General features: G+C 45.8%; 1 protein-coding gene, 2 long non-coding RNA genes and 5 gene segments (V, D, J or C); 3 read left to right on the top strand and 5 right to left on the bottom strand.

The window, feature by feature from the left end:
* Window positions 1–17,907: 17,907 nt before the first annotated feature.
* Window positions 17,908–18,620, top strand: LOC140479539 (uncharacterized). The gene is made up of 2 exons (XR_011961061.1): window positions 17,908–17,980; window positions 18,167–18,620. It is a non-coding gene; the product is annotated as an uncharacterized lncRNA (long non-coding RNA).
* A 29,070-nt stretch (window positions 18,621–47,690) lies between these two features.
* Window positions 47,691–57,386, bottom strand: LOC140479384 (uncharacterized). The gene is made up of 2 exons (XR_011961011.1): window positions 57,354–57,386; window positions 47,691–48,562 (listed from the first exon to the last, which is right to left on the bottom strand). It is a non-coding gene; the product is annotated as an uncharacterized lncRNA (long non-coding RNA).
* A 614-nt stretch (window positions 57,387–58,000) lies between these two features.
* On the bottom strand, window positions 58,001–102,766 carry LOC140479507 (immunoglobulin kappa variable 3-15-like). The segment is given in 2 exon segments: window positions 58,001–58,302; window positions 102,643–102,766. Coding segments are annotated over 2 exon segments (426 nt in total).
* A 101,303-nt stretch (window positions 102,767–204,069) lies between these two features.
* On the bottom strand, window positions 204,070–206,537 carry LOC140479506 (Ig kappa chain V region K-25-like). The segment is given in 2 exon segments: window positions 204,070–204,440; window positions 206,525–206,537. Coding segments are annotated over 2 exon segments (384 nt in total).
* A 64,369-nt stretch (window positions 206,538–270,906) lies between these two features.
* On the bottom strand, window positions 270,907–788,188 carry LOC140479538 (Ig kappa chain V region Mem5-like). The segment is given in 4 exon segments: window positions 270,907–271,780; window positions 281,368–281,402; window positions 787,666–787,957; window positions 788,144–788,188. Coding segments are annotated over 3 exon segments (636 nt in total).
* LOC140479383 (immunoglobulin kappa variable 4-1-like) lies at window positions 514,885–522,804 on the bottom strand. The segment is given in 3 exon segments: window positions 514,885–515,760; window positions 522,277–522,549; window positions 522,736–522,804. Coding segments are annotated over 3 exon segments (651 nt in total).
* A 126,266-nt stretch (window positions 788,189–914,454) lies between the features above and the next one.
* On the top strand, window positions 914,455–925,106 carry LOC140479382 (Ig kappa chain V region Mem5-like). The segment is given in 4 exon segments: window positions 914,455–914,523; window positions 914,708–915,012; window positions 915,508–915,538; window positions 924,230–925,106. Coding segments are annotated over 4 exon segments (714 nt in total).
* Window positions 925,107–1,086,680: 161,574 nt separating this feature from the next.
* Window positions 1,086,681–1,101,687, top strand: LOC140479504 (immunoglobulin kappa light chain-like). The gene is made up of 4 exons (XM_072573334.1): window positions 1,086,681–1,086,747; window positions 1,086,933–1,087,287; window positions 1,087,711–1,087,763; window positions 1,100,867–1,101,687. The coding sequence occupies exons 1-4, from the start codon at window positions 1,086,699–1,086,701 to the stop codon at window positions 1,101,193–1,101,195; spliced, it is 786 nt and encodes a 261-aa protein (XP_072429435.1). The 5' UTR covers window positions 1,086,681–1,086,698; the 3' UTR covers window positions 1,101,196–1,101,687.
* Window positions 1,101,688–1,153,433: the final 51,746 nt, after the last annotated feature.

Genomic DNA, 1,153,433 nt, shown 5'->3' with positions numbered 1-1,153,433 from the left:
AGAGTATAGTGGAAGGGAGTTTCTCAAAATGAAGAATACGAATCTATGCTGAGACCACTCTTATTTATGATATATATATAAATGATCTGGAAGAAGGTATAGGTGGTCTGATTAACAAGTTTGCAGATGACACTAAGATTGGTGGAGTAGCAAGGGACTATCAGAGAACGTAGCAGAATATAGATAGATTGGAGAGCTGGGCATAGAAACGGACAGATGGAGTTCAATCTGAGGAAATGTGATCTGATGAATTTTGGAAGACCCAATTCTGGAGTAAACTATATGGTGAATGGAAAGCCCTGGGGAAAATTGATGCACAGAGAGATCTGGATGTTCGGGTCCATTGTACTCTGAAGGTGGTAATGCAGGTTGATAGAGTGGTCAAGAAGGCAGATGGCATGCTTTCCTTCATCGGTTGGGGTACAAGAGTAGGCAGGTCATGTTAGAATTGTAACGGACTTTGGCTTGGCCACATTTGGAATGCTGCATACAGTTCTGGTCACGACATTACCAGAAGGATGTGGATGCTTGGAGAGGGTGCAGACGAGGTTAACTGGAATTGTCTCATATGGAGGGTGTGAGCTCTGAAGAGAGGTTAAGTAGATTAGCATTATTTTCAATACAAAGTTGAAGATTGAGGGAGGACCTTCTAGAGGTCTACAAAATCATGAGAGCGATAAACAGGGTGGAAAGCAAGAGTGAGGGGATCAATTACTAGGGACCATGGTTTCAAGGTGAGAGGAGAATAGTTTAAGGGAGATATGTGTGGAAAGTTCTTTCTGCAGAGAGTGGTTAGTAGCGGAAGTGGTAGAGGTGGGCATGATGGCATCATTAAAGATGAATCGAGATAGATGCATGAATGGGCAGGGAGCAGAGGGATACAGATCCTTGGAAAATTGATGATAGGTCTAGATAGAAGGTGTGGATCAGGGCAGGCTTGGAGGGCCGAAGGGCCTGTTCCTGTTTTGTAATTTACTTTGTCCCTTGTTCTTGGACATGAAAAAGCTCAAAGGAACAGAGTGATCTTGGGGTACTTGTCCACTGATCCCTGAATGTGACAAGACAGGTTAACAGAGCAGTTATGAAGGCACAGGGGACACTTGCATTTGTCATTTCAGGTATTGGTTATAAAAGCAGGAGGATATGCTGCAGTTAAGTAGAACATTGGTTAGGCCACAGCAGGAGTGCTGTGTGCAGTTCAGGTCAACACACTGTAGGAAGGATGTGATTGCACTGGATGGGGTACAGAGGGGAATCACCAGGATGTTGTGTGGGATGGAACATCTCAGTGATGAAGAGAAATTGGATCAGCTCAGGTTGTTTTCTTCAGAGCAGAGAAGGTGGAGGGGGGGACATGATCGAGGTGTATAAGGTTATGAGGGGAATGGACAGGGTGGAGAGCAAGCAGCTGTTCTCCTTCGTGGGAGGGTCAATAACAAGTTGGCTCACAATCAATGTGAAAGATAGGAGGTTTCAAGATGCTTTGAGGGAAGTGTTTTTTACCCAGAGGGTGGTGCGGGTCTGGAACGCACAGCCTGGGAGGGTAGTTGACGTGGGAAACTCACAAACTTTAAAAACTACTTGGGTGAGCAGTTGAAATGTCATAACATTCAAGCCATGGGCCTCATGTTGGAAAGTGGGATTCGTGTAAGTTTAGTGTAGTTTGGCTGGTACACAGTTTATGGGCTGAAGGGCTTCTTCTGTCCTGTGTGATTTTATGATTCTATTGTGTGCAGTTTTGGTCTCCTTATCTGAGGAAGGATGTTCTGGCTGTGGAGGGAGGACAGTGAAGGTTTACCAGACTGATTCCTGGGATGACAGCACTTCGAACTGATGAGAAACTGGACCATTTAGGATTATATTCACTGGAGATAAGAAGGTTGAGAGGAATCACATTGGAATCTTTAAAACCCTAACAGGACAAGACCGGAAAAACACAGGAAGTATGTTCCTGATCACTGGAGAATCCAGAACCAGGAATTACATTTTTAAGAAAAGGGAAAGGTTATTTCAGACTGAGATGAGGAGACATTTCTTTAGCCAGAGAGTGGGAACATTGTGGAACATTCTATCACAGAAAGCGGTTGAGACCAAAATATTAAAAGTTTTCAAGAAGGAGACAGGACTAAAGGGATTTAGGATTAAAGGGATTAAGGTTATGGGGAAAAAGTGGGAACAGGGGACTAAGTTGGATATTCAGCCTTGGTCATATTGAATGGCAGAGCCCACTCGAAGGGCTGAATGGCCTACTCCTGCTCCTAGTTCCTTTGTTTCTGTGCTTGAGTGAATGTCCATAAACATGGAAACCTATGGAATTATAGAGTCAAAGAGTCATTGAGTCCTGCAGCACAGAGACAAGCTTTTTGGTCCACACTGGTCCATGCTGACCAAAATGTCCATCCATGCTAACCCCATTTCTCTGCAGTTGGCCCATATCCTTCGGAGCCTTTCCTATCCATGTATTTGTCCACATGCCTTTTTAAAAGTTGTTAATATACCCGCCTCAATCACTTCCACTCACCGCTAACTCCATATGTGTGCCACCCTCTGTGGAAACAAGTTGCCCCTCAGGTTCCATTTTATTCTTTCCCCTCTAACCTAAAACTGATGCTCTCTCATCCTCAATTCCCCAACCCTGGGAAAGAGACTGAGGGCACTCACCCTATCCATGTCTCTCAAGGTCTTATACACTTCTAAAAAAAAACCCTCAGTCTCCTGCACTCTCAAAAAAAAATCCTAGCTTGTCCAACCTCTCATAAAAACTCAGATTGTTGAGTCCTGGCAACATGCTTGTACATTTCCTCTGAACTCGTTCCAGTTTAATAATGTCCATCCTATAACAAGGTGACCAAATACTCCAAGTGCGACCTCACCAACGTTCTGTACAATTGTAACATTACTTCCCAACTTCTATAGTCAATGCCCTGACTGATGAAGGCCAGTGTGTCAAAAGCCTTCCTCACTGCCCTTTCGAACTGTGACTCAACATCCAGAGAACTGTGTACCTGAACTCCAAGATCTCTCTGTTTCACTATTTCAGCTTTTTATGATATTTCTCAATGACTTGGATGCAGAAACAGAGAGTCATACATCCAAAATGGCTGATCACATTGACTGAGGCAGCTTGGAGGAGGTTACAGACATAGGACGGATGAAGGGCAGAGAGGGATGTGCGAACAAGGATGAGAACTTGAAAATCACGGTGTTGCTGGAGAGGAGCCGATGTCGACACAGGGTGCTGGGATTGGGGGAACAGGACTTGATGCAAGTTTGGATACAGGCATCAGAATTTGGGATGAACTGAAGGTTACAGAGGGCGATTGCTGTGATGTGTGCCAGAACAACATTGGAATGGTCATGTTTAGAGTCCCACCGGCATGACTGAGATTTTCAGTGGCTGGTCTGTTTAATATGGAGGATATTGGGCTCAGATCATTCTCAGAGATGTGGCCATGTTTGTAAAGTGTCTGGTTGTGCAGCTGACCCCCAGGGAAAGAGATGGAGTTTGTACCAGGAGATGAAGAGGATGGTTTTGATCTTCCCAATATGTTTCACAGTGAGGCCAGGCTCCTCAGTCCTGACTGCTCTTAGCTGCTGTGATTGTCACTGATTGGACACTTATTATTAGAGATTCTGACCACAGCAAAAAGCCCCAGGGTAAAAAATAACTGCAAAGACTGACAGATGGCAAAGTTGAAACTTCACCAAAAGAGGAAGTGAAAGAAGGAGCTCGGAGCAGCTGGATGTTTGTTACTGAGACGGGAGAAAACTGGAAACCATCTGCACTCCCTGGAATCAGACAGCACAGGAGGCTGGTTCTGGGATTTGTTTTGCAGAAACAGCACAGTGATGCAAAAAGTGTCAGCCACTCTCTCACAAACACACACGCCTGCACTCGGAGATCAGAAACAGAATCCAGCAGCAGCTCTGTCTCCAAGCTGTGAAACCTGCACAGCATTGTCCCCTCATTCAGTTTATAACTGGAAGGATAGACCAAGCAGGGGAGGCAACACAGTGGTGTGTACAGTCGGAAGGGAGTTGCCCTGGGAGACCTCACCATTAACTATGGAACCCATGAAGCCTCATGACAGCAGGTCAAACATGGGGAAGGAAACCTCCTGCTGATTACCACATAGCACCGCCCTCCCCTCCAAACTCAACTGAGCAGTCAGTCCTCCTCCATGTTGAACAACACTTGAGGGAGCACTGAGGGTTGGAAGGATGCAGGATATACCGTGAGTAAGGGACTTCAATGTCCACCATCAAGAGCTGCTCAGGCGCATCACTCCTGAGCAAGCTAGTCAAGTTCCACCTGATTCAGCTGCTCGACTGGACCTGGGGCGGGTGGTGAGGGAACCAACACTGGGGAAAATCAGCCTCACTATCACTCTCACCAATCTGCCTGCTGCTGGTGTATCTGTCCACGACAGTATCAGTAAGAGTGACCACCGCACAGTCCGTGTGGAGACAAAATCCCATCTTCACAGTGAGATTACCTTACATTTTGTTGGGCAAGAGATACGGGATGTCAGGAAGAACTTTGTTTTTAGCAGCAATTGGTAATGACTTGGAAATTGGTGTCCATTCAGGTGAGGAAGGTGAAGACACTCGGTGAGTACAATGACAGATTGGATGGGCTCTTGATGGAAATAAACCTGCAAGGCCCTGGGGGACGAGTAGGGGAGGGGGTGGGACTGACTGGATTGCCCCATGAAATGACAGCATTTCCCTAACAGGCTGAATGTTCTCCCCCTGTGCTGGAAATAGGTCTCACTCAATGAGGGGTTCACAATTAGAGAGTTTGGATGCAGTAAATACAGGACAAATTGTTTCTCCAGGCAGGAGGGTCAGTAACAAGAGGGCTCACATTTCAGAAAGGGTCTGAAGGACAAGAGAGAAGATAGGAACATTTTTATCCAGCGAGTTCATGATGACTGTCTGCAAGGTGAGTGGAAGTGGATTCAACAGCAACTTTCAAAAGGGCATTTGGAGAAATAGCTGAAAAGGAAACAATTGCAGGGTTATACAGGAAGGGATGGGTAAATGGGTCTCATTGGACTCATTTGGCTAACAGTCACAATAGGCCCAGTGACCTCTGTCTGTGCTGTATAAGAGCTTACACACACTTAGTCTCACCTTTACACAAAGACTGGGAGAAACAGACAACCCAGTTTACAGAAGAGTGTTTTCCCAAGCAAAACGCTCTTGAACCAACTCAGCAAACAGGCCAGACGAGATTTACTGATATAAGTCGGCCATGCAATGTCAAGGAACAACGAAGCAAAAGTAATGAGTCTGAACAGTATGTTAAATAGCAGTATCATCAAGGGGGGAAGCGATGAAGGGCTGGTGGTCAGAGAGAATGCTCTCGGCGTCTGAAGGTTCTGCTGTCAATGGTGGGATGGTGGAAGCAACAATGGGCAGGAGACCAGAGAGAGAATATGGAAAGGGGAGGGAGGGAATGTGAGTCTGCAGCAGGACACAGAGTGATGGAGGAGGGAGGCCATGGAGGCAATTGGCTGGCAGTGAGGTCAGGGGTCATTCTGGATCGACACGAGGTGTAAGAGAGGGAAGGACCCACTCTATATCAGACAAGTTGGGGTTTATGGAATATGGCTTTAGGAAGCTGGGAAAGGACATTGGAATCATGTAGTTTGGAAGTGGGACGACCGGATGTCGGGTTTCTGTGGTCAAGGGGCTGAGGTAGTGCAGAGACAGACAGTGTTGTTCAAATTGAAATAAGAGACCTACATGATCGAGAGGATGTGGGGTTTGCAGCTCAGGTACTGGACAGTCCAGTGGGAAGGAGGTCCATGCTTACGAGTCCTATGGGAAGATGGCCCATGTATACATCAGCAGAGAGTCATAGATGTTTACAGCATGGCATCAAGCCCTTCAGTTCAACTCATCCATGCTGATCAAGTTTCCAAAACTGAACCAATCCCATTTGCCTGTGTTTGGCCCAATCCTCTCAAAACCCTTCCTATCCATGTTCCTGTAAAAATGTCCTTGAAATGTAGTAATTGTACTCGCCTCTACGAATATCTCTGGCAGCTCATTGCACACACACACCATCCCCTGTGTGAAAGTGTTGCCTGTCTGAATCCTTCTCATTCTTTCCCCTCTGTACGGGACTCTCCTACCCGGTGGAAAATCTATGACCCTCGTGATTCTATAAACTTCTGTAAGGTCAACCCTAAATCTCCTGCATTCCGTGGAAAAACATCTCGGCCTATCTATCCTTGCCTTGTAATTCAAACCCTCCAATCTTGAAAACATCCCTGTTAATCTTCCTTTTATCCAAACCAGTGCAATAACTTCCTTCCTATAGCAGGTTGAGCAGAAATGTACAGTGTCCAAATGTGGCCTTCCCAATGCCTTGTACAGCTGTAACATGATGTCCCAGCTCCTGTACTCCCTCCTTTGACAAGTGAAGGTGAGCATGCCAAATACGTTCTTCATCACTTTGTCTACCTGTGGCCCTACTTCCAAGGAACTATGTACCTGTACCCCTCAGTCTCTCTGTTCAACAACACTCCCCATTGCTCTACCATTAATTGTGTAATTCCTGCCCTGGTTTGTCTTACCAAAATGTAATTCCTTCCATTTAACGAAATTTCCATCTCGATTTGTTGACCCACTGGCCCAGTTGATCAAGATGTCATTGCACTCTTGGAAAATCTTCTTCCCTGTCCACGACGCCAACAAATTTAATGTCATCCACAAACTTCCTTACCATTCCTGTTATATTCTCATCCAAATGTTTTCTTTAAATGATGAGCAACAGTTGATCCAGGATCGATTCTTGTGGCAGACGGCTGGTAACTGGCTTCCAGTCTGAAGAACAACCGTCTCTCACCAGCCTCTACCTCATAAGATCAGGCTAATTTTATATCCAATGATATCCATGAGGAATCTTGTCTAAGGCCTTGCCTAACTCCATGTGGACAGAGTGTACTGCTCTACCTTTATCTATTTTCTTGAATACTTCTTCAAAAACTCAGTCATCGACACATCTCCATCGGAAACTCCAGTGAATAGGAGGCCTATGTTTATTCTTCTCACTTGGAGATCCAGTCAGAAGGAGGCCCCACGTTTACTGGCCTGTCTTGGAAGATCCAGTCAGAAGAAGGCCCATGTTTACTGGTCTCTCTTGGAGGATCCAGTCAGAAAGAGATCTATGTTTACTGGTCTCTGTTGGAGGTTCCAACAGGAAAAAGGTCCATGTTTACTGGTCTCCTTTGGAGAGTCCAATAGAAAGGAGGCCCATGCTTACTGGTCTCTACTGGATGATCCAATCCGAAGGAAGTCCATGTTTACTGTCTCTCTTGGAGGATCCAGACAGAAGGAGGTCCATGCTTACTAGTCTCTCTTGGGATTGTTCAGTGGGAAGGATGCCCATGTCCCTCCATTGGACAGCCCCATGAACTGAATTCCATGTTCACTGGACTCTAGTGGAATGTCCATTGCATCATGGACACCATGGTGGGTGTGGGGGCAGTTCCATTCTGTTGTAACTGTGTGATGCTCTGACCTATATCCCAGTCAAACAGCCTGAATCAGAGACTGATCACGGAAGGGGAAGGACAGGGGAAGGGATTGGAACATGTTGTGAAAGGACAGGATGGATCAGTGGGTCAGAGCCTGTCCTATCCCTCCAGCTCACACTGATGGCCTGAGGATCTCCTCTCTCTGCTAGGCCTTCATGGATGAGATTTATGTCCAAACCTTATCTTACCAAAATACAGCACTCACATTTATCTGAATTAAACTCCATCTGCCATTCCTCAGCCCACTGGCCCAGTTGATGAAGATCCTACTGCACTCTGAGACAGCCTTCTTCATTGGCCACGATGCTACCTGAAAATTCACCTCAACACAGTCTCACAACTCTGGCCCCTCTCTGTCCATTACATTCCAGTCTACATTCAGAAATTAAAGACCCCTTCCCCGCATTTATAACGACTCTGTCATATTTGCAGGCTTCTGTAAATTCCTTGCAGATGTATTTGTCCACATTCTTCCCACTGGGTGGTGACTAACTGACTGCACTGAGGATTCTGTGGACCTCGGTTTTTGTTACTGAGATGGGAGAAAACTGTGAACCGTCTGCAATCCCTGGAATCTGACAGCACAGGAGGTTGGTTCTAGGATTTGTTTTGCAGTAACAGCACAGTGATGGAAAGTTTGTCAGTCACTCTCTCACAAACACACACGACTGCACTTCGAGATCAGAAACAGAATCCAGCAGCAGCTCTGTCTCCAAGCTGTGAAACCTGCACAGAATTCTTCCCTCATTCAGTTTATAACTGGCAGGATAGACCAAGCAGGGGTGGCCACACAGTGGTGTGAACAGTCAGAAGGGAAATGCCCTGGGAGACCTCACCATTAACTATGGAACCCATGAAGCCTCATGACAGCAGGTCAAACATGGGGAAGGAAACCTCCTGCTGATTACCACATAGTATCGCCCTCACCTCCAACCTCAACTGAGCAGTCAGTCCTCCTCCATGTTGAACAACACTTGGAGGGATCACTGAGGGTGGGAAGGATAAAGGATATACCCTGAGTAAGGGACTTCAAAGTCCACCATCAAGAGCTGCTCAGAAGCATCACTGCTGAGCAAGCAAGTCATGTTCCACCTGATTTAGCTGCGAGACTGCACCTGGGGCAGGTGGTGAGGGAACCAACAAGAGGGAAAAACATCCTCACTGTCACCCCCACCAATCTGCCTGCTGCTGGTGTATCTGTCCATGACAGTATCAGTAAGAGTGACCACCTCACAGTCCGCGTGGAGACAAAATCTCATCTTCACATTGAGATTACCTTACATTTTGTTGGGTAAGAGATACGGGATGTCAGGAAGAACTTTGTTTTTAGCAGCAATTGGTAATGACTTGGAAATTGGTGTCCATTCAGGTGAGGAAGGTGAAGACACTCAGTGAGTACAATGACAGATTGGATGGGCTCTTGATGGAAATAAACCTGCAAGGCCCTGGGGGTCGAGTAGGGGTGGGGGTGGGACTGACTGGATTGCTCCATGAAATGACAGCATTTCCCTGACAGGCTGAATGTTCTCCCCATGTGCTGGAAATAGGTCTCACTCAATGAGGGGTTCACAATTCGAGAGTTTGGATGCAGTAAATACAGGACAAATTGTTTCTCCAGGCAGGAGGGTCAGTAACAAGAGGGCACACATTTCAGAAAGGGTCTGAAGGACAAGAGAGAAGATAGGAACATTTTTATCCAGCGAGTTCATGATGACCGTCTGCAAGGTGAGTGGAAGTGGATTCAACAGCAACTTTCAAAAGGGCATTTGGAGAAATAGCTGAAAACGAAACAATTGCAGGGTTATACAGGAAGGGCTGGGTAAATGGGACTCATTGGACTCATTTGACTAACAGTCACAATAGGCCCAGTGACCTCTGTCTGTGCTGTATAAGAGCTTACACACACTTAGTGTCACCTTTACACAAAGACTGGGAGAATCAGACAACCCAGTTTACAGAAGAGTGTTTTCTCAAGCAAAATGCTCTTGAACCAACTCAGGGAACAGGCCAGACGAGATTTACTGATGAGGAATAATTCAGCAAATCAATGGCAATGGAACAGTGAACCAAAAGTGATGGCACTGAACAGTATATTTAATAGCGCAACCATCGAGTGGGGAAGGGTTGAAGGGCAGGAGGTCAGAGAGCACGCTGGAAGGGTCTGAAGGCTCTGCTGTCAATGGTGGGATGGAGGAAGCAGCAATGGATTGGAGACCAGAGACAGAAGATGGAAGGGGAAGGAGGGAATGTGAGTCTGCAGCAGGACACAGAGTGAGGGAGGAGGGAGGCCATGGAGGCAATTGGCTGGCAGTGAGGTCAGGGGTCATTCTGGAATGATAGACGGGGAAGACAGGCAAGGGCCCATTCCATATCAGAGAAGTTGCTTGCTCCTCCTGCAAAATGTGGCAGGTGGAAGACATGGCACACATCTCCGCTGGCTACATCTGTGGGAAGTGCACCCAACTCCAGCTCCTTGAAAACCGTGTTAGGGAATTGGGGCTGAAGCTGAATGAACTACGGATCATTCGGGAGGCTGAGGGGGTAATTGAGAGGAGTTACTGGGAGTTGGTCACTTGTCAGTCTCAGCACAAGGATAACTGGGTTACACTTAGTGGGAGGAAAGGGGACAGTCAGTCAGTGCAGAGATCCCCTGTGGACATTCCCCTTAGCAGTAAGTATACCGTTTTGGATACTGCTGGGGGGGATAACCTACCAGAGGAAAGCCATAGCAGTCAGTTCTCTGACACTGAGCCTGACACTGTGGCAAAGAAGAGAAGGGGGCAGAATAGAAAAGTACTCGTGGTAGGGGACTCGATAGGGAATCGACAGGAGATTTTGTGGTCAGGATCGGGATTCCCGGAAGGTATGATGCCTCCCTGGTGCCAGGGTCCGGGACGTCTCTGATCGGATGGAAAAGGTTCTAAAATGGGAGGGTGAACAGCCAGAAATCTTGTTACATATTGGCACTAATGATATAGCCAAGAAAAGGATCGAAGATATAAAAAGTGATTTCAGGGAGTTAGGATGGAAGCTGCAGAGCAGGACGAACAGAGTAGTGTTCTCTAGTTTACTACCGGTGCCACGAGATAGTGAGGTGAGGAACAGGGAGCGGGTGCAGCTTAACACATGGCTGCACAGCTGGTGTAGGAGGGAGGGCTTCAGATATATAGATAATTGGGATGCCTTCTGGGGAAGGTGGGACCTGGACAAGAAGGACGGGTTGCATCTGAACTGGAAGGCGACCAATGTCCTGGGTGGAAGGTTTGCTCGAGTCGTTCGAGAGGGTTTAAACTAGTATGGCAGGGGGGTGGGAACCTGAGCTGTCTACCGGAGGTAAGAGTTGATGCAGGGGAGGCAACAGCAAGAGGTAGACCAGCTAGTGGGAAGGATTTTCCTGGGAAGGAACCAAGGGATCAGTTAAAGTGTGTTTGCTTTAACGCAAGGAGTATCAGAAATAAAAGTGATGAACTTAGAGCATGGATCAGTACCTGGTGCTATGATGTTGTGGCCATAACAGAGACATGGGTTTCTCAGGGGCAGGAATGGTTGCTGGATGATCCAGGGTTTAGAGCATTAAAAAAGAATAGGGAGGGGGGACAAAGAGGAGGGGGTGTAGCACTACTAATCAGAGAGGGTATCACAGCTACAGAAGCTTCCATTGTCGAGGAAGATCTGCCTACCGAGTCAGTATGGGTGGAAATGTGGAACAGCAAGGGAGCAGTCACCTCTTTAGGGGTTTACTACAGGCCCCCCAATAGCAGCAGGGAGATGGAAGAAAACATAGGTCGGCAGATTTTGGAATAGTGTGGACAGAGGAGGGTTGTTGTAATGGTTGACTTTAACTTTCCCAATATTGATTGGAACCTCCTTCGCGCAGAAGATTTGAATGGAGCTGTTTTTGTAAGGTGTTCAGGAGGGATTCCTAACTCAGTACTTTGACAGGTCGACAACGGGAGAGGCCATTCTAGACTTAGTGCTCGGAAACGAGCCAGGGCAGGTATCAGATCTTGTGGTGGGAGAGCATTTTGGTGATAGTGACCACAACTGCCTCACATTCTACATAGCTATGGAGAAGGAGAGCATTAGGCAAAATGGGAGGATATTTAATTGGGAAAGAGGAAACTATAATGCGATTAGACACGAGTTAGGAAGCATGGATTGGGAGCAATTGTTCCATGGTAAAGGCACTATAGACATGTGGAGACTGTTTAAGGAACAGTTGTTGCAAGTGATGAATAAATATGTCCCTCTGAGACAGGCAAGAAGTGGTAAGATAAAGGAACCTTAGATGACGAGAACGGTGGAGCTTCTCGTCAAAAGGAAAAAGGTAGCTTTCATAAAGTGGAGGAAGCTCTAGAGGATTACAGGCAGGCAAGGAAGAAGGCTTAAAAATGGTCTGAGGACAGCCAGGAGGGGGCACAAGAAAGGCTTGGCAGAACAGATGAGGGAGAACACAAAGGCAGTTTACACTTATGTGAGGAATAAGAGAATGGTCAAAGAAAGAGTAGGGCCGATCTGATGTAACATAGGGAATTTGTGTGTGGAGCCTGAGGAGGTAGGGGAAGCCCTAAATGAGTTTTTTCTTTCTGTCTTTACGAAAGAAACAAACTTTGTAGTGAAAGAAACCTTTGAAGAGCAGGTGTGCATGCTGAAATGGATAGAGATAGAGGAAGCTGATGTGCTGAAAATTTTGTCAAACATTAAGATTGACAAGTAACCAGGCCCGGACCAGATTTGTCCTCGGCTGCTTTGGGAAACGAGAAATGCAATTGCTTCGCCTCTTGCGAAGATCTTTTCATCCTCGCTCTCCACTGGAGTCATACCTGAGGACTGGAGAGAGGCAAATGTAATTCCTCTCTTTAAGAAAGGAAATAGGGAAATCCCCAGCAATTACAGCCCTGTAAGTCTCACGTCTGTTGTCTGCAAGGTGGTAGAAAGGATTCTGAGGGATAGGATTTATGACCATCTGGAAGAGCATGGCTTGATTAAATGCAGTGAACACGGCTTTGTGAGGGGCAGGTCATGCCTCACAGACCTTATCAAGTTGTTTGAGGATGTGACTAGAAACGTTGATGAGGGTCGAGCTGTGGATGTGGTGTATATGGACTTCAGCAAGGCATTTGATAAGGTTCTCCATGGTAGGCTCATTCAGAAGGTCAGGAGGAATGGGATTCAGAGGAACATAGCTGTCTGGATACAGAATTGACTGGCCAACAGAAGTCAGCGAGTGGTAGTAGAAGGGAAATACTCTGCCTGGAACTCTGTGGTGAGTGGTGTTCGACAGGGCTCTGTCCTTGGGCCTCTATTGTTTATAATTTTCATTAATGACTTGGATGAGGGGATTCAAGGATGGGTCAGCAAGTTTGCAGATGACACAAAGGTTGGAGGTGTTGTTGACAGTATAGAGGGCTGTTGTAGGCTGCAGCGGGACATTGACAGGATGCAGAGATGAGCTGAGAGGTGGCAGATGGAGTTCAACCTGGATAAATGCGAGGTGATGCATTTTGGAAGGTCGAATTTGAAAGTTGAGTACAAGATTAAGTATAGGATTCTTGGCAGTGTGGAGGAACAGAGAGACCTTGGGGTGCAGGTACACAGATCCCTTAAAATGGCCACCCAGGTGGACAGGGTTGTTAAGAAAGCATATGGTGTTTAGGCTTTCATTAACAGGGGAATTGATTTTAAGAGTCGTGAGATCTTGTTGCAGCTCTATAAAACTTTGGTTAGACCGCACTTGGAATACTGCGTCCAGTTCTGGTTGCCCTATTATAAGAAAGATGTGGATGAGGATGTTTCGCAGGATGCTGCCTGGACTGGAGGGCTTATCTTATGAGGAGAGGTAGACTGAGCTCGGACGTTTTTCATTGGTGAAAAGGAGGAGAAGAGGGCACCTAATTGAGGTATACAAGATAATGAGAGGCATAGATAGAGTCGATAGCCAGAGACTATTTCCCAGGGCAGAAATTACTAACACGAGGGTGTCATAGTTTTAAGCTGGTTGGAGGAAAGTATAGAGGGGATGTCAGAGGCGAGTTCTTTACACAGAGAGTTGTGGGCGGTACGGTGGCACAGTGGTTAGTACTGCTGCATCACAGCGCCAGAGACCCGGGTTCAATTCCCACCTCAAGTGACTGACTGTGTGGAGTTTGCACGTTCTCCCCGTGTCTGCACGGGTTTCCTCCGGGTGCGCCGGTTTCCTCCCACAGTCCAAAGATGTGCAGGTCAGGTGAATTGGCCATGCTAAATTGCCCGTAGTGTTATGTAAGTGGTAAATGTAGGGGTATGGGTGGGTTGCGCTTCGGCGGGTCGGTGTGCACTTGTTGGGCCGAAGGGCCTGTTTCCACACTGTAATGTAATCTAATCTAATCTAAAAAGTTGGAGTTTATGGAATATGGCTTTAGGAAACTTGTAGAGGACATTGAAATCATGTAGTTCGGAGGCAGGACAAGCAGGAATTAGGGTTTCTGTGGTCAAGGGGCTGAGGTAGTGCAGAGATGGACAACGTTGTTGAGATTGAAATAAGAGGCATACCTGATGGAGAGGATGTGGGGTTGGCAGCTCAGGTGGTGGAAAGTCCGGAGGGAAGGAGGGCCATGTTTATTGGTCCTATGGGAAGGTGGCCCATGTGTACATCATCAAAGAGTCGTAAAGATTTACAGCATGGCATCAGGCCCTTCAGCTCCACTCATCCATACTGACCAAGTTTCCAAAACTGAACTAGTCCCATTTGCCTGTGTTTGACCGAATCCTCTCTAAATCCTTCCTATCCATGTTCCTGTAAAAATGTTCTTGAAATGTAGTAATTGTACTCACCTCGAACACTTCTTCTGGCAGCTCATTACACATACAGACCAACATCTGTGTGAAAAGGTTGCCTCTCAGGTCCCTTCTAATTCTTTCCCCTCTCAACTTAAACCTATTCCTTCGAGTACTGGACTCTCCTACGCTGGGGAAAACACTTTGACTCTTCATCTTATCTATGATCCTCATGATTCTGTAAACCTCTATAAAGTCACCCCTCAATCTTCTGCATTCCCTGGAAAAACATCTCGGCCTATCCATCCTAGTCTTGTAATTCAAACCCTCCAATCTTGATAACATCCCTGTTAATCTTTTTTTATTCAAACCACTGTAATAACTTCCTTCCTATAGCAGGGTGAGCAGGAATGCGCACAGAGTCTAAATATGGCCTTCCCAACGCTTTGTACAGCTGTAACATGATGTCCCAGCTCCTGCACTCCCTGCTTTGACCGGTGAAGGTGAGTGTGCCAAATACCTTCTTCACCACCCTGTCTACTTAGGACACTACTTCCAAGGAACTGTGTACCTGTACCCCTCGGTCACTCTGTTCAACAACACTCACCATGGCTCTACCATTAATTGTGTAATTCCTGCCCGAGTTTGTCTTGCCAAAATACAACTCCTTCCATTTATCGAAATTAAGCTCCATCTGGATTTGTTGACCCACTGGTCCAGTTGATCAAGATGACATTGCACTCTTGGATAACCTTCTTCCCTGCCCACTCTGCCAACAATTTTAATGTGAGCCACAAACTTAGTGACCATTCCTGCTATTTTGTCATCCAAATTGTTCACATAAACGTGAACAACAATGGATCCAGGATCGATTCTTGTGGCAGACGGCTGGTCACTGGCCTCCAGTCTGGAGAACAACCCTCTCTCACAAGCCTCTGCCTCCTAACATAGGCCAAATTTATATCCAATTGGCGAGCTCTCCCTGGATCTTATGTGATCTAATCTTATTAAGCAGTCTACCATGGGGAACCTTGTATCAGGCCTTGCTTAATTCCATGTAGCCAGAGTGTACTACTCTACCTTTGCCTATCTTCTTGCTTACTTCTTCAAAAACTCAACCATCTACTTATCTCCATTGGAAATTCCAGTGAATAGGAGGCCCATATTTACTCTCTTGGAGGATCCAGTCAGAAGGATGTCCATGTTTACTGGTCTGTATTGGAGGATCCAGGAGGAAGGAGGTCCATGTTTACTGATCTCTACTGGATGGTCCAGTCAGAAAGAGGTCCATGTTTACTCGTCTCCTTTGGAGAGTCCAGTCAGAAGCAGACCAATGTTTACTTGTATTACTGATGAAGGCCTTTTGCCCAAAAGGTCGATTTTACTGCTCCTCGGATGCTGCCTGAACTGCTGTGCTCTTCCAGAACCACTAATCCAGAATCTGGTTTCCATCATCTGCAGTCATTGTTTTTACCCAATGTTTACTGGTCTCTAGTGGAGGCTCCTGCAGGAAGGAGGCCCATGTTTACTGGACTCTGTTGGAGAGTCCAGTGCATTGTGGACACCATAGTGGGTATGGGGTTCAGTTCCTTTCTGTTGTAACTGTATGATGGTTCAACCCACATCCCAGTAAAACACCCTGACTCAGAGACTGATCATGGAAAGAGAAAGAGCGTGGTAGGAGAGGGGAAGGTATTGACAAATGTTGTGAATGGACAGGCTGGGTCAGTGGATCAGAGCCTGTCCTGTCCCTCCAGCTCACACTGATGGCCTGAGGATCTCCTCTCTCTGCTAGGCCTTCATGGAATGAGATTTGTGTCCAAACCAGTCCCCAGTGAGAATAGGCCAACAGCATAGAACTACCCTTCATTTGACAAGAATCTAGCCATCTTTCTGAGAGAGGCCAAACCCAGGTCAATCTGTAAAATGGGGCCTTACTCGAGGAGAAGAAATGCTTCTGGGGTCAGGGGTTAACATCCATGAGTGGGGCAGAGCAGAGGGAGATTTATCCTGCATTCAACTGCGACCACCTGAGACACTGTGAGAAAGAGACTGAAGTGAGACAGAGACAGAGGGCGAGTGTCTGTATGTGTGTGTGTCTGTGTGTGTTTGTCTGCGTGTGTGTGTGTGTATCTGCGGGTGTGTGTGAGAGAGAGAGAGAGAGAAAGTGAGAGATATGAGCATGATTAGAGACAGAATGACAGAGAGTGCGGCTGTAGATTGTGAATACAGAGAAGGAGGGAGAGAGATAGAGGGAGGTATAGAGAAGATAGATAACAGAGGCTTTAAATTGAAGCGAGAGAGGGAGTGAGTGATGGAGACAGTGAGAGATGGAGAAATAGAGATTATGAGATGGAGTGAGAAAGTGTGAGTGAGTTGGGGAGAGTGGCTATGAGACAGAGTGAGATAGAGAGAGAGAACATGAAAGAGATTAACGGTGGTAGAGAGAGAGGTAGAGAGAAAGAAGTGTCAGATGTGAGACAGAGAGAGAGAGGTGGACAGGTCCTGGTCACCACATTCTGGGAAGGATGTGATTGTACTTGAGAGGGTGCAGAGATTTCCCAGGATGCTGCCTGGGATGGAGGGTCAGCTGTGAGGAAATCTTGGAAAAGTTGGGATTGTTTCCTTGGAGCAGTGAAGGCTGAGAGGGGACATGATAGAGGGCTATAGCATTATTCAGGGCAGTGTTAGGGTGGGCAGGAAGGCGCTTTATCCGTCAGTAGAGGACTCAATAACCTGGGACAGAGATTGAAGGTAACACAGACGTGGACACACGGAAACTCGGAGCTGGAGTAGGCCTTTCGGCCCTTTGAGCCTGCTCTGTCATTCAGTATGATCATGGCGACCCTCCATCTCAAAACCATATTCCTACTTTCTCCCCATTCCCTTCATGCTGTTAAAATGCAAAACAATTATCTCTCTCTTTTTCTTGAATTTATACAGTTCCTTGGGTTCCACAGCTGTCCTACCCTTTGAGTGAAGAAACGTTTCCTTGTCTCAGCCCTAAATGATCTACCCTGTATCCCCCTGAGACTGTGTCCCCTGGTTCCAGACTCCTCAACCAGGGGAAACCTCCTCCCTGCCCAGCCCTGTTGAATTTTATACATTTCAATCAGATCCCCTCTCATCCTTCTGAACTCATGTGAGTCCAGGCCCAGTCGAGGTCGGGAGAGTGAGAGGAGAGTTGAGGAGAAATGTTTCCACCCAGAGGGTGGTGGGAGTCTCGAACTCTCTGCCTGAAAGGCTGGTTGAGTCACAAACTCTCGTGACATTGGAGCAGTGTTTAGATATTCCCTTGTGTTGCTGCAGCCACCCGGGTAATGGGCCAAGAGCTGGAGGGTGGGATTAATGTCATCAGATCTTGTTTAACAGCACAGAAACAATAGGCCAAATGGCCTCATTCAGTGCTGTTCACATCAATGACTCTCTGAGACAGAGAGAGAGAGAATGAGGGGGAGAGAGAGAGAAGAGGAAGTGTGAGGGGCTGACGTGGCTCTCTCTGTCTGATGCCATTTACATACTGAGGAACACCCAGTCAGACTCTCACAGACTGCAGCTTTATAAAGCAGAGCCCAGTGAAGGGAGAGTTTATCAGGAACCAGGCCCAGGGACAGGAGCACACACCATGATTTCACACATCCAGCTGATCTGGCCCCTGGCATTCTGTGTCGCAGGTACAAATCTCTCTCCTTCCACCTTGAATCTTTAGATGCTCTCCATTTCACTCCATTTCCACTGACTTGTGATAGAAGGGAAAATGCTGAAACTAGAGGAATGCTCAGTGTCTCCAACAATCTCTCATTTGACAGGCTCTTTCTGTGACAGTTCTGACTTCACTGTGTTTCTCTTTGACCCCTCAGGTATCAGTGGGGACATCATCATGACTCAGTCTCCCTCGGTGCTGTCAGTGGGACTGGGCCAGACCACAACCATCACCTGTACGGCCAGTCAAAGTATTAGCAATGCCCTTGCTTGGTACCAGCAGCGAGAAGGTCAGAAACCCTCTCTCCTGATCTATGGTGCAACAAATCGATTCACAGGAGTCTCCGATCGATTCACTGGCAGTGGATCAGGGACCAGTTTCACCCTGACAATCAGCAACGTTCAGAATGAGGATGTCGCTGACTCTTACTGTCAGAAGTTTACAGCTGGCCTTCACGGTGATACAGAGCCGTGCAAAAATCTCAATACACATAGCACCACCTCCTGTACTGACACATTCATAATTATATGTTATACATAATAATAGACACTCAGCCCTACCTCTGTCACTGATACAAACACAGTAATAAATAAATAAAAATGAACAAATTACCCCATGCTGGGATTGTCACTGTCCATGACACACTCCAGTCCCTATGGTGTCCACTGCTCACTGAAAGCTTCAAGTTTCCCTCTTACACTCCATGGCCTCGTGTGAAGAATGGCTGCAAGATGTAATATCAAAAAATAAATTTAACAAACCTCCCGAGCCCAGCTGGACACATCTCAGAGAGAGAAAAAGAATGAGAGGAAGAAAGAAATGAATGAGGGAGAAACAGAGAGGGGCAGGGAGAGTGAGAGTGACAGAGGGAAGTAGAGAGTAGAGGTTTTTGTTCAGCATCTGCACTGGGAGTTCTCACTGTGGGACACATTCGGGAAAGGAACCAAGCTCAGACTGAGTAAGTAAATCTCTATCCTCCATTATTTACCCTGTCAATACTGAAACACAATTTCTGAAACACAAATGTTGAATTGTTGAAGGTGTTGGTGAGAAGCTGCAGTGAATGAAATGGTTGATTGAGGAGCACTGTGTCGAACAGGGTGTCCAGCTGTATTTCTTTAGTCCCATTGTCCCTTTAAACAGCAAGATATAAGTCAGTCTGTTTTACTCACCGTGTGGAGGAGCTCTGTCCATTTGCAGCCTGTGGTCCCATTCCTGCAGCATGGAGTGAAATCAGTGAGTAACCTCCTGCCAGTCTCAGTGTGACAGACACGGACAGAGTTTGATGTGAGCTCTGGCTCCCTTCCCCAGTCTCTGATCTCACTGACCTCAGCAGCAGCAGCAGCAGCAACATAGTGAGACACCGAGCTCCCACATCCCCCAGCTTTAACTCTGCTCAATCACACAATCACAGAATTGTTGCAGTGCACAAGGAGGCCATTCTGCCCATCCTGTCTGTACTAGCTCTCTGAATGAGCAATTCACTGAATGTCATTCTCCTGCCTTCTCCCTGTCACCCTGACCATTGTTCCTTTTCAAATAACAGTCTCATTCCCTTCGGAATGTTTCAATTGAAGCTGCCTCCACCACACTCTCAGGCAGTGTATTCCACACCTTAACCACTCACTGGCCGAAAATGTTTTTCTTCATCTCACTTTGTTCGTTTTCCCAATTACTTTCAATCTGTGGTCTCTCGGTCTCAAATCCTTTCTCAATTGGGAACATCTTCCCCTATTTACTCTGTCCAGGCCCCTTCTGATTTTGCGTTCCTTGAGTAAATCTCCTTTCAGCCTTCTCCAAAGAAGACAGTAGCAAATCCTCCAGTAGATCTTCACAACTGATCTTCCTCTTCCCTGGAATGACGTTTCGGAATATAATTTGTCATCACTACAAAGCATTCACATGCTTTCTGAATTAGTCACAGTATCTATTCTCTCATGATTTTATAAGTGTCTCAGCCTCCAATGCTGAAGGGTAAATTGCCCCAGTTTATTCATCCTCGTCCTATCGTTCAAACCCTCCAATTCCTAGCAAACGCTTTGTAAATCTTTTCCTGCACCTTTTAAAATTTTACCAACATCCTTCCTATCACAGAATGATCAGAATTGTTCACATTATTCCCAAAGTGGCCTCACTCATCTCCTGTACAGCTGCAACATGATGTCCCAACTCCTGTACTCAATACAGTGACCAATAAAGGCAAACGTACCCAACACGTTCTTCATTGCCCTGTCTCCCTGTGATCTAGTTTTAAGGAATAATGCACGTTCCCCTCGCCCCCTCACCCCTCACCCCTCACCCCTCACCCCTCACCCCTCACCCCTCACCCCTCACCCCTCACCCCTCGGTCTCTTTGTTCAGCAACATTCCACAGGGCCCTACCATTAACTGTATAACTCCTGCCCCGGTTTCCCTTTCTAAATGCAACATCTCACATTTATCTAAACTGAACTCCATTTGCCACACCTCTGCCCATTATCCCATCTGATCAAGGTCCCGCTGTACCCTGAGATAATCTTCTTCATTATCCATTGTTGCACCAATTTTGATGTCATTTACAAATTTATGTTAACTCCTATATTCACAGTGAAATCATTTATTTAAATGACCAAAAGCAGTGAACCCAGCCCCAATCCTTGTGGCACACAGCTGTTCACAGATCTCCCCAGTCTGAAAATCAACCCTTTACCACCACTCCCTCTCTCCTATCTTCAAGCTAATTTTTTACTCAAATGGCTAGCTCCCCCTGGATCCAATATGGTCTAACCTTACTAACCAGTCTATCACGTGGAACCTTGTCAAACACTTTGCTGAAGTCCATGCAGACGTATCTACTGTTCTGCCTTCATCAATCTTCTTTGTCACCTCCTCAATCAAATCAGGGAGACACAACTTCCTATGCACAAAACCACATTGCTTATCCAAATGGATGGAAATCCTGTCTCTCAGAATCCACTCAAACATTTTACCCAGCACTGACATCAGACTTACTGGTCTATAGTTCCCTGGCTTTTCCTTACAGCCTTTCTGAAATAATGGTACAACACCTTACCTATAGCTGTTGATGATAAACATATCTCAGCAAGGGTTCCAGCATATCTTCCCTAGTTTCCCACAATATTCTGAGATACACCTGATCAGGTTCCAGGGATTTATCTACCTTTATATGCTTTAAGACCTTTCACATCTCCTCATTTGTATTGTGGACTTTTTCAAAACATCACTATTTTTCCAAATTCCCTCGCTTTCATGTCATTCTCCCCAATAAATACTGACCTGAAATATTTGTTTCGGATCTCACCCATCTCCTGTGTCTTACCAAAATACAGCACTCACACTTATCTGAATTAACTCCATCTGCCATTCCTCAGCCCACTGGCCCAGTTGGTCAAGAGCCCATTATACTCTGAGACAGCCTTCTTCACTGGACACGATGCCACCTGAAAATTCACCTGAACACAGTCTCAGAACTCTGGCCCCTCTCTGCCCGTTACATTGCTACTACCCCAGTCTATATTCAGAAATTAAAGACCCCGTCACCCCATTATAACGATTCGATCATATTTGCATGACTCTGGAAATTCCTTGAATTTGTATTCCTCCACATCCTTCCCAATGGGTGGTGAGGATTCCGTCGACCTTGGTGTTCGTCTCTGATATTCCCTCCTGGCTCCCAGAGCCCTGTAAATCCCCCCAAAGGAACTCAGTCCCAGCTCTGTTGAGGAGCAACACTGTCTGGTCTGTCCAGGTCCCATCTCCCCCAGACCCAGTCCCAATGTCCCAAGAATCTGAAGCTCTCCCTCCTGGACCCTCTCTCCAGGCCCACAGTCATCTGCGTTATCCTCCTGTTCCTCTTCTCACTTGTGTGGATCACGGGAAGTAATGTGCAGATTCCTACTTTTTAGTTCCTAGTCCTAATTCCTTTCCACACTCCCTAAATTCTGACTGCAGGACCACGTCCTTTTCCTCCCTCCATCACTGAAACCGATGTGGACCACAACGCTGAGTGTTCCCCCTCTCCCCTCAGAGTGCTCTGCAGCTGCTCAGTGACATCCTTGACCCTGCCACCACACCATCCTGAATTCCCATCTGCAGCTGCAGACACACCTATCGATTGCCCTCACTCTTGAATCTCCTCTCACTATCGCTCTTCCAGTCTTTCTTGTGTCCCGCTGTACAGCTGAGCCCCCTGCGGTGCCATGGACTTGGCTCCGGCTGCACGCCCCAGATGAACCATCGTTCCCATCGGGATTCCAAACAGCTCCAGCAGGGCTCACAGTCCAGTGGGTTCAGTGTTACAGGGTTTTGGGGAAACTCTCCAGAAGACTTTAAGAAATAGGAGCAGAAATCAGCCATTCAGCCCATTGAATCTGCTCTGCCATTTGATCTTGGCAGATATGCCTCTCACCCCCATTCTCCTGCCTGCTCCACAGGAACGTTCAATCCCCTTAACAATTGCAAACCGATCTATCTCTGTCTTAAATACACTCAGTGACTTGGCCTCCACTGCCCTCTGTAACAATGAGTTCCACAGATTCACCACCCTCTGGCTGAAGAAATTCCTCTTCATCTCAGAACGAAAGAGTCTGCCCTTCATTCTGAGGCTGTGCCTTGGTTACCGAGTCTCTCCTGTTTTTGGAAACATCTTATCCCCATCCACTCTTTCTAGGCTGATCAGTATTCTGTAAATTTCAATAAGATCTCTCCTCATCCTTCTAAACTCCATCGAGTACAGACCCAGAGTCCTCAACCACGCCTCATATGACAAGCCCTTCATCTCCAGGATCATTCTTGTAAACCCCTCCAATGCCAGCACATTGTTTCTTAGAACATGGGTCCCAAATCTGTTCAGAATATTCCAAAATTCAGTCTGACCAGACCCATACACAGCTTCAGCAGTACATCTCTGCTCTTGTATTCTAGCCCGATCAAAATGAATGCTAACATTTCATTTGCCTTCCCAAGCACAAACTGGACCTGCCTGTTAACCTGAAGAGAAACCTGAATGAGGTTTGTGCTTTAGATTTCCAAAGGCTTTCCTTATTTAGCAAACAGAATTGCATCTCTTCTTCCTACCAAAGTGCATACCCTCACATTGTAACATATTGTATTGTATCTGCCACTTCTTTGCCCACTCACCCAGCCTATCCAGGACCTTTTCAGCCTTCCCACTTCCTCAACACTAAATGTCCCTCCACCTATCTCATGTCAACTTCAAACTTAGCAACAATGTCTTCACTTCCTTCATCCAGATTGTTCATGTATAACGTGAATAGTTATGGTCCCAACATTGACACCTGCAGTACTCTACACGTCACCAGCTGCCATTGTTCCTCACTCTTTGATTTATGCCAAGCTGCCAGTCCTCATTCCATGCCAGTACATTGCCCCTAACACTATGGGCACTTATCGTATGTCAAATGCTTTCTGGAAATCCAAACAGATTAGTTCCTCCGACTCTCCTTTGTCTGACTGGCTCATTGCCTCCTCAAAGAATTCTCACAGATTTGCCAGGTATGACCTCCCCTTGATGAAGCCGTGTTGACTCAGCCCTATTTTACCATTGAACTTCCATGTCCTTTACAATTTTACCCTTAAACTGAAGTCTAAAACCTTACCAACAACTGAATCCAGGCTAACTGGCCTATAATGTCCCATCTTCTACCTCCCTCCCTTCTTAAACAGGGCTGTTATGTGAGCCATTTTCTTGTCTCTTGCCCCTAACCAAATCCCTCCCCACCCCACCTCCACACCCTGACTCCATTGATTCCTGAACGATCATCACCAATGCCTCCACATTCTCCTCAGCGATCTCCTTCAGAACACACGGGTGAAGTTCATCTAGTCTGGGTGAGTTATCCATATTCAGACCTTCCAGCTTCCCCAGTGCCTCCTCCTTAGTGATGGCCACTACACTCCCCTCTGCCCCCTGACAGCCTTGAAGTACTCGTATGCTGCTGGTGTTTTCCAAGGTGCAGACTGATGTAAAGTATCAATTCAATTCCTCGGCTATTCCTTCATTTCCTATTATCCTTTCTCCAGCCTCATTTTCCAGCGATCAAAAGTCTATTTTTGAGTCCCTCTTCCTTTTTATATATCTGATAAAACTCCTACAATCTTCTTTTATATTACTGGCTAGATCACTCCCACATTTCACCTTCTCAACCCTGAATGCTTTTTTAGTTATCCTCTCCAGGTTTTTGAAGGCTTCCTAATCCTCTGGCTTCCCACTATTCTCCACCACATTGTATGCCTTTTTCTTTTGCTTTTATGCTGTCCTTGACCTCCCTCATCAGCCATGTTTGCCTTGTCCTCCCCTTATTATGTTTCTTCTTTTTTGGGATGAATTCCTGCTCTGCTTCCAGAATTACCCCCAGAAACTCAGCTGTTTGCTGCCCCACCATCTTACCTGCTCGGCTCCCCTTACAATCAACTCTGGCCAGCTCCTTCCTCATGTCTTTGTAATTCCCTTTACTCAACTGAAATCCTGTTCAATCTGATTGCAGCTTCTCCCTCTCAAACTACAGGGGGAATTCGATCATATTATGGTCAATTATCCACAGGGATACTTTCACCTTAAATTCACTAATCAAGTTTGCCTCAAAACACATCAGTGAATCCAGACCTGCCTGTTCCATCGTGGGTCAACCACAAGCTGCTCCAAAATCCACCTCGTCAACATTCCATGAAATCCTTTCCTAGAGACGTGCTACCCAGTCCACCTATCCATTGAAGTCTGTCCTGACATTTTGTATCTGGCGTTTCTGTCTCCTGATTGATTTCCTTCCCCACTCCCTGATTATTGCTTGGAGACCTGGACATCAGATTCTTTATTTCTTGCGGTTCCTCAACTCTACCCACACAGATTCTACACCTTCTGACTTTCTATTCCTTCTTGCTATTGATTTAATTTCATTTCTCACGAACAAGGCAACTCTTCCCCCTCTGACCATCGGCCTGTCCTTTTGATGGGACATTATCCTTGGATATTTAGTTCCCAGCCCGGATCCCCTTACTGCCATGTCTCTGTGATACCCACAACATCGTACCTGCCAGTTTCAATCTGCACTACAAGCTCATTGTGTATACTGTGTGTATTTAAGTACAACACCCTCAATCCTGCATTGACTGCCCTCCTTCTCATCATTGTCCTCTTATCTGCTGGGCTTTATGTTTGATCTCTGATCCTTTCCATCCTCTCAATCCTATTACATCTTCTAAAAACTTGAATAACCTCTCCTGAACCCTCCTCCACTTTAACTCGTTCAAATTCTTTGGAAACTCAATTTACCTTGATTTGTGGCATCACTTTGTCTCCCTTACTCGGAGTGTTTCGTGCAATTAGATTCAAACTCTAGAAGTTTGTTCTATTATTGATTTTCCCTGTACTTTTATGCTTCCTTTGATATTCAAAATTCCATCCCTTCCTTTTATTTTCTGTTAACAATCAATCCCATCACTAACCAGCAATCCTACCTTCTCCTTTACCTTCCATTTTCTCATTTTCCATCCAACTGAACCAAATTACTTTCTCCTTAGGTCGAGTTCATACCAACATTTATCGTTGAGCCAACATCATTATTGTTCTTTGATCTCATTGCTTCTAGTGGGATCTTGTTGTTTAGAAACTGACTGCCACATGACTGACATTACAACAGGGACTGCTTGTCAAACAAAACTGTCTGTAAATGTCTTTGGGAGAGCCTCAAGTGTTAAGGACAAGATTGAAATACAATTAGAGTCAGAGAAATGGACAGCACAGAAACAGACCCTTTGGTCCGACTCTTCCGTGCTGACCAGATATCCAAAATTAATTTAGTCCCATTTGACAGCATTTGGCCCATATCCCTCTAAACTCTTCCTATTTATATACCCATGCCTTTTAAATGTTGTAATTGTACCAGTCTTCACCACTTCTTCCGGCAGCTCATTCCACACATTTAACACCCTCGGAATGAAAACGTTGCCCCTTTGGTCCCTTTTAAATCTTTCCATTGTCACCTTCAGCCTATGCCCTCCAGTTCTGGACTCCCCCACTCTGGTGAAAAGATCTTCTCTATTCACCCTATCTATACCCTACATGATTTTATAAACCTCTATACGGTCACCCATCAACCAGCAATGCTGCAGGGTAAATGACCTTAGCTTGTTCAGCCTCTTCCTTTCGCTCAAACCCTCCAACCTTGGCAACATCCTTTTAAATCTTTTCTGAAGCATTTTAAGATTCACAACTTTTTTCCTACAGCAGGGCAATCAGAATTGCACACAGTAATCCAAAAGTGACCGAACCAATGTCCACTACAGTGGCAACAGCTCCCAACTCCAATACTCAATGCACTGACCAAGTAAGGAAAGCAAACCAAATTATTTCTTCACCCCCCTACCTACCTGCCTGCAACTCCACATTCAAGGAACTAGTATTTTTATTTTTGGATGAACTGGGAGTCTTTCAGTTGTAAAAAATGCCATTCCATGACACTATTGGATGAAGAGCAGGCAGTTCCCCCCTGCTGTCCCTGTTCAATATTTATTCCACAGTCAAGATCAATAAAAATCTATTTCTCTGTTAATTATCATACTGTTTTTGTGATCTTGCTGTGCACAGTCTGCTGGAAAGATCCACTGGGGCATCCTCAGATGGGGACAGGTCCTACACAAATGCAAGTATTTCATTAAGGTTTGAGTGTCCTGATCCGGATCCTCATCCATTGTCTGCGCACTCTCACCTTCCAGGGGTCATGGGTTCATTAAGAGCAGTGACCCTGTCTGACCCCAGGACACTGAGACTCTTTGCAGTCTCACTCTTGACATCAGCCCAGTGGTGTGCAGCATGGTTTGAAATATAATCTAGAACCTTCTACACAGACACCCAATGTGACTCTTTCCTGAATTGTGTAGATCCAAGTCTGCTCCAATGTTCTTGGATAAAGCTCTCCTGATCTGTGGGTGATCGGAGGTTTGTTAAAGATGTACTGAACTCCATCACACTTTCCAGCTCTTGCTCCATAGCTCTGGAGGTTTCACTGTTTCAAGTGAATATCCAAGTGTTTTTTCAATGTGATGAGAGTTTCTGCCTCTCCTGCCCTTTCAGACAGTGAGTCCCAGATCTCATTAGGCTCTGGGTGAAAGCAATTACCTCAACTCCCCTCTAACCCTGCCCCAATTCATTTCAATCTCTCCCTATGATTATTGCTCTCTCTGCTGATGGAAATCAGTCCTTCCTACCCACGATATCCAGGCCGCTCATCATTTTACACACCACAATCAAATCTCCCCTCAGCCTCCTCTGTTCCAAAGAAAACAGTCCCAGCCAAACCAATAATTCCTCAAAGTTAAAACTCCCCATTCCTGACAAACTCCACCTCTGTCCTGGTATCTCATGGGATCACATCCTTCCTGTAATGCGATCACCAGAACCGTATACTGTTCTCTCACTGTGCTCTAACTGGGGTTTTATACAGTTCCAGAATAAACAAACTTCTTGCTTTCACTGTCAACCAATAATGAGATAAGGGAGGTGATGGTCTAATGGTATTATTGCTGAACTGTTAATCCAGAGATTCAGATAATGTTCTGGGGACCAGGGTTAGAATCCAGCAGATGGTGGCATTCAAATTCAACCAAACAAAATCTGCAATTAAGAGTCTAATGGCGACCATGAAACCATTGTTGATTGTCAGGAAAACACCATCTGATTCCCGAATGTCCTTTAGGGAAGGAAACTGCCATCCTTATCATGTGACTCCAGACCCTCAGCAATGCGGTTTACTTTAAACTGCCCTCTGGGTGATTAGGGATGGGCAATAAATACTGCCGATTTAGCAATGCCCTGATTCCATCAAGGGAAAATGAAGAACAGTTTATCCCATGTGTCTTCTACCACCTTACCGACCTGCATTAATCACCATAGCCACATCTTCCACCTCCACACACATGTGTCTTCCAGCTTCAAATTGATGAGAGACATTCCCTCATTGTCTGAAAAAAAGATAGAAACGTCCAAACTAGGAGCAGCAGTAGGCCATTCGGCCCCTCAAGCCTGCTCCACCATTCAAAATGATCATGACCGATCATCCAACACATTCCCCTTTTCCTGCTTTCTCCCCACATTCTTTGAACCCTTTAATCTGATGAACTATATCTAATTCCTTCTTATACACACACTGCATCTCATTCCCTCATGCTTTAAAAATTGATGGCAATTATTGAATTGTTGTTTTTTGACCAGTATGGACACAATGGGCTGATGGGCCTTTTGGGTCTCTCTGAATCGAAGACTCTATGATTATATATTACTCATAACTGGGTACCAAGGACTGACACATGTGGTACCCTAAGTTGTAATTACCTGTCATTCAGAAAAAGACTCCTTCATTCTGTCCTGTCTGCCAACCAGTTCCCAATCCATGTCAGTACATGACCCCCAATCCTCTTGTTCATTTACACTAGATCTGGAAGTCCCACCCTTACTCTTTGTGGGAACAGATTCTGAACGATCTCTGTCTCATCCTTCGTGGGCTCCCACTGCCTTGACACTGATTTCACATCATGTCGCTGCTTCCGGTCCACTTTTATTAAAGCACCACACAGTTTAGTAAAATGAAAATTTTTACACTTGCTCCATGGTTCTCCATTTCCATCCCTCCTCTCAATCTCACTGAGTTCTGATCACTGTCACTGAAATGATCCCCCATTGATAGACCTTCCAGCTGCCCACATTCATTCCTTAAACGATGGTCTAAAACTGTCCCTTCTCTTTCACCATCACCCTCTCCGGACAATTCGGGATGGGCAATAAATGCTGGCCCTGCCAGTGACACTCACATCCCAAGAAGCAATGTGAACAATGTCTGTTCTTTTGTCAGGTTAATTCTGTATTGACCAAAAATGTTGAAAAAGATTGTATTGAGAGTGAATATTGTGAGGGTTGAATTCCCCTCAAATGGCAGGGATTAAAATAGTTTCTCTTGTCTTTCAGGCCGTGACAACTCTCAGCCCAAGCTGACTCTGCTTCCCCCCTCCCTGGAGCAGGTCAATGCCAAGGGGACTGCCACCCTGGTGTGCCTTGCCAATCACTTCTATCCCGATGTGCTGGAGGTGCAGTGGAAGAAGGATGGTGCAGTCATTTCGGACGGGGTTCAGACCAGCAACTACCTGCGAGCTTCGGACAGCACCTACAGTGTCAGCAGCCTGCTGACCCTCTCTGGGTCTGACTGGGAGTCCAACGCTTGCTTCTCCTGTGCCCTCACCCACGTGACCCTCCACTCACCCCTTAGCAAGAGCATCAGGAGATCAGAATGTGTGTAGAGTGTTCGAGACAGTCCCCAGTCCCCAGAGGAGACACAACTTTAAATAGAACAGGGCTGAGCTGGCAGGACAAAGGTCATTGTCTGCACTGAATTTCAACTCTCCTCCTTCTCAAGACTGGCTCAGAAACATTTCTGAGGTTTGGACATTAAAGCAGATCTTTGGACAGTGTCGAGAGAGATTTAGGCTGTGTCAAGCCTCATGCTGTCCTTGTCCTGTGAGTGCTTGATGGGGACAGGGTTGACTTGCGTTGCTAAAATAAAATTTCTTGAACTGCTGAAGACTGTCAGCTGTACAAAACGATGTGAACGTCCGAAGTCTCTGCTTCTGTAAACCAGATCTTCTTCCCGCTTAGCTGTCAGTTCCAATTTAAGGTTTTGTCACTATTTAAAGGGACAGGATTCTCATGCTATTGAGAAAATCTCCACAATTGTTTTCCTCAAGCTCTATTGTGGCTGTGAATTTGAGCAGCTTCCTCTGTCTGGGCTATTAATTCCAGTTGTTTCTTTTTCTGTCAATGTGAATGTGGAAAAGGGAATAAAGATGAAAATTCAGCCTTTGTCTCTGTGTGCTTTGGAAATAGACGACCCCACTCCCCTCAGTTGATTGGCTGCATTTCAGCAGGTTATTGTCGCAATTGGTTGCTTGGCCTGTCCATCAATTACTATCATCAATCCCTTTCAAATAATCCCTCTGACCAGGAATTTATGTAGATTACAAGATTCCAAAAAGAACAGAAACTGAAAGCTGTTAGGACTCAATAAGTACAATCTGACACATTCTCTCTTCAGTCTGTTGGACCAAGCCCAGTTTATGGGATCGCACTATGCAGTCTCTGCTGCATGTTGGTTAGCCCCTGAAACAATCTTTGGCCATTCACAGACATTGTCGGCTGTGTGTCTCTGAGTGTGTGTTTAACTTAATGCAGCCTGTAGGTGTCTCTCTGAATAATAGGTGTCTTTCTGAGTGTGGGCATGTTATTCAGAGACACCTCCAGACAGCACTGAGTAACATGCTCACTCTCAGAGAGACACCTACAGACAGCACTGAGTAACACATGGACATTCGGAGCGATCTCTCCGCAGCATGGAGTGTGATCATGTTACTCAGTGCTGCCTATTTCTCAGAGTGCATGTGTTACTTAGTGTTGCCTGTAGGTGTCTCTCTCAGTGCGAGTGTGTTCCTCTGTGCTGTCTGAAGGTCTCTCTGAGGTATGTGTCTCGAGCCCTGGACTGAGAATGGGCCTGGTGCTGGGGATTGTAGATTAGGCTTTAATCTTCTCAAATCATGAATGAAAAACAGTTCAGCTGATTCAGTCTGAGATGGCAGCTCATTCAGATAGCCAAAGTTAAAAAGCACACAACACCAGGTTAAAGTCAAACAGGTTTATTTGGAAGCAGAAGCTTTCGGAGCGTTGCTCCTTCATCAGGTACCTGGAGGGCAGGATCATGGACACAGAATTTCGAGTCAATTGAGATGGCAGCTGAGAAAGGTAAATACTGAGAGTATATTCTCGTTAAGCGAGGGATTTCAGAGGCAGTGGGCACTGTCTTGCCCAATTCCGAGGGAATTTTCTGAATCCAGGGTTAGAGCAGTCATGGCTGCCTGCCCAGCCAATGCTGGCTCCCCATAGTCACATTTCAATGGTTAATTAACCCAAAACTAGGTACAGCAATATTACCTTCCGCGAAGGAGAGCTGTCTGAGGGAGGGAGGTTGAACTCTTGCAGCCCCAACAGAGGTTGCGGTGGATTAATGACAGGTATGACCACCATGAAGGTGCCACATTCTCTCCTCTTGCCCCAGCTGTGATGACCCTCAGGTTAAAAGTGTGACTGCTCTGGGATGATGACCATGTTCCTGGGTGATGGAGGGAAGGCCAACCTCTCCCAAAGGCAGCTCAGGCTGGATCGAAGGGGAAACAAGAGTAAGCATGGAGAGATTGAGGGTGACAGAAGGAGGGAGGTTGGTTGGCAGATCACAATGTAAAAACAATGACTGCAGGTGCTGGAAATCAGATTCTGGATTAGTGGTGCTGGAAGAGTACAGCAGTTCAGGCAGCATCCGAGGAGCAGTTTGGGCAATTTAGCATGGCCAATTCAACTAACCTGCATATCTTTAGATTGTGGGAGATAACCAGAGCACCCAGAGGAAACCCACGCAGACCCAGGGAGAATGTACAAATTCCACACAGACAGTTGCCTGAAGCTGGAATCAAACCCGGGTCAAAACACTCGGACCAGTCTTGACTTCGCTGCAGCCTCTTCCTCTACTTCTGGCCCTTCCCACTCTGTAACTAAGACTCCGGCTGCATTTCCCAGGGTTACCCTGAGTCCTACGTGCAGCTAGCCAACACACTCAATAACCCTCCTCACCCATCCATCCCCACAGTGCACCCTATCCTTCCACTTCTCTCTCTTCACCTCATCCCCACCTTCCCACTCCCCCACCTCACTCCACAACCGACCTCCGCCCCAAACTCCTTTCTCTCCCACACCCATTCCCCTGTGCTACATCACAACCAACCCTCACCCACCACATGCCATCACCCTTCCCCCCTTCCCTCCTTCAGCCACCTTGGGCCCACCCGAAAACCTCACCCCTGAGCCTTGCCCCATATTTACTATCCCCCCCGACCTCAAACTCTCTGAGGTCAAAAGGTCTATCCTCAGGAAAGGGCTCACAGTCATTCCCGCCTGACCCCACCTCCACCACGACACGGAGCTCTTCTTCCACCAACCTCTACTTCCGTGTCTTCTTCTTGAACAAAAACTCACAAACTCCCTCTGAGGACCCCTTCTCCCACCTCCAACCGTCCTCCTCCACTTGGTCACCCCCTCCAGCTGTGTACACTTCCTAGACCCCTTCATTGCTGACTGCTGATGTGACATCAGGTGCCTCAATTTCTCCCCTCACCCTCTCCAGCCACACCCTCCCTGAACATGCAGCACTCCACTCTCTCCGCTCCAACCCCTGGTTCACCATCAAACCTGCTGACAAAGGTGGGGCAGTGGTAGTCCGGAGGAATCACTGCTATGTCGCACAGGCTGAACGCCAACTCTCCAACACCACGTCCTACTTTCCCCTTGACCATGACCCCACCGCGGCCCATCAGGCCAAAATCACTCGCACTGTCAGTGCCCCCATTGCCTCCAGTGATCTCCCCCCCCCCCACTGCCTCCAATATCATACTCCCCCAGCCCTGCAATGCCAAGTTTTATCTGCTCCCCAAGATCCACAAGCCCATCTACCCTGGGTAACCCATCATCTCAGCATGCTCCTGCCCCAGTGAACTCATCTTGTCCTACCTCAACTCCATTCTCTCCTCCTTGGTTCAGACACTTCCCACCTACATCCGCTACACCAACCACACCCTCCATCTCTTCAGTATCATCCAGATCCCTGGCCCTGAGCACTTTATCTCGACTACGGGTGTGCAGTCCTTACATATGTCCATACCCAATAAGGATGGCCTCCAGGCCCTCTGCTTCCTCCACTCCAATAGACCCATCCAGTCTCCTCCACCAATACCCTCCGCCGCCTTGCTGAACTGGTCCTCACCCTCAACTAATTTTCCTTTAACTTCTCCCATTACCTCTAAATCTAGGGGGTGGCTATGAGTACCTGGAAGGGCCCCAGCTACCCCTGCCCCTTTATTGGTTATGTTGAACAGTCCCTCTTCAGTGCCTACACAGGCACTGTGCCGCAACTCTTCTGCCATTACATGAATGACTGCATTGGTGCAGTGACCTGTACCCAGGCTGAACTGGAGCAGTTCATTGACTTCAGCCACAATTTGCACCTTGGCCTCAAATTCACTTGGTCCATCTTGGACACCTCCCTCTCCATTCCCATCTCCAGTGACAATCTTCAGACTAACATTTTCTACAAACCCACAGACTCCCATAACTAACTGGACTACAGCGCATCGAACTCGGTATCCTGCAAGAATTCCATCCCATTCTCCCATTCTGCCCCAACTGCTCGGATAAGGAGACATTCCACTGATCACAGATATCCCCCTATTATGAACAATGTGCTATTCCTCCTTCTGTCATGCACTGCACCACCTCCATTTCCCATTCCACTGCTCTAAACCCCTCCAAACGTAATAAAGGCAGAGTCCCCTTGTCCTCACCTACTACCCCACCAATCTCTATATCCACCACATCATCCTTAAATACTTCCACCAACTCCAACTAGACCACACCACCAAGAACATCTTTCTCTCCCCACCGCTGGCTGCCTTCCACAAGGACCATTCCCTTTGACAATTCTTGGTTTATGCCACTCACACACCAACCCTCCCGAACCCTCAGGAACCTTCCCTTGCAACCCAAAAAGATGCAAAGCCTGCTGGTACACCAACCCCTCAGCTCCATCTAGGGCCCCAAACACTCCTTCCAGGTGAGACCTGCCCCTCCTCCAACCTAGTTCACTGCATCAGGTGCTTCCAATGTGGTCTTACCAAACATAAACTTAGGGAACGTTTTGCCAAGCATCTCAGCCAGGCCTGGAGGGACCGAACGGTTCTTCCAGTCACCACCCATTTTAATTCCCCTTCCCACTCCCTTTCTGACATGACGATCACTGGCCTCCTGCATTGCCACAATGAACGAAACCACAAATTGAAAGAACAACATCTCATCTTCTGTCTGGGCAGCCTACAGCCCGGCGGACTCAACATTGAGTTTGCCAATTTCAAATAACCACCCTTCCCATCCCCAGAGACCCTTCCCAACTCCTCGCCCTCCCTTCCACTCTTCCCTGCCACCAAACAGATTAATTCTTCACATTAACCAATCAGGTAGTACCGTCTACCTGTCATCACTGATCCCACTTCGTCATCCAGTCACCCCCTTTAACTGCAGCTCCCCCAGCACCAACCCCATTCCTGAAGAAGAGTTACACCAAAACGTCAACTTCTTCGCCTCCTGATGCTGCCTAACTTGCTGTATTTTCCAGCCTCCTGCCTGTCATTGAATGGAACCAGCAGGAAAGTGTTAGATATCAAGTGTCAGGGCCATGAATAAATGGGAATGGGGCATGCTACAGATAGATGCATTGAGACAGTCAATCAAAGAGTAGACCAAACTGGAAATGAAACACTAATACACAGTGAACGGAATTTAATATCAGAAAATGTGAGACCATGCACTTGGGTCAGAATAATCAAAAGGCCGACTATTAGTTAAATAGTGAGAGATTCCAACAATGTGCATTACAGAGTGATCTGGGTAGTATTGTGCCTGAAACACAGAACGTTAGTGCAGGTACAGCAAGTAATCAAGAAGGCGAAAGGAATTTTCACCTTTATTGTTGGGGATTAGAATTTAAAAGTAGAGAAATCTTGTTAAAACTGTACAGGGTTTTAGTGAGCCTGCATTTGGCATATTGTGTGCAATTTTGGTCCCTGTATTTAAGAAAGGATGGACAGCTATTGGAAGCTTCCTCCTGCTCCTATTTCCCATGTCCTTGTGTGCTCCAGTGTCCTTCCCTCACAGTGGAGCTGGTTGGAGCATGCCTGCAGTAGCAGCCTCCAGTCTCTGGGTGGGGCTGCCAAAAGATCTGCCTGCCCAGGCTGTCACAGTTCCCACATTACAACAATGTTTGGACTTTGGAAGTATTCCATTGGCTGTAAATCATTTCCACACATCCTAAGTTCAAGGAACGTATAACATATATAATTCTCTCTCCTTTTATATTTTATATCCATGTCTTCCCAGCTGTCACCTGACAAAATCACACACTTGTGTAAAATCTAGAATGAATCATGAATCTCTGGGAGAACTTAATCTATGACAACACTGGGATTAATGACCACCTCCTCAGTGGGCTTTGAGGCTGAAGGTCAATAGCTGTCTCATGGGGACTTGATCTGAATTGTCTCCAGTCAGTCAGTGTTTTTGTCTGGTCCAGACTGTACTGACCAACCTGAGACCCTGTGATCTGATTGAGATGAATGCTTAGCTGTGCTGGGCTTTCACACATGGCTCACATACAGAGTGAAGCAGGGATTACCTATTTCACAAGAGTAAATGGAACTAACAAACTGGGTGATTGTGACAACTCCACCCTCTCCCCAAGATAGTGGGACAGGAACAGTAATATTCTCAGACAGAAAGGTTGGTAAAAATGGTACCCCGCAGAGAGAGGGAGGACAGGAAACGTGACACTCCCCAGAGACAGGCGAACAGTAACTGTCTGTTCCCCACTTCCTTGTTGTGACATATGTCCTTGGGAAATGGGTTTTGTTTATATTTTCTCAGTAACAAGGATTCCAATGCATATTTCATGTGGTAGCAGATCCACTGAAGGTCATGCTTTCATTTGGAGGTTGCCCAGGTTTCTGTCCAGGCTGATACAGCATGATCTCCCAGTGCTGCTCATAATAGGCTAAACCATCACGCATGAGGGAATCTGATGGGCACTTTCTCTTTGTGCTGGCAAAGGGAGAGATTTGCTTTTACCGCAATGGCAGCCAACGAAATTAGTTAGTGGATGTATTTCCAGCCGAGCGGAATGTTCTGATGTTCATGATGGGGAGAAAGTGAGGACTGCAGATGCTGGCGATCAGAGCTGATAATGTGTTGCTGGAAAAGCGCAGCAGGTCAGGCAGCATCCAAGGAACAGGAGAATCGACGTTTCGGGCATCCGCCCTTTTTCAGGAATGAGGAAAGTGTGTCGAGCAGGCTAAGATAATAGGTAGCGAGGAGGGACTTGTGGGAGGGGTGTTGGGTATGTGATAGGTGGAGGGAGGTCAAGGTGAGGGTGAAAGGCTGGAGAGGGGTGGGGGCGGAGAGGTCAGGAAGAAATTTGCAGGTTAGGAAGGCGGTGCTGAGTTAGAGGGATTTGACTGAGACAAGGTGGGGGGAGGGGAAATGAGGAAACTGGAGAAATCGGAGTTCATCCCTTGTGGTTGGAGGGTTCCCAGGCAGAAGATGAGGCGCTCTTCCTCCAACCGTCGAGGTGCCGTGGTCTGGCGATAGAGGAGTCCAAGGAGTGGGAGGGGGAGTTGAAGTATTGGGCTACGGGATGTTTGGGTTGGTTGGTCTGGGTTCCCAGAGGTGTTCTCTGAAATGTTCCGCAAGTAGGCGGCCTGTCTCCCCAATATAGAGGAGGCCACATCCGGTGCAGCGGATGCAGTTGATGATGTGTGTGGCGATACAGGTGAATTTGTGGCGGATATGGAAGTGTTCCTTGGGGCCTTGGCGGGAGGTAAGGAGGGAGGTGTGGGCGCAAGTTTTGCATTTCTTGCGGTTGCAAGGGAAGGTGCCGGGAGTGAAGGTTGGGTTGGTGGGGGGTGTGGACCTGACGAGGGAGTCACGGAGGGAGTGGTCTTTTCGGAACGCTGATAGGGGAGGGGAGGGAAATATGTCCCTGGTGGTGCGGTCCATTTGGATGTGTGGGAAATGACGGCGGATGATACGTTGTACATGGAAGTTGGTGGGGTTCTGTCCTGGTGGTGTTTGGAGGGGCGGATCTCAAGGGCGGAGGAGTGGGAAGTGGAAGAGATGCAGTGGAGGGCATCGTCGACTACGTCTGGGGGGAATTCATGATGGGATTAACCTCGACAGTTCCCACTTGCCTTTACACCGATGGTGGAACAGGAAGTCACCACGCAGTGGTCTCCTGGCTCACACTGAGAAACCAAGTTGATGGTATAACTGCAGAGAGCAAGACAATGGCTTGGACTCACCGAACAACCAGAGGCTTCAGCCAACAACTGGGTCACAGGCAAATGGAGTGTTGTATAAACTCTCAGTATCTCAGGGAACAAACACAACTACTGAGCTACAAAACCGAACAGGATATTTTTTATGACAAATTGGCATTCCAAACATAAAATCCAAACACAATATGTATAAAAACTGAGTACAATCTCATTTCAAAGACGACAGCATTTTCTTTGAAAGCTGGACGATAATGAGATGGGAATCCAAACAATCACCCACTCCATCACACAGTGCTCTCATCATAACACATTTGAAAGCCTCTTAAAAACACGGAAGGAGAGAGAAACATTGAAAACTTATTAACACGAGTGAGGATCCATTAAATACTAGGATCATGATGTTAAATGCTCCCACCCAGAAACAACACAGATGCATTCACATCATTAGAATGTTAAATGATGTCAAAAAGTCTGCCAACCACTTTCATAAAGATGGAGTATTTTAAATCTCAAGGGGCATTGATGATTTTTTTCCAGTTCCATAGCAAGGAAGCAGCAACTGACATATAAACTCTAACAAAATGATAACAGGCACAGAATACAGAGCAGGATCCTGAGAGAAAACAGATCAACAGCAGAGATCTGTCCAGTGCTGGGAACATTTTAGACAAGACACCTTGCGGCCAGCAAGTTACTGCAGCATGAAAACTCCAGTACTGTCAGAAAGAGAAAAAGGACAATGCGCAGATTGTTGAACAGGCCCCTACACCTGGGCCTGAGGCAGGAGCCCAAGCTCCAACACACTGGCCTCACTTTACACCAATCTTCACATAGTGCGGGGTCATGAACTCCGGCCATCAATTCCTTTGGGACCGGGACGGAGTGAGGGAACAGGGACAATTGTAGAAAAGTCAATAAGGAGTAAAGCAAGATGGAGAGGGTGTTTTGGAAAGGGGCTAGAGGAGGAAATATACTTTGTGCCACTCAATGCTGACATTGTCGACGTGTTTAACAGAATGAACAAAACATCAGGCTGTGAAGACAAACAAAAGGCACATCAAAGTACTTTCCTTACCACAGGGGACATTTTCATTGTGGTGCGACAAGTACCCTGCTTGTAAAGCTGTACACTCTATGTGTCTTTACAAATTGAGCCTGTTAGCTCCAAGCAGGGCCCCAGTTTATTTTTTTACAGATCAGGGACAGTGAAGCAGCTGCCCTCTCGTGGCGAGAGAGCGCTTGCACGGCTGCTGAGGATTTTGGGTAAAGTCTCCTTCCATTCGCGCCCACACAACCCAGCAGCCACTTCAGCTGCTTCCTTGAAAATCACAAGCTTTATGGCGCTGATTTTTCAACGGTGGAACTGGCTACACGATCATACGAATTAGGGACAAAAATGAAGGAGATTCATCCTCTTGAGCCTGCTCCCCATGGCTGACCAGACTATTCCACATTCTTGCCTCACTCTGATAGATTTTTGATAAGCAATGGCTATCTACTTCTTCACGACAAGCATTCAGAGTTTTCATTTCAATGTTTGAAGAAGAGTTACAAAGATCTATGACCTTAAGCAAGGAAAAAAAAACTCTGCTTATCTTGGTCTTAAATGAGGGAACTTATTTTAGTTTTCTATTCTCCCTGAAAAGGAAGCATTCTTTTCACATCCACGCTGTATTCTATGTTCATGTTGATATGGCATCTGCTTTAATCAGCTGCTCTCCCATGAGAACAGCTGCCTATCCTGCCACCTTCAATGACTGATGCACATAAACATCCAGGTCCTACTGCCCCTACACCCACCCCATACTTGTACCCTTTAGCTTGTTTTGTCTCTCCACGGTTTCCTTCCACAATAAACCAGTGACAGCTCTTTCCATTAAATTCTATCTGCAACCATCTGCTCATTCCATTAACTTACCTATATCTTTTTTTGAAGTTAGACACTATATTCTTCATGAGCCATAATACATCCAAGTTTCATCCCATCAGCAAATTTTGAAATTATGCCTTGTACACTCAGGTTAACATAGATTTAACTATTTTAAATAGTTTTTAAAATGAACTATTTTATAAACTATTGTAAATTATACCTCAAATTTATTGCCCATCTCCAGTTGCTCGGACTGAGTTCTGAGCCAGATGATGGGGCCATGAAGAATGAATCGCTTCACTGTGGGACTAGAGTCACTGTGATGACTGGTTTCCATTGTCCAAACTACATTCATGAACATGACATTGAATTTCATAGTTTTTTTTTGTTTAGATCCCAGCACCTTCCTTCCCAGATATAACATGGCTCACCACCGCCCGCTCCAAGACAATTAGGGAAGGGCAACAAATAGCAGCCACTTTTGTGCCCGCCCATCCAAGGAGCAATCAAAATAAACGAGCTACACTTCAAATAATTAAACTGGTGAGACTTGAATTCATCTCTTTGAAAAACTGGAGCCTCGGCTAAAAGTAGAGCCATGACATGGGTGAACCTGGTTTGTCAGACTGAAAGGTGGAGTGTCCTTCGGATTGACACTGGGATCAGGCACAAAATGAATTACACTCAAAAGACCGAACAAACGGCTATCAAAATGGGTCACCAAACTGCAAAGAGCAGCAATTTATCTGGGAGAACTCAACAAGTATCAGTGGGTGTAAGAGCATTAGACAGGCAAGTGTCAGATATTGTTGAATACACCAGAAACACAGTCACATAGAAAGGGAAGCTATTGGGATAGAGCAGGGAAACGGGAATATCGGAATTTCTCCACTGAGAGCTGGAAGGGGTTTTCTCGGTTGTAACTCCTCTGAGAATGATAAAGGTTGAAGGGCCATTTATATTATAAACAACACTGCAGTGAACAAGAAAGAATGTCGAGTGACACATCTCCTTTAACTGGGGAACAATACCAGAAACAAAGGTCAATGTGATTTTGGATTGAATATTGAGAGTGAGTAGATGGAGGGGAGAATGACCATGGCAGCTGTCCTGAAGAATGGTTAGGTCATGTCCAGAATATGGTGCACAGTTAGGGGCTGCTTTGCGGGACAATACATAATGGGACAGGGACAGAGGATCTAGGTCACAAGTTTTATTTCGGGATGTAGAACTCTTTACACAGAAGATGGTAAGAATTTGCAATTTTCTGCCACAGGCTGTTAAAACAAAACCTATCCATGTTTTCTTCTCTGCTGGGACATGGGTACTGCTGGCTGGATAGCATTTCCTGTCTGTCCCTCATTTTCTTTGAACGTGGTGAGGAGCTGCCTTCCTGAACCCGCTGCAGCCATGTGCTGTCGGTAGACCAAGAATGCCCTGAAGGAGAGAATTCTCCAATTTTAACCCAGTGACAGTGAAGGAACAGTGAGATATTTCTAAGTCAGGATGATGAATGGTTTGGGGGAAATCTTGTAGATGACAATGTTCCCATATGTGCACTATTTTAAAAGGTATTTAATGACCTGAAAAAGAGGAATAATAAAGGGAAAGTAATGCTGAAAAGCATTCAACTGGATGGTGATGGACTAATTATTGTGGTGACCTTTTGGGCAGAGTTGGCTGTTCTTGTCCAGCAGCAACATTCTCCATGGTAACGCTTCATTGCATTCCAAAAGTACATGTTAAAAGCTCAAAACCCTGACCTTGCACAAAGGCAGTGCTAATTGTTGACAGATTTTATGACTTTTCAATGTATCAGCCTTGGCTAAGTTGGTAGAACTCCTTCCATGGAGTCAGAAAGGTTTGGGTTCAGTCCACTCGGAGGTGGGTCAACAACGATCTCACCCATCAGTGACAGAACTGCTGGGGAGCTCCTTCTGGTTCATGGAGAGGGCCCCAGTTCGAAACGAGCAGAGCAATGCTTGTTGGAGGCAGGGCTCTCACTGGAGACCTTGGATTATGATGGAATCCCAGACCAAATGCAACTAAAGGCAGGTGTGGGTCATGGGAGAGGTGGCAGTTTAACATGAGGACACCATCTGAAGCATGGTCCCTTGATTGGACACATTGTGGGAAGGCCAAGCTGATTTGATCCCTGAACTGCCATTAAATCAGGATAGATTCAGGAATGTTGATGTCAATTGGCTCTTCGTCTGTTATATCGTCTGTTGGTGGCTGGGAATTCCAGTTCACTCCTTCTATCCTGATATTCATTGGGAGAAATTTTGCTACCATTGGGGGCACTGAAATGGGCCACTTGAATGCTTAAGTGTGTCTAGAGTCATGTTTCCAACTGTATTAAATCTAGCCCAAAGTGTAAAAATCAAAACTGATGTTTCATTTGCAAAACTGAGAGAAGATGCGTAGGTTGGGGGATTGGCCGTGCTAAATTACTCATTATGTCCAAGAGATGTGCAGGTTAGCAAATGGAAAATGCCATGGAAAACACAGGGTGACAGGGATAGGGTAGGGGAGCTGTGGGTCTGTGTGGGATGGTCTTCAAAGGGTCGGTATGAGGTTACTGGGCTGAATGGCCTCCTTCCACACTGAAGGAATTCCTTGATTCTATGATTCTATGAAGGTCAGAACAGGATCTGGACAGTGTAGGGAGGGAATTCTGATGTTCAAAATTCTTATACAAAGAAACACAGTAAATGTAGATTTACCATCAGAGCAGACAAACTGAAAAGCAAAATGACACATTCTCCAGTCATATACCAGGTACAGAAAAGAGATCAGGAAAAATATTTTGATGCAGTTATTGGAACTTAATGACGAATGATGATAAACTGAGTGCTCCATTCACAAAAGGACAGAATTACTTTTCAGAATCTCAACAGGTCTGAAGCAAAAGAGGAAATGAGGATCAAATAGTAATTTGAGAATTTGGAACTTGAGTGAGAAAAAGTCCTTCTTATGAAGACATTTAATTTTGCCTTACTTTCTCCCCATAAATGCTGTCTGACTCTCTGGGATCTCCAGGCTCCAGCCCTTTCTTGTACTATTTCTTGCAAATTGCCCTGGTGTGTGCAAGACAAAAGCTTCGACAAAACGTCTCTTTTTTTCAGCAACACTCAATTTTGGATCAGTTTGGAGAGAAAGCAGGGACAAGGAATCATCTTTCCCTGCTGGGAGGGAGGGAGTGTGTGTGGAATCTCCCATGGGCAGGGTTCTCCTGGCTGCCACCACATCCGGAAGGCTGGAGCTTGATGATCGAGGTGAATGGACATGGCTCACTCTCACAGTCCTCAGGGCCATGGAGCCTCTTGTGATGGGAGCATCTGCTTGGTGTCAGGGCAGACAATGATATTGCAATGGGTTCGGAGATGGGGCAACTCGATAATGAGTGCTGCACAATGGCTGCACTGACTCTTCCTCTCTGCCTGATACCTCCAGGAGTGAATGTGGATGTCCAGAATAGCTGAACACCTTGATTATTGAAGAAGGCATGTGCAATGAAACATCGTTCTGCAGTTGACCCTCACCAACTTGTTGCTGGAAAAAGTTCCTTTCCACATTGAGCTGAGAGCCTTGCTCCTGACCCAGCAGATTGGTGTTGAGTGGAGTTTCAAGTGATAAAGAGAGGTTGAGAAGGGAGTGAATGAGCAGATGAGTAAATCTGCTTCTCAAATTTCCCAGCAACATTGAGAGCTCAGGGTTAAGACACAAAGGAGGAAGGGTGAAGAGTTGCAGAAATTTTTCACACAGAGAGTGTGCATGAGTGGGTACAAAGAAAAGACCATTCAATTGTTTTGAACTTACAAATTAGAGGCTGAATGAGGTCATTCAATCCTTCAAGACTTCTGGACCAATCAATAGGACCATGGCTGATGTGATTTTGCTTCCAATGCCACATTCTCATCCATCACAGAATGGTGAATGCACAACAAAAATGGACAGAAAAGCCAGATCCTGAACTACAACAGCAACCAACCAAACACACATAGGAGAAGCTGTATTAGGCTGCATTAGGCCTCTGTTCAATGGGGCTACAACACACAGCAGCACTCCCGACCTGCAAAGAGAAGAACACTTCTACAATTTCTTTACCAAAAACGGACTTTCCCGCAACTTCATCCGCAGATACCTAACAGACAAACAACACGATGAGGACTCACTAGCCACACTACCTTATATGAAAATAACATCACAGAACTGACAGCCAGACTTGTCCAACCATGGAACGGTGGTTCAGTGGTTAACACTGTTGCCTCACAGTGGCAAGGATCCATTTGAATTCCCACATTGGGCAACTGTCTGTGTGGAGTTTGCACATTCTCCCCGTGTCTGCGTTGATTTCCTCTGGGTGCTCCGGTTTCCTCCCACAATCCAAAGATGTGCAGGTCAGGTGAATTGGCCATGCTAAATTGGTCCCAGTGCTCGGTGCATTAGTCGGGGTCAGTATTGGGTAGGGGACTGGGTCTGGCTGGGTTACTCTTTGGAGGGTCGGTGTGGACTTGTTGGGCCGGAGGGCCCGTTTCCATAAACTGTCCAGAAACTGACAGCCACGCTCAGACAACAACGTATGAGAACAAAAGACCCAAAACCAATCATGTGAAAGACAAATGTAGTTCACAAGATTCCATGCAAAGCCTGCACAAAACACACAGGACACACAGCCAGACAACTAGCCATCCACATCCATGAGCACCAACGAGCCACTAAATCCCATGAGCAGCTGTCCCGAGTCGCTATACACACAGATGATAAGGACCACAAATTCGATTGGACCAACACTATGATCATACGACAAGCCCAACAGAGGGCATCCAGAGAATTTCTAGAGCCACGGGCTCCAGACCCAGCATACCGACTATTGAAATGAACATTCCCAAAATCAGCAAATGGAAACAGCAGGAATGGAATCAAATAAATTCCAGAAGACACAGCACAACAACATTTCACAGGAAGCTCCAAAGCACTGAAGATGTCACCTAGACGGGGACAAAATGTCTAAAAATCAACTTCCTCGCTCGGTGAGCATACCCACAACTACAGCAAGAGTGATGGGTTTTCCTGTCCTACAGTATTCTCCAAATTCTATACTCCGTTCCTCATAGTCATACTCTCCTGCCCCTTGCTACATATGGAATTAGAGTGCCTCGTCCTGAGGCTTATAAGTTCCTTCTGGAACAAGGACTCCAGGTATCTCCGCACCTCCCTGATGTGTCACCAATTATTTCAAATCAGCCTCCAATCCAAACACCCTGTGTGGGGTTTATTATAGATTTATACATTCACCGCAGATGTATTTAACCTGAGTCACTTTAATTTAATAAAGAAATTTAGATCCCACTTACAAATGAAAGATACCCATTCCTCTATTAATCCAGTAATTGTCTTCAGTATCTGAATTAAAGTTTTCGTTCTTTCCATTTATTGACCCTCCCGAATAGGGGTGTCCTGAAGCTGTACAAGACGACACGAGGATATAGACGGGCTGGGAGAGTCAGATGGGCTGATCAGTAATAAGTGGAATTCATTCAGATAAATGTGAGTCAGTGGACTGAGCTCCCCCTGACCATGCAAGTGAGGTGAGGGCAGAGTGACAGCCCTTGACATCAAGGCCTCTTTGATGGTGTGTGGCATCAAGGAACCTGAGCAATGCAGCAGTTTTTCACCTGCTATTCCAGGGACGGGATCAACATCTGGATCCCTCTGAGCAACTCCTGGGAGTTCTGTCATTCTGAAGGGACACATCCTCCTCCTCAGTTCCCACAAATAGCAGCAAGTCTAAACTATTTGGGGGAACTGACCTGAACTCTCACAGCCCTTGTGCCATGCTCTGCTGGAAGATGGAGGGACTACTGGGAGCCCTTGGGGCATACAGCTCCATCAATACTATTGGTCTTTAAACGTGAACGTGAACTTGTCCTGGTCCTCAGCCCTCCCTGACCCGATATGGGCCAGGGCACATTTGAAATGACCAACTGTGTAAAGACCCATTGCCAGTCCATCAGCAATGAGCCAATCTGCTCTGAACACTCCCTGAGTGAGTTCACTCCATTATGTTTGGATAGACTACCAGAGAGTGCCCAGGGGGCCCACCCTTACACTCCAGGATTTTGTTAGCTCTCCCATCACAGAGTCCCTCCATGACCCCTTCAGTTCATTCACCACTGGAGGGGGGCTGATCCCTCTGGTTTTGATGGATGCATCTCTGTGTTAGATATAATGATATATATATATATATATATATATATTCAAAGTTTGTGAGAAGATTTGTAGCTCGGGTGCTCATTGTTGCAGTTCTGTTCGCCGAGCTGGGAATTTGTGTTGCAGACGTTTCATTCCCTGTCCAGGTGACATCCTCAGTGTTTGGGAGCCTCCTGTGAAGTGCTTCTGTGATGTATCCTCTGGCAATTATAGTGATTTGTATCTGCCGCTTCTGGTTGTCAGTTCCAGCTGTCCGCTGCAGTGGCTGGTATATTGGGCCCAGGTCAATGTGCTTATTGATCGAATCTGCGGATGAGTGCCATGCCTCTAGGCATTCCCTGGCTGTTCTCTGTTTGGGCTTGTCCTATGATCGTAGTGTTGTCTCAGTCGAAGTCATGTTGCTTGTCATCTGCGTGTATCTTTATTCCTGTTGCTCCTTCCAAAATGAATCATTTCACACGTTCTGCATTAAACCCTGCATTTACCACCTCTCAGCCCAGCTCTGTAGCTTATCCATGTCCCTATGTAGGCTGTAATATCCTTCAGCATTGTCCACAACTCCACAATCCTCAGTGTCATCTGCAAAATTACTAACCCATCTTTCGATGCCCTCATTCACGACATTTATAAAAATGGCAAACAGCAGTGGCCCCAAAAGAGATGCTTGCAGTACACCGCTAGTAACTGAACTCCAGGATGAACATTATTTATCAAAAACCACACTCTGTCTTCTTTCAGCTAGCCAACTTCTGATCCAAACTGCAAAATTACCCTTAATCCCATGCCTCGGTATTTTGTGGAGAACTTTATCAAATGCCTTCCTGAAGTGCCGATGCACCACATCAACCGCTTTATCCTCATGCACCTGTTTGGTCACCTTCTTAAAGAAATCAATAAGGTTTGTGAGGCCCAATCTACCGGGTTAACTATCTGTAGTCAACTTATTCATTTCTAGATGATTATAAATCCTATCTCTTCTAATATTTTCCAACACTTTACCCACAACCGAAGTAAGGCTCACTGGTCTATAATTACTCGGGTTGTCTGTACTCCCCTTCATGAACAAGGGGACTACATTTGCTATCCTCCAGTATTCTGGCACAGTTCCTGTCGACAATGATGACATAAAGATCAATGCCAAAGCCTCGGCAATCTCCTCCCTCGCTTCCCACAGAATCCTTGGATAAATCCCATCCGGCCTAGGGAACTTACATATTTTCACACTTTCCAGAATTGCTAACTCCTTCTCCTTAAGATGGAAATCAGGGTGGCAAAAAGGGAACATGGGATAGCTTGGCTTAATTGGGCTAAGGCGAATCCAAAGGGAATTTATAAATGCATTAAGGACAAAAGAGTAATAATTAACAGAATAGGGCCTCTCAAAGATCAGCAAGGCAGCCTATGTGTGGAACTGCAGGAGATGGGGCAGATACTAAACAAGTACTTTGTGTCAGTGTTAACTGTGGAGAAAGACACAGCAGATATAGAATTTGTGGAAACAGATGGTGACATCTTGAAAAGAGTCCATAATACAGCCGAGAAAGTGCAGTTTGTATTAAAATACATAAAAATAAATAAATCACTGGGACCTGATCAGGTGCACCCCAGAACTCTGTGGGAAGCTAGGGAAGTGATTACTGGGCCACTTGCTGAAATATTTATATCATCGATCGTCATAGGTGATGTGCTGGAAGACCGGAGTTTCGCTAATGTGGTAAGGAAAAATCAGGAACCGGTGAGACTGACATAATTGGTGGGCAAATGGTTGGAGGGAGTCCTGAGGGACAGGATTTACATGTCTTTGGAAAGACAAGGACTGATTCAGGAGTGTCAACATGGGTTTGCATCTGGGAAATCATGACTCACGAACCTGATTGAGTTCTTTGAAGAAGTAATAAAGTCACACCCACACTCAGGGACACACACCTACAGACAGCACTGGGTAGCAGTCACACCCACACTCAGGGACACACACCTACAGACAGTACTGGGTAGCAGTCACACCCAAACTCAGGGACACACACCTACAGACAGTACTGGGTAGCAGTCACACCCACACTCAGAGACACACACCGACAGACAGTACTGGGTAGCAGTCACACCCACACTCAGGGACACACAGCTACAGGCAGTCATGTATGATGGAAGATTCTGACTGATCCTCTTTCTGAGCGAAGTTGTCACTCAGTTCAGCTTTGAGATGTCACTGTGGGGAACAGGCTGGCGTGGGAGAAATGAATGTAATGACTGAAGCCTCCAGTGTCTGTGATTGGCCGCAGCTCATTTGAAATGTGACTCAGCAGCAGCAAAGTGGGCATAGTGCAATCCCACCAGCTAGATCTGGACCAACAGAGTGAAGAGGAAATGCGTCAGATTGGAATGATTGGGCTCCAGCGGATTTCAGTTTCCGTTCTGTTTAGAATCTTGTCAACTTGACAGATTCCAGATTGAAGGGATCTCTTGAAAATGATTGAAGATTGGCTCAAATCCAGTCTTCAGCTGATGTGTCATTGATTGACCATCCAAGCAGCCAACCATGACAACCATTTGCTGAAACGTAGCCAATCAACTGAGGCTGGAGCAGTCTATATACAAAGCACTCAGAGACAGAAACTGAATCGTCTTCATCTTTATTCCCTTTTCCAGATTGACATTGACAGAAAACAGACTGCAATTAACAGCCCAGACAGAAGAAGCTGCACAAATTCACAGCCACAATGGAGCTTGAGGAAAACACTTGTGGAGATATTCTCAAGAAAAAGAGAATCCTGTCCTTTTAAACAGTGACAAAACCTTAAATTGGAACTGACGGCTGAGCAGGAAGGAGATCTGGTTTACTGAAGCAGAGACTTCTGAGGTTCACATTGATTTTGTACAGCTGACAGTCTTGAGTATCGAGGAGTTTTACTTGACATCACAAGTCAATGCTGTCCCCAACAAACACTCCCAGAACAGGAGTAGTACGGGATTAGATACAAATTAAATCTCCTTTACACTGTCCCAATGACCTACCTTAACCGCTGAACCTCAGAAGTGTCTCTGAGCAGTCCTGAGAAGGAAGAGAGTTGAAATTCAGTGCTGACAATGACCTTTGTCCTGCCAGCTCAGCCCTGTTCTGTTTAAAGTTGTGTCTCCTCTGTGGACTGTCTCAAACACTCTACACACATTCTGATCTCCTGATGCTCTTGCTGAGGGGAGAGGGGAGGGTCACGTGGGTGAGGGCACAGGAGAAGCGAGCGTTGGACTCCCAGTCAGACCCAGAGAGGGTCAGCAGGCTGCTGACACTGTAGGTGCTGTCCGAAGCTCGCAGGTAGTTGCTGGTCTGAACCCCGTCCGAAATGACGGCACCGTCCTTCTTCCACTGCACCTCCAGCTCATCGGGATAGAAGTGATTGGCAAGGCACACCAGGGTGGCAGTGCCCTTGGCATTGACCTGCTCTGGGGAGGGGGGCAGCAGGGTCAGCTTGGGCTGAGAGTTGTCACGGCCTGAAAGACAAGAGAAACTATTTTAATCTCTGGCATACAAAGGGATTTCAACTCTATGAACATGAACTGGCTAAACAATCCATTTTGAACATTTGTATCCAACCCCTATAAACCCCATAAAAGAACAGGCATTGTTCGAATTTCTTCTTGGGATGTGGGTGTCACTGGCCATTATTGTCCGTCCCTAATTGCCCCTGAGAAGGTGATGGTAAAAGAGAAGGCACAGTTTTGGACTATCGTTTAGGGAATGAATGTGAGCAGCTGGAAGGGCTATCAATGGGGGAGCATTTTAGTGACAGTGATCAGAACTCAGTGAGATTGAGAGGAGGGATGGAAATGGAGAACCATGGAGCAATTGTAAAAGTTTTCATTTGGGAACAAACCATTTTACTAAACTGGGCAGTCACTTGGTAAAGCTTGGCTGAAAGACAAAATGCAGGGGTGAAATTAACCAGGACCTGAGGAAAGCAAAGAGCTGACAGGATGAAATGTGTCCAAATGAAGGCAGGGAAATCCCAGTGATGTTTTATAATCACAGAAAGAACAAGAAGAGAATGAAGGAATGTATGAGGCCCATTCGAGAGCAGGAAGGGAACTTCTGTGGAGGTGGAAGATGGAGCAATGGTTCCTCAAGAAAACTTTCCATCTATTTTCACAAAAGAGAGGGACAAAGCAGAAACTGTAGTTCAGGAGGAAGCCTGTGCAATATTGGAATGGCATCTTTCACATCTGAAAGACTCCCAGTTCATCCAAAGAAAAGAAAGATTCATGCTGTCCCCAAGACATTTGCAGACAGTGTGAGACTTGTTTGAAATGTGGTCACTGTTGTCATGTAGGAAATGTGGAAGCCAGATTGTACACAACAAGATCTCACAAGCAACAATGAACCAGGAAACATTTTGAGTGATGTTTGTTCAGGGATAAATATCAGTCTGAATATGATTCAAAGAGAAAATAACTGGGACAGTTGGGTGGAAAATGGGAAAATGGAAGTTAAAGGGGAAGGGAGTATTACTGGGTAGTGATGGGATTGATTGGTACCAGAAAATAAAAGGAAAGGACAGAATATTGTGAATGTAATATTGTACGAAGGAAACATAAAAGTGCAGGGTAGCTCAACAAAAGAACAAACGTAAAAGCTTTGTCTTTTAACACATGAACCATTTGGAATAAAGGAGACAAAGTGGTACCACACAATCCAAGGTAAATAAGGAAGATAGGGGCTCATGAGAATTTATGAAAGCATCCAGACCATGAAATAGGATGGAGAGTATGGAAAAGATCAGGAATTAAACTTGATGCCGAGCAGGGTGGAATGGTGTATCAGTGGTTAGCACTGCTGTTTCACAGCTCCGGAGACACAGACTCAATTCCAACTGACTATCTGTGTGGAGTTTACACATTCTCCCCGTGTCTACTTGGGTTTCCTCCCATTGTCACAAAGATGTGTCGGTTAGGAGGATTATCTGTGGGAATTGCAGGGTGGATGGGATACTTTTTGAAGGGTCAGACTGGGTTGAATGGCCTGCTTCAACACTGTAGGGTTTCTATGATTTCTGACGGAGATAACTATGAGAAGGAGGCAGTCAGTGCATGACTGAGGGTGTTGTACTTCGATGTATCGAGTATATGAAACAAGATAAATGAGCCTGTAGTGCAGGGACATGGTTGCAAGGGGATCAGGGCTGGGCTGGAAGCTAAATATCCAAGGATGCACATCCTATTGAAAGGAAATGCAAGGGTAAAGTGTGAAGGAGGAACTGAAGATAATCCTTATAAGTTGAGATGTGGTATTGTGGAGACTTACGGTATCAAAATTTGTAATTCCCCAGGGTCTGATGCTCTGCAACTCAGAGTCCTTAAGAAAGTGGGTGTAGAAATTGTGGACACAATGGTGATCATTTTCCAACATTCTGCCGACTCTGACCGAGTTCCAATGGACTGGACAGTATCCAATGTAACCCCACTTTTTAATAAAAGGAGGGAGAATGAAAATGAGGAATTATACATGAGGAAAATGCTGGAGTCAGTTATTAAAGATACAATAACCGAGCATTTGGAAAGCAGTGACAGGATCAGTCCAATTCAGCATGGATATACTCAAGGGAAATCAGGCCTGACACATCTTCTGGAAGGTTTTGAGGATGTGATCAGTTGAGAGTGGACAAGGCTGAATCAATGGGCAACAAAAACAAAAATTGATGAAAAAGTTCAGCAGGTCTGGCAGCATCTGTGGAGAGAAACTGAAGTTAGCGTTTTGGATTGAGTGACCCTCCCTCAGAACTCAGTGGATAGTGTGTATCTGAACTTTCAAAAGGCTTTTGACAAGGTCCCATACAAGAGATTAGTGAGTTACATTAAACCTCATTGTATTGGAGGTAATGTATTGACATGGAGAGAGAACTCGTTGCCAGATAGAAAGCAGAGAGTTGGAATAAATGGGTCCTTCTAAGAGTGGCAGGCATTGATGAGTGGGGGACCGCAGGGTTCAGTGCTGGGATTCCCAGCTGTTCACAATATACATAAACAATATGGACAAAGGAATTAAATGCAATCCCTCCAAACTTGCAGATGACATGAAGCTGGGTGACAATGTATGTTGTGAGGAGGATGCTAAGAGGCTGCAGGGTGACTTGGACAGTCTGACTGAGTGGACATATACTTGGCAAGTACAACATAATGTGGATAAATGTGGGATGATCCACTTTGGTGGTAAACAGATTATGAATAAATGGTGTAAGTTCAGGAAAACGTGAGGTGCACTGAGAGCTGGGTGTCATTGAAAGGGTGCATACAGGTGCAGCAGGCAGTGAGGAAAGCTAATGGCATGCTGGCCTTCACAGTGAGAGGATTTGTGTATTGGAGTAAGGATGTCTTGCAGAATTAAACAGGGCCTTGTTGAGGCCTCACCTTGAGTATTGTGTGCAGTTTTGGTCTCCGAGTCTGAGGAAGGACATTCTTGCTATTGAGGGAGTCCAGTGAAGGTTTACCAGACTGATTCCCGGGACGGCAGGACTGACATATGAGGAAAGACTGGATCGACTGGGCTTGTACTCACTGGGATTTAGAAGAATCAGAGGAATCTCACAGAAACATATTAGATCCTAATGGGATTTGACAGGGTTGATGCTGGAAGAATGTTTCCAACATTAGGAAAGTCCAGAACCAGGGGTCACTGTCTAAGATTAAAGGTTAATTTACTCAGATGTTGTGAAACTGTGGAATTCTCTACCACAGAAAGTTGGTGGGGCCAGTTTGTTAGATATATATCAAGAGGGACGTGGTCCTTGAGGATGAAGGACTTCATGGGAATAGGGGGAGAGTGGGAATGGGAAACTGAGATTACATAATCAGCCATGATCATATTGAACGGTGGTGCAGGCTCAAAGGGCTGAATGGCCTGTTCCTGCAGCTATTTTCGATGTTTCTATGTTTCTAATGATAGGTAGATGTGTGAGGGCTGTGAGGGTGGGGCATGGGAGGAGACGGTTTACCCTGTCAGGAAGAACTGAAATTACATCGGCAGCAAGAGGAATAATCGAGTGGGAATGCATAGAATTTGTGTGAGTCAACTTAAGAAACCACAAAGGAACAAAAACCCTGATGGGAGTTATGTACCAGCCTCCTCGTAGTAGTCAGGATGTGGATCAGAAAATAAATCAAGAGATAGAAAAGGCATGTAAGAAAGGGGTTATTACAATAATCATGGGGACTGCAATATCCAGGTGGACTGGGAAAGTCAGGTTGGGAATGGATCTCAAGGAAAGGAATTCATGGAATGTCTGCAAGAGGCTTGTTTTGGAGCAGCTTGTGGGAGAGCTACTAGGAAACAGGTAATTCTGGGCGTGTTAATGTGTAATGAGGCAGCTCTGATTGGGGAGCTGAAGGTGAGTGAACCCTGAGGGGGCAGTGACCACAATATGATAGAATTCACCCTGCAGTTTGAGAGGGAGAAGCTGGAATTCTAAGTAATAAGAGGAGTTAATGAGCAAGTTAGACAAAGGAGAGCCAATGGACAAGATCTATTTGGATTTCCAGAAGGCCTCGGACGGGTTGCCACACAGGAGGCTGCTAAATAACATAAAAGCCCATCGGGTTTGGGGCCCGGTACTGACATGGATAGAGAGTGGGAATAAATGGATCTTTTGCAGCCTGGCAGCTGGTTTGTTGTGCAGTTCAGCAGGGGTCTGTGTTGGGACCACAGCTATTCATGTAACAATTAATTATATATTAACGATCTGGAAAAAGGAACTGAGGGCATTGTTCCTAAATTTGCTGATGACACAAAGATGAGGGGAGGGACAGGGAGAGTTGAGGAAGAAGAGAGGCTGCAGAAGGACTTGGAAAGGCTCAGGGAGTGGGCAAAGGAGTGGCAGATGAAATACAATATGGGAATGTTTGAGGTTATGCACCTTGGTTGGAAGAATAGAGGCTCAAACTGTTTTCTAAACGGGGAAATTTGCAATTCTGAAACACAAAGTGGCTTAGGAGTCCTCTTTCAGGTTTCTCTTAAAGTTAGCATGTATGTTCAGTTGGCAGTTAGGAAGATAAATGCTATGTTAGCATTCATTTCAACTGAGTTAGAATATAAGAGCAGGCATGTCCTGCTGAGGCTATATGAGACTCTGGTCAGACTGCATATGGAACATGTGCAGGGTTTCGGAGCTCGAGCAGCAGCTGGTGTCAGTGTGGAGAGTCCGTGAGGCTGAGAGCTCCGTGGAGAGCACGTTTCCAGATGTGGTCACTCTGCAGCTTCAGAATATGCAGGGAGAGATGGAATGGGGGAGCAGCAGACAGTCCAAAAGGACCAAGCATCAAGTACAGGAATACCCTGAGTGCATCCCGCTCTCCAACAAAAATTCAGTTTGGAATCCTGATGAGAATGATGGTTCATCTGGGGAATGCAGCCAGAGCCAAGTCCCTGGCACCACGGGTGGGGGGCAGCTGTTCAGGAGGGCGCAAGGAAGACTGGAAGAGTGGTAATGAGAGGAGATTCGAGAGTGAGGGCAATCGATAGGTGTTTCTGCAGCTGCAAATGGGAATCCAGAATGGTGTGTTGTCTCTCTGGTACCAGGGTCAAGAATGTCTCTGACTGGCTGCAGAGCACCCTGAGGGGAGAGGGGGAATAGGCAGCGGTCATGGTCCACATCGGTCCCGGTGACAGAGGGAGAAAAGGGATGTGCTCCTGTAGTCAGACTTTAAGGAGCTTGGGAGGCAATTCACAACAGGAACTCAAAAATAGGAATTTTTGGATTACTCCATTGACCAATGCAAGTGAGGATAGGAACAGGAGGATAAGACAGGTGTATGTGGGTTTGGAAAGGTGGTCCAGGAGGGAGGGCTTTAGATTCTTGGGTCTCTGGGAATGACTTGGTGGGAGATGTGACCTCTGTGGACTGGATGGGTTGCTCCTGAATAGAGCAGGAATTGAGCTCCTCGTGGGGTGATTTGCTGGTGCTGTTGGAGAGGGTTTAAATTAGTATTGAAGGGCCGTGGGAACCAGGAAGTAATATCAGGGAGGAACATCAAGGATCACAGAATCCTGGAAAAAATTGTTAGCATCAGAGTAAGGAATAGTCACTTCTTAGGCAGGGTCAGAGTGAGAGAGAGCCAGCGATAAATTCTAAATCTGGCTGACTGTGCATGTATGGGACTGCACGGAGTGTGGGAATAAGATTGGGGAGTTACAGACGCAGATTACCAAGTGGAAATCTGATGTTGTTGCTTTAACAGATGAGGTTCAAATGAGGACAGGACTGTTTGTTAAATATTCCTGGATACAAGGTGTTCAGGAAAGATAGGAAAGGGGGGAAAGGGTGAGAGGTGTGGGATTGATTAAGGAGATCGGTACAGAGCTGGAGAAAGAAGGTGTCTCAAAGGTGTCAAGGACAGAATCGATTTGGTTGAGGAAAAGGAACAAAAAGGTGCAATCAATTTTTTCAGTGCAGTCTGTCGGTCACCGACTAGTGGGAAGGATGTAGAGGAACAAACCTGCAAGGAATTTACAGAGAGGTGCAAACATTAGGGGATTTTAATTGTCAGAATATCAACTGAGACAGTAACAGGATCTTGGGAATGAGGAGATCCAAGTGGATCAAGCGACAGTGAGAGGACATTGAGGGAAGAGTGATCATTGTATCATAAGGTTTAGGGGGACAGTGGAAAAAGACAATGGAAAATCCAGCATAAAGTCATGATCATGGATCGTATCCCATGGATCACCTCCAATGTTTCACTCTTAGAACTTTTCATATTTTATTTTAAAACCGAATATGAATGAGTTACCAATCTAATATTTTGCCGCAGTATTTACGGTTGAGAAGGACATGGAAGTGATGGGAATTTGGGAAATAAATGTTGATGCCTTGAGAAGAGGCAATATCACAGAAGAAGAGGTGCAGTAATCTGTTCTTTAAACTCATGAAGATAGATAAATCCCCAGGACATGATCAGCTCCATCCCAGTACTTTGTGGGAAGCTTGGGAAGAGACAGTGACGCCCCTTGTGGAGATGTTTGTATCATCAACAGCCACGGGTGATGTGCTGGAAGAATGGAGTGTGTGTAATGTTGAGCTGTTATTTAATAAGCTCTTCAAGGAATACCCAGGGAATTATAGACCGGTGAGTCTCATAGTGGTAAGTTGTTGGAGGGGATTTTGACAGACAGGATCTAAATGCATTTGGAAAGACAAGGATTGATTTGGGATAGTCCACATGGTTTTGTCAGTGGGAAAATGTGTCTTACAAATTTTTTTGAGGATATGACCATTACGATAGCTGAGGGCAGATTGGTACACATTGTCTACATGGACTTTAGCAAGGCCTTTGACAATTTCCTGCATGGACATCTGGTTAGTAAGTTAGATCAAATGGGATCCAGGGAGAGCAGGTTAATTGATACAAAATTGGCTTAATGGTTGGAGACAGAGTGTGGTGGTAGAGGGTTGTTGTTCGGACTGGAAGCCTGTGACAAGAAAAAGGATTGCTTCCGGGTTCATCATTGTTCGTCATTCATAGAAACAAATTGAACGAGAATTTAGGAAGTATAGTTTGTGAGTTTGAAGATGACACCAAAATTGGCGGTTTCATGGTCAGTGAAGAAGGCTATTTGAGAGTGCATTTACATTATGTATTGGGATAATAGCGAGATGTTGCATTTTGGTACAAAAACCAGGCCAGGGCTTACACAGTTAATTAGGGGGCCATGGGGAGTGTTGTCAAACAGGGAGACCAAGGGGTGGAGGCACATAGAGGATTGAACCTGGTGTCATGTGTAGACAGGGTGGTGAAGAAAACATTTGGTGCACTTGCCTTCATCGGGTATGGGAGTTGGGACATTATGTTACAGCACCCCAAGATATTGATCAAGCCACGTTTCCAATCACCCTACTATTGGAAGGATAGCATTCAAATGGAAACAGTGTAAAAAGGATGACAAGGATGTCACCGAGATTGGAGGGTTTGAGTTATAACGAGAGGCTGGTTAGGCAGGGCTACTTTCCTTGGAAGCTCAGAGGCTGCAGGGTGACATTTTAGAGATTTATAAAATCATAATGGGCATAGATAAGGTGACTAGCTAAGGTCTTTTCCCCAGGGTAGGTTAGTCCAAACCTAGCGGGCAGAGGTTTAAAGTGAAAGAGGAAAGATTCAAAAGGGACCTGAGGTATCCCTCTTTAAGGCAGAGAGTGGTATTTAATGAACTGCCAGAGGAAGTCGGAGAGGCGAGTATGATTAAAACATTTAAAAGACATTTGAACAGGTACATGGGAAGAGAAAAAGATAGGAAATGAGTCAAATGCATGCAAATGGGACTACAGGGAATAGAAAAGGTTTATATTTCACAAAATATGTGAATATGTTGCAGATGATGTGAAAGAAAATTCCCATGAAAGGTTCAGGGATGAGGAACGTCAGTTAAGAAAATATATTGGAGAAGTTCAGACTGTCTTCCTTGGAGAAGAGAAGGCTGAGAGGAGATTTGTTTGAGAAATTCAACATCAGGAGAGGTCTGGAGAGATTAAATAAGGAGAAAATGTTCCCTCTCATTAAAGGATCGAAAGGGAGAGCCACAGATCGAAAGTAATTGGTAGAAGAAGCAGAAGTGAGACAAGGAAAAACATTTTCAGCCAGTGAGTGGTTAAAGTATGGAATGCACTGCCTGAGAGTGTGGTGGAGGCAGCTTCAATAGAAACATTCCGAAGGGAAGACATTGTTATTTGATAAGGAACAATGTGCAGGGTGACAGGGAGAAGACAGGAGAATGACACTCAGTGAATTGCTTATTCGGAGAGCCAGTACAGACAGAATGGGCAGAATGGCCTCCTTGTGCACTGTAACAATTGTATGATTGTGTGATTGAGCAGAGTCAAAGCTGGGGGAAGTGGGAGCTCGGTGTCTCACTGTGCTGCTGCTGCTGCTGCTGCTGCTGCTGCTGCTGCTGCTGAGGTCAGTGAGATCAGAGACTGGGACAGGGAGCCAGAGTTCACATCAAACTCTGACCGTGTCGGTCACACTGAGACTGGCAGGAGGCTACTCACTGATTTCACTCCATGCTGCAGGAATGGGACCACAGGCTGCAAATGGACAGAGCTCCTCCACACGGTGAGTAAAACAGACTGACTTATATCTTGCTGTTTAAAGGGGGCAATGGAACTAAAGAAATACAGCTGGACACCCTGTTAGACACAGTGCTCCTCGATCAACCATTTCATTCACTGCAGCTCCCCACTAACACCTCCAACAATTCAGCATTTGTGTTTTAGCAAGTTTTGTATTAAAAGGGTTTACTTACTCAGTCTGAGCTTGGTTCCTTTACCGAACGTAAGCCACAGTGAGAGTTCCCAGTGCAGAGGTTGTACAAAAATCTCTGCTCTCTGCTTCTCTCCGTCACTCTCACCCTCTCCCTATCTGTCTCTGTCTCTCACTTACTCTCAATTTCTCTTTGTCATTCATGTTTTTCTGTTTTTTCTCATTCTGTTTGTTTCTCTCTCTCTTTCTCCCTCTCTCTCTCTCTCTCTCTCACACACACACACACACAATCTCTCTCTCTGTCTGGGTTGAGTCCAGCTGAGTTCAGGAGGTTTGTGAACTTTTTATTTTGATGTTAAATCTTGCAGTTGCTCTTCACATGTGACCATGGACTGTAAGAGGTAACCTTGAGGCCTTCAGTGAGCGGTGGACACCACAGGGACTGGAGTGTGTAGTGGACAGTGACAATCCCTGCATGGGGTAATTTGCTCAGTTCCATTTATCTATAACTGTGGACTTGTCAATATAGGTGGTGTATGTGTGTGTTCTCTATTATATATTAGGGAGGTGTCAGTACAGGAGGTGGGACTGTGTGTCCATTTCTATATATTATATATAGCAGTGGGATGTGTCAGTACAGGCAGTGGTGCTGTGTGTATTTAGGTTTTTGTATAGCTGTGTATCACTGTGTCAAGGCCAGCTCTCAGTCTGCTGACAGTAATAATCAGCGACATCCTCACTCTGAACGTTGTTGATTGTCAGGGTGAAGTGTGTGCTGGATACTTGTGTCCCGGTGAATCTGCTGGAGACTCCTGTGAATCGACTTGTTGCACCGTAGATCAGGAGAGAGGGTTTCTGTCCTTCTCGCTGCTGGTACCAGGAAACATCACCACTGGCACTCTGACTGGATTTACAGGTGATGGTTGCAGTCTGGCCCAGTCCCACTGACAGCACCGGGGGAGACTGGGTCATGATGATGTCCCCACTGATACCTGAGGGGTCAGAGAGAAACACAGTGAAGTCAGAACTGTCACAGAATGAGCCGGTCAAATGAGAGATTGTTGGAGACACTGAGCATTCCTCTGGTTTCAGCATTTTCCCTTCAATCACAAGTCAGTGGAAGTGGAGTGAAATGGAGAGCAGCGAAAGATTCAAGGTGGAAGGAGAGAGATTTGTACCTGCGACACAGAATGCCAGGGGCCAGATCAGCTGGATGTGTGAAATCATGGTGTGTGCTCCTGTCCCTGTGCCTGGTTCCTGATAAACTCTCCCTTCACTGGGCTCTGCTTTATAAAGCTGCAGCCTGTGAGAGTCTGACTGGGTGTTCCTCAGTATGTAAATGGCATCAGGCAGAGAGACAGGCCAGTTCCTCACACTTCCTGTTTTTGTCTGTCTTATCCTTCCGTGGTTCCTCCGACCCTTTTCCTTTCTATCTCTTTTTCACCTTTCGTTTGAATATAATCCTGTTGTTTATTGACTTACTACCTCTTTTTCTTTTGATCTCCCTTTCCTTCTGTGTTGGTTGGCCTGTCTTTCTCTCTCTCTCTCTTATCATCCATTACTCTCCATCACAACTTGTTTCCTCACTCGTCCCCTCAATCTCTCATTGCCTCACTCCATCTTTGTCTCTCTCCCTCCAGTAACTCTCTAACTAATCTCTACAGCAGGCGTTATTTCAGGACATTGGAACACTGAGTCCTGGGGCAGCAGTTAAATGCCTCGCCTTCTCTCACTCAATCTCATAACGTGCACTTGCTCTCTCTCTCTCTCTCTCTCTCTCTCTCTCTCTCTCTCTCTCTCTCTCTCTCTCTGTCTTCTGTCGATCTCTCAATCAGAAGCTCAATGACATGAACAGCGTTTAACGACTTGTACAAATCATCAACGCTAATCCCACCTTGGCATTGAGGGAGAGGATCAGCCAGGATCATAGTGAATGACAGAGCAGCCTCACAGGACCAAACCCAAACCCTAACCCTAACCTGAACACTAACCCTAACCCGCACCCTAACCAGAACATTACTCCTGCTCCCTGTTTCAATCTTCGTATGTCTGTGTTATCTTCAATCTCTGCCCCTGGGTATTGATTCCTCTACTCATGGAAAAAATACCTTCCTGTCCACTCCACCTCTGCCCCTCATAATCTTATAGCCCTTTATTAGGTCCCCTCTCAACCTTCATTTCTCGAAGGTAAACGACCCCAGCCTTTCCAATCCTTCCTCATAGCTCAGACCCTACAGGTCAGGCAGCAAGCTGGGAAATCTCTGCACACCCTCGAGTACAGTCATATCCTTCTCATGATGTGGTGACCAGAACCTGTCTATCTCTCTCTCTCTTTTACTAGATTCCCTTTACTCCTAGTCTCACACCTACTCTGCATCTTTCTCTTTCTCTCTCCTCTCCCTCAGTCACACTGTTTCATACTCTATCTCATTGTCTCTCTCTCTCTTTCTCTCTCTCTCTCTCTAGTATTCAACCCCACCATCTCTACCTCCCTCTAACTCTCTCTCCCTCTCTACTTACATTACCTCATCTTACATTTCCTCAGACTCACTCTATCTCTCTCTCTCTCATTCATACCCTGTCCTTCTCTCTCTCTCCATCTCTCTCTCTCTCCAACTGTTCCTCTCCCTCTTTCTCTTTCTCTCTCTGTCTTACTCTATCTCCCTCTCTCTTTCGATCCCACAACATCCCAGGTGGTAACAGTTAAATACAGGGTAAATCTCCCTCTGCTCTGTCCCACCAATAGATGTTAACCCTTGACCCCAGAAGCATGTCTTCTCCTGGTGGAACGTCCCATTTCCCACATTGATCAGACTTTGGTATCTCTCAGGAACACAGATATATTCCTGCCAAATGAAGGGCAGTTCCGTGCTGTTGGCCTATTCTCACTGAGGACTAGTTTGGACACAAACCTCATTCCATGAAGGCCCGGCAGAGAGACGAGATCTTCCGGCCATCAGTGTGAGCTGGAGGGACAGGACAGACTCTGACCCACTGACCCATCCTGTCCATTCACAACATGTTCCAATCCCTTCTCCTCTCCTTCCCCTTCCATAGTCAAGCTCCAGTTTTACTGTCAAGGGCAGAACCTCCCTGGTCCTCACCTTCCACCCCACCGACCTTCGTATACATTGCATCATCCTCCGTTATTTCTGCAACTTATAAACAGACTCCAGCAACAGAGATATATTTCCCTTCCCATCCCTATCCGCTTTCCATAAAGACAATTCCCTCCGTGACTCCCTTGTCAGGTCCACAGCCCCCCAACAATCCACCATCCCCAGCCCGCACTTCCCCTGCCAACACAGGAACCTGAGCCCACAACTCCCCCCTCACCTCTGACCAAAATTCCAAAGGAGCCTTCCACGTCCATCAAAGTTTCGCCTTTACATCCACACATGTAATTTACTTTATCCATTGCTCCCAATGCAGTCTCTTCTACATTGAGAAGACAGGACATCTACCAGCAGAGTGCTTCAGAGAACATTTCTGGGACACTCGCACCAACCACCCTCACCGCCCCCGGCCAAACACTTCAACTCTACCTCCCACTCTGCCAAGGATATGTAGGTCATGGGCCTCCTACATCACCACTTCCTAGCCACCCGACACCTGGTGGAAGAACGCTTCATCTTCCACCTCAGGACCTTCCAACCCCACGGCATTAATGTGAATTTCACCAGGTTTCTCGTTTCCCCCTCCCCATCTTATCCCAGTTTCAATATTTCAACTTGGCACTGTCCCATCTGTCCCTTCATGACCTGTCCCATCTGTCAATCTTCATTCCCAACTATCCTCTCTACCCTCCACTCTGACCTATCACCATTACCCGTACCTCCATCTTCCTATCACATGGTCAGCTTCCTTCCCTCCAACTTTGGAATGAGGAGCAGGAAGAGATAATTCAGTCCTTCAAGCCCTGATCTTGCCTGATCTTATTCTCACCTCCACTTTCCAGACTGCTCCCTATTGCCCCCTGTCCTGCTTTTCATCAGAAAGATATCTGTTTCTTTATTGAATCTGTTGATTGATTCTGCCTCCACTGCCCTCTGGGGGCAGTGACTTCCACAGATTCTCAACCCTCTGAGAGAACAAGATACAATAGAACAATATCCATTCAGTATGGAAACAGGTCACTTGGCCCAACAAGTCCAAAGCGGCCTTCAAAGAGCATTTCATCCCCTTACCCTTTCCCTGTAACCCTACATTTCCCATGACTGACGAACCTCACCTACACATCCCTGAACACAATGGGAAATTTAGCATAGCCAATCCTCCTACATACATCTTTCGACTGTGAGAGCAGCACCCAGATAAAACCCCCACAGATAGAGGGAGAATTTACAAACTCCACACAGCTGCCCATGGGTGGGATCAAACCCAGCTCCCTGAACTGTGAGGCAGTAGTGCTAACACTGCACCACCGTGCCATTGTAGTTTATATTCATCGCAGTTTGAACCTATCTCACCCACTCTATGTCTATGACCTATTTTTCACAACTGTCCCACAGGAGGGAACAACTGTTCCATGTCTGACTTATCAATCCCCTTTAGCATCTTATATATCTCTCTCAGATCCCCCTCATGTGACTGAATTCCAGTGAGTAAAAGCCCAAGCTATTCAATCATTCCTCATACGACAGCCCTTTCATCCCAGGAGTCAGTCCGGTGAAAATCCTCTGAACTGCATCCAGTGCCACCATATCTTTCATCAAGTAAGGAGACCAAAACTGGACACAATGCTTCAGATGTGGTCTCACCAATACCTCACAGAATTGTAACAATATTTCTTTATTTCTGTAATCCAGTCCTTTTATAATAAATACCAAGATTCCAACTGCTGCAAGAAATGCCAACATTCCAATTCCATGGGACTCAATTGGAACCTCCAACAGAGTAAATATGGGCCTCCTTCCATCTGGACTCTCCAACAGACACCAATAAACCTGGACCTCATTCCCACTGGGCCATCCAACAGAGATCAGTAACCATGGGCCTCTATACCATTGGAATGTCTAATGGACAGCAGTGCAGACAGGTCTCTTTCCCACTGGACCCTCCATATTGGAACTTCAAACCCCACATCCTCTCCATCACGAGGTCATTTATTTCAATCTCCACAAGATTGATCATCTATGCACTACATCAGCCCCTTAGCTACAGAAACCTTTATTCCTGCTCATCCCACATCCCAACTCTCCCAGCTTAGAGTCATAGAGTTAGTGAGATATACAACACGGAAACAGACCCTTTGGTCCAACCCATCCATGCCGACCAGATATCCCAACCTAATCTCGTCCCACCTGCCAGCACCCGGCCCATATCCCTCCAAACCCTTCCTATTCACATGCCCAACCAGATATCTTTTAAATGTTGTAATTGTAACAGCCTCCACCACTTCCTCTGGCAGCCCATTCCATACACGTACCACCCGATGCGTGAAAAAGTTGCCCCTCAATACTCTTTTATATCTTTCCCCTCTCACCCTAAACGTCAGCTCTCTCGTTCTGGACTCCCCTACCCCAGGGAAAAGACTTTGTCTGTCTACCCTATCCATGTCCCTCATGATTTTTTAAACCCCCAAAAGGTCATTCCTCAGCCTACAACGTTTCAAGGAATACAGCCCTAGCCTATTCAACCTCTTCCTATAGCTCAAATCCTCCAACCCTGGCAACACCCTTTTAAATCTTTTCTGAACCTTTTCAAGTTTCACAACATCCTTCTGAAAGGAAGGAGACCAGAACTGCACAGAATATTTCAAAATTAGTCTAAGCAATGTCCTGTTCAGCCATAACATGACCTCCCAACTCATGCACTCAATACTCTGACCAATAAAGGAAAGCATACCAAACGCCTTCTTCACTGTCCTATCGAGCTGTGATTCTACTTTCAACGAGCTATGAACCTGCACTCCAAGGTCTCTTTGTTCAGCAAAACTCCATAAGACCTTACCATTAAGTGTATATAAGTCCTGCTAAGATTTGCTTTCCTAAAATGCAGCATTTATCTCTATCAAACTCCATCTGCCACTCCTCAGCCCATTGGCTCATCTGATCAAGATCCCATTGTCATCTGAGGTAACCTTCTTCACTGTCCACCTCACCTCCAATTTTGGTGTCATCGGCTAACTTACTAACTCTACCTGTTAAGCACACATCCAAATCATTTATATAAATGATGAAAAGTAGCAATGATCTTTGTGGTATTCCACTGGTCACAGGCCTCCAATCTGCAAAACAATCCTCCACCACCACCCTCCGTCATCTACCTTTGAGCCATTTCTGTATCCAAATGGCCAGTTCTCCCTGTATTCGGTAAGATCTAACCTTGCTAACCTGTCTCCCATGGGGATTCTTGTTGAACGCCTGACTGAAGTCCATATTGATCATGTCTACCATTCTGCCCTCATCAATCCTCTTTGTTATTTCTTCAAAAAACTCAATCAAGTTTGTGAGACTGGATTTCTCAGGCAGAAAGTCAGGTTGACTATCCCAAATTAGTCCTTGCCTTTCCAAATACAGGTACATCCAGTCCCTCTGAATTCCCTCCAACAACTTGCCCACCAAGACGTCAGGCTCACTGGTCTATAGTACCCTGGCTTGTCCTTACCACCTTTCTTAAGCAGTGGCACGACATTAGCCAACTTCCAGACTTCCAGCACCTCACCTGTGACTATTGATGATACAAATATCTCAGCAAGAGGCCCAGAAATCACTTCCCTAGCTTCCCACAGAGTGCTACAGGACACCTGATCAGATCCTGAGGATTTATGCATTTTTATGCGTTTCAAGACATCCAGCACTTCCTCCATTCATATGTGGACATTCTTCAAGGCGTCACCATCTATTTCCCTCCATTCTATATCACCCATTTCCTTTTCCACAAATACTTGCTCAGCATCTCCGCCATCTCCTGCAGCTCCAAACAAAGGCCACCGAGCTGATCTTTGAGCGGCCCTAATCTCTCCCTACTTATGCTTTGTCCTTAATGTATTTGTAATGTCCCTTTGGATCTTCGTCAACTTTTGCTCTGTAAATTCCAAATTGTCTGCAACAAACTAGTCCCTTCCCTGTCTCACACCAAGGAGGAGATTGTCCATCAATAATGATTAAAAGGGTTATGGAGAGTTGGGGTGGTCAGAATTGATCAAACAGATGATAGCTTCTGCTGTTGAATATCCTGCTGGCAGGCTCCAGCCTTTTACACACAGAATGGAGAAGTGTGTATTGTCGGGCTCCTTGGAACTATCCCTCATCATCAAGTGTCCCTCAGGAGGGGGGAGAGAATGTTCAGGGTCCTGAGCTCCATTTCCCAGCCCAGGCAGTTTGTCTCCCAGTGAATGAATGAGATGCCAATTTGGAGCCCACGTTAGGGACAGTCTCTGCTGTGCACCCAGGTCTACAAGAGGCACATAGAGATCGACCTAAAAAGGAACGATTTACTGGGTTATGGGGAGAGAGTGGGACTAATTGGATCACCCACAGACACGATGGGCGAAATGGTCTCCTCCTGTGCGAGGGGGAGCAGATTTAGGACTGAATTGAGAAGAAATTTCTTCACCCAGAGGGTTGTGAATCTCTCCAATTCCCCGCCCAGTGAAGTGGTTGATGTTTCCTCAGTAAATGTTTTTCAAGCTAAGGCAGGTAATTTTTTGAACAGTAAATGAATCAAGGGTTTTGGTGAAAAGGTGGGTAAGGTGGAGCTGAGGCCATGAAAAGATCAGCCATGATCTTACTGAATGGCAGAGCAGCCCGAGAGGCCAGAGAGCCTGCTCCCCCTCCTAGTTTTAATGTTCTTATGTGCTGTCAGATTCCAGGGAGTGCAGACAGTTCACAGTTTTCTCCCGTCTCAGTAACAAATGTCCAGCTGCTCCGAGCTCCTTCTTTCACTTCCTCTATTGGTGATGTTTCAACCTTTCGATCTGACAGACTTTGCAGTTATTTTTTACACTGGGGCTTTCTGCTGTGGTCAGAATCTCTAATAATATGTGTCCAATCAGTGACAATCACAGCAGCTAAGAGCAGTCAGGACTGAGGAGCCAGGCTCACTGGGAAACACATTGGGAAGATCAAAGCCATCCTTTTCAGCTCCCGGTACACACTCCATCCCGCTCCCTGAGCACTGTCTGCTGCTCAACCAGACTCTTTGCAAAAACAGAATACCTCAGCAGGGCTGGCTGCATCTGGGGAAAGAAATCAGAGTTAACCTTTCGGGTGGCGTGACCTTTCCTCAGAACAGTTCTGAAGAAGGTTCACTTCTCCCAAAATGTTAACTGCTTTCTCTCATCAGATGGTGCCAGACCTGCTGAGCCTTTCCAGCAATTTCTGTTTTTGTTTCTCATTTACAACAAACACAGCTTTTTCTGCTTTTATTTAGTATCAGATTCCTTCCAATCCTGGCCTCATCTTTGAGGTTGATCTGAGCCCCACAAACACTCCAAATCACAGAGATCACTCACTGAAAATCTCAGCCGTTGCTTTGGGACTCCAAACATGATCATTCTAATGTTATCCTGGGCCACATCACAGCCACTGCCCTCTCTAAACTTCAGCTCATCCCAAACTCTGCTGCCTGTATCCGAACTCGCACCAAGTCCCATCCCCATCCTCCACTGTCCTCACTGAGCAACATTGGCTCCCGGTCCAACAACACCTCGATTTTCAAATTCTCATCCTTGTTCTGAAGTCCCTCCTTGTCCATCCACCCTCCCCATCTCTGTAACCTCCTCCGAGCTGCCTCACTCAGTGTGGTCAGCAGTCCTGGACAGATGACTCTCTGTTTCTTCATCAAAGTCATTGAGAAATATCGTGAAATGCTGAGGTCCCAGCACAGATCCCTGGGGACACCACTATTCACCTCTTGCTCATTGGAGGACACATACATTATCCCTCCACTTTGTCTCCTTTCTCCAAATTAATTCTGGACCAAAGACAAATGCTTTTCTCTAACTCAATATGTTTCCACGTTGATGAACAGTCTCTCAAACAGTGAAGATAGGAGCAGGAGTAGGCCATTCAGCCCTTCAAGCCTGTTCCAATTTTCAATATGATCATGGCTGATCATCCAACTCAGTCGCATGTTCCTGCTTTCTCCCCGTAACCTTTGATCCCTTTCATTCGAAGAACTATGCGTCGCTTTTTTTCTGGAAAACATTCATTGGTTTTGGTTCAACTGCTTTCAGTGACAGAAACTTCCATAGGCTTCCCACTCACTGAATGAAAAAACTTTCTCTCCATCTCAGCCCTGAATGGCCTTTCCCGTATCCTTAAGTTGTAGTCCTTGATTCTGGACTCCGCAGTCATCAGGAACATTTGTCCTGTTAGGATTTTAGAGTTTTTAATGTGACTCCCCTCAATCTTCTAACCTCCAGTGAATATAATCCTAACTGATCCAGTTTCTCATCAGATGTAAGTGCTGTCATCCCCAGGAATCAGTCTGGTAAATCTTCACTGCCCTCCCTCCACAGCCAGAACATCCTTCCTCAGATAAGGAAACCAAAACTGCACACAATACCATCATAAAATCACACAGTACAGAAGAGGCCCTTCGGCCCATTGAACGTGTACCAGCCATACTACACTAAACCTGCATTCATCCAACTTTCCAACACAAGGGCCATAGCTTTAAATGTTATGATATTTCAAGGGTTCATCCAAGTACTTTTTAAAGATTGTGAGATTTCCCATCTCAACTATCATCCCAGGCAGTGCAAACCAGACCCCCACCACCCTCTGAGTGAAAACCTGCTCTTCAAATGCCCTCTAAAGCTCTTACCTTTCACAGTGAAGGTGTGCCAACTCCGAGTTAGGGGAACAGTTAGGGGAACTCCCCTTACAATTACAGCAAGACATCCCTGATCCTGTACTCAAATCCTTTCACTATAAAGGTAACATATAATTTATCTTCTTCACTGCCTGCTGCACCTGCATGCTGACTTTCAGTGACTGGTATACACAGACACCCAGATCTTATTGCACCTCCCCCTTCCCAATCTATCACCATTCAGATAATAATCTGCCTTCCAATTTTTGCTATTATACTGGGTAACCTCACATTTAACATCATTGTATATCATCTGCTATCATTCAACATCTCCAAATCACACTGAGGGATCTCTGCATCCTCCTCACAGCTCCCCCTCCCACCCAGCTTTGTGTCATCTGCAAACTTGGAGATATTACTCTTAAGTTCCCTCATCTAAAACATAAACAAATATTGTGAATAGCTGGATCCAGGCCTGTGGTACCCTTTCAGACAAATTCCACTTTATTTTTACTCTTTGTTTCCTGCCTGCCAACCAGTTCTCTATCTATGTCAGTCACTGTCCCCAGTCCCATGAATCTTAATTTTTTACATTCTCTTCTGTGGGACTTATTAAAAACCATGTAAAAGTTCCAAATATACCACATCAATTGCATCCTTCTTGTCAAATTCGCTCTTTCCATACTCAAACAATTCCAGTCAATTTATTAAGCATGATTTCCCTTTCCACAAACCATGCTGACTCTGTCTAATCCTGTCACTGTCTTTCACGTGCTCAGCGATTAAATCTTTCATCACAGACTTGAGTATTTTCAGGCTGATTGATCTAAGATGTCCAGTTTCTCTCCCCCTCCCATTTTAAATAGTGATGTTACATTAGCAACTCTCCAGTCAGTGGAAATTATTCCAGAATATATAGAATCTTGAACATCAATGTTTCCAAACATTTTGGGCATTTCCTGAAGTAATCTGAGGTGTAGATTATTGGATCCTGTGGCTTTATCAGAATTTAATCCCATACATTTTCCAAAAACATTTCCCTAATAAAGCTAGTTTTCTTCAGTTATGCTGTCAGTCTATACTCTGTCATCCCAAAATGTTGAGAATGTATTTGAGTTTTCCATTGTATACAAAGATCCAAAATGCAGCAAATGCAGAAATTTTCTTTGCTCTTGTTGTCAGTGGTACTTTTAACAAATCAATTTTGGATAAGAATGACACACTACCTACCCTATCAATGCAATCTCCTGTTCTGGGAATAGGGTACAAATCCATCTTTGTGACAACATTCACTTCCTACTGTCTACACAGAATCAAATTGAAACATTTGGTTTCAGAACCAACACTACAAGTGAACTCCAATTACTCTTACAGTTCAATCAGGGTACCCTGTCTAGTTTATGATCAGTAATTTGGTGATTTTTAGATGGTTAGAATCAACCCCAGATCCCTGGTTCTGCCACTGGATTGATTTAAAAATGTCAAATGAAGAAGGCAGTAGATGGGTGTTTCAGGGCAAAAGAATTTCTGCGTTTATTCAACACAAAAGGTAAGTATAATACAGGAGCAAATGCAAATGTAATAATCAGTGAAATGAACAGTATCCATTATACAGAGAACAGTAATTAAATGCACTACCAAATTACACACTGGTTATACACTATTAGAAGATAGAGTGGAAAAGTGTGGCGCTGAAAAAGCACAGCAGGTCAGGCAGCATCTGAGGGACAGGAGAATCGATGTTTCGGGCATGAGCTCTTCAGGAAGGTTGGGGGAGTGGAAGTGGGCTGAGAGATCAATAGGAGGGTGGGGCGGTGGGTGGAGGAAAGTAGCTGGGAAGGGGATAGGTAGATGCAGGTGGGGGTGGAGGTGGTTGTGATAGTTCAGAAGGGATGGTGGAGCAGATAGGTGGGATGGATGATGGATAGATAGGAAAGTTCAAGAGGGTGGTGTCTAGTTGGAGGATTGGATATTGGTTGGGGGGTGGGGGAGGGGAGATAACGAAACTAGTGAAAACAACATTGATGCCGTGTGGTTGGGGGTTCCCAAGGTGGAAAATGAGGCATTCTTCTTCTAGACATGAAAGCTCAGTGGTTATCACTGCTGCCTGACAGTACGAGGGATACAGGTTCGATTCCAGCATTGGGCGACTGTCTGTGTGGAGGTTGCACGTTCTCCCCATGTCTAGGTTTCTTCCGGCTGCTCCGGTTTTCTCCCATAATCCAAAGATGCTCAGGTAAATGGGCCATTCTAAATTGCCCGCCGTGTTAGGTACATTAGTCAGAGGGAAATGGGTCTGGGTGGGTTACTCTTTGGATGGTCAGTACAGATCGGTTGGGTCGAAGGGCCTGTTTCCAACTTCGAGGGAACCTAATCTCATCAAAATGTGGAGGTTAGCTGAACTGGCCATACTACATTGCTTATAGTGTCATGTGCATTAGTCAGGGGTAAATATAGGGGAGGGGAATGGGTCTGGGTGGGTTACTCTTCGGTGGGTTGGTATGGACATGTTGGGACGAAGGGCCTGTTTCCATACTTTAGGGAATCTAATCTAATCCAATCAGACTTCGAATGGCTTGGAGTTGGCAGTGGAGGAGGCCCAGGAAATGCATGTCCTTGGCAGAGTTGGAAGGGGATTTGAAGTGTCCGGCCACAGGGTGGTGGGGTTGTTTGGTGCATGTGTCCCAGAAATGTTCTGCAAGTTGTACTTCCCAACATTCCTGATGAAGGGTTTCTGTCCAAAAACATCGATTCTCCTGCTCCCCGGCTGCTGCCTGACCTGCTGCGCTTTTCCAGCGCCTCACTTTCTGACTCTGACCTCCAGCATTTGCAGTCCTCACTTTCTACTATTCGAAGCAAAACAGTTTGAATCACTGAAACTTTAATCAGGCTTCCTACCCTTGGGGTCCCAATGCACTGTCACCAGCCACCATCCCCTCCCTGCGAGCTCAGAGGGAAACTTTGGGGTCTCAGGATTTTCAGCTCAGCACCGAGGAAAATACAGGTTTAAAATGTGTCTTGTTGGTGAGGTTCTCGCCGTCAGTTCTCTTGGCTCAGGACAGGTCTGTGAGAAAGTGAGGACTGCAGATGCTGGAGATCAGGGTTGAGAGTGTTGTGCTGGAAAAGCGCAGCAGGTCAGGCTGCATCCGAGGAGCAGGAGAATCAAAGTTTCGGGCATAAGCCCTTCATCAGGAATAAGACTTGGGCCGGGGGCTGAGAGATAAATTGGAGGGGGATAGGGATGGGGTGAAAGTATCTGGGAATGTGATCGGAACAGGCCTGTCTCTGGAAGCTCTTGTTCTGATAACGTTTGGTTGGTGTTCCTGCTCTCGGGTATCCTTTGTTGCGATGATTCTCTTGGTTTGGTACCTGGATGCAGTTTCTCTGTTCAGCCTCTGTGGTTCTTGGTACTGAAGCTGCTTGTTGAGGCTTGCTGAAGCTGTTCCTGCAGAAACCTGTTGTTGAAAAGGCTCAACCTCAGATTCGGGCTGTCTGTTATACAGACTGTGTGCCCCGTTATCTCCCCTCAGATCTGTATTGTCCAATGTGGTTCTGGTGTTCCCTTTGGGGACAGTTGTTTTCCTGACAGTTGAGAGTATGTGTGAATGTATCTTGATTGATGTTGCCTGCCCAATATCTCTGTGAATAAATATTGATATTGTTGAATGTTCAGTATCTGTACAGGTTCCAAAATGTCTGTGTTAGTCGGCCGAGGTGTAAACGTGAGGTTCAGTCTGGAGACTGAGGTCTGGTTGGTGTCTCTTTAAGGGCTGAGGTGTGAACTGGGATTCCAGGCAGAACAATGGTTCCAGGCAGTCATCTCCGTGTCTCTGTGATTTCCCAGAGCTCAGCCCAGCTGCCTCTGTATTTTTAAAAGGTTTTTAAAAATCCAGGGTTTTAGATGATTGGGATATTTGCTCAATTCCAACATGGGAGAACTCCAATTACTCTGACAAATCAATCAATTGATTCTCAAATAAACATTGAGCTTCCTTTGTTACTTTGGCCAGTTTCTCTGGGTTTAACCAAAATGGGTTTTGTTTTATTGGATCTGAATTACCTAGCTCCACATCATGTTCAATTAATGTGACCCATCCAAGTGTATCTTTTAAAGACCATGTACCAGTGCAGATGTGGCCATTCAGCCCATCAAGTCCACTCTGCCATTCTATCATAGTTGATTTGTTTGTCAACCCCATTCTCCTGCCTTCTCTGTTACCCTTGATTGGTTTATCAATCAAGAACCTATCTATCTGTCTTAAATACACTCCACAGCACTCTGCAGCAATGATCAATCCACAGATTAACCACTCTCTGGATGAAGAATCTCCTCCTCATCTCACTTCCAAAGGATGGCCCCTTCTGAGGCTGTGCCGTCAGGTCCCAGTCTCTCTGCCAAGTGGAAACATCTTCTCCATGTCTCCTCTATCCAGGCTTCTCAGTATACAGTATGTTTCACTGAGATTCCCCCTCATCCTTCTCAACTCCATCGAGGACAGACCGAATACAGGCCTCAACCATTCCTCACACAAACTTCTTTGTATTCTCTGAGCAATATCATTCTGTCCCCCTGTTGATCTTTCTCCAGATACAAAAATAGTGTCTGAATTCTGTGATATCTCTGAGTTTGTTCACCTCACAGAAGGAAGTTCACTTTGGGAATTGACCAATTCTCTTTGGCTCTCACACTTTTTCTCATCCCCTTTCTGCTACACTCAGTGCTGGACACACCTCAACACAACTGAATGGTTCCTCAAAAACTGGGAGAGGAATTAAGGATGCTGCTTTCATCATGTGTGGAGGTTTACCTACAACTTGACAAGTTTTGTTTTAAATGTATTCATTTTGTGGAATGTGAGCATCGCTGGCGGGCCAGCATTTATTGCTCATCCCTAGTTGCCCTTGAGAAGGCTTTTGGTGAGCTGCCTTCTTGAACTGCTGTAGTACACCTGCTGTGGGTTGACCGACAATACCATTAGGAAGGGAATTCCAGGATCTGGAGCCAGCAACAGTGAAGGGACACAATACATTTCAAATCAAGATGGCTTGGAGGGGAACTTGAAGGTAATGATGTTCTCATATATCTGGTGCCCTTGTCCTTCCAGATGGAAATGGTTGTGTTTGGACGGTGCTGTCTGAGGATCTTTGGTGAATTTTTGCAGTGCATCTTGTAGATAGTGCACACTGCTGCTGCTGAATATCGTTGGTAGAGGGCATGGTTACATGTGGATGCAGTGCCAATCAAGTGGCTGCTTTGACCTGGATGGTGTTCAGCTTCTTGAGTGTTGTTGGGGGCTTCACCCATCCAGGCAAATGGGGAGTATTCCATCACATTCCTGACTTGTGCCTTGTAGATTGTGGCCAGGCTTTCCGGATACAAGAGGTGAGGTACTTGCTGCAGTATCCTTAGCCTCTGACCTGCTTTTGAAGCCACTGTGTTTATTTGGTGAGTTTCAGCTGGCTATCAACTCCCAGGATGTTGATCGTGGGGGACACGTTGATGGTAACACCACTGAATGTTAAGGGACACTGGATAGTTTGTCTCTTATTGGTGACAGTCAGAGGCTAGCATTTGAATGACGTGAAAGTTACTTATCACTTGTCAGCCCAAGCCTGGATATTATCCAGATCTTATTGCATTTGAACATGGACTGCTCCAATATCTGAGGAGTTGGAAATGGTGCTGAACATCGTGCAATCATCAGTGAACATCACGCCTTCTGACCTTGTGGAGGGAAGGTCATTGATGAAGCAGCTGAAGGTAGTTGGGCGAAGGAGACTACGCTGAGGAGCTCCTCCAGAGATGTCCTGGAGCTGAGATGACTGACCTCTAACAACCATGACCATCTTCCTCTGTGTCAGGTATGGCTGTAAATACCAAAGAGTTTGCCAATGATATCCAGTGATTCCAGTTTTTTTTAGGACCTAAAACCGTTTGTTGACATCATGTGGAGTGAATCGAATTGGCTGAAGACTTTCATCTGTAATGCTGGAGACCACTGGAGGAGGCCAAGATGGGTCATCCACTTGGCACCTCTGGTTGAAGATTGCTGTGAAAGCTTCAGCTTAATCTTTTGCACTGTTGTGCTGGGCTCTTCCATCATTGAGGATGGGGATATTTGTGGAGACTCCTCCTCCTCCAGTGAGATGTTTAATCATCCAACACCACTCATGACAAGATGTTTCAGGACTGCAGAACTTCGACCTGATCCGTTGGTTGTGGAATTCTTTAATTCTGTCTATCATTTGCTGCTTATGCTGTTTGGTATGCAAGGAGTCTTCTTTAGTGGCTTCGCCGGTTAACACCTCATCTTAATGCATGCCTCGCGCTGTTCCTGGCATGTCCTTCTGAATTCTCCATTGTTGATCCCCTGGTTTGATGGTAATGGTTGAGTGGGGGATACGCCGGGCCATTACGTTTCAGATTGTGCTGGAGCAGAATTCTGCAGCTGTTGATGGCCCACAGTGCCTCATGGATGCCCAGTCATGAGTTGTGAGATCGATTGTAAGTCTGTCCCAGTTAGCGTGGTGATAGTGTCACACAACATGATGGATGCTATTCTCAGTGGAAGGCAGGAGTTGGCCTTCAAAAAGACTGCAACGCTCACTCTGACTGACACTGTATAGGACAGATGCATCAGCAGCTGGCGGATTGGTAAGGATGAGGTCAAGAATGACACATTTTTAAAAACTGCACCACATATTTAAACAATTTTTGCTCAGTAAAACACTTGATTCTGGATGCCTGTGTTTTCCAAATCCCCATGGCCCTGTCATGGAAATCTGATGTACTCTCCACAATATCTCCCTATGAGAGCTGGGTGGGACCACTAGCCAATGTCTAACTGACCATTCTTTATCTGGGAGTCGATGAGGTGGGGTCTCCACTTCCTCATCAGCGCTCCATTCTGAAGGTAATAACACTCTGAAACTCCTCCAGCCATGACCTCAGTATGAGCTGACTGTGCTCATTAATTTCATTCAGGATCTGCTTTTTGGATCTGCTGTAATTAGTGACATCATACCAAACACTCCAGCTGGATTATCCTCACCCTTTCGGAAAGTTTCAGCGATCCTTTCACTTGCTGTGGTGTCACATCAACCCTTATTGATGGATTTTGTTTCACCATTTCACTGGGAACCTCACACAAAGGAGGGAGACCAGGAACCTGTTCCTGTCATTGTTCTGTTTCTTGGATCTCCTTTGGGCATTCTGTCATTATCGGGGAAGCTACTGCCTTTAGTCCGGACAAATCATTCCCCAGAAGGAAATCGACTCCCTCAACAGGGAACGTTTTCCCCACTCCGACAATCCCAGGCAACATCCTGGTGAATCTCATCTACTCCCTCTCCAGTCCAATCACAACCTTCTGACAGTGTCATGACCAGCACGATTCCAAAGATTTATGACACTCTGGGTGAAGAAGTTCCTTCTCAATTTGGTCCTAAAACTGCTCCCCCTAATTTTGAGGCTCTGCCCTCTTGTTTTAGTTTCACCTATCAGTGGAAACGTCCTATGTCTTATCCATTCGCTTCATAATTTTATATGATTCTGTAAGATCCCCCACCCCCTCATTCTTCTAAGTTCCAATGAATATATCCCAGTCTACTCAGTTTCTCCTCTCACAGGTCAACTCTCTCAACCCCTGAATCAACCTAGTGAACCTTCTCTGCACCACTTTGTGTGCCAGTATTTCCTTTCTAAAGAAAGGAGACCAAACCTTAACGCAGTACTCCAGGTGTAGCCTCACCAGCATCCTGTACAGCTGCAACATAACCTCCCTGCTTTTTAAACTCAATCCCTTTTGCAATGAAGGACAAAATTCCATTTGCCTTCCTAGTTATTTGTTGTACCTGCAGATCAGCCCTCGGTGATCCATGCACAAGGACACCCAACGCATATACCTTTCATTGCGTATATCCCTCCCTTATTAGACCTCCCAAATTGGATCACCTCGCATTTATCAGGATTAAATTCCATCTGCCATTGCTCTGCCCAATTTACCAGCTGATCAATATCAGACTGTAGCCTGAGACCCGGTAATCCAAGATGGCAGCAGAGTAGGACTCTTCAGACCGAGTACACCTGCTCCATCTGTTTCCTTTCCTTGTTTTTCTTCCATTTTTTTTCTTTTCTTTTGTCTTTTTCTTTTGTCCTTCTTTCATCTTTTCTCTCCCAGCCACTGACTCGCAGCCTCAGACACCTGGTCACCGACCAATGCAGACCCAGTGATACGGCCTCTCAGCTTTGTGTGGCAGTGTCCTGGCCTGGCAGGGAGACCTCCCAGACCAGAAAGGCAGAATCACGGTCTGACATGGTGGCCTCTCAGTTTAATGTGGTGGCCTCTCAGTCCAGCATGCTGGACTGTTAGCCCAGTGTGATGGACTCTCAGCCTATCATGGCCATCTCTCAGTGGCCCAGTGTGGTTGTCTCTCAGCCCACAGGGTGATCCTTTGCTGTATTTGGTGGTCTCTCAGCCCAGCACGGCCTCAGCATGGACTTCCGGTCTCAGGGTAACAACACGCAGTATGATCCCATGGTAGCAAAGTGTTTAGGAAAGACTAATGATTGAACTTTCAGATTTGTTACTTTATTGTCTTCTTAAAACTAATCTGTAATGGGTATCTTTTAACTTTATTCTTTCTTTCTATCTTGTTCTTAAGATTCTGCGCCTAGGTCCTTGTACGTAAGATGGACAGATGCTGCAGTACGTAAGGCGACATTACATACTTTTCACTGCACTCCTATACTTTTGTACTTGAGTACTTGTGACAATAAAATAAAAATCAAATCAATATCAGCAACACCACCAATTTATGTGGCATCTGAAATCTTTCTAATTATACAATCACAGTCAATTTGTTCATGTACATTACAAACAAAAAATGTCCCAGCTCCAATCCCGGTCACACATCACTGGTCACAAGCTTCCAATCACGAAGACAACCCTCCACCATCACTCTTTGCCTCATATTTGGAAGCCCTTTCTCCCTGTTATTTGGGTCCTGGAAAGAAATAATATGAGATTAGAATGGATTTTCATTTGCCATGAGTTTTGAAATCTTTTGAATTTGTGTTTCCTGTCAGTATGTTTCATCTTAATTTCCTTTGTCTAAGGAGGTATTATTATTACATCTATTGCGTTGTGTGCTTATGCTCCACAGATGCTGCAGACCAACTGCATTTCTTCAGCAGTTTCTGTTTGTGTTTCAGTCTGAGATCTGTGTTGCCCAATAATACCAACAGTTGGGATGGGAATAGTTGGCTAGCATCATGATTTTCACTCTAATTAGAAATTGGCACTTCATATTTGATGAATCCAACAAACCCTTCCACTGTTTTCACATCTGTCAGTCACCACATCACTGCTTTTAGATTGAATTCCCTTTACAAGGAGCACCAACACTCCATCTGCCTCCGGATTCACTTGCTTTAGCTGCGTACTAACTTTGTGATTCTTGTCCCCAACATTACACTGCATCTGCCCAATATTTCCCCAAAGCCCAGCTGTATCTAATATTCAGCAGGATGGACCCCTTCATTGGCAAATAGTTGTTTGTGACTAGAATAATGACACATCTCAGAATCACATTAATCACTGTTTTATTGATGCTTTTATTTCCTACCCACCATATCACAGCCCTGAATAATCTTATACCCCTCAATGAGGTTCTTTCTCAACCTTCACTGCTCCATGCAAAACAACCTCATCCTTTCCAATCTTTCCTCACAACTGACTCTCTATGGCAGGCATCATCCTGGTAAATCTCTGCACACTCTCAAGTACAAGTACCTCACCTCTTGTCTCCTTCCCAGAATGTGGTGACCACGACCTGTCCACCTCTCTCTCTCTCTATATATATATATCCATTTTTGACTCACATCTGCCACTTCTTTCTCTCTACCTCTATCTCTCTCTCCCATTTTAATCTCTTTCATATTCTCTCTCTCTCTCTCTCTCTCTCTCTCCCACTCTCATAGCCACTCTCTCCAACCCACTCACGGTTCCTAACTCCGTCAGATAATCTCTATTTCTTCATCTCTCTCTGTCTCCATCACTCGCTCCATCATTCGCTTCAACTGAAAGCATCCAAATGTTATCTGTCCCTCTCGATTCCTCCCTCTGTCTTCTGCCTCCCTCTCTGCATCCCAATCTACAGTCTCACTCCCTCCCTCTCGGTCATTCTGTCTCTAAACATACTCATGTCTCTCTCTCACACTCAACCTGACCCTCTCTCTCCCGATTCCCTTCACTCTTGGTATCACACCCATCCCGCCTCTTTCTCTCTCTCCATCCCTTTCAATCACATCTTGTTTCACTCTCACTCACTCTCTCTCTCTCTCTCTCTCTCTCTCTCTCTCTCTCTCTCTCTCTCTCTCTCTCTCTCTCTATCAACCACACCATTTCTACCTCCCTCTACCTCTCTCGGTCCCCTCACATATCTCACACTGTCTCAGATGCTCGTCCCTCTATCCCTCAATTGCACACACACTCTCCCTCGAACTCTCTCTCTCTGTCTCACTTCTCTCCCTTTCTCACAGTGTCCCAGGTGATGACAGTTGAATGCAGAATAAATCTCCCTCTGCTCTGCCCCAATAATGGATGTTAACCTTTGACCCCAGAAGCATGTTTTTTTTTCCTGGAGTAAGGCCCCATTTCCCACAGTGACCAAGGTTTAGCCTCTCTCAGGAAGATGGACAGAATCTTGTCAAATGAAGGGCAGTTCTGAGCTTTTGGCTTATTCTCACTGGGGACTGGTTTGGACACAAAACTCATTCCATGAAGGCCTAGCAGAGAGATGAGATCCTCAGGCCATCAGTGTGAGCTGGAGGGACGGGGCAGGACAGGTTCTGACCCAGTGACCCATCCTGTACATTCACAACATGTTCCAATCTATTTCCCTCTCCTTCCCATTCCATGATCAGTGTCTGAGTCAAGGTGTTTCACTGGGATGATGTTCAGAGCATCACAGTTACAACAGAAGGGAACTGGCCCCACACCAACCATGGCATCCATGATGTAATGGACACTCCAACAGAGGCCAACAAACATGGAATTCAGTTCACGGGGCTGCCCAATGGAGAGACATGGACCTCCTTCGCACTGAACCTCCCAATTGAGACCAGTAAACATGGACCTCCTTCCCACTGAACCTCCTAACTGAGACCAGTAAACATGGACCTCCTTCCCACTGAACCTCCTAACTGAGATCAGTAAACATGGACCTCCTTGCCACTGAACCTCCTAATTGAGACTAGTAAACATGGGCCTCCTAATCACTGGACTTTCCAATGGAGATGAATGGATGGCTGAGTTTTTGAAGCAAGCAAGAAGGTAGAGCAGTACACTCGGTCTACATGGACTTTAGCAAGGCCTTAGAGAAGGTTCCCCCCGCCATGGCAGACTGCTCAGTAAGAATATATCACATAGGATCCAGGGAGAGCGAGCCAATTGGATATAAAATTGGCCTGATGGTAGGAGGCAGCGGCTGGTGAGAGACGGTTGTTCTTCAGACTGGAGGCCAGTGACCAGCCATCTGCCACAAGAATCGATCCTGGATCCACTGTTGTTCATCATTTATATGAACAATGTGGATGAGAAAATAGCAGGAATGCTCAGTAAGTTTGTGGCTGACATTAAAATTGTTGGCATCGTCAACAGGGAAGAAGGTTATCCAAGAGTGCAATGTCATCTTGATCAACTGGACCGGTGGGTCAACAAATCCAGATGGAATTTAATTTCGATTAATGGAAGGAGTTACCTTTTGGTAAGAACAAACTTGGGCAGGAATTACACAATTAATGGTCGAGCCATGGGGAGTGTTGTTGAACAGAGAGACTGAGGGGTACAGGTACATAGTTCCTTGGAAGTGATATCACAGGTAGACAGGGTGGTGAACAAAGTATTTGGCACGTTCACCTTCACTGGTCAAAGCAGGCAGTACAGGAGCTGGGACATCATGTGACAGCTGTACAAGACATTGATCAGGCCACATTTGGACACTGTGTACATTTCTGCTCACCCTGATATAGAAGGAAGTTATTAAACTGGTATGGATAAAATAAAGATTAACAGGGATATTACCAAGATTGGAGGGTTTGAATTTTCAGGCACGGATGGATCGGCCGAGATGTTCTTCCAGGGAATGCAGAAGATTGAGGGGTGACCAGATAGTGGTTTATAGAATCATGAGGGTCATTGATAAGATGAATAGTCAAAGTCTTTTCCCCAGGGTAGGAGAGTCCAGTACTAGAAGGAATAGATTTAATTTGAGAGGGGAAAGAATTAGAAGGGACCTGAGAGGCAACCTTTTCACACAGAGGATGACGTGTATGTGCAATGAGCTGCCAGAGGAAGTGGGAGAGGTGAGTACAATTACTACATTTCCAGGACATTTTTACAGGAACATGGATAGGAAGGATTCGGAGAGATTTGGGCCAAACACAGGCAAATGGGACTAGTTCAGGTTTGGAAACTTGGTCGGCATGGATGAGTAGAGCTGAAGGGCCTGATGCCATGCTGTAAACCTCCATAACTCTATGATGATGTCTACATGGTCCATCTTCCCATAAGACCAGTAAACGTGGACCTCCTTCCCACTGGAACCTCCAATAGGCACCAATAAACATGGACCTCCTTCCCTCGGGACTGTCCAGTACCTGAGCTGCAAACCCCACATCCTCTCCATCACGTCGGTCTCTTATTTCAGTCTTAATGACATTGTCCCTCTCTGCACTACCTCAGCCCCGTGACCACAGAAACCCTAATTTCTGTTTGTCCCGCCTTCTAACTGTATGATTCCAATGTCCTCTCCCAGCTTCCAGAAGCCAAATTCCATAAACGCCAGCTTGTCTGATATGGCGTGGTCTCTTCCCTGTCTTTCCATGTGTTGTTCCAGAATGACCCCTGACCTCACTGCCAGCCAATTGCCTCCATGGCTTTTCTCCACCCTCACTCTGTGCCCTGCTGCAGACTCACATTCCCTCCCTCCCCCTTCCATCTTCTCTCGCTTGTCTCCTGCCCATTGCTGCTTCCTCCATCCCACCATTGACAGCAGAGCCTTCAGACCCCTAGAGCTCTCTGACCCCCTGCCCTTCATCCCTCCCCCTCTCAATTGTTGTGCTATTGAATATACTGGTGAGTGCCATTACCTTTGGTTCACTGTTCCCTTGCCATTGATTTGCTAATGTAGTCCAGTAAATCTAGTCTGAAGTGTCCCTGAGTTGGTTCAAGAGCGTTTTCCTTGAGAAAACACTCTTCTGTAAACTGGGTTGTCTGTTTCTCCCAGTCTTTGTGTAAAGGTGAGACTTAGTGTGTGTAAGCTCTTATACAGCACAGACAGATGTCATTGGGCCTATTGTGACTGTTAGTCAAATGAGTCCAATGAGTCCCCTTTACCCAGCCGTTCCTGTATAACCCTGCAATTGTTTCCTTTTCAGCTATTTCTCCAAATGCCCTTTTGAAAGTTGCTGTTGAATCCACTTCCACTCACCTTGCAGACAGTCATCATGAACTCGCTGGATAAAAATGTTCCTATCTTCTCTCTTGTCCTTCAGACCCTTTCTGAAATGTGTGCCCTCTGGTTGCTGACCCTCCTGCCTGGAGAAACAATTTGTCCTCTATTTACTGCATCTAAACTCTCTAATTGTGAACCCCTCATTGAGTGAGACCTATTTCCAGCACAGGGGGAGAACATTCAGCCTGTCAGGGAAATGCTGTCATTTCATGGAGCAATCCAGTCAGTCCCACCCCCTCCCCTAGTCGACCCCAAGGGCCTTGCAGGTTTATTTCCATCAAGAGCCCATCCAATCTGTCATTGTAATCACTGAGTGTCTTCGCCTGCCTCACCTGATTGTGCACTCATTTCCAAGTCATTGCCAATTGCTGCGAAAGACAAAGTTCTTCCTGCTATCCCATATCGCTTGCCCAACAAAATGTAAGGTAATCTCAATGTGAAGATGTGATTTTGTCTCCATACGGACTGTGTGGTGGTCACTCTTACTGATACTGTCATGGACAGATACACCAGCAGCAGGCAGATTGGTGAGGGTGACAGTGAGGATGTTTTTCCCTATTGTTAGTTCCCTCACCACCCGCCCCAGGTCCAGTCTAGCAGCTGAATCAGGTGGAACTTGACCAGCTTGCTCAGTAGTGATGCTTCTGAGCAGCCCTTGATGATGGACTTTGAATTTCCTTCCTCAGGGTATATCCTGCATCCTTCCGACCCCAGTGCTCCCTTGGAGGGAGGGCAGTGCTATGTGGTAATCAGCAGGAGGTTTCCTTCCCCATGTTTGACCTGCTGTCATGAGGCTTCATGGATTCCACTGTTAATGGTGAGGACTCCCAGGGCAACTCCATTCCCACCGTACACACCACTGTGTTGCCTCCCCTGCTTGGTCTATCCTGCCAGTTAAAAACTGAATGAGGGAACAATTCTGTGCAGGATTTACAGCTTGGAGACAGAGCTGCTGCTGGGTTCTGTTTCTGATCTCTGAGTGCAGGAGTGTGTGTTTGTGAGCTGCTCCAAGCTCCTTCTTTCACTTCCTCTCTTGGTGAAGTTTCAAACTTGCAATCTGACAGTCTTTGCAGTTATGTTTTGTACAGGGGCTTTCTGCTGTGGTCAGAATCTCTCATAACAAGTGTCCAATCAGTGACAATAACAGCAGCTAAGAGCAGTCAGGACTGAGGAGCCAGGCTCAATGAGAAACATAATGGGAAGATCAAAGCCATCCACTTCAGATCCTGGGACAAACTCCATCTCTCTCCCTGAGCACTGTCTGCTGCTCAACCAGACTCTTTTCAACCTGGGCCTCATCTTTGCGGCTGATCTGAGCCCCACATCTTCCACATCACAAAGATCAGCCACTGAAAATCTCAGCCATGCTGCTGTGACTACAAACATGGGCATTCTAATGTTGTGCTCGCACACATCACAGCCACTGCACTCCACTCTGCCCAAGGTCTGCTGCCCATGGCCAAACCTGCACCAACTTCTGTTCCCCCAATCCCCTGCACGCCCTATCTACATTGGCTCCTGGACCAGCAACACCTTGGTTATCAAATTCTCATGCTTGTCCTGAAATCCATCCCTGTCCTTCACTCTCCCTATCTCTGTAACCTCCTCCAAGCTGCGTTGCTCAGTGTGGTCTGCAATCTTGGATAAATGGCTCGCTCTTCCTTCATCCAAGTCATTGAGAATTATCATGAAATGATTAGGTCCCAGCACAGATCCCTGGGGACACCAATATTCACATTATTGGAGAGCACACACACTATCCCTCTTCTCTGTCTCCTACATCCAAAGGCCGCCTACACCCAAATGAATTCCTCACCAAACACAGATACTTTTCGCTAATTGGCTTAATGGTAGGAAGCAGAGGGTCATCGTGGAAGGATGCTAGACTGACTGGGAGCCAGTGACTTGTGGAATGTCTCAGTGCTCAGTGCTGGATCCATTATTGTCTGTTATCTATATCAATAATTTGGATGAGAATCTGCAAGGCATGATTAGTAAGTTTGCAGATGACACTACAAGAATCGCTGTCATGGCCTTCATCAGTCATGATCCTGGATATAGAATTTGGGAAGTTATATCACAGTTGCACAGGACGTTGGTGAGGTCTCACTTGGAGTATTGTGTTCAGTTCTGGACACTTTGTTATAGGAAGGATATTATTAAACCACAAAGAGTACAGAAGATATTTACACGGATGTTGCCTGGACTCAATGATCTGAGTGACAGGGAGACGTTGGACAAATTAGGATTCATTTCTTCGAGCGTAGGAGACTGAGGGGGATCTTTTAGAAGTAGAAAAGATCATGTGAGACACGGATAGAGTGAATGCACTCAGTCTTTTTCCCAGAGTTGGGGAATCAAGGAGTCGAGGGCATCGGTTTAAGGTTAGAATAAAAGAGAACCTGAGGGACAACATTTTTACAGAGAGGGTCATCTGCATATGGAATGAGCTGCCAGTGGAAATGATTGAGGCGGGTACATTAACAACATTTAAAAGGCATTTTGACAAATACATAGATAGGAAAATTTTTAAAGGATATGGACTAATTGCAGGGAAATGGGGTGAGTGTGGATGGACATTTTGGTCAGCAGGGTCCAGTTTGGACCAAAGGGCCTGTCTTTGTGCTGTAGGACTCGATGACTCTGTGACTCTATAATTCCATTGTTTCCATGTTTATGAACAATCTCTCAAACATAGAAGTAAAGAAACTAGGAGCAGGAGGAGGCCATTCAGCCCTTTGAGTCAGCTCCACCATTCAATATGAACATGGTTGATTATTCAACTTCGTCCCCAGTTCCCATTTTTTCCCTATAATCTTTAATCCCTTCAGTCCCAAGAACTGTACGTATCATCTTCTTGAAAACATTTAATGGTTTGGTCTCAACAGATTTCTGTGACAGAATATTCCACCAGCTTCCCCCACTCTCTGGCTAAAGAAATATCTCCTCATCTCAGTCTGAAATGGCCTTTCCCTTTTCGTTAAAATGTAATTCCTGGTTCTGGATTCTCCAGTCATTAGGAACATCCTTCCTTTGTTTTTCCGGTCTTGTCCTGTTAGGCTTTTAAAGGTTACAGTGCGATTCCTCTCAATCTTCTAAACTCCAGCGAATATAGTCGTAACTGATCCAGTTTCTCAGCAGATATAAGTGCTGTCGTCCCAGGGATCAGTCTGGTAAACCTTCATTTCCCTCCCTCCACAGCCAGAACTTCATTTCTCAGATACTGAGTCCAAAACTGCATACAATAGAATCATAAAATCACCCAGTACAGAGGAGGCCCTTTGGCCCATTAACTGTGTACCAGCCAATTTACATTAAACCAACACCAGTCTCACTTTCCAACAGAAGGTTCATTGTTTGAATGTTATGACATTTCAACTACTCACCCAAGTACTTTTTAAAGTTTATGAGGTTTCCCACTTCAACTACCTTCCCACGGTGTGCATTCCAGACCCACACCACCCTCTGGGTGAAAAACAATTTCCTCAAAGCATCTTGAAACCTCCTATATTTCACATTGAATGTGAGCCAATTTGTTAATGACCCTCCCATGAAGGAGAACAGCTGCTTTCTCTCCACCCTGTCCATTCCCCTCATAACCTTATACACCTCGATCAGGTCCCCCCTCCACCTTCTCTGCCCTGAAGGAAACAACCCGAGCTGATCCAATTTCTCTTCATCACTGAGAGGTTCCATCCCACACAACATCCTGATGATTCCCCTCTGCACCCCATCCAGTACAATCACATCCTTCCTACAATGTGGAGACCTGAACTGCACACAGTACTCCAGCTGTGGCCTAACCAATGTTCTCCTTAACTGCAACATATCCTCCTGCTTTTATAACCAATACCTGAAATGACAAATGCAAGTGCCTTCATAACTGCTCTATTAACCTGTCTTGCCACATTCAGAGATCAGTGGCCAAGTACTCCAAGATCACTCTGTGCGACTGAGCTTCCTCAGTTCAAAGAACAAAGAAGATTACAGCACAGACTCAGACCCTTCGGCCCTCTAAGCCTGCGCCGACCCAGAACATCGACCTAAACTGGTCATCAATTTTCCAAGGATCTTTATCCCTTTGCTCCCTGCCCATTCATGTGTCTGTCTAGATACACCTTTAATGGTGCGATCATGCCTGCCTCTATCACGTTGGCTGGCAAAACGTTCCAGGCACCAACCACATTCTGTGTAAAGAACTTTCCATGCATTTCTCCCTTAAACTTTCCCCTCTAACCTTCAACTCATGACCCCTAGTAATTGAGTCCCCCACTCTGGGAAAAAGCTTTGTGCTGTCCACTCTGTCTCTCCCTCTCATGATTTTGTAGATCTAAATCAGGTCTCTCCTCAACCTTTGACTTTCTCATGAAAATAATCCTGATCTATTCAACCTTTCTCCATAGGTAGGAAGTCGCTACCTGGCAATCCTGGTGAAACTCCTCTGCACCCTCTCCAAAGCATCCACATCCTTCTGGTAATATGGCGAACAGAACTGTGGGCAGTATTCCAAATGTGGCCAAACCAAATTCTGATACAATTCTAACATGACCTGCCAACTTGTGTACTCAGTACCCCATCCAATGAAGGAAATCAGGCCATACAACGTCTTGACTACTCTATCGACCTGTGTTCCAACCTTCAGGTTACAATGAACCTGAACCCCCAGATCTCTTTGTACATCTATTTTATCCAGGGCTTTCCATTCATTGGATAGTTTACTCTAGAATTGGATCTTCTAAAATTCATCAGCTCGCATTTGTCCGGATTGAGCTCCATCTGTCCCATTCTCTGTCCAACTCTCCAATCTATCTATATTCTGCTGTATTCTCTGACAGTCCCCTTCACTATCTGCAACTCCACCAATCTTCGTGTCATCTGCAAACTTGCTAATCAAACCACCTATACCTTCCTCCAGATCATGTATGTACATCACAAACAACATGGATCCCTGTGGAACACCACAGGTCACAGTTTTCAATTGTGAGAAACTCCTTTCCTCTACTACTGTCTGTCTCCTGTTGTCCAGCGTGTTCTGTATCCATCTGACTAGTACACTCTGGAACCCATGTGACTTTAATTTCTCCATCAGGCTCTCATGGGGAACATTGTGAAACACCTTACTGAAGTCCATGTATATGACATCTACAGCCCTTTCCTCATCAATCAACTTTGTCACTTCTTCAAAGAATTCTATTAAGTTAGTAAGATTGGACATGCCCTGCACAAAATCATGCTGCCTATCACTGATAAGTCAATTTTCTTCCAAGTGCAAATAGGTCCAATCCCTCAGTATCTTCTCCAGCATCTTCCCTACCACTGACATCAGGCTCACCTGTCTATAATAACCTGGATTATCATTGCTGCCCTTCTTAAACAAGGGGACAACATGAGCAATTCTCCAGTCCTCTGGGATCTCTGCCACATTCAAGGCGGCTACAAAGATAAATGTTAAGGCCCCAGCTATTTCCTCTCTCGGTTTCCTCAGTAACCTGGGATAGATCCCATCCCGACCTGGGAACTTGTCCACCTTAATGCCTTTTAGAATACTCAACACTTCCTCCACCCTTAAACCGACTTGACCTAAAGTAATCAAACATCCATCCCCAATTTCAACATCCATCTTTTCCCTGTCCTTGTTGAATACTGAAACAAAGTACTCATTAAGAAGCTCTCCCATTTTCTGTGACTCCACGCCTAACTTTCCTCCTTTGTCCTTGAGTGGGCCAACCCTTCCACTGGTCACCCACTTGCTTCTTTTATATAAAGAAAAGGCTTTGGGAATTTCCTAAACCCTGTTTGCTAATATTTCATGACCCCTTTTAGCCCCTTTAATTCCTCATTTCAGATCGGTCCTACTTTCCCGGTATTCTTCCACAGCTTTATCTGTTCTCAGCTACCTAGACCTTATGTATGCATCCTTTTTCCTCTTAGCTAGTCTCACAATTTCATTTGTCATCCATGGTTCCCTAATCTTGCCATCCCTCTGTTACCTTATTTTGAACCCTCCCCAAGAGTATGAGCAAGAGTACAAAGAGGACATTAGTTCTAGAACTGCCCAGGTGTAGACCATCTGATTTGTAATAGTTCCACCTCCCCCAGAACTGGTCCTAATGTCCAAAAATCTGAGCATCTCCCTGCTACACCATCTCTCAAGTCACGCATTCTTCTTCTGTCTTTTTTTTTCATTTCTTCCGTGGCACTGGTAGCAATCCTGAGATTACTACCTCTGAGGTTCTACTTTTTAATGTGGTTCCTAACTCCTAAACTCTGCTTGTAGGACCTTATCCCATTTATTCCTGATATCATTTGTGCCTACATGCACCATCACAGCTAGCTGTTCACCTCCCCTTTTAGAATGTCCTGCAGCTGATCTGACACATCCCTGACCTGTGCAACTGGGAGGCAACATGCAATTCATGATTCTCATTTTTGACCACAGAACCACCTGCCTTCACCCCTTATAAAGTCCAAATAAACCATATCCAGGGGGTCCACATTATCACATCTACTTGCTACATCGTTGAACAATTCCAGCTGATTTGTTATGCATGATTTCCCTTTCGACAATCCTTGCTGACTCTGTCCAATTCTGTCACTGTTTTCAAAGTGCTAAGTTATAAAATATTTTATACTGAACTTAAGCATTTTCTCCACTGCTGATGTCCGGTTAATTGGTCTCAAATTCCTTATTTTCCCTCTCACTCTCTTTTTCAATAGTTGTGTTAAAATAACTGCCCTCCGCTCCCTAGAACCTATCAAATAGCCGACAAACAGATAACTGTCAGTGTTTCCAGGATTTTACAACCACTTCCTGAAGTAGTCCCGAAAATAGAATATTTGTCCCTGCTGATTTCACATAATTTAATTTTCACAGAACCATTTCCCTACAAAAACTGATTCCTTTAATTCCTTCCTCTGGGTTCACCAATATTTTTAAGATATATTTGAGAATTCATTTGTGAAGAAAGATCCAGAATATTTTATCTGTCATCTCTTTGTTTCAATTATAACATTATAACATTTGTGTGTAACTTCCTTGAATGTCATCTGGACGTCCATATAAACAACATATTCCCTAATCTTACACATTAGTGACCTCTTTATAGTATGTCACCAGGTTCGTGGAAGATGTCTGAACCTTTTTAAATCCATGCAGACTTACTCCGATCAGTTTAGATTTGTCAAACATTCTGTCTCTAAAACTAGATTCAATCAATTCCCAACGACAGACATTCAACAGAGATGTTCAATGTGAGTGAGGTTAGTCAACAGATAGCACTGTCACGAGGAGCGGAACAACCTCCTCCTGGAGTCATTAAGTCACAGAGATGTTCAGCACGGAAACAGACCCTTCAGCCTAACCCATCCATGCTGACCAGATAACCCACCCCAATCTTGTACACCTGCCAACACCCGGCCCATGTCCATCTAAACCCTTCCTATTCATATACCTGCCCAGATGCATTTTAAATGATGTAATTGTACTAGCCTCCACCACTTCCTCTGGCAGCCCATTTCACACTCACACCATCCTCTGCGTGAAACATTGGCCCCCTCAAGTCTCTTTTATATTTTCCTCCTCTCACCCTAAATCTATGCCCTCTTGTTTTGGACTCCCCAACCCCTGGGAAAAGACCTTATCTCTTTATCCTGCGCATGCCCCTCATACTCTATAAAACTCTATAAAGTCACCCCTTAGCCTCCGATGCTCCAGCGAAAACAGCCCCAACCTATTAAAGTTCTACCTATAACAGGAATCCTCCAACCCTCGCAACATCCTTGTAAATCTTTTCTGAACCCTTTCAAGATTCACAACATTCTTCCGATAGGATGGAGACCGGAATTGTGCACAATTTTCCAAAAGTGGTCTGTCCAATGTCCTGTACAGCCGCACATGACACCCCAACTCCTGTACTCAGTACTCTGACCAATAAAGGAAAGCATACCAAATGCCTTCTTCACTATCCTATCTACCTTCGACTCTACTTTCATGGAGCTATGAAACTGCACTCCAAGGTGTCTTTGTTCAGCAGCACTCTCTGGGACCTGACCATTAAGTACATCCGTCCTGCTATGATTTACTTTGCTAAAATGCAGCACCTTGCATTTATCTAAATTGGACTCCATCTGCCACTCTTCAGCCCATTTGACCTTTTGATCAAGATCCCATTGTTATCTGAGGAAACCTTCTTCGCTGTCCACTACACCACCAATTTTGGTGTCATCTGTAAACTTACGAACTATATCTCCTATGTTCATATCCAAATCATTTATATAAATATTGAAAAATAGTGGATTCAGCACCAACCTTTGTGGCACTCCACTGGTCACAGTCCTCCAATCTGAAAAACCTCCCTCCACCACCCTCCGCTGTCTTCTACCTTTCAGCCAGTTCTGTATACAAATGGCTAGTTCTCCCTGTATTCCATGAGACATAACCTTGCTAACCAGTCTCCCATGTGGAACGTTGTTGAATGCCTTCCTGAAGTCCACATAGATCCCGTCTAACACTCTGTCCTCATCAATCCTCTTTGTTACATCTTCAAAAAACTCAATCAAGTTTGTGAGACATGATTTTGCATGCATTAGTGGGCAATACACAGTGTACATTGTGTCCAGGAGCATCTTGAAAAGATGCCAATCTCTGTTTCCATTTTCAGCTCCAGGGCTGTCATGAAGGAGCTGAACGAATATTTGGTGAAGAAGTTTCTGGACGGTGAGGGCTGTGTGAAGGGTTTCAGCAGTGACTGATGATTGCAGCTCCTCGTTCAGTCTGCTCCTCCCTCACCACTGATCCAGCCATGTAACCTCCTGTCACACTGAGTGGCATTGCAATCAATATCGTAGTGTCAGTGCCAGCAAACAACAGCATCACAGTCTGACCCACTGGGACAGGCATCACTGCCTGACTTCAAAGCACGGAGCCAGAATCCCCTCCCCCCATGCTCATAAACCCTACAGCATCGAAAATATACTGACACACAGCCCCTTCTATTAAATACTGACCACCAGAGAACTCCTTCAGAGGTAGAAGTCAGCATCGAGAATCAGAGAGAGGGATAGATGGGGTGATGCAAAGTCAAAGAGAGGGAAAGGGGGAGAGAGAGGGAGTGAGACAAAGAGAGAGGGAAAGAGAGAGAGATGGAGAGGGAGCCAATGATTGGGAGCCAGCTGTTGTCCATGTCTGAGGGAAGGAGTCTTATTCTAATTATGTCAGACCTTGGGGAGGCCTCACCTGCAACACTGGGACCAGTTTTGATTTCCTTCCCGATGGAAGGATAGATTATACCGAGAAGGAGTGCAGCAAAGATTCTTGAAGCTGATTCCTGGCATAAGGGGATTCTCTGATCAGGCCAAATGGAGTCTATTGGGACATTATTCCCTGGGGTTAAGTGGAGCAGGCTGGAGGGGCTGAATGGCCTCCTGCTGTCCCTATTCCTTCTGTTCTGTCGATGGTGTCAGTGTGTGCTGCTGAGAAATGGGGTTCCTCTGTTGAAGCTGCTTCTGATTTAATGATGGAACTGGAAGCCAGGAGAAGCTGCAGAAGCTTCAATTTCTAATCAGAAACTGCCTACTCGGCCTCTTGGACACAATGAGCTGGTTTACTGTGCCCAGTGCCGACACCCCCTCTCTCCCTCCCTGGCAAGGTTCTGTCTGATTGGATTCTCATTGTTACATTTTCCCAGTTCTGGAGGAGAGTCCATCCTCTGATCCAGCATCCCGGCACATTCCCAAACCTGAGATCCAGATCCGGAGTGGACTTGTTCCTCTCAAATATCAATTCCAATGATGTAATTCCACTGGGTCCCTTGCTGCAGGGAAATGATCAGCCAGGGCTGTATTCTTCAGCCATGGAGAATAATGGCGGGATATTTGGAGTGTGAGTTTGATGATGTAAATGTGAACCATTGCAGGAAAGACATTACAGATGGTTTGTACAGACAACAAAGCCCAAACCAGAGCATTGTTACAAATGACTTTTTCCTCGTGAAGGTGTCCATCCTGCTGAGTATTAGATAAAGATGGGCTTTAGAGAGATAGTGGGCAGATGGAGTGTAATGTAGGGGGACATGAATCACAAAGTTAGTACGCAGCTACAGCAAGTGAATCCGGAGGCAGATGGAGCGTTGGTGCTACTTGTAAAGGGAATGCAATCTAAAAGCAGGGACATTTTACTGCAGCTGTACAGGGGTTAGGGTTAGGGGCTTGGTGAGAGCACATCTGGAGTATGGTGTCCACTACCAGGCTCCTTATTCAAGAAAGGACTGGAGCTGCATTGGATGTAGTTCAGAGATAGTTCCCTTGACTGATTCCTGGAAAAGAGTAATTGTCTGATGGGCGAAGGTCAAACAGGTTTGGAATCTGATCCCTGGAGTTCAGAAGAATGAGAGAGAATCTCATTGAAATGTATAGAATTCTTAAGGGGCTGGACAGGGGAAATGCTGGATGTTGCCCTTCTTGGGAGAGTAAGGGCTATACAGAAAACCACTCGGTACCCACTCAGACAGGATCCAGAACACAGGAGGACCAGAAAGCTGAACTGTATCTCTTTTAATATAAGGAGATTGACCAGTAATGTGGTTGAACTGAGAGCATTGACCAGCACGTGGGAATATCATATTGTTGCAATTGCTGAGACATGATTGAAGAAAGATAGGACTGGCAGCTCAATATTCCAAGGTAGAGAAATCTCAGGTGGGATAGAGGGAATGTAAGAGAGGTGGGTGTATTGCATTATTGATAAAGGAGACCATCACTGCAAGATTGAAGGAACATTTCTTGGAAGGCTCTACAAATGAGGCCATCTGGGTAAAGCTAGAAATAACAAAAGGACAATCACTTTGCTGGGATTATTCTACAGGCCCCCCAATTGTCAGATGGAGAGAAAGGAGCAGATATGTTGGCGAATCACAGAGAGTTGTGAGAGGAATAGGGTTATATTATTGGGGAATTTCAACTTCTCTAGCATGAACTGGGGTTGCCTTTGTGTGAATGGTAGAAATTTTAAAGTCCATGCAGGAGAGCTTTTAGTGCCAGTACATAGCTAAACCCTCTAAACATGGGCAGTGCTGGACTCAGTCCTTGATATGAAGCCGGTCAAATGGTTGAAGAGTCAGTGAGTGAGCATTTTGGAGATAGTGAACATAACTCCGAAAGTTTCATAGTTATTATGGAAAGGAGCAAGGGTCATCCCCATCTCCATTATACTCACTACTTGACAAATCTGTACATGGCACGATGGTTCCTCAAAAACTGGGAGAGGAATTAAGGATGCTGGTTTTGTGTTGAGGTTTACCTACAACTTGACAAGTAGGACAAGTTTTATAAAACTGCACCACATCATTATCCAAATGTAGCTCAGTAAAATACCTGTTTCTGGATGCCTGTGTTTTCCAAATCCCCATGTGATCTGCCATGGGGGTCTCAAGTGCTCCTTGTACTAGCTCCCTCAAATAGCTGGGTGGGACCACTACCCGATGTCTAAACAAACATTCTTCATCTAGGGTTCAATGAGGCGGTCTCCATTTCCTCATCAGCACTCTGTTCTGAAGTTAACCATGGCGGCACGGGGTCTCAGTGGTTAGCACTGCTACCTCACAGTCTAATATTCAGTAGATGTTTGTCCAGGCTGTTTCTGTAAGTTCTGAAACATCTGTCTGTATGTTTCTGGGACCGACTCATGTGTGCTTAGAATAGCCATTTTCACCTCCTCATAATCCTGAAAACATTCCTCTGACAGGGATGCAGAAAGCTCTTGTGCTTCTCAAGTTCATTTTTGCATGCTCTAGCTCTATTGATTTTTCCCCACCTCACTTGTTTAACTATCTTCTCTAGCAACATGAAAAATGTTTCCAAATCCTTCTTTTCATAGTCATAGAGTCATACAGCAAACAAACAGGCTCTCCTGCCCATCATGTCGATGCTGATCAGTAATCACCAAACTGTGTTAATCCCCTCCCCCCCCCCCCCCCCCCCCCCACCCACACCATTTACCTGCACTTGGTCCATAGCCTTCAATTCCCTGGTATTTTCTGTGCTCGTCTGGATATTTCCTTAAATGTTGTGAGAGTAGCTGCCTCCACCACCTTCTCAAGCAGCACATTCAATACTTCTAATACCGTCTGGGGAAAAAAGTCCTCAAAACCCCTCTAAACCACTTTTTCATCACGTTCTGTTTATGCCCTCTGGTCACAGATATGTCTACCATGGTGAAAAGATTCTCACGATTTACTTTTTCTATGCCTTTCATAATTTTTAAAATCTCAATCAGAATTCCTCCAGAGAAAATAAACCCAGCCTATCCAGTCTCTCCTCATAACTAAGACAGTGCATTCCAGGGAACATCCTGGTGAATCTCCTCTCCACCTTCTCCAGTGTAGTCATGCCCTTCCGACAGTGCCATGACCAGAACTGTACACAGTGTTCCAGATTTGGCCTAACCAATGCTCTGTAAATTAACAACAAGACATCTTTACTCCTATGTTCTACACCCCGTGGTAATGATGGCAAGCATCTCATATGCCTTCTTCACCACCCTGTCTAGCTGTGCTGATGCCTTCCGCGATCGATGGACTTGTACACCAAGGTCCCTTTGTTCCTCACAACTCACAAGGAACATAAAACCATAAGAACTAGGAGCAGGAGTAGGCCATCTGGCTCTTCGAGCCTGATCCACCATACAATAAGATCATGGCTGATCTTTTCTTGGACTCAGCTCCAATTATCTGCGCTCTCACCGTATCTCTTAATTCCTTTATTGTTCGAAAAAAATCGGTCTTAGCTTTAAAAATGTTTGTTGAATTAACGTCAACTACTTCTTTGAGCAAGGAATTTCATAGATTTCCGACGACCTGGGTGAAGAATGTCATTCTCAATTCAGCCCCTTCGGCCCAACAAGTTCACACTGACCCTCCGAACAGTCAGCCACGCAGGCCCTTCCCCTCCATTTAACCCTGACTAACACACCTAACACTATGGGCAATTTAGCTTGGCCAATTCACCTGACCTGTACTTCTTTTGGATTGTGGGAGGAAACTGGAGCACCCAGAGGAAACCCACACAGACACAGGGAGAATGTGCAATCTTCAGACAGACAGTCACCCGGGGATGGAATTGAACCCAGGTCTTTGGCACTGTGAGGTAGCAGTGCTAACCACAGAGCACCCGTGCTACCATGGTTAACTTCAAGACAGAGTGCTGATGAGGTTTTGGAGACCCCCTCATCGACATCCAGATGAAGAATGGTTGTTTAGACATCGGCTATTGGTCCCACCTAGCTATCAGAGGGAGATAGTACAAGGGGCACATGAGACTCCCATGGCAGGTCACATGGGGATTTGGAAAACACAGGCATCCAGAAACAGGTATTTTACTGAGCCACAATTGGATAAAGATGTGGTGCAGTTTTATAAAACGTGTCCTACTTGTAAAGTTGGAGGTAAACCTCAACATAAAACCAGTATCCTTAATTCCTCTCCCAGTTTTTGAGGAACCATCCCGTCATGTACAGGTTCGTCAAGTAGTGAGTATAATGGAGGAGGGGATCAGAAAATGTAAGAGATCCAAAGAGAATCAGATAATTCCCAAAGTGAACTTCGTGTTAATGGATGAACAATTTCAGATATATTCGAGAATTCAGACACTGTATTGTATCTGGAGATTTAATGAGATTGCTCAGAAAATACAAAGATGTTTGTATGCAGAGGAGTTGAGGCCTTTGATTCTGTACTTGGTGGAATTTAGAAGGATGAGAGGGAATGTTATTGAAACTTACAGAATACAGAGAGGCCTGGATAGAGTGGACATGGAGAAGATGTTTCCAATAATAGGAGAGTTGAAGACCCGAGGGAACAGCCTCAGAGTGAAGAGACGACCTTTCAAACTGAGTTGAGGAGGAATTTCTTCAGCCAGAGTGTCAGTAATCTGTGGAACTGATTGTTGCAGAGGGCTGCAGAGAAAGTAAGAGAATCGGGCTGAGAGACGTTATCAACCATAAATAAATGGGAGACCAGACTTGATGGGCCAAATGGTCCAATTCCACTATTTTATTTTATGCTCTTGTAATGATACACTTGGATGTACCACATGAATCAAATATGACATGGACTTGGTAATTCAGACACAATAAAACAAAAACCAACAGAAACAGGCCAACATAACAGAGGGCTTCCATGTTGGAGAATCAGTTGATTGAACCAAGTCAGAGTAATTGGAGTTCTCCTGTAGCATTGGTTCCTGAACCAAACTGTTCAATTTGATTCTGTGTAGACTCTAAGAAAGTGAATATAGTCACAAAGACAGATTCATTCCCTATTCCCAGATGAGAAGATTGCACAGATAAGATTGGAAGTGTACCATTCTTTTCTAAAATTGATTTGTTAAAAAGGTGTTGATAAGACCTCATTGATAACTAGAACTATGTGAGTTTCTGTATCTCTTACACCTTCAGGATTATACCCAATTGCCATTTGAACTTAAGAGTGTGCCATTCACATTTGAATGATTCTAGTGAAAGTGAATAAGGTCACACTTCCCCACATTACACTCCAACTGCCCAATATTTTCCAAAGCCCAACTCTATCTAATATTCAGCAGGATGGACCTTCACTGAGAAACAGCCATTTGTAACGAGAATAATGACACATCTCTGAGATTCACATTAATAGCCGTTTTAATTGAAGCTTTCATTAGTTCTGTGTTGATTGACACAATGTTCTGGTTTGGGCTTTGCTGTCTGTACAAACCATCTATAATGTCTTTGCAGCAATGGTTACATTTCCATCATCAAAGTCACACTCCAAATATCCCATCATTATTCTCATTGGGATTCACTTGCATTGGCTCAGATCTGACTCCCAGCAGCTCAGAACGAGGGAGTGATGGGGCTCAGAAAGAGAGATAGAGAGAGAGAGATGGGAGCTTTGAGAGAGAGGGAGATGGAGCTTGGAGAAAGAAAAGAGGGATTAAATTCAGAGTGAGATCCATGCAGCTGAAGTAGAGAAGGAAGAGGGGGGATACAGCGAGAGAGAGAGATTGAGGTCAATGAGTTGTATATCAAAGATAAATTATACTCTGTTAAATACTGCCCTGGATGAATGCTATATGACTCTCTGACTGTATCGACACTGTCTACAATGCTGCCAAACTTTGTGTCATTAGCAAACTGAAATATCTGACTTTCTATGCCATTATCCAAGTCATTGATAAATAATGTAACTAATTGAGGTGTGAGCACACATTCCTACTGGACACCACTGGTCACATCCTGCCAGTTTCAGCACTTACCCCTTATCCCTATTTTCAGTCAAATGTCACTCAACCAGCATTCCAATGTGTCAGTATTTTAGCCTCAATTCTGTGGACTTCTATTGAAGTTGATGTTTTCTTACATAATACACTATCAAATGCCTTTTGGAAGTCCTTATAAACAACATCCATAGACATTACTGTGTCCAGTACATTAGTCTCCTCTTCAAAAAATTTCAATGAGGTTTTTCACCATGACCACCTTGTCATGAATCCTTGCTGACTCTCCCTGAATAACTGACCAGTTTCAAGGTCTTCAGTTATGCCCATCCTTGCTTATAGACGTCAACAATTCCGCACTACAAACGCTGGCTTAGTGACCTGTAATTCCCTGGATTTTCTCTCATATCCTTGTTAAATGTGAAGTGACATTTGCTAATTTCCAAGCCAGAGGTACGACACCTGTATCCAGGGAACTCTGAAAGATTATAGTCAGAGTGTCTACAATGTGGTCTGTTGCTCCCTTTATCACCCTCAGATGGAGAATGTCAGATCTTGTGGGTTTGTCACTCTTTAGTTCCATAATTTTCCTCATTACAGACGTTTTTCTGACATTAATTTTATTCATTCCCTGTCCCTGATCCTCTGTTAATTCCTTTGGGATTTCAGGCAAGTCCTCCTCCTTTTCTATTGCAAATCTTGAGGTAAAGTATTTATTTAACATGGCTGTCATTTCCCCATTGTCACTGACAATATCCCCCACTTTCAGTCTTTAATGGCCAGCTTTGCTCCTGATCTCCCAGCTTCCCTTTTATGGAACTGTAACATTTCTCCTTATCGATCTTGATATCCCTTACATGTTTCCTTTCAGAATCTCTTTTGGTAGCTCTTCGAAGCTGCTTTGTGGCCCTTTGTATCTTTCCCATTCAGCAGATAATGTCATTTTACTCGCTGTTTTGTAAGCCCTTGTTTTAGTTTTATTCTTTCCCTAATCTCTTTAATTGTCCATTGTTGTTTGTTAGAAGAAGTGGAGCTTTCCCCTCTCAGGTATAAACTGGTTTTGTTTTGTGCTGATTGTTTCTTTAAACATCCCCCACTGCTCTTCAGTTGTTTTACCCATAAGCAGATTTTCCCAGTTTACTGTGGACAGTCTCTGTCTCATCTCGTTAAAAACGGGCCTGACCTTAATCTCAAACTCTAGCAGCTGATTCATGCTTTTCACTTTCAAATGTGACATTGAACTTTATCATGTTATGATAACTATTTGATAAATGTTCATGTACAAGTAGTTACTAACTAAATCCAACTCATTATTCATTACTAATTCCAATATTGCTTGTCCCCTTGTTGTAACCAGGACATATTGCTGTTGGAACCTATTCCAGATACCCTCTAGAATTTTACTATCTTTCGGACAGAGTGCTTGTCTCTCTCCCAATCTAAGTTAAAATTAAACTTCCCCAGTAATAATACACTGGCTTTGCGACACACTTGCCTAATTCCTACATTTATTCAATCCAGCACCTCAGAGCTGGTGCCAGGAGAGGTGGGGTGGGAGAGGCGGGGCTGTATCCAACATCTATTACAGTTTTGGATCCTTTCCTGCTCCTCAGTTCCACTGAATGTTTTCCCCTCATTTTAACCTCCCTCACCATTGAAGTAATTTTGTTTCTAATGAATAAGGCTGCCCCACCTCTTCTGCCATTTCCCCATGTCAATCCTGTGAAACTTCTAACCCGATATATTTAGTTCCCAACCCTTACTATTCTGCAAATATATCTCAGTAATTGATCCTACAGCAAACTCTTAAATTTGAATTTGTGCCAGCAGATTATTGAATTTATTCCTTACGTTCCGTGCATTTATATTTAGAACTCTCATTTGGTCCATTCACGGGAATCTGTTCCTCAGCACTGATGCTGTACTCTTTCTTATTTCTCTCTATCTGTTTAATCAATATACTTCTGATCGCTTTCCTGATATTGCCCAAATAGGACCTTTTGCCTATGTTGCCAATGTTGTTGGTCTCAACACACACAACAACAACTGGATCCTCCTCCCCGCCCCCACTCCAATATCCTTTCAAGCTGGTTCGTGATGCCCCTTACCTTGGCACCGGGCAGGCAACACACCACGTGGGACTCTCAATCCTGCTCACAAAGGATGCTATCAGTCGCCCTCATTATCAAATCCTCCTCTTTCCTTTGTGCTCCCCCAGCCTGAATGGCCTCCTGGACCATGGTGCAGTGGTTTTCATTCATTCATTCATAGGATATGGGCATCTCTGGCCAAGCCAATATTTCCTGCCCATAAGGCAGTTAACAGCCAACCACATGGAATCATCCATTAATCGGGGAAATGAGGAAACTGGTGAAGTCGATTGTCTTTCAGGACATGGTTGATGAACTCATTTCCCCTCCCTCCACCTTACCCCAGTTCTAACCTTCCAGATCAGCACTGTCCTCATGACCTGTCCTACCTGCCAATCTTCCTTCTCACCTATCAGCTCCACTCTCCCCTCTGACCTATCACCTCCATCCCCATCCCCGTTCGTCTATTGTACTCTTTTCTACCTTCCCCCACTCTCCTCTCCGACCTATCACATCCATCCCCACCCCCATTCACCTATTGTACTCTTTGCTACCTTCTCCCAAAGCCGCCCCCTCACCCCCATTTATCTCTCCACCCTGGAGGCTCCCTGCCTCAATTCCTGATGAAGGGCTTTTGCCCAAAACATCAATTTTCTTGCCCTCAGATGCTGCATGACCTGCAGTGCTTTTCCAACACCACTCTGATTTAAACTCTGGTTTCCAGCATCTGCAGTCCTTACTTTTGCCGAGTTGAAATTGGATGTCCCCCAGTTTACGCATTTAATTTCTGCGTCATCTTTATCTCTTTACATAATGACTTTGAAAGTTACAGAGTTATGGTCACTATCACCAAAATGCTTACACTACGTTTGCCCATTCTCCCGACAATCCTTTCCCTCATTGACACAGGGAGCAAGTACCTCATTCCTGTTGGATAATGAGATGAGACGACTACAATACTAAATCCAGGCTGCATCGACCTGCTCACTTATACTCACACCCTCCTGTCCCTGACCACTGGCCATAATTTGAAGCATTTAACCTACAAGGTGTGACTGCTTCCCCAACCACAGTGTTTAGGTAACTCCCCCCCACACCCCCCACGATGTGTCGCAGTGTTTGAAGCTCAGATTCCAGCGCATCAACTCTGAGCTGGAGTGCCTTGAGCAACCGACACTTGCTGCAGATGTGGTCACTCTGGGCTACAATGGGCTCCACCAGCTTCCCCATCGCAATTACTACACATCGCCTGACCCTGTATGTGGAAATTGTTTGAGGAGTTTTTAAGTTTTAAAAAAAAAATTGCTGTTACTCTTTAATTTTTAATCTGTAAAATATTCCTGTCAAGGAGACAGAGAAGGCTCCAGCACAGGAGGAGGCTCTTCTGCCCCTTGTGTCAGTGCTAGCTGTTTAGTAACCTCATTCACAATGAACATCTCCGTTGAATGTTTGTTGTCAGGAAGTGATTGAGTCTGTTTTTAGAGAGAGAATAAAGGACAAATATGAACTGGTCCGAGAGAATCAGCATGGATTTACAAAGGTTTAGACGTTGAAGGTTCAGCATGGTGGCTCAGTGGTTAGCACTGCTGCCTCACAGCCCCAGGGGGCCAGGTTCAATTCCAGCCTTGTATTTGTGTACAGTTTGTACATTCTCCCTGTGACTGCGTGGGTTTCGTCCCACAGTCCAAAGATGCGCAGGTCAGGTGAATTGGCCAGTCTAAATTGCCCACAGTGTTAGGTGCATTAGTTCAGAGGAAAATGGGTCTGGGTGGGTTTCTCTTCGTAGGGTCAGTGTGGACTTGTTGGGCCAAAGGGTCTGTTTCCACACTGTAGGGAATCTAATCTAATCTTTAACTAACTAGGTTACACATTGTTAGGAGCTCCCTAATGTGGGATATAAGGGAATGTCGATGGCTATTTTCCATAGGGAATTCCAGAAGACATTTAAGAACATTCTTAAACGTTCTTAAGAAACATGGAATCAGATCTTACACTCCACAATCACTTGATGAAGGAGCACCGCTCAGAAAGCTGGTGTTTCCAAATAAACTTGTAGGATTACAATCTGGTATTCTGTGATTTTTAACTTTGTACACGACAGTCCAAGACTGGCACCTGCAAATCATGGAATCGGATGGAATTTGAGAAATGCATTTACCTTGTGTCAGAAATGCGTCTGTCTAGGAGACAGAGAGGAAGGATAATGTGTGTGTGTTCCAATGAGCCATATGTGAATAGTGGTGTTGCCAGGGATCTGTGCTGGGACCTCAGCTTTTCACGATATTTCTCAATGACTTGGATGAAGAAACAGAGAGCCATATATCCAAGATTGCTGACGACATTGAGGTGGTTTGGAGGTGGTCACAGAGATAGGGAGGATGGAAGGACAGGGAGCAAGTTGAGAACAAGGAAGAGAATTTAAAAATCAAGGTGTTGCTGGACCAGGAGCTGATGTTGGCAAGTGAGGATTGTGGTGGTCATGGTGGAATGGAAGACAGGGGCGGGGGTGTGGGGTAGACTTGGTGTGAGTTTGAACACCGATAGTAGAGTTTGGGATGAGCTCATATTTACAGAAGGCAGTGGCTGTGATGTGGGCGTGAATAACATTGGAATGGTCACATTTGGAGTCCCAAAAAATGGCTGAGATTTTCAGTGGCTGATATTTGTGATGTGGAGGACTTGGGCCTCAAATCAGCCTCAAAGATGAGGCCAAAGTTGTACAGAGTCTGTTTGAGCAGTAGATAGTGCTCAGGGAGAGGGATGGAGTTTGTACCGGGAGCTGAAGAGGATGTCTTTGATCTTCCCAATGTGTTTCTCAGTGAGCCTGGCTCCTCAGTCCTGACTGCTCTGAGCTGCTGTGATTGTCACTGATTGGACACTTATTATTAGAGATTCTGACCACAGCAGAAAGCCCCAGTGTAAAAAATAACTGCAAAGACTGTCAGATCGCAAGGTTGAAACTTCACCAAAAGAGGAAGTGAAAGAAGGAGCTCAGAGCAGCTGGATGTGTGTAACTAAGACAGGAGAAAACTGTGAGCCATCTCCACTCCCTGGAATCTGACAGCACAGGAGGAGGCCATTCAGCCCATCATGCCTTTGAATTGCTCAATTAGCCCCCATTGCTCTCTCCCCATAACTCAGCAAATCTTTCCTTTTCAGCTCAATCACCAATTCCCTCTTATAGACCTCATGTCCACAGAGTGATACCGCTTTGAAGCTGGGCTTCAAATTCGCATCTCATTCATTCATTGTGAGACAAACTGCCTGGGCGGGGAAATGGAGCTCATGACCCTGAACATTCCCTCTCCCCTCCTGAGGGACACTTGATTTGGTTTTAAGTATTCACTCTTGGGAAGTGGGCTTCACCGGCTAGGCCAACATTTTTTACCCTATCCCTAGTTGCCCCGGAGAAGGTGGTGGGAAGCTGCCTTCTTGAATTGTTATCGTCCACAAGCTGTAAATTGACCCACAATGCTCTTGGGGAGGGAATGCCAGCATTTTGACCCAGCGAGAGTGAAGGAACAGTGATACATTTCCAAGTCAGGATGCTAAGCTTTTTTTGAAGGTAACTTGCAGCTCATAGTGTTCCCGTGTATCTGCTGCTCTTGTTCTAAATGGACATGGATGTGGGTTTGGAAGGGACCCATAAGGACTGCAAATGCTGTAAATCCGAGACAAAAATAGAAATTGCTGTAAAAGCTCAGCAGTTCTGGCAGCATCTGTGAAGAGAAATCAGTGTTAACATTTCGTGCTCTGATTCGTCTCCACAGATGCTGCCAGATCTGCTGAGCTTTTCGTGCAATTTCTATTTTCCCATATGGTTTTGGAAGGTGCTATTTGAGGATCTTTGGTGAGTTTCTGCTGAGCATCTTATCAATAATACACGCTGATGCAATGGAGCAGTGGTGGGAGTGGATGCTTTGTGGATGTGATGCCAATCAAGGAGGCTGCTTGGCTCTGGATGGTAGCAAGCTTTCTGATTGGATAAGAATGACATAGGATATGATAGACATAGACAGGAATGGATTAGAGGGATATGGGCCATATGCAGGCAAATGAGACTAGTTCACTTCAGAAAACCTGGTCAGAATATAGAAGTTTGGCTTAAGGGTTTGTTTCTGTGCTGTATGACTCTGTAACACCATTATTCTATGAATGTTGTTGGAGCTGCATCCATCCAGGCGAGTGGGGAGTATTCAATCACACTCCTGACTTGGTTGACAGGCTTTGGGGGAATCAGGGAGTGAATTACTCGATACAGTATTCCTCGCCTCTAACCTGATCATGTAATCACTGTGTTTCCGTGGTGAGTCCAGTTGAGTTTCTGATCAATGGAACCTCAGAATGTTGATAGTGGGGATTCAGTGATGGTAATAGCATTGACTGTCAAGGGACGATGGCTAGATTGTTTCATATTGGTGATGGTCATTGGCTGGTATTTGCATGGCACTAATGGGAAATATTGCTTCTCAGATTAAATCGGATATTGTGCAGATATTGCTGCATTCGAACATGGACTGTTTCAGTATATGAGACGTTGAGATTGTGCACTCATTAGCAATGCTCCCCATTCATGATCATTGCCTTGTGTTGCAATATCTGTTTGGAGTCTGTCCTGTTTAGCATGGTGATAGTACCACACACCAAAATGGAGGGTATTCTCAATGTGAAGGTTAAACTTTGTATCTACAAGGACTGTGTTATGGTCACTCTTACCAATACTGTCAAGGACAGATGCATCTACAGCCGTCAGTTTGGTGAGGATGGGGTCAAGTGTGTTTTTCCATCTGTTTGGTTCCTTCATCACCAGCTGCAGAGCCAGTCCCTCAGCTACACCCATTGGGAACCAACCAGCTCGATCAGTAATGCTGCTGCCGAGTCACTCTCAGGGGTGGGCATTGAAACACCCCACCCAGAGTACATTCTGTGCTGTCACCACCCTCAGTGCTTCCTCCAAATGTTGTTCAACATGGAGGAGAGAATGATTCATCATTCGAGGGAGCAACATGTCTTGTAATCACCAGGAGGTTTCCTCACCCATGTTTAGGCTGGAGTCATGAGACTTCATGGGGTCCAGAATCAACTTTGAGGCCTCTCAGGGTAACTCCCTACTGGTTGTAGACCATTGTGTCATCAGCTCTGCTGGGTTTGCCTTTCTGGTGGGACAGGACACATGTAGGGACAGTGATGGTGGTGTCTGGGACTTTGTCTGGAAGGTATGCTCTGTGAGTATGGCTGTGTCAAGCTGTTGCTTGACTAGTCTGAGAGACAGCTCTCCTGAATTTGGCACTTGCCCCCAGATGTCAGTAAGGAGAATGGAGAAGGTACATCAATACCTTTACTGTGTCTGCATTGATGCCTGTGGTCCGTCCGGTTTCATTTCTTTGTTAAGAGGTCGTCACAGTTGATACAACTGAGAGCCTTGCTCGGCCATTTCACAGGGCAATAGAGAGTCAACCACATTGCTGGGGGACAGTGCAATGGATCCCAACATCACATTCTGACCTCCCCGACATTCCCATTCTGTATGTGGAAGGCTGAAGCCTGCCAGCAGGACATTCAACTGCAGGAGCTTTCACAGCCTCTGCACAATTCTGTCCGCACATTAATTCAACACAAACGTTGAATTCGCATCGCACCTTCAATATGCAAAAGATTCCAAATGGTTCACAGAGTTACAGTAAGAGGGATGGGGGAGAGGGTGGACGAACATATGAACTAGGAGCAGGAGCAGGCAATTCAGCCCTGCAAGCCCACTTAACCATTTAATACAATCATGGATGATCCCATTTCAGACTCAACTCCACTTTCCTGCTCACTCTCCATCATCCTTTAACCTATTTCTCATTAAATGTCTGCCCATTTCCTCCTTGATGTGAGACGGGGAAGGGACCACCCCATTTCAGACAGTTGGGCTTTATGGAGCGTGAGGAAGGAAGGTGGGAGAGGACATCAGGATTATGCACTTCGGAGGTGGGATGAACAGTAATAAGGGTTTCTGTGGTCAGGGGGCTTAAGTAGTGCAGAGAGACAATGTTGTGGAGATAGAAAAGAGACCTATATGTTGGAGAGGATGTACGGTTTGAAGCTCAGATACTGAAGGGTGCAGTGGCATGGAAGCCCATGTTTACTGGTCTCTATTGGAGGATCAGTGGGAACAGAATGCATGCCTACTGGTCTCTATTGTAAGGTTCAGGGGAAAGAAGGCCCTAGTTTACTGGTCTCTACTGAAGTATCTTGTGAGATGGTGACCCATGTTTACTGGAGTCTATTGGAGCATCCAGTGGGCTGTGGGCCTGTGATTACTGGTGTCTATTGAAGGGCCTAGTGTAATGGAGGTCGATGTGTACTGATATGTATTGGATGATCCAATGGTATGGAGATCCATATATACTGGTCTCTGCTGGACATTCAGTGGGGAGGAGACCTATATTTACTGGTCTCAATTAGAGAGTCCAGTGGGTCATGGACATCATGGTGGGTGTGGGGCTCAGTCACTTTCTGTTGTAATTGTGTGATGGTCCTGACCTCACCCCAGTAAAACACCCTGACCCAGAACCTGACTGTGGAAGGGGAAGGAGTGGGGAAGGGATTGGAACATATTGTGAATGGACAGGATGGGTCAGTGGGTCAGAGCCTGTCCTGTCCCCCCCGCTCACACTGATGGCCTGAGGATTTCCTCTCTCTGCTGGATCTTCATGGAATGAGGTTTGTGTCCAAACCAATCCCCAGTGAGAATAGGCCAACAGCACAGAACTGTCTTCATTTAACAAGAATCTGTCCATCATCTTGAGACAGGCTAATGCCTGGTCAATGTGGGAAATGGGGCCTTACTCCAGGAGAAGACATGCTTCTAGGGTTACGGGTTTACATCCATTGTTGTGGTTGTGTTTGCCGAGCTGGGAATTTGTGTTGCAGACGTTTCGTCCCCTATCTAGGTGACATCCTCAGTGCTTGGGAGCCTCCTGTGAAGCGCTTCTGTGATGTTTCCTCCAGCATTTATAGTGATTTTATTTAGATTAGATTACTTACAGTGTGGAAACAGGCCCTTCGGCCCAACAAGTCCACACCGCCCCGACAAAGCGCAACCCACCCACCCACCCATACCCATACCCATACCCATACCCATACCCATACCCATACCCATACCCATACCCATACCCATAACCTAACACTGCAGGCAATTTAGCATGGCCAATTCACCTGACCTGCACATCTTTGGAATGTGGGAGGAAACCGGAGCACCCAGAGGAAACCCACGCAGACACGGGGAGAATGTGCAAACTCCACACAGAGAGTCGCCTGAGGCGGGAATTGAACCCGGGTCTCTGGCTCTGTGAGGCAGCAGTGCTAACCACTGTGCCACCGTGCCGCCCACCTCCAGTTGTCAGTTCCAGCTGTCCGCTGTAGTGGCTGGTATATTGGGTTTGGTCGATGTGCTTATTGATTGAATCTCTGAATGAATGCCATGCCTCTAGGAATTCCCTGGCTGTTCTCTGTTTGGCTTGTCCGATAATAGTAGTGCTGTCCCAGTCGAACATCCATTAGTGGGCCAGAGCAGAGGGAGATTTGCCCTGCAATTAACTGTCACCACCTGGGATACTGTGGGAAAGAGAGGGAAGAGACAGAATGAGTGTTGGAGGCAGAGTGTGTGAGAGAGAGAGGGAGGTGTGTCTGCGATAGTGTCAGATGTGTAGAGGGAGTGAGAGAGATGCAGATGGAAGAATAGATGGTGAGGTTGAGGGAAATGGGGAAAGAAATAGGGTGTGAGATAATGTGACTAAGAGGGACGGAGAGAGAGAGAGAGACCAGGTACGTGGAGAGGAAGGATGGAGAAAGAAGAAGGAATAGATAAGAAACAAGAAAGGGAGGAAGTGAGGGAAACAGTGAGAGATGGAGAAAGAGATTATGAGACAGAATGAGAAAGTGTGAGTGAGTTGAAGAGAGTGATGATGGGATAGAGTACGAGAGAGAGAGAGAATGGGAGAGATTAGGAGTGAAAAAGAGATAGTTCGATAAAGAGTTGACAGATGTGAGACAGAATGGGAAGAGAGAGAGTGATAAAAAGAGAGAGACAGCATCTGGTCACCACATTCTGGGAAGGAGGTGATTGTACTTGAGAGGGTGCAGAGATTTCCCAGAATGCTGCCTGGGCTGTGGGGTCTGAGAGATAAGGAAAGATTGGAAAAACTTAGGTTGTTTTCCTTGGAGCAGTGAAGGTTGAGAGGAGACCTGACAGAAGACTGTAAGATTATGAGGGGCACAGATAGATTCGACAGGAAGGCACTTTTTACATGGATAAAGGTGTCAGAAACTAGGGTCAAAAACTGAAGGTAACACAGACACAGAAACACAGAAACACAGAAATAGGAGTAGACCACTCAGCCCTTTGAGCCTGCTCTGTCATTCAGTATGATCATGGGTGCTCCTCCATCTCAAAGACATTTTCCTGAATTCTCCCCATTCCATTCATGTTGTGAAAAGACAAAACAATAATCTTGAACATATTCAATTCTCTCTCCTCCATAGCTGTCAGGATCGTAGGGACAGAGTACAACAGGTTGACTACCCTCTGAGTGAAGAAATATTTCCTCATCTCAGTCATAAATGGTCAACCTTGTATCCCCCAAGACTGGGTCCCCTGCTTCCAGAATTCCCATCCAGGGGAAACCTCCTCCCTGCCCAGCCCTGTTAGAAATTTATAGATTTCAATCTGATCCCCTTTTATCCTTCTGAACTCGAGTGAGTCGAGGCTCAGTCGACTTAGAGAGTGAGAAGACAGTTGAGGAGAAATGTTTTCACCCAGAGGATGGTGGGAGTCTGGTACTCACTGCCTGAAAGGCTGGTTGAGTCTCAAACTCTCGTGACATTGCAGCTGTGTTCAGATATTCATTTGTGTTGCTGTAGCTTCCAGGCCTATGGATCAAGAGCGGGAAAATGGGATTAGTTTGTCAAGGTCTTTGTTGTCCAGCACAGACACAATGGGCCAAATGGTCTAATTCAGCAGAGTTCACATCAATGTCTCTCGAGGCTAGACAGACAGAGAGAGTGGGAGAATGGGGGAGACAGAGAGAGAAAGAAGAGGAAGTGTGAGAGGCTGACGTGGCTCTCTCTGCCCAATGACACTTACATAATGAGGAACAATCAGTCAGAATCTCACAGGCTGCAGCTTTATAAAGCAGAGCCCAGTGAAGGGAGAGTTTATCAGGAACCAGGCACAGGGACAGGAGCACACACCATGATTTCAAACATCCAGCTGATCTGGCCCCTGGCACTCTGTGTCGCAGGTCCAAATCTCTCTCCTTCCACCTTGAATCTTTAGCTGCTCTCCATTTCACTCCAATTCCACTGACTTGTGATTGAAGGGAAAATGCTGAAACTAGAGGAATGCTCAGTGTCTCCAACAATCTCTCATTTGACCGGCTCTTTCTGTGACAGTTCTGACTTCACTGTGTTTCTCTCTGACCTCTCAGGTATCAGTGGGGACATCACCATGACTCAGTCTCCTCCAGTGCTGTCAGTCGGACTGGGCCAAACCGCAACCATCACCTGTATGGCCAGTCAAAGCATTAGCAGCTACCTTGCTTGGTACCAGCAGCGAGAAGGTCAGAAACCCTCTCTCCTGATCTATGGTGCAACAACTCGATTCACGGGAGTCTCCAATCGATTCACCGGCAGTGGATCAGGGACCAGTTTCACCCTGACAATCAGCAACGTTCAGAATGAGGATGTCGTTGACTATTACTGTCAGCAGTATTACAGCTGGTCTTCACGGTGACACAGAGCCGTACAAAAACCTCAATACACACAACACCACCTCCTGTGCTGACACATTCACAATTATATGTTATACATAATAATAGACTCACAGCCCTATCTCTGTCACTGATACAAACACAGTAATATATAAATGAAACTGAACAAATTACCCCCTGCTGGGATTGTTACTGTCCTCTCCACACTCCAGTCCCTGTGATGTCCACTGCTCACTGAAGGCCTCAAGTTTCCCTCTTACACTCCATGTCCTCGTGTGAAGAATGGCTGCAAGATTTAAGATCGAAAAATAAATTTAACAAACTTCCCGAGCCCAGCTGGACACATCTCAGAGAGAGAAACAGAGTGAGAGAAACAGAGAGGAAGAAAGACATGAATGAGGGAGAGACAGGGAGAGGTTGAAAGTGACAGAGGGAAGCAGAGAGCAGAGGTTTTTGTACAGCCTCTGCACTCGGAGCTCTCACTGTGGGACACGATCGGTCCAGGAACCAAGCTCAGACTGAGTCAGTAAACCTCAATCCTCCGTTATTAACCCTGTCAACACTGAAACACAATTTCTAAAACACAAATGCTGAATTGTTGAATGTGTTAGTGAGAAGCTGCAGTAAATGAAATAGTTGATTGAGGAGCACTGTGTCTAATAGTGTGTCCAACTGTATTTTTTCCGTTCCATTACCCCCTTTAAGCAGCAAGATATAAGTCAGTAAGTTTTACTCACTGTGTGGAGGAGCTCTGTCCATTTGCAGCCTGTGGTCCCATTCCTGTAGCATGGACTGAAATCAGTGAGTAGCCTCCTGTCAGTCTCAGTGTGATGGACACGGGCAGAGTTGATGTGAGCTCTGGCTCCCTGTCCCAGTCTCTGATCTCACTGACCTCAGCAGCGGCAGCAGCAGCAGCAGCAGCACAGTGATACACCGAGCTCCCACCTCCCCCAGCTTTAACTCTGCTCGATCACACAATGCTGATGCTGCAGGGAAAATTGCACCAGTTCATTCATCCTCTCCCTATCGTTCAAACCCTGCAACTCCGAGCAAAATCTTTGTAAATCTTTTTCTGCACCTTTTAAAAGTTTAACAACATTCTTCCTATCACAGAATGAACGGAATTGTTCACATTATTCCCAAAGTGTCCTCACCAATCTCCTGTACAGCTGCAACATGATGTCCCATCTCCTGTACTCAGTACAGTGACCAATAAAGGCAAATGTTCCCAACACCTTCTCCATCGCCCTGTCTCCCTGTGATCCAGTTTTAAGGAATAATGCGGCTTACCCTTACCTTCAACCTTCACCTTCACCCCTCACCCCTTGGTCAATTTATTCAGCAACACTCCACAGGGCCCTACCATTAACTGTGTAACTCCTGCCCTGATCTGCCTTTCCAAAATGCAACATCTCACATTTATCTATACTGAACTCCATTTCCCACTCCTCTGTCCATTGCCCCATCTGATCAAGGTCCCAGTGTACCCTGAGATAATCTTCTTCAATATCCACTGAACACCAACTTTGGTGTCATTTACAAACTTATGTTAACTCCTATATTCACAGTGAAATCATTTATTTAAATAACAAAAGCAGTGGACCCAGCACCACTCCTTGCGGCACACAGCTATTCACAGATCTCCAATCTGAAAATCAACACTTTACCACCAATCCCTCTCTCCTATCTTCAAGTTAATGTTTTTACCCAAATATCTAGCTCCCCCTGGATCCCATGTGGTCGAACCTGACTAACCAGTCTATCATGTGAAACCTTGTCAAAACTTTTACTGAAGTCCATGCAGACAGTGTCTACTGTTCTGCCTTCGTCAATCTTCTGTGTCACCTCCTCAATTAAATCAGGGAGACACAATTTCCCATGCACAAAACCACGTTGATTATCCAAATGGATGTAAATCCTGTTCCTCAGAATCCACTCCAACATCTTACCCAGCACTGACATCATGCTCGCTTGTCTATAGTTCCCTGGCTTTTCTTTATAGCCATTCTGAAATAATGGTACAACATTAGCAAACCTCTCTGGTTCTCCAACATCTTACCTGTAGCTGTCGATGATAAACATATCTCAGCAAAGGGCCCAGCAATCTCTTCCCTCATTTCCCACAATGTTCTGGGATACACCTGATCAGGTCCTCGAGATTTACCTATCTTTATATGTTTTAAGAACTTTTGCATCTCCTCATTTGTATTGTGGACTTTTTGAAAGCATCACTTTTTTTTTTACAAATTCCCTCGCATTCATGTCCTTCTCCACAATAAATACTGACCTGAAATATTTGTTTCGGATCTTACCCATCTTCCTGTCTTACTAAAATACAGCACTCACATTTATCTGAATTAAACTCCATCTGCCATTCCTCAGCCCACTGGCCCAGTTGGTCAATAGCCCATTGTACTCTGAGACAGCCTTCTTCACTGGCCACGATGCCACCTGAAAATTCACCTGAACACAGTCTCACACCTCTGGGCCCTCTCTGCCCGTTACATTGCTACTACCCCAGTCTATATTCAGAAATTAAAGACCCCTTCCCCGCATTTATAACGACTAGATCATATTTGCAGGTTTCTGTAAATTCCTTGCATTTGTATTCCTCCACATCCTTCCCACTGGGTGGTGGCTTATTGACTGCACTGAGAATTCTGTGGACCTTGGTGTTCCTCGCTAATATTCCCCCTGGCTCCCACAGCCCTGCCAAGTTAGTTTAACCCCTCTCCAACAGCACCAGTAAATCACCTCAAAGGAACTCAGTCCCAGCTCTGTTCAGGAGCAGCACTGTCTGGTCTGTCCAAGGTCCCATCTCCCCCAGACCCAATCTCAATGGCACAAAAATCTAAATCCCTCCCTCCTGGACCCTCTCTCCAGCCACACAGTCACCTGTGTTACCCTGCTGTTTGTCTTCTCACTTGCATGGGGTAATGGGAGTAATCTGAAGATTTCTACCTTTTAGCTCCTGCTCCTAATTTCCACCCGAGCTCCCTACATTCTGACTGGAGGACCACATCCCTTTGCTCCCTGCTGTCACTGGGACCGATGTGGACCACGACTGCTACCTGTTCCCCCTCTCCCCTCAGGCTGCTCTGCAGATGGTCAGTTCCATCCTTGTTTCTGGCACCAGGGAGACAACACACCATCCTGGATTCCAATCTGCAGCTGCAGAAACGCCTATCGATTGCCCTCACTCTCAAATCTCCTCTCCTCTCACTCTTCCAGTCTTCTTGTGTCCCCCTGTACAGCTGACCCACGCGTGCTGCCAGGGACTTGGCTCTGGCTGCACTCCCCAGATTAACCATCATTCTCATTAGGATTCTGAACTGAATCCTGGTTGGAGAGTGGGAGGCACTCAGGGGATTCCTGTACTAGCTGCCTTGTCCTTTTGGACTGTCCGCTGCTCCCCCATTCCCTTTCTCCCTGCATAATCTGAAACTGTAGTGTGACCACATCTAGAAACGTGCTCTCCACGGAGCTCTCAGCCTCACGGACTCTCCGCACTGACACCAGTTGCTGCTCAAGCACCGAAACCCGGAGTTCCAACTGCTGTCACTGACCACACTTCCTGTAATCATGGTATTCTAGGAACTGCAAAGTACCCTGAAATGCACACTCTCCACTCTTTGGTCATCTATTTGCAAAGTTCTGATGATAAACAGCTCCAGCAGGGCTCACAGTCCAGTGGGTTCAGTGTTCCAGTGTTTTGGGGAAACTTTCCAGAAGACTTTAAGAAATCGGAGCAGAAATCAGCCATTCAGCCCATTGAATCTGCTCTGCCATTTGATCTTGGCAGATATGCTTCTCACCCCCATTCTCCTGCCTACTCCACAGGAACGTTTGATCCCCTTAATAATCACAAACCTGTCTATCTCTGTCTTAAATACACTCAGTGACTTGTCCTCCACTGCCCTCTGTAACAATGTGTTCCACAGATTCGCCACCCTCTGGCTGAAGAAATTCCTCCTCCTCTCAGCTCTAAAGGGTCGGCCCTTCATTCTGAGGCCGCACCTTCGTTACTGAGTCTCTCCTCTTATTGGAAAAACCGTCTCTGCATCCACTCTATCCAGGCCTACCAGTGTCCTGTAAATTTGAATAAGATTCCTCCTCATCCTTCTAAACTCCATCGAGTACAGACCCAGAGTCCTCAACCACGCCTCATATGACAAGCCCTTCACCCCCAGGATCATTCTTGTAAACCCCTCCAATGCCAGCACATTGTTTCTTATAATTTGGGTCCCAAATCTGTTCACAATATTCCAAATTCAGTCTGACCAGAGCCTTACACAGCCTCAGCAGTACGTCTCTGGTCTTGTATTCTGGCCCTATTGAAATGAATGCTAACATTTCATTTGCTTTCCCAAGCACAAACTGGACCTGCCTGTTCACCTGAAGAGAAACCTGAATGAAGTTTGTGCTTTAGATTTTCAAAGGCTTTCCTCATTTAGAAAACAGTCTTTGCATCTCTTCTTCCTCCCACAGTGCATAACCTCACACTATAACACATTGTCTTCTATCTGCCACTTGATTGCCCACTCTCTGAGCCTATCCAGGACCTTTTACAGCCTTCCCACTTCCTCAACACTACCTGTCCCTCCATATCTCATGTCGTCTGCAAACGTAGCAACAATGTCTTCACTTCCTTCATCCAGATTGTTCATATATAACGTGAATAGTTAAGGTCCCAACATTGACACATGCAGAATTCTACGAGTCACCAGCTGCCATCTTTCCTCATTCTCTGCTTTATGCCAACCTGTCCGTCCACAGTCCATGCCAGTACATTGCCCCTAACACTATCGACTCTTAATTTATGTCAAAGGCGTTCTGGAAATTCCAAATAGATTACTTCCTCAGTCTCTCCTTTGGCTGACTGGCTCATTGCCTCCTCAAAGTATTCTAACAGATTTGCCAGGCAGGACCTCCCCTTGATGAAGCCATGTTGACTCAGCCCTATTTTCCCATTGCACTTCCAAGTCCTCTGCAACTTCATCCTTCAATTGAAGTCTAAAACCTTACCAACAATAGTCCACGCTAATTGGCCTATAATTTCCCGTCTTCCAACTCCCTCCCTTCTGAATCAGGGCTGTTATGGGAGCCATTTTCTATTTCCTTGCCCCCACCAAATTCCTCCCCACCCCACCGTCACATCCCGACTCCGTTGATTCCTGAAAGATCATCACTAATGCCTCCACACTCTCCTCAGCGATCTCCTTCAGGACACACTGATGAAATTTATCCAGTCTGGGTGAGTTATCCACATTCAGACCTTCCAGCTTCCCCAGTACTTCCTCCTTAGTGATGTCCACTACACTCCCCTCTGCCCCCTGTCAGTCTTGAAGTACTGGTATGCTGCTTGTATTTTCCATGGTGCAGTCTGATACAAAGTATCTATTCAATTCCTTTGCTATTTGTATTATTCTTTCTCCAACCTCATTTTCCAGTGATTCAATGTGTATTTTTGCCTCCCTCTTCCTTTTTATATATCTTATAAAATTCTGACAATGTTTTTTTGTATTCCTGGCACACTCACTCCCCCCCCACCCCACCCCGACTCCCCATTTCACCTTCCCCATCCTTAATGCTTTTATCGTTGTCCTCTACAGGTTTTTCAAGACTTCCTAACCTTCTGGCATCCCACTATTCTCCACCATATTGTATGCTCTTTTTTTGCTTTTATGCTGTCCTTGACCTCCCTCATCAGCCATAGTTGCCTTGTTCTCCCTTTAGTCTGTTTCTTCTTTTTTGGGATGAGTTCCTGCTGTGCTTCCTGAATTACCCCCAGAATCTCTGCTGTTTGCTGCCCCAATCGTACATGCTCGGCTCCCCTTCCAATCAACTGTGGCCATCTCCTTCCTCATGCCTTTGCAGTTACCTTTACTCAACTGAAATACAGTTCCATCTGATTGCAGCTTCTCCCTCTCAAACTATAGGGGGAATTCTATCTTATTGTGGTCATTTATCCACAGGGATACTTTCACCTTAAACTCACTAATCAGGTTTGCCTCATTAGACATCACTGAATTCAGACCTGCCTGTTCCATCATGGCTCAACCACAAGCTGCTCCAAAAACCATCTCATAGACATTCCATGAAATCCTTTTCTTGAGACGTGCTACCCAGTCCACCTATCCATTGAAGTCTGCCCTGACATTTTGTATTCGGCTTCTCTGTCTCCTGATTGATTTTCTTCCACACACCCTGATTACTGCTTGGAGATCTGGACATAACTTGCATTAGATTCTTTATTTCTTGCGGTTCCTCAACTCTACCCACACAGATTCTACACCTTCTGACTTTCTATCACTTCTTGCTATTGATTGAATTTTATTTCTTACCTACAAGGCAACACTTGCCCCTCTGCCCATCTGCCTGTCCTTTTGATAGGACATGTATCCTTGGATATTTAGTTCCCAGCCCGGATCCCCTTACAGCCATGTCTCTGTGATACCCACAACATTGTACCTGTCAGTTTCAGTCTGTACTACAAGCTCATTGTGTAGACTGTGTGCATTAAAGTACAACACCCTCAGTCCTGCATTGACTGCATTCCTTCCCATCATTGTTCTCTTATCTGCTGTGCTTTAATTCGACTCCTGATCTTTTCCACACTCTCTGTCTTTTTACATCTTCTAGAAACTTAAATAATCTCCCCTGAGCCCTCCTCCACTTTAACTCGTTTAAATTCCTTGGAAACTCAATTTACCTGGATTTGTGGCATCACTTTGTCTACCTTACTCGGAATGCTTCGTGCATTATGTTACAAACTCTTTAAGTTTGTTCTATTATTGATTTTCTTTGGTTCTTTGGTTCCTTTGATTTTGAAATTTCTGTCCCAACCTTTTATTTTCTGGTAACAATCAATCCCATCATTAACCAGCAATCGTACCTTCTTCTTCACCTCCTGTTTTCTCATTTTCCATCAAACTGAACCAAATTACTTTCGCTTTGGGTTACCTTTAGGCATGGTGGCTCAGTGGGTAGCACTGCTACCTCACAGCATCAAGGACCTGGTTTCAATTCCCGTCCTTGGGAAACTGTCTGTGTGGTGTTTGCACATTCTGCCTGTGTCTGTGTGCGTTTCCCCCAGGTGCTCTGGTTTACTCCCACTGTCCAAAGACGTGCAGGTCAGATGAACTGGCCATTCTAAATTGCCTACAGTGTGAGGTGAAATAGTCAGGAGTAAATGTATGGAATGTTTCCGGGAGGGCTGCTGTTCGGAGGGGTTGGTGTGGACTTGTCAGGCTGAACTGCCTGTTTCCATGCTGGAGGGAATCTAATCAGGCCAAAGTTTATCATTAATCCAACATCATTAATGCTCTTTGATCTCAGTGCTTCTACTTGGATCTTGCTGTGTAGAAACTGGCTACCATGTCCCTGACATTGCAACAGTGTCGCTTGTCAAACAAAACTGTCTGTAAATGTCTTTGGAAGACCCTGAAAAGTTAAGGGCTGGATTGATGCCCATATACCTCTAAACTCTTCCTATTTACATAAGCATGCCTTTTAATTGTTGTAATTGTACCAGCCTTCACCACTTTTTCTGGCAGCTCATTCCATACATTTAACACCCTCTGATTGAAAACGTTGCCCCTTCTGTCCCTTTTAAATCTTTCACCTGTCACCTTCAACCTATGCCCTCCAGTTCTGGACTCCCCCACTCTGGAGAAAAGATCTTCTCTATACACCCTATCTATGCCCCTCATGGTTTTATAAACCTCTATACGGTCACCCATCAACCTGCAATGATCCAGGGAAAACAGCCTCAGCATATTCAGCCTCTCGCTTTTATGCAAACCCTCCAACCTTAACAACATCATTGGAAATCTTTTCTGAACCATTTTAAGATTTCCAACATTTTTCCTCCAGCAGGGAGATCAGAATTGCACACAGTATTCCAAAGTGGCCGAACCGATGTCCTGTACAGCCGCAACAGCTCCCAACTCCAATATACAATGCACTGACCAATAAAGGAAAGCAAACCAAATGACTTCGTCACCTACCTACCTACCTGCAACTCCACTTTCAAGGAACTTTTCTTCGTTTTTTGGATGAACTGGAAGTTTTTCAGTTGTGAAAGACGCCATTCCATTGCACTGTTGGATGAAGTGCAGGCAGTTCCCCTGGTGTCCCTGATCAATATTTATCCCTCAGGCAAAATCACTAAAAATCTATTTCGATGCTAATTATCATACTGTGTTTGGGATCTCACTGTGCACATTCTGCTGGAAAGAGCCATTGGGACATCCTGAGTTGGGGACAGGTGCTACAGAAATGCAAGTTTTTCTTTAAGGTTGAAGTCTCCTGATCTGGGTCCTCATCCATTGTCTGCGCACTCTCACCTTCCAAGGGTCATGGGGTCATTAGGAGCAGTGACCCTGTCTGACCCCAGGACATTGAGACTCTTTTCAGCCTCACCATTGACCCTCAGCCCAGCAGTGTGCAGCAAGGTTCGAAATGTAATCTAGAACATTCTAGACAGACACCCCAATGTGACTCCTTCCTGAAACGTTTGGATCCAAGTCTGCTCCAATGTTATCAGATAAAGTTCTCCTGATCTGTGGGTGATCGGAGGTTTGTTAAAGAGGGATCGAGCTCCATCCCACTTTCCAGCTCTTGCTCCATAACTCTGGAGGTTTCACTGTTTCAAATGAATATCCAAGTATTTTCTCAATGTGATGAGGGTTTCTGCCTCTCCCACCCTTTCAGACAGTGAGTCCCACATCCCACCAGCATCTGGGTGAAAACAAATACCCTCAACTGCCTTCTAACCCTGCCCCCAACCAATTTCAATCTCTCCCCATGGTTGTTGCCCTCTGTGCTGGTGGAAATCAGTCCTTCCCACCCACTCTGTCCAGGCCCCTCATCATTTTACACACCACAATCAAATCTCCCCTCAGCCTCCTCTGTTCCAAAGAAAACACTCCCAGCCAAACCAATCATTCCTCAAAGCTCAAATTCCCCATTCTAAACAAATTCCTCTGTCCCCATCTCTAATGGAATGTGACCATAACCGTACACTGTTATTCTCACTGTGCTGTAACTGGGGTTTTATACAGCTCCAGAATAAACAAACTTCTTGCTTTCACAGTCAACCAATAATGAGATAAGGGAGGTGATGGCCGAATGGTATTATTGCTGAGCTGTTAATCCAGAGATCCAGATAATGTTCTGGGGCCCAGGGTTAGAATCTAGCAGATGGTGGCATTTAAATTCAATCAAAAAAATCTGCAATTTGGAGTCTAATGATGACCATGAAACCATTGTTGATTGTCAGGAAAATTCATCTGATTCCCTCATGTCCTTTCGCGAAAGAAACTTCCATCCTTACCATGTGACCCCAGACCCACAGCAATGTGGTTGACTCTAAACTGCCCTCTGGGTGATTAGCGATGGGTAATACATGCTGCTTATCCAGCAATGCCCTCATTCCATCAAGGGAAAATGATAAACAGTTTATCCCATGTGTCTTCTTATCACCTACAATTTCCCAGAGGATATCTCAATGTGACAATACTCCTTCCCTCAGCGTCATCATCAATGGTCGATCTGAGATAGTCACCTCCCTGGCCGTTTGCACAACGTGTTAATCAAAGAAACACTGACACAAACATTCAAAGAGGAGTTCGGAGAACATCACTTTTGCCGATGTGACTGTCCCAGATTATACAAAGACTGAAGTCCCCAAAATGATCACAGTGCCTTTGCATTACACAGGAATCCATTGGAATGTGTAACAGGGTTGAGCAATGAAATGCTGTTAGGCCGCCTCTAAACTGTTCTCCTGCTTGTGTTTTTGTCATGTCTTACCCAGAATCGGCATTCAGGCTGATTCAGCTTCATCATCTGAGGCCAAATGCTTTCTCTGTAATGCCTTTGTTCCCCATTACTGTCAGGGTTACCCATCCTGCACTCCCTGACACCCCTCAAGGAGGTGTACAATAAAATATTCATGTTCCACCTATTGTTCACCGTGTCACCACTAAATCTCATTTATCCCTGTGCCCCAGTCCATCCACCTTATTGCAGAGACTTTATCCAGTCCAAAAAAGAACATTACGATTGATTCTTTCCACAATGTCTTGTCACAGTCCAATTCACTGATGTACAGTTTCAGTTAAACTCTGTCTCTTCCTGTTCCATTCTGCTTGTCTTCAGCTACATTGCCATTTCTCTTTGGATTTGGAAAGCTCCTTTAACCTGAACCCTAGCCCTGCATCCTCTCTGTCAGTTTAAAGTCCTGCCCATAAGCTTACCGACATGATTGGCCAGGACACTGCTCCCGGCAGTGTTGTGTTTAATTCACTCATGGGATGTTGCTGTCTCTGGCTGGCCAGCATCGCATGCCCACCCCGAGCTGTCCTTGAGCTGAGTGCCTTGCTGGATCATGACAGAGAGCAGTTCAGAATCAACCCCATCGCTCTGGGTCTGGATCATGTGTAGACCAGACCCACTGTCTATAATAGATTTCCTTCCTAAAAGGATATTCAGCAGTTCGATGGGTTATACTGGACCCCAGCATTGACATCTGGATGAACAGTCGGATGAGAATCGCACGAGGCCATCACCTGTCCCACTCGGAGCTCACCTGTCACTGAGTACTGATCCCCGTGCACCATGAATCACAACCCTTTTATTATGACCATTGTGTGATCCTGATACCTTCCTGCACTCTGGTGATATCACTCAGTCTCTCTCCATGTGGTATCCCTCACTGTGTGGGTCTAATTGCTGCCTCTGTCAGCGTCTCTCACACTTGCAGCTACTCCAGATCCTGAGCCAATGGAATTCCTCACTCCAGAGAGACGCAGCAGCACAGGCCAGGGATGGAGACTGGGATTTTCCAGATCTCTGTGGGACTCAGGGCCATTCTATATGTGTGACCCTGACTGCATCAGTCTAATTCCCATTCTGTCTGTTTCTCTGTCTCCTGTAGGTAATCAGGATGTTCCTGTCTCAGCCGAATTCCTAACTCTTGTCTCGTCCATAACCACATCAAATACGCTTGGTCAGCCAGAGAGAGATGGAGAGTGAGATCTGGAGCCTTCAGTAAATCCTGCAGTCGGTAAGATCACTCACAGTCAACAGCACAGGGAGGGTTTAGTGACCTTCTGTGTTTAGACCCGGAAGACAGGACATAGACACAGAGCTGGGCAAGGAACAGCTACATTCTAGGCTTCATTCACATCATCTTGTGAGTGACCTGCTTTCACCTCTTCTGTACTGGTCCTCCCTGAGACATCTCTCTCTGACTTTCTCTCTCTCCCTCTCTCTCACCCCTCACTCTCATTCTCTCTTTCTCACCCTCTCTTTCTCTCTCACCCCCTCACTCACTCTCCACCCAAACTCTCTCTCTCTCTCACCCGTCTTCTCTCTCCCTCGCGTCCCTCTCTCTCTCTCATCCCTCTGTCACTGGATCGCCCTCTGTCTCTCCCTATCACGCTCTGCCTCCTTGCTATCTATCTTTCTCTCTCCCTCTCACTCTCTCTCTCGCTCGTCCCCTTCTCGTATGCTGTCTCGCTCTCAGACTCTCTGTCTCATTTCCGCCCCCTCCCTCCTGCTCATTTGCACCTCTCTGTCTCTTCCCCCACCCCTTGCCCCCTCTCTCTCTCTCTCTCGCCCCTCTCTCGCTCGCTCGCCCCTCTCTCTCACCCCTCTCTTTCACCCCCTCCCACTCTCAACCCATCTCTCTCTCACCCTCTCTCTCTCTCCCCACCTCTCACTCTCTTCCCCTCTCTCTCTGCCCCTCTAGTGCTCTCTTCCCCCTCTCTCACTCCACCTCTCGCACTCACCCCTCTCTCCCCTTCTCTCCCCCTCTCTCACCCCCTTTCTCTCACTGCCTCTCTCATTCCACCTCTCACCCTCTCCCCTTTCTCTCCCTCCTCTCTCTCCCTCCACTCTCTCTCCCCTCTCTCACCACCTTTCTCTCACCCCTCACTCTCAACCCCCCTCCCCCTCTCTCCCCTCTCTCTCTCTCCCTCTCTCCCCATCCCTCTCCATCCCCTTCCCTCCCCTTTCTCTCTCACCCCTCTCTCTCTCGCCTCTCTCTCACCCCCCTTTTCTCCCCTTCTCTCACCCCTCTCTACCCCCATCTCTCTCACACCCCTCTCTCTCCCTCTCTCATCCCCTTCCCCACCCCTCTCTCCCCACTCTCTCTGGCCTCTCTCACTCCTTTCTCTCCCCCTCTCTCTCCCCCCTCTCTCACCCCCCTCTCTTCCCCTCCCCCCACTCTATGCCCCACTATCTCCCCCACTCTCACTCCCCCACTCTCGCTCAGCCCCTCTCTTCTTTCTCACCCGCTCTCTCTCCCATCCCGATCTCTCTCATCCCCCTCTCGCTATCACCGTCTCACCGCTCACTCTCTTTCCACTCACTCTCTCTTACCCCCTCTCTCACCCCCTCTCTCACGCCTCTCTCTCACCTTCTGTCTCTCACTCTGTCTCTCTGTCACCCCTCTCTTTCTCACCCGCTCTCTCTTCCACTCCGATCTCTCCCTCACCCCTCTCTCTCCCTCACCCTCTCTCTCTATCACCCTTCTCTCTCTCTTTCCCCTCTCTCTCTCACACCTCTCTCTCACCCCTTCTCTCACAACCCTCTCTCACCCCTTCTCTCTCAGCCCTCTCTCTCTCTCAGCTCTCCTCTCTTTCCCCAGTCTCTCCCACCCTGATCTCTCTCACACACCCTCTCTCTCACCCTCTCCCTCTCTCACCCTCTCTCTCTTACCTCTCTCTCTCACACACCACTCTCTGTCACCTGCTCTCTCACCCCTTCTCTCTCTCATCCCCTCTCTCACCCACTCTCTCTCAGCCCTCTCTCTCAGCCTCCTCTCAAACTCTCCCCTTTCTCTCCCAACCTGATCTCTCTCACTCCACTCTCTCTTTCACCTGTCTCTCCCTTACCCCCCTCTCTCTCTCACACACCTCTCTCACACCCCCTCTCTCTCAGGCCCTCTCTCTCACCCTCTCTCTCTTTCACCACTCTCTCTCTCTTCTATCTCTCTCTCACCCCATCTCTCTCTTACCCCTCTCTTTAACCCTCTCTCTCAGCCTGTCTCTCTGTCATCCCCTGTCTCTTTCTCACCCTCTCTCTTCCACTCCGAATTCTCTCACACCCCCTCTCTCTCACTCCTCACTCTCTCACCCCTCTCTCTCTCACCCCTCTCTCTCAGCCCTTCTCTTTCACCCTCTCTCTCTCTCTCAGCCTCTCTCTCTCTCTCTCTCACCCCCTGTCTCTTTCACACACGCTCTCTCTTCCAACCCGATCTCTCTCACATCCGCGCTCTCCCTCACCCTCTCTCTCTCTCACCGCTCTCTCTCTCTCTCACCCTTCTCTCTCTTACCCATCTCTCTCTCACACACTTCTCTCTCATCCCTTTCTTTCGCAGCCCCTCTCTCTCAGCCCCTCTTTCTTTGGAGTCTCTCCCACCCTGATCTCTCTCTCAGCCCCTTTCACTCTCACCCTCTCTCTCGCATCCCACTCTCTCTGATTCCTCTCTCTCCCACCCTCTCTCTCTCACACACCTCTCTCTCACCCTCTCTCTCTTTCACCCCTCTTTCTCTCACCCTTCTCTCTCTCAGCCTCTCTCTCTCACACACCTTCTTTCTCACCCTCTCTTTCGCAGCCCCTCTCTCTCTCAGCCCCCCTCTCTCCCCAGTCTCTCCCACCCTGACCTCTCTCTCTTACCCCCTAACTCTCCCTCTCTCTCTCTCACCCTTTCTCTCTCACCCTCTCTCTCTTACCCCTCTCTCTCACCCTGTCTCTCTCTCATCCCTATCTCTTTCTCACCCACTCTCTCTTCCACCCCGATCTCTCTCACACCCCCTCTCTACCTCACCCCTCTCTCTCTCACCCCTCTCTCTCAACCCTCTCTCTCTCTCACCCTTCTCTCTCTTACCCGTCTCTCTCTTTCACCCCCCACTTACACCTCTCTCTCACCCCTCTCTCTCACCCCCTCTCTCTCACCCTCTCTCTCTCAGACTGTTTCTCTGTCAGCCCCTGTTTTTACTCACCCGGTCTCTCTTCCACCCCGATCTCTCTGACACCCCCTCTCTCACCTCTCTCTCTCTCTCTCTTACCCCTCTCTCACACCCACTCTCTCGCACCCCCTATCTCTCACCCCCTATCTCTCATCCCCTCTCTCTCACCCCCACTTTCACCCTCTCTCTCCCTGCCTGTGTCTCTTTCACCCCCTGCCTTTTTCACACCTGCTCTCTCTTCCACCCCGATCTCTCTCACACCCCCTCTCTCCCTCGCTCTCTCTCTCAACCCTCTCTCTCTCACCGTTTCTCTCTCACCACTCTCTCTCAGCCTGTCTCTCTGTCACCCCCTGTCTCTTTCACACCTGCTCTCTCTTCCACCCCGATCTCTCTCACACCCACTCTCTCCTTCACCTCTCCCTCTCACCCTCTCTCTCTCACCCCATCTCTCACGCACCCTCTCTCACCCCCTCTCTCAGGCCCTCTTTTTAAACCCCCCTCTCTCTCACCCCCCTCTCTCACAAACCTCTGTCTCTCAAACCCCTTTCTCTCTCACCCCTTGTCTCTCACCTACTCTCTCTCACACCCTCTCTCTCGCACCCTCTCTCACCCCCTCTCTCAGGCCCTCTTTTTGAACCCCCCTCTCTCTCACACACCTCTCTCTCTCAAACCCCTTTCTCTCTCACCCCTTCTCTCTCAGCTACTCTCTCACACCCTCTCTCTCAGGCCCTCTCTCTCTCTCACCCTCTCTCAACCTCTCTCTCTCACACCCTTCTCTCTCTCACTCCCTCTCTCTCTGTCAGCCTGTCTCTCTCTCTTACCCCCCTGTCTCTCTCACACCACCTCGCTCCCTCACCCCCCTCGCTCTTTCACCCCTCTATCTGTCACCCCTCTCTCTCTCAACCTTCTCTCTCTAACCCGTCTCTTCCTCTCTCACACCTCTCTCTCTCAGCCTCTCTCTCTCACGCCTTCTCTATCACCCTCTCTTTGGCAGCCTTTCTCTCTCTCATCCCCTCTCTTTCTCCCCAGTCTCTCCCACTCTGATCACTCTCACAGCCCCTCTCTCTCTCACCCCTCGCTCTCTCTCATCCCTCTCTCTCTGATCCCTCTCACTCTCATCCTCTCTCTCTCCCCACTCTCTCCCACACTGATCACTCTCACAGCCCCTCTCTCTCTCACCCCTCGCTCTCTCTCATCCCTCTCTCTCTGATCCCTCTCTCTCTCATCCTCTCTCTCTCCCCAGTCTCTCCCACACTGATCACTCTCACAGCCTCCCTCTCTCTCACCCCTCGCTCTCTCTCATCCCTCTCTCTCATTCCTCTCTCTCACACACTTCTCTCTCTGATCCCTCTCTCTCTCACCCCCCTCTCTCTCACCCCACTCTCTCTTACCCCTCTCCCTCAACCCCTCTCTCACACAATCTCTCTCAACCCTCTCTCTCTTACCCCTCTCACACACAACTCTCTCTCACCCCCTCACACACTCTCTCATCCCTCTCTCTCTCTCACCCTTCTCTCTCTTACCTGTCTCTCTCTGTCACACCTTTCTCTCTCAACCTCTCTTTCGCAGCCTGTCTCTCTCATCCCCTCTGTCACCCCAGTCTCTCCCACCCTGATCTCTCACACAGCCCCTCTCTCTCTCACCCCTCGCTCTCTCTCATCCCCCTCTCTCTGATCCCTCTCTCTCTCTCACCCCTCTCTCTCTCACCCCTCTCTCTCTTTCCCCTCTCTCTCTTACCCTCTCTCTTACCCGTCTCTCTCACCCCTCTCTCTCACCCTCTCTTTCTCTCAACCTCTCTCTCTCACCCCTTCTCTCTCAAACCCTCTCTCAACCCCTCTCTCTCAGTCCTCTCTCTCTCTCATCCCCCCTAGTCACTCCATTCTTTCCCACCCTGATCTCTCTCACACACACTGTCTCTCACCCTCCCTCTCTCACCCCTTCTCTATCTCAGCCTGTCTCTCTGTCACCCCCTGTCTCTTTCTCACCCATTCTCTCTTCCACCCCTCTCTCCCTCACCCTCTCTCTCTCTCACCCCTCTCTCTCTTACCCCCCTCTCTCTCACCCTCTCGTTCTTACCCGTCTCTCTCTCACTCACTCACCTCTTTCTCTCTCACACCCCTTCTCTCTCACCCTCTCTTTCGCAGTCCCTCACTCTCTCAGCTCCCCTCTCTCATCCCTTTCTCTATCATCCCGCTCTCTCTCACACCTCTCTCTCACCCCCTCTCTCGCACCCTCTCTCTCTCATGCATTCTCTCTCTCACCCCCCTCTCTCTTACCCCTCTCTTTCACACACCGCTTCTCTGTCTCTCACCCGTCTCTCACTCTCACCCCTTTCTCTGTCTCTCATCCCACTCTCTCTCACCCTATCTCTCTCACCCTCTCTCTCTCTCACCCGTTCTCTCTCACCCCCTCTCATACCCCCTCACTCTCAGGCCGTCTCTTTCAGCCCTTTGCTCTCTCACACTCCTCTCTCTCAACCCACTGTCTCTCAGACACATCTCTCTCTCACTCTCTGTCTCTCTCAATCCTCTCTCTCACACCCCTCTCTCACACCATTCTCTCTCACCTCTCTCTCACCCTCTCTCTCTCGCACCCTTTCTCTCTCACCCCTCTCTCTCCTACCCCATCTCCCTTACACACCTCTCTCTCACACCCTCTCTCTCACCCCCCTCTCTCTCACACCCTCTCTCTCATACCTCTCTCTCAGCCACCCCCACTCTCTCACCCCTCTCTCACTGCCCCTCTTTCACCCACTCTCTCTCATCCCCTTTCTGTCACACCCCCCTCTCTTTCAAACCTCTTTCTCACACATCCTCTCTCTCACCCCCTTCACTCTCACATCCCTCTCTCTCTCACCCCCTCTCTCACACCCTCTCTCTCACCCCTCTCTCTCTCTCTACCCCCTCTCTATCTCAACCCCTCTCTCCCTCACCCCGCTCTATCTGTCATCCCATCTCTCTCTCCCCTCTCTCTCACCCCCTCACTCTCTCTCACTCTCTCACACCCTCTCTTTCTTAGCCCTCTCACTCTCTTATTCCCTCCCACTCTCACCACTCTCATTCTCTCTCACACTTCTCTCTCTCAGCCCCCTGTCCCTCATTCACCCTCACACCCTCTCTCTAACACCCTCTCCCTCTAACACCCCTTCTCTCTCACCCCCTCTCTCTTACCACTCTTTCTCTTACCCTCTCTCTCATCCCACTTTTTCTCCCCCACTCTCTCACCCCCTTTCTCTTTCTCACCCCGATCTTTCTCATTCTCCATCTCTCTCTCACCCTCTCACCCTTCTCTCTCTTTCCCCCCTCTCTCTTACTCCCCCTCTCTCACGCCTCTCTCTCATATTCTCTCTCACCCTCTCTTTCTCTGTCTGTCTCTCTCTCTCACCCCCTCTCTCTTTCTCACCCGCTCTCTCTTCCACCCCGATCTCTCTCACACTCCCTCTCTCTCACCCCCCTCTATCTCTCTCACCCTTTCTCTCTCAACCATCTCTCTCATTACCCCCCTCTCTCTCACACACACCCTTATCTCTCTCTCACCCTCTCTCTCCTACCCCTCGCTCTTACCCCTCTCTCTGTCTCACACCTCTCTCTCTCACCCTCTCTCTCTCAACCTTTCTCTCTCACCCTCTCTCTCTGGCCCTCTCTTTCAGTCCCCTCTCTCTCACACCCCCCTCTCTCTCACACACCTCTCTCTCAACCCACTGTCTCTCTCACACCCTCTGTCTCTCACCCTCTCTCTCTCACCCCTCTCTCTTACCACTCTCTCACGCACACCTCTCTCTCTCTCACCCTGTCTCTCAACCCCCTCTCTCTCACACACATTTCTCTCTCTCTCACCCTCTCTCACCCCTCTTGCTCTTATCCCTCTCTCTCACACCCTTCTCTCTCTCTCACCCTGTCTCACTCACGCCTCTCTCTCACCGTCTTTCACTCACCCTCTCTTTCTCAGTGTGTGTCTCTCTCTCACCCCCTCTTTATTTCTCACCCGCTCTCTCTTCTACTCCGATCTCTCTCTCACACCCCCTCGCGCTCTCAGCCCTCTCTCTCTCTCACCCCTCTCTCTCACGCTCTATCTCTCACCCCTTCTCTCTCAAACCCTCTCTCAACCCCTCTCTCTCAGTCCGCTCTCTCTCTCTCTCTGCCCCCCTAGTCACTCCAGTCTTTCCCACCCTGATCTCTCTCACACACACTCTCTTTTACCCTCTCTCTCTCACCCCTTCACTCTCGCAGCCTGTCTCTCTGCCACCCCGTTTCTTTCTCACCCGGTCTCTCTCCCACCACACTTCTCCCTCACCGCCTCTCTCTCAGGCCTTCTCTCTCTCACCTCCTCTCTCTGTTTCACCCCTCTCTCTCACCCCCCCTCTCTCACCCCCTCTCTATCTCAGCCTGTCTCTCTGTCACCCCCTGTCTCTTTCTCACCCGTTCTTTCTTCCACCCCTCTCTCTCTCACACTGTCTCTCTCTCTCCCCTCTCTCTTTCACCCCTCTCTCTCTCACCCTCTCGCTTTTACCCATCTCTCTCTCTCACACACACAACTCTCTCTCTCTCACCCCTCTCTCTCACACACCTCTCTCTCAACCCCCTGTCTCTCTCACACTCCTCTCTCTCTCACCCTCTCTCTCTCAATCATCTCTCTCACACCCATCTCTCTCAATCCTCTCTCTCACACCCCACTCTCTCACACCCTTCTCTCTCACCTCTCTCTCACCCTCTCTCTCAACCTTTCTCACCCACCCCTCTCTCTTACGCCATCTCTCTTACACACCTCTCTCTCACACTCTCTCTCTCACCCCCCTCTCTCTCTCACCCTCTCTCTCTCATACCTCTCTCTCTCACCCCTTCGCTCTCACCCCTCTCTTTCAGCCCCTCTCGCTCTCTCACCCCCCTCTCTCTCTCACCCTCTCTCTCTCTCTCACCCCCTCTGTCTCACACCTCTCTCTCTCACCCTCTCTCGCTCGCCGATTCTCTCTCAACCTGTCTCTCAGGTCCTCTCTCTCTCACCGCCCTCTCTCGTCCACCCGCACTCTCTCTCACATCCCCTCTCCCTCTCACATACCCCCTCTCTCTCACCCCGCTCTCTCTCTCACCCCTCTCTCTCACACATCTCTCTCTCATCCCTCTCTCTCTCATTCCCTCTCTCACCGCGCCCTCTCCCACCCCTCTCTCTCTCACACCCTATCTGTCACACACCCCTCTCTTTCACCCCTCTTTCTCACACCCCCTCTCTCTCACCCCCTCACTCTCACAACCCTCTCTCTCTCATCCCTCTCTCTGTCAGGCCCTCTCTCTCACCCCCTCTCTCTCTCACCCTTCTCTCACTCACCCCCTCTCTCCCTCACCCTGCTCTATCTGTCATCCCCTCTCTCTCCTCTCTCTCCCTCCCTCTCTTTCTTAGCCCTCTCACTCTCTTACCCCCTATCTCATGCCTCTCTCTCACCTTCTCTCTCTTACTTACTCTTTCTCCGCCTGTCTCTCTTTCTCAACCCCCTCTCCTTTCTCACCCGCTCTCTCTTCTAGTCCGATCTCTCTCACACCTCTCTCTCACCCTCTCTCGCTCACCCATTCTCTCTCAACCTCTCTCTCAGCTCCTCTCTCTCTCCCTCACCTCTCACCCCTCTCTCTCACCCCGCTCTCTCTCTCACCCCTCTCTCACACACATCTCTGTCTCATCCCTCTCTCTCTCATTCCCTCTCTCACTGCGCCCTCTCTCACCCTCTCTCTCTCACCCCCTCTCTGTCACACACCCCTCTCTTTCTCCTTCTTTCTCACACCCCCACTCTCTCACCCCCTCACTCTCACAACCCTCACTCTCTCTCACCCCTCTCTCTCTCACCCCCTCTCTGTCACACACCCCTCTCTTTCACCCCTCTTTCACACACACCCTCTCTCTCACCTCCTCACTCTCACACCCCTCTCTCTATCACGCCCTCTCTCTCACCCCCCCTCTCTCTCCCCTCTCTCACTCACCCCCTCTCTGCGTCACCCTGCTCTATCTGTCATCCCCTCTGTCTCTCCTCTCTCTCACTCCCTCTCTTTCTTAGCCCTCTCACTCTCTTACCCCCTCTCTCTCATGCCTCTCTCACCTTCTCTCTCTTACCTATTCTTTCTCTGCCTGTCTCTCTCTCACCCCCTCTCCTTTCTCACCCGCTCTCTCTTCTACTCCAATCTATCTCACAGCTCCCCTCTCTCACCCCTCTCTCTCTCACACATCTCTCTCTATTACCTCTCTCTCTCTCTCACACCACTCTCTCTCAGGACCGGCTCCCTCTCCCCAGTCTCTCCCACCCTGATCTCTCTTATACACCTTCTCTCTCACGCCTCTGTCTCTCTCTCTCCCTCTCTCTCTCACCCTCTCTCTCTCAACTTTTCTCTCTCACCCTCTCTCTCTGGCCCTCTCTTTCAGTCCCCTCTCTCTCACACCCCCCTCTCTCTCACACACCTCTCTCTCAACCCACTGTCTCTCTCACACCCTCTCTCTCTCACCCTCTCTCTCTCACCCCTCTCTCTTACCACTCTCACACATACACCTCTCTCTCTCTCACCCTGTCTCTCAACCCCCTCTCTCTCACACACATTTCTCTCTCTCTCACCCTCTCTCACCCCTCTTGCTCTTATCCCTCTCTCTCACACACCTCTCTCTCACACCCTTCTCTCTCTCTCACCCTGTCTCACTCACGCCTCTCTCTGACCGTCTTTCACTCACCCTCTCTTTCTCAGTGTGTCTCTCTCTCACCCCCTCTTAATTTCTCACCCGCTCTCTCTTCTACTCCGATCTCTCTCTCAAACCCCCTCGCTCTCTCACCCCTCTCTCTCTCTCACCCCTCTCTCTCACGCTCTCTCTCTCTCACCCCTTCTCTCTCAAACCCTCTCTCAACCCCTCTCTCTCAGTCCGCTCTCTCTCTCTCTCTGCCCCCCTAGTCACTCCAGTCTTTCCCACCATGATCTCTCTCACACACACTCTCTTTTACCCTCTCTCTCTCACCCCTTCACTCTCGCAGCCTGTCTCTCTGCCACCCCGTTTCTTTCTCACCCGGTCTCTCTCCCACCACACTTCTCCCTCACCGCCTCTCTCTCAGGCCTTCTCTCTCTCACCTCCTCTCTCTGTTTCACCCCTCTCTCTCACCCCCCCTCTCTCACCCCCTCTCTATCTCAGCCTGTCTCTCTGTCACCCCCTGCCTCTTTCTCACCCGTTCTTTCTTCCACCCCTCTCTCTCTCACACTCTCTCCCTCTCCCCTCTCTCTTTCACCCCTCTCTCTCTCACCCTCTCGCTTTTACCCATCTCTCTCTCTCACACACACAACTCTCTCTCTCTCACCCCCTCTCTCTCACTCACCTCTCTCTCAACCCCCTGTCTCTCTCACACTCCTCTCTCTCTCACCCTCTCTCAATCATCTCTCTCACACCCATCTCTCTCAATCCTCTCTCTCACACCCCACTCTCTCACACCCTTCTCTCTCACCTCTCTCTCACCCTCTCTCTCAACCTTTCTCACCCACCCCTCTCTCTCTTACGCCATCTCTCTTACACACCTCTCTCTCACACTCTCTCTCTCACCCCCCTCTCTCTCTCACCCTCTCTCTCTCATACCTCTCTCTCTCACCCCTTCGCTCTCACCCCTCTCTTTCAGCCCCTCTCGCTCTCTCACCCCTCTCTCTCTCTCACCCTCTCTCTCTCTCTCTCACCCCCTCTGTCTCACACCTCTCTCTCTCACCCTCTCTCGCTCGCCGATTCTCTCTCAACCTGTCTCTCAGGTCCTCTCTCTCTCACCGCCCTCTCTCGTCCACCCGCACTCTCTCTCACATCCCCTCTCTCTCACACATACCCCCTCTCTCTCACCCCGCTCTCTCTCTCACCCCTCTCTCTCACACATCTCTCTCTCATCCCTCTCTCTCTCTCATTCCCTCTCTCACCGCGCCCTCTCCCACCCCTCTCTCTCTCACCCCCTCTCTGTCACACACCCCTCTCTTTCACCCCTCTTTCTCACACCCCCTCTCTCTCACCCCCTCACTCTCACAACCCTCTCTCTCTCATCCCTCTCTCTGTCAGGCCCTCTCTCTCACCCCCTCTCTCTCTCACCCTTCTCTCACTCACCCCCTCTCTCCCTCACCCTGCTCTATCTGTCATCCCCTCTCTCTCCTCTCTCTCCCTCCCTCTCTTTCTTAGCCCTCTCACTCTCTTTACCCCCTATCTCATGCCTCTCTCTCACCTTCTCTCTCTTACTTACTCTTTCTCTGCCTGTCTCTCTTTCTCAACCCCCTCTCCTTTCTCACCCGCTCTCTCTTCTAGTCCGATCTCTCTCACACCTCTCTCTCACCCTCTCTCGCTCACCCATTCTCTCTCAACCTCTCTCTCAGCTCCTCTCTCTCTCCCTTACCTCTCACCCCCCTCTCTCTCACCCCGCTCTCTCTCTCACCCCTCTCTCACACACATCTCTGTCTCATCCCTCTCTCTCTCATTCCCTCTCTCACTGCGCCCTCTCTCACCCTCTCTCTCTCACCCCCTCTCTGTCACACACCCCTCTCTTTCTCCCTCTTTCTCACACTCCCTCTCTCTCACCCCCTCACTCTCACAACCCTCTCTCTCTCTCACCCCTCTCTCTCTCTCACCCCTCTCTCTCTCACCCCTTCTCTGTCACACACCCCTCTCTTTCACCCCTCTTTCACACACACCCTCTCTCTCACCTCCTCACTCTCACAACCCTCTCTCTCTCACCCCTCTCTCTATCACGCCCTCTCTCTCAACCCCCTCTCTCTCCCCTCTCTCACTCACCCCCTCTCTGCGTCACCCTGCTCTATCTGTCATCCCCTCTGTCTCTCTTCTCTCACACTCCCTCTCTTTCTTAGCCCTCTCACTCTCTTACCCCCTCTCTCTCATGCCTCTCTCACCTTCTCTCTCTTACCTATTCTTTCTCTGCCTGTCTCTCTCTCACCCCCTCTCCTTTCTCACCCGCTCTCTCTTCTACTCCAATCTCTCTCACAGCTCCCCTCTCTCATCCCTCTCTCTCTCACACACCTCTCTCTATTACCTCTCTCTCTCTCACACCACTCTCTCTCAGGACCGGCTCCCTCTCCCCAGTCTCTCCCACCCTGATCTCTCTTATAGACCTTCTCTCTCACGCCTCTGTCTCTCTCTCTCCCTCTCTCTCTCACTTCTCTCTCTCTTACCCCTCTCTCTATCTCACCCCCTCTCTCTCAGGCCCTCTCTCTCTCACACCCTCTCTCTCTTTCAGCTCTCTCTCCGTCTCACCTCTCCCTCTCACCCCCACTCTCTCACCCCTCTCTCTTTCTTTCAGCCCATTTCTCTCTCACACCCCCCCAAAGACCTCTCTCTCAACCCTCTGTCTCTCTCACACCCGTCTCTCTCACCCTCTCTCTCTTTCACCCCTCTCTCTCTTTCCCCTCTCTCTTTTAGCCCTCTCTCTCACACCCTCTCTCACCCTCTCTCTCTCCTCCACCTCCATTGCTTACCCCTCTCTCTCTCACCTCTCTTTCTCTCACCCTCTCTCTCACATCTTCTCTCTCACCCCTCTCTCTCTTTCCCCTCACTTTATCTCACCTCTCTCTCACCCTCTCTCTCTTACCCCTCTCTCTCACACCGCTTCTCTCTCTCACCCTCTCTCTCTCTCCCTCTCTCTCTCACCCCTCTCTCTCACACCCTCTTTCACCCCTTTTCTCTCAAGCCCCCTCTCTCTCTCTCCCTAGTCTCTCCCACCCTGATCTCTCTCACACACCTTCTCTATCACGCCTCTCTCCCTCATCCTCTCTCTCACTTTCCCCTCTCTCACACACCTCTCCCTCTCACCCTCTCTCTCACAACCTCTCTCTCTCTCACCCCTCTCTTTCTCTCACCTCTCTCTCACCCCTTCTCTCTCACCCCTGTCTCTCTGACTCAGCCTGTCTCTCTCACCCACATCTCTTTCTCACCTGCTCTCTCTTCCACCCCGATCTCTCTCACACCCCCTCTCTCCCTTACCCCTTTCTCTCCCTCACCCCTCTCTCTTTCACCCCTCTCTGTGTCTCACCCCCTCTCTCTCTTGCCCGTCTCTCTCTCACCCCTTCTCTCTCAGCCTGTCTCTCTGTCTCCTCTCTCTCACGACCTCTCTCCTTCACCCTGCTCTATGTGTGTTTCCCTCTCTCTCCCCTCTCTCTCACCCCTCACTCTCTCTCACTCTCTCACACCCTCTCTTTCATAGCCCTCTCACTCTCTTACCCCCTCCAATTCTCACCACTCTCATTCTCTCTCACCCCTATCTCTCTCAGCCCCCTGTCTCTCACACACCATCACACCCTCTCTCTCACCTCCTCTCTCTCTCTCACCCCCTCTCTCCCCGACACTCACTCACCCCCTTTCTCTTTCTCACCCGCTATCTCCCCCACCCTGATCTTTCTCATCCTCCCTCTCTCTCACACCCTCTCACCCTTCTCTCTCTTTCCCCACTCTTTCTTACCCCTCTCTCACCTTCTGTCTCTCACCCTCTTTTTCTCTGCCTGTCTCTCTCTCACCACCTCTCTCTTTCTCACCCGCTCTCTGTTCCACTCTGATCTCTCTCACACCCCCTTTCTCTCATCCCTCTCTCTCTCACACACCTCTCTCTCACACCTCTCTCTCTCACCGCTTCTCTCTCATCCCATCTCTCTAACCCTCTCTCTCTCAGGCCCTCTCTCTGTCACCCCTGTCTCTCTTATACCGCTTCTCTCTCTCTCTCACCCCTCTCTCTCACCCCTCTCTATCGTACCCCTGTCTCTCTCGCTCACCTCTCTCTCATCCCTCTCTATCTTACCATTCTCTTCCTCTCACACCTCTCTCTCACACCCTCTCTCAGCCCTCTCTCTCTCTCAGCCCCACTCTCTCTCTCGCCAGTCTGTCCCACCATGATCTCTCTCACACCCCTCTCTCTCTTGCCCCTCTCTCTATCTAAACCCCTCTCTCACAGCCGTCTCTCTCTCTCTCACCCCTCTCTCTCTTTCACCCTTCTCTCTTTCTTACCTCCCTCTCACCCTCTCTCTCTCTCACCCCTGTCTCTCTAACTCAGCCTGTCTCTCTCTCTCTCACCACCGTCTCTATCTCACCCGCTCTCTCTTCCACCCCGATCTCTCTCACACTCGCTCTCTAACTCACCCCTTCTCTCTCTTACCCATCTCTCTCTCACACACCCTTTTCTCTCACCCTCTCTTTCGCATCCTCTCTGTCTCTCTCTCATCCCCTCTCTCACCCTCGTCTCTCCCACCCTGCTATCTCTCGGACCCCTCACTCTCTCACCCATCCCTCACTCTCTCATCCCTCTCTCTCTCATCCCTCTCTCTCACATCTCTCTCTCTCACCCTCTCTCTCAGGCCCTCTCTCACCCCCTCTCTCTCAGGCCCTCTCTTTCAGCCCCTTGCTCTCTCATACCTCTCTCTCAACCCCATCTCTCTCACGCCCCTCTCTCTCTCATCCTCTCTCATCTTCTCTCTCACCCCCCTCTCTCTCACCCTCCGCTCTCTCTCACCCCTCTCTCTCTCTTACCCCTCTCTCTCACACCACTTCTCTCTCTCACCCTTTCTCTCTCATCCCCTCTCTCTCACCCCTCTCTCTCTCCTTCACACTGCTCTATGTGTGATTCCCTCTCTCTCCCCTCTCTCTCTCCCCTCACTCTCTCTCACTCTCACACCCTCTCTTTCATAGCCCTCTCACTCTCTTATCCCCTCCCACTCTCACCACTCTCATTCTCTCTCACCCATATCCCTCTCAGCCCCTTGTCTCTCACCCACCCTCACCCCCTTTCTCTCTCCCCCACACTCTCCCCATCTCTCTCCTCCACTCTCACTCACCCCCTTTCTCTTCGTCACCCGCGCTCTCCACCACCCCGATCTTTTTCATCCTCCCTCTCTCTCTCACCCTCTCACCCTTCTCTCTCTTTCCCCACTCTCTCTTACCCCCTCTCTCTCACCGTCTCTCTCTTACCATCTCTTTCTCTGTCTGTCTCTCTCTCACACAACCTCTCTCTTTCTCACCCCTCTCTCTCTCACCCCCTTCTCTCTCATCACCTCTCTCTCCCCCACTCTCTCTCACCCCTCTCTCTCTCTTACACCACTTCTCTCTCTCTCACCCCTCTCTCTCTCACCCCTCTCTCACTCTCACCCCTCTCCCTCTCTCATCCTCTCTCTCACCCTCTCTAATCTGACACCCCTCTCTCTCACAATACCCTCTCTCTCTCGCCCTCTCTCTCTCCTACCCCTCGCACTCTTACCCCTGTCTCTCTCTTATCTCTCTCTCTTACCCTCTCTCTCTCACCCCTTCTCTCTCATCCCCTCTCTCACCCCCTCTCCCTCAGGCCCTCACTTTCAGCCCCTCGCTCTCTCACACCCGTCTCTCTCTCTCACACACACACTCCTCTCTCTCTACCCCCTGTCTCTCTCAACCCCTCGCTCTCTCTCACCCTGTCGCTCTCAACCCTCTCGCTCTCAAACCTCTCTCTCAACACTCTCTCTCTTACCCCCTCTCTCTCACACGCCTCTCTCTCACCCCCTCATCCTCTCTCACTCTCTCAAACCCGTTTCTCTTACCCCTCGCTCTCTCTCTCTAACCCCTCCCCCTCTCGCCTCTCTCGCTCACCCCCTTCTCTCGCCCATTCTCTCTCACACCCTCTCCTTCTCACTCCACTCTTTCTCTTATCCCCTCCCCACTTTCTTTCTCTCAATCGCCCCTTCTCTCTCACTCCCCTCTCACCCCCACCCTCTCTCTCTCACCCCCCTCTCTCTCACCCGCGCTCTCTTTCTCACTCACTCTCTCTTTCTCACTTACACTCTCTCACTTTTTTACTCACTCTCTCTCTTTCTCACCCCCTCTTTTGCACCCCTCTCTCAAATCCCCTCTCTCTCCCCCTCTTTCTCCCCTTCTCTCTCCCCCTCTCTCTGCCCAATTTTGTTTATCACCTCTCTCACCCCTCTCTCGCCCCCTCTCTCTCCCCTCTCTCTCTCCCCCCTCTCTAGCCCCCAATCTCTACCCCCTCTCTCCCCTGTCTCTCACATCCCCTCTCTCTCACTCCCATCTCACTCTCTTACCCCATTCTCACTCTCGCACCCCAATCTCTCTCTCACCCCACGTCTCTCTCTCTCTTCCACCCCTTCTGTCTCACACTCCTTCTCTCTCACACCCCTTCTCTCTCTCACCCTCTCTCTCAACACCTCTCTCTCACCCCTTCTCTCAAACCGCCTCTCTCTCTTCCCTCTTTCTCCCCTTCTCTCTCCTCCTCTCTCTGCCCAATTTTTTTCAACCCCTCTCTCACACCCCTCTTTCTCCCCATCTCTCGCCCCCTCTCTCTTCTCTCTCTCCCTCTTCTCTCTCCCCTCTTTCTCCTCTTCTCTCGCACCCTTCCCACCCTCTCTCTCTGCCCCCTCTCTCTCCCCCTCTCTCTGTCCCCCTCTCTCTGTCCTCCTCTCTCTGTCACCCCTCTCTCTGTCCCCTTCTCTCTGTCCCCCCTCTCACTGACCCCATCTATCTCCCCAACTGTCTGTCCCCCTCTCTCTGTCGCCCTCTCTCTAACCTCCAATCTCTCCCAAACGCCCCTCTCTGTACACCCTCTCTGTTCCCCCCCCTCTCTGTACCATCCGCTCTGACCCCCCCCTCTCTGACGCGCTCTTTCTGTCCCCCTCTCTCTGGCCCCCTCTCTCTGACTCCCTCTATCTCCCCCACTCTCTGTCCCCACCCCCGTCTGTCCCTCCTCTCTCTGGCCCCCATCTCTGTTCCCCCTGTCTCTGACTCCCTCTATCTCCCCCACTCTCTGTCCACTCTCTCTCTGTCACCCTCTCTCTAACCCCCTCTTACTCTGCCCCCTCTCTCTCTGTCCCCCTCTCTCTCTGTCCCCCTCCTGTGTGTTCCCCATTTCTCTGTCCCCCTCTCTCTCTCGCCCCCTCTCTGCTCCCTCTCTGACCCCCTCCCACTTTCGCCCTCTCGCTGCCCCCTCTGTGTCGCCCTCTCGATGCCACCCCTCTGTCACCGGCTCTGTGTCACCCTCCCTCTGTCCCCCATCTCTGTCTTACCCGTCCCCCCTCGCTCTGACACCCTCTTTCTGCCCCCTCTCTCTCCCCCGCTCTCAGCCTCCCTCTCTGTGTCCCTCCTATCTCTGCCCCCATCTCTCTCTGTCCCCCTGTCTTTCTGTCCCAAGTCTCTCTGTCCCCCTCTCTGTCACCATCTCTCTGCCCCCTCTCTGTCACCATTTCTCTGCCCCCCTCCCTCTGTCCCACTCTCTCTGTCCCCCCTCTCTCTGTCCCCTTTCTCTCTGTCCCCATTCTCTCTGTCCCCATTCTCTCTGTCCCCCTCTCTCTGTCCCTCTTCTCTCTGTCCCACTTCTCTCTGTCCCTCTCTCTCTGCCCCACTCTCTGTCACCATCTCTCCATCCCCTCTCTCTGTCCCTCTCTCTCTGCCCCCTCTCCCTCTGTCCCGCGCTCTCTTTCACCCTCTCTCTCTCTGTCCCCCTCTCTCTGCCGCCCTCTCTCTGTCCCTCTCTCTCTGTCGCCCTCTCTCTGAAACCCACTCTCTGTGCCCCACTGTCTGTCGCCCTCTTTTTAACTCCTCTCTCTGTCCCCCTCTCTCTCCCAACCGCCTCTCTCTATCCCCCCTCTTTGTCCCCCTCTCTCTGTTCCCCCTCTCTCTGTCCCGCTCTCTCTCTGTTTCCCCTCTCTCTGTCACCCTGTCTCTTTCCCCTATCTCTCTACCCCACTCTCTGCCTCCCTCTCTGTTGCCCTCTCTCTGCCCCTTCTCTCTGCCCCCCTCTCTGTCCCCCCTCTCTCTGTTCCTCTCTCTCTACCACCTGCCTCTCTCTCTGTCCCCTCTCTCTCTGACCCCTTTCTCTGTCCCGCTCTCTCTCTGTTTCCCCTCTCTCTGTCACCCTGTCTCTGTCCCCATCTCTCTACCCCACTCTCTGCCCCCATCTCTGTTGCCCTCCCTCTGCCCCTTCTCTCTGCCCCCACACTGTCCCCCCTCTCTGTTCCCCTCTCTCTCTCTGTCCCCCACTTTCTCCATCCCTCCACTCTGTCCCCCTCTCTCTCCCACACTCTGTATCCCTCTCTCTGTCCCCCTCTCTCTGACCCACCTCTATCTCCCCCTCTCTCTGTGCCCCATTCTCTGACGCCCTCTCTCTGCCCCCTCTCTCTCTGCCCCCCTCACTCTGTCCCCCTCTGTCTGCCCCATCTCTCTCTATTCCCCTCTCTCTCTGTCCCCCTCACTCTCTGCCCCCTTCTCTCTCTGTCCACTCGCTCTGTCGCCCTTTCTCTGTTCCCCTCTCTCTGACGCCTCTTTCTGCCCCCCTCTCTCTCTGTCCCTCTCTCACTGTGTCCCTCTCTCTCTGTCGCCATCTAACTGCCCCCCTCCTTCACTGTCCCACTCTCTGTCCCCTTCTCTCTGTCCCCTTCTCTCTCTGTCCCCCTCTCTCTCTGACCCCCTGTCTCTCCCCAATTCTCTGTGCGCCGCTCTCTGTCGCCTCTCTCTGCCACCGTCTCTCTTTCCCCTCTCTCTGCCTCTCTCTCTCTGCCCCCTCTCTCTGACAGTCACACTCTGCCCCATCTTTCTGTCCCCCTCTCACTCTGTCCTCCTCTCTCTCTGTCCCCCTCTCTCTCTGTCCCCCCCTCTCTCTGTCCCACCCTCTCTCTGTCCCCTTCTCTCTGTCACCATCTCTCTGTCACTTCTCTCTCTGTATCCCCTCTCTCTGTCCCTGTCTATCTGCCCCACTCGCTGCCCCCCTCTCTCTGTCCTTCACTCTCTGTCCTCTATCTCTGTCATCTCTCTCTGCCCTCCTCTCTCTGTCCCACCTCTATCTGTCCACCCTCTCTGTCCCCTCTCTTTCTGTCCCCCTCTCTCTGTCCCCCTCTATGTCCCCCTCTCTCTACCCCCTCTCTGTCCCCCCTCGCTCTCTCCCCCTCTCTCTGTCCCCCCTCTCTGTCAACTCTCTCTCTCCCGCTCTATCTCACCCCTCTCTCCGTTCCCCCATTCTCTGTCCCCCTCTCTCTGTACCCTCTCTGTCACCGTCTCTCAGTCACCCTCTCTCTCTCTGTCCCCCCTCTATCTGTTGCCCCTCTCTCTGTCCCCCCTCTCTGTTCTGCCTCTATCTGTCCACCCTTTATGTCCCCCCTCCCTATCTCTGTCGCCCTCTCTCTATAGCCCTCTCTCTGTCCCCCTCTCTCTCTGTCCCTCTCTCTCTCTGTGCCTTTCTCTCTGTCCCCCTCTCTCTCTTCCCCTGTCTCTCTGTTCCCCTCTCTCTGACCCCCTCTTTCTCCCCCACTCTCTCGCCCCTCTCTCACCCCTCTCTCTCTGTCCCCCCTGTCTCCTCGTCTCTCTGTCCCCCCTCTTTTTCCCCCCGTCTGTCTGTCCCCTCTCTCTGTCCCCCTCTCTCTCTGCCCCCCTCTCTCTCAGTCCCCCTCTCTCTCTGTCCCCTCCTCTGTCGCTCTCTCCCTCTGACCCCCCCTCTCTGTCCCCTCTCTCTCTGTCCCCTCTCTCTCTGTCCCGCTCTCTCTCTGTCCTCTCTCTCTCTGTCCCCTCTCTCTCTCTAACCCCTCTCTCTCTGACATTTCTTTCATTATGTCCTCCCCTATTTCTCTCTCTCTCCCTCGCTCACCTTATCTCTCCCTTCCCTCTCTCTCTCTGTCTGTCTCTCCCTGCTCCTTCGTTCTCTCTCCATCTTCTCTCACTCTCAATCCCACTACCTTGGTCTCTCTCTCCCCACCTCCCCCCTCCCCCTCCCCACCCAGTTTCTCTCTGACTGAATCTCTCTCCCTCCTGTCCCGCCCTTATTCTCTCTCTGACACACTCTGTCTCCCTGGTCCTTCCCTCTCCCTCTGACCCAGAGACTGGGGGTTCGTGGTGAGGCTGCATGTGGGGGTGTGGGGGTGAGATGATCGAGAGATGTGGGAAGTGGGAGGTGGGGAAAATGGGGTAGAGACGGAATTGCGGGAGGGAGACAGAGAAGGTAGGAGAGAGAGAGTGAGGGTGAGGGGGAGAGAGAAGAATGGAGGCAGGGTGGAGAAATTCATGTTGGGGATGTGACAGAGAGAGGGGGAGAGTGAGGCAGAAAGAATAGTGGAGCAGGTGGAGAAACCGGGGTCGGGGGCTGTCTGAGGGGACCAGAGAGAGTGAAAGGGAGAGGTGGTGAGAAAGAGACAGTGTGCAGAAAGAGAGAGAGAGGGAGAGAATTGAGGAGGAAAAGTGGGGGAGAGGAAATGGGGATGCCAGGTTGGAGTTGGGGTGGTGTCAGAGGGAGTTAAACCCAGCTCCTGAGCTCAGGGCACGGTGCCCTCCCCTTCCCTGAGGACCAGGACATGGGGCTGAGTCTGTCTCTCTACAGCTCAGTTTCTCCAACACAAAGACACACAACAACATCGGTCATTCTCCTGCTCGGCACGCTTTAATCAACATTTTTATTGTTTACAAATGGAAGTGATGGATACAGTCAGTGGGATGGTGACTTTTCTCACTGGATCCTGAGTTGTGAGAAACATTGAAATGTTTCCCTGTAACCCCCCTGTGGGAAAAGGATGGACAAACCAGCGCTACCCTCAGTCTGTTACCATAGCGACAGACTGCTCCATCACTGAAACCCTGAACTGAAATGAGAAAATCCCGGATGGATTGATTAATGAGGGAATTTGATGGATGGATGGATTTGGGTGAAGGGATATTTCAGCACATTCTTCAGCTGCTGCCTGAACTTAGTCTGGGTCACGGAATAAATCACGGTGTTTGTGCAGCAACTGAGGAGCTGCAGCATGAAGCCCAATTCCCCCACAAAGCCATGAAGATACATAGACTTATACCCAATCAACCACATCCGGTACCATATAGAATACAGCATTAACGTTGACCATAACAGGATGAAATTGGCCGAGATCACAAACAGTAAAATGATGGATTTTTTTCGATTTCTCATTTCAGTGTCAGACTGAGCGTCCCCATTGGTGTGAGCGCGGAGTCTCCTGCGGGCTCTGCTGGTCACTAAAATGTGTCTGACGGTGAGAACATTGAGCAGCAGAATCAGGAGAAATGGGACACATGGGGTTAGAATGTGGTGGAGGAACTCGATTGTGACCCAGACACTGGAGACTCGAACAGCGTCTGTTACAGCACAAAACCAGGGATGGTTCCCCAGCCAATACTGAGACTTGAGCATAAAATACCAGAAAATGTTCTTTAAACAGCTCAGCACAGTCACGACTCCCAGAACCACAGCCGCCGTTTTCTCACTGCAATATTTACTTTTCAGCTTCTGGTGACAAATGGCTACAAACCGATCAAAGGTGAAAGTGACGGTGAACCAGACAGAGCAGTCAGTGGCTGCATAAAGCAGGACGGCGTGGATATTACACACGGGGACGGAGACCTTCAGGAAATAAAAGTGTTCCCCATAAACAATGGGAATTTGTCTCAGGATCAGGTCGAGGATAATGACCAGGAGATCTGCCGCTGCCATGGCCCCCAGGTAACGTCTGACACATGGAGACAATCCACAATCTTTATAAAGCAGGACGTAGATGGTCACTACGTTAACTGTGAGGAAGGAAATCAAACCCATTATCCATCAGCCTGGAGGCAAAGGGATCCGTTTGTTCGGGGACCCAGTGAGATTTTCAAATGTGTCCCTGTGTTCAGGGATTTATCAAAATCATTGGAGCTGGAATAACAAATGGGAAGGTCGGAATTACTGACAAAAATGTGACATAAACCACAAGAAACCCTCCTTCCCCAAACACACAGAGACACATCCATAAGGGCAGATGGTTTCTAGAACATTCTCACACAATCGATCACTCGAGAGCAGACACAGGTCACTCCTTCCCAGTTCCTACTACAGAGGGTGGAAACGTTGCTGTCCTGAAGGATTCTCTCCCAGTTTCCTAAAGACATACGGAATTTGGGAATTCCTGTATTTTTGTCTAAATTGTGGTCGATCCTGTGTCGTGAAGAAATGTCAACGCAGGGAAAACGTATTCACCCCTTTAACTGTCTGAGGGGCCTTCGGAACAGTGTCTCCTTCTCCCTGGAACGGGATCTCTTCCCTCGGGATCTTATCATTTGTTCAATTTACTGCCGTCCGGCCGTTCACAAACAATGTCAGGGACAGAACGTTCCGGGGAATGGCAGTTATGGAATGTCAGGGACAGAACGTTCCGGGGAACTCCTTGCCCTCTCCATGACCTTCCCCCATCCTCTCTGGCGTATCAACTCTCCCCCATCTCCGTCTCCCGATCACATTCCCAGCTCCCATACCCCAGCCCCAGCTCCTGCACCAGCCCCAGCCACAACCCCCAGCCCCAGCCCCCTCCCATTTATCTCTCAGCTCCCCGGCCCACAAGCCTCATTCCTGATGAAGGGATTATGCCTGAAACATTCATTCACTGCTCCACGGATGCCGCCTGACCTGCTGTGCTTTTCCAGCACCAGATTCCCTGTCAGGGAACAGTCTGACACCGTCATACTCACAAGCTCAGGCCTGATGGGTAATTTAGATTAGATTAGATTACCTGCAGTGTGGAAACAGGCCCTTCAGCCCAACAAGTCCACACCGACGCGCCGAAGCGCAACCCATCCAGACCCATTCCCCTACATTTACCCCTTCACCGAACACTGGGGACAATTTCCCATAGCCAATTCACCTAACCTGCATATCTTTGGACTGTGGGAGGAAACCGGAGCACCTAGACGAAACCCACGCAGACACGGGGAGAATGTGCAAACTCCAAACGGTCAGTCGCCCAAGGCTGGAATTGAACCCGGGTCTCTGGTGCTTTGAAGCAACAGTGCGAACCACCGTGCCACCGTGCTCACCCATAATGTTTCATGAAGCCCCATCACCGTCCCTGGATATATCCTGAGCCACCGGCAGGACAGACCCCCCAGTGGTGGGGACACCCTGGGATACAGTCAGGGAAGGAGTTACACTGCAATCCCCAACATTGATTCCAGAACCCAGGAAATCTCATGGTAACAGATCATGGTCAAAGAAGTCGCCAGATGATGGTTGTCTCCTGCCCCCCACCCCTCATCTTGGATACAAATCAGACGAAGCAATGAGGGTGATAAGGACTCAGATCATCCTCTGGGTGTGGGAATTCAATGTCCATCACTAAGAGTGTCCCCACAGGCCCACCGCTGCCTGAGCAGGGACAGGCTTCAATACACAACAGCCAGACTGGGGAAAACATTTTCACCAAACTCCTTGACCCAGATGGATCTGTCCCTGACAGTATCTGTAGGAGCAACCAGCACACAGTCCTGGTGGAGGCACAGTCTCAGCCTCATACTCGACACACTCATGATTAGTGTGTTCCTGGAAAAGCACAGCAGGTCAGGCAGTATCCAAGGAGCAGGAAAATCACCGTTTGGGGCAGCAGACCTTCATCACGAATGAGACTGCGAGCCTCCGGGATGGAGAGATAAATCATATTAAGCATACTGTTCACTGTGTGATGTGACACTCCCTCCTGTGAAGTAGGACATACTTCTAAAGGGCTGAGCACATGGAAACCGGCCATCCATGAGGCACTGTGGGCTACTAACAGCCGCAGCATCAATGGCCTTCCCTCCATCACAATTTCAAAATAGTCAGCACCATTCACAAGTGCACCGATACTGAAGCAGGCTATTCAGCCCATCAAGAGTTTTAAACAGGAACAGAATGAGGCCAGTCAGCCATTGGAGGCTGTTACTCAGCGATTGGAAAATAACTTTTAATCTCTCATACCTGTTACACAGGAAATGGAAGGGAACATTCAGCATTTCAAAACTGATACACGGGAATACGGGGAGCTGTGCAGACCACAGCAGTGCATTGATCTATAAACCCGGACTAGGTATCTGTCCAGGGCGGGGAGCTGTGCAGACCACAGCAGCACATTGATCTATAAACCCGGACTAGATATCTGTCCAGCACTGAGAGCTGTGCAGACCACAGCAGTGCATTGATCTATAACCCCTGACTGGATACCTGTTCAGGACGGGTAGCTGTGTAGACCACAGCAGTGCATTGATCTATAATCCGAGACTAGATATCTGTCCCGCACCGGAAGCTGTGCAGAATTCTGCAGTGCACTAATGTGTCAACCTGAAAGAAATATCCTTCCAGTATGTGGAGCTTCATGGAAACTATCTATAAACCTCAACCAGTTAGTCTGACCAGCACAGGGAACAGTACAGTAATCACCGTGAATTAATCTGTAAAAGAGGAGCATTTACCCTCCCAGCATGTAGGACTGTGTACCCCACCCCAGTGCATTGATCTGTAAACCAGGAGCAGTTACCCTCCCAGCATGTGGGACTGTGTACCCCACCCCAGTGCATTGATCTGTAAACCAGGAGCAGTTACCCTCCCAGCATGTAGGACTGTGTACACCACCCTAGTGCATTGCTCTGTAACACTGTGTGAGATCCCTGCCCAGTGTGGGGAAACTTGCAGTCCATGCTGGAAGTGACAGGATGTGCAGCTCACACCCATTTACAGCTCCATATCCCCATTGGGCCATGAAGAGGGGGTGCTGTGAGTGTGAACATCACTGCCAGAGAGAGATGGCGAGGGAGTCAGTTTAAACAATAACAAATAAGAGTGGTCTGGGAAATAGACAGTGAGGTGGAGACTGAGAGACAATGTTATGGAAGGATGTGTTCCCAGGTTTCAGAATGCTGAAATGAAAACATTTTAACAGCATCCTGAAACATAAGCCAGTGTTTCCAGTAATGATGGGTGAACATGATATTGTTGGTGTACAGATGATGCAGACTTTTGGATGAGTATTTGTTCTTCAGCTTTGTATCTGGGTGCAGGGTCAGCAGAGTCTTTGACTCATTGGGCTAAATCTAACAATAATTTGTCTCAGTGCCATTTTCATTGACTGTGACAGAGGGATCATCCGCACTAGGCCGAGCTAGTTTCCTGGTGCTATCATATCGAACTCACCTCATTAACTACCCACCCCATCCCATGGTGTCCCTCTCATTCAATACCAGCCCGATTCTTCCACCCATCATGACTGGAGGTACTCACTATCGACCGGGTGCCCCTGGATATTCTGTGATCCCTGGCACTGGGGCCATCTTTAAAAGGCCAATGGGCACACGGTTGAGCTTTCTCAGTTCGGAGCTGCCCTGCACAGTTTACCCCGAGCATGGCAGATAAGGGACAATTACACCATGGTTTGTCGACAGGGGCACGGAGGTCCTTGTGGATGGGCTTGTACAGAGGGGGCACATTCTCTTCCCAGAGGGGGCCACACCACCATACCCACCGACCATGGTCTGAGCTCACCACCCAGCTCAGTGCAGTATCTGGGGTCTGAAGAAATGCCCAGCAATACAGGACAAGCATCAATAACCTTCCCCACTCTGTCAGGATAAGGGTCACCGTCTTCTCACTGCTCCCTCACACTCATGTTTTTCTGTTAAAGCACCGACCCCCGAACAAGGCTCATGGTCTACCACTCTCACTGCCGCATGCTGTACCTTCTCTCTCTCTCTGTCTATGTCTCTGTCTTTGTCTGTCTCTGTCTATCTCTGTCTCTCTGTCTCTCTCCCCCTCCCTCAGCTTTACCCCCCCTACACTAATAACATTGCATAGATACAACACTGTGGACTGACTCCCCTCAAACCCCTCATAATGACCCTGTTCCCCACCTCTTCCAGCACGAACAGCAGGACCACACACACCGATCCTTCCTCCCTCCCCTTCTCCTATTCCAGGAGACAGAGCCTGGAATAGGACAGAAAGGGCCTATCCGGGTGATGGAGTGTCCGATATCCGTTCCCTCACCCCCTCCCCCCGCCATGTGGGGAGGACCCTGGTAGGAGACGGAGAGGACTGGGATGCCTCATGTGAAGATTCTGAAACATCCACGTCTCACCGACCGAGTAAGGAGCAATGTTCAGTGAAGGGCAATTCTCACTTTAAACCCACTGGCAGCTCCGTTTCCCCCCAGCACAACTTGGAAGCCATGGCCCTGATGCCATCTCCCTTTTGTGTCGAGCTGGTACAAATGGAATCCCCACGGTCTCGGTGGGCAGGAGGGTGGGCTCACAACATATCGTCACCACCACCTCCCAGGAAGGGAGCACGGAGAGTCCCTCCTATACCTCCTTCTGTAAACTGCTCAGATGCTGAAACTGATCTGTGATAATTACTGCTCTCCCCACTTGTCTTGACATCTTCAACAATCTATGATCATATACAGGCAGGGATCCCTGCTCGTGCACTCCCTTTATAACGGTATGACCTGTATTAAACTGCCTTTCAATGTCTTTCCTACCACAGTCCGTCACCTCACACTGCTCTGCATTGATCCCCATCTGCCTTACACCTGAACACTACTCCAACGTGTCACTGTCCTGTTACAGTTCCACACTGACCTCCATAGACTTCAGAGTTCTTCCAGGTTCGGTGCCACCTACAAACATTGAGATTGTTATAGTGTCACAGTCCCCATGAAAGAACTGAAATCCTGCCACACTCACGAGTGTGAGCAAGTGAACTACTGATGTATTCCCACGGACAGAGTCGAATAATGACATACTGTCAATGGAGCAACAAAACTCCTGACACATACGAGACGGAGTAGATGAAATATTGACAAACCACAGAGCAAGAGAAATCGGATAGGTTCCACTTATCTATATTCATCAGAGTATAATTTTGATGAAGTTGAAAGTGTGAACTGTACTTTTAAGAGAGGGTGAATGCTGTTCTGAACTGAGAGCATACAAGCACCTGCAATATGAGAGGATGGCAGACCCAGAAACAATATATTGCTATAGAGCTGGAGTCGGGTAATAAGCAGTTAAGAGAAAGAGAGTCCCAGAGTTGTGAATAGTTCATGTAAAATGTTAACTTCCAGCATGAAAAAATAAATTGATGTTATTATTTAAATAGTAGAATTTGGTAGGTCTGTCACTCATATTTTAACAGTTTACGAGGCGAACTTATGTTTAGTTTAAATTACCAGATGAGCTTCATGCAGTGTCCTAACAATTCCCGTGTGTGTATCTGTGTGTCTCTGTGTGGCGCAAGTCTGTCAGTCTCCGTGGTTCTTAAAGTGATGCAATGCCACCCTCTGCTGGCCTCCCCACGCCACTGCACAGGCATTGGCAGACAGTGAAAACCAACAGGGATTCATTCAGAGGTGGGGATGGAGAGGGCAGCTGCTCACCGCACCATCCAAACTGATGCATGATCCATGGACTGATGTAAATGTCCTTTAAACATTGTAACTGTCCCTGCTTTCACCACTTCCTCTGGAAGTTCATTCCACACACAAGCCAAAATAAATTACCTCTCATGACATTTGTGAATCATTTTTCCTCGTATCTTAAAATATCCCTCAGTTTTGAATCCCCAACTCGAGGGCAAAGACATCAGACTTTCTGCTAATCTGTACCCCTCACGATTTTGTAAACTTCTGTGAAGTTACCCCTTAATCTCATACTCTCCAGTGAAAAAAGTCCCAGCCCATCCAGCCTCTCCTTATAGCTCACTCCCACCTTTCCCAGCAACATCCAGGTTAATCTCTTCTGAACCCTCTCCAGCATAATAATATCAAGGTCAATAATATCAAAGTGAATAATCAAGGTGTTTTCTAAGGGTACGGGGGTCCAAAACTAGAGGACATAGGGTTAAGGTGAGAGGGGAAACATTTAAAAATGACCTAAGGGGCAACTTTTTCACCCAGGGGTTGTGTGCCTATGGAATGAGCGGGCAGGATGACCAGACTGGACACAGTATTCCAGAAGGGGTCTCATCAATGTTCTGTACAACCACAACATGACATCCCAATTCCGATACTCAAAGGTCTGACCAATGAAGACAAGTGTGTTAAACACTTTCTGAACCACAAGATCTATATGAGGTGCAAATTTTAAAGAATTAAACCTGACAGCCTAGGTTTCTGCACTACAGCACTGCCAAAGGCTCTACTTTTAATTCTATAGGTCTTACTGTTGTTTGATTTACCAAATCCAATTGCTCGCATTAATCCAAACTAAACTCCACCTGCCACCCCTCAGCCCAGTGTGTGATATTAATGCTACCTCACCGTCCCCCTTCAATTTTAAAGTTCCCATCCCTCTCCAGGAGGCCTGCACACTCCGGCCTTGAGTTTCACAAAGACCCTGAGCTTGGGTTGCCTTGTGTGGTTTGGGGAAGGAGGGACGGATTGCAGACACAGTCAGTGGGGAGGAGGGGCTGGACAGTTATCACTGGGCTAGTATCATTTCATGGCTTTAGGAAGTGGGCAGTCGCATGTTAGAGGTGGGTAATACCGCTCGGTGCTTTGGGGCCAGAAATTAAGCTCTTCCATCGTCTCTGGTGTTCAGTAATAAATATCCATTTGAGACCCTTCATTGGGCAGAGTGTGTCTGCAGGATTTCTTTCCCTAATATTGCAGACTACAGATCATAGCAATTAAAGCTGTTCATAGTTAATTTCGATGGCACAGCACGTGCACTCAAAACACTAGTTAAGACAAATATTTTGCATTTGTTTAACAATACAAAGTGTTTTCTTGTAACTCAGTAATGGCAACCTGATTATAATAAATAGGAGAATGTGAGGATGGCAGATGCTGGAGATCAGAGCTGAAAAATGTGTTGCTGGAAAAGCGCAGCAGGTCAGGCAGCATCAAAGGAGCAGGAGAATCGACGTTTCGAGCATTACCCCGTCTTCAGGAATGAGGCTGGTGTGCCAAGCAGGCTAAGATAAAAGGTAGGGAGGAGGGACTTGGGGGAGCGGCATTGGGAATGTGATAGGTGGAAGGAGGTCAAGGTAAGGGTATTAGGCCGGACATTGGCCTATCGCAGCTACACTGGCACAACCCCCCACCTTTTCCTCCGCTACATCGATGACTGTATCGGTGCTACCTCGTGCTCCCACGACGCGGTTGAACAGTTCATCAACTTTACTCACACTTTCCTCCTCAAATTCACCTGGACCGTCACAGAATCCTCCCTCCCCTTCCTAGACCTCTCCATTTCTATCTCGGGCGACCGACTCAACACGGACATTTTCTATAAACCGATCAACTCCTACAGCTGCCTAGACTTCCCCTCCTCCCACCCTGGCCTGTGTAAAAATTCCATCCCATATTCCCAATTCCTTCGCCTGGGCTGCAACTGCTCCCTGGAGGGCCAATTCCAATACCGAACAACCCAGATGGCTCCTTCTTCAAACACCGCAACTTCCCCTCAGCCATGGTTGACGATGCTCTCCACCACATCTCCTCCACTTCCTGCGACTCCGCCCTTGAAACCTGAACCGCCAATCACCACCAGAACAGAACCCCATTGGTCCTCACTTACCACCCCACCAACCACCGGATACATCGGATCATCCTTTGTCATTTCCGCCACCTCCAACAGACCCCACCACCAAGGATATATTTCCTTCCCCACCTCTATCAGCGTTCCGGAAAGACCACTCCTTCCGCCACTCCCTCGTCAGGTCCACACCCCCCACCAACCCAACCTCCACTCTCGGCACCTTCCCCTGCAACCACAAGAAATGCAAAATTTGCGCCCACACCTCCCCCCTCACTTCCCTCCAAGGCCCCAAGGGATCCTTCCATATCTGCCATAAATTCACCTGCACCTCCACACACATCATTTATTGCATCCACTGCACCCGATGTGGCCTTCTCGACATTGAGGAGACAGGCCGCCTACTTGCGGAACGTTTCAGAGAACACCTCTGGGACACCCGCACTAACCAAACCAACCGACTCGCGGCTGAACACTTCAACTCCCCCTCCCACTCCACCAAGGACATGCAGGTCCTTGGACTCCTCCATCGCCAGACCATGGCAACAAGACGCCTGTAGGAAGAGCACCTCATCTTCTGCCTAGGAACCCTCCAACCACAAGGGGATGAATGCGGATTTCTCTAGCTTCCTCATTTCCCCTCCACCCACCTTATCTCAATCCCAACCCTCAGATTCTGCCCACCGTCTTGACCTGCAATCTTCTTCCCGACCTCTCCACCCCCGCCCTATCAACCTTACCTTAACCTCCTTCCACCTATCACATTCCCAACGCCCCTCCCCAAGTCCCTGCTCCCTACCTTTTATCTTAGCCTACGTGGCACACCAGCCTCATTCCTGAAGAAGGGCTTATGCCCGAAAAGTCGATTCTCCTGCTCCTTGGATGCTGCCTGACCTGCTGTGCTTTACCAGCAACACATTTTTCAGTTCTGATTATAATAAATCCACGCCGAGCTGTAAGCGGGCACTAAAATATGTCCCAAAATCTGGGTATGGTAGTGTAGTGGGTAGTGTCCCAGCCTCTCAGTCAATGCTCTGAATTTAATCCAATTCCTGAATTTGTGTGATAGTGTTCCTCGGTCTGGACTAGAAGGCCTGGATTCAAGTCCTGCCTATTGCAGAGGTATGTCACGTCATGTCAGAACAGGCTGACCGAGCAAACACACAGGAGAATACTGTTACAGCTTTATGGGTATGGCTGAGTGATGCTAGCGTCCCTACCTCCGGGCACAAAGGTCTAGGTGTAAAGCCCACAGAAGTGTCTCAGGATACATCTGAACAAACTGATTAAAATGGATTTAGAATTGTGACCTGATGTAGAAGGAAGAGGTGTCAGTATTGCATTTCAGAATTTAGGCCCAGGATGACTGAAGGTACAGCCATTCGTGTTGATTGGAGGCACATTTCGCAGCAGTAAAGGTTTATAAAATCAGAATGGTCATGGATAGGGAGAGTAGTCAGGGTTTTTTTTCCCCAGGTTAGGGGTGTCAAGAACGATAGAGGATTGGTTGAAAGTGAGAGGGGAAAAGTTTTGATGAGGCCTAAAGGGCATCATTTCACACAGAGGGTGCTGTTTGTTTGGAATGAGCTGCCAGAAGAAGTGGTAGAGGCTGGTACAACTGCAGCATGTAAAAGGCACCTGGATGCTGACAGACCTGGCGAGCTTTTCCAGCAATTTCTGTATTGTTTTTAAAAATGCATTCAGATTAACACAGGTATTCTGAATAAATTAAACATTTTATTTTTTAATGACGCAGGGCCATGTAAACATATTTCAAATCAAACGAGACCATTTTCTGCTAAGAGTATGGCTCTGTGTATGACAGCAGCAATGATGCATCGACATTGAGCAGGGAATGTGATGGAGACATAGTTTGGACAATATATATGGAGACATCACATGGTCCAGTTTGGGAGAGGTTGACATTACTGTGTGATTCAACTCAGAGAGGGAGAAAATGTAATATACCCGAGAAGGAATGACCTATTGCACTCTCTCTCCTTCATTATTCCTCATCACAGCAATGTGCGCAAGCTAAAGAAAAACCTCTACAGTCATTGTTACCATTCTTATTTTTATGAAATCCCTACAGTGTTGACACAGGCCCTTCGACCCAACAAGTCCATACCAACCTTCCCAACCCATTTCCCTATACTTACCCCTGACTAATTCACCTAACCTAGAAATCCCTGAACACTACAGACAATTTAGCATGACCAATCCACCGAACCTACACAGTTTGTGGTAGGAAACTGGACCACCCATTAGAAGCTCACACAGAAAAGTGGAGAATGTGCAAACTCCACACATACAGTCACCCAAGGCTGGAATCGACCCCAAGTCCCTGGTGCTGTGAAGCAGCAGTGCTAACCTTCGTGCTGCCCTTTGGATGATCACTGACCAGAATTCACTGGAATCTCCTCTCTGCCTAAAGCAAAGGGAATTAAGCCAAATCCAACTGTCCCAGGATGGAATCCCATTGCAAGCAGCTGTGTGAGTACAATATCTTCAGAAACAGAATAGCGTTTTGGACAATCTCACAATTTTCCCTTTAGTCATGAGTTCCAATCATATCTGAACAGAGTTCTTTCAAGTTAAAAGTGTGTGTGTGTGTTGTGTGTGTGTGTTTAGAAAGGGAAATATTGATTATATACTTGCAATATCCAAACCATTTACCATTCATTTTTCCATCACAGTTTGAGTAACATTGCTCTGTATCATAAATGTGCTATTTGAGCAGATTAAAGAAACTAGCCTGACTTGTTCCTTAAACTGACCCTGACCCAGTCTGAGACCGATATGATCAGCCATATCACCGACCTGGTTACATTGAACATTTGTTGGGAGCAGTGGAGGAGTGGGACTAGAAAAGGAAACAGTGACCCCAAAACCCGTGAACTATAGACCGATGAGCCTGATGTCAGCGGTGGGAAAGTTGTTGGAGGGGATTCTGAGGGATAGTATTTACATACATTTGGGAAGCCAAGGGCTGATCGGGGTAGACAACGTGGCTTTCTGCATGGGAAATCATGTCTCATTAATTTGTTTGAGTTTTTTGAAGAGATAACAAAGAAGATTGATGAAGACAGTTTGGTAGACATTGTCTATATGGACTTCAGCAAGGTGTTCACTTAAAGAAGAAAGAGCAAAGAAAATCTACAGCTCAGAAACAGGCCCTTCAGCCCTCCAAGCCTGAGCCGATCCAAATCTACTGTCTAAACCTGTCTCCCAATTTCTAAGTATCTGTATCCCTCTGCTCCCCACCTACTCATGCATCTGTCCAGACGCATCTTAAATGAATCTACCGTGCCTACCTCTACCACCTCTGCTCGCAACGCGTTCCAAACGCTCATCACCCTCTGTGTGAAGTACTTACCGCGTGTATCCTCCTTAAACATTCCACTTCTCACTTTGAAAGCACGACCTCTCGTTATTGAATCCTTCAATCTGGGAAAAAGCTTGTCTCGGTCCACACTGATTCCTAAAGAAGGGCTTATGACCGAAACGTTGATTCACTTGCTCCTCGGATGCTGCCTGGTCTGCTGTGTTTTTCCAGCACCACATTTTTCAATTCTGTCCACCCTGACTATACCCTTCATGATTTTGCAAACCTCAATCAGGTCCCCCCTCAATGTCCTTTTTTCTAGTGAAAGTAAACCTAACCTACTCAGCCTCTCTTCACAGCGAGTATTTCATTCTGATTGGTAGACAGATTAGTAAGGTTCGGTCACATGGGATACAGAGGAAGCTAGTCACAATTGGCTTGAAGGAAGAGGGGTATTTTTCAGACTAGAGGCTTGTGAGCAGCAGTGTGCTGTAAGAACCAGTACTGAGTTCACTGCATTTCATCATTTATGTCAGGGTTTTAGATGTAAATATTGGGGCCATAGTTAGTAAGTTTACAGATTACATCAGAAAGGTGGTGTCGTAGATTATCTCAGAGCACCACGAGACCACAATTAGATGCGACAAAGGGACAAGGAGTGACAGATGAAGTTTAATTTAGATAAATACGAGGTTTTGCAGTTTGGGAAGGCAAATCGTGGCAGAAATTATACACTGATGTTAAGGTCCTGGAGAGTGTTGTGGAACAAAGGGACATAGGACTGCAGGTACATTGTTCCTTGAAAGTGGAGTTGCAGGTGGACAATGTGGGACAGAACATATTTGGCACATTTGCCTCAATCAGTCGGAGCATTGAGTAAAAGGTTGTGGTGGTATGTTGTATCTGTACAGGATGTTGGTGAGGCCACTTTAAGAAGACTACGTACAACTCATTGTCTGCAGAAATGATTTAGACACCGATGTTCCAGGACTGGAAGTTTGAGCTTCGTGGAGAGATTGATTAGGTTGAGGTGCTTTCTCCTGGAGTGTCAGAGGCTGACGGGTGACATTATAGAGGTTCACAAAACCAGCAGTGGCATGGATATTCTAAACAGCCAAGTTCTTCTCCCCAGTGTAGGGGAATCCAGAACAAGAGGGCAGAGGTTGGAGGAGAAAGGGCGAATGATTTCGAAGGGACCTGAAGATAAACGTTTCACACAGAGAGTGGTGTGTGTACAGAAAGTGCTGTCAGAGGAAGTGGTGAAAGCGGTTGCAATCGCACATTTAGAAAGTATCTGAAAGAAGTGGGATATTGGTCAAATGCGGGCAAATGGGACAGGATCAGATTTGATATCTGATCGGAGTGAACAGGTTGGACTAACGGGTCTGTTTCCATTCTGCATGACTCTCTGATTCGATAAGAAGGATGACAAATAATTCTGAAAGGCCCTTTCAAGTCGGAATCCTCTTCAATGGAAGTGTATTGTGCCTCCATGCTCACATTGATTGAAAGCTGCATTAGTTAAATATTTGACAGAAGTATGAGTCATGCATAAAGGGATATAGACAGGGAAGTGGGGCTGAGACTCCAACCTGATCAGCCAAATCTTAGTGCCTGGTGGAGAAGGCTCAAAGTATCTATTGACCCACTCCTGCTCCTCAGTCCCATGTTTCTGTGTTCCATTCAGCCCATCAAACCTGCTAGACAGGAGCACTTAGATGCTACTTACTGCTATAAACTGGTGCACAGAAACACAGACAATTCAGCCCTTCAAAACTGTCCCACACGCTTTGAGGTGATTTGGGAAGTGTAATTGGAAAATCCAGGCACGGGTATGAAAGAGGCCCCTCATCTCTCTTTACAGATCTTCCCCTCTCTGCAACTTGTGCTTCATTTGTTGGTCATGTTTAGACCCAAGTTCACTGAGAATACAGCCCCCATACCTCACCCAGAGATGGCTCACAGAATCCTCTGGTCTCCCTGACTGCAATATGCAACAACAGAGCATTCATGAAAATAACACCCACTAACACTCCAATAACAGAATGTGAGAACTTCAGAAACAGGGGCAGGTCGTTCAATCCCCAAGCCAGCCTTGCCCTTCACGAAGATCATGACTGATCTGCTCTTGGTCCCAAATCCTTTTTCATACCCAATTCTTCACAGCCCTCACCTCTCTGACAGGTCAATATCCATCTAGCTCCTCTTAAAATACTTTCAGTCATCTAGCTCCCCAACACCCTTGAGAAGAGAAATCCTGACATTCAATCCGACCTGTTTGAAGAAAGCACTTGCTTGTCCTATCATCATGGTTTATTGATGTGAACAAAAGAGGTTGACACAAGGGTTCAGGTAAAAATGACTGGCCCTGATATCAAGGCAGTGCTTAACTTCTGTTGACGTAAAGGAGCTTAACAAAACTTGACTGAATGGGAATCAGAGTAAACTCTCCAGTGTTTGGTGTCAAACATGGCACAAAGGAAGATGGTCATCATCTCTGTCCTGGGTCAGCTCTGTGGCAGATCCTCAGGGTAGCTTCGTCTCCACAAACATCTTCAACTGCTTCATCAATGTCTCCCCACCCCCACCCTCCCCACCATAAGATCAGAAGTGGGGATGGTTACAGAAGATTCCACAATGTTCAGAACATCTTGTTCCCCCTCAGCTCCTGAGTTGGTCTGTGTCCGTGTGTAGCAGGTCCCAGACACACTCAGGCTTGTGCTGTTAAAGTGTCTGTAACATCAATGTAACAGCACTGCCTGACACTGCACATTGTCACAGTAAAACAAGAGTTCATTCAGCACCTCACGCTCGTTTCACAGGAATATGAGGAAGCCATTCAGCCCATTGATATTATTGGAGTAGAACAGGGACAGCCCACTCAGTACCTCCGGCCTATTACTCAGGAAGAGAAGGAGTCTAGTGTGATGGACCACCAGAGCCCCTCGAAATATTTGAAGGCAGTAGCGTAGACTCTAATGTTTTCTTATTTTAAAGGGAATGTAAAGTGTCTGTTCCAGATGCAATGTGACAGCATCAAGAGAAAATTCAGAGAGAGTAGCAGTCAGGAGACATTCCCTAAAGCTTCCAACTCTGTGGAGACCCCAATAGTTCTGATGTTACTGAGAAACCAAAACCCAGAGATCCTAACCTGTGAGAGATGGCCACACTCATTCAGGCTGCATTAAAATTAACCTAAGGCCTCCCCGAGCTGTTACTCAAATGGTCTTAACTATCCAGCTTGGTAATGATTGTTCAATCTCTCTCTTAAAAGAATATAGGACAAAATAACCTCTTAAAGCTACAGCATCATCAGACTTGTCAGTACATCGACCTGTCAAACAGGAACCGGGGTAACCCAGTCAGGCCCTTGGCCTTGTCCAATCGGACGAGGAAGATGCCAATCAGCCCCTTGAGTCACTTATACAGGAACAGCAGGAGGCCATTCCCACCTCAATGCACTTACCCGGGGCAGAATGTGGTAATTGATGCTGGTTCCTGATGAATGTCTTATTCCGAAACGTCGATTCTCCTGCTTCTCGGATGCTGGCTGACCTGCTGTGTTTTTCCAGCAATCAACGCTCTACTCTGATCTCCAGCATCCGCAGTTTTAAGTGTCTCCAGATTGATGCTCTGACATGATGAACAATTGGAGCAGAGGCTGCACAGACAGACTGTTCCACGTTGTTCCTCCTGGCTCCGTTGCTCATGATACACATGTAGGACTTTAACATGGTGAGGAGGGAAGCCATATGTCTTGTGTGAAGTCTCAAGAAAGCACCTTCCATCTCCGAGAAGCCAGCCTGGTGTTCTCTATGTAAGGCGGAAGCTGGTGGGAATGGCTACCTGTTTCAGATGGAAGGTATTGTGGCTGCTGTTGGGGATTGTGAACAACCTGGCGTTCAGTACAGGGTTCACACGCCGACGGCACAATAACGTGGGGAGAATTCGTAAAGGCATATAAACTATTCGGAAAGCCATGTTAGATTGATAAATGGACTCTCTAAGTTCAAATAATGGTGATCTTACTCGTGTTGATCTTGTCTAGTGCACGTCCTGTTCAGTGTAACCTGTATGCCTTACTCGGTCCAAGTCTATTTCCACCCTATGATCTGTCTGGCCATGCTTACTATGACCTGCCCCCACTGCTCATAAACAAAGTGTTTCCCTGTACTGAGGTACACGTGACAATAAATCAAACCAATCAATCCTGGGTAAAGTATGGAATTTCTCACACTGCCAATGTGTCTTTTGGAAATAAGTCATCGCTGCTACTCCTCGTGTTTCAGCTTCACCATTTCTTCGTCTCTCACAACTCTACAGGTTAAACACTTAGCTTTTTTACTCTATCCTCATGTTACCATCACTGGTGTCTGTGGTAAGAAGATCATTCCTTACAAAGGACATCAAATCTGTAGAGAGTGCCCCAAATGCTCTCTCAGCAAGGCTCTACAACAGCAGGAAGATGGCTTTACTTATGTACTCGAATCATCTTACAATGAAGGACAGCATACCATTGACTGCACCCATTACTTACACAGGGTTTGATTCGGAGCAGTCAGCATCGACTTGTGAGTGGGAGATCATGCTTCCCAAATTTGTTTGCGTTCTTTGATGAAGTGACCAGGAAGGTTGATGAGGACAGAGCGGTAGACATAGTCTATATGGATTTCAGTAAGGCCTTTGATAAGGTCCCAAACGGCAGGCTGCTCTGGAAGGGGACCCCACGTGGAATGCTGGGGGAACTGGCAAATTGGATACACAGTTGGTTTGATGGTAGAAGGCAGAGAGGGTTTAGTGGAAGGATGCTTGTCAGACTGGAGGCTGGGTCCATAGCTGTTTGTTATCTATGAATTAGTTGAGAATGTACAAGGCATGATTAGTAAGTTTGCAGATGACACTAAAATAATTGGGAGCATGATCAGTGACGAAGTTTATCAGAAATTGCAGCAGGACATTAATCAGGTGGAGAAATGGGCAGAGAAATGGCAAATGGAATTTAATATAGATGCGTGATGTCTTACATTTTGGGAACTCAAATCAAGGTAGAAGTCTCATGGTGAATGGGAGGATCTTCAAGTGTGTAGTGGGCAGAGAGACCTTGGTGTTCAGGTGTACGGTTCTCTGAGAGTGGAGTCACAGGTAGGCAGGGCAGTGAAGAAGGCTTTTCGCACACTAGTCTTCATCAGGTAGGACATTGAGTATAGAAGTTGGGAATTTATGTTGCAGTTACACAGGACTTTGGTAAGGCTGCACTGAGAGTATTGTATTCAGTTTTGTCACCTTGTTACAGGGAGGATGTTATTCAATTAGAAAGAGTGCAGAAGAAATTTTCAAGGACGTTGCCAGGACCCAATGGTCTGAGTTATAGGGAGAGGTTGGACAAGCTAGGACCTTTTCTTTAGCATGTAGAAGACTGAGGAAGTCCTTATAGAGCTGAATAAGATCATGATGGTAGGGTTAATGCTCTCAGTCTTTTTCCAAGGTTTAGAGAATCGAGGACGAGAGAGGATGAGTTTAAGGTTAAAGGGGAAGGAATAAAAGGGAACCTGAGGGAGCACTTCTTTACACAGAGGCTGGTACGTGGATGAGCTGCCAGCAGATGTGGTTGAGGGGGTTACATTAACAACATTTCAAAAGCATTTGGATAAATATGTGGATAGGAAAGGACTGGAAGGATATGGGCCAACTGCAGGGGATTGGTGTTAGCGTGGATGGACATTTACAACGTAGAGTGAAGCCCCTCTGTGAATTAAAACCAAACACCCAGAAAAGCTGGCCTCACCTCGTAGTCTGTTAAAATATGAGTGACACAGATCTCCGACATTCCACTATTTAAACAAAAATTAGCAAGTTTGTTTCTTAACTTTAATAGTGAACACTAAACAACAGCTACTCACAAAAACAAGCCCCTCTTTTCTTAGCTACTTACTATCTGAATCCGACTCTGGAAAAATATTCTGTTCCAAAAGCCCACATATTAAACATTACAATCTCAAGACCACACAGTCTCTATCTTCCCCGCTGTGTTCACTCTTCCAGCTGCTGATCTCCCTGGGTCATTTTTTTATTGCATAGGTTTGACACGAACATGTATCTTTGATAGAGAGTGTTTGAGATGGCCAGTTCGCACTCCTGCTCTACAGCAGTTACTCTGCTGTTGGATGGCAGTGGCTCTCCCTCTAGTGTTCAAATGCTGGGTTTATATACTCCCAATGATAGAACAATTCTCATAATTGGATTGCTTTCCAAATGTCCAAACAATAATATTCAAGTTCCGTTGGCTTCTGGTATCCTGAACGTTATTTAAAATCTTTTGTTGTATTTGAATTGTTGTCAAAACAGCAACCAAAACTGAGGTCTCCATTTCCTAGCTAATTTTGACTTATCGAACAATCTGACATTTAGCTGGCATCTGTGCTTTACTTTCTATTCAACAAAATCCGTTCTGTCTTAAAGTGACCTGACATGCTTTCGGCTTCATAAGACCTCCCTCCTTCAGAAAACAAGAGAACCATCAGAATGAAAAGATGGCTTCGTTTCTTTTCCTCTAATTCTTAATCCCATTATTATGAAATACAAAAGTATTAATCTCAATTATGTCATTAATATTAATTTTGTACACCTATTTAAACCGGAATAAATCAAATCTTATCTCAACTTTTTCCTTTAAATCCGCGATAACACATCTGCTATCACATTTTAGGACCCACAGCATGTACATTTTGTAAGTTTAAAGTTGGTGTGATAAGACTCCAATGAAATACTCTCATATTCTGGTCTTTAAATATTCCAAAATACGTGAGAGGTTTGTCGTTGTCCACAACCATCTCCGACAATTTATTTGTCACATAAACATTAAAATATTGTCGGGTTAGTGCAAAACTTGATCATTCTTTTTCAATAATGGAGAATGTTGTATTTTTCTTTCTGGTGGATATTGCGTTTTTTGACAAGTAGCCAATTAGCCACTCAAATCCATCATAATCTTTCTGTATCAATACATCTCCAAACCCTAAATCCCTAGAAGCAAATAGAATTTTCAAAGGGTTTCAGAATATTTGGTATAGCTAAAACTGGTGTGGTGATTAATCCTGCTCTAAAATTCTCAAATACCTCCTGGCATTTTTCTGTCCACCACAATTCTGTTTCCTTCTTTAATAAATCCATCAGTGGTGCCAATACGCTGGTGAAGTTTGGAACAAACTTCCGATAGAATCCATTCAGTTCCAAAAATCGAAGCACCTCTTTCTTCGTGGACGGTCGTGGAAATTCCACAAAGCCTTTGTGTCCCATGGGGTCAATCTTCCATGTCCAATGTAATGTCCCAACAACGTCACCTCTGCCTTCGCGAATTCTGTTTTTTTTAAGTTTATTACCAAGTTTGCTTCTTGTAATCGTTCAACATGCTCTGCCAACTGTAACATGTGAGCTTTCAATCACTTGCTAAAGGTCACTACATCATACAGATAAACAACGCAATTTGTTCATCTGACCATACCTCTGTTCCTGAGTGACTAAACCTGGCTTGGAAGGGGATTCCTATCACTGGTGGCAATGCTAATACGTCATCCCCACAGGAAATCGTCAACATTTCAGAGTTTTTATCTGCCACGTGCTTCATTCTATGCTGTGCCCTTCAGGTGCTGTTTAGATAACTCACCTAATCCATCTAATCTCTCCCTCACCTCACATACATAATCCGAGTGTGAGATCTCTGACTTCGGTCGTGTCAATTTATATTCAATTAATTCCAAAGGACTTCTCACTTCAAATATTAACTCAAAGGAAGTAAACTGAGTAGATTTATTTCGGGCAAATAATTTTTGTCCAATGACAAACAATTTAATGAGACACCATCATTCCAATCATTCCGGTAATCCTGACAGTACACTGTTTATATGGTCTTCAGCGTCTGATGCTAACTTTCCAAGGCACCCTGGGATTCAGGATGGGACGCCCTTGATTTAAACTGTTGTATGCCTAAGCTATCCATGACTTCCTTAAACAGCTGATTGGTAAAATGAGACCTTGGTCTGATTGAATCTCTCTGTGGAGCCCACAGTGAGTAAAAAAAAGCTACCAACCCCTCCACCTCCCTTTTTTACCTTAACACTCCATAATAAAATTGCCTCTGGAAATCTGGTAGACACATCCGTTATGGTGAGCAAATATTAGTTTCCACTTTTATTTTAGATAGGGGAACTACACAACTCATCATAAACTACATGAAATGTTCATCGAATGCAGGAATTGGTAACAAAGGTTCTGGCTTTATTACTGCCTGCGACTTACCTACCAATTAGAATGTTTGACATGTACGTCAAAAAATAACCACGTCCGTGTGCATTACAGGCCACTAGAAATGCCTCTGTACCTTAGCCTGAGTCTTCTGTACACCTAAGTGACCCCCTGCAGTTAGTTTATGTGCTACCCGTAACACTGTACGCTACCTCAAAAACAATCTGGTGCACTTCGGACCATTTCCCTTCTGCAGTAACCGATCGGGGTCTCCATTTTAATTTTATGATTCTATCTTTAAGTTAATAACGTTCGACAATATATTTTGATTCCTGTTCTGTGTGTGTGCATGTGTATGTGTGTGTGTATATATCTGTTGTAAGTCCATGAGCCTTTCTGGACTAAACACGTCTGCCTGATCCTCTGCCTGCTCAGGTTTTTCCTGGACCGTGACATCAAACAGGGGGTCAGTTCACTGCACATCAACTCCTATCGCTTTTTATTACGGTTTTCCTTCCTGCTCTAACTTATGACAGTGCAATCTTGTTACTATACAGTCTGGAAAAATCCTGGGTATTTTTCTTTTAACTCCCCAATTCCCTACTTTTCCTTTTGCCTTCTCCAATACAAGGGGTCCCACTCCCACCTTGGATCCTGTCAAATCGTTCACAAGAATAAACTGTATTCCTGGAAATGACACTCTGTTACTCACTGTCACTGTTACTTCCCCAACCTTGATTTGGTATTCCATCCTGATGTTACACAAGGGAATACTTAATTTCTAACCCCATTCCACAAATTGTTACGATCTTGATTAATATGTCAGAAAGAATGAAAATACTTTCATCTCTCACTATTAGAGGCCGAGAGAAAGTGAGGGCTGCAGATGCTGGAGGTGAGAGTTGAAAAGTGTGGGGCTGGAAAAGCATAACCAACCAGGCAGCATCTGAGGGGCAGAAGAGTTGACGTTTCAGGCATAAATTCTTCATCAGGAAAGTGGGAGGTGGGGTAAGGGAGGGGGGAGGGGACCGAGAAATAAATAGGAGAGTGGGAGTAGAGCTGGGTGTAAGACAGCTTGGAAGGCGATAGGTAGACGCAGGTGGGGTGTGATGGTGATAGGTCAGAGAGGAGGGTGTTGTGGATAGGTGGTAGGACAACTAGAACTCTCAAACTAGAACCATCATCAACGTTGACTTCACCAAATTCCAAATCTCCCCTCCCCCAACCTCTGCCAGATTGAACCATTCAATCGAGCACTGCCCTCTTGAACCGCCTGAACTGGCCAGCTTCCTTCCCACCTACCGACTCCACCCTACCAACTGACATATCACTATTACTCCCACCTACATCTTCTTATCGCCTTCCCAGTGACCCTCCCACCAGCCCAGCTACTACACTCGTATTTATCTTTCAGCCCCATTGTCCCCCCACCACATTCCTGACAATCGGTTTCTGCCTGATATTCGATTGTTCTGCTTTTCGGATGCTGCCTGATCTGTTGTGCTTTTCCAGCGTCTCACTTCTCAACTATTAGAGATTGAGCAGATCCCATATCTCACAAAATTATAACTTCTTGTCCTTCTCCCCCTGATCTTTCTAAGTAAACTTTATCTACTGAGGTGAATTCTTTCAGAGATCAGGTACTGACTCCATACCCAGACCCTGCCTCGGCTGTGCACTCTCCTGCAACTCCTCGGCTCTACTTGGGGTCTCCTTCAGCAGTTTCACTAATGCCACTGGCTTAGCCTCTTCTACCTCATCTTTCCCCAAAGTGCCTTCCTTCAACGACCATCACTGTGTGTCCCAGCTTACTTCAATGAAAACACCTTTTCCCAGTGCCCTTCTTAAACCATCAGCACTGTCATTTTATGTGTTCCACTCCCTTATACTGAGAACACCTGAGGCCTTTCACCTCCTTTCAACCCCTTTGGGCTTCTTTTTTCACCTGTGGTAAACTATTGTGCGCTACTGTTCGCTTTGTAATGTGTGAACTTCCCTTCTCCCAATTTCTATCCCTTATAGCATGAAAATTCTCCTGGAAGCTAAATTTCATCTCATGCACCAATACATATTTACCTGCTATTTCTGCCGCGCTTCTCGCTTCTTGAACTTTCTGTTCGTGCACATGTATTTTTACGATCTCTGGAAGTGAGTCTTGCAACTTCTCCAGCAGATTAATCTCCCTTCGAGCCTCACAGGTCTTATCTATTTTTAAGTCCAGCACCCATCTATCAAAATGACTGCAGTTAATTCTTTCAAACTTAACATAAGTCTGACCTGGTTCCGTCTCTATTTTTATGAAGCTCTGTCTGTATGCATCTGGTACCAATTCATAACCAATCAAAATAGCCATTTTGACATCTGCATAACCTCTTGATCCCTCATCTGATAGCGATGCACATACCTCACCAGCTGTGCCCACCAGCTTAGTCTGAACTAGCATTACCCACAAGTTCACTGGACACGTAATCTGCCGAGTCATTTTTATCAAATGAAATAAAAAAGTTTTTGACATTTTTCTCACCGAAATATGGCAAGGCGCTAACATAGTTGTATACATCCCGATGTTCTCCCTTCATCTCCATCCTGTTAATTTAACTTTCTTGTCTAATTCCCAACTTCTGAATCTGAAATTCTCTCTCTCTTTCTTTTTCCTCTCCTTCACTTCTTTTCTCTCTCTGTTTCCGTCTCTTTCTTTATCTTCTAACTTCAGTTGCCATATTTGCAATTTAAGTTTTATCTAACTCGACTGCACTTGTCTGTTTCTCTGATACATCAAAGTGCTTTACCAACTCCATTACAATTTCAGCTTTCCTTTGGTCCCTGGTTAAACCCAATTCCAACCTATTTGCTAATTCTAAAAAATGTCCTCCTTTTGTCTTTCTAAACTTTCTTGGCAAATTTGGGAACCTCTTTAGTAATGTTAAAAGCCTTTTCCCTCACTTTTAATTTAAACCACTACCAGTAAACAAAATTAAACAGATTTTCCGACCGCTTTTATTTGAAGATCTAGGTCACTAATTGCAACGTGTTGGAATTTGCTGGGACATTTTGTCTCCGAAATCTGTTCAAATCTGTCCAAGTCCCATATGGCAGTGCCCGAAAGTGTGGAGACATCTATGTCGAGCACTTCTGTTAATTAAAACCACAAACCTAAAAAGCTCACCTCACCTCGTAATCTGTTAATACATGAGTGACAAAGACCTCACAAATTCCACTAATTAAAGAAAAATAACCGTTTGTATTTATGCAAGTTAGCTCGCTGTGCTTGAAGGTTTGTTTTCTGACGATTCGACACTATGACTAGGTAACATCATCAGTGAGAGTCTCTGCTGAAGTGCTGGTGATATGTCGCGCCTCTCTATCTACAGGTCTTGGGTTCTTCGGATGGGTGATGTCATTTCCAGTTCTTTTGTTTTACAAGAGAAGGTAGATCGGATCTAAATCGATGCGTTTATTGATGGACTTCTGGTCAGAATGCCATTCCTCTAAGAACGTCCTTGCGTGTCTTAGTATGTGTGTGCATTGTCCCAATCAAAGTGGTGCCCTTCTTTGCCTGTACGTATGGAACATAGTGATAATGGGTCATGTCTTTTGGTGGCCAGTTGGTGTTCATGTATCCTGGTAACACAACAACAGGACCAATTCAATGGCGGAAAAATGATTTTATATACACTGTTTAAATAATGTGTGTGTGCAGATAAGTAACATTTTTCATGTTTGCACAACACATTCTAAATGAACAACGGAGACACAGTTAACAAAAAGTGATGCATATGATGCATAAAGTTTATAAAACATTAAAACATCATTTGATTCTCATCTAAAATGATATGTTCCCCTTCCCTCAACGTTCGCTGTTTTTCTGGAATTGTCCACTCCAGTCTCCCATTCTTATCAAGATGTGTTATAAATTCTTGCTTCTGGTGTCCCAACTTATTTCAGTTAATCCCCTTTCTACCAGAATTCAATATATTGGCCTGTTGGATACTTTCCAAAGCTAGTGTATGTCATATTATTGGAGATAAAAATTCTGGCATCAGAGCCAGCAATTGAACACGTTACTCTGTTGTCCATGCCCTATACAAAGGACCACAGTATACAAGAATTGCCAACACATTGAGGGATGTGCATCTACTTCTTTCGATGATCTAGGTTTCTCATTTTTCACATTTCCTCATCTATGTTGTCTCGCTTTTTCTCTCTTTGTATCTCGTTAAGAAATTTACCAATTATTCTTTGCGTCTCCTCTCTCAAAGCTCCTTCTTTCGGTTTATATCTATTGGTCTCTTCTTGATGTAATGTGATTATAATTGAACAATGTAACTACAATGACATGTGGGAGTAGCTGGCTAGAGTTAATTGGAAGGGGAGCCGAGCTGGGCAGACCATGGAACAGCAAAAGCAGGAATTTCTGGGGATATTTCGGAGGATATCAGAAATTCTCCCAAAGGTGATGAAACATACTCATGACAGGACAAGGCAACCATGAGTAATAAGGCATCAAACCAAAAGAGGAAACATACAATGTGGTGAAGATGATTAGGAATCCAGAGAATTCATTGGCTCGGAAACTACATAAGGCTGGCATCACTGTCACTGCAGAGGTCTTAATCATGGTCAGGGAGAGAAACAGAGGAAACACATTCACTTTAAACACAGAAAATGGTATTACTCAAGGAAAAAGATTCAGATGAATTAAACAATTGAAGTAAAATCAGTTAATTGGTTTTGCAGAATGTGTCAGATTGAAAGCATGACCCGGGAAGAGACCCTCAGCAGAATGACAGTATGACAGTCAGGGCTGCCTCATGAAACATCACCAAATCCAGAATTACCTGTTTCCTAGTGGGTCTACCAAAAACTGTTCCAAAAAAGCCTCTCGCAGACGTTCCATGCATTCCTTTCCTTGAGATCCATTCCCAACCTTATTTTCCCAGTCCACCTGCATATTGCAGTCCCCATGTCTATTGTAATAATGCCTTTCTCACTTGCCTTTTCTATCTCCTGATTTATTTTCTTACCCACATCCCGACGACTGCGAGGAGGCTTGTACATAACTCCCATCAGGATCTTTGTTTCTTTGTGGTTTCTTAAGTTGACACACACAGACTCTATGCAGTCTAACTCTATATTTCTTCTTGCTGTCAATTTAATTTCATTTCTTAATAACAGAGTCAACCTGCTCCCCCATACCCCCATCTACCGATATTAGAAACGTAGAAATATAGAAAAGTGCTGCAGGAACAGGCCATTCAGCCTTTTGAGCCTGCACCACAATTCAATATGATCATAGCTGATTATGCAATCTCAGTATCCCATTCCCACTCTCCCCCTTACCCATAATTCCCTTCAGACTCAAGGACACGGTCCCCCTGGAATATATCGAACAAACTGGCCCCAGCAGCTTTCTGTGGTAGAGAATTCCACAAGTTCACAACATCTGAATTCTTACCCCTTATTCGTGAACTTTGACCCTGAGTTTTGGATTTCCCTAATATTGGCAACATTCTTCCAGCATCAAGCCTGTCAAATCCCATCAGGATTTTATATGTTTCCGTGAGATTCCCCTCATTCTTCTAAATTCCAGTGAGGACAAGCCCAGTTGATCCAGTCTTTCCTCATATGTCAGTCCTGCCATCCCGTGAATCAGTCTGGTGAACCTTCGCTGGACTCCCTCAATAGCAAGAATGTCCTTCCCCAGACTCGGAGACCAAACTGTACACAATACTCAAAGTGAAGCCTCACCAAAACCCTGTATAAATCTGCAAGACATCCTTACTCCAACACACATATCCTCTCACTGTGAAGGCCAACATGCCATTAGCTTTCCTCACTGCCTGCCGCACCTGCATGCCCCCTTTCAGTGACTGTTCCACCATGACACCCAGGTCTCATTGCACCTCACCTTTTCTTAAACTTCCACCATTCACTAATAATCTGACTTCCTGTTTTACCACCAAAGTGGATAATCTCACATTTACCCAAATTACATTGCATATGCCAAGTATTTATCCACTCAGCCAGCCTGTCCAAGTCACCCTGCAGCCTCTTAGCATCCTCCTCACAGCACACATTGCCACCCAGCTGAGTGTCATCTGCAAGTTTGTAGGGATTGCATTCAATTCCTTTGTCCAAATCAGTTATGTATATTGTGAACAGCTGGGGTCGCCGCACTGAACCCTGCGGTATCCCACTCATCGCTGCCTGCCACTCTGAAAGGGACCCATTTATTCCAACTCTCTGCTTTCTATCTGCCAATGAGTTCTCTCTCCATGTCAATACATTACCTACAATACCATGAGGTTTTATGTAACTCACTAATCTCTTGTATGGGACGTTGTCAAAAGTCTTTTGAAAGTCCAGAACACAACATCCACTGAGTCCTGAGGGAGGGTCACTCAATCAAAAATGCTAACTTCGCTTGCTCTCCACAGAAGCTGCCAGACCTGATGAATGTTTTCATCAATTTTTGTTTTTATTGTCCACTGATTCAACCTTGACCATTCTCCACTGATAACATCCTCAAAACCTTCCAGAAGATGTGTCAGGCCTGATTTCCCTTTAGTAAATGCATGCTGACTTGGACCGATCCTGTCACTGCTTTCCAAATGCTCGGTTATTGTATCTTTAATAACTGACTCCAGCGTTTTCCTCATGTATAATTCCTCATTTTCACTCTCCCTCCTTTTATTAAAAAGTGGAGTTATATTGGATACTGTCCAGTCCATTGGAACTCTGTCTAGTCTTCAGAATGCTGGAAAATGTTCACTACTGTGTCTACAATTTCTACACCCACTTTCTGAAGGACTCTGAGTTGCAGAGCATCAGGCCCTGGGGATTTACAAATTTTGATACCGTCAGTCTCCACAATACCACATCCCAACTGATAAGGATTATCTTCAGTTCCTCCTTCACACTTGGCCCTCTATCCCCTGGCATTTCCTTTCAATAGGATGTGCATCCTTGGATATTCAGTTCAAATCCCTGATCCCCTTGCAGCCATGTCACTGCACTACAGAGTCATTTACCTTGTTTCATATACTCGATGCATCGAAGTACAACACCCTCAGTCATGCACTGACTGCCTTCTTCTCATAATTATCTCTGTCAGAAATCATAGAAACCCTACAGTGTTGTAGCAGGCCATTCAGCCCAGTCTGACCCTCCAAAAAGTATCCCACCCACCCTACAATTCCCATAGATAATCCTCCTAACCTACACATCTTTGTGACAATGGGAGGAAACCCAAGTAGACACGGGGAGAATGTGTAAACTCCACACAGACAGTCAGTTGGAATTGAATCTGTGTCTCCGGAGCTGTGAGACGGCAGTGCTAACCACTGATACACCATTCCACCCTGCTAGGCATCAAGTTTAATTCCTGATCTTTTCCATACTCTCCATCCTATTACATGGTCTGGATGCTTTCATAAATTCTCATGAGCCCCTATCTTCCTTATTTACCTTGGATTGTGTGGTACCACTTTGTCTACTGTATTCCAAATGGTTCGTGTGTTAAAAGACAAAGCTTTTACGTTTGTTCTTTTGTTGAGTTTCTCTGCACTTTTATGTTTCCTTCTTACAATATGACATTCACAATATTCTGTCCTTTCCTTTTATTTTCTGGTCACAATCAATCCCATCACTAACCAGTAAGCCGACATTCTCCTTTGCCATCCATTTTCTCATTTTCCATCCAACTGTCCCAGTTATTTTCTATTTGAATCATATTCAGACTGATATTTATCCCTGACAAACATCACTCAAAATGTTCCTTGGTTCATTGTTGCTTGTGAGATCTTGTTGTGTACAATCTGGCTTCCACATTTCCTACATTACAACAGTGACCACATTTCAAACAAGTCCCACACTGTCTGCAAATGGCTTGGGAACAGCATGAATCTTTCTTTTCTTTGGATGAACTGGGAGTCTTTCAGATGTGAAAGATGCCGTTCCAATATTACACAGGCTTCCTCCTGAACTACAGTTTCTGTTTTGTCCCTCTCTTTTGTGAAAATAGATGGAAAGTTTTCCTGAGGAACCATTGCTCCAGCTTCCACCTCCGCACACGTTCCCTTCCTGCTCTCAAATGGGCCTCATACATTCCTTCATTCTCTTCTTGTTCTTTCTGTGATTATAAATATCACTGAGATTTTCCTGACTTCATTTGGACACATTTCTTCCTGTCAGCTCTTTGCTTTCCTCAGGTCCTGGTTAATTTCACCCCTGCATTTTGGCTTTCAGCCAGGCTTTTTTTGTCTTTTCAGCCAGGCAGTGACCAGTTTAGTAAAATGGTTTGTTCCCAAAAGAAAACTTTTACAATTGCTCCATGGTTCTCCATTTCCACCCTCCTCTCAATCTCACTGAGTTCTGATCACTGTCACTGAAATGCTCCCCCATTGATAGCCCTTCCAGCTGCCCACACTCATTCCCTAAACGATGGTCCAAAACTGTCCCTTCTCTGTCACCATCACCTTCTCAGGGGCAATTAGGGATGGACAATAATGGCCAGTGACACCCACATCCGAAGAAGCAATTTGAAAAATGCCTGTTCTTTTATGGGGTTTATAGGGGTTGGATACAAATGATCAAAATGGATTGTTTTGCCGGTTCATGTTCAGAGAGTTGAAATTTCTTTGAATGGCAGAGATTAAAATTGTTTCTCTTGTCTTTCAGGCCGTGACAACTCTCAGCCCAAGCTGACCCTGCTGCCCCCCTCCCTGGAGCAGGTCAATGCCAAGGGCACTGCCACCCTGGTGTGCCTTGCCAATCACTTCTATCCCGATGAGCTGGAGGTGCAGTGGAAGAAGGATGGTGCAGTCATTTTGGACGGAGTTCAGACCAGCAACTACCTGCGAGCTTCGGACAGCACCTACAGTGTCAGCAGCCTGCTGACCCTCTCTGGGTCTGACTGGGAGTCCAACGCTCGCTTCTCCTGTGCCCTCACCCACGTGACCCTCCCCTCTCCTCTCAGCAAGAGCATCAGGAGATCAGAATGTGCGTAGAGTGTTTGAGACAGTCCACAGAGGAGACGCAACTTTAAATAGAACAGGGCTGAGCTGGCAGGACAAAGGTCATTGTCAGCTCTGAATTTCATCTCTCTTCCTTCTCAGGACTGGCTCAGAGACACTTCTGAGGTTCAGCGGTTAAGGCAGGTCACTGGGACAGTGTAAAGGTGATTTAATTTGTATCTAACCCCGTACTACCCCTGTTCTGGGAGTGTTTGTTGGGGACAGCATTGACTTGTGATGTCAAGTCAAACTCCTCGATACTCAAGACTGTCAGTTGTACAAAATCAATGTGAACCTCAGAAGTCTCTGCTTCAGTAAACCAGATCTCCTTCCTGCTCAGCTGCCAGTTCCAATTTAAGTTTCTGTCAGTGTTTAAAAAGACAGGATTCTCTTTTTTTTGAGAAAATCTCCACAAGTGTTTTCCTCAAGCTCCATTGTGGCAGTGAATTTGTGTAGCTTCCTCTGTCTGGGTCGTTAATTGCAGTCCTTTTTCTGTCAATGTCAATCTGGAAAGGGGAATAAAGATGAAGAAGATTCAGTTTCTGTCTCTGAGTGCTTTGTATAAAGACTGCTCCAGCCTCAGTTGATTGGCTACGTTTCAGCTAATGGTTGTCATGGTTGGCTGCTTGGATGGTCAATCAATGACACAACAGCTAAAGACTGGATTTGAGCCAATCTTCAATCATTTTCAAGAGATCCCTTCGACCTGGAATCTGTCAAGTTGACAAGATTCGAAACAGAACAGAAACTGAAATCTGCTGGGGCCCAATCATTCCAATCTGACGCATTTCCTCTTCACTCTGTTGGTCCAGATCCAGCTGGTGGGATCGCACTATGCTCACTTTGCTGCTGCTGAGTCACATTTCAAATGAGCTGAGGCCAATCACAGACACTGGAGGCTTCAGTCATTACATTCATTTCTCCCACGCTCGCCTGTTCCTCACAGTGACAGCTCAAAGCTGAACTGAGTGACAACTTAGCTCAGAAAGATGATCAGTCAGAATCTTCCATCATACATGACTGTCTTTAGGTCTGTGTCTCTGAGTGTGGGTGTGACTGCTACCCAGTACTGTCTGTCGGCGTGTGTCCCTGAGTGTGGGTGTGACTGCTACCCAGTACTGTCTGTAGGTGTTTGTCCCTGAGTGTGGGTGTGATTGCTACCCAGTACTGTCTGTAGATGTGTGTCTCTGAGTGTGGGTGTGACTTTTACCTAGTACTGTCTGTAGGTGTGTGTCCCTGAGTGTGGGTGTGATTGCTACCCAGTACTGTCTGTAGGTGTGTGTCTCTGAGTGTGGGTGTGACTGCTACCCAGTACTGTCTGTAGGTGTGTGTCTCTGAGTGTGGGTGTGACTGCTACCCAGTATTGTCTGTAGGTGTGTGTCTCTGAGTGTGGGTGTGACTGTTACCCAGTTAATGTCTCTGAATTTGTGTCTCAGCTTTCCTGCATTTCATAGTCTCAGAATCATAGAGATGGACAGCACGGAAATAGACCCTTCGGTCCAAATCGCCCATATCGACCAGATGTATGAAACTAATCTGGACGCATTTGCCAGCACTCGGCCCATATCCCTCCAAACCCTTCCTATTCATACACCCATCCAAATGTCCTTTAAATGTAGTAACTGTACCAACCTGCACCACTTCCTCTGGCAGCTCATTCCATACATGCACCACTCTCTGTGTGAAAAAGTTGCCCCATAAGTCCCTTTCAAATCTTCCCCCTCTCACCCTAAACCTATGTCCTCTAGTTCTGGACTCCCCCACCCCAGGGAAAACGCCTCGTCTTTTTACCCTATTCGTGGCGCTCAATGGTTTTATAAACCTCTATACGGTCACCCCTCAGCCTCCGACATTCCAGGGAAAACAACCCCAGCCTGTTCAGCCTCACCCTATTGCTTGAAAAAAACGCAACACTGGTAACATTCTTGTCAATCTTTTCTGACCCCTTTCAAGATTCACAACTTCTTTCCGATAGGAGGGAGACCAGATTTACACACAACATTCCAAATGTGGCCAAAACAATGTCCTGTGCATCCACAACCTGACCTCCCAACACTTGTATTCAATTCTGACTAATAATGGAAAGCATAATAAATGCCTTATTCACTATCTTTTCAACCTGTGACACTAATTTCAAGGAACTATGAACCTGCACTCCAAGGCATTTTTGTTCAGCAACACTCCCCAGTACCTTACCATTAAGGCACGGTGGCTCAGTGCCTCAGTGATTAACACTGCTGTCTCACAGTGCCAGAGTCCTGGTTCAGTTCCAGCCTCGGGTGACTGTCTGTGCAGAATTTGTACATTCTCCGTGTGTCTGCGTGGGTTACCTCCCATAGTCCAAAGATGTGCAGTTTGGGGAATTAGACATGCTGAATTGTCAAATGTTCAGGCATATATACGTTAGGTTCATTAGTCAGGGTTAAATGTCGAGGAGTAGGGTAGGGGAATGGATCTGGATGGGTTGCTCTTCAGAGGGTCGCTGTGGACTTGTTGGGCCAAATAGCCTGTTTTCATGCTGTAGTAATTCCATGATTAAGCATCTAAATCCTGGCCTGATTTGACTTTCCAAAATACAGCACCTCGCATTTATCTAAATTAAACTCCATCTGCCACTCATCGGCCCATTGTGCTCTGCGGTAACCTTCCTCACTGCGCAGTACATCTCCAATTTGGTGTCATCTGCAAACTTACTAACTGTACCTCCTATGTTCACATCTAAATCATTATGTCAACGACAAAAAGCAGTGGACCGAGCACTGATCGCAGGCCTCCAGTCTGAAAAGCAACCCTCCTCCATCACTCTCTGTCTTCTACTTTCAAGCCATTTCTGGACCCAAATACCTAGTCTCTCTGTTTTTCCATGTGATCTAACCTTGCAATCCAATCAACCACAAGGAAACTTGTTGAATGCCTCACTGAAGTCCATACAGATCACGTCCACTGCTCTGACATCATCAATCATCTTTGTTACTTCTGCAAAAATCTCAGTCAGGTTAGTGAGTCATGATTTCCCAGGTACAAAGCCATGTTGACTATCCTGAATCAGTCCTTGTCTTTCCAAAGACATGCAAATCCTGCCCCTCAGGATTCTCTCCAACAATTTGCCCACCAACTATGTCAGGCTCACCAGTTCCTGATTTTTCCTTACCACGTTAGCTAAACTCCAGCCTTCCAGCAACTCACCTGTGACCATCGATGATAGAAATATTTCAGCAAGTGTCCCAGTAATCACTTCCCCAGCTTCCCACAGAGTTCTGGGGTGCACCTGATCTGGTCTCAGTGATTTATCTATTTTTATGCATTTTAAGACATACTGCACTTCCTCCTCTGTAATATGGACATTTTTCAAGATGTCACCATCTATTTCCCCAAATTGTCTAACTGCTGTGTCTTTCTCCACAGTAAACACTGACGCAAAGTACTTGTTTAGTATCTGCCCAATCTCCTGCAGTTCCACACATGGGCTGCCTTGCTGATCTTTGAGGGGCCCTATTCTGTTAATTATTTCTCTTTTGTCCTTAATGCATTTATAAACTCCCTTTGGATTCGCCTTTGCCCAATTAAGCAAAGCTATCTCATGTTCTCTTTTTGCCATCCTCATTTCTCTCTTAAGGAGGAGGAGTTAGCAATTCTGGAAAGTGTGAAAATATGTAAGTTCCCTGAGCCAGATGGGATTTATCCAAGGATTCTCTGGGAAGCCAGGGAGAAGATTTCCGAGGCTTTGGCTTTGATCTTTATGTCAGCATTGTTGAGAGGAACAGTGCCAGAATCCTGGAAGATTGCAAATGTAGTCCCCTTGTTCATGAGGGGAGTTGGGACAAAACGAGTAAGTATAGATCAGTGAGCCTTACTTCGGTTGTGGGTAAAATATTGGAAAAGGTTAGAAGAGATAGGATTTATAATCATCGAGAAAGGAATAAGTTAATTAGGGATAGTCAACACGGTAGCTCCGGCCTCACAAACCTTATTGAGTTCGTTGAGAAGGTGACCAAACAGGTGCATGAGGATAAAGTGGTTGATGTGTTGTATATGCACTTCAGTAAGGCATTTGATAAGGTTCTGCACAAAATACCAAGGCATGGGATTAAGGGTAATTTAGCAGTTTGGATTAGAAGTTGGCGAGCTGTAAGAAGACAGAGCGTGGTTTTTGATAGATAATGTTCATCCTAGAGTTCAGTTACTAGCGGTGTACTGCAAGCATCTCTTTTGGGGTCACTGCTGTTTGCAATTTTTATCAATGACCTGAATGAGGGCATCGACAGATGGGTTAGTAAATTTGCAGATGACACTGAGTTTTGTGGAGTTGTGGATAGTGCTGAAGTATATTACAGGTTACACAGGGACATGGATAAGCTGCAGAGGTAGCAAATACAGAGTTTAACGCAGAAAAGTGTGATGCGATTCACTTTGGAAGGAGCAACAGGAATAAAGAGCACTGGGCTAATGGGAAGATTCTTAGTAGTGTAGATGAGCAGAGAGATCTTGGTATTCATGTACACAGATCCTTGAAAGTTTGATAGGAGAAAGTGAGGACTGCAGATGCAGGAGATCAGAGCTGAAAATGTGTTGCTGGAAAAGTGAAGCAGGTCAGGCAGCATCCAAGGAGCAGGAGAATCGACGTTTCGGGCATAAGCCCTTCTTCATTCCTGAAACGTCGATTCTCCTGCTCCTTGGATGCTGCCTGACCTGCTGCGCTTTTCCAGCAACACATTTTCAACTCTGTTTGATAGGGTGGTTAAGAAGGCTTATGGTGGGTCAATTTCTATTGGTAGAGAGATTGGATTTAGGAGTCATGAGGTCATGCTGCAGGTGTACAAAAATCTGGTTTGGCAGCAATTGGCGTATTGCATACAGTTGTGGTCAACGCATTAAAAAAAGGATGTGAAAACTTAAGGGTTCAAAGGAAATATACGAGGATGTTGGCTGGCATGGAGAGAAGGCCTTATGAGGAAAGGATGAGGGTTATGTGGCTATTTTCATTCGAGAGAAGAAGGTTGAGAGCTGACTAAATTGAGACATACTAAGATAATCACAAGGTTAGATAGGGTGGACAGTGAGAGCCTTTTTCCTCAGATGCTGAGGGGTCATAGGTTTAAATTGAGGGGTGATAGATATAGGAGAGATGTCAGAAGTCGTTTCTTTACTCAGAGACTAGTAGGGGCATGGAATGCACAGCCTGCAACAGGAGCAGACTCGCCAACATTAAGGGCATTTAAATGGTCACAGGATAAACGTATAGGTGAAAATGGAATAGTGTAGGATAGATGGGCTTCAGATTGGTTCCATAGGACGGTGCAACATCGAGGGTTAAAGGGCCTGTACTGCGCTGTCATGGTCTATGTTCTGTGTTCTCGATATGACATTGCTCAGCACCGCCCTCTCCAGGACACCAAATAGCAGGCAAATCAAAGCTTGCCCCATCCCAGGAGAAATCAAAATAAATGACATACAATTCAAATGATTAAACTGGTGAGGCTTAAATTCATCTCTTTGAAAGACTGGAGCCTCGGCCATAACATGGGTGAACCTGCATTTTCAAATTGCAAGGTGGAGTGCCCTACAGATCAGGCACAAAAAGAATGAGACAAAGACCGAACAAACAGCTACCAAGGTGTGTCACCAAGCTTCAATTTTACGGGCGGCACGGTGGCACAGTGGTTAGCACTGCTGCCTCATTGCGCCAGAGACCTGGGTTCAATTCCCACCTCAGGTGACTCTCTGTGTGGAGTTTGCACATTCTCTCCCTGTGTCTGCGTGGGTTTCCTCCGGGTGGTCCGGTTTCCTCCCACAATCCAAAAATGTGCAGGTTAGGTGAATTGCACATGCTGAATTACCCGTAGTGTTAGGTGTAGGGGTAAATGTAGGGGAATGGGTCTAGGTGGATTATGCTTCGGCAGGTCGGTATGAACGTGTTGGGCCAAAGGGCCTCTTTCCACGCTGTTACTAATCTAATCAATTTGTCAGGAAGAACTCAAGAGAAAGAGTGGGTATAAGAGGGTAAGACAGACAAGGGTCAGATGTCATTGAATGCACCATAAATGCAATAAAGCTGTTGGGATAGAGCAGGGCAATACTGTAAACAATGTACTGCAGGGGGCAAGAAAGGATGTTGAGCAACATAAATGCTTAAAATTGGGAAAGAAAGTTGTATAAAAGAAATGGGAAAGGCCAATGGGATTTTGGAATGAACATTGAGAGTGAGGAGATGGAGGGGAGAGTGGCTAGGACAGCTGTACTGAAGAATGGTTAGGTCTCAACTGGGATATGGTGGACAGTCATGTGCTTCCTCGAGAGGCAATGCAGAATGGGACAGGGATAGAGGATCTAGGTTACAAGGAAATGCCAGAAAAGGATCTCGAGGAGGGAGGAAGGATATTCTGATAACAAAACGTCTTTATAAAATCGACACAGTTATTGTAGATTTACTGTCAATACCGACAAATTGAAAGGCAAAATGACACATTCTCTGGTCATACACCAGGAACAGGAAGGAGATCAGGAAAGATATTTTGATCTAGAAATTGGAATTTAGCAAGTGCTGGTAAACTGGGTCCTCCATTCAAAATGGGACATAATTACTTCTTGGAATTTGGAGAGGTCTGAAGCAGAAGAGCAAATTAGGATCAAATAGTCATTTGAGAATATTGAACTGGCCTGAAAAATGCTCGTTTTTTGGAAGCTTTTCATTTTGCTCTCATCAGCACAATTGTAAAAGAACCAATCAAACGGGAAAAACATGACATTGATATTGTATATGAGGAAAGTGCTGACAGACTGAGGTATTATCACCATGAACACACCAGTTTCAATATTGTTTCTCTTCGCTGTGGCATTTCTTGTAAATTGTCCTGATGCATGCAAGGCAAAAAGCATCAATAAAATGTTTTGTTTTTTGAAACATTCAAATTAGGATCAGTTTGGAGAGAAAGAATGAAGATGGAAATGTATTAAGTTAACAATGAAAATTGGTCTAAATTCAGCAGAGACCAGGATAGTTTCACCTTGAACTTAAGACAGGAATTACCAGGTGATATTTAATCTTTGGAATGATTTAACCACCTTCCACCAGTTTGATTGTTTGAATTGCTCATCAGTTATTTTGATTTCTCCTGGGATGGGAAGGACATTGATATGTCTGCTTTTTATTGCCCTTCCCTAACTATCCTGGAGAGGGCGGTGGTGAGCCATGAGTTTCTCGAAGAGGATCTGACAGTGGGACAAGATCATGTGCTGGGCCTGAGTACAACTGTCCCTCAGGAGAATGAGGTGTCTCACAAGGAAAAGCCTGTGAGTGGTGGAAAGGCACAGGCAGACCGGCTAGGCTGCAGAGGGGCAGAACCAGTTTTGACGAATGAGCTGTGGTCCTTCCGAGCTGAGTTGCAGATTCAGGCTTTCAGGGCAGCACAGCTTACACTGTTACTGACCATAGCTCCATGACTGATGAGGCCTGACCCAGGAGAACATCCACAGAAAGCTGCCTCCTGTGTGTCTGATGTGTCTGTGTGTCTCTCAGACGTGACTGAGCAGACAGCAAGGGTTTCAGCAGCAACAAAGGTGTTACTCTAGTGCCCCTCCCACTTTCACCCATCGACTTACAAACTCTTCTGGGGAAAGGGCTCAGCACCTGCCAACACCTGCTTCAATTTGTCCTACACCCTACATTAAGACAACTGATCCCACTGCCCCCTGCCCCTATCATCTGTTCACTATCTCTTTCCTTAAGGCACTATCTCTGGCTGGGAAACAGCTCAAGCCTCCCCAGGTGGTCTCATTCCTCTCAGTGTGGGCTGGGATGGGGAAGCAAGGCAGGCTATTGGACCGGGAGGTCTCAGCCTGGTCTCAGTGGGGAGCACTCTCCCCTCACACTCACAATGTAGCAGTCAGGGTGGATGAGCCATTGGGAAACGCAGGGTTACAGGGGTAGTGCAGTGGTTTGGATCTGGGTGGGATGCTCTTCAGAGGATTGGTGTGAACTCATTGGAATGAATGGCCTACTTTGACATTGTACAGATTCCATCATTACATGATTCTATCACTGAAGCAAATTATCCAGGCTGAGAGTATAGTGCAACACTGTCAGAGGGTCAGTACTGAGAGACTGCCACACTGTCAGAGGGACAGTCCTGAGAGAGTGCCACGCTATTGAAGTGTCAGCGCTGAGGGAGTGTTGCAGTAATGGTGGGTCAGTACTGAGGGAGTGCTGCATTGTCAGAGGGTGAGTACTGAGGGAATGCCGCAATATCAGAAAGTCAATACTGTTGGAGTGGTGCACTGTCAGATAGTTCATGATGGAGGAGTGCTGCACTGCTGGTGTGTCAATACTGAAGGAGTGCAACACTGTCAGAGGTTCAGTTCTCATGGACCATCTCTCAGATGGGATGTTCTGATGTCTGCTCTCACAGCGGTCAGTAGAAGATGCCATGACTCTATTAGAAGAGCAGAGCAGATCCCCATAAAATATACCTTTTAAAAAATACCTGGATGAGCATCTAAAATATCCAAACATTCAATACCTTGGGCCCAGTTCTGAAAAGTGGATTGAGAGTAGATTTAGTTTTGCCTTGGTGGGACAGACATGATCGGATGAGGGACCTCTTCTACACTGTATGATTCTCTGATTCTGTGAAACCTCTGGCTGATGACCACGTACTGTCCTCCCTCGGTTGATGAGTTAGTCTCTCCTCCATGTTGAACAGCACTTGGAGGAAGCTCTGAGGGTGGGGAGGGAACAGCATGTACTCTTGGTGGGGGACTTCAATGTCCACAATAAAAAGGAATTTGAAAAACATCGGATTTGTTGGGTAATGGATACAAATGTTCAAAATGATATTTTTGCCAGTCCAACGCTCGCTTCAGCTGTGCCCTCACCCATGTGACCCTCCCCTCTCCCCTCAGCAAGAGCATCAGGAGATCAGAATGTGTGTAGAGTGTTGGAGACAGTCCACAGAGGAGACACAACTTTAAATAGAACAGGGCTGTGCTGGCAGGACAAAGGTCATTGTCAGCAATGAATTTCAACTCTCTTCCTTCTTGAGACTGGCCTCTGAGAGACTCTGAGATTCAGGGGTTAAGGCAGGTTACTGTGACACTGTAGAGAGAGATTCACTCCGTTCCCAACCAGTGCTGTTCCTGTCAGTGTGGAGAAAGTTTTATTTCGTATCTTATCCTGTCCCTGTCCTGGGTGTTTTTGGTGGGAACAGTACAGAAAGAGCTTTACTCTGTATCTAACCCTATTCTGTTCCTGTCCAGGAGACTGTTTGTTGGGGAGAATGTTGACTTGTAATAACAAGCATAATCTTTCAAAGGTATTGAAGACTGTCAGCTCTATAAAAGCAATGTGACCTTCAGAAGTCTCTGCTTCAGTAAATCAGATCACCTTCTTGCTTAGCCGCCAGTTCCACCTGAAGGTTTTGCCACTTTTTGAAGGGACAGGATTCTCATGTTATTGGGAAAATCTCCACAAGTGTTTTCCTCAAGCTCCATTGTAGATGTGAATTTGTGCAGCTTCCTCTGTCTGGGCTGCTAATTGCTGTCTGTTTTCTGTCAATGTCAATCTGCGAATGGGAATAAAGATGAAGAAGATTCAGTCTCTGTCTCAGTCTCTGTCTTGTGCGTGCTTTGGGAATGGCCCGAGCTGAAGCCTAAGGGAAAGGTGTGTGAAGTGACACCCTCCACCATCAGGGCACGGAAAACGAGGGAGAGAATAAAGAGGGCAATGGGGTCCCGGGAGTAGGAGGGCAATACTACAGTTAGGGACAGAAGGGGCACTTTCAGCAGGAATGCAGGCCCCTGAGAATATTTTCGTTTGTAAATGGAATTAACATTTCTTTATTGAGTTAAAGTGACTCAGATTAAACACTGTAGTGAATGGATAAATCCACAACAACCTCCACACAGGGTGTTTGGATTGGAGGCTGAGTCGAAAGTATTGGTGACACATCAGGGAGGTGCAGAGATACCTGGAGACTTTGTTCCAGAAGGAACTTATAAGCCTCTGGTCCAGGCAGTCCAATTAAATATGTTGGAAGGGGCTGGAGGGTATGACTATGAAGATGGCAGGTAAGGATTTGGAGAGCACTGTAGGACAGGAATACCCCTCACTTTTGCTGTAGTTGTGGGTATGCTCGCCGAGCTGGGAAGTTGATTTGTAGATATTTTGTCCCTTGTCTAGGTGACATCTTCAGAACTTTGGACCTTCCTGTGAAGCGCTGTTGTGCTGTGTCTTCTGGAATTTATTTGGTTCCATTCCTGCTGTTTCCAGTTACTGTTTCCTGATGTTCGTTGCAGTGTTCAGTATACTGGGTCGAGGTCAATGTGTTTATTGATGGAGCCCATGGAAAAGTGTCATGCCTCGAGAAATTCTCTGGCTGCCCTCTGTTGAGCTTGTCCTATGATCATAGTGTTGGTCCAATCGAATTTGTGGTCCTTGTCATCTGTGTGTATAGCTACTTGGGACAGCTGCTCATGGGGTTTAGTGGCTCGTTGGTGGTCATGGATGTGGGCTCATGGATGTGGATGGCTCGTTGTCTGCCTGTGTGTCCGAGGTGTTTCGTGCAAACGTTGCATGGATTCTTGTAAACTACATCTGTCTTTCACACGGTGAGTATTGTGCCTTTTGTTCTTGTGAGTTGTTGTCTGAGTATGGCTGTCAGTTTTTGGGCAGTTTATGAGTGGTTGGAGAAGTCTAGCTGTCAGTTCTGTGATGTTTTTATATAAGGTAGTGTGGCTAGTGAGTTAGGTCGTGGCATGTCCTCATCGCGTTGTTTGCCTCTTAGGCATCTGTGGATGAAGTTGATGGAATATCCGTTCTTAGCAAAGTCTTTGTAGAAATGTTCTTCTCTTTGCAGTTCGGGAGTGCTTCAGTGTGTTGTAGCCCTTTAGAACAGGCTCCTAATGCAGCTTTTCCTGTGTGGGGGGAGGGATCAGGCAGAGAGGAAGAGGCAGTGCAGCCATTGTGTAGCATGCATTGTCGAGTTGTCCCATTTCCAATCCCACTGCAATGTCATTGTCTGCCCTGACACCAAGCAGATGCTCTCATCACAAGAGGCTCCATGGCCCTGAGGACTGTGAGAGTGAGCCCTGTCCATTCAGCTCGATCATCAAGCTCCAGCCTTCCTGATGTGGTGACAGCCAGGAGAACCCTGCCCATGGGAGATTCCACACACACTTCCTCCCTCCTTTCAGGGAAAGATGATTCCATGGCCCTGCTTTCTCTCCAAACTGATCCAATTTCAAGAGTTGCTGGAAAAAAGAGACATTTTGTCAAAACTTTTGTCTTGAACACAACAAGACAATTTGTAAGAAATAGCACAGCAAAACTCTGGAGATCCCAGCGGGTCAGGCAGTATCCATGGAGAGAAAGCAAGGCAAAATGAAATGTTTTCACAATAAGGATCTTGTCCCACTCAAGTACTATATTCTCAAATGACTATTTGATCCTGATTTCCTCTTTTGCTTCAGGGCTGTTGAAATTCTAAAAAGTAATTCTGTCTTTTTTTTTAATGGAGCACTATGTTTATCATCATTCATCATTAAGTTCCAATGACTGCATCAAAATATTTTTCCTGATCACTTTTCTGTACCTGGTATATGACTGCAGAATCAGTCATTTTTCCTTTCAGTTTGTCTGCACTGATAGTAAATCTACATTTACTGTGTTTATTTGTTTAAGAATGTTTGAACATCAGAATTCCCTCCCTCCAATGTTGAGATCATGTTCTGGCCTTCACAGAATCATCGAAACGAGGAATCCCTCCAGGTGGAAGCAGGCCACACAGCGCAGAAAGCTCGTATTGAAACTTTGAAGGTCATCCCACCCAGATCCTCACCTCCCCTACCTTATCCCTGTAACCCTGCATTTTCCATGGCATTTTCCATTTGCTATCCTGCACATTTCTTATGACCCTTGATCCCCTGTCCCTGCCACATTCTGTATTGTCCCTCACAGTAGCCCCTAACTGTACACCATATTCTAGACGTGATTGAACCATTCTTCAGGGCAGATGCCATGGTCATTCTCCCCTCCATCTCCTCACTCTCAATATTCAATCCAAAATCACATTGACCTTTATTTCTGATATTGTTTCCAATTGAATGGAGATCTGTCACTCGGCATCCTTTCTTGAGCGCTGCAGTGTTGTTTATAATATAAACAGCCCTTCAACCTTTATCATTCTCAGAGGAGTTACAATTGAGAAAACCCCTTCCAGCTCTCAGTGGAGAAATTCAGTCATTCCCGTTTCCCTGCTCTATCCCAATAGCTTCCCTTTCTGTGTGACTGTGTTTTTGGTGTGTTCAAAAATATCTGACACTTGTCTGCCTAATGCTCTTACACCCACTGATACCTGTTGAGTTCTCCCAGATAAATTGCTGCTCTTTGAGTTTGGTGACCCGCTTTGATCGCCGTTTGTTCGGTCTTTGAGTGTAATTCATTTTGTGCCTGATCCTAGTGTTAATCCGGAGGACACTCCACCTTTCAGTCTGACAAACCAGGTTCACCCATGTCATGGCTCTGTTTCTAGGCTAGGCTCCAGTCTTTCAAAGTGATGAATTCAAGCCTCACCAGTTTGATCATTTGAAATGTATCATTTATTTTGATTTCTCCTGGGATGGGCGGGCACAAAAGTGGCTCTACCCTAATTGTCTTGGAGAGGTTGGTGGTGAGCCATGTAATATCTGGGAAGGGAGGCGCTGGGATCTGAACAAAAAACCCATGAAGCTCAATGTAATGTTCATGACTGTAGTTTGGACAAGGGAACCCAGTCATCACCCGGTCTGTGACTCCAGTCCCACAGTGACGCGATTCAAAATTAACAGCTCTATAATCTTGCTCAGAACTCAGTCCGAGGAACTAGAGATGGGCAATAAATTTGCGGCTTGATTTACAATAGTTTATTAAATTGTTTATTTTAAAAATTATCTAAAATATTTAAATCTATGTTAACCTGCGTGTACAAGGCATAGTTTTAAAATTTGCTGATGGTATGAAACTTGGATGTGTTACAGCTCATGAAGAAGATCGTGTCGAACTTCAAAACAGATACAGGTAATTTAATGGAATCAGCAGATGGTCGCAGATAGAATTTAATGGAAAGAGACGTCACTGATTCATTTTGGAAGGAAAACGTGGAAAGATAAAACAAACTAAAGGATGCAAGTATGGGTGGGTGTAGGGGCAGTAGGACCTAGATGTTTATGATCATCAGCCATTGAAGGTGGCAGGATAGGCAGCTGTTCTCATGAGAGAGCAGCTGATTAAAGCAGATGCTGTATCAACATGAACATACAATACAGCGTGGATGTGAAAAGAATGCTTCCTTTTCAGTGAGAATATCAAACTAAAACAAGTTCCCTCATTTAAGACCAAGATAAGCAGATTTTATTTTCTTGCTTAAGGACACGGATCTTTGGAACTCTTCTTCAAACATAGAAATGAAACCTCTGAATGCTTGGAGTGAAGAAGTAGATAGCCATTGCTTATCAAGAATCTATCAGAGTGAGGCAATAATGTGGGATAATCAGGTCAGCCATGGGGAGCAGGCTCAAGAGGATGAATCTCCTTCATTTTTGTCCCTCATTCGTCTGATCGTTTGGCCAGTTCCACCGTTGAAAGAACAACGCCTTAAAGCTTGTGGTTTTCAATAAAGCAGCTGAAGTGGCTGTTGGTTTGTGTGGGCGCGAATGGAAGGGGACTTTACCCATAATCCTCAGCAGCCGTCCAAGCGCTCTCTCGCCACTAGAGGGCAGCTGCTTCACTGTCCGTGATCAGTAAAAAATAAACTGGGGCCCTGCTTGGAGCGAACAGTCTCAATCTGTACAGACCCATAGAGAGAGAGCACAGCTTCAGAAGTAGGGTACTTATCACACCACAATGAAAATGTCCCCATGATAAGAAAAGTACTTCAGTGTGACTTTTGCTTGTCTTCACAGTGTGCTGTTATGTTCATTCTGTGATACACGTAGATGATGTCAGTACTAAGTGACACAAAGTATACTTCCTCTTCTAACCCCTTTCAAAAACACCCTCTCTATCTTGCTTTACTCCTTATTGACTCTTCTACAATTGTCCCTGTTCCCTCACTCCGTCCCGGTCCCAGAGGGATTGATGGCCAGAGTTCCTGAGCCCACACTGTGTGAAGGTTGGTGTAAAGTGAGGCCAGTGTGTTTGAGCTTGGGCTCCTGCCTCAGGCCCAGGTGTAGGGGCCTGTTCAACAATCTGCACATTGTCATTTTTTCTCTTTCTGATCGTATTGGAATTTTTAAGCTGCAGTAACTTGCTGGCAACAAGGTGTCTTGTCTAAAATCCTCCCAGCACTGGACAGACCTCGGCTGTTGATTTTTTTTTCTCTCTCAGGAGCCTGCTCTGTATTCAGTGCCTGTTATCATTAGTTTGTTAGAGTTCACATGTCAGCTGCTGCTTCCTTGCTATGATACTGGAAATTAGTCATCAACGCGTCTTGAGATTTAAATACTCCGTCGTCATGAAAGTGGTTGGCAGACTTTTTAACATCATTTAACAAACTAATGATGTGAATGCATCTGTGTTATTTCTGGCTGGGAGCATATAACATCATGGTCCTAGTTTTTAATGGGTCCTCACTCATGGTAATATAGTTTATAATGTTTCTCTCTCCTTCCATGTTTTTAAGAGGCTTGAAAACGTGTTATGATGAGAACACCATGGGATAGAGTGGGTAGTTGTTTGAATTCTCATCTCATTATCGTCCAGCTTTCAAAGGAAATGCTCTAGTCTTTGTAATGAGATTGTACTCAGTTTTTATACATATTGTATTTGGATTTTATTTTTGGAATGACAATTTTCATAAAAAATCCTGTACAATTTTATATCTCAGTAGATGTGTTTGTTCCCTGAGATACTGAGAGTTTGCACAACAGGCCATTTGCCTGTGACCCATTTGTTGGCTGAAGTCTCTGGTTGTTCAGTGAGTCCAAGCCATTGACTTGCTCTCTGCAGTTGTACCATCAACTTGGTTTCTCAGTGTGAGCCAGGAGACCACTGCGTGGTGACTTCCTGCCCCACTGTCGGTGTAAAGGCAAGTGGGAACTGTCAAGGTTAATCCCATCATGAACATCAGAACATTATATTCAGCTGGAATTACATCCACTGACTAATTTCATTGGCCGCAATTACGGTGTAAACAAATCTCTCCCTTTGCTTGCACAAAGAGAAACTGCCTGTCAGATTCCCTCGTGTGTGATGGTTTAGCCCAAAAGGAGTATCACTGGCAGATCATGCTGTATCAGCCTGGACAGAATCCTGGACAAATTCCAAATGAAAGCATGACCTTCAGTGGATCTGCTGCCACACAAAATATGGAATTGGAATCCTTGTTCCCGAATCACATCATCAAACCTAAATACAACTGAGAAAATATAAACCAAACCCATTTCCCAAGGATATATGTCACAACAAGAAAGTGGGGAGCAGACAGTTACTGCTTGCCTGTCTCTGGGGAGTGTCATGCTTCCTGTCCTCTCTCTCCCTCTCTCTCTCTCTCTCTCTCTCTCTCTCTCTCTCTGTGGGGTACCATTTCTACCATCCTTTCTGTCTGAGAATATTATTGTTCCTATCCCCACTCACTTGGGAATAGTGTGCGGGTGTCACGCCCACCCAGTTTGTTAGTTCCATTTACTCTCTCAAAATGGGGAACCCCTGCTGCACTATGTTTATGAGCCATGTGTGAAAGCCCTGCACAGCTAACCCTTCATCTCAATCAGATCACAGGGTTGAGGTTGGTCAGTACTGTCTCTACCCAGAACAATAACACTGACTGACTCAGACCAACTCAGATCAAGTCACAAGGAGACTGCTATTGACCTTCACCCTCAAACCCCACTGAGGAGGTGGTCATTAATCCAAGTGTTGTCATAGATTAAGTTCTCCCAGAGATTTATGATTCATTCCAGACTTGACACAAGTGTGGAATGCTGTACGGTAATAGGTGGGAAGGCATGGAGATAAAATATAAAAAGAGAGAGAATTATATTTCTGTTATACAATCCTTGAACTGAGGATGTTTGGAAATGTTTTACAGCCAATGGAATACTTCTGAAGTCCAGACATTGTTGTAATGTGGGAACTGTGACAGCAAGGCAGATCTTTTGGCAGCACCACCCAGAGACTGGAGCCTGTTACTGCAGGCAGGCTCCAACCAGCTCCACTGTTGGGAAGGACTCTGGAGCACACAAGGACATGGGAAGTAGGAGCAGGAAAGAGAATCCAATGGCTGTCCATTCTTTCTTAAAAACAGGGACCAAAATTGCGCACAATAATCCAAATGCAGGCTCAGTAACACACTGTACAGTTTGAACAGACTTTCGCTACTTTTAAATTCCAACCCCCAGCAATAAAGTTGAAAATTCCATTCAACTTCTCAATTACTTGCTGCACCTGCACTTACTTTCAGTGTCCCACGTCCCAGATCACTCTGTACTGCACTTTGTTGGAATCTCTCACAATTTAAATCCGAGTCGGCCTTTAGATTATTTTGACCAAAATGCATGGTTTCACACTTTCTGATGTTAAATTCAGTCCACTGTGTCTGAATGTTTCATTTCCAGTTTGGTTTTCTCTTTGTGAATGACCACCTCAATGCATCTATCTGTTGCATGTCCCATTTGTTTATGGCCCTGATACTTGATTGTCCAACCCTTTCCTGCTGTTTCCATTCAATGTCGACAGACAGGAGGCTGGACGAACACAGCAAGCCAGGCAGCGGAGTAGATTAGATTAGATTCCCTTCAGTGTGGAAACAGGCCCTTTGGCCCAACCAGCCCACACTGACCCCAAAGATAACCCACCCAGATCCATTTCCACTCTGACTAATGCACCTAACACTAAGGGAAATTTGGTATGGCCAATTCACCTGACTGGCACATTTTTGGACTGTGGGCGGAAACCCGAGCACGCGGGGGAAACTCATGCAGACACGGGGAGAATGTGCAATCTCCACACAGACGGTCGTCTGAGGATGGAATCAAACCCGGGTCCCTGGCACTCTGAGGCAGCAGTGCTAACCACTGAGCCACCATGCTGCCCCCTTCTCTACAGTGTGGAAACAGGCCCTTCAGCCCAACAAGTCCGCACAACCCCTCTGAAGCATAACCCACACAAACCTATTTCTCTACCGATATTTACCCCTGACGAACACACCTAAATCTATGGGCAATTTAGCACAGCCAATTCACCTGACCTGCACATTTTTGGATTATGGGAGGAAACCAGAGCACCTGGAGGAAACCAAAGCAGACATGGGAGAATGTGTAAACTTCACACAGGCGACGGGAATTGAACCCAGGTCCCTGGTGCTGTGAGGCAGCAGTGATAACCACTGAGCCACCGTGCCACCCTAGTTGACGTTTCGGGTGTAACCCTTTTTCAGGAATGGAGATGGATGTAGGGGGAGCTGAATATAAAAGGGGTGGCAGGGATCGGATGATGAAGTGGTGATTGGTGGTGACAGGTAGAGGTTATGACCTGGTTGGTCAATGGGAGGAATGAATCTAGTAGGTGGCAGGAAGGAGTGGAATGGAGGGAGAAGGGTTGGGAAGGGAGACATGGGATGGGAAGGGTGGTTATATGAAATTGGAGAAGTCAATGGTGAGCCCTCCGGGCTGTCGGGCGCCCAGGTGGAAGATGGGCTGTTCTTTCACCAATTTGCGGTTTGGTTCGTTGTGGCAATGGAGGAGGCCAAGGATGGTCATGTCAGAAAGGGAATGGGAAGGGGAATTAAAATGGGTGGTGACTGGGAGGTCTGGTCAGCCCCTGTAGGCCCAGCTAAGATGCTTGATGAACCATTCCTTAAGTTTACGTTTGGTCTTCCAGATGGAGAGAAGACCAAATCAGGAGCTCCTAATGCAGTAAACTAGGTTGGAGCAGAGGCAGGTGAACCTCTGTCTCACCTGGAAGGACTGTTTGGGGTAGTGGATGGAGGTGAGGGGTTGATGTACCAGCAGGCTTTACTTCTTTTTGGGTTGCAGGGAAAGGTATCTCGGGATTCGGGAGGGTTGCTGGGAGAGTGACACAAACCAAAAATTGTCAAACGGAATGGTGCTTGTGGAAGGCAGCCAGGGGTGGGGAGAGAAAGATGTACTTGGTTGTGTGGTCTAGTTGGAGTTAGCAGAAGTGTTTAAGGATGATGCGTTGGATACGGAGATTGGTGGGGTGATAGGTGAGGACACTGGGGAATCCGTCTTTATTGTGTTTGGAGGTGGTGGTTTGAGAGCAATGGAATGGGAAATGGCAATGGTGCAGTGGATGACAGAAGGAGGAAAAGCACGTTGTTCAAAATAGGTGGACGTCTGTGATCACTGGAATGTCTCCTCATCCGAGCAGATTGGGCAGAAGCAGAGGAATTGGGACAATTCGATGAAGTTCTTGCAGGATACTCGGTGGGCAGAGGTGGAGTCCAGGAAGTAATGGGAGTCTGTTGGTTTGTAGTAAATGTCCGTCTGAACACTGTCACCAGAGATGGGAATGGAGAGGTCAAGAAAGGGAAGGAAGGTGTCCGAGATGGACCAAGTCAATTTGCGGGTGGGGTGAAAGTTGTGAGGGAAGTCGATGAACTGCTCCAGTTCAGCCTGGGTTCAGGTCACTCCATCATGCAGTTATCAATGTAATGGCAGAAGAGTTGGGGCACTGTGCCTGTGTAAGCACTAAAGAGAGACTGTTCGACATAGCTGATAAAGAGGCGGGCGGGTGCCCATGGCCATTCCCTGGATTTGGAGGAAGGAAGAAGACTTAAAGGGAACGTTATTAATAGTGAGTACCAGTTCAGCGAGGCAGAGGAGGGTATTGGTGGAGGTGCACTGGATGGGTCTGTTGGAGAGGAAGAGGTGGAAGGCCTGGAGGCCATCCTTATTGGGTATGGACATATATAAGGTCTGCACATCCATCGTGAAGATAAAGCACTCGGGGCCAGAAAACTGAAGTTTACTGAAGAGATGGCGGCTGTGGTTGGTGTAGGGGATGGAGGTGGGAAGTGCCTGAACCAAGGTGGAGAAGGTGGAGTCCAGGTAGGATGAGAGGAGGTCGGTGGGGCAGGAGCATGCTGGGATGATCGGTCAGCCGGGGTAGTTGGGTTTGTGGATCTTCAGGAGCAGGTTGAACTGGGAATTGCGGGGCTGGGGGACTATGAGATTAGAGGCAGTGGAGGGGAGATCACTGGAGTTAATGAGGGCACTGACAGTGTGAGTGATTTTGGCCTGATGGGACGCGATGGGGTCATGGGCAAGGAGGAGGTAGGACGTGGTGTTGGAGAGTTGGTGATTGGCCACAGGCACATCGAGGTCCATTCTCCAGACTACCACTGCTCCTGCCTTTAACAGCGGGTTTGATGGTGAACCAGGAGTTGGTGCAGAGAGAGTGGAGCACTGCACCTTCAGCGGGGTTGTGGTTGGAGAGGGTGGGGGTGGGGAGGGTGGAGAAATTTAGTTGGCTGGTCAGCAATGAAGAGGTCGAGGTATGTGTACACATCTGGAGGGGTGACCAAGGGGAGGAGGAAGGTTGGAGGTGGGAGGAGGGGTCCTCAGAGGGAGGTTGGGAGTTTTTGTTAAAGAAGACGACACGGAAGTACATGCAGCGGAAGAAGAGCTCCGCTTCGTGGTGGGTGGGGGTTTCGTTGAGGTGGGGTCGAGCGGGAATGACTGTGAGCACTTTCCTGAGGATGGACATTTTGGCATCAGAGAGTCTGAGTTTGGGGCGGGACTGTAAATATGGGGCAAGGCTCAGGGGTGAGGTTTTCGGGTGGGCCCAATTTGGTTGAAGGAGGGGAGGAGGGTCGGTTAATGGCATGTGGTGTGGTATAGCACGGGGAATGGGTGTGGAAGAGAAAGGAGATTGGGGCGGAGATGGGTTGTGGAGTGAGGTGGGAGAGTGGGAATGTGGGGATGAGGTGAAGAGGGAAAAGTGGAGGGATAGGGTGCATTGTGGGGGTGGATGGATGAGGAAAGAGAGTGATTGTGCTGGCTGGCTGCAGGGAGTCAGCTGGACTCAGAGTGACTCTGGGAAATGTAGCCTGAGTGTTGCTTGCAAAGTGGGTGGGGCTAGAAGTGGAGGCAGAGGCTGGAGTGAAGTCAAGGCTAATCCAACTTTTTGACCCAGGTTCGATTCCAGCTTCAGGCAACTGTCTGTGTGGAGTGAGCATGTCCTACCCATGTCTGCGTGGATTTCCTCTGGGTATTCTGTTTTCCTCCCAAAATGCAAAGACATGCAGGTTAGATGAATTGGCCATGCTAAATTGCTCACAGTGGTCAGGGATTTGTAGATTAGATTACTTACAGTGTGAAAACAGGCCCTTCGGCCCAACAAGTCCACGCAGACCCGCCACCCACCCAGACCCATTCCCCTACATTTACCCATTCACCTAACACTACAGGCAATTTAGCCAGGCCAATTCATCCAGCCTGTGCTTTGGACTGTGGGAGGAAACCAGAGCACCTGGAGGAAACCGAAGCAGACTCGGGGAAAATTTGCAAACTCCACACAGAGAGTCGCCTGAGGCGGGAATTGAACCCCAGATCTCTGGCGCTGTGAGGCAGCAGTGCTAACCACTGTGCCACCGTGCTGCCCACAATTGATTTTGGCCTGATGGGTAAGGTTAGGTTCATTAATCAGGGGAAAAGTAGAGTAATACGATAAAACGTCTTGGGTGGGTAACTCTTCGAAGGATCAGTGTGGACTTGTTGGGCCAAATGGCCTGTTTCCTCTCTGTAGGGATTCTATGACACCCATTCCAGATTCCCACTACCCACTGAGTGAAAAAGCCCTTTTTCAAATCTCGTTTGCGATGTCCAAATTAAATCTTCCAAAGCATTCATTTTGTCTAGTGTCGTTGAGCTCTTCTGTTCCTTGATCAATAAATGTTTTATTCTTTTTGATAAAATATGAGTTCCCTGACAGGGACAGTTACCTTTTGTCCAATCAGGGAGCCCTAACTGACAGATAAACAGGGGAGTGTCAGAAGAACTGATAATCTGGTACCTGACTCTGACTAACAACCTGGCAACCAACCCCCTCCTTTTGTCACCCTCAATCTCCCCATGCTTCCTCTTGATGCCACTTTGATCCAGCTTATGCTGCCTTTGGGAGGAGTTAGCCTTCCCTCCATCACCCAGGAACGTGGTCATCATCCCAGAGGAGCATAGTCCCACATGGTCATCACATCTGGGGCAGGGGTAGAGAATTCTCGAGGTTTCAAGAATTCAACCTCCCTCCCTCACTCAGACAGCTCCCCTCCCTGGAAGGTAATATTGCTGTACCTAGGTTTGGGTTAATTAACCACTGAAATATGACTATGGGGAGCCAGCATTGGCTGGGCAGGCAGTCATGACTGCTCTGACACTGGATTCAGAAAATCCACTTGTCATTGAGCAACACGTTGGGGAGCACAGTGCCCACTGCCTCTGAAATCCCTCCCTTACTGAGAATACACTCTCAATATTCACCTTTTTCAACTGCCATCTCAATTTCACTGCAAATTCTGTGTCCAATAATCCTGCCCTCCAGATACCTAATGAAGGAGCAGAGCTCTGAAAGCTTCTACTTCCAAATAAACCCCGTTTGACTATCACCTGGTGTTGTGTGATTTTTAACTTTGGCCATCTGAATGAACTGCCATCTCAGACTGAATCAGATTAACCGTTTTTCATTCGTGATTTGAGAAGATTAAAACCTGATCTTCAGTCTCCAGCACAAAGCCCGTTCCCAATCCATCGCCCCGAGACACATACCTCAGAGAGACACCTACAGGCAGCACAGCACGGAGTAACACACGCACACTGAGAGAGACACCTACAGGCAGCACAGAGTAACACACTCGCACTGAGAGAGACACCTGCAGGCGGCACTAAGTAACACACGCACACTGAGAAAGACACTTGCAGGCAGCACAGAGCAGCACACTCGCACTGAGAGAGACACCTACAGGCAGCACAGAGTAACACACTCACACTGAGAGAGACACCTGCAGGCTGCACTAAGTAACACACGCACAGAGAGAGAGACACCTGCAGGTAGCACAGAGTAACACACGCACACTGAGAGAGACACCTACAGGCAGCACAGAGTAACAGACACACACTGAGTGAGACACCTATAGGCAGCAATAAGTAACACATGCACTCTGTGAGACAGGATTTTGAGATGCCGGTGTTGGACTGGGGTGCACAAAGTAAAAAATCACACAACACCAGGTTATAGTCCAACAGGTTTAATTGGAAGCACACTAGCTTTCAGAGCAAGCTCCTTCATCAGGTGACAGTGGAGGGCTGGATTGTAATACAGAATTATGATCGTTACACAGATCGTGACAAAATCTGTGTTACAATCGAACCCTCCACTATCACCCGATGAAGGAGCGTTGCTCCGAAAGCTAGTGTGCTTCCAATTAAACCTGTTGGAGTATAACCTGGCATTGTGTGATTTTTAACAGAGTATTTTTAACAGAGTAACACACTCAAAGTGAGAGAGACACCTCCAGGCAGCACTGCGCAACACACCCACACTCAGAGAGACATCCACAGGCAGTATTAGGTTAAACACCCACACTCAGAGAGACATCCACAGGCAGTATTAGGTTAAACACTCACACTCAGAGAGACACACTCAGCCAACAATGTCTGTGATTGGCCGAAGATTATTTCAGGGGCTATCCGACATACAGCAGAGATTGCACAGTTCGATCCCATAAGCTGGTCCTGGACCATCAGAGTGAAGAGGGAATACATCAGATTGTAATTATTGAGTCCTAACAATTTTCAGTTTCTGTTCTTTTTGGAATCGACATAAAATCCTGATTAAGGGATCATTTGAAAATGACTGATGATTGAGAATTGAAATTGATTGACAGGCCAAGTAACCAATTGTGACAATGACCTGCTGAAATACAGCCAATCAACTCAGAGGTGGGGGGTGGGGGGTGGGGGGTGGGGGGTGGAGGTGGAGGTCAGTTATTTCCAAAGCACGCAGAGACAGAGACTGAATCTTCACTTTTATTCCCTTTTCCACATTCACATTGACAGAAAGAAACAACAGCAATTAACAGTCCAGACAGAGGAAGCTGCTCAAATTCACAGCCACAATGGAGCTTGAGGAAAACACTTGGAGAGATTTTCTCAATAACATGAGAATCCTGTCCCTTTAATCAGTGATAAAACCTTAAATTGTATTTCGCAGCTGAGCAGGAAGGAGATCTGGTTTACTGAAGCAGAGACTTCTGAGGTTCACATTGTTTTGTACAGCTAATATCACAAGGCAATCCTGTCCCCATCAAACACGCCCGGGACAAGGACAGTATGAGGTCTGACACAGTGTAAAGCTCTCTTGCCGCTACCCCAATGATCTGCTTTAACATCCAAACCTCAAAAGTGTCTCTGAGCCAGTCCCAAGAAGGAAGAGAGTTTAAATTCAGTGCTGACATTGACCTTTGTCCTGCCAGCTCAGCCCTGTTCTATTTAAAATTGTGTCTCCTCTGTGGCCTGTCTCAAACACTCTACACACATTCTGATCTCCTGATGCTCTTGCTGAGGGGAGAGGGGAGGGTCACGTGGGTAAGGGCACAGGAGAAGCGAGCGTTGGACTCCCAGTCAGACCCAGAGAGGGTCAGCAGGCTGCTGACACTGTAGGTGCTGTCCGAAGCTCGCAGGTAGTTGCTGGTCTGAACCCCGTCCGAAATGACTGCACCATCCTTCTTCCACTGCACCTCCAGCTCATCGGGATAGAAGTGATTGGCAAGGCACACCAGGGTGGCAGTGCCCTTGGCATTGACCTGCTCCGGGGAGGGGGGCAGCAGGGTCAGCTTGGGCTGAGAGTTCTCACGGCCTGAAAGACAAGCGAAACAATTTTAATTCAACCGCTGGAAGGGAATTCAACCCTTCACTGTCCATACAATCTTTTTGAACATTTGTCGTCAATATAGAATAAACCCCGCAAACGACCAGGCATTGTTCAAATTGCTTCTTGGGACGTGAGTGTCACTGGCAGGGCCAGCATTTATGACCCATCCCTAACTGCTCCAGAGAAAGTGATGGTGAAGCAGCAGAGAGAGAATGGACGGTTTTGGACCATTGTTTATAAAATGAATGTGGGCAGCTGGAAGGGTTGTCAATGGGGGAGCATTTCAGTGACAGTGATCAGGACTCAGTGAGATTGAGAGGAGGGATGGAAATGGAGAACCATGGAGCAAGTGTAAAAGTTTTCATTTTACTCAACTGTGTGGTGTTTTGCTAAAAGTGGATCGGAACAAGCGGCATTGTGGGAAATCATTGCCAAGGCCGTGGGAGCCCTCGAAGGACGAGACAGAGATTGTTCAGAATCTGTTCCCACAAAGAGTAAGGGTGGGACTTCCATGTCTAGACCAAATGAACAAGAGGATTGGGAGTCATGTACTGACATGGATTGGGAACTGGTTAGCAGACAGGACAGAAAGAGTGAGTGTTTTTCTGAATGACAGGTAATTACAACTTAGGGTGCCCCAGGGGTCAGTCTTTGGTACTCAGTTATTCATAAATTATAACAATAGAATCATCGAGTCAGAGAGACACAAAAGGCCCATCAGCCCATTGTGTCCATACTGGTCATAAAACAACAACCCAATAATTCTCATCCATTTTACTAGCATCAGGGAATTAGATGCAGTATGTGTTCAATGAAGAATTAGATATAGTTCTTCTGATTAAAGGGATCAAAGAATTTGGGGAGAAAGCAGGAACAGGGGACAGTGTTGGATGATCGGCCATGATCATATTGAATGGTGGAGCTGGCAGGAGGGGCCGAATGGCCTACTGCTGCTCCTGTGTTTTGATGTTTCTATCTCTTTCTCAGATAATGAAGGAATGTCTCTTGTCAATTTGAAGCTGCAAGTCAAATGTGTGTGGAGGTGGAAGATGTGGCTATGGTGATTAATGCGGGTCAGTAAGGTGGTAAGAAGACACATGGGATAAACTGTTCTTCATTTTCCCTTGATGGAATGGGGGCATTGCTGGATCAGCAGCATTTATTGCCCATCGCTAATCACCCAGAGGGCAGTTTAGAGTCAACCATATTGTTGTGGGTCTGGAGTCACATGGTAAGGATGGCAGTTTCCTTCCCTGAAGGACATTAGGGAATCAGATGGCTTTTTCCTGACAATCAACGATGGTGTTATGGTCGTCATTAGACTCTTAATTCCAGATTTTGCTTGATTGAATTTGAATGCCACCATCTGCTGGATTCTAACCCTGGTGCCCAGAACATTATCTGGATCTCTGGATTAACAGTTCAGCAATAACACCATTAGTCCATCACCTCCTTTATCTCATTGTTGGTTGACTGTGAAAGCAAGGAGTTTATTTATTCTGGAACTGTATAAAACCCCAGTTAGAGCACAGTGAGGGAACAGTGTATGGTTCTGGTCGGCACATTACAGGAAGGATGGGATTCCAATAGAGATGGGGACAGAGGAGGAGTTTGTCTGGAATGGGGACTTTGGGCTTTGAGGAATGATTTTTTTGGCTGGGAGTGTTTTCTTTGGAACAGAGGTGGCCGAGCGGAGATTTGATTGTGGTGTGTAAAATGATGAGGGGCCTGGACAGAGAGGGTGGGAAGGACTGATATCCACCAGCACAGAGGGCAATAACCATGGGGAGAGATTGAAATCAGTTGGGGGCAGGATTAGAGGGGGGTTGACGGTATTTGTTTTCACCCAGAGGCTGGTGGGATGTGGGACTCACTGTCTGAAAGGGGGGGAGAGGCAGAAACACTCATCACATTGAGAAAACACTTGGATATTCACTTCAAACAGTGAAACCTCAGGAGTTATGGAGCAAGAGCTGGAAAGTGGGATGGAGCTCGATCCCTCTTTAACAAACCTCCGATCACCCAGAGATCAGGAGAAATGTATCTGAGAACATTGGAGTAGAATCGGATCCACACACTTCGGGAAAGAGTCACATTGGGGTGTCTGTGTGGAAGGTTTTAGATTATATTTCAAACCTTACTGCAAACTGCTGGGCTGAGGTCAAGGGTGAGACTGCAAAGAGACTCAGTGTCCTTTGGGTCACTGCTCCTAATGACCCCATGCCCCCGGAAGGTGAGAGTGCACAGACAATGGGTGAATGTCCGGATCAGGAGACTTCAATCTTAAAGAAAGACTTGCATTTGTGTAGCACCTGTCCCCAACTCAAGAAGTCCCAATGGATCTTTCCAGCAGACTGTGCACAGCGAAATCCCAAACACAGTATGATAAATAGCAGAGAAATAGATTTTCAGTGATTTTGATTGGGGGATAAATATTGATCAGGGACACCGGGGGATCTGCCTTCTCTTCATCCAACAGTGCCATGGAATGGCATCTTTCACAACTGAAAGACTCCCAGTTCATTCAAAAAAAAGAAGAATAGTTCACTGAAAGTGAAGTTGCAGATCGGTGGGGGTGGGAGGGGGGTGGGGGAGGTGGGTGGGAATGACAAATTCATTTGGTTTGCTTTCCTTTATTGGTCAGTGCATTGAGTATTGGAGTTGGGAGCTGTTGTGGCTGTACAGGACGTTGGTGAGGGCACTTTTGGAATACTGTGTGCAATTCTGGTCTCCCTGCTGTAGGGAAAATTTTGTGAATCTTAAAATGGTTCAGTAAATATTTACAAGGATGCTGCTAAGGTTGGAGGGTTTGAGCTATTGGTAGAGGCTGAATATGCGGAGGCTGTTTTCCCTGGATCATTGCAGGTTGATGGGTGACCGTATGGAGGTTTATAAAATCATGAGGGGCACAGATAGGGTGAATACAGAAGATCTTTTCTCCAGAGTGGGGGAGTCCAGAACTGGAGGGCATAAGCTGAAGGTGACAGGGGAAAGATTTAAAAGGGACCTAAGGGGCAACGTTTTCATTCGGGGGTATTAATGTGTGGAATGAGCTGCCAGAAGAAGTGGTGAAGGCTGGTACAATTACAACATTTAAAATGCATGCGTATGTAAATAAGAAGAGTTTAGAGGGATATGGGCATCAATCCAGCCCTTAACATTTCAGTTTCTTCCAAAGATATTTGTTTGACTAGCAGTCACAGTTGCAATGTCAGGAACATGGCAGCCAGTTTCTACACAGCAAGATCCAACTAGAAGCAATGAGATCAAAGAGCATTAATGATGTTGGATTAATGATAAATATTGGCCTGATTAGATTCCCTGCAGTGTGGAAATAGTCGTTCAGCCTGACAAGTCCACACCAACCCTCCGAACAGCAGCCCAATGAGAAACCTTCCATACATTTACTCCTGACTATTTCACCGAACACTGTAGGGAATTTAGAACGGCCACTTCACCTGACCTGCACATCTTTGGACAGTGGGAGTAAACCAGAGCACCTGGGGGAAAGCCACACAGCCACAGGGAGAATGTGCAAACACCACACAGACAGTTTCCCAAGGCAGGAATTAAACACGGGTCCTTGGTGCTATGAGGTAGCAGTGCTACCCACTGAGCCACCATGCCTGAAGTCAACACAACGATAAAGTAATTTGGTTCACTTGGATGGAAAATGAGAAAAGAGAAGGTGAAGGAGAAGGGACGGTTGCTGGTTAGCGATGGGATTGATTGTTACCAGAAAATAAAAGATAGGGACGGATTTTTTCAATATCAAAGGAACTAAAGAAGTGCAGGGAAAATCAATAACAGAACAAACTTAAAGGGTTTGTATCTAAATTCACGAAACATTCCGAGTAAGGTAGACAAAGTGATGCCATAAATCCAGGTAAATTGAGTGTCCAAGGAATTTAAACTAGTTAAAGTGGAGCAAGGATCAGGAGAGGTTATTCAAGTTTCTCGAAGACGTACAAGGACAGAGAGTACAGAAAGGAACAAGAGTCGAACATCAAGCCCAGCAGATAAGAGGACAATGATGGGAATGAGGGCAGTCAATGCAGGACTGAGGGTGTTGTACTTAAATACACACAGTATACACAACGAGCTGGTAGTGCAGATTGAAACTGGCTGGTACAATGTTGTGAGTATCACAAAGACATGGCTGTAAGGGGATCCGGGCTGGGAACTAAATATCCAAGGATACATGTCCTATCAAAAGGACAGGCAGATGGTCAGAGGGGGAAGAGTTGCCTTGTTAGTGTGAAATAAAATTCAATCAATAGCAAGAAGTAACAGAGAGTCAGAAGGTGTAGAATCTGTGGGAATATTTGAGGAACCGCAATAAAGAATCTGATGCAGGTTATGTCCAGTTCTCCAAGCAGTAACCAGGGTGTGGGGAATAAAATCAATCAGGATACAGAAAAGGCATAAACGAAATGTCAGGGTAGACCTCAATGGATGGGTGGACCGGGTTGTGGTCTAAAGAAAAGGATTTCAAGGAATATCTACGAGATGGTTTTTGGAGCAGCTTGTGGTTGAGCCACTATGGAACAGGCAGGTCTGGATTCAGTGATGTGTATTGAGGCAAACTTGATTAGTGAGTTCAAAGTGAAAGTATCCCTGTGGATAAATGACCATAATGTGATGGAATTCCTCCTGTCGATTGAGAGGGAGAAGCTACAATCAGATGGAACAGTATTTCAGTTGAGTAAACAGAACTACAAAGACATGAGGAAGGAGCTGGCCAGAGTTGATTGGAAGGGGAGCCGAGCAGGTTAGATGGTGGGGCAGCAAACAGCAGAGTTCCTGGGGGTAATTCAGGAAGTAGAGTAGGAATTCCTCCCAAAAAAGAAAAAAAAAACATACTCAGGGAGGACAAGGCAATCACGGCTGATGAGGGAGGTCTAGGACAGCATAAAAGCAAAAGAAAAGGCATCCAATGTGGTGGAGAATAGTGGGAAGTCAGAGAATTAGGAAGTCCTTAAAAACCTATAGAGGATAACTAAATAAGCATTAAGGGTGGAGATGGTGAAATGTGGGGGTATGCTCGCCAGTAATACAAAAGAAGATTGCAAGAATTTTAGCAGATATATAAAAAGGAAGAGGGAGGCAAAAATAGACATTGGATCACTGGAAAATGAGGTTGGAGAAAGAATAATAGGAAATGATGGAATAGCCGAGGAATTGAATCGGTACTTTGCATCAGTCTGCACCATGAAAAACACCAGCAGCGTTCCAGTACTTCAAGACTGTCAGGGGGCAGAGGGGAGTGTAGTGTCCATTACTAAGGAGGAGGGACTGGGGAAGCTGAAAGGTCTGAATATGGATAACTCACCCAGACTGGATGAACTACACCCGTGTGTTCTGAAGGAGATCACTGAGGAGAGTGTGGAGGCATTGATGATGATCTTGAAGGAATAAATGGAGTCAGGGTGTGGAGGTGGAGATTTGGTGGGGGTAAGGGGTAAGAAAATGGCTCACATACCAACCCTGTTTAAGAAGGGAGGGAGGTAGAAGATGGTACATTATAGGCCAATTAGCCTGGACTCAGTTGTTGGTAAGATTTTAGAATTCAATTTAGGGATAAAATTAAGAGGACTTGTAAGTGCAATGGTAAAATAGGGCTGAGTCAACACGGTTTCATCAAGGGGAGGTCATGCCTGGCAAATCTGTTAGAATTCTTTGAGGAGGCAATGAGCCAGTCAGACAAAGGAGAGTCCGAGGAAGTAATGTATTTGGATTTCCAGAAGGTATTTGAAAGTAAGATAAGCACCCATAGTGTTAGGGGCAATGTACTGGCATTGAATGAGGACTGGGACTGGCAGGTTGGTATAAAGCAGAGAGTGAGGAAAGATGGCAGCTGGTGACGAGTCGAGTTCTGCAGGCATCAATGTTGGGACCATAACTATTCACGTTATACATGAACAATCTGGATGAAGCAAGTGAAGACAGTGTTGCTAAGTTTGCAGGTGACATGAGATAGGTGGAGGGACAAGTCGTGTTGAGGAAGTGGGAAGGCTGTAAAAGGTCCGGGAGAGGCTCTGAGAGTTGGCAAAGAAGTGGCAGATAGAATACAAGAAGGAATTCAAAGACTGTTTGGTAAATGAGGAAAGCCTTTGGAAATCGAAAGCACAAACCTCATTCAGGTTTCTCTGAAGGTTAACTGGCAGGTCCAGTTTGTGCTTGGGAAGGTAAATGAAATGCTCGCATTTATTTCAATCGAGCGAGAATATAAAAACAGAGATGTACTGCTGAGGTTGTGTAAGGTTCTGGTCTAACTGCATTTGGAATATTGTGGGCATTTATCGGACCCGTATTCTAAGAAACAATGTGCTGGCATTGGAGAGGTTTACAAGAATGATCCTGGGGATGAAGGGTTTGTCATATGAGGCGTGGTTGAGGACTCTGCGTCTGTACTCAATGGAGTTTAGAAGGATGAGGAGGGATATTATTGAAATTTACAGAATTCTGATAGGCCTGGATAAAGTGGATGCAAAGAAGATGTTTCCAAAAACAGGAGAGACTCAGTAACCAGGGCACAGCCGCAAAATGAAGGGCCGACCCTTCAGAGCTGATATGAGGAGGAATTTCTTCAACCAGAGGGTGGGGAATCTGTGGAACTCATTGCTACAGAGGACAGTGGAGGACAAGTCACTGAGTGTATTTAAGACAGAGATAGATAGGTTCGTGATTGTTAAGGGGATGGAAAGTTCCTGTGGAGCAGGCAGGAGAATGGGGGTGAGAGGCATATCTGCCAAGGTCAAATGGCAGAGCAGATTCAATGGGCTGAATGGCTGATTTCTGCTTCTACTTCTTAAAGTCTTCTGGAGAGTTTCCCCAAAACCCTGGAACACTGAACCCACTGGACTGTGAGCCCTGCTGGAGCTGTTTACTATCAGAACATTGTCAACAGTTAACCAAAGAGTGGAGAGAGTGTGCATTTAGGTGGGAACTTCAGAATGCTTCCCAGGTCCTGGAATGCATGAGACGAGGAAGTGTGGTCAGTGACAGCAGTTGGAGCTCCGGGTTTCGGAGTTTGAGCAGCAGCTGGTGTCAGTGCGGAGAGTCCGTGAGGCTGAGAGCCCCGTGGAGAGCACGTTTCTCGATGTGGTCACTCTGAAGCTTCAGAGTATGCAGGGAGAGAGGGAATGGGGGAGCAGCAGACAGTCCAAAAGGACCAGGCAGCTAGTACAGGAATCCCCGAGTGCATCCCACTCTCCAACCAGGATTCAGTTCAAAATCCTGATGAGAATGATGGTTCATCTGGGGAGTGCTGCCAGAGCTAAGTCCCTGCCACCACAGTGGGGGGCTCAGCTGTACAGGAGGGCACAAGGAAGACTGGAAGAGCGATACTGAGAGGATATTCGAGAGTGAGGGCAATCGATAGGTGTTTCTGCAGCTGCTGATGGGAATCCAGGATGGTGTGTTGTCTCCCTGGTTCCAGGGTCAAGGATGTCACTGAGCGGCTGCAGAGCACCCTGAGGGGAGAGGGGGAACAGACAGCAGTCGTAGACCACATTGGTCCCAGTGATGGATGGAGAAAAAGGAACATGGTCCTACAGTCAGAAGGTCGGGAGCTCTGGAGGGAATAAGCAGCAGGAACTCAAATGTTGGAATCTCCGGATTACTCCCAATGCCGCACGCAGGTGAGAATAGAATCAGGAGGTGAACACAGGTGACTGCGGGGCTGGAAAGAGGATCCCTGAGGGAGTGGATTAGACTCTTGTGAGGTGGTTTACTAGTGCTATTAGAGAGGGTTTAAACTAAGTTGTAAGAGCTGTGGGAGCCAGGAGGGAATGTCAGAGAGGAACACAAAGGAACACAGAATCCACAGTGCAGTCAAGAAGTCACCTCTCAGTGAGAAGGATGTGGAGGAATATAAATGCATGAATTTACAGAGACCTGCAAATATGATAGAGTTGTTATAAATCGGCGGGGGGTCTTTAGTTTCTGAATATAGACTGGGATAGTAGCAGTGTAATGGGCAGGGAGAGCCCAGAGTTGTGAGAGTGCGTTCAGGTGAATTTTCAGGTGGCATCGGTGGCGCAGTGATGCCTCAGGTGGGGCAGCATGGTGGCTCAGTGGATGGTACTGCAGCCTCACAGTGCTAGGGTCACAGGTTCGATTCCAGCCTTGGATGACTGTTTGTGTGGAGTTTGCACATTCTTCCTGTGTCTGCATGGGTTTCTTTCGGGTGTTCTGGTTTCCTCCCATGGTCCAAAGATGTGCAGGTCAGGTGAATTAGCCATGCTAAATTGCCCATAGTGTTAGATGCATTACTAATAGGGAACTGGGTCTGGGTGGGTTACTCTTCGGAGGATCAGTGTGGACTTGTTGGGCCGAAGGGCCTGTTTCCACACTGTAGAGACTCTAATCTAATTATTGGCAGTGAAGAAGGCTGTCTAAGAATACAATGGAATCTTGAGCAACTGGACCAGTGGGCTGAGGAATGGCAGATGGAGATTCATTCAGATAAATGTGAGTGCTGTATTTTGGTAAGACACAAGAGATGGGTGAGATCCCAAACAAATATTTCAGGTCAGTATTTTTTGTGGAGAAAGTTTGGGAATTTGGAAAAATAGTGATGTCTTGAAAAGAGATCTCACACAAAAGAGGAGACGCTCAAGATCTGAAAACACATAAAGGTAGTAGATAAACCCTAGGACCTGATCATGTGTATCCCAGAGCATTGGGGGAAACTAGGGAAGAGATTGTTGGGCCCCTTGCTGAGATATGTGTATCACTGACAACCATGGGTAAGGTGCTGGAGAACCAGAGAGGTTGGCTAATGTTATGCCATTATTTAAGAAAGACTGTAAGGAAAAGCCAGGGGAACTACAGACCAGTGACCCTGATGTTAGTGCTGGGTAAGATGTTGGAGTGGATTCTGTGGGATAGGATTTACATTCTTTGGATAATCGATGTGGTTTTATGCATAGGAAATCATGTCTGCTGAATTTGATTGAGGAGCTGACAACGAAGATTGATGAAGACAGAACAGTAGACATAGTCTATATGGACTTCAGTAAAGTTTTTGACAAGGTTCCACCTGATAGACTGGTTAGTAAGGTTAGACCACATAGGATCCAGGGGGAGTGAACCATTGGAATAAAAAAAATTAGATTGAAGAGAGGAGACAGAGAGTGGTGGTAAAAGGTTGCTTTTCGGACTGGAGATCTGTGAACAGCTGTGTGCCACTAACATTGGTGCTGGGTTCACTACTTTTATCATTTAAAGAAATTATTTGGATGTGAATCTCGGAGTTTCAGTAAGTTTGTAGATGACATCAAAATTGGTGAGATAGTGGATAGTAAAGAAATTCATCTCAGGGTACAGCAGGACCTTCATCAGATGGGGCAATGGGCAGAGGTGTGCCAAATGGAGTTCAGTTTAGATAACTGTGGGATGTTGCATTTTGGAAAGGCAACCCAGGGCAGAACTGATACAGTGGTAGGGCCCTGTGGGGTGTTGCTGAACAAAGAGACCTCAGAGTGAAGATGCAAGTGCATTATTACTTGAAAGTGGGGTCACAGGTAGACAGGGTGATGAAGAAGTTGTTGGGTACACTTGCCTTTATTGGTCATTGCTTTGAGGATAGGAGTTGGGACATCATGTTGCACCTATACAGGAGATTAGTGAGGCCACTTTGGGAATAATGTGAACAATCCTGATCACCTCGCAATAGTAAGGATGATGTTAAACTTAAAAAGCTGCAGAAAATACTTGCAAGAACATGGCAAGGGATTGGAGGGTTTGAGCTGTAGGGAAAGGCTGGAGAAACTGGGACTATTTTTCCTGCAGCATCTCAGGCTTCGGGGTGACCTTATAGATGTTTATACAATCATGAGGGGCATGGACAGGGTTATATCCAAGGCCTTTTCCTTGGGAAAGGGATTCCAAAACAAGATGGCAGAGGTTTAAGGTGAGAGGCAAAATATTCAAAAGGGACCTGAGGGGTAACTAGTCACACAGAGGGTGGTGTGTGTCTGGATCGAGCTGCCAGAGAAAGTATTGGAGGCAGATACTATTACAGCATTTAAAACGCATTGGGATGGGTACATGAATAGGAAGGGTTTTGAGGGATGTAAGCCAAATGCTGGTTAATAGGATGAGGTCAGTTTAGGATATCTGGTTATCATGGACAAGTTGGACTGAAAGGTCTGTTGACTCCATGACTATGAGAGGCTGGAAAAGTTGAGACTTTTTATTCTGACGCATAAGAGTCTGAGAAGTGAACTTATAGATGTTTATAAAATCATGAGGGTCATAGAAAATGTGAATAATTCAGGAAGGAGGTGGAGTTTTGTAGAAATGGCAAAAAATATTCCTGAAGATCATTCCAGGGATGAGGAACATCAGTTATACAGATTGTTTGGAGCATTTGGGACTGTCGTCTTAGGAGAAGGCTGAGAGGATATTTGCTTGAGGAATTAAAACCAGGAGGGGCCTGGACAGAGTAAATAGGGAGAAAATGTATCCAATTAAGAAAGGATTGAGACCGAGAGACCACAGATTGGAAGTAATTAGTGAAAGTAACAAAAGTGAGATGGGGAAACAACATGTTCAGCCAGTGAGTGGTTAAGGTGTGGAATGCACTGCCTGAGAGTGTGGAGGAGGCAGCTTCAATTGAAACATTCCGAAGGGAATGAGACTGTTATTAGAAAAGGAACAATGTGCAGGGTAACAGGGAGAAGGCAGGAGAATGACACTCTGTGAATTGCTCATTCAGAGAGCCAGTACAGACAGGATGGATGGAATCGTCTCCTTGTGCTCTGTAACAATTCTGTGATTGTGTGATTGAGCAGAGTTAAAGCTGGGGGAGGTGGGAGCCCGGTGTCTCACTGTGTTGCTGCTGCTGCTGCTGCTGCGGCTGCTGATGTCAGTGAGATCAGAGACTGGGACAGGGAGCCAGAGCTCACATCAAACTCTGTCCGTGTCTGTCACACTGAGACTGACAGGAGGCTACTCACTGATTTCACTCCATGCTGCAGGAATGGGACCACAGGCTGCAAATGGACAGAGCTCCTCCACACGGTGAGTAAAACTGACTGACTTATATCTTGCTCTTTAAAGGGGGCAATGGGACTGAAGAAATACAGCTGGACACCCTGTTAGACACAGTGCTCCTCAATCAACCATTTCATTCACTGCAGCTCCCCACTAACACCTTCAACAATTCAGCAACTGTATTTTAGAAAGTGTGTTTCAGTATTGACAGGGTTAATAATGGAGGATTAATGTTTACTTACTCAGTCTGAGCTTGGTTCCTTTACCGAACGTGAACCACAGTGAGAGCTCCCAGTGCAGAGGCTGTACAAAAACCTCAACTCTATGCTTCCTCCCGTCACTCTCAACCTCTCCCTGTCTCCCAGTCTCTCGTTCACTCTCAGCTTCTTTCTGCCCGTCTCTGTCTCTTCCTCATTCATGTGTCTTTCTATCTTTGTCTCTCTCTCTCTGTGTCCAGCTGGGCTTGGGAGCTTTGTGAAATTTATTTTTCGATATTAAATCTTGCAGCTGATCTTCACACGTGGCTATGGAGTGTAAGAGGGAAATTTGAGGCCTTAAAGTGAGTGGTGGACAGCACAGGGACTGGAGTGTGTAGTGGACAGTGACAATTCCAGCATGGGGTAATTTGTTCAGTTTCATTTGTATCTAATTGTGGACGTGTCAGTTCAGACTGTGTATCCATTATTATACATTTTATATAACTGACTCATGTGTCAGGGCACGAGTTGGTGATGTGTGTCTTGAGGTTTTTGTATGGCTTTGTATCACTGTGTAAAGTGGAGCTGCTATAGTAGTAGTTCTGACAATAATAGTCAGCGACATCCTCATTCTGAACGTTGCTGATTGTCAGGGTGTAACTGGTCCCTGATCCACTGCCGGTGAATCGGTCGGAGACTCCTGTATCTCGATCTGTTGCATAATAGATCAGGAGAGAGGGTTTCTGACCTTCTCGCTGCTGGTACCAACTGAGGTAGCTGCTAATGTCTTGACTGGCCGTACAGGTGATGGTTGCAGTCTGGCCCAGTCCCACTGACAGCACTGGGGGAGACTGGGTCATGGTGAAGTCCCCACTGATACCTGAGGGGTCAGAGAGAAACACAATGAAATCAGAACTGTTACAGAAAGAGCCTGTCAAATGAGAGATTGTCAGGGACACTGAGCATTCCTCTGGTTTCAGCATTTTCCCTTCAATCACAAGTCAATGTAATTGGAGTGAAATGGAGAGCAGCTAAAGATTCAAGGTGGAAGGAGAGAGATTTGTACCTGCGACACAGAATGCCAGGGGCCAGATCAGCTGGATGTGTGAAATCATGGTGTATGCTCCTGTCCCTGTGCCTGGTTCCTGATAAACTCTCCCTTCACTGGGCTCTGCTTTATAAAGCTGCAGCCTGTGAGAGTCTGACTAGGTGTTTCTCAGTATGTAAATGGAATCAGGCAGAGAGAGCCACGTCAGCCCCTCACACTTCCTCTTCTCTCTCTCTCTCGTCCTTCCTTTTTAATACTTCCTTTCTCACTTTACCCTTTTTTCTCTTTCTCATCTTTCTCTTGTATATATTCCTGTTATTCGTTGACTTTCTCCCTCTTTTTTTTATTTCCGTCTCCGACTCTGTCCTCTCCCAATTATATAACCATTTATATCTTTCCCTTTTTCCATGTATGTTTGACACTCTGTTTATCTCCCTTTCCTTCTGTGTTGGTTGGTCTCTCTCTCTCTCTCTCTCTCTCTCTTTCTTATCATTCATTTTTCTCCTTCACTTATATTGCTAGCTATTTTCTCACTCATTCTCTCCTTATACTCTCAATCTCTTATTGCCTCACTCTCTCTTTGTCTGTCTCCCTCCCTCCGGTCGCTCTCTAACTGATCTCTATAACAGGCGTTATTCCAGGACATTGGAACAGTGAGTCCTGGGGCAGCAATTACATGCCTCGCCCTCTCTCACTCAGTCTCACAATGTACACTTGCGCTCTCTCTCTCTCTCTCTCTATATATATATATTATATATATATATCTTCTGTCTCTCTCTCTCAATCAGAAGATTGACATGAACAGCATTTAATAAGTCTGTACTGGTCATCAATGCTCTAGCAACATCAATCCCAGCTTGGCATTGAGGAAAAGGATCAGCCATGGTCATATTGAATAATAGAGCAGTCTCACAGGGCCAATCCCTAACCCTAACCCTAACCCTACTTCTGCTCTCCGTTTCTATCTCTGTATGTCTGTGTAATCTCTAATCTCTGCCCCTGGATATTGATCCCTCTATTCATGGAAAAAGTTGCCCTCCTGTCCACTCTATCCCTGCCCCTCATAATCTTTATGCCCTTCAGAAGGTTCCCTCTCAACCTTCACTGCTCCAAGAAAAACAATCTCGGCCTTTCCAATCCTTCCTCATAGCTCACACCCTCCTGGGAAATCATTGCACCCTCTCGAGTACAGTCATATCCTTCTCATAATGTGGTGACCAGGACCTGTCTGCATGTCTGTCTCTCTCTTTCACTGGATTGCCTTTAATCTTTGTCTCACACCGACTCTGTCTCTCTCTGTCTCTCTCTCTCTCTGTCCCATCTCTCTGAGTCACACTGCCTCATACTCTATCTTGCTCTCTTTCTAGTCTTCAACCCCATCATCTCTGCCTCTCTCTACCACTCTCTCTCTCCCCCTTTTACTCATCTTACACTGCCTGAGACTCTTTATCCCGCTCTCTCTCACTTTCACACCATTTCCTTCTATATCTCTCTCGCCAACAATCTCTCTCTCTCTCCCTCTCACTCACTCTGTCTCCCTCTCTCTGCCTTTCTAACAATGTCCCAAATGGTAAAAGTTAAATACAGGGTAAATCTGCCCCAGCTCTACCCCACTAATGGATGCTAACCCTTGACACCAGGAGTATGTCTACTCCTAGAATAAAGCCCCATTTCCCACATTGACCAGGGTTTGACCTCTCTCAGGAAGATAGTCAGATTCTTGTGAAATGAAGGGCAATTCTGTGCTGTTGGCCTATTCTCACTGGGGACTGGTTTAGACACAAACCTCATTCCATGAAAGCCCAGCAGAGAGAGGAGATCCTCAGGCCATCAGTGTGAGCTGGAGGGATAGGACAGGCTCTGACCCATTGACCCATCCTGTCCTTTCACAACATATTCGAATCCTTTCCCCTCACCTTCCCCTTCCATGTTCAAGCTCCAGTTTTACTGGTATGAGGATTGGACCATCACACAGTTACTACAGAAAGGAAATGGGCCCCTCACTCACTCCGGTATTCATGTCCCACTGGACTGTCCAGTGGAGACCAGTAAGCATGGAATTTATTCCCACTGAACTCTCCAGTAGAGACCATTAAACATAGGCCTCTTTGCCACTGGAGCCTCCAATGGAGACCAGTAAAAATGGGTCTATTTCCCACTGAATACTCCAGAAGAGACTAGTTAACATAGACCTTATTCCTGCTGGGCCCTCCAATAGAAACCAGGAGAGAAAGGCCTCCATTTCTTTGAACTCTCCAGTACAGAACAGTAAATATGGACCAGCTTCAAATTGGACCCTCCAATACAGACCAGTAAACATGTGACTCTTTGTGACTGGATCCTCCAATACAGACCAGTAAACAAGGAGGATCTCATTGCCTTAGCAAGATTGAACTTCGGAATGAGGAGCAGGAATAGGTAATTCAGCACTTCAAGCCCGTTTGCTATTTAACATGATCATGGCTGATCTTAACCTCCTCTCCACTTTCCAGACTGCTCCCAATTGCCCTCTAGCCTGCTTTTCATCAGAAAGATATCTGTTTCTTTCTTGAATCTGTTGATTTATTCTGCCTCTACTGTAATTGAGGAAGAGGGGGAGTGGGGAGGGGGATGGGAGAGCTGGGGGGTGGGTGTTGCGCACTGACTTCAACAGATTCGCACCCCTCTGAGAGAAGTAGTTGGAATGGAACAGATTCCATACAGTACCTCCTTTCACTCTATATCTATGACCTATTGTTCAAGACTGGCCCACAAGAGGGAACATCTGTTCCATGCCTGACCTATCAATCCCCTTTAGCATCTTATATACTTCACTCAGATTCTCCCTTCATACGACGGAATTCCAGTGAGTACAAAAGCTAGCTATTCAACCATTCCTCATATGACAGCCCTTTCATCCCAGGGATCAGTCTGTTGAACATCCTCTGAACTGCATCCAGTGCCACCATATCCTTCACCAAGGAAGGAGACCACAACTGGACACAATGCTTCAGATGTGGTCTCACCAATGCCTCATAGAATTGTAAAAATATTTCTTTATTTCTGTAATTCAGACCTTTTATAATAAATACCAAGATTCGAATTGCTGCAAGAAATGCCAACATTCCAATTCCATGGGACTCAATTGGAACCTCTAACAGAGATCAGGAAACATGTGCTTCCATCCCACTGGAATGTCCAATGGACATCAATAAGCCTGGGCCTCTTTCCCACTGGACCCTTCAGTATTGGAGCTTCAAATTCCACATCCTCTCCATCACATAGGTCTCTTATTTCAAACTCCACAACATTGTCCTTCTCTGCTCTGCATCAGCCCCTTGACCACAGAAACTCTTATTCCTGCTCATCCCACCTCCAAACTCAATCATTCTGATGTCCTCTCTCAGCTTACTCCATCTGTGCTCCATAAATTCCAAATTGTCTGAAATGGAGTGGCCCCTTCCCTGTCTCACACCAAGGAGGAGATGGACAGATTTGATATTAGTAATTAGTTGAAAGTTTATGTAGAGTGGGTGTGGTCAGAATTGGTCAAATTGATGACGGTTCCTGCAGTTGAATATCCTGCTGGCAGGCTCGAGCCTTTTACACACAGAATGAAGGAGTGTGTATGGTAGGAATATATTGTACAGCTCCTCAGAACTAAACGTCAGCATCAGATGTCCCTCAGGAGGGGAGAGGGAATGTTCAGGGTCCTGATCTCCATTTCCCAGCCCAGGCAGTTTGCCTCGCAATGAATGAATGAGGTGCCAGTTTGGAGCCCAGGTTAGGGACAGTCTCTGCTGTGGACCCAGGTCTACAAGAGGCAGCTGGAAATCGCGCTGAAAAGGAAAGATTTGCTGGGTTATGGGGAGAGAGAGGGCAGTGGGGCTAATTGGATCACTCACAGACATGATGGGCTGAATGGCCTCCTCGTGTGCGAGGGGGAGCAGATTTAGGACTGAATAGAGAAGGAACTTCTTCACCCAGCGGGTTGTGAATCGATGGAATTCCCCGCCAGGCGAAGTGGTTGAGGTTTCCTCAGTAAATGATTTTCAAGCTAAGGCAGGTAATCTTTTGAACAGTAAATGAATCAAGGGTTTTGGTGAAAAGGTGGGTAGGGGGGAGCTGAGGCCATGAAAAGATCAGCCATGATCTTACTGAATGGCAGAGCAGACCGTGAGGCCAGAGAGCCTGCTCCCGCTCCTAGTTTTAATGTTCTTATGTGCTGTCAGATTCCAGGGAGTGCAGATGGTTCACAGTTTTCTCCCGTCTCAGTAACAAACATCCAGCTGCTCCGAGCTCCTTCTTTCACTTCCTCTCTTGGTGAAGTTTCAACCTTGCGATCTGACAGTCTTTGCAGTTATTTTTCACACTGGGGCTTTCTGCTGTGGTCAGAATCTCTAATAGTAAGTGTCCAATCAGTGACAATAACAGCAGCTCAGAGCAGTCAGGACTGAGGAGCCAGGCTCAATGGGAAACATATTGGGAAGATCAAAACCATCCTTTTCAGCTCCCGGTACAAACTCCATCCCTCTCCCTGAGCACTGTCTACTGCTCAACCAGACTCTTGACAAAAACAGAATACCTCAGCAGATCAGGTCGCATCTGGAGTAAGAAATCAGAGTTAAACTTTTGGGTCAAATGACCCTTCTTCAGAACAGTTCTGAAAAGATTCACTTGTCCCAAAATGTTAACTCTGCTTTCTCTCCACAGATGCTGCCAGACCTGCTGAGCTTTTCCAGCAATTTCTGTTTTTGTTTCTCATTTGCAGAATGTGCAACTTTTTCAGCTTTTATGTCGTACCAGATTCCTTACAATCTTGGCCTCATCTTTGAGGCTGATCTGAGCCCCAAATCCTCCACATCACAGAGATCACTCACTGAAAATCTCGGTCATTTCTTTCGGACTCCAAACGTGATCATTCTAATGTTGTCCTGGGCCACATCACAGCCACTGCCCTCTGAACTCTTCAGCTCATCCCAAACTCTGCTGGTCGTATCTGAACTCGCAACAAATCCCATCTCCATCCCCCACTGTCCTCACTGACCTACACTGGCTCCCGGTCCAACAACACCTCGATTTTCAAATTCTCGTCCTTGCTCTTAAGTCCCTCCTCGTCCATCCACCCTCCCCATCTCTGTAACCTCCTCCTAGCTGCCTCACTCAGTGTGGTCAGCAATCTTGGATATATGGCTCTCTATTCCCTCATCCAACTCATTGAGAAATATTGTGAAATGCTAAAGTCCCAGGATGGATCCCTGGGCACTCCACTATTCACCTCTTGATCATTGGAGGACACACACATTATCCCCTCACTCTGTCTACTATCTCCAAACTAATTCCTAACCCAAGGCAAATGTTTTTTCTCGAATTCAATATGTGTCCATGTTGATGAACAGTCTCACAAACAGTGAAACTCGGAGCAGGTGTAGCTCATTCAGCCCTTCGAGCCTGTTCTGCCATTCAATATGATCATGGCTGATCATCCAACTCACTTGCCTGTTCCTGCTTTCTCCCCATAACCTTTGATCCCTTTCATTCTAAGAACTGTATGGTGCCCTTTCTGGAAAACATTCAGTGGTTTGAGCTGAACTGCTTTCAGTGACAGAAACTTCTACAGGCTTCCTGTAGAATGAAAACATTTCTCTCCATATCAGCCCTAAATGTCCTTTCCCGTATCCTTAAACTTTAATCCTTGATTCTGGACTCCCTCCTCATCAGGAACATCCTGCCTTGTCCTGTTAGGATTTTAGAGTTTTCAGTGTGACTCCCCTCAACCTTCTAACCTCCAGTGAATATAATCCTCACTGATCCAATTTCTCATCAGATCTAAGTGCTGTCATCCCAGGAATAAGTCTGGTAAACCTTCACCGTCCTCCCCCCACAGCCAGAACATCATTCCTCAGATAAGGAGACCCAAACTGCACACAATACAATCATAAAATCACATAGTACAGAAGATGCCCTTCGACCCATTGTACGTGTACCAGTCAAACCACACTAAACCTGCAATCATCCAACTTTCCAACACAAGGGCCATAGCTTTAAATGTTATGATATTTCAAGGGTTCATCCAAGTACTTTTAAAAGGTCACCACAACTACCATCCCAGACAATGCAAACCAGACCCCCATCACCCTCTGGGTGAAAATCTCCTCTTCAAATCCCCTCTGAAGCTCCGTCTTTCACATTGAATGTGTGACAACTCTGAGTAAGGGGAACAACTGCTATCTATTCATTCTGTCCATTTCCCTCATACCTCTATCAGGTCCCCGTCAACCCTCTCTGCTTCAAAGAAAATAACCCTAGCTTATCCAGCCTCTCTTCATCGCTGAAATGCTTCATCCTAAGCAACATCCTGGTGTCTATCCTCCAGTACAATCCCATGCTTCCGATCGTGTGGTGACCTGAACTGCACACAGTACTCCAACTCTGGCCTGACCAAAGTTCTGTATAGTTCCAACATATCTGACCTGGTCTTCTCATCTGTACCTGAAATGATATATACAAGTGTTCTGTCTACGTTCATAAATACCTTATTCACCTGTTACATCTTCCAAAGTTCATCACCTCATATTTCTCAGGGGTTAGTTCCATCTGACTCTGATCTGCCCATCTGACCAATCCAGTCAGATCCTCCTGTAACCTAAGACCTTCTTCCTCACTTTCAACCATCTGCCAAACCTCGTGTCATCTATAAACTCAGTCATCATCCTATCACCCCCACCCCTTACCTCTCACATTCTCTTTTTTTCTTGTTTCAATACATCCTGAACAATAAGGGACCCAGCACTGATCCCTGTGATATCCCACTGCACACTGGGCCCAGTCACATAAACAAATATCTGCCTCCACCCTCTGTCTCCTGTCACTGAACCAGTTTTGGTTTGAATATTTCAGGTGTGGTCTCACTAAGGCCCATACAATTACAGCAAGATCATGTACTCAAATCCTCTCACTATAAAGGTAACATATCATTTACCTTCTGCACTGCCTGCTGTACCTGCACGCTGACTTTCAGTGACTGGTATACACGGACACAGGCATCTCTGCGTCTTCTTCTCAGCTCCCCCTCCCACCCAGCTTTGTGTCATCTGCAAACTTGGAGATATTACTCTTAAGTTCCTTCATCTAAACCATGAACAAATGTTGTGAATAGCTGGATCCAGGCCTGTGGTACCCTTTCAGAAAAAGGACTGTTTTTCTTTTACTCTTTGTTTCTTGCCTGCCAACCAATTCTCTATCCATCTCAGTACACTGCCCCCAGTCCCATGAGTCTTACTTTCATACGCTAATTCCTACTGTGGGACTTAATAAAACCTTCTGAATGTTCCAGATAAACCACATCCATTGGCTCACCCTTGTCAAATCCGCTCATTACATCCTTGAACAATTCCAGTCAATTGGTCAAGCATGATTTCCATTTCACAAACCATGTTGACTCTGTCTAATCCTGTCACCATTTTCCATGTGCTCAGTGATTAAATCTTTCACAACGGACTTGAGTATTTTCCCCAATACCAATGTCAGGCTGACTGGTCTAAGATGCCCAGTTTTCTCTCTCCCTCCCATTTTAAACAGTGATGTTACATTCGCAAGTCACTGGGAACTGTTCCAGAATCTATATTATCTTGAACATCAATGGTTCCAAACTTTTTGGGCAATTCCTAAAGTAATCTGAAATGTAGGTTATTGGTCCCTGCGGATTTAACAAACTTTAATTCCATAAATTATCCAAAACCATTTCACGAATACAACTAATTTTCTTCAGTTCTGCTCTCAGTCTATACCCTGTCTTCCCAACATGTTTCAAATGTATTTGAGTTTTCCATTGTGTACAAAGATCCAGAATGCAGTAAAGGCAGAAATTTCCTTGGCTCTGGTCAGCGGTACTTGTCAATATACTTTCATCAAATCAATTTTCGATAGGAATGACTCACTACCCACCATTTCAATACAATCTTCTGACCTGGCAATAGGATACAAATCCATCTTTGTGACTACATTCACTTTCCTATAGTGTACACAGAATCGAATTGAAACATCTGGCTGAGTCACCAAACAAGAGAACTCCAATTACTCTTACAATTCAATCAGGAGACCCTCTCTCGTTTGTGATCAGTAATTTCTGATTTTTAGGTCGTTTTAATCATCCTCAGATCCCTAGTTCTGCAAATAGACTTATTTAAAATGGTGAAATAAAGAAGGCAGTAGACAGGTTCAGGGCAAAAGAAGCTCTGTGTTTATTCAATACAAAAGATAAGTATAATACAACAACAAATGCCAATGTAATAAACAGTGAAATTAACACAATCAATGATACTGACTTCAATAATGAAATACACTGTCAAAGTTTACACTTGTAGAAGTGTTACTAATTTACACACAGGACGGTAATTAAATACAGGATAAAATTAAACACTAGTTAAACACTATTAGAAGTCCGAGTTTAAAAGTGTGGTGCTGGAAAAGCACAGCAGGGCAGGCAGCTTTTGAGGAAAATGAGAATTGATGTTTTGGCCATAAGCCCTTCATCAGGAATGTTGAGGCTGTGGGAAGGGGGCTGAGAGACAAATAGGAGAGGGGGTGTCGGGGTGGAGGGAAGGTAGCTTGGAAGGCGATAGGCAGATACAGGTGAGGGGTGATAGTGATAGAGCGGAGGGTGGAGTGGATAGGTGGGAAGGCTGATTGGAGGGTTGGATGTGGGTTAGGTGGAGGAAGGTGAGATGAGGAGACTGGTGAGGTCGATGTTGATCCCATGTGATTAAAGGGTCCCAAGGCAAAAGATAAGTCATTCTTCCTCCAATCATTGGATAGCTTCGATTTGGCAGTGGAGTAGGTCCAGCATGTCTTTGCATGTCTTTGGCAGATTGAGAGTGGGAGTTGAAGTGGCCGGTCACAGGGCAGTGGGGTTATTTAGTGTGTGTGTCCCAGAGACGTTCTCCGAAACATTCTGTGTGTCCTCCTCTGTCCCCCTCACTACATTCCTGATGAAGGGCTTATGCCCAAAAAGTCATTTCTCCTGTTTGTCGGACCTGCTGTGCTTTTCCAGTGCCACACTTTCCAACTCTGATCTCCAGCATACGCAGTCCTCACTTTCTACAATTACAAGTGAAACAGTTTTGGTCACAGAAACTTTAATCAGGCTTCCTACCCTTGGGGTCCGAATGCACTGTCACCACACACCATCCCCTCCCTGCGAGCTCAGTGGGAAACCTTCGGGTCTCAGAATTTTCAGCTCACCACTGAGGAAAGTACAGGTTTTAAATGTGTCCTGTTGCTGAGGTTCTCACCGTCGGTTCTCTTGGCTCAGAACAGGCCTGTGTCTGGAAGGTCTTGTTCAGACAGCGTTTGGTTGGTGTTCCCGCTCTCGGGTGTCTTTTGTTACAATGATGCTCTTGGTTTGGTGTCTGGATTCAGCTTCTGTGTTCGGCCTCTGTGGTTCTTGGTTCTAAAGCTGCTTGTTGGTAGTCTGTGTTAGTAGGTTGTAAAAGTTAGTTTCAGCTAAGAGAATGTGTTCTGGTTGGTGTCCCTTTCAGAGTTGAGGTGTGAACTGGAATTCCAGGCAGAACAATAGTTCCAGGCAGCCATTTTAAAAAAAAATCCAGGGTTTTAAATGATACTGACTTTTGTTCAATCCTCCACAAAAGAACTCCAATTACTCTGACAGTTCATTCATTTGATTCTCCAACAAATATTGAGCTTCAATTGTTACTTTGGCTTGTTTCTCTGGTTTTAACTAAAATGGGTTTTGTTTTACTGGGCCTGAATAACCTACAGCCACATCATGTTCGATTAACCTGGGACACCTAAGTGTATCTTTTAAAGACCATGATTCAGGGCAGAGTTAGGCCATTCAGTCCATCACGTCTGCTCTGCCATTCGATCATCGTTGGTTTGTTTGTTAACCCCATTCTCGTGCCTTATCTCCATTACCCTTCATCCCTTGACCAAACAAGAATCCATCGATTTCTGTCTTAAATACACTCAATGACTTGACCTCCACAGCATTCTGGGCCAATGATTAATCCACAGATTAAACACTCTCTGGATGTAAAATCTCCTCCTCATCTCAGTTCCAAAGGATGGTCCCTACACTCTGAGGCTGTGCCCTCAGTCTCTCTGCCGAGTGGAAACATCTTCTCCATGTCTACTCTATCCAGGCCTCTCAGTATACTGTATGTTTCACTGAGATTCCCCCTCATCCTCCCAAACTCCATCGAGTACAGATCGAATACAGGTCCCAACCACTCCTCACACAAACGTCTTTGTATTCTCTAAGCAATCTCACTCTGTCCCTCTGTTGATCTTCTTCCAGATACAAAAATACAGTGTCTGAATTCTCTCATATCTCTGAATTTATTCACCTCATAGGAGGAAGTTCACTTTGGAAATTGTCCAATTATCTTTGGCTCTCACACCTTTTCTCATCCCCTCCTCCATTTTACTCACTACTTGACAAACCTGTACACGAGTGAATGGTTCCTCAAAAACTGGGAGAGGAATTAAGAATGCTGGTTCAATCACATGTTGAGGTTTACCTATAATTTGACAAGGTTTTTTTAAAATTATTCATTTTGTGTAATGTGAGCATCACTGGCTGGCCAGCATTTGTTGCTTATCCCCAGTTGCCCAAGGCCAGCATTTATTGCTAATCCCAAGTTCAACTCTTTTGTCCATATTTGAACCAATCTATAATGAAGCCAGGAGCTGAGTGACCCTGGTGGAACCCAAACTGGGCATCACTTGAGCAGGTTATTGCTGAGCAGGTGCAAATTGATAGCACTGTTGATGACACATTCCATCATTTTCCTGCTGATCGAGAGGAGATTGATGGGGCGGTAACTGGCTGGCTTGGATTTGTCCTGCTTTTTACGTACAGGACATGGTTGGGCAATTTTCCACATTGTCGGGCAGATGCCAGTGTTATAACTTTCCTGGAACAGCTGGACGAGGGAAGTGGAAAGTTCTGGAGCACAAGTCTTCAGTATTAATACCAAAATGTTGTCAGGGCCCATAGCCATGGCAGTACCCAGTGCCTACACCCTTTTCTTGATAACACGTGGATTGAAACAAATTGACTGAAGATGGTTGTCTTTAATGCTGAGGACAACTGGAGGAGGCCAAGATGGATCATCCACTCAGGACTTGTGGCTGAAGATTTCTGCAAAAGCTTCAGCCTTATCTTTTGCCCTGGTGTGTTGGACTCTTCCCTCATTGAGGATGGGGATATTTGAGGAGCCTGCTCATCCAGTGAGATGTTTAATCATCCACCAGCACTCATGACTGGACGTGACAGACTGCAGAGCTTAGACCTGATCCATTGGTTGTGGGTTGTCTAATACTGTCTGTCACTTGCTGCCTGTGCTGCTTGGCATGCAAGTAGTCCTGTTTGGTGGTGTCACCAGGTAAATACCTCATCTTGGTGAATGACTGGTGCTGCTCCTTGCATGCCCTCCTGAATTCTCCATTGAACCAGTGTTGATCCCCTGGTTTGATGATAATGGTCGAGACGGGGCTGACGCACAATTCTGCTGCTGTTGATGGCCCACAGTGCTTCATGGATGCCCAGTCATGAGTTGTGAGATCGGTTGTAAGTCTGTCCCAGTTAGTCTCGTGATAGTGCCACACAACACGATGGAGGCTATTCTCAATGTGAAGGCGGATGTTGGTCTTCACAAGGACTGTGCGGTGTCACCCTTAGTGGTACTTTCATGGACAGATGCATCTGAAGCTGGCAGATTGGTAAAGATGAGTTCAAGTATGATACATTTATAAAACTGCACCACATCTTTATATAACTTTGGCTCAATAAAACACCTGATTCTGGATGCCTGTGTTTTCCAAATCCCTATGGTCCTGTCATGGAACTCTGATGTGCTCCTCACAATATCTTCCTTTGATAGCTAGGTGGGACCACTAGCCAATGTCTAACTGACCATTCTTCATCTGGGAGCCCATGAGGGGGGCATCTCCACTTCCTCATCAGTGCTCCATTCTGAAGGTAATAACACTCAGAAAACCCTCCAGCCTTGACCTCAGAATGAGCTGACTGTGCTCATTTATTTCACTCAGGATCTGCTTTTTGGATATGCTGTAATTAGTGACATCATAGCAAACACTCCAGCTGGATTATCTTCACCCTTTTGGAAAGTTTCAGCGATCCTTTCACTTGCTATGGTGTCACATCAACCCTTATTGATGGATTTTGTTTAACCATTGCTCTGGTTACCTCACACGAAGGAGAGAGAGAGAACAAGAACCTGTTCCTGTCATTGTTCTGTTTCTTGGCTCTCCTTTGGACATTCTGTAATTATCGGGGAAGTTACTGCCTTTAGTCCTGACAAATCATTCCCCAAAAGGAAATCAACTCCTTCAACAGGGAATGTTTTCCCCACTCCATCAATTACTTCTCCTGATAACAAATCACATTCCAGTTGTACTTTATATAGTAGAAGTGAAATATATTCTCCATCAATCCCATTGATTAATACCTTAGCTCCCATCGAGCTCTGTGGAGGGAAAATCAATTCTTTCTCCATTAAAAGTGATTGTGTTGCTCCTTGTATCTCTCAGTTTGGTTCTGGGTTTAGCTGAAGAAAAAGGAGTCACCATTCCTTTTGATAAAAGTCCTGTCAACCTCTCATCTATCTTACAACTTCCTTTACTAATGACAGAACTCACCTCCAGCCTTTTTGTTATAGCTACAGCTACAACCTGCTCCATGTGACTATCTGTTTGTGTTCCCTCCTCTGACTCAATTTTATTCACTCCCATAAATCCCATGGGTCTACCTCACAGCTTCCAACATTCCATATGCACATGGCCCACCTTATGCCCAGAGAAACATTCAGTTTCTGAGCATCACTTCCACCGTCCGAAATTTCTTTCTTAATCTGAGGAGGACTCATTGGGCTGTTCCCTACTGTCCATTCTCTCCCCTGGCTACCTGCCTTCCACACACTCTCCCAATTTTTATTTTACTCCCATTTCTGGGCCTGATGGGAATAAGGTTTCTGGATTGATCTCCCATCAGGTGACTTCTCCACCTCCTGATGCTGCTTGGCTTGTTGTGCTCTTCCAGCCTCCTGTTTATCTACTTTGGATTCCACATTCTGCAGGGTTTTGGCTTTAATGAAATCTATAATCATTAGCCATTTTAGCTGCTTGTTTTACTGTTGTTCCTCTTCAGTTTTTTACATGAATTCTGTTTCTAGACGGGAAGGAAGTTTTAAATCCTTCTCAAAGAACAATTTCTCTGACAGTCTGGTAAATATCTACCTGTCAACATTATTTTGTTGAATTCTCTCAAACTCAGTAGAAGTTTGTGGAGACTGTTTCTGTATGTTCTGAAACATCTGTCTGTATGTTTCTCGGATCAATGCATATGTGCTTTTCACCTTGTAACTTCCTCGTGATCCTGAGAATGTTCCTCTGGCAGGGATATACAAACTTCTTGCGCTTCCCAAGTTCATTTTGCATGGGCAAGCTCCAGTGTTTTTCCTCACCTCACTTGTTTAAATATCTTCTCAAATGATATCAAAAGTGCCTCCACTTCCTTCTCTTCATAGTTATAGAGTCATACAGCAAACAAACAGGCCCTTCTGCCCATCATGTCAATGCCAATCAGTAAACACCAAACTGCACTAATCCCATTTACCTGTACTTGGTCCATAGCCTTCCATGCCCTGGCATTTTCTGTGCTCATCTGGATGTGTCTTAAATGTTGTGAGAGGAGCTGCCTCCACCACCTTCTCAGGCAGCACATTCCATATTTCTACCACCCTCTGGGGAAAGAAAACAATCCTCAATTCCCATCTAAACCACCTTTTCATCACATTAAGCTTATTCCCTCCGGTCAAGGACATGTCTGTCGTGGGGAAAAGATGATCACGATTGACTTTGTCTGTGTCTCTCAGAATTTTGTATACCTTAATCAGATTCACCACCCCCTTCCACCATGCCCCCACCCCACCCCCGCCATGCTTTCTCTGCTCCACAGGAAATAAACCCAGTCGATCCAGTCTCTCTCCTCATAACTATCACTTTCCATCCCAAGCAACATCCTGGTGAATCTCCTCTGCACCCTCTCCAGTCCAATCATGTTCTTCCAACAGTGTCATGACCAGAACTATACACAGTGTTCCAGATATGGCCTAACCAATCCTCTGTAAAACAATAACAAGACTTCCTTACTCCTATATTCTACACCCTGGCTAATGATGGCAAGCATCCCATATGCCTTCTTCACCACCCTGTCTCGCTGTGCTGATACCTTCCGGGATCGATGGACTTGTACACCAATTTCTTTGTTCCTCACTACTCCCAAGGAACATAAGAACATAACAATTAGGAGCAGGAGTAGGCTGTCTGGCCATTCGAACCTGCTCCACTGCGCAATAAGATCATGGCTGATCTTTTCCTGGACTCAACTTACCTGTGCTCTCATCTTCGCTCTTAATTCCTTTAAATGTTTAAAAATGTTTACTGAAGTAGCGTCAACTACTTCGCTGGGCAAGGAATTTCATAGATTTACGACCCTCTGGGTGAAGAAGTTCCTTCTCAACTCAATCCTAAATCTGCTCCCCTTAATCTTGAGGCGATGCCCTCTTGTCCAAGTTTCACCTGCCAGTGGAAATATTCTCTCTACTTCTGTCTTATCTATTCTCTTCATAATTTTATGTTTCTATAAGATCCCCCTCATTCTTCTAAGTTCCAATGAATATATGCCAGTCTACTCAGTCTCTCCTCATAAGCCAACCCCCTCAACCCTGGAATTAACCTTCTCTGAACCCCGTTCTAGTGCCAGTACATCCTTTCTCAAGTAAGGAGACCAAAACTGCACAACGTACTCCAGGTGTGGCCTCTCCAGCACCCTGTACAGCTGCAACATAACCTCTCTGCTTTTTAAACTCAATCCCTTTAGCAATGAAGGACAAAATTCCATTTGCCTTCCTAATTGCTTGTTGTACCTGCAGACCAACCCTCTGTGATTCATGCACAAGGACACTCAAGGCCCAAACCTTTCATTGTGTATATCCTTCCCTTATTAGACTTCCCAAATTGGATCACCTTACACTTGTCAGGATTAAATTCTATCTGCAATTGTTCTGCCCCATTACCAGCTGATCAACATCAGAGTGTAGTCTGAGACCCAGTAATCCAAGATGGCAGCAGAGTAGGACACTTCAGACCAAATTCATCTGCTCCGTCTGTTTCCTTTTCGGTTTTTCTTCCAGTGGTTTTTATTTTCTTTTGTGTTTTTCTTTTGTCGTTCTCTCTTCTTTTCTCTCCCAGCCACGGACTCCTAGCCCCACTCACCAGGCCTCTGACCAGTGCAGCCCCAGTGTTGCAGTCTCTTGACTTGGTGTGTCAGAGTCCTGACCTGGCAGAGAGACCTCCCAGCTCGGTGAGGCAGACTCTCGGTCTGACGTGTTGGGCTCTCAGCTTAATATGGTTGCCTCTCGGCTCAGTATGTTCAATTGTCACTCCAGCGTGATGGACTCTCGGCCTAGCATGGTGATCTCTCAGTGGTCCAGCGTGGTTGTCTCTTGGCCCACAGAGTGGTCTTTTGGTGTATAAGGTTGTCTTTCGGCCCAGCACAGCCTCAGCTTGCCTTCCGGTCTTGAAGTGATGACTCAAAGTATGATCCCACTGTAGCTAAGCACTTAAGAAAGACTGGAATGATTGAAATTCCAGACTTATTCCTTTATTTTCTTCTTAAAACTAAAAAGGTCAACAAGTCTGTAATGTGTAACTTTCAAATTTATTCTTTGTTTCTACCTTGTTCTTAAGATTCTGTACTTTGGCCCTTGTGCCTAAGATGGCTCCTTCCAAGGTGATATCACATACTGTACTCCAATACTTTTGTACTTGAGTCCATGTAACAATAAAATAAAATAAAACAAATATCAACAACACCACCAATTTACGTGGAATCTGCAAACTTTCTAATTATACAATCACAGTCAATTCATTAAGGTACTTTACAAACAGAAAGGGTCGCAGCCTCAATCACTGTCATACACCACTGGTCACAGGCTTTCAATTACTAAGACAACCCTTCACCATCAACTTGTCAACTTGCCTTGGATCCCACGGGCTCTGACCATCTGGACCAGCCTTCTATGTGGGGCCTTTGTCAAACAAATCAATACTGGCATCCCTACCTCTCCAAGTATTGCTTAATCCTGTACTTCAGGATTTTTCCCAATAATTTCCCTCACACTGACATCAGACTAACTGGTCTGGAATTGCCTGGCCTATCCCTGCTGCCCTCTTGAACAAAGAAACCACATTGACAATCCTCCACTCTGGCACTTCACCTGTGGCCAGTGAAGTATTAATCAAGGAAAAGGCAATCAAACTTTCAAGACAATGAAATGAAAACTACAGTTAAGTTAAACCTAAAGACGCGTTAGAGAAATGAACCACTTCTCCCTATTATTTAAGTACAATAAAGCAATAATGTTAGAAGAGAAAGGATTTTATTTTGCCGTGTTTTGAATTCTTTTGAATTTGTGTTTTCTGTCAGTATGTTTCATCTTCATTTCTTTTGTCGAAGGAGGTATTATTATTACATCGAAATCATTGTGTGCTTATGCTCCACAGATGCTGCAGACCAAATGCATTTCTTCAGCAGTTTTTGGGTTTGTTTCAGTCTGAGATCTGTGTTGCCCAATAATACCAGCAGTTGGGATGGGAATAGTTGGCTAGCATCGTGACTGTCACTCAGATTAGAAATTGGCACTTCATATTTGATGAATCCAATAAACCCTTCCACTGTTTTCACATCTGTCAGTCACCACATCACTGCTACCGCTCCTACCTTTCCAGAATCCAGGCAAATCCTTATACTCTCAGTATGTGACTTATGTCCTTAACTTGGGCATCTTTAATTGCAAACTTTCTTGTTCAGCAAAATGACTCTTTCTTGTTCAGCTCCTGACAAGCTACACCCAGCAGGCCACTAGATGATGATTGTGGTCAGCAATGCTTTGTATCTCGAATAGCCCACATTCTCCCCATATCCTTCTCACTCACACTCTCAACTGATTACCCAGGCATCGCGGCAGGTCACCGAGTTTGAGGAGAAATTGACTCGAAATTGAATCAACTGTTGATATTTCATGCGGCCATTTAATTGAAAAACAAGTATATTTACACTGAAGTTAATAAATTATAAATGTATAATAATTGGACAGAATGAAACTTTGCGGCATTTGAGAGATATACGTTTTGCCGGTTTGTCAAGAGTGCTAGTTCATAAGGTGCAAGTTTGCTGCACATCTTTTATAATGATTTCTCCCACTACTGATGGCAAGCTAACTGGTCTACAAAAGCCATTATTTCTCTCTGTCTTCCTTCTTAAATAGTGGGGTATGTTAGCCACTCTCCAATCCATTGCAAACTGCTCCAAAGTCGAGAATTCTGAAAGGTGACCATGAGTGCATCTATTCTTCCTCGTGCCATTTTCCTAAGTATTCTGGGGTGAGGGGATCAGGCTGCCAAAGATATTTTCTGGCTCCTCTTTGTCCTCCTATTTTTAAGCACCTCCCCACACTTTTTCTCCTCCTTTCGGGCCTCCCCTCTTTTTGATATTCTGTACTGGCATATGCTTATTCCTTTTTCTTTCTCAAACTATCCATGTCCTTTGACATCCAGGATCCCAGGAGCTGCTGTCCTTGCATTTCTTTCTGAGCTGGTCCTGAACTACATTAAAAAGATCCCCACTTTCCAAATGTAGACTGACCTCCAAGTAATTGCTCCCAGTCTGTATTTGCCAGATCCTGTCTCATGAAATTGAAATTGGCCTTGCCTGACTTTAGACACAACTTCTGTGTTACCCTTATTCCTTTCCATAATAATTAGGAAATATACGGAGTTATGTTCGCTATCTCCAAAATGCTCACCCACTGACTCTTCAACAATTTGACATTACCTCAGACTGAGCCCAGCACTGCCCATGTCTAGTGGGACTATACACGTACTGGCACCAAAGGCTCTCCTGGGTGGACTTTAAAAATTCCATTCACATTAAGTTAAACATAAAGTTTATGTGAGAGAAGTTGAAATTCCTTGCTAATATAACTCTATTCCTCTCACACCTCTCTGTGATTTGCCGACATATCTGCTCCTCTCTCTCCATCTGACTATTGGGGAGTCTGCAGTATAATCCCAGCAAAGTGATTCTCCTTTTGTCTAGCTCACCTCAGACGGCATCATGTGAAGACCCTTCCAAGAACTGCTCCTTCAGGAGCAATACTGCAGTCATGGTTTCCATTATCAATAATGCAACACACCCAACTCTCTTGCAACCTGTCGATCCCACCTGAGACTTCTCTACCCTGGAATGTTGAGCTGCCAGTCCTATCTTTGTTCAATCATGTCTCAGCAATTGCAACAATATGATACTCCACAATGCAACAACAAATGAAATAGCAAAAGAGGTATGGTTAGTAAGTTTGCAGATGACACCAAAATTGGAGGTGTAGTGGACTGCAAAGAAGGTTAGGAGAAAGTGAGGACTGCCGATGCTGGAGATCAGAGCTTAAAAATGTGTTGCTGGAAAAGCACAGTAGGTCAGGCAGCACCAAAGGAACAGGAGAATCGACGTTTCAGGAAGAAGTCCTTCTTCAGGGATTTATTTTAAGCAAAGAAGATTACCTCAGATTACAACAGGATCTTCATCAGATGGGCTATTGGGCTGAGAAGTGGCAGATGGATTTTAATTCAGATAAATGCGAGGTGCTGCATTTTGGGAAAGCAAACGTTAGCAGGACTTATACACTAAATGGTAAGGCCCGAGAGAGTGTTGCTGAACAAAGAGACCTTGGAGTGCAGGTTCTTAGCTCCTCGAAAGTGAAGTCACAGGTCGATAGGATAGTGAAGAAGGTGTTTGCTATGCTTTTTTTTATTGGTCAGAGTATCGAGTACAGGAGTTGGGAGGTCATGTTGCGGCTGTATATGACATTGGTTAAGCCACTATGGAAATATTCTGGTCTCCTTCCTATCGGAAAGATGTTGTGAAAGATGAAAGTGTTGAAAGACGATTCACTGGAATGTTGCCAGGGTTGGAATATTTGAGCTAAAGGGAGAGGCTGAAAAGGTTGGGGCTGTTTTCCCTGGAGCAGTGGAGACTTATAGAGGTTTACAAAATTATGAGGGGCATAGATAGGATAAATAGATAAAGTCTTTTCCCTGGGTTTGGGGAGTCCAGAACTAGAGGGCATAGGTTTAGGATGAGAAGGGAAAGATATATAAGAGACGTGAGGGGCAACTTTTTCACTCAAAGGGTGGTACGTATATGGAATTAGCTGCCAGAAGAAGTGGTTGAGGCTGGTACAATTGCAACATTTAAAAGGCATTTGGATGCACACATGAACAAAAAGGGTTTGGAGGGATGTGGGCCGGGTGCTGGCAGGTGGGACTAGATTGGGTTGGGACATCTGGTCGGCATGCACAGGTTGGACCAAAGGGTTTGTTTCCATGCTGAACATCTCTAGGTCTCGACGACTCTATATCCCCACGTGCTGTTCAATGCTCTCAGTTCAACCACATTACTGATCAAGCTCCTTGCATTAAAATAGCTACAGTTCAGCTTTCTGATCCTCCTGTGTTCTGGATCCTGTCCTAGTGGTCACTCAGTGGTTTTCTGTGTAGCCCTTACTTTCCCATGAAGGGAAACGTTGAACATGAACTTTAGGGAATTTTAGACCAATAAGTCAGACATCAGCAGTGGAGAAAAAGCTCAACTTCATTATAAAACATTTTATAGCTTAGCAGTGAGAAAATAGTGACAGAATCGGACAGAGTCAGCATGGATTGTCAAAAGAAAAGTCATGCTTAATAAATCGACTGGACTTGTTTGAGGATGTAGTGAGTGGATTTGATAAGGGGGAGCCAGCGGATGTGGTTTATTTGGACTTTGAAGGGGAATAGTTTGGTGGTCCTGTGGTCCAAAAAAGTCTCCTGAATAGCTCTGAAGAGGGAGGGAGAACAGTTAGCTGTGATGGTGCATGTAGGCCGCAATGATATACGTAATAAACAGGATGAGGTCCAACATGCAGAATTTAGGGAGTCAGGAGCCACATTAAAAATAAGGACCTCAGAGGTAGTAATCTCAGGATTGCAAACAGTGTCGCGTACTCGTCAGAATAGACATGGAAGAATAGGCAGGATGAACGAGTGGCTTGAGAGATGGCGCAGTGAGGGGGGGGGGTGGGGTTCAGATTTTTGGGACATTGGGACTGGTTCTGGGGGAGGTGGGACTATTACAAATCAGACAGTCTGCACCTGGGCAGAACTGGAACCAATGTCCTCCAGGCTACTTTTGCTCACGTTCTTGGGGATGGTTCAAAATAATGTAGCAGAGAGATGGGAACCAAATGTGAAGGTTAGTGGACAGTAAGGAGGTAGTAACTAAAGCCTGTAAGGAACTACGTAATGTAATCAGTGTGACTAAGGGTAAGAATAGGTAGATGATGAACGCAAAGGGACAGGTGGTCTGAGGTGCATTTGTTTTAATGCATGAAGTGTATTAGGTAAGGCAGAGGAATTCAGGGCTTGGTTTGTATCTGGTAGAATGATGTTATTGCTATTACTGAGAGTTGGTTGAGGGAAAGGCAAGATTGTCAACTAAATATCCCAGGATACAGATGTATCAGATGGGTTTGAGAGGGAGGTAGAAGTGGTAGAGGAGTGGTGTTACTGGTCAGGGAGGATATCACAGCTGTATTGAATGAAGGGACAATGGAGGACTTGAGTAGTGGGGCAATTTGGGCAGACCTCAGAAACAGGAAGGGTGCAGCAACAATGCTGGGGCTGTACTACAGGCCTCCCAACAGCGAGCGTGAGATAGTGGTCAAATATGTGAACAGATTATGGAAGATGTAGGAGTAACAGAGTGGTGGTGATGGGAGATTTCTAATTTTCCCAACATTGACGGGGATTCACTTAAAGTTACAGGCTTAGACAGAGCAGAATTTGTAAGGAGCACCCAGGAGGATTTTTCATAGTACGTAAATAGTTCAACTCATGAAGAGGTCATACTGGACCTGGTGTTGGGGAATGAGCCCAGCCAGGTGGTTGAAATCTCAGTCGGGGATTACTTTGGGAACAGTGATCACAATTCCGTAAGTTTTTAGAACGCTAATGGACAAAGACGACAGTGGTCCGAAAGAAAGTGGGCTAAACTGGGGGAAGGCCAGCTATAGCAAAATTCGGCAGAAGCTGGGGAAAGGGGATTGGGAGCAGCTGTTTGAGGGTAAATCCACAATTGATATGTGGGAGGCTTTTAAAGAGAGGTTGATTAGAATGCAGACAGACATGTCCCTATGAAAATGGGGGATTGAAGTGGCAAGATTGGGGAACCCTAGATGACAGGTGAAATTGTGAGAGTAGCTAAGAGGAAAAAGGAAGCATACATAAGGTCTAGGTAGCTGACAACAGGCAAATCTTTGGAAGAATATTGGGAAACTAGGATCGATCTGAAATGAGGAATTAAAAGGGCTAAAAGGGGTCAAAAAACATCATTAGCAAAATGGGTTAAGGAAAATCCCAAAGCCTTTCATTCATATATAAGGAGCAAGAGGGTGATTAGAGAAAGGGTTGGCCCACTCAAGGACAGAGGAAAGTTATGGATGGAGTCAGGGAAAATGGGAGAGATTCTTAATGAGTGGTTTGTTTTGGTATTCACCAAGGAGAGGGAAAAGATGGTTGTTGAAGTTGGGGATAGATGTTTGATCACGCTTGGTCAAGTTGGTTTAAGGAGGGAGAAAGTGTTGAGTATTCCAAAAGGCATTAAGGTGGACAAATCCCCAGGTCAGGATGGAATCTATCCCCGGGTACTGTGGGAAGCAAGAGAGGAGATAGCTGGGGCCTGAAGAGCTATCTTCATAGCAATCTTGAATATGGGTGAGGTCCCAGAGGACTGGAGAGGAACTCATGTTGTCTCCTTGTATAAGAAGAGTAGCAAGGATAATCCAGGTAATTATCAAGCGGTGAGCCTGACGTCAGTGGAAGGGAAGCTGCTGGAACAGATACTGATTTGGAAGAAAATGGATGTATCCCTGATAGGCAGCATGATTTTGTGCAGGGAATGTCATGTCTTACCTACTTCATAGAAGTTTTTGAAGAAGTTACAAAGTTGATCGATTAGGGAAGAGCTGTAGATGTCATACACATGGACTTCAGTAAGGTATTTGATAATGTTCCCCATGTAACCTGATGGAGAAATTAAAGTCGCATGGGGTCCAGGGTGTATTCGCTAGATGGATAGAAAACAGGCTGGGCAACAGGAGACAGAGAGTAGTAGGGGAAGGGAGTTTCTCAAAATGAAGAATAGGAATCTATGCTGAGACCACTCTTATTTATTATATATATATATATATATATATAAATGATCTGGAAGATGGTATAGGTGGTCTGATTAACAAGCTTGCAGATGACACTAAGATTGGTGGAGGAGCAGGGGACTATCAGAGAACGTAGCAGAATATAGATAGATTGGAGAGCTGGGCAGAGAAACGGACAGATGGAGTTCAATCTGAGCAAATGTGATCTGATGAATTTTGGAAGATCCAATTCTGGAGTAAACTATATGGTGAATGGGAAGCCCTGGGGAGAATTGATGCACAGAGATATCTGGATGTTCGGGTCCATTGTACCCTGAAGGTGGTAATGCAGGTTGATAGAGTGGTCAAGAGGCAGATGGCATGCTTTCCTTCATCGGTTGGGGTACAAGAATAGGCAGATCATGTCAGAATTGTATCGGACTTTGGCTTGGCCACATTTGGAATGCTGCATACAGTTCTGGTCACGACATTACAAGAAGGATGTGGATGCTTTGGAGAGGGTGCAGAGGAGGTTAACCAGAATTGTCTCATATGGAGGGCATGAGCTCTGAAGAGAGGTTAATTAGATTAGCATTATTTTCAATAGAAAGTTGAAGATTGAGGGAGGACCTTCTAGAGGTATACAAAATTATGACAGCTATAAACAGGGTGGATAGCAAGAGGATGTTTCCCAGAGTGAGGGGCTCAATTACTTGGGACCATGGGTTCAAGGTGAGAGGAGAAAAGTTTAAGGGAGATATGTGTGGAAAGTTCTTTCTGCAGAGAGTGGTTGGTAGCGGAAGTGGTCGAGGCGGGCATGATGGCATCATTAAAGATGTATCAAGATAGATGCATGAATGGGCAGGGAGCAGAGGGATACAGATCCTTGGAAAATTGATGATAGGTCTAGATAGAAGGTGTGGATCAGGGCAGGCTTGGAGGGCAGAAGGGCCTGTTCCTGTTTTGTAATTTTCTTTGTCCCTTGTTCTTGGACCTGAGAAAGCTCAAAAGAACAGAGTGATCTTGGGGTACTTGTCCACTGATCCCTGAATGTGACAAGACAGGTTAACAGAGCAGTTATGAAGGCACAGGGGACACTTGCCTTTGTCATGTCAGGTATTGGTTATAAAAGCAGGAGGATATGTTGCAGTTAAGTAGAACATTGGTTAGGCCACAGCTGGAGTACTGTGTGCAGTTCAGGTCACCACACTGTACGAAGGATGTGATTGCACTGGATGGGGTACAGAGGGGAATCACCAGGATGTTGTGTGGGGTGGAATCTCTCAGTGATGAAGAGAAATTGGATCAGCTCGGGTTGTTTTCTTCAGAGCAGAGAAGGTGGAGGGGGGACCTGATCGAGGTGTACAAGGTTATGAGGGGAATGGACAGGGTGGACAGAAAGCAGCTGTTCTCCTTCGTGGGGGGGGGTCAATAACAAGTTGGCACACATTCAATGTGAAAGATAGGAGGTTTCAAGATGCTTTGAGGAAAGTGTTTTTTACCCAGACGGTGGTGGGGGTCTGCAACGCACAGCCTGGGAGGGAAGTTGACGTGGGAAACTCACAAACTTTAAAAACTACTTGGGTGAGCAGTTGAAATGTCATAACATTCAAGCCATTGGACCTCATGTTGGAAAGTGGGATTGGTGTAAGTTTAGTGTAGTTTGGCTGGTACACAGTTAATGGGCTGAAGGGCCTCTTCTGTACTGTGTGATTTTATGATTCTGTTGTGTGCAGTTTTGGTCTCCTTATCTGAGGAAGGATGTTCTGACTGTGGAGGGAGGGCAGTGAAGGTTTACCAGACTGATTCCTGGGATGACAGCACTTCGAACTGATGAGAAACTGAACCATTTAGGATTATATTCACTGGAGATAAGAAGGTTGAGAGGAATCACATTGGAATCTTTAAAATCCTAACAGGACAAGACCGGAAAAACACAGGAAGTATGTTCCTGATCACTGGAGAATCCAGAACCAGGAATTACATTTTTAAGAAAAGGGAAAAGTTATTTCAGACTGAGATGAGGAGACATTTCTTTAGCCAGAGAGTGGGAAGATTGTGGAACATTCTATCACAGAGAGCGGTTGACACCAAAACATTGAAAGTTTTCAAGAAGGAGATAGGTCTAAAGGGACTTAGGATTAAAGGGATTAAGGTTATGGGGAAAAAGTGGGAACAGGGGACGAAGTTGGATGATCAGCCTTGGTCATATTGAATGGCAGAGCCCACTCGAAGGGCTGAATGGCCTACTCCTGCTCCTAGTTCCTTTGTTTCTGTGTTTGACTGAATGTCGATAAACATGGAAACCTATGGAATTATAGAGTCAAAGAGTCATAGAGTCCTGCAGCACAGAGACAGGCTTTTTGGTCCACACTGATCCATGCTGACCAAAATGTTCATCCATGCTAACCCCATTTCCCTGCATTTGGCCCAAATCCTTCGGAGCCTTTCCTATCCATGTATTTGTCCACATGCCTTTTTAAAAGTTGTTAATATACCTGCCTCAATCACTTCCACTCACCGCTGACTCCATATGTGTGCCACCCTCTGTGTAAACAAGTTGCCCCTCAGGTTCCGTTTTATTCTTTCCCCTCTATCCTAAAACTGATGCTCTCTCATCCTCAATTCCCCAACCCTTGGAAAGAGACTGAAGGCACTCACCCTATCCATGTCTCTCAAGGTCTTATACACTTCTAAAAAAAACCCCCTCAGTCTCCTACACTCTCAGAAAAAATCCTAGCTTGTCCAACCTCTCACAAAAACTCAGACTGTTGAGTCCTGGCAACATTTTTGTACATTTCCTCTGAACTCGTTCCAGTTTAATAATGTCCAACCTATAACAAGGTGACCAAATACTCCAAGTGCGACCTCACCAACGTTCTGTACAATTGTAACATAACTTCCCAACTTCTATAGTCAATGCCCTGACTGATGAAGGCCAGTGTGTCAAAAGCCTTCCTTACTGCCCTTTCGAACTGTGACTCAACTTCCAGAGAACTGTGTACCTGAACTCCAAGATCTCTCTGTTTCACTATTTCAGCTTTTTATGATTTTTCTCAATGACTTGAATGCAGAAACAGAGAGCCATACATCCAAAATGGCTGATCACACTGAATGAGGAGCTTGGAGGAGGTTACAGACAGAGGGAGGGTGAAGGGCAGAGAGGGATTTGCGAACAAGGGTGAGAACTTGAAAATCAAGGTGTTGCTGGAGAGGAGCCGATGAAGACACAGGGTGCGGGAGTTGGGGGAACAGGACTTTATGCAAGTTTGGATACAGGCATCAGAATTTGGGAAGAACTGAAGGTTACAGACGGCGATTGCTGTGATGTGTGCCAGAACAACATTGGAATGGTCATGTTTAGAGTCCCACCGGCATGACTGAGATTTTCAGTGGCTGGTCTGTTAATATGAAGGATATTGGGCTCAGATCATTCTCAGAGATGTCGTCATGTTTGTAAAGTGTCTGGTTGTGCAGCAGACCCCCAGGGAGAGAGATGGAGTTTGTACCAGGAGATGAAGAGGATGGCTTTGATCTTCCCAATATGTTTCACAGTGAGTCCAGGCTCCTCAGTCCTGACTGCTCTTAGCTGCTGTGATTGTCACTGATTGAACACTTATTATTAGAGATTCTGACCACAGCAAAAAGCCCCAGTGTAAAAAATAACTGCAAAGACTGTCAGATCGCAAAGTTGAAACTTCACCAAAAGAGGAAGTGAAAGAAGGAGCTCGAAGCAGCTGGACGTTTGATACTGAGACGGGAGAAAACTGTAAACCATCTGCACTCCCTGGAATCTGACAGCACAGGAGGCTGGTTCTGGGATTTGTTTTGCAGAAACAGCACAGTGATGCAAAAAGTGTCAGTCACTCTCTCACAAGCACACGTGCCTGCACTCGGAGATCAGAAACAGAATCCAGCAGCAGATCTATCTCCAAGCTGTGAAACCTGCACAGAATTGTCCCCTCATTCAGTTTATAACTGGCAGGATAGACCAAGCACAGGAGGCAACACAGTGGTGTGTACAGTCAGAAGGGAGTTGCCCTGGGAGTCCTCACTATTAACTATGGAACCCACGAAGCCTCATGACAGCAGGTCAAACATGGGGAAGGAAACCTGCTGCTGATTACCACATAGCACCGCCCACCCCTCCAACCTCAACTGAGCAGTCAGTTCTCCTCCATGTTGAAAAACACTTGGAGGGAGCACTGAGGGTGGGAAGGATGCAGGATATACCCTGATTAAGGGACTTCAAAGTCCACCATGAAGAGCTGCTCAGAAGCATCACTACTGAGCAAGCTGGTCAAGTTCCACCTGATTCAGCTGCTAGACCGGACCTGGGGCAGGTGGTGAGGGAACCAACAAGAGGGAAAAACATCCTCACTATCACCCTCACCAATCTGCCTGCTGCTGGTGTATCTGTCCATGACAGTATCAGTAAGAGTGACAACCGGACAATCTGTGTGGAGACAAAATCCCATCTTCACATTGAGATTACCTTACATTTTGTTGGGTAAGAGATGTGGGATAGCAGGAAGGACTTTGTTTTTAGCAGCAATTGGGAATGACTTGGAAATTAGTGCCCATTCAGGTGAGGCAGGTGAAGACACTCAGTGATTACAATGACAGATTGGATGGGCTCTTGATGGAAATAAACCTGCAAGGCCCTGGGGGTCGATTAGGGGAGGGGGTGGGACTGACTGGATTGCTCCATGAAATGACAGCATTTACCTGACAGGCTGAATGTTCTCCCCCTGTGCTGGAACTAGGTCTCATTCAATGAGGGGTTCACAATTAGAGAGTTTGGATGCAGTAAATACAGGACAAATTGTTTCTCCAGGCAGGAGGGTCAGTCACCAGAGGGCACACATTTCAGAAAGGGTCTGAAGGACAAGAGAGAAGATAGGAACATTTATATCCAGGGAGTTCATGATGACTGTCTGCAAGGTGAGTGGAAGTGGATTCAACAGCAACTTTCAAAAGGGCATTTGGAGAAATAGCTGAAAAGGAAACAATTGCAGGGTTATACAGGAAGGGCTGGGTAAATGGGACTCATTGGACTCATTTGACTAACAGTCACAATAGGCCCAGTGACCTCTGTCTGTGCTGTATAAGAGCTTACACACACTTAGTCTCACCTTTACACAAAGACTGGGAGAAACAGACAACCCAGTTTACAGCAGAGTTTTTTCTCCAGCAAAACGCTCTTGAACCAACTCAGCAAACAGGCCAGACGAGATTTACTGATATAAGTCGGCCATGCAATGGCAAGGAACAATGAAGCAAAAGTAATGAGTTTCAACAGTATGTTCAATAGCAGTATCATCAAGGGGGGAAGCGATGAAGGGCAGGTGGTCAGAGAATATGCTCTCGGCATCTGAAGGTTCTGTTGTCAATGGTGGGATGGAGGATGCAACAATGGGCAGGAGACCAGCGAGAGAAGATGGAAGGGGGAGGGAGAGAATGTGAGTCAGCAGCAGGACACAGAGTGATGGAGGAGGGAGACCATGGAGGCAATTGGCTGGCAGTGAGGTCAGGGGTCATTCTGGATCGACACTAGGTGTAAGAGAGGGAAGGACCCACTCTATATCAGACAAGTTGGGGTTTATGGAATATGGCTTTAGGAAGCTGGGAAAGGATATTGGAATCATGTAGTTTGGAGGTGGGACGAGCGGATTTCGGGGTTCTGTGGTCAAGGGGCTGAGGTAGTGCAGAGACAGACAGTGTTGTTGAAATTGAAATAAGAGACCTATATGATCGAGAGGATGTGGGGTTTGCAGCTCAGGTACTGGACAGTCCAGTGGGAAGGAGGTCCATTCTTACGAGTCCATTGGGAAGATGGCCCATGTATACATCAGCAGAGAGTCATAGATGTTTACAGCATGGCATCAAGCCATTCAGTTCAACTCATCCATGCTGACCAAGTTTCCAAAACTGAACTCGTCCCATTTGCCTGTGTTTGGACCAATCCTCTCAAAATCCTGCCTATCCATGTTCCTGTAAAAATGTCCTTGAAATGTTGTCATTGTACTTGCCTCGACCACTATCTTTGGAAGCTCATTGCACACACACACCATCCCCTGTGTGAAAATGTTGCCTCTCTGGACCCTTCTCATTCTTTCCCCTCTGAACTAAAACCTATTCCTTCTTGTACCGGACTCTCCTCCCCGGGGGAAAATCTATGACCCTCGTGATTCTATAAACTTCTGTAAGGTCAACCGTCAATCTCCTGCATTCCCTGGAATAACATCTCGGCCTATCCATCCTTGCCTTGTAATTCAAACCCTCCAATCTTGAAAACATCCCTGTTAATCTTCCTTTTTATCCAAACCAGTGTAATAACTTCCTTCCTACAGCAGGTTGAGCAGAAATGTACACAGTTTCCAAATGTGGCCTTCCCTATGCCTTGTACAGCTGTAACATGATGTCCCAGCTCCTGTATTCCCTGCTTTGACCAGTGAAGGTGAGCATGCCAAATACCTTCTTAATCACTTTGTCTACCTGTGGCCCCACTTGCAAGGAACTATGTACCTGTACCCCTCAGTCTCTCTGTTCAACAACACTCCCCATTGCTCTACCATTAATTGTGTAATTCCTGCCCTGGTTTGCCTTACCAAAATGTAATTCCTTCCATTTAACGAAATTTCCATCTGGATTTGTTGACCCACTGGCCCAGTTGATCAAGATGACATTGCACTCTTGGATAACCTTCTCCCCTGTCCACAATGCCAACAAATTTAATGTCAGCCACAAACTTCCTGACCATTCCTGCTATTTTCTCATCCAAATGTTTTATATAAATGATGAACAACAGTGGGTCCAGGATCGATTCTTGTGGCAGGCGGCTGGTCACTGGCTTCCAGTATGAAGAACAACCGTCTCTCACCAGCCTCTGCCTCCTATCATCAGGCCAATTTTATATCCAATTGGCGAGCTCTCCCTGGATCCTATGTGATATATTCTTATTAAACAGTTTATCATGAGGAATCTTGTCTAACTCCATGTGGACAGAGTGTACCGCTCTATCTTTATCTATCTTCTTGAATACTTCTTCAAAAACTCAGTCATCTACACATCTCCATCGGAAACTCCAGTGAATATGAGGCCTGTGTTTATTAGTCTCACTTGGAGATCCAGTCAGAAGGAGGCCCAAGGTAACTGGCCTGTCTTGGAAGATCCAGTCAGAAGAAGGCCCATATTTACTGGTCTCTCTTGGAGGATCCATTCAGAAAGAGATCTATGTTTACTGGTCTCTGTTGGAGGTTCCAACAGAAAAAAGGTCCATGTTTACTGGTCTCCTTTGGAGAGTCCAATAGAAAGGAGGCCCATGCTTACTGGTCTCTACTGGATGATCCAATCCGAAGGAAGTCCATGTTTACGGTCTCTCTTGGAGGTTGCAGTCAGAAGGAGGTCCATGCTTACTAGTCTCTCTTGGGATGTTCAGTGGGAAGGATGCCCATGTATCTCCATTGGACAGCCCCATGAACTGAATTCCATGTTTACTGGACTCTAGTGGAGTGTCCACTGCATCATGGACACCATGGTGGGTGTGAGGGCAGTTCCATTCTGTTGTAACTGTGTGATGCTCTGACCTTTATCCCAGTCAAACAGCCTGAATCAGAGACTGATCATGGAATGGGAATGACAGGGGAAGGGATTGGAACATGTTGTGAAAGGACAGGATGGATCAGTGGGTCAGAGCCTGTACTATCCCTCCAGCTCACACTGATGGCGTGAGGATCTCCTCTCTCTGCAAGTCCTTCGTGGATGAGATTTATGTGCAAACCTTATCTTTCCAAAATACAGCACTCACATTTATCTGAATTAAACTCCATCTGCCATTCCTCAGCCCACTGGCCCAGTTGATGAAGATCCTACTGCACTCTGAGACAGCCTGCTTCACTGGCCACGATGCTACCTGAAAGTTCACCTGAACACAGTCTCACAACACTGGCCCCTCTCTCTCCATTACATTCCAGTCTACATTCAGAAATTAAAGACCCCTTCTCCGCATTTATAACGACTCTGTCATATTTGCAGGCTTCTGTAAATTCCTTGCAGATGTATTTGTTCACATCCTTCCCACAGGGTGGTGACTAACTGACTACACTGAGGATTCTGTAGACCTCGGTGTTTGTTACTGAGATGGAAGAAAAATGTGAACTGTCTGCACTCCCTGGAATCTGAAAGCACAGGAGGTTGGTTCTGGGATTTGTTTTGCAGAAACAGCACAGTGATGGAAACAGTGTTTGTCACTCTCTCACAAACACACACGCCTGCACTCGGAGATCAGAAACAGAATCCGGCAGCAGCTCTATCTCCAAGCTGTGGAACCTGCACAGAATTGTTCTCTCATTCAGTTTTTAATTGGCAGGATAGACGAAGCAGGGGTGGCAACACAGTGGTGTGTACAGTCGGAAGGGAGTTGTCCTGGCAGACCTCACAATTAACTATGGAACCCATGAAACCTCATGACAGCAGGTCAAACATGGGGAAGGAAACCTCCTGCTGATTACCACATAGAACCGCCCTCCCCTCCAACCTCAACTGAGCAGTCAGTCCTACTCCATGTTGAACAACACTTGGAGGGAGCACTGAGGGTAGGAAGGATGCAGGATACACCCTGAGTAAGGGACTTCAAAGTCCACCATCAAGAGCTGCTCAGAAGCATCACCACTGAGCAAGCTGGTCAAGTTCCACCTGATTCAGCTGCTAGACTGGACCTGGGGCGGGTGGTGAGGGAACCAACAAGAGGGAAAAGCATACTCACTATCACCCTCACCAATCTGCCTGCTGCTGGTGTATCTGTCCATGACAGTATCAGTAAGAGTGACCACAGCACAGTCCGTGTGGAGACAAAATCCCATCTTCACATTGAGATTACCTTACACTTTGTTTGGTTAAGAGATACGGGATGTCAGGAAGAATATTGTTTTTAGCAGCAATTGGTAATGACTTGGAAATGAGTGCCCATTCAGGTGAGGCAGGTGAAGACACTCAGTGATTACAATGACAGATTGGATGGGCTCTTGATGGAAATAAACCTGCAAGGCCCTGGGGGTCGAGTAGGGGAGGGGGTGGGACTGACTGGATTGCTCCATGAAATGACAGCATTTCCCTGACAGGCTGACTGTTCTCCCCCTGTGCTTGAAATAGGTCTCACTCAATGAGGGGTTCACAATTAGAGAGTTTGGATGCAGTAAATACAGGACAAATTGTTTCTCCAGGCAGGAGGGTCAGTCACCAGAGGGCACACATTTCAGAAAGGGTCTGAAGGACAAGAGAGAAGATAGGAACATTTTTATCCAGCGAGTTCATGGTGACTGTCTGCAAGGTGAGTGGAAGTGGATTCAACAGGAACTTTCAAAAGGGCATTTGGAGAAATCACTGGAAAGGAAACAAATGCAGGGTTATACAGGAAGGGCTGGGTAAATGGGACTCATTGGACTCATTTGACTAACAGTCACAATAGGCCCAGTGACCTCTGTCTGTGCTGTATAAGAGCTTACACACACTTAGTCTCACCTTTACACAAAGACTGGGAGAAACAGACAACCCAGTTTAGAGAAGAGTGTTTTCTCAAGGAAAATGCTCTTGAACCAACTCAGAGAACAGCCCTGACTAGATTTACTAGAATAAATCAGCAAATCAATGACAAGGGAACAGTCAATCAAAAGCAATGGGACTGAACAATATATTCAACAGCACAACAATTGAGTGGAGGAGGGATGAAGGGCAGGAGGTCAGAGAGCTCGCTGTAGGGGCCTGAACGTTCTGCTTTCAATGGTGGGATGGAGGAAGCAGCAATGGGCAGGAGACCAGAACAGAAGATGGAAGGGGAAGGGAGAGAGTGTGAGTCTGCAGCAGGACACAGATTGAGGGAGGAGGGAGGCCATGAAGGCAATTGGCTGGCAGTGAGTTCGGGGGCCATTCTTGAACGACTTCAGATGGCAGACAAGGAAGGGACCACTCCATATCAGATAAGTTGGGGTTTATGAAATTTGACTTCAGTAATCTGGGAGACGACATTGGAATCAATAGTTAGGAGGTGGGACAAGCAGGAACTAGGATTTCTGTGGCCAGGGGACTGACGTCGTGTAGAGAGAGACAGTGTTGTTGAGATTGGAAGAAGAGATCTTCATGATGGAGTGGATGTGGGGTTTGCAGCTCAAGTACTGGACAGTCCCGAGGGAAGGAGGCCCATGTTTACTGGTCTCTCCTGAAACAACCAGTGAGGAGGAGGTCCATGTTTATTGGTGTCTATTGGAGATTCCAGTGGGAAGGAGGTCTATGTTTATTGGTGTCTGTTGGAGGTTCCAGTGGGAAGGAGGTCCATGTTTCCTGGTCTTGTGGGAAGGTGGCCCATGTATACATCATCACAGAGTCATAGAGGTTTACAGCATGGCATCAGGCCCTTCAGCTCAACTCATCCATGCCGACCAAGTTTCCAAAACTGAACTAATCCTATTTGCCTTTGTTTGGACCAAATCTCTCTGAATCCTTCATATCCATGTTGCTGTAAAAACCTCCTTGAAATGTAGTAACTGTACTCCCCTCTACCACTTCCTCTGGCAGCTCATTACACATCCACACCAACCTCTGTAAGAAAAGGTTGCCTCTCAGGTCCCTTCTAATTCTTTCCCCCCTCAACTTAAACCTATTCCTTCTAGTACTGGATTCTCCTACCCTGGGGAAAAGACTTTGGCTATTCACCTTATCTATGAACCTCATGATTCTATAAACCTCTGTGAGGTCACCCCTCAATCTCCTGCATTCCCTGGAAAAACATCTTTGCATATCCATCCTTGCCTTATAATTCAAGCCCTCCAATCTTGGTAACATCCCTGTTAATCTTTCTTTTATTCAAACCAGTGTAATAACTTCCTTCCTATAGCAGGGTGAGCAGAAATGTACACAGTGACCAAATGTGGCCTTCCCAATGCCTTGTACAGCTGTGACATGATGTCCCAGCTCCTGTACTCCCTGCTTTGACCAGTGAAAGTGAGCGTGCCAAAAACCTTCTTCACCCTGTCTACCTGTGACACCATTTTCAAGGAACTTTGTACCTGCACCCCAAGGTCACTCTGTTCAACAACACTCCCCATGGCTCTAACATTAATTGTGTAATTCCTGCCCTGGTTTGTCTTACCAAAATGTAACTCCTTGCATTTATCAAAATTTCCATCTGGATTTGTTGACCCACTGGCCCAGTTGATCAAGATGACATTGCACTCTTGGATAACCTTCTCCCCTGTCCACAATGCCAACAAATTTAATGTCAGCCACAAACCTCCTGACCATTCCTGCTATTTTCTCTCCAAATGTTTTATATAAATGATGAACAACAGTGGGTCCAGGATCGATTCTTGTGGCAGGCGGCTGGTCACTGGCCTCCAGTTTCAAGGACAACCCTCTCTCACCAGCCTCTGCCTCCTATCATCAGGCCAATTTTAAATCCAATTGGCGAGCTCTCCTTGGATCCTGTATGATATAATCTAACGGAGCAATCTATCTTATCTAAGGCCATACTAAAGTCCAAGTAGACAGATTGTACTGATCTACCTTTACCTATCTTCGTGATTACTTTTTCAAAAACTCAGTCATGTACTTGCCTGAATCGGAAGGTCCAATGAAATAGGAGGCCCATGTTTACTGATCTCTCTTGGAGGATCAAATTAGAAGTAGGCCAATGTTTACTGCTCTCTCTTGGAGGTTCCAGCAGGAAGGAGCCCATGTTTACTGGTCTCTTCTGGGAACTTCAGTGGGAAGGAGGCCCATGTCTCTCTATCGAGCAGCCTTGTGAACTGAATTCCATGTTTAGTGGACTCTGTTGGAGAGTGCGGTGCGTCATGAACACATGGTGGGTGTGGGGTCAGTTCCTTTCTGTTGTAACTGTGTGATGCTCTGACCTTTATCCCAGTCAAACAGCCTGATTCAGAGACTGATCATGGAAGGGGAAGGAAAAGGAAAAGGATTGGAACATGTTGTGGATGGACAGGCTGGGTCACTGGGTCAGAAAATGTCCTGTCCCTCCAACTCACACTGATGGCCTGAGGATCTCCTCTCTCTGCTGGGCCTTCATGGAATGAGGTTTGTATCCAAACCAGTCCCCAGTGAGAATAGGCCAGCAGAACAGAACTGCCTTTCATTTGACAAGAATCTGTCCGTCTTCCTGAACGAGGTCAAACCCTGGTCAATGTGAGAAATGGGGAGTTACTCCAGGATAAGACATGCTTCTGGGTCAAGGGTTAACAACCATTAGTGGGGCAGAGCAGAGGGAGATTTATCCTGAATTCAACTGTCACCACCTGGGACACTGTGAGAAAGACAGAGAAGCGAGACAGAGAGAGAGGTAGAGGCAAATTGTGTGTGTGATCGAGCGATAGAGGGAGGGGCATCTGAGACAGTGTGAGATATGTGAAGGGACCGAGAGAGGTAGAGGGAGGTAGAGGTGGTGTGGTTGAGGGACAGAGAGAGAGTAGAAAAAAGATGTGACTGATAGGGATGGATAGTGAGAAAGAGAAAGGATGGTGTGATACCAAGAGTGAAGGGAATCAAGAAAGAGTGGGTAGGTTTGAGTGTGTGTGTGTGTGTGTGTGTGTGTGTGTGTGAGAGAGAGAGAGAGAGAGAGAGAGAGAGAGAGACATGAGTATGATAAGAGAAAGAATGACAGAGAGGGAGGAGAGAGACTGTAGATTGGGATGCAGAGAGGGACGGAGAGACAGAGAGAGGAATAGAGAGGGGCAATTAACATTTGGAGGCTTTCAATTGAAGCGAGCGACGGAGCGAGTGACAGTGAGAGAGAAAGATGCAGTAATAGAGATTATGTGACGGAGTGAGGAAGTGTAAGTTGGAGAGAGTGGCTACGAGACAGAGTGCGAGAGAAAGAGAGAGACAGAGGGGCAGGTCCTGGTCACCACATTTTGGGAAGGGTGTGATTGTACTTGAGAGGGTGCAGAGATTTCCAAGGATTCTGCCTGGGATGGAGGGTCAGCTGTGAGGAAAGATTGGAAAGGTTGGGGTTGTTTTCCTTGCAGCAGGGGACCTGGTAGAGGGGGATAAGATTATTCACGGCAGTGATAGGGTGAGTACGAAGGCACTTTTTACAAGAGTCAAGGACTCATTAACCAGGGACAGAGATTGAAAGAAAAACAGACATGGACACATAGAAACTGCTGCAGGATTAGGCCATTCGGCCCTTTGAGACTGCTCTGTCATTCAGTATGATCATGGCTGATCCTCTCTCTTGAAGTCACCTTCCTACTTTCTCCACATTCCCTTCATGCTGTTAAAACGCAAAACAAATCTCTCTCTCTCTTTCTCTTGAATATATTCAGTTCCATGTCCTCCATAGCCTTCAGTGGAAGATAATTCCACAGATCGACCAACCTCTGAGAGAAGAAACGTTTCCTCATCTCAGTCTGAAATGGTCTACCCCGTATCCCCCTGAGACTGTCCACCTGGTTCCAGACACCCCAACCAGGGGAAACATCCTCCCTGCCCAGCCCAGTTAGAATATAATACATTTCAATCAGATCCCCTCTTATCCTTCTGTGTCCAGGCCCAATCGAGTTGGAGAGTGAGAGGAGATTCAGGGAGAAATGTTTTCACCCAGAGGGTGGTGAGAGTCTGGAACTCACTGCCTGAAAGGCTGGTTGAGTCACAAACTCTCGTGACATTGGAGCAGTGTTTAGATATTCCCTTGTGTTGCTGTAGGCGCCAGGGTAATGGGCCAGGAGCTGGAGGATGGGATTAGTGTCATCAGATCTTTGTTTAACAGCACAGAAACAATGGGCCAAATGGTCCCATTCAGTGCTGTTCACATCAACGACTCTCTGAGACAGAGAGAGAGATAGAGAGAGAGAGAGAGAGAGAAGAGGAAGTGTGAGGGGCTGACGTGGCTCTCTCTGCCTGATGCCATTTACATACTGAGGAACACCCAGTCAGACTCTCACAGGCTGCAGCTTTATAAAGCAGAGCCCAGTGAAGGGAGAGTTTATCAGGAACCAGGCCCAGGGACAGGAGCACACACCATGATTTCATACATCTAGCTGATCTGGCTCCTGGCATTCTGTGTCACAGGTACAAATCTCTCTCCTTCCACCTTGAATCTTTAGCTGCTCTTCATTTCACTCCAATTCCACTGACTTGTGATTGAAGGGAAAATGCTGAAACCAGAAGAATGCTCAGTGTCTCCAACAATCTCTCATTTGACAGGCTCTTTCTGTGAAAGTTCTGACTTCACTGTGTTCCTCTCTGATCCCTCAGGTATCAGTGGGGACATCATCATGACCCAGTCTCCCCCGGTGCTGTCAGTGGGACTGGGCCAGACAGCAACCATCACCTGTACGGCCAGTCAAAGCAGTAGCAACTACCTTGCTTGGAACCAGCAGAGAGAAGGTCAGAAACCCTCTCTCCTGATCTACAGTACACAACTCGATTCACAGAAGTCTCCGAGCGAGTCGACCAGGGACCAGTTTCATCCTGACAATCAGCAACGTTCAGTATTACAGCTGGCCTTACGTTCTGTAAAGGAACCAAGCTCAGACTGAGTAACTAAACCTCAAAACTCCGTTATTAACCCTTTCAATCTCTAACTACAATTTATAAAACACAAATCCTGAATTGTTGAAGTGTTGCAGTGAAGGAAATATTTTATTGAGGAACACCACGTCCCCCCATACGGTGTACACCTGTATGTCTTTAGTCCTATAACCCCGTTAAAAAGCAAGATATAAGTCTGTCAGTTTTACTCACCGTGTGGATGAGCTCTGTCCATTTTCAGCCTGTGGTCCCATTCCTGCAGCATGGAGTGAAATCAGTGAGTAGCCTCCTGCCAGTCTCAGTGTGACAGACACGGGCAGAGTTTGATGTGAGCTCTGGCTCCCTGTCCCAGTCTCTGATCTCACTGACCTCAGCAGCAGCACAGTGAGACACCGAGCTCCAACCTCCCCCAGCTTTAACTCTGCTCAATCACTTAATCACAGAATTGTTTCAGTGCCCAAGGAGGCCATTCTGCCCATCCTGTCTGGACCAGCTCTCTGAATGAGCAATTCATTGAATGTTATTCTCCTGCATTCTCCCTGTCACCCTGTACATTGTTCCTTTTCAAATAACAGTCTCATTCCCTTCGGAATGTTTCAATTGAAGCTGCCTCCACCACACTCTTAGGCAGTACATTCCAGATCTTGACCACTTGTTGGCCAAAAATGTTGTTCACCATCTCACTTTTGTTACTTTTCCCAATTACTTTCAATCTGTGGTCTTTCAATCTCAATCCTTTCTCAATTGGGAACATTTTCTCCCTATTTACTGTATCTAGGCCCCTCCTGATTTTAATTCCTCGAACAAACCTCCTTTCAGTCTTCTCCAAAGAAGACAGTCCCAAATTCTCCAAACTATCTTCATAACTGATGTTCCTCATCCCTGGAATGATCTTTGGGAATATTTTTTGCCATTTCTCCAAAACATTCACCTGCTTTCTGAATGATTCACATTATCTATGTCCCTCAAGATTTAATAAACCTCTATGTTGTCACTCCTCAGACTCTTACACTTGAGGGAAAAAAGTCTCAGCTTTTCCAGCTGCTCATAGTCATGGAGTCATACAGCGTGGAAACAGACATTTCAGTCCAACTTGCCCGTGTTAACCAGATATCCTAAATAACCGCATCCCATTTGCCAGCATTTGGCTTACATCCCTCTCAACCCCTCCTATCTATGTTCCCATCCCAATGTGTTTTAAATGGTGTAATTTTATCCGCCTCCAACACTTTCTCTGGCAGCTCGATCCAGACACACACCACCCTCTGCGTGACAAGTTACCGCTCAGGTCCCTTTTGACTCTTTTGCCTCTCACCTTAAACCTATGCCATCTTGTTTTGGACTCCCCTTACCAAGGAAAAGTCCTTGGATCTACACCCTGTCCATGCCCCTCATGATTTTATGCACATCTTTAAGGTCACCCCGAGGCCTTAGATGTTGTAGGGAAAATAGGCCCATTTCTTCAGCCTCTCCCAACAGCTGAAACCCCCCAATTCCTGGCCACCTCCTTGTAAATCTTTTCCGCTGCCTTTTAAGTTTAACAACATCCTTCCTATCTCAGGATGATCAGAATTGTTCACATTATTCCCAAATGCCTGGCCTCAGCAACTGGTGCACAGCTGCAAAATGATGTCCCAACTCCTACACTCAATGCAGTGGCCAATAAAATCAAGCATACCCAACACCTTCTTCATCTCCCTGTCTACCAGTGACTACACTGTAAAGGAATAATGCACCTGCACCTGCACGTTCACCCCTAGGTCTCTGTTCAGCAACACTCCGCAGGGCCCTATCATTAACCGTAAAAGTCCTGCCCTGGTTTGGCTTTGCAAAGTACAGCACTCACATTTATCTGAATTAAGCTCCATCTGCTATTCCTCAGCCCACTGGCCCAGTTGGTCAAGAGCCCATTGTACTCTGAAACAGCCTTCTTCACTGGACACAATGCCACCTGAAGATTCATCTGAACAAACTTTCACAACTCTGGCCTCTCCCTGCCTGTTACACTGCTACTACCCCAGTCTATATTCAAAAATTAAAGAGCCATTTATAATGACTCTATCAAGTTTGCAGGTATCTGTAAATTCCTTGCACTTGTATTCCTCTGCATCCTTCCCACTGGGTGGTGACTTATTGACTGCACGGAAAATTCTGTGGTCCTTGGTGTTCCTATCTGTTATTCTCCCCTGGCTCGCACAGCCCTGCGAAGTTAGCTTAAACCCTCTCCAACAGCACTAGTAAATCATCCCAAAGGAACTCAGTCCCAGCTCTGTTCAGGAACAACGCTGTCTGGTCTGTCCAGGTCCCATCTCCCCCAGACCCAGTCCCAATGTCCCAAGAATCTAAAGCCCTCCAACCTGGATCCTTTTTCCAGCTTCACTTTTACCTGTGTTATCCTCCTGTTCCTATTTCCACTTGGTTGGGGCACTGGGAGCAATCCGGAGATTCCTACTGTTGAGCTCCCAGTGCTAATTCCCTCCAGAGCCCCCTAAAGTCTGACTGCAGAACCACATCCCTTTTCTCCCGCTGTCACTGGGACCGATGTGGACCACGACTGCTGGCTGTTCCTCCTCTCCCCTCAGGGTGCTCTGCAGCCGCTCAGAGACATCCTTGACCCTGGAACCAGGGAGACAACACACCATCCTGGATTCCCATCTGCAGCTGCAGACACATCTATCGATTGTCCTCACTCTCGAATCTCCTCTCACTATCGTTCTTCCAGTCTTACTTGTGCCCCCTGTACAGCTGAACCCTCCACCTTGGTGCCAGGGACTTGGCTCTGGCTGCGCTTCAGAGATGAACCATCATTCTCATCAGGATTCTGAACTGAATCCCGGTTGGAGAGTGGAATGCACTCAGGGGATTCCTCTCCTAGCTGCTTGGTCCTTTTGGACTGTATGCTGCTCCCCAATTCCCTCTCTCCCTGCATACTCTGAAGCTGCAGAGTGACCACATCTAGAAACGTGCTCTCCACGGAGCTCTCAGCCTCACGGACTCTCCGCACTGACACCAGCTGCTGCTCAAGCTCCGAAACCCGGAGTTCCAACTGCTGTCACTGACCACACTTCCTGCAATCATGGTATTCCAGGAACTGCAAAGTATCCTGTAATTCCCACATGGACGCACACCCTCTCCACTCTTTGGTCATCTCTTTGCAAAGTTCTGATGATAAACAGCTCCTGCAGCGCTCACAGTCCAGTGGGTTCAATGTTCCAGGGTTTTGGGGAAACTCTCCAGAAGACTTTAAGAAATAGGAGCAGAAATCAGCCATTTAGCCCATTGAATCTGCTCTGCCATTTGATCTTGGCAGATATGCTTCTTAACCCCATTCTCCTGCCTACTCCACACGAACGTTCGATCCCCTTAACAATCACGAACCTATCTATCTCTGTCTTAAATACACTCAGTGACTTGGCCTCCACTGCCCTCTGTAACAATGAGTTCCACAGATTCACCACCCTCTGGATGAAGAAATTCCTCCTCATCTCAGCTCAAAAGTGTCGGCCCTTCATTCTGAGGCTGTGCCTTGGTTACTGAGTCTCTCCTGTTTTTGGAAACATCTTTTCCACAACCACTCTATCCAGGTTGATCATTATTCAGCAAATTTCAGTAAGATCCCTCCTCATTCTACTAAAGTCCATCGAGTCCAGACCCAGAGTGCTCAACCACGCCTCACATGACAAGCCCTTCATCCCCAGGATCATTCATGTAAACCCCTCCAATGCCAGCACATCGTTTCTTAGAATATGGGTCCCACACTGTTCACAATATTCCAAATGCAGTGTGACCAGAGCCTTACTCAGCCTCAGCAATACATCTCTGTCCTTGTATTCTGGACCTATTGAAATGAATGCTATCATTTCATTTACCTTCCCAAGCACTAACTGGACCGGCCTGTTCACCTGAAGAGAAACCTGAATGAGGTTTGTGCTTTAGATTTCCAAAGGCTTTCCTCATTTAGCAAACAGTCTTTGTGTTTCTTCTTCCTCCCAAAGTGCATAACCTCACACTGAAACACATTGCATTCTGTCTGCAACTTCTTTGCCCACTCTCCCAGCCTATCCAGGACCTTTTTCAGTCTTCCCACTTCCTCAACACTACCTGTCCCTCCACCTCATGTTGTCTGCAAACTTAGCAACAATGTGTTCACTTTCTTCGTGTATGACGTGAATAGTTATGGTCCCAACATTGACACATGCAGAACCCTACTCGTCACCAGCGGCCATTTTTCCTCATTCTCTGCTTTGTGCCAACCTGCCCGTCCTCGGTCCATGCCAGTACATTGCCCCTAACACTATGGGCTCTTAACTGATGTCAAAGGCGTTCTGGAAAATCCAAATAGATTACTTCCTCAGACTCTCCTTTGGCTGACTGGCTCATTGCCTCCTCAAAGAATTCTAACAGATTTGCCAGGCATGACCTCCCCTTGATGAAGCCATGTTGAATCAGCCCTATTTTCCCATTGCACTTCCAAGTTCTGCAATTTCATCCTTAAATTGAAGTCTAAAACCTTACCAGCAATAGTCCAGGCTAACTGACCTATAATTTCCCATCTTCCAACTCCCTCCCTTCTTGAACAGGGCTGTTATGAGAGCCATTTTCTATTCCCTTGCCCCCACCAAATTCCTCCCCACCCCACCGACAACCCCGAATCCATTGATTCCTGAAAGATCATCACCAATGCCTCCACAATCTCCTCAGCGATCTCCTTCAGAACACAGTGATGAAGTTCATCCAATCTGGGTGAGTTATCCACATTCAAACCTTCCATCTTCCCCAGTACCTCCTCCTTAGTGATGGCCACTACACTCCCCTCTGCCCCCTTACAGTTTTGAAGTACTGGTATGCTGCTGGTGTTTTCCATGGTGAAGACTGATGCAAATTATCTATTTAATTCCTTTGCTATTTCTATTATTCTTTCTCCAGCGTCATTTTCCAGTGATCCAATGTCTATTTTTGCCTCCCTCTTCCTTTTTATATATCTGATAAAACTATTACAATTTTCTTTGTATTACTGGTGTGCTTACACCCACATTTCACCTTCCCCATCCTTAATGCTTTTTTCGTTGTCCTCTCCAGGTTTTTTAAAGACTACCTAACCTTCTGGATTCCCACTATTCTCCACCATATTGTATACGTTTTTCTTTTGCTTTTATGCTGTCCTTGACCTCCCCCATCAGCCATGGTTGCCTTGTTCTCCCTTTAGTATGTTTTTTCTTTTTTGGGATGAGTTCCTGCTCTTCTTCCTGAATTACCCCCAGAAACTCTGCTGTTTGCTGCCCCACCATCTTACCTGTTCGGCTCCCCTTCCAATCAACTCTGGCCAGCTCCTTCCTCATGCCTTTGCAGTTACCTTGACTCAACTGAAATACTGTTCCATCTGACTGCAGCTTCTCCCTTTCAAACTATAGGGGGAATTCTATCATATTATGGTCATTTATCCACAGGGATACTTTCACCTTAAACTCACTAATCAAGTTTGCCTCATTACACATCACTGAATTCAGACCTGCCTGTTCCATAGTGGCTCAACCACAAGCTGCTCCAAAAACCATCTCATAGACATTCCATGAAATCCTTTCATTGAGTTGTGTTACCCAGTCCACCTATCCATTGAAGTCTGCCATAACATTTTGGATATGGCTTTTCTGTCTCCTGATTGATTTCCTTCCCCACACCCTTGGAGATCTGGACATAACTTGCATCAGATTCTTTATTTCTTGCGGTTCCTCAACTCTACCCACCCAGAGTCTACACCTACTGACTCTCCATCACTTCTTGCTATTGATTGAATTTTATTTCTTACTAACAAGGAAACTCTTGCCCCTTTGCCCATCTGCCAGTCCTTTTGATAGGACATGTATGGTTGGATATTTAGCTCCCAGCCCGGATCCCCTTACAGCCATGTCTCTGTGATACACACAACATCGTACCTGCCAGTTTCAATCTGCACTACAAGCTCATTGTGTACACTGTGTGTATTTCTGTACAACACCCGCAGCCCTGCATTGACTGCCCTCCTTCTCATCATTGTTCTCTTATCTGCTGTGCTTTGCGTTCGACTCCTGATCCTTTCTACACTCTCTGTCATTTTACATCTTCTAGAAACTTAAATAATCTCCCCTGAGCCCTCCTCCACTTTAACTCGTTTAAATTCCTTGGAAACTCAATTTACCTGGATTTGTGGCATCACTTTGTCTACCTTACTCGGAATGCTTCGTGCATTTCGTTACAAACTCTTTACGTTTTATCTATTATTGATTTTCCCGGCACTTCTTTGGTTCCTTTGATTTTGAAATTTCCATCCCTACCTTTTATTTTCTGGTAACAATCAATCCCCTCACTAATCTACAATCGTACCTTCTCCTTCACCTTTGGTTTTCTCATTTTCCATCAAATTGAAACAAATTACTTTCGCTTTGGCTTACCTTCAGGCATGGTGGCTCAGTGGTGAGCACTGCTACCACACAACATCAAGGACCTGGGTTCAATTCCTGTCCTTGGGAAACCGTCTGTGTGGTGTTTGCACATTCTCCCTGTGTCTGTGTGGTTTTCCCCCTGGTGCTCTGGTTTCGTCCCACTGAACAAAGACGTGCAGGTCAGGTGAATTGGCCGTTCTAAATTGCTGACAGTGTTAGGTGAAATAGTCAGGAGTAAATGTAGGGAATGTTTCTGGGTCGGCTGCTGTTCGGAGGTTTGGCGTGGACTTGTCAGTCTGAACTGCCTGTTTCCACACTGGAGGGAACCTAATCAGGCCAATATTTATCATGAATCCATCATCATTAATGCTCTTTGATTTCATTGCTTCTACTTGGATCTTGCTGTGTAGAAACTGGCTGCCACGTTCCTGACATTGCAACAGTGACTGCTTGTCAAACAAAACTGTCTGTAAATGACTTTGGAAGAGCCTGAAATGTTAAGAGCTGGATTGATGCCCATATCCCTCTAAACTCTTCCTATTTACATATGCATGCCTTTTAAATGTTGTAATTGTACCAGCCTTCACCACCTCCTCTGGCAGCTCATTCTATACATTTAACACCCTCTGAATGAAAACGTTGCCCCTTTGGTCCCTTTTAAATCTTTCCCCTGTCACCTTCAACCTATGCCCTCCAGTTCTGGCCTCCCCCACTCTGGAGATAAGATCTTCTCTATTCACCCTATCTATGCCCCTCATGATTTTATAAACCTCGATACGGTCACCCATCAACCTGCAATGATCCAGGGAAAACAGGCTCAACATATTCAGCCTCACCTTTTTATGCAAACCCTCCAAACTTGGCAACATCATTGTAAATCTTTTGTGAACCATGTTAAGATTTACAACATTTTTCCTGTAGCAGGGAGATCAGAATTGCACACAGTATTCCAAAAGTGGCCGAACCGATGTCCTGTACAGCCGCAACAGCTTCCAACTCCAATATACAATGCACTGACCAATAAAGGAAAGCATACCAAATGACATCGTCACCTACCTACCTACCTGCAACTACACTTTCAGGGAACTTTTCTTCATTGTTTTGGATGAACTGGGAGTCTTTCATTTGTGAAAGATGCCATTCCATGTCACTATTGGATGAAGTGCAGGCAGTTCCCCCTGGTGTCCCTGGTCCATATTTATCCCCCAATCAAAATCACTAAAAATCTATTTCACTGCTAATTATCATACTGTGTTTGGGATCTCACTGTGAACAGTCTGCTGGAAAGAGCCATTGGGACATCCTGAGTTGGGGCAGGTACTACACAAATTCAAGTTTTTCTTTAAGGTTGACGTCTCCTGATTCGGGTCCTCATCCATTGACTGCGCGCTCTCACCTTCCAGGGGTCATGGGGTCATTAGGAGCAGTGACCCTGTCTGACCCCAGGACATTGAGACTTTTTGCAGTCTCACCTTAGACCCTCAGCCCAGCAGTGTGCAGTAAGGTTTGAAATGTAATCTGGAACCTTCTAAACAGACACCCCAATGAGACTCCTTCCTGAAATGTTTGGATCCAAGTCTGCTCCAATGTTCTTGGATAAAGTTCTCCTGATCTGTGGGTGATCGGAGGTTTGTTAAAGAGGGATCGAGCTCCATCCCACTTTCCAGCTCTTGCTCCATAACTCTGGAGGTTTCACTGTTTCAAATGAATATCCAAGTATTTTTTCTCAATGTGATGAGGGTTTCTGCCTCTCCCACCCTTTCAGACAGTGAGTCTCACATCCCACCAGCCTCTGGGTGAAAACAAATACCCTCAACTCCCCTCTAATCCTGCCCCCAACTGATTTCAATCTCTCCCCATGGTTATTGCCCTCTGTGCTGGTGGAAATCAGTCCTTCCTACCCACTCTGTACAGGCCCCTCATCATTTTACACACCACAATCAAATCTCCCCCCAGCCGCCTCTGTTCCAAAGAAAAGACTCCCAGCCAAACCAATCATTCCTCAAAGTAAAAGCTCCCCATTCCTGACAAACTCCTCCTCCGTTTCCGTCTCTATTGGGATCACATCCTTCCTGTAATGTGGTGACCAGAACCGTACACTGTTCTCTCCCTGTGCTCTAACTGGGGTTTTATACAGTTCCAGAATAAACAAACTCCTTGCTTTCACAGTCAACCAATAATGAGATAAGGGAGGTGATGGTCTAATGGTTTTATTGCTGAACTGTTAACCCAGTGATCCAGATAATGTTCTAAGGACCAGGGTTAGAATCCATCAGATGGTGGCATTCAAATTCAATCAAAACAAATCTGCAATTTAGAGTCTAATGATGAACATGAAACCATTGTTGATTGTCAGGGAAAAGCCATCTGATTCCCTAATGTCCTTTCGGTAAAGAAACTGCCATCCTTATCATGTGACCTCAAACCCACAGAAATGTGGTTGACTGTAAACTTACCACCTTCCTGACCTGCATTAATCACCATGGCCACATCTTCCACCTCCACACACATTTGACTTCCAGCTTCAAACTGATGAGAGACATTTCTTCATTGTCTGAGAAACAGATAGAAACATCCAAAACTGGAGCAGCAGTAAGCCATTCGGCCCGTCAATCATGTTCCACCATTCAATATGATCATGGCTGATCATCCAACACAGTCCCCTGTTCCTGCTTTCTCCTCACATTCATTGATCCCTTTAATCCGAACAACTATATCCAAGTCTTTATTGAACACATCCTGCATCTAATTCCCTGATGCTGATAAAATGGATGAGAATTATTGAGTTGTGGTTTTTTGACCAGGATAGACACAATCGGCCTTTGGGTCTCTCTGACTCTACGACTCTATTATATTATATTATGAATAACTGAGTACCAAGGACTGACACATGTGGTACCCTAAGTTGTAATTACCTGTCATTCAGAAAAAGACTCCTTCTTTCTGTCCTGTCTGCCAACCAGATCCCAATCCATGTCAGTACATGACCCCCAATTCTCTTGTTCATTTGATCTAGATCTGGGAGTCCCACCCTTACTCTTTGTGGGAACAGATTCTGAACAATCTCTGTCTCGTCCTTCGAGGGCTCCCACTGCCTTGACACTGATTTCCAATCGTATCGTTGGTTCCAATCCACTTTTACCAAAGCACCACACAGTTTAGTAAAATGAAAACTTTTACACTTGTTCCATGGTTCTCCATTTCCATCCCTCCTCTCAATCTCACTGAGTTCTGATCACTGTCATTGAAATGCTCCCCCATTGATATACATTCCAGCTGCCCACATTTATTCTATTCACAATGGTCCAAAACTGTCCCTTCTCTCTCTGCTGACTTCACCATCACCTTCTCAGGGGCAATTAAGGATGGGTCATAAGTGCTGGCCCTGCCAATCACACTCACATCCCAAGAAGCAATTTGAACAATGCCTGGTTTTTTATTGGGTTTATTCTGTATTGCTTACAAATGTTCAAAAAGATTGAATGGCCGGTGAATATTGGGAGGTTTGAATTCCCTTCCAGTGGAAGGAATTAAAATTGTTTCTTGTCTTTCAGGTGGTCAAAACTCTCAGCCCAAGCTGACCCTGCTGCCCCCCTCCCCAGAGCAGGACAATGCCAAGGGCACTGCCACCCTGGTGTGCCTTGCCAATCACTTCTATCCCGATGAGCTGGAGGTGCAGTGGAAGAAGGATGGTGCAGTCATTTCAGACGGGGTTCAGACCAGCAACTAACTGCGAGCTTCGGACAGCACCAACAGTGTCAGCAGCCTGCTGACCCTCTCTGGGTCTGACTGGGAGTCCAACGCCCACTTCTCCTGTGCCCTCACCCACGTGACCCTCCCCTCTCCCCTCAGCAAGAGCATCAGGAGATCAGAATGTGTGTAGAGTGTTTGAGACAGTCCACAGAGGAGACACAACTTTAAACAGAACAGGGCTGAGCCGGCAGAACAAGTGTCATTGTCAGCACTGAATTTCAACTCTCTTCCTTCTCAGGATTGCTCAGAGAAACATCTGCGGTTTGGATGTTAAAGCTTATCATTGGGATAGTGGTGATAGAGCTTTACACTGTGTCTCAAACCTCATACTATCCTGGGAGTGTTTGATGGGGACAGGATTTCCTTGTGATGTCAGCTGCACAAAACGATGTAAACCTCAGAAGTCTCTGCTTCAGTAAACGAGATCTTCTTCCTGCTCAGCCACAAGTTCCAATTTAAGGTTTTGTCACTGTTTAAAGGGACAGGATTCTCATGTTATTGAGAAAATCTCTCTCAGTGTTTTCCTCAAGCTCCATTGTGGCTGTGAATTTGAGTAGCTTCCTCTGTCTGGGCTGTGAAGTCCAGTTGTTTCTTTTTCTGTCAAGGTGAATGTGGAAAAGGGAATAAAGGTGAAGATTCAGTCTCTGTCTCAGTGTGCGATGGAAATAACTGACCTCCACCCAACCCCTCAGTTGATTGGTTGCATTTCAGCAGATCATTGTCACAATTGGTTACTTGGCCTGTCAATCAATTTCAATCATCAATCATTTTCAAAAGAATCCTTTGATCAGGAATTTATGTAGGTTACAAGATTCCAAAAAGAACAGAAACTGAAAGCTGTTAGGACTCAATAAGTACAATCTGATGCATTCCCTCTTCACACTTTCGGTCCAGGCCCAGCTGATGGGATCGAACTGTGCAATCTCTACTGTATGTCAGACAGCCCCTGAAACAATCATTAGCCATTCACAGACATTGCCGGCTGTGCCTCTCTCAGTGTATGTTCAATTTTGAAATATTAAACAAAGTGTGTTCAACTTAATGCTGCCTGTCGGTTTCTCTTTGAGTGTGGCCATGTTTCTCAGAGAGACACTCACAGGCAGCGCTCAGTAACGCACACACATTCAGAGACACCTGCAGGCAGCATGGAGTGTGAGCATGTAACTCACTGCGGCCTGTCTCTCAGAGTGTGTGTATTACTTAGTGCTGCCTGTAGGTGTCTCTCTCAGTGCCAGTGTGTTACTCTGTTCTATCTGCAGGTGTCTCCCTCAGGTATGTGTCTCCGAGCGATGGATTGAGAATGGGCTTTGTGCTGGGGATTGAAGATGAGGCTTTAATCTTCTCAAATCATGAATGAAAAACAGTTCAGCTGATTCAGTCTGAGATGGCAGCTCATTCAGATGGCCAAAGTTAAAAATCACACAACACCAGGTTATAGTCAACAGGTTTATTTGGAAGTAAAAGCATTCGGAGCACTGTTCCTTCATCAGGTGGCCGGAATGGAAGGATCTTTGGACACAGAATTTATAGTAAATTCAGATGGCAGCTGAAAAAGGTGAATACTGAGAGTATATTCTCAGTAAGGGAGGGATTTCAGAGGCAGTTGACACTGTGCTCCCAAATGTGTTGCCGAATTCCGAGAGGATTTTATGGATCCAGGGTCAGAGCAGTCGTGGTTGCTTGACCAGCCAATGCAGGCTCCCCATAGTCATATTTCAGTGGTTAATTAACCCAAAACTAGGTGCAGCAATATTACCTTCCAGGGAGGGGAGCTGCCTGAGGGAGGGAGGTTGAATTCTTGTAGCCCCAAGAGAGGTTGCGGTGGATTAATGACAGGTATGACCACCATGAAGGTGCCACCTTCTCTCCCCCTGCCTCAGCTGTGATGACCCTCAGGTTAAATGTGTGACTGCTCTGGGATGATGACCATGTTCCTGGGTGATGGAGGGAAGGCCAACCTCTCCCAAAGGCAGCACAGGCTGGATCGAATGGGCAACAAGAGTAAGCGTGGGGAGACTGAGGGTGACAGAAGGAGGGAGGTTGGTTGGGAGGTTGTTATTCAGAGTCAGGTCCCAGAGAATCAGTCCTTCTGACACTCCCCTTTTTATCTGTCAGCCAGGATTCCCTGACTGGACAAAGTTAACTGTTCCTGTCAGGGAACTCATATTTTATCAAAAAGAATAAAACATTTCTTGAACACGGAACTCAGGAGCTAAACGACACTAGACAAAATGAATGGTTTGAAAGGTTTCTTCATGGACACCGCAAATCAGATTTGGGGAAGACTGTTTTCACTCAGCGGGTGGTGGGAATCTGGAATGGACTGTCAGAGAATCCCTACTGTGAGGAAACAGGCCATTTGGCCCAACAAGTCCACACTGATCCTTCGAAGAGTAAACCACCCAAGACCCAATCCCCTAAACCATTACCTCTACTTTTGCCCTGACTAATGAACCTAGTCTACACATCCCTGATCACTATGGGCAACATAGCACAGCCAATTCACCTAAGATGCACGACTTTGGACTGTGGAAGGAAACCCAGAGCACCCAGAGGAAACCTACGCAGACACTTGGAGAATATGCGAACTCCACACATATAGTTGCCTGAGGCTGCAATCGAACCTGGGACAAAACTCTCGGACTGGCCTTGACTTCGCTCCAGCCTCTGCCTGCACTTCTGGCCCCACCCACTCTGCAACCAAGACTCAGACTACATTTCCCAGAGTCACCCTGAGTCCAACTGCCTATCTGCAGCCAGCCAGCACACTCGCTCTCCTTCCTCACCCATCCACCCCCACAGTGCACCCTATCCTTCCACTTCTCCCTCTTCACCTCATCCCCACCTTCCCACTCCCGCACCTCACTCTACAACCCACCTCCGTCCCAATCTCCTTTCTCTCCCACATCCATTCCCCCATGCAAGATCACAACCAACCCTCACCCACCACATGCCATCACCATTCTCTCCTCCCCTCCTTCAGCCAAATTGGGTCCCCCCCGAAAACCTCACCCCTGAGCCTTGCCCCATTTTCACTGTCCCCCCTGACCTCGTACTTGCTGAGGCCAAATGATCTATCCTCAGGAAAGGGCTCACAGTCGTTCCTGCCTGACCCCACCTCAAGAAGTCCCACACCCACCACGACACGGAGCTCTTCTTCTGCAGCATCGACTTCCGTGTCTTCTTCTTTAATAAAAACTCCCAAATTCCCTCTGAAGACCCCTTCTCCCACTTCCAACCTTCCTCCTCCATTTGGTAACCCCCCTATACCCCAGCACCAGCTGTGTACACACCCGAGACCTCATCATTGTTGACTATTGATGTGCCATCTGTCGCCTCAATTTCTCCCCTCACCCACTCCAACCACACCCCCTCCGATTGCGCACTCCACTCTCTCTGTGTCAACCCTGGTTCACCATCAAACCCGCTGACAAAGTTGTGATGATGTTAGTCTGGAGAACTGACCTAAATATAACAGAGGCCGAACTTTCTCCAACACCATGTCCTACCTCCCCCTTGCCCAGAATCCCGCAGTGTTCCATCAGGCCAAAATCACTCGCACTGTCATTGCCCGCATTGCCTCCAGGGATCTCTCCTCCACTGTCTCCAACCTCATAGTCCCCCAGCCCTGCATTTCCCAGTTCTACCTGATCCCCAAGATCCATAAGCCCAACTACACTGTTGACCCATCGTCTCAGCATGCCCCTTCCCCACTGAACTCCTCTCATCCTACCTCAACCCTCCTCCTTGGTTCAGGCACTGCCCACCTACATCCGCTGCACCAACCAAGCTCTGCATCTCTTTAGTAACCTCCAGTTCCCCAGCCCGAAGTGCTTTATCTCCAGGATGGCTGTGCAGTCCTTATATATGTCCATACCTCACAAGGATGGCCTCCAGGCCCAACACCTTTTCCTCTGCAACAGACCCATCCAGTCCCCCTCCACCAATACATTCCTCCGCCTTGCAATTCTGGTCCAGGGGGTGGCCATAGGCACCCGATTGAGCTGTGTTGACCAGTCCCTCTTCAGTGACTATAAAGGCACTGTGCCCCAACTCCTCTGCCATTACATCAGTGATTCCATCAGTGCGTGCGCATCCTGCACCCAGGCTGAACTGGAGCAGTTCATTGAATTTCCCCACAACTTCCACCCTGTCCTCAAATTCACTTCATCCATCTCAGACACCTCCCTGTCCTTTCTTCACCTCGCCATTTCCGATTCTGGCGATAATCTTCAGACTGACATTTACTACAAACCCACAGACTCCCATTACTACCTGGGCTACACCTCCTCCAAACCAGTATCCTGCAAGAACTCCATCCCATTCTCCCAATTCCTCTGCTTCCGCTCCATCTGTCGGATGAGGAGACATTCCACTGATCACAGATGTCCACCTGTTACGAACAACGTGCATTTCCTCCTTCTGTCATTCACTGCACCACCTCCATTTCCCGTTCCATTGCTCTAAACCTACCCCCCTCTCCAAACGCAATAAAATCAGAGTCCCCATTGTCCTTAACTATTACCAATCTTCATACGCAACGCATCATCCTAAAACACTTCCACCAACCCCCAACTAGACCACACCACCAAGAACATCTTCCTCTCCCCACCGCTGGCTGCCTTCCACCAGGACTGTTCCCTTTGACAATTCTTGGTTTGCGCCACTTGTCCACCTACCCTCCAGAACCGCCATAAACCTTCCCCTGCAACCCGAAAAGATGGAAAGCCTGCTGGTACACCAATCCCTCCCCTCCATCTAGGGCCCCAAACAGTCCTTCCAGATGAGACAGAGGTTCACCTGCTTCTCCTACAACCTATTTCATTGCATCAGGTGCCCGCGATGTGGTCTTCTCTACATTGGGAAGACCAAATACAATCTTAGGGAATGTTTCACCGATCATCTCATCCAGGCCTGCAGGGGCTGACCAGACCTCTCAGTCCCTGCCCATTTTAATTCCCCTTCACATTCCCTTTCCGACATGACCATCATCAGCCTCCTTCATTGTCACAATGAACCAAACCACAAACTGGAGAAACAATATCTCATCTTCAATCTGGGCAGCCTACAGCCAGAGGACTCAACATTAAGTTCTCCAATTTCACATAACTACTCTTCCCTTCCCCCGATTCCCTTCCCAGCCCTATCCCTCCCTTCCACTCCTGCATTCCACCTACCGAATTCATTCCTCCCATTGACCAACCAAGTTGTACCATCTACCTGTCATCACCAGTCCCCACTTCATCATCCTGGCCCCACTACCCCCTCTGTCTGCAGCTTTCTCGACACCGTACCCCATTCCCGAAGAAGGGTTACACCCGAAACATCAACTTCTCCACCTCCTGATGCTGCCTGACTTGCTGTGTTCTTCCAACCTCCTGCCTGTCACTGAATGGAACAACCAGGAAAGCGTTAGATCATCAAGTGTCAGGGCCATCAACAAATGCGAATGGGGCATGCTACAGACAGATGCATTGAGATGGTTAATCACAAAGAGAAGACCAAACTGGAAATGAAACACGTATCCACAGTGGACGGAATTTAATGTCAGAAAGTGTGAGACCATGCTCTTGGATCGGAATAATTTAAAGGCCGACTATTATTTAAATGTGAGAGATTCCAACAAAGTGCAGTACAGAGTGATCTGGGTAAGATTGTGCATGAAACACAGAGAGTTAGTGCAGGTACAGCAAGTCATCGAGAAGGTGAATGGAATTTTCACATTTATTGTTGGGGGTTGGAATTTAAAAGTAGAGAAATCCTGTTAAAACTAGAGATGGTGTTAGTGAGCCTGTATTTGAAGTATTGTGTGCAATTTTGATCCCTGTATTTAAGAAAGGATGGACAGCTATTGGAGGTTTCATCCTGCTCCTATTTCCTCTGTCCTGTGTGCTCCAGTGACCTTCCCTCACAGCAGAGCTGGTTGGAGTCTGCCTGCAGTAGCAGCCTCCAATCTCTTGGTGGTGCTGCCAAATGATCTGCCTTGCCCAGGCTGTCACAATCCCCACATTGCACAATGTCTGGACTTTGGAAGTATTCCATTGGCTTAAAATATTTCCAAACATCCTCAGCTCAAGGAACATATAACACTCATATAATTTTCTCTCCTTTTATATTTTATCTCCAGCTGTCGCCTGACAACTGTGTAAAATCTAGAATGAATCATGAATCTCTGGGAGAACTTAATCTATGACAACACTGGGACTAATGACCACCTCCTCAGTGGGCTTTTAGAGTGAAGGTCAACATCAGTCTCACTGGGACTTGATCAGGGTTATCTTGATCGTGGTCCAGTCAGTTAGTGTTTTTATCTGGGTCCAGATAGTACAGGAGAAAGTGAGGACTGCAGATGCTGGAGAACAGAGCTGAAAATGTGTTGCTGGAAAAGCGCAGCAGGTCAGGCAGCATCCAAGGAACAGGAGAATCGACGTTTCGGGCATGAGCCCTTCTTCAGGAACTCTATGAGTTTCTACAGATTGAGCCTATTCGCTCCAAGCAGGGCCCCAGTTTATTTTTTTACTGATCAGGGACAGTGAAGCAGCTGCCCTCTAGTGGCGAGAGAGCGCTTGCTCGGCTGCTGAGGATTATGGGTAAAGTCCCCTTCCATTCGCGCCCACACAAACCACCAGCCACTTCAGCTGCTTTATTGAAAACCACAAGCTTTAAGGCGCTGATCCTTCAACGGTGGAACTGGCCACACGATCATACGAATTAGGGACAAAAATGAAGGAGATTCATCCTCTTGAGCCTGTTCCCCATGGCTGACCTGTTTATTACACATTCTTGCCTCAATCTGATCGATTTTTGATTAGCAATGGCTATCTACTTCTTCACTACAAACGTTCAGAGGTTTCATTTCTATGTTTGAAGAAGAGTTCCAAAGATCTGTGACCTTAAGCAAGAAAGAAAACCTGCTGATCTCGGTCATTAAATGAGGGAACTTATTTTAGTTTTATATTCTCCCTGAAAATAAGCATTCTTTTCACATCCACACTGTATTCTATGTTCATGTTGATATAGCATCTGCTTTAATCAGCTGCTCTCTCATGAGAACAGCTGCCTATCCTGCTATCTTCAATGACTGATGCTCATAAACATCCAGGTCCTACTGCCCCTACACCCACCCATACTTGTACCCTTTAGTTTGTTTGTCTCTCCACGTTTTCCTTCCAAAATGAACCAGAGACAGCTCTTTCCATTAAATTCTATCCGCAACCATCTGCTCATTCCATTAACTTACCTTTATCTTTTTTTGAAGTTAGACACTATCTTCTTCATGAGCCATAATATATCCAAGTTTCATACCATCAGCAAATTTTGAAATTATGCCTTGTACACTCAGGTTAACATAGATGTAACTATTTTAAATAGTTTTTACAGTGAACTATCGTATTAACTATTGTAAATTAAACCTCAAATTTACTACTCATCTCTAGTTACTCGGACTGAGTTCTGAACCAGATGATGGGGCCATTAAGAGTGAATCATGTCACTGCGGGACTGGAGTCACAGACCGGGTGGTGACTGGGTTCCCTTGTCCAAACTACATTCATGAACATGACATTGAGTTTCATGGGGTTTTTTGTCAGATCCCAGCGCCTTCCTTTCCAGATATTACATGGCTCACCACCGCCCTCTCCAGGAAAATTTGGAAAGGGCAACAAATAGCAGCCACTTTTGTGCCCGCCCATCCCAGGAGAAATCAAAATAATTGAAATACACTTCAAATGATCAAACTGGTGAGACTTGAATTCATCTGTTTGAAAGACTGGAGCCTCGGCAAGAAATAGAGCCATGACATGGGTGAACCTGGTTTGTCAGACTGAAAGGTGGAGTGTCCTTCGGATTAACACTGGGATCAGGCACAAAATGAATTACACTCAAAGAGTGAACAAACGGCTATCAAAGCGGGTCACCAAACTGTAAAGAGCAGCAATTTATCTGGGAGAGCTCAACAGGTATCAGTGGGTGTAAGAGCATTAGGCAGGTAAGTGTCAGATAATGTTGAACACACCAGAAACACAGCCACACAGAAAGGGAAGCTATTGGGATAGAGCAGGGAAAGGGGATGACTGAATTTCTCCACTGAGAGCTGGAAGGGGTTTTCTTGGTTAAAACTCCTCTGAGAACGATAAAGGTTGAAGGGCCGTTTATATTATAAATAACACTGCAGCGCGCAAGAAAGGATATCAAGTGACATATCTTCTTTAAATTGGAAACAATATCAGAAACAAAGGTCAATGTGATTTTAGATTGAATATCGAGAGTGAGGAGATGGAGGGGAGATTGACCATATCAGCTGTCCTGAAGAATGCTTAGGTCATGGCTAGAATGATGTATAGTTAGGGAGTCCCTGCTTTGAGGGACAATACAGAATGGGGCAGGAACAGGGGATCAAGGGTCACAAGAAATGTGCAGGATAGCAAATGGAAAATGCCATGGAAAATGCAGGGTTACAGGGATAGGGTAGGGGAGGTGTGGGTATGGGTGGGATGACCTTCAAAGGGTTAATATGAGCTTGCTGGGCTGTGTGGCCTGCTTCCACCTGTAGGGATTCCTCGATTCGATGATTCTGTGAAGGCCAGAACAGGATCTCAACATTTGAGGGAGGGAATTCTGATGTTCAAACATTCTTAAACAAAGAACACAGTAAATGTAGATTTACTATCAGTGCAGACAAACTGAAAGGAAAAATGACTTATTCTCCAGTCATATACCAAGTACAGAAAAGAGATCAGGAAAAATATTTTGATGCAGTCAATGGAACTTAATGATGAATGATGATAAACATCGTGCTCCATTTAAAAAAAGACAGAATTACTTTTTAGCATTACAACAGCAAAAGAGGAAATCAGGATCAAATAGTCACTTGGTAATATAGTACTTGAGTGAGACAAAACCCTTCTTGTAAAATCATTTCATTTTACCTTGCTTTCTCTCCATGGATACTGCCTGACCCATTGGGGTCTCCAGAGTTTTGCTGTGCTATTTCTTACAAATTGTCCTGATGTATGCAAGACAAAGGTTTTAACAAAATGTGTCTTTTTTTTCAGCAACACTTGAATTTGGATCAGTTTGGAGAGAAAGCAGGGCCATGGAATCATGTTTCCCTGCAGGGAGGGAGGGAGTGTGTGTGGAATCTCCCATGGACAGGGTTCTCCTGGCTGTCACCACATCAGGAAGGCTGGAGCTTGATGATCGAGCTGAATGGACAGGGCTCACTCTCACAGTCCTCAGGGCCATGGAGCCCCTTGTGATGGGAGCATCTGCTTGGTGTCAGGGCAGACAATGACATTGCAGTGGGATTGGAAATGGGACAACTCAACAATGGATGCTGCACAATGGCTGCACTGCCTCTTCCTCTATGCCTGATCCCTCCCCACACACAGGAGACTCTGCATTAGAAACCTTTTCTAAACGGCTACAACACACTGCAGCACTCCCGACCTGCAAAGAGAAGAACATTTCTACAAAGACTTTGCTGCAAACGGATATTCCAGCAACTTCATCCACAGATGCCTAACAGGCAAACAACGCGATGAGGACATGCCACGACCTAACTCACGAGCCACGCTATCTTATATACAAACATCACAGAACTGACAGCTAGACTTCTCCAACCACTCATAAACTGCCCAAAAACTGACAGCCATACTCAGACAACAACTCACAAGAACAAAAGGCACAATACTCACCGTGTGAAAGACAGATGTAGTTTACAAGATTCCATGCAACGTTTGCACGAAACACCTCGGACAAACAGGCAGACACCGAGCCATCCACATCCATGAGCACCAACGAGCCACTAAACCCCATGAACAGCTGTCCCAAGTAGCTATACACACAGATGACAAGGACCACAAATTCGATTGGGCCAACACTATGAACATAGGACAAGCTCAGCAGAGGGCAGCCAGAGAGTTTCTAGAGGCGTGACACTTATCCATGGGCTCCATCAATAAACACATTGACCTAGACCCAGTACACTGACCACTGCAACGAACATCAGGAACCAGGAACTGGAAACAGCAGGAATGGAACCAAATAAATTCCAGAAGACACAACAAAACAGCGCTTCACAGGAAGCTCAAAAGCTCTGAAGATGTCACCGAGACAGAGGACAAAATGTCTGCAAATCAACTTCCCTGCTTGGCGAGCATACCTACAACTACAGCAAAAGTGAGGGGTTTTCCTGTATTACAGTGCTCTCCAAATCCTTACCTGCCATCTTCATAGTCATACCCTCCTGACCCTTCCTACATATAGAATTGGACTGCCTGGACCTGAGGCTTATAAGTTCCTTCTGGAACAAAGAACAAAATCTCCCTGATGTGTCAATAATACTTTCAACTCAGCCTCCAATCCAAACACTCTGTGTGGGGGTTGTTGTGGATTTATCCATTCACTGGTGTTTAATCTGAGTCACTTTAACTCAATAAAGAAATGTTAATTCCATTTGCAAACGAAAATTTTCTCAGGGGCCTGCATTCCTGCTGAACGTGCCCCTTCTGTCCCTAACTGTAGTATTGCCCTCCTGCCACCGGGACCCCATTGCCCTCTCTATTCTCTCCCTCGTTTTCCGTGCCCTGGTGGTGGAGGGTGTCACTTCACACACCTTTCCCTTAAGCTTCAGCTCGGGCCATTTTCAAAGCACACACGAGACAGAGACTGAGATAGAGACTGAATCTTTTTCATCTTTATTCCCATTTTCAGATTGACATTGACAGAAAACAGACTGCAATTAATAGTCCAGACAAAGGAAGCTGCACAAATTCATATCTATAATGGAGCTTGAGGAAAACACTGGTGGAGATTTTCGCAATAACATGAGAATCCTGTCCCTTCAAAAAGTGGCAAAACCTTAAGGTGGAACTGGCAGCTAAGCAGGAAGGAGATCTGGTTTACTGAAGCAGAGACTTCTGAGGTTCACATTACTTTTGTACAGCTGACAGTCTTCAATACCTTTGAAAGATTATGCTTGTTATTACAAGTCAACATTGTCCCCAACAAACAGTCTCCTGGACAGGAACAGAATAGGGTTAGATACAGAGTAAAGCTCTTTCTGTACTGTTCCCACCAAAAACACCCAGTACAGGGACAGGATAAGATAAGAAATAAAACAGTCTCCACACTGACAGGAACAGCACTGTTTGGGAACAGATTGAATCTCTCTCTGCCGTGTCACAGTAACCTGCCTTAACCCCTGAACCTCAGAGTCTCTCAGAGGCCAGTCTCATGAAGGAAGAGAGTTGAAATTCATTGCTGACAATGACCTTTGTCCTGCCAGCTCAGCCCTCTTCTATTTAAAGTTGTGTCTCCTCTGTGGACTGTCTCCAACACTCTACACACATTCTGATCTCCTGATGCTCTTGCTGAGGCGAGACGGGAGGGTCACATGGGTGAGGGCACAGGAGAAGCGAGCGTTGGACTGGCAAAAGTATCATTTTGAATATTTGTATCCAATACCCAACAAATCCGATGTTTTTTAAATTCCTTTTTATTGTGGACATTGAAGTCCCCCACCAAGAGTACATGCTGTGCCCTCACCACCCTCAGAGCTTCCTCCAAGTGCTGTTCAACATGGAGGAGAGATTGATTCATCAGCCGAGGGAGGACAGTATGTGGTCATCAGCCATAGGTTTCACAGAATCAGAGAATCATACAGTGTAGAAGAGGTCCCTCATCCGATCATGTCTGTCCCACCAAGACAAAACTAAATCTACTCTCCATCCACTTTTCAGAGCTGGGCCCAAGGTATTGAATGTTTGGATATTTCAGATGCTCATCCAGGTTTTTTTTAAAAGGGATATTTTATGGGGATCTACTCTGCTCTTCTGATAGAGTCACGGCATCTTCTACTGGCCGCTGATAGGGCAGACATCAGAACATCCCATCTGAAAGATGGTCCATGAGAACTGAACCTCTGACAGTGTTGCACTCCCGCAGTATTGACACACCAGCAGTGCATCACTCCTTCATCATGAACTATCTGACAGTGCAGCACTCCCACAGTATTGACTTTCTGATATTGCAGCATTCCCTCAGTACTCACCCTCTGACAATGCAGCACTCCCTCAGTAATTACCCACCATTAGTGCAACACTCCCTCAGTGCTGACACTTCAATAGCGTGGCACGTCCTCAGGACTGACCCTCTGACAGTGTTGCAATGTACTCTCAGCCTGGATAATTTGCTTCAGTGATAGAATAATGTAATGATGGAATCTATACAATGTCAAAGCAGGCCATTCACCCCAGTGAGTTCACACCAATCCTCCGAAGAGCATTCCACCCAGATCCAAACCACTGCACTATCCCTGCAACCCTGCGTTTCCCAATGGCTCATCCACCCACTCTGCTACATTGTGAGTGTGAGGGGAGAGTGCTCCCCACTGAGACCAGGCTGAGACCTCTCGGTCCAATAGCCTGCCTTGTTTCCCCATCCCAGCCCACACTTGGAGAATGAGACCACCTGGGGAGGCTAGAAATGTTTCCCAACCAGAGATAGTGCCTGAAGGAGAGAGATGGTAAACAGATGATAGGGGCAGGGGGCAGTGGGATCAGTTGTCTTGAGTTGGGGTGTGGGACACATTGAAGCCGGCGTTGCCAGGTGGTGAGCCCTTTCCCCAGAAGAGTTTGAAAGTCGATGGGTGAAAGTGGGAGGTGCACTAGAGTAACACCTTTGTTGTTGCTGAAACCCTTGCTGCCTGCTCAGTCACGTCTGAGACACACAGACACATCAGACACACAGGAGGCAGCTTTCTGTGGATATTCTCCTGGGGCAGGCCTCATCACTCACAGAGCTATGGTCAGTAACAGTGTAAGCTGTGCGGCCCTGAAAGCCAGAGTCTGCCACTCAGCTCGGAAGGACTTCAGCTCATTCGTCAAAACTGGTTATGTCCGTCTGCAGCCTAGCCAGTCTGCCTGTGCCTTTCCACCACTCCCAAGTTTTTCCTTGTGAGACACCTCATTCTCCTGAGGGACAGCTGGACTCAGGCCCAGCACATGATCTTGTCCCACTGTCAGCTTCTCTTCGATAAACTCATTGCTCACCCATAGCCCTCTCCAGGAGTGTTAAGAAAGGGCAATAAACAGCAGACAGATCAATGTCCTCCCCATCCCAGGAGTGATCAAAATAAATGATGATCAATTCAAACAATCAAACTGGTGGAAGGTGGTTAAATCATTCCAGTTATTAAATTTCACCTGGTAATTCCTCTCTTAAGTTTAAGGTGAAACTATCTTGGTCTCTGCTGAATTTAGGCCAATTTTCATTGTTAACCTAATACATTTCCATCTTCATTCTTTCTCTCCAAACTGATCCTCATTTGAATGTTTCGAAAAACAAAACATTTTATTGATGCTTTTTGCCTTGCATGCATCAGGATAATTTACAAGAAATGCCACAGCGAAGAGAAACAATATTTAAACTGGTGTGTTCATGGTGATAACACCTCAGCCTGTCAGCACTTTCCTCATATGCAATATCAATGTCACGTTTTTTCCGTTTGATTGTTTCTTTTACAATTATCCTGATGAGGGCAAAATGAAAAGATTCCAAAAAACAAGCATTTTTCAGGCCAGTTCAATATTCTCAAATGACTATTTGATCCTAATTTGCTCTTTTGCTTCAGACCTGTTCAAATTCCAAGAAGTAATTCAGTCCCATTTTGAATGGAGGACCCAGTTTACCAGCACTTGCTAAATTCCAATTTCTAGATCAAAATATTTTTCCTGATCTCCTTCCTGTTCCTGTTGTATGACCAGAAAATGTGTCATTTTGCCTTTCTGTTTGTCGGTATTGACAGTAAATCTACAATAACAGTGTCGATTTTATAAAGACGTTTTGTTATCAGAATACCCTTCCACCCTCCTCCAGATCCTGTTCTGGCATTTCCTTGTAACCTCGATCCTCTGTCCCGATCCCATTCTGCAATGCCCCTAGTGGAAGCACATAACTGTACACCATATCCCAGTTGAGACCTAACCATTCTTCAGTGCAGCTGGCCTGGCCACTCTCCCCTCCATCTCCTCTCTCTCAATGTTCATTCCAAAATCCCATTGGCCTTTCCCATTTCTTTTATACGACTTCCATTCCCAATTTTAAGCATTTATGTTGCTCAACATCCTTTCTTGCCCCCTGCAGTACATTGTTTACAATATTGCCCTGCTCTATCCCAAAAGCTTTAGTGCAGTTATGGTGCATTCAATGACATCTGACCCTTGTCTGTCTTACCCGCTTACACCCACTCTTTCTCTTGAGTTCTTCCTGACAAATTGATTAGATTAGTAACAGCGTGGAAAGAGGCCCTTTGGGCCAACAAATCCACACCGACCTGCCGAAGCATAACCCACCCAGACCCATTCCCCTACATTTACCCCTACACCTAACACTACGGGTAATTTAGCATGGCCAATTCACCTAACCTGCACATTTTTGGATTGTGGGAGGAAACCGACGCAGACATGGGGAGAATGTGCAAACTCCATACAGAGAGTCGCCTGAGGTGGGAATTGAACCCAGGTCTCTGGCGCTGTGAGGCAGCAGTGCTAACCACTGTGCCACCAAGTTGCAGCTTGGTGACACACCTTGGTAGCCGTTTGTTCGGTCTTTGTGTCATTCATTTTGTGCCTGATCCGTAGGGCACTCCATCTTGCAATTTGAAAATGCAGGTTCACCCATGTCATGGCCAAGGCTCCAGTCTTTCAAAGAGATGAATTTAAGCCTCACCAGTTTAATCATTTGAATTGTACGTCATTGACTTTGATTTCTCCTGGGATGGGGCAAGCTTTAATTTGCCTGCTATTTGTTGTCTTTCCCTAATTGTCCGGGAGTGGGCGGTAGTGAGCAATGTCATATCAAGAACACAGAACATCGACCATGACAGCGCAAGACAGGCCCTTTAACCCTCGATGTTGCACCGTCCTATGGAACCGTTCTGAAGCCCATCTATACCACAGTATTCCATTTTCACCTATACATTTATCCTGTGACCATTTAAATGCCCTTAGTGTTGGCGAGTCTGCTACTGTTGCAGGCTGTGCATTCCATGCCCCTACTAGTCTCTGAGTAACGAACATACTTCTGACATCTCTCCTATATCTATCACCCCTCAATTTAAACCTATGTCCCCTCAGCATCTGAGGAAAAAGGCTCTCACTGTCCACCCTATCTAACCTTGTGATTATCTTAGTATGTCTCAATTAAGGCAACTCTCAACCTTCTTCTCTCGAATGAAAATAGCCACAAGTCCCTCATCCTTTCCTCATAAGGCCTTCCCTCCATGCCAGGCAGCATCCTCGTATATTTCCTTTGAACCCTTAAGTTTTCACATCCTTTTTTTAATTCGGTGACCACAACTGTATGCAATACGCCAATTGTTGCCAAACCAGAGTTTTGTACAGCTGCAGCATGACCTCATGACTCCTCAACCCAATCTCTCTACCAATAAAAATTGACCCACCATAAGCCTTCCTAACCACCCTATCAAACTGGGTTGAAAATGTGTTGCTGGAAAAGCGCAGCAGGTCAGGCAGCATCCAAGGAGCAGGAGAATCGACATTTCAGGAATGAAGAACGGCTCATGCCCGAAACATCGATTCCCCTGCTCCTTGGATGCTGCCTGACATGCTTCACTTTTCCAGCAACACATTTTCAGCTCTGACCTCCCTCATCTGCAGTCCTCACTTTTTCCTATCAAACTTTCAATGATCTGTGTACATGAATACCGAGATCTCTCTGCTCATCTACACTAAGAATTTCCCATTCGCCCAGTGCTCTTTATTCCTGTTGCTCCTTCCAAAGTGAATCGCATCACACTTTTCTGCGTTAAACTCTGTATTTGCTACCTCTGCAGCTTATCCATGTCCCTGTGTAACCTGTAATATCCTTCAGCACTATCCACAACTCCACAAACCTCAGTGTCATCTGCAAATTTACTAACCCATCTTTCGATGCCCTCATTCAGGTCTTTTATAAAAATTGCAAACAGCAGTGCCCCCAAAAGATATTCTTGCAGTACAACGCTAGTAACTGAATTCTAGGATGAACAAAAACCACGCTCTGTCTTCTTTCAGCTCGCCAATTTCTGATCCAAACTGCTAGATTACCCTTAATCCCATGCCTTGGTATTTTGTGGAGAACCTTATCAAATGCCTTACTGAAGTGCATATGCACCACATCAACCGCTTTATCCTCATGCACCTGTTTGGTCACCTTCTCAATGAACTCAATAAGGTTTGTGAGGCCGGAGCTACCGTGTTGACTATCCCTAATTAACTTATTCCTTTCTAGATGATTTTAAATCCTATCTCTTCTAACCTTTTCCAACACTTTACCCACAACCGAAGTAAGGCTCACTGGTCTATAATTACTCGGGTTGTCTTTACTCCCCTTCATGAACAAGGGGACTGCATTTGCTATCCTCCAGTATTCTGGCACGGTTCCTCTCAACAACGATGTCATAAAGATCAAAGCCAAAGCCTCGGAAATCTCCTCCCTGGCTTCCCAGAGAATCCTTGGATAAATCCCATCCGGCTCAGGGAATTTACGTATTTTCACACTTTCCAGAATTGCTAACTCCTCCTCCTTAAGAGGGAAATCAGGATGGCAAAAAGGGAACATGAGATAGCTTTGCTTACTTGGGCTAAGGAGAATCCAAAGGGAGTTTATAAATGCATTAAGGACAAAAGAGTAATAATTAACAGAATAGGGCCCCTCAAAGATCAGCAAGACAGTCTATGTGTCGAACTGCAGGAGATTGGGCAGATACTAAACAAGTACTTTGTGTCAGTGTTTACTTTGGAGAAAGACACAGCAGATATAGAATTTGGGGAAATAGATTGTGACATCTTGAAAAATGTCCATATTACATAGGAGGAAGTGCAGTTTGTCTTATAATGCAAAAGATAGATAAATCACTGATACCTGATCAGGTGCTCCCCAGAACTCTGTGGGAAGCTAGGGAAGTGATTACTGGGCCACCTGCTGAAATATTCATATCATCGATAGTCACAGGTGAGGTGCTGGAAGACCGGAGTTTAGCTAACGTGGAAAGGAATAATCAGTTTCCGATGAGCCTGACAGAGTTGGTGGGCAAATTGTTGGAGAGAATCCTGAGGGGCAGGATTTACATGTCTTTGTAAAGACAAGGACTGATTCAGGATAGTCAACATGGCTTTGTACCTGGGAAATCATGACTCACTAACCTGATTGAAATTTATGAAGAAGTAACAAGGATTATTGATTATGTCAGAGCAGTGGACGTGATCTGTATGGAGTTCAGTGAGGCATTTCACAAGTTTCCTTGTGATCGATTGTTTTGCAAGGTTTTGCAGAGAGAACTAGCTATTTGGGTATAGAAATGGCTGGAAGGTAGAAGACAGTGATAGAGGAGGTTTGCTTTTCAGACTGGAGGCCTGCGATCAGTGGTGTGCCACAAGGATCAGTGCTCGGTCCACTGCTTTTTGTCATTGACATAATGATTTAGATGTGACCATAGGAGGTACAGTTAGTAAGTTTGCAGATGACACCAAATTGGAGATGTAGTGGGCAGTGAGGAAGGTTACCGCAGAGCACAATGGACCGATGAGTGGCAGATGGAGTTTAATTTAGATAAATGCGAGGTGCTGTATTTTGGAAAGTCAAATCAGGCCAAGATTTAGATGCTTAATCATGGAATTACCTCATCATGGAAACAGTGCTATTTGGCCCAACAAGTCCACACCGACCGTCTGAAGAGTAACCCATCCAGATCCACTTCCCTACCCGGGTCCTCTACATTTAACCCTGACTAATGAACCTAACGTATATATGCCTGAACATTTGACAATTCAGCATGTCTAATTCCCAAAATTGCACATCTTTGGACTATGGGAGGTAACCCACGCAGACACATGGAGAATGTACAAATTCTGCACAGACAGTCACCCGCGGAAGGAACTGAACCAGGGCTCTGGCACTGTGAGACTGCAGTGTTAATCACTGAGGCACTGAGCCACCGTGCCTTAATGGTAAGGTACTGGGGAGTGTTGCTGAACAAAAAGACCTTGGAGTGCAGGTTCGTAGTTCCTTGAAATTAGAGTCACAGGTTGAAAAGATAGTGAATAAGGCATTTATTATGCTTTCCATTATCAGTCAGAATTGAATACAAGTGTTGGGAGGTCAGGTTGTGGATGCACAGGACATTGGTTTGGCCACATTTGGAATGTTGTGTGTAAATCTGGTCTCCCTCCTATCGGAAAGAAGTTGTGAATCTTGAAAGGGGTCAGAAAAGATTGACAAGAATGTTCCAGTGTTGCGTTTTTTTTAAGCAATGGGGTGAGGCTGAACAGGCTGGGGTTGTTTTCCCCGGAATGTCGGAGGCTGAGGGGTGACCTTATAGAGGTTTATAGAACCATGAGCGTCACGGATAGGGTAAAAAGACAAGGCGTTTTCCCTGGGGTGGGGGAGTCCAGAACTAGAGGGCATAGGTTTAGGGTAAGAGGGGGACGATTTGAAAGGGACTTATGGGGCAACTTTTTCACACAGAGGGTGGTGCATGTATGGGATGAGCTGCCAGAGGAAGTGGTGCAGGTTGGTACAGTTACAACATTTAAAGGACATTTGGATAGGTGTATGAATAGGAAGGGTTTGGAGGGATCTGGGCCGAGTGCTGGCAAATGGGTCTCGATTAGTTTCATACATCTGGTCGATATGGGCGATATGGACCGAAGGGTCTGTTTCCGTGCTGTCCATCTCTATGATTCTGAGACTCTATGAAATGCAGGAAAGCTAACACAAATCCACAGACATTAACTGGGTAACAGTCACACCCACACTCATGGACTGATCATCTTTCTGAGCTAAGTTGTCACTCAGTTCAGCTTTGAGATGTCACTGTGAGGAACAGGCTAGGGTGGGAGAAATGAATGTAATGACTGAAGCCTCCAGTGTCTGTGATTGGCCTCAGGTCATTTGAAATGTGACTCAGCAGCATCAAAGTGGGCATAGTGCGATCCCACCAGATGGGTCTGGAAAAACAGAGTGAAGAGGAAATGCGTCAGATGAGAATGATTGGGCCCCAGCAGATTTCTGTTTCGAATCTTGTCAACTTGACAGATTCCAGATCGAAGGGATCTCTTGAAAATGATTGAAGATTGGCTCAAATCCAGTCTTCAGCTGATGTGTCATTGATTGACCATCCAAGCAGCCAACCATGACAACCATTTGCTGAAACGTAGCCAATCAACTGAGGCTGGAGCAGTCTATACACAAAGCACTCAGAGACAGAAATTGAATTTTCTTCATCTTTATTCCCTTTTCCAGATTGACATTGACAGAAAACAGACTGCATTTAACAGCCCAGACAGAGGAAGCTACACAAATTCAAAGCCACAATGGAGCTTGAGGAAAACACTTGTTTAGATTTTCTCAAAAAAAAAGAGAATCCTGTCCTTTTAAACAGTGACAGAACCTTACATTGGAACTGGCGGCTGAGCAGGAAGGAGATCTGGTTTACTGAAGCAGAGACTTCTGAGGTTCACGTTGATTTTGTACAGTGACAGTCTTGAGTATCGAGGAGTTTTACTTGACATCACAAGTCAATGCTGTCCCCAACAAACACTCCCAGAACAGGGGTAGTACGCGGATAGATACAAATTCAATCTCCTTTACACTGTCCCAATGACCTGCCTTAACCGCTGAACCTCAGAAGTGTCTCTGAGCCAGTCCTGAGAAGGAAGAGAGTTGACATTCAGTGCTGACAATGACCTTTGTCCTGCCAGCTCAGCCCTGTTCTATTTAAAGTTGAGTCTCCACTGTGGACTGTCTCGAACACTCTACACACATTCTGATCTCCTGATGCTCTTGCTGAGAGGAGAGGGGAGGGTCACGTGGGTGAGGGCACAGGAGAAGCGAGCGTTGGACTCCCAGTCAGACCCAGAGAGGGTCAGCAGGCTGCTGACACTGTAGGTGCTGTCCGAAGCTCGCAGGTAGTTGCTGGTCTGAACCCCGTCCGAAATGACTGCACCATCCTTCTTCCACTGCACCTCCAGCTCATCGGGATAGAAGTGATTGGCAAGGCACACCAGGGTGGCAGCGCCCTTGGCATCAATCTGCTCCTGGGAGGGGGGCAGCAGGGTCAGCTTTGGCTGAGAGTTGTCACGGCCTGAAAGGCAAGAGAAACAATTTTAATCTCTGGCATAGAAAGGGATTTCTACTCTATGAACGTGAACTGGCAAAACAATCCATTTTGAACATTTGTATCCAACCCCTATAAACCCCATAAAAGAACAGGCATTGTTCAAATTGCTTCTTGGCATGTGGGTGTCACTGGCCATTATTGTCCGTCCCTAATTGCCCCTGAGAAGTTGATGGTGAAAGAGAAGGGACAGTTTTGGACAATCGTTTAGGGAATGAATGCGAGCAGCTGGAAGGGCTATCAATGGGGGAGCATTTCAGTGACAGTGATCAGAACTCAGTGAGATTGAGAGGAGGGATGGAAATGGAGAACCATGGAGCAATTGTAAAATTTTCATTTGGGAACAAACAATTTTACTAAACTGGGCAGTGACTTGGTAAAGCTTGGCTGAAAGACAAAATTCAGGGGTGAAATTAACCAGGGCCTGAGGAAAGCAAAGAGCTGACAGGATGAAATGTGTCCAAATGAAGTCAGGGAAATCCCAGTGATGTTTATAATCACAGAAAGAACAAGAAGAGAATAAAGGAATGTATGAGGCCCATTCGAGAGCAGGAAGGGAACTTGTGCAGAGGTGGAAGATGGAGCAATGGTTCCTCAAGAAAACTTTCCATCTATTTTCACAAAAGAGAGGGACAAAGCAGAAACTGTATTTCAGGAGGGAGCCTGTGAAATGTTGGAACGGCATCTTTCACATCTGAAAGACTCCCAGTTGATCCAAAGAAAATAAAGGTTCATGCTGTCCCCAAGACATTTGCACACAGTGTGGGACTTGTTTGAAATGTGGTCACTGTTGTCATGGAGGAAATGTGGAAGCCAGATTGTACACAACAAGATCTCACAAGCAACAATGAACCAAGGAACACGTTGAGTGATGTTTGTTCAGGGATAAATATCAGTCTGAATATGATTCAAAGCCAAAATAACTGGGATAGTTGGATGGAAAATGAGAAAATGGATGGCAAAGGAGAATGTTGGATTACTGGTTAGTGATGGGACTGATTGTAACCAGAAAATAAAAGGAAAGGACAGAATATTGTGAATGTCATATTGGACGAAGGAAACATAAAAGTGCAGGGAAGCTCAACAAAAGAACAAACGTAAAAGCTTTGTCTTTTAACACGCGAACCATTTGGAATAAAGTAGACAAAATGGTATCACACAATCCAAGGTAATTAAGGAAGATAGGGGCTCATGAGAATTTATGAAAGCATCCAGACCATGTAATAGAATGGAGAGTATGGAAAAGATCAGGAATTGAACTTGATGCCTAGCAGGGTGGAATGGTGGATCAGTGGTTAACACTGCTGTCTCACAGCTCCGGAGACACAGACTCAATTCCAACTGACTGTCTGTGTGGAGTTTACACATTCTCCCCGTGTCTACTTGGGTTTCCTCCCATTGTCACAAAGATGTGTAGGTTAGGAGTATTATCTATGGGAATTGTAGGGTGGGTGGAATACCTTTTGGAGGGTCAGACTGGGCTGAATGGCTGATTCAACACTGTAGGATTTCTATGATTTCTGACAGAGATAACTATGAGAAGGAGGCAGTCAGTGCATGACTGAGGGTGTTGTACTTCGTTGCATCGAGTATATGAAACAAGGTAAATGAGCCTGTAGTGCAGGCTGCAAGGATATCAGGGCTGGGAACTAAATATCCAAGGATGCACATCCTATTGAAAGGAAATGCCAGGGGATAGAGGGTCAAGTGTGAAGGAGGAACTGAAGGTAATCATTAGAAGTTGGGATGTGGTATTGTGGAGACTGACGGTATCAAAATTTGTAATTCCCCAGGGCCTGATGCTCTGCAACTCAGAGTCCTTAAGAAAGTGGGTGTAGAAATTGTAGACACATTAGTGAACATTTTCCAGCATTCTGAAGACTCTGACAGAGTTCCAATGGACTGGACAGTATCCAATATAACTCCACTTTTTAATGAAAGGAGGGAGAGTGAAAATGAGGAATTGTGCATGAGGAAAACGCTGGAGTCAGTTCTTAAAGATACAATAACCGAGCATTTGGAAGCAGTGACAGGATTGGTCCAAGTCAGTATCGATTTACTATAGGGAAATCAGGCCTGACACATCTTCTGGAAGGTTTTGAGGATGTGATCAGTTGAGAGTGGACAAGGCTGAATCAGTGGACAACATAAACAAAAATTGATGAAAACTTTCATCGGTCTTGCAGCATCTGTGGAGAGCAAGCGAAGTTAGCGTTTCGGATTGAGTGACCCTCCCTCAGGACCCAGTGGATGTTGTGTTCTGGAATTTCAAAAGACTTTTGACAAGGCCACATACAAGAGATTAGTGAGTTACATAAAACCTCATGGTATTGTAGGTAATGTATTGACATGGAGAGAGAACTCATTGGCAGATAGAAAGCAGAGAGTTGGAATAAATGGGTCCCTTTCAGAGTGGCAGGCAGTGATGAGTGGGATACCGCAGGGTTCAGTGCGGGGACCCCAGCTGTTCACAATATATATAAATGATTTGGACAAAGGAATTGAATGCAATCCCTACAAACTTGCTGATGACACTCAGCTGGGTGGCAATGTGCGCTGTGAGGAGGATGCTAAGAGGCTGCAGGGTGACTTGGACAGGCTGGCTGAGTGGATAAATACTTGGCAAATGCAATATAATTTGGATAAATGCGAGAGTATCCACTTTGGTGGTAAAACAGGAAGTCAGATTATTAGTGAATGGTGGAAGTTAAGGAAAAGGTGAGGTGCAATGAGAGCTTGGTGTCATGGTGGAACAGTCACTGAAAGGGGGCATGCAGGTGCGGCAGGCAGTGAGGAAAGCTAATGGCATGTTGGCCTTCACAGTGAGAGGATATGTGTGTTGGAGTAAGGATGTCTTGCAGATTTATACAGGGCTTTGGTGAGGCCTCACCTTGAGTACTGTGTGCAGTTTTGGTCTCCTCGTCTGAGGAAGGACATTCTTGCTATTGAGGGAGTCCAGCGAAGGTTCACCAGACTGATTCCCGGGACGGCAGGACTGACATATGAGGAAAGACTGGATCAACTGGGCTTGTCCTCACTGGGATTTAGAAGAATGAGGGTAATCCCACGGAAACATATAAAATCCTGATGGGATTTGACAGGCTTGATGCTGGAAGAATGTTGCCAATATTAGGGAAATCCAAAACTCAGGGTCAAAGATCATGAATAAGGGGTCAGTTATTCAGATGTTGTGAACTTGTGGAATTCTCTACCACAGAAAGCTGCTGGGGCCAGTTTGTTCGATATATTCCAGGGGGACCGTGTCCTTGAGTCTGAAGGGATTTATCGGTAGAGGGGGAGAGTGGGAATGGGATACTGAGATTGCATAATCAGCCATGATCATATTGAATGGTGGTGCAGGCTCTAAGGGCTAAATGGCCTATTCCTCCAGCAGCTTTCTATATTTCTACGTTTCTAATATCGGTGGATGGGGGTGTGTAGGGAGCAAGTTTACTCTGTTATTAAGAAATGAAATTAAATTGACTGCAAGAATAAATATAGAGTTAGACTGCATACAGTCTGTGTGAGTCATCCTAAGAAACCACAAAGGAACAAAGATCCTGATGGGAGTTATGTACAAGCCTCCTCACAGTCGTCGGGATGTGGGTAAGTAAATAAATCAGGAGATAGAAAAGGCAGGTGAGAAAGGCATTATTACAACAGACATGGGACTGCAATATGCAGGTGGACTGGGAAAATAAGGTTGGGAATGGATCTCAAGGAAAGGAATTCATGGAACGTCTGCGAGAGGCTTTTTTTTGGAACAGTTTGTGGTAGACCCACTAGGAAACAGGTAACTCTGGATTTGGTGATATGTAATAAGGCAGCCCTGATTGGGGAGCTGAAGGTGAGTGAACCCTGAGGGGGCAGTGACCATAATGTGATAGAATTCATCCTGCAGTTCGAGAGGGAGAAGCTGGAATTCAATGTAATAAGAGGAGTTAATGAGCAAGTTAGACAAAGGAGAGCCAACGGACATGATCTACGTGGGTTTCCAGAAGACCTTTGACAAGTTGCCACACAGGAGGTTGCGAAATAACCTAAGAGCCCATGGAGTTTGGCGCCCGGTACTGACATGGATAGAGAGTGGGAATAAATGGATCTTTTGCAGGATGGCAGCAGGTGCCTCGTGCAGTTCAGCAGGGGGCAGTGTTGGGACCTCAGCTATTCATGTAACAATTAATTATATATTAATGATCGGGAAAAGGAACTGAGGGCATTGTTCCTAAATTTGCAGATAACACAAAGATGAGGGGAGGGACAGGGAGAGTTTAGGAAGTAGGGAGGCTGCAGAAGGACTTGGAAAGGCTCAGAGAGTGGGCGAAGAAGTGGCAGATGGAATACAGTGTGGGAAAGTATGAGGTTATGCCCTTAGGTTGGAAGAATAGAAGCTTAAACTGTTTTCTAAACGGGGAAATTTGGAATTCTGAAGCATCAAGGTACTCAGAAGTCCTCTTTCAGATTTCTCTGAAGGTTATCATTTCGGTTCAGTTGGCAAATAGGAAGACAAGTGAAATGTAATCATTCATTTGAACTGAGTTAGAATACAAGAGCAGGTGTGTACTGCTGAGGCTTGGAATATTGTGAACAGTTTTGGGACCTGTATCTAAGGAGCGATGTGCTTGTATTGGGGGAGATCCAGAGGAGGTTTATAAGAATGACCCTGGGGGTGCCAGCCTGGTCTGATGAGGAGCTGTTGAGTACTCTGGATGTGTACTTGATCGAGTTCAGAAAGACATGAGGGATCACATTGAACTTACAGAATACTGAGAGGCCTGGATAGAGTGGGTGGGGAGAAGATGTTTCCACTCGTAAGAGAAACTCAGACCAGTGGGCACATCCACAGAGTTAAGGGATAACTCATGAGGACTGAGATGAGGCGGAATTTCTTCTGCCAGAAGGTGGTTAATCTATGGACCTCACTGCTGTGGACGTGAAGCAATTGAGTGTATTTCGGACAGACATTGATCGGCTCTTGATTGGATAGGCGATCAAACATCATGGAAAAATGGTTGTGAGAAACACATCTGCCATAACCAAATGGCACAGCAGACTTAATGAGGAGAATGGCCTAATTCTGCTTTAATATCATTGGGCCTTGTGGTCTTTTGGAGAGACTCTGCCAAACCCCAGAACACTGAAAGCACTGGATTGTGAGCCCTGCTGGAGCTGTTTGTCATCAGAACTTTGCCAAGAGATAACCAAACAGTGGAGAGAGCGCAGATCCTATTCCTTGTAGGAATTTCAGAATGCTTCCTAGCTCCTGGAATACGATGAGAGCAGGAATTGTAGTCAGTGACAGCAGTTGGAGCTCCGGGTTTCGGAGCTTGAGCAGCAGCTGGTGTCAGTGCGGAGCGTCCGTGAGGCTGAGAGCTCCGGGGAGAACACGTTTCTAGATGTGGTCACTCTGCAGCTTCAGAGTATGCAGGGAGAGAGGGAATGGAGGAGCAGCAGACAGTCCAAAAGAACCAGGCAGATAGTACAGGAATACCCTCAGAGTGTCCCACTGTCCAGCTGGGATTCAGTTCAGAATCCTGGTGGGAGTGATGGTTCAGCTGGGGAATGTAGCCAGAGCCAAGTCCCTGGCACCGTGGGGGGCTCAGCTGTACAGGGGGGCACAAGGAAGACTGGAAGAGTGATAGTGAGAGGTGATTCGACAGCGAGTGCAATTGATAGGTGTTTCTGCAGCTGCAGATGGGAATCCAGGATGGTGTGTTATCTCCCTGGTGCCAGGGTCAAGGATGTCACTGAGCAGCTGCAGAGCACTCAGAGGGGAGACGGGGAACAGGCAGCAGTTGTGGTCCACATCGGTCCCAGTGACAGAGGGAGACAAGGGATGTGGTCCTGCAGTCTGAATTTTGGCAGGAAATTTGTAGCAGGAGCTCAAAAACAGAAATCTCTGGATTACTCCAAGGGTCCCACACAAGTGAGAATAGGAACAGGAGGATAACACAGGTGTATGTGAGGCTGGAAAAGTGGTACGGGAGGGAGGGCTTTAGATTCTTGGGACTTTGGGAATCACTCTCGGAGAGATATGACTTCTATAGACCAAATGGGTTGCTCCTGAACAGAGCAGGAACTGAGCTCCTTGCTTGTGTTGTTGGAGAGGGTTTAAACTGCCATGGAAGGGCTGTGGGCACCAGGGGCGAATATCCAAGGAACACGGAATCCTGGAAGAGTTAGATCACCAGAGTAACAAATCGTAACCTATTAGGCAGGGTCAAAGTGAGGAAGGAAGTCATCATTTCTAAACCCCTCTGACCGTGCATGTATGGGACTGCACGGAGTGTGGGGAATAAGATTGGGGAGTTACAGACACAGATTGCCAAGTGGAAATCTGAAGTTGGTGCTGTAACAGATGAGGCTCAAATAAGGACAGGACTGGGTGTTAAATATTCCTGGATACAAGGTGTTCAGGAAAGATAGGAAAGGATGGAAAGGGTGAGAGGTGTGGGATTGGTTAAGGAGATCGGTGCAGAGCTGGAGAAAGAGGATGTCCCAGAGGGCTCAAGGACAGAAGCGATTTGGTTTGAGATAAGGAGCAAAAAAGGTGCAATCAGCTTCGTCAGTGCAGTCTATAGGTCACCAACTAGTGGGAAGGAAGTCGAGTGACAAATCTGCAAGGAATTCACAGCAAACATTCGGGGGACTTTAATTATAAGTATACGACTGGGATAGTAGCAGTATGAAGGGCAAAGAGGGGCCAGAGTTGTGAGAGTGTGCTCAGGTGAATTTTCTCCAGCGGTGTGTTCCCATTCTAATGAGATACAAAGCTCTGCCAGACCTGGATCTTGGGAATGAGGAGGCCCAAGTAGATTAAGTGTCAGTGAGAGGACATTTAGGGAAGAGTGACCATTGTATCACAAGGTTTAGGGTGACAGTGGAAAAAGACAAAGGACAATCCAGAGTAAAGTCATGATCATGGATCGTATCCCATGGAGCACCTCCAAATGTTTTACAATTAGAAATTTTCACTTTCTTTTTAACCAGAATATGAATGAGTCACAAAACAAATATTTTGCCTCAATATTTACCATTAATAAAGGTAGTGAATTGAAGGAAATTCAGAAAATAAATGTTGATGTCTTGAGTAGAGTCCTCATTACAGAAGAAGAGGTGCAGTGCACCTGTTCTTTAAACTGATAGGGAAATCCCTAGGACCTGATCAGGTCCATACCAGTACTTTGTGTGAAGCTTAGGAAGAGACAGTGATACCCCTTGGTGAGATATTTATATCATGAACAGCCACGGGTGATGTACTGGAAGACCGGAGCATGGCTCATGTTGTGCTGTTAGTTAAGAAGGTCTACAAGGAATTCCCAGGGAATTATAGACAGGTGAGGCTGATATCAGTAGGGAATACGTTGTTGGAGGGGATTTTAAAAGCCAGGATTTACCATGCATTTGGAAAGACAAGGATTGATTAAGGATAGTATACAAGGCTTTGTAAGTGGGAAATCGAGTCTCACAAATTTGATTGAGTTTTTTTTAACACGTGACCAAGAAGATAGCTGAGGGCAGAGTGGTAGACATTGTCTACATGGACTTTAGCAAGGCCTTTGACGTGTTACCGCAAGGACAATTGGATAGTAAGGTGAGATTAAATGGGATCCAGGGAGGGCAAGCCAACTGATACAAAATTGGCTTAATGGTTGGAGACAATGTGGTGGTAGAAGGTTATTGTTCAGACTGGAAGCCTGTGACCAGCGGTGTGGTAAAAGGATTGGTTCGGGGTTCATCATTGTTCGTCATTTGTAGGAAATATTTGAATGAGCATATAGGAGGTATGGTTTGTGAGTTTGCAGATGACACCAAAATTGGCGGCATAATGGGCAGTGATGACGGCTATTTGAGAGTACATTTACATTCCATATTGAGATAATAGTGCGGTGTTGCATTTTGGTACAAAAACTAGTCCAGGGCTTACAAAGTTAATTGTAGGGCCAAAGGGAGAGTTGTCAAAGAGGGAGACCAAGGGGTGGAGGCATATTGTGCCTTGAAACTGGAGTGATATGTAGACAGGGTGATAAAGAAAGCATTTGGTACACTTGCCTTCATTGGTCAGAGCATTGAGCAATGGAGTTGGGACATTATGTTACAGCTCTCCAAGATATTGGTCAGGCCACATTTCTGGTCACCCTGCTACTGGCAACATGTCATTACACTGGAAAGAGTGTAAACAAGATGACAAGAAATTCATCAAGACTGGATGGTTTAAGTTATAAAGAGTGGCTGGTTAGGCCTGAGCTATTTTCCTTGGAAGGTAAGAGGCTGTGGGGTGACATTTTAGAGGTTTATAAAATCATGATGGGCATAGATAAGGTCAAAGTCTTTTCCTCAAGGTCTGAGAGTCCAAAACTAGAGTGCAGAAGTTTAAAGCAAGAGGGGAAAGATTCAAAAGGGACCTGAGTTGCACCTCTTTCACATAGAGGATGGTCCGTGTATTCAATGAGCTGCCAGAGGACATCATAGAGGTGAGTCTGATTACAACATTTAAAAGATATTTGAACAGATACATGGAGAGGAAAGATTTAGGGGGAAATGATCCAAACGCAGGCAAAAGGGACCAAGGGGAATAGATAAGGTGAATAGCTCATGAAGGCTGTGATTATTTTGCAGATGAGGTAAAAAAATTCCTGTGGAAAATTCAGGGATGAGGAAAGTCAGTTAAGAAAGTCTATTGGAGAAATTTGGATAGTCTTCCTTGGGGAAGAGAAGGCTGCGAGGACATTTGTTTCAGGAATGTAACATCAGGAGGGTTCTGGACAGAGTAAACAGGGAGAAAATGTTCCCACTCATGAAAGGATTGACAGCAAGAAACCACAGATTGAAAGTAATTAGTAAAATAATCAAAACTGAGATGAGGAAAAACATTTTCAGCCAGTGAGTGGTTAAGGTGTGGAATGCACTGCCTGAGAGTGTGGTGGAGCCAGCTTCAATTGAAACATTCCGAAGGGAATGAGACTGTTATTTGAAAAGGAACAATGTGCAGGGTGACAGGGAGAAGGCAGGAGAATGACACTCAGTGAATTGCTCATTCAGAGAGCTGGTCCAGACAGGATGGACAGAATGGCCTCCTTGTGCACTGTAACAATTCTGTGATTGTGTGGTTGAGCAGAGTTAAAGCTGGGGGAGGTGGGAGCTCGGTGTCTCACTGTGCTGCTGGTGCTGCTGCTGCTGCTGAGGTCAGTGAGGTCAGAGACTGGGACAGGGAGCCAGAGCTCACATCAAACTCTGCCCGTGTCTGTCACACTGAGACTGGCAAGAGGTTACTCACTGATTTCACGACATGCTGCAGGAATGGGACCACAGGCTGCAAATGGACAGAGTTCGTCCACACGGTGAGTAAAACTGACTGATTTATATCTTGCTGCTTAAAGGGGGCAATGGAACTAAAGAAATACAGCTGGACACCCTGTTAGACACCGTAATCCTCAATCAACCATTTCATTCACTGCAGCTCCCCACTAACACCTTCAACAATTCAGTATTTGTGTTTTAGTCAACATTTCAGTATTGACAGGGTTAATAACGGAGGATTGAGATTTACTTACTCAGTCTGAGCTTGGTTCCTGGACCGAACGTAAGGCACAGTGAGAGCTCCCAGTGCAGAGGCTGCACAAAAACCTCTTTCCCTCCATCACTCTCACCCTCTCCCTGTCCCTCTCTGTCTATCGCTCACTCGCACCCTCTCCTTGTCCATTTCTGTCTCTCACCTTCTCTCTCCCTCTCTCTGTCACTCATGCCTTTCTCTTGCTCTGTGTTTCTCATTCTGTTTCTCTCTCTCTCTCTCTCTCTCTCTCTCTCTCTCTCTCTCTCTCTCTCTCTCTATCCGCTCCCCACCCCAGCCCCCACACCCCCTCTCTCTTGCTCTCTCTTATGTGGCCATGGAGTATAAGGGGGAACCTTGAGGCCTTCAGTGAGTAGTGGACACCACAGGGACTGGAGTGTGTAGTGGACGGTGACAATCCCAGCACGGGGTAATTTGCTCAGTTTTATTTAGATCTAACTGTCGGATATGTCAGTTCAGGTGGCGGGACTATGTGTCCATTATTGTACATCTAATATAACTGTGGGATGTATCAGTACAGGAGTTGGGACTGTGCGTCCAGAGATATATATATTAGATATAGCAGTGGGAAGCGTCAGTACAGGAAGTGGGACTATGTGTATTGAGGTTTTTGTACAGCTGTGTATCACTGTGTAAGGACTGTACTCGTACTGACAGTAATAGTCAGCGACATCCTCATTCTGAACGTTGCTGATTGTCAGGGTGAAATGTGTGCTGGATACTTGTGTCCCGGTGAATCTGCTCGAGACTCCTGTGTATCGAGTTGTTGCATCATAGATCAACAGAGAGGGTTTCTGCCCTTCTCGCTGCTGGTACCAGGTAACATCACCACTGGCACTCTGACTGGATTTACAGGTGAGTGTTGCGGTCTGGCCCAGTCCCACTGACAGCACCGGGGGAGACTGAGTCATGATGATGTCCCCACTGATACCTGAGGGGTCAGAGAGAAACACAGTGAAGTCAGAACTGTCACAAAAAGAGCCTGTCAAATGAGAGATTGTTGGAGACACTGAGCATTCCTCTGGTTTCAGCATTTTCCCTTCAATCACAAGTCAGTGGAATTGGAGTGAAATGGAGAGCAGCTAAAGATTCAAGGTGGAAGGAGAGAGATTTGTACCTGCGACACAGAATGCCAGGGGCCAGATCAGCTGGATGTGTGAGATCATGGTGTGTGCTCCTGTCCCTGTGCCTGGTTCCTGATAAACTCTCCCTTCACTGGGCTCTGCTTTATAAAGCTGCAGCCTGTGAGAGTCTGACTGGGTGTTCCTCAGTATGTAAATGGTATCAGGCAGAGAGAGCCACGTCAGCCCCTCACACTTCCTCTTCTCTCTCTCTCGCTCTCTCTCTCATCCTTCCTTTTCATACTTCCTCCCTCCCTTTTCCTATTTTCCTCTTTCTACCTTTCACTTGAATATATTCCTGTAATTTATTGACTACCTCCTCTTTTCTATTTCCATTTCCGTCTCTATCCTCTCCCAATTATATAATCATGTATATCTTTCCCTTTTTCCATGTATGGTTGACACTCTGTCTATCTCCCTTTCCTTCTGTGTTGGTTGGTCTCTCTCTCTGTCTCTGTCTCTCTCTCTCTCTCTCTCTGTCTCTCTCTCTCTCTCTCTCTCGCTCTCTCTCGCTTATTATCCGTTCCTCTCCTTCACTTATTTTTCTACCTGTTTCCTCAATCATTCTTTCCTTTTATCGTCAATCTCTCATGACCTCAGTCACTCTTTGTCTCTCTCCCTCCCTCCAGTCACTCTCTAATTGATCTCTCTAGCAGGCATTATTCCAGGATATTGGAACTCTGAGGCCTGGAGCAAGAGCTAAATGCCTCGCCCTCTTTCACTCAATCTCACAATGTACACATGCTCTCTCTCTCTCTCTCTCTCTCTCTCTCTCTCTCTCTCACACACACACACGCACACACACACTCACTATGTGTGTCTTCTGTCCTTCTCTCAATCAGAATCTCGATGACATGAGCAGCAGTTAACAAGTCTGTACTGGTCATCCATGATCTAACAACACTAATCCCAACTTGGCATTGAGGGGGAGATCAGCCATGATCATGTTGAATGGCAGAGCAGTCTCACAGGGCCAATCCCGAACCCTAACCCTAATTCTAACACTGATACTACCCCAACTCCATGTTTCTATCTTTCTATGTCTGTGTTATCTTCAACCTCTGCCCTTGGGTATTGATCCCTCTACTCATGGAAAAATTGCCTTCCTGTCTACTCTATCTCTAACCCATATAATCTTATCACCCTTTATCAGGTTCCCTCTCAACCTTCACTGCTCCAAGAGAAACAATCCCAGCCTTTCCAATCATTCCTCATAGCTCAGACCCTCCAGGTCAGGCAGCATCCTGGGAAATCTGCTCTGCACCCTCTCGAGTACAGTCATATCCCTCTCATAATGTGGTGAACAGAACCTGTTTGTCTGCCTGTATGTCTCTCTCACTAGATTCCCTTTACTCCAGTCTCATATCTACTCTGTCTCTTTCTCTGTCTCAGTCACACTGTCTCAGACCCTGTCTTTCTCTCTCTTTTCTTCAACCACACTATCTTTGCCTCCCTTTACCTCTCTCTCTCCCTGCACTCAGCTTACACTGCCTCAAACTCTCTCTCTTTGTCACACCCTGTCCTTCCATCTCTATCTCTCTGACTGTCTTTCTCTCTCTCTCACTCCCTGCCTCACTCTTTCCCAGGTGACAATAGATAAATCTCCCTCTGCTCTGCCCCACTAATGGATTTTAACCCTTGACCCCAGACACATATCTTCTCCTGGACGAAGGCCAAATTTCTCACATTGACCATGGTTTGGTGTCTCTGCAGAACATGGACACATTCTTGCCAAATGAAGGGCAATTCTGTGCTGTTGGCCTATTCTCACTGGGGACTGGATTGGACATAAACCTCATTCCATGAAACCCAGCAGAGAGAGGAGATCCTCAGGCCATCAGTGTGAGCTGGAGGGACGGGGCAGGCTCTGACCCACTGACCCATCCTGTCCATCCACATCATGTTCCAATTCCTTCCTCTCTCCTTTCTGTTCCATGGTCAGGCTCTGGATCAGGGTGTTTTACTGGGATGAGGTCAGGACAATCACACAGTTACAACAGAAAGGAACTGAACCCCACACCTACCATGATGTCCATCTCCCACTGTGACCCTCCAATAGAGACCAGTAAATATGGAAGTCATTCCCACCGGACAACGAATAGAGACCATTAAACATGGGCCTCTTTGCCACTGTACTCTCTCATGGAGACTTGCAATTATGGGCCTTCTTCCCACTGAATAGTCCAGCAGAGACGAGTTAAAGATGGACTTTATTCCTGTTGGACCTTCCAGTAGAAACCAGGAAAGAAAGGCCAACATTTCATTGAACTCTCCAGTACAGACCAGTAAATATGGAGCAGCTTCAAATTAAGACCAGTAAACAACGATCTTTGGAACGTTGGAAGGAGGAGCAAGAATAAGTAATTCAGCCCTTCAAGCACGTTTGGCATTTAACATAATCATGGCTGATCTTATCCTCATCTCCACTTTCCAGACTGCTCCCTGTTGCCCTCTATCCTGCTTTTCGTCAGAAAAATATCTGTTTCTTTCTGGAATCTGTTGATTGAATCTGCCTTCACTGCACTCTCGGGGCAGTGACTTCCACAGATTCTCAACCATCTGAGAGAAATAGTAAGAATGGAACAGAATCCCTACAGTACGGAAACAGGTCATTCAGACCAACAAGTCGATCACGACCCTTGAAAGAGCATTCCACCCAGACCTGTTCACCCTACCCTTTCCCCTGTAACCCTACATTTGTCATGACTAATGAACCGAACCTACACATCCCTGGACACTATGGGTAATTTAGCATGGCCAATCCTCCTAGGTTGTACATCTTTAGACTATGGGAGGAAACCGGAGCCCCCAAGTGAAAGCCATGCAGACAGGGGGAGAATGTGCAAACTCCGTACAGTTGCCAGAGGATGGGATCAAACGGGGGTCCCTTGCAATGTGAGGCAGCAGTACTCACCGCTGTGCCACCTGTAGTTTCACCTCATCCCAGTTTTGAACCTACCTCCTCTCACTCTATATCTATGGCCTATTGTTCAAGACTGGTCCACAAGAGGGAACATCTGTTCCATCTCTGCCTTATCAATCCCCTTTAGCATTTTATGTACCTCTCACAGATCCCCCCCTCATGTGACTGAATTCCAGTCAGTACAAGCCCAAGCTATTCAGCCATTCCTGTACGACAGCCATTTCATCCCGGGAATCAGTCTGGTGAACATCTTCTGAAAAGTATCCTGTGCCACCATATCCTTCATCAAGTAAGTAGACCAAAACTGGACACAATGCTTCAGATGTGATCTCACCAATACCTCACAGAATTGTAACAATATTTCTTTATTTCTGTAATCCAGTCCTTTTATAATAAATACCAAGATTCCAATTGCTGCAAGAAATGCCAACATTCCAATTCCATGGGGCTCAGTTTCCACTGAAACTCCAACAGAGATCAGGAAACATGGGCCTCCTTCCATCAGGACTCTCCAATAGACACCAATAAACCTGGACATTGTTCCCACTGGACCACGAAATAGAGATCAGTAAACATGGTTCTCCATCCCACTGGAATGTCCAATGGACATGAATAAGCCTGGGCCTCTTTCCCACTGGACCCTCCAGTATCGGAGACTCAAACCCCACATCCTCTCCATCACATTGGTCTCTTATTTCAATCTCCACAACATTATTTGCCTCTGTATTACATCATCCCCTTTACCACAGAAATCTTTATTCCTGCTCATCCCACCTCCAAACTCCATGATTCCGATGTCCTTTCCCAGCTTACTCCATCTGTGTTCCATAAATTCCAAATTGTCTGAAATGGAGTGGCCCCTTCCCTGTCTCACACGTCGGAGACGATGGACAGATTTTGTATTAGTAATGAGTTGAAGCATTCTGGAAAGTGAATGTGGTCAGAATTGCTCAAACTGATGATGGCTCCTGCAGTTGAATATCCTGCTGGCAAGCTCCAGACTTTTACACACAGAATGGGGAAGTGTGTATAGTAGGGATATATTGTAGGGCTCCATGGAACTATCCCTCAGCAACAAGTGTCCCTCAGGAGGGGAGAGAGAATGTTCAGGGTCCTGTGCTCCATTTCCCAGCCCAGGCTCTTCCTGAATGGCCTCCTCCTGTGCTGGGGAGCAGATTTAGGACTGAATTGAGAAGGCACTTCTTCAGCCAGAAGGTTGTGAATCGATGGAAATTGCCTGCCCAGTGAAGTGGTTGCTGTTTCCTCAGTAAATGTGTTTGAAGCTAAGACAGATATTTTTTGAACAGTAAAGGAATTAAGGGTTATGGTGAGAGGGTAGGTAGGGGGAGCTGAGGCCAGGAAAAGATCAGACATGGTCTTATGGAATTGTGGAGCGGGCTCGAGGGGCCAGACGGCCTACTCCTGCCCCTCATTCTTATGTTCTTCCAGATTCCAGGGAGTGCAGATGGTTCACAGTTTTGTCCCGTCTCAGTAACAAAGGTCCAGCTGCTCCGAGCTCCTTCTTTCGCTTCCGCTATTGATGAAGTTTCAACCTTGCGATCTGACAGTCTTTGCAGTTATTTTTTACACTGGGGCTTTCTGCTGTGGTCAGAATCTCTAATAATAAGTGTCCAATCAGTGACAATCACAGCAGCTAAGAGCAGTCAGGACTGAGGAGACAGGCTCAATGAGAAACATAATGGGAAGATCAAAGCCATCCACTTCAGATCTTGGTACAAATTCCAAAACTCTCCCTGAGCACTGTCTGCGGCTCAACCAGACTCTTTACAAAAACAGAACAGTTCTGAAAAAGGTTCACTTGACCCAAAATGTAAACTCTGCTTTCTCTCCACAGATGGTGCTAGACCTGCTGAACCTTTCCAGCAATTACTGTTTCTGTTTCTCATTTACAGCAACCACAGCTTTTTCAGCTTTTATTTAGTATCAGACTCCTTTGAGGCTGATCTGAACCCCAAATCCTCCACGTCACAGAGATCACTCACTGAAAATCTCTTTGCATTGGGACACCAAATGTGATCAATTCAATGTTGTCCTGGGCCACATCATAGCCACTGCCCTCTGTAAACTTCAGCTCATTCCAAACTCTGCTGCCCGTATCCAAAGTCTCACCAAATCCCATCCCCATCCCGCACTGTCCTCACTGAGCTACATTGGCTCCCAGTCCAACAACATCTCTAGTTAAAAATTCTCATCCTTGTTCTCAAACCCTCCCTGTCCTCCACCCTCCCTATCCAAGTAACCACCTCCTAGCTGCCTCATTCGGGAGAGTTATTAATCTTAGATATATAGCTCTCTAATCCTTTGTGCACATCTTTGAGAGATATTGTGAAATGCTGAGGTCCCAGCACAGATCCCTGGGAAACCACTATTTGCATCTTTCTCATTGGAGAGCACACACATTATCCTTCCTCTCTGTCTCCTGCCTCCAAACTAATTCCTGAAAAAAGGCAAATGTGTTTTTTCAATCAATATGTTTCCATGTTGATGAATAGTCTCTCAAACAGTGAAGCTAGGAGCAGGAGTCGCCATTGGAGCTTGTTCCGCCATTCAATATGATCATGGCTGATCATCCAACACAATCACATGTTCCACTTGCACTCCATAACCTTTGATTCCTTTCGTCCTGAGAACTATATCATACCCTTTCAGGAAAATATTCAGTGGTTTGGGCTCAACTGCTTTCAGTGACAGAAACTTCCACAGGCTTCCCATTCACTGGATGAAAAACTTTCTTTCCATCTCAGCCCGAAATGGCCTTTCCCATATCCTTAAATTGTAATCCTTGGTTCTGGGTTCCCCAGGCATCAGGAACATCACGCCTTGACCTGTTAGGATTTTCAAGTTTTCAATGTGACTCCCCTCAATCTTCGAACCTCCAGTGAATATAATCCTCACTGATCCAGTTTCTCATCAGATCGAAGTGCTGTCATCCCAGGAATCAGTCTGATAAACATTCACTACTCTCCCCCCACACCCAGAACATCCTTCCTCAGATAAGGAGACCAAAACTGCACACAATACAATCATAAAATCACACAGTACAGAAGAGGCCCTTCGACCCATTGGACCTGTACCAGCCAAACCACACTAAACTTACACCGGTCCCAATTTCCAACACGAGGCCCATAGGTTCAAATGTTAGGAAATTGTAAGTGTTCATCCAAGTACTTTTTAAAAGTTGTGAGATTTTCCAACTCACCTGCCATCCCAGGCAGTGCAAACCAGACCCCCCACTACCCTCTGAGTGAAAACCTGCTCTTCAAATGCCCTCTAAAGCTCCTGTCTTTCACAGTGAATGTGTGCCAACTCTAAGTAAAGGGAACAGCTGCTTTGTATCCACACTGTCAATACTCCTCATGACCGTATACATCTCTATCAGGTCCCCCTCCACCTTCTCTGCTTCAAAGAAAACAACCCAAGCTTATCCAGCCTCTCTTCATCGTTGAAATGCTCCACCCCAAGCAACATCCTGTTGACTATCCTCTGCACCCCGTCCAGTACAATCCCATCTTTCGGATCATGTGGTGACCAGAACTGCACACAGTACTCCAGCTGTGGCCTAACCAAAGTTCTGTACAGCTCTAACATATCTTCCTTAACATATCTCTAACATATTTTCATCTAAACTGGAAATGATAAAGGCAAGTATCCCATATACCTTCATAAATACCTTATTCACCCGTTACATCTTCCAAAGTTCATCACCTCACATTTATCTGGGGTAGGTTCTATCTGACTCTGATCTGCCCATCTGAACAATCCAGTTAGATCCTCCTGTAACCTAAGACCTTCTTCCTCACTGTCAACCATCTGCCAAACCTCGTGTCATCTACAAACTCAGTCATCATCCACTCACCCCCACCCTTCACCTCTCACATTCTCATCTTCATTGTTTCAATACATCCTGAACAATAAGGGACCCAGCACTAATCCCTGTGGTATCCCACTGCACACTGGGCCCAGTCACACAAACGACCTTCTGCCTCCACCCACTGTCTCCTGTCACTGAACCAGTTTTGGTTTGAATATTTCAGGTGTGGTCTCACTAAGCTCCCATACAATTATAGCAAGACATCTCTGATCCTGTACTCAAATCTTCTCACTATGAAGATAACATATCGTTTACCTTCTTCACTGCCTGCTGCACCTGCATGCTACCCACCCTATCAATGCAATCTCCTGACCTGGGAATAGGGTACAAATCCATCTTTGTGACTCCATTCATTTTCCTATAATTGACACAGGATCGAATTGAAACATTTGGTTTCAGAACCAACACTGCAAGAGATCCCCAATTACTCTTACAGTTCAATCAGTGTACCCTGTCTAGTTTGTGATCAGTAATTTGCTGATTTTTAGATGGTTAGAATCATCCCTAGATCCCTGGTTCTGCCACTGGATTTATTTTAAAATGTCAACTGAAGAAGGCAGTCAATGGGTGTTTCAGGGCAAAAGAATCTCTACGTTTACTCAATACAAAAGATATGTATAATACAAGAACGATTGCAAATGTAATAAAAAGTGAAATTAACCCTGTCATTTGTACAGAGAACAGTAATTAAATACACCATCAAATTAAACACAGGTTATAACCTATTAGAAACTAGACTCGAAAAGTGTGGCGCTGGAAAAGCACAGCAGGTCAGACAGCATCTGATGGACAGGAGAGAATCGCCGTTTCAGGCATAAGCTCTTCATCAGGAAGGTTGGGGGGAGGTGCAAGGGGGCTGAGAGATAAATAGGAGGGTGGGAAAGGGATGGGGGCAAGTAGCTGGGAAGGTGATAGATAGATAGATGCAGGTGGGGGGGTGAGGTGATCGTGATAGTTCAGAAGGGATGGTGGAGGAGATAGGTATTATGGATGATGGACAGATACGAAAGTTCAAGAGGGTGGTGTCCAGTTGGAGGATTGGACATTCGTTTGGGCGGGGTGGGGATGAGGGGAGATAACGAAACTGGTGAAATCAACATTGATACCGTGTGGTTGGGGGGTCCCAAGGTGGAAAATGTGACATTCTTCTTCCCTACATGGTGGCTCAGTGGTTAGCACTGCTGCCTCACAGCACCAGGGTCCCAGGTTCGATTCCAGCCTTGGGTGACTGTCTGTGTGGAGTTTGCACATTCTCCCTGTGTCTGCGTGGGTTTCCTCCGGGTGCTCCAGTTTCCTCCCACAGTCCAAAGATTTGCAGGTCAGGTGAATAGGCCATTCTAAATTGTCTGCAATGTTAGGTAAATTAGTCAGTGGGAAATGCTCCTGGGTGGGTTACTCTTCAGAGGGTTGGTGTGGACTTGTTGGGTCAAAGGAATGTTTCCACCTTATAATCTAATCCAATCCAAAAGCTCAGGTGAATTGGCGATGCTAAATTGCTCATAGTGTTATGTGCATTAGTCAGGAGTAAATATAGGGTCGAGGAATGAGTCTGGGTGGGGTACGCTTTGGAGGGTTGGTGTGGACATGTTGGGCCGAATGGCCAGTTTCCATACTGTAGGGAGTCTAATCTAATCCAATCAGACTTCGAGTGGCTTGGAGTTGGCAGTCGAGGAGGCCCAGGACTTGCATGTCCTCGGCAGAGTTGGAAGGGGATTTGAAGTGGCCGGCCACAGGGTGGTGGGGTTGTTTGTTGCAGGTGTCCCAGAAATGTTCCGCAAGTTCGTCCTTCCCAACATTCCTGATGAAAGGTGTCTGTCCAAAATGTCGATTCTCCTGCTCCTCAGATGCTGTCTGACCTCCTGTGCTTTTCCAGCGCCTCACTTTCCGACTCTGACCTCCAGCATCTGCAGTCCTCACTTTCTACTATTCGAAGCAAAACAGTTTGAATCACACAAACTTTGATCAGGCTCCCTACCCTTGGGGTCCCAATGCACTGTCACCAGCCACCATCCCCTCCCTGCGAGCTCAGAGGGAAACTTTGGGGAATCAGGATTTTCAGCTCAGCACCAAGGAAAATACAGGTTTAAAATGTGTCCTGTTGGTGAGGTTCTCGCCGTCAGTTCTCTTGGCTCAGGACAGGTCTGTGAGAAAGTGAGGACTGCAGATGCTGGAGATCAGGGTTGAGAGTGTTGTGCTGGAAAAGCGCAGCAGGTCAGGCAGCATCCATGGAGCGGGAGAATTAACGTTTCGGGCATAAGCCCTTCATCAAGAATAAGACCTGGGGGCTGAGAGATAAATGGGAGAGGGGGGTAAGACTGGGGCGAAGGAATCTGGGAATATGTTTGGAAAAGGCCTGTCTCTGGAAGCTCTTGTTCAGATCGTGTTTGGTTGGTGTTCCTGCTCTCGGGTGTCCATTGTTGCGATGATGTTCTTGGTTTGGTTCCTGGATGCAGCTTCTCTATTCAGCCTCTGTGGTTCTTGGTTCTGAAGCTGCTTGTTGGGGCTTGCTGAAGCTGTTCCTGCAGAAACTTGTTGTTGAAAAGGCTCACCCTCAGATTAGGGCTGGCTGTTATACAGACTGTGTGCCCCATTTTCTCCCTTCAGATCTGTATTGTCCAATGTGTTTTTGGTGTTCCCTTTGGGGTCAGTTGGCTTCCTGACAGTTAAGAGTGTTTGTGAATGTATCTTGATTGATGTTGACTGCCCAATATCTCTGTGAATAAATATTGATTGTGTTGAATGTCGAGTATCTGTGTCAGTTCCAAAGTGTCTGTGTTAGTAGGCCGAGGCGTAAAAATGAGGTTCAGTCTGAAGAATGAGGTCTGGTTGGTGTCTCTTTCAGGGTTGAGGTGTGAACTGGAATTCCAGCAAGAACAATGGTTCCAGGCAGCCATCTCCGTGTCTCTGTGTTTTCCCAGAGCTCAGCCCAGCTGCCTCTTTATTTTTAAATGGTTTTTAAAAATCCAGGGTTTTAGATGATTTGGATATTTGCTCAATTCCAACATGGGAGAACTCCAATTACTCTGACAAATCAATCAATTGATTCTCAAATAAACATTGAGCTTCCTTTGTTACTTTGGCCAGTTTCTCTGGTTTTAACCAAAATGGGTTTTGTTTTATTGGGTCTGAATTATCTACCTCCACATCATGTTCAATTAATGTGACCCATCCAAGTGTCTCTTTTCCGACCATGTATCAGTGCAAAATGTGGCCATTCATCCCATCAAGTCCACTCTGCCTTCTATCATAGTTCATTTGTTTGTCAACCCCATTCTCCTGCCTTCTCTGTTACCCTTGATTGGTTTATCAATCAAGAACCTATCTATCTGTCTTAAATACACTCCACAGCACTCTGCAGCAATGATCAATCCACAGATTAACCATTTTCTGGATGATGAATCTCCTTCTCATCTCACTTCCAAAGGATGGCCCCTTCTGAGGCTGTGCCCTCAGGTCCCAGTCTCTCTGCCAAGTGGAAACATCGTCTCCATGTCTACTCTATCCAGGCCTCTCAGTATACTGTATGTTTCACTGAGATTCCCCCTCATCCTTCCAAACTCCATCGAGTACAGACCGAATACAGGCCTCAACCACTCCTCACACAAACTTCTTTGTATTCTCTGAGCAATCTCATTCTGTCCCCCTGTTGATCTTTCTCCAGATACAAAAATAGTGTCTGAATTCTGTAATATCTCTGAGTTTGTTCACCTCACCGAAGGAAGTTCACTTTGGGAATTGACCAATTCTCTTTGGCTCTCACACTTTTTCTCATCCTCTTTCTGCTACACTCAGTGCTGGACACACCTCTACACAACTGAATGGTTCCTCAAAAACTGGGAGAGGAATTAAGGATGCTGCTTTCATCATGTGTGGAGGTTTACCTACAACTTGACAAGTTTTTTTAAAAATGTATTCACTTTGTGGAATGTGAGCATCGCTGGCTGGCCAGCATTTATTGCTCATCCCTAGTTGCCCTTGAGAAGGCTTTTGATGAGCTGCCTTCTTGAACTGCTGCAGTATACCTGCTGTGGGTTGACCGACAATACCATTAGGGAGGGAATTCCAGAATCTGGAGCCAGCAACAGTGAAGTGACACAATACATTTCAAGTCAAGTTGGCTTGGAGGGGAACTTGAAGGTGATGGTGTTCTCATATATCTGGTGCCCTTGTCCTTCTAGATGGAAATGGTTGTGTTTGGAAGGTGCTGTCTGAGGATCTTTGGTGAATTTCTGCAGTGCATCTTGTAGATAGTGCACACTACTGCTGCTGAATGTCGGTGGTAGAGGACATGGTTACATGTGCATGCAGTGCCTATCAAGCGGCTGCTTTGCCCTGGATGGTGTTCAGCTTCTTGAGTGTTGTTGGGGGCTTCACCCATCCAGGCAAGTGGGGAATATTCCATCACATTCCTGACTTGTGCCTGACTTGGGCCAGGCTTTCAAGAGACAAGAGGTGAGGTACTTGCTGCAGTATTCTTAGTCTCTGACCTGCTTTTGTAGCCACTGTGTTTATTTGGTGAGTTTCAGCTGGCTATCAACTCCCAGGATGTTGATAGTGGGGGACACGTTCATGGTAACACCACTGAATGTCAAGGGCCACTGGTTAGATTGTCTCTTATTGTTGACAGTCAGAGTCTAGCATTTATATGACATGAAAGTTACTTATCACTTGTCAGCCCAAGCCTGGATATTATCAGATCTTATTGCATTTGAACATGGGTTGCTCCAATCTCTGAGGAGTTGGAAATGGTGCTGAATATCGTGCAAACATCAGTGAACATCACCCCTTCTGACCTTGTGGAGGGAAGGTCATTGATGAAACAGCTGAAGGTAGTTGGGCGAAGGAGACTACCCTGAGGAGCTCCTCCAGAGATGTCCTGGAGCTGAGATGACTGACCTCTTACAACCATGACCATCTTCCTATGTGTCAGGTATGGCTGTAAATACCAAAGAGTTTGCCAATGATATCCAGTGATTCCAGTTTTTTTTAGGATCTTGAACCATTTGTTGACATCATGTGGAGTGAATCGAATTGGCTGAAGACTTTTATCTGTAATGCTGGAGACGACTGGAGGATCATCCACTCGGCACCTCTGGTTGAAGATTGCTGCGAAAGTTTCAGCTTTATCTTTTGCACTGCTGTGCTGGGCTCATCCATCATTGAGGATGGGGATATTTGTGGAGACTCCTCCTCCAGTGAGATGTTTAATCATCCAACACCACTCATGACAAGATGTTTCAGTACTGCAGAACTTAGATCTTATCCGTTGGTTGTGGAATTCTTTAATTCTGTCTATCATTTGCTGCTTATGCTGTTTGGTATGCAAGGAGTCTTCTTTAGTGGCTTCGCCAGGTTAACACCTCATTTTAATGCATGCCTCGTGCTGTTCCTGGCATGCCCTCCTGAATTCTCCCTTGTTGATCCCCTGGTTTGATGGTAATGGTTGAGTGGGGGATACGCCGGGCCATTATGTTTCAGATTGTGCTGGAGCAGAATTCTGCTGCTGTTGATGGCCCACAGTGCCTCATGGATGCCCAGTCATGAGTTGTGAGATCGGTTGTAAGTCTGTCCCAGTTAGCGTGGTGATAGTGTCACACAACACGATGGATGCTATTCTTAGTGGAAGTCAAGATTTGGCCTTCAAAAAGACTGTGCGACGCTCACTCTGACAAACACTGTATAGGACAGATGCATCTGCAGTTGGCGGATTGGTAAGGATGAGGACAAGTATGACACATTTTTAAAAACTGCACCACATATTTAAACAATTTTTGCTCAGTAAAACACTTGATTCTGGATGCCTGTGTTTTCCAAATCCCCATGGTCCTGTTATGGAAATCTGATGTACTCTCCACAATATCTCCCTATGATAGCTGGGTGGGACCACTAGCCTTTGTCTAACTAACCATTCTTTATCTGGGAGTCGATGAGGGGTGGGTCTCCACTTCCTCATCAGTGCTCCATTCTGAAGGTAATAACACTCTGAAACTCCTCCAGCCTCGACCTCAGTTTGAGCTGACTTTGCTCATTTATTTCATTCAGGATCTGCTTTTTGGATCTGCTGTAATTAGGGACATCATACCAAACACTCCAGCTGGATTATCTTCACCCTTTCGGAAAGTTTCAGCGATCCTTTCGCTTGCTGTGGTGTTACATCAACCCTTATTGATGGATTTGGTTTAACCATGGCCCTGGTTACCTCACACAAAGGAGAGAGACCAGGAACCTGTTCCTGTCATTGTTCTGTTTCTTGGACCTCCTTTGGGCATTCTGTAATTATTGGGGAAGTTCCTGCCTTTAGTCCTGAAAAATCATTCCCCAGAAGGAAATCGACTCCCTCAACAGGGAATGTTTTCCCCACTCCGACAATCCCAGGCAACATCCTGGTGAATCTCCTCTACACCCTCTCCAGTCCAATCACAACCTTCTGACAGTGTCATGACCAGCATGATACACAGTATTTCAGATATGACCTAATCAATGCTCTGTAAAGTAACAACGAGACTTCCTTGCTCCTATATTCTACACCCTAGCTAATGATGGCAAGCATCCTTCATGCCTCCTTCACCACCCTTCCTAGCCGTGCTGATACCTTCCAGGATTGATGGACTTGTACACCAAGGTCCCTTTGTTCCTCACTACTCCCAAGGCACCTAAGAACAGAAGAACTAGGAGCAGGAGTCGGCCTTCTGGCCCTTCAAGCCTGCTCTGCCATTTAATAAGATCATGGCTCATCTTTTCATGGACTCAGTTCCCCTTACCCACGCTCTCACTGTATCTCTTAATTCCTTTACTGTTCAAAAAAATCTTAGCTTTGAAAACGTTTACTGAAGTAGCATCGACTACTTCATTGGACAAGGAATTCCAGAGATTTATGACCCTTTGGGTGAAGAAATTCCTTCTCAATTTGGTCCTAAAACTGCTCCCCCTAATTTTGAGGCTCTGCCCTCTTGTTTTAGTTTCACCTACCAGTGGAAACGTCCTATGTCTTATCTATTCTCTTCATAATTTTATATGTTTCTATAAGATCCCCCACCCCCTCATTCTTCTAAGTTCCAATGATGCATCCCAGTCTACTCAGTTTTACCTCTCACAGGTCAACCCTCCCAACCCCTGAATCAACCGAGTGAACCTTCTCTGCACCCCTTTGTGTGCCAGTACATCCTTTCTCAAGTAAGGAGACTAAAACTGCACGCAGTACTCCAGGTGTAGCCTCACCAGCACCCTGTAGCTGCAACATAACCTCCCTGCTTTTTAAACTCAATCCCTTTTGCAATGAGGACAAAATTCCATTTGCCTTCCTAATTCCTTGTTGTACCTGCAGATCAGCCCTCTGTGATCCATGCACAAGGATACCCAAGGCATATACCTTTCATTGTGTATATCCCTCCCTTATTAGACCTCCCAAATTGGATCACCTCGCACTTATCAGGATTGAATGCCATCTGCCATTGATCTGCCCAATTTACCAGCTGATCAATATCAGACTGTAGCCTGAGACCCGGTGATCCAAGATGGCAGCAGAGTAGGACTCTTCAGACCAAGTTCACCTGCTCCATCTGTTTCCTTTTCTTGTTTTTCTTCCATCTTTTTGTCTTTTCTTTTGTGTTTTTCTTTTGTCCTTCTTTCATCTTTTCTCTCCCAGCCACTGACTCATAGCCTCAGACACCTGGTCTCCGATCAATGCAGACCCAGTGATACGGCCTCTCAGCTTTGTGTGGCAGTATCCTGGCCTGGCAGGGAGACCTTCCAGCCCAGAAAGGCAGACTCTCGGTCTGACATGGTGGCCTCTCAGTTTAATGTGGTGGCCTCTCAGCCCAGCATGCTGGACTGTCAGCCCAGTGTGATGGACTGTCAGTCTATCATGGCGATCTCTCAGTGGCCCAGTGTGGTTGTCTCTCAGCCCACAGGGTGATCTTTTGCTTTATTTGGTGGTCTCTCAGCCCAGCACTGCCTCAGCATGGACTTCCGGTCTCAGGGTAACAACTCGCAATATGATCTCATGGTCGCAAAATGTTTAGGAAAGACTAATGATTGAACTTTCAGATTTGTTACTTTATTGTCTTCTTAAAACTAATCTGTAATGGGTATCTTTTAACTTTATTCTTTCTTTCTATCTTGTTCTTAAGATTCTGTACCTAGGTCCTTGTACGTAAGATGGCACCTTGTGAGGCAACATTACATACTTTTCACTGCACTCCTATCCTTTTGTACTTGAGTACTTGTGACAATAAAATAAAAATCAAATCAATATCAACAACACCACCAATTTATGTGGCATCTGAAATCTTTCTAATTATTCAATCACAGTCAATTTGTTAATGTACATTACAAACAGAAAGGGTCCCGGCTCCAATCCCTGTCACACACCACTGGTCACAAGCTTCCAATCACAAAGACAACCCTCCACCATCACTCTTTGCCTCATATTTGGAAGCCACTTTTAGATCAAATTTGCCAACTTGCCTTGGATCCTATGGGCCCTTACCATCTGGGTCAGCCTTCCATGTGGGGCCTTTGTTGACACAATCAATACTGGCATCCCTACCTCTCCAAGAATTGCTTAATACTGTACTTCAGGATTTTTTCTAATAATTTCCTTCACACTGACATCAGACTAACTGGTCTGTAATTGCCTGGCCTATCCCTGCTGCCCCTCTTGAACAAAGGAAACACATTGACAATCCTCCACTCTGGCACTTCACCTGTGGCCAGTGAAGTATTAATCAAGGAAAAGGCAATCAAACTTTAAAGGCAATGAAATGAAAACTACAGTTAAGTTAATCCGAAAGATGTGATAGAGAAATGGACCCCTTCTCCCTGTTATTTGAGGACTGGAAAGAAATAATGTTAGATGAAAAAGGATTTTAATTTGCCATGAGTTTTGAAAACTTTTGAATGTGTGTTTTCTGTCAGTATGTTTCATCTTCATTTCTTTTGTCAAAGGAGGTATTATTATTACATCGAAATCATTGTGTGCTTCTGCTCCACAGATGCTGCAGACCAACTGCATTTCTTCAGCAGTTTCTGTTTGCGTTTCAGTCTGAGATCTGTGTTGTCCAATAATACCAGCTGTTGGGATGGGAATAGTTGGCTCGCATCATGATTGTCACTCTAATTGGAAATTGGCACTTCATATTTGATGAAACCAACAAACCCTTCCACTGTTTTCACATCTGTCAGTCACCACATCACTGCGACCGCTCCAACCTTTCCAGATTCCAGGCAAATCCTTTTACTCTCAGTATGTGACTTATGTCCTTAACTTGGGCATCTTTAATTGCAAACTTTCTTGTTCAGCTTAATGACTCTTTCTTTCTTGTTCAGCTCCTGACAAGCTACACCCAGCAGGCCACTGGATGATGATTGTGGTCAGCAGTGCTTTGTATCGAGAAAAGCGATCATTGTCCCCATATCCTTCTCACTCACACTCTCAACTGATTACATGGGCATCGCGGCAGGTTGCCGTGTTTGCGGAGAAATTGACTCGAAATTGAATCGACTGTTGATATTTCATGTGGATATTCAATTAAACAATAAGTATGTTTACATTGAAATTAATACATTATAAATGTATTATAATTGGACAGACTAATGTCTTAAACTTTCCGGCATTTGAGGGATATACCTTTTGCTGGTTTGTCAAGAGCGTTAGTTCATAAGGTGCAGGTTACAACAAAATTTGCTGCACATCTTTTATAATGGACTCCAGTATTTCCCCCACTGCTGATGTCAAGCTAACCGGTCTCTGCCTCCCTTCTTAAATAGTGGGATTATGTTAGCCACCCTCCAATCCACAGGAACTGCTCCAGCGTCTAGAATGCTGAAAGATGACCACAAGTGCATCTATTCTTTCTAGTGACATTTTTTTAAGCATTCTGGGGTGAGGAGCTCAGGCTGCCAAAGATATTTCATGGCTCCAGTTTGGCCTCCTATTTTTTTAAGCACCTCCCCACACTTTCTCTCCTCCTGAAGGGCCTCCCTTGTTTTTGATGCTCTGTCACTGACAAAGGTTTCCTTCTTTTCCTTTCCCAAACTATCCATATTCCTTGACATCCAGGATCCCAGGAGTTGCTGCCCTTGCCTTTCTTTGTGAGCTGGCCCTGAATTCTCACTGTCTCACATTAAAAAGCTTCCCACTTTCCAAATGTAGACTGACCTGCAAGTAGCAGCTCCCAGTCTATATTTGCCAGATCCTGTCTCATGACATTGAAAATGGCCTTGCCTCACTTTAGACACTTACCTTTCTGCACTACCCTTATTCCTTTCCATAATAACTACGAAACTTATGGACTTATGTTCAATATCTGCAAAATGCTCACCCACTGACTCTTCAACTATTTGACTGGTTTCATGACCCAGGATTGAGTCCAGCACTGCCCATGTTTAGAAGGACTATCTACATACTGGCACCAAAAGCTCTCCTGGATGGACTTTATATATTCCACCATTCACACAAAGGCGATGCCAGTTCATATTAGAGAAGTTGAAACTCCCTACTAACATAACCCTATTCCTCTCACACCTCTCTGTGATTTGCTAACATATCTACTCCTCCCTCTCCATCTGACTATTGGGTGGTCTATAGTACAATCCCAGCAAATTGATTGTTCTTTTTGAAAATTTAGCTTCACCCAGATGGCGTGGTTTGAAAGGCCTTCCAAGGAATGCTCCTTAAATCCAGCAGTGATGCTCTCCTTTCTCAAGAATGCAATGCACCCACCTCTCCTGCATTCCCTCTATCCCACCTGAGACTTCTCTAACCTGGAATGTTGAGCTGCCAGTCCTATCTTTGTTCAATAATGTCTCAGCATTTGCAGCAATATGATATTCCCACGTGCTGGTCAATGCTCTCAGTTCAACCCCCTTACTCATCAAGCTCCTTCCACTAAAATTGGTACAGTACAGCTTTCTGGTCCCGATTTCTGATCCTGTCCTAGTGGTTACCCAGTGGTTTTCTGTGTCGCCCTTATTCTCCCAAGAAGGGAAACATCCAGCGTTTCCCCTGTCAAGACCCTAAAGAATTCTATACATTTCAATGAGATTCCCTCTCATTCTTCGAAACTCCAGGGATCAGATTCCAAACCTGTTTGACCTTTTCCCATAAGACAATCGCTCTATACCAGGAATCAGTCAAGGGAACTATCTCTGAACGACATCCAATGCAGCTCCTGTCCTTTCTTCAATAAGGAGGTTGGTACTGGACACCATACTCCTGATGTGCGCTCACCAAGCTCCTAACCCTAACCCCTGTACAGCTGCAGTAAAATGTCACTGCTTTTAGATTGCATTCCCTTTACAATGAGCACCAACACTCCATCTGCCTCCGGATTCACTTGCTGGAGCTGCGTACGAACTTTGAGATTCTTGTCCCCTACATTACCCTCCATCTGCCCAATATTTCTCCAAAGCCCAGCTGTATCTAATATTCAGCAGAATGGACCCCTTCACTGGGAAATATTTGTTTGTGACAAGAGTAATGACACATCTCTGAGAATCACATTAATAACTGTTTTATTGATGCTTTTATTTCCTACCCACCATATCACAGCCCTGAATAATCTTATACCCCTCAATGAGGTTCTTTCTCAACCTTCACTGCTCCATGCAAAACAACCTCATAACTGATTCTCTATTAGATTAGATTACTTCCAGTGTCGAAACAGGCTCTTCGGCCCAACAAGTCCACACCACCCCGCCGAAGCGCAACCCACCCATACCCCTAACCTCACACTACGGGCAATTTAGCATGGCCAATTCACCTGACCTGCATATCGTTGGACTGTGGGAGGAAACCGGAGCACCTGGAGGAAACCCACGCAGACACGGGGAGAATGTGCAAACTCCACACAGTCAGTCGCCTGAGGCAGGAATTGAACCCAGGTCTCTGGTGCTCTGAGGCAGCAGTGCTAACCACTGTGCCACCGTGCCGCCGTGCCGCCCATGAAGCATCCGTGCACCATCCTGGTAAATCTCTGCACCCTCTCAAGTACAATCACATCCTTCCCAGAAAGTGGTGACCAGGACCTGTCCACCTCTCTCTCTCTCTCTCTCTATCTCCCTTTTTCACTCACATCTGCCACTTCTTTCTCTCTACCTCTATCTCTCTGTCCCACTTTTAATCTCTTTCATATTCTTTCTCTCTCTCTCTCTCTCTCTCATAGCCACACTCTCCAACCCACTCACGGTTCCTCACTCCGGCAGATAATCTCTATTTCTCCATCTCTCTCTGTCTACGTCACTCGCTCCATCACTTGCTTCAATTGAAAGCCTCCAAATGTTATCTGTCCCTCTCTATTCCTCCCTCGGTCTCTCTGCCTTCCTCTTTGCATCCCAATCTACAGTCTCATTCCCTCCCTCTCTGTCATTCTGTCTCTAAACATACTCCTGTCTCTCTATCTCTCACACACACACTCATCCTGACCCTCTCTCTCCCGATTCCCTTCAATCTTGGTATCACCAATCCTGCCTCTTTCTCTCTCTCCATCCCTTTCAATCACATCTTGTTATTTTTTTCTCTCTCTCCATCAACCACACCAGTTCTACCTCCCTCTTCCTCTCTCGGTCCCCTCACATATCTCACACTGTCACAGATGCTCCTCCCTCTATCCCTCAATTACACACACACTCTCCCTCTAACTCTCTCTCTCTGTTTCGCTTCTCTCCCTTTCTCACAGTGTCCCAGGTGATGACAGTTGAATGCAGAATAAATCTCCCTCTGCTCTGCCCCAATAATGGATGTTAACCTTTGACCCCAGAAGCATGCTTTTTTTCCTGGAGTAAGGCCCCATTTCCCACAGTGACCAAGGTTTAGCCTCTCTCAGGAAGATTGACAGATTCTTGTCAAATGAAGGGCAGTTCTGTGCTGTTGGCCTATTTTTACTGGGGACTGGTTTGGACATAAACCTCATTCCATGAAGGCCCAGCAGAGAGATGAGATCCTCGGGCCATCAGTGTGAGCTGGAGGGACGGAGCAGGGTAGGTTCTGACCCAGTGACCCATCCTGTCCATTCACAACATGCTCCAATCCCTTCCCCTCTCCTTCTCATTCCATGATCAGTCTCTGAGTCAAGGTGTTTCACTGGGATGATGTTCAGAGCATCACAGTTATAACAGAAGGGAACTGGCCTTACATCAACCATGGCATCCATGATGTAATGGACACTCCAACATAGTCCAACAAACATGGAATTCAGTTCACGGGGCTGCCCAATGGAGGGACATGGACCTCCTTCCCAGTGAACCTCCCAATTGAGACCAGTAAACATGGGCCTCCTAATTACTGGACTTTCCAATGGAGATGAATGGATGGCTGAGTTTTTGAAGAAGTAAGCAAGAAGGTAGATAAAGTTAGAGCAGTACACTCTGTCTACATGGACTTTAGCATGGCCTTAGACAAGGCTCCCCCCGCCATGGCAGACTGCTCAGTAAGATTATATCACATAGGATCCAGGGAGAGCGAGCCAATTGTATATAAAATTGGCCTGATGGTAGGAGGCAGAGGCTGGTGAGAGACGGATGTTCTTCAGACTGGAGGCCAGTGACTAGCCGTCTGCCACAAGAATCGATCCTGGATCCACTGTTGTTCATCACTTATATGAACAATGTGGATGAGAAAATAGCAGGAATGCTCAATAAGTTTGTGGCTGACATTAAAATTGTTGGCATCGTCAACAGGGAAGAAGGTTATCCAAGAGTGCAATGTCATCTTGATCAACTGGGCCAGTGGGTCAACAAATCCAGATGGAGTTTAATTTCGATAAATGGAAGGAGTTACCTTTTTTTAAGACAAACTTGGGCAGGAAATACACAATTAGTGGTGAGCCGTGGGGAGTGTTGTTGAACAGAGAGACTGAGGAGTACAGGTACACAGTTCCTTGGAAGTGATATCACAGGATGGTGAAGAAGGTATTTGGCACGTTCACCTTCACTGGTCAAAGCAGGGAGTACAGGAGCTGGGACATTATTTTACAGCTGTACAAGGCATTGGGAAGGCCATGTTTGGACACTGTGCACATTTCTGCTCACCCTGCTATCGGAAGGAATTTATTACACCGGTTTGGATAAAATAAAGATTAACAGGGATATTACCAAGATTGGAGGGTTTGAATTTTCAGGCGAGGATGGATAGGCTGAGATGTTCTTCAAGGGAATGCAGAAGATTGAGGGGTGACCAGATAGAGGTTTATAGAATCATTAGGGTCATTGATAAGATGAATAGTAAAAGTCTTTTCCCCAGGGTAGGAGAGTCCAGTACTAGAAGGAATAGATTTAAGTTGAGAGGGGAAAGAATTAGAAGGGACTTGAGAGGCAACCTTTTCACACAGAGGATGGCATGTATGTGCAATGAGCTGCCAGAGGAAGTGGTCGAGGTGAGTACAATTACTACATTTCCAGGAAATTTTTACAGGAGCATGGATAGGAAGGATTCGGAGAGATTTGGGCCAAATACAGGCAGCAAATGGGACTAGTTCAGGTTTGGAAACTTGGTCGGCATGGATGATTAGAGCTGAAGGGCCTGATGCCATGCTGTAAACCTGCATAACTCTATGATGATGTCTACATGGTCCATCTTCCCATAGGACCACAAAACATGGACCTCCTTCCCACTGGAACCTCCAATAGGCACCAATAAACATGGACCTACTTCCAACTGGATGCTTCAGAAGAGACCAGTAAACATGGACCTCCTTCCCTCGGGACTGACCAGTACCTGAGCTGCAAACCCCACATCCTCTCCATCACGTAGGTCTTTTATTTCAGTCTTAATTACATTGTCGGTCTCTGCACTACCTCAGCCCTTGACCACAGAAACCCTAATTACTGTTTGTCCCGCCTTCTAACTATACGATTCCAATGTCCTCTCCCAGCTTCCTGAAGCCAAATTCCATAAACGCCAGCTTGTCTGATATGGCGTGGTCTCTTCCCTGTCTTTCCATGTGTTGTTCCAGAATGACCCCTGACCTCACTGCCAGCCAATTGCCTCCATGGTTTTTCTCCTCCCTCACTCTGTGCCCTGCTGCAGACTCACATTCCCTCCCTCCACCTTAAATCTTCTCTCGCTGGTCCCCTGCCCATTGCTGCTTCCTCCATCCCACCATTGACAGCAGAGCCTTCAGACCCCTCGAGCATGCTCTCTGACCTCGTGCCCTTCATCCCTCCCCCTCTCAATTGTTGTGCTATTGAATATACTGGTGAGTGCCATTACTTGTGGTTTGCTGTTCCCTTGCCATTGATTTGCTGATGTAGTCCAGTAAATCTAGTCTGGCCTTTTCACGAGTTGGTTCAAGTGTGTGTAAGCTCTTATACAGCACAGAAAGAGGTCACTGGGCCTATTGTGACGGTCAGTCAAATGAGTCCAATGAGTCCCATTTACCCAGCCCTTCCTGTATAACCCTGCAATTGTTTCCCTTTCAGCTATTTCTCCAAATCCCCTTTTGAAAGTTGCTGTTGAATCCACTTCCACTCACCTTGCAGACAGTCATCATGAACTCGCTGGATAAAAATGATCCAATCTTCTCTCTTGTCCTTCAGACCCTTTCTGAAATGTGTGCCCTCTGGTTACTGACCCTCCTGCCTGGAGAAACAATTTGTCCTGTATTTACTGCATCCAAACTCTCTCATTGTGAACCCCTCATTGAGTGAGACCTATTTCCAGCACAGGGGGAGAACATTCAGCCTGTCAAGGAAATGATGTCATTTCATGGAGCAATCCAGTCCGTCCCACCGCCTCCCCTACTCGACCCCCAGGGCCTTGCAGGTTTATTTCCATCAAGAGCCCATCCAATCTGTCATTGTAATCACTGAGTGTCTTCACCTGCCTCACCTGAATGGGCACTCATTTCTAAGTCATTACCAATTGCTGCTAAAAACAAAGTCCTTCCTGACATCCCGTATCCATTCCCCAACAAAATGTTACATAATCTCAATGTGAAGATGGGATTTTGTCTCCACACGGACTGTGCGGTGGTCACTCTTACTGATACTGTCATGGACAGATACACCAGCAGCAGGCAGATTGGTGAGGATGATAGTGAGTATGTTTTTCCCTCTTGTTGGTTCCCTCACCATCTGCCCCAGGTCCAGTCTAGCAGCTGAATCAGGTGGAACGTGACCACCTTGCTCAGTAGTGATGCTTCTGAGCAGCCCTTGATGGTGGTCTTTGAAGTCCCTTACTCAGGGTATATCCTGCATCCTTCCCACCCTTTTTCAACATGGAGGAGGATTGACTGCACAGTTGAGGTTGGAGGGGAGGTCGGTGCTATGTGGTAATCAGCAGGAGGATTCCTTCCCCATGTTTGACCTGCTGTCATGAGACTTCATGGGTTCCATAGTTAATAGTGAGGACTCCCAGGGCAACTCCCTTCCCACTGTACACACCACTGTCTTGCCACCCCTGCTTGATCTATCCTGCACAGGGGGAGAACATTCAGCCTGTCAGGGAAATGCTGCCATTTCATGGAGCAATCCAGTCAGTCCCACCTCCTCCCCTACTCGACCCCCAGGGCCTTGCAGTTGGACTTTGAAGTCCCTTACTGCTGCATCCTTCCCACCCTCAGTGCTCCCTCCAAGTGTTGTTCAACATGGAGGACTGACTGCACAGTTGAGGTTGGAGGGTTGGGCGGTGCTATGTGGTAATCAGCAGGAGGTTTCCTTCCCCATGTTTGACCTGCTGTCATGAGGCTTCATGGGTTCCATCGTTAATGGTGAGGACTCCCAGGGCAACTCCCTTCCGACTGTGCACACCACTGTGTTGTCTCCCCTGTTTGGTCTATCCTGCCAGTTAAAAACTGAATGAGGGAACAATTCTGTGCAGGTTCCACAGCTTGGAGACAAAGCTGCTGCTGGATTCTGTCTCTGATCTCCAAGTGCAGGCGTGTGTGTTTGTGAGAGAGTGACTGACACTTTTTCCAAAACCGGACTGTTAATGCAAAAAAAATCATAGAATCAGCCTCCTGTGCTCTCAGATTCCAAGGAGTGCAGATGGTTTACAGTAACAAATCATCTCAGTAACAAACGTCCAGCTGCTCCGAGCTCCTTCTTTCACTTCCTCTATTGGTGAAGTTTCAACCTTGCGATTTGAGAGTCTTTGCAATTATTTTTTACACTGGGGCTTTCTGCTGTGGTCAGAATCTCGAATAATAACTGTCTTATCAGTGACAATCACAGCAGCTAAGAGCAGTCAGGACTGTGGAGCCAGGCTCAATGTGAAACATATTGGGAAGATCAAAGCCATCCTCTTCAGATCTCGGTCCAAACTCCATCCCTCTCCCTGAGCACTGTCTGCTGCTCAAACAGACTCTTTACAAACTGGGTCTTGTTTTTGAGAAAATTCTGAGCCCGATATCCTTCATATCACAAAGATCACGGTGGTACAGTGGTTAGCACTGCTGCCTTACACCGCCATTGATCTAGGTTCTATTCCCACCTCAGGCGACTGACTGTGTGGAGTTTGCACATTCTCGCTGTGTCTGCATAGGTTTCCTCCGGGTACTTCAGTTTCCTCCCACCCTCCAAAAATGTGTAGGTTATGTGAATTGGCCATGCTAAATTGCCTGTCGTGTTGGGTGAATGTACGGGAATGGATCTGGGTTGGTTGTGCTTCGGCAGGTCGATGCGGACTTGTTGGGCCAAAGGGCCTGTTTCCACACTGTAAGTAATCTCATCAGCCACTGAAAATCTCAGCTATGTTTATGGGACTCCAAACATGAGCATTCCAATGTTGTGGCTGACACACATCGCAGCCACTGCCCTCCGTATCCTTCAGCTCATCCAAACTTCTGCTGCTCCTATCTAAACTTGCACCAAGTCCCGGTCCCACAACCACCTGCACCCCATGCCTATATTGGCTCCTGGTCTAGCAACACCTCGATTTTGAAATTCTCATCCTTGTTCTTAAATCCCTCTCTGCCCTCCACCCTCCCTATCTCTGTAACCTCCTCCAAGCTGCCTCACTCCTTCTGGTCAGCAATCTTGGATAATTGGCTCTCTATTCATTCATCCAAGTCATTGAGAAATATTGTGAAGTACTGAGGGCCCAGCACAAATCCCTGGAGACACCACTATTCACATCTTGATCACTGGAGAGCGCACACATTGTCCCTCCTCTCGGTCTCCTTCCTCCTTTTCTATAACTGGCTTGATGGTAGGAAGCAGAGGGTAATATTGGAAGGATGCTTGTCAGACTGGAGGCCTATGTTGAGTGGAGTGCTTCAGGGCTCAGTGCTGGCCCCATTACTGTTTGTTATAAATATTAATGCTTTGGATGAGAATCTGTAAGGCATGATTAGTAAGTTTGATGTGCAGGTCAGGTGAATTGGCCATGTTAAACTGGCCATAGTGTTAGGTACATGAGTAAAAGGGAAATGTGTCTAGGTGGGTTACTCTTCAGAGGGTCGGTGTGGACTGGTTGGGCCGAAGACCTGTTTCCACCCTGTCGGGAATCTAATCTCTAATCTTTTACAGGATGTCAGTGAGGTCGCACTTGGAATATTGTATTCAGTTTGGTCACCTTGTTATAGGAAGGATATTACTAAACCAGAAAGTACAGCAGAAATTTACAAGGATGTTGCCTGGACTCAACAATATGAGTTATAGGGAAAGGTTAGGCAAGTTAGGACTTTTTTCTTAGAACATAGGAGACTGGTGGGGGAACTTTGAGAAGTATACAAGATCATGAGAGACATGGATAGGGTTGGGGAATCGTGGATGAGAGGGCATTAGTTTAGTGTTATAGTGGGAAGAATAAAAGGGAACCTGAGGGGCAACATTTTTACACAAAGGGTGGCACGCATGTGGAATGAGCTGCCAGCTGAAGTGATGAGGTGAATACACTAACAACATTTAAAAGACTTTCGGACAAATACATAGAAAGGAAAGCATTTGAAGGATATGGGACAAGAGCTGGGAAATGGGTTAGCATGGATGGACATTTTGGTCAGCACGGTCCAGTTTGGGCCAAAAGGCCTGTCTCTGTGCTGTAGGACTCAATGACTCTATGACTCTATAATTCCATATGTTTCCATGTTTATGAACAGTCTCTCAAACAGAGAAACAAAGGAACTAGGAGCAGGAGAAAGCAATTCAGCCCTTCGAGTTGGCTCTGCCATTCAATATGACCATGGCTGATCATCCAACTTAGTCCTGTGCTCCCATTTTTTCTCCATAAACATTAATCTCTTTAGTCCTAAGAACTATACTTATCCTCTCTTGAAAATATTGAATGTTTTGGGCTCAACTGCTTTCTGTGTCAGAATATTCCACCAGCTTCCCAGTCTCTGGCGAAAGAAATGTCTCGTCATCTCAGTCTGAAATGGCCTTTCCCTTTTCTTTTAACCAAAACTCATAGTTCTGGATTCCCCAGTCATCAGGAACATCCTCCCTGTGTTGTTCTGGTCTTGTCCTGTTCGGATTTTCAAGGTTTCAATGTGATTCCTCTCAATCGTCCAAGCACCAATGAATAGAATCCTAACTGATCCAGTTTCTCATCGAAATTGGTGCTGTCATCCCAGGAATCAGCCTGGTAAACCTTTCTTTCCCTTCCTCCTCAGCCAGAACATGCTTCCTCAGATAAGGAGCCCGAAACTACACACAACAGAATCATAAAATCACACAGTACAGAGGAGGCCCTTCAGCCCATTAACTGTATACCAGCTATACTACACTAAACCTATATCAGTCCCACTTTCCAACATGAGACGCACAGCTTGAATGTTAGGAAATTTCAACTGCTCACCCAAGTACATTTTAAAGTCTGTGAGGTTTCCCACCTCAACTACCCTCCCAAGGCTGTGCATTCCAGACCCACACCATCGTCTGGATGAAAAACATTTTCCTCAAAACATCTTGAAACCTCCTATCTTTCACATTGAATGTGAGCCAACTTGTTAGTGACCCTCCCATGAAGGAGAACAGCTGCTTTGTATCCACCCTGTCCATTCCCCTCATAACCTTATATACCTCGATCAGGTCCCCCCTCCACCTTTTCTGCTCTGAAGTAAACAACCCGAGCTGATCCAATTTCTCTTCATCACTGAGAGGTTCCATCCCACACAACATCCTTGTGATTCCCCTCTGCACCCCATCCAGTGCGATCACATCCTTCCTACAGTGTGGTGACCTGAACTGCACACAGTACTCCAGCTGTGGCCGAACCAATGTTCTGCTTAACTGCAACATATCCTTCTGCTTTTATAACCAATATCTGACATAACAAAGGCAAGTGTCCCATATGCCTTCACACTGCTCTGTTAGCCTGTCTTGTCACATTCAGGGATCAGTGTCCAAGCACCCCAAGATCACCCTGTTCCTTTGAACTTCCTCAGTTCAAAGAACAAAGATAATTACAGCACAAGAACTGGCCCTTCGGCCCTACAAGCCTGCACTGGTCCATATCCTCCATCTAAACCTGTCATCAATTTTCCAAGGGTCTGTGTCCCTTTGCTCCCTGCCCATCCATGTATCTATCTAGATATATCTTAAATGATGCTATTGTGCCTACCTCTACCACCTCCACTGGCAACATGTTCCAGGACCAATCACTCTCTGTGTGAAGAACTTTCCACACATATCGCCCTTAAATGTTTTCACTCCCAATTTGAACTCATGACACCAAGTAATTGATTCCCCCACTCTTGGAAAAAAAGTTTCTTGCTATTCACCCTGTCTACACCTCTCATGATTTTGTAGACGTCAATCAGGTCCCCCCTCAATGTTCGACTTTCTAATGAAAATAATCCTAATCTACTCAACCTCTCTTCATAGCTAGTGCCCTTCATACCAGGCAATCTTGGTGAACCTCCTCTGCACCCTCTCCAAAGCATCCACATCCTTCTGGTAATGTGGTGACCAGAACTGTACGCAGTATTCCAAATGTGACCAAGCCAAAGTCCGATATAATTCTAACATGACCTGCCAACTCTTGTAATGAATACCACGTCTGATGAAGGAAAGTACGCTCTAAGTCTTCTTGACCTTTCTATCGACTTATGTTGCCACCTCCAGAGTATAATGGACCGGATCACCCAGGTCTCTCTTGTCATCGATATTCCCAGGGCGTTCCATTCACCGTACAGTTTACTCCAGATTTGGATCTTCCAAAATTCATCAGTTTGCATTTGCATGGATTGAACTCCACCTGTCCCATTCTCTGCCCAACTCTTCAATCTATCTATATTCTGCTGTATTCTCTGACAGTCCCCTTCACTATCTGCTACTCCACCAATCTGAGTGTGATCTGCAAACTTGCTAATCTGACCACCTATACCTTCCTCCAGATCATTTATGTATATCAAAAACAAGAGCGGTACCAGCACAGATTCCTGTTCTCCAGTTTGAGAAACTCCCTTCCAATAATACTGTCTGTCTTCTGTTGCCCAGTCCGTTCTCTATCCATCTAGTGAGTACACCCTGCCCCTCATGCGACTTTAATTTCTTTATCAGGGTACCATGGGAACTTTATCAAACGCATTTCTGAAATTCATGTGTATGACATCCACAGCCCTTCCCTCATCAATCAACTTCATCACTTCTTCAAAAACTTCTATCAAGTTGGTAAGACATGACATTCCCTGCACAAATTCATGCTGCCTATAACTGATAAGTCAATTTTCTTCCAAATGTAAATAGATCCTATCCCTCAGTATCTTCTCCAGCAGCTTCCCTGCCAATGACATCAGGCTCACTGGTTGATAGTTACCTGGATTATCCTGGCTACCCTTCTTCAACATTAGCAATTCTCCAGTCCTCTGGGACCTCATCCATGTTCAAGGTTGCTCCAAAGATACCTGTTCAGACCCAGCTATTTCCTCTCTTGTTTCCCTCAGTAAGCTAGGATCGATCCCATCCCGACCTGGGGACTTGTCCACCTTGATGCCTTTTAAAATACCCAACACTTCCTCCCTCTTTAAACTGACTTGACCCTGAGTAATCAAACATCTATCCCCCAACTTCAACATCTGTCACTTCCCTCTCCTTGGTGAATACCGACGTAAAGCACTCATCAAGAATCTCATCCATTTTCTCTGACTCCACACATAACTTTCCTCCTTTGTCCTTGAGTGGGCCAACCCTTTCACGAGTCATCCACTTGCTCCTTATATATGAATAAAAGGCTTTGGGATTTTCCTTAACCCAGTTTGTTAATGATATTTCGTGACCCCTTTTAGCCCTTTTAATTCCTCATTTCAGATTGGTCCTACTTTCCTGATATTCTTTGAAAGCTTTGTCTGTTTTCAGCCACCTAGACCTTATGTATCCATCCTTTTTCCTCTTAGCTAGTCTCAATTTCATCTGTCATTCAGCGTTCCCTCATCCTGCCATTTCAATCAATTATTTTCACAGGGACATGTCTGTCCTGCACTCGAGTCAACATCTCTTTAAAAGCCTCCCACATATCAAATGTGGATTTCCCTTTAAACAGCTGCTCCCAATCTATATTCCCCACCTCCTGCCAAATTTTGCTATAGTTGGCCTTCCCCCAGTTTATCCGTCTTCCTTTGGGACCACTCTCGTCTTTGTCCATGAGCATTCTAAAACTTACGGAATTGTCGTCACTGTTACCAAAATAATCCCCTACTGAAATTTCGAACACCTGGCCGGGCTCATTCCCCAACACTAAGTCCAGTATGGCCCCTTCCTGAGTTAGACTATTTCCACATTACTCTGTAAAATCCTCCTGGATGCTCCTTACAAATTCTGTTCCATCTTAACTTTGAACATTAAGTGAATCCCAGTCAATGTTGGGAAAATTAAAATCTCCATTACCATCACCTTGTTACTCCTATCTCTTTCCATAACCTGTTTACATATTTGTACCTCTATCCCACGTTCACTCTTAGGAGGCTTGTAGGATACCACCAACATCTATCTTTCCTGTTTCTGAGCTCTGTCCATATTGCCCCACTACTTGAGTCCTCCATAGTGCCCTCCTTCTGCACACCTGTGATATTGTCTCTGACCAGTAACGCAACTCCTCCATCCCTTTTATCTCCCTCTCTTTATCTGGCTGATGCATCTATATCCTGGGATATTTAGTTGCCAATCTTGCCTTTCCCTCAACCAAGTCTCAGTAATAGTAATAACATCGTACTCCCAGATACTAATCCAAGCCCTCAATTCCTCTGCCTTACCTACTACTCTTCTTACATTAAAACAAATGCACGTCAGACCATCTGTCCCTTTGCGTTCATCATCTGCTCCCTACCTACTCTTAACCTTAGCCACGCTTACTTCAATATCTAGTTCCTTACAGGCTTTAGTTACTCCATCCTTATTGTCCACTAACCTCCTCAGTTGGTTCCCATCCCTCTGCTACACTATTTTGAACCCTCCCCAAGAGCGTGATCAAACATATCCCACAGGAGATTGGTTCGAGTCCTGCCCAGGTGTAGACTGCTCGATTTGTAATTGTCCCACCGCTCCAGGAACCAGTCTCAATGTCCCAAAAATCTAAACCCCTCCCTCCTGCACCATCTCTCAAGCCACGCATTCATCCTGCCTATATTTTCGTTTCGACTCTGACGAGCACATGGTACTGGCAGCAATCCTGAGATTACTACCTCTGAGATCCTACATTATAATATGGTTCCTAACTCCCCAAATTCTGCTTGTAGGACCTCATTCCATTTATTACCGATATCATTGGTGCCTACATGAACCATCACAGCTAGCTGTTCACCCACCCCTTCAGAATGTCCTGCAGCCTATGTGAGGCATCCCTGACCCGTGCAACTGGGAGGCAACATGCTATTCGTGAGTCACGCTTTTAACCACAGAACCACCGATCTACTCCCCTTACAAAGTCCAAATAAACCATATCCACGGGCCCCCCTTAACAACTCCACTCACTACATCCTCAAACAATTCCAGTCAATTTGTTAAGCAGGATTTCCCTTTCGACAATCCATGCTGACTCTATCCAGTTCTGTCACTGTTTTCAAAGTGCTAAACTGTAAAATATTTTATAACGAACTTGAGCATTTTCTCCACTGCTGATTTCCGGTTAATTGGTCCAAAATTTCTTATTTTCCCTCTCTCTCTCTCTCTCTCTCTCTCTCTCTCTCTCTCTCTCTCTCTCTCTCTCTCTCTCTCTCTCTCTCTCTCTCTCTCTTTCTCAGTACACATGTTAAATTAGCTCCCTCCACTCTGTCGGGCCTATTCCACAGTCGACAAACAGATAACCATAAATGTTTCTAATATTTTACAACCACTTCCTGAAGCACTCCTGAAAATAGATTATTTGGCTCTGCTGATTTAACACATTTTAATTTTCCCAGAACCATTTTCCTCCAACAACTGATTTCCTTCAGTTCCTTCCTCTGATAAAACTCCAAGTTCACCAACATGTCTGAGATTTATTTGAGAATTCATTTGTGCAGAAAGATCCAGAATATCTTCATCTGTCATCTCTTTGTTCCAACTATAACATTATGACACTTGTGTGGAATGTCCTTGAATGTCATTTGGACGTCCATATAAACAACACATTCCCTTACCTCACACATCAGTGACCTCGTTAAAACATGTAACCAGGTTAGTTAAAGATGTCTACCCTTTTTAAATTCATCCTGACTTACTCTGATCAGTTCATATTTGTCAAACATTCTGTCTCTAAAACCAGATTCAATTACTTCCCAACAATAGACATTCAACGGAGACGTCATTGTGAGTGAGGTTAGTAAACACTGACACGAGGGGCTGAACAGCCTCCTCCTAGAGTCATAGAGATGTACAGCATGGAAACAGACCCTTCTGTCCATGCCGACCAGACATCCCAACCCAATCTAGTCCCGCCTGCCAACTCCTGGCCCAGATCCCTCCAAACCCTTCCTATTCATATACCCATCCAGAAACCTTTAAAATGTTGCAATTGTACCAGCCTCCACCACTTCCTCTGGCAGCCCATTCCACACTCGCACCACCCTGTGCTTGAAAACGTTGCTCCTCAAGTCTCTTTTATATCTTTCCCCTCTTACCCTAAACCTATGCCCTCTAGTACTGGCTCCACCACCCCAGGGAAAAGACTTGGTCTCTTTGCCTTATCCATGCCCCTCATGATTTTATAAACCTCTGTAAGGTCACCCCTCAGCCTCCGACATTCCAAGGGAAACATCCCAAGCCTATTTAACCTCTCCCTATAGCTTAAATCCTCCAACCCTGGTAACATCCTTGTAAATCTTTCCTGAACCCTTCCAAGTTTCACAACATCTTTCTGATAGGAAGGAGACCAGAATTGAACGCAATATTCCAACAGTGGCCTAGGTGACCTCCCAACTCCTATAATCAATACTCTGACCAATAAAGGAAAGCATACCGAATGTCTTCTTCATTATCCTATCTACCTATGACTCTACTTTCAAGGAGCTATGAACCTGCACTCCAAGGTGTCCCTGTTCAGCAACACTCCCGAAGACCTTACCATTAAGTGTATAAGTCCTGATAAGATTTGCTTTCCCAACTGCAGCACCTTGCATTTATCTAAATTAAACTCCATCTGCCATTCCTCAGCCCAATGGCCAAACGGATCAAGATCCTGTTGTAATCTAAGGCAACCTTCTTCGCTGTCCACTGCACCTCCAACTTTGGTGTCATTTGCAAACTTACTAACTCTACCTCCAATGTTCATAGCCAAATCATTTCTGTAAATGACAAAAGTAGTTGACCCAGCACCACTCCTTATGACACTCCACTGGTTATAGGCCTCCAGTCTGAAAAACATCCCTCCACCACCACCCTCTGTCTTCTACCTTTCAGCCAGTTCTGTATCCAAATAGCTAGTTCTCCTGCATTTCATGAGATCTAACCTTGCTAACCTGTCTCCCATGGGGAACCTTGTCAAATGCCTAACTGAAGTCCATACACATCCTGTCCAATGCTCTGCGTTCATCAATTCTTTCTGTTACTTCTTCAAAAAACTCAATCAAGTTTGTGAGACATGATTTTCCATGCACAAAACCATGCTGACTATCCCTAATCAGTCTTTGCCTTTCCAAATATATGGACAATCTGTCCCAAAGGATTCCTTCCAACAACTTCCTCACAACCGACGTCTGGCTCACTGGTCTACAGTTCCCTTACTACCTTTCTTAAATGGTGGCACCAATTAGTGAACCTCCAGTCTTCTGGCACATCATGTGTGACTATTGAGGATACAAATATCACAGTAAGAGGCCCAGCAATCACTTCCCTAGCTTCCCACAGAGTCCTCAGGTACATCTAATTAGGTCCTGGGGATTTCTTCACTTTTATGCATTTCAAGACACCTAGCACCTCCTCATCTGTAATATGAACATTTTTCAAGATGTCACCATCTATTTCCCAACATTCTTTTTCTTCAATATCCTTCTCCACCGTGAAACTGAAGCAAAATCATCGTTTGGTATCTGCCCCATCTCCTGTGGCTCCACACAAAGGTCGCCTTGCTGATCTTTGAGGGGCCCTATTCTCTCCTTAGTTACCCTCTTGTCCTTAATATATTCATAAAACCCCTCTGGATTCTCCTGAACCCTATTTGCCAAAGTTATCTCATGTTGTTGCTCTCCTGATTTCCCTCTGAAGTATACTCTTACTGCCTTTGTATACCTCTAAGGATTCACTCGATCTATCCTATACATACCTGACATATGCTTCATTCTTTTTCTTAACCAAACCCTTGTCATCCAATAGTCCCTACACCTGCCAGCCTTTCCTTTCACCCTAACTAATACATACTTTCTCTGGACTCAAGTTATCTCATTCCTGAAGGCTTCCCATTTTCCAGCTGTCCAATTACCCGCGAGCAACTGCCCCCAATCAGCTTTTCAGAGTTTTATATTAGATTACTAACTGTGTAAACAGGCCCTCCAGCCCAACAAGTCCACATCGACCCTCCGAAGAGCAACCCACCCAAACCCATTCCTCTACATTTACCCCTACACCTAACACTATAGGCAATTTAGCATGGCCAATTCAACTAACCTGCACATTTTTGGACTGTGGGAGGAAACCGGAGCTCCCGGAGAAAACCCACGCAGACACAGGGAGAATGTGCACATTCCATACAGAAAATTGCCTGAGTGGGAATTGAACCCGGGCCTCTGGCACTGTGAGGCAACAGTGCTAACCACTGTGCCACCGTGCCTGATACAGGCAAAATTAACCTTCCTCCAATTTAGAACTTCAACTTCTGGATCTGTCTTGAAATGCATAAATTTCCTTCACTATTTTAAAATGAATAGAATTATGGTCGCTGACCAAAAGTGCTCCCCCACTGATACCTCAGCCACCTGCCCTGCCTTACTTCCCAAGAGTAGGTCTAGTTTTGCACCTTCTCTAGTTGGTGCATCCACATACTGAATCAGAAAATTGTCTTGTACACACTTAACAAATTCCTCTCCATCTCAACCCTTAACACTATGGCAGTCCCAGTCTATGTTTGGAAAGTTAAAATTCCTGACTATAACCACCCCATTATTCTGACTGATAACTGAAATCTCCTGACAAATTTGTTTCTCAATTTCCCGCTGACTACTGGAGGGGAGCTATCATATAATCCCAACAATGTGATCAGCCCCTTCTTTTTTCTCAGTTCCACCCAAATAACTTCCCTGGATGTATTTCCGGGAATATCCTCCCTAAGTCCAGCTGTAATGCTATCCCTTATCAAAAATGCCACTCACCCTCCTCCTGTGCCTCCCTTTCTGTCCTTCCTGTAGCATTTGAATCCGAGATCATTAAATGGCCAACCTGCCCATCCCTGAGCCATGTTTCCGTAATTGTTATGATGTCCCAGTCCCATGTTCCCAACCACGCCCTAAGTTCATCTTCCTTCCCTGTTAGGCCTCTTGCATTGAAATAAATGCAGTTTAATTTATCACTCCTACCTCGTTCTCTGCTTTGTCCCTGCCTGCCCTGACTGTTTGACTTGCCTTTGTTCTCAATTGTACCAATCTCAGAATGATATCTTTCCTCACTATCTCCCTCGGTCCCACCCATCCATCTTACTAGTTTAAATCCTTCCGAGCAGCTCTAGCAAATTTTCCTGCCAGTATATTAGTCCCCTTCCAATTTAGGTGCAGTCCGTTCTTCTTGTACAGGTCATTTCTACCGCAAAACAGCTTCCAAAAATCCGAAAATGTGAATCCTTCTCCTGAACACCAGCTCCTCAGCCATGCATTCATCTGCTCTCTCTTATTTCTGCCCTCACGAGCTCATAGCACCGGGAGTAATTCAGATATTACTACTCTCGAGGATCTCTTTTTTAAATTCCTGCCTAAGTCTCAGCAAACTCCCTTTAGAATCTCAACACTTTCCCTTCCTATATCGTTGGTTCCAAAGTATACAATGACCTCCTTCTGTTTCCTCTCCACCTTAAGAACATCCTGCACCCTCTCTGAGACATCCCTGATCCTGGCACCAGGGAAGCAACACACCATTCTGATTTTTCACTGCGGCCACAGAAACGTCTGTCTGCACCTTGGGCTAGAGAGTCCCCTAACACAGCCGATCGTTTGGAATCCGACGTACCTCTCATTGCATTAGAGCCAGTGTCAATACCAGAAACTTGTCTGCTCATGCGAAGTACCCCTGAGTTTCCATCATCCCCAACATCCCACAGCATACTTGTTTGATATGGGGATAGCTGCAGAAGACTCCTAGAGTACTTGCCTACCTCTCTTACCTTTCCTGGAGTTATGGTAAGAGCCCATGGAATCCAAGGCATTTTGGCAAATTGGATCCAAATATGAGGCAAAAAGGGATGGTAAAGTGTTGTCTTTGTGATTGGAAGCCTGTGACCAGTGGTGTAAGACAGGGATTGGGGCTGGGACCCTTGCTGTTTGTAATGTACATTACCAAATTGACTGTGATTGTATAATTAGAAAGATTTCAGAGGCCACATAAATTGGTGGTGTTATTGATATTGATTTAATTTTTATTTTAGTTTATTGTCACGTGTACTGGAGTAAAAAATCATTGGAGTACAGTGAAAAGTATGTAACGTCACCTCACAAGGTGCCATCTTAGATACAAGGACCTTAGTGCAGAAATGTAAGAACAAGGTAGAAAGAAAGAATAAAGTTCAAAGTCACCCGTTGCAGATCTTTATAGTTTTAAGTCGAAAATGAAGAAATAAAGCTGAAAGTTCAAGCATTAAAGCCTTTCTTAAGAACTTACCTACCATGGGATCATACTTTAAGTCATCATCTCGAGACCAGACGTCCGCGCTGAGGCCTTCCCGGGTGGAGAGACCACCATATACAGAAAGGACCACTATGTGGGCTGAGAGACAACCACGCTGGGCCACTCACAGATCGTCACACGAGACCGAGTGACCATCATGCTGGGCTGACAGTCCAGCACGCTGGGCTGAGAGGCCATCACATCGAACTGAGAGGCCACCATGTTGGACCAAGTGTCTGTCTCATCGGGCTGGAAGGTCTCCCTGCCAGGCCAGGACACTGCCACACCAAGCCAAGAGACCACATCATTAGGTCTGCACTGTGTCAGGGGCCTGGCAACTGGGGCTGGAGGTCCATGCCTGGGAGAAGAAATAAGGGAGAAGGACAAAAGAAAAACACAAAAGAAAAGGAAAAGAGAAGTGGAATAGAAAGAAGAAAAGGAAACAGATGGAGCAGATGAACTCGGTCTGAAGTGTCCTACTCTGCTGCCATCTTGGATTATTGGATCTCAGGCTACAGTCTGATATTGGTCAGCTGGTAATTGGTCAGAGCAATGACAGATGGAATTTAATCCTTCTCCATCTGAGGTGATCCAACTTGGGGGGTCTAATAAGGGAAGGATATACACAATGAAATGCATGGCCCTTGAGTGTCCTTATGCATGAATCACAGAGGGTTGGTCTACAGGTACAACAAGCAATTAGGAAGGCAAATGAAATGTTGTCCTTCATTGCTAAAGGGATTGAGTTTAAAAAGCAGGAAGGTTGTGTTGCAGCTGTACAGGGTGCTGGCGAGGCCACACCTGGAGTATCGTGTGCAGGAATGGTCTCCTTACTTGAAAAAGCCTGTACTGGCACTCGAAGGGGTGCAGAGTAAGTTCACTGGGCTGATTCCGGGGTGGAGGGGGGTGGCTTATGAAGGGAGACTGCGTAAACTGGGATATACTCATTGGAACTTAGAAGAATGAGGGGAGTATTATAGAAACAAATAAAATTATAAGGAGAATAGATAAGACAGAAGAAGAGAGGATGTTCCCACTGGCAGGTGAAATTAAAACAAGAGGGTATAGCCTCAAAATTAAGGGGAGCAGATTTAGGACTGAACTGAGAAGAAACTTCACCCAGAGGGTCATAAATCTAAGAAATTCCTTGCTCAATGAAGAAATTGATGCTACTTCAGTAAGGCAGATTTTTTTTGAACAATAAAGGAATTAAGAGATACAGTGAGAGCAAATGCCAGGTCTTGAACTTTAGCAAAAAGACTACAGGCATTGTCTATTTTCTAAACGGTGAGAAAAGTCATAAAGCCAAAGTACAAAGTGATCTGGGAATGCTAGTCCCAGATTCTCGAAAGGTTAACTTGCAGGTTGAATCTGTGGTTTAGAAAGCAAATGTAATGTTGTCATTTATCTCAAGAGCAGAAAAATGTGTTGCTGGAAAAGCGCAGCAAGTCAGGCAGCATCCAAGGAGCAGGTGAATCAGGAATGAAGAAGGGCTTATGCCCAAAACGTCGATTCTCCTGCTCCTTGGATGCTGCCTGACCTGCTGCGCATTTCCAGCTACAGAGTTTTTAGCTGATCTCCAGCATCTGCAGTCCTCACTTTCTCCTAATGTATCTCAAGAGGGTTGGAATGTAAAATGAGATGTGCTAATGAGACTTTATAAAGCTCTGGTTAGGTCCCATTTAGTCCAGTTTTGGGCCCCACACCTCAGGAAGGATATATTGACACTAGACGGTGTCCAGTGGAGATTCACACGGCTGAGGATCCTGGGATTGTATTCATTCGAATTTAGAAGGGGAGATCTAATAGAAACTGACAAGAAATTAACTGGGAAATTGTTTACATTAGGTGGGGATACGAGGACCTGTGGGCACAGCCTTAGAGTTAGAGGGGATCAGTTTAAAACAGAACTGAGGAGACAATTCTTCAGCCAGAGAGTGATGGGCCTTTGGAATTTATTGCCACAGAGCACAGTGGTGGCTGAGATATTAAATATCTTCAAGGCAGAGATTGATAAATTCTTAATCTTGCAATGAATTATGGGTGACAGGGAGATGTGGGTAACTGTGGTTAAATGCCCATCACCCATGATTGAATGGCGGAATGGACTCGATGGGCCAAATGGCCTTACTTCCACTCCTATGTCTTTATGTCTGATGTGTAGCTCAGTCCATGAAAAGATCAGCCATGATCTTATTGAATGGCAGAGCTGGGTTGAAGGGCCAGATGGTCTACTCCTGCTCCTTGTTCTTATAATCTTATGTACCTTGGGAGTAGTGAGGAACAAAGGGACCTTGGTGTACAAGTCCATCAATCCCAGAAGGCATCAGCACAGCTAGACAGGGTGGTGAAGAAGGCATATGGGCTGCATGCCATCATTAGCCAGGGTGTAGAATATAGCAGCAAGGAAGTTTTGTTGTTACCTGACAGAGCATTGGTTAGGTCGCGTCTGGAATGTTGTGCACAGTTCTGGTCGTGACACTGTTGGAAGAACGTGATTGAAGTGGAGATGTTCCCTGGGATGGAAAGTGTTAATTATGAGGAGAGACTAGATAGACTGGGTTTGTTTTCTCTTGGGGGAATCTGATTGAGGTATACAAAAATATGAAAGGCATAGACAAAGTCAATTGTGAGAACCTTTTCCCCATGTTAGACATGTCTATGATCAGAGGGAATAGGCTTACCGTGTGAAAAAGTGGTTTCGAGGGGATTTGAGGGCTTTTTTTCGCAGAGGGTGGTAGAAATATGGAATGTGCTGCTTGAGAAGGTGGTGTAGGCAGCTACTCTCATAACATTTAAGAAACATCCAGATGAGCACATAAAATGCCAGGGCATGAAAGGCTATGGACCAAGTGCAGGGAAATGGAGTTTGGTGATTACTGATTGGCATCGACATGGCGACAAACAGAAGGGCCCGTTTGTTTGCTGTCTGACTCTATAACTATGAAGAGATGGATGTGGATGCATTTTTCATGTTTTTTCAGAGGATAGCAACACAAGTGAGGTTGGACCTTGCCCATGAAAAAATGACCTTGGGAAGCACAAGAGGTTTCTGCGTCACTGTCAGAAGAATGTTCTCAGGATTCCGAGAAGGTGAAAATGGCTATTCTAAGCACACATGAGTTGGTCCCAGAATCATACAGACGGATGTTTCAGAACTTACAGAAACAGCCTGGACAAACCTCTACTGAGTTTAAGAGAGTCCAACAAAATAATGTTGACAGGTGGATAAGAGCATTAACAGCTGAGAATAGTTACAATGCTCTCAAAAAAGTTATCCTTTGAGAAGAATTTAAAACTTCCTTCCCTTCTAGAATCAGAATTCATGTAGAAGACCAAAGGGAAACGAAAGTAAGACGAGCAGCTAGAATGGCTAATGATTATAGACTCCGTTAAAACCAAAACCCTGTAGATGCTGGAATCCAAAGTAGACAAACAGGAGGCTGGAAGAGCACAACAAGCCAAGCAGCATCAGGAGGTGGAGAAGTCACCTGATGGGTGATAAATCCAGAAACCTTATTCCCATCAGGCCCTAAAATGGAGAAAAATTAAAATTGGGAGAGTGTGAGGAAGGCAGGTAGCCAGGGGAGAGAATGGACAGGAGGAAACAGCCAGAGAACTCCTGGATAACATTGGAATGGTCACAATTAAAGAGAGAGAGGGACAGGGAGAGAGTGAGGGACAGAGAGAGAGTGAGGGACAGAGAGAGAAGGGGACAGAGAGAGAGAGGGGCAGAGAGAGAGAGGGACACGGAGGGGGGATAAAGAGAGAGAGGGGGATATGGAGAGAGAGGGAGGGACATGGAGAGAGAGAGGGACAGGGAGAGAGACACACGGACACCGAGAGAGGGAGAGGGACAGGGAGAGAGTGAGGGATAGAGAGAGAGTGAGGGTCAGAGAGAGAAGGGGACAGAGGAAGAGAGAGGGGCAGAGAGAGAGAGGGACACGGAGGGGGGATACAGAGAGCGAGGGGGATATGGAGAGAGAGGGAGGGACATGGAGAGAGAGGGACACAGGCAGAGAGAGAGAGAGGGAAAGGGAAAGTGAGGGACACGGAGAGATTGAGGGACAGGGAGAGAGTGAGGGACAGGGAGATAGAGCGACACGGAGAGAGACAGAGGGACAGGGAGAGTGAGAGAGGGACACGGGGAGAGAGAGGGACAGGGAGAGAGTGAGCGATAGGGAGAGAGAGAGAGAGAGGGACAGGGAGAGAGAGAGGGAAGGGGGAGAGAGTGAGGGACAGGGAGAGATTGAGGGAGAGGGAGAGAGTGAGGGACAGGGAGAGAGTGAGCGACAGGGAGAGGGAGGGGGACAGGGAGAGAGAGGGACAGGGAGAGAGAGGGGGGATACGGAGAGAGTGAGGGACAGGGAGAGAGTGAGGGACAGGTAGAGAGTCAGAGACAGGGAGAGAGTGAGGGACAGGGAGAGAGACAGAGGGACAGGGAGAGAGTGAGGGACAGGAGAGAGAGAGGGACAGAGAGAGAGGGACAGGGAGAGAGTGAGGGACAGAGAGAGAGTGAGGGACAGAGAGAGAGGGACAGGGAGAGAGAGAGAGACAGGGAGAGAGAGAGGGACAGGGAGAGAGAGAGGGACAGGGAGAGAGACAGAGGGACAGGGAGAGAGTGAGGGTCAGGGAGAGAGAGGGGGACAGGGAGAGAGAGGGACAGGGAGAGAGAGTGAGGGACAGAGAGAGAGAGGGACAGGGAGAGAGTGAGGGACAGAGAAAGAGTGAAGGACAGGGAGAGAGTGAGGGAGAGGGAGAGGGAGAGGGACAGGGATATAGTGAGGGACAGAGAGAGAGTGAGGGACAGAGAGAGAGAGATGGACAGAGAGAGAGAGGGACAGGGAGAGAGAGAGAGAGAGGGACAGCGAGAGAGAGAGAGGGACAGGGAGAGAGAGAGGGACAGGGAGAGAGAGAGGTACAGAGAGAGAGAGGGACAGGGAGAGAGAGAGAGAGAGAGAGGGACAGGGAGAGAGTGAGGGACAGAGAGAGAGTGAGGGACAGAGAGAAAAGGGGACAGAGAGAGAGGGAAGAGAGAGAGATGGACACGGAGGGGGGATACAGAGAGAGAGGGGGATATGGATAGAGAGGGAGGGACATGGAGAGAGAGGGACAGGGAGAGAGTGAGGGAAAGGCAGAGAGAGAGAGGGACAGGGAGAGAGTGAGAGGGAGGGAGAGAGTGAGGGACAGGGAGAGAGTGAGGGACAGAGAGAGAGAGAGGGACAGGGAGAGAGTGTGGGACAGGGAGAAGGTCAGGGACAGGGAGAGAGAGGGGACTGGGATAGAGTGAGAGACAGGGAGAGAGTGAGGGACAGAGAGAGCGGGACAGGGAGAGAGAGTGAGGGACAGAGAGAGAGTGAGGGACAGGGAGAGAGGGACAGGGAGAGAGAGAGGGACAGGGAGAGAGTGAGGGACAGGGAGAGAGAGAGGGACAGGGAGAGAGACAGAGGGACAGGGTAGAGTGTGGGAAAGGGAGAGGGTCAGGGACAGGGAGAGAGTGAGGGACAGGGAGAGAGAGAGGGACAGAGACAGTGGGACAGGGAGAGAGTGAGGGACAGAGAGAGAGTGAGGGACAGGGAGAGAGGGACAGGGGGAGAGAGAGAGACAGGTAGAGAGTGAGGGACAGGGAGAGAGTGAGGGACAGGGAGAGAGAGAGGGACAGGGAGAGAGACAGAGGGACTGGGAGAGAGTGAGGGACAGGGAGAGAGAGGGGGACAGGGACAGAGAGGGACAGGGAGAGAGAGGGACAGGGAGAGAGAGAGAGGGACAGCGAGAGAGAGAGAGGGACAGGGAGAGAGTGAGGGACAGAGAGAGAGTGAGGGACAGAGAGAAAAGGGGACAGAGAGAGAGGGAGAGAGAGAGATGGACACGGAGGGGGATACAGAGAGAGAGGGGGATATGGATAGAGAGGGAGGGACATGGAGAGAGAGGGACAGGGAGAGAGTGAGGGAAAGGGAGAGAGAGAGAGGGACAGGGAGAGAGTGAGGGGGAGGGAGAGAGTGAGGGACAGGGAGAGAGTGAGGGACAGAGAGAGAGAGAGGGACAGGGAGAGAGTGTGGGACAGGGAGAAGGTCAGGGACAGGGAGAGAGAGGGGACTGGGAGAGAGTGAGAGACAGTGGGAGAGTGAGGGACAGAGAGAGCGGGACAGGGAGAGAGAGTGAGGGACAGAGAGAGAGTGAGGGACAGGAAGGGAGGGACAGGGAGAGAGAGAGGGACAGGGGGAGAGTGAGGGACAGGGAGAGAGAGAGGGACAGGGAGAGAGACAGAGGGACAGGGTAGAGTGTGGGAAAGGGAGAGGGTCAGGGACAGGGAGAGAGAGGGGACAGGGAGAGATTGAGAGACAGGGAGAGAGAGAGGGACAGAGAGAGTGGGACAGGGAGAGAGTGAGGGACAGAGAGAGAGTGAGGGACAGGGAGAGAGGGACTGGGGGAGAGAGAGAGACAGGTAGAGAGTGAGGGACAGGGAGAGAGTGAGGGACAGGGAGAGAGAGAGGGACAGGGAGAGAGACAGAGGGACAGGGAGAGAGTGAGGGACAGGGAGAGAGAGGGGGACAGGGAGAGAGAGGGACAGGGAGAGAGAGATAGGGACAGGGAGAGAGAGGGGGGATACGGAGAGAGTGAGGGACAGGGAGAGAGTGAGGGACAGGGAGAAAGTGAGGGACAGGGAGAGAGAGGGGGGATTCAGAGAGAGTGAGGTACAGAGAGATAGAGAGGGACAGGGAGAGAGTGAGGGACAGGGAGAGAGTGAGGGACAGGGAGAGATAGTGAGGGACAGAGAGAGAGAGGGACAGGGAGCGAGTGAGGGACAGAGAGAGAAGGGACAGAGAGAGAAGGGACAGAGAGAGAGAGGGGCAGAGAGAGAGATGGACACGGAGGGGGGATACAGAGTGAGAGAGGGGGATATGGAGAGAGAGGGAGGGACATGGAGAGAGAGGGACAGGGTGAGAGAGAGGGACAGGGAGCGAGAGAGGGAGAGGGAGATAGTGAGGGACAGGGAGAGAGTGAGGGAGAGGGGGAGAGTGAGGGACAGGGAGAGAGTGAGTGACAGGGAGAGAGACGGGGACAGGGAGAGAGAGGGACAGGGAGAGAGTGAGTGACAGGGAGAGAGTGAGGGTCAGAGAGAGAGAGGGACAGGGAGAGAGTGAGTGACAAGGAGAGAGTCAGGGATAGGGAGAGAGAGAGGGACAGGGAGAGAGTGAGGGACAGGGAGAGAGTGCGTGACAGAGAGAGAGAGGGACAGCGAGAGAGGGACAGGGAGAGAGTGAGGGACAGAGAGAGAGTGAGGGACAGGGAGAGAGGGACAGGGAGAGAGAGAGAGGGACAGGGAGAGAGAGGGACAGGGAGAGAGTGAGGGACAGGGAGAGAGAGAGGAACAGGGAGAGAGACAGGGACAAAGAGAGAGAGTGAGGGACGTGGAGAGAGTGAGGGACAGGGAGAGAGTGAGGGACAGGGAGAGAGACAGGGACAGGGAGATAGAGGGACACGGAGAGAGACAGAGGGACAGGGAGAGTGAGAGAGGGACACGGAGAGAGAGAGGGACAGGGAGAGAGTGAGGGACAGAGAGAGAGAGGGACAGGGAGAGAGAGAGGGACACAGACAGAGGGAGAGAGATGGGGGAGACGGACAGAGAGGGAGAGAGAGAGACACAGAGAGAGAGAGAGACAGGGAGAGAGAGGGACACGGAGAGAGACAGAGGGACAGGGAGAGAGAGAGGGACATGGAAAGAGTGAGAGAGAGGGGGAGAGGGACAGAGAGAGAGAGGGGCAGAGAGAGAGATACAGAGAGAGAGAGACAGGGAGAGAGAGAGAGACAGGGAGAGAGAGAGAGGGAGGGACAGGGAGAGAGTGAGGGACAGGGAGAGAGAGAGGGACAGGGAGAGAGTGAGGGATAGGGAGAGAGAGAGAGGGACAGGGAGAGAGCGAGAGGGACAGGGAGAGAGTGAGAGGGACTGGGAGAGAGAGAGAGAAACAGGGAGAGAGTGAGAGACACGGAGAGAGAGAGGGACGGAGGTGAGAGAGAGGGATAGGGAGAGAGAGAGAGAAAGACAGAGAGAGAGGGACAGGGAGAGAGAGGGACACGGAGAGAGACAGAGGGACACGGACACAGGGAGAGAGAGAGGGACACGGCCACAGGGAGAGAGAGAGGGACAGGGAGAGAGTGAGGGACAGGGAGAGAGAGAGAAAGACAGAGAGAGAGAGACACGGAGAGAGAGGGACACGGAGAGAGACAGAGGGACACGGAGAGAGACAGAGGGACACGGACACACAGAGAGACAGAGGACCACGGACACACAGAGAGAGAGGGGGACACGGACACAGAGAGAGAGAGGGAGAGAGAGCAGGGACACACGGAGAGAGAGAGGGACAGAGAGAGAGAGAGAGAGAGAGAGAGAGACAGAGAGAGAGAGAGAGAGAGAGACAGAGACAGAGAGACAGAGACAGCGAGATAGAGAGGGACAGGGAGAGAGTAAGGGACAGGGAGAGAGAGAGAGGGACAGGGAGAGAGTGAGGGACAGAGAGAGTGAGGGACAGAGAGAGAGAGGGACAGGGAGAGAGTGAGGGACAGAGAGTGAGGGACAGGGAGAGAGTGAGGGACAGGGAGAGAGTGAGGGACAGGGGGAGAGAGGGACAGGGAGAGAGAGAGAAAGGGGGACAGGGAGAGAGTGAGGGACAGGGAGAGAGAGAGGGACAGGGAGAGAGAGAGGGACAGCGAGAGAGACAGAGGGACAGGGAGAGAGAGAGACAGGGAGAGATAGAGAGGGACACGGAGAGAGACAGAGGGACAGGGAGAGAGAGAGGGACAGGGAGAGAGAGAGGGACAGGGAGGGAGAGAGGGACAGAGAGAGTGAGGGACAGGGAGAGAGTGAGGGACAGGGAGAGAGTGAGGGACAGGGAGGGAGAGAGGGACAGGGAGAGAGAGAGGGACAGGTGGAGAGTGAGGGACAGGGAGAGAGAGAGGGACAGGGAGAGAGAGTGGTACAGGAAGAGAGTGAGGGATAGGAAGAGAGTGAGGGACAGGGAGAGAGAGAGAGGGACAGGGAGAGAGTGAGGGATAGGGAGAGAGAGAGTGACAGGGAGAGAGAGAGACAGGGAGAGAGTGAGGGACACGGAGAGAGTGAGGGACGGGGAGAGAGAGTGAGGGACAGGGAGAGAGAGAGAGAAAGATAGAGAGAGAGGGACAGGGAGAGAGAGGGACAGGGAGAGAGTGAGGGATAGGGAGAGAGAGAGGGACAGAGAGAGAGAGAGAGGGACAGGGAGAGAGTGAGGGATAGGGAGAGAGAGAGTGACAGGGAGAGAGAGAGACAGGGAGAGAGTGAGGGACACGGAGAGAGTGAGGGACGGGGAGAGAGAGTGAGGGACAGGGAGAGAGAGAGAGAGAAAGATAGAGAGAGAGGGACAGGGAGAGAGAGGGACAGGGAGAGAGAGTGGGACAGGGAGAGAGACAGAAGGGCACGGACCCCCAGAGAGAGAGAGGGAGAGAGAGACGAGAGACACACGGAGAGAGTGAGGGAACCAGACAGAGAGAGAGAGAGAGCCACAGAGAGAGAGGGAGACAGGGAGAGAATGAAGGACAGAGAGAGAGTGAGGGACAGGCACAGAGTGAGGGACAGGGAGCGAGACAGAGGGACAGGGAGAGAATGAGAGGGACAGGGAGGGAGAGAGGGACAGGGAGGGAGAGAGAGACAGGGAGAGAGAGAGAGAGGGACACGGAGAGAGGGGGAGAGAGGGACAGAGAGAAAGAGAGTGGCAGGGAGAGGGGGGACATGGAGAGAGAGAGGGACAGGGAGAGAGACCGAGTGACAGGGAGAGAGAGTGTCAGGGAGAGAGAGAGGGACAGGGAGAGAGTGAGGGACAGGGAGAGAGAGTGAGGGACAGGGAGAGAGAGAGGGACAGGGAGAGAGAGGGGGGCAGGGAGAGAGAGGGGGGCAGGGAGAGAGAGAGGGACAGGGAGAGAGACAGAGGGATAGGGAGAGAGGGAGAGGGACACGGAGAGAGTGAGGGACAGGGAGAGATTGAGGGACAGGGAGAGAGAGTGAGGGACAGGGAGAGAGAGAGAGGGACCGGGAGAGAGAGGGACAGGGAGAGAGTGAGGGACAGGGAGAGAGTGAGGGACAGGGAGAGAGAGAGGGACACGGAGAGAGACAGAGGGACAGGGAGATAGTGAGGGACAGGGAGAGAGAGAGAGGGACACGGAGAGAGACAAAGGGACAGGCAGATAGTGAGGTACAGGGAGAGAGAGAGGGACAGGGAGAGAGAGAGGGACAGGGAGGGAGAGAGGGACAGGGAGAGAGAGAGGGACAGAGAGAATGAGGGACAGGGAGAGAGAGATGGACAGGAAGAGAGACAGAGGGACAGAGAGAGAGTGAGGGACAGGGAGAGAGACAGAGGGACAGGGAGAGTGAGAGGGACAGGGAGAGCGAGAGAGAGGGACAGAGAGAAAGAGAGAGACAGGGAGAGAGGGGAAATGGAGAGAGAGAGGGACAGGGAGAGTGAGGGACAGGGAGAGAGAGAGGGACACGGAGAGAGAGAGGGACAGGGATAGAGAGAGAGAGAAAGACAGAGAGAGAGGGACACAGAGAGGGAGAGAGGGACAGAGAGAGAGAGTGAGAGAGAGAGAGACACAGACGGACAGAGACAGAGAGACAGGGACACAGAGTGTGACGGACAGAGAGAGAGATACAGAGAAAGAGAGAGAGGGACACGGAGAGCGTGACCGAGAGAGAGCGAGGGACAGAGAGAGTGGGACACAGATCGAGAGAGAGAGGGACACAGAGAGTGACAGACAGAGAGAGTGTGGGGGACAGAGAGAGAGAGAGAGCGACATGGACAGAGAGGGACAGAGAGAGAGGGGGACACACAGAGAGAGAGGGACCGAGATAGAGTGAGGGACGCAGAGAGAGAGGGACAGTGAGAGTGTGACTGTGAGAGTGGGACAGTGAGAGTGGGACAGAGACAGAGAGAGAGGGACAGGAACAGAGAGAGATCGAGAGAGAGAGAGGGATACATAGAGAGAGAGAGACAGGAACACAGTGAGAGTGACAGAGATAGAAAGATAGAGAGGGACACAGAGAGAGTGGGGGACACAGGGACAGAGAGTGGGACACAGGGAGAGAGTGTGACAGAGAGACCGAGGGACAGAGAGAGAAAGAGAGAGTGAGGGATACAGAGAGAGGGACACAGAGAGAGAGAGAGAGAGGGACAGAGAGGGAGAGAGGGACACAGAGAGAGAGGGACACAGAGAGAGAGAGGGATACAGAGAGAGTGGGGGACAGAGAGAGTGGGGGACACAGAGAGAAAGAATGAGTGTGTGCGTGAGAGAGAATGCGTGTGCGAGAGAGAGCGAGAATGCATGTGTGCGAGAGAGAAAATGTATGTATGCGAGAGAGAATGAGTGTGCATGAGAGAGAATGCGTGTATGTGAGAGAGAGAAGCGTGTGTGCAAGAGAGAATGCGTGTGTGCAAGAGAGAAAATGCCTGTATGCGAGAGAGAAAACGTGTGTGAGAGAGAGAATGCGTATGTGCGAGAGAGAAAATGTGTGTGAGAGAGAGAGCGAATGCGTGTGTGTGAGAGAGAATGTGTGTGAGAGAGAATGCGTGTGTGAGAGAGAGAAAATGCGTGTGTGTGAGAGAGAAAATGTGCGTGTGAGAGAGAGAATGCGTGTATGAGAGAGAATGCCTGTGTGTGAGAGAGAAAATGTGTGTGTGAGAGAGAGAATGCGTGTATGAGAGAGAATGCGTGTGTGTGAGAGAGAAAATGTGTGTGTGTGAGAGAGAATGCGTGTATGAGAGAGAATGCATGTGTGAGAGAGAGAAAATGCGTGTGTGTGAGAGAAAGAAAATGTGTGTGTGAGAGAGAGATTGCGTGTATGAGAGAGAATGCGTGTGTGTGAGAGAGAAAATGTGTGTGTGTGAGAGAGAATGCGTGTCTGAGAGAGAATGCGTGTATGTGAGAGAGAGAATGCAGAATGCGTGTGTGTGTGAGAGAGAATGCATGTGTGAGAGAGAGAAAATGCGTGTGTGTGAGAGAGAGAAAATGTGTGTGTGTGAGAGAGAATGCGTGTATGAGAGAGAATGCGTGTGTGTGAGAGAGAGAATGCAGAATGCGTGTGTGTGAGAGAGAGAATGCGTGCGTGTGAGAGAGAAAATGTGTGTGAGAGAGAGAATGCATGTGTGAGAGGGAATGCGTGTGCGTGAGAGAAAAAAGGTTTGTGTGAGAGAGAGAGAATGTGTGTATGAGAGAGAATGAGTGTGCATGAGAGAGAATTCATGTGTGAGAGAGAATGCGTGTGCGAGAGAGAGAATGTGTGTGAGAGAGAGAGAATGAGTGTGTGCGAGAGAGAGAATGCGTGTACGAGAGAGAGCGAGAATGCATGTGTGCGAGAGAGAAAATGCATGTATGCGAGAGAGAATGAGTGTGCATGAGAGAGAATGCGTGTATGTGAGAGAGAGAAGCGTGTGTGCAAGAGAGAATGCGTGTGTGCAAGAGAGAGAATGCGTGTGTGCAAGAGAGAAAATGCCTGTATGCGAGAGAGAAAATGTGTGTGAGAGAGAGAATGCGTATGTGCGAGAGAGAAAATGTGTGTGAGAGAGAGAGCGAATGCGTGTGTGTGAGAGAGAGAATGTGTGTGAGAGAGAATGCGTGTGTGAGAGAGAGAAAATGCGTGTGTGTGAGAGAGAAAATGTGTGTGTGAGAGAGAGAGAATGCATGTATGAGAGAGAATGCGTGTGTGTGAGAGAATGCATGTGTGTGAGAGAGAGAATGCGGAATGCGTGTGTGTTAGAGACAGAATGTGTGCATGTGAGAGAAAATGTGTGTGAGAGAGAGAATGCATGTGTGAGAGAGAATGCGTGTGCGCGAGAGAGAAAATGTGTGTGTGAGAGAGAGAGAATGCGTGTATGAGAGAGAATGCGTGTATGTGAGAGAGAGAAGCGTTTGTGCGAGAGAGAGAATGCGTGTGTGCAAGAGAGAGAAAGCGTGTGTGCGAGAGAGGGAATGCATGTATGAGAGCGAATGAGTGTGCACGAGAGAGAATGCATGTGTGAGAGAGAGAGAATGTGTGTATGACAGAGAACGAGTTTGCAAGAGAGAGAATGCATGTGTGAAAAAGAATGCATGTGTGAGAGAGAGCGAGAATGCATGTGTGAGAGATGGAGAATGAGTGTGAGAGAGAATGCGTCTGTGAGAGAGAGCGAGAATGCATGTGTGCGAGAGAGAAAATGCATGTATGCGAGAGAGAATGAGTGTGCATGAGAGAGAATGCGTGTATGTGAGAGAGAGAAGCGTGTATGTGAGAGAGAGAAGCGTTTGTGCGAGAGAGAGAATGCGTGTGTGCAAGAGAGAGAATGCGTGTGTGCGAGAGAGGGAATGCATGCATGAGAGCGAATGAGTGTGCACGAGAGAGAATGCATGTGTGAGAAAGAATGTGTGTGCGAGAGAAAGAATGTGTGTGTGTGAGAGAGAGAATGAGTGTGTGCGTGAGAGAGAATGCGTGTGCGAGAGAGAGCGAGAATGCATGTGTGCGAGAGAGAAAATGCATGTATGCGAGAGAGAATGAGTGTGCATGAGAGAGAATGCGTGTATGTGAGAGAGAGAAGCGTGTGTGCGAGAGAGAGAATGCATGTATGAGAGAGAATGAGTGTGCATGAGAGAGAATGCATGTGTGAGAAAGAATGTGTGTGCGAGAGAAAGAATATGTGTGTGAGAGAGAGAGAATGAGTGTGTGCGAGAGAGAAAATGCATGTATGCGAGAGAGAGAATGAGTGTGCATGAGAGAGAATGCACGTATGTGAGAGAGAGAATGCGTGTGTGCAAGAGAGAGAATGTATGTATGAGAGAGAACGAGTTTACAAGAGAGAGAATGCATGTGTGAGAGAGAGAGAATGTGTGTATGACAGAGAACGAGTTTGCAAGAGAGAGAATGCATGTGTGAAAAAGAATGCGTGTGTGAGAGAGAGCGAGAATGCATGTGTGAGAGATGGAGAATGAGTGTGAGAGAGAATGCGTCTGTGAGAGAGAGAGAGAATGCACGCGTGAGAGAGAGAATGAGTGTGGGAGAGAAAGAGAGCGAAAGCGTGAGTGAGAGAGAGAATGACTGTGTGAGAAAGAATGAGTGTGCAAGAGAGAGAATGGGTGCGTGTGAGAGAGAATGAGTGTTTGAGAGAGAATGCGTGTGTGAGAGAGAGAATAAGTGTGCGAGAAAGAATGCGTGCGTGAGAGAGAGAATGAGTGTTTGAGAGACAATGAGTGTGCGAGAGAGAGAATGTGCGTGTGTGTGAGAGAGAGAGAGAATTCGTGTGTGTGTGAGAAAGAGAATGCCTGTGTGCAAGTGCGTGCATGAGATAGTGTGCGCGCATGAGAGAGAGAAAATGTGCACATGTGAGTGAGAAAGGGAGTGAGCGTGTGTGAGATATGATGTGCTCATGCATGAGAGTGTGTATGAGTGTGAGAAAGAAAGAGTGAAAGTGAGAGAGGAGGTGTGCGAGTGTATGTGAAAGAGTAAGTGCATGCGAGTGTGTGTGCATGTGAGAGAGAGTGTGTGTACAAGTGAACGAGAGTGAGTGCGCACGTGAGAGAGAGGGCATGTGTGAGCTACTTTGCAAGTGTGTGTGAGAGACACAGTTTTGGAGAGAGAAAGTGAGTGTGTGAAAGTGAGCATATATGAGATGGTGAATGTGAGTGTGTGGGGGTGTGTGTGTCAGAAAGTGTATATGAGATTGTGTGTGTAAGAGTGTGTGTAAATGAGAGAGTATGTGGAAGTGAGTGTGTGAGAGAGTGCAGAGAGAGAGAATGAGTGAGTGAAAGTGTGTGTATGTCAGAGAGACAGAGAGAGCGTGAATGTTTGTGTGTGAGTGTGAGAGAGAGATGGTGATGGTGCGTGTGAAAATGTTTGAGTGTGCATTTGTGAGTGACTGCGTGTGTGTGTGTGTGTGCATGTCGGTGTGGATGTCTGCAAGTGTGTGAAAGGGCATGTGTGCGAGGGACTGAATGTGGTGTGTGAGGGTGTGTGTGTACACGTGTGAGAGATGTGAGTAAATGAGAGTGAGGGACAGTGTATAGTTTGTGGATCATTACTGGGACAAGGACAGAAACACGTGGTTTATACACAGTTACATTATGGAGCGACAGCACTGACACGGATACTGGGCACTCCGATGGAAACACACACACAGTCTCACTCTCTCACACACCCACACAGAGGCTTGGTCTCATTCTCTCTCTCTCTCTCTCTCTCTCTCACACACACACACACACACACACACACACACACACATCCACACACACAGAGGCTTGGTCTCACTCTCTCTCTCTCTCTCTCACTCACACACACACACACACACACACACACACACACACAGAGGCTTGGTCTGTTCGCGTGTGTCTGTGTGTGTGCATGTCGGGGTGTGTGTGTCTCTGTGTGTGTTTGTGTTGGTGTGTGCCTGTGTCTGTGTGCGTGTCGGTGTATGTCTGTCTGTGTGTGTGTGTCTGTGTCTGTCTCTGTGTGTGCACGTGTCGGTGTGTGTCTGTGTGTGTGCGTGTCGGTGTGTCTGTCTCTGTGTGTGTGTATCTGTGTGTGTGTGTGTGTGTGTCTCTGTGTGTGTGCCTGTCGGTGTGTGCCTGTGTCTGTGTGCGTGTCGGTGTGTGCCTGTGGGTGTGTGTCTGTGTCTATGTGTCTGTCTCTGTGTCTGTCTCTATGTGTGCGCGTGTCGGTGTGTGTCTGTCTCTTTGTGTGTGTCTGTGTGTGTGTCTGTGTGTGTCTCTGTGTGTGTCTCTGTGTCTGTCTCTGTGTGTGCGCGTGTCGGTGTGTGTCTGTCTGTGTGTGTGTTTGTGTGTGTGTCTCTGTGTCTTCTCTGTGTGTGCACATGTCGGTGTGTGTCTGTCTCTGTGTGTGTGTCTCTGTCTGTGTGTGTGTCTGTGTCTGTCTCTGTCTGTGTCTCTATGTGTGTCTGTGTGTGTGCCGGTGTGTGTGTCTGTGTGTCTGTGTGTGTCTCTGTGTCTGCGCGTGTCGGTGTGTGTGTGTCTCTGTGTGTGTGTCTGTGTGTGTGTGTGTGTCTGTGTGTGTCTCTGTGTCTGTCTCTGTGTGTGTGCGTGTCGGTGTGTGTCTGTCTCTCTGTGTGTGTCTCTCTGTGTGTGTGCCTCTGTGTGCGTGTGTCTGTGTCTCTGTCTCTGTGTGTGTCTGTGTGTGTGCCGGTGTGTGTGCGTGTCGGTGTGTGTTTGTCTGTGTGTGTCGGGGTGTGTGTGTCTCTCCTCTCTCTTTCTCTCTGTCCCTGTGTGTCCCACTCTCTGTCTCGCTCTCTGTCTGTCTTCTGCATGGGTATGTCTGTGTCTCTGTGAATGACGGGGTGTGTGTGTGTGTCTGCCTGTGTGTGTGTCTATGTGTGCGTGTCGGTGTGTGTCGGTCTCTGTGTGTGTGCGTGTAGGTGTGTGTCTGTCTGTGTGTGTGTCTCTCTGTGTGTGTGCCTCTGTGTGCGTGTATCTGTGTCTCTGTGTGTGTCTGTGTGTGTGTGTCGGTGTGTGTCTGTGTGTGTGTCGGGGTGTGTGTGTCTCTGTGTGTATGGGGGCAGGGGAGCTGTGAGGGTGAAATGTGGGTGTTGAGGGGCAGGCACGTGATCTATGATTTAAATTCCCAAACTCTGCCAATATTTTTCAGAAAGGGAAAGGAAATAAAAGACTGAAAATCAATTAGAAATGGTTGGATGTAGAGCAGGGCAGGGAGAGACAGAAAGAGAGAGAGAGAGAGAGACAGAGACACAGAGAAGAGAGAGACACAGGGACAGAGAGAGAAGACAGACAGACAGACAGACAGACAGAGAGAGAGAGACAGAGAGTGGGACACATTGGGACAGAGAGAAAGAGAGAGAGACACACACACACAGGAATAGAGAGACAGAGAGAGAGGGACAGAGACAGAGAGAAAGAGAGTGACAGAGAGAGACACACACACAGGGACAGAGACAGAGATTAATTCTAGGAATCACACATACAGCAGGAAAATCCCAAGAAAACCTCTGCAAATACCCACCCTCTCCATTCCCAGCCCTGTGTGTGTGTGTGTCTCAGGAAGCCTACCTACAGTCAGACTATGAGACGCTAGTGTGGGAGTAATCTTTAATATTTTCAAACCGCACTGACACAACTAATAAGGCTTCAGTAAGAAAAAGAGAGTTGTCGCAACTATGAAAGATGACACTTTGTTGCCCTAGAATGAACATCTCAGTGGGCAGCAAGATCCCACAAGTCTCCTGTCCTGGGAATTAACATGTCAATCAGACAGAGCCCTCCCCAGTGAGCAGACTGACAGACGATGCAACGTGTCAGAGAGAGGGCAGGCTAGGCTCCACTAAACCCTCACCCAGAAAATAAATGTGCGCAAGGAATTGGTCAGATTCATTCTCATACCCTGTTCTCTCTCTGTATGGAGAGTGATCAGCCCTCCATGTCTGGTTGTGACAGTGTGTGTGTGTGTGTGTGTGTGTGTGTGTGTGTGTGTGTGTGTGTGTGTGTGTGTGTGTGTGTTTAATAATGTTTCCAGCCTCTGGTTAATTGCTTTCTTATGATTTGTTTGTATTTTGATGTTGCTGTGAGGTTATGAAGTGCATTTGGGGACGGGAGAAGGGAGTGGTGGGATTGTGTTTAAACTGGGATCTTGCTGTGTAATTTTGCATCACACTGCTCCCCAACCAACTCATCTCTTCTCTCTTTTATCCCGAGGAACTTTTGTTGGGAAAGCAGGAAAGTGAAGATCCGAAATGCCTGGGGGCCAAGAAAGCCTTGGACAAGAACAACCTCCAGAGGGCGGGGAGCACAGGCCTGAGGCCTGTTGGCCAGGCTGCAGCCCGTGGGGCCCAGGTGAGTCGGGGTCTGTTTCTTCCCCCGAGGTTTCATCTCCTCTAGGGATGGGCTGGGGGTAGGAGCCTGGTTTCCCAGGACCTCTGGTTCACTGGGACCTGTCAGATCACGGGTTTGAAGCCTGGGGTTAAAAAAAACCTGGGTATCGGTGACACAAACAGGGGAAACCCCCAGGATCTGGGAGACGGGACTCTCTCGGGAGGGAACTCCAACCCAAAATATCTGACCCTCTGGAAAGAATTGTCACACTATCAGAGGAAAGTTGGTCATAGAGAGGGCAGGGTGATCGAATTGGACACAGAGAGAAAGAGAGCGAGAGAAAGAAATGGAAAATGGTAAGAGCAAGAGAAACAGGAGAGAGAGAGAGGGGCTGTGTGAGATTGTGAAATAGCTGCAATATTTGATTCTGGGGTGACAGGAAATAATAAAAATGATCAGATTATCGAGCTTCTGCAGCACTGTCACTTGTGGGATCTTGCTGTGCGTCAATTGCCCTAATGCCATCGTTGCAGGCAGTGAGTGGTTTTAATCAGCTCACCCATCATTTCAAGAACTTTTCAACATGAAAACTCAACTTGTGTTTGTGTTTGGATATTCCTGAGAAATTGTCTGTCTCACTGAGAGGGGAAAAGCCGGGATCTCGTTGTGCTATCTCCCTGTGAAAGACTTTCCTGCTCAGCCTTCCCATTAATGCTGCCTCTTTCCTCCCAAAGGGATCTTCCTGGCCACTTGAGGATTTGAAAAGTGTGTGTTTGGGAGCAGGAAGCCTTCAAACAAGAGCTTCCTCCAGAGGGGGGAGCGCAGTCCTGAGGCCTGTTTGACAGCCTGCAGCCTGTTGGGCCCAGGTGAGTTTTGTCTGTGTATTAGCCCGAGGTTTAATCTCCTCTCTCTGGGGAGGGGGGGGCGGGCAGGATGGCTTTTCCCAGGACCTCTGCTCAACCGGGTCTTGTCAGATTGCGGCCTTATCGTTTTTGAACAGGTTTGAAACCTGGGGCTAAGGTAACTGGGACCTAGAGATTTGGCACAAATATGTCAACCCTTAACCAGCATCACCCATGATGTGTGTGGGGTTAGATTGCTGCTTGTGGGATCTCACTGTGTGTACGTGGTTATTAATGTTTGTAGCCTCAGGCCAACCGCTCTGCGGGGATGTCTGTGTATTTCAATGTCGTTGTGATGGCCAGCAATTCATTCATCCACTCTGCAATAATTAAACTGAACCAGGGTCACGTGGGAGACTGGGGAAGGCAGAGAGCTGTGGGATCTTGCTGTGCGTTTGGTGCCACTGTCGTATTTTATTTCAAATCGATTTGTTTTTATTTCGCTGTGTGTTTCCCCACCCCCCGCTCCCCCTAAACCTGGGGGTGAGGAGGAGATTGGATCCAGGAGCTGAAGCTTGGGACGACGCAGAGACAGAGAGAATTAAATCACTTCTGCTGCAAGGAATCATCAGACCCAGAGAATAACCAGAAACTGTCCTGTCTCCTTCACAGACACACAGACACACAGACGGGGTCCAGGCTCTCTGGGATTTTTACCACAAGGGGGTGTGTTCGGGTCAGGACTGGGGGAGACAAAGGGTGCGGGGGGGGGAGGGGGAAATAGAGGAAGAGCTGCTGCACAGTCTGATCCCACATATCTCACTGCCTCCCCCTCTCTCACTCCAATGGGGGTGTGAAGGGGGTCAGACAGACAGAGAAAAGTGAAAGAGCGCTGACTGTCCTGTCGGAAGGTTCATTGATTTAAAATGAATTGAGGCCTGGGGTTAAAGGAACCGGGGCCTTGGGATTGTGACACAAACTGGTTACACCCCCAGGGTCTGGGAGGAAGGACTCCCGGAGGAGGGAATGAATACCTTATCATGAGAAACTCTCTCCAAAGCCCCATTCTAATGTCAGAGTCATGTGCATAGGCCAGGGAGATAAAATGTGAGAAATCTGAGAGACAGAGAGAAAGACCTTCAAGATGGAGACAACTAGAGGGGGGAATACAGGGGAAGAGATTTCAGAGATAGAGGGAGAGAGGGGAGGAACAGAGATATCTCTGAAATGGAGAGAGTAAGAGGGGGAACAGAGAAGAAAGGGGGAAATGTTTGGAATTTGTTCAACAGGGGGATTGCTCCCTCTCGTCCAGGAGACCGAATCAAACCCTTAACCAGCATCAGGGACACACACGATCTGTCTGTGGTTACACTGCTACTCGTGGGATCTTGCTGTGTGTTTCAAGCAAGCATCTGGTTAAAAGGTCAACGGTGATCTTTATATTTCGATGATGGAGATGCCAGTGTTGGACTGGGACAAAAGCAAGTGTTGTGTGACGTTGAACGTTATATATCTATATATATGTATAGAGAGAGAGAGACACAGAGGGGAGGAGGGGCTTATGTGTTTTGAGGGGCATTTATGAGAGGGTCCTGCTGTATTTGGTTGGAGAAAGAACACTGCATTAAAAGAGATGTTTTTTAATAATGCGTGGGGGGGGGGTGTGAAATGCGTGGGGGCCAGCTTCTCCAACACAAAGACACACAACAACATCGGTCACTCTGCTGCTCGGCACGCTTTAATCAATATTTTTATTGTTTACAAATGGAAGTGATGGATACAGTCAGTGGGATGGTGCCTTTTCTCACTGGTCCCTGAGTTGTGAGAAACATTGAAATGTTTCCCTGTTACCCCCCTGTGGGATAATGATGGACAAACCAGCGCTACCCTCAGTCTGTTACCATAGCGACAGGCTGCTCCATCACTGAAACCCTGAACTGAAATGAGAAAATCCCGGATGGATTGATTAATGAGGGAATTTGATGGATAGATGGATTTGGGTGAAAGCATATTTCATTACATTCTTCAGCTGCTGCCTGAACTTAGTCTGGGTCACGACATAAATCGCGGTGTTTATGCAGCAACTGAGGAGCTGCAGCATGAAGCCCAATTCCAGCACAAAGTCATCGAGATACACAGACCGATACCCAATCAACCACATCCGTCTCCATATAGTATACAGCATTAACATTGACCATAACAAGATGAAATTGGCCGAGATCACAAACAGTAAAATGATGGATCTTTTTCGTTTTCTCATTTCAGTGTCAGACTGAGCGTCCCCATTGGTGTGAGCGCGGTGAGAGAGCAAATGAAAACAATGTACCCGTTTTATGATTTGATAAGATGCTTATATGCATCTGAGTAATTTTTTAAAATGGGTTGATATCTTCATAATATTTGTGTTAATACCAATGCATCTCATTAAAAAAAATGATCTAGCTTTAGTCTTCTTAACGAGAAAATATGTATCCAGCTGAAAGACTTCTCTGAAAATCGTGGTTCAGTAAGATTTCTCATCTGAGATCTAAACAGATAATCCCCGATAACAAAAGGCCTTCATTTCAGGAATGAGTAAAGAGAAGCATCTTTGAACATCTTTGAAAGGAATTGAATCTTTTTTTGTTCTCTCCCCACTCTCTTCCCTCCTCTCTCTCCCCACTCTCTCCCCCTCTCCCCTCTCTCTCCCCTCCTCTCTCTCCCCTCCTCTCTCCTCTCCTCTGTCTATCCTCCTCTCTCTCTCCCACTCTCCCCCTCTGTCTCCCCTTCTCTCTCTCCCCTCTCTCTCCCCTCCTCTCTCTCCCCTCCTCTCTCCCCCTCTCTCCACCGTCTGTCTCCCCCTCTCTCCCCTGTCTCTCTCTGTCCCCTCTCTCTCTCTCTGTGCCCCACTCTCACTGTCCCCTAACTCTGTCCCCCTCGCACTGTCCCCGCTCTCTCTGTCCCTCCTGTCTCTCTGTCACCACTCTCTCTGTCCCCCTCCTCTCTGTCCCCTCCTCTCTGTCCCCCTCCTCTCTGTCCCCCTCATCTCTGTCCCCCTTTCTGTTTATCTCTCTTTGTCCCTACTCTCTGTCCCCCTCTCTATTCCCCTCTCTCTGTCCCCCCCTCTGTTCCCATCCTCTCTGTCCCCCCCTCCTCTCTGTCCCCCTCCTCTCTGCCCCCTCTCTCTGAACCCTCCTCTCCCTCTGTCCCAATCTCTCTATCCACCCATCTCTCTGTCTCCCTCTCTCTGCCCTCTCTCTCTGTCCCCCCAATAACTGTCCCCCTCTCTGTCCACCCTCTCTCTTTCCCCTCTTTTTACCCCCTCCCTCTCCCCATCTCTCCCCTCCCTCTCCCCCTCTCTCTCTGTCCCCTCTCTCTCTGACCGCCCCTCTCTCTGTCACCCAATCTCTATCTCTCCTCTCTCCCTACATCTCTCTGTCCCCCTCTCTCAATGCCCCCTCTCTCTCCGTTGCCCTTGCTCTGTCTCCCTCTTTCTGTCCTCCTGTTTGTCACTCACTCTCTGTCCTCCCTCGCTCTGTCTTCCCTCTCTCTCCGTGGCCCTCACCCTGTCCCCTTTCTCTGTCCCCCCTCTCTCTGTCCCCCCTCTCTCTCCATTCCCCTCTCTCTGTCCCGCCTCTCTCTGTCCCCATCCACTCTGTCCCCCCTCCTCTCTGTCCCCGTCCTCTCTGTCCCCCCTCTCTCTCAACCCTCCTCTCCCTCTGTCCCAATCTCTCTATCCACCCTTCTCTCTTTCCACCTCTCTCTGCCCTCTCTCTCTGTCCCCCCATCACTGTCCCCCTCTCTGTCCACCCTCTCTCTTCCCCCTCTTTTTACCCCCTCCCTCTCCCCATCTCTCCCCTCCCTCTCTCCCCCTCTCTCTCTGTCCCCTCTCTCTCTGACCGCCCCTCTCTCTGTCACCCAATCTCTCTCCCCTCTCTCTGTCCCTCCATCTCTCTGACCCCCTCTCTCAATGCCCCCTCTTTCTCAGTTGCCCTTGCTCTGTCCCCCTCTCTGTCCTCCTCCTCTATGTCACTCACTCTCTGTTCTCCCTCTCTCTGTCTTCCCTCTCTCTCCGTGGCCCTCTCTCTGTCCCCCCTCTCTCTGTCCCCCCCTCTACATTCTCCTCTCTCTTTCCCCCTCTCTTTGTCACCCCCTCCCTCCGTTCCCTGCTCTCTGCCCCCTCTCTCGCCATTCCCCACTCTCTGTCCCCCCCTCTCCCACCGTTCCCCTCTTTCTGTCCCTTCTGTCTCTGTTCCCCTCTCTCTGCCGCCCTCTCTCTGTCCTCCCTCTCTCACCGTTCCTCTCTCTCTGTCCCCTCTCTCTCTGTCCCCCCTCTCTCCGTTCCCCTCTCTCTGTCCCCTCTCTCTGTCAACCCCTCTCCGTCCCCCCCGTCACGCCTCTCTCTCTATTCCCCCTCTCTGTCCCCGCTCTCTCTGTCCCCATCTCTCTATCCCCTCTCTCTCTGTCCATCCCTGTCGCCCCCGTCCCCCTCTCTCTTCGTTCTCCTCTCTCTGTCCCCCTCTCTCTGCCCCCTCTCTCTGTCCCCCCCTCTCTGTGCCCCTTCTTCATCTGTCCCCATCTCTCTCTGTCCCCCCTCTCTTACTCCCCTCTCTCCGTCCCTCCCATCTCTGTCCCACTCTCTCTGTCCCCATTCTCTCTGTCCAACCGTCTCTCTGTTCCCCTCTCTCTGTCCGCCTCTCTCTGTCCCTCCACTCACTGTCTCCCTCTCTCTGTCCACCCTCTCTCTCTTCCCACTCTCTTTACCCCCTCACTCCCCATCTCTCCCTTACCTCGCTCCCCCCACTCTCTTGACCCTCTCTCTCTCTCTCTGTCCCCTCCCTCTCTGCTCCCCCTCTCTCTCTGTCCCACCCTCTCTCTGTCCCACTGTCTGTTTGTCCCCTCTGTTCCCCTCTCTCTTTTCTCATCTTTCCTTCCCCCGGTCTCTTAGCTCCCCCCTTTCTGTCCCCCCTCTCTCTGTCCCCCCTCTCTGTACCCCCCGCTGTCACCCTCCTCTCTGTCCCCACTTTCTCTCTGTCACCCTCTGACTCTGTGCCTCCCTCTCCCTCTGTCCCATTTCTCTGTCCACCCCTCTCTCTCTGTACCCCCTCTCTGTCCCCCTCTATCTCTTCCCCCTATCTCTACCCCCCTCTCTATCCCCTATCACTCCATCCTCTCTCTCCCCCCACTCTCTTGTCCCCCTCTCTCTCTGTCCCCCCTATCTCTCTGATCCCATCACTCTCTGTCCCCTGCTCTCTCCGTCCTCTCTCTCTCTGTCCCCCTCTCTCTCTGTCCCCCTTACTCTCTGTCCTCCGCTCTCTCTGTCCTCTCTCTCTCTGTCCCCCTCTCTCTCTGTCCCCCTCTCTCTCTGTACGCCCTCTCTCTCTGTCCCCCCCTCTCTGTCCCCCTCTCTCTCTGTCCCCCTCTCTCTCTGTACGCCCTCTCTCTCTGTCCCCCCCTCTCTGTCCCACCCTCTCTCTGTCCCCACTCTCTCTGTCCGACCCCTCTGTCCCCCTCTCTCTTTCCTCCTCTTTCTTTTCTCCACTCTCTCTGCCCCTCTCTTTCTGTCCTCCCTTTCTCTTTGCCCCCATCTCTCTGTCCCCTTCTCTCAATGTCACCCTCTCTCTGTCCCCACTCTCTCTCTGTACCCCCCCGCTCTGTCACCCTCTTCTCTGTCCCCACTCACTCTTTCCTCCTCATTCTTTTCTCCGCTCTCTCTGCCCCTCTCTTTCTGTCCTCCCTTTCTCTTTGTCCCATCTCTCTGACCCCCTCTCTCAATGTCGCCCTCTCTCTGTCCCCACTCTCTCTCTGTACCCCCCGCTCTGTCACCCTCCTCTCTGTCCCCACTCTCTCTGTCACCCTCTCACTCTGTCCCTCCCTCTCCCTCTGTCCCCATCTCTCTGTCCACCCCTCTCTCTCTGTACCCCTCTCTCTGTTGCCCTCTCTCTGTCCCCAACTCTCTGCACCCCTCTCTCTGTCCCCCTCTCTCTCTTCCCCTCTCTCTACCTCCCTCTCTCCCCTATCACTCCACCCTCTCTCTCCCCCCACTCTCTTGTCCCCCACTCTCTTGTCCCCTATCTCTCTGTCCCCCTTTCTCTTTGACCTCTCTCTCTCTCTCTGACCATCCCCTCTCTGTCCCCCTTCTCTCTGTCCGCCCTCTCTCTGTCCCCTCTTTCTTTGCCCTTCCCTCTCTCGGTCCCCCTCTCTCTCTCTCCGTCCCCCCTCTCTCTCTTTCTCCCCCTCTCTGGCACTCCCTCTCTCTGTCCCCACTCTCTCTTTGACCACCTCTCTGCGTCCCCTCTCTCCCTATCACCCCTCTCTCTTCCCCCTCTGACCCCCTCTCTCTCACCCTTCTGCCTCTGTTCCCTCCTCTCTCTGTCCCCATATCTCTGTCCCCCTCTCTCTGTTCCCCTCTCGCTGTCACCACTCTCTCTGTCCCCAACTCTCTCTGTCCCCCCTCTCTCTCTGTCCCCCCTCTGTCTGTCCCCCTCTCTGTACCCCTCTCTCTGTATATCTCTATCTGCCACCTCTGCTGCCTTCACGCTGTGGCCCCGCTCTCACTGTCCCCCCACCTCTCTCTCATTCTCCCGCTCTCTGTCCCGCTCTCTCGGTTCCCACTCTCTCTGCCCCTCCTTCTCTCTGTCCCCCCAATCTCAGTCCGCCCCCTCTGTCCCCTTCTCTCTTTCCCCGTCTCTCTGTCCTCCCTCTCCATCCCCTTGTCTACCCCTCTACTGAGCCCCCGTCGCTCTGTCTCCCCTCTCTTACTGTCCCCACTCTCTCTGCCCCCTCAATCTGTCCCCCTTGTCCCTGCACCCCCTCTGTTCCCCCTCTCTCGGTCCACCCTCTCTCTGCACCACCTCTCTCTGTCCTCCCTCTCTCTCTGTCCTCCCGCTCTGTCTCCCTCTCTCTCTATGGCCCCCTCTCTCTGTCCCCCCTCCCTCTGTCCCCCTCGCTCAGACCCCCTCTCTGTCCCCCCTTTCTCGGTCCCAGCCCTCTCTCTGTTCCCCCCTCTCTGTCCTTCTATCGGTTCCCCTCTCTCTCAGTCCCCCTCTCTCTCTGTACCCCCCTCTGTTCCCCCCTTCCTCTGTCCCCCTCTCTCTCTGACCCCCCTCTCTCCGTCCCCCCTCTCTGCCCGCCCCACTCTCTGTCCACCCTCTCTGTACCCATCTCTCTCCCCTCTCTCTGTTCCCCCCGCCCCCCGTCACCTCCTTCTCGGTCCCAGCCCTCTCTCGGTCCCGCTCTCTCTCTGTCCCCCTTCTCTCTGTCCCCCTTCTCTCTGCCCCCCCCCCGCTCTCAGTCCGCCCCCTCTGTAACCGGCTCTCTTTACCCCACTCTCTGCCCCCTCTATCTGTCCCCCTTCTCTCTGTACCCCCGTCTCTCTGTCTCCTTCACTCTCTGTTCCCATTCTCCCTGTCCCCACTCTCAGTTCCCCCACTCTCTGCCCCCATCTCGGCCCCCATCTCCGTCCCTCCCCTCTCTGTCCCACTCTCTCTGTCCGCCCTCTCTCTCACCTCCCGTCTCTCTTCCCCCCGTCCCGCCTTCTTGGCCCCAGCCCTCTCTATGTGACACCTCTCTCTGTCCCCTCACTCTCTCTGTCCCCGTCTCTCTCTGTCCTCCTCTCTATACGCACGCTCTCTCTGTCCCCCCTCTCTCTGTGTCCCCCCTGACTCCGTCCTCTCCATGTCACCTCCCTCTCTGTCCCCCAGTCCCTTCCCTCTGTCCCCCACTCTCTCCAACCCCACTCTCTGTCATCCTCTCTCTGTCCCCCTCTCTCTGTTGCCCTCTCTCTGTCCCCCTCTCTCTGTCCCCCTCTCTCTCCCGTTCTCTCTGTCCCCCTCTCTCTGTGCCCCCTTTCTCTCTGTTCCCCTCGATCTGCCCCCCCTCTTTGTCCCGCTCTCTCTGTCCCCCTCTCTCTGTCCCCCTCTCTCAGTGCCCCTCTCTCTGTCGTTCTCTCTGTCCTCAGGCTCTCTCTGACCCCCCTCTCTCTTTGTCCCCCTCTCACTCCCTCCTCTCTCTGTCACCTCTCTCTCTGTCCCCCTGTCCCCCCCTGTCCCTCACTCTCTCCACCCCCACTGTCTGTCCCCCTCTCTCTGACGCCCACTCTCTCCAGCCCCCACTCTCTGTCTCCCTCTCTCTATCCCCCTGCTCTCTGACCCCTCGCTCTGTTGCCCTCTCTCTGTCCCCCTCTCTCTTTCCCCGTCTCTCTCCCGTTCTCTCTGTCCCCCTCTATCTGTGCCTCATTTCTCTCTGTCCCTCTCTCTCTGTCCCCCTCTTTGTCCCCCTCTCTCTGTCCCCCCTCTCTGTCCTCCTCTCTCAGTACCCCGTCTCTCTGTTCCCCCTCTCTTTGTCCCCTTCTCTCTGTCCACCTCTCTCTGTCCCCCTCTCTCTGTTCACCCTCTCTCTCTTCCCCCTCTCTCTACCCCCCTCTCTCTCCCCATCTCTCCCCTACCTCGTTCCCCCCACTCTCTGGTCCCCGTCTCTCTCTGTCCCCTCCCTGTCTGTACCCCCTTTCTCTGTCCCACCCTCTCTCTGTCCCCACTCTCTCTGTCCGTCCCCTCTCTCCGCCTCTCTCTTTCCTCCTCTTTCTTTCCCCCGCGCTCTCTGACCCCCTCTTTCTGTCCCTCCCTCTCTTCGCCCCCTCTCTCTCTGTCCCCCGCTCTCTGTCCCCCATCTCTGTACCCCCCGGTCTGTCACCCTCCTCTCTGTCCCCACTCTCTCTGTCACCCTCTCACTCTGTCCCTCCCTCCCCCTCTGTCCCCATCTCACTCTCCACCCCTCTCTCTCTGTACCCCTCTCTCACAATGTCCCCCCCTCTCTGTCCCCACTCTCTCTCTGTCCCCCTCTCTCTGTCACCTTCTGACTCTGTCCCTCCCTATCCCTCTGTTCCCCTCTCGATCTTCCCACCTCTCTAGGCCCCTCTCTCTCCCCTATCACTCCTTCCTCTCTCTCCCCCACTCTCTTGTCCCCCACTCTCTTGTCCCCCCCTTTCTGTCCCCACTCTCTCTCTGCCCCGCTCTCTCTGTCCCCCCTCTCTGACCGCCCCCTCTCTGTCCCCCTTCTCTCTGTCCCCTCTTTCTTTGCCGTTCCCTCTCCCTGTCCCCCCCTCTCTCTCCGTCCGCTCTCTCTCTCTTTCTCCCCTCTCTCTGGCACCCCCTTCTCTCTGTCCCCACTCTCTCTCTGTCACCCTTCTCTCTTCCCCTCTGCCCACCTCTCTCTGACCCCCTCTCCCTCTGTTCCCTCCTCTCTCGGTCCCCTTCTCTCTGACGCCCCGTCCCCCCGCTCTCTGTTCCCCTCTCTCTGTCCCCACTCTCTCCGTCCCCCCCTCTCTCTGTCCACCCCGGGTCTATCACCCCTCTGTTTCCCTCTCTCTGTACACCTCTCTCTGCCACCTCTGCTGCTCTGACTCTGTGACCCCCACTCTCTCTGTCACCCCACCTCTCTCTGTCTCTCCCGCTCTCTGTCCCCCTCGCTCTGCCCCTACTTCTCTCTGTTCCCCCTGCTCTCTGTCCGCCTCCTCTGTCCCCTTCTCTCTTTCCTTCTCTCACTGTCACCCCTCTCTCCATTCCCCTGTCCCCGCTCGACTGGGGCCCCTTCTCTCTGTCTCCCCTCTCTTACTGTTCCCACTCTCTCTGCCCCCTCTCTCGGTCCCCCTTCTCCCTGTAATCCCCTCTGTTCCCTCTCTCTCTGTCCCCTCTCTCTCTGTACCACCTCTCTCTGTTCTCCCTTTCTCTCTGTCCCCTCTCTCTGTCCCCCTCTCTCTCTGTCCCCCTCTCTCTGTCCCCCACCCCCTCTCTGTCCCCCTCTCTCAGTCTCCCTCTCTGTCACCCCCTTCTCGGTCCCAGCCCTCTCTGTGTCCCCCCATCTCTGTCCCTCTCTCGGTCCCCCTCTCTCTCGGTCCCCCTCGCTCTCTGACCCCCCTTTCACTGTCTCCTCTTCCTTCGTCCTCCCTCTGTCCCTCTCTCTCTCTGTCCCCCCTCTCTGTCCCCCCTCTCTGTCACCCCCCGTACCCCTCTCTCTGTCCCCTCTCTCTGCCCCACCCCCGCTCCCCCCTTCTCTGTCCCTGCCCTCTCTCTTCCCTCCCGCTCTCTGTCCCCCTCTCTCGGTCCCCCTCTCTCTCTGTCCCCGTTCTCTCTGTCCCCCGGCTCTCTGTCCTCCCCCTCTGTACCTGTCTCTCTTTACCCCTCTCTCTGCCCCCCATCTGTCCCCCTCTCTCTATTCCCCCGTCTCTCTGTCCCCTTCACTCTCTGTCCCCCTTCTCCCTGTCCCCACTCTCTCTGTTCCCCCCTCTTTCTGCCCCCATCTCTGTCCCCCATCTCCGTCCCGCCCCTCTCTGTCCCTCTCTCTCTGTCCTCCCTCTCTCTGACACCCCTCTCTGCACCACCCCTGTCCCGCCTTCTCGGTCCAAGCCCTCTCTATGTACCCCCTCTCTCTGTCCCCCGTCTCTCTGTCCCCCCTCTCTCTCCGTCCCACTCTCTCTGTCCGCCCTCTCTGTACCCCCCGCTCTGTCACTCTTCTCTCTGTCCCCACTCTCTCTGTCACCTTCTGACTCTGTCCCTCCCTATCCCTCTGTCCCCCTCTGTATCTTCGCCCTCTCTTACCCCCCTCTCTCTCCCCTATCACTCCACCCTCTCTTTCCCCCACTCTCTTGTCCCCCCTCTCTCTGTCCCCACACTCTCTCTGTCCCCCTCTCTCTGTCCCCCCTCTCTGACCACCCCCTCTCTGTCCCCCTTCTCTCTGTCCCCTCTTTCTTTGCCCTTCCCTCTCCCTGTCCCCCTCTCTCTCTCTCTCCGTCCGCTCTCTCTCTCTTTCTCCCCTCTCTCTGGCACCCCCTTCTCTCTGTCCCCACTCTCTCTCTGTCTCCCTCTCTCTGTCTCCACTCTCTGTCTGTCACCCCTCTCTCTTCCCCTCTGCCCACCTCTCTCTGACCCCCTCTCCCTCTGTCCCCTCCTCTCTCTGTCCCCTTCCCTCTGACGCCCCGTCCCCCCGCTCTCTGTTCCCCTCTCTCTGTCCCCACTCTCTCCGTCCCCCCTCTCTCTGTCCACCCCCCGTCTGTCAACCCTCTGTTCCCCTCTCTCTGTACACCTCTCTCTGCCACCTCTGCTGCTCTTACTTTGTGACCCCCACTCTCTCTGTCACCCCACCTCTCTCTGTCTCTCCCGGTCTCTGTCCCCCTCACTCTGCCCCTACTTCTCTCTGTTCCCCCTGCTCTCTGTCCGCCTCCTCTGTCCCCTTCTCTCTTTCCCTCTCTCACTGTCACCCCTCTCTCCATTCCCCTGTCCCCGCTCGACTGGGGCCCCTTCTCTCTGTCTCCCCTCTCTTACTGTTCCCACTCTCTCTGCCCCCTCTCTCGGTCCCCCTTCTCCCTGTAATCCCCTCTGTTCCCCCTCTCTCTGTCCCCTCTCTCTCTGTACCACCTCTCTCTGTTCTCCCTTTCTCTCTGTCCCCTCTCTCTGTCCCCCTCTCTCTCTGTCCCCCTCTCTCTGTCCCCCACCCCCTCTCTGTCCCCCTCCCTCAGTCTCCCTCTCTGTCACCCCCTTCTCGGTCCCAGCCCTCTGTGTCCCCCCATCTCTGTCCCTCTCTCGGTCCCCCTCTCTCTCGGTCCCCCTCGCTCTCTGACCCCCCTTTCACTGTCTCCTCTTCCTTCGTCCTCCCTCTGTCCCTCTCTCTCTCTGTCCCCCCTCTCTGTCCCCCGTCTCTGTCACCCACCGTACCCCTCTCTCTGTCCCCTCTCTCTGCCCCACCCCCGCTCCCCCCTTCTCTGTCCCTGCCCTCTCTCTTTCCCTCCCGCTCTCTGTCCCCCTCTCTCGGTCCCCCTCTCTCTCTGTCCCCGTTCTCTCTGTCCCCCGGCACTCTGTCCTCCCCCTCTGTACCTGTCTCTCTTTACCCCTCTCTCTGCCCCCCATCTGTCCCCCTCTCTCTATTCCCCCGTCTCTCTGTCCCCTTCACTCTCTGTCCCCTTTCTCCCTGTCCCCACTCTCTCTGTTCCCCCCTCTTTCTGCCCCCATCTCTGTCCCCCATCTCCGTCCCGCGCCTCTCTGTCCCTCTCTCTCTGTCCTCCCTCTCTCTGACACCCCTCTCTGCACCACCCCTGTCCCGCCTTCTCGGTCCAAGCCCTCTCTATGTACCCCCTCTCTCTGTCCCCCGTCTCTCTGTCCCCCCTCTCTCTCCGTCCCACTCTCTCTGTCCGCCCTCTCTGTACCCCCCGCACTGTCACTCTTCTCTCTGTCCCCACTCTCTCTGTCACCTTCTGACTCTGTCCCTCCCTATCCCTCTGTCCCCCTCTGTATCTTCGCCCTCTCTTACCCCCCTCTCTCTCCCCTATCACTCCACCCTCTCTTTCCCCCACTCTCTTGTCCCCCTCTCTCTGTCCCCACACTCTCTCTGTCCCCCTCTCTCTGTCCCCCCTCTCTGACCACCCCCTCTCTGCCCCCCTTCTCTCTGGCCCCTCTTTCTTTGCCCTTCCCTCTCCCTGTCCCCCCCTCTCTCTCTCTCCGTCCGCTCTCTCTCTCTTTCTCCCCTCTCTCTGGCACCCCCTTCTCTCTGTCCCCACTCTCTCTCTGTCCCCCTCTCTCTGTCTCCACTCTCTGTCTGTCACCCCTCTCTCTTCCCCTCTGCCCACCTCTCTCTGACCCCCTCTCCCTCTGTCCCCTCCTCTCTCTGTCCCCTTCCCTCTGACGCCCCGTCCCCCCGCTCTCTGTTCCCCTCTCTCTGTCCCCACTCTCTCCGTCCCCCCTCTCTCTGTCCACCCTCCGTCTGTCACCCCTCTGTTCCCCTCTCTCTGTACACCTCTCTCTGCCACCTCTGCTGCTCTTACTTTGTGACCCCCACTCTCTCTGTCACCCCACCTCTCTCTGTCTCTCCCGCTCTCTGTCCCGCTCGCTCTGCCCCTACTTCTCTCTGTTCCCCCTGCTCTCAGTCCGCCTCCTCTGTCCCCTTCTCTCTTTCCCTCTCTCTCTGTCACCCCTCTCTCCATTCCCCTGTCCCCCCTCGACTGGGTTCCCTTCTCTCTGTCTCCCCTCTCTTACTGTCCCCACTCTCTCTGCCCCCTCTCTCTGTCCCCCTTCTCCCTGTACCCCCCTCTGTTCCCCCTCTCTCTGTCCCCTCTCTCTCTGTACCACCTCTCTCTGTTCTCCCTTTCTCTCTGTCCCCTCTCTCCGTCCCCCACCCCCTCTCTGTCCCCCTCTCTCAGTCTCCCTCTCTGTCACCCCCTTCTCGGTCCCAGCACTCTCTGTGTCCCCCCATCTATGTCCCTCTCTCGGTCCCCCTCTCTCTCAGTCCCCCTCGCTCTCTGACCCCCCTTCTCTGTCACCCCCTGTACCCCTCTCTCTGCCCCATCTCTCTGCCCCCCCCGCTCCCCCCTTCTCTGTCCCTGCCCTCTCTCTTTCCCTCCCGCTCTCTGTCCCCCTCTCTCGGTCCCCCTGTCTCTCTGTCCCCGTTCTCTCTGTCCCCCCGCTCTCTGTCCTCCCCCTCTGTCCCTGTCTCTCTTTACCCCTCTCTCTGACCCCCCATCTGTCCCCCCTCTCTCTATCACCCCGTCTCTCTGTTCACCCCTCTTTCTGCCCCCATCTCTGTCCCCCATCTCCGTCCCGCCCCTCTGTCCCCCTCTCTCTGTCCCCCCTCTCTCTGAAACCCCTCTCTGCACCACCCCTGTCCCGCCTTCTCGTTCCAAGCCCTCTCTATGTACCCCCTCTCTCTGTCCCCCGTCTCTCTGCCCCCCCTCTCTCTCTCCCTCTCTCTGTCCCACACTCTATCTGTCCCCCCCTCTCTGTGCCCCCCTCACTCCGTCCTCTCTCTGTGACCTCTGTCATTGTCCCCCCGTTCCCTCCTCTGTCCCCCACTCTCTCCATCCCCCACTCTCTGTCCCACTCTCTCTGTCCCCACTCTCTCCCTCCCCTACTCTCTTTCCCCCTCTCTCTGTTCCCCATTCTCTGTCCCCTCTCCCTGTCTCCCTCTCTCTATCCCCCGCTCTCTGTCCCCCTCTCTGTCCCCCTCTCTCTGTTGCCCTCTCCCTATCCCCCTCTCTCTCTGTCTCCCACTTTCTGGACCCCTCTCTCTGTACCCCTCTCTCTGTCCTCATCTCACTGTCCCCCTCTCTGTCCCCACGCTCTCTCTGTCCCCAATCTCTCTGTGTCCCCTCTCACTCCCTCCTCTCTCTGTCACCTCCCTCTCTGTCCCCCCTGTCCCCATGTCCACCACTCACTTTCCTCCCCACTCTCTGTCCTTCTCTCTCTGTCCCATACTCTCTGACCCCTCTGTCATTATTTCCTCCCCTATTTCTCTCTCTCTCTCTCTCTCCATCACCTTATCTCTCCCTTGCCTCTCTCTCTCTGTCTCTCCCTTCTCCTCTTCTCTATTTGTTCATCTCTCTCACTTTCGATCCCCCTACCTCGGTCTCTCTTTCTCCCCACCTCCCTCTGTTTCTCTCTGACTAAATCTCTCTCCCTCCTGCCCCGCCCTCCCTCTCTGACACACTCTGTCTCCCTGACGCGTCCCTCTCCCTCTGATCCAGAGACTGGGGAGGGGTGTAGTGGTTGGTGCTGTGGCTGCATGTGGTTGGAGGGGTGGTTATAAGATGATAGAGAGATGTAGGAAGTGGGAGGAGGGGGAAAATGGGGTAGATACGGAATTGCAGAAGGGAGACAGATGGCAGGAGAGAGAGAGAGTGCAGGGGAGGGGTAGGGGAAAGAGTGGAGGCAGGTGGAGAGAGAGGGGAAGAGGAAATGGGGAGGCCAGGTTGGAGTGGGGGGGACAGAGAGAGTGAAACCCAGCTCCTGAGCTCAGGGCCCGGTGCCCTCCCCTTCCATGAGGACCAGGACTTGGGGCTGCGTCTGTCTCTCTCCAGCTCAGCTTCTCCAACACAAAGACATACAACAACATCGGTCACTCTGCTGCTCGGCACGCTTTAATCAACATTTTTATTGTTTACAAATGGAAGTGATGGATACAGTCAGTGGGATGGTGCCTTTTCTCACTGGCCCCTGAGTTGTGAGAAACATTGAAATACTTCCCTGTAACACCCCTGTGGATAAGGATGGAGTAACCAGCGCTACCCTCAGTCTGTTACCATAGCGACAGGCTGTTCCATTGCTGAAACACTGAACTGAAATGAGAAAATCCCGGATGGATTGATTAATGAGGGAATTTGATGGATGGATGGATTTGGGTGAAGGGATATTTCAGCACATTCTTCAGCTGCTGCCTGAACTTAGTCTGGGTCACGGAATAAATCACGGTGTTTGTGCAGCAACTGAGGAGCTGCATCATGAAGCCCAATTCCCCCACAACGCCATGGAGATACATAGACTTATATCCAATCAACCACATCCGGTACCATATAGAATACAGCATGAACGTTGACCATAACAGGATGAAATTGGCCGAGATCACAAACAGTAAAATGATGGATTTTTTTCGGTTTCTCATTTCAGTGTCAGACTGAGCGTCCCCATTGGTGTGAGCGCGGAGTCTCCTGCGGGCTCTGCTGGTCACTAAAATGTGTCTGACGGTGAGAACATTGAGCAGCAGAATCAGGAGAAATGGGACACACGGGGTTAGAATGTGGTGGAGGAACTCGATTGTGACCCAGACACTGGAGACTCGAACAGCGTCTGTTACAGCACAAAACCAGGGATGGTTCCCCACCCAATACTGAGCCTTGAGCATAAAATACCAGAAAATGTTCTTTAAAAAGCTCAGCACAGTCACTGCTCCCAGAACCACAGCCGCCGTTTTCTCACTGCAATATTTACTTTTCAGCTTCTGGTAACAAATGGCTACAAACCGATCAAAGGTGAAAGTGACGGTGAACCAGACGGAGCAGTCAGTGGCTGCGTAAAGCAGGACGGCGTGGATATTACACACGGGGACGGAGACCTTCAGGAAATAAAAGTGTTCCCCATAAATAATGGGAATGTGTCTCAGGATCAGGTCGAGGATAATGACCAGGAGATCCGCCGCTGCCATGGCCCCCAGGTAACGTCTGACACATGGAGACAATCCACAATATTTATAAAGCAGGACGTGGATGGTCACTGCGTTAACTGTAAGGAAGGAAAACAAACCCATTATCCATCAGCCTGGAGGCAAAGGGACCCGTTTCATCGGGGACCCAGTGAGATTTTCAAATGTGTCCCTGTATTCAGGGATTTATTAAAATAATTGGAGCTGGAATAACAAATGGGAAGGTCGGAATTACTGACAAAAATGGGACATAAACCACAAGAAACCCTCCCTCCCCAAACACACAGAGACACTTCCATAAGGACCGATGGTTTCTAGATAATTCCCACACACTCGATCAGTCGAGATCAGACACAGGTCACTCCTTCCCAGTTCCTAATACAGAAGGTGGAAACGTTGCTGTCCTGAAGGATTCTCTCCCAGTTTCCTAAAGACATACGGAGTTTGGGAATTTCTGTATTTTGGTCTAAATTGTGGTCGATCCTGTGTCGTGGAGAATAGTAACGCAGGGAAAACGTATTCACCCCTTTAACTGTCTGAGGGGCCTTCGGAACAGTGTCTCCTTCTCCCTGGAACGGGGTCTCTTCCCTTGGGATCTTATCATTTGTTCAATTCACTGTCGTCTGGCCATTCACAAACAATGTCAGCGACAGAACATTCCTGGGAATGTCGGTTATAGAATGTCAGGGACAGAACTTTCCGGGGAATGGCAGTTATAGAATGTTGGGGACAGAACGTTCCGGGGAATGTCAGTTATAGAAGGTCAGGAACAGAACGTTCCAGAGAATGGCAGTTATAGAATGTCAGGTACAGAACGTTCCGGAGAATGGCAGTTATGGAATGTCAGCCACAGAATGTTCTGGGGAACTCCTTGACCTGTCCATTACCTTCCCCCATCCTCTCTGACCTACCAACTCTCCGCCATCTCCGTCTCCCGATCACATTCCCAGCTCCCTTACCCCAGCCCCAGCCCCCAGCCCCAGCCCCCAGCCCCCAGCCCCCAGCCCCCAGCCCCCAGGACCCAGCCCTAGCCCCAGCCCCAGCCCCAGCCCCCTCCCATTTATCTCTCAGCTCCCCCGGCCCACAAGCCTCATTCCTGATAAAGGGATTATGCCTAAAACGTTCATTGCCCTGCTCCATGGATGCCGCCTGACCTGCTGTGCTTTTCCAGCACCACACTCCCAGTCAGGGAACAGTTCCACGCCGTCATACTCACAAGCTCAGGTCTGATGGGTAATTTAGATTAGATTAGATTACCTACAGTGTGTAAACAGGCCCTTCAGCCCAACAAGTCCACACCGACCCGCCGAAGCGCAACCCACCCAGACACATTCCCCTACATTTACCCCTTCACCGAACACTACGGACAATTTCCCATAGCCAATTCACCTAACCTGCATATCTTTGGACTGTGGGAGGAAACCGGAGCACCTAGACGAAACCCACGCAGATACGGGGAGAATGTGCAAACTCCACACGGTCAGTCGCCCAAGGCTGGAATTGAACCCGGGTCTCTGGTGCTTTGAAGCAACAGTGCGAACCACCGTGCCACCGTGCTCACCCATAATGTTTCATGAAGCCCCATCACCATCCCTGGGTATATCCTGAGCCACCGGCAGGACAGACCCACCAGTAGTGGGGACACCCTGGGATACAGTCAGGGAAGGAGTTACACTGCAATCCCCAACATTGATTCCAGAACCCAGGAAATCTCATGGTAACAGATCATGGTCAAGGAAGTCGCCAGATGATAGTTTTCTCCTGCCCCCCACCCCTCCTCTTGGAAACAAATCAGAGGAAGCAATGAGGGTGATAAGGACTCAGACCATCGTCTGGGTGTGGGAATTCAATGTCCATCACTAAGAGTGTCCCCGCAGGCCCACCGCTGCCTGAGCAGGGACAGGCTTCAATACACAACAGCCAGACTGGGGGAAACATTCTCACCAAACTCCTTGTCCCAGATGGATCTGTCCCTGACAGTATCTGTAGGAGCAGCCAGCACACAGTCCTGGTGGAGGCACAGTCTCAGCCTCATACTTGACACACTCATGATGAGTGTGTTGCTTGAAAAGCACAGCAGGTCAGGCAGCATCCGAGGAGCAGGAAAATCTCCGTTTCGGGCAACAGACCTTCATCACGAAGGAGACTGCGAGCCTCCAGGATGGAGAGATAAATCATATTAAGCGTACTGCTCACAGTGTTATGTGGCACTCCCTCCTGTGAAGTAGGACATACTTCTAAAGGGCTGAGCACATGGAAACTGGCCAACCATGAGGCACTGTGGGCGAGTAACAGCAGCAGCATCAATGGCCTTCCCTCCATCATGAAGTCAGAAGTGGCCTATTTTGAAACTGACGGTTTCAAAATATTCAGCAACATTCACAACTGCACCGATACTGAAGCAGGCTATTCAGCCCAACAAGAGTTTTAAACAGGAACAGAATGAGAACAGTCAGCCATGAGAGGCTGTTACTCAGCGATTGGAAAAGAACTTTTCATCTCTCATACCTGTTACACAGGAAATGAAAGGGAACATTAATCATTTCAAAGCTGATACACGGGAATACGGGGAGCTGTGCAGACCACAGCAGCGCATTGATCTATAAAAACAGACTGGATATCTGTCCAGGACAGGGAGCTGTGCAGACCATAGCAGTGCATTGATCTATAACCCCGGACGAGATATCTGTCCAGGATGGGGAGCTGTGCAGAACACAGCAGTGCATTGATCTATAAACCCAGACTAGATATCTGTACAGGACAGTAAGCTGTGCAGACCACAGCAGTGCATTGATCGATAAACCCGGACTAGATATCTATCCACGACGGGGAGCTGTGCAGACCACAGCAGTGCATTGATCTGTAAAACCAGACTAGATATCTGACCAGGACGAGGAGCGATGCAGACCACAGCAGTGCATTGATATATAAATCCGGAATAGATAACAATCCAGCACGGGGAGCTGTGTAGACCACAGAAGTGCATTGATCAATTAACCCGGACGAGATATCTGTCCAGGAAGGGGAGCTGTGAAGACCACAGGAGTGCATTGATCATTAAACACGGACGAGAGCACTGTCCAAGAAGGGAAACTGTGCAGACCACAGAAGTGCATTGATCTATAAACCCGGACGACATATCCGTCCAGGATGGGGAGCTGTGCAGACCACAGCAGTACATTAACATATAAACCCAGACTAGATATCTGTACAGCAACGGGAGCAGTGCAGATCTCAGCAGTGCATTGATCTATAAACCCGGACTAGATATCTGTCCAGCACGGGGAGCTGTGCAGACCACAGCAGTGCATTGATCTATAAACCCAGACTAGTTAACTGTTTAGAACGGAGAGATGTGCAGACCACAGCAGTGCATTGATCTATAAACCCAGACTAGATATCTGTCCAGGGCGGGGAGTTGTGCAGACCACAGCAGTGCATTGATCTAAAACCCCGGACGAGATATTTGTCCAGGACGGGGAGCTGTGCAGACCACAGCAGTGCATTGATCTACAAACCCACACCGGACATCTGTCCAGGACGGGGAGATGTGCAGACCACAGCAGTGCACTGATCTATAACTCCGGACGAGATATCTGTCCAGGACGGGGAGCTGTGCAGACCACAGTAGTGCATTGATCTTTCAACCCAGACGAGATACCTGTCCAGGGCGGGGAGCTGTGCAGCCCACAGCAGTGCATTGATCTATAAACCCGGACTAGATAGCTGTCCAGTACGTGGAGCTGTGGAGACTACAGCAGTGCATTGATCAATAAACCCAGACTAGATATCTGTCCAGGACAGGGAGCTGTGGAGACTACAGCAGTGCATTGATCTATAAACCCAGACTAGATATTTGTCCAGTCCGAGGAGCTGTGCAGACCACAGCAGTACATTGATCTTTAAACAATGACGAGATATCTGGCCAGGACGGGGAGCTGTGCAATCGACAGCAGTGCATTGATCTAAAAACCCAGACAAGATATCTGTCCAGGACGGGGAGCTGTGGAGACCACAGTAGTGCATTGATCTATAAACCCGGACTAGATATCTGACCAGGACAGGGAACTGTGCAGATCACAGCAGTGCATTGATCTATTAACCCAGACTAGATATCTGTCCAGAACGGGGAGCTGTGGAGACTACAGCAGTGCATTGATCGAGAACCCGGACGAGATATCTGTCCAGGATGGGGAGCTGTGCAGAACACAGCAGTGCATTGATCTATAAACCCAGACTAGATATCTGTACAGGACAGTAAGCTGTGCAGACCACAGCAGTGCATTGATCGATAAACCCGGACTAGATATCTATCCACGACGGGGAGCTGTGCAGACCACAGCAGTGCATTGATCTGTAAAACCAGACTAGATATCTGACCAGGAGTAGGAGCGATGCAGACCACAGCAGTGCATTGATATATAAATCCGGAATAGATAACAATCCAGCACGGGGAGCTGTGTAGACCACAGAAGTGCATTGATCAATTAACCCGGACGAGATATCTGTCCAGGAAGGGGAGCTGTGAAGACCACAGGAGTGCATTGATCTATAAACCCGGACGAGAGCACTGTCCAGGAAGGGAAACTGTGCAGACTAACAATAGTGAATTGATCTATAAACCCGGACGACATATCCGTCCAGGATGGGGAGCTGTGCAGACCACAGCAGTACATTAACATATAAACCCAGACTAGATATCTGTACAGCAACGGGAGCAGTGCAGATCTCAGCAGTGCATTGATCTATAAACCCGGACTAGATATCTGTCCAGCACGGGGAGCTGTGCAGACCACAGCAGTGCATTGATCTATAAACCCAGACTAGTTAACTGTTTAGAACGGAGAGATGTGCAGACCACAGCAGTGCATTGATCTATAAACCCAGACTAGATATCTGTCCAGGGCGGGGAGTTGTGCAGACCACAGCAGTTCATTGATCTAAAACCCCGGACGAGATATTTGTCCAGGACGGGGAGCTGTGCAGACCACAGCAGTGCATTGATCTACAAACCCAGACTGGACATCTGTCCAGGACGGGGAGATGTGCAGACCACAGCAGTGCATTGATCTATAACTCCGGACGAGATATCTGTCCAGGACGGGGAGCTGTGCAGACCACAGTAGTGCATTGATCTATAAACCCAGACGAGATATCTGTCCAGGGCGGGGAGCTGTGCCGCCCACAGCAGTGCATTGATCTATAAACCCGGACTAGATATCTGTCCAGTACGTGGAGCTGAGGAGACTACAGCAGTGCATTGATCAATAAACCCAGACTAGATATCTGTCCAGGACAGGGAGCTGTGGAGACTACAGCAGTGCATTGATCTATAAAGCCAGACTAGATATTTGTCCAATACGAGGAGCTGTGCAGACCACAGCAGTGCATTGATCTTTAAACAATGACGAGATATCTGTCCAGGACGGGGAGCTGTGCAATCGACAGCAGTGCATTGATCTATAAACCCAGACAAGATATCTGTCCAGGACGGGGAGCTGTGGAGACCACAGTAGTGCATTGATCTATAAACCCGGACTAGATATCTGGCCAGGACAGGGAACTGTGCAGATCAAAGCAGTGCATTGATCTATTAACCCAGACTAGATATCTGTCCAGAACGGGGAGCTGTGGAGACTACAGCAGTGCATTGATCTAGAACCCGGACGATATATCTGTCCAGGACGGGGAGCTGTGCAGACCACAGCAGTGCATTGATCTATAAACCCAGACTAGATATCTGTCCAGGATGGGGAGCTGTGCAGACCACAGCAGTGCTTTGATCTATAAACCCAGACTAGATATCTGTCCAGGACGGGGAGCTGTGTAGACCACAGCAGTGCATTGAACTAAAACCCCGGACGAGACATCTATCCAGGACGGGGAGCTGTGCAGTCCACAGCAGTGCATTGATCTATAAACCCAGACTAGATATCTGTCCAGGACGGGGAGCTGTGCAGACCACAGCAGTGCATTGATCTATAAAAACTGACTGGATATCTGTCCAGAACGGGGAGCTGTGCAGACCACAGCAGTGCATTGATCTAAAAATCTGGACTAGATATCTGTCCAGCATGGGGAGCTGTGCAGACTCACAGTAGTGCATTGATCTATAAACCCGGAGTAGATATCTGTCCAGCACGGGTAGCTGTGGAGACTACAGCAGTGCATTGCACTATAAACCCGGACTAGATATCTGTCCACGATGGGGAGCTATGCAGACCACAGCAGTGCATTGATCTATTAACCCAGACTAGATATCTGTCCAGAACGGGGAGCTGTGGAGACTACAGCAGTGCATTGATCGAGAACCCGGACGAGATATCTGTCCAGGATGGGGAGCTGTGCAGAACACAGCAGTGCATTGACCTATAAACCCAGACTAGATATCTGTACAGGACAGTAAGCTGTGCAGACCACAGCAGTGCATTGATCGATAAACCCGGACGAGATATCTATCCACGACGGGGAGCTGTGCAGACCACAGCAGTGCATTGATCTGTAAAACCAGACTAGATATCTGACCAGGAGTAGGAGCGATGCAGACCACAGCAGTGCATTGATATATAAATCCGGAATAGATAACAATCCAGCACGGGGAGCTGTGTAGACCACAGAAGTGCATTGATCAATTAACCCGGACGAGATATCTGTCCAGGAAGGGGAGCTGTGAAGACCACAGGAGTGCATTGATCTATAAACCCGGACGAGAGCACTGTCCAGGAAGGGAAACTGTGCAGACTAACAATAGTGAATTGATCTATAAACCCGGACGACATATCCGTCCAGGATGGGGAGCTGTGCAGACCACAGCAGTACATTAACATATAAACCCAGACTAGATATCTGTACAGCAACGGGAGCAGTGCAGATCTCAGCAGTGCATTGATCTATAAACCCGGACTAGATATCTGTCCAGCACGGGGAGCTGTGCAGACCACAGCAGTGCATTGATCTATAAACCCAGACTAGTTAACTGTTTAGAACGGAGAGATGTGCAGACCACAGCAGTGCATTGATCTATAAACCCAGACTAGATATCTGTCCAGGGCGGGGAGTTGTGCAGACCACAGCAGTTCATTGATCTAAAACCCCGGACGAGATATTTGTCCAGGACGGGGAGCTGTGCAGACCACAGCAGTGCATTGATCTACAAACCCAGACTGGACATCTGTCCAGGACGGGGAGATGTGCAGACCACAGCAGTGCATTGATCTATAACTCCGGACGAGATATCTGTCCAGGACGGGGAGCTGTGCAGACCACAGTAGTGCATTGATCTATAAACCCAGACGAGATATCTGTCCAGGGCGGGGAGCTGTGCAGCCCACAGCAGTGCATTGATCTATAAACCCGGACTAGATATCTGTCCAGTACGTGGAGCTGTGGAGACTACAGCAGTGCATTGATCAATAAACCCAGACTAGATATCTGTCCAGGACAGGGAGCTGTGGAGACTACAGCAGTGCATTGATCTATAAAGCCAGACTAGATATTTGTCCAATACGAGGAGCTGTGCAGACCACAGCAGTGCATTGATCTTTAAACAATGACGAGATATCTGTCCAGGACGGGGAGCTGTGCAATCGACAGCAGTGCATTGATCTATAAACCCAGACAAGATATCTGTCCAGGACGGGGAGCTGTGGAGACCACAGTAGTGCATTGATCTATAAACCCGGACTAGATATCTGGCCAGGACAGGGAACTGTGCAGATCACAGCAGTGCATTGATCTATTAACCCAGACTAGATATCTGTCCAGAACGGGGAGCTGTGGAGACTACAGCAGTGCATTGATCTAGAACCCGGACGATATATCTGTCCAGGACGGGGAGCTGTGCAGACCACAGCAGTGCATTGATCTATAAACCCAGACTAGATATCTGTCCAGGATGGGGAGCTGTGCAGACCACAGCAGTGCTTTGATCTGTAAACCCAGACTAGATATCTGTCCAGGACGGGGAGCTGTGTAGACCACAGCAGTGCATTGAACTAAAACCCCGGACGAGACATCTATCCAGGATGGGGAGCTGTGCAGTCCACAGCAGTGCATTGATCTATAAACCCAGACTAGATATCTGTCCAGGACGGGGAGCTGTGCAGACCACAGCAGTGCATTGATCTATAAAAACTGACTGGATATCTGTCCAGAACGGGGAGCTGTGCAGAACACAGCAGTGCATTGATCTAAAAATCTGGACTAGATATCTGTCCAGCATGGGGAGCTGTGCAGACTCACAGTAGTGCATTGATCTATAAACCCGGAGTAGATATCTGTCCAGCACGGGTAGCTGTGGAGACTACAGCAGTGCATTGCACTATAAACCCGGACTAGATATCTGTCCACGATGGGGAGCTATGCAGACCACCGCAGTGCATTGATCTATAAACCCAGTCTAGATATCTGTGCAGGACGGGGAGCTGTGCAGACCACAGCAGTGCATTGAACTAAAACTACGGACGAGATATCTGTCCAGCACGGGGAGCTGTGTAGACCACAGCAGTGCATTGATCTGTAAACCAAGACTAGATATCTGTCCATGACGGGGAGCTGTGCAGACCACAGCAGTGCATTGCACGATAACCCCGGAGTAGATATCTGTCCAGGATGGGGAGCTATGCAGACCACCGCAGTGCATTGATCTATAAACCCAGACTAGATATCTGTACAGGACGGGGAGCTGTGCAGACCACAGCAGTGCATTGATCTATAAACCCGGACTAGAGATCTGTCCAGTACGGGGAGCAGTGTCGATCAAAGCAGTGCATTGATCGATAAACCCGGACTGGATATCTGTCCAGGACGGGGAGCTGTGCAGTCCACCGCAGTGCATTGATCTATAAACCCAGCCTAGATGTCTGTCCAGGATGGGAAACTGTGCAGACCACAGCAGTGCATTGATCTATAAACCCAGAGCAGATATCTGCCCAGAACCGGGAGCTGTCCAGACCACCGCAGTGCATTGATCTATAAACCCAGACTAGATATCTGTCCAGCACGGGTAACTGTGGGGACCAGAGCAGTGCATTCATCTATAAACCCAGACTTGATATCTGTCCAGGATGGGGAGCTGTGCAGTCCACAGCAGTGCATTGATCGATAAACCCAGACGAGATATCTGTCCTGGACGGGGAGCTGTGCAGACCACAGCAGTGCATCGATCTATAACCCCTGACTGTATACTTGTTCAGGACGGGGAGCTGTGCAGACCACAGCAGTGCATTGATCTATAAAGCCAGACTAGATATCAGTACTGGACAGGGAGCTGTGGAGACTACAGCAGTGCATTGATCTATAAACCCTGACGGTGGCACGGTGGCACAGTGGTTAGCACTGCTGCCTCACAGCGCCTGAGACCCGGGTTCAATTCCCGCCTCAGGCGACTGACTGTGTGGAGTTTGCACGTCCTCCCCGTGTCTGCGTGGGTTTCCTCCGGGTGCTCCGGTTTCCTCCCACAGTCCAAAGATGTGCAGGCCAGGTGAATTGGCCATGCTAAATTGCCCATAGTGTTAGGTAAGGGGTAGATGTAGGGGTATGGGTGGGTTACGCTTCGGCGGGGCGGTGTGTACTTGTTGGGCCGAAGGGCCTGTTTCCACACTGTAAGTAATCTAATCTATATCTGTCCAGGATGGGGAGCTGTGCAGACCACAGCAGTGCATTGATCTATAAACCCAGACGAGATATCTGTCCGGAACGGGGAGCTGTGGGGACCACAGCAGTGCATTGATCTATAAACCCAGACAAGTTATCTGTCCAGGACGGGGAGCTGTGCAGACCACAGCCTTGCATTGACTAAAACCGCCAGACTAGATATCTGTCCAGAACGGGGAGCTGTGGAGACTGCAGCAGTGCTTTGATCTATAAACATGGACGAGATATCTGTCGAGTCCGTGGAGCTGTGCAGACCATAGCAGTGCATTGATCTATAAACCCAGACTAGATTTCTATCCAGGACGGGGAGCTGTGCAGACCACAGCAGTGCATTGATCTATAAACCCAGACTAGATATCTGTCCAGGACGGGGAGCTGTGCAGACCACAGCAGTGCATTGATCTATAAACCCAGACGAGATATCTGTCCAGTACTTGGAGCTGTGCAGACCACAGCAGTGCATTGATCTATAAAACCAGACTAGATATTTGTCCAGAACGGGGAGCTGTGCATACCACAGCAGTGCATTGATATATAAACCTAGACTAGATATCTGTGCAGCATGGAGAGCTGTGGAGACTACAGCAGTGCATTGATCAAAAACCCAGACGAGATATCTGTCCAGTACGTGGAGCTGTGCAGAACACAGCAGTGCATTGATCATAAACCCAGACTAGATATCTGTCCAGTACGTGGAGCTGTGCAGACCACAGCAGTGCATTGATCTATAAACTCGCACTAGATATCTTTCCGGGAGGGGGAGCTGTGCAGACCGCAGCAGTGCATTGCACGAAAACCCCGGACGAGATATCAGTGCAGGATGGGGAGCTGTGCACATCACAGCAGAGCATTGATCTATAAACCCAGACAAGATATCTGTCAAGGACGGGGAGCTGTGGAGACCACAGTAGTGCATTGATCTATAAACCCGGACTAGATATCTGACCAGGACAGGGAACTGTGCACACCACAGCAGTGCATTGATCTATTAACCCAGACTAGATATCTGTCCAGAACGGGGAGCTGTGGAGACTACAGCAGTGCATTGATCTAGAACCCGGACGAGATATCTGTCCAGGACGGGGAGCTGTGCAGACCACATCAGTGCATCGATCTATAACCACTGACTGTATACTTGTTCAGGACGGGGAGCTGTGCAGACAACAGCAGTGCATTGATCTATAAAGCCAGACTAGATATCAGTACTGGACGGGGAGCTGTGGAGACTAAAGCAGTGCATTGATCTATAAACCCTGACTATATATCTGTCCAGGATGGGGAGCTGTGCAGACCACAGCAGTGCATTGATCTATAAACCAGGACTAGAAAACTGTCCAGAACGGGGAGCTGTGGGGTCCACAACAGTGCATTGATCTATAAACCTGGACGAGATATCTGTTCAGGACGGGGAGCTGTGCAGACCACAGCCTTGCATTGACTAAAACCCCCAGACTAGATATCTGTCCAAGACGGGGAGCTGTGCAGACTACAGCAGTGCATTGATCTATAAACCCAGACTAAATATCTGTCCAGGAAGGGGAGCTGTGGAGACCACAGCAGTGTATTGATCTATAAACCCATACTAGATATCTGTCCAGCATGGGGAGCTGTGGAGACTACAGCAGTGCATTGATCTATAAACCCAGACTAAATATCTGTCCAGGAAGGGGAGCTGTGGAGACCACAGCAGTGTATTGATCTATAAACCCAGACTAGATATCTGTCCAGCACGGGGAGCTGTGGAGACTACAGCAGTGCATTGATCTATAAACCCGGACTAGATATCTGTCCAGTACGTGGAGCTGTGCAGACAACAGCAGTGCTTTGATCTATAAACACGGACTAGATATCTGTCCAGAACGGGGCGCTGTGGAGACTGCAGCAGTGCATTGATCTATAAATCCAGACTAGATATCTGTCCAGTACTTGGAGCTGTGCAGACCACAGCAGTGCATTGATCTATAAACCCAGACTAGATATTTGTCCAAAACGGGGAGCTGTGCATACCACAGCAGTGCATTGATATATAAACCCAGACTAGATATCTGTGCAGCATGGAGAGCTGTGGAGACTACAGCAGTGCATTGATCAAAAACCCAGACTAGATATCTGTACAGTACGTGGAGCTGTGCAGAACACAGCAGTGTATTGATCTATAAACCCAGACGAGATATCTGTCCAGTACGTGGAGCTGTGCAGAACACAGCAGTGCATTGATCAAAAACCCAGTCTAGATATCTGTCCAGTACGTGGAGCTGTGCAGACCACAGCAGTGCATTGATCTATAAACTCGGACTAGGTATCTGTCCGGGACGGGGAGCTGTGCAGACCGCAGCAGTGCATTGCACGAAAACCCCGGACGAGATATCAGTGCAGGATGGGGAGCTGAGCAGATCATAGCAGAGCATTGATCTATAAACCCAGACTAGATATCTGTCCAGGACGGGGAGCTGTGGAGACTACAGCAGTGCATTGATCTATAAACGTAGACTAGATATCGGTCCAGGATGGGGAGCTGTGCAGACCACCGCAGTGCATTGATCTATAACCCCTGACTGGATATCTGTATAGGACGGGGAGCTGTGCAGACCACAGCAGTGCATTGATCTATAAACCCGGACAAGAGATCTGTCCAGTACGGGGAGCAGTGTCGATCACAGCAGTGCACTGATCGATACACCCGGACTGGATATCTGTCCAGGACGGGGAGCTGTGCAGACCACCGCAGTGCATTGATCTATAAACCCAGCCTAGATGTCTGTCCAGGATGGGAAGCTGTGCAGACCACAGCAGTGCATTGATCTATAAACCCAGAGCAGATATCTGTCCAGAACGGGGAGCTGTCCAGACCACCGCAGTGCATTGATCTATAAAGCCAGACTAGATGTCTGTCCAGGACGGGGAGCTGTGCAGACCACAGCAGTGCATTGATTTATAAACCCAGACTAGATATCTGTCCAGCACGGGTAACTGTGGAGACCAGAGCAGTGCATTCATCTATAAACCCAGACTTGATATCTGTCCAGGATGGGGAGCTGTGCAGTCCACAGCAGTGCATTGATCGATAAACCCAGACGAGATATCTGTCCTGGACGGGGAGCTGTGCAGACCACAGCAGTGCATCGGACTATAACCCCTGACTGTATACTTGTTCAGGACGGGGAGCTGTGCAGACCACAGCAGTGCATTGATCTATAAAGCCAGACTAGATATCAGTACTGGACAGGGAGCTGTGAAGACTACAGCAGTGCATTGATCTATAAACCCAGACGAGATCTCTGTCCGGAACGGGGAGCTGTGGGGACTACAACAGTACATTGATCTATAAACCCAGACTAGATATCTGTTCAGGACGGGGAGCTGTGCAGACCACAGCCTTGCATTGACTAAAACCCCCAGACTAGATATCTGTCCAGAACGGGGAGCTGTGCAGACTGCAGCAGTGCTTTGATCTATAAACATGGACGAGATATCTGTCGAGTCCGTGGAGCTGTGCAGATCACAGCAGTGCATTGATCTATAAACCCAGACTAGATTTCTATCCAGGACGGGGAGCTGTGCAGACCACAGCAGTGCATTGATCTATAAACCCAGACAAGATATCTGTCCAGGACGGGGAGCTGTGCAGACCACAGCAGTGCATTGATCTATAAACCCAGACGAGATATCTGTCCAGTACTTGGAGCTGTGCAGACCACAGCAGTGCATTGATCTCTAAACCCAGACTAGATATTTGTCCAGAACGGGGAGCTGTGCATACCACAGCAGTGCATTGATATATAAACCCAGACTAGATATCTGTGCAGCATGGAGAGCTGTGGAGACTACAGCAGTGCATTGATCAAAAACCCAGACTAGATATCTGTACAGTACGTGGAGCTGTGCAGAACACAGCAGTGTATTGACCTATAAACCCAGACGAGATATCTGTCCAGTACGTGGAGCTGTGCAGAACACAGCAGTGCATTGATCATAAACCAAGACTAGATATCTGTCCAGTACGTGGAGCTGTGCAGACCACAGCAGTGCATTGATCTATAAACTCGGACGAGATATCTGTCCGGGACGGGGAGCTGTGCAGACCGCAGCAGTGCATTGCACGAAAACCACGGACGAGATATCAGTGCAGGATGGGTAGCTGTGCACATCACAGCAGAGCATTGATCTATAAACCCAGACTAGATATCTGTCCAGGACGGGGAGCTGTGGAGACTACAGCAGTGCATTAATCTATAAACCTGTACTAGATATCTGTCCAGCATGGGGAGCTGTGCAGACTAACAGTAGTGCATTGATCTATTAACCCAGACTAGATATCTGTCCAGAACGGGGAGCTGTGGAGACTACAGCAGTGCATTGATCTAAAACCCGGACGAGATGTCTGTCCAGGACGGGGAGCTGTGCAGACCACATCAGTGCATTGATCTATAAACCCAGACTAGATATCTGTCCAGGATGGGGAGCTGTGCAGACCACAGCAGTGCATTGAACTAAAACCCCGGACTAGACATCTGTCCACGACGGGGAGCTGTGCAGACCACAGCAGTGCATTGATCTATAAACCCAGACTAGATATCTGTCCAGGACAGGGAGCTGTGCAGACTACAGCAGTGCATTGATCTATAAAAACTGACTGGATATCTGTCCAGAACGGGGAGCTGTGCAGTCCACAGCAGTGCATTGATCTAAAAACCTGGACTAGATATCTATCCAGCATGGGGAGCTGTGCAGACTAACAGTAGTGCATTGATCTATAAACCCAGTCTAGATATCTGTCCAGCACGGGGAGCTGTGTAGACCACAGCAGTGCATTGATCTACAAACCAAGACTAGATATCTGTCCAGGACGGGGAGCTGTGCAGACCACAGCAGTGCATTGCACGATAACCCCGGAGTAGATATCTGTTCAGGATGGGGAGCTATGCAGACCACCGCAGTGCATTGATCTATAAAGCCAGACTAGATGTCTGTCCAGGACGGGGAGCTGTGCAGACCACAGCAGTGCATTGATCTATAAACCCAGACTAGATATCTGTCCAGCACGGGTTACTGTGGAGACCAGAGCAGTGCATTCATCTATAAAGCCAGACTAGATATCTGTCCAGGATGGGGAGCTGTGCAGTCCACAGCAGTGCATTGATCGATAAACCCAGACGAGATATCTGCCCAGGACGGGGAGCTGTGCAGACCACAGCAGTGCATCGATCTATAACCCCTGACTGTATACTTGTTCAGGACGGGGAGCTGTGCAGACCACAGCAGTGCATTGATCTATAAAGCCAGACTAGATATCAGTACTGCACAGGGAGCTGTGGAGACTACAGCAGTGCATTGATCTATAAACCCTGACTATATATCTGTCCAGGATGGGGAGCTGTGCAGACAACAGCAGTGCATTGATCTATAAACCAGGACTAGATAACTGTCCAGAACGGGGAGCTGTGGGGTCTACAACAGTGCATTGATCTATAAACCCGGACGAGATATCTGTTCAGGACGGGGAGCTGTGCAGACCACAGCCTTGCATTGACTAAAACCCCCAGACTAGATATCTGTCCAGGACGGGGAGCTGTGCAGACTACAGCAGTGCATTGATCTATAAACCCAGACTAAATATCTGTCCAGGAAGGGGAGCTGTGGAGACCACAGCAGTGTATTGATCTATAAAGCCAGACTAGATATCAGTACTGGACAGGGAGCTGTGGAGACTACAGCAGTGCATTGATCTATAACCCCTGACTGTATACTTGTTCAGGACGGGGAGCTGTGCAGACCACAGCAGTGCATTGATCTATAAACCCAGACGAGATCTCTGTCCGGAACGGGGAGCTGTGGGGACTACAACAGTACATTGATCTATAAACCCGGACTAGATATCTGTTCAGGACGGGGAGCTGTGCAGACCACAGCCTTGCATTGACTAAAACCCCCAGACTAGATATCTGTCCAGAACGGGGAGCTGTGGAGACTGCAGCAGTGCTTTGATCTATAAACATGGACGAGATATCTGTCGAGTACGTGGAGCTGTGCAGACCACTTCAGTGCATTGATCTATAAACCCAGACTCGATTTCTATCCAGGACGGGGAGCTGTGCAGACCACAGCAGTGCATTGATCTATAAACCCAGACTAGATATCTGTCCAGGACGGGGAGCTGTGCAGACCACAGCAGTGCATTGATCTATAAACCCAGACGAGATATCTGTCCAGTACTTGGAGCTGTGCAGACCACAGCAGTGCATTGATCTCTAAACCCAGACTAGATATTTGTCCAGAACGGGGAGCTGTGCATACCACAGCAGTGCATTGATATATAAACCCAGACTAGATATCTGTGCAGCATGGAGAGCTGTGGAGACTACAGCAGTGCATTGATCAAAAACCCAGACTAGATATCTGTACAGTACGTGGAGCTGTGCAGAACACAGCAGTGTATTGACCTATAAACCCAGACGAGATATCTGTCCAGTACGTGGAGCTGTGCAGGCCACAGCAGTGCATTGATCTATAAACTCGGACTAGATATCTGTCCGGGACGGGGAGCTGTGCAGACCGCAGCAGTGCATTGCACGAAAACCACGGACGAGATATCAGTGCAGGATGGGGAGCTGTGCACATCACAGCAGAGCATTGATCTATAAACCCAGACTAGATATCTGTCCAGGACGGGGAGCTGTGGAGACTACAGCAGTGCATTGATCTATAAACCTGGACTAGATAACTGTCCAGCATGGGGAGCTGTGAAGACTAACAGTAGTGCATTGATCTATTAACCCAGACTAGATATCTGTCCAGAACGGGGAGCTGTGGAGACTACAGCAGTGCATTGATCGAGAACCCGGACGAGATGTCTGTCCAGGACGGGGAGCTGTGCAGACCACATCAGTGCATTGATCTATAAACCCAGACTAGATATCTGTCCAGGATGGGGAGCTGTGCAGACCACAGCAGTGCATTAATCTATAACCCCAGAGTAGATATCTGTCTAGGAGGAGGAGCTCTGCAGACCACAACAGTGCATTGATCTATAAACCCAGACTAGATAACTGTCCAGGACGGGGAGCTGTGCAGACCACAGCAGTGCATTGAACTAAAACCCCGGACTAGACATCTGTCCAGGACGGGGAGCTGTGCAGACCACAGCAGTGCATTGATCTATAAACCCAGACTAGATATCTGTCCAGGACAGGGAGCTGTGCAGACTACAGCAGTGCATTGATCTATAAAAACTGACTGGATATCTGTCCAGAACGGGGAGCTGTGCAGACCACAGCAGTGCATTGATCTAAAAACCTGGACTAGATATCTATCCAGCATGGGGAGCTGTGCAGACTAACAGTAGTGCATTGATCTATAAACCCAGTCTAGATATCTGTCCAGGACGGGGAGCTGTGCAGACCACAGCAGTGCATTGCACGATAACCCCGGAGTAGATATCTGTCCAGGATGGGGAGCTATGCAGACCACCGCAGTGCATTGATCTATAAAGCCAGACGAGATGTCTGTCCAGGACGGGGAGCTGTGCAGACCACAGCAGTGCATTGATCTATTAACCCAGACTAGATATCTGTCCAGCACGGGTAACTGTGGAGACCAGAGCAGTGCATTCATCTATAAAGCCAGACTAGATATCTGTCCAGGATGGGGAGCTGTGCAGTCCACAGCAGTGCATTGATCTATAAAGCCAGACTAGATATCAGTACTGGACAGGGAGCTGTGGAGACTACAGCAGTGCATTGATCTATAAACCCTGACTATATATCTGTCCAGGATGGGGAGCTGTGCAGACCACCGCAGTGCATTGATCTATAAAGCCAGACTAGATGTCTGTCCAGGACGGGGAGCTGTGCAGACCACAGCAGTGCATTGATCTATAAACCCAGACTAGATATCTGTCCAGCACGGGTTACTGTGGAGACCAGAGCAGTGCATTCATCTATAAAGCCAGACTAGATATCTGTCCAGGATGGGGAGCTGTGCAGTCCACAGCAGTGCATTGATCGATAAACCCAGACGAGATATCTGCCCAGGACGGGGAGCTGTGCAGACCACAGCAGTGCATCGATCTATAACCCCTGACTGTATACTTGTTCAGGACGGGGAGCTGTGCAGACCACAGCAGTGCATTGATCTATAAAGCCAGACTAGATATCAGTACTGCACAGGGAGCTGTGGAGACTACAGCAGTGCATTGATCTATAAACCCTGACTATATATCTGTCCAGGATGGGGAGCTGTGCAGACAACAGCAGTGCATTGATCTATAAACCAGGACTAGATAACTGTCCAGAACGGGGAGCTGTGGGGTCTACAACAGTGCATTGATCTATAAACCCGGACGAGATATCTGTTCAGGACGGGGAGCTGTGCAGACCACAGCCTTGCATTGACGAAAACCCCCAGACTAGATATCTGTCCAGGACGGGGAGCTGTGCAGACTACAGCAGTGCATTGATCTATAAACCCAGACTAAATATCAGTCCAGGAAGGGGAGCTGTGGAGACCACAGCAGTGTATTGATCTATAAAGCCAGACTAGATATCAGTACTGGACAGGGAGCTGTGGAGACTACAGCAGTGCATTGATCTATAACCCCTGACTGTATACTTGTTCAGGACGGGGAGCTGTGCAGACCACAGCAGTGCATTGATCTATAAACCCAGACGAGATCTCTGTCCGGAACGGGGAGCTGTGGGGACTACAACAGTACATTGATCTATAAACCCAGACTAGATATCTGTTCAGGACGGGGAGCTGTGCAGACCACAGCCTTGCATTGACTAAAACCCCCAGACTAGATATCTGTCCAGAACGGGGAGCTGTGGAGACTGCAGCAGTGCTTTGATCTATAAACATGGACGAGATATCTGTCGAGTACGTGGAGCTGTGCAGACCACTTCAGTGCATTGATCTATAAACCCAGACTAGATATCTGTCCAGGACAGGGAGCTGTGCAGACTACAGTAGTGCATTGATCTATAAACCCAGTCTAGATATCTGTCCAGCACGGGGAGCTGTGTAGACCAAAGCAGTGCATTGATCTATAAACCAAGACTAGATATCTGTCCAGGACGGGGAGCTGTGCAGACCACAGCAGTGCATTGCACGATAACCCCGGAGTAGATATCTGTCCAGGATGGGGAGCTATGCAGACCACCGCAGTGCATTGATCTATAAAGCCAGACGAGATGTCTGTCCAGGACGGGGAGCTGTGCAGACCACAGCAGTGCATTGATCTATTAACCCAGACTAGATATCTGTCCAGCACGGGTAACTGTGGAGACCAGAGCAGTGCATTCATCTATAAAGCCAGACTAGATATCTGTCCAGGATGGGGAGCTGTGCAGTCCACAGCAGTGCATTGATCGATAAACCCAGACGAGATATCTGTCCAGGACGGGGAGCTGTGCAGACCACAGCAGTGCATCGATCTATAACCCCTGACTGTATACTTGTTCAGGACGGGGAGCTGTGCAGACCACAGCAGTGCATTGATCTATAAAGCCAGACTAGATATCAGTACTGGACAGGGAGCTGTGGAGACTACAGCAGTGCATTGATCTATAAACCCTGACTATATATCTGTCCAGGATGGGGAGCTGTGCAGACAACAGCAGTGCATTGATCTATAAACCAGGACTAGATATCTGTCCAGAACGGGGAGCTGTGGGGTCTACAACAGTGCATTGATCTATAAACCCGGACGAGATATCTGTTCAGGACGGGGAGCTGTGCAGACCACAGCCTTGCATTGACGAAAACCCCCAGACTAGATATCTGTCCAGGACGGGGAGCTGTGCAGACTACAGCAGTGCATTGATCTATAAACCCAGACTAGATATCTGTCCAGGAAGGGGAGCTGTGGAGACCACAGCAGTGTATTGATCTATAAAGCCAGACTAGATATCAGTACTGGACAGGGAGCTGTGGAGACTACAGCAGTGCATTGATCTATAACCCCTGACTGTATACTTGTTCAGGACGGGGAGCTGTGCAGACCACAGCAGTGCATTGATCTATAAAGCCAGACTAGATATCAGTACTGGACAGGGAGCTGTGGAGACTACAGCAGTGCATTGATCTATAAACCCTGACTATATATCTGTCCAGGATGGGGAGCTGTGCAGACCACAGCAGTGCATTGTTCTATAAACCCAGACGAGATCTCTGTCCGGAACGGGGAGCTGTGGGGACTACAACAGTACATTGATCTATAAACCCGGACTAGATATCTGTTCAGGACGGGGAGCTGTGCAGACCACAGCCTTGCATTGACTAAAACCCCCAGACTAGATATCTGTCCAGAACGGGGAGCTGTGGAGACTGCAGCAGTGCTTTGATCTATAAACATGGACGAGATATCTGTCGAGTACGTGGAGCTGTGCAGACCACAGCAGTGCATTGATCTATAAACCCAGACTAGATTTCTATCCAGGACGGGGAGCTGTGCAGACCACAGCAGTGCATTGATCTATAAACCCAGACTAGATATCTGTCCAGGACGGGGAGCTGTGCAGACCACAGCAGTGCATTGATCTATAAACCCAGACGAGATATCTGTCCAGTACTTGGAGCTGTGCAGACCACAGCAGTGCATTGATCTCTAAACCCAGACTAGATATTTGTCCAGAACGGGGAGCTGTGCATACCACAGCAGTGCATTGATATATAAACCCAGACTAGATATCTGTGCAGCATGGAGAGCTGTGGAGACTACAGCAGTGCATTGATCAAAAACCCAGACTAGATATCTGTACAGTACGTGCAGCTGTGCAGAACACAGCAGTGTATTGACCTATAAACCCAGACGAGATATCTGTCCAGTACGTGGAGCTGTGCAGAACACAGCAGTGCATTGATCATAAACCAAGACTAGATATCTGTCCAGTACGTGGAGCTGTGCAGACCACAGCAGTGCATTGATCTATAAACTCGGACTAGATATCTGTCCGGGACGGGGAGCTGTGCAGACCGCAGCAGTGCATTGCACGAAAACCACGGACGAGATATCAGTGCAGGATGGGGAGCTGTGCACATTACAGCAGAGCATTGATCTATAAACCCAGACTAGATATCTGTCCAGGACGGGGAGCTGTGGAGACTACAGCAGTGCATTGATCTATAAACCTGGACTACATATCTGTCCAGCATGGGGAGCTGTGCAGACTAACAGTAGTGCATTGATCTATTAACCCAGACTAGATATCTGTCCAGAACGGGGAGCTGTGGAGACTACAGCAGTGCATTGATCTAGAACCCGGACGAGATGTCTGTCCAGGACGGGGAGCTGTGCAGACCACATCAGTGCATTGATCTATAAACCCAGACTAGATATCTGTCCAGGATGGGGAGCTGTGCAGACCACAGCAGTGCATTAATCTATAACCCCAGAGTAGATATCTGTCTAGGAGGAGGAGCTCTGCAGACCACAACAGTGCATTGATCTATAAACCCAGACTAGATATCTGTCCAGAACGGGGAGCTGTGGAGACTACAGCAGTGCATTGATCTAGAACCCGGACGAGATGTCTGTCCAGGACGGGGAGCTGTGCAGACCACATCAGTGCATTGATCTATAAACCCAGACTAGATATCTGTCCAGGATGGGGAGCTGTGCAGACCACCGCAGTGCATTGATCTATAAAGCCAGACGAGATGTCTGTCCAGGACGGGGAGCTGTGCAGACCACATCAGTGCATTAATCTATAAACGCAGAGTAGATATCTGTCTAGGAGGAGGAGCTCTGCAGACCACAACAGTGCATTGATCTATAAACCCAGACTAGATATCTGTCCAGGACGGGGAGCTGTGCAGACCACAGCAGTGCATTGAACTAAAACCCCGGACTAGACATCTGTCCAGGACGGGGAGCTGTGCAAACCACAGCAGTGCATTGATCTATAAACCCAGACTAGATATCTGTCCAGGACAGGGAGCTGTGCAGACTACAGCAGTGCATTGATCTATAAAAACTGACTGGATATCTGTCCAGAACGGGGAGCTGTGCAGACCAAAGCAGTGCATTGATCGAAACACCTGGACTAGATATCTATCCAGCATGGGGAGCTGTGCAGACTAACAGTAGTGCATTGATCTATAAACCCAGTCTAGATATCTGTCCAGCACGGGGAGCTGTGTAGACCACAGCTGTGCATTGATCTATAAACCAAGACTAGATATCTGTCCAGGATGGGGAGCTGTGCAGACCACAGCAGTGCATTGCACGATAACCACCGAGTAGATATCTGTCCAGGATGGGGAGCTATGCAGACCACCGCAGTGCATTGATCTATAAAGCCAGACTAGATGTCTGTCCAGGACGGGGAGCTGTGCAGACCACAGCAGTGCATTGATCTATAAACCCAGACTAGATATCTGTCCAGCACGGGTAACTGTGGAGACCAGAGCAGTGCATTCATCTATAAAGCCAGACTAGACATCTGTCCAGGATGGGGAGCTGTGCAGTCCACAGCAGTGCATTGATCGATAAACCCAGACGAGATATCTGTCCAGGACGGGGAGCTGTGCAGACCACAGCAGTGCATCGATCTATAACCCCTGACTGTATACTTGTTCAGGACGGGGAGCTGTGCAGACCACAGCAGTGCATTGATCTATAAAGCCAGACTAGATATCAGTACTGGACAGGGAGCTGTGGAGACTACAGCAGTGCATTGATCTATAAACCCTGACTATATATCTGTCCAGGATGGGGAGCTGTGCAGACAACAGCAGTGCATTGATCTATAAACCAGGACTAGATATCTGTCCAGAACGGGGAGCTGTGCAGACCACAGCCTTGCATTGACTAAAACTCCCAGACTAGATATCTGTCCAGGACGGGGAGCTGTGCAGACTACAGCAGTGCATTGATCTATAAACCCAGACTAAATATCTGTCCAGGAAGGGGAGCTGTGGAGACCACAGCAGTGTATTGATCTATAAACCCAGACTAGATATCTGTCCAGCACGGGGAGCTGTGGAGACCACAGCAGTGCATTGATCTATAAACACGGACTAGATATCTGTCCAGAACAGGGCTCTGTGGAGACTGCAGCAGTGCTTTGATCTAGAAACATGGACGAGATATCTGTCGAGTACGTGGAGCTGTGCAGACCACAGCAGTGCATTGATCTATAAACCCAGACTAGATATCTGTCCAGGACGGGGAGCTGTGCAGACCACAGCAGTGCATTGATCTATAAACCCAGACTAGATATTTGTCCAGAACGGGGAGCTGTGCAGACCACAGCAGTGCATTGATCTATAAACCCAGACGAGATATCTGTCCAGCACCGGGAGCTGTGCACATTTCCGCAGTGCACTAATGTGAGAACCTGAAGGAAATGTCCTTCCAGTATGTGCAACTTCACGGAAACTATCTATAAACCTCAACCAGTTAGTCAGACCAGCACAGGGAACAGTGCAGTAATCACCGTGAATTAATCTGTAAAAGAGGAGCATTTACCCTCCCAGCATGTAGGACGGTGTGCACCACCCCGGTGTATTGATCTGTAACCCAGGAGCAGTTACCCTCCCAGCATGTAGGACTGTGTACCCCACCCCCGTGCATTGATCTGTAACACTGTGTGAGATCCCTGCCCAGTGAGGGGAAACTTGCAGCCACTGCTGGAAGTGACAGGATGTGCAGCTCACACCCATTTACAGCTTCATATCCCCATTGGGCCATGAAGAGGGGGTGCTGTGGGTGTGAACATCACTGCCAGAGAGAGAGATGGCGAGGGAGTCAGTTTAAAGAATAACAAATAAGAGGGGTTTGGGAAATAGACAGTGAGGGGGAGACTGAGAGACAATGTTATGGAAGGATGTGTTCCCAGGTTCAGAATGCTGAAATGAAAACATTTTAACAGCATCCTGTAACATAAGCCAGTGTTTCCAGGAATGGTAGGTGAACATGATATTGTTGGTGTACAGATGATGCAGAGTTTTGGATGAGTATTTGTTCTTCAGCTTTGTATCTGGGTGTAGGGTCAGCAGAGTCTTTGACTCATTGGGATAAATCTAACAATAATTTGTCTCAGTGCCATTTTCATTGACTGTGACAGAGGGATCATCCGCACTAGGCCGAGCTAGTTTCCTGTTGCTATCATATCGAACTCACCTCATTAACTACCCAGCCCATCCCATGGTGTCCCTCTCATTCAACACCAGCCCGATTCTTCCACCCATCATGACTGGTGGTACTCACTATCGACCGGGTGCCCCTGGATATTCCGTGATCCCTGGCACTGGGACCATCTTTAAAAGGCCAAGGGGCACACTGTTGAGCTTTCTCAGTTTGGAGCTGCCCTGCACAGTTTACCTCGAGCATGGCAGATAAGGGACAATTGCACCACGGTTTGTCGACAGGGGCACGGAGGTCCTGGTGGATGGGCTAGTACAGAGGGGGCCCATTCTCTTCCCAGAGGGGGCAACACCACCATACCCACCGAGCATGGTCTGAGCTCACCACCCAGCTCAGTGCAGTATCTGCGGTCTGAAGAAATGCCCAGCAATACAGGTCAAGCATCAATAACCTTCCCCGCTCTGTCAGGATAAGGGTCACTGTATTCTCCCTGCTCCTTCACACTCACTGTATATCTGTTACAGCACCGACCCCCGAACAAGGCTCATGGTCCACCACTCTCACTGCCGCATGCTGCACCTTCTCTCTCTCTCTGTCTATGTCTCTGTCTTTGTCTGTCTCTGTCTATCTCTGTCTCTCTTTCTCTCTCCCCCTCCCTCAGCTTTACCCCCCTACACTAATAACACTGCATGGATACACACTGTGGACTGACTCCCCTCAGACCCCTCACCATGACCCTGTTCCCCACCTCTTCCAGCACTAACAGCAGGACCACACACCCCTCCCCTTCCTCCCTCCCCTTCTCCTATTCCAGGAGAAACAGCCTGGAATAGGACAGAAAGGGCCTATCCGGGAGATGGAGTGTCTGATATCCGTTCCCTCACCCCCTCCCCCCGCCATATGGGGAGGACCTCGTGTGGAGAATTTGAAACATCCACGTCCACCGACCGAGTAAGGAGCAATGTTCAGTGAAGGGCAATTCTCACTTTAAACCAACTGGCAGCTCCGTTTCCCCCCCCCCCCCGGCACAACTTGGAAGCCGTGGCCCTAATGCCATCTCCCTTTTGTGTCGAGCTGGTACAAATGGAATCCCCACGGTCTCGGTGGGCAGGAGGGTGGGCTCACAACGTATCGTCACCACCACCTCCCAGGAAGGGAGCACGGAGAGTCCCTCCTACACCTCCCCCTGTAAACAGCTCAAATACTGAAACTAATCTGTAATAGTTACTGCTCTCACCACTTGTCTTGACATCTTCAACAATCTATGATCATATACAGCCTGGGCTCTCTGCTCGTGCACTCCCTTTATAACGGTATGACCTGTATTAAACTGCCTTTCAATGTCTTTCCTACCACAGTCCGTCACCTCACACTGCTCTGCATTGATCCCCATCTGCCTTACACCTGAACACTACTCCAACGTGTCACTGTCGTGTTAGAGTTCCACACTGACCTCCATAGACTTCAGAGTTCTTCCAGTTTCGGTGCCACCTACAAACATTGAGATTGTTATAGTGTCACAGTCCCCATGAAAGAACTGAAATCCTGCCACACTCACGAGTGTGAGCAAGTGAACTACTGATATATTCCCACGGACAGAGTCGAATAATGACATACTGTCAATGGAGCAACAAAACTCCTGACACATACGAGATGGAGTAGATGAAATATTGACAAACCACAGAGCAAGAGAAATCGGATAGGTCCCACTTATCCACTTCATCAGAGTATAAGTTTGATGAAGTTGAAAGTGTGTACTGTACCTTTAAGAGAGGGTGAATGCTGTTCTGAACTGAGAGCAGACAAGCACCTGCGATATGAGAGGATGGCAGACCCAGAAACAATATATTGCTATAGAGCTGGAGTCGGGTAATAAGCAGTTAAGAGAAAGAGAGTCCCAGAGTTGTGAATAGTTCATGTAAAATGTTCACTTCCAGCATGAAAAAATAAATTGATGTTATTATTTAAATAGTAGAATTTCGTAGGTCTGTCACTCATATTTTAACAGTTTACGAGGCGAACTTATGTTTAGTTTAAATTACCAGATGAGCTTCATGCAGTGTCCTAACAATTCCCGTGTGTGTATCTGTGTGTCTCTGTGTGGGGCAAGTCTGTCAGTCTCCGTGGTGCTTAAAGTGATGCAATGCCACCCTCTGCTGGCCTCCCTACGCCACTGCACAGGCATTGGCAGACAGTGAAAACCAACAGGGATTCATTCAGAGATGGGGAGGGGGAGGGCAGCTGCTCACCGCACCATCCAAACTGATGCATGATCCATGGACTGATGTAAATGTCCTTTAGACATTGTAACTGTCCATGCTTTCACCACTTCCTCTGGAAGTTCATTCCACACACAAACCAGACGATGTCTAAATAAATTACCTCTCATGACATTTGTGAATCATTTTTCCTCGCATCTTAAAATATCCCTCAGTTTTGAATCCCCAACTCTAGGGAAAAGACATCAGCCTTTCTGCTTATCTGTACCCGTCACGATTTTGTAAACTTCTGTGAAGTTACCCCTTAATCTCATACTCTCCAGTGAAAAAAAGTCCCAGCCTATCCAGCCTCTCCTTATAGCTCACTCCCTCCTTTCCCAGCAACATCCAGGTGAATCTCTTCTGAACCCTCTCCAGCTTAATAATATCAAGGTCAATAATATCAAAGTGAATAGTCAAGGTGTTTTCTAAGGGTACGGGGGGTCCAAAGCTAGAGGACATAGGGTTAAGGTGAGAGGGGAAACATTTAAAAATGACCTAAGGGGCAACTTTTTCACCCAGAGGGTGGTGTGCCTATGGAATGAGCGGGCAGGGTGACCAGACTGGACACAGTATTCCAGAAGGGGTCTCACCAATGTTCTGTACAACGACAACATGACATCCCAATTCCGATACTCAAAGGTCTGAACAATGAATCAAGTGTGTTAAGCACTTTCTTAACCACAAGATCTATATGAGGTGCAAATTTTAAAGAATTAAACCTGACAGCCTAGGTTTCTGTACTACAGCAATGCCAAAGGCTCTACTTTTAATTGTATAGGTCTTGCTGTTGTTTGATTTAACAAATCGAATTGCTCGCATTAATCCAAACTAAACTCCACCTGCCACCCCTCAGCCCAGTGTGTGATATTAATGCCACCTCACCGTCCCCCTTCAATTTTAAAGTTCCCATCCCTCTCCAGGAGGCCTGCACACTCCGGCCTTGAGTTTCACAAAGACCCTGAGCTTGGGTTGCCTTGTGTGGTTTGGGCGAGGAGGGACGGATTGCAGACACAGTCAGTGGGGAGGAGGGGCAGGACAGTTATCACTGGGCTGGTATCATTTCATGGCTTTAGGAAGTGGGCAGTCGCATGTTAGAGGTGGGTAATACCGCTCGGTGCTTTGGGGCCAGAAATTAAGCTCTTCCTTCGTGTCTTGTGTTCAGTAATAAATATCCATTTGAGACCCTTCATTGGGCAGAGTGTGTCTGCAGGATTTCTTTCCCTAATATTGCAGACTACAGATCATAGCAATTAAAGTTGTTCATAGTTAATTTCGATGGCACAGCACGTGCACTCAAAATACTAGTTAAGACAATATTTTGCATTTGTTTAACAATACAAAGTGTTTTCTTGTAACTCAGTAATGGCAACCTGATTATAATAAATAGGAGAAAGTGAGGATGGCAGATGCTGGAGATCAGAGCTGAAAAATGTGTTGCTGGAAAAGCGCAGCAGGTCAGGCAGCATCCAAGGAGCAGGAGAATCGACGTTTCGAGCATAAGCCCGTCTTCAGGAATGAGGCTGGTGTGCCAAGCAGGCTAAGATAAAAGGTAGGGAGGAGGGACTTGGGGGAGCGGCATTGGGAATGTGATAGGTGGAAGGAGGTCAAGGTAAGGGTATTAGGCCGGACATTGGCCTATCGCAGCTACACTGGCACCACCCCACACCTTTGTCCCAGGATGGAATCCCATTGCTAGCAGCTGTGTGAGTACAATATCTTCAGAAACAGAATAGCGTTTTGGACAATCTCACAATTTTCCATTTGAGTCATGAGTTCCAATAATATCTAAACAGAGTTCTTTCAAGTTAAAAGTGTGTGTGTGTGTGTGTGTGTGTGTGTGTTGTGTGTGTGTGTGTGTGTGTGTGTGTCTGTGTTGTGTGTGTGTGTGTGTGTGTGTGTGTGTGTGTGTGTGTGTGTGTTTAGAAAGTGAAATATTGATTATATACTTGCAATATCCAAACCGTTTACCATTCATCTTTCCATCACAGTTTGAGTAACATTGCTCTGGATCATAAATGTGCTATTTGAGCAGATTAAAGAAACTAGCCTGACTTGTTCCTAAACCTGACCCTGACCCAGTCTGAGACCGATATGCTCGGCCATATCACAAACCTGGTGACATTTAACATTTGTTGGGAGCATTGGAGGAGTGGGACTAGAAAAGGAAACAGTGACCCCAAAACCCGTGAACTATAGACCGGTGAGCCTGATGTCAGCGGTGGGAAAGTTGTTGGAGGGGATTCTGAGGGATAGTATTTACATACATTTGGGAAGCCAAGGGCTGATCGGGTTAGACAACGTGGCTTTCTGCATGGGAAATCATGTCTCATTAATTTGGTTGAGTTTTTTGAAGAGATAACAAAGAAGATTGATGAAGACAGTTTGGTAGACATTGTCTATATGGACTTCAGCAAGGTGTTCATTTAAAGAACAAAGAGCAAAGAACATCTACAGCCCAGAAACAGGCCCTTCAGCCCTCCAAGCCTGAGCCGATCCAAATCTACTGTCTAAGCCTGTCTCCCAATTCCTAAGTATGTGTATCCCTCTGCTCCCCATCTACTCATGCATCTGTCCAGACGCATCTTAAATGATAATACCGTGCCTGCCTCTACCACCTCTGCTAGCAACGTCTTCCAAACGCCCACCACCCTCTTTGTGAAGTACTTACCGCGTGTATCCTTCTTAAACATTCCACTTCTCACTTTGAAAGCACGACCTCTCGTTATTGAATCCTTCAAACTGGGAAAAAGCTTGTCTCGATCCACACTGATTCCTAAGGAAGGGCTTATGCCCGAAACGTTGATTCACTTGCTCGTCGGATGCTGCCTGGTCTGCTGTGTTTTTCCAGCACCACATTTTTCAATTCTGTCCACCCTGTCTATACCCTTCATGATTTTGCAAACCTCAATCAGGTCCCCCCTCAATGTCCTTTTTTCTAGTGAAAGTAAACCTAACCTACTCAGCCTCTCTTCATAGCGAGTATTTCATTCTGATTGGTAGACAGATTAGTAAGGTTCGGTCACATGGGATACAGAGGAAGCTAGTCACAATTGGCTTGAAGGAAGAGGGGTATTTTTCAGACTAGAGGCTTGTGAGCAGCAGTGTGCTGTAAGAACCAGTACTGAGTTCACTGCATTTCATCATTTATGTCAGGGTTTTAGATGTGAATATTGGGGCCATAGTTAGTAAGTTTACAGATTACATCAGAAAGGTGGTGTAGTAGATTACCTCAGAGCACCACGAGACCACAATTAGATGCGACAAAGGGACAAGGAGTGACAGATGAAGTTTAATTTAAATAAATACGAAGTTTTGCAGTTTGGGAAGGCAAATCATGGCAGAAATTATACACTGATGTTAAGGTCCTGGAGAGTGTTGTGGAACAAAGGGACATAGGACTGCAGGTACATTGTTCCTTGAAAGTGGAGTCGCAGGTGGACAATGTGGGACAGAACACATTTGGCACATTTGCCTTAATCAGTCGGAGCATTGAGTATAGGGGTTGTGGTGGTATGTTGTATCTGTACAGGATGTTGGTGAGGCCACTTTAAGAATACTCCGTACAACTCATTGTCTGCAGAAATAATTTAGACATCGATGTTCCAGGACTGGAAGTTTCAGCTTCGTGGAGAGGTTGATTAGGTTGAGGTGCTTTCTCCTGGAGTGTCAGAAGCTGACGGGTGACATTATAGAGGTTCACAAAACCAGCAGTGGCATGGATATCCTAAACAGCCACGTTCTTCTCCCCAGTGTCGGGGAATCCAGAACAAGAGGGCATAGGTTGGAGGAGAAAGGGCGAATGATTTGAAAGGGACCTGAAGATAAATGTTTCACACAGAGAGTGGTGTGTGTACAGAAAGTGCTGTCAGAGGAAGTGGTGAAAGCGGTTACAATCGCACATTTAGAAAGTATCTGAAAGAAGTGGGATATTGGTCAAATGCTGGCAAATGGGACTGGATCAGATTTGATATCTGATCGGAGTGAACAGGTTGGACTAACGGGTCTGTTTCCGTTCTGCATGACTCTCTGATTCGATAAGAAGGATGACAAATAATTCTGAAAGGCCCTTTCAAGTCGGAATCCTCTTCACTGGAAGTGTATTGTGCCTCCATGCTCACATTGATTGAAAGCTGCATTAGTTAAATATTTGACAGAAGTGTGAGTCATGCATAAAGGGATATAGACAGGGAAGTGGGGCTGAGACCCCAACCTGATCAGCCAAATCTTAGTGCCTGGTGGAGAAGGCTCAAAGTATCTATTGACCCTCTCCTGCTTCTCAGTCCCATGTTTCTGTGTTCCATTCAGCCCATCAAACCTGCTAGACAGGAGCACTTAGATGCAACTAACTGCTATAAACTGGTGCACAGAAACACAGACAATTCAGCCCTTCAAAACTGTCCCACACGCTTTGAGGTGATTTGGGAAGTGTAATTGGAAAATCCAGGCACGGTTATGAAAGAGGCCCCTCATCTCTCTTTGCAGAGCTTCCCCTCTCTGCAACTTGTGCTTCATTTGTTGGTCATGTTTAGACCCAAGTTCACTGAGAATACAGCCCCCATACCTCACCCAGAGATGGCTCACAGAGTCCTCTGGTCTCCCTGACTGCAATATGCAACAACAGAGCATTCATGAAAATAACACCCACTAACACTCCAATAACAGAATGTGAGAACGTCAGAAACAGGGGCAGGTCGTTCAATCCCCAAGCCAGCCTTGCCCTTCACGAAGATCATGACTGATCTGCTCTTGGTCTCAAATCCTTTTTCATACCCAATTCTTCATAGCCCTCAACTCTCTGACAGGTCAATATCCATCTAGCTCCTCTTCAAATACTTTCAGTCATCTAGCTCCCCAACACTCTTGAGAAGAGAAATCCTGACATTCAATCCGACCTGTTTGAGGAAAGCACTTGCTTCTCCTATATCATGGTTTATTGATGAGAACAAAAGAGGTTGACACAAGGGTTCAGGTAAAAATGACTGGCCCTGATATCAAGGCAGTGGTTAACTTCTGTTGACGTAAAGGAGCTTAACAAAACTTGACTTTATGGGAATCAGAGTAAACTCTCCAGTGTTTGGTGTCAAACATGGCACAAAGGAAGATGGTCATCATCTCAGTCCTGGGTCAGCTCTGTGGGAGATCCTCAGGGTAGCTTCGTCTCCTCAAACATCTTCAACTGCTTCATCAATGTCTCCCCACCCCCACCCTCCCCACCATAAGATCAGAAGTGGGGATGGTCACAGAAGATTCCACAATGTTCAGAACATCTTGTCCCCCCTCAGCTCCTGAGTTGGTCTGTGTCCGTGTTTAGCAGGTCCCAGACACACTCAGGCTTGTGCTGTTAAAGTGTCGGTAACATTCATGTAACAGCACTGCCTGACACGGCACATTGTCACAGTAAAACAAGAGTTCATTCAGCACCTCACGATCGTTTCACAGGAATATGAGGAAGCCATTCAGCCCATTGATATTATTGGAGTAGAACAGGGACAGCCCACTCAGTACCTCCGGCCTATTACTCAGGAAGAGAAGGAGTCTAGTGTGATGGACCACCAGAGCCCCTCGAAATATTTGAAGGCAGTAGCGTAGACTCTAATGTTTTCTTATTTTAAAGGGAATGTGAAGTGTCTGTTCCAGATGCAATGTGACAGCATCAAGACTAAATTCAGAGAGAGTAGCAGTCAGGAGACATTCCCTAAAGCTTCCAACTCTGTGGAGACCCCAATAGTTTCTGATGTTACTGAGAAACCAAAACCCAGAGATCCTAACCTATGAGAGATGGCCACACTCATTCAGGCTGCATTAAAATTAACCTAAGGCCTCCCCGAGCTGTTACTCAAATGGTCTTAACTATCCAGCTTGGTAATGATTGTTCAATCTCTCTCTTAAAAGAATATAGGACAAAATAACCTCTTAAAGCTACAGCATCATCAGACTTGTCAGTACATCGACCTGTCAAACAGGAACCGGGGTAACCCAGTCAGGCCCTTGGCCTTGTCCAATCGGACGAGGAAGATGCCAATCAGCCCCTTGAGTCACTTATACAGGAACAGCAGGAGGCCATTCCCACCTCAATGCACTTACACGCGGCAGAATGTGGTAATTGATGCTGGTTCCTGATGAATGTCTTATTCCGAAACGTCGATTCTCCTGCTTCTCGGATGCTGCCTGACCTGCTGTGTTTTTCCAGCAATCAACGCTCTACTCTGATCTCTAGCATCGGCAGTCTTAAGTGTCTCCAGATTGATGCTCTAACATGATGAACAATTGGAGCAGAGGCTGCACAGACAGACTGTTCCACGTTGTTCCTCCTGGGTTCGTTGCTCATGATACACATGTAGGACTTTAACATGGTGAGGAGGGAAGCCATATGTCTTGTGTGAAGTCTCAAGAAGGCACCTTCCATCTCCGAGAAGCCAGCCTGGTGTTCTCTATGTAAGGCGGAAGCTGGTGGGAATGGCTACCTGTTTCAGATGGAAGGTATTGTGGCTGCTGTTGGGGATTGTGAACAACCTGGCGTTCAGTACAGGGTTCACACGCCGACGGCACAATAACGTGGGGAGAATTCGTAAAGGCATATAAACTATTCGGAAAGCCATGTTAGATTGATGAGTCGACTCTCTAAGTTCAAATAATGGTGATCTTACTCGTGTTGATCTTGTCTAGTGCACATCCTGTTCAGTGTAACCTGTATGCCTTACTCGGTCCAAGTCTATTTCCACCCTATGATCTGTCTGGCCATGCTTACTATGACCTGCCCCCACTGCTCATAAACAAAGTGTTTCCCTGTACTGAGGTACACGTGACAATAAATCAAACCAATCAATCCTGGGTAAAGTATGGAATTTCTCACACTGCCAATGTGTCTTTTGGAAATAAGTCATCACTGCTACTCCTCGTGTTTCAGCTTCACCATTTCTTCGTCTCTCACAGCTCTACAGATTAAACACTTAGCTTCTTTACTCTATCCTCATGTTACCATCACTGGTGTCTGTGGTAAGAAGATCATTCCTTACAAAGGACATCAAATCTGTAGAGAGTGCCCCAAATGCTCTCTCAGCAAGGCTCTACAACAGCAGGAAGATGGCTTTACTTATGTATTCGAATCATCTTACAATGAAGGACAGCATACCATTGACTGCACCCATTACTTACACAGGGTTTGATTCGGAGCAGTCAGCATCGACTTGTGAGTGGGAGATCATGCTTCCCAAATTTGTTTGCGTTCTTTGATGAAGTGACCAGGAAGGTTGATGAGGACAGAGCGGTAGACATAGTCTATATGGATTTCAGTAAGGCCTTTGATAAGGTCCCAAACGGCAGGCTGCTCTGGAAGGGGACACCACGTGGAATGCTGGGTGAACTGGCAAATTGGATACACAGTTGGTTTGATGGTAGAAGGCAGAGAGGGTTTAGTGGAAGGATGCTTGTCAGACTGGAGGCTGGGTCCATAGCTGTTTGTTATCTATGAATTAGTTGAGAATGTACAAGGCATGATTAGTAAGTTTGCAGATGACACTAAAATAAGTGGGAGCATGATCAGTGAGGAAGTTTATCAGAAATTGCAGCAGGACATTAATCAGGTGGAGAAATGGGCAGAGAAATGGCAAATGTAATTTAATATAGATGCGTGATGTCTTACATTTTGGGAACTCAAATCAAGATAGGAGTCTCATGGTGAATGGGAGGATCTTCAAGTGTGTAGTGGGCAGAGACCTTGGTGTTCAGGTGCACGGTTCTCTGAGAGTGGAGTCACAGGTAGGCAGGGCAGTGAAGAAGGCTTTTCGCACACTAGTCTTCATCAGGTAGGACATTGAGTATAGAAGTTGGGAATTTATGTTGCAGTTACACAGGACTTTGGTAAGGCTGCACTGAGAGTATTGTATTCAGTTTTGTCACCTTGTTACAGGGAGGATGTTATTAAATTAGAAAGAGTGCAGAAGAAATTTTCAAGGACGTTGCCAGGACCCAATGGTCTGAGTTATAGGGAGAGTTTGGACAAGCTAGGACCTTTTCTTTAGCATGTAGAAGACGGAGGAAGTCCTTATAGAGCTGAATAAGATCATGATTGTAGGGTTAATGCTCTCAGTCTTTTTCCAAGGTTTAGAGAATCGAGGACGAGAGAGGATGAGTTTAAGGTTCAAGGGGAAGGAATAAAAGGGAAGCTGAGGGGGCACTTCTTTACACAGAGGCTGGTACGTGGATGAGCTGCCAGCAGATGTGGTTGAGGGGGTTGCATTAACAACATTTCAAAAGCATTTGGATAAATATGTGGATAGGAAAGGACTGGAAGGATATGGGCCAACTGCAGGGGATTGGGGTTAGCGTGGATGGACATTTACAACGTAGAGTGAAACCCCTCTGCGAATTAAAACCAAACACCCAGAAAAGCTGGCCTCACCTCGTAGTCTGTTAAAATATGAGTGACACAGATCTCCTACATTCCACTATTTAAACAAAAATTAGCAAGTTAGTTTCTTAACTTTAATAGTGAACACTAAACAACAGCTACTCACAAAAACAAGCCCCTCTTTTCTTAGCTACTTTCTATCTGAATCCGACTCTGGAAAAATACTCTGTTCCAAAAGCCCACATATTAAACATTACAATCTCAAGACCACACAGTCTCTATCTTCCCCGCTGTGTTCACTCTTCCAGCTGCTGATCTCCCTGGGTCATTTTTTTTATTGCATAGGTTTGACACGAACATGTATCTTTGATAGAGAGTGTTTGAGATGGTCAGTTCGCACTCCTGCTCTACAGCAGTTACTCTGCTGCTGGATGGCAGTGGCTGTCCCTCTAGTGTTCAAATGCTGGGTTTATATACTCCCAATGATACAACAATTCTCATAATTGGATTGCTTTCCAAATGTCCAAACAATAATATTCAAGTTCCGTTGGCTTCTGGTATCCTGAACGTTATTTAAAATCTTTTGTTGTATTTGAATTGTTGTCAAAACAGCAACCAAAACTGAGGTCTCCATTTCCTAGCTAATTGTGACATATGGAACAATCTGACATTTAGCTGGCTACTGTGCTTTACTTTCTATTCAACAAAACCCGTTCTGTCTTAAAGTGACCTGACATGCTTTCGGCTTCATAAGACCTCCCTCCTTCAGAAAACAAAAGAACCATCAGAATGAAAAGATGGCTTCGTTTCTTTTCCTCTAATTCTTAATGCCATTATTATGAAATACAAAAGTATTAATCTCAATTATGTCATTAATATTAATTTTGTACACCTATTTAAACCGGAATAAGTCAAATCTTATCTAAACTTTTTCCTTTAAATCCGCGATAACACATCTGCTATCACATTTTAGGACCCACAGCATGTACAGTTTGTAAGTTTAAAGTTGGTGTGATAAGACTCCAATGAAATACTCTCATATTCTGGTCTTTAAATATTCCAAAATACGTGAGAGGTTTGTCGTTGTCCACAGCCATCTCCGACAATTTATTTGTCACATAAACATTAAAATATTGTCGGGTCAGTGCAAAACTTGATCATTCTTTTTCAATAATGGAGAATGTTGTATTTTTCTTTCTGGTGGATATTGCGTTTTTTGACAAGTAGCCAATTAGCCACTCAAATCCATCATAACCTTTCTGTATCAATACATCTCCAACCCCTAAATCCCTAGAAGCAAATAGAATTTTCAAAGGGTTTCAGAATATTTGGTATAGCTAAAACTGGTGCGGTGATTAATCCTGCTCTAAAATTCTCAAATACCTCCTGGCATTTTTCTGTCCACCACAATTCTGTTTCCTTCTTTAATAAATCCATCAGTGGTGCAAATACGCTGGTGAAGTTTGGAACAAACCTCCGATAGAATCCATTCAGTTCCAAAAATCGAAGCACCTCTTTCTTCGAGGACGGTCGTGGAAATTCCACAAAGTCCTTCGTCTTTGTGTCCCGTGGGTTCAATCTTCCATGTCCAATGTAATGTCCCAAGAACGTCACCTCTGCCTTCGCGAATTCTGTTTTCTTTAAGTTTATTACCAAGTTTGCTTCTTGTAATCGTTCAACATGCTCTGCCAACTGTAACATGTGAGCTTTCAATCACTTGCTAAAGGTCACTACATCATACAGATAAACGACGCAATTTGTTCATCTGACCATACCTCTGTTCCTGAGTCAATAAACCTGGCTTAGAAGGGGATTCCTATCACTGGTGGCAATACTAATACGTCATCCCCACATGAAATCGTCAAAATTTCAGAGTTTTTATCTGAAACGTGCTTCATTCTATGCTGTGCCCTTCAGGTGCTGTTTAGATAACTCACCTACTCCATCTAATCTCTTCCTCACCTCACATACATAATCCGAGTGTGAGATCTCTGACTTCGGTCCTGTCAATTTATATTCAATTAATTCCAAAGGACTTCTCACTTCAAATATTAACTCAAAGGAAGTAAACTGAGTAGATTTATTTCGGGCAAGTAATTTTTGTCCAATGGCAAACAATTTAATGAGACACCATCACTCCAATCATTCCGGTAATCCTGACAGTACACTGTTAATATGGTCTTCAGCGTCTGATGCTAACTTTCCAAGGCTCCCTGGGATTCAGGATGGGACGCCCTTGATTTAAACTGTTGTATGCCTAAGCTATCCGTGACTTCCTTAAACAGCTGATTGGTAAAATGAGACCTTGGTCTGATTGAATCTCTCTGTGGAACCCACAGTGAGTAAAAAAAAGCTACCAACCCCTCCACCTCCCTTTTTTACCTTAACACTCCATAATAGAATTGCCTCTGGAAATCTGGTAGACACATCCGTTATGGTGAGCAAATATTAGTTTCCACTTTTATTTTAGATAGGGGAACTACACAACTCATCATAAACTACATGAAATGTTCATCGAATGCAGGAATTGGTAACAAAGGTTCTGGCTTTATTACTGCCTGTGACCTACCTACCAATTCGAATGTTTGACATGTATGTCAAAAAATAACCACGTCCGTATGCATTACAGGCCACTAGAAATGCCTCTGTACCTTAGCCTGAGTCTTCTGTACACCTAAGTGACCCCCTGCAGTTAGTTTATGTGCTACCCGTAACACTGTACGCTACATCAAAAACAATCTGGTGCACTTCGGACCATTTCCCTTCTGCAGTAACCGATCGGGGTCTCCATTTTAATTTTATGATTCTATCTTTAAGTTAATAACGTTCGACAATATATTTTGATTCCTGTTCTGTGTGTGTGCATGTGTATGTGTGTGTATATATCTGTTGTAAGTCCATGAGCCTTTCTGGACTAAACACGTCTGCCTGATCCTCTGCCTGTTCAGGTTTTTCCTGGACCGTTTCATCAAACAGGGTTTTCAGTTCACTGCACATCAACTCCTTTGGCTTTTTATTCCGGTTTTCCTTCCTGCTCTAACTTATGACAGTGCAATCTTGTTACTCTTCAGTCTGGAAAAATCCTGGGTATTTTTCTTTTAACTCCCCAATTCCCTAGTTTTCCTTTTGCCTTCTCCAAGACAAGGGGTCCCACTCCCACCTTGGATCCTGTTAAATCGTTCACAAGAATAAACTGTATTCCTGGAAATGACACTCTGTTACTCACTGTCACTGTTACTGCCCCAACCTTGATTTGGCATTCCATCCTGATGTTACACAAGGGAATACTTAATTTCTAACCCCATTCCACAAATTGTTACGGTCTTGATTAATATGTCAGAAAGAATGAAAATACTTTCATCTCTCACTATTAGACGCCGAGAGAAAGTGAGGGCTGCAGATGCTGGAGGTGAGAGTTGAAAAGTGTGGGGCTGGAAAAGCATAGCCAACCAGGCAGCATCTGAGGGGCAGAAGAGTTGACGTTTCAGGCATAAATTCTTCATCAGGAAAGTGGGAGGTGGGGTAAGGGAGGGGGGAGGGGACCGAGAAATAAATAGGAGAGTGGGAGTGGAGCTGGGTGTAAGATAGCTTGGAAGGCGATAGGTATACGCAGGTGGGGTGTGATGGTGATAGGTCATAGAGGAGGGTGTTGTGGATCGGTGGTAGGACAACTAGAACCCTCAAACTAGAACCATCATCAACGTTGACTTCACCAAATTCCAAATCTCCCCTCCCCCAACCTCTGCCAGATTGAACCATTCAACCTAGCACTGCCCTCTTGAACCGCCCTAACTGGCCAGCTTCTTCCCACCTACTGACTCCACCCTCCAAACCGACATATCACTATCACTCCCACCAACATCTTCTTATCGCCTTCCCAGTGACCCTCCCACCAGCCCAGCTACTACCCTCGTATTTATCTTTCAGCCCCATTGTCCCCCCACCACATTCCTGACAATCGGTTTCTGCCTGATATTCGATTGTTCTGCTTTTAGGATGCTGCCTGATCTGTTTTGCTTTTCCAGCGTCTCACTTCTCAACTATTAGAGATTGAGCAGATCCCATATCTCACAAAATTATAACTTCTTGTCCTTCTCTCCCTGATCTTTCTACGTAAACTTTTTCTACTGAGGCGAATTCTTTCAGAGATCAGGTACCGACTCCATACCCAGACCTTGCCTCGGCTGTGCACTCTCCTGCAACTCCTCGGCTCTACTTGGGGTCTCTTTCAGCAGTTTCACTAATGCCACTGGCTTAGCCTCTTCTACCTCATCTTTCCCCAAAGTGCCTTCCTTCAACGACCATCACTGTGTGTCCCAGCTTACTTCAATGAAAACACCTTTTCCCAGTGCCCTTCTTAAACCATCAGCACTGTCATTTTATGTGTTCCACTCCCTTATACTGAGAACACCTGAGGCCTTTCACCTCCTTTCAACCCCTTTGGGCTTCTTTTTTCACCTGTGGTAAACTATTGTGCGCTACTGTTCGCTTTGTAATGTGTGAACTTCCCTTCTCCCAATTTCTATCCCTTATAGCATGAAAATTCTCCTGGAAGCTAAATTTCATCTCATGCACCAATACATATTTACCTGCTATTTCTGCCGCGCTTCTCGCTTCTTGAACTTTCTGTTCGTGCACATGTATTTTTACGATCTCTGGAAGTGAGTCTTGCAACTTCTCCAGCAGATTAATCTCCCTTCGAGCCTCAGAGGTCTGATCTATTATTAAGTCCAGCACCCATCTATCATAATGACTGCAGTTAATTCTTTCAAACTTAACATAAGTCTGACCTGGTTCCGTCTCTGTTTTTATGAACCTCTGTCTATATGCTTCTGGTACCAATTCATAACCAATCAAAATAGCCATTTTGACATCTGCATAATCTCTTGATCCCTCATCTGATAGCGATGCACATACCTCACCAGCTGTGTCCCACCAGCTTAGTCTGAACTAGCATTACCCACAAGTTCACTGGACACGTCATCTGCTGAGTCATTTTTTTCAAATGAAATAAAAAAGGTTTTGACATTTTTCTCACCGAAATATGGCAAGGCGCTAACATAGTTGTATACATCCCGATGTTCTCCCTTCATCTCCATCCTGTTAATTTAACTTTCTTGTCTAATTCCCAACTTCTGAATCTCAAATTCTCTCTCTCTTTCTTTTTCCTCTCCTTCACTTCTTTTCTCTCTCTGTTTCCGTCTCTTTCTTTATCTTCTAACTTCAGTTGCCATATTTGCAATTTAAGTTTTATCTTACTCGACTGCACTCGTCTGTTTCTCTGATACATCAAAGTGCTTTACCAACTCCATTACAATTTCAGCTTTCCTTTTTTCCCTGGTTAAACCCAATTCCAACCTATTTGCTAATTCTAAAAAATGTCCTCCTTTTGACTTTCTAAACTTTCTTGGCAAATTTGGGAACCTCTTTAGTAATGTTAAAAGTCTTTTCCCTCACTTTTAATTTAAACCACCACCAGTAAACAAAATTAAACAGATTTTCCGACCGCTTTTATTTGGAGATCTAGGTCACTAATTGCAACGTGTTGGAATTTGCTGGGATATTTTGTACCCGAAATCTGTTCAAATCTGTCCAAGTCCCATACGGCAGGGCCCGAAAGTGTGGAGACATCTATGTCGAGCACTTCTGTTAATTAAAACCACAAACCTAAAAAGCTCACCTCACTTCGTAATCTGTTAATACATGAGTGACAAAGACCTCACAAATTCCACTAATAAAAGAAAAATAACCGTTTGTATGTATGCAAGTTAGCTCGCTGTGCTTGAAGGTTTGTTTTCTGACGATTCGACACTATGACTAGGTAACATCATCAGTGAGAGTCTCTGCTGAAGTGCTGGTGGTATGTCGCGCCTCTCTATCTATAGGTCTTGGGTTCTTAAGATGGGTGATGTCATTTCCAGTTCTTTTGCTTTACAAGAGAAGGTAGATAGGATCTAAATCGATGCGTTTATTGATGGACTTCTGGTCAGAATGCCATTCCTCTAAGAACGTCCTTTCGTGTCTTAGTATGTGTGCGCATTGTCCCAAACAAAGTGGTGCCCTTCTTTTTCTGTATGTATGGAACATAGTGATAATGGGTCATGTCTTTCGGTGGCCAGCTGGTGTTCATGTATCGTGGTAACACAACAACAGGACCAATTCAATGGCGGAAAAATGATTTTATAACACTGTTTAAATAATGTGTGTGTGCAGATAAGTAAAATTTTTCATGTTTGCACAACACATTCTAAATGAACAACGGAGACACAGTTAACAAAAAGTGATGCATATGATGCATAAAGTTTATAAAACATTAAAACATCATTTGATTCTCATCTAAAATGATATGTTCCCCTTCCCTCAACGTTCGCTGTTTTTCTGGAATTGTCCACTCCAATCTCTCATTCTTATCAAGATGTGTTATAAATTCTTGCTTCTGGTGTCCCAACTTATTTCAGTTAATCCCCTTTCGACCAGAATTCAATATATTGGCTTGTTGGATACTTTCCAAAGATAGTGTATGTCATATTATTGGAGATAAAAATTCTGGCATCAGAGCCATCAATTGAACACGTTACTCTGTTGTCCATGCCCTATACAAAGGACCACAGTACACAGGAATTGCCAACACATTGAGGGATGTGCATCTACTTCTTTCGATGATCTAGGTTTCTCATTTTTCACATTTCCTCATCTATGTTGTCTCGCTTTTTCTCTCTTTGTATCTAGTTAAGAAATTTACCAATTATTCTTTGCGTCTCCTCTCTCAAAGCTCCTTCTTTCGGTTTATATCTATTGGTCTCTTCTTGATGTAATGTGATTATAATTGAACAATGTAACTACAATGACATGTGGGAGTAGCTGGCTAGAGTTAATTGGAAGGGGAGCCGAGCTGGGCAGACCATTAAACAGCAAAAGTAGGGATTTCTGGGGATATTTCGAAGGATATCAGAAATTCTCCCAAAGGTGATGAAACATACTCATAACAGGACAAGGCAACCATGAGTAATAAGGCATCAAACCAAAAGAGGAAACATACAATGTGGTGAAGATGATTGGGAATCCAGAGAATTCATTGGCTCGGAATCTACATAAGGCTGGCATCACTGTCACTGCAGAGCTCTTAATCATGGTCAGGGAGAGAAACAGAGGAAACACATTCACTTTAAACACAGAAAATGGTATTATTCAATGAAAAAGATTCAGATGAATTAAACAATTGAATTAAAATCAGTTAATTGGTTTTGCAGAATGTGTCAGATTGAAAGCATGATCCGGGAAGAGACCCTCAGCAGAATGACAGTATGAAAATGGAAATATGACCACATCAGAAACCAGAGTAGGTCACTGAGTACATGACTGATGGGTGAATGGGTCTCGATGTGAACTAAGGGACAGACAGCAGAATTGCATTGCAGATCTTGCAGCTCAAAACTGCGTATTTATGTAGTGCTGTAGACTACAGCAGCAGAAGCAAAACAGCATTCAACCACAACCTGTAACTTTTTAGCCTAGAATAATTTCCTCAGTCTGCCATTACCATCAATATGATCTATGTTTCAGTAATGACTGTGGGTGAACATGACTGGGTCAGAACCACGTGAACCTAAACCTGATGTGAACCCATTAAAGCTACCACATTTGACCAACAGATCTGATCGAAGGTCCGCAATCCTGTCATATTCTGACATAACTGGTGATGGATGATTAAACAAATGACTGGAGCAGAGGACTCCACAAATATCCCTATCCTCAGTAATCGAACAGCTCTGCACATCAGTGTAAAAGACCAGGATGTGGTAGCTGCACCAACCTCAGCCAGAAGTGTTGAGTTGATGATCCACCTCACCCTCGCCATGATACCCACAGAATCACAGATGCCAGTCTTCAACCAATTCATTTTGCTGTACGTGACATGAAAAAACAGCTGAACACAGTACGTACGAAAAAGGCAATGGTCCCTGACCCCTTTCCTGTAATAGGACCGAAGACCTGTGCTGCACAACAAGCCGTGTCCCTGGGAAAGCTCTTTCATTCCAGCTCTAACTCTGACATCTCCCTGGTAATGTGGAAAATTACTCAACTATGTCCAGTTCCTAAGAGGATTATAATTACAATCTGGCCAATTACCTCCGCCTCAGTCCCACCTCGACTGTCAAATTGGTGGGAGTTCTTTTTGACAGAGTTATCAAGCAGCACAGAAATAACCTGCTCAGTACAATTCCAGAAAGGTCCCCATGTAGAGATGGTGCTGCTGTGGAAAGGTCACTGGATTAATAATCCAGACCAGGCTAATGCTCTGGCAGCTGGTGGAAGTTAAACACAATTGACAAAATATTAAGATGCAAAATATGGTGTCCGTAAATAGTGACCTTCATGCCAATGTCGATTGTACACACCAATTTGCTTCACAAATGTCCTTTCAGAAAGTGAATCTCCCGTGTTTTCCTGGTCTGGCCTAAACGTGACTGCAGACACACAGACATGTGATAAACTCTTCAATGGTCTCTGAATCCGCCAAACAAGACATTCTATTGTATCAAACTGTTCCGAGGTCTAAAGGATAAAACCGGACAGAACACCCAGCCCCAGCCTCAGTATCGGAAAAAGGGAATGAGAAACACAGTCCTGTTGACCCTGCAGAAACCTCCTTCCTAACATCTGAGAGCTTGTGACAACATTTACAGACTACATAGAAACATCGGGAATGGAGTCGGTCATACAACACATTGAGCCTTCCCCATTCCAGTTCATGTTCAAATATGTACACAATGCACTTTTTCCACACACTGTACACATCCCTTAATGTGATTAACTATGGGAAGCTATAAAGTAGGATGTGCAGGAGTCCATTTGGTCTGTCGAGTTTGCTACCCAATTCAATATAATGATACTTTGCCCTTTATTTCCATATCGTTCTCCTTCTCTCCCACCATTCCTTTACTGTCTCTAAATCCTTATTTCTATTCAGTGTCTTGGCTTCCAGCTTCGAGTGCATTCCCCAGGTTCACCAGTTGCTGAGTGCAGACATTTATTGTCATCTCATTGCAGAATGGTCTGTCTGTACCTCATACTGTGGACCCTTGTTTTAGACACCAGAGCCTGGGGAATTATTATCCCTGCTTCCAATCCGTCTCACCCTGTCAGAGCTCTTTATATCTCACTGAGATCTCCACCCATTTTCCTAAACCCCAAGGAATACAGGCCCAGTCGCCCCAAACTCTGCTCCCACAACAAGCCTGTCATCCAAGAGATCGGTCTGGTCATCCTTCACTGCTCTCCCTCAATGTCAGGTTTGTCCTTTATTATGTACTGAGACCAAATCTGCAGAATACTGCACAGTGTTTGAGATCGGGTCACACCAAAGCTCTCTACAGCTGCAGTAAGAAAAGTTTACTCCTGGACTCAAATCCCCCTGAAATGAAGGTCAGCACATCATTGATCTTCCTAACTGGTTCTTGCTCCTACAATATTGCTTTCAGTGACTGGTCTACAGGGAGATGCAGATCCTTTGCAATGTTACAGCTCCCCACTTGGTAGGTCTACATACACTGGGGAGCGTGTGAATGCCATTCCCAGTATTGCCTTGTGGGTTCAGACCTCACTGTGCTGCAGGGACCTCGGAGGGCCGCGCAGAAGGAAACAACAAAAAGGCCCATACGTCGCTTTTCAGATCATCATGTTTCAAACAATCCTTTTTCAAACGAAAAGCTGGCAATCTCTTGTTCCAACCAAAGGGCACACTGTCACCTCAACCCAACTTGCTCTCCATCTGCCACGTATTTGCCCATTCACTCCACTTGTCTTAGTCACCTTGAAGCTTTTTTACAACCTCCTCACCCACTCGCAATCCAACATCCTTTAGTTCTATCAGCAGGTTGGGATATATTGTATTTGATTCCTGCAACCAAATGTTTAATGGGTATTGTGAACAGCTGGGGCCTGAGCACCGATCTCTGCGATATCCCAGAAACCTTCCTCTGTTATTTTATTTAAATGATATTTATTTCGTAAATCTGGGTGTGACTGGCTGGGCCAGCATTTATTGCCTGTCCCTGGTTGCCCCTTGAGAAGGTGGTGGTGAGCTGCCTTGTTGAACAGCTGCAGTCCACTGTGGATTCAGTGACAGTAACACCATTGAATGCCAAGGGGCAGGTTAGATTGTATTTTATTGGTGATGTTCACGGTCTGGCATTTGTGTGACGTGACTATTACTTGCCACTTGTTAGCCTGGATACTGTCCAGGAGTTGTTGTATTTGAACATGGACTGCTTCAGTATCTGTGGAGCCACAAATGTTGCAGAAGATTGTGCAATCATTGGCAAACATCTCCACTTCTGACCTTAAACTGGAGGGAAGGTCATTGATGAAGCAGCGCTGAAGATGTATGGGCCTAGGCCACTGCCCGAGGGACACCTACAGATTTATCCTGGTGCTGAGTTGACTGACCTTTATCAACCATGACCATCTTCCTCCGTGTCAGGTATGATTCTAACCAGCGGGGAGTTTGCCCCTGATGCCCATTGATTCCAGTTTTGCTAAGGCCCCTTGATAACACACTTGGGCGAAGGCAGCCTTGACTTAAAGGGCAATCACTTTCACCCCACCTCTGGAATTCAGCTCTTTTGTCCATGTTCGAACCATGGTAATGAGGTCAGGAGCTGAGTGGCCCTGGTGGAGCCCAAACTGGGCGTCATTGACCAGGGTATTGCTGAGCAGGTGCTGCTTAAAAGCACTGAAACCTTCCACCACTTTACTGATGATCGAGAGTAGACTGATGCGGTGGTATTGGCTGGATTGGATTTGGTCTGCTTTTTATATACAGGAGATACTTGGGGTAATTTTCCATGTAATCGGGGAAATGTTGTTGTAACGGTATTGCAACAGCTTGGTGATGGCAGTGACAAGGTCTGGAGAACAACATTTCAGTACTATTGCCAGAATGTTGTCAGGGTATGTCCCCTCTGAGGTATCCAGTGTCTCCAACTGAATCTGGATATCGTGTGGAGTGAATCAAATTGGCTGATGACTGGTAACTGAATTGTTGAGGGCCACTGGAGGAGGCCGAGATGGATCATCCACTCAGCACTTCTGACTGAAGATTGTTGCGAATGCATGAACGTTATCTTTTGCACTGAAGTGCTCGGCTCTTCCATCATTAAGGATGGGGATACTTGTGGAATGTCCTCCTCCGATGACTTGTTTAATTGTCCATAACTATTCTCTACTAGAAGTAGAAGGACTGCAGAGCTTAGATCTGCACCGTTGCTTGTGGGATCACTTAGATCTGTCCATGACTAACTGCTTATGCTGTTTGGCACACAGGTAGTCATGGTTGGTGACTTCATCAGGCAGACACCTCATTTTCAGGTATTCCCAGTGCTGCTCCTGCCCTCCTGCACACTCCATTGAATTAAGGTTGATCCTCTGGCTTGATGGTAATTGTTGTGAGGAGGATATGCCAGGCCATGAGGTTGTGCGGGAGTACAATTCTGCTGCTATTGATGACCCACAACATATTATCGAAACCCAGACTTGAGCTGCTAGATCTGTTCAAAGTCTGTCCTATTTAGCATGGTGACAGTGCCACCTAAAATGGTGGAGGTTATTCTCAATATGCAAGTGTGACTTTATCTCCACAATGACTATGCGGTGGTCACTCTTACCCGATACTGTCATGGACAGATACTTCTGCAGCTGACAGATTAGTAAGGCTGTGGTCAAATATGGCTTTTCCCTCTTGTGGGTTCCTTCACCACCTGCCGCAGACCGAGTCGAGAAGTTATATCCTTTCGGACCCAACCAGCTCAATCAGTAATGCTGCTGCTCAACCACGCTTTTTGTGGACATTGACGTCCCTAACCCAGAGTACATTTTGTGCCTTTGCCACCCTCTGTGCTCCCTCCAAGTGTAGTTCAGCTTGGAGGAGTACTGACTCATCAGTTGGAAGAGGCGTGTACATGGTAATCAGCAGGAGGTTTCCTTTCCCATGTGTAAACTAACGCCATGAGAGTTCATGGGATACAGAGTCACTGTTGAGGACTCCCAGAACAATTCCCTTCAAACTGTATCCCACGGTGCCACCACTTCTGCTTTGTCTGTCCTGCTGGTGAGAGAGGAGATATCCGGTGAAGGTGATGGGCTGTCAGGGATATAGTCATACTCACAGAATCAGACCTTAAATACAATGTCAGGCTGTTGCTTCACGTGTCTGTTTATTTCTATTCACTGTCTCCTGCCAGCTGTCCCATTCTAGAAGCATGGCCATATATTCACCCCAATCCACGAAGATTTGATTTTGCAAACGAGGCTTGGAGCTTTACCAAAATCTTTCTGAAAATCTACATGTTTTACATCCATTGCTTCTCTTTCATTTGTCTCCCAGTCTGTTTCTCAAACATAATTCCCATTTCATAAATCTATGTTAATGTTGTCTATGACCATTATTTTCAGTCCCAATCATTTCTCCCAAACGATTTACTTACTATGTTCTATGTTCCATGTACTATTTCGTTTTCCACGCCAGACTTGGTTTTCCTGGTATTGTCAGAAAGTTCTGTGAAGACAGAACTGAAGTAGTGGATTCATAGTTTTGCCATTTCCCTGTTTCCCATTCTCCATTCTCTGGATTCAAACTGGAAATAACCTGCACTTTTTTCATATTTCTCACATTGACATAATTTGACAAGCTATAACAGTTCACTCTTATAACCTTTGTGAACATTATCTTCAGAAACCCATCAATTCTTGTGTTAAGCTGCTCAATCATTGACCTTCCACATCATACACTCACAGGAACATAGTCTCTGTGCCAACAGAAATACAGCACGATCTATATTTGTCCCACTTTCCGACAAAAGGTTCATAGCCTGGAATGTTATGGCACTTCCAAGTGCATGTCCAAGTACTTTTAACAGTTGAGAGGTTAACCTTGATAACTCCCCTCTCAGAAAGTCCTTTCCAGACCCCAACACCCTCTGGGTGAAGAAAAAGTCATCTTTAAATCCTCTCTGAACCTCAAACCCTTCACTTTAAAAGTGTGCTCCCTTGTTCTTGACCCTCTGTCTAAAAGGAACAGATGCTGTCTGTCCACCCTGTCGATGCCCCTTGTTAACTTATCCTTCTGAATCACATCCCCCTCAGCCTCTTTGTCAAAAGTAAACAACCCGAGCTTATCCAGCCTCTCTCCATAGCTGATATGTTCCATCCCAGGGAACATCCTGGTGAATCTCCTTTGCAAACCTCTCCAGTACAATCACATCCTTCCTTATAATGAGGCTCCCAGAACGACATACAGTACTCCATCATGGACTAAACCAAGCCCTGTATAACACTTATAATCTACTCCCTGATTAATAAACGCAACACCCAAGGTTCAATTCTTAACGAGTCCATTACCCTGTTCAGTCACATTCAGGGATGTGTGGATAAACACCCTCTGAGCTCCCTAGTGTGCTGCCAATCATTGTGTACACCCCATGTCTGGTTCCTCCTTCCAAACTACATCACCTCATATTTATCAGGATCACATTCCATCTGCCATTGATCTGCCTATCTGATCATTCCACTTGTATTTTCCTTTAAAATCAGAACTTCCTCCTCACTACCAACCACCCGGCCAATCTTTGTGTCAAACACAAACTTGCTTATCACAGCTCCCCCTCCTCCACCCACTCCCCCTCCAGTTTCACATCTAGACCATTTATGAATGCTACAAACAATAAGGGACTCAGCACTGATCCCTGTGGTACACCATGGGACACTGGTCTCCAATCACACAAACAGCCTTCTCCCACCACCCTCTGCCTCCTGACACTACGACAAGTTTCGCTGTAACTTTTCAAGTTATCCTTGATACTGTGAGATTTTACTTTATTTTTTTTCAGTTTCCCATGCGGAACTTTGTCAAAGGCATTGCATCAAAACTAAATAAGCGACCTCCTCAAACTAATTGAATCAACTCCATTAGTGTGACTTCACTCTGATAAAGTCATGATGATTATCCCTGATCAAGCCTTGCCATTCTGATTGGAGTTCAATTTTCTCCTTCTCTATTTTCTCCAGTAGTTTCCCGAACAGTGATTTAATACTCGCTCGTCTATAGTTTCCTGGTCTATCTCTACCACCCTTACTGTGAAATGCAATCATAATAGCTGTTCTCCAGTTCTCTGGCACCTCCCCTATTGTCAGATTCTAATTAAAATTTCCAATCAGCGTCTTTCCTCCCTTGACTCCAACATTATCCAGACCTGCAGATTGGTCCAATTTTATACCAGAAAAAAGCCTCAAACTCCTGCTCGTATTTTACATCAATCTCTTCAAGAGCTTTCCAGTCCATCTTCTCGAATTTTGTACCTGCATCCTCCTTCTCCCAAGTAAAACAGCTGTGATGTTTACATGTAACAATCTATCAATGTTCTCCGGGTTGACACACTGATTGCCCCTTTGGTATCTAATGTACACTAACTGTTGCTGATTATTCTGTTCTACTTGTCCTTGAAGAATATCATGGGATTCTCTCTCATCTCTCCTGCTTGCACTTCGCCATGTCCCTCGGTTGTTCTCTCCCCTCTATGTTTCTAAGTTTCACGACAATCACCTCTCATCTTTTGAAACGAGATGACAGGCTGAGTTTCTAAATCAGACAATCTTGCCATTTTAGGGATTAATCTGGAGAATACCTTTTGCTGTTCATCTGTAGTATATTCTATCTTAGATTGGGACTCCAAACGGTACACAATACTCTCAGTTTAGTCTCAGCAACACTCTGTGCAGCTGGTGCATGGCATCTTCTATATTTCAATTACATTCACATGAATGTAAACCTAATTTTTCGTTTCCTATTTGCTTGTGTTTAGATTACGTTGCGTTACAGTGTGGAAACAGGCCCTTCGGCCCAACAAGTCCACACCGACCCGCCGAAGCGCAACGCACCCATACCCCTACATTTACCCCTTACCTAACACTACGGGCAATTTAGCGTGGCCAATTCACCTGACCTGCACATTTTGGACTGTGGGAGGAAACCGGAACACCCGGACGAAACCCACACAGACACGGGGAGAATGTGCAAACTCCACACAGTCACTCTCCTGAGGCGGGAGTTGAATCCGTGTCTCTGGCGCTGTGAGGTAGCAGTGCTAACCACTATGCCACTGTGCCGCCCAATTCTTCCCAATTCCTTTTACTTTAACTTTTCTTATGATGTTAGTGGGAGAGTTCTTAAAAAAGATCCTCTTGAATATCCAACGATACGTTATCCATTAGCTCCTCATTGCCTACGTCCACAAGAATCATCTTCAAACCATTCCAAAAAATGTTTGCCACTTATGGTTTTCATTTCATCGATGCATTATCATCCTCCCCAGTTTTCCCATTACCTTCTATATATCCAGTAACACGTTCTTTATAATCGAGCCCAACAGACACCCGATCGCGGATGACAAGTTACTGATCTGTAGTTCACCACTCTCCATCTTCATCCTTTCTTAAACTGTTGGATAATATTTGTAACCTTTGCCTTATCCAGATTGGCTAAATATCTTTCGGGAATGTATTGGAAAACAACGTGATAATCTGCGATGCAATTAATATGCCTATTGCTGCTTCCTCTGAAACTCTTGTATGGAGTACATCTGATCTGTCAGATTTATAAATACTCAATCCAGCTTTCTTTTAAAACATGACCTCAACACTTATAAGAATGATCTTAGACTTTACTTACACAAGTCCCATGGTCACTTGGTATTTCTGGGAGAATGTCTGGATATTCTGCCTTGAAGATAGACACAAAGAAACTGTTTCTTTTCCCTGTGATTTCTCTGTTGTCTTCAATAAATTATTCTGTCCGCACATCCACTGTTCCATATTTGACCTTGTTTTTATTTTTGTTTCAGACACTGATGTACTTTTTTTTGCAGTCTTTATGTTTTTCTTTTGTTTGTATGCTTTTTCGCTTTTTGATTTTCTTTTCTTGGTCATCCGTTGCTGGGTCCTATATTTCTCCGAATCCACTGGCGTACTCCGGTACTTGGAATTTTCCTGTGATCTAATAGATAGTTGAAGGTGAGGCTGAAAGGGTTAGGTCAGAGAGGCGGGTGGACCAGATTGATCGGAAGGAAGATGAACACATAGGAACGTTCAAAAGTGTGGGGGGTGGGGGGGATGCTGAGTTGGAAGATTGGACTGGGATAAGGTGGAGTTAGGGTAAATGGGGAAACGGGTGAAAACTACATTAATCCCCTGTGGTTGGAGGGTCCCAAGGTAGAAGAGGAACCTTTCTTCATTCATGCTTCGGGTGGTTAGGGTGTGGCGATGGAGGAGGCCCAAGACTCTCACGTCCTTGGCAGAGTGGAAAGGAGAGCTAAAGTGTTCAGCCACAAGGCGGTGGAGTTGGTCAATGTGGCTATCCCAGATATGTTCTCTGAAATGATCCACCTGCCTTACCAATGTAGAGAAGACCACACTGGCTTTAATGTATGTAGTAGATGAGGCGAACTGTCTCCCTTCATCACCTTTCACTTTCAACCCCACCTTCATCTACCTATCGCATTCCTAGCTACCTCCCTCCTGCCACACCGCCTTCTCATTTATCATTCAGCCCCCTTCATCATAATCCTCATTCCTGATGAAGGGCTTATGCCCAAAACGTGAATTCTCCTGCTCCTTGTACGCTGCCTGACTGTTCTCCAGCCTGTGACACAGGAACAACAGGAGGATATTCAGGCCTTCGAGCCTGTTACACCAGAATAGGACGACACTGTTCAGCCCCTCGAGCCTGATATATATTCGAGGCCAATCAGCCCCTCGAATCTATAACACTGGACCCAGAGTAGGCCATGCTGCACCAGTATCCTGTTACACAGCAACAGGATCAGTCCATTCAGCCTCCTGAAGTCCGTAACATAGGAACTGGAAGTGGTCACACAGTGACTGGAGATTGTTACACTGGGATAACAGGAGGCCATTCAGACCCACTGAGTCTGTTGCAAGGGAAATGTGTTTGGATAAAAACTATCTGATACTTTTTTCGTGAGAAAGGAGGAGGTAATTCAGACACGTGTTTGTTGTATGGGAACAAGAGAAGACCAATCGCTCCCTTCGTCCCATCTCTGGGATACATGAGGAGACCGTTCAGTATCTCCACCGATTATGGAGAAATATGAGAAGACACATCAGACCCTCAAAATGTTACACAGCAACAGGAAGATTCCATAATCCCCCACCCCTCTAATGCATCAACAGGACGTGGTCATTTTGGCTTTGGAGATGACAACATGGGAACACCAGAAAGACTTCATCCCATCGATTTTGTACACCAGCAGGATGATGAGTCCAGTCAGCCACACATACCGCTTATGCAGCAATTGGAGTGCATCTCTTAAAACATTTTTCCCATCAAACAAGAATTCAAAGAAAACGTAAAGGTTTTAGAAAGGGAAGAACTCATAATAACTGAATAATTTAGGGAGTAAAATGTAACAATAAAGTATTGTAATTTAAGGCAAATTATTCGAATCCATTGTTGTGGACATTTGCAAACGTAAACCACAATTCATCGGAGTCAACATGGTTTTACAAAGGATAAATCATGATTGAAGTGTTTTCTTGAGTTATTTAAAGATATGACAAACAAGGTGGATAGTAGGAATCCTGGAAATGGAAGACAGCTGGTCTTCGTGAAGGATTCAGATACGTCGCTTCTCCAAAGAGTGAGTTGTAAGATCAGACAGCATCAGTTTAGCAGTAATTTATTGGCTTGGATGGAGGATTGGTTAACCAACAAAATGCAGTCAGGTGAATAAACTGTGTCATTTTCTATTGGAAAATGCAACTTGTTGGGTGCCATAGATTTCAGTTCTCATTCTTCAACCATTTGTGATCGACATTATTACTCGGTTGACGGGATAGAAAATGCTACAGCTACATTTTCAGATGACACTTACATGGTGGGAAGTTACTTCGGAATGATGATGCAAGAGATTTAAAAACTATGTGTATCGATTGGGTGAATGGGCAAACATTTGGCAATGAAAATTAAAGTGGATAAATATGGGGTTATTCAAGTTGGCCAGCCTAATAAAAAGGCAAATTATTTTCTAAATGGATAGAAACTTCAAAGTGCTGAAGTGCAGAGGGATCTGGGTGCCTGCTTGCATATCACAGAAAACTTGCTTGCGGGTACTTGAAGTAATGAGGAATGCAAGTATAACTTCAGCATTTATTTGTAAAAGGATAGAGTAGAAAGGTTGCTGTAACTATGCAAGGCATTAGTGAGGCTGCAACTGGAGTACATTTTGGGTGTCCTGCAGAATGAGGTATTTCCATTGGAGGCAATTCAGAAGAGCTTCATTAGAATGATTCCATATTTGAAGTGTTTGTCTTATAAAGAGAAATTAAGCAGTTTAGGTCTCTGCTGTCCAGTTTATAAGAATAAACGGAGAGCTCATTGAGGTTTGTAAAATACTAAAGGTAATTGAAAGGGTAGCTGTGGAGTGGATATTTTTTCATGTGGCGCAATCTACAATAAGAGACTAGAGTTTGAGGATCGAGAGAGGGCAGGAAAGTGGAACAGAGGCCGCGATGACATCAGCCATGAATGTATTCCATGGCGGAGCCGGTTCGAAGGGTTGGATTCCTGACTGATTCTCCTCGTTCATATTCAGCTTTACGACTGTGTTACACAGTAATGGGGGAGGATTATGTATCAAACAGGAAGCAGGAACTCCGGATAAATCACTCCAAATCAGTTTGACAGCACGTCACCAGTGGAGTCACACAGTGACCAGTGCTGGGTCCTCAACAATTTACAATCTATATCAATGATCAGGAGGATGGAACAGATATAGAGATACTGAGTTTGGTGATGTCGCTGTGATAAGCAAGAGATTAAATTATCAAGAGAGAGTGGAGGGTCTAGAGATAGATACAGAGAGGTAAAGGCAATGGAGAATAATTTGGCAGCTGCAATATAACATGATATAATCTGTCATTTCATTTACAGTAATAATGGAAGGCAGTATGTTACTGAAATGGAGAGGGATTACTGGGATTAATGATACTGTGAACTGGGGGGGTTCACTCAGACCTGTTCAGACATGGGAGGTTTTGCTCCATCCCTGATCGTCTGCTCCTTGATGCCCCAAGTGACCCAATTGTTCTCCGTACACATGGAACGTTTTGAAGTGTTTGGTTGGTGATGGGGGATGCTATTTTCAAACGTGTATCAAGGGGATGGCATTTATCCAAGATACATTCATTCCTTTCTACATGGAGATCTGAAGACGATGGGAATGGCTGCCTGCTTGTGAATGAAGAGGCCGTGGCTGCAGTGAGGACAGGGATATTCACCAACATGATGTACTGTGATGGGCACGCTGCAAGATTAATACAGAGAGTGCTCCTTTAGTTCCTCTACCACTCCCCATTGACACGGCTACTCCATGTACACCATCAGGAATCCCATTATACTGGATACACCCGGCATTTCCCTGCTGAGGGTGAAACAATGTATTTACCTCATCCACCATATATATCCTCCATCACTGAATGGTTACATTGATGGCAACATACTGGGGGATGATGAATATGTCACCCAGTTCTGTATGAAAAGTTCTAGAACACAGAAGCTGAATGAAACTGTGACCCTAACAGCCACTGGCAGCACCATCCTCCCCCTGGTGTGAAGCTGCAGGACGTGTTAAAGAAGGTGACACCGCTCTGTGACCAGCTCCTTGTTCAGACAGGGTCCCCTCACACTCTGCTCCTGGGTTAAGTGGAGCTTGGGAAGCTGTTCCTGGAAAATCCGGGGTGGACACATCAGATCCCTTTCCCCACACACACTCACTGCGTTGTTTCAAAGCTTCACCTCTCGGCAACCTCTGCTCCATTTGTTGTTCATGTTGCAGACCCAGATGTTGTAACTACAGTCCCCAGGCTCCATCCAAAGTTGGGTCACCAAATCCCAAGGTCTCCCTGAATGTCTGAGGCAGCTCACAGCACAACCTCCAGCAAACCATCCCCAGCTGCTGCACTAACTTTTCAATAACAGGAGTCAGTCAGAAACCCCTCGTCTATTCGTGTTATGAACCAGACCAGATTCTCGCAAAATATTTTAAGAATGCCGCTTAGACCAAAACCTTTCCTTATTTTGAATTTTGATGTGAAGTGTGCTTTCTAGATATGTTGTGACTGGTCAAACCACTCGACATTAAGCAAAATATAATCTATTTAAATGTTTTAGTTAAAATACAATCAAAGAAAAGAACATTTCGGGATGGCTTATATGTGGAACACTAACACAAACAATAGATACCGTACCTTCTTGGTATACACTGCTTGGCACAAAAATATATTCAAATACAGATTCTTACATGCAATTTTCTTATCCAGGAGAAATGAACATCAACAGAGATCTCAGAGAGAAAGGCAGCGAGGAATCATGTATTGAGACTTCCAACCATTCTGGGACCCCGAACAGCTTCTGGATGCTGCAGCTAAAAACAAAACGCAGAAACCTGGTCTGGGAGAGCTGGCCACTGCCCTTCCATTGTTACCACCGTTTTCATAAAACCTAAAGGCTTTCTCAGTTATTTACTTAAACTGTTTTCAGACACAGTTCCGCACCTCTGCCTTTAAAACGGCTCTTCAAAAAAAAATCGAAGAGAAAATAACCTTTTTACAGTGATAGTATCCTCCCGACTCCATCGGTAATAAAATAATCCATCAATATACAACCGTGGATTCATTTCAGGCATCCTAAACTTCCTCTGTTAGTAGACTGGAATGAATATATATTACATTGACTCTGAGCATACAAATGCTCACAACTCGATTCGATGTCAGTCATTTTACTCCTGCCACAGAATGCCTTTTGTTTTTCTTCATCCAAGTCTCCACACTGTGTCAAAACTTACTTTTTCTCGCCCTGTCAACTTTATAATTTCAAATTGAATGGCAGCAAGAATAAGCTCAGTCGAAACAGACTGGTATTTTTCTCCCTAAATTTCTCCAAAAACTTTAAGAGGTCACAATCAGTGATAAAAAATTGTCTCAGGTATGTTATTCGCAATTTAAATGCTGAAATATTGTAACGCCAACACCAAGCTCAAGCCTCCTTCCTCATTGTGGAATAAATCTGTTGATGTTTCCACTGGACACTCTGACCACATGTTACATAATGGAGAACTTCTCATCTCTCCAATAGTCCCTCTGAATGACATAGCTCCTCATTCTGGATGAGTGGTGCTGGAAGAGCACAGCAGTTCCGGCAGCAACCAACTGGCTTCGAAATCGACGTTTCGGGCAAAAGCCCTTCGTCAGGAATAAAGGCAGTGAGCCTGAAGCGTGAAGAGATAAGATGGAGGAGGGTGGGGGTGGGGAGAAAGTAGCATAGAGTACAATGGGTGAGTGGGGGAGGGGATGAAGGTGATAGGTCAAGGAGGAGAGGGTGGAGTGGATAGGTGGAAAAGAAGATAGGCAGGTAGGACAAGTCCGGGCAAGTCAAGGGGACAGTTACTGAGCTGGAAGTTTAGAACTAGGGTGAGGTGGGGGAAGGGGAAATGAGGAAACTGTTGAAGTCCACATTGATGCCCTGAGGTTGAAGTGTTCCGAGGCGGAAGATGAGGCGTTCTTCCTCCAGGCGTCTGGTGGTGAGGGAGCGGCGGTGAAGGACGCCCACGACCTCCATGTCCTCGGCAGATTGGGAGGGGGAGTTGAAATGTTGGGCCACGGGGCGGTGTGGTTGATTGGTGCGGGTGTCCCGGAGATGTTCCCTAAAGCGCTCTGCTAGGAGGCGCCCAGTCTCCCCAATGTAGAGGAGACCACATCGTGAGCAACGGATACAATAAATGATATTAGTGGATGTGGAAGTAAAACTTTGATGGATGTGGAAGGCTCCTTTAGGGTCTTGGATAGAGGTGAGGGAGGAGGTGTGGGCGCAGGTTTTACAGTTCCTGCGGTGGCAGGGGAAAGTGCGAGGATTGGAGGGTGAGTTGTTTGGGGACATGGACCTGACCAGGTAGTCGCGGAGGGAACGGTCTTTGCAGAAGGCGGAAAGTGGTGGGAGGGAAATATATCCCTGGTGGTGGGGTCTGTTTGGAGGTGGCGGAAATGTCGGCGGATGATTTGGTTTATGCGAAGGTTGGTAGGGTGGAAGGTGAGCACCAGGGGCGTTACTTCTCTCTCAGAGTGCCATAGGTTTGCTCTGTTTTTATTACCCTTCCCCACCTTTCAAAATTACTTTGTTCGATTCTTTCAAACACAACGTGTGTTTAACCAGGGACACTATTTTAGATTCCTGAAACACTGTCGGCTTCTGGCACAAGCTCACATGCATTTCAGATGGCTTTCTTCACCTCCTCCAATAGGGATGCAAATACCTATCAGTTTTGTTTGGATAAACTAAATCCACATGTTCTCTGGCGGCTGCACTTGTTTAGCCACTTTCTGAAATGAAATTAAAAAGGCTCCCCCATCATTGTCATCAAATTTAGATAATGCCTGGATGTATTTAAACAGATCCTGATCAGGCCTTTGGCTACCATAGGGTTGTTCTACCTCACTATCCTCGAATGAAAATCCATACAAAATGAAGAGGAATTTAGAATAACTGAACTATTGGAAACCTTAACCGAATAATGGATACAGTACGTTCTACAAATGAACTGTTCAATCTGTTAACATCACCTAAACACACCCCTTGGCAAAAAGGAACATTCAGACATGCATTCTTGCATACAGTTCTCCAATCCAGGAGGAAACACCATCAAGTGAGGCTTTGGAGAGAGTAGCAGCTAGGGATAATTTACTAAAACTTCCAACCCCTTTGGGACCCCAAGCACCCGGTGATTGTTACAGCTACAAGAAAAAACAAACTAGAAATCCTGTTCTGTGCGAGCTGGCCATTGTTACTACTATTTATTAAAAACCCTAAACGCCCCGTAAGTTATTTACTTGAGCTGTTTTCAGTCAGCAGTTTGTCCTTTAAGACCGCTTACTAAAAAAAATGAGAAACTAACGTTTTATTTAAAAAAGTGACAGCATTGTCATGCAATTTAGATGCCTGGCCCCTCACTCATTGGGCTTCCTCGTGTTACTTATCGCAAGGTCACCTGAGAGGGACAGCCACAGGTACAGACCAAGTTACAAGGATGTATCTCATAACTTCTGAAACACCCCTGTCCATGGACCATCACATGGGACATACCAGGAAGTGAACAACAGCTTGATACACACCATTTCAGTATTTCTGAGCTACACAATGCCAGCACTCGATACACTAGGGAGCCAAAACCCAAGGCCAGGGAAAGATACAGAGAGACAGAGAGATTCACATTAAAGACAGAAACAGTCAGTTAATTAACTGAAAAGATGTTGTGTAAATATGTGGAAAAAGATAGGACAGTGTGACTAACTGGAGAAGTGAGATCCTCGTGAGTAAAATGACAAGAATGAGAACATTGAATAAAGGCATTGTCAGATCAGCTGGAATGGTTTGTAACATCAAATTCTGAATCTGCTTGACAGAACACCACAAACAACATAAACTAGGACAAGATGACAGCCCAGCATGGAGAGCTGTGCAGACCATGCTAGTGTGTTGCTCAGTAAACTGCACTATCTGCCCAGAATAGAGATTACTGCAAACTTTACTATCATATGCTAACTATCCTCGCATCAGATTTCTGCCTACAATGGGAGGGTGTGTGTGTGTGTGTGTGTGTGTGTGTGTGTGTGTGTGTGTGTGTGTGTGTGTGTGTGTGTGTGTGTGTGTGTTTGAATGCGAAAACCATTGCTTGAGAAGGAACGCTCATGGAGGAAACTATTTTAAATACGAACAACTGGCAGGCTTTTTGTAAATCAACAGAGAGAACGAGGGAAGTTTCACGTACAGATGATATAAAGTGTTTGAGAATGTTAAAATAAAGTCATTGCCAGACACAACAGCAATATACATCGGCGTGCACATGAATGACAGATGGATGGGAGTTTGGTGTGAGGTCGAATCAGATTTGTTTCGGCAGGTCTGAAGCCGGGACCATCAGCAGCAGATTATTGGCTTCATTAAGCCTGTACTTCATAGCTCAAGGTTCAAACCGCAGATGGAATAAACCAGTGAGATACATTCTGGAGTGGGGAGTATTTCAAGTTAGAAATGTTTAAGGCATGGTGTCAAGAATCAGCTCATAGTCAAAGAGATATCCCACAGTTGTGACTTGCCTGCTTCAGCTGCAGATATTGGCCAGGGATGGGATGGAAACAGTGGAAGGAAGTGGAGTTTGTAACCAGAGCAGTAGACGGTGACCTCCATGCTCTTAACAGCAAAGGCAATGATACAATGCGTTGTGGTTATCCCCTGAAACTGAATAGATCAACATAGAGACCCGTGAGTAACACTGCCAGCGCAGAGAGTGAGACAGTAATTGAACACGTTCATTAATGTAGTTAGTAGTGGCCTGTAGAGTGAATGTCTGGATTGAGAGATTCAACAGGAACAATAATAGTGGCAAGATGTGTAGACTATATGAAATAACAATAATAAATTCATAATTGGTTTATAGAAAACAAAATCTGGACAGTGACACTCACCAGGAACACCAACGATAGCCAGGAAGGGATAATAAAAAAATTTAATAATGAGAAGAACGTAATAGATCCGCTCTGATAATGACAACCAATAATATGCAGAAAGACGCCAAACATAATTGGATAAGCTCCTGTATATTGTTGGAATATTCCAGTCTAATGTTCTCACATTCTGATCCATTGTTGGTATATTCCAGTCTGATGTTCTCACATTATGATCCATTGTTGGTATATTCCAATCTAATGTTCTCAAATTTTGATCCATTGTTGGCACATTCCAGTCTAATGTTCTCAGATTCTGATCTCTCCTCCCCCTCTCTCTGGATCTACTGTTCCCTGTCAGTGCTGTCGGTGATGCTCCCGCTCATGTTATGGGATAACACATTGAACGGCGCCCATTTATCATTAAAAGATGGAAACCCTCCACTGGGATAATTACAATCCATGGAGACTGGCATTAATCGCACTTACTGAACAAATAGGCTCAGTTAACCTGTTCAAAACATCACTTTTCATTTACTGGTTTTGGATGGAATGGATGATGGTTGCTGAGGGATGGATCATAAATCTTTAAATCATATAAATCTTTTTATTAACTTGTATATGAGAGTATTAACAGGACACTGCAGGCATCTATATATGTTCCACTCTGTTGATGAAAGGAGGCAGTTATAAAATAACAGATCGGCTGCATAAAAGAAAATCGGGTGGTCAAGTTTCCCGATACCTGAACCCAAAGTACGGTACTTATTTACCAGTGTGCGGCCACTCCTGGTTTTAATGCCCTGTTGTCAAATCCTTCCATAACCTTGAGACAGAGCATTGAGACAGCTGCTCAGGAATAGGCCGAAGCAATTCTGTCCCTATGGGCCTCTTACAGAGGGATAAGAGAAGGCCATTCAGTCCATATAAGCCTGTTGCTACTTGAAAAGGTGGAAAACTGGAATATTGGCACATTTTGCCGAAAGAATAATTCAAAACGAAGAGATGCATCGCTGCAGCTGTATGAAGTGTTACTGAGAGGGCACCTGGAGTAAATAGTGTTGTTTGTGTTTCTGTAACTGAGAAGGAATAGACCTCCATTAGATCCAGATTACCAGCTGCTCATAATCCAGGGGTTGTTGTCTCATTTAATGTCTCGGATCTGTTACACAGGGACAGGAGGAGGCCATGAAGCCTCTTGAGTCTATTTCAGAGGGACAAGAGATGGTCATTCATCCTTTCCAGTCTATTACAGAGGGACAGGGGGAGCTTATTCAGCCTCTCGAGCCTACAGAGGGGCAAGAAATGTTTATTTAACATTCAAGTCTGTTACACATAAATATTAGTTTTAAACTAGTTGTGGAATAGGAAAGACCTGATGTAAACGTTAAAGTTCTAACTTTGAACAAGACCAATTTTGAAAGTGTTAGGTGAGCCCTGTGAAAGGCTGATTGGAATACCCTATTCACAGGTAATGGGATGATTGGTAAATGCAAGGCCATCAAAACTTGGTTTCAGAGAGTCCAGAGCCAACGTGTTCCTATTAGTGAGAGGGGCAAGGCTGGTGGGTGCAGGGAGTGCTGAATGGCTAGATATATTGATGCTCTGGTCAAGGTTAGCAAGGAGGCATATGTCAGGTAAACAGAGCTGAGATTAAGTGAATCTCGAGAGATGTATAAGGACAACAAGTGTATATGGGGAAAATGGGCCAGAAATATGTGGACATGAGATGGCTTTACAAATAGGGTTAACGAGGCATTGAAGCAACTCTACACATCCTTTAATTGCAAAATATTAACTAGGGAGAGAATAGGGCACAATTAAAGATCAGTAAGGCTCCGTATGTGTGGAACCATAGGAAGTGGAAGGGATACTAAGCAAGTATTTTTCCTAATATTTAATGTAGAAGAGGTTACAAGAGCGAGAGAATGAAGAAATACACAGTGATATTTTGAAAAGTATCGATATTCCAAGGAGATGTTTGACATTTTAAAACACATAAAGGTGAACAAATCCCTGGGACCTGATCAGTTGTATCCCAGAATATTGTGGGAAGCTAGGAAAGAAATTGCTCAGCCTTTTGCTGATATATCTGTAACATTGATTTCCACAGGTGAGGTGGCAAAAGACTGGAGGGTTGCCAACAGAGTGTCATTGTTTCAGAAACTCAAGAAAACCGAGATAACTATAGATTGGTGAGCCTGATGTCAATAGTGACTAAATTGTTAGAGGGGATTTTGAGGGAAACGATGTATATGCATTTGGAAAGACAAGGACTGAAGAGGGCTTTGTACATTGGAGATCACGTCACACTGATTCGGTGGAATTTTTTGAGGAAGTGAAGATGGCGTTTGAGAAGGCAGGACAGTGGATGCTGTCTTCATGGAATTCAGTAAGAAAACCAAAATGTTCCACATGGTCGACTGGTTAGCAAGCTACCTGGGATCCAGGGAGAACTTGCCATTTAGGTCCAAACTTTTCTTGAATATCGGAGACAGGGTGTAACAGTTGGCATTTGTTCATTAAACTTGGAGACATGTGACCAGTGGCGCTGCTCACAAAGATCAATTGTGGGCCTTTTCTTACTTATACAAATGATTTGCACTTCAGTATATGAAGTACTGTCAGTAAGTTTGTAGATAATTCCAAATTTGGTGGTGTAGTCGACAGTGAAGAATGATCTCTCAGAATATAATGGGAACTAAATTAGGTGAGCTGAGGTGTGGCAGATGGAGTTTATTTTAGATAAATGTGAGGTGTTGCATTTTGGCAAGAAAAATCAGGGCCAGGCATATAGGTAGGATCCTGTCGAAAGTTGCCAATGAAGGAGAACTCCATAGAAATTATAGAATCCCTACAGTTAGGAAACAGGATTTTCGGCCCATCGAGGCCACACCGTCCCTCTAAACAGTAGCCCACTGGACAAACACCTACCCTATCCCTCTCAGCCTGCATTTCCCATGGCTAATGCACCTTGTCCTCACATCCAAGGATACTATGAGCAAATTAGGATGGCCAACCTACCCTTACCTGTATATCGTTATACTGTCGGAGGGAAACATAGCACCCGAGGAAGCTCACACAGTCACGGGTAGATTGTGCAAACTCCACACAGCCAGTCATTCGAGGATGGAATTCAACCCAGATCACTACCCTGTGAGGCAGCTGGTGGTGCAGGTTCTCCGTTCCTTGAAATTGCCGTCACAGGTAGGCAGTGTAGTGAAGAAGGCACTCGGTGTTCTTCCCTTTATTGGTGCGTGCCTTGAGTCTAAGCATTTGCATGATGCCTTGCATCTGTACAGCACATTGGTTTGGGCACCTTTTTAATATTGCCTTTAATTCTGGTCAACCTGCTGTCGGAAAGATGTGAGGGACAACATTTTCACACAGAGTCTGCTGCGTGTATGGATTGAACAGCCGAAACAGGTGGCGGAGGCAGATACAGTTACACCATTTAAAAGGCATTTGGATGGGTATGTGCATGGGAAGGGTTTAGAGGGAGATGGGACAACTGCTGGCTAGGGGGACGAGATTAATTTAGGATATTTGGTTGGTATAGATGACCAGACCGAAGGATCTTTTTCCATGCTGTACATCGCTGAGAGTCTGATGACTCTTGAGTGTTTAACATGGGAGCAGGAGGAGGCTATGCAGCTTCTGAAGTCTATCAGTCAGCTTGTTTGCTCAATTACTGACAGTAAAATACAAAAATAAATCATTCAGATTTTGTTGGTGTTTTACAGAAACAGGAGAAAGGCTTTTAGTCAAGAAAAGCTGTAAACAATGTGAAGAGGCCATTCAGTCCCTCAACTTCATTCCACAGGAGCAGCAGGTGAGCACAGAGCTATTGGAGCCTGTTACTCAGAAGCAGGAGGAGGACATCTACTTTCACAAAACTTCGATTAGGAGGCAGTCACTCAACTGCTCGAGACTGGGACACAGGAACAGGAGGGAGTCACTCAACTGCTCGAGACTGGAACACAGGAACAGGATGGAGTCACTCAACTGTTCGAGACTGGAACACAGGAACAGAAGCGTGTCATTCAACTGCTCGAGACTGGGACACAGGAACAGGAGGGAGTCACTCAACCGCTCGAGATGTTCTCTGACATGATCTGCAAGATGGTGTCCTGTCTCCCTGATGTAGAGGAGACCACACTGGGTTCAACAGATGTAGAAGATGACATTGTAAGTTGTACAGGTGAATTTCTAACGGATGTGGAAGAATCCCTTGGGGCCTTAGATGGAGATGAGTGGAGTAGTGTGGGAGCTGCTTTTACCCTTCCTGCAGTGGTAGGGAAAGATGCCAGTAGTGGGATGTGTGTTTATTGGGGGTTGTAGACCTGGCGATGGGTTCGTGGAGGGAATGGTCTTTTCAGAATGCTGATAGGGATGTGGAGGGAAATATACACTTGATAGTGGGGTCTGTTTGGAGATTGCAGAAGTGGTGGAGTCTGATGTGATTTATACTGAGTTTGGTGGGGTGAAAGTTGAGGACCATGGGATTCTGTCCTTGTTGCGGGAGGGGTGGGGTTTAAGGGCGGTGGTGAGTGAAGTGGAGGTGATGCACTGGGGAGCATCGTCAAACACGTGGGATGGAGACCAACTGGGACTTTCTGAGGTGGAATTGGTCATCCTGGGAAAAAATGCACTCGAGGCAGAGGAATTAGGAATAAGGGATGGTGTTTTTACACGAGGTGGGGTGGGAGGAGATGTCATATTGTTAGCTGTGGGAGTCTGTGGGCTTGTAATATATGTCTGTTATTGGTCATTCGCTGGAGACGTTGATGGACAGGTCCAAGAAGTGGAAGAGAGTTGCCAAGAAGATCCAGGTGAATTTGAGGTCGGGATAAAAGGTGTTGGTTGGGGAACTGTTCAACCTCCTCGTGGGAGCATGAAGTGGGGCCAAGAATTCATCAATGTAGCAGGCGAACAAGTGGAGAGAGGTGCCAGAGTAACTGTGAAAGACGGACAATTCCATATATCTGACAAACAGGCAGGCAGGCATAGCTATGTCACATGTGTGTGCCCATGGCTACCCCTTTGGTTTGGAGGAAGTGGGAGAATTGAACAGAAAAGTTGTTGAGGGTGAGGACCAGTTCAGCCAGCTGGATGAGGGTGTCGGTGGAAGGGTACTGGTTGGGATTGGGCGAGATGAAGAAACAGAGGGTTTGGAGACTTTCGTCATGGCAATGGATGTGCAGAGGGACTGGATCTCTAAGGTGAAGATGACGCGTTGTGGACCAGGGAAATAAAAGTCTTTAGTGAGATGAAGTTCATAGGTGGTGTCACAAACGTCGGTGAGAATTTCCTGGACTGGGGAGACAGGAAGGTGTTGAGGTAGGAAGAGATGAGTCGGGTCAAACAGGCGCAGGCAGAGACAGCAGGTCTTAGGAAGGAGGTAGAATCGGGCAGTGCGTGGTTCATGGACAATGAGGTTGGCGGCTGTGAATGGGAGATTCCCCAAAGGTGATGAGATTGTGATGATCTTGGAGACTATGTTATATCCTTTTACCTATATGCGACGAGGTGGCCGAGAGGTTAAGTCGATAGACTGTTCACCCTTTGCGTTCTGCACGCGTGGGTTCGAATCCCACTCTCGTTGCTATTTTTGGATTATCACACAGTCTTATTGAAATTGGAACTCCAATGATTAGTTTATCTGCATAGATGATATTATAAAACCTCAAAGAATAATTTGAGACTGATGCCTGAACTTAACGAAATGTAGACTGAAATGGGATAATGAAAAGGAACGCAATTTTCTTTTCCAAGTCAAGTTGCTGTGAACGTTAATCTTATGAAAGAGATCCAGGGAAACCAAATAACGAGAGATGCGATGTGCATGTTTAATTCTATGGGATTCTTAGTGAGTGTTTTGTCACATGAAATCTGGAGCAGGTTGGGTAGAAGTGATTCAGCTTGGTGCTAAGAGCACAGAGAGACACCACAAAATAATAGAGATATTTCAAAAGGTGCAGGGGGTGGGTGTAGCGGCACAGAAAACTGGCTGTGAATGCACAGTAGAGAATTGCCGATGTGGGTGCCGTGATTGGCCTGGACAGACTGATACATTGATCCTCCCCTTTCCCCCTTGCTCTCGCCATTTATGAAGGCTGGACATAAGACACAGATAAACACAAGATGTGGGAAGCAAGCTCCCTCTCGTTATGCACACACTGGATGCATCACACTGAACTATGAACAACTGGAGAAATCAGCATGTTTACTGCAGGAAGTGAACGTAAACTGTGGATCAATAACCACAGATTAATGCAGCATAAACATCTAAAGTGTCTTTAAACGAATGTCATTAACAGACGTTTCGTTCTAATACCTAACATGGCTTTCGTGTGAAACCAAGTCTCACAAACTTGATTGAGTTTTTTGAAGATGTAACAAAGAAGATTAGTGAGGGCAGAGTAGAAGATGCGATCTATATGGACTTCGTGGAGGACTGATTAGTGAAGGTTAGATCTCATGGAATAAAGGGAGAACCAGATATTTAGATACAGAACTAGTGTAAAGGTAGATGGCTGAGGGTGCCAGTGGAGCGTTGTATTTCAGACTGGAGGCCTGTGACCAGTGGAGTGCCACAAGGATCGGTGCTGGATCCTCGACTTCTTATAATTTACAGAAATGATTTGGATATCAGCAGAAGAGGTACAGTTAGTAAGTTTAGAGATGACACCAAAATTGTAGGTGTCGTGCACAACGAAGAGGGTTACCTCAGATTACAACAGGATCTGGCCAGATGGGCCAATGGGCTAAGAAATGGCGGATGAAGTTTAATTCGGATAAATGTAAGGTGCTGCATTTTGGGAAAGCAAATTTTAGCAGGACTTATACAAATAAGGATAAGTGCTTGAGAATGTTGCTGAAGAAAGAGACCTTGGATTGCAGGTTCATAGCTCCTTGAAAGTGGAGTCGCAGGTATTTAGGATAGTGAAGGTGGCGTTTGATATGCTTTCCTTTATTGTTCAAAGTATTGAGTACAGGAGTTGGGAGGCCATGCTGCGGCTGTACAGGGCATTGCTGAGGCCACTGTTGGCATATTGCGTGCAATTCTGGTCTCCTGTCTATTGGAAAGATATTGTGAAACTTGAAAGGGTTCAGAAAGGATTTCCAAGGATGTTGCCAGGGTTGGAGGATTTGAGCCACAGGGAGAGGCTGAACAAGCTGGAGCTGTTTCCTCTGGAGCATTGGAGGCTGAGGGCTGACCTTATAGATGGTTACGAAATTATGATACGAGAAATGGACAAAGTCTTTTCCCTGGAATCGGGGAGTCCAGACTTAGAGGGCATAGGTTTAGTGTGAGAGGGGAAAGATATAAAAGAGACCTAAGGGACAACGTTTTCACACAGACGGTGGTAGGTGTATGGAATGAGCTACCAGAGGATGTGATGGCTGGTACAATTGCAACATTTAAGAGGCTTTTGGATGGGAATATGAAGAGGAATGGTATGGAGGGATATGGGCCGGGTGCTGGCGGGTGGGACTAGATTGGGTTTGGATATCTGGTCGGCGTGGAGAGGTTGGACTGAAGGGTCTGTTTCAATGCTGTAAATCTCTATGACCACATTTCAAGGTGGATGACAACAATACAAATGTTGTTTTGAAATTGAGATCTATTTCATCATTTTACACAGCGAACAAGTTCAATTTAAATAATACAAATCACGTTCGCTCACACGGATTAAAACTGTGATTTCATTACAAACATTTTTAAGTAGCAGTTACTCAACATGAAAAATAAGATGTAATTTTTATTGAACATACGTCAATCAACACCATTATCTTACTTCGGATTGACTGCAATATGCACATGCCAAATAAGGTTTAAGAAAGGAAGTATTTTAGTATGATTTGGTGGTGATGAAAAATAAGATTAGGTTTTCTTGGTGTGGATATTCCACCAATGGCTCCAGTGGTGGAAATGGTCAGTGGGCAATATTTCTTTGATGGTATAGAGGTGAGGGAGCTGCCAGGGATGAGAGCTCCCACCTCATCTGGAGCAGCATCTGTCGACATGTACCAGGCATCATTGTGACATCAGACTGCGAGGTCCAACCACACCTGGAGCTGCTTTTATTAACATGGACCGGCAGGGAGCATTGGGACATCAGACAGCGAGATCCCACCTCATTTGGAGCAGCATCTTTTGACATGGACGAGGGAGCTTTGCGAGATCAGTCTGGGAGCTACACTCTCACCTGGAGCAGCATTTAATAACATGGAGCAGCAGGGAGCATTGGGACATCAGAGTGGAAGCTCCAATCTTACTTGCAGCAGCTTCTATTGATATGGAGCAGCAAGGAGCAATGGAACGTCAGGTTGGGAGCTGCAGCCTCACCTGGAGCAGCTTGTATATACATGGAAGAGGAGGGTGTCTTGGGATATTAGGCTGGGGGAAAGGATATTCAATCAATTTAATCTGAAGTAAAATAAGTTTCAACACCTCAGATGTTAATTGATTTATGAAGAATCTGTCGCGGGAAAAAAAGTTCTTTAGATATTGAAAACAAATCCTGCAAATATTCAACACAGGAACACGCATTAATACAGAGAGAAATGCGAGTGATGTTTCAGGTGTTTGACTTTTCTTTTCTGATCGACTCTACACTGGATTACATCACCAAAAGGACTTCTTCACTCATTTCATGTTACTTATTTCCTGCAAATACGAACAGGTCATTGACGCAATCAAAATCTGAAAATTGTGGGAAATGCGATATTGTCATTAGACTGGAGTTTACCTCGAATTATAGTGGAAACGCAGCAAAATAAGTTGAAATTTCCTCGATCAGCAGTGACCTCGTTGATTGGCTGATCAGATTATGAATGGTAGTTTTATCTGAGGACAACTTGAAGTGAATAATTGATGGTGATTATCTTTGATTTTTGTTCACCTTGGGACTGTTACTGTTATTGCTCATGTCCTTGTTAACACCACAGCTATGCAGAGTGTAAAATCTCAGCTGTGCATCTGGCCAGTGTTACAACCATTCGTATACCTGGCTACGGATCAGATGGTTATAGGTTCAAAATTTACTTGACGCAAGAGCGTTGTGGAGATTCACAGCACATCCAAGCTAATTTTTTTTTGTTACACTGAAGTGGATAATATTTGGAATTTTCATCTCTACGAACGAAAATTATTTCACTGTCTTCGATAAGATAAACATTACCAAGGACAATCAGAGTTAAAAATCCCACAGCACCAAGATTCATCGAACAGGCGTATTTGGAAGCAACAGCTTCTTCGTCAGATGGTTGACAGCTTTTGGACTCTAATCTGGCTTTGCATGATTTTCAACACCAACACCTCCAAGTCAGGGGTACCCTCGACACCACGAACGATCGGTTAAAGTCCAGATGATCTTCCAAGATTGCGCATGTTGACAGATACATCAAGTTTCGGCAGAAAGACCCCCACCTGATGAAGGAGCGGCTCTCTGAAAGCTCGTGCTTCCAAATAAATCTGCTGGACTATGCTTTGATGTTGTGTAATTTTTTACTTTGTCTACCCAACTCAAACACTGGTACTTCCATATCATCAGGCATGTCCCAGCGCTGTCAGAGAAAACAATCCTGAAATAGCAACGCACATTTTTCATAGGTACGTTTCATTTTCAGATACCAACCCATTCAATCACTGCAGCTTCTGTGTATGAAAAGCACAGAAAGGAAATAGCTGAGACTCAGTTTTGACAATATTTTGAAACTCTTTGGGAAGTGGAATCAGAGGAGAATGAAGGATGAACTGTCCGACTGCACAGAGAGGAGGAAGGCACTTTTCCATTCTTTCAAGGGCTAGGGTATTGACTGATCTAAGGCATTAAACAGATTCCTGGTAGACCTGCTCTCTCTGCATCAAGAACAAGAAGTCCTGATTTCCTGAACGGCAATGAAACTCAGGCCACTCAGTTAAGGCGCCGAATACTAACCACTAGATCACCAGGGATGAGGGGAGAAACTGTTGCACCGTTTCTTCATAACACAGTTTTCTTTTAAATTATGTCACTGCAGATATGTTTCCCCTCAAAAATGAATGAATTATCAAATGTTTACAGCACAGAAATGGGTCCCATCATCTCCCTTCCCAACACCTGGTCTGTAACCTTGTAAACTCCGATGTTTCACGTATTCATCTCAATGCTAATTACCCTGGAACGTTTTAATCTTGTAAGATGCAAGACATGGGATTGAAGTTTGAGATGGGGAAAATATGTTCACACCCAGTCGGTGAACTGAAGCCCGTTTTTACGCACAGAATGAGGCACGCAGACACATTTCCCCAAGAGTGAAACAGGCCTCGGGAGAAAACAAACAGAAAGTAAGATTTTGCCCACTTGGCTGATATTGTCCAATTTCAGACTTCAACACCAGTGTCTGGTTACAGCCAAGAAATGAACCATTCAGCTTCTCCCGTCCCAGTGTTCCTTGCCCACTGTTTCCCCATTACTCTGCAGTTGATACTGCTTCACCTCGTTCTTGCAGCAAAACTAGATCGTTGCTCACGCCCGCTATTCCCTGTCCTGCCGAACGGTTTTCCTCAAGTTCTTGAACTGAAAAACAGGAATGGGTTATTTCAAACACTTTTCTCGTTTACAAGGCCAGTGTTATCACCACTGAGCCAGCACATTGCCAGCTCAGAGGTAAGGTCTCATACATTAGAAACTTCAATGCAACAGATTTTTGTTTAGCCTCAGTGTTATAAGCCAAATAACAAGACTGGAATGGAGCCGAGGGCATCATGCACAGAAAGATGAGAGAATAGAATGATGAATCTCATGGTGTCCAGGGTGGTGTTAACAGAAATCTTCCCTGGTAGTATAGTGATGAGGATTCAATGCTTTCACTGTCATGGCTTGTTAAATGTTAACATTTACAGTAAGCGATATGAAATACTGCCTGATCTTTCGAATGATGTTGTGCAGCAGTCAGAACCGCTTCCCTGTATGTTACAGTTCTGCATCAGCAGCGTCAGCTGCAATTGCCTGACGTTCAATCAGTTTAAATCAAGAACGGATGGGGCGTCACTAAAATGGAAGGGGAATGGTGGTTTGTGAGAGTTAACTACATACCTCGTGGAGCCAGGTTCAATGTCGATACTGAATATCGGTTTTCCAGTTTACCTTGGTATACTGATCACTCCGGATCAATTATCCATATTATCTGCCATTTGTGATGTTCTTTGTTCATTTCACCTCGGTTCAGTGTTCCGGGGGGAACACACATTTTTAAATTTGGCACATTTTACTCAGGTCTGTTTTACAGCTTCATATTAAGGCCAACAATTTTAGGAACAGAAAGACACCATTCAGACAATCAAGTCTGCTCCGCTATTGAATGGTTTCATGTCTGATCCGATAAGCTTGAGCTGCACTTTCTTTCCTTTCCCCAGAACGCTTGATGTCTTTGCTGTTTGATGATCTGCCGATCTCAGCCTCATTACACCTAATGACCCTTCCTCAATAGCCTTCTGCGACAAAAAAGTCCACTGATCCAGAACTGTCTGAGAGATAAAAAGCTTCCTCACCTCTGTTGTAATTGTGAGTTCCGCATTCTAATACGAAGTTATAAATCATACAACACCAGGTCATAGTCTGATAGGTTTAATTGGAAGCATTCGCTTATTGAGCGCTGCTCCACTATCAGGTGTTCGTGGAGTACACAGTTATAAGATACAGAACTTATAGAAAAGGTTGACAGTGTGATGTAATTGAAATTATGCATTGAAAAATATCTTTATTGATAGTTACGTCTTCTATCTGTTAGAATGACCATGTTCGCTTCACTTCTTTCTTATGTAATTTGCAAAACTTTCTTTGAAATTCACGTTGTCAGGTGAACTTTAACAGTTAGTGTCAGCCCCGATAATATTTTCAAGGTGTTAGTCCCTGTGTGCTGTGTCCGTGCCATAATGTTTAGGCTGACCCTAATCCCCGCACAGTGGTTAGCACTGCTGCCTCACAGCGCCAGAGACCCAGGTTTAATTCCCACCTAAGGCGACTGACTGTGTGGAGTTTGCGCATTCTCCCAGTGTCTGTGTAGGTGTGCTCTGGTTTGCCCCCGCAGTCCAAAAATGTGCAGGTTAGGTGAAGTGGCCATATTAAATTGCCCGTAGTGTTCGGTGTAGGGAAATGGATCTGCGTGGGTTGTGCTTTGGCGGGTTGGTGTGCACCTGTTGAACCGAAGGGACTGTTTCCAAACTGTAAGTAATCTAATCTAAAAAGAACCACGCTGCAGGCAAGGATGTTTTGAGGCATGGTACATTGGTGAAACCGAGCAAAGGGTACAGCGACAGGTGAATGGAACTGCACATCAATCACAGACAGTTGTGCCCCTTCCCAGCTGGAGAGCACTTCCGTGGTCCAGGACATTCGACCTCGGACCTTCAGGTGACAATCCTCCAAGGCGGACTTCGACACAGGCAGCAGCTAAATGTGCCCGAGCAGAGGCTGTGAGCAAATTTCGGTACCAATGGGGATGGCTTCAACTGCGACCTTGGGTTCATGTCACAGTCCAGGTGATCCCATTGCCCTATCTACACACAGCAGCCCTCCTACAAACACACACACGCACGCATATATACGTATGTGGGGTGAATTTGTACTTGCAGAGTTACATTATACTTTGCTCAAAAACAGCATGAATCCATGTCAGTCTCTGTTAACTCATGTTATAAAATTAGAATCAATCTGAACATTATAGAACAGACAGCAGCACACGGGGACTGACACCAATTCTTCAAGCTGACCTGAGAATGTAACTTTAAAATCAAAAGTTTTGCGCTTTACAAATGAAAGAAGTGAAGCTAACATGGTTATTCTAACAGATGGGAACTTAGCAAAAATGATGGTATTGTTCAACGTACACTTTCAGTTCTAGCACACTGTAAACTTGCGCTTTAAATTCTGTGTCTTACAACTGTGTACTCCACAACACAGCAGGATGAATGAGCAGCAGTCCGAAGCTAGTATTTCCAATTTAAGCTGCTGGACTATAACCTCGTGTTCTGTGGTTTTCAAATTTGCATACCCTAGTCCAAAACCTGCATCTCCAAGTCATTCGATCCAAGGCATTCTGGTCACAGAACCAACCTTTGTTCATTCAACTTATTAAATCCTTGAGAAAACCTGAATGTTTCAGTAAGCATTATTTTTGTCGTACTGAGTCTGAGCAGGCAAAGGCAACTGCTTTCAACGTTTATTTCCATTTGAATTCATCTCCGATATGAAATTCTCACTGGCTCTGACGGCACTGATATGTTTTCTATTTTGAAATATCAGGAATTCATGTTCAATTTACGACTTTCAAAAGGAACAACAAATATTTTCCCCTGACTGGAAATCAACGTTGGGAAATAGCAGTGAGAGAGCTGAATTTGAACACTTTCACACCAAGGAAGACATATGCAAGGTTGCAAATTTTTTTGGTGACTTTGTTTTTGCATTATTGGTTCAGTTGAAAAATGACAGTCATTGAGTTTTTAAAAGCATGGCGAGAGGCGCTTCAGCTTATTGCATCATTATCAGTCATCAAACATCTGGCTTGTAAACACAGTTTCCAGCACGTGACTCATCGCCTGGTGTGTTCTAACATTTCAAGTCTTCAGTTAAATTGTTATTCAATTTCTTAAGTGCTTAAGTGTAACAAAAACACCTCTGTGAACGAACAGTTCTGAGAGTGAAACTCTTTCTCAGAGCAATTGTCAGTTTTCCTCAAGATGCTGTGGAAAATCTTTCTGTACTCACATCGGAATTGGTTACCCTGTTTCTTCTTCAGCTTCCTTCTTCTTTCTATTAAATGGTTTAGATTCCAAATACAGACACACGGTGCAGGTTGCAGAAGTCACGTGTTTGTACTTTCACTGACACTGTCTCGCCGGGAGCTGCAGCCCTTCCCCATGCTGATTCAGACAGCACTATCCTTCCTGTGACATGCCCCATGGAAACTGGAAGGACAGGCATTAATAACCCACACTTTAGAAATTAGCGACAGTTTTAAAACATTTGCACTGCCCCAGAGAGGAATTGAGCTCCTATCTCCCGCATAACATGCGGCGACACTAACCATTATACTACCAAGGACAACTGTTTCAAAGGAGACACTTCAGCACATTGTGACTCCATTTGTCAAAAACAACTGCTTAATGACTCGAATCGTTTAGCCCATAGCTATGTAGTATTGGCAGAACATATTCACATCTGAATATTTCTTCAGATTCTAAGGGTTCCTGCCTCCCTGACCCTTACAGACACAGTGTTGCAAATTCCAACACTCGCCGGCATATAATGCTTTTCCACACATCTGCTTAAACATTTCTGTCTTTCTCATTAAATTTCTGCCCCCCTGTGATCGATTTCTCCGTCGATGGGAAACGTTACTTTCAGTCTACCTTATCCACACCCCTCATTATTTCGTACATCTGAACCATGCCTTCTCACAAATGCCTCTGCACCGTGACAAACAACCCCAGTCTATCCTGTCTCTCTTCATGACCAAATCTCTTCAGCATAGACACTAACCGAGTGAATCTCTCCTGCACCTTTCCCAGTGTGATCACATCTCTGGACTTATGTGAACAGCAGACAATTGCCTAGGTAGAGTCAATGAACCTTTTTTTACAGTCTGCACCAGCATGCGGTGTGGCTCTGCAGCATATGTTGCCTAGCGGTCTGGAGTCATATGGAGGCCAGGCCAGTTCAGGATGGCAGATTCCTTCTCTCAAGGCCTTCAGTGAAACAGATGGGTTTTTCAGACAACGGATTTAGCGTATTCTTAATTGGAGGTATTTCTTGCATTTACATTCTGCCATCATCGTGGTGTGGTGAGAATCGAACCCGTCTCGCCAGAATGTGACCTGGCCTTTTGGATTAACAATCCAGCTATAATACCAGTAGGCTCTCGCAGAAAGCCGTTATGGTTGACCTTTTCCAATAGAGTATCTTTTCCCCAACTATTCTCTGTGTTAATTTATTGAGCCTCACGCTCCAATAATCTCTGGTCCATGTCAGTAAAAGCTGCTAAAAGAGAATTGAGCTCACCGCCACGATACCCAAATGGATCGAATGATTTGAAGGCGCCCAGCAACAGTGAGTGCAATGGCATAGACTGGACGGTATCAACGTGAAAGTGTATGTTAGATCATGCAATGCCTCAGTCAAATGGGATGAGGGACGGAAAAAAGAGTGAGGGCGAGTGTGAGGGATGGACATCTTCCAGAACTTTTGGGTTTAAATCCTGATACATGAAACGCTGAAATATCAGAGAACGAAATTCGATGGAAAACAAATCATCACCTCGGAGAACATTATCATGGAAAAACGAGTTATTTCTTACCGTGTTTCATCTAAAGTAAAACTTTGAGAGAACTGACCGCTATGATGTGGATTCGATACTAAGTCGTGGCAATCACAACGCAGAAAACGAAATACTAAATGGCTGCAGCACTCCACAGACCACGCTTGCCAACTGCAGCCAGTATGGTAGCAGAGGAAATGTCAGGAAGAATACACAATATCAGGACTTAGCGACAGGCATATGGGAACTCAGAATGGGCTGAATCTTTAACTTTAACGTCCCCAGAGTCTGTGGAGATTCCATGAATAAGAATGGGATTAATGAATGGGATTAATGAAACTCTCCAAACTCATGGGACAGTGCAGGATATTGCTCAAATGAATGCTTCAGTCGCATTATAGTTTAACATCGGCCACTTCATCACTTTGCCCACACAAGGCAGTACTAACTGCTGCAGGCAATCACAGTTAATTCCAGTTCCAGACCCGGAATCAGGGAAATTGCGTGAAGCAGCCACGAAGATCCAATTGCCGGTTGCGATGCGATGGAATGACGGGAGAGCGGCGTGTGTATTTCCGAGGTTGGGACTGCTCCTGGTCAAAAACGGGGCGGAAGGGAATACTTGCCCCCATTTATAATAATACAGCCATAAGCAGTACATGTTGCTGATTCAGGCAGCTGGCGGATCTAAAGCGTGTTGAATCTTTAACTTTGGGGTATCAATGTTCGAAATTTCATTTTCCTATTTGGATTAGTGTTCTTGACATTGGCAGTCGCGGCTGCTTATGTTTGCAACAGCTAAGGATCAGCTTTTTGTTCCCAGTAAATACTGCAACCTGGAGAAGGTGGTGTTGTGGTTATATGATAAACGAGTCATTCTTGGGGACTCAGACACGGAAGTGGTAATGTTAAAGTTCGACGAATAAAACCTGGAATGAAAATCTGACCTCAGGAACAGAGAACATGATTTTAATTTCATGCAATCCCATTCATGTATGACCCTTATGTAGGGGATGCTGCCATCTTTACCAATCCAGCCTACTTGTGACTCTAGGTGCAGAACAACATAGTTAACTCTTAAGCCGAGAATGCCGACAAAGTGGGTAGGCTGGCCATTCGGCCCATTCCAGTCGACACCATCCCTCCGAAGCACATCCTATCAGACCCACACTCCATACCTATTCCGTTCCACTTCATTTCCCATCACTGATCCCAGTAACCTGCACGCCTTCAGACTGTGGGAGGAAACTCACACAAGTAAAGAGTGAATGTGCAAACTGCACACAGTCACACAAGACTGGGATCGAATCCATGTCTCTCGTGCAGCGAGGCAGCAGCGAATCAGGATGAACAACAAATGCTGCCCTGACCAGCGACATCCACACCCTGTGGGTATATCAGGAAGAATAAAAACACATTCACAACATGGACAACGGGACTTAGGTCTGCGTGGGCATGATTTGAACCAATCGTTCACTCTGGGTAGATACAAGGACACCGAAATCACAGAGAAACCAGGGCAATGCGGGATTCAATTACCTGCTGCAGTAGAAACTCATTTACTCAGTCAAGCTGGGGATAGACTGTTCAACAGTCCCGTGTGTGGGAAGGGCTCAATAAGTAATAAAAACTCCAGAGTAACCAGCAAGATTACATATCCCAGAAAGAGATCAATTAAACTGTCAATGCTGCTGTTAATCCCAACCAGCTGCCAGTTTCATAGTGTCAAAGTCATAGACTCACGCAGCATGAAAACAGGCCTTTCACTCCTACCAGCTCATACTCTACATAATGCCAAACTACACGAGTCGCATTTGACGGCTCCTGTAATTACTGAGGGTTAATAATGCCCTTGTAATAATATTACTGCATTGTTAATATGAATGTCCAGATATAATTCTATGGACACCGGTTCAAATACTGACATGGCAGATGCTGGAATTTTATTTCAATAAATACCAAGAGTTGAAGAGTCTAATGATGATGTTGAATCAGTTGTTGTAGATCTGATTCACTCATGCCTGATAGGGAAGGAAACTGCCATACTTATCTGGTCTGGCTGACATATGACTCCAGATCCATAATATCGTGGTTGATTCTGAACTGCCCTCTGGACAATAAATAATGGACTAGGCATAAATTAATAGCTTTTTTCTAATCTCATGGAATCTTTCCAATTCATTTATCGATCCAAATATGCTGTAAATATTGTAAATGTGCTTTCATTCATCACTGTCTCAGGAAGTGAATTGCACACATCAACCATCCTCTGTTAAAACAAAGCCTCTCATGTCTTATTTTAAATCTCTCTTTTCACCTAAAACATTTACCCTCTTGACTTGAAGTCCCCCTCCTTGGAGAAAAGACAGTTACAGTTAACTCTAGCTGAACTCTCAATAATTTATAAATTTCTATCAGGTCGCCTTGAAACCTCCAATGCTCGAGTGAAAATGTTCTCAGTCTATCCAGCCTTTCGTTATAACACAAACCTTCCCCACTAGCCATACGCTGGTATACCTGTTCTAAACCTACTCCAGCTGAATAATTTCCTTGGTATTACTGGCCGACAAGAACTGGACCCAGTATTCCAGAAGAGGCCTCACCCAATATCCTATCCAACTCCAACATAACGGACCAACTCCTGCACTCAAAGGACTGAACAACGAAGGCAGGATGACAATTTTTTTATTTACCATTCTGTCGATATGTGAAGCAAACTAAAAAGAAATATTTAATTGCATCCCTGGCCTTCGTTTTCCACAACACTATACAACGCCCGATAATTAATTGTATAAGCCCTACTCTTGTTTTATGTAGAAAAATGCAATACCTTCCATTTATCCGGATTGAACTCCATGTGAAATATTTCAGCCCAAAGACGCATTGGATTAAGATCCTTCGCGAAACTTAGATCACCTTCTTTGCAGTCTCCAATTCTGCTGTCCTCTACAAGCTTATGAACCATGGCTTCTATGAGTTCCATTGTTTTCTCATATAGGTCAATGATTTATACTTATTTGTCGTGGCCATCATTTAGCAGTTGTCAAATCAGGTAACAAATAGTCATGTAGTTCACCATGAGGAAGAAAGCCATAGCCTGCAGGGAGATTGTAAACAATTGGCAAGAAAATGTGCTGAAAGGAATTCAATCCAGCGAAGTGGGTGATAATGAATTTGGGGAGGAACAATGATAAATGTGTGAATACTGGGTGGTTTAAAGTAATAAAAGAAAAATTGGAGTAGACATACACGAATTTTTGAAGGTGATTGGACAAGGGATCAAGTGGTCTCGAGGGGTTGGAGATACTTTCTGTTCTTGACCATAGGTGGGAATAAAAGAGCAGGGAAATGATGCTGGAACTTTAGCAACGGCCTATTCAATGGCCTATTCAAGATCAATGGACAGGGTAATCAGTTGGACGGAAGTGCGTACTGCAGGTGCTGGAAATCAGAATCAAGATTACAGTGGTGCTGAAGAAGCACAGCAGGTCAGGCAGCATCCGAGTTGCAGAAAATAAATGACGTTTCGGACAAAAGCCCTTCATCAGGAACAAAGCGGGAGCCTCGAGGGTGGAAAGATAAACGGGAGGACTGGGTCTAGGAAGAAATTAGCTGAGAGTGCAAGAGGTGGATGGAGATGGGGTTAAAGGTGATAGGTAGGAGAAGAGGCTGGAGTGGATAGGTGGGAAGGAAGATAGACAGGTGTGACAGGTCAGTGGGATGGTGCCAAGCTCGAAAGTAGGAACTCGGATAAGGTGGTCGTGGGAGATGAGGAAACTGGTGAAGACCATCTTGATGCCCTGGGGTTGAAGGGTCCCGAGGTGGAAGATCTGGCGTCTAGTGGTGAGGGAATGGCGGTGGAGGAACTGCATGACCTCGGGAGAGTAGGGGGGGTGGGGAGTAGTTGATGTTTTTGGTCATGGGGCATTGGGGTTGAATGTTGCGGGTGCCCTGGAAATGTTCTCTGAAGCGCTCTGCGAGAAGGTGTCTGTTGGCCACAATGTAGAAGAGACCGCATCGCGAGCAACAGATGCAATAAATGACACGTGTGGACGTGCACATGCACATTTGATGGATGTGGAAGGCTCATTGGAGCCTTGGAAGGATGTGAGAGAGAAGATGTGGGTGCAAGTTTTGCACTTCCTGTGTTGGCAGGGGAAGGTGCCATGAGGGGAGGGTGGGTCATTGGAGGATATGGACTTGACTCGGCAGTCGTGGAGCAAAGAGTCTTTGTGAAAAGTGGATAGGGGTGGGGCGGGAAATATATCCCTTGAGGTCAGTGTTGCTGACACTTTTTACAAACCCACTGATTCCCACAGCTATCTGAATTATACCTCCTCCCACCCAACCTCTTGCGCAATGTTACCCTGTATTCCCAATACCTCCACCTCAATCGCATGTGCTCCCAAAGGTCCAGCTCCACCACAGAACACACCAGTTGGCCTCCTTCTTTAAAGACCAGAATTTCCCCTCCTATGTGGTTGAAGATGCCCTCCAACGCATCTCATCCATGTCCCGTACTTTCGCCCATGAACCCCACACCTCCAACCAGAATAAGGACAGAACCCCCGGGTCCTCATCTTCTAGCCCACCAACCTCCGCATAAATCACATAATTCTCTGAAAGTTTGGCCACCTCTAAACGGATCCCACCACCAGGGATATGTTCCCGTACCCACCCCTATCCATTTTCCGCCAAGACCATTAACTCTGTGACTACACAGTCAAGTCCACGCCGTCCAATGACTCACCCTTCCCGCTTGGCACCTTCCTCTGTCACTGCAGGAATTGAAAAGCCTGCACCCACATCTACCTCCCCACCTCTGTCCAACACTCTAATGGAGGCTTCCACATCCATCAAAGTTTCTCCTGCACTTTCACACATGTCACTTCTTGTATACGTTACTCCCCGTGCGGTCTCCTCTTAGTTGGAGAGAGGAGATGTGTTCTCACAGGGCACTTCAGAGAATATCTCCAGAATACCCACAAGAATCAACCCCAGTGCCCCATGGCTAAACATTTCAACTCCCCCTCCCACTCTCCCGAAGACATGCAGGTCCTGCGCTTCCTGTATCTCCACTGCCTCACGACCCGATGCCTGGAGGAAGAAAGCCTCATCATCCGCCTCGGGACCCTTCAACCCCATGGCATCAATTTGGACTTCACACGTTGCCTCATTTCCCCTCCCCCTACCTTACCCCAGTTCCCACCTTGCAGCTCAACACCATCTGTCTGACTTGTCCCACCTGTGTATCTTCATTCCTACCTATCCATTCCACCTACTTCTCTGACATTTCATGTTCACCCCCCGCCTGCATCCACTGACAGCACTCTCAGCTACCTTCTCGCCAGCCCCACACCCTTCCCATTTATCTCTCCATCCCATATGCGCCCAGTCTCATTCCTCATGAAGGGATTTTGCCTGAAACGTCCATTTTTCCTGCTCCTCAGATGCTGCCGGACCTGCTGTGCTTCTCCAACACCACTCTCATCTTGAGGGGAGTCAGTTGATTGAGAGGGTTTTCGGATATTTTCTATTGTTGACCACAGGCTGTGAATGATAGCAGAACTTTAGCAACCACCGGTTTCGGGAACAGCTAAAGGACTGAGCACAAGTCTGGTCATCACATCAATCAACATTTTTCTTAAAATTGTAAGATAAAAGATGGAAGGCTGAAGTATGCAACTTTGCCCATCAAGGCAGTTTCACCAATGAGTTTATCACTGATTCCTTTCCACGTCAGCGTGCTATGGGCCTTGGAGGGGAACTTGAAAATGTTGGCGTTTCGATGAATCTTCCAACCTTGTCCTTATAGTCAGTACGGCTGTTGAGCTTTGAAGGTTTTGTCAAAAATGCCCGAATGACTTACTCCAGTGCATCGTATAGTTGGTGCACTCTGCTGCAATTGTGCCTTAGCAGTGAAGGGAATGAATATTGCAGATGTTGAAGAGGGTACACTCAAATGACTGCATTGTCCTGGCCGGTGTCCAGTTCCTTAAGTGTTATTGAAGTTCCACCCATCGAGGCAAATGGACAGTTATATTCCTCGTCTCATTTGTGCCTTGCAAATGATGTCGGATTCATGGAGCAATGAGTTGAGTTGATCATCAAAAAATGTCTCAAGAACATGTTGTTGTTGTCAAAGTGTTTATGTAGCCAGTTTCTATCCGTTTTTCCCCGAAATAATAGCTCTGTGGACGATTACACGGGGTAATTTGTTTACAGTAAAGTTATTGAATGTCAGTGAGATATGATTAGATTCTCATTTGTCAGAGTGATCATTACTCTATTTCGCCCTTGTGTGGACCAATCTGATTCCAGTCGCTGACTGATTTCAAGATCCAATTCCCATCTGTGCTTGAAATTTCAACCGTTTCTTCGCATGAATTTCTCCACCTGCCTTAATAATATGTAAGGACGCTGCCGGGGACAGCAGAGATTAATGAACATGTTGTCAACACTGGAGAAAATGGAGTTTCGTGGAATGATTGGTTAGGCTGGGAGTATTCTCCTTGAAACAAAGGAGGCGGAGGGGAGCTCTATAATCACATAATAATATTTATAAACTTTCAATATTCATGGGATCTTGACAGGGTAGTTACGGGCAGGTGGTTCACCCTCTGGAATGAGGAGAGCACCAGAGGACATGAACTCAGAATTAGATATTGCCTATTTAATTCAGAAATGAGGAGGAATGTCTTTGCTCAGGGTCCAGTGAATCGGTGTAACTCCTTACCAAAACTGTTGTTGAGGCTGAGTTGTTGTGTATTTTCAAACTGTGCCAGACAGATATTTTACCAGAAAGACGATGAAGCTTTGTCGAGGCAATGCTGGAGAATGGAGTTGAGGATTATCAGATCAGCCATGAGTTCGTTGAATGGTGGAGCAGACTCGATGGGCTGAATGGCCGACTTCCAATCCTACATCATTTGGTCTAACGCCTTATTGTATTGATACCTTTAGAATTCTGAGGGGATGGGATGAAGTGATAGAAAATGTTTCCAATCTGATCAGATAGATAAGGAACTAGGCTCATAAGTTCATGAACAAGAAATGTGCTGTGGCCTGGAGACAACAAATGGCACTGGGCACACCGCAGATGGGTATGTGCAGAACTTGTGTTTGCTAAAGAAAATTGTTGGATCTAATATTGTTGCCAACTTGGTGATCATGCTGGATGATGGATCGGGGTATGATTCACACAGCAAACGTTTGTGAAAGAATGAAAGATTCGTTTCATTGGAAAAAGATTTCTGTGGTTCCAATTCAATTGACTGTTTCAAATACTGATCAGAACATTGTGTGGAGAATTACATTAAAATTCAAAATCCCACTGGATAAACTATTGCACCCGATCTCTCCTTATTTGTTTCACTTTCATTCGATGTAAATTCATGGAAAGTCAAGATGGAATGAAAGGAGGAAAGAAATGTTTGCACTCCTTTTCATTATCCCAAGGTAACTTACAACAGAAACAAATTGCTTTACTTCGACTTTGATGAGGTATCGATTTATCACAAATCTCCAGTGCAATGAAGGGCAAGACCAAGATTCTCCATCCAATGTATCCTAAAGATGCGCGGCACAAAGAGAAACCACAGCTGCGTTTGAGAGAAGTAACAGCCCGAGTCGGATTCAAATCCACACATGCACAATGAAACAACAACCCGGCGCCTTCACCTCTGGGACACTTCAGCCCATGGCAAAGGGGCTCACATGTGACCACATCAAGATCACATATGGTGCACCTAGGGGATAAGAAATTCCCTGAGCGGAATCGAATCCACAACATTATGTTTCTGCTTCCAGCGGAATAATAATACCAGCAAAATCCAAGGAATTGACCTCGTCCTTGGAAGGAATACCTTGTCCTTGATTTATTCCGAGTCGGAACTGTCTCAGAATGAACCAGCAAACATGACATTCCCGTCATATTCACACGCACATTTAGTCTTGACGCATAATTTCTTCAGACAGTTTCTCTCTCACATGAAGAAGTATATATGGAGAGAGACGTGAAGGTGATGTTTTAGCTCGATGGGCTTTCTCATATGGCTGAACCTGAACTGGGTAAAATTCCTGGAAATGCAGTTCTGTTCCTTTCATTTTATTAATTTTGCTGCAACTTCACTCTGTTCATTCCAATAAGTGAATTGGATTTATATGATTGGAACGCTTAATGTTGTATTCAATTTTGCTCCGAATTTATTTCAGCTTAAAGAAAATACTGATGAGAAAAACAGAAGTTTAAACTACAAAACAAGATGCCAGTTTTGATGTTCAGTTACTTTGGCAGATTTCAGTGGGTATCAAATGAACCCAACATCATTGCGATCATCCTCTTATCGTTAAGGCATGGAATTAAAGCAGGAAGTCGATCTCCAAGAGAAGGGTGACTTCCTAATCATTATGGAATAGCTTTCCTTGACAATATACAAAATCTGCTCAGTTCCATTTATAATGCTTCACGTGGAATATTAATATAAATCTTTCAAAACTCTGAGTATTCTTGCTGAATCTTACTCAGCTGCAGACGTTTCCGATATTTCTTTTCATCTGAAGTCGTCCAAATTAGACATTGTTTCCTCACACCTTCTACCCCCGGCACCCCACTTTTACCTGGCAACAGGCTGTCTCTCTCCTGGTGAAACTCACTGCTTGTGTGTCTCTAAATGTGCCTTTCCAAATATTTTGAAAACGGATTCTCAGAGTGACAGAAATTCTGCTCCCATTATTTCTTTGTCCGACATCGATGGTTTTGAAATTTGATTTTCAGAAATTTATGAACTTGAAAGACTGAATTTACCACATATTTACTCTCTCCAAACCTCAAATACTCTGGAAAACTTCCATTCGGTTTTCCTTGGTTTACTTTAAAATTTTCCAAATCACAAATAAATAAAATCCCATCCCCACTAAACGCTGTCAGCATCGTCTCTAATGTCTTAGCAGCCCAGTAAATGCTGGCAGCGTCCTTTCTGATAGAATCACAGATTCCCGAAAATGCTGAAAGTCCAATTCAGCCAATAGAGTCTGTAGGGAGACTCTGCATAGTATCTCAACCAGACGTAGCTCCCGTCTCTATCCCTCCAGGCCTCTGGCTTGTGATTACAAATAAACCTGCTGGAATAAAACCTGGCATCGTGTGACTGCTGACCTTATCACTGCGGTACCCATGGCTAATGCACTTAATTTACTAAATTCACTCCCTGGACACATCAACGCAATTTAACATGGTTCATCCACCTAACCTACAGACTTAAGAGCATTGCAAACCACTGTAGTGTACCATCACATTGAACACTATCTGTATCATGTGTAATGGCTTTACACACTGGCAACTCCACCCAGTGAAGGCAAGCTGCGCCCACCAACCCGAATTCAATGCATCCAAACGCGGTTCTACGCTGTACAACTCATTAGTGCTGCTGGAAATGTTTCTGCACTCAGATCTGAATGGGTTTACTCTGTTTTCTTCCTCAGATTCCTGCTTTAAATAAACATATCAATTAGGAACAACTCTATATAATGGTTTTCATTACAACACAAACACAATGTGCAGTTTACAGAAGTTGCGTGTTTGCACTGTCACTGACACCCTCTCTCCCCAGGAGCTGCAGTCCGTCTCCACGCTGATTCAGACAGCATTGTCCTTCCTGTGACATATCCAATCGAGAATGGAAGGCCAAGCATTAATAACCTTCAGTGGTGAAAAGAGCGACAGGTTTAAAATCTTTACGATGCCCCCAGCGGGGAATTGATCCCTGTGACAGGCGGGGACACTAACCACGATACTGTGGAGGACAACAACATCGAAGGAGGCCCTTCATCCTGTTGTGGCCGCACTTGTCCAACACAACTGCTTAACGACCTGAATCAAGATTTCCACCGTTTAGCCCATAGTCTTATATATTTTGGCATCACAAATTCACATCTCAATTTTTTTAAATGTTAGAACGATTTCCGCCTCTCTGACCCTTTCCGCAAATCTACTCAAAACTTTCTGCCTTTTTCTGAAGTCTCTTGGCCAAGTGTTCGATCTCTCCTTCAATAAGAAACGATTCTTTCAGTCTATCCTATCCATATCCCTCATTATTTTGTACATTTCAATCATGTCTTCTTCAATCTGCTCTGCTCGGTGACAAACAACCCCAGTCTGTCCAATCTCTCCTCACAACTGAGTTTCTTCAGCCCAGACAATATCCCAGTGAATCTCGACTGCAACGTTCCCAGTGCGATCACATCCATGTAGTACTCTGATTTACAGAACTGTGCAAAGTAATCCAGCTAGAGCCGAATGAACTTTTTTTTCTATTCCGTTACAGTATGAGGGCGTCGTTGGCTTGGCAGTATTTATTACGATCCCGACTTGCACTGCGGGTTGTTGAGACTCAACCATATTGTAGTGAGTCTGGAGTCACATGGATGCCCGAGCAGGTAAGAATGGCAGTCTCACTCCTTAAATGAGGTCAGATGGTTTTGTTTTTTCAACAATTGAACATGGATATATAGGAGTTTTTAGATTCGTAATTCCAGATATTAATTGAATCCCAATTCTACCACCTAGCATGGTCGGAGTCAAACCCAGGTCGCTGGTGTCTGAATTAACAGTTCAGTGTTCAGTGGTAATAGGGCTCAGCCATTGCAGAAAAGCAGTGAAACTGATCTTCTCCAATGATGTCCCTTTTCCCCGATACAGTTCTGTGCCATTTTCCTGAGCTTGACCCCCTCAATAATATCTGGTCCATGTCGGTAAAAGCTGGTACATGAGTATTGATCTCACAACAATGTTAACCAAATGGATCAAATGGTCTGCAAGTCCCGATGGTGGGGTTGGGGCACGTTCACCCAGCAACAGTGACCCCAGCCACACAGACTGATCAGTATCAATGGGAGCGTCTGTATTAGATTCTGCAATACCTTAGTGAAACAGGAAATGATTCCACAAACACATGATGAATGAGCAGCGCTCCGAAAGCTAGTGCTTCAATTAAACCTGTAAGATCATACCTGGTGTTGGGTGATTTTTAACTTTGTATTCCATAGTCCAACATCGGCATCTCCAAATTAATGAAATGGGGGTATGGGATGGAAAGTTCGGTTAGTCATCATAGGAGGGAAGAAATCTCTGAAAACGGGTGGATTTGAATTCTGACATATGAAACACAGAGATGTGAGTGAGCAGAGCTTGAAGGAAAAAAATCACGTTGGAGAAAATCAAAACGTTAAAACAACTGATTCCTTTGTGTTTCACGAAAGATTGGGATACAACGCTCTTAGTGAGGTTGCTGTGGCCACAGTGCAGAGCACTAACCACTATACGATCACCGCACCACACAGACGAACACATTTAGCATATGCAATAAGTACAGTGTCATAAGAAATGTTAGGCAGAACACCAAATGCACAATATCAGTGCTTAGTGAACAGTGGCAGATATGTGGGAACTCAGAATGGGCTGACCGTTTTACATCGGTGCCCACAGAGGCTGTGGTGATTTCACCATTAATATGCTGAAGGCTGAGATAAATAGATTTCTCCAAAACATCAAAGAATCTGGGGACAGTGCAGCTTTTGTTACCTGCACATCCACCAATATCATTTATGGCATCCGTTGCTCCCGGCGCGGTCTCCTGTACATTGGGGAGACTGGGCGCCTCCTAGCAGAGCGCTTTAGGGAACATCTCTGGGACTACCGCACCAATCAACCACACCGCCCTGTGCCCCAAAATTTCAACTCTCCCTCCCACTCTGCCGAAGACATGGAGATCCTGGGCCTCCTTCATTGCTGCTCCATCACCACCAGACGCCTGGAGGAAGAACGCCTCATCTTCCACCGCGGAACACTTCAACCCCAGGCCATCAATGTGGACTTCAACTGTTTCCTCATTTCCCCTTCCCGCACCTCACCCCAGTTTCAAACTCCCAGCTCAGCACTGTCCCCATGACTTGTCCTGACTTGTCCTACCTGCCTATCTTCTTTTCCACCTATCCACTCCACCCTCCCCCCGACCTATCACCTTCATCCCCTCCCCCACTCAACTATTGTACTCTATGCTACTTTCTCCCCACCCCCACCCTCCTCTCACTTATCTCTCCACCCTTCAGGCTCTCTGCCTGTATTCCTGATGAAGAGCTTTTGCCGGAAACGTCGATTTTCCTGCTCCTCGGATGCTGCCTGAACTGCTGTGCTCTTCCAGCACCACTAATCCAGAATCTGGTTTCCAGCATCTGCAGTCATTGTTTTTACCAAGCTTTTGTTGAAATGTGTACTTCAATATCAATGCAGTTGAACATCGGCTACTTCACGAGTTTCCCCACACAAGGTGGTAACCACTGCTTCCACATAGTCCCAGTTCCCAGCCCCAGAATCAGAGGAACTGAGTGGCGCAGTCGCGAAGAAGCAACTTGAAATCGGGATGGGAATGAGGTCGCAGAGATACTCGATGGCTCAAGTGACGCAACCGGAGAATGCACGGTTTCTATGATGGATTAGAGGCGCAAGCAATTCCGAGGTTGGGAGAGCTTCTGGTCAAATGCGGGGCAGAAGGGAAAATTTGTTCCCGTTTATAATAACAGCAATCTACAGTGTATCTTGCTGAGACACCTGAGTGCCATAACTGGAGCGTGGGCAGCTGGTTTGAAGTTTAATTTTGCTTCAATATCACCCACTTCCCTGGAAGGAATTGCTTTCACCATTTTTATTTCCAATAGTTTGATATCTCCCTGCAGTCTGCGGCTTTCTTCCTCATGGTTAATTGCATGATTAACTGTTGTATGATTTGCACACTGCTAAATCACGGCAACTACAAGTAAATAGGAATCATTGATCTATATGAGAAAACAGTGGAATTAACAGCAGACATGCTTCATAGTTTTGCGGGTGACACCAGAGTTGTAGACAGTGAGGAAGATTATCTAAGTTTCAAAAGGATCTTAATCCAATGAGTCGTTGGACTAAAAAGTGTAACATGGAGTTCAATCTGGATAAATGGAAGGTATTGCATTTCGGTACAACATATCGAGTATGGCTTTGCGTATGTTGGAGAACACGGAAGCTCGGGATGAAGGTACATAATTCCTTGTAATTTGCACTACCTACAGACAAGATGGTTCAAAGGCATTTAACATACTTCCCTTCATTGCTCAGTCCTTTGTGTATAGGAGTTGGGACGGTATGTTGAAGCGTTGCAGGACATTTATGAGGCCTCTTCTGGAATATTCTGTCCAGTTCTGGTCGCCCAGTTGTTGGAATGATATTATTCAGCTGGAGTAGGTTCAGAAAAGGTATACACGCATGTTGCCTGTGGAAGGTTTGAGTTATAATGAAAGGCTGGATAGGCTGAGACTATTTTCAGATTCGAGATTGGGGTGCTGGAAAACCACATCAGGTAAGGCAGCATCCGAGGAGCAGGAGAATAATTTTTTTTTCGGGCAAGTGTCGTTCACCAGGCTCTTCCTGAAACGTTGATTCTCCTGCTCCTCAGATGCTGCTTGACTTGCTGTGCTTTCCCAGCACAACACTCTCGACTCTGATCTACCATCTGCGGTTCTCACTTTCTCTGAGTGGAGACTGTTTTCACTCTAGGTTAGGGGTTTGAGCAGCGACCTGACAGGCGTTTATGAATTCTTGAGAGGCAAGTTAGAGTTAACGATAGCGGCCTTTTCCCAGGAGGGGAATTTCAAGACGAGAGGGCATATGTTTAAGATGAAAAGAGAGATTTTTTTTTAAAAAGGCATATGAGGCTTTTTTTTAGGGAAGGTGTTTTACGTGTGTAATTAACTTGCTGAGGAAGTGATGGATGAGGGAACGTTTGCAACAATTAATGGACAATTGATTCCAAACATGAATTGGAAAGTGGGATTTTTAAAATAAATTTATTCATGCCTAATACGTCAGTTATTTCCCAGAGGGCATTTAAGAGTCAACCACGATATTATCCATCTGGAGTCTCATGTGAGAAGGAGCAGATGACTATGGCAGGGTTGCTTTCCGAACTGGTATGAGTGAATCAAATGGGAATTTCCACACAACTGATTCAGATCATCAGGAGACTCTTCAATTCCAGGTGCTTATTGAATTCAAACTCCGCCATCTGTCATGCCAGGACCTGAACGCTTTATACCCAAAATATTACCTGGGTTATTGGATAAACACCACAGTAATAAAACTAAAAGGGCATTATAACCACTCAGAGGGTACAGCAGGAGGCAGATGGGAATAGATTAGTTTGGCAATGTGTTCAGCATGGATTGGTTGGACTGACTGACCTGTATGTCTTCATGCTGTATGAATCTATGATTGACGCTATGGAACAAATACCTGGTTGGGATTAACAGCAGCATTGACAGCATAACCGAACACCTGATGGGATATGTAATCCTGCTGGAGTCTCGGAGGTTGTTTTGCTCAGTGATCCCTTCCCACACACGGGACTGGTGAACGGTCTCTCCCCATTGTTACTGATTAAATGAATTTCCATTTCTGTAGTTAATTGACTCCCTTCCAGCAATTCCCACATTGCCCTGCTTTCTCTGTGGTATTGGCCTCCTTTTTTCTACCCAGGGTGAACGATCCTTTCAAATTGTGTCCACACAGATACGAATCGTGTTGTCCATGTTGTGAAAGTGTTTTCATTCTTTCTCATTCACCACAGGGTGTGAAAATCACTGGTGAGGACAGCATTTATTGTTCGCCCCTCGTTCGTTACTGTCTGGCTACACCACAAACCCGGGTGTGATCCCAGCCTCGGGTGTCTGTCTGTGGGCAGTCTGCACATTCTCTGTATGTTTGCGTTTTTATTTCTCCCTCTGACCAAAGATGTGCCAGTTACAGGGATCAACAATGGGAAATGCAGGCTTATGGGACAGGGAATACCGTGGGGTCTGGTGGGATGCGCTTCGAATGGACCGTGTGGACTGGAAGGGCCGATTAGACTGCTTCCCCACATGACGGGGATTCCTGAATTAAGGGTCCTTAATGTTTTTCCTGCTCCTGGAGTTACTCGTAGGCTGGACTGGATGAAGATGGTTGAATCCCCTGCATAAAGGACATGAATGAATGGGATTGCAGGAAATTAAAGTCATGATCTCTGTTCCTGGGGTCAAGCTTGCATTCCAGGTTTTATTCGTCGAACTTAAACATCACCCTTTCTGTGTTCCAGTCGCCAAGGACGGATAGTTTAAAATATCACCCCAACACCACCTTCTCCACGTTGAAGTCTTGACTGTGTGGAAGAAATTGCTACAGAGCTGATGCAAGCAAATGTTGCTGCCACCGCTAGTATCGGAAACACAGATCCAAATAGCAAAATCATCTTTTAAACCCACCACTGCAAAGTTCACGGCTCAACACGCTCCAGTTGTGCCACTCAGCTGTCTTAGAAAGATGTAATGTAGATCGCTATGAGAGTATAAACGGGGACAACCATTCCCTTGATGAGGAGCACACTCAACTGAGGAATGTCTTGCGCCTATATATCATCATAGAAGGACGCACGCTCACCTATTGCATCAATGGAGACAGAGAATAACTCCGCGCACTCATTTCAAACCCATTTCCGGTTGGATCTGGGCGGCTGTGCCGATGTTAAGCTAAAATGGTATTGAAGCATACATTTCAGCAATATCCTGTACTGTCCCCCGAGTCTTTGATGTTTGTTGAAATCTATCAACATCAGTTTTCAACATTTTCTTTCAAGGGGTCTCCACAGCCTCTGAGGACACCGAACTTAAAGATTCAGCTCACTGTCAGTTCCCACATGTCTGTCATTGTTCGCTGAGTACTTATATTGTACATTTGCTATTCTTCCGAACATTTCCTCTGCTAGTATACTTATTGCTGCTTGCAAGCATCCTGTTCTGTGGTTACTGTGATCGCGGTTGTCGGTATTTTGCATTGTGACCACAGCAACCTCGATTTGAAACCAAATCACGGCACTAAGTGTTCTCTCCATTGTCCTTCTTGTGACACATGCTCAGAAATTAATTCTTTTACCTTCAATTCCGCTCTGTCACATCTCTGCGTTTCATATATCAGGATTCAAACACAACCGTTGTCGGAGATTTCTTTCCTTCCCACGATTATTCAACCTCCTTTCCGTCCCTCCCCCCATTTCTCTGAGGCAATGCACAATCTATCACTCTCTTTCATGTTCATACTGTTCTGTCTGTGCTGCTGCTGCAGTCACTGTTGTTGGGTGAACGTGCCCCAATCCCACCATCGGGACCTTTACACAATTCGATCCATTTGGATACCGCGGTTGTGAAATCAATCCCCATGGAGCAGCTTTTACTGACATAGGCCAGAGACAATTGGAGCATCAGGCCCATGGAAAATACCCAGGGCATGTTGGTGATAAGACATTTTATTGGAAAAGATCAGCTTTTGTGGCATTCTGCGTTGGTCTTGTGGTAATTTCATAGGACTGATAATCCAGAGACCGAGGTAATAGTCTGGGCACTCGGGCTTGAAGCCCACCATGTCATGATCGTCAAATTTGGATTCAATAAATATCTGCAATGAAGAATCTAATGACTGCTGTATAACCATTGACAATTGTTGAAAAATAAATCAGCTTCACTGATGTCATTTCGGGATGGGCTGCAGGTGACTTCAGACTCATAGCAATATGATTGTGTCTCAACTGCCCTCTGTGCAATTAGGAATGGGTAATAAATTCGGCCTAGCCAGAATCGCCCTCATACTAATCCAGAAATTTTAAAACAAATGCTCATTAGGCTCAAGTGAGAGTGTTGTTGTGCAGTTTTGCAAGTCACATTATAGCAGGGATGTGATCACACTGAGAAAATTGCAGGAGATACTTACCGGGATATTGTTTGGGCTGAAGAGTTTCAGTTAGGAAGAAAGACAGGACAGTGTAGAGTGTTTGTCGCAGTTCAACGGAGATGGAGACAAGACATGAATGAGTTAGGGGATGGACAGGGTTGGCTGAACGAGTTTGCCATTGATGGAGGGATCGATCAGCAGGGGCCAGAGATTTAAGGAAAAGGGCAGAACGATTTGAGAAGATGAGTGGAAAACGTTTATCAGCCAGCGGGTGGTTGGAATTTGAAGTAGGCTGTCTGCATTGTTCAGAGGGGCAGAAACCCTTATAACCTGATTAAATATTCAGATGTGAACTTGTGATGCCAAAACATATTAGGCTGTGGGATAAGCATTCTGAAATGGGATTCCGTACATTAGGCATTGTTTTTGACAAGTGTGGCCACAATTGATTGAAGGGCCTCCTTTGACACTCTTGTCCTCGGTAGTATAGTGGCTTGTGTCCCCGCCTATCACAGGGCTCAATTCTCCACTGGGGACAGCGTAAATATTTTAAAACTGTCGCCCCGTTCCCAAGTGCGGGTATTGATACTTCTCCTTTCATTCTCGATGGGGTATGTCACAGGAAGGACAGTGCTGCCTGAATCAAGGTGGGGAAGAACTGCAACTCTCAGGTAGAAAGAGTGAGAGTGTAAGTGCAAACACGTGACTTCTGCAAACTACACCTTGTTACTGTGTTGTAATGAAAAACATTTGACAGACTTGTTCCGGATTGAAGTGTTTATTGAAAGCAGGAAGGTGAGGAAGAAACAGCGTAAAAGCATTCAAATCTGAGTGCAGAAACATTTGGCGCAGCACGAATCAGAACGTAAAGCACAGAGTAGCGTTTCGAGATATTGAGTTTGGGTTGATTTGCTTTGATGAGGCTGAGTTACTCGGGTATAAAGCCATTAATAATGATACAGATTTTGCTCACGATGATGGAACATTGGCTCAGAAATTTGCACTGCTGTTCGGTCTGAGGGTTATGTTGAATGGCCAAGTTAAATTGCCCTCTCGTGTCCAGGGAGTGAATTTAGTAATTTTAATGAATTAGCCACGGGTAACGCAGGGACAAGGTCAGAAGTCACAGGACGCCAGGTTATATTCCAACAGGTTTATTTGACATTCTAATGGGGAGGGTTGCCCCTTGCTAGGTTTGGGTGAGATGCTCTTCAGAGAGTCGACACTGTCTCGATTGACTGAAATGCTCTTTCTGCCCTGTAGGATTCCGTGATTCTATCAGAATTGATAATGACGGTGTTTACTGGGGTGTAAAGCCATTAGAGACGACGCTGACGGGGTTTACTGAGGACGAGATTTTATTTACTTGTTATCTTCGAAAATTTAGAACAGTTATCCCTGAACCAAGAAAGACTTAATTGGGGGTTTTCATGTTATGAAATGTTTGGACAGAGTAAATAGGTGGAAAATGCTCTCTTTCAATTAAGTAAACATCTAGAGGACAGGCATTCAAAACCTTTGATAAAACCTTTGAATAACTTAGAAGTGAATCGCTGTCACTCCGAGAATCTGTTTTACAAAATATTTGGAAGGCACATTTGGTGGCATACAAGAAATCAATTTCACAAAGAGAGAGAGACAGCGTGTGGCTAGGTAAAGGTGTAGGGCTGGGGTGTAGTCGGTCGGATATTGCGGGGAAACAATGCCTAAGTTGGTTGACTTAAAATGTAAAGAAATTTCGTGAACCTGTGCAGATGAATATGATTCGATTCCAAAAATTCTGGATTTTGAAAGATTTGGCATAATCATGTACCTGAAGCATTGTAAATGGAACTGAGTGGATTTTTCTTATTGTGGAGGGATGATATTACATAATGAATAGGAAGTGACCAGTTGCTTGCAGAGCGACTTCCTGCTTTAATCACACGCGACAAACACCAAGATATTTAGTCCATTCAGTGAAACCTGCCAAAGCAACGAGCAACAAAACTGTTGGGTTTTCCTTTGCACTTTAACCCTCTGATTTTCTTAGCAATATTTACCTTAAGCTGAAATAAAGTCGGAGCAAATTTGAATAGAACATTAATTGTTCCAATTAGATAAATCTAATTCACTTCTGATTATTGCAATGAACATTGTGAGGTTGCAGCAAAATTAATATGAAACGAACAAACAGTGTTTCTTGCGATTTAATCCAGATCAGGTTCAGCCACATGAGAAAGGCCATTGAGCCACAACATCGTCTTTGCTTCCATCTCCATGGCTGCTTCTTCACGAGAGAGAGAAAGTAACTGAAGAAATTATGAGTCAAATGTAGGCGTGAATATGACGGAAAATTCTTGTCCTCTGTTTCATTCGGACACAGTTCTGAATCAGAATGTATCAATGACAGCTATTCATTCTGACCAGCTTGGCTATTAATTGGAATTTGCTGTTATTATAATTCCAGTGAAAGCAGAAACACAATGGTGTGGATTCGATTCCGCCCTGGAACTTTCTCATCCATGACTTTCACCGCATGTAACCGTGATGAAGTCACATGTCACCCCACTACAAAATGTACAGAGGAGACCGAGAGATTATGCTGGTGGGTTATTATACCAATGTGCTCCACGTTCACGGGTTCGAGTCACACTCTCGTTGCTAACTTCACAAACCGCTACTGCAGTTTTTCTTTGCACCTCACATTCTGGTATACACTGGATCGAGAGTATTTTTCTTGTCCTTCACCGCATGGGAGATTCACGAATAATCGGCACCACACTAAAGTCGAAAGGAAGAGTTAGAGCAGTCATTCTATTCAATTGTAGATTAAGTTGGTGTAATGAGAAGGAACACATTTTTCTTCCGCGACACCCCCCACCTCCACCCCCACATTTCATTTTGTCCTCCTATGAATTTACATCAAAAAAGAGAAACAAATAACAAGAGATCGGGAGCGCAAGTTTATCCATTGGTGTTGCAAATGAGATTTTTAACCTCACACTTCACACAATGATCTGATCAGTATTTCAAACAGTCACTTGTAATTGGAACCGCAAAAAAAACTTCTCCAATGAAGCGAACCTTTCATTCTTTCACAAATGCCTGTTGTGGATGAATAATACAATGATCCATCATCCAGTGTGATCACTGACTTGCCAACTGTATAAGGTCTACCAACGTTCTTCAGCAATCACAGCTTCTGTACACAGCCACCTGCGCTGTGGCCAATGTCATTTGTTGCCCACAGGTCAGAGTACATTTCTTCTTCCTGCGTTTACGAGCCTTGTTCCTGATCTGTCTGATCTGTTTAATAACACTTTCTCTATCACTTCATCCCATCCCCTCACAATGCTGAACTTATGAATAAAATAAGGCATTCGATCAAATGTGGAAGTATGCCATTCAGCCCATGGAGTCTGCCCCATCATTCAACGAACTCATGGTTGATCTGATAATCTTCAACTCCTTTCTGCTCACTTACCTCGACAAAGATTCATCATCTTTCTGATTAACAATCTGGAACAGTTTGAAAATAACCAACAACACAGTCTCAACAGCAGTTGATTCCTTGGTTCCGAGCAAAGAAATTACTCCTCATTTCTGAATTAAATGGGCAATATCTAAATTTGAGTTCATGTCGTCTGGTGCTCTCCTTAGAGCATAGGGAAACCACCTGCGTGTCGCTACCCTGTCAAGATCCTACGAATATTGAACGTTTATAATTGTTATTGTGTGATTATATCTCCCCTCCATATCCTTTGTTTCAATCCTAGCCTAAACAATCATTCCATGAATCTCCATGTTATACAGAGTTAGCAACACGTTTGTAAATCTCTGCTGTCCTTTTCAGCGTCCTTACATACTATTAAGACAGGTAGAGAAATCTCAGGCGCAGATGGAATTGGAACTTGAAATCAGAAAGCTTTTGGAATCGGATTGATCCACAGAATGACCAAATACAGCAATGGTAACTCTGACAAATGAGAATCTAATCATATTCGTTTGACATTCAATGACTTCATTGTAACTGAATTCCTCCGTGTAATCGTCCTGGGGGGCTATTATTTAGGAGAAATAGGACCTGAACCGCCCATATCAAGAAGTTAACTTCAAAAACATGTCCGTCGGTCGTTTTTGTTTGATTATTAACTCAACTCTTGTCTCCGTGAAGCCTACATCGTCCGCTACGCACAAATTAGATGTTTAACAGAACTCTCTCCATTTGCCTAGGTGGGTTCAGCTTCAATACCACTGAAGGAACAGGACCACCCTCCACGAAAATGCATTCACTTAACTGTACATTTTTCAACACCTGAATTTTTATTCCCTTAACTGCTAAGGCACAATTGCAGCAGCCTGCATCACCTAGAAGATTCACTGGAGTAAGTCATCCAGGCTTTGTTGACAGAACCTTCAAAGCTCAAAAACTGTCCTGACTATAAGGACAAGGTTGAAGATGTAATGAATCTTCACCATTTGCAAATTACCCTCCAAGGCACACACCAGCATGACTAGGAGAGGAATCAGTGGAAAATTCATTGAGTGGTGAAGCGGTCTTGATGGCCTACGATTTATACTTCAGGCCTCCCTCTTTTGTCTTCCAATTTTTAAAAATGTTGATTATTGCATTGACCAAACTCATTCCCTTAGTTGTTTCTTAAACTGGCGGTTGCTAAAGATCGAATATCTTCTACAGTCTGTGGCAACAACAGAAAATATCCAAAAACCCTCATGAACAACTGATCTCCCTGTACAACAATCTTCAGAGATCTGTGAATGTCCAATCCAACATCTCTTTGTTACTGTGCACCAATCAGAATCCTCACTGTTATTGTTATAACTCCCCAAATTCATTACCACTCATTCATTTGGATTCAATTCCATTCGCCATTTTTCCTTTACACCTGATTCATACATCCCTGCGGTCCCTGACATTATTCATCATAGGTAACTACACGACCAATTGTTGTATCATCTGTAAACTTCTAAATCATGACTCCTACAACGAAGTTTGAATGAGTGATTTACATCAGGAAACAGTGGCACTTCACTGGAAACAGGCATCCAAACATGGTTCATGGCTGGATGGAATGAACACTGCCATGTTCCAGTCTCCAAGGGTTGCTTGCCCAAATAGCGCCATTATAATTGCAGATAACACGAAGATTGGTGGAGTAGTCAGAAAGTAAAGGGAACTGTCAAAGAATGAAGGGGAATATAGATAGACAGAAGAGTTGAGCGGATAGGTGTCAGATGGAGTTCAATCCAAACAAATGTGAGGTGATGCATTTTGGGAAGTCTAATTCTAGAGCCAACTATACTGTAACCGGAAGAGCTGTGGGTAAAGTTGATGAGCAGTGAGATTTGGGAGCTCAGGTCCTTTGTCCCCTGAAGGTGGCCGCACAGGTGGATCTTGTGGTCAAGAAGACATATGGCATGTTTGCCTTCACCGGACTGGACATTGAGTATAAGAGCTGGCAGGTCATGTTACAATTGTATAAGATTTTGGTTCAGCCGCGTTTAGAATATTCTGTACAGTTCTGGTCGCCACATTACCAAAAGGATGTGGATGTTTCGAATAGAATGCAGAGAAGGTTTACGAGGATGTTGCCTGGTATAGAAGATGCTAGGTCTGTAGAGAAGTTTAGTAGGTTACTATTTTTTTCATTAGAAAAAACGTGATTGAGGGGTCCTGATTGAGGTCTACGAAATCATGAAGGGAACAGACAGGACGGATTGAGATAAGCTTTTTCCCAAGGTGAGGCATTCAATAATGAGAGGTCACGCGTTCAGGGAGAGTGGTGAAACGTTTAGGAAGGATATACATGGAATGTATTTTACACAACGGGTGGTAGGTGCTGGAATGCGTTGCCAGCAGAAGTAGTAGAGGCTGACGTGGTAGTTTCATTTAATGTGCGCCTGGACAGATGTATGAGTCAGTGAGGAGCAGAGTGATACAACTGCTTAGAAATTGGGCGACAGGTTTAACCAGTTGATTTGGATTGGCTCAGGCTTGGAGGTCCAAAGGGCAGTTCCTGGGCTGCAAATTTTCTGTGTTCATTGTTCTTCTTTGTTCACTACACTACCAACTCCATGCTACATTGCTCCATCGCAGAAAATGACATTGTCAATTCCGATTATCAGAGAGGGAATGAGAATATGACATGTGGTCGTGTCGGAATTTAAGTTATGTACGCGGGATTGGAGTGTTTACTGGGAGCAAGACGCCAATGTGGAGACGTTGTGATCAAAAACAGCTCTTCGAGTAAAAGTAACAAAATGGCGCATTGTTAAGGAAAGTGTCAGAGAACGCTTCCAATTCATCGACCTCTCGTGACCCACAGTATGCTTCCGCTGAGTCAATCTGCAGTGCGGGTTAATGCTGCTGTTGTATCTTAATAATCTAATAAACGGAGACAAATATGCCACTCTTCCCGCCTTTGACCAGGACCACTCCCAGCTTTGGCATTTCATGCGCCTCTGTGCCGTCATAGAATAACCACGTGCTCACCTTCAAACCAGTCAATCCATTTCAATACCACAGTCGTGAGATTAATTCTCATGTAGCAGCTTTTACTGATATGGACTAGAGATTATTGGAATATCAGGCTCAAGAAAAGGAAACAGGGCAGCACTGAGGAAAAGAAACTTTATTCTAAAAGACATATTTCTGTGGATTTCGACATCATTTACTTCTCTTGCTCATTCGGTTCTATCTAAGCTATTGTGTGCAGTTCTGCAATTCACATTATAGCAGAGATGTGATATCACTGGAAATGATGTTGAAGAGATTTTCCAGGATATTGTCTGAGAAGAATAGTTTCAGTTATGAAGAGAGATTGGATAGATTGGAGTTGTTTATCTTAGAGCAGAAGAGATTGAGAGGAGACAACATTGAGATGTGCAAAATAATCAGGGATATGGATGGCGTAGACTGATAAAACGTTTCTCTTAGATGGTGAGATCAATCATGGGGGGGTGGGGGTGGGGGTGGGGGGGCGGGGGAGTGTGGCATGGATTTATGGACAGAGGTGAAAAGATTTGAGTGAATGCGCAGACAAATGTTTTGAAACAGTGGGTAGTTGAATTCTGGAACTCAGCGCAAGCAAATGTTTTAGGGCAGAAATCCTCCTAAGTTTCAGAAGTATTCAGATGTGAATTTGTGATGCCAAGGCATAGACCAATTCAGATAGATGGCAAACAAAACCTGAATGGTCTGTAAGATCTATGAATAAAAGACAAAAATAGGAATTGCAGCTCGGGGCAAAAAGAATGACGACTTCGGTTCAACAGACACTTCATCGGAACTGTTTTTGATTCACTATGTTTACTCTGATTTCTCTCTAGTGATGCATTTGGAGTATTTTTTGTAGGTGCATCCATAATGCGGGTTGAGAAAGATAGGGTGGGGGAGTGTGAATCGCGTCGATGGCACAATGCAGACTCAACTGGCCAAATGATATCTGTCTTCACTGCGTCTAATTCTAACTCTGAATCTAGAAGATTTTGTACATTTTCCAAGTCTGTCGTTTTTCACATCTCTCCTGTAATGTGAATTGTAGAACAGGAAAACCTTCGGTTCAGGCTTAAGCCACAGCCAAACCATTACCACCTGACGCCTGGAAGAGGAATGCCTCATATTCTTTCTTGGGAAACTGCATCGACACGGGATAAATATGGATTTCAATGGCTTCCTCATTTCCCCTCCCCCACCACCACCACATTATCACATTCCAAAGCATCCAACTCGGCACTACCCTCCGGACCCATTAATCTCTTCCCCTTCTAACTTGCACGTTCTTCCCCACTCCATCCACCTATCACTTTACCAACAACCTTTCGCACAACCACAACCCCCTCCCTTTAATCTCTCAGTCCCCACCCACTCGACTCGTTCCTGATTAAAGATTTATGCCAGAAACGTCGATTCTCTCGCTCCTCGGATGCTGACTGACCTGCTGCAGTTTTCCAGCACGACACTGTCGCCATGGCGAAGATAGACGAGCTCAGCTCAGGCTCTTTATCTGAGAGCGGAGAAGGCTGAGTGAGGAAGTGATGAAGGTGCAGATTAAGGGGATCGGTATGTGTGATAGGAATAAACTTCTCATGGGAAGTGTTAACAACCAGGGATGTACAGTAAACGCAAGGGAGAGGATTTTCAGAGCAGATACAGGAAGAACGTGTTCTCTCTGAGATTGTTGCTTGTTTGGAATTCACTGTTTGAACGTGTGGTAAATCTACGAGTCATCAAAATATTTCAGGAGTATTTAGCTGAATACTTGAGAAGCTAGAGTACACATGGATAAGGACCAGGTACTGGAAAGTGGGGTGAAGATAAGCAGATGTCTGATGAAAGATCCAAACACCGTACCAAAAATAGAAACCATAAAAGCATGGGAAGGTTATACGCATGGATACTCTTGGAAATCTGTTACAAGGGGTGTGTGGAATGCTACACTGGTCAGAAGATCACTCTGGCAGGATGGGGCCTCTGTGGCAGGAGGGGAAAAGAATAGTGCAATGCTCCTACACCAGTTAGAGTCAGAGTGCACTGAAAGGTTACTATGGCAGGCTGAGATATTAACAATTAGTCAAGTCAGCCTTGCCTGCTAAATATCATCATGGCAGGGTGGGACAAGTCGTGACAATAGATATTTGGACATGGCTTTAAATATTCAATTGATAGTTCGTAGGGTCAACCTGCTTGAGACCCTCGTAGCAGGATAAGATATTAAGTATCAAATCGGTAGTTAGTAGAGTCAGTTTGGGACAGGAAAACATTGTGGTAGATTGGGTAGCTAAATATCTAATCATGACAGGTTAGTCTGGGATGGAAGATAATTGTAGCAGAGGTGGCAGTAAAATACCAAATCATGACAATAGAATAATATTACGTTGAATGTTGGAAAACCCATAGTGGCAGAAATGGAGTGATAACAGGAACTAACATCATTGGTTTATTGTGTAGCTGGAGTGAAGTAATTCGGAATAACACAGTTGGCCGTGCTGATAAGCTAAGAAACCAGAGTAAAGAAAAGGTATAAAGTAGTGCCATGGACCCTGAGGTTCGAGGGCATTCAAGAATTTGCTTTCTGAATTTCACGGTTTTTTGTTTACAAATAAAATATCTACTCCTTGAAGGTCTCTCTGCATTTCCTACTGTTTGTCTACATTTTCTCCACGACAACCGCAACTTTGGGTGCAATACAATTGTGGCTAGCACGGCTCTGTGGCGCAATGAAAAGCACATTAGATTTCTACAGCATTGATATCATTGCTATTCAAAGTTTCTGTGTTTGATTTCCACCAGAATCGGAGTTTAGATGCCAGCTCAATCAATGATTCATCATCGATTCCCGTCGTCAGGAGTTCACGACTCCCCTGATGATCAGAGAACATTCCTTACCTTCTTGGTTGGGGGGTTTGAAGCAATCATATCGTTTGAAACATGATCAACCAGAATCAGCTGCTCAGCCGCAAAACCTGCAAAGTTCGTGCAGAAACCCACTGTCTCGAAAGTCTTTTCCGTCCTATAGTGGCATAAACATTTGCGATTGCTGGAATGTCTTTTTTTCCCTTTGTGTGACAGGTTGTTGTGGATGAGCTGGGGTAAAACATTGAAGCGCTTGATCAGCCATGACGATATCAAATGGTCGGAAAGGACCGGTGTGTGGAATAGCCTCCTCCTGTTCCTTTCTTTCTGTGCTGTTTCTGACAGAAGGTTTTCAACAATAATATGATGAGGACAAGCTGGATCTACACCACGGAATACCAAGGTGCTCCCCTTTACACCTCCGGTCTCACAGCTGGAATAGGCAGCTCCTAGATCAGACAGTGAAGGTTTCTCCCAGGCGCTCTGTCAGACTGCATGCTCCTTCACAATGATTTCCAACTGGGCACATGGAGCAAGCAAACGTGGGAATATTAGGGACTCAGGGACAGATTTCCCCTCTGCTGGGCTGCAGTTCTGGACATGGTGACGTTCATGAATTTCTGGCATTTTGAGTCTTACTGTGCATTCTTCCTACTTTACAATTTAAACTGGAATTGAATTTATCCTTGTATCACATTCTTACATCTTTTGTATTCATGGAACTCGTGCAACGTGTTCTTGGATGTAGGAATGGTGAAGATTATTGATGAATGCAATATGTTTCATGTTGCCAGTATGAATTTTCAGAAGGAGGTTGGTGAACTTTCATTGATTCGAATTCTGTGCCGAACTGAAACCGATGGAAGGGAAAGCCCTGCGACATCGGCAATGTAACATTGTCTGTGAACAACGCAAGAACCAACAGAAACCCATTTTTCAATGATTTCAATTTTGCCCATTTTTGTGTCCTTTCCTGAACCTGATGCTTCAATCATCGCAGGTTGATGTCTGTTTCACCTCGTCTGTGTCAGCTTTAATTTCAGAACCACATGATTGAGGGGTGTCATGGTGGCTCAGTGGTTATTACTGCTGCTTCACAGCAGCTATATCCGGGATTCGATTCCAGCCTCCGGTAGCAGTGTGGAATTTGCACATTTCCACGCCCCCCCAACCCCGTCTGAGTGGGTCCAAATTAGTCAGGGGGAAATGGTTCTGGGTGGGTTACTCTTCGGACTTGTTGGGCTGAAGGGCATGTTTCCACACGGTAGGGAATCTGACCATCACAACAACAGTAAAGCAGTTGAGTTGAAATTCCCAAGGTAGGAGCAGGCCACGTGACAGATTTGTCAGTGCCTGGTCATTAAAGGTGCATAATCTGCCAAGGTTGTAAGGCCAATGCTTCTCTGTAGATACCATTCCTGCCATGGACCAGGAAATATTGGAGCATCAGACTGAAATGCAGTTGAAAACAATGTTGAGTAAAGTAGCAGTTATTTGACAACTTTAGTTTCTGATTTGGGGAAATGTTCTGTCTTTGGGAAACGTGCCAATTATGAACTGAAAAGCTACAAATATTCCCCAGGTGAATATCCGTCTGTGGATAGAGATACAGAGGTGCAATTTTAGCTTGATGTCCTTTCTCAAATCGCTGACCCTGCACTGGATTACATTCTGGGAAAGTCTGTTTATCTCGTTTCATATCATTCCATTTCCTGCAAACTCGCACAGATCATTAAACCAATCGGAAGTATTAGATCTATCTCTTTGGGAAGTTTGATTGTTGTCAGTACATCTGGAAAAGTAGTTTTGGTGTTGGGAGGAACAGAGGGTTCAAACGGGAATAAGATCGAGTCTTGTCGCAGGATATTCCAAGCGGAGACCAGTGAGTATTAAATGGACTCACTCCCCTTTTTGGTGATTGTGACCAAATGTTCAAGGCAACAGATGGCAATGATAATGATGTTTTACATCAACGGACCAAACCTTACTCACCAAAGGCACCGTAGTGTTACAGACCATGAGAGCGGGGGAGATAATGCTCCTTATGGCTACCTGAGATAATGAGAGAATTAATCCCATGCTGTTGGTCTCAATTTTCTCATAAACCAGTTAGACAGCGGACTGAGCTAACCGACTTTTGTTCAATGTAGAGCTAATTCAAACAGCTCAGTGCATTTACAATCGATAATGTCTCATGTAGAATGAGCTGCTGTACCTTTCAATGCCAGCAGCTCCTCTTATACTTAACATTTTCAGTTGCAGGTGTTATGAAATTTCTTTCCGATGAATGTTAACCAAATCGAGAATATGTCCCTTTTACCTCGCCATCCAGGCAGCCCAGAATCCCTTTCGCTGTCAAATTCACTCACTATGTCTCTGCTCACGCTTTTCAAATACTCTGGAATCAGCTTCTAAATGCTTTTATTTCTGAAAATTCATCTCCAATTTCAATAACTCTCAGAATAAAAAGTGATTGCGCCAAACATCTTTATCGTTCCCGACTGGCTGTGAAGTTCTAACCTTTTGTATCCACTCACTTAAACGAGGGAATTTCCATCATATTTACTCTTACCAACTTCACATCAGCTGGATAACTTCCTTTCGGACAGAATTAAGCCTTTCCTGATTTCTCCCGCATGATTCTTTATCTATCCCACCATTCCATTAAACTGCCCCTTTTCTTTTCTCGTGGTTTTATCTCCTAGTAAACCTCATTTCCATCGCTTGTATCGATTTTGTATCAAGGGAAATCTGGCACTGTCATTCCTAACGTCGTTATATTCCAGTAAGTGCTGCCCGTGTCTTTCATCATATCTTTATATCCCAGTAAGTTTCAAGCTAAGAAAGGACGCGGGGTCCTATTCAACGCGTGAAAACTCGCGAATCAGCTGTGCAATCTTATTCCAGACACAGGAAAGTTGGAAGCAATTTCAACTACAGCTGAATCAATTGGCTGCAGCAGCATCGGGTCAAATCCCAGTCAATTAAGTGGCTGTTGTTATTATATTTAATTCTTCTCTATGTGTACTGAAGTAACACAGTGAGGGATAAATTACTATTGCCAGCCATATACACATGGGCTATGATATGCTGAAGTTGTGAGATCAGAGCAGTTGTTATGAACATAGACCATTCACACTGTTCGAACCTCAGACTCAGGAATTTGACAGAAAGCGATTTTGAGTCAAATTTGAGCAGGGGGTGTTTACCCCATGATGTAACACCAGTTTGTGTGGTTGCATTGTTGTTTACCTCATTTGTCCGTGTTGCCTCATTGAGGATCCTGAAATTGTCCCCTCTATACAAAAGGTCCGTGCTTTGTCACCATTGTACAATACATGCAGTACAATACCACCCAATGCTGATTCCGTCTATTTACCAGATATTGAACCCTGGAAACAGCACTGTGCACTCTCCTCGCGTCTGGAAAGCAGTTTCCTCACAGATAATGTTGCATCCCCACTCTCATGCCTCTTATCATTCCATCGGCTTCTGTTCTTCACTGAATCCGATTCAGCAGATTTTGTCACTGAGTCATTTCTTTGTATGTGTTCAGATCATATGAGCAGAATTTCACAGGGGGAGTGCCCTGGGCCAATAACCCAGAAGTCAGACCATACTCAGGGAACCGTTCTCTGCTCTTGATCAGTTCATGACCACCAGGAAGAAATATCGATACTGTTCAAAATTTACTTGCCTGTTTTAAAAAGCATGATAAACATATCCAGGTTCCTGCTTTTGTTGTCACACGGACCAAGGTTGTAAATACTGGAAACAGTCTGGACTGTCCGCTCTGACACATTGATTTTTTTCTCCAGGAGGTGATAAGATGATGGTCTGAATCGCTTGCTTCTGTTCCCTGTCAGTCTGGGGTGATGTGAGTTGTGAAATCTACTCTGAACTGGATGCAACGTGTTAAAATGTATACACTTCACATGGAGTGTGTGTGAGTGACAGGAGTCGCTGCAGTAACATCCCATGCTGTTTCAGACAGCAGAGGCCTCCCGTGACTTCGAGAATGGCACAGACACTGTTCCCGTTGACTGGGTGAGATTCTCTTTTTCCCAGCATTTCTGTACATTTCTATCTGTTTCAGCTGGCGGTATTTGTACAAGGTTGCCAAAGAAGGTGAGGTCCTGTGCATGCGCGATCTCCCTTTTGTATGGCTTTCCTGAATTTCTATAACTCCCACCCCCACTAGCTCCTTCCCCGCTCCACAATCCCGTGTTTGATAGGGAGCTGAAGAGCGGACTCACATTGCTCTCCCACGACACTGATTGCCACTAGAAGATCAGTTGTTCCAGTCATCAATGGAGAGCGCACGGTTCCGGGGGAAGCAGCGAGCACAGCCTCCTGGGAGAAGTGAGTCAGAATGGAAAGGAGCTGTTATTAAAACTCTGTGCTGCTTTCACTCATAAACAGCAGAAGTAGCCTTAGCTGACAAGCCATATCACCAGATTTATGGCTACCACATCTGGCGCTGTTGTGGATCCTTTGTCTCAGGTGAGATATCGCTTCAGGCGGGTGACTTACATATGAGAGGTCTTGGGTTCACATCCCGGATGAGCCCTGGAATTTTGCTCACTGCCTCTTTTTTGATTGAGAAGGTATGATTTTTATCGATCAAGGTCAGAGCAAGATTCCGAAGCTTTAAAACACACACCAGAAAGTTCAACAGCAGCTTCTTCTAGGCAGTTACTGCTCTAAGAAATGAATTGTCTACCTGGAAATAATGCCGATCCTGCCATTGCGGATCTTGCTGAGAGCGTGACCTGTGCGGAGTAAACTGAATTCCTGAGTCTGTCCAAATTTTGATTTTCTCTGTGATCTGCATGTTCATACTTACTATAATCTGCCTTTACCAGTCACAAACAAAGCTTTCCACTGTAGTTACATCCATGTGACAATCAATCAATCAAAACACAGTCATTTCGTCATTGTGTGGAACCAGCACAGTGAAGGTGGGCTGCATGGCCTCAATCTGCAGAGTGGCATAATTTGTCATTCTGAGTGAAATGGCAGTTAAATCAACAGAATCTGGGAAATCATAAAGTGGTTATATTGACACAGCTGGGACACATCTGTGCCACAATAACAGTGATGATCTTTTGACGTCATCCTCCAAGGTACATGCTCCAAAAAGCTGAAGACTGCGGGAAACTGCTGTGCTCAGCGCTAACAGGGCAGCCCAGTGGAAGCGTGGTAGGCCCATAAACCAGAAATTAATTGATAAAACGCATCCTCTGTTGACTGACAATTTCGGCTTTCAGCGTGTGTACTGACCCAGCCAGTGTTCCTTTATAACAGTGCTCTGTTCTTGGCATTACATATTGATGAGCCGACTGCGTTCTGTCATTCAATGGTATCTGAAATAAATATCTCGTATTGATACAAACGCCAAATGACCACTACACTACAGAAACAAGCCTCAGCCACGCTTGCTGCGGCACAGTTGCATCCAGCACTGAAGGTTGAAGCCATTTTGCGTTTTACCTTCATGGACGAGATACACCGAAGTATCTGTTTCCACGCCGTGTACCCCAATAACGTTGTTTTCCTTACACCGGCTTTAAAGGATTACTTTTTAGCAGAGCTTGCCGTCGCAGTCTGTGGCACAATCATTTAGTCTGTTCGACTGCTCACGGGAAAGGTAGTATTGTGAAACACCGCAGAAACGAACGACTTCCTTACTTTTGCTCTGACTGACCATACTCCGGGAAATTTTCCCAGATCCTCAGTTAAGGATTTTTGCAGCTGGAAGTTACCTCAGAAATCCTGTTAACTCGTAATGTCTTGAACGAATCGCAAAACAGAAAGCATTTAACACGGAATACAAACAAAACTGGCAAAGCAAATGCATTTTCAGACACAGCGAAGCATGAATGCAAAATGAGGGCATGAGTTATAAAGTAATCTCACAATTAACAACAGGGCAATTCCAAACTGCTCTTTCAAATATACTGGAGCCTGAGTGCACCACCGCTTCTCAGACAATGTTGAAAAGAGAGAAAGAAATAACCTATTAAGAATGGACCATAAAAGGTGAATTTCACCAATCACAGTCTCGATTAGATGACCTTTGCCTTCTGATGTCTCCAGGACGGAAATGAAAGAAATGGGAGAAATTCAATAACATGTCACATCGAAATACATTGGAACGATTTTCCCATTGGCCAGAAAACCAAATAACGACGAGTCGAGTCACCGCAGGACTTTGTTTCACAACAGCGATGAAATAACAGTCTCCATTCGGTTCCAGTACAAGCTCAACTTGCCTGGAACAGAAAGCAACAGTTGAGCTGTTTGCGATTTTCCACGCGGCAGGCGAACACGATCACGATAGAATGGACACTTTGGAAAATTCGGCGTTTTCCCACACCACAGTTAATTCCCCGGGAAGCAAACCCACTTTTCTTTTTTACAGAAATGCAGCAGGGTTCGCAACAGCACTTTAACAAGCGGCGTCATTGGTGTTGATCAGCAGAAATGGCAGCGGTGGGATTCGAACCCACACCGCTGTTGAGACTGGAGCATTAATCCAGCGCCTTAGACCACTCGGCCACACAACCAGGTGACCTAGCACTCATCTTCTTGCACTTCCAATTGTGGTCCTGTATAACAACAGATGAAAACTCAGGTGAAATGGGTTCCATGATCCCTCTCTGATTCGCACAGCTGCTGGGATGTGCCCGTCTACAATATCAACTTCGCAGCAGATAATGATAGCTCATCAATCCAGCCAAAAATCAATGGTAAGCTGAGACTATCTTCTCAGACTCTTTTCAGCTACAAATGTATTTGTGAGTGCCGGAGAATATATGATCGGTTATGATTGGGTCAAATTACCATGAGCTACTTGACATGACTGCAATTTCGATTCTTGCTTTGCTAAATGATTTCACCCATTGCTCGAAACAGGACAACTTTCACGTTTACACGGAACGTGAAACACACCGGACTACAGGGAAAATGCACAAAGCTGAGCAGGCCGTGTTCTACATCATACCGTGCAGCATAGTTTCAGTCACTGTGTTTGTTTTGCAGAATAAGAGTCCCAAAGACTGTTCTCCACCCTAAAACCGGAGGTCACATTCCAATCCGAGAGCGACAGATCACAGTGTGAGGGTGCTCTGACCTCGGAGCCAGTTCGAGATGTTACTTTCCTTTCCTTTTACCTTAACCGTGCAATTTGCTGCAGAGATGTTCACACCTGGATATGAGCCACATGGATACCCACTGAGGTGGAAACCTGTGTGGGAATCGACGAGAAGCGACTCAATAAATTTTAATAAATTCCATGGTGCTTATTAGAAATGGAGTTTCTGATCACCTCAATCTAAAAGGCAGTTTCTGAACATAGTAACAGAACTCAAAAGGTAATTACCTCACCCCACCCCCACACCAGAAGAGGTGCTAACTGCACTTGAGTGCTTTTTGTTCTCGACGTGAAGGGTTCTCACGCCTGAGTCACCTTCACGTGTCTGGTTGCTGAGTGAATCACAAAGAAGGACTTTCTCCAGAGCTGCAACTGCCTCACTTCCCCACTCGCCCTCCTCGTTTACATTTTCCTGCTCGTCAGTGATTTAAAGAAAACCAAATGGATGCGATGTCATTCTGTAGCCTCTCTGTCGATTCCTCCGTTTCAGTTTCAACATGGCTTAGATCTCGGGGCGCCACTTAATACGAGCGACGCTATGAAAGCACAGGTCCAAAGGTTCCTCTGAGAGTGTAATTTCTTTCATTGCTGTTGCTGATGGAATGAGCCACTAACGTGCGAACTGCTCCAAAACATGATTCAGGAGCTCTCGTGCCAATTCTCGCACGTTGAATAACGACAGACAGCTTCCAAATGAAGTCTTTCAGAGATGACTTTGGAGTACATTTGACAGACAGACTAGTTCAGGAATCCGTGGTGTACTCTGACACCAGCGCCTCAGCTTCTTCCCTGTCTTTGAACCGGGCCGCCTGCGCAAGGAATGCAAATGCAAGTATCAGAAGGCGGTAACTACACTCTCAAACAGAATGGCATATGATCAGAACCAGGTTGAAGAAAAAAACTTTACAATGCTTTGCGCAGTAATTAAATGGAGTTGCATTGCATTTCACGACGAGAGCAGATTTGTTCAAGCAAATTCGTAGGCAGGTTTGCAGATGGGAAAGCAAGAAAGAAAGCTCCGTTCTTATACATGTAAAAGGCTGCAGTTGAAGAGCAAAGCAGTTTCTGCCCAGTTTCCAACGGGGGACCTTTCACACGTAAGGTGAACGTGATGACCACTACACCACAGAAACAAGTCTCCGCCGTCCCTGCTGGGGCACAGTGGCATCCAGCACTGAAAGTTGAAACCATTCTACCTTTCACCTTTCTGTTTCCATTAGCTTGTTGCTTAATGGGACTTGTTTAAGTTTGGCTATGTGGTGAGCATGGACGAGATACACCGAAGTATCTGTTTCCACGCGGTGTACCTCAATAAAGTTGTGTTGCTCACACCTGCTTTAAAGGGTCACTTTTTAGCGGAGTTTGCCGTTTCAGCCTGTGGCACAATCATTTAGTCTGTTCGATTGCTCACGGGAAAGGTAGTATTGTGAAACACTGCAGAAACGAACGACTTCCTTACTTTTGCTCCGACTGACCATACTCTGGGAAATTTTCCCAGATTCTCAGTTAAGGATTTTTGCAGCTGGAAGTTACCTCAGAAACCCTGTTAATTCGTAATGTATTGAGAGAATCGCAAAATAGAAAGCATTTAACACGGAAAACAAACAAATCTGGGAAACCAAATCAATTTTCAGACACAGAGATGCATGAATGCTAAATGTGAGACATTCCGAGGGCATGAGATAAAGTAATCTCACAACTAACATCAGGACAATTCCAAACTACTCTTTCAAACATACTGCAGCCTTAGGGAACCATCACTTCCCAGACAATGCTGAAAAGAGAGAAAGAAATAACATAATAAGAATGGGCCATAAAAAGGGAATTTCACCAATCGCAGTCTCGATTAGATTACCTTTCCCTTCCGATGTCTCCAGGACGGAAATGAAGGAAATGGGAGAAATTCAATAACATATGACATCGAAATTCATTGGGACGATTTTCCCATTGGCCAGAAAACCAAATAACGACGAGTCGAGTCACCGTAGGACTTTGTTTCACAACAGCGATGAAATAACAGTCTCCATTTGTTTCCAGTAAAAACGCAACTTGCCTGGAACGTAAAGCTACAATAGAGCTGCTTGCGATTTTGCGCGTGGGAGGCGAACACGATCATGACAGCACAGACAACTCGGGAAATTCGGCACTTTCCCACACCACAGTTAGTTGCCCGGGAAGCAAACTCATTTTTCTTTTTTTAAACAGAAATGCAGCAGGTGTCAAAACAGCATTCTGACAAGCAGCGTCGCTCAGCGAAAATGCCAGCAGGGGGATTCGAACTCACGCCTCTGTCGAGACTGGAGCCTAAATGCAGCGCCTGAGACCGCTGGGCCACACTACCAGCCGGCTACACAGCCCATTTTCTTGCATTTCCAATTGTGATCTCTTGCATAACACCAGATGCAAAGTCACATGAAAACGTTTCCATGATCCCTCTCCGACTCGCACAGCTGCTGGGATGTGCCCGTCTACAATATCAATTTCGCAGCAGATAACGATAGCTCATCAATCCAAACAAAAATCAATGGTAAGCTGAGTCTATCTTCTCAGACTCTTTTCAGCTCCATATGTTTCTGTGAGAATATATGTTCGCTTATGATTTGGCCAAATAACCATGAGCTGCTTGACATTACTGCAATTTCGATTCTTGCTTTGCTCAATGATTTCACCCATTGCTCGAAACAGGACAACTTTCACGTTTACACGGAACATGTAACACACCGGACTACAGGGAAAATGCACAAAGCTGAGCAGGCCGTGTTCCACATCATACCGTGCAGCATAGTTTCAGTCACTGTGTCTGTTTTGCAGAATAAGAGTCCCAAAGAATGTTCTCCACCCTAAAACCGGAGGTAGCATTACAATCCGAGAACGACAGATCACGGATTGTGAGGATGCTCTGACCTCGGAGCCAGTTCGAGATGTCACTTTCCTTGCCTTTTACCTTAACCGTGCAATTTGCAGCAGAGATGTTCACACCTGGACATGATCCACATGGATAACCACTGAGGTGGAAACCTGTGTGGGAATCGACGAGATGAGACTGCATAAATTTTGCTAAATTCCATGTTGCTTTTTAGAAATGCAGTTTCTGTTCACCTCAGTCTAAAAGGCAGTTTCTGAACATAGTAACAGAAATCAAAAGGTAATTACCTCACCCCACCCCCACTCCAAAAGAGGTGCTAACTGCCCCTGATTGCTTTTTGTTCACGATGTGAAGAGCTCTCATGCCTGAGTCACCTTCACGTATCTGGTTGCTGAGTGAATCACAAAGAAGGACTTTCTCCAGAGCTGCAACTGCCTCACTTCCCCACTCGCCCTCCCCGTTTACATTTTCCTGCTCGTCAGTGATTTAAAGAAAACCAAATGGATGCGATGTCATTCTGTAGCCTCTCTGTCGATTCCTCCGTTTCAGTTCCAACATGGTTTTGATCTCGGGGCGCACCTTAATTCTCGCGACTCTATGAAAGCATAGGTCCAGAGGTTCCTCTGAGAGTGTAATTTCTTTCATTGCTGTTGCTGATTGAATGAGCCACTAACGTGCGAACTGCTCCAAAACATGATTCAGCACCTCTGGTGCCAATTCTCGCGCATTTAATAACGAAAGACAGCTTCCAAATGAAGTCTTTCAGCGACGACTTTGGGGTACATTTGATAGACAGACAAGTTCAGGAATTCGTGGTGCACAGTGACACCAGCGCATCAGCTTCTTCCCTGTTTTTGAACCGAGCCGCCTGCGCAAGGAATGCAAATGCGGTGCTGCTTTTCATGGAAGCATCAGAAGGGGGTAACTACACTCACAAACAGAAGGGCATATGATCAGAACCAGGTTGGAGAAAAACTTTACAATGCTTTGCACAGTCATTAAATGAAATTGCATTACATTTGACTACGAGAGCAGATTTGTTCAAGCAAACTCGAAGGCAGGTTTGCAGATGGAAAGCAAGCAAGAAAGCTCCGTTCTTGTCCATGTAAAAGGCTGCCGTTTCAGAACAAAGCAGCTTCTGCCCAGTTTCGAACTGGGGAGTTTTCGCGTGTAAGGCAAACGTGATGACCAATACACTACAGAAACGAACCACAGCCGCCCGTCCTGTGGCTCAGTGGCATTCTGCGCTGAAAGTTGAAGCAATTCTACCTTTCACCTTTCTGTTTCCAAGAGTTCGTTGTTGTTCAGCGTAATTGATATCTTGAAAACGTTAGAAAAAAAGACACGCTTCCAACTCAGTTTCAACTCAGTTGGTATCAATGTGGCTCGTGTCCAAGTTTCAACGTCTCTGCATCAAATTGCAAAGTTAATGTAAAATGCAGAGAAACATACACCCCAACCTGCACCAATACCTGTCTCCTGTTATCAAACTGTTATAGGCAGAAACAAAAGCACACAACTTTCCACCACTACCCTGTCTCCTGCAATTAAACAGTTATACACAGAAACACACACACCCCTTCACCACCACATTGTTTTCTGCCATTTAACAGATATATACAGGAGCACACACACACACAAGCACACACAATCCTTGACACCTAATTTGTCTCCTGTCATTGAGCATGTATACACAGAAATACACACGCAACCCTCAATCTGTCTCCTGTAATTAAACAGATATGTACAGAAATACACACACAAAACTCCAGCACCACCCTGTCTCCAGCTATTAAACAGTTATACACAGAAACACACACTCACCATCCTCCACCACCACGCTGTCTGCTGCTATTAAACAGAAATTTACAGAAACATACAGCAACCCTCCATCACCACCCTGTCTCCTTTCATTAAACAGATACACACAGGAACACAAACACACACAACCCTCCATCACCACCCTGTCTCCTACGATTATACAGATAAACACAGAAACACACATACACCACCTTCTACCAAAACCCTGTCTCCTGCAATTAAACAGACATACATAGAAACACGCACATACTGGCTGCATCACCACCCTGTTTCCTGACATTAAACGGATATACACAGAAACACAGACCCATTCATCGCCCTACCACCACCTTGTCTCCTGACATTAAACAGATATGCATTGAAACACACACACGTCTCTCCACCACCACCCTGTCCTCAGCAATTAAATAGATAAACACACAAATAAACACATGCACAACCCTCCACGACCACCCTGTCTCCTGCCATTAAACAGATATACATAGAAACACACACACACAACCCTCCATCACCACCATTGAAGGGATATACACAGAAATGCACACACACATCCCTCGACCAACTCCCTGTCTCCTTCCCTTAAACAGATATACACAGAAACAAACACCCACAAAGCTCGGCCACCACACTGTCTCCTGCCATTAAACAGATATACAAAGAAACACTCATACATACACAACCCTCCACCACCATCCTGTCTCGTGTAAGTAAGCACATAGACACAGAACCACAGACATTCTACCCTCCACTACCACACTGTGTCTTGTCATTAAATAGATTTACTCAGAAACACACACACCAGCCTCCTCCACCACCATGTCCTGCTATAAACCGATACATACAGAAACATACACACATATTTCCGGCACCACCCTGTCTCCTGTCATTAAGCAGTTAAACACAGAAAAACACACACGTTCTTCCTCCACCACTGTCTCCTGTCCTTAAACAATTATACACGGAAACACGCACGCACACTACCCGCCCCCCAACCCTGTCTACAGCCCTTAAATAGATGTATACAGAAACACACGCACACAACACTCAACGAACACTCTGTCTCCTGCTATTAAACAGGCGCACACAGAAATACACACACAATCCTCCATCACCACCCCGTTTCCTGCCATTAATCAGATATTCACAGAAACACACACACACCTCCTCCACGATAACCCTGTCTCCTGCCATTATACAGATATATACAGAAACATGCACACAATCTTCCATCACCACCCTGTCTCCTGCCCTTAAATAAATATACACAGAAACACACACATAATCCTCCAACACCACCTTGTTCTCCTGCTATTGAGCAGAGATATGCAGAAAAAGACACACAACCCTGCACTACCACCTTATCAACTACCATTAAAGAGACTGGCACAAAAAAAACGCACAGACAACCCTCCACCAACACTCTGTCTCCTGGCATTAAACTGATATACACAGAAACACACACACACTCACACACACACACATAACCCTCCACCACCACACTGTTCTCGTGCCATTGAACAGATATACACAGAAATACACACACACAACCCTCGACCATCACCCTGTCCCCTGCCCTAAAACAGATATACCCAGAAGAACACACACATACAGAACCCTCCACCACCACCCTGTCTGCTGTCATTAATCAGATATGCACATAAACATACACATACACACACACAATCCTCCCCAATCACACACTCTCCGGTGATTAAACAGATATAAACAGAAACACACACACATCTTGACATCAACACCCTGCTTCCTGCCATTGAGCAGACATACACAGAAACACACACAAACACACACGCGCGCACACACACAACCCTTGAACAGCAATTTGTTTCCTGTCATTAAGCAATTAAACAGATATTTACAGAAACATACAGATAAACCTCCACCACCACCAATCAATCTCCCATCATTATATATATATACACAGTAACACGCACACCCATTCCTCCAACACCACACTGTCTCCTGCAATGAAACATATAGACACACAAACACACGCACATACGACCCTCCTCCGCCACTCTGTCTCTGGCAATTAAACAGATATATACAGAAACATAAAGACATATCTTCAGCACAACCCTGTCTTCTGCCATTAAACAGACATAGACAGAAACACACACGCATATGTACACACAAGCATTGACAACCAATTTGTTTCCTGTCATTAAGCAGATGAACACAGAAACACACACACAACCCTTCACGACCACCCTGTCTACATTCATTAAACAGTTATATACAGAAACACACACTCACTTACCTCCAAAACCACACTGTCTTCTGAATTAAACAGATATTTACAGAAACATCCAGACAAGCCTCCACCACCACCCTGTCTCCTGTCATTAAACAGATATACACAAACATACACACACACCACCACGGCAACCCCCTCACCTATCATTAAACAGATATACGCAGAAACACGCACATACCACCCTTCACCACAACCCTGTCTCCTGCCATTAAACAGATATACATAGAAATACACAAACGCACAACAGTACACCACCACATTGTTTTCTGCCATTGTGCAGATATACACAGATGCACACGCACAACCACCAACTGCCACCATGTCTCCTGCCATGCAATAGATATAATCAGAAACAAACACATACCACCCTCTACCACAAACCTGCCTCCTGCAATTAAACAGGTATATCCAGAAACACACACAGAGAGAACCCTCCCCCACAACACCGTTTTATGCCACAAATCAATTATACACACACACAAACCTCCACTACCATCCTGTCTCCTGCCATTAAACAGAGATATACAGAAACACACACGCAACACTACACCACCACCTGTTTTCTGCCATTGTTCTGTACACAGAAACACACACAACCCTCCACTACCACCCTGTCTCCTGCAATTCAATAGATATATACAGAAACACACACATGCAACCCTCCACTACCGCCCTGTCTCCTGCAATTCAACAGACATATACTGAAACGCACACACACAACCCTCCACTACCACCCTGCCTCCTGCAATTCAACAGATATATACAGAAACGCACACGCATAACCCTTCACTACCGCCCTGCCTCCTGCAATTCAACAGATATATACAGAAACGCACACGCATATCCCTCCACTACCACCCTGCTCCTGCAATTCAACAAATATATACAGAAACGCACACACAACCCTCCACTACCACCCTGCCACCCGCCATTAAACAGATATATGGAGAAACTCACACACACAACCCTGCACCACCACCTTATTTCCTGCTGTTAAGTAGATATACATATAAACACGGACTGTACACTTCACCACCACCTTGTCTCCTGCCACTAAACAGATATACACAGAAAAGCACACACACAATCCTCGACAAACACCCTGTCTTCTGACATTAAAGGGATATATACACAAACACACGTCCATCCCTCCACCACTACCCTGTCCTGCTGCCATTGAGCAGATATACACAGAAATACACACACACAACCCTCGACCACCACCATGTCTACTTCCCTGAAACAGATATACACAGAAACACACACACATGCAGAACCCTCCACCACCATCCTGTTTGCTGCCGTTTCTCAGATATGTACAGAAATACACACACAACCCTCTCCAATCACACACTCTCTGGTGATTAAACAGATATAAAAAGAAACACACACACATCTCGACAGCAACACCCTGTCTCCTGCCATTGAATAGACATACTCATAAACACACACACACACACACACACACATGCACATACACACACACAACCCTTGAACAGCAAATTGTTTCCTGTCATTAAGCAATTAAACAGATATTTACAGAAACATACAGACAACCCTCCACCACCACCCAGTCTCCCGTCATTAAACAGATATACACAGAAACACGCACACCCATTCATCCAACACCACACTGTCTCCTGCAATTAAACATTTATACACACAAAGACACACACACACACACACCACCCTCCTCCACCACCCTGTCTCTTGGAATTAAACAGATTTATACAGAAACAGAAAGGCATATCTTTAGCACCACCCTGCCTCCTATCATTAAACAAACCTCCACTACCATCCTGTCTCCTGCCATTGAACAGGGATACACAGAACACTACACAAGCAAGTTGTTTCCTGCCAATGATCAGATGTACACAGAAACACACACAACCCTCCACCACCATATTGTTTTCTGCCATTAAACAGATATACACAGAAACACACACAACCTTCAAAACCACTCTGTCTCCTGCAATTAAACAGATATTTACAGAAACATCCAGACAAGCCTCCACCACCACCCTGTCTCCTGTCATTAAACAGATATACACAAATACACACACACACACCACCACGACCACCCCCTCGCCTATCATTAAACAGATATACGCAGAAATACACGCTCACCACCCTGCACCACAACCCTGTCTCCTGCCATTAAACAGATATACATAGAAATACACACACAACAGTACACCACAACATTGTTTTCTGCCATTATGCAGATATACACAGAAACACACGCACAACCACCAACTGCCGCCATGTCTCGTGCCATGAAACAGATATAATCAGAAACAAACATATACCATTCTCCACCGCCAACCTGTCTACTGCAATTAAACAGGTATATACAGAAACACACACATAGAGAACCCTCCCCCACGACCCCGTTTGATGCTATAAATCAATTATACACAGAAACACAAACACACAAACCTCCACTACTATCCTGTCTCCTGCCATTAAACAGAGATACACAGACCACTACACAAGCAAGTTGTTTTCTGCCAATGATCAGATGTACACAGAAGCACACACACAAACCTCCACTGCCACCCTGTCTCCTGCAATTCAATAGATATATACAGAAAGGCACATGCACAACCCTCCACTACCACCCTGTCTCCTGCATTTCAACAGATATATACAGAAACACTCACACACACAAACCCCCCACTACCTCCCTGTCAGCAGCCATTAAACAGATATGTGCAGAAACACACACACACAGCCCTCCACCACAACCTTATTTCCTGCCACTAAGTGGATATACACACAAACACGGACTCTACACTTCACCACAACCATTTCTCCTACCACTAAACAGATATACATAGAAAAACACACACACACAATCCTCGACCGCCTCCCTGTCTGTTGACATTAAACAGATATACCCTCAAACACACACATGTCCGTCCACGACCACCCTGTTCTGCTGCCATTTAGCAGGTATACACAGAAGTACACACACACAACCCTCGACCACCGTCATGTCTCCTGCCCTGAAACAGATATACACAGAAACAGACACATATACACAACCCTCCACCACCACCCCGTTTGCTGCCGTTAATCAGATATACACCTAAACACACACAGACACAACCCTCCATCATCACACTCACTCTGGCAATTAAATAGATATAAACAGAAATACAAACTCATCTCGACACCATCAACCTGTCTCCTGCCATTAAACAGACATGCACAGAAACAAACACACACAAATCTCCACCACAACCCTGTCCCCTGCGATTAAACAGATATACGTAGAAATGCACAAACACACAACTGTTAACCACCACATTGTTTTCTGCCATTAAACAGATATACACAGAAACGCACATACAACATTCTACGAACACCCTGTCTACTGACCTTAAACAGGTATACACAGAAACATACACAACCCTCCTCCACTACCCTGTCACCTGCCACTAAACACACAGACACAGAAACACAGACACTCTACCCTCCAGCACCACTGTGTCTCCCGCCATTGAATAGAGATACGCAGAAACACACACAACCCTCCATGACCATCCTGTCTCCTGCCATTGAACAGGTATACAGAGAAACACACACACATCATCATGTCTCCTGCCATTAAGCACATATACGCAGAAGCACACACACAACCCTCCATACCAACAAGCCACCTGCCATTAAACAGTTATAAACAGAAACACACACTCAGCACACTCCACTACCACCCTGTCTCTCGCCCTTAAATAGATATACACATTAACACCCATGCACACAACTCAATATGACCATCCTGCCTCCTGACATTAAACAGGTAGACACCGAACCCAATGCACAATCCTCCACCACCACCCTGTCTCCTGCCTTTAAGCAGATATACGCACAAACACACACACATCCCTCAACCACCACCATGTCTCCTACCATGAAAAAGATATATGCACATTGGACAGATATAGACAAAAAACACACACACACCAAACTGTCTCGTGCCAGTAAGCACATTTACACGGAAACAAACACTCACACACTAAAATCTCCTTGACCACCCTGTCTCCTGTCATCAAAGAGTTATACACGGAAATACACACACACACAACTTCCACGAAATTTACAGCTGAGGGAACAGCAGTTACGATGTGCTTAGGCAAGATTTAGGAAATATAGGATGGGTAAGGAACCTGCAGGGAATGGGCACATTAGATATGTGGAGCTTATTCAAGGAAACGCTCCTGAGAGTCCTCGATAAATATGTACCTGTCAGGCAGGTAGGAAGCTGTAGAGCGCAGGAGCCATGGTTTACAAAGGAAGTGGAATCTCTGGTCAAGAGGAAGAGGGAGGCTCATGTTCGAATGAGATATGAATGCTCAGTTAGGGCGCTTGAGGGGTACAGGGTAGCCAGGAAAGACCTAAAGAGAGAGCTCAGAAGAGCCAAGAGGAGACATGAAAATTTGTTGGCCGATAGGATCAGGGTAAACCATAAAGCTTTCTATAGGTATTTAAGGAATAAAAGAATGACAAGAGTATGATTACGGGCAATCAAGCATATTAATGGGAAATTATGTGAGGAGTCGGAGGAGATAGAGAAAGCACTAAATGAATATTTTTCGACAGTATTCACTCTAGAAAACGACAATGTTGTCGAGAAGAATACTGAGATACAGGCTACTAGACTAGTTTGGATTGAGGTTCACAATGAAGACGTATTAGGAATCCTGCAGAGTGTGAAAATAGATACGTCCACTGGGCTGGATGGGATTTAGCCTGGGATCCTCTGGGAAGCCAGGGAGGAGGTTGCCGAGCCTTTGGCATTGATCTTTAAATCGTCATTGTCTACAGGAATAGTGCCAGAAGACTGAATTATGGCAAACGTGGTTCCCCTGTTCAAGCAGGGGAGTAGAGACAACCCTGATAATTATAGTCCAGTGAGCCTTACTTTAGTTGTTGGTAAAATGTTGGAAATGGTTATAAGAGATAGGATTTACAATTATCTATAAAATAATAATTTGATAATGGATAGTCAGCAAGGTTTTGTGAAGGTTATGTCGTGCCTCACAAATCGTATTTAGTTCTTTGACAAAGTGACCAAACAGCTAGATGAGAGTAAACCGGTTGGTGTGGTGTATATGGGTATCAGCAACGCATTTGATAAGGTTCCCCACAGTAGGTTACTGTTCAAAATGCGGAGGAATGAGATTGTGGGAGATATAGCAGGTTGGATCAGTAATTGGCTTGATGAAAGAAGACAGAGGGTGGTGGTTGATGGGAAATGTTCATATGGAGTTCAGTTCCTCGTGATTTGCCGCAAGGGTCGGTGTTGGGTCCACTGCGGTTCATCATTTTTATAAACGACCTGGATGAGGGAGTGGAAGGGCGGGTGGGTTAGTAAATTTGCAGACAACACTAAGGTCGGTGGAGTTGTGGATAGTGACGAAAGATGTTGCAGGTTACAGAGAGATATAGATAAGCTGCAGAGCTGGGATGAGAGGTGGCAAATGGAGTTTAATGTGGACAAGTGTGAGGTGATTCACTTTGGTCGGAGGAACAGGAATTCAAAGCACTGGGCTTATGATAAGATTCTTGGAAGTGTAGATGCGCAGAGAGATCTCGGTGTCCAGGTACACAGATCCTTGAAAGTTGCCACCCTTTTGAAAGTGTTGTTAAGAAGGCACTAATATAGGGATCGAGTTCTGAAACCACTCTAGCTTCTAATAGTGTATAACCAGTGTTTAATTTGGTAGTGTATTTAATTACTGTTCTCTGTATAATGGATACTGTTAATTTCACTGATTATTACATTTGCATTTGCTCCTGTATTAAACTTACCTTTTGTATTGAATAAACGCAGAAATTCTTTTGCCCTGAAACACCCATCTACTGCCTTCTTCATTTGACATTTTTAAATAAATCCAGTGACAGAACCAGGGATCTGGGGTTGATTCAAACCATCTAAAAATCAGCAAATTACTGAACAAAAAATGGACAGGGTACCCTGATTGAACTGTAAGAGTAATTGGAGTTCTATTGTAGTGTTGGTTCTGAAGCCAAATGTTTCAATTCGATCCTGTGTAGACAGTAGGAAAGTGAATGTTGCCACAAAGATGGATTTGTACCCTATTCCCAGGACAGGAGATTGCATTGATAGGGTAGGTAGTGTATCATTCGTATCCAAAATTGATTTGTTAAAAGTGCCACTGACAACAAGAGCAAAGGAAATTTCTTCCTGTGCTGCATTCTGGATCTTTGTATACAATGGAAAACTCAAATACATTCTAAACATTTGGGATGACAGGGTATAGACTGACAGCAGAACTGAAGAAAACTAGCTTTTTAGGGAAATATTTTTGGAAATTTATGGGATTAAATTCTGATAAATCCACAGGATCCAATAATCTACATCTCAGATTACTTCAGGAAATGCCCAAAATATTTGGAAACATTGATGTTCAAGATTCTATACATTCTGGAATAATTCCCACTGACTGGAGAGTTGCTCATGTAACACCACTATTGAAAATGGGAGGGAAAGAGAAACTGGACAACTTAGACCATTCAGCCTGACAATACTCAAGTCTGTTATGAAAGATTATAATCACTGAGCACGTGGAAGACAGTGGCAGGATGAGACAGAGTCAGCATGGTTTGTGGAAAGGGAGATCGCGCTTAACAAATTGACTGGAATTGTTTGAGTATGGGAATAGCGAATTTGACAAGAAGGAGGCAATTGACGTGGTATATTTGGAACTTTTAAAAGGTTTTTAAGAAATCCCACAGAAGAGAGTATAAAATATTAAGATTCATGGGACTGGGGACAGTGACTGACGTGGATAGAGAACTGGTTGGCAGGCAGGAAACAAAGAGTAAAAATAAACTGGAATTTGTCTGAAAGGTAGCTATTCACAATATTTGTTCATGGTTTAGATGAGGGAACTTAAGAGTAATATCTCCAAGTTTGCAGATGACACAAAGCTGGGTGGGAGGGGGAGCTGTGAGGGGGATGCAGAGATACATCAGTGTGATTTTTGGAGATGTTAAGTGATGGCAGATGAAATACAATGATGTTAAATGTGAGGTTACCCAGTTTAATAGCAAAAATTGGAAGGCAGATTATTATCTGAATGGTGATAGATTGGGAATGGGGAGGTGCAATAAGATCTGTGTGTCTGTGTATACCAGTCACTGAAAGTCAGCGTGCAGGTGCAGCAGGCAGTGAAGAAGATAAATTATATGTTACCTTTATAGTGAGAGGATTTGAGTGCAGGAACAGGGATGTCTTGGTGTAATTGTATGCAGCCTTAGTGAGTCCACACCTGGAATATTCATACCAAAACTGGTTCAGTGACAGGAGACAGTGGGTGAAGGCAAAACGTTGTTTGTGTGACAGGACGCAGTGTGCAGTGGGATCCACAGGGATCAGTGCTGGGTCCCTTATTGTTCAGGATGTATTGAAACAATGAAGATGAGAATGTGAGAGGTGAGGGGTGGGGGTGAGTGGATGATGACTGAGTTTGTAGATGACACGAGGTTTGGCAGATGGTTGACAGTGAGGAAGAAGGTCTTAGGTTACAGGAGGATCTAACTGGATTGTTCCCCTACCTCGCAGTCGGCACACATTCACTGTGAAAGATGGAAGCTTTAGAGGGCATTTGAAGAGCAGGTTTTCATTCAGAGGGTGGTGGGGGTCTGGTTTGTACTGCCTGGGATGGTAGTTGAGGTGGAAAATCTCACAATCTTTAAAAAGTATTTGGATGACCCCTTGAAATATCATGACATTTAATGCTAAGGCCCTTGTGTTGCGAAGTTGGATGAATGCAGGTTTAGTGTAGTTTGGCTGGTACAGGTTCAATGGGCCGAAGGGCCTCTTCTGTACTGCGTGATTTTATGATTGTATTGTGTGCAGTTTTGGTCTCGTTATCTTAGGAAGGATGTTCTGGCTGTGGGGGGAGGGCAGTGAAGGTTTACCAGACTGATTCCTGGGGATGACAGCACTGAGATCTGATGAGAAACTGGATAAATTAGGATTATATTAACTGGAGGTTAGAAGATTGAGGGGAGTCACATTGAAAACTCTAAAATCCTAACAGGACAAATGTTCCTGATGACTGGGGAGTCCAGAATCAAGGACTCCAATTTAAGGATACGGGAAAGGCCATTTAGGGCTGAGATGGAGAGAAAGGTTTTTCATCCAATGAGTGGGAAACTTGTGGAAGTTTCTGTCACTGAAAGAACCCAAACCAATGAATGTTTTCCAGAAAAAGCTACGCATAGTTCTTCGGATGAAAGGGATCAACGGTTACGGGGAGAAAGCAGGAACATGCGACTGAGTTGGATGATCAGCCATGATCATATTGAAAATTGGAACAGTCTTGAAGGGCTGAATGGCCTAATCCTGCTCATAGTTTCACTGTTTGAGAGACTGTTCATCAACGTGGAAACATATTGAGTTAGAGAAAAGCATTTGCCTTTGGTCAGGAATTAATTTGGAGAAAGGAGACAGAGTGGAGGGATAACGTATGTGTCCTCCAATAAGCAAGAGGTGAATAGTGGTGTCCCCAGGGATCTGTGCTGGGACCTCAGCATTTCACGATATTTCTCAATGACTTGGATGAAGAAACAGAGAGTCATCTGTTCAAGATTGCAGACCACACTGAGTGAGGCAGCTAGGAGGAGGTTACAGAGATGGGGTGGGTGGATGGACAAGGAGGGACTTCAGAACAAGGATGAGAATGTGAAAATCGAGGTGTTGTTGGACCGGGAGCCAATGTTGCTCAGTGAGGACAGTGGAGGATGGGGATGGGACTTGGTGCAAGTTCGGATACAGGCAGCAGAGTTTTGGATGAGCTGAAGTTTACAGAGGGCAGTGGCTGTGATGTGGCCCAGTATAACATTAGAATGATCATGTTTGGAATCCCAAAGCAATGGCTGAGATTTTCAGTGAGTGATCTCTGTGATTTGGAGGGTTTGTGATTTAGATTTAGATTACTTACAGTGTGGAAACAGGCCCTTCGGCCCAACAAGTCCACACCGCCCCGCCGAAGTGTACCCACCCATACCCCTACATCTAAATCAACCCCTTACCTAAGACTACGGGCAATTTAGCATGGCCAATTCACCTGACCTGCAAATCTTTGGACTGTGAGAGGAAATCGGAGCACCCGGAGGAAACCCACGCAGACACGGGGAGAACGTGCAAACTCCACACAGTTAGTCGCCTGAGGCGGGAATTGAACCCGCGTCTCCGGTGCTGTGAGGCGGCATTGCTAACCACTGTGCCACCGTGGTTTGTGGGGCTCAGATCAGCCTCAAAGTTGAGGCCAGGATTGGCAGGAATCTGATACTAAATAAAAGCTGAAAAAGCTGTGGTTGCAGTAAATGACGAACAAAAACTGAAATTGCTGGAAAGGCTCAGCAGGTCTGGCACCATCTGTGGAGAGAAAGCAGTTAACATTTTGGGACAAGTGAACCTTCTGCAGAACTGTTCTGAGGAAAGGTCATGGCAACCGAAATGTTAACGCTGATTTATTTCCCCAGATCTCGCCAGACCTGCTGAGGTATTCTGTTTTTACAAAGAGTCTGGTTGAGCAGCAGACAGTGCTCAGGGAGAGGGATGGAGTTCGTGCTGGGAGCTGAAGAGGATTGCTTGGATCTTCCCAATATGTTTCCCAGTGAGCATGGCTCCTCAGTCCTGACTGCTCTAAGCTGCTGTGATTGTCACTGATTGGACACTTATTATTAGAGATTCTGACCACAGCAGAATGCCCCAGTGTAAAAAATAACTGCAAAGACTGTCAGATCGCAAGGTTGAAACTTCACTAAAACGGGAAGTGAAAGATGGAGCTCAGAGCAGCTGGATGTTTGTTACTGAGACGGGAGAAAACTGTGAACTGTCTGCACTCCCTGGAATCTGACAGCATATAAGAACATTAAAACCAGGAGCGGGAGCAGGCTCTCTGGCCTCTCGGGCTGCTCTGCCATTCAGTAAGATCATGGCTGATCTTTTCATGGCCTCAGCTCCCCCTTACACACCTTTTCACCAAAACCCTTGATTCATTTACTGTTCCAAAAATTATCTGCCTTAGCTTGAAAAACATTTACTGTGGAAAGCTCAACCACTTCACTGGGCGGGGAATTGGAGAGATTCACAACCCTCTGGGTGAAGAAGTTCCTTCTCTATTAAGTCCTAAATCTGCTCCCCCTCGCACAGGAGGAGACCATTCAGCCCATCGAGTCTGTGAGTGATCCAATTAATCCCACTGCCCTCTCTCTCCACATAACTCAGTAAATCTTTCCTTTTTAGCTCGATCTCCAGTTGCCTCTTGTAGACCTGGTTCCACAGCAGAGACTGTCCCTAAACTGGGCTCCAAATTGGCACCTCATTCATTCACTGGGAGACAAACTGCCTGGGCTGGGAAATGGAGCTCAGGACCCTGAACATTCTCTCCCCCCTCCTGAGGGACACTTGATGATGAGGGATAGTTCCAAGGAGCCCGACAATACACACTTCCCCATTCTGTGTGCAAAAGGCTGGAGCCTGCCAGCAGGATATTCAACTGCTGAAGCTATCATCTGTTTGATCAATTCTGACCACCCCAACTCTCCATAACCCTTTTAATCATTATTGATGGACAATCTCCTCCTTGGTGTGAGACAGGGAAGGGACTAGTCTGTTGCAGACAATTTGGAATTTACAGAGCAAAGGTTGAGGAAGATCCAAAGGGACATTACAAATAGATTAAGGACAAAAGGGTAACTAGGGAGAGATTAGCGCCGCTCAAAGATCAGCTCGGTGGCCTTTGTTTGGAGCTGCAGGAGATAGGGGAGATACTGAGCAAATATTTTTGTGGAAAAGGAAATGGGTGATGTAGAATGGAGGGAAATAGATGGTGACGCCTTGAAAAATGTCCACATATCAATGGAGGAAGTGCTGGATGTCTTGAAACGCATAAAAATGAATAAATCCTCAGGATCTGATCAGGTGTCCTGTAGCACTCTGTGGGAAGCTAGGGAACTGATTGCTGGGCCTCTTGCTGAGATATTTGTATCATCAATAGTCACAGATGAGGTGCTGGAATTCTGGAAGTTGGCTAATGTCGTGCCACTGCTTAAGAAAGGTGGTAAGGACAAGCCAGGGAACTATAGACCAGTGAGCCTGACGTCTTGGTGGGCAAGTTGTTGGAGGGAATTCTGAGGGACTGGATGTACCTGTATTTGGAAAGGCAAGGACTGATTAGGGATAGTCGACATGGCTTTCTGCCTGGGAAATCAAGTCTCACAAACGTGATTGAGTTTTTTGAAGAAATAACAAAGAGGATTGATGAGGGCAGAATGGTAGACATGATCTATATGGACTTCAGTAAGGCATTCAACAAGATTTCCCATGGGAGACAGGTTAGCAAGGTGAGATCTTACCGAATACAGGGAGAACTGGCCATTTGGATACAGAAATGGCTCAAAGGTAGAAGACGGAGGGTGGTGGTGGAGGGTTGTTTTGCAGATTGGAGGCCTGTAACCAGTGGAGTGCCACAAAGATCATTGCTACTTTTCATCATTTATATAAATGATTTGGATGTGTTCTTAAGAGGTAGAGTTAGTAAGTTTGCAGATGACACCAAAATTGGAGGTGTAGTGGACAGTGAAGAAGGTTACCTCAGATGACAATGGGATCTTGATCAGATGAGCCAATGGGCTGAGGAGTGGCAGATGGAGTTTGATAGAGATAAATGATGTATTTCAGGAAAGCAAATCTTAGCAGGACTTATACACTTAATGGTAAGGTCTTATGGAGTTTTGCTGAACAAAGAGACCTTGGAGTGCAGGTTCTTCGCTCCTTGAAAGTAGAATCGCAGGTAGATAGGATAGTGAAGAAGGCGTTTGGTATACTTTCCTTTATTGGTCAGAGTATTGAGTGCAGGAGTTGGGAGGTCATGTTATGGCTGAACAGGACATTGCTTACACCAATTTTGGAATATTCTATGCAGTTCTGGTCTCTTTCCTTTCAGATGGATGTTGTGAAACTTGAAAAGGTTCAGAGAAAATTTAAAAGGGTGTTGCCAGGGTTAGAGGATTTGAGCTATAGGGAGAGGTTAAATAGGCTAGGCTGTTTTTCTTGGAACGTTGTAGGCTAAGGAATGGCCTTTTGGGGGTTTACAAAATCATGAGGGACATGAATAGTGTAGATCGACAAAGTCTTTTCCCTGGGGTAGGGGAGTCCAGATCTAGGAGAGTACGTTTAGGGTGAGAGGGGAAAGATATAAAAGAGTATTGAGGGGCAACTTTTTCACGCATCTGGTGGTACGTGTATGGAATGGGCTGCCAGAGGAAGTGGTGGAGGCTGGTATAATTACAACATTTAAAAGATATCTGGATGGGCATATGAATAGGAAGGGTTTGGAGGGATATGGGCCGGGTGCTGGCAGGTGGGACGAGATTAGGTTGGGATATCGGGTTGGGCCAAAGGGTCTGTTTCCGTGTTGTATATCTCTCTAACTCTATGACTCTAAACTGGGAGAGTTTGGATGTGGGATGAGCAGGAATAGAGGTTTCTGTAGCCAAGGGGCTGACGTAGGGCATAGATGATCAATCTTGTGGAGATTGAAATAAAAGACTTCGTCATGGAGAGGATGTGGGGTTTGAAGTTCCAATAGGGAGGGTCCAGTGGGAAAGAGTCCTGTGCTCACAGCTGTCCATTAGACATTCCAATGGGATAGAGGCCCATGGTTACTGATCTCTGTTTGGTGGCCCAGTAGGAATGATGTCCAGTTTTATTGGTGTCTGTTGGAGAGTCCAGATGGAAGGAGGCTCATATTTACTGATGTCTGATGGAGGTTCCAATTGAGTCCCATGGAATTGGAATGTTGGTATTTCTTGCAGCAATTGGAATCTTGGTATTTATTATAAAAGGACTGGAATTCAGAAATAAAGAAATATTGTGACAATTCTGTGAGGTATTGGTGAGACCACATCTGAAGCATTGTGTCCAGTTTTGGTCTCCTTACTTGATGAAGGATATGGTGGCACTGGATGCAGTTCAAAGGATGTTCACCAGACTGATTCCTGGCGTGAAAGGGCTGTCATATGAGAAATGATTGAATAGCTTGGGCTTTTACTCACTGGAATTCAGTCACATGAGGTGGGATCTGAGAGAGGTATATAAGATGCTAAAGGGGATTGATAAGTCAGACATGGAACAGTTGTTCCCTCCTGTGGGACAGTCGTGAAAAATAGGTCATAGATATAGAGTGGGTGAGGTAGGTTCCAACTGCGATGAGGATAAACTACAATGCGATGAGGATAAACTACAATGGCACGGTGGTGCAGTGTTAGCACTACTGCCTCACAGTTCAGGGAGCTGGGTTTGATCCCACCCTTGGGCAGCTGTGTGGAGTTTGTAGATTCTCCCCCTATCTGTGGGGGTTTTATCAGGGTGCTGCTCTCACAGTCGGAAGATATATGGACTAGGAGGATTGGCTATGCTAAATTTCCCATTGTGTTCAGGGATGTGTAGGTTAGGTTCGTCAGTCATGGGAAATGTAGGGTCACAGGGAAAGGGTAAGGGGATGGGTCTGGGTGAAATGCTCTTTGAACGGCCGCTATGGACTTGTTGGGCCAAATGACCTGTTTCCATCCTGAATGGATTCTGTTCTATTGTAACTCGTTCTCTCAGAGGGTTGAGAATCTGTGGAGGTCACTGCCCCCAGACCGCAGTGGAGGCAGAATCAATCAACAGATTCAATAAAGAAACAGATATCTTTCTGATGAAAAGCAGGATAGAGGGCAATAGGAGCAGTCTGGAAAGTGGAGATGAGGATAAGATCAGGCAAGATCAGGGCTTGAAGGACGGAATTATCTCTTCCTGCTCCTCATTCCAAAGTTGGAGGGAAGGAAGTTGACCGTGTGATAGGTAGATGGAGGTACGGGTAATGGTGATAGGTCAGAGAGGAGGGTAGAGAGGATAGGTGGGAAGGAAGATTGACAGATGGGACAGGTCATGAAGGGACAGATGGGACAGTGCCAAGTTGAATGTTTGAAACTGGGATAAGATGGGGAGGGGGGAACGAGAAACCTGGTGAAATTCACATTAATGCCGTGGGGTTGGAAGGTCCTGAGGCGGAAGATGAAGCGTTCTTCCTCCAGGTGTCGGGTGGCTAGGAAGTGATGATGTAGGAGGCCCATGACCTACATTTCGTTGGCAGAGTAGGAGGCAGAGTTGAAGTGTTTGGCCGGGGGCGGTGAGATTGGTTGGTGCGAGTGTCCCAGAAATGTTCTCTGAAGCACTCTGCTCGTAGATGTCCTGTCTCCTCAATGTAGAAGAGACTGCATTGGGAGCAACGGATACAGTAAATGGCATGTGTGGAAGTGAAGGCAAAACTTTGATGGATGTGGAAGGCTCCTTTGGAGTTTTGGACAGAGGTGAGGGGGGAGTTGTGGGCTCAGGTTCCTGTGATGGCAGGGGAAGTGCCAGCTGGGGACGATGGATTGGTGGGGGGGTGGGGTGGACCTGATGAGGGAGTCACGGAGGGAATGGTCTTTATGGAAAGCGGATAGGGATGGGAAGGGAAATCTATCTCTGTTGCTGGAGTCTGTTTATAGGTGCCGGAAATAACGGAGGATGATGCAATGTATACGAAGGTCAGTGGGGTGGAAGGTAAGGACCAGGGGGGTTCTGCCCTTGACAGTAAAACTGGATTTGACCATGGAAGGGGCAGGAGAGGAGAAGGGATTGGGTCATGTTGTGAATGGACAGGATGGGTCAGTGGTTCAGAGTCTGTCCTGTCCCTCCAGCTCACACTGATGGCCTGAAGATCTCCTCTCTCTGCTGTGCCTTCATGGAATGAGGTTTGTGTCCAAACCAGTCCTCAGTGAAAATAGGCCAACAGCACGGAAGTGCCCTTCATTTGGCAAGAATATGTCTGTCTTCCTGAGAGCTACCAAAGCCTGGTCAATGTGGGAAATGGGACCTTCCTCCAGGAGAAGACATGCTGCTGGGATCAAGGGTTAACATCTATTGGTGGGACAGAGCAGAGGGAGATTTACCCTGTATTTAACTGTTACCACCTGGGATGCTGTGGGAAAGAAAGAGAGAGGGAGATAGAGTAAGACAGAGAGAGAAAGAGAGAGAGGGAGAGGAACAGTTGGAGAGAGAGAGAGAGAGAAGGACAGGGTGTGAATGAGAGAGAGAGGTAGAGTGAGTCTGAGGAAATGTAAGATGAGCAAAGGTAGAGAGGGAGAGAGAGTTAGAGGGAGGTAGAGATGGTGTGGTTGAATAATAGAGAGAGAGAGAAAGAGAGAGAGAATGAGATCGATTATGAAACAGTGTGACAGAGGGAGAGGAGAGAGACAGAGAGACAAAGATGCAGAGTAGGTGTGACACTAGGAGTAAAGGGAATCTCGTAAAAGAGAGAGAGAGAGATAGACAGGTTCTGGTCACCACATTATGAGAAGGATGTGACTGTACTCGAGGGTGTGCAGAGATTTCCCCGCTTGCTGCCTGGCCTAGAGAGTCTGAGCTATGAGGAAGGATTGGAAAGGCTGGGGTTGTTTATCTGGGAGCAGTGAAGGTTGAGAGGGGACCTAATAAAGGGCTATAAGATTATGAGGGGCAGAGGTAGAGTGGACAGGAAGGTATTTTTTCCATGAGTAGAGGAATCAATACCCAGTGGCGGAGATTGAAGATAACACAGACATACAAAGATAGAAACAGGGAGCAGGAGTAATGTTCTCTTTAGGGTGCGGGTTAGGGTTAGTGTTCAGGTTAGGGTTAGGGTTTGGGTTTGGTCCTGTGAGGCTGCTCTGTCATTCACTATGATCCTGGCTGATCCTCTCCCTCAATGCCAAGGTGGGATTAGCGTTGATGATTTGTCCAAGTCGTTAAATGCTGTTCATGTCATTGAGCTTCTGATTGAGAGATAGACAGAAGACAGAGAGAGAGAGAGAGAGAAAGAGAGCAAGTGCACGTTGTGAGATTGAGTGAGAGAAGGCGAGGCATTTAACTGCTGCCCAAGGACTCAGTGTTCCAATGTCCTGGAATAACGCCTGCTGCAGAGATTAGTTAGAGAGTGACTGGAGGGAGAGAGACAAAGATGGAGTGAGGCAATGAGAGATTGAGGGGACGAGTGAGGAAACAAGTTGTGACGGAGAGGAATGGATGATAAGAGAGAGAGAGAGAAAGACAGGCCAACCAACACAGAAGGAAAGGGAGATCAAAAGAAAAAGAGGTAGTAAGTCAATAAACAACAGGATTATATTCAAGCGAAAGGTGAAAAAGAGATAGAAGGGAAAAGGGTGGGAGGAACCAGGGAAGGATAAGACAGAGACAAAAACAGGAAGTGGGAGGAACTGACCTGTCTCTCTGCCTGATTCCATTTACATACTGAGGAACACCCAGTCAGACTCTCACAGGCTGCAGCTTTTTAAAGCAGAGCCCAGTGAAGGGAGAGTTTATCAGGAACTCGACACAGGGACAGGAGCATGCACCATGATCTCACACATCCAGTTGATCTGGCCCGTGGCATTCTGTGTCGCAGGGACAAATCTCTCTCCTTCCACCTTGAATCTTTAGCTGCTCTCCATTTCACTCCAATTCCACTGACTTGTGATTGAAGGGAAAATGTTAAAACCAGAGGAATGCTCAGTGTCTCCAACAATCTCTCATTTGACAGGCTCTTTCTGTGACAGTTCTGACTTCACTGTGTTTCTCTCAGACCCCTCAGGTATCAGTGGGGACATCATCACGACGCAGTCTCCACCGGTGCTGTCAGTGGGAGTGGGCCAGACTGCAACCATCACCTGTAAATCCAGTCAGAGTGCCAGTTGTGATGTTTCCTGGTACCAGCAGGACAGAAACTCTCTCTCCTGATCTATAGTGCAACAAGTATGTCACAGGAGTCTCCAGCAGATTCACCGGGACACAAGTATCCAGCACACATTTCACCCTGACAATCAGCAGTGTTCAGAATGAGGATGTCGCTGATTATTACTGTCAGCAGACTGAGAGCTGGCCTTGGCACTGTGATACACAGCTATACAAAAACCTCAATACACACAGCACCACTGCCTGTACTGACACATCCCACTGTTATATATAATGTATAACAATGGACACACAGTCCCACCTCCTGTACTGACACCTCCCACAATTGTATATATTTAATATATAATAGAGAACACACTGATACACCACCTATATTGAAAAGTCCACAGTTATAGATAAATGGAACTGAGCAAATTACCCCATGCAGGGATTGTCACTGTCCACTACACACTCCAGTCCCTGTGGTGTCCAGCGCTCACTGAAGGCCTCAAGTTTCCTTCTTACATTCCATGGTCACATGTGAAGAGCAACTGGAAGATTTAACATCAAAATAAAAAGTTCACAAACCTCCTGAACCCAGCTGGACTCAACCCAGAGAGAGAGAGAGATTGTGTGTGTGTGTGTGTGTGAAAGAGAGAGAGAGAGGGAGAAAGAGAGAGAGATAAAAACAGAATGAGAAAATATAGAAAAACATGAATGACAAAGAGAAGTTGAGAGTAAGTGAGAGACAGAAACAGATGGGGAGAGGGTGAGAGTGACAGAATGAAGCAGAGAGCATAGATTTTTGTACAGCCTCTGCACTGGGAGCTCTCACTGTGGTACACGTTCGGTAAAGGAACCAAGCTCAGACTGAGTATGTAAACCCTTTCAATACAAAACTTGCTAAAACACAAATGCTGAATTGTTGAAGGTGTTAGTGGGGAGCTGCAGTGAATGAAATGGTTGATTGAGGAGCACTGTGTCTAATAGGGTGTCGAGCTGTATTTCTTTAGTTCCATTGCCCCCTTTTAGCAGCAAGATATAATCAGTCAGTTTTACTCACCCTGTGGAGGAGCTCTGTCCATTTGCAGCCTGTGGTCGCATTCCTGCAGCATGGAGTGAAATCAGTGAGTAGCCTCCTGTCAGTCTCAGTGTGACAGACACGGGCAGATTTTGATGTGAGCTCTGGCTCCCTGTCCCAGTCTCTGATCTCACTGACCTCAGCAGCAGCAGCAGCAGCAGCAGCACAGTGAGACACTGAGCTCCCACCTCCCCCAGCTTTAACTCTGCTCAATCACACAATCACAAAATTGTTGCAGTGCACAAGGAGGCCATTCAGCCCATCCTGACTGTACTTGCTCTCCGAATGAGCCATTAACTGAGTGTCATTCTCCTGCCTTCTCCCTCTCACCCTGCACATTGTTCCTTTTCAAATAACAGTCTCATTCCCTTTGGAATGTTTCAATTGAAGCTGCCTCCACCACACTCTCGGGCAGTGCATTCCATACTTTAACCACTCACTGGCTGAAAATGATTTTCCTTGTCTCACTTCTGCTTCTTCTACCAATTACTTTCGATCTGTGGCTCTCGCTCTCGATCCTTTAATGAGTGGGAACATTTTCTCCCTATTTAATCTCTCCAGACCTCTCCTGATGTTGAATTTCTCAAACAAATCTCCTCTCAGCCTTCTCTTCCCCAAGGAAGACAGTCTGAACTTCTCCAATATATTTTCTTAACTGACGTTCCTCATCTCTGAACTTTTCATGGGAATTTTCTTTCACATCATCTGCAACATATTCACATTCTTTGTGAAATATAAAACTTTTCTATCCCCCGTAGTTCCATTTGCCTGCATTTGGCTTATTTCCTATCCTTTTTCTCTTCCCATGTACCTGTTCAAATGTCTTTTAAATGTTTTAATCATTCTCGCATCTCCGACTTCCTCTGGCAGTTCATTCAATACCACTCTCTGCCTGAAAGAGGGATACCTCAGGTCCCTTTTGAATCTTTCCTCTTTCACTTTAAACCTCTGCCCGCTAGGTTTTGACTAACCTACCCTGGGGAAAAGACCGTAGCTAGTCACCTTATCTATGTCCATTATGATTGAATAAATCTCTTAAATGTCACCCTGCTGCCTCTGAGCTTCCAAGGAAAGTAGCCCTGCCTAACCAGCCTCTCCTTATAACTGAAACCCTCAAATCTCGGTGACATCCTTGTCATCCTTTTTACACTGTTTCCATTCGAATGCTATCCTTCAATAGCAGGGTGATTGGAAACATGGCCTGACCAATATCTTGGGGAGCTGTAACATAATGTCCCAAGTCCCATACCCGATGAAGACAAGTGCACCAAATGCTTTCTTCACCACCCTGTCTCCACGTGACACCATGTTCAATCCTCTATGTGCCTCCACCCCTTGGTGTCCCTGTTTGACAACACTCCCCAAGGCCCCATAATTAACTGTGTAAGCCCTGGCCTGGTTTTTGTACCAAAATGCAACACCTCGCTATTATCTCAATACATAATGTAAATGTACTCTCAAATAGCCTTCTTCACTGACAATGAAACAACCAATTTCGGTGTCATGTTCAAACTCACAAACTATACTTCCTAAATTCTCGTTCAATTTGTTTCTATGAATGACAAACAATGATGAACCCGGAAGCAATCCTTTTGCTTGTCACAGGCTTCCAGTCCGAACAACAACCCTCGACCACCACAGTCTGTCTCCAACCATTAAGCCAATTTTGTATCAATTAACCTGCTCTCCCTGGATCCCATTTGATCTAACTTACTAACCAGATGTCCATGCAGGAAATTGTCAAAGGCCTTGCTAAAGTCCATGTAGACAATGTCTACCACTCTGCTCTCAGCTATCTTATTGGTCATATTCTCAAAAAAAATTTGTAAGACACATTTTCCCACTGACAAATCCATGTGGATTATCCCTAATCAATCCTTGTCTTTCCAAATGCATTTAGATCCTGTCTGTCAAAATCCCCTCCAACAACTTACCACTATCAGACTCACCGGTGTATAATTCACAGGGTATTCCTTGAAGACCTTATTAAATAACAGCTCAACATTACACACACTCCAGTCTTCCAGCACATCACCCGTGGCTGTTGATGATACAAACATCTCCACAAGGGGTGTCACTGTCTCTTCCCAAGCTTCCCACAAAGTACTGGGAAGGAGCTGATCAGGTCCTGGGCATTTATCTATCTTCATGAGTTTAAAGAACATATTACTGCACCTCTTCTTCTGTAATATGGACTCTTCTCAAGACATCAACATTTATTTCCCAAATTCCCTTCACTTCCATGTACTTCTCAACCGTAAATACTGCGGCAAAATATTAGATTGGTAACTCATTCATATTCGGTTTTAAAATAAAATATGACAAATTCTAAGAGTGAAACATTGGAGGTGATCCATGGGATACGATCCATGATCATGACTTTATGCTGGATTGTCCATTGTCTTTTTCCACTGTTCCCCTAAACCTTATGATACAATGATCACTCTTCCCTCAATGTCCTCTCACTGTCAGTTGATCCACTTGGATCTCCTCATTCCCAAGATCCAGTTACTGTCTCAGTTGATATTCTGACAATTAAAATCCCCTAATGTTTGCACCTCTCTGTAAATTCCTTGTAGGTTTGTTCCTCTACATCCTTCCCACTAGTCGGTGACCGACAGACTGCACTGAAAAAACTGATTGCACCTTTTTGGTCCTTATCCTGAACCAAATCGATTCTGTCCTTGCCACCTTTGAGACACCTTCTTTCTCCAGCTCTGTACCGATCTCCTTAATCAATCCCACACCTCTCACCCTTTCCCCCCTTTCCTATCTTTTCTGAACACCTTGTATCCAGGAATATTTAACAAACAGTCCTGTCCTCATTTGAACCTCATCTGTTAAAGCAACAACATCAGATTTCCACTTGGTAATCTGCGTCTGTAACTCCCCAATCTTATTCCCACACTCCGTGCAGTCCCATACATGCACAGTCAGCCAGATTTAGAATTTATTGCTGGCTCTCTCTCACTCTGACCCTGCCTAAGAAGCTCCTATTCCTCATTCTGATGCTAACAATTTTTTCCAGGATTCTGTGATCCTTGATGTTCCTCCCTGATATTACTTCCTGGTTCCCACGGCCCTTCAATACTAATTTAAACCCTCTCCAACAGCACCAGCAAATCACCCCACGAGGAGCTCAATTCCTGCTCTATTCAGGAGCAACCCATCCATTCTACAGAGGTCGCATCTCCCACCAAGTCATTCCCAGAGAGCCAAGAATCTAACGCCCTCCCTCCTGGACCACCTTTCCAGCCCCACATACACCGATCTTATCCTCCTGTTCCTATCCTCACTTGAATTGGTCAATGGAGTAATCCAAAAATTCCTATTTTTGAGTTCCTGTTGCGAATTGCCTCCCAAGCTCCTTAAAGTCTGACTGCAGGAGCACATCCCTTTTCTCCCTCTGTCACCGGGACCGATGTGGACCATGACCGCTGCCTATTCCCCCTCTCCCCTCAGGGTGCTCTGCAGCCAGTCAGAGACATTCTTGACCCTGGTACCAGGGAGACAACACACCATTCTGGATTCCCATTTGCAGCTGCAGAAACACCTATCGATTGCCCTCACTCTCCAATCTCCTCTCATTACCAGTCTTCCAGTCTTCCTTGCGCCCTCCTGTACAGCTGCCCCCCACCCGTGGTGCCAGGGACTTGGCTCTGGCTGCATTCCCCAGATGAACCATCATTCTCGTCAGGATTCCAAACTGAATTTTTGTTGGAGAGCGGGATGCACTCAGGGTATTCCTGTACTAGCTGCCTGGTCCTTTTCGAATGTCTGCTGCTCCCCCATTCCCTCTCTCCCTGCATACTCTGAAGCTTCAGAGTGACCACATCGAGAAACGTGCTCTCCACGGAGCTCTCACCCTCACGGACACTCCACACTGACACCAGATGCTGCTCAAGCTCCGAAACCCGGAGCTCCAACTGCTATCACTGACCACACTTCCTGTACTTCATGGTATTCCAGGAGCTAGGAAGCATTCTGAAGTTCCCACAAGGAATAGGATGCACACTCTCTCCACTTTGCAAAGTTCTGATGACAAACAGCTCCAGCAGGGCTCACAATCCAGAGCTTTCAGTGTTCTGGGGATTGGCAGTGTCTCTTCAAAAGACATCAGAATTAGGCCATTCGCCCCATCCCTCTGCTGTGTTGTATGGTCATGTGTTTCTCAAGACCATTCTCCTGCCTTCTTCCCATTATGTTTGATCAACTTCCCAATCAGGAATCTATCAATTTCTGTCCTAAATACACTCAATGACTTCACCTCCACAGCAATGAGTTCCACAGATTAACCACGCTCTGGCAGAAGAAATTCCTCCTCATCTCAGTCCTAATGAGTTATCCCTTAAGTCTGTGGCTGTGCCCATTGGTCCGAGTTTCTATTACTGGTGGAAGCATCTTCTCCATGTCCACTCTATCCAGGCGTCTCAGTGTTCTGTAAGTGTCAATGTGATCCTCCCATGTCCTTCTGAACTCCATCAAGTACACATCCAGATTCCTCAACCGCTCCTCATCAGACCAGGCTGTCACCCCCAGGGTCATTCTTATAAACCTCCTCTGGATCTCCCCCAATACAAGCACATCCCTCCTTAGATACAGGTCCCAAAACTGTTCACAATGTTCCAAATGCAGTCTGACCAGAGTCTCATACAGCCTCAACAGGACATGCCTGCTCTTATATTCTAACTCAGGTGAAATGAATGCTAACATTGCATTTATCTTCCGAATTGCCAACTGAACATACATGCTAACTTTAAGAGAAACCTGAAAGAGGACTCCTAAGCCACTTTGTGTTTCAGAATTCCAAATTTCCCCGTTTAGAAAACAGTTTGAGCCTCTTTTCTTCCAACCAAGGTGCATAACCTCACACATTCCCATATTGTATTACATCAGCCACTTCTTTGCCCACTCCCTGTGCCTTTCCAAGTCCTTCTGCAGCCTCCCGACTTCCTCAACTCTCCCTGTCCCTCACCTCATCTTTGTGTCATCAGCAAATTTAGGAACAATGCCCTCAGTTCCTTTTCCCAGATCGTTCATATATAATTAATTGTTACATGAATAGCTGTGGACCCAACACAGTCCCGTGCTGAACTGCACAACAAACCAGCTGCCAGGCTGCAAAAGATCCATTTATTCCCACTCTCTATCCATGTCAGTACCGGGCCCCAAACCCCATGGGCTTTTATGTTATTTTGCAGCCTCCTGTGTGGCAACTTGTCAAAGGCCTTCTGGAAATCCATTGGCTCTCCTTTGTCTAACTTGCTCATAAACTCCTCTTGTTACTTAGAATTCCAGCTTCTCCCTCTCAAACTGCAGGGTGAATTCTATCATATTGTGGTCACTGCCCCCTCAGGGTTCACTTACCTTCAGCTCCCCAATCAGAGCTGCCTCATTAGACATTCACAAGTCCAGAATTACCTGTTTCCGAGTAGCTCTACCACAAACTGCTCCAAAAAAGCCTCTTGCAGACATTCCATGAATTCCTTTCCTTGAGATCCATTCCCAACCTGATTTTCCCAGTCCACCTGCATATTGCAGTCCCCATGATTATTGTAATAATCCCTTTCTTACATGCCTTTTCTATCTCCTGATTTATTTTCTGACCCACATCCTGACTACTGCGAAGAGGCTGGTACATAACTCCCATCAGGGTGTTTGTTCCTTTGTGGTTTCGTAAGTTGACTCCCACAGACTCTATGCATTCCCACTCGATATTTCTACTTGCTATCGATGTAATTTCAGTTTTACCTGACAGGGTAAACCGTCTCCTCCCATGCCCCACCCTCACACCCCTCACACATCTACCTATCATTAGAAACATAGAAACATAGAAAATAGCTGCAGGAACAGGCTATTCAGCCCTTTGAGCCTGCACCACCGTTCAATATGATCATGGCTGATTATGTAATCTCAGTTTCCCATTCCCACTCTCCCCCTATTCCCATAAATCCCTTCATCCTCAAGGGCCACGTCCCTCTTAATATATATCTAACAAACTGGCCCCACCAGCTTTCTGTGGTAGAGAATTCCACAGTTTCACAACATCTGAGTAACTTAACCCTTAATCATAGACAGTGACCCCTGGTTCTGGACTTTCCTAATGTTGGGAACATTCTTCCAGCATCAACCCTTCAAATCCCATTAGGATCTAATATGTTTCTGTGAGATTACCCTCATTCTTCTAAATCCCAGTGAGTACAAGCCCATTTGATCCAGTCTTTCCTCATTTGTCAGTCCTGCCGTCCCGGGAATCAGTCTGGTGAACCTTCGCTGGGCTCCCTCAACAGCAAAAATGTCCTTCCTCAGACTCGGAGACCAAAACTGCACACAATACTCAAGGTGAGGCCTCACCAAGCCCCTGTTTAATTCTGCAAAACATCCTTACTCCAACACACAAATCCTCTCACTGTGAAGGCCATCATGCCATTAGCTTTCCTCACTGCCTGCTGCACCTTTATGCACCCTTTCAATGACACCCAGCTCTCAGTGCACCTCACCTTTTCCTAAACTTCCACCATTTATTCATAATCTGTTTACCACCAAAGTGGATCATCCCACATTTATCCACAATATGTTGCACTTGCCAAGTATATGTCCACTCAGTCAGCCTGTCCAAGTCACCCTGCAGCCTGTTAGCATCCTCCTCACAACATTGTCACCCAGCTTCATGTCATCTGCAAGTTTGTAGGGATTGCATTCAATTCCTTTGTCCATATCGTTTATGTATATTGTGAACAGCTGGGGTCCCAGCACTGAACCATGCGGTAACCCACTCATCACTGCCTGCCACTCTGAGAAGGACCCATTTATTCCAACTCTCTGCTTTTTATCTGGCAACGAGTTCTCTCTCCATGTCAATACATTATCTCCAATACCATGAGGTTTAATGAAACTCACTAATCTCTTGTATGGGACCTTGTCAAAAGCCTTTTTAAAGTTCAGACACAAAACATCCACTGAATTCTGAGGGAGGGTCACTCAATCCGAAACGCTAACGTTGATTGTTCTCCACAGATACTGCAAGACCGGCTGAACTTTTTCTTCAATTTTTGTTTTTGATATCCACTAATTTAGCCTTGTCCACTCTCAACTGATCACATCCTCAAAACCTTCCAGAAGATGTATCAGGTCTGATTTCCCTTTAGTAAATCCATGCTGACTTGGACCGATCCTGTCACTGCTTTCCAAATGTTCGGTTATTGTATCTTTAATAACTGACTCCAGCATTTTCCTCATGTATAATTCCTCATTTTCACTCTCCCTCCTTTTATTAAAAAGTGGGGTCATATTGGATACTGTCCAATCCAATGGAACTCTGTCAGAGTCGACAGAATGCCAGAAAATGATCACCAATGTGTCCACTATTTTGAAACTCACTTTCTTAAGGACTCTGAGTTGCAGAGCATCAGGCCCTGGGGACAGATTAAGTTTTGATAGCATCAGCTTCTCCAAGAACATTTCCTGACTAACAAGGATTACCTTCAGTTCCTCCTTCACACTTGACCCTCTATCCCCTTGTATTTCGTTTCAATTGGATGTGCATACCTGGATATTTAGTTCCCAGCCCTGATCCCCTTGCAGCCACGTCCCTGCACTACAGGCTCATTTACCTTGTTTCATATACTCGATGCATCGAAGTACAACCCCCTCAGTCATGAATTGACTGTCTCCTTCTCACAGTTATCTCCGTTAGAATTCATAGAAACCCTACAGTGTGGAAGCAGGATATTCAGCCCAGACTGACCGTCCAAAAAGTATCACACCCATCCTACAATTCCCATGGATAATCCTCCTAACGTATACTTCTTTGTGACAATGGGAGGAAACCCAAGTGGACACGGGGAGAATGTGTAAATCCCACACAGAAAGTCAGTTGGAATTGAGTCTGTGTCTCCGGAGCTGTGAGACAGCAATGCTAACCACTGATCCACCATTCTACCCTGCTAGGCATCAAGTTCACTTCCTGATCCTTTCCATACTCTCGATCCTATTACTTGGTCTGGATGCTTTAATAAAGTGTCCTGAGCCTCTACCTTCTTTAATTAGTTTAAATTCCTCGGAAGCTTCATTGACCTTGGTTTGTGTGGTACCACTTTGCCGACATTATTTCGAACGGGTCATGCATTAAGAGACAAAGCCTTTAAGTTTGGTCAGTAATTGAGCTTCCCTGCACTTTTAGGTTTCCTCAGTACAATAGGACATTCATAATATTCTGTCCTTTCCTTTTATTTCCTGGTAACAATCAATCCCATCACGACACAGGAATCCTCCCTTCTCCTTTAACTTTCATTTTCTCATTTTCCATCCAACTGTTCCAGTTCCTTTCTCTTTGAATCGTATTCAGGCTGATATTTATCCCTGAACAAACATCTCTCAAAATGTTCATTGGCTCATTGTTACTTGCTGTGTACAATTTGGCTTGCACATTTCCTTCATTACAACAGGGACCACATTTCAAACAGGTCCCACACTGTCTGCAAATGTCTTTGGGACAGTATGAATCCTTCTATTCTTTGGATGAACTGGGAGTCTTTCAGATGTGAAAGATGCCGTTCCAATATTGCACAGTTCTCCTCCTGAACTACAGTTACTACTTTGTCCCTCTCTTTTGTGAAAACAGACCGGACGTTTTCATGAGGAACCATTGCTCCATCTTCCACCATGGCACTCAAGTTCCCTTCCTGCTCCCGAATGGCCCTCATATATTCCTTATTTTTATTGTTCTTTTTGTGACAATAAATCATCACTGGGATTTCCCTGACTTCATTTGGACACATTTCATCCTGTCAGCTCTTTGCTTTCCTCAGGTCCTGGTAAATTTCACCACTGCATTTTGTCTTTCAGCCCACTTTTACCCAATCCCTGCCCAGTTTAGTAAAATGGTTTGTTCCCAAATGAAAACTTTTACACTTGTTCCGTGGTTCTCCATTTCCATCCCTTCTCTCAATCTCACTGAGTTCTGATCACTGTCACTCAAATGCTCCCCCATTGATAGCCCTTCCAGCTGCTCACATCCATTCCATAAATGGAGGTCCAAAACTGTCCCTTCTCTTTCACCATCACCTTATCAGGGGCAATTAGGGATGGTCAATAAATGCTCACCATGCCAGTGACACTCACATCCCAAGAAGCAATTTTAAAAGTCCCTGTCCTTTTATGGAGTTTGTTAGGTATTGGCTGAAAATTTTCAAATGGATTGTTTTGCCAGTGAATGTTCAGAGTTGAAATCCCTTTGAATGGCAGGGATTAAAATGGTTTCTCTTGTCTTTCAGGCCGTCAGAATACTCAGCCCAAGCTGACCCTGCTGCCCCCCTCCCCGGAGCAGGTCAATGCCAAGGGCAGTGCCACCCTGGTGTGCCTTGCCAATCACTTCTATCCCGATGAGCTGGAGGTGCAATGGGAGAAGGACGGTGTAGTCATTTCGGACGGGTTTCAGACCAGCAACTACCTGCGAGCTTCGGACAGCACCTACAGTGTCAGCAGCCTGCTGACCCTCTCTGGGTCTGACTGGGAGTCCAACGCTCGCTTCTCCTGTGCCCTCACCCACGTGACTCTCCCCTCTCCCCTCAGCAAGAGCATCAGGAGATCAGAATGTGTGTAGAGTGTGTGAGACAATCCACAGAGGAGACACAACTTTAAATAGAACAGGGCTGAGCTGGCAGGACAAAGGTCATTGTCAGCATTGAATTTCAACTCTCTTCCTGCTTGGGATTGGATCAGAGACACGTCTGAGGTTCAAGGGTTAAGGCAGGTCATTTGGATAATCAAAAACAAGCTTTACTCTGTATCAAACCCCATGCTAACCCTATTCTAGGAGTGTTCGATTGAACAGTAAAGACTCGTGATGCCAAGTAAAACCTCTCGAAGATGTTGAAGACTGTCAGCTGTACAAAACAATGTGAACCTCAGAAGTCTCTGCTTCAGTAAAACAGATTTTCTTAAAGCTCAGCCTTCAGTTCCAATTTAAGGTTCTGTCACTGTTTAAAGGGACAGGATTCTTATGTCATTGAGAAAATCTCCACAAGTGTTTTCCTCAAGATCCATTGTGGCTGTGAATTTGTGCCGCTTCCTCTGTCTTGGCTGTTAATTGAAGTCTGTTTTCTGTTAATGTCAGTCTGGAAAAGGGAATAAACATGAAGAAGATTCAGCCTCTGTCTCATGTGTGCTTTGGGAATGGCGAGAGTTGAAACCTCAGGAAAAGGTGTGTGAAGTGTTAACCTCCACCTTCAAGGTCTGGAACGAGAGGGGGGAATCGAGGGGGTAATGAGGTCCCTGGAGCAGGAGGGCAATTCTACAACTGTGTCCAGAAGGTGTACTTTCAGAAGGAATGCAGGGCCACAAGGAATTCTTTCCCAATAAATGGAGAAAAGAAGGAAGGCAGGAAAGGACACTGGGGAACACAATAATCTGATGGAAATTCCCTCACCCATCCCTTAGGCACAGCAAGATCCCAATCCAAGAAATTCAACTCAACTGTTTGTGAGCCAGTGCCATTGGGAACCCTCTATTTACGAATATGACCAGCAGGCTCTTGTTACTCAGAATAACAATTCTACAGGGTTTGAGAAATAAATATTCCATAAATTAGACCTGGTTTTTCTTTCCTCTTCAAATGGGACAGAATTTTCCCGTGTGTCCATAGGGTCAGATTGAGAATGTTCAGTCCGGGGGCATCTGGGAGTCACGGCTGGGGACGACCATCAAAGATAAACCTTCTGCTGTCATATTCTGTATCCCCTGGGCCATCTCAATGAGGATCATCCAGGGCTCAGGGTGGATTCTAGAGCAGTTCATTGTCCTGACTGTTGTGCTCCTCAGTCCACATGTGGCTCCAGCAATCTCAGTCCATGGCTCTAGTATCAGTGGGAACCATGGGGTTGAAATCTTATCCAAACCGACCCTCACACAGCGGGGAGGCTGCTGGTGGCTCAGAAACCCCTTGGCTTCAGTACCAGAATCCATCGTGGCTCTTTCATTCAAACACAGGATTAGCACACTGACACCACATTCAGAGGACAATCCTGAGATGGGAAAAGTTTGGTTCTTGATTTCAATGTGAGGAAATAGGGGCTTGGTGTGGAATGTCCAGTCTGAAACTGGTACTTTATAATGAAGAATAAAAACTGTTGTTAGAATAAAGTCAGGTGTTGATGGGAGTGAGGAATATCTCCGTGATCTGTCTCCAGAATCCACAGATGGTACACATCCTTCTGTCAGACCCTGAAGGCTGAAATCAGCTCCTCGACATCCTAAATTTCTCTATCTTTCCCAGAAAAGGTGAAGTATTTTCTGCCTCTCTGGGACATGACATTTTAAAAAGGGCTGTGGGAAGGCAACAGTTGACTCTCAATGACAAAGCCAATGGATGGGTGTGGAGCTGGCACTGTGAAATGTTAGGGCACAGAGGATGACACCAGAAGCAATGCAATGTTGTTGCTCTCTCCTTTGCAATTACTAAACTGGTAACAATTACTTTTTGCTCACAATTTGCCCCCTTGTATTCGATCCACGTGCCGTTCAAACAGATTACAGATTACAGATTACATTACAGTGTGGAAACAGGCCCTTCGGCCCAACAAGTCCACACCGACCCGCCGAAGCGCAACCCACCCATACCCCTACATTTACCCCTTACCTAACACTACGGCCAATTTAGCATGGCCAATTCACCTGACCTGCACCTCTTTGGACTGTGGGAGGAAACCGGAGCACCCGGAGGAAACCCACGCAGACACGGGGAGAACGTGCAAACTCCACACAGTCAGTCGCCTGAGGCGGGAATTGAACCCGGGTGTCTGGCGCTGTGAGGCAGCAGAGCTAACCAATCATTGCATTGAAATGATTCAGGGTAAATATATCTGCAGTGAATGTATAAAACTACAGAAACTCCCATTCAGGGAGTTTGGAATGAAGCGGAATTGAAAAAGCAGTGATATATCAGGCAGTGCCGGAGATACCTGGAGACTTAGTTCCAGAAGGAAATTATAGGCCTCAGGACTGCACAGTTCAATTCCACATGTACTAAGGGGCAGGAGGGTATGACCCGTGAGGGAGGCAGATAGGGAGTTGGAGAATACTGTGGGTCAGGAAAACCCCTCACTCTTCTAAACTCCAGTGAGAACAAGGCCAGCCTTTCCAATCCTTCCTCATCACACAGCCCCCTCATTCCAGCGATCAATTGGGTAAAACTCCTCTGAAACACCTCCAATGCATTTATATTCTTCCTTCAATAAGGAGACCAAAACTACGCACATTATTTGAGATGTGGTCACACCAATGTCCAGGAATAACTGAAACATCACAGTCTCACTTTCTGGTCCAATATGACACCTACTCTTACTTTTACCAGCCTTTTTACTGTCCATCTTTAATTGTCCTGGACAAGATGGTGCTGTAGGTAGACCCAAAATGTCCTTACGAAGGGAATTCCAGAATTCTGACCCCGTGATGATATTTCCAAGTCAAACTGGTGAATAACCTAGAGAGAACTTGCTGGGGTGATGTACCCATTGTATCTGCTGCCCTTATCCATCTTGATTCAAGTAATCATGGGTTTAGAAGCCGTTGTCTCAGGACTTTTGATGAATTTATTGCAGTGCATCTTGTAACTAGTACACACAGATGTTACTGAGTGTTGATGTGGAGGGAAAGGATGTGTGTGGAAGTGGTGCCAATCAAACGGGCTAAAATTTGATAAACAAAATAATAGAAAACAACGTAAAATGGAATAAAATAAAATGCTGCTGCTTTTTTGATAAAACATCACTGAACCCCAAAAAGTTAATCCTCCTCTTCCCACAGAGGCTGCCCCTGTTCCCTTTCTCCAGCATCGCACTTCTATTTGAGATTTGCAGGATTTTGTTTCTGTATCTGTTTTAATGCCATTGGTTACAGGAGAAGTATTGGTCAGAACACTGGCGGGCATTTTGTCTGAGATGATCGGAAAGCCCTTACATTCACATTGTTCTGAGAGGGCAGTGGTTTAACCAATCATCCAGCAGATGGAATCTTTGCCTTTGCCATCCAAGTATAGTGATCCAGTCTCTGGAGTGGGGCTTAAAACCTGCAGGTTCAGGTGACGGCGTTACCACTGAGGCTGTCTCTTCTTTCATGGGATGTGGGTGTCATTGGCAAGACTGGCAAACATTTGTTCCCCATCCCTAACTGTCCTGAAACTGAGTGGCTTTCTCAGCCTTTCAAATGGCAGGTAAGGGTCAGCCACATTGCTGGAGTCCTGGCAGAGTCAGACATCTACAACAGGTCTACAAGAACAAGGCCGTTCGGCCCAATAAGCCTAAACCAGTCAAACATCCACCTCACTATTCTAATTCCATGTTCCAGCACTTGGCCTGTAACCCTATATGCCTTTGCATCACAGCTGCACATCGAAATGCTTCAATGTTATGAGAGAGCTTCTGCCTCAACCACCCTTACAGGGAGTGAATCCCAGACAGCCACCACCCTCTGGGTTAAAATGTGTTTCCTTACGTTCCCTCTTAATATTCGGCTATTTATCTTTAATCTGTACCCCTCCGGTCATTAATCATGACGCAACCCCATGTCACCAAGTCTCCCTTTATTGACATATGAACAGTCCTTGACTGTAATGCTTCAGAGAGAGTCAGGCACCGGAGGCTCGGGGTCTCTGACACGCAGCCTGTTTCTGTCAGCGAGTATTCTCCCGGTTATATTCTAGTAACGATTTGAGTTTTCCATGTGAAACCCAGTTGGGAATTTAAATGGCACGGAATCTTCCACACAATCCCACTTCTCTTGATGCTCACCCTTGTCTGGTTAATTCTTCCCATTTCCTTCTCCTCTCTGAGTTCATTCCATTTCAGTAAAGTCTGTGATAATTCCACGGAGAATCTGCACTAGAAACCGCCATAGAGAATCTCCCTTCCCTTCAACAGAAGGAAGGCCAATGTTTGCAGCAAGCCTGAACTGCGCCCTTGTGTACCTTGCCTGAAGGATCCCATGTGGTCTGTCAGCCTCCATCCCAGCCGGATAAGCATCTCGGACATTGGAAGGAAATGCCCAAGGAGCAGGTTAATATGATGCAAAAAGCCTTTCAGCTGAAGCTTCAGTGTTTGCTCTCAGTGTGCATTATCACTTGCTCATTGCTCCCCTTTTACATGATAATGAGGAAAGAACTCTTGTTGGTGCTGTTTTCTTTTAATCATCTCAGAATATTCAAAGATGTGAGCACAGAGCAGTCACGTTCACGGACAAGATGGTGAGGTCCCACAGACAGTAAACGAATGACGAAACACATCTGTTTTGTTGGCACGAGTTGAATAGTGAGCAGGACACCCGAGGGAATCTTTCAGAATGGGATCTTGTCGAGCTCCCTGAGGTGGGGGTGGGGGTGGTCAGGGTGTGGTGGGGATGGAGCCTCAAATGATGGAGCCAGAGACTGTACAACTTTCAGCAGTGCACCACAGTCTCAACCTGGATTCTGTGCTCTCATTTCTGAGGTGGCTTTCAACCCGATGACCATTTTGACGATGAGGCAGCAGCATTGCCCATGGAGCCACAGTCAGTAACAATGTAAACTGTGTTGCTCTGAAAGCCTGAGTCTGCATCTCAGCTCAGAAGGATATCAGCTCATTCATCAAATCTGTTTCTGACCCTCTGCAGGCTGACCAGGCTGCCGGTGCCTTCCAACACTCCCATGTTTCCTGTTGTGCCACAGATCATTCTCCTGAGGGATAATTGTGCTCGGAGTCGAAAAGTGTGGCGCTGGAAAAGCACAGCAGGTCAGACAGTTGTGCTCAGGCTGACGACATGACCTTGCCCCTCTGTCAGATCCTCTTCAAGAAACCCATGGCTCACCACCGCCATCTCCAGGACAATTAGGGAAGAGCAACAAATAAGGATGGAGATGGGGACATGGAGCTTCAAATACTGATCTTTGCACTTTGGTGGCACGCTTTGATGTCTGTTTGTTAGATCTTTGCGTATAATTAGTTTTTTTGCTGATCCCACTGCTAATCCGAAGGACACTCCACCTTTCAGTCTGACAAACCAGGTTCACCCATTTCAAAGCTCTGTTTCTGGGCGACGGTCCAGTCTTTGAAAGAGATGAATTCAAGCCTCACCAGTTTGTTCATTTGAATTGGATGCCATTTATTTTGACTTCTCCTGGGATGGAGCGGGCGTTGACGTGTCGGTTATTTGTTGCTCTTCCCGAATTGTCCTGGAGATGGCGATGGTGAACCATGTAATATCTGGGAAGCAACTGACAGGTCATTCCCACTGGAATGACTGCGGTTTTTTTCGTGGCTAATGGAAGGAGGCGTTACCCATAATCCTCAGCAGTACTTCAAGTACTCTATAGTTACTGGAAGCCAGTTGTTTCACTGTGCCCGCACAACACAAGTTGTCTTGTCTACAATGTTGCCAGCATTGGGCACAGAACTATTTTTGTCACAGGAGACAAAGGGTAGCGATGAAAGAACGGTTTTCAGAACGGAGGGCTGTGACAAGTGATGTTCTACAGATAACAGTGGTGTTCATGATCTCCATAAATGATTTGGAGCAATGCGTTGCTGATCCAATGAGTAAGTTTACGGTTGATACAAAGATTGGTAGGGTTGCAGATAATGAGAAGGATTGTCGGAGGATACAGCAGGATATTATATCAGTTGGATGCATGGACAGAAAAATGGCAGATGTAGTTTAATCCAACCAAATGTGAGGTGATGCATTTTGAAAGGTGATGTTCAGGTGGGAATTTTACAGTGAATGGCAGAATCCTCTGGAGTATTGATATGCAGAGGGATCTGGGTGTGTATGTTCACAGACCACTGAAGGTGGCAGCACAGGGAGGTAAGGCAGTAAAAAAGGCTTATGGCCTGCTTGGCTTCATTGGAAGGGGCATTGGGTGTAAGGAAATACAAGTTATGCTGCAGCTTTATCGAAAATTAGTTAGGCCACACTTGGAATATTGCATACAGTTCTGGTCACCACACTACCACAAGGATGTGGATGTTTTGAAGATGGTGCAGAAAATGTTTATCAGGATATTGTCTGGTATGGTGGATAGTAGTCCTGAAGAAAGTTTGGATAGACTGGGTTTGTTTTCACTGGAATGCGGAAAAATGAGGCGTGTCCTGATAGAAGTTTATAAAGTAGTGAATGGGATATGTAGAGTGGAGAATATGAGGCTTTTTATCCCCAGGGTGGAGGGGTCAATTATTGGGGAATAGAGGTTCAAGTGCAGGGGAATTTAAAAGAGATGTGCGAGGCAAGTATTTCATACAAAGGGAGTTGAGTACCTGGAACACACCACCAGAGGAGGGGGTGGAAGCAGACACACTAGAAGTATTCAAGAAATACCTGCACTGATGCATGAATAGGAAGGGAATAGAGGGATATGAATCCTGTAGGTGAAGACAGTTTCAGAGAGGAAGGGCAAAATATGTCAGCACAGGCTTGGTGGGCCGAAGGGCCTGTTCCTGTGCTGTATTGTTCCTTGTTCCTTAATCCCTGCTGTTGAATTGGATTCTCGGGAGCCACTCCGTATGAAGAGCCTGTTCTCATTCTTTTGTTGGAGTTCATGGGGCAGCTGCTGCTTCCTTTCTACGTCACTGATCAAACCAACAACGCAGAAAGGTTCTTGATATTTTAAACGCACTGTCTGCAGGAAAATGTTTGGCCGAGGTTTTAATATTGTTTAATAAGATAATGACATCAATATACCAGTGTTGTTTACAGCTGGGAACATTTAACATCATTGTCCTTGTTTTAAGTTGACCCTAACTCGTGATAATACATTTTACAATGTTTCTCTCCCCTGACATGGTCTGAAGAGGTTTGCAAACGTGTTTTGATGAGGACAGTGCATCTTCAACACCGTGTGATGGAGTGGGTGGCTGTTTGAATTCTCAGTTGTGATAATACAGTTTTAAATGTGTCAGTGTTACTTTCCCAATCTCTGGGGGGTGTCGCTGTGACTGTCTCTGTTAGAGCCACAGCATCAGTTTTCCACTTGGCAATCTGTGTCTGTAACTCCCCAATACTGTATTATTGACCCATTTCAGTCTGTTTCCCATCAGTCAGGGTCCTTAATTGGCAAAGGCTGCATTTAACGAATCTCAACGATTGTGGAGACCTGGTGAGGTTGGGAAAAATCAGAAGGATCAGCTGCACCATTTGCATTATGTACAGGGTCCGGAACGCAACAAGCTGTAACTGGGATGCCAGGGGGCCCGTTGTACTCGGGTCTGGGACTGAGGAGCCTGTAATTTCTGGTCGCTGTCCCTGATTTCTGGGTCCTCTCTGATGGAGACCATTGTGAAATCCATTGTCAAGATCGCCACCTCCTGGCCTGGAGAAGCAAGAACATGCAGTGCCCGGAGGAATAACCTGAATGTGATCAGAGGACAAGGTCAAAAAGCATACGACACCAGATTATAGTCCAACAGGTTTATTAGAAAACATAATCTTTCAGAGCCTCGCCCTATCTTCAGGTGCTCAGAGGAGCAAGCAAGGTGAATTTAATCAACAGAAAAAACAAACTCTGCTGTTCATTTCCTTCTCGGTTGACTCCGTTCTCCTCAATGACATGAACAAGGGACAAGGCAAGAATAAAGAATATAAGGACACCACCAGTGACCTCCTGAAATTCATAAGATACCTCACCCAGCACTTTGATGAAAAGTAAGAGTATGTGAACAATATTTAATTATAATATTTTCCTGCTTTTTCAGATTTTAGCATGGATTCAAAGCAGAAAGAGTCTTTCTTTCTCCTTCCCCCCTTGAAACTCTTAATGAGATGATCAAACCCAGCCACAGTTCATGTGACCGGCTGAGGGATTGTCGAATGTTTGCGAGAGGGGACTGGGTCAGGATTCCCTAGAATTCAGAATTCTTGGATGAGATTTCACTGAAACATTTCAAATTCTCCAGGACCCTGACAGGGTAGAGTTTGGATGGATGAAGCCCTACCTGGGGATTCTAAAGCAGAGTCCCAGTCTGGGAATAAGGGGTTAGACATTTCGATCAGAGATGAGGAATGGGTGGCACAGTGGCTGGCGCCATTTCCTTACAGTGCCAGGGACCTGAGTTTGATTCCACCTTCAGGCAACTGTCTGTGTGAATTTGAATGTTCTCCCTGTGTCTGAATGGGTTTCCTCTGGGTGCCTCAGTTACCTCTCTCAGTCCAGAGATGTGCAGGTTAGGTGGATTGGCCATGGAAGTGTAAGGTTAGGAGAGGGGGCTGGTTCTGGGTGAGATGCTGCGTGTACTTGATGGGCTGAATGGCCTTCTTCCACACAGTAGTGATTTTATGATTCTATGTTGCTGTGGGTCTGGAGTCATATGTCAGTCAGTATGAGCAAGGACAACAATCTGATGGACATTAATGGGCCCGACAGGGTTCTCCCCCAACAATAGTCGTCATTGGACTCTTATCTCCAGAGTCTTTTTGAATTTAAAATTCCACTCCATGCATTGCCAGGATTTAGATTAGATTCCCTACAGTGTGGATACAGGCCCTTTGGCTCAACAAGTCCACACCGACCCTCCGAAGAGTAACCCACCTAGACTCATTCCCCACATTCACCCCTGACTATGGGAATTTAGCGTGACCAATTCACCTAACCTGCACATCTTTGGATTATGGGAGGAGACCGGAGCACCCGGAGGAAGCCCATGCAGACACAGTGAGAATGTGCAAACTCCATAAAAGGCAGTCACCCGAGGCTAAAATTGAACCTGGGATTCTGGTGCTGTGAGGCAGCAATGCTAACCACTGTACCACCGTGCTGCCGTACGGTGATCCCAGGTCGCCCAGAACATTACTTGGGTCCTGTGATTAATAATCTAGTGATGATACCATTAACTCATTGCCTCCCCACATGTGTATTATCGCTATCTTGAATTTATTCAACTGCCTAAGTATCGATGAGTATCCCAAAGATTCAAAACCCGCTGAGTGAAGAAATTCATGGAATCCCTACAATGTGGAAACAGGCCATTCAGCCCAAACCGCCTCTCGAAAGAGCATCTCACCAAGACCCACTCCCCTTTTACCTTGCATTTCCCATGGCCATTCCACCTAACCCGCACGTTTATGGACTGTGGAAGGAAACCAGATCAGCTGGAGGGAACCCAGGCAGACACAGGGAGAACGTGCAAACTCCACACAGTCAGTTGCCCAAAGGGTGAAATTAAACCTTGTCCCAGTGCTGTGCCACCCCACTTGATTCTGGGCAATAAATGCTCACATAGCAAGTGATGCCCAATCCAGTAAATGAATTAAGAAAAGATCAGTCAAGTTTTGGATAGGAGTGTGATGGGTTACTCCCCACTTGCCTGGATGAATGCAGCTCCAAAGACAATCAAGAAGCTTGATTACATCCAGTACAAAGCAGCCTGCTTGATTGGCACCACATCGATAAACATACACTCCCTCCACCACTGATGCTCAGTAACAGCCGTGTGCACCATCTACAAGATGCACTGCAGGAATTCACACCAAGTCTCTGGAGACAGCACCATCCAAACCCACGATCATTTCCATGTAGAAGGACACAGAATACTACCAAAAACAAGTTCCCCTCCAATCCACATAGAATCTTGATTTGAAAATATATTCCTGATCCTCCAGTGTCGCTGGATGAAAATCCTGAAATTCTCTCCCTAAGGGCATTGTGGGTTTATCTACAGCACATGGACTGCAGTGGTTCAAGAAGGCAGCTCACCATCACTTTGCAAAGGTCAGGATTGTGGCTCAGTGGTTAGTACTGCTACCTCACAGCACTAGGGACCTGGGTTCAATTTCACCGTGGAACAACTGTCTGTGTGGAGGATGCACATTTTCTTCTTCAACCATTCCTTTAGTTTGGAAAATGTCTTGCTGTAACTCCACGGGTTCAAGAAAAATGAGAGCGGGAACCATGAAAATTACATTATGGTCAATCTAACATCTCGTTTGAGAGTTTCATTGGAATCTATAATTAACAGCCGAGAGAATGAACATGTAGAGAATTGGAAATAGCCCACACAGATTTGCGATGGGTAGGTTCTGACAAATGAACCAAATGCATAAACTAAATAGTCGATAGGGCAGCAAGTTTCTTCTACACAGTCCATAGATATGCTGGTTAGGTGGATTAGCCATGCCAAATTGCACATAGTGTCGAGGAATGTGTTGGCTGGGTGAGTTGGCCATAGGAAATGCTGCAGTACCGGAATGGGGTCAGTACAGATGGGATGCTGTTTGGTGAGTTGGTGTGGATTTGATGGGCTGAATGACCAACTTCTACCCTGTATGATGATTCCATGATTCACAAGGATAACACAGAATGTGTAATAAACGCTGGCCCAGATAGCAGCACCGATGTCCTCAGAGTGAGTTTTAAACAAAAAAACCATCTGCACTGCTTACTATTCCATCAGTCTTTGTGTCAATGTGGAACTATGATTCTCATTAATACATACAGTAAGTAGTTAAGGTCTCACCACAGAAACCTTGTGGAACACCCCTCATCACTTTCTTTCCCTGTTGTCTGTCACTAAACATGCCTCCAAACCAAGTCAAACATTCATCTTCAATCCCATGGGTTTTAACTTTGATCAGCAGACTGTTTTGTGGGAAATTATCGAGTAATTCTGAACTTGCTGCCCTATCGACTATTTAGTTTATGCATTTGGTTCATTTGTCAGAACCTACCCATCACAAATCTGTGTGGGCTATTTCCAATTCTCTACATGTTCATTCTCTCGGCTGTTAATTATAGATTCCAATGAAACTCTCAAACGAGATGTTAGATTGACCATAATGTAATTTTCATGGTTCCCGCTCTCATTTTTCTTGAACTCGTGGAGTTACAGCAAGACATTTTCCAAACTAAAGGAATGGTTGCTGCTTTGGAAACTGATGGGAAAAGCCTCTGCAACACCTCCCCCCTCCCCATTCCTTTCAACCCTTGAGGTCCTGGAGATCTGTCAGCATTTAGAGCTGCTCGCTGTTTTCTGGCATGTATCAAGTTTAGCGAATTCCAGTCTTCAATTGTGGCAGGACTTCCCTGGAATATAAGCTGCATTATGCCATTCGTTGACTATGAAGACTGACACAACTAATTATTGTACATATCGGCCATTCCCTTAGGCTCATTCATGGAATTCCCAGTTTGTTTTTAAAGGGCTCACATTGCGCTGGAGCCTCTTGGGTTTTCTAATTTTCGTGTAAAACAATTGTGTTATTCTTGTGACCCCTTGCAGGTCTCTGTCTCAATCACTTTTCTGTAACTCTTACTTCCTTTTTGTCTTCCTTTGCAGTTCTTCATGTCTTCCTTCAGTTGCCTGAATTTTCACTGATATTCCCACATGTGAGAGTTCTCACCTTTAGTTTTCTGTTTTCTCTCACTTATTTGGTCAGCGACGATGTGTTAACAAGTGGGGACCTGTTCCATACTGAGCTGAATACATTTTTAACCATCTCCCCATCTCATTGAGAGTCTGATCTGACAATTTTGGCTGACACCAATCTCTGTTACATTCTGTTTTCTGGGAGGTGGGTGTCACTAGCATAGATCAGTATTTGTTCCCCAAGACTAATTGCCCTTGAACTGCTGGCCTTGCTGTGTCCTCTCAGAAAGCACCCAAGGGTTAACCAGATTGCTGTGGGGCTGGAGTCACATGAAGTCCAGACTGGGTAAGGCTGAGGCTGGACAACAATCAGGGATCATTATCGTGGTCACCATTAATGAGGCTTGCTTTGTGATTTGAATTCAATTTCCAGCACGTGTCACTGGGGGAGATAGTACAGTTCGATATATAACAGTGGCAGGACCTCTGTTTTGTATTTCACTGAAAGACAACAGCTCCCCCAGTTTTGCAGTGTCAGCATAGGAATTAGGAGCAGGAGGAGGCAATTCAGCCCTTCGAGCCCACTCTGCCATTTAACATAACCGTGGCTGATCTTATCCTGGTCTCAACTCCACTCTCCTGCCTGCTCCCCATTGCTCTTTATCTCACTTTTCATCAGAAACACATCTTCCTTGAACCTGTTGATTGATTCTGCCTCCACTGCACTCTGGGGCATTGACTTTCACAGATTCACAACCCTCTGGGAGATGTAGTTTCTCCTCAGCTCAGTTTTGAACCGACCTCCTCTCACTCGATATTGATGACTTCTTGTTGCAGACTGTCCTACAAGGGGGAACATCTATCCAACGTCCACCTTCTCAATCCCCTTTCACATTTTCTATCCCTCAATCAGATCCCTTCTCATTCTTTTGAACTCCAGTGAGTACAAGCCCAAGCTCTTTAGCTGCTCCTCATGGGACAGCCCTTTCATCCCTGGAATCAGCCTGGGAAACATCCCCTGAACAGCCTCCAGTGCTGAAGGACTCTATGATCAAAATAGACTCCCCAAAACTTCTGAGACAGAGGTGACAGTGCTCCCACAGACCAGGTTCCAGTTTGTACAGGGCTCCGATCTCAGCTGGATGGTTGGGAGTTGGAGCTGATTTTAAGCTGTATATTGGAGAGAAGGAAGCAACCTTTTCGATCAAAGCCTCCAGAAATATGAAGGTGAAATTTATGAGCAATTCTGAGCAATTATTCAGTTATTTTGACTCCTGGGGCCTGCTGAGTACGAAAACTCAGCATTTAGGGATTGCTGAGAAATATCTTCATTGACTTGGACATTAATTGTACTTTCCAGGTTCCACAGTTTAATGAAGAGCCCAGAAGATTATAGCTTTGGGTTATTTCCCGATCTCATTGTTACTGCCTACAAGGCTGTGAAGGACACAGAGTGGAAGAAGTACTTTCCAAAAGAATAGAGACTGCTCCTGTCTTCAAAGGGGTGCCATCTCTTGAGTGGATATGAAACAGAACCACATGCTTCAGGGCGAGAATGGAAAGAAGGAACTTGCATTTGTAACACAGAATCCCTATAGTGTGGAAGTAGGCCATTCAGCCCATTGACTCCATACCGCCCCTCCGAAGGTCATTCTATCTCGATCCATATCCTATCTCTGTATGTTCCAATGGCTACTCCACTAAGCCTGCACATCCCTGTACACTCTGGGCAATTTAGCATGAGCAATTTATCGAGCCTGCAGATCTTTAGACCGTGGGAGGAAGCCAAGGCACCTGGGGAAAGCCCACGCAGACACAGGGAGAATGTGTATACTCCACACAGACCAACCTGAGGCAGTTCCCTGACACGCTGAGGCAGTGGTGCTAACCACTGAGCCATCGTGCTGCCTATTCTTGCTTACTGTAATGTCTGTTTCATGACTTGTAATTTATTTTATTGTTTTAAAAAAACCAACTCATAGAGTTAATGGATTGATTATGGGACCATTATCTTTAACCTCACAGTCAAAGGCTGGAGAAAACACTGTGCAGATGAGGCCGATTGCACAAGCAGCTTAATCTGCAGGTAGAAAATACGAGTGGCAGTCTTTGTTTGTGTGAAGGTGTGTGAGGCAACATATGGGCAAGGAACAAAAGTAGGCCACTCGGCCCTTTGAACCTGCTCCCCCATTAAATAAGATTAGAACATAGAACATAGAACAATACATAGAACATAGAACATAGAACAATACAGCACAGAACAGGCCCTTCGGCCCACGACGTTGTGCCGAACTTCTATCCTAGATTAAGCACCCATCCATGTACCTATCCAAATGCCGCTTAAAGGTCGCCAATGAATCTGACTCTACCACTCCCACGGGCAGCGCATTCCATGCCCCCACCACTCTCTGGGTGAAGAACCCACCCCTGACATCTCCCCTATACCTTCCACCCTTCACCTTAAATTTATGTCCCCTTGTAACACTCTGTTGTACCCGGGGAAAAAGTTTCTGACTGTCTACTCTATCTATTCCTCTGATCATCTTATAAACCTCTATCAAGTCACCCCTCATCCTTCGCCGTTCCAACGAGAAAAGGCCGAGAACTCTCAACCTATCCTCGTACGACCTACTCTCCATTCCAGGCAACATCCTGGTAAATCTTCTCTGCACCCTCTCCAAAGCTTCCACATCTTTCCTAAAGTGAGGCGACCAGAACTGCACACAGTACTCCAAATGTGGCCTAACCAAAGTCCTGTACAGCTGCAACATCACCTCACGACTCTTGAATTCAATCCCTCTGCTAATGAACGATAATACTCCATAGGCCTTCTTACAAACTCTATCCACCTGAGTGGCAACCTTCAAAGATCTATGTACATAGACCCCAAGATCCATCTGTTCCTCCACCTGACCAAGAACCCTACCATTAACCCTGTATTCCGCATTCTTATTTGTTCTTCCAAAATGGACAACTTGACAATGCAGATTATGGTTGATCTGATTTAAATCTCAACTCTACATTCTCTGATAATGTTCCATCCCTTCAGTCATCAAGAATCTATCTACCTCTTCCTACGGTAAATATAGAGTCGGGAAATGGGTCTGGATTAGTTACTCTTCGGAGGGTTTGTGTGGCCTTGTTGGGCTGAAGGGCCTGTTTCCACACTGGATGGATTCTAAATTCTGCATCCACTGCCTTTTAAGGTGGGGAATTACAAAGACTGACTACCTCTGAGAGAAAAACATGTTTCTGAATCTCTGTTTTGAATGGATTCTCCCTTAATTTTAAACTGGATTCTGTTACTGGATTCTCCCACAAGAGGAAACATCCTTTCCACATCCACCTGGTCAAGGACCCTCAGAATCTTGCTTGTTTCAATGAAGTCTTGCATTCAGTTTCCCCTCACACTACACCATAATGTTCTATGAGCTTTCCTGATGACTTGCTGTACCTACATACTAACCTTCTGAGGTTAATGCACAGAGACCCAGATATGGTTCTGGGGACACAGGCTCAAATCCCACCATGGCAGCTGCGGGAATTTAAATTCAATTAAAAAGTCTGCAATTAAGAGTCTAACAATGACCATCAATCCATGTGGATTGTCAGGAAAACCCATCTGGTTTATAAACGTACTTTAGGGAAGGGAACTGCTATCCTTACCTGGTCTGGCCTACATGGAAATCCAATCCCACAGCAATGTGGATGACTGTTAACTGCCCTCTGGGGCAATTAGGGGTGGGTAATAAATGCTGTCCTAGGCAGTGACACCCTCATCCTGTCAATGAATGAAAAAGAAAAATTTGACTATAAATAATCAACAAGGATAACAGTCATTTGTAATGAATGAGCAGCCTTTGTTACAGGCCCTCATTATCTCCTGATTTATTCTCTTTCCCACCATAAAGCTACTGTTAGGAAGCATGGAGACTATTCCGATCAGCTCCTGGATCTCTTTCCTATTTGTGCTGCTTTCCAGAACACAAGTGTCTTCCTACTCCAACCTCCATTCCTCACCCTCACACTGTTCTCCCTCTCTCCACTCCTGATCTCTCACACTGTTCTGCAGAATCCGCTCCTCACCCAGACCTATTTAAGACCAGAGGTTATAAGATTAAGGTGGATGTATTTTTTGACCCTGTGTGTGGTAGATATATGGAATATGCTGCCTGAGAGTGTGGTGCAGGCTGAAAATTACACGACCTTTAAAAACATTTGGATGAGCACTTATAATATCTGGGCATGGTAGGCTCCAGACGACTGCAGGTAAATGGGATTAGTGTAGTTGAGTGTTTGTTGGTCAGCTTTGACATGGTGGGCCGAAGGGCCTATCACTATGCTGTGTGACTCTGAACCTGGGTCCCTGGCTCTGTGAGGCAGCAGTGCTGTGTCACCCATATTGAGGGAGGCACACAAAAAAATCAGCACAAAACCTGATAAGAATTCAGCACTTCCTGTTTTTGAAAACCCCATCCACATCACCCAGTCAGCAAATTAAAACAAACGATAGGTTATTAGCACAGCTCCCTGCCGGGGTGGTGAAGGGGAGGTGTGGTCACTGGTCAGATAACAAAGACATAGGAAGAGAGGGAGTGGACCCAACTAAAATGGAAGGGGACAGGTGTGGAGGGGGGGATCTGTGAATGGATACTTACCCATCTGACAGAGTGCCCTCCACCTGGCAATCTATTTTACATGATGTGGAAACATTTTGGATAGGAGCAGGAGTAGGCCATTTGGCCCCTCCAGCCTGCTATGCCATTCGATATGATCGAAGCTGTTCATGGAGCACATTACTATAATCCATCCCTACCCCATATCCCTTGATTCTTCAGCCACAAGAGCTTTCTTGATAACATCATGTTTTGGCCTCAACCACTTTCTGTGACAGAGAATTCCACAGGCTCATCACTCTCTGGGTGAAAACATTTTTCCTCATTTCTGTCCTATAGAGTTTTCCCCTTAACCTTAAACCATGTGCCCTGGTTCTGGACTTCCCCACCATTAGGAACAGCCTTCTTCCATCTAACGTGTCTCGTCCTGTTCCAATTTTATAACTTTCTCCAAGATCCCCTTCCTTCATTCTTCTAAACTCCAATAAACACAATCCTCATCAACTCAACCTCTCCTTATACGTCAGTCCTGCCATCACCGAAATCAAATGATATTCAGGAATTAATATTAATCAGCCCAATGTGGAACACAGACTTTGTAGGTCAGGGTTAGAAGACAATCATTGCCTGTTCTAAAATTCAGTCTTTGGGTGCAGTAATCTCAATGGAATCATTGGATACAATCTTACAACAGCAGAAAGATGGGATATGTAGACAGAGGGTGCAGACAGCGGTGTAGACAGTGGGTGTAGATGGTGGATGCAAACAGAGGGACTGGACAGTGGCTATGGATGCTGGGTTCATATAGTGGGTACAGACGGTGGTGCAGACGGTGGTGTAAATGGTAGTGTAGACACAAGCAAGACCTTGCGTGGTGACCACACGGGTGGCTGTGTGGAATCACACAGAGAGCAGCTCGTGAGCCCGACACAGTCAGGGACACCCCCTGGTGCTGAAGGTCATACTGCTGCTGACAAAGGTTACATTTTAACTGAAACTGCACTCCCTCCCACACGCTCCCCTCTTGTCCCCATTTACCTCACTACAACACAATGAGATGCCAGTCAGCACCCTGTACTCTCGCTCAGTCTCCATTGACCTTGTCTCCATTAGCCTTGACCCTCCTCTGAAGCACTTACTTGGGCCTTCACTGAAGCTTGAGAAATTTCCTCCGACCCTTGATCATGTGTTTGCCATCTTAGAACTGCCTCACCTAGTCACCATTAACCTGCACTGCCCTCTCAACATGGAGCACAGATTGATACAGAGCAGAAAAGGTCCTTTGTCCCATTGAGTCTGTCCAAACATAATTACCAATAAAGGCACTCTCATCCCAATTTCCTGCACTTATCCCAGATCCTTCAATGTTATGATATTTAAAGTTTGTAAGGATTCCACCCTGCACTACCTTCCCTGACAGAGGGTTGCATGTTTATAGTTTATTCAAGTCTAGCTCATGGAGTTTAACAAAAGCTCAACTCTTTCGGCATTTTTTAAAATTTGTGGCATGATGGCTCAGTGGTTAGCACGGCTAACTCACAGCAACAGGGACCCAGGTTCGATTACAGCCCCAGGTCTTTGTGGAGTTTGCACGCCGCCCCAGTGTCTGTGTGGATTTCCTCCATGTGCTCCAGTTTCGTCCCACTATCCAAATAAGTGCAGGTTAGGTGAATTGGCCATGTTAAAATTGTCATAGTGTTCAGGAATGTATCGGTCAGGGGAAATGTCGAGTGATAGGGCAGGTGAATGAGTCTTAGGGAGTTTCTCTTCAGTGGGTCGGTGTGGACTTGTTCGGCCAAAGTGATGATGTCTGTAATGAAATCTTTCAAACCACTCATTTTGTTTAGTGTCGTTTAGTTCTTGCCCTCCTTGTTCGATAAATATTTCATTTTTTCTGATAATATGAGTTCCCTGATGAGCTGTTAACCTTGTCTAATCAGGGAGTCCTGGCTAACAGATAAAAAGGGGAGTGTAAGAAGGACTGATACTCTGGTACCTGACTCTGAATAACAACCTGCCTACCAACCCCCACCTTTTGTCACCCTCAATCTCCCCATGCTTACTCTTGTGGCCCTGTCGATCCAGCCTGTGCTGCCTTTGGGAGAGGTTGACCTTCCCTCCATTCCTGATGAAGAGCTTATGCCTAAAATATTGATTATCCTGCTCCTCGATGCTGCCTGACCTGCTGTGGTTTCCCAGCAACACACTCTCAACTCTAATCTCCAAGATCTTCAGTCCTCACTTTCCCCTTCCCCCCACTCCCTCATTACAAACAGAAATGACTGGTGGTGAGTTTAACCCTGAGGGTCATCACAGCTGAGGCAGAGGGAGAGAAGGTCACACCTTCATGATGGTAGCACCCTTAATTAATCCACTGCAATCACTCTCAGGGCTGCAAGAATTCAACCTCCCTCACTCAGACAGCTCCCTCCCTGGAAGGTAATATTGCTGCACCTGGTTTAGGGTTAATTGAGCTTGAAATACGACTATGGCGATCCAGCACTGGCTGAGCAGACAACCACAACTGCAATGACCCCGGCTCCTTGTAATTGGGGAGCACATTAGGGAGCACAGTGTGCACTGCCTCTGAAATCCCTCCCTTACTGAGAACACACTCTCAGTATTCACCTTTCTCGGCTGCCATTTCAATTTCAGGACAAAGTCTGTGTTCTATGATCCGGCCCCACTCGCCACCTGATGAAGGAGCAGCACTCCGAAAGCTTGTACTTCCAAAGAAACCAGTTGGACTCTAATCTGGTGTTGTGTGATTTTTAACTTTGGCCACCTCAATGAGCTGCCATCTCAGGCTAAATTGTTTTTCATCTGAGATTTGAGAAGATTAAGGCTTAATCTTCAATCCCCATCACAAAGCCTATTCTCTATCCATCACTCAGAGAAACCTGCAGGCAACACAGAGGAACACACTGACACTTAGTGAGATACCTTCAAGCAGTGCAGAATAACACACACACACTCAGAGACACACCTACAGGCAACCCTGAGTTAACACACACGCACACACACACACACAGAGTTAGGCAGCACTGAGTAACACGCACACAACCCACCTGCCTGTAGGTGTCTCTTTGAATAACACACCCACACTCAGACTGACACCTACAGGCAGCATTATGTAGTACACTCACTCAGAGAGACACCCAGCCTGCAGTGTCAGTGATTTGCCTCAGATCATTTCAGGTACAACACAGCATGCAGCAGAGAGTGCACAGTGCGATCCCAGCACCTGAGTTTGGACCAGAGAGTGAACACGGAATGCCTCAGATTGTAATTATTGAATCCCAACAGCTTTCAGTTTCTATTCTGTTTGGAATCTTGTAACCTCCACAGATTCCAGAACAACTGGATTATTTGAAACTGATTGCTGATTGGCTGTCAGTATCATCTACCACGGATTGACAGGCCACGTAGCCAATTGTGACAATGTCATGCTGACATGCAGCTAATCAGCTGAATGGAGTGGTCCATTTCCAAAGCACACAGAGACAGAGACTGAATCTTCATCATCTTTATTCCCTTTTCCAGACTGACATTGACAAAAAACAGACTGCAATTAACAGCCCAGACAGAGGAAGCTGCACAAATTCACAGCTACAATGGCTTTTGAGGAAAACACTTGTGGAGATTTTCTCAATAGCATGAGAATCCTGCCCTTCAAATAGTGACAAAAACCTTAAATTGGAACTGGCTGCTGAGCAGGAAGGAGATCTGATTTATTGAAGCAGAAATTTCGAAGGTTCACATTGTTTTGTACAGCTGACAGCCTTCAGCAACTTCAAGAGATTTTACTTGGCATCACAAATTAACCCTGTCCCAATCAAACAGTCCCAGAACAGGGAGAGCATGGGGTTTGACACAGCGTAAAGCTCTATCTACACTGTCCCAATGAACTACATTTACTCCGGAACTTCAGAAGTGTCTCTGAGCCAGTCCTGAGAAGGAAGAGAGTTGAAATTCGGTGCTGACAATAATCTTTGTCCTGCCAGCTCAGCCCTGTTCTGTTTAAAGTTGTGTCTCCTCTGTGGACTGTCTCAAACACTCTACACACATTCTGATCTCCTGATGCTCTTGCTGAGGGGGGAGGGAAGAGTCACGTGGGTGAGGGCACAGGAGAAGCGAGCGTTGGACTCCCAGTCAGACCCAGAGAGGGTCAGCAGGCTGCTGACACTGTAGGTGCTGTCCGAAGCTCGCAGGTAGTTGCTGGTCTGAACCCCGTCCGAAATGACTGCACCGTCCTTCTTCCACTGCACCTCCAGCTCATCGGGATAGAAGTGATTGGCAAGGCACACCAGGGTGGCACTGCCCTTGGCATTGACCTGCTCCGGGGAGGGGGGCAGCAGGGTCAGCTTGGGCTGAGAGTTCTCACGGCCTGAAAGACAAGAGAAACAATTTTAATCCCTGCCATTCAAAGGGATTTCAATTCTCAGAATATTCACTGGTAAAATGTTTGAATATTTGTCTCCAATACCTAATAAACCAGACAAAAGAATTTACATTTTTTAAATTGATTCTTGGGGTACGAGTGTCACTGGCAGGAGCAGAATTTATTGTCCATCCCTAATTTCCCTTGAGAAGGTGATGGTGAAACAGAAGGGACAGTTTTGGACCGTCGTTTGGGGAATGAATGTGGGCAGCTGGGAGAACTAAAAGATGGCGATCATTTCAGTGACAGTGATCAGAATTCAGTGAGATTGAAATTAGGGATGGAAATCGAGAACCATGGAGCAAGTGTAAAAGTTTACATTTTACTAAATGTTTCGGTAATTTAGTAAAAGTGGAATGGAACCAGTGACATGATGGGAAATCAGTGTCAGGGCAGTGGTAACCCTCAAGTGACAAGACAGAGATCATTCAGAATCTGTTCCCACAAAGAGTAAGGGTGGGAAACCCAAATCTAAACTCTTCGCCTGTGATGTCAAAAGGCAACCAGTGTCGGGAAGACCAAACAGGGAAGGTGATGTTGGTTATCTGGTAGTGTTGAGGAAGTGGGAAGTCTGAAAAGGTCCTGGATAGGCTCAGAGAGTGGGCAAAGAAGGGGCAGATAGAATACAATGTGTTACAGTGTGAGATTACGCACTTTGGGAGGAAGAAGAGATGCAAAGGCTGTTTTCTAAATGAGGAAATGCTTTGGAAATCTCAAGCACAAACCTCATTCAGGTTTCACTTCAGGTCAACAGGCAGGTCCAGTTTGTGTTTGGGAAGGCAAATGAAATGTTAGCATTCATTTCAATAGGGCCAGAATACAAGGTCAGAGATGTATTGCTGAGGCTGTGAAAGGCTCTGGTCAGACTGCATTTGGAATATTGTGAGCAGATTTGGGAGCCATGTTCTAAGAAACAATGTGCTGGCATTGGAGAGGTTAAATGAATGATCCTGGGGATGAAGGGCTTGTCAAATGAGGCGTGATTGAGGACTCTGGGTCTGTACTCAATGGAGTTTAGAAGGATGAGGAGGGATCTTATTGAAATTTACGGAATACTGATCAGCCTGGAAAGAGTGTATGCGGAGAAGATGTTTCCGAAAACAGGAGAGACTAGGTAACCAAGGCACAGCCTCAGAATGAAGGGCCGACCCTATCGAGCTGAGATGAGGAGGAATTTCTTCAGCCAGAGAGTGGTGAATCTGTGGAACTCATTGCTACAGAGGGAAGAGTAAATTTAAGATAGAGATAGATAAGTTCGTGATTGTTAAGGGGATTGAACGTTCCTGTGGAGAAGGCAGGAGAATGGGGTTGAGAATCATATCTGCCAAGATCAAATGGCAGAGCAGATTCAATGGGCTGAATGGCTGATTTCTGCTCCTATTTCTTAAAGTCTTCTGGAGAGTTTCCCCAAAACCCTGGAACACTGAACCCACTGGATTGTGAGTCCTGCTGGAGCTGTTTAGCATCAGAACTTTGCCAAGAGATGACCAAAGAGTGGAGAGAATGTGCACCTATGTGGGAATTTCAGGATACTTCCCAGCTCCTGGAATACCATGTGTGTCGGAAGTGTGGTCAGTGAGAGCAGTTGGAGCTCCGGGTTTCGGTGCTTGAGCAGCAGCTGGTGTCAGTGCGGAGAGTCCGTGAGGCTGAGAGCTCGGTGGAGAGCACGTTTCTAGATGTAGTCACTCTGCAGCTTCAGAGTATGCAGGGAGAGAGGGAGTGGGGGAGCAGCAGACATTCCAAACGGACCAGGCAGCTACTACAGGAATCCCCAAGTGCATCCCACGCGCCAACCAGGATTTAGTTCAGAATCCTGATGAGAATGATGGTTCATCTGGGGAGTGTAGCCAGAGCCAAGTCCATGGCACCATGGGGAGGGCTCAGCTGTACACGGGGGCACAAGGAAGACCGGAAGAGCGATCGTGAGAGGAGATTCGAGAGTGAGTGCAATCGATAAGTGTTTCTGCAGCTGCAGATGGGAATCCAGGATGGTGTGTTGTCTTCCTGGTGCCAGGGTCAAGCATGTCACTGAGCAGCTGCAGAGCACCCTGAGGGGAGAGGGGGAACAGGCAGCAGTCGGGGTCCACATCGGTCTCAGTGACAGAGGCAGAAAGGGGATGTGGTCCTGCAGTCAGAATTTAGGGACTTCGGGAGGGAGTTCAGAGCAGGAGCTGAAACGTAGGCATGTGCACATTACTCCCAGTGCCCCAAATAAGTGAGAATAAAAAGAGGAAGATAAGACGGATGAATAAGAGACTGGAAAGAGAGTCTAGCAGGGAGGGCTCTAGATTCTTAGGGCATTGCGACTGGCTGTGGGCGAGATGTTAACTGTTACAGACTGAATGGGATGCTCCTGAATAGAGCTGCGACTGAGTTCCTTATGGGATGATTTGTTGTTACTGTTGGAGAGAGTTTAAACTGACTTGTTGGGCTGTGGGAGCCAGGGGGGAATATCAGAGAGAAACACCAAGGTTCACAGAATCCTCAGTGCAGTCCAAAGATCAACATCAAGTGGAAAGTCGAAGAACAAATCTGCAAGAAATTTACAGGGTCTGTCAAATCACTACATAGAGTTGTTATAAATGGGGTGGCTCGGGAGGCGGGGGTGGGGGGTGGGGAGGGGCAGAGCTTAAATTATCCTCATAGACTGGGATAGTATCATTGTGAAGGGCAGAGAGGGGCCAGTGTTGTGAGAGGGTGCTCAGGTGAACTTTCTCCAGCTGTGTGTTTCCAGTCCAATGAGAAAGGAGGCTCTGTTACACCTGGATCTTGGGAATGAGGAGGCCCAAGTAAATCAAGTGTCAGTGCGAGGATATTAAGGGAAGAGTGATCATTGTATCATAAGTTTGAGGTTGACCATGGAAAAGGAATCCAGATTCGAAATGATTCACTTGGGAAAACACAGACTTCCGTTGGGTAAGAACACATCAGAGTGAATGAACTGGGGTTAAAGGTTGCAGCAAAGTCCTGAAGTGAATCATAAAGCTCGTAGTTCAGGGACAGTCGAGGTATATTTGTGGAATGGCACTCAATTCCTTGCTGTTTTGAGACAGTAGTGGTCGAAATATTGTAAATAAGAAAAGGGCAAAAGTGTAACTAGGGAGTGAATAGGTCCCCTTAAAGATGGCTAATTCACTTAGCCTGCACATTCCTGTACACTTTGGGCAATTTAGCATGACCAATCCATCTAACTTAGATATCTTTGGACTGCGGGAGGAATCTGGAGTACATAAAGGGATAGTTAATGTGGCTTTGTGGATTGGAAATCATTTCTCACTAACTTGATTGAGTATTTTTGAAGAGGAAACAAAGAAGATTGATGAGGGCAGAGCAATTGACATTGTCCACCTGGATTTGAACAAAGCATTTGACAAGGTTAGCCATGGTAGACTGAGTAGGAAGGTTAGATCACATGGGTTCCAGGGTGAGCTCCTCATTTGGATAAAAAAATGACCTGAGGCAGGAGACAAAGGGTGGTGGTAGAGGGCGGCTTTTTGGACTGGAAGTCTGTGACCAGCAATGTGCCATAAATATCAGTGCTGGGTCTACTATTTTCATGATTTAAATAAATGATCTTGATGTGAATATAGTAGGTAAGTTGAGTAAGTTTGCAGATTACATCAAAATTGGTGGTGAAGTGGATAATGAAGAAGATTATCTCACAGTACAGCAGGACCTTGTTCAGTTCGGCCAATGGCTGAGGAGTGACAGATGGTGTTCAATTTAGATAAGTGCAAGATGTTGCATTTTGGAAAGGCAGGACTTACACAGTTAATGGTAGGGCCGGGGGATTAATGGTAGGACCCTGGGCATTAATGGTAGGGCCTGGGGATTAATGGTAGGGCCTGGGGATTAATGGTAGGGGCCTGGGGATTAATGGTAGGGCCTGGGGATTAATGGTAGGGCCCTGGGGATTAATGGTAGGGCCTGGGGATTAATGGTAGGGCCCTGGGGATTAATGGTAGGTCCTGGGGATTAATGGTAGGGCCTGGGGATTAATGGTAGGGCCCTGGGGATTAATGGTAGGGCCTGGGGATTAATGGTAGGGCCTGGGGATTAATGGTAGGGCCCTGGGGATTAATGGTAGGGCCTGGGGATTCATGGTAGGGCCTGGGGATTAATGGTAGGGCCTGGGGATTAATGGTAGGGCCCTGGGGATTAATGGTAGGGCCTGGTGATTAATGTAGGGCCTGGGGATTAATGGTAGGGCCCTGGGGATTAATGGTAGGGCCAGGGGATTAATGGTAGGACCCTGGGGATTCATGGTAGGACCCTGGGGATTAATAGTAGCACCCTGGGGAGTGTTGTCGAACAGAGCCCTAGCAGTTCGGATGCACAGGAAGGATGTTATTAAACAGGAAAAGGTGCAGAAATTATTTACAAGGATTTTGCTAGGAGTGGAGGGTTTGAGCAAGAGGGAGAGACTGAATAGTCTGGGGCTCAGAGGTGACCTGACAGAGATTTAAAAAACCATGAGGGGCACAGATTTGGTAAACAGCTAAGGTCTTTTCCCTAAGACGGGCGAGTCCAAATCTGGAGGCATAGGTTTAAGAGGAGAGCGGAAGATTCAAAAGGGGTCCGAGGAGTAACATTTTCATGCAGACGGCGGTGCATATATAGAACAAGCTGCCAGAGGAAGTGAATGTGGCGCATACAATTACAGCATTTAAAAGACATTTGGATGTACACATGAATAGGAACCATTTTAAGGGATATGGGCCAAATACTGGCAAACGGGACTCAATCAGTTTAGGATATCTGGTCGGCGCAGAGGAATTGGACCAAAGGGTCTATTTCAGTGCCATACAACTCAATGACTATGAGAGGCTGGACCCTGAGGTGCAGGAAGCTGAGGGGTGACCAGATAGAGGTCTGTGAAATCCTGATGGGGTGAGATAATGTAAATGATTCAGGAGGATGTCAATGTTTTGTAGAGAGGGTAGACAACACTCCCAAAGATTGTTCCAGGAATGAGAAACCTCAGTTATGTGATAGACTGGAGAAGAGACGGCTGAGAGGGGATTTGTTCGAGGAATTCAAAATCAGGACGGGTTTGATCAGAGCAAACGTGGAAAAAATGTTTCAACTCTTGAAAGGATTGAGAGCGAGAGGCCACAGATTGGAAGTGATTGGTAAAAGAAGCAAAAGTCAAATAAGGAAAAACATGTTCAGCCAGTGAGTGGTTAAGGTGTGCAATGCACTGCCTGAGAGTGGGGTGGAGGCAGCTTCAATTGAAACATTCTGAAGGGAATGAGACAGTTATTTGAAAAGAAACAATATGCAGGGTGACAGGGAGAAGGCAGGAGAATGACACTCAGTGAATTGCTCATTCAGAGAGCCAGTATAGACAGGATGGACAGAATGGCCTCCGTGTGCGCTGTAACAATTCTGTGATTGTGTGATTAAGCAGAGTTAAAGCTGGGGGAGGTGGGAGCTCGGTGTCTCAAAGTGCTGCTGCTGCTGCTGCTGCTGCTGAGGTCAGTGAGATCAGAGACTGGGACAGGAAACCAGAGCTCACATCAAACTCTGCCCGTGTCCATCACACTGAGACTGGCAGGAGGCTACTCACTGATTACACTCCATGCTGCAGGAATGGGACCACAGGCTGCAAATGGACAGAGCTCCTCCACACGGTGAGTAAAACTGACTGACTTATATCTTGCTGTTTAAAGGGGGCAATGGAACTAAAGAGATACAGCTGGACACCCTGTTAGACACAGTGCTCCTCAATCAACCATTTCATTCACTGCAGCTCCCCACTTACACCTTCAACAATTCAGCATTTGTGTTTCAGCAAGTTTTGTATTAAAAGGGTTTACTTACTCAGTCTGAGCTTGGTTCCTTTACCGAACGTGTACCACAGTGAGAGTTCCCAGTGCAGAGGCTGTACAAAAACCTCTGCTCTCTGCTTCTGTCTGTTTCTCCCACCCTCTCCCTCTCTCTGTCTGTCTCAACCACTCTCACATTCTCCTTGTCTCTTTGTTGTCTCTCACCCACTGTCATCCTCTCTCTCTCTGTCTCTCTGTTTCGCTCATGTCTTTCTTTCTCTCCTTTTCTCTCATTCTTTCTCTCTCTTCTCTCTATCCCTCACACTCACACTAGGTTGTTTCCAGCTGAGCTTGTGCAGTTTGTGAAATTTATTTTTCGATGTTAAATCTTGCAGCTGCTCTTCCCATGTGACCATGGAGTGTAAGAGGGAAACCTGAGGCCTTCAGTGAGTGGTGGACACCACAGGGACTGGAGTGTGTAGTGGACAGTGACAATGTTAGCATGGGGTAATTTGTTCAGTTTCATTTCTATATCAGCTATGAATTTGTCAGTCCAGGAGGTGGGACTGTGTGTCGATTATTATATATTTTATGTAACTGTGGGATGTGTAAATGCAGGAGATGATCCTCTGTCTACTCAGGTTTTTGTATGGCTCTGTATCACTGTGTAGAGGGTAGGTATCATCTTGCATACAATAATAGTCACCGACATCCAATTCCTGGACATTACTGATTGTCAGGGTGAATTCTATATTATATCCACTGCCGGTGAATCGCTCAGAGACTCCTGTGAATCGAGTTGTTGCACCATAGATTAGGAGACTTGGCTTCTGACCTTCTTGCTGTTGGTACCAGGAAAGATCATTATCAATATTTTGACTGGCCGTACAGGTGATGGTTGCGGTCTGTCCCAGTCCCACCGACAGCACCGGGGGAGACTGGCTCATGATGATGTCCCCATTGATACCTGAGGGGTCAAAGAGAAACACAGTGAAGTCAGAACTGTCACAGAAAGAGCCTGTCAAATGAGAGATTGTTGGAGACACTGAGTATTCCTCTGGTTTCAGCATTTTCCCTTCAATCACAAGTCAGTGGAATTGGAGTGAAATGGAGAGCAGCTAAAGATTCAAGGTGGAAGGAGAGAGATTTGTACCTGCGATGCAGAATGCCAGGGGCCAGATCAGCTGGATGTGTGAAATCATGGTGTGTGCTCCTGTCCCTGGGCCTGGTTCCTGATAAACTCTCCCTTCACTGGGCTCTGCTTTATAAAGCTGCAGCCTGTGAAAGTCTGACTGGGTGTTCCTCAGTATGTAAATGGCATCAGACAGAGAGAGCCACATCAGCCCCTTACACTTCCTCTTCTCTCTCTCTCTGTCTGTCTCAGACAGTCATTGAAGTGAACAAACTGAATAAGACCATTTGGCCCATTGCTTCTGTGCTGGTCAACAATGAACTGATGACACAAATCCCATTCTCCAGCTCTTGATTCACAGCCCTGGGGGCTACAGCAAGACAAGTGAATACCTAAACATTCCTTCAATGTTCCGAGAGTTTGTGAGTCAACCAGCCTTTCAGGCAGTGAGTTCCAGACTCCCACCACCCTCTGGGTGAAAACATTTCTTCTCAATTTTCCTCTCCGCCTTATTCCTCAACTGGGCCTGGATTCGCTGAGGTTTGCAAGGATTGAAATGATTCCAACAGGGCAGGACTGACTCGATGTGGGGAGGAGGTTTCCCCTGGTTGGGGAGTCTGGAACCAGGGGACAGTCTCAGGGGAAATGTGATAGACCATTTCGGACTGAGATGAGGAAACATTTCTTCACTCAGAGGATGGTCGATCTGTGGATTTCTCTCACACAGAAGGCTGTGGAGGACAGGACATTGAATATATTCAAGAAAAAAAAGGATCATTTTTGATGTTTTATCAGCATCAAGGGGAATGGGGAGAAAGCGGAATATGGCTTTGAGAGAGAGAATCAGCCATGATCATACAGAATGACAGAGCAGACTCAAAGGACCGAATGGCCTACACCTGTTCTAGGTTTCTATGCGTCCATGTCTGTTAACTTCAATCTCTGCCTTTGGTTACTGACCCCTCCACATGTCGAAATAGTGCCTTCCTATCCACTCTATCTCTACCCCTCATAATCTTATACCCCTCTATCATGTCCCCTCTCATCCTTCACTGCTCCAAGGAAAACATCCCCAGTCTTTCTAATCTTTCCTCATAGCTCAGACCCTCTAGGCCAAGGTCTACAACCTGGGAAATCTCCTCCACACCTTCTCACTTTCAATCACATCCTGCTGAAAGTGTGGTAACCAGAACCTGTCGCTCTCTTTGTCTCTCTCCCTCTCTTGCTGTCTCACATCTGCCACCTCTTTCTCTCTCACCATTTTTCAGGTTCTCTCGTATTCTCTCTCTCTCATTCTGTCTCATAGTTAGTCTCTCCAACTTGCTCACTCTCCCTCAGTCTGTTTCAATTTCTCCATCTCTCACTCCATTTTCCTCACTCATTCCTTCCCTCGCTCTAGTTAAAAGCCTTCACCTGAGTATCAGACCCTTTCTATTCCTCCTCCTTTCTCTCTTTTTCCCTCTTTATATCCCTTCATTCACAGTTTTCTCTCTCTCCTTCTGTGCCATTCTGTGTCATCTCCTGCTCCTGTCTGTCTGTCTGTTCGTCTCTCTCTTGATCACACTGAACCCTACTCACTCTCTCTTAATTCCTCTCAGACCCACTTTCTCTTTTCCTTGGTCTCAGACCCACTTTCTCTTTTTCTTGGTCTCTTTCTCTCCCACTCTCTCTGTCCCCGTCCCCCGTCTCACACACTATTTCTCTCCAACCCTCAACTCCACCATCTCTATCTCTCACTCACTCCCCCAATCTCACTTTTCCAGATGCTCCTCCACCCCACCTGTCTCACACACATTCTCCATCTATCTCTTTCTGTCTGCCTGTCTCTCTCTCTCTGTCTATCTTTTTCTGTCACGCTCCTTCCCATAGTGTTGTTAATGGCAATAGTTAAATGCAAGGTAAATCTCCCTCTGCTCTGCCCCTCTAACGGATGTTAACCCCTGACCCCAGAAGATGTCATCTCCTGGAGTGAGGCCCCATTTCTCACATTGACCAGGGTTTGGTATCTCAGGAAGATAGGCAGATTCTTGTCAAATGAAGGGCAGTTCTGTGCTGTTGGCCTATTCTCACTGGGGACTTGTTTGGACACAAACCTAATTCCATGAATGCCCAGAAGAGAGAGGAGATCCTCAGGCTATCAGTGTGAGCTGGAGTGACAGGACAGGCTCTGACCCACTGACTCATCCTCTCCACTTACAATATGACCCAATCCCTTCCCCTCTCCTTCACCTTCCACGATCAGGCTCCATGTCAGGGTATTTTCCTGGACAATAAGAAACAACAGAAAGAAACTGAGCCCCACACTCACCATGATCAATGTTTCCCACTGGACATTCAAATAGAAGCCAGTAAACATAGACCCCAGGATGGCAGAGGGAATGCTTAGAACCCTGATTTCCATTTCCCAATCTTGTTGCTTGTATTTTAATAAATCCTTTAAATTAATTCATGAGATGTGTGTGTTGCTGTCTGGGCTAGTAATTATCCCCACCCTGAAATGCCCTTGAGAAGATGGTGATGTGCTGTCTTTTTGCACTGCTGCAGCCCATGTTCTGCATGTAGACCCACAATGCCCTGCGGGAGGGAGTTCCAAGATTTTGACCCAGCGACAGTGAAGGAACACTGATATATTTCCAAGTCAAGATGGTCAATGGCTTGGAGGGAAACATTCAGGTGGTGCTGTTCCAATGTATCTGCTGCCCTTGTCTCTCTTGATAGAAGTGGTCATGGGTTTGGAAGGTGCTATCTAAGGAGCTTTGATATACTTCTGCAGTGCATCTTGTAGATGGTCCACACTGCTGATATAGAGCGTTGGTGGTGGATGGAATGGATATTCGTGGTGCAAATAAAGCAGGTTGCTTTGCACTGGATGGTGTCAAGCTTCTTCAATGTTGTTGGAGTTGCACTTATCCAGGCAAGTGGGGATTCTTCCATGCCTGACTTGTTCCTTGTAGATAGAGAATAGGCTTTGGGGAGTCAGGAGATGAGCGTCTGACCTTCTCATGAAGCCATTCTAATGATTTGGTGAGCTCGTTTGTGTTTCTGTTAACAATTAAGATGTTGGTAGTGAGGAATTCAGTAACAGTAAGGCCATTAAATATCAAGTGATGGCGGCTCAAGTCTGTCTTGACGGCGAAAGCCACTATTTGGCCTTTTTACGGTGTGAATGTTCCTTGCCACTCATCAGCTCAAGTCGGGATATTGTCCAGGTCTTGCTGTTTTTGTACATGGACTGCTTCAGTATCTGAGGGTTTGCAAATGGTGCTGAATGCTGTGCAATCATTGACAAACATTCCCACTTCTGACCATATGATGGAGGGAAGGTCATTGATAAAGCAACTGAAGATAGTTGGGCTGAGGACAGGAGCCTGAGGAACTCCTGCAGAAATATCCTGGAGGTAAAGTGACTAACCTCCAACAACTATGACCATCTTCCTATGTGTCAGGTATATCAGGGCTCCTTCAGTCGATTACGACCTTGATGTCAAGGGTTGTCACTCACACCTCACCTGGAATTCAGCTCTCTTGTCCATGATGGATCAAACCTGTAAGGAGGTCAGGAACTGAGTGACCCCTGATGGAATCCAAACTGTGTGTCACTGAGCAGGCTATTGCTCAGCAGGTGCTGCTTGATAGCACTGTTGATTACAACTTCCAGCAATTTGCTGATGATCGAGAGCAGACTGATATGCCAGGTGGGATTTATCGGGCTTTTTATATACAGGGACTACCTGGGCAAACTTCCACATTGCTGGGTCCATGCCAATGTTGTTGGAACAGTTTGGCTCAGGGAGTGGCTGTTTGTGGAGCACATGTTTTCAGTGCTTTTGCTGAAATTTTGTCTGGGCATGTAGCCTTTGCAGTATCCAGTGCTATCAATCATTTCTTGACATCACATGGAATGAATCAAATTGGTTGAACACTGATCTCTGGGGACCACTGGAGGAGGCCAAGACGGATCAACCACTTAGCATTTCTGGCAGAAGATTGTTGTGCATGCTTCTGTCTTACCTTTTGCTCTGGATGTGTTGAGCTCCTCCGTCAGTGAAGATGGGGATGTTTGTGGAGCCTCCTCCTTCAGTGAATTGTTTGATTGTCTACCACCATTCATGACTAGATGTGGCAGGACAACAGAGCTTAGATCTGATCCATTGGTTTGGGATCGCTTAGCTTGGTCTATCACTTGCAGCATGTGCTGTTTCGCAAGTGGTCCTATTTGGTAATTTCACCAGATTGACAACTCATCTTCAGGTGTGGCTGGTGCTGCTCCTGACATGACCTCCTGTACTCTCCACTGAACCAAGGTTGATCCCCTGGCTTGATGATAATTGTAGATGGAGGATTACAATGGGCCATGATGTTGCACTTTGTGCTGAAGTACAATTGTGCTGCTTTTGATGTCCCACAGTGCTTCATCTCTCACATTTTTAACTTGCTGGATTTGTTCAAAGTCTATCAAACTTACAACAGTGGGACCGAATTGTACAGAATGGTGATGGCTCCTGCCGTGGGATATATTGAGGACAGGCTTGAGCATTCCACACACAGAATGGAACCGTGGGTGTGAATGAGATGTTAATTGGGAGCCCGTGTTAGGGGCAGTCTTGTGCTGTGGACCCAGGTCAATATGAGGGAATTGGAATTCGAGTTGAGAAGGAAAGACCTGCTTGGTGATGCGGAGAGAGAGGGGCAGTGGGACTAATTGGGTCACTCACAGCCATGATGGGCTGAATGGCCTGCTCCTGTGCTGTCAGATTCCAGGGAGTGCAGATGGTTCACAGTTTTCTCCCGTCTCAGTAACAAACGTCCAGCTGCTCCGAGCTCCTTCTTTCACTTCCTCTCTTGGTGAATTTTCAACCTTGCGATCTCACAGACTTTGCAGTTATTTTTTACAATGGGGCTTTCTGCTGTGGTCAGAGTCTAGTGCTACAAGGGAGGGTTTAATGTAGATTAGCAGGTGGCTGCAGCCTCAAAAGCAGGGAGGCAAGTGCGAGGCTCAAAGGAGTCATCAGAAATAGTAAGTTGAAGAGACAGATCAGGCAGGAATGTGTCAGGGAGCAAGGAATACCTGTTGAATTAAATTGCATTTATTTCAATGCAAGAGGGCTGACAGGTAAGGCCAATGAACACAGGGCACGGATTGGTATGTGGGACTGGGATATTATAGCCATTAGGGAAACATTGTTCAGGGAGGGACAGGACTGGCAGGGAATGTGGAGGTGCAAGAGGCAGCACAGAGGTGATGGAAGAAGGGGGTGGGGTTGCATTTTTGATTAGGGTGAGTATCATGGCAGTAGTCAGAAAATAAATAACTGAAGGGCCATCCAGTGAGGCTTTGTGAATGGAGCTAAGAAATCAGAAAGGCATGGTGACCTTATTGGGCTTGTACTACAGGCTCCCAAAAAGTCAATGTGAATTAGATAAACAAATATGCAGGGAGATGGAGTGACCTGCATGAGCAAAGGGTTGTCATAGTAAGGGATTTCAATTTTCCTAACATAGACTGGGACTGCCAGAATGTTGAGAGCTTAGATGGGCTGGAATTTGTTAAGCACATCCAGGAAAGTTTCCTCAAGCAGTGTATTGAGTCTCTGCCAGGGGAGGGGGCAAAACATGACATACTCTTGGGAAATAGGGCAGGACAGTTGATGGAGGTGTCAGTGGGGGAGCACTTTGGGACCAGTGACCATAGAACACAGAACATAGAACATAGAACTGTCCAGCACAGTGTGGACCCTTCAGCCCTCGATGCTGTGATGGCCTTTTATCATATTCCAAGATCAGACTAACCTACATACTCTACATTGTATTATCCTCTATTTACGTATTCAAGAGTTGTTTAAATGTCCCTAATGTATCTGACTCTACTACCACCGCTGGCAGTGCATTCCACGCCCCACCATTCTCTGTGTAAAGAATTTAACTCTGACATCTCCCGTAAATCTTTCTCCAACCACCTTAAAATTATGCACTTTCTGCCCTGGTAAAAAGGTTCTGGCTATCTACTTTATCTATGCCTGTCATCATCTTTTACGTGGAGAAAGTGAGGACTGCAGATCCTGGAGATCAGAGCTTAAATATGTGTTTCTGGAAAAATGCAGCAGGTCAGGCAGCATCAAAGGAGAAGGAGAATCGACGTTTCGGGCATAGGCCCTTCTTCAGGGGCTTGAAGATTCCTGAAGAAGGGCTTATGCCCGAAACGTCGATTCTCCTCCTTTGATGCTGCCTGACCTGCTGCGTTTTTTCCAGCAACATATTTTTAAGCTATCATCTTGTACGCCTCTATCAAGTCACCTCTCACCCTTCTTCACTCCAATGAGAAAGCCCGAACTCCCTCAACCTTTCTTCATAAAACATGCCCTCCAGTCCAGGCAGCATCCTGGTAAATCTCCTCTGCACACTCGAAAGCTTCCATATTTTTCCTATCATGAAGCAACCAGAACTAAACGCAATATTCCAAGTGTGGTTTAACCAGGGCTTTATTGAGTTGCAGCATAACCTCGCAACTCTTAAACTCAATCTTCCTGTTAATGAAAGCCAACACACCATATGCTTTCTTAAAAATCCTATCAACTTGGGTGGCAACTTTGAGAGATCTATAGATGTGGACCCCAAGATCCCTCTGTTCCTCCACACTGCAAAGAATCCTGCCTTTAACCCTATAATCTGCATTCAAATTCGGCCTTCCAAAATGAATTGTTTCACACTTTTCCAGGTTAATCTCCACTTATCAGCTCAGTTCTGCATTCTGTCAATGTCATTTTGCAAACTACAAACCCCCTCCACACTATCCACCACTCCACCAACCTTCGTGTTATTGACAAGCTTTCTAACACGGTAGTTGAATGGGGGTGGGGATGGAGGTGATAGGTCAGAGGCGAGGGTGGAGATGAGAGGTGGGAAGTTCCACCCTCCCCTTTTACTTATCACCCCCATCCCCACACCCATTCACCTGTTGTACTTTTTGCTACCTTCTCCCCAGCCCCACACCTCTCCCATTTATCTCTCCACCCCAGAAGCTCCCTGCCTCCATTCTTGATGAAGAGCCTTTGCCCAAAACGTAGATTTTCCTGCTCCTCGGATGCTGCATGACCTGCTGTGCTTTTCCAGCACCACTCTGATCTAAACTCTGGTTTCCAGCATCTGCAGTCATCACCTTTGCCTAAACTTTATAACGCAGCCGTCCACTTTCTAATTCAAGTACTTATCAAAATCACAAAGAGCAGAGGCTCCAGATAGATCCCTGTGTAACACCACCAGTCACGGAGCTCCAGGCTGAATATTTTCTATCTACTATCACCCTCTGTCTTCTATGGGTGAGCCAATTTTGTATCCAGACAGCCAGATTTCCCTGTATCCCTGTCTCCTTACTTTTTGAATGAGCCTATTATGAGGAACCTAATCAAATACCTTACTATAATCCATGGACACCACATCCACTTTTATCTTCATCAATGTGTTTTGTTGCGCCCTCAAATAATTCAATAGGGTTTATGAGGTATGACCTGCTCCTTACAAAGCTATGCTGACTATCTCTAATCAAATTATGCTTTTCCAAGTAATCATAAATCCTGTCTCTCTGAAGCCTCCCCAATACTTTGCCCACTACTGATGTAAGACTGACTGGTCTGTAATTCCCAGGATTATCCCTATTCCCTTTCTTGAAGAGCGGAATAACATTTGCCACCCTCCAAACATCTGGCATGACTCCAGTGGACAGTGAGGATGCAAAGATCATCGCCAAAGGTGCAGCAATCTCTACCTTCACTTCCCGTAGTAACCTAGGATATCTCCTGTCTGGCCTAGGGAATTTGTCTATCCTTATGTTTTTCAAACTTTTCAGTACATCCTCCTTCCTAACATCAACCAGTTCTCGTATTTTAGTCTGTTTCACGCTGTCCTTAGAAACGACAAGGTCCCTCTCAGTAGCGAATACTGAAGCAAAGTATTCATGAAGGACCTCCCCTACATCCTTTGACTCCAGGTGCAAGTTCCCTCCACTATCCCTGGTCATCCCTACCTTCACTCTGGCCATCCTCTTGTTCCTCATGTAAGTGTAGAGTGCCTTAGGGTTTTCCTTAATCCTACCCACTTAAGCTCTTTCCTGCCCCATTCCAGCTCTCCTAATTCCATTCTTCAGTTTCTTCCTGACTACCTTGTAACCCTCTAAAGCCTTTTCCGCTCCTTGCCTCCTCAATCTTAAGTAAGCTTTCTTCTTCCTCTTGATTATATGTTCCACATCCATTTTCATCCATGGTTCCTTCAACCTACCAGCCCTTCCTTGCTTCAGCAGGACAAAACTCTCCAGCAGTATCAACAAGTGCTTCCTAACCAGTCCCCACATTTCTGTCATGAATTTCCCTGAGATTATCTATTCCCAATTTAGGGTGCCCAGTTCCTGCCTAATAGCATTGCAATTCCCTTTTCCCAATTAAAAACTTTCCTATATCATCTGCTCCTATTCCTCTCCATGACTACAGTAAAGGTCAGGGAGTGTGATCACTATAACCAAAACGCTGCCCCACAGAGAGATGTGACACCTAACATGTTTCATTGCAAGCACCAAATCCAAAATGGCCTCCCCTCCAATCAGCCTATCTGCATATTGCATCAGGAACACTTCCTGGACACACTTGACAAAAACTGCTCCATCCAAACAGTTTGAACTAAGGATGTTCCAGTCAGTATGAGAGAAGTTAAAAGTACCGATGACAATAACCCTGTGACTTGTGCACCTTTTCCAAATCTGCCTCCCAATCTGCTCCTCCATGTCGTGGTTGCTTTGGAAACTCTCAGTAAAGCGACTGCTACTTTCCCGTTCCTGAATTCCACCCATACTGACTCTGTAGACAAACCTTCCTTGACGATCTCCCTTTCTGCAGCTGTGATACTATCCCTGATTAACAATGTCACTCCTCCATCACTTTGACCTCCACCCCTCTGTCTTTTGAAACATTTAAACCCCGATACATCCAACAACCATTCCTGCCACTGTGATATCCAAGTCGTTGTAATGGACACAACATTATAGTTCCAAGTACTGATCCATGCTCTGAGTTTGTCGCCCTTATTCCTGACACTTCTTGAATTAAAATAGACACAATTCAACCCATCACACTTACTGCACCTTGTCCCATCAACTGTCTCTCCCTCCTCATAGACTCTCGAGATGCTGTATCTGGATGTTCGCTAACTACTCCATCATCTGATCCATAGCCTAGTTTCCGACCCCCCTGCCAATCTAGTTTAAACCCTTCTGAAGAGCTCTAACAAACCTCCTGCCAGGATATTGTTGCCCCTCCAGTTCAGGTGGTGGGGCACCAATGGTACAGGTCCCACCTTCCCCAGAAGGTATCCCAATGATCCACATAACTGAAGCCCTCCCTTCCACACCAGCTCTGCAGCACATGCTCATCTGCACTCGCTGTCTGTACCTAGCCTCAGTAGCATGTGGTACCGGTAGCAATCCTAAGATTACTAGTATGCTTGTCCTGCCTTCTAGCTTCCAACCTAATGACCTATATTCGCTTTTCAGGTCCTCATCCCTTTCCCTACCGATGTCATTGGTACTGATGTGTACCACGACTTCTAACTGTTCTCCCTCCCCCTAAACAATCCTGTAGATTTAATCAGAGACATCCCTGACCCTGGCACTTGGGAGGCACCATACCATGCGGGGGTCTTGCTCAAGACCACAAAATCTCCTATCTGTTCCTGTAACATTTGAATCTCCTGTCACTTCCGAGTGATCCGAAGTTCTTCAGCTCCAGCTCCAGTTCCCTAACGTGGTCTGTGAGGAACTGGTGTTGGGTGCACTTCCCACAGGTGAAGACAGCAAGGACACCCGTGGTGACCCTTAACTCCAACATGCTGCAAGAGGACCATCATTCTATTAATTTTAAAACAGTTATGGAGAGGGACAAAACTGGTCATAAGTTCAAATTCTAAATTAGGTCAAGGTGAATTTTGTTGGAATTAGACAGGAGCTTGTACGGGTTGATTGGAATACTTTGTTTGCAGGTAAAGGAACCTTAGGCAAGTGGGAGGCCTTTACAAGTGAAATAGCTAGAGTTCAAGGTCTGTATGCTCCTGTGAGGGTGAAGGGACAGATTAGCAGGATTAGGGAACCCTGGATGACAGGGTTTGAGTCTTTGACCAGAATAAAGAAGGAGGCATGGATCAGCTACTGGCAGCTTAGATCAAGGGAATCCCTGGAGGCATACAGGAAATACAGGAGTCTAGTGAAGAAGGAAATCAGGAGGGTGAAAAGGAGGCAAGAGATAGCCTTGGCTGAGACTATCAGATGGATAAAAATGTACTTTAAGTGTATTAAAGGAAAAAGAATAATGAGAGAGAGAATAGGGTCTCTCAAGGACCAAAGTGGACATGTATGTGTAGATCCACAGAAGATGGGCGAGGTTCTCAATTAATATTTCTCCTCTGTGTTTACCATGGAAAAAGACAGGAAGACTTAGGAACTTGGGGACTTTAGTGGCAATATCTTGGGGACAGTCCATATCGCAGTAGAGGAGGTATTGGATGTATTAGAATACATGAAGGTGGATAAATATCCTGGTCTTGACCAGGTATATCCATGACACTGCAAGAGGGCTAGAGAAGAAATTGAGGGGGGCATGGTTGATGTTTTTGCATCATCGTTAACCACAGGTAAAGTCCTGGAAGATTGGAGGGTAGTGAATATTGTGCCCTTATTCAAGAAGGACTGCAAAATAAAAGTCTGGGAACTATAGACAGTAAGCTTAACATCCGTGGTAAGTAAGCTACTTGAGAAGATTCTGAGGGAAAAGATATACATACATTTGGAAAGATAGGGTTTGAAAAGGAGTAGTCAGCATGGCTTTGAGAGTGGAAGATCATGCCTCACAAATTTATTGGAGTTCTTTTATGAAGTGACCAGGAAGTTTGATGAGGGTAGGGTGATAGATGTAGTCTACATGGATTTCAGTGATGCCTTTGATAAGTTTCCATGTGGTAGACTGCATTGGAAGGTTAGATCGTATGGAGTCTGAGATGAGCTGGCAAACTGGATACACATTTGGCTTGATGGTAGGAAGCAGAGGGTAATAGTGGAAGGTTGCTTGTCAGACTGGAGGCCTGTGAGTAGTGGAGTGCCTTAGGGCTCGGTGCTGGGACCATTACTGTTTATTATCTATATCAATGATTTGGGTGAGAATCATTAGTAAGTTTGCAGATGACACTAAAAGAGGCAGTATCGTGGACAGTGAGGAAGGTTATCAGAAATTGCAGCAGGACCTTGATCAGCTGGAGAAGTGGGCCGAGAAATGGCTCATGGAGTTTAGTATGGGTAAGTGTGAGCTCTTGCATTTTGAAAAGTCAAATCAAGGTAGGAGTTTCATGGCGAATGGTAGGGCCTGAAGGAGTGTAATGGAACAGAGAGATTTTGGAGTTCGGGTTCACGGTTATTTTAGATTAGATTCTCTACAGTATGGAAACAGGCCCTTCGGCCCAACTAGTCTACACTGACCCTCGAAAAAGTAACCCAGCCAGACCTATTCCCCTACATGTATACCTGACTAATGCACCTAACACTAAGGGCAATTTAGCAGTTGCCAATTCACCTAACCTACACATCTTTGGACTGTGGGAGGAAACCGACAGAGGGAGAATGTGGAAACTCCACACAGACAGTCACCCAAGGTGGGAATCAAACTGAGGTCCCTTGCACTGTGAGACAGCAGTGCTCACCACTGAGCCACTGTGCCACCCAGTAAGCCATCGTTCTCTGAAAGTGGAATCACAGGGCAGTGAAAAAGGCTTTTGGAACACTAGCCTTCATCAGTCAGGGCATTGAGTATAGATGTTGGGAAGTTATGTTGCATTTACGCAGGGCGTTTTTCAGGCTATATTTGAAGTATTGTGTTCAGTTTTGGTCACCTTGCTAAAGGAAGGATGTTATTAAACTGGAAAGAGTGCAAAAGAAACTTACAAGGATGTTGCCTGGACTCGATGGTCTGAGTTGTAGGAAGATATTGGACAAACTAAGACTTTTTTCTTTCAAGCTTAGGAGACTGAGGGGGTGACCTTATAGAATTATATAAGATCATGAGAAGCATGGGTAGGAGAATGCAATCGGCCTTTTCCCCAAGGTTGGGGAATCGAGGACTAGAGGGCATTAGTTTATGGTTAGAGGAGGAAGAATAAACGGGAACCTGAGGGACACGTTTTTTACACAGAAGGTGGTATGCATATGGAATGAGCTGCCAGCAGAAGTGGTTAAGGCAGGTACATTAACAATATTTAAAAGGCATTTGGACAAACACATGGATAGAAAAGAATTAGAAGGATATGGGTCAAGTGCAGGGAAATGGGGTTAGTGTGGATGGAGATTTTGGTCGCCATTGACCAGTTTGGGCCAAAGGGCTTGTCTCCGTACTGTAGGACTCGATGTGTCTATAACTCTACTCTCTAATGGTAAGTAAAAAGAACAGCAGCTAAGAGCAGTCAGTATCGAGGAGCCAGCCTCACTGTGAAACATATTAAGAAAATCAAAGCCCTCCACTTCAGCTCCCGGTATGAACTCCATCCCATCTTGTCTACTGCTACTGTCTACTGCTCAAACAGATTCTTTACAACCTTGGCCTCATCTTTGAGGCTGACCTACAAATTACAAAGCCACTGAAAATCCCCGCCATGTCCACGGGACTCCGAACATGTCTATTCCAATGTTGTCCTGGCCCCCATCACAGCCACCACCCTTCATAAACTTCTGCTGGCAGCTCATTCCATATGCGCATCAGCCTCTGTGTAAAAAAAAACGGACATTTGTATCTGAACTCACACCAAGTTGCGTTTTCCCATCGCCAGCTCCCCACCTCCTGTTTTCACTGACCTGCATTTTCTCCCAGTTCAGCAACACCTCAATTTTCAAATGTTCATCATTGTTCTCAAATCCCCCCCTGCCCTCTAGCCTCCCTATCTCCGTAACCTCCTCCAAGCTGCCTCACTCAGTGTGGTCAGCAATCCTGAATATATTGCTCTCCATTCCGTCCTCCAAGTCATTGAGAAATATTGTGAAAAGTCAAACTCCCAGCATAGATCCCACAGTTCACATCTTGCACATTGGAGGACACATACATTATCTTTCTTCTCTGTCTCCTACCTCTAATTCCTGATTGCAGGCAAACACTTTTCTGAAATGAATGCTTCCATGTTTATAAAGAATCTTTTGCGTGGAACTTTTTTGAATGTCTTGTTGCTCAGAGTGACCATATTTTCAGCCAATGTTGTTTTCTCAAGACACTCCAGCTCAGATATGATGAACTGGAGTCTGAGCCTGAACACTGTGACACATCAGGGAGGGACACTGCGTTTCTGGAGGCAGTCACACCCTGTCGGTTAGATCCTTCAAATGATGGCCAGTAGTCAGAGACAGAAGAGTGTGACTACAAGGAAGCAGGTTAATGCAACCTGAATTTGGCATTGCTGGAGCCTCAGCTCTTGACCTGCTCCAACAGGAATGAGATGTTTACTTCCTGCATGGATGAGGGAAAGGACTGCAGGGTGGATGGGCAAACTGACCATTGCACAAAGTAAAGAAGGGGATTCAATTATGATGGGTCTGATAGCACCATTTGAGAGCAAATTTAAGCGTCTCACACGGTGTGTTGCCTGCCTGATGCCAAGGTGAGGGATATCTTAAACCAGCTTGAAAGTATATTGGAGTAGAAGGGGGAGGATCCAGTTGGGATTCATATTGGGACTAATAACAACAGTAAAAATAGGCAAGAGGTCCTGTTTGGGGAATATCAGAAATTAGGAACACAACTAAAGAACAGGGCCTCAAGGATTATAATCACTGGAATATTAACTGAGAGACAGACAATTTGGCAAAGACTTAAGAAAATTCAGGGAGTGAATGGATGGCAAAAGGAGTGGTTTGGGAAAGAGAGGTTCTAATTCATGGGCCACTGGCATCAGTATTGGGAAAGGCTTCACTTGAACGGACCTGGCACCAATGTCCCACGAGTAAGGCCAGATAGGGGTGGGCACAAGGACTTTAAACCAGTAAATGGGGGAATGGGGGATGTCAATACAGTTTCAATATCAAGTAACATGACAGAGTAAAGAAACTGTCAGGAATCCGACTTCAGGTCCAGCAGATAAATCAAAGCTATGAGAAGTGGATGAATTAAACTGAAAGAGAGAAATAATAAACAGGAGAATACAGCATGAGTGCTGAGGAGCAGGTTCCAGTGAATGGCCCAAACATGAGTTTGAGACACAAAAACAAAGAGCATAAAAAATACATTAAGTAAACTGCAGGCACAACTCAAATTGGAGATCATGATCTCGCAGCCTTTACTGAGATATCTCTGCAGGGTGGTTGTGGTTATATTGGGTTATAAAGTTTACCGGATGGACGGGGGAAATGGAAGAGGAGGTGGAGTAGCCTTACTGATCAGAAACAAAATGATGAGGGAGGATACCATGAGGGGAAATCATTCTGTGGTACTGAGGAGCAGGAAAGGATCTAAAGCTGTAATAGGTGCTGTATACAGGCCCCTTGACAGCAGCTCTCAGGTGTTGGATTATATAAATGCAGAAATTTGGTTAGGATATAGCAAAGCCATTGTAGTATTAATGGAGCATTTAGCTTGACCATAGATTGGGAGATTCAAAAAGAGTGGTGCTGGAAAAGCATAGCAGGTAAGGCCGTATGCGAGGAGCAGGAGAGTCAATGTTTCAGGCAATTGCGAAGACTACCCATGAGGTCACTTCTGCCCCTGTAGTTGCTGGTGCCTCAGCCATACCACCCCCACTGACGTCACTTACATTAACACCACCAACAAACACGCCTCAAACGTCACACTGTGCCTCATGTCCTTCCCCGCAGATGCACTACTCCCCCTCAGCCCCATCCCCAACTGTGTGCGTCACTTATTTTGGTGACATCACCCACGATGCCATGATTACGCCCACTTCAGAGACAGTGATCAGCAGGAAGACATAGGCAGGATACGGAACATGTGAGGACCAAAAAGTTAAATTGTATCTAATTTCATTCAAGGAGCTTGGCTGGTAAAGCAGATGAACGTATAACATTGATCAGCATGTGGGAATACGATATTGTTGCAATCACCGAGACATAGATGTAGGAAGGACAGGACTGGCAGCTTAACATTCCAAGGTATAGATGTTTCAGGTGAGATGGAGGGGGTGGGCGGGGGTGTGTGATGCAACAGGGAGGCAGGGGCATTGCATTATTCATAAAGGAAACCATCACTGCAGTAATGAGGGATGATGACTTAGAAGTGTCTTCAAATCTGGGTTGATCTAAGAAATGAAACAGGTGCCATCACTTTGCTGGGATTGTACTGCTGGCCTCCCAATAGTCAGAGGGAGATAGAAGAGCATATATGTCGGCAAATCACAGAGAGCTGTTGGAGGAATAGGGTTACATTAGGAGGGAATTTCAACTTTGTGATCATTAACTGGGATTGCCTTTGTGTGAAAGGATTAGACATGATGGAATTTTTAAATTCTATCCAGGAGATCATTTTGTACCAGTTTGTAAATGGTCCCAGTAGAGATGGGGTAGTGCTAGATCTAACCTTAGGGAATGAAGCCGGTCAGGTGGTTGAAGTGTTAATGGGTGAGCACAGTGACCACAGCTCTGTAAATTTCAAAGGGATAATGGAAAGGGATAAAAACAGTACACAAGTTAAGTGCCTTAATTGGGGGAAGACTGATTACAGACCAATTCATCTGACGTCAGTGGAAGGGAAAGTATTGGAAACAATTCTGAGGAACAAGATTAACCAACACTTGGAAAGACAGGGATGCCAGCACAGATTTGCGAGAGGGCAATCCCCTCTGAATAAGTTAACTGAGTGTTTTGGAAAGGTGAATAAATCTAGTGATGGGGTCGTGAAGCCGATACGGTTTATCAGGAGACAAAACGTGTGGTGTTGCGAAAGGACAGCAGGTCAGGCAGCGTCTGAGGAGCAGGAGAGTTGACGTTTCAGGCATAGACCCTTCACTTCAGAGAGGCCTTTGACAAGGACCCATATAGAAGGCTTGCCAAGAGCCCATTGGAATCCAAGGCAGGTTAGGATTTAAAACCAGCTTCCAAGTAAGAGGCAAAGAGGGTTGGTGGAGGATTAAAAGCCTGGGACCAGTGTTGCACTGTATGAAACAGTGCTAGGACCCTTGCTGTTTACTGTATACAGTACCAATTGGATGTGATTATACACGATATTATTTGTAAATTTGCAGATGACATAAAAATTGTTGGTGTTGTTATTAGTGAGGAGGATGGTCTCCGGCTACAGTCTGATATTGATCAGCTGGTAAACTGAACACAGCAATGGCAGATGGAATTTAATCCTGATAAGTGCAAGGTAGGTCTAATAAGGGAAGGATAGACACAATGAATGGTAGGTCCTTCAGGAGTGCTGAGAAACAAAGGGACCTGGGTGTACAAATGAATTGATTCCTGAAGGTGTCAGCACAGGTAGACAGAGGAGTGAAAAGGGCACACGGGATGCGTGAATTCATCAGCCAGGGTGCAGAAGTTAGGAACAAAGAAGTTTGTTGCTACTTTACGGAGCCCTGATTAGGCCACAGCTGTAATACTGTGTGCAGTTCTGGTCACCACACTATCGGAAGGACATGTTTGCATTGAACAGGGGACAGAAGAGATACACCAGGACGTTGCCTGGGATGGAAAGTCTCAGTTATGAGGAAAGACTGGAGAGGCTGGGTTTGTTTTCCCTGGAGCAGGGGAGGCTGAGGGGTGCACCTGATTGAGGTACACAAAATTGTGGAAGGCAAAGTAGATCATGATAATCTTTATTCCATGGAAGATGTGTCTAAGGCCAGCAGGCATAAGATTAAGGTGAGGATTAAGTGGTTTAGAAGGGATTTGAGCAATTTTTTTTCACTCAGGCGATACAGTTGTGGGACAGGCTGCCTGAGAGGGTGGTGAAGGCAGGTACTCTCACAACATTTAAGAAGCATCCAGACAAGCACTTAAAATGCCAGGGCATGTTGGCTATGGGTCAAGTGCAGGTTCATGGGATTAGTGCAGTTTGGTGTTTGTTGGTCAGCACAGAAATGGTGGGCCGAAGGGACTGTTTCTGTGCTATATCACTTCATAACTATGACTTTATGTTGAAGATAGTGCAGCCTTTGAAAAACCTTGAAGAGAAAGATGTGGAAACATTTCCCATGTTGTTTGAGAAGATAGCAACACAAGTGAGGTGGACAAAAGCAGACTGGAGCTTGCCCATGCAAAGTAAATGAAGTGGGAAAGCATAAGAGATTTCTACATCCCTGTCAGAGTAGCATTCTCACGATCAGGAGGAGGGGAAAATGACTATTCAAAACTCATATGAGTCGGTTTCAGAAACATATAGGCAGAGGTTACAGAAGTTAAGGAAACAGCCTAGAGAAACCTCTATTGAGTTTGGGAGAGTTCAACAAAATAATGTTGGCAAGTGGATAAGAACACTGAAAGCTGAGAGTACTTACAATGCTCCCAGAGAAATTATTCTTTGAGAAGAATTTATGACTTCCTTTCCTTCCAGAATCAAAATTCATGTAGAAGACCAAAGGCCAACCACAAGACAAGCAGCTACAATGATAACTGATCCAGAAAGCTTTCTCAGTCAGCCCCAGAAATGGGAGAAAAATTAAAATTGGGAGAGTGTGAGGAAGGCAGGGAGCCAGGGGAGAGAATGGACAGTAGGGAACAGCCCGAGAACTCCTCCTCAGATTAAGAAGGAAATTGCTGAGGATGGAAGTGATGATCAGAAGCTGAAATATTTCTCTGGGAATAAGGTGGGCCATGTACGTTTGGAATGTTGGAACTTGTGAGGTAGACCCATGGGACTTACAGAAGTTAGTAAAAATGAGTCAGAGAAGGGAACACAAACAGATAATCCCACGGAGCAGGCTGTAGCTGTAAGTATAACAAAAAGGCTGGAGGTGAATTCTGTCATTAGTAAAGGAAGTTGGAAGGTAGATGAGAGGTTGACAGGATTTTTATCAAAAGGAATGGTGACTCCCTTTTCTTCAGCTAAACCCAGAAACCAACTGAGAGACACAGGGGCAAAACCATCACTTTTGCTGGAGAAAGAATTGATTTTCTCACCACAGAGCTTGATGGGGGCTAATATATTAATCAATGGGATATTCCACTCCATTGTATAAAGTGCAACTGGAATGTGATTTATTACCATGAGAAGTAATTGTTGGAGTAGGGAAAACATTCCCTGTTGAGGGAGGCAATTTCCTTCTGAGGAATGATTTGTCAGGACTAAAGGCAGTAGCTTCCCCGATAATTACAGAATATCCAAAGGAGGGCCAAGAAACAGAACAATGACAGGAACAGGTTCCTGGTCTCTCTCCTTTGTGTGAGGTAACCAGGGCAATGGTTAAACAAAATCCATCATAAGGGTTGATATGACACCACAGCAAGTGAAAGGATCGCTGAAACTTTCCGAAAGGGTGACAATAATACAGGTGGAGTGTTTGGTGCGATGTCACGAATGACAGCAGATCCAAAAAACAGATCCTGAATGAAATAAATGAGCAGTCAGCCTGTGATCGAGGTTGAAGGGGTTTCAGAGTGCTATTATCTTCGGAATGAAGTACTGATGTCTAAATGGAGACCCCCGTCATAGACCTGCAGATGAAGAATGGTTGGTTAGACTTTGGATACTCCTACCACCCAGCTACCATAGGGAGATATTGTGGGCAGCACATGAGATACCCAGGTCAGGACACGTCGGGATTCAGAAAACATTAGTGACCAGAAACAGCTATTTTACTTGGCCAACACTGTATTTTTTCATTCTGAGAAAGATCAAAAGAGAGATATAGTGAGATTCTTCAGATAATACATAGAAATTTACATGAGTAGTGGTTGTGGTCTCTGGGTCTCCAATCAATGGAGTTTAGAAGGATGAGGGGAATCTCATTGAAACTTACAGAATCCTGAGAGGTGTGGATCGAGTGACTGTGACGTAGGAGAGACGGGTAACCGTGGGCACAGCCTCAGATTGAAGGGATGACCCTTCAGAACTGAGACAAGCTGAAATTTGATCAGCAAGAGGGTGGTGGACCTGTGGAACTCACTGTCACAGTGTTCTATGGAGGCCCAGTCATTAAGAGTAGTGAAGAATATGATAGATAGGCTCTTATTTGGTAAGAAGATGGAGAGTAATGCAGAGAACAGAGGGGAATGGGGTTGAGAAACCAATCAAACATGATAGAATGACAGAATTGACCCGATGGGCTGAATGGCCTGATACTGCTCTTGCCCGAAAATTCGATTTTACTGCTCCTTGGATGCTGCCTGAACTGCTGTGCTCTTCCAGCACCACCAATCCATGATACTGCTCCAATACATGGTTTTAAATGTACACCTGAATGTAGCACATTAATTGAACATGATGTGGGTGTAGATAGTTCAGAACAAATAAAACAAAACCCATTTTGCTTGAAGCCAGAGAAATAGGTCTAATTAACAAAGTAAATTCAATACATGACAGAGAATCAATTGATTAAACTGTCAGAGTAATTGGAGTTCTGCTGTGGTGTTGGTTCCTAAACTCAACAGTTTGATTAGATTCTGAGTCGACTACAGGAAAGTGAATGCAGTAACAAAGACGGATTCATTCCCTATTCACAGATGAGAAGATTGCATTGACAGGTTGATAGTGTGTCATTCTTATGTAAAATTGATTATTTAAAAGGATATTGACAAGAACACACCTTCAGGATTAAACCAATTGGGGAGTGATGCCATTTTGGCTTCAGAATGCTTCAGTCACATTCGAATGATTATTGTGAAAGTGAACAAGGTCACACTCCCCCACATTACACTCCATCTGCTCAACATTTCTCCATAGCCCAGCTGTATCTAATATTCAGCAGGATGGACCTTCACAGGGAAAGAGGAATTTGTGACTAGAATAATGCTGTCTGTGCAAACCATCTGTAAGGTCTTTGCTGCAATGGTTCACATTTATATCATCTGCACCATGGCTGATGAAGTCACGCATCCCGTCTGCCTTCTTTCCCACCCTGTCTACCTGTGTTGACACCTTCAGGAATCTATGGATTTGTACGCCCAGTTCCCTTTGTTTCTCAGCACTCCCGAAGGACCTACCATTCATTGTGTATATCCTTCCCTTAATAGGCCTCTAAACATGCATCACCTCACATTTATCAGGATTAAATTTCATCTGCCATTGCTGAGTTGAGTTTACCAGCTGATTAATATCAGACTGCAGCCTGAAACCTTCCTCCTCACTATTAACAACACCAACAATTTTCATGTCATCTGCAAATTTACAAATTATACCGTATACAATCACATCCAGTGGTTTGTGTACACAGCAAACAGCAAGGGCCCTCGTGTTGTTTCCTACGGTGCAACACTGGTCACAGGCTTCTAATCCTCCACCATCCCTCTTTGCCTCTTATTTGGAAGCTGGTTTTGGATCCTAACCTGCCTTAGATTCAAATGGGCTCTTAGCCTTTGTGCCAGCCTTCCATATGGAACCTTGTCAAAGGCCTCACTGAAGTCCATATAAGCCACATCAACTTCACGACCTCATCAATATGTTTATTCACCTTTTCAAAACACTCAATTAACTTATTCAGAGGGAATTATCCTCTAAAAAACCTGTGCTGGCATCCCTGTCCTGCTGTCGGTTAATGCTGTTCGTCAGAATTGTTTCCAATAATTTCCCTCCCACTAGTATCAGACAGTTTGGTCCGTAATTTCCTGGCCTATCCCGGTCACTCGTCTTGAGCAAAGGAACCATGTCAGCAATCCTCCAGTCACCTGGCACTTCACCTGTGGCCAGCAAAGTTTGAATATCTCCCCCAGGGTACCAGCAATCACCTCCCTTGCCTCCCAGAGCAGCCTGAGATACATTTCATCAGGCTTTGGGCATTCACGGACTTTTGTGCTCACTAAAATATGCAATACTGCGTTCTTACTAATCTTAACATGCTCTCGAATCCCGTTACCAGAAGTAAAATCTCCAGCTACAATGTCTTTCTCTGTTGTGTCCATTGGCTCCACACGATGTCCATTAGTCTCAAATAGATGCCACTATTTCCCTGGTCATCCCCTTACCCTTAACATACAGATAAAATTCTTTGGGGTTCTGCTTAATCCTATCTCACAAAGATATTTCATGGTCCCTATTTGCCCGCCTAATTTCCTTTTTAAGCACTACACGATACTTCTGAAGAGTCTCCCCTGCTTTTAATTCTCTTTATGTGACATATGCTTCTTTCTTTTTCTTTATCCAACCTCACTATCCTTTCACATCCAGGGCCCCCTGGCCTTGCTGTCCCTGCCCTTCACTCTTGGGGGAATACGCTGTCCCTGAATTCTCACAATACTACTTTTAAAAGACGCCCACTTTCCAAATGTAGACTGACCTGCAAGTAGCTGCTCCCAGTCTATGTTTGTCAGATTCTGTTTAATGGCATTGAAATCGGCCTTTCCCCAATTAAGACACTTAACTTGTGCACTGTCTTTATCCCTTTCTATAATAACTTTGAAATTTACAGAGTTGTGGGCACTGTACTCACCAACTACTTGACCAGCATCATTCCCTCAGATTAGGTCTAGCTCTGCCCCATCTCTACTGCGACTATCTACGAACTGGTACAAAAAGATCTCCTGGATGGACTTTAAAAATTCTGCACTGTCTAATCTTTTCACACAAAGGCGATCCCAGTTAATGTTCACAAAATTGAAATTCTCTCCTAATATAACCCTATTCCTCTCACATCTCTCTGTGATTTGCCTGCATATCTGCTCGTCTCTCTCCATCTGACTGTTGGGGGGCCTGCAGTATAATCCCAGCAAAGTGATGACACCTGTTTTATTACATGGATCAACCCAGATGGCTTATTAGAAGACCCTTCTAAGACATCCTCCGTCCTTACTGCAGTGATGGTTTCCTTTATGAATAGTGCAATGCACCCGCCTCCCTGTTGCATGCTCCCCATCCCGCCTGAAATTTCTATACCCTGGAATGTCTTGAATTTCCTTCCGAAAACAGTCTCAGTGCTTGCAACAATATCATATTCCCACGTGCTGATCAACGTTATATGTTCATCTGCCTTACATTACAAGGTCCTTGCATTAAAATAGATAATATTTAGCTTTCTAGTCCTCACATGTTCTGTATCCTGCCTATGTCTCCCTGGTGGCTACTTCATATTTTTCTGTCTGTGTAGCCCTTACCCTCCCATCAGGGGAAACATCCTCTTACCGTTTATCTTGTCAAGCCCATTAAGACTCCTATATGTTCCAATGAGATTGCCATTCATTTTCCTAGACTCCAGCAAGCAGATTTCAAACCTTTGAGCTTTGCCCACAGGACAGCCCCCTCCACACTGAGGATGATCCTAGTGAACATTCTCTGATCTTCCTCCAGTGAAATAATATGTTTTCATAAATATGGCAACCAAAACTGTTCACAGTACTCCAGATGTGGTCTCACCAGCACCTTGTACATTGGCAGTAAGAATTCCCAACCCCGTCGAAATAAGAGCCAACATCCTAATAGCTTTCCTGATTCCCTGCTGCTCCCGTGTGCTAACTTTCTGTGTTTCGGGCACTTTCACATTGCAGCTTTCTCATTTATTCTACATTTAAATAATATTCTGTTGTTTTATTCTCCCTACCAAAAGGTACAACTTCACATTTTCCCACATGAAACTTCATCTGCCAGCCTTTCCTCACTGACCTCACCAATAAATATCTCTCTATTAACTGTTTATATCACTCTTGTAACTTGCCTTTCCCCCTTTTTTTGTGTCATCTGTAATTGTGACTACAGTACATTCACTTGCTTCTTCCACGTCATTGACAAATATTGTAAACAGTTGTGGCCCCAGCACTGATCCCTGTGGAATGCCACTGGTCACAGGTCACCAACCTGAAAAGGAATCCCCTTATCCCCATTCCGTGTTTCCTGCCTATTTGCCAATTTTCCATCCATGCCAATATACTACCTTGAACTCCATGAGCTCTTTGATTTAATTTTCTGTGAGGTACGTGTTGAACACCTTCTGAAAGTCCAATCACAAACATCTACTGGATCCCCTCTACCCACTCTGATGGGTCTTTCATGATAAACTCTAACAAATTAGTCAACCTTAATATTTTGTTAATTATTGCTGTTCCTTAATGATTGATTCTAAATTTTTTCAAACAACAAATGTTTGTGAAATTAGCCTCTGGTTCCTCCCATTTTAGTCAATTAATGATAAGAATACATTCCTATCCACTCTATCTCTGCCCCTCACAATCTTATAACTCTCTACTATGTTCCCTCTCAACCTTCACTGCTCCAAGGAAAACAACCCCAGCCCGTCCAATCTTTCCTCATAGCTTAGACCCTCTTGGCCAGGCAGCATCCTGGGAAATCTCCTCTGCACCCTCTGAAGTACAATCACACCCATCCCATAATGTGGGGACCAGAACTACACACAATACTCCAGTTGTGGCCTAACCAGTGTTTTATGCAGTTCCAGCATACCCCTCCCCTCTCTTGTATTCTAATAAAGGCAAGTATCCCATTTGTCTTCTGAGCCACCGTATCTCCCTGTCCTGTTACCTTCAGGGATTTCTGGATATACTCACTGAGTTCCCTCGATCTTTGAGTCCTCTTTGAGTCCTCACTCTCTGCCATAATCGTTACCTTTTTACCTTCTCCAAACCTGTCCATCCCTTGACATCCAGGGTTCTCTGGCCTTGTTGGTACCACCCTTCATTTTTATAGTAACATGTTGACCCTGCACTCGCACTATTTCCTTTTGGAAAGACTCCCACGGCTCTGATATAGATTTTCCTACAAGGATCTGCTCCCAGTCCACTTCAGATAGCTCCTGCTTCATCATTGGCTCTGGCACCACATGGAGGCCAGACCAGATAAGGATGGCAGATTTCCTTCTGTAAAGGACATTAGTGAACCTGATGGGTTTTTATGACATTTGTCAATGATTCCATGGTCATCACTGGAATTATCGCGTCTTACAGATGAAAAAGATCCTTTGGTCCATGATCAAGCAGTTGCCTCCACTCATCCCACGGTATGTGTGTGAGAGTGTGAGAGAATCTGGGAGAGTATGCATGAATGTATGTGTGCATGTGTGTGTGTATGTGTGTATGAATCTATGTGAGAGTTTGTGACTGTGTGAATGTGTGTGTGAGTGCATGTGAATGCATGCATGAATGGGTTTGTGCAGGTTTGTTTCCGTGGTGTTTTTGTGTGTGTGTGTGTATGTGTGTGTGTGAGAGAGAGAGAGATAGTGAGCAGGAGAGAGAGAGACCCCCACCTTCTCCATTTTGTTTGCTCCATTACTTTTGTCACCGTTCATCGCCTGCTCCACAAGTCACGGTAATGACAAATGGCTCCATCACTGACCCATTCCCCATTGGGACTGGGACAACCAGGGCTGTGTCATTGCCCCAACACTGTTCTCGATCTACCTCACTGCAATGCTTCACCTCACTGCTGACAAGCTCCTTGCTGGGGTGGAGCTAACTTACAGAACCTGTGGGAAATTATTCAAAATCTGCTGCCTTCAAGCCAAAACAAAGTCAGCCCAACCAGTGTGATCGAGCTGCAATATGCAGATGATGCCTGTGTGTGCAATCTCAGAGAATGTATTCCAGACCATTGTCAGCATCTTTACTGAGTCACATGAGAGCATGGGCCTCACCCTGAACATCCACAAGATGAAGGTCCTAAACCAACCTGGCCCGATCATCAAGGTTCATGAGGAGGCCTCAGAGAACCTTCACCACTTCCAAAACCTTGGAGGTCTTCAGTCGGCCAAAACGGCTGTTGATGAAGAGATCCAGCATCACCCCCAATGTGTTAGAGCAGCCTTCAGCCACCTGAAGAAAAGGGTGTTCGAGGACAACAGCATCAGATCCAACACCAAGCTCATGGTTTACAGAACCGTGGTGGTTCCCACCCTCCAATCTGTCTCTGAGACATGGACAACAGAGCAAGCACCTCAAGGTACCAGAGTAGTATCACCAATGTTTTCTGCACAAGATCCTGTGAGTCAGCAGGGAAGACAGATGCGCTAACACCAGTTAGTCCTCAAAAAGGCCAACATCCCCAGCATTCAGGCACTGACCACCCTTGATTGGCCACAATGGGCTGGGCATGTCATTTGCATGACTGACACAAGCCTCCCGAAGCAGGTGCTCTACTCCCAGCTTTGAAATGGCAGGCAAGCCCCAGGTGGACAGAGGAAGTAGTTCAGGGATACCCTCAAGGCCTCAGTGGCAAAGTGCGGCATTCCCACAGACACCTGGGAATCACTGGACAATAACTGTCTAAAGTGGAGGAGGAGCATCGAGCACCGTGAGACTCACCACCAGGAAAAAAATGGAAGCCAGCTGAAAACAGCAAAAGGAATACACTGCCTCACCAATGCCCCATCTACCCCTTCCCATGATCACCACCTGCCCCACATATAGCAGAACCTGCTGTAGCCACATCAGTCTGCCCAGCCACATATGGACTCACCCTGAGGGTGGAAGAGAGTCATCCTTGTCTGCGAGGGACCACTGTCAATGTTGATGTCTTTTATGTGTGTGCAGCCCAGCTCCTGTTTCTATCTGAATGTTTCAGTCAAGGAGACAGAGAAGGCTCCAGCATATGTGTGTGTGTGTGTGTGTGTGTGTGTGTGTGTGTGTGTGTGTGTGTTGAAACTGTCTGAGTGATCCCAGGATTCAACCTGAGAATATTACTTCAAGTATGGGAATTGGGGTTCAGAACACATTCCACCGATCTCAGGAACAGGAGGAGGCCTTTCAGGTCATTCACTGGGAAAGTGACTAGAATAATGACACATCTCTGAGAATCACATTAATAACTGTTTTATTGAAGCTTTCAAGAATTCTGTGTTGATTGACACAATGTTCTGGTTTGGGCCTTGCTGTCTGTACAAACCATCTGTAATGTCTTTGCTGCAATGGTTCACATTTCTATCATCAAACTCACACTCCAAATATCCCGTCATTATTATCCAGGGGATTCACTGGAATTGGCTCAAATGGGATCCCAGTAGCTCAAATGGATGGAGGGATGGAGCTCAGAGCAATAGACAGAGAGAGGGAGAGAGAGAGAGAGAGAGAGAGAGATCATTTCCCCACAGAACAGGTCCACTCTGGATCAGAGGAAATCTTGGGTTAGGTTTTGGGAGTGAGTGGGACTGCTGGATCTGAGAGGGGAAAAGGTAACAATGAGAATCCAATCAGACAGAGCCTTGTCAGGGAGAGAGGGTGGGAGGGGGTGTAGGCACTGGGCACAGTAAACCAACTCATGGTGTCCAAGACGCCGAGTGGGCAGTTTCTGGTGAGAAACTGAAGCTTCTGCAGCTTCTTCTGGCTTCCAGCTCCATCATTAAATCAGGAGCAGTTTCAACAGAGGAGCCCCATTTGTCATCAACACACACCGACACCATCATCAGAACCAAAGGAATATGGACAGCAGGAGGCCATTCTGTCTCTTGCTCCCTCCCTCTCTCTCTCTCTCCCCCGGCCCTCCCTCTGTCTTGGCGCTGACTTTTACCTCTGAAGAGGTTCTCTGGGAGTCAGTGTTTAATAGAAGGGGCTGGGTCTCATGCTTTTTGATGCCGTCGTGTTCATGAGTGTGGTGGGGGAGGGGATTCAGGCACTGTGCTTTGACGTCAGGCAGTGATGCCTGTCCCTGTGTGTCAGACTGTGATGCTGTTGTTTGCTGGCACTGACACGATGGTATTGATTGCAATATCACTCAGTGTGACAGGAGGTTACATGGCTGGATCGGTGGTGAGGGAGGAGCAGACTGAACAAGGAGCTGCAATCATCAGTCACTGCAGAAACCCTTCACACAGCCCTCACCGTCCAGAAACTTCTTCACTAAAGATTCTTTCAGCTCCTTCATGACAGCCCTGGAGCTGAAAAGGGAGAAAGAGAAAGACATCTTTTCGAGAGGCTCCTGGACACAATGTAAATTGTGTATTCCCCAATAATGACACTCCATCCGTCCACATTGAATTCATTGTTGAAGCTGCAGCCCAGCACTGTTACTATCAGAATGTTACAGTCAAGGAGACAGAGAAGGATCCAGCATAGGAGGAGGCTGTTCAGCCCCTTGTGTCAGTGCTAGATGTTTACTAACATCACTCACAATGAACATCTCTGTTGAATGTCTGTTGTTGGCAAGTGATTGAATCGGTTTTTAAGAGATAGACTATCTGACAAATATGAACTGATACAAGAAAGTCAGCATGGATTTTCTCAGGGGCAAACACCTTGAACTGACCTGGTTACATTTTATCAAAGAAGTCACTAAAGTGTGAGATAAGGGAATGTCGATGGGTGCTGTTCACATGAACTTCCAGAAGGCATTCAAGAAAATTGCACACAAAATTTATAATGTTATAATGAGAAAAAAGAGATGGCAGAATAATTAAATATATATTCAGGATTTTTGTACACAAAGACTCGAAAACATTCCCAAATTGTTGTGTTCACAGTGTCTAGACCAGGGGTGGGGAACCTGCAGCTTTAAGGCTGCATGAGGTCTTCTAGGCCATTGTGTGTGGCCTTTTTGAATGAATCCAAATTTTGCAGAACAAATCTTTTATTTTTTATTAATATGCATTTTTCATCCTTCATTATTTTTATTTTAATCTTAAAATGAATGTACTTAAAATACCAGAGAGTAAAATAAAGTTCAACGAAATAATCCTCACAGACTGACCGCCACAATTAAAAAATGCGAATTTCCAAGAATATATCATTGAAGTTTCTTGGATGAGGCCTTATTAGATTACAACTAACATAATGCAGCATTCCAACATGAAAATGTTCCCTACCTCTGGTCTAGAGCGAGGGCGGAACAGTTTTTAAAGGTAAATGGATTTGGGAAATTGATGGGATAAAAGTTTGATAATCGACATACAAGGTGTTCAGGAAATGGCTCAAAAATTTGGGAAACATTGGTGATCATCTTCCAAGATTCTATTGATTCTGGAACAATTTCTTCAGATTGGAGAGTTGCTGATGTAACCTCACTCTTAAAATGGGAGGGAAAGAGAAAACAGGGAATTTTAGATCAGTCAGCCTGATGTTGGTATTGGGGAAAATACTTGTGTCTGTTATGAAAGATGTAATAGCTGAGCACATGGAAAACAGTGACAGGATTGTATAGAGTCGGCATGGATTGTGGGAAGGGAAATCATACTTATCAAATCAACTGCAATTGTTTGAGGATGTAAGGAATGGATTTAACAAGGTGAAGCTAGTAGTTGTTTTTTTCTTTATTCATTCGTGGGAAGAGGGTATCAATGGATAGGTAGCACTTATTGCCCAGAGGGCAGTTAAAAGTCAACCACATTGTTGTGTGTCTGGAGTCACAGGTAGTCCAGACCAGGTAAGGATGGCAATTTCCTTCCCTAAAGGACATTAGTGAACCAGATGGGTTTTTCCAACAATTAACAGTGGATGCATGGTCATTATTAGATTCTTAATTCTGGATTAATGTGCTTCATTTACACTTTCAAAAGGCTTCTGATAAATCCCACAAAAGAGGATAGCATATAAAATTAAGGCTCATGGGATTGCGGGCAGTGTATTAACATGGATAGAGAACTGATTGCAGACAGGAAACAAAGTCATAGAGTCATTGTGTCCTACAGCACGGAGACAGGCCCTTCGGCGTAAACTGGCCCACTCAGACCAAAATGTCCGACAACACTAACACAACTTCCCTGCACTTGGTCCATATCCTTCTTAACCTTTTCCACCCATGTATTTGGCCAAATGCCTTTTAAATATTGTTAATGTACCCGCCTCAACCACTTCTTCTGGCAGCTCATTCCATACGTGTACTACCCTCTGTGTAACAAATTGCCCCTCAGGTTCCCTTTTATTCTTTCCCCTGTAACCATAAACTGATGCCTTCTCGTCCTTTATTTACAAACTCTGGGAAAAAGACTGAGTGCATTCACCCTATCCATCCCTCTCATGATCTGAGACACTGCTATAAGGTTCCCCCTCAGTCTCCCATGCTCTGAAGAAAAAGGTCCTAGCTTGTCCAACTTCTCCCTATAACTCAGAGCCTTGAGTTCTGGCAGCATTCTTGAAAATTTCTCCTGCACTCTTTTCCAGTTTAATAACATCCTTCCTATAACAAGGTGACCAAAACTGAACACAATACTCCAAGTGTGGCCTCACCATCTTCCCAACTTCTATAGTTATTTGTCCTGAATGATGAAGGTCAGTGTGCCAAAAGCCTTCATCACTGTCCTGTCTAACAGTGACTCCACTTCCAGAGAACCATGCACCTGAATTCCAAACTCCCTCTGCTCCACTACACTCCTTCAGGACCTGCCATTCACCATGAAACCCCTACCTTGATATGACTTTCCAAAATGCAAGATCTCACACTTATCTATATTAAACTCCAATAGCCATTTCTCGGCCCACTTCCACAGCTGATCAAAGTCCTGCTGCAATTTCTAATAACCTTCCTCACTGTCCACTATACCGCCTATTTAAGTGTGATTTGGAAATTTATGAATCAAGCCTTGTACATTCTCATCCAAATCATTGACATAGATGTAGGAATAAACGGGCCTTTTTCTGAAAGGGCGAGATGAACACAGGTCTGGAAGACAAGCCTGGATACCAGCTACTCACATGATATGTTAATGATTCAGATGATGGAATTAAGATTAATATCTTCGAGAAGGAAGTGAGGACTGCAGGTGCTGGAGATCAGAGCTGAAAATGTGTTGTTGGAAAAGCTCAGCAGGTCAGGCAGCATCCAAGGAGCAGGAGAATCGACGTTTCGGGCATAAGCCCTTCTTCAGGAATGAGGAAAGTGTGTCCAGCAGTCTAAGATGAAAGGTAGGGAGGAGGAACTTGGGGGACGGGCGTTGGGAATGCGATAGGTGGAAGGAGGTCAAGGTGAGGGTGATAGGCCGGAGTGGGGATGGGGGCGGAGAGGTCAGGAAGAAGATTGCAGATTAGGAAGACGGTGCTGAGTTCGAGGGATTTGACTGACACAAGGTAGGAGGAGGGGAAATGAGTTCATCCCTTCCACCTATCGCATTTCCAACGCCCCTCCCTCAAGTCCCTCGTCCCTGCCTTTCATCTTAGCCTGCTGGACACACTTTCCTCATTCCTGAAGAAGGGCTCATGCCCGAAACGTCGATTCTCCTGCTCCTTGGATGCTGCCTGACCTGCCGCGCGTAAGATTAATATCTCCAGGTTAGCAGATGACACAAAGCTGGTTGGGAGAGAGAGCTGTCTGGAGGATGCAGAGATGCTTCTGTGTGATCTGGATGAGTTGAGTAAGTCACAGATGAAATATAATGTGGATAAATATGAAGTTACCCAGTTTAGTATCAAAAACAGGAATGCAGATTATTATCTGAATGGGGATAGTCTGAGAATGGAAAGGTGCTATATACCAGTCTCTAAAAGTAAGCATTGCAGGAGTAGCAAGTAGTGAAGAAAGCCAATGGTATTGAGGTCTTCACAGCGATAGGATTCAAGTACAGGAGCAGGAGTGTATTGCTGCAATTTTGCAGAGCTCTAGTGAGATCACACCTGGAGTATTCCATTAAAATTTGGCTCAGTGACAGGAGACAGAGCGAAGAGGCAGAAAGTTGTTTGTGTGACTGGATCCAGTGTGCAGTGGGATACCACAGGGATCAATGCTTGGTCCCTTATTGTTTGTGATACTTAGAAACAATGTGGATGAGAATGTGATGGTGTGAGGGGTGGGGTTAGTGAATGAAACTAAGTTTGTATATGACATGAAGATTGGTGGATGGTTAACAGTGAGGAAGAAGGTGTTAGGTTACAGAAGGATGGAAGTGGATTGTTCAGATAGGCAGAGCAAAGGGAGATTGGATTTAACTCTGCTAAATGTGAGGTGAACCGCTGTGGAAGACACAGCAGATTAACAGGGCAGGAATGAAGACATTTCGAACACTTACCTTTATCATTTCAGGGTGGGTGATAAAAACAGCGAGTTAAATTGGAACTGTTCAGAACTTAGGGGAGGCGAGAGCTGAAGTACTGTGTGCAGTTCTGGTCTCCACACTATAAGAAGGAGGGGGTACAGATGAGATTAACCAGGAAGTTGCCTGGGATGGAGCATTTCAATGATGAAGCAGAGAAGGTTGAGGGAGTCCCTGATAAAGATGTATAAAGTTATGAGGGGAATGCACAGGGTGGATAGAAAGTTCTCCTGAGGCAGAGAGATAATAATATGGTGGCACACATTCAATGTGAAAGGCAGGAGCTTCAGAGGGGATTTGAGAAGCATATTTTTCACCCAGAAGATGGTGACGGTCTGAATACGTTGACAGGGAGGATAGTTGTGGTAGGAAACCTCATAACCTTTGGATGAACACTGAAATGTCATAGTATTCAAGGCTATTGGCCTAATATTGGAAAGCGGGACTCATGCAGATTTAATGTTGTTTGGCTGTTACAGGTTCAATGGGCTGAAGGGCCTTTTCTGTAATGTGATTTTATGATTGTATTATGTGCAGTTTTGGTCCCCTTATCTGACGAAGAATGATCTGGCTGTGGAGGGAGGGCAGGGAGGGGTTTGAGAACAAGGATGAGAATTTGAAAATTGAAGTGTTGCTAGACCGGGAGCCAATGTAGGTCAGTGAGCATAGCGGGGGGGGGGGGGGGGGGGCGGAGGTGGGGGGTAGGGCGGGGGATGGTGACGTGGGGCTTAGATCCGCCTCAAAGATGAGGTCAAGGTTGTAATGAGTCTGTTGAGCAGCAGACAGTGCTCAGAGAGAGGGATGGAGTTTGTACCGGGAGCTGAAGAGGATGGCTTTAATCTTCCCAATCTGTTTCACAGTGAGCCTGGCTCCTCAGTTCTGACTGCTGTCAGCTGCTGTGATTGTCACTGATTGGACACTTATTATTAGAGATTCTGACCACAGCAGAAAGCCCCAGTGTAAAAAATAACTGCGAAGACTGTCAGATCGCAAGGTTGAAACTTCACTAAAACGGGAAGTGAAAGATGGAGCTCAGAGCAGCTGGATGTTTGTTACTGAGATGGGAGAAAACTGTGAACTGTCTGCACTCCCTGGAATCTGACAGCACAAAAGAATATAAGGACTAGGATCCTGAGTATAATGATGGAAAAAGTGTCAGTCTCTCTTTCACAAACAAACACACTGAGATCAAAAACAGAATCCAGCAGCAGCTCTGTCTACAAGCTGTGAAGCCTAAATACAATTTTTGTCTCATTAAGTTTTTAACTGGCAGGATAGACCAAGCAGGGGAGGAAACACAGTGGTGTGTACAGTCAGAAGGAAGTTGCCCTGGGAGTCCTCACTATTAACTATGGAACCCATGAAGCCTCATGACAGCAGGTCAAACATGGGGAAGGAAACCTCCTGCTGATTACCACATAGCACCGCCCACCCCTCCAACCTCAACTGAGCAGTCAGTCCTCCTCCATGTTGAACAACATTTGGAGAGAGCACTAAGTGTGGGAAGGCTGCAGGATTAAAGTCCACTCTCAAGAGCTGCTCAGAAGCATTACTACTGAGCAAACTGGTCAAGTTCCACCTGATTCAGCTGCGAGACTGGAACTGGGGCAGGTGGTGAGGGAACCAACAAGACGGAAAAACATACTCACTATCGCCCTCACCAATCTGCCTGCTGCTGGTGTATCTGTCCATGACAGTATCAGTAAGAGTGACCACTGCACAGTCCGTGTGGAGACAAAATCCCATCTTCACATTAAGATTACCTTACATTTTGTTGGGCAAGAGATACAGAATGTCAGGAAGAACTTTGTTCTCAGCTGCAATTGGTAATGACTTGGAAATTAGTGCCCATTCAGGTGAGGCAGGTGAAGACACTCAGTGATTACAATGACAGATAGGATGGGCTCTTGATGGAAATAAACCTGCAAGCCCCGGGGGGTCGAGTAGAGGAGAGGGTGGGACTGACTGGATTGCTCCATGAAATGACAGCATTTACCTGACAGGCTGAATGTTCTCCCCCTGTGCTGGAAACAGGTCTCACTCAATGAGGGGTTCACAATTAGAGAGTTTGGATGCAGTAAATACAGGACAAATTGTTTCTCCAGGCAGGAGGGTCAGTAACCAGAGGGCACACATTTCAGAAAGGATCTGAAGGACAAGAGAGAAGATAGGAACATTTTTATCCAGCGAGTTCATGATGACTGTCTGCAAGGTGAGTGGAAGTGGATTCAACAGCAACTTTCAAAAGGGCATTTGGAGAAATAGCTGAAAAGGAAACAAATGCAGGGTTATACAGGAAGGGCTGGGCAAATGGGACTCATTGGACTCATTTGACTAACAGTCACAACAGGCTAGTGACCTCTGTCTGTGCTGTATAAGAGCTCACAGACACTGAGTCTCACCTTTACACAAAGACTGGGAGAAACAGACAACCCAGTTTTGAGAAAAGTGTTTTCTCAAACAAAAAAGTTTTGAACCAACTCAGGGAACAGGCCAGAATAGATTTACTGGAATAAATCAGCAAATCAATGGCAAGTGAACCGTGAAACAAAAGTGATGGAACTGAACAATATATTCAACAGCACAACCATTGAGAGGGGGAGGGATGAAGGGCACGAGGTCAGAGAGTATGCTCTCGGGGTCTGAAGGCTCTGCTGTCAATGGTGGGATGGCAGAAGCAGCAATGGGCAGGAGACCAGAGACAGAGGATGGAAGGGGGAGGGAAGGAATGTGAGTCTGCAGCAGGACACAGAGTGAGGGAGGAGGGAGGCCATGGAGACAATTGGTTGGCAGTGAGGTCAGAGGTCATTCTGGAATGACATATGGGTAAGACAGTGAAGGGCCCATATGTCAATAAAGAAATGTTGATCCCATTTACAAAAGAAAGACGTCTATACCTCTATCAAATCAGTAATTGTCTTCAGTATCTGAATTAAAGTTTTAGTGCTTTCCATTTATTGACACTCCCGAATGGGGGTGTCCCGAAGCAGTACAAGACGACATGAGGATATAGATGGGCTGGAGGGTCAGATGTGCAGATCAGTAACAAGTGGAATTCATTCAGATAAATGTGAGTCAGTGGACTGAGCTCTCCCTGACCATGTGAGTGAGGTGTGGGCAGAGTTACAGCCCTTGACATCAAGGCCTCTTTGATGGTGTGGAGCATCAAGGAGCCCAAACAGTGCAGCAGTTTTTCACCGGCTAATCCAGGGAAGGGATCAACATCTGGATCCCTCGGAGCAACTCCTCAGAGTTCTGTAATTCTGAAGGGACACGTTCTCCTCCTCAACTGTGGAAAGACCCACTGCCAGTCCATCAGCAATGAGCCAATATGCTCTGAACACTCCCTGAGTGAGCTCACTCCATTATGTTCAGATGCACTGCCAGAGAACCCATTCTTCCACTCCAGGGTTTTGATAGCCCTCCCATCTCAGAGTCCCCCCATGAACCCCTTCAGTTCGTTCTCCACTGGAGGGTGCTGATCGCAGTGGTTTTGATGGATGCATCTGTTTGTGAGATATAACTCAATATGTTCCTTGTTCCCCACCAACACACATATGGACACAGGCTCTTCCCCATTCATCGTACACCATCAGGCACAGGTATTCAGGATGGGTACTGCCCCTTCAGAGCACCACCATGGTGGATGGGGGGTTATCGAGTGAAAGGTACCCTCTCCACTCTGAGTTTGGACCTTTCCCATCTACTCTCTGAGTTCAGTTCACTCTCAGCATCATTCTTCAATCTTTCTGAACTCCAACATATCTTTCTTCTCTTCCCCAGTTATTGGGGAGCATTTTCTCAGGGCCCTGCATTCCTGCTGAACGTGCCCCTTCTGTCCCTAACTGTAGTATTGCCCTCCTGCCACCGGGACCCCATTGTCCTCTCTATTCTCTCCCACGTTTTCCGTGCCCTGATGGTGGAGTGTGTCACTTCTCACACCTTTCCCTTAGGCTTCAGCTCGGGCCACTTCCTAAGCACGCACGAGACAGAGACTGAGACAGAGACTGAATCTTCTTCATCTTTATTTCCATTTTCAGGTTGACATTGACAGAAAACAGACTGCAACTAACAATTCAGACCTAGGAAGCTGCACAAATTCATATCTATAATGGAGCTTGAGGAAAACACTTGTGGAGACTTTCCCACTAACATGAGAATTCTGTCCCTTTAAACAGTGACAAAACCTTAAGGTGGAACTGGCGGCTAAGCAGGAAGGAGATCTGATTTACTGAAGCAGAGACTTCTGAGGTTCACATTGTTTTTGTACAGCTGACAGTCTTCAATACCTTTGAAAGATTATGCTTGTTATTACAAGTCAACAATGTCCCCAACAAACAGTCTCCTGGACAGGAACAGAATAGGGTTAGATCCAGAGTAAAGCTCTTTCCATACTGTTCCCACCAAAGACACCCAGGACAGGGACAGGATAAGATACAGAATAAAGCTGTCTCCACACTGACAGGAACAACACTGGTTGGGTACAGAGTGAATCTCTCTCTACAGTGTCACAGTAACCTGCCTTAACCCCTGAACCTCAGAGTCCCCCAGAGGCCAGTCTCAAGAAGGAAGGTCAATGCTGACAATGACCTTTGTCCTGCCAGCTCAGCCCTGTTCTATTGAAAGTTGTGTCTCCTCTGTGCACTGTCTCAAACACTCTACACACATTCTGATCTCCTGATGCTCTTGCTGAGGGGAGGGGGGGGTCACATGGGTGCGGGCACAGTAGAAGCGAGTGTTAGATTGGCAAAAGTATCATTTTGAATATTTGTATCCAATACCAACAAACCCGATGATTTTAAAATTCCTTTTTATTGTGGACATTGAAGTCCCCCACCAAGAGTACATGCTGCGCCCTCACCACCCTCAGAGCTTCCTCCAAGTGCTGTTCAACATGGAGGAGAGACTGATTTATCAGCCGATTCATCAGTACGTGGTCATCAGACAGAGGTTTCACAGAATCAGATAATCATACAGTGTAGGAGAGGTCCCTCATCCGATCATGTCTGTCCCACCAAGGCAAAACTAAATCTACTCTCCATCCCCATTCCATAACTGGGCCCAAGGTATTGAATGTTCGGATATTTCAGGTGCTCATCCAGGTATTTTTTAAAAGGTATATTTTATGGGGATCTGCTCTGCTCTTCTAATAGAGCCATGGCATCTTCTACTGGCCGCTGATAGGGCAGACATCAGAACAACCCATCTGAAAGATGGTCCCTAAGAACTGAACCTCTGACAGAGTTGCACTCCCTCAGTATTGACACACCAGCAGTGCAGCACTCCTTCATCATGAACTATCTGATAGTGCAGCACTCCCACAGTATTGACTTTCTGATATTGCGGCATTCCCTCAGTATGAACTCTCTGACAGTGTGGTACAGTCTCAGTACTCACCCTCTGACAGTGCAACCCTCCCTCAGTACTCACCCTTTGACTGTGCAGCACTCCCTCAGTACTGATCCACTATTAGTGCAACACTCCCTCAGTACTGACCCTTCAATAGAGTGGCACTCCCTCAGGACTGTCCCACTGACAGTGTGGCAGTCCCTCAGTACTGACCCTCTGACAGTGTTGCACTGCACTCTCAGCCTGGATAATTTGCTTCAGTGATAGAATCATGTAATGACGTAATCTGCACAATGTCGAAGCAGGCCATTCACCCCAGTGAGTTCACACCAATCCTCCGAAGAGCATGCCACCCAGATCCAAACCACTGCACTATCCCTGCAACCCTGCGTTGCCCAATGGCTCATCCACCCAGTCTGCTACATTGTGAGTGTGAGGGACGAGTGCTCCCCACCGAGACCAGGCTGACACCTCCCGGTCCAATAGCCTGCCTTGCTTCCCCATCCCAGCTCACACTTGGAGGAATAAGACCACCTGGGGAGGCTGGAGATGTTTCCCAACCAGAGATAGTGCCGTCAGGGGAGAGATGGTGAACAGATGATCGGGGCAGTGGGCAGTGGGATCAGTGTCTTGAGGTGGGGTGTAGGACAAATTGAAGCAGGCGTTGGCAGGTGCTGAGCCCTTTCCCCAGAAGAGTTTGTAGGTCGATGGGTGAAAGTGGGAGGGGCACTAGAGTAACACCTTTGTTGCTGCTGAAACCCTTGCTGTCTGCTCAGTAACGTCTGGGAGACACACAGACACATCAGACACACAGGAGGCAGCTTTCTCTGGATGTTCTCCTGGGGCAGGCCTCATCAACCTTTTAGCTATGGTCAGTAACAGTGTAAGCTTTGCAGCTCTGAAAGCCTGAATCCGCAACTCAGCTCGGAAGGACCTCAGCTCATTCGTCAAAACTGATTCTGCCCCTCTGCAGGCTAGCCGGTCTGCCTGTGCCTTTCCACCACTCCCAGGTTTTTCCTTGTGTCACAGCTCATTCTCCTGAGGGACAGCTGTACTCAGGCCCAGCACATGATCTTGTCCCACTGTCAGATCCTCTTCGAGAAACTCATGGCTCACCACCGCCCTCTCCAGGATAGTTAGGGAAGGTCAATAAACAACAGACACGTCAACGTCCTCCCCATCCCAGGAGTGATCAAAATAAATGATGGACAATTCAAACAATCAGACTGGTGGAAAGTGGTTAACTCATTCCAATGATTACATTTCACCTGATAATTGCTGTATTAAGTTCAAGCTGAAGCTATCCTAGTCTCTGCTGAATTTAGACCAATTTTCATTGTTAACTTAATACATTTCCATGCTCATTCTTTCTCTCCAAACTGATCCTAATTTGAATGTTTTGAAAAACAAAATTGTCCTGATGAGGGCAAAATGAAAAGCTTCCAAAAACCGGGTATTTTTCAGGCCAGTTCCATATTCTCAAATGACTATTTGATATTAATTGGCTCTTTTGCTTCAATTTCAAGAAGTAATTCTGTCCCATTTTGAATGGAGGACCCAGTTTACCAGCACTTGCTAATTTCCAATTTCTATATCTAAATATTTTTCCTGATCTCCTTCCTGTACTTGGTGTATGACGAGAGAATGTGTCATTTTGCCTTTCTGTTTGTCAGTATTGACAGTAAATCCACATTTACTGTGTTGATTTCATAATGAAGTTTTGTTATCAGAATACCCTCCCTCCCCCCTCGAGATCCTCTTCTGGTGTTTCCTTGTAACCTAGATCCTCTATCCCTGTTCCATTCTGCATTGCCCCTCGTGGAAGCACATAACTGTACACCATTTTCCAGATGTGACCTAACCATTCTTCAGTACAGCTGTCCTGGCCACTCTCCCCTCCATCTCCTCACTCTCAATATTCATTACAAATCCCATTGGCCTTTCCCATTTCTGATTTTCTTTTCCAAATTTAAGCATTTATGTTGCTCAACATCCTTTCTTGCCAACTGCAGTACATTGTTTACAATATGAGCTGCACTTCATCCTTTAACGTTTAACCAGGAAAGCTCTCAATAAAAAAAATCAACTCACTTGAATGTCAACTCACTCGCAGTCCCAGAGAAATCGTGGACGCATTGGTAATCATTTTACGATGTTCTGTAGATTCAGGATCAGTTCCTGTGGATGGGAAGGTGGCTAATGTTGTCCCACATTTGAAGAAATGAAAGAGAGAGAAAACAGGGAATTACAGACCAGTTAGACTGACGTCAGTGCTGAGAAAAATACTGGAGTCAATTATAAAAGATGAACTTACGACACATTTGGATAACAGTAAGAGGATTCATCAGAGTCAGCATGGATTTACTAAAGGGAAATCGTACTTGACTAATCTTTTGGAATTTTTTGAGGTTGCAACTATGAAGATGGACAAGGGAGAGCCAGTGGATGTAGTGTACCGGGACTATCAGAAATTCTTTGATAAATTCCCACATAGCAGGTTAGTGAGCAAAATTAGGGCACATGGGATTGAGGGTAAAATACTGACTTGAATTGAAAATTGGTTGGCTGACAGGAAGCAAGCACTCGTGCTGAACGCTGAATGAGTCCCTTTCAGAATGGCAGACGCTGACCAGTGGGGTACCACAAGGCTAGGTGCTGGGACCGCAGCTGTTTACAATATATAGTCATGATGTAAATTAAGGTATTAAAAATAATATTAGCAAATTTGCTGATGACACAAAGCTGTGTAGCATGGTGAAATATTAGGAGGATATTATGAGAATACAGGATGACGTGGACAGGCGAGGTGAATGTACGGATGCATGACCATAAGACCATAAGACATAGGAGTGGAAGTATGTCCATTCGGCCCATCGAGTTCACTCTGCCATGCAATCATGGCTAATGGGCATTTCAACTCCACTTACCCGCATTCTCCTCGTAGCCCTTAATTCCTTGTGACATCAAGAATTTTTAATCTCTTCCTTGAAGACATTTAGCGTCCCAGCCTCCACTGCACTCTGCGGCAATGAATTCCACAGGCCCACCACTCTCTGGCTGAAGAAATGTCTCCGCGTTTCTGTTCTGAATTTGCCTCCCCTAATTGTAAGGCTTTGTCCACGGGTCCTAGTCTCCTCGCGTAACGGAAACAATTTCCTAGCGTCCACCCTTTCCAAGTCATGTATTATCTTGTAAGTTTGTATTAGATGTCCCCTTAATCTGACAGAAGCAGACTTATGTGGATAAATGCATGGTTATCCACTTTGGTAGCAAGAACAGGAAGGCAGTTTACTATCCAAATGGAGTCACATTTGGTAAAGGGGAAGTATAATGGGATCTAGGTGTTCTTGTACATCAGTCAATGAAAGCAAATGTGCAGGTATAGCAGGCAGTGAATAAAAGTAACGGCATGCTCTCCTTCATAACAAGAAGTGTAGAGTAGGTTCACGAGGTCAATTCCCAGAATGGCGGGACTATCATATGTTGAAAGCTTGGAGTGACTGAGCTTCTATGCTCTTGAGTTTAGAATGATGAGAGCGGATCTGATTGAGACGGAGAAGATCATTAAAGATTGGACACTGTGGAGGCAGGTGGCACGTTTCCGCTGATGGGTGAGTCCAGATACAGAGGACACAGTTTAGGGCTTCGGCCATTTCGAATAAAGTTGAGGAGGAACGTCTTCACCCAGAAAATAGCAGACATATGGAATATTCTGCCCCAGAAGGCAGTGAAGGCCAAGTCTCTGGGTACTTTCAAGAAAGAAATGGATAGAGCTCTTAAAGATATTGGAATTAAGTGTTCCGGAGATAAGGCAGGAACAGGATACTGATTGTGGATGATCAGCCATGATCATAATGAAAGGTGGTGCTGGCTCGAAGGGTCGAATGGCCTACTCCGACACCTATTGTCTCTTGGAACTTGCCAGTCCTACCTCACTCTCTGCCTTGCTCTTGTCTGCCTTGTCTGTCAAACTTCTGAACTGTACCAACCTCAGGCATACCTCTTTTCTCACTATCTCTTTGAGTTTACCTCCACTTCCTCACTGGTTTAATGCCTCCCAAGTAGCACGAGCAAATCTCCCACCTGGACATTAGACATCTTTCAATTCAGGTACAGCCTATCCTTCTTAAGCAGGTCAATTCAACCACAGCAGAGATTCCAATGATCCAAAACTGTGAATCCTTCTTCCCCACAACAGATCCTTCGCCACACATTCATCTGTTCCAGCCTGCTATTCCTCCTATCACTAGCATGTCGCACCGGAAGTAATCGAGATATTACTAACCACGAGGACCTACTTTTTATCCTCATGGCTAATTCGCTATATTTTCTCATCAGGACTTCATCCTGTTCTCTTCCTATGTCATTGGTACGAATGTACAATGAGCTCCCACTGGCCATTCTCCCCTTTCAGAATATTCCGCACCCTCTGAGAAATCCCTGATCCTGGCACGAGGGAGGCACCACCCCATTCTGATAGGTCACTGTCGGTTGCAGAAACGACAGTCTGTGTTCCTGACTAGAGAGTCCCCTATCACCAGAGATCACCTGGAACCTGATCTACCTCTCATATATTGGAGACAGTCTCTGTACCAGTAACTTGGCTGTCAGTGCAACATTACCCTGAGAGTCTGTGACGCCCCCGCCCCGATACTTTCTGAAAAAGTATGCTTGTTCGAGATGGAGATAGCCACAGGTGATTCCTGCACTACCTGCCCTCCGCTCTTCCCTTTCTGAGAGGTAACCCATCTACATACTAGATCAGCAGTTTTCCTACCTTTCTGAAACCCCCCAACTCTTTTAAATTCTTTATTACCTTTAACCATTGCTCCATCTGATCCATGAAATCCTATAGGATTGACATCCTCACTTCCTGCAGATCATCATCAGGAATATTGAAACCCTCCCTATTCTCCGACATTCGACAGGAAGAGCTCATCACTGGACGAATGGCCATCTCTGCAACTTAACATTCCACAGACCCAGACAAAGGCACAGTCTTACCGCTTTACAAAATACTACTCTAGAATAAATTAGTACTAATATTTTATATTTAAAAAGTAATCAAACTATCACAAGATGTGTATTTAAAGATATAAAGCCTCGCCCTACTCAGTGTTTTAGATTTACTAAAATAAATCAGACTAAGCTTTACTTTTTAATAAACTGAAACCCACTGAGCTGAGAATCAGAGACTTGAACAGCAGGAAACAAAACCTTCAGTTAAATTTGTCCATGCAGACCATATATCCTAACCTAATCTTGTCCCTTTCACCAGCACCTTGCCCATATCCCTCTAAAACCTTCCTATTCCTATACGTATCCAGGTGCCTTTAAAATACAGTAATTGTACCAGCATCCATCACTTCGTCTGGCAGATTATTCCATAAACAATCCGCCCTCTGTGTGAAAAAAGTTGACCTTAGTTCACTTTTATATCTTTCCCCTCTCACCATAAACCGATGCCCTCTATATCTGGACTCCCCCACCCCAGGGAAAAAACCTTGCCTGTTTATCCTATCCATGTCCCTCATGATTTTATAAACCTCGATGGAGGTCACCCCTCAATCTCTGATGCTCCACAGAAAAAAAGTCCCAGCCTATTTAGCCTCTCCCGATAGCTCAAACCCTCCAACCATAGCAATATCCTTGTAAAACCTTTCTTTTTAATCGTTTCAAGTCTCACAACATGCTTCCGATAGGCAGAAAACAGAATTGCACACAATATTCCAAAAGTGGACGACCCAATGTCCTGCATAAATGTAAACTGACCTTCTAACTCCGATCCTCAATGCTCTGACCAATAAAAGAAAGTACACCAAACGCTGTCTTCATTAACCTATCTATCTGCAACTCTACTTTCAAGGAAATATGAACCTGCACAGCAAGGTCTCTTTTTCAACAACACTACCTAGGAATTTACCATTAAATGTATAAGTCCTGCTACGATTTGCATTTCCAAAAATGCAGCAGATCACATTTATCTAAATTGAACTCCATCTGCCACTGCTCAGCCCATTGGCCCATTTGAAAAACATCCCGTTGTAATCTGAGGTAATCCTCTTCACTGTCCTGTACACCTCCAATTTTGGTGTCATCTGCAAATCTACTAACTATACCTCCTATGCTCATATCCAAATCATTTATATAAACAATGCAAAGTAGTCAACCCAGCACCGATCCTTGTGGCACTCCACTGGTCACAGGCCTCCAGTCTAAAAAGCAACCCTCCACCACCACCCTCTATTTTCTACCTTTGAGCCAGTTCTATATCCAAATTGCTAGTTTTCCCTGTATTCCATGAGATCTAACCTTGCTAACCAGTCTCCCATGGGGAACTTTGTCGTACGCCTTCCTGGAATCCATAGATCATGTCCATCTCTCTGCCCTCAATCATTTTTGTTAGTTCTCCAAAAATACTCAAGTTTGAGAGACATGATTTCCCACACACAAAGTCATGCTGACTATCCCTAATTACTCCTTCCTCTTCCAAATACATGTACATCCTGTTCCTCAGGATTCCCTCCAAAAGCTTGCCCAGTACCGATGCCAGGCTCACTGATCAATAGTTCCCTGGCTTGTCCTTACCATCTTTCTTAAATTGCGGCACCATGTTAAACAATCTCTAGTCTTCCTTCATCTGACCTGTGACAAGCAATTAAACAAATATCTCAGCAAGGGGCCCAGCAATCACATTCCCAGATTCCCACAGAGTGCTGGGGCACACCTGATCAGGTGTTGGGGATTAACCAATCTTTATGCGTTTCAAGACACCCAGCACCTCCTCCTTCGCAAGATGGACATTTTCAAGATGTCACCATCTATTTACCCCCATTCTATATCTTCCCTGTCTTTCTCCACAGTAGACACGGATGCCAAATACTCGGTTAGTATCTCCCCCATCTCTTGCGGTTCCAAATATAGGCTGTCTTGCTGATCTTTGAGTGGCGCTATTCTCTCTCGAGTAACCGTTTTGTTTTTAATGTATTATTATTAAAAAAACCTTTGGATAATCCTCAACCCTATTTGCCAAAGCAATCTAACTTCCTCCATTTGCCTTCCTGATTTCCCTCTTTAGTATACTCGTACTGTCTTTAACACTCAGACTTTTTGGGATTTTTGAATTGGAATAGATGCAAAATATTACATCTTGATAAAATAAACGAGGGCAGGACTTGCACTGATTAAAAGTAGGGCCTCGAGTAGTGATATGGAACAAAGAGACATAGGGGTTCAGATCTTTGAAGTTTTTATTACATGTAGACAGGGTGGTTCAAAGGGGTTTAGCACACTTGCCTTCATTGCTCAGAATTTTCAGTATAGGAGTTGCGACGTTATGCTGGAGGTTGTACAGGATGTTGGGGAGGCCTCTTCTGGAATATTGTGTCCAGTTCTGGCTGTGCTGTTAGAGGAAGGATATTATTAAATTGGAGCGAGTTCAGAAGAGATTTATCAGGATGTTTTTGGGAATGGACAGTTTGAATGAGAAGCACAGGTCGGAGAGGCTGTGCCTTCTTTCACTGGAACGTAGGAGGCTGGCAAGTGACCTTATTGGAGGTTTCTAAAATCATGGGGGGTCTCAGTAATGTGAATGGCATGTGTCCTTTCCAGGAGGGGGTGCGATTCAAGATTGGGCTCCATATTGTTTAAGTGGAGAGGAGAAAGGTTTTAAAAAGAAGTTCGTTTTTTTTAATTTTTGCACAGAGAGTGGTTCACGTGTGGAATGAACTTCCAGAGAATGTGGTAAGGGCCAATGCAATTGCAACTTCAGGGTGGCGCACTGGCTCGCCTTGCTATCGCTCAATGCTCGGGACCTGGGTTCAATTCCAGCCAGCGACGACTGTCTTTGTGTACATTCTCCCAGTGACTGTGTGGGTTTCTTCTAGTTGCTCCATTTTCCTCCCATATCCTAATCATGTGCAGGTTACATGAACTGGCCATGGACAATTGCACAGAGTGCTCAGGTATGTGCATGTTGGGCGAATTAGTCGGGGTGAATGTAGAGTAGGGGTATGGGAATGCATGAGAAAGAGATTTGGACAGTTACATTATTTGGATGGGTGTGGACCAAATGCAGGCAGGTGAGATTAGTTCAGTTTGGAATGATAATCGGCATTGATTGGTTGGACGATGGTGTCTGTTTCTGCGCTGCATTTCTATATGACTAACTCGCACACTCTGTTAAATGCTCTATTCTCACAACTTTATCAGTGTCACCTCATCCGCCTTACAACTCTTCCTTACCTCTAATTCCTTTCCAGCCTCCAACCCACACTATCTCAACTATCGCTAGGTGGGTGGCACGGTGGCCCAGTGGTTAGCGCCGCTATGTCACAGCTCCAGAGACCTAAGTTTAATTACCCCTTAAAGCAAATGTCCGTGTGGAGTTTGCACGTTCTCTGCGGCGGTTTCCTCCCACAGTCCACAAACGTGCAGGTTCGATGAAGTGGCTGTTCGAAATTGACCGCAGTGTTAGGTGGGGGAGTAAATGTAGGGGAATTGGTGTGGGTGGCCTGAAGGGTTTCCATACTGTAAAGCAACCTTATCACTGTGACATCTTCCAGCCTCATTATCCTCCCTATCTCTAGTCTCTCTAACTTCTACTATATGTGCCTTTCTTGAGTTCCAGCCTTGAGGGTAGCCCATTTTTATTTTGCATGAGATAATGGCACTATCAGATTCCTGTGCGCCGAGTTCCAGAAGTTACCCCTGAAGCAAGCCGCCTCTTTCCTCACTAAAATGTTCAACCAATCATGTGTCATCTAATCTAATATCACCTTCTCTGAGCTGATTTCAAATGTGGTTTGTCATCTCCCTGTATTAAGCATCTCAGCGGTCTACAGCATAAATAAAGTCTCTGTGGTTCATCGGGTCTGTGATATAAAGAAAACTACCACCTAAATATCCAAATCTATTTTCTAGTATCTGATCCAAATTTTATCTGCAGTGGCAATGCAAGTGTACAACTAAATATATGTTAAATGTTTTCAGGGCTTCTCTGTTTTCCACCCTGACAGACAGTGAGGTTTCGTGCAACTGTTGCTCTATGATGACATCACCCACGTAACACAGAGCAACTGGGTCTGTGCAAACCAGAGATTCCCCACTCATTGGGAAGAATGGCAGGGTCACTGAGAGGAGGGAAACAGGAGAGTTACCAGGACGTTCAAGGAGTGGGGGATATTAGTTGCAGTGAGATGGGTGTTATGATACACATTAAGAATATCTGTCTGCAACAGATGGACTCTCCTGCTCAAACGCTCCCCTTGTCTGGAATTGGGCAAACTTCAGGTTAAACCAACACCAGTCATCTCTCCCCAATGAGACAGCAGCCCTCCGATCTGGCAGGATAATGCTGACTTTACCTTTTACACAGTGATGCCACTATGCCCCGGGTTGGAGAGAGTTTATGCGAGAAGTGGTGCATGGGACTCCACTCAGGCACAGAACTTTGTCCTGGAGGATGTTCAGTTTCTTTCATATGGTTGGGTGCTGCAATGATGCAGGCAAGTCGAGAATGTTCCAACACAATCCTGATGTGTGCCTTGTCGACAACAAACAGACATTGGGGAATCAGGGGTTTGGGGAAACTGAGATTGTTGTCCTTGTATCAAAGGAAATTGACAGGAGCTGTGACAGAGGGGTTTACAAAACAGCTACATCGAGATGATAAACTTGACACACGTCAGATCATCATAAAAGGATTACAAGACAGGTATTGAGGATTTAAGGGACGATGGCACAGTGGTGACCATTGCTGCCTCACAGCGCCAGAGATCTGGGTTCAATTCCTGCCTCAGTCGACTAACAGTGTGGAATTTGCACATTCTCCATGTACTCCGGTTTCCTCCCACAGTCCAAAGATGTGCAGGTCCGGTGAATTGGCTATGCTAAATTGCACATAGTGTTGGCGAGTGGGTGGCAGGTCGGTGTGGACTTATTGGGCCGAAGGGCCTGTTTCCACACTGTAAGTAATCTAGTATAAACACATTTAGAGGATGGCTTGATTCAAAGTCCAACCTTTATACAGCAAATGAGAATGAGCTGGGACACAATGCTTACACACAATACAAATATCCATGTCCTGATGAATTCAGTAATTCTGTCAGAGTTTGGGGTTACAATGACTGAGATTACCGTCTGAATCCCCACTTGTAATATCCTGTAACACAAGTTTATAAAATCCGTCACTGTCCTTTCAGGTTAGACACTCACACCATCCCCTCCTCCTGGCTCAGGATGACTCTACCCATTCCCACTTGTGGAGGTCAGCAGTCAATTCAGGAGGAAATCTATGTGGCTTTCTATGAGTTTCCAACTTAGGACTTCATGTGACTCAACAGGGCAGATCTTTGACACATGGGACAGAATGACAAGTGTCAGTGAGATGTGGAGAGCCGGACTTGCTTCCTTTTCTTTCCTTCCGTGCTGCATCTGTGCCTCACCAATGAGACATGGGCTGTTAAAGGCTCATATAGCTTGATGGGCAAGTTGTCTCCATTCTGACCAAAGAGCAGCAAGCTTCTCCCAGTCATTCCATGGAATATCCCTCACAGAGATCATTTAGAAGAATGAGGGGTTTATCCAAGCAAAGGCATAACAGTAACATTCCAAATGATTATTAACTGTTTGCAGAGAGATGTTCACAGGAAAAGTTGGCAACAAGTTGTCAGATGGAGTATAACTTGGGAAAATGTGGAAGTTGTTCATTTTGGAGGAGATAATAAAAGAACAGAGTTACTATGTAAATGGTGGAAACTGTAGAAAGCTGCAAAACAAAGGGACCAGGGGTAATTGTGCAGGAAACAAAAAGCTAGAACACAGTTACAACAGGTCATCAGGAATGGGAATGGAATTTTGTTCCTTATTTCAAGGGGTTTGCAGTATAAGAGTTTGATGTATATACGTTAGGGCAACTGTACAAATGGTAAGTGAGAGCACATCTGGAGTAACGTGAGCAGATTATGTCGCTTTATTTGAGGAAATATATCAGTTTATTGGAGAAGTTTCAGAGAAGAACCACTGGGATGATCCCTGGTTTGAAGGGATTATCCTTTAAGCAAATGCTGAACAACTTGGGAATCTACTCACTGGATTTTGGAAGAATGAGAGGTGATCTCTTTGAAACACAGAGGATTCTGTTGAGGTTTGACAGGGTAAATACTGAGAGGATGTGCCCCATCATGGGGGATTCTATAACCACATTCTGGGGTCAGTCACGGAATCAAGGGTTTTGTTTCAGATTTGTCAAGTGTAAGGTAACACAGACACGGGTACGGGGTTTTAGTAGCAATGGAGCTGGGGTGAGGAGGAGACAAGCAACATTTTAGATATTGGAATTCCTGGTGTTTGTGATTGTGGAGATGTCTGATCAGAAGTTCTCCTTGAGGTCATATATAACGGCAATATTGTGAAGAGTGTAATTCTGCCTCAGAGATTGAGGGAGGGTCACAGCAGTAAAGGAAATGAATTTGTAATAGCAACTGAAGGCAATGGGTTTAACCATTACAATGTTTCATTGAAGGAACTTGCAGCTAATCGAGTAGTGGGCGTGTGGTAAGCAATTTGATAACTGAGTTACAGTGGAGCAATGGTGACGGATGATTGGGAGGCAGGACTGGGTACATGTGAAACTCAACACGGTGCATTTGGATGATGTCATCTCCTGGCAGTATGTAGGTGAGAAATAGGAGGGACCAAGGATCGATCCTGGAGGACAAAACATACTAGGAATTCAGAATGGAAAGGGAGAGTTGAGATGGAGCAGGATTTGTCAACGAGGGTGAGGAAATATATTAGTTTTTAGCAGAATGGGAAAGGACATAACCAGAAAAGTCAGACAAACAGAACAAGGAACAATATCTGTGAATTTGCGGAGGGGATGTGTGTGTGACAAGCAGGGGGAATAGACAGAGATTTGCAATGTCTATGATTTAGCTGGACTGGGGTAAATGGTCAAGATGAGCTCGAATACGGCTTGACAAGTGACTGGAGAAAAATGCAAGTTTAGGACTAAAAGGAGGAGTATCCTAGTAAGGCAGTTTGGTTCAGTGGGCTAGTGGGATGGAGGGAAGCAGCAGAGGCAGCTGATCGGATTGTCTCAGTCTTACTGACAGAGAAACTCCATGTGCTCCTCACTTTTGTTGTTGGTGGGAAGGATGGAGGAGACATGATAATGCACATTGTTTTGGAAATAAAGAAATAAACAAAGCCTGTGATAGTGATTCTAAAAATGAGTGAAAAAACCTGACGTATTTACCTTTTTCAAGAATATTAATATAACAACTGAAGTCCAGGTTTGAATCCCACCTCGGTTGAGGGTGGATTTGAAGTCAAGAAAAAAAATAACTGAAATGAAGAATCTACTGGTTGACATGGAAACTATGGGGACTCTTTCAGTTATTGACAATGTCCATCAGCGAAAGAAACCTGACAGTGGCCCACCAAATTATTTATTGTAGTAACCACTGAACTGTCTCAACAAATGAATGAAATTGGATGGACCACATTATATCTACCAATGCACTGGAAAATACAACCACAATATCAGCCCTCTTGACCCTGCACCGTCCGCCTCACTGTGGGCCAACAACAGCAGCAGAACTGTACTCAGCCCAATCTGAAATCTCTGGCTTGGTAAATCCCCCACTCAACCATTCACATCAAGCCAGGAGATCAACACTGGTTCAATGGAGAGAGTGGAAGGGCATCACAGGAGCAATACCAGGCATACCTAAAAATGAGGTGCCAACCAGGTGAAGCTACACAACCTGCATGCCAAAAAGCGTCAGCAACACCAAATAGAACTAAGTGATTCCATAACCAATGTCACAAATGTGAGCTCTGCAGTTGTGCTATTCCTAGTCATGAATGGTGATGGACAATCAAACAACTCACTGGAGGAAGCATCACAGATATCCACACCCTTACTGACAGAGGAGTCTCACACATGCATGCTAAAGATAAGACGACAGCATTTGCTGGAATCTTCAGCCAGCAGTGCCAAGCGGATGACCTGATCCCATTGGTCCCTGACATCACAGATATGAAACGAATTGGTTGAAAACTCATTTCAAGTAATATCAAGAAATAGGCAAGTAGTGTAATGGCTATGGGCTCGGCCAACACTCTAGCAATAATACTGATGGCTGTACTCCAGAACTTGCTGCTCACCAAGACAAGTACTGCTCCAGCACTGGCAGCTACCAGCAATGTGGAACATTGCCCTGGGATGTCCAACATAAAAGCACAGGGCGCATCCAACCCAACCAATTTTCGTCCATCAGTTTACACTGAATCAGCAGTGACGTGATGGAAGGTGTCAACAATGCTGTCATGCAGCACCTGCTCAGCGACACCCAGTTTGGTTAGTGCCAGGGCCACTTGTTTCACACACTGACAAACAGCTGAATTCCAGAGGTGAGGTGAGGGTGACAGCCCAGTCACACTCCAAGACCATGATTTCGACTCAGTAATATCACCTGACCTCACCACAGTCTCAGCTCATTTGCTGAAACTCTCATTCATTCTTTTTGTTAACTCTAGATTTCATATCTAAACCCACTCCTGGCCAGAATCCCACATTAAACCTCTTATAATCTCAAGAATATTGAAAACTCTACTGTCCAAGTGCTCACTTGTACCAAAACTTGCTGATCCATCAAAAGGCTCCCATTTATTGGCAACAACAATATACTTTCGCACCTTTGAGTTAATTCCTGGCTGTAATCATTCTTATCTCTCTGCACCACAAACCCTTTCATATCTCAATAACTCATTTTAGTTCAGACTCCCACTGATGTGTTTATTTTGAGTTCACCTGTGTGACTGTTCCTATAGCTTCCAAGGCAACACGGTATGGAATTCCCACCCGAACTCTCTAAGATCTGCTTTCTTCCTTTAAGGCATTCCTTAAAGACTGCTTATTTGTCAATGGTTTTGGTCACCAGACATAATATTCTCCGTAGCCTTATGTTAAAAGTACTCAATAATGTTTTTATGATATAAAAAACATGTTGATTTTTTACAGATGTCTTTTACTCTTCACTATCACTGAGTGAATAATCTGTAATGTCTCTTACCCAACCATGTTATGGGAGCATCTTCACCACACAAACTGCAGCAGGACAAGGAATTCAAACATCATCTCCTCAACAGACAACAGGACTTTGGCATTGATCACTGATAACTGGAAGGAGAGATACATTTGATGTTTCAGGGAGAGCAATATGACTTTCAAGGAATGAAAATGGTACAGAATTTGACTGTCAGAAATGGAAGGAAAATCCACTCGTTATTGGAAAAATGAATTCTTGATTGTGAAAGATATTGTGGAAAAAATACCCTGATAATGGAGCAGCATATGGTCAGGAGCCAGGCAGCAGTGGACAAATCATTTACAAATCGTCTGTGAAAGTAATAGTAAAATACTACACAGACCAAAAAATACACCCATGAGAGACTGAGGAAGCTAGATAATGAACAAGTGGACATCAGGAAGCCCAGTAGTGAACCAGAGCATTCTTTACTTGTGATCCCACAGTTAGAGATGTCTAGCACAGAAACTGACTTCCTCGGTCCAACCTGTCCATGACAACCAGATATCCTAACCTAATCTATTCTCAATTGCCAGTACTTGGCCAATATCTCACTGAACCCTTCCTATTCAGATGCCTATTAAATGTTGCAACTTTACCAGACTCCACCACCTGCTACATGAATGAATTGTCCTTTAGATCCCTTTTGAATTGTCCCCTCTCACCCTAAAAATATATCCTCAAATTCTGGACTCCACAAACCCAGGGTAAACATCTTGTCCATTTATGCTATCCATGCCCCTCACGATCTTATAAACCTCTATAATATAACTCCTCAGCCTATGACATTCCAGGAAAAATGGTCACAGCTATTATGCCTCAAACTGCAGCTCGTATCCTCCAACCCTGGCAACATCCTTGAAAATCTATTCTCAAACATTTCATGTTTCAGTGCCTCATTCTGATACGAGCGAGACCAGAATTGCACACAATATTCCGAAAGTGGCCTAACCAATGTCCTGTCCAGATCCTTTACTCAATGCTCGGACCAATAAAGGGAAGCATACCAACTGCCTTCTTCACTATCCTATCTACCTGTGACTCTTCTTTCAAGGAAATCTGATACTGCACTCCAAAGTCTTTTTGTTCAGCAAGACTCTCCAAAACCTAACTGTTCAGTATATGAGTCTTGCTTTGATTTGCTTTTCTAAAATGCAGCACCTCACACTTATCTAAATTAAACCCTAACTGCCACTCCTCAGTCCATTGGCCAATCTGTTCAGTATCCCATTGTGCTCTGAGATAACCTTCTTCACTATCCACAATGTCTCAACTTTTGGTGTAGCCTGCAAACTTACTCAATGTACCTCCTCTATTCACATTCAAATCATTAAACTGAATTATGAAAGAAATCCAGAAAAAAAAAATCCATTCCTCTGGGTTTGAATGTGCTCTGTGTAAATCCTGCCCTTTGACTCTCTATCAGTGACGGCTTCACATGCAACCGGTGAACTTTGCCCCCTACAAAGCTGGCACCCGTGCACGTGTCCAGTGAATCGTTGCCCCGAATAAAGATCCCTCCCAGTTGAGGAACACTTCATTGGTCCAGGACATTCGGCCTCGTACTTTCGAGTGACTATCCTCCAAGGTGGACTTCGGGACAGGCAGCAGAGAAAAGTGGCCGAGCAGAGGCTGATAGCTAAGTTCGGTAACTAACTGGACTGTAAGTTTCAAGTCCTGTTTCCCTCCTCTCAGTGACTCTGCCATTCTTCCCAATGGTGATCACCTGTAACGTGACATGAAGTCAAGGTCCTGGTTGAGATTTGTACGTGCAGGGTTACATTGTACTTTGCTTAAAAACTGCATGAATTCATGTAAAACTCCGTTATCTCACTTTTTAGATTAGAATCAATCTAAACATCATGGAATAGACAGAGAACACATGGGTGAAAATGTGTTGCTGGTAAAGTGCAGAAGATCAGGCAGCATCCAAGGATCAGGAGGATCGACGTTTCAGGTAAAAGCCCTTCTGCTGTTCCTTGGATGCTGCCTGATCTGCTGCGCTTTTCCAACAACACATTTTCAGCTCTGATCTCCATCATCTGCAGTCCTCACTTTTTCCCCAGAGAACACAGGGGGCCAATACCTTCAACATATTGTCTAGCTATCATCATTGTTAACATCTAACCCGAGAATGTAATTTTTTAAAAGATAGATTTTGTGATTTACACATGAAAGAAATGAAACTATCATGGTATTTTAACAGATGAAAGGCGTAACAGACAATCAAGCTATTTTACAATGTATAATTTCAGTTATATCACATTGTAAATTTTTGCTATAAATTCTGAATGTTAGGATTGAGCCCTCCACTACTACCTGATGAAGGAGCGACGCTCCGAAAGCTAGTGTGCTTCCAATTAAAATTGTTGGACTATAACCTGGTGGTGTGTGATGTGTAACCGAATAAAGATGGCGGCTCTCAGTCGATGAGGCATTTTCCCGTTTCCTGCAAAAACTGGACTGTAAGTTTCAAATTTGTATTTTCTAATGTGCACCAAATGTTTGTAAATCCTCTCAGTCCATAACAACACTATTTCGCTCCCACTCCCTGCTGTTTATTTCTTCCCTTACTGACAGCGCTCTATCCGCACGTCCCGAACTTCAGCACATGAAATCCGTGCAGAGCTCAGGGACGATCACTTAGTAGTGTGTAGTCCCGCTCCTCATTTACTCTGATTGGTTGGATGACCAACCGCCCCACCAGGTTCTCCAGCTCCGCCCGTGTCCTCACATTGGTCCGTCGGTGACATCAATCACCGGGGCTCATTTTTGGCGAGAGCATGCTTCGTGGCTTTTGCTGATGTTCATAAGTTACAAGAGAGAGGAACAAAGTTAAAAATTACACAACCACCTGATAAAGCACCAGCAAAGCTAGAGCTTCCAAATCAACTTGTTGGACGATAACCTGGTGTTCTGTGAATTTTAATTTTGTCCAACGTAATCCAACACCAGCACCTCCAAGTCACGATTGAGGGAGGAATGCATAACATAAGAACAAAAGAACTAGGAACAGGAGAAGGCCGTCCTGCCCTTCTAGCCTGCTCTGCCATTCAATAAGCTCATGGCTGATCATTTCTTGGACGCAGAACCATTTACCCACGTTCTCAACGTATTCCTTAATTAATTATTTATTTTATTTAAAAAGCTACCTTAGCTTTAAAAACATTTATTGAGCTACCATCAAATGCTTTCTTGGGCAATGAGTCCCATAGAGGTCAAGAAGTTCCTTTTCAATTCAGTCCTAAATTTGCTGCTTCTAATCTTGAGGTGATGCCCTGTTGTCCTAGCTTCACCTGCCAGTGGAAACATCCTCCCTACTTCTATTTTATCCATACCATTCATTACTTTATATGTTTCCATTCTTCTAAATTCCAATGTATATAATCCTAATGTACTGAGCATCTGTTAAGCCAACCCCTTCAACTCCGCAATCAGCCGAGTTAACCTCCTCTGCACCCCTCTAGTACCAGTGCATCCTTTCTCAAGTAAGGGGATTAAAACGACATGCATCTCACCAGCACGCAATTCAGCTGGAAAATTTTCTGCTGTTAAACACAATCCCTTTAGCAATGAAAGACAAAATTCCATTTGCATTCTGAATTGATTGTTGTTACTGGTGACCAATTTTCATGCAGAAGGATACTCAGGTGCCTCTGCATAGCAAATTATGCAACTTTTTATAATTCAAGTAATAATCTCTTTTTATAATGTTATTCCAACAAAAGATTATGACTTCCCATTTATGAACATTCTATCCCATATGCTAGACCATTGCCCACTCACTCAATGTATCTATGTTCTTCTGCAAAGTTTCACAGTCCTCCGCACACTTTATTCTGCTCCTCATCTTTGTCTCATATGCAAACTTTTACACCCTACATGTGGTCTCCAACTCCAAATCATCTGTATTAATTGTAAATAATTGCAGTTCCAACACTGATCCCTGAGGCACACTACTAGTCAATGATCACAAGCCAGAATAAGACTCATTTATCCTCACACTTTGCTTCCTGTTAGTCAACCAATATTCTATCCATGCTAATACTCTACCCCGAATGCCATGCACCCACATATTATGGAACAGCCTCTTGCGCAGCATCTTGTTGAAGACCTTTTTTGAAATCCAGGTATACCGCATCCACTGGGTCCCAGTTGTCCACCATGCTCAAAATGTCTTCATAGAATTCCAAAAGATTTGTCAAGCACAACCTGCCCTTCATGAACCCATGCTGCGTCTGTCCAATGGGTTAATTTCTATCGAAATTGCCCTGATATTCTTTCCTTGATAATAGACCCAAGCATCTTTCCCACTATAGAGAATAAGCTAACTAAGTTGTAATTACCTATTTTTTGTCCAGCTCCTTTTTAAAACAGTGGCATCACTTTTGTTGCTTTCCAATCTGCTGGGATGGCCACTGAGTCAAGTGAGTTTTGTAAAATTACTGCCAATGCATTTGCTATTTCTTGTGGCATCTCTTCTTGTACCCTGGGATGCATTCCATCAGGGTCAGGAGACTTTTCCAAAATTAGCTCAATTATCTCCAACAGTTCAACACTAGCTGTTCCGTAATAATGATAGTTTCTAAATCCTTCACTACCGTTGTCTCTTTCTTAATTACTGGCAAGATATTAATATCTTCCACTGTGATATCCCTTAAATAAATGTTCCTTCTCATTTTCCAAAGGAGCAACTTTACTTTAGCCACTCTTTTCTGTTTATATATGTCTATATAAACATTTGCTATCTGTCTTTATAGTCTGGGCTAGTTTATTTTTCTGATGTCCCATCTTACGTTTCTTTATAGCTCTTCTGTGGCTTTCCGTTGACATTTAAAGTTTTCCCAGTTCTACTTTCATGCTGTTTTTGGCCACTTTATATGCCTTATCTTTCAATTTGGTCGCCTTCCTCAGACACCCATCGTAGAGAATGTCTTTTCTTACATTCCTTCCTTTTAACTGGAATGTACCTTTGCTGAGCACTTTGTAAAATGTCTTTGAAAATCTTCCACTGTTCATCAACTGTCCCAACATAAATCCTCTGTTTCCAGTCAACTTTATCCAGGTTCTCCTTCATTCTATTGTCGTTCCCCGTGTTCAAGCACAGGACCCAGGTATTAGGTTTTAACTTCACACTCTCCATATGAATTCTAAATTCAAACATACAGTGATCACTTCTTCCAAGAGGATCCCTAACGCTGAGGTAATTAATTATTCCTATCTCATTGAACAGGGCCAGATCTTGGATAGCTAGCTCCCTTGTAGTTCCATTTAATACTGTTCAATAAAACTATCATGGATACATCTAATGAACTCTTCAAGGCTACCCTGACTGAGCTGGTTCGACCAATCTACGAGTAGATTAAAATCACCTATGATAATAGCAGGACCATTTTTATAGGCATAAATTATTTCTCTGTTTATTGCACATCCTAATGTGGTGTTATTATTTGGTGGCCTACACACTACGCCTATCAATGACTTTTGTTAGAATTTTGAATGCAGCATTCCTGTTTCTCCTAATGTATTGCAATAACAACAACTACTTGCATTGTGTGTAATCTTTCGCAATGGCAAATCTCCTCAGGTGCTTCATGGATGATCAAAACATTGATTAACGAGAATGCATTTAAAATACATCTTAAAGGAAGATAGAGAAGGTTAGCAGGTTATTCCACAGACTTATCGCATTGACAGCTCCAATTGTGGAGTGATGCAGGTGGGGTGGGTTGGAAAGGGGGCGTGTAAAGGGGAAACGTAGGAGAGCAGGCAGTGTATAAGGTCTTAAGAACAGAGGAGGTTCCAGACTGAGTCTGTCTGTCACAGAGAGTATGGCTGCCTCATGGAGTTTGAAGCACCGCAACGGGTCTATGCATGTAATGATAGTCGAGGATAACGGTGGCTGAGAGAACTTTTGATGAGGACTCATCTACTGAGGTAGTGTGGGCTGAGATTAGAATCAGGAGGGAAGAGGTCACATTGCTTGGAGTTTTTTATAGGCCTCCACAGAGTTCCAGGGAAGTGGAAGAGAGGATTAGCAAAATTATACTGGGTTGGAGCGAAAGTAACAGGGTGGTCATTGTGGGGGCTTTAACTTCCCCAACATTGACTGGAAATGCTATAACTCGAGTACGTTGGATGGATCAGTTTTTTGTCTAGTGTGTACAGGAGGGTTTCCTGACACAATACGTCGAAGGGCCGACAAGAGGGGAGGCCACATTGGATCTGGTGCTTTGTAATGAACGAGGCCAGGTGTTTGAGTTAGTTTTAGGTGAGCACTTTTGAGAGAGTGACCATAATTCAGATACGTTAAGTTTAGCGATGGAAAGGGATAGGTATATGCCACAGGGCAAGAGTTATCGATGGGGCAAGGGTAATTATAATGCGTTTGGACAACAATTGGAATGCAGAGAATGGGGTAGCAAAATTCAGGGGATTCAGACAATGGAAATGTAGAGCTCGTTTATGGAATGGACATTGCATGTCCTTGATAGGTATGTCCCTGTCAGACAAATTATAAGAGTTAATTGATGTTGTTTTGCCTTACCCCCACCGTGGCTTACCCCCTTTTTATTTCCTTTCATTACTTTACTGTTTAATATTATCTCCGGAGGGGTGGGAAGAAGGGTTTATTTATTCATCCTTTGCTTAGCGATTTTCTACCCATATATATATATATATATATATATATATATATAATATAATATATAGACACACACACACACACACACACACATATATATATACATACATACACACATACATATATATATATAATAGGCTAGGGGGTCCAGTTAATGTAGATGGGGAAGGTGGCTACCTTATCTTATTTTATCTTTGTCCTTGGAAACGGGGTTGTTTTCCCCTGTTATTTTGTATTAATATATTTAATTATTATTTGCTGAGTCTTTAAGTTTATAGTCATATATGTTCATACAAGGTATCAACATTACCACATATATCCATATGTTGGTGTAGGTGGGGGTGGGATGGGGGATCGGGTACTCACTGTTAGTTCTAGTTCAGTAGTATACTGGAACTTTCTTTATCCTATCGTGGGGTGCCTGGGTCAAGGGTGGGGCACTGGTTGAGAGAGGCTATGATGGTTTTTTGGAAAGGAAGTGATGCCCCCGGTAATAAGGGAAAGATCTCCGTTTAAATATGTTTTATACTTTTTTTTACTAATTATAAATAGTTTTTTTATAATTATATTGATCGGAATGTACTACAGAGCTTTTATTTTTGTAAATTTTATATGCTTTATGCTCGGGATGTTTTGGATAAATACGGGTTTTGTTGTGTTCTGATGTTAACACATTCCGAACATGTAGATCACTGCTCAATTTATGTGTTATCTGTTGGATTTTTTTTTCTATCGAATAATGAAAGAATTTTAATGATACACTCTGGTTAGTTGTAAGTTAGATGAGTAGTTAGTTGAGTTTTGTCTTTTTTTTTGGTATTTCTTTTTTCTTGTTTGATAGATTTTAGTGATTATTTATTTAAGATGAAACTGTATACCAATGTTTATACATGGGTTTCTTTTTTAGTTTTCTTTTGTAAACTTGTAAAACTATGTTACATTTTCAATAAAAATATCTATTAAAATCCTGTTGGACTATAATCTGGTGTTGTGTGATTTTTAAGATTTTAAGAAGGAGTCGAATTGTAAATCTGATCACGTACATATTTCCAATCGATTCCAACTTATTTTCAAACTCCCAGAACGATTGATATTTTACATATCTGGCCGATGTGGTTGAGTTGAACCAGACAGTCTGGTTGCGTACTGGACATCTCTCTGATTGTAATTCGAAAGGGCAATTGTAAATGTCAAATATTTCTCCCATGATTCTGTGCACATATGAAAACTCTCTACAAACTCACCGATAACCGATGACGCACGCGCAGTTTGGTTTCTCTGTAGCGCATGCGCAGTGTCATATTGTTCAGGACAGAGAGAGTGAGGGGTCTGGAGCTACTTTCTTCGGCAGCGATCGGCTTCAGAGAGCGGCGCACAGACCCGGTGTGTGGCTGCTTCGCTGGGTGAAAGGAGCGGAGAAAATTCACAAGTCCCGGATAAAGGTTCACGAAAAAACTCGAAAAAGACCCTCCAGGTCCGGATAAGGAGATGGCAGTCTCTGATCATGGAAGCGGTCCAGCGTCATGGCCGCCATTTGTTTGAGGATAGAGGGAGCGCAGGCCTCCGGGCCGCCATCTTGAGAAGGTCAATGTGCAGGATGGTGGGGCTATCGGGGCCTGTAGAACAATCAGAAGAAAGGGAAGACCCAAGTTTATTGATTAATTCCACGACCTCAGCTTCACTGGGCGATCCCGCAGGAATATCCACTCTCAGTCCTGCTGGGATGTTTCACCCAAACAGAACCCACCAGCTCTCCTCCTCTCTCAGCTCCCCTTCTGTCTTTCCTGCAGCATCTGTCCCCTGGGACACTGAGCTACATGTCCTGTCCGTCCCTCAACTGTACTTTTGTAATATCTATGATATCCCAGTCCCATCTCAGATTACTTCACGATTGATATGAATGCACCTGATAGGTTTTTCCTAACATCAGCAATTGATAAATACTCACTTATTGGTTTTTAATTTCATCTTTTGTGAAGCACTTAATTCACATCCAATCATTTGCAATGGTGGGATTTGAACGTGTGTTCACAGACCATTCGCTGACCTTCTGGATAAATTGCCTCACAATAATGCCATTAGATCATCACTTCGCCTGCTCACATGCTGCTCATCCCAGTACACTATGAATCAAAACCCCTTCTTCCAACATAGTGATTTGATTCTGACACATTCCTGCACTCTGATGATATCACTCTTTATCTCTCCATGTGGTATCCCTCACTGTGTGCGTCTAAACACTGCCTCTGTCAGTAACTCTCGTTCCTGCAGTTACTCCAGACCCTGAGTCAACAGAATTCTCCACTCCAGAGAGACGAGGCTGCACAGCCCACTGATGGAGCTTGGGATTTTCCAGATCTCTGTGGGACGCAGTGCCATTCGACGTGTGTAGCGCTCAATGCATCAATCTAATTTCCCATTCTGTCTATTCCTCTGTCTCATGTAGATAGTCAGGAAGTTCCCGACTCAGTAGACTTCCCAACTTCTGGGTGTCCCTTCCATCACCTCATTGAAGATGGTTGGTCAGCTAGAGAGACAAAAGGTAGGGAGATGTGGAACCCTCAATAAATCCTGCGGTGAGGTAAGATCACTTACAGTGCACAGAGCAGAGAGTAATGAGAGGTCTTCAATCATTGGCTAACAAGACGTGACACAGATACAGTGCTGGCGGGGGAGCACATTGCAGACACACGCCAGCCTGAATGACAAATACTACTTTAATTTTTGTTGTACTCGGACAGCACAGGGAGTTCCTAGTTGGCAATCCAGGCCTGTGCTGACTTAGTGAACATCAGTACACCAGAGGGGAAAGCAGGCCTCCTTTGAGAGGGTGGAAATTCTGCCTGCGATTTTTCTGCTCTGTGTTCCCTTTCCAAAACTATATGTATTGGCATGTCTCATGGATCAGTGACTTTAATCATTCTAACGCCAAAAATAGTTCCTTTCTCTATCATCTCTACCCATCTCACCAATCACTTCACAGATTTGAATCCTGCTCCAGTCCAGACAACCATCCATATCTCTCTAACTTGCTTCAGTCTTGACAACAGGCCTGTTTTGATAGTCTTTCCTCCAATAACTGGAGACATATGGTCTGTTTCTTTATTGCATGACTCTTTGGCTGAACGTGTCCATGCAGACCAACTTTCCTAAATGAGACAAGTCACATTTCCCTGCATTTGGCCCATGGCTCTTCAAATTTTATACTCTCTATGTATTGCCCAAGTGTCTTTTTCATGTTGTCATTGTATTTGTTTCACCATTTCCTCTGGTAGTCCATTCGATCTATGCACCATCCTCTGTGGAACATGTTGCCCCCAGCTCCGTCGTTAAATCTTTTCTCTCTCACCTCAATTTATACCCTCTCGTTTTGGACTCACCCACCCTTCGCTTTTCATCTTACTTATCGCCCGCACGGTTTTATAAACCTTTATAAGGTCACCCTGTGGCCTCCTCTGCCCAGAAGAAATATTGACGACAATGTTACTGATACCTCCAACTGATGTACTCAATGCTCTCTGCCATGAAGTGTGCAAATGCTGCTTTCATAATCCTGTCCACCTGTGATGCCACTTGCAAGGAGCAATGTCACCGCACCCCTTGGACTCTCTACATTCGACCACACTGGCCAGAGCGCGACCATTAACTGTTAGTTCTCCCTGGTTTGTCTTATCAAAAATCCAACACCTAAATTAAAATCCATCTTTCATTCCTTGGCCCAGTGGCCCTGTTGATTAAGACCCCCTTCGATAACTGTATTCCCTGCCCACTATCCCACTAATCCTGGTATCCACAAACATACGAACAGATTCTCCTATATTTTCACTTAAATCGTTTATGTAAATGATGAATAACAGTGGCCTCAGCACCAATCGCTGTGGCACACCCTTTGTCAGAGCACTCCAGTCCGAACAACAACCCTTTCCCACCGCCCTCTGCCTCCCACTGTCATTCCAGTTTGTATGCAGATGCCAACTCTCCCTGATCCCTTGGGATCCAATCTTACGAAAAAATGTATCATGCTTAACCGTGTTCATGCCCTTGCTGAATCAAGAAACGACGTCTGTTGTTCTCCCTTCATTTCTCTCCGTGCTCACATCATCAACAAACTCAGTCAAGTTTGTGAGACATGTTTTCACATGCACAAAATCGTGCTGACTGTCCGTGATCAGTCCTTGTCTTTCCAAATGCGTGGGAACCCTACCTCTCTGAATGATTTCCAACAACTTACCCACCCTGATGTCTGGCTCATCACGCTGTTATTCCTTGGCTTTCCCTTTTCTGATGGGATAGTGAAGAAGACGTTTGGTATGCTTTCCCTTATTGGTCAGAGTATTGAGTACGGGAGTTGGGGGGTCATGTTGCCGCTGTACAGACATTGGTTAGGCCACTGTTGGAAAATTGCATGCAATTCTGGTCTCCTTCCTACCGGAAAGATGATGCGAAACTTGAAAGGGTTCAGAAAAGATTTACAAGGATGTTGCCAGGGTTGGAAGATATGAGCTGCAGGGAGAGGCTGGGGCTGTTTTCCCTAAAGCGTCGGAGGCTGAGGGGTGACCTAAGAGAGGTTGACAAAATTTTAAGGGGCATGGATAGGATAAATAGACAAAGTCTTTTCCCTGGCGTCTGAGAGTCCAGAATTAGAGGGCATAGGTTTCGAGAAAGAGGGGAAAGATATAAAAGACACCTAAGGGGCAACTTTTTCACGCAGAGGGTGGTAACTGTATGGAATGAGCTGCCAGAGATTGTGGTGGAGACTGGTACAATTGCAACATTTAAGACATATTCTGAAAGGTATATGAATAGGAAGGGTTTGGAGTGATATGTGCCCGGTGCTGGCGGGTGGGACTAGATTGGGTGGCATATCTGGTCGGTATGGACGGGTTGGAACGAAGGGTCTGTTTTCATGCTGTACATCTCTATGACGCTATAACTCTAAATAATGACACAACATTATATTTCGAGTTATCCAGCATGGAAACTGTTCAGCGTCAAGTGAATAAAATCTAAAACTAATCCCGTCCCACCTGCCTGATCCTGGATCATATCCCTTCTAACCTTTCCTATTCCTGTACTAATCCAAATGTCTTTTGAACATTGTAATTGACCTGATATTCACTCCTTGCTCGCAAAATTAATTCCACACGTAAACCACCCTCAGTGTAACAATTTGCTCCCCATGTCTTTTCATTAACTTAAAAATGTTGACTCGTCTTGAGACTCCCCTGTCCACGGTAAAAGATAAGGACTATTAACTCTAAGTATCCCGCTCATTATTGAATAAACGTCTTTCGGGTCGTCTCTCAACATTCAGGCTTCAATGAAATATTCCAGTCTATCCTGCCCTTCTTTAGAACTGGAACCTTTCATACACAGCAGCATCCTAGTACATCTCATCAGAACCCTCTCCAGCTTAATAATATCCTTCGTATAACTGGGCGACGAGAACTGGACACACTATTCCAGAACAGGACTCACCAATGTCCTGTATAATCTCAAAGCAACTCCCCAATCCCTATATCCAAAGGACTGAGCAATGAAAGCAAGTGCGGCAGCACCTTCATACCCATCCTGTCTCTCCAGTCCTGAAGAAGGGCTGATGCCCGAAACGTCGATTATCCTGTTCCTTGGATGCTGCCTGACCTGCTGCGCTTTTCTAGCAATACATTTTCAATTCGGATCTCCAGCATCTGCAGTCCTCACTTTCTCCTGTCTCTCCATGTAGCACACTTCAAAGAATTATATACCTGAACCCCGAGGTCTCTCTGTTCCACAACACTACAGAAGGTCTTGCCATTTATTTGCAACATCTACCCTTGTTTGTTGTGCCAAATGCATTACATCGCATTTATTCAGATTGAACTTCATCCACGGTATTTCAGCCATTTCACCTATATCCTCAAGATCCCTTTGTAATCTTAGCAAATCTCCTTCACTGTCCATTCTTCCACATTCTAGTCTTCCAGCAAATCACGCACATGTTGTCAATGGTACAAACATCTTTGCTCATCTCACCGCAATTTCTTCCCCAGCTTCCCAAAATGTCCTGAGATACTCTGGATCACTATTGGGGATTGATCTACCTTTGTGTTTTAAAGCCTGCTGCACCTCCTCTTCTATAACATGGACTCATTTCAAAACATAGAGTCATAGAGATGCACAGCATGGAAACAGAACCTTTGGACCAACTCAAGCATGATGTTTCAAGTCCTATTTGCCAGAATTGTGCCAAAATCCCTGTAAAACCTTCCTGTTCATATACCCATCTAGATACCTGTTAAATATATTTGTATCAGCCTCCATTACTTCCTCTGGCAGCTTATTCCATACATGTGCCACCCTCTGCGGAACCAGTTGTCCCTTAGGCCCCTTTTAATAGTTCCTCTCAAACTTTAAAACTATGCCCTGTCAGTTTGGGCTCCCCAAGCCTGGAGAAAATATTTTGTCTATTGACCTATCCATGCCTATCATGATTTTAAAAACCTTTATAAGATAACTCCTCAGCCTCCCATGTTCAAATGAAAGTTGCCCCAGTTAATTCAGCTTTTCCCTGAAGCTGAAACCTCGAACCCTGGCAACATTCTTGTTCATTTTTTTCTGTACAATTACAAGATCCACAGCATCCTTCCGATGACAGTGAGACCAGAATTGCACACAGTATTCCAGTAGAGGTCAAACCAATCACTGTTTATTTCGCAGAGCTCCTCAGTCTTTATCCACAGTAATCTCGAAAGTGAAATATTTATTTAGGATCTTGTGGTTTCACACAACGTTCGCTTCGTTGAACATTATGGATACTGGTTTTGTCCCTAGTTATTCTTTTGTTCTTAAAGCATGTGTCGAGTCTTTTTGGATTCTCATTAACATTAACTACCAAAGCTATCACATGACCCTTTTTGCATTCCTGATTTCCATCCAAAGTGTATTCGGACAGCCCCTGTGAACCTCAGGGATTCCTTTGTTCCAGCTGACTATACTTGACATGTGACCCTTTTCCTTCAGCAGAGCCTGAAGGGTTAGCCAGTGTTTCCTAATTCTGTCAAGATTGAGCTGCACTTAAACGGGATCATGTTGGCACTGAACATGCATTTTATCTCACATTTAATATATTCCCACTTTCTAGACTTCCCTTTACCTGCAAATAGATTGCCCAATCTACTTTAAAAAATCATCATGTCTAATACCATCAAGATTGGTTTTGCTCCATTTTCTAATTTGAACTTGTGGACCAGGCCTGTGCTTAACCAAAGCTATTTTGAAACTAATAGAATTGTGGTCACTGTGCCAAAGTGTTCCCCCACTAACACCTCAGTCCCGTTCCCTACCTTGTTTCCCAAGGGGAGGTCAGGTTTAGCCCAATTCTCCAGTTGGGCCATTTAAATATTGACTGGGAATTTTTGGAACACACATAACAAATTAATTCCATCCAAACGCTTAACACAGTAGCAATCCCAGTCCAGGTTTGGAAAGGTTAAAATCCCCTCACTGTGAACCACACCCTCACCTTTCATGTCAGCTGCAAACCTACTGCTTTCCTTGTGCTTCTGCTCTCTCATCCGAGTTGTTAATGTACATCATAACCAGCAATGGCTCCTGCACAGATCCCTGTTGTACACCCGCTGGATGAAAGTTTCCAATCCGACAAACAACCCTCCACCAATTGTGGATCCAATTTACTAACTTGCCTTGTATCCCATGGGCTCTTCCCTTTTGGACCAGCCTTCCATGTGGGACCTTGTCAAAGACATTAATGACATCCATGTAACCCACATCATCAGCACTGCACTCCTCAATATTTTGAGAGACCATTTCAAAGTATTCAGCTGAATTCCTGACACGGAAGCTGCTTCTACCAAATCCGTGATGACTAAGCCGAGTTGATCCCTGTCTTTCCAAGTTTTGATTCATCCTGTCCCTCAGAATTGTTCCCAATAATTTCCTTCCCCGTACTGTCAGACTGTCTGCTCTGTAATTACCTGGCCTAGCCCTGCTGCCCTTCTTGAAAAAAGAAACCACATTAACCATCCTCCAGTCATTTGGTCCTTCACCTGTGGCCACGAAAGTATTAAATATATCCACCAGGGCCCCAGCAATCTCCTCCCTTACCTTCCATAGCACCCTGGGATACATTTCATTGGGGACGCGGGAACTCTCCACCTTTATGCCTGTGGAAACGTTTAATACTTTCTCCTTATTCATCTTAACATGTTCTGGAACCTTACCATCCCGACTGAAATCCTCGGCTACAATGCCTTTCTTCTGTGTAAATACAGATGGGAAGTATTCGTTGAAGACCTCACCGACTTCCTCTGGCTCCATGCACAGATTGTCCCTTTGGTTTCGAACAGGCCCACTCTCTTTCCCCAGTAATGTTCTTACTCTAACTGTACTGGTAAATTAACTTGTCGCTTTTCCAGAACACTATCTAACAAAAATATTTCATGACCATTGTTTGACCCTCATTTTTATGGACCCCCTTGCACTCTCTATACCTGTGATGGGCTTCACCTGGTTTTATTGCACGGTATTTTCTTTATCAAACCCACAATATCACTTGATCAGTAATCACTGGACTTGCTGGCTTTGCCATTCACTCTTCAAGGAACATACTAGCCATGGATTCTCACTGTATCACATTAAAACGCTCCTACTTTGCAAATATCGCCCCAACTGCAGGCAGTTCCCCCAAGTCTCTGTTTGTTAGATCCTCTCTAATGACAGCAGTAATGACAGGAGACTTAGTTGTGAGGGGACAGACCGGAGACTGTGCGGCTGCAGAAGTGCCCCCAGGATGGTGTGCTGCCTCCCGGGTACCAGGGCCAAGGATGTTGCTGTGCGATTAAAGAATATTCTGAAGGGGGAGGGTGAACAGCCAGAGGTTATCGTGCACATCGGTCCACATGACCTCATCGGAGCAGAGCCAGGTTTGGGTCCATTAGGCAGGATCGAGCAGAGGTCGATTGGGTGAATTAAAAATCACACAACACCAGATTATAGTCCAACAGGTTTATGTCAAAGCACCAGCTTTCGAAGCGCTGGTGATCATTCTAAGAGATGAAAGGCTGAAACTAAATTTGTCTGATATTACATTCCATCACACTGCAATCCTGTTGCTAAAATTCTGTACCTTATGACTGTGCTGCACAACCAGCTGATGAAGGAGTGATCCGAAACCTAGTGCCTCCAAACAAACCTGTTGGTCTGTAATTTTGTGTTGTGTGATTTTTAACATTGTCCACCCCAGCCCAACACAGACTCCTCCAAATCGTGCTACCATCAAATGAGTGAGTCTGTTTCAAGGAAAAGGAAGGACTGGCAAATGAGAGGCTTTTTAAAGTGTGATCTCAAGAATCCAAGGCAGTATGTCCCTGTTAGAGTGATGGGAAAAGCTGGCAGGTTTAGGGATCCCTGGCTGATGAGGGATATTGAGGCTATGTTCAGGGAAAGGAAAACGGCAAACATTGCGTTTAAGCTATTTGTATCATTTTCCAGTCTGAAAGACGCGATCAATCTATGGAGACTCTGCAATCCTCTCAGGTTCTTGCCTCAGTCATCATCTGTGGAACTCACTCCAATGTCTGTGACACGTCTGTGTAATACCCTCTGGTGACGAACACACACCCTGTCAATGTGTGCTCCTGTATTCTGTCCATCATCTACTCATCTCCAAAACGTTCTCCAGCTCTTACACCCCGAACTGTGTAAACGTCACCCTCCCCTAATGTCCTTCCCGCTTTGAACAAACTAGAGGAAATTATTAATGCTTCCTTATCTGTGAAACTGTCTCCAACCAAAATTACTGTTCTTTCCTCCTGGTAAAAATGTCAGACTCCACACCCACTATATCTAAATAACCTACAGAACTTTAGCCTTTCTATAACTATAAACACCTTCATTTACGACCGCTCTCCATATATCTGTGTGTTCTTCTAATCTATAAAACCGTCTTGATTTCCACAATCTGTTCCATTCACCTAAACCACTCCTGTCTGTGTAATCCACCCCATCCTACAAACATCCTTATGCCTGTAAACTGCTCCATCCCTCCCAACCTCCCCATATATCCATGAATGCTTGTAGGCCCTATATCTCTCCACATTTCTGTAACCTCCTGTGGCTCTATGGTCCTCCCTCCCTGTGAATCCACCTCCAGTCCCCACACCCCCCCTAGTCTGGTCATCTGGTCCAGATCAGACCATTGTTGTTTCTGTTACCTCTGATAATCCTAGCAACCCTTCCTATTTGTGTCTCTTCATTCAGATCCCATCCTCTCCAGCTTTCTGAAACCTCTTTGTGCCATTGCAACCCTCCTTATTTAGAACGTAGAACAATACAGCACAGCTGTATTGTTGTGCTGACATTTTATCCGACAAACTCTACAGTTTACTATCATCAATTTGCCTATCTAAGAGTTGTCCCTAATGTATCTGACTCTCCTAACATTGTTGGCAGTGTATTCCACGCAACTGCTACTCTTTGTGTAAAGAACCGACCTCTGCCATCTCCTATAAACCTTCCTCCAATCACCTTCCATTTATGTTCCCTCGTTATAGCCATTTTTGCAATGGGAAAGGTATCTGGTTATCCTCTCTATTTAAGCCTCAATCATCTCGTTCAGCTCTATCGAGTCACCTCTCATCCTTTTTCAATCCAATGAGAAAAGCCCTAACTCCCTCAACCTTTCTTCATAAGGCCTTCCCTCTAGTCTAGGTGGCATCCTGGCAAATTTCCTCTGCACCCTCTTTAAAGCTTCCACAACTTTCTGATAATGAGGCAACCAGAACTGAACGCAATATTCCAAGTGTTGGCTCACCAGGGCTCGATAGAGCTGCAGCATAACCTCGTAGCTCTTCAGCTCAGTCCCCCTGCTCATGAATGCCAACGCACCATACATCTTCTGAACAAGGCTATCAACTTGAGTAGCACCTTTAGGGGATCAATGGACGTGGACCCCAAGATTCTTCTGTTTCTGCATATTGTCAAGAATCCTGCTGTTATTCCTGTAAAGGTTGTCTGTGGAATCCTTCAATCATATACCCTCCCTATCTTATTAACTTCCTCCTGTTCCGTCAACAATCGTAAACTGAGAAACCTCTTCAAGACCCTACGATCCTCCTTACCTCTCTAACCTCCATTATTAGCATCAACCCGCAAAATTACAGTAACCTCTTTTTTGCCACAGCAATATTCCTAATATCTGCAACACTCACCTGTCCTGATATCCCTCCCTACCTCTGTAAATGCCAGCGGCCTCCGAAACCCTTTCTTGTGAATACGACAGAGGAAGGAAAAATTATAGAGTCTGGGCCATCTCACTCTCTCGGTCCCTCTCTCCATTCTTCTCTCTATTCCCCCTCTGTCTCTCCATACCTCTTTCTATCTCTCCCTCAATCCCTCTCTCCATCCCTCTCTCTATCCCTCTCTCTCTATCCCTCTCTCTTAGTCCCGCTCTCTCTGTCCCCTCTCTATCAATCTCTCTATTCCTCTCTCTATCCCCCTCCCTCTCTATCTCTGTGTCTCTATCCCCTTTCTCTATCCCCTTCTCTGTCTATTTCCTTCTCGCTCTATCTCCCTCTCACTCTATTCCTCTCCTTCTCTATCCCTCTCTCGCTCTATCCCACTCTCTGTCTCTCTATCTCACTATCCCTCACTCGATCCCTTTCTCTCTATCGCTTTCTCTATTCCTCTTTCTCTGCCCCTCTTTATCTCGATCTCTACCGTCTCTCAACCCCTCTCTCAACCCCTCTCTCAACCTCTCTCTCAACACCTCTCGCAAACCCTTCCTCAACCCCTCCATCAACCCCTCCCTCAACCCCTCCCTCTCTGTCTCTCTCTCTCTGTCCCCCCTCTCTGTCCACCCTCTCTTTCACCCTCTCTGTCCCCCTCTATGTCCCCCCTCACTGTCCTCCCTCTCTCCCCTCTCTCTGTCCCCCTCTCCCTTTCTCCCTCTCTCTCCGGTCTCTCTCTGTCCCTCCTTTCTCTGTCCATCCTCTCTCTATTCCCCTCTCTGAGTTCCCACTCTCTGTCCCCCACTCTCTGTCCCCCACTCTCTGTTCCCTCAATCTCTGTCCCCCAATCTCTGTCCCCCACTTTCTGTCCCCTTTCTCTGTCTCCCATTCCCTGCCCCCTCTGTCTGCCCGCCCCTCTGCCCCCCACCTCTTTCCACCTATCTCCCTCGTCCCCCTCTCTCTCCAATCTTTTTCTTACCCGCTCTCTATCCTTCTGTCTCTATCCCACTCTTTCTATCCCACTCTCTCTATACCACTCTCTCTCTGTCCCTCTCTTTCAATCCATCTCTCTCTATTTCTCTCTCTGTATCTCTTTCGGTCCGTCTGTCTGTCCATCTCTGCCCCTCTCTCTCTCTATCTTTCTCTCTCTATCCCTCTCTCTCTCTATGTCCATCTCTCTATCCCTCTCTCTCGATCCCTCTCTCTCTATCTTTCTCTCTCTATCCCTCTCTCTCATCCACTTTCTCCATCTCTCTCTGTCTCTCTCTCTACCCCTCACTGTCGCATTCTCTCGTCCCTCTCTGTCCCCGCCCCATTCTCTCTTAGATCCCCTTTTCCCCCCGCAACTCTTTCTCTAACACCCTCCCTGTCAACCTCTCTCGTATCTCTCTCTCTCCTTCTCTCGCTGTCTTGCACTATTGGCTCTCTCTCCGTCTCTTGCTCTCTCTTACTCCCTCGTGCACTCTCACTCTCCCGTTTTCTTGCTCTTGTTCACTCCCATGCGCTCTCTCTCTCGTATCTGCCCCCTCTCTACCTAGCTCTTGCACCTCTCTCTCGCCCCCTCTCTATCTTGCTGTCTTGCTCACTCTCTTGCTCTCTCTCTCTCGCTCTCTCTCTCGTTCTTTCTTTCTCGCTTTCTCTACTGCTCTCTTTCTCCATCTCTCATACTCACACTGTCTCCCTGTCCCTCTCAGCACTACCATCCTCTGTGTCACCCCTTTCTCTCTCTCATCCCTCCATCTCTCGCTTGCGCCCTTTCTTTCTTGCACTCCTCTCTGTCTCTCTCTCGCTTATTCACTATAACTCTCTCTTTCTCTTGACCTATCCCCCTCTCTCTCTTTCTCACCCTCTCTCTATCCCTCTCTCCCGCTCCCTCCCCCTCGGTCTTTCTCTCTCTCTCTCTAGCTCTCTACCCTCTCTCTCCGTCTCCACCTCTCTCATCCTCTTCCTCTCTCACTCGCGCTCTCTCATCATTTCTTTAACTCTCTTCCTCTGTCTCTCTTCCTCTCTCTCTCTTTCTCCCTCGCTATCCCTCTCTCTCTCTAAATCTTTCTCTCCCTCTCTGCCTTTCCCTCTCTCTATCCCGTTCTATTCCCCTCTCTCCATCTCTCTCCCCGCCTCGCTCTCATGTTCACTCTCGCGCTCATTCTCACGCGCTCTTTCTCTATCAGTCACTCTCTCTCTTTATGTATATCTCTCTCTCGTATCTGCCTCTGTCTCTCTCCGCATACCCTCCTACTCTCACCTGCTTTCTCTCGCTCTCATCCCTCTTTTTGACATCTCTCTGTCTCTGTCCTCTCTATCCCCATCCTTCTCTATCCCCATCTCTCTCTCTCCCTCTTTCTCTCTCCCTCTCTCCCCCCTCTCCCCCTCTCTTTCCCCCTCTCTCCCCCTCTCTCCCCCCTCTCTCCCCCTCCCCCTCTCTCCCCTCTCTCTCCCCCTCACTCTCCCTCTCTCGCTCTACCTCTCGCTCTGCCTCTCGCTCCCCCTCTCGCTCCCCCTCTCGCTCTATATCTCACATACTCTCTCTCACACAAACTCTCTCTCTGTCGTTCTGTCTCTCTCGTATCTGCCTCTGTCTCTATCGGTGCAACCTCCCACTCTCACCTGCTTTCTCTCGCTCTCATATATCTCTGTCATCTGCTCACCGTGCCTGTCTCCCGCTCTCTCACTGTATCTTCATCCCTCTCTCCCTCTCTCTCCCTCTCCCTCCGACGCGCCCTACATCACTCTCTTTCCCTCCCAACCTCTCTTTCTCTCCCTCCCTCTCTCTCCCTCCCCCTCTCGCCCTCCCTCCCTCTCCCTCCCTCTCTCTTCCTTCGTCCCTCCCTCCCTATCTCGCTCTCCCTCGCTCCCACCCTCTCTTTCTCTTCCTCCCTCTCCCTCCCTCTCTTCCCCTTTCTCACTCACACACACTCTCTCCCTCTCGATTTTTCCCTCTCTCCCTCACTCTCTCCCTCTCTCACACACTCTTTCATATCTTCCCCTCTCTCTCTCTCTTGCCCCTCTCTCTTGCACCCTCTTTTTCTTGCTGTCTCTCTCATTCTCTCTTGCTCTCTTTCTCGCTCTCTCTCGCTCATGCTTTCTCTCACTCTGTCTTTCTCTCTCTCTTTCTGTCTCTCTCAGCCCACCCTCCCTCTCTGTTCTCCCCTCTCATCCCCCTGTCCCTCACTCACGACTACTCTATCTTTCTCACGCGCTTTTCTCGCTCACTCCCTCTCTCTCACACACACCACTTTCTAACATTTCTCTCTCTCCCACTCTTTCTCTCTTCCGCTCTCTCTCTCCTGCTCTCTCTCTCTGCTGCTCTCTCTGTCTCTTTACCCTCTCTCTCCCTCTCCCCCTCTCTCTCCCTCTTCCTCTCTCACTCATGCTCTCTCCTGATTTCTTTCTCTCTCTTTCTCTCTCTCTCTCTCTCTTCCTGTCTCTCTCTTCTCCCCACTCTCTCCCTCCCTCGGTATCCCTCTTTCTCTCAATCTCTCTCTCCCTTTCCCTCTCTCTATCCCGCCCTAACCCTCTCTCTCCTTCTCTCACTCTCACGTTCTCTCTCGCGCTCACTCTCGCGCGCTCTTTCTCTCTCACTCACTGTCTCTCTTTGTGCATATCTCTCTCTCGTATCTACCTCTGTATCTCTCGGCGTACCCTCCTACTCTCACCTGCTTTCTCTGGCTCTCATCCCTCTTTTTCACAATTCTCTGTCTTCTGCACACCCTGTCTGTCTCACTCTCTCTCGCCCTTCCTCTCTGTTGCTTGCACCACTCTTGCTCTTTATCTCTCACTCTCTCTCGCTGTCTCTCTCTCCCTCACTCTATCTCTTTTGCTCTCTCTCGCTATCTCCCTCTCCCTCGCTCTATCTGTCTCACTCTCTCCCTTTCCCTCTCCCTTTCCCTCTCCCTCCCTCTCCCTCCCTCTCCCTCCCTCTCCCTCCCTCTCCTTCCCTCTCTCTCCCTCTCTCTCCCTCTTCCTTACTCTTCCTCCCTCTTCCTCCCTCTCCTTCCCTCTCCCACACTCCCTCACTCTCCCACCCTCTACCCCGCTCACTCTCTCCCTCGCTCTCTCACTCCCTCGTTCTGTCTCTCCCCTGATCTCTCTCCATCGCTTTCTTTCTCCCTCGCTCTCCCTCCCTCTCCCTTTCTCTCCCTCACTCTCTCACTCCCTCCCTTGCCGTATCTCTCGCTCTCTCTCGCGCTTTCTCTCTCGCGCCCGCCTCTCTCTCTCTCTCTCAGTCTCTCTCACACTCTGTCTCTCGTATCTGCCACTCTCTCCCTCTCTCTTGCACATTCTTTATCTTGCTCTCTCTCTCATTCTCTCTTGCTCTCTTTCGCTCATGCTCTCCGTCTGTCTGTCTTTCTCTCTCTCTTTCTATTTCTCTCAGCCCTCCCTCCCTCTCTGTTCTCGTCTCTCTCTCTCATCCCTCTGTCTCGCGCTCGCCTATTCGCTCTCTTTCTCACCCCATCACTCACTCTCTCCCCCTCTCTCTCACATCCATCTTTCTCTCGCTCCATCTCGCTGTCTCCCTCCATCTCGCTCTCTCTCTCCCTCTTGCTCTCTCCCTCGATCTCGCACTCTCTCTGTCTCACCCTGTCTCTTTCTCTCTCTGTCTCTCTCCCTCACGCTATCCCTCTTTCGCTCTCGCTCTATCCCCCTTTCACTCTCTCTCTCTCCCTCTATCCGTCCCTCTCTCATCCTCTCTCTCCCTCCCTCTTTCTATTCCCATTTCTCTCTCCCACTCTCTCCCTCTCTCTTGCCCTCTCTCTCCCCCTCTCTTTCATCACTCTCTCTCCCTCTTTCTCTCGTCTCTCTCGTTCAATCTCTCTCTTCCCCCACACTCTCTCCCACTCTCGCTCTCTATCTCGCTCACTCTCATACTCTCTCTTCCTCGTTCTCTCACCCTCGCTCTCTGCCTCGCTCTCTCTCTCCCTCCCTCTCACTTACTCTCGCCAATCTCTCTCTGTCTCTCTCTGTCTCACTCTATCTCTCTCTCGCTCTCACTATCTTGCGATATCGCTCTCGCTATCTCGCTCTATTTCTCTCGCAATCTCGCTCTCACTTTTTCGTTCTCTCTCGCTCCTCTCTCTCGCACTCTCTCTCTCTCTCTCTCCCCCTCGTATCTATCACTGTCTCTCTCTGTGCACCCTCCCACTCTTGCCGGCTTTCTGTCGCTCTCATCCTTCTCTTTCATATCTCTCTGTCTTTTGTTTACCCTGCCTCTCTCGCTCGCTCTCACACACTCTCTCTTTCGCTCCCCTCTCTCTTTCTTGGTCGCACCACTCTCGCTCACTATCTCTCACTCTCTTGCTCTCTCTCGCTCACTCTCACTCTCACTCTCTCTCGCTCTCTCTCGCTATCTCTCCCTCCCTCCCTCTGCCTCCCTCTCCATCCACTGCCTCTCCTTCGCCCTGCCTCCTCGTCCCTCCCACTTCCTCCCCCTCCTTCACCCCTCCCTCCCTCTCCTTCCATCTCACTCCGTCCCTCTCCCTCCCTCCCTCTCCATCCCTTACTCTCCCTCCCTAACTCTACCTCATTCTCCATCCCTACCCCTCCCGCCCTCTCTCTCTCCCTCTCTCTCCCCCCTCTCTCTCCCTCCCTCTCTCTCTCTCTCTCTCCTTCTCTCTCGCTCTCCCTTCCTCTCTCCCACTCTCTTCCCCTCTCTCCACCTCTCTCGCCCCCTCTCTCTCCCCCCTCTCCCCTCTCTATCCCCTCTCTCCCCCACCTCTGTTTCACTCCTCTCCCTCTCTTTCACTCCTCTTCCTCTCTTTCTCCCCCTTTCCCTCCCTCTCTCACTCCCATCTCTCATTCCCTGTCTCACTCCCTGCTTTGCTGTATCTCACACTCTCTCGTTTTCTTTCTCGCGCCCGCCTCTCTCTCACTCTCTCTCTTGATCTCTCACATCCTCTCTCGAATCTGCTCCTTTCTCCCTCTCTCTTGCACCCCTCTCGCACACCCTCTTTTTCTTGCTGTATGTCTCATTCTCTCTCGCTCTCTCGCTCATGCTGTCTCTCTGTCTGCCTTTCTCTCTCTCCCTTTCTGTCTCTCTCAACCCTAACTCCCTCACTGTTCTCCTCTATCTCTCACCACTCTCTCTCTCTCGCACGCACTCTGTTGCTCCCTCCCTCTCCTCGCTCTCCCTCGCTCTCTCCCTCGCTCCCTCCCTCTCTCTCTCCATCGCTCCCTCGCTATCTCATTCTCTGTCTGGTATCTGGCCCCTCTCTCCTTCTCTCTTGCACCTCTCTCTCGCACCCTCTTTCCTTGCTGTCTCTCTCATTCTCTCGCTGTCTTTCTCGCACTCTCTCACTTATGCTCTCTCTCTGTCTGTCTTTCTATCTCTGTCTTTCTGCCTCTTTCAGCCCTTCCTCCCCCTCTGTTCTCATCTCTCTCTAATCGCTCCGTCTTTCACTCGCCCCATCTCTTTTGCTCTCTCGTTCTCCATCTATCTCTCTTTCTCACCCTCTTCTCTCTCTCTCCCTCTCTCTCCCTCCCTCTCCTTCTCGCCCATCTCTCTCTTACCTTCCTCTCGCGCCCCCCTCTATCAACCCTCGCTGTTGATCTCTTGCGCTCTCTCACATTCTTTCTCCCATTCTCTCTCTCGCTCTCGCTTTCTCTCTCTCTCTCGCCTCCTTTCTCTCTCTCAGGACACCCCCCTTGCGCTGTCTCTCTCGACTCACTGTCGCCTCATCTCCCTCTCTCACTCTCGCCCCCTCTCACTTGCCCCCTCTTTCGACCACTCCCTCTCTCCTCTCTCTTTTGCTCAGCTCCTCTGTTTCTCATGATCAGACTCTCTTTCTCTCGCTCAGCCTGTCTTTATCTCTATCTCTCTCTCTCTCCTGCTCGCCCTCTCTCTGTCTCTGTCTCTGTCACCCTCTCTCTCTCTTTGACACCCTCTCTCTTGCTCCCTCGCTCTCATTCTCGCTCTGTCCCACTCCCTCTGTTGCTCCTCCTCTCTCTCATTCCTTTATCACACTCGCCTCTCATAGTCTGTTTCTCGCCCCTTTTCTCGGCCCCTCTCACTCTCGCTCTTTCTCTCTCTCCCAACCTCACTTACCCCCACTCTCTCTCTCTCTCTCTCTCTCTCGCTCTCACCCTTTCTCTCCCGCCGCCCCCCTCGTCCCCTCTCTGTCTCGACAAACCTCACATGCACCCTCCTCCTTCGCACTTCTCTCAGTCTCACACTCTCTCTCGCCCACACTCTCTCTCGACCCTCTCTCTCATTAGCTCCTTCCATGTCTGTTTGTCTCTACCTCTCCCTATCTCTCTCTTCTCCCCTTGTCCCTCTCCCCGCTCCTTCTCTCTCCACACCTTCTCGTACTCTCGATCCCCCTCCATCGGTGTCTCTCTCTCCCCACCTCCCTCCGTTTCTTTTTGACTGAATTTCTCTCCCTCCTGTCCCTCCCTCCCACTCTCTCCGACACAGTCTGTCTTCCTTGTCCTTCCCTCTCCCTCTGACCCAGAGACTGGGGTGTTAGGGTTTGGTGGTGAGGTTACATGTAGGGGATTGGGTGGGGCTGAGAGGATAAAGAGATGTGGGAGGTGGGAGGAGAGGAAAATTGGGTAGAGACGGAATGGCGGGAGGGAGACAGAGACGGCAGGAGGGAGAGAGGGAAGAGTGGAGGCAGGTGAAGAAACTGGGGTTTGGGGTGTGCGTGAGAGAGAGGGTGATGACGGAGAGCGAAAGGGAGAGGTGGTGAGAAAGAAAGAGTGTGCAGACAGAGAGAGAGGGAGAAATGAGGAGAGAAAGTGGGGACAGGAAATTGGGAGGCCAAGTTTGATTCGGGGGGTGGACAGAGGAAGTTAAACCAAGCTTCTGAGCTCAGGGTGCAGTCACCTCCCCTTCCCTGAGGACTAGGACTTGGGGATGAGTCTGCCTCTCTCCAGCTAAGCTTCTCCAACACAAAGACACACAACAACATCGGTCACTCTGCTGCTCGGCACGATTTAATCAACATTTTTATTTTTTAAAAATCGAAGTGTTGGATACAGTCAGTGGGATGGTGCCTTTTCTCACTGACCCCTGAGTTGTGAGAAACATTGCAATATTTCCCTGTAACCCCCTTGTGGGATAAGGAAGAACAAACCAGCACTACCCTCAGTCTGTAACCATAGCGACAGGCTGCTACATCGCTGAAACACTGAACTAAAATGAGAAAATCCCGGATGGATTTATTAATGTGGGAATTTGATGGATGGATGGATTTGGGTGAAGGGATATTTCAACACATTCTTCAGCTGCTGTCTGAACTTAGTCTGGGTCACGGCATAAATCGCGGTGTTTGTGCAGCAACTGAGTAGCTGCAGCATGAAGCCCAATTCCTGCACACAGCGAGGGAGATACGCAGCAGTATCCAAAATCCATGACAGCCGGTACGATATATAAAACACCATTAACGTTGACCATAACAGGATGAAATTGGCCGAGATAACAAACAGTAAAATGATGGATTTCTTTCGGTTTCTCATTTCTGTGTCAGACTGAGCGTCCCCATTGGTGTGAGCGCGGAGTCTCCTGCGGGCTCTGCTGGTCACTAAAATGTGTCTGACGGTGAGAACATTGAACAGCAGAATCAGGAGAAATGGGATCCCCGGGGTTAGAATGTGGTGGAGGAACTCGATTGTGATCCAGACAATGGAGTTTCGAACAGCGAATGTTGCATCACAAAACCAGGGGAGGTTCCGAAGCCAATACCAGTTCTTGAGCATAAAATACCAGAAAATATTCTTTAAAAAGCTCAGCACAGTCACTGCTCCCAGAACCACAGCCGCCGTTTTCTCACTGCAATATTTACTTTTCAGCTTCTGGCAACAAATGGCCACAAACCGATCAAAGGTGAAAGTGACGGTGAACCAGACAGAGCAGTCAGTGGCTGCATAAAGCAGGACGGCGTGGATATTACACACGGGGACGGAGTCCCTCAGGAAATTAAACTGTACCGGATAAAGAATGGGAATGTGTCTCAGTATCAGGTCGAGGATAATGACCAGGAGATCCGCCGCTGCCATGGCCCCCAGGTAACGTTTGACACATGGAGACAATCCACAATCTTTATAAAGCAGGACGTAGATGGTCACTACGTTAACTGTGGGGAAGGAAAACAAACACATTATCCATCAGCCTGGAGGCAAAGGGACCCGTTTGATTGGGGACCCAGTGAGATTTTCAAATGTGTTCCTGTGTTCAGGGATTTATTAAAATAATTGGAGCCGAAATAACAACTGGGAATGTCTGAATTACTGACAAAAATGTGACATAAGCCACAAGAAACCCTCCCATCCCAAATACACAGAGACATATCCATAAGGACAGATGGTTTCTAGAACATTCCCACACACTCGATCACTCGAGAGCAGACACAGGTCACTCCTTCCCAGTTCTCATTATGGAGGGTGAAAAATTTGCTGTCCTGAAGGATTCTCTCCCAGTTTCCTGAAGACAAACGGAGTTTCGAAATTTATGTATTTTGGTCCAAATTTGTGGTCGATCCTGTGTCATGAAGAAATGTAAATGCAGGGAAAAGGTATTCATCCCTTTAACTGCCTGAGGGGCCTTCGGAACAGTGTCTCCTTCACCCTGTAACGGGATCTCTTCCCTCGGGATCTTATCATTTGTTCAATTCACTGCCGTTCGGCCTTCACACACAATGTCAGGGACAAAACGTTCTGGGGAATATCAGTTATAGAATGTTGGGGACAGAACGTTCCGGGGAATGTCAGTTATAAAATGTTGGGAACAGAACGTTCCAGGGAATGTCTTTTAGAGAATGTTGGAGACAGAACGTTCCGGGGAATGTCAGTTATAGAATATTGGGGACAGAACGTTCCGGGGTATGTCAGTTAGAGAATATTGGAGAAGAAATGTTCTGGGGAATGTCAGTTATAGAATGTCAGGGACAGAACGTTCCGGGGAATGTCAGTTATAGAATGTTGGGGACAGAACGTTCTGGGGTATGTCATTTAGAAAATATTGGAGACGAAATATTCTGGGGAATGTCAGTTATAGAATGTCCGGGACGGAACGTTCCGATGAATGTCAGTTATAGAAGGTTGGGGACAGAATGTTCCGTGAAACTCCTTGACGTGTCCATCACCTTTCCCCCCTGTCCCCCCCCCCCCCCCCCCCCCCACCAACAAGATGTACTGTGCCTGGGCACACTGTAACATTAATCGGGTGAGAGACGGAGGGTCCAATCACAAGAACGGGAACTAAAGGCATTTCCAGATCAGCAGAAATGGTTAGATGTTTCACATTCTCCATCCACTTCACAGAACCAGTCCAGTCACCATAAACCCAGAGAAGATATCTGTTCACCACAGAACACTGTGCAGACCAGGCCAGTGTCCTGCTCAGTACAACCCAGCAAGCTGTCCAAATTCATCCATTGCACGTGTCAATACCATCCAGCAATCTATCCAGAGTAGAACACTGCACAGATCAGAGCATTGATCTATAAACCCAGACCATATACCTGTCCAGCGCGGTGAGCTATGCAGGCCACAACAGTGCATTAATATATAAATTCTGTCTAGATATCTCTCCAGAACCGGGAGATGTGCAGACTACAGCAGTGCATTGGTCTATAAACCCGGACTAGGTATCTGTCCAGCACGGGGAGCTCTGCAGACCACAGCAGGGCACTGACGTGTAAACCTGAAACAAATATACATCCAGCATAAGGAGCTACACAAACCACATCATTGCATTATATATAAATCTCAACCAGATAGTCTGACCAGCAAAGCGAACTGTGCAGTGATCACCCGTAAATTAATCTGTAAACCAGGAGCAGTTACCCTCCCAGCATGTAAGACTGTGTACCCCACCCCAGTACATTGATCTGTAACCCTGGAGCAGTTACTCTCCCAGCATGTCAGACTGTGTACCCCACCCCAATGCATTGATCGGTAAACCATGAGCAGTTACCCTCCCAGCATTTAGGACTGTGTAAACCACCTCATTGCATTGATCTGTAAACCCGGAGCAGTTACCCTCCCAGTATGTAGAGCTCTGTACAACGCACCAGTGCATTGATCTTTAAACCAGGAGCAGTTACCCTCCCAGCGTGGAGGACTGCGTACACCACACCAGTGCATTGATCTGTAAATCAGGATCAGTTGCCCTCCCAGCATGTAGAACCGTGTATACCACCCAAGTGCATTGCTCAGTAGCACTTTATTAGATCCCTACCCAGTGTGGGGAAACTTGCAGCCCGTGCTGGAAGTGACAGGATGTGCAGCTCGCACCCATTTACAGCTTCATATCCCCATTGGGCCATGAAGAGGGGGTGCTGTGGGTGTGAACATCATTGCCAGAGAGAGATGGTGGGGAATCAGTTTAAATATCACCACATGGGAGGGGTTTGGGAAATAGACAGAGGGGGAGACTGAGAGACATGGAAGGATGTGTTCCCAGGATTCAGAATGGTGAAATGCAAACATTTCGATAGCATCCTGAAACATGAGCCAGTCTTCCCAGGAAAAATGGGAAAAAGGGATATTGGTGTGGAGTCAGATGAACATTTGTTCTGCAACTTTGTAACTGGAATTGGTTTCAACACAGCCTTCGACTCATTGGGCGGATTCTAACAATAATTTGTCTCAGTGACATTTTCATTGAGTGTCACAGAGGGATAATCTGGACGAGGCTGAGCTAGTTTCCTGGTGTTACCTTATCGGACTCACCTCATTAACTATTCACCCTCTCATTCAATATCAGCCCGATTCTCCCACCCATCATGGCTGGAGGTACTGATCATCGCCCGGGTACCCCTGCGTATTCCGTGGTCCCTCGTACTGGTGCCATCTTTAAAAGGCCAGTGGACACTCGGGGGAGCTTTCTCAGTTTGAAGCTGCCCTGCACAGTTTACCCTGAGCAAGGCAGGTAAGGGGCAAATACACCACAGTTTGTCGACAGGGGCATGGACGCCCTATTGGATGGGCTAGTACAGAGGAGGACCATTCTCTCCCCAGAGGGTACACACCACCAGACTCACCGAGCATGGTCTGATGTCACCACCCAACTCATTGCAGTATCTGTCGTCTGAAGAAATGTCCAGCAATACAGGACAAACGTCAATAACCTTTCCCGCTCTGTCAAGATAAGGGTCACCATATTTTCTCTGCTCCCTCACACTTACTGTATATCTGTTATAGCACCGATCCCCGAACAAGGCTCATGCTCCACCACTCTCATTGCGACAGGCATCGCCTCCCCCCCCCCCCCCCCCTCTCTCTCTCTCTCTCTCTCTCTCTCTCTCTCTCTCTCTCTCTCTCTCTCTCTCTGTGTATATCTCTACCTCTCCATTTTACCCCGCACAAGAATAACACTGCATGGATACAACACTCTGGGCTGACTCCCTCCAGACACCTCACCATGACCCTGTCCCCCACCTACACCAGCACCATCAGCAGGGCCATCCACTGCCTTTCTCCCATTCCTGGATAAACAGCCTGGAATGGGACAAAAAGGGCCAAGCAGGGTGGTGGAGTGCCCGATATCCTTTCCGTAATCCCCCTCCCCTCGTCATGTGGGGAGGACCCTGGGAGGAGCCGGAGAGGACCGGGACGCCTCGTGTGGATTTTCTGAAACATCCACCTCCTACCGACCCAGTAAGGAGCAATGGAGAGTGTAGGGCAATTCTCACTTTAAACGCACTGGCAGTTCAGTTTTCCCCTGGCACAACGTAGAAGCCATGGCCCTGGTGCCATCTCCCTTTTGTGTGGAGCTCTTGCAAATTGAACCCCCACAGTCTCGGTGGGCAGGAGGGTGGGCCCACATAACATCGTAACCACCACCCCCCAGGAAAGGAGCACACGGAGGCTCCCTCCTACAGCTCCTCCTGTAAACAGCTCAGATACTGAAACTAATCTGTGCTGTTTACTGCTCTCTGCACTTGTCCAGACATCTTCAACAATCTGTGCTCATATATACCCAGCGCCATCTGCTCCTGCATCCCCTTTATAACGGTACAGCCTGTTTTAAACTGTCTTTCAATGTTCTTCCAATCAAAGTGTATCACCTCACACTGCTCTACATTTATTCCCATCTGCCATAAACCTGAACACTATAACAACGTGTGATTGTCCTGTTAGAGTTCCACACTCTCCTCCATAGACTTTACAATTCTTCGAGGTTTGGTGCCCTCTACAAACACTGAGATTGTCATAGTGTCACAATCCCCATGAAAAAAAATGAATTCCTGCCACAGACACGAGTGTGAGAAAGTGAAATACTGCTATATTCCCCGGACAGAATCGAATAATGGGATGTTCCCAAGAGAGCAACAAAAATCCAGACACACACCATTCAGAGTGAATGAAATATTGACACACCACGGATCAAGAGAAATCCGCATCGGCACCACTTATCTACATTGACATCATAGTAAGAATGTGATGAAGTTGAACGTGTGTACTGTACATTTAAAAGAGAATGAATGATGTTCTGAACTGAGGGCTTCCAAGCACCTGTGTATATGAGAGGATGGCCGACCCGGAGTGTCAAGGGCAACAGAAAATATGTCACGTTTGGCTGTGAAATAGATCCCCGAGATGGTTGCTCTTTAGACAGCAATTTGAATTTTACCAACCAGTTTAATTTATAGCCCCGAGTACTAAAATCAAATCAAGTTTGAATTTATTTTTTTCGAAAATCAAACCAATGAAATAATCCGATTTTGTGGATATCTAAAATACAGGCATTTTGAAAATGGCAGATCAATTCAATGCCATCAACACAGATCCAAGTGAATAGGAAACACTCTCTATCAAAGTTACCTTCTCATATGAAAAATAACCGCAGTAAAAACAAAAATGCATCAGGTAGATCGAGAGTTGGAAGAAGACACAAAAACAACAGCTGCTGTTTGGTTTTGAAATTAAGTTGAATTAATTTAATACGTGTCTTATTGAAAGAGTGTATTATTATAGAGTTGGAATAGCGTAATAAGCAGTTGAGAGAAAGGGGGTCTCAGAGTTCTGAATATTTGATGTAAAATGTTCATTTCAGAGTTAAAAAATAAGTTGATGTATTTATTTAAACAGTGGAATTTGGGAGTACTGTGTCACTCATATTTTAACAGTTTATGAGGCGAATTGAGCATTTCTTTATGTTTAGTTTAAATTACCGGATGAGCTCAATGCCGCGGCCTAACAATTCCCGTGTGTGCATCTGAGTGTCTCTGTGTGGAGCAGATCGAGCAATCTCTGTGGTGCTTAAAGTGATGCAATGCCACCCTCTGTTGGCCTCCCCACGCCACTGCACTGACAGGGAGGGAGAGGGAGAGGGCAGCTGCTCACAGCACCATCCAAACGGATGTCTTACCCATGTACTTTTCGAAATGTCCTTTAAACTTTGTAACTGTCCCTGCTTTCACCACTTGCTCTGCAAGTTCATTCCGTACACAAGCCAGGTTCTGTCAAAAATAATTACCTCTCATGACTTTTGTAAATCTTTTTGCCTAGCACATTAAAATATCCCTCAGGTTTGAATCTCCAAATCTAGGGATAAGACATTAGCCATTCCGCTTATCTGTACCCTTCATGATTTTATAAACCTCTGTAAAGTTACCCCTTAATCTCATACTCTCCAGTGTGAAGCGTCCCAGCCTATCCAGCCTCTCCTTACAGCTCAGTCCCTTCATTCCCAGCAGAATCCAGGTAATTCTCTTCTGAAACCTCTCCAGCTTAATAATATCAAGGTCAATAATATCAAAGTGAATAGTCAAGGCATTTTCTAAGGGTAGGGGAGTCCAAAACCAAAGGCAAAGTTTTAAAGTGAGAGGGGAAACATTTAAATGTGACCTAAGGGGCATCTTTTTCACCCAGAGGGTGGTGTGCCTATGAAAACAGCGGGCAGGGTGACCGGGCTGGACACAGTATTCCAGAAGGGGCCTCATTAATGCCCTGTACAACATCAACAGGACGTCCAAATTCCGATATTTAAAGGTCTGACCAATGAAGACCAGTGTGCGAAACACCTTCTTAACCACACTATCTATATCACATGCAAATTTTAAAGAATTATATCTGACGGCTTAGATCTCTGTTCTACAACACTGCCAAAGGCCTTACTTTTAAATTTATAGGTCCTGCTCTTGTTCGATTTACCAGATCCAATACCTCGCATTAATCCAAACTAAACTGCATCCGCCATTCCTCAGCCCAGTTGGTGATATTACCACCTCCTCACTTTCCCCGTTTAATTTTAAAGTTCCTTCCCCCTCTCCAGGATGTCTGCACACTCTGGCCTTGATTTTCACAAAGACCCTGTGCTAGGTTTGCGTTGTGTGATTCGGGGGAGGAGGGACAGATTGAAGATATAGTCAGTGGGGAGGAGAGGCTGGACAGCAATCAGCGGCCTAGAATCATTTCATGGTTTTAGAAAGAGGGCAGTCACACCTGAGAGTTGGGTAATAGTGATCAGTGTTTTGGGCCAGAAATTATGCTCTTTCTCCGTCTCTGATATTCAATAATAAATATCTATTCGAGACCCTTCACTGTGCAGAGTGTGTCTGCAGGATTTCTTTCCCTAATATTGCACACTACAGATAATAGCAATTAAAGATGGTCATGGTAAATTTCGATAGCATAGCACGTACACTCAATATCCTACAGTTGAGACAAATATCGTGCATTTGTTTCCCAATAGAAAGTGTTTTGTGTAGTTCAGTAACGGTAACCTGATTATAATAAATCTGAACTGAAAGCTGACACTTGAAATATGACCCAAAATCTGGGTATGGTAGTGTAGTGGGTAGTGTCTCTGCCTCTGAGCCAGAGCTCTGGATTTGATTACAATTCCTGAATTTGTGTAGTAGTGTTCCTAGCTCTGAACTTAAAGGTCTGAATTCAAGTCCTGCCTGTTGCAGAGGCATGTTAGAACAGGCTGATGAGCAAATACACAGGAGAATAATATTACAGCTTTACGGGTATTGCCGAGTGATGCTAGTGTCCCTACCTCCGGACACAAAGGTCTAGGTGTAAATCCCTCAGAAATGTCTCATAATACATCTGAACAAACTGATTAAAGCGGATTTAGACAACATAGCTGTTCGTGTTGATTGGAGTCGCATTTCGTAGCAGGACAAGTTTATAAAATCAGAATGGTCATGGATAGGGTGGGTAGTCAGGGTTTTTCTCCAGTTTAGGGGCGTACAAATCTAGAGGGCGTTGGTGGAAAGTGAGACTGGAAAGGTTTTAATGAGGCCTAAAGGGCACCATTTCATGCAGAAGGTGGTGTTTGTACGGAATGAACTGCCAGGGGAAGTGGTGGAGGCTGGCACAACTGCAGCATGTAAAAGTCATCTGGATTCTGACAGGCTTACCGAGCTTTTCAAGCAATTTTTGTGTTTGTTAAAAAATGTATTCATTTTAACACAGGTATTCTGAATACATTAAACATTTTATTTTTTCCTGACGTAGGGTCATATAAATATATCTTCAAATCGACCGGGACACAGTAGGAATGATGCACCTACATGGAACACAGAATGTGAAGGAGAAATAGCTTGGACAATGTACAAGGAGAACTCACATGATCCAGTTTGGTAGAGGATTACATTATTGTGTGATTCAACTCAGAGGGGGAGAAAATATAATCTGCCCGAGAAGGAACGGCCGAGTGCCCTCTCCTTCCTTCACTGTTCCGAATCACAGCAATGTGTGCGAGCTGAAGCAAAAGCTCTGCAGTCATCGTCACCATTCTTATTTTTACAGAATCCCTGCAGTGTGGAATCGGACCATTAGTCCCTACAAGTCCATACCAACCACCCAAAGAGGAACCTTCACAGGCCCGTTCCCTTACATTTAGCCCTGACTAATGCATCTAAAATAGCAATCCCTGAATACTATGGGCAATTTAGCATTACCAATCCACCTAACCTACACAGCTTTGGAGTGTGGGAGGAAACTGGAGCAGCCATTAGAAGCTCACGCAGATGTGGGGAGAATGTGCAAACTCCACACAGATAGTCACCCAACTCAGGAATCGAACTCAAACCCCTGGTGCTGTGAGGCAGCAGTGCTAACCACTGAGCCACTATACTACCTCTTACGTAACCCCTGACCCGAATTTATTGGAATCGCTTCACTGCCTAAAGCAAATGGAATTCAGCCAAATCCAACTGTTCCACGATGAAATCCCATTGCTTGCAGCTTGTATGAGTGGAATATCTTCAGAAGCAGAATCACATTTTGGACAATCTCTCACTTTTTCTCACTAATATCTGGACAAAGTCCTTTAACATGAAATTGCAGAGATTTTGTTTTTCAGGAGTGTGTGTGTTTGTGTGTGTGTGTGTGTCAGTGTTGTTAGAAAGGGAAATATAGACTCTTTATTTGCAGTACCCAAACAGTTTGCTCTTCATATTTCCATCACAGGTTGAGGAACATTGATCTGGATCATGAACCTGTCGTTTTAGCAGATTGAGGAAACGAGTCTGACTTGTTCCGAAAACTGACCCTGACCCAGTCTGAGACCGATATCATCGGCCATATCACAAACCTGGTTTCATTTAACATTTGTTGTGAGCAGTGGAGGAGGGAGACTAGAAAAAGAAAGAGTGACTCAGCAATCTGGGGAGCTATAGACCGGTGAGCCTGATGTCAGTGGAGTGTAAGTTCTTAGCGGCAATCCTCTGGGATAGGATTTACAAACATTTGGGAAGGTAAGGACTGATTAGGGATAGTCAGCATGTCATTCTGCATGCGGGATACTTATTAATTTGAGTGAGTTTTAAGAAGTGACAAAGAATATTGATGAAGGCAGTTGGTTGACATTGTTTATATGGACCTCAACAAGGTGTTCATAACATTCCGATTAGTACACAGATTAGTAAAGTTCGGTCAAATGGGATATAGCGGAAGCTCGTCACAATGTCCTTGAAGGAAGAGAGGTATTTTTCAGACTGGTGACTTGTGAGCAGCAGTGTGCTGCAAGAATTAGTACTGAGTTCACTGCATTCATGATTTATATCAAGGCTTTGGAAGTGAATATCGGGGCCATAGTTTGTAAATTTACAGATTACATCAGAAAGGTGGTGTAATAGATTATCTCAGCAGAGTACAACTAGACCACAATTAGATGGGACAAAGGGGCACGGAGTGACAGGGCAGAAATTATAACTTAATGGTAAGTTCCTGGGGAGTGTTGTAGCAAAAAGGGACCTAGGACTGCAGGTGCACTGTTTCTTGAAAGTGGAGTCGCAGGTAGACAGAGTGATGCGGAATCCATTTGGCACATTTGCCTTAGTATGTCAGAGCATTGAGTATATGAGTTGTGGTGGCATGTTGCATCTATACAGGATGTTGATGAGGCCACTTTATGAATATTGCATACAACTCGATGTCTGCAGAAAAGATTAACACGGATGTACCAGCACTCGAGGTTTGAGTTTTCGGGAGAAGCTGGTTAGATTGTGGTGTTTCCTCGTGGAGTGTGAGAGGCTGAGGTAGTGACATTATAGAGGTTTATAAAATCATCAAGGCATGGATATTCTGAACAGCCATGTTCTGCTCCCCAGGGCAGGGGGGTCCAGAACAAGAAGGCATAGATTGAAGGCGAGAGGGCGATAAATTTAGAAGGGACCTAAAGGTAAATGTTTCTCACAGAGAGTGATGTGTGTACAGAAAGTGCTGTCAGAGGACGTGGTGAAGGCGGTTACAATTGCACATTTAAAAGTATCTGAAAGAGGAGGGATATTTGGCTAAATGCTGGCAAATGGGACTAGATAAGATTTGATACTGATCGGAGTGAACAGATTGGACTAACCAGTCTGTTTTCATTCTGCATGACTCTGTGAGTCAATAAGTGGGATGACGAATAATTTTGAAGGTACCTTTCAAGTCAGAATTGTCTTCACTGGAAGTTTATCGTGTCTCTATGTTCATATAGATTGAAAGATGCATTAGTGAAATGTTTGACAGAGAAGTGAGTCACGCATAACGGGATACAGACAGGAAAGTGGGGCTGAGACCACAACCTGATCATCCACAATCTTAGTGCCTGTTGGAGATGGCTCAAAGTATCTAATGACCCGCTCCTGCTCCTCAGTCCCATGTTTCTGTGTTCCATTCAGTCCCTCAAACTTGCTAGACAGGAGCAGTTGGAGGCCACTTACTCCTATAACCTGGTGCACAGAAACAGAGGTGACCATTCAGCTCTTCAAGACTGTCCCACACGCTTTGAAGTGATTTGGGAAATGTAATTGGAAAACCCAGGCTGGGTATGAAAGAGGCCCCTCACCTCTCTTTACAGAGCGTCCCCCTCTCTGCAACTTGTGCTTCATTTGTTGGTTATGTTGTAGACCCAGATTCAGTGTGAATACAGCCCGCATACCTCACCCAGAGATGGCTCACAAAATCCTCTGGTCTCCCTGACTGCAATATTCAATAACAGAACATTCATGATAATAACACCCACTAACTTTCCAATAACAGAATGTGAGAACATCAGAAACAGGGGCAGGTCGTTCACTCCCTAAGCCTGCCTCGACCTTCACTAAAATCATGACTGATCTGCTCTTGGTCTCAAATCATCTTTCATACCCAATTCTTCATAGCTGTATCTCTCTGACAGATCAATATCCATCTACCTCTTCTTCAAATACTTTCAGTCATCTAGCTCCCCGAACACTCTTGAGAAGAGAAATCCTGACATTCAATACCAACTGTTTGAAGAAAACACTTGCTTCTCCTATATCATGGCCTATTGATATCAGCAAAAGAAATTGACACAAGGGTTCAGATAAAAATCGCTGGCCCTGATATCAAGGCAGTGGTTAACTTCTGTTGTCATCAAGGAGCTGAACAAAACTTTACTTAATGGGAATCAGGGTAAACTCTCCAGTGTTTTGAGTCAAACATGGCACAAAGGGAGATGTTCATCTTCTCAGTCCTGGGTCATCTCTGTGGGAGATCCTCAGGGTTGCTTCCTCTTCACAAACATTTTCAGCTGGTTCATCAATGTCTCCCCGCCTCCACCCTCCCCACGATAAGATCAGAAGTGGGGATAGTCGCTGAAGATTCCACATTGTTCAGAATAATTTGTCCCCTCTCAGCTCCTGATCCGGGACTATGTCTGTGTGCAGCAAGACACGGACTCTATTGAGGCTTGTGCTGTTAAAGTGTCAGTAACATCCATTTAACAGCATTGCCTGACAATGCACATTGCCACAGTAAAATAAGAATTCATTCAGCACCTCACGCTGGTTTCACAGGAATATGAGGAAGTCATCCAGCTCATTGACATTATTTGAAAAGAACAGGGGTAGCCCATTCACTGCCTCCAGCCTATTACTCAGGAAGAGAAGGGGTCTCGTGTGACGGACCACACCAGAGCCCCTTGAAAATATTTGAAGGCGGTAACCTAGACTCTAATGTTTTTTTTTATTTTAAAGGAAATGCAAAGTGTCTGTTCCAGCTGCAATGTGATTGGTCAAACTACTCAGTGTGAAGCAAAACTTCATTTATTTAAACACAAAATATAAAACGAAACCAAAGAAAGGGGAATTTAGAATAACTTGACTCTATTGGGCAAGTTAACAGAATAATGGATCTAGGAACTATTACTTTTGAACTGTTCCAATATAGGAAAATCGCATAAACACACTCCCTGGCAAAAAGTATTCAGAAACAGAGTGTCATAAAACTTTCCCCAATTCAGGGATTAAAAACAGTATCAAGAGAAAATTCAGACAGAGTAGCAGCCAGCATACATCCAGCGAAGCTTCCAACTCTGTGGATACCCCAATAGTGAAAAATCAAAACGCAGAGATCCTAATCTGTGAGTGCTGGCCACAACCATTCAGTCTGCACTAAAATAAACCCAAGGCCTTCCTCGCTGTTGACTCAAGTGGTCTTAACTACCCAGCTTGGTAACAATCGTTCAATCTCTCTCTTAAAAGAAACCAGGACAAAATAAGCTCTTATAGCTACAGGTTCGTCACACTTGCCAGCACAGCGAGGTGTCAAACGGGAAACAGGGGTTACCCAATCAGGCCCTTGGCCCTGTCTAATCGGACGAGGAAGAAGCCATTCAGTCCCTTGGGTCACTTACACATCAACAGGATGAGGCCATTCTGCCTCTTGAGTCTCTTTCACAGGAAGAAGAGGAGGCTATTCAGCCCCTTGAGCCACTTAGGCATGAACAGTACATGGCCATTGCCCCTCAATGTACTTACACAGGGACAGAATGAGGTAATTGATTCTGATTCATGATGAATGACCTATGCCCGAAACATCGATTCTCCTGCTCCTCAGCTGCTGACTGACCTTCTATGCTTTTCCAGAAATCCACTCCCGACTCTGATCTCCAGCATCGGCAGTCCTCACTGTCTCAGAATTGATGCTCTAACATGATGAACAGGTGGAGCAGAGGCTGCACAGGCAGCGTGCTCCATGTCGCTCCTTGTGGTTCCGTTGCGAATGATACACACATGGGATTTAACATGGTTTTCTGGTGGTGAGGAAGGAAGCCATATGTCTTGTGTGAAGTCTCAAGAAGGCATCTTTCATCTCCGAGAAGACAGTCAGCTGTACTTTATGCAGGGTGGAAACTGGTAGGAATGGCTACCAGTTTCAGAGCGAAGGTATTGTGGCTGCTGTTGGGGATTGTGAACAACATGACACTTAGTACGGGTTCACTTGCCGACTGCACAATAACGTGGGGAGATTTAATAAAGGCATATAAACTATTAGGAAAGCCACGTTAAACTGATGTGTGGGCTCTCTATGCTCAAATAATACTGATCTTGTTCATGTTGATCTTGTCGAGTGCACGTCCTGTGAAGTGTAACCTGCATGCCTTACTCTGCCCAGTCTATTTCCACCCTATGATCTGTCTGGCCATGCCTTTCTATGATCTTCCTCCACTGCTCATAAATAAAGCTTTTCCCTGCACTGAGGTACACGTGACACTAAATCACACCCATCAATCCTGGGTAAAATATGGAATTTCTCACCCTAACAAGGTCTCTTTTGGAAATAAGTGATCGCTGCCACTCCTCTTGTTCAGCATCACCATTTCTTCGTCTCCCACAGCTCTACAGATTAAACACTCAGCTTATTCACTCTATCCTCATGTTACCATCATCTGTGTCTGTGGGAAGGAGATCATTCCTTACAAAGGAGATCAAAGCTGTAGAGAGTGCCCCAAATGCTCACTCAGCAAGGCTTTTCAACAGCAGGAAGATGGTTTTATATATGAACTCGAATCATTTTACAATGAAGGACAGCATACCATTGACTGCACCCATTACTTATGCAGGATTTGATTCGGATCAGTCAGCATAGACTTGTGTGTGGGAGATAATGCTTCCCAAATTTGTTAGAGTTCTTTGATGAAGTGACCAAGAAGGTTGACGAGGGCAGAGCGGCAGGCGTAGTCTCTATGGATTTTAGTAAAGCCTTTGATAAGGTTCCACATGGCAAGCTGCTCTGGAAGGTTCCATTATATGGAATGCTGGGGGAACTGGCCAATTGGATGCACAGTTGGCTTGATGGTAGCATGCAGAGAGGTTTGTGGAAGGATGTTTGTCAGACTGGAGGCTGGGTCCATAGCTGTTTGTTATCTCTGATTTGGTTGAGAATATGAAAGGCATGATTGGTCACTTTGCAGATCACACTAAAATAAGTGGTAGCGTGATCAATGAGGAATTTTATCAGAAATTGCAACAGGACCTTAATCAGGTGGGGAAAAAGTCATTTGGCACACTGGCCTTCATCAATCAGGACATTGGGTATAGATGTTGGGAATTTATGTTGCAGTACAAAGGACTTTGGTAAGGCCGCACTTGGAGTATTGTGTTCCGTTTTGTCACTTTTGTTATAGGGAGGATGTTACCAAATTAGAAAGAGTGCAGAAGAAATTCACAAGGACGTTGCCAGAACCCAATGATCTGAGTTATCGGGAGAGGTTAGAGAAGTTAGGACCTTTTGTTTACAGTGTAGGAGACTGAGGGGGGGACCTGATAGAGCTGTATAATATCATGAGGCGTCCGGATATGGCGAATGCGCTCAGTCGTTTTTCAAGTTTTAGAGAAGCGAGAACTTGAGGGGATCAGTTTAAGGTTCGAGGGGAAGGAATAAAAGGGAATCTGAGGGTCCACATCTTTACACAGAGGATGGTACGTGGATAAACTGCCAGCAGATGTGGTTGAGGCGGGCACATTAACAACATTTCAAAAACATTTGGATAAATATGTGGATAGGAAAGGACTAGAAGGACATGGGCCAACTGCAGGGAAATGGGGTTAGCGTGGATGGACATTTAACAAGTGGAGTCGAACCCCTCTGTTAATTGAAACCAAACATGTAGAAAAGGCTCGCCTCACCTCATAATCTGTTACAATATGAGTGACACAGATCTCCTACATTCCACTATTTAAAAAAAAAGAAATTAGTTTCTTAACATTAATAGTGAACATTAAACAATAATTATTCACACATACAAGCCCCTCTTATCTTAGCTACTTACTATCTGACTCCAACTGTCTAAAACTATGCTGTTCCAACAACCCACATATGAAACATTACTATCTAAAGGCCACACAGACTCTATCTTCCCCGCTGTGTTGACTCATCCAGCTGCTGATCTACCTGAGTCATTTTTTAAAAAAACTGCAAGTGGGTTTGACATGAACATGTATCTTCGATAGAGAGTGTTTGAGATGGCCAGTTACCAGTCCTGCTCTACAGCAGTTACTCTGCTGTTGGATGGCAGTAGCTGTCCCTCCAGTGTTGAAAATGCTGGGTTTATATACTCCCCATGATACAATAATTCTCCTAATTTGATTTCTTTCCAGGTGTTCAAACAATAATATTCAAATTCCGTTGGATTCTGCTACCCTGAGCATTATTTAAACTCTTTGGTTGCATATGAATTGCTGTCTAAACAGCAACCAAAACTCAGGTATCCATTTTCCAGCCAATTCTGACATGTGGAACAGCCTGACCTTTGTCTGTCATCTGTGGCTGTACTTTCTATTCAGCAAAACCCGTTCTTCATAAAGTGACCGGACATGCTTTCGGCTTCATAACACCTCCCCCCTTCAGAAAAGAAAAGAGCCATCAGAATGAAAAGATGGCTTCATTTCTTTTCCTCGAAGTCTTACTCCCATTATTATGATTTTTGAAAGTATTAATCTCAGTTGTAGCATTCATGTTAATTCTGTACACATAGATAACATTGGAATAAGTCAAATCTTATCCACACTGTTTCCATTAAATCCACGATAACACATCTGCTATCACATTTTTACGACCCAAGGCATGTGCATTTTGTAAGTTTAAAGTCGGTAACATAAGACTGCAATGAAATAGTCTCATATTTTGGTCTTTAAATATTCCAACAAATGCGCGAGGTTTGTCGTTGCCGTCCACAACCACCTCCGACAATTTGTCATGTAAACATTAAAATATTTTCAGGCCAGTACCAAACTCAATCATTCTTTTCCAATGATGGAGATTTTGTATTTTTTTTCTGATGGATATTGAGTTTTTATCGACAAGTAGCCAACAGACAATTCAATTTCATCATCATCTTTCTGTATCAATACATCTCCGACCCTTATATCCCTAGCAGCAAACGCAATTTACAAAGGGTTTCAAAATATTTGGTGTAGCTAAAACTGGTGTGGTGATTAATCTTGCTTTTAAATTCTCAAATGTCTGCTGGCATTGTTCTGTCCATCAAACTTTCGTGTTCTTCTTTAGTGAATCCATCAATGAGGCCAATATGCTGCTGAAGTTTGAAACAAACTTACGATAGAATCCACGCAGTTCCAAAAATCGAGGAACCTCTTTCTTCGAGGATGGTCGTGGAAATTCCTCAAAGCCCTTCGTCTTTGTGTCCCATGTGGTCAACCTTCCATGTCCAATGTAATTTCCCAAGAACGTCACCTCTGTCCTCGCGAATTCTGTATTCTTTAATTTTATTACCAAGTTTGTAATCTTGTAATCGATCAACATGCTCTGCCAACTGTAACATGTGCGCTTTCAATCACTTGCTAAATATCACTACATCATACAGGTAAACTGCACAATTTGTTCATCTGGCCACAACTCTGTTCCTGAGTCTTAAATGTGGCTAGTGCATTATTCATTCACATGATATACTCGATAACGTTTTTGTCATATCCGGTATCTTTACCAGATAGTTTAACTGACTCAACATTTTTAATTTGAAAGGGACCAATAAACCTGGTTTTGAAGGGATTTCCTACCAGTGGTGGCAATACTAATACCTCATCCCCACGGGAAATCGTCAAAGTTTCAGTGTTTTCATCTGCCACCTGATTCAATCTATGCTGTGCCCTCTTCAGGTGCTGTTCAGCTAACGCACGTACTTCATCTAATTGCTCCCTCACCTCACATACATAATCCAAGTGTAAGATTTCAGTCTTCGGTCCTGTCCATTTATACTTAATTGATTTCAAAGGACATTTCACTTATATATGAATATTAACTCAAAGGATGTAAACTGAGTAGATTTATTCGGGGCATCACCGATGGCAAGCAATTTAATGGGACACCTTTATCCCAATCGTTCGGGCAATGCTGACAGTACGCTGTTAACATCATCTTCAGCGTCTGATGAGAACTTTCCAAGGTTCCCTGAGATTCAGGATGGGATGCCCTTGATTTGAATTGCTGCATGCCTAAGCTATCCATGACGTCCTTAAACAGCTGAGCAGTAAATGAGACCCTTGGTCTGACTGAATCTCTCTCGGTCGCCCATAGTAAGAAAAGAAAGCTACCAACCCCTCCGCATTCGTAATGGAATTGTCTCTGGAAATCTGACAAACACATCCATTATTGTCAGCAAATATTGGTTTCCACTTTTACTTTAGAAAGGGGAGCTACATAATTAATCATAACACACGTGAAAGGTTCTTTGAATACAGGAATTTGCAACAAAGATGCTGGTTTTATTACTGCCTGTGACTGACGTACCATTTGGCATGTATGCCATCTACGACAAAGAAGAACCACGCCCTTGTGCATTCCAGGCCACTAGAAATGCTTCTGTACCTTAGCCTAAGTCTTCCATACACCTAGGTGACCGCCTACAGTTAGTTCATGTGCTACCCGTAAAACTGCATTCTACCAGTAAAACAATCTGGTGCACCTCGGCCCATTTCCCTTGTGCACTAATCTGTCGTGGTCTCCATTTTAATTTTAGGATTCTATCTTCAAGTTAATATTGTTTGACAATATATTGAGATTCCTTTTTCTGTGTGTATGTGTATGTGTGTGTGTGTATATTTTGTAAGTCATAGAGTCATCGAGTCATAGAGATGTACAGCATGGAAACAGACCCTTCGGTCCAACCCGTCCATGCCGACCAGACATACCAACCTAATCTAGTCCCACCTTCCAGCACCCGGCCCATATCCATCCAAACACTTCCTACTCATATACCCATCCAAGTGCCTTTTATATGTTGCAATTTTACCAGCCTCCACCACATCCTCTGGCAGCTCATTCCATACACATTCCACCCTCTGCGTGAAAACGTTGCCCCTTAGGTCTCTTTTATATCTTTCCCCTCTCACCCTAAACCTATGTCCTCTCGTTCTGGACTCGCCGACCCCAGGGAAAACACTTTGTCTATTTATCCTATCCATCCCCTGGAAAACAGCCCCAGCCTGTTCAGCCTCTCCCTGGAGCTGAGAACCTCCAACTCTGGCAACATCCTTGTAAATATTTTTTGAACCCTTTCAAGTTTCACAATATCTTTCCGATAGGAAGGAGATCAGAATTGTATGCAACATTCCAACAGTGGCGTAACCATTGTCCTGTACAGCCGCAACATGACCTCCAAACTCCTGTACTCAATTCTCTGACCAATAAAGGAAATCATACAAAACACCTTCTTCACTATCCTATCTACCTGCGACTCCACTTTCAAGGAGCTATGAACCCATTAGCCATTCGGGACTAAACGCCTGTGCCTGACCCTCTGCCTGTTCAGGTTTGCCTTGCACCGTTACATCAAACAGGGTGTCAGTTAATTGAATACCAACTCCTTTTTTCTTTTTCTTTTGTTTTTACTTCCTGATGTAACTTATGACAGTGACTACACATTCTGGAAAAATTCCAGGGTATTTTTCTTTTAACTCCCCAGTTCCCTAGTCTTCCTTTGGTTTCTCCAACACAAGGGGTGCCTCTCCCAACTTGGATGCTGCCAAATCGTTCCCAAGAACCAACTGCACTCCTGGAACAGACACTCTGTCATTCACTCACCCTGTTAATTCCCAAATCTTGACTTGGCATTCCAACCTGATGTTGCAAAAGGGAATGCTTAATTTCTGTCCTCGCTCCACAAATTATCACGCTCTTGATTAACATGTCAGAAAGAGTAAAAATACTTCCACCTCTTACGATTAGAGGCCGAGAGAAAGTGAGGGTTGCAGACGCTGGAGGTCAGAGTTGACAACTGTGGGGATTTAAAAGCACAGCAGGTCAACCAGCATCTGAGGAGCAGGAGAGTTGACGTTTCAGGCACAAGTCCTCCATCAGGAAAGTGGGGGTAAGGGAGGGGCAACGGGGCTGAGAAATAAATGGGAGGGTGGGGATGGAGCTGGGTGGGAGGTAGCTTGGAAGGTGATAGGTAGATGCAGATGGGGGGGTGATGGTGATAGGTCGGAAAGGAGAGTGAAGTGGATAGGTGGTAGGCCAGCTGGAACCCTCAAACCATATATTGACTTCACCTAATTCTAAATCTCCCCTCCCCAACTTCATTCCAGATCCAACCATTCAACTTAGTACTGCCCTCTTGAACTGTCTGAATTGTCCATCTTCCTTCCTACGTTTCCACTCCACCTTCCCCTCCGACATATCACTGTCAGTCCCACCTACATATTAAGATCGCCTTCCCAGTGACCCTCCCGCCAGCGCAGCTCCTACCCTTCCGTTTACTTTCAGGCCACTTGTCCCCCCGCCACAATCTTGACGATGTGTTTCGGCCTGATATGTCAATTGTCCTGCTCTTCAGATACCGCCTGTTTTGTTGTGCTTTTCCGGCGCCTCACTTCTCAAATATGAGAGACTGTGCAGATCCCGTATCTCACAAAATTATAATTCCTTGTCCACCAGCCTCCTGCCTTTTCTGAGTTAACTTTATTCACAGAGGAGAATTCTTTATAGAGATCAGGCACTGACTCCATAACCAGCCCTTGACTAGCTGTGCACTCTCCTGCATCTCCTCGGCTCCACTTGGGGACTCCTTTACCAGTTTCACTAATACCACTGGCTTAACGTCTTTTACCACATCTTTTCCCAAAGTGCCTTTTTTGAACGCCGATCACTGTGTGTCCCAGCTTACTGCTGTGAAAACACCTTTTCTTAGTGTCCTTCTTAAACCATCGGCACTGTAATTTTACGTGTTCCACTCCATTATAGTGAGAACGTCTGAGACCTTTCATCACCTTTCAACCCCCTTGGGCTTCTTTTCTCACCTGTGGTAAACTATTGCCAGTGTGCTTTATTATATGACTTGTAGTGCAGGATCTCACCTTCTCCCAATTTCTATCCCTCACAGCAGGAAAATCCTCCTATAAGCTAAATTTAATCTCATGCACCATTGTGCATTTAGCTGCCATTTCTGTCGCGATTCTCACCTCTTGAACTGTCTGTTCATTCACGTGAATTCTTACCATCTCTGGAAGTGAGTATTTAAACTTCTCCAGCAGAATAATCTCCCTTCGGGCCTTACAGGTCTTATCCATTTTTAAAAACCACAACTATCGATCAAAATGACTGTTGATTTATTTCAAACTCAACATTACTCTGACCTGATTCTGTCTTTTTATTTCTGAACCTCTGTCCATGTTACTCTCGTGCCATTTCATAAGCAATCAAAATAGCTTGCCTGACATCTGCATAATGTCTTGCCCCCTCATCTGACGGCACTGCGCATACGTCACCAGAAGTGCCCACCAGCTTAGTCTGAACTAGCATTACCCGCAAGTTCACTGGACACATCATCTGCTGAGCCAATTTTTCAAATGAAATAAAAACGTTTTTGACATTTTTCTGACCGAAATATGGCAAGATATTAACGTAGTTGTACACATCCCTACATTCTCCCTTCATCGTCATTCTGCTAATTTAACTTTCGTATCTAATTCTCAACTTCTGAATATCGAATTCTCTCTCCCTTTTGTATTCGTCTCTTTCTCTTTCTCTATCTTCTCTCTGTCTTTCTGTCTCTTTCTTTATCTCCTACCTCCAGTTGCCACATTTGCAATTTAAGTTTTTCTAACTCGACTGCAGTTGCCTGTTTCTCTGACACACCAAAGTGCTTGACCATCTCCATTAAAATTTCAGCTTTCCTTTTGTCCCTGGTTAAACCCAATTCTAATCTATTTTTAAATTCTAAATAGTATGCCCTTCCTCTGTTTTTCTAAACTTTCTTGGCAAATTTGGGAGTCATCTTCAAACCCCAGAACCTCTTCAATAATGTTAAAAGCCATTACTTTTAATTTAATCAACCAAAGTAAACAAAATTAAACGACTTTTCTCACCTGTTTTATTTGAAGATCTAGGTCACTAACTACCAAGTGATGAAATTTGCTGGGACCTTTTATTTATCCCAAATCTGTTCAAATCTGTCCAAATCCCATACGACAAGCCCTCAAACTGTTATCATGTCGATATCTCATCCCTCTGTTAATTAAAACCACACACCCAGTAAAGCTCACCTCGCCTCGTACTGTTAAAACATGAGTGACAGAGAAATCCCAAATTCCACTATTAAAAAAAATAAAAATGTTTAAATATGCAAGTTAGCTTGCTGAGATTCAATGTTTGTGTTCAGATGTTTCGTCACCATGACTAGGTAACATCATCAGTGAGGGTCTCCAGTGAATTGCTGGTGGCATGTCCGGCGTCTCCATTTATAGGTCTTGTTTTTTTAAGTTGGGTGATTCGTTTCCCTGTTTTTTTTCAAGGGAAGTTAGATCGGATCTAAATGGATGTGTTTATCAATGTACTTCTGGTAAGAATGCCATGCCACTACCAACTTTCGTGCGTGTCTTTGTTTCGCCTGTAGTAGGATGTGTGTGTTGTCTCAGTCAAAGTGGTGTCCTTCTTTGTCTGTATGTATAGAAACTAGTGAAAGTTGGTTATGTCTTTTGGTGGCCAGTTTGTATTCATGTATCCTGGTGGCATGAGAACAGGACAGTATGAAATGTGGTAAAAATGATTTTATATACATTCTTTGATCAGTATGCGTACAGATAAGTAAGATTGTTCAAATGTGTACAACACATTCTGAATGAACCACGGAGACACAGTTAACAAAAAACGATGCCTATAATGTACAACATTTATAAAGCATTAACACATTATTTGGTCCTCATCTGAAGTGATATGTTCCACTTCCCCCTTTTCTGGGATACCCTACTCTTGTCTGTCATTCTTATCAGGATGTGTGTTATAAATTCTTGCTTCGGGTGTCCCAACTTAATTCAGTTAACCCCCTTTCTACCAAGAATTAAATATATTGGTCTGCTGGGTTCTCCCCAAAGCTAGTTTCTGTCATATTATTGAAGATATAAATTCTGGTGTCAGACCCAGCATTTGAGCATATTACTCTGTTAGACACGCAGTGTAAGAAGGACCACAGCACACAGGAATTGTCAAAAGATTGGGGGATATACATCTACTTCTTTTGATCATCTAGTTTTCTCATTGATCACATGTCCACATCTATATTCTCTCTCTCGTTCTTTCTTTGTATCTAGTTAAAAAATCCATCAATTATTCTTCGTGTCCCATCTCTCAGAACCCCTTCTTTCGGTTTTTATCTATTGCTCTCTTCTTGATGTAATCTGATGATAATTAGTAAATGTAACTACAACGACATGTGGGAGGAGCTGGCCAGAGTTAATTGGAAAGGGAGCCGATCAGAAACGATCATGGAGCAGCAATGGCAGGAGTTTCTGGGGATAATTCGAAGGATATCAGAAATTCATCCCAAAGGAGATTATACATACTGAGAGAGAACATTTTCAGGCTGTCAGGTGTATGTTGATTTTAACGAAATTAGAAGGTCTTTTAAGAAATAGTTTTACGCTAAGAAATAACTTTGATTATTGTAGCTGACCACAAAAGAAAAAAGCAGGAGGAGGGGCATTTCGCAATAAGCTCATAGTTTGTAGGTCCGCGTTTTGGACTATCAAAATAGTAAAGGACGACCTCAAAAGTCAGAAGGTTAGAAAAGAAAAGAGGAACTAGACAAAATAACAGGAAGGCTGTAACGAACAAGGATTGCCAAAAAAGGCACATTTGGTGAAAAACAAGTGAGGTAATTAATAAGTATGATTGGCTTATGCTTATTTGCGGGATATTAACAAATAAAGGAATAACGGGCGCAAGTAACAACCAAATAAGGGGATAGAATGAAATAGACACTTTTCAAAGGTTCATTGCTAAGTGTAGGGGTGTCGAGAGACCCCTCAGAAAAGTACAAAAATCTCTGTATTTTACTTTCGAGTGTGACTCTCCTCGCAGAGCCACCCATCTTTAAAGATGTTCGAATAAATGTACTGCTTCGGAACCCTTTGACTCGGACTGAAAATTATTGATTAAGTGGGGTTCGTTTCTCACAATACTCATGGGAGGACAAGGCAGCCATGAGCGATCAGACAAGTCAGAGACAGCATCAAACACTTATAATGTGGTGAAGACTATTGAGAATCCAGAGACGTCATTGGCTCTGAAACTACATGAGGCTGGCGTCACTGACACCACAGAGCTCTAAATATTGGTCAGAAAGAGAAATAGAGAGAAAAACATTCATTTTAAACACAGCAAATGGTATTACTCAAGGAATTAAACAATTGAAATATAATCAGACAAATGCTTTTGTGGAATGTGTCAGATTGAAAGCATGACCCGGGGGGATACTCTCAGCACAATGAAAATTTGAAAATGGATGTATTTTTACATCAGAAACTAGAGTAGGTCATTGAGTAGAGGGCTGATGCGTGAATGGGTCTCGATGTGAACTGACGAACAGACAGCAGAATTGCATTGCAGTTTTTGCAGTTCAAAACTGTGTATTCATGTTGCACTGCAGACCACAGCAGCAGGAGAAGCGGACCTGTATTCAACCACAACCTGTATGTTTTTTGCCCGAGATAATTAGATTAGATTAGATTACTTACAGTGTGGAAACAGGCCCTTCGGCCCAACAAGTCCACACCGCCCCGCCGAAGCGTAACCCACCCATACCCCTACATCTACATCTACATCTACCCCTTACCTAACACTGCGGGCAATTTAGCATGGCCAATTCACCTGACCTGCACATCTTTGGACTGTGGGAGGAAACCGGAGCACCCGGAGGAAACCCACGCAGACACGGGGAGAACGTACAAACTCCACACAGTCAGTCGCCTGAGGCGGGAATTGAACCCGGGTCTCCGGCGCTGTGAGGCAGCAGTGCTAACCACTGTGCCACCGTGCCGCCCACTCAGTCTGGCGTTACCATCATCATGATCTATGACTCAGTGACTATTGTGGGTGAACATGTCAGGGTGAGAACCATTTGAACCAAAACCTGATGCTAGCCCATTGAAGCTACCACACTTGACCAACAGATCTGATCGAAGCTCTGCAGGCCTGCAACATTCAGTCATAATTGGTGATGGGTGATTAAACAAATGAAGGAGGAGAGGGATCCACAAGCATCCCCCTCCTAAATAATCAAACAGCCCTGGACATCAGTGTAAACGACAAGAATGTAGTATCTGCACCATCCTCAGCCAGAAGTATTGAGCCAATGATCCGACTCACTCTCGTCATGATGCCCACCGAATCAAAGATGCCAGAATTCAACCAACTTGATTCGGTGCAATTAACATGAAGAAACAGCTGAACACAGTAGATACGACATATGCAACGGGCCCTGACACCATTCCTGCAATACGACTGAAGACTTGTGCTGCACAACAAGCCGTGTCCCTGGGGAAGCTGTTTCATTCCAGCTCCAACTCTGACATCTCCCTGGCAATGTGGAAAATTACTCAGCTATGTCCAGTCCTCTAAGAGGAGAATAATTACAATCTGAACAATTACCACGGGCTCAGTCCCATCACGATAGTCAAATTGGTGGGAGTTGTTTTTGACAGAGCTATCAAGCAGCACAGAAATAACCTGCTCAGTGTGGTTTCCGACAGGTCCCCATGCAGAGTTGGTGTTGCTGTGGAAATGTCATTGGATTACAAATCCAGACGATGATAATGCTCTGGCAGCTGGTGGAAGCTAAAAACAATTAGTAACGTATCGAGATCTAAAATCTGATGTCAGTAATAGTTACCCTGAAGCCATGTCGATTGTAAACAGCAGTTTGCTTCCCCAGTGTACTTTCAGGAAGTAAATTTCCTGTGTTCTCTTAGTCCGGCATAAAAGTGTTAACAGACGCACAGACATATGATGAACTCTTCAATGGTCTCTAAAATGCCTCCAAAATTCTCAACCCTGCTTCTAATCTGTCTTGGTCTGTCAGACATTTATTTATTTAACTGAGGTCTCCACTCATTTTGCTAAATCACATGGAATATCGGTTCAGTCGACCCAAATTCTGATCCCACAACAAGCTTGTCATCCCAGAGATCAGTCTGCTTAGCCTTCGCTCAATGTCAGGTTTGTCCTTTATTATACAAGGAGACCCAAACTGCACACAATACTGCACAGTGTTCGAGCTCGGGTCTGTACAGCTGTACAGCTGCAGTAAGACACACTTACTCCTGGACTGGAATCTCCCTGAAATTAAGGTCAATACCCCATTTATCATCCTAACTCCTTTATGACCCTGTAATATTGCTTTCAGTGACTGTTATACAGGGAGATCAAGATCCTTTTCAATGTTACAGCTACCCAATTGGTGAGTCTATGTACACTGTAAGTGTCCCAATGCCATTCCCAGTATTGACTCCTCGCTTCAGAAGTCACTGCCCTGCATGGACCTCGGAGGTGGGTGAAGAATGAAACAAAAAGTTGCATAAGTCCCTTTATAAAGAAACATTTTCCAAACTTTTTAAATGGTAGACTGCAGTTCTCTTTTTTCCATCAAATTGCACGACACGTCTACCCACATTACTCTCCATCTACTTGATGTTTACACAGACACTCCACTTGCCTTAGTCACATTGGAGCTTTTTTACATCCACCTTACCCACTCATAATCCAACATCGATTAGTGCCATCAGCAGACTTGGAAATATTGCATATGATTCCTCTAACCAAAGTTTGGTGTATATTTGAAACAGCTAGGGCCCAAGCACGAAATCCTGCTGTACCCCCGAGTCGTCCACTCTAAAAAAATAACTTATTCCTACTTACTCTTTCCTGCCAGATTTCGCATTCTAAAATCATGTCCTTCTATTAGCCACAGTCACATATGTTTTGAACTTGCATAGTAAGCTTGGGGCTTTATCAAAAATCTTTCTGAAAATCCAATCGTATTACATTGATTGATTCTCCATAATTTTGCTAAATGGCAGATTCACAAAAATGTGATTCCCATCTGATAAATCTCTGTTGACTTTCAATCAGCCCATTACTTTCAGTTAAGATACTTTCTCCATAATATTTATTTGTTAATTTCATTCTTTTCTTTTCTTCTCACCAGATCAATGTTTCCTAGTATTGCTGGGAAGATTGTTTTTCGTTTTGTATGCTTCTGTGAAGACATAACTGAAATATTTGCTGCAAAGTTCTGCCATTCCCTGTTCTCCATTATCCATTTTCTGGTTTCAGACTGTAAGTAAGCTGCACGTTCTTTTCCCTTAATTTTGTCATTGACATACTTTATCAAGCTATTACAAGTTCACTTTTATTACCCTTGTGCATATAGAGTGTTCTGAAACCCATCAATTCCTGCGTTAAGTTTCTCAACATTACACAACCACGCACTCACAGAAGCATAGAGTCGTCACTGTCAGAAATACAATACGGTCTACATTAGTTCCACGTTTGGACTCGAGCCCCATAGCTGGGAATATTATGACACTTCAAGGGGTCGCCCAAGTACGTTGTAACAGCTGTGAGGTTACCCGTGACAACTCCCTTTTCGGTAGTGTATTCCAGACCCCAAAACCCTCTGGGTGAAAATCCTCAAGTCCCCTTTAAATCTCAAAGCCTTCACTTGCAGAATGTGCTCCCCCTTGTTCTTCTCCCTCTGCCTAAAAGGAACAGCTGCTGTCTATCCACCCTGTTCATGTCCCGCATAATCTTTTTCATCTGAATCACATCCACTTCAGTCTTCTCTGCTCCAATGTAAACATTCCTGAAGAAGGGATCATGCCCGAAACGTCGATTCTCCTGCTCCTTGGATGCTGCCTGACCTGCTGCGCTTTTCCAGCAACACATTTTCAGCTATGATCTCCAGCATCTGCAGTCCTCACTTTCTCCTTCAATGTAAACAACCCGAGCTTACCCAGCCTCTCCTCCTCGCTGATATGCTCCATCCCAGGGAACATCCTGGTGAATCTCCTCTGCAACCCCCTCCAGTACAATCACATGCTTCCTGGAATTGTGGTTCCCAGAACGACACACAGTAATCCATCTTGGCCTAACCAAATTCCACATAGCTCTTATACTCTGTGCCTCGATGAATAAAAGCTATGCTTTCTCAACTTGTGTATTAACCTGCCCAGTCACATTCAAGGATGTGTGGAGAAGCTCCCTCTGAGCTCCCTTGTCTGCTGCCATTCACTGAGTATTCCGCCGTCTGCTTCCTTCTTCCAAAGAGCATCACCTCATATTTATCAGGATTGCATTCCATTTGCTATTGATCTGTCCATCTGACCATTCCATCTGTATCTTCCTGTTACATAAGACCTTCCTCCTCACTGTCAACCACGCGGTCAATCGTTGTATCAAACACAAACTTAGTTATCACACTCTCCCCACCCCTCGTCCATATTCACAGATACACCATTTATGAATACCACAATTGATAAAGTTATAGACCACACAACACCAGGTTATAGTCCAAAAGGTTTATTCGGCGGCATTGATTTTCGAAGCACTGCCCCTCCATCACGTGGTTGTGCGCTTTGAAAGCTCGTGCCTCCGAATAAACCTGGTGTTGTGTGATTTTTAACTTTGTCCACCCCAGTCCAACCCTGGCACCTCCGAATCACAAATAATAAGATACACAACAGTGATCCCTATGGTGCACCATTAGACACCGGCCTCCATTCATACCAACAGGCATCTACTACCACCCTCTCACTCCCATCACGAAGTTGATTTCCATTCAACTTGGCAAGTCACTAATGACTCCTAACTATTCCCTGGTTATTCTGTTCCACTTGACACACTTGTTGAATACCTGGGGATTCTCCCTAAACTTGCCCTGCCAGCAGGTTTCCATGCCCCTGTATTAGTCAGTCCTCTCCGAGTGAAGAATTTCCTCCTTATTGCAGTCTTAAATTACCTATCGCATATCCTACCATTATTTGCCTTAAATGTAAAATAGACAGCCAGAGAAACATCCTGTTTATTTCCATCTTGTCGTATGTTTAGTCAATTTTCTAAATTTCACTGTAATTACCTCTCATTCTTTGAAACACGAGAGAACACAGGTCGAGTTTCTGCATCAGACAATCTCGCCATCTGAGGGACAAATCTGGAGAATGTCCATTGCACTTCCTCTGTGGTCAATATATTCTTCTCAGATTAGGTCACCAAAACTGTACACAATACTCCAGGTACATTCTCACCAATACACTATGAAACTACATCAACATTTTGTAGTTTCAATATTCTGATTCCTTTCATTGAAGGTGAATCCAACTTTAACTTTCCACTTACATATATTCTTCCAAATACCCTTCCAAAAATTCCGAATTCATAAAGTATGATTTCATTTCAGAAATGTATACCGATTCTCTCCACTGTCGCTGTTAATTTCAAAATATCCAATGTCGCATCCTGTCTCATAGATTCCAAACGTTTCTCGACAGATGTCAAGTTAATTGGTCTGCATTTCTTCACACTCTACAGTTTTCCCTTTCTCGATGCCGGGATCCATTCCATTCATCGACCTACCATGTTTGGATCACGTGTGTGTAGTAGCATATATTTATCTACAATGACTTTCCAGCCTCTTTGGAATGTAATTTGTTATGTTAACCATCATTATGTCACTTTCTTACTCTTGGGTGCTTTTACCTTAAAAACATTGACTTTTGTTTCAGACTTTGCAGTATTTCGATAAAACAGATATATGCAAGAACATTGCAAGAGGACAGAAAATGGGAGAGGTCTCGGATGACTGGCGCACAGGGTATGCTGTGCCCTTATTCATGAAGGGCTACAAAGAAATTCCGCAGATATTGTGGGTGGTACAGTGGCATAATGGCTAGCACTGCTGGCTCACAGCGCAAAAGTCCCACGTTCAATTACCGCCTCAGGTGACAGTCTGTTTGGAGTTTGCGCATTCTCTCAAAAACTCAATGGCCTGGGTTTTAAGGAGAGGCTCGACAAGCTAGAGCATTTTACCTTAGAATGTATGAAACTGAGGTGGGGACTGATGGAAGTGTATAATATCATGGAAGGCATGGATAGAGTGAATGCACTCAGTCTTTTTTTGCCCAGGGTTGGGCAATGCTGGAAGAGAGGGCATGAGTTTAAGTCAGAGGAGAAAGAATAAAAGGGAATCTGAGGTGCAACATTTTTTTACACAGAGGGTCGTATGCATATGGAATAAGCTGCCAGCGGAAATGGTTGAGGCGGGTACATTAACAAGATTTAACAGGCATTTGGACAAATACATGGATAGGAAAGGCTTAGCAGGATACCGGGAAATAGCAGAGAAATTGTGTAAGTGTGAATGGACATTTTGTTTGGAATGGACCACTTTCGGCCGAAGAGCCTGTTTCTTTGATGTAGGACACTATGACTCAAACAACCATTGCTTATCTCTCACTGAATGTTATATTGTACTTTTTCAATTCACCAGAACTAACTTGACACTAGAGCCTCCAGGATTCCACGATGTTTGACAATAATGTTCAAAATGTCTATATTGCATGCAGACAGTATGTAAAATGTAACATATTAATTTCACCATTCCTCAAAGCTGCTTCAGAGCAAAGGTTAGTAATTAGTCTTTCTGACCACACAACACCAAATCCAAACTAACCTGCTGTCTAGTTTGGTTCACAACATACTCTTAAATCCACCTGATATACACTTATGGAATTTACTTTTCACAACACTAACAGTCACTTAGTTAACGCAGTTTTGATGCAACTTGATGCCATCCAGTATTACTGCAGCACTCACGATTATTTGTTACTCATTCACAGGATGAGGGCGTCCCTGGATAAACAGCATTTATTGCCAATGCCAGAGGGCAGTTAAGAGTCAACAGCGTTGCCTTTGGTCTGGAGTCACTTGCAGGCCAGACCAGGGAAGGACAGCAGTTTCCTTCCCTAAAGGACATTAGTGAACCAGATGAGTTTTCCCAACATTTGACAGTGGATTCCTGGCCATCACAAACCCTTGATCCAAGATACTTATTGAATTCGCAATCCACCATCTGCCATGACAGAATTCAAACTTGGGTACTCAGAACATTCCCTGGGTCTCTGGGTTAAGAACCCAGCGATAATACCACAAGGCCATTGCTTCCCCTTGCATTTACTTGCATATCCAATTTCCAGAGCTTATGATGCAAAATATTTGCGTGACAGTTTTGGTCTCCATATATAACATACCAATGTTTGTTTCCTCTTGCAATTTGTAAGATCGACCCAAAATGATTCTGTGGAATCTGAGGGACAGGGCCTCGGGCGTTGTTAGCGATAGACTTGGACAAGACATACAGAGAGAGTCGCCTAGACGCTGTGGCGATCTTAAGAATTCTTCAGCAGTACAGGACAAGGATCAATATCCTCCCCGCTCTCTCAAGATAAGTGTCACCATATTCTCTCTGCTCCCTCACACTCACTGTGTATCTGTTATAGCACCCACTTCCCAACAAACCTCACACTGTCTCTCTAAATAAGGCTCACGCATGACCACACTCACTGTTGAATTCAGCACCTTCCTTCATCCACTTTTTCTGTCACTGACACAATAGCCCTGCGCAATAATAACACGGCGTGGATACAACGCTATGGACGGATTCCCTCCGGACACCTCACGCTTCCCCCCTCTACCTACACCAGCGGTAACAGCAGGGCCACCCACTCCCACCCTCACTCCTTCCCTCCCCTTCTCCCATTTCAGGAAACAGCCTGGAATAGGACAGAAAGGGCCAAGCTGGCTGGTGGAGTGCCTGACATCCCTCATCCCCCTACCCCGACATGTGGGGAGGGTCCTACTAGGAGCCAGAAAGGACCAGGAGGCCTTGTGTGGCGATTCTGAGACATCGACGTCCAACCAACCGAGTAAGGAGCAATATTCAGTTAAGAGCAATTCTCAATTTAAACCACTGGCAGTTCCAACCTCATGTCTTTCACTCACAACACAACTGATACCCCACTGCACAGAGATGCAGGTATTGAAATACACAGAATTATTGGTAAACACCTCAATATGCTAACTATCACACTATCACAATGCATGCAAGGAGATGGGCATACACACACATAGAAGCACACAGAGACATGTACAGTCACACACAAATAAGCAGAAACACAGATAGAATCACACAGGCTAATAAGCAGAGAGCTGGACATAGTCATAAAAATACACAGATAACAAGCTCATGGACACACAAATGCATACACACAAAGACACAGACACTAGTGTCATTAAGACACAAATAAATAAGTTTTTGATTTATAAGATCAAGAATTCTAGGGAGAAGGTCAGAGAATGATATTGAGAAACAGGTAAGAAATGATTGAATAGCGTATCAGATTTGATGAGCCGAATGGCCTAATTCTGTTCCTTTCCTTCATGCTTGTGTAGTGTAATGCTATCAGTTATTCTCTTCCTGAGACAGCAGCAGAGGCTGGGCTTGATACATATTTGATTGGAAAGAGTCAGTGCTAATTTGGAACAGAGTTGGTGGGCGGAATGGTTTATGTCTATTCCTAGTTATTGTATCCTTATATCCGAAAAGGGGCAGTCATTTGATGTGAGGTTAAGGCAGATTTAAAATAACGGGTCGCACAGTGAAATCAGGATGTGCCCTTCCTTTAGTGTTGTGCTACCTGTGGTGTCCTCATCCTTAAGAGGCAGTGAAGACTCGGCTATTGAAGATATTCAAGGCTGAGCTCGACTGATCTTTGCTCGACAGGAGAATCAATGTTTATGGGGAACAGACAAGAGACGGATGGTTAGACACAATCGGATCAGCCATGAGCATTCTGAATGGTGCAGCTGAATGGCCAACTGCTGCCCCTACCCCATGTGTTGCTCCCTCAATTCAGCCCTCGATGCTGTTACAGAGATATACTGCTGCCCCTAGCTGAGATGTTGTTCCCTCAATCCACCGCTCGAGTCTGTTACAGGCTCGGGGACCACCCTTTCGGCCACACAGGGATCGTTACAATGAGATGGGAGGAGACCATTCTATCCCTCCAAGGAGTTACACAGGAATATAGAACGAAGTGATTTAGCTCGTTGAGTACATTACATAGCCCAGGAGGAGGCTATTCAACCCGCCAGAACTGCTGCATAGGAGCAGAGATGCTGTCGCTAACAGGAAATAGTCAGTAGAGATAAATGAACATTTTTACCAAACTGTAACTAGTTTTGCCTCAGAGATCACTGTGGGGTCATCAATGATCAATAATCTATGTCACATATCTGGATGAAGGGACTGAATGGATCAAAACTGAATTACCTTGTACACCAAGATTATCATTCGATATATTTTCAAATGGAGGCCGTGAATCTGCATTGCGATATAGACAGGGAACGTTAGTGAGCAAACCTTCAGCAGAAATAATATTACGTGAGTTGTCTATTGTGGTATGTATGATAGAACAGCAGGAAACAATTTAAATGGAGAGAGATCACAGAACTCTGTGATGCAGATATTTTTCATATTCCTGGTACATGAATCATATGAAGTCTATCTACAGATGCAGTAAGTGACTTGGACGGTAAGTGAAATGATGACGTTTGTGGCAACGAGTATTGGGTTTAATCAGGAATGTTTTACTGCATCTGTACAGGGCATTGCTGAAACCACGTCAGATACTTTGGGTGCAGTGTTGATCATCTAAACTAAAAAAGCGGATATAATTCCTTTCGAAGATTTTCAAAGATGCTTCCCTTTACTCATTCCTGAAATGAGACCCTTTTGTTATAGGTGATTATCTGTTCAGGTCTGATATGAGAAATATTATTGAAACACGGTTTTCAGAAAGTGTGTCAGCTGGATACATATTTTTTCTTGTTAAGGAGGCGAAAGGTAGAGATTTTTTATGAATGAGATGTATTGATGTTAACACAAATATTATGAAGATATCAACCCATTTTTAAAAAAAATTACGCAGACACATATAAACATGTCATCAAATTATAAAGTGGGCAGGTTTTCTTTTGCTAATGAAAGGCACTGTGCCTAACAACAGCATTGATGCTGCGTAAAGCTTACAGTCCATTATCATCCATTCCAGAGAATGTTCATGGAGAGAACACATGGCCCAGTTTGGTGTTCAGTTGACATTATTGTATTTTTACACACAGGGAGGGAGAAAAATATTACCTGCCTCAGAAGCAGCAGCCAATTCGTCTCTCTCTCTCTCTCTCTCTTACTGTGTTCTGCCTGAAAACAAGGTGTAAGAACAGAAAATCCCTGAGTCATCTTTACCTCTCGTAGAGGGTTCCTGATTAGGATTCATAGGAATCTCTCTACTGCCCGAAGCAAAGGGACTTTATCCAAAGCCAACTGTTCCGGGAAAAAAAAACATTACCAGACATTTGTATGAGCAGAAAACTTCAATTGCAGAAAAACATTTGAGACACTCTATCATTTTACCATTTGTTCAGAGGTCAACTTTGTGTGTCTCACACTTTTCTAGAAAATTACCCAGTCCGAGACCGATATCATTGGCCACATGACTAAACAGATTACATTTGAAACTTGCTTTCACCAGTCGAGGTGTGGGAAAAGACATTAGTGACCCTTGTTCAGAGCATGAACAAGAGATTCTCAAAGGGCTGTTAAAGTGTGAATTCCCTTCCCCAGAAGTTTGTGATGCCTGGATATTTCCATTTAATCAAAGTTGTGTATGCTAAACATTTGACAGCCAAATGAATGTAGGAAAATGATACACAGACAGAAAACTGCTGCTGGGACGATAATCAGAACATAGTGAGTTGTGGAAGAGTGAAAAAGTGTCTCATGACCAACTCCTGCTCCTCAGTACGATGTTCCTATGTTCCATTCAGCCTCTCACACTCCTGAAAGGAGCAGATGGGTGCCACTTTCTCCAAATACCTGGTGCACTGTAACACAGGATCTCACTCAATCCCTCACAACTGTCACACACCGATTGGTACGGATTGGAAAATGTTATTTGGAAACCCAGGCTGGGTTCGAAAGATGTCTATTGTCTCTTTAAAACTTCTGCTTCATTCATTGGTCATGGGATAGACCAAGATTCATCTTTAATAAAGCCCCATATCTCACTCAGAGATGACTCAAAAATGCTTTGCTCTCTCTGGATGCAACATTCAATAACAGAAGGTCCAGGAAAATTTCAACCATTTACTTTGCAATTAAAGAAAATGAGAACATAAGGAACAGGATCAGGTAATTCGGACAGTCAAGCCATTGTATACAATTATGGCTGATCTACTGTTAACATTAACTCCTCTTTATTTCCCAATTCTTCACACCCCTCAGTTCTCTAACCGGTCAACTATCCATTTACCTCCTCTTTAAATAGTTTCAGTGATGTCGCTCCCTTAACTCTCTCGCCCAAACAATTACTGTCAGTGATTACCCTCTGTGAGAGGACAATACACCCTGCAAATACACTCTCACCAATTGATACGAACAGGAGGTGAACACAAGGGCTCAGGAAAGAGTGAATGGCCTTGATATCAAGGCAGTATTTGACTGAGAATGTCATCGGGACCACCTACTTATTGAGCTGTATGGGAATTCGGTGGAACGTCCCCACTGGCTGGGCTCTTTCAGAGCACAATGGAAGATGTTATTGGGCGGTGGCTGACAATCCTCTCAGCCCCGGGGCATCTCTTCAGGAGACCCTCAGGTTAATTTCCGCAGCACAAATATTTTCAGCTCCTTCATCGACATCTATGCATTCGCACAGCTGAAACCCCACATCCATCATGAGATCAGAGGCGGTGTGATCACTGAAGATCATACAATGTTCAGAACATTTTGACACCACTCATCTCCTCTGTGTCCATGTGCAGCAAGTCCCGGGCAGCATTCCGGTTTGTGCTGTTAAATTGTCGGTAACATTCATATAATAGCTCAGCCAGACACTGCACATTTCCAGTTAAAAGAGGAACTCATTCAGCATCTCAAGCTGGTTACACACGGATATTTGGAAGCCATGCAGCCCATCGAAACGACTGAACAAGAAGAGGGACAGCTCATTCAATCCCCTTGCCTGTCCCCAGGAAGAGAACTGGTCTGGTCAGCACATTGAGCTGTTTAACAGGAACAGGCAGAGCCCAATCAGACCCTTGAACATATTCTATGGAACCAAGAGGAGGCCATTCAGCTCCTCAAGACACTTATACAGAAAAAGGAGGGTGTCATTGATGCTCCAACCTGAAAAACCAATGGAGTAGAGAATGCACTCATAGACGGCTCACGATGCTCCTCGTGACTCTATTGCTGTGCAACACATGTTACTTTAACGTGGTTTGCCGGCAATGAGGAAGGAATCCAGATGTTTCATGTCAAGTCTCAAAGAGGCATCTTCCATCACCGAGAAGACAGACAAACCTTCTCCATGGAGGTCAGAAGCTGATGGGAATAGTTAACTGTTTTAGCATGAAGGTGTTGTGGCTCCTTTCGGGATTGTGCACAATATGACGTTCATAATGTGAGGGCAAGTTTGTCAAAGACTGTCTCTCTCTCTCTCTCTCTCTCTCAATCAAAATGGGGAGTGACGTGGGGTAAGAGGGACTTTCCCAGAGGCTTTTAAACGATCGAGAATCATGCACATAAGTAATAAAAAGGCCATGGAATTTATAACCATATCAGTGTCTGTTTGGAATATAATGAGTGACTGTCCATCCCCTTAAGGTTCAATGCAATCACCTCTTATTCCCTCAAAGCGCTACTGATTACTCCTCATGCACACCCAATGGTACAATCATCCCAACAATGAGTCTGGTGAAACTCCTTTACACTTTTTGTGCCAAGAGGATTATTCCTTATAAAAGAGAGAAAATCTATCCACAATAACCCAAATACTATCTCAACAACACTATCAGGGTTGACTGCAATAATTCGCTTCCCTCACGTCGCTGCCTCAGCTTCTTTCCTGTAGCATAAAAAGCCATTCCTTGTCTCTACACTGCTAATAATGTGGAATTTAGAAGTTCCTCACGTCTGTAGGTCAGCACCAATAAAGTCATCACCAAAGGTGCCGATGGAGATGACTATCACTCTCGGAGGGAGACTCATTCAGAAATAATTCACTCGAAACAGGGAATGGTCACCTACCTGAATGGAAATGACTTGCAGAACAGGGAAATCAGGCAGAGGAAGAGAGCTATCTTTTCTTTTGTTCTGCTCTCACGAGATGTGTGCAGTCCTGGTCAGACCAGAATGTTATGCTGATCCTGAACTGAGTATCTCGTACAGCTGTTCCACAGGACAGTGGAGAGTAAAACACATTGCTGTGGGTTTGCAGTCACACAGAAACATGACCAGGGAAGGATGACCCATTGCCTTCTCTGAAGGACATGGGTCAAACAGATAGGCTTCTGTTTAAAGCAGGTGGTGATGATTTCATTTACACTCCAACAATTTCCTTCATGAGACACCAAAATGTCATTATTCTGCGCCTCTTGATGATGAGTCAATGACTACACCACCATGCACTGTCTGTCCATCTGACAGATTCTGTGGAGAGAACAAATTACCCATCCCAAACGCAAATATTTTGTGATGGAATCATAGTGAGAAGGGATTTGAAACGGTGACATCTGGATTTACCAAAGGCACAACCGATGGTTTATTCAGCAGTTGCACTGAGGCTGAGAAGGTGACTAAAACATCCCGACAGTAATCTTGGGCAGGATTGGTGAGTGAGGAGAAGCTGTAGAAATGTAAATCTGAATGGAGAAAAAAGCTCCCGGAGTTTTAGAATAGTCTGGTTTCTGCTCACATACTGTTGAGTAAGTTGTGAATAGTAATTTGCGAGTTATAATTTGTAAGGAATAAAATTTTTGACTCGATCTGAAAATGATGACTTCCAAATTCCAAAATTTGAATATGAATAACAATTCAGTTCAACTCAATTTAATTGTCAGATGGAATAACTTACCAGGAAAGCCAAGTATAGCGAGGATGGGATACCTTAACTACCGTGAATAATCCAAAGGACATCTTCGATCGTGATGCTAATGATATCCAAAGCTGAGAATGATAATAAAGACCCCAGGATAAACTCCTGTCTATTATTGTAATATTCCAGTCGAATGTTCTCATATTTGATCCATTGTTGGAATATTCGAGTCGAATGTTCTCAGATTCAGATCGACTGTTGTACCACTCCATTCTAATATTCTCAGATTCTGATCCATTGCAGTAACATTCCAGTCTAATGTTCTCAGATTCTGATCTCTTTTCCCCCGACTCTCGAGCTGCTGATTCCTGTTCGTGCAGTCAGTGATGCTCCCGCCCATATTGGGATAACACATTGAACAGAGTCCCTATTTAATAGAAGAGGCAAAGCCGCCAGTGACACATTTATGATCCACAGAGATTGATATCAATCACAGTTACTGAACAAATAGCTCCTGCCAACACCTTTCAATTCAATATTGTTTTATTAAAATTCAAAACAATAATCAAAACCTTCACATTCTGGATGCGATATGTGAGGGTAACTGATGGAACAAATCTTGAGGCTGGTACATCAACTAAGTGTAACAAATCAATCTGCCTTGGATATGGGAGCACTGCCATTAGTTTATCAGAACGTAAGCATGCTTTTCTGTTTATAAGTGGAAACATACATTCTGTAACTACTGACCAAGCATTATAATTTGAACAAAACATTGAGACAATTTTTATAGTTCATGATCTGAGGGGAATGTGTGTCTGAGAAACGTGGGGTTATAACAGACAAATGGCATGGATATGTTAACAGAGAATTGTACGTGACAATTGCAATTCAGGTTGTTATTCAAGGTTCAGAGGGAGACAGATGAGGCATCTGCTTTTGATGTTATTGATGTTAATGAACTGTGACGAAGTGGCATTTACTGGACTTAAATTACAGTGTGATTATGGCATTGTGGAGGCGACAGAAAACAGAGAGAATTGGGGGACATGGCAGTTCAGACTGGAGAGCGCCACAATAATATTCCCCAGTCATCAGGATTGGAAAGTTACTCTTTATAACTCAGATGAAGAGCAGATTCAAGGATACATCTAAAGTGAGGAATGAGGATTGAAATTCTTTATTGAACACAAAATATGGGGATAAAATGATTTTCTGCCCAGACTAAGCTATGGAAAGTACAAAGAGATAAGATACATTAATGATATTGAGCTACTTAAATTGAAATGTGTATTATAAAGCCATGGAAGTGATGTGCAGTCTTTATCAATCATTATTTGGCCCACAGCTGAGATGCTGATTTCCCCTCTGTCAGTGATCCAACTCACTGAGATTCACTGGCGCAGTATCTCAGTATCGAGGGAGGTTCTCAGTTCCTGCTGCTGTTCACTCAGTCTATTTAACGTAAACCATCTTCTCACTGCAAAAACAAAATCGATTGCCCTTTTGGACTCTGTTTTACTGTCAGCAACTCTGTTGTGTGATATTATTGAAGATAAACGATCTAGGACCACAACCAGTATCCAGACAGTGTTCACAGGGTATGGCACCAGATAAAGGCCTTGCAGTCTGTGAGAGTTTCTAAATCAAACCTCCATTTTCTGTCTGTTCCTGTCTATCTCCCCTCCTGCTGTCTTCGGATCTATCCAACTCACCCTCGTTTAACATCCCTCCAATGACTCCTTGTTTCTAACTTGTGCAGTTGGACAGCTTGATGTTGTGGCCATTTTGGAGAAATGGATAGAGCAGGTTTTGGAATAATTGTTGTAGGTTCCAGGATTTAGATGATTCATTAAGGGCAAGGAAGGTACGAAAAGGGGTGAGGTTGGCATTGTTAATCAAAGGCAGTATTACGGTGGCAGAAAGGATGTTTGATGAGGACTCGTCTACTGAGGCCGTATGGGAAGAGGTTAGAAACAGGAAAGGAGAGGTCACCCTTTTAACAATTCTCTATAGCCCTCTGAAAAGTTCCAGAGATGTAAAGGAAAGGATTACAAAGATGATACTGTATAGGAGCGAAACTAACAGAATAATTGTTATGGAGGACTTTACCTTCCCAAATATTGACCAGAAACGCAACAGTTCAATTACTTTGCATGGGTCATTTTTTGTCCATGTGTGCAGAATGGATTCCTGACAAAGTATGTAGATCGGCCAACAAGGGACAAGGCCAAATTGGATTTGGTACTGCATAATTAATCAGATCAGATGTTAGATTTGGAGGTAGGTGAACACTTGGCTGATAGTGACCACAATTCAGTTATGGTTACCTTAGCTATGGAAAGGGACAGGTGTATACAGCAGGACAAGAGTTATAGCTGGGGGGGGGGAGGCAATTATGATGCGATTAGGAAAGATTTTAGGGTGCATAAGATGGGGAAGGAAACTGCAGGGGATGGGCACAATTCAAATGTAGATCTTTTTCAAACAACAGCTACTGCTTGTCCTTGATAAGTTTATACCTGCCAGGAAATGAGGAATTGGTCGAGTGAGGGTGCTGTGGTTCACTGAAGAAGTTGAATCTCTTGTCAAGAGGAAGAAGGAGGCTTATGTAAAGACAAAACATGAAGGCTTACTTCGGATGCTTGAGTTAGCCTGGAAGGACTTAAAGAAAGAGCTAAGAAGAGCCAGGAGGGAGCATAAGAAGTCTTTGGCAAGTTGCATCCAGGAAAACCCTCAAGTTTTCGGTATGTCACGAATAAAGTAATGACCAAATGAAGATTAGGGCCAATCAAGGACAGTAGTGTGAAGTTGTGTGTGGAGTCTGAGGAGATAGGACTGGCTCTCAATAAATATTTGAATCAGTATTCACAATGGAAAAAGACAATGTTGTCGAGGCCATTACTGAGATACGGGCGATTAGTCTAGACGGGATTGAGGTTCGTAAGGTGGAGTTGTTAACAATTCTGGAGAGTGTGGAAAAAGATTAAGTCCCCTGGGCCAGATGGGATTTATCCTATGATTCTCTGAGAAGCTAGGGAGGAGAATACACAACCATTGGTTCGGATCTTTACATCGCCATTGTCTACAGGAATAGTGCTGGAAGACTGGAGGACCGTAAACGTTTCCTGATGAAGGGCTTTTGCCCGAAACGTCGATTTCGAAGCTACTTGGATGCTGCCTGAACTGCTGTGCTCTTCCAGCACAGTAATCCAGAATCTGGTTTCCAGCATCTGCAGTCATTGTTTTTACCTCGGACAGTAAATTTTGTCCGCTTGTTCAAGAAATAGAGGAGACACAACCTTGGTAATTATATACCTAGCTTACATTGGTTGTGGGTAAAGTGTTGGAAAGGATTACAAGAGATTGGACTTATTATCATCTAGGAAAGAATCATTTGATTAGGGATAGTCAAAAAGGTTTTGTGAAGGGACCAAGTTCATTGAGAAGGTGACCAAATAGGTGGATGAGGGTAAAGTGGAGTATATGGATTTCAGCAAAGCGTTTTATAAGGTCCCCCATGGTAGGCTATGGCAGGGAATTTGGAGAGAGCGGTGTTGGAAAAGCAAAACAGATGAGGCAACGTCCAAGGAGTAGGAGAATCGATCTTTTGGTTGTAAGCCCTTCATCAGGAAATCAGGTTTCTTGTCTCCAGCATCTGCAGACTTCACTTTCTCCTCGCTCCTCGGATGTTGCATGACCTGCTGTGCTTTTCCAGGGACACACTCTCGACTCTGATCTCAAACATCTGCAGTCCTTACTTTCTCCCACAAAATACGGGACGTGGAATTGAGTATGATTTAGCGGTTTGGATCAGAAATTGGCGAGCTGAAAGAAGACAGAGCGTGGTAGTTGATGGGAAATGTTCATTCTAGAGTTTAGTTTCTAGTGCTTTACTGCAAGGATCTGCTTTTTGGCGACTGTTGTTTGTCCTTTTGAAAATGACCTTAATGAGGGTATAGAAGGATGAGTTAGTAAATTTACGGTTGACAGTAAAGTCGGTGGAGCTGTTGGATGTGCTGAAGGATGTTGCAGGTACTGAGCTGTAATGTGCTAAGTTCACAGAACTACAATGTGCTGCATAGCTTCCTTCTGTGATGTAACAAATCGGAGGTACTCTGACCCACAATAAAAGCTTTAGGTGCCTGGAGAGAAAAGCTGGTCCAGTCAAGGACACACATTGCACAAACATCCATCAGTCTTCCTGTTCTCTGATATGCAACGGCCTCAAAATATCTGACCAAATGTAATTAAATTGATTCAACTTCAAGCAGTCAGCAGGGCGTTCACCCGAGGGACTTGCCACCAGATGATTTAATGAATAATAAAATTCCAGAATTACACAATTAATAAAACATTATCACCGCAGCATAACTGGCAGCAGAGTAAAACGTACAGTTGCAAATAGTTCCAAGTTTAATACTGTGTTCAGTTTTGGTCAACTTGCTATACGAAGGATGTTATTAAAGTGGAACTTTGCAAGACTGTTGCCAGGACTCAAGGTTCTGAGTCATACGGAGAGGTTGGACAAGCTAGGACATTTCTCTTTCGAGCGCAGGAGACTGAGGAGGGGCATGATGTTCTTCGAAAGGCTAGTCATGGCCCAAATCAGTTCCAGTCTCCCAGTCTGCCTTTATCCCCTACAATTTTCCTACCAGTGGTCCATAGCGGGTACCATATCCCGGGAATGTCTGGACAACACGGACACCTCCGTCAGATTCCTTCTCATTAATTATATCTCCACCTTTAACACCATTATTCCCTTCAGACTGATCACAAATCTCAGTGACCTCAGTCTGGGCTCTGCCATCTGCAATTGGATGCTGAGCTTTATGACCCACAGTCCGCAGTCAGAGAAGACACGTAACTGTGCGTCTTCCACAATAATATTCAACACTGAAATCCCAGAGGATGTGTCCTCAGCCCCCAATACACTCCTTGTACACCCACGACTGCATTGCTAAATTCAGAATGAACGCCATCTCCATGTCCACTGATGATACGATCATAGTAGGACAGATATGTAATGATGGCAAGTAAAAATGCACAACGGAAATAAAGGGCTTGGTGATGTGATGCAATGTGTAAAACCTCTCTTTCAACGTCGGCAAAACTAACCAACTGACCAATGACTTCAGAAAGAAAGGGGGAGGACATGCCCCCATCTCCATCAATGGAACTGAAGTTGAAATGGTGGACAGCATTAAGTTCCTCAGAGTGACGATAACCGACATTCTGTCCTGGACTTTCTACGTAGATTTGACAGTCGAGATGGCACAGCAACGCCTGTTCTTTCTTCAGCAGCTCAGGACATTTGGCATCTCCACAAGGACCCTCAGCAATGTCTGCAAATGCACCACTTAGAGCAAACCATCCGGTGAATAATGGACTGGTGAGGCATCAGCCCTGCCCAGGACAGTAAGAGAAATGACAGAATGTTGTGTGCCCAGTCCATACCATAACGGAAGCCAACCTCCCATCTATTGTCTCCATTTACACGGCTCGCTGCCGCAGAAAGGCTGACAACATTATCAAAGACCCATCGCACCCTGGATCTCTTACAATCTCTTCCATCAGGTAAATAGTACAGAAGCTTGAACACACAAACCAGCAGCTCATGAACAGCATCTTCCCAGCCATTATTAAACTGAGGAATGGACTCTCTAACTTCAAATAATGCTGATCTTGCTCACGTTGATCTTGCCTATTGCATTTGCTTTGTGGTGAAACCTGTATGCCTCAGTCTGTTTTTCCTTTACTCTCTTATCGGTATGTCCTTGCTTGTTGTAGGAACGAGATTCCCCAGCTCGGGACAACGACTCTGGAGGCAGACTGGACACAGGCACGGAGTGAACTTTAATTCAATCAAAAACTGGTTAATGCAAGGAGATTACCAAAGGACCTTTCTCGAATTTGGCTTTGCCATGAGAATACAATCATTTCCTTAATCCTCAGCTCAGATCAGAAGAGAGATCAATGATACACTTTGATTTTACAGCGAAAATGCAGTATTTTGATACATTCTGTGTTGCAATGATCGTACACAACATTGTCGGTTATCCCCCCACTCCGCTTCTGCGGAAACAGTCTTGTAAAACAACTGATCAATGATGGACACTCCCATGAACAGCCCAAGGGTCCTACTTTTATCGGATGCCGAACGATTTTTGTTATCTCTAGGCCTTTGGATCTTTCTATAATGCATTTCAAAGTTCGTGGCTGTGCTCGTTTTAGTCATTCCTCGCATTGTTTATCTCGAAGGATTGCATGAATTCTATTCTCCATTGGGCAGGCTATCTCTTATCAAATTTTATTAACAAATTTTACATTAAAAAGTTGATTCTGTTACAAAACTCATAATATTATTTTTATTTCGACTGTAAACCTTTTTCTGTTAGCTAATTAAACTAAAAATGACAAGACTCTCTATCAGGTTTTAAAATTACGTTGAAATCTGTGTCCATGATTATTTACCAAATCTTTAATTAGAACTTATAACGATTGTAAATAGTTGCGAAGGCACAGCTAGCTTCTTAAAAATAACCTGAGTTGTTGTTTTGTGGCTGAATACATCCTTAATGAGATCTGAATAAATTACCTGTTGTGGTGATTCTTCAAGGTTTTGTGCTACAATTTCATTATTTCATCTGTGTTCTGTTACAAATCGTCATTTTTTTATAAAAACGAAAACCTTCTTTATCACAGCGTTGGCATGCTTCAGAATCTTTAGAATCAGATTATCCTTTCTTTTGCTTGGAATAATTCCCTTCTCAAAGGCTCTTTTTCACTTATGCTGAAGGAATCTATTTTAATTCTGGCTATTTTGTGGCTCTTCAAAAAAGACAGTTGAAGTAGACTTTTAAATTTCGGCCACACCATGTATCTAATATAAAGGCAGCTCGAACACCCACTATGATCTGCCAGAACTGTGTATAAACAAAGAAGTTCACTCTACTTAGACACATGCGAGAGCAAATCCTATCAAATCAAATTAAACCAAATCGTATGATAGAGAGGAAAAAATTCTCGCAAGGTCGACACACCCAGATTGAAGTTCTGCAGCCTGCCGCATCCAGCCAGAAATTGTGATAGACGATTAAACAACTAACTGGCGGAGAGGGCTCCACAATTATCCCCATCCTATCAGTGGATCAGCTCTGCACATCAGTAAAACAACAAAATAGCATCTGTACCTTCCTCAGCCAGGAGAGTTGAGTCACTGATTCAACTCACCCTCATCATGATGCCTACAGAATCATAGATCAGTCTTCAACCAATTCGTTTCACTGCACGTTGCATGAAAAATCAGCTCAACAAAGTAAATACGACAAAGACAATGGGCCCTGACACCATTCCTGCAATAGGACTGAAGACTTGTGCTGCACAACAAGCTGTGTCCCTGGGGAAGCTGTTTCGTTCCAGCTCCAACTCTGTCATCTCCCTGGCAATGTGGAAAATTATTCATCTGTGTCCAAGCCCCTAAAATGGGAATAATTACAATCTGACCAATTACCACTCCCTCAGTCTCATCACGACTGGAAGTTCTTTTTGACAAAGCTGTCAAGCAGCACAGAAATAACCTGCTCAGTATGGTTTCTGATAGGTCCCCATGTGGAGATGGTGCTGTTTTGGAAATATCACTGGATTAGTAATCCTGACTTGGCTAATATTCAGGAAAATCTGGTGTCAGTAACAGCGACCTTGAATCCAATGTCAATTATACAGACCAATCTGCTTCCCCAATGTACTTTCAGGAAGCAAATCTCCTGTGTTTTCCTGGTCTGGCCTAAAAGTGATTCCAGACACACAGCCATGTAATAATCTCTTCAATGGTCTCTGAAACGGGCAAGCAAGACATTCTATTGTATCAAACTGCTCCGGGGTCTTAAAGGATAAACCCGGACAGATCACCGAGCTCCAGCCTCAATATCGGAAAAGGGAATGGGAGACACAGCCCGGTCGACCTTGAAGAGATTTCCTTCGGAACATGTAAGAGCTACTGACAACATTTACAGAGCTTTCCCACGGACTGCATATAAACATCTGGAATGGACTAGGCCATACAGCACATTGAGCCTTCCCCATTCGAGTTCATGGCTGAATATCTCCTCAATGCACTTTTCCCACATATTGTGCACATCCCTTAATGTGATTAACCTTGTGAAGCTATAAAATAGGAACTGCAGTAGTCCCTTTGGTGAGTCTAGTTTGGTGCTTGATTCAATATAATGATCACTGGCCCTTTACTTCCACACGGTATTCCTGCTCTCCCGGCATCCCTTCAGTGTCGAGACATGCTCATTCGTCTTTTGTGCCTCGTCTTCCACTGCCTTATGTGGGAGAGAATTCCGCAGGTTCGCGAGTCTCATTGCAGTGTGACCTGCCTGTATCTAATACTGTGGCCCCTTGTTTTAGACATCACAGCCAGGTGAATTATCCCAGCTTCTAATCTGTCTCACTCTGTCAGAGTTTTATATATCTTACTGAGATCCCCACTCATTTTAATAAAGCCCATGGAATATAGGCACAGTTGCCCCAAACTCTGTTCCCACAACAAGCCTGTCATCCCAGAGATCAGTCTGATCATTCTTTACAACACCCCCAATGTCTGGTTTGACCTTTATCTGGTAAGGAGACCAAATCTGCACACAACACTGCACAATGTTCGAGATGGGGTCTCACCAAGGCCCTGTACAGCTGCAGTCAGACATCCTTACTCCTGGAATCAAATCCTCCTGAAAGGAAGGTCAACACACCATTTATCTTCACATAGAACATATAGAACATAGAACAATACAGCACAGAACAGGCCCTTCAGCCCACGATGTTGTGCCGAACTTCTAACCTAGATTAAGCACCCATCCATGTACCTATCCAAATGCCGCTTAAAGGTCGCCAATGATTCTGACTCTACCACTCCCACGGGCAGCGCATTCCATGCCCCCACCACTCTCTGGGTAAAGAACCCACCCCTGACATCTCCCCTATACCTTCCACCCTTCACCTTAAATTTATGTCCCCTTGTAACACTCTGTTGTACCCGGGAAAAAATCTTCGTAAATGGTTTCTGGTCCTGCAGTATTGCTTTCAGTGACTGGTGGACAGGGAGATCCTAGATCCTTTTAAATGTTACAGCTCTCCACTTGGTGGGTCTGTGTACACTGGTTTGTTTGCCAATGTATTCCCAGTTTTGGCTTCCGTCTTCAGAACTCACTGCGCTGCATTGAACGTGGAGGTCTGTCCAAACAAATACAAAATAAAATGTTTAGTTCCACTAGTAGATCAACATTTCTCAACCACTCCCTTTTGAAATGTTCCGCTAGCATTCTATTGTTCCCAACAAAGTAGACAAAATCACATCCATCCACCTGCTCTTCATCTACCACATATTTACTCATTCACTCCATTTGTCTCAATCACCTTGAAGTTTTTCCACATCCTCCTCACCTTTCAAATTCCTAGTTTCGTCAACAGACTTGGAAACTTTGCATTTGATTCCCTCAATGAGATATTTGAGATGTATTGTGATTATCTGGGGCTCATGCACCAATCATAGCAATACTGCAGGAGCCTTCCAAACTGAAAACCAGCCTCTTATTCCTACTCACTGTTTCTTGTCAGCTCTCCCAATGTGACATCATGTCCATATATTATCCCCTATCCAATGTGTTTTTACTTTTCACACTTGGCTTGGGACTCTATTAAAAATCTTGCTGATAATCCAAGTTCAGTGCCTCCATTGGTTTTCTCTAATTAATCTGTCAGTCAGTTTCTCAAATATGTTTCCCATTTCATCAATGTGTGTTGATTTTTTGAAGCCCATTATTTGTAGTTCAATTAATTTCTCCAAATGAGTTCATTTACTAATTTCATACCATATACTTTTCTCCTCAGTCTCAGGTTTTCTGCTATTGCTGGGAAGGACTTGTTTATGTCTTCTTCTGTGAAGACAGAAGTGGAGCAGTTAATTCATGTTTCTCTGTTCTCCATTCTCCATGCCCTGGTTTCAGACTGGAAGGAAGCTTGCACTTTGACTAAAAAGAACAGCTGTTGTCTATTCATCCTGTCCATGCCCCTTGTAATCGTAAAACTGGATTACTTACCCACTCAACTTTCCCTGCTCCAAGGAAAACTACTCGAGCTTATCCAGCCCCTCTCCACAGCTCATAAGTTCCATCCCAGGGAACATCTCAGTGAATCACCTCTACACCTCAACCAGTGCAATCACATCCTTCCTATAATATGTCTGCCAGAATTGCAAACAGTATTTACTTTGGCCTTAGCAAAGTGCCATATACCTCTTATAGTGTTTGGGTAAATGAACAAATGCTATTCCAACTGTCCTGCCTAACACATCAATGATCATAACCAGTCACATTCAGGGATGTGTGGAGAAGCACTCTCTGAATTACAAAGTGTGCTGCCATTCAGTGCGTACTCCCCTGTTTGGTTCCTTCTTCCAAAGTGCCTCACCTCATATTTATCAGGGTGACATTCCATCTGCCATTGATCTGCCATCTGACCATTCCATCTGTATCTTCCTGTAACATAAGACCTTCCACCTCACTGGCAACTAACTGGCCAATCTTTGTGTCAAACACAAACTTGCTTATCACACTCTCCCTACCCACTTCACATTGATATCACTTATGAATACAACAAGTAGTAAGGGACACTGCCCTAATCTCTGCGACACACCAGGGGACATTAGTCTCCAGTTACACAAACAGCCTTCTATCACGCAGTTGAGTTTGGATGCAACTTGGCAAATCACTAATATATCCTACCTGTTCCCGGGTTGTTCTAATTCACTTGACATACGTGAAGAATATTTAGGGATTCTCCCAAATCTTGCTCTCCCCAATCTTCCATGGCCCTGTGTTTGTCAGTGTACTACGAGTGAATAATTTCCTCGTTATTATGGACTTAAATGGCATGTCCCTTATCCTGTCCATATTTGCCTAAATATAGAGTAGACAGCCAGAGAAACATTCTGTTTATTTCCACCTTGCCACATGTTTCGTAGATTTTCTAAATTTCACTGCGATCACCTGCCATTCATTGAAACTGGAGCGGTCACAAGACAAGTCTCCCTATCGGAAAATCTTGTCATCTGAGGGATTAATCTGGAGAATGTTCATTTCACGTCCTCTGTGATGAGTATACTCTTTCTTAGATTAGGTCACCAACACTATACACAATACTCGAAGTATTCTCTCATCAACACTCCATGCAATTGCTTCATGATGTCTTTATATCTATATTCCGATTCCCTAAAAAAGGCCAACTTAGCTTTAGCTTTCCAATTACATGTATTCTTCCAAACACTATTTACGTTAATTACATTTACGAACTCACTGTGTGAGTTCATTTGCAGAGATTTCTGAAAATCCAAATACACCACTTCCACAGATGGTCCATTGTGTATGCTGCAAGAAACAACTTCAAATAATTCCGAAGTTTGTCATGTATGATTTGTCTGTAAGAAATGTATAATCATTATCTGCAATGTTGGTGTTCATTTCTAAATGCCCAATATCACATCTTATATAATAGATTCCAACTGTTTCACTACAGATGTCAAAATATTGGTCTGCAGTTCTCCACATTATCTCTTCTTGCCTGTGTATATAGTTGGATCATATTTACTACCTTCCAGTTATCTACAATGGCTTATGTCCTTTGCAGAATCTACAGGAAAATAAAACACAGTTACTGACAGTTCAATTAATATGCTGTTTTATTTCTGGTATTTTGATATGAAGCACATCTGGCCAATCAGACTTAGCAATGATCAATCTAGTTCAAGTACTACCTTATTGCTGATACGAATTGACTTTATGGCTTTATTTCACAAGTCCCATGTGACCATATCGTTTACATGGAGAAGTTTCCTGGAGCTTTCTCCATGAAGACAGATGCAAAGTACCTGGTTAGTTTCTCTGCCATTTCCTTGTTCCCAACAATAAATTCTCCTCTACCTTACAAATTTCCAACGTTGCTCTTTCTTTTCTTATCTTTAGTATATGGATCGTAGATGTAAGCAATCTCTGTGTTTTCTGCTTGTTTTTATTCATGTTCTTTTTGATTTTTTCAACACTTTCTTCGTCCTTAGTTTCGGAAAAGTAAACCTCTCAGAATGTTCAGGTTTCCACAATATCTGGAATTCTTCTGAAGCTGCTTTCTTTGATGCAATGCAATCTTTAATTTCTTACGTTAACCATCATTGAGTTACCTTCCCTTTCTTTGCTGTTTGCAACATAGTGATATGTACATATTTTTCCGACTTTGCAGTATTTCTCTCAATAACAATCATTGTTTGTCTCACAATAAATGTCATATTTTATTTTTCCAATTGACTTGACCCTGTTATTTCCGGCCTTCCATGATCTTTGAGTGTAATGTTCCAAAATTGTATATTGTATGCAGGCGCCGTGGAAAATACAACATTACAATGTCACTTATCCTCAAAAGCTGATTCAGAGCAAGGTTAGTAATTAGTCTTTCTGACCACACGACATCAAATCCGAAATAACCTGCTCTCTTGTTTGGTTCACAACATAATCTTCAACCTATCTCATATACCTTATGGAATTTATTTTTCATAGCATTAGCAATCATTTAGTTAACGCAGTTTCGATGCAATTTTAGATCATTCAGTATTACTGCAGCACCACAATATTTGCATATCTAATTTCGAGCGCATAGGATGCATTACATTTGCACAACAGTTTTGGTTTAGTTATATAAGGCACCAATGTTTGTTCCTCCTTGCTGTTTGCAAGATCCACACAAACTGATTCTGAAGAAGTTGAGGGATGTGCTCTGTAGTGTTATTAGGGACAGACGTGGACAAGACATTGGGGAGACATACTCCGATGCTGAGACGACCCATCAATACAGGACAAGCATCAATAACCTTCCTCGCTCTTCCCGGAAAAGTCTCTCCATATTCTCTCTACTTTCTCACACTCTCTGTATATCTGTTATATCACCGAGACCCGAACAAGTCTCTTGCTCCACCACTGTCACTATTTCATGCAACACCCTCTTTCCTTCACTCTCTCTATCACTGAAAGCAAATTGAGTTTCATTTTTTTTCCCAACATCGAGGATCTGATGCTGGACATATAAAAATTAAGCTATTTTGAAAACTGGGGAGAGAGAAGATGCCATCGAGACGGAAGAAGCCTGGGGATCAATCACTTTGCTCTGCAAGATGTTGGGAAATACTCTCTATCAATTTTTTTTCATATGAAGCATATTCACAGTGAACAGAAATGATGACCCAGGGAATTCATCATCCAGAAGAATGACGTCACAGAGGATGGCAGCAGCTGTGAGGATTTGAAATTAAGTTGCTGTAATCTTCATAAGTGTCTTATTGGAAGAGCATATTTTTTATAGAGATGGAGGCAGATAATAAGCTGTTGTGGAGTGGGTGTAGAATTGTGAATAGTTATTGTGTAATGTTCACTTTTACAGTTAAAAAATAAATTGACGTTATTTTCTTTAACTAGTGGAATTTGGGAGTTTTCTGTCACTCATATTCTAATAAAGTACAAGGTGAGGTGAGCTCTCCTGGGTGTTTGGTTTAATTAACGGAGGGTTTCACTGCCATGTCGTAACACTTGCAAAGACCAATAGAGAGCAACAAAAAAAAAGAAATATGTATTGAGAAGATTATATATGAGAGTAAGTAAGCCAGTCATGTAAAGAAAGCCTATAAGATTTTATTTCGATACATATATGGATAATGAGAGGCAAAAAAATGTGTACTTGATCGCTACAAATTGACAAAGGAGAGATAATAGTGTGGAACAAGAAAATGGCTGAGGAGCTGAATAATTATGTCGGGTCAGTCTTCACGGTGGAAAACATGAGTAGTATCCCAAAAATTGAAAAGTGTGATTGGATAGAGCTGGGTAAAGTGGTCATCACCAAGGAGAAGGTACTGGAAAAACTGAATGGTCTGAAGGTAAGTAAATCACTTGGACCAGATGGACTACGCTCCAGAGTTCTATGGGAGACAGCTGCTGAGACAGTGGAAGCGTTAGTGGTGATCTTTCAGAAATCTCCCGAATTAGGGAGATTCCCAGACGACTGTAAAATCGTTAAAGTGATGCCGCTGTTTAAAAAAAAGAGTAAGGCATAAGACTCAAAATTATAGACTGATTAACTTAAACTTGGCTGTAGGTAAACATCCTGGAATCCATTGTGAAGAACAAGGTTTCTGAATACTTGGATGTGGCTGGTAAAGTATAACAAAGTTATCATGGCTTCATCAAGGGGAAGTCGTGTCTGAAGAATCTGTTGGAAAACCTTGAGGACGTAACGAGCAGCTTCGAAAAAGGACAGCCAATGGATGTCATCCACCTGGGCTTCCAGAATGTGTTTGACAATGTGCCGACAGGAGGCGACTGAGTAAGGCAAGGGCCCATGGTGTTAGAGGCAATTTGCTGGCATGGACAGAGGTTTGGCTGCCTAGCAGGAAGGCGAGAGTGTCGTTCCCAGGATGACAGTCGTTGACATGTGGTGTTCCATAAGGCTCAGTGTTGGGAACCACAACTTTTAACTTTATACATTAACGATCCAGATGAAGGAACCGAAGGCATTCTGTCTACGTTTAACGATGATACATAGGGACAGGTGACGAGAAAGAGGCAGGGAGGTTCAAGAAGGATTTGCACAGGTAAGTATAACTGGCAAATAAATGGTACCTGGATTACAGATTGGAAAATGTAGGAACATGCACTTTGATAGGAAGACTACAAACATGGACTACTTTCTAAATGGCTATAAAATTCAGATTTCTAGAGTGCAAATGGATTGGGAGTTCTACTCTAGGATTTTCTCAACGTAAACTTGCAGGTTGAGTCAGTTGTTAGGAAGGAAAATGCAGTGATGGCATTTATTTTGAAAGGATTTGAATGTAAAAGCAGAGACGTACTTCTGAGGCTCTTGTCAGTCTATATTTGGAGTATTGTGCGCTGTTTTGAGCCCCGTATCTCAGAAGGCATGTGCTGGCTTTGGAATGTGTTCATAGGAGGTACACAAGAATGGTCCCAGGAATGAAAAGCTTAACATATAAGAACGTTTGAGCACTCTGGGTCTTTTTTTGATGGATTCAAAGGGATGAAGGGGGATCTAATTGAAACATACAGAATACTGAATGGCCTGGACAGTGTGCATGTTGAGAAGACTTCCATTGCGGATACTCTAGGACCCAATGACATAGCCTTAGAGTAAAGGGAAGACCTTTTAGAATGAACATAATGAGAAACGTCATCAGCCAGACAGTGGAGAATCCATGGAATTTATTTTCACAGAAGGCAGTGAAGGTCAGGTCATTGAGTATATTTAAGGCAGATAGTTAGGGTCTTTGCGTATCAAAGAGATCAAGGGTTACAGGTAGAAAGCAGGGGAATATGGTTGAGAAACTTGTCAGCCATAATTGAATGGTGAATCAGAATCGATGGACTGAATGGACTAATTTCTGTTCCTACATCTGATGATGTTATGGTCGTAAGCCACAGTCTATTGCACCATTTCTCTCACTTTGACCCTCCTGACAGCAAAATGTGAGAGTAAAAAAATTTCGTGAGTCATCTTTACAGAACCTTGAGGATTCCTGTTGAGGATTCATGGGAATCGCTCCACTACTTGAAGGAAAGGAAATTGTGCCAAATCAAATTGTTCCAGGAAGAAGTCTCACACCAGCAGCTTGTTTGAATAGTATAACTTCGGAGACAGATTAGCAGTTGGGACACATTATCACATTGCTATTTGATATGAGTTCAACTACTATGAAACTCTGGAAACCTTGTCTAATTGTTATTTGTCTTAAGACATGTGCGTTTGTGTGTGTGTGTGTGTTTGTGTGTGTGTTACTCTGTGTCTCACATTCTTGAGAAAATGACCTAAGTTACACTTCAAGTTTATTGCAACCAGTGCAGAAGTGGGACTGGAAAAGTAAACATTGACCCTCCGACATTGGTCGGAGCAGGAATGAGAAATTCTCACGGGCAGTTCAAATGGGAATTCTCTTCACCAGAAGATTGATCCCAAGATGGCAGCTCAGCACCACTACTTCCATCGTAATTAGAATGGTCCATTAATGTTGGCCTATCAACAACACCCACACTCCATGAACAAATCAAAAATGATAAACTGCAGCAGAATTAATTGGATGGGAACAAGATTGATAGATAATTGCCTATGTACTTTGGCATTGTGCAGATTACGAGTATTGTGCCTGGATGCTTGCATTTATTCAAAGTTGGGTTTTTCAATATTTGACAGACATGTGAATGGAGAAAAACTGTGGACAAACAGAGACCACAATCAGATTAGCCATGATCTTACTGTCTGGTCGAGCAATGACAAAGTGTCTAATAACCCACTCCTGCTCCTCAGTTCTATGTTCCTATGTTCCATTCAGTCCTTAAAGCCACCTGTACAGGATGAGTTAAAGACCACTTGTTCCAAATACCTGATCTGCAGTATTACAGGAAATCATTCAGTCCCTCAACACTGTGTGGCTTGGTGTGGATTGGAAAATGTGATGGGAAATCCAGGCTAGATACAAAATAGGCCGCTCACCTCTTTACAGGGTGTCTCCTCTCTTCAACAGGTGTTTCATTTGTTGGTCATGTTGTACACCCAGATTCATTGTGAATATCGGGCCTATATCTCGTCAAGAGATGGCTCATAAAATACATTACTCTCATTGTTCTCAACATTCAATGCAGCACTTCCAGGAAAATTGCAACATAAAAAACAGGAGTAGGTAATTAGGAATGTCACACCATTGTATGCGATCATGGCTGACCTACTGTTGGCATTAACTCCTATTTAATGCCCAATTTTTCACACGCCTCAGCTGTCTGACATGTCAAAAATCCATCTGCCTCCTCTTTAAATACTTTCAGTGATCTAGCTCCCCTAACTTTCGAGATCTGCGAATTCCTGATATTCACTACCCTCTGGGAGAAGAAAACACTCTCCACACAAACACCATTACTTATTAACATTAATAAAAGGGGTTAACTGACCTGCTTAGTTAGAAGGAATTGACGCTGATATCAAGGCAGGATTTGACTGAAGATTATATCCTCAGAGGCACTTAAATATCGAGAATCATGCATTCCGAGTTATATTAAAAATACAAACCATGGAATGTATCACCTTCTTTGTGTCTGTGTAGAACACAGTGGGTGATTGTCCATCAACATCAAGTTTCAATGCAATGACCACTTATTCTCTGGCAGTGCTACAGATTAACCTTCACTCACTCCTCTTTTACCATGAGGTAAAAACAATGACTGCAGATGCTGAAAACCAAATACTGGATTAGTGGTGCTGGAAGAGCACAGCAGTTCAGGCAGCATCCAACGAGCAGCGAAATCGACGTCCTGATGAAGGGCTTTTGCCCGAAACGTCGATTTCGCTGTTCGTTGAATGCTGCCTGAACTGCTGTGCTCTTCCAGCACCAGTAATCCCTCTTTTACCATGAGCCCAGGGATTACTCTGGTGAAATTCCTTTACACTGTCTCTGTTGCAATGAGATAATTTCTTTTAAAGGAGTAAAACAAATCTGTTTATAACACCCTAAATATTGCCTCAACCACGCTCTCAGTAATGATCAGAATAATTCCTCTCCCTGACTTACCAGTCTCTGGATCTTTATTACGATATAAAAACCCATGCCTTCTCTATGCACCGTCACTGATGTGGAATTTAAAAGTTCTTTACATTTGTAGGTCAGCATCAGTGAAGCCAGCACCAGAGATGCCCGTGGAGATGAACATCACTGTTGGAGAGAGACTTAATCAGAAAGACTGCACTTGAGATAGAGAATGGTCACCTACCTGAACGGAAATGAAGTGTAGGGATAAGGAAATCAGGCACAGGAAGGGAGCTAACTTTACTTTTGTTCATCTCTCACGGGATGTTTGCAGCTATGGTCAGACCAGCATTTTATACAGGTCTTGAACTGAGGGACTGGTTCAGCTGTTGCACAGGACAGTAAAGAGTAAAACACGTTGCTGTGAGTTTGCACTGATCTGACTGGAGAAGGATAACACATTGAATTCTCTGAAGTACATGCAGCAAGCGGATGGGCTTTTTTCTCACAAATGGTGACAGTTTCATTTCAATTTCATCAATTTGCTGCTTGAAATATCAACAGATTGTAATTCTGTGCCTCTAGATTATGTGTTAATGTCTGAAGCAGCATGCAGTGTCTGCCTGTCTGAAATATTTCTGTGCAGTGAACAAGTTCAACATACTCAAGCGCCGTTATTCTGCAATTGACACGTGGTTAGAAGGGATTTGATTAGATATATCCACATTTAACAAAGGCACAATTGAAGGATTATTCAGAAGATGCACTGAGGCTGAGGAGGAGGCGGGGATATCATGATGGTGGTATAGGACAGGATAAGAGAGTGGGGATGATATTGAAATGTAGATCTGTGCAGTGCTAGAAGGATTATTAAGTTTGAGAAGAGTCTGGTTCCTCTTTGCATATTGGTGAGTAATTTGCTCGTTATAATTTGTGAGGAATTGAATATCTCATTGGAATTGCAAATGTTGACGTCCACCTTTGTAAATTTTAAATAATGAGAGCAGTAATTCACTTTAACCAGGCTTAATGAACAGACAGAATGACTTAACAGAAACGCCAACTATAGCGAGGATGGGATAGTAACCAACTTGAATAACCATCAGTAGGTGGCACGGAGGCACAGTGGTTAGCACTGCTGCCTCACAGCGCCAGAGACCCGGGTCCAATTCCCGCCTCAGGCGACTCTCTGTGTGGAGTTTGCACGTTCTCCCTGTGTCTGCGTGGGTTTCCTCCGGGTGCTTCGGTTTCCTCCCACAGTCCAAAAATGTGCAGGTTAGCTGAATTGGCCAAGTTAAATTGCCCGTATTGTTAGGTGAAGGGTTAAATTTAGGGCAATGGGTCTGGGTGGGTTACGCTTTGGCGGGTCGGTGTGGACTTGTTGGGCCGAAGGGCCTGTTTCCACACTGTAACTAATCTAATCACTAATCAGTACATCAGAGATCCGAATTTCGAATGAGATCCCAGGCTGAGAAAGCCAGTAAAGGCCATTGGATAAACTCCTGCCCATTGTTGGAACATTCCAGTGTAATGTTCTCAGAATCTGATCCATTGTTGGAACATTCCGATCAATTATTCTTACGTTCTGATCCATTGTTAGTACATTCAAGTCTAATGTTCTGAGATTCTGATTTCTCCCCCCCCCCCCCCCACCCACTCTCTGCAGCTGCTGATCCCTGTTAGTGCTGTCGGTGATGCTCCCGCTGATATTATGGCATAACTCATTGAACCGAATCCCTAATTAATAGAAGAGGCAAATCCTCCAGTGACACATTTAGGATCCATGGAGAATGACGTCAATCACAGTCGCTGAACAAATAGGTCCAATTAAGCCCTTTCAATGAAATAATGTTTATCAATATTCAAAATAATGATTAAAATTCACACATTCTGGATGGGATATATGGGTGACTAAGGGAAAAGATTTTGGGGCTGGTAGGTCAATCGTATGGAATGATTCAATCTGCTTTGCACATGGGAGCAATGCCAGATGTTTATCTGAACATAAACATGCTTCTCTGTTTGTAAATTGACACAAACATTCTGTAACTACTGATCAGGCATTACAATATCAGCAAAACGTTGAGAGACCTTTTATCATCCATGATCTGAGAAGGAAATATGTATGGTTATAACAGGCAAGGACATTGCTACGTTAACAGAGAATTGTACAGAGAATGCCCTCTACCAGCACACCCACTCTAGTTCCAGGCTCCGCCCCTACTCCAAGCTTCTCACCCACACCAGATCCCAGCCCCAGCCCTGCCGAGTTTTCACCATCCCTCCAGACCTCCCTCTCACTGAAGATGAACAATCAGTCCTCAGCAAAGGACTCAACTTCATCCCCATTCTGCCCAGGCATCAATGAATTTAATACACGCCGTGACATCGAGCACTTCATCTGCCACCTCCGCCTCCGAGCTTACTTTCACAATCAGTACTCCACCCAACCTACCGAGGACCCCTTCACCCGCCTCCAACACAATCCATCCACCTATTGGTGTTGGCCTATAACCCGCCGTCCACCTCTTCATTTCCAACTGCTGCTGGGACATTAACCGCCTCAACCTGTCTCCCCCCTCCCCCACTCCAGGCTTCACCCTCACAACGTTCTGCCCTCCACTCGCTCTGCTCCAATGCCGACCTCACCATCAAACCAGCATATACAGAGTTTGCAGGGGTAATCTGATGCATTGACCTCTGCACCGCTGAAGCTAGACACCAATTCGAGGATACCACCTCCTACCGCGCCCACGACCATGACCCCACCTACAATCGCCAAACCACCATCTCCCAGACCATAGAGAACCTTATCACCTCAGGAGATCTTCCACCCACACTTCGAAACTCACAATCCGGGAACCTCGCACGGCCCGGTTGTACCTCCTTCCCTCCGTGACTACCTGGCCAGGTCCACGCCCCCCAACAACCCACACACCCTTCCTGGCACCTTCCCTTGCCACCGCACGAATTGAAAAACCTGCGCCCACACCTCCTCCCTCACCTCCATCTAAGGCCCCAACGGAGCCTTCCCATATCTATCAAAGTTTTTCCTGCACATCTACCAATATCAAATATTGTATCCGTTGTTCCCAATGCGGTCTCCTCTACATTGGGGAGACTGGACGCCTCCTAGGAGAGCACTTCAGGGAATATGTCTGGGACACCCTCACCAATCAACCCCACAGCCCTGTGGCCCAACATTTGAACTCCCCCTCCCACTCTGCCGAGGACTTGGAGGTCCTGGGCCTCCTCCAGCGCCGCTCCCTCACCACCCGACACCTGGAGGAATAATGCCTCATCTTCTGCCTCAGAACACCTCAAACCCAGTGCATCAATATTTTGTTCACCAGTTTCCTCATTTCCCCTCCCCACCTCACCCTAGCTCCAAACTTCCAACTCAGCACTGTCCGCAGGACTTGTCTCACCTGCCTATCTTCCTTTCCAACTATCCACTCCACCATCCTTTCTGACCTATCACTTTCATCCCACCCCCATCCACCCATTGTAAATTTTGACACCTTCCTCCAGCCTCCTCCCCAACCTATCACCTCCATGCCCACCACCATTCACATATTGTACTCTATGCTACTTTCTCCCCATACCTATGCTCCTCTCATTTAGATCTCCGCCCTGCAAGCACTCTGCCTGTATTCCTGATGAAGGGGTTTTGCCGGAAACGTTGATTTTCCTGCTCCTCGGATGCTGTCTGAACTGCTGTGCTTTTCCAACACCACTCTAATCCAGAATATGTTTTCCATCATCTGCAATCATTGTTTTTACCTAGAGAATTGCAATTAAAAAAACAATGGGGACTGCAGATGTTGGAGAATTAAGTGTAGATAAAGCATGGCGGTGGTAAAGGCACAGTAGGTCAGGCAGCATCCGAGGAGTAAGAGAGTCAACGTTTCTGGCAGGACCCTTCTTCAGGACTGGGGAGGGGAAAGGGGGCTGATAGGGTGAGGCTGGAGGAAAGGTAAGCGATAGGAGAGCGAAGGTAGGAGGTGATAGTGATAGGTCCGTGGGGAGTGTGGAGCAGATGGTAAGAAGGAAGTTGGACAGGTAGGTTCATTCGATAGGACGGACCTGATTCGGTGGGTTGGATCTGGGAGCTGGGTGGGCAAGGGGAGATTTGTAAATCAGCGAATCCAATGTTCATGCTGTGTGTTTGTAGTATCCTGAGGCAGAAGATGAGGTTTTCCTGGTACCATCGTGGTAATTCACTTCTGAAACCTCTTCATCTTAATAATCTCCTTCCTATAACAGAACTGCACACAGTACGACAGAAGAGGCTTCATCCATGTCCTTTACAAACTCTGCATGATTTCCCAACTTCTAATCTCAAAGGTCTGAGCAATGAAGTGACCTTAAACACCCTGCAGCACAAACTTCAAAGAATTATATGTGCGCCCCTTGGTCCCTCTTTTCTATATAACTACCTAAGCTCAGTATTAATATTATAAGCTCTGCGCTTGTTTGCTTTTCCAAAATGCAATACCTCACATGTATCCAAGTTAAAGTCCATCTGCCACATCCGAACCCAGTGAGAGGTATTACTGCCCTCTTATACTCCCCCTTCGGATTAAAACCACACTCCCTTTCTAGAAGGCCTACTGACACCAGCCTTGAGTTTTCCAAGACCTCGAGCTTGGTTTGCATTTCGCAGGCAGTATGAGGAGACGCTAAGTAGAGACTCGAAAGGAAAACTTTGCCTTGCATCAATTAATGATCTTAGGAAGAGGAAATAGCTAGAGTTTGGAAATAGCGACTGGTGTTTTTTTGGCCAGAATTGTGCTCTTTCGTTGACTTTGGAGTTCAGTATTGATATCTACTCGAGATCCTTTATAGTGCAGTGTGTGTTGCAGGATTTCTTTCCCTAATGTAGCAAAATACTGATAATAGCCATTTAAACCGGAAATTATCGCCAAACAATTAAAGATGTTCTTAGATAATCTCAATGGCACACGAATGCACTCGACATCGTTTGTTTGAGGCTAATAACTTGTACTGCTTTTTTCAATGAGTAATGCCCCCTGTATAATTTGGTGATGTTAACCAGAATTTAATAAATCCATATACTTAAAATATGACTCCAAATCTGACCATGGTTTAGGTCTTCTTTTGTAGGTAGTGCCCACTTTCCTGAGCTGGAACTCTGGATTTGATTCCAGTCTATGACTCTCTGGTAGTGCTCCATCTCTGCAGAAGGAGGTGACAATTCGTGCCCTGTGGAGGTATGCTACAGCACGTCAGAACAGGCTGATGAACAAACGCACAGGAGAATAATGTTACAGATTTCGGGACTAATGCTGAATGATGGTAGTGTCCCTATCTCCGAGCCTAAACTTCGCGTTTCAAATCCCTCAGAGCTGTTTCATAATATGTCTGAACGAGTGGATGAAACTGATTTTGGAATCGTGCCTTGATGGCGGAAGAAGAGGTGCCACTATTGAAGTTGCGAATTTGAAACAGGAAAGCATACACATTCGTGTGAATTAGAGTCATATTTGCACTGACTGGAGGTTTATAAAATTATGCAGGGCAAGTGGTCAAGGTTCCCCCCTCACCCCCCGCCCCCCACCCTTCCCCAGGGTAGGAGAGTCTAAAACTAGAAGGCATAAGTTTAATGTTGGAAGTGAAAGATGTGAAAAGCAACTTAAGGCAACATCTTTCCTGCAGAGAGTGGTGCGTCCATCGAATAAGGTGCCAGAGGAACTGGTGGAAGGCTGAGATAACTACAACATTTAAAAGGCAACTGGATGGCTGTCTGAATCGTGGGATATGGGCCAAATGCTGGCAAATGGGACCAGGTTAATTTAGATTATTTGGTTGAAATTAACGAGTTGAAAAGTCTCTTTCCCTGCTGTACATTTCTATGAATCATTGATTTAATTAATGAAGATATCTTTGTAATCTTCAATTGTTCACCATTATTCAACCATTGTCCACTATACACCCAATCTTGATGTCATCCGCAAATTTGCTAAATATGCCTTCTGTAAATCTCATCTAAATCATTTTTATAAATGACAAATAAAAATGGACTCAGCAATTTTGCCTGTGGATCATCGCTGCTCACAGACGTTCAGTTCGAAAAGCAACCATGCACGACCACACAGTCTACCGCCATTAAACAGATATACACAGAAACACACACACACACTCACACTCACACTAACACACACACACACTCATAGACATGCACTCTCTCTCTCTCTCTCTCTCTCACACACATACACACACTCACACAAACATACATATAGGGACACATACCCAGTCATGTTTTTTAAGACAGTGATAGGTAAGTTTTGATTAAAACAACGATTAAGAATTACAGTGTGAAGGCGGGAGAATTGTGTTAAGAAACACATCAGGCATGAGCAAACAGCAAGGTAGACTTGATGGGCCAAATAGCCTCATTCCAATTTCCTATGATATATGGCCTCGAGGTAGCAGCATTATTTCCAAAGGGTGCAGGAGAAGCTATGTCTGATGAATACTTGACTGGACAGTCAATGGGTTTGAATGGCTGAATGGTCGATTTTGTTCCTATTTGCTGTGCCCTTGTTTCTGAAAAGAGGGGGTGACTTTCTGTGGGGATAACACACTTTAAAATGAAAGGGTCTCCCATTTCTGTCTGATATAAAAATGTTCCCTTCTCCTTTAGACCATGCGATCTGTTGCGCTGTCATCCACAGGGAACAGTTAAGTCTGGGTCATTGAGGATATTCAAGGCTGACCTTAACTTACCTTTGATGAACAGAAGAGTCAATATTCATTGGGAACAGACAGGGAAGGGTTGTTCAGCTACAATCAAACCAGCCATGATGTTTCTAAATTGAGCCGCAGGCTGGAGGGGTCGAATGGCCAACTGCTGCTCCCACCTCACACGTTGTTCTCTCACTTCACCCCTCGAGGCTGTTACAGAGGAAGAGAAAGATCCCATTCAGCCAGTCAGCATTGTGACAATACAGTAGGGCGAGGCCATAATGCTCCTCCATGGGATTAGAGAGGTAAAGAATGAAGTGTTCAGTCATTCCAGTAAATTGCACAGCGCGGGAGGACGCCATATAACCATCCCAGGCTGTTACGCAGGAGCAGAGGCAACCTGGGCAGTTGTCAGGAAATACAGAGTAGAGATCATTACTCATTTTTTTGGGGAAAACTGTAACCAGTGGAATTCTTCAGGATCTGTGTGAGGTCATCAACAAATAGCAATCTATACTAATGAACTGGATGAAGGAGATGGAACTCAGTTCGCTCAGACACCAGGATAGTTATTCAATAAGATGTCAAATGAAGGCAGAGCGTCTGCAATGGGCTACAGATGGGGAGGGCAGAGAATCTACAACTGTACAGAGACTGGGGAGATCAGAGCGTCGGTAATTGGGAAGAGATGGGGAGTGCAGAGAGTCTTCAATGGGATAGAGACAGGTGGAAGGCTGAGGGTCTGCAATGGGATACTTAAAAGGTTAAGTTCAGAGAGTCTGCAATGGGATACAGAGAGGGGCAGGGCAGAGTGCCTGTAATGGGATACAGCCCAGAGGAGCAGAGCGTTTGCAATGGGACACAGACAGAGGGAAGGCAGAGCGTCTACATTGGGATACAGACAGGGGGTGGCAGAGTGCCTGCAATGGGGTATAGACAAGGGCGGGCAGAGCGTCTGCAATGGGAGACAGAGAGGGTAAGAGCAGAGAGTCTGCATTGGGATACTGATGGGGAAGGGTAGAGCGTCTACAGTGGTATACAGATAGTGGGAGGCAGAGAGTCTGCAATGGGATACAGACTGGGGTCGGTCAGAGAGTCTGCAATTGGATCCTGGTAGAGAGAGGGCTGAGCGTCTGTCATGGAATACAGCCGGGGTAGGGCAGAGCATTATAGGGGATAGACACACGGGATAGACACAGGGGATGGCAGAATGTCTGCAATGGGATACAGACAGTGGGAGGGCAGAGAGTCTGCCATGGGATACAGACCGGGGTCGGGCAGAGCGTCTGCAATGGGATACTGACAGGGGGAAGCTTGCCTCTCTGCAATGACACGGAGACAGGGGAGTCTGAGAGACTGCAATGGGATGCAGACAGGTGGAGCACAAAGCTTCTGCAGTGGGATACAGACGTGGGAGGGGAGAGCATCATGCAATGCGATCCAGACATGGTGTGTACAGAGCGTCTGCAATAGAATACAGACTGGGGAGTGCAAAACATCTGCAATGGGGAACAGACGGGGGGGCAGAGTGTCTGCAATTGGATACAGTCAGTGAGGGGCAGAGGGTCTGCAATGGGATGCAGACAGGGGGAGGGAAGAGTATCATGCAATGGGAGACAGACAGTGGGAGGCAGATCGTGTGCAGTGGGTTACAGACAGGGGAGGAAATAGCGTCTGCAGTGGGTCACAGACAGGTGGAGGGCAGTGTATCTCCAATTGGATATGGACGGGGAGGGCAGAGCACCTGCAAAGGGATACAGGCGTGTGAGAAGTGAGTCTACAATGGGATAGAGACGGGGAAGGCAGAGAGTCTGCAAAGGGATGCAGGCAGGGGAGGGCAGAGCGCCTGCAATGGGGTACAGACAGGGGGAGGGCAGACCGTCTGCATTGGGGTACAGACAGGGGGAGGGCAGACCATCTGCAATGCGGTACAGACAGGGGGAGGGCAGACCGTCTGCACTGGGATACAGACAGGGGGAGGGCAGACCATCTGCAATGCGGTACAGACAGGGGGAGGGTAGACCGTCTGCAGTAGGGTAAAGACAGGGGGAGGGCAGACCATCTGCAATGGGATTGAGACAGTGGGAGGGCAGAGAGTCTGGAATGGGATATGGACACGAGGAGGGCACAGCATCAGCAATGGGATACAGACAGGAGAAGGGCAGACCTTCTGAAATGGGATACAGAGAGGGGGAGGGGCGAACGTCTGAAATGGGATATTGACAGTGGAGGCCAGAACATCTGCAAAGGGATGCACACAGCGGGAGTGCAGAGGGTCCACAATGGGACACAGAAAGGGGACAGCATGTCGTCTGCAATGGGATACAGGCGGGGAGGGCAAAGAGTCAGATATGGGATACACAGAGGGGAAGGGCAGAGCTTCTGAAATGGGAAACAGATAGGGGAGGGCAGTGCATCATGCAATGGGATACAGAGATGGGTGGGTCGAAAGTCTGAAATAGGATACAGATAGGGGAGGCGAGAGCATCTGCAATGGGATGCAGACAGGTGGAGGGCAGAGCATCTGCAATGGGATGCAAAAAAGGGAGAGCAGGGCGTCTGCAATGGGATACAGACAGGGGGAGACCAGAGCGTCTGCAAAGGGATACAGTCGGGGGAGGGCAGAGCGTCTGCAATGGGTAACAGACAGGTGAAAGCACAGCGTCTCTGATGGGATACAGTCGGGGGAGGGCAGTGCAACTGCGATGGGATAGCGATGGGAGAGGGCAGAGCATCATGTAATGGCACACAGACAGGTGGAGGGCTGTACGTATGAAATGGGAGGCAGAGAGAGGAAGCCAGAGCATCTGCAATGGGAGAAAAACAGTGGGAGGGCAGATGGATTGCAAAGGAATTCAAAAGGGAAAGCAGGTTTTCTACAATGGGATACACACAGGGGGAGACCAGAGAATCTACAATGGGAAACAAACGGGGAGGGCAGAGCATCTGCAATGGTATACAGACAGGGGAAGACAGAACGGCAGCAATATGATACTGACGGGGGAGGGTAGAGTATCAGCAATAGGATACAGACAGGGGGAAGGCAGAGTGTCTGCACTGGGATGCAGATGCAGAAGGGCAGAACGCCTGTAATAGATGGGATACAGGCAGGATTAATACAGAACGACTGCAATGGAATACAGACAGGGGTAGGGCAGTGCATCTGCAATGGGATACAACAGTGGGAGAGAAGAACGTCTGCAATGTGATAGGGAGAGAGGGAGTGAAGACCGTCTCGAATGGGATACTGACAGGGGAAGGCAGAATGTCTGCAGTGGGGAACAGACAGGGGTGGGCTGAGAGCCTGCAATGGGACGCAGATGAGGGGGTGGGCAATGCATCAGCAATGGCATACAGACAGGGGAGAGCAGAGCGTCTGCAATGGGGTTGAGACAGAAGGACTGCAGGGCGTCTCCAAATCGATGCAGACAGGAGAATGGCAGAGCGCCTGCAATGGGATACAGACGGGGAGAGCAGAGTGCCTGCAATGGGACACTGACAGGGGGTGGATAGAGATTCTACAATGGGATACAGACGGGGGAGAGGAGCGTCTGCAAAGGGATACAGAAAGGGGGTGGGCAGAGAACCTGCAAAGGGATGCAGACAGGGTAAGGCAGAGCGTCTGCAATGGGATAAAAACACTGGGAGGGCAGATGGATCGCAATGGGATTCAAAGGGGAAAGCAGGTTTTCTGCAGTGGGGTACAGACAGGGGGAGACCAGAGCATCTGCAACGGGAAACAAACGGGGAGGGCAGAGTATCTGCAATGGGATACAGAGTGGTGGACAGAACGGCAGCAATAGCATACTGGCGGGGGAGGGCAGTGCGTCAGCAATGGGATACAGATGGGGGAGGGTAGAGTGTCTGCACTGGGGTACAAACAAGGGGAGACAGAGCGTCTGCAATGGGATACAGACAGAGGGAGAGCAGTGCGTCAGCAATGGTATAGTGCCGGGGGAGAGCAGAGTTTCTGCAATGGGGTAAAGACAGGGGAAGGTCCGAGCTTCTGAAAAGGGATACATACAGGGGAAGGGCAGAACGACTGCAATGAGATACGGACATGGGTAGAGAAATTCGTCTGCAATGGGACAGAAACACAGGGAGAGAAGAGAGTCTGCAATAGCAGAGGGACAGAGGGAGGGCAGAGCGTCTCCAATGGGATACAGACAGGGGTGGGCAGAGAGCTTGCAAAGGGATGCAGATTGGGGGAGGGCAGTGGATCAGCGATGGGATACAGACAGAGGGAGAGCAGCGCGTCTTTAATGGGATAGAGACAGGAGAGGGAAGAGCGTCTGCAATGGAATAGCGACAAGTGGATAGCAGAGAGTCTGAATGGGATGCAGACGGGGAAATGCAGAGCGTCTGAAATGCGACAGGGACATTGGGAAGGCAGAGAGTCCACAATTTGATACAGACAGGGGAAGGGCAAAGCGTCTGAAGTGGGATATAGACAGGGGAGGACAGTGTGTATGAAATGGGATGCAGAGAAGGGAAGCCAGAGCATCTGCAATGGGATAAAAACAGGGGGAGGGCAGAGGGAATGCAATGGGATACAGAAAGGGGAAAGTAGGGTGCCTGCAATGGGATACAGATAGTGGGAGACCAGAGCGTCAGCAATAGGAAACAATCAGGGGTAGGGCCCAGCTTCTGCAATAGGACACTGACGGGGTAGGGCAGAGCGTCTGCAGCGGGATACAGGCAGGGGAGAGCACAGCGTTTGAAATTGAAGAATGACAGAGGGAGGGCAGAGCGTCTGAAATTGGATACAGACAAGAGTGCGCAGAACATCATGTAATGACATACAGACAACGGGAGGGCAGTGCGACTGAAATGGGGCACAGACGGGTAAGCCAGAACATCTGCAATGGAATCAAAACAGGGAGGAGGGCAGATGGACTGCAGTGGGATATAGACAGGTGAGAGCAGAGTGTCTGCATTGGAAGACTGACAGGAGGAGGGGAGCGCGTCTCTAATGGGATACAGACTGGGGAGGGCAGAGCGCATGAAATGCGATACAGACTGGGAAGGGCAGATAGACTGCAATGGGATACGGATAGGGGAAGGCAGGGGACGCAGACAGGGGGAGCCAGAGCATCTGCAATGGAATCAAAACAGGGGGAGGGCAGAGGGACTGCAGTGGGATACAGAAAGGGGAAAGCAGGGTTTCTTCAATGGGTACAGACACGGGGAGACAAGAGCGTCTGCAATGGGAAAAAAGTCAGGGGGAGGGCTGAAAGTCTGAAATGGGGGACAGAGACGCGGCAATAGGACACTGATGGCGGAAGGCGGTCATCAGCAATGGGATGCTGACAGGGGGAGACAGAGTGCCTGCAATGTGATGCAGACTGGTGAGAGCACAGCGTCTGAAATGGAATACAGACGGGGAGGGCAGAGCATCTGCAATGGGATACAGACGGGGGAGGGCAGAGCATCTGCAATGGGATACAGACAGGGAGAGGTCTGAGTGTCTGCCAAGTGATACATACAGGGGAAGGGCAGAGCATTACCAATGGGATAGAGACAGGGGAGGGCAGAATGTCCGGAATGGGTTACAGACAGTGAGGGGCAGATCATCTGAAATGGGATGCAGTCAGGGGGACGGCAGAGTATCATGCAATGGGGAACAGACAGTGGGGATCAGACCATGTGCAATTGAATATAGACAGGGGACGGCGTAGCATCTGCAATGGGACACAGACCGGTGAGTGCAGCGCGTCTCTAATGGGATATGTTTAGGAGAGGGTAGAGCATCTGCAAAGGGATACAGAATCGGGGAGGCAAAGCATCTGCACAGGAATACAGACGAGGAGAAGAAACTCTAAAATGGGATATTGAGAGTGGAATTCAGAGAGTCTGCAAGGGTATACAGGCAGGGGGAGGGCATAACGTCTGCAAAGGGCTTCAGACAGGAGGAGGGCAGATTGTCTGCATTGGGATACAGGCGTGGTCGGGCAGAACATCTGCAATGGGATAGATACAGGGGTAGACAAAGAGTTTGGCATGGGATACAGACAGGGGGAGGGCAAAGCATCATGCAATGGGATGCAGACAGGTGGCGGGCAGAAAATTCACAAACGGATGCAGACACGGGAAGGCAGAGTGTCTGCAAAGTGATAGAGATGGCGAAGAGAGTCTGCAATGGGATAAGACAGGGAAGACAGAGAGTTTGCCAAGGGATAAAGACAGGGGAAGGGCAAATCATCATGCAGTGGGATGCAGACTGGGGGAGGGCAGAGAATCCACAAAGGGTTGCAGACACGGGAAAGCAGAGCATCTGCAAAGGAATACAGACGCGGGAGAAAAAAAGACTGCAATGGGATAGCGACAGGGGAAGGCAGAGAGTCTGCAAAGGAAAATAGGCACCAGAAGGCTGGAGCATCTTCAATGGGGTACAGACAAAGCATCTGCAATGAGATAGAGTGAGGGGACGTCAGAGAGTCTGGCATGGGATACAGATGGGGGAGGGAATAGCATCATGCAATGGGATGCAGACAGGGGGGGGATAGCGCGTCTCGAATGGGATGCAGACTGGGGGAGGGCCGAGAATCCGTAAAGGGATATAGACACGGGAGGCAGAGAATCTGCAAAGGAATACAGATGGGGGAGAAGAGAGTTTGCAATGGGATAGAGCCAGGGGAAGACAGAGAGTCTGCAATGGTATACAGACAACGGGAGGACAGAGTATCTGCAATGAGATACAGACAGGAGAGGACAGCGTGTCTCTAATGGGAGACAGACAGGGGAGGGCGGAGCATCGGCACTGTGATAGCAACGGGGGAGAGCAGAGAATCTGCAATGGGATATGGACGGGCGGGGGTGCAGAGCATCTTCCGATGGTATACAGACAGGTGGAGGTCAGTACATGTGAAATGGGATGCAGACAGGGGACGGCAGAGCATCTGCAATGGGATGAAAACAGAGGGAGAGCAGATGGATTACAATGGGATACAGAAAGGGAGAGCAGGGTGTTTGTAATGGGAAACAGACAGAGGGAGACCAGAACGTCTGCAATGGGATGCTATTATGGGGAAGGCAGAGCGTCTGCAAAGGGATACAGACAGGGGAGGACAGAGCGGTGGCAATACGATACTGACGGGGGAGGGCAGAGCATCTGCAATAGGATACAAACAGGGGCGGACAGAGCGGTAACAATAGGATACTGATGGGGTAGGGCTGTAAATGTGTTGCTGGAAAAGCACAGCAGGTCAGGCAGCATCCAAGGAACAGGAGAATCGACGTTTCGGTCATAATCCCTTCTTATGCCCGAAACGTCGATTCTCCTGTTCCTTGGATGCTGCCTGACCTGCTGCACTTTTCCAGCAACACATTTTCAGCTCTGATCTCCAGCATCTGCAGTCCTCACTTTCTACTGATGGGAAAGGGCAGTGCATCCACAATGGAATGCAGACGGGGGAGGACATAGCGTCTGCAATGAGATACAGACAGAGGGAGGGCAGAGCGTCTGTAATGGCACAGAGACGGGGTAAGGCAGAGCGTCTGCAATGAGATACAGATAGGGGGAGGGAAGAGCGTCTGCCATGGGATACAGATGGTGGAAAGCAGAGCATTGACAATGGGATAGAGACAGGTGAGAGCAGAGTGTCTGCAATGGTATTCTGACAGTGAGGGGCAGAGGGTCTGCAATGGGATGCAGACAAGGGAAGGGCAGAGCGTCGGAAATTGGACACAAACAAGGGGAGTGCGGAGAGTCAGCAATGTGATACAGATACTGGGAGCATGCAGCTTCTGCAGTGAGATACAGACAGAGGGAGGTCAGAGCTTCTGCAATGGGATACAGTCAGTGTGAGGGCAGAACATCTGAAATTGGATGCAGACGGGGAAGGGCAGAATATCTGCAAAGGGATACAGGCAGGGGGAGGGGAGAGCGTCTACAATGGGACACAGTCGGGGAGGGCAGAGCTTCAGCTATTGGATACAGAAGGTGGAGAGCAGAGCATTACCAATCGGATAGAGGCAGGGGAGTGCGGTTTATCTGCAATGGAATACAGACAGTCAGCTGCAGAGCGTCTGCAATTGGATGCAGGCAGGGGGAGGCAGCCTATCATGCAATGGGTGACAGCAAGTGGGAGCTAGAGCGTCTTCAATGGGATAGAGACGGGGACGGCAGAGCATCTGCAAAAGGATACAGACAGGGGAAGGGCAGAGAATCTGCAAAGGGATACATCCGGGGGAGGGAAGAGCATCTGAAAAGAGCGACAGGCGGGAAGAAGAGAGTCTGCAATGTGATAGAGACAGGGGAAGGCAGAGAGTCCGCAATGGGATGCAGGCAGAGGAGGGCAGACGGTCTGCAATGGAATACAGATAGGAGTAGCGAAGACCGTCTGCAATGGGGTACAGGAGGGGGAGGGCAGCGTATCATGAAATGGGAGACAGAAAGTGGGAGCCAGAGCGTCTACAATGGGATAGAGTCACGGGGACGGCAGAGTGTCTGCAAAAGGATACAGACAGGGGAAGGGCAGCGCATCTGCAAAGGGGTACAGACGGGGGGCGGGAAGAGCATCTGCAAAGGGCTACAGTTTGGGAGAAGGGAGTTTGCCATTGGATAGAGACGGGGAAGGCAGAGAGTCTGCAAATGGATAGAGGCAAGGGAGGGCTGAGCATTATTCAATGGGATCCAGACAGGGGGCAGGCAGGGCGTCTGCAAAAGGACACAGACAGGGGGAGGGAAGAGCATCTGCAAACGGCTACAGGTGGGAATAAGAGCGTCGGCATTGGGATAGAGACAGGGGAAGACAGAGAGTCTGTAATGGGATACAGAGAGGGGGAACGAAGACCGTCTGCAATGGGGTATCGAAGGGGAGGGCAGAGCATCTGCAATAGAATAGAGATGGGGAGGGCAGAGCATCATGCAATGGGATACAGAGGGGGAAAGCAGAACATCTGAATTGGGATGCAGATAGGGGCGGCCAAAGCATCTGCAGTGAGGTACAGACAGGGGAGTGTGGAGCGTCTGCAGTGGGATAGTGACAGGGGGAGGGCAGACCGTCCGACATGAGATACAGACTGTGGAGAGCAGAGCATTACCAATGAGATAGAGATAGGGGAGGGTGGTTTGTCTGTACTGGAATTCAAACAGTGAGGGGCAGAGCGTCAGCAATGTGATGCAGACAGCGGGAGGGCAGAGTATTATGCAATGCGAGACAGACAGTGGGAGCCAGAGCGTCTGCAATGGGATGCAGACAGGGGAAGGGCAGCGCATCTGCAAAAGGATACAAACAGGCAGCGGGAAGACCATCTGCAAAAGGCTACAGGTGGGGAGAAGAGAGTCTGCCATGGGATAGAGACGGGGAAGGCAGAGAGTCTGCAAAGGGATACAATCAGGGAAGGGCTGATACAGACAGGGGGAGGGCAGGGCGTCTGAAATGGGATACAGACAAGGAGAGGACAGAGCAACTGCAAGGGATAAAAACACGGCAGGGCAGAAGGTCAGCAATGGGCTACAGAAAGGGGAGAGCAGGGTTTCTGCAATGGGATGCAGTCAGGTGGAGGGCAGAGCTTCTGCAATGGGATAGAGGCACGAGGAGAGCAGCGCATCAGAATTGGGATACCGATAAGGGGAGGACAGAGAGCCTGCAATGGGATAAAGAGGATGGGCACGGCGTCAGCAATGGGATACTGATATCCCTGAAAGTTGGCACCCGATTGACACGGTTGTTAAGAAGGCATACAGTGGTTTGACCTTTATTAATAGAGCAATTGAGTTCCGGAACCAGGAGGTTATGCTGCAGCTCGACTAAGCTCTGGGACGGCCACACTTGGAGTATTGTGTAAAGCTCTGGTCACCTCATTATAAGAAGGATGTGGATTCTTTAGAAAGGGTGTCGAGGAGATTTACTAGGAAGTTGCCTTGTTGGAAGGAATGTCTTCCGAGTAAAGGCTGAGAGCCTTGAGGCTGTTCTCGTTAGAGAGAAGAAGGTTGAGAGGTGACTTAATAGAGACATACAAGATAATCAGAGGGGTAGATAGGGTGGACAGGGAGAGCCGGTTTCCAAGTACGGGGACTGGAAACACGAAAGGACACAACTTAAAAGTGAGGGGAGATAGGTATAAGACAGATGTCAGTGGTCGTTTCTTTACTCGGAGAGTAGTGCGGGTATGGAATGCTTTGCCTGCAGTGGTCGTAGATTCGCCAAGTTGAAGTGCAGTTAACTCGTCATTGGTCAGCATTTGGACGTACATGGAAAGTTTAGGTCGGATTGGCTTCAGATTAGTGTTACACGGCGGCGCAACATCGAGGGCCTACGGGCCTGTACTTCGCTGTAATTTTCTATGTTCTATGTTCTATGATATGAGGAGGGGAGAGAGTCTGCAATGGGAGACAAACGGGGAAAGGGCAGTAAGTCAGCAAAGGGATAAAGACAGGGCCGGCAGAGCATCAACAATGGGATTCAGGCAGAGGTATGGCAGAGATTCTGCAATGGTATACACACAGGGGAGTGTGGAATATCTGCAATGTGATGCAGGCAGGGGGAGGGCAGAGCATCTGCAATGGGATACAGACACGGGGAGAGCACAGCATCAGCAATCAGATACAGACATGTGGAGGGTAGAGATTCTGCAATGGAATACAGACAGGGGAAAGGCAGAGCGTCTGAAATGGGATGCAGATAGAGGAGGGCAGATCATCATGCAATTGGATACAGAAAGGGGAGAGTATGGCGTCTACAATGGGATACAGACAGGGTGAGACCAGAGCATCAGCAAATGGGTAACAGTTAGGGGGAGGGCAGACAGTCTGCAGTGGGATACAGAAAGGGGAGGGCAGAGTGTCTGAAATGGGAGACTGACGTGGGAGGGCAGAAAATCTGAACTGGGATACAGATAGGGGAGGGAGGAGCGTCTGCAATTGGATACAGACAGGGGGAGTACAGAGCTTCTGCAATGGGATACTGAGAGGGGAGGCAGAGCATCTGCAATTGGAATTCAGAAAGGGGTAGGGCAGTGTGTCAGCAATGGGATACAGATAGGGCACGTAGAGTATCAGCAATGGGATACAGACATGGATACGGCAGAGTATCTGCAATGGTCTACAGACAGGGGAGTGTGGAGTGTCGGCAATGGGATACAGATGCGGGAAGGCCAGAGCATTAGCAATGGGATACAGACAGGGGGAAGGCAGAGCATCAGCAATGGGATATAGACATGGATAAGGCAGAGTATCTGCAATGGTCTACAGACAGGGGAGTGTGGAGTGTCGGCAATGGGATACAGACAGGGGGAAGGCAGAGCATCAGCAATGGGATACAGACATGGGGAGGGCAGAGAGTCTGTAATGGGATACAGACAAGGAAAAGGCAGAGCTTCTGAAATGGGATGCAGTCAGGGGAGGTCAGATCATCATGCAATGGGATACAGAAAGGGGAAAGCAAGTCATCTACAATGTGATATACACACGGCGAGGCCAGAGCATCAGCAATGGGATACAGACAGGGGAGTGCAGAGTTCCTGCAATGCGAGACTGACAGGGGGAGGGCAGAAAATCTGCAATTGCATACAGGCAGGAGTCGGGCAGCGCGTCCCTAATGCGATACAGACAGCGGAGGGCAGAGAGTCTGAAATTGGATGCAGACAGGGAAGGGCAAGGCGTCTGCAATGTGATACAGACAGGTGGAGGGCAGAGCAACTGCAAAGGCATACAGGCAGGGGGAGGGTAGAGCGTCTACAGTGGGATACAGTCGGGGGAGGGCAGAGCTTCAGCAATGGTATGCAGACAGGTGAGATCAGAGCCTCTGCAATGGGATACAGTCGGGGAAGGGCAGAACATCTGCCATAGGATACAGACGGTGGAGATCAGAGCATTACCAATGGGATAGAGACAGCAACGGGATACATACAGTCAGGGGTAGAGCGTCTGCAATGGGATGCAGACTGGGGGAGGGCAGCCTATCGTGCAATGGGAGACAGACAGTGGGAGCCAGTGTCTGCAATGGGATACAGACAGGGCGACGGCAGAGCGTCTGCAAATGGATACAGACAGGGGAAAGGCAGAGCATCTACAAACGGCTACAGACGAGAAGACGAGAGTCTGCAATGGGATAGAGACAGGAGAAGGCAGAGAGTCTGCACGGAGATACAGGCAGGGGAGGGCAGAAAGTCTGCAATGGAATAGGAATGGGGGAGCGAAGACCGTCTGCAATGGGATACAGATGGGGGAGGGCAGAACATCTGCAATAGAATAGAGACTGGGGAGGGCAGAGCATCATGCAATGAGATACAGAAGAGGGAGAGCAGAACATCTGAAATGGGATGCAGACAGGAGGAGGGCAGAACACCTGAAATGGGGTAGAGATAGGGGAGTGTCGAGTGTCTGCAATGGGATAGAGACAGGGAAGGGAAGGATGACAGCACAGGGATATAGACGGGGAGGACAGAACTTCTGCAATGGGATACAGTCAGGGGGAGGGCAGATCTTCCGCAATGGTATACAGGAAGGAGGAGAGCAGTGCGTTTGTAATGGGATACAGACAGTGAGGGGCAGAGTGTCTGTAATGGGATGCAGACAGAGGGAGGGCAGACTATCATGCAATGGGAGACAGACAGTGGATGACGGAGCGTCTGCAATTGAATACAGACGGGGAAGGGCAGAGCGTCTGCGGTGGGATACTGACAGGGGGAGGGAAGAGCGTCTGCTATGCGATTCAGATTGTGTAGAGCAGAGAATTACCAATGGGATAGAGACAGGGGAGGGCGGTTTGTCTGCACTGGGACACAAACAATGAGGGGCAGACCGTCTGCAATGTGATGCAGACAGCGGGAGGACATAGTATCCTGCAATGCGAGACAGACAGTGGGAGCCAGAGCGTCTGCAATGGGATACAAACAGGCAGCGGGAAGAGCATCTGCAAAGGGCTACTGGTGAGGAGAAGAGAGTCTGCCATGGGATAGAGACGGGGAAGGCAGAGAGTCTGCAAAGGGATACAATCAGGGAAGGGCTGAGCATTATGCAATGGGATACAGACGGGGAAGGGCAGGACGTCTGAAATGGGATACAGACTAGGGGAGGGCAGAGCAACTGCAAGGGATAAAAACACGGCAGGGCAGAAGGTCCGCAATGGTATTCAGAAAGGGGAGAGCAGGGTGTTTGCAATGGGATACAGTCGGGGGAGGGCAGAGCTTCTGCAATGGGAGACGGACAGGCATGGACAGAGAGTCTGCAATGGGAAACAAGCAGGAGAAGGGCAGAACCTCTCCAATGCGATACAGGCATGGGGAGAGCAGAGCGTCAGCATTGGGATACGGATAAGGGGAGGGCAGAGAGTCTGCAATGGGATGCAAACAGAGGATCGGCAGTGCGTCAGCAATGGGATACAGATATCCTGAAAGTTGGCACCACGATTGACATGGTTGTGAAGAAGGCATACAGTGTTTTGACCTTTATGAATAGAGCAATTGAGTTCCGGAACCAGGAGGTTATGTTGCAGCTCTACTAAGCTCTGGTACGGCCACACTTGGAGTATTGTGTATAGTTCTGGTCACCTCATTGTAAGGAGGATGTGGATGCTTTGGAAAGGGTACAGAGGAGATTTACAAGGATGTTGCCTTGTATGGAAGGAATGTCTCACGAGTAAAGGCTGAGAGCCTTGAGGCTGTTCTCGTTAGAGAGAAGAAGGTTGAGAGGTGACTTAATAGAGACATACAAGGTAATCAGAGGGGTAGATAGGGTGGACAGGGAGAGCCTGTTTCCAAGTACGGGGACGGGAAACATGAGGGGGCACAATTTTAAAGTGAGGGGAGATAGGTATAAGACAGATGTTAAGGGTAGTTTCTTTACTGGGAGAGTAGTGAGGGTTTGGAATGCTTTGCCTGCAACGGTCGTAGATTCGCCAAGTTGAAGTGCAGTTAACTCGTCATTGGACAGGCATATGGCCGTACATGGAAAGTTTAGGTCGGATTGCTTAAGATTAGTGTTACAGGGCGGCGCAAAATCGAGGGCCTATGGACCTGTACAGCGCTGTAATATTCTATGTTCTATGTTCTATGATATGAGGAGGGCAGAGAGTCTGCAATGGGATAAAACAGGGGGAGGGCAGTGCGTCAGCAAAGGCATAGTGACAGGGGAGGAAGAGGGTCTGCAACTGAGATGCAGAAAGGGGTAGGGCAGTTCGTCAGCAATGGGATGTAGACAGGGCCAGCAGAGCATCAACAATGGGATTCAGACAGGGGTATGGCAAAGCATCTGCAATGGTATACAGGCAGGTGAGTGTGGAGAGTCTGCAATGGGATTGAGACGGGAGAGGGCAGAACATCTGCAATGGGATACAGACACGGGGAGAGCACAGCATCAGCAATGGGATACAGACATGTGGAGGGAAGATAGTGTGCAATGGGATACAGATAGGGGAAATGCAGAGCGTCTGAAATGGGATGCAGATAGACGAGGGCAGATCATCATGCAATGGGATACAAAAAGGGGAAAGCAAGGCGTCTACAAAGGGATACAGACAGGGCGAGACCAGAGCGTCAGCAATGGGTTTCATTAAGGGGGAGGGCAGACAGTCTGCAATGGGATACAGGCAGGGGAATGCATAGTTTCTGCAATGCGAGACTGACAGGGGGAGGGCACAAAATCTTCAATTGGATACAGACAGGAGTAGGGCAGCGCGTCCCTAATGCGATACAGACAGCGGAAGGAAGAGCGCCTGCAATTCGATACAGACAGGGAGAGCAAAGCATCTGCAATTGGACACAGGCAGTGGGAGGGCAGAGAGTTTGCAATGGGATACAGAAAGGGGAAGAGCTGAGCTTCTGAAATGGGATACAGACAGGGGAGGCCTAAGTATCATGCAATGGGATACGGGGGGGTGGGGGGTGTGGTGGGTAGAAAATCTGCAAATGGATACAGACCGGGGATGTCAAAGCGTCAACAATAGGATATAGACAGGTTGACAGCAGATCTTCTCCAATGGGATACTGGCAGGGGGAGGTAGAGTGCCTGCAATGGGATACTGTCAGGGAGGGCAGAGCTTCAGCAATGGGATACAGACGGGGAAGGGCAGAGTATTTGCAGTGGGATAGAGACAGGGGGAGGGCAGAGCTTCTGCCATGCGATACAGACAGTGGAGAGCAGAGCATTACCAATGGGATAGAGACAGGAGAGAGTGGTTTGTCTGTAATGGGATACAGACAGTCAGGGGCAGAGCGATTGCAATGGGATGCAGACAGGGGGAGGGCAGCATATCATGCAATGTGCGACAGACAATGGGAGCTAAAGTGTCTGCAATGGGATACAGACAGGGGGACGGCCGAGCAGCTGCAAAAGGATACAGACAGAGGAAGGGCAGAGCATCTGCAAAGAGATACATACAGGGGGAGGGAAGAGCATCTGCAAAGGGCTACAGGCGGGGAGAAGAGAGTCTGCAATGGGATAGAGACAGGGGAAGGCAGAGAGTCTGAAATGGGATACAGGCAGGGGTTGGACAGACGTTCTGCAATGGGATACAGACGGGGGAGCAAAGACCGTCTGCAATGGGATGCTGACGGGGGGGGGGGGGCAGAGCATCTGCAGTGGGGTCCAGGCAGGGGAGTATGGAGTGTCTGCAATGGGATGGAGACAGGGAAGTGAAGAGCGTCAGCAATGAGACATAGATGGCGGAGGGCAGAACGTTTGCAATGGGATACAGATAGGCGGAGGGCAGAGCACCTGCAATGGGATACAGACGGGGAGAAGAGAGTCTGCAATGGGATAGAGACAGGGGAAGGCAGATAGACTGCAAGAGGATACAGGCAGGGGAGGGAAGAGCGTCTGTATTGGGATACCGACAGTGGGAGCGAAGACCGTCTGCAATAGGGTACAGACAGGGGAGGGAAGAGCAAAATGCAATGGGATACAGAAGGGGGAGAGCAGAACATCTGCAATGGAATGCAGACACGGGGAGGACAGAGCATCTGCTATTGGATACAGACAAGAGGAGGGTACAGCATCTGCAATGGGATGCAGATAGGGGGAGGCCAGAACATCTGCAATAGATTACAGACAGGGGGAGGCAGAAGAGTCTGCAATGGATGCGATACACACAGGATTAGACCAGAACGTCAGCAATGTGATACAGACAGGGAAAGGGCAAAACGGCTGCACTGGGATACAGACATTGGGAGAGCAGAACGTCTGCAATGGGATACAGACATGGTAGGGTAGAGAGTCTGCAAGGGGATACAGGCAGGGGGAGGATAGGCGTTATGCAATGGAATACAGACAGGGAGACCGAAAACCGTCTGCAATGGGATGCGGACAGGGGGAGGGCAGAACATCTGCCGTGGGATACAGGCAGGGGAGTATGGAGTGTCCGCAATGGGATAGAGGGAAGGGAAGAGCGTCAGCAATGGGATGTAGGCGGCGGAAGGCAGAACGTCTGCAATGGGATACAGTCAGGGGGAGGGCAGTGCGTCTGCAATGGGATGCATCCGCGGGGAGGGCAGAGCATCTGCAATGAGATAGAGAAAGTGGGGGGCACAGCATCTTTAATGGGATGCAGACAGGGGGAGGGCAGTGTATTATGCAATGGGAGACAGACAGTGGAAGACACAGCGTCTGCAATGGGATACAGACAGATGACGGCAGAGCGTCTGCAATGGATAGAAACAGGTGAAGTCAAGCGCATCTGCAAAGGGATACAGATAGGGGGAGGGCAGAGCATCCGCAAAGAGGTACAGACAAGGGAAGAGCAGAGCATCTGCAATGGGATACAGGCACGATAGGGCTGAGACCTGCAATGGGATAGGGACAGAGGGATGGCAGAGCGTCTCCAATGGGAGACAGACGGGGGAGAGCTGAGTGTCTGCAAAGGGATACAGATGGGGAAAAGAGAGTCTTCAATGGGATAGAGACAGGGGATGGCAGAGAGACTGCAAGAGGATACAGGCAGGGGAGGGAAGCGCGTTAGCAATGAGATACCAGTGGGAGCGAAGACGTCTGAAATATGATACGGACGGGGGAGGGAAGAGCATCATGCAATGGGATACAGAAGGGGGAGAGCAGAACTTCTAAAATGGGATACAGATGGGGGATGGCAGAGCATCATGCAATGAAATACAGACACAGGAAGGCAGAGAGTCTGCAATGGGAAGTACGCAGGTGGATGACAGTGTTTCTACAATGGGATGCAGACAGAGTGAGCTCACAGAGTTTGTAATTGGGATACAGAAAAGGGAGGGCAGAACGTCTGCAGTGGGATACAGACAGGGGAGGGCAGAGCGTCTGCAAAGGATTAGAGACAAGGGGAGGTCAGATATTCTGCAATGGTATACAGGCAAGGGGAGGCAAGTGTCTGAAATGGGATACAGACAGTAGAGGTCAGATCGTCTGCAAAGGGATACAGACAGTGGTAGGGGAGAGCGTCTGCAATGGGTTTCAGACGAAGGAGAGCAGAATATCTCCATTGGGATACAGCCAGGGGAAGGGCAGAGAGTCTGCAATGGGATATAGATAGGGGGAGGCAAGCGTCTGCAATGGGATACAGACGGGTGAGGGCAGAGTGTTTGCAATGGGATACAGACAGGGGGAGGGGAGAGCGTGTGCAATGGGCTACAGACAGTCGAGGGCAGAGATTCTGCAAAGGGATAAAGACAGAGGGAGGGCAGAGCATCTGCCATGGGATGCAGACAGGGATGAGGCCAGAGTATCTACAATGGGATATACACAGGGGTAGGCATATGCATCTACAATTGGACACAGACAGTGGGAGGGCAGAGTGGCTGGAATGGGATACAGACAGGGGGACGGCAGAGCATCTGCAAATGCATACAGACATGGGGTAGGGCAGAGCATATGCAATGTAATATACACAGAGGGAGGGCAGTGCATCTGCAATGGGATGCAGACAGAGGGAGGGCAGAGAATCTGCAATCGGATACCGACAGAGGGAGGGAAGAGTGGCAGCAATGGGATACAGACAGGGTGTGGGCAGAGCGTCTACAATGGGATAGAGACAGGTGGAAGCCGGACCGTCTGCAATGGCATACAGACAGGTGGAGGGCGGAGCGTCTGCAATGGGATACAGACGGGGGGAGGGGGAGCAGAGTGGCTGTAGTGGGATACAGACAAGGAACAGCTGTGAGCAACCTTCAGCAAAACAAACGTACAATGCCGTTGATAGGAACATTTTGTTTGGCTGAAAAAACAAAACAGCAGAAAGTTACTTAAATGGAGAGATAATGCAGAACTCAATGGAAGAGAGGGATTTTTGTGTCCTGGTGCATGAACCACATCAAGTTACTCTGAAGATGCAGCACGTGATTTCAAAGGGAAATGGAATTATGCTGTATCATGCAATGCGTATCAGGTTTGATCTTAGCAATGTTTTTCTGCATCAGTATTTTCTGCATTGCTGAGATCATAACTGATGTATATGTGTGGTCATAATTGCCTAAATGGAAAACAAAGAACAAAATTGCTTTCGGAACGTTTCAAAGATGCTTATCTTTTCTCATTCTTGGGATGAGGCATTATGTTATGAAGAAATAACAGTTCAGCCTGAGAATGAGGGATGTTTTATTGATCATGTATGGTCTTGAGAAGAGTGTAGTTGGTGAATACTGGATAGATATTTCCACTTGTGTTGGAGAAGAAAACTGGGGAAGTAATTTAAGAATAAGACAGGTTCAAAGAAAAGGTAATTGGACCGAAAGATTGAACTCTCATTTATCTCCATACACGCTGCAAGACAGGCTGAGCTTTTCAAGCAATTTCTGCATTTCTTTAAGAATAAATCATATTCATCTTAACACAGACATTGTGAAGACATGAAACGCTTATTTTTACATGACGCAGGTACATATTAACACAACTTCAAAACAAGTAGGTCCATTTTTGATAATGAAATGATTCTGTGTACGACGTCCGAAATGATGCACCAACATGGAGTCGGGAATGAGATGGAGTCATATACTTCAGACAATGTTCAAGGAGAGCTCACATGGTGCAGTTTGCGGTCTGATAAATTTACAGATTCAAATTAAAGATGGAAAAATGTAACCTTTCTGAGAAGGAACAGCCTATTGCTCGCTTTCTTTTTCCGTGTCCCTCATCACAGCAATGTGTGTGAGCTAAAAAAAATCCAGTCGTCTTTATAAGTCATGGAGAATTCCTGATGACGATTCATTGGAATCTCCACATTGCCTGAAGCAAACAGATTCAGCGAACTCTAACTGTTCCAGGAAGGAAGCCCATTGTCAGAAACTTGTGTCAGCAGAATAACTACAGAAGTAATCATTCAGACTCGATAGTGAGGGGGACAGACAGGAGATTCTGTGGCTGCAAATTGGAATCCAGTATGTGTGTAGCCTCACACGTGCCAGGGTCCAGGATGTCTCAGAGCGGCTGCAGAATGTTCTCAAAGGAGTGGGGGAGCAGCCAGAAGTCATTGTGCACGTTGGTACAAATGATATAGGTAGAAATAGCGATGGGGTCCTGCAGCGTGATTATAGAGAGCTAGGAAAAAGGTAAAAGACAGGACCACGACAGTGGTAATATCCGGTTTACTACCAATGCTATGTGCTACTGAGTGTAAGGACAATAGAATATGGCAGATGAATGCGTGGCTAAAGAATTTAGATTTTTGGATCACTAGAATCTTTTGCGGGGCAGAGATGACCTGTTCAGGAAGGACGGGTTGTACCTCGACTGAAAAGGGACCAATATCCTGGCAGGCAGCTTTGCTCGTGTTGCAAGGGATGGTTTCAAATAGATCAGCTGCAATGGGCGAAGGCGTGAAACCCTCAAAAGCAGGGAGGCAAGTGCGAGGCTGAAGGAGATACAGTAATGTGAAACAGTAAAGTGAAGAGACAGGTCAGGCTGCAACACGCCAGCGAGCAAGGAATGCCTTTTGGATTAAATTGCGTCTGTTCCAATGCAAGATGGCTAACAGGTAAGTCCAATTAACTCAGGGCATGAATAGGTACGTGCGATTGGGATATTATAGCCATTACAGAAACATGGCTAAGGGAGGGATAGGACTGGTAGCTTAATGTACTAGGATACAGGTGCATTAGGTGGTGGAAGGAGGGGAGGGGAGCTGCATTTTTGATTAAGGCGAGTATCACAGCAGCGATCAGAGATAAAATAACTGATGGTTCATCCAGTGAGGCTTTGTGGAGGGCGCTAAGAAATAAGAAGGGATTGGTGATATTATTTGGGTTGTATTATAGACCCATAAAGAGTCAACGGGGAATTAGAGGAACAAAAATATCTGATGAGATTGAGGAGACTAACAGGGCCAATAGGATGGCCATAGTAGGAGATTTTAATTTTGTCTATCATAGACTGGGACTGACGTAGAATTAAGGACTTAGATGCGGTGTATCTATTAAATGTGCTCAGAAAGGTTTCCTCAAGCAGTATGTAAAGGGTGCAACTCGGGAAGGGGCAAACCTTGAACTCCTCTAAGAATAGGGCAGGACATGTGACTAAGGTGACAGTGGAGGAGCACTCTGGGACCAGTGACAATTGTTCTATTAATTATAAAATAGTTTTGGAGAAGGACAAAATTGGTCCACATGTTCAAGTTCTAAATCGAGGCAAGGCGAATTTTGATGGAATTAGACAGGAGCATGTAGGGGTTGGTTGAAGGAGTTCGTTTGAAGGCGAAAGGACCTCCTGCAAGTGGAAGGCCTGTAAAAATGAAATGGCTAGAGTTCAAAGTCTATATGTTCTTGTGAGGGTAAAAGGCATGTTTCGCAGGAATAGGGAACCCTGAATTTCAGGAGATATTGAGGCTTTGACCAGCTAAAAGGAGGGATGGCTCAGATCCAGGCACCTGGGATCAAGGGAATCCCTGAAGTTATACAGGGGAATACAGGAGTTTACAGATAAAGGAAATCAGGAGGGCGTCAAGAGGGCAGAAGATGACCTTGGCCTCGAAGATTAGGATGAATCCAAACAGGTATTTCTGTGTATTAAGGTAAAAAGAATAACTGAATGAGAATGTGACCCCTCAAGGTTCAAAGTGGGCATACATATCGAGAACCGTGGGAGATATGCAAGATGCTCAATGAATATTTCTCCTGTGTGTTTATCGTGGAGAAATACATGAAGACTTGGGAGCTTAACAAAGGTCGTGATGTTATCTTGGGGTGAGTCAATATCACAGGAGTGGACGTGTTGGGTGCATTAGAATGTATGAAGGTGGATAAATCTCCTGATCCTAAACAGATGCATCCAAATATACTGCAAGAGGCTACAGAAGAAACTGCGGAGAGCTTGGGTGATATGTTTGCATCACCGTTAGCCACAGGTTAGGTTCCAGAAGACTGGAGGGCAGCAAATGTGCCATTATTCAAAAAAGGGTAACAAAGAAAAATCTGGGAACGATAAACTAGGAAGCGTAACATCTGTGGTAGGTATGTTACTTGAGAAGACTCTGAGGGATAAGATATACATGCATTTGGAAAGACAGCGTTTGATTACAATTTTTTTTCAGGTTCCCAACTGTATGGAAACAGACTATTTGGTCCAACAAGGCCACACCGACCCTCCGAACAGTAACTCACCCAGTCCCATTCCCCTACCCTGTATTTACCCCTGACTAATGCACCTAACACTATGGATAACTTAGCATGGCCAATTCACTTTACCTGTACATCTTTGGATTGTGGGAGAAAAATGGAGCACACAGAGGAAACCCACACAGACACAGGGAGAATGTGCAAGCTCTACACGGGGAGTTATTCGAGGCTGGAATCAAACCCGGATCCGTGGCACTATGAGGCAGAAATGCTCAACAAGGAGCCACTGTGCTTTTTTTCGACATAGTTCAATGACACAGGTACTAAATATATTCTGCCCTTCACTGACGATGAACGTTCCAATACCACATACCATGGATAATTTGTTCTCCACTAAAAATGTCATCTTATTATTATTTATTACTGTTTCTTATTATTAATTTTAATAATTATTATTAATAGTTTTTAGACTGGAAAGATTGCATGGCTTTGTGAGTGGGAGATCGTGCCTCACAAATTTGTTTGAGTTATTTGATGAAGTGACCAGGAATGTTGATGAGGGCAGGGCTGTAGACGTAGTCTGTATGGTTTTCAGTGAGGCCTTGGACAAGATTACCATTGATAGGCTGGTCTAGAAGGTTAGAATCGCATGGAATGCAGGGAGAGCTGGCAAATTGGATACACAATTGGCTTGATGGTAGTAAGCAGAGGGTGGTAGTGGAAGCCTACGGAGTCCTGTGAAACATAAAGTACCTCAAGGGTTAGTGCTGGGCCCATTGCTGCTTGTTAACTATATCAATAATATTCTTGAGAATGTACAAGGCATAATAAGTAAATTTGAAGATGACACTAAAATCGGTGGTATCGTGGATAGTGAGGAAGTATTTCAGAAATTGCAGCAGGATCTTGACCAACTGGAGAAGTGGGCCGAGGAATATTTTTTCAAAGTTAGATCAAGTTAGGAGTTTCATGGTGACTGGTAGGGCCTTAACGAGTGCAGCTGAGCAGAAGAATCATGGAGTTCAGGTCCACCGTTCTCTGAACGAGTGGCAATGAAGAATGTTTTTGGCACACTGGCATTCATCGGTCTGGACATTGGGGAGAAAAATTGGGAAGATATGTTGCAGTTACACAAGATGATGGTAAGGCTGCACTTGTAGTGTTTTGTTCAGTTTTGGTCACATTGCGAATGGAAGGATGTTGTTAAATTGGAATATGTGTGACGGAATGTAGAAAGATGTTGCCAGGACTCAACAGTATGAACCTTCGGGAGAGGTTGGACAAGCAAGGACTTTTTTTTTAGAGCATAGGAGACTGAAGGGGGTTTTACAGAAGTGTACAATATAATGAGAGGCATGGATAGGATGAATGGACTCAGTCATTTTTCCCAGAGTTGGACGAGAGAGCATCAGTTTAAGGTGAGAGGGTAACATAAAAGAGAAACTGATGGAAAATGCCTTACACAGAGAGTGGTACGCAAAGGGAATGAGCTGCCAGCGGAAGTGGTTAAAGCAATTTTATGAAAGATATTTAAACGTCATTTGGACAAGTACATGGACAGGAAAGAACGAGAAGGATTTTGGGCCATATGCTGGGAAATGGGGTTAATGTAGATGGACACATGAGTCAGCATGGACCATTTTGTGCGAAAGGGCCTCTCTCCATCCTGTAGAACTTGATGACTCTATAAATAGAACAGCATTTGGGTCACACTCTCATTTTTCCGTTGGTCATGAATTCGAGTAATATTTGGATTTACATCCATTTAAAAAGACAACGACTGATTAGGGATAGTCAACATGGCTTTGTGTGATGGAAATCAAGTCTCATTAATGTGATTAGAGTATTTTGAAGAGGTGACAAAGAAGATTGACGAAGGCACTATGGTATACATTATTTACACAGACTTTAGCTTTGAATTTAATAAGGTTCCCCATCGTAGACAGATTACTAAGGTTAGGTCACATGGAATGCAGGGAAAGCTAAACAATTGCATACAAAATTATATTGAAGGTAGTAGATTATTTTTCAGACTGGATGTCTGTGGCCAGTGGTGTGCTCAAAGAATCAATGGTAAGCTCACTGCTCTTCATGATGTATACAAACGATTTGGATGTGAATATCGGAGGCATGGATAGTAAGTTTACAGATAACATCAAAAAAGTTGTGCAGAGGAAAGTGACGAAGATTATGTCAGAGTAAAACAGCACCCTTGACCACCAAAGGGCAAAGGACTGGCAGATGGAGTTTAATTTAGACATTTGTGAGGTTTAGCATTTTGGCAATTTAAAGCAGTGTAGTGCTCTGGGCAATGTTACTGAACAAAGAGACCTACGGATGCAGGTTCATAGTACCTTAAAAGTGGAATTGCAGGTAGACAGGGTGGTGAAGAAGGCGATTGGCACGCTTGTCTTAATTGGTCAGAATATTGAGTATAGGAGTTGGGGTCGCATTTTGCGCTTGGACAGGACGTTGGTGAGGCCACTTTAAAAATAATGCGTACAATTCAGTTGTCTCTACTAAAAGGATGGACGTTGTTAAGCTTGAGTGGGCGCAGAAAAGATTTTAAAGGGTTTTCTGGAACCTGAGGGGATTGAGCTACAGCAGAGAGTGAACATCCCCCCAGGACTGTTGGAGGCTGAATATGACATGACAGATGTTTATAAAATCCTGAGGGTCATGGATAGTCTGAATGGCCAAGATAAATTTCCCAGTGTAGGGGAGTCCAGAACTAGACAGCACAGTGTTCAGATGACAGGGGAAATATTTAGAAGGGAAGTTAAGGGAAATGTTTTCATGCAGAAGCTGGTGGGAGAACGGAAAGTGCTGTCCGAGAACGTGATGAAAGTGGTTACAATTGCATGTTTGAAATGTATCTGGATCGGTACATAAATAGGAATGGTTCAGAGAGATATGGGCTAAATGCTGGCAAGTGGGACTAGTTCAGGTTAGGATGCCTGAACGGTATGGACAATTTGGACAAAAGGACGTGTTTCTATACTCTGTGCCTCTCTTATTCTTTCAGAGGAAAGAGTAACATTTCTAAAAGGGTTTTTGAATGGGAATTCTCTTCTCCAGAAGTTTGTCATACAGCACTGATTACAAATCTTCACAGCTGAGTTACTTAATGACTTCACGCATAGAGTGGATCACGGTTGATGGGATACAGACATGAAAGTGGGACTGAGACCACAACCTGATTATCCACAATCTTATTTCATGGTGGGGAAGGCTCAAAGTGTCTAATGACCCACTCCGGCTCCTCACTCCCATGTTTCTGTGTTCTATTCAGCCCCTCAAACCTGCTGGACAGGAGCAGTTGAAGATCACTTACTGCTATCACCTGGTGCACAGAAACAGAGGACACCCTCATGACTATCCCACATGGTTTGGATCATTTGGGAGATGTAATTGGAAATTCCAGCCTGGGTATTAAAGAGGCCCCTCATTTCTCTTTACAGAGCTTCCCCTGCTCCAATTGTTGGTCATGTTGTCGACCCAGATTCACTGTGAATACAGCCCCCATATCTTACCTAGAGATGGCACAGAAAATCCTCTGGTCTCCTTGACTGCAACATTCAACAACAGAACTTCCAGGAAAGTAGCACACACTAACGTTCCAATAACAGAACAGGAGAACATCAGAAAGAGGGACAGATCGTTCATCTCCCAAGCCTGCCTTGCCCTTCACTCAGATCATGGCTGATTTGCTCTCGGTCCCAAATCTTCCTTAATGTCCAAGTCTTCATAGGCCTTCAACTCTCTGACACGTCAAAATCCATCTCCAGCCTCTATGAGCGCTTCCATAGTCAACAGAACAAAGAACAGTACAGCACAGTACAGGCACTTCGGCCCTCGATGTTGTGCCGCCCGTTTATCCCACTGTAAGATCAGACTAACCTACATCTTTCCGTTCACGTACTCCCATATGCCTGTCCAAGTTTCTCTTAAGTTTCCTTCTTGCATTTGACTGTACTTCCACAGTTGGTAGTGCATTGCACAACCTCACTACTCTCTGACTAAAGAACCTACCTCTGATATCTTCCCTCAACCTTCTTCCAATTACCTTAAAATTATGACCCCTTGTGATAGATATTTCTGGCCTGGGAAAACGTATCTGGCTATTCACTCTATCTATGCCTCTTATCATCTTGTACGCCTCCATCAAGTCACTTCTCACCTTTCTTTCCTCCACTTAGAAAAGCCCTCGCTTCTTCTCAACTTTCTTCATAAAACCTGCCTTCCAGTCCAGGCACCATCTTGGTAAATTTCCTCTGCATCCTTTCTAAAGCTTCTACATCCTTCCAATAATGGGGTGACCAGAACTGAACACAATATTACAAGTGTGGTCTAACCAGGACTCTATTGAGCTGCAGCACAACCTCACGGCTGTTCAATCAAGCCCACCGCTAATGAAAGCCAACACACCATATTGCTTCTTAATAACTCCATCACATTGGGTAGCAAATGTGAGACATCTGTGGAGACGGACGCCAAGATCCCTCTGTTAAGCCACACTGCCAAGCATCCTCCCTTTAACCCTGCATTCTGCATTCACATTCGAACTTGCAACGGGAATCACTTCACACTTTTCCAGTTTAAACTCCATATGCCACTTCTCAGCCGAGCTCTGCATCCTGTCAATGTCCCGTTGCACGTTACAACAGCCCAGCACACTCTGTACCACTCCAACAACCTTTGCATCATCTGCAACATTGTTAACCCACTCTTCAACACACACATCCAAGTCATTTATAAAATTTACAAAGAGCAGCGGTCCCAGAACTGATCCCTGTGGAACACCACTGTCCCCTTTCAGTGATCTCGCTCCCCTAACTCTCTGTGTAAGGGAATTCCTGACATTCACTACCCTCTGATTGAAGAAAACATTCCCAGCTTCTACACCATGACTTATTGATCTGAACAAAAGAGGGAACACAGGGGCTCAGGTAAGAGAGACTGGCTCTGAACTCAAGGCAGTATTAGACTGAGGATGACATCAAGGAGCCTGAGCAAAATCGCACTTAGTGAGAATCGATTGCGACCTCTCCACTGTTTGGAGTCATTCACAACACAAGGGAGATGTTTCTCATCGGTAGGCATCAATTATCTCAGCCGTGGGGACATCGCTGCAAGAGAGCCTCAGGGTAGCTCCCACAACCAAGGTATCTCCTGTTTGGCAGCGGAGAATGCCTCCACCGCGGAAGGAGGCTATTCAGCCCATTGGGTCCAAACTGTGCAGAAGTGGGGATATTCACTGAAGTTCACATAATGTTCAGAACAAGTTGTCCCTGTTCAGGTCTTGACGAAGTCTGCGTCCATTTGCAACTAGACCTGGACAACTTTCAGGATTGTGCTGTTAAAATGTGGGTAACAATCATGTGCCAGCATTGTATATTTCCACTGTAAAAGAAGGAGCGCATTCAGCACACCAATCTGGTTTCATATGAATGTGGGGAAGCAATTTAGCCCATCAAAAATATTCGGCAAGATGTATGATAGCCCATTCACTCCCTCCTGCCGATTACACAGGAAAAGAAGGAATCTGCTCACTCCCAAATGTCACGTACACCTGATCAGAAAGAGACTATTTCACACCGGGAGTCATTGAAAACGATCAGGAAGAGGTCATTCAGCTTCTCAAGCCACGAACGCATGAACAGGAAGTTGTTAGAGATATTCGAACATCACAGACAAATAGAGCAGGGGATTCACAGATAGACTGTTTCAAATTGAACCACATGGCTTTATTACTTATAGGACATAAGTGTTACTTTAACATGTTTTTTTCTGGCAGTCGGAATGAAGCCAACTTTTTAAACCATTCTCCAAGTTGTCTACCAAGTTATTGTGGCTGCTGACAGGATTGTGTACAAAGTGACGTTCAATGCAGTGTTGCACAGTAACTGTGCATTCAAGTGTCCAGAGTTCATTCAGAGCCTGTATCTCTCTGTCAATCGACATGGGGGCTCTGCAGATGCATGTAAAATATCGGGAATCAATCATCCTATGAAACGTATGTACTTTTTACCCTATTTAGCTGTTTGGGACATAATGACTGCCCTTCCATAACCGTCAAGATTCAGCTTCTTATTCTCTCACAGCGATACAGATTAAACATAGAGTTACTGCACTCTCTCCTGATGGTACCATCATGCCAGAGTGTCATCTGGTAAAACTCTTTTGAACTGTCTCGGTGACATGGAGATCATTATTTATAAAGCAGAGCAACCAAATACTCTCTCAGCAAAATGCGACCAGTTGGAAAGGTATTCTAACTCTTGTAGTTCAATCACTTTGCATGAAGAGCCACATATAATTTACTTAATGAGCCGTAAGAATTCTGGTGGTGACTTATCAGCAAGGACATCCAGGTCCTTTTCAACAACAGCACTTCTCAATCTCTCACTAATTAATAAATACAAATGTACAAAATGATATTTCTTGTTTACATCTGAACCATTTTTATACCTTGTGAACAGCTATTGCCCAAACACTGATTCTTCTGCCACGCATAAAGCCTTCAGTCCAGAGTAAGAACAAAAACTATTTTTCTCGTATCTCCATTACCCATTTTTAATTCATGTGGTATATATTCCATCCCGAACTTCCTACCGACTGTAACATTCCCCGTTCACCTGTATTCAACCAGGTCAAGCATCTTCCAAAAATTCAAATACTGCACTCCCATTGGTTCTCAATTGTAGATGTCACAATGGACAATTTCCATAAACAGGTTTATCAAAGATCATTTCCCTTTCCTGATTCTAGGCCGACTCAATCAAATCATATATTATTCTCCAGGTGTCCAGTTGTCACATTCCTTATAAAAGGTTCCAATGTTGTTCTCACAGCTGACATCAAGCTATTTAGCTTTCTGTTTTCTCTGTCCATCCTGTATTAAATATTTAGGTTTACAATAGTTGCTTTACAGTCTGAAGCATTCTTTCGAGAATCTAACCAGCTTTGAAGAATATTCAGCAATTATTTGACTAGCTCTGTTCTCATCTCTTCAATGCACTGGGATGTAGCTCATCAGATGCAGCAACTTATGAAACTTAAATTCAATTAGTTTTCCAAAAGGATACTCTTCATTGATTCTAATTTCCTGCAGCTCCTCATTCTCACCAGTCCCCCTGTTCTGTCGTATTTCTGGAAGTTAGTTTCTGTACCTTCCCCTGTGGAGATGGAAACAATGCATTCCTCTCAGCAGGCAGATGGTTTCTGTCAGCCTGTGATTTATCGGAGGGCTACACTTCAGAGATGGTGGATACATTACCCACTCCTGCCTGGAAAGTTTCAGAATTGAAACAGTTCACTTCATGGTTAGAATCAGCACAATCCTGTCCCTGTTGTGAAACTACAGGTTATACTAACAAGGGACACAGCTCAGTGAGCACCTCATTTTTGAAACAAACTGGTTTCACACTTTACACATGAACGGGTCCAGTTTAGACAAATGTTCCTGGAAATCCCAGGGAGGATAGTACAGTGTCCTGCTCCTCCCTGTTCACAGAGCTTCCCTTCTGTGTCGTGTCCGCTCCCATTGTATACCATGAACTCATACACTTTGTAAATGCAGGGTACAGAGTGGGGTCACCAGACCCTCAGGTTTCCCTGAATGAACTCAGCAGCTAACAAAACAAACCTGAGAACACCATCCACAGAAACTCCACTGACTTTCTAATGACAGCAGCAAGTCAAATCCCCACACGTATGCTGCACCCAATCAGTGTTGAAAATACATTCCTCTCCTCAGTTTTTCTTCCTGGCTGAAAAAGCCATTGCATCTCTGCACACTCCCACAGTAACAGTTCCTCTCTCCAAAGAAGCAATTGACAATTTAACATTAGGTTTCCCTGTATCTCAGCAACTATATTGGCAGCACCAGTATTGCCAATGGAGTTGATCATCACACTCAGAGAAGAGAGTCAGAGGGAACATAAATCACTTTAAACAGGGACATCCCGAACTGTACGTGATATTCGGGAATATGGGAAAGGCAGGAATGTTAGAATAACCTCTGATTCTATTTTTCTTCCAAGCCGTGATCAGCAGTCCTTCTGTTTGTTTTTCCTCTCTCTCGCTCTCTTTCTCTGTCCCCATTGCTGGAGATTTCTCCATCAATTCATCAGAATCCTCCCACCTACCCTTCCAAACATCCCTGATATAATAATATCATTTCCCAGTTTCATTCAGTTTTGATAGGGTCTCTGAACCCGAAAAGTTATGTTTTTCTCCTGACAGAGGCTGTCATGCCTGTTGAGATTCTTGAACTCTCATGGGCACTGGATAATTTTATTTCATATATCCATTATCCACAGTTCCTTGGTTTATTTCACCTTTAACGTTGTTGCTTCATGGTATGTCAGCATCACTGGCAAGGGCAGCATGTGTTGTCCATACTAATTGCCCTTGACTCTGAGGCCATTTGTCAAGACAACATGGAGCCAAATATTTTGTTGTGGGTCTGAAGTCACCCTTATTCTGGATTAGTGGTGCTGGAAGAGCACAGCAGTTCAGGCAGCATCCAAGGAGCTTCGAAATCGACCAAACGAATTGCATCTGAAATAATGCACCTCACATTTTCCTTTAAAATAAGAAAACATTTGGGTCCACACTACCTTCATCATATATTTTCAGGTAGGTCCGCTCGTGTGCATTGCAAGAAGGACAGATATTCACGTTTTATTTGAATAATAACTTAATGGACAACATGTTGCAGAAATATGGGGTTTGACAGCGAAATTCACCAAACTGGCGGGTAATTCTATTCGGAATTATATCGGATACAATCAACACACAGACCCAGCCCCGCCACGTATAAGCCCAGAGGAGATATGTGCTCAGCATGGGGCACTGTGCAGACAAAGCACAGGACAATACAGCAATCAGTCCAGGATGGTGCAGTGTGCAGACCAGGCTCAGTACAACTCAGCAATCTGTCCGGGATGGAACATTGTGCAGACCAGGCTCAGTACAACCCTGCAATCTCTCGAGGATAGAATACTGCGCAGGTCTCACCAGGTCACTCGCTATCTGTCCAACATGGAGACCAGGACAGACCACACCAGTGCATTGATTCAGTAACCCAGATTAAATGGTCTGTCAAGCATGGGGTGATATGCAGTCCACACCAGTGTCTTGCTTAATAAACGTGACAAGGTTTCTGTTCTTTATGCGGTGCTGTACAGTGAATAGATCCGTAAACCTTGAACAGTCCCCCCTCCCCCCCTCAGCATGTAGAGCTGTGTACCCCACACCAGTGCATTGCTCAGTAACACTGTGTTAGATCACTACCCAGCCTGGGGAAACGTGCAGCCCATGCTGGAAGTGACATGATGTGCAGCTCCCATCCATTTCCAGCTCCATATCTCCATTATGTCATGACAGAGGGGTGCTGTGGATGTGAAACGCACTGCAAGAGAGAGATGGCAGGGAAATCAATTTAAAAACCAACAAAGAAATGAATTTGGGGAAAATGTGAGAGGGAGATTGAGAGAATATTTCATGGAAAATCACAGATTTTAGAATGCTGGTATGACAACATTCTGACAGTACCCTGCAACATGAGCCAGCATTCCAAGGAATGATGGGACAACGGGATATTTGTGAGAGTTTAGATGATGAACAGTTTTGAATGAACATTTGTTCTGCAGCTCTGTAACTGTGAGTGGGCACAGCAGAGTCAATGACTCATTGGGCTGAGTCTAACAATAATTTATCTTTGCGTGATTTTCATTGATGGTTTATCTGCATGAGCTCGTTTTAGTTTCCTTGTGCTAACATATCGAAAACAACTCATTAACTACCTACCCCACAACATGGTGTCACTTTCATTCAATACAAGCCCGATTCTCCCACCTATTATGGCTGGAGGAACTCACCATCGTCCAGATGTCGCTGGATATTCCTTGACCACTGACATTGGTACCATCTTTAAAAGTCCAATGGACACACGGTTGAGCTTTATCAATTCAGAGCAGCCCTGCACTGTTTAACCCGGGCATGGCAGATAAGGGGCAATTACACCACGGTTTGTCGACAGGGGCACGGAAGTCCTGGTGGATGGGCAAGTACAGAGGAGCACTATTCTATTCCCAGAGGGGGCCATTCCACCAGTACCACTGAGCACAGACTGAGCACTCCAACCATGCTCAGTACCGTATCTGCGGTCTGAAGAAATGTCCAGAAATACAAGACAATCATCAGTCACCTTCCCCAATCCGTCAGAATAAGGGTCACTGTATTCTCTCTGCTCCCTCATACTCACTGTATTTCTGTTATAGCACCTATCTGGAACCAGGCTCATGCTCCACCACTCTCACTACTGCATGCAAAATCTTCTCTTTCTCTCTCTCTCTATCAATCCCTCTTTCTCTCATTCTCTCTCCCTCTCTGTTTCTCCCTCTCTCCTCTCTCGCCTTTGCAATACCCCCACATGTTGATAGAATATTCTGAGGGATGCTGATTATGGAATGTTCCAGCTAGTCTTCCAAAAAATTTCCATTTTCAGGAAAATATCAATGCCCCAGTACGCAACCCAGTAGGAGGAGGAGTAAAAGTGTACAGTTTTCAAATCACATGCAATTCAATCCACCCTGAGGCCATTCAGCCATTCAAATGCATTTGAGCATTTCATAAGACTGCGGCTGATCTGATGCTTTTCTCAGCTCCATGTTCCGGAAAATTTCAGTCATTCAAATTCCTGGGTTCCTCTCCCTGACCAGATGACACTCAGGGACTTTTACACCAGTTTTATGCAAGCGCTTGTTCGAGGGAATTTCCCATGAGGTGGACTCTCCCAACAATATATTCCATCAGCTTTATACTTGTATGTAATAGTAAGCACATTTTACAGCGAACAATAAAAAATATACACTTACTTTATGGTTATTGATTTCCAATCACTATTTGTAATTCAGGGTATTTTAATTGTCTCGCCTTATTGTATTCAGCCAAAGACAGCTTCTAAACACTTGTCTCGTTATAAAATTCTTGGAGACTATCAACACAGAGAAATCAAAAATTAATCTCATCTGGGGTGGGAGGTTGCCTTTTGTCCCGTTAACTGAGAAAGGATATAATTACATTGGTAGCAATACAGAGATTTTTCACTTCATGCATTCCAGGGTTGACGACCTCATATTATGGAGGCTTTAACAGGTTATTCATAGAAGGAGAGGTGATCGTATTGAAACATACCAGACCTTCAGCAGAGTGGATCAGGTAGATACGAACTTGATGTTTTTATCGTCCAAAATTCTTGTCATTGTTACAGAACCTCGACAGTGTGGAAGCAATACATTCTGCCCATCAAATCCACACTGACCTACCGAACAAAATCCCACCCAGACCTGACCGCTACCCTGTCTATTTAACCTTGCAATTTGCTTGACTAACCCACTTAACCTACACATTCCCAGACACTATGGCAATTTAGGATGGCCAATACACTCTAAGGTGCACACTGGTGCACTGGGAGGAAACCCACACAGGCACAGGGAGAATGTTAAAGCTCCACATGAAGGGTCGTCCGAGGTTGTAATTGCACCCAGCTCCTTGGTGAGATGAGGCAGCAGTGCTAACGACAGATCCACCATGCTGCCTCGTTAGCTGTATTAGTTACTTGTGGCTGACTGAGGAAATCTGCCTGATTTGTTCCTATCACTCACCCTGACCCATTTTGAGACCTTTACTATTGGCAGTTTCACCAACCTGGCTATGTTTAAAATTTGTTGTGAGCAGTGGAGGAGTGAGACTAGAAAAGGAAACAGTGACACCCTCCAACCTCAGTGAGAACTGAGTGAGAAGAAATTCACAAAGTGGAAATTCACTAAAGTGGGAATTCTCTTTCCCAGGAGCTTGGGAGGTTTGAATCTGTATATTAAATCGAGGCTGACTTTGTCTGATTTTCCATAGACAAGTGAATCAGGAGTAATGGTGCATGGAGAGAAAAGTGCAACTGGGACCACAATGAGATGACCTACGATCTTATTTACTGATGGAATAGTGTCAAAGGGCCGAATGGCCCCCTCGTGTCAATCAGCCCTATGTTCTGATAGCCCATTTAACCCTTCAGTTACACAGGGGCAGATCGAGGCCTCTCCGATGGTTAGATGTAGTTTGGGAAATGTACTTGGAAAATCCAGATTGAGTCAGGAAGTGATCCGCACCTCCCAATTATTCTTTCCAGGCTCCCCCTCTCTGTAACTTCCGCTACAGAGGTGGGTCATGTTACTGACCCAGATTCTGTTTGAATACCTCCTTCTACCCGCATCCAGGGTTAGCTCAAGCAAATTCCATGCTCTCCCTGAATGCAACATTGTACAACACGACTTCCAGGGAAATAACCAGTTTCTTTTCCAAAAGAATAACATTAGACTGTAAGAAATGTGAGCAGGAACAGGCTATTCGGCCCCTCAAGCCTGCACTGTCATTCAATAAGAACATGGCTGATCTACTCCCCCGCTCAACTCCAATTTCCTGCTAGCCTCTTGTATCTCTTACCTCGCTGATGTGTCAAAAAACAATCCAATCCGTCTGTAAATACATTCAGTGTTAGAGCCTCCACAATCTCTGGATTAGGGAATTCAAGACATTCACTACCTTCTGAAAGTGGACTTTTCTTTGCATCTCAGTTTGAAATCGATATCCCTTATTCTGTATCTACATCCTGGGCTTGAGACTCTGCCTTGGAATGGACCCACATTCTCAAACTCTACCTTGCCAACCCCCGCTCTCCACCCATCCCCCCGTATCTTGTACGTTTCAGTCATATCACCCTCATTCATTTCAACCACATTGAATAAGCGCCTCACCATCTTAGATGTACTCAATAATTCAACCCTTTCATTCCAGGAACACGCCTAACGAACCAGCCTAGTTACTTGCTGCATCAGCATGCTGATGTTATCTTTCTACACAAGAACAATCCCATCCCTTTGCACTGTTCCTTTTGTGGGAGTCCTCTCCATTAAATAACAGCTTATCTTTTGGTTGTCAGTGTCATCCTCAAACTCGGATGTATATTGCCCTCAGCTCCCGCCATCAGGCTTTCAGTACAGATTGTAAATATATCTTGCCCTTGCACTGATATTTGTGATACTCCAGCAGATACATTTTATCAGAATGATCCGTTAACACTGACTCTCCAATTTCTATGTGTTAACCAACCATCATCAAATGCTAATCCATTATCTGCCATACTCTGAGCTTCTGTCTTCCATCACCATTTTTATTTTGTGATTCCTTGTGAAAAATCTCTGAAAATCCTCTTGCCTCCCAGTCTCCCTTTATCATATCAGATTATTGCATTCTCAGGGATCTCCAGAAAGCTTTGCATGATTTTACACGGCAAAATATAGATCCCCTTTCACGAAACCATGCTGACTCTGTGCAAAGCTTTTCGAAATGGTCTCCAATTCCTTCCTTAATAACAGACTCTTGCACATTCCCAGCAATAATGGTGAGGCTAAATGGTTTCTGCATTCTGTCTCGCTCCTTTCTTAAAGACAGGCGCCACATTGGAGGTTCTCCAGATTCGCTGGAACACTCCTGTAATGCAGAGAGTTATGGAATATTTCACACAGTGCTGCCAGTCACTCTATAACTGCTGTTTCTAAAACAAACTGTGAATTACTGCGGTCCTGCCTACCCTTACTCTTATACATTTATTAAAAAAACTTTGTTCTTTTTGTAAGAGACAGTTCATGAACTTTCCTCCGAGTACCGTTTTGAATATATCATTGAAATACTTACAGTGCCTTCTCCTGAGACGAATGATGTAAAATTCTGGTGTAAATTATCTATCTGTTCCCTCTCGGCATACCCTCCAAACGTCCTCAATATACTTTCCTGACTTCATTTCTACCAAAGGTCATACATTCTTCTTGAAAATTCTTTATAAACACAAAAAAAACTCGTTCTGCTTGTCTTTATATTTCTTGCCAATTGGTTTACATCATATCTTTTAATCGTTTTCCCTCACTTTATAGATTGATACAGTCATACTGTGCACAAACAGACCCTTTGATCCAACCTGTACATGCCGACCAGGTTTTCCAAATTGAACTTTTCCCGTCTGTTTACATTTAGCCTATATGCTTCTGAACGTTTCCCATTTGCCCAATTATCTTTTCAATGTTGTTACTGCACTTGCATCTGCCACTCTTCCTCTGGCAGCTCATTCCATGCACACATCACTCACTGTGTGAAAACTTTGCTCCTTTGTCCTTTTTAAATCTTCCCCATTTCACCTTAAATTATGTCCTCTATGTTTGGACTCACCCATCCTATGGAAAAGACCTTGGGTACTCACCCTATCCATGCATCCTATGATATTATGGACTGCTAGAATGGCACACCTCAACCTCATACACTCTATCTGTTACTAGCTTCAAGAACAAGCATTTAAAGTTAAGTACTGCAAATTTGAAACAGTATTAAAAATGCCAGGTAAACAACACTCAGCACAAAATTCATCCTGTGATTTTTCTTTCTTCTTGTTACAATACTAAGTTAGCATGAATCTCTTACTCGTGACAGTAAGAAGACAAACACCTGAAATCCTTTGTCTAAAGGGGGTGATGATCTCTAGAGTGAAAACGTATCTCTGGCCAGATCTATGTAAGAAAATGAATTCTTATACCACACAGTCAGCGTCCAGTTGCCTTTAGCAAAGTGAGATGAAGGCTGAGTTTTTTTGGATTGTGGATCACAGTGCAAATTCCGTGCAAAGGAGGAGAGGTGTTTTCTATAAGGTTTACTCCAAGAAGGAAACTTTCTGGAGTGGGATGTGAATGGGAGGTGTAAAACAGCATGAATGGAGAGGCCGAGTCACAGTGAGACCAGAGGCAAAGTGACAACACAAAACGCAGTTTGATGCTTGTGCAGGGAAGGTAGACTCGATCAAAGAACTTCAGGTGAAGGGGGCAAGGACCATAATGTGAGAGAATGTTCCCTGTAATTGGAGTGGGACAACCTGGAATCAGGAAGGGTAGATGAGCAGGGAAGAGAATGGAGCAGCAATGGCAGACGTTTCTGGGGGGAATTCAAGAAGCACAGCTGAATTTCATGCGTAGCATCTGCTTCTAGTCCCTGATATAAAAATGACAAATCTAGCCCAACAGTCATGCTCATCAATAGTATTCTTGGAATCCTTTGTCAACCATGGGTGGTTCATCTTATAAACAGAAATAATAATTGCTAAGCGTTATGGAATATCTGCTTGAATGTCTGCCCATGTCTACCCAATGACCTTCCTTTCGGTATGCTTTCACATACCGCTTCATACCACTTGTGAGGCAGAAATCCCCACCCATGACACCTTCCCATGCAATTGCAGAAGCTGCAACACTTGTCCATTCACCTCTTCCCTCCTCACTGTCCAAGGACCCAATCAAACCTTCCCGGTGAAGCTGCATTTTTCTTACTCTTTCAATCCAGTCTCCTGTCATTGCTGCTAACAATGCAGTCTCCTTTACACTGGGGAGGCCAAACAATGATTGCTTTGAGGAACACTCCCACTCTGTCTGTAGGACTAACAGATCATATATAAGTTCTGCAGTCTTGCCACATCGAGTTATAAACATCGGTGGATCATTAAACAACTGACGGGAGGAGAGGACTCCACAAATATCCCCATCCTAAATAAAGGAACAGCCATGTACATCAGAGTAAAAGGCAAGGATGTTGTATATGCACCATCCTCGCCAGAAGTGTTGAATTGCTGATCCACCTGACCCTCGCCATGATAACCACAGAATCTCAGATGCCAGCCTTCAACCAATTCGATTCGCTATACGTGACATGAAGAAACAGCTGACCACAGAAGATACGACAAAGGCAATGAGCCCTGAAACCATTCCTGCAATAGGACTGAAGACTAGTACTGCACAACAAGCAGTGTCCCTGGGAAAGCTGATTCTTTCCAGCTCCAACTCTGACATCCCACTGGCAATGTGGAAAATTACTCAGTTATGTCCAGTTGACAAAGAGGAGAATAATTACAATCCGATCAATTGTCACCTCCTGAGTCCCATCGCCCTCGTCAAATTGGTGGGAAAGTTCTTTTTGACAGAGCTGTCAATCAGCACAGAAATAACCTGCTCAGTGTGGTTTCCAATAGGGCCCCATGTAGAGATGATGCTGTTGTGGAAATGTCACTGGATTAATATTCCAGACCAGGCTAATGTTCTGGCAGCTGGTGAATCTTAAAAACAATTAATAACATATCGAGATCTAATATTTGGCGTCAGTGACAGTGCCCTTGAAGTGAATGTCGTTTGTAAGCATCTATTTCCTTCCCCCATGCAATTTAGATTAGAGTGCAGTGTGGAAACAGGCTCTTCGGCCCCACAAGTCTCCACCGACCCGCCGAAGCACAACCCACCCATACCCCTACATTAACCCCTTACCTAATACTACGGGCAATTTAGCATGGCCAATTCACCTGACCTGCACATCTTTGGACTGTGGGAGGAAACCGGAGCATGCTGAGGAAAACCATGCAGACACAGGGAGAACGTGCAAACTCCACACAGCCAGTCGCCTGAGGTGGGAATTAAACCCGGGTCTCTGGCGCTGTGAGGCATCAGTGCTAACCACTGTGCCGCCGTGCCACCCACAATTCACGAACCACTTTGCACTAAAATCGTGTTTTATAAAGACGTGTTATCGGAGCACTATGTGGAAGCGAATCTCCTCAGCTTTCCTGGTCTGGCTTAAACGTGACTCCAGACACACAGACATGTCATAAACCCTTCAATGGCCTCTGAAAAAGTCAAACAAGACACTCTATTGTATCAAACTGATCTGCGTTCTTAAAAGACAAAATCAAATAGAGCACCCAACATCGGCCTCGGTATCAGAAAAGGGAATGGGAAATGCAGTCCTGCTGACCCTGCAGTGTCCTCCTTTCTAACATCTGAGTGCTTATGACAACATTTACAGAGCATTCCCACAGACTACACAGAAATATTGGGAAAGGAGTGGGCATTCGACACGTTGAGCTTTCCCCATACTAGCTCATCGAGAAAATCTCCTCAATGCAGTTTTCCCCACAAAGTGTTCATGTCCCTTCGTATGATTAATCATTGGGACATATACATCTGGACTGTTGTGCTCGCTTCGGTCCATGAATTGCGCTCCTCCATTCAATATACAGGTAGTGCTCCGATAATACGTCTTTATTAAACACGATTTCGGTGCAAAGTGGGTCGTGAATTGTGGAACTTTATAAAGCGAGCTCCTGTTCACTGTGACACTATTCCATCCCAGGTACCAGCTGAACAGAAAAACCCAGCCTCAGGATCCTCTGTCTGCAAAATTTCCCCCCTTTTTGTGTTCAGCTAAAACATGAATTTAATCCAACCTGCAAGCCTTGATCCTTAGCGTGAACTGACAGTTGTATTCTACATTTAGAAGGAACTTTATTTCAAACCAAGGCGTGAATCTTGAGGAGAACGGAAATTCGTTGTCGGCATTAGGTGGTGAGTCGGCGCTGCGTGCTTTTTGGTGAAGAGCTTGGTGAAAGATACACTGCTGGGGTCAGTGACTAGTGTTAAAGTGCTACATTTACTGTACTATTTCATTACAATATATGATTTAAAGATTTACGAAGACTGTGCTATTATTTGTGTTAGGCTGACTATTATTGTTTTATTTTTTACTGGTGTTATTGGGAGTTCACCCCTTATCCTCTTTTCCCCTCAGGCCCCATTATTATATTGCACAGTTTTCACTAATGCAATGTTCCAGAGGAACACAGCACTGCATTACTGGACAATTACCTGTAATGACCACTAATTTTCCATCTACACAGCATACACCTTCTCTCTTCCCATCCCTTCAGTTTTTGAAATCCTTATTTATTTTCGTTGCCTTGACTTCCACAATTTATGTGGTAGAGAATTCCCCAGGGTCACCAGTCTCTGTGTGCAGACATTTATTCTCATATCAATGCAGACTGGCCTATCTGTAGCTAATACTGTGGCCCTTTGTTTCTGACGTCCTAGCCAGTTGAATTATCAACCCTGCATCCAATCTGTCTTGCCCGAACAAATATTTCACTGCCATCTCCAAGCGTTTTCCTAAACCCAATGGAATACAACCCCAGTCTCCCGAAACTCTGCTTCTACAACAAGCTTGTCATCCCACAGTTCAGTCTGGTCATCCTTCGCTGCATTCCCTCAATGTCAGCTTTGTCCTTTGTTAGGTAAGGAGACCAAAACGTCACACAACACTGCACAATATTCGAGATGGGGTCTCGCCAAGGCCCTGTGCAGCTGCAGTAAAACTCTCTTACTCCTGGACTGAAATCCCCCTGAAATGAAGGTCAACACACCATTTATCTTCTTAACTGCTTTCGACATTCACAATCAAACAATCAAAGAAGAAAGAGACTGTCCTGTCAGAAAAGCAACACAATCTACAATAGTCCTACTTACTTACATGAGATCCGTAGCCCTAAATGTTATGATACTTGAAATGCTGAACGTTTACTCCTGTTCGCAACACCTTCAAATTGGAAAATAATTCTCAAATCATATCTAAACCTCAAACCATTCACTTTAAACCTCTGTTGATTGTTCTTATCCCACTGACTAAAAGGAACAGCGCTCTATCCATCCTGTCCATACCCCTTGTAATCTTATCCTTCTGAATCACATCCACCTCTGCTTTCTCTGCAATAACTCTGCAACAAAGTAAACAACTCCAGCTTATCCAGCCTCTCTCCATGGCTGTTATGCTACATCTCAGGAAACAATCTGATGAATCTCCTCTGCAGCCCCTTCAGTGCAATCGCATCCTTCCTGTAACGTGACTCTGAGAACGCCACACAGTATTTCATTCTGGCCAAACCGAAGTCCTGTGTAGCTCTTATAATCTATGCCTCGGTGAATAAAGGATATGCTTGTTATCCATAATGCCTTCTTAACTGAACTATTATCCAGTCCAATTACATTCAGGAATGTGTGGACAAGCACCCTCCGAGTTTCCTCGTGTGCTGCCGTTCATTGAGTCCTCCCTTGTCTGGTTCTTTCTTCCAAATTGCATCACCTCATCTTTTTCAGGGTTACATTGCATCTACCATTGATCTGCCTATCTGACCAATCCATCTATATCTTCCTGTAACACATGACCTTCCTCCTCACTGACAAGCATACACTTACTTATCACACCCACAGCATTCACATCAAGATCATTCATGAATACCATAAATAATAAGGGACACAGCACTGATTCCTGTAACACATACCAGGATACACTGGTCTCCAGTCACATAAACAGGTTCTGATCTGTGTCCTGCCGCTAAGACAATGTGAATGTCACTTAGGATGTAACCCTTGATACCATGAGATTGTACTTTCTTTACCAGTTTCCCCGTGCTGCTTTGTCAAAGGCTTGGCTGAAAACCCATATAAATGACCAATTCGATAAAAATCAATAAAATTCATTCAGCATGGCTGCCCTCGGATGACTTCATGCTAAGGATTCCTGATCAAATATTGCCTCTCTAAATGAAGATTAGTTTTCTCCTTACCAATTTTCACCAATAGTTTCCCTGACACTGATTTGACCATCACGGATCTACTGTTCCCTGTTCTATATTCACCAGTACTCCGGCCCATCCCCTGTGACGAGATTCGACTTAAACATTTGGGTCAGGGCTTTTCATCACTTGTCTCCAACAGCAGTATGTGATACATCTCATCCAGAATGGGGACTTGTCCATCTTTATACCAGCCAAAACTATCATTCTCTGCTCGCATTTTAGATCAAGCTGCTCAAGAGCTTCCCAGTCCGGTCATCTTAAAATAAGTAGCTGTCTCCTTCTTCTCTCAAGTATAACAGATGTGAAGCACTCAAGTCACAATCTATCAATCTTCTCCAGCTTCACACAAATATTGCCCCTTGGTTTCTAATGATTTCTGATTGTTTCCTGGTTATTCTGTTCTGCTTGATATTCTTGCAGAATATCTTGGTATGCTCGCTAATCTTGTCAATATGGAGAAAGTGAGGACTGCAGATGCTGGAGATCAGAGTTTAAAAATGTGTTGCTGGAAAAGTGCAGCAGGTCAGGCAGCATCAAATGAGCAGGAGAATCGACGTTTCGGGCATAAGCCCTTCTTCACGCATCTTGTCAATGCCCCATGTTCTTCTATCCCCTTTGTGTTAATTTTTTTCAAGTTTCACTGCGAACACCTCTCAATCTCTGAAACGCCCGTGATCACAGGCTGAATTTCCTCAGCAGACAACCTTGCTATCTGAGCGATTTATCTGGAGAGTGTCCATTCAGTATATGTAATCAGTATATTTTGCTTAAATCAGGACATAAAACTGTCCAGGTACAGTCTCACCAACACTCTGTGTAACTCGTGCATTACGTCTTTAATTCTCGTCGGAGCAAATTGCTGCAGATGCTGGAATCTGTACTGAAACTAACACATGCTGGAGATCACAGCGAGTCTGACAGCATCCGTGGAAAGAGAGCAATGTGACATTTTGAATCTAGTTGACTCTTCATCGTTTGTATTCGGATTCTCTTTAAATGAAGGCAAACCTAACGTTTTCCTTCCCCGATTGCATAATTTCCTCCCAATAACCTTGGCTTTATTAATTTTTTGCTAACGTACTGTATGAATTCTTTGAAAATCCTACTACTGAATATCCAACGATATCATATCAACTGGTTTTCCGTTGTTTTCATCTACAATATACGTCTTCAACCAAACAGTTTCCAAATTTTGGCTTTCCTTCGAGAAATCCAGCAACATTCTCTAGTCGGTAGCTGATACTATCTAAGTGTCCATTATCATATTATCTATAATAAATTCCAAGAGATTCCCTACTGTCGATGTCAATTTAACTTGTCTGTAGTTATCCACTCCCCCTCTCCCTCCCTTCTTAAATCCTTGGAATGCATTTATAACCTTCCAAATTGAATATGGAAAAATACAGTGATCCTCAATGCAATCAATCTGTGTATAGTTGCTTTCCCAGAAATTTCAGTATGAAGTACGTCTGGTCTGTCAAACTTATCAATGCTAAATCCATCTGTGTTTTCAAATACTATCTCATCACTGAAATGGATGATTTTAGTCTTTGGTTACACAAATCAAATAATCACTTGGTATTTCTTGGTGATTTCCTGGATCTTCCTCCATGAAGACAGAAATAAAGTAAAAGTTTGATTTCCCTGTCATGTTTCTGTTCTCTATATAAAATTATCCTGTCCACATATTCACTGTTCCACATTTGACTTTGCTTTTATTTTCTTTTAAGACATTGTTAGAGATTTTTAATCAGAGTTTTTGTTTCTTGTTAGTTTGCATTCTTCTTCTCTTTCTGATTTCCTATCAGTTTCTTAGTCCTCCTGTGTTCCAAATAATCCATAATATCTGGTATTTTTCTGAGCCACTTTCCTTGATCTAATACCGTTTTTAGCTTGTTTAGTTAACCATGGTTATATCGCCTTTCCCTTTTGTTATTTGCACCATGGAGGACATATGTGTACTGTACACATTATTGAGTTTGCATAAATAACAGACATTGCCTATCTTTCATTAAAGCTTTTTCATGTATTTTCAAATTCACTGAAGCCAGCTTTCCCCTTGCATGACTCTGGTAGACATTCTTATTTTAAGAAAAAAAAGTCTGCTTTGTATTCAGTCGTCATGTAAAACTTAATATATTTAGATCACTATTCATAAAAGCTCCTTTACAACAATGTTTTTAATTAGCTATTCTGATCACATATCACCATTCTGATCTCGAGCTGGGTGCTCAACATTCTGTTAAAGCAACCCATCTCATAAGCGCTCATGAAATCCATTTGCCCAGCACTAACATGCACTTGGGTGAACACTGCTCTGATATAACTTGAAGCTGTCGATTATTACTGCAGTACATACAAACCTGTATATCCAATTTCCTGTTTTGTAACATACACAAAATTTGTATCACAATTTTATCTTTGACATTAAACTCGCTTTAATGTTTGCTTCACCTTGTTGTTTCGAAGCTCTACATTACCTGCTTCTGTGGAATCTGAGTAACGTGGGCTTTGGGGAGATTAATGGTAGAGTTAGGAGAGATGTTTGGTGAGACATATCTCAACATTGATATTATCTCACCACAGCTTACCCGTTCTTCTCAAGGTGTCATTTAAATATTTTCACCAGATCTCCCGTTATGCTGTTGGAGTAGAGAAGGACAATGATCTTTCTACAATGCTGTATTCTCCCAGACAGCTGAGACAGCTTTTATCTGGGTGAGAATCTTCCAGCAGGTTTGTAAAGTGTTGCTGATGTTGTACAGGATCTTAGTGAGATCATATCTGGAGTAGTGTTGCACAGATTTAAACTTCCGACTGAGGAAAGGATATTTTAATTAACTCAGAGATTATTCACTCAACTGATTTCACCAACGAAGTTGTTAATCATAGAATCCCTGCAGTGTGGAAGCAGGCCATTTGACCCATTGACTCCATACTGATCCTCCGAAGACCATCCCATCCAAACCCCACTCCCCTCCCAACCCAATCTCTGCAACCTGGCATTTTCCATGACTAATGCACCTACACTGCACTTCTTGGGACTGTAGGAGTTAAGTGGCGTACCAGACAGAAACGCAAGCAAGTACAGCGATAATGTGCAAACTACACGCAGGCAGTGACCCGAGACTGAAATTGAACCCAGATCTCTGGTGCTGGGAGGCAGCAGTGCTAACCACTAAGCTCGGCGCAGTATGGTGGCTCAATGGTTAACACTCCTGCCTCACAGCTCCAGGAACCCGGGTTTAATTCCGACCTCGGGACACTGTCTGTGTGGAGGTTGCACATTCTCCCCGTGTCTGCGTGTGTTTTCTCCAGGTGCTCTGGTTTTCTCCCTCAGTCCAAAGATGGGGAGGTTAGGTAAATTGGTCAGGCTAAATTGCCCATAATGTTAGGTGGATTAGTCAGGGGTAAATATAGGGAAGGGGGGGGAGGTGTGGATTTATCTTCGGAGGGGCGGTGTGGACTTGTTGGGTCGAAGGGCCTGTTTCCACACTGTAAGTAATCTAATCTACCCATTGTGGGCAAGATAACTTGCCGGAACAATTCAGCTCTTGAAATGTGACGTAATAGCAGGGTGATTCCATAAGTCCCTAAACCTGTGATTGAGCAACAGGAGGAAGACATTGAGATCTCAAGTGGCTTTTTCAGGAACAGGAGCACGACATGCAAGCCAACGAGACCATAAAGTAGGAAATCCAGTCGGACATTCAGCGCATCGAGACTACAAAGTAGGAGCACCAGGAGGAAATTCAGCCCATGAAGACTATAATGTAGAAACACCAAGAGGACATTCAGCCCATTGAGACTATAATGTCGGAATACCAGGAGGACATTCAGCACATTAAGGTGATTCAAGCAGGAACCGAATGAGTCTATTCATACATTCATGTCCCTTACACAGCAATTGGAGCAGATCGTTTACAGCCTTGTGCCTGATAAACAGGAATTGAAAGGGAATGTGGAGGCTATAGAAAGGGAAGTACCGAGAATAACCAACTTCACCATGGAATGAAAAGTAATGAGCAAACTTTTGGGACTGAAGACAAATTGTTAGAATCTGTTATTAATGAAGTAATGTCAGGAGATTTTCAGAGTCAAACCACAAATCATCACGGTCAACATAATTCAGAATTGAATGATTTGTCTTTCTTTTTGTAAAAAGTGACAAACAAGGTGGATAAAGCAGATCCTGTAGATGTATTATTTCTGGACTTCCAGCTGGCATTGCATAACGTGCCTCACGAAAGATTAACATGCAAAACAGTAGCAAATGGGTTAGAAAAATTTACTTGCTTGGAAACGGTTAACCAATAAAAGCCATGATATGGAGGTGCTGGGTTTGACTGGTTGATGAAGGTCAGAAATCACACACTAGTTTATAGTCCAACGGCTTTATTTAAAACAGAAGATTTCTTAGTGCTGCTCCTTCATCAGGTGTTAGTGAGAGAGGAGGACCTTAGATATCGAACTTATAAGGAAAAGATCAAAGGGTTGTACAACTCATGTGCATGAATTGTCCAATTCTACGATGGCTAGTAAATCTTTAATCAGTTAGAGTGAAGATGCAGATTTTGATTGATTAATATGCAAATCGCAGAATTTATGTCAAGTCACTGCCTGGAGATATATTCAGGTATTATCGATGTAAAGGAGGTGACACATCTGGTCAGAGAATGCATTTTTACCCATGAGGATTGTTTGGAGTATGTCTGTGTCTTCACCTGTAGTCAAAATTGCTTTATTTCCAAAGTATGACTTCAAAATACCTCATTGACTGGTTGTCTACAAATTGTATATTATTTGAGAACATATAATGTGTCTGCAAATACAGAAGTGCAAATTTAGCCCACAGATTTGTGTGCGTGCGTGTGCAAGACTGAGTGTCGGTGTGAAGGGAAAAGAGTGAGTGTGTATGTGAGAGGGAGTGAGGTGGAGTGTGCGTGTGTGGGGGGGAGAAACAGACAGGGTGTGGGTGTGCGTGTGAGAGAGGACGATTGTGAGATTGCACGGGCAGGAGCGGTAGAGTTTGCAAAGGTGGATGTCAGGGGAGAGCGAGAGAGTGCATGTGTCCTCGTTATGACACAGACTGATTTGGCAGATCCCTTTCCCCACACACACTCACACCGTGGTTTCAGAGCTTCCCCTCTCTACAGCCTCTACTCCATTTGTTGTTCATGTTACGCACCCAGATGCTGCAACTACAATCCCCATCCTCCATCCAGAGTTGGGTCACCAAATCCTCAGGTCTCCCTGAATGTCTGAGGCAGCTCACAGCACAACCTCCAGCAAACCATCCCCAAACCCTCCACTAACCTTTCAACAACAGGAGTCTGTCAGAAGTATCTCAACTACAAATTAGATGCCTGCTCCTTTACAATAGTACACGAGGAGCTTCCTTGTGTTACTGACTGCGCGATCAGATGAGAGGAACAAGCACAGGCGTTCACTGGACAGATAAATTTCAAAGACGTGTATCAAAGCTGCTGGAAACCCTTGTCCATCAAGAAGTACCAAATGGGACACACTGGGAAGTAAACAGCAGCCCAACACACACCAAATCATTGTTTCTGAGCTTCACAATGTCAGCACTCGATACACTTGGGAAGCAACGACAGTGAAATATACAGAAAAACAACTGATTAATTAACGGACAACGTGTTGTGAAAATATGGATAAGGAGACGGGGAGTGGCAGTAACTGGAGAAGTGAGATAACGGTGGGTCCAATCACAAGAATGATAACATTCAATTTTTTAAAAATGCCAGATCAGTTGAAATGGTTCATTCCAACAAATTCTGAATCTGCCTCACAGAACCATCCCAAACACCATAAATTGGGACAAGGTACTACCAAGATTGGAGAGCTCCGGATTACTCCATAGTGGGTGAAGATACCAGCTGGACTGGAGAGCTGTGCAGACCATGCTAGCGGATTACTCCATCAACTGCAGGATGGTACCAGCCGGAATGGAGAGTTCTGCAGACCATGCTAGTGGATTACTCCATCAACTGTCCCACGTGCCCAGCAGAGGGAACATTGCAAACCTTTGCCAGTATATTGCTACTACATATGCACTACAGAAATTCCTTGCACGAGAGGATTTGCAACCCATGCAGTGCGTGACAGTCAATGGGCTTCCACAAATGTATGGTTCTGTGTGTGTGTGTGTGTGTGTGTGTGTGTGTGTGTGTGTGTGTGTGTGTGTGCTGGCGGCAGTGGATATTATAATTGTTGCTTGAGAGAGGACACACATGGAGAAAATAAATTTAAATGTGAACAACTGGCAGGGGTTTGTGTAATTAACAGAGGGAGACTGAGGATCGTGTCATAGACGGAGGTGACGACGTGCTTGTGAATATTAAAGTAAAGGCATTGCCAGGCCCAACAACAATATAAATCAATCCACACAGGAATGATGGGATTTTGGTGTGCATTTAGATGCAAGCCATGGACTATCGAATCAGATTTGCTTTGGCGGGTTTGACGCTGGGAAAGTCAGCAGCAGATTATCGGCTTCACTGAGACTCTATTTCATAGAACAAGGTTGAAATAGCAGATGTGATGAACCAGTGAAGTATATTCTGCAGGTGTCAATAGTTAAAACTAGGAATGGCCAGGGTATGATTTTAGAAATCACCTCGTAGTAAAAGGGATCACCATAGTTGTGACTCGTCTGTTTCAGCCACAGTTATTGGCCAGGGGTGAGATGAAGTCAGAAGAAGGAAATGGGGTTTGTAACCAGAACAGAAGACAGTGACCTCCAAGCTTTCAATATTTACCTAGCAAGGGCAGTGATGCAATGAATCCTGGTTCATACCTGAAACTGAGTAGGTCAAGGACAAGGCAAAGTGTCAGAACAGAAGGATAAAAAGATTGAACAAGCTCACTGTTGTCGTTTATAGTGGTTTGGAGCGTGAATATTTACAGAGTAGAGTAAATGAAAAGAACAGTAATGCAGTCACACATGGTAAATGCAAATGATAAATGGACAGTGAAACTTACCAGGGACACCAGCAATAGCCAGGATAGGATAATAAAAATATTGAATAACGAGAAGTGCCAGTTGGATCCGTGTTGGTAATGACAACCAATAATACGTAGCAAAAACCGCAGCATAATAGGAAAAACTCCTGTCCATTGGTGCAACAATCCAGTCTAATATTAGCAGATTCTGATCCATTGTTGGAACATTGCACTCTAATATTCTCAGATTCTGATCGCTCCTCCTCCCCTCTATGGAGCTGCTGATCCCTGTTAGAGTTTTCGATGATTCTCCCACTCGTACTATGGGATAACACATTGAATGAAGCCCATTTATCACTTAAAGAAGGAAACTCTCCATTGGGACAATTTTAATCCATGGAGACCGACATTAACCACAATCACTGAACAAACAGGTTCAGTTAACCTGTTCCTTACATCATTTTACTCATCCTAATAAAATGGAACACTTACTCACTCAGTGTTGAATGGGTGAGGTCTGCTAATCGATAGATCATAAATCTTTCCATCTTTTTTATCTTTCTTCCATGCATGTGGGAGTTATGCCGATACACTACAGAGTTGCGTATATCCCACCCTGTTTAAAGAAGGAGACAGGGATAAAAAAACAGACTAGATGTATCAACTGTCAGGTGGAGAAATTTCCAGATACCTTTGAGAAATGTGGCTCCTAGTTTGAAATGCCCTTTCATCAACCTTTTCATAACGTGGAGACACCATTCAGAACATTGACATTGCTGCTCAGGAGCAGGAAGAAACAATTCTGTTCCCATGTGCCTGCTACAGAGACATAGGAAGAAGGCATTCAGCCTTATGGACCTGTTCCAGATAATGGAGGAGGCCATTCAGCCTCTTTAACGTGTTCCTCATTCAGCTTCTCAGATCTGTATAACAAAAGCACAGTCAGTCAGCATGTTTGCTTAATTAGTAAGAAATAAAATATGAACGCAGCATTCAGATTTTGATGGTGTTTTATAGAAACAGCAGAAAGGATTTCAGTCCAATCGAACTGAAGGAAATGTGAAGACGCCATTCAGACCCTCAGGTCTATTCCACAGGAGCAGCAGGAGAGCACAGAGAGAAAGGAGCCGGTTACTCAGGGACATCAGGAGGAGAGCAGACAGCTAATGGGGCCTGTTATACAGGGGCACCGGGGTAGAGCAAATAGTTATTCAAACCTGTTACTCACGGACACCAAAAGGAAACTACACAGATGTTAGGGCCTGTAACTCAAAAACAGCAGTAGGAGAGCACACAGCTCTTGGTGCCTATTACTCCGGAGCAGCAGGTGGAGAACGCATAGCTATTGGAGCCTATTTCTGAGGGGCAGCTGGAGGAGACCACACATCTATTGGAGCCAATTACTCACGGGCAGCAACAGGAGACCATAGAGATTTGGGATCCAGTTAGTCAGGTGCAGGAGGAGGAGAATTGACAGCAATTGGAGGCTGTTACTCAGGGGCAGAAGGAGAGCACATACCTATTGGCAACTGTTACTCAGGGGCAGCAACAGGAGAGCACACAGCTCTTGGTGCCTGTTACTCCGGAGCAGGAGGAGGAGAGCGCACAGATATTGTAGACTGTTACTCAGAGGCAGAAGGAGGAGAACACACATTTATTGGAAACGGTTAGTCAGGGGCATCAGCAAGAGACCATATGGCTGTTGTAGCCTATTCCTCAGGAGCAGCAGAAGCAGAGCACACGGCTCTTGGCGTCTGTTACTCTGGGAGAGGAGGAGAGCACACAGCGGGCCGCAGCGGGAGACCACAGAGCTTTTGGAGCCTTTTATGCAGGAGCAGGAGGAGTAAAACACACAGCTATTGAAGCCTGTTACTCAGGGACAGTAGCAGGATATCACACAGCTCTTGGTGCCTGTTATTCGGTGGCAGGAGGAGAGAGAGCACAGCTATTGTGGCCTGTTACTAAGGACCAGCAGGAGGAGAGCGCACAGCTATTGGAACCTGTTATTCAGAAGCAGGAGGAGGAGAATGCACAGCTATTGGGTCTGTGACTCAGGGGCAGCAGGAGAGCACACAGCTATTGAGGCCTGATACTCAGGAGCAGTTGCAGGAGAGCATGCAGTTCTTGGTGCCTGTTACTCCGGGGCAGAAGGAGAGCACACAGGTATTGTAGCCTGTTATTCTGAGGCAGAAGGAGGAGAACACACTTTTTTTTGGAGACAGTTAGTCAGGAGCATCAGCAAGAGACCACATGGCTGTTGTAGCCTATTCCTCAGGAGCAGCAGGAGCAGAGCACACAGCTCTTGGCGTCGATTACTTTGGGGGAGGAGGACAGCTATTGGAGCCAGTCACACACAATCAGCTGGGGAGAGTATACAGCTATTGGAGCCTGTTAATCAGGAGCAGCAACAGGAGAGTATAGAGCTTTTGGAGCCTGTTATTCAAGAGCAGGAGGAGGAGAATGCACAGCTATTGGAACCTGTTAATCAGGAGCAGGAGGAGAATGCACAACTATTAGAACCTATTACTCACGGCCAGCAGCAGGAGACCATAGAGCTCTTGGAGCCCTTTATTCAGGCGCAGGAGTAGGAGAATGCACAGCAATTGGAGACTGTTACTCAGGGGCAGGAGGAGAGTATATTGCTATAGGATACTGTTACTCAGGGTCAGCAGGAGGAGAGCACACAGCTCTTTGGTGTCTGTTACTCTGGAGCAGGAGGTGAAGAGCACACACCTATTGTAGACTGCTGCTCAGTAGCAACAGCAGAAGTGTACACAGTTATTGGAGCCTGTTACACAGAGCAGCAGGGGAGAGTACACAGCTATTGGAGCCTGTTACCCTGGTGCAGTAGCAGGATATCACACAGCCATTGGAGCCTATTACTCAAGAGCAGCAGGAGGAGAGCACACAGCTCTTGGTGCCTGTTACTCGAGGGGCAGGAGGAGAGCACACAGCCATTGTAACCTGTTACTCAGGAACTTCAGGAGGAGAGCACACACCTACTGGAGGCTGTTACTCAGTGCGGCAGGAGAGCACACAGGTATTGTAGCCTGTTACTCAGGGAGAGCAGGAGGAGAGTACACAGCTATGGGAACATGTTACGCAGATGCAGTCGGAAGAGGGCACACCAATATTGCAGCCTGTTACTCAGAAGCAGCAGAAGGAGAGCACACCGCTATTGGAGCCTGTTACGCAGGGGAATCAAGAGGAGAGCACACAGGTATTGCAGCCTGTTACTCAGGAGCAGCTGGAGGAGAGCTCGCAGCTCTTGGTGCCTGTTATTCTGGATCTGGCGGAGAACACACAGCTAATGTAACCTGTTACGCAGGTACATCAGGACGAGAGCACACAGATATTGGAGACTGTTAATCAATGGCAGCAGGAGGAGAGCACACCGCTATTGGCACCTGCTATTCTTGGGCTTGATGACAGCACAAAGCGTTTTTTTAGCCTGTTAGCAGCAGGAGGAGAGAACACAGTTCTTGGTGCTTTTTACTCAAGAACTTCAGGAGGAGAGCAAACAGCTATTATAGTCTGTTACTCAGGGGAAGCAGGAGCAGAACACACAACCATCGGAGCCTGTTACTCAGGGGAGCAGTAGGACGGTACACAGCTATTGGAGCCAGTTACTCAGGGGCAGCTGGACAAGATCACACAGCTATTGGAGCCTATCACTTGGAAGCAGCGGGAGCAAAGCACACGGCCCTTGGTGCCTGTTACACAGGGACAGGAGGAAGAGAGCACGCAGCTCTTTTGGCATTTTACTCAGGCTCAGAATTACAGCACACAGGTAATGGAGCCTGTTACTCAGGGGCAGCAGGACCAGAGCTGATAGTTACTGGAGCCTGTTACTCAGGAGCAGAGGGATGAGAGCACACATCTCTTTAAGCCTGTTACTCAGGGGCAGAAGTAGAGCAGACAGATATTGGAGCCTGTTACTCAGGACCAGCAGGAGCACAGCACACAGCCTTTGGAGCCTGTTACTCAGGGGCAGCAGGAGGAGAGCACACAGCTATTGGAGCCTGTACTCAGGAGCAGAAGGAGGAGGGCACACAGGTATTGGAGCCTGTTACTCATGGGCAGCAGGAGGAGAGCACACAGCGATTGGAGCCTATTACTCAAGAGCAGCAGGAAGAGAGCACACCGCTATTGGAGCCTATTACCCCGGAGCAGAAAAAGGAGCGCAGGCCCTATTGGAGCCTGTTACTCGGGGGAAGCAAGAGGAGAGCTCGCAGCTCTTGGTGCCTGTTACTCTGGATCTGGCACAAAACACACAGCTATTGTAGCCTGTTACGCAGGGACAGCAGGAGGAGAACACACAGGTGTTGGAGAATGTTTCTCAGGGGCAGAAGGAGGAGTACACTCAGATCTTGGCGCCTGTTACTCTGGAGCAGGATGAGAGCACAAAACATTTGGATCCTGTTACTCAGGAACTTCATGAGGAGAGTACACAGCTATTGATGCCTGTTACTCAGGGGCAGCAAGGTGAGAGCACACGGCTATTGGAGCCTGTCACTCGGGGCAGCAAGAGCAACGCCCATAGTTCTTGGAACCTGTTACACAGGGACAGGAGGAGGAGAGCACACAGCTCTTTTGGCCTGTTACTTTGGGCCAGAAGTAGAGTACTCAGCTATTGGAGCCTGTTACTCAGAGACAGCAGGAGCAGATCTGACAGTTATTGGATCCTGTTACTCAGGAGCAGAAGGATGAGAGAACACAGCTCTTGAAGCCTTTTACTCGGGGTAGACGTAGAGCACACAGATATTGGAGGGTGTAACTCAGGATTAGCAGGAGCAGCGCACACAGTGTTTGGAGCCTGTTACTAAGGAGCAGCAGAATGAGAGCACACTGCTTGTGGAGCCTGTTTATCAGCGGCGGCAGGAGGAGAGCACACAGCAAATGGAGACAGATACTCAGGGGAAGCAGGAGGAGAGCAACCAGATATTGGAGCCTGTTACCCGAGAGCAGCCGATGGAGAACACACATCTATTGTAGCCTGTTACTCAGGAGGAGCAGGAGGAGATCGCACAGCTCGTGGAGCCTGTTATTCAGCGGCAGCAGGTGAAAATCACACAGCTCTTGGTGCTGGTTACTCTGGGGCAGGATGAGAGCACACAGCTATTGGAGCCTGTTACTCAGGAACAACAGGAGCTGAGCTCACTGTATTAGTGCCTGTTACACAGGAACTTCAGGAGGAGAGCACACATTTATTAGCCTGCTACTCAGCGGCAGCTTGAGGAGAGCACACACCTGTTGGTACCTGTTACTCAAGCGCAGCAGGAGAGCAAACAGTTTTTGGAGCCTCTTACTCAGGGACAGCAGGAGGAGAGTACACAGCCATTGGAGCCTGTTACTCAGTAATTTCAGGAGGCGGGCACACAGCTATTGGAGCATGGTACTCGGGGGCAGCAGGAGGAGAGCACACAGATATTGGAGCCTGACACTCAGGGGCAATAGGAGGAGAAAGCACAGTGATTGTGGACTGATTCTCAGGGGCAGAAGGAGGTGAGCACACCGCTGTTGAAGACTGTTACTCAGGGGCAGCAGATGGAGAGCACACAGTTATTGTCGCCTGATACTCACGGGCAGCTGGAGGAGCGTACACAGCTATTGGAGCCTGTTACACAGGGGCAGCAGGAGAAGAGCACACAGATCTGGGAGCCTGTTATTCAGGGGCAGCTGGAGAAGAGCACACAGATCTGGGAGCGTGTTCCTCAGGGGCAGCAGGAGGAGAGCACACAGCTCCTGGTCACTGTTACTCAGGAACAGCAGGAGGAGAGCACACAACTGTTGCAGACTGATACTCGGGGCAGTAGGAGGAGAGCACACAGCTCTTCGTGCCTGTTACTCTTGGGCAGCAGGAGCAGAGTACACAGCTATTGGAGCCTGTTACACAGGGGCATTAGGAGAAGAGCACACAGCTTTTTGTGCCTTTTACTCTGGGGCAGGAGGTGAGCACGCAGCTATTGGAGCCTGTTACTCAGGGCAGCATGGGGAGAGCACACAGCTATTGTAGCTTTTACTTAGGGGCAGCAGGAGCAGCGCACGCACCTATTGGACCCTGTTACTCAGGAGCAGAAGGAGGAGATCACGCAGCTATTGGAGCCTGTTCTACAGAGACAGCAGGAGGCAAGCACACAATTATTGGAGCTTGTTACACCGGTGCAGGAGGAGGAGAGCACACCGATATTGGAGTCTGTTACTCAGGAGCAGCAGGAGGAGAGCTCGCAGCTCTTGGTGCCAGTTACTCTGGAGCTGGAGGAGAACACACAGCTATTGTAGCCTGTTACTCAAGAGGCAGCAGGAGGAGAAAGGACAGCTATTGTAGACTGACTCTCAGGGGCAGTAGGAGGAGAGAACACAGCTATTGAAGCATGTTACTCAGAAGCACCAGGAGGACATCACAGAGTTATTGTAACCTGTTACTCAGGGGCAGCTGGAGGAGTGCACACCGTTATTGGAGACTGTTACTCCGGGGCAAGTGGAGGAGAAAGCACAGCTATTGTAGACTGATACTCAGTGGCAGCAGGAGGAGAGCACACATCTCTTCGTGCCTGTTACTCTGGGGCAAAATGAGCAGAGCACACAGCTATTGGAGCGAGTAACGCAGGGGCTTCTGGAGGAGAAAGCACAGCTATTGGAGTCTGTTACTCAGGAGCAACAGGAGGAGAGCACACGTTTCTTGGAGCCTGTTAATCTGGGGCAGGAGGAGAGCACGCAGCTACTGGAGCCCGTTACTCAGGGTCAGCAGGAGGAGAGCACACAACTTTTTGTGCCTGTTACTCTGGGGCAGGAGGTGAGCACGCAGCTATTGGAGGCTGTTACTCGGGGCCGGAGGAGGAGAGCACGCAGCTATTGGAGCCTGTTACTCAGGGCAGCATGGGGAGAGCACACAGTTATTGTAGTTTTTACTTAGGGGCAGCAGGAGCAGCGCACGCACCTATTGGAATCTGTTACTCAGGAGCAGAAGGAGGAGATCACGCAGCTATTGGAGGCTGTTGTACAGAGACAGCAGGAGGAAAGCACACAGTTATTGGAGCTTGTTACACCGGTGCAGGAGGAGGAGAGCACACCGATATTGGAGTCTGTTACTGGGGAGCAGCAGGAGGAGAGCTCGCAGCTCTTGGTGCCAGTTACTCTGGAGCTGGAGGAGAACACACAGCTTTTGTAGCCTGTTACTCAGGGGAAGCAGGAGGAGAGCACACGGCTATTGGTGCCTGTTACTCAGGTGCAGCAGGAGAGCACACATCTTCTCGAACCTGTTACTCAGGAGCAGCAGGATTAGAGCACGCAGCTATTGGAGCCTGTTACTCAGGAGCTGCAGCAGGAGAGCACACAGATATTGGAGAGTGTTACTCAGGAGCAGCAAGAGGAGACCTCACAGCTTTTGGAGCCTGTTACTCAGGGGCAGCAGGAGGAGGAAGGACAGCTATTGTAGACTGACTCTCAGGAGCAGCAGGAGGGAACCTCACAGCTTTTGGAGCCTGTTACTCAAGGGGCAGCAGGAGGAGAAAGGACAGCTATTGTAGACTGACTCTCAGGGGCAGTAGGAGGAGAGCACACAGCTATTGAAGCATGTTACTCAGAAGCACCAGGAGGACATCACAGAGTTATTGCAACCTGTTACTCAGGGGCAGCTGGAGGAGTGCACACCGTTATTGGAGACTGTTACTCCGGGGCAAGTGGAGGAGAAAGCACAGCTATTGTAGACTGATACTCAGTGGCAGCAGGAGGAGAGCACACATCTCTTCGTGCCTGTTACTCTGGGGCAAAATGAGCAGAGCACACAGCTATTGGAGCGTGTAACGCAGGGGCAGCTGGAGGAGAAAGCACAGCTATTGGAGTCTGTTACTCAGGAGCAACAGGAGGAGGGCACACGGTTATTGGAGCCTGTTAATCTGGGGCAGGAGGAGAGCACGCAGCAACTGGAGCCCGTTACTCAGGGGCAGCAGGGGAAGAGCACACAGCTATCGGAGCCTGTTACTCAGGGGCAGCAGGGGAAGAGCACACAGCTATCGGAGCCTGTTACTCAGGGGCAGCAGGCGGAGAGCAGACAGCTACTGGTGCCTGTTACTCAAGGGCAGAATGAGAAGAACACACAGCTATTGTTGCCTGTTACTCAGGGGCAGCAGGAGGAGAGCACACAACCACTGGAGCCCGTTACCTATGAGCAACAACCGGAGAGCACTCGGCTCTTGGTGCCTGTTACTTAGCGACATCAGGAGGAAAGCATACAGTTATTGAAGCTTGTTACGTGGGCAGCGGGAGGTCAGAACACAGTTATTGGAGCCAGTAATTCTGGAGCAGCAGCAGGACAGCACACAGCTATCGGACCGGGTTACTCAAGAGCAGCACGAAAGCAAAGAGCTATTCGAAGCTATTACTCAGGACCAGCATGAAGAGACCACACAGCTTGTCTGTGCCTGTTACTCAGGGCCAGCAGCACGAGAGAACAGAGCTATTGGAGCCTGTTACGCAGGAGCAGCTGGAGTAGAGCACACAACTCTTGGACTCTTTTACTCAGGAGCATCAGGAAAGCACACAGCTATTGGAGCCAGTTACTCAGGACCAGCAGCAGGAGGAGAGCCCACAGCTATTGTAGCCTATTACTCAGGGCAGGAGGAGGAGAGCGCGCAGGTTTTGCAGCCTGTTACTTCGGCGCAGCAGAAGGAGATCACAGCTCTTTGTACCTGTTACTTTGGGGCAGGAGGAGAGCAAATAGCTATTGTAGCCTGTTATTCAGGGTCAGCAGGAGGAGAACGCACAACTCTTCAAGCGTGTTACTCAGGAGCAGCAGGAGAGTACACAGCTCTTGGGCTATTTTACTCAGTAGCATTAGGAGAGCACACATCTATTGGAGCCTGTTACTCAGTGGCAGCAGGCTGAGAGAACACAGCTTTTGGAGCCTGTTGCTCAGAGTCAGCAGCAGGAGAGCACATGGATATTGAAGCTTCTTGCTCAGCAGCGTGATGAGGACAGCACAGATTTCTTGGAGCCTGTTACTCAGTAGCAGTAGGAGGATATCTATTTTTACAAATCTGGGACACAGGGACCGGAGGCAGTCATTCAACTGCTAGAGATTGGGACACAGGGATAGGAGGCACTGATCTGATTGCTTTTCCCTCATTCTATTTTAAAGAAATTCCCCTTTCTGCAACCTCTGCTCCATTTGTTGGTCGTGTTGTAGACCGAGATGCTGTAACTACGACTCATCCAGAGTGGGTCACCAAAACGTGTGGTCTTCTTGAATTTACACAGCAGCTTAAAAGCACAGTCTCCAGGAAACCATCCCCAGCATTTTCGCTAACGTTCCAAAACTAGAATTAAGTCAAATGCCACTCAAATGCAAGTTAGAAGCCTGGTCTGAATCACTAACAGTGTGGGGGATTCCTAATGATACTGAACACATGATCAGAAGAGAGTGACACACACCAGCATTCGGTGGATATACCCAGAGCAAGTTACAAAGATGTGTCTCAAAACTGCTGAAACCCCAATGTCCGACATGGAGCACAAGCTGGACACCAGAAAGTCAACGAAAACGCAGTCTGTTTTTCGAGCATTGTTTCTAAGTTTCTTAATATTGGAAGCTGATGCTCCCTTAAATACCAACAGTTCAAATACCAACAAATGTGATGGATTTGGGAAATAGACGGACGGAGAGAGACTCAGAGTCAGTGTTGTGGAAAGATATGTTTGCAGGTTTCAGATGCGGAAGTGAAGTCACTCCCGGGAATGATTAATTAATGGGATATTTGTGTGAGTTCAGACAGAATCATAGTGTCTCGGAGATGTACAGCACAGAAACAGACGATTCAGTCCAACTCGTCCATGACGATGGGATTTCCCAAATTAAACTCGTCCTATTTGCCTGCTTTTGGCCCATATTGATGGAAACCCTTCCTCGTCATGTACCCAGCCATATGCCTTATAAATGTTGTAAGTGTAACAGCCTCCACCACCACCTCTGGCAGTACATTCCACACATCCACCACTCTCCGTGTGAAAATGTGGTCCTTAGGTCATTTTTAAATCGTTCCCCTCTCACTGGAAATCGATGCTATCTATTTTTGTCGAAAAAAATCCTGGCTATTCACTCTGTACATGCCCCTCTTGCACCAAGAAATTCATCCCAACATACTCATCCTCTCCCTATAGCTCAAATCCTGGCAACATCTTTCCTGACTCACTTCAAGTTCCACAGTATCTTTCTGATGGGGGGAGAACAAAGTTGAATACAGTTCTTCAAAAATTGCCAAACTAATGTGTTGCACAACAGCAATATGGCCTCCCAATTCGTATAGTCAAAGCACTGACCAATGAAGGGAAGCACACCAAATGACTTTTATACTAATCTGTCTAATTCTACCTCCACTTTCAAGAATGTTTCTTTTTCAACAACACTACACAGGGCCTTACCATTAAGCATATAAGTCTGGCCCTGATTTGCATTTCAAAAATGCAGCGCCTCACATTGATCTAGATTAAACACCGTTTGCAGCTTCTCAGCCGATCAGTCCACCTGATCAAGATCCCATTGTACTCTGAGTTAAACCTTCTTTGCAGGCCACTACACCATCAATTTTCAAACTAACCACGTATCGCTGCTGTGTTCACATTCAAATGGTTTATATAAATAATGAAAAACAGTGGACTCAGCAGCGATCCTTGTAGCACCCCACTGGTTACAGTCCATCCGTTTGAAAAGCAATCCTCCACCACCACTGTCTGTCTTCTACCTTCGAGCCAATATTGCATCTACATGGCTAGTTCTCCCTGCATTCCATGTGAACTAACCTTGTTAACCAGTCGACCACGCGTAAAGTTGTCAAATGCTTTACTGAAGTCCATATCAGCAATGTACACCTCTCTGTCTCAATGAATCCTCTTAGTCACTTCTTCAAAAATCTCAGTCAAGTTAATGAGACACGATTTCCCTTTCTTAAATCCATGATGCCTATCCCTTATTAGTCCTTGATATTCAAAATACATGCAAACCTTATGCCTCATAATCCTCACCAACAACTTGACCATCACTGACATCAAGTTCACCGGCTTTTCCTTACCATCCTTTTTAAATTTTTAAAGTAATGACAAGTTAGCAAACCTCCCATCTCCTGGCACCCCCCTGTGACAATCAATGATTCAACTATCTCAGCAAAGGGCCCAGCAATCACTTTCCTAGCTTCCCACAGACTTCTCGGGTACACCTGATAAGATCGTGGGGATATTTCCATCTTTACAGGTTTTAAAAACCCCAGCATCTCCTCCTCTGCAATACAGACATTTTTCAAGATATCACTCTTTATTTTCGAATTTCATTAGCTTCCTAATCCTTCTGCACAGTAAATACTGATGCAAGGTGCTTGTTTAGTATTGCCTCCATCTCCTGTAGTTCAGCACATCGGCAGCCTTGCTGATTTTTAAATGGCCCAAAACTCTCCCGAGTTACTCTTTCATCCTTAATGTATTTGTACAGTCCCTTTGCATTCTTATTCACCCTATTTGCCAAATCTATCTCATGTCTCCTGAATGGACTCCGGATTTCCCTCTTAAGTGTATTCCTACTGGCTTTCAGCTTCTCTCGATAGTCATTTTCAATCTGGAATTAAGAGGCTGATGACGATGATGAATCTATTTTTGCATGTTGGAAAAAAACATCTAGTTTGCTAATGTCCTGGAAGGAAGCAAATAGCCATCCTTACCTGGTCTGGGTTACATGTGACTCCAGACCCACAACAGTGTGGTTGACTCTTAACTGCCATCTGGGCAATTAATGATGGGTATTAAATGCAGGCCCAACCAATGATACTCTCATCCCGTGAATGAGTACTGTAAAAGCTCAACTCCTGTTATATCTACCTGACATATGCTTCCCTCTTATCCGTGACCAGACCCTCAATTTCTCCAAGCCTCCAGAATTCCTTACACCTACCAGCCTTACCCTTCATCCTAACAGGGAAATTCTGTCTCTGGGCTATTGAGATCTCAGTTTTAAAGGCTTCTCTCTTCTCAGCTGGCTCCACCTGTCTCACGATTGCACCATCTCTCCCTCTCTCTCTCTCTCTCTCTCCCTCTCTTTCTCTCTCTCTCTCTCTCCCAGTTTCCCCTCCACTACACCATCCACACTAATAACACTGCATGGATATAACACAATGTACTGACTCTCCACGGACAACTCACCATTTCCCCTACCAAACATACAGCAGCATCAGCAGTGTCACCCACTTCCACCCACCCTGCCTGCCTTTCTCCCATTCCAGGAGAAACAGCCTGGAATAGGACAGAAAGGCCGAAGCCTGGTGGTGGAGTGCCCAATATCTGTTCCCTCACCCCCTCCCCCCGCCACGTGGTGAGTACCCTGATATGAGCCAGAGAGGAACGGGACGCCTCGTGTGGAGATTCTGATTTGTCCAGGTTCCACCATCCGATTGAGGAGCAACGTTCAGTGAAGGGCAGTTCTCACTTTAAACCGATTGGCAGTTCTCTTCCCCCCCGCCCCACCCCCCGCCACCCCGGCACAACTTAGAAGCCGTGGCTGTGATGCCATCTCTCTTTTGTGTCGTGCTGGTACAATTTGAATCTTCACGGTCTCAGTGGTCAGGAGAGTGAGCTCACAACATATCGTCACCACCACCTCCCAGGAAAGGAGCATGGAGGCTCCGTCCTATACCTCCTACTGTAAACAGCTCAGATATTGAAAGTAATCTGTGATACTTACTGCTCTCCTCACTTGTCCTGCCATTTTCAACAACCTGTCCTCATATACATCCAGCATCCTATGCTCCTACACCCATATATAAAGATATAGATGTTTTATATAGTCTGTCAATGTTATTCCTACCAAAATACATCACCTCACCCTGCTCTGCATTGATGCTCATCTGCCATAAAACAGAACACTACACCAGTTTGTCACTGTACTTTTGGAGTTCCACACTGTCCTCCACACACTTTATAATTTTTCCACGTTTGGTATCTGCAAGCATTGAAATTGTTCAACAGTTACACTCCACGCAGAAATACTGACTTACTCACTGGTGTGAACAAGTGCAATACTAAAACACTCCTTAAGGACAGACCGAAATACTGACACACACCAGTGCAAGCAAGTGAAATATTGACAAAGTTACCGGAGTAACTGAAATACTGACAGACACTCCATGTCTGCATTAGTGTCAGTATATTAGTGAGTGTCTCCATGTCTCTGTATTAGTGTGTGTTTACCCATGTGCATCAGTGTGGGCGAGTCTCTCAGTTTCTGTGGTGTTTAACGTAATGTATTATCCCCCTGACATGAGTTTCTGAGGAAGGTGTACACGACCCAAAACGTTAAATTTTATCTCTGTCCACAGATGCTGACAGACTTGCTGAGCTTTCTGTTGATGTCAGTCTCTGCTGGTCTCCCCATGCCAGTGGTAATGGATGGCGAAAACTACCAGTTTAGGAAGGACAGGGGGAAAGTATCATCTGACACAACCATCCAAGCTGAGAGCACCATCAACACAAATACACAAACACACACATATACTACAAACACACACACACATTACAAATACGCACACACACAGACACGCACACACATACAACAGCACACAGACACTCACATACAAGTACACATACTCATAGCCACCCCACACACACACTTGCACACACACACTACAAATACACACACAGACGCATACACACTTCATCTGCACACGGACACTCACATACAGATGCACATACTCATAGCCACCCCCACACATTTTTTCACACATACACACAAACACACACTTATATACACAGCAGACACACACACCCAGACGCAGAGAAACACACAGACTCACACAGACACAAAGAGTCATACACACACCCATGGCACACACACACACATGCATACACATGCATACACTCATGCACATATATATACATATGCACACACATACGCATGCACACACGCAGCCACACACACACCCACACAACACACACAGCCACAGATTTCACCAGTTATCTCATTTCCCCTCCACCCCCAACTTATACCAGATCCGACCCTCCAACTCAGCACCTTCTTCTTGAAATGTACTACCTGTCCATCTTCCTCCCGACCTATCTACTCGACTCTCTACTCCGAGCTATCTCCTTCATCCCACCTTCATTTAACTGTTGCCGTCCCAGCTACCTTCCCCCATATACCACCCCCGCTCATTTATCCTTCTGTCCCCTTGGTCCACAAGCCTCATTATTACTGAAGTGATTTTGCTCGAAATTTCAACTCTTCGGCTCTTTGGAAGCTGCCTGAAATTCTGTGCTTTTCCCACAGCACACTCTTCAACACAGACACACACACACGCACACACAGACACAGAAACACACACACAGACACACACACACACACACATATCGACACACACAAACACAAAGACAGCCACGCTTCCCACACATGAAGGCATCCGCAGTGCAAACACACACCCACATACGCTCACAGACAGACAGGCATACACACTCAAAAATACACACACACTAAAACACAAGAACCGACGTTCCCACACATGCACACATACGCTCACACACAGACATACGCACTCAAACAGACATGTGCACTCACACACACAGACACCGACACTCCCCACACATGCACACATACGCTCATACACGAACAAGCGCATTCAGCCAGACACACAACGGACATGCAGGCACACGCAAAAACACATGTACATACATGCATGCACCCAGACACACACACACAGACACACAGATGCACACTGATTTGCACATATAGAGGCACACAGACAGATGCAATCACATTGACACAAACCACATAGAAAACACACTTACAAACCTACATGCAGGCACACACAGACAAACACGCAGATACCAACAATCACCCTCCACACAGACAACCACATTCCTCACACACACGTAGAATCACAGATACAAACAGGCGGGCACACATGCACACAACAAAGACATACATTAACATACAAACACACACAGAGATGGACAGAGACATGTACACACAGACGCACACAAACACAGACATGCACACACCCTGTAAATTGCAATGTTTAGCAATTTACTGTAACATATAATCTTATGTATAAGAAAGAGTTGAAAAGCCCTAAAGCAGACCACAAGACTGTGGTATTGCATCACTGTAAACAAAAGCAGGACACACAGAGGGAGAGGGAGCGAGGATGAGAGGCTTTGAACCCCATTTCAATGATTCACCCCCAGAACAAAAGAGTTTCCATTGCACAGAGATGCAGAGACCGAGTTACACACATACATACACACACTAATGCAGGAAGACACATAAGAAATGAGAAATAGATACACACAGATGTACATATAGACACACACAACTGGACGAAGCCGGACAGAAATATGCAGATAGATACTTAGATATACAAACACACATGGAGTCATAGAGTTATACAGGGGGTTTGGAAACAGACCTATCTACCCATAAACTCAATGCGAATGATAACCTGAAACTAAACTAGCCCCACGTTTTGGGGCTTGGACCATATGTTTCCAAAACGTATCTTGTTCTTTTACTTAGAAAAATTCTTCTCAATGTTGTAACTTTACCCACATCCATCATTTCTCAGGACATTCATTCCATTTAAGAACCAAATGATGTGTAATAAAAATGTACTTCTTGGGTCCTGATCAGGATTACATAAGAACTCTGTGGAAAGCTCGCGAAGTGATTGCTGGGAACCTTGATGAGATGTTCTCATCAATAGCCACAGGTAAGATGCTGGAGGATACGTGATGACTAACGTGGTGCCATTATTAAACAATTTGGGAAGGAAAAGCCAGGGAACAATTGACCACTGAGCCTGACATAAGTGGTAGGCAAGTAGTTGGAGGGAATCCTGAGGGACAGGATTCACATACATTTGGAAAGGCAAGGACTGATTAGGGATAGTCAACATGGTGTTGTGCGTGGGAAATCATGTCTCAAAAACGTCATTTTCTGTTGTTGGCGAAATAACAAAGAGGACTGATGAGGGCTGGGCAGTAGCCGTGATCTATATGGACTTCCATCAGGCGTCCGGCAAGGTTCCCCATGGGAAATTGTTTAACAAGGTTAGAGCTCACGGAATGCAGGGAGAACTAGTCATTTGGATACAGAACTGGTTCGAAGGTGAAAGGCAGCGGGTGGTGATGGAGAGTTGCTTTTCATCTAGAGACTTGTGACCAGTGGAGTGCCACAAAGATTGGTGCTAGGTCGACTGCTGCTCGTCATTTATATCAATAAATTGGATGTGAAAATAGGTGGTGTGGTTAGTCCGTACATAATGACACCAAAATTGGAGGTGCAGTGGACAGAGAAGATGGTCATCTCGGATTACAACAGGATCTTGATCAGAGGGCCAATGACCTGAGGAGTGACAGATGGACATTATTTTATGTAAATGTGAAATGCTGCATTTGGGAAAGGGAAATCAAGGCTTCACTTATACATTTCATGTCAAGTCCCTAGGAAGTGTTACGAAACAAAGAGATCTTAGACTACAGCTTCATAACTTTGACAGTGGAGTTATAGGTATATAAGCTAGTAAAAGAAGGTATTTGATATGCTTGCCATTGTTGGTCAGTGCATTGAATATAGGAGTTGGGAGGTCATATTGCGCATTTACAGGACTTTGGTTAGGACGTTTTTGAATACGTCATTCAAATGCTATCTCGCTCATAAAGGGAGGATGTCTGAAACCTGAATGAGTTCAGAAAAGATTTACAAAGCTGTTGCAAGGGTTGGAGGCTTGCAATTTATGGAGAGGATGAAGAGGCCGGAGTTATTTTCCCAGAACATCAGCGGGGGAGAGGTGATCTTAGAGGATTATAAACTCATACGTAGAATAAATAGTATAAATAGCTGCGGTCTTTTTCCCAAGCGTAGCACGTTCCAAAGCAAAAGGGCATAGGTTGAAGGTGAGAGGTGAACTAATTAAATGGGATCTAAGGGACACAATTTCAAATAGAGAGTGCTGTGTTTGTAACGAACTGCCAGAGGAAGTTGTGGAGGCTAGTACAATTTTAACTTTTAAAAGGCATCTGCATGGGCACATTCATAGGAGGTGTTTAGGGAATATGGGTCAAATTCTGGCAAATTGAACTCTATTAATGTAAGACATCTGGTCAGAAAGATGAGTTGGATGGAAGGGTCTGTTTCCATGCTAAACAGCTCTATTTCATCTGTAAAACTTGCTTATCCCATCTTAAAATTACATCCTTATCTTGATATCCACCACCCCGAGGGAAAGGACACCTGTCATTCAACACTATCTCTTTCCCTCATTGTTTTGCAAACCTGATAAAGTCTTAACCTCCGATGTTGCAGTGGAAAAGGTCTGAGTCCACCGAGCCTGTCCTTTTAACTTAAACACTTCATTCCCAGCAACATGCTGGTAAATCATTTCTGAACCCTCTCCAGTTTAATAATATCCTCAATGTAACTGTCTGACCCGAACTGCACACAGTACTCCAAGAGCGACCTCACGAATATCCTGCACAGCCTGAAGATAATGTTCCAGCTCCTGTACTCAGAGGGCTGTGTAATGAAGGTCAGAAAGCCAAATGCAGTAGTAACCCCCCTGCCTACACATGATGCACACTTCAAAGAAATATGCCACTACACCTAGATCTCTGTTCAACAACGCTAGCAATGGGCCGACATTTAATTGTAGATCTACACTCCTTGATTGTTTTGCCAAATTGTGATACCTTCCATTTATCGAAATTAAACTCTATCTGCCACTCCTCGGCCCAGTGAGAGATAGTACAGGGAAAGAAAGGCTGGACAGTAATCAGCTGCCTTGTATCATTTAATGGTTTTAGGAGGATGGCAGTCACATATTTGGGGCGTGAAATAGTGATTGGTATTTTGGACACAGAAAGTATGCTCTACCTTCGTTTCTGGTGTTCAGTAATATAGATCTATTGGAAGTCCATTATAGTCCAGATTGTGTCTGCAGGATGTCTTGCCCTCATATTGCAGACGACAGGAAATAGCCACTTAAGGTGGAAATCATAGCCAAACAATTAACGATCTTCAATGCAGAGAATCTCAACATCCTATGGTTGAGGTGAGTACCTTTATTCTGTTTAACAATGTAATTCTTTTAGCTGAGTAATTCAGTAAAGTGAACCAAATATTAATAAATGCACACCGAGCTAAAAGCTGACATTAAAACTGTGACCCAAAGTGTGGGCATGGTTTAAGTCGTGTGCACTGGGTAACGCCCATGCCTCTGAGCCATAACACTGTGTTAAGATTCCAATACCTGAACGTGTATGGTAGTGTCTCTCACTCGGAACCAGAAAGTCTAGCTTCAAGTCCTGACTGTGACGAAGGTGTATCACGGTATTTCAAAACAGGCTGATGAACAAACACACAGGAGAATAATGGTGCAGGTTGAGGCACTATTGTCTACAAAGTCTACATTCAAATCCCACAGAGGTGTTTCATAATGTGGCTGAAAAAGTTGTGGAGACGATTTTAGAATTGTGATGTTATAGAGAAGGAAGGCGTGTCAATACTGTCTGACAACACAGCCATCCGTGTAGATTGGAGTCACATTTGCACATTCTAGAGGTTTATAAAATCATGAAGACCATGGATAGGGTGAATAGTCAGGGTCTTTACTCCAGTATAGGGAAGTCCAAAACTAGATGACATAGAATTAAGATAAGATGGACAAGATTGAAAATGATCCTAACGGGATCATTATCACTCAGAGGTTGTTGCGTGTAAGCAATGAGCTGCGAGAGGAAGTGGTGGAGGTTAGTGCAATTACAACATTTAAAAGGCATCTGGACGGGGACATGAATTGGCAGGATTTAGAAGGATATGGAAAAATGCTGGAAAATGAAACTAAGTTAATTTACCACATCTGAATGGCACGAGTGAGTAGGTCCAAAGCGTCTGTTTCTGTGCGATACAACTCTATCATTCATTGGTCCCATTATTCGTGATCTCTTTGTAATCTTATATAACCTTCTTCACTTTCCACTAGTCTGGTTTTGCACTAATTTCTTACTGTCTATGATTTCCTGCATCGCAAATGTCTACCAAAGAGAGCAGCGAGGTTGAATTTGTTAAATACTTTACTGAACAGAGTCAATGTGAATGTGAGATAGGTTTGTGGGGATGAGTGGTCTATGTCTTTCCTATTGGTGTGGCCTCATTTCTAAACATATGAGGTTCATACACATTTAAATTTAGAGGTTCTCCCATTTAAGATTGAGATAAGGATGTTCCTATCTCCTTAGGGTTGTGCTGTCTGTGGTATTCTCATCCCCGAGAACAGCGAGGACTGGGTCATTGAAGATATTCAAGGCTGACCTTGACTGATCTTTGTTGGACAGGGGAGTCAGCGTTTATTTGGAATAGACAGAAAAGAGGCCTTCAGCTCCAAACAGATCAGCCATGATCGTTATAATCTGAGCAGCCGGCTGGAGCTCCTATCCCATGTTATTCTCACACTGCAACTCTTCAGGCTGTTACAGAGGGAGAGGAACACCCCATTCAGCCTGTCAGTATCTCTGCAATGAGGCAGATGGACCCCATTCAGTCCATCCAAGGAGATACTCAGGAATAGAATGAATTGTTTTGTCATAGTGTATTAGACATATACATCAGGGAAATGGACTCTTTGGTGCAAATCATCCGTGCCAACCAGATGTCCTAAATTAATTTAGTCCTATTTGCCAGTATATCCCCTATATACCTCGAAATCATTCCATTCCATATGCACATTTGGATGACTTTTCAATGTTGTAATTAAACCAGCCTCCACCAGTTCTTCTGGCAGCTCATTCCATACACACACCATACTCCGTGTGAACAAGTTGCCCCTTAGGTCCATTTTATATCTTTTCCTTCTCTGCTTAAACTTATGCCCTCTAGTTCTGTACTCCCTTTTTCCAAGAAAAAGACCTTGTCCACTTACCCTATCAATGCCCATCGTGAATTTATAAACCTCTGTAACGTCATCTCTCAAAGATAATAGTTTACTTTAGTATGTAGTGACTGCGGCAATGTTTCAACACAGCACAAAGAGCCAGAAATAAAATTAATCATGAAGGTTATTATTTGTGTTGTTAAGGGAACGCATGGTAATCAGGCTCATAGGAAATCTCCCCCTCTTCCTCAGTGTCTGTCTGGTGAAAGTTGAGCATATGACAGCATTTTTGAAAAGGTAGCGATTCCTTGCAAATGTTAGTCTATATCATGGATCAGTACAAACTCCAACTGATCATCTGACAACAAATGGCCGGAATGGAGGATTACTGAGGTCAGAAACAAATCAACAATCAGCTACATAGCATAGCAGGAGACCATGCAACTCGGCTGTTACACAAGAACAGGGGAACCGTCGTTAGCTAACAGGAAAATCCGAGTAGAGATAATTACTTATTTTCAGGTTGGCAAGCTGTAACTAGTGTTATTCTTCAGGGATAAATGTAAGATCATCATTAGTTTATAATCCAGATGACGGATTTGCATGAAGGGGCTGAATGGATTTGAGCTCAATTTATTCATATACCAGGACAGTCATTCAACAAGATGTCAATTGGAGACAGAATGTCTGCAATGGGATACAGACAGGGGAGGATCGTGAGCCAAACTTCTGCCAAACAAAAATACATTATGGGTGATGGAAAGTTTGTGTTTTGGAGGAAACATAAAACAACCGCAAATTATATAACTGGAGGCAAAATGCAGAACTCGGTGGTAGAAATGGTTTCGTGTGTCCTGGTACATAAATCTCGTCAAGTTAGTTTGTATATGCAGCACGTCATTAGAAAAATAAATGCAATTTTTTTCTTGCAAATGGTATCGGGTATGATCTGAGGGATGTTTTGCTGCATCTGTACAGGAACCGCAGAAACCACATCTGGTGTAATGTGTTGGGTTCTAATTCCCTAAAATGAAAAACAAATTGCTTTTCAAACTTTTCAAAGATGTTTCTCTTTATTCATTCTTGCAATGAAGGCGTTATGTTATGAACGATTCGATGTTCACGTCAGAGAATGAGAAATGTTCTCATTGATCATGTAAGATTTTATGCTTGTGATTCCTGATGGACATTTTATCTTGTATGGCAGATTAAGATTGTGAAAGTAATTTAAAAATAAGTTGCATTCATTTAAATACAGATATTCTGAAGATATTAAAAGTTGTATTTCCAAAGTATACGGGAATGTAGGAACACAACATCCAATCTAATTGGGCCATTTGTTTTGAAAGAAAGGGGTATGCTACAGCAGCAACAATGATGTACCTACATGGAGAAGGGAATATGATAGAGTCACTGTTCAAAGAGACATCATTTGGTCCAGTTTTCTTCTGAAAAACGTTAACATGTGATTCAACTCAGAGAGGGAGAAAATGTAATCTTATTGAGAAGAAACAGCCTATTGCTCCTTCTCTCACCGCGTTCCTCGTCCCAGCAATGTGTATGAGCTGAAAACCCCTCAGTCGTCTTTACCACTAATGGAGGATTCCTGTTCAGGATTCACTGGAATCGCCCCACTGCCTGAAGTAAAGGGAAATCAGCTAAACCACTTGTTCCAGGAAGTGAACCCATTACCATTCGCTTGGAAGAGCAGAATAGCTCCATAAACTGAATGATATTTGGGACAATCACTCATATTTCCTCTTGTAATGAATTCAATTAATATCTATGCAAGGTTCTTTCAAGTTAACGCTCTGCAGGATATTTTATTTTTTAGTTTGTCATCAAACGTGTGCACGTGTCAGTATTTTTAGAGACGGAAACATCGGTGAACAGATTTGCAATATCCAACCTGTTTGTCATATATCTTTCCATCCTTGTATGAGTAACTTTGTTTGGGTCATAAACTTGTTAATTTTAGCAGATGAAAGAATCCTGCCTGACTTGTTCCTCACCCTGATCCAGGATGAGCCCTATATACTTGGTCATATAACCAACCTGGATTCTAATAATATTCACAGTGAGCAGCGCAAGCGTCGGACGAGGAAGGTGAACTATATATCATTGAATCTGATGTCACTGGTGGTGATGTTAAAGAGAGAGAAAAGCGAGGCTGGAGATACTCCAAAGATCGGAAAGCAAGAGTGGAAATGTTGCAGAGATAGGAAACCAAGGCTGGGAATATACATAGATACGAAGGCAGATCTAGAGATGTTACAGAGATAGGAAAACACGTCTGGAGAGGTTACAGAGATAGGAATGCAAGGCTGGAGATGTTATAGAGATAGGACAGCAAGGCTGGAGATGTTACAGAGAGAGAAACACAAGCCGGAGATGTTACAGAGAGGGAAACACAAGGCTGGAGATATTACAGAGACAAGAAAGCAAGGCTGGAGATGTTACAGAGATAGGAAACCAAGGCTGGAGATTTTACGGATAGAGAGGAAAGCAAGGCTGGAGATGTTACAGGAGACGGAAAGCATGTGTGGAGATATTACAGAGATAGGAAACCAAGGCTCGAGATGTTACAGAGATAGGAAGGCAAGGTTGGAGATGTTAAGGAGAGAGAGGAATGCAAAGCTGGAGATGTTACAGAGATAGGACAGCCAGGCCGGAGAGGATAAAGACATAGGGAGGCAAGTCTAATGATGTAACAGAGATAGGAAAACAAGTCTGGAGATAATACAGAGACAGGAAAGCAAAGCTGGTGATGCTACAGAGATAGGAAAGAATATTTGGAGATGTTACAGAGATAGGAAAGCATGACTGGAGATGTTACAGAGAAAGGAAAGCAAGGGTGGAGATGTTACAGAGATAGAAAAGCAAATCTGGAGATATTACGGAGATAGGAAAGCAAGGCTGATTATGTTAGAGAGATAGGAAAACAAGTCTGGTGATAATACAGAGACAGGAAAGCAAAGCTGGTGATGATACAGACATAGGAAAGCACTGCTGGAGATGTTACAGAGATAGGAATGCAAGGCTGGAGATGTTGTGGAGATGGGAAAGCAAGACTGGAACTGTTACAGAGAGAGAAACGCAAGGCTGGAGATGTAACAGAGAGGGAAACGCAAGGCTTGAGATATTTCAAAGACAGGAATGCAAGGCTAGAAATGTTACAGAGATACGAAACCAAGACTGGAGTTGTTACAGAGATGGGAAAGCATATGTGGAGATATTGCAGAGATAGGAAGGCATTGCTGGAGATGTTACAGAGAGAGAAACGCAAGGCTGGAGATGTAACAGAGAGGGAAACGCAAGGCTTGAGATATTTCAAATACAGGAATGCAAGGCTAGAAATGTTACAGAGATACGAAACCAAGACTGGAGTTGTTACAGAGATGGGAAAGCATATGTGGAGATATTGCAGAGATAGGAAGGCATGACTGGAGATGTTACAGAGATAGGAAAGCAAGGCTGATTATGTTACAGAGATAGGAAAACAAGTCTGGAGATAATACAGAGACAGGAAAGCAAGGCTGGTGATGCTACACAGATAGGAAAGCAAGGCTGCAGATGTTATAAGAGGGGAAAGCTTGTGTGGAGATGTTACAGAGAGGGGAAATCAATTCTGGAGATGTTACAGAGATAGGAAAGCAAGACCAGAGATGTTATAAGAGGGGAAAGCTTGTGTGGAGATGTTACAGAGATAGGAAAGCAAGGCTGGAGATGTTGTAGTGATAGGAAAGCAAGGCTGTAGATGTCACAGGGAGAGGAAAGCAAGGCCGAAGATGCGACAGAGGTAGGAAAGCATGGCTGGCGTTTTAAAAATTGAGGAAAGCAAGGTTGGAGATGATACAGGGCGAGGAACGTAAGGCTGGAGATGTTACAGAGATAGGAAAGCACGACTGGAGAGGTTACAGAGATATGAATGCAAGGCTGGAGATGTTACAGAGATAGGAAAGCAAGGCTGGAAATGTTCCGGTGACAGGAATGCAAGGCTTGAGATGGTACAGGGAGATAAACGCAATGGTGGAGATGTTACAGAGACGGAAACACAAGGCGGGAGATGTTAAAGAGACAGGAATGCAAGGCCAGAGATGTTACAGAGAGGGAAACGCAAGGCTGGAGATGTTACGGACAGAAAGGAAAGCAAGGCTGGAGATGTTGCAGAGAGGGGAAAGCTTGAGTGGAGAGGTTACAGAGATAGGAATGCAAGTCTGAAGATGCCACAGAGATAGTACAGCCAGGCCGGAGAGGATAAGGCGATAGCAAAGCAAGGCTAGAGATGTTACAGAGATCGGAAAACAAGTCTGGAGATGTTACAGAGTTACGAAAGCAAGGGTGGAGATGTTGCAGAGATAGGAAAGCAAGGCGAAAGATTTACATGAATCAGAAAGGAAGGCTGGAGATGTTACAAAGATAGGAAAGCAAGGCTGAAGATGTAACAGAGAGAGAAACGCAACGATGGAGATGTTACAGAGAGAACAATGCAAGGCTGGTAATATTACAGAGATACAACAGCATGTCTGGAGATGTTACTGAGAGGAGAATGCAAGTCTGGAGATGTCAGAGAGATAGGGCAGCCAGGCCGGAGAGGAGAAAGAAATAGGGAAGCAAGGCTAAAGATGTTGCAGAGATAGGAATGCAAGGCTGGAGATGTTGCAGATTGAGGAAAGCAAGGTTCGAGATGTTAGAGAGATCGGAGAGCAAGGCTGGAGATGTTACAGAGAGATAGGAAAGCAAGGCTAAATATTTTACAGAGATAGGAAAACCTGTCTGGAAATGTTACAGAGAGAGGAAAGCAAGGCTGGAGATGTTACAGAGAGATAGGAAAGCAAGGCTAAATATTTTACAGAGATAGGAAAACCTGTCTGGAAATGTTACTGAGATAGGAAAGCAAGTCTGGAGATGTTACAGGGATAGGAAAACAAATCTGGAGATGTTGAATTGATAGGGAAGCAAGGCTGGAGATGTTTTAGAGAGAGAGAGGAATGCAAGTCAGGAGATCTTACAGAGTTTTGGGTAGCAAGGCTGAAGATGTTGCAGACTGAGGAAAATAATGCTGGTGGTATTACAGAGACAGGAGACAAAGGCTGGAGTTGTTACAGAGGTAGGAAAGCAAGTCTGGCGATGTTAAGGAGAGAGTGGAAAACAATTCTGGAGACGTTAAGGGATAGGAAAGCAAGGCTGGAGATGTGACAGAGATAGGAAAGCAAGGCTGGAAATGTCACAGAGATAAGAAAGAAAGTCTGGAGATGTTACAGAGATAGGAACGCACATCTGGAGAGGTTACAGAGACAGAAATGCAAGGCTGGAGATGTTGCAGAGAGAGGAAATTAAGGCTGGAGATGTTGAGGAAAGAAATGATAGCAAGGCTGGAGATGTTACAGAGATAGGAAAGCAAGACCAGAGATGTTATAAGAGGGGAAAGCTTGTGTGGAGATGTTACAGAGATAGGAAAGCAAGGCTGGAGATGTTGTAGAGATAGGGAAGCAAGGCTGTAGATGTCACAGGGAGAGGAAAGCAAGGCCGAAGATGCTACAGAGGTAGGAAAGCATGGCTGGCATTTTAAAAATTGGATCTGGATGAAGGGAACTGTGGGATTTCTGGTGAAGTTCTCCAATGATAAGAAGTTAGGTGGAAAGGCAGGATGTTCTGAGGATGTGGGGAGGCTGCAGAGCGATTGAGACAGTTTAGGAGAGTGGTCCAGGAAATGGCTGATGAAATTCAACGTGAGCAAATGTGAGGCCTTGCACTTTGGAAGAAAGAATACATGCATGGACTAATTTCTAAATGGTGAGAAAATTCATAAAGTCAAAGTACAAAGGGATCTGGGAGTGCGAGTCCAGGATACGCGAAAGGTTCACTTGCAGGTTGAGGCCGTGGTGAAGACTGCAAATGTAATGTTGTCATTTATCTCAAGAAGGTTGGAATATTAAAGCTGTGATGTGCTACTGAGACTTTATAAAGCTCGAGTTCAGCCTCTCTTCGAACACTGTGACCTATTTTGGGCCCCACACCTCAGGAAGGACATACTGACACTGGAGCGTGTCCATCGGAGATTCACACGGATGATCCCTGGAATAGAAGACTGAACATACGATGAATATCTGAGGATTCTGGGATTGTATTCATGAGAGTTTTGAAGGTTGAGGGGAGATCTACAAGGAACTTACAAGATCATGCATGGCTTAGAAAGGGTAGATGCTGGGATGTTGTTTCCATTAGGCAGGGAGACTAGAACGGGTGATCACAGCCTTAGAATTGCAAGGGGTCAATTTAGAACGGAAATGAGGAGGCATTTCGTCAGCCAGAGAGTGGTTGGCCTGTGGAATACATTGCCACGGAGGCCGGGATGTTAAATGTCTTCAAGGCAGAGATTTATAAATTCTTGATCTCACAAGGAATTAAGGGCTACGAGGAGAGTGTGCGTAAGTGGAGTTGAAATGCCCATCAGCCATGATTGAATGGTGGAGTGGACTCGATGGGTCGAATGGCCTTACTTCCACTCCGATGTCTTCTGGTCTTCAGTTTTAAACTTCTCTATTAAATCTTGTTTTCAAAGATCTCTATACGGTCACTAGTTTATACAGTTAATGGTCAGTCCTGGGGAGTGTTGCGGGTAGAAAGGGTGGTGAAGAACGCATTTAGCATGCTTACCTTCAATGGTCAGACCATTGACTGTAGTGGATTAGTGGTGCTGGAAGAGCACAGCAGTTCAGGCAGCATCCAACGAGCAGCGAAATCGACGTTTCGGGCAAAAGGAATAAGGAATAAAGGCAGTGAGCCTGAAGCATGGAGAGAAAAGCAAGAGGAGGGTGGGGGTGGGGAGAGAGTAGCATAGAGTACAATGGATGAGTGGGGGAGGAGAAGAAGGTGATAGGTCAAGGAGGAGAGGGTGGAGTGGATAGGTGGAAAAGAAGATAGGCAGGTCGCTCAAGTCAAGGAGACAGTAACTGAGCTGGAAGTTTGAAACTAGGATGAGGTGGGGGAAGGGGAAATGAGGAAGCTGTTGAAGTCCACATTGATGCCCTGGGGTTGAAGTGTTCCGAGGCGGAAGCTGAGGCGTTCTTCCTCCAGGCGTCTGGTGGTGAGGGAGCGGCGGTGAAGGAGGCCCAGGACCTCCATGTCCTCGGCGGAGTGGGAGGGGGAGTTGAAATGTTGGGCCACGGGGCGGTTTGGTTGATTGGTGCGGGTGTCTCGGAGATGTTCCCTATAGCGCTCTGCTAGGAGGCGCCCAATCTCCCCAATGTGGAGGAGACCACATCGGGAGCAATGGATACAATAAATGATATTGGTGGATGTGCAGGTGAAACTTTGATGGATGTGGAAGGCTCCTTTAGGGCCTTGGATAGAGTTGAGGGAGGAGGTGTGGGCACAGGTTTTACAGTTCCTGCGGTGGCAGGGGAAAGTGCCAGAATGGGAGGGTGTGAACCTGGGGGGGGGGGGCGTGGACCTGACCAGGTAGTCACGGAGGGAACGGTCTTTGCGGAAGGCGGAATGGGGTGGGGAGGAAAATATATCCCTGGTGGTGTGGTGTTTTTGGAGGTGGCGGAAATGTCGGTGGATGATTTGGTTGATGTGAAGGTTTGTAGGGTGGAAGATGAGCACCAAGGGCGTTCTGTCCTTGTTACGGTTGGAGGGGTGGGGTCTGAGGGCGGAGGTGCGGGATGTGGACGAGATGCGTTGGAGGGCATCTTTAACCACGTGGGAAGGAAAATTGCGGTCTCGAAAGAAGGAGGCCATCTGGTGTGTCCTATGGTGGAACTGGTCCTCCTGGGAGCAGATACGGCGGAGGCGGAGAAATTGGGAATACGGGATGCCATTTTTGCAAGAGATAGGGTGGAAAGAGGTGTAATCCAGGTAGCTATGGGAGTCAGTGGGTTTGGAAAAAATGTCAGTGTCAAGTCGGTCGTCACTAATGGAGATGGAGAGGTCCAGGAAGGGGAGCGAGGTGTCAGAGATAGTCCAGGTAAATTTAAGGTCAGGGTGGAATGTGTTGGTGAAGTTGATGAATTGCTCAACCTCCTCGCGGGAGCACGAGGTGGCGCCAATACAGACATCAATGTAGCGGAGGAAGAGGTGGGGAGTGGTGCCGGTGTAATTACGGAAAATCAACTGTTCTACATAGCCAACAAAGAGACAGGCATAGCTGGGGCCCATACGTGTGCCGATGGCTACGCCTTTGGTCTGGAGGAAGTGGAAGGATTCAAAGGAGAAATTGTTAAGGGTGAGGACCAGTTCGGCCAAACGAATGAGAGTGTCAGTGGAAGGGTACTGTTGGGGACGTCTGGAGAGGAAGAAACGGAGGGCTTGGAGGCCCTGGTCATGGCGAATGGAGATGTAGAGGGATTGGATATCCATGGTGAAGATAAGGCATTGGGGGCCGGGGAAACGGAAGTCTTGGAGGAGGTGGAGGGCGTGGGTGGTGTCTCGAACGTATGTGGGGAGTTCCTGGACTAGGGGGGATAGGACAGTGTCAAGGTAGGTAGAGATGAGTGCAGTGGGGCAGGAGCATGTTGAGACAATGGGTCGGCCAGGGTGGTCAGGCTTGTGGATCTTGGAAAGGAGGTAGAACCGGGCAGTGCGTGGTTCCCGGACTATGAGGTTGGAAGCTGTGGGTGGGAGATCTCCTCAGGTGATGAGGTTCTGTATGGTCTGGGAGATGATGGTTTGGTGATGGGGGGTGGGGTCATGGTCGAGGGAGCAGTAGGAACAGGTGTCCTCGAGTTGGCGTTTGGCTTCAGCGGTGTAGAGGTCAGTGCGCCAGACTACCACTGCGCCCCCTTTATCCGCTGTCTTGATGGTGAGGTTGGGATTGGAGCAGAGGGATTGGAGGGCTGCGCGTTGTGAGGTTGAGAGGTAGTGGTTGAGGCATTGCGTTGCAGCTGTGCAGGACATTGGTGAGGCCTCATCTGGAATACTGCATAAAGTTCTGATCGCCTTTCTGTAGGAAGGATGTTAAAGTTGAGAGAGTGCAGAAAGATTTACAAGGATGTTGCTGGGACTGAGTTACAGAGAGAGGCTGAATAGGCTGAAGTATTTTTCCCCAGAACATTGGATGCTGAAGGGTTTTTGCAGAGGTTTGTAAAATCATGAGGGGCATGGATAGGGTGAATAGCCAAAATCTTTTTCCCAGGTCAGGGGAGTCATAAACTAGTGGGCAAAGGTTTAAGGTGTGAGGTGAAGATTTAAAAAGGGCCTGAGAGGTAACTTTTTCAGGCAGAGGGGGCTGCATACATGGAATGAGCTGCCAGTGGTGGAAAGGAGTTCAATTTTAAATTTTAGAATGCATCGGGATGGGTACATGAATAGGAAGGGTTGAGAAGGATATGGACCAAATGCTGGCAAACTGGAACTAGGTCACGTTGGGATATCTGGTTGGTGCAGATGAGTTGGGTTTGTTGTATAACTGACTCTGTGACCCCTTGCCTTTTGACCCCATTCTCAATCAATCTTTTGAAATGAAATATTTCATGGTCAGAACGATCTGGAGTTTAACTTTTTTTTTAAAAGATGCATTTGTAATGAAGTCGATCTGTTTATTCTGTATATGATAAAGAAAGAGAATGGATCATTACTTTTAAAGACGAAATGATGGCTGAAGGTTGCATTTGATATAAAACTTGTACACTTGCTGCTGCAAAGTATTAGATGTTCATACAGAATATAATCAGTTCTCTTGCGTGAGTTTTTGAGATGTGCCTTAAAGCAGTCTAGTGGGTGAAAGATTTCTCCAAAATATTGAGTATTTTTGGAATGGAGAACTGTCACATATATTGTGTTCTGACCCCCCTTCCTGTAATTTTTCAAACAATGAAATGGACAAGATCACTGCCCGTTCATATTCAATACCCTTTTATACATGAAATGTGACCATTGTTTTGCTTCCCACTTCCCTATCTCTATCTCCTGAGGAACTGAAACCTGAATACAGGCTGAGGTAACTAGTTGTTGTCAGGAACAACCACTTAACCCATGCTGTTACTAACTTAAGTGGGAAAAAATGGCATCTCAATGCAAATAATATGACAAAATGGCTTCTAGGCTGCAAATAGACAATTCTGTTAAAAGCTGCATAAAATAGCTTTTGACGTTGTTAGAGCTGCATAATTGACTAATCACAGTCTGCCTCAACAGAGATTAGCAGATAATGCTTCCTTTACAGCATAGAAATAACTAGACTAGATGAGACATTACTGGCCATCCTAACAGACCTTCAAGTGCAGATGGCAAGACTCGGTTAGTGAGGTAAGGGTGGCTTAAGTGTTGAAAAACAAAGTTGGTTCCCAGGAAATATCATTGGACCGAGTAGCTGTCAGTTCAGATTGTTTCATAAGTTAGTTGGTAATTATCTGAATGCACTATACGATAATGGCCTGTACCTTTCTTTGAGAGAAGTATAAAAATGTCTTTGTTTTAAGCCATGTGCCCAGCTCCTCTGAGGAACATGCAAGAGTATAATCTCTGTGTTTGTGGATGATCTGTGCCCGGCCATATGAAAAATAAAGAATGAAATGTTAAAGAATCCGACCAATTGTGAGTGAATTTTCACCGATGATGGAACAGAGAGACCGCTCCCTTCCCCCCCCACCCCCCCCCCCCCCCACTCCACCTGGGGTCGAGATCATCACTACCAGTATTGTCTGAAGAATGTCTTGCTCCTGCTTGACAAACTAGGTGCATATATGTTGAGTACTGTTCTGTGGTCACCTTCAGTGTCAGAAGAACCTGCATGCCATGTTGTCAATTGCTGGTCTCACCTTGGAATGTAGGAATAAGAGCCATGCATGTAATCTGATGCTGACTCCTTTCCTTTTATACCGTCTGTACCAAACCCAGTACCATTCTCAATCACCTTCCATCAGTTTGTGCAAAGATATTACAGTTATATTCTCCTTCAGATGTTGGTAACAGTGATTCATTTAAAATTTATAAGCTCCTGGTTTGGGTAGTATGAGCCATGTAACTCCTTGACATTAATGCACTAATATCAATGCATGCATATGTGGAAAATAAAAATTGCTATGCTTTTATAAATGACGCATGGTAGATCTTTTTAGAATTTTTGCAATTAAATGTTGTATCATCAGATCAGTACAGTAACGTGCTTATTTATTTTCAATTCTATCAGGATTGGATTGAGAATTATTTTGCTTCTGTCAAAGACTTTTTAGACAGCTGTCTCTCTTTTCATTAATGTAACTCCTACAAGATAGATGTACAGAAAGCTGGTTTTGTAATTTAAAGTATGAGTCATAACTGGAGTGGAGTCGTATTGCGTGCAATTCTGGTCTCCTTCCTATCGGAAAGATGTTGTGAAACGTGGAAGGGTTCAGAAAAGATTTACAAGGATGTTGCCAGGGTTGGAGGATTTGAGCGACAGAGAGAGGTTAAACAGGCTAGGTCTGTTTTGCCTGGAGTGTCGAAGGCTGAGGCATGACCTTCCAGAGGTTTACAAAATCATGAGGGGCATGGATAGGATAAATTTTAAAAGTCTTTTCTGTGGGGTGGGTGAGTTCAGAACTAGAGTGCATAGGTTTAGGGTTAGTGGGGAAAGATATAAAGAGACCTAAGGAGCAATGTTTTCACACAGAGGATGGTACGTGTATGGAATAAGCTGCCAGAGAAAGAGGTGAAGGCTGGTACAATTGCAACATTTAAAAGGCATCTGGATGGGTATATGAATAGGAGGGATATGGGCCAGGTGTTGGCAGGTGGGTCTAGTTTGGGTTGGGATATCTGGTCAGCATGGACGAGTTGGACTGGAGAGTCTGTTTCCGTGCTGTACATCTCTATGACTCTAAAAGCAATTTATGAAGATCCAGTGGAAATAAAATCGTGCAACAATTTTGCAATTCTGCCTGGGATATCACTGTTCAGTTGTCAGATTTACCTATTGCAGACTGTACTGAAGGTTAGACAGAGATGGGGGAATGTTGCTCATTGAAAGTGATTAAGTTAGACGGCTACAGAGATAAGTCTGGACAGTGGGACTATCTGGGTAGCTCATGGGACTATCATGGGGGGATATGACTACAGATTTTTAAGGTTGTTGGTCTCCGACCGATGCCTGCGTAGTCACCTTTGTGATCGTTTGTACGTATTTTATCGATTACAAAGTAAAGTCGAACCTCCTCGTGGTTACCCCCGGTAACGACCTGTAAGAGGAAGCTCCAAACGGAGAAGCAATTTTAGTTGTTTAGAGGTTGTACTAGTCTCGTTTTATCATTGGTTTTACCATCGATTTTATGTTTGGCTTTACCTTGCTTTTAATCTGTGCTGTATGCCACTGGCAATTTTATTGTTCCTCTCTGTTGTCAGAGCATTACTCGGACCAAGTCGGCGAATACGACCTCAGAAAAGATATGAGACGTCTGGTGACCATTTAGTCAATTGTAGAAACCAAATTTGGCAGCGGCGATTGTGACCAATTCCAAAACTTCTGGTTGGGTGGGAGACCGGGAAAATAACCGCCCTGCACGGCTGTTATTGGCGGCACCGTGCGCCAAGTGTATGAGCCAAAAACGGACTAGACAATCCGTCTCGACACAGACGGAAGAGAGCTTAAGAATTAGTCCGGCAAGACTGTCCTCTGGCAGGCACGAGGAAGCCGATAATGTTGTCCAGAGTAATCAGGTCATAATTCGAATAGAAAGACTTGTAGAGAAGGACCCTCTGCAGTTGGGTTCATTTCACCACCGGACGATTTTTAATTCGAATTTTAATGGGCCATTTGATTTTAGTCAATGTAGAGAATCAGAGAGCAGTGAGGAGAGGAATGAGGGTAGGATTATTCACCCGGCTCTTGGTGAAACAGATAAATTAACGATAATAATAAAATACCCGTTAGAAAAGTTTAAATGTAATTGTTGTAATAATATTTACAACACCACTGGGATGTTTAGGAAACATTTAAAAGTATGTAAGGGGAATAAATCAGTGAGAAGTAGATATAATAAGTGTGAGTGGGAGGGTAATTATCAAGCAGTTGCGTGCCACTATCCAAAGTACACTAAAAATAGTAATAATACTAATAATAATAATAATGAAGAAAGGGAAGTTGAAAAACCATATCAATGTGAAATATGCTCATCAAAATTGATAACAGCCAGAGGACTGGGTCAACATGAGAGGCATGCGCATCCCAATTTAAGGAATGAGAAGAGGAAAAGAGGGAAGATAGAGAGTAGACATAAGTTGGAAAATAGAGACAGGAATAAGAGGTGTATGGTCTCGTGATGGAGTTGAAAGGTTACAACAATTAGAATTAGAAATTAGTGGCTATAAAAATATGAACAAAGTTATTGCGGAGAAAATAGGAACTAAAACAGCTAAACAGATCTCCGACAAAACGAGATTATTAAATAAAAAGAATAAAAATCGTGATAAACACATTGGGTATAGATCAAGAACTGGTCCTTAATATTAATGATAATAGTGAAACTGAGAACAGTGATCCAGAGGTAAATGTGGTAGTAGAGGAAGTAAGAACAGACGAGAAGAGTCATCAGGATAATAACAATACTACAAAAAATTTAGGTTATAATGATAGGTCACTAACAGAATTAATCAAGACAATAGAGGTTAAAATGGGTAAAAATAAAGGTACAATTAAGGACTACGATAATATTGTGGAGAGGATAATTGGTAAATTAGAAAATAGGAATGAAAGAGAGAAATCTAAGAAAGTGAAATATGTAAAATGAGTAGCCTCTCAGCAAAAGGATTGTGGGCAAAAAAGAAATGAGAAGGAAAATAAAGCTAAAAGAAGATATAGTAGAAAGAAAGGTAAATTTAAGGAAGTACAGGTTTTATATAAAACTAAAAGACAATACCTCGCAAGAAACCGAATGGGGGCCCCAGCTAAGTGTGAATGTCCACTTAGCAGGGAAGAGTTAGAGGATTATTTTAAGAAGAGATTATGTAACCCTAATGATAAAAACAATTTACGAGGTTTTGCTAAATATAAAAGTCAAGGTGAGGGATCAATAGCTGGAATACTGACAGGTCCTGTAACGGTGGAAGACAGGAATCAAGGTGTAAAGGCGATGGACGTGAAAACCGCTGCAGGACCTGATCAGATAACATTGAAAGAGATAATTAGGATATTCAATGAAGATAATACGTTATTTCCAAGACTATATACCATTTGGATTAAAACAGGTAAAATCCCAGACAAAATGAAAATAAGTAGAACGGTATGATCCCTAAAGTAAATGATGAAGAAGGATTGAAAGACATTCCGTCGACGAGTGACGTTAAAATTCTCAAAAAGGACATGATCCTTTGTATATGGTGAGTGCACAAAAATAGCCGAGATGGACACAGTGGGTTAAATGGCCTCATTCCGTACTGTAAAATTCTCTGATTCTATAATTATGGATGCTACATCTTTGTCACCACTGTCCAGAAAAGTGGTGTTGGGATGTATCCGTTATGAAATGACGAAACTGATTATCCTACATGTGCTGTGTGTTTCATGCTGCAAAGTTCCAACTTTATAAATTATTTCCCATGTTTCCAGGACTGGATCTGCAAAGAGCTGGAAATCTCTTACTTAGCGTGAACTATCCAAAGCATCACTGGGCCCCATGACAAAGCAGGGTATGTATGTAACACCACAAACGATAGGGCTTGTTTCTTTACAAGCACCTATGATGTTAGTTCAGGATTGCAAAATTCCATAAAATGATTACAAGTAGTTTAATAAATTGACTTTGGTTATTCAGCAGCAAACTATCAGCATTCAAACCGGAAACTAACGTAAATAGATAGCTGACGTGTCTGTTTTTTTGTAATTCTGCAACTCTTCACGAACTGCTTCAGATCAGCATGTTCTCCCTTGTAGCTGGATTTTTTTATTTAGTTCAGACCACTATGTGCCATCACTAAACCTTGTTTTTAAAGTATCTAAAGAACATATATTTCAAAAAGGCTTGTTCTTTCATTAAGAATGCACATTTTTAGAAAGGTATAAAAATTGCATTCTCAAGCGCTTTCATTGCAAGATTACGGAAAGTAAGTTCATGTCCCACTTCAGAGACCTGTGCTTTGTGAATAAGACTGATGCACCAGTGCAGTGCCATGGGTGTGCTTTGCTGTTCGAGTGCGATCATTTGCTGAGCTGAGGCCCCGACTGCTCATCCGATAAATGCAAAGAGTCCTTTGCTACTTTTGGAAGACAAGCATAGAGGGTCCTTGTGGGTGTATTAGTTAATATTTCGTCTTCAATGAACACCAAAAACAGTTCATTTAATCTGTGTCATTGCTGGAACTATGCTGTTGAAAATTGGTTTTGGACTTCCAATGTTTCAACCATGTGCTAAAAATTATTTGATTCAATTCAATAAGATTTGGGGGATTATTGATAGTGAGAGACATTATATTTAGGCACTTTCTTGATAGATACCGAGTTATAAACACAAATTGCTAATATTTGTTACAGATCAAAGATCGTCGAGTCCAGATGGGCAGAAATCCAACTTGCTCAGCGAACTGTATGCATCAGATCGAAACAAGTCTGCAGTCTTCGATAGTCGACTTGATGACCCATCGAAGAGTCCTTCTCTAGTTTTCAAATGTTATTTGAAACCTAGACCTGACTTTGTTGAAGGGCTGGCTAATGTGGCAGGAGCTCATGAATATAGTCGTATGCCAGATCAGTTGGCATTTAGGCCTGAGGATGGCGCTGGTGATGAAAGTGTTTTGTCCAGTCATCAATCTGTGCAAGATGATATCCAGGACGAACTTGATCATCTGAAAACAGAAGACTCTGATGTTGAGGATGTGCTGGGCTTGTCTCAGCATTCTGATCAATCTGAACCCTTGCTGAAATTAGACATTGAGAAACTGCAGCACATCAATGTCCCTGAGCGTATCAAGGAATTTAATCCACTAAGCAGAGTCCAATTTGATGACACAGAACAGCCTTTAGTAGCTGAGCTTGTTGAAAAGACGTTTGAGGACTTAAAGAATGAGGAATATTACTTATTCCTGATGAAGGGCTTTTGCCCGAAACGTTGATTTCGCTGCTCGTTGGATGCTGCCTGAACTGCTGTGCTCTTCCAGCACCACTAATCCAGTATTTGATTTTCAGCATCTGCAGTCATTGTTTTTACCTTGATCATTCAGCCAGTTCTGTGAAGATTGTCAGGTCAGTTAAGTCGGGAACCTCCATTGCATCTGCGTTGTCTGACTCTGAAGATTAGATTAGAAAAGAATTCCATCGGAGAATGATTCTTATTCTCAAGGTTTTGAGTTCCTTTCCCAAGCAAAGGAAGAAACTTACTCAGAAAAGTTTGAGTCATTGCAAAGGAGGAATGAAGACATGAATAAAAGTTTACACGACAGGAGTTGCAAAGCTGGCACAGAATCTGCAGAAGCCCTTTCGCGAAGGATCAAAATCACCAGTGACAAAAATCTCACTGAGGCCCAAGTGCTCTTCTGTTCTGAGCATTTCAAGCAGGAGGGAATGAATGAAGGGGAGAAGCTTTCTCGAAGTGTTTCACCAAGCATCAGTGTGGATGATGAAATCAGTGAGCGGCTGTGGGAGTAATACTGTCCCAGCTGTGGTAGCGTACATTCAGAACAACTTGTAGACTTGACATCACCGACCGAGAAGAGCAGAAATGAAGAGCAAAGTGATGCCAGCAATGAGGAACAGATTCCCATGCCATCGCATTCTCCCTCTCCATTTCGCACCCCAACAGCCATGTTGTCTGAAACCGATGAGCTGCCTGAATCCCAAATTGGTGCAAGAATTTTAGTTAGTAGCATCACCAGACACACTTCACCTCAAGAGCAGAACTAGCTTCGCCAGTGGCTTTTGGGCTGGTGTGGAGCTGCATAAGCCAGAAGACAGTCATAATGGGACATATGATGGAATTGAATACTTCACATGCAAGGACAAATGTGGCATCTTTGCCCCTCCCCACAAGATTTCCCTTCGACCCGATCATTCTGGGGATGACATCAATACAACTGAAGATGACAGGGACCTACTTGTGGAGGGTAACTTGGGTCAAGACTACAAAACGTGTTGTGATGAAGGAGAAAAGCCAGAGCTTTCAAAAGAAGTAACAGAACGACAGGCGGAAGAGTTTGAGCTCAGTAAGACTTTAAGCTCATTTCATTTAAAAACAGCTTGAATGATCAAAATGCAAGTAATCAGTTTTCTGAACCAAGTAAGTTTGACTTACTGCACATTATTAATGAATCTAACAAGGCAGTGGTAACTTTTGAAGGTGACCAAAATTTAAAAGAGAGCTTGTCTGGTGAGGAGGAACGATTGGCAAACTTGAGTGAAGACTAGAATGAAGAAAACATTAACCGTACTGATGTGTTCATAGAGAAAGCATCCAAGGCAGTACTGAAGACAGAACCAAAATCAATACCAATGTGTCTGTGTGCCCTTCCAGTACACAAAGGGAGGAGTTTTAACTAAATTTCCACAAAAACACTTCAACTTCTCTGTTGGATTTACTGAACAGGGAAAATTCTCAATTTAAAGTATCATTCCTCGAGCCTGAATCTGAGGAAATCCATGAGAGCACGTGGATGTCAAAGGAGAGGAACTCAAGGACAATCGTGAGGATTGTGAAGACTTTAGAGGAGATGATCGGAGGAGCAGTGATTCAAAGGCCAATCCTTTGGTTGTTATGTTGCTATCTTCCTTTGTGAAGGACACTATTGAACAGTTGGAAGAAATCATGGAAGTCTCGAGCTGAGAAGATCCAGCTTCCTAATCAAGGATTACAGTTCAAATTGGTTGTTGAATCCTGGCCGAGGTCACCTTCCAAGGATCCAAATGAGGATCACAAGACTGTTATCCAGTTGGAGACATCTGAAAGCGATTACAGTGTTGATGATAAGGAGGAAGTATTATCTCCACATCTTGTCCCCAACCTGTAAGTATTCATTTTGAACCTGTTTTGGGATGGATTTGAATTTCAAGAATTGGAGATGTGCTATCAGTCTCGATGCATTGATGCAATTGTTTTATTAATGATTCCAGAGCTCGTTAAATTCCCACATTTGAACATTGAAGTAGACAATTCTTTATTTGAAATCTGAAAAGCTCTGAACTCTGAAGTTTTTGTCGTGAAGGATTTTTTAATCTAATTAACAAGGTTGTTTGGGGTGGAGATAGTTAACCCAACTCCACACCCACTCGACCCACATCACACTGGGGATGTGGCCCAGCACTGGCAGGCGTCAGTTCTGTGTCAGGGCTCATCGTTTTCACAGATGGGTCTGTTGTTCGGTAAGAGTTTTAAAAATTTTACAGTTAAACTGTCACTTACTCTGAAAACTGAAGAATTCTGAATTCTGCAAACCAGCTGGTCCCGAGGGTTTCGAATAAAGGGTTGTGTCCCTGTCGTACCAACAACAGGATGGTGGACCAATGACAGGATTGTCGTTGTTTCCTGAACAGTAGTGTTCTGAAGCAAAGTCCCGAGCCTGAATGACCATCTGATTCGAAGAACAGAAGGGTTTATGGTTTGCACATATTAATATTGATTGGACAAGCAGCTCCTTTCATGAAAGTGCTTGACAAGTTCTCATACTGTCCATTCATTTCTGAGCATTCAATGTAGGAAATTGCTGAAATAGGAGCTTGGGTCACTTTGATTTGATACAGCAACATCCTGACTAAATGGACACATGCTTTTCTGATATGCGTTTACTTACAAATTGCAGGAATATAAAAGGGGTGCAGCTGACAACTGAAAGTGATCTGATTTTGGAAAGCTGAAGCTCAGAACATTCAGTCTGAAATCGTTCATTCCCCTAAGTATCATAAATAGAAAGATGTAGAGAGTGTAAGCAGAAGAGTTTTTTTGTGAGGTGTGATTCAGCTTTTGCATTTGAACACAAGATTATTTTCCCTTAGTTCAACAAGAAAGGTATGGTTAATAGTGCTCCACAGCAGCTCTGAGTGACAATACGTATAACAGAGCATGTTAAAAACATTATCTCGATCCTGATGACTGCATTGAATTCAATTTACCATTTTGCCGCTTCCCTAAAAGTCCAAAGTCCCTTTCTCCTCCACTGTCTGTACTCTCCCATTATTAATTTATCATCCTCATCATCATCATACTGTTAACCATTAAATACCATCTGTCATAACTTTGCTCACTCTGAGAATCTATAGTTTCTTCTTCTATTTACATAAGAAATGGTCGTGTGAGGGAGCCTTGGTTGACGAGGGAGGTTGAATGTCTAGTAAAGAGGAAGAAGGAGGCTTACATAAGGTTGAGGAAACAAGGTTCAGACAGAGCAGTGGAGGGATACAGGATAGCCAGAAGGGACCTGAAGAAAGGGATTAGGAGAGCTAAGAGAGGGCATGAAAAATCCCTGGCGGATAGGATCAAGGATAACCCCAAGGCATTCTATGCGTATGTGAGAAACCTGAGAATGACGAGAACGAGGGTAGGTCCGATCAAGGACAGTGGTGGGAGACTGTGTATTGAGTCGGAAGAGATAGGAGAGGTCTTGAACAAGTACTTCTCTTCAGTATTTACGAACGAGAGGGACTGTATTGTTGAAGAGGAGAGTGTGAAACGGACTGATAAGCTAGAAGAGATATCTGTTAGGAAGGAAGATGTGTTGGACATTTTGAACAACTTGAGGATAGACAAGTCCCCCGGGCCTGACGGGATATATCCTAGGATTATGTGGGAAGCAAGAGAGGAAATTGCAGTACCGTTGGCAATGATCTTCTCGTCTTCACTGGCAACGGGGGTGGTGCCAGGGGACTGGAGAGTAGCGAATGTTGTGCCCCTGTTCAAAAAAGGGAATAGGGATAACCCCGGGAATTACAGGCCAGTTAGTCTTACTTCTGTGGTAGGCAAAGTAATGGAAAGGGTACTGAGGGATAGGATTTACGAGTATCTGGAACGACACTGCTTGATTAGGGACAGCCAGCACGGATTTGTGAAGGGTAGGTCTTGCCTTACAAGTCTTATTGAATTCTTCGAGGAGGTGACCAAGCATGTGGATGAGGGTAGAGCAGTGGATGTAGTGTACATGGATTTTAGTAAGGCATTTGATAAGGTTCCCCATGGTAGGCTTATGCGGAAAGTCAGGAGGCATGGGATAGAGGGAAATTTGGCCAATTGGATAGAAAACTGGCTAACCGGTCGAAGTCAGAGAGTGGTAGTAGATGGTAAATATTCAGCATGGAGTCCAGTTACAAGTGGAGTTCCGCAGGGATCAGTTCTGGGTCCTCTGCTGTTTGTAATTTTTATTAATGACTTAGAGGAGGGAGTCGAAGGGTGGGTCAGTAAATTTGTAGATGATACAAAGATAGGTGGAGTTGTGGACAGTGAGGAGGGCTGTTGTCGGCTGCAGAGGGACTTAGATAGGATGCAGAGCTGGGCTGAGGAGTGGCAGATGGAGTTCAACCCTGCCAAGTGTGAGGTTGTCCATTTTGGAAGAACAAATCAGAATGCGGAATACAGGGTTAATGGTAGGGTTCTTGGTCAGGTGGAGGAACAGAGGGATCTTGGGGTCTATGTACATAGACCTTTGAAGGTTGCCACTCAGGTGGATAGAGTTTGTAAGAAGGCCTATGGAGTATTATCGTTCATTAGCAGAGGGATTGAATTCAAGAGTCGTGAGGTGATGTTGCAGCTGTACAGGACTTTGGTTAGGCCACATTTGGAGTACTGTGTGCAGTTCTGGTCGCCTCACTTTAGGAAAGATGTGGAAGCTTTGGAGAGGGTGCAGAGAAGATTTACCAGGATGTTGCCTGGAATGGAGAGTAGGTCGTACGAGGATAGGTTGAGAGTTCTCGGCCTTTTCTCGTTGGAACGGCGAAGGATGAGGGGTGACTTGATAGAGGTTTATAAGATGATCAGAGGAATAGATAGAGTAGACAGTCAGAAACTTTTTCCCCGGGTACAACAGAGTGTTACAAGGGGACATAAATTTAAGGTGAAGGGTGGAAGGTATAGGGGAGATGTCAGGGGTGGGTTCTTTATCCAAAGAGTGTTGGGTCTTGGAATGCGCTGCCCGAGGGAGTGGTAGAGTCAGATTCATTGGCGACCTTTAAGCGGCATTTGGATAGGTACATGGATGGGTGCTTAATCTAGGATAGAAGTTCGGCACAACATCGTGGGCCGAAGGGCCTGTTCTGTGCTGTATTGTTCTATGTTCTATGTTCTATGTTCTATGTTCTATAATATATGGTGTCTCGCCCAGTCACTCAGTATTTGTTTCAAATTCTTCTGTATCATTTCTGTCTTTCTGTTGCTGTTTCCATTTGTGGATAAGACAAGATGTGATTATTATTCACCTTCTTTAAAACTCTCTAGAATCATGATCTTCCGCATGTCACTCCATAATGTTCCGATAAAGAGTGCCTCAAAGGTTGAACTTCTCAATCTGTGATCATGTCTGCAAATCTTTTCCTGATAATATCTTGAGAATATGCACTTTGTTGAGATTCCCAAATTTGACCAAAATATTTGAAGATCTTATGCAAATGTCATGGAAATTAAATCGACTTGACTCAACTATTAGCAAGAGCAAAGAAAGGAGCTTTATTTAAATTCTGCAGAACTGACCCAGTACATTCAGCGAGATGCCTCAATGTAAGGGGTATCTGAGCAGTGTTCGGATACTTGCCTTATACTGTTTCTTATCACGCTATCAAGGGCAAAGACTGGGAAAACTCAAATTGTTATTCTCTCATCCCCTGGTCTTGGACATGACAGTTCTTCAGCTTTTGCTGAATTTGACTATTGCAAGGTCAAGTTGAATGTTTCCAAAATTCAAACAGCTGACTGCAGACCTCATCATAGTATTGTTTACAAACCTCAGCACAGCAATAAATTTTAGAAAAGCATTCTCTTTCAAATTTCACAGTAAATGGATAATTTTCCATAACACGACTTAATGTGACTTAAATTGTTTGTGTCCAGTTAGAAGGGTCAGATCTATCACTTTAAATGGCATGTATGTTTCTGGCCTTTTTCTCTGATCTGATTAGAATCTTAACATTTCAGGTGTAATTCCTTTTCTTATCCACTCAATGTATGACTTCATCTCACTCTCTATTTCAATTCTATCTTCCGGTAAATATTCTTCTTTATCTGTCACTGCAAGACAATTCCATCTCTGTCCCTTCAACCCAAGTTGGAATCATTTAGTTTCCTTCTCCTAAATTCCCAAGTCACGATTGTGTTTATTACTGGAACAATTCAGGGCAATCTGAGCATAGGCTCCTGAGGGCCCCTTCCATTCTCCACAGATTTCTCGTGTGAAGTCTTTATTTTACCCCGAACCTTGCATTTTCCCAACCACCTATATCCATTTGACTATGCTCCCCTTCATTTGAGGTGCCCTTGAGTTTTGCCATTGGTCTTCTCAGAGGCAACTACTTGAAATAATTTCTGAAAATCCATGTCAATCATGTACACTTTTCCCCACTAATCTGCTCTTTTACTAATACCTTGTCAAAATGTTTGATAGTTCACAACCTGCCCATTTGAAATTCATGCTCATTTCTCCTGATTAGCTACGGTCTCTTCAAGTGCTCGTACTTCACTCCATATTGTTCGCTCTTAATTTACCAACAAATGAAGCAAAACTAACTAATCACAAAATGCCTGTTTTGCTTTTATTGAATGAGGAGTTAGCTGCCCTCCAATCCTCTGGTCTATGTTTAGGAGGTAATAATTGGAGCCATGATAGTTTGCTTTCTATTTACAGCATGGCCCACAGATATCACTCATTTTGTTTGAAAGATTTGCCTCCTTTTATGCTGTGGTACCTTCCTCAGTATTATGCAGGTAATCTTGTCTAATACATCTGCACGTACCCTTGGTAGTTCTGCAATCCTGTTAAACTCCTTCTCTAATCTCTGTTTTGCCTTTTCTCCTGTAATCAATGATATTCTAAATTTATCCTTGGTTCAGATTGTGGAGCAAACAGTTGTTATTTTATGTATTTTGAACAGTATTCCCTTTTGTTTTCACTGAAGCAATCTACCAAGCTTTTTTTTGGGGGGGGGGGGGGGAGAGGACGTATCTAATATAATCTTTTCTCTGTTCCTCTTTTCCTTCTTCCAGCTTGTATTTAACATGACGAGAGACATTTTCACTGAGATGCTTTCTGAAGACCTCCGTGCCAGCCCAGCCCCGTGGATGAAGCCAAGCCGAATTAGCTCTGCTTTCTTCAAACGAGCGAGGAATTTAAATGAAGTGAAGGTAATAACTCCACGGAATCCCTTTGTCCTACTTGTCAGTAATAATGTTGCAAGTGTGATGCTGGTTGGAGTTAAAGTATGTAGATCGATTAAGTGAGTGACTCACCTTGTAAGAGTGGCCACTATCCTGACTTGGAAATCTGTCACTGCTCCTGGGAAGTCCCTCCGTAATGAGATTGTGGGTCTAGCTCAGCACCAGCTTCTCAAGGAAATCTAGGAAGGGGCAATAAGTGCTGGCCCAACAATGATGCCCACATTCCATGAACAAACAAAAGAAAATGATTTCCTCTAAGCTCATTGAGCACCAAGGAACCTCATTTTAATTCTAAACTCCACAATAAACATTTTTAAAAATGACTCACAGGCTCTGGGCATAGCGGCTGGCCAGCATTTATTGACTGATCCTAGTTGCTTTTGAGAACCTGGTGAGCTATCTTTTGTAACCACTGCAGTCCATGTGCTGGAAGTAGACTCACAATGCCCTTAGTGGTCAGATGCATGGCAGATGCAGTTTAATGAGAATAAATGTATGGTTATCCACTTTGGTGGCCAAAACAGGAAGGCAGATTACTACCTAAATGGAATCAATTTAGGTAAAGGGGCAGTATAAAGAGATCTGGGTCTTCTTGTACACCAGTCAATGAAGGTAAGCATGCAGTTACAGCAGGTAGTGAAGAAGGCTAATAGCATGCTGGCCTTCGTAACAAGAGGGATTGAGTATAGAAGCAAAGAGGTTCTTCTGCAGCTGTACAGGGCCTTGGTGAGACTACACCTGGAGTACTGTGTGCAGTTCTGGTCTCCAAATTTGAGGAAAGACATTGTGGCTATTGAGGGAGTGCAGCGTAGGTTCACGAGGTCAATTCCTGGAATGGCGGGACTACCTTACACTGAAAGGCTGGAGCGACTGGTCTTGTATACCCTTGAGTTTAGAAGGCTGAGAGGGAATCTGATTGAGACATATAAGATTATCAAAGGATTGGACACTCTGGAGGTTGGAAACATGTTTCCTCAGATGGGTGAGTTCCGAACCAGAGGACACAGCTTAAAAATAGGGGGTAGAGCATTTAGGACAGAAATGAGGAGAAAGTTCTTCACCCAGAGAGTGGTGGCTGTGTGGAATGCTCTGCCCCAGAGGCCAGTGGAGGCCCAGTCTCTGGATTCATTTAAGAAAGAGTTGGATAGAGCTCTCAAGGATAGTGGAATCGAGGGTTATGGAGATAAGGCAGGAACAGGATACTGATTAAGGATGATCAGCCATGATCATATTGAATAGTGGTGCAGGCTCGAAGGGCAGAATGGCCTACTCCAGCACCTATTGTCTATTCCAGAAATTTGATACAGCAATCCTGCAGAAACAGTGATATCTTTCGAAGTCATGATGGTGAGTGGCTTGGAGGGGTACTTACAGGTGACAGTCCTGTGTTTCTAGTCTCACTTATGCCCTACAGTTTTGAATTTCCTACACCGGTTAAAAGACTTGTCTATTTACCCGATCCACGCCCCTCATGATTTTATAAAATCTTTACACAGTCACCCCTCAGCCGCCTTTGCTCCAGGGAAAGTAGCCCCAACCAATTCATCCTCTTCCTATAGCAGAAAACTCCCAACCCTGACAACATCCATGTAAATCTTTTCATAACCCTTTCAAGATTCACAATATCCTTCCGAGAGCAGGGAATCCAGAATTGCACGGAGTATTCTAAAAGAGACCTAATCGGTGTCCTGGACAGCCGCAACATGACCTCCCAACTCCTATACTCAATTCTCTGGCCAATAAAGGCAAACATACCAAACACCACCTTCACTATCCTGTCGACTTGTCACTCCACTTTCAAGGAACTATGAACCTGCACTCCAAGGTCTCTTTGCTCAGCAACACTCCCCAGTCCTTTACCATTGAGTGTATAAGTCCTAACCTGATTTACCTTTCCAAAATTCAGCACCTCACAATTATCTGAATTAAACTTCATCTGCCACTCCTCAGCCCATCTGTTCGAGATCCTATTGTATTCTGAACTTTCTTCACTGTCCACTGCACCTCAAATTTTGGTGTCATCTGCGAACTACTAATCATACTATGTTGTGAAAGTGAGGACTGCAGATGCTGGAGATCAGAGCTGAAAAATGTCTTGCTGGAAAAGTGTAGCAGGTCAGGCTGCATCCAAGGAGCAGGAGAATCGACGTTTCAGGCATTCTTCAGGAATAGGAAGGTGTTCCAAGCAGGCTAAGATAAAAGGTAGGGAGGAAGGACTTGGGGGAGGGGCGTTGGGAATGCGATAGGTGGAAGGAGGTTAAGGTGAGGGTGATAGGCTGAAGAGGGGGTGGAGGCGGAGAGGTCGCAAGAAGATTGCAGGTCGAGAAGGCGGTGCTGAGTCCGAGGGTTGGGACCGAGATCAGGTGGGGGGAGGGGAACCATACGATGTTCCATTTTCACATACAAATCATTTATGTAAATGACAAAAAGCAGTGAACCCAGCACCGATCCTTGTGGCCAGCACTGGTCACAGGCTTCCCACTGGAGATGGTCATTGACTGGCAGTTTTGGTGCAAACATCACTTGCCTCTTGCCATCCAAACCTGCATATTGTGTAGATCTTGTTGCCTTTGAACACAGACTGCTTCAGTATCTGAGGAGTTATGAACGTTACTGAATATTGTGCAATCTCTCTCTCTCTCTTTCTCTCTCTCTCTCTCTCATTCCCCCATTTCGGATGAGATTTCTTCCCCTAACTCCTGATTCCAAATTTCCTTGACTCTCTCCATGTCCCCCAAGGCATTCCCTCTCTGCAGATGATATATGGTACTAACTGAAAGATTGCCCCCACATCGGAGCACTCTTCATTCTATATCCGACTTGTTGGGCTAGGTCAAGAACGTAGTCTTCCTAACCTGAAAATATCGGAAAACGTCCCTCTTAGGGATTCTCCATTTCTGACCTAATTGGCTAAAAGACAGCAAGAACTCTCTCTCAAATAAATTTCCTAGACAGGGGATTTCTCTCTGACGCTGGAGTCCTTTGATGCCAGCCTAAATCCTGGGGCTCCCACTAACGGGGTGAATGGCACATTGCCCCCACCCAGCCGCATTATCCTCCAGGCTTTTCAAAATTTATGATAATCAGATTTTCTTAATGCGCACCTACCGATCTCATCTTATCCATGAACAGTAAGCTTCTGAGGGGACACCTCGCCTGCGAGGCCTCTACATCAAGCCACATCGACTTTGAGTCATGACGCACACATTCACCTACATATAGCAACAGGGTGCCGATTTGATATCTCTTCAGATCTGGGAGGTCCACCAACCCCCCATATCCTGCGGAAGTTGAATCTTGGCAAATGTCATTAAGTTGCACCAACAGCACCAAATAAATTATCCAAACCATCCCGCAAACCTCCGCAGCACCTGGTTGGGTAAGAACAAAGGGAGCATCCTCAGAGGATACAACAACCAAGGAACAACATTCACTTTAATCAAGGCTATACAGCCTCACCATGATCTGGGAATTCCCTCCCATCGCTGCAAGTCCTGCTTTACCCTCTCAAACAGCGACACAAAATTAGCTCCATACAGTTGCGGGAAGTGAGGGGTAATAAAAATCCCCAGATAGAGAAAACCTTTCTGTGACCATCAAAAAGGAACCTCCATTCCGTCCTCCAGCTTTAGTATCTCCACCAATCCCCCTACAGGCAGGACGTCCGATTTTGGAAAATTTATTCTGTATCCTGAAAATCTGCCTAATAATTTAATGTTTTGTATTAGCTGGGGTATGGACTTGTCGGGGTTAGCTAAAAAGAGTAGGACATTGTCCGTATAGAGAGTGATTTTGTATTCCCTAACTCCCACCTTCGGTGCCGATATTTCAGGGTCGTTTCAGACAGTCCCTCCCAGTGGTTCAAGTACCAAGGTAAACAGTAGGGGCAACAGGGGACATCAGTGTCGGCTGCCCCTCCCCACACCAAAATTACTCAATTTAATCCCATTCATGATAACCGCCACCTTGGGGTCTTTATATAACACTGCCACCCTCCTGGCGAAGGCCCCTCCCACACCAAAACGTTCTCGAACAGCAAAGAGATACGACCATTCCACAGGATCAAAAGCCTTTTCTGCCTTGAGGGGGACCACCAAACTCGGAATCATTCTCTGCTGACATAGTTGCACAATGTTCAATACCTGCCTGATGTTGTTGGAGGAGCTGCAGCCCTTGATAAAACCCGTCTGCTCCTCTTTTATAATAACAGGCAGCATCTTCTCCAGTCTCAGAGCTAACACCTTTGATTGAATTTTAAAATCCACATTCAACAACGAGATGGGTCTATACAATGCATAATGAGCAGCACTTAACAAGTAATAGTCCCCAAAGCTGTTTTAATAAAGAATACTGGGACATTGCTCAGGAAGAAGAAAGTATAAGGACAGAATACCCAAGACACCATTGTAAAAAGGAAGCTCTTGAAAGTCAGATGAGATGAGGATATGAAGAGGAATTTGAGAATAAAGGTTTCATGAATGTTTGGAAGAATATAAAAACTCTTATAAATGGCAGAGAAAAAAAATCAAACAGGAAAAACAACCCTGCTCGACCACTTTTCCTTAAGATGGCAAAAATAAAAGTCAACAGCCCCCAACAATTTTTAGTTCAAGGAAATGGATGCTGATTTGGCTTTGAGAACACAGTATGCAACATGTGGGTGGCACGGTGGTTAGGACTGCTGCCTCACAGCGCCTGAGACCTGGGTTCAATTCCCGCCTCAGGCGACTGACTGTGTGGAGTTTGCACGTTCTCCCCGTGTCTGCGTGGGTTTCCTCCGGGCGCTCCGGTTTCCTCCCACAGTCCAAAGGTGTGTAGATCAGTTGAATCGGCCATGCTAAATTGCCCGTAGTGTTAGGTAATGGGTAAATGTAGGGGTATGGGTGGGTTGCGCTTCGGTGTGGACTTGTTTAGCCGAAGGGCCTGTTTCCACACTATAATGTAATCTAATATAATCCTCCCTTTCTTTAAAATAAGGGAGATATTAGCCTCTGTATGAGAGGGTGGAAGACAGTCCTGGCTATACGACTTAGTATACAGCTCCAGCAGTGGTTCAGCTGACATGTGTATGAGCTCCTTGTAAAATCTACATGGGAATCTGTCTGGACCAGGTGCCTTACCACGTTGAAACTGCCTGACCGCCTCTTGCAACCCCTGTACTGTCAGAGGTACATTTAAAAGGGAGGCCTGATCTGCATTTATACCAGTGATATCCAAGTTTTCAAAAGAGGATTCCATTCTGACTTCTCCATCTCCACAGCCTTCTGACCGGTATAATTCTGCACAGGACTCCCGAAATCTGGCACCACTCTTCCTTAGTTCACAAGTAACATTGCCAGTTCTCTCCCTGATAAACACAATGGAACGTGGAGCACTTTCCTTCCTAGCCAGGTAAGCCAGGGATCTACCTGGCTTATCCCCATATTCAAACAGCCTTTGCTTTGCAAAGGAGACCCCTCTCTTTGCCACTTGTGTGAGCGCAGAGTCCAGAGCAGCCCAGAGAGCCGTGACCCGTTGGAATTTGACCCCGAATGGTCTGGGATAATGTGCCGATTTGGCTGCCTTCACCCGCGCCTCAAGTATCAGCGGCTGCTGTCCTCTCTGCCTCCTTCTCATTGTCAAGTGTGAAATAATCAAACCCCTTAAGAATGCTTTGGTGGTCTCCCAGAGCATTGATGGGTTACTGGCCACACCCAGATTAATGTCCCAAAAAACCCTGTACTCCCTTGTTATACGCTGTACAAAGTTGTCATCTATCAATGGAAACGGTTTCATGCGACATTGCTGTGTGTCTTCTCCACTACCTTTGGTCTCAACACCTAAATATACTGCCACATGGTCCGAAATAGTAATGCTCCCAAACCTGCGGTTAACACCAAGTCCAAACAAACCGATGGAACAAAGAACATTTCAATTCTTGTGTGGCACTTGTGCGGGTTGGAGAAAAAGGTAAAATCCCTCCCATTCGGGTGGAGACACCTCCACACATCCACTAGGCCTAACTCCTCACAGACGTCCACCAACTGTCTAGTCTGCAGAGATGTACCCGACAGCCCCCTTTGCATCCCGTCCACCCCAGGGTGCATGAGACAAATAAAGTCTCCTCCTATAATCATATGGTGCATCCCAAGAGCCATTAACCTAGAGACTGCATCAGCTAAAAACTTGAGAGAATGCGCCGGGGGACAGTAAACGTTCAGGATGCCATACACTTCCCCCGTGTCCCAGAGCCTTGAGAATAATGAACCATCCATGCTCATCCTTGGTTTGATCTATCACCTGAAATGAGATGGCCACTCCTCTGCTTTTGGGGTTACAGAAGGAGAAGAATACCCTATCGTATCCCCCTGCTGTAACTTCAGATGTTCCCTGTCAGTCAAATGCGTCTGTAACAGTAGAGTGATGTCAACTCTTTCCCTTTTAAGATTTGAGAGCACCTTTTTCCTTTTAATGGGGGAATGGCCCCCCTTTATATTCCAGGTGCACCACCTGAACAGATCGCTAGCCATGACCGCACACTGTAGCCCGCAGTTCCCCCGAGAGGAAGAAGCCCATTCAATGTGTGACGAGTGGGGTAAAAAACACACAGACTTTATCAAATCTAAAGATTGTTTCTACAAATGCCACCAAAATTACTAAAACTACAAAAAACTAACCACTCCTCCTAATGTCAACAAATACAAACAAAAAAGACAAATTTCCAGAGATCCACCCCTTGGCCATAGGGGCCATTCACTCCCAACCTCACCACCATCCCAGCACCTTCCAGTTAAGGTCACGTCCCAAACCCAAGTAATCGGGAAAAAACACATATTATTTCCACTCCGACAAGTTAACAATGGACACCCACCCCTTCCCTTTCTCATCTCAACCCCACACATCTTTCCGTCAAAGGAGAAACCACCCTCACCCAGCAAATCAGAACAATAGAAGAGCGAATAGCTACCAAACAGCTATAATATAAAACATACCAGATCTCTCACTAAAGCAATACCAAGCCTATAAAGCGCGAGACCCCAAAAGGGAAAAGAACAAAGAGAGATAAGATTTAAAAAAATTACGGTACGCCATTGTCCACACACCTGTCTTTCTTCCTCCTTTGTCAAAGTCTATCAATTCAGCGAATTCAAAAGTTCTTTTACTTTTTCCGCCGAGTCGAAGTTGCAGACAGCTGCCCCATAACTGAAACGTAGCACCGCCGGGTACCTCAGAGTATGCAATTTTTTTTTCTTGACTTCATCAAAGGTCTTTCTTTTCTTAATTATGGCCCCAGAAAATTCATGAAACAACATTATTTTCAAACCTTTATAAACCGAAGCATATGGATCCCTTCTCAGTCTTCTGGCTGTTTCTATTATTAAATGCTTTTCTTTGTGATGCTGGAGTCACGCTAGGACCGGGCAGGGGCACTGGGCCGGCCCAGACCTGTACATCACGATCCGGTCGGCCCACTCCACACTCACCGGCCCGACTCGATCTCCAGGCCCAGCAACGCTGGAAGCCACCTCTTGAGGAAATCAGTGAGGTTTTCATCTTCTAAATGCTCAGGTCAGCCCAAGATCTGTAGAGTTTTCTCCGACCTTGATTTTCGAGGTTATCTACTTGCTCCTTCAGGGCCTGAACCTGCCCTTCCAAGGTATGAACCCGCCCCTTGGACCTCTCCATCGTGGCCTTCAAGGCTTCGTTAGTAAATTCTGTTGCTCCACTCAACTTAAGGGCGCTGCCGCAGGGTTTGACATAACGGCTGTGGGTGTGCCCAACATGGTAGAGGAGTGCCCTGCCTGCTGCACTCCTCTAGCTCCCTTTCCTTTAGATGTCTTCATTTCAGCTTCAGATCTTCCCAATCCTTATTTAAAGGGGCTTAAGGTTCTCTACCGACTTTCTACAAAAAAACTTTTGTCAGGGGTGACTAACAATGGGGGAAGGGTAGGAGCCCACCTTTCCTGGGGTATGGCACAGGGCCCAACACACCAGACTGTTCAGACTGCCGCCATCTTGAATCTCCCACGCCCACTCTCTACTGATCACATCCTCAAAACCTTCCAGAAGATGTGTCAGGCCTGATTTTCCTTTAGTAAATCCATGCTGACTTGGACCGATCCTGTCACTGCTTTCCAAATGCTCGGTTATTGTACCTTTAATAATTGACTCCAGCATTTTCCTCATGTATAATTCCTCATTTTCACTCTCCCTCCTTTTATTAAAAAGTGGGGTTACATTGGATACTGTCTAGTCCATTAGAGTCTACAGAATGGTGATCATTTTCCAGCAATGCATCCACTATTTCTACGCCCACTTTCTTAAAAACTCTGGGATGGAGAGCATCAGGCCTTGGGAACTTACCAAGTTTTGATACCATCAGTCTCCCCAAGACCATTCCTGACTAACAAGGATTACCTTCAGTTCCTCCTTCACACTTGACCCTCTATCCCCTTGCATTTCCTTTCAATAGGATGTGCATCCCTGGATATTTAGTTCCCAGACCTGATCCTCTTGCAGGCACGTCCCTGCACTACAGAGTCATATACCTTGTTTCATATACTCGATGCATCGAAGTACAACACCCTCAGTCATGCATTGACTGCCTCATTTTCATAGTTATCTCCGTCAGAAATAACAGAATTCCTCCCTTGTGGAAGCAGGCCATTCAGCCCAGACTGACCCTCCAAACAGCATCCCACCCACCCAACCTACAATTCCCATGGATAATCCTCCTAACCTACACATCTTTGTGACAATGGGAGGAAACCCAAGTAGACACGGGGAGAATGTGTAAACTCCACACAGACAGTCAGTTGGAATTGAGTCTGTGTCTCCGGAGCTGTGAGACAGCAGTGCTAACCACTGATCCACCATTCCACCCTGCTAGGCATCAAGTTCAATTCCTGATCCTTTCCATACTCTCGATCCCATTACTTGGTCTGGATGCTTTAATATCTTCTCATGAGCCCCTACCTTCTTTAATTAGTTTAAATTCCTCAAAGCTTGATATACCTTGGTTTGTGTGGTACAGCTTTATCTGCATTATTTCGAATGGGCCATGTGTGAAGAGACAAAGCCTTTAAGTTTAGCCTGTAATTGAGTTTCCCTGCACTTTTACGTTTCCTCAGTACAATATAACATTCACAATCTTTTGTCCCTTCCTTTTATTTCCTGGTAACAATCAATCCCATCACTCACCAGCAACCCTCCCTTCTCCTTTAACTTTCATTTTCTCATTTTTCATCCAACTGTTCCAGGTACTTTCTCTTTGAATCATATTCAGGCTGATATTTATCCTTGAACAAACATCACTCAAAATGTTCCTTGGTTCATTGTTGCTTGTGGGATCTTGCTGTGTACAATCTGGCTTCCACATTCCCTGCATTCCTTCAGTGCCCACATTCCAAACAAGTCCCACACTGTCTGCAAATATCTTGGGGACAGCATGAATCTTTCTTTTCTTTGGATGAACTGGGAATCTTTCAGATGTGAAAGATGCCGTTCCAATATTGCACAGTCCTCCTCCTCAACTACAGTTTCTGCTTTGTCCCTCTCTTTTGTGAAAACAGACCGAAAGATTTCATGAGGAACCATTGCTCCATCTTGCACCATCGCACACAAGTCCCCTTCCTGCTCTCGAATGGGCCTCATACATTCCTTCATTCTCCTCTTGTTCTTTCTGTGATTATAAAACATCACTGGGATTTCCTTCAATACATTTAGACACATCTCATCCTGTCAGCTCTTTGCTTTCCTCAGGTCCTGATTACTTTCACCCTTGCATTTTGTCTTTCAGCTCACTTTTACCAAATCATTGCCCAGTTCAGTAAAATGGGTTGTTCCCAAATGAAAACTTTTATACTTGCCCCATGGTTCTCCATTACCATCCCTCCTCTCAATCTCACTGAGTTCTGATCACTGTCACTGAAATGCTCCCCCATTGATAGCCCTTCCAGCTGCTCACATTCATTCCCTAAACAATGGTCCAATACTGTCCCTTCTCTTTCACCATCACCCTCTCAGGGGAAATTAGGGATGGGTAATCAATGCTGGCCCTGCCAGTGACACCCACATCCCAAGATGCACTTGAAACAATGTCTGTTCTTTTATGGGTTTTGTTCGGAGTTGGCGACAAATGTTCAAAATGGATTGTTTTGCCAGTTCATGTTCGGAGAGTTAAAATCCCTTCAAAAGGCAAGGATAAAAATTGCTTCTCTTGTCTTTCAGGCCGTGAGAACTCTCAGGCCAAGCTGACCCTGCTGCCCCCCTCCCTGGAGCAGATCAGTGCCAAGGGCACTGCCACCCTGGTGTGCCTTGGCAATCACTTCTATCCCGATGAGCTGGATGTGCAGTGGAAGAAGGACGGTGCAGTCATTTCGGACGGAGTTCAGACCAGCAACTACCTGCGAGCTTCGGACAGCACCTGCAGTGTCAGCAGCCTGCTGACCCTCTCTGGGTCTGACTGGGAGTCCAACGCTCACTTCTCCTGTTCCCTCACCCACGTGACCCTCCCCTCTCCCCTCAGCAAGACCATCAGGAAATCAGAATGTATGTAGAGTGTTTGAGACAGTCCACAGAAGAGACACAACTTTAAATAGAACAGGGCTGAGCTGGTCGGACAAAGGTCATTGTCAACACCGAATTTCAACTCTCTTCCTTCTTGGGATTGGCTTGGCGACTCTCCTGAGGTTCAAGGATTAAGGCAGGTCTTTACGATCATCAAAAAGAAGCTTTACTCTGTATCAAACTCTATGCTGACCCTGTTCTGGGAGTGTTTGATTGGGGCTGTGATGACCTGTGATGCCAAGTCAAACCTATTGAAAATACTGAAGACTGTCAGCTGTACAAAAACAATGTGAACCTCAGAAGTCTGTGCTTCAGTAATACAGACCTACTTCCTGCTCAGCCATCAGTTCCAATTTTAGGTTTTGTCACTGTTTAAAGGGACGGGATTCTTCGGTTATTAAGAAAATCTCCACAAGTGTTTTCCTCAAGCTCAATTGTGGCTGTGAATTTGTGTAGCTTCCTCTGTCTGGGCTGTTAATTGCAGTCTGTTATCTGTCAATGTCAGTCTGGAAAAGGGAATAAAGATGAAGAAGATTCACTCTCTGACTCGTGTGTGCTTTGGAAATGGCCAGAGCTGCAGGGAAGCTGTATGAAGTGTTAACCTCCATGCTCAAGGCCTGGAGAATGAGGGGGTGAAGAGAGGGGGAAATGGGGTCCCTGGAGCAGGAGGGCAATGCTACCATTGTGTCCAGAAGGGGCACTTTCAGCAGGAATGCACAACTCCAAAGAAATCTTTCCCAATAAATGGGGGAAAGAAGGACGGCAGGAGATGACAATGGGGAACACAATAATCTGATGGAAATTCCCCATCAACGCTCACCCATCGCTTAGGCACAACAAGATCACAAGCCAAGAAATTCAAATCAACTGTTTGAGAGCCAGAGCCACTATATTGATGAATATGACCAGCAACTCAGAATAACAATTGCACAATAACAATTTGGGAAATAAATATTCCATAAATTAGGCCTGGGTTTTCTTTACTCTTCAAATGAGATGGAATTGTCCCGTGTGTCCCTGGGGTCAGATTGAGAATGTTCAGTCCAGGGGAGTCTGGGAGTCACGGCTGGGGAGGGCAGTCAATGATAAACTGGTTTCACTTTCTGCTGTCATATTCTGTAGCCCCTGGACCATCTCAGTGACAACCATCCAGGGCTCAGGGTGGGTTCCAGAGCAGCTCATTGTCCTGAATTTTGTATTCCTCAGTCCACGTGTGGCTCCAGCAATCTCACTCCATGGCTCTAGTATCGGTGGGAACCCATGGGGCTGAAATCTTATCCAAACAGACCCTCACACAGCAGGGAGGCAGCTGGTGGCTCAGAAACCCCTTGGATTCAGTCCCAGATTCCACCGTGGTTCTTTCATTCAAACACAGCATTAGCACACTGACACCACATTCAGAGGGCAATCCTGAGATGGGGCAAGTTTGGTTCTTGATTTCAATGTGAGGAAATGGAGGCTTGGTGTGAAATGTCTCGTCTGGAAGTGGTGGGGAAACTTTATAGTGAAGAATAGAAACTGATGTCAGAATAAAGTCAGGTGTTGATGGGAATGAGGAATATCTCCGTGATCTTTCTCCAGAATCCACAGGTTATACACATCCTTCTGTCAGACCCTGAAGGCTGAGAAACAGCTCATTGACATCTAACATTTCTCCAAATTTCCCAGAAAAGGTGAAATATTTTCTGTCAGTGATTCCCTGGAACAGGACATTTTAAAAAGGACTGTGGGAAGGGAACTGTTGCCTCTCAATGACAAAGCCAATGGATGGATGTGGAGCTGGCACTGTGAAATGTTAGGGCACAGAGGATGACACCAGAAGCAATTCAATGTTGTCACTCTCTGCTTTGTAATTGCTAAACTGATAATAATTGGTTTTCCCTCACAATTTATTCTCTTGTGTTCAATCCACGTGCCTTTCTTGCTTTGCTTCTTTTGACTTGAGTCTGTGGGTTATTCCATCAAAACCCAATCTCCTCACTCTCATCCAGGCCCTTGAAGAGATTAGAGACAAAACAAACTGCAAATGCTGGAATCCAAGGTTGACAAACAGAAGGCTGGGGGAACACAGCAAGGCCAGGCACCATCAGGAGGTGGAGAAGTCAATGTTTTGGCTGTATCCCTTCTTCAGGAATGGGGGTGGGTTGGGGGTTGGGGGAATGATGGGGGAGCTGCAAATAAAGGGAATGGTGGGGGCAGGGTGGTGAGATGGGGATAGGTGAAGATAGGTAGAGGATACTACCTGATTGGTTTATGGGAGGAACGAATTCAAATTAATCTCGCCCATCGACAAATCAGGTCATAATCTCTTCCATTCTCAACCTATCCTTACCTCAACACCCTGCTCCGCCCCATTCCCTTCATCCCCTTTTCCAATCCTTCCTCATCACACAGCCCACTCATTCCAGGGATCAATCGTGTAAAATTCCTGTGAACCACCTCCAATGCATTTATATTCTTCCTTCAATAGGGAGACCAAAACTACCCTCAGTATTTGTATTGTGGTCACACCAATGTCCAGGAATAACTGAAACATCACGGTCTCACTTCCTGGTCCTTAAGCACGCCTACTCTTACTTGTACCAGGGTTTTTACTGTCCATGTCTAATAGTCCTGTACCTGGTGGTGATTAACTGCCTTCTTGAACCCCTGCAATCTGTGTGCTGTTGGTAGACCCACAATGTCCTTTGGAAGGGAATTCCAGGATTCTGACCCAGTGATGATGTAGGAACAGCTTCATATTTCCAAGTCAAACTGGTGAATGACTTGGAGAGGAACTTGCTGGGGTGATGGCCCCGTGTACATGCTGCCCTTGTCCAAATCTAAGTAGTCATGGGTTTGGAAGCTGTTGTCTCGGGATCTTTGGTGAATTTCTGCAGTGCATCTTATAAATAGTACACAGAGCTGTTACTGAGCGTCGGTGTGGGGGGAAATGCATGCGTTTGAATGCGGTTCCAATAAACAGGCTAAACATGTTTTCAACATTATTTAAATAAAAGAATATAAAACAACATAAAATTAAATATAAATAAAATTTTGCTGCCTTTTAGATAAAACATCACTGAATCCAAAAAGTTAATCCTCCTCTTCCCACAGAAGCTGCACCTGTTCCCTTTCTCCAGCATCGCGCTTCTATTTGAGATTTGCAGTATTTTGTTTTTGTATCTGTTTTAATGCCATTGGTTAGAAGAGAAGTATTGGTCAGCACACTGGGGAGATTTTCCCTGAGATGATCACAAAGCCCTTACATTCACATCGACCTGAGAGGGCAGTGGTTTAACCAATCATCCAGCAGATGGCGTCTTTGCCTTTGCCAGCCTCGGGATAGTGCTCCAGTGTCTGGAGTGGGGCTTGAAACCTGCAGGTTCAGGTGACGGTGTTAACACTGAGGCTGTCTATTCTTTGCTGGGATGTGGGTGTCACTGGCAAGACCAGCATTTGTTCCCCATCCCTACCTGCCCTGAATCTGAGTGGCTTGCTCGGCCTTTCAAATGGCAGGTACCTGGAACACACCACCAGAGGAGGGGGTGGAAGCAGACACAACAGAAGTATTCAAGAAATACCTGCACTAATGCATGATTAGGAAGGGAATAGAGGGATATGAATCCTGTAGGTGAAGATAGTTTCAGTGAGGAAGGGCAAAATATGTCAGCACATACTTGTAGGACCGAAGGGCCTGTTCCTGTACTGTATTGTTCCTTGTTCTTTAATCCCTGCTGTTGAATTGGATTCTTGGGAGCCAGCTGCGTATGAAGAGCCTGTTCTCATACTTTTGTTGGAGTTCATGGGGCAGCTGCTGCTTCCTTGCTACCTCACTGATCAAACCAACAATGCGGAAAGCCTCTTGATATTTTAAATACACATCTGCAGGAAAATGCGTTGCCGAGGTTTTAATTTTGTTTAAGAAGATAATGACATCAATATACCAGTGTTGATTACGGCTGGGAACATTTACCATCATGGTCCGAGATTTAAACGGACCCTGCCTCATTCGTGATAATGCAGTTTTTAAATGTTTCTTTCTCCTTACGTGTTATGAAGTGGTTTGCAAGTTTTGGTGAGGACAGTACATCTTCAACACTGATTGATGGAGTGGGTGGCTGTTAAAGTTCTCACTTGTAATAATACTGTTCTAAATGTGTCATTGTTACTTTCCCCACTCTCTGGGGGTTGTCGCTATCACTATCCCTACACCACCCTTCACTCTTGGGGTGATATCATTTTTAGCATCCTTTCTGTCTGAGAATGTCCCTGTTCTTGTCCCCCTCTCTCAGGGACTGGGTGAGTGTTTCACATGCACCTGGTTTGTTAGATCCATTTACTCTCTTGTGAAATGGGTCATCCCTGTTTTACTCTGGTAACAGTGAGTTAAAGCCCGGCACGTTCACCCTTCATCTCCATCATATCTCAGGGCCTAAGGTTGGTCAGTACTGTCTGGGCCCAGAACAATCCCACCACTTCTCGCAGTTTTCCCTCTTTCCTATCTTTACTGAACACCTTGTATGTGGGAATCCCCAGTCCCACCCGGTCCCTGTGAGAGCCAAAACATCAGATTTCCATTTAGCAATCTGTGTTTGTAACCCCCCAATCTTATTGACCCGTTTAAGTCTGTTTCCCATCAGTCTGGGTCCCTAACTGACAAATAAATAATCTCAGTGACTGTGGAGACCTGGTGAGGTTGAGAAAAATCAGAAGGATCAGCCGCACCATGTGTAATTTGTACAGGGCACGAGACACAACAACCGGTACCTGGGACCCCAGAGGGACCGTTGTGCTCGGGTCTGGGACTGAGGAGCAAGAGAGGGGCCTGTACTCTCTGGTCTCTGTCCCTGATTTGTGGGTCCTCTCTGATGGAGACCATTGTGAAATCCATTGTCAAGATCGCCACCTCGTGGCCTGGAGAAGCAAGAACATGCAGTGCCCGTAGGAAAAACCTGAATGTGATCACAGGACAAGGTCAAAAATCATACGATGCCACGTTATCGTCCAACAGGTTTATTAGAAACAACAAGCTTTCGGAGCCTCGCCCCTTGTTGAATTTAATCAACAGTGAAAACAAACTTTGCTGTTCATTTCCTTCTTGGTTGACTCTGTTCTCCTAAATGACATGAACAAGAGACAAGGCAAGAATAAAGAATATAAGGACACCACCAGTAACCTCCGAGTATGTGGACAATAGTTGGTGACAATATTTTCCTGCTTTTTCAATTTTTAGCATCAATTCAAAGCAGAAAGAGTCTTTCTTTCTCCTTCCCTTCTTGAAACTCTTACTGAGATGATCAAATCCAGCAACAGTTCATGTGACGGGTTGAAGGGATTATCTAATGATCGATAGAGGGGAGTGGGTCAGGATTCCCTGGAATTTAGAAGGTTGGGAGCAGATTTCATTGAAACATTTTAAATTCTCCAGGGCCCTGTCAGGGTAGATTTTGGCAGGATGCGCCCCTACCTGGGTTTGGAGATGCCGGTATTGGACTGGGGTGTACAAAGTTACAAATCACACAACACCAGGTTACAGTCCAATGGGTTTAATTGGAAGCACTAGATTTCAGAGCGTCGCTCCTTCATCAGGTGGTTGATGAAGGAGCGGAGCTGTGAAAGCTAGTGTGCTTCCTATTAAACCTCTTGGACTATAACCTGGTGTTGTGTGATTTGTATCTTTGTACCCCCTACTTGGGAATTCTAAAGCAGAGTCAAAGTCTGGGAATAAGGGGGTAGACATTTAGATCAGAAATGAGGAATGGGTGGTACAGTGACTAGCGCCACTGTCTTACAGCACCAGGTATCTGCGTTCGATTCCACCCTCAGGCGACTGTCTTTCTGGAGTTTGCATGTTCTCCCCATATCTGTGTGGAATTCTATGATTCTACATTGCTGTGGGTCTGAAGTCATGTGTCAGTCGGTATGGGAAAGGACAACAATCTAAAGGACATTGGTGGGACCAATGAAGTTTGCCCCCATAAATGGTCATTATTAGACTCAGAATTTCAGAGGTTTTTTTTAATTTAGGTGCCTTGGCAGAATTTGAACCCAATTTCCCCATAACATTACTTGGCTCTCTCGGTTTAGAAACCCATGGTGATGCCACTAGGTCATTGCCTCCCGACATGTGGGTGATCTCGATCTTGAATTTATTCAACTGACTAAGTATCGACGACTCACTGGGAAAGATTCCAAACCCGCAATGTGGAGAAATTCATAGAATCCCTGCAATGTGGAAACAGGACATTCAGCCTACCCAGACCCACTCCCCTATAACCTTGCATTTCCCATACATATTTGGACTGTGGGAGGAATCTAGATCACCTGTGGGGAGCCCAGGCAGAACATGCAAACTCCACACAGTCAGTTGCCCAAGGGTGGAATCGAACCTGGGTCTCTGCTCTGTGAGGCAGCAGTGCTAGCCACTGTGCCACCCCACTTGATTATTGGCAAGAAATGCTGGCATTTATCCTGTAAATGAATTAAGAAAAGATCAGTCAAGTTTTGGATAGGAGTGTGATGGGTTATTCCCCACAAGCCTGGAGGGTGCAGCTCCAAAATGAGTCAAGAAGCTTGATATCATCCAGTATAAAACAGCCTGCTTGCTTGGCACCACATCTACAAACATTCCCTCCCTCCTCCACTGATGCTCAGTACCAGCCGTGTGCACCATCTACAAGGTGCGCTGCAGAACTTCACCAAGTCTCCTGAGACAGCACCTTCCAAACCCAAGACCATATCCGTCGAGAAGGATAAGGGCAGCAGGTACACAGAACACCACCACCTACAAGTTCCCCTCCAATCCACATGGCATCCTGATTTGAAAATATATTACTGTTGCTTCAGTGTCACTGGATTAAAATCCTGGAATTCCCTCCCGAAGAGCATTGTGGGTTTATCTACAGCACATGGACTGCAGTGGTTCAAGTAGGCAGCTCACCACCATCTTGCAAAAGGCAGAATTGTGGCTCAGTGGTTCGTGCTGCTACGTCACAGCGTCAGGGACCTGGGTTCAATTCCACCCTGGGATGACTGTCTGTGTGGTGCTTGCACATTTTCCCCATGTCTGAGTGGGTTTCCTCAACACAGTCCATAGATATGTAGGTTAGGTGGATTAGCCATGCTAAATTGCACATAGTGTTGAGGGATGTGCAAGCCGGGTGGGTTAGCCATTGGAAATGCAGCATTACAGGGAGGGGTCATCCAGATGGGATACTGTTCACTGGGTTGGTGTGAACTTGATGGGCTGAATGGCCTGCTTCCACAGCATATAATGATTCTATAATTCTCAAGGGCAACTACAAATGTGTAAAAAATGTTGGCGCAGACAGCAACACTCATGTCCTTGGGGTGAGTTTTAAACAAAAACACCATCATCACCGCTTACTATTCCATCAGTCTTCGTGTCAATGTGGAAGTATGATTCTCAGTAATATATACAGTAAGTAGTTAGGCCTCACCACAGAATCCTTGTGGAACACCACACGTCACTTTCTTTCTCTGTCGTCTGTCACTAAACCAGCCTCCGAACCAAGTCAAACATTTATCTTCAATCCCATGGGTTTTAACTTTGATCAGCAGACTCTTTTGTGAAAATTAATGATAATTCTGAAATTTGAAAAGTCTTTATGCATAAATTATTTTAGTTCATACATTTGGTTTGTTCGTTAGAATCTCCCCATCACAAATCTATGTGGGCTATTTCCAATTATCGACATGTTCATTCTCTTGGCTGTTAATTATACATTCCAACGAAAGCCTCAAAAGAGAAGTTAGACTGACCATCTTTCTTGAACCCGTGGAGTTACAGCAAGACATTTTCCAAACTAAAGGAATGGTTGCTGCTTTAGAACCTGATGGGAAAAGCTTCTGAAACTTCTTCCCCACCCCCCAACCCCCACCCCCCTCCTTTAAACCCCTGAGGTCCTGGAGATCTGTCAGCCTTCAGAGCTGCTCATTCTCCAATGCTTTTTTCTGGCATGTATCAAGTTTTGTGAATTCCAACCTTCCATTCATTCCTAACCTCCCTGGAATGGAAGCTGCATTATCCCGTTCCTTGACTGTGAAGATTGACACAACTAATTATTGTACATATCGGCCATTCCCTTAGTCTCATTCATGGAATTCCCAGTTTGTTTTTAAAGGGCTCACATTGCGCTGGAGCCCCCTTGATTTTCTAATTTTCGTGTAAAACATTTGTGTTATTCTTGTGAACCCTTATAGGTCTCTTTCTCCATCACTTTTTTGTGACTCTTGCTTCCTTTTTGTCTTCCTCTGCAGTTCTTCATATCTTCCTTCAGTTGTCTGAATTTTCACTGATATTACCACATTCAAGTATTCTCATCTTTAGTTTTCTGTTTTCTCTCACTTATTTTATCAGTGATGATATGTAAACAAGTGGGGACCTGTTCCATACTGAGCTGAATTCATTTTTAACCATCTCCCCATCTCATTGAGAGTCTGATCTGACAATTTTGGCTGACACCAATCTCTGTTGCATTCTGTTTTCTGGGAGGTGGGTGTCACTGGCATAGATCAGTATTTGTTACCCAAGACTAATTGCCCTTGAACTGCTGGCCTTGCTGTGGCCTCTCAGAAAGCACCCAAGGGTTAACCAGATTGATGTGGGGCTGGAGTCACATGAAGTCCAGACTGGGTAAGGCTGAGGCTGGACAGCAATCAGGGATCATTATCGTGGTCACCATTAATGAGGCTTGTTTTGTGATTTGAATTTAAATTCCAGGACTTGTCACTGGGGGAGATAGGACAGTTCGATATATTGTGGCAGGACCTCTGTTTTGTATCTCAGTGAAAGACAACAGCTCCCTCAGTTTTGCAGTGTCAGCCTTGACTGTGTGCTCAACACAGGAATTAGGAGTGGGAGGAGGCAATTCAGCCCTTCGACCCCGGTCCGCCATTTAACACGACCACGGCTGATCTCATCCTGGTCTCAACTCCACTCTCCTGCCTGCTCCCCATTGCTCTTTATATCACTTTTAATCAGAAACACATCTTTCTTGCACCTGTGGATTGATTCTGCCTCCACTGCACTCTGGGGCATTGACTTTCACAGATTCACAACCCTCTGGGAGATGTAGTTTCTACTCAGCTCAGTTTTGAACCGACCTCCTCTCACTCTATATCGATGACCTCTTGTTCCAGACTGTCCTGCAAGGGCGAGCATCTATTCAACATCCACCTTCTCAATCCCCTTTCACATTTTCTATCCCTCAATCAGATCCCTCCTCATTCTTTTGAACTCCAGTGAGGACAAGCCCAAGCTCTTTAACTGCTCCTCATGGGACAGCCCTTTCATCCCTGGGATCAGTCTGGGGAACATCCCCTGAACAGCCTCCAGTGCTGAAGGACTCTATGATCAAAATAAACTCCCCAAAACATCTGAGACAGAGGTGACAGTGCTCCCACTGACCAGGTTCCAGTTTGTACAGGGCTCCGCTCACAGCTGGATGGTTGGGAGTTGGAGCTGATTTTAAGCTGTATATTGGAGAGGGGTAAGGAACCTTTTTGATCACAACCTCCAGAAATGTGAAGGTGACATTTATGAGCAATTCTGAGCAATGATCTACTCAGTTATTTTGACTCCTGGGGCCTGCTGAGTACTAAAACGCAGCATTTAGTGATTGCTGAGAAATATCTTGATTGACTTGGACATTAATTGTATTTTTCAGGTTCCACATTTTAATGAAGAGTCCAGAAGATTATAGCTTTGGGTTATTTCCCGACCTCATTGTTGCTGTCTACAAGGCTATGAAGGACACAGAGTGGAAGAAGTACTTTCCTAAAGAATAGAGACTGCTCCTGTCTTCAAAGGGTTGCCATCTCTTGAGTGGATATGAGACAGAACCACATGCTTCAGGGCGAGAATGGAAAGAAGGAACTTGCATTGTAACACAGAATCCCTATAGTGTGGAGGTGGGCCATTCAGCCCATTTACTCCATACCGCCCCTCTGAAGGTCATTCTATCTCGACCCCTATCCTATCTTTGTATGTTCCAACGACTACTCCACCGAGCCTGCACTTCCCTGTAGAACATAGAACATAGAAAAATACAGCACAGAACAGGCCCTTCGGCCCACGATGTTGTGCCGAACTTCTATCCTAGATTAAGCACCCATCCATGTACCTATCCAAATGCCGCTTAAAGGTCGCCAATGAATCTGACTCTACCACTCCCTCGGGCAGCGCATTCCATGCCCCCACCACTCTCTGGGTAAAGAACCCACCCCTGTACACTCTGGGCAATTTAGCATGGCCAATCTATCGAGCCTGCTGATCTTTAGCCTGTGGGAATAAGCCAGGGGACCCTGGGAAAGCCCACGCAGACACAGGGAGAATGTGCATACTCCACACAGACCCACCTGAGGCTGTTCCCTGACACGGTGATGCAGCAGTGCTAACCACTGAGCCATCGTGCTGCCTATTATTGCTTACTGTAATGTCTGTTTCATGACTTGTAATTTATTTTATTGCTTTAAATAAACCAACTCATAGAGTTAATGGATTTATTATGGGACCATTATCTTTAACCTCACAGTCAAAGGCTGGAGAAAACACTGTGCAGATGAGGCCTATTGCACAAGCAGCTTAATCTGCAGGTAGAAAATACGAGTGGCAGTCTTTGTTTGTGCGAAGGTGTGTGAGGCAACATATGGGCAAGGAACAAAAGTAGGCCACTCGGCCCTTTGAACCTGCTCCCCCATTCATTAAGATTATGGTTGATCTGAATTTAACCTCAACTCTACATTCTCTGATAATGTTCCATCCCTTCAGTCATCAAGAATCTATCTACCTCTTCCTAGGGTAAATATAGGGTCGGGAATGGGTCTGGATTAGTTACTCTTCAGAGGGTTTGTGTGGCCTTGTTGGGCTGAAGGGCCTGTTTTCACACTGGATGGATTCTAAATTCTGCATCCACTGCCTTTTAGGGAGGGGAATTCCAAAGACTGACAATCTCTGAGAGAAAAACATGTTTCTGAATCTCTGTTTTGAATGGATTCTCCCTTAATTTTAAACAGTGATCCCTGGTTCTGGATTCTCCCACAAGAGGAAACATCCTTTCCACATCCACCTGGTCAAGGACCCTAAGGATCATGCTTGTTTCAATGAAGTCTTGCATTCAGTTTCCCCTCACACTGCACCATAATGTTCTATGAGCTTTCCTGATGACTTGCTGTACCTACATACTAACCTTCTGAGGTTAATGCACAGAGAGCCAGATATGGTTCTGGGGACACAGGCTCAAATCCCACCCTGACAGATGGGGGAATTTAAATTCAATTAAAAAGTCTGCAATTAAGAGACTAACAATGACCATTAATACATGTGGACTGTCAGGAAAACCCATCTGGTTTATAAACGTCCTTTAGGGAAGGGAACTGCTATCCTTACCTGGTCTGGCCTACATGGAAATCCAATCCCACAGCAATGTGGAAAACTGTTAACTGCCGTCTGGGGCAATTAGGGGTGGGTAATAAATGCTGTCCTAGGCAGTGACACCCTCATCCTGTTAATGAATGAAAAAGAAAAATTTGACTATAAATAATCAACAAGGATAAAAGGCATTTGTAATGAATGAGCAGCCTTTGTTAGAAGCCCTCATTATCTCCTGATTTATTCTCTTTCCCACCATAAAGCTACTGTTAGGAAGCATAGAGACTATTCCTACCAGCTCTTGGATCTCTTCCCTATTTGTGCTGCTTTCCACAACACAAGTGTCTTCCTGCTCCAGCCTCCACTCCTCACCCTCACACTGTTCTCCCTCTCTCCACTCCTGACCTCTCACACTGTTCTGCAGCCTCCGCTCCTCACCCAGACCTATTTAAGACCAGAGGTTATAAGATTAAGGTGGAAGTATTTTTTGACCCTGTGTGTGGTAGATATATGGAATATGCTGCCTGAGAGGGTGGTGCAGGCTGAAAATTACACAACCTTTAAAAACATTTGGATGAGCACTTATAATACCTGGGCATGGTCGGCTCCAGATGACTGCAGGTAAATGGGATTAGTGTCGTTGAGTGTTTGTTGGTCAGCATTGACATGGTGGGCTGAAGGGCCTATCTCTATGCTGTGTGACTCTCGAACCTGGGTCCCTGGCTCTGTGAGGCAGCAGTGCTGTGTCACCCATATTGAGGGAGGCACACAAAAAAATCAGCACAAAACCTGATAAGAATTCAGCACTTCCTGTTTTTGAAAACCCCATTCACATCACCCAGTCAGCAAATTAAAACAAACGATAGGTTATTAGCACAGCTCCCTGCAGGGGTGGTGAAGGGCAGGTGTGGTCACTGGTCAGATAACAAAGACATAGGAAGAGAGGGAGTGGACCCAACTAAAATGGAAGGGGACAGGTGTGGGGGGGATCTGTGAATGGATACTTACCCATCTGACAGAGTGCCCTCCACCTGGCAATCTATTTTACATGATGTGGAAATATAGAGGATAGGAGCAGAAGTAGGCCATTTGGCCCCTCCGGCCTGCTCTGCCATTCAATATGATCGAAGCTGTTCATGGAGCACATTTCTGTAATCCATCCATACCCCATATCCCTTGATTCTTCAGCCACAAGAGCTTTCTTGATAACATCATGTTTTGGCCTCAACCACTTTCTGTGACAGAGAATTCCACAGGCTCATCACTCTCTGGGTGAAAACATTTTTCCTCATTTCTGTCCTATAGAGTTTTCCCCTTAACCTTAAACCATGTGCCCTGGTTCTGGACTTCCCCACCATTGGGAACAGCCTTCTTCCATCTAACGTGTCTCGTCCTGTTCCAATTTTATAACTTTCTCCAAGATCCCCTTCCTTCATTCTTCTAAACTCCAATAAACACAATCCTCATCAACTCAACCTCTCCTTTTACGTCAGACCGAACATCACCGAAATGAAATGGTATTCAGTAATTAATATTAATCAGCCCAATGTGGAACACAGACTTTGTAGGTCAGGGTTAGAAGACAATCATTGCCTGTTCTAAAATTCAGTCTTTGGGTGCAGTAATCTCAATGGAATCATTGGATACAATCTTACAACAGCAGAAAGATGGGAGGTGTAGATAGAGGGTGCAGACAGCGGTGTAGACAGTGGGTGTAGATGGTGGGTGCAAACAGAGGGACTAGACAGTGGCTATGGATGCTGGGTTCAGATAGTGGGTACAGACGGTGGTGCAGACGGTGGTGTAAATGGTAGTGTAGACACAAGCAAGACCTTGTGTGGTGACCACATGGGTGGCTGTGTGGAATCACACAGAGAGCAGCTCGTGAGCCTGACACAGTCAGGGACACTATCTGGTGCTAAAGGTCATGCTGCTGCTGACAAAGGTTACATTTTAACTGAAACTGCACTCCCTCCCTACACGATCCCCTCTTGTCCCCATTTACCTCACTACAACACAATGAGATGCCAGGCAGCACCCTGTGCTCTCGCTCAGTCTCCATTGACCTTGTCTCCATTAGCCTTGACCCTCCTCCCAAGCACTTACTTGGGCCTTCACTGAAGCTTGAGCCATTTCCTCTGACCCTTGATCATGTGTTTGCCATCTTAGAACTGCCTCACCTAGTCACCATTAACCTGCACTGCCCTCTCAACATGGAGCACAGATTGATACAGAGCAGAAAAGGTCCTTTGTCCCATTGAGTCTGTACAAACATAATTACCACTAAAGGCACTCTCATCCCAATTTCCTGCACTTATCCCAGATCCTTCAATGTTATGATATTTAAAAGTTGTGAGGATTCCACCCTGCACTACCTTCCCTGACAAAGGGTTGCATGTTTATAGTTTATACAAGTCTACCTCATGGAGCTTAACAAAAGCTCAACTCTTTGGGCATTTTTTAAAATTTGTGGCATGATGGCTCAGTGTAATCCCAGGTTGGATTACAGCCCCAGGTCTTCGTGGAGTTTGCACGCTCCCCCTGTGTCTGTGTGGATTTCCTCCATGTGCTCCAGTTTCGTCCCACAATCCAAATAAGTGCAGGTTAGGTGAATTGGCCATGTTACAATTGTCATAGTGTTCAGGAATGTATCGGTCAGGGGAAATGTCGAGTGATAGGGCAGGGGAATGGGTCTTAGGGAGTTTCTCTTCAGTGGGTCGGTGTGGACTTGTTCGGCCAAATTGGTGATGTCTGTAATTAAATCTTTCAAACCACTCATTTTGTTTAGTGTCGTTTAGTTCTTGCCCTCCTTGTTCGATAAATATTTCATTTTTTCTGATAATATGAGTTCCCTGATGAGCTGTTAACCTTGTCTAATTAGGGAGTCCTGGCTGACAGATAAAAAGGGGAGTGTCAGAAGGACTGATACTCTGGTACCTGACTCTGAATAACAACCTGCCAACCAACCCCCTCCTTCTGTCACCCTCAATCTCCCCATGCTTACTCTTGTGGCCCTGTCGATCCAGCCTGTGCTGCCTTTGGGAGAGGTTGACCTTCCCTCCATTCCTGATGAAGAGCTTATGCCTAAAATATTGCTTATTCTGCTCCTCGATGCTACCTGACCAGCTGTGGTTTCCCAGCAACACACTCTCAACTCTGATCTCCAGCATCTTCAGTTCTCACTTTCCCCTTCCCCCCACTCGCTCATTACAAACAGAAATGACTGGTGGTGAGTTTAACCCTGAGGGTCATCACAGCTGAGGCAGAGGGAGAGAAGTTCACACTTTCATGATGGTAGCACCCTTAATTAATCCACTGCAATCACTCTCAGGGCTGCAAGAATTCAACCTCCCTCACTCAGACAGCTCCCTCCCTGGAAGGTAATATTGCTGCACCTGGTTTAGGGTTAATTGAGCTTGAAATACGACTATGGCGAGCCAGCACTGGCTGAGCAGACAACCACAACTGCAATGACCCCGGCTCCTTGTAATTGGGAAGCACATTAGGGAGCACAGTGTGCACTGCCTCTGAAATCCCTCCCTTACTGAGAACACACTCTCAGTATTCACCTTTCTCGGCTGCCATTTCAATTTCATGACAAATTCTGTGTTCTATGATCCTGCCCCACTCGCCACCTGATGAAGGAGCAGCACTCCGAAAGCTTGTACTTCCAAAGAAACCTGTTGGACTCTAATCTGGTATTTTGTGATTTTTAACTTTGGCCACCTCAATGAGCTGCCATCTCAGGCTCAATTGTTTTTCATCTGAGATTTGAGAAGATTAAGGCCTAATCTTCAATCCCCATCACAAAGCCTATTCTCTATCCATCACTCAGAGACACCTGCAGGCAACACAGAGGAACACACTGACACTTACTGAGATACCTACAAGCAGTGCAGAATAACACACACACACTCAGAGACACACCTACATGCAACCCTGGGTTAACACACAAGCACACACACACACACACACACACACACACACACACACACACACACACACACACACACACACACACACAGAGTCAGGCAGCACGGAGTAACACGCACACAACCCACCTGCCAGTAGGTGTCTCTTTGAATAACACACCCACACTCAGACTGACACCTACAGGCAGCATTATGTAGTACACTCACTCAGAGAGACACACAGCCTGCAGTGTCAGTGATTGGCCTCAGATCATTTCAGGTACAACACAGCATGCAGCAGAGAGTGCACAGTGCGATCCCAGCACCTGAGTTTGGACCAGAGAGTGAATACGGAATGCCTCAGATTGTAATTATTGAATCCGAACAGCTTTCAGTTTCTATTCTGTTTGGAATCTTGTAACCTCCACAGATTCCAGACCAACTGGATTATTTGAAACTGATTACTGATCGGCTGTCAGTATCATCTACCACGGATTGACAGGCCACGTAGCCAATTGTGACAATATCATGCTGACATGCAGCTAATCAGCTGAATGGAGTGGTCCATTTCCAAAGCACACAGAAACAGAGACCGAATCTTCATCATCTTTATTCCCTTTTCCAGACTGACATTGACAAAAAACAGACTGCAATTAACAGCCCAGACAGAGGAAGCTGCACAAATTCACAGCTACAATGGCTTTTGAGGAAAACACTTGTGGAGATTTTCTCAATCGCATGAGAATCCTGCCCTTCAAATAGTGACAAAAACCTTAAATTGGAACTGGCTGCTGAGCAGGAAGGAGATCTGATTTATTGAAGCAGAAATTTCGAAGGTTCACATTGTTTTGTACAGCTGACAGCCTTCAACAACTTCAAGAGATTTTACTTGGCATCACAAATTAACCCTGTCCCAATCAAACAGTCCCAGAACAGGGAGAGCATGGGGTTTGACACAGCGTAAAGCTCTATCTACACTGTCCCAATACACTACCTTTACTCCGGAACCTCAGAAGTGTCTCTGAGCCAGTCCTGAGAAGGAAGAGAGTTGAAATTCAGTGCTGACAATAATCTTTGTCCTGCCAGCTCAGCCCTGTTCTGTTTAAAGTTGTGTCTCCTCTGTGGACTGTCTCAAACACTCTACACACATTCTGATCTCCTGATGCTCTTGCTGAGGGGGGAGGGGAGAGTCACGTGGGTGAGGGCACAGGAGAATCGAGCGTTGGACTCCCAGTCAGACCCAGAGAGGGTCAGCAGGCTGCTGACACTGTAGGTGCTGTCCGAAGCTCGCAGGTAGTTGCTGGTCTGAACCCCGTCCGAAATGACTGCACCATCCTTCTTCCACTGCACCTCCAGCTCATCGGGATAGAAGTGATTGGCAAGGCACACAAGGGTGGCAGTGCCCTTGGCATCTACCTGCTCCGGGGAGGGGGGCAGCAGGGTCAGCTTGGGCTGAGAGTTCTCACGGCCTGAAAGACAAGAGAAACAATTTTAATCCCTGCCATTCAAAGGGATTTCAATTCTCAGAATATTCACTGGTAAAATTTTTGAATATTTGTCTCCAATACCTAATAAACGAGACAAAAGAATTTACATTTTTAAAATTGATTCTTGGGGTACAAGTGTCACTGGCAGGAGCAGAATTTATTGTCCATCCCTAATTGCCCCTGAGAAGGTGATGGTGAAAGAGAAGGGACAGTTTTGGACCATCGTTTGGGGAATGAATGTGGGCAGCTGGGAGAACTAAAAGATGGCGATCATTTCAGTGACAGTGATCAGAACTCAGTGAGATTGAAATTAGGGATGGAAATCGAGAACCATGGAGCAAGTGTAAAAGTTTACATTTTACTGAATGTTTCTGTAATTTAGTAAAAGTGGACTGGAACAAGTTACATGATGGGAAATCAGTGTCAGGGCAGTGGTAACCCTCAAGTGACAAGACAGAGATCATTCAGAATCTGTTCCCACAAAGAGTAAGGGTGGAAAACCCAAATCTAAACTCTTAGCCTGTGATGCCAAAAGCCAACCAGTGTCGGGAAGACCAAACAGGGAAGGTGATGTTGGTTATCTGGAGTTCAAACCTGCAGAAAGCTGAGAGGAGGATAGAAAATGCAGGATTAAAATTGAACAGGACCTGAGGAAGGCAAAGAGCTGTAAGGATGAAATATGTCCAAGCAAATCAGAGAAATCCTAACGAACAAGAGGATTGGGGTCATGTACTGACATGGTTGGCAGACAGGGCAGGAAGAACAAGTCTTTTTCTGAATGACAGGTAGTTACCAGTTGGGATACCACAGGGGCCAGTCCTTGGTACCCAGTTATTCATAATATAATCGAGTCATCGTGTCAGAGAGACCCAAAAGGCCCATCAGCACATTGTGTCCACATTGGTCAAAAAACAACAACCCAATAATTCTCATCCATGTTTCCAGCATGAGGGAATTAGATGCAGTATGTGTTCAAGAAGGAATTAGATATATTTCTACGGATTAATGGGATCAAAGAATGTGGGGAGAAAGTAGGAACGGAGACTATGTTGGATGATTGGCCATGATCATATTGAATGGTGGAGCAGGCTTGAGGGGCTGAATGGCCTCCTATGTTGATGTTTCTATCTGTTTCTCAGATATCGAAGGAATGTCTCTTGTCAATTTGAACCTGGAAGTCACATGTGAGTGGAGGTGGAAGATGTGGCCATGGTGATTAATGAATGCGGGTCAGTCAGGTGGTTAAGAAGACACATGGGAGAAACTGTTTTTCTTTTTCCCTTGATGGAATGAGGGCATTGCTGTATCGGCAGCATTTATTGCTCATCCATAATCGCCCAGAGGGCAGTTCAGAGTCAACCACATTGCTGTGGGTCTGGGGTCACATGGTAACGATTACCGTTTCGTTCCCTAAAGGTCATTAGTAAATCAGATGGCTTTATCCTGACAATCAACGATGGTCATCATTCGACTCTTAATTCCAGATTTTTTATTGAATTCACATTCCACCATCAGCTGTGGCAGGATTCTAACCCTGGTTCCCAGAACATTATCAAGATCTCTGGATTAAGAGTTCAGTAATTATATCATTAGACCATCGCCTCCATTATCTCATTATTGGTTTACAGTGAAAGCAAGAAGTTTGTTTATTCTGGAACTGTATAAGACCCCAGTTAGAGCACAGTGAGAGAACAGTGTACGGTTCTGGTCACCACATTACAGGAAGGATGTGATCCCACTTGTGATGGGGACAGAGGAGGATTTTGTCAAAAATGGGGAGTTTTAGCTTTGAGGAATGATTGGTTTAGCTGGGATTGTATTCTTTGGAACAAGGAGGCTGATGGGAGATTTGATCGAGGTGTAGAAAATGATGAGGGGCCTGGATAGAGTGGGTAGGGAGGACTGATTTCCATCAGCACAGAGGGCAATAACCATGGGGAGAGATTGAAATTAATTGCACACAGAGTTCGAGGGGAATTGTGGAGTAATTCTTTTCAGACAGAGGCTGGTGAGATCTGGGACCCACTGGATGAAAGGGTTGGAGGGGCAGAAACCCTCATCATATCGAAAAAAACACTTGGATATTCATTTGAAACAGTGAAACCGCAGGCTTATGGAGCAAGAGCTGAAAAGTGGGATGGAGCTCGATATCTCTTTAACAAACCTCCAATTAAGCTAGTCCCATTTTCCAGCATTTTGCGCATATCCCTCTAAACCCTCCCTATTCATGTACACATCCTCTTAAATGTTGTAATCATACCATCCTCCACCTCTTCCTCTGGCAGCTCATTCTATACACACACAACCCACCACGTGAAAAGGTTACCCCTTCAGCCCGTTTCAAATCTTTCCCCTGTCGCCTTCAACCTATGCATCTAGAACTGGACTCCCCAACTCTGAAAATAATACCTTCTCTACTCACCCTTTCAATGCCCCTCATGATTCTATAAACCACAAAATGGTCACCGCTCAGCCTCCAACAATCCAGGGAAATTAGATCCTATTCAACCTCTCCCATTGCTGAAAACCTCCAAACTTGGTAACATTCTTGTAAATCTTTTCTGAAGCATTTTAAGGTTCACAACATTTTTACTACAGCCGGGCAACCAGAATTACACACAGTTTTCCAAAAGTGGCCGAACCAATGTCCTGTTCAGCCGCAACAGCTCCCAGCCAGTCAGACAAAGGAGAGTCTGAAGATGTAATCTATTTGGATTTCCAGAAGGCCTTTGACATAAGGTCCGAGCCCATAGAGTTAGAGGCAAGGTACTGGCATGGACTGAGGACTGGTAGGATGATATAAAGCAGAGGGTGAGGAAAAATGGCAGCTGGTGACTAACAGAGTTCTGCAGGTGTTAATGTTGGAATCATTACTATTCATGTCATGCGTTAACAATCTGAATGAAGGAAGTGAAGACATTTTCCAAAGTTTGCAGACGATATGAGATAGGTGGAGGGACAGGTAGTGTTGAGGAAGTGGGAAGTCTGAAAAGATCCTGGATAGGCTCAGAGAGTGGGCAAAGAAGGGGCAGATAGAATACAGTGTGTTACAGTGTGAGGTTATGCACTTTGGGAGGAAGAAGAGATGCAAAGGCTGTTTTCTAAATGAGGAAATGCTTTGGAAATCTCAAGCACAAACCTCATTCAGGTTTCTCTTCAGGTGAACAGGCAGGTCCAGTTTGTGCTCGGGAAGGCAAATGAAATGTTAGCATTCATTTCAATAGGGCCAGAATACAAGGGCAGAAATGTATTGCTGAGGCTGTGAAAGGCTCTGGTCAGACTGCATTTGGAATATTGTGAGCAGATTTGGGAGCCATGTTCTAAGAAACAATTTGCTGGCATTGGAGAGGTTAAATGAATGATCCTGGGGATGAAGGGCTTGTCATATGAGGCGTGATTGAGGACTCTGGGTCTGTACTCAATGGAGTTTAGAAGGATGAGGAGGGATCTTATTGAAATTTACGGAATACTGATCAGCCTGGAAAGAGTGTATGCGGAGAAGATGTTTCCGAAAACAGGAGAGACTAGGTAACCAAGGCACAGCCTCAGAATGAAGGGCCGACCCTTTAGAGCTGAGATGAGGAGGAATTTCTTCAGCCAGAGGGTGGTGAATCTGTGGAACTCATTGCTACAGAGGGAAGAGTAAATTTAAGATAGAGATAGATAAGTTCGTGATTGTTAAGGGGATTGAACGTTCCTGTGGAGAAGGCAGGAGAATGGGGTTGAGAAGCATATCTGCCAAGATCAAATGGCAGAGCAGATTCATTGGGCTGAATGGCTGATTTCTGCTCCTATTTCTTAAAGTCTTCTGGAGAGTTTCCCCAAAACCCTGGAACACTGAACCCATTGGACTGTGAGTCCTGCTGGAGCTGTTTAGCATCAGAACTTTGCCAAGAGATGACCAAAGAGTGGAGAGAATGTGCACCTATGTGGGAATTTCAGGATACTTCCCAGCTCCTGGAATACCATGTGTGTCGGAAGTTTGGTCAGTGACAGCAGTTGGAGCTCCGGGTTTCGGTGCTTGAGCAGCAGCTGGTGTCAGTGCGGAGAGTCCGTGAGGCTGAGACGTCCGTGGAGAGCACGTTTCTAGATGTGGTCACTCTGTTGCTTCAGAGTATGCAGGGAGAGAGGGAATGGGGGAGCAGCAGACATTTCAAACGGACTAGGCAGCTACTACAGGAATCCCCAAGTGCATCCCACGCGCCAACCAGGATTTAGTTCAGAATCCTGATGAGAATTTTGGTTCATCTGGGGAGTGCAGCCAGAGCCAAGTCCATGGCACCATGGGGAGGGCTCAGCTGTACACGGGGGCACAAGGAAGACCGGAAGAGTGATAGTGAGAGGAGATTCGAGAGTGAGTGCAATCGATAAGTGTTTCTGCAGCTTCAGATGGGAGTCCAGGATGGTGTGTTGTCTTCCTGGTGCCAGGGTCAAGGATGTCACTGAGCGGTTGCAGAGCACGCTGAGGGGAGACGGGGAACAGGCAGCAGTCGGGGTCCACATCGGTCCCAGTGACAGAGGCAGAAAGGGGATGTGGTCCTGCAGTCAGAATTTAGGGACTTCGGGAGGGAGTTCAGAGCAGGAGCTGAAAAGTAGGCATGTGCACATTACTCCCAGTGCCCCAAATAAGTGAGAATAAATACAGGAAGATAAGACGGATGAATAAGAGACTGGAAAGAGAGTCTAGCAGGGAGGGCTTTAGATTCTTAGGGCATTGCGACTGGCTGTGGGCGAGATGTTACCTGTTACAGACTGAATGGGATGCTCCTGAATAGAGCTGGGACTGAGTTCCTTATGGGGTGATATGTTGTTGCTGTTGGAGAGAGTTTAAACTGACTTGGTAGGGCTGTGGGAGCCAGGGGGGAATATCGGAGAGAAACACCAAGGTTCACAGAATCCTCAGTGCAGTCCAAAGATCAACATCAAATGGAAAGTCGAAGAACAAATCTGCAAGAAATTTACAGGGTCTGTCAAATCACTACATAGAGTTGTTCTAAATGGGGTGGCTGGGGAGGCGGGGGTGGGGGGTGGGGAGGGGCAGAGCTTTAATTATCCTCATAGACTGGGATAGTATCATTGTGAAGGGCAGAGAGGGGCCACCGTTGTGAGAGGGTGCTCAGGTGAACTCTCTCCAGCCGTGTGTTTCCAGTCCAATGAGAAAGGAGGCTCTGTTACACCTGGATCTTGGGAATGAGGAGGCCCAAGTAAATCAAGTGTCAGTGCGAGGATATTAAGGGAAGAGTGATCATTGTATCATAAGTTTAAGGTTGACCATGGAAAAGGAATCCAGATTCGAAATGATTCACTTGGGAAAACACAGACTTCCGTTGGGTAAGAACACATCAGAGTGAATGAACTGGGGTTAAAGGTTGCAGCAAAGTCCTGAAGTGAATAATAAAGCTCGTAGTTCAGGGACAGTCGAGGTATATTTGTGGAATGGCACTCAATTCCTGGCTGTTTTGAGACAGTAGTGGTCGAAATATTGTAAATAAGAAAAGGGCAAAAGTGTAACTAGGGAGTGAATAGGTCCCTTTAAAGATGGCTAATTCACTTAGCCTGCACATTCCTGTACACTTTGGGCAATTTAGCATGACCAATCCATCTAACTTAGACATCTTTGGACTGCGGGAGGAAACTGGAGTACATACCGGGATAGTCAATGTGGCTTTGTGGATTGGAAATCATTTCTCACTAACTTGATTGAGTTTTTTTGAAGAGGAAACAAAGAAGATTGATGAAGGCAGAGCAATTGACATTGTCCACCTGGATTTGAACAAAGCATTTGACAAGGTTAGCCATGGTAGACTGAGTAGGAAGGTTAGATCACATGAGTTCCAGGGTGAGCTCGTCATTTGGATAAAAAAATGACTTGAGGTAGGAAACAAAGGGTGTTGGTAGAGGGCTGCTTTTTGGACTGGAAGTCTGTGATCAGCAATGTGCCATAAATATCTGTACTGGGTCTACTATTTTCATGATTTAAATAAATGATCTTGATGTGAATATAGTAGGTAAGTTGAGTAAGTTTGCAGATTACATCAAAATTGGTGGTGAAGTGGATAATGATGAAGATTATCTCACAGTACAGCAGGACCTTGATCAGTTCGGCCAATGGCTGAGGAGTGACAGATGGTGTTCAATTTAGATAAGTGCAAGATGTTGCATTTTGGAAAGGCAGGACTTACACAGTTAATGGTAGGGCCTGGGGATTAATGGTAGGACCCTGGGGACTAATGGTAGGGCCCTGGGGATTCATGGTAGGACCCTGGGGATTAATAGTAGCACCCTGGGGAGTGTTGTCGAACAGAGCCCTAGCAGTTCGGATGCACAGGAAGGATGTTATTAAACAGGAAAAGGTGCAGAAAATATTTACAAGGATTTTGCTAGGAGTGGAGGGTTTGAGCAAGAGGGAGAGACTGAATAGTCTGGGGCTCAGAGGTGACCTTACAGAGATTTAAAAAACCATGAGGGGCAAAGATTTGGTAAACAGCTAAGGTCTTTTCCCGAGGACGGGCGAGTCCAAATCTGGAGGCATAGGTTTAAGAGGAGAGTGGAAGATTTAAAAGGGATCCGAGGAGTAACATTTTCTTGCAGAGGGCGGTGCAGAAAAAGAACAAGCTGCCAGAGGAAGTGAATGTGGCGCATACAATTACAGCATTTAAAAGACTTTTGGATGTACACATGAATAGGAAGCATTTTGAGGGATATGGGCCAAATACTGGCAAAGGGGACTCAATCAGTTTAGGATATCTGGTCGGCGCAGAGGAATTCGACCAAAGGGTCTATTTCAGTGCCATACAACTCAATGATTATGAGAGGCAGGACCCTGAAGTGCAGGAAGCTGAGGGGTGACCAGATAGAGGTTTGTGAAATCCTGATGGGGTGAGATAATGTAAATAATTCAGGAGAATGTAAATGTTTTGTAGAGAGGGTAGAAAACACTCCCAAAGATTGTTCCAGGAATGAGAAACCTCAGTTATGTGATAGACTGGAGAAGAGACGGCTGAGAGGGGATTTGTTCGAGGATCTCAAAACCAGAACGGGTTTGATGAGAGCAAACGGAGAAAAAATGTTCCCACTCTTGAAAGGATTGAGAGCGAGTGGCCACAGATTGGAAGGGATTGGTAAAAGAAGCAAAAGTCAAATAAGGAAAAACATGTTCAGCCAGTGAGTGGTTAGAGTGTGGACTGCACTGCCTGAGAATGTGGTGGAGGCAGCTTCAATTGAAACATTCCGAAGGGAATGAGACTGTTATTTGAAAAGGAACAATGTGCAGGGTGACAGGGAGAAGGCAGGAGAATGACACTCAGTGATTTGCTCATTTAGAGAGCCAGTATAGACAGGATGGACAGAATGGCCTCCGTGTGCGCTGTAACAATTCTGTGATTGTGTGATTGAGCAGAGTTAAAGCTGGAGGAGGTGGGAGCTCAGTGTCTCACTGTGCTGCTGCTGCTGCTGCTGAGGTCAGTGAGATCAGAGACTGGGACAGGGAGCCAGAGCTCACATCAAACTCTGTCCGTGTCTGTCACACTGAGACTGGCAGGAGGCTACTCACTGATTTCACTCCATGCTGCAGGAATGGGACCACAGGCTGCAAATGGACAGAGCTCCTCCACACGGTGAGTAAAACTGTCTGACTTATATCTTGCTGCTTAAGGGGGGTAATGGAACGAAAGAAATACAGCTGGACACCCTGTTAGACACAGTGCTCCTCAATCAACCATTTCATTTGCAGCTCCCCACTAACTCCTTCAACAATTCATCATTTGTGTTTTAGAAAGTGTATTTCAGTATTGACAGGGTTAATAACGGAGGATTGGGGTTTACTTACTCAGTCTGAGCTTGGTTCCTGGACCGAACGTAAGCCACAGTGAGAGCTCCCAGTGCAGAGGCTGTACAAAAACCTCTACTCTCTGCTTCCCTCTTATCACTGTCAACCCCTCTCTGTCTCTGGCTGTCTCTCACTCACTCTCACCGTCTCCCTACCCCTCTCTGTCTCTCCATCATTCATGTGTCTTTCTCTCTCTGTCTCTCTGGGTTGTTTCCAGCTGGGCTCGGGAGGTTTGTGAAATTTATTTTTCAATGTTAAATCTTGCAGCTGCACTTCACATGTGGCCATGGAGTGTAAGAGGGAAACTTGAGGCATTCAGTTAGCATTGAGACACCACAGGGACTGGAGTATGTCGTGGACAGTGACAATCTCAGCATGGGGTAATTTGTTCAGTTTCATTTAGATCTAACTGTGGGTTATGTCAGTTCAGGCGGTGGGACTGTGTGTCCATTATTATGCATTTTATATAACTCTGCAATGTGTCAGTACAGGAGGTAGTGCTTTATGTATTGAGGTTTTTGTACATCTCTGTGTCACTGTGTCGAGGGTAGCTGCTATACTGCTGACAGTAATATTCAGCGACATCCTCATTCTGAACGTTGCTGATTGTCAGAGTGAAACTGGTCCCTGATCCACTGCCGGTGAATCGATCGGAGACTCCTGTGAATCGAGTTGTTGCACCATAGATCAGGAGAGAGGGTTTCTGACCTTCTCGCTGCTGGTACCAAGCAAGGTAGCTGCTAATGCTTTGACTGGCCTTACAGGTGAGTGTTGCGGTCTGGCCCAGTCCCACTGACAGCACTGGGGGAGACTGGGTCATGATGACGTCCCCATTGATACCTGAGGGGTCAGAGAGAAACACAGTGAAGTCAGAACTGTCACAGAAAGAGCCTGTCAAATGAGAGAATGTTGGAGACACTGAGCATTCCTCTGGTTTCAGCATTTTCCCTTCAATCAGAAGTCAGTGGAATTGGAGTGAAATGGAGAGCAGCTAAAGATTCAAGGTGGAAGGAGAGAGATTTGTACCTGCGACACAGAATGCCAGGGGCCAGATCAGCTGGATGTGTGAAATCATGGTGTGTGCTCCTGTCCCTGTGCCTGGTTCCTGATAAACTCTCCCTTCACAGGGCTCTGCTTTATAAAGCTGCAGCCTGTGAGAGTCTGACTGGGTGTTCCTCAGTATGTAAATGGCATCAGGCAGAGAGAGCCGTGTCAGCCCTTCACACTTCCTCTTCTCTCTCTCTCTCTCTCTCTGTCTGAGAGAATCATTGATGTGAACAGCACTGAATGAGGCCATTTGGCCAATTTTGTCTGTGCTGGTAAACAGCGATCTGATGACACTAATCCCATCTTCCAGCTCTTGGCCCATTACCCTGGAGGCTGCAGCAACACAAGGGAATATCTAAACACTGCTCCAATGTCATGAGAGTTTGTGACTCAACCAGCCTTTCAGGCAGTGAGTTCGAGACTCCCACCACCCTCTGGGTGAAAACATTTCTCTTCAACTCTCCTCTCACTCTCCAACTCTCCAACTCACCTGGCCATGCACTCACTCCTGTTCAGAAGGATGAGAGGGGATCTAATTGGAACATATAAAATTGTAACAGGATGGGGCAGGGATGAAGTTTCCCCTGGTTGGGGAGTCTGGAACCAGGGGTCACAATCTCAGGAGGATAGGGGGTAGACCATTTCTGACTGAGATGAGGAAACATTTCTTCACTCAGAGGGTGGTCAACCTGTTGAAGTCTCTACCACTGAAGACTGTGGAGGAAAGGAACTGAATATATTCAAGAAAAAGCGAGAGATAATTGTTTCGCTTGAAGAGAATGGGGAGAAGGCAGGAAAATGGCTTTGAGAGAGAGGATCAGCCAGAGATCATAGAATGCCTACAGTGTGGAAACAGGCCATTTGGCCCGACAAGCCCACACCGACCCTCGAAGAAATGATGACATTCAAACATTGATACAGCCATGATCATACTGAATGACAGAGCAGACTCAAAGGGCCGAATGGCCTACTGCTGCTACAAATTTCTATGTGTCCATGTCTGTGTTAACTTCAATCTCTGTCCCAGGTTTTTAAATCCTTTACTCATATAAAAAGTGCCATCCTACCCACCCTATCACTGCCCTGAATAATCTTATCCCTCTCTATCAGGTCCCTTTTAAGCCCTCACTGCTCCTAGGAAAACAACCCTAACCTTTCCAATCTTTTCTCAAAGCTCAAAATCAGGCAGCATCCTGGGAAATCTCTGCGCCCTTTCAAGTACAATCACATTCTTCCCAGAAAGTGGTGACCAGGTCTTGTCCCTCTCTCTCTGACCCACATCTGCCACTTCTTTCTCTCTACCTCTTTCTATCTCTCCCACTGTTAATCTCTTTCATGCTCTCTTCTTCTCTCTCTCTCTCTCTCACATTGTCTCATCGTCACTCTCTCCAAATCACTGATGCTTTCTCTCTCCGTCTCATCATTTGTTTCTCCATCTTTCACTGTCTCTGTTACTCGCTCCCTCTCTCACATCAATTAAAAGACTCCATTTGTTATTTGTCACTCTCTATTCCTCCCTCTTTCTCTCTCCTTCCCTCTCTACCTCCCAATTTACCGTCTCTCTCCCTTTCTCTCTGTCATTCTAAATCTACCCATTCTCATGTCTCTCTCTCTCTCTCTCTTTCTCTCTCACTCAACCCTACCCTCCCTCTCAACTCTCTTCATGCTTGGTCTCACACCCATCCTGTCTCTTTCTCTCTCCCTCTCCTTGTCTCTTTATCTGTCTCCATCCCTCTCAGTCACACTGTCTTGCATCTTATTTCTCTCTCTATCCCTCAACCTCACCATTTCTACCTCCCTCTACCTCTCTCTTGGTCCACTCACATACCTTACACCGTATCAGATGCTCGTCCCTCTATCTATCTCTCTCACTTTCTTTCTCTCTCTCTCTCTCACACACACACACATACAAACTCTTTCTCCCTCCATCTCTCTCTCTGTCTCGCTTCTCTCTCTTTCTGACAGTGTCCTAGGTGGTGATAGTTGAATGCAGGATAAATCTCCGCCTGCTCTGCCCCACTAATGGATGTTAACCCTTGACTCCTGTCTTCTCCTGGAGCAAGGCCCAATTTCCACGTCAACCAGGGTTTGGTCTCTCTCAAGAAGATGGACAGATTCTTATCAAATGAAGGACAGTTCTGTGCTGTTCTGTGCTGTTGGCCCATTCTCACTGAGGACTGGTTTGGACACAAACCTCATTCCATGAAGGCCCAGCAGAGAGAGGAATTCCTCAGGCCATCAGTGTGAGCTGGAGGGACAGGACAGGTTCTGACCCAGTGACCCATCCTGTCCATTCACAGCATGTTCCAATCCTTACCCCTCTCCTTCCCTATGCATGGTCAGTCTTTTCTGAAATGGAGTGTTCCCTCCCCTGTCTCACACCAAGGAGGAGATGGGACAGATTTTTAATGAGTAATGGGTTAAAGGATGATGGAGAGTGAGCAGGAAAATGGAGTCGAGTCTGAGATGGGATCAGCCATGATTGTATTAAATGGTAGAGCAGACTCGAGGGGCTGAATTCTGGAGAGATAAGCTCGAGGAGGGTGGGGGTGGGGAGAAAGTAGCATAGAGTACAGTGGGTGAGTGGGGGAGGGGATGAAGGTGATAGGTCAGGGAGGAGAGGGTGGAGTGGATCGGTGGAAAAGTTGATAGGCAGGTAGGTCAAGTCCGGAAAATTCATGGGAGCCTTTCACATCCAACAAAGTTTTACTTGCACATCCACTAATATACTTTATTGTATCCGTTGCTCCTGATGCGGTCTCCTCTATATTGGGGAGACTGGGCGCCTCCAAGCAGAGCGCTTTAGGGAACAGCTCCGGGACACCCACACCAATCAACCACACCACTCCGTGGCCCAACATTTCAACTCCCCCTCCCACTCTGCCGAGGACATGGAGGTACTGGGCCTCCTTCACCGCCGCTCCCTCACCACCAGCCGCCTGGAGGAAGAACGCCTCATCTTCCACCTCGGAACACTTCAACCCCAGGGTATCAATGTGGACTTCAACAGTTTCCTCATTTCCCCTGCCCCCACCTCACCCAAGTTCTAAACTTCCAGCTCAGCACTGTCCCCATGACTTGTCCTACCTGCCTATCTTCTTTTCCACCTATCCACTCCACCCACTCCTCCTTGACCTATCACCTTCATCCCCTCCTCCACTCACCCATTGTACCCTATGCTACATTCTCCCCACCCTCACCCTCCTCTAGCTTATCTCTCCACGCTTCAGGCTCAATGCCTTTATTCCTGATGAAGGGCCTTTGCCCGAAATGTCTATTTAGAAGCTCCTTGGATGCTGCCTGAACTGCTGTGCTCGTCCAGCACCACTAATCCAAAATCTGGTTTCCAGCATCTGCAGTCATTGTTTTTACCTCGAGGGGCTGAAGTGCCTGCTCCTGCTCCTAGTTCTTATGTTGCCCCACCCCCTCCCCCATCCCTCTTACTGTAACTTTATGAACATTCTTGGAATGTTTTGCGCATTGAAGGCGCTATGTGAATTCAAGATTTGTGTGCATTTTATGTGGGGACAGAATTGCGCACGGGCTGTGATAGCTCCTGTGGTTGAATATCCTGCTGACAGGCTTCAGCCTTCCATATACAGAATGGGGAAGTGGGGGAGGTCAGAATGTACTGCCGGAGTATATGGCACTGTCCCCTAGCAATGTGGTTGACTCTTTATTGCCCTCTGAAATGGACGAGCAAGGCTCTCAGTTGTATCACTTATGACAAAGCTTCAACAAAGAAATGAGACCGGACAAACCACAGGCATCGATCTAGACACGGAAAAGACAATGACAGCTGCAGTCCTGTCTATCCTGCTCTGTCCTTCTTACTGACATCTGGCAGCTAGTGCCAAATTCAGGAGAGCTGTCTCACAGACTAGCCACGCAACAGCCTGACACAGTCATACTCACAGAACCATACCTTACAGACAATGCAGGACCCTGCATGTGGCCTGTCCCAACAGAAAGGCAGACCCAGCAGAGCTGATGACACAGTGGTCTACAGCCAGGAGGGAGTTACCCTGGGAAGCCTCAAAGTTGGCTCTGGACCCCATGAAGACTCATGACACCAGCTTAAACATGGGCGAGGAAACCTTTCTGGTGATTTACAAGATATCTTGCTCCCTCGGCTGATGAATTAGTCTCTCCTGGATGTTGAACAACATTTGGAGGAAGCACTGAGGGTGATGACAGCAGAGAGTGTACTCTGGGTGTGGGGTTTCAATGTCCACCACTGAGAGTGGCTCGGCAGCAGCATTACTGATCGAGCTGGTTGGTTCCCAATGGACGTAGCTGAGGGACTGGCTCTGCAGCTGGAACCAAAAAGATAGAAAAAGGTACTTGACCCCATCCTACCAATCTTTCAGCTGTAGATGCATCTGTCCTTGACAGTATTGGTAAGAGTGACCATAATACAGTCCTTGTGGAAACAAAGTCTGATCTTCACATTGAGAATCCCCTTCATTGTACTATCACCGTGCTCAATAGGACAGATAATGCAACTCAAGGCAAACTCCTAAATGAGGATGATTGCCAAAGATTGCACAATGCTCAGCACTATTCTCAACTCCTCAGATACTGAAGCAGTCCACGTGCAAATGCAACAGTATCTGGACAATATCCAGGTTTTGTCTGAGAAGTGACATTTCCCATTGGTGTCATGCAAATGCCAGCCAATCACCATCACCAATAAGAGACAATCTAAACATTGCCCCTTGACAATCAATGCTATTACCATCATTGAATCCCCACGATCAACATTCTTGAGGTGCCATTGACCAGAAACACAACTGGATTTACAAATGAAACACAGTGGTTACAAGAGAAAGTTAGAGGCTAGGAATACTGTATCGCGTAACTCAACTCCTGATCCCCGCAAAACCTGTCAACCCGGTCAGGAGTGTGATCGAATACTCCCCACTTGCTTGGACACGTGCAGCTCCAACAACATTCATAGATTGATAGCATCACAGAGTCATACACCACAGAAACAAACCCTTAAGCCAAACTTCTACATGCTGACCAGGTTTTCTGAAGTAAACTCATCTTATTTGCCTGCATTTCACACATATCCCTTGAAACATTTCCTATCTATGTCTATTGTATCCTATGTCTTTCTTATCTACTCAAAAAGCATGAAACCATCCAGAGCAAAGCAAACAACTTGATTGGCATCGCATTCTCAAAGCATCCAACTCACCGTCACTGACGCTCCATAGCAGCAGTGTGTATTATCAATAAGTTGCACTGGAGAAATTCATCACAGATCGTCAGATAGCACATTCCAAAGTCATGGTCACAACTAGAAATTGCAGGAAAAGATCTGCAGGTCTGGCAGCATCTTGCAGAAAAATCAGAGTTAACATTTCGGTTTGAGCATGAAATATTAACTCTGATGTCTCTTCACAGATGCTGCCAGACCTGCAGAGCTTTCCCAGCACTTTCTATTTTTGTCTCGGATTTACAGCATTTGCAGTTACTTTGGTTTCCTTCCAAACCCATGTTCACTTCCATTTAGAACAAGAGCAACAGATACATGGGAACACTGTGAGCTGCAAGTTCCCCTCGAAAAAGCTTAGCATCCTGACTTGGAAATATGTCGCTGATCCCTTAGCCTTGCTGGGCTAAAATGCTGGCATTCCCTCCCCAAAAGCATTGTGGGTCAACTTACAGCTTGTGGACAATAACAATTCAAGATGGCAGCTTCCCACCACCTACTCCAGGCCATCTAGGGACAGGGTAAAAAAATGTTGGCCCAGCCTTTGAAGCCCACTTCCCACAAGTGAATGTGCAAAACCTAATGAAGTATCCCTCAGGAGGGGAGAGGGAATGTTCAGGACCCAGAGCTCCATTTCCCAGCCCAGACAGTTTGTCGCCCAATGAATGAATAAGATGCCAATTTGAAACCCAGGTTCAGGGCAGTCTCACTCTGTGGACATGAGGTCTCAAAGAGGGAATTGGAGATTGAGCTGGAAAGGAATGATTTGCTGGGTTATGGGGAGACAGAAGGGAGCAGTGGGACTAACTGGGTCATTCAAAGGCATGATGGGCTGAATGACCTCCTCCTGTCCTGTCAGATTCCAGGGAGTGAAAACGCTTCACAGTCTTCTCCCATCTCAGTAACAAACGTCCAACTGCTGTGAGCTCCTTCTTTCACTTCCTCTATTGGTGAAGTTTCAACCTTGCGATCTGACAGTCTTTGCAGTTATTTTTTACACTGGGGCTTTCTGCTGTGGTCAGAATCTCTAATAATAAGTGTCCAATCAGTGACAATCACAGCAGCTCAGAGCAGTCAGGACTGAGGAGCCAGGCTCAATGTGAAACACATTGGGAAGTTCAAAGCAATCCTCTTCAACTCCCGGTACAAACTCCATCCCTCTCCCTGACCACTGTAAGCTGTTCAACCAGACTCTTTGCAACTATGGCCTCTTCTTTGGGGCTGATTTGAGGCCCAAATCCTCCACATCACAATTATTAGCCACTGAAACTCTCAACCATGTCTTTGTGACTCCAAATGTGACCATTCCAATGTTTTCCAGGAGTTCTCCGGCTGTTTCCTACTGTCCATTCTCTCCCCTGGCTACCTGCCTTCCTCACACACTCCCAATTTTTATTTTTCTCCCATTTCTGGACCTGATGGGAATAAGATTTCTGGATTAATCTCCCATCAGGTGATTTCTCCGCCTCTTGATGCTGCTTGGCTTGTTGTGCTCTTCCAGCCTCCTGTTTGTCGACTTTGGATTCCAGCATCAAAGGGTTTTGGTTTAACAAAGTCTATAATCATTAGCCATTCTAGCTGCTCGTCTTACTGTCATTTCCCTTTGGTATTCAACATGAATTCTGATTCTAGAAGGGAAGGAAGTTTTAAATTCTTCTCAAAGGATAACTTCTTTGAGAGCATTGTAACTATTCTCAGCTGTTAATGCTCTTATACATCTGTCAACATTATTTTGTTGGACTCTCTTAAACTCAGTAGAGGCTTGTCCAGTCTGTTTCTGTAAGTTCTGAAACATCTGTCTGTATGATTCTGGGACCAACTCATGTGTGCTTAGAATAGCCATTTTCACCTTCTCGTAATCCTGAGAACATTCTTCTGACAGTGATGCAGAAACCTCTTGTACTTCCCAAGTTCATTTTTTCATGGGCAAGGTCCAACCTCACTTGTGTTGTTATCCTCTGAAACAACATGAAAAATGCATCCACATCCATCTCTTCATAGTCAAAGAGTCATACAGCAAACAAACGGGCCCTTCTGTTTGTCGACATGTCGATGCCAATCATTAATCACCAAACTCCATTTACCTGCACTTGGTCCATAGCCTTCCATGCCCTGGCATTTTATGTGCTCATCTGGATGTTTCTTAAATGTTATGAGAGTAGCTGCCTACACCACCTTCTTAAACAGCACATTCCATATTTATACCACCCTCTGCAAAAAAAAAGAACTCAAATCCCCTCCATTTCACACTTTTTCACACGGTAAGTGTATTCCCTCTGATCATAGTCATGTCTAACATGGGGAAAAGATTCTCACAATTGACTTTGTCTATGGCTTTCATATTTTTGGATACCTCAATCAGATTCCCCCAAGAGAAAACAAACCCAGTCTATCCAGTCTCTCCTGATAACTAACACTTTCCATCCCAGGGAACATCTCCAGTTCAATCACATACTTCCAACAGTGTCACGATCAGAACTGTGCACAATATTCCAGACACGACCTAACCAGTGCTGTGTCAGGTAACAACAAAACTTCCTTGCTGCTATATTCTACACCCTGGCTAATGATGGCCAGCATCCCATATGCCTTCTTCACCACCCTGTCTAGCTGTGCTGATACCTTCCGGGATTGATGGAGTTGTACACCAAGGTCCCTTCCGTTCCTCACTACTCCCAAGGAAAATAAGAACATAAGAACTAGGAGCAGGAGTAGGCCATCTGGCCCTTCAACCCTGCTCTGCCATTCAATAAGATCATGGCTGATATTTTTATGGACTGAGCTCCACATAAGACCTGAAGACATAGGAGTGGAAGTAAGGCCATTTGGCCCATCGAGTCCACTCCGCCATTCAATCATGGGTGATGGGCATTTAACGACAGTTACCCACATCTTCCTGTCACCCATAATTCATTGCAAGATTAAGAATTTATCAATCTCTGCCTTGAAGACATTTAATATCTCAGCCGCCACTGTGCTCTGTGGTAATGGATTCCAAAGGCCCATCACTCTCTAGCTGAAGAAATGTCTCCTCAGTTCTGTTTTAAACTGATCCCCTCTAACTCTAAGGTTGTGCCCACGGGTCCTAGTATCCCCACCTCATGTAAACAATTTCCCAGCATCCACCTTTCTAAGCCATGCATTATCTTGTAAGTTTCAATTAGATCTCCCCTTCGAAACTGGAATGAATACAATCCCAGGATCCTCAGCCGTTCATCATATATTAGGCTTACCATTCTAGGGCTCATCCGTGTGAATCTCCACTGGACACGGTCCAGTGTCAATATGTCCTTCCTGAGGTGTGGGGCCCAAAACTGGACGAAATGGGACCTATCCAGAGCTTTATAAAGTCTCAGTAGCACATCTCATTTTACATTCCAACTCTCTTGAGATAAATTAGGAGAAAGTGAGGACTGCAGATGCTGGAGATCAGCTGAAAACTGTGTTACTGGAAATGCGCAGCAAGTCAGGCAGCATCCAAGGAGCAGGAGAATCAACGTTTTGGGCATAAGCCCTTCTTCATTCCTGAAGAAGGGCTTATGCCCGAAACGTCGATTCTTCTGCTCCTTGGATGCTGCCTGACTTGCTGCGCTTTTCCAGCAACACATTATTCTGCTCTTGAGATAAATGACAACATGATATTTACTTTCTTAACCACAGATTCGACCTGTAAGTTAACCTTTAGAGAATCTGGGACTAGCATTCCCAGATCACTTTGTACTTTGGCTTTATGACTTTTCTCACCGTTTAAAAAATAGACCATGCCTGTAGTCTTTTTTCTAAGGTGCAAGACGTGGCATTTGCTCTCACTGTATCTCTTAAGTCCTTTATTGTTAAAAAAAATCTGTCTTACTGAAGTAGCATCAATTTCTTCATTGAGCAAGGAATTTCATAGATTTGTGACCCTCTGGGTGAAGAAGGTCCTTCTCAGTTCAGTCCTAAATCTGCTCCCCTTAATTTTGAGGCTATACCCTCTTGTTTTAATTTCACCTGCCAGTGGGAACATCCTTCTTCCTCTGTCTTATCTATTCTCTTTATACTTTTATTTGATTCCATAATATTCCCCTCATTCTTCAAAGTTCCAATGAATATATCCCAGTCTACGCAGTCTCCCTTCATAAGCCACCCCCCTCCACCCCGGAATCAGCCCAGTGAACTTACTCTGCACCCCTTCGAGTGCCAGTACAGGCTTTTTCAAGTAAGGAGACCATTACTGCACACGATACTCCAGGTATGGCCTCGCCAGCACCCTGTACAGCTGCAACATAACCTTCCCGCTTTTTAAACTCAATCCCTTTAGCAATGAAGGACAAAATTTCATTTGCCTTCCTAATTGCTTGTTGTCCCTGCAGACCAACCCTCTGTGATTCATGCATAAGGACACTCAAGGCACATGCCTTTCATTGTGTATATCATTCCCTTATTAGACCTCCCAAGTTGGATCAACTCAGAGGTATCAAGATTAAATTCCATCTGTCATTGCTCTGCCCAATTACCAGCTGAACAATATCAGACTGTAGCCTGAGACCCAGTAATCCAAGATGGCAGCAGAGTAGGACATTTCAGAACGAGTTCATTTGCCCCGTCTGTTTCCTTTTCTTCTTTCTATTCCACTTCTCTTTTCCTTTTCTTTTGTTTTTTTGTTTTGTCCTTCTCCCTTATTTCGTCTCCCAGGCACGGAATTCTAGCCTCTGTCGCCAGGCCTCTGACCCAGTGCAGACCGAACGATGTGGTCTCTTGGCTTGGTGTGGCATTGTCCTGGCCTGGCAGTGAGACCTTCCAGCCCGACGAGACAGACACTTGGTCCAACATGGTGGCCTCTCAGATCGATGTGGTGGCCTGTCAGCCCAGCATGATGGTCACTCGGCCGAGTGTGGCTATCTCTGAGTGGACCAGCGTGGCTATCTCCCAGCCCACAGAGTGGTCCTTTCTGTATATGGCGGTCTCTCCACCCGGGAAGGCCTCATGATCCCATGGGAGGTAAGTTCTTAAGAAAGGCTTTAATGCTTGAACTTTCAGTTTTATTTCTTCATTTTCTACTTAAAACTAAAAAGATCTGCAACGTGTAACTTTGAACTTGATTCGTTCTTTCTACCTTGTTCTTACGATTCTGTATTGAGGTCCTTGTACCGAAGATGGCACCTTGTGAGGCGATATTACATACTTTTCACTGTACCCCAATGCTTTTTTACTCGAGTACTTGTGACAGTAAACTAAAATAAAAATCAAATCAATATCAATAACAACACCAATTTATGTGGCCTCTGAAGCTTTCTAATTATACAATCACAGTCAATTTGTTAATGTACATTACAAAAAGCAAAGGTCCCAGCCCCAATCCCTGTCTTACACCACTGTTCACAGGCTTCCAATCACAAAGACAACCCTCCACCATCACTCTTTGCCTCATATTTGGATCCAATTTGCCAAAATGCCTTGGATCCCATGGGCTCTTACCATAACTCCAGGAAAGGCAAGAGAGGTAGGCAAGTACTGTAGGAGTCTTCTGCGGCTATACCCATATCAAGCAAGTATGCTGTTTTGGAAAATATAGGGGATGATGGAAACTCAGGGGTACTGAGCGTGAGCAGCCAAGTTTCTGGTATTAACACTGGCTCTAATGTAATGAGAGGTACGTCGGGTTCCAAACGTTCGACTGTGTTCGGGGACTCTCTCGCCCGAGGTACAGACAGACGTTTCTGTGGCCGCAGTGAAAAATCAGAATGGTGTGTTGCTTCCCTGGTGTCAGGATCAGGGATGTCTCAGAGAGGGTGCAGAATGTTCTCAAGGTGGAGAGGAATCAGCAGGAGGTCTTTGTACACATTGGAACCATATAGGAAGGGAAAATGTTGAGATTCTAAAGGGAGTTTGCTGAGACTTAGGCAGGAATTTAAAAAGGTGATCCTCGAGAGTAGTAATATCTGAATTACTCCCGGTACTATGAGCTCGTGAGGGCAGAAATAAGAGGCGAGAGCAGATGAATGTATTGCTGAGGAGCTGGTGTTCAGGAGAAGGATTCACATTTTTGGACTTTTGGAAGCTGTTTTCAGGTAGAAGTGACCTGTACAAGAAGGACGGACTACACCGAAATTGGAAGGGGACGAATAAACTGGCAGGAAAATTTGCTCGAGCTGCTCGGAAGGATTTAAACTAGTAAGATGCATGGGTGCGACCGAGGGAGATAGTGAGGAAAGATTTCATTCTGAGATTGGTACAACTGAGAACAAAGGCAAGTCAAACAGTCAGGGCAGGCAGGGACAAAGCAGAGAACGATGTAGGACTGATAAATTAAACTGCATTTATTTCAATGCAAGAGGCCGAACAGGGAAGGAAGATGAACCTAGGGCGTGGTGAGGAACATGGGACTGGGGCATCATAACAATAACGGAAACATGGCTCAGGGATGGGCAGGACTGGCTATTTAATGATCGAGGATACAAATGCTACAGGAAGGACAGAAAGGGAGGCACAGGAGGAGGGAGAGTGGCATTTTTGATAAGGGATAGCATTACAGCTGGACATAGGGAGGATATTCCCAGAAGTACATCCAGGGAAGTTATTTGGGTGGAACTGAGAAAAAAGAAGGGGATGATCACATTGTTGGGATTATATGATAGCTCCCCTCCAGTAGTCAGCGGGAAATTGAGAAACAAATTTGGAAGGAGATTTCAGTTATCAGTCAGAATAATGGGGTGGTTATAGTCGGGGATTTTAACTTTACAAACATAGACTGGGACTGCAATAGTGTTAAGGGTTTAGAAGGAGAGGAATTTGTTAAGTGTGTACAAGATAATTTTCTGATTCAGTATGTGGATGCACCAACTAGAGAAGGTGCAAAACTCGACCTACTCTTGGGAAATAAGGCAGGGCAGGTGGCTGAGGTATCAGTGGGGGAGCACTTTTGGTCAGCGACCATAATTCTATTCATTTTAAAATAGTGAAGGAAAAGGATAGACCAGATCCAGAAGTTGAAGTTCAAAATTGGAGGAAGGTTAATTTTGCCAGTATCAGGCACGGTGGCACAGTGGTTAGCACTGTTGCCTCACAGTGCCAGAGGCGCGGGTTCAATTCCCACTCAGGCAATTGTCTGTGTGGAATGTGCACATTCTCCCTTTGTCTGCGTGGGTTTTCTCCTGGAGCTCCGGTTTCCTCCCACAGTCCAAAAATGTGCAGGTTAGGTGAAGTGGACATGCTAAATTGCCCATAGTGTTAGGTGTAGGGGTAAATGTAGAGGAATGGGTCTGGGTGGGTTGCTCTTCGCAGGGTCGATGTGGACTTGTTGGGCTGGAGGGCCTGTTTCCACACTTTGTAATCTAATCTAAAACTCTGAAAAGCTGATTTGGGGCAGTTGCTCGCAGGTAAAGGGACAGCTGGAAAAGGGAAGCCTTCAGAAATGAGATAACTTGAGTCCAGAGAAAATATATTTTAGTTCGGGTGAAAGGAAAGGCTGGTAGGTGGAGGGAATATTGGATGACAAGGGTTTGGTTAAGAAAAAGAATGAAGCATATGTCAGGTATGTACAGGATAGATCGAGTGAATTCTTAGAGGGATAAAAGGCAGTAATAGTATACTTAAGAGGGAAATCAGGAGGGCAACAACATGAGATAACTTTGGCAAATAGGTTTCAGGAGAATCCAGAGGGGTTTTATGAATATATTAAGGACAAGAGGGTAACTAAGGAGAGAATAGGGCCACTCAAAGATCAGCAAGGCGACCTTTGTGTGGAGCCACAGGAGATGGGGCAGATACCAAACGAGTATTTTGCTTCAGTTTCCCGGTGGAGAAGGATATTGAAGATATAGAATGTTGGGAAATGGATGGTGACATCTTGGAAAATGTTCATATTACAGATGAGGAGGTGCTAGGTGTCTTGAAATGCGTAAAAGTGAATAAATCCCCAGGACCTAATTAGATGTACCTGAGGACTCTGTGGGAAGCTAGGGAAGTGATTGCCGATCGTCTTACTGTGATATTTGTATCCTCAATAGTCACAGATGATGTGCCAGAAGACTGGAGGTTCACTAATTGGTGCCACTATTTAAGAAAGGTAGTAAGGGAACTGTAGACCAGTGAGCCAGACGTCGGTTGTGAGGAAGTTGTTGGAAGGAATCCAGATTGTCCATATATTTGGAAAGGCAAAGACTGATTAGGGATAGTCAGCAGGTTTTTGTGCATGGGAAATCATGTCTCACAAACTTGATTGAGTTTTTTTGAAGAAGTAACAGAAAGAATTGATGGGGGCACAGCATTAGACAGGATGTGTATGGACTTCAGTTAGGCATTTGACAAGGTTCCCCATGGGAGACAGGTTAGCAAGGTTAGATATCATGGAATACAGGAGAACCAGCCATTTGGATACAGAACTGGCTCAAAGGTAGAAGACAGAGGGTGGTGGTGGAGGGATGTTTTTTCAGACTGGAGGCCTATAACCAGTGGAGTGTCATAAGGATTGGTGCTGGGTCAACTACTTTTTGTCATTTACATAAATGATTTGGATATGAACATTGGAGGTAGAGTTAGTAAGTTTCCAAATGACACCAAAGTTGGAGGTGTAGTGGACAGCGAAGAAAGTTACCTCAGATTACAAATGGATCTTGATCCGATTGGCCATTGGGCTGAGGAATGGCAGATGGCGTTTAATTTAGATAAATGCAAGGTGCTGCAGTTGGGAAATCAAATCTTATCAGGACTTATACACTTAATGGCAAGGTCTTCGGGAGTGTTGCTGAACAAAGAGACCTTGGTGTGCAGGTCCATAGCTCCTTGAAAGTAGAGTCATAGGTAGATAGGATAATGAAGAAGACATTCGGTATGCTTTCCTTTATTGGTCAGAGTATTGAGTATAGGAGTTGGGAGGTCACCTAGGCCACTTTTGGAGTATTGCGTTCAATTCTGGTCTCCTTCCTATCAGAAAGATGTTGTGAAACTTGAAAGGGTTCAGGAAAGATTTACAAGGATGTTACCAGGGTTGGAGGATTTAAGCTAAAGGGAGAGGTTAAGTAGGCTGGGGATGTTTTCCTTGGAGTGTCGGAGGCTGAGGGGTGACCTTACAGAGATTTATAAAATCATGAGGGGCATGGATAGGGCAAAGAGACCAAGTCTTTTCCCTGAGGTGGTGGAGACCAATACTAGAGGGCATAGGTTTAGGGTAAGAGGGGAAAGATATAAAAGAGACTTGAGGAGCAACATTTTCAAGCACAGGGTGGTGCAAGTGTGGAATGGGCTGCCAGAGGAAGTGGTGGAGGCTGGTACAATTGCAACATTTTAAAGGTTTCTGAATGGGTATATGAATAGGAAGGGTTTGGAGGGATCTGGGCCAGGAGTTGGCAGGCGGGACTAGATTGTGTTGGGATGTCTGGTCGGCATGGACCGAAGGGTCTGTTCCCATGCTGTACATCTCTATGACTCTAGGAGGAGGCTGTTCAGCCCCTCGTGTCAGTGTTTACTAACCTCACTCACAATAACGTCTCCGTTGAATGTCTATTGTTGGGAAGTAATTGAATCTGGTTTTAGAGACAGAATGTCTGACAAATATGAACTGATCAGAGTAAGTCAGGATGAATTTAAAAAGGGTCAGACATCTTTAACTAACCTGGTTACATGTTTTAACGAGGTCACTGATGTGTGAGCTAAGGGAATGTGTTGTTTATATGGACGTCCAGATGACATTCAAGGACATTCCACACAAGTGTCATTGTGTTATAGTTGGAACAAAGACATGACAGATAAACATATTCTGGATCTTTCTGCACAAATGAATTCTCAAATAAATCTCAGACATGTTGGTGAACTTGGAGTTTTATCAGAGGAAGGAACTGAAGGAAATCAGTTGTAGGAGGAAAATGGTTCTGGGAAAATTAAAGTGTGTTAAATCAGCAGGGCCAAATAATCTATTTCCAGGAGTGCTTCAGGAAGTGGTTGTAAAATATTAGAAACGTTGATGGTTTGTCGACTGTGGAATAGGTCCTACATAGTGGAGGGAGCTAATTTAACATGTCTACTGAAAAAGAGACAGAGAGAGAGAGAGAGAAAGAGGGAAAATAAGAAATTTTAGACCAATTAGCCGGAAATCAGCAGTGGAGAAAATGCTCAAGTCCATTGTAAAATATTTTATAGTTTAGCACTTTGAAAACAGTAACAGAACTGGACAGAGCCAGCATGGATTGTCGAAAGGGAAATCATGCTTAACAAATTGACTGGAATTGTTTGAGGATATTGTGAGTGGAGTTGTTAAGGGGGGCCCGTGGATATGGTTTACTTGGACTTTGTAAGTGGAGTAGATAGGTGGTTCTGTGGTTAAAAGCGAGACTCACGAATAGAATGTTGCCTCCCACTTGCATGGGTCAGGGATGCCTCAGATAGGCTGCAGGACATTCTGAAAGGGTGGGTGAACAGCTAGCTGTGATGGTTCATGTATTATCAATGATATCGGTAATAAATGGGATGAGGTCCTACAAGCAGACTTTGGGGAGTTAGGAACCATATTATAATGTAGGATCTCAGAGGTAGTAATCTCAGGATTGCTACCAGTGCCATGTGCTAGTCAGAGTCGAAATGAAAGTATAGGCAGGATGAATGCGTGGCTTGAGAGATGGTGCAGGAAGGAGGGTTTAGATTTTTTGGACATTGAGACTGATTCCTGGAGCGGTGGGACAATTACAAATCGAGCAGTCTACACCTGGGCAGGACTGGAACCAATGTCCTGTGGGATCTGTTTGATCACGCTCTTGGGGAGGGTTCAAAATAGTGTAGCAGAGGGATGGGAACCAACTGAGGAGGTTAGTGGACAATAAGGAGGGAATAACTAAAGCCTGTAAGGAACGAGATATTGAAGTAAGCATGGCTAAGGTTAAGAGTAGGTAGGGAGCAGATGATGAACGCAAAGGGACAGATGGTCTGACGTGCATTTGTTTTAATGTGAGAAGAGTAATAGGTAAGGCAGAGGAATTTAGGGCTTGGATTAGTATCTGGGAGTACGATGTTATTACTATTACTGAGACTTGGTTGAGGGAAGGGCAAGATTGGCAACTAAATACCCCAGGATATAGATGCATCAGCCAGATAAAGAGAGGGAGTTAAAAGGGATGGAGGAGTTGCATTACTGGTCAGAGAGGATATCACAGGTGTGCAGAAGGAGGGCACTATGCAGGACTCGAGCAGTGGTGCAATATGGGCAGAGCTCAGAAATAGGTAAGGTGCATTAACAATGTTGGTGCTATCCTTCAAGCCTCCTAACAGTGAACGTGGGATAGAGGTACAAATATGTAAACAGGTTATGGAAAGAGATAGGAGTAACAAGGTGGTGGTAATGGAGATTTTAATTTTCCCAACATTGACTGGGATTCATTTAATGTTCGAAGTTAAGATGGAACAGAAATTGTAAGGAGCATACAGGAGGATTTTACAGAGTAATGTGGAAATAGTCTAACTCAGGAAGGGGCCATACTGGACCTGGTGTTGGGGAATGAGCCCGGCCAGGTGTTTGAAATTTCAGTAGGGGATTATTTTGGTAACAGTGACGACAATTCCGTAAGTTTTAGAATGCTCATGGACAAAGACGAGAGTGGTCCCAAAGGAAGACGGCTAAACTGGGGGAAGGCCAACTGTCGCAAAATTTGGCAGGAGGTGGGGAATGCAGATTGGGAGCAGCTGTTTGAAGGTCAATCCACATTTGACATGTGGGAGGCTTTTAAAGAGATGTTGACTCGAGTGCAGGACAGACATGTCCCTGTGAAAATAATTGATTGAAATGGCAGGAATAGGGAACGCTGAATGACAGATGAAATTGAGACTAGCTAAGAGGAAAAAGGATGCATACATAAGGTCGAGGTGGCTGAAAACACACAAAGCTTTCAAAGAATATCAGGAAAGTAGGACCAATCTGAAATGAGGAATTAAAAGGGCTAAAAGGGGTCACGAAATATAATTAACATACAGGGTTAAGGAAAATCCCAAAGCCTTTTATTCAGATATAAGGAGCAAGTGGATGACTAGTGAAAGGGTTGGCCCACTCAAGGACAAAGGAGGAAAGTTATGTGTGGACTCAGAGAAAATGGATGATATTCTTGATAAGTGCTTTACATCGGTATTCACCAAGGAGAGGGAAGTGACAGATGTTGAAGTTGGGGGATAGATGTTTGATTACTCAGGGTCAAGTCAGTTTAAAGAGGGAGGAAGTGTTGGGTATTTTAAAAGGCATCAAGGTGGACAAGTCCCCAGGTCGGGATGGGATCGATCCTAGCTTACTGAGGGAAACAAGAGAGGAAATAGCTGGGTCCTGAACAGGTATCTTTGTAGCAACCTTGAACATGGATGAGGTCCCAGAGGACTGGAGAATTGCTAATGTTGAAGAAGGGTAGCCAGGATAATCCAGATAACTATCAACCAGTGAGCCTGATGTCATTGGTAGGGAAGCTGCTGGAGAAGATACTGAGGGATAGGATCTATTTACATTTGGAAGAAAATTGACTTATCAGTTATAGGCAGCATGAATTTGTGCAGGGAATGTCATGTCCTACCAACTTGATAGAAGTTTTTGAAGAAGTGATGAAGTTGATTGATGAGGGAAGGGCTGTGGATGTCATACACATGAATTTCAGAAATGCATTTGATAAAGTTCCCCATGGTACCCTGATAAAGAAATTAAAGTCGCATGAGGTGCAGGGTGTACTCACTAGATGGATAGAGAACGGACTGGGCAACAGAAGACAGACAGTATTATTGGAAGGGAGTTTCTCAAACTGGAGAACAGGAATCTGTGCTGGTACCGCTCTTGTTTTTGATATACATAAATGATCTGGAGGAAGGTATAGGTGGTCAGATTAGCAAGTTTGCAGATCACACTCAGATTGGTGGAGTAGCAGATAGTGAAGGGGACTGTCAGAGAATACAGCAGAATATAGATAGATTGAAGAGTTGGGCAGAGAATGGGACAGGTGGAGTTCAATCCATGCAAATGCAAACTGATGAATTTTGGAAGATCCAAATCTGGAGTAAACTGTACGGTGAATGGAACGCCCTGGGAATATTGATGGCAAGAGAGACCTGGGTGATCCGGTCCATTATACTCTGGAGGTGGCAACATAAGTCGATAGAAAGGTCAAGAAGACTTAGAGCGTACTTTCCTTCATCAGACGTGGTATTCATTACAAGAGTTGGCAGGTCATGTTAGAATTATATCGGACTTTGGCTTGGTCACATTTGGAATACTGCGTACAGTTCTGGTCACCACATTACCAGAAGGATGTGGATGCTTTGGAGAGGGTGCAGAGGAGGTTCACCAAGATTGCCTGGTATGAAGGGCACTAGCTATGAAGAGAGGTTGAGTAGATTAGGATTATTTTCATTAGAAAGTCGAACATTGAGGGGGACCTGATTGACGTCTACAAAATCATGAGAGGTGTTGACAGGGTGAATAGGAAGAAACTTTTTTTCCAAGAGTGGGGGAATCAATTACTTGGTGTCATGAGTTCAAATTGGGAGTGAAAACATTTAAGGGAGATATGTGTGGAAAGTTCTTCACACAGAGAGTGATTGGTCCTGGAACACGTTGCCAGTGGAGGTGGTAGAGGCGGGCACAATAGCATCATTTAAGATATATCTAGATAGATACATGGATGGGCAGGGAGCAAAGGGAGACAGACCCTTGGAAAATTGATGACAGGTTTAGATGGAGGAGATGGACCAGCGCAGGCTTGTAGGGCTGAAGGGCCAGTTCTTGTGCTGTAATTTTCTTTGCTCTTTGTACTGAGGAAGCTCAAAGGAACAAGGTGATCTTGGGGTGCTTGGACACTGATCCCTGAATGTGACAAGACAGGCTAACAGAGCAGTGTGAAGGCATATGGGACACTTGCCTTTGTTATGTCAGATATTGGTTATAAAAGCAGGAGGATATGTTGTAGTTAAGCAGAACATTGGTTCGGCCACAGCTGGAGAACTGTGTGCAGTTCAGGTCACCACACTATAGGAAGGATGTGATCGCACTGGGTGGGGTGCAGAGGGGAATCACAAGGATGTTGTGTGGGATGGAACCTCTCAGTGATGAAGAGAAATTGGATCAGCTCGGGTTGTTTACTTCAGAGCAGAGAAGGTGGAGGGGGGACCTCATTGAGGTATATAAGGTTATGAGGGGAATGGACAGGGTGGATAGAAAGCAGCTGTTCTCCTTCATGGGAGGGTCACTAACAAGTTGGCTCACATTCAATGTGAAAGATAGGAGGTTTCAAGATGTTTTGAGGAAAATGTTTTTCATCCAGACGATGGTGTGGGTCTGGAATGCACAGCCTTGGGAGGGTAGTTGAGGTGGGAAACCTCACAGACTTTAAAATGTACTTGGGTGAGCAGTTGAAATTTCATAACATTCAAGCTGTGCGTCTCATGTTGGAAAGTGGGACTGGTATAGGTTTAGTATAGTTTTGCTGGTATACAGTTAATGGGCTGAAGGGCCTCCTCTGTACTGTGTGACTTTATGATTCTGTTGTGTGTAGTTTCGGGCTCCTTATCTGAGGAAGCATGTTCTGGCTGAGGAGGAAGGGAAAGAAAGGTTTTCCAGGCTGATTCCTGGGATGACAGCACCAATGTCGATGAAAAACTGGATCAGTTAGGATTCTATTCATTGGTGCTTGGAAGATTGAGAGGAATCACATTGAAACCTTGAAAATCCGAACAGGACAAGGCCAGAACAACACAGGGAGGATGTTCCTGATGACTGGGGAATCCAGAACTATGAGTTTTGGTTAAAAGAAAAGGGAAAGGCCATTTCAGACTGAGATGATGAGACATTTCTTTCGCCAGAGACTGGGAAGCTGGTGGAATATTCTGACACAGAAAGCAGTTGAGCCCAAAACATTCAATATTTTCAAGAGAGGATAAGTATAGTTCTTAGGACTAAAGAGATTAAAATTATGGAGAAAAAATGGGAGCACAGGACTAAGTTGGATGATCAGCCATGGTCATATTGAATGGCAGAGCCAACTCGAAGGGCTGAATTGCTTTCTCCTGTTCCTAGTTCCTTTGTTTCTATGTTTGAGAGACTGTTCATAAACATGGAAACATATGGAATTATAGAGTCATAGAGTCATTGAGTCCGACAGCACAGAGACAGGCCTTTTGGCCCAAACTGGACCGTGCTGACCAAAATGTCCATCCATGCTAACCCATTTCCCAGCTCTTGTCCCACATCCTTCAAATGCTTTCCTTTCTATGTATTTGTCCAAATGACTTTTAAATGTTGTTAGTGTGTTCAGTTCATCACTTCAGCTGGCAGCTCATTCCACATGCGTGCCACCCTTTGTGTAAAAATGTTGCCCCTCAGGTTCCCTTTTATTCTTTCCACTATAACACTAAACTGATGCCCTCTCATCCACGATTCCCCAACCCTATCCATGTCTCTCATGATCTTGTATACTTCTAAAAGTTCCCCCACCAGTCTCCTATGTTCTAAGAAAAAAGTCCTAACTTGCCTAACCTTTCCCTATAACTCATATTGTTGAGTCCAGGCAACATCCTTGTAAATTTCTGCTGTACTTTCTGGTTTAGTAATATCCTTCCTATAACAAGGTGACCAAACTGAATACAATATTCCAAGTGCGACCTCACTGACATCCTGTACAAGATTAGAGATTAGATTCCCGACAGGGTGGAAACAGGTCTTCGGCCCAACCAGTCCACACCGACCCTCTGAAGTGTAACCCACCTCGACACATTTCCCTTTTACTCATGTACCTAACACTATGGCCAGTTTAACATGGCCAATTCACCTGACCTGCACATCAAACTTACTAATCATGCCTGACAGATTCTCATCCAAAGCATTAATATTGATAACAAACAGTAATGGGGCCAGCACTGAGCCCTGAAGCACTCCGCTCAACATAGGCCTCCAGTCTGACAAGCATCCTTCCAATATTCCCCTCTGCTTCCTACCATCAAGCCAGTTATAGAAAAGGAGGAAGGAGACCGAGAGGAGGGACAATATGTGCGCTCTCCAGTGAACAAGATGTGAATAGTGGTGTCTCCAGGGATTTGTGCTGGGCCCTCAGTACTTCACGATATTTCTCAATGACTTGGATGAATGAATAGAGAGCCAATTATCCAAGATTGCTGACCAGACGGAGTGAGGCAGCTTGGAGGAGGTTACAGAGATAGGGAGGGTGGAGGGCAGAGAGGGATTTAAGAACAAGGATGAGAATTTCAAAATCAAGGTGTTGCTAGACCAGGAGCCAATATAGGCATGGGGTGCAGGTGGTTGTGGGACCGGGACTTCGTGCAAGTTTGGATAGGAACAGCAGAAGTTTGGATGAGCTGAAGGATACGGAGGGCAGTGGCTGCGATGTCTGTCAGCCACAACATTGGAATGCTCATGTTTGGAGTCCCATAAACATAGCTGAGATTTTCAGTGGCTGATGAGATTACTTACAGTGTGGAAACAGGCCCTTTGGCCCAACAAGTCCACATCGACCTGCCGAAGCACAACCAACCCAGACCCATTCCCGGACATTCACCCAACACGACAGGCAATTTAGCATGGCCAATTCACATGACCTACACATTTTTGGAGGGTGGGAGGAAACTGAAGTACCCGGAGGAAACCTATGCAGACACAGCGAGAATGTGCAAACTCCACACAGTCAGTCGCCTGAGGTGGGAATAGAACCCAGATCAATGGCGGTGTAAGGCAGCAGTGCTAACCACTGTACCACCGTGATCTTTGTAATATGAAGGATATCGGGCTCAGAATTTTCTCAAAAAAAAAACCCAGTTTGTAAAGAGTCTGTTTGAGCAGCAGACAGTGCTCAGGGAGAGGGATGGAGTTTGGACCAAGATCTGAAGAGGATGGCTTTGATCTTCCCAAAATGTTTCACATTGAGCCTGGCTCCACAGTCCTGACTGCTCTTAGCTGCTGCGATTGTCACTGATAAGACAGTTATTATTCGAGATTCTGACCACAGCAGAAAGCCACAGTGTAAAAAATAATTGCAAAGACTCTCAAATCGCAAGGTTGAAACTTCACCAATAGAGGAAGTGAAAGAAGGAGCTCGGAGCAGCTGGACGTTTGTTACTGAGATGATTTGTTACTGTGAACCATCTGCACTCCTTGGAATCTGAGAGCACAGGAGGCTGATTCTGTGATTTTTTTTGCATTAACAGTCCGGTTTTGGAAAAAGTGTCAGTCACTCTCTCACAAACACACACGCCTGCACTTGGAGATCAGAGACAGAATCCAGCAGCAGCTTTGTCTCCAAGCTGTGGAACCTGCACAGAATTGTTCCCTCATTCAGTTTTTAACTGGCAGGATAGACCAAACAGGGGAGACAACACAGTGGTGTGCACAGTCGGAAGGGAATTGCCCTGGGAGTCCTCACTATTAACTATGGAACCCATGAAGCCTCATGACAGCAGGTCAAACATGGGGAAGGAAACCTCCTGCTGATTACCACATAGCACCGCCCACCCCTCCAACCTCAACTGTGCAGTCAGTCCTCCATGTTGAACAACACTTGGAGGGAGCACTGAGGGTGGGAAGGATGCAGCAGTAAGGGACTTCAAAGTCCACCATCAAGAGCTGCTCAGAAGCATCACTACTGAGCAAGGTGGTCAAACTCCACCTGTTTCAGATGCTAGACTGGACCTGGGGCAGGTGGTGAGGGAACCAACAAGAGGGAAAAACATCCTCACTATCGCCCTCACCAATCTGTCTGCTGCTGGTGTATCTGTCCATGACAGTATCAGTAAGAGTGACCACCGCACAGTCCGTGTGGAGACAAAATCCCATCTTCACATTGAGATAACCTTACATTTTGTTGGGCAAGAGATACGGGATGTCAGGAAGAACTTTGTTTTTACCAGCAATTGGTAATGACTTGGAAATTAGTGCCCATTCAGGTGAGGCAGGTGAAGACACTCAGTGATTACAATGACAGATTGGATGGGCTCTTGATGGAAATAAACCTGCAAGGCCCTTGGGGTCGAGTAGGGGAGGGGGTGGGACTGACTGGATTGCTCCATGAAATGACAGCATTTCCCTGACAGGCTGAATGTTCTCCCCCTGTGCTGGAAATAGGTCTCACTCAATGAGGGGTTCACAATTAGAGAGTTTAGATGCAGTAAATACAGGACCAATTGTTTCTCCAGGCAGGAGGGTCAGTAACCAGAGGGCACACATTTCAGAAAGGGTCTGAAGGACAAGAGAGAAGATAGGAACATTTTTATCCAGCGAGTTCATGATGACTGTCTGCAAGGTGAGTGGAAGTGGATTCAACAGGAACTTTCAAAAGGGCATTTGGAGAAATAGCTGAAAAGGAAACAACTGCAGGGTTATACAGAAAGGGCTGGGTAAATGGGACTCATTGGACTCATTTGACTAACAGTCACAATAGGTCCAGTGACCTCTCTCTGTGCGGTATAAGAGCTTACACACACTTAGTCTCACCTTTACACAAAGGGTGGGAGAAACAGACAACCCAGTTTACAGAAGAATGATTTCTCAAGAAAAACGCTCTTGAACCAACTCGTGAACAGGCCAGACTAGATTTACTGGACTACATCAGCAAATCAATGGAAGGGAACAGTGAACCAACAGTAATGGCACTCACCAGTATATTCAATTGCACAACAATTGAGAGGGGGAGGGATGAAGGGCACGAGGTCAGAGAGCATGCTCTAGGGGTCTGAAGGCTCTGCTGTCAATGGTGGGATGGAGGAAGCAGCAATGGGCAGGGGACCAGCGAGAGAAGATTTAAGGGGGAGGGGGGGAATGTGAGTCTGCAGCAGGGCACAGAGTTAGGGAGGAGAAAAGCCATGGAGGCAATTGGCTGGCAGTGAGGTCAGGGGTCATTCTGGAACAACACATGGAAAGACAGGGAAGAGACCACGCCATATCAGACAAGCTGGCGTTTATGGAATTTGGCTTCAGGAAGCTGGGAGAGGACATTGGAATCATATAGTTAGAAGGCGGGACAAACAGTAATTAGGGTTTCTGTGGTCAAGGGCTGAGGTAGTGCAGAGACCGACAATGTAATTAAGACTGAAATAAAAGACCTTCGTGATGGAGAGGATGTGGGGTTTGCAGCTCAGGTACTGGTCAGTCCCGAGGGAAGGAGGTCCATGTTTACTGGTCTCTTCTGAAGCATCCAGTGGGAAGTAGGTCCATGTTTATTGGTGCCTATTGGAGGTTCCAGTGGGAAGGAGGTCCATGTTTACTGGTCCTATGGGAAGATGGACGATGGAGACATCATCATAGAGTTATGGAGGTTTACAGCATGGCATCAGGCCCTTCAGCTCTAATCATCCATGCCGACCAAGTTTCCAAATCTGAACTTGTCCCATTTGCCTGTGTTTGGCCCAAATCTCTCCGAATCCTTCCTATCCATGTTCCTGTAAAAATTTCCTGGAAATGTAGTAATTGTACTCACCTCGACCACTTCCTCTGGCAGCTCATTGCACATACATGCCATCCTCTGTGTGAAAAGGTTGCCTCTCAAGTCCCTTCTAATTCTTTCCCCTCTCAACTTAAATCTATTCCTTCTAGTACTGGACTCTCCTACCCTGGGGAAAAGACTTTGACTATTCATCTTATCAATGACCCTAATGATTCTATAAACCTCCATCTGGTCACCCCTCAATCTTCTGCATTCCCTTGAAGAACATCTCAGCCTATCCATCCTCGCCTGAAAATTCAAACCCTCCAATCTTGGTAATATCCCTGTTAATCTTTATTTTATCCAAACCGGTGTAATAAATTCCTTCCTATAGCAGGGTGAGCAGAAATGTGCACAGTGTCCAAATATGGCCTTCCCAATGCCTTGTACAGCTGTAACATAATGTCCCAGCTCCTGTACTCCCTGCTTTGACCAGTGAAGGTGAACGTGCCAAATACCTTCTTCACCATCCTGTGATATCACTTCCAAGGAACTGTGTACCTGTACTCCTCAATCTCTCTGTTCAACAACACTCCCCATGGCTCACCACTAATTGTGTAATTCCTGCCCAAGTTTGTCTTACCAAAAGGTAACTCCTTCCATTTATCGAAATTAAACTCCATCTGGATTTGTTGACCCACTGGCCCAGTTGATCAAGATGACATTGCACTCTTGGATAAACTTCTTCCCTGTTGACGATGCCAACAATTTTAATGTCAGCCACAAACTTATTGAGCATTCCTGCTATTTTCTCATCCACATTGTTCATATAAGTGATGAACAACAGTGGATCCAGGATCGATTCTTGTGGCAGACGGCTAGTCACTGGCCTCCAGTCTGAAGAACATCCGTCTCTCACCAGCCTCTGCCTCCTACCATCAGGCCAATTTTATATACAATTGGCTCGCTCTCCCTGGATCCTATGTGATATAATCTTACTGAGCAGTCTGCCATGGCGGGGGGAGCCTTGTCTAAGGCCTTGCTAAAGTCCATGTAGACAGAGTGTACTGCTCTAACTTTATCTACCTTCTTGCTTACTTCTTCAAAAACTCAGCCATCCATTCATCTCCATTGGAAAGTCCAGTAATTAGGAGGTTCATGTTTACTGGTCTCAATTGGGAGGTTCAGTGGGAAGGAGGTCCATGTCCCTCCATTGGGCAGCCCCGTGAACTGAATTCCATGTTTGTTGGACTATGTTGGAGTGTCCATTACATTATGGATGCCATGGTTGATGTGAGGCCAGTTCCCTTCTGTTATAACTGTGATGCTCTGAACATCATCCCAGTGAGACTGATCATGGAATGAGAAGGAGAGGGGAAGGGATTGGAGCATGTTGTGAATGGACAGGATGGGTCACTGGGTCAGAACCTACCCTGCTCCGTCCCTCCAGCTCGCACACTGATGGCCTGAGGATCTCATCTCTCTGCTAGGCGTTCATGGAATGAGGTTTGTGTCCAAACCAGTCCCCAGTAAAAATAGGCCAACAGCACAGAACTGCCCTTCATTTGACAAGAATCTGTCAATCTTCCTAAGAGAGGCTAAACCTTGGTCACTGTGGGAAATGGGGCCTTACTCCAGGAAAAAAAAACATGCTTCTGGGGTCAAAGGTTAACATCCATTATTGGGGCAGAGCAGAGGGAGATTTATTCTGCATTCAACTGTCATCACCTGGGACACTGTGAGAACGGGAGAGAAGCGAAACAGAGAGAGTGAGTTAGAGGGAGAGTGTGTGGGTAATTGAGGGATAGAGGGAGGAGCATCTGTGACAGTGTGAGATATGTGAGGGGACCGAGAGAGGTAGAGGGAGGGAGAACTGGTTTGGTTGATGGAGAGAGAGAGAAAAAAAAAACAAGATGTGATTGAAAGGGATGGAGAGAGAGAAAGAGGCAGGATTGGTGTGATACCAAGAGTGAAGGGAATCGGGAGAGAGAGGGTCAGGTTGAGTGTGTGTGTGAGAGATAGAGAGACAGGAGTATGTTTAGAGACAGAATGACAGAGAGGGAGGGAGTGAGACTGTAGATTGGGATGCAAAGAGGGAGGCAGAGTGACCGAGGGAGGAATAGAGAGTGACAGATAACATTTGGAGGCTTTCAATTGAAGCAAGTGATGGTGCGAGTGACGTAGACAGAGAGAGATGGAGAAATAGAGATTACCTGCCGGAGTGAGGAACCGTGAGTGGGTTGGAGAGTGTGGCTATGAGAGAGAGAGAGAGAGAGAGAAAGAATATGAAAGAGATTAAAAGTGGGACAGAGAGATAGAGGTAGAGAGAAAGAAGTGGCAGATGTGAGTCAAAAAGGGCGATAGAGAGAGAGAGAGAGAGAGAGAGGTGGACAGGTCCTGGTCACCACTTTCTGGGAAGGATGTGATTGTACTTGAGAGGGTGCAGAGATTTACCAGGATGCTGCACGGATGTTTCATGGGCGGCACGGTGGCACAGTGGTTAGCACTGCTGCCTCATAGCACCAGAGACCTGGGTTCAATTCCTGCCTCAGGCGACTGACTGTGTGGAGTTTGCGCATTCTCCCCGTGTCTGCGTGGGTTTCCTCCGGGTGCTCCGGTTTCCTCCCACAGTCCAACGATATGTAGGTCAGGTGAATTGGCCATGCTAAATTGCCCGTAGTGTGAGGTTAGGGGTATGGGTGGGTTGCGCTTCGGCGGGGTGGTGTGGACTTGTTGGGCCGAAGAGCCTGTTTCCACACTGTAAGAAACTAATCTAATAGAGAATCAGTTATGAGGAAACATTGAGGTTGTTTTGCATGGAGCAGTGAAGGTTGAGAAAGAACCTCATTGAGGGGCATAAGATTATTCAGGGCTGTGATATGGTGGGTAGGAAATAAAAGGATCAATAAAACAGTTATTAATGTGATTCTCAGAGATGTGTCATTAGTCTTGTCACAAACAAGTATTTCCCAGTGAAGGGGTCCATCCTGCTGAATATTAGATACAGCTGGGCATTGCAGAAATATTGGGCAGTTGGAGTGTAATGTGGGGGACAAGAATCACAAAGTTAGTACGCAGCGACAGCAAGTGAATCCGGAGGCAGATGGAGTGTTGGTGCTCATTGTAAAGGGAATGCAATCTAAAAGCAGTGACATTTTACTGCAGCTGTACAGGGGTTAGGGTTAGGAGCTTGGTGAGCGCACATCTGGAGTATGGTGTCCAGTACCAGGCTCCTTATTGAAGAAAGGAAAGGAGCTGCATTGGATGCAGTTCAGAGATAGTTCCCTTGACTGATTCCTGGTACAGAGCGATTGTCTTATGGGCAAAGGTCAAACAGGTTTGGAATCTGATCCCTGGAGTTTCGAAGAATGAGAGGGAATCTCATTGAAATGTATAGAATTCTTAAGGGTCTTGTCAGGGGAAACGCTGGATGTTTCCCTTCTTGGGAGAATAAGGGCGACACAGAAAACCACTGGGTAACCACTAGGACAGGATCAGAAATCGGGACCAGAAAGCTGTACTGTGCCAATTTTAGTGGAAGGAGCTTGATGAGTAAGGGGGTTGAACTGAGAGCATTGACCAGCACGTGGGAATATCATATTGCTGCAAATGCTGAGACATTATTGAACAAAGATAGGACTGGCAGCTCAACATTCCAGGTTAGAGAAGTCTCAGGTGGGATAGAGGGAATGCAGGAGAGGTGGGTGCATTGCATTATTGATAAAGGAGAGCATCACTGCTGGATTTAAGGAGCATTCCTTGGAAGGCCTTTCAAACCAGGCCATCTGGGTGAAGCTAAATATACAAAAAGAACAATCAATTTGCTGGGATTGTACTATAGACCACCCAATAGTCAGATGGAGAGGGAGGAGTAGATATGTTAGCAAATCACAGAGAGGTGTGAGAGGAATAGGGTTATGTTAGTAGGGAGTTTCAACTTCTCTAATATGAACTGGCATCGCCTTTGTGTGAATGGTGGAATATATAAAGTCCATACAGGAGAGCTTTTGGTGCCAGTATGTAGATAGTCCTTCTAAACATGGGCAGTGCTGGACTCAATCCTGGGTCATGAAACCAGTCAAATAGTTGAAGAGTCAGTGGGTGAGCATTTTGCAGATATTGAACATAAGTCCATAAGTTTCATAGTTATTATGGAAAGGAATAAGGGTAGTGCAGAAAGGTAAGTGTCTAAAGTGAGGCAAGGCCAATTTCAATGTCATGAGACAGGATCTGGCAAATATAGACTGGGAGCAGCTACTTGCAGGTCAGTCTACATTTGGAAAGTGGGAAGCTTTTTAATGTGAGACAGTGAGAATTCAGGGCCAGCTCACAAAGAAAGGCAAGGGCAGCAACTCCTGGGATCCTGGATGTCAAGGAATATGGATAGTTTGGGAAAGGAAAAGAAGGAAACCTTTGTCAGTGACAGAGCATCAAAAACAAGGGTCCTTCAGGAGGAGAGAAAGTGTGGGGAGGTGCTTAAAAAAATAGGAGGGCAAAGTGGAGCCATGAAATATCTTTCGCAGCCTGAGCCCCTCACCACAGAATGCTTAATAAAATGTCACTAGAAAGAATAGATGCACTTGTGGTCATCTTTCAGCATTCTAGACGCTGGAGCAGTTCCTATGGATTGGAGGGTGTGGAACATAACCCCACTTTTAAGAAGGGAGGCAGAGACCGGTTAGCGTGACATCAGCAGTGGGGGAAATACTGGAGTCCATTATAAAAGATGGGCAGCAAATTTTGTTGTAACCTGCACCTTATGAACTAACGCTCTTGACAAACCGGCAAAAGGTATATCCCTCAAATACCGGAAAGTTTAAGACATTAGTCTGTCCAATTATAATACATTTATAATGTATTAATTTCAATGTGAACTTACTTGTTATTTAATTGAATATCCACATAAAATATCAACAGTTGATTCAATTTCGAGTCAATTTCTCCTCAAACACGGCAACCTGCTGCGATGCCCGGTAATCAGTTGAGAGTGTGAGTGAGGAGGATATGGGGAGAAAGTGGGCTATTCTCGATACAAAGCATTGCTGACCACAATCATCATCTTGTGGACTGCTGGGTGTAGCTTGTCAGGAGCTGAACAAGAAAGTTTGCAATTAAAGATGCCCAAGTTAAGTACATAAGTCACATACTGAGAATAAAAGGATTTGCCTGGATTCTGGAAAGGTAGGAGCGGTAGCAGTGAAGTGGTGACTGACAGATGTGAAAACAGTGGAAGGGTTTGTTGGATTCATCAAATACGAAGTGCCAATTTCTAATTAGAGTGACAATCATGATGCTCGCCAACTATTCCCATCCCAACTGCTGGTATTATTGGACAACACAGATCTCAGACTACAACACAAACAGAAACTGCTGAAGAAATGCAGTTGGTCTGCAGCATCTGTGGAGCATAAGCACACAATGATTTCGATGTAATAATAATACCTCCTCAGACGAAAGAAATGAAGATGAACCAGACCGACAGAAAACACAAATTCAAAAGATTTCAAAACTCATGGCAAATTAAAATCCTTTCTAATCTAACATTATTTCTTTCCAGTACTCAAATAACAAGGAGAAGGGGATCCATTTCTCTATCACATCTTTCGGTTTAACTTAACTGTATTTCTCATTTCATTGCCTTTAAAGTTTGATTGCCTTTTCCATGATTAATACTTCGCTGGCCACAGGTGAAGTGCCAGAGTGGAGGATTGTCAATTTGGTTCCTTTGTTCAAGAGGGAAACAGGGATAGGCCAGGCAATTCCAGACCAGTTAGTCTGATGTCAGTGTGAGGGAAAGTATTGGGAAAAAATCCTGAAGTACAGGAATAAGCAATACCTGGAGAGGTAGGGATGCCAGTATTGATTGTGTCAACAAAGGCCCCACATGGAAGGCTGGTCCAGATGGGAAGAGCCCGTGGGATACAAGGAAAGTTGGCAAATTGGATCCAAAAGTGGCTTCCAAATATGAGGCAAAGATTGATGGTGGAGTGTTGTCTTTGTGATTGGAAGCTTGTGACCAGTGGTGTATGACAGGGATTGGGGCTGAAACCCTTTCTGTTTGTAATGTACATTAACAAATTGACTGCGATTGTATAATTAGAAAGATTTCAGATGCCACATAAATTGGTGGTGTTGTTGATATTGATTTGATTTTTATTTTATTGTCACAAATGCTCAAGTACAAAAGTATAGGAGTGCAGTGAAAAGTACATAATGTCGCCTCACAAGGTGCCATCTTACGTACAAGAATCTAGGTACAGAATCTTAAGAACACGATAGAAAGAAAGAATAAAGTTAAAAGATGCCCATTGCAGATTAGTTTTAAGAAGACAATAAAGTAACAAATCTGAAAGTTCAATCATTAGTCTTTCCTAAACACTTTGCTACCATGGGATCATACTGCGAATTGTTACCCTGAAACCGGAAGTCCATGCTGAGGCTTTGCTGGGCTGAGAGACCACCAAATAAAGCAAAAGATCACCCTGTGGGCTGAGAGACAACCACACTGGGCCACTGAGAGATGGCCATGATAGGCTAAGAGTCCATCACACTGGGCTGACAGTCCAGCATGCTGGGCTGGGAGGCCACCACATTAAACTAAGAGGCCACCATGTCAGACAGAGAGTCTGCCTTTCTGGGCTGCCAGGTCTCCCTGCCAGGCCAGGACACTGCCACACAAAGCTGAGAGGCCGTATCACTGGGTCTGCATTGGTCGGTGACCAGGTGTCTGAGGCTGCGAGTCAGTGGCTGGGAGAGAAAAGATGAAAGAAGGACAAAAGAAACACACAAAAGAAAAGACAAAAAGATGGAAGAAAAAGAAGAAAAGGAAACAGATGGAGCAAGTGAACTCGGTCTGAAGAGTCCTACTCTGCTGCCATCTTGGATCATCGGGTCACAGGATACAGTCTGATGTTGATCAGCTGGTAAATTGGGCAGAGCAATGCCAGATGGAATTTAATCCAGTAAATGCAAGGTAATCCAATTTGGGAGGTCTAATAAGGGAGGGATATACACAATGAAAGGTAAATGCCTTGGGTATCCTTGTACATGGATCACAGAGGGCTGATCTGCAGGTACAGCAAGGAATTAGGAAGGCAAATGGAATTTTGTCCTTCATTGCAAAAGGGATTGAGTTTAAAAAGCAGGGAGGTTATGTTGCAGCTGTACAGGATGCTGGTGAGGCTACGCCTGGAGTACTGCGTGCAGTTTTGATCTCCTGACTTGAGAAAGGATGTACTGGCACACAAAGCAGTGCAGATAATGTTCACTAGGTTGGTTCAGGGGTTGAGAGGGTTGACCAGTGAGAGGAGAAACTGAGTAGACTGGGATACATTCATTGGAACTTAGAAGAATGAGGGTGGGTGGGGAATCTTGTAGAAACATATAAAATTATGAAGAGAATAGATAAGAGATAGGACGTTTTCACTGGTAGGTGAAACTAAACCAAGAGGGCAGAGCCTCAAAATTAGGGGGAGCAGTTTTAGGACCAAATTGAGAAGGAACTTCGTCACCCAGAGGGTCATAAATCTCTGGAATTCCTTGTCCAATGAAGTAGTCGATGCTACTTCAGTAAGTATTTTCAAAGATAAGATTTTTTTTTGAACAGTAAAGGAATTAAGAGATGCAGTGAGATCGTGGTTAAGGGGAGCTGAGTCCATGAAAACATGAGCCATGATCTTATTGAATGGCAGAGGAGGCTTGAAGGGCCAGAAGGCCTACTCCTGTTCCTAGTTCTTCTGTTCTTATGTGCCTGTTCTCATGGCCATCTCTCAGTGGCCCAGTGTGGTTGTCTCTCAGCCCACAGGGTGATCTTTTGCTTTATTTTGTGGTCTCTCAGCCCAGCAAGGCCTCAGCATGGAATTCCGGTTTCAGGGTAACAATTCGCAGTATGATCCCTTGGTAGCAAAGTGTTAGGAAAGACTAATGATTGAACTTTCAGTATACAAGTCCATCAATCCCGGAAGGTATCAGCACGGCTCGGCAGGGTGGTGAAGGAGGCATATGGGATGCTTGCCATCATTAGCTAGGGTGTAGAATATAGGAGCAAGGAAGTCTCGTTGTTACTTTACAGAGCACTGATTAGGTCATATCAGAAATGCTGTGTATCGTGCTGGTCATGACACTGTCAGAAGGTTGTGATTGGACTGGAGAGGGTGTAGAGGAGATTCACCAGGATGTTGCCTGGGAATTGTCGGAGTGGGGAAAACACTCCCTGTTGAGGGAGACGATTTCCTTCTGGGGAATGATTTGTCAGGACTAAAGGCAGTAGCTTCCCCGATAATTCCAGAATCCCCAAAGGAGGTCCAAGAAACAGAACAATGACAGGAACAGGTTCCTGGTCTCTCTCCTTTGTGTGAGGTAACGAGGGCCATGGCTTGGGCTGACAAGTGATAAGTAACTTTCATGTCATACAAATGCTAGACTCTGACTGTCACCAATAAGATACAAACTATCCAGTGTCCCTTAACATTCAGTGGTGTTACCATCAACGTGGCCCCCACGATCAACATCCTGGGAGTTGACAGCCAGCTGAAACTCACCAAATAAACACAGTGGCTACAAAAGCAGGTCAGAGGTTAAGAATACTGCAGCAAGTACCTCACCTCTTGTCTCCTGAAAGCCTGGCCACAATCTACAAGGCACAAGTCAGGAATGTGATGGAATATTCCCCACATATCTGAATGGGTGAAGCCCCCAACAACACTTAAGAAGCTGAACACCATCCAGGCAAAGCAGCCGCTTGATAGGCACTGCATCCAGATGTAACCATGCCCTCTACCACCGACATTCAGTAGCAGCAGCAGTGTGCACTATCTACAAGATGCACTGCAAAATTTCACCAAAGATCCTCAGACAGCACCTTCCAAACACAACCATGTCCATCTAGAAGGACAAGGGCACCAGATATATGAGAACACCATCACCTTCAAGTTCCCCTCCAAGCCATCTTGACTTGAAATGTATTGTGTCACTTCACTGTTGCTGGCTCCAGATCCTGGAATTCCCTCCCTAATGGTATTGTCGGTCAACCCACAGCAGGTGTACTGCAGCAGTTCAAGAAGGCAGCTCAACAAAAGCCTTCTCAAGGGCAACTAGGGATGAGCAATAAATGCTGGCCAGCCAGCGATGCTCACATTCCACAAAATGAATACATTTTTTTAAAAAACTTGTCAAGTTATAGGTAAACCTCCACACATGATGAAAGCAGCATCCTTAATTCCTCTCCCAGTTTTTGAGGAACCATTCAGTTGTGTCGAAGTGTGTCCAGGACTGAGTGTAGCAGAAAGGGGATGAGAAAAAGTGTGAGAGCCAAAGAGAATTGGTCAATTCCCAAAGTGAACTTCCTTCTGTGAGGTGAACAAACTCAGAGATATTACAGAATTCAGGCACTATTTTTGTATCTGAAGAAAGATCAAAAGAGGGACAGAATGAGATTGCTCAGAGAATACAAAGAGGTTTGTGTGAGGAGTGGTTGAGGCCAGTATTCGATCTGTATCGATGGAGTTTAGAAGGATGAGGGGGAATCTCAGTGAAACATACAGTATACTGAGAGACCTGGATAGAGGAGACATGGAGAAGATGTTTCCACTTGGCAGAGAGACTGGGACCTGAGGGCACAGCCTCAGAAGGGGCCATCCTTTGGAAGTGAGATGAGGAGGAGATTCTTCATCCAGAGAGTGGTTAATCTGTGGATTGATCATTGCTGCAGAGTGCTGTGGAGTGTATTTAAGACAGATAGATAGGTTCTTGATTGATAAGCCAATCAAGGGTAACAGAGAAGGCAGGAGAATGGGGTTGACAAACAAATCAACTATGATAGAATGGCAGAGTGGACTTGATGGGCTGAATGGCCACATTCTGCACTGATACATGGTCTTGAAAGGATACACTTGTGTGTCCCACATTAATTGAACATGATGTGGAGGTAGGTAATTCAGACCCAATAAAACAAAACCCATTTTGGTTAAAACCAGATAAACTGGCCAAAGTAACAAAGGAAGCTCAATGTTTATTTGAGAATCAATTGATTGATTTGTCAGAGTAATTGGAGTTCTCCCATGTTGGAATTGAGCAAAAATCCCAATCATCTAAAACCCTAAATTTTTAACAACCTTTTAAAAATAAAGAGGCAGCTGGTCTGAGCTCTGGGAAAACACAGAGACACGGAGATGGCTGCCTGGAACCATTGTTCTGCCCGAAATTCCAGTTCACACCTCAACCCTTAAAGAGACACCAACCAGACCTCATTCTCCAGACTGAACCTCACTTTTACACCTCGGCCCACTAACACAGACAATTTGGAACCTGTACAGATACTGGACATTCAACACAATAAATATTCATTCACAGGGATATTGCGCATTCCACATCAATCAAGATACATTCACAGATACTCTTAACTTTCAGGAAGACAACTGACCCCAAAGGGAACACCAGAAACACATTGACGAACACCGATCTGAGGGGAGATAACGGGGCACACAGTCTGTATAACAGACAGCCCTAATCTGAGGGTGAGCCTTTTCAACAACAAGTTTCTGAAGGAACAGCTTCAGCAAGCCCCAACAGGCAGCTTCAGAACCAAGAACCACAGAGGCTAAACAGAGAAGCTGCATCCAGGAACCCAACCAAGAGCATCATCGCAACAAAGGACGCCCGAGAGCAGGAACACCAACCAAACGCTATCTGAACCAGACCTTCCAGAGACAGGCCTGTTCCGAACATTTTCCCAGATTCCTTCGCCCCAGTCTTACCCCCATTCCATTTATCTCTCAGCCCCCAGCCCAGGTCTTATTCTTGATGAAGGGCTTATGCCCGAAACGTTGATTCTCCTGCTCCTCGGATGCTGCCTGACCTGCTGTGCTTTTCCAGCACAACACTCTCAATCCTGATCTCCAGCATCTGCAGTCATCACCTTTTCACAGACCTGTCCTGAGCCAACAGAATCGACGGTGAGAACCACACGAACAGGACACATTTTAAACCTGTATTTTCCTTGGTGCTGAGCTGAAAATGCTGAGACCCCAAAGTTTCCCTCTGAGCTCGCAGGGAGGAGATGGTGGCTGGTGACAGTGCATTGGGACCCCAAGGGTAGGGAGCCTGATTAAAGTTTGGGTGATTCAAACTGTTTTGCTTCGAATACTAGAAAGTGAGGACTGCAGATGCTGGAGATCAGAGTCGGAACGTGAGGCGCTGGAAAAGCGCAGCAGGTCAGACAGCATCTGAGGAGACGGAGAATCGATGTTTTGGGCAGAAGCCCTTCATCAGGAATGTTGGGAAGGACGACTTGCGGAACATTTCCGGGACACATGCGCCAAACAACCCCACCACCCTGTGGCCGGACACTTCAAATCCCCCTCCAACTCTGCCAAGGGCATGCAAGTCCTGGGCCTCCTCCACTGCCAACTCCAAGCCATTCGAAGTCTGATTGGATTAGATTAGACTCCCTACAGTATGGAAACAGGCCCATCGTCCCAACATGTCCATACCAACCCTCCGAAGAATAACCCACCCAGACTCATTCCCTTACCCTGTATTTACCCCTGACGAATGCACATAACACTATGAGCAAGTTAGTATGGCCAGTTCAGCTAACCTACACATTTTGATGAGATTAGGTTCCCTAGAAGTTGGAAACAGGCCTTTCGACCCAACCAGTCCGCACCGACCCTCCGAAGAGTAACCCAACCAGACCCATTTCCCTCTGACTAATGTACCTAACACTGCGGGCAATTTACAATGGCCTATTCACATGACCTGCACATCTTTGGTCTGTGGGAGGAAACCGGAGCACCCGGAGGAAACCCGGACATGGGGAGAATGTGCAAACTCCACGCAGACATTCGCCCAAGGCTGGAATCGAACCTGGGTCCCTAGCGCTGTGAGGCAGCAGTGTTAACCACTGAGCCACCATGTCTGGAAGAAGAATGCCTCATTTTCCACCTTGGGACCTCCCAACCACACGGCATCAATGTTGTTTTCACAAATTTCATTATTTCCACCCCACCCCCCAACCAATATCCAATCCTCCAACTAGACACCACCCTCTTGAACTTTCCTATCTATCCATCATCCATCCCACCTATCTGCTCCACCATCCGTTCTGAACAATCACTGCCGCCTCCACCCCAACCTGCATCTATCTGTCCCCTTCCCAGCTACTATCCTCCACCCCCGCCCACCCTCCTATTTATCGCTCAGCCCCCTTTCCACTCCCCCATCCTTCCTGATGAAGAGATTATGCCTGAAACATCAATTCTCCTGTCCATCAGATGCTGCTGTGCTTTTCCAGTGCCACACCTTTCCACTCGAGCTTCTAATAGTGTATAACCAGTGTTTTATTTGGTCGTGCATTCAATTACTGTTCTCTGTATAATGGATACTGTTAATTTCACTGATTATTACATTTGCATTGGCTCCTGTATTAAACTTACCTTTTGTTTTGAATAAACGCAGAAATTCTTTTGCCCTGAAACACCCATCTACTGCCTTCTTCACTTGACATTTTTAAATAAATCCAGTGCCAGGACCAGGGATCTAGGGTTGATTCAAACCATCTAAAAATCAGCAAATTACTGATCATAAACTAGACAGGGTACCCTGATTGAACTGTAGGAATAATTGGAGTTCTCTTGTAGTGTTGGTTCTGAAACCGAATGTTTCAATTCGATCCTGTGTAGACAGTAGGAAAGTGAATGTTACCACAAAGATGGATTTGTACCCTATTCCCAGGACAGGAGATTGCATTGATCGGGTAGGTAGTGTGTCATTCGTATCCAAAATTGATTTGTTAAAAGTACCGCTGACAACAAGAGCAAAGGAAATTTCTGCCTGTGCTGCATTCTGGATCTTTGTATACAATGGAAAACTCAAATACATTCTCAACATTTTGGAATGACAGGGTATAGACTGACAGCAGAACTGAAGAAAACTAGCTTTATTAGGGAAATGTTTTTGGAAATTTATGGGATTAAATTCTGATAAATCCACAGGATCGAATAATCTACACCTCAGATTACTTCAGGAAATGCCCACAATATTTGGAAACATTGATGTTCAAGATTCTATACATTCTGGAATAATTTCCACTGACTGGAGAGTTGCTCATGTAACATTACTATTTAAAATGGTAGGGAGAGAGAAACTGGACATCTTAGACCAATCAGTCTAAAAATACTCAAGTCTATTATGAAAGATTTAATCACTGAGCACGTGGAAGACAGTGACAGGAGTAGACAGAGTCAGCATGGTTTGTGGAAAGGGAAATCACGCTTAACAAATTGACTGGAATCGCTTGAGTATGTAAAGAGCGAATTTGTCAAGGAGGAAGCAATTGATGTGGTATATTTGGAACTTTTATAAGGTTTTTAATAAGTCCCACAGAAGAGAATGTAAAACATTAAGATTCATGGGACTGGGGACAGTGACTGACATGGATAGAGAACTGGTTGGCAGGCAGGAAACAAAGAGTAAAAATAAACTGGAATTTGTCTGAAAGTGTACCACAGGCCTGGATCCAGCTATTCACAATATTTGTTCATGGTTTAGGTGAGGGAACTTAAGAGTAATATCTCCAAGTTTGCAGATGACACAAAGCTGGGTGGGAGGGGGAGCTGTGAGGAGGATGCAGAGATACATCAGTGTGATTTTTGGAGATGTTAAGTGATGGCAGATGAAATACAATGATGTTAAATGTGAGGTTACCCAGTTTAATAGCAAAAATTGGAAGGCAGATTATTATCTGAATGGTGATAGATTGGGAATGGGGAGGTGCAATAAGATCTGGGTGTCTGTGTATACCAGTCACTGAAAGTCAGCGTGCAGATGCAGCAGGCAGTGAAGAAGATAAATGATATGTTACCTTTATAGTGAGAGGATTTGAGTGCAGGAACAGGGATGTCTTGGTGTAATTGTATGCAGCCTTAGTGAGTCCACACCTGGAATATTCAAACCAAAACTGGGTCAGTGACAGGAGACAGTGGGTGGAGGCAAAACGTTGTTTGTATGACTGGGCCCAGTGTGCAGTGGGATCCACAGGGATCAGTGATGAGTCCCTTATTGTTCAGGATGTATTGAAACAATGAAGATGAGAATGTGAGAGGTGAGGGGTGGGGGTGAGTGGATGATGACTGAGTTTGTAGATGACACGAGGTTTGGCAGATGGTTGACAGTGAGGAAGAAGGTCTTAGGTTACAGGAGGATCTAACTGGATTGTTCCCCTAACTCGGAGTCGGCACACATTCACTATGAAAGATAGGAGCTTTAGAGGGCATTTGAAGAGCAGGCTTTCACTCAGAGGGTGGTGGGGGTCTGGTTTGTACTGCCTGGGATGGTAGTTGAGGTGGAAAATCTCACAATCTTTAAAAAGTACTTGGATGACCCCTTGAAATATCATAACATTTAACGCTATGGCCCTTGTGTTGCAAAGTTGGATGAATGCAGGTTTAGTGTAGTTTGGCTGGTACAGATTCAATGGGCCGAAGTGCCTCTTCTGTACTGTGTGATTTTATGATTGTATTGTTTGCAGTTTTGGTCTCGTTATCTGAGGAAGGATGTTTTGGCTGTGGGGGGGAGGGCAGTGATGGTTTACCAGCCTGATTCGTAGGATGACAGCACTTAGATCTGATGAGAAACTGGATCAATTAGGATTATATTAACTAGAGGTTAGAAGATTGAGGGGAGTCACATTGAAAACTCTAAAATCCTAACAGGACAAATGTTCCTGATGACTGGGGAGTTCAGAATCAAGGACTACAATTTAAGGATACGGGAAAGGCCATTTAGGGCTGAGATGTAGAGAAAGTTTTTCATTCAGTGAGTGGGAAGCCTGTGGAAGTTTCTGTCACTGAAAGAACCCAAACCAATGAATGTTTTCCAGAAAAAGCTACGCATAGTTCTTCGGATGAAAGGGATCAAAGGTTACGGGGAGAAAGCAGGAACATGCGACTGAGTTGGATGATCAGCCATGATCATATTGAAAATTGGAACAGTCTCGAAGGGCTGAATGGCCTACTCCTGCTCCTAGTTTCACTGTTTGAGAGACTGTTCATCAACGTGGAAACATATTGAGTTAGAGAAAAGCATATGCCTTTGGTCAGGAATTAATTTGGAGAAAGGAGACAGAGTGGAGGGATAACGTATGTGTCCTCCTATGAGCAAGAGGTGAATAGCGGTGTCCCCAGGGATCTGTGCTGGGACCTCAACATTTCACGATATTTCTCAATGACTTGGATGAAGAAACAGAGAGTCATCTGTTCAAGATTGCTGACCACACTGAGTGAGGCAGCTAGGTTACAGAGATGGGGAGGGTGGATCGACAAGGATGGACTTCAGAACGAGGATGAGAATTTGAAAATCGAGGTGTTGTTGGACCGGGAGCCAATGTTGCTCAGTGAGGACAGTGGAGGATGGGGATGGGACTTGGTGCAAGTTCGGATACAGGCAGCAGAGTTTGGGATGAGCTGAAGTTTACAGAGGGCAGTGGCTGTGATGTGGCACAGTATAACATTAGAATGATCATGTTTGGAATCCCAAAGCAACGGCTGAGATTTTCAGTGAGTGATCTCTGTGATTTGGAGGGTTTGTGGGGCTCAGATCAGCCTCAATGATGAGGCCAGGATTGGAAGGAATCTGATACTAAATAAAAGCTGAAAAAGTTGTGGTTGTTGTAAATGAGGAACAAAAACTGAAATTGCTAGAAAGGCTCAGCAGGTCTGGCACCATCTGTGGAGAGAAAGCAGTTAACATTTTGGGACAAGTGAACCTTCTGCAGAACTGTTCTGAGGAAAGGTCACGGCACCCGAAATGTTAACGCTGATTTATTTCACCAGATATAACCAGACCTGTTGAGGTATTCTGTTTTTACAAAGAGTCTGGTTAAGCAGTAGACAGTGGTCAGGGAGAGGGATGGAGTTCGCGCCGGGAGCTGAAGAGGATGGCTTTGATCTTCCCAATGTGTTTCCCAGTGAGCCTGGCTCCTCAGTCCTGACTGCTCTGAGCGGCTGAGATTGTCACTGATTGGATACTTATTATTAGAGATTCTGACCACAGCAGAAAGCCCCAGTGTAAAAAATAACTGCAAAGACTGTCAGATCGCAAGGTTGAAACTTTACCAAGAGAGGAAGTGAAAGAAGGAGCTCGGAGCAGCTGGACGTTTGTTACTGAGACGGGAGAAAACTGTGAACCATCTAAACTCCCTGGAATTTGACAGCACATAAGAACATTAAAATTAGGAGCGGGAGCAGGCTCTCTGGCCTCTCGGTCTGCTCTGCCATTCAGTAAGATCATGGCTGATCTTTTCATGGCCTCAGCTCCCCCTTACCCACCTTTTCACCAAAACCCTTGATTCATTTATTGTTCAAAAATTACCTGCCTTAGCTTGAAAATCATTTACTGAGAAAACCTCAACCACTTCACTGGGCGGGGAATTCCAACAATTCACAATCCTCTGGGTGAAGAAGTTCCATCTCAATTCAGTCCTAAATCTGCTCCCCCTCGCACAGGAAGAGACAATTCAGCCCATCATGTCTGTGAGTGATCCAATTAGTCCCACTGCCCTCTCTCTCCCCATAACTCAGTAAATCTTTCCTTTTTAGCTCGATCTCTAGTTGCCTCTTGTCGACCTGGGTCCACAGCAGAGACTGTCCCTAACCTGGGCTCCAAATTGGCATCTCATTCATTCACTGGGAGACAAACTGACTGGGCTGGGAAATGGAGCTCAGGACCCTGAACATTCTCTCCCCCCTCCTGAGGGACACTTGATGATGAGGGATAGTTCCAAGGAGCCCGACAATGCACAGTTCCCCATTCTGTGTGTAAAAGGCTGGAGCCTGCCAGCAGGATATTCAACTGTAGAAGCTATCATCTGTTTGATCAATTCTGACCACCCCAACTCTCCATAACCCTTTTAATCATTATTGATGGAGAATCTCCTCCTTGGTGTGAGACAGGGAAGGGACTAGTCTGTTGCAGACAATTTGGAATTTACAGAGCAAAGGTTGAGGAAGATCCAAAGGGACATTACAAATAGATTAAGGACAAAAGGGTAACTAGGGAGAGATTAGCGCCGCTCAAAGATCAGCTCGGTGGCCTTTGTTTGGAGCTGCAGGACATGGGGAAGATACTTAGCAAGTTATTTGTGGAAAAGGAAATGGGTGATATAGAATGGAGGGAAATAGATGGTGACGCCTTGAAAAATGTTCACATATCAATGGAGGAAGTGCTGGATGTCTTGAAACGCATAAAAATGAATAAATCCTCAGGATCTGATCAGATGTCCTGTATCACTCTGTGGGAAGCTAGGGAAGTGATTGATGGGCCTCTTGCTGAGATATTTGTATCATCAATAGTCACAGGTGAGGTGCTGGAAGTCTGGAAGTTGGCTAATGTCGTGCCACTGCTTAAGAAAGGTGTTAAGGACAATCCAGGGAACTATAGACCAGTGAGCCTGACGTCTTGGTGGGCACGTTGTTGGAGGGAATTCTGAGGGACTGGATGTACCTGTATTTGGAAAGGCAAGGACTGATTAGGGATAGTCGACATGGCTTTCTGCCTGGGAAATCAAGTGTCACAAACGTGATTGAGTTTTTTGAAGAAATAACAAAGAGGATTGATGAGGGCAGAATGGTAGACATGATCTATATGGACTTCAGTAAGGCGTTCAACAAGATTCCCCATGGGAGACAGGTTAGCAAGGTTAGATCTCACCGAATACAGGGAGAACTGGCCATTTGGATACAGAAATGGCTCAAAGGTAGAAGACGGAGGTTGCTGGTGGAGGGTTGTTTTGCAGATTGGAGGCCTGTGACCAGTGGAGTGCCACAACGATCATTGCTACTTTTCATCATTTATAAAATTATTTGGATGTGTTCTTAAGAGGTCGAGTTAGTAAGTTTGCAGATGACACCAAAATTGGAGGTGTAGTGGACAGTGAAGAAGGTTACCTCAGATGACAATGGGATCTTGATCAGATGAGCCAATGGGCTGAGGAGTGGCAGATGGAGTTTGATAGAGATAAATGCTGTATTTCAGGAAAGCAAATCTTAGCAGGACTTATACACTTAATGGTAAGGTCTTATGGAGTTTTGCTGAACAAAGAAACCTTGGAGTGCAGGTTCATCGCTCCTTGAAAGTAGAATCGCAGGTAGATAGGATAGTGAAGAAGGAGTTTGGTATGCTTTCCTTTCTTGGTCAGAGTATTGAGTGCAGGAGTTGGGAGGTCATGTTATGGCTGAACAGGACATTGCTTAGACTAATTTTGGAATATTCTATGCAGTTCTCGTCTCCTTCCTTTCAGAAGGATGTTGTGAAACTTGAAAAGGTTAAGGAAAGATTTAAAAGAGTGTTGCCAGGGTTGGAGGATTTGAGCTATAGGAAGAGGTTGAATAGGCTAGGGCTGTATTCCTTGGAACGTTGTAGGCTGAGGAATGGCCTTTTTGGGGTTTACAAAATCATGAGGGGCATGGATAGGGTAGATAGACAAAGTCTTTTCCCTGGGGTAGAGGAGTCCAGAACTAGAGAGCGTACGTTTATGGTGAGAGGGGAAAGATATAAAAGAGTATTGAGGGGCAACTTTTTCACGCATCTGGTGGTACGTGTATGGAATGGGCTGCCAGAGGAAGTGGTGGAGGCTGGTGCAATTACAACATTTAAAATATATCTGGATGGGCATGTGAATAGGAAGGGTTTGGAGGGATATGGGCCGGGTGCTGGCAGGTGGGACGAGATTAGGTTGGGATATCTGGTCGGCATGGATGGGTTGGACCAAAGTCTGTTTCCGTGTTGTATATATCTCTCTAACTTTATGACTCTAAGCTGGGAGAGTTGGGATGTGGGATGAGCAGGAATAAAGATTTCTGTAGGCAAGGGGCTGACGTAGAGCATAGATGATCAATCTTGTGGAGATTGAAATAAAAGACCTCGTGATGGAGAGGATGTGGGGTTTGAAGTTCCAATATGGCGCGTCCAGTGGGAACGAGACCTGTCCTCACTGCTGTCCATTCGACATTCCAGTGGAATAGAGGCCCATGGTTCCTGATCTCTGTTGGATGGCCCAGTGGGAATGAGGTCCAGGTTTATTGGTGTCTGTTGGAGTCCAGATGGAAGGAGGCCCATAATTACAGATCTCTGTCGGAGGTTCCAATTGAGTCCCATGGAATTGGAATGTTGGCATTTCTTGCAGCAGTTGGAATCTTGGTATTTATTATAAAAGGAATGGATTACAGAAATAAAGAAATATTGTTACAATTCTGTGTGGCATTGGTGAGATCACATCTGAAGCATTGTGTCCAGTTTTGGTCTCCTTACTTGATGAAGGATATGGTGGCACTGGATGCAGTTCAGAGGATGTTCACCAGGCTGATTCCCGGGATGAAAGGGCTGTAATATGAGGAATGATTGAATAGCTTGGGCTTTTACTCACTGGAATTCAGTCACATGAGGGGGGATCTGAGAGAGGTATATAAGATGCTAAAGGGGATTGATAAGTCAGACATGGAACAGTTGTTCCCTCCTGTAGGACAGTCGTGAAAAATAGATCATAGACATAGAGTGGGTGAGGTAGGTTCAAACTGCGATGAGGATAAACTACAATGGCACGGTGGTGCAGTGTTAGCACTACTGCCTCACAGTTCAGGGAGCTGGGTTTGATCCCACCCTTGGGCAGCTGTGTGGAGTTTGTAGATTCTCCCCCTATCTGTGGGGGTTTTATCTGGGTGCTGCTCTCACACTCGCAAGATGTATGTACTAGAAGGATTAGCTATGCTAAATTTCCCATTGTGTTCAGGGATGTGAAGGTTAGGTTCGTCAGTCATGGGAAATGTAGGGTTATAGGGAAAGGGTAAGGGGATGGGTCTGGATGAAATGCTCTTTGAAGGGCCGCTATGGACATGTTGGGCCAAATGACCTGTTTCCATACTGAATGGATTCTGTTCTATTGTAACTTGTTCTCTCAGAGGGTTGAGAATCTGTGGAAGTCACTGCCCCCAGACCGCAGTGGAGGCAGAATCAATCAACAAATTCAATAAAGAAACAGATATCTTTCTGATGAAAAGCAGGACAGGGGGCAATAGGGAGCAGTCTGGAAAGTGGAGATGAGGATAAGATCAGGGCTTGAAGGACTGAAGTATCTCTTCCTGCTCCTCATTCCAAAGTTGGATGGAAGGAAGCTGACCTTGTGATAGGTCGATGGAGGTACGGGTAATGGTGATAGGTCAGAGAGGAGGGTAGAGAGGATAGGTGGGAAGGAAGATTGACAGATGGGACAGGTCATGAAGGGACAGATGGGACAGTGCCAAGTTGAAAGGTTGAAACTGGGATAAGATGGGGAGGGGGAAACGAGAAACCTGGTGAAATTCATATTAATGCCGAGGGGTTGAAAGGTCCTGAGGCGGAAGATGAAGCGTTCTTCCTCCAGGTGTCGGGTGGCTAGGAAGTGGTGATGTAGGAGGCCCATGACCTACATGTCCTTGGCAGAGTGGGAGGCAGAGTTGAAGTGTTTGGCCGGGGGCGGTGAGGTTGGTTGGTGCGAGTGTCCCAGAAATGTTCTCTGAAGCACTCTGCTAGTAGATGTCCTGTCTTCTCAATGTAGAAGAGACTGCATTGGGAGCAACGGACACCATAAATGACATGTGTGGAAGTGAAGGCGAAACTTTGATGGATGTGGAAGGCTCCTTTGGAATTTTGGTCAGAGGTGAGGGGGGAGTTGTGGGCTCAGGTTCCTGTGATGGCAGGGGAAGTGCCGGCTGGGGACGGTGGATTGGTGGGGGGGGTGTGGACCTGACGAGGGAGTCACGGAGGGAATGGTCTTTATGGAAAGCGGATAGGGATGGGAAGGGAAATATATCTCTGTTGCTGGAGTCTGTTTATAGATGGCGGAAATAACGGAGGATGATGCAATGTACACGAAGGTCGGTGGGGTGGAAGGTGAGTACCAGGGAGGTTCTGCCCTTGACAGTAAAACTGGAGCTTGACCATGGAAGGGGAAGGAGAGGAGAAGGGATTGGAACATATTGTGAATGGACAGGATGGTTCAGTGGGTCAGTGTCTGTCCTGTCCCTCCAGCTCACACTGATGGCCTGAAGATCTCCTCTCTCTGCTGGGCCTTCATGGAATGAGGTTTGTGTCCAAACCACGGAACTGCTCTTCATTTGGCAAGAATATGTCTGTGTTCCTGAGAGATACCAAAGCCTGGTCAATGTGGGAACTGTGACCTTCCATCAGGAGAAGACATGCTTCCGGGGTCAAGGGTTAACATCTATTGGTGGGACAGAGCAGAGGGAGATTTACCCTGTATTTTACTGTTACCACCTGGGATGTTGTGGGAAAGAAAGAGAGAGGGAGATAGAGTAAGACAGAGAGAGAAAGAGAGATCGGGAGAGGAAACAGTTGGAGAGAGAGAGAGAGAGGGAGAGAGAGAGAAGGACAGGGTATGAATGAGAGAGAGAGGTAGAGTGAGTCTGAGGAAATGTAATATGAGCAAAGTTAGAGAGAGTTAGAGGGAGGTAGAGATGGTGGGGTTGAATAATAGAGGGAGAGAGAAAGAGAGAGAGAGAATGAGATAGAGTATGAAACAGTGTGACTGAGGGAGAGAAGAGAGAGAGAGAAAGATGCAGAGTAGGTTTCAGACTAGGAGTAAAGGGAACCTAGTAAAAGAGAGAGAGAGAGAGAGATAGACAGGTTCTGGTCACCACATTATGAGAAGAATATGACTGTACTCGAGGGGGTGCAGAGCTTTCTCAGGATGCTGCCTGGCCTGGAGGGTCTGAGCTGTGAGGAAGGATTGGAAAGGCTGGGGTTGTTTATCTTGGAGGAGTGAGGTTGAGAGGGGACCTCATAAATGGCTATAAGATTATGAGGAGCAGAGATAGAGTGGACCGGAAGGTATTTTTTCCATGAGTAGAGGAATCAATACCCAGAGGCAGAGATTGAAGATAACACAGACACACAAAGATAGAAACAGGGAGCAGGAGTAAAGTTCTGGTTAGGGTGCGGGTTAGGGTTAGTGTTCGGGTTAGGGTTAGGGTTTGGGTTTGGTCCTATGAGGCTGCTCTGTCATTCACTATGATCCTGGCTGATCCTCTCCCTCAATGCCAAGGTGGGATTAGCGATGATGATTTGTACAAGTCGTTAAATGCTGTTCATGTCATTGAGCTTCTGATTGAGAGATAGGCAGAAGACAGAGAGAGAGAGAGAGAGAGAGAGAGAGAGCAAGTGCACGTTGTGGATTTGAGTCAGAGAAGTCGAGGCATTTAACTGCTGCCCCAGGACTCAGTGTTCCAATGTCCTGGAATAACGCCTGCTGTAGAGATTAGTTAGAGAGTAACTGGAGGGAGTGAGACAAAGATGGAGTGAGGCAATGAGAGATTGAGGGGACGAGTAGAATGGATGGCTTTGAGATATGTAGAGAAGAGGTGTTGGAAATACTGGCAAGGGTGAAAATAGATAAGTCCCCTGGGCTGATGGCATTTATCCTAGGATTCTCTGGGAAGCAAGGGAGGAGATTGCAGAGCCATTGGCCTTGATTTTTGTGTCCTCTTTGTCTACAGGAGTAGTGCCAGAGGACTGGAGGCTAGCAAACGTGGTTCCCTTGTTCAAGAAGGGGAGTAGGGATAATCCTAGTAACTATAGGCCAGTGAGTCTCACTTCTGTTGTGGGCAAAGTCTTAGAGAGAATTGTAAGTAATTGGATTTATGCACATCTGGATAAGAATAATGTGATCAAGGATAGTCAGCATGGTTTTGTGAAGGGAAGGTCGTGCCTCACAAACCTTATTGAATTCTTTGAGAAGGTGACTAAGGATGTAGATGAGGGGAAAACGGTAGATGTGGTATATATGGATTTTAGTTAGGCCTTTGATAAGTCCCCCATGGTAGGCTACTGCAGAAAATACAGAGATATGGCATTGAGGGTGAGTTGGAGGTTTGGATTAGGAATTGGCTGGCTGGAAGAAGACAGAGGGTAGTAGTTGATGGCAAAGGTTCATCTTGGAGTGCCGTCACTAGCGGTGTTCCGCAAGGATCTGTTTTGGGACCATTGCTGTTTGTCATTTTTATAAATGACCTGGTGGAAGGGTTAGAAGGTTGGGTGTGCAAGTTTGCGGATGATACGAAAGTCGGAGGAGTTGTAGACAGTGAGGAAGGATGTGGCAGGTTACAGCGGGATATAGAGAAGCTGCAGAGCTGGGCAGAAAGGTGGCAAATGGAGTACAATGTAGCTAAGTATGAGGTGATTCACTTTGGTAAGAGTAACAAAAAGATGGGGTACTGGGCGAATGGTCGGATATTTGGTAGTGTGGAAGAGCAGAGGGATCTTGGTGTCCATGTACACAGATCTCTGAAAGTTGCCACCCAGGAAAATAGTGCAGTGAAGAAGGCATATGGTGTATTGGCTTTTATTGGTAGAAGAATTGAGTTCCGGAGTCCTGAGGTCATGCTGCAGTTGTCTCAGACTCTGGTGCGGCCGCATCTGGAATATTGTGTGCAGTTTGGTCGCCATACTATAGGAAGGATGTGGAGGCACTGGAACGGGTGCAGAGGAAGTTTACCAGGATGTTGCCTGGTATGGTAGGAAGATCCTATGAGGAAAGGCTGAGGCACTTGGGGTTGTTTTCATTGGAGAAAAGAAGGTTTAGGGGTGACTTGATAGAGGTGTACAAGATGATTCGGGGGTTAGCTAGGGTTGACAGTGAGAACCTTTTTCCACGTATGGAGTCAGCGATTACAAGGGGGCATAGCTTTAAATTAAGGGGGGGGGGGGTAGATATAGGACTGATGTTAGGGGTAGGTTCTTCACTCAGCGAGTCGTAAGTTCATGGAATGCCCTGCCAGTAGCAGTGGTGGACTCTCCCTCTTTATGGGTATTTAAGCGGGCATTGTATAGGTTTATGGAGGATAGTGGGTTAGTGTAGGTTAGGTGGGCTTTGATCGGCGCAACATCGAGGGCCGAAGGGCCTGTACTGCGCTGTATTCTTCTATGTTCTATGTTCTATGAGTGAAGAAACAAGTTGTGATGGAGAGAAATGGATGATAAGAGAGAGAGAGAGAGAAAGACAGGCCAACCAACACAGAAGGAAAGGGAGATCAAAAGAAAAAGAGGTAGTAAGTCAATCAACAACAGGATTATATTCAAGCAAAAGGTGAAAAAGAGATAGAAGGGAAAAGGGTGGGAGGAACCAGGGAAGGGTAAGACAGAGAGATAAAAAGAGGAAGTGTGAGGAACTGACCTGTCTCTCTGCCTGATGCCATTTACATACTGAGGAACACCCAGTCAGACTTTCACAGGCTGCAGCTTTATAAAGCAGAGCCCAGTGAAGGGAGAGTTTATCAGGAACCAGGCACAGGGACAGGAGCACACACCATGATTTCACATATCCAGCTGATCTGGCCCCTGGCATTCTGTGTCGCAGGTACAAATCTCTCTCCTTCCACCTTGAATCTTTAGCCGCTCTCCATTTCACTCAACTTCCACTGACTTGTGATTGAAGGGAAAATGCTGAAACCAGAGGAATGCTCAGTGTCTCTGACAATCTCTCATTTTTCAACTCATTCTGTGACAGTTCTGACTTCACTGTGTTTTTCTCTGACCCCTCAGGTATCAGTGGGGACATCATCATGACCCAGTCTCCCCCGGTGCTGTCAGTGGGACTGGGCCAGACTGCAACCATCACCTGTAAATCCAGTCAGAGTGCCAGTGGTCATGTTGAATGGTTCCAGCAGCGGGAAGGACAGAAACCCTCTCTCCTGATCCACGATGCAACAGCTCGATACACAGGAGTCTCCAGCAGATTCACCGGGACACAAGTATCCAGCACACACTTCACCCTGACAATCAGCAACGTTCAGAATGAGGATGTCGCTGATTATTACTGTCAGCAGAGTGAGAGCCTGCCTTGGCACAGTGACACACAGCTATACAAAAACCTCAATACACACAGCACCACTGCCTGTACTGACACATCCCACTGCTATATATAATATATAATAATGGACACACAGTCCCACCTCCTGTACTGACACCTCCCACAATTGTATATATTTAATATATAATAGAGAACACACACATACACCATCTATATTGACAAGTCCACAGTTATAGATAAATGGAACTGAGCAAATTACCCCATGCAGGGATTGTCACTGTCCACTACACACTCCAGTCCCTGTGGTGTCCACCGCTCACTGAAGGCCTCAAGTTTCCCTCTTACATTCCATGGTCACATGTGAAGAGCAACTGCAAGAATTAACATCAAAATAAAAAGTTCACAAACCTCCTGAACTCTGCTGGACTCAACCCAGAGAGACAGAGAGAGAGAGAGAAAGATTGCGTGTATGTGTGTGTGTGAGAGAGAGAGAGAGAGAGGGAGAAAGAGAGAGAGAAAAAAACAGAATGAGAAAAATAGAAAAACATGAATGACAAAGAGAAGTTGAGAGTAAGTGAGAGACAGAAACAGGTAGGGAGAGGGTGAGAGTGACAGAGGGAAGCAGAGAGCAGAGATTTTTGTACAGCCTCTGCACTGGGAGTTCTCACTGTGGTTAACGTTCGGTAAAGGAACCAAGCTCAGACTGAGTAAGTAAACCCTTTTAATACAAAACTTGCTAAAACACAAATGCTGAATTGTTGAAAGTGTTAGTGGGGAGCTGCAAGGAATGAAATGGTTGATTGAGGAGAACTGTGTCTAACAGGGTGTACAGCTGCATTTCTTTCGTCCCATTGCCCCCTTTAAGCAGCAAGATATAAGTCAGTCAGTTTTACTCACCGTGTGGAGGAGCTCTGTCCATTTGCAGCCTGTGGTCCCATTCCTGCAGCATGGAGTGAATTCAGTGAGTAGCCTCCTGTCAGTCTCAGTGTGACAGACACGTGCAAAATTTGATGTGAGCTCTGGCTCCCTGTCCCAGTCTCTGATCTCACTGACCTCAGCAGCAGCAGCAGCAGCAGCACAGTGAGACACCGAGCTCCCACCTTCCACAGCTTTAACTCTGTTCAATCACACAATCACAGAATTGTTGCAGTGCACAAGGAGGCCATTCTGTCCATCCTGACGGTACTGGCTCTCTGAATGAGCAATTCACTGAGTGTTATTCTCCTGCCTTCTCCCAGTCACCCGGCACATTGTTCCTTTTCAAAGAACAGTCTCATTCCCTTCGGAATATTTCTATTGAAGCTGCCTCCACCCCACTCTCAGGCAGTGCATTCCATACTTTAACCTCTCACTGGCTGAAACTGTTTTTCCTTGTCTCACTTCTGCTTCTTCTACCAATTACTTTGGATCTGTGCCTCTCGCTTTCGATCCGTTAATGAGAGGGAACATTTTCTCCTTATTTAATCTCTCCAGACCTCTCCTGATGTTGAATTTCTCAAACAAATCTCCTCCCAGCCTTCTCTTCTCCAAGGAAGACAGTCTGAACTTCTCCAATATATTTTCTTAACTGACGTTCCTCATCCCTGAACCTTTCATGGGAATTTTCTTTCACGACATCTGCAACATATTCACATCCTTTGTGAAATATAAACTATTTCTATTCCCTGTAGTCCCATTTGCCTGCATTTGGCTCATTTCCTATCCTTTTTCTCTTCCCACGTGCCTGTTCAAATGTCTTTTAAATGTTTTAATCATTCTCGTCTCTCCGACTTCCTCTGGCAGTTCATTCAATACCACTTTCTGCCCGAAAGAGGGATACCTCAGGTCCCTTTTGAATCTTTCCTCTTTCACTTTAAACCTCAACCCGCTAGGTTTGGACTAACCTACCCTGGGGAAAAGACCTTAGCTAGTCACCTAATCTATGCCCATTATGATTTTTTAAATCTCTAAAATGTCACCCTGCAGACTCTGAGCTTCCAAGGCAACTAACACTGCCTAACCAGCCTCTCCTTATAACTCAAACCCTCCAATCTCGGTGACATCCTTGTCATCCTTTTTACACTGTTTCCATTTGAATGTTATCCTTCCAATAGCAGGGTGATTGGAAACATGACCAATATCTTGGGGAGCTGTAACATAATGTCCCAACTCCCATACCCGATGAAGGCAAGTGCACCAAATGCTTTCTTCACCACCCTGTCTACACGTGACACCAGGTTCAATCCTCTATGTGCCTCCACCCCTTGGTCTCCCTGTTTGACATCACTCCCCATGGCCCCATAATTAACTGTGTAAGCCCTGGCCTGGTTTTTGTACCAAAATGCAACACCTCGCTATAATCTCAATACATAATGTAAATGTACTCTCAAATAGCCTTCTTCACTGACCATGAAACCGCCAATTTTGGTGTCATCTTCAAACTCATAAACTATGCTTCCTATATTCTCATTCAATTTGTTTCTATGAATGACGAACAATGATGAACCTGGAAGCAATCCTTTCACTTGTCGCAGGCGTCCAGTTAGAACAACAACCCTCTACCACCACACTCTGTCTCCAACCATTAAGCCAATTTTGTATCAATTAACTTGCTCTCCCTGGATCCCATTTGATCTAACTTACTAACCAGATGCCCATGCAGGAAATTGTCAAAGGCCTTGCTAAAGTCCATGTAGACAATGTCTACCACTCTGCCCTCAGCTATCTTATTGGTCATGTCCTCAAAAAAATTTGGAAGACACATTTTCCCACTGACAAAGCCAGGTGGACTATCCCTAATCAATCCTTGTCTTTCCAAATGCATTTAGATCCTGTCTGCCAAAATCCCCTCCAAAAACTTACCACTATCAGACTCACCGGTCTATAATTCCCTGGGTACTCGTTGCAGACCTTATTAAATAACAGCTCAACATTAGATACACTCCAGTCTTCCAGCACATCACCGGTGGCTGTTGATGATACAAACATCTCCACAAGGGGCCTCACTGTCTATTCCCAAGCTTCCCACAATGTACTGGGATGGAGCTGATCAGGTCCTGGGGATTTATATATCTTCATGAGTTTAAAGAACAGATTACTGCACCTCTTTTTCTGTAATATGGACTCTTCTCAAGACATCAACATTTATTTCCCAAATTTCCTTCACTTCCATGTCCTTCTCAACCGTAAATATTGCGGCAAAATATTAGATTGGCAACTCATTCATATTCGGTTTTAAAATAAAATATGAAAAATTCTAAGAGTGAAACTTGGAGGTGATCCATGGGATATGATCCATGATCATGACTTTATGCTGGATTGTCCATTGTCTTTTTCCACTGTCCCCCTAAAACTTATGATACAATGATCACTCTTCCCTAAATGTCCTCTCACTGACACTTGATCCACTTGGATCTCCTCATTCCCAAGATCCAGTTACTGCCTCAGTTGATATTCTGACAATTAAAATCCCCTAATGTTTGCATCTCTCTGTAAATTCCTTGCAGGTTTATTCCTGTACATCCTTCCCTCTAGTCGGTGACCGACAGACTGCACTGAGCAACCCGATTGCACCTTTTTGTTCTTTATCTTGAACCAAATCAATTCTGTCCTTGACACCTTTGAGACACCTTCTTTCTCCAGCTCTGCACCGATCTCCTTCATCAATCCCACACCTCTCACCCTTTCCCCCCTTTCCTATCTTTCCTGAACACCTTGGATCCAGGAATATTTAACAACCAGTCCTGTCCTCATTTGAACCTCATCTGTTAAAGCAACAACATCAGATTTCCATTTGGTAATCTGCGCCTGTAACTCCCCAATCTTATTCCCACCCTCCGTGCAGTCCCATACATGCACAATCAACCAGATTTAGAATTTATTGCTGGCTCTCTCTCACTCTGAACCTGCCTAAGAAGTTACTATTCCTTACTCTGATGCTAACAATTTTTTCCAGGATTCTGTGATCCTTGATGTTCCTCCCTGGTATTACTTCTTGGTTCCCACGGCCCTTCAATATTAATTTAAACCCTCTCCAACAGCACCAGTAAATCACCCCAACAGGAGCTCAATTCCTGCTCTGTTCAGGAGCAACCCATCCAAGTCGACAGAGGTCGCATCTCCCACCAAGTCATTCCCAAACACCCAAGAATCTAAAGCCCTCCCTCCTGGACCAACTTTCCAGCCCCACATGCACCCGTTTTATCCTCCTATTCCGATCCTCACTTGCATTGGTCAATGGAGTAATCCAAAAACTCCTATTTTTGAGTTCCTGTTGCGAATTGCCTCCCAAGCTCCTTAAAGTCTGACTGCAGGAGCACATCCCTTTTCTCCCTCTGTCACTGGGACCGATGTGGACCATGACCGCTGCCTATTCCCCCTCTCCCCTCAGGGTGCTCTGCAGCCACTCAGAGACATCCTTGACCCTGGCACCAGGGAGACAACACACCATCCTGGATTCCCATCTGCAGCTGCAGAAACACCTATCAATTGCCCTCACTCTCGAATCTCCTCTCACTACCACTCTTCCAGTCTTCCTTGCGCCCTCCTGTACAGCTGCCCCCCACCTTGGTGCCAGGGACTTGGCTCTGGCTGCATTCCCCAGATGAACCATCATTCCCATTCGGATTCCAAATAGAATGTTTGTTGCAGAGCGGGATGCACTCAGAGTAATCCTGTACTAGCTGCCTGGTCCTTTTGGACTGTCTGCTGCTCCCCCATTCCCTCTCTCCCTGCATACTCTAAAGCTGCAGAGTGACCACATCCAGAAACGTGCTCTCCACGGAGCTCTCAGCCTCACAGACTCTCCGCACTGACACCAGCTGCTGCTCAAGCTCCGAAACCCGGACCTCCAACTGCTGTCACTGACCACACTTCCTGTACTTCATGGTATTCCAGGAGCTAGGAAGCATTCCGAAGTTCCCACAAGGAACAGGATGCACACTCTCTCCACTTCGCAAAGTTCTGATGACAAACAGCTCCAGCAGGACTCACAATCCAGAGCTTTCAGTGTTCTGGGGTTTTGCAGACTCTCTTCAAAAGACATCAGAATTAGGCCATTCGCCCCATCAACTCTGCTGTGATCTTTGGTCATGTGTTTCTCAAGACCATTCTCCTGCCTTCTTCCCATTATGTTTGATCACCTTCCCAATCAGGAATCTATCAATTTCTGTACTAAATACACTCAATGACTTCACCTCCACAGCAATGAGTTCCACAGATTAACCACCCTCTGGCAGAAGAAATTCCTCCTCATCTCAGTCCGAATGAGTTATGCCTTAACTCTGTGGCTGTGCCCATTGGTCCGAGTTTCTCTTACTAGTGGAAACATCTTCTCCATGTCCCCTCTATCTAGGCCTCTCAGTGTTCTGTAAGTGTCAATGTGATCCTCCCATGTCCTTCTGAACTCCATCAAGTACACATCCAGATATCTCAACCGCTCCTCATCAGACCAGGCTATCACCCCCAAGGTCATTCTTATAAACCTCCTCTGGATCTCCCCCAATGCAAGCACATCCCTCCTTAGATACAGGTCCCAAAACTGTTCACAATATTCCAAATGCAGTCTGACCAGAGTCTCAAACAGCCTCAGCAGTACACACTGCTCTTGTATTCTAAATCAGTTGAAATGAATGCTAATATTGCATTTATCTTCGTAATTGCCAACTGAACATACATGCTAACTTTAAGAGAAACCTGAAAGAGGACTCCCAAGCCACTTTGTGTTTCAGAATATTCCAAATTTCACCGTTTAGAAAACAGTTTGAGCCTCTATTCTTCCAACCAAGGTGCATAACCTCACACATTCCCATATTGTATTTCATCTGCTACTCCTTTGCCAATTCACTGTGCCTTTCCAAGTCCTTCTGAAGCCTCCCTACTTCCTCAACTCTCCCTGTTCCTCACCTCATCTTTGTGTCATCAGCAAATTTAGGAACAATGCCCTCAGTTCCTTTTCCCAGATCGTTAATATATAATTGATTGTTACATGAATAGCTGTGGTCCCAACACAGCCCCCTGCTGAACTGCACGAGGCACCAGCTGCCATCTTGCAAAATACCCATTTATTCCCAATCTCTATCCATGTCAGTACCGGCCGCCAAACCCCATGGGCTCTTACGTTATTTAGCAGCCTCTTGTGTGGCAACCTATCAAAGACCTTCTGGAAACCCAAACAGATCATGTCCATTGGCTCTCCTTTGTCTAACTTGCTCATTAACTCCTCTTATTACTTAGAATTCCAGCTTCTCCCTCTCAAACTGCAGGGTGAATTCTATCATATTGTGGTCACTGCCCCCTCAGGGTTCACTCACCTTCAGCTCCCCAATCAGAGCTGCCTCATTACACATTAACAAGCCCAGAATTACCTGTTTCCTAGTATTGTCCCACAAGCTGCTCCAAAACAAGCATCTTACAGACATTCCATGAATTCTTTTCCTTGAGATCCATTCCCAAACTGACTTTCCCAGTCCACCTGCACATTGCAGTCCCCATTATTATTTTAATAATCCCTTTCTTACATGCCTTTTCTATCTCCTGATTTATTTTCTGATCCACTTCCTGACGACTACGAGGAGGCTGGTATATAACTCCCATCAGGGTTTTTGTTCCTTTGTGGTTTCTTAAGTTGACTAACTGCATTCTCTGCATTCGCACTCGATATTTCCTCTTGCTGCCGATATAATTTCAGTTCTTCCTGACAGGGTAAACCGTCTCCTCCCATGCCCCACCCTCACACCCCTCACACATCTACCTATCATTAGAAACATAGAAACATAGAAAATAGCTGCAGGAACAGGCCATTCAGCCCTTTGAGCCTGCACCACCGTTCAATATGATCATGGCTGATTATGTAATATCAGTTTCCCATTCCCACTCTCCCCCTATTCCCATAAAGCCCTTCATCCTCAAGGACCACGTCCCTCTTGATATATATCTAACAAACTGGCCCCACCAGCTTTCTGTGTTAGAGAATTCCACAGTTTCACAACATCTGAGTAACTTAACCTTTAATCTTAGACAGTGACTCCTGGTTCTGGACTTTCCTAATGTTGGGAACATTTTTCCAGCATCAACCCTGTCAAATCCCATTAGGATCTAATATGTTTCTGTGAGATTCCTCTCATTCTTCTAAATCCCAGTGAGTACAAGCCCATTCGATCCAGTCTTTCCTCATATGTCAGTCTCGCCGTCCCAGGAATCAGTCTGGTGAACCTTCACTGGACTCCCTCAAGAGCAAGAATGTCCTTCCTCAGACTCGGAGACCAAAACTGCACACAATACTCAAGGTGAGGCCTCACGAAGGCCCTGTTTAATTCTGCAAGACATCCTTACTCCAATACACAAATCCTCTCACTGTGAAGGCCATCATGCCATGAGCTTTCCTCACTGCCTGCTGCACCTGTATGCACCCTTTCAATAACACCCAGCTCTCAGTGCACCTCACCTTTTCCTAAACTTACACCATTTATTCATAATCTGTTTACCACCGAAGTGGATCATCCCACATTTATCCACATTATGTTGTACTTGCCAAGTATATGTCCACTCAGTCAGCCTGTCCAAGTCACCCTGCAGCCTCTTAGCATCCTCCTCACAGCATACGTTGTCACCCAGCTTCATGTCATCTGCAAGTTTGTAGGGATTGCATTCAATTCCTTTGTCGATATCATTTATGTATATTGTGAACAGCTGGGGTCCTAGCACTGAACCCTGCGTTACACCACTCATCCCTGCCTGTCACTCTGAGAAGGACCCATTTATTCCAACTCTCTGCTTTTTATCTGGCAACGAGTTCTCTCTCCATGTCAATACATTACCTCCAATACCATGAGGTTTAATGAAACTCACTTATCTCTTGTATGGAACCTTGTCAAAAGCCTTTTGAAAGTTCAGATACACACAACATCCTTTGGGTCCTGAGGGAGGGTCACTCAATCCAAAACGCTAACCTCAGTTTCTCTCCACAGATGATGCCAGACCTGCTGAACTTTTTCATCATTTTTTGTTTTTGTTGTCCACTGATTCAGCCTTGTCCATTCTCAACAGATCACATCCTCAAAACCTTCCAGAAGATGTGTCAGGCCTGATTTTCCTTTAGTAAATCCATACTGACTTGGACCAATCCTGTCACTGCTTTCCAAATGCTCAGTTATTGTATCTTTAATAACTGACTCCAGTGTTTTCCTCATGTATAATTCCTCATTTTCACTCTCCCTCCTTTTATTAAAAAGTGGAGTTATATTGGATACTGTCCAGTCCATTGGAACTCTGTCAAAGTCTACAGAATGCTGCAAAATGTTCACGAAAGTGTCCACAATTTCTACACCCACTTTCTTAAGGACTCTGAGTTGCAGAGCATCAGACTCTGGGGAATTACAAATTTTGATCCCGTCAGTCTCCACAATACCACATCCCAACTTATAAGGATTATCTTCAGTTCCTCCTTCACACTTGACCCTCTATCCCCTGGCATTTCCTTTCAATATGATGTGCATCCCTGGATATTTAGTTCCCTGCCCTGATCCCCTTCCAGCCATGTCCCTGCACTACAGGCTCATTTACCTTGTTTCATATACTCGATGCATCGAAGTACAACACCCTCAGTCATGCACTGACTGCCTCCTTCTCATAATTATCTCCGTCAGAAATCATAGAAACCGTACAGTATTGAAGCAGGACATTCAGCCCAGCCTGACCCTCCAAAAAGTATCCCATCAACCCTACAATTCCCATAGATAATCCTCCGAACCTACACATCTTTGTGACAATGGGAGGAAACCCAAGTAGACACGGGGAGAATGTGTAAACTCCACACAGACAGTCAGTTGGAATTGAGTCTGTGTCTCAGGAGCTGTGAGACAGCAGTGCTAACCACTGATCCACCATTCCACCCTGCTAGGCATCAAGTTCAATTCCTGATCCTTTCCATACTCTCCATCCTATTACATGGTCTGGATGCTTTCATAAATTCTCATGAGCCCCTATCTTCCTTATTTACCTTGGATTGTGTGGTACCACTTTGTCTACTTTATTCCAAATGGTTCGTGTGTTAAAAGACAAAGGTTTTACGTTTGTTCTTTTGTTGAGCTTCCCTGCACTTTTATGTTTCCTTCGTATAATATGACATTCACAATATTCTGTCCTTTCCTTTTATTTCCTGGTAACAATCAATCCCATCACTACCCAGTAATCCGACATTCTCCTTTGCCATCCATTTTCTCATTTTCCATCCAACTGTTCCAGTTATTTTCTCTTTGAATCATATTCAGACTGATATTAATCCCTGAACAAACATCACTCAAAATGTTCCTTGGTTCATTGTTGCTTGTGAGATCTTGTTGTGTACAATCTGGCTTCCACATTTCCTACATGACAACAGTGACCACATTTCAAACAAGTCTCACACTGTCTGCAAATGTCTTGGGGACAGCATGAATCTTTCTTTTCTTTGGATGAACAGGGAGTCTTTCAGATGTGAAAGATGCCGTTCCAATATTGCACAGGCTTCCTCCTGAACTACAGTTTCTGCTTTGTCCCTTTCTTTTGTTAAAATAGATGGAAAGTTTTCTTGAGGAACCATTGCTCCATCTTCCACCTCCGCACAAGTTCCCTTCCTGCTCTCGAATGGGCCTCATACATTCCTTCATTCTCTTCTTGTTCTTTCTGTGATTATAAACATCACTGGGATTTCCCTGACTTCATTTGTATACATTTCATCCTGTCAGATCTTTGCTTTCCTCAGGTCCTGGTTAATTTCACCCCTGCATTTTGTCTTTCAGAAAAGTTTTACCAAGTCACAGCCCAGTTTAGTAAAATGGTTTGTTCCCAAATGAAAACTTTTACACTTGCCCCATGGTTCTCCATTTCCATCCCTTCTCTCAATCTTACTGAGTTCTGATCACTGTCACTGAAATGCTCCCCCATTGAGAGCCCTTTCAGCTGCTCAAATTCATTCCTTAAACGATGGTCTAAAACTGTCCCTTCTCTTTTCACATCACCTTCTCAGGGGCAATTAGGGATGGACAATAATGGCCAGTGACACCCACATCCCAAGAAGCAATTTGAACAACGCCTGTTCTTTTATGAGGTTTGATAGGGGTTGGATACAAATGTTCAAAATGGATTGTTTTGCCAGTTCATGTTCATAGAGTTGAAAACCCTTTGAATGGCAGAGATTAAAATTGTTTCTCTTGTCTTTCAGGCCGTGAAAACTCTCAGCCCAAGCTGACCCTGCTGCCCCCCTCCCCAGAGCAGGTCAATTCCAAGGGCACTGCCACCCTGGTGTGCCTTGCCAATCACTTCTATCCTGATTAGCTGGAGGTGCAGCGGAAGAAGGATGGTGCAGTCATTTCGGACGGGGTTCAGACAAGCAACTACCTGCGTGCTTCGGACAGCACCTAAAGTGTCAGCAGCCTGCTGACCCTCTCTGGGTCTGACTGGGAGTCCAACGCTCGCTTCTCCTGTGCCCTCACCCACGTGACCCTCCCCTCTCCCCTCAGCAAGAGTATCAGGAGATCAGAATGTGTGTAGAGTGTTTGAGACAGTCCACAGAGGAGACACAACTTTAAATAGAACAGGGCTGAGCTGGCAGGGCAAAGATCATTGTCAGCACTGAATTTCAATTCTCTTCCTTCTTGGAACTGGCTCAGAGACACTTCTAAGTTTCCGCGGTTAAGGCAGGTCATTGGGACAGTGTAAAGGACATTTAATTTGTATCTAATCCCGTACTACTCCTGTTCTGGGAGTGTTTGTTGGGGACAGCATTGACTTGTGATGTCAAGTAAAACTCCTCGATACTGAAGACTGTCAGCTGTACAAATTCAACGTGAACCTCAGAAGTCTCTGCTTCAGTAAACCAGATCTCCTTCCTGCTCAGCCGCCAGTTCCAATTTAAGGTTCTTTCACTGTTTAAAATGACAGGATTCTCTTTTTTTTGACAAAATCTCCACAAGTGTTTTCCTCAAGCTCCATTGTGGCTGTGAATTTGTGCAGCTTCCTCTGTCTGGGCTGTTAATTGCAGTCTGTTTTCTGTCAATGTCAATCTGGAAAATGGAATAAAGATGAAGAAGATTCAGTCTCTGTCTCTGAGTGCTTTGTAGATAGACTGCTCCAGCCTCAGTTGATTGGCTACGTTTTAGCAAATGGGTGTCATGGTTGGCTGCTTGGATGGTCAATCAATGACACATCAGCTAAAGACTGGATTTGAGCCAATCTTCAATCATTTTCAAGAGATCCCTTCCATCTGGAATCTGTCAAGTTGACAAGATTCTAAATAGAACAGAAACTGAAATCTGCTGGGACCCAATCATTCCAATCTGACGCATTCCCTCTTCACTCTGTTGGTCCAGACCCAGCTGGTGGGATCGCACGATGCCCACTTTGCTGCTGCTGAGTCACATTTCAAATGAGCTGAGGCCAATCACAGACACTGGAGGGTTCAGTCATTACATTCATTTCTCCCACCCTAACCTGTTCCTCACAGTGACAGCTCAAAGCTGAACTGAGTGACAACTTAGCTCAGAAAGAGGATCAGTCAGAATCTTCCATCATACATGATTGTCTGTCGGTGTGTGTCCCTGAGTGTGGGTGTGACTGCTACCCAGTACTGTCTGTAGGTGTGTGTCCCGGAGTGTGGGTGTAACTGCTACCCTGTACTGTCTGTCGGTGTGTGTCTCTGAGTGTGGGTGTGACTGCTACCCAGTACTGTCTGTAGGTGTGTGTCTATGAGTGTGGGTGTGACTGCTACCCAGTACTGTCTGTAGGTGTGTGTCCCTGAATGTGGGTGTTACTGCGACCCAGTACTGTCTGTCGGTGTGTGTCTCTGAGTGTGGGTGTGACTGCTACCCAGTACTGTCTGTAGGTGTGTGTCTATGAGTGTGGGTGTGACTGCTACCCAGTACTGTCTGTAGGTGTGTGTCCCTGAATGTGGGTGTTACTGCGACCCAGTACTGTCTGTAGGTTGTGTGTCCCTGAGTGTGGGTGTTACTGCTACCCAGTACTGTCTGTAGGTGTGTGTCCCTGAGTGTGGGTGTGACTGCAACCTGTACTGTCTGTAGGTGTGTGTCCCTGAGTGTGGGTGTGACTGCTGCCCAGTACTATCTGTAGGTGTGTGTCCCTGAGTGTGGTTGTGACTGCTACCCAGTACTGTCTGTAAGTGTGTGTCCCTGAGTGTGGGTGTGACTGCTACCCAGTACTGTCTGTAGGTGTGTGTCCCTGAGTGTGGGTGTGACGTTTACCCAGTACTGTCTGTAGGTGTGTGTCTCTGAGTGTGGGTGTGACTGCTACCCAGTACTGTCTGTAAGTGTGTGTCCCTGAGTGTGGGTGTTACAGCTACCCAGTGCTGTCTGTAGGTGTGTGTCCTTGAGTGTGGGTGTGACTGTTACCCAGTTAATGTCTGTGTATTTGTGTTAGCTTTCCTGCATTTCATAGAGTCTCAGAATCATAGAGATGGACAGCACGGAAACAGACCCTTTGGTCCAACTCGCCCATATCGACCAGATGTAGGAAACTAATCTATACCTATTTGCCAGCACTCGGCCCATATCCCTCCAAACCCTTCCTATTCATACACCCATCCAAATGTCCTTTAAATGTTGTAACTGTACCAACCTGCACCACTTCCTCTGGCAGCTCATTCCACACACGCACCACCCTCTGTGTGCAAAAGTTGCCCCATAAGTCCCTTTCAAATCTTCCCCCTCTCACCCTAAACCTATGCCCTCTGGTTCTGGACTCCCCCATCCCAGGGAAAACACCTTGTCTTTTTACCCTATCCGTGGCGCTCATGGTTTTATAAACCTCTATAAGGTCACCCCTCAGCCTCCGACATTCCAGGGAAAACATCCCCAGCCTGTTCAGCCTCACCCCATTGCTTAAAAAAAAGCAACACTGATAACATTCTTGTCAATCTTTTCTGACCCCTTTCAAGATTCACAACTTCTTTCCGATAGAAGGGAGATCAGATTTACACACAACATTCCAAATGTGGCCAAACCAATGTCCTGTGCATCCACAATGTCCTGACCTCCCAACACTTGTATTCAATTCTGACTGATAATGGAAAGCATACTAAATGCCATATTCACTCTCTTTTCAACCTGTGACTCTAATTTCAAGGAACTATGAACCTGCACTCCAAGGTCTTTTTGTTCAGCAACACTCCCCAGTACCTTACCATTAAGGCACGGTGGCTCAGTGCCTCAGTGATTAACACTGCAGTCTCACAGTGCCAGAGCCCTGGTTCACTTCCAGCCTCGGGTGACTGTCTGTGCAGAATTTGTACATTCTCCATGTATCTGCGTGGGTTACCTCCCATAGTCCAAAGATGTGCAGTTTGGGGAATTCGACATGCTGAATTGTCAAATGTTCAGGCATATATACGTTAGGTTCATTAGTCAGGGTTAAATGTAGAGGAGCAGGGTAGGGGAATGGATCTGGATGGGTTACTCTTCAGAGGGTCGGTGTGGACTTGTTGGGCCAAATAGCCTGTTTCCATGCTGTAGTAATTCCATGATTAAGCATCTAAATCCTGGCCTGATTTGACTTTCCAAAATACAGCACCTCGCATTTATCTAAATTAAACTCCATCTGCCACTCATCGGCCCATTGTGCTCCGCGGTAACCTTCCTCACTGCCCACTCCATCTCCAAATTGGTGTCATCTGCAAACTTACTAACTGTACCTCCTATGTTCACATCTAAATCATTATGTCAATGACAAAAAGCAGTGGACCGAGCACTGATCCTTGTGGCACACCACTGATCACAGGCCTCCAGTCTGAAAAGCAACCCTCCTCCATCACTCTTTGTCTTCTCCCTTCAAGCCATTTCTGTACCCAAATAGCAAGTCTCTCTGTTTTTCCATGTGCTCTAACCTTGCAAACCAATCCACCACAAGGAAACTTGTTGAATGCCTCACTGAAGTGCATACAGATCTCTTCGACTGCTCTGACATAATCAATCATCTTTGTTACTTCTTCAAAAATTTCAATCAGGTTAGTGAGTCATGATTTCCCAGGTACAAAGCCATGTTGACTATCCTGAATCAGTCCTTGTCTTTCCAAAGTCATGTAAATCCTGCCCCTCAGGATTCTCTCCAACAATTTGCCCACCAACTATGTCAGGCTCACCGGTTCCTGATTTTTCCTTACCACGTTATATAAACTCCGGTCTTCCAGCACCTCACCTGTGACCATGGATGATATAAATATTTCAGCAAGTGGCCCAGTAATCACTTCCCTAGCTTCCCACTGAGTTCTGGGGTGCACCTGATCAGGTCTCAGTGATTTATCTATTTCTATGCATTTTAAGACATACTGCACTTCCTCCTCTGTAATATGGACACTTTTCAAGATCTCACCATCTATTTCCCCAAATTCTATATCTGCTGTGTCTTTCTCCACAGTAAACACTGACACAAAGTACTTGTTTAGTATCTGCCCAATCTCCTGCAGTTCCACACATGGGCTGCCTTGTTGAACTTTGAGGGGCCCTATTCTGTTAATTGTTATTCTTTTATCCTTAATACATTTATAAACTCCCTTTGGATTCTCCTTAGCCCAATTAAGCAAAGCTATCTCATGTTCCCTTTTTGCCATCCTGATTTCCCTCTTAAGGAGGAGGAGTTAGCAATTCTGGAATGCGTGAAAATATTTAAGTTCCCTAGACCGGATGGGATTTATCCAAGGATTCTCTGGAGATTTCCGAGGCTTTGGCTTTGATCTGTATGTCATCATTGTTGAGAGGAACAGTGCCAGAATACTAGAGGATAGCAAATGAAGTCCCCTTGTTCATGAAGGGGAATAACGACAACCCTAGTAATTATAGACCAGTGAGCCTTACTTCGGTTGTGGGCAGAGTGTTGCAAAAGGTTAGAAGAGATAGGATTTATAATCATCTTGAAAGGAATAAGTTAATTAGGGATAGTCAACACGGTAGCTCCGGCCTCACAAACCTTATTGAGTTCGTTGAGAAGGTGATCGAACAGGTGCATGAGGATAAAGCGGTTGATGTGGTGGATATGCATTTCAGTAAGGCATTTGATAAGGTTCTGCACAAAATACCAAGGCATGGGATTAAGGGTAATTTAGCAGTTTGGATCAGAAGTTGGCTATCTGAAAGAAGACAGAGCGTGGTTTTTGATAGATAATGTTCATCCTGGAGTTCAGTGACTAGCGGTGTACTGCAAGCATCTCTTTTGGGGTCACTGCTGTTTGCCATTTTTATAAATGACCTGAATGAGGGCATCGAAAGATGGGTTAGTAAATTTGCAGATGACACTGAGGTTTGTGGAGTTGTGTATAGTGCTGAAGGATATTACAGGTTACACAGGGACATGGATAAGCTGCAGAGCTGGGCTGAGAGGTGGCAAATGCAGAGATTAATGCAGAAAAGTGTGAGGTGATTCACTTTGGAAGGAGCAACAGGAATAAAGAGCACTGGGGTAATGGTAAGATTCTTAGTAGTGCAGATGAGCAGAGAGATCTCGGTATTCATGTACACAGATCCTTGAAAGTTTGATAGGAGAAAGTGAGGACTGCAGATGCTGGAGATCAGAGCTGAAAATGTGTTGCTGGAAAAGTGAAGCAGGTCAGGCAGCATCCAAGGAGCAGGAGAATCGATGTTTCGGGCATGAGCCGTTCTTCATTCCTGAAACGTCGATTCTCCTGCTCCTTGGATGCTGCCTGACCTGCTGCGGTTTTCCAGCAACACATTTTCAACCCAGTTTGATAGGGTGGTGAAGAAGGCTTATGGTGGGTCAATTTTTATTGATAGAGAGATTGGGCTTAGGAGTCATGAGCTCATGCTGCAGTTGTACAAAACTCTGGTTTGGCTGCAATTGGAGTATTGCATACAGTTGTGGTCACCGCAATACAAAAAGAATGTGAAAACTTAAGGGTTCAAAGGACATATACGAGGATTTTGCATGGCATGGAGGGAAGGCCTTATGAGGAAAGGATGAGGGACTTGTGGCTGTTTTCATTCGAGACAAGAAGGTTGAGAGTTGTCTAAATTGAGACATACTAAGATAATCACAAGGTTAGATAGGGTGGACAGTGAGAGCCTTTCTCCTCAGATGCTGTGGGGATATAGGTTTAAATTGATGGGTGAAAGATACAGGAGAGATGTCAGAAGTAGTTTCTTTACTCAGAGACTAGTTGGGGCATGGAATGCACAGCCTGTAACAGCAGCAGACTCGCCAACACTAAGGGCATTTAAATGGTCACAGGATAAACGTATAGGTGAAAATGGAATAGTGTAGGATAGATGGGCTTCAGATTGGTGACATAGGACGGTGCAACATCGAGGGTTAAAGGGCCTGTACTGCGCTGTCATGGTCTCTGTTCCATGTTCTAGATATAACATTGCTCACCACCGCCCTCTCCCGGACGATTAGGGAAGAACAACAAATAGCAGGCAAATCAAAGCTTGCCCCATCCCAGCAGAAATCAAAATAAATGACGTACAATTCAAATGATTAAACTGGGGAGGCTTAAATTCATCTCTTTGAAAGACTGGAGCCTCGGCCATGACATGGGTGAACCTGCATTTTCAAATTGCAAGATGGAGTGCCCTACGGATCAGGCACAAAATGAATGACACAAAGACCGAACAAACGGCTACCAAGGTGTGTCACCAAACTGCAACTTTACGGGTGGCACGGTGGCACAGTGGTTAGCACCGCTGCCTCACTGCGCCAGAGACCTGGGTTCAATTCCCGCCTCAGGCGACTCTCTGTGTGGAGTTTGCACATTCTCCCCGCATCTGCGTGGGTTTCCTCCGGGTGCTCCGGTTTCCTCCCACAATCCAAAAATGTGCAGGTTAGGTGAATTGGCCATTCTAAATTACCCGTAGTGTTAGGTGTAGGGGTAAATGTAGGGGAATGGGTCTGGGTGGGTTATGCTTCGGCACGTCGGTGTGGATTTGTAGGCCTGAAGGTCCTCTTTCCACGCTGTTACTAATCTAATCAATATGTCAGGAAGAACTCAAGAGAAAGAGTGGGTGTAAGAGGGTAAGACAGACAAGGGTCAGATGTCATTGAAAGCACTAAAGCTGTTGGGATATTGCAGGGCAATATTGTAAACAATGTACTGCAGTGGGCAAGAAAGGATGTTGAGCAACAGAAATGCTTAAAATTGGGAAAGAAAGTCGTACAAAAGAAAGGGGAAAGGCCAATGGGATTTTGGAATGAACATTGAGAGTGAGGAGATGGAGGGGAGAGTGGCCAGGACAGCTGTACTGAAGAATGGTTAGGTCTCAACTGGGATATGGTGTACAGTTAGGCGCTTCCACGAGGAGCAATGCAGAATGGGATCGGGGATAGAGGAACAAGGTTACAAGGAAATGCCAGAACAGGATCTCGAGGAGGGAGGAAGGGTATTCTGATAACAAAACGTCTTTATAAAATCGACACAGTTAATGTAGATTTACTGTCAATATCGACAAACAGAAAGGCAAAATGACACATTCTCTGGTCATACAACAGGAACAGGAAGGAGATCAGGAAAAATATTTTGATGTAGAGATTGGAATTTAGTGAGTGCTGGTAAACTGGGTCCTCCATTCAAAATGGGCCAGAATTACTTCTTGGAATTTGAACAGGTCTGAAGCAAAAGAGCAAATTAGGATCAAATAGTCATTTGAGAATATTGAACTGGCCTGAAAAATGCTCGTTTTTTGGAAGCTTTTTATTTTGCCCTCATCAGGATAATTGTAAAAGAACCAATCAAAGGGGAAAAACATGACATTTATGTTGCATATCAGGAAAGTGCTGACAGGCTGAGGTGTTGTCACTATGAACACACCAGTTTAAATATTGTTCCCTTCGCTGTGGCATTTCTTGTAAATTGTCCTGATGCATGCAAGGCAAAAAGCTTCAACAAAATGTTTTGTTTTTCGAAACATTCATATTAGGATCAGTTTGGAGACAAAGAATGAAGATGGAAATATATTAAGTTAACAATGAAAATTGGTCTAAATTCAGCAGAGACCAGGATAGTTTCACCTTGAACTTAAGACAGGAATTATCAGGTGAAATTTAGTCACTGGAATGATTTAACCACTTTCCACCAGTTTGATTGTTTGAATTGCTCATCAGTTATTTTGATTTCTCCTGGGATGGGAAGGACATTGATATGTCTGCTATTTATTTGGGCGGCACGGTGGCACAGTGGTTAGCACTGCTGCCTCACAGCGCCTGAGACCAGGGTTCAATTCCCGCCTCAGGCGACTGACTGTGTGGAGTTTGCACGTTCTCCCCGTGTCTGCGTGGGTTTCCTCCGGGTGCTCCGGTTTCCTCCCACAGTCCAAAGATGTGCAGGCCAGGTGAATTGGCCATGCTAAATTGCCCATAGTGTTAGGTAATCGGTAAATGTCGATGTAGGGGTATGGGTGGGTTACGCTTCGGCGGGGCGGTGTGGACTTGTTGGGCCGAAGGGCCTGTTTCCACACTGTAAGTAATCTAATCTAATCTTATTGCCCTTCCCTAACTATCCTGGAGAGGGCGGTGGTGAGCCATGAGTTTCTCGAAGAGGATCTGACAGTGGGACAAGATCATGTGCTGGGCATGAGTACAGCTGTCCCTCAGGAGAATGAGCTGTGGCACAAGGAAAAACCTGGGAGTGGTGGAAAGGCCCAGGCAGACCAGCTAGGCTGCAGAGGGACAGAACCAGTTTTGACGAATGAGCTGAGGTCTTTCCGAGCTGAGTTGCAGGCTCAGGCTTTCAGGGCCGCACAGCTTACACTGTTACTGACCATATTTCCATGATTGATGAGGCCTGCCCCAGGAGAACATCCACAGAAAGCTGCCTCCTGTGTGTCTGATGTGTCTGTGTGTCTCTCAGACGTGACTGAGCAGACAGCAAGGGTTTCAGCAGCAACAAAGGTGTTACTCTAGTGCCCCTCCCACTTTCACCCATTGACCTACAAAGTCTTCTGGGGAAAGGGCTCAGCACCTGCCAACGCCTGCTTCAATTTGTCCTACACCCCACCTCAAGACAACGGATCCCACTGCCCCCTGCCCCGATCATCTGTTCACCATCTCTCTGCTTAAGGCACTATCTCTGGCTGGGAAACATCTCTAGCCTCTGCAGGTGGTCTCATTCCTCCAAATGTGGACTGGGATTGGGAAGCAAGGCAGGCTATTGGACCGGGAGGTGTCAGCCTGGTCTCAGTGGGGAGGACTCTCCCCTCACACTCACAGTGTCGCAGACTGGGTGATGAGCTTTGGGAAACGCAGGGTTACAGGGTTAGTGCAGTGGTTTGGATCTGGGTGGGATGCTCTTCAGAGGATTGGTGTGAACTCATTGGAGTGAATGTCCTGCTTCAACATTGTACAGATTCCATAATTACATGATTCTATCACTGAATAAAATTATCCAGGCTGAGAGTGCAGTGCAGCACTGTCAGAAGGTCAGTAATGAGGGACTGCCACACTTTCAGAGGGACAGTCCTGAGGGAGTGCCACACTATTGAAGGGTCAGTACTGAGGGAGTGTTGCACTAATGGTGGGTCAGTACTGAGGGAGTGCTGCACTGTCAAAGGGTGAGTACTGAGGGAGGGTTGCACTGTCAGAGGGTGAGTACTGAGACTGTACCACACTGTCAGAGTGTGAGTACTGAGGGAATGCCGCAATATCAGAAAGTCAATACTGTGGGAGTCCTGCACTGTCAGATAGTTAATGATGAAGGAGTGCTGCACTGCTGGTGTGTCAATACTGAGGGAGTGCAACTCTGTCAGAGGATCAGTTCTCAGGGACCATCTTTCAGATGGGATGTTCTGATGTCTACTCTCTCAGCGGCCAGTAGAAGATGCCATGACTCTATTAGAAGAGCAGAGCAGATCCCCATAAAATATACCTTTTAAAAAATACCTGGATGAGCACCTGAAATATCCGAACATTCAATACCTTGGGCCCAGTTCTGGAAAGTGGATGGAGAGTAGATTTAGTTATGCCTTGGTGGGACAGACATGATCGGATGAGGGACCTCTTCTACACTGTATGATTATCTGATTCTGTGAAACCTCTGGCTGATGACCACGTACTGTCCTCCCTCGTCTGATGAGTCAGTCTCTCCTCTATGTTGAACAGCACTTGGAGGAAGCTCTGAGGGTGGTGAGGGCGCAGCATGTACTCTGGTTGGGCGACTTTAATATCCACAATAAAAAGGAATTTAAAAAACATCGGGTTTGTTGGGTATTGGATACAAATATTCAAAATGATACTTTTGCCAGTCTAACGCTGGCTTCTCCTGTGCCCTCACCCACGTGACACTCTCCTCTCCCCTGAGCAAGAGAATCAGGAGATCAGAATGTGTGTAGAGTGTTTGAGAAAGTCCACAGATGAGACACAACTTTAAATAGAACAGGGCTGAGCTGGCAGGACAAAGGTCATTGTCAGCACTGAATTTCAACTCTCTTCTTTCTTGAGACTGGCCTCTCGGACACTCTGAGGTTCAAGGGTTAAGGCGGGTAACTGTGACACTGTAGAGAGAGATTCACTCTGTTCCCAGCCAGTGCTGTTCCTGTCAGTGTGGAGAGAGCTTTATTCTGTATCTTATTCTGTCCCTGTCCTGGGTGTCTTTGGTGGGAACAGTATGGAAAGAGCTTTCCTCTGTATCTAACCCTGTTCTGTTCCTGTCCAGGAGACTGTTTGTTGGGGACAATGTTGACTTGTAATAACAAGCATAATCTTTCAAAGGTATTGAAGACTGTCAGCTGTACAAAAACAATGTGAATCTCAGAAGTCTCTGCTTCAGTAAATCAGACCTCCTTCCTGCTTAGCCGCCAGTTCCACCTTAAGGTTTTGTCATTGTTTAAAGGGACGGGATTCTCATGTTATTGGGAAAATCTCCACAAGTGTTTTCCTCAAGCTACATTGTAGATGTGAATTTGTGCAGCTTCCTCTGTGTGGGCTGTTAATTGCTGTCTGTTTTCTGTCAATGTCAATCTGAAAATGGGAATAAAGATGAAGAAGATTCAGTCTCTGTCTCAGTCTCTGTCTCAGTCTCTGTCCCGTGTGTGCTTTGGAAATGGCCCGAGCTGAAGACGAGTGGAAAGGTGTGTGAAGTGACACCCTCCACCATCAGGGTACGGAAAATGAGGGAGAGAATAGAGAGGGCAATGGGGTCCCGGTGGGAGGAGGGCAATACTGCAGTTAGGGACAGAGGGGGCACTTTCAGCAGAAATACAGGGCACTGAGAAAATTTTCCCCAATAACTGGGGAAGAGAAGAAAGGTATGTTGGAGTTCAGAAAGATTGAAGAATGATGCTGAGAGTGAGCTGAACTCAGAGAGTAGATGGGAAAGGCCCATACCCAAAGTGGGGAGGGGTATCTTTCAATCCATAACCCCCCCCCCCCATCCACCATGGTGGTGCTCTGAAACACCATTAGCAGAGGGATTGAATTCAAGAGTCGTGAAGTGATGTTGCAGCTGTACAGGACTTTGGTTAGGCCACATTTGGAGTACTGTGTGCAGTTCTGGTCGCCTCACTTTAGGAAAGATATGGAAGCTTTGGAGAGGGTGCAGAGAAGATTTACCAGGATGTTGCCTGGAATGGAGAATAGGCCGTAAGAGGATAGGTTGAGAGTTCTCGGCCTTTTCTCGTTGGAACGGCGAAGGATGAGGGGTGACTTGATAGAAGTTTATAAGATGATCAGAGGAATAGATAGAGTAGACAGTCAGAAACTTTTTCCCCGGGTACAACAGAGTGTTACAAGGGGACATAAATTTAAGGTGAAGGGTGGAAGGTATATGGGAGATGTCAGGGGTGGGTTCTTTACCCAGAGAGTGGTGGGGGCATGGAATGCGCTGCCCGTGGGAGTGGTAGAGTCAGAATCATTGGCGACCTTTAAGCGGCATTTGGATAGGTACATGGATGGGTGCTTAATCTAGGATAGATGTTCGGCACAAAATCGTGGGCCGAAGGGCCTGTTCTGTGCTGTATTGTTCTTTGTTCTATGTTCTGTTCATTGAAGGGGCAGTACCCATCCTGAATACCTGTGCCTGATGGTGTACAATGAATGGGGAAGAGCCTGTGTCCATCTCACACACAGATGCACCCATCAAAACCACTGGGATCAGCCCCCTCCAGTGGAGAACAATCTGAAGGGGTTCATGGGGGGACTCTGTGATGGCAGGGCTATCAAAACCCTGGAGTGGAAGAATGGGTTCTCTGGCAGTGCATCTGAACATAATGGAGTGAGCTCACTCAGGGAGTATTCAGAGCAGATTGGCTCATTGCTGATGGACTGGCAGTGGGTCTTTACACAGTTGAGGAGGAGAACGTGTCCCTTCAGAATGACAGAACTCTGAGGAGTTGCTCCGAGGGATCCAGATGTTGATCCCTTCCCTGGAATAGCAGGTGAAAAACTGCTGCATTGCTCGTGCTCCTTGATTCCACAAACCATCAAAGAGGCCTTGATGTCAAGGGCTGTCACTCTGCCCTCACCTCACTCGACTCACATTTATCTGAATGAATTCCACTCGTTACTGATCAGCCCATCTGACCGTCCAGCCCGTCGACATCCTCATGTCCTCTTGTACTGCTTCGGGACACCCCCATTCAGGAGGGTCAATAAATGGAAAGCACAAAAACTTTAATTCAGATACTGAAGACAATTACTGGTTTGATAGAGGAATAGACATCTTTCGTTTGTAAATGGGATCAACATTTCTTTATTGAGTTAAAGTGACTCAGATTAAACGCATCTGTAGTGAATGGATAAATCTACAACAACCCCCACACAGGGTGTTTGGATTGGAGGCTGAGTTGAAAGTATTAGTGACACATCAGGGAGGTGCAGAGCTACCTGGCGACTTTTTTCCAGAAGGAACTTATAAGCCTCAGGTACAGGCAGTCCAATTCCATGTGTAGGAAGGGGAAGGAGGGTATGACTATGAACATGGCAGGTAAGGATTTGGAGAGCACTGTAGGACAGGAAAACCCCTCACTATTGCTCTAGTTGTGGGTATGCTCGCCGAGCTGGGAAGTTGATTTGTAGACATTTTGTCCTCTGTCTAGGTGACATCTTCAGAGCTTTGGAGCTTCCTGTGAAGCGCTGTTGTGCTGTGTCTTCTGGAATTTATTTGGTTCCATTCCTGCTGTTTCCAGTTCCTGGTTCCTGATGTTCGTTGCAGTGGTCAGTATACTGGGTCTAGGTCAATGTGTTTATTGATGGAGCCCATGGAAAAGTGTCACGCCTCTCGGAATTCTCTGGCTGCCCTCTGTTGGCCATGTCCTATGATCATAGTATTGGCCCAATCGAATTTGTGGTCCTTGTCTTCTGTGTGTATAGCTACTCGGGATAGCTGCACATGGGGTTTAGTGGCTCATTGGTGCTCATGGATGTGGATGGCTAGTTGTATTCCTGTGTGTCCGAGGTGTTTTGTGCAGGCTTTGCATGGAATCTTGTAAATTACATCTGTCTTTCACACGGTGAGTATTGGGCCTTTTGTTCTCATGAGTTGTTGTCTGAGTATGGCTGTCAGTTTTTGGGCAGTTTATGAGTGGTTGGTGAAGTCTAGCTGTCAATTCTGTGATGTTTTTATGTAAGATAGTGTGGGTAGTGAGTTAGGTCGTGGCATGTCCCCATCGCGTTGTTTGTCTGTTCGGCATCTGTGGATGAAGTTGCAGGAATATCTGTTCCTGGCAAAGTCTTTGTAGAAATGGTCTTCTCTTTGCAGGTCGGGAGTGCTGCAGTGTGTTGTAGCCCTTTAGAACATGCTCCTAATGCAGCTTCTGCTGTGTGTGGGGAGGGATCAGGCATAGAGGAAGAGGCAGTGCAGCCATTGTGCAGCATCCATTGTCGAGTTGTCCCATTTCCAATCCCACTGCAATGTCATTGTCTGCCCTGACACCAAGCAGATGCTCCCATCACAAGAGGCTCCATGGCCCTGAGGACTGTGAGAGTGAGCCCTGTCCATTCACCTCGATCATCAAGCTCCAGCCTTCCTGATGTGGTGACAGCCAGGAGAACCCTGCCCATGGGAGATTCCACACACACTCCCTCCCTCCCTGCAGGGAAAGATGTTTCCATGGCCCTGTTTTCTCGCCAAACTGATGCAAATTCAAGAGTTGCTGAAAAAAAGACATTTTGTCAAAACTTTTGTCTTGCACACAACAAGACAATTTGTAAGAAATCGCACAGCAAAACTCTGGAGACCCCAACGGGTCAGGCAGTATCCATGGAGAGAAAGCAAGGCAAAATGAAATGATTTCACAAGAAGGGTTTTGTCTCACTCAAGTACTATATTCTCAAGTGAGTATTTGATCCTGATTTCCTCATTTGATTCAGGCTTGTTGAAATTCTAAGAAGTAATTCTGTCTTTTTTTGAATGGAGCACTATGTTTATCATAATTCATCATTAAGTTCCAATAACTGCATCAAAATATTTTTCCTGATACCTTTTCTGTACCTGGTAAATGACTGGAGAATAAGTCATTTTGCCTTGCACTTTGTCTGCACTGATGATAAATCTACATTTACTGTGTTTATTTGTTGAAGAATTTTTGAACATCAGAATTCCCTCCCTCCAATTTTGAGATCATGTTCTGGCCTTCACAGAATCATCGAATCGAGGAATCCCTACAGGGTGAAAGCAGGCCACACAGCCCAGCAAGCTCGTACTGAACCTTGAAGACCATCCCACCCAGACCCACACCTCCTCTACCTTATCCCTGTAACCATGTATTTTCCATGGCTTTTTACATTTGCTATCGTGCACATCTCTTGTGACCCTTGATCCCCTGTCCCTGTCCGATTCTGTATTGTCCCTCAAAGCAGCCCCTAACTGTACACCATATTCTAGCCATGACCTAACCATTCTTCAGGACAGCTGCCATGGTCACTCTCCCCTCCATCGCCTCACTCTCAATATTCAATCCAAAATCACATTGACCTTTACTTCTGATGTTGTTTCCAATTTAAAGGAGATATGTCACTCAACATCCTTTCTTGCGCGCTGCAGTGTTGTTTATAATATAAACGGCCCTTCAACCTTTATCATTCTCAGAGGGGTTACAATTGAGAAAACCCCTTCCAGGTCTCAGTGGAGAAATTCAGTTATTCTCGTTTCCCTGCTCGATCCCAATAGCTTCCCTTTCTGTGTGACTGTGTTTCTGGTGTATTCAACAATATCTGACACTTGCCTGCCTCATGCTCTTGCACCCACTGATGCCTGTTGAGTTCTCCCAGATAAATTGATGCTCTTTACAGTTTGGTGACACGCTTTGATAACCGTTTGTTCGGTCTTTGAGTGTAATTCATTTTGTGCCTGATCCCAGTGTTAATCCGGAGGACACTCCACCTTTCAGTCTGACAAACTAGGGTCACCCATGTCATGGCTCTACTTTTAGCCGAGACTCCAGTTTTTCAAAGAGATGAATTCAAGCCTCACCACTTTGATCATTTGGAGAGTATTTCATTCATTTTGATTTCTCCTGGGATGGGCGGGCACAAAAGTGGCTTCTATTTGTTGCCCTCCCCTAATTGTCCTGGAGAGTGTGGTAGTGAGCCATGTAATATCTGGGAAGGAAGGCGCTGGGATCTGAACAAAAAAACCCATGAAGCTCAATGTCATGTTTATGAATGTAGTTTGGACAAGGGAATCCAGTCACCACCCGGTCTGTGACTCCAGTCCCACAGTGACATGATTCATTCTTAACGGCCCCAGGATCTGGCTTAGAACTCAGTCCGAGGAACTAGAGATGGGCAATAAATTTGAGGTTTAATTTACAATAGTTTATAAAATAGTTCATTTTTTTAAAAAAATGTTTTAAATATTTAAATCTATGTTAACCTGAGTGTACAAGGCATAATTTCAAAATTTGCTGATGGTATGAAACTTGGGTGTATTACAGCTGATGAAGATGATAGTGTCGAACTTCAAAAAGGATGTAGATAAGTTAATGGAATAAGCAGATGGCTGTAGAAACAATTTAATGAAAAGAGACGTCACTGATTCATTTTGGAAGAAAACGTGGAAAGACAAAACAAACTAAAGGGTACGAGTATGGGGTGGGTGTAGGGGCAGTAGGACCTGGATGTTTATGTGCATCAGTCACTGAAGGTGGCAGGATAGGCAGCTGTTCTCATGGGAGAGCAGCTGATGAAAGCAGATGCTATATCAATATGAACATAGAATACAGTGTGGATGTGAAAACCATGTTTCCTTTTCGGGGAGAATATCAAATTAAAACAAGTTCCCTCATAGAAGACCGAGATAAGCAGATTTTTTATATTCTTGCATAATGTCTTTGGAACTTTTCTTCAAACATAGAAATGAAATCTCTCAATGCTTGTAGTGAAGAAGTAGATAGCCATTGCTTTCAAGAATCTATCAGAGTAAGGCACGAATATGGAATAATCAGGTCAGCCATGGGGAGCAGGCTCAAGAGGATGAATCTCCTTCCTCTGCCCCTAATTCGTATGATCATGTGTCCAGTTCCACCGTTGAAAGATCAGCGCCTTGAAAGCTTGTGGTTTTCAATAAAGCAGCTGAAGTGGCTGCTGGTTTGTGTGGGCGCGAATGGAATGGGACTTTACCCATAATCCTCAGCAGCCGTGCAAGCGCTCTCTCGCCACTAGAGGGCAGCTGCTTCATTGTCCCTGATCAGTTAAAAATAAACTGGGGCCCTGCTTGGAGCTAACAGGCTCAATCTGTAGAGACACATCGAGAGACAGTGCAGCTTCAGATGTAGGGTACTGAGGGCATCATAATGAAAATATCCCGTGTGATAAGAAAAGTACTTTGATGTGACTTTTGTTTGTCTTGACAGTGTGCTGTTTCTTTCCTCCTGTGAAATACGTAGACAATGTCAGTACTGAGGGGCACAAAGTATATTTTCTCCTCTAACCCCTTTCCAAAACACCCTCTCCATCTTGCTTTACTCCCTGTTGACTCTTCTACAATTGTCCCTTTTCCCTCACTCCGTCCCGGTCCCAGAGGAATTGATGGCTGGAGTTCATTACCCCACACTGTGTGAAGGTTGGAGTGAAGTGAGGCCAATGTGTTGGAACTTGGGCTCCTGCCTCAGAACCAGGTGTAGGGACCTGTTCAACAGTCTACACATTGTCATTTTTCTCTTTCTGACTGTATTGGAGATTTCAAGCTGCAGTAACTAACCGGCAACCTGGCGTCTTGTTTAAAACACGGTGGCCCAGTGGTTAGCACTGCTGCCTCGCAGCACCAGAGACCCGGGTTCAATGCCCGTCTCAGAGTGACTGACTCTGTGGAGTTTGCTCATTGTTTGTGTGAGTTTCCTCTGGGTGCGCTGGTTTCCTTCTACAGTCCAAAGATGTGCAGGCCAGGTGAATTGGCGATGCTAAGTTGCCTGGAGTGTGAGGTTAGGGGTATGGGTGGGTTGTGATTCGGCGGGTCAGTGTGGACTTGTTGGGCCGAAGGGCCTTTTCCCACACTGTAAGTAATCTGCTGTTGATTTATTCTCTCTCAGAAGCCAGCTCTGTATTCAGTGCCTGTTATCATTTGGTTCAAGTTCATATATCAGCTGCTGCTTCCTTGCCATGGAACTGGAAAAAAATCATCAATGCCTCTTGAGATTTAAATTACTTAACATTCCAATGATGTGAATGCATCAGTGTTGTTTATGGCAGTGAGCATTTAACATCATGGTTCTCGGTTTTAATCGATCTTCTCTCGTGATAATACAGTTTGCAATGCTTCTCTCCCCTTACCTGTTATTCAGATGCTTGCAAACCTGTTATGATGACGGCAGTGCGTCTTCAACACCGTGTGACGGAGTGGATGGGTGTTTGATTTCTCATCTCATTATCGTCCAGTTTCCAAAGAAAATGCTGTAGTCTTTGAAATGAAATTATCTATAATGTGTTTGGATTTTATTTTTGCATTGCCAATTTTCATAAACAATATCCTGTTCCATATTTTAGTTATGTTTGTCAATGAATGTTCGCTGAGATACTGAGAGTATATACAACACGCCATTTGCCTGTGACCCAGTTGTTGGCTGAAGCCTCCGGTTGTTCAGTGAGTCCAAGCCATTGTCTTGCTCTCTGCAGTTTTACCATCAACTTGGTTTCTCAGGGTGATCCAGGAGACCACTGCTTGGTGACTTCCTGTTCCACTGTCCGTGTAAAGGCAAATGGGAACTGTCGAGGTTAATCCAATCATGAACAACAGAACATTCTGCTCAGCTGGAACTACATCTACTGACTAATTTCTCTGGGCACCATCGCAGTAAAACTAAATCTCTCCCTTTGCCAGCACAAAGAGAAAGTGCCCGTCAGATTCCCTGGTGTGTGATGGTTTAGCCCAATAGGAGCAGCACTGGCAGATCATGCTGTATCAGCCTGAACAGAATCCTGGGCAAACTCCAAATGAAATTGTGATCTTCAATGGATCAGCTGCTACAGGAAATATGCAATTGGAATCCTTGTTACTGAATCACCTCATCAAACCTAAATACAACTGAGAAAATATAAGCTATGTCAATTTCCCAAGGTCACAACACAACAAGAAAGTGGGGAACAGACAGATACTGTACCCTGTCGTTAGGGAGCATTGCGTTTCCTATCCCCTCTCTCTCTGTGGGTTACAATTTTTACCATCCTTTCTGTGTGAGAATATGACTGTTCCTGTCTCCACTCTCTTAGCGACAGGGTGGGGGTGTCGCATCCACCCAGCTTGTTCGTTCCATTTACTCTTCTGAAACGAGGAATCCCTGCTTCACTGTGTGTGTGAGCCATGCATGAAAGCCCTGCACAGCTCACCCTTCATCTCAATCAGATCACAGGGGTCTCAGGTTGGTCAGTACTGTCTGGACCCAGAACAATAACACCGACTAACTGGAGATAACCCAGATCAAATCCCAATGAGACTGCTATTGACCTTCCCACTCAAAGCTCACTGAGGATGTGTTCATTAGTCCCAGTGTTGTCACAAAATAAGTTCTCCCAGAGATTCATGATCCATTCTAGATTTGACACAAGTGTGTGATGTTGTTGGATGACAGGTGGGAAGGCTTGGAGACAAAACATAAAAGGAGAGAGAATTATATTTCTATTATGCCGTTTTTGAGCTTAGGATGTTGGAAAATGTTTTACAGCCAACGGAATACTTCCGAAGTACAGGCATTGTTGTGATGTGGGAATTGTGACAGCCTGGGCAAGTCAGATCATATGGCAGCACCACCCAGAGACTGTAGGCTGCTACTGTAGGCAGGGAACAAACCAGTTCAACTGTGAGGGAAGGACACTGGAGCACACAAGGACATGAGAAATTGAAGCAGGAGTAGGACTCCAATGACTGTCCATCCTTTCATAAACACAGGGACCACAATTGCACACAATACTTCAAATGCAGGCTCACTAACACCCTGTAAAGTTTCAACAAGATTTCTCTACTTTTCAATTCCAACCCCAGACAATAAAGGTGGAAAATCCATTTGCCTTCTCAATTCCTTGCTGCACCGGCACTAACTTTCAGTGTCCCATGCACAATACTACCCCGATCACTCTGTACTGCACTTTGTTGGAATATCTCACTATGTAAATACTAGTCAGCCTTTCGATTATTCTGAACAAAGTGCATGGTCTCATACTTTCTGACATTAAACTCCGTCCACTGTGTATGAGTGTTTCATTTCCAGATTGGTCACCTCTTTGTGATTAACTGACTCAATGCATCTATCTGTAGCATATCCCATTCCCAATTGTTGATGGCCCTGACCCTTGACTATCTAACCCTTTCGTGCTGGTTCCATTCAATGTTGACAGACAGGAGGTTGGAAGAACACAGCAAGCCAGGCAGCATTAGGCGGTGAAGAAGTTGATGTTGCGGATGTAACCCTTCTTCAGGAATAGGGGTGGGTGTAGGGGGAGATGCAGATAAAGGGGGTGAACGGGGATAGATGAAGACAGGCAGAGGACACGACCTGGTTCATCAATGGAAGGAATGAGTCTGTTTGGTGGCAGAGAGGAGTGAAAGAGATGGGAGGGGCTGAGGAGGGAGTCAGGGGATGACAAGGGAGGTATTTGAAATTGGAGAACACAGTGTTGAATCCTCTGGGCTGGAGGCTGATCAGGTGGAAGATGAGGTATTGTTCCTCCAATTTGCAGTTTGGTTCATTGTGGCAATGGAGGAGGCCAAGGATGGTCATGTTGGAAAGGGAGTGAGAAGGGGAATTAAAATGAGTGGTGACTGGGAGCTCTGGTCGGCCACTACAGGCCCAGCTGAGATGCATGACCAACCGCTGCCTAAGTTTATGTTTGGTCTTCCAAATGTAGAGAAGAACACATCGGGGGCACTTGATGCAGTAAACTAGGTTGGAGGAGAGGCAGGTGAACCTCTGTCTCACATGGAAGGACTGTTTGGGGCCCTGAATGGAGGGGAGGGGGTGGTGTACCAGCAGGCTTTGCATCGTTTCCTTTGCAGGAGAAGGTTCCTTGTGGATCAGGAAGGATGGTGGAGAGAGTGACGCAAACCAAGAATTGTCAAAGGGAACAGTCCTTGTGGAAGGCAGACAGGGGTAGCGTGAAGAAAGCATTCTTGGTGGTGGGGTCTTGTTGGGTTTGGCGGAATAGGGTGATGTGTTTGATATAGAGATTGGTTCGAGTGATAGGTGAGGACAATGGGGACTCTGTCTTTATTCTGTTTGGAGGGGGTGGGTTTAGAGCAGTGGAGCAGGAAATAGAGGTGGATGACAGAGGGAGCAAAAGAACGTTGTTCGAAATAGGTGGGCATCTGTAATACTTGGGAGTGGAATGTCTCCTCATCTGAGCAGATAGAGCAGAGGCGGAGGAATTGGAAGAGTGGGATGGAGTTCTTGCAGGATACTGGGTGGGAGAAAGTATAGTCCGGGTAATAATGGGAGTCTGTGAGTTTGCAGTAAATGTCTATCTGAACACTGTCACCGAAGATGGGAATGGAGAGGTCAATAAAGGGGAGGGAGGTGTCCAAGGTGGACCAAGTGAATTTGAGGGTGGGTTGGAAGTTGTGGGCGAAGATGATGAACTGCTCCAGTTCACTGCATCAATTCTGTCATCAATGTAATGGTAGAAAAGCTGGGGCACAGTGCCTGTGTATGCACTGAAGAGGGACTGTTCAACATAGCCAATAAAGGGGCAGGGGTAGCTGGGGCCCATCCAGGTTCTCATAGCCACCCCCTGGATCTAAAGGAATTGGGAGGAGTTAAAGGAAAAGTTGTTGAGGGTGAGGACTCGTTCAGCCAGATAGAGGAGGGTATTGGTGGAGGGGGAGTGGATGGATCTGTTGGAGAGAAAAAAGCAGAGGGCCAGGAGGCTGATCTTATTGGGTATGGACGTGTATAAGGACTGTCCATAGTGAAGGTAAAGAGCTGGAGGCCTGCGGACTGGACACCGAAGAGATGGAGGGCATGGTTGGTGTAGCTGAAGTAGGTGAAATGTGCCTGAACCAAGGAGGAGTGGATGGAGTTGAGGTCGAATGAGAGGGGTTCGGTGGGGCAGGCCCATGTTGAGATGATTGGTCGGCCGGGGTAGTTGGGCTTGTGGATCTTGTGGAGCAGGTAGAACTGGGCATTGGAGGGCTGGGGGACTATGAGTTTGGAGGCAGTGGAGGGGAGATCACTGGAGGCAATGGGGGCACTGACAGTGCGAGTGATTTTGGCCTGATGTGTCACGGTGGGGTCATGGGCAAAGGGGAGGCAGAATATGGTGTCAGAGAGTTGGGGTTCGGCCTCTGCGACATAGAGGTCCGTTCCCCAGACTATCACCACACCACCTTTGTCAGCAGGTTTGATGGTAAACGGGGTGTTGGTACAGAGTGAGTGGACTGCTGCACGTTCGGAGGGGGGGGTTGGTTGGAGAGGATGAGGGGGTGGAGAAATTGAGGTGGCTGATGTCACATCAGTGGTCAGCAATGAAGAGCTCTAGGGTGTGTACACATCAGATGGTGGGAGGTGGGGGGGTGAACAAGTGGAGGAGGAAGGGTGGATGTGGGAGAAGGGGTCCTCAGAGGGAGGTTCGGAGCTTTTGTTAAAGAAGAAAACATGGAGGTAGAGGCGGCGGAAGAAGAACTCCACGTCCTGGTGGATGCGGGATTTTTTGAGGTGGGGAACGAGTGTGAGCCCTTTCCTCAGAATGGACCTTTTGGCCTAAGAGGGTTCGAGGTAGTTGGGGGATAGTAAATATGGGGCAAGGCCCGGGGTGGGGGACGAGGTTTTCAAGGGGGTCCACGATGGCTGAAGGAGGGGAGGGGGCAAGGTTAATGGGAATGGAAGAGGATGGATGTGGGAGAGAAAGGAGATTGGGGCGGAGGTGGTTAGTGGAGTGAGGTGGGGGAGTGGGAAGGTGGGGTTGAGGTGAAGAGGGAGAAGTGGAGGGATAGGGTGCACTGTGGGGGTGTATGGATGAGGAGGGTGAGTGGGTGTGCTGGCTGGCTGCAGACAGGCAGTAGGACACAGGGCTGACTCTGGGAAATGTAGGCGAAGCCTTGGTTGCAGAGTGGGTGTGGCCAGAAGTGGAGGCAAAGGCTGGAGTGAAGTCAAGGCCAGTACGAGTGTTCCCTCCATCACCCAGGAACGTGGTCATCATTACAGAGCAGTCACACTTTGAGCCTGAGGGTCATCACAGCTGAGGCAGGGGGAGAGAAGGTGGCACCTTCATGGTGGTCATACCTGTCATTAATCCACCGCAACCTCTCTTGGGGCTGCAAGAATTCAACCTCCCACCCTCAGACAGCTCCCCTCCCTGGAAGGTAATATTGCTGTACCTAGTTTTGGGTTAATTAACCACTGAAATATGACTATGGGGAGCCTGCATTGGCTGGGCAAGCAACCACGACTGCTCTGACCCTGAATCCATAAAATCCTCTCGGAATTCGGCAACACATTTGGGAGCACAGTGCCCACTGCCTCTGAAATCCCTCCCTTACTGAGAATATACTCTCAGTATTCACCTTTTTCAGCTGCCATCTGAATTTACTATAAATTCTGTGTCCAAAGATCCTGCCATTCCAACGACCTGATGAAGGAACAGTGCTCCGAATGCTTTTACTTCCAAATAAACCTGTTGACTATAACCTGGTGTTGTGTGTTTTTTTAACTTTGGCCATCTGAATGAGCTACCACCTCAGACTGAATCAGCTGAACTGTTTTTCATTCATGATTTGAGAAGATTAAAGCCTCATCTTCAATCCCCAGCACAAAGCCCATTCTCAATCCATCGCTCGGAGACACATACCTCAGGGAGACACCTGCAGACAGCACACAGTAACACATGCACGCTGAGAGAGACACCTACAGGCAGCACTAAGTAATACACACACTCTGAGAGACAGGCCGCAGTGAGGAACATGCTCACACTCCATGCTGCCTGCAGGTGTCTCTGAATGTGGGTGCGTTACTGAGCGCTGCCTGTGAGTGTCTCTCTGAGTAACATGCCCACACTTGTTGAACACACTTTTTTTAACATTTCAAAATTGAACACACACTGAGAGAGAAACAGCCGGCAATGTCTGTGAATGGCTAATGATTGTTTCAGGGGCTGTCTGACATACAGCAGAGATTGCACAGTTCGATCCCATCAGCTGGGCCTGGACCGAAAGTGTGAAGAGGGAATGCATCAGATTGTACTTATTGAGTCCTAACAGCTTTCAGTTTCTGTTCTTTTTGGAATCTTGTAACCTACATAAATTCCTGATCAAAGGGATCCTTTGAAAATGATTGATGATTGAAATTGATTGACAGGCCAAGTAACCAATTGTGACAATGATCTGCTGAAATGCAACCAATCAACTGAGGGGTTGGGTGGAGGTCAGTTATTTCCATAGCACACTGAGACAGAGACTGAATCTTCACCTTTATTCCCTTTTCCACATTCACATTGACAGAAAAAGAAACAACTAGAATTAACAGCCCAGACAGAGGAAGCTGCTCAAATTCACAGCCACAATGGAGCTTGAGAAAAACACTTAGAGAGATTGTCTCAATAACATGAGAATCCTGTCCCTTTAAACAGTGACAAAACCTTAAATTGGAACTGGTGGCTGAGCAGGAAGAAGATCTCGTTTACTGAAGCAGAGACTTCTGAGGTTTACATTGTTTTGTGTCGCTGAGATCACAAGGCAATCCTGTCCCCATCAAACACTCCCAGGATAGTATGAGTTTTGACACAGTGTAAAGATCTATCACCACTATCCCAATGCCAAGCTTTAACATCCAAACCTCAGATGTTTCTCTGAGCAATCCTGAGAAGGAAGAGAGTTGAAATTCAGTGCTCACAATGACCTTTGTCCTGCCGGCTCAGCCCTGTTCTGTTGAAAGTTGTGTCTCCTCTGTTGACTGTCACAAAACACTACACACATTCTGATCTCCTGATGCTCTTGCTGAGGGGAGAGGGGAGGGTCACGTGGGTGAGGGCACAGGAGAAGCGAGCGTTGGACTCCCAGTCAGACACAGAGAGGGTCAGCAGGCTGCTGACACTGTAGGTACTGATCGAAGCTCGCAGGTAGTTGCTGGTCTGAACCCCATCCGAAATGACTGCACCGTCCTTCTTCCACTGCACCTCCAGCTTATCGGGATAGAAGTGATTGGCAAGGCACACCAAGGTGGCAGTGACCTTGGCATTGACCTGCTCCGGGGAGGGAGGCAGCATGGTCAGCTTGGGCTGAGCGTTTTGACCACCTGAAAGACAAGAAACTATTTTAATTCCTACCACTGGAAGGGAATTCAAACCTCCCAATATTCACCGGCCATTCAATCTTTTTGAACATTTGTTGTCAATACAGAAAAAAACCCAACAAAAAACCAGGCATTGTTCAAATTGCTTCTTGGGATGTGAGTGTGATTGGCAGGGACAGCACTTATGACCCTAACTGCACCTGAGAAGGTGATGGTGAAGCAGCAGAGAGAGAAGGAACAGTTTTGGACCATTGTTTATAGAATAAATGTTGGCAGCTGGAATGTATATCAATGGGGGAGCATTTCAATGACAGTGATCAGAACTCAGTGAGATTGAGGGTAGGGATGGAAATGGAGAACCATGGAGCAAGTGTAAAAGTTTTCATTTTACTAAACTGTGCGGTGTTTTGGTAAAAGTGGATTGGAACCAACGATACGATTGGAAATCAGTGTCAAGGCAGTGGAAGCCCTCGAAGGATGAGACAGAGATCGTTCAGAATCTGTTCCCACAATGAGTATGGGTGGGTCTCCCAGATCTAGACCAAATGAACAAGAGGATTGGGGGTCATGTACTGACATGGATTGGGAACTGGTTGGCAGATAGGACAGAAAGAAGGAGTCTTTTTCTGAATGACAGGTAATTACAACTTAGGGTACTACATGTGTCAGTCCTTGATACTCAGTTATTCATAATATAATATAATAGAGTCATAGAGTCAGAGAGACCCAAAGGCCGATTGTGTCCATACTGGTCAAAAAACCACAACTCAATAATTCTCATCCATTTTACCACCATCAGGGATTTAGATGCAGGATGTGTTCAATAAAGAATTAGATATAGTTGTTCGGATTAAAGGGATCAAAGAATGTGAGGAGAAAGCAGGAACAGGGGACTGTGTTGGATGATCAGCCATGATCATATTGAATGGTGGAACACGCTTGACGGGCCGACTGGATTACTGCTGCTCCAGGTTTGGATGTTTCTATCTGTTTCTCAGATAATGAAGAAATGTCTCTCATCAGTTTGAAGCTGGAAGTCAAATGTGTGTGGAGGTGGAAGATGTGGCCAAGGTGATTAATGCAGGTGAGGAATGTGGTAAGTTTCGAGTCAACCACATTGCTGTGGGTTTGAGGTCACATGATAGGGATGGCAGTTTCTTTACCGAAAGGACATTAGGGAATCAGATGGCTTTTCCCTGACAATCAACAATGGTTTCATGGTCATCATTAGACTCTAAATTGCAGATCTTTTTGATTGAATTTGAATGCCACCATCTTCTGGATTCTAATCCTGGTCCTTAGAACATTACCTGGATCACTGGGTTAACAGTTCAGCAACAATACCGTTAGACCATCACCTCCCTTATCTCATTATTGGTTGACTGTGAAAGCAAGGAGTTTGTTTATTCTGGAACTGTATAAAACCCCAGTTAGAGCACAGTGAGAGAACAGTGTACGGTTCTGGTCACCACATTACAGGAAGGATGTGATCCCATTAGAGACGGGGACAGAGGACGAGTTTGTCAGGAATGGGGAGTTTTAACTTTGAGGAATGATTGGTTTGGCTGGGAGTGTTTTCTTTGGAACAGAGGAGGCTGACGGGAGATTTGATTGTGGTGTGTAAAATGATGAGGGGCCTGGACAGAGTGGGTAGGAAGGACTGATTTACACCAGCACAGAGGGCAATAACCATGGGGAAAGATTGAAATCAGTTGGGGGCAGGATTAGAGGGGAATTGACAGTATTTGTTTTCAGCCTGAGACTGGTGGGATGTGGGACTCATTGTCTGAAAGGGTGGGAGAGGCAGAAACCCTCATCATATTGAAAAAAAAACACTTGGATATTCATTTGAAACAGTGAAACCTCCAGAGTGATGGAGCAAGAGCTGGAAAGTGGGATGGAGCTCGATACCTCTTTAACAAACCTCCGATCACCCACAGATCAGGAGAACTTTATCCAAGATCATTGGAGCAGACTTGGATCCAAACATTTCAGGAAGGAGCCACATAGGGGTGTCTGTTTAGAAGGTTCCAGATTACATTTCAAACCTTACTGCACACTGCTGGGCTGAGGGTCAAGGGTGAGACTGCAAAGAGTCTCAATATCCTGGGGTCAGACAGGGTCACTGCTCCTAATGACCCCATGACCCTAGAAGGTGAGAGTGCGCAGTCAATGGATTAGGACCCGGATCAGGAGACGTCAACCTTAACGAAAAACTTGCATTTGTGTAGCACCTGTCCCCAACTCAGGATGTCCCAATGGCTCTTTCCAGCAGACTGTTCACAGTGAGATCCCAAACACAGTATGATAATTAGCAGTGAAATAGATTTTTAGTGATTTTGATTGGGGGATAAATATTGACCAGGGACACCAAGGGGAACTGCCTGCACTTCATCCGATAGTGCCATGGAATGGCATCGTTCACAACTGAAAGACTCCCAGTTCATCCAAAACAATGAAGAAAAGTTCCCTGAAAGTGGAGTTGCAGGTAGCTAGGTAGGTGACGAAGTCATTTGGTATGCTTTCCTTTATTGGTCAGTGCATTGTATATTGGAGTTGGAAGCTGTTGCGGCTGTACAGGACATCGGTTCGACCACTTTTGGAATACTATGTGCAATTCTGGTCTCCCTGCTGTAGGAAAAATGTTGTAAATCTTAAAATGGTTCAGAAAAGATTTACAAGGATGTTGCCAAGATTGGAGGGTTGGCACAAAAGGGTGAGGCTGAATATGCTGAGGCTATTTTCCCTGGATCATTGCAGGTTGATGGCTGACCGTATAGAGGTTTATAAAATCATGAGCGGCATAGATAGGGTGAATAGAGAAGATCGTTTCTCCAGAATGGGGGAGTCCAGAACTGGAGGGCATAGGTTAAAGGTGACAAGGGGAAACATTTAAAAGGGACCAAAGGGGCAACGTTTTCATTCAGAGGGTGTTAAATGTATAGAATGAGCTGCCAGAGGAGGTGGTGAAGGCTGGTACAATTACAACATTTAAAAGGCATGCATATGTGAATAGGAAGAGTTTAGGGGGATATGGGCATCAATCCAGCCCTTAACATTTCAGGGTCTTCCAAAGACATTTACAGACAGTTTTGTTTGACAAGCAGTCACTGTTGCAATGGCAGGAACGTGGCAGCCAGTTTCTACACAGCAAGATCCAAGTAGAAGCACTGAAATCAAATAGCATTAATGATGATGGATTAATGATAAATATTGGCCTGATTAGGTTCCCTACAGTGTGGAAACAGGCAGTTCAGCCTGACAGGTCCACACCAACCCTCCGAACAGCAGCCCACCCAGAAAATTTCCCTACATTTGCTCCTGAATATTTCACCTAACACTGTAGGCAATTTAGAATGGTCAATTCACCTGACCTGCACATCTTTGGTCAGTGGGAGTAAACCAGAGCACCTGGGGGAAACCCACACAGACACAGGGAGAATGTGCAAACACCACACAGACAGTTTCCCAAGGCAGGAATTGAATGCAGGTCCTTGATGCTGTAAGGTAACAGTGCTCACCACTGATCCACCATGCCTGAAGGCAACCCAAAGCGAAAGTAATTTGGTTCAATTTGATGGAAAATGAGAAAACCGAAGGTGAAGAAGAAGGTACGATTGTGGATTAGTGATGGGATTGATTGTTACCAGAAAATAAAAGGTAGGGATGGAAATTTCAAAATCAAAGGAACCAAAGAAGTGCCGTGAAAATCAATAATAGATCAAACGTAAAGAGTTTGTAACGAAATGCACGAAGCATTCAGAGTAAGGTAGACAAAGTGATGCCACAAATCCAGGTAAATTGAGTTTCCAAGGAATTTAAACGAGTTAAAGTAGCGGAGGGCTCAGGGGAGATTATTTAAGTTTCTAAAAGATGTAAAAACACAGAGAGTGTAGAAAGGATCAGGAGTCGAACGTAAAGCACAGCAGATAAGAGAACAATGATGAGAAGGAGGGCAGTCAATGCAGGGCTGAGGATGTTGTGCTTAAATACACACAGTGTACACAATGAGCTTGTAGTGCAAATTGAAACTGGCAGGTACGATGTTGTGGGTATCACAGAGACATGGCTGTAAGGGGATCCGGGCTGGGAGCTAAATATCCAAGGATACATGTCCTATCAAAAGGACTGGCAGATGGGCAGAGGGGCAAGAGTTGCCTTGTTAGTAAGAAATAAAATTCAATCAATAGCAAGAAGTGATAGAGAGTCAGTAGGTGTAGATTCTGGGTGGGTAGAGTTGAGAAACCTCAAGAAATAAAGGATCTGATGCAAGTTATGTCCAGATCTCCAAGGGTGTGGGGAAGGAAATCAATCAGGAGACAGAAAAGCCATATCCAAAATGTTATGGCAGACTTCAATGGATAGGTGGACTGGGTAGCACATCTCAAGGAAAGAATTTCATGGAATGTCTATGAGATGGTTTTTGGAGCAGCTTGTGCTTGAGCCATGATGGAACAGGCAGGTCTGGATTCAGTGATGTCTAATGAGGCAAAATTGATTAGTGAGTTTAAGGTGAAAGTATCCCTGTGGATAAATGACCATATTATGATAGAATTCCCCCTATAGTTTGAAAGGGTGAAGCTGCAATCAGATGGAACAGTATTTCAGTTGAGTCAAGGTAACTGCAAAGGCATGAGGAAGAAGCTGGCCAGAGTTGATTGGAAGGGGAGCCGAACAGGTAAGATGGTGGGGCAGCAAACAGCAGAGTTTCTGGGGGTAATTCAGGAAGCAGAGCAGGAACTCATCCCAAAAAAGAAGAAACATACGAAAGGGAGAACATTCAACCATGGCTGATGAGGGAGGTCAAGGACAGCATAATTGCAAAAGAAAAGGTATACAATATGGTGGAGAATAGTGGGAAGCCAGAATTTTAGGTAGTCTTATAAAATCTGTAGAGGACAATGGAAAAAGCATTAAGGATGGGGAAGGTGAAATGTGGGGGTAAGCGCGCCAGTAATACAAAGAAAATTGTAATAGTTTTATCAGATATATAAAAAGGAAGAGGGAGGCAAAAATAGACATTGGATCACTGGAAAATGAGGCTGGAGAAAGAATAATAGAAATAGCAAAGGAATTAAATAGATATTTTACATCAGTCTGCACCATGGAAAACAACAGCAGCATACCAGTACTTCAAAACTGTAAGGGGGCAGAGGGGAGTGTAGTGGCCATCACTATTAAGGAGGTAATGGGGAAGATGGTAGGTTTGAATGTGGATAACTCACCCAGAGTGGATGAACTTCATCACTGTGTTCTGAAGGAGATCGCTGAGGAGATTGTGGAGGCATTGGTAATGATCTTTCAGGAATCAATGGAGTCGGGGTTGTCGGTGGGGTGAGGAGGAATTTGGTGGGGGCAAGGGAATAGAAAATGGCTCCCATAACAGCCCTGTTTAAGAAGGGAGGGAGTTGGAAGATGGGAAATTATAGGTCAGTTAGCCTGGACTATTGTTGGTAAGGTTTTAGACTTCAATTTAAGGATGAAATTGCAGAACTTGGAAGTGCAATGGGAAAATAGGGCTGAATCATCACGGCTTCATCAAGGGGAGGTCATGCCTGGCAAATCTGTTAGAATTCTTTGAGGAGGCAATGAGCCAGTCAGCCAAAGGAGAGTCTGAGGAAGTAATCTATTTGGATTTTCCAGAATGCCTTTGACATAAGTTAAGAGCCCATAGTGTTAGGGGCAATGTACTGGCATGGACTGAGGACGGACAGGTTGGCAGAAAGCAGAGAATGAGGAAAAATGGCCGCTGGTGACGAGTAGAGTTCTGCATGTGTCAATGTTGGGACCTTAACTATTCACGTCATACATGAAGAAAGTGAAGACATTGTTGCTAAGTTTGCAGACGACATGAGGTGGAGGGACAGGTAGTCTTGAGGAAGTGGGAAGGCTGAAAAAGGTCCTGGATAGGCTGGGAGAGTGGGCAAAGAAGTGGCAGATAGAATGCAATGTGTTACAGTGTGAGGTTATGCACTTTGGGAGGAAGAAGAAACGCAAAGACTGTTTGCTAAATGAGGAAAGCCTTTGGAAATCTAAAGCATAAAACTCATAGCCTTCGGAAATCTAAAGCACAACCCTCATTCAGGTTTCTCTTCAGGTGAACAGGCAGGTTCAGTTAGTGCTTGGGAAGGTCCATGAAATGATAGCATTCATTTCAATAGGGCCAGAATACAAGGGCAGAAATGTATTGCTGAGGCTGAGTAAGGCTCTGGTCACACTGCATTTGGAATATTGTGAGCAGTTTGGGACCTATATTCTAAGAAACGATGAGCGGGCATTGCAGGGGTTTACATGAATGATCCTGGGGATGAAGACTTGTCATGTGAGGCGTGGTTGAGGACTCTGGGTCAGCACTCGATGGAGTTTAGAAGGATTAGGAGGGATCTTATTGAAATTTGCTGAATAATGATCAACCTGGATAGAGTGGTTATGGAAAAGATGTTTCCAAAAACAGGAGAGACTCGGTAACCAAGGCACAGCCTCAGAATGAAGGGCCGTCACTTTTGAGCTGAGATAAGGAGGAATTTCTTCAGCCAGAGGGTGGTGAATCTGTGGAACTCATTGTTACAGAGGGCAGTGGAGGCCAAGTCACTGAGTGTATTTAAGACAGAGATAGATAGGTTCGTGATTGTTAAGGGGATCGAACGTTCCTGTGGAGTAGGCAGGAGAATGGGGAAGAGAAGCATATCTGCCAAGATCAAATGGCAGAGCAGATTCAATGGGCTGAATGGCTGATTTCTGCTCCTATTTCTTAAAGTCTTCTGGAGAGTTTCCCCAAAACCCTGGAACATTGAACCCACTGGACTGTGAGCCCTGCTGTAACTGTTTGTTATCAGAACTTTGCCAAGAGATGACCAAAGGGTGAAGAGAGTGCGGGAACTTCAGAATGTTTCCTAGCTCCTGGAATGCCAGAGTACAGGAAGTGTGGTCAGTGACAGCAGTTGGAGCTCCGGGTTCTGGAGCTTGAGCAGCAGCTGGTGTCAGTGCGGAAAGTCCGTGAGGCAGAGAGCTCCGTGGAGAGCACGTTTCTAGATGTGGTCACTCTGCAGCTTTAGAGTCTTCAGGGAAAGAGGGAATGGGGGAGCAGCAGACAGTCCAAGAGGACCAAGCAGCTAGGAGAGGAATCCCCTGGGTGCATCCCACTCTCCAACCGGAATTCAGTTCAGAATCCTGATGAGAATGATGGTTCATCTCTGAAGTGCAGCCAGAGCCAAGTCCCTGGCACCAAGGTGGAGGGTTCAGCTGTACAGGGGGCACAAGTAAGACTGGAAGAACGATAGTGAGAGGAGATTCGAGTTTGAGGACAATCGATAGATGTGTCAGCAGCTGCAGATGGGAATCCAGGATGGTGTGTTGTCTCCCTGGTGCCAGTGTCAAAGATGTCTCTGAGCGGCTGCAGAGCACCCTGAGGGGAGAGGGGTAAACAGTCAGCAGTCGTGGTCCACATCGGACCCAGTGACAGCGGGAGAAAAGGGATGTGGTCCTGCAGTCAGACTTTAGGGGGCTCTGGAAGGAATTAGCACTGGGAGCTCAAAGGTAGGAATCTCCGGATTGCTCCCAGTGCCCCACTCAAGTGGAAATAGGAACAGGAGGATAACACAGGTAAATGTGAAGCTGGAAAAAGGATCCAGGTTGGAGGACTTTAGATTCTTGGGACATTGGGACTGTGTCCGGGGGAGATGGGACCTGGACAGACCAGACAACTTTGTTCCTGAACAGAGCTGGGACTGAGTTCCTTTGGGATGATTTACCAGTGCTGTTGGAGAGGGTTTAAGCTAACTTGGCAGGGCTGTGGGAGCCAGGGGGAAATAACAGAGAGGAACACCAAGGACCACAGAATCTTCCGTGCAGTCAATAAGTCACCACCCAGTGGGAAGGATGCAGAGGAATACAAGTGCAAGGAATTTACAGATAGCTGCAAACGTGATAGTGTCATTATAAATGGCTCTTTATTTTTTGAATATAGACTGGGGTAGTAGCAGTGGAACAGGCAGGGAGGGGCCAGAGTTGTGAAAGTTTGTTCAGATGAATTTTCAGGGTGGCATTGTGTCCAGTGAAGAAGGCTGTCTAAGAGTACAATGGGCTCTTGACCAACTGGGCCAGTGGCCTGAGGAATAGGAGATGGAGCTTAATTCAGATAAATGTGAGTGCTGTACTTTGCAAAGCCAAACGAAGGCAGTACTTTTACGGTTAATGGTAGGGCCCTGCGGAGTGTTGCTGAACAAAGAGACCGAGGGGAGAACGTGCAGGTGCAGGTGCATTATTCCTTTACAGTGGAGTCACAGGTAGACAGGGAGATGAAGAAGGTGTTGGGTATGCTTGATTTTATTGGCCACTGCATTGAGTGTAGGAGTTGGGACATCATTTTGCAGCTGTACAGCAGTTGCTGAGGCCAGGCATTTGGGAATAATGTGCACAATTCTGATCATCCTGAGATAGGAAGGATGTTGTTAAACTTAAAAGGCAGCGGAAAAGATTTTCAAGGAGGTGGCCAGGAATTGGGGGGTTTCAGCTGTTGGGAGAGGCTGAAGAAATGGGCCTATTTTCCCTGCAGCATCTAAGGCCTCGGGGTGACCTTAAAGATGTGCATAAAATCATGAGGGGCATGGACAGGGTGTATATCCAAGCTCTTTTCCTTGGTAAGGGGAGTCCAAAACAAGATGGCATAGGTTTAAGGTGAGAGGCAAAAGAGTCAAAAGGGACCTGAGCGGTAACTTATCACACAGAGGGTGGTGTGTGTCTGGATGGAGCTGCCAGAGAAAGTGTTGGAGGCGGATAAAATTACACCATTTAAAACACATTGGGATGGGAACATAGATAGGAGGGGTTGAAAGGGATGTAAGCCAAATTCTGGCAAATGGGATGAGGTCATTTAGGATATATGTTTAACACGGGCAAGTTGGACTGAAATGTCTGTTTCCACGCTGTATGACTCCATGACTATGAGCAGCTAGAAAAGCTGAGACTTTTTTTCCTCAAGTGTAAGAGTCTGAGGAGTGACAACATAGAGGTTTATTAAATCATGAGGGACGTAGATAATGTGAATCATTCAGAAAGCAGGTGAATGTTTTGGAGAAATGGCAAAAAATATTCCCAAAGATCATTCCAGGGATGAGGAACATCAGTTCTGAAGATAGTTTGGGGAATTTGGGACTGTCTTCTTTGGAGAAGGCTGAAAGAAGGTTTGTTCGAGGCATTAAAATCAGGAGGGGCCGAGATACAGTAACTAAGGAGAAAATGTTCCCAATTGAGAAAGGATTGAGATTGAAAGACCACAGATTGAAAGTAATTGGGAAAAGTAACAAAAGTGAGATGGGGAACAACATTTTTGGCCAACAAGTGGACAAGATCTGGAATATACTGCCTGAGAGTGTGGTGGAGGCAGCTTCAATTGAAACATTCCGAAGGGAATGAGACTGTTATTTGAAAAGGAACAATGTGCAGGGTAACAGGGATAAGGCAGGAGAATAACATTCAATGAATTGCTCATTCAGAGAGCTGGTCCAGACAGGATGGGCAGAATGGCCTCCTTGTGCACTGAAACAATTCTGTGATTATGTGATTGAGCAGAGTAAAATCTGGGGGAGGTGGGAGCTCGGTGTCTCACTGTGCTGCTGCTGCTGCTGCTGCTGCTGCTGCTTCTGAGGTCAGTGAGATCAGAGACTGGGACATCAAACTCTGCCCGTGCCTGTCACACTGAGACTGACAGGAGGCTACTCACTGATTTCACTCCATGCTGCAGGAATGGGACCACAGGCTGCAAATGGACAGAACTCCTCCACACGGTGAGTAACACTGACTGACTTATATCTTGCTTTTTCACGGGGTTATAGGACTAAAGAGATACAGGTGTACACCGTATGGGGGGACGTGGTGTTTCTCAATAAAATGTTTCCTTCACTGAAACACTTCAACAATTCAGTATTTGTGTTTTATAAATTGTGGTTAGAGATTGAAAGGGTTAATAATGGAGGATTGAGATTTAGTTACTCAGTCTGAGCTTGGTTCCTTTACAGAACGTAAGGCCAGCTGTAGTACTGAACGTTGCTGATTGTCAGGAAGAAACTGGTCCCTGGTCTACTCGCTCGGAGACTTCTGTGAATCGAGTTGTGCACTGTAGATCAGGAGAGAGGGTTTCTGATCTTCTCTCTGCTGGTACCAAGCAATGTAGTTGCTACTGCTTTGACTGGCCGTACAGGTGATGGTTGCTGTCTGGCCCAGTCCCACTGACAGCACCGGGGGAGACTGGGTCCTGATGATGTCCCCACTGATACCTGAGGGATCAGAGAGGAACACAGTGAAGTCAGAACTTTCACAGAAAGAGCCTGTCAAATGAGAGATTGTTGGAGACACTGAGCAATCCTCTGGTTTCAGCATTTTCCCTTCAATCACAAGTCAGTTGAATTGGAGTGAAATGAAGAGCAGCTAAAGATTCAAGGTGGAAGGAGAGAGATTTGTACCTGTGACACAGAATGCCAGGGGTCAGATCAGCTAGATGTATGAAATCATGGTGTGTGCTCCTGTCCCTGTGCCTGGTTCCTGATAAACTCAGCCTTCACTGGGCTCTGCTTTATAAAGCTGCAGCCTGTGAGAGTCTGACTGGGTGTTCCTCAGTATGTAAATGGCATCAGGCAGAGTCAGCCACGTCAGCCCCTCACACTTCCTCTTCTCTCTCTCTCTCTCTCTCTATATATCTCTCTCTGTCTCAGAGAGTCATTGATGTGAACAGCACTGAATGAGGCCATTTGGCCCATTGTGAACGTGCTGTTAAACAAAGATCTGATGACACTCATCCCACCCTCCAGCTCTTGGCCCATTACCCTGGCGCCTACAGCAACACAAGGGAATATCGAAACACTGCTCCAATGTCACGAGAGTTTGTGACTCAACCAGCCTTTCAGGCAGTGAGTTCCAGACTCTCACCACCCTCAGGGTGAAAACATTTCTCCCTAACTCTCCTCTCACTCTCCAACTCGATTGGGCCTGGACTCAGAAGGATAAGAGGGGATCTGATTGAAATGTATAATATTCTAACAGGGCTGGGCAGGGATGAAGTTTCCCCTGGTTGGGGAGTCTGGAACCAGGTGGACAGTCTCAGGGGGATACGGGGTAGACCATTTCAGACTGAGATGAGGAAACATTTCTTCACTCAGAGGGTGGTCGATCTGTGGAATTATCTTCCACTGAAGGCTATGGAGGACAAGGAACTGAATGTATTCAAGAGAAAGAGAGAGATATATTTGTTTTGCATTTTAACAGTATGAAGGGAATGGGGAGAAAGTAGGAAGGTGACTTCAACAGAGAGGATCAGCCATGATCATACTGAATGACAGAGCAGTCTCAAAGGGCCGAATGGCCTACTCCTGCAGCAGTTTCTATGTGTCCATGTCTGTTTTTTCTTCAATCTCTGTCCCTGGTTATTGAGTCCTTGACTCTTGTAAAAATTGCCTTCCTCCTCACCCTATCACTGCCCTGAATAATCTTATCCCCCGCTATCAGGTCCCCTGCTGCAAGGAAAACAACCCCAACCTTTCCAAACTTTCCCCACAGCTGACCCTCCATCCCAGGCAGCATCCTGGGAAATGTCTGCACCCTCTCAAGTACAATCACATCCTTCCCAGAATGTGGTGACCACGACCTTCCCCTCTGTCTCTCTCTTTCTCTCTCACTCTGTCTCGTAGCCACTCTCTCCAACTTACACTTGCTCACTCCGTCTCATAATCTCTATTTCTGCATCTTTCTCTCACTATCACTCGCTCCATCGATCGCTTCAATTGAAAGCCTCCATATATTAATTGCCCCTCTCCATTCCTCTCTCTGTCACTCCATCCCTCTCTGCATCCCAATCTACAGTTTCCCTCCTCCCTCTCTGTCATTCTGTCTCTTATCATACTCATGTCTCTCTCTCTCTGTCTTTCTCTCACTCACACACACACACACACAAACACAAACTCACACACTCAAACCTTCCCACTCTTTCTTGATTCCCTTCACTCTTGGTATCACACCCATCCTATCTCTTTCTCTCTATCCTCCCTATCAGTCACATCTTGTTTCTCTCTCTCTGTCCCTCAACCACACCACTTCTACCTCCCTCTACCTCTCTCGGTCCCTTCACATATCTCACACTGTCTCAAATGCCCCTCCCTCTATCGCTCGATCACACACACAATTTGCCTTTACCTCTCTCTCTGTCTCGCTTCTCTGTCTTTCTCACAGTGTCCCAGGTGGTTACAGTTGAATTCAGGATAAATCTCCCTCTGCTCTGCCCCACTAATGGATGTTAACCCTTGACCCAGAAGCGTGTCTTTTCCTGGAGTAACTCCCCAATTCTCACATTGACCAGGGTTTGACCTCGTTCAGGAAGACGGACAAATTCTTGTCAAATGAAAGGCAGTTCTGTTCTGTTGGCCTATTCTTACTGGGGACTGGTTTGGATACAAACCTCATTCCATGAAGGCCCAGAAGAGAGAGGAGATCCTCAGGCCATCAGTGTGAGCTGGAGGGACAGGACATTTTCTGACCCAGTGATCCAGCCTGTCCATCCACAACATGTTCCAATCCCTTTCCCTTTCCTTCCCCTTCCATGATCTATCTCTGAATCAGGCTGTTTGACTGGGATAAAGGTCAAAGCATCACACAGTTACAACAGAAAGGAACTGACCCCATACCCACCATGTGTTCATGACGCACCGGACTCTCCAACAGAGTCCACTAAACATGGAATTCAGTTCACAAGGCTGCTCGATAGAGAGACATGGGCCTCCTTCCCACTGAAGTTCCCAGAAAAGACCAGTAAACATGGGCTCCTTCCTGCTGGAACCTCTACGAGAGACCAGTAAACATTGGCCTACTTTTGATTTGATCCTCCAAGAGAGATCAGTGAACATGGGCCTCCTATTCATTGGACTTTCCGATTCAGACAAGTAGATGACTGAGTTTTTGAAAAAGTAATCACGAAGATAGATAAAGGGAGAGCAGTACAATCTGTCTACTTGGACTTTAGCATGGCCTTAGACAAAGTTCCTCATGGTAGATTGCTCAGTAAGATTATATCACACAGGATCCAAGCAGAGCGAGCCAATTGGATATAAAATTGGCCTGATTCTAGGAGGCAGAGGCTGGTGAGAGATGGTTGTTCTTGAGACTGGAGGCCAGTGACCAGCCATCTCCAACAAGAATCGATCCTGGATCCACTGTTGTTCGTCAGTTATATGAACAATTTGGAGAGAAAATAACAGGAATGGTCAGGAAGTTTGTGGCTGACATTAAAATTGTTGGCATCGTGGACAGGGAAGAAGGTTATCCAAGAGTCCAATGTCATCTTGATCAACTGGGCCAGTGGGTCAACAAATCCAGATGGAAATTTTGATAAATGCAAGGAGTTACATTTTGGTAAGACAAACCAGGGCAGGAATTACCCAATTAATGGTAGAGCCATGGGGAGTGTTGTTGAACAGAGAGACCGAGGATTGCAGGTACATAGTTCCTTAAAAATGGTGTCACAAGTAGACAGGGTGAAGAAGGTTTTTTTACGCTCACCTTCACTGGTCAAAGCAGGGAGTACAGGAGCTGGGACATCATGTTACAGCTGTACAAGGCATTGGGAAGGCCACATTTGGTCACTGTGTACATTTCTGTTCACCCTGCTATAGGAAGGAAGTTATTGCACTGGTTTGAATAAAAGAAAGATTAACAGGGATGTTATCAAGATTGGAGGGCTTGAATTATAAGGCGAGGATGGATATGCAAAGATGTTTTTCCAGGGAATGCAGGAGATTGAGGAGTTACCTTATAGAGGTTTATAGAATCATGAGGCTCATAGATAGGGTGAATAGCCAAAGTCTTTTCCCCAGGGTAGGAGAGTCCAGTCCTAGAAGGAATAGGTTTAAGTTGAGGTGGGAAAGAATTAGAAGGGACCTGAGAGGCAACCTTTTCACACAGAGGTTGGTGTGGATGTGTAATGAGCTGCCAGAGGAAGGGGTAGAGGGGAGTATAGTTACTACATTTCAAGGAGGTTTCTACAGCAACATGGATAGGAAGGATTCAGAGAGATTTGGACCAAACACAGGCAAATAGGATTAGTTCAGTTTTGGAAACATGTTCGGCATGGATGAGTTGAGCTGAAGGGCCTGATGCCATGCTGTAAACCTCTATGACTCTATGATGATGAATACATGGGCCACCTTCCTGCAAGACCAGTAAACATGGGCGTCCTTTCCACTGGAATCTCCAATAGACACCAATAAACATAGACCTCCTTCCCACTGGAACCTCCAACAGACACCAATAAACATAGATTTCCTTCCCACTGGAATCTCCAATAGACACCAATAAACATGGACCTCCTCCTCACTGGTTGTGTCAGGAGAGACCAGTAAACATGGGCCTCCTTCCCTCGGGACTGTCCAGTATTTGAGCTGCAAACCCCACATCCACTCCATCATGAAGATCTCTTCTTTCAATCTCAACAACACTGTCTGTCTCTGCGCGACGTCAGTCCCCGGGCCAGAGAAACTCTAATTCCTGCTTGTACCACCTCCTAACTATTGATTCCAATGTCCTCTCCCAGCTTCCTGAAGTTAAATTCCATAAACCCCAACTTGTCTGATATGGAGTGGTTCCTTCCTTGTCTGACATCTGAAGTCATTCAAGAATGGCCCCCGAACTCACTGCCAGCCAATTGCCTCCATAGCCTCCCTCCTAACTGAATCTGTGTCCTGCTGCAGACACACACTCATTCCCTCCCCCTTCCATCTTCTGTTTTTGGTCTCCTGCCCATTGCTGCTTCCTCCATCCCACCATTGACAGCAGAGCCCTCAGGCCCCAACAGCGAGCTCTCTGACCTCCTGCCCTTCATCCCTCCTCCTCTCAATTGTTGTGCTGTTGAATATATTGTTCAGTCCCACTGCTTTTGGTTTACTGTTCCCATGTCATTGATTTGCAGATTCATTCTAGTAAATCTAGTATGGCCTGTTCCCTGAGTTGGTTCAAGAGTGTTTTGCTTGAGAAAACACTTTTCTCTAAACTGGGTTGTCACTTTCTCCCAGTCCTTCTGTAAAGGTGAGACTAAGTGTGTGTAAGCTCTTATACAGCACAGACAGAGGTCCCTGGGCCAATTGTGACTGTTCGTCAAATGAGTCCAATGAGTCCCATTTATCCAGCCCTTCCTGTATAACCCTGCAATTGTTTCCTTTTCAGCTATTTCTCCAAAGGCCCTTTTGAAAGTTGCTGTTGAATCCACTTCCACTCACCTTGCAGACAGTCATCATGAACTCGCGAGATAAAAATGTTCCTATCTTCTCTCTTGTCCTTCAGACCCTTTCTGAAATGTGTGCCCTCTGGTTACTGACCCTCCTGCCTGGAGAAACAATTTGTCCTGTAATTACTGCATCCAAACTCTCTAATTGTGAACCCCTGATTGAGTGAGACCTATTTCCAGCACAGGGGGAGAACATTCAGCCTGTCAGGGAAATGCTGTCATTTCATGGAGCAATCCAGTCAGTCCCACCCCTTCCCCTACTCGACCCCCAGGGCCTTGCAGGTTTATTTCCATCAAGAGCCCATCCAATCTGTCATTGTAATCACTGAGTGTCTTCACCTGCCTCACCTGAATGGGCACTCATTTCCACGTCATTACCAATTGCTCCTAAAAACAAAGTTCTTCCTGACATCCCGTATCTCTTACCCAACAAAATGTAAGGTAATCTCAATGTGAAGATGGGATTTTGTCTCCACACAGACTGTGCGGTGGTCACTCTTACTGATACTGTCATGGACAGATACACCAGCAGCAGGCAGATTGGTGAGGGTGATAGTGAGTATGTTTTTCCCTCTTGTTGGTTCCCTCACCACCTGCCCCAGGTCCAGTCTAGCAGCTGAATCAGGTGGAACTTGACCAGCTTGCTCAGAAGTGATGCTTCTGAGCAGCTCATGATGGTGAACTTTGAAGTCCCTTACTCAGGGTATATCCTTTATCCTTCCCACCCTCAGTGCTTCCTCGAAGTGTTGTTCAACATGGAGGAGGACTGACTGCTCAGTTGAGGTTGCAGGGGAGGCCGGTGCTATGTGGTAATCCGCAGGAGGTTTCCTTCCCCCTGTTTGACCTGCTGTCATGAGGCTTCATGGGTTCCATAGTTAATGGTGAGGTCTCCCAGGGCAACTCCCTTCTGACTGTACACACCACTGTGTTGCCCCCACTGCTTGGTCGATCCTGCCAGTTAAAAACTGAATGAGGGACAATTCTGTGCAGGTTTCACAGCTTGGAGACAGAGCTGCTGCTGGATTCTGTTTCTGATCTCCAAGTGCAGGCGTGTGTGTTTGTGAGAGAGTGACTGACACTTTTTCCATCACTGTGCTGTTCCTGCAAATCAAATCCCAGAACCAACCTCCTGTGCTGTCAGATTCCAGGGAGTGCAGGCAGTTCACATTTTTCTCCCATCTCAGTAACAAACACCGAGGTCCACAGAATCCTCAGTGCAGTCAGTTAGTCACCACCCAGTGGGAAGGATGTGGACAAATACATCTGCAAGGAATTTACAGAAGCCTGCAAATATGACAGAGTCGTTTTAAATGCGGAGAAGGGGTCTTTAATTTCTGAATGTAGACTGGAATGTAATGGACAGAGAGGGGCCAGAGTTGTGAGACTGTGTTCAGGTGAATTTTCAGGTAGCATCGTGGCCAGTGAAGAAGGCTGTCTCAGAGTGCAGTAGGATCTTCATCCAATGGGCCAGTGGGCTGAGGAATGGCAGATGGAGTTTAATTCAGATAAATGTGAGTGCTGTATTTTCGTAAGATAAGGTTTTGACATAAACCTCATTCCATGAAGGCCTAGCAGAGAGAGGAGATCCTGAGGCCATCAGTGTGAGCTGGAGGGATAGGACAGGCTCTGACCCACTTATCCATCCTGTCCCATACAACATGTTCCGATCCCTTCCCCTGTCCTTCCCCTTCCATGATCAGTCTCTGATTCAGGCTGTTTGATTGGGATAAAGGTCAGAGCATCACACAGTTACAACAGAATGGAACTGACGCCACACTCACCATGGTGTCCATGATGCACTGGACACTCCACTAGAGTCCAGTAAACATTGAATTCAGTTCATGGGACTGCCCAATGGAGAGACATGGGCATACTTCCCACTGAACATCCCAAGAGAGACTAGTAAACATGGACCTCCTTCTGACTGGATCCTCCTAGAGAGACCGTAAACATGGACTTCCTTCTGACTGGATCCTCCAAGAGAGACCGTAAACATGGACTTCCTTCGGATTGGATCATCCAGTAGAGACCAGTAAGCATGGGCCTCCTTTCTATTGGACTCTCCAAAGGAGACCAGTAAACATGGACCTTTTTCCTGTTGAAACCTCCAACAGAGACCAGTAAACATAGATCTCTTTCTGACTGGATCTTCTAAGAGAGACCAGTAAACATAGACCTCCTTCTAAATGGATCTTCCAAGACAGGCCAGTAAACAAGGGCCTCCTTCTGACTGGAGCCTCCAAGTGAGACTAATAAACATAGGCCTCCTATTCACTGGAGTTTCCGATGGAGATGTGTAGATGACTGAGTTTTTGAAGAAGTATCCAAGAAGATAGATAAAGGGAGAGCGGTACACTCTGTTCACATGGAGTTAGGCAAGGCCTTAGACAAGATTCCTCATGGTAAACTGTTTAATAAGAATATATCACATAGGATCCAGGGAGAGCTCACCAATTGGATATAAAATTGGCCTGATTTTAGGAGGTAGAGGCTGGTGAGAGACGGTTGTTCTTCATACTGGAGGCCAGTGACCAGCCGTCTGCCATAAGAATCGATCCTGGACCCACTGTTGTTCATCATTTATATAAAACATTTGGATGAAAAAATAGCAGGAATGGTCAGGAAGTTTGTGTCTGACATTAAATTTGTTGGCATTGTGGACAGGGAAGAAGGTTATCCAAGAGTGCAATGTCATCTTGATCAACTGGGCCAGTGGGTCAACAAATCCAGATGGAAATTTCGTTAAATGGAAGGAATTACATTTTGGTAAGACAAACCAGGGCAGGAATTACACAATTAATGGTAGTGCAATGGGGAGTGTTCTTGAACAGAGAGACTGAGGGGTACAGGTACATAGTTCCTTGGAAGTGGGGCCACAGGTCGACAAAGTGATGAAGATGGTATTTTGCACGCTCACCTTCACTGGTCAAAGAAGGGAGTACAGGAGCTGGGACATCATGTTACAGCTGTACAAGGCATTGGGAAGGCCACATTTGGACAATGTGTATATTTCTGCTCAACCTGCTATAGGAAGGAAGTTATTACACTGGTTTGAATAAAAGGAAGATTAACAGGGATGTTTTCAAGATTGGAGGGTTTGAATTACAAGGCAAGGATGGATAGGCCGAGATATTTTTCCAGGGAATGCAGAACATTGACGGTTGACCTTACAGAAGCTTATAGAATCACGAGGGTGATAGATTTGCCCCCGGGTAGGAGAGTCCGGTACAAGAAGGAATAGGTTTAAGTTCAGAGGGTCCAGAAAGGCAACATTTTCACACAGGGGATGGTGTGTGTGTGCAATGAGCTGCCAAAGATAGTGGTAGAGGCAAGTACAATTACAACATTTCAAGGACATTTTCACAGGAACATGGAGAGGGAGGATTTTGAGAGGATTGGGCCAGACACAGGCAAATGGGACGAGTTCAGTTTTGGAAACTTGGTCAGCATGGATGAGTTGAACTGAATGGCTTGATGCCATGCTGTAAACATCTATGACTCTCAGCTGATGTATACATGGGCCATCTTCCCATAGGACTTGTAAGCATGGACCTCCTTCCCACTGGACTGTCCAGTACCTGAGCTGCAAACCCCACATCCTCTCGATCATGTAGGTCTCTTATTTCAATTTCAACAACACTGTCTGCCTCTGCACTACCTCAGCCCCTTGACCACAGAAACCCGAAATCCGCTCGTCCCACCTCCAAACTACATGATTCCAATGCCCTTTCCCAGCTTGCTAAACCCATATTCCATAAACCCCAACTTGTCTGATATAGAGTGGGTCCTTTCCTCTCTTACACCTAGTGTCGGTCCAGAATGACCCCTGACCTCACTGCCAGCCAATTACCTCCATGGCCTCCCTCCTCCATCACTCTGTGTCCTGCTGCAGACTCACATTCCCTCCCTCCCCCTTCCATCTTCTCTCTCTGGTCTCCTGCCCATTGTTGCATCCTCCATCCCACCATTGACAACAGAACCTTCAGATGCCTAGAGCATACACTCTGACCACCTGCCCTTCATCGCTTCCCCCCTTGATGATACTGCTATTGAACATACTGTTCAAACTCATTACTTTTGCTTCGTTGTTCCTTGCCATTGCATTGCCGACTTATATCAAGAAATCTCGTCTGGCCTGTTTAGAGAGTTAGTTCAAGCGCGTTTTGCTTGAGAAAAAACTCTTCTGGAAACTGCGTTGTCTCTTTCTCCCTGTCTTTGTGTAAAGGTGACACTAAGTGTGTGTAAGCTCTTATACTGCACAGAGGTCCCTAGGCCTATTGTGACTGATAGTCAAATGAGTCCAATAAGTCCCATTTACCTAGCCCTTCCTGTATAATCCTGCAATTGTTTCCTTTTCAGCTATTTCTCCAAATGCCCTTTTGAAAGTTCCTGTTGAATCCCCTTCCACTCACCTTGCAGACAGTCACCATGAACTCGCTGGATAAAAATGTTCCTATCTTCTCTCTTGTCCTTCAGACCTTTTCTGAAAAGTGTGCCCTCTGGTGACTGACCCTCCGGCCTGGATAAACAATTTGTCCTGATTTTACTGCATCCAAACTCTCTAATTGTAAACCCCTCATTGAGTGAGACCTATTTCCAGCACAGGGGGAGAACAGTCAGCCTGCCAGGGAAACGCTGTCATTTCATGGAGCAATCCAGTCAGTCCCACCCCCTCCCCTACTCGACCCCAAGGGCCTTGCAGGTTTATTTCCATCAAGAGCCCATCCAATCTGTCATTGTAATCACTTAGTGTCTTCACCTGCCTCACCTGAATGGGCACGAATTTCCACGTCATTACCAATTGCTGCGAAAAACAAAGTCCTTCCTGCTATCCCACATCTCTTACCCAACAAAATGTAAGGTAATCTCAATGTGAAGATGGGATATTGTCTCCACACGGACTGTGCAGTGGTCACTCTTACTGATACTGTCATGGACAGATACACCAGCAGCAGGCAGATTGGTGAGGATGATAGTGAGGATTTTTTTCCCTCTTGTTGGTTCCCTCACCACCCGCCCCAGGTCCAGTCGAGCAGCTGAATCAGGTGGAACTTGACGAGCTTGCTCAGCAGTGATGCTCCTGAGCAGCTCTTGATTGTGGACTTTGAAGTCCCTTACTCAGGGGATATCCTTTATCCTTCCCACCCTCAGTGCTCCCTCCAAGTGTTGTTCAACATGGAGGAGGACTGACTGCTCAGTTGAGGTTGGAGGGGATGCCGGTGCTATGTGGTAATCAGCAGGAGGTTTCCTTCCCCCTGTTTGACCTGCTGTCATGAGGTTTAATGGGTTCCATAGTTAATGGTGAGGTCTCCCAGGGCAACTCCCTTCCGACTGTACACACCACTGTGTTGCCTCCCCTGCTTGGTCTATCCTGCCAGTTAACAACTGAATGAGGGAACAATTCTGTGCAGGTTTCACAGCTTGGAGACAGAGCTGCTGCTGGATTCTGTTTCTGATCTCCAAGTGCAGGCGTGTGTGTTTGTGAGAGAGTGACTGACAATGTTTCCATTACTGTGCTTTTTCAGCAAAACAAATCCCAGAACCAGCCTCCTGTGCTGTCAGATTCCAGGGAGTGCAGATGGTTTAGTTTTCTCCCATCTCAGTAACAAACATCCAGCTGCTCCGAACTCCTTCTTTCACTTCCTCTTTTGGTGACGTTTCAACTTTGCGATGTGACAGTCTTTGCATTTATTTTCTACACTGGGGCTTTTTGCTGTGGTCAGAATCTCTAATAATAAGTGTTCAATCAGTGACAATCACAGCAGCTAAGAGCAGTCAGGACTGAGGAACCAGGCTCACTGGGAAACATATTGGTAAGATCAAAGCCATCCTCTTCATCTCCTGGTACAAACTCCATCTCTCTCCCTGGCGGTCTGCTGCACAACCAGACACTTTACAAACATGGCCACATCTCTGAGAATGATCTGAGCCCAATATCCTCCATATTAAAGAGACCAGCCACTGAAAATCTCAGTCATGCCGGTGGGACTCTAAACATGACTATTCCAATGTTGTTCTGGCACACATCACAGCAATCGCCCTCTGTAACCTTCAGTTCATCCCAAATTCTGATGCCTGTATCCAAACTTGCATCAAGTCCTGTTCCCCCAACCCCCGCACCCTGTGTCTACATCGGCTCTTCTCCAGCAACACCTTGATTTTCAAGTTCTCATCCTTGTTCGCAAATCCCTCTCTGTCCTTATGTCTGTAATCTCCTCCAAGCTGACTCAGTCAGTGTGATCAACCATTTTGGATGTATGGCTCTCTGTTTCTGCATCCAAGTCATTGAGAAATATCATAAAAAGCTGAAATAGTGAAACAGAGAGATCTTGGAGTTCAGGTACACAGTTCTCTGGAAGTTGAGTCACAGTTCGAAAGGGCAGTGAGGAAGGCTTTTGACACACTGGCCTTCATCAGTCAGGGCATTGACTATAGAAGTTGAGAAGTTATGTTACAATTGTACAGAACGTTGGTGAGGTCGCACTTGGAGTATTTGGTCACCTTGTTATAGGATGGACATTATTAAACTGGAACGAGTTCAGAGGAAATGTACATGCATGTTGCCAGGACTCAACAATCTGAGTTTTTGTGAGAGGTTGGACAAGCTAGGATTTTTTCTGAGAGTGTAGGAGACTTAGGGGTTTTTTTTTTAGAAGTGTATAAGACCTTAAGAGACATGGATAGGGTGAGTGCCCTCAGTCTCTTTCCCAGGGTTGGGGAATTGAGGATGAGAGAGCATCAGTTTTAGGTTAGAGGGGAAAGAATAAAATGGAACCTGAGGGGCAACTTGTTTACACAGAGGGTGGCACACATGTGGAGTTAGCGGTAAGTGGAAGGGATTGAGGCGGGTATATTAACAACTTTTGGAAAGGCATGTGGACATATACATGGATAGGAAAGGTTCGGAGGATATGGGCCAAATGCAGGGAAATGGGGTTAGCATGGATGGACATTTTGGTCAGCATGGACCAGTGTGGACCAAAAAGCCTGCCTCTGTGCTGCAGGACTCAATGACTCTTTGACTCTATAATTCCATAGGTTTCCATGTTTATGGACATTCACTCAAACACAGAAACAAAGGAACTAGGAGCAGGAGTAGGCCATTCAGCCCTTCGGGTGAGTTCTGCCATTCAATATGACCAAGGCTGATGATCCAATTTAGTCCCCTGTTCCCACCTTTTCCCCATAACCTTAATCCCTTGAGTCTTAAGTCCCTTTAGACCTATCTCCTTCTTGAAAACGTTTGATATTTTGGTCTCAACGCTTTCTGTGATAGAATATTCCACAAGCTTCCCATTCTCTGGCTAAAGAAATGTCTCCTCATCTCAGTCTGAAATAACCTTTCCCTTTTCGTCAAAAAGTAATTCCTGGTTCTGGATTCTCCAGTGATCAGGAACACACTTCCTGTGTTTTTCTGGTCTTGTCCTGTTAGGATTTTAAAGATTCCAATGTGATTCCTCTCAACCTTCTTATCTCCAGTGAATATAATCCTAAATGGTTCAGTTTCTCATCAGTTCTAAGTGCTGTCATCCCAGGAATCAGTCTGGTAAACCTTCACTGCCCTCCCTCCACAGCCAGAACATCCTTCCTCAGATAAGGAGACCAAAGCTGCACTTAATACAATCACAAAATCACACAGTTCAGAAGAGGCCCTTCAGCCCATTAACTGTGTACCAGCCAAACAACACTAAACTTACACCAATCCCACTTTCCAACATGAGGCCCATGGCTTGAATGTTATGACATTTCACATGCTCATCCAAGTAGTTTTTAAAGTTTGTGAGTTTCCCACGTCAACTAACCTCCCACGCTGTGCGTTCCAGACCCCCACCACCCTCTGGGTAAAAAAACACTTTCCTCAAAGCATCTTGAAGCCTCCTATCTTTCACATTGAATGTGAGCCAACTTGTTATTGACCCTCCCATGAAGGAGAACAGCTGCTTTCTCTCCACCCTGTCCATTCCCCTCATAACGTTGTACACCTCGATCAGGTCCCCCCTCCACCTTCTCTGCTTTGAAGAAAACAACCCGAGCTGATCCAATTTCTCTTCATCACTGAGAGGTTCCATCCCACACAACATCCTGGTGATTCCCCTCTGCACCCCATCCAGTGCAATCACATCCTTCCTACAGTGTGGTGACCTGAACTGCACACAGTACTCCAGTTGTGGCCTAACCAATGTTCTGCTTAACTGCAACGTATCCTCCTGCTTTTATAGCCAATACCTGAAATGACAAAGGCAAGTGTCCCCTGTGCCTTCCTAAGTGGTCTGTTAACCTGTCTTGCCACATTCAGGGATCAGTGGACAAGTACCCCAAGATTACTCTGTTCCTTTGAGCTTTCTCAGGTCCAAGGGACAAAGAAAATTACAAAACAGGAACAGGCCCTTCGGCCCTCCAAGCCTGCGCTGATCCACACCTTCTATCTAGACCTATCATCAAATTTCCAAGGATTTGTATCCCTCTGCTCCCTGCCCATTCATGCATCTATCTCGATACATCTTTAATGATGCCATCATGCCCGCCTCTACCACTTCCGCTACCAACCACTCTCTGCGTAAAGAACTTTCCACACATATCTCCCTTAAACGTTTCTCCTCTCACCTTGAACCCATGGTCCCTAGTAATTGAGCCCCTCACTCTGGGAAAAATCCTCTTGCTATCCACCCTCTTTATAGCTCACATGATTTTGTAGACCTCTAGCAGGTCCTCCCTCAATCTTCAACTTTCTATTGAAAATAATGCTAATCTACTTAACCTCTCTTCAGAGCTCATGCCCTCCATATGAGACAATTCTGGTTAACCTCCTCTGCACCCTCTCCAAGCATCCACATCCTTCTGGTAATGTCGTGACCAGAACTGTATGCAGCATTCCAAATGTGGCCAAGCGAAAGTCCGATACAATTCTAACATGACTTGCCTACTCTTGTACCCGAACCGATGAAGGAAAGCATGCCATCTGCCTCCTTGACCACTCTATCAACCTGCATTACCACCTTCATGGTACAATGGACCCGAACATCCAGATCTCTCTGTCCATCAATTTTCCCCCGGGCTTCTCATTCACCGTATAGTTTACTCCAGAATTGGATCTTCCAAAATTCATCAGATCACATTTGCCCAGATTGAACTCCATCTGTCCGTTTCTCTGCCCAGCTCTCCAATCTATCTATATTCTGCTACGTTCTCTGATAGTCCCCTGCTACTCCACTAATCTAAGTGTCATCTGCAAACTTGTTAATCAGACCACCTATACCTTCATCCAGATCATTTATATCTATCATAAACAAGAGTGCTCCCAGAATGGATTCCTGTTCTCCATTTTGAGAAACTCCCTACCACTACTCCTGTCTGTCTCCCGTTGCCCAGCCTGTTCTCTATCCATCTAGTGAGTACACCCTAAACCCCATGTGACTTTAATTTCTCCATCAGGTTACATGGGGAACGTTATCAAACACATTACTGAAGGCCATGTGTATGACATCTACAGTTCTTCCCTAATCTATCAATTTTGTCACTTCTTCAAAAAATTCTACAAAGTAGGTAAGACATGACATTCCCTGCACAAAATCATGCTTCCGATCAGAGATACATCCATTTTCTTCCAAATCAGTATCTGCTCCAGCAGCTTCCCTTCCACTGACGTCAGGCTCACCGCTTGATAATTACCTGGATTATCCTTGCTACTCTTCTTATACAATTGGACAACATTAGCTCTTCTCCAGTCCTCTGGGACCTCAACAGTGTTCAAGGTTGCCAGAAAGATATCTCTTAAGGCCCAGCTTCAACTTCAACATCCATTTTTTCCCTCTCCTTGGTGAATACCAAAACAAACTACTCATGAAGAATCTCTCTCATTTTCCCTGACTCCATGCATAACTTTCCTCTGTCCTTGAGTGGGCCAGCCAACTCTAGTCATCCTCTTGTTCCTTCTATATGAATAAAAGGCTTTCGGATTTTCCTTAACCCTGTTTGCTAATGATATTTCGTGACCAATTTTTATTCCTCATTTCAGATCAGTCCTAGTTTCCCAATATTCTTCCAAAGCTTTGTCTGTTGTCAGCCACCTAGACCTTATATATGCTTCCTTTTTCCTCTCAGCTAGTCTTACAATTTTACCTGTCCTCTAGAGTTCCCTTATCTTGCCATTGCAATCTCTTATTTTCACAGGGACATGTCTGTCCTGCATTCTAATCAACCTCTCTTTAAAAGCCTCCCAGATATCAAATGTGGATTTACCCTCAAACAGCTACTCCCAATCTACATTCCCCAGTTTCTGCCAAATTTTCCTATAGTTGGCCTTTCTCCAGTTTAGCCCTCTTCCTTTCAGACCACTCTCATCTTTGTCCATGTGCATTCTAAAAACTCACGGAATTGGGGTCACTGTTCCCAATGTAATCCCCGACTGAGATTTCAACCACCTGGCTGGGCTCATTCCCCAACACTAGGTCCAGTATGGCCCCTTCCTGAGTTGAACTATTTACATACTATGTAAAATCCTCCTGGGTGCTCCTTACAAATTCTGCTCTGTCTAAGCCTGTAACTTTAAGTGAATCCCCGTCAATGTTGGGAAAATTAAAATCTCCCCATCACCACCACCCTGTTGCTCCTACAATTTCCATAATCTGTTCACACATTTGACCGCTATCTCGTGCTCGCTGTTGGGAGGCCTGTAGTACAGCCCCAGCATTGTTACTGCACCCTTCCTGTTTCTGAGGTCTGCCCAAATTGCTCCACTGCTCAAGTCCTCCATAGTGCCTTCCTTCAGCACAGCTGTGATATCCTCTCTGACCAATAACTCCTCTACCCCTTTTACCTCCCTCTCAAACCCATCTGAAACATCTGTATCCTGGGATATTTAGTTGCCAATCTTGCCTTTCCCTCAACCAAGTCTCAGTAATAGCAATAACATCATACTACCAGGAAAAAATCCAAGCCCTGAATTCCTCTGCCTTACCTACTACCCTTCTTGCATTAAAACAAATGCACCTCAGACCACCTGTCCCTTTGCGATCATCATCTACCTTTTCTTACCCTTAAATGTTGCTATTGTACCAGCCTCCACCACTCCGTCTGGCAGCTCATTCCATATATGTACCAACCTCTGTGTGAAAAAGTTGCCCCTTACATCTCTTTTATATCTTTCCCCTCTCATCCTAAACCTATGCCCTCTAGTTCTGGACTCCCCCACCCCAGGGAAAAGACTTTGTCTATTTATCCTATCCATGCCCCTCATAATTTTGTTGAAATATTCTGGTCTCTTGCTATTGAAAAGATGTTGTGAAACTTGAAAGAGTTCAGAAAAGATTTACAAGGATGTTGCCAGGATTGGAGGATTTGGGCTACAGGGAGAAGCTGAACAGGCTGGGGCTGTTTTCCCTGGAGCATCGAAAGCTGAGGGCTGGCCTTATTGAAGAGTCAATGGCTGAGTATTTTGGAGATAGTGAACATAACTCCGTAAGTTTCCTAATTATTATGGAAAGGAATAAGGATCGTGCAGAAGTTCAGGGTCTAAAGTGAGGGCAATTAAAATTTCATTAGACAGAATATGGCAAATATAGACTGGGAGCAGTTACTTGCAGGTCAGTCTCCATTTGGAAAGTGGGTATCTTTTTAATGTAGTTCAGGGCCATCTCAGAAAGAAAGGCAAGGACTGCAACTCCTGGGATCTTGGATGTCAAGGGACATGGATAGTTTGAGAAAGAGAAAGGAGGAAGCATATGCAAAGTACAGAGCATCAAAAAGAGGGGAGGCCCTTCAGGAGGAGAGAAAGTGTGGGGAGGTGCTTAAAAAAATAGGAGGACAAAGAGGATCCATAAAATATCTTTGGCAACCTGATCCCCTCACCCCAAAATACTTTGGAAAGTGGCACAAGGAAGAATAGATGCACTCGTGGTCACCTTTCAAAATTCTAGACTCTGGAGCAGTTCCTATGTATTGGAGAGTGGTTAACATAACCCCACTTTTAAGAAGGGAGGCAAAGACCGGTTAGCTTGACATCAGTAGTGAGGGAAATACTGGAGTCCATTATAAAAGATTTGCAGCAAATTTTGTTGTAACCTGCACCTTATAAACTCGCACTCTTGACAAACCGGCAAAAGTTATATCCCTCAAATGCCGGAAAGTTTATTAATATATCATTCTATCCAATTGTTATACATTTACAATATATTAACTTAAGTATAAATATACTTGTTTTTCTACTGAATGGCCACATGAAATACCGACAGTTGATTCAATTTCGAGTCAATTTCTCCTCAAACACAGTGACCTGCCGCAATGCCCGGGTAATCAGGTGAGAGTGTGAGTGAGAAGGATATGGGGAGGAAGTGGGCTATTCTCGATACAAAGCATTGCTGACCACAATCATCATTTAATGGCCTGCTGGGTGTAGCTTGTCAGGAGCTGAACAAGAAAGAAAGAGTCATGAAGCTGAACAGGAAAGTTTGCAATTAAAGATGCCCCAAGTTAAGTACATAAGTCACATACTGAGAGCAAAAGGATTTGCCTGGATTCTGGAAAGGTAGGAGTGTTAGCAGTGATGTGATGACTAGCAGATGTGAAAACAGTGGAAGGATTTGTTGGATTCATCAAATATGAAGTGCCAATTTCTAATTAGAGTGACAATCACGATGCAAGCCAACTATTCCCATCCGAACAGCTGGTATTATTGGACAACACAGATCTCAGAACAAACCCAAAAACTGCTGAAGAAATGCAGTCGGTCTGCAGCATCTGTAGAGCATAATCACGCAAAGGCAAGTTGGGAAGTTGATGGTGAAGGGTTGTCTTTGTAATTGGAAGCCTGTGACCAGTGGTGTATGACAGGGATTGGGGCTGCGAGCCTTTCTCTTGCGAATGTACCTTAATGAATTGACTGTGATTGTATAATTAGGAAGTTGTCAGATGCCACATAAATTGGTGGTGTTGTTGATATTGATTTGATTTTTATTTTATTGTTACATGGATTCAAGTACAAAAGTATTGGAGTACAGTAAAAAGTATGAGATGTCACCTTGTAAGGAGCCACCTGAGGTACAAGGACCGAGATACAGAATCTTATGAACAAGGTAAAAAGAAAGAATAAGTTTTAAAGTTACATGTCACAGACATCTTGACCATTTTAGTTTTAAGAAGAATATAAAGAAATAAATCATTATTTCAATCATTACAGTGTTTTTTAAGCGCTTAACTACCGTCGGATAGTACTTTGAGTCATCACTTCGAGACCAGAAGGCAAACTGAGGCTGTGCTGGGCTGAAAGACAACCTTATACAGCAAAAGATCACCCTGCGGGCCAAGAGACAACCACGCTGGGCCACTGAGAGATTGCCATGCTAGGCCGCGATTCCATCACGCTGGAGTGACAGATGAGCATACTGAGCCGAGAGGTCACCACATTAAACTGAGAGCCCAACACGTCAGACCGAGAGTCTGCCTCACCGAGCTGGGAGATCTCTCTGCCAGGTCAGGACTCTGACACACCAAGTCAAGAGGCTGCAACACTGGGGCTGCACTGTATAGAGGACTGGCAAGTGAAGCTGGGAGTCCGTGGCTGGGAGAGAAACGAAGAGAGAACGACAAAAGAAAAACACAAAAGAAAATAAAAACCAGTGGAAGAAAAAGCAGAAAAGGAAACATATGGAGCAGGTGAACTTGGTCTGAAGAGTCCTACTGTGCTGCCATCTTGGATGACTGGGTCTCAGTCTACAGTCTGATATTGATAAGCTGGTAAATTGGGCTGAGCAATGTCAGATGGAATTTAATCCTGATAAGTGTGAGGTGGTCCAATTTGGAAGGTCTAATAAGGGAAGGATATACACAATGAAAGTTATGTGCCTTGGGTGTCCTTGTGCATGAATCACAGAGGGTTGGTCTGCAGGTACAACAAGCAATTAGGAAGGCAAATGGAATTTTGTCCTTCATTGCGAAAGGGATTGAGTTTAAAAAGCAGAGAGGTTATGTTGCAGCTGTATAGGGTGCTGGTGAGGCCACACCTGGAGTACTTCGTGCAGTTTTGGTCTCCTTACTTGAGAAAGGATGTACTGGCACTCGAAGGGGTGCAGAGAAGTTTGATTCCAGGGTTGAGGGGGTTGGCTTATGAGGAGAGACTGAGTAGACTGGCATTGGAACTGAGAAGAATGAGGGGGATCTTATAGAAACATAAAATTATGAAGAGAATAGATAAGACAGAAGTAGAGAGAATATTTCCACTGGCAGGTGAATCTTGGACAAGAGGGCATCACCTCAAAATTAAGGGGAGCAGATATGGATTGAATTGAGAAGGAACTTCTTCACCCAGAGGGTCGTAAATCTATGAAATTCCTTGCCCAGTGAAGTAGTTGACGCTACTTCAATAAACATTTTTAAACATTTAAAGGAATTAAGAGATAAGATGAGAGCGCAGGTAAGTGGAGTTGAGTCTGGGAAAAGATCAGCCATGATTTATTGCACAGTGGAGCAGGTTCGAACGGCCAGACAGCCCACTCCTGCTCCTAGTTCTTATGTTCTTATGTTCTTATGTTCCTTGGGAGTAGTGAGGAACAAAGGGACCTTGGTGTTCAACTCCATCGATCCCAGAAGGTATCAGCACAGCCAGACAGGGTGGTGAAGAAGACACATGGGATGCTAGCCATCATTAGCCAGGGTGTAGAATATAGGAGTAAGGAAGCCTCGTTGTTAATTGACAGAGCATTGGTTCGGCCGTTTCTGGAACACTGTACAGTTCTGGTCATAACACAGTTGGAAGAACATGATTGGACTGGAGAGGGTGGAGAGGAGATTCGCCAGGATGTTGCATGGGATGGAAAGTATTGGTTATGAAGAGAGAGACGAGATAGACTGGGTTTGTTTCCTCTGTAGCAGAGGAAGCATGGCGGGGTGGGGGTGGGGGGGGGGAAGGTGGGGTGGGGGTGGTGAATCTGATTAAGGTATATAAAATTCTGACAGACATAGACAAAGTCAATCGTGATCATCTTTTCCCCACGGCAGACATGTCTATGACCGGAGGGACTAAGCTTAATGTGATGAAAAGGTGGTTTAGAGGGGAATTGAGGATTGTTTTCTTTCCCCAGAGGGTGGTAGAAATATGGAATGTGCTGCCTCAGAATGTGGTGGACGCAGCTCAACTCACATTTAAGACACATCCAGATGAGCACATAAAATGCCAGGGCATGGAAGGCTATGGACCAAGTGCAGGTAAATGGGATTAGTGCAGTTTGGTGTTTAATGATCGGCATTGGCATGGTGGGCAGAAGGGCCTGTTTGTTTGCTGTATGACTCAATAACTATGAAGAGAAGGAAGTGGAAGCATTTTTCATGTCAATTGAGAAGATATTTAAACAAGTGAGGTGAGGAGAAACAATGGAGCTTGCCCATGCAAAATGAACTTGGGAAGCACAAGAAGTTTCTATATCCCTGCCAGAGGAACATTCTCAGGATAACTAGGAAGTTAAAAGGTGAAACGCACGTATGCATTGATCCCAGAAACATTAAAGCAGATGTTTCAGAACTTACAGAAACAGCCTCCACAAACTTTTACTGAGTTTGAGAAAATTCAGCAAAATAATGTTGACAGGTGGATAAGACCATTAAAGGCTGAAGATACTTACAATGCTCTCAGAGAAATTATTCTCTGAGAAGGATTTAAAACTTCCTTCCCTTCTAGAATCAGAATTCATGGAGAAGACTGAAGAGGAACAACAGTAAGACAGGCAGCTATAATGGCGAATGATTATAGACTTCATTAAAGCTAAAACCCTGCAGATGCTGGAATCCAAAGTAGACAAACATGAGGCTGGAAGAGCACAACAAGCCAAGCAACATCAGGAGGTGGAGAAGTCACCTGATGGGCGATCAATCCAGAAACCTTATTCCAATCAGGCCCAGAAATGATAGAAAAATAAAAATTGGGAGAGTGTGTGGAAGGCAGGTAGCCTGGGGAGAGAATGGACAGTAGGGAACAGCCCGAGAACTACTCTTCAGATTTAGAAAGAAATTGCTGAGAGTGGAAGCGATGATCAGAAGATTAAATGATTCTCTTGGAATAAGGTGGGCCATGTGCATATGGAATGTTGCAAGCTGTGAGGGAGACCCAGGAGATTTATGGGAGTTAATAAAAATGAGTCAGAGGAGGGAACACAAACAGATAATCCCATGGAGCAGGTTGTAGCTGTAACTATAACAAAAAGGCTGGAGGTGAATTATGTCATTAGTAAAGGAAGTTGGAAGGTAGATGAGAGGTGGACAGGACTTTTATCAAAAGGAATAGTGACTCCTTTTTCTTCAGCTAAACCCAGAGTCAGACTGAGAGATACAGGGGCAAAACAATCACTTTTACTGGAGAAAGAAGTGATTTTCCCTCCAGAGAGCTCGATGGATTCTATGGTGTTCATCAATGGGATTGGTGGAGAATATATTCCACTTCCACTTTATACAGTACAACTGGAATGTGATTTATTATCAGGAGTAGTAATTGCCGGAGTGGGGAAAACATTCCCTGTTGACGGAATCTATTTCCATCTGGGGAATGGTTTGTCAGGACGAAAGGCAGTAACTTCATTGATAATTACAAAATGTCCAAAGGAGATCCAAGAATCAGAACAATGACAGGAACAGGTTCCTGGTCTCTCTCCTTTGTGTGAGGTCACCAGGGCCATGGTTAAACCAAATCCATCAATAAGGGGTGATGTGACACCACAGCAAGTGAAAGGATCGCTGAAACTTTCCGAAAGGGTGAAGATAATCCAGGTGGAGTGTTTCGTATGATGTCCCTAATTACAGCAGATCCAAAAAGCAGATCCTGAATGAAATAAATGAGCACTGTCAGTTCATACTGAGGTCGAGGCTGGAGGGGTTTCAGAATGCTATTATCTTCAGAATGGAGCACTGTTGAGGAAGTGGAGAACCATCATGGACCCCCAGATGAAGAAAGGTTGGTTAGACATTGGCAAGTGGTACCACCCAGCTATCAGAAGGAGATATTGTGAGGAGCACATCAGAGTTCCATGACAGGGCCATGGGGATTAGGAAATTGTCCAATTATCTACAGGCATCCAGAATCAAGTGTTTTATTGAGCCAAAATTATATAAAGATGTGGCGCAGTTTTATAAATGTATAAAACTTGAACTCATCTTTACCAATCTGCCAGCTGCAGAAGTCTCTGTCCATGAAAGTATCAGTAAGGGTGCCCACCGCACAGTCCTTGTGAAGACCAACACCCGCCTTCACATTGAGAATAGCCTCCATCGTGTTGTGTGGCACTATCACGAGACTAACTGGGACAGACTTTCAACCAATCTCACAACTCATGACTGAGCATCCATGAGGTACTGTGGGCCATCAACAGCAGCAGAATTGTGCTCCAGACCCGACTCGACCATTATCATCAAACCAGGGGATCAACACTGGTTCAATGGAGAATTCAGGAGGGCATACCAGGAGCAGCATCAAGATGAGGTATTTACCTGGTGAAACCAACAAACAGGACTACGTCCATGCCAAGCAGCACAAGCAGCAAGTGACAGACAGTATTAGACAGCCCACAACCAATGGATCAGGTCAAAGCACTGCAGTCCTGTCACGTCCCGTCATGAGTGCTGGCGGACGATTAAACGTCTCACTGGATGAGCAGGCTCCACAAATATCCCTATCCTCAATGATGGAAGAGTCCAACACATCAGGGCAAAAGATAAGGCTGAAGCTTTTGCAGAAGTCCTCAGCCAGAAGTTCTGAGTGGATGATCCATCTTAGCCTCCTCCAGTGGTCCTCAGCATTAAAGACAACCATCTTCAGTCAATTTGATTCACTCCACGTGTTATCAAGAAATGGTGGAGGCACTGGGTACTGCAAAGGCTGTGGGCCCTGACAACATTCTGGTGATAGTACTGAAGACTTGTGCTCCAGAACTTGCCACTTCCCCAGTCAAGCTGTTCCAGGAAAGGTATAACACTGGCATCTGCCCAACAATGTGGAAAATTGCCCAACTATATCCTGAACATAAAAAAGCAGGACAAATCCAAGCCAGCCAGTTACCGCCCCATCAATCTCCTCTCGATCATCAGGAAAGTGATGGAATGTGTCATCAACAGTGCTATCAATCAGCACCTGCTCAGCAATAACCTGCTCAAGTGATGCCCAGTTTTGCTTCCTCCAGGGTCACTCAGCTCCTGGCTTCATTACAGATTGGTTAAAACATGGACAAAAGAGTTGAATTAGGGATGAGCAATAAATGCTGGCCTTGGGTAACTGGGGATAAGCAACAAATGGCAGTGATGCTCACATTACTCAAAATGAATAATTTTTTTAAAACACTTGGCAAGTTATAAGTAAACCTCAACATGTGATTGAAACAACATCCTTAATTCCTCTCCCAGTTTTTGAGGAACCATTCAGTCACGTACAAATGTGTCAAGTGGTGCGTATAATGGAGGAGGGGATGAGAGAAAGCATGAGATCCAATGACAATTGGACCAATTTCCAAAGTGAACTTCCTCCTATGAGGTGCACAAATTCAGAGATATTAGAGAATTCAGACACTGTATTTTTGCATCTGGAGGAAGATCAACAGAGGGACAGAGTGCGATTGCTCAGAGAATACAAAGAAGTTTGTCTGAGGAGTGGTTGGAGCCTGTATTCGGCCTGTACTTGATAGAGTTTAGAAGGATGAGGGGGAATCTCAGTGAAACATACAGTATACTGAGAGGCCTGGATAGAGTAGGCATGGAGAAGATGTTTCCACTTGGCAGCGAGACTGAGACCTGAGGGCACAGCCTCAGAGTGAAGGGACCATCCTTTGGAACTGAGATGAGGAGGAGATTTTACATCCAGAGAGTGGTTCATCTGTGGATTAATCATTGCCCCAGAATGCTGTGGAGGCCAAGTCATTGAGTGTATTTAAGACGGAGATAGATGGATTCTTGATTAGTAAATGGATCAAGGGTAATGGAGAGAAGGCAGGAGAATGGGGTTGACAAACTAATCAATTATGATCGAATGGCAGAGCAGACGTGATGGGCTGAATGGCCTAACTCTGCACTGATACATGGTCTTTAAAAGATACACTTATGTGTCCCTGATTAATTGAACATGATGTGGATGGAGGTTACTCAGACCCAATAAAATAAAACCCATTTTGATTAAAATCAGAGAAACAAGCCAAAGTAACAAATGAAGCTCAACATTTGTTGGAGAATCAATTGATTGAACTGTCACAGTGATTGGAGTTCTCTTGTGTAGGATTGAGCAAAAGTCACTATCATCTAAAACCCTGGAATTTTTAAAAAAATGGCTGCCTGGAGCTGTTGTTCTGCCTGGAATTCCAATTCACACCTCAACTCTGAAAGGGACACCAACCAGAACACATTCTCTTGGCTGAAACTAACTTTAACAACCTCGGCCTACTAACACACACTACCAACAAGCAGCTTTAGAACCAAGAACCACAGAGGCCGAACAGAGAAGCTGAATCCAGACACCAAACCAAGAGCATCATTGTAACAAAGGACACCCGAGAGCGGGAACACCAACCAAACGCTCTCGGAACAAGAGCTTCTAGACACAGGCCTGGTCTGAATAAACACAGAGATTCTTTTGCCCTGAAATATCTGTCTACTGCCTTCTTAATTTCACAGTTTTAAATAAGCTCATTTGTGCAACCAGAGAACTGGGGATGATTCAAACCACCTAAAAATCAGCAAATTACTGATCACAAACCAGAGAGGGCACCTTGATTGAACTGTTAAGTGTAATTGGAGTTCTCATGTTTGGTGACTCAACCAGATGTTTCAATTCGATTCTGTGTACATTCTAGGAAAGTGAATGTGGTCACAAAGATGGATTTGTATCCTATTCCCAAGTCAGACGATTGCATTGAAATAGTGGGTGGTGCGTCATTCCTATCGAAAATTGATTTGATGAAAGTATATTGACAAGTACCGCTGACAAGAGCCAAGGAAATTTCTGCCTTTGCTGCATTCTGGATCTTTGTACACAATGGAAAACTCAAATACATTTGAAATTTGTTGGAACGACAGGGTAGAGACTGAGAGCAGAACTGAAGAAAATCAGTTGTATTCGGGAAATGGTTTTGGAAAATTTATGGGATTAAAGTTTGATAAATCCGCAGGGACCAATAACCTACATTTCAGATTACTTCAGGAATTGCCCAAAAATGTTGGGAACATTGGTGTTCAAGATTCTATCCATTCTGGAACTTTCCCAGTGACTGGAGAGTTGCGAATGTAACATCACTGTTTAAAATGGGAGGGAGAGAGAAAAGTGGGCAATCTGGACCAGTCAGCCTGACATTGGTATTGGGAAAAATACTCAACTCCGTTGTGAAAGATTTACTGAGCACGTGGAAAACAGTGACAGGATTAGACAGAGTCAGCATGGTTTGTGAAAGGGAAATCATGCTTAACAAATTGACTGGAATTGTTCGAGGTTGTAATGAGCGGATTTGACAAGGGGGAGCCAACGGATGTGTTTTATCTGGAACATTCAGAAGGCTTTTATTCAGTCCCACAGTAGAAATTAGTGTATAAAAGTAAGACTCATGTGACTGGGGGCAGTGTACTGACATGAATACAGAACTGGTTGGCAGGCTGGAAACTAAGAGTAAAACAAAAACAGGCCTTTTTCTGAAAGGGTACCACAGGCCTGGATCCAGCTCGTCACATATTTGTTCGTGGTCTAGATGAGGGAACTTAAGAGTAATATCTCCAAGTTTGCAGATGACACAAAGCTGGGTGGGAGGGGGAGCTGTGAAGAAGATGCAGAGATGCCTGTGTCCGTGTATACCAGTCACTGAAAGTCAGCGTGCAGGTACAGCAGACAGTGCAGAAGGTAAATGATATGTTACCTTTATAGTGAGAGGAGTTGAGTACAGGATCAGAGATATCTTGCTGTAATTGTATGGGGCCTTAGCGAGTCCACACCTGGAATATTCAAACCAAAACTGGTTCAGTGACAGGAGACTGAGGGTGGAGGCAGAAATGTGTTTATGTGACTGGGCCCAGGGTGCTGTGGGATCCACAGGGATCAGTGCTGGGTCCCTTATTGTTCAGGATGTATTGAAACAATGAAGATGAGAATGTGAGAGGTGAGGGGTGGGGGTGAGTGGATGATGACTCAGTTTGTAGATGACACGAGGTTTGGCAGATGGTTGACACTCAGCAAGAAGGTCTTAGGTTACAGGAGGATCTAACTGGATTGGTCAGATGGGCAGATCAGAGTCAGATGGAACTTACCCCTGATAAATGTGAGGTGATGAACTTTGGACAAAGTAACAGGTGAATAAGGTATTTATGAAGGTATATGGGACACTTGCCTTTATCATTTCCAGTATAGATGAGAAGAGCAGGGGAGATATGTTGGAGCTATACAGAATTTTTGTTAGGCCACAGCTGGAGTACTGTGTGCAGTTCTGGTCACCACACGATCGAAAGGATGGGATTGTACTGGAGGGGGTGCAGACGATAGTCAACAGGATGTTGCTTGGGATGAAGCATTTCAGCGATGAAGAGAGGCTGGATAAGCTCGGGTTGGTTTCTTTGAATCAGAGAAGGTTGATAGGGCCTGATAGAGGTGTAAACGGATATGACGGGAATGGACAGAAGGAATAGAAAGCAGTTGTTCCTCTTCTTCGGAGTTGGCACACATTCACTGTGAAAGACAGGAGCTTCAGAGGGGATTTGAAGAGGAGGTTTTCACCAAGAGGGTGGTGGGGGTCTGGTTTGAATTGTCTGGGCTGGTAGTTGAGGAGGACTTTTAAAAGTACTTGGATTAACCCTTGAAATATCATAACATTTAAAGCTATGGGCCTTCTGTTGGAAAGTTGGATGAATGCAGGTTTACTGCAGTTTGGATGGTACAGGTACAATGGGTCGAAAAGCCTCTTCTGTACTGTGTGATTTTATGATTGCATTGTGTGCAGTTTTGGTTTCCTTATCTGAGGGAGGATGTTCTGGCTGTGGGGGGAGGGCAGTGAAGGTTTACCAGACTGATTCCTAGGATGACAGCACTTCGATCTGATGAGAAACAGGATCAGTTAGGATTATATTCACTGGAGGTTAGAAGATTGAGGAGAGTCACACGGAAAACTACAAAATCCTAACAGGACAAGTCAGGATGTTCCTGATGACGAGGGAGTCCAGAATCAAGAATTCAAGTTTAAGGATCCGGGAAAGGACATTTAGGGCTGAGATGGAGAGAAATGTTTTCATTCTACAGGAAGCCTGTAGAAGTTTCTGTCACTGACAGCAGTTCAGCTCAAACCACTGAATGTTTTCCAGAAAGGGCACGATACAGTTCTTAGAATGAAAGGGATCAAAGGTTATGGGGAGGAAGCAGGAACAGGCAACTGAGTTGGCTGATCAGCCATGATAATATTGAATGGCAAAACAGGTTCGAAGGGCTGAATGGCCTATTCCTGCTCCGACTTTCACTGTTTGAGAGACTTTTCATCAACGGGGAAACATATTGAATTAGAGAAAAACATTTACCTTGGGTTAAGGATTAGTTTGGAGTTAGGAGACAGAGTGAGTGAATAATGTGTGTGTCCTCCAATGATCAAGGGGTGAATAGTGGAGTGGCCAGGGATCCGTCCTGGGACTTTAGCATTTCACAATATTTCTCAATGACTTGGATGAAGGAATAGAGAGCCATATATCCAAGATTGCTGACCACACTGTGTGAGGCAGCTAGGAGGAGGTTACAGAGATGGGGAGGATGGATGGACAAGGAGGGATTTCAGAACAAGGACGAGAATTTGAAAATCGAGGTGTTATTGGAACGGGAGCCAATGTCACTCAGTGAGGACGGTGGGGGATGGCGATGGGATTTGTTGCGAGATCGGATTCAGGCAGCAGAGTTTGGGGTGAGCTGAAGTTTACAAGGGCAGTGGCTGTGATGTGGCCCAGGACAACATTAGAATGATCACGTTTGGAGTCCCAAAGCAACGGCTGGGACTTTCAGTGAGTGATCTCTGTGATGTGGAGGATTTGGGGCTCAGATCAGCCTCAAAGATGAAGCCAAGATTGTCAGGAATCTGGTACGAAATAAAACCTGAAAAAGCTGCAGATGCTGCATATGAGGAACAAAAATAGAAATTGCTGGAAAAGATTGGCAGGTCTGGCACCATCTGTGGAGAGAAAGCAGAGTTAACATTATGGGACAAGTGAACCTTCTCAGAACGTTTCTGACGAAGGGTCATTCGATCTGAAAGGTTAACTCTGATTTCTTATCCCAGATGCGACCTGATCTGCTGAGGTATTCTGTTTTTGTAAAGAGTCTGGTTGAGCAGCAGACAGTGCTCAGGGAGGGGGATGGAGGTTGTACCGGGAGCTGAAGAGGATGACTTTGATCTTCCCAATGTGTTTCCCAGTGAGCCTGGCTCCTCAGTCCTGACTGCTCTGAGCTGCTGTGATTGTCACTGATTGGACACTTATTATTAGAGATTCTGACCACAGCAGAAAGCCCCAGTGTAAAAAATAACTGCAAAGACAGTCAGATCGCAAGGTTGAAACTTCACCAAAAGAGGAAGTGAAAGAAGGAGCTCGGAGCAGCTGGACATTTGTTACTGAGACGGGAGAAAACTGTGAACTGTCTGCACTCCCTGGAATCTGACAGCACATAAGAACATTAAAACTAGGAGCGGGAGCAGGCTCTCTGGCCTCTCGGGCTGCTTTGCCATTCAGTAAGATCATGGCTGATCTTTTCATGGCCTCAGCTCCCCCTTACCCACCTTTTCACCAAAACCCTTGATTCATTTACTGTTCAAAAAATTACCTGCCTTAGCTTGAAAAACATTTACTGTGGAAACCTCAACCACTTCACTGGGCGGGGAATTCTATAGATTCACCACCCTCTGGGTGAAGAAGTTCCTTCTCAATTCAGTCCTAAATCTGCTCCCCCTCGCACAGGAGGAGACCATTCAGCCCATCGTGTCTGTGAGTGATCCAATTAGTCCCACTGCCCTCTCTCCCCATAACCCATCAAATCTTTCCTTTTCAGCTCGATCTCCAGTTGCCTCTTGTAGACCTAGGTCCACAGCAGAGACTGTCCCTAACCTGGGCTCCAAATTGGCATCTCATTTGGGAGGCAAACTGCCTGGGCTGGGAAATGAAGCTCAGGACCCTGAACATTCTCTCTCCCCTCCTGAGGGACATCTGATGCTGAGGTTTAGTTCTGTGGAGCTGTACAATATATTCCGATTTCCTCCCACAGTCTAATGATGTACACATTCGGAGGATTGGCCATGCTAATTTACCCATAGTGTCCAGGAAAGTGTAGGTTAGATTCATTAGTCATGGCAAATGTAGGGTTACAGGGAAAGGGTTCGTGAATGGATCTGGGTGGAATGCTCTTTGAAGGGTCGGTGTGGACTTGTTGGACTGAATGGCCTGTTTCCATACTGTATGGAATCTGTTCCATTCCAACTAATTCTTTCAGAGCGTTGCGAATCTGTGAACGTCAGTGCGCACCACCCCCCTCCCCACTCCCCCCAACCCCCTTCCCTAAGCATAATGGAGGCAGAATCAATCAACAGATTCAAGAAAGAAACAGATATTTTTGTGATGAAAAGCAGGATAGAGGTCAATTGGGAGCAGTCTGGAAAGTGGAGAGGAGGTTAAGATCAGACGTGATCATGTTAAATAGGAAACGGGCTTGAAAGGCTAAATTACCAATTCCTGCTCCTCATTCCGAAGTTCAATCTTGCTAAGGCAATGAGATCCATGTTTACTGGTCTGTATTGGAGGATCCAGTCATAAAGAGTCATATGTTTACTGGTCTGTATTGGAGGACCCAGTTTGAATCTGGTCCATATTTACGGGTCTGCAGTGGAGAGTTCAAAGAAATGGAGGCCTTTCTTTCCTGGTTTCTATTGGAGGCCCCAACAGGAATAAGCTCCGTGTTAACTCGTCTCCGCTGGAGTATTCAGTGGGAAATAGACCCATCTTTACTGGTCTCCATTGGAGGCTCCAGTGGCAAAGAGGCACCTGTTTAATGGTCTCTACTGGAGAGTTCATTGGGAATGAATTCCATGATTCCTGGTCTCCATTGGACAGTCCAGTGGGACATGGATAACATGGTGAGTGTGGGGCCCATTTCCTTTCTGTAGTAACTGTGTGATGGTCCAATCCTCATCCCAGTAAAACTGGAGTTTGAGCATGGAAGGGGAAGGTGAGGGGAAAGGATTGGAATATGTTGTGAATGGACAGGATGGGTCAATGGGTCAGAGCCTGTCCTGTCCCTCCAAGTCACACTGATGGCCTGAGGATCTCCAGTCTCTGCTGGGCCTTCATGGAATGAGGTTTGTTCCAAACCAGTCCCCAGTGAGAATAGGCCAACAGCACAGAATTGCCCTTCATTTGACAAGAAACTGACCGTCTTCCTGAGACAGGTCAAATCCTGGTCAATGTGGGAAATGGGGCTTTACTCCAGGAGTAGACATACTCTTGGTGTCAAGGGTTAACATCCATTCATGGGATAGAGCTGGAGCAGATTTACCCTGTATTTAACTTTTCCCACTTGGGACATTGTTGGAAAGGCAGAGAGGGGGAGAGACAGTGAGTGAGAGGGAGAGAGAGAGAGAGACTGTTGGCGAGAGAGACAGAGAAGGACAGGGTGTGAAAGTGAGAGAGAGCGGGATAAAGAGTCTGAGGCAGTGTAGGATGAGTAAAAGGGGGGAGAGAGAGGTAGAGAGAGGCAGAGATGGTGGAGTTGAAGAATAGAGATAGAGCGAGACAGAGTATGAGACAGTGTGACTGAGAGAGAGGGGACAGAGAGAGAGAGAGAGAGAGAGAGATGCAGAGCAGGTGTGAGACTAGGCGTAAAGGGAATCTAGTGAAAGAGATACAGACAGACATGTTCTGGTCACCACATTATGAGAAGGATATGACTGTACTCAAGAGGGTGCAGAGATTTCCCAGGATGCTGCCTGGTCTGGAGAGTCTGAGCTATGAGGAAGGATTGGAAAGGCTGGGATTGTTTCTCTTGGAGCAATGAAGGTTGAGAGGGAACCTGCTGAAGGGCTATAAGATTATGAGGGGCAGAGATAGGGTGGAAAGGAATGCAACGTTTTCCATGAGCAGAGGGATCAATATCCAGGGGCAGAGATTGGAGATTACACAGACATAAAAAGATAGAAACAGGGAGCAGCAGTAGGGTTAGGATTAGGGATAGGGATGGGCCCTGTGAGGCTGCTCTGTCATTCAATGCCAAGCTGGTGTTGTTAGATCATTGATGCCTAGTACAGACTTGTTAAATTCTGTTCATGTCATTGTGCTTCTGGTTGAGAAAGAGACAGAAGACAGAGAGAGAGAGAGAGAGAGAGAGAGAGAGAGAGAGAGAGAGAGAGAAAGTGTACATTGTGAGATTGAGTGAGAGAGGGCGAGGCATTTAATTGCTGCCCCAGGACTCACTGTCCCAATGTCCTGGAATAACGCCTGTTATAGAGATCAGTTAGAGAGCGACCGGAGGGAGGGAGACAGACAAAGAGAGAGTGAGGCAATTAGAGATTGAGGGGATAAGGAGAGAACAAGTGAGGAATTAGGTAGAAATATATGTAAAGGAGAAGAATGAATGATAAGAAAGAGAGAGAGAGAGAAAGAGACCAACCAACACAGAAGGGAATGGAGATAAACAGAGTGTCAAACATACATGTAAAAAGGAAAAGATAGAAGTGGTTATATAATTGGGAGAGGACAGAGTCGGAGACGGAAATCGAAAAAGAGGGAGAAAGTCAACGAATAACAGGAATATATACAAGAGAAAGGTGAGAAAGAGAAAAAAGGGAAAAGGGAGAAAGGAAGTATGAAAAGGAAGGACAAGAGAGAGAGAAGAGGAAGTGTGGGGGGCTGACGTGGCTCTCTCTGCCTGATGCCATTTACATACTGAGGAACACCCAGTCAGACTCTCACAGGCTGCAGCATTATAAAGCAGAGCCCAGTGAAGGGAGAGTTTATCAGGAACCAGGCACAGGGACAGGAGCATACACCATGATTTCACACATCCAGCTGATCTGGCCCCTGGCATTCTGTGTCGCAGGTACAAAACTCTCTCCTTATACTTGAATCTTTAGCTGCTCCCTATTTACTCTAGTTCCACTGACTTGGGATTGCGGGTCAAATGTTGAAACCAGAGGAATGCTCAGTGTCTCCAACAATCTCTCATTTGACAAGCTCTTTCTGTGACAGTTCTGACTTCACTGTTTTTCTCTCTGACCCCTCAGGTATCAGTGGGGACATCATCATGACCCAGTCTCCCCCGGTGCTGTCAGTGGGACTGGGCCAGACTGCAACCATCACCTGTAAGGCCAGTCAAGACATTAGCTACTACCTCAGTTGGTACCAGCAGCGAGAAGGTCAGAAACCCTCTCTCCTGATCTATTATGCAACAGATCGATTCACAGGGGTCTCCGATCGATTCACTGGCACTCAATCCGGGACCAGTTTCACCCTGACAATCAGCAACGTTCAGAATGAGGATGTCGCTGACTATTATTGTCAGAACAACAAGTATAGCAGCCCCCCTCTACACAGTGATACAGAGCCATACAAAAACCTCAATACACACAGCACCACCTCCTGTACTGATATGTCCCACAGTTATATAAATGTATAATAATGGACACACAGTCCCACCACTTGAACTGACGCATCCACAGCTGGATGCAAATGAAACTGAACAAATTACCCCATACTGGGATTGTCACATTCCACTACACACTCCAGTCCCTGTGGTGTCCACCGCTCACTGAAGGCCTCAAGTTTCCCTCTTAGCCTTCATGGCCACGCGTGAAGAGCAGCTGCAAGATGTAATATCGAAAAATAAATTTCACAAAACTCCCAAGCCCAGCTAGACACAGAGGCAGAGAGAGAAAGACACATGAATGAGGGAGAGAAAGAGAGGGTCAGAAAGAGGATAAGAGTGAACGAGAGACTGAGACAGGGAGAGATTGAGAGTGATGGGGGGAAGCAGAGAGCAGAGGTTTTTGTACAGCCTCTGCACGAAGAGCTTTCACTGTGGTACACGTTCGGTAAAGGAACCAAGCTCAGACTGAGTAAGTAAACCTCAATCCTCCGTTATTAACCCTTTCAGTACTGAAGCAGCTTTTTAAAACACAAATACTGAATTGTTGAAGGTGTTAGTGGGGGGCTGCAGTGAATGAAATGGTTGATTGAGGAGCACTGTGTCTAACAGGATGTCCTGCTGTATTTCTTTAGTCCCATTGCCCCCTTTAAGTAGCAAGATATAAGTCAGTCAGTTTTACTCACCGTGTGGAGGAGCTCTGTCCATTTGCAGCCTGTGGTCCCATTCCTGAAGCATGGAGTGAAATCAGTGAGTAGCCTCCTGTCAGTCTCAGTCTGACAGACATGGGCAGAGTTTGATGTGAGCTCTGGTTCCCTGTCCCAGTCTCTGGTCTCACTGACCTCATCAGGAGCAGCAGCAAAGTGAGACACCGAGCTCCCACCTCCCCCAGGTTTAACTGCTCAATCACACAATCACAGAATTGTAACAGCGCACACGGAGGCCATTCTACCCATCCTGTCTGTACTGGCTCTCTGAATGAGCAATTCACTGAGTGTCATTCTCCTGCCTTCTCCCTGTCACCCTGCACATTGTTCCTTTTCAAATTAACAGTCTCATTCCCTTCGGAATGTTTCAATTGAAGCTGCCTCCACCACACTCTCAGGCAGTGCATTCCACACCTTAACCACTCACTGGCTGAACATGTTGTTCCCCATCTCACTTTTGTTACTTTTCCCAATTACTTTCAATCTGTGGTCTCTTGGTCTCACTCTTTTCTCAATTGGGAACATTTTTTCCCGATTTACTCTGTCCAGGTCCCTCCTGGTTTTAATTCCTCAAATAAATCTATCAGCCTTCTCCAACGAAGACAGTCCCAAATTCTCCAGTAGATCTTCATAACTAATGTTCCTCATCCTTGGAATAATCTTTGGAAGTACTTTTTGCCATTTCTACAAAATGTCACCTTCTTCCTGAATTATTCACATTATCTATTACCCTCATGATCTTATAAACCTCTATAAGGTTTACAAGTCACTCCTCAGACTCTTACGCGTCAGAGTAAAAGGTCTCAGCTTTTCCAGCCTCTCATAGTCATGGAGGCATACAGCGTGGAAACAGACCTTTCAGTTCAACTTGTCCATGATAACCAGATATCTTAAACTGACCTCATCCTATTAACCAGCATTTGGCTTCCTATCTATGTACCCATCCCAATGTGTTTTCAATGCTGTAATTGTATCCGCCTCCAACACTTTCTCTGACAGCTCGATCCATACACATACCACACTCTGTGTGACAAGTTACCCCTCAGGTCCCTTTTGAATCTTTTGCCTCTCACCTTAAGCCTATACCCTCTTGTTTTGGAATCCCTTTCCCAAGGAAAATACCTTGGATATACACCCTGCCCATGTCCCTCATGATTTTATAAACATTTATAAGGTCACGCCTAGGTCTTAGATGCTGCAGGAAAAATAGGCCCAGTTTCTTCAGCCTTTCCCTTTCGCTCAAACCCTCCAATTCCTGGCCTTGTCTTTGTAAAACTTTTCTGCAGCTTTTTAAGTTTAACAGCATTCCTTCTTATCGCAACATGATCAGAATTGTTCACATTGTTCCCAAAGTGGCCTCACCAATCTCCTATACAGCTGCAACATGATGTCCCATCTCCTGTACTCTATGCAGTGACCGATAAAGGCAAGTATACCCATCACCTTGTTCATCACCCTGTCTACCTGCGACCACACTTTCAAGAAATAATGCACCTGCATCTTCACCCCTAGGTCTCTTTTTTCAGCAACACTCCACAGGGCCCTACCATTAACTGTATAACTCCTGCCCCGGTTTGCCTTTCCAAAATGCAACATCTTACATTTACTAAATTGAACTCCATTTGCTACACCTCTGCCCATTGCCCCATCTGATCAAGGTCCCGCTGAACCCTGAGATGAATTTATTCACTATCCACTTCCCGCCACTTTTGATGTCATCCACAAACTTACTGTAACTCCTATATTCACATCCAAATCATTTCTTTAAATGACAAAAGCAGTGAACCCAGCACCAATGCTTGTGGCACACAGATATTCACAGATCTCCAGTCTGAAAAACAATCTTTTAAACATCACTCTCTGTCTCCTATCGTCAATTCAATTTTTTTACCCAAATTGCTCACTCCCCCGGATCCCATGTGGTCTAACCTTACTAACCACTCTATCATGTGGAACCTTGTCAAACACTTTGCTAAAGTCCATATAGACAATGTCTTCTGTTCTGCCTTCATCAATCTTCTTTGTCACCTCCTCAATCAAATTCAGGAGACATGAATACCCCTGCATAAAACCACATAGATTATCCAAAGAATGTAAATCCTATCCCACAGAATCCACTCCAACATCTTACCCAGCACTGACATCAGGCTCACTGGTCCTTAGTTCCATGGCTTTTCCTTACACTCTTTCTCAAATAATGGCATAACATTAGCCAACCTCTCTGGTTCTCCAGCACCTTACCCATAGTTGTCAGTGATACACATATCTCAGCAAGCTGCCCAGCAAACTCTTCCCTCGTTTCCCACAATGTTCTGGGATACACATGATCAGGTCCTAGGGTTTATCTACCTTTATGTCTTTTAAGACCTTTTGCGTCTCCTCATTTGTGTGTGGTCTCTTTTCAAGACATCACTATTTTTCCAAATTCCCCAGCATTCTCCACAATAAATACTGACCTGAAATATTTGTTTGGGATCTCACCCATCTCTTGTGTCTTACCAAAATACAGCACTCACATTTATCTGAATTAAACACCATCTGCCATTCCTCAGCCCACTGGCCCAGTTGGTCAAGATTCCATTGTATTTTTAGCCCTTTTCACAGCCAATGATTAGATTAGATTCTCTACAGTGTGGAAACAGACCCTTTGGCCCAGCAAGTCCACACCGATCCTCCAAAGAGTAACCCACCCAGACCCATTTCCCTCTCAGTAATGCATCTAACACTGTGGGCAATTTAGCACGGCCAATTCACCTGACCTGCACATCTTTGGACTGTGGGAGGAAACCAGAGCACCCAGAGGAAACTCACGCATATACAGGGAGAATGTGCAAACTCCACACAAACAGTATTCCAAGGCTGGAATCGAACCTGTGACCCTAGCACTGTGAGGCTGCAGTACTAACCACTGAGCCACCATGCTGCCCTACCTGAGCCACCACTGAGCCACCGATCTCGACTGAAAATTCACCTGAACACACTCTCCCAACTCTGGCATCTCTCAGCCCATTGCACTGCTGCTACCCGAAACTATATTCAGAAACTAAAGACCCCCATCCCCCATTTTTAACAATTCTATCACATTTGCAGGTCTCTGTAAATTCTTTGCGTTTGTATTCGTCTACATCCTTCCCACTAGGAGGTGACTTATTGACTGCACTGAGGATTCTGTGGACCTTGGTGTTCCTCTCTGATATTCCCTCCTCGCTCCTACAGTCCTGCCAAGTTAGTTTAAACCCTTTCTAACAGCATGAGTAAGCCACCTCACAAGAATCTAATGCCCTCCCTCATGGATCCTCTTTCCAGCCCCACCGTCACCTGTGTTCACCTCCTGATTCTATTCTCACCTGCATGGGGCACTAGGAATAATCCCGAGACTCCTATTTTGAGTTTCTGCTGCTAATTCCCTCGGAAGCTCCCGAACTTCTGACTTGAAGACCACTTTTCTCCTTTTGTCACGAGAACCGATGTGGACCACGACTGCTGCCTGTTCCTCGTCTCCCCTCAGGGTGCTCTGCAGATGGTCAGTTACATCCTTGACTATGGCACCAGGGAGACAACACACCATCCTGGATTCCCATCTGCAGCTGCACAAACACCTATCGATTGCCATCACTCTCGAATCTCCTCTCACTATCACTCTTCCAGTCTTCCTTGTGCCCCCCCCCCCCCCGCCGTACAGCTGAGTCTCCCGTGGTGCCATGAGCTTGCCTCTGGCTGCACTCCCCAGATGAACCATCATTCTCATCAGGATTCTGAACTGAATATTGGTTGTAGAATGGAATGCACACAGGGAATTTCTGTCCTCGCTGCCTGGTCCTTTTGGACTGTCTGCTGCTCCCTATTCCCTCTCTCCCTGCATACTCTGAAGCTGCAGAGTGACCACATCTAGAAATGTGCTCTCCATGGAGCTGTCAGCCTCATGGACTCTCCGCACTGACACCAGCTGCTGCTCAAGCTCCGAAACCTGGAGCTCCAACTGCTGTCACTGACCACACTTCCTGTAATCATTGTATTCCAGGAGCTGGGAAACATTTTGAAGTTCCCACATGGATGCACACTCTTTCCACTTTTGGATTATCTCTTTGCAGAGTTCTGATGACAACCAGCTCCAGCAGGGCTCACAGTCCAGTGGGTTCAGTGTTCCAGGGTTTTGGGGAAACTCCCCAGAAGGCTTTAAGAAATAGGAGCAGAAATCAGCCATTCACCCCATTGAATCTACTCTGCCATTTGATCTTGGCAGATATGCCTCTCATCCCCATTCTCCTGCCTACTACACAGGAACGTTCGATCCCCTTAACAATCATGAACCTATCTATCTCTGTCTTAAATACACTCAGTGACTTGGCCTCCACTGCCCTCTGTAGCAATGAGTTCCACAGATCACTAACCCTCTGGCTGAAGAAAATCCTCCTCATCTCAGCTTGAAACGGTCGGCCCTTCATTCTGAGGCTTTGCCTTGGTTATCTAGTCTCTCCTGTTTTTGGAAACATCTTCTCCCCATCCACTCTATACAGGCCTGTCAGAATTCAGTAAATTTCAATAAGATCCCTCCTCATCCTTCTAAACTCCATTGAGTACAGACCCAGAGTCCTCAACCACGCCTCATATGACAAGCCCTTCATCTCCAGGATCATTCTTGTAAACCCCTTCAATGCCAGCGCATTGTTTCTTAGAATATGTGTCCCAAATCTGATCACAAAACTCCAAATTCAGTCTGAAAAGAGCCTTACTCAGCCTCAGCAGGACATCTCTGCTCTTGTATTCTGGACCTATTGAAATGAATGCTATCATTTCATTTGCCTTCCCAAGCACAAACTGGACCTGCCTGTTAACCTTAAGAGAAACCTGAATGAGGTTTATGCTTTAGATCTCCAAATGCTTTCCTTATTTAGAAAATACCTCCACACCCTGACTCCATTGATTCCTGAAAGATCATCACCAGTGTCCCCTTAATCTCCTCAGTGATCTCCTTCAGAACACACTGGTGTAATTCATCCAGTCTGGGTGAGTTATCCACATTCAGACCTTTCAGCTTCCCCAGTACCTCCTCCTTAGTGATGGTCACTACATTCCCCTCTGCCCCCTGACAGTCCTGAAGTACTGGGACACTGCTGGTGATTTCCATTGTGGAGACTGATGTAATGTATGAATTCAATTCCTCGGCTTTTTCTTCATTTCCTATTATTCTTTTTCCAGAGTCTATTTCTGCCTCCCTCTTCACTTTTATAAATCTTGTGAAACTCTTGCAATTTTCTTTTATATTACTGGCTCGCTTTCCCCCACATTTCACCTTCGGTACCCTGAGTATTTTTTTTTTAGTTATCCTCTACAGCTTTTTAAAGACTTCCTAATCCTCTGACTTCCCACTATTCTCTACCACATTGTATGCCTTTTCCTTTTGCTTTTATGCTGTCCTTGACCTCCCTTATCAGCCATGATTGCCTTGTCCTCCCCTTAGTCTGTTTCTTCTTTTTCAGGAGGAATTCCTACTCTGCTTCCTGAATTACCAGAAACTCTGCTGTTTGCTGCCCCACCATCTTACCTGCTTGGCTTCCCTTCCAATCAACTCTGGTCAGCTCCTTCCTCATGTCTTTGGACTTACCTTTACTCAACTGAAATACTGTTGCTTCTGATTGCAGCTTCTCCCACTCAAACTACTTGGGGAATTCTATCATATTATGGTCACTTATCCAGAGGGATGCTTACATCTTCAGCTCACTAACCAAGTTTGCCTCATTACACATCACTCAATCCAAAACTGCCTGTTCCAAATGATCAACCACAAGCTGGTTCAAAAACCATCTCGTAGACATTCCATGATATCCTTTTGTTGAGATGCGCTACCCAGTCCACCTATCCTTTGAAGTCTGCCATAACATTTTGTATATGGCTTTTCTGTCTCCAGTTCCAAACTTCCAGCTCAGCACTGTCTCCATAACTTGTCCTACCTGCCTATCTTCTTTTCCACCTATCCACTCCATCCTCCCACCCCCATTGTACTCTATGCTACTTTCTCCCCACCTCCACCTTCCTCTCAATTTTCTCTCCACCCTTCAGGCTGTCTGCCTGTATTCCTGATGAAGGACTTTTGCCCGAAGCGTTGATTTTACTGCTCCTCGGATGCTACCTGAACTGTTGTGTCAATCCAGCACCACTCTAATCTAGAATCTGGTTTCCAGCATCTGCAGTCGTTGTTTTTATCCTTTTCTGTTCTCTGATTGATTTCCTTCCCCACACCCTGGTTACTGTTTGGAGACCTGGACATAATTTGCATCAGATTCTTTATTTGTTGCGTTCCTCAACTCTACCCCCACAGATACTACACCTTCTGACTGCATCACTTCTGCTATTGATTTAATTTTATTTATTACCAACAAGGAAACTCTTGCCCCTTTGCCCATCTACCTGTCCTTTTGATAGGACATGGATCCTTGGATATTTAGTTCCCAGTCCGGATCCCCTTACAGCCATGTCTCTGTGATACCCACAACATCGTACCTGCCAGTTTCAATCTGCACGACAAGCTCATTGTGTATACTGTATGCATTTAAGTACAACACCCTCAGACCTGTATTGACTGCCCTCCTTCCCATCATTGTCCTCTTATCTTCTGTGAATGACATTTGATTACTGATCCTTTCCATGCTCTCAGTCCTATTACATCTTCTAGAATATTGAATAATCTCTCCTGAGCCCTACTTTAACTAGTTTAAATTCCTTGGAAACTCAATTTACCTTGACTTGTGACATCATTTTTCTCCCTTACTCGGAATGCTTCGTGCATTTAGACACAAAGTCTTTACGTTTGATCTATTATTGATTTTCCCTGCACTTTTATGATCCCTTTGATATTCCAAGATTCCGTCCCTTCCTTTTATTTTCTGGTCACAATCAATCCCACCACTAACCAGTAATCCTACCTTCTCCTTTACCTTCCATCTTCTCATTTTCCATCCAGCTGAACCAAATTACCTTCTTTTTGGGTTGAGTTCAGGACAATATTTATCCTTGAACCAAAATCTAGAAGAATGCTCTTTGACTTCATTGCTTCCAGTGGGACCTTGCTGTGTAGAAATTGGCTGCCCCTTTCCTGAAATTGCAACGGTGACTGGTTTTCAAGAAAAGTGTAACTGTCTTTGGGAGAGTCTGAGGTAGTGAGGGCTTGATTGAAACACAAATAGAGTCATAGTGATGTACGGCAAGCAAACAGACTATTCGATCTGACTCATCCACGCCAACCACAGAGACATAGAATCATAGTGTCAGAGAGATGTACAGCACAGAAATAGATCCTTCTGTGTAATTCGTCCATGCCGACCAGATAAACTAAATTAATCTAGTTCCATTTGTCAGCATTTGGCGCATATCCTTCTAAACCCTTCCTATTCACATACCCATCCAAATGCCTTTTAAATGTTATCATGCCAGCCTCCACCACTTCCTCTGGCAGCTCATTCCAAAAATGTACCGCCCTCGGCAGGAATAAGTTATGACTTAGTTCCCGTTTAAATTGTTCTCCTGATACTTTCCACCTGTGCTGTCTAGTTCTGGACTCCTTCACTCTGACCAAAATACCTTCTCTCTTCACTTGATCAATGCCCCCCATGCTGTTAGAAACCTCGATATGATCATCCCTCAGCCTCCAGCAATCCAGAGAAAATAGCCTTAGCCTATTCAGCCTCTCCTGATTGCTCAATCCCTCCAACTTGGCAACATCCTTGGAAATCTTTTCTGAACCTTTTTAAGATTCCCAACATTTTTCCTACAGCTGGGAGGTCGGAATTCCACACAATATTCCAAAAGGGGCCAAACTAATATCCTGTAAAGGTGTAACAGCTCCCAACTCGAATACTCAATGCACTGCCCAATAAAGGAAAGCATGCCAAATGACTTCATCAACCCCCTCCCCCCCCCCCCCCAACAACCTGCAACTCCACTTTCAAGGAACTAATCCTTTTTGGGATGAACTGGGTGTCTTTCAGTTGTGCTTTTCCTCATCACCCTGTTCAGAAACAAACTTCTAGCTTTCACTCTCAACTAAAAATAAGATAAAGGAGGTGATGATTTAAAGGTACTATCGCTGAGCTGTTCATGCAGAGATCCAGATTAATGTTCTGGGGGCCAGGATTAGAATCCTGCCACAGCAGATGGTGGAATGTGAATTCAATTAAAAAATTCTGCAATTAAGTGTCTAATGATGATCATGAAACAATTGTTGATTGTCAGGAAAAAGCCATCTGATTCCCTAATGTCCTTTAGGGAAGGAAACTGCCATCCTTACCATGTGACTCCAGTGACACTCACATCCCAAGAAGCAATTTGAACAATACCTATTCATTTATGGGATTTGTTAGGTATTGGCGACAAATGTTCAAACATTTTGTCAGTGAATATTCTGAGAGTTGAAATCCCTTCAAATGGCAGAGACTAAAATTGTTTCTCTTGTCTTTCAGGCCGTGAGAACTCTCAGCCCAAGCTGACCCTGCTGCCCCCCTCCCCTGAGCAGATCAATGCCAAGGGCACTGCCACCCTGGTGTGCCTTGCCAATCACTTCTATCCCGATGAGCTGGAGGTGCAGTGGAAGAAGGATGGTGCAGTCATTTCGGACGGGTTTCAGACCAGCAACTACCTGCGAGCTTCGGACAGCACCTACAGTGTCAGCAGCCTGTTGACCCTCTCTGGGCCTGACTGGGAGTCCAACGCTCGCTTCTCCTGTGCCCTTACCCACGTGACCCTCCCTTCACCTCTCAGCAAGAGCATCAGGAGATCAGAATGTGTTTAGAGTGTTTGAGACAGTCCACAGAGGAGACACAACTTTAAATAGAACAGGGCTGAGCTGGCAGGACAAAGGTCATTGTCAGCACTGAATTTCAACTCTCTTCCTTCTCAGGACTGGCTCAGAGACACTTCTGAGATTCAGGGGTGAAGGCAGTTCAGTGGGACAGTGCAGATAGAGCTTTACACTTTGTCAAACCCCATACTGTCCCTATTCTAGGAGTGTTTGATGGGGACAGAGTTGACTTGTGATGCCAAGTAAAATCGCTTGAAGTTGCTGGAGACTGTCGGCTGTACAAAACAATGTGAATCTCAAAATTCTCTGCTTCAGTAAACCAGATCTCCTTCCTGCTCAGCCGCCAGTTCCAATTTAAGGTTTTGTCACTGTTTAATGGGACAGGATTATCAAGTTATTGGGAAAATCTCCACAATTATTTTCCTCAAGCTCCATTGTGGCTGTGAATTTGAGCAGCTTCCTCTGTCTGGGCAGTTAATTGCAGTCTGTTTCTGTCAATTTCAATCTTGAAAAGGGAATAAAGATGAAGATTCAGTCTCTGTCTCTGTCTCTGTCTGCTTTGGAAATTGACGACTCCATTCAGCCGATTGGCTGCATTTCAGCATGGCATTGTCACAATTGTCTAATTGGCCTGTCAATCAATGAGACATCCGTTTTAGAGGATACTGGCAGCGAATCCTCAATCACTTTCAAATGATCCCTTTGATCTGGAATCTGTGGATGTTATAAGATTCCAAACAGATCTCCATTAATGACCACCTTGACCATCTCTGACACCTCCCTCCCCTTCCTGGACCACTCCATCTCCATTAATGATGACCGACTTGACACTGACATTTTTACAAACCCACCGACACCGAGGATTCCACCTCTTCCCAACCTACCTCTTGCAAAACTGTCATCCCGTATTCCCAATTCCTCCGCCTCAGCCATTTTTGCTCCCATGAGGACCAGTTCCACCACAGAACACACCAGATGGCCTCCTTCTTTAGAGACTGCAATTGTCCTTTCCACGTGGTCAAAGATGTGCTCCAATGCATCTCGTTCACATCCTACCCCTCTGCCCTCGAACTCCACCCTTCCAACCGTAACAAATAAACCACATCATCCAACAACATTTCTGCCAACTCCAAACGGACTCCACCACCAGGGATATACTGCCCTCCCCACCCATTCCTGCTTTCTGCAAAGACATTCCCTCAGTGACTACCTGGTAAGGTCCACGCCCCCCAACAACCCACTCTCCCTTCCTGGCACCCTCCCCTTCTACCGCAGGAATTGGAAAGCCTGCACCCAACCTCCTCCATCACCTCTATCTAAGGCAGCAAAGGAGCCTTCCACATCCATCACTTTTTTACCAGCACATCCACCAATGTCATTTATTGTATCCGTTGCTCCCAATGCGGTCTCCTCTACACTGGGGAGACTGGACGCCTCCTCGCAGAGCGCTTTAGGGAACATCTCTGGGACAACCACACCAATCAAACCCACTGCCCTGTGGCCCAACATTTCAACTCCCCCTCCCACTCTGCCGAGGACATGCAGGTCCGAGGCCTCCTCCACCGACGGTCCCTCACCACCCGACGCTTGGAGGAAGAACAACTCATCTTCCACCTCGGAACACTTCAATCCCATGGCATCAATGTGGATTTCATCAGTTTCCTCATTTCCCCTCCTCCCAACTCACCCCACCTCCAAACTTCCAGCTCAGCACCATCCTCATGACCTATCCTAACTGCTTATCTTTCTTTCCAACTATCCACTCCACACTTCTCTCTGACCTATCACCTCCATCCCCACCCCCATTCACCTACTGTACTCTATGCTACTTTCTGTCCACCCCCTCTCATTTATCTCTCCACTCTGCAGGCATCCTGCTCTATTCCTGATGAAGGGCTTTTGCCCAAAACTTTGATTTTCCTGCTCCTTGGATGCTGCCTAACCTCCTGTGCTTTTCCAGCACCACTCTGTTCTAGCCTCTGGTTTTTAGCATCTGCAGTCCTTGTTTTAACCTAGAAACAGAAAGTTGTGAGGACTCAATAATTACAGTCTTAGGCATTCCCTCTTCTCTCTGTGGTCCAGGCTCAGGTGCTGGGATTGCACTCTGCACTATTTGCTGCATGCTGTGTTATACCTGAAATAATCTGAGGCCAATCACTGACACTGCAGGCTGTGTGTCCCTCTGAGTGCTGGTGTATTACATAATGCTGCCTGTAGGTGTCACTCTGAGTGTGGGAGTGTCAATGTGTGATTCAGAGAGACACCTACAGGCAGCATGGAGTGTGAGCATGTACTCAGTACTGCCTGACTCTCAGTGTGTGTTACTCAGTGTTGCCTGTAGGCGTCTGTATGTGTGTGTGTGTGTGTTATTCTGAACTGGCTGTAGGCAGTGCAATGATTTGGAAATGCCGGTGTTGACTGGGGCATACAAAGTTTACAATCACACAACACCAGGTTATAGACAACAGGTTTAATTGGAAGCACACTAGCTTTCGGAGCGCCACTCCTTCATCAAGTGGGTGCCCTCCACAACCACCTGATGATGGAGTGGCTCTCCGAAAGCTAGTGTGCTTCCAATTAAACCTGTGGGACGATAACCAGGTGTTGTGTGATTTTTAACTTTGTATCTCAATGAGTGGGAGTGTGTTGATCTGTGCTGCCTGTAGGTGTCTCTGAGGTATTTGTCTCTGAGTGATGAGTATAGAATGAGCTTTGTGATGAGGATTGAAGATTCGGCTTTAATGTTGTCAAATCTCGGAAGAAAAACAATTCAGTCTGAGATGGCAGCTCATTGAGGTGGCCAAAGTTAAAAATCACACAACACCAGGTTATCGTATAACAGGTTTCTTTGGAAGTACAAGCTTTTGGAGCACTGCTCCTTCATCGGGCAGCTAGTGGGACAGGATCATAGTTCACAGAATTTACAGTGAAATTGAGATGGCAGCGGAGAAAGTTGAATACTGAGAGTGTTTCCTCAGTGAGGGAGGTATTTCTGAGGCAGTGTACACTGTGCTCCCTAATGTGCTCCCCAATTACAAGGGGACTTTCTGGAGCTCGGGTCATTGCAGTAGTGGCTGTCTGCTCAGCCAATGCTGACTCGCCATAGTCGTATTTCAATGGTCAATTAGCTCTAAACTAGAAGCAGCAATATTACCTTAAAGGCAGGAGAGCAGTGAGTGAGGTTGAATTCTTGCAGCTCCAAGAGGGATTTCAGTGGATTAATGAAGGGTGCTACCACCACGAATGTGCCACCTTCACTCCCCCTGCCTCAGCTGTGGTGTCTCTCTGGTTAAACACACCACCAGTCATCTCTGTCTGTAATGAGTGAGTGGGACTATGCTCCTTTGGGATGATATCCACTTTCCTGGGTGCTGGAGGGAAGGAGAAAGTGAAGACTGCAGATGGTGGAGATCAGAGTCAAGAGTGTGTTGCAGGGAAACCACAGCAGGTCAGGCTGCATCCAAGGAGCAGGATAATCAATGGTTTGGGCATGAGCCTCTTCATTAGGAATGCAGGGAAGGCCAACCCCTCCCAAAGGCAGCACAGGCTGGATTGAAAGGGGATCAAGAATAAGCTTGGGGAGATTGAGGGTGACAGAAGGAGGGGATTGGTTGGCAGGTTGTTATTCAGAGTCAGGTCCCAGAGTATCAGTCCTTCTGACGCTCCCCTTTTATTTTCTTTCTTATTTTTTGACAAGCAGTGCCCTTCACATCAAATGGAGTATTTTTTTATTTATCCCCCACACTACCGCCTATCTGCGGTAGTGCTTATTTTTTCCCCAGCACCCATAGTATGTGTGTGCAGGTGTGAGACACAGTGAAAGAACGCTCCCCTTTTTATCTGTCAGCCAGGGCTCCCTGATTGGACAAGGTTAACAGCCCATCAAGGAACTCATATTTTATTGGAAAAAAAATTATTGAACAAGGAGCACAAGAGCTAAACGACACAAGACAAAATGAATGGTTTCATTCCGGACATCACAAATGAGATTTGGGAAATCAGATTTTCATTCTGGGTGATGGGAATCTGGAATGGACTGTCACAGACTCTAAAGTGTGGAAAAAGGCCATTTGGCCCAACAAGCCAACATCAACCCTCTGAAGACAGACTCCCCAAGACCCATTCCCCTACCCATTTACTAAACATCTCCCCTGACTGACAGCTTCTTGATCACTGTGGCAATTCTAGAATGGCCAATTCACCTAACCTGCACATCTTTGGATTGTGGGAGGAAACTGGAGCACACAGAGGAAACCCACACAAACACAGGGGAAGCGTGTCAACTCCATAACGACAGTCACCTCGGGCTGGAATCGAACCCAGGTCCCTGGTGCTGTGAGGCAGCAGAGCTAACCACTGAACCACCATATCGAACATTAACGAAAATGACAAATAGTTGAGCTTTTGTTAAACTCCGTGAGCCTGGCAGGATATAACTTATAAACACACAACCCTCTGTTAGTGAAGTAGTGGAGGTTGGAAACCTTACAACATTTAAATATCATAACATGCAAGGATTTGGGATAAGTGCAGGAAATTGGGATTAGAGTGCCTTTAGTGGTAGTTATGTCGGTGCAGACACAATGGGCCAAAGGGCCTTTTCTGTGCTGTATCAATCTACGCTCCATGCTGAGAGGGCAGTGTAGGTTAATGGTGACTAGGTTAGACAGTTCCAAGATGGCAAACTCATCGTCAAGGGTCAGAGGAAATGGCTCAAGCTTCAGTGAAGGCCCAAGTAAGTGCTTGGGAGGAGGGTTAAGGCTAATGGAGACACGGTCAATGGAGACTGAGCGAGGGCGCAGGTTGCTGAATGGAATCTACAGGGGTTGTAGTGAGGTATGTGGGGACAAGAGGGGAGTGTGTAGGGAGGGAGTGCAGTTCCAGTTGAAATGCAACCTTTACCACCAGCAGCATGACTGTCAGCACCACGCGGTGTCCCTGACTGTGTCAGACTCACTGGCTGCTCTCTGTGTGATTCCATACAGCCACCCATGTGATCACCACGCAAGGTCTTGCTCATGTCTACACCACTGTCTATACCACCATCTGCAACTACCGTCTGGACCTTCTGTCCACAACACCATCTGCTCCCACCGTCTTCACGCTCGGTCTGCACCCACCGTCTGTACCCATTGCCTGCACCCAGTGTCCACAGCCACTGTCTAGTCCCTCTGTTTGCGCCCACCATCTACACCCACTGTCTACACCACTGTCTGCACCCTCTATCTACACCTCCCATCTTTCTGCTGTTGTACGATTGTATCCAATGATTCCATTGAGATTACTGCACCCGAAGCCTGAATTTTAGAACCAGCAATGATTGTCTTCTAACCCTGACCTACAAAGTCTGTGTTCCATGTAATGGAAAATTAACAAAATTAACATTTACTCAGGAATCTGAAAGACAGTGCTCGACTAAAATTAAAACTTTCTGACACTTTGCTGAAGTCTGCCGTCGAGGGACAGCTTGTCTCTGCGGAATTTTGTAAACATTCAACAAGAGAAAAATATAAGAACAGTATGTCCACAACAAGGGAATGAAAAGAATAACAACACAAATCTTCACCGTCTTTGTCCTTGAGAGTGTGATAAGAAACAGTTTAAAGTGAATATCTGAATTATACTCAGGGCCTTTGCACAAGGCATTTTTGTCAAGTGCATGTGGTCCCTCTGCAATACAGAGGTTAAAAAAAATTAATAAAGCTCTTTTTGGTTGGTCTTGCTAATAGTTGAGTCGAGTCAATTTAATTTCCACAACATTCCACAATGGGCTGAGTAATATTAATTACTGAATGCCATTTGATTTCAGTGATGGCAGGACTGACGTATAAAGAGAGGTTGAGTTGGTGAGTTTTGTGTTCACTGGAGTTTCGAAGAATGAAGGAAGGGAATCTTGTGGAAAGCTATAAAATTGGAACAGGACGAGACAAGTTAGAGGGAAGAAGGCTGTTCCCAATCGTGGGGGAGTCCAGAATCAGGGCTCATAGTTTAAGGTTAAGGGGAAAACTCTATAGGATAGAGATGAGAAAAGTTTTTTTCACCCAGAGAGTGGTTAACCTGTGGAATTCTGTCAGAGAAAGTGGTTGAGGCCAAAACATTACGTTTTCAAGAAGTAGATAGATATAGCTCTTGTGGCTAAAGAATCAAGGGATATGGGGTAGGGAGGGATTACAGTAATGTGCTTGAAGATCAGCCACAATCATATTGAATGGCATTGCAGGCTGGAGGGGCCAAATGGCTTGCTCCTGCTCCTATCCTCTATGTTTCTATGTAGCATATAATAGATTGCCAGGTGGAGGTCACTCTGTCAGATGGATAAGTATCCATTCACAGATTCCCCCACACTACTCCCCTTCCATTTTAATTGGGTCCACTCCTTCTGTTCTTACGTCTTTGCTCTCTGACCAGTGGCCACACCTCCCCTTCACCACCCCAGCAGGGAGCTGTGCTTGTTACCTATCTTTCCTTATAATTTACTAACAGAAATAGGTCCTATGGCCCACCACGTCAATGTCGACCACCACACACTAAACTACACCAATCCCATTTACCCACAGTTGTCTGGAGCCGATTATGCCCTGGCATTATAAGTGCTCATCCAAATGTTTTTTAAAGGTTGTGAGATTTTCAGCCTCTCAGGCATCATGTTCCATATACCTACCACACGCTGGGTCAAAAAAATGCGTTCACCGTAATCTTATGACCCCTGGTCTTAAACAGGTCTGGATGAGGAGCGGAGGCGGCAGAACAGTGTGAGAGGTCAGGAGTGGAGAGAGGGAGAACAGGTTGAGGGTGAGGAATGGAGGCTGGAGCAGGAAGTCACTTGTGTTCTGGAAAGCATCACAAATACGGAAGAGATCCAAGGGCTGATAGGAATGGTCTCCATCCTTCTTAACAGTAGCTTTATGGTGGGAAAGAGAATAAATCAGGAGATAATGAGGGCCTGTAACAAAGGCCGCTCATTCATTACAAAGGATTAATTACAATTAATCCTCATGTTGATAATTTATCGTCAGATTTTTCTTTTTCATTCATTGACGAGATGAGAACGTCACTGACTCACACAGTATTTATTGCCCACCCCTAAATCCCCCAGAGGGCAGTGAACAGTCAACCACATTGCTGTGGAATTTGATTCCCATGTAGGCCACACCAATGAAGGATGGCAGTTCCCTTCCCTAAAGTACATTAATGAACCTGATGGATTTATGTGACAATCGACATAGGTTCGTGGTCATCATTAGACTCTTAATTGCAGATCTTAAAAAACTGAATTCAAATTCCATCATCTGCCATGATAGGATTTTTGTTTGTGTTCCCAGAACCATATCTGGGTCTCTGTGCATTAATCACAGAAGGTTAGTATGTAGATACAGCAAGTCATCTGGAAAGCTCATAGAATGAGTCTGTTGTGAGGGGAAACTGAATGCAAGACTTCATTGAAACATGCAAGATCCTGAGGGGACTTGACCGGGTGGATGTGGAAAGCCTCTTGTGGGAGAATCCAGAATGAGAGATCACTGTTTAAAATGAAGGGAGAGTCCATTCAAAACAGAGATTGGGAAACATGTTTTTACTCTCAGAGGTTGTCAGTCTTTGGAATTCCCTTCCTTAAAAGGCAGTGGATGCAGAATTCAGAATCCCTCCAGTGTGGAAACAGGCCCTTCAGCCCAACAAGTCTACACAAACTAATCCCGACCCATTCCCCTACCCTATATTTACCCTAGGAAGAGGTAGATAGATTCTTGATGACTGAAGGGATTGAACATTGTCGTAGAATGTAGAGTTGATGTTAAAATCAGATCAATCATGATCTTATTGAATGGGGGAGCAGGATCAAAGGGCCGGGTGGCCTACTTTTGTTCCCTGCCAATATGTTGCCTCATACACCTTCGCATTAAAAAAGACTGTGCCTTGTATTTTCTACCAGCAGACTAATCTGCTTGTGCAATCGGCCTCCTTTGCACAGTGTTTCCTCCAGCCTTTCACCATGACAGGTTAAAGATAATGGTCCCATAATCAATCCATTAACTTTGTAAGTTGGTTTATTTAAAACAATAAAACACATTAACAAGTCATGAAGCAGACATGACAGCAAGCAAAAATAGGCAGCACGGAGGCTCAGTGGTTAGCACCGCTGCCTCACTGTGCCAGCAACCTGGGTTCAATTCCAGCCTTCGGCGACTGTCTGTATGGAGTTTACAAATTCTTCCTGTATCTGCGTGGGTTTCCTCCGGGTGCTCTGGTTTGTCCCACAGTCCAAAGCTGTGCAGGTTAGGTGAATTGGTCATGCCAAATTGCTCATGGTGTTCAGAGATGTGTAGGTTAGGTGCAGTTGTCAGGGAAAATGTAGAATGGGTGAGTGAGATTCCACACTATCGGGATTCTGTGATACAAATGTAGGTTCCTTCTCTCCATTCTAGCCCTGAAGCATGCACGTGGTTCTGTCTCATACCCATTCAAGAGATGGCAACCCTTTGAAGACAGGAGCAGCCTTTATTCTTTTGGAATGTACTTCTTCTACTCTGTGTTCTTCACAGCCTTGTAGACAGCAACAATGAGATCGGGAAATAACCCAAAGCTATAATCTTCTGGGCTCTTCATTAAACTGTGGAACCTGAAAAGTACAATTAATGTCCAAGTCAATGAAGATATTTCTCAGCAATCCCTAAATGCTGAGTTTTGGTACTCAGCAGGCCCCAGGAGTCAAAATAACTGAGTAGATCATTGCTCTGAATTACTCATAAATGTCACCTTCACATTTCTGGAGGCTTTGTTAAAAAAGGTTGCTTACTCCTCTCCAAAATACAGCTTAAAATCAGCTCAAACTCCCAACCATCCAGCTGACAACAGTGCCCTGTACGAAATGGAACCTGGTCAGTGGGAACACTGTCACCTCTGTCTCAGAAGCTTTGTCTATTTAAACCAGAGAGTTAGTCAGAGAGTTATTCGGCACGGAACAGACCCTTCGGTTCAACGCATCTGTGTCAAACAGATATCTTAAATTAATCTCATCCCATTTGCCAGGATTTGGCCCATATCCCTCAAAACCCTTCCAATTCATTAATCCATCCAGATGCCTTTGAAATGTTGTAATTGTACCAGCCTCCACCACTTTCTCTGGCAGTTCATGCCATGCATGCACCATCCTTTGCATGAAAACGTTGCCACTCAGATCCCTTACAAACCCTTCCCCTCACGTTAAACCTATGCCGTCTAGTTTTGGACTCACATGCCCTGGGAAAAGACCTTGGCTATCGATGCCCCTCATGATTTTATAAACCTCTATTAGGTCACCCCTCAGCCTCCACTGCTCCAAAGAAAATAGTCCCAATCTATTCAGCCTCTCCCTACAGGTCAAACCCTCCAACACCGGCTACATTGTTGCAAATCTTTTTTGCCCCCTTTCACGTAGAACAACATTGTTCCTGTAACAGGAACACCAGAACAGAGCCCTGTATTCTCAAGGTATCCTCACCAATGGCCACTTTGGGGGGCAGCCAGAACATGGCAGCCAGAACTCTCTCATTTTGTTGGAACGAGAGAGACTCACGATTGGTGTGTTACCTCCCAAGTACCAGGGTACGTGATGTCTCTTATCATGTTTTTGGGATTCTTGAGGGGGAGGTGGTGCAGCCCCAATTCGTGGTCCACACAGGCACCAACAACATAGGTAGGAAGAAAGGTAGGGATTTAAGACAGGAATTCAGGGAACTAGGGTGGAAGCTTAGAGCTAGAACAAACAGAGTTGTTATCTCTGGTTTGTTGCCCGTGCTAAATGCTAGTGAAGCCTGGAACAGGGAGAGAGTGAAGCTGAACACGTGGCTGCAGGGATGATGCAGGAGGGAGTCTTTTGGATTCTTGGATAATTGGAACTCTTTCTGGGGAAAGTGGGACCTCTACGAACAGGATGGTCCACATCTAAACCAGAGGAGTACCAATATCCTGGGTGGGAACGTTTGATAATGGTCTTCGCGGGGGAGTTTAAACTAATGCAGCGGGGGAAGGGAACCTGAATTGTAGTCCCAGTGTACAGGATTTTGAGGGTAGTGAGGTCAGGGATAGGTTAACAATGTCGCACAATGGCACCGGAAATCAGCGTGTTGGTTTGAAATGTGTATACTTCAACGCCAGGAGCATCCGGAATAAGGTGGTGAACTTGCAGCATTGGTAGGTAACTGAGTTTTCAACATTGTGGCCATTTCAGAGACATGGATAGAGGAGGGACAGGAATGGTTGTTGCAGGTTCCAGAATTTAGATGTTTCAGCAAGAACACAGAAATTCGTAAAAGAGGGAGGAGTGTGTTAATTAAGGGCAGTATTTCAGCAGCTGAGATAACATGTGAGGACTCATCCACTAACGCAGTTTTGGCTGAAGTTAGAAACAGGAAAGGAGAGGTCACCCTGTTGGGAGTTTTCTATAGGCCTCCAAATTGTTCCAGGAATGTTTGGAAAGGATGGCAAAGATGATTCTCGATAGGATTGATTGTAACAGGGTAGTTGTTATGGGGGACTTTAACTTCCCCAACATTGACTGGGAATTCTATAGTTCAAGTAATTTAGATGGGTCAGTTTTGTTCAATTTGAGGAGGAGGGTTTCCTGACACAGTGTGTAGACAGGCCAATAAGGGGTGATGCCATATTGGATTTGGTACTGGGGAATGAACCTGGCCAGGTGTTAGATTTGGAGGTCAGTGAACATTTTGGCGATAGTGACCACAGTTCGGTTATGGTTGGAATAGCAGTGGACAGTAATAGGTATTTCCTGCAGGGAAAGAGGTATAACTGGGGGAAAGGTAATTATGATGCGATTAGGCAAGATTTAGGATGCATGGGATGGGGAAGGAAACTGCAGTTGGTGGATACACTTCAAGTGTGGAGCTTATTCAAGGAACAGCTACTGTGGCTCCTTGATAAGTATATACTTATCAGGCAGGGAGGTAGTTGTTGAGAGACGGAGCCGTTGTTTACAAAACCAATTGAAGCTCTTGTCAAGAGGAAGAAAGCGGTTTATGCAAGGATGAGGCGTGAAGGCTCAGTTTGGGGCCTTGAGAGTTATAAGTTAGCCAAAAAAAATCAAAAGGGAAGGCAAAGAAGAGCCAAGAGGGGACATGAGAAGTTGTTGGTTGACAGGTTCAGGGAAAACCCTAAGGTCTTCCATAGGTATATCAGGAATTATAGAATGACTGGAGTAGGATTAGTGCCAATCTAAAGATAGTTGTGGGAAGTTGTATGTGGAACCTGAGCATATTGGGGAAGCGCTTAATGAGTACTTTTCATCAGCATTCCCAATGGAAAACGGCAATGGTAGTGAGAATATGGAGATACAGGCTACTAGATTAGACGGGATTGTGGTTGACAACGAGATGGTTTGAGCAATTTTGGAAGATCTGAAAACAGACAAAACAACTGGGCCAGATGGGATTTATCCTCAGATTCTCTGGGAAGCCAGGAGGAGATTGCAGAGCCTTTGGCTTTAATCTTTATGTCATCATTGTCAATAGGAGCAGTGCCAGAGGCCTGGAGAATAGCAAATGGTGTTCCCTTGTTTAAGAAGGAGAGTCGAGACCACCTTGGTACTTATAGGCCAGTGAATCTTATTTTCGTTGTGGGTAAGGTGTTGGAAAAGATTATAAGAGATAGGATTCATAATCATCTGGAAAGGAATAATTTGATTAGAGATAGTCAACATGGTTTTGTGAAGGGCAGGTCGTGCCTAACTAACCTGAATGAGTTCTTCGAGAAGATGATAAAAATGGTGGATGAAGTTAAAGTGGTTGATGTAGTGTATATGGATTTCAGTAAGGCATTTGATAAGATTCCACGCATTCCACGTATTGCACAAAATACAGAGCTTTGTGACTGAAGGTGATTTTATGAATTGGATCAGAAATTGGTGAGCTGAAAGAAGACAGAGTGTGGTGGTTGATAGAAAATATTCATCCTGGAGCTCAGTTCCAGTGGTGTGCTGCAAGGATCTATATTGAGGCCACTGCAGTTTGTCATGTTTATAAATGATCTGGCTGTTGTTTCAGAAGGATTGGTTAGTAAATTCACGAATGACACTAAGGTAAGCCGAGTTGTAGATTGTGCTGAACGATGTTGTGGGTTACAGAGGGGCATAGATAAGATGCAGAATTGGGCGGAGAAGTGGCAAGTGGAGTTTAATGCGGAAAAGTGTGAGTGAGTTCACTTCGGAAGAGATAACAGGAATGCAGAGAACTGGGCTAATGGTAACGTTAGAAAATCAAGGGGGGAGTCTAGTGCAATGTGAGCCCTTTAAAAACAAACTGGGAATTCCATGAATGAGACAAAGGGAATGGCCGATATGTACAATAATTAGTTGTGTCAGTCTTCATAGTCAAGGAACGGGATAATGCAGCTTCCATTCCAGGGGGTTAGTAATGAACTGAAGACTGGAATTCACAAAACTTGATACATGCCAGAAAAACATCATTGGAGAGTGAGCAGCTCGAAAGGCTGACAGACCTCCAGGACCTCAGGGGCTTAAAGGAAGTGGGGAGGGGGAGGTGAAGAAGTTTCAGAAGCTTTTCCCATCAGGTTCCAAAGCAGCAACCATTCCTTTAGTTTGGAAAATGTCTTGTTGTAACTCCACGGGCTCAAGAAAGATGACAGCGGGAACCAAGGAAATTATATCCTGGTGAATCTAACATCTCTTTTGGGAGTTTCATTGGAATCTATAATTAACAGCCGAGAGAATGAACATGTGGAGAATTGGAAATAGCCCACATAGATTTGTGATGGGTCGGTTCTGACTGATGAACCAAATGCATTAACTAAAATAGTCGATAGGACGTATAATCTTATCAACTTTCAGAAGTACTTAATTATTTTCCACAAAAGAGTCTGCTGACCAAAGTGAAAACCCATAGGATTGAAGATGAATGTTTGACTTGGTTCAGAGGCTGGTTTAGTGACAGAAAACAGAGAACGAAAGTGACGAGTGGTGTTCTACAAGGATTCTGTGCTGAGGCCTTAACTACTTACTGTATGTATTAATGAGAATCATAGTTCCACATTGACATAAAGACTGATTGAATATTAAGCGGTGAAGATGGTCTTTTTGTTTTAAACTCACACTGAGGACATGAGCATTGCTGTGTGGGCCAGCATTTATTACACATTCCTAGTTGGTCTTGAGAATCATGGAATTATTATGCAGGGTGGAAGCAGGCCATTCATCCCATCAAGTTCACACCAACCCACCAAAGACCATCCTATCTGGACCAACCCCATTCCTCCAATGCTGCATTTCCCATGGCTAACCCACCAAGCCTGCACATCCCTAGACACTACGTGTAATTTAGCATGGCTAATCTACTTAAGCTACACATCTATTGACTGTGTGGAGGAAACTCACTCAGACATGAGGAAAATGTGCAAACAAACACATTCAGCCTTCCCAAGGTGGAATTGAACTCAGTTGCCTGATGCTGTGATATAGCAGCACTAACCACTGAGCCACAATCCTGCCCTTTGCAAGGTGATGGTGAGCTGCCTTCTTGAATCACTGCAGTCCAGGTGCTTTAGATAAACCCACAATGCACTAAGGGAGGGATTTCCAGGATCTTGACCCAGCAACACTGAAGGAACAGTAATATATTTTCAATCAGGATGCTATGTAGATTGAAGGGAACTTGTAGGGTGGTGTTCTGTGTTTCTGCTGCTCTTGTCCTTCTAGATATAAATGGTCATGGTTTGGGAAGGTGCTGTCTCAGGAGACTTGGTGAATATCTGCAGTGCATCTTGTCGATGGTGCACACGGCTGTTACTGAGTATCAGTGGAGGAGGGAGTGTATGTTTATCGATGTGGTGCCAATCAGGCAGGCTGCTTTGTACTGGATGATATCAAGCTTCTTGATTGTTTTTGGAGCTGCACCCATCCAGGCAAGTGGGGAGTAACCCATCACACTCCTATCCAAAACTTAACTGATCTTTTATTAATTCATTTCAAGGATTGGGCATCACTTGGTATGCCAGCATTTATTGCTCAGAATCAAATGGGATGGCACAGTGGCTCACGCTGCTACCTCAAAGCGCAGGGACCGGGGTTTGATTCCACCCTCCGGCTGTGTGGAGCATGCACATTCTCCCTGTGTCTGCCTGGGTTCCGTCCAGGTGATCTGATTTCCTCCTACAGTCCAAATATGTGTGCGTTAGATGGATTAGCCATGGGAAATGCAAGGTTATAAGTGATTGGGTTTGGGTGGGATGCTCTTTGGAGAGGCAGCATATGCTGAATGGCCTGTTTCCACATTGTTGGGGTTCGATGAATTTCTTCACTCAGAGGGTTTTGAGTCTTTCCCAGAGAGTTGTTGATACTTAGTCATTTGAATAAATTCAAGATGGAGATCATCCGCATGTCGGGAGGCAATGGCCTAGTGGTATCATCACGAGATTGTTAATCCAGAGAGCCAAGTCATTTTCTGGGGGATCTGTGTTCAAATTCTGGCAAGGCATTTAAATTCAAAACAACTCCGAAATTAAGAGTCTATTAATGGCCATTGTTAGGGGCAAACCCCATTGGTCCCAACAATGTACTTTAGAATGCTGTCCTTGCCCATACTGACTGACACATGACTGCAGACCCGCAGCAATGTTGAATCATAGAATTCCGACTGTGTGGAAGAAACCCATCAAGTCCAAGGAGCATTCCCCTCTCCTATTGCTGCAACCCTACACTACTCATAGCCAATTCAGCTAAGCTGCACATCTTTGGACTGAGAATGGAAAACTGGAGGAAACCCACAAAGACATGGGGAGAATAAAGAAACTCCACACAATCACCCGAGGGTAGACGTGTATCCAGGTCCATAGCACTGTAGGGCGGATGTGCGAGCCACTGTGCCACCTATTCCTCATCTCTGACCTAAATGTCTTACCCCTTATTCCCAGACTGTGACTCTGCTTTAGAATCCCCAGGTAGGGGCACATCCTTCCAAAGTCTACCCTGTCAGGGCCCTGGAGAAATTAAAATATTTCAGTGAAATCTCCTCCCAACCTGCTAGATTCCGGGGAATCCTGACCCAGTCCCTCCCTTGATTACTGGACAATCCCCTCAACCTGTCACATGAACTGTTGGGTTTGATCATCTCAGGAAAAGTTTCAAGGCGGGAAGGAGAAAAAAAGACTCTTTCTGCTTCAAATTGATGCTAAAAATTTAATAAGCAGAAAAATATTGGCACCAAGTTTTGTTCGCATACTCTTTCTTTTCATCAAAGTGCTGGGTGAGGTTTCATATGAATTTCAGGAGGCCACTGATGGTGTCCTTATATTCTTTATTCTTGCCTTGTCCCTTGTTCATGTCATTGAGGAGAACGGAGTCAACCGATAAGGAAATGAACAGCAGAGTTTGTTTTTTCTGTTGATTAAATTCACCTTGCTTGCTCCTCTGATCACCTGAAGAAAGGGCAAGGCTCTGAAGATTATGTTTTCTAATAACCCTGTTGGACTATAATCTGGTGTTGTATGAATTTTGACTTTGTCCTCTGATCACATTCAGACTTTGACCACGAGCACTGCATGTTCTTACTTCTCCAGGCCAGGAGGTGGCAATCTTGACAATGGATTTCACAATGGTCTCCATCAGAAAGGACCCACAAATCAGGGACAGCGACCAGAGATTACAGGCCTAGCTCTTGCTCCTCAGTCCTAGACCCGATCACAATGGGCCCCCTGGGGTCCCAGGTACCGGTTGTTGTGTCTCGGGCCCTGTACATAATGCAAATGGTGTGACTGATCCTTCTGATTGTTCCCAACCTCATCAGGTCCCCACAGTCACTGAGATTATTTAAATACAGCCTTTGCCACTTTGGGACCCTGATTGATGTGAGACAGGCTGAAATGGGTCGATACGTTTGAGGAGTTATAGACACAGATTGCCAAGTGGAAATCTAATGTTATGGCTCCTACAGAGACTGGGTGGGTCTACGGATTCCTGGGACAAAGTAAAGATAGGAAAGAGGGAAAACTGCGAGAAGTTCTGGTGCCAGACATTACTGACCAAACTTAGGCCCTGAGATATGATGGAGATGAAGGGTGAACTGTGCCGGGCTTTAACTCACTGTTACCAGAGTGAAACAGGGATTATCCATCTCACAAGAGAGTAAATGGACCTAACAAACCAGGTGGATGTGAAACACCCACCCAGTCCCTGAGAAAGGGGGAGACAAGAACAGGGAAATTCTCAGACAGAAAGGATGCTAAAAATGGTATCACCCCGAGAGTGAAGGGTGGGGTAGGGATAGTGACAGCGACACCCCCAGAGAGAGGGGAAAGTAACACTGACACATTTAAAACTGTATTATCACAAGTGAGAATTCAAACAGCCACCCACTCCACCAAACGGTGTTGATGATGCACTGTCCTCATCAAAACACATTTGCAACCTCTTCATACCACGTCAGGGGAGAGAAACATTGTAAAATGTATTATCACGAGGTAGGGTCCATTTAAAACAAAGACTATGTTGTTAAATGTTCCCAGCCATAAAGAACACTGGTATATTGATATCATTATCTTATTAAACAATATTAAACAATATTAAAATCTCGGTCAAACATTTTCCTGCAGGCAGTGTATTTAAAATATCAAGAAGCTTTCTGCGTTGTTGGTTTGATTAGTGATGTAGCAAGGAAGCAGCAGCTGCCCCATGAATTCCAACAAAAGAATGAGAACAGGCTCTTCATATGGAGCTGGCTCCCGAGAATCCAATTCAACAGCAGGCACCAAAGAACAAGGAACAATACAGCACAGGATCAGGTCCTTCGGCCTTCCCAGCCTGTGCTGACACATTTTGCCCTTCCTCACTGAAACTGTCTTCACCTACAGGATTCATATCCCTCTATTCCCTTCCTATTCATGCATTAGTGCAGGTATTTCTTGAATACTTCTATTGTGTCTGCTTCCACTCCCTCCTCTGGCAGTGTATTCCAGGTATTCAACTCGCTTTGAGTGAAATACGTGCCTTGCACATCTCTTTTAAATTCCCCCACCCCACCCCGCACCTTGAATCTCTCTTCCCCAGTAATTGACCCCTCCACCCTGGGGAAAAGCCTAATATTTTCCACCCTACCTATCTCATTCACAACGTTATGAACTTCTGTCAGGTCACGCCTTATTTTCCCGCATTGCAGTGAAAACAAAACCCAACCTTTCTTCAGAAGCACAATCCCCCCCTCCCCCATACCAGACAGTGTCCTGGTAAACATATTCGGCACCGTCTTCAAAACATCCACATCCTTCTGGTAGTGTGGTGACCAGAATTGTATGCAATATTCCAAGTGTAGTCGAACTAAAGTTTGATAAAGCTGCAGCATAACGTGTCTATCCTTCTACTCAATGTCCCTTCCAATAAGGCAAGCAGGCCATAAGCCTTTTTTGCTGCCTTACCTCCCTGTGCTGGCACCTTCAGTGATCTGTGAACATACACACCCAGAATTTTTTTTATTTCAAAAATATGCTTTATTCATAAAATATTTTGATGATCTGTACAATTGGTCATGCCATACATCCATAAACATTCCATTTCTTTGCCTACAGGGACAGAGTCCAGGTCTGTACAATTCCTATCCACATATTTAGCTGGGGGGTCAGCGGAGCCCCCTTACTGCACCGGCCCCCTGTTCTTAGGCGGGCAGATGGAAAATGGTGGTCTTTCCCCACCGCACCTTGACGGCAGCTGCCCCAAGTTTCAGCGCATCCCTCAACACGTAGTCTTGGACCTTGGAATGTGCCAGTCTGCAACACTCAGTCCGGTTCGACTCCTTCATCTGGAAGATCAACAGGTTTTGGACTGCTCAGAGAGCGTCCTTCATCGAGTTGATGATGCTCCACGCACAGTTGATGTTTGTCACGGTGTGCGTCCCGGGGAACGGGAGCACGGAGTCCCCCGTCACAGCGCTGCTTGGGACGAACCTCAACAAACACCACTGTATTCCTCTCCAGACTTCTTCTGCATAGGCACATTCCAGAAGGAGGTGTGTGACAGTCTCGTTCCCCCCCACCCGCCCTCCGCAGCCGCTTCAACGGCAGCTTGCGGTGTAGCTGAGATTCCGGGCATGCATAAAGGATCTCGCAGGCAGAGCCCTTCTCACCACCAGCCAAGCCATGTCTTGATGTTTGTTGCCCACCCTGATCCCTCTGCACATCAATCCTCCAAAGGATCCTACCATTCACTGTATAATTCCCACCTGTACATCACCTTTCAAAATGCATCACCTTACATTTGCCTGGATTAAATGACATCTGCCATTTTTCTGTCCAAGCATCCAACTGATCTAAACCCTGCCATACCGTCTGACAATCCTTCTCTTTATCTGCAACTCTACCAATCTTTGTATCAACCGTAAACTTACTAATTAGACCAGCTACGCTTTCCTCCAAATCATTTATGGAGATTATGAACAGCAGAGTTCTCACCACTGATCCCTGTGGAACATCACTATTCACAGCCCTCCATCCTCTGATCACTACCATCTGTCTCCTCTGACTCAGCCAGTTCTATGCCCAGTGCTGGGAACATTTTAGACAAGACACCTTGTTTCCAGATCGTTACTGCAACTTGATCCAGTACGGTCAGAAAGAGAAAAAGGACAATGTGCAGATTGTTGAACAGGCCCCTACATCTGGGCCTGAGGCAGGAGCCCAAGCTCCAACACACTGGCCTGACTTCACACCAACCTTCACACAGTGCGGGGTCATGAACTCCGGCCATCAATCCCTCTGGGACTGGGACGGAGTGAAGGAGCAGTGACAATCGTCGAAGAGTCAATAAGGCGTAAAGCAAGATGGAGACAGTGTGTTGGAAAGTGTTTAATGGAGGGAACATACTTTGTGATACCCAATATTGACATAGTTTACGTGTTTAACAGAATGAACAAAACAGCACACCGTGAAAACAATCAAAAGTACTTCTTTTTGATGTATCATACCATGCAGGGCATTTTCTTTGTGGTGCCATAAGCATTCTGGTCCAAGACCTGTAATGTCTCTCTCTCTCTCTCTCTCTCTCTCTCTCCCCCCTCGTTTCTAAAGATGGAGCCAGTTGGATCCTCTCAGAGCCCCAGTTTATTTGTACTGTTCAATAATATGGGGATACCGATGGGGGGCTGGGGTAGACATGATGAAGGAGCAACACTTCTAAACCTTGTGATTTCAAATGAACCTGTTGTTGTACGACTTCTGACTTTGATTAGATTGCTTACAGTGTGGAAACAGGCCCTGCGGCCCAACAAGTCCACACCGACCCGCCGAAGCGCACCCAAACAGATACATTCCCCTACACCTAACACAATGGGCAATTTTAACATGGCCAATTCACTTAACCTGCACATTGTAGGATTTTGGGAGGAAACCCACGCAGACAAGGGGAGAATGTGCAAACTCCACACAGTCAGTCGTCTGAGGTGGGAATTGAACCCGGGTCTCTGGCGCTGTGAGGCAGCAGTGCTAACCACTGTGCTACCGTGCTGCCTTCTAGCAACTATAGAGTACTTGCAATGCAACTGAGGATTATAGGTAATGACTCCTTCCATTAGCCATGAATAAATCTGCAGTGACTCCAGTGGATTTCAGTGCGAATGACCTGTCATTTGCTTCCAGGTATAACATAGTTCACCACCGCCCTCTCCAGGACAATTAGGAAACGACAACAAATAACCAACACGTCAATGCCGGCCCCATCCCAGGATAAATCAAAACAAATGGCATACAATTCAAATGATCAAACTGGTGAGGCTTGAATTCATCACTTTGAAAGACTGGAGCCTTGGCCAGAAACAGAACCATGACCCTGGTTTGTCAGACTGAAAGGTGCGGTTTGACACTGGGATCAGTAACTAATGAATTATACACAAAGATCTAGCAAACGACTGTCAAGGTGTGCCCACAAACTGTAGAGAACAGCCCTCGAGTCTTCGCGTCCTCATCTCCATCCTTGGCTGTTGCCCTTCCCTAATTGTTCTCGAGAGTCCGGTGGTGAGCCATGAGATTCTTGAAGAGGATCGGACAGAGGGACAAGGTCATGTCCTCGGCCTGAGCACAACTGCCTGACCTGCTGTGCTTTTCCAGCGCCACACTTTTTGACTCCGAGCACAACCAACCTTCAGGAGAATGATCTGTGGCACAAGAGGAAACGCAGGAGTGTTGGAAAATGGGGATAGATTGAGAAAGGTAGAGAATATGACCTGGTTGGTAGATGAGAGGGATGAAACCGGATTCATTTTTCCCATTTATCAATCAAGTCGTACCCTCTACCTATCTTCCTCCCCCACTCCCTTGATCTGCAGCTCCCTAAACAACCTCCACCCCCCAACTTCCTGAAGAAGGGTTGCACCCAAAACATTGACTTCGTCACATCCTGATGCTGCCTGGCTTGCTGTGTTCTCCAAGCCTCCTGCTTGTAATCCTTGGATTCCAGCTTTTTGGTCTCTAGTCTCTTCAGGGGCCAGGATGAATGTGAGGAGATTGGGCTTTGATAGAACTACCCACAGACTGAAGTCAAAAGAAACAAAGCAAGAAAGACAAGTGGATCGAACACAAGACAGCAAATTGCAAAGGAGAGAGGGACAACATTGAATTGCTTCTGATGTCATCCTCTGTGCCCAAACATTTCACAGTGCCAGCTCCATATCCTTCCATTGGCTTTGTCATTGAGAGTCAACAGTTCCCTTCCCACAGCCCGTTTTATAATGCCCTGTTCCAGGGAATCTCTGAGACAGAGAATATTTCACCTTTTCTGGGAAAGGTGGAGAAGTGGATGATGTCAAGGAACTGTTTCTCAGATTTCAGGGTCTGACAGAGGAATGTGTATAGTCTGTGGATTCAGGAGACAAATCATTGAGATATTCCTCACTCCCATCAACATCAGTCTTTATTCTGACATCAGTTTCTATTCTTCATTATAAAGTACCCACCAGTTTCAGACTGGACATTTCACACCCAGCCCCCATTTCCTCACATTGGAATCAAGAACCAAACTTGTCCCATCTCAGGATTGCCCTCTGAATGTGGTGTCAGTGTGTTAATGTTGTGTTTGAATTTAAGAGCCACAGTGGAATCTGGGACTGAATCCAAGGGGTTTCTGAGCAACCAGCAGCCTCCCCGCTGTGTGAGGGTCTGTTTGGATAAGATTTCAGCTCCGTGGTTCCCACTGATACTAGAGCCATGGAGTGAGATTGTTGGAGCCACATTTGGACTGAGGAACACAACAGTCAGGGCAATGAGCTGCTCTGGAATCCACCCTGAGCCCTGGATGGTTGTCACTGAGAAGGTCCAGGGGCTACAGAATATGACAGCAGAAAGTGGAACCAGTTTATCATTGACTGCCCTCCCCAGCCATGACCCACAGACCTCCCCTGGACTGAACATTCTCAATCTGACTCCAGGGACATACAGGACAATTCCATCTCATTGGAAGAGTAAAGAAAACCCAGGTCTAATTTAGTGAATATTTATTTCCAAAACCCTGTGGAATTGTTATTCTGAGTAATAAGATCCTGCTGGTCATATTCATCAATACATGATTCCCAGTGACACTGGCTCCCAAACGGTTGAGTTACTTTTCTTGGCCTGGGATTTTGCTGTGCCTAAAAGATGGGTGAGTGAATTCCCATTAGATTATTGTGTTCCCCAGTGTCCCCTCCTGCCTTCCTTCTTTTCCCGATTTAGTAGGGATGATTTTCTCAGGGCCCTGCATTCCTGCTGAAAGTGCCCCTTCTGGCCCTAACTGTAGCATTGCCCTCCTGCTCCTGGGATCCCATTGCCCTCTGTATTCTCTCCCTCGTGTTCCGGGCCTTGAGGGTGGAGGGTTTCACTTCATACACCCTTTCCCTGAGGCTTCAGCTCGGTCCATTCCCAAAGCACACACGAGACAGAGACTGAATCTTCTCCATCTTTATTCTCTTTTCCAGATTGACATTGACAGAAAACAGACCGCAATTAACAGCCCAGACTGCACCATCCTGCACAAATTCACATCCACAATGGTGCTTGAGGAAAACACTTGTGGAGATTTTCTCAATAACATAAGAATCTTGCTGTTTAAACAATGACAAAACCTTAAATTGAAACTGGCGGCTGAGCAGGAAGGAGATTTGCTTTGCTGAAGCGGAAACTCCTGAGGTACACAAAGTTTTAGTACAGGTGGCACTTTTCAGCATCTTTGAGCGGTTTTATTTGGCATTACCAGTCATCACTGCCCCAACCAAAAACTCCCAGAATGGGTCAGCATGGAGTTTGATACAGAGTAAAGCTTGTTTTTGGTGATCCCAATGACCTGACTTAACCCTTGAATCTCAGAAGTGTCGCCAAGCCAATCCCAAGAAGGAAGAGTTGAAATTCAGTGCTGACAATGACATTTGTCCTGCCAGCTCAGCCCTGTTCTATTTAAAGTTATGTCCCCTCTGTGGACTGTCTTAAACACTCTACACATATTCTGACCTCCTGATACTCTTGCTGAGGGGAGAGGGAAGGGTTAGGTGGGTGAGGGCACAGGAGAAGCGAGCGTTGGACTCCCAGTCAGACCCAGAGAGGATCAGCAGGCTGCTGACACTGTAGGTGCTGTCCGAAGCTCGCAGGTAGTTGCTGGTCTGAACCCCGTCCGAAATGACTGCACCGTCCTTCTTCCACTGCACCTCCAGCTCATCGGGATAGAAGTGATTGGCAAGGCACACCAGGGTGGCAGTGCCCTTGGCATTGACCTGCTCCGGGGAGGGGGGCAGCAGGGTCAGCTTGGGCTGAGAGTTTTGACCACCTGAAAAGCAAGAGAAACAATTTTAATCCCTGCCATTCAAAGGGATTTCAACTCTCTGAACATTAACTGGTAAAGCAACCATTTGAATATTTGTGGCCAACACCAAACCAACCTCATAAAAGGACAGGGATTTTTACACATTATCCCCGTGTCTACTTGGGTTTCCTCCCATTGTTACAAGGATGTGTAGGCTAGGAGGATAATCCATGGGAATTATAGGGTGTGTGGGATACTTTTTGGAGGGTCAGGCTGGGCTGAATTGGCTGCTTCAACACTGTAGGGTTTCTATGAATTCTAAAGGGGATAACTGTGAGAAGGAGACAGTCAGTGCACTACTGAGGGTGTTGTACTTCGATACATCGAGTATATGAAACAAGGTAAATGAGCCTGTAGCTCAGGGACGTGGCTGCAAGGGTATCAGGGCTGGGAACTAAACATCCAGAAATGCACATCCTATTGAAAGGAAATGCAAGGGGATAGAGGGTCAAGTTTGAAGGGGGTAATGAAGGTAATCCTTTTAGTCAGGAAATGGTCTTGGGGAGATTGATGGTATCAAAACTTGGTATGCCACCAGGGCCTGATGCTCTACATCCCAGAGTCCTTAAGAAAGTGGATGTAGAAATAGTGGACACATTCGTGAACATTTTCCAGCATTCTGTAGACTCTGACAGAGTTCCAGTGGACTAGACAGTATCCAGTATAATCCCACTTTTTAATAAAAGGAAGGAGAGTGAAAATGAGGAATTATACATGAGGAAAATGCTGGAGTCAGTTATTAAAGATACAATCACCGAGCATTTGGGAAGCAGTCAGCATGGATTTACTAAAGGGAAATCAGGCCTGACACATCTTCTGGAAGGTTTTGAGGATGTGATCAGTAGAGAGTGGACAAGCCTGAATCAGTGGACAACAAAACCAAAAAATGATGAAAAAGTTCTGCAGGTCTGGCATCATCTGTGGAGAGAAACTGAAGTTAGCTTTTCGGATCGAGTGACCTTTCCTCAGATCTCAGTGGATGTTGTGCATCTGGACGTTCAAAAGATTTTTGACAAGGTCTTACGTGAGAGATTACCCTGTCACTTGGAAATAAAGTTAAATCAACAGCAAGAGGAAATTTTGAGTTGGACTGCATAGAATCTATGTTCGTCAACTTAAGAAACTGCAAAGGAACAAAGATCCTGATGGGAGTTATGTACAAGCCTCCTCACAGTAGTCGGGATGTGGGTCAGAAAATAAATCAGGAGATAGAAAAGGCATGTAAGAAAGGGATTACTACAATAGTCATGGGGACTGCAATATGCAGGTGGACTGGAAAAGTTAGGTTCGGAATGGATCTCAAGGAAAGGAATTCATGGAATGTCTGCGAGAGGCTTTTTTGGATCAGCTTGTGGTAGACCCACTAGGAAACAGGCAATTCTGGATTCGGTGATGTGAAATGAGGCAGCTCTGATTGGGGAGCTGAAGGTGAATGAACCCTGAGGGGGCAGTGACTATAATGTGTTAGAATGCACCCTGCAGTTCGTGAGGGAGAAGCTGGAATTCGATGTCATAAGATGAGTTAATGAGCAAGTTAGACAAAGGAGAGCCAATGGACATGATCGATTTGGATTTCCAGAAGGCCTTTGACAGTTTTCCACACACGGGGCTTCTAAATAACATAAGAGCCCATGGGATTTGGGGCCCAGTACTGACATGAATAGAGAGGGGAAATGAATGGATCTTTTGCACGATGGCAGCTGGTGCCCATTGCAGTTCTGCAGGGGGCATTGTTGGGACCTCAGCTATTCATGTAACAATTAATTATATATTAACGATCTTGTAAAAGGAACTGAGGGCATTGTTGGTTCAGGGGGACACAAGGAAGACTGGAAGAGCAAGAGGAGATTCGAGAGTGAGGGCAATCGATAGGTGTTTCTGCAGCTGCAGATGGGAATCCAGGATGGTGTGTTGTCTCCCTGGTGCCAGGGTCAAGGATGTCACTGAGCGGCTGCAGAGCACCATGAGGGGAGAGAGGGAACAGGCAGCACTCATGATCTACATTGGTCCCAGTGACAGAATGTAGGGAGCTCAGGAGGGAATGAGCAACAGGAGCTCATAAATAGGAGTCTTCACATTACTTCCAATAACCAATGCAAGTAAGGATAGAATCAGGAGGATAAAGCGGGTTGTATATGAGGCTGGAAAGATGGTCGAGGAGGGAGGGCTTTAGATAGTTGTGATATTGGGAATGATTCTGTGGGAGATGTGACATCTATAAACTGAATGGGTTGCTCCTGATCAGAGCAGGAACTGAGCTCCTTGTGGGATGATTTGCGGGTGCTGTTGGAGTGGGTTGAAGCTAATATGGAAGGGCTGTGGGAACACCAAGGAACACAGAATCCTGAAAAAGACAGATAGCACCAGAATAAGGAATAGTAATTTATTAGGCAGGGTCAGAGAGACAGAGAGAGCAATAAATTGGAAGTCCGGCTGACTGTGCATGTATGCGACTGTATGGAATGTGGAGAATAAGATTGTGGAGCTACAAATGCATATTACCGAGGGGAAAACTGATGTTATCATTCTAACAGATAAGGCTCAAATGAGGACAGGACTGGTTATTCGATATTCCTGGAAACAAGGTGTTCAGGAAAGATAGGAAAAGGGAAAAAGAGTGAGACGTGTGGGATTGATTAAGGAGATCGATGCAGAGCTGGTGAAAGAGGATGTACCAGAGGGGTCAAGGTCAGAATTGATTTGGTTCGGGATAAGGAACAAAAAAGGTGCAATCAGATTGTTCAGTGCAATCTGTCGGTCACCAACTAGTGAGAAGGATGTAGGGGAACAAATCTCCAAGGAATTCACAGCAAACATTAGGAGGACTTTAATTATTGGAATATAGACTGGCACAGTAGCAGTGTGAAGGACAGAGAGGGGCCAGAGTTGAGAGAGTATGCTCAGGTGAATTTTCTCCAGGCATGGGTCTCCATTCAAATGAGAAAGGAAGCTCTGCGAGACCCGAACCTTGGGAGTGAGGAAGCCCAAGTAGATCAAGTGTCAGTGAGAGGACATTTAGGGAAGAGTGATCATTGTATCACAAGGTTTAGGGTGACAGTGGAAAAGGACAAAGGAGAATCCAGAATAAAGTCATGATCATGGATCAGATCCCATGGATAACCTCCAAATGTCTCACACTTCGAAATTTTCACTTTTTTTTCAAACAGAATATGGATGAGTTACAAAACTAATATTTTGCCACAGTATTTATTGTTGAGAAATATATGGAATTTTGGGAAATAAATATTGCTGTCTTGAGAAGAGTCCATATGACAGAAGAAGAGGTGCAGTAATCTGTTCTTATAACTGAGAAGGGTAGCTAAATCCCCAGGACCTGATCAGGTCCATCCCAGTAAGTTGTGGGAAGCTTGGGAAGAGATAGCGATGCCCCTTGCGAAGATGCTATATCACCAACAGCCAGTGTTGGAAGATCGGAGAGTGGCTGACATAGTGCTGATATTTCAGAAGGTCTGCAAGGAATACTCAGGGAAGTATAGACTGGTGAGTCTGATATCAGTGGGGAGTAAGTTATTGGAGGAGATTTTGAGATACAGGATCTACACGCATTTGGAAAGACAACGGTTGATTAGGGGTAGTCCACATGGCTTTGTAAGTGGGAAATTGTGTCTCAAAGATTTGATTGCGTATTTTGAAGATGTGACCAAGAAGATAGCTGAAAGCAGAATCATAGACATTGTCTACGTGGACTTTAGCAAGGCCTTTGTCAAGTACTGCATGGACAACTGGTTAGTAAGATTAGATCAAATGGAATCCCGGGAGGGAAAGCCAACTGGTACAAAATTGGCTTGATGGTTGGAGACAGAGAGTGGTGGTAGTAGATGGGTGTTCAGAATGGAAGCCTGTGATCAGTGGTGTGGCGAAAGGATTGGTTCTGGGTTCATCATTGTTCATCATTTATAGAAACAAATTGAATGAGAATATAGGAGGTAGGGTTCGTGAATTTGCAGATGACATTAAAATTGGTGGCAAAATGGACAGTGACGAAGGCTATTTGAGAGTACATTTTCATTAGGTGTTGAGATAATACCGAAGTGTTGCATTTTGGTACAAAAACCAGACCATGGTTTACACAGTTAGTTGTGGGGCCATGGGGAGTTGACAAAGAGGAAGACCCAGGAATGGAGGCATATAGTGCCTTGAAACTGGTGCCACGTGTAGGCAGGGTGGTGAAAAAAGCATTTGGTACACTTGGGTATGGGAGTTGAGTTGACATGTTATGGCTTTCCAAGATATTGGTCAGGCCACATTTCCAATCACCCTGCTATTCGAAGGATGGCATTAAACTGGAAAGGGTGTAAAAAGAATGACAAGGCTGTCTCTGAGACTGGAGGGCATGAGTTATAAGGAGAGGTTGGTTAGGCCTGGGCTATTTTCTTTGGAAGGTCAGAAGTCACGGGGTGACATTTAAGAGGATTATAAAATCATAATGTACAGAGATAAGGTTACTAGCTAAGTCTTTTCCCCAGGGTAGGGTCGTCCAAAACTAGAGGGCAGAGGTTTAAAGCAAGAGGGGAAAGATGCAAAGGGAACTGAGGTACACCTTTTTCACATAGAGGGTGGTGCGTGTATTGAATGAACTGGCAGAGGACGTCATAGAGGTGAGTCTGATTACAAACATTTAAAAGACATTTGAACAGGTACATGGAGAGGAAAGATATTGGGGAAAATGAGCCAAATGCAGGCAAATGGGACTACGGGGAATAGAGAAGGTGAATAATTCATGAAGGATGTGAATATGTTGCAGATGGGGTAAAAAAATTGCCATGGAAAGTTCAGGGATGAAGGAATTCAGTTAAGAAAATATTTTGGATAAGTGTAGAAGGTCTTTATTGGAGAAGAGAAGGCTGAGAGAAACTTTGTCTGAGGAATTCAACATCAGGAGGGGTCTGGACAGAATAATTAGGGAGAAAACGATTTCACTCATGAAAGGTTTGAGAGGGAGAGGGAGATGAAAAGTAATTAGCAAATGAATCAAAAGTAAGATGAGGCAAAACGTTTTCAGCCAGTGAGTGGTTAAGGTGTGGAATGCACTGCCTGAGAGTGTGGTGGAGGCAGCTTCAATTGAAACATCCCGAAGGGAATGAGACTGTTATTTGAAAAGGAACAATGAGCAGGGTGACAGGGAGAAGGCAGGAGAATAACATTCAGTGAATTGCTCATTTAGAGAATCAGTACAGACAGGATGGGCAGAATGGCCTCCCATGCACAGTAACAATTCTGTGATTATGTGATTGAGCAGAGTCAAAGCTGGGGGAGGTGGGAGCTCGGTGTCTCACTGTGCTGCTGCTGCTACTGCTGAGGTCAGTGAGATCAGAGACTGGGACAGGGAGCCAGAGCTCACATCAAACTCTGCCCGTGTCTGTCACACTGAGACTGACAGGAGGCTACTCACTGATTTCACTCCATGCTGCAGGAATGGGACCACAGGCTGCAAATGGACAGAGGTCCTCCACACGGTGAGTAAAACTGACTGACTTATATCTTGCTGCTTAAAGGGAGCAATGGAACGAAAGAAATACAGCTGGACACCCTGTTAGACACAGTGCTCCTCAATCAACCATTTCATTCACTGCTGCTCCCCACTGACACCTTCAATAATTCAGCATTTGTGTTTTAGAAATTGCGTTTAGAAAATAAAAGGTTTATTAACAGAAGATGGAGGTTTACTTACTCAGTCTGAGCTTGGTTCCTTTACCGAACGTAACCCCCAGTGAGAGTTCCCAGTGCAGAGTCTATACAAAATCCTCTGCTCTCTGCTTCCCCATGTCACTCTCAACCTCTCCCTGTCTCGCAGTCTCTCGGTCACTCTCACCCTCTCCCTGTGGCTCTCTGTCTTTTACTGACTCTCACCTTCTCTCTGTCTTTCTCTGTCACTCATGCCTTTCTCTCTCTCTATTTTTCTCATTCTGTTTCTCTCCCCCTCTCTCTCATTCTCTCTCTCTCTCTCTGTCTCTCTCTCTTGCTTTCTCTTCGCGTTGTGTCCAGCTGGGCTCGGGCAATTTGTGAAACTTATTTTTTGATGTTAAATCTTGCATGTGCTGTTCCCATGTGGCCATGGAGTGTAAGAGGGAAACCTGAAGCCTTCAGTGAGCGGTGGCCACCACAGGGACTAGGGTGTGTAGTGGACAGTGACAATTCCAGCATAGAGTCACTTGTTCAGTTTTATTTATATGTAATTGTGGATGTATCAGTATAGGAGGTGAGACAAATGTCCATTATTACATATTATAGGTAGCAGTGGGATGTGTCAGTACAGGAGGTGGTGATGTGTATATCGAGGATTTTGTACAGCTGTATATCACTGTGTAGGGGAGCTGTACTCGCGCTGACAGTAATAATCAGCGACATCCTCATTCTGTATGTGGATATTGTCAGGGTGAAGTGTGTGCTGGACACTTCTCTCCCAGTGAATCAGTTGGAGGCACCTGTGTATCGAGTCATTGCATCATGGATCAGGAGAGAGGGTTTCTGCCCTTCTCGCTGCTAGTACCAGGAAACATCGGTACTAGCGCTCTGACTGGAATTACAAGTGATGGTTGCAGTCTGGTCGAATCTCACTGACAGCACCGGGGGAGACTGAGTCATGATGAAGTCCCCACTGATACCTGAGGGGTCAGAGAGAAACACAATGAAATCAGAACTGTCACAGAAAGAGCCGGCCAAATGAGAGATTGTTGGAGACACTGAGCATTCCTCTGGTTTCAGCAATTTTCCTTCAATCACAAGTCAGTGGAATTGGAGTGAAATACAGAACAGCTAAAGATTCAAGGTGGAAGGAGAGAGATTTGTACCTGTGACACAGAATGCCAGGGGCCGGATCAGCTGGATGTATGAAATCATGGTGTGTGCTCCTGTCTCTGGGCCTGGTTCCTGATAAACTCTCCCTTTACTGGGCTCTGCTTTATAAAGCTGCAGCCTGTGAGAGTCTGACTGGGTGTTCCTCAGTATGTAAATGGCATCAGGCAGAGAGAGCCATGTCAGCCCCTCACACTTCCTCTTCTCTCTCTCTCTCTTCCTCATCCTTCCTTTCCGTACTTCCTCGCTCCCTATTCCTTTTTTTTTCTCTTTCTCATCTTTCTCTTGTATATATATCCCTGTCATTCATTTGCTAATTCCATTTCTGACTCTGTGCATTTCCAATTATATCAGCACTTATATATTTCTCTTTTTCCATGTAATTTTGACACTGTGTTTATCTCCCGTTCCTTCTGTATTGATTGGTCTCTCTCTCTCTCTTATCACCCATTTCTCTCCTTCACTTATCTTTCTACCTGTTTCCTCACTTGCTCTCTCCTTGTCCCCTCAATCTCTCATTGCCTCACTCTGTTTTTGTCTCTGTCCCTCCCTCCAGTCACTCTATAACTGATCTCTATAGCAGGCGTTATTTCAGGACATTGGAACATCGGGTCCTGGGGCAGCAGTTAAATGCCTCACCCTTTGCCACTCAATCTTACAATATACACTTGCTCTCTCTCTCTAGCTCTCTCTCTCTCTCTATCTCTCTCCCTCTCCCTCTTTCTTTCTGTCTCTCTGTCTCCTGTCTCTCTCTTTCTCTCCATCAGAAGCTCAATGCCATGAACAGCATTTAACAAGTCTGTTCTCAGGTCATCAATGATCTGACAACACTAGTCCCAGCTTGGCAGTGAGGGAGAGGGTCAGCCATGATCATATTGAATGGCAGAGCAGCCTCACAGGGCCAAACACTAACTTAACCCTAACGCTAACCTCAACCCTTCCCCTAACCCTAACCCGAACTCTATCGCAGAGACAGCCACGTCAGCCCCTCACACTTCCTCGTCTCTCTCTCTCTCTTTCTCATCCTTCCTTTTCAAATTTCTTCGATCCCTATTCCCTTTCTTTCTTTCTCATTTTTCTCTTGTATATATATCCCTGACATTCATTTGCTATTTTTGCTTCTGACTCTCTGCATTCCCAATTATAGCAGCACTTATATCTTTCTCTTTTTCCATTTATTTGTGACACCTGTTTATCTCCCTTTCCTTCTGTGTTGATTGGTCTCTCCCTCTCTCTCTCTCTCTCTCGCTTATCACCCATTCATTTCCTTCACTTATTTTTCTATCTGTTTCCTCACTTGTTCTCTCCTTGTCCCCTCAATCTCTCATTGACTCACTCTGTCTTTGTCTCTGCCCCTCCCTCCGGTCACTCTCGAACTGATCTCCATCGCAGTCGTTATTCCAGGACACTGGAACATTGGGTCCTGGAGGAGCAGCTAAATGCCTCACCCTCTGCCACTCAATCTTACAATGTGCACTTACTCGATCTTCCCTTGATCTCTCTCCCTCTCTCACTTTCTTTCTGTCTCTCTGTCTCCTGTCTCTCTCTATCTCTCTCCAACGGAAGCTTAATGCCATGAACAGCATTTAACACGTCTGTTCTCAGGTCATACTAGTCCCAGCTTGGCAGTGAGTGAGAGGGTCAGCCATGATCATATTGAATGGCAGAGCAGCCTCACAGGGTCAAACACAAACCAAACCATAACTCTAACCGCAACCCTTATCCTAACCCTAACCCTTATCCTAACCCTAACCCTAACCCTTACCCTAACCCTAACCCTTATCCTAACCCTAACCCTTATCCTAACCCTAACCTTAACCCTAACCCTAACCTAAACACTACTCCGACTCCCTGTTTCTATCTTTGTATGTCAGTTATCTTCAATCTCTGCCCCTGGGTATTGATTCCTCTGCTCATGGAAACGTTGTCTTCCTATCCACTCTATCTTTGCCCCACATAACCTTATAGCTCTTTATCAGGTTCCCTCTCAACCTTCACTGCTCCAAGAGAAACAATCCCAGCCTTGACAATCCTTCCGCATAGCTCAGACCCTCCAGGCCAGGCAGCATCCCGGGAAATCTGCTCTGAACCCTCTCGCGTACAGTCATATTCCTCTCATAATGTGGTGACCAGAACCTGTTTGCCTGTCTGTCTATCTGTCTCTATCACACTAGATTCCCTCTTTCCCAGAATGTCCCAGGTGACAACACATAAATACAGGGTAAATCTCCTTATGCTCTGCCCCACTAATGGATGATAAGTCTTGACCCCAGAAACATATCTGCTTCTGGATTAAGACCCCATTTCTCACATTGACCAGAGTTTAGTGTCTCTCAAGAACATGGACAGATTCTTGTTAAATGAAGGACAGTTCTGTGCTGTTGGCCTTTTCTCACTGGGGACTGGTTTGGACACAAACCTCATTCCATGAAGGCCCAGCAGAGAGAGGTGATCCTCAGGTCATGAGTGTGAGCTGGAGGGACAGGACAGGCTCTGACCCACTGAACCATCCTGTCCATCCACATCATGTTCTAATCCCTTCCCCTCTTCTTCCCCTTCCATGTTCAGGTTCTGGGTCAGGGTGATTTACTGGAATGAGGGCTGTTAAAACGGAAAGGAACTGAACCCCACATCCACCATTGGTGCGCATGTCCCACTGTGACCCTCCAATGGAGACCAGTAAACTTGAATCCATTCCCACTGGACCATCGAATAGAGACCATTAAACATGGGCCTCTTTGCCATTGAACCCTCCCATGGAGACCAGTAAATATGGGCCTTCTTCCCACTGAATACTCTAGCAGAGATTAGTTATACATGAACCTTATTCCTGTTGAGCACACCAGCAGAAACCAGGAAATAAAGGCTTACATTTAATTGAACTCTCCAGTACAGACCAGATTCAAACTGCACCCTCCAATAGAGACCAGTAAACATGTGACGTCTTACAACTACATCCTCCAATAGACACCAGTAACCAAGGATCTCAATGCTATAACAATACTGGGACTTCGGAATGATGAGCAGGAATAGGTAATTCAGCTCTTCAAGCACGTTTGCCATTTAACATAATCATGGCTGATCTTATCCTCATCTCTACTTGGCAGACTGCTCCCTATTGCCTACTATCCTGCTTTTCATCAGAAAGATCTGTTTCTTTCTTGAATCTGTTGATTGATTCTGCCTCCACTGCGTTCTGGGGGCAGAGACTTCCAAACATTTTAAACTCTCAGAAAGAAATAGCAAGAATGGAACAGAATTCCTACAGTACGGAAACAGGTCATTCAGCCCAAGAAGTCCACATTGACCCTTCAAAGAGCATTCCACCCAGAACCATCCCACTACCCTTTCCCTGTATCCCTACATTTCCCATGACTAATGAACCTAACCTACACTTTCCTGGACACGACAGGCGGATTAGCCATGCTAATCTGCCAATTTTGTGCACCATTAGATTGTGGGAGAAAAGCAGAGCACTCAGATGAAACCCACACAGACAGGGGGAGAATGTGCAAACTCCACACAGTTGTATGAGGATGGTATCGAACCCAGGTCCCTGGCACTGTGAGTTAGCAGTACTCATAACTGTGCCACCATGCCACCTATAGTATCTCCTCATCCCAGTTTTGAACCTACCTCCTCTCACTCTATATCTACGATCTATCGTTCGAGACTGGTCCACAAGAGGGAATATCTGTTCCATGCTTGCCTTATCAATCCCCTTTAGCATTTTATATACTTCACCCAGATCCCCCTTCATGGGACTGAATTCCAGTGAGTACAAGCCCAAGCTATTCAAGCGTTCCTGTACGACAGCCCTTTCATCCCGGGAATCAGTCTGGTGAACATGCTCTGAACTGCATCCTGTGTCACCATAGCCTTCATCAAGTAAGGAGACCAAAACTGGACACAATACTTCAGATGTGGTCTCACCAATGCATCACAGAATTGTAACAATATTTCTTTATTTCTGTAATCCAGTCATTTTATAATTAATACCAAGATTCCAATTGCTGCAAGAAATGCCAACATTCCAATTCCATGGGACTCAATTGGAACCTCCAACAGAGATCAGGAAACATGGACCTCCTTCCATCAGGACTCTCCAACAGACACCAATAAACCTGGACCTCGTTCTCGCTGGACCATCTATCACACTGGAATGTGCAATGAACAGCAGTAAGCAAAGGCCTCTTTCCCACTGGATCCTCCAGTATTGGAGTTTCAAACCCCACGTCCTCTCCATCACATTGGTCTCTTATTTCAATCTCCACTACATTGTTTGTCACTGCTCTACATCAGTACCTTGACCATCGAAACCCTGAGTACTGCTCATCACACCTCCAAATTCCATGATTCCGACGTCCTTTCCCAGCTTCCTCCATCTATGCTGCATAAATTCCAAATTTTCTGAAATGGTGTGCACCCTTCCCTGTCTCACACCAAGGAGGAGATGGACAGATTTGATATTCGTCATGAGTTGAAAGGTTATGGAGAGTGGATGTGGTTACAATTGATCAAACTGATGACGGCTCCTGCAGTGAATATCCTGCTGGCAAGCTCCAGCCTTTTACACACAGAATGGGGAAGTGTGTATAGTAGGGATATATTGCAGGGCTCTGTAGAACTATCCCTCAGCATCAAGTGTCCCTCAGGAGGGGAGAGAGAATGTTCTGGGTCCCGAGCTCCATTTCCCAGCCCAGGCAGTTTGCCTCCCAATGAATGAATGAGACCCCACTCTGGAGCCCAGGTTCGGGGCAATCTCTGCTGTGGACCCAGGTCGACAAGATGCATCTGGAAATAAAGCTGAAAAGGAAAGATTTGCCGCGTTATCGAGAGAGAGGTGCAGTGGGATTAATTGGATTACTCACAGACACGATGGGCTGAATGGCCTCCTCCACTGTGGAGGGAGCAGATTTAGGACTGAATAGAGAAGGAACTTCTTCACCCAGAGGGTTGTGAATCGATGGAATTCTCTGCTCAGCGAAGAAGTTGACTCAGTAGAGGTAAATGTTTGTGAAGGTAAGACAGACATTTTTTTGAACAATAAATGAATTAAGGGTTTTAGTGAGAGGCTGGGGTCTTGGAGCTGAGGCCAGGAAAACACCAGCCATGATCTTATTGAATGGTGGAGCGGGCTCGAGGGGCCAGACAGCTGACTCCTGCTCGTAGTCCTTACGTTCTTATGTGCTGTCAGATTCCAGGGAGTGCAGACGGTTCACAGTTTTCTCCCATCTCAGTAACAAACGTCCAGCTGCTCCGAGCTCCATCTTTCACTTCCTCTATTGGTGAAGTTTCAACCTTGCGATCTGACAGTCTTTGCAGTTATTTTTTACACTGGGGCTTTCTGCTGTGGTCAGAATCTCTAATAATAAGTGTCCAATCAGTGACAATCACAGCAGCTAAGAGCAGTCAGGTCTAAGGAGCCAGCCTCTCTGGGAAACACATTGGCAAGATCAAAGCAATCCTCTTCAACTCCCGGTACAAACTCCATCCCTCTCCCTGAGCACTGTCTGCTGTTCAACCAGACTTTATACAAAATCCGAATACCTCAGCAGGTCTGGCAGTATCTGAGGAAAGAAATCAGAGTTAACCTTTCAGGTCGAATGACCCTTCTTCAGAACAGTTCTGAGAAGATTCACTTGACCCAAAATGTTAACTCTGCTTTCTCTCCACAGATGGTGCCAGAACTGCTGAACTTTTCCAACAATTTCTGTTTTTGTTTCTCGTTTACAGCATCGACAACTTTTTCCGCTCTTGTTTAATATCAGACTCCTTACAATCTTGGCCTTATATTTGAGGCTGATCTGAACCCCAAATCCTCCACATCATAGAGATCACTCACTGAAAGTCCCAGCCGTTGCTTTGGGACTCCAAACGTGATCATTCTAATGTTGTCCTGGGCCAGGTCAGAGCTGCTGCCCTCTCTAAACTTCATCTCATCCCAAACTCTGCTGCCCGTATCCGAACTCGCAACAAATCCCATCCCCATCCCCATCCACCACTGTCCTCACTGACCTCCAATAGCTCCAAGTCCAACACCACCTCAATTTTCTAATTCTCATCCTTGTTCTCAAATCTCTCCCTGCCTTCCACCCTCCCCATCTCAGTAACCTCCTCCTCGTGGCCTCACTCAGTGTGATCAATAATCTTGTATATATGGCTCTCTATTCCTTCATCCAAGTTGTTGAGAAAGATTGTGAATTGCTGGGATCCCAGCACAGATCCCTGGGACAGCACTGTTCACATCTTGCTCATTGGAGGACTCGGACATCAACCCTCTGCTCTGTCTCCTACACCTAAACTAATTCCTGACCCAAGGCAAATGTGTTTTCTAATTCAGTATGTTTCCATGTTGATGAACAGTCTCTCAGACAGTCAAACTTGGAGCAGGTGTCGGCCATTCAGCAATTTGAGCCTGTTCCACCATTCAATATGATTATGTCTGATCATCCAACTAAGTCACCTGTCCCCACTTGCTCCCCATAACCTTTGATCCTTTCGTCCTGAGAACTATATCATGCCCTTTCAGGAAAACATTCTGTGGTTTGGGCTCAACTGCTTTCAGTGACAGAACCTTCCACAGGCTTCCCTTTCACTGGATGAAAAGCTTTCTCTCAATGTCAGCCCGAAAGGTCCTTTCCCGTATCCTTAAATTGTAATCCTTGATTCTGGACTCCCCAGTCATCAGGAACATCCTGACTTATCCTGTTAGGATTTTAGAGTTTTCAGTGTGACTCCCCTTAACCTTCTAACCTCCAGTGAATATCGTCCAAACTGATCCAGTTTCTCATCAGATCTAAGTGCTATCATCCCAGGAATCAGTCTGGTAAACCTTCACTGCCCTCCCCCCACAGCCAGAAAATCCTTCCTCAGATAAGGAGACCAAAACTGCACACAATACGATCATAAAGTCACATCGTACAGAAGAGGCCCTTCGAACCATTGTACCTGCTCCAGCCAAACCATACTAAACCTGCAATCATCCAACTTTCCAACACAAGGGCCATAGCTTTAAATGTTATGGAATTTCAAGGCTTAATCCAAGGACCTTTTAAAGGTTGTGAAATTTCCCACCTCAACTCCCACCCCAGGCAGTGCAAACCAGATCCCCACCATCCTCTGGATGAAAACCTGCTCTTCAACTCTCCTCTAAAGTTCCTGTTTTTCACAGTGAATGTGTGCCAACTCCGAATAAGAGGAGCAGCTGCTTTCTATTCATTCTGTCCATTCTCCTCATAACCTTATACACCTCTAACAGGTCCCCCCTTCCACGTTCTCTGCTTCAGAAAAACTAACCCGAGTTTTTCCAGCCTCTCTTCATCGCTGAAATGCTTCCTCCCAAGCAACATCCTGGTGTCTATCCTCTGCACCCCCTCCAGTACAATTCCATCATTCCGATCGCGTGGTGACCAGAACTGCACACAGTACTCCAGCTGTGACCTAACCAATGTTCTGTATAGCTCCAACGTAGCTGTTTGTTCTGCATGGCTCCTGGCCTTCTAATACATACCTGAAATGATAAAAGCAAGTATCCCATATACCTTCATAAATACCTTCTTCACCTGTTACATCGTCCAAAGTTCATCACCTCACATTTATCAGGGGTAAGTTCCATCTGTCTCTGATCTGCCCATCTGACCAATCCAGTTAGATCCTCCTGTAACCTATGACCTTCTTCCTCACTGTCAACCATCTGCCAAACCTCATGTCATCTACAAACTCAGTCATCATCCACTCACCCCCACCCCTCACCTCTCACATTCTAATCTTTATTGTTTCAATACATCCTGAACTATAAGGGACCCAGCAGTGATCTCTGTGGTCTCCCACTGCACACTGGGCCCAGTCACACAAACAACTTTTTGCCTCCACCTTCTGTCTCCTGTCACTGAATCAGTTTTGGTTTGAATATTCCCGGTGTGGTCTCACTAAGGCTGCGTACAATTACAGCAAGACATTCCAGTTCTTGCACTCAAATCCTCTCATGATGAAGGTAACGTATCATTTACCTTCTACACTGCCTGCTGCACCTGCATGCTGACTTTCAGTGACTGGTATACACAGACACCAAGATCTTATTGCACCTCCCCATTCCAAATATATCACCATTCAGATAATAATTTGTCTTCCTGTTTTTGCTACTAAACTGGGTAACCTCACATTTAACTTCATTATATTTCATCTCCCACTCACTCAACATCTCCAAACAGCACTGAGGCTACTCTGCATCCTCCTCACAGCTCCCCCTCCCACCCAGCTTTGTGTCATCTGCAAACTTGGAGATATTACTCTTAAGTTCCTTCATTTAAACCATGAACAAATATTGTGATTGGCTGGATCCAGGCCTATGGTACCCTTTCAGAATAAAAGGCCAGTTTATTTTTCCTTTTGTTTCCTGCCTGCCTACCAGTTCTCTATCCGTGTCAGTCCACTGCCCCCAGTCCCATTGGTCTTAATTTTACATGCTAATTTTTACTGTGAGACTTAATAAAAGCCTTCCGACTGTTCCAGATAAACAGTATTAATTGGCTCCCCTTTGTCAAATCCATTCATTACATCCTCAAACAATTTCTTACAATTTGTTAAGCATGATTTCCCTTTCCACAAACCATGCTGACTCTGTCTAATCCTGTCACTGTCTTCCACGTACTCAGTGATTAAATCTTTAATAATGGACTTGAGTATTTTCCCCAATACCAATGTCAGCTGACTGGTATAAGATGCCCAGTTTTCTCTTTCCCTCCCATTTTAAATAGTGATGTTACATTAGCAACTCTCCAGTCACCGTTCCAGAATCGATAGAATCTTGAACACCAATGTTCCCAAAGTTTTTGGGCAATTCCTGAAGTAATCTGAAATGTAGGTTATTGATCCCTACGGATTTATCAAACTTTAATCCCCGAAATTTTCCATTTCCTTAACAAAACTAATTTTCTTCAGTCCTGTCGTCCCAACATGGTTGGAATGTATTGGAGTTTTTCATTGTGTACAAAGATCCAGAATGCAGCAAAGGCAGAAATTTCCTTCACTCTTATTGCCAGCGATACTTGTCAATATCCTTTCAACAAATCAATTTTCGATAAGAATGACGCACTATCCACCCTATCAAAGCAATCATCTGACCTGGGAATTGGATACAAATCTATCCTTCTGATGACATTCACTTTCCTACAGTGTACACAGAATCTAAGTGAAACATCTAGCTGAGGAAGCAAACAAGAGAACTCCAATTACTCTTAACAGTTCAATCAGGGTACCCCCTTTTGTTTGTGATCAGTAGTTCGCTGATATTTAGGAGGTTTGAATCACACCCCCTCCCCCCCCCCCCCCCCCCCCCCACCAATCCCTGGTTCTGCCACTGCGCTTATTTTAAAATGTGAAATGAAGAAAGCAGTAGATGGGCGTTTCAGAGCAAAAGAATCTCTATGTTTATTCAATACAGAAGGTTCGTATAATACAAGAACAAATGCAAATGTAATAAACAGTGAAATTAACACGATAAATTCTTTAGAAGACAGTAATATAATACACTGTTAGAAGTGTTGCAAAATTATACACAGGACAGTAATTAAATACACTATCAAATTAAACATTTGTTAAAAACTATTAGAAGTTAGAGTTGAAAAGTGTGGTACTGGAAAAGCACAGCAGGGCACGCAGCATTTGAGGAAAACAAGAATTGATGTTTTGGGCATAAGCCCGGCATCAGGTATGTTGAGGCTGGGGGGAGGGGGCTGAGAGACAAATAGGAGAGTGGGGGTGGGCGTGGAGGGAAGGGAGCTTGGAAGGCAATAGGGAGCTACAGGTGAGGGGTGAAAGTTCGAGAATGGAGAGGTGGGTGGAGAGGATAAGTGGGAAGGCTGATTGCAGGGTTGGATGAGGGTTGAGGTAGAGAAAAGTGAGATGAGGAGACTGGTGAGGTCGATGTTGATACGGTGTAGTTGGAGGGTTCCAAGGCGAAAGGTAAGGCATTCTTCCTCCAGTCAATGGAGAGCTTTGATTTGGCATTGGAGGAGGCCCAGCATATCTTTGCATGTCTTTGGCAGATTGAGAGCGGGAGTTGGAGTGGACAGTCACAGGGCAGTGGGGTTATTTAGTGCGTGTGTCCCAGAGATGTTCCCTGAAACATTCTGTGTATCCTCCACTGTCCCCTTCACTACATTCATGATGAAGGGCTGATGCCCAAAAAGTCATTTCTCCTCTTTCTCGGAACTGCTGTGCTTTTCCAGTGCCACACTTTTCACCTCTAATCTCCAGCATCTGCAGTCCTCACTTTCTACAATTACAAGCGAAACAGTTTTAATCACAGAAACTTTAATCAGGCTTCCTACCCTTGGGGTCCGAATGCACTGTCACCACCCACCATCCCCTCCCTGCAAGCTCAGAGGGAAACTTTCAGGTATCAGGATTTTCAGCTCACCACTGAGGAAAGTACAGGATTAAAATGTGTCCTGTTGCTGAGGTTCTCACCGTCGGTTCTCTTGGCTCAGAACAGGCCTGTGTCGGGAAGGTCTTGTTCAGATAGCGTTTGGTTGGTGTTCCTGCTCTCGGGTGTCCTTTGTTACGATGATGCTCTTGGTTTGGTGTCTGGATTCAGCTTCTCTGTTCGGCCTCTGTGGTTCTTGGTTCTAAAGCTGCTTGTTGGTAGTGTGTGTTAGTAGGCCGAGGTTGTAAAAGTTAGTTTCCGTCAAGAGAATGTGTTCTGGTTGGTATCCCTTTCAGAGTTGAGGTGTGAACTGTAATTCCAGGCAGAACAATAGCTCCAGGCAGCCATTTTAAAAAAATCCAGGGTTTTAGATGATAGTGACTTTTGCTCAATCCTCCACAAGAGAACTCCAATTACTCTGACAGTTCAATCAATTGGTTCTCCAACAAATATTGACCTTCATTTGTTACTTTGGCTTGTTTCACTGGTTTTAACTAAAATGGGTTTTATTTTATTGGGTATGAATAACCTACATCCAAATCATGTTCGATTAATCTGGGACACCTAAGTGTATCTTTTAAAGACCATGTATCAGTGCAGAGTTAGGCCATTCGGCCCATCAAGTCTGCTCTGCCATTTGATCATAGTTGATTTGTTTGTCAACCCCATTCTCCTGCCTTTTCTCCATTACCCTTGATCCCTTACTAATCAAGAATCCATCTATCTCTGTCTTAAATACACTCAATGACTTGGCCTCCACAGCATTCAGCAACAATCATTAATCCACAGATTAACCTCTCTCTGGATGAAAAAACTCCTCCTCATCATCATCTCAGTTCCAAAGGATGGTCCCTTTACACTGAGGCTGTGCCCTCAGGTCCCAGTCTCTCTGCCAAATGGAAACATCTTCTCCATGTCTACTCTAGGCCTCTAGGTATATTGTATGTTTCACTGAGATTCCCCTCATCCTTCCAAACTCAATCGAGGAAAGACTGAATACAGGCCCCAACCACTCTTCACAAACTTCTTTGTATGCTCTAAGCAATCTCACTGTGTCCCTCTGTTGATCTTCCTCTAGATGCAAAAATACAGTGTCTGAATTCTCTAATATCTCTGATTTAGTTCACCTCATAGGAGGCAGTTCAATTTGGAAATTGTCCAATTGTCTTTGGCTCTCACACTTTTTCTCATCCCTTCCTCCATTATACTCACTACTTGACACACCTGTACATGACTGAATGGTTCCTCAAAACCTGTGAGAGGAATTAAGGATGCTGTTTCAATCACATGTTGAGGTTTGCCAATAACTTGACAAGTTTTTTAAAAAATTTATTCATCTTGTATAATGTGAGCATCACTGGCTGGCCAGCATTTTTTGTTTATCCCCAGTTGCCCAAGGCCAGCATTTACTGCTCATTCCTAGTTCAACTCTTTTGTCCATGTTTGAACCAATCTGTAATGAAGCCAGGAGCTGAGTGACCCTGGTGGAACCCAAACGGGGCATCACTTGAGCAGGTTATTGCTGAGCAGGTGCTGATTGATAGCACTGTTGATGACACATTCCATCACTTTCCTGATGATCGAGAGGAGACTGATGGGGCTGGAACTGGCTGGCTTGGATTTGTCCTGCTTTTTATGTACAGGACATAGTTGGGCAATTTTCCACATTGTTGGGCAGATGCCAGTGTTATAGCTTTCCTGGAACAGCTTGGCTAGGGAAGTGGCAAGTTCTGGAGCACAAGTCTTCAGTATTATTACCAGAATGTTGTCAGGGCCCATAACCTTTGCAGTACCCAGTGCCTCCAACCATTTCTTGATAAGACGTGGAGTGAATGGAATTGACTGAAGACGGTTATCTTTAATGCTGAGGACCACTGGAGGAGGCCAAGATGGATCATCCACTCAGAACTTCTGGCTGAAGATTTCTGCAAAAGCTTCAGCCTTATCTTTTGCCCTGATGTGTTGGACTCTTCCATCATTGAGGATGGGGATATTTGTGGAGCCTGCTCATCCAGTGAGATGTTTAATCATCCACCAGTACTCATGACTATACATGACAGGACTGCAGAGCTTAGACCTGATCCATTGGTTATGGGTTGTCTAATACTGTCTATCAATTGCTGCTTGTGCTGCTTGGCGGGCAAGTAGTCCTGTTTGGTGGCTTCACCAGGTAAATACCTCATCTTGATGAATGACTGGTGCTGCTCCTGGTATGCCCTCCATTGAACCAGTGTTGATCAGCTGGTTTAATGATAATGGTTGAGTCGGGGCTGGGACACAATAATGCTGCTGCTGATGGCCCACAGTGCCTCATGGATGCCCAGTCATGAGTTGTGAGATCGGTTGTAAGTCTGTCCTAGTTCGCGTGGTGATAGTGCCACACAACACGATGGAGGCTATTCTCAATGTGAAGGCGGGTGTTGGTCTTCACAAGGACTGTGCGGTGGTCACTCTTAATGATAGTTTCGTGGACACATGCAGCTACAGTTGGCAGATTGGTAAAGATGAGTTCAAGTATGATATCTTTATAAAGCTGCACTACATCTTCATATAATTTTGGCTCAATGAAACATCTGATTCTGGACGCCTATGTTTTCCAAATCCCCATGGTCCTGTCATGGAAATCTGATGTGCTCCTCACAATATCTCCCTAGATCGCTGGGTGGTACCATCAGCCACTGTCTAACCAACCATTCTTCATCTGCGAGTCTATAAGGGGGAGTCTCCACTTCCTCATCAGCATTCCATTCTGAAGGTAATAACACTCTGAAACCTCTCCAGCCTCGGCATCAGTATGAACTGACAGTGCTCATTTATTTCATTCGGGATCTGCTTTTTGGATCTGCTGTAATTAGGGACATCATACCAAACACTCCACCTGAATTATCTTCACCCTTTCGGAAAGTTTCAGCGATCCTTTCACTTGCTGTGGTGTTACATCACCCCTTATTGATGGATTTGGTTTAACCATGGCCCTGGTGACCTCACACAAAGGAGAGAGACCAGGAACCTGTCCCTGTCATTGTTCTGTTTCTTGGACCTCCTTTAAGCATTCTGTAATTATCGGGAAAGCTACTGCCTTTAGTCCTGACAAATCATTCCCCAGAAGGAAATCGACTACCTCAACAGGGAATGTTTTCCCCACTCCGGCAATTACTTCCCCAGATAACAAATCACATTCCAGTTGTACTTTATACAATGGAAGTGGAATATATTCTCACCCCTTTCGGATGCTCCGGTTTCCTCCCAGAGTCCAAAGATGTGTAGGTCAGGTGAATTGGCCATGCTAAATTGCCCATAGTGTGAGGTGAAGGGATAAATGTAGGGGTATGGGTGGGTTGCGCTTCGGTGCGTCGGTGTGGACTGTTTGAGCCGAAGGGCCTGTTTCCACACTGTAAGTAATCTAATCTAAAAAAAATCCCATTGCTTAATACCTTAACTCCCATTGAGCTCTCTGGAGGGAAAATCAATTCTTTCTCCAGTAAAAGTGACTGTGTTGCCCCTGTATCTCTCAGTTTGATTCTGGGTTTAGCTGAAGAAAAAGGAGTCACCATTCCTTTTGATAAAAGTCCTGTCCATCTCTCATCTACACTCCAACTTCCTTTACTAATGACAGAATTCACCTCCAGCCTTTTTGTTATAGTTACAGCTATAACCTGCTCCATGGGATTATCTGTTTGTGTTTTCTCCTCTGACTCATTTTTACTAACTCCCATAAATCCCCTGGGTTTACCTCACAGCTTCCAACATTCCATACGCACATGGCCCACCGTATTCCAAGATAAACATTTCAGCTTCTGATCATCACTTCCACCCTCAACAATTTCCTTCTTAATCTGAGGAGGAGTCCTTGGGCTGTTCCCTACTGTCCATTCTCTCCCTGGATACCTGCCTTCCACACACTCTCCCATTTATTATTTTTCTCCCATTTTTGGGCATGATGGGAATAGGGTTTCTGGATCAGTCTCCCATCAGGTGACTTCTCCACCTCCTGATGCTGCTTGGCTTGTTGTGCTCTTCCAGCCTCCTGTTTGTCTACTTTGGATTCCAGCATCTACAGGGTTTTGGCTTTAAGGAAATCTATAATCATTAACCATTCCAGTTACTTGGTTTACTATTGTGCCCCTTCAGTCTTTTACATGAATTCTGATTCTAGAAGGGAAGGAAGTTTTAAATCCTTCTCAGAGAATAATTTCTGCAACAACATTGTAAGTATTCTCAGCCTTTAATGCTCTTATCCACCTGACAACATTATTTTGCTGAATTCTCTCAAACTCAGTAGAAGTTTGTGGAGGCTTTGTTTCTGTAAGTTCTGAAACATCTGTCTGTATGTTTCTGGGATCAATGCATATGTGCTTTTCACCTTTTAACTTCCGCGTGATCCTGAGAATGTTCCTCTGGCAGGGATATAGAAACTTCCTATGCTTCCCAAGTTCATTTTGCATGGGCAAGCTCCATTGTTTTTCCTCACCTCACTTGTTTAAATATCTTCTGAAAACATAGAACATAGAACATAGAACAATACAGCGCAGTACAGGCCCTTCGGCCCTCGATGTTGCGCCGATCAAAGCCCACCTAACCTACACTAACCCACTATCCTCCATATACCTATCCAATGCCCGCTTAAATACCCATAAAGAGGGAGAGTCCACTACTGCTACTGGCAGGTCATTCCATGATCTTACGACTCGCTGAGTGAAGAACCTACCCCTAACATCAGTCCTATATCTACCCCCCCTTAATTTAAAGCTATGCCCCCTTGTAATAGCTGACTCCATACGTGGAAAAAGGTTCTCACTGTCAACCCTATCTAACCCCCTAATCATCTTGTACACCTCTATCAAATCACCCCTAAACCTTCTTTTCTCCAAAGAAAACAACCCCAAGTGCCTCAGCCTTTCCTCATAGGATCTTCCTACCATACCAGGCAACATCCTGGTAAACTTCCTCTGCACCCGTTCCAGTGCCTCCACATCCTTCCTATAGTATGGCGACCAAAACTGCACACAATATTCCAGATGCGGCCGCACCAGAGTCTTATACAACTGCAGCATGACCTCAGGACTCCGGAACTCAATTCCTCTACCAATAAAAGCCAGTACGCCATATGCCTTCTTCGCTGCACTATTTACCTGGGTGGCAACTTTCAGAGATCTGTGTACATGGACACCAAGATCCCTCTGCTCTTCCACACTACCAAGTAGTCTACCATTAGCCCAGTAATCCATCTTTTTATTACTCTTACCAAAGTGAATCACTTCACACTTAGCTACATTGAACTCCATTTGCCACCTTTCTGCCCAGCTCTGCAGCTTCTCTATATCCCGCTGTAACCTGCCATATCCACCTCCTTCTCTTCATTGTCATAGAGTCATACAGCAAACAAACAAGCCCTTCTGCCCAATGTGTCGATGCTGATCAGTAAACATCAAACCGAATAAATCCCATTTACCTGCACTTGATCCATAACCTTCCATTCCCTGGCATTTTATGTGCTCATCTGGGTGTGTCTTAAATATTGTGCGAGGAGCTGCGTCCACCACCTTCTCAAGCAGCACATTTCATATTTCTACCACCCTCTGGGGAAAAAAAATCCTCAACTCCCCTCTCAACCACTTTTTCATCACATTAGGCTTATTCCCTCCGGTCATAGCTATGTCTGCCGTGGGGAAAAGATGGTCACAATTCACTTTGTCTGTGTCTCTCAGAATATTGTATACCTTAATCAGATTCACCACTCCCTCCCCCACCTCCCACCCACCCCCCCTCTCCCCCCCACCCCCCACCACCCCCCGCCATGCTTCCTCTGCTCCACTGGAAACAAACCCAGTCAAACAAGTCTCTCCTCATAACTAACACTTTTCATCCCAAACAACATCCTGGTGAATCTCGTCTACACCCCCTCCAGTCCAATCATGTTCTTCCAACAGTGATATGTACACAGTGTTCCAGATTTGGCCTAACCAATGCTCTGTAAATTAACAACGAGACTTCCTTACTCCTATATTCTACACCCTGGCTAATGATGGCAAGCATCCCATATGCCTTCTTCACCACCCTGTCTAGCTGTGCTGATACCTTCCGGGATCAATGGACTTGTACACCAAGGTCCCTTCGTTCCTCACTACTCCCAAGGAACATAAGAACCTAAGAACTAGGAGCAGGAGTAGGCTGTCTGGCCCTTTGAGCTTGCTGCACTGAGTAATAAAATCATGGCTGATCTTTTCCTGGACTCAACTCCATTTACCTGCGCTTTCATCTTATCTTTTAATTCCTTTATTTATCAAAAAAAATCTGACCTTAAATATGTTTACTGAAGTAACGTCAACTACTTCACTGGGCAAGGAATTTCATAGATTTACGACCCTCTGGGTGAAGAAGTTCCTTCTCAATTCAATCCTAAATCTGCTCCCCTTAATTTTAAGGCGATGCCCTCTTGTCCAAGTTTCACCTGCCGGTGGAAATATTCTCTCTACTTCTGTTTTATCTATTCTCTTCATAATTTTATATGTTTCTATAAGGTCCCCCTCATTCCTCTAAGTTCCAATGCCAGTCTACTCAGTCTCTCCTCATAAGCCAACCCGATCAACCCTGGAATCAAACTTCTCTTCACCCTTCTGGCGCCAGTCTATCCTTTCTCAAGTAAGCAGACCAAAACTGCACAAAGTACTCCAGGTGTGGCCTCACCAGCACCCTGTACGTCTGCAACATAACATCTCTGCTTTTTAAACTCAATCCCTTTAGCAATGAAGGACAAAATTCCATTTGCCTTCTGAATTGGCTGTTGTACCTGCAGACCAACCCTCTGTGATTCATGCATAAAGACACTCAAGGCATATAACTTTCATTGTGTATATCCTTCCCTTATTAGAGCTCCAAAATTGGATCACATTACATTCTCAGGATTAAATTCTATCTGCCATTGATCTGCCCAATTACCAGCTGATCAATATCAGACTGTAGCCTGAGACCAGGTAATCCAAGATGGCAGCAGAGTAGGACTCTTCAGACCAAATTCATCTGCTCCATCTGTTTCCTTTTCTGCTTTTTCTTCCACTGGTTTTTATTTTCTTTTGTGTTTGTCTTTTGTCGTTCTCTCTTCTTTTCTCTCCCAATCCACAGACTCCCAGCCCCACTCCACCAGGCCTCTGACCAGTGCAGCCCCAGTGTTGCGGCCTCTTGACTTGGTGTGGCAGAGTCCTGACCTGGCAGAGAGACCTCCCAGCTCGGTGAGACAGACTCTCGGTCTGACGTGTTGGGCTCTCAGCTTAATGTGGTGGCCTCTCGGCTCAGTATGTTCAATTGTCACTCCAGCGTGATGGACTCACGGCCTAGCATGGTGCTCTCTCAGTGGCCCCGCGTGGTTGTCTCTTGGCCCACAGGGTGGTCTTTTGCTGTATAACGTGGTCTTTCGGCCCAGCACAGCCTCAGCTTGCCTTCCGGTCTCGAAGTGATGATTCAAAGTATGATCCCACAGGAGCTAAGCGCTTAAGAAAGACTGTAATGATTGAACTTCCAGATTTATTTCTTTATTTTCTTCTTAAAACTAAAAAGGTCAAGAAGTCGGTAATGTGTAACTTTTAAATTTCGTCTTTCTTTCGAACTTCGTCTTAAGATTCTGTATTTTGGTCCTTGTACCTAAGATGGGTCCTTACAAGGTGACATCACATACTTTTCACTGTACTCCAATACTTTTGTACTTGCGTCCATGTAACAATAAAATAAAAATCAAATCAAGATCAACAACACGACCACTTTATGTGGCATCTGAAAACTTGCTAATTGTACAATCACAGTCAATTCATTAAGGTACATTACAAACAGAAAAGGGCGCAGCCCCAATTCCTGTCATACACCACTGGTCACAGGCTTCAACAAAGGATTTTATTTTGCCGTGTTTTGAAATCTTTTGAAAGTGTGTTTTCTGTCAGTGTGTTTTATTTTATCTTCATTTCTTTTGAGTACTGAGGTCTCATTATTCAATCTAAATCATCAATATTGCGTACTTATGCTCTACAGATGCTGCAGACCAACTGCATTTCTTCAGCAGTTTTTGGGTTTGTTTCAGTCTGAGATCTGTGTTCTCCAATAATACCAGCGGTTGGGATGGGAGTAGTTGGCGAGCATCATGATTGTCACTCTAATTAGAAATTGGCACTTCATATTTGATGAATCCAACAAACCATTCCACTGTTTTCACATCTGTCAGTCACCACATCACTGCGACCGCTCCTACCTTTCCAGAATCCAGGCAAATCCTTTTACTCTCAGTATGTGACTTTTGTCCTTAACTTGGGGCATCTTTAATTGCAAACTTTCTTGTTCAGCTCCTGATAAGCTACACCCAGCATTCCACTAGATGATGATTGTGGTCAGCAATGCTTTGTATCTAGAATAGACGACTTTCTCCCCATATCCTTCTCACTCATACTCTCACCTGATTACCCGGGCATCGCGGCAGGTCACTGTGTTTGAGGAGAATTTGACTCGAAACTGAATCAACTGTTGATATTTCATGCGGCCATTTAATTGAAAAACAAGTATATTTACACTGAAGTTAATAAATTATAAATGTATGATAATTAGACAGAATGATATATTAAACTTTGCGGCATTTGAGAGATATAACTTTGCCGGTTTGTCAAGAGTGCTAGTTCATAAGGTGCAAGTTTCCTGCACATCGTTTATAATGGACTCCAGTATTTCTCCCACTTCTGATGTCAAGCTAACTGGTCTACAAAAGCCATTGTTTTCTCTCTGTCTTCCTTCTTAAATAGTGGGGTTATGTTAGCCACTCTCCAATCCATTGCAAACTGCTCCAGAGTCTAGAATTCTGAAAGGTGATCACGAGTGCATCTCCTTTTCCTCGTGCCATTTTCCTAAGTATTCTGGGATGAGGGGATCAGTTTACCAAAGGTATTTTATGGCTTCTCTTTGCCCTCCTATTTTTGATGCACCTCCCCACACTTTCTCTCCTCTTGAAGGTCCTCCCCTCTTTTTGATGCTATGTACTTGACATATGCTTCCTCCTTTTCCTTTCTCAAACTATCCATGTCCCTTGACATCCAGGATCCCAGGAGCTGCTGTACTTGCATTTCTTTCTGAGCTGGCCCTGAACAACATTAAAAAGATCCCCACTTTCGAAATGTAGACTGACCTGCAAATAATTTCTCCCAGTCTGTATTTGCCAGATCCTGTCTAATGAAATTGAAATTGGCCTTGCCTCACTTTAGACACTTAACTTATGCACTACCCTTATTCCTTTTTCATAATAATTAGGAAACTTTCGGAGTTATGTTCACTATCTCCAAAATGCTCACCCACTGACTCTTCAACAATTTGACATGACCTCAGATTGAGCCCAGCACTTCCCATGTCTAGTGGGACTATCTACGTACTGGCACCAAAAGCTCTCCTGGGTGGACTTTAAAAAATCCATTCACATGAAGTCAAACATAAAGTTTATGTTAGATTTAAAATTCCTTGCTAATATAACCCTATTCGTCTCACACCTCTCTGTGATTTGCCGACATATCTGCTCCTCTCTCTCCATCTGACTATTGTGAAGCTTGTAGTATAATCCCAGCAAAGTGATTGTCCTTTTGTCTAGCTCTACCCAGACGGCGTCATTTGAAGACCCTTCCAAGAAATGCTCCTTCAGTAGCAAGAATGCAATACACCCACCTCTCTTGCACCCTGTCTATCCCACCTGAGACTTCTCTACCCTGGAATGTTGAGATGCCAGTTCTACCTATGTTCAATCATGTCTCAGCAATTGCAACAATATGATATTCCAAAAAGATAATGCAACAGCATATGAAATCGCATAAGAGGTATGATTAGTAAGTTTGCAGATGACACCAACATTGGAGGTGTAGTGGACAGCGAAGAAGGTTCCCTCAGATTACAGAAAGATCTTGATCAGATGGGCCAATGGGCTGAGAAATTTAATGCACATAAATGCAAGGTGCTGCATTTTGGGAAAGCAAATCTTAGCAGGATTTATACACTTAATGGTAAGGTCTGAGGGAGTGTTGCTGAACAAAGATACCTTGGAGTGCAGATTCATAGCTCCTTGAAAGTGTAGTTTCTGGTAGATAGGATAATGAAGAAGATGTTTGGTATGCTTTCCTTTATTGGTTAGGGTATTGAGTACAGGAGTTGGGAGGTCATGTTGCGGCTGTACAGGACTTTGGTTAGGCCACTATTGGAATATTGCATGCAATTCTGGTCTTTTTCCGATCAGAAAAATGTTGTGAAACTTGAAAGGATTCAGAAAAGATTTACAAGGATGTTGCCAGGGTTGGAGGATTTGAACTATAGGGAGAGGCTGAACACTCAGCAGCTGTTTTCTCTGGAGCGTCGGAGGCTGAGGGGTGACCTTATAGAAGTTTACAAAATTATGAGGGGCATGGATAGGATAAATAGACAAAGTCTTTTCCCTGTGGTGGGGGAGTCCAGAACTAGAGATCATAGGTTTAGAGTGAGAGGGGAAAGATATAAAAGAGACGTAAGGGGCAACTTTTTCATGCAGAGGGTGGTACGTGAATGGAATGAGCTGCCAGAGGAAGTGGTAGAGGCAGGTCCAATTGCAACATTTAAAAGGCATTTGTATGGACATATGAATAGAAAGAGTTTGGAGGTATGTTGGCCGGGTGCTGGCAGGTGGTACTAGATTGGGTTGGGACATCTGGTCGGCATGGACAGGTTGCACCAAAGGGTTTGTTTCCATGTTGTACATCTCTATGTCTTGATGACTCGATATTCCCAAGTGCTGTTCAATGCTCTCAGTTCAACCATATTACTGGTCACGCTCCTTATATTAAAATCGATACAGTTCAGCTTTCTGGTCCTCCTGTGTTCTGGATCCTGTCCTAGTGGTTACTCAGTGGTTTTCTGTGTAGCCCTTACTCTCCCATGAAGGGAAACATTGAGCATTAACTCTGTTAACCCCCTTAAGAATTCCATACATTTCGATGAGATTCCCTCTCATTCGTCTAAACTCCAGGGATCAGATTCCAAACCTGTTTGACCTTTGCCCATAAGACAATCGCTCTATACCAGGAATCAGTCAAGGGAACCGTCTCTGAACGACATCCAATGCAGCTCCTGTCCTTTCTTCAATAAGGAGCCTGGTACTGGACACCATGCTCCAGATGTGCTCTCACCAATCCCCTAACCCTAACCCCTATACAGCTTCAGTAAAATGTCACTTCTTTTAGATTGCATTCCCTTTACAATGAGCACCAACACTCCATCTGCATCCGGATTCACTTGCTGTAGCTGCGTACTAACTTTGTGATTCATGTCCCCCACATTACACTCCATCTGCCCAATATTTCTCCAAAGCCCAGCTGTATCTAATATTCAGCAGAATGGACCCCTTAATTGGGAAACAGTTGTTTGTGACTAGAAAAATGACACATCTTTCTGAATCACATGAAGAACTGTTATTATTGAGTTTCATTAGTTCTGTGTTGATTGACACAATGTTCTGGTTTGGGCTTTTCTGTCTGTACAAACCATCTGTAATGTCTTTGCTGCAATGGTTCACATTTACACCATCAAACTCACACTCCAAATATCCTGTCATTATTTTCCATGGATGAAGAATACAGCCCTGGCTGATCCTTTCCCTACAGCAAGGGATCCGTGGAATTTCATCATTGGAGTCGATATTTGAGAGGATCAGGTCCACTCCAGCTCCAGATATCAGTATTGGGAATGTGCTGGAATGCTGGATCAGTAGGGCAGGATATCCTCCAGAATTGGAAAAGTTTAACAACGTGACTCCAATCAGACAGGGTCTTGTTGGGGAGGGAGGGAGGGAGGGTGTGTCGGCGCTGGGCACAATAAACCAGCTCATGGTGTCCAAGAGGCCGAGTGGGCAGTTTCTGGTTAGAAACCGAAGCTTCTGCAACTTCTCCTGGCTTCCAGCTCCATCATTAAATCAGGAGCAGTTTCAGCAGAGGAACCCCATTTCTCATCAACACACACTGACACCATCATCAGAACAGAAGGAAATAGCGACAGCAGGAGGCCATTCAGCCCCTCCAGCCTGCTCCATTAAACCCCAGGGAATAATGCCCCAATAGACTCCATATAAGCTCATCGGAGAATCCCCTTATGGCAGGAATCAGTCTCACGAATATTTGCTGCACTCCTTGTCGGTAGAGTCTGGGCGAGTGTATCCTTCCATAGAAAATGAAATTGAAACTGGACCCAGTGCTGCAAGGGCGGCCTCAGCAAGGTCTGACATAATTGGAATAAGACTCCTTCCCTCAGATATGGCCAACAGCTGGCTCCCAGTCACTGGATCCCTCTCAGTCACACACTCTCTCTCTCTTTCTCTCAGTCTCTCTCTCCTTCTCTTTGTCATTGTGTCACCCCACCTCTTTCTCTCTCTCAGTCTTGATGCTGACTTCTACCTCAGAAGAGGTTCTCTGGTTGTGGGTGGGGGAGGTCAGTGATTAATAGAAGGGCTGGGTGTCTGTATATTTTCGATGCTGTAGGGTTCATGAGCATGGTGGGGGAGGGGAATCTGGCTCTATGCTTTGATGTCAGGCAGTGATGCCTGTCCCAGTGGGTCAGACTGTGATGCTGTTGTTTGCTGGCACTGACACTATGATATTGATTGCAATGTCACTCAGTGTGACAAGAGGTTACATGGCTGGATCAGTGGTGGGGGAGGAGCAGACTGAACAAGGAGCTGCAATCATCAGTCACTGCTGAAACCCTTCATACAGCCCTCACCGTCCAGAAACTTCTTCACCAAAGATTCTTTCAGCTCCTTCATGCCAGCGGTGGAGTTGAAAAGGGAGAAAGACAAAGACATCTTTTCGAGAGGCTCCTAGACACAACCTACACTGTGTATTCCCCATTAATTACACTCCATCCGTCCACACTGAACTCATTGCTAAAGCCAAAGAGGTAAAAACAATAACTGCAGATGCTGGAACTGCTGTGCTCTTCCAGCACCACTAATCCAGAATCATTGCTAAAGCGACAGCCCAGCTCCTGTTCCGGTCTGAATGTTACAGTCAAGGACACAGAGAAGGCTTCAGCATAAATAAGATAAATAAGAAAGGGACATTCACCTTTTTGGTATTGTATTATAGAGCCCTTAATAGTGGGAAAATGAGAAACAAATTTGGAAAGAGATTTCAGTTATCAATAAGAATAATAGGGTGCTTATAGTAGGGGATTTTAACTTTCCAAACATAGACTGGGAGTGCCATAGTGTTAAGGGTTTAGATGGAGAGGAATTCATTAAGTGTGTAGAAGAATTTTTTTTTGATTCAGTATGTAGATGTACCGATTAGAAAAGGTGCAAAACTACCTAATTTACTCTTGGGAAATAAGGTAGGGCAGGTGACTGAGGTTTCAGTGGGGGAGCACTTTGGGGCCAGCGACCATTATTCTATTAGTTTTAAAATAGTGATGTAAAGAATAAACCAAATCTAAAAGTTGGAGTTCTAAATTAGAAGAAGGCTAATTTTGCTAGTATCAGGCAAGAACTCTCAAAAGCTGATTGGGGGCAGTTGCTCGCAGGTAAAGGGACGGCTGGGAAATGGGAAGCCTTCAGAAATGAAATAACGAGAATCCAGAGACAGCATATTCTAGTGAGGGTGAAAGGAAAGGCTGATAGTTGCAGGGAATATTGGATGACGAGAGAAATTGAGGGTTTGGTTAAGAAAGAAAAGGAAGCATATGTCAGGTACAGACAGGATATATCGAGTGAATCCTAAGAAGTGTATAATGGCAGCAGGAGTATACTTAAGAGGGAAATCAGGAGGGCAACAAGGGGACATACGCTTAAGAAGAATCCACAGGTTTTTTTCAAATACATTAAGGACAAAAGACTAAGTAGGGAGAGAATAGGACCCCTCAAAGATCAGCATGATGGCCTTTATGTGGAGCTGCAGAAGATGGGGCAGGTACTAAACAAGTATTTTTCATTTGTGCTTACTGTGGACAAGGACATGGAAGATATAGAATGTAGGGAAATAGATGGTAACATCTTGAAAACTGTCCATATTACAGGGGAGGAAGTTCTGGATGTCTTGAAACACATAAAGGTGGATAATTCCCCAAGATCTGAACAGGTGTACCCTAGAAGTCTGTGGGAAGCCAGGGAAGTGATTGCTGGGCCCCTTGCTGAGATATTTGTAGCATCAATAGTCACAGGTGAGGTGCCAGAAGACTGCAGGTTGGCTAATGTGGTAACACTATTTAAGAAAGGTGGTAAGGACAAGCCAGGGAACTCTGGATGGGTGAGCCTGATGTCGGTTGTGGGCAAGTTGTTGGAGGGAATCCTGAGGGACAGGATATACATGTATATGGAAAGGCAAGGACTGATTAGGGATAGTCGACATGTCTTTGTGCATGGGTAATCATGTCTCACAAACTTGATTAATTTTTTTCGAAGAAGTAACAAAGAGGATTGATGAGGGATGACCGTTAGTCAGGATCTATATGGACTTCAGTAAGGCATTCGACAAGGTTCCCCATGGGAGACTAGTTAGCAAGGCTAGATCTCATGGAATACGAATAGAACTAGCCATTTGGATACAGAACTGGCTCAAAGGTAAAAGACAAATGGTGGTAGTGGAGGGTTGTTTTTCAGCCTGTGACCAGTGGAGTGTTAAAAGTGTCGGTGCTGTGTCCACTACCTTTCGTCATACGTATGAATGATTTGGATATGAAGATACGAGGTATAGTGAGTAGGTTTGCAGATCACACCAAAATTGGGGGTGCAGTGGACGGCAAAGAAGGTTACCTCAAATTACAACAGGATCTTGATCAGATGGGACATTGGGCTGGGAAATGGCAGTTGGAGTCTAACATGGATAAATGCAAGCTGCTGCCTTATGGGAAAGCAAATCTTAGCAGGACTAATACACTGAATGGTAAGGTCCTCGGGAGTGTTGCTGAATAAAGAGACCTTGGAGTGCAAGTTCATAGCTCCTTGAAAGTAGAGTCTCAGGTAGATAGATAAGTGAAGAAGGCGTTTAGTATGCTTTCCTTTATCGGTCAGAGTATTGAGTACAGGGATTGGGAGGTCATGCTGTGGCTATACAGTACATTGGTTAAGCCAATTTGGAGTATTGCATGCAATACAAATCTCCTTCCTATCAGAAGGATGTTGCAAAACTTGAAAGGGTTCAGAAAAGATTTACAAGGATGTTACCAGGATTGGAGGATTTGAGCTATAGGGAGAGGCTGAATAGGCTGGGGCTGTTTTCCCTGGAACATCAGAAGCTGAGCGGTGACCTAATAGAGGTTTATAAAATTATGAGAGGCATGGATAGGATAAAGAGACAGGTCTTTTTCCTGGGGTGGGGGAGTCCAATACGAAAGGACATAGGTTTAGGGTGAGAGGGAAAAGATATAAAAGAGACTTGAGGGGCAACTGTTTCATGCAGAAAGTGCTGCGAATGTGGTGTGGGATGTCAGAAGAAGTGATGGAGACTGGTACAATTACAACATTTAAAAGGCATCTGGATGGGTAGATAAATAGGAAGGGTTTGGAGGGATATGTTGGCAGGTGAGATTAGGTTAGGTTGGGATATTTGGTCAGCATAGAGGAGTTGGACCAAAGGGTCTGTTTCCATGTTGTACATCTCCATAACTCTGTGACTCTTGGAGGAGGCTGTTCAGCCCCTCATAACAGTGCTCGCTGTTTACTAATCTCACTCACAATGAACATCTCCTTTGAATGTCTGATGTTGGGAAGTGATTGAACCTGGTTTTAGAGAGAGAATGTCTGACAAATATGAATTGATCAGAGTAAGTCAGCATGGATTCAAAAAGGGTCAGACATCTTTAACTAACCTGGTGACATATTTTGAAGAGGGCACTAATGTGTGAGATAAGGGAATGTGTTGTTTATATGGACGTCCAGATAACATTTCAGGAAGTTCCACACAAGTGTTATGATTATCATGTTATAATTGAAACAAAGTGATGACAGACCAATTATAAACTCACTCTGGATTTTTCTGCACAAGAAAATATATCTCAAAAATGTTGGTGAACTCAGGGTTTTATCAGAGGAAGGAACGTAAGGAAATCAGTTGTTGGAGGGAAATGGTTCTGGGAAAATTAAAGTATGTTAAATCAGCAGGGACAAATAATCTATTTTCCTGAGTACTTGAGCAAGTACTCAATATTAGAAACATTGATGGTTATCTGTTTTTTAATGATGGAATAAGTCCTACGGAGTGGAGGGAAGCTAATTTCACACGTCGATTGAAAAAGAGACAGAGAGAGAAAATCGGGAATTTTCGACCAATTAGTCGGACTTCAGCCGTGGAGAAAAAGCTCAAGTTCATTATAAAATATTTTATAGCTTAGCTCTGAGAAAACAGTGACAGAATTGGACAGAGTCAGCATGGATTGTCAAAAGAAAAATCATGCTTAACAAATCGACTGGAATTATTTAAGGATGTAGTGAGTGGATTTGATAAGGGGAACCCGCGGATGTGGTTTATTTGGACTTTGTAAGGGGGATAGATCGGTGGTTCTGTAGTCGAAAATGAGACTCCCGAATAGCTCTGAAGGGAGAGGGTTAACAACTAGCTGTGATAGTGCATGTAGGCCGCAATGATATACGTAATAAACAGGATGAGTTCCTACAAGCAGAATTTAGGGAGTTATGAACCACATTAAAATTAAGGACCTCAGAGGTAGTAATCTCAGGATTGCAACGAGCACCGCGAACTAGTCAGATTAGACATGGAAGAGTAGGCAGGATGAATGAGTGGCTTGAGAGATGGCGCAGTAGGTGGGGTTTCAGATTTTTGGGACATTGGGACTGGTTCTGGGGGAAGTGGGACTGTTACGAATCAGACAGTCTGCACCTGGGCAGGACTGGAACCAATGTCCTCCAGGCTAACTTTGCTCACTTTCTTGGGGTCGGTTCAAAATAATGTAGTAGAGGGATGGGAACCAAATGAGGAGGTTAGTGGACAGGAAGGAGGTAGTAACTAAAGCCTGTAAGGAACTAGGTAATGAAATCAGTGTGATTAAGGGTAAGAATAGGTAGATGATGAACACAAAAGGACAGGTGGTCTGAGGTGCATTTGTTTTAATGAAAGAAGTGTAGTAGGTAAGGCAGAGGAATTCAGGGTTTGGATTTGTACCTGGTAGTATGATGTTATTGCGATTACTGAGACTTAGTTGAGGGAAAGGCAAGATTGGCAACGAAATATCCCAGGCTACAGATGTATCAGATGGATTTGAGAGGGAGGTAAACGGGGTGGAGGAGTTCCATTACTGGTCAGAGAGGATATCACAGCTGTGCTGAAGGAAGGCAATGGGGCAATTTGGGCAGACCTCAGAAACAGGAAGGGTACAGTAACATGCTGGGGCTGTACTACAGGCATCCCAACAGCGAGCGCGAGATAGAGGTCAAATATGTAAACAGATTATGGAAGATGTGGGAGCAACAGGGTGATGGTGATGGAAGATTTTAATTTTCCCAAAATTGACGGGGATTAAATTAAAGTTACAGGTTTAGACGGAGCAGAATTTGTAAGGAGCACCCAGGAGGATTTTACACAGTATGTAAATAGTTCAACTTGGGACGGGGCCATACTGGGCCTGGTGTTGGGGAATGAGCCCAGCCAGGTGGTTGAAATCTCAGTCGGGGATTACTTTGGGAAGAATGACCACAATTCCCTAAGTTTTCAGAATGCTCATGGGCAAAGATGAGAGTGATCCGAAAGGAAGAGGGCTAAACTGGAGGAAGGCCAGCTATAGCAAAATTCGGCAGAAGCTGGGGAAAGGGGATTGGGAGCAGCTGTTTGAGAGTAAATCCACATTTGATATGTGAGAGGCTTTTAAAGAGAGGTTGATTAGAATACAGGACAGACATGTCCCTGTGAAAATGAGGGATTGAAATGGCAAGATTAGCGAACCCTGGATGACAGGTTAAATTGGGAGACTAGCTAAGAGGAAAAAGGAAGCATACATAAGGTCTAGGTGGCTGACAACAGGCAAAGCTTTGGAAGAATATTGGGCAATTAGGACCGATCTGAAATGAGGAAATAAAAGGGCTAAAAGGGGTCAAGAAATATCATTAACAAAATCCCAAAGCCTTTTATTCATATATAAGGAGCAAGAAGGTGACTAGAGAAAGGGTTTGCCCACTCAAGGACAGAGGAAAGTTATGCATGGAGTCAGAGAAAATGGGAGAGATTCTTAATGAGTGATTTGCTTTGGTATTCACCAAGGAGAGGGAAAAGATGGATGTTGAAGTTGAGGATAGATGTTTGATTACTCTCGGTCAAGTTGGTTTAAGGAGGGAGAAAGTGTTGAGTATTCTAAAAGTCATTAAGGTGAACAAGTCCCCAGGTCAGGATGGAATTTATACCTGGGTACTGTGGGAAGCAAGAGAGGAGATAGCTGAGGCCTTAAGAGATATCTTTGTGGCAACCTTGAACACCGGTGAGGTCCCAGAGGACTGGAGAACAGCTAATGTTGTCCCCTTGTATAAGAAGATTAGCAAGGATAATCCAGGTAATTATCAATCGGTGAGCCTGACGTCAGTGGAAGGGAAGCTGCTGGAACAGATACTGATTTGGAAGAAAATGGATGTATCAGTGATAGGAAGCATGATTTTGTGCAGGGAATGTCATGTCTTACCTACATTGTAGCATTTTTTGAAGAAGTGACAAAGTTGACTGATTAGGGAAGAACGGTAGATGTCATAAACATGGACTTCAGTAAGGTGCTTGGTAACGTTCCCATTGGAACCTAATGGAGAAATTTATGTCACATGGGGTTCAGGGTATACTAACTAGATGGAGAGAGAACAGGCTGAGCAACAGGAGACAGAGAGTAGTGTAGTGGAAGGGAGTTTCTCAAAATGGAGAACAGGAATCCATTCTCGGAGCACTCTTGTTTTTGATAGATTTAAATGATCTGGAGGAAGGTATAGGTGGTCTGATTAACATGTTTACAGATGACACTTAGATTGGTGGAGTAGCAGATAGTGAAGGGGGCTGTCAGAGAATGCAGCAGAATATAGATAGTTGGAGAGCTGGGCAGAGAAAGTTCAATGGACAGATGGAGTTCAATCTGGGCAAATGTGATCTGATGAATTTTGGAAGATCCAATTCTGGAGTAAACTATACGGTGAATGGAAAGCCCGGGGGAAAATTGATGGACAGAGAGATCTGGATATTCGGGTCCATTGTACCATGAAGTTGGTAATGCAGGTTGATAGAGTGATCAAGAAGGCAGATGGCATGCTTTCCTTCATCGGTTGGGGTACAAGAGTAGGCAGGTCATGTCAGAATTGTAACGGACTTTGGCTTGGCCACATTTGGAATGCTGCATACAGTTCTGGCCACGACATTACAAGAAGGATGTGGATGCTTGGAGAGGGTGCAGAGGAGGTTAACCAGAATTGTCTCATATGGAGGGTGTGAGCTCTGAAGAGAGGTTGAGTAGATTAGCATTATTTTCAATAGAAAGTTGAAGATTGAGGGAGGACCTTCTGGAGGTCAACAAAATCATGAGAGCTATAAACAGGGTGGATAGCAAGAGGATTTTTCCCAGAGTGAGGGGCTCAATTACTAGGGACCATGGGTTCAAGGTGAGAGGAGAAAGGTTTAAGGGAGATATGTGTGGAAAGTTCTTTCCGCAGAGAGTGGTTGGTACTTGGAACACATTGGCAGCGGATGTTGTAGAGGTGGGCATGATAGCATCATTAAAGATGTATCGAGATAGATGCATGAATGGGCAGGGAGCAGAGGGATGCCGATCCTTGGAAAATTGATGATAGGTCTAGATAGAAGCTATGGATCACAGCAGGCTTGGAGTGCCGAAGGGCCTGTTCCTGTTTTGTAATTTTCTTTGTCCCTTGTTCTTTGACCTGAGAAAGCTCAAAGGAACAGAGTGATCTTGGGGTGCTTGACCACTGATCCCCGAATGTGGCAAGACAGGTTAACAGAGCAGTTATGGAGGCATATGGGACACTTGCCTTTGTCATTTCAGATATTGGTTATAAAAGCAGGAGGGTATGTTGCAGTTAAGTAGAACATTGGTTAGGCAACAGCTGGAGTACTGTGTGCAGTTCAGGTCACCACACTGTAGGAAGGAGGTAATTGCACTGGATGGGGTACAGAGGGGAATCACCAGGATGTTTTTTGGGATGGAACCTCTCAGTGATGAAGAGAAATTGGATCAGCTCGGGTTGTTTTCTTCAGAGCAGAGAAGGTGGAGGGGGGACCTGATCGAGCTGGAAAAGGTTATGAGAGAAATTGACAGGGAGGAGAGAAAGCAGCTGTTCTCCTTTGTGGGAGGGTCAATAACAAGTTGGTTCACATTCAGTGTGAAAGTTAGGAGGTTTCAAGATGTTTTGAGGAAAATGTTTTTTTACCCAGAGCGTGGTATGGTCTGGAATACACAGCCTGGGAGGGTAGTTGAAGTGGGAAACCTCACAAACTTTAAAAAGTACTTGGGTGAAAAGGGAAAGGTTATTTCAGACTGAGATGAGGAGACATTTCTTTCGCCAGAGAGTGGGAAGCTCGTTTAATATTCTGTAACAGAAAGCGGTTGAGACCAAAACATTAAAAGTTTTCAAGAATGAGATTGGTCTAAAGGGACTTAGGACTAAAGGGATTAAGGTTATGGGGAAAAAGTGGGAACAGGGGGCTAAGTTGGATGATCAGCCTTGGTCATATTGAATGGCAGAGCCCACTCGAAGGGCTGAATGGCCTAATCCTGCTCCTAGTTCCTTTGTTTCTGTCTTTGAGGGACTGTTCATAAACATGGAAACATATGGAATTATAGAGTCATAGAGTCATCGAGTCCTGCAGCACAGAGACAGGCTTTTTGGTCCACACTGGTCCATGCTAACCAAAATGTCCATCCACACTAACCCCATTTCCCTGCACTTGGGCCATATCCTTCGGAGTCTTTCCTATCCATGTATTTGTCCACATGCCTTTTTAAAAGTTGTTAATATACCCGCCTCAATCACTTCCACTCACCGCTAACTCCACATGTGTGCCACCCTCTGTGTAAACAAGTTGCCCCTCAGGTTCCATTTTATTCTTTCCACTCTAACCTAAAACTGATGCCCTCTCATCTTCAATTCCCCAACCCTGGGAAAAAGACTGAGTGCATTCACCCTATCCATGTCTCTCAAGGTCTCATACACTTCTAAAAAAAAACCTTCAGTCTCCTACACTCTCAGAAAAATGTCTAGCTTGTCCAACATCTCACAAAAACTCAGACTGTTGAGTCCTGGGAACATGCTTGTAAATTTCCTCTGAACTCGTTCCAGTTTAATGATATCCTTCCTACAACAAAGTGACCAAATACTCCAAGTGCGACATCACCAACGTTCTGTACAGTTGCAACATAACTTCCCAACTTCTATACTCAATGCCCTGACTGATGAAGGCCAGTGTGTCAAAAGCCTTCCTCACTGCCCTGTCAAACTGTGACTCAACGTCCAGAGAACTGTATACCTGAACTCCAAGATCTCTCTGTTTCACTACAGTCCTTCAGGCCTTACCATTCAACATGGTACTCCCACCTCGATTAAAGGTCCTAAAGTTCAAGATCTCACAATTATCTCACTGAACTCATTTTGCCATTTCTCTGCCCATTTCTCCAGCTGATCAAGGTCCTGCTGCAATTTCTGATATCCTTCCTCAATGTCTATTGTAATGTCATCTGCAAACTTCCCAATCATGCCTTGCAAATTTTCATCCAAGTTACTGATATAGATAACAAAGAGTAATGGACCCGGCACCGAGCCCCAAGTCACTCCACTAGACACAGGCCTCTAGTCTGACATTCATCCTTCCACTATTACCTATTGCTTCCTACCTCAAGCCAATTGGAGAAAAGTATTTGTCTTTCGTCAGGAATTAGTTTGGAGGTAGGAGGCAGAGAGGAGGGATAGTGTGTGCATCCTCCAATGAGGATGATGTGAATAGTGGTATCCCCAGGGATCTGTTCTGGCAGCTCAGCTTTTTATGATATTTCTTAATGACTTGGATGGAGAAACAGAGAGCCATACATCCAAGATTGCTGATCACACTGACAGCGGCAGCTTGGAGGAGGTTACAGAGATAGGGAGGTTGGAGGGAGGAGTGCGATTTGCGAACAATAATGAGAATTTGAAAATCAAGGTATTGCTGGACCAGGAGCCAATGTAGACACAAGGTGCAGGAGGTTGGGGGAACAGGGAGAAAGTGAGGACTGAAGATGCTGGAGATCAGAGCTGAAAAGGTGTTTCTGAAAAAGCACAGCAGGTCAGGCAGCTTCCAAGGAGCAGGAGAATCAACGTTTCGGGCATGAGCCTTTCTTCAGGTTGGAGGAACTGGACTTGATGCAAGTTTGGATACAGGCATCAGAATTTGGGATGAACTGAAGGTTACGGAGGCGATTGCTGTGATGAGTGCCAGAACAACTTTGGAATGCTCATGTTTGGAGTCCCACAGGCATGACTGAGATTTTCAGTGGCTGGTCTGTATAATATGGAGGATATGGGCTCAGATCATTCTCAGAGATGTGGCCACGATTGGAAAGAGTCTGGTTGTGCAGCAGACTCCCAGGGAGAGAGATGGAATTTGTACCAGGAGATGAAGAGGATGTCTTTGATCTTCCCAATATGTTTCACATTGAGCCTGGCTCCTCAGTCCTGACTGCTCTCAGCTGCTGTGATTGTCACTGATTGGACACTTATTATTAGAGATTCTGACCACAGCTGAAAGCCCAGTGTAAAAAATAACTGCAAATACTGTCAGATCGCAAGGTTGAAACTTCACCAATTGAGGAAGTGAAAGAAGGAGCTCAGAGCAGCTGGACGTTTGTTACTGAGATGGGAGAAAACTGTGAACTTTCTGCTATCCCTGGATTCTGACAGCACAGGACGCTGGACTGGGATTTAATTTTTGCAGAAACAGCCCAGTTTTGTAAAAAGTGTCATTCACTCTTTCACAAACCCACACGACTGCACTTGGTGATCAGAAACAGAATCCAGCAGCAGCTCTGTCTCCAAGCTGTGAAACCTGCACAGAATTGTTTCCTCATTCAGTTTTTAACTGGCAGGATAGACCAAGCAGGAGAGGCAACACAGTGGTGTGTACAGTCAGAAGGGAGTTGCCCTGGGAGACCTCACCATTAACTATGGAACCCATGAAGCCTCATGACAGCAGGTCAAACATGGGGAACGAAACCTCCTGCTGATTAACACATAGCACCAGCCTCCCCTCCAACCTCAATTGAGCAGTCAGTCCTTTTCCATGTTGAACAACACTTGGAGGGAGCACAGAAGGTGCGAATGATGCAGGATATACCCTGAGTAAGGGACTTCAAAGTCCACCATCAAGAGCTGCTCAGAAGCATCACTACTGAGCAAGCTGGTCACGTTCCATCTGATTCAGCTGCTCGACTGGACCTGGGGCAGGTGGTGAGGGAACCAACAAGAGGGAAAAACATCCTCACTATCACCCTCACCAATCTGTCTGCTGCTGGTGTATCTGTCCATGACAGTATCAGTAAGAGTGACCACCGCACAGTCCGTGTGGAGACAAAATCCCATCTTCACATTGAGATTACCTTACATTTTGTTGGGTAAGAGATACGGAATCTCAGGAAGGACTTTGTTTAGCAGCAATTGGTATTGACTTGGAAATTAGTGCCCATTCAGGTGAGGCAGGTGAAGACACTCAGTGATTACAATGACAGATTGGATGGGCTCTTGATGGAAATAAACCTGCAAGGCCCTGGGGGTCGAGTCGGGGAGGGGGTGGAACTGACTGGATTGCTCCATGAAATGACAGCATTTACACACTTAGTCTCACCTTCACACAAAGACTGGGAGAAACAGAAAACCAGTTCACAGAAGTGTTTTCTCAAGCAAAACACTCGAACCAACTCAGAGAACACGCCAGACTAGATTTACTAGAATAAATCAGCAAATCAATGGCAAGGGAACAGCGAACCAAAAGTGATGGAACTGAACAGGATATTCAATAGCACAAACAACAAGATGGGGGAGGGATAAAGGCAGGAGGGCAGAGAGGATAGTCTTGGGGTCTGAAGGCTCTGCTGTCAATGGTGGGATGGAGGAAGCAGCAATGGGCAGAAGACCAGAGACAGAAGGTGGAATGGGGAGGGAAGGAATGTGAGTCTATAGCAGGACACAGGGTGAGAGGCAGGGAGGCCATGGAGGCAATTGGTTGGTTGTGAGTTCAGATTCTGGAACAACTGTAGTTTTAAGACAGGGGAGGGACCATTCCATATCAGACAAGTTGGGGTTTTTGGAATATGGCTTCAGGAAGCTGGGAGAGGACATTGAAATCATAGAGTCAGGAGGTGGGATGAGCAGGAATTGGGGTTTCTGTGGTCAAGAGGCTGAGGTAGTGCAGAGATAAACAATGTTGTTCAGATTGAAATAAGAGACCTACGTGATGTACAGGATGTGGGGTTTGCAGCTCAGGTACTGGACAGTCCAGTGGGAAGGAGGCCCATGTTTACTGTTTATTGGTCCTATGGGAAGGTGCCCCATGTTTAAATCATCAGAGAGTTATCGGGATTTACAGCATGGCAGAAGGTCCTTCAGCTCTACTCATCCATGCCGACCATGTTTCCAAAACTGAACTAGTCCCATTTGCCTGTGTTTGGCCCAATCCTCTCTAAATCCTTCCTATTCATGTTCCTGTAAAAATGCTCTTGAAATGTGGTAATTGTACTCCCCTCTACCACTTCCTCTTGCAGCTCATTGCACATACACACCATCCTCTGTGTGAAAAGGTTGTCTCTCAGGTCCCTTCTAATTCTTTCCCCTCTCAACATAAACCTTTTCGTACTGGACTCTCCTACCGTGAGGAAAAAAAAAACTTTGGCTATTCACCTTATCTATGGCCCGAATGATTCTATAAACCTCTCTAAGGTCACCCCTCAATCTCCTGCATTCACTGGAAAAATCGCTCGGCCTATCCATCCTCACCTTGTAATTCAAGCTCACCAATCTTGGTAACATCCCTGTTAATCTTTCTTTTAACCAAACCAGTGTAATAACTTCCTTCCTATAGCAGGGTGAGCAGAAATGTACACAGTGTCCAAATGTGGCCTTCCCAATGCCTTGTACTTCTGTAACATGATGTCCCAGCTCCTGTACTCCCTGCTTTGACCAGTGAAGGTGAGCATGCCAAATACCTTCTTCATCACTTTGTCTGCCTGTGACACCACTTTCAAGGAACTATCTACCTGTACCCCTCAGTCTCTCTGTTCAACAACACTCCCGATGGCTCTACCATTAATTGTGTAATTCCTGCCCTGGTTGGTCTTACCAAAATGCAACTCCTTGCATTTATCGAAATTAAGCTCCATCTTGATTTATTGACTCCATGGCCCAGTTGATCAAGATGACATTGCACACTTGGATAACCTTCTTCCCTGTCCACGATGCCAACAATTTTAATGTCAGCCACAAACTTCCTGACCATTCCTGCTAGTTTCTCATCCAAATTGTTCATATAAATGATGAACAACAGTGGATCCAGGATCGATTCATGTGGTGGGTGGTTGGTCACTGGCCTCCAGTCTGAAGAACAACCCTCTTTCACCAGCCTCTGCCTCCTACCATCAGGCCCATTTTATATACAATTGGTTAGCTCTCCCTGGATCCTCTGTGACATAATCTTACTAAGCAGTCTACAATGGGGAACCTTGACTAAGGCCTTGCTAAAGTCCATGTCGACGATGTGTACTGATCTATCGTAATCTATCTATTTCTTCAAAAACTCAACTATCCAAATGTCTCCATTAGAACGACAAGTGAATAGGAGGCACACATTTACTGGTCTTCTTGGAGTATCCAGTCAGAAGGAGGTACATGTTTACTGGTCTCCTTTGGAGACTCCATTAGGAAGGAGGCCAACATTTACTGGTCTTTATCGGAGGCTCAAGCAGGAACGATGCCCATGTTTACTGGTCTCTATTGGGAGCTTCAGTTGGAAGGAGTCTCTCCATGGGGCACTCTCGTGAACTGACGTCCATGTTTACTGGACTCTGTTGGAGAGTCCAGTGCATCGTGGACACCATGGTGGTTGTGGGGTTCAGTTCCTTTCTGTTGTAACTGTGTGATGGTCCAACTCTCATCCCAGTAAAACACCCTGACTCAGAGACTGATCATGGAAGGGGAAGGAGAGGAGAAGGGATTGGAACATGTTGTGAATGGACAGAATGGGTCAGTGGGTCAAAGCCTGTCCTGTCCCTCCAGCTCACATTGATGGCCTGAGGATCTGCTCTCTCTACTGGGCCTTCATGGAATGAGGTTTGTGTCCATACCAGTCCCCAGTGAGAATAGGCCAACAGCACAAAACTGCCCTTCATTTAAGAAGAATCTGTCCATCTTCCTTTGAGATACCAAAAGCTGGTCAATGTGGAAATGGGCCTTTACTCCAGGAGAAGACATGTTTCTGGGGTCAAAGGTTAACATCCATTTGTGGGGCAGTGCAAAGAAAGATTTATCCTGAATTCCACTGTAACCACCTGGGACACTGAGAAAGAGAGAGAAGCGAGACACAGAGAGAGAAATAGAGGTCGAGTGGGATGCAGAGAAGGAGGGAGAGACAGAGGGAGAAATACAGAGAGTAGAAAACATTTGGAGGCTTTCAATTGAGGTGAGAGATGGAGCGAGTGATGGAGACAGTGAGAGATGGAGAAAGATTATGAGACGGAGTGAGGAAGCGTGAGTGAGTTGGAGAGAGTGGTTATGAGACAGAGTGAGAGAGAGAATATGAGAGAGATTAACAGTTGGAGAGCGAGATAGATGTAGAGAGATCAAAGTAGCAGATGTGAGACAGAAAGGGGAAAAGAGAGAGAGAGAGAGAGAGGTCCTGGTCACCACATTCTCGTAAGGATGTGATTGTACTTGAGAGGGGGCAGAGGAGATTTCCCAGGATGCTGCCTGGGATGGAGGGTCAGCTATGAGGAAAGACTGGAAAGGTTGGGGCAGTTTTCCTTGGAGCATTGAAGGTTGAGAGGGGACCTGATAGAGAGGTTTAAGATAATTGTTGGCAGTGATATGTTGCATAAGAAGGCACTTTATACAAGAGTAAAGGACTCAATAACCAGGGACAGAGATTGAAGGTAACACAGACATGGACACATAGAAACTTGGAGCAGGAGCAGGCCATTCGGCCCTTTGAGTCTTGTGTGTCATTCAGTATAATCATGGCTGACCCTCTCTCTCAATGCTGTGTTGCTGCTTTCTCCCCATTTCCTTCATGCTGTTAAAATGCAAAACAGCTCTTTTTTTTCTTGAATATATTCAGTTCCTTATCCTCCGCAGCCATTTGTGGTAGAGAATTCATCGGTTGACCATCCTCTGAGTGAAGAAATGTTTCCTCATCTCAGTCTTAAATGATCTACCCTGAATCCCCCTGAGACTGTGTCCCCTGGTTCCAGACTCCCCAACCAGAGGAAACCTCCTCCCTGCCCAGCCCTGTTAGCATTCTATATTTTTCAATCAGATCCCTCTCATCCTTCTAAACTCGAGTGAGCCCAGGCCCTTTCGAGTTGGACAGTGAGAGGAGAGTTGAGGAGAAATGTTTTCACCCAGAGGGTGGTGGGAGTCTCGAACTCACTGCCTGAAAGGCTGGTTGACTCACAAACTCTCGTGACATTGGAGCAGTGTTTAGATATTCCCTTGTGTTGCTGTAGGCTGCAGGGTAATGGGCCAAGAGCTGGAGGATGGGATTAGTGTCATCAAATCGCTGTTTACCAGCACAGACACAATGGGCCAAATGGCCTTATTCACTGCTGTTCACATGAATCACTCTCTGAGACAAAGAGAGAGGGAGAAGAGGAAGTGTGGGGGGGCTGACGTGGCTCTCTCTGCCTGATTCCATTTACATACTGAGGAACACCCAGTCAGACTCTCACAGGCTGCAGCTTTATAAAGCAGAACCCAGTGAAGGGAGAGTTTATCAGGAACCAGGCACAGAGACAGGAGCACACATCATGATTTCACACATCCAGCTGATCTGGCCCCTGGCATTCTGTGTCGCAGGTACAAATCTCTCTCCTTCCACCTTGAATCTTTAGCTGCTCTCCATTTCACTCCAATTCCACTGACTTGTGATTGAAGGGAAAATGCAGAAACCAGAGGAATGCTCAGTGTCTCCAACAATCTCTCATTTGACGGCTCTTTCTGTGACAGTTCTGACTTCACTGTGTTTCTCTCTGTTCCCTCAGGTATCAGTGGGGACATCATCATGACTCAGTCTCCCCCGTTGCTGTCAGTGGGATTGGGTCAGACCGCCACACTCACCTGTACGGCCAGTCAATCTATTAGCAATGAGCTTTCCTGGTACCAGCAGCGAGAAGATCAGAAACCCTCTCTCCTGATCTATGATGCAACAACTCGATTCACAGGAGTCTCCAATCGATTCACCGGCAGTGGATCAGGGACCAGTTTCACCCTGACAATCAGCAACGTTCAGAATGAGGATGTCGCTGACTATTACTGTATGCAGGATTACAGCTCCCCTTGACACAATGATACAGAGCCATACAAAAACCTCAAAGCACACAGAATCACCTCCTGTACTGACACATCCATGGTTATATAAAATGCATAATAATGGACTCACAGTCCCACCGCCTGAACTGACATATCCCACAGTTAGATCGAAATGAAACTGAACAAATTACCCCATACTGGGATTTTCAGTGTCCACGACACACTCCAGTCCCTGTGGTGTCTCAATGCTCACTGAAGGCCTCAAGTTTCCCTCTTCCACTCCATGGCCACATGTGAAGAACAGCTGCAAGATTAAAAAATGAAAAATAAAGTTCACAACCCAGAGGCAGAGATAGAAAGACACGACAAGAGGGTGAGAGTGATCGACAGACTGGGAGATAGGGAGAGGGAGAGAGTGACAGAGGGAAGCAGAGAGCTGAGGTTTTTGTACAGCCTCTGCACTGGGAGCTCTCAAAGTGGTTCACGTTCGGTAAAGGAACCAAGCTCAGACTGAGTAAGGAAACCTCGATCCTCCGTTATTAACCCTTTCAATACTGAAACTTTCTAAATCACAAATGCTGAATTGTTGGAGGTGTTAGTGTGGAGCTGTCGTGAATTAAATGGTTGATTGAGGAGCACTGTATCTAACAGGGTGTCCAGCTGTATTTCTTTAGTCCCATTGCCCCCTTTAAGCAGCAAGATATAAGTCAGTCAGTTTTACTCACCGTGTGGAGGAGCTCTGTCCATGGGCAGCCTGTGGTCCCATTCCTGCAGCATGGAGTGAAATCAGTGAGTAGTCTCCTGTCAGTCTCAGTGTGACAGACACGGGCAGAGTTTGATGTGAGCTCTGGCTCCCTGTCCCAGTCTCTGATCTCACTGACCTCAGCAGCAGCAGCAGCAGCAGCAGCAGCAGCAGCAGCACAGTGAGACACCGAGCTCCCACCTCCCCCAGCTTTAACTCTGCTCAATCACACAATCACAGAATTGTTACAGTGCACACGGAGGCCGTTCCGCCTATCCTGTCTGGACTGGCTCTCTGAATGAGCAATTTACAGAGTGTCATTCTCCTGCCTTCTCCCTGTCACCCTGCACATTGTTCCTTTTCAAATAACAGTCTCATTCCCTTCGGAATGTTTCAATTGAAGCTGCCTCCACCACACTCTCAGGCAGTGCATTCCACACCTTAACCAACTCACTGGCCGAAAATGCTTTTCCCTCATCTCGCTTTTGCTTCTTTTACCAATTATTTTCAATCCATGGCCTCTCCCTCTCAATTCTTTCTCAGGTGCGAACATTTTCTCCTGGTTTACTCTGTTCAGACCCCTCCTGATTTTGAATTTCTCGATCAAATCTCCTCTCTGCCTTCTCTGAGGAAGACATTCCCAACTTCTTCAGTCTATCTTCATAACTAACGTCCCTCATCCTCGATGGGTCAGATAGCCCACTCCTGCTCCTATTTCTAATGTTCTTATTATCTTATCTTCCTACGTGAGAGACACACATCAGATTTCCACTTAACACTGTGGCTGTTCCTTCACAGTATTATTCCCAACACTCCATGCAGTCCCATCCTTACACAGTGACCTTGATTTAGAGTTTATTACTCTCTCTCCCTCACTCTGAAACTAGGTAAGACGTTCTATTCCTTATTCTGGTGCTATCTATCTCTCTCAGCATTCTATGCACCTCTGAGTTCCTCCCTGGCATTTCCTCCTGACTCCCACAGCCCAGCCAAGATAGTTTAAACCCTCTCCAACAGTACGAGTAAATCACCCCAAAGGAACTCAGTCCCAGCTCTGTTCAGGAGCAATGCTGTCTGGTCTGTACATGTCCATCTCCCCCCAAAGCCAGTCCCAATGTTAAAATAACCGAAAGACCTTCCTCCTGGACTGTCTTTTCAGTTCCACAGTCACCTGTGTTATACTCCTCTTTCTATTCTCACTTGCGTGGGGCACTGGGGGTAATCTTGGAGATTCCTACTTTTGAGCTCCTGCTGCTAATTCCCTCTGGAACTCCCTAAATTCCGACTAAAGGACTACATTCCTTTTCTCCCTCTGTCACTGGGACCACCACTGCTGCCTGTTCCCCCTCTCCCCTCAGGATGCTCTGCAGCTGCTCAGTGACAGCCTTGACCCTGGCACCAGGAAGACAACACACCACCCTGGATTCCCATCTGCAGCTGCAGAAACACCTATCGATTGCCCTCACTCTCGAATCTCCTATCACTATCGCTCTTTCAGTCTTCCTTGTGCCCCCACCTGTACAGCTGAGCCCCCTGTGATGCCAGGGACTTGGCTCTGGCTGCACTCCCCAGATGAACCATCATTCTGATCAGGATTCCAAACTGAATCCTGGTTGGAGAGTGGGATGCACTCACGGGATTCCTGTACTAGCTGCCTGGTCCTTTTAGATGGTCTGCTGCTCCCCCATTCCCTCTGCCCCTGCATACTCTGAAACTGCAGAGTGACCACATCTAGAAACGTGCTCTCCACGGAGCTCTCAGCCTCACGGACTCTCCGCCCTGACACCAGCTGCTGCTCAAGCTCCGAAACCCAGAGTTCCAACTACTGTCACTGACCACAATTCCTGTGCTCACAGTATTCCAGGAAGCAGGACAAGCAGTTCCCTCATGCAACGTGATGCACACTCTCACCACTCCCTGATTATCTTTTGTCAAAATAGTTTTGATAAACAGCAACAGCAGGGCTCACAATCCAGTACTTTCAATGTCCATAGAATCATAGAATTCCTACAGTATGGAAACAGGCCATTTGGTCCAACAAGTCCACACTGATCCTTTTAACAGTCAGCCACCCAGACCCATTCCCCTACCTTTTTAACTGACATTTACTCCTGACTAATGTACCTAACCTACACTATGGGCAATTTAGCATGGTCAATTCACCTAACCTGCACAGTTTTGGGCTGTGGGAGGAAACGAGAGCACCTGGAGGAAACCCACGTAGTCACAGGGAGAACGTGCAAACTCCACACAGACAGTCGCCCGAGGCTAGAATCAAACCTGGGTCCATAGCGCTGTGGGGCAGCAGGGCTAACCACTAAGTGACCGTACTTCCAGTTTTCCAGGGTTTCAAGGAACCTCTACATAAACCCAAAATACATAAGATATAGGAGCAGAATTAGGCCAGTCAGAATAGAGTCTGCTCTGCCATTTGATCTTGTGTGATGTGTTCCTCAAGCCCATTCTCCTGCATTCTCCTTTTAACTTTTGATCTCCTTACTGATCAAGAACGTATCTGTCTCTGTTTCAAATACTCTCAACATCTTGGCCTCCATAGACCTCTATGACAATGAGTTCCGCAGATTCACCACTCAATGGCTGAAGAAATGCCTCCTTATCTCAGTTCTGACGGATAATTCTTCACTCTGAGATTGTGCCTTCGGGCCCTAGTTACTTCTATTCGTGGAAACACCTTCTCCATGTTCTCGGGGCTTCTCAATATTCTGTAGTTTCAATAAGATTCCCCCCCATATCTTTCTAAACACAATTGTATACAGAACCAGAATTCTCAACCACTCTTTATATGACACCCCCCTCATTCCCAGGATCATTCTTATTCTTTCTCACTTTTTCCTCTGGACCCTCTCCAATGATAACACATCCTTCCTTAATAAGGAGCCCAAAATTCCAAATGTGTTCTGATTAGAGACTTATACAAACTCAGCAGTACGCCTCTGACGTTAAGGTTAATGCTAACATTGTAATTGCCTTTCAAACTGCCAATGGTGAACCTGCACGTTAACCTTTAGAGAAACCTGAGCAAGGATTCCCAATTCTCTTTGTGCTTCAGATTTCTGAAATCTTTCCTCACTTAGAAAACAGTCTGTGCCTCTATTCTTCTCATCAAAGTATCTAGCCTCACAAGTTCCCAGACTGCACTCCACCTGCGACTTCTTTGCACATTCTCCGAGGCTGACCAAGTCCTTCTGCAATCTCCCCCTCTTCCTCAACTCCACTCGTCCTTTCATCAATATTTGCGTCATCTACGAACATACGAACAATATCTTCAGTTCCTTATCCAGATTGTTAATAGATAATGTGAATAGCTGTAGTCCCAACACAGATCCCTGCGGATCGCCACAAAGCACCAACTGCCATCCAGAAAAAAATCTCTTTGTCCCCACTCTCGCCTTTGTGCTGGTCAACCAATCCTGTACCCACCGCAGTGCTTTGCTTCTGACTACATGGGCTTTGATTTGACTGAGCAGTCTCCTTTATTGTACCCTATCAAAGGCCTTGTGGAAATCCAAATGGATCACATTCACTGGTTGTCCTTTGTCTAACTCACTTGTTACCTCCTCAAAGATTTCTAACAGATTTGTCAGGCATGCCTCCCTTTGATGAAGCTGTGCTGACTCAGCCCAATTTTACAGGCTCTTCCAAATACCTGAAACGCACCCTTAAGTAAATCTCTAAAATCTTTCCAATGACTGAGGTCAGGCTAACCAGCTTATAATGTCCCATCTCTGCCTCCCTCCTTTCTTAAACAGGAATGTTACATTCGCTATTTTCCGTCTTCTGGGACCACACCTGACTCCAGTGATTTCTGAAAGATCACAGCCAATGGCCCTACAATTACCTTAGCTATCTGCATCAGAACTCTGGGGTGTAGTCCATCGGGTCTGAATGATTAATCCACCTTCAGACCTTTCAGCTGCCTCAACCCCTCCACCTTAGTGTTGCCCTCTCCACTCCCTTCTGCTCCCAACTCTCTTGAAGGGCAGGTGTGCAGGTTGATATTTTCGTATCATGGTTAGCCCCAGGTAAGGTCCCAGAAGACTGGAGGATAGCGAAGACTGTGTCATTGTTCAAAAAGGGCAGCAAAACAAAAGCCTGGGAATTATAAGCTTCACATCTGTGATGGATAAGTTGCTTGATAAGATAAGAAACACATGCATTTGGAAAGAGTGGATTTGATTTGGAGTTGTCAGCATGACTTTGTGAGTGGGAGAATATGCCTCACAAATTTGTTAAGGTACTTTGATGAATTGACCAGGAAGGTTGATGAGGGCAGGATGGTAGACGTGGTCTATATGGATTTTAGTGAGGCCTTTGATAAGGTTCCACATGGTAGGCTGTTATGGAAGGTTAGATGGCATGGAATCCAAAGTGACCTGGCAAATTGGATACACGATTGGCTTGATGTTAGAAAGCACGGTGTACTAGGGCAAGGATCCTTATGATACAGGAGGCCTGTGACTTTTGGAGTGCCTCAGGGGTCAGTGCTGGGCCCATTGTTGTTTGTTATCTATATCAATGTTTTGGACGAGAATGTACAAGGCATGGTTAGTGAGTTTGCTGATGACACTCAAATAAGCAGCATCCTGGACAGTGTGGACATTTATCAGAAATTGCAGCAGGACCTTGCTCAGCTGGGGAAGTGGGCCGAGAAATGACAAATAGCTTTTAATACAGATAAATGTTTGGTCTTGTACTTTGGAAATTTAAAGCAAGGTAGGAGTTTCATGGTGAATGATAGGGCCTTAAGGAATATAGTGGAACAGAGGGACCTTAGAATTCAGGTAAGCAGTTCTCTGAAAATGGAGTCACAGTAAATAGAGCAGAGAAGAGAGCTTTTTCTGCAGTGCCCTTCATCAGTCGTGGCATTGGCTACAGATGTTGGGAAGTTATATTGCAGTTATACAGGACATTGGTGAAGCCACACTTGGAATATTGTGTTCAGTTTTGGTCACCTTGTTACAGGAAGGATGTTATTAAACTGGAAAGAGTGCAGAAGAAATTTGCAAGGATGTTGCCAGGATTCAATGGTTTGGGTAAAAGGGAGAGTACTTTTTTCTTTAGAGTGTAGGAGACTGAGGGAGGACCTCATAAGATCATGGATAGGGTGAATTCACTCAGTCTTTTCCCCAGGGTTTGCGAATATGGACTAGAGCGCATCAGTTTACGGTCAGAGGGGAATGAATAAAAGGGAGCCTGAGGGGCAACCTTTTTGCACAGAGGGTTCTTCGCAGATGGAATGAGCTGTCAGTGGAAGTGGTTGAGGTGGGTACATTAATAACATTTAAAAGGCATTTGGACAAATACAGGAAAGGAAATGATTCAGCAGGATATGGGCCAAGTGCAGGATTAGCGTAAATGGACATTTTGGTTGGCATGGACCAGTTTGGTCCCAATGGCCTGTCTCCATGCTATAGGACTCTATGACATTGTTATGGACCAGGCCAGATCCTTCAAAACATTTTGAGAATGCAGCCCAGACCTTACCTTTTCGAATTGTGTTAAGCAAATGTAACCTGGATATTCCAGGATTGATACAACTGGCCAAACCACTCAGTTTGAAGGGAAAGAGAATTTATTTACACACAATCAAAAGAAAACAGAATTTAGAATAACTTAACTATTTGAAAACCCAACTGACGAGAAAATGTAACTTGACAAAGAGCTGTTCCAATTTGCTGCAACAGCCTTGGTAAAAAGGTAAATATAAACACAGAGGTTCTTACAGGAGAGGAATTTCAGACAGTGAGTCCACTGGAAAATTTTGAATTGGGGAACATTTCTCACCAGCAGCTTTCTTTATCCAGGTGCTTCCAACCGACTGTTTGTCAAAAACAGCAAACTGGAAGAAATGGCCATTCTCCTTTTATTGGACAAGTGTTGAATATAAAACCTAAAAGCCTTTTCCCTGATTATTGCCTTAGGCAGTGTCTGTTAGCCATGAGCAAAGTCCCTAACCCAGACAAATTGGAACCTCTGCCTTTAACAACCCATCTTGAAAAAAAATCCAAGGACAACTCAACCTTGTGAAATGAGCAGCATTGTAACACCACTGTGAAAGCTGATTTAAAGCACCGATGCACTTCTTCCACCATTTATTTGTTTCCCATTACTATATCTGCCTTTTCCAGTGGTACAATTTCTATTATTGACTCCCTCTTGCCTTTCATATATCTAAAGAAAACCTCTTGCAATATTCTTTGATGTTACTAGCTCACTTACCCTTATGTTTTATTTACATACCCATCCTTACTTTGTTTTAGTTACTCTCTGCTGTTTTTAAAGACTTCCCGATCCTCTGGCTTCCCAATAATCTCCACCACATTGCATGTTTTTTCTTTTGCTTTTATGCTGATACTGACTTCCCGCATCAGCCATGGTTGCCTTGGCCTCCACTCAGTATCTTTCTTCTTCCTTGGGTTGAATTCCTGCTCTGCCTACCAAATTACCCCCATAAACTCCTGCCATTGCTGCTCCATTGTCTCCTGTGCTCAGCTTCCCTTCTGATCAACTTTTGCCAGCTCCTCCCTCATGTCTTTGTAGTTACCTTAAGTTAATTGCATTACCGGTACAACTGACTCCAGATTCTCTGTCACAAACTGCAGGGTGAATTCTGTCATATTACGGTCAATGTCCCCAAGGGATTCCTTCATCCTAAGTTCCCTAATCAGGTCTGCTTCATTAGACATTACCCAATCCAGAATTGCCTGTTCCATAGTGAACTCTACCACAAGCTGCTCCAAAAGCCATCTCGTAGACATTCCATTAATTCCTTCCCTTGACTTCCCCAAACAACTTAATTTTCCAATCTACCTACATATTCAATCCCCTCATAACTATGTTATCCTTCTCTATTTCCTGATTTATTTTCTTCCTCATATCCTGACTACTGCTGGGGGGGGGAGCTGTGCAAAGTTCTCATCATGCTCTTTCTTCCTTCCGACTCCTCAACTCTACCCACACAGATTGAATGCATTCCAACTCTAAATCCCTTCTTGTGATTGATCTTATTTCATTTCTTACCAATACGGTAACCCCACCCCCATCTGCCCATCAGCATGTCCTGTCAATCGGATGTGCATCCTTGAGTATTTCATTCCCAGCCCTCAACCTCTTACAGCCACATCTCTGTGATACTCAAAACATCATACCTGCCAATTCCAATCTGTGCGACAAGCTCATTTACCACATTTCGGATACTCCCTGCATTCAGGTACAACACCCTCAGTCCTGCATTGACTGCCCTCCTTTTCATAGTTGTCCCCTAATGCACTATGCCTAAAAGTAATTTTCTGACCCTTTCCATAATCTATGTCCTATTGATTATTCTGGGAACTTTATTAACCTCTCCTGAGCCCTGAGTCACTTTAATGATTTTAAAATCCTTGGGAACCTCAATTTGTGGCATCACTCTGTCTACCTTATTCATGCGTTATCATACAAAGACTTTAAGTTATTTCTACTGTCAAGTTCCCCTGCACTTCTGTATTGCCTTGTTACAATATGACATTCCCAAATTCTGATCCTTCCTTTAATTTTCTGGTAACAGTCAAACCCATCACTAACCACGAATCCAACCTTCTCCTGTGCCTCTCATTTTCTCACGTTCTGTGCAAGTGAACCCATTTGCTTTCTCTTTGGGTTGACTTCAGGTCAATATTCATCCCTGAAACATCACTGAACATGCTCATAATCTCATTTACGATTGCGCGATATTGCTATGTACAAATTATGTTTTCTGCATTAAACAGTGACCAGTGTTCAGACAAGTCCCTCACTCTCTGTACGTGTCTCTGTAAGTGACATACAAGTCTCTCTTTTGATGCACTGGGAGCCTTTCAAATATCAGACATGCCATTCCATGGCTCTATTAGACAGACAGCAGGACTGTTTCCCCTGGTGTCCTGGTCAATATTGAGTCCCTAATTAGCATCACTGAAAACCTGATCCTCGACTCATTGTCACCCAGTTATCTGGGATCTTGCTGAGCACAGTCTGGTGGAAAGAGCCACTGCGACATCCTTAGGTGGAGACAGGTGCAACTTAAATGCAAGTCTTTCTTTGAGGTTGGAGTCTCCTGAACCTGACCCTTGCCCATTGGATGCACGCTTCCATCTTCCAGGGAACATGGAATCATTAAGATCAATGACACTGTCTGATCCAGGACACTGAGATTCTTTGCAGCCTCACCTTTGACCTTACCCCAGTGCTGAGCTGGAAGATTTGAAACAAAATCTAGAACCTTCTACATGGACACCGAACGTGACTCCTTCCTGAAGTGTGCTGATCCAACTCTGCTCCAGTGTTCTTAGGTAAAGTTCTCCCGAGCTGTGAGTGATCGGAGGTTTGTTAAAGAGGTGTCAAACTCCACCCCACATACCAATTCTTGCTCGATAGCTCTGGAGGCTTTGGTGCTTCAAGTGAATATCCAAGTATTTTTTCAATGTGATGAGGGTTTCTGACGCTCTCACCCTTTCGGCCTGATCTCACCAGCCACTGGGTGAAAACAATTACTCCTCAACTCCCCTCTAACCCTGCCCCCAATTCATTTCAACCTCTCCCCATGGTTATTGCCGTCTGTGCTGGTGGAAATCAGTCCTTCCCACCCACTCTGTCCAGGCCCCTCATCATTTTACACAACACAATCAAATCTCCCCTCAGCCTCCTGTGTTCCAAAGAAACCAGTCCTAGCCAAACCAATCATTCCTCAAAGCTAATACTCCTCATTCCTGACAAAATCCTCCACTGTCCCCATCTCTAGGGGTATCACATTCTTCCTGCAATGTGGTGACCAGAACTGCACACAGTTCTCTCACGATGTTCTAACTGGGCTTCGTTTGAGGTCAAAAGTCACACGATACCAGGTTGTAGTCTAACAGGCTTATTTCAAATCACAAGCTTTCAGAGCACTGTTCCTTCAGCACTGAAGTCGCTTCACCTGAAGAAGGAGCAGCGTTTCAAGAGCTTGTGATTTTAAATAAACCTGTTGGACTCTAACCTGGTGTTATGTGACCCCTGAACATGTCCACCCCATTCGACACCAGAGCCTCCACATCATATCGATAGTTTCACATCTTTGCTGAGATTCTCTCTTTGGGAGTGCCACTCTTATTATTTTGGGAAAAGATTCTGAATGATCTCTGTCTCTGTCTCATCCTAGGAGGCCTCTCACTGCCCTGTCACTGATCTCCCATCAAGTCGATGGTTCCAGTACTCTTTTATCAAATTACCACACAGTTTGGTAAAATGGGTTGTTCCCAAATGAAAACTTTCACACTTGCTCCATGGTTCTCCATTTCCATCCTTATTCTCAATCTCACTGAGTTCTGATCACTGTCACTAAATTGCTCCCACACTGATAGCCCTTCCAGCTGCCCACATTCATTCCTTAAATGATGGTCCAGGACTTCTCTTTCTGCTGCGTCACCATCACTTTCTCAGGGACAGTTAGGGATGGGCAGCAACTGGCTCTGTCAGTGCCGCACACGTCCCAAAAAGCATTTTTTTAAATGCCAGAGCTTTTGTCAGGTATGCCAGGTATTGGATACAAATGTTCAAATGTTTTACCAGTTACTGTTCAGAGATTGATGTACCTTCAAAAGGCAGGAATTAAAATTGTTTCTTTTGTCTTTCAGGCCGTGAGAACTCTCAGCCCAAGCTGACCCTGCTGCCCCCTTCCCCGGAGCAGATAGATGCCAAGGGCACTGCCACCCTGGTCTGCCTTGCCAATCACTTCTATCCCGATGAGCTGGAGGTGCAGTGGAAGAAGGACGGTGCAGTCATTTCGGACGGGGTTCAGACCAGCAACTACCTGCGAGCTTCGGACAGCACCTACAGTGTCAGCAGCCTGCTGACCCTCGCTGGGTCTGACTGGGAGTCCAACGCTCGCTTCTCCTGTGCCCTCACCCACGTGACCCTCCCCTCTCCCCTCAGCAAGAGCATCAGGAGATCAGAATGTGTGTAGAGTGTTTGAGAGTGTCCACAGAGGAGACACAACTTTAAATAGAACAGGGCTGAGCTGGCAGGACAAATGTCATTGTCAGCACTGAATTTCAACTCTCTTCCTTCTCAGGACTGGCTTGGCGACACTTCTGAGGTTCACGGGTTAAGGCAGGTCATTGGGATAGTGTAGAGAAAACGTTACTTTTTTTCTAGCTCTATGTTTTCCCTGACCTGGATGTGTTTGATGGGGACAGTGTTAACTTGCGATGTCAAGTAAAGCCTCTCGAAGATGCTGAAGACGATCAGCTGTACAGAAAAAATGTGAAACTCAGAAGTCTCTGCTTCAGTCAACCAGATCTCCTTCCTGCTCAGCCGCCAGTTCCAATTTAAGGTTTTGTCACTTTTTAAAGGGACATGATTCTCATGCTATTGAGAAAATCTCCACAAGTGTTTTCCTCAAGCTCCATTGTGGCTGTGAATTTGTGCAGCTTCCTCTGTCTGGGCTGTTAATTGCAGTCTGTTTTCTGTCAATGTCAATCTGGAAAAGGGAATAAAGATGAAGAAGATTCAGTTTCTGTCTCGTGTGTGCTTTGGAAATGACCAGAGCTGGCTCCTCAGGGATAGGTGTATAAAGTGAATAGCCCCACACCACCGCCACCCCCACCCCCACAGGGATGGAGCAGGAAGGAGTGAATAGAGGGGGCAATGGGGAACACAATAATTTGATGGGAATTCCCCTGAACACCAACACATCCTTTCAGCACAGCAAGATCCCGAGCCAAGCAGTTCAGTTCGCATTTTATTGATCAATTTGACCAGCAGGATCTTGCTCCCCAAAATAACAATACCACACGGTTTTCAAAGTAAATATACCATGCAGCATTTGATTTGTATTTGGAGAGAATGTTCAAAATCCACAGCGATATCCGCCTGAGGCAGGTATCGAACGCAAGTGCTTGGGATAATGAGGCAGTAGCGCTAACCACTGAGCCACCACACTGATTTGATCCATCCCTGGTACAAAATATTCTGATGGCAATTCCCCCTTCACACCAACCCATCCATCAGGGACAGCAAGATCCTGAGCCAAGCAACTCAGATCAGGGCCACTTGGGACACTCTATTGATCAATATGATCAGCAGAACCTTGGAACTCAGAATAACAATTCCACAGGGTTTGGGTAATAAATATTCCATAAATTAGACCCTGGGTTTTCTTTACTCTTCAAATGAGATGGAATTTCCCCGTGTGTCCCTTGAGTCAGTTGAGAATGTTCAGTCTGGGAGTCACCACTGGGGAGGACAGTCAATGATAAACTGGTTCCACTTTCTGCTTTCATATTCTGTAGCCCCTGGACCATCTCAGTCACAACCATCCAGGGCTTAGGGTGGATTCCAGAGCAGTTCATTGTCCTGACTGTTGTGTTCCTCAGTCCACACGTGGATCCAGCAATCACACTCCATGGTTTTCGTATCAGTGGGAACCATGGAGCTGAAATCTTATGCAAACAGAATCTCACACAGCGGGGAGGCTGCTGGTGGCTCAGAAACCCCTTGGATTCAGTCCCAGATTCCACCGTGGCTCTTTCATTCAAACACAACATTAACACACTGACACCACATTCAGAGGGCAATCCTGAGATGGGGCAAGTTTGGTTCTTGATTCCAATGTGAGGAAATGGGGGCTGGGTGTGAAATGTCTAGTCTGAAACTGGTGGGGGGGGGGGAGTACTTTATCGTGAAGAATAGAAACTGATGTCAGGATAAAGTCAGGTATTGATGGGAGTGAGGAATATCTCAGTGATCTGTCTCCAGAATTACAGGCTACACACATCCTTCTGTCAGACCCTGAAGTCTGAGAAAGCCGATTATCGACATCCAATATTTCTCCAACCTTCCCAGAAAAGGTGGTATATTCTCTGTCTGAGTGATTCCCTGGGACAGGGCATTTTAAAAAGGGCTATGGCAAGGGACCCGTTCACTCTCAATGACAAAGCCAATGGAAGGATGTGGAGCTGGCACTGCGAAATATTAGGGCACAGAGGATGACACCAGAAGCAATTCAATGTTGTCACTCTCTCCTTTGGGAATAATTGGTTTTCCCTCACAATTTGCTCTCTTGTATTCGATCCACTTGTCTTTCTTGCTTTGCTTCTTTTGACTTGAGTCTGTGGGTAGTTCCATCAAAACCTAATCTCCTCACACTCATCCTGACCCCTGAAGAGATTGGTTAGAGAAGACTGGATTACAACAAGTGTCAAAGGTATTTCATATCTTACCTCATTGAATCAAAGCATGGAGCCCATTAATCTTCAAAACAGATTCCAGCATTAAAGTCACATTTGTTGGTTGTAAAAGTAATGTATTTCTCAGGCTGAAAGAAGGAAGCTTCAGACTGAGAAATGAGCGATCTTAACCCAGATCCTGAGCATTGGCAAGTGGAACTAGATTGCATTGGGATATCTGGTCAGCGTGGACGAGTTGTACCGAAGGTTCTGTCTCCGTGCTGAACATCTATATGACTCTAATAGCACAAAAGAACAAAGTGATATAAATTAGCACCAGCATAATTACAGGGCAGCCTATATCCTGCAGTTGGCACTCAGTGCAGCTGGCACAGAGGGGGATGCTGGGAAGTTTGGTTAATGTGGGAGTTCGGTGAACTTGGGGAAGGAGGTCTACCTTTTCCAAACTGATTTGGAACTGTCACTTCAGCTGATTGGAGCCTGCACATGCACTTCGATTGAAAAAAGCAAAATAATAAACAAGGGGACAGGAGCCTGTTGACCAGATCAGCTGGGAACAGCTTTGTGTAAGGAACCATATAAATAGTACGCTTAGGAAACCTCCATTAGGGAAATTCAAGAAATGAAAAGCACTGAAACATTGATCCAGAGACTGAGGACAATTACTAGTTTAATGAAAGAATTGATTTCTTTCATTTGTAAGTGGGATCAGTATTTGTTCATTAAACTGAAATGATTCAGGGTAAATACATCTGCAGTGACTGTATAAAACTACAGCAACTCCCACTCGGGGGGTTTGGATTGGAAACTGAGTTGTAAGAATCCTGATACATCAGGGAGGGACAGAGAGACCTGGAGACTTTGTTCCAGATGGAAGGTGTCAGCCTCAGGACTGGACAGTCCAATTCCATGTTAGTAAGGGGCAGGAGGGTATGACCCAAGAGGGGGTCAGATAAGGGTTTGGAGAATATAGTGGGACAGGAAAACCCCCCACTCTTCGAAACTCCAGTGAGAACAAGGCCAGCCTTTCCAATCCTTCCTCATCACACAGCCCACTCATACCAGCGATCAATTGGGTAAAACTCCTCTGAAACACTTCCAATGGATTTATATTCTTTCTGCAATTAGGAGAGCAAAAGTTCATATAAACTTTGATATGTCCAGTAAGAACTGAAACATCACATGCTCACTTACAGATCCTTCATCACGCCTGCTTACTTTTCACCAGCCTTGTTACTGTCCATCTCTCATTGTCATGTTCATCGTGGCGCAGAGCTCCTTTCTTGAACTGCTGCAGTCTGTGTGCTGTAGGTAGACCCACAATGTGCGGAGGAAGGGAATTCCAAGATTCTGATCCACTAACAACGTAGGAACAGAAATATATTTCCATGTCAGACTGCTGAAGGGCTTGGAGGGGAACGTGCAAAGACCGGTGTTCCTGTGCATCTGCTACCATGTCCTTCTTGATGGAAGTGGTCATGGGTTTGGAAGGTGGTCTCTCAGGATCTTTGCTGAACCTCTGCAATGTATCTTATAGATAGTGCACACAACTGTTACTGAGGGTCAGTGTGCATATGTCGATGTGGTGCCAATCAAGCCGGCTGAAATTTGATAAGCAAGATTTAAATAAAACAAAATAACATAAAACAGTTTAAAATTAAATAAAATCATCAAAAACTGTGGTGTCTTTTTGATAAAACATCACTGAATCCAAAACCTTATTCCCTCCTCTCTCTAAAGCGGCTGTACCTGTTCCCTTTCTCCAGCATTGTTCACTATTTGTGATTTGCAGTATTTTACTCTTGTATCATTTTTAATGAGAAGCATTGGCCAGCACACTGGGGAGATATTCCATGAGATGGTCACAAAGTCCTTCTATCTTCATCGACCTGAGAGGGCAGTGGTTTAACCGATCATCCAGCAGATGGCATCTTTACCTTTGCCAACCTCAGGATAGTGCTCCAGTGTCGAGTGGGGCTTGAAACCTGCAGGTTCAGGTGACGGTGTTGCCACTGAAGCTGTCTATTCTTTCCTGGGATGTGGGTCTCGCTGGCAAGACCAGCATTTGTTCCCCATCCCCAACTGTCCTGAAACTGAGTGGCTTGCTCGGCCTTTCAAATGGCAGGTAAGGGTCAGCCATATTGCTGGAGTCCTGGCAGAGTCAGACATCTACAACAGGTCTACAAGAACAAGGCTCTTCAGCCCAAAGAGCCAAAGCCAGTCGAACAACCACCTCACTATTATCATTCCATGTGCCAGCTCTTAGCTCATACCCCTGTATGCCTTGGCATCACAGCTGCACACCAAAATACTTCAATGTTATGGGAGAGCTTCTGCTTCAACCATTCTTACAGAAAGCGAGTTACAAATTACCACTACCTTCTGCACGAAAGTGTGTTTCCTCATATTCCCTCTTAATCTTCAGCCATTTCCCTTAAATCTATACCCACGGTCATTGATCATGAAATAACTCCAAATCATCAAGTCACCCTTTATTTACACATCAACCGCCCTTGACTGTAATGTTTCATATAGAGTTAGGCACCAGAGGCACATAGTCCCTCACACTCAACCTGTTTGATGTCAGTAAGTAATCTCCCTGTTATATCCTTGTAAAGATTTGAGCTTTTCTTGTGAAACTCTTTTGGGATTTTTTAATGCCACAGAATCTCCCACACACTCCCACCTCTCTTGATGCTCACCCTTTTCTGGTTAATACTTCCCATTTCCTTCTCTTCTTTCAGGTCATTCCATTTCAGTAAAGTCTGTGATATTTCCACAGAGGACGTGCACTAGAAACCGCTATAGAGAAGCTCCTATGAAGAAGCCCTTCAATCGAAGGAAGGCTGATATTTGCAGGAAGCCTGGACTGTGCCCTTGTGTACCTTTTCCAAACATTTCCATGTGATCTGTCAGCCTCCTTCAACTCTTCCCATTTCCTCCAAATCCAGTGGGTACCCATAGGTCCCAGCTGTGTCTGTTTGTTGTCGGCTCCATCAAACAACACCTCACCAGGACATGCACAGGCACCGTTCCCCAAATCTCCCGCCATTACATCAGTGACTGCACCAGTGCTGCATCCTGCACCCAGGCTGAACTGGAGCAGTTCATTGACTTTGCTAACAACTTCCAACCTGCCCTTAAATTCATGTAGTCTATGTTGGACAAATCCTTCTCCTTCTTGACCGCCCCATTTCCATCTCCGGTGACAGTCTAGGAACAGACATTTACTGTAAACCCACAGGCCCACACAACTACCTGGACAACACCTTCTCCCAACCAGTATCCTGCAAGAACACCATCCCGTTTTCCCAATTCTTCCAACTCCGTCACATCTGCTCGAACGATGAGATGCTCCACTCCCAAGTTTCCCAGATGTCCACCTATTTTGAACAATGTACTTTTCCCACCTCTGCCATCCAGAAAGCCTTCCACCGCACCTCTTCTATTTTCTGCTCGTCAAATCTAAACACCTCCCTCCAAATGCAATAAAGACAGGTTCCCCCTTGTCTTCACCAATCTCCGCATCCAACGTATCAGCCTCAAATAATTCTGCCAACACCAGCTAGACCCCAGCATCAAGAACATCTTACCCATTCCCACCCCTCACTGCCTTCCACAAGGACTGTTCCCTTTGCCAATCCTTGGTTTTCACCACTCTTCACAACTACCCCCCTCCTCCCTCAACAAAACCCTGGTACCTTCCCCTGCAACCGTAAAAGATGCAAAACCTGTCGACACACCACCCCTGTCATTTCCATCCAGGGCCCCAGTCCTTCCAGGTCAGACAGAGGTTCTCCTGCCCCTCCTCCAACCTAGTTTCTTGTATCCGGTGCACCCATTGTGGTCTTCTCTGCATCGGTGAGACCAAATGTAAACTAAGGGCATGTTTTGCTGAGCATCTCAGCCAGGCTCACAAAGGCTGATCTGGCCTCCCAGTCACTGCCTATTTCAATTCCCCTTCCTATTCCCTCTCTGACATGACCATCCTCTGCCTCCTCCATTGTCACAAGCACTCAGACGGCAAATTGGAGGAACAAATAATCATCTTTTGCCTGGGAAGCTTACAACCCAGAGAAATCAACATTGCATTCTCCAATTTCAAAAAGGCTCCCTTTCCCAACTTTCGACTCCCTTTCCCGTCCCCCTCCTCCATTCTATTCCACTTACAGATCCTTCCTTCCAGCCACTAAATGGATTCATTCCTCCCATCAACCAACCACCTCAAACCCTCTACCGACCATCAATACCGACCACTCCACCATTCCCCTCCACCCGCCCAAACAACCGATCCCACCTTGATTTGCAGCTCCCCCTACCCGCAGTTCTGAAGAAATGTTATACCCGAAATGTTGACTGCTCCACCTCCAGATTCTGCCTGATTTGCTGTGTTCTTCCAGCCTCCGGTGAGCCTCCATCCCAGCCTGATTGCCATCTCGGACACTGGCAGGAAATGCCCAGGGAGCAGGTGAACATGGTGCAAAAAGCCTTTCAGCTGAAGCTTCAGTGTTTGCCTTCAGTGTGGATTTTCAGTTACTGATTTGCTCCCCTGTTATGTGATAGGAAGAAAGAACACTTGTTGGTGCAGTGTTTTGTTTTAATCGTCCCAGGATATTTAAAGCTGCGTGCAAAGCGCAATCACCTTCACAAGACAAAATAATGAGGTCCCAAAATCAGCAAACGAATGACAAGACAAATCTTTTTGGTGGTATTAGTTGAATATTAAGCAGGATACCTGAGGAAATGTCTTCAGAATAGGATCTTGTCGAGCCCCTTGAGGTGGAGGGATTGGGGTATGGGTGGTGCTGGTGGGGCTTTAAATGAACATCCCATACATAACATTGTGCCAGAGTTCACTGCAGTCTCAACCTGGATTCTGTGTTATCATTTCTGAGGTGGCTTTCAATCCAATGACCATTTGACTCTGAAGCAGGAGTATTGCCCATGGGGCCAAGGTCAGTAACAATGTAAACTGTGTGGCTCTGAAAGCCTAAGTCTGTATTTCAGCTCAGAAGGATATCATCTCATTCATCAAATCTGTTTCTGCCCCTCTGCAGGCTGACCAGACTGCTGGTGCCTTTCCAATACTCCCAGGTTTTCCCATGTGCCACAGTTCATTCTCCTGAGGGATAGTTGTGCTCGGAGTCAAAAAGTGTGGCGCTGGAAAAGCACAGCAGGTCTGGCAGTTGCGCTGAGGCCGAGGACATGACCTTGTCCCTCTGTCAGATCCTCTTCAAGAAACTCATGGCTCACCACCGCCCTCTCCAGGACTGTTAGGGAAGGGCAACAGCAAGGATAGAGATGGGGACGCGTAGCTGCAAGTGCTGTACTCTGCAGTTTGGTGACCCGCTTTGAGAGCTGTTTGTTCGATTTTTGAGTGTAATTTATTTTTTGCTGATCCCAGTGTCAATCCAAAGGACACTCCACCTTTCAGTCTGACAAACCAGGTTCACCCATGTCATTGCTCTGTTTCTGGCCGAGAGTCCAGTTTTTGAAAGGGATGAATTCAAGCCTCACCAGTTTGATCACTTTTATTTTACATCATTTCGCTTGATTGCTCCTGGGATGGGGCGGGCGTTGCCTTTCCCTAATTGTCCTGGAGAGGGCGGTGGCTAACTATGTAATATCTGGAAAGGAAGGTGCTGGAATCTGTACAAAAAAGACATTAAAATCAATGTGATGTTCACAAATGTTCTTTCGGCGAGGGAGCCCGGTCTGTGACTCCTGCCCCACTGTGACATGATCCATTTTTAATGGTCCCATGATCTGGCTCAGCAAAGAACTTAGTCCAAGCAACTGGGGCCTGGCAATAATTATGAAGCTCACCAATGATGAAGCAGAAATAATAATGAGAAGGATGAATGCAGCTCCTTGCTGTCTGCCTTTCAGCGTCTGAGCCACCACACTCTCACCTTTCTGGGTCTCTAATCCTCTAACATTAATTCATTAGAGTGTGGGAATATACAAAGAGGTTTTATTTTGAACTATAGGTCTCTTTTCTCCGTGACTCTCTCCTTTTCAATCCCCTACAATCCTGTCACCAGAAGCTTGTGCTGACAGCCTTGTTGTGCAGAGCGAAAGCTCTCGCTGTTCTCTGAGGCCTCTGCCTTGTGTCTGTCTCCAAGTCATAAGACAAATGACATGTTTCTAAAACCCTGTTGAAATTAAAAGCCAGCAAAGAAAATGACTGCAACAAGAGTTGAGTTGGTCTTGTTCAAGAAAATAATTTTCATTTTACAATTACATTTTGTCAGTGAGTGACAAAGGAAAGATGGGGGTCCAGGATCGCTGCAGCCTCTGCCAGAACATAGGACCCAGGAGCAGGAGCAGGCATTTTGGGAGCTGCTCTGCCAATGAAGAAGATCACTGCTCATCTGGTTATGGTACAATTCTGTGAGGTATTGGTGAGACCACATCTGAAGCATTGTGTCCAGTTTTGGTCTCCTTACTTGATGAAGGATATGGTGGCACTGGATGCAGTTCAGAAGATGTTCACCAGACTGATTCCCGGGATGAAAGGGCTGTCGTACAGGAATGGCTGAATAGCTTGGGCTTGTGCTGACTGGAATTCAGTCACATGAGGGGGGATCTGAGAGAGGTACATAAAATGCTAAAGGGGATTGATAAGGCAGAGATGGAACAGATGTTCCCTCTTATGGGCCAGTCTTGAACAATAGGCCATAGATATAGAGTGAGAGGAGGGAGGTTCAAAACTAGGATGAGGTGAAACTACAGGTGGCACAGTGGTGAGTACTGCTGCCTCACATTGCGAGGGACCCCAGTTTGATCCCACCCTCAGGCAACTCTACAGAGTTTGCACATTCTCCCCCTGTCTGCATGGCTTTCATTTGGGGGCTCCGGTTTCCTCCCATAGTCTAAAGATGTACAACCTAGGAGGATTGGCCATGCTAAATTACCCATAGTGTCCAAAGATGTGTAGGTTCGGTTCATTAGTCATGGCAAATGTAGGGTTACAGAGGAAAGGGGAGGGAGAACAGGTCTGGGTGGAATGCTCTTTCAAGGGTCGTTGTCGACTTGTTGGGATGAATGACCTGTTTCCGTACTGTAGGGATTCTGTTCCATTCTTACTATTTCTCTCAGAGGGTTGAGAATCTGTGGAAGTCACTGCCCCCAGAGTGCAGTGAAGGCAGAATCAATCAACAGATTCAAGAAAGAAACAGATACCTTTCTGATGAAAAGCAGGACAGGGGGCAATAGGGAGCAGTCTGGAAAGTGGAGATGAGGATAAGATCAGCCATGATTATGTTAAATGGCAAACGTGCTTGAAGGGCTGAATTACTTATTCTTGCTCCTCATTCCAACGTTCCAAAGATCGTTGTTTACTGGTCTTTATTTGAAGCTGGTCCATATTTACTGGTCTGTACTGGAGAGTTCAATGAAATGTTGGCCTTTCTTTCCTGGTTTCTACTAGAAGTTCCAACAGGAATAAAGTCCATGTTTAACTCGTCTCTGCTGGAGTATTCAGTGGGAAGAAGGCCCATAATTGCAAGTCTCCATGAGAGAGTGCAGTGGCAAAGAGGCCCATGTTTAATGGTCTCTATTCGTTGTCCGGTGGGAATGACTTCCATGTTTACTGGTCTGTATTGGAGGGTCACAGTGGGACATGGACATCATGGTAGGTGTGGGGTTCAGTTCCTTTCTGTTGTAACTGTGTGATTGTCCTGACCTCATCCCAGTAAAACACCCTGATCCAGAGCCTGACCATGGAACAGAAAGGAGAGAGGAAGGAATTGGAACATGATGTGGATGGACAGGATGGGTCAGTGGGTCAGAGCCTGCCCCGTCGCTCCAGCTCACACTGATGGCCTGAGGATCTCCTCTCTCTGCTGGGTTTCATGGAATGAGGTTTATGTCCAATCCAGTCCCCAGTGAGAATAGGCCAACAGCACAGAATTGCCCTTCATTCGGCAAGAATGTGTCCATGTTCTGCAGAGACACCAAACCATGGTCAATGTGAGAAATTTGGCCTTAGTCCAGGAGAAGATATGTGTCTGGGGTCAAGGGTTAAAATCCATTAGTCGGGCAGAGCAGAGGGTGATTTATCTGTTGTCACCTGGGAAAGAGTGAAGCAGGGAGTGAGAGAGAGAGAAAGACAGTCAGAGAGATAGAGATAGAAGGACAGGGTGTGACAAAGAGAGAGAGAGTTTGAGGCAGTATAAGCTGAGTGCAGGGAGAGATAGAGAGGTAAAGAGAGGCAAAGATAGTGTGGTTGAAGAAAAGAGAGAGAAAGACAGGGTCTGAGACAGTGTGACTGAGACAGAGAAAGAGACAGAGTAGATGTGAGACTGGAGTAAAGGGAATCTAGTGAGAGAGACAGACAGGCAGACAAACAGGTTCTGGTCACCACATTATGAGAGGGATATGACTGTACTCGAGAGGGTGCAGAGCAGATTTCCCAGGATGCCGCCTGGCCTGGAGGGTCTGAGCTATGAGGAATGATTGGAAAGGCTGGGTTTGTTTCTCTTGGAGCAGTGAAGGTTGAGAGGGAACCTGATAAAGGGTGATAAGATTATATGTGGTAGAGATAGAGTAGACAGGAAGGCAATTTTTCCATGAGTAGAGGAATCAATACCCAAGGGCAGAGGTTGAAGATAACATAGACATAGAAAGATAGAAACATAGAGTCGGGGTAGTATCAGTGTTAGCATTAGGGTTCGGGTTCGGGATTGGCCCTGTGAGACTGCTCTGCCATTCAACATCATCATGGCTGATCTCCCCCTCAATGCCAAGTTGGTATTAGTGTTGTTAGATCATGGATGACCAGTACAGACTTGTTAACTGCTGCTCATGTCATCGAGATTCTGATTGAGAGAAGGACAGAAGACACACATAGTGGCTGAGAGAGAGAGAGAGAGAGAGAGAGAGAGAGAGCATGTGTACATTGTGAGATTGAATGAAAAGAGTGCGAGGCATTTAGCTCTTGGTCCAGGACCCAGAGTTCCAATATCTTGGAATAATGCCTGCGAGAGAGATCAATTAGAGAGTGACTGGAGGGAGGGAGAGAGACAAAGAGTGAATGAGGTAATGAGAGATTGAGGATAAAAGGAAAGAATGATTGAGGAAACAGGTAGAAAGATAAGTGAAGGAGAGGAATGGATAATAAGCGAGAGAGAGCGAGAGAGAGAGAGAGAGAGAGAGACCAACCAACACAGAAGGAAAGGGAGATAGACAGAGTGTCAACCATACATGGAAAAAGCGAAAGATATACATGATTATATAATTGGGAGAGGACAGAGACGGAAATGGAAATAGAAAAGAGGAGGTAGTCAATAAATTACAGGAATATATTCAAGTGAAAGGTAGAAAGAGGAAAATAGGAAAAGGGAGGGAGGAAGTATGAAAAGGAAGGATGAGAGAGAGAGCGAGAGAGAGAGAAGAGGAAGTGTGAGGGGCTGACGTGGCTCTCTCTGCCTGATGCCATTTACATACTGAGGAACACCCAGTCAGACTCTCACAGGCTGCAGCTTTATAAAGCAGAGCCCAGTGAAGGGAGAGTTTATCAGGAACCAGGCCCAGGGATAGGAGCATACACCATGGTTTCACACATCCAGCTGATCTGGCCCCTGGCATTCTGTGTCACAGGTACAAATCTCTCTTCTTCCACCTTGAATCTTTCGCTGCTCTCCATTTCACTCCAATTCCACTGACTTGTGATTGAAAGGAAAATGCTGAAACCAGAGGAATGCTCAGTGTCTCCAACAATCTCTCATTTGACAGGCTCTTTCCGTGACAGTTCTGACTTCACTGTGTTTCTCTCTGACCCCTCAGGTATCAGTGGGGACATCATCATGACTCAGTCTCCCCCGGTGCTGCCAGTGGGACTGGGCCAGACCGCAACACTCACCTGTAAATCCAGTCAGAGTGCCAGTGGTGATGTTTCCTGGTACCAGCAGCGAGAAGGGCAGAAACCCTCTCTGCTGATCTATGATGCAACAACTCGATATACAGGAGTCTCGAGCAGATTCACCGGGACACAAGTATCCAGCACACACTTCACCCTGACAATCAGCAACGTTCAGAATGAGGATGTCGCTGACTATTACTGTCACTACGAGTCCAGTCTTTACACAGTGATACACAGCTGTACAAAAACCTCAATACACATAGTCCCACTTCCTGTGCTGACGCTTCCCACTGCTATATCTAATATATATATCTCTGGACACACAGTCCCAACTCCTGTACTGATACATCCCACAGTTATATTAGATGTATAATGATGGACACATAGTCCCGCCACCTGAACTGACATATCCGACAGTTAGATCTAAATAAAACTGAGCAAATTACCCCGTGCTGAGATTGTCACCGTCCACTACACACTCCAGTCCCTGTGGTGTCCACTACTCACTGAAGGCCTCAAGGTTCCCCCTTATACTCCATGGCCACATAAGAGAGAGCAAGAGAGAGGGGGGTTGGGGCTGGGGTGGGGAACGGATAGAGATAGAGAGAGAGAGAGAGAGAGAGAGAAACAGAATTAGAAACACAGAGCGAGAGAAAGACATGAGTGACAGAGAGAAGCAGAGAGAAGGTGAGAGACAGAAATGGACAAGGAGAGGGCGCGAGTGAGCGATAGACAGAGAGGGATAGGGAGAGGGTGAGAGTGATGGAGGGAAAGAGGTTTTTGTGCAGCCTCTGCACTGGGAGCTCTCACTGTGGCTGACGTTCGGTCCAGGAACCAAGCTCAGACTGAGTAAGTAAACCTCAATCCTCCGTTATTAATCCTGTCAATACTGAAATGTTGACTAAAACACAAATACTGAATTGTTGAAGGTGTTAGTGGGGAGCTGCAGTGAATGAAATGGTTGATTGAGGAGCACTGTGTCCAACAGGGTGTCCAGCTGTATTTCTTTAGTTCTATTGCCCCCTTTAAGCAGCAAGATCTAAGTCAGTCAGTTTTACTCACCGTGTGGAGGAGCTCTGTCCATTTGCAGCCTGTGGTCCCATTCCTGCAGCATGGAGTGAAATCAGTGAGTAGCCTCCTGTCAGTCTCAGTGTGACAGACACGGGCAGAGTTTGATGTGAGCTCTGGCTCCCTGTCCCAGTCTCTGATCTCACTGACCTCAGCAGCAGCAGCAGCAGCAGCAGCAGCAGCACAGTGAAACACCGAGCTCCCACCTCCCCCAGCTTTAACTCTGCTCAATCACACAATCACAGAATTGTTACAGTGTACAAGGAGGCCATTCCACCCATCCTGTCTGTACTGATTCTCTGAATGAGCAATTCACTGAGTGTCATTCTCCTGCCTTCTGCCTGTCACCCTGCACATTGTTCCTTTTCAAATAACAGTCTCATTCCCTTTGGAATGTTTCAATTGAAGCTGCCTCCACCCCACTCTCAGGCAGTGCATTCCACACCTTAACCACTCACTGGCTGAAAATGTTTTTCCTCATCTCAGTTTTGATTATTTTACACATTACTTTCAATCTGTGGCCTCTTGCTGTCAATCCTTTCATGAGTGTTAACATTTTCTCCCTGTTTACTCTGTCCAGAACCCTCCTGATGTTGCATTCCTCAAACAAATGTCCTCTCAGCCTTCTCTTCTCCAAGGAAGACTATCGAAACTTCTCCAATGTATTTTCTTAACTGACTTTCCTCATCCCTGAATTTTCCACAGGAACTTTTTTTACCTCATCTGCAAAATAATCACAGCCTTCATGAGCTCTTCACCTTATCTATTCCCCTTGGTCCCTTTTGCCTGCATTTGGATCATTTGCCCCTAAATCTTTCCTCTCCATGTATCTGTTCAAATATCTTTTAAATGTTGTAATCAGACTCACCTCTCTGATGTCCTCTGGCAGCTCATTCAATACACGCACCACCCTCTATGTGAAAGAGATGCACCTAAGGTCCCTTTTGAATCCTTCCCCTCTTGCTTTAAACTTCTGCACTCGAGTTCTGGACTCTCCTACCTTGAGGAAAAGACTTTGACCTTATAGAAGCCCATCATGTTTTTTTTAGATTACTTACAGTGTGGAAACAGGCCCTTCGGCCCAACAAGTCCACACCGACCCGCCGAAGCGTAACCCACCCAGACCCCTACATCTACATCTACCCCTTACCTAACACTACGGGCAATTTAGCATGACCAATTCACCTGACCTGCACATCTTTGGAATGTGGGAGGAAACCGGAGCACCCGGAGGAAACCCACGCAGACACGGGGAGAATGTGCAAACTCCACACAGTCAGTCGCCTGAGACAGGAATTGTACCCGGGTCTCTGGCGCTGTGAGGCAGCAGTGCTAACCACTGTGCCACCGTGCCGCCCACAAAATTAGAATGGGAACACACCGCTGGAGAAAATTCACCTGAGCACACTCTCACAATTCTGGCCCCACTTTGCCCTTCATACTGCTACTATCCCAGTCGATATTCTTATTATTAAAGTCCCCCTAATGTTTGCTATGAACTCCTTGCAGATTTGTCACTATACTTCCTTCCCACTAGTTGGTGACTGCACTGACGAAGCTGATTGCACCTTTTTTGCTCCTTATCTCAAACCAAATCGCTTCTGTCCTTGAGCCCTCTGGGACATCCTCTTTCTCCAGCTCTGCGCCGATCTCCTTAACCAATCCCACACCTCTCACCCTTTCCATCCTTTCCTATCTTTCCTGAACACCTTGTATCCAGGAATATTTAACACCCAGTCCTGTCCTTATTTGAACCTCATCTGTTACAGCACCAACTTCAGATTTCCACTTGCCAATCTGTATCTGTAACTCCCCAATCTTATTCCCCACACTCCGTGCAGTCCCATACATGCACAGTCAGAGGGGTTTAGAAATGATGACTCTCTTCCTCACTTTGACCCTGCCTAATAGGTTACGATTTGTTACTCTGGTGATCTAACTCTTCCAGGATTCTGTGTTCCTTGGATATTCGTCCCTGGTGCCCACAGCCCTTCCATGTCAGTTTAAACCCTCTCCAACAACACCAGCAAGGAGCTCAGTTCCTGCTCTGTTCAGGAGCAACCCATTTGGCCGACAGAGGTCACATCTCTCCGAGAGTCATTCCCATAGTCCCAAGATTCTAAAGCCCTCCCTCCTGTACCACTTTTCCAGCCTCATATACACCTGTGTTATCCTCCTGTTCCTATTCTCACTTGTGTGGGACCCTTGGAGTAATCCAGAGATTTCTGTTTTTGAGCTCCTGCTACAAATTTCCTGCCAAAATTCTGACTGCAGGACCACATCCCTTGTCTCCCTCTGTCACTGGGACCGATGTGGACCACAACTGCTGCCTGTTCCCCCTGTCCCCTCAGGGTGCTCTGCAGCTGCTCAGTGACATCCTTGACCCTGGCACCAGGGAGATAACACACCATCCTGGATTCCCATCTGCAGCTGCAGAAACACCTATCAATTGCACTCGCTGTCGAATCACCCCTCACTATCACTCTTCCAGTCTTCCTTGTGCCCCCCTGTACAGCTGAGCCCCCCACGGTGCCAGGGACTTGGCTCTGGCTACATTCCCCAGCTGAACCATCACTCCCATCAGGATTCTGAACTGAATCCCAGCTGGACAGTGGGACACTCTGAGGGGATTCCTGTACTAGCTGCCTGGTTCTTTTGGACTGTCTGCTGCTCCCCCATTCCCTCTCTCCCTGCATACTCTGAAGCTGCAGAGTGACCACATCTAGAAACGTGCTCTCCACGGAGCTCTCAGCCTCACGGACGCTCCGCACTGACACCAGCTGCTGCTCAAGCTCCGAATCCCGGAGCTCCAACTGCTGTCACTGACCACAATTCCTGCTCTCATCGTATTCCAGGAGCTGGGAAGTATTCTGAAGTTCCTACAAGGAATAGGATCTGCGCTATCTCCACTCTTTGGTTATCTCTTGGCAAAGTTCTGATGACAATCAGCTCCAGCAGGGCTCACAATCCAGTGCTTTCAGTGTTCTGGGGTTTGGCAGAGGATCTTCAAAAGACCACGAGGCCTAATGATATTGAAGCAGAATTAGGCCATTCGCCTCATTAAGTCTGCTGTGCCATTTGGTTATGGCAGATGTATTTCTCACAACCATTTTACCATGATGTTTGATCGCGTAGCCAATCAAGAACCGATCAATGTCTGTCCGAAATACACTCAATTGCTTCACCTCCACAGCAATGAGGTCCATCGATTAACCACCTTCTGGCAGAAGAAATTCCGCCTCATCTCAGTCCTCGTGAGTTATCCCTTAACTCTGTGGATGTGCCCACTGGTCCGAGTTTCTCTTACGAGTGGAAACATTTTCTCCTCGCCCACTCTATCCAGGCCTCTCAGTATTCTGTAAGTTCAATGTGATCCCTCATGTCCTTCTGAACTCCATCAAGTACACATCCAGAGTCCTCAATCTCTCCTCATCAGACCAGGCTGTCACCCCCAGGGTCATTCTTATAAACCTCCTCTGGATCTCCCCCAATACAAGCACATCCCTCCTTAGATACAGGTCCCAAAACTGTTCACAATATTCCAAGCCTCAGCAGTACACACCTGCTCTTGTATTCTAACTCAGTTCAAATGAATGATAACATTTCACTTGTCTTCCTATTTGCCAACTGAACCGACATGATAACCTTCAGAGAAATCTGAAAGAGGACTTCTGAGTATCTTGATGCTTCAGAATTCCAAATTTCCCCGTTTAGAAAACAGTTTAAGCTTCTATTCTTCCAACCTAAGTGCATAACCTCATACTTTCCCATACTGTATTCCATCTGCCATTTCTTCGCCCACTCTCTGAGCCTTTCCAAGTCCTTCTGCAGCCTCCCTACTTCCGCAACTCTGCCTGTCCCTCCACTCATCTTTGTGTTATCATCAAATTTAGGAACAATGCCCTCAGTTCCTTTTCCCGATCATTAATATATAATTAATTGTTACATGAATAGCTGAGGTCCCAACACTGCCACCTGCTGAACTGCACGAGGCACCTGCTGCCATCCTGCAAAAGAACCATTTTTTTCCACTCTCTACCCATGTCAGTACCGGGCCCCAAACTCCATGGACTCTTATGTTATTTAGCAACCTCCTGTGTGGCAACTTGTCAAAGGCCTTCTGGAAATCCAAATCGATCATGTCCATTGGCTCTCCTTTGTCTAACTTGCTCATTAACTCATCTTATTATATTGAATTCCAGCTTCTCCCTCTCGAACTGCAGGGTGAATTCTATCACATTATGGTCACTGCCCCCTCAGGGTTCACTCACCTTCAGCTCCCCAATCTGGGCTGCCTCATGAAACATCACCAAATCCAGAATTACCTGTTTCCTAGTGGGTCTACCAAAAACTGATCCAGAAAAACGCTTTTAACAGACATTCCATGAATTCCTTTCCTTGAGATCCATTCCCAACCTTATTTTCCCAGTCCACCTGCATATTGCACTCCCCGTGTCTATTGTAATAATGCCTTTCTCACTTGCCTTTTCTATCTCCTGATTTATTTTCTTACCCACATCCCGACGACTGCGAGGAGGCTTGTACATAACTCCCATCAGGATCTTTGTTCCTTTGTGGTTTCTTAAGCTGACTCACACAGACTCTATGCAGTCTAACTCTATATTTCTTCTTGCTGTCAATTTCATTTCATTTCTTAATAACAGAGTAAACCTGCTCTCCCACACCCCCACCTACAGATATTAGAAACGTAGAAATATAGAAAATTGCTGCAGGAACAGGCCATTCAGCCCTTTGAGCCTGTACCACCATTCAATATGATCATGGCTGATTATGCAATCTCAGTATCCCATTCCCACTCTCCCCCATACCCATAATTCCCTTCAGACTCAAGGACACGGTCCCCCTGGAATATATCGAACAAACTGGCCCCAGCAGCTTTCTGTGGTAGAGAATTCCACAAGTTCACAACATCTGAATAACTTACCCCGTATTCGTGATGTTTGCCCCTGAGTTTTGTATTTCCCTAATATTGGCAACATTCTTCCAGCATCAAGCCTGTCAAATCCCATCAGGATTTTATATGTTTCCGTCAGATTCCCCTCATTCTTGTAAATTCCAGTGAGGACAAGCCCAGTTGATCCAGTCTTTCCTCATATGTCAGTCCTGCCATACCGGGAATCAGTCTGGTGAACCTTCGCTGGACTCCCTCAATAGCAAGAATGTCCTTCCTCAGACTCGGAGAACAAAACGGTGCAAATTACTCAAAGTGAAGCCTCACCAAAGCCCTGTATAAATCTGCAAGACATCCTTACTCCTATACACAAATCCTCTCACTGTGAAGGCCAATATGCCATTAGCTTTCCTCACTGCCTGCTGCACCTGCATGCCCCCTTTCAGTGACTGTTGCACCATGACACCCAGCTCTCATTGCACCTCATCTTTTCCTAAGCTTCCACCATTCACTAATAATCTGACTTCCTGTTTTACCACCAAAGTGGATAATCTCACATTTACCCAAATTATATTGCATTTGCCAAGTATTTATCCACTCGGCCAGCCTGTCCAAGTCACCCTGCAGCCTCTTAGCATCCTCCTCACAGCACACGTTTCCACCCAGCTGAGTGTCATCTGCAAGTTTGTAGGGATTGCATTCAATTCCTTTGTCCAAATCATTTGTGTATATTGTGAACAGCTGGGGTCGCAACACTGAACCCTGCGGTATCTCACTCATCGCTGCCTGCCACTCTGAAAGGGACCCATTTATTCCAACTCTCTGCTTTCTATCTGCCAATGAGTTCTCTCTCCATGTCAATACATTACCTCCAATACCATGAGGTTTTATGTAACTCACTAATCTCTTGTATGGGACCTTGTCAAAAGTCTTTTGAAAGTCCAGAACACAACATCCACTGAGTCCTGAGGGAGGGTCACTCAATCCAAAATGCTAACTTTGCTTGCTCTCCACAGAAGCTGCCAGACCTGATGAATGTTTTCATCAATTTTTGTTTTTATTGTCCACTGATTCAACCTTGACCATTCTCCACTGATCACGTCCTCAAAACCTTCGAGAAGATGTGTCAGGCTTGATTTCCCTTTAGTAAATCCATGCCGACTTGGACCGATCCTGTCACTGCTTTCCAAATGCTCGGTTACTGTATCTTTAATAACTGACTCCAGCGTTTTCCTCATATATAATTCCTCATTTTCACTCTCCCTCCTTTTATTAAAAAGTAGAGTTATATTGGATAATGTCCAGTCCATTGAAACTCTGTCAGAGTCTTCAGAATGCTGGAAAATGTTCACTAATGTGTCTACAATTTCTACACCCACTTTCTGAAGGACTCTGATTGCAGAGCATCAGACCCTGGGGAATTACAAGTTTTGATACCGTCAGTCTCCACAATACCACATCCCAACTTATAAGGATTATCTTCAATTCCTCCTTCACACTTGACCGTCTATCTCCTGGCATTTCCTTTCAATAGGATGTGCATCCTTGGATATTTAGTTCCCAGCCCTGATCCCCTTTCAGCCATGTCCCTGCACTACAGGCTCATTTACCTTGTTTCATATACTCGATGCATCGAAGTACAACACCCTCGGTCATGCACTGACTGCCTCCTTCTCATAGTTATCTCTGTCAGAAATCATAGAAACCCTACAGTGTTGGAGCAGGCCATTCAGCCCAGTCTGACCCTCTACAAAGTATCCCACCCACCCTACAATTCCCATAGATAATCCTCCTCACCTACACATCTTTGTGACAATGGGAGGAAACCCAAGTGGACACGGGGAGAATGTGTAAATCCCACACAGACAGTCAGTTGGAATTGAGTCTGTGTCTCCGGAGCTGTGAGACAGCAGCGCTAACCACTGATCCACCATTCCACCCTGTTAGGCATCAAGTTCAATTCCTGATCTTTTCCATACTCTCCATCCTATTACATGGTCTGGATGCTTTCATAAATTCTCATGAGCCCCTATCTTCCTTAATTACCTTGGATTGTGTGGTGCCACTTTGTCTACTTTATTCCAAATGGTTCGTGTGTTAAAAGACAATGCTTTTACGTTTGTTCTTTTGTTGAGCTTCCCTGCACTTTTATGTTTCCTTCGTCCAATATGACATTCACAATATTCTATCCTTTCCTTTTATTTTCTGGTCACTATCAATCCCATCACTAACCAGTAATCCGACATTCTCCTTTGCCATCCATTTTCTCATTTTCCATCCAACTGTCCCAGTTATTTTCGCTTTGAATCATATTCAGACTGATATTTATCCCTGAACAAACATCACTCAAAATGTTCCTTGGTTGATTGTTGCTTGTAAGATCTTGTTGTGTACAATCTGGCTTCCACTTTTCCTACATTACAACAGTGACCACATTTCAAACAAGTCCCACACTGTCTGCAAATGTCTTGGGGACAGCATGAATCTTTCTTTTCTTTGGATGAACAGGGAGTCTTTCAGATGTGAAAGATGCCGTTCCAATATTGCACAGGCTTCCTCCTGAACTACAGTTTCTGCTTTGTCCCTCTCTTTTGTGAAAATAGATGGAAGGTTTTCTTGAGGAACCATTGCTCCATCTTCCACCTCCGCACAAGTTCCCTTCCTGCTCTCGAATGGGCCTCATACATTCCTTCATTCTCTTCTTGTTCTTTCTGTGATTATAAACATCACTGGGATTTCCCTGACTTCATTTGGACACATTTCATCCTGTCAGCTCTTTGCTTTCCTCAGGTCCTGGTTAATTTCACCCCTGCATTTTGTCTTTCAGCCAGGCTTAACCAAGTCAGTGCCCAGTTCAGTAAAATGGGTTGTTCTCAAATGAAAACTTTTACAATTGCTCCATGGTTCTCCATTTCCATCCCTGCTCTCAATCTCACTGAGTTCTGATCACTGTCACTGAAATGCTCCCCCATTGATAGCCCTTCCAGCTGCACACACTCATTCCCTAAACGATGGTCCAAAACTGTCCCTTCTCTTTCACCATCACCTTCTCAGGGGCAATTAGGGATAGACAATAATGGCCAGTGACACCCACATCCCAAGAAGCAATTTGAAAAATGCCTGTTCTTGTATGGGGTTTATAGGGGTTGGATACAAATGTTCAAAATGGATTGTTTTGCCAGTTCATGTTCAGAGAGTTGAAATCCCTTTGAATGGCAGAGATTAAAATTGTTTCTCTTGTCTTTCAGGCCGTGACAACTCTCAGCCAAAGCTGACCCCGCTGCCCCCCTCCCCGGAGCAGGTAGATGCCAAGGGCACTGCCACCCTGGTGTGCCGTGCCAATCACTTCTATCCCGATGAGCTGGAGGTGCAGTGGAAGAAGGATGGTGCAGTCATTTCGGACGGGGTTCAGACCAGCAACTACCTGCGAGCTTCGGACAGCACCTGCAGTGTCAGCAGCCTGCTGACCCTCTCTGAGTCTGACTGGGAGTCCAACGCTCGCTTCTCCTGTGCCCTCACTCACGTGACCCTCCCATCTCCCCTCAGCAAGAGCATCAGGAGAGCAGAATGTGTGTAGAGGGTGGGAGACAGTCCACAGAGGAGACACAACTTTAAATAGAACAGGGCTGAGCTGGCAGGACAAAGGTCATTGTCAGAACTGAATTTCAACTCTCTTCCTTCTCAGGACAGGGTCAGAGACACTTCTGAGGTTCAGCGGTTAAGGCAGGTCATTGGGACATTGTAAAGGTGATTTAATTTGTATCTAACCCCGTACTCCCCCTGTTCTGGGAGTTTTTGTTGGGGACTGCATTGACTTGTGATGTCAAGTAAAACTCCTCGATACTCAAGACTGTCAGCTGTACAAAATCAATGTGAACCTCAGAAGTCTCTCCATCAGTAAACCGGATCTCCTTCCTGCTCAGCCGCCCGTTCCAATTTAAGGTTCTGTCACTGTTTAAAAGGACAGGATTCTCTTTTTTTGAGAAAATCTCCACAAGTGTTTTCCTCAAGCTCCATTGTGGCTATGAATTTGTGTAGCCTCCTCTGTCTGGGCTGTTAATTGCAGTCTGTTTTCTGTCAATGTCAATCTGGAAAAGGGAATAAAGATGAAGAAGATACAGTCTCTGTCTCTGAGTGCTTTGTATATAAACTGCTCCAGCCTCAGTTGATTGGCTACGTTTCAGCAAATGGTTGTCATGGTTGGCTGCTTGGATGGTCAATCAATGACACATCAGCTAAAGACTGGATTTGAGCCTATCTTCATTCATTTTCAAGAGATCCCTTCGATCTGGAATCTGTCAAGTTGACAAGATTCGAAACAGAACAGAAACTGAAATCTGCTGGGGCCCAATCATTCCAATCTGACGCATTTCCTCTTCACTCTGTTGGTCCAGATCCACCTGGTGGGATCGCACTATGCTCACTTTGCTGCTGCTGAGTCATATTTCAAATGAGCTGAGGCCAATCACAGACACTGGAGGCTTCAGTCATGACATTCATTTCTCCCACGCTAGCCTGTTCCTCACTGAAGCTGAACTGAGTGACAACTTAGCTCAGAAAGAGGATCAGTCAGAATCTTCCATCATACATGACTGTCTTGAGTTGTGTGTCCCTGAGTGTGGGTGTGACTGCTACCCAGTACTGTCTGTAGGTGTGTGTCTTTGAGTGTGGGTGTGACTGCTACCCAGTACTCTCTGTCGGCGTGTGTCTCTGAGTGTGGGTGTGACTGCTCCCCAGTACTGTCTGTAGGTGTGTGTCTCTGAGTGTGGGTGTGACTGCTACCCAGTACTGTCTGCAGATGTGTGTCTCTGAGTGTGGGTATGACTGCTACCCAGTATTGTCTGTAGGTGTGTGTCTCTGAGTGTGGGTGTGACTTTTACCCAGTACTGTCTGTAGGTGTGTGTCCCTGAGTGTGGGTGTGACTGCGACCCAGTACTGTCTGTAGGTGTGTGTCTCTGAGTGTGGGTGTGACTGCTACCCAGTACTGTCTGTCGGTGTGTGTCCCTGAGTGTGGGTGTGATTGCTACCCAGTACTGTCTGTAGGTGTGTGTCTCTGAGTGTGGGTGCGACTGCTACCCAGTACTGTCTGTAGGTGTGTGTCCCTGAGTGTGGGTATTACTGCTTCCCAGTACTGTTTGTAGGTGCGTGTCCCTGAGTGTGGGTGTGACTGCTACCCAGTACTGTCTGTAGGTGTGTGTCTCTGAGTGTGGGTGTGACTGCTACCCAGTACTGTCTGTAGGTGTGTGTCCCTGAGTGTGGATGTGACTGTTACCCAGTACTGTCTGTCGGTGTGTGTCCCTGAGTGTGGGTGTGACTGTTACCCAGTACTGTCTGTAGGTGTGTGTCCCTGAGTGTGGGTGTGACTGTTACCCAGTACTGTCTGTCGGTGTGTGTCCCTGAGTGTGGGTGTGACTGTTACCCAGTTAATGTCTGTGAATTTGTGTCTCAGCTTTCCTGCATTTCATAGAGTCTCAGAATCATAGAGATGGACAGCACGGAAACAGACCCTTCGGTCCAACTCGCCCATATGGACCCGATGTATGAAACTAATCTAGACCCATTTGCCAGCCCTCGGCCCATATCCATCCAAACCCTTCCTATTCATCCACCCATCCAAATGTCCTTTAAATGTTGTAACTGTATCAACCTGCACCACGTCCTCTGGCAGCTCATTCCATACATGCACCACCCTCTGTATGAAAAAGTTGCCCCATAAGTCCCTTTCAAATCTACCCCCTCTCACCCTAAACCTATGCCCTCTAGTTCTGGACTCCCGCACCCCAGGGAAAACGCCTAGTCTTTTTACCCTATCCGTGGCGCTCAATGGTTTTATAAACTTCTATGAGGTCAGCCCTCAGCCTCCGACATTCCAGGGAAAACAACCCCAGCCTGTTCAGCCTCAACCCATTGCTTCAAAAAAACGCAACACTGGCAACATTCTTGTCAATCTTTTCTGACCACTTTCAAGATTCACAACTTCTTTCCGATAGGAGGGAGACCAGATTTACACACAACATTCCAAATATGACCAAACCAATGTCCTGTGCACCCGCAACCTGACCTCCCAACACTTGTATTCAATTCTGACTGATAATGGAAAACATACTAAATGCCTTACTCACTATCTTTTCAACCTGTGACACTAATTTCAAGGAACGATGAACCTGAACTCCAAGGTCTTTTTGTTCAGCAACACTCCCCAGTACCTTACCATTAAGGCACAGTGGCTCAGTGCCTCAGTGATAAACACTGCTGTCTCACAGTGCCAGAGCCCTGGTTCAGTTCCAGCCTCGGGTGACTGCCTGTGCAGAATTTGTACATTCTCCATGTGTCTGCGTGGGTTACCTCCCATAGTCCAAAGATGTGCAGTTTGGGGATTTAGACATGCTGAATTGTCAAATGTTCAGGCATATATACGTTAGGTTCATTCGTCAGGGTTAAATGTAGAGGACTAGGGTAGGGGAATGGATCTGGATGGGTTGCTCTTCAGAAGGTCGCTGTGGACTTGTTGGGCCAAATAGCCTGTTTCCATACTGCAGTAATTCCATGATTAAGCATCTAAATCCTGGCCTGATTTGACTTTCCAAACTACAGCACCTCGCATTTATCTAAATTAAACTCCATCTGCCACTCATTGGCCCATTGTGCTCTGCGGTACCCTTCCTCACTGCCCACTACATCTCCAAATTGGTGTCATCTGCAAACTTACTAACTGTACCTCCCATGTTCACATCTAAATCATTATGTCAATGACAAAAAGCAGTGGACCGAGCACTGATCCTTGTGGCACACCACTGATCACAGGCCTCCCGTCTGAAAAGCAACCCTCCTCCATCACTCTCTGTCTTCTACCTTCAAGCCATTTCTGTACCCAAATAGCTCGTCTCTCTGTTTTTCCATGTGCTCTAACCTTGCAAACCAATCCACCACAAGGAAACTTGTTGAATGCCTCACTGAAGTCCATACAGATCACGTCCACTGCTCTGTCATCATCAATCATCTTTGTTACTTCTTCATAAATCTCAGTCAGGTTAGTGAGTCATGATTTCCCAGGTACAAAGCCATGTTGACTATCCTGAATCAGTCCTTGTCTTTACAAAGACATGTAAATCCTGCCCCTCAGGATTCTCTCCAACAATTTGCCCACCAACTATGTCAGGCTCACCAGTTCCTGATTTTTCCTTACCACGTTAGCTAAACTCCAGTCCTCCAGTACCTCACCTGTGACCATCGATGATATAAATATTTCAGCAAGTGGCCCAGCAATCACTTCTCCAGCTTCCCACAGATTTCTGGGGTGCACCTGATCAGGTCTCAGTGATTTATCTATTTCTATGCATTTTAAGACATACTGCACTTCCTCCTCTGTAATATGGACACTTTTCAAGATGTCACCATCTATTTCCCCAAATTCTATATCTGCTGTGTCTTTCTCCATAGTAAACACTGACACAAAGTACTTGTTTAGTATCTGCCCAATCTCCTGCAGTTCCACACATGGGCTGCCTTGCTGAAATTTGAGGGGCCCTATTCTGTTAATTATTACTCTTTTATCCTTAATGCATTTATAAACTCCCTTTGGATTCTCCTGAGCCCAATTAAGCAAAGCTATCTCATGTTCCTTTTTGCCATCCTGATTTCCCTCTTAAGGAGGAGGAGTTAGCAATTCTGGAAAGCGTGAAAATATTTAAGTTCCCTAGACCGGATGGGATTTATCCAAGGATTTTCTGGGAAGCCAGGGAGGAGATTTCCGAGGCTTTGGCTTTGATCTTTATGTCATCATTGTTGAGAGGAACAGTGCCAGAATACTGGAGGATACCAAATGTAGTCCCCTTGTTCATGAAGGGGAGTAAAGACAACCCTAGTCATTATAGACCAGTGACCCTTACTTCGGTTGTCGGCAGAGTGTTCCAAAAGGTTAGAAGAGATAGGATTTATAATCATCTCGAAATGAATAAGTTAATTAGGGATAGTCAACACGGTACCTCCGGCCTCACAAACCTTATTGAGTTCGTTGAGAAGGTGACCGAACAGGTGCATGAGGATAAAGCGGTTGATGTGGTGAATATGCACTTCAGTAAGGCATTTGATAAGGTTCTGCACAAAATACCAAGGCATGGGATTAAGGGTAATTTAGCAGTTTGGATCAGAAATTGGCTAGCTGAAAGAAGACAGAGCGTGGTTTTTGATAGATAATGTTCATCCAGGAGTTCAGTTACTAGCGGTGTACTGCAAGCATCTCTTTTGGGGTCACAGCTGTTTGCCATTTTTATAAATGACCTGAATGAGGGCATCGAAAGATGGGTTAGTAAATTTGCAGATGACACTGAGGTTTGTGGAGTTGTGTATAGTGCTGAAGGATATTACAGGTTACACAGGGACATGGATAAGCTGCAGAGCTGAGAGGTGGCAAATGCAGAGATTAATGCAGAAAAGTGTGAGGTGATTCACTTTGGAAGGAGCAACAGGAATAAAGAGCACTGGAGTAATGGTAAGATTCTTGGTAGTGTAGATGAGCAGAGAGATCTCGGTATTCAGGTACACACATCCTTGAAAGTTTGATAGGAGAAAGTGAGGACTGCAGATGCTGGAGATCAGAGCTGAAAATGTGTTGCTGGAAAAGTGAAGCAGGTCAGGCAGCATCCAAGGAGCAGGAGAATCGACGTTTCGGGCATGAGCCGTTCTTCATTCCAGAAACGTCGATTCTCCTGCTCCTTGGATGCTGCCTGAACAGCTGCGCTTTTCCAGCAACACATTTTCAACCCAGTTTGATAGGGTGGTGAAGAAGGCTTATGGTGGGTCAATTTTTATTGATAGAGTGATTGGGCTTAGGAGTCATGAGGTCATGCTGCAGCTGTACAAAACTCTGGTTTGGCAGCAATTGGAGTATTGCATACAGTTGTGGTCTTACACCCACTCTTTCTCTTGAGTTTTCCTGACAAATTGATTAGATTAGTAACAGCGTGGAAAGAGGACCTTCAGGCCAACAAGTCCACACCGACCTGCCAAAGCATAACCCACCCAGACCCATTCCCCTACATCTAACACTACGGGTAATTTAGCATGACCAATTCACCGAACCTGCACATTTTTGGATTGTGGGAGGAAACCGGAGCACCCGGAGGAAACCCACGCAGACATGGGGAGAATGTGCAAACTCCACACAGAGAGTCGCCTGAGGTGGTAATTGAACCCAGGTCTCTGGCGCAGTGAGGCAACAGTGCTAACCACTGTGCCACCGTGCCGCCCGTAAAGTCGCAGTTTGGTGACACACCTTGGTAGCCGTTTGTTCGGTCTTTGTGTCATTTATTTTGTGCCTGATCCTTAGGGGACTCCACCTTGCAATTTGTAAATGCAGGTTCACCAATGTCATGGCCGAGGCTCCAGTCTTTCAAAGAGATGAATGTAAACCTCACCAGTTTAATCATTTGAATTGTACGTCATTTATTTTGATTTCTGCTGGGATGGGCCAAGCTTTGATTTGCCTGCTATTTGTTGTCCTTCCCTAATTGTCTTGGAGAGGGTGGTGGTGAGCAATGTCATATCTAGAACACAGAACATAGACCATGACAGCGCAGTACAGGCCCTTTAACCCTCGATGTTGCACCGTCCTTTGGAACCATTCTGAAGCCCATCTATCCGACACTATTCCATTTTCACCTATACGTTTACCCTGTGACCATTTAAATGCCCTTAATGTTGGCGAGTCTGCTACTGTTGCAGGCTGTGCATTCGATGCCCCAACTAGTCTCTGAGTAAAGAAACTACTTCTGACATCTCTCCTATATCTATCACCCCTCAATTTAAACCTATGTCCCCTCAGCATCTGAGGAAAAAGGCTTTCACTGTCCACCCTATCTAACCTTGTGATTATCTTAGCTTTGGAGAGGGTGCAGAGAAGATTTACCAGGATGTTGCCTGGAATGGAGAATAGGTCGTACGAGGATAGATTGAGAGTTCTCGGCCTTTTCTCGTTGGAACGGCGAAGGATGAGGGTTGACTTGATTGAGGTTTATAAGATGACCAGTGGAATAGATAGAGTAGACAGTCAGAAACATTTTCCCCAGGGTACAACAGAGTGTTACAAGGGGACATAAATTTAAGGTGAAGGGTGGAAGGGAGAGGGCCCAACTTTCTCTCCAAACTGATCTGAATTTGAGTGTTGCTGAAAAAAAGAGACATTTTGTCAAAACTTTTGTCTTGCACACAACAAGACAATTTGTAAGAAATAGCACAGCAAAACTCTGGAGATCCCAGCGGGTCAGGCAGTTTCCATGGAGAGAAAGTAAGGCAAAATGAAATGTTTTTACAAGAAGGGTTTTGTCTCACTCAAGTACTATATTCTCAAATGACTATTTGATCCTGATTTCCTCTTTTGCTTCAGGCTTGTTGAAATTCTAAGAAGTAATTCTGTCTTTTTTTGAATGGAGCACTATGTTTATCATAATTCATATTTAAGTTCCAATAACTGCATCAAAATATTTTTCCTGATACCTTTTCTGTACCTGGCATATGACTGGAAATTAAGTCATTTTGCCTTTCACTTTGTCTGCACTGATGATAAATCTACATTTTCTGTGTTTATTTGTTTAAGAATTTTTGAACATCAGAATTCCCTCCCTCCAATTTCGAGATCATGTTCTGGCCTTCACAGAATCATCGAATTGAGGAATCCCTACAGGTGGAAGCAGGCCACACAGCCCAGCAAGCTCGTACCGACCCTTGAAGACCATGCCACCCAGACCCACACCTCCCCTACCTTATCCCTGTAACCATGTATTTTCCATGGCATTTTCCATTTGCTCTGCTGCACATCTCTTGTGACCCTTGATCCCCTGTCCCTGTCCCATTCTGTATTGTCCCTCAAAGCAGCCCCTAACTGTGCACCATATTCTAACCATGACCTAACCATTCTTCAGGACAGCTGCAATGGTCACTCTACCCTCCATCGCCTCACTCTCAATATTCAATCCAAAATCACATTGATCTTTACTTCTGATGTTGTTTCCAATTTAAAGGAGATATGTCACTCAACATCCTTTCTTGCGTGCTGCAGTGTTGTTTATAATATAAACGGCCCTTCAACCTTTATCATTCTCAGAGGGGTTACAATTGAGAAAACCCCTTCCAGGTCTCAGTGGAGAAATTCAGTTATTCCCGTTTCCCTGCTCTATCCCAATAGCTTCCCTTTCTGTGTGACTGTGTTTCTGGTGTGTTCAACAATATCTGACTCTTGCCCGCCTAATGCTCTTACACCCACTGATACCTGTTGAGTTCTCCCAGATAAATTGCTGCTCTTTACAGTTTGGTGACACGCTTTGATAGCAGTGTGTTCGGTCTTTGAGTGTAATTCATTTTGTGCCTGATCGCAGTGTCAATCCGGAGGACACTCCACTTTTCAGTCTGACAAACCAGGGTCACCCATGTCATGGCTCTATTTCTGACCGAGGCTCCAGTTTTTCAAAGAGATGAATTCAAGCCTCACCAGTTTGATCATTTGAAGAATATTTCATTAATTTTGATTTCTCCTGGGATGGGTGGGCACAAAAGTGGCTTCTATTTGTTGCCCTTCCCTAATTGTCCTGGAGAGGGCAGTGGTAAGCCATGTAATATCTGGGAAGGAAGGTGCTGGGATCTGAACAAAAAAACCTCTGAAGCTCAATGTCATGTTCATGAATGCAGTTTGGACAAGGGTACCCAGTCACCACCCAGTCCCACAGTGACGCGATTCAAACTTAACAGCCCCATAATCTGGCTCAGAACTCAGTCCGAGTAACTAGAGATGGGCAATCAATTTGAGGTTTAATTTACAATAGTTTATAAAATAGTTCATTTTTTAAAAAAATGTTTAAAATATTTAAATCTATGTTAACCTGAGTGTAACAGGCATAATTTCAAAATTTGCTGATGGTATGAAACTTGGATATATTACAGCTCATGAAGAAGATCGTGTCTCACTTCAAAAAAGATATCGGTAAATTAATGGAATGAGCAGATAGTTGTAGAAACAATGTAATGGATAGAGACGTCACTGATTCATTTTGGAAGAAAACGTGGAAAGACAAAACAAACTAAAGGGTGCAAGTATGGGGTGGGTGTAGGGGCAGTAGGACCTGGATGTTTATGTGCATCAGCCATTGAAGGTGGCAGGATAGGCAGCTGTTCTCATGAGAGAGCAGCTGATTAAAGCAGATGCTATATCAACATTAACATAGAATACAGTGTGGATGTGAAAAACATGTTTCCTTTTCGGGGAGAATATCAAATTAAAACAAGTTCCCTCATAGAAGACCGAGATAAGCAGGTTTTTTTAAATTCTTGCATAAGGTCTTTGGAACTTTTCTTCAAACATAGAAATGAAATCTCGCAATGCTTGTAGTGAAGAAGTAGATAGCCATTGCTTTCAAGAATCTATCAAAGTAAGGCACGAATATGGAATAATCAGGTCAGCCATGGGGAGCAGGCTCAAGAGGATGAATCGCCTTCCTCTGTCCCTCATTGGTATGATCATGTGTTCAGTTCCACCGTTGAAGGATCAGCGCCTTGAAAGCTTGTGGTTTTCAATAAAGAAGCTGAAGTGGCTGCTGGTTTGTGTGGGCCCGAATGGAAGGGGACTTTACCCATAAACCTCAGCAGCCGTGCAAACACTCTCTCGCCACTAGAGGGCAGCTGCTTCATTGTCTCTGATCAGTAAAAAATAAACTGGGGCCCTGCTTGGAGCGAACAGGCTCAATCTGTAGACACCCATCGAGAGCCAGTGCAGCTTCAGATGTAGGGTACTGAGGGCACCATAATGAAAATATCCCCTGTGATAAGAAAAGTACTTTGATGTGACTTTTGTTTCTCTTGACAGTGTGCTGTTTTTTTCCTCCTGTGAAATACGTAGACAATGTCAGTACTGAGGGGCACAAAGTATATTTCCTCCTGTAACCCCTTTCCAAAACACCCGCTCCATCTTGCTTTACTCCCTGTTGACCCTTCTACAATTGTCCCTTTTCCCTCCCTCCGTCCCGGTCCCAGAGGAATTGATGGCTGGAGTTCATGACCCCGCACTGTGTGAAGGTTGGTGTGAAGTGAGGCCAATGTGTTGGAGCTTGGGCTCCTGCCTCAGAACCAGGTGGAGGGACCTGTTCAACAATCTGCACATTGTCATTTTTCTCTTTCTGACTGTATTGGAGATTTCAAGCTGCAGTAACTAACCGGCAACCTAGGGTTGTGTCTAAAACACGGTGGCCCAGTGGTTAGCACTACTGCCTCGCGGCACATGAGACCCGCGTTCAATTCCCGCCTCAGAGTGACCCACTCTGTGGAGTTTGCTCATTGTCTGTGTGAGTTTCCTCTGGGTGCTCTGGTTTCCTCCTGCAGGCCAGGTGAATTGGCTATGCAAAGTTGCCTGGAGTGTTAGGTTAGGGGTATTGGGTGGGTTGTGCTTTGGCGGATCAGTGTGGACTTGTTGGGCCGAAGGGCCTTTTTCCACACTGTAAGTAATCTAATCTAATCCCTGCTGTTGATTTATTCTCTCTCAGGAGCCAGCTCTGTATTCAGTGCCTGTTATCATTTTGTTCAATTTCATATATAAGCTGCTGCTTCCTTGCCATGGAACTGGAAAAAAATCATCAATGCCTCTTGAGATTTAAATTAATTAACATTACAATGATGTGAATGCATCAGTGTTGTTTATGGCAGGGAGTATTTAACATCATGGTTCTAGGTTTTAATCGATCTTCTCTCGTGATAATACAGTTTGCAATGCTTCTCTCCCCTTACCTGTTATTCAGATGCTTGCAAACCTGTTATGATGACGGCAGTGCGTCTTCAACACCGTGTGACGGAGTGGATGGGTGTTTGATTTCTCATCTCATTATCGTCCAGTTTCCAAAGAAAATGCTGTAGTCTTTGAAATGAGATTATCTATAATGTGTTTGGATTTTATTTTTGCAATGCCAATTTTCATAAACAATATCCTGTTCCATATTTTAGTTATGTTTGTCAATGAATGTTCGCTAAGATACTGAGAGTATATACAACACGCCATTTGCCTGTGACCCAGTTGTTGGCTGAAGCTTCTGGTTGTTCGGTGAGTCCAAGCCATTGTCTTGCTCTCTGCAGTTGTACCATCAACTTGGTTTCTCAGTATGAGCCAGGAGACCACTGCGAGGTGACTTCCTGTTCCACTGTCCGTGTAAAGGCAAGTGGGAACTGTCGAGGTTAATCCCATCATGAACAACAGAACATTCTGCTCAGCTGGAACTACATCTACTGACTAATTTCTCTGGGCACCCTCGCAGTAAAACTAAATCTCTCCCTTTGCCAGCACAAAGAGAAAGTGTCCGTCAGATTCCCTGGTGTGTGATGGTTTAGCCCAATAGTAGCAGCACTGGCAGATCATGCTGTATCAGTCTGGACAGAATCCTGGGCAATCTCCAAATGAAAATGTGATCTTCAATGGATCTGCTGCTACAGGAAATATGCAATTGGAATCCTTGTTACTGAATCACCTCATCAAACCTAAATACAACTGAGAAAATACAAGCTAAGTCAATTTCCCAAGGTCACAACACAACAAGAAAGTTGGGAACAGACAGATACTGTCCCCTGTCGTTAGGGAGCATTGCGTTTCCTATCCCCTCTCTCTCTGTGGGTTACAATTTTTACCATCCTTTCTGTGTGAGAATATGACTGTTCCGGTCTCCACTCTCTTGGGGGGGGGGGGGGGGGTGGGTGGTGTCGCATCCACCCAGCTTGTTCGTTCCATTTATTCTTCTGAAACAAGAAATCCCTGCTTCACTGTGTGTGTGAGCCATGTGTGAAAGTCCTGCACAGCTCACCCTTCATCTCAATCAGATCACAGGGGTCTCAGGTTGGTCAGTACTGTCTGGACCCAGAACAATAACGCCGACTGACTGGAGATAACCCAGATCAAGTCCCAATGAGACAGCTATTGACCTTCCCACTCAAAGCTCACTGAGGAGGTGGTCATTAGTCCCAGTGTTGTCACAAAATAAGTTCTCCCAGAGATTCATGATCAATTCTAGATTTGACACAAGTGTGTGATGTTGTTGGATGACAAGTGGGAAGGCTTGGAGACAAAACATAAAAGGAGAGAGAATTATATTTCTGTTATGCCGTTTTTGAGCTTAGGATGTTGAAAAATGTTTTACAGCCAACTGAATACTTCCGAAGTCCAGGCATTGTTGTGATGTGGGAATTGTGACAGCCTGGGCAAGTCAGATCATATGGCAGCACCACCCAGAGATTGTAGGCTGCTACTGCAGGCAGGGAACAAACCAGTTCAGCTGTGAGGGAAGGACACTGGAGCACACAAGTACATGAGAAATTGAAGCAGGAGTAGGACTCCAATGACTGTCCATCCTTTCTTAAACACAGGGACCACAATTGCACACAATACTTCAATGCAGGCTCACTAACACCCTGTAAAGTTTCAACAAGATTTCTCTACTTTTAAATTCCAACCCCAGGCAATAAAGGTGAAAAATCCATTTGCCTTCTCAATTCCTTGCTGCACCGGCACTAACTTTCAGTGTCCCATGCACAACACTACCCCGATCACTCTGTACTGCACTTTGTTGGAATTTCTCACGATGTAAATACTAGTCAGCCTTTCGATTATTCTGAACAAAGTGCTTGGTCTCACACTTTCTGACATTAAACTCCGTCCACTGTGTATGAGCGTTTCATTTCCAGTTTGGTCACCTCTTTGTGATTGACTGACTCAATGCATCTATCTGTAGCATATCCCATTCCCATTTGTTGATGGCCCTGACCCTTGACTATCTAACCCTTTCGTGCTGGTTCCATTCAATGTAGACAGACAGGAGGTTGGAAGAACACAGCAAGCCAGGCAGCATCAGGCGGTGAAGAAGTTGATGTTGCGGATGCAACCCTTCTTCTGGAATAGGGGTGTGTGTAGGGAGAGCTGCAGATAAAGGGGGTGAACGGGGATAGATGAAGACAAGCAGAGGACACGACCTGGTTCATCAATGGAAGGAATGAGTCTGTTTGCTGGCAGAGAGGAGTGAAAGAGATGGGACGGGCTGAGGAGGGAGTCAGGGGATGGCAAGGGAGATATTTGAAATTGGAGAACACAGTGTTGAATCCTCTGGGCTGTAGGCTGCTCAGGTGGAAGATGAGGTATTGTTCCTCCAATTTGCAGTTTGGTTCATTGTGGCAATGGAGGAGGCCAAGGATGGTCATGTTGGAAAGGGAGTGAGAAGGGGAATTAAAATGAGTGGTGACTGGGTGCTCTGGTCGGCCCCTACAGGCCCAGCTGAGATGCACGACCAACCGCTGCCTAAGTTTATGTTTGGTCTTCCCAATATAGAGAAGAACACATCGGGGGCACTTGATGCAGTAAACTCGGTTGGAGGAGGGGCAAGTGAACCTCTGTCTCACCTGGAAGGACTGTTTGAGGCCCTGGATGGAGGTGAGGGGTTGGTGGAACAGCAGGCTTAGCATCGTTTCCTTTGCAGGAGAAGGTTCCTTGTGGATCAGGAAGGATGGTGGAGAGAGTGACGCAAACCAAGAATTGTCAAAGGGAACAGTCCTTGTGGAAGGCAGACAGGGGTAGCGTGAGGAAAACATTCTTGGTGGTGGGGTCTTGTTGGGGTTGGCGGAATAGGATGATGTGTTTGATATAGAGATTTGTTCGGGTGATAGGTGAGGACAATGGGGACTCTGTCTTTATTCTGTTTGGAGGGGGGTGGGTTTAGAGCAGTGGAACAGGAAATGGAGGTGGATGGCAGAGGGAGCAAAAGCACGTTGTTCGAAATAGGTGGGCATCTGTAATACTTGGGAGTGGAATGTCTCCTCATCTGAGCAGATAGAGCAGAGACGGAGGAATTGGAAGAGTGGGATGGAGTTCTTGCAGGATACTGGGTGGGAGAAAGTATAGTCCGGGTAATAATGGGAGTCTGTGAGTTTGCAGTAAATGTCTATCTGAACACTGTCACCGAAGATGGAAATGGAGAGGTCAATAAAGGGGAGGGAGGTGTCCAAGGTGGACCAAGTGAATTTGAGGGTGGGGTGGAAGTTGTGGGCGAAGATGATGAACTGCTCCAGTTCACTGCATCAATTCAGTCATCAATGTAATGGTAGAAAAGCTGGGGCACAGTGCCTGTGTATGCACTGAAGAGTGACTGTTCAACATAGCCAATAAATGGGCAGGGGTAGCTGGGGCCCATCCAGGTTCTCATAGCCACCCCCTGGATTTAGAGGAATTGGGAGGAGTTAAAGGAAAAGTTGTTGAGGGTGAGGACTCGTTCAGCCAGATGGAGGAATGCATTGGTAGAGGGTGAGTGGATGGATCTGTTGTAGAGAAAAAAGCAGAGGGCCAGGAGGCTGATCTTATTGGGTATGGACGTGTATAAGGACTGTCCATAGTGAAGGTAAAGAGCTGGAGGCCTGCAGACTGGACACCGAAGAGATGGAGGGCATGGTTGGTGTAGCTGAAGTAGGTGGAATGTGCCTGAACCAAGGAGGAGTGGATGGAGTTGAGGTCGAATGAGAGGGGTTCGGTGGGGCAGGCACATGTTGAGATGATTGGTCGGCCGGGGTAGTTGGGCTTGTGGATCTTGTGGAGCAGGTAGAACTGGGCATTGGAGGGCTGGGGGACTATGAGTTTGGAGGCAGTGGAGGGGAGATCACTGGAGGCAATGGGGGCACTGACAGTGCGAGTGATTTTGGCCTGATGTGTCACGGTGGGGTCATGGGCAAAGGGGAGGTAGAATATGGTGTCAGAGAGTTGGGGTTTGGCCTCTGCAACATAGAGGTCCGTTCCCCAGACGATCACCACCCCACCTTTGTCAGCAGGTTTGATGGTAAACGGGGTGTTGGTACAGAGTGAGTGGACTGCTGCACGTTCGGAGGGGGGGGGGTTGGTTGGAGAGGATGAGGGGGTGGAGAAATTGAGATGGCTGATGTCACATCAGTGGTCAGCAATGAAGAGCTCTAGGGTGTGTACACATCAGATGGTGGGAGGTGGGGGGGTGAACAAGTGGAGGAGGAGGGGTGGATGTGGGAGAAGGGGTCCTCAGAGGGAGGTTGGGAGCTTTTGTTAAAGAAGAAAACATGGAGGTAGAGGCGGCGGAAGAAGAACTCCATGTCCTGGTGGATGCGGGATTTTTTGAGGTGGGGAACGAGTGTGAGCCCTTTCCTCAGAATGGACCTTTTGGCCTAAGAGGGTTCGAGGTAGTTGGGGGATAGTAAATATGGGGCAAGGCCCGGGGTGGGGGACGAGGTTTTCAGGGGGGTCCACGATGGCTGAAGGAGGGGATGGGGCAAGGTTAATGGGAATGGAAGAGGATGGATGTGGGAGAGAAAGGAGATTGGGGCTGAGGTGGTTAGTGGAGTGAGGTGGGGGAGTGGGAATGTGGGGTTGAGGTGAAGAGGGAGAAGTGGAGCGATAGGGTGCACTGTGGGGGTGTATGGGTGAGGAGGTTGAGAGGGTGTGCTGGCTGGCTGGCTGCAGACAGGCAGTAGGACAAAGGGCTGACTCTGGGAAATGTAGACGAAGCCTTGGTTGCTGAGTGGGTGAGGCCAGAAGTGGAGGCAGAGGCTGGAGTGAAGTCAAGGCCAGTACGAGTGTTTTGAGAAAGAGGTTGACCTTCCCTCCATCACCCAGGAACATGGTCATCATTACAGAGCAGTCACACTTTGAGCCTGAGGGTCATCACAGCTGAGGCAGTGGGAGAGAAGGTGGCACCTTCATGGTGGTCATACCTGTCATTAATCCACCGCAACCTCTCTTGGGGCTGCAAGAATTCAACCTCCCTCCCTCAGACAGCTCCCCTCCCTGGAAGGTAATATTGCTGTACCTGGTTTTGGGTTAATTAACCACTGAAATATGACCATGGGGAGCCTGCATTGGCTGGGCAAGCAACCACGACTGCTCTGACCCTGGATCCATAAAATCCTCACGGAATTCGGCAACACATTTGGGACCACAGTGCCCACTGCCTCTGAAATCCCTCCCTTCCTGAGAATATACTCTCAGTATTCACCTTTTTCAGCTGCCATCTGAATTTACTATAAATTCTGTGTCCAAAGATCCTAACATTCCAGCCACCTGATGAAGGAACAGTGCTCTGAATGCTTTCACTTTCAAATCAACCTGTTGACGATAACCTGGTGTTGTGTGTTTTTTTAACTTTGGCCATCTGAATGAGCTGCCACCTCAGACTGAATCAGCTGAACTGTTTTTCATTCATGATTTGAGAAGATTAAAGCCTCATCTTCAATCCCCAGCACAAAGCCCATTCTCAATCCATCGCTCGGAGACACATACCTCAGGGAGACACCTGAAGACAGCACAAAGTAACACACGCACGCTGAGAGAGACACCTACAGGCAGCACTAAGTAATACACACACTCTGAGAGACAGGCCGCAATGAGTAACATGCTCACACTCAATGCTGCCTGCAGGTGTCTCTGAATGTGGGTGCGTTACTGAGCGCTGCCTGTGAGTGTCTCTCTGAGTAACATGCCCAAACTCAGAGAGACACCGACAGGCAGCATTAAGTTGAACACACTTTTTTTAATATTTCAAAATTGAACACACACTGAGAGAGAAACAGCCGGCAATGTCTGTGAATGGCTAATGATTGTTTCAGGGGCTGTCTGACATACAGCAGAGATTGCACAGTTCGATCCCATCAGCTGGGCCTGGACCGAAAGTGTGAAAAGGGAATGCATCAGATTGTACTTATTGAGTCCTAACAGCTTTCAGTTTCTGTTCTTTTTGGAATCTTGTAACCTACGTAAATTCCTGATCAAAGGGATCATTTGAAAATGATTGATGATTGAAATTGATTGACAGGCCAAGTAACCAATTGTGACAATGATCTGCTGAAATGCAACCAATCAACTGAGGGGTTGGGTGGAGGTCAGTTATTTCCATAGCTCACTGAGACAGAGACTGAATCTTCACCTTTATTCCCTTTTCCACATTCACATTGACAGAAAAAGAAACAACTGGAATTAACAGCCCAGACAGAGGAAGCTGCTCAAATTCACAGCCACAATGGAGCTTGAGAAAAACACTTAGAGAGATTGTCTCAATAACATGAGAATCCTGTCCCTTCAAACAGTGACAAAACCTTAAATTGGAACTGGTGGCTGAGCAAGAAGAAGATCTCGTTTACTGAAGCAGAGACTTCTGAGGTTTACATTGTTTTGTGTAGCTGATATCACAAGGCAATCCTGTCCCCATCAAACACTCCCAGGATAGTATGAGTTTTGACACAGTGTAAAGCTCTATCACCACTATCCCAATGACAAGCTTTAACATTCAAACCTCAGATGTTTCTCTGAGCAATCCTGAGAAGGAAGAGAGTTGAAATTCAGTGCTGACAATGACCTTTGTCCTGCCAGCTCAGCCCTGTTCTGTTGAAAGTTGTGTCTCCTCTGTGGACTGTCTCAAAACTCTACACACATTCTGATCTCCTGATGCTCTTGCTGAGGGGAGAGGGGAGGGTCACTTGGGTGAGGGCACAGGAGAAGCGAGCGTTGGACTCCCAGTCAGAACCAGAGAGGGTCAGCAGGCTGCTGACACTGTAGGTACTGATCGAAGCTCGCAGGTAGTTGCTGGTCTGAACCCCATCCGAAATGACTGCACCGTCCTTCTTCCACTGCACCTCCAGCTCATCGGGATAGAAGTGATTGGCAAGGCACACCAAGGTGGCAGTGCCCTTGGCATTGACCTGCTCCGGGGAGGGAGGCAGCAGGGTCAGCTTGGGCTGCTAGTTTTGACCACCTGAAAGACAAGAAACTATTTTAATTCCTATCACTGGAAGGGAATTCAAACCTCCCAATATTCACCGGCCATTCAATCTTTTTGAACATTTGTTGTCAATACAGAAAAAAACCCAACAAAAAACCAGGCATTCTTCAAATTGCTTCTTGGGATGTGAGTGTGATTGGCATGGACAGCACTTATGACCCATCCCTAATTGCCCCTGAGAAGGTGATGGTGAATCAGCAGAGAGAGAAGGGACAGTTTTGGACCATTGTTTATAGAATAAATGTTGGCAGCTGGAATGTATATCAATGGGGGAGCATTTCAATGACAGTGATCAGAACTCAGTGAGATTGAGGGTAGGGATGGAAATGGAGAACCATGGAGCAAGTGTAAACGTTTTCATTTTACTAAACTGTGCGGTGTTTTGGTAAAAGTGGATTGGAACCAACGATACGATTGGAAATCAGTGTCAAGGCAGTGGGAGCCCTCGAAGGATGAGACAGAGATTGTTCAGAATCTGTTCCCACAAAGAGTAAGGGTGGGACTCCCAGATCTAGACCAAATGAACAAGAGGATTGGGGGTCATGTACTGACATGGATTGGGAACTGGTTGGCAGACAGGACAGAAAGAGTGAGTTTTTTTCTGAATGACAGGTAATTACAACTTAGGGTACCACATGTGTCAGTCCTTGGTACTCAGTTATTCATAATATAATATAATAGAGTCATAGAGTCAGAGAGACCCAAAGGCCGATTGTGTCCATACTGGTCAAAAAACCACAACTCAATAATTCTCATCCATTTTACCACCATCAGGGAATGAGATGCAGGATGTGTTCAATAAAGAATTAGATATAGTTGTTCGGCTTAAAGGGATCAAAGAATGTGAGGAGAAAGCAGGAACAGGGGACTGTGTTGGATGATCAACCATGATCATATTGAATGGTGGAACATGCTTGACGGGCCAAATGGCTTACTGCTGCTCCAGGTTTGGATGTTTCTATCTGTTTCTCAGATAATGAAGAAATGTCTCTCATCAGTTTGAAGCTGGAAGTCAAATGTGTGTGGAGGTGGAAGATGTGGCCAAGGTGATTAATGCAGGTCAGGAAGGTGGTAAGTTTTGAGTCAACCACATTGCTGTGGGTTTGAGGTCACATGATAGGGATGGCAGTTTCTTTACCGAAAGGACATTAGGGAATTAGATGGCTTTTCCCTGACAATCAACAATGGTTTCATGGTCATCATTAGACTCTAAATTGCAGATTGAATTGAATTTGAATGCCACCATCTTCTGGATTCTAATCCTGGTCCTTAGAACATTACCTGGATCACTGGGTTAACAGTTCAGCAATAATACCATTAGTCCATGACCTCCATTATCTCATTATTGGTTGACTGTGAAAGCAAGGAGTTTGTTTATTCTGGAACTGTATAAAACCCCAGTTAGAGCACAGTGAGAGAACAGTGTACGGTTCTGGTCACCACATTACAGGAAGGATGTGATCCCATTAGAGAAGGGGACAGAGGACGGGTTTGTCAGGAATGGGGAGTTTTAACTTTGAGGAATGATTGGTTCGGCTGGGAGTGTTTTCTTTGGAACAGAGGAGGCTGACGGGAGATTTGATTGTGGTGTGTAAAATGATGAGGGGTCTGGACAGAGTGTGTAGGAAGGACTGATTTCCACCAGCACAGAGGGCAATAACCATGGGGAGAGATTGAAATCAGTTTGGGGCAGGATTAGAGGGGAGTTGACGGTATTTGTTTTCACCCTGAGACTGGTGGGATGTGGGACTCATTGTCTGAAAGGGTGGGAGAGGCAGAAACCCTCATCATATTGAAAAAAAACACTTGGATTTTCATTTGAAACAGTGAAACCTCCAGAGTTATGGAGCAAGAACTGGAAAGTGGGATGGAGCTCGATACCTCTTTAACAAACCTCCGATCACCCACAGATCAGGAGAACTTTATCCAAGATCATTGGAGCAGACTTGGATCCAAACATTTCAGGAAGGAGTCACATTGGGGTGTCTGTTTAGAAGGTTCCAGATTACATTTCAAACCTTACTGCACACTGCTGGGCTGAGGGTCAAGGGTGAGACTGCAAAGAGTCTCAATGTCCTGGGGTCAGACAGGGTCACTGCTCCTAATGACCCCATGACCCCTAGAAGGTGAGAGTGCGCAGTCAATGGATTAGGACCCGGATCAGGAGACGTCAACCTTAAAGAAAAACTTGCATTTGTGTAGCACCTGTCCCCAACTCAGGATGTCCCAATGGCTCTTTCCAGCAGACTGTTCACAGTGAGATCCCAAACACAGTATGATAATTAGCAGTGAAATAGATTTTTAGTGATTTTGATTGGTGGATAAAGATTGACCAGGGACACCAGGGGGAACTGCCTGCACTTCATCCAATAGTGCCATGGAATGGCATTGTTCACAACTGAAAGACTCCCAGTTCATCCAAAACAATGAAGAAAAGTTCCCTGAAAGTGGAGTTGCAGGTAGCTAGGTAGGTGACGAAGTCATTTGGTATGTTTTCCTCTATTGGTCAGTGCATTGTATATTGGAGTTGGAAGCTGTTGCGGCTGTACAGGACATCGGTTCGACCACTTTTGGAATACTGTGTGCAATTCTGGTCTCCCTGCTGTTGGAAAAATGTTGTAAATCTTAAAATGGTTCAGAAAAGATTTACAAGGATGTTGCCAAGGTTGGAGGGTTGGCACAAAAGGGTGAGGCTGAATATGCTGAGGCTATTTTCCCTGGATCATTGCAGGTTGATGGCTGACCGTATAGAGGTTTATAAAATCATGAGCGGCATAGATAGGGTGAATAGAGAAGATCTTTTCTCCAGAATGGGGGAGTCCAGAACTGGAGGGCATAGGTTAAAGGTGACAAGGGGAAAGATTTAAAAGCGACCAAAGGGGCAACGTTTTCATTCAGAGGGTGTTAAATGTATAGAATGAGCTGCCAGAGGAGGTGGTGAAGGTTGGTACAATTACAACATTTAAAAGGCATGCATATGTGAATAGGAAGAGTTTAGGGGGATATGGGCATCAATCCAGCCCTTAACATTTCAGGCTCTAAAAGATATTTACAGACAGTTTTGTTTGACAAGCAGTCACTGTTGCAATGTCAGGAACGTGGCAGCCAGTTTCTACACAGCAAGATCCAAGTAGAAGCACTGAAATCAAAGAGCATTAATGATGATGGATTAATGATAAATATTGGCCTGATTAGGTTCCCTACAGTGTGGAAACAGGCAGTTCAGCCTGACAGGTCCACACCAAAACTCCAAACAGCAGCCCACCCAGAAACATTCCCTACATTTGCTCCTGAATATTTCACCTAACACTGTAGGCAATTTAGAATGGCCAATTCACCTGACCTGCACGTCTTTGGTCAGTGGGAGTAAACCAGAGCACCAGGGGGAAACCCACACAGACACAGGGAGAATGTGCAAACACCACACAGACAGTTTCCCAAGGCAGGAATTGAACCCAGGTCCTTGATGCTGTGAGGTAACAGTGCTCACCACTGAGCCACCATGCCTGAAGGCAACCCAAAGCGAAAGTAATTTGGTTCAGTTTGATGGAAAATGAGAAAACAGAAGGTGAAGAAGAAGGTACGATTGCGGATTAGTAATGGGATTGATTGTTACCAGAAAATAAAAGGTAGGGATGGAAATTTCAAAATCAAAGGAACCAAAGAAGTGCCGGGAAAATCAATAATAGATCAAACGTAAAGAGTTTGTAACATAATGCACGAAGCATTCCGAGTAAGGTAGACAAAGTGATGCCACAAATCCAGGTAAATTGAGTTTCCAAGGAATTTAAACGAGTTAAAGTAGTGGAGGGCTCGGGGAGATTATTTAAGTTTCTAAAAGATGTAAAAACACAGAGAGTGTAGAAAGGATCAGGAGTCGAACGTAAAGCACAGCAGATAAGAGAACAATGATGACAAGGAGGGCAGTCAATGCAGGGCTGAGGGTGTTGTACTTAAATACACACTGTGTACACAATGAGCTTGTCGTGCAGATTGAAACTGGCAGGTACGATGTTGTGGGTATCACAGAGACATGGCTGTAAGGGGATCCGGGCTGGGAGCTAAATATCCAAGGATACATGTCCTATCAAAAGGACTGGCAGATGGGCAGAGGGGCAAGAGTTGCCTTGTTAGTAAGAAATAAAATTCAATCAATAGCAAGAAGTGATAGAGAGTCAGTAGGTGTAGACTCTGGGTGGGTAGAGTTGAGGAACCGCAAGAAATAAAGGATCTGATGCAAGTTATGTCCAGATCTCCAAGGGTGTGGCGAAGGAAATCAATCAGGAGACAGAAAAGCCATATCCAAAATGTTATGGCAGACTTCAATGGATAGGTGGACTGGGTAGCACATCTCAAGGAAAGCATTTCATGGAATGTCTATGAGATGGTTTTTGGAGCAGCTTGTGCTTGAGCCATGATGGAACAGGCAGGTCTGGATTCAGTGATGTCTAATGAGGCAAAATTGATTAGTGAGTTTAAGGTGAAAGTATCCCTGTGGATAAATGACCATATTATGATAGAATTCCCCCTATAGTTTGAAAGGGTGAAGCTGCAATCAGATGGAACAGTATTTCAGTTGAGTCAAGGTAACTGCAAAGGCATGAGGAAGGAGCTGGCCAGAGTTGATTGGAAGGGGAGCCGAACAGGTAAGATGGTGGGGCAGCAAACAGCAGAGTTTCTGGTGGTAATTCAGGAAGCAGAGCAGGAACTCATCCCAAAAAAGAAGAAACATACGAAAGGGAGAACATTCAACCATGGCTGATGAGGGAGGTCAAGGACAGCATAAATGCAAAAGAAAAGGTATACAATATGGTGGAGAATAGTGGGAAGCCAGAATTTTAGGTAGTCTTATAAAATCTGTAGAGGACAATGGAAAAAGCATTAACGATGGGGAAGGTGAAGTGTGGGGGTAAGCGCGCCAGTAATACAAAGAAAATTGTAATAGTTTTATCAGATATATAAAAAGGAAGAGGGAGGCAAAAATAGACATTGGATCACTGGAAAATGAGGCTGGACAAAGAATAATAGAAATAGCAAAGGAATTAAATAGATATTTTGCATCAGTCTGCACCATGGAAAACAACAGCAGCATACCAGTACTTCAAAACTGTAAGGGGGCAGAGGGGAGTGTAGTGGCCATCACTATTAAGGAGGTAATGGGGAAGCTGGTAGGTTTGAATGTGGATAACTCACCCAGATTGGATGAACTTCATCACTGTGTTCTGAAGGAGATCGCTGAGGAGATTGTGGAGGCATTGGTAATGATCTTTCAGGAATCAATGGAGTCGGGGTTGTCGGTGGGGTGAGGAGGAATTTGGCGGGGGCAAGGGAATAGAAAATGGCTCCCATAACAGCCCTGTTGAAGAAGGGAGGGAGTTGGAAGATGGGAAATTATAGGTGAGTTAGCCTGGACTATTGTTGGTAAGGTTTTAGACTTCAATTTAAGGATGAAATTGCAGAACTTGGAAGTGCAATGGGAAAATAGGGCTGAATCATCATGGCTTCATCAAGGGGAGGTCATGCCTGGCAAATCTGTTAGAATTCTTTGAGGAGGCAATGAGCCAGTCAGCTAAAGGAGAGTCTGAGGAAGTAATCTATTTGGATTTTCCAGAATGCCTTTGACATAAGTTAAGAGCCCATAGTGTTAGGGGCAATGTACTGGCATGGACTGAGGACGGACAGGTTGGCATAAAGCAGAGAATGAGGAAAAATGGCCGCTGGTGACGAGTAGAGTTCTGCATGTATCAATGTTGGGACCTTAACTATTCACGTCATACATGAAGAAAGTGAAGACATTGTTGCTGAGTTTGCAGACGACATGAGGTGGAGGGACAGGTAGTGTTGAGGAAGTGGGAAGGCTGAAAAAGGTCCTGGATAGGCTGGGAGAGTGGGCAAAGAAGTGGCAGATAGAATGCAATGTGTTACAGTGTGAGGTTATGCACTTTGGGAGGAAGAAGAAACGCAAAGACTGTTTGCTAAATGAGGAAAGCCTTTGGAAATCTAAAGCATAAAACTCATTCAGGTTTCTCTTCAGGTGAACAGGCAGGTTCAGTTAGTGCTTGGGAAGGTCCATGAAATGATAGCATTCATTTCAATAGGGCCAGAATACAAGGGCAGAGATGTATTGCTAAGGCTGAGTAAGGCTCTGGTCACACTGCATTTGGAATATTGTGAGCAGTTTGGGACCCATATTCTAAGAAACGATGAGCGGGCATTGCAGGGGTTTACATGAATGATCCTGGGGATGAAGACTTGTCATGTGAGGCGTGGTTGAGGACTCTGGGTCAGCATTCGATGGAGTTTAGAAGAATTAGGAGGGATCTTATTGAAATTTGCTGAATAATGATCAACCTGGATAGAGTGGTTGTGGAAAAGATGTTTCCAAAAACAGGAGAGACTCAGTAACCAAGGCACAGCCGCAGAATGAAGGGCTGACACTTTTGAGCTGAGATGAGGAGGAATTTCTTCAGCCAGAGGGTGGTGAATCTGTGGAACTCATTGTTACAGAGGGCAGTGGAGGTCAAGTCACTGAGTGTATTTAAGACAGAGATAGATAGGTTCGTGATTGTTAAGGGGATCGAACGTTCGTGTGGAGTAGGCAGGAGAATGGGGTTGAGAAGCATATCTGCCAAGATCAAATGGCAGAGCAGATTCAATGGGCTGAATGGCTGATTTCTGTTCCGATTTCTTAATGTCTTCTGGAGAGTTTCCCCAAAACCCTGGATTGAACCCACTGGACTGTGAGCCCTGCTGTAACTGTTTGTTATCAGAACTTTGCCAAGAGATGACCAAAGGGTGAAGAGAGTGTGGGAACTTCAGAATGTTTCCTAGCTCCTGGAATGCCAGAGTACAGGAAGTGTGGTCAGTGACAGCAGTTGGAGTTCCGGGTTCTGGAGCTTGAGCAGCAGCTGGTGTCAGTGCGGAGGGTCCGTGAGGCTGAGAGCTCCGTGGAGAGCACGTTTCTAGATGTGGTCACTCTGCAGCTTTAGAGTCTTCAGGGAAAGAGGGAATGGGGGAGCAGCAGACAGTCCAAGAGGACCAAGCAGCTAGGAGAGGAATCCCCTGGGTGCATCCCACTCTCCAACCGGGATTCAGTTCAGAATCCTGATGAGAATGATGGTTCATCTCTGAAGTGCAGCCAGAGCCAGTCGCTGGCACCAAGGTGGAGGGTTCAGCTGTACAGGGGGCACAAGTAAGACTGGAAGGACGATAGTGAGAGGAGATTCGAGAGTGAGGACAATCGATCGATGTGTCTGCAGCTGCAGATGGGAATCCAGGATGGTGTGTTGTCTCCCTGGTGCCAGTGTCAAAGATGTCTCTGAGCGGCTGCAGAGCACCCTGAGGGGAGAGGGGGAACAGTCAGCAGTCGTGTTCCACATCGGACCCAGTGACAGCGGGAGAAAAGGGATGTGGTCCTGCAGTCAGACGTTAGGGGGCTCTGGAGGGAATTAGCACTGGGTGCTCAACAGTGAGAATCTCCGGATTGCTCCCAGTGCCCCACTCAAGTGGAAATAGGAACAGGAGGATAACACAGGTAAATGTGAAGCTGGAAAAAGGATCCAGGTTGGAGGACTTTAGATTCTTGGGACATTGGGAATGTGTCCGGGGGAGATGGGACCTGGACAGACCAGACAGTATTGTTCCTGAACAGAGCTGGGACTGAGTTCCTTTGAGATGATTTACCAGTGCTGTTGGAGAGGGTTTAAGCTAACTTCGCAGGGCTGTGGGAGCCAGGGGGGAATAACAGAGGGGAACACCAAGGACCACAGAATCTTCCGTGCAGTCAATAAGTCACCACCCAGTGGGAAGGATGCAGAGGAATACAAGTGCAAGGAATTTACAGATAGCTGCAAACGTGATAGAGTCATTATAAATGGCTCTTTATTTTTTGAATATAGACTGGGGTAGTAGCAGTGGAACAGGCAGGGAGGGGCCAGAGTTGTGAAAGTTTGTTCAGATGAATTTTCAGGTGGCATTGTGTCCAGTGATGAAGGCTGTCTAAGAGTACAATGGGCTCTTGACCAACTGGGCCAGTGGGCTGAGGAATAGCAGATGGAGCTTAATTCAGATAAATGTGAGTGCTGTACTTTGCAAAGCCAAACGAGGGCAGTACTTTTACGGTTAATGGTAGGGCCCTGCGGAGTGTTGCTGAACAAAGAGACCGAGGGGAGAACGTGCAGGTGCAGGTACATTATTCCTTTACAGTGGAGTCACAGGTAGACAGGGAGATGAAGAAGGTGTTGGGTATGCTTGATTTTATTGGCCACTGCATTGAGTGTAGGAGTTGGGACATCATTTTGCAGCTGTACAGCAGTTGCTGAGGCCAGGCATTTGGGAATAATGTGAACAATTCTGATCATCCTGAGATAGGAAGGATGTTGTTAAACTTAAAAGGCAGCGGAAAAGATTTTCAAGGAGGTGGCCAGGAATTGGGGGGTTTCAGCTGTTGGGAGAGGCTGAAGAAATGGGCCTATTTTCCCTGCAGCATCTAAGGCCTCGGGGTGACCTTAAAGATGTGCATAAAATCATGAGGGGCATGGACAGGGTGTACATCCAATCTCTTTTCCTTGGTAAGGGGAGTCCAAAACAAGATGGCATAGGTTTAAGGTGAGAGGCAAAAGAGTCAAAAGGGACCTGAGCGGTAACTTATCACACAGAGGGTGGTGTGTGTCTGGATCGAGCTGCCAGAGAAAGTGTTGGAGGCGGATAAAATTACACCATTTAAAACACATTGGGATGGGAACATAGATAGGAGGGGTTGAGAGGGATGTCAGGCAAATGCTGGGAAATGGGATGTGGTCATTTAGGATATCTGTTTAACACGGGCAAGTTGGACTGAAATGTCTGTTTCCACGCTGTGACTCCATGACTATGAGCAGCTAGAAAAGCTGAGACTTTTTTTCCTCAAGTGTAAGAGTCTGAGGAGTGACAACATAGAGGTTTATTAAATCATGAGGGACGTAGATAATGTGAATCATTCAGAAAGCAGGTGAATGTTTTGGAGAAATGGCAAAAAGTATTCCCAAAGATCATTCCAGGGATGAGGAACATCAGTTCTGAAGATAGTTTGGAGAATTTGGGACTGTCTTCTTTGGAGAAGGCTGGAAGAAGGTTTGTTCGAGGAATTAAAATCAGGAGGGGCCTAGATACAGTAAATAAGGAGAAAATGTTCCAATTGAGAAAGGATTGAGATTGAAAGACCACAGATTGAAAGTAATTGGGAAAAGTAACAAAAGTGAGATGGGGAACAACATTTTTGGCCAACAAGTGGACAAGATCTGGAATATACTGCCTGAGAGTGTGGTGGAGGCAGCTTCAATTGAAACATTCCGAAGGGAATGAGACTGTTATTTGAAAAGGAACAATGTGCAGGGTGACAGGGATAAGGCAGGAGAATAACATTCAATGAATTGCTCATTCAGAGAGCTGGTCCAGACAGGATGGGCAGAATGGCCTCCTTGTGCACTGAAACAATTCTGTGATTATGTGATTGAGCAGAGTAAAATCTGGGGGAGGTGGGAGCTCGGTGTCTCACTGTGGTGCTGCTGCTGCTGCTGCTGCTGCTGCTGCTGAGGTCAGTGAGATCAGAGACTGGGACATCAAACTCTGCCCGTCTCTGTCACACTGAGACTGACAGGAGGCTACTTACTGATTTCACTCCATGCTGCAGTAATGGGACCACAGGCTGCAAATGGACAGAGCTCCTCCACACGGTGAGTAAAACTGACTGACTTATATCTTGCTTTTTCACGGGGTTATAGGACTAAAGAGATACAGGTGTACACCGTATGGGGGGACGTGGTGTTTCTCAATAAAATATTTCCTTCACTGAAACACTTCAACAATTCAGTATTTGTGTTTTATAAATTGTGGTTCGAGATTGAAAGGGTTAATAATGGAGGATTGAGGTTTAGTTACTCAGTCTGAGCTTGGTTCCTTTACAGAACGTAAGGCCAGCTGTAATACTGAACGTTGCTGATTGTCAGGAAGAAACTGGTCCCTGGTCTACTCGCTCGGAGACTTCTGTGAATCGAGTTGTGCACTGTAGATCAGGAGAGAGGGTTTCTGACCTTCACTCTGCTGGTTCCAAGCAATGTAGTTGCTACTGCTTTGACTGGCCGTACAGGTGATGGTTGCTGTCTGGCCCAGTCCCACTGACAGCACCGGGGGAGACTGGGTCCTGATGATGTCCCCACTGATACCTGAGAGATCAGAGAGGAACACAGTGAAGTCAGAACTTTCACAGAAAGAGCCTGTCAAATGAGAGATTGTTGGAGACACTGAGCATTCCTCTGGTTTCAGCATTTTCCCTTCAATCACAAGTCAGTGGAATTGGAGTGAAATGAAGAGCAGCTAAAGATTCAAGGTGGAAGGAGAGAGATTTGTACCTGTGACACAGAATGCCAGGGGTCAGATCAACTAGATGTATGAAATCATGGTGTGTGCTCCTGTCCCTGTGCCTGGTTCCTGATAAACTCAGCCTTCACTGGGCTCTGCTTTATAAAGCTGCAGCCTGTGAGAGTCTGACTGGGTGTTCCTCAGTATGTAAATGGCATCAGGCAGAGTCAGCCACGTCAGCACCTCACACTTCCTCTTCTCTCTCTCTCTCTCTCTCTATATCTCTCTCTGTCTCAGAGAGTCATTGATGTGAACAGCACTGAATGAGGCCATTTGGCCCATTGTGAACGTGCTGTTAAACAAAGATCTGATGACACTGATCCCACCCTCCAGCTCTTGGCCCATTACCCTGGCGCCTACAGCAACACGAGGGAATATCGAAACACTGCTCCAATGTCACGAGAGTTTGTGACTCAACCAGCCTTTCAGGCAGTGAGTTCCAGACTCTCACCACCCTCAGGGTGAAAACATTTCTCCCTAACTCTCCTCTCACTCTCCAACTCGATTGGGCCTGGACTCAGAAGGATAAGAGGGGATCTGATTGAAATGTATAATATTCTAACAGGGCTGGGCAGGGAGGATGTTTCCCCTGGTTGGGGAGTCTGGAACCAGGTGGACAGTCTCAGGGGGATACGGGGTAGACCATTTCAGACTGAGATGAGGAAACATTTCTTCACTCAGAGGGTGGTCGATCTGTGGAATTATCTTCCACTGAAGGCGATGGAGGACAAGGAACTGAATATATTCAAGAGAAAGAGAGAGATATATTTGTTTTGCATTTTAATAGCATGAAGGGAATGGGGAGAAAGTAGGAAGGTGACTTCAACAGAGAGGATCAACCATGATCATAATGAATGACAGAGCAGTCTCAAAGGGCCGAATGGCCTACTCCTGCAGCAGTTTTTATGTGTCCATGTCTGTTTTTCCTTCAATCTCTGTCCCTGGTTATTGAGTCCTTGACTCTTGTAAAAAGTGCCTTCCTACTCACCCTATCACTGCCCTGAATAATCTTATCCCCCGCTATCAGGTCCCCTGCTGCAAGGAAAACAACCCCAACCTTTCCAAGCTTTCCCCACAGCTGACCCTCCATCCCAGGCAGCATCCTGGGAAATCTCTGCACCCTCTCAAGTACAATCACATCCTTCCCAGAATGTGGTGACCACGACCTGCCCCTCTGTCTCTCTCTTTCTCTCTCACTCTGTCTCGTAGCCACTCTCTCCAACTTACACTTCCTCACTCCGTCTCAGAATCTCGATTTCTGCTTCTTTTTCTCTCACTGTCACTCGCTCCATCGCTCGCTTCAATTGAAAGCCTCCATATATTGATTGCCCCTCTCCATTCCTCTCTCTGTCACTCCATCCCTCTCTGCATCCCAATCTACAGTCTCTCTCCTCCCTCTCTGTCATTCTGTCTCTTACCATACTCATGTCTCTCTCTCTCTCTCTCTCTCTCTCTCTCTCTCTCTCTCTCTCTCTCTCTCACACACACACACACACACACACACACACACACACACACACACACACACACACACACACACACACTCAAACCTACCCACTCTCTCTTGATTCCCTTCACTCTTGGTATCACACCCATCCTCTCTCTTTCTCTCTATCCATCCCTATCAGTCACATCTTGTTTCTCTCTCTCTCTGTCCCTCAACCACATCACTTCTTCCTCCCTCTACCTCTCTCGGTCCCTTCACATATCTCACACTGTCTCATATGCCCCTCCCTCTATCACTCGATCACACACACAATTAGCTTCTACCTCTCTCTCTGTCTCGCTTCTCTGTCTTTCTCACAGTGTCCCAGGTGGTGACAGTTGAATTCAGGATAAATCTCCCTCTGCTCTGCCCCACTAATGGATGTTAACCCTTGACCCAGAAGCATGTCTTTTCTTGGAGTAACTCCCCATTTCTCACATTGACCAGGGTTTGACCTCGTTCAGGAAGACGGACAGATTCTTGTCAAATGAAAGGCAGTTCTGTTCTGTTGGCCTATTCTCACTGGGGACTGATTTGGATACAAACCTCATTCCATGAAGGCCCAGCAGAGAGAGGAGATCCTCAGGCCATCAGTGTGAGCTGGAAGGACAGGGCATTTTCTGACCCAGTGACCCAGCCTGTCCATCCACAACATGTTCCAATCCTTTTCCTTTTCCTTCCCCTTCCATGATCAGTCTCTGAATCAGGCTGTTTGACTGGGATAAAGGTCAGAGCATTACACAGTTACAACAGAAAGGAACTGACCCCACACCCACATGTGTTCATGACGCACCGGACTCTCCAACAGAGTCCACTAAACATGGAATTCAGTTCACAAGGCTGCTCGATAGAGAGACATGGGCCTCCTTCCCACTGAAGTTCCCAGAAGAGACCAGTAAACATGGGCTCCTTCCTGCTGGAACCTCCAAGAGAGACCAGTAAACATTGGCCTACTTCTGATTTGATCCTCCAAGAGAGATCAGTAAACATGGGCCTCCTATTCATTGGACTTTGCGATTCAGGCAAGTAGATGACTGAGTTTTTGAAAAAGTAATCACGAAGATAGGTAAAGGTAGAGCAGTACAATCTGTCTACTTGGACTTTAGCATGGCCTTAGACAAGGTTCCTCATGGTAGATTGCTCAGTTAGATTATATCACACAGGATCCAAGGAGAGGTCGCCAATTGGATATTAAATTGGCCTGATGATAGGAGGCAGAGGCTGGTGAGAGAGGGTTGTTCTTGAGACTGGAGGCCTGTGAGCAGCCATCTGCCACAAGAATCGGTCCTGGATCCACTGTTGTTCGTCAGTTATATGAACAATTTGGAGAGAAAATTGTCAGGAAGTTTGTGGCTGACATTAAAATTGTTGGCATCGTGGACAGGGAAGAAGGTTATCCAACAGTGCAATGTCATCTTGATCAACTGGGCCAGTGGGTCAACAAATCCAAATGGAATGAGTTACATTTTGGTAAGACAAACCAGGGCAGGAATTACACAATCATGTTAGAGCCATGGGGAGTGTTGTTGAACAGAGAGACTGAGGGGTGCAGTTACATAGTTCCTTGAAAATGGTGTCACAGGTCGACAGGGTAAAGAAGGTTTTTGGCACGCTCACCTTCACTGGTCAAAGCAGGGAGTACAGGAGCTGGGACATCATGTTACAGCTGTACAAGGCATTGAGAAGGCCACATTTGGTCAGTGTTTATATTTCTGCTCACCCTGTATTAGGAAGGAAGCTATTGCACTGGTTTCAATAAAAGAAAGATTAACAAGGATGTTACCAAGATTGGAGGGCTTGAATTATAAGGCGAGGATGGATATGCAAAGATGTCTTTCCAGGGAATGCAGGAGATTGAGGGGTGACCTCACAGAGGTTTATTGAATCATGAGGCTCATTGATAAGGAGAATAGCCAAAGTCTTTTCCCCAGGGTAGGAGAGTCCAGTACTAGAAGGAATAGGTTTAAGTTGAGGCGGGAAAGAATTAGAAGGGACCTGAGAGGCAACCTTTTTACACAGAGGTTGGTGTGGATGTGTAATAAGCTGCCAGAGAAAGTGGTAGAGGGGAGTACAGTTACTACATTTCAAGGAGGTTTTTTACAGCATCATGGATAGGAAGGATTCAGAGAGATTTGTGCCAAACACAGGCAAATGGGAATAGTTCAGTTTTGGAAACTTGGTCGGCATGGATGAGTTGAGCTGAAGGGCCTAATGCCATGCTGCAAACCTCTATGACTCTATGATGATGTATATATGGGTCACCTTCCTACAAGACTAGTAAACATGGATCTCCTTCCCACTGGAACCTCCAACAGACACCAATAAACATAGACCTCCTTCCCACTGGAATCTCCAATAGACAGCAATAAACATAGACCTCCTTCCCACTGGAATCTCCAATAGACACCAATAAACATAGACCTCCTTCCCACTGGAATCTCCAATAGACACCAATAAACATAGACCTCCTTCCCACTGGAATCTCCAATAGACACCAATAAACATAGACCTCCTTCCCACTGGAATCTCCAATAGACAGCAATAAACATAGACCTCCTTCCCACTGGAATCTCCAATAGACACCAATAAACATAGACCTCCTTCCCACTGGAATCTCCAATAGACACCAATAAACATAGACCTCCTTCCCACTGGAATCTCCAATAGACACCAATAAACATGGGCCTCCTTCCCACTGGAATCTCCAATAGACACCAATAAACATAGACCTCCTTCCCACTGGAATCTCCAATAGACACCAATAAACATGGGCCTCCTTCCCACTGGAATCTCCAATAGACACCAATAAACATAGACCTCCTTCCCACTGGAATCTCCAATAGACACCAATAAACATAGACCTCCTTCCCACTGGAATCTCCAATAGACACCAATAAACATAGACCTCCTTCCCACTGGAATCTCCAATAGACACCAATAAACATAGACCTCCTTCCCACTGGAATCTCCAATAGACACCAATAAACATGGACCTCCTCCTCACTGGTTGTTTCAGGAGAGACCAGTAAACATGGGCCTCCTTCCCTCGGGACTGTCCAGTACTTGAGCTGCAAACCCCACATCCACTCCATCATGAAGATCTCTTCTTTCAATCTCAACTCTGCACGACTTCAGTCCTCTGGCCACAGAATTCCTATTTCCTGCTTGTCCCACCTCCTAACTATTGATTCCAATGTCCTCTCCCAGCTTCCTGAAGTCACATTTCATAAACCCCAACTTATCTGATATGGAGTGGTCCCTTCCTTGTCTGACATCTGAAGTCGTTCAAGAATGGCCCCCGAACTCACTGCCAGCCAATTGCCTCCATGGCCTCCCTCCTCCCTCAATCTGTGTCCTGCTGCAGACTCACACTCTCTCCCTCCTCCTTCCATCTTCTTTCTCTGGTCTCCTGCCCATTGCTGCTTCCTCCATCCCACCATTGAAAGCAGAAAGTTCAGGCCCCTACAGCGAGCTCTCTGACCTCCTGCCCTTCATCCCTCCTCCTCTCAATTGTTGTGCTGTTGAATATATTGTTCAGTCACATTGCTTTTGGTTTACTGTTCCCTTGTCATTGATTTGCTGATTTATTCTAGTAAATCTAGTCTGGCCTGTTCCCTGAGTTGGTTCAAGAGCGTTTTGCTTGAGAAAACACTCTTCTGTAAACTGAGTTGTCTGTTTATCCCAGTCTTTGTGTAAATGTGACACTAAGTGTGTGTAAGCTCTTATACAACACAGACAGAGGTCACTGGGCCTATTGTGACTTTTAGTCAAATGAGTCCAATGTGTCCCATTTCCCCAGCCCTTCCTGTATAACCCTGCAATTGTTTATTTTTCATCTATTTCTCCAAATGCCCTTTTGAAAGTTGCTGTTGAATCCACTTCCGCTCACCTTGCAGACGGTCATCATGAACTCGCTGGATATAAATGTTCCTATCTTCTCTCTTGTCCTTCAGACCCTTTCTGAAATGTGTGCCATCTGGTGACTGACCCTCCGGCCTGGAGAAACAATTTTTCCTGTATTTACTGCATCCAAACTCTCTAATTGTGAACCCCTCACTGAGTGAGAACTATGTCCAGCACAGGGGGAGAACATTCAGCCTGTCAGGGAAATGCTGTCATTTCAAGGAGCAATCCAGTCAGTCCCACCCCCTCCCCTACTCGACCCCCAGGGCTTTGCAGGTTTATTTCCATCAAGAGCCCATCCAATCTGTCATTGTAATCACTGAGTGTCTTCACCTGCCTCACCTGAATGAGCACTAATTTCCAGGTTATTACCAATTGCTGATCAAAACAAAGTTCTCCCTGACATCCCGTATCTCTTGCCCAAAAAAATGTAAGGTAATCTCAATGTGAAGATGGGATTTTGTCTCCACTCGGACTGTGCGGTGGTCATTCGTACTGATACTGTCATGGACAGATACACCAGCAGCAGGCAGATTGGTGAGGGTGATAGTGAGTATGTTTTTCCCTCTTGTTGGTTCCCTCACCACCTGCCCCAGGTCCAGTCTAGCAGCTGAATCAGGTGGAACTTGACCAGCTTGCTCAGTAGTGATGCTTCTGAGCAGCTCTTGTATGGTGGAGTTTGAAGTCCCTTACTCAGCATGTATCCTGCATCCTTCCCACCCTCAGTGCTCCCTCAAGTGTTGTTCAACATGGAGGAGGGCTGACTGCTCAGTTGAGGTTGGAGGGGAGCGCGGTGCTATGTGGTAATCAGCAGGAGGTTTCCTTCCCCATGTTTGACCTGCTGTCATGAGCCTTCATGGGTTCCATAGTTAATGGTGAGGTCTCCCAGGGCAACTCCCTTCCGAATGTACACACCACTGTGTTGCCTCCCCTGCTTGTTCTATCCTGCCAGTTAAAAACTGAATGAGGGAATAATTCTGTGCAGGTTCCACAGCTTGGAGACAGAGCTGCTGCTGGATTCTGTTTCTGATCTCCGAGTGCAGGCGTGTGTGTTTGTGACAGAGTGACTGACACTGTTTCCATCACTGTGCTGTTTCTGCAAAACAAATCCCAGAACCAACCTCCTGTGCTGTCAGATTCCAGGGAGTGCAGACAGTTCACAGTTTTCTCCCATCTCTGTAACAAACACCGAGGTCCATAGAATCCTCAGTGGAGTCAGTTCGTCACCGCCCAGTGGGAAGGATGTGGACAAATACATCTGCAAGGAATTTACAGAAACCTGCAAATATGACAGAGTTGATATAAATGCGGAGAACGGGTCTTTAATTTCTGAATGTAGACTGGAATGTAATGGAGAGAGAGGGGCCAGAGTTGTGAGACTGTGTTCAGGTGAATTTTCACGTAGCATCGTGGCCAGTGAAGGAGGCTGTCTCAGAGTGCAGTAGGATCTTCATCCACTGGGCCAGTGGGCTGAGGAATGGCAGATGGAGTTTAATTCAGATAAATGTTAGTGCTGTATTTTGGTAAGATAAGGTTTGAACATAAATCTCATCCATGAAGGCCTAGCAGAGAGAGGAGATCCTCAGGCCATCAGTGTGAGCTGGAGGGATAGGACAGGCTCTGACCCACTGATCCATCCTGTCCTTTCACAACATGTTCCGATCCCTTCCCCTGTCCTTCCCCTTCCATGATCAGTCTCTGAGTCAGGGTGTTTGAGTGGGATAAAGGTCAGAGCATCACACAGTTACAACAGAATGGAACTGACCCCACACCCACCATGGTGTCCATGATGCACTGGACACTCCACTAGAGTCCAGTAAGCATGGAATCCAGTTCATGGGGCTGTCCAATGGAGAGACATGGGCATCCTTCCCACTGAACATCCCAAGAGAGACTCGTAAGCATGAACCTCCTTCTGACTGGATCCTCCAAGAGAGACCGTAAACATGGACTTCCTTCGGATTGGATCATCCAGTAGAGACCAGTAAGCATGGGCCTCCTTTTTATTGGACTCTCCAAAGGAGGCCAGTAAACATGGACCTTTTTCCTGTTGAAACCTCCAACAGAGACCACTAAACATCGATCTCTTTCTGACTAGATCTTCTAAGAGAGACCAGTAAACATGGGCCTTCTTCTGACTGGATCTTCCAAGACAGACCAGTAAACAAGGGCCTCCTTCTGACTGGAGCCTACAAGTGAGACTAATTAACATAGGCCTCCTATTCACTGGAGTTTCCGATGGAGATGTGTAGATGACTGAGTTTTTGAAGAAGTATTCAAGAAGATAGATAAAGGTAGAGCAGTACACTCTGTCCACATGGAGTTAGGTAAGGCCTTAGACAAGATTCCTCATGGTAAACTGTTTAATAAGAATATATCACATAGGATCCAGGGAGAGCTCATCAATTGGATATAAAATTGGCCTGATTTTAGGAGGTAGAGGCTGGTGAGAGACGGTTGTTCTTCATACTGGAGGCCAGTGACCAGCCGTCTGCCACAAGAATCGATCCTGGACCCACTGTTGTTCATCATTTACATAAAACATTTGGATGAGAAAATAGCAGGAATGGTCAGGAAGTTTGTGGCTGACATTACATTTGTTGGCATTGTGGACAGGGAAGAAGGTTATCCAAGAGTGCAATGTCATCTTGATCAACTGGGCCAGTGGGTCAACAAATCAAGATGGAAATTTCGTTAAATGGAAGGAATTACATTTTGGTAAGACAAACCAGGGCAGGAATTACACAAAAACATGGTAGAGCAATGGGGAGTGTTCTTGAACAGAGAGACTGAGGGGTACAGGTACATAGTTCCTTGGAAGTGGGGCCACAGGTAGACAAAGTGATGAAGAAGGTATTTGGCATGCTCACCTTCACTGGTCAAAGCAGGGAGTATAGGAGCTGGGACATCATGTTACAGCTGTACAAGGCATTGGGAAGGCCACATTTGGACACTGTGTATATTTCTGCTCAACCTACTATAGGAAGGAAGTTATTACACTGGTTTGAATAAAAGGAAGATTAACAGGGATGTTTTCAAGATTGGAGGGTTTGAATTACAAGGCAAGGATGGATAGGCCGAGATATTTTTCCAGGGAATGCAGGAGATTGACGGTTGACCTTACAGAAGCTTATAGAATCACGAGGGTCATAGATTTGCCCCCGGGTAGGAGAGTCCGGTACAAGAAGGAATAGGTTTAAGTTCAGAGGGTCGAGAGAGGCAACTTTTTCACACAGGGGATGGTGTGAGTGTGCAATCAGCTGCCAAAGATAGTGGTAGAGGCAAGTACAATTACAACATTTCAAGGACATTTTTACAGGAACATGGAGAGGGAGGATTTTGAGAGGATTGGGCCAGACACAGGCAAATGGGACGAGTTCAGTTTTGGAAACTTGGTCAGCATGGATGAGTTGAACTGAATGGCTTGATGCCATGCTGTAAACATCTGTGACTCTCTGCTGATGTATACATGGGCCATCTTCCCATAGAACTCGTAAGCATGGACCTCCTTCCCACTGGACTGTCCAGTACCTGAGCTGCAAACCCCACATCCTCTCGATCATGTAGGTCTCTTATTTCAATTTCAACTGTCTGCCTCTGCACTACCTCAGCCCCTTGACCACAGAAACCCGAAATCCGCTCGTCCCACCTCCAAACTACATGATTCCAATGTCCTTTCCCAGCTTCCTAAACCCATATTCCATAAACCCCAACTTGTCTGATATAGAGTGGGTCCTTTCCTCTCTTACACCTAGTGTCGATCCAGAATGACCCCTGACCTCACTGCCAGCCAATTGCCTCCATGGTCTCCCTCCTCCATCACTCTGTGTCCTGCTGCAGACTCACATTCCCTCCCTCCCCCTTCCATCTTCTCTCTCTGGTTTCCTGCCCATTGTTGCATCCTCCATCCCACCATTGACAACAGAACCTTCAGATGTCAAGAGCATACACTCTTACCACCTGCCCTTCATCGCTTCCCCCTTTGATGATACTGCTATTGAACATACTGTTCAGACTCATTACTTTTGCTTCGTTGTTCCTTGCCATTGCATGGCCGACTGATATCAGTAAATCTCGTCTGACCTGTTTTCTGAGTTGGTTCAAGAGCGTTTTGCTTGAGAAAAAACTCTTCTGTAAACTGGGTTGTCTGTTTCTCACTGTCTTTGTGTAAAGGTGAGACTAAGTGTGTGTAAGCTCTTATACAGCACAGACAGAGGTCACTGGGCCTATTGTGACTGTTAGTCAAATGAGTCCTATTTACCCAGCCCTTCCTGTATAACCCTGCAATTGTTTCCTTTTCAGCTATTTCTCCAAATGCCCTTTTGAAAGTTGCCATTGAATCCACTTCCATTCACCTTGCAGACAGTCACCATGAACTAGCTGGATAAAAATGTTCCAATCTTCTCTCTTGTCCTTCAGACCTTTTCTGAAATGCGTGCCCTCTGGTGACTGACCCTCCTGCCTGGAGAAACAATTTGTCCTGTATTTACTGCATCCAAACTCTCTAATTGTGAACCCCTCATTGAGTGAGACCTATTTCCAGCACAGGGGGAGAACATTCAGCCTGTCAGGGAAATGCTGTCATTTCATGGAGCAATCCAGTCAGTCCCACCCCCTCCCCTACTCGACCCCCAGGGCCTTGCAGGTTTATTTCCATCAAGAGCACATCCAATCTGTCATTGTAATCACTGAGTGTCTTCACCTGCCTCACCTGAATGGGCACTAATTTCCAAGTCATTACCAATTGCTGCTAAAAACAAAGTTCTTCCTGACATCCCATATCCCTTCCCCAACAAAATGTAAGGTATTCTCAATGTGAAGATGGGATTTTGTCTCCACACGTTCTGTGAAGTGGTCACTCTTACTGATACTATCATGGACAGATACACCAGCAGCAGGCAGATTGGTGAGGGTGATAGTGAGTATGTTTTTCCCTCTTGTTGGTTCCCTCACCATCTGCCCCAGGTCCAGTCTAGCAGCTGAATCAGGTGGAACGTGACCAGCTTGCTCAGTAGTGATTCTTCTGATCAGCTCTTTATGGTGGACTTTGAAGTCCCTTACTCAGGGTATATCCTTTATCCTTCCCACCCTCAGTGCTCCCTCCAAGTGTTGTTCAACACGGAGGAGGACTGACTGCTCAGTTAAGTTTGGAGGGAATGCCGGTGCTATGTGGTAATCAGCAGGAGGTTTCCTTCCCCGTGTTTGACCTGCTGTCATGAGGTTTCATCGGTTCCATAGTTAAGAGTGAGGTCTCCCAGGGCAACTCCCTTCTGACTGTACACGCCGCTGTGTTGCCACCACTGCTTGGTCTATCCTGCCAGTTATAAACTGAATGAGGGAACAATTCATTGCAGGTTTCACAGCTTGGAGATAGAGCTGCTGCTGGATTCTGTTTCTGATCTCTGACTGCATGCGTGTGTGTTTGTGAGAGAGTGACTGACACTTTTTCCATTACTGTGCTGTTTCTGCAAAACAAATCCCAGAACTAGCCTCCTGTGCTGTCAGATTCCAGGGAGTGCAGATGGTTTACAGTTTTCTCCCGTCTCAGTAACAAACATCCAGCTGCTCCGAGCTCCTTCTTTCACTTCCTCTTTTGGTGAAGTTTCAACTTTGTGATCTGACAGTCTTTGCAGTTATTTTTTACACTGGGGCTTTTTGCTGTGGTCAGAATCTCTAATAATAAGTGTTCAATCAGTGACAATCATAGCAGCTAAGAGCAGTCAGGACTGGGGAGCCAGGCTCACTGGGAAACATATTGGGAAGAACAAAGCCATCCTCTTCATCTCCTGGTACAAACACCATCTCTCTCCCTGGGGGTCAGCTGCACAACCAGACACTTTACAAACATGGCCACATCTCTGAGAATGATCTGAGCCCAATATCCTCCATATTAAACAGACCAGCCACTTAAAATCTCAGTCATGCCGGTGGCACTCTAAACATGACCATTCCAATGTTGTTCTGGCACACATCAAAGCAATCGCCCTCTGTAACGTTCAGTTCTTCCCAAATTCTGATGCCTGTATCCAAACTTGCATCAAGTCCTGTTCCCCCAACCCCCGCACCCTGTGTCTCCATCGGCTCCTCTCCAGCAACACCTTGATTTTCAAGTTCTCATCCTTGTTCGCAATTCCCTCTCTGGCCTTATGTCTGTAACCTCCTCCAAGCTGCCTCAGTCAGTGTGATCAGCCATTTTGGATGTATGGCTCTCTGTTTCTGCATCCAAGTCATTGACAAATATCATAAAAAGCTGAGAGAAACAGAGAGATCTTGGAGTTCAGGTACACAGTTCTCTGGAAGTTGAGTCATAGTTCGAAAGGGCAGTGAGGAAGGCTTTTGACACACTGGCCTTCATGAGTCAGGGCATTGACTATAGAAGTTGAGAAGTTATGTTACAATTGTACAGAACGTTGGTGAGGTCGCACTTGGAGTATTTGGTCACCTTGTTATAGGATGGACATTATTAAACTGGAATGAGTTCAGAGGAAATGTACAAGCATGTTGCCAGGACTCGACAATCTGAGTTTTTGTGAGAGGTTGGACAAGCTAGGATTTTTTCTGAGAGTGTAGGAGACTGAGGGGTTTTTTTTTAGAAGTGTATAAGACCTTGAGAGACATGGATAGTGTGAGTGCTCTCAGTCTCTTTCCCAGGGTTGGGGAATTGAGGATGAGAGAGCATCAGTTTTAGGTTAGAGGGAAAAGAATAAAACGGAACCTGAGGGGGAACTTGTTCACACAGAGGGTGGCACACATATGGAGTCAGCGGTGAGTGGAAGGGATTGAGGCGGGTATATTAACAACTTTTGAAAAGGCATGTGGACAAATACATGGATAGGAAAGGCTCCGAAGGATATGGGCCAAATGCAGGGAAATGGGGTTAGTGTGGATGGGCATTTAGATCAGCATGGACCAGTGTGGATCAAAAAGCTTGTCTCTGTGCTGCAGGACTCAATGACTCTTTGACTCTATAATTCCATAGTTTTCCATGTTTATGGACATTCACTCAAACACAGAAACAAAGGAACTAGGAGCAGGAGTTGGCCGTTCAGCCCTTCGAGTGAGTTCTGCCATTCAATATGACCATGGCTGATCATCCAACTTAGTCCCCTGTTCCCACTTTTTCCCCATAACCTTAATTCCTTGAGTCTTAAGTCCCTTTAGACCTATCTCCTTCTTGAAAACGTTTAATGTTTTGGTCTCAACCGCTTTCTGTGATAGAGTATTCCACAAGCTTCCCACTCTCTGGCTAAAGAAATGTCTCCTCATCTCAGTCTGAAATAACCTTTCCCTTTTCAACAAAATGAAATTCCTGGTTCTGGATTCCTGATCAGGAACATACTTCCTGTGTTTTTCCGGTCTTGTCCTGTTAGGATTTTAAAAGTTCCAATGTGATTCCTCTCAACCTTCTTATCTCCAGTGAATATAATCCTAAATGATCCAGTTTCTCATCAGTTCTAAGTGCTGTCATCCCAGGAATCAGTCTGGTAAACCTTCACTGTCCTCCCTCCACAGCCACAACATCCTTCCTCAGATAAGGAGACCAAAACTGCACTTAATACAATCATAAAATCACACAGTACAGAAGAGGCCCTTCAGCCCATTAACTGTGTACCAGCCAAACTACACTAAACTTACACCAATCCCACTTTCCAACATGAGGCCCATGGCTTGAATGTTATGACATTTCAACTGCTCACCCAAGTAGTTTTTAAAGTTTGTGAGTTTCCCACGTCAACTACCCTCCCAGGCTGTGCGTTCCGGACCCCGACCACCCTCTGGGTAAAAAACACTTTCCTCAAAGCATCTTGAAACCTCCTATCTTTCACATTGAATGTGAGCCAACTTGTTATTGACCCTACCACAAAGGAGAACAGCTGCTTTCTATCCACCCTGTCCATTCCCCTCATAACCTTATACACCTCGATCAGGTCCCCCCTCCACCTTATCTGCTCTGAAGAAAACAACCCGAGCTGATCCAATTTCTCTTCATCACTGAGAGGTTCCATCCCACACAACATCCTGGTGATTCCCCTCTGCACCCCATCCAGTGCAATCACATCCTTCCTACAGTGTGGTGACCTGAACTGCACACAGTACTCCAGTTGTGGCCTAACCAATGTTCTGCTTAACTGCAACATATCCTCCTGCTTTTATAACCAATACCTGAAATGACAAAGGCAAGTGTCCCATATGCCTCCATAACTGCTCTGTTAACCTGTCTTGCCACATTCAGGGATCAGTGGACAAGTACCCCAAGATTACACTGTTCCTTTGAGCTTTCTCAGGTCCAAGAACAAGGGACAAAGAAAATTACAAAACAGGAACAGGCCCTTCGGCCCTCCAAGCCTGCGCTGATCCACACCTTCTATCTAGACCTATCATCAATTTTCCAAGGATCTGTATCCCTCTGCTCCCTGCCCATTCATGCATCTATCTAGATACATCTTTAATGATGCTATCATGCCCGCCTCTACCACTTCCGCTACCAACCACTCTCTGCGTAAAGAACTTTCCACACATATCTCACTTAAACTTTTCTCCTCTCACCTTGAACCTATGGTCCCTTGTTATTGAGCCCCTCACTCTGGGAAAAATCCTCTTGCTATCCACCCTGTTTATATCTCTCATGATTTTGTAGACCTCTAGCAGGTCCTCCCTCAATCTTCAACTTTCTATTGAAAATAATGCTAATCTACTTAAGCTCTCTTCAGAGCTCATGCCCTCCATATGAGACAATCCTGGTTAACCTCCTCTGCACCCTCTCCAAGCATCCACATCCTTCTGGTAATGTCGTGACCAGAACTGTATGCAGCATTCCAAATGTGGCCAAACCAAAGTCCGTTACAATTCTGACATGACCTGCCTACCCTTGTACCCCAACCGATGAAGGAAAGCATGCCATCTGCCTCCTTGACCACTCTATCAACCTGCATTACCACCTTCAGGGTACAATGGACCCGAACATCCAGATCTCTCTGTGCATCAATTTTCCCCAGGGCTTTCCATTCACCGTATAGTTTACTCCACTGTTGGATCTTCCAAAATTCATCACATCATATTTGCCCAGATTGAACTCCATCTTTCTGTTTCTCTGCCCAGCTCTCCAACTATCTATATTCTGCTGCATTCTCTGACAGTCCCCTTCACTATCTGCTACTCCACCAATCTAAGTGTCATCTGCAAACTTGTTAATCAGACCACCTATACCTTCTTCCAGATCATTTATATCTATCATAAACAAGAATACTCCCAGAATGGATTCCTGTTCTCCATTTTGAGAAACTCCCTACCACTACTACTGTCTGTCTCCCGTTGCCCAGCCTGTTCTCTATCCATCTAGTGAGTACACCCTGAACCCCATGAGACTTTAATTTCTCCATCAGGCTACATGGGGAATGTTATCAAACACCTTACTGAAGTCGATGTGTATGACATCTACAGCTCTTCCCTAATCGATCAACTTTGTCACTTCTTCAAAAAATTCTACAAAGTAGGTAAGATATGACATTCCTTGCACAAAATCATGCTTCCTATCAGAGATACATCCATTTTCTTCCAAATCAGTATCTGCTCCAGCAGCGTCCCTTCCACTGACGTCAGGCTCACCGCTTGATAATTACCTGGATTATCCTTGCTACTCTTCTTAGAAAAGTGGACAACATTAGCTCTTCTCCAGTCCTCTGGGACCTCAACAGTGTTCAAAGTTGCCAGAAAGATATCTCTTAAGGCCCCAGCTTCAACTTCAACATCCATCTTTTCCCTCTCCTTGGTGAATACCAAAACAAACTACTCATTAAGAATCTCTCCCTGACTCCATGCATAACTTTCCTCTGTCCTTGAGTGGGCCAACTCACTCTAGTCATTCTCTTGCTCCTTATATATGAATGAAAGGCTTTTGGATTTTCCTTAACCCTGTTTGCTAATGATATTTCGTGACCCAATTTAATTCCTCATTTCAGATCAGTCCTAGTTTCCCAATATTCTTCCAAAGCTTTGTCTGTTGTCAGCCACCTAGACCTTATGTCTGCTTCCTTTTTCCTCTAAGCTAGTCTCACAATTTTACCTGTCCTCTAGATTTCCCTTATCTTGCCATTGCAATCTCTTATTTTCACAGGGACATGTCTGTCCTGCATTCTAATCAACCTCTCTTTAAAAGCCTCCCACATATCAAATGTGGATTTACCCTCAAACAGCTACTCCCAATCTTCATTCCCCAGATTCTGCCAAATTTTGCTATAGTTGGCCTTCCTCCAGTTTAGCCCTCTTCCTTTCAGACCACTCTCATCTTTGTCCATGTGCATTCTAAAAACTCACGGAATTGTGGTCACTCTTCCCAAAGTAATCGCCGACTGAGATTTCAACCACCTGGCTGGGCTCATTCCCCAACACCAGGTCCAGGATGGCACCTTCCTGAGTTGAACTATTTACATACTATGTAAAATCCTCCTGGGTGCTCCTGACAAATTCTGCTCTGTCTAAGCCTGTAACTTTCAGTGAATCCCCGTCAATGTTGGGAAAATTAAAATCTCCCCATCACCACCACCCTGTTGCTCCTACAATTTCCATAATCTGTTCACACATTTGACCGCTATCTCGTGCTCGCTGTTGGGAGGCCTGTAGTACAGTCCCAACATTGTTACTGTACCCTTCCTGTTGCTGAGGTCTGCCCAAATTGCTCCACTGCTCAAGTCCTCCATAGTGCCTTCCTTCAGCACAGCTGTGATAACCGCTCTGACCAATAACGCCACTCCTCTACCCCTTTTACCTCCCTCTCAAACCCATCTGAAACATCTGTATCCTGGGATATTTAGTTACCAATCTTACCTTTCCCTCAACCAAGTCTCAGTAATAGCAATAACATCATACTACCAGGAAAAAATCCAAGCCCTGAATTCCTCTCCCTTACCTACTACCCTTCTTGCATTAAAACAAATGCAGCTCAGACCACCTGTCCCTTTGCGATCATCATCTACCTTTTCTTACCCTTAAATGTTGCTATTGTACCAGCCTCCACCACTCCGTCTGGCAGCTCATTCCATATATGTACCAACCTCTGTGTGAAAAATTTGCCCCTTACATCTCTTTTATATCTTTCCCCTCTCATCCTAAACCTATGCCCTCTAGTTCTGGACTCCCCCACCCCAGGGAAAAGACTTTGTCTATTTATCCTATATATGCCCCTCATAATTTTGTTGAAATATTCTGGTCTCTTGCTATTGAAAAGATGTTGTGAAACTTGAAAGAGTTCAGAAAAGATTTACAAGGATGTTGCCAGGATTGGAGGATTTGGGCTACAGGGAGAAGCTGAACAGGCTGGGGCTGTTTTCCCTGGAGCGTCGAAAGCTGAGGGCTGGCCGTATTGAAGAGTCAATGGGTGAGTATTTTGGAGATAGTGAACATAACTCCGTAAGTTTCCTAATTATTATGGGAAGGAATAAGGATAGTGCAGAAGTTAAGGGTCTAAAGTGAGGGCAATTTAAATTTCGTTAGACAGAATATGGCAAATATAGACTGGGAGCAGTTACTTGCAGGTCAGTCTCCATTTGGAAAGTGGGGATCTTTTTAATGTAGTTCAGGGCCAGCTCAGAAACAAAGGCAAGGACTGCAACTCCTGGGATCTTGGATGTCAAGGGACATGGATACTTTGAGAAAGAAAAAGGAGGATGCATATGCAAAGTACAGAGCATCAAAAAGAGGGGAGGCCCTTCAGGAGGAGAGAAAGTGTGGGGACGTGCTTAAAAAAATAGGAGGACAAAGAGGAGCCATAAAATATCTTTGGCAACCTGATCCCCTCACCCCAAAATACTTTGGAAAGTGACACAAGGAAGAATAGATGCACTCGTGGTCACCTTTCAATATTCTAGACTCTGGAGCAGTTCCTGTGGATTGGAGAGTGGTTAACATAACCTCACTATTTAAGAAGGGAGGCAGAGACCGGTTAGCTTGACATCAGTAGTGAGGGAAATACTGGAGTCCATTATAAAAGATTTGCAGCAAATTTTGTTGTAACCTGCACCTTATAAACTCGCACTCTTGACAAACCGGCAAAAGTTATGTCCCTCAAATGCCGGAAAGTTTATTAATATATCATTCTATCCAATTGTTATACATTTACAATATATTAACTTCAGTATAAATATACTTGTTTTTCTACTGAATGGCCACATGAAATACCAACAGTTGATTCAATTTCGAGTCAATTTCTCCTCAAACACAGTGACCTGCCGCAATGCCCGGGTAATCAGGTGAGAGTGTGAGTGAGAAGGATATGGGGAGAAAGTGGGCTATTCTAGATACAAAGCATTGCTGACCACAATCATCATCTAATGGCCTGCTGGGTGTAGCTTGTCAGGAGCTGAACAAGAAAGAAAGAATCATGAAGCTGAACAGGACAGTTTGCAATTAAAGTTGCCCAAGTTAAGTACATAAGTCACATACTGAGAGCAAAAGGATTTGCCTGGATTCTGGAAAGGTTGGAGTGTTAGCAGTGATGTGATGACTAGCAGATGTGAAAACAGTGGAAGGATTTGTTGGATTCATCAAATATGAAGTGCCAATTTCTAATTAGAGTGACAATCACGATGCAAGCCAACTATTCCCATCCGAACAGCTGGTATTATTGGACAACACAGATCTCAGAACAAACCCAAAAACTGCTGAAGAAATGCAGTTGGTGTGCAGCATCTGCAGAGCATAATCACGCAAAGGCAAGTTGGGAAGTTGATGGTGAAGGGTTGTCTTTGTAATTGGAAGCCTGTGACCAGTGATGTATGGCAGGGATTGGGGCTGCGAACCTTTCTGTTTGGAATGTACCTTAATGAATTGACTGTGATTGTATAATTAGGAAGTTGTCAGATGCCACATAAATTGGTGGTGTTGTTGATATTGATTTGATTTTTATTTTATTGTCACAAGGATTCAAGTACGAAAGTATTGGAGTACAGTAAAAAGTATGTGATGTCACCTTGTAAGGAGCCACCTTAGGTACAAGGACCGAGATACAGAATCTTATGAACAAGGTAAAAAGAAAGAATAAGTTTTAAAGTTACATGTTACAGACATCTTGACCATTTTAGTTTTAAGAAGAATATAAAGAAATAAATCATTATTTCAATCATTACAGTCTTTGTTAAGCGCTTAACGACCGTGGGATCATACTTTGAGTCATCACTTCGAGACCGGAAGGCAAACTGAGGCTGTGCTGGGCTGAAAGACAACCTTATACAGCAAAGGATCACCCTGCGGGCCAAGAGACAACCACGCTGGGCCACTGAGAGATTGCCATGCTCGGCCGCGATTCCATCACGCTGGAGTGACAGTTGAGCATACTGAGCCGAGAGGTCACCACATTAAACTGAGAGCCCAACACGTCAGACCGAGAGTCTGCCTCACCGAGCTGGGAGATCTCTCTGCCAGGTCAGGACTCTGACACACCAAGTCAAGAGGCTGCAACACTGGGGCTGCACTGTATAGAGGCCTGGCAAGTGAAGCTGGGAGTCGGTGGCTGGGAGAGAAACGAAGAGAGAACGACAAAAGAAAAACACAAAAGAAAATAAAAACCAGTGGAAGAAAAAGCAGAAAAGGAAACATATGGAGCAGGTGAACTTGGTCTGAAGAGTCCTACTGTGCTGCCATCTTGGATGACTGGGTCTCAGTCTACAGTCTGATATTGATCAGCTGGTAAATTGGGCAGATCAATGGCAGATGGAATTTAATCCTGATAAGTGTGAGGTGGTCCAATTTGGAAGGTCTAATAAGGGAAGGATATACACAATGAAAGTTATGTGCCTTGGGTGTGAATCACAGAGGGTTGGTCTGCAGGTACAACAAGCAATTAGGAAGGCAGATGGAATTTTGTCCTTCATTGCGAAAGGGATTGAGTTTAAAAAGCAGAGAGGTTATGTTGCAGCTGCACAGGATGCTGGTGAGGCCACACCTGGAGTACTTCGTGCAGTTTTGGTCTCCTTACTTGAGAAAGGACGTCCTGGCACTCGAAGGGGTGCAGAGAAGTTTGATTCCAGGGTTGAGGGGGTTGGCTTATGAGGAGAGACTGAGTAGACTGGCATATATTTATTGGAACCTAGAAGAATGAGGGGGATCTGAAAGAAACATATAAAATTATGAAGAGAATAGATAAGACAGAAGTAGAGAGAATATTTCCACTGGCAGGTGAAACTTGGACAAGAGGGCATCGCCTCAAAATTAAGGGGAGCAGATATGGATTGAATTGAGAAGGAACTTCTTCACCCAGAGGGTCGTAAATCTATGAAATTCCTTGCCCAGTGAAGTAGTTGACGCTACTTCAATAAACATTTTTAAACATTTAAAGGAATTAAGAGATAAGATGAGAGCGCAGGTAAGTGGAGTTGAGTCCGGGAAAAGATCAGCCATGATCTTATTGCACAGTGGAGCAGGTTCGAACGGCCAGACAGCCCACTCCTGCTCCTAGTTCTTATGTTCTTATGTTCTTATGTTCCTTGGGAGTAGTGAGGAACAAAGGGACCTTGGTGTTCAACTCCATCGATCCCAGAAGGTATCAGCACAGCCAGACAGGGTGGTGAAGAAGACACATGGGATGCTAGCCATCATTAGTCAGGGTGTAGAATACAGGAGTAAGGAAGCCTCGTTGTTAATTGACAGAGCATTGGTTCGGCCGTTTCTGGAACGCTGTACAGTTCTGGTCATAACACAGTTGGAAGAACATGACTGGACTGGAGAGGGTGGAGAGGAGATTCGCCAGGATGTTGCATGGGATGGAAAGTATTGGTTATGAGGAGAGAGACTAGATAGACTGGGTTTGTTTCCTCTGGAGCAGAGGAAGCATGGCGGGTGGGGGTGGGGGGGGGGAAGGTGGGGTGGGGGTGGTGAATCTGATTAAGGTATATAAAATTCTGACAGACATAGACAAAGTCAATCGTGATCATCTTTTCCCCACGGCAGACATATCTATGACCGGAGGGAATAAGCTTAATGTGATGAAAAGGTGGTTTAGAGGGGAATTGAGGATTGTTTTCTTTCCCCAGAGGTTGGTAGAAATATGGAATGTGCTGCCTCAGAATGTGGTGGACGCAGCTCAACTCACATTTAAGACACATCCAGATGAGCCCATAAAATGCCAGGACATGGAAGGCTATGGTCCAAGTGCAGGTAAATGGGATTAGTGCAGTTTGGTGTTTACTGATCGGCATTGGCATGATGGGCAGAAGGGCCTGTTTGTTTGGTGTATGACTCTATTATTATGAAGAGAAGGAAGTGGAAACATTTTTCATGTCAATTGAGAAGATATTTAAACAAGTGAGGTCAGGAAAAACAATGGAGCTTGCCCATGCAAAATGAACTTGGGAAGCACAAGAAGTTTCTATATCCCTGCCAGAGGAACATTCTCAGGATCACTAGGAAGTTAAACGGTGAAAAGCACGTATGCATTGATCCCAGAAACATTAAAGCAGATGTTTCAGAACTTACAGAAACAGCCTCCACAAACTTTTACTGAGTTTGAGAAAATTCAGCAAAATAATGTTGACAGGTGGATAAGACCATTAAAGGCTGAGGATACTTACAATGCTCTCAGAGAAATTATTCTCTGAGTAGGATTTAAAACTTCCTTCCCTTCTAGAATCAGAATTCATGGAGAAGACTGAAGTGGAACAACAGTAAGACAGGCAGCTATAATGGCGAATGATTATAGACTTCATTAAAGCCAAAACCCTGCAGATGCTGGAATCCAAAGTAGACAAACATGAGGCTGGAAGAGCACAACAAGCCAAGCTGCATCAGGAGGTGGAGAAGTCACCTGATGGGAGATCAATCCAGAAACCTTATTCCCATCAGGCCCAGAAATGCTAGAAAAATAAAAATTGGGAGAGTGTGTGGAAGGCAGGTAGCCAGGGGAGAGAATGGACAGTAGGGAACAGCCCGAGAACTACTCTTCAGATTAAGAAAGAAATTGCTGAGAGTGCAAGCGATGATCAGAAGATTAAATGATTCTCTTGGGATAAGGTGGGCCATGTGCATATGGAATGTTGCAAGCTGTGAGGTAGACCCGGGAGACTTATGGGAGTTAATAAAAATGAGTCAGAGGAGGGAACACAAACAGATAATCCCATGGAGCAGGTTGTAGCTGTAACTATAACAAAAAGGCTGGAGGTGAATTATGTCATTAGTAAAGGAAGTTGGAAGGTAGATGAGAGGTGGACAGGACTTTTATCAAAAGGAATAGTGACTCCTTTTTCTTCAGCTAAACCCAGAGTCAGACTGAGAGATACAGGGGCAAAACAATCACTTTTACTGGAGAAAGAAGTGATTTTCCCTCCAGAGAGCTCGATGGATTCTATGGTGTTCATCAATGGGATTGGTGGAGAATATATTCCACTTCCACTTTATAAAGTACAACTGGAATGTGATTTGTTATCAGGAGTACTAATTGTCGGAGTGGGGAAAACATTCCCTGTTGACGGAATCTATTTCCATCTGGGGAATGGTTTGTCAGGACTAAAGGCAGTAACTTCCCCAATAATTACAGAATGCCCAAAGGAGGTCCAAGAAACAGAACAATGACAGGGACAGGTTCCTGGTCTCTCTCCTTTGTGTGAGGTCACCAGGGCCATGGTTAAACCAAATCCATCAATAAGGGGTGATGTGACACCACAGCAAGTGAAAGGATCGCTGAAACTTTCCGAAAGGGTGAAGATAATCCAGGTGGAGTGTTTGGTATGATGTCCCTAATTACAGCAGATCCAAAAAGCAGGTCCCGAATGAAATAAATGAGCACTGTCAGTTCATACTGAGGTCGAGGCTGGAGGGGTTTCAGAATGCTATTATCTTCAGAATGGAGCACTGTTGAGGAAGTGGAGAACCAACCCCGCCATGGACCCCCAGATGAAGAAAGGTTGGTTAGACATTGGCAAGTGGTACCACCCAGCTATCAGAAGGAGATATTGTGAGGAGCACATCAGAGTTCCATGACAGGGCCATGGGGAATTGGAAATTGTCCAATTATCCACAGGCATCCAGAATCAAGTGTTTTATTGAGCCAAAATTATATGAAGATGTGGCGCAGTTTTATAAATGTATCAAACTTGAACTCATCTTTACCAATCTGCCAGCTGCAGACGTCTCTGTCCATGAAAGTATCAGTAAAGGTGCCCACCGCACAGTCCTTGTGAAGACCAACACCCGCCTTCACATTGAGAATAGCCTCCATCGTGTTGTGTGGCACTATCACGAGACTAACTGGGACAGACTTTCAACCAATCTCACAACTCATGACTGAGCATCCATGAAGCACTGTGGGCCATCAACAGCAGCGGAATTGTGCTCCAGCCCCGACTCGACCATTATCATCAAACCAGGGGATCAACACTGGTTCAATGGAGAATTCAGGAGGGCATACCAGGAGCAGCATCAAGATGAGGTATTTACCTGGTGAAACCACCAAACAGGACTACTTACATGCCAAGCAGCACAAGCAGCAAGTGACAGACAGTATGAGACAGCCCACAACCAATGGATCAGGTCAAAGCTCTGCAGTCCTGTCACGTCCCGTCATGAGTGCTGGCGGACGATCAAACATCTCACTGGATGAGCAGGCTCCACAAATATCCCTATCCTCAATGATGGAAGAGTCCAACACATCAGGGCAAAAGATAAAGCTGAAACGTTTGCAGAAATCCTCAGCCAGAAGTTCTGAGTGGATGATCCATCTTGGCCTCCTCCAGTGGTCCCCAGCATTAAAGATAACCGTCTTCAGTCAATTCAATTCACTCCACGTGTTATCAAGAAATGGTGGAGGCACTGGGTGCTGCAAAGGCTGCGGGCCCTGACAACATTCTGGTGATAGTACTGAAGACTTGTGCTCCAGAACTTGCCACTTCCCCAGTCAAGCTGTTCCAGGAAAGGTATAACACTGGCATCTGCCCAACAATGTGGAAAATTGCCCAACTATATCCTGTACATAAAAAAGCAGGACAAATCCAAGCCAGCCAGTTACCGCCCCATCAATCTCCTCTCGATCATCAGGAAAGTGATGGAATGTGTCATCAACAGTGCTATCAATCAGCACCTGCTCAGCAATAACCTGCACAAGTGATGCCCAGTTTTGGTTCCTCCAGGGTCACTCAGCTCCTGGCTTCATTACAGATTGGTTAAAACATGGACAAAAGAGTTGAATTAGGGATGAGCAATAAATGCTGGCCTTGGGCAACTGGGGATAAGCAACAAATGGCAGTGATGCTCACATTACTCAAAACGAATAAATTTTTTAAAACACTTGGCAAGTTATAGGTAAACCTCAACATGTGATTGAAACAACATCCTTAATTCCTCACCCAGTTTTTGAGGAACCATTCAGTCATGTACAAATGTGTCAAGTGGTGCGTATAATGGAGGAGGGGATGAGAGAAAGCATGAGATCCAATGACAATTGGACCAATTTCCAAAGTGAACTTCCTCCTATGAGATGCACAAATTCAGAGATATTAGAGAATTCAGACACTGTATTTTTACATCTGGAGGAAGATCAACAGAGGGACAGAGTGAGATTGCTCAGAGAATACAAAGACGTTTGTGTGAGGAGCGGTTGGAGCCTGTATTCGGTCTGTACTTGATAGAGTTTCGAAGGATGATGGGGAATCTCAGTGAAACATACAGTATACTGAGAGGCCTGGATAGAGTAGGCATGGAGAAGATGTTTCCACTTGGCAGCGAGACTGAGACCTGAGGGCACAGCCTCAGAGTGAAGGGACCATCCTTTGGAACTGAGATGAGGAGGAGATTTTACATCCAGAGAGTGGTTAATCTGTGGATTAATCATTGCCCCAGAATGCTGTGGAGGCCAAGTCATTGAGTGTATTTAAGACAGAAATAGATGGATTCTTGATTAGTAAAGGGATCAAGGGTAATGGAGAGAAGGCAGGAGAATGGGGTTGACAAACTGATCAATTATGATCGAATGGCAGAGCAGACGTGATGGGCTGAATGGCCTAACTCTGCACTGATACATGGTCTTTAAAAGATACACTTTCTTGTCCCAGATTAATTGAACATGATGTGGATGGAGGTTATTCAGACCCAATAAAACAAAATCCATTTTGATTAAAATCAAAGAAACAAGCCAAAGTAACAAATGAAGCTCAACATTTGTTGAAGAATCAATTGATTGAACTGTCACAGTAATTGTAGTTCTCTTGTGTAGGATTGAGCAAACGTCACTTTCATCGAAAACCCTGGATTATTTTAAAATGGCTGCCTGGAGCTATTGTTCTGCCTGGAATTCCAATTCACACCTCAACTCTGAAAGGGACACCAACCAGATCACATTCTCTTGGCTGAAACTAACTTTTACAACCACGGCCTACTAACAGACACTACCAACCATCAGTTTTAGAACCAAGAACCACAGAGGCCGAACAGAGAAGCTGAATCCAGACACCAAACCAAGAGCATCATTGTAACAAAGGACACCCGAGAGCGGGAACACCAACCAAACGCTCTCTGAACAAGAGCTTCCAGACACAGGCCTGTTCTGAATAAACACAGAGATTCTTTTGCCCTGAAACACCTGTCTACTGCCTTCTTAATTTCAGTTTTAAATAAGCCCATTTGTGCATCCAGGGAACTGGGGATGATGCAAACCACCTAAAAATCAGCAAATTACTGATCACAAACACGAGAGGGCACCTTAATTGAACTGTTAAGTGTAATTGAAGTTCTCATGTTTGGTGACTCAACCAGATGTTTCAATTCGATTCTGTGTACACTATAGGAAAGTGAATGTGGTCACAAAGATGGATTTGTATCCTTTTCCCAAGTCAGAAGATTGCATTGAAATGGTGGGTGGTGCATCATTCCTCTCGAAAATTGATTTGATGAAAGTATATTGACAAGTACCGCTGACAAGAGCCAAGGAAATTGCTGCCTTTGCTGCATTCTGGATCTTTGTACACAATGGAAAACTCAAATACATTTGAAACATGTTGGAACGACAGGATATAGACTGAGAGCAGAACTGAAGAAAATTAGTTGTATTCGGGAAATGGTTTTGGAAAATTTATGGGATTAAATTTTGAGAAATCCGCAGGGACCAATAACCTACATTTCAGATTATTTCAGGAATTGCCCAAAAATTTTGGGAACATTGGTGTTCAAGATTCTATCCATTCTGGAACTTTCCCAGTGACTGGAGAGTTGCGAATGTAACATCACTGTTTAAAATGGGAGGGAGAGAGAAAAGTGGGCAATCTGGACCAGTCAGCCTGACATTGGTATTGGGAAAAATACTCAAGTCCGTTGTGAAAGATTTACTGAGCACGTGGAAAACAGTGACAGGATGAGACAGAGTCAACATAGTTTGTGAAAGGGAAATCATGCTTAACAAATTGACTGGAATTGTTCGAGGTTGTAATGAGCGGATTTGACAAGGGGGAGCCAACGGATGTGTTTTATCTGGAACATTCAGAAGGCTTTTATTCAGTCAAACAGTAGAAATTAGTGTATAAAAGTAAGACTCATGTGACTGGGGGCAGTGTACTGACATGAATACAGAACTGGTTGGCAGGCTGGAAACAAAGAGTAAAAAAAAACAGTCCTTTTTCTGAAAGGGCACCACAATCCTGGATCCAGCTAGTCACATATTTGTTCGTGGACTAGATGAGGGAACGTAAGAGTAATATCTCCAAGTTTGCAGATGACACAAAGCTGGGTGGGAGGGGGAGCTGTGAAGAAGATGCAGAGATGCCTGTGTACGTGTATGCCAGTCACTGAAAGTCAGCGTGCAGGTGAAGCAGACAGTGCAGAAGGTAAATGATATGTTACCTTTATAGTGAGAGGATTTGAGTACAGGATCAGGGATGTCTTGCTGTAATTGTATGGGGCCTTAGTGAGTCCACACCTGGAATATTCAAACTAAAACTGGTTCAGTGACAGGAGACAGTGGGTGGAGGCAGAACGCCGTTTGTGTGACTGGGCCCAGTGTGCAGTGGGATCCACAGGGATCAGTGCTGGGTCCCTTATTGTTCAGGATGTATTGAAACTAGGAAAAAGACAATGTGAGAGGTGAGGGGTGGGGGTGAGTGGATGATGACTGAGTTTGTAGATGACACGAGGTTTGGCAGATGGTTGACAGTGAGGAAGAAGGTCTTAGGTTACAGGAGGATCTAACTGGATTGGTCAGATGGGCAGATCAGAGTCAGATGGAACTTATCCCGGATAAATGTGAGGTGATGAACTTTGGACGATGTAACAGGTGAAGAAGGTATTTATGAAGGTATATGGGACACTTGCCTTTATCATTTCCAGTATAGATGAGAAGAGCAGGGGAGATATGTCAGAGCTGTACAGAACTTTGGTTAGGCCACAGCTGGAGTACTGTGTGCAGTTCAGGTCACCACGCGATCGGAAGGATGGGATTGTACTGGAATGAGTGCAGACGATAGTCACCAGGATGTTGTTTGGGATGAAGCATTTCAGCGATGAAGAGAGGCTGGATAAGCTCGGGTTGGTTTCTTTGAAGCAGAGAAGGTTGAGAGGACCTGATAGAGGTGTAAACGGGTATGATGGGAATGGACAGAATGAAGAGAAAGCAGTTGTTCCTCTTCTTCGGAGTTGGCACACATTCACTGTGAAAGACAGGAGCTTCAGAGGGGATTTGAAGAGGAGGTTTTCACCAAGAGGGTGGTGGCGGTCTGGTTTGAATTGTCTGGGCTGGTAGTTGAGGAGGACTTTTAAATGTACTTGGATTAACTCGTGAAATATCATAACATTTAAAGGTATGTGCCTTGTGTTGGAAATTTGGATGAATGCAGGTTTACTGCAGTTTGGATGGTACAGGTACAATGGGTCAAAGGGCCTCTTCTGTACTGTGTGATTTTATGATTGTATTATGTGAACTTTTGGTTTCCTTATCTGAGGAAGGATGTTCTGACTGTGGACGGAGGTCAGTGAAGGTTTACCAGACTGATTCCTGGGGATCACTGCACATAGATCTGATGAGAAACTGGATCAGTTAGGATTATATTCACTGGAGGTTAGAAGATTGAGGGGAGTCACATTGAAAACTCTAAAATCCTAACAGGACAAGTCAGGATGTTCCTGATGACGAGGGAGTCCCGAATCAAGGATTAAAGTTTAAGGATACGGGAAAGGACATTTCGGGCTGATATGGAGAGAAAGGTTTTCATTCTACAGGAAGCCTGTAGAAGTTTCTGTCACTGAAAGCAGTTCAGCTCAAATCACTGAATGTTTTCCAGAAAGGGCACGATAAAGTTCTTAGATTAAAAGGGATCAAAGGTTATGGGGAGGAAGCAAGAACAGGCAACTGAGTTGGATGATCAGCCATGATCATATTGAATGGCAGAACAGGCTCGAAGGGCTGAATGGCATACTCCTGCTCCGAGTTTCACTGTTTGAGAGATTGTTCATGAAGGGGGAACCATATTAAATGAGAGAAAACATTTGCCCTGGGTTAGGAATTAGTTTGGCGATAGGAGACAGAGTGAGGGAATAATGTGTGTGTCCTCCAATGAGCAAGAGGCGAATAGTGGTGTGGCCAGGGATCCGTCCTGGGACTTTAGCATTTCACAATATTTCTCAATGACTTGGATGAAGGAATAGAGAACCATATATCCAAGATTGCTGACCACACTGAGTGAGGCAGCTAGGAGGAGGTTACAGAGATGGGGAGGGTGGATGGACAAGGAGGGACTTCAGAACAAGGACGAGAATTTGAAAATCGAGGTGTTATTGGAACGGGAGCCAATGTTGCTCAGTGACGACGGTGGGGGATGGCGATGGGATTTGTTGCGAGATCGGATAGAGGCAGCAGAGTTTGGGGTGAGCTGAAGTTTACAGAGGGCAGTAGCCGTGATGTGGCCCAGGACAACATTAGAATGATCACGTTTGGAGTCCCAAAGCAACGGCTGGGACATTCAGTGAGTGATCTCTGTGATGTCGAGGATTTGGGGCTCAGATCAGCCTCAAAGATAAAGCCAAGATTGTAAGGAGTCTGGTAGTAAATAAAACCCGAAAAAGCTGCAGATGCTGCAAATGAGGAATAAAAACAGAAATTGCAGGAAAAGCTCGGCAGGTCTGGCAGCATCTTTGGAGAGAAAGCAGAGTTAACATTTTGGGACAAGTGAACCTTCTCAGAACTGTTCTGAGGAAGGGTCACTCGACCTGAAAGGTTAACACTGATTTCTTACCCCAGATGCTGTCAGACCTGCTGAGGTATTCTGTTTTTGTCAAGAGTCTGTTTGAGCAGCAGACAGTGCTCAGGGAGAGGGATGGAGTTTGTACCGGGAGATGAAGAGGATGGCTTTAATCTTCCCAATGTGTTTCCCAGTGAGCCTGGCTCCTCAGTCCTGACTGCTCTCAGCTGCTGTGATTGTCACTGATTGGACACTTATTATTAGAGATTCTGACCACAGCAGAAAGCCCCAGTGTAAAAAATAACTGCAAAGACTGTCAGATCGCAAGGTTGAAACTTCACCAATAGAGGAAGTGAAAGAAGGAGCTCGGAGCAGCTGGATGTTTGTTACTGAGATGGGAGAAACCTGTGAACCATCTGCACTCCCTGGAATCTGACAGCACATCAGAACATTAAAACTAGGAACAGGAGCAGGCTCTCTGGCCTCTAGGTCTTCTCTACTATTCAGTGAGATCATGGATGATCTTTTCATGGCCTCAGCTTCCCCTTACCCACCTTTTCACAAAAACCCTTGATTCGTTTACTGTTCAAAAATTACCTGTCTTAGCTTGAAAAACATTTACTGAGGAAACCTCAACCACTTCACTGGCCGGGGAATTCCATCGATTCACAACCCTCTGGGTGAAGAAGTTCCTTCTCAATTCAGTCCTAAATCTGCTCCCCAGCACAGGAGGAGACCATTCAGCCCATCGTGTCTGTGAGTGATCCAATTAGCCCCACTGCTCCGCTCTCTCCCCATAACAGAGCAAATCTTTCCTTTTCCGCTCGGGCTCCGGCTGCCTCTCGTAGACCTGGGTCCACAGCAGAGACTGCACCTAATCTGGGCTCGAAACTGGCACCTCATTCATTCATTGGGAGGCAAACTGTCTGGGCTGGGAAATGGAGGTCAGGACCCTGAACATTCTATCTCCCCTCCTGAGGGACATCTGATGCAGAGGTTTAGTACTGTGGAGCTGTACAATATAGTCCTACCATACACACTTCACCATTCTGCGTGTAAAAGGCTAGAGCCTGCCAGCAGGATATTCAACAGCAGGAGCCGTCATCAATTTGACCAATTCTGACCACACCCACTCTCCGTAAACTTTCAACTAATTACTAATATCAAATCTGTCCATCTCCTCCTTGGTGTGAGACAGGGAAGGGGCCACTCCATTTCAGACAATTTGGAATTTATGGAGCACAGATGGAGTAAGCTGAGAGAGGACATCAGAATGATGGAGTTTGGAGGTGGGATGAGCAGGAATAAGAGTTTCTGTGGTCAAGGGGCTGATGCAGAGCAGAGAAGGACAATGTTGTGGAGTTTGAAATCAGAGACCTATGTGATGGAGAGGATATGGGATTTGAAGCTCCAATACTGAAGGGTCCAGTGGGAAAGAGGCCCAGGCTTATTGCTGTCCATTGAACATTCCAGTGGGATGGAGCCCCATGTTTCCTGATCTCTGTTGGAGGTTCCAGTTGAGTCCCATGGAATTGGAATGTTGGCATTTCTTGCAGCAATTGGACCCTTGGTATTTAATATAAAAGGACTGGATTACAGAAACAAAGAAATACTGTTACAATTCTATGAGGTATTGATGAGACCACATTTGAAGCATTGTGTCCAGTTGTGGTCTCCTTCCTTGGTGAAGGATATGATGGCACTGGATGCAGTTCAGAGGATGTTCACCAGATTGATCCCTGGGATGAAAGGGCTGTCATATGAGGAATGGTAGAATAGCTAGTTTTTGTACTCACTGGAATTCAGTCGTATGAAGGGAGAATCTGAGTGAAGTATATAAGATGCTAAAGGGGATTGATAGGGCAGGCTTGGAACAGATGTTTCCTCTTGTGGGCCAGTCTTGAACAATAGGTCATAGATATAGAGTAAGAGGAGGTATGTTTAAAACTGAGATGAGGAGAAGCAATAGGTGGCACAGTGGTGCAGTGGTGAGCACTGCTGCCTCTAAGTGCCAGGAACCCAGGTTCGATTCCACCCTCGGGCAACTGTATGGAGTTTGTACATTCTCCCCTTGTCTGTGTGAGTTTTATCTGTGTGCTCCGATTTCCTCCCACAGTCTAATGATGTACACATTCAGAGGATTGGCCATGCTAATTTAGCCATAATGTCCAGGGAAGTGGAGATTAGATTCATCATTCATGCGAAATGTAGGGTTACAGGGAAAGGGTTCCAGAATGGCTCTGGGTGGAATGCTCTTTGAAGGTTCGATGTGGACTTGTTGGGTTGAATGGCCTGGTTCCAGACTGTATGGAATCTGTTCCATTCCAACTACTTCTCTCAGAGGGTTGCGAATCTGTTGAAGTCAGTGCGCAACACCCACCCCCCAGCTCTCCCATCCCCCTCCCCACTCCCCCTCTTCCTCAAGTACAGTAGAGACAGAATCAATCAACAGATTCAAGAAAGAAACAGATATTGTTCTGATGAAAAGCAGGATAGAGGGCAATTGGGAGCAGTCTGAAAAGTGGAGTGGAGGTTAAGATCAGCCATGATCATGTTCAATAGCATACGGGCTTGAAGTGCTGAATTACCTATTCCTGCTCCTCATTCCGAACTTCAATCTTGTGAAGACAATGAGATCTTCCTTATTTACTGGTCTGTATTGGAGGATCCAGTAACAAAGAGTCATATGTTTACTGGTCTGTATTGGAGGGTCCAATTTCAAGCCGGCCCATATTTACTGATCTGTACTGGAGAGTTCAAAGAAATGGAGGCCTTTCTCTCCTGGTTTCTATTGGAGGGCCCAGCAGGACTAAGGTCTATGTTAACTGGTCTCTGCTGGAGTATTCAGTGGGAAATAGACCCATTTTTACTGGTCTCCATTGGAGGCTCCAGTGGCAAAGAGGCCTATGTTTAATGGTGTCTACTGGAGAGATCAGTGGGAATAAATTCAATGCTTCTTCGTCTCCACTGGACAGTCCAGTGGGACATGAATACCGGAGTGAGTGTGGGGCCCATTTCCTTTCTGTAGTAACTGTGTGATGGTCCAATCCTTATACCAGTAAAACTGGAGATTGATCGTGGAAGGGGAAGGTGAGGGGAAAGGTTTGGAATATGTTGTGAATGGACAGGATGGGTCAATGGGTCAGATCCTGTCCTATCCCTCCAGCTCACACTGATGGCCTGAGGATCTCCTCTTTCTGCTGGGCTTTCATGGAATGAGATTTGCGTCCAAACCATTCCCCAGTGAGAATAGGCCAACAGCACAGAATTGCCCTTCATTTGACAAGAATCTGACCGTATTCCTGAGAGAGTCCAAACCCTGGTCAATGTGAGAAATAGGGCTTTATTCCAGGAGTAGACATACTCCTGGTGTCAAGGGTTAACATCCATTAGTGGGGTAGATGTGGAGGAGATTTACCCTGTATTTAACTTTTACCACTTGGGACATTGTTAGAAAGGCAGAAAGAGGGAGAGAGAGTGAGTGAGCGGGAGAGAGAGAGATTGCTGGCGAGAGTGACAGAGAAGGACAGGGTGTGAAAGTGAGAGAGCGGGATAAAGAGTCTCAGGCAGTGTAAGATGAGTAAAAGGGGGAGAGAGAGAGGTAGAGAGAGGCAGAGATGGTGGGGTTGAAGAATAGAGATAGAGCGAGATAGAGTATGAGATAGTGTGACTCAGAGAGAGGGGCCAGAGAGAGAGAGAGAGAGAGACAGAGTCGGTGTGAGACAAAGAGTAAAGGCAATCCAGTGAAAGAGAGAGATAGACATGCAGACAGGTCCTGGTCACCACATTATGAGAAGGATATGACTGTACTCGAGAGGGTGCAAAGCTTTCCCAGGAGGGTGTGAGCTATGAGGAAGGATTGGAAAGACCGGGATTGTTTTTCTTGGAGTAGTGAAGGTTGAGAGGGAACCTGCTATAGGGCAAAAAGATTATGAGGGGCAGGGATAGAGTGAACAGGAAGACAACTTTTTCCATGAATAGAGGGATCAATATCCAGGGGCAGAGATTAGAGATTACACAGACATACAGAGATAGAAACAGAGAACTGGAGTAGGGTTAGGGTTAGGGTTAGGGTTAGGGTTAGGTTTAGGTTTAGGGATTGGCCCTGTGAGTCTGCTGTGTTATTCAATATGACTATGGCTGATCCTCTCCCTCAATGCCAAGCTGGGATTGATGTTGCTAGAGCATTGATGACCAGTACAGACTTATTACTTGCTGTTCATGTCATTGAATTTCTGATTGAGAGAGAGAGACAGAAGTTATATATATATATATATATATATAAAGAGAGAGAGAGAGAGAGAGCGAGGCAGAGAGAGAGAGCGAGAGAGAGAGAGAGAGAGAGAGAGAGAGAGAGAGAGAGAGAGAGAGAGCGCGAGCACAAGTGTACATTGTGAGATTGAGTAAGAGAGGGCGAGGCATTTAGTTGCTGCCCCAGGACTTACTGTTCCAATGTCCTGGAATTACGCCTGTTATAGAGATCAGTTAGAGAGCGACCGGAGGGAGGGAGACAGACAAAGAGAGAGTGAGGCAATTAGAGATTGAGGGTCTAAGGAGAGAATGAGTGAGGTAATAGTTAGTTATATAAGTGAAGGAGAATAATGAATGATAAGAAATAGAGAGAGAGAGAGAGAGAGAGAGAGAGAGAGAGAGAGAGAGAGAAAGAGAGACCAACCAACACAGAAGGAAAGGGAGATAAACAGAGTGTCAAACACACATGGAAAAAGGGAATGATATAAATGGTTATATAATTGGGAGAGGACAGAGTCGGAGATGGAAATAGAAAAAGAGGGAGAAAGTCAACGAATAACAGGAATATATACAAGAGAAAGAGAAAAAAGGGAAAAGGGAGAAGGGAAGTATGAAAAAGAAGGACCAGACAGAGAGAGAGAGAGAGAAGAGGAAGTGTGAGGGCCTGATGTGGCTCTCTCTGCCTGATGCTATTTACATACTGAGGAACACCCAGTCAGACTCTCACAGGCTGCAGCTTTATAAAGCAGAGCCCAGTGAAGGGAGAGTTTATCAGGAACCAGGCACAGGGACAGGAGCACACACAATGATTTCACACATCCAGCTGATATGGCCCCTGGCATTCTGTGTCGCAGGTACAAATCTCTCACCTTATACTTGAATCTTTAGCTGCTCTCCATTTCACTCCAATTACATTGACTTGTGATTGAAGGGAAAATGTTGAAACCAGAGGAATGCTAAGTGTCTCTGACAATCTCTCATTTGACAGGCTCTTTCTGTGACACTTCTGACTTCATTGTGTTTCTCTCTGACCCCTCAGGTATCAGTGGGGACTTCATCATGACTCAGTCTCCCCCGGTGCTGTCAGTGGGACTGGGCCAGACCGCAACCATCACCTGTACGGCCAGTCAAAGCATTAGCAGTTACCTTGCTTGGTACCAGCAGCGAGAAGGTCAGAAACCCTCTCTCCTGATCTATGATGCAACATCTCGATACACAGGAGTCTCCGACCGATTCACCGGCAGTGGATCAGGGACCAGTTTCACCCTGACAATCAGCAACGTTCAGAATGAGGATGTCGCTGACTATTATTGTCAAAACAACTACTATAGCAGCTCCATTCTACACAGTGATACAAAGCCATACAAAAACCTCAAGACACACAGCACCACCTCGTGCACTGACACATGAATCAGTTATATAAAATGTATAATAATGGACACACAGTCTGAACTGACACGTCCACAATTAGATACAAATTAAACTGAACAAATTACCCCATGCTGGGATTGTCATGGTCCACGAAACACTCCAGTCCCTGTGCTTTCCACCACTCACATGAAGGCCTCAAGTTTCCCTCTTACACCCCATAGCCACGCGTGAAGATCAGCTGCAAGATTTAATATCGAAAAATAAATTTCACAAAGCTCCCAAGCCCAGCTGGACACAGAGAGAGACAGAGACAGAAAGACACATGAATGAGGGAGAGACAGAGAGGTGCAGAAAGAAGTTGAGAGTGAACGAGAAACTGGGAGACAGGGAGAGGTTGAGAGTGACGGGGGGAAGCAGAGAGTAGAGGTTTTTGTACAGCCTCTGCACTGGGAGATCTCACTGTGGTTCACGTTCGGTCCAGGAACCAAGCTCAGACTGAGTAAGTAAACTTCAATCCTCCGTTATTAACCCTGTCAATACTGAAATGCACTTTCTAAAAAACAGTTGCTGAATTGTTGAAGGTTTCAGAGGGGGGCTGCAGTGAATGAAATGGTTGATTGAGGAGCACTGTGTCTAACAGGGTATGCAGCCGTACCTCTTTAGTCCCATTGCCCCCTTTAAACAGCAAGATATAATTCAGTCAGTTTTACTCACCGTGTGGAGGAGCTCTGTCCATTTGCAGCCTGTGGTCCCATTCCTGCAGCATGGAGTGAAATCAGTGAGTATCCTCCTGTCAGTCTCAGTGTGACAGACACGGGCAGAGTTTGATGTGAGCTCTGGCTCCCTGTCCCAGTCTCTGATCTCACTGACCTCAGCAACAGCAGCGGCAGCAGCAGCAGCACAATGAGACACCGAGCTCCCACCTCCCCCAGCTTTAACTCTGCTCAATCACACAATCACAGAATTGTGACAGTGCACAAGGAGGCCATTCTGCCCAGCCAGTCTGTACTGGCTCTCTGAAAGGTGAAATTTACAGAGTGTCATTCTCCTGCCTTCTCCCTGTCACCCTGCACATTGTTCCTTTTCAAATAACAGTCTCATTCCCTTCGGAATGTTTCAATTGAAGCTGCCTCCACCACACTCTCAGGCAGTGCATTCCACACCTTAACCACTCACTGGCTGAACATGTTGTTCCCCATCTCACTTTTGTGACTTTCACTAATTACTTTCAATCTGTCGTCTCTCGGTCTCAATCCTTTCTCAATTGGAAACATTTTCTCCCTATTTACTCTGTCCAGGCCCCTCCTGGTTTTAATTCCTCAAACAAATCTCCTCTCAGCCTTCTCCGAAGAAGACAGTTCCAAATTCTCCAATCAATCTGTATAACTGATGTTCCTCATCCCTGGAATGATCTTCAGGAATATTTTTTGCCATTTCTACAAAACATCACCTTCCTGAATTATTCACATTTTCTATGGCCCTCATGATTTTATAAACATCTGTAAGTGCACTTCTCAGACTCTTATGCGTCAGAATAAAAAGTCTCAGTTTTTCCATCCTCTCGTAGTCATGGAGTCATACAGCGTGGAAACAGACCTTTCAGGTCAACTTGTCCATGATAACCAGATATCCTAAACTGACCTCATCCTATTAACCAGCATTTGGCTTCCATCCCTCAAAACCCTTCCTATTCATGTACCCATCCCAATGCGTTTTAAATGCTGTAATAGTATCTGCCTCCAATACTTTCTCTGGCAGCTCGATCCAGACACACACCACCCTCTGTGTGACAAGTTAGCCTCAGGTCCCTTTTGAATATTTCGCCTCTCACCTTAAATCTATGCCATCTTGTTTTGGACTCCCGTTCCCAAGGAAAAGGCCTTGGATAGAACCCTGTCCATGCCCCTCATGATTGTATACACATCTATAAGGTCACCCTGAAGGCTTAGATGCTGCAGGAAAAATAGGCCCAGTTTCTTCAGCCTTTTCCTATAGCTCAAACCCTCCAATTCCTGACCATGTTCTTCTAAGTATTTTCTACAGCTTTTTATGTTTAACAGCATCCTTACTATTGCGAGGTGATCCGGATTGTTCACATTACTCCCAAAGTGGCCTCACTAATCTCCTGTACAGCTGCAACATGATGTCCCAACTCCTATTATCAAAGCAATGACCAATAACGGCAAGTGTACACAACTTCTTCATCACCCTGTCTACCTGTGACCCCACTTTCAAGTAATAATGCACTTGCATCTTCACTCTGAGGTCTCTTTGTTCAGCAACACCCCACAGGGCCCTACCACTGTATAAGTTCTGCCCTGGGTTGCCTTTCCAAAATGCAACATCCCACAGTTATCTAAACTGAACTCCATTTGGCACACATCTGCCCATTTCCCCAACTGATGAAGGTCCCGCTGTACCCTGAGATGAATTTCTTTACTATCCACTATCTCACCAATTTTGATATAATCTATAAACTTCGTGTAACTCCTATATTCACATCCAAATCATTTCATTAAATGATAAAAGTAGCGAACCCAGAACCAATGTTAGTGGCACACAACTGTTCACAGATCTCTAGTCTGAAAAACAACCTTTTCCACCACTCTCTGTCTCCTCTCTTCAATCTATTTTTTTTATCCCAATGGCTCACTCCCCCTGTATCCCATGTGGTCTAACCTTACTAACCAGTCTATCATGTGGAACCTTGTCAAAAACTTTACTGAAGTCCATATAGACTATGTCTACTGTTCTGTCTTCATCAATCTTCTTTGTCACCTCCTCAATCAAATTCAGGAGACATGATTTCCTATGCATAAAACCACATCGATTATCCAAAGAATGTAAACCCTATCCTACAGAATCCACTCCAACATATTACCCAGCACTGACATCAGGCTTACTGGTCTATAGTTCCCCTGGCTTTTCCTTACAGTCTTTCTTAAATAATGGCATAACATTAGCCAACCTCTCTGGTCCTCCAGCACCTTACCCATGGTTGTTAGTGATACACATTTCTCAGCAAGGGGCCCAGCAGTCTCTTGCCTAGTTTCCCACAATGTTCTGGGATACACATGATCAGGTCCTAGGGTTTATCTACTACCTTTATGTGTTTTCAGATCTTGACCGTCATCTCTTTTGTGTGTGATCTCTTTTCAAGACATCACTATTTTTCCAAATTCCCGAGCTTTCTCCACAATAAATACTGACCTGAAATATTTGTTTGGGATCACACCCATTTCTTGTATCTTGCCAAAATACAGCACTCACATTTATCTGAATTAAACACCATCTGCCATTCCTCAGCCCACTGGCCCAGTTGGTCAAGATTCCACTGTGTTCTTCGACAGCATTCTTCGCTGGCAATAATTAGATTAGAGTCTCCACAGTGTGGAAACAGGCCCTTCGGCCCAACAAGTCCACACCGATCCTCCGAAGAGTAACCCACCCAGACCCAATTCCCTATTAGTAATGGATCTAACACTATGGGTAATTTAGCATGGCTAATTCGCCTGACCTGCACATCTTTGGACTGTGGGAGGAAACCAGAACACCCGAAGGAAACCCATGCAGACACAGGGAGAATGTGCAAACTCCACACAGACAGTCATCCAAGGCTGGAATCGAACCTGTGAGCCTAGCACTGTGAGGCTACAGTACTAATCACTGAGCCACCGTGCTGCCCCACCTGAGCCATCACTGCGCCACCGATGCCACCTGAAAATTCACCTGAACACACTCTCACAACTCTGGGCTCTCCCTGCCCATTACACTGCTACTATCCCAGTCTATATCCAGAAACTAAAGACCCCCCGCCCATTTATAACAACTCTATCATATTTGCAGGTCTCTGTAAATTCATACATTTGTATTCCTCCACATCCTTCCCACTCGGAGGTGACTTATTGACTGCACTGAGGATTCTGTGTTCCTTTGTGTTCCTCTCTGACATTCCCTCCTGGCTCCCACAGCTCTGCCAAGTTAGTTTAAATCCTCTCTAACAGCACTAGTAAACCACCTCACAAGAATCTAATGCACTCCCTCAGGGATCCTCTTTCCAGCCCCGCAGTCACCTGTGTTCACCTCCTGATTCTATCCTCACCTGCGCAAGGCACTGGGAGTAATCCGGAGATTCCTACTTTTGAGTTCCTGCTGCTTATTCCCTCCAGAGCTCCCGAACTTCTGACTGCAGGACCATGTTACTTTTTCTCCATCCATCACTGGGACCAATGTGGTCTGCAACTGCTGCCTGTTCCCCCTCTACCCTCAGGGAGCTCTGCAGCCGCTCAGTGATATCCTTGACCCTGGCACCAGGGAGACAACACACCATCCTGGATTCCCATCTGCAGCTGCAGAAACACCTATCGATTGTCCTCACTCTCGAATTACATCTCGGTATCGCTCTTCCAGGCCTACTTGTGCCCTCCTGTACAGCTGAGCCCCCCCACCGTGGTGCCAGTTACTTGGCTCTGGCTGCACTCCCGAGATGAACCATCATTCTCATCAGGATTTTGAACTGAATCCTGGTTGGAGAGTGAGATGCACTCAGGGGATTCCTGTACTAGTGGCCTAGTCCTTTTGGACTGTCTGCTGCTCCCCCATTCCCTCTCTCCCTGCATACTCTGAAGTTGCAGAGTGACCACATCTAGAAACGTGCTCTCCACGGAGCTCTCAGCCTCAGGGACTCTCCGAACTGACACAAGTTGCTGCTCAAGCTCCAGAACCCGGAGCTCCAACTGCTGTCACTGACCACACTTCCTGCTCTCATGGTATTCTAGGAGCTGGGAAGCATTCTTAAGTTCCCACCTAAATGCACACTCTCTCCACTCTTTGGTTATCTGTTGACAATTTTCTGACAGTAAACAGCTCCAGCAGGGCTCACAGTCCAGTGGGTTCAGTGTTGCAGGGTTTTGGGGAAACTCTCCAGAAGACTTTAAGAAATAGGAGCAGAAATCAGCCATTCAGCCCATTGAATCTGCTCTGCCATTTGATCTTGGCAGATATGCTTCTCACCCCCATTCTCCTTCCTACTCCACAGGAACGTTCGATCCCCTTAACAATCACGAACCTATCTATCTCTGTCTTAAATACACTCAGTGACTTGGCCTCCACTGTCCTCTGTAGCAATGGGTTCCACAGATTCCCCACCCTCTGGCTGAAGATATTCCTCCTCATCTCAGCTCTAAAGAGTCGGCCTTCATTCTGCGGCTGTGCCTTGGTTACCGAGTCTCTCCTGTTTTTGGAAACATCTTCTCTGCATCCACTCTATCCAGGCCTATCAGAATTCAGTAAATTTCAATAAGATCCCTCCTCATCCTTCTAAACTCCATTGAGTACGGACCCAGAGTCCTTCAACACGCCTCATATGACAAGCCCTTCATCCCCAGGATCATTCTTGTAAACCCTTCCAATGCCAGCACATTGTTTCTTAAAATACGGGTCCCAAAAATGCGCACAATATTCCAAATGCAGTTTGACCAGAACCTTACACAGCCTCAGCAGTGCATCTCTGCTCTTGTATTCACGCCCTATTGAAATGAATGCTAACATTTCATTTGCCTTCCCAAGCACAAACTGGACCTGCGAGTTCACCTGAAGAGAAACCTGAATGAGGTTTCTGCTTTAGATTTCCAATGGCTTTCCTTATTTAGCAAACAGTTTTTGCATTCCTTCTTGTATTCTATATGCCACTTCTTTGCCCACTCTCAGAGCATCTCCAGAACCTTTTGCAGCCTTCCCACTTCCTCAACACTACCTGTCCCTCCATCTATCTCAAGTCGTCTGCAAACTTAGCAACAATGTCATCCAGATTGTTCATGTATAACGTGAATAGTTATGGTCCCAACATTGATGCCTGCAGAACTCTACTCGTCACCAGCTGCCATCTTTCCTCACTCTCTGCTTTATACCAACCTGCCAGTACCAGTCCTCAGTCCATGCCAGTACATTGCCCCTAAAACTATGGGTGCTTATCTTACGTCAAATACCTTCTGGAAATCCAAATACATTACTTTCTCGGACTCTCCTTTATCTGACTGGCTCATTGCCTCCTCAAAGAATTCTAACAGATTTGCCAGGCATGACCTCCCCTTGATGAAACCGTGTTGACTCAGCCCTATTTTACCATTGCACGTCCAAGTCCTCTGCAATTTCATCCCTAAATTGAATTCTAAAATCTTACCAACAACTGAATCCAGGCGAACTGGCCTATAATGTCCCATCTTCTACCTCCCTCCCTTCTTAAGCAGGGTTGGTATGTGAGCCATTTCCTTATCCCTTACCCCCACCAAATCTCCACCTCCACACCCTGCCTGCATTGATTCCTTAAAGATCATCACCAATGCCTCCACACTCTCCTCATTGATCTCTTTCGGAACACACGGGTGTAGTTCATCCAGTCTGGGAGAGTTATCCATATTCAGACCTTTCAGCTTCCCCAGTACCTCCTCCTTAGTGATGGACACTACACTCCCCTCTGCCCCCTGACAGTCTTGAAGTACTGGAATGCTGCTGGTGTTTTTCATGGTGCAGACTGATGCAAAGTACTGATTCAATTCCTCGGCTATTCCATCATTTCCTACTATTCTTTCTCCAACCTCATTTTCCAGTGATCCAATGTCTTTTTATATATCTGCTAAAATTCTTGCAATCTTCTTTTGTATTACTGGCGAGGAAACCCCCACATTTCACCTTCTCCACCCTTAATACTTTTTTAGTTATCCTCTATAGGTTTTTAAAGACTTCCTCATTCTCTGACTTCCCACTATTCTCCACCACATTGGATGCCTTTTCTTTTGCTTTTATGCTGTCCTAGACCTCTCTCATCAGCCGTGATTGCCTTGTCCTCCCCTGAGTATGTTTCCTTTTTCTTTTTTGGGATGGATTCCTACTCGACTTCCTGAATTTCCCCCAGGAACTCTGCTGTTTGCTGCCCCACCATCTTACCTGCTCGGCTCCCCTTCCAATCAACTCTGGCCAGCTCCTTCCTCATGTTTTTGTAGTTCTGTTTACTCAACTGAAATACAGTTCCATCTGCTTGTAGTTTCTCCCTCTCAAGCGACAGGGGGAATTCCATCATATTATGGTCATTTATCCACAGGGATACTTTCACCTTAAACTCACTAATCAAGTTTGCCTCAATACACATCACTGAATCCAGACCTGCCTGTTCCATAATGGCTCAAACACAAGCTGCTCCAAAAACCAAATCGTCGATATTCCTTGAAATCCTTTTCTTTAGACGCACTACCCAGTCCATCTATCCATTAAGGTCTATCCTGACATTTAGTTTATGCCTTTTCTGTATCCTGATTGGTTTTATTCCCCACACCCTGATTACTGTTTGGAGAACTGGACATAACCTGCATCAGATTCTTTATTGCGGTTCCTCAACTCTACCCACACAGATTCTACACCTTCTGACTCTCTATCACTTCTTGCTATTGATTGAATTTTATTTCACACTAACAAGGCAACCCTTCCCCCTCTGACCATCTGCCTGTCCTTTTGATAGGACATGCATCCTTGGATATTTAGTTCCCAGCCGGGATCCCCTTGCAGCTTTGTCTCTGTGATACTCACAACATTGTACCTGCCAGTTTCAATCTGCACTACCAGCTCATTGTGTATACTGTGTGTATTTAAGTGCAACACCCTCAGTCCTGCATTGACTGCCCTCATTCCCATCATTGTCCTCTTCTCTGCTGTGTTTGATGTTCGACTCTTGTTCCTTTCTGTACTCTCTGTCCTCGTACGTATTCTAGAAACTTGAATAACCTCTCCTGAGCCCTCCTCCACTTTAATTAGTTTAAATTCCTTGTACACTCAATTTACTTTGATTTATGGCATCACTTTGTCTACCTTATTCGGAATGCTTTGTGCATTAAGTTGCAAAATCTTTAAGTTTGTTCTGTTATTGATTTTCCCTGCACTTCTTTAGTTCCTTTGATATTGAAAAAATCCGACCCTATCTTTTATTTTCTGGTAACAATCAATCCCATCACTAACCAGCAATTGTACCTTCTCCTTCACCTTCTGTTTTCTCATTTTCCATCCAAGTGAACCAAATTACTTTATCGTTGTGTTGACTTCAGGCATGGTGGCTCAGTGGGTAGCAATGCTACCTCATAGCACCAAGGACCCGGGTTTAATTCCTGCCTTGGGAAACTGTCTGTGTGGTGTTTGCACATTCTCCCTGCGTCTGTGTGGGTTTCCCCCAACTGCTCTGTTTTACTCCCACTGTCCAAAGATGTGCAGGTAAGGTGAATTGGCCGTTCTAAATTCCCTACAGTGTTCGGTGAAATTGTCTGGAGTAAATGTACGGAAGGTTTCTCATCGGGCTGCTGTTCGGAGGGTTGATGTGGACTTGTCAGGCTGAACTACGATTTCCACACTGTAGGGAATCTAATCAGGCCAATATTTATCATTAATCCAACATCATTAATGCTTTTTGATCTCATGGCTTCTAGTTGGATCTTACTGTGTAGAAACTGGCTGCCACGTTCCTGACATTGCAACTGTGACTGCTTGTCAAACAAAACTGTCTGGAAATATCTTTGGAAGACCCTGAAATGTTAAGGGCTGGATTGATGCCCATATCCCTCGAAACTCTTCCTATTTACATATGCATGCCTTTTAATTGTTGTAATTGTACCAGCCTTCACCACCTCCTCTGGCAGCTCATTCCACACATTTAACACCCTCTGAATGAAAACGTTCCCCCTTAGGTCCCTTTTAAATCTTTCCCCTGTCACCTTCAGCTTCTAGCCTCCAGTTCTGGACTCCCCCACTGTGGAGAAAAGATCTTCTCTATTCACCCTATCGATGCCGCTCATGATTTTATAAACCTCTATACGGTCACCCATCAACCTGCAATGATCCAGGGAAAACAGCCTCAGCATATTCAGCCTCTCCCAATAGCTCAAACCCTCCAACCTTGGCAGCATCCTTGTAAATCTTTTCCGAACCATTTTAAGATTCACAACATTTTCCCTACAGCAGGGAGACCAGAATTGCACACAGTATTCCAAAAGTGCCCTATCCAACGTCCTGTACAGCGGCAACAGCTCCCAACTCCAATACTCAATGCACTGACCAATAAAGGAAAGCAAACCAAATGACTTTGTCACTCCCCGCCAAGTCCCGCACCCCCCTCCTCCCCCCTCCGACCTGCAACTTCACTTTCAGTGAACTATTCTTTTTTTTTGGATGAACTGGGAGTCTTTCAGTTGTAAAATATGCCATTCCATGGCACTGTTGGATGAAGAGCAGGCAGTTCCCCCTGGTGTCCCTGATCAATATATATCCCCCAATCAAAATCACTGAAAATCTATTTCTCTGCTATTTATCACACTGTGTTTGGGATCTAGCTGTGCACAGTCTGCTGGAAGGATCCATTTGGACATCTTGAGTTGGGGACAGGTGCGACACAAATGCAAGTCTTTCTTTAAGATTGAAGGCTCCTGATCAGGACATTCACCCATTGTCTGTGCACTCTCACCTTCCGGGGGCATGGGGTCATGAGGACCAGTGACCCAAAGGACACTGAGACTCTTTGCAGTCTCACCCTTGACCTCAGCCCAGCAGTGTGCAGTAAGGTTTGAAATGTAATCTAGAACATAGAACACAGAATAGAGAACATAGAAAAATACAGCGCAGTACAGGCTCTTCGGCCCTCGATGTTGCGCCGACCGAAGCCGACCTAACCTACACTAGCCCAATAACCTGCATATGCTTGTCCAATGCCAGCTTAAATGACCATAAAGAGGGAGAGTCCACCACTGCTACTGGCAGAGCATTCCATGAACTCACAACCCGCTGAGTAAAAGGTCTACCCCTAACATCTGTCCTATACCTACCACCCCTTAATTTAAAGCTGTGTCCCCTAGTAATAGCAGACTCCATATGCGGAAAAAGGTTCTCACTGTCAACCCTATCTAAACCCCTAATCATCTTGTACACCTCTATCAAATCTCCCCTAAACGTTATTTTCTCCAATGAGAAGAGCCCCAAGTGCCTCAGCCTTTCCTCACACGATCTTCCTAACAGACGAGGCAACATCCTGGTAAACCTCCTCTGCACTCGTTCCAATGCCTCCACATCCTTCCTGTATTATGGCGACCAAACCTGCACACAATACTCCAGATGAGGCTGCACCAGAGTCTCATACAACTGCAACATGACCTCAACACTCTGGAACTCAATTCCTCTCCCAATAAAGCCCAGTATGCCATATGCCTTCTTCACAGCACTATTTACCTGGGTGGCAACTTTCAAAGATCTGTGTACATGGACACCAAGATCCCTCTGCTCATCCACACTACCAAGTAGTCTACCATGAGCCCAGTAATCCATCTTCTTGTTACTCCTACCAAAGTGAATGACTTCACACTTAGCGACATTGAATTCCATTTGCCACCTTACTGCCCAGCTCTGCAACTTATCTATATCGCGCTGTAACCTACCACATCCTTCTTCACTGTCCAGAACTCCACCGACTTTCGTGTCATCCGCAAACTTGCTCACGCAGCCTTCAAGCCCCTCCTCCAGGTCATTTATAAAAATGACAAACAGCAATGGTCCCAAAACAGATCCTTGTGGAACACCGCTAGTAACTGCGCTCCAAGATGAACCTGTACCATCAACTACTACCCTCTGTCTCCTTCCAGCCAGCCAATTCCTAATCCAAACCTCTCATGCACCCTCAATGCCAGTAGATGTACTTTTCCCATTAGCCTGCCATGGCGTACCTTATCGAACGCCTTGCTAAAATCAATATACACCACATCCACTGCTTTACCCTCGTCCACTTCCTTGGTCACCTTCTCAAAGAATTCACTAAGGTTTGTTAGGCACGACCTGCCCTTCACAAAACCATGCTGACTATCCTTGATCACATTATTCCTATCTAGATGTTCATAAATCCTATCCCTTACAATTCTCTCTCAGACTTTGCCCACAACAGAAGTGAGACTCACTGGCCTATAGTTACTCGGGCTATCCCTGCTCCCCTTCTTGAACAAGGTGACCACATTCGCTATCCTCCAGTCTTCTGGCACTATTCCCGTAGACAACGACGACATAAAAGTCAAGGACAATGGCTCTGCTATCTCCTCCCTAGCTTCCCAGAGGATCCTAGGATAACTGCCATCAGGCCCAGGGGACTTATCTATTTTCATCCTTTCCAGTATTCCCCAGACCTCTTCTCGACCTACCTCAAGGCCATCCATTCTAATCACTTGTGACTCAATTTTCACATCAGCAACAGTGTCCTGTTCCTGAGTGAATACTGACGAAAAGTATTGATTTAGTGTCTAACCAATCTCCTCCGCCTCCACACACAACTTCCCACTACTATCCTTGACTGGACCGATACCTACCCTAGTCATCCTTTTATTCCTGACATACCTATAGAAAGCCTTTGGGTTTTCCCTAATCCTACCACCCGAGGACTTTTCATGTCCCCTTCTCGCTGACCTTCTACACAGACACCCCAATGTGACTCGTTCCCGAAGTGTGGAGCCGATTCTGCTCCAATGTTCTCAGATAAGGCTCTCCTGATCTGTGGGTGATCGGAGGTTTGTGAAAGAGGTATCGAGCTCCATCCCACTTTCCAGCTCTTGCTCCATAACTCCTGAGGTTTCACTGTTTGAAGTGAATATCCAAGTGTTTTCTCAATGTGATGAGTGTTTCTGCCTCTCCCACCCTTTCAGACAGTGAATCCCACATCCCAGCCTCTGGGTGAAAACCAATAACATCAACTCCCCTCTAATCCTGCCCCCAACTGATTTCACTCTCTCCCCATGGTTATTGCCCTCTGTGCTGGTGGAAATCAGTCCTTCCCACCCTCTCTGTCCAGGCCCCTCATCATTTTACACACCACAATCAAATCTCCCCTCGGCCACCTCTGTTCCAAAGAAAACACTTCCAGCCAAACCAATCATTCCTCAACGCTCAAAGTCCCCATTCCAGACAAACTCCTCGTCTGTCCCCATCTCTAATGGGATCACATCCTTCCTGTAATGTGGTGACCAGAACCATACACTTTTCCCTCTCTGTGCTCTAACTGGGGTTTTATACAGTTCCAGAATAAACAAACTCCTTGATTTTGCTGTCAACCAATACTGAGATAAGGGAGGTGATGGTCTCATGGTGTTATTGCTGAACTGTTAATCCAGAGATCCAGATAATGTTCTGGGCACCAGGGTAAGAATCCAGCAGATGGTGGCATTCAATTTCAATCAAACAAAATCTGGAATTAAGAGTCTAATGACGACCATGAAAACATTATTGATTGTCAGGAAAAAGCCATCTGATTCCCTGATGTCCTTTAGGGAAGGAAACTGCCATCCTTATCTTGTGACTCCAGACCCACAACAATGTGGTTGACTCTAAACTGCCCTCTGGGTGATTTGGGATGGGCAATAAATGCTGCCAATCCAGCAATTGCCTCATTCCATCAAGGTAAAATGAAGAACAGTTTATCCCATGTGTCTTCTTACCACCTTACTGACCTGCATTCATTAATCACCATGGCCACATCTTCCACCTCCACAAACATTTCAGTTGCAGCTTCAAATTGACAAGAGACATTCCTTCATTTTCTGAGAAAGAGATAGAAACATCCAAACCTGGAGCAGCATTACGCCATTCGGCCCGTCAAGCATGTTCCACCATTCAATATGATCATGGCTGATCATGCAACACTCTCCCCTGTTCCTGCTTTCTCCCCACATTCTTTGATCCCTTTAATCCAAACAACTATATCTAATTCTTTATTGAACACATACTGCATCTAATTCCCTTTTGCTGGTAAAATGGATGAGAATTATTGGGTTGTTGTTTTTTGACCAGGATGGACACAATGGGCTGATGGGCCTTTTGGGTCTCTCTGACTCGATGATTCTATTATTATACTTTATGAATAACTGAGTACCAAGCACTGACTCCTGTGGCATCCTAAGTTGTAATTACCTGACATTCAGAAAAAGACTCCTTCTTTCTGTCCTGTCTGCCAACCAGTTCCCAATCCATGTCAGTACATGACTCCCAATCCTCTTGTTCATTTGGTCAACATCTGGAAGTCCCACCCTTACACTTTGTGGGAACAGATTCTGAACAATCTCTGTCTCATCCTTCGAGGGCTCCCAATGCCTTGACACTGATTTCCCGCAATGCCGCTTGTTCCGATCCACTTTTCCCAAAACACCACACAGTTGAGTGAAATGAAACCTTGAACACTTGCTCCATGGTTCTCTATTTCCATCCCTCCTCTCAATCTCACTGAGTTCTGATCACTGTCACTGAAATGCTCCCCCATTGACAGCCCTTCCAGCTGCCCACATTCATTTTATAAACAATGGTCCAAAACTGTCCATTCTCTCTCTGCTGCTTCACCATCACTTTCTCTGGAGCAGTTAGGGATGGGTCATAAATGCTGGCCCTGCCAGTGACACTCATCCCAAGAAGCAATTTGAACAATGCCTGGTCATTTGTTGGGTTTATTCTGTATTGACGACAAATGTTCAAAAAGATTGTATGGACAGTGAAGGGTTGAATTCCCTTCCAGTGGCAGGAATTAAAATTGTTTCTCTTGTCTTTCAGGCCGTGAGAACTCTCAGCCAAAGCTGACCCTGCTGCCCCCCTCCCCGGAGCAGGTCGATGCCAAGGGCACTGCCACCCTGGTGTGCCTTGCCAATCACTTCTATCCCGATGAGCTAGAGGTGCAGTGGAAGAAGGATGGTGTAGTCATTTCGGACGGGGTTCAGACCAGCAACTACCTGCGAGCTTCGGACAGCACCTACAGTGTCAGCAGCCTGCTGACCCTCTCTGGGTCTGACTGGGAGTCCAACGCTCGCTTCTCCTGTGCCCTCACCCACGTGACACTCCCCTCTCCCCTCAGCAAGAGCATCAGGAGATCAGAATGTGTGTAGAGTGTTTGAGACAGTCCACAGAGGAGACACAACTTTAAACAGAACAGGGCTGAGCTGGCAGGACAAAGGTCATTGTCAGCACTGAAGTTCAACTCTATTCCTTCTTGGGACTTGCTCAGAGACACTTTTGAGGTTTGGATGTTAAAGCAGATCATTGGGGTAGCGGCAAGAGAGCTTTACACTGTGTCAGACCTCATATTGTCCTTGTCCTGGGAGTGTTTGTGGGGACAGGATTGCCTTGTGATGTCAGCCGTACAAACCAATATGTACCTCAGAAGTCTCTGCTTCAGTAAACCATATCTCCTTCCTGCTCAGCTGCGAGTTACAATTTAAGGTTTTATCACTGATTAAAGGGACAGGATTCTCATGTTATTGAGAAAATCTCTCCAAGTGTTTTCCTCAAGCTCCATTGTGGCTGTGAATTTGAGCAGCTTCCTCTGTCTGGGCTGTTAATTGCAGTTTTTTTCTTTCTGTCAATGTGAATGTGGAAAAGGGAATAAAAGTGAAGATTCAGTCTCTGTCTCTGCGTGCTTTGGAAATAACTGACCTCCACCTCCACCCCTCCCCCCTCAACTCTGAGTTGATTGGCTGTATTTCAGCAGGTCATTGTCACAATTGGTTACTTGGCCTTTCAATCAATTTCAATTCTCAATCATCAGTCATTTACAAATGATCCCTTTAATCAGGAATTTATGTCGATTTCAAAAAGAACAGAAACTGATAATTGTTAGGACTCAATAAGTACAATCTGATGTATTCCCTCTTCACTCTGATGGTCCAGGACCTGCTGATGGGATCAAACTGTGCAATCTCTGCTGTATGTCGATTAGCCCCCGAAACAATCTTCGGCCAATCACAGACATTGTTGGCTGAGTGTGTCTCTCTGAGTATGAGTGTTTAACCTCATACTGCCTGTAGATGTCTCTCTGAGTGTGGGTGTGTTATGCAGAGAGACACCCACAGACAGCATTCAGTAATACACCCACATTCGGCGAGACACCTATCCATAGCATGGAGTGTGAGTGTGTTACTCAGTGAACATAGAACATAGAACATAGAAAAATACAGCGCAGGACAGGCCCTTCGGCCCTCGATGTTGCGCCGACCGAAGCCGACCTAACCTACACTAACCCAATAACCTCCATATGCTTGTCCAATGCCCGCTTAAATGACCATAAAGAGGGAGAGTCCACCACTGCTACTGGCAGGGAATTCCATGAACTCACGACCCGCTGAGTAAAAAGTCTACCCCTAACATCTGTCTTATACCGACCACCCCTTAATTTAAAGCTGTGTCCCCTAGTAACAGCTGACTCCATACGTGGAGAAAGATTCTCACTAACAACCCTATCTAAACCCCTAATCATCTTGTACACCTCTATCAAATCTCCCCTAAACCTTCTTATCTCCAATGAGAACAGTCCTAAGTGCCTCAGCCTTTCCTCATACGATCTTCCTACCATGCCAGGCAACATCCTGGTAAACCTCCTCTGCACTCGTTCAAATGCCTCCATATCCTTCCTATAGTATCGCGACCAAAACTGCACACAATACTCCAGATGAGGCTGCACCAGAGTCTCATACAACTGCAACATGACCTCAAGACTCTGGAACTCAATTCCTCTACCAATAAAGCCCAGTCCGCCATATGCCTTCTTCACAGCACTATTTACCTGGGTGGCAACTTTCAAAGATCTGTGTACATGGACACCAACATCCCTCTGCTCATCCACACTACCAAGTAGTCTACCTTTAGCCCAGTAATACATCTTCTTGTTACTCCTACCAAAGTGAATGACTTCACACTTAGCGACATTGAATTCCATTTGCCACCTTACTGCCCAGCTCTGCAACTTATCTATATCCCGCTGTAACCTGCCACACCCTTCTTCGCTGTCCACAACTCCACCGACTTTCGTGTCATCCGCAAACTTGCTCACCCAGCCTTCAAATCCCTCCTCCAGGTCATGTATAAAAATGATAAACAGCAATGGCACCAAAACAGATCCTTGTGGAACACCGCAAGTAACTGCGCTCCAAGATGAACCTATACCATCAACTACTACCCTCTGTCTCCTTCCAGCCAGCCAATTCCTAATCCAAACCTCTAATGCACCCTCAATGCCATACCTCCGTAGTTTTTCCATTAGCCTGCCATGGGGTACCTTATCGAACGCCTTGCTAAAATCCATGTACACCACATCTACTGCTTTACCCTCGTCCACTTCCTTGGTCACCTTCTCAAAGAATTCAATAAGGTTTGTGAGGCACGACCTGCCCATCACAAAACCATGCTGACTATCCTTGATCACATTATTCCTGTGCTGCCTGTCTCACAGAGTGCATGTGTTGCTTAGTGCTGCCTGGAGGTGTCTCTCTCAGTTTGAGTGTGTTACTCTGTTAAAAATCAAACAACATCTCAAACATCAAAAACTGTAAGGACAACAAACTTTTATCCACCCACCTCCATAACCAGCGCTCCTCAAACATTCCAGAAGATTCCCCTGGCCTCGGAAACGCCATTAGCCATGCGGCTGACGCAGCTACCACCCCCACGCTGAGTGATGATGTCACTTCCGCCCACATCATGGCCACTCCCACAGCCACTTCCGGCCCTCACAGCATCGCTGATGCCACACGCTCAGTGACTTCCGCCACCCCGACTGCCATGATCACCACCACTTCCGCCTCCAGCAGCGCTACTTACCTGCATTCTGCTGACATGCCCCCCACAGACCCCCCTGTCACTATCCCCCCACCCCAGAACCCCGAGGGCAACATTACCCCAGCTCATGCCTCCACCCCCATTCCCCCCACCATCACACCCACTCCAGGTCCTGGCTCCGACCCCACTCCCAGCTCCAGACCCACACCAGATCCCAGCTCCCGGCCCTGCCGAGTTTTCACCATCCCTCCAGACCTCCCACTCACTGAGGACGAACGATCAGTCCTCAGCAATGGACTTACCTTCATCCCCCTCCGTCCACGCATCAATGAATTTAATACATGACGTAACATCGAACAATTCTTCCGTTGCCTCCGCCTCCGAGCTTACTTTCACAATCAGGACTCCCGCCCACCTTCCAAGGACCCCTTCGCCCACCTCCAATACACTGCATCCACCGGGCCACCCCGCGCTGGCCTATTACCTGCCCTCGACCTCTTCATTTCCAACTGCCGCCAGGACATTAACCGCCTCAACCTGTCGTCCCCCCTCCCGCACTCCAACCTCTCACCCTCACAATGCGCAGCCCTCCAATCCCTCTGCTCCAATCCCAACCTCACCATTAAGCCAGCGGATAAAGGGGGCGCAGTGGTAGTCTGGCGCACTGACCTCTACTCCGTTGAAGCCAAACGCCAACTCGAGGACACCTCTTCCTACTGTTCCCTCGACCATGACCCCACCCCCCATCACCAAACCATCATCTCCCAGACCATACAGAACCTCATCACCTCAGGAGATCTCCCACCCACAGCTTCCAACCTCATAGTCCGGGAACCCCGCACTGCCCGGTTCTACCTCCTTCCCAAGATCCACAAGCCTGACCACCTTAGCCGACCCATTGTCTCAGCATGCTCCTGCCCCACTGAACTCTTCTCTACCTACCTTGACACTGTCCTATCCCCCCTAGTCCAGGAACTCCCCACATACGTTCGAGACACCACCCACGCCCTCCACCTTCTCCAAGACTTCCGTTCCCCTGGCCCCCAACGCCTTAGCTTCACCATGGATATCCAATCACTCTACACCTCCATTCGCCATGACCAGAGCCTCCTAGCCCTCCGTTTCTTCCTCTCCGGCGCCACCTCGTGCTCCCGTGAGGAGGTTGAGCAATTCATCAACTTCACCAACACATTCCACCCTGACCTTAAATTTACCTGGACTATCTCTGACACCTCGCAACCCTTCCTGAACCTCTCCATCTCCATTAGTGACGACCGACTTGACACTGACATTTTTTACAAACCCACCGACTCCCATAGCTACCTGGATTACACCTCTTCCCACCCTATCTCTTGCAAAAATGCCATCCCGTATTCCCAATTTCTCCGCCTCCGCCGTATCTGCTCCCAGGAGGACCAGTTCCACAATAGAACACTCCAGATGGCCTCCTTCTTTAGAGACCGCAATTTCCCTTCCGACGTGGTTAAAGATGCCCTCCAACGCATCTCGGTCCACATCCTGCACATCTGCCCTCAGACCCCACCCCTCCAACCGTAACAAGGACAGAACACCCCTGGTGCTCACCTTCCACCCTACAAACCTTCGCATCAACCAAATCATCCACCGACATTTCCGCCACCTCCAAAAAGACCCCACCACCAGGGATATATTTCCCTCCCCACTCCTTTCCGCCTTACGCAAAGACCGTTCCCGCCGTGACTACCTAGTCAGGTCCACACCCCCAAACAACCCACCCTCCAATCGTGGCACTTTCTCCTGCCACCACAGGAACTGAAACATCTGTGCCCACACCTCCTCCCTCACCTCTATCCAAGGCCCTAAAGGAGCTTTCCACATCCATCAAAGTTTCACCTGCAGATCCACCAATATCATTTATTTTATCCGTTGCTCCCGAAGTGGTTTCCTCGACATTGGGGAGACTGGGCGCCTCCTAGCAGAGCGCTTTAGGGAACATCTCCGAGACACCCGCACCAATCAACCAACCGCCCCGTGGCCCAACATTTCAACTCCCCCTCCCACTTTGCCGATGACATGGAGGTCCTGGGCCTCCTTCACCGCAGCTCCCTCACAACCAGACGCCTGGAGGAAGAATGCCTCATCTTCCGCGTCGGAACACTTCAACCCCAGGGCATCAATGTGGACTTCAACAGTTTCCTCATTTCCCCTTTCCCCACCACACCCTAGCTCTAAACTTTCAGCTCAGTAACTGTCTCCTTGACTTGTCCGGACTTGTCCGACCTGCCTACTTCTTTTCCACCTATCCACTCCACCCTCTCCTCCTTGACCTATCACCTTCATCTCCTCCCCCACTCACCCATTATACTCTATGCTCCTCTCTCCCCACCCCCACCCTCCTCTAGCTTATCTCTCCACGCTTCAGGCTCACTGCCTTTATTCCTGATGAAGGGCTTTTGCCCGAAACGTCGATTTCGCTGCTCGTTGGATGCTGCCTGAACTGCTGTGCTCTTCCAGCACCACTAATCCAGTATTTGGTTTTCAGCATCTGCAGTCTTTGTTTTTACCAGGTTATAGTCCAACAGGTTTAATTGGAAGCACACTAGCTTTCAGAGCACCACTCTGGTGATAGTGGAGGGTTCGATTGTAACACAGATTTTGTCACGATCTGTGTTACGATCATAATTCTGTATTATGATCGAGGCGTCCACTATCACCTGATGAAGGAGCGTTGCTCTGAAAGCTAGTATGCTTCCAATTAAACCTGTTGGACTAAAACCTGGTGTTGTGTGATTTTTAACTTTGTGCACCCCAGTCCAACACCGGCATCTCCAAATCCTGTCTCACAGAGTGCGTGTGTTACTCTGTGCTGCCTGCAGGTGTCTCTCTCAGTGTGCTTTTGTTACTCTGTGCTGCCTGTAGGTGTCTCTCTCCGTGCGAGTGTGTTACTCTGTGCTGCCTGTAGGTGTCTCATCAGTGCGAGTGTGTGACTCTGTGCTGCCTGCAGTTGTCTCTCTGAGGTATGTGTCTCCGAGCGATGGATTGGGAACGGGCTTTGTGCTGGGGATTGAAGATCAGGATTTAATCTTCTCAAATCATGAATGAAAAACAGTTCAGCTGATTCAGTCTGAGATGGCAGTTCATTCAGATGGCCAAAGGTAAAAATCACACAACACCAGGTTATAGTCAAACGGGGTTTATTTGGAAGTAGAAGCTTTCAGAGCGCTGCTCCTTCATTAGGTATCTGGAGGGCAGGATTATTGGACACAGAATTTGCAGTGAAATTGAGATTGCAGTTGAAAAAGGTGAATATTGCGAGTGTATTCTCAGTAAGGGAGCGATTTCAGAGGCAGTGGGCACTGTGTTCCCCAATGCGTTGCTCAATTACAAGTGGATTTTCTGAATCCAGAGTCAGAGCAGTCATGACTGCCTGCCCAGCCAATGCTGGATTCCCATAGTCATATTTCAGTGGTTAATTAACCCAAACCTAGGTGCAACAATATTACCTTCCAGGGAGGGGACCTGTCTGAGTGAGGGAGGGAGGTTGAATTCTTGAAACCCCGAGAATTCTCTCCCCCTGCCCCAGCTGTGATGACCATGTGGGACTATGCTCCTCTGGGATGATGACCACGTTCCTGGGTGATGGAGGGAAGATCAACTCCTCCCAAAGGCAGCATAAGCTGGATAAAAGGGGCATCAAGAGTAAGCATGGGGAGATTGAGGGTGACAAAAGGAGGGGGTTGGTTGGCAGGTTGTTAGTCAGAGTCAGGTACCAGATTATCAGTTCTTCTGACACTCCCCTGTTTATCTGTCAGTTAGGGCTCCCTGATTGGACAAAAGTTAACTGTCCCTCTCAGCGAACTCATATTTTATCAAAAAGAATAAAACATTTATTGAACAAGGAACACAAGAGCTCAATGACACTCGACAAAATGAATGGTTTGAAAGATTTCATTTGGACATCGCAAATGAGATTTGAAAAAGGGCTTTTAGACTCGGGAATCTGGAATGGATGTCATAGAATCCCTACAGTGAGGAAACAGGCCATTTGGCCCAACAAGTCCACACTGATCCTTCGAGGAGTTACCCACCCTAGACGTTTTATCGTATTACTCTACTTTTCCCCTGATTAATGAACCTAACCTAACCCATCAGGCCCAAATCAATTGTGGGCAGCACGGTGGCACAGTGGTTAGCACTGCTGCCTCACAGCGCCAGAGACCTGGGGTTCAATTCCCGCCTCAGGCGACTCTCTGTGTGGAGTTTGCAAATTTTCCCCAAGTCTGCGTGGGTTTCCTTCGGGTGCTCTGGTTTCCTCCCACAATCCATAGCACAGGTTAGATGAATTGGCCTGGCTAAATTGCCCGTAGTGTTAGGTGAATGGGTAAATGTAGGGGAATGGGTCTGGGTGGGTTGCGGGTATGCGTGGACTTGTTCGGCCGAAGCGCCTGTTTTCACACTGTAAGTAATCTAATCTACAAATCCCTGATCACTGTGGGCAATTTAGCAAAGGCCAATTCATCTAACCTGCATGTCTTTAGATTGTGGGAGGAAAACAAAATACCCAGAGGAAATCCACACAGACATGGGTAGGACATGCTCACTCCACACAGACAGTTGCCTGAAGCTGGAATCGAACCTGGGTCAAAACACTTGGATTAGCCTTGACTTCACTCCAGCCTCTGCCTCCACTTCTGGCCCCACCCACTTTGCAACCAAGACTCAGACTACGTTTCCCAGAGTCACTCTGAGTCCAACTGCCGACCAGCAGCCAGCCAGCACACTCGCTCTCCTTCCTCATCCATCCACCCCCACAGTGCACCCTATCCCTCCACTTTTCCCTCTTCTCCACATCCCCACCTTCCCACTCCCCCACCTCACTCCACAACCCATCTCCGCCCCAATCTCCTTTCTCTTCCACACCCATTCCCCGTGCTATACCACACCACATGCCATCAACCCACCCTCCTCCCCACCTTCAACCAACTTGGGCCCACCCGAAAACCTCACCCCTGAGCCTTGCCCCATATTTACTGTCCCGCCCCGAACTCGAACTCTCTGAGGCCAAAACGTCCATCCTCAGGAAAGGGCTCACATTCATTCCCGCCCGACCCCACCTCAACGAAACCCGTAACCGCCACGAAGCGGAGCTCATCTTCCACCACCTCGACTTCCGTGTCGTCTTCTTGAACAAAAACTCCCAACCTCCCTCTGAGGACCCTTGCTCCCACCTCCAACCTTCCTCCTCCCCTTGGTCACGCCTCCAGATGTATACACAGACCTAGACCTCTTCATTGCTGACCAGCCACCTCAATTTCTCCACCCTCCCCCCACCCCCCACCCTCTCCAACCACAACCCCGCTGAAAGTGCAGTGCTCACTCTCTGTGCACCAACCTCTGGTTCACCATCACACCCGCTGACAAAGGCAGAGCGATGGTAGTCTGGAGAATGGAACTCGATGTGCCTGTGGCCAATCACCAACTCTCCAACACCACGTCCTACCTCCTCCTTGCCCATGACCCCATCGCGTCCCATCAGGCCAAAATCACTCGCACTGTCAGTGCCCTCATTAACTCCAGTGATCTCCCCTCCACTGCCTCTAATCTCATAGTCCCCCGGCCCGCAATGCCCAGTTCAACCTGCTCCCCAAGATCCACAAACCCAACTACCCCGGCTGACCGATCATCCCAGTATGCTCCTGCCCCACCGACCTCCTCTCATCCTACCTGGACTCCATCTTCTCCTCCTTGGTTCAGGCACTTCCCACCTACATCCGCTACCCCAACCACACCCTCCAACTCTTCAGTAACCTTCAGTTTTCTGGCCCCGAGTGCTTTATCTTCACGATGGATGTGCAGACCTTATATATGTCCATACCCAATAAGGATGGCCTCCAGGCCTTCCACCTCTTCCTCTCCAACAGACCCATCCAGTCCACCTCCACCAATACCCTCCTCTGCCTCGCTGAACTGGTACTCACTATCACTAACGTTCCCTTTAAGTCTTCTTCCTTCCTCCGAATCCAGGGAGTGGCCATGGGCACCCGCCCGCCTCTTTATCAGCTATGTCGAACAGTCCCTCTTTCGTGCCTACACAGGCACAATGCCCCAACTCTTCTGCCATTACATTGATGACTGCATGATGGAGTGACCTGCACCCAGGCTGAACTGGAGCAGTTCATCGACTTCGCTCACAACTTTCACCGCACCCTCAAATTGACTTGGTCCATCTCGGACACCTTCCTTACCTTTCTTGACCTCTCCATTCCCATCTCTGGTGACAGTGTTCAGACAGACATTTACTACAAACCAACAGACTCCCATTACTACTTGGACTCCACCTCCGCCCACCGAGTATCCTGCAAGAACTTCATCCCATTCTCCCAATTCCTCTGCTTCTGCCCAATCTGCTCGGATGAGGAGACATTCCAGTGATCACAGACGTCCACCTATTTTGAACAACGTGCTTTTCCTCCTTCTGTCATCCACTGCACCATTGCCATTTCCCATTCCATTGCTCTCAAACCACCACCTCCAAACACAATAAAGACAGAGTCCCCAGTGTCCTCACCTATCACCCCACCAATCTCCGTATCCAATGCATCATCCTTAAACACTTCTGCTAACTCCAACTCGACCACACCACCAAGTACATCCTTCTCTCCCCACCTCTGGCTGCCTTCCACAAGGACCATTCCGTTTGACAATTTTTGGTTTGTGTCACTCTCCCAGCAACCCTCCCGAATCCCGAGATACCTTTCCCAGCAACCCAAAAAGAAGTAAAGCCTGCTGGTACATCAACCCCTCAGCTCCATCCTGTACCCCAAACAGTCCTTCCAGGTGAGACAGAGGTTCACCTGCCTCTCCTCCAACCTAGTTTACTGCATTAGGAGCTCCTGATGGGGTCTTCTCTCCATCTGGAAGACCAAACGTAAACTTAAGGAATGGTTTATCAAGCATCTTAGCTGGGCCTGCAGGGACTGACCAGGCCTCCCAGTCACCACCCATTTTAATTCCACTTCCCATTCCCTTTCTGACATGATCATCCTTGGCCTCCTCCATTGCCACAACGAACCAAACCGCAAATTGGAGATAGAACACCCCATCTTCCACCTGGGCGCCCGACAGCTCGGAGGGCTAAACATTGACTTCTCCAATTTCATATAACCACCCTTCCCATCCCATGTCTTCCTTCCCAACGCCTCTCCCTCCATTCCACTCCTTCCTGCCACCTACTAGATTCATTCCTCCCATTGACCAACCAGGTCATAACCTCGACCTGTCACCACCAATCACCACTTCATCATCCGATCCCTGCCTCCCCCTTTTATCTTCATCTCCCCCTACACCAACTCCATTACTGAAAAAGGGTTACACCCGAAACGTCAACTAGGGTGGCACGGTGACTCAGTGGTTATCACTGCTGCCTCACAGCACCAGAGACCTGGGTTCAATTCCCGTCGCCTGTGTGAAGTTTGCACATTCTCCCATGTCTGCGTGGGTTTACTCCAGGTGCTCTGGTTTCCTCCCATAATCCAAAAATGTGCAGGTCAGGTGAATTGGCTGTGCTAAATTACCCATAGTTTTAGGTGTGTTAGTCAGGGGTAAATATCGGGTAGATAAATAGGCTTGTGTGGGTTATGCTTCAGAGGGGTTGTGCGGACTTGTTGGGCTGAAGGGCCTGTTTCCACACTGTAGAGAAGGGGGCAGCATGGTGGCTCAGTGGTTAGCACTGCTGCCTCAGAGTGCCAGGGACCCGGGTTTGATTCCATCCTCAGACGACTGTCTGTGTGGAGTTTGCACATTCTCCCCGTGTCTGCATGGGTTTCCCCCGCGTGCTCCGGTTTCCGCCCACAGTCCAAAAATGTGCCAGTCAGCTGAATTGGCCATACTAAATTTCCCATAGTGTTAGGTGCATTAGTCAGAGGGGAAATGGGTCTGGGTGGGTTACTCTTTGGGGTCAGTGTGGACTTGTTGGGCTGAATGGCCTGCTTCCATACTGTTGGGAGTCTAATCTAATCTCCTCCTCTGCCTGGCTTGCTGTGTTCTTCCAGCCTCCTGTCTGTCTACATTGAATGGAAACAGCAGGAAAGAGTTTGACAATCAAGTATCAGGGCCATAAACAAATGGAACATGCAACAGATAGATGCATTGAGGTGGTCATTCACAAAGAGAAAACTAAACTGGAAATGAAACATTCAGATACAATGGACTGAAATTAACATCAGAAAGTGTGAGACCATGCATTTTGGTCAGAATAATCTAAAGGCCGACTAGTATTTAAATTGTGAGAGATTCCAACAAAGTGCAGTACAGAGTGATCTGGGTGTTCTTGTGCATGGGACACTGAAAGTAAGTGCAGGTGCAGCAAGTAATTGAGAAGTTGAATGGAATTTTCAAATTTATTGCTGGGGGTTGGAATTTAAAAGTAGCGAAAGCCTGTTCAAACTGTACAGTGTGTTACTGAGCCTGCATTTGGATTATTGTGTGCATTTTGGTCCCTGTTTTTAAGAAAGAATGGACAGCCATTTTATTCTTTCTCCTGCTCTTATTTCCCATGTCCTCGTGTGCTCCAGTGTCCTTCCCAACAGTGGAGCTGGTTTGTTGCCTGCCTGCAGTAACAGCCTCCAGTCTCTGGGTGGTGCTGCCAAAAGATCTGCCTTGCTGTCACATTTCCCACATTACAACAATGTCTGGACTTCAGAAGTATTCCATTGGCTGTAAAACATTTCCAAACATCCTAAGTACAAGGACGGTATAACACAAACATAATTCTCTCTCTTTTTATATTTTATCTCCATGCCTTCCCACCTATCACCGTACAGCATTCCACACTTGTGTCAAGTCTGGAATGAATCATGAATCTCTGGGAGAACTTAATCTAGGACAACTCTTGGATTAATGATCATCTCCTCAGTGGGCTTTGAGGGTGAAGGTCAATAGCAGTCTCCTTGTGACTTGATCTGAGTTGGTCTGAGTCAATCAGTGTTATTGTTCTGGGTAGAGACAGTACTGACCAACCTCAGACCCTGTGATCTGATTGAGATGAAGGGTGAGCTGTGCAGGGCTTTCACACATGGCTCATAAACATAGTGAAGCAGGGATTCCCCATTTTGCGTGAGTAAATGGGACTAACAAACTGGGTGGGTGTGACACCCGCACACTATCCCCAAGTGAGTGGGGATAGGAACAATAATATTCTCAGACAGAAAGGATGGTAGAAATGGTACCCCACAGACAGAGAGAGAGAGAGAGAGAGAGAGAGAGAGAGAGGACAGGAAGCATGACACTCCCCAGAGACAGGCGAACAGTAAATGTCTGCTCTCCACTTTCTTGTTCTGACATATATCCTTGGGAAATGGGTTTGGTTTATATTTTCTCAATTGTATTTAGGTTTGATGATGTGATTCGGGAAGAAGGATTCCAATTCCATATTTTGTGTGGCAGCAGATCCACTGAAGGTCATGCTTTCATTTGGAGTTTGCCCAGGATTCTGTCCAGTCTGATACAGCATGATCTGCCAGTGCTACTCCTATTGGGCTAAACCATCACACACCAGGGAATCTGACGGGCAGTTTCTCTTTGTGCGAGCAAAGGGAGAGATTTGTTTACACCGTAATAGCGGCCAATGAAATTAGTCAGTGGATGTAATTCCAGCTGAATATAATGTTCTGATGTTCATGATGGGATTAACCTTGACAATTCCCACTTGCCTTTACACCGACAGTGGGGCAGGAAGTCACCACGCAGTGATCTCCTGGCTCACACTGAGAAACCAAGTTGATGGTACAACTGCAGAGAGCAAGGCAATGGCTTGGACTCACCGAACAACCAGAGGCTTCAGCCAACAACTGGGTCACAGGCAAATGGCATGTTGTGCAAACTCTCAGTATCTCAGGGAACAAACACATTACTGAGCTATTAAATTGTACAGGATTTTTAATGAAAATTGGCATTCCAAAAATAAAATCCAAACACAATATGTCTAAAAACTGAGTACAATCTCATTACAAAGACTATAGCATTTCCTTTGAAAGCTGACGATAATGAGATGAGAATTCAAACAACTACCCACTCTATCCCATGGTGTTCTCATCATAACACGTTTGCAAGCCTCTTAAAAACACGGAAGGAGAGAGAAACATTATAAACTATATTACCACGCGTGAGGACCCATTAAAAACTAGGACCATGATGTTCTATGCTCCCAGCCAGAAATAACACAGATGCATTCACATCATTAGTTTGTTAAATGATGTTAAAAAGTCTGCCAACCACTTTCATGAAGACGGAGTATTTAAATCTCAAGACGCGTTGATGACTAATTTCCAGTATCATAGCAAGGAAGCAGCAGCTGACATGTGAACTCTAACAAACTAATGATAACAGGCACTGAATACAGAGCAGGCTCCTGAGAGAGAAAAAAAATCAACAGCCGAGGTCTGTCCAGTGCTGGGAGGATTATAGACAAGACACCTTGTTGCCAGCAAGTTACTGCAGCTTAAAAATTCCAGTACGATCAGAAAGAGAAAAAAGGACAATGTGCAGCTTGTTGAACAGGCCCCTACACCTAGGCCTGAGGCAGGAGCTCAAGCTCCAACACACTGGCCTCACTTCACACCAACCTTCACACGGTGCAGGGTCATGAACTCCGGCCATCAATCCCTCTGGGACCGGGACGGAGTGAGGGAACAGGGACAATTGTAGAAGAGTCAATAAGGAGTAAAGCAAGATAGAGAGGGTGTTTTTGAAAGGGGTTAGAAGAGGAAGTATACTTTGTGTCACTTAGTACTGACATCATCTACGTGTATCACAGAATGAACATAACAGCACACTGTGAAGACAAGCAAAAGTCACACTGAAGTACGTTTCTTATCATGGGGACATTTTCATTGTGGTGTGATAAGTACCCTACTTCTGAAGCTGTGCTCTCTCTCTATGGGTCTGTACAGATTGAGCGTGTTCGCTCCAAGCAAGGCCCCAGTTTATGTTTTACTGATCACGGACAGTGAAGCAGCTACCCTCTAGTGGCGAGAGAGCGCTTGCACGGCTGCTGAGGATTATGGGTAAAGTCCCCTTCCATTCGCGCCCACACAAACCAACAGCCACTTCAGCTGCTTTATTGAAAACCACAAGCTTTAAGGCGTTGTTCTTTCAACGGTGGAACTGGCCACACGATCAGACGAATGAGGGAGAAAAATGAAGGAGGTTCATCCTCTTGAGCCTGCTCCCCATGGCTGACCTGATTATCCCACATTCTTGCCTCACTCTGATAGATTCTTGATAAGCAATGGCTTTCCACTTCTTCACTCCAAGCATTCAGAGGTTTCATTTCTATGTTTGAAGAAGAGTTCCAAAGATCCGTGACCTTAAGCAAGAAAATAAAATCTGCTTATCTTGGTCTTAAATGAGGGAACTTGTTTTAGTTTGATATTCTCCCAAAAGGAAGCATTCTTTTCACATCCACGTTGTATTCTATGTTCATGTTGATACAGCATCTGCTTTAATCAGCTGCTCTCTCATGAGAACAGCTACCTATCCTGCCACCTTCAATGGCTGATGATCATAAACATCAAGATCCTACTGCCCCTACACCCACCCATACTTGTACCCTTTAGTTTGTTTTGTCTTTCCACGTTTTCCTTCCAAAATGAATCAGTGACGTCTCTTTCCATTAAATTCTATCTGCGACCATCTGCTGATTCCATTAACTTACCTGTATCTTTTTTGAAGTTCGACACGATCTTCTTCATGAGCTGTAACACATCCAAGTTTCATACCATCAGCAAATTTTAAAACTATGCCTTGTACACGCAGGTTAACATAGATTTAAATATTTTGGATAATTTTTAAAATAAACAATTTAATAAACTATTGTAAATCAAGCCGCAAATTTATTGCCCATCTCTAGTTCCTCGGACTGAGTTCTGAGCAAGATTATAGAGCTGTTAATTTTGAATCGCGTCACTGTGGGACTGGAGTCACAGACCGGGTGATGACTGGGTTCCCTTGTCGAAACTTACAGTCATGAACATTACATTGAGCTTCATGGGTTTTTTGTTCAGATCCCAGCGCCTCCCTTCCCAGATATTACATGGCTCACCACCAACCTCTCCAAGACAATTAAGGTAGAGCCACTTTTGTGCCCGCCAATCCCAGGAGAAATCAAAATAAATGATACATTTCAAATGATCAAACTGGTGAGGCTTGAATTCATCTCTTTGAAAGACTGGAGCCGAGCCTAGAAACAGAGCCATGACATGGGTGAACCTGGTTTGTCAGACTGAAAGGTGGAGTGTCCTTCGGATTAACACTGGGATCAGGCACAAAATGAATTACACTCAAAGACCGAACAAACGGCGATCAAAGCGGGTCACCAAACTGCAAAGAGCAGCAATTTATCTGGGAGAACTCAACAGGTATCAGTGGGTGTAAGAGCATTAGGCAGACAAGTGTCAGATATTGTTGAACACACCAGAAACACAGTCACACAGAAAGGGAAGCTATTGGGATAGAGCAGGGAAACGGGAATGACTGAATTTCTCCACTGAGAGCTGGAAGGGGTTTTCTCAATTGTAACTCCTCTGAGAATGATAAAGGTTGAAGGGCTGTTTATATTATAAACAACACTGCAGCGCTCAAGAAAGGATGCCGAGTGACAGATCTCCATTCAATTGGAAACAATATCAGAAATAAAGGTCAATGTGATTTTGGATTGAATATTGAGAGTGAGGAGATGGAGGGGAGAATGACCATGGCATCTGCCCTGAAGAATGGTTCAATCACGTCTAGAATATGGTGTACAGTTAGGGGCTACTGTGAGGGACAATACAGAATGGGTCATGGACAGGGGATCAAGGGTCACAAGAGATGTGCAGGCTAGCAAATGGAAAATGCCATGGAAATGCATGGTTACAGGAATAGGGTCGGGGAGGTGTGGGTCTGGGTGGGATGACCTTCAAAGGGTCAATACGAGCTTGCTGGTCTGTGTGGCCTGCTTCCACCTGTAGGGATTCCTCGATTCGATGACTCTGTGAAGGCCAGAACATGATCTCAAAATTGGAGGTAGGGAATTCTGATGTTCAAAAATTCTTAAGCAAATAAACACAGTAAATGTAGATTTACTATCAGTGCAGACAAACTGAAAGGAAAAATGACTGATTCTGCAGTCATATACCAGGTACAGAAAAGTGATCAGGAAAAATATTTTGATGCAGTCATTGGAACTTAATGATGAATGATGATAAACATAGTGCTCCATTAAAAAAAAGACAGAATTACTTTTTAGAATTTCAACAGCCCTGAAGCAAAAGAGGAAATCAGGATCAAATAGTCATTTGAGAATATAGTACTTGAGTGGGACAAGATCGTTCTTGTGAAAACATTTCATTTTGCCTTGCTTTCTCTCCATGGATACTGCCTGACCCGCTGGGATCTCCAGAGTTTTGCTGTGCTATTTCTTACAAATTGTCTTGTTGAGTGCAAGACAAATGTTTTGACAAAATGTCTGTTTTTTTCAGCAACTCTTGAAATTGGATTAGTTTGGAGAGAAAGCAGGGCCATGGAATCATCTTTCCCTGCAAGGAGGGAGGAAGTGTGTGTGGAATCTCCCATGGGCAGGGTTCTCCTGGCTGTCACCACATCAGGAAGGCTGGAGCTTGATGATCGAGCTGAATGGACAGGGCTCACTCTCACAGTCCTCAGGGCCATTGAGCCTCTTGTGATGGGAGCATCTGCTTGGTGTCAGGGCAGACAATTACATTGCAGTGGGATTGGAAATGGGACAACTCGACAATGCATGCTACACAATGGCTGCACTGCCTCTTCCTCTCTGCCTGATCCCTCCCCCCACACAGGAAAAGCTGCATTAGGAGCCTGTTCTAAAGGGCTACAACACACTGCAGCACTCCCGACCTGTGAAGAGAAGAACACTTCTACAAAGACTTTGCTAAGAACGGATATTCCATCAACTTTATCCACAGATGCCTAAGAGGCAAACAACGCGATGAGGACATGCCACGACCTAACTCACTAGCCACACTACCTTATATAAAAACATCACAGAACTGACAGCTAGACTTCTCCAACCACTCATAAACTGCCCAAAAACTGACAGCCATACTCAGACAACAACTCACAAGAACAAAAGGCACAATACTCACCGTGTGAAAGACAGATGTAGTTTACAAGAATCCATGCAACGTTTGCACGAAACACCTCGGACACACAGGCAGACAACTAGCCAATCACATCCATGAGCACCAACGAGCCACTAAACCCCATGAGCAGCTGTCCCGAGCAGGTATACACACAGATGACAAGGACCACAAATTCGATTGGACCAACACTATGATCATAGGACAAGCTCAACAGAGGGCAGCCAGAGAATTTCTCGAGGCATGACACTTTTCCATGGGCTCCATCAATAAACACATTGACCTAGACCCAGTGTACTGAACACTGCAACGAACATCAGGAAACAGTAACTGGAAACAGCAGGAATGGAACCATATAAATTCCAGAAGACACAGCACAACAGCGCTTCACAGGAAGCTCCAAAGTTCTGAATATGTCACCTAGACAAGGGACAAAATATCTACAAATCAACTTCCCAGCTCGGCGAGCATACCCACAACTACAGCAAAAGTGAGGGGTTTTCCTGTCCTACAGTGCTCTCCAAATACTTACCTGCCATCTTCATAGTCATACCCTCCTGCCCCTTGCAACATATTTAATTGGACTGCCTGGACCAGAGGCTTATAAGTTCCTTCTGGAACAAAGTCTCCAGGTATCTCTGCACCTCCCTGATGTGTCACCAATACTTTCGACTCAGCCTCCAATCCAAACACCCTGTGTGGAGGTTGTTGTGGATTTATCCATTCACTACAGTGTTTAATCTGAGTCACTTTAACTCAATAAAGAAATGTTAATTCCATTTACAAACGAAAATATTCTCAGGGGCCTGCATTCCTGCTGAAAGTGCCCCTTCTGTCCCTAACTGTAGTATTGCCCTCCTACTCCCGGGACCCCATTGCCCTCTTTATTCTCTCCCTCGTTTTCCGTGCCCTGATGGTGGAGGGTGTCACTTCACACACCTTTCCCTTAGGCTTCAGCTCGGGCCATTCCCAAAGCACGCACAAGACAGAGACTGAGACAGAGACTGAATCTTCTTCATCTTTATTCCCATTTGCAGATTGACATTGACAGAAAACAGACAGCAATTAACAGCCCAGACAGAGGAAGCTGCACAAATTCACATCTACAATGGAGGTTGAGGAAAATACTTGTGGAGATTTTCCCAATAACATGAGAATCCTGTCCCTTCAAAAAGTGCCAAAACCTTCAGGTGGAACTGACGGCTAAGCAGGAAGGTGATCTGATTTACTGAAGCAGAGACTTCTGAAGTTCACATTGCTTTTATAGAGCTGACAGTCTTCAATACCTTTGAAAGATTATGCTTGTTATTACAAGTCAACATTGTCCCCAACAAACAGTCTCCTGGACAGGAACAGAATAGGGTTAGATACAGAGTAAAGCTCTTTCTGTACTGTTCCCACCAAAAACACCCAGGACAGGGACAGGATAAGATACGAAATAAAACTTTCTCCACACTGACAGGAACAGCACTGGTTGGGAACGGAGTGAATCTCTCTCCACAGTGTCACAGTACCCTGCCTTAACCCCTGAATCTCAGAGTCTCTCAGAGGCCAGTCTCAAGAAGGAAGAGAGTTGAAATTCATTGCTGACAATGACCTTTGTCCTGCCAGCACAGCCCTGTTCTATTTAAAGTTGTGTCTCCTCTGTGGACTGTCTCCAACACTCTGCACACATTCTGATCTCCTGATGCTCTTGCTGAGGGGAGAGGGGAGGGTCACATGGGTGAGGGCACAACTGAAGCGAGCGTTAGACTGGCAAAAGTATCATTTTGAACATTTGTATCCAATACCCAACAAATCCGATGTTTTTTAAACTCCTTTTTATTGTGGACATTGAAGTCCCCCACCAAGAGTACATGCTGTTCCCTCCCCACCCTCAGAGCTTCCTCCAAGTGTTGTTCAACATGGAGGAGAGACTAACTCATCAACCGAGGGAGGACAGTACGTGGTCATCAGCCAGAGGTTTCACAGAATCAGAGAATCATACAGTGTAGAAGAGGTCCCTCATCCGATCATGTCTGTCCCACCAAGGCAAAACTAAATCTACTCTCCATCCACTTTTCAGAACTGGGCCCAAGGTATTGAATGTTTGGATATTTTAGATGCTCATCCAGGTATTTTTTAAAAGGTATATTTTATGGGGATCTGCTCTGCTCTTCGAATAGAGTCATGGCATCTTCTACTGACCGCTGTGAGAGCAGACATCAGAACATTCCATCTGAGAGATGGTCCATGAGAACTGAACCTCTGACAGTGTTGCACTCCTTCAGTATTGACACACCAGCAGTGCAGCACTCCTTCATCATGAACTATCTGACAGTGCAGCACTCCAACAGTATTGACTTTCTGACATTCCGGCATCCCCTCAGTACTCACCCTCTGACAATGCAGCACTCCCTCAGTACTGACCCACCATTAGTGCAACACTTCGTCAGCGCTAACACTTCAATAGCGTGGCACTCCCTCAGGACTGTCCCTCTGACAGTGTGGCTGTCTCTCAGTACTGACCCTCTGACAGTGTTGCACTATACTCTCAGCCTGGATAATTTGCTTCAGTGATAGAATCATGTAATGATGGAATCTGTACAATGTCAAAGTAGGCCATTCATTCCAATGAGTTCACACCAATCCTCCGAAGAGCATCCCACCCAGATCCAAACCACTGCACTACCCCTGTAACCCTGCGTTTCCCAATGACTCATCCACCCTGACTGCTACATTGTGAGTGTGAGGGGAGAGTGCTCCCCACTGAGACCAGGCTGAGACCTCCCGGTCCAATAGCCTGCCTTGCTTCCCCATCCCAGCCCACACTTAGAGGAATGAGACCACCTGGGGAGGCTTGAGCTGTTTCCCAGCCAGAGATAGTGCCTTAAGGAAAGAGATTGTGAACAGATGATAGGGGCAGGGGGCAGTGGGATCAGTTGTCTTAATGTGGGGTGTAGGACAAATTGAAGCAGGTGTTGGCAGGTGCTGAGCCCTTTCCCCAGAAGAGTTTGTAAGTCGATGGGTGAAAGTGGGAGGGGCACTAGAGTAACACCTTTGTTGCTGCTGAAACCCTTGCTGTCTGCTCAGTCACGTCTGAGAGACACACAGACACATCAGACACACAGGAGGCAGCTTTCTGTGGATGTTCTCCTGGGTCAGGCCTCATCAGTCATGGAGGTATGGTCAGTAACAGTGTAAGCTGTGCTGCCCTGAAAGCCTGAATCTGCAACTCAGCTCGGAAGGACCACAGCTCCTTCGTCAAAACTGGTTCTGCCCCTCTGCAGCCTAGCCGGTCTGCCTGTGCCTTTCCACCACTCACAGGCTTTTCCTTGTGCCACAGCTCATTCTCCTGAGGGACAGTTGTACTCAGGCCCAGCACATGATCTTGTCCCGCTGTCAGATCCTCTTCGAGAAACTCATGCCTCACCATCGCCCTCTCCAGGATAGTTAGGGAAGGGCAATAAATAGCAGACATATCAATGTCCTCCCCATCCCAGGAGAAATCAAAATAACTGATGAGCAATTCAAACAATCAAACTGGTGGAAGGTGGTTAAATCATTCCAAAGATTAAATATCACCTGGTAATTCCTGTCTTAAGTTCAAGGTGAAACTATCCTGGTCTTTGCTGAATTTAGACCAATTTTCATTGTTAACTTAATACATTTCCATCTTCATTCTTTCTCTCCAAACTGATCCTAATTTGAATGTTTCAAAAAAACAAAACATTTTATAGAAGCTTTTTGCCTTGCATGCATCAGGACAATTTCCAAGACAGGCCACAGTGAAGGGAAACAATATTTAAACTGGTGTGTTCATAGTGATAACACCTCAGCCTGTCAGCACTTTCCTCATATGCAATATCAATGTCATGCTTTTCTCCTTTTATTGGTTCTTTTACAATTATCCTGATGAGGGCAAAATGAAAAGCTTCCAAAAAACGAGCATTTTTCAGGCCAGTTCAATATTCTCAAATGAATATTTGATCCTAATTTGCTCTTTTGCTTCAGACCTGTTCAAATTCCAAGAAGTAATTCTGTCCCATTTTGAATGGAGGACCCAGTTTACCAGCACTTGCTAAATTCCAATTTCTAGATCAAAATATCTTTCCTGATCTCCTTCCTGTTCCTGGTGTATGACCAGAGAATGTGTCATTTTGCCTTTCAATTTGTCGGTATTGACAGTAAATCTACAATAACTGTGTCGATTTTATAAAGACGTTTTGTTATCAGAATACCCTTCCTCCCTCCTCGAGATCCTTTTCTGGCATTTCCTTGTAACCTAGATCCTCTATCCCTGTCCCATTCTGCATTGCCCCTCGAGGAAGCACATAAATGTCCACCATATCCCAGTTGAGACCTAACCATTCTTCAGTACAGCTGTCCTGGCCACTCTCCCCTCCATCTCCTCACTCTCAATGTTCATTACAAAATCCCATTGGCCTTTCCCATTTATTTTATACAACTTTCTTTCCCAATTTTAATCATTTATGTTGCTCAACATCCTTTCTTGCCCCCTGCAGTACATTGTTTACAATATTGCCCTGCTCTATCCCAACAGCTTTATTGCATTTATGGTGCATTCAATGACATCTGACCCTTGTCTGTCTTACCCTCTTACACCCACTCTTTCTCTTGAGTTCTTCCTGACAAATTGATTAGATTAGTAACAGCGTGGAAAGAGCCTTTGGGTCAACAAGTCCACATCGACCTGCCGAAGCATAATCCACCTAGACCCATTCCCCTACATTTACCCCTACACCTAACACTACGGGTAATTTAGCATGTCCAATTCACCTAACCTGCACATTTTTGGATTGTGGGAGGAAACCGGAGCACCCGGAGGAAACCCACGCAGACACGGGGAGAGAATGTGCAAACTCCACACAGAGAGTCACCTGAGGTGGGAATTGAAGCCAGGTCTCTGGCGCAATGAGGCAGCAGTGCTAACCACTGTGCCACTGTGCCACCGTGCCGCCCGTAAAATTGCAGCTTGGTGACACACCTTGGTAGCTGTTTGTTCGGTCTTTGTGTAATTCATTTTGTGGCCTGATCCGTAGGGCACTCCACCATGCAATTTGAAAATACAGGTTCACCCATGTTATTGCCGAGGCTCCAGTCTTTCAAAGAGATGAATTTAAGCCTCACCAGTTTAATCATTTGAATTGTATGTCATTTATTTTGATTTCTCCTGGGATGGGGCAAGCTTTGATTTGCCTGCTATTTGTTGTCCTTCCCTAATTGTCCTGGAGAGGGCGGTGGTGAGCAATGTCAAATCGAGAACACAAACATAGACCATGACAGCGCAGTACAGGCCCTTTAACCCTCGATGTTGCACCGTCCTATGGAACCAATCTGAAGCCCATCTATCCTACACTATTCCATTTTCACCTATACGTTTATCCTGTGACCATTTAAATTCCCTTAATGTTGGCGAGTCTGCTCCTGTTGCAGGCTGTGCATTCCATGCCCCTACTAGTCTCTGAGTAAAGAAACTACTTCTGACATCTCTCCTATATCTATCACCCCTCAATTTAAACCTATGTCCCCTCAGCATCTGAGGAAAAAGGTTCTCACTGTCCACCATATCTAACCTTGTGATTATCTTAGTATGTCTCAATTTAGTCAGCTCTCAACCTTCTTCTCTCGAATGAAAATAGCCACAAGTCCATCATCCTTTCCTCATAAGGCCTTCCCTCCATGCCAGGCAACATCCTCGTATATTTCCTTTGAACCCTTAAGTTTTCACATCCTTTTTTTAATGCGGTGACCACAACTGTATGCAATACTCCAATTGCTGCCAAACCAGAGTTTTGTACAGCTGCAGCATGAGCTCATGCCTCCTAAATCCAATCTCTCTACCAATAAAAATTGACCCACCATAAGCCTTCTTAACCACCCTATCAAACAGAGTTGAAAATGTGTTGCTGGAAAAGCGCAGCAGTTCAGGCAGCATCCAAGGAGCAGGAGAATCGACGTTTTAGGAATGAAGAAGGGCTTATGCCCGAAACGTCGATTCTCCTGCTCCTTGGATGCTGCCTGACCTGCTTCACTTTTCCAGCAACACATTTTCAGCTCTGATCTCCAGCATCTGCAGTCCTCACTTGCTCATATCAAACTTTCAAGGATGTGTGTACATGAATACCAAGATCTGTCTGCTCATCTACACTACTAAGAATCTTCCCATTAGCCCAGTGCTCTTTATTCCTGTTGCTCCTTCCAAAGTGAATCGCATCACACTTTTCTGCGTTAAACTCTGTATTTGTTACCTCTGCAGCTTATCCATGTCCCTGTGTAACCTGTAATATCCTTCAGCACTATCCACAACTCCACAAACCTCAGTGTCATCTGCAAATTTACTAACCCATCTTTTGATGCCCTCATTCAGGTCATTGATCAAAAGACACCAAAAGAGATGCTTGCAGTACACCGCTAGTAACTGAACTCTAGGATGAACATTATCTATCAAAAACCACGCTCTGTCTTCTTTCAGCTCGCCAACTTCTGATCCAAACTGCTAAATTACCCTCAATCCCATGCCTTGGTATTTTGTGGATAACCTTATCAAATGCCTGACTGAAGTGCATATACACCACATCAACCACTTTATCCTCATGCACCTGTTTGGTCACCTTCTCAACGAACTCAATAAGGTTTGTGAGGCCGGAGGTACCGTGTTGACTATCCCTAATTAACTTATTCCTTTCTCGATGATTATAAATCCTATCTCTTCTAACCTTTTCCAATATTTTACCCACAACCGAAGTAAGGCTCACTGGTCTATAATTACTCGTTTTGTCTCTACTCCCCTCATGAACAAGGAGACTACATTTGCTATCTTCCAGGATTCTGGCACTGTTCCTCTCAACAATGATGACATAAAGATCAAAGCCAAAGCCTCGGAAATCTCCTCCCTGGCTTCCCAGAGAATCCTTGGATAAATCCCATCTGGCTCAGGGAACTTACATATTTTCACACTTTCCAGAATTGCTAACTCCTCCTCCTGAAGAGGTAAATGAGGATGGCAAAAAGGGAACATGGGATAGCTTTGCTTAATTTGGCAAAGGCGAATCCAAAGGGAGTTTATAAATGCATTAAGGACAAAAGAGAAATAATTAACAGAATCGGGCCCCTCAAAGATCAGCAAGGCAGCCCATGTGTGGAACTGCAGCAGATTGGGCAGATACTAAACAAGTACTTTGCGTCAGTGTTTACTGTGGAGAAAGACACAGCAGTTAGACAATTTAGGGAAATAGATGGTGACATCTTGAAAAATGTCCATATTACAGAGGAGGAAGTGCAGTATGTCTTAAAATGCATAAAAATAGATAAATCACTGAGACCTGATCAGGTGCACCCCAGAACTCTGTGGGAAGCTGGGGAAGTGATTACTGGGACACTTGCTGAAATATTTCTATCATCGATGGTCACAGGTGAGTTGCTGGAAGACTGGAGTTTAGCTAACGTGGTAAGGAAAAATCAGGAACTGGTGAGCCTGACATAGTTGGTGGAGAGAATCCTGAGGAGCAGGATTTACATGTCTTTGGAAAGACAAGGACTGATTCAGGATAGTCAACATGGCTTTGTACCTGGGAAATCATGACTCACTAACCTGACTGAGATTTTTGAAGAAGTAACAAAGATGATTGATGATGTCAGAGCAGTGGACGTGATCTGTATGGACTTCAGTGAGGCATTCAACAAGTTTCCTTGTGGTGGATTGGTTTGCAAGGTTAGATCACATGGAAAAACAGAGAGACTGGCTATTTGGGTACAGAAATGGCTAGAAAGTAGAAGACAGAGAGTGATGGAGGAGGGTTGCTTTTCAGACTGGAGGCCTGTGATCAGTGGTGTGCCACAAGGATCAGTGCTCAGTCCACTGCTTTTTGTCATTGACATAATGATTTAGATGTGAACATAGGAGGTACAGTTAGTAAGTTTGCAGATGACACCAAATTGGGGATGTAGTGGGCAGTGAGGAAGGTTACCGCAGAGCACAATGGGCCGATGAGTGGCAGATGGACTTTGATTTAGATAAATGCGAGGTGCTGTATTTTGGAAAGTCAAATCAGGCCAGGATTTAGATGCTTAATCATGGAATTACTACAGCATGAAAACAGGCTATTTGGCCCAACAAGTCCACAGCGACCCTCTGAAGAGCAACCCATCCAGATCCATTCCCCTACCCTAGTCCTCTACATTTAACCCTGACTAATGAACCTAACGTATATATGCCTGAACATTTGACAATTCAGCATGTCTAATTCCCCAAACTGCACATCTTTGTACTATGGGAGGTAACCCACGCAGACACATGGAGAATGTACAAATTCTGCACAGAGAGTCACCCGCGGATGGAACTGAACCAGGGCTCTGGCACTGTGAGACAGCAGTGTTAATCACTGAGGCACTGAGCCACCGTGCCTTAATGGTAAGGTACTGGGGAGTGTTGCTGAACAAAAAGACCTTGGAGTGCAGGTTCATAGTTCCTTGAAATTAGTGTCACTGGTTGAAAAGATAGTGAATAAGGCATTTAGTATGCTTTCCATTATCAGTCAGAATTGAATGCAAGTGTTGGGAGGTCAGGTTGTGGATGCACAGGACATTGGTTTGGCCACATTTGGAATGTTGTGTGTAAATCTGGTCTCCCTCCTATCGGAAAGAAGTTGTGAATCTTGAAAGTGGTCAGAAAAGATTGACAAGAATGCTACCAGTGTTGCGTTTTTTTTAAGCAATGGGGTGAGGCTGAACAGGCTGGGGTTGTTTTCCCTGGAATGTCGGAGGCTGAGGGGTGACCTTATAGAAGTTTATAAAACCATTGAGCGCCACGGATAGGGTGAAAAGACTAGGCGTTTTCCCTGGGGTGGGGGAGTCCAGAACTAGAGGGCATAGTTTTAGGGTGAGAGGGGGAAGATTATGAGGCAACTTTTTCACACAGAGGGTGGTGCATGTATGGAATGAGCTGCCAGAGGAAGTGGTGCAGGTTGGTACAGTTACAACATTTAAAGGACATTTGGATGGGTGTATGAATAGGAAGGGTTTGGAGGAATCTGGGCCGAGGGCTGGCAAATGGGTCTAGATTAGTTTCATACATCTGGTCGATATGGGCGAGTTGGACCGAAGGGTCTGTTTCCGTGCTGTCCATCTCTATGATTCTGAGACTCTATGAAATGCAGGAAAGCTGAGACACAAATTCACAGACATTAACTGGGTAACAGTCACACCCACACTCAGAGACACACACCTACAGACAGTACTGGGTAGCAGTCACACCCACACTCAGGGACACACACTTACAGACAGTACTGGGTAGCAGTCACACCCACACTCAGGGACACACACCTACAGACAGTACTGGGTAGCAGTCACACCCACACTCAGGGACACACACCTACAGACAGTACTGGGTAGCAGTCACACCCACACTCAGAGACATACACCTACAGACAGTACTGGGTAGCAGTCACACCCACACTCAGGGACACACACCTACAGACAGTACTGGGTAGCAGTCACACCCACAGTCAGGGACACACACCTAACACAGTCATGTATGATGGAAGATTCTGACTCATCCTCTTTCTGAGCTGAGTTGTCACTCAGTTCAGCTTTGAGATGTCACTGTGGGGAACAGGCTAGCGTGGGAGAAATGAATGTAATGACGGAAGCCTCCAGTGTCTGTGATTGGCCTCAGCTCATTTGAAATGTGACTCAGCAGCAGCAAAGTGGGCATAGTGCGATCCCACCAGCTGGGTCTGGACCAACAGAATGAAGAGGAAATGTGTCAGATTGGAATGATTGGGCCCCAGCAGATTTCAGTTTCTGTTCTGTTTCGAATCTTGTCAACTTGACAGATTCCAGATCGAAGGGATCTCTTGAAAATGATTGAAGATTGGTTCAAATCCTGTCTTTAGCTGATTGCCATCCAAGCAGCCAACCATGACAACCATTTGCTGAAACGTAGCCAATCAACTGGAGGCTGGAGCAGTCTATATACAAAACACTCAGAGACAGAAACTGAATCTTCTTCATCTTTATTCCCTTTTCCAGATTGATATTGACAGAAAACAGACTGCAATTAACAGCCCAGACAGAGGAAGCTACACAAATTCACAGCCACAATGGAGCTTGAGGAAAACACTTCTGGAGATTTTCTCAAAAAAAAGAGAATCCTGTCCTTTTAAACAGTGACAGAACCTTAAATTGGAACTGACGGCTGAGCAGGGAGGAGATCTGGTTTACTGAAGCAGAGACTTCTGAGGTTCACATTGATTTTGTACAGCTGACAGTCTTGAGTATCGAGGAGTTTTACTTGACATCACAAGTCAATGCTGTCCCCAACAAACACTCCCAGAACAGGGGTAGTACGGGGTTAGATACAAATTAAATCTCCTTTACACTGTCCCAATGACCTGCCTTAACCGCTGAACCTCGGAAGTGTCTCTGAGCCAGTCCTGAGAAGGAAGAGAGTTGAGATTCAGTGCTGACAATGACCTTTGTCCTGCCAGTTCAGCCCTGTTCTATTTAAAGTTGTGTCTCCTCTGTGGACTGTCTCAAACACTCTACACACATTCTGATCTCCTGATGCTCTTGCTGAGGGGATTGGAGAGGGTCACGTGGGTAAGGGCACAGGAGAAGCGAGCGTTGGACTCCCAGTCAGACCCAGAGAGGGTCAGCAGGTTGCTGACACTGTAGGTGCTGTCCGAAGCTCGCAGGTAGTTGCTGGTCTGAACCCCGTCCGAAATGACTGCACCGTCCTTCTTCCACTGCACCTCCAGCTCATCGGGATAGAAGTGATTGGCAAGGCACACCAGGGTGGCAGTGCCCTTGGCATCGACCTGCTCCGGGGAGGGGGGCAGCAGGGTCAGCTTTGGCTGAGAGTTGTCACGGCCTGAAAGACAAGAGAAACAGTTTTAATCTCTGCCATTCAAAGGGATTTCAACTCTCTGAACATGAACAGGCAAAACAATCCATTTTGAATATTTGTATCCAACACCTATAAACCCCATAAAAGAACAGGTATTTTTCAAATTGCTTCTTGGGATGTGGGTGTCACTGGCCATTACTGTCCATCCATAATTGCCCCTGAGAAGGTGTTGGTGAAAGAGAAGGGACAGTTTTGGACCATCGTTTATGGAATAAGTGTGGGCAGCTGGAAGGGCTATCAATGGGGGAGCATTTCAGTGACAGTGATCAGAACTCAGTGAGATTGAGAGGAGGGATGGAAATGGAGAACCATGGAGCAATTGTAAAAGTTTTCATTTGGGAACAAACCATTTTACTAAACTGGGCACTGACTTGGTAAAGCCTGGCTGAAAGCCAAAATGCAAGGGTGAAATTAACCAGGACCTGAGGAAGGAAAGAGCTGACTGGATGAAATGTGTCCAAATGAAGTCAGGGAAATCCCAGTGATGTTTATAATCACAGAAAGAACAAGAAGAGAATGAAGGAATGTATGAGGCCCATTCGAGAGCAGGAAGGGAACTTGTGCGGAGGTGGAAGATGGAGCAATGGTTCCTCAAGAAAACCTTCCATCTATTTTCACAAAAGAGAGGGACAAAGCAGAAACTGTAGTTCAGGAGGAAGCCTGTGCAATATTGGAATGGCATCTTTCACATCTGAAAGACTCCCAGTTCATCCAAAGAAAAGAAAGATTCATGCTGTTCCCAAGACATTTGCAGACAGTGTGAGACTTGTTTGAAATGTGGTCACTGTTATAATGTAGGAAATGTGGAAGCCAGATTGTACACAACAAGATCTCACAAGCAACAATGAACCAAGGAACATTTTCAGTGATGTTTGTTCAGGGATAAATATCAGTCTGAATATGATTCAAAGAGAAAATATCTGGGACAGTTGGATGGAAAATGAGAAAATGGATGGCAAAGAAGAATGTCGGATTACTGGTTAGTGATGGAATTGATTGTGACCAGAAAATAAAAGGAAAAGATAGAATATTGTGAATGTCATATTGTAAGAAGGAAACATAAAAGTGCAGGGAAGCTCAACAAAAGAACAAGCGTAAAAGCTTTGTCTTTTAACACACGAACCATTTGGAATAAAGTAGACAAAGTGGTACCACACAATCCCAGATAAATAAGGAAGATAGGGGCTCATGAGAATTTATGAAAGCATCCAGACCATGTAACAGGATGGAGAGTATGGAAAAGATCAGGAATTAAACTTGATGCCGAGCAGGGTGGAATGGTGTATCAGTGGTTAGCACTGCTGTTTCACAGCTCCGGAGACACAGACTCAATTCCAACTGACTGTCTGTGTGGAGTTTACACATTCTCCCCGTGTCTACTTGAGTTTCCTCCCATTGTCACAAAGATGTGTCGGTTAGGAGGATTATCTATGGGAATTGTAGGGTGGATCGGATACTTTTTGGGGGGTCAGACTGGGCTGAATGGCCTGCTTCAACACTGTAGGGTTTCTATGATTTCTGACAGAGATAACTATGAGAAGGAGGCAGTCACTGCATGACTGAGGGGGTTGTACTTCGATGCATCGAGTATATGAAACAAGGTAAATGACTCTGTAGTGCAGGTACATGGCTGCAAGGGGATCAGGGCTGGGAACTAAATATCCAAGGATGCACATCCTATTCAAAGGAAATGCCAGGGGATAAAGGGTCAAGTGTGAAGGAGGAACTGAAGATAATCCTTATAAGTTGGGATGTGGTATTGTGGAGACTGACGGTATCAAAATTTGTCATTCCCCAGGGTCTGATGCTCTGCAACTCAGAGTCCTTAAGAAAGTGGGTGTAGAAATTGTGGACACATTAATGAACATTTTCCAGCATTCTGAAGACTCTGTCAGAGTTCCAATGGACTGGACAGTATCCAATATAACTCCACTTTTTAATAAAAGGAGGGAGAGTGAAAATGAGGAATTATATATGAGGAAAACGCTGGAGTCAGTTATTAAAGATACAATAACTGAGCATTTGGAAAGCAGTGACAGGATCGGTCCAAGTCAGCATGGATTTACTAAAGGGAAATCAGGCCTGACACATCTTCTGGAAGGTTTTGAGGATGTGATCAGTGGAGAATGGTCAAGGTTGAATCATGGACAATAAAAACAAAAATTGATGAAAACATTCAGCAGGTCTGGCAGCTGCTGTGGAGAGCAAGCGAAGTTAGCATTTTGGATTGAGTGACCCTCCCTCAGGACTCAGTGGATGTTGTGTTCAGGACTTTCAAAAGACTTTTGACAAGGTCCCATACAAGAGATTAGTGAGTTACATAAAACCTCATGGTATTGGAGGTAATGTATTGACATGGAGAGAGAACTCATTGGCAGATAGAAAGCAGAGAGTTGGAATAAATGGGTCCCTTTCAGAGTGGCAGGCAGTGATGAGTGGGATACCGCAGGGTTCAGTGCGGCGACCCCAGCTGTTCACAATATACATAAATGATTTGGACAAAGGAATTGAATGCAATCCCTACAAACTTGCAGATGACACTCAGCTGGGTGGCAATGTGTGCTGTCAGTAGGATGCTAGGAGGCTGCAGGGTGACTTGGACAGGCTGGCTGAGTGGATAAATACTTGGCAAATGCAATATAATTTGGGTAAATGTGAGATTATCCACTTTGGTGGTAAAACAGGAAGTCAGATTATTAATGAATGGTGGAAGTTTAGGAAAAGGTGAGGTGCAATGAGAGCTGGGTGTCATGGTGGAACAGTCACTGAAAGTGGGCATGCAGGTGCAGCAGGCAGTGAGGAAAGCTAATGGCATGTCGGCCTTCACAGTGAGAGAATATGTGTGTTGGAGTAAGGATGTCTTGCAGATTTATACAGGGCTTTGGTGAGGCTTCACTTTGAGTATTGTGTACACTTTTTGTCTCCGAGTCTGAGGAGTCCGAGTTGTTTCTATTGAGTGAGTCCAGCGAAGGTTCACCAGACTGATTCCTGGGATGGCAGGACTGACATATCAGGAAAGACAGCATCAACTGGGCTTGTCCTCACTGGAATTTAGACGAATGAGGGGAATCTCACGGAAACATATAAAATCCTGATGGTATTTTACAGGCTTGATGCTGGAAGAATGTTGCCAATATTAGGGAAATCCAAAACTCAGGGTCAAAGATCATGAATAAGGGGTCAGTTATTCAGATGTTGTGAACTTGTGGAATTCTCTACCACAGAAAGCTGCTGGGGCCAGTTTGTTCGATATATTCCAGGGGGACCGTGTCCTTGAGTCTGAAGGGATTTATGGGTATAGGGGGAGAGTGGGAATGGGATACTGAGATTGCATCATCAGCCATGATCATACTGAATGGTGGTGCAGGCTCAAAGGACTGAATGGCCGATTCCTGCAGCAATTTTCTATATTTCTAAGTTTCTAATATCAGGAGATGGGGGTGTGGGGGAGCAGGTTTACTCTGTTCATAAGAAATGAAATTAAATTGACAGCAAGAAGAAATATAGAGTTTCACTGCATCGAGTCTGTGTAAGTCAACTTAAGAAACCACAAAGGAACAAAGAGCCTGATGGGAGTTATGTACAGGCCTCCTCACAGTCGTCGGGATGTGGGTAAGAAAATAAATCAGGAGATAGAAAAGGAAGTGAGAAAGGCATTATTGCAATAGACATGGGGACTGCAAAATGGGCGGCACGGTGGCACAGTGGTTAGCACTGCTGCCTCACAGTGCCAGAGACCCGGGTTCAATTCCCGCCTCAGGCGACTGACTGTGTGGAGTTTGCATGTTCTCCCCGTGTCTGCGTGGGTTTCCTCCGGGTGCTCCGGTTTCCTCCCACAGTCCAAAGATGTGCAGGTCAGGTGAATTGGCCATGCTAAATTGCCCGTAGTGTTAGGTAAGGGTTAAATGTAGGGGTATGGGTGGGTTGCGCTTCGGCGGGTCGGTGTGGACTTGTTGGGCCGAAGGGCCTGTTTCCACACTGTAAGTAATCTAATAAGGTTGGGAATGGATCTCAAGGACAGGCAATGCATGGAACGTCTGCGAGAGGCTTTTTTTGGAACAGTTTTTGATAGACCCACTAGGAAACAGGTAATTCTGGATTTGGTGATGTTTCATGAGGCAGCCGTCATTGGGGAGCTGAAGGTGAGTGAACCCTGAGGGGGCAGTGACCATAATGTGATAGAATTCACCCTGCAGTTCGTGAGGGAGAAGCTGGAATTCATTGTAATATGAGGAGTTAATGAGCAAGTTAGACAAAGGAGAGCCAATGGACATGATCGATTTGGATTTCCAGAAGACCTTTGACAAGTTGCCACACAAGAAGCTGCTAAATAACATAAGAGCCCGTGGGGTTTGGGGCCCGATACTGACATGGATAGAGAGTGGAAATAAATGGATCTTTTGCAGGATGGCAGCAGGTGCCTCGTGCAGTTCAGCAGGGGGCAGTGTTGGGACCTCAGCTATTCATGTAACTATTAATTATATATTAATGATCGGGAAAAGGAACTGAGGGCATTGTTCCTAAATTTGCTGATAACACAAAGATGACGGGAGGGACAGGCAGAGTTGAGGAAGTAGTGAGGCTCTAGAAGGACTTGGAAAGGCTCAGAGAGTGGGCGAAGAAGTGGCAGATGGAATACAGTGTGGGAAACTATGAGGTTCTGCCCTTAGGTTGGAAGAATAGAAGCTTAAACTGTTTTCTAAACGGGGAAATTTGGAATTCTGAAGCATCAAGGTACTCAGAAGTCCTCTTTCAGATTACTCTGAAGGTTATCATGTCGGTTCAGTTGGCAAATAGGAAGACAAGTGAAATGTTTTCATTCATTTGAACTGAGTTAGAATACAAGCAGATGTGTCCTGCTGAGGCTGTATGAGACTCTGTTCCGACTGCATTTGGAATATTGTGAACAGTTTTTGGACCTGTATCTAAGGAGGGATGCGCTTGTATTGGGCGAGATCCAGAGCAGGTTTATAAGAATGACCCTGGGGGTGACAGCCTGGTCTGATGAGGAGCGGTTGAGTACTCTGGATGTGTACTTGATGGAGTTCAGAAGGACATGTGGGATCACATTGAAACTTACAGAATACTGAGAGGCCTGGATAGAGTGGACATGGAGAAGATGTTTCCACTCGTAAGAGAAACTCGGACCAGTGGGCAGATCCACAGAGTTAAGGGATAACTCATGAGGACTGAGATGAGGCGGAATTTATTCTGTGAGAAGGTGGTTAATCTATGGACCTCATTGCTGTGGAGGTGAAGTCATTGAGTGTACTTAGGACAGACATTGATTGGTTCTTGATTGGAAAGGTGATCAAACATAATGGAAGAATGGTTGTGAGAAATACATCAGCCATAAGCAAATGGCACAGCAGACTTAATGAGGCGAATGGCCTAATTCTGCTTCAATATCATAAGGCCTTGTGGTCTTTTGAAGAGACTCTGCCAAAACCTGGAACACTGAAAGTACTGGATTGTGAGCCCTGCTGGAGCTGTTTGTCATCAGAACTTTGCCAAGAGATAACCAAAGAGTGGAGATAGCGCAGATCCTATTCCTTGTGGGGACTTCAGAATGCTTCCCAGCTCCTGGAATACCATGAGAGCAGGAATTGTAGTCAGTGACAGCAGTTGGAGCTCCGGGTTTCGGAGCTTGAGCAGCAGCTGGTGTCAGTGCGGAGAGTCCGTGAGGCTGAGAGTTCCGTGGAGAGCACGTTTCTAGATGTGGCCACTCTGCAGCTTCAGAGTATGCAGGGAGAGAGGGAATGGGGGAGCAGCAAACAGTCCAAAAGAACCAGGCAGCTAGTACAGGAATCCCCTCAGAGTGTGCCACTGTCCAGCTGGGATTCAGTTCAGAATCCTGATGGGAGTGATGGTTCAGCTGGGGAATGTAGCCAGAGCCAAGTCCCTGGTACCGTGGGGGGCTCAGCTGTACAGGGGAGCAGAAGGAAGACTGGAAGAGTGATAGTGAGAGGTGATTCGACAGCGTGTGCAATTGATAGGTGTTTCTGCAGCTGCAGATGGGAATCCAGGATGGTCTGTTGTCTCCCTGGTGCCAGGGTCAAGGATGTCACTGAGCAGCTGCAGAGCACTCAGAGGGGACAGGGGGAACAGGCAGCAGTTGTGGTCCACATTGGTCCCAGTGACAGAGGGAGACAAGGGATATGGTCCTGCAGTCAGAATTTTGGCAGGAAATTTGTAGCAGGAGCTCAAAAACAGAAATCTCTGGATTTCTCCAAGTGTCCCACACAAGTGAGAACAGGAACAGGAGGATAACACAGGTGTATGTGATGCTGGAAAAGTGGTACAGGAGGGAGGGCTTTAGATTCTTGTGACTTTGGGAATGACTCTCGGAGAGATATGACCTCTATAGACCAAATGGGCTGCTCCTGAACAGAGCAGGAACTGAGCTCCTTGCTGGTGTTGTTGGAGAGGGTTTAAACTGACATGGAAGGGCTGTGGGAAGCAGGCGCGAATATCCAAGGAACACAGAATCCTGGAAGAGTTAGATCACCAGAGTAAGGAATCGTAACCTATTCGGCAGGGTCAAAGTGAGGAAGAGAGGCATCATTTCTAAGCCCCGCTGACTGTGCATGTATGGGACTGCACGGAGTGTGGGGAATAAGATTGGGGAGTTACAGACACAGATTGCCAAGTGGAAATCTGAAGTTGGTGCTGTAACAGATGAGGCTCAAATAAGGACAGGACTGGGTGTTAAATATTCCTGGATACAAGATGTTCAGGAAAGATAGGAAAGGGTGGAAAGGGTGAGAGGTGTGGGATTGGTTAAGGAGATCGGTGCAGAGCTGGAGAAAGAGGATGTCCCAGAGGGCTCAAGGACAGAAGCGATTTGGTTTGAGATAAGGAGCAAAAAAGGTGCAATCAGCTTCGTCAGTGCAGTCGATAGGTCACCAACTAGTGGGAAGGAAGTAGAGTGACAAATCTGCAAGGAATTCATAGCAAACATTAGGGGGACTTTAATTATAAGAATATCGACTGGGATAGGAGCAGTATGAAGGGCAAAGTGGGTCCAGAGTTGTGAGAGTGTGCTCAGGTGAATTTTCTCCAGCGGTGTGTTCCCATTCTAATGAGAAACAAAGCTCTGCCAGACCTGGATCTTGGGAATGAGGAGGCCCAGGTAGATTAAGTGTCAGTGAGAGGACATTTAGGGAAGAGGGACCATTGTATCACAAGGTTTAGGGTGACAGTCGAAAAGGACAAAGGACAATCCAGAGTAAAGTCATGACCATGGATCGTATCCCATGGAGCACCTCCAAATGTTTTACAATTAGAAATTTTACTTTCTTTTTAACCAGAATATGAATGAGTCACAAAACAAATATTTTGCATCAATATTTACCATTGATAAAGGTAGTGAATGAAGGAAATTCAGAAAATAAATGTTGATGTCTTGAATAGAGTCCACATTACAGAAGAAGAGGTGCAGTGACCTGTTCTTTAAACTGATAGAGAAATCCCCAGGACCTGATCAGGTCCATCCCAGTACTTTGTGTGAAGCTTGGGAAGAGACAGTGACACCCCTTGGTGAGATATTTATATCATCAACAGAAACGGGTGATGTACTGGAAGACTGGAGCATGGCTCATGTTGTGCTGTTAGTTAAGACGGTCTACAAGGAATACCCAGGGAATTATAGACAGGTGAGACTGATATCAGTGGGGAATAAGTTGTTGGAGGGGATTTTGAAAGACAGGATTTACATGCATTTGGAAAGACAAGGATTTATTAAGGATAGTCCACAAGGCTTTGTAAGTGGGAAATCGAATCTCACAAATTTGATTGAGTTTTTTTAACACATGACCAAGAAGATAGCTGAGGGCAGAGTGGTAGACATTGTCTACAATGACTTTAGCAAGGCCTTTGACATGTTCCCGCATGGACAACTGGTTAGTAAGGTTAGATTAAATGGGATCCAGGGAGGGCAAGCTAACTTATACAAAATTGGCTTAATGGTTGGAGTCAGAGAATGGTGTTAGAAGGTTATTGTTCAGACTGGAAGCCGGTGACCAGCGATGTGGCAAAAGGATTGGTTCGGGGTTCATCATTGTTCGTCATTTATAGAAAACATTTGAATGAGCATATAGGAGGTATAGTTTGAGAGTTTGCAGATGACACCAAAATTGGCGGCATAATGGGCAGTGATGAAGGCTATTTGAGAGTACATTTACATTCCAAAGTGAGATAATAGTGAGGTGTTGCATTTTGGTACAAAAACTAGTCCAGGGCTTACACAGTTAATTATAGGGCCATAGGGAGAGTTGTCAAAGAGGGAGACCAAGGGGTGGAGGCATATCGTGCCTTGAAACTGGAGTGATATGTAGACAGGGTGATAAAGAAAGCATTTGGTACACTTGCCTTCTTTGGTCAGGGCATTGAGTAATGGAGTTGGGACATTATGTTACAGCTCTCCAAGATATTGGTCAGGCCACATTTCTGGTCACCCTGCGATTGGCAACATGTCATTAAACTGGAAAGAGTGTAATAAAGATGACAAGGATGTCATCAAGACTGGATGGTTTAAGTTATTAAGAGTGGCTTCTTAGGCCTGAGCTTTTTTCCTTGGAAGGTCAGATCATGATGGGCATAGATAAGGTCAAACTCTTTTCCTCAAGGTAGGAGAGTCCAAAACGAGAGTGCAGAAGTTTAAAGCAAGAGGGGAAAGATTCAAAAGTGACCTGAGGTGCATCTCTTTCACATAAGGATGGTGCGTGCATTGAATGAGCTGCCTGAGGACATCAGAGAGGTGAGTCTGATTACAACATTTAAAAGATAATTGAACAGATACATGGAGAGGAAAGGTTTGGGGGGAAATGATCCAAATGCAGGCAAAAGGGACCAAGGGGAATCGATAAGGTGAATCGTTCATGAAGGCTGTGCTTATTTTGCAGATGAGGTAAAAACATTCCTGTGGAAAATTCAGGGATGAGGACAGTCAGTTAAGAAAATATATTGGAGAAGTTTGGATAGTCTTCCTTGGAGAAGAGAAGGCTGAGAGGACATTTGTTTGAGGAATGTAACATCAGGAGGGTTCTGGACAGAGTAAACAGGGAAAAAAATGTTCCCACACATGAAATGATTGACAGCAAGAGGCCACAGATTGAAAGTAATTCGTAAAAGAATCAAAAGTGAGATGAGGAAGAAACATGTTCAGCTAGTGAGTGGTTAAGGTGTGGAATGCACTGCCTGAGAGTGGGGTGGAGGCAGCTTCAATTGAAACATTCCAAAGGAAATGAGACTGTTATTTGAAAAGGAACAATGTGCAGGGTGACAGGGAGAAGGCAGGAAAATGACACTCAGTGAATTGCTCATTTAGATACCTGGTCCAGACAGGATGGACAGAATGGCCTCCTTGTGCACTATAACAATTCTGTGATTGTGTGGTTGAGCTGAGTTAAAGCTGGGGGAGGTGGGAGCTCGGTGTCTCACTGTGCTGCTGCTGCTGCTGCTGCTGCTGCTGAGGTCAGTGAGATCAGAGACTGGGACAGGGAGCCAGAGCTCACATCAAACTCTGCCCGTGTCGGTCACACTGAGACTGACAGGAGGCTACTCACTGATTTCACTCCATGCTGCAGGAATGGGACAACAGGCTGCAAATGGACAGAGCTCCTCCACACGGTGAGTAAAACTGACTGACTTATAGCTTGCTGCTTAAAGGGAGCAATGGAATTTAGGAAATACAGCTGGACACCCTGTTGGACACAGTGCTCCTCAATCAACCATTTCATTCACTGCAGCTCCCCACTAATACCTTCAACAATTCAGCATTTGTGTTTTAGTCAACATTTCAGTATTGAACGGTTTAATAACGGATGATTGAGGTTTACTTACTCAGTCTGAGCTTGGTTCCTTTACCGAATGTAACCCACAGTGAGAGCTCCCAGAGCAGAGGCTGCACAAAAACGTCTGCTCTCTGCTTCCCTCCATCACTCTCACCCTCTCCCTGTCCCTCTCTGTCTATCGCTCACTCTCATCCTCTCCTTGCCCCTTTCTGTCTTTCACTGACTCTCACCTTCTCTCTGCCTCTCTCTGTCACTCATGTCTTTCTCTCGCTCTGTGTTTCTCATTCTGTCTCTCTCTCTCTCTCTCTCTCTCTCTATCTCTATCCGCTCCCCACCCCAGCCCGCACCCCTCTCTCTCTCTTGCTCTCTCTTATGTGGCCATGGAGTATAAAGGGGAACCTTGAGGCCTTCAGTGAGTAGTGGACACCACAGGGACTGGAGTGTGTAGTGGACGGTGACAGTCCCAGCATGGGGTAATTTGCTCAGTTTTATTTCGATCTGACTGTCGGATATGTCAGTTCAGTGGCGGGACTGTGTGTCCATTATTATAAATTTAATATAACTGTGGGATGTGTCAGTACAGGATTTGGGACTGTGTGTCCAGAGATATCTATATTAGATATAGCAGTCGGAAGTGTCAGTACAGGAAGTGGGACTATGTGTATTGAGGTTTTTGTACAGCTGTGTATCACTGTGTAAGGACTGTACTCGGACTGACAGTAATAGTCAGCGACATCCTCATTCTGAACGTTGCTGATTGTCAGGGTGAAATGTGTGCTGGATACTTGTGTCCCTGTGAATCTGCTGGAGACTCCTGTGAATCGAGTTGTTGCATCGTAGATCAGGAGAGAGGGTTTCTGCCCTTCTCGCTGCTGGTGCCAGGAAACATCACTACTGGCACTCTGACTGGATTTACAGGTGAGTGTTGCGGTCTGGCCCAGTCCCACTGACAGCACCGGGGGAGACTGAGTCATGATGATGTCCCCACTGATACCTGAGGGGTCAGAGAGAAACACAGTGAAGTCAGAACTGTCACAGAAAGAGCCTGTCAAATGAGAGATTGTTGGAGACACTGAGCATTCCTCTGGTTTCAGCATTTTCCCTTCAATCACAAGTCAGTGGAATTGGAGTGAAATGGAGAGCAGCTAAAGATTCAAGGTGGAAGGAGAGAGATTTGTACCTGCGATACAGAATGCCAGGGGCCAGATCAGCTGGATGTGTGAAATCATGGTGTGTGCTCCTGTCCCTGCGCCTGGCTCCTGATAAACTCTCCCTTCACTGGGCTATGCTTTATAAAGCTGCAGCCTGTGAGAGTCTGACTGGGTGTTCCTCAGTATGTAAATGGCATCAGGCAGAGAGAGCCACGTCAGCCCCTCACACTTCCTCTTCTCTCTCTCTCTCATCCTTCCTTTTCATACTTTCTTCCTCCCTTTTCCTATTTTCCTATTTATACCTTTCACTGTCACTATATTCCTGTCATTTATTGACTACCTCCTCTTTTCTATTTCCATTTCCGTCTCTGTCCTCTCCCAATTATATAATCCTGTATATCTTTCCCTTTTTCCATGTATGGTTGACACTCTGTCTATCTCCCTTTCCTTCTGTGTTGGTTGGTCTCTCTCTCTCTCTCTCTCTCTCTCGCTTATTATCCATTCCTCTCCTTCACTTATCTTTCTACCTGTTTCCTCATAATTCTTTCCTTGTCTCCTCAATCTCTCATAACCTCATTCAGTCTTTGTCTGTCTCCCTCCCTCCAGTCACTCTGTAATTGATCTCTCTAGCAGGCATTATTCCAGGATATTGGAACTCTGAGTCCTGGAGCAAGAACTAAATGCCTCGCCCTCTTTCACTCAATTTCACAATGTACACATGCTCTCACTCTCTCTCTCTCTCTCTCTCTCTCTCTCTCTCTCTCTCACTCACTATGTGTGTCTACTGTCCTTCTCTCAATCAGAAGCTCAATGACATGAGCAGCAGTTAACAAGACTGTACTGGTCATCCATGATCTAACAACACTAATCCCAACTTGGCATTGAGGGGGAGATCAGCCATGATCATGTTGAATGGCAGAGCAGTCTCACAGGGCCAATCCCGAACCCTAACCCTAACGCTGACACTGATACTACCCCAACTCCATGTTTCTACCTTTCTATGTCTGTGTTATCTTCAACCTCTGCCCTTGGGTATTGATCCCTCTACACATTGAAAAATTGCCTTCCTGTCCACTCTATCTCTACCCCTCATAATCTTATCACCCTTTATCCGGTTCCCTCTCAACCTTCACTGCTCCAAGAGAAACAATCCCAGCCTTTCCAATCATTCCTCATAGCTCAGACCCTCCAGGCCAGGCAGCATCCTGGGAAATCTGCTCTGCACACTCTCGAGTACAGTCATATCCCTCCCATAATGTGGTGACCAGAACCTGTTAGTCTGCCTGTCTGTCTCTCTCACTAGATTCCCTTTACTCCAGTCTCACATCTACTCTGTCACTTTCTCTGTCTCAGTCACACTATCTCAGACCCTGTCTTTCTCTCTCTTTTCTTCAACCACGCTATCTTTGCCTCCCTTTACCTTTCTCTGTCCCTGCACTCAGCTTAAACTGCCTCAAACTCTCTCTCTCTTTGTCACACCCTGTCCTTCTATCTCTATCTCTCTGACTGTGTTTCTCTCTCTCTTACTCCCTGCCTCACTCTTTCCCAGGTGACAATAGATAAATCTCCCTCTGCTCTGCCCTACTAATGGATTTTAACCCTTGACCCCAGACACATATCTTCTCCTGGACTAAGGCCAAATTTCTCACATTGACCATGGTTTGGTGTCTCTGAAGAACATGGACACATTCTTGCCAAATGAAGGGCAGTTCTGTGCTGTTGGCCTATTCTCACTGGGGACTGGATTGGACATAAACCTCATTTCATGAAGGCCCAGCAGAGAGAGGAGATCCTCAGGCCATCAGTGTGAGCTGGAGGGACGGGGCAGGCTCTGACCCACTTACCCATCCTTTCCATCCACATCATGTTCCAATTCCTTCCTCTCTCCTTTCTGTTCCATGGTCAGGCTCTGGATCAGGGTGTTTTGCTGGGATGAGGCCTGGACCATCACACAGTTACAACAGAAAGGAACTGAACCCCACACCTACCAAGATGTCCATCTCCCACTGTGACCCTCCAATACAGACCAGTAAACATGGAAGTCATTCCCACTGGACAATGAATAGAGACCATTAAACATGGGCCTCTTTGCCACTGCACTCTCTCATGGAGACTTGCAATTATGGGCCTTCTTCCCACTGAATACTGCAGCAGAGACGAGTTAAACACGGACTTTATTCCTGTTGGACCTTCTAGTATAAACCAGGAAAGAAAGGCCAAGATTTCATTGAACTCTCCAGTACAGACCAGTAAATATGGACCAGTTTCAAATAATGACTAGCAAACCACGAGCTATGGAACGTTGGAATGAGGAGCAAGAATAAGTAATTCAGCCCTTCAAGCACGTTTGCCATTTAACATAATCATGGCTGATCTTATCCTCATCTCCATTTTCCAGACTGCTCCCTATTGCCCTCTATCCTGCTTTTCATCAGAAAGGTATCTGTTTCTTTCTTGAATCTGTTGATTGATTCTGCTTTCACTGCACTCTGGGGGTAGTGACTTCCACAGATTCTGAACCCTCTGAGAGAAATAGGAAGAATGGAACAGAATCCCTAAAGTACAGAAACAGGTCATTCAGCCCAACAAGTTGACAACGACCCTTGAAAGAGCATTCCACCCAGACCTGTTCTCCCTCCCCTTTCCCTGTGACCCTACATTTGCCATGACTAATGAACCGAACCTACACATCCCTAGACACTATGGGTAATTTAGCATGGCCAATCCTCCTAGGTTGTACATCTTTAGACTATGGGAGGAAACCGGAGCCCCCAAGTGAAAGCCATGCAGACAGGGGGAGAATGTGCAAACTCTGTACATTTGCCTGACGGGGGGGGGGGGGGGGGGGATCAAACTGGGGTCCCTCGCAATGTGAGGCAGCAGTACTCACCGCTGTGCCACCTGTAGTTTCACCTCATCCCACTCTATATCTATGGCCTATTGTTCAAGACTGGCTCATAAGTGGGAACATCTGTTCCATCTCTGCCTTATCAATCCCCTTGAGCATTTTATGTACCTCTCTCAGAACCCCCCATCATGTGACTGAATTCCAGTCAGTACAAGCCCAAGCTATTCAGCCATTCCTGTACGACAGCCCTTTCATCCCGGGAATCAGTCTAGTGAACATCTTCTGACCTGCATCCAGTGCCACCATACCCTTCATCAAGTAAGGAGACCAAAACTGGACACAATGCTTCAGATGTGGTCTCACCAATACCTCACAGAATTGTAACAATATTTCTTTATTTCTGTAATCCAGTCAATAAATACCAAGATTCCAATTGCTGCAAGCAATGCCAACATTCCAATTCCATGGGACTCAGTTTCCAGTGAAACTCCAACAGAGATCAGGAAACATGGGCCTCCTTCCATCAGGACTCTCCAATAGACACCAATAAACCTGGACATTATTTCTACTGGACGATGAAATAGAGATCAGTAAACATGGGCCTACCTCCCACTGGAACGTCCAATGGACATCAATAGGCCTGGGCCTCTTTCCCACTGGACCCTCCAGTATCGGAGACTCAAACCCCACATCCTCTCCATCACATTGGTCTCTTATTTCAATCTCCACAACATTGTTTGGCACTGTGTTACATCATCCCCTTGACCACAGAAATCCTTATTCCTGCTCATCCCACCTCCAAACTCCATGATTCCGATGTCCTTTCCCAGCTTACTCCATGTGTGTTGCATAAATTCCAAATAGTCTGAAATGGAGTGGCCCCTTCTCTACCTCACACGTAGGAGGAGATGGACAGATTTTATATTAGTAATGAGTTGAAGCATTCTGGAAAGTGAATGTGGTCAGAACTGATCAAACTGATGATGGCTCCTGTAGTTGAATATCCTGCTGGCAAGCTGAACCTTTTACACAGAGAATGTGGATGTATGTATAGTAGGGATATATTGTAGGGCTCCATGGAACTATCCCCCAGTAACAAGTGTCCCGCAGGAGGGGAGAGAGAATGTTCAAGGTCCTGAGCTCCATTTCCCAGCCCAGGCAGTTTATCTCCCAGTGAATGAATGAGATGCCAATTTGCGGCCCAGGTTATTGAACAATCTCTGCGGTGGGCCCATGTCTACAAGAGGCAACTGGAGATTGAGCTGAAAAGGAAAGAAATGCTGGGTTATGGAGAGAGAGGGGCAATAGGATTAATTGGATCACTCACAGACATGAGTGATGAATGGCTTCCTCCTGTGCTAGGTCGAGCAGATTTAGGACTGAATTGAGAAGGAACTTCTTCACCCAGAGGGTTGTGAATCGATGGAAATTGCCTGCCCAGCGAAGTGATTGAGGTTTCCTCAGTAAATGTGTTTGAAGCTAAGACCGATATTTTTTGAACATTAAAGGAATTAAGGGTTATGGTGGGTGGGTGGGTTGGGGGAGCTGAGGCCATGAAAAGATCACCCATGGTCTTATTGAATGGTGGAGCGTGCTCAAGGGGGCACACGGCCTACTCCTGCCCCTCATTCTTATGTTCTTCCAGGTTCCAGGGAGTGGAGATGGCTCACAGTTTTCTCCTGTCTTAGTAACACACATCCAGCTGCTCCGAGCTCCTTCTTTCACTTCCTCTATTGGTGAAGTTTCAACCTTGCGCTCTGACAGTCTTTGCAGTTATTTTTTATACTGGGGCTTTCTGCTGTGGTCAGAATCTCTAATAATAAGTGTCCAATCAGTGACAATCACAGCAGCTAAGAGCAGTCAGGACTGAGGAGCCAGGCTCAATGAGAAACATATTGGGAAGATCAAAGCCATCCTCTTCAGATCTCGGTACAAACTCCATCCCTCTCCCTGAGCACTGTATGCGGCTCAACCAGACTCTTTACAAAAACAGAACAGTTCTGAAAAAGGTTCACTTGACCCAAAATGTTAACTCTGCTTTCTCTCCACAGATGTTGCTAGACCTGCTGAACCTTTCCAGTAATTACTGTTTCTGTTTCTCATTTACAACAACCACAGCTTTTTCAGCTTTTATTTAGTATCAGACTCCTTGCGATCTTGCCCTCATCTTTGAGGCTGATCTGAACCCCAAATCCTCCACGTCACAGAGATCGTTCACTGAAAATCTCTTTGCACTGGGACTCCAAATGTGATCAATTCAATGTTGTCCTGTGCCACATCATAGTCACTGCCCTCTATCCTTAATAAATCCTTGTCTTTCAAAATGCATGTAAATCCTGTCTTTCAAAATCCCCTCCAACAACTTATTCCCCTCTTCAGCTCATTCCAAACTCTGCTGCCCGTATCCAAACTCTCACCAAATCCCATCCCCATCTCCCACTGTCCTCACTGAGCTACATTGGCTCCCAGTCCAACAACATCTTGAGTTACAAATTCTCATCCTTGTTCTCAAACCCTCCCTATCCTCCACCCTCCTTATCTAAGTAACCACTTCCTAGCTGTCTCATTCAGTATAGTTATCAATCTTAGATATATAGGTCTCTAATCCTTTGTGCACATCTTTGAGAGATATTGTGAAATGCTGAGGTCCCAGCACAGATCCCTGGGAAACCACTATTTGCATCTTGCTCATTGGAGAGCACACACATTATCCCTCCTTTCTGTCTCCTAGCTCCAAACTAATTCCTAAAACAAGGAAAATGTGTTTTCTCAATCAATATGTTTCCATGTTGATGAATAGTCTCTCAAACAGTGAAGCTAGGAGCAGGAGTAGCCCTTGGAGCTTGTTCCGCCATTCAATATGATCATGGCTGATCATCCAATACAATCACATGTTTCACTTGCTCTCCATAACCTTTCATTCCTTTCGTCCTGAGAACTATATCATGCCCTTTCTGGAAAATATTCAGTGGTTTGGGCTCAACTGCTTTCAGTGACAGAAACTTCCACAGGCTTCCCACTCACTGGATGAAAACCTTTCTTTCCATCTCAGCCCGAAATGGCCTTTCCCGTATCCTTAAATTGTAGTCCTTGGTTCTGGGGTCCCCAGGCATCAGGAACACCCCGCCTTGACCTGTTAGGATTTTCAAGTTTTCAATGTGATTTCCCCTCAATCTTCTGACCTCCAGTGAATATAATCCTAACTGATCCAGTCTCTCATCAGATCTAAGTGCTGTTATCCCAGGAATCATTCTGGTAAACCATCACTGCCCTCCCTCCACAGCCAGACCATCCTTCCTCAGATAAGGAAACCAAAACTGCACACAATACAATCATAAAATCACACAGTACAGAAGAGGGCTTTCAGCCCATAAACTGGGTACCAGCCAAACTACACGAAACCTACACCGGTCCCACTTTCCAACATGAGGCCCATAGGTTTAACTGTTATGAAATTTTAAGTTAACATCCAAGTACTTTTTAAAGGTTGTGAGATTTGCCACCTCACCTGCCATCCCAGGCAGTGCAAACCAGACCCCCCACTACCCTCTGAGTGAAAACCTGCTCTTCAAATGCCCTCTAAAGATCCTGTCTTTCACAGTGAATGTGTGCCAACTCAAAGTAAGCGGAACAGCTACTCTCTATCCACACTGTCAATTCTCCTCATGACCGTATACACCTCTATCAGGTCCCCTTCCACCTTCTCTGCTTCAAAGAAAACAACCTGAGCTTATCCAGCCTCTCTTCATTGTTGAAATGCTCCATCCCAAACAACATCCTGGCGACTATCCTCTGCACCCCCTCCAGTACAATCCTATCCTTCCGAACGTGTGGTGACCAGAACTGCACACAGTACTCCAGCTGTGGCCTAAACAAAGTTCCGTACAGATCTAACATATCTTCCCTGCTCTTCCCATCTATACTGGAAATGATAAAGGCAAGTATTCCATATACCTTCATAAATACCTTATTCACCTGTTACATCTTCCAAAGTTCATTACCTCACATTTATCAGGGGTATGTTCCATCTGACTCTGATCTGCCCATCTGACCAATCCAGTTAGATCCTCCTGTAACCTAAGACCTTCTTCATCACTGTCAACCATCTGCCAAACCTCGTGTCATCTACAAACTCAGTCATCATCCACTCACCCCCACCCCTCACCTCTCACATTCTCATCTTCATTATTTCAATACATCCTGAACAATAAGGGACCCAGCCCTGATCCCTGTGGATCCCACTGCACACTGGACCCAGTCACACAAATGACGTTTTGCTTCCACCCACTGTCTCCTGTCATTGAACCAGTTTTGGTTTGAATATTTCAGGTGTAGTCTCACTAAGCCCCCATACAATTATAGCAAGACATCTCTGATCCTGTACTCAAATCCTCTCACGATATAGGTCACATATCGTTTACCTTCTTCACTGCCTGCTGCACCTGCATGCTACCCACCCTATCAATGCAATCCCCTGACCTGGGAATAGGGTACAAATACATCTTTGTGACTCCATTCATTTTCCTATAATGTGCACAGGATCGAATTGAAACATTTGGTTTCAGAACCAACACTACAAGAGAACCCCAATTACTCTTACAGTTCAATCAGTGTACCCTGTCTAGTTTGTGATCAGTAATTCGCTGATTTTTAGATGGTTAGAATCATCCCTAGATCCCTGGTTCTGCCACTGGATTTATTTTAAAATGTCAAATGAAGAAGGCATTCGATGGGTGTTTCAGGGCAAAGGAATCTCTACGTTTACTCAATACAAAAGATAGATATAATACAAGAACAAATGCAAATGTAATAAACAGTGAAATTAACCCTGTCATTTGTACAGAGAACAATAATTAAATACACTATCAAATTAAACACAGGTTAAAACCTATTAGAAACGAGAATCGAAAAGTGTGGCGCTGGAAAAGCACAGCAGGTCAGACAGCATCTGATGGACAGGACAATCGACGTCTCAGGCAAATGCTCTTCATCAGGAAGGTTGGGGGAGGTGCAAGGGGGCTGAGAGATAAATAGGAGGGTGGGAAAGAGATGGGGGCAAGTAGCTGGGAAGGTCGTAGATAGATGCAGGTGGGGGGGAGGTGATGTTGGTATTTCAGAAAGGATGGTGGAGCAGATAGGTGGGATGGATGATGGGCAGATAGGAAAGTTCAAGATGGTAGTGTCCAGTTGGAGGATTGGATATTCGTTTTGGGGGGTGGGGAGGAGGGGAGATAACGAAACTGGTGAAATCAACATTGACGCCATGTGGTTGGGGGGTCCCAAGCTGGAAAATGAGGCATTCTTCTTCCCGACATGGTGGCTCAGTGGTTCGTACTGCTGCCTCATAGCACCAGGGTCCCAGGTTCGATTCCAGCCTTAGGTGACTGTCTGTGTGGAGTTTGCACATTCTCCCTGTGTCTGCTTCGGTTTCCTCCGGGTGCTCCAGTTTCCTCCCACAATCCACAGATTTGCAGGTCAGGTGAATAGGCCATTCTAAATTGCCTGCAGTGTTAGGTAAATGAGTCAGTGGGAAATGCTCCTGGGTGGGTTACTCTTCAGAGGGTTGGTGTGGACTTGTTGGGTCGAAGGAATGTTTCCACCTTATAGAGAATCTAATCTAATCCAATCCAAAAGCTCAGGTGAATTGGCTATGCTAAATTGCTCATAGTGTGATGTGCATTCGTCAGGAGTAAATTTGTGGTAGGGGAATGAGTCTGGCTGGGGTACCCTTTGGAGGGTTGGTGTGGACATGTTGGGCCAAAGGGCCGGTTTCCATACTGTAGGGAGTCTGATCTAATCCAATCAGACTTCGCGTGCTTGGAGTTGGCAGTGGAGAAGGCCCAGGACTTGTACGTCCATGGCAGAGTTGGAGGGGAATTTGACGTGGCTGGCCACAGGATGGTGGGGTTGTTTGGTGCAGGTGTCCCAGAAATGTTCCAGAAGTTCGTTCTTCCCAATATTCCTGATGAAGGGTGTCTGTCCAAAATGTCGACTCTCCTGCTCCTCAGATGCTGTCTGACCTGCTGTGCTTTTCCAGCGCCTCACTTTCCGACTCTGATCTCCAGCATCTGCAGTCCTCACTTTTAACTATTCGAAGCAAAACAGTTTGAATCACACAAACTTTAATCAGGCTTCCTACCCTTGGGTTCCCAATGCCCTGTCACCAGCCACCCTGCGAGCTCAGAGGGAAACTTTGGGGTCTCAGGATTTTCAGCTCAGCACCAAGAAAAATAAAGGTTTAAAATGTGTCCTGTTGATGAGGTTCTCACTGTCGATTCTCTTGGCTCAGGACAGATCTGTGAGAAAGTGAGGACTGCGGATGCTGGAGATCAGGGTTGAAAGTGTTGTGCTGGAAAAGCAAAGCAAGTCAGGCAGCATCCAAGGAGCAGGAGAATCAACGTTTCGGGCATAAGCCCTTCATCAAGAATAAGACCTGGGCTGGGGGCAGAGAGATAAATGGAATGGGGGTAAGACTGGGGCGAAGGAATCTGGGAATGTGTTCGAAACAGGCCTGTCTCTGGAAGCTCTTGTTCAGATCGCGTTTGGTTGGTGTTTCTGCTCTCGGGTGTCCTTTGTTGCGATGATGCTCTTGGTTTGGTTCCTGGATGCAGCTTCTCTGTTCGGCCTCTGTGATTCTTGGTTCTGAAGCTGCTTGTTGGGCTTGCTGAAGCTGTTCCTGCAGAAACTTGTTGTTGAAAAGGCTCACCCTCAGATTAGGGCTGTCTGTAACACAGACTGTGTGCCCCGTTATCTCCCCTCAGATTGGTGTTGTCCAATGTGTATCTGTTGTTCCCTTTGGGGTCAGTTGGCTTCCTGACAGTTAAGAGTGTTTGTGAATGTATCTTGATTGATGTTGACGGCCCAATATCCCTGTGAATGAATATTGATTGTGCTGAATGTCCAGTATCTGTACAGGTTCCAAAGTGTCTGTGTTAGTAGGCTGAGGTGTAAAAGTGAGGTTCAGTCTGGAGAATGAGTTCTGGTTGGTTTATCTTTAAGGGTTGAGATGTGAACTGGAATTCCAGGCAGAACAATGGTTCCAGGCAGCCATCTCCGTGTCTCTGTGTTTTCCCAGAGCTCAGCCCAGCTGCATCTTTATTTTTAAAAGGTTTTTAAAAATGCAGGGTTTTAGATGATTGGGATATTTGCTCAATTCCAACATGGGAGAACTCCAATTACTCTGACAAATAAATTAATTGATTCTCAAATAAGCATTGAGCTTCCTTTGTTACTTTGGCCAGTTTCTCTGGGTGTAACCAAAATGGGTTTTGTTTTATTGGGTCTGAATTATCTACCTCCACATCATGTTCAATTAATGTTACCCATCCAAGTGTATCTTTTCAAGACCATGTATCAGTGCAGAATGTGGCCTTTCAGCCCATCAAGTCCACTCTGCCATTCTATCTGATTTGATTTGTTTGTCAACCCCATTCTCCTGCCTTCTCTGTTACCCTTGATTGGTTTACCAATCAAGAACCTATCTATCTGTCTTAATTACACTCCACAGCACTCTGCAGCAATGATCAATCCACAGATTAACCAATCTCTGGATGAAGAATCTCCTCCTCATCTCACTTCCAAAGGATGGCCCCTTCTGAGGCTGTGCCCTCAGATCCCAGTCTCTCTGCCAAGTAGAAACATCTTCTCCATGTCTACTCTATCCAGGCCTCTCAGTATACTGTATGTTTCACTGAGATTCCCCCTTATCCTTCGAAACTCCATCGAGTACAGACCGAATACAGGCCTCAACCACTCCTCACACAAACTTCTTTGTATTCTCTGAGCAATCTCATTCTGTCCCCCTGTTGATCTTTCTCCAGATACAAAAATAGTGTCTGAATTCTGTAATATCTCTGAGTTTGTTCACCTCACAGAAGGAAGTTCACTTTGGGAATTGACCAATTCTCTTTGGCTCTCACACTTTTTCTCATCCCCTTTCTGCTTACACTCAGTGCTGGACACACCTCTACACAACTGAATGGTTCCTCAAAAACTGGGAGAGGAATTAAGGATGCTGCTTTCATCATGTGTGGAGGTTTACCTACAACTTGACAATTTTTAAAAATGTATTCATTTTTTGCAATGTGAGCATCGCTGGCTGGCCAGCATTTATTGCTCATCCCTAGTTGTCCTTGAGAAGGCTTTTGGTGAGCTGCCTTCTTGAACTGCTGCAGTACACCTGCTGTGGGTTGACCGACAATACCATTAGGGAGGGAATTCCAGGATCTGGAGCCAGCAACAGTGAAGGGGCACAATACATTTCAAGTCAAGATGGCTTGGAAGGGAACTTGAAGGTAATGATGTTCTCATATATCTGGTGCCCTTGTCCTACTAGATGGAACTGGTTGAGTTTGGAAGGTGCTGTCTGAGGATCTTTGGTGAATTTCTGCAGTGCATCTTGTAGATAGTGCACACTGCTGCTGCTGAATGTCGTTGGTAAAGGGAATGGTTACATGTGGATGCAGTGCCTATCAAGAAGCTGCTTTGCCCTGGATGGTGTTCATCTTCTTGAGTGTTGCTGGGGGCTTCACCCATCCAGGCAAGTGAGGAGTATTCCATCACATTCCTGACTTGTGCCTTGTAGATTGTGGCCAGGCTTTCAGGAGACAAGAGGTGAGGTACTTGCTGCAGTATTCTTAGCCTCTGACCTGCTTTTGTAGCCACTGTGTTTATTTGGTGAGTTTCAGCTGGCTATCAACTCCCAGGATGTTGATAGTGGGGGACACGTTGATGGTAACACCACTGAATATCAAGGGACACTGGTTAGATTGTCTCTTATTGGTGACAGTCAGAGTTTAGCATTTGTATGACATGAAAGTTACTTATCACTTGTCAGCCCATGCCTGGATATTATCCCGATTTTATTGCATTTGAACATGGACTGCTCCAATCTCTGAGGAGTTGGAAATGGTGCTGAATATCGTGCAATCATCAGTGAACATCACCCCTTCTGACCTTGTGGAGGGAAGGTCATTGATGAAGCAGCTGAAGGTAGTTGGGCGAAGGAGACTACCCTGAGGAGCTCCTCCAGAGATGTCCTGGGGCTGAGATGACTGACCTCTAACAACCATGACCATCTTCCTATGTGTCAGGTATGGCTCTACATACCAAAGAGTTTGCCAATGATATCCAGTTTTTTTAGGACCCCGAACCGTTTGTTGACATCATGTGGAGTGAATCAAACTGGCTGAAGACTTTTATCTGTAATGCTGGAGACCACTGGAGGAGGCCAAGATGGATCATCCACTTGGCACCTCTGGTTGAAGATTGCTGCGAAAGCTTCAGCTTTATCTTTTGCACTGCTGTGCTGGGCTCTTCCATCATTGAGGATGGGGATATTTGTGGAGACTCATCCTCCAGTGAGATGTTTAACCATCCAACACCACTCATGACAAGAAATTTCAGGACTGCAGAACTTAGACCTGATCCCTTGGTTGTGGAATTATTTAATTCTGTCTATCATTTGCTGCTTATGCTGTTTGGTATGCAAGGAGTCTTCTTTAGTGACTTCGCCAGGTTAAAACCTCATCTTAATGCATGCCTCGTGCTGTTCCTGGCATGCCCTCCTGAATTCTCTCTTGTTGATCCCCTTGTTTGATGGTAATGGTTGAGTGGGGGATACGCCGGGCCATTATGTTTGAGATTGTGCTGAAGCAGAATTCTGCTGCTGTTGATGGCCCACAGTGCCTCATGGATGCCCAGTCATGAGTTGTGAGATCGGTTGTAAGTCTGTCCCAGTTAGCGTGGTGATAGTGTCACACAACATGATGGATGCTATTCTCAGTGGAAGGCAAGAGTTGGCCTTCAAAAAGACTGTGCGACGCTCACTCTGACTGACACTGTATAGGACAGATGCATCAGCAGCTGGCGGATTGGGAAGGATGAGGTCAAGTATGACACATTTTCTAAAACTGCACCACATATTTCAAAAATTTTTGCTCAGTAAAACACTTGATTCTGGATGCCTGTGTTTTCCAAATCCCCATGGTCCTGTCATGGAAATCTGATGTACTCTCCACAATATCTTCCTATGATAGCTGAGTGGGACCACTAGCCAATGTCTAACTGACCATTCTTTATCTGGGTGTCTATGAGGGTGGGTCTCCACCTCCTCATCAGCGCTCCATTCTGAAGGTAATAACACTCTGAAACCCCTCCAGCCTCGACCTCAGTATGAGCTGACTGTGCTCATTTATTTCCCTCAGGATCTGCTTTTTGGATCTGCTGTAATTAGGGACATCATACCAAACACTCCATCTGGATTATCTTCACCCTTTCGTAAAGTTTCAGCGATCCTTTCGCTTGCTGTGGTGTCACATCAACCCTTATTGATGGATTTGGTTTAACCCTGGCCCTGGTTACCTCACACAAAGGAGAGAGACCAGGAACCTGTTCCTGTCATTGTTCAGTTTCTTGGACCTCCTTTGGGCATTCTGTAATTATCGGGGAAGCTACTGCCTTTAGTCCTGACAAATCATTCCCCAGAAGGAAATCAACTCCCTCAACAGGGAATGTTTTCCCTTCTCCGACAATCCCAGGCAACATCCTGCTGAATCTCCTCTCCACCCTCTCCAGTCCAATCACAACCTTCTGACAGTGTCATGACCAGCACGATACACAGTATTTCAGATATGACCTAATCAATGCTCTATAAAGTAACAACGAGACTTCCTTGCTGCTATATTCTACACCCTAGCTAACGATGGGAAGCATCCCATATGCCTCCTTCACCATCCTGC

This window comes from Chiloscyllium punctatum, chromosome 7 (genome assembly GCF_047496795.1).
Source record: "Chiloscyllium punctatum isolate Juve2018m chromosome 7, sChiPun1.3, whole genome shotgun sequence".
Taxonomy (NCBI): Eukaryota; Metazoa; Chordata; class Chondrichthyes; order Orectolobiformes; family Hemiscylliidae; genus Chiloscyllium; species Chiloscyllium punctatum.
The sequence above is the reverse complement of the archived record's forward strand: the minus strand, read 5'-3'. Positions and strand labels throughout refer to the sequence as shown.

Coding starts and splice junctions, on each gene's coding strand:
- LOC140479504 (XM_072573334.1), top strand. CDS start 1,086,699: ATGATTTCACACATCCAGCTGATATGGCCCCTGGCATTCTGTGTCGCA. Junction 1,086,748..1,086,932: donor CCTGGCATTCTGTGTCGCAG/GTACAAATCTCT, acceptor CTGACCCCTCAG/GTATCAGTGGGGACTTCATC. Junction 1,087,764..1,100,866: donor AGGAACCAAGCTCAGACTGA/GTAAGTAAACTT, acceptor CTTGTCTTTCAG/GCCGTGAGAACTCTCAGCCA.